The 1,138,613-nt window shown below is 35.8% G+C and overlaps 2 protein-coding genes across 12 annotated transcripts; one reads left to right on the top strand and one right to left on the bottom strand.

The window, feature by feature from the left end:
* Positions 1–199,798: 199,798 nt before the first annotated feature.
* GALNT13 (polypeptide N-acetylgalactosaminyltransferase 13) lies at positions 199,799–1,119,787 on the bottom strand. 11 transcript variants are annotated; one of them, XM_087435224.1, is made up of 17 exons: positions 881,327–881,556; positions 873,294–873,392; positions 775,915–775,975; positions 739,711–739,821; positions 642,910–642,980; positions 615,093–615,338; positions 471,269–471,437; positions 385,680–385,846; positions 384,834–385,041; positions 382,046–382,216; positions 369,863–369,980; positions 342,289–342,469; positions 258,647–258,786; positions 245,647–245,745; positions 215,480–215,614; positions 206,946–207,143; positions 203,229–203,362 (listed from the first exon to the last, which is right to left on the bottom strand). In XM_087435224.1, the coding sequence occupies exons 6-16, from the start codon at positions 615,232–615,234 to the stop codon at positions 206,955–206,957; spliced, it is 1,719 nt and encodes a 572-aa protein (XP_087291350.1). In that variant the 5' UTR covers positions 615,235–615,338; positions 642,910–642,980; positions 739,711–739,821; positions 775,915–775,975; positions 873,294–873,392; positions 881,327–881,556; the 3' UTR covers positions 203,229–203,362; positions 206,946–206,954. The 11 variants fall into 11 exon arrangements, with proteins under 11 accessions (XP_087291354.1, XP_087291350.1, XP_087291346.1 ...); XM_087435220.1 differs by having other exon boundaries at positions 739,730–739,821; XM_087435222.1 differs by lacking the exon at positions 775,915–775,975 and having other exon boundaries at positions 739,730–739,821.
* RPRM (reprimo, TP53 dependent G2 arrest mediator homolog) lies at positions 940,877–942,037 on the top strand. The gene has a single exon (XM_004423823.3). It carries the CDS (start codon positions 941,075–941,077, stop codon positions 941,402–941,404), a length of 330 nt encoding a protein of 109 aa, XP_004423880.1. The 5' UTR covers positions 940,877–941,074; the 3' UTR covers positions 941,405–942,037.
* Positions 1,119,788–1,138,613: the final 18,826 nt, after the last annotated feature.

Below are 1,138,613 nucleotides of genomic sequence, written 5' to 3'. Positions count from 1 at the left end.
AAAAACAAAACAAAAAGTTGGTTAGGACTGTAGGAGAAATAATTTATAATTAGGAGGTTTATTTATCTGTTCTTCTAGGTCAAAAAGCTTAAGTATGTTTGATAACTGTCTATTTAAAAAAACAGCGGCTTATACTTACTCATCGTAATGGAAAAGTTCAGACCGACAGTGAAGACTGAAAGACCAAAAGTGAAAGAGACTGAAGAAACCTCATACTCACAAATAGTAAGTGACATCCGTTTTTACCACTAGAGTTGCATTTTTTAAAAAATAAATCTTTTTTAGATCTTAAGAGTTCACTATAACTATTCAAGGGTTCCCTGTGGAAGTACCTAATTAGGCTGTGATTAGCCAGGACACATAGATTAGGGACATTAGCTGGCAACACATCTCTTTGGCTGGAGGCACTATGATTGGCAGAAGCCCATGACATAGCAGTTGTTAAATATTTTGAATATGTCTCCTGGGCCTACCTAAAGCCATTATTGGCTAAAACCTGGAGGAACAGTTACGCCTTATCAAAGAGATATGGTTAATCCAAAATGATACATGGCATGAAAAGCATTCATATTTGGCTTTGAAATGTATTTTTGTACTAACATTTCAATGTGTGTTTGATGTTCTGAGAAATTATTTCAAAGAGATTCATGAAGCCATGCTGTGAAGACCTGAGTCAGGAGAGTTGGGAAATTGTCCAGCTTTCTCTTCATTCTGCTTCCCTGCTTAACTCCTCTTTGACACCCACTCTCTGACACACAAGGAATAGCTAAAATGTCTTTCAGAATAATATCAGTCCTTATAGAATGAGAGATGAGAGTTTGAGCACCACAGACTTTTCTTACAGCAGGCAATGCAGATTTTAAAAAAATAAGTATATTTGTTGATTACATCTTCAGTATGCATTTTCTTTTCATCCTTTCCTTTTCTAACAGTCCCTGATTTTCATTTAGAGATCCCAATTCTTCCAGGAAAATTGGCTCCCCTCCCAGCTCCTGGTATGTGTGATGTGACCTGGACATCCTCCAAGTTTCAGGTGTGTGAATGTGACCTTGACTCAGTACATCCCATTTCCTTCACCACAGTCGTGGGGTTCAGACCATAGTATTCATTCTAAGCTGGCCCAATAACAGTAAACCTCAGGATTATTGAAGTGTTGCGACTGCGCTCCCTTCCCTTAGATGATTTCGTATACAGATGTTAAGCCTAAATCTTCTGCAATCATTTTAATAAAGTCATTATGAGGAAAAATTAATATATGAAGATGCACAGAGCTGAGAGACATAGGGCTGGATCCTTCATGATATATTTATTATAAACCTCTGCATGAAGCCGTGCCTGAGCCCTGCCCTTCCCCTTCCACCAATACATAGACTCAACTAAAAATTTCCTTTTTCTTAAGCCAATTAAAGTGGGGATTTCTGTTATTTGCAGTTTAAGGCCTTCTAATTAAAACAGTAAGTCAACAAACAGGTAATTAAGCAGATTAGGAACTATCAATTATGCTAAAATATAAATGCTGCCAATTAATATAAAAGAGAATTTCATCACGGGTAATCACAAGTTGATAGACACACTCACTTTTCTCTTCACACATGCACACACACACACACTCTCACACATGCACACACACCCCACTCATCTATGTCGCCTGCTGTATTTTAATTCAGTTGAGCTGTATATTTTCAAAGAATACATAATAAGGAAATACAAAAGTAATATCTATGTTATTAGGCAAAGTTCACTTGATCCCAGGAGAGCAGCCTGCAAGAATACCAAAGTATACCAAGTATTATGAAGATCAGCCTCAAAAGTTCTAGTAGATTAATCTTCTGTGCTTTAATCAGAAATAAATTGAATCTTTTTGTACAAAGATGTATACACATTTTGATTATAATAAAGATAACCAGAAATGGCATTAGCAATGAATAAAAATAATAAATCAAATGCTATGAATTAGACTTACCTTTATGCAATCGTAATCCTCATATTGGCATGCCATCATTGTCAAATTTTGAAATAGTCAGAAGAAAGTCTTAAGACCTTTTTAAGTATTTCTTTTGTTATATTTTCAAGTAATAACAATTTTCCTATGTATGTTAGAACCAAAGGCAAAAATAAGAGAAGTCAATAGTCAGCAAAGGTAATGAAGTGAAAATAGTCTGTCGGTTTTTGGATTATGATGGTAAGTATAAATATATAATGAGTCTTTGTTCCCACATTTTGCTACAATAGTTTCTGTGACCTGTGATCCAGGGGTTGCACAAAAACACATTCACCAGATAAAACTTGGTCAATATTCCTGAGTATCTGCAAAGAGGTAATTAAAAAATTAATAAAGACAGTGTTGTGATCCGAGATGGTGTTGCTGTTGTTCAAGCCCCGTAACTAGGTAATTGCTTTCTCTAAGAAAAATTCTTGGAGATGCTTCATTAGCCTTGCCCTGTAGTCAGAACAACTGCAGGGAGGCTGTTCCTAAAAGCGCTCACTGCCACATGCTGCCAGGGTAATGGCTTGCGTCGTCACTCGGCTTTGGCTTTCTGCTGCAGAGATGTGTGGGACGGATTGACAGGCTCATCATCACAACTGGGAAATGGGAATCATGACATAAGAGAAAGATAAATCCATTTCTGCCACAGCAGCCAGAGAGAAAGGCAGAAAGAGAAAGTTCGGTGACGGAAGAGGCGGTTTGAGTGGCTTCAGTGGCAGACATGTAAGATTGAGTTAGCAACTGACTTCCAAAATGTTGCAGAATCTGAGAGTTTTCAGGAAAACTCACCAGCAAATCAATAATTGGCATTTGGTATGAAGGAGTTCTAAAGAGAGAAACTGTACTTACTTTATAACTAGGCAAAGGAATAACTAGTCCTACCTGTAGAGTCCTGATTTCTTGTAATTCAAAAAAAGAGCAATTTATTATACCATGTTATATCATATGTCAATTGAATGTTAATAATCAAGAAACTGTATAATATTCACGGACTTTTTCTTTTTAAGCACACGGGAGCAATGTGAGGTGTCTCCCTCTTCATCCTAGCCACGAAATTGTAAATTTAAAACAAAACCCAGGTAGGACCGGCTGGGTGGTGCAAGCGGTTAAGTGCGCCTGCTCTGCTGTGGCAGCCCGGGTTTCGCCGGTTGGGATCCTGGGCACGCGCTGATGCACCGCTTGTAAAGCCATGCTGTGGCGGCGTCCCATATAAAGTGGAGGAAGATGGGCATGGATGTTAGCCCAGGGCCAGTCTTCCTCAGCAATAAAGAGGAGGATTGGCAGATGTCAGCTCAAGGCCAATCTTCCTCACAAAATAAATAAATAAATAAATAAATAAATAAATAAATAAATAAATTGCCATACAGGTTTTCATTAAAAAAAAAAAACACCAGGATTGTGATTATTGAGTTAAACTATAAATACAATTTATAGAGGATTAAAGCAGAAAAACACGAAAGAGTTTGACATCATCATCACTTTAGCCTCAACATCATCGTTGTTATTAGCCTCAACATCATCATCGTTATTATGTTGATCATCATCTTTATCATAGACAGCTGAACTGTATTCTACAGCTTGTAAATATTGACATACCTAACGTGAAACTGTGTTATCAAAAGGTGGATTTCTGTGCTGTGAACACCGAGGAAAAATCAACCGAAATGGACAATCGTTGAAGTGCCAACAGCACTCTATAAACAAGATCACAGATTTTATGTAATAGATATATTCAAGTGTAGGGAAGGCTGCATTTTATTCATGGCTCAACAGCCCTGGCCATAGAGATATTACAATAACTCTCCATTTTCTAACTTCATGGTCACCCAGCAATTTTCTATAATAATTTTGCTTCTCGTGTAAAGTTTCTTGTAGTGGTGAATATAATTATTATTCTCACTGATTATTAGTCATTTGACATTCAAATTTTTATGCATCAACTCCTCATTAGTGTATTTAACAGGAGACAGTCTCCCTCAATCCTATCATCTGCAAATTTAATTTAATTTCTAATCCTGAGAAAAAGAGGGACAGACCTTGAAACAAGGAGACTCATCTATGCAGCAAGACATTCTTCCCAGTTTGCCTCCCAGTCTCTTCCTCTGAGCCTTTGGTCTTCTGACTTTCTTTACTCTTCCCTCCCATTTACCAAAGGAAGAGTGATTAGTATTAATAGGGGTTCTAATTGTCATTTTTGCTAATTCACAATAACTATCCTAAAAAGACTTAGTATATAATCAAATTATTATTTCTTTACTAGCGAGATGTGACTAAACAGCAAAGGAGACTAGGAAAGGAAAGTGCAGATACTAATTCAAAGGAAAGTATATATCTGAAGAGTAAAAAATTTCTGTAATCATAATAGTTATTTGAAATACTAGAAAAATTCACAAAACAATGAGAAATCATCTAAAATATGAAAAAAAATTGAATCAATGATTGATTTTTCTCACATTTGTCAAATTTATAGATTTAAATAACTATGTCCAGTTCTAAAGGGAAGTGAATATATATTTCTAATGGGAGCTTATGTTAGTATAAATCTTTTGGAAAGCAATTTATGTGTAGATTTCAAGTATCTTAAAAATGTCCACAGATTTTGCACTGGAAATTAAGTTACTGACATAGCGTTCTAAGGAATAATTCTATATGCAGAAACAAGGTTCATACACAAATATGTTCATTGAGACATTGCTTACAACCTAACAAAATTGGTCAAACTCAATGACCTACAATAAAAAATATTTAATGATACATCTATCGGCTGGACTACAAAAGCACTGTTTACTAAGATATTGGAATAACATAGAAATTACTTACATCAGTTTTTTTTTTCAATAAGTAAAAGGACAAAAAATTTATTGGTACAATTTGAGTGATATACATCACATAAATTCATTTAAGAAAAATAAAATAACAATACTAAAATATTTTTATAATTATCTTTGGAGGATATGATTACCATTTATTTTTCTTTTTTATATTTTCAAAATTTTATTAATAAACTTGCATTGGTTTCAAAATGGAAAATTACTTCCTGTTGATTTAATATTTAAACACACTGGTTGGTAGCAGAAATGGAAATTGTCACTCTAGATAAATGGATTTGTATATAAGCATAACATCTGTCTCAGGTATTTCCTTTAAGTGTTTTCAACATTTGAATCTTACACTACTCTTCCGTTGATTTATTCATTTATCCAACAAATATTTACAGAGCACTTACTGAACGTCTGGTGCAATGATGTGCTCTGGGAATGCAATGAAAACTAAGATCTTATTCTTCCCAAGATGTTTCTAGTTTGTATCATAGATACTTTTGTAGTATGCAATTAAAATAGAGTGGGATATGTAGGTAGTAACATGAAACACCTGGAGGGCAGCTAACCCAGGCTGGGGGAGGGAGTCAGGGGGAATTTCCTAGAGGAGGAGACCCCTGTGCTGAATCTTGATTACACTTAGTGAGTGCTTATAATGGGTCAAATGGTGTTCTCTTTATATATATTAACTTATTTATGAAGTATGACAATCCCAGGATGTTAATTTTGATAGAATTTTATCATACGGATACATACAGATGAGAAAATTGAAGCAGAGAGAGGAGAGAGGTCATACAGGTAATAAGTGACAGAACTGGGATTTAAACTCCAGAGTCCCTACTCATAACCACTACACTCAATTGTCAAGCTTGGTGTGATTGGGAAAGAGGAACTCTAAACAAAGAGACAAACAGGTGAAATGGTAAACAGCTGAGAAAACCCAAGAACATAGGAGGTTGGGGAGCTGGACTATAGAGCATTTGTTACGGGATGCTGAGATGGAGGTTGGAAAGGTGGCAGGCATCAAGTTACCATAACCCTTTGTGCCATGAGATTGAAATCATGGCGCATCAAGAGACTGAAATTTATCTAGAATTGATGGGGGAAAAATTGAAAGTGTTTTCCAAAATTAACATGATCAAATGCATTTCTGAAAGATCACCCTTTGAGTGAGGAAAATGGATTTGAGGAAATGTAGAAGCAGAAAGGGAGTGAGATGGAAGAAGATTTTATGATCCAAATTAGTTGGATTGACTCATTATTGGGTAATTCTTTTCTTTTTTTTAATTTTTATTTATTTGTTTTCCCCCCAAAGCCCCAGTAGATAGTTGTATGTCATAGCTGCACATCCTTCTAGTTGCTGTATGTGGGACACAGCCTCAGCATGGCCGGAGAAGCAGTGCATGGGTGCACGCCAGGGATCCAAACCCAGGCCGCCAGCAGTGGAGCACGCGCACCCAACCGCTAAGCCACGGGCCGGCCCCGGGTAGTTCTTTTCTAATGTTTGATGATTTTACACGATTAGAATTTGGAGTTTAGTATAATGTCACATACTTTAGACAATCAGTAATTGAGTATAATGATTATTATGATGACCACCTCTAGAACTGGACAGGAAAATAATAATAGAATATTTCTGTTATAGATTCAGGGCACTCTTTTAATTGGCTATTTTTTCCATAGTGCTTAAACATTTGTCTAGTAAGTCACTGAGTGAGGAAGGGCAGAGAGGTAAGCTGTCAACTTGTTCTGTCCAAATATAGTCTGCTTTTCTCATATATCCAGACTTATTTATACAAATAAGAATCTAAATAAACCGTGTATTAATTTGCTAGGGCTGCCATAACAAATTACCGCAGACTGAGTGGCTTAAACAACAGAAATTTTCACAATTTTGGAGGCTGGAAGTCCAAGATCAAGGTGTCAGTAGGTTGGTTTCTTTTGAGGCCTCTTTCCTTTGCTTACAGGTGGCTGCCTTCTTGCTGTGCCCTCATATTGACTTTTCTCTGTGCGAGCACACATCCCTGGAATCTTTTTCTTATACAGAGATATTGGATTAAGGCCCCGTTTAACCTTAATTACCTGTTTAAAGGTCCTATCTCCAAATATAGTTACATTCTGTGATACGAATGGTTAAGGCTTCAACATATGAATTTTGGGGAGATAGAATTCAGTCTATAACAATAGCTGTTTTAATATACTGTATGAATTATAAGTTATAAGAGATGTTATTTACTTCAATTTCCTGAAATCAAGGCAAATAACTTACAAGGCAATGCTGCTTGGCCAGGAGAATATATATAATTACAGGAACCAAGCATAATATTTTTATTTTTTTTTTCTGAGCTATATATTGAGATATAACTAGAATATAACATTATGTACATTTAAGGTGTACAACATGATCATTTAATACACTTATATACTGCAAACTGATTACACACTAAGGTTAGTTAAAACATCCATTGCCTCATGTAATTACCATTTTTTTTCTGTAGTGAGAACACTTAAGAATTACTGTCTTAGCAACTCATGATATTTTGAATATCAAGTACAAAATGTCAAATTAAGACTTTTGTGTGTGTGTGTGAGGAAGATCAGCCCTTAGCTAACATCTGATGCCAATCCGCCTCTTTTGTCTGAGGAAGATTGGCCCTGAGCTAACATCCGTGCCCACCTTCCTCCACTTTATATGGGATGCTGCCACAGCATGGCTCGACAAGCGGTGCATCAGTGCGCGCCCAGGGTCCAAACAGGGAATTCCGCGCGGCCACAGCAGAGCACGCTCACTTAACCGCTTGCCCCATTGGGCCGGCCCCCAGATTAAGACTTTTAAATGGCTTTTTGTCAGGTAGAAAAATTACTTTAAAATAACATCTAAAATAAATTTATCAGATTTAGGACTAGAGAAAAGTCTGTTGTAAACTATAAAATGATAACAACATGTTGTGAGGGGAAAAAAATCTATTTCTAAAGAAATAGAGCCAGACATTTTTATTTCTTAGCAACTAATTGGAAGATTAGAAAATAGGTTAATAGTAATGCACAAATTCAAATTCAGAAAAACTTAAAATATGGAATTGGGGAACTTTTACCATTTTTGAAGGAAAAGACCTTTAGCGCCATCTATTACACCAAAATAAATGATGCAGTGAGCATTGTCTACTTGGGAAAAAGCATAAGCATTGACTACCAAGTTAGTTGAAAAAAATTTTCTTAATCATATTTGTATATCTAAAGTAACAGGTACTTCAGTTTTGAGTTTACTGAAATATACAGCATTATTTTTGCTGATGTTTACATTCCCAAGAAAAAAACGAACAGAAGAGAGAGTAGGGCTAGTTTACTCGCATAATGCCACACTCCTAGTTCTCTTCAAGTATTATTTTCTCCTGGAGATAAAGAAAAAAAAAGAAATGACTTTGGAACCAAGAATGGTGTTCATCACAGGTTTTGAAGAATCTAGTTGGCCAGACCAAGTTTCTCTATTAAATTGGAATAAAAATTTTACCTACTCTTTTTAACAACTTAAACAAGTTGTTGTAAGGATTAAATAAGATAATGCCTATTACCTGCTTAACTCAATGTCTACAACTGAATAAAAGGAAGGGCTTTGACTCCTTCTATTCCTTCATATTCTCTTTTTCTTTCCAAAGACTCGGGGAGGGGTAGTATTGGAGTTTGGGAAACCAGAAACATGGAAGTCATATCCAAATCCAAAATAATTATTATTTTCATTATTATTTTGGTTTGTGTGACTTTTCTTTATGTAAGAGCAACCCCAATATTTCCTATAGGTTAAAAAGTTGGTCTCCAATGCAACACTCGTAGACAAGTACCAGGAAATTCCTCTTTCAAAAAATATCTACTTGTCACGCCTGTCGTGTTATTTTCCTGAAGTTTCACATTGAGTGATTCATCTGTTGATGCCAAGCATTGATCTGTCTTCTTTACAATAGAAACATCCTTACAAGAGCAGGTTTTAAACCTTCCTTTTTGGTAGCACAACACCTTATTAAAACAAGCCCTGATGGCATTTGAAAATACAAAACAAGTAAAAACAGAGCTACTCTGGTTGAAGCAGACTCAGGAAGCCAGGAGCACAGAACACTAAGCTAAAACAGCAAATTTGGAATACCATTATCTTATAGAATGTCATGTTTCCCAGTGAATAGTTTGAGCAATTCGTTTTCCGCAAGGGCCACAAAAATGCTTACTGTAACTGAATTGGAAAGGGGACAGAAACTGAAGTGTCTTTGGAATTGAGGCCAGTACTAACTGACCCTTTCTAAATCTTTTTTCTGGGGATGGTTTTATCCTATGGCTCAACTATAGCTACAGAATGTATATGAACAGAACTTATTTTTCCACTAGTCTGCTTTTCCTAGAATGATTTTACGAATGTTCCCAATTGCTCACCAAACCATGTGGTTGTCTATCTCCCACAAGTACCTTTTCGTACACAGTCTAATTTAAAATTGTATAATATTATAATTTGCCCAAATAAATGTTTTAAATGGGCCTAGTGATTTTTAAATGCCTAGGTGGTACTGGAATACTTACATTAAGAAATTAACAGCCACCACTTTATTGACTGATTTGAAAATTATCTACTCAATTATAAGTCATGTAGCCATTTCCAGATGTTCATTAGTTATTGCTTATTCAGAAGACTGGCTATATTGGTCTTTACGTATTTTTAGGTTTATTAGAGTGTGAACATATACTGTAATTATGAGATGCAGATGAGCAACCATCTGCAGATATTTCTCCTCCTCTCAAGGACTTTCAGCTTAAACTGAGTCATATTCCACTGATGAGTTTCCCCTGGATTAAAGCTTTACAGCACTGTAAATGACAATAATTATGGTGCTGAAAATATAATGTTTCTTTGAACTAGAAACTTCTTTTTCTGTCTCTTCATGCTTTTAAAATAACTTCTAAAATAACATCTTGTGTGATATGTTAATAAGCCCTCTAGGTCAACATTATTAGTTATGTTTTAAATGGATTATTATTGATAAATGAGCAATTTATTTTTAGGTGACAATCTGGGGACCAAAAATAGAAACTTAAATATTTGATGATAATTCTTACTAAAGTTATATCTTCATCCAATTAGTCACTTCAACACATCTCCCTTTTTAGTGCAAAGACTCATCCTATCTCAGTTGTGTGTTTTATGGGTATTTTGAGAAAATATTTATTGGAAATGTCTACAGTAAAGAGGTCCTCTGGAAGTTCTCCAGGTATTCCTGCCATAGACTAATATCAGAAATGGAACATTCAAATTCTATCAGCAAATTTTGCTCATGAAAAATGAATTCACAGAAATTAATAGGGATTTTTTTAAATTGTGTTTTCCTTTGTCTTGTGGATTACACACTCAGAAATATATATTTCAATATTATGGAGCAAAAGAGTATGACTTTGTATGGTTACTTGGAGAACACTAGCATTGTTTTTGAATTATAACAAAATAGTAGGCTTTGGGAAGTGAATTCAGTGACCTACAAAACTAGTGTATCCAGTTTGAAAGATTTCCTCCCAATCTCAATGTTACATTATTCAACACACATTTTTTGCATGTCTAAAATGGGCAGAGCTCTATTGCATGTTTGGTGGATCCAGAAAAAAAATAACATCAACATGGTTTTTGATGTCCCGCTTACTAACAGGAGCAGATAGACATAAACTTGTTCAACTACACTAAGAATAATTAAGATGGTGCCGGAATATAGATTCAAGCAATGTCTTGGAAGAAGGAAGCTGAATAGAAGGGATTAATTCTGATTGGGATTCTCAGCCTTTTGTCTGCCAAGCATTCCCTTTCTTGTTTTCTAGCTCAACTCTTTAGGTATTTATATTCTTTCCTTTCATATTTATGGATCAGGCATAAAGACCCAGTTTAGATTCAGTCTTGAAATCAGAAGGCCAGCAAATAAATGACGAGCAACTCAGCATGCCCATGGAAATGCAAATTAAAGCAAAAATAATACACCAAAACAAAAGAAAAAGGTTGATAAGTTTTGGTGAAGATATGGAGAAACTGATACTCTCAAACACTGCTGGTGTGAGTGTAATTTGGGGGTGGCCAATTTGGCAATATCTACCATAATTAAAAATAATCATATAGCAATTCAGCTTCTATATTTACCTTACAAAAACAGTCACACATGACCACAAAGAAGAATGTTTGGGGTGTTCAGTACAGCCTTTTTGAAAGAGTGAATATTAGAACCAAATTTACTCACCAAATATCCATCAGGATGTGAATGACTAAATTATCCAAGAATGAAATAGATCTCTGTATATTAAAACAGATTTCTAAGATGTAAAAATGACAAAATTTGATATCATTTATGCAAATTAAATACACACTTAGAAATAACGTATATTTTCTAGGAGTACATATATGTGTAAGTAACAGCAAAGAAATTGTTCTGCTGAAATAGTTTACTGAGAGAAAGGAAGAGAGACATCATTATTAGAGGTAGTAGTAAAATGAGATTCTAGCTTTATCCCTGACATCTAATATATTACTGACGTACAATACACATAGATAAAAGGACATGCCATAAGTGTACAGCTTGGTGGATTTTCATAAGCTGAATACACCTATGTACTTAACACCTCAGAAGTCCATCTCATGTCCCATTCCAGTCACAAAATGTCCCTCAACAATAACTGTTCCATGGTCTTCTAAAAAACACAGATAAATTTGCCTGATTTTTATTTCAATTAAATGGAATCATACAATACATTCTTTTCTGTGTCAGGCATCTTTGCTTTAACATTATGTTCATAAGATTTATCCACAAGGGTCCATGTAGTTGCATATTTTTCATTCTCTTTGCTGGATAGACAGTGATTTCAGGTATGACTCTGCCACAATTTATTTATTCATTGTAATGTTGATGAACATTTAGGTAGGTTCCAGTTTGGGATTATTGCAAATAGTGCTTCCATGAACATTCTAGCACATGTGTTTCGGTTAACATAATACATCCGTTTGGGGAGGGGGACTTAAAACTAAGTAGCAGAATGGCTGGGTCACAGCATATGTATGTACTCAGACTTAGTAGATACTGTCAAATGTTTTTCCAACAAATTGATGCTCCAACCAACAACGTGTGCGAGTTCTAATTGCTCTACATCCTCACCAACTTTTGGCATTTTCAGACTTAATTTTATTCATTCTGGTGGGCGTGTACTTACATCTTATCATAGTTTCTATTTGCATTTCCCTGATAAGTAATGAAGATCGTCATTTGTTAACAGGTTTATTGGATATTTGAAAATACTCTTTTGTGAAGTGTCTGTTTGGGTCTTTTGTTCATTTTCTCTTGGGTGCCTTTTCTTTTTGTTATTCGTTTTTAACGGTTCTCTATGTATTCTGTGTATTTCAACCCTTTATTGGAAATAATGGATATCTGGTACTCCGTGGGTTATAAATTCACTCTTAGTTGTGTCTTTTGATGACAAAAATTCTTAATTTTGATGTAGTCCAATTTATCAATATTTTTTCTTTAATAATTGGTGGTTCAGGGGGCTATATTTAATAAATCTTTGCCTAACCTAAGGTCACAAAGATGACTCCCTTTATTTTCCTTTATATCACTTTTATTGCTTTATCTTTCATATTTAGATCTCTAATCCATCTGGAATTAAATTTTGTATATGGTGTGAGGATGGAGTCAAGATTCATTTTTAGTGTGAATATCCAATGATTTAGCACACCGAGAACAATGCATTGTGGTAAATCAGGTAATTGCATATGAGGGTGTCTTTCTAGATTCTATTTTGTTCTATTGGCCATTTGCCCTCCTCTTCCCCACTTGCACCAAAATCACATTTACTTAATTACTCTAGCTTTACCATATCTCTCAGATCCTGGTTGTATAAGTCTTCCAGGTTTGTTGCTCTTCTGCAGAATTGCCTTGGCTATTCTTGAGCTTTGCATTTCCATATGAATTTTAGAATTTCCAAAAAATGCATGGTGCGATTTCTATTGAGATAGCGTTGAATATATTGATAATTTGGGGAGATCTGACTTCTTCAAAATAGAGTCTTCTAATCCATGGATAAAGTATATCCTTCCCCTACCTAAATCTTCTATAATTTCTCTCAATGTGTTTGATAGATTTTAGCATAAAGATCCCACATCTTTTGTTACATTTATTCCTAGGTATTTACGCTTTTGGTTGTTATTGCAATTGTACTATTATCTACTTGTTTGAGGTTGGCATATACAAACATAATTGATTTTTGTACATTGACCTTGTATCTGGCAACCTTGCTAACTTCACTTAATAATTCTCATAGTTTGTAAACAACTAGATATACAAGCATGCCACTTGAAAATAATGACAGTTTTATTTCTTACTTTCTAATTCATATGTTATTCATATCTTTTACCTGACTTTCTGCACTAGCTAGGATCTCCAGTACAATATTAACTATAAAGATGATAGAAAGCTAAATTATCTTGTTCCAGGTCACTGAGAAGAAAGAATTTCATACCGAATTATTGCATCTCATATTGTAGGTTTATTTGGTAGACATTATGTATCTGTTTGCCAAAAATGGTTCTTCTACTATGTTTATTATCATAACATATCATATTGAATTCTATCAAAAACTGTTCTGCATCTATCAAGATGGTCATATGGTTTTTCTGATTCTTCTCTTAATAAAATGAAATTAATTAATTTTTTAATGTTAAACCAATCTTGAATTTCCAGAATATAAGCTACCTGGTCATGATGTACCTTCCTTTTTTAAGTATTCCTAGGTTTGATTTGATAAGATGTTTTAATTTACATTCAGTTGAAAGGTTCATCCATAATTTTCATTTCTTTTAACATCCTTGCTAGGTTTTAAATAAAAGTTATACTGGTTTCACCAAAAGAGATAGGCAATGTTCCAAATTTCCCTTTTTTCTAGAAGGTTGTGGGCAAAATTTTTGCTATGTATTCCTTAAAATTTTGGAGTCCATCATTGGTGTAGCCAGGCTTTGGGTTTCCTTTGTTAGGAGGTTTTAAGTAATGTATTTAATTTTCTTAATAAAAACAAACTATTCAGACATTATTGTTTATCTGCTTCAGAAATTTGTATTTTTTGAGAAACATGTCCTTTTCATACATACTATCAAATTCATTAACACGAAGCTGTTGTTAACCTTTTCTTATTCTCTTTTTGAAGTCTCTAAAATTTGTAGTAATATAACTTTTCTCATCTTTGATGTTGATGCTTTGAGTATTTTTATCCCTTTTTTTTGAGTTCAAACTTACTGGGGTTGATCTATTTAGTCATTTTTTTCCCAAATAATAAACTTATATCTTGGTTAATTTTCTCTATAATATGTATGTATATTCTATTTCATTGATTTCTTATTTGTATTATTTCTTTTCTTTTCTTCTGCCTTAATTGGATGTCCTATTCTTTTTCAACCTTCATAAGAGGAATGCCAGCCTTTCCTTTCAAATAATTCAAGGCTATAAATTTCTCTTTAACATTTGATTTACTTGTACCTCACTCATTTTGATAATTTTTGCCTTCATTAACTTTCAGTTCAAAATATTTTCCAATTACTTTTTTTTTTTTAATTTTTTGTTTATTGCAGTAACATTGGTTTATAACATTGTATAAATTTCGGGTGTACATCATTATACTTCTATTTCTGCATAGATTACATTATGTTCACCACCAAAATACTAATTACAACCCATCACCACACACATGTACCGAATTATCCCTTTCTCCCTCCCCCTCCCCTTCCCCTCTGGTAACCACCAATCCATTCTCTGTCTCTATGTGTTTGTTTATTGTTGTTATTATCTACTACTTAATGAAGGAAATCATACAGTATTTGACCTTCTCCTTCTGACTTATTTCACTTTGCATTATACCCTCAATGTCCATCCACGTTGTCACAAATGGCTGGATTTCATCGTTTCTTATGGCTGAGCAGTATTCCATTGTGTATATATACCACAGCTTCTTTATCCATTCGTCCCTTGATGAGCACTTAGGTTGCTTCCAAGTCTTGGCTATTGTGAATAACGCTGCAATGAACACAGGGGTGCATGTACCTTTACAAATTGGTGTTTTCAAGTTCTTTGGATAGATACCCAACAGTGGAATAGCTGGATCATATGGTAGTTCCAATTACTTTTTGATTTTGTTTGTTATTTGATTTGATCTGTTATATGGTGAATACAGATTTAGGATTGTGATATATTTATTTTGGATTGGGTCCTTTATCATTATGAAATGTCTCTCTGTGTACCGAGTAATGCTTCTTGACTTAAATGCCACTTTGTCTGATGTTAGACTAGAAATGCCCATTTTCTTTAGGTTAATGTTCCTATAATACATCTATTTCAATACATTCACTTTCAAAATTTTTTGTGTCCCTTGTTTGAAGTGTGGCTTTTGTAAGCATATGTGGCTTTGTGCAGCATATAGTTGAGTTTTATTTTTCTTATTCAGTCTGACAATCTTAATTACATTTAATATCATTACTAATATATTTGGATTTTAGCTACCATCTTAGGATCTGATTTTAATTCGGTCTTCCTGGGTTGTGTCCTTTCCCTTCTTTTATTGTTTTATTTGGATGAATCTTTTTTTATTATCTATTTTTTATTTCTATTAACTTTTAGTTATACATTATTATATACTAGATTATACATTTTTATTTTTGGATAACATATATGTTTTGATTTGAATACATATTTTATTTGACTTCAAGCAATATATGTATATATATAGTCTCAAATGTCCATATGAATCAAAATCACCTGAAGAGCTTCTTAAAACAGAAATTGCTAAGCCTTATCCCCAGAGTTTCACATTCAGTAGGTCTTGGGTGGGGCCAAGAAGATGCAATTCTATCAAATTCCCAGGTAATGCTAATGCTGCTGGCCTGGGGACTATGAGCACCACTACCCTAGAATTTACAGAATGCAACCTTATTATATCAATGCCTCATACAAAATATTAATTTAACACTTCCTTGTTATTTCTAGAAACTTCAACTATTAACTTTATTTATATAATTTCTGCCATTTGCATTATTGTTGCCATACATTTTATTTCTGGATATATTTTGAATTTTATTAAATATTACAATAATTGTTTTATACTGTCAAATTTATTTATATTTACCCACACATTTAATCATTCTTTTGTTCTTCATTTCATTTGCAATTTATGAATGGGATTATTTTCCTTTTCTGTGAAGAATTTCTCTTAGTATTCATTTTACTTCAGAAAACTGACAGTTTTCTCAGTTTTTGTCCTTTTAAAAAAGCTTTATTTTACCTTTATGTTCAAGGATATTTTTATTGGGTATTGAATTCTTGATTGATGATTATTTCCTTTCAGACTCTTAAAGATACCATTCTATTTTCTTCTGACTTCCAGTGTTCCTCTTGAGAAGCCAGCTGTCTGCTTTCTTACTGTTCTTTAAGATCATGTGTCTTTTCTGGATGGTGCTGAGATTTTCTTTTTGTCTTTGGTTTTCAGCAATTTTACTAAGTTGTAACTAGGTGTGGTTTACTTTATGTTTATTCTTGGTTTATGAACATTATTTAATCTGTGGGCAGATGTGATTTAACATTTTGGAAAAATTCTTTTTTTCATTTACATTTCCAATGGTGCTTCCTCCTCATGTTCTCTCTTCTCTCTTTCTGATATATATATATAATATATATAATATTAGAGTATAATATTGTATTATAGTATAATATACTATACTGATATTATCATATATTATATAATATATACTATATAATATATATACCATAATGTAGTATAAATATTACATAATATAATATTATAACATATCATATAATTTATATAATTATTATATATGTTATATATACAATATAATCTAGTATATTTATATAATATATATATAACCTTGTATTTGTTTATAAAATAATTGTTAGACAGATCCCATACATCTCTTACGCTGTGATTTTTTTTTTCACTCTTTTTCTCTCTCTGCTTCAGTTAGGTGATATCTATTGCTTTGTCTTCCAGTTTATTAATCCTATCTGTTGCTGAGTTCAAACTGCAATTCAACACATATATTGAGTTACTAATTTCCAACATTATATTTTTTTCTTCCAGAATGTACATTGTGTTCATTTGTTTTATTGATTTATTGATTGATTTTTTTAGTCCCTTAACCAGCATTATTTACTTGTCACAATTCTATGAGTCATTATTTCGGGCTAGGTTCAGTGTGTGGTCCTTCTGCTGGTCCGTACTCGGCTCACTCATTTCTCTGTGGTCAGCTAGTGGTTCTGGTGGTTTGGCTTGAAGCTGGCTGGTCCCAAATGGTCTCATTCAGACATTTGGGGACTGGCTGGCTGTGGTATGGGACATCTCAAGATCTTCATGGTCTCTCATTCTTTAGTAGGCGACCCAGTGGTCTCATCGTGGTCTCCTATTCCAAGCATAGCAAAAGAGAAAACCTATTTTTCTTCCTTTTTTAATTAATTTTTCCAGATTTATTGAGATGTAATTGATATATAATATTACATAAGTTTTAGGGGTACAATGTAGTGATTTTATATATGTATATATTGCTAAATGATTACCACAATAAGGGTAATTAACACATCTGTCACCTCACATAGTTACAATTTTGTTGTGAATGCAGTGAAAACTTTTAAAATCTACTCACTTAGCTACTATACAATACAATATTGTTAACTATAGTTACCATGCTCTACATCACATCCCTACAACTTATTCATCTTACACCTGGAAGGTTGTACCTTTTGACCATCTTCACACATTTTTCTCCTTTCTCCTACCTCCCACCTGTGGCAACCACTAATCTATTCACTGTTTCTGTGAGTTATTTTTTTCAGATTCCACATATAAGCAAGATCAAACAGTATTTGTCTTTCTTCATTTAATTTATTTCACTTAGCATAATGCCCTCAGGTTTATCCATGTTGTTACAAATGGCAAGATTTCCTGCTTTATTATGGCTGAATAATATTCCATTATATATATATATATGATATATTGTCATATATATCACATTTTCTTTACCCATTCACCTGTTGATGAAAATTTAGGTTGTTTCCATGTCTGGGGTATTCTAAATAATGCAATTACCATAGGGTGCAGAGAAAACCTTGATGTGGAACTACTTCTCAAATCTTTGCCTGGATTGTATTTGCCAAAGGCCTATTGGCTAAAGTAAGGCACATGATCCAGTTAGGTAAAAATTAGACTCCATGTCTCTTCCCCCACCCCAATTTTATTGAGATATAATTGACATACAGCACTATATAAATTTAAGTTGTACAGGAATTATTGTGAAATGATTACTACAATAAGTTTAATTAACACCCATCATCTCATATAGATACAGAAAAAAAAAAAGAAAAGAAATGTTCTTTTCCTTGTAATGGTAACTCTTAGGATCTACTCTCTTGGTTCACTTTTATAAATTTATCTCTTGAAATCATCCACCCTTTTATTTATTTTGTGCAACTTTTCCTCCTTTACTTTAATAGAGTAAACACAATTATTTTAACATCCATTTCCATTTAATCCAATGTTGGGATCATCTGTGAGCTTATTTCAATTGTCTATTTTTTATAACATATATTGTTCATATTTTCTTACATCTAATAAAGTTTTTGTATCAGATATTATGAATAATAAAATCAAAGAGGCATCTTGTGACATTGTCTTCACAAGAGAGGATATTCCTTTGCTCTGTTAAGCAGATAAGATTAGTCAGCTCAACCACATCAGTGGTTAAGCTGAGAAGGGGCTCTGCTACCTTTTAGCAAAGTTTAATCTACTTCCGATTTGCTTCAATTCCTGAGAGTAGTTCTGAGCTTTCTCCAGTGCTTAATGACTATGGGAATTCAAGCTATGCACTTCAGGTTTTCCCAGTCTGGCTCTCCTGCCTCCAGCCTCATGCAACTTCATAATCTGGCAAACATTTTGAGTGAGAGCTTCATCATGTATTTGAACCAATCTTTCTTCCTCAGAAGACTTTTTGCCTAAACATCATGGAACTATAAGATATTTCCTCTGGGGTGGGCCCTGTGGCTTAGCGGTTAACTGCACACACTCCGCTACTGGCAGCCCGGGTTCAGATCCTGGGCACGCACCAACGCACCGCTTCTCTGGCCATGCTGAGGTGGCGTTCCACATACAGCAACTAGAAGGATGTGCAACTATGACATACAACTATCTACTGGGGCTTTGGGGAAAAAAAGGAGGAGGATTGGCAATAGATGTTAGCTGAGGGCCAGTCTTCCTTAGCAAAAAGAGGAGGATTGGCGTGGATGTTAGGTCAGGGCTGATCTTCCTCACAAAAAAAAGAGAAAAAAAGATATTTCCTCTGTCTTTTGGAGGCATTCAGCCTAACTTCCCAACTTCTCTTGTAGCCTTGTGAAAAAGCAGGTGTTCAATAGTGAAAACCAGCCATACATTCCTGGCATTTATAACCCCTCCTATATCAAATTTGTCATTTCCACCACTACACACTTTTCTGCTTTCTCTTTTCCTCAGCAGAGGTTTGTAGCCTTTGTAATCTCCAATATTCTCAAAGGCGAAACTGACTGGCTATCATTAACTGACCTCAGAAAAGTTCTCCTTTATCTAGAATTATTGTTCATATATTCCCCATTGCTTTCATAGCTCTCTGACACTTTTAAAAATAAATATAATTTGTAATGTATCTGGCTTTTTTTAGTTGATGTAGAATGAGAATTAGTTTCCTGCAACCCACTACATCCTACTCGGAAACAGAAGTTCCATGGTGATGTTTTAATTTTATGAAGGATATTATATTCATGATTTTCTTGAAATTAAAAATAAATACAAATATTCTGTCTTAAGATGAATCGCAAAGAGTAACCAGGAAGAACTGTCATCTGGGCTACTCTTTGAAATACATGTAGGTTTTACAAATCCTGAGAAGAGTTGAAGGGTCATTGGAAGCTAAGTCACAGAAGCATGAAAGCTCATGATGCAATAAGGGATAATTTAGGAGTATATTTACTGGTTAATTTTAAAGAAGGTTAATTAGGTTAATTTTAATTAGGTTAATTAGGTTAATTTTAAAGAAGATGTTTTAATTCACCTACATAATTCTTTAAAGCCACAATGCTTGCTAACGTATTGACGAATACTTTGAAAATCAAGAAAGTACTCAGAAATACGTTGATTTCTGCTTAAGAACCTGGTTTTTTAGGTAGCATGAGATCCATTTTTTTAAAAGCTATCTTTCTTCAAATGGGTAGTATATATTGTGGCAACATCAGGACTCATATAACAATTTTAAATCAATAGGATTCATTTATACAGAGGAATTATACTTCTGAAATAGATGATTACCTTGAAATGGACATTTTCCTTCTATTCTTTACACTGAATTCTAAAACATATTATCATCTTATAAGTCAATCAGTGTATGTACCCATCTTTATCTTCACATTTTTGTTTAAGTTTTACTTGGAATATTACTGGTGACTATTCCTTGTTGGAAGATTATCTGAGAGAGCTGTGAATCATATCTGTTACAAAGGAGAGTTTTCCCACAAATGCCCTGACGAAGTTACCCAGCCAACATATAATTCAACTCTTTTACCTACAATATCTTGAATCTTACCGAAAAATAACAGTGAATACTACTTTTTCTATATTAGCAAGGTTTATTGGATATGAGATCCTGACAACTTGGCATATTTCCTGGTCAATCATTTATAAAAGTAAAAACACCTGTTCACAGCTACAAGGATAATCTAGGGGGGAAAAACTCAAAAAGAGTAAAATGTGATGAGTAAAAATAAAATAATTGGTGATTCATAAGTATATATTTCTCTAGGCAAAATCCTTTCTAAGTCAATTTTGGTAAAATCAAAATTAACCTCCACAGTAAACACAAAAGTCATTTACATGCAAATCAAAACCACAATGAGATATCACTTCATACCTGTTAGAATGGCTATTATCAAAAAGACAAGAAATAACAAGTGTTGATGAGTATGTGGAATAAAGGGAACCCTTGTGCACTGTTGGTGGCAATGTAATTTGGTGCAGCTACTATGGAAAACAGTATAGAGGATCCTCAAAAAATTGAAAATAGAACTACTATAAGATCCAGCAATTCCACTTCTGGGTATTTATCCAAAGAAATGGAAAAAACTAACTCAAAATGTATACTCACTCTCATGTTCATTGCAGCATTATTGACAATAGCCAAGACATGGAAACAACTTCAGTATCCACCGATAGATAAATGGATAAAGAAATTGTGATTGATATATATATATATGATGGATTATTATTCAGCCATAAACAAGAATGAGATCTTGCCATTTTCAACAACATTGATGGACCTTGAGGGCATTATGCTAAGTGAAATAAGCCAGACAGAGAAAGATAAATATCATGTGATGATCTCTCATACATGGAATCTAAAAAACAAGCTCATAGATACAGAGAACAGATTGGTGCTTGCTAGAGGTGGGAGGTAGGGAGTGGGAGAAATGGGTGAATTGTTTTTTTAGTTTAAATAAATTAAAGCAAAAAAACAAAGAAAATTCAAACCAGTAATGTAAGAATATTTGCTAGCTGGCATAGGGTGCAAATTTACAATCTATGCCCTGTCTTATTGTCCAGTCTCAGATAAACAATATAGAAACAGGGGCTAAATGATGACTCCAGAGCTATTTTGACTGAATTACTCCATTAGCTTCAGGAAGGTTGCTCTAGTAACCTGCAAGGCAGATTTGCCAATATCTGGTTTCTTTCTCAAAGGGCATTATGCTTCTTTCAGGGTGTTCTATTCCTTTCCAAAGCTAACTCACTGGCTAATTCTCTTTATTGAGCTTACAGGTGAGAGAACACACTTCCTGAAAAAGGAACAAAGTTAAGATCCAATGCTCTGACCAGTAATACTTCAAGTACCAAAGGAAAAAAAATCACTTCTTGGGAAACGTGGAGAAAAGGTAGGGATTAATGAGACATGCATAATAGAAAGATTGGTAGGCATCAGGTGGTGGTCCTGTCATTTCAAGCTAGTCAACAAAGCAAATTCAGGTGTGGCATTAATTTGGACACCCCATAATGTGATTGTCCTGTCAGCTAATAAGCACCCAGAGTCTGATATGATTAAGCTAAGGGAAACAGGATGAGAAAAGCCAAGGAATCTGTGTTTTCATTCCAGGTCCCATAAGTAGCTATGGGGTTTTGGACAAGACTTCGTGTTTCTGCAAAATGGGGAAATATCAGCCTTGCCTTTATCACAGGAACTGTGATAACAAAATGAGATGATGTGTTTGAAGGCACATTTCATATGTTAAGAGCTGGGCCTCTCAAATCACACAAGTTATGACATGAGACATATGTGCTTGACATAAACACCCCATAAATGCAAACTACTCCTATTATGTCATTATTATCACATAGCTAATAAGAAGTGGAGCTAGGATTAAAACTCTAAAGGTTGTGTTCTATATCCTAGAAAGTCCAGTGGGCCATGAAAAAACATCATGTAAGCCTGAAGCTCTCAGCCCTATTCATGTTAGAACAGGAGGTAGGAATGGCATGTTTGCAGGTTTGGAAATGAACATCAGTCCAGCAGAAAGTCACTGGTGAAAACAATTAAATGAAGATAGTTTTGAATGGGGAATGAAAAGAGAGAAAATTAAAAACTTTAACCTATATGCCCAACTGAGTTCCTTGCTTCTTAGAATGTAGCTGCAATCCACCCCAAAATGAGATCATATGAGCTTAAGTGGGTGACTGAATTACCAGACTGGTGGGAGCACAGGTGTGGATGTGGGGGTAATGGGTCATGTATTTTAAATTTAGTAAAGAAAGTATTCAAATCTTCTAAAAAAAAAACTAAAAAAAAGAACAATCATATCACAGGATTGGATGACCCTTAAGGTCTTCTCACCCACTTCCTCTCTGATGTCCAACTCTTCACTTCAACATTCCTGACAAGGAATCATCCTTTTGCTTGAATGCCTCTAGTCACAGGAAATTCACGTCCACTGAGACATTTTGAACATCTCACTTGCCTACTCCTCTAATGGTTAGAAAGTGAAGAACTAGAGCTTAAATTTGGAGCCATACAACTTCCAATTATTGGTCCTAGTTTTGCCCTTTGAAGTCACATGCAAGAAAAAAGAAAGCCCAATCCCTTTTCCCCAAGAGAGCCCTCTCATGCAACTCCTTTCTATACTGGCATAGTTTAAACGACCTCGCCAGTCTGCCTACTTTCTGAACAACAGACGTTTGTTACTAACATCTTCAAAATGTGGTTCCCATACTGATAGTCATAAAATCTCTGCTGCAGCTGTTACCAACGTGAAAACACACATGTGTATGCATATATGTGCACACACATGTGCATGCAGAAATAAAGCTCCTCTAACTGTATTTTCATCCATTCCATATTTCATATCATATTGTCTAATGCCTTGCTGATCCAAGTGTATTATATCTATGGCATGGTTTTGATCTATCACCATATTCTTTCAATCAAGAAAAAAGAAACTAAGATATTAAGAGAGGTGCCCAGAAATGGACCCAGCTGCCACGTGTGGTCTGACAACACAGGGATGGGCAGGACCTATGCCTTCCTTGTCCTGGACATTAATCTCCTGTTAATTCTACCACAGATCACATTAACCTACACGGAAGTCAGAGCTCATGACTGACTCAAACTGATCTTTGGGTCAGGTCACAGGCTCAGATATTTGTTTCTTTGTTTTAATACAGGAGTAATAGAGGAATTAGTGAGATAACATATGATGTATTTTGCTACCCCACTCTAGAAGAGGCCGGCATTGAGATTCTAAAAGCCCCCCAGTGTGGGATTTTGTGCAAACGTCCTGCAAGAGGTGGGGAAGGAGGGAAATGCTTTGAGTAGGGGAGGTGGATGAGGCAGATCATGGAGAGAATGAGTGCTTCCCTGAGACTAAGCAGAAATGGGATGGGGTGGCAGGGACAAGTACCCTGGAGGCCCATGGTTCTCCTCAGCAAAAAAGGGTGCTGTCACGGGGATTTTGAACCCTCTCAGAGCAGAGTGTCCAAGAAACAAGGATAGGCTCCAGGGCTGAACCCCGGCAGGAAATAGCAGAGAAGTGACCTTACACGTAGTGAGCAAATGGAGCAAGGTTCCAGCCAACATCTCTGGCTTCTGACCCACAGAGGCCCAGGGGTCTTGGATGATCCTAGAAGGATGCAAGCAGACATAAGAGGTGACTGAGGTTGAATTGCCACCTCACTAGGGAGTAGAATAAATCTGATTCACAGAATTAAAGGCATGTAATCTTGTAAAAATAAAATTAAATTAAAAAATAAACTATAATTGCAATGAAAATAAAATCCCTACGTGTCAAATGTGGAATTAGGTTGAGTATCAAAGTCTGCCTAGTATGTACTTTGCAAAAGCAGTTTGGGATTAGATGTAAATCACTCGTTTCTGCCAGAAAAGGAAAAAAGGAGAAAGGTAGCTAGAACAAAACATGAAAACTCTTTCAGAGTTCAAGTTATCTATATTAGTCTCTTGAATTCTTTTTTTTTTTGGTGAGGAAGATCAGCCCTGAGCTAACATCCATGCCAATCCTCCTCTTTTTGCTGAGAAAGACTGGCCCTGGGCTGACATCTGTGCCCATCTTGCTCCACTTTATATGGGACGCCGCCACAGCATGGCTTGACATGTGGTGCATTGGTGCACGCCTGGGATCCGAACCCGGGCCACCAGCGGCTGAGCGTACACACTTAACCGCTATGCCACGGGGCCAGCCCTCTTGAATTCTTCAGTCACATAATTAGTCTAATTCCTAATCACTTCAAACATCATCTAATGTAATGGCCTGGCCTCTTGTGTGAATGTAGTCCCTGCTAACTGTCCCTGAAATCTATGCACACATATATACCTGGAAATCTCTACTCCACTCTGCAGAACTTTCCCAATCACCTTTCAAATCAAATCCTACCTGCTGCCTTCAAGACCCATCATTTTTCAGTTAAATTCCCAAAAGTGTTGATCTCTCACCACATTCCATTTCATCTTCTTTTGGGAACGCTGGAATTCAGAGATATTGCTGAGTTTTGTATATGATCATTTTAAGGCGGAGTGCATGAAAGTGGAAGAGGGAGGTGTTGGGTTGCTAAGATTGGAAGGGCAGTGCAAAGGTTGCTGAGAATGCCAAACAAGTCGGACTTGACACAAAATAGTGAGTTTTCATCCCCCAATTATGGTTTCCTGGAGTTGCCAGGAGCAAATGCAAGGGGTCCAGAAGCACTATTTTAGGTACAGTGTCTAATAGATCAAATGCAGAAAAGTGTTCTTAGAGTGAACATGAGCCAAGAATAAGGAATAGGAGGCAAAGTCTTAGGTTCAGCATTGAGTTATACATGGCAATAGAGCAAAGGATGATCAGAAGCAGAAGGAAAGCAAAGAGACTACAGCAATAAACAGATCTACAATCTCCAGAGCTTGTTTTCAGCGGGAGAAGTACCATGTTGTGTAATTGTGTTTACACAATTTACAGGATTAGAGTGGATTGCCAGTACCTTGATCTTGGATTTGCCCTCCACTAGTTCTTCCTCCTTATAGAAATCTTTAGAGACGATGGGACCAAATGTAGAGGGGTATCTTGTTCACAAGTCCAAAATTCCCACCCACTCCCATGATTCACTTCCCTATTGTCTGCTTAAAACACATTTACCATTCTTTTTCTCCCAGTTACCCTATTAGACCTATGAGACTAAAGGTTCCGATAAAACTTCTGATGTATCATTGCACTGTAAAAAAATTTTTAGACCATCTCCTTTGTCTCTTCTTCCATTGGTTGGTGAGCTGGAAACTTTGAAATCTTGGACCACAAATCAAAGAGTCTGACTTCTGCTCCTTGATTTGATTCACTCTCTTAGTAAATCTAAGATTTATTCAAGCCAGTAACTTCTTATCTTTTTTCCTACTGTTGCCTATCATGGCAATTTTTTAGCAATATTCACATTAATATTCATGAGAAAGTTCATGAAATTTGAAATTCAGATCAAATATATGTGCGGCATTATAGCAGAGCTACTAAAAGTTTATGGGAAAGAGGTTTTTATGTGACTAAATAAAGACCTTGTGTTTCCCAGAATTTATTTTCTTATTCACTATAATTTTTGCCCTATTTTGCCAAAGATATTCAAAAGAGTACTTATTTGCAAAACTCATGACATTAATATTTGCTAAGTTTTTCTCTTAAACTCATTAGTCTTCATATTTTCATTCTCATTGTGATTCTATGATGCATTGAATATAGTAGGAGCCCATTAAATATTTGTTAATCTAATGAATGACAAATGAATCGTATTCAAATTGAATCTGCCCAAAACAAGAATATAAATCTACCGACATTCTAAAATATTAACTGGTTAATTCACTTAGGATGACTCTAACTGCAATGAAAATAATTGCATCTAATTTAATATCTGTGTTTTATCCTCTCTGACAAATTTTATACCTACATTTTTATCCAATACCACTGTCTTAGTCCATTTAGGCTGCTATAACAAAATACCATAAACTGGGTAGGTTATAAACAACAGAAATTTGTTTATTACAGTTCTGGCGTCTGGGAAGTCCACTATCAAGGCAGCTGCTGATTCAATGTCTGGTGAGAGCCTGCTTCCTAGAGGTCTTCTCAATGTGTCCTCACATTGTGGAAGGGGTGAAGAAGCTCTCTGGGGCTTCTTATAAAGGCACTAATCCTAATCATGAAGACTCTGTCCTCGTGACCTAATCACCTCCCAAAGACTCCACCTCCTAATACCATCACCTTGAGGGTTAAGATTTCAACATATGAATGGTGGGGGGAAGGGGGACATAAACCTTCAATCTATAGCAACCACCTTGTGTCCATTTGAAATTTGATATGTAGCATTTATAATGGGGAGGATTACACAGTCGTAGAAACGAAGAGTTTGTATCTGGAAAACTAGTTGTATGGTAAAACTTTAATTCTGTGGCAGCCAGGAGGCAAAGCCTTAGGACCCTCAAAATCTCTGAATTAAATACAAAAGTACCAAATACCTAGAGGTCTTCTAGGAATGACCCAGAAATAAAGGAAACTACTGAACAGATGCTTTCATTTATCCCTTCCACTGTTTTCTTTATCCTGGGAACTGGAACAAAACCATGTTAGCCATAATGGTGGGAAGATAAAACACTATCCAAGTTTATATTTTAATGGTTAAGTGCATAGGCTCTGAAATGTGGCAGACAGGAATCTGGAGTCCTAGATCTGCTACTTACTAACATGTAAACTTGTCTTAGCTCAGACTGCTATAACCAAACACCACAGACTGGGAGGCTCGAAGAGCAGAGTTATGAGACTCTCTCTGTTCAAGACTCTGTCCAAGATCAAGGTGCCAGCAGATTTGGCGTCAGGTGAGGGCACTTTACCTGGATTGCAGATGGCTGCCTTGTTGCTGTGTCCTCACATGGCTTTTCCTCTGTGTGTGCTCCTGGAGAGAGAGAGAGAGCTCTCGTGTCTCTTCCTCTTCTTGTAAGGGCACTAATCTCATCATGAACACCCCACCCTCATGAGCTCATCTAACCTAATTACTTCTCAAAGGCCCCATCTCCAAATACCATCACATCAGGGATTAGAGCTTTAACATATAAATTTTGAGCAGACACAAACATTCAATTATAACACAATTTGAACAATTTAGTTAATCTTTTTACGTTTCAGTGTCTTTTCTGAAAATCAGGACAATAGTAGTATCTATCATATTATTTTTATATTAAATATGATAATACGTATAAAGCATGTATCATCTCCGTATATTTTGGCAAAATCTATATGTCAGCTATTAAAATTATTATTTGTTAATCATTTACCAGATTGCCTTTCTTCTTATGTGAGACCACTGCTCAGCTAGTATCTTTTTAGTGTTAACTTCAGCTGTAGTTAATGGTTTTATTTCACCTATCTGTAAAATAGAAAAATGTCTCACTGTACCTATGCCTGCTCAATTCCCTGGATAGATACGTAGGTAAATAGATAGGATTTCTCTACTAGAAAATCCATATTTAAAATGCGATTTAGGGCAAAAGGGATAATTCGGCACATGTGTGTGGTGATGGGTTGTAATTAGTATTTGGGTGGTGAACATGATGTAATCTATGCAGAAATAGAAGTATAATGATGTACACCTGAAATTTATACATTATAAACCAATGTTACTGCAATAAACAAAAAATTTTAAAAAAATAAAAAGTAAAATAAAATCCACATGTAAATGTCATTCTTTTATTTTTCTCCAATGGACAAAAAGTACCAAGTACCAAGAAAGATTTACATGCATCACTGCGGTTAGAACATTGTCATTGGTTAGTCTTTTTACCTGCATTTCTTGACACTGCAAAAAATAGCTCTTGCCTTCCTTTTCAACCTTAAAAGAATATTCTGCTCCCATAATATTAAGAATGGGTGAGGGAACCATGATAAGCTTCAAGTGCTTGCTTGGGTGTAATTTTAAAAGTCAATAAAGCAATCTGAATTGTTTCATGTCTGTTATAATTACATTGTGGGCTCAATGTATCAGAATATACTAAGTTCCATACATTCCTGGATGAGAACTTGAGGTTCACTAGCCCGGAGATAAGCCACACTAAAGCTTACCTTTGAAATATAGAGGCATTTTAGGGAATTATTGACCCAAGTAAAAAGTTGGATTGCTCAGACATGTCTACAAGCGCAGAATATTTGCTGAGAATGCATATTCAAAAACATTGTTCTTAGAAGAAGAAAGATAAATTTCAAAAATTATGTCTAAGGCACAGTTGTCATTTTGCATTCCACAGTTTTCTTGTGAAGGTGAAAGAAGGAAACCTTTTTAAGTGTTAGCCAGTTTTGCTTCAGGGCTCTTGGATCTTTTGGCTTAATACGCCCTTCACTGTCAAACATTATGTCAGCATCATATTGTGCAGAGGTGGTCAAATTCAGAACTATATTGAAAAAGAGAACAATTGAACAATGTTATAACTATTCAAGCCACAATCTCTGGGCACTTTTTTTTTTTTGTATTTTTCTATAAAAATTAATCAATGCTGAATTACTTTTTCAAGTTTATTGCTTTAGAAAAATCATGATGAATTTTTCAAAGTGTGTATAGTCACACAAATTGAAGGTTGAAATATCAACCTAAAAGGACATTAAATTTGCTTATAATCATTCCCTTAAATAATAACTTCTGAGGAAGAAATTCTGCAGATCCTTACCACAAAACTTACAGAGCCTGGTACCATGTCTGAATTCAAGTTATGAAGTCGAAAAAACTGTGTGTGTGTGTGTGTGTTTGTGAGAGAGAGAAGAGTGAGACGAAAGTTACAGTCTGTATTTGTGAGGGTGAATGGTGGTTATGCAGAATGGTCTAGAATCTTTATACAGGGAAAGGGAAACTCTGAGAGTTTCTTAAAACTCTTATACTTTTCTTTCTGTACTCATAACCCTAAGACTTCTTTGTATCCATTTCATCATCTATTAACTATGTGTTCAATGTATAATCATGCCACCGAATTCACAGAATTATTGCAGTAATCAAATTTAATCCTATCTGCAAAACATATTTTGTGTCAGTATAACACATTAAATATTTTGTCATGTTATAATTATTTAGAGGAGTGTCAAACATGTTCAGTATGTACAATTTCCAAAGGTTTTACATCAGGAATGTCTCATATGAACTCTGGTTTTGTACGTAACTAATTCGAATATCTGGTATCTTGTTACTGTAGCAGCAGCATGGTAAAGTGGGAATTGCCATAACTATAGAAGAGTTAAGACTTATTTATGTTCAAATTGCAGCTCCAATGCATTATATGACTTCAGGCAAATTGTATAATTCCTTAGCCTTAGTTTCTTCATCTGAATAATGGATACCATAACATTCATCCATAGGATTAAATATACTTATGGAAATGCCTAGTTTACCACAAAGCAGATGCTTAACAAATATCATTTGTATCCAATGGTCTATTAGAAAGCATTAGTTGCTTCGTGAAAACACATAATAGTCTCTTTCTTGGATAATTTGATCACTCTTCTTCCAACTTCTAAATAGGGGAGCAAATTAGAAAAAAAAAAAGCTTATAGAAAATAAACACTTCAAACCTGATAATTCTAGAATGAGGCTGACAATAATGGCCTTTAATTTTCTCACCCCAACTGTAAAATGAAGTCCTTTATCTTAAAATGCTAACTATTAGAGAATATAGTTTTAGAACTCTATCTTCTCTTCACTCTGTTTCACCTTTATATGTTTGGGGAAGGAAAAATAATCCTAAATCTCTAAACAGGACTTAAGGATCATAGAATCCTGGCAAGAAGTAACATCGCCATGCTGGAAAATCATTTTACATATGCTCTAGTTAATTAACTTTAAATTTTAAAAACTATAAAAAAACTAAATACTATATGCTATAAAAAATGCTAAAAACTATAAAACTAAATAAAATGCCCTCTTTTTAAAATGATAAATACACTAAACTCCTGCTAAACACTGTATTTATAGAATAAATATTTTAAGTTCAAATAGTGTTATACTTCTAGGATATTCCAAAATAAAAATCAAGTTGAAGATAAACTACCAAAATTTGATGAGAAATACTTCAGAGCCACATTTATGACTGCTTTTTGCAATTTAGTCATCTTTGGAACTGTGTATAACAGTGTTTGCAAAAGAAAACCCTACCAGCAAGATAACTATGATTAGTAAGCTGTGTTTTCTATTACTCAGAGCTCTCCAAAAATTCTCCTGCTGGGATGACATTTGCAAGGTTACTGTACCAAAAAACATTTCTCCTTTCAAAAGCTCCAAAAAAAAATTTAAATATATTTTTTACAGACCCCAAAATGAAGATAATAAAAAACCTAATTTTTTATAATTTAGAAGCTTGTAACATATCTTAAAATGAATATAATACATAATTAATAATAGGAAATGCTTTTAAAATATTTCAACTGCGTATCTAAGTTCAGTCTTGAATTTAAATTCAATTTTAAAACAGAGCAATGTATTTTACCAACAGCATTTACTGAAATAACACTTACATAATTAATATTATAAACCACTGTAAATTAGAATCCTAAAATGAATAGAAAGTAACTGTAACATTTTACGTAAATGGTCTATTATTTACTCACGATTGAAGCTCAGAATAAAAGAGACATATACACCCACAGACGTGTTGTTTGATTAGGCTTATTTTAAATCCCCTATTACAAGAGTGGAGGGATGTTTCCCTGAAAACACATTGGAATTACCGGTACAGCGTCAGAAGGCAGAAATGGAGTCAACCGATGTCCATAACTGGAAGACAGATCGAAGCTCAGGACAAGGAGACAGTTTTGTAACAATTAGAACTCTCTGCCCTAGAACATAGTGACTTGGAAGCATTCTCCAGGAGATCAAGGCTGATAAATAGAGGACCAGTGCAGTAACAGTGATCTAGAGGTCCTCTAAGAAGAATTTCACTGCACGACAAAATTCAGAATAAAGTTGTGATAAAAAAATAATAATATTATCATTAGAAAAAATTTCCTGGTAACAAATATTTTCACTGTTGCAGATAGCTATGTAATCCTTTCCTACTTGCTAACACATTTTATACAGCTGCATTAAGTATATTATATTTTGATTTTTCCCAGTTAATGTATTATGAACATTTTTGTAATATTTTATCTACTCTTTACAAATGTTGATGATAATGCAATGATAATAAAAAATTATGATCGTGGAGATGGGGATGATGATTGATTACATCAGTTAAGTGCTTCTCATATGCCAGGCACTATTGGAAGCAATTGGGAGTAACTGTCTTATTTAATCCCCACAATCCATTTACAGATGGGGTTATTTAGGCAAGGAGAGTTGAAATATTTGCTCAAGCATAGAGCTATTATGTGATATAACTAGGTCTTTATATCAGATAAATTCTCCAGGATGTTATATCATAATTTTCTAAATAATTAAAACTTACTATAGAGACATGATAGAGGCAATTATTCATTGGAATCTGAGGGGAAGAGAATTTCTGATGTCAAATGTGATTTAATTAGTATTTTTTCATATCTTCTTAGAAATAAGAATGTATACATTTCTGTATAATCCTGCAGGCTGTTAAATGGAATGAAAAGATAATCATCTGCAGTCCTTTTTGGATCTTCAACTTGACATATAGAAATTAGTACCTCCATATTCCTAGGAAAAACTCTAGAGCCAAGTTATCAGAGTGACTAGATAGACCTAGAACTATTTCCAGGGTGGAAGGAGTGGTACTATGTGTCATAAAATTTCAAAATTTCACAAGAATAAGGCAAGATTCTTCATGTAAAACTACAAGGATAAACACCGCTAAGAGGCAAAGTCAAGTGCAATGAAGGGCTTAGTTTTTATTTGTCTCCAGACGGTACCCATTAGTTACAGGTTAGTTTTGTTTTATTATTATGGTAGTGGAAAGGGACTAAATTACAACAGAAGTTTCCAGATGTTGCAGTGGGATAGTTTTTTAGAACTTATAGAAGATTCAGCACTTGCTCCAATGTAGCTACCAGACTTCATGGAGGTATTATCTGCAATATTCTTCTTTCTTTTTTTTTTTTTTTTTAATTTTCTGTTTATTGCAGTAACATTGGTTTCTAACATTGTATAAATTTCAGGTGTACATCATTGTACTTCTATTTCTGCATAGATTACATCATGTTCACCACCAAAATACTAATTACAACCCATCACCACACACATGTACCAAATTATACATTTCACCATCCTCCCTCCCACCTTCCCCTCTGGTAACCACCAATCCAATTTTTGTCCCTATGTGTTTCTTTATTGTTGTTATTATCTACTACTTAATGAAGGAAATCATACGGTATTTGACCTTCTCCCTCTGACATATTTCACTTTGCATTACACCCTCAATGTCCATCCATGTTGTCCCAAACGGCTGGATTTCATCGTTTCTTATGGCTGAGTAGTATTCCATTGTGTATATATACCACAGCTTCTTTATCCATTCGTCCCTTGATGGGCACTTAGGTTGCTTCCAAGTCTTGGCTATTGTGAATAACGCTGCAATGAACACAGGGGTGCATGTACCTTTGCAAATTGGTGTTTTCAAGTTCTTTGGATAAATACCCAACAGTGGAATAGCTGGATCATATGGTAGTTCTATCGTTGATTTTTTGAGGAATCTCCATACTGTTTTCCATAGTGGCTGCACCAGTTTGCACTCCCACCAGCAGTGTATGAGAGTTCCCTTCTCTCCACAACCTCTCCAACACATGTTGTTTCCTGTCTTGTTAATTATAGCCATTCTGACGGGCGTGAGGTGATATCTCATTGTAGTTTTGATTTGCATTTCCCTGTTAGTGATTTTGAACATCTTTTCATGTGTCTGTTGGCCATCTGTATATCTTCTTTGGAGAAATGTCTGTTCAGGTCTTTTGCCCATTTTTTAATTGGGTTGTTAGTTTTTTTGTTGTTGAGATGCATGAGTTCTTTATATATTTTGGAGATTAAGCCCTTATCAGAAGTATGGTTTGCAAATATCTTCTCCCAATTGTTAGGTTGTCTTTTCGTTTTGTTGATAGTTTCCTTTGCTGTGCAGAAGTTTTTAGTTTGATGTAGTCCCATTTGTTTATTTTTTCTATTGTTTCTCTTGCCCCGTCAGATGTGGTGTTTGAAAAGATGTTGCTAAGACCGATGTCGAAGAGCGTGCTGCCTATGTTTTCTTCTAGAAGTTTCACAGTTTCAGGTCTTACATTCGTCTTTAATCCATTTTGAGTTAATTTTTGTGTATGGTGTAAGGTAAGGGTCTACTTTCATTTTTTTGCATATGGCTATCCAGTTTTCCCAACACCATTTGTTGAAGAGACTTTCTTTTCCCCATTGTATGTTCTTGGCTCCTTTGTCAAAGATTAGCTGTCCATAGATGTGTGGGTTTATTTCTGGGCTTTCGATTCTATTCCATTGATCTGTGTGTCTGTTTTTGTGCCAGTACCATGCTGTTTTGGTTACTATAGCTTTGTAGTATATTTTGAAATGAGGGAGTGTGATACCTCCAGCTTTGTTCTTTTTTCTCAGGATTCCTTTAGCTATTCGGGGTCTTTTGTTGTTCCATATAAATTTTAGGATTCTTTGTTCTATTTCTGTGAAAAATGTTGTTGGAACTTTGACAGGGATTGCATTGAATCTATAGATGGCTTTAGGAAGTATGGACATCTTTTTGTATTTTGTATCCTGCAACTTTACCATATTCGTTTATTACTTCTAAAAGTTTTCTGGTGGATTCTTTAGGGTTTTCTATATATAAAATCATGTCATCTGCAAACAGTAAGAGTTTCACTTCTTCCTTTCCATTTTGGATCCCTTTTATTCCTTTCTCTTGCCTGATTGCTCTGGCTAGGACTTCCAGTACTATGTTAAATAGGAGTGGTGACAGTGGGCATCCTTGTCTGGTTCCTGTTCTTGGAGGGATGGCTTTCAGTTTTTCACCATTGAGGATGATATTAGCTGTGGGTTTCTCATATATGATCTTTATTATGTTGAGATACTTTCCTTCTATACCCATTTTATTCAGAGTTTTTATCATAAATGGATGCTGTATCTTGTCAAATGCTTTCTCTGCATCTATTGAGATGATCATGTGATTTTTATTCTTCATTTTATTAATGTGGTGTATTACGTTGATTGATTTGCGAATGTTAAACCATCCCTGCATCCCTGGAATAAATCCTACTTGATCATGGTGTATAATCTTTTTAACATATTGTTGTATGCGATTGCTACTGTTTTGTTGAGGATTTTTGCATGGATGTTCATCAGTGATATTGGCCTGTAATTTTCTTTTTTTGTGTTGTCCTTGTCTGGTTTTGGTATCAGGGTAATGTCGGCCAGAGAATGAGTTAGGAGCTTCCCCCTCCTCAATTTTTTGGAAGAGTTTGAGAAGGATAGGTATTAAGTCTTCTTTGAATGTTTGGTAGAATTCACCAGGGAAGCCGTCTGGTCCTGGAATTTTATTTTTGGGGAGGTTTGTGATTACTGTTTCGATCTCCTTACTGGTGATTGGTCTATTCAAATTCTCTACTTCTTCTTGATCCAGTTTTGGAAGGTTGTATGATTCTAAGAATTTATCCATTTCTTCCAGATTGTCGAATTGGTTGGCATATAGCTTTTCATAGTATTCTCTTATAATCTTTTGTATTTCCGAGGTGTCTGTTGTAACCTCTCCTCTTTCATTTCTGATTTTACTTATTTGTGCCTTCTCTCTTTTTTTGTTGGTGAGTCTAGCTAAAGATTTGTCAATTTTGTTGACCTTTTCAAAGAACCAGCTCTTGGTTTTATTAATTTTTTCTATTGTTTTTTTGGTCTCTATTTCATTTATTTCTGCTCTGATTTTTATTATTTCCCTTCTTCTACTGATTTTGGGCTTTGTTTGGTCTTCTTTTTCCAGTTCCTTTAGGTGCATTATTAGATTGTTTATTTGAGATTTTTCTTGTTTGTTGAGATAGGCCTGTATTGCTGTAAACTTCCCTCTTAGAACTGCTTTTGCTGTATCCCATAAATTCTGGCATGTCGTATTTTCATTTTCATTTGTCTCCAGGTATTTTTTGATTTCTTCTTTGATTTCTTCATTAACCCAGTCGTCGTTCAGTAGCATTTTGTTTAATCTCCATGTATTTGTGGCTTTTCTGATTTTCTTCCTATAGTTGATTTCTAGTTTCATACCGTTGTGGTCAGAAAAGATGCTTGGTATTATTTCAATCTTCTTAAATTTATGGAGACTTGTTTTGTGGCCTAATATGTGATCAATCCTGGAGAATGTTCCATGTGCATTTGAAAAGAACGTGTATTCTTCGGTTTTTGGATGGAATGCTCTGTATATATCTACTAGGTCTATCTGTTCTAGCGTGTCATTTAAGGCCAATGTTTCCTTATTGATCTTCTGTTTGGATGATCTATCCATTGGTGTAAGTGGAGTGTTAAAGTCCCCTACTATTATTGTGTTACTATCTATTTCTGTTTTTATGTCTGTTAATAATTGCTTTATATATTTAGGTGCACCTACATTGGGTGCGTAGATATTTACAAGTGTTATATCCTCTTGTTGGATTGTTCCCTTGATCATTATGTAATGCCCTTGTCTCTTTTTACAGTTTTTGTTTTAAAGTCTATTTTGTCTGATATGAGTACTGCTACCCCAACTTTCTTTTCATTGCCATTTGCGTGGAGTATCTTTTTCCATCCCTTCACTTTCAGTTTGTAAGTGTCTTTAGGTCTGAAGTGTGTCTCTTGTATGCAGCATATATATGGGTCTTGTTTTTTTATCCAGTCAGCCACCCTATGCCTTTTAATTGGAGCATTTAGTCCATGGACGTTTAAAGTAGCTATTGATAAGTATGTACTTACTGCCATTTTTTAACTTTTTTTTTTTCCTCAGTGTTTTAGTAGTCCTTCTCTGTTCCTTTCTTCTTCTATACAGAATTGATGGTCACTTTAGTTTGACCTCTGTCTGAAAGCTGTACTCTTAACTCCCCTCCTCCCTCCTTTTATGTTTTTGATATCATATCTAACCTCTTTTTTGTGTGTTTGTATCCATTATGTTCTAATCATGGAAATAGATAATTTTTCCTATTTGTGGTCTTCTCTTTTCCCCTTAAATCAGTCCCTTTAACATTTCTTGTAACACTGGTTTCTTGGTGACAAACTCCTTTAATTTTTGCTTGTCTGGGAAATTTTTGATCTCTCCTTCCATTTTGAATGATAACCTTGCTGGGTAGAGTATTCTTGGCTGTAACTTTTTTCCTTTTAGCACTTTAAATATATCATGCCATTCTCTTCTAGCCTGTAAGGTTTCTGCTGAGAAGTCAGCTGATAGCCTTATGGGGTTTCCTTTGTATGTAACTTGACATTCTCTTGCGGCTTTTAGGATTCTCTCTTTATCTTTAATTCTGGACATTTTGATTATGATGTGTCTTGGTGTGGGCCTCTTTGGGTTTATCTTGTTTGGGGCTCTCTGTGCTTCCTGTACCTGGATGTCTGTTTCCTTCCTTAGGTTAGGGAAGTTTTCATCTATTATTTCTTGAAATAGATTGTCTGCCCCCTTGTCTCACTCTTCTCCTTCCGGGACACCTATAACACGGATGTTAGTGTGCTTGATGTTGTCCCAGAGGTCCCTTAGACTGTCCTCACTCTTTTTAATTCTTTTCTCTTTTACCTGTTCACCTTGGGTAATTTCTTCTAGTCTTTCGTCCAGCTCACAGATCCGTTCTTCTGTATCCTCTACTCTGCTTTTGAGTCCCTCTAATGAATTTTTCATTTCTAGTATGGTATTCTTCATTTCTGATTGGCTCTTTTTTATATCTTCCATTTCTTTGTTGACATACTCACTGAGTTCATCTATTCTTCTCCCCAGATCAGTGAGCATCCTTAACACTCTTAGTTTGAACTCTCTGTCAGGTAGGTTGCTCATTTCTGTTTCACTTAGTTCCTTTCCTGGCGTTTTGTCCTGTTCCCTTACTTGGAATGTATTCTTTTGCCTCCTCATTTTGCCTCTTTCCCTTGCTTGTGACTACATATTAGGTAGGTCAGCTACATCTCCTGCTCTTGGATAGGTGACCTTATGTAAGTGATGACTTAGGAGGCTCCCAGTGTCCTTCCCTCAGTTCTTAATATTCCAGTGGTGACCCCTATGTGGGCTACGTGTGTCCTTCTGTTGTGGCCTGTTTGCTCTCCCTATAGGCGCCCAGGGAGGCTGAGTTATGCTCCTGGCCAGCTGTTGTAATGCTCAGCTGCTTGTAGTTGTCGTGGGCCCTTCAGTCTCTTTATCAGGTGTGGGGATCCCCAGCACAGTTGGCTGCAAGTTCTAATACCACATTTGTGTTGCAGTATTTCTTTTAAGTGAGTACGCCCCCAGCGTGGCAGATTGTTAGGCTCAGGGCCTTACAATTGCTGTAAGCCTCTAGCCTATTAGGTCTCTTGTCAGCTCTCTGAGGATTGCAGCTGGGTGGGGCTGACCTCAGGCACAGGAGCACCCAATCATTTCAGGCTTTGGAAGGTGGGGCAAACCTCCTATGTGGGTCTTTGAGAAGCACAAGTCTTCTGCAGCTGACAAGCCCTGCTGCCCACAGGTCCACACACACAGTCAACACAGTTCTGCCCCGTGTGAGCGCCCTGACCTCCCCAAGCGGACCCAGTCTCTCCACAGTGGGAGCCCCACACACTCCGCCACGCACCCACACGCTCCACCCGCTCCTTGTGCACACCCTGCCCCGCTCAAGTCGGCTCAGTTGCCAGGCTGCAGAGAATCCAGTCACCAATCTATGCAGGCCCACATGTTGCCTGAGAGCTTGTTGTTGGGTGGGGCCAGTCTCTAGGGTGGGCTGCCTGCCCTGGCTGAGCTGGATTAAATCGGTGCTCTAGTGGGTGGGGCACACTCTGGGCTAGCAGGCCTCAGGGAGAACTCCAATGGTGTCTGTGTCAGCAGGCCCACACCAGGCCACAACAATGGCCGCCGCCAATGTCCCAGTCCCTGGAGAGGTCTCACCCCTCACCGAGATGCACTCAGGGCCTATTAGGTGAGTCTCTTTTCACCACAGCACTGTGCACCTTTCTTTCTGGTGATTTTAGGATGCTTTCTGAAACGGGTGAGTTTGTGTGCGGGCCCTTTAAGAGCCAGTTTTCGTTTCTTTGTGCACCGGGTTTTCTGGGGGTGCTCCCCAATGCTTTAGTAGCAGGCAAAGTCAGATATTATGCCGCTGGTCTCGATTGTGCTGGGTCCACAAAATGCCCACAGCGGGGGCGCTCCCCGGCTCAGGACCCCGCGCCTCCAGGGAGGCTGCGTACCTGTGAGCTGCTCCCGGCAGCCGTGAAGCAGGCGGCTTGTGAAGGCGGCGTTTTCTCTCCAGAAGGGAGTCTCTGCCTCTTCCACCTCAGTTAGGATTGTCCTTTGTTGCAGGAGTTCCTCTCATCCAGTTTTCAGTTCTGTCTCTGGGGTAATTTTTCCACGAGTAGTTGTAAATTGGCTGTGTCCACGGGAGGAGGTGAGTTCCGAGTCTGCTTATGCCGCCATCTTGACTCTGCCCCTTGCAATATTTTTCTTTATCTTCAATAGAATATACTGAAAATTCCAAGGACCAAAACTATAGAAGAGGATTCTTCCTAATTAATTGGTTTGTTAAAAGAGTAAGAAAGAGAAAGGAAATTTGTTTTCAAACAATTATAACCACTTTCATTTTACTTAAGTCTGTTCATTATCTTCCTAATGCATTTAAACTATTCATATCCTGGAATAATGCCCTAAGATTTCAGTACTTTGCTTCCATTGAAACAGAAAATGTCTGGGAAGCTTCCTTTCTAAGGCAGGAATTCCTCCAGTTTCAAGGTTTCTTTTTTTTGCCATCTCCTTTCTAAGCATTTTTATTTTTTTACACAATTTTTTTTTATTGATGTTTTAATAGTTTTTAAAATTGTGAAATTTTGGGTTGTACATTTTTGTTTGTCCATCACCATACATATGACTCCCTTCACCCCTTGTGCCCACCCCCCACCCCCATTGCCCCTGGTAACCACAATACAGTTTTCTCTGTCCATGTGTTGGTTTATATTCCACATATGAGTGAGATCATAGTGTTTGTCTTTCTCTTTCTGGCTTACTTCACTTAACATAATACCCTCCAGGCCCATCCATTGTTGTTGCAAATGGGACAATTTTGTCTGTTTTTATGGCTGAGTAGTATTCCATTGTATATATATACCACATTTTCTTGATCCAATCATCAGTCAAGGGACACTTAGGTTGCTTCCACATCTTGGCTGTGGTGAATAATGCTGCAATGAACATAGGGGTGCATAAGCCTCTTTGGATTGTTGATTTCAGGTTCCTTGGATAGATTCCCAGTAGTGGGATGGCTGGATCATAGGGCATCTCTATTTTTAATTCTTCAAGGAATCTCCATACCGTTTTGCATAGAGGCTGCACCAGTTTGCATTCCCACCAGCTGTGTATGAGGGTTCCTGTTTCTCCACATCCTCTCCAACATTTGTTGTTTTTTGTCTTGGTGATTATAGCCATTCTAATGGGCATGAGGTGATATCTTAGTGTTGTTTTAGATTTGCATTTCCCTGATGATTAATGATGTTGAACATCTTTTCATGGGCCTATTGGCCATCTGTATATCTTCTTTGGAGAAGTGTCGTTCATTTCCTCTGCCCGTTTTTTGATCGGGTTGTTTGTTAATTTTGTTGTTCAGTTGTGTGAGTTCTTTGTATATTATAGAGATCAACCCCTTGTCAGATGTATGTTTTGCAAATATTCTCTCCCAGCTGGTGGGTTGTCTGTTCATCTTGATTCTGGTTTTGTTTGTCTTGTAGAAGCTCTTTAATCTGATAAAGTCCCACTTGTTTATTTTTACTTTAGTTTCTCTAGTCTGGGTAGGCATGTCATCCGAAAAGATTCGTTTATGACCAATGTCAAATAGTGTGTTGCCTATATTTTCTTCTATGAGTTTTATAGTTTCAGGTCTCACCTTCAGGTCTTTGATCGATTTTGAGTTAATTTTTGTGAATGGCGATAGCACATGGTCCACTTTCATTCTTTTGCATGTGGCTGTCCAGTTTTCCCAACACCATTTATTGAAGAGACTTTCCTTTCTCCATTGCATGTTCTTAGCACCTTTGTCAAAAATTAGCTGTCCGTATATGTGTGGTTTTATTTCTGGGCTTTCAATTCTGTTCCATTGATCTGTGTGTCTGTTTTTGTACCAGTACCATGCTGTTTTGATTACTATTGCTTTGTAGTATGTTTTGAAGTCAGGGATTGTGATGCCTCCTGCTTTGTTCTTTTTTCTTAGGATTTCTTTAGCTTTTCGGGGTCTTTTGTTTCCCCATATAAATTTTAGTATTCTTTTTTCTATTTCTGTGAAGAATGTCATTGGGATTCTGATTGGGATTGCATTGAATCTGTAGATTGCTTTAGGTAATATAGACATTTTAACTATGTTTATTCTTCCAATCCACATGCATGGGATATCTTTCCATTTCTTTATGTCATCATGGATTTCTTTCAATAATGTCTTGTAGTTCTCATTGTATAGGTCCTTCACCTCCTTGGTAAGATTTATTCCTAGGTATTTTATTCTTTTTGATGCAATTGTAAATGGTATTATCTTTTTGAGCTCTCTTTCTGTTAGTTCATTATTAGCATACAGAAATGCAACTGATTTTTGTAGATTGATTTTGTACTCTGCAACTTTGCTGTAGTTGTTGATTATTTCTAATAGTTTTCCAATGGATTCTTTAGAGTTTTCTGTGTATAAAATCATGTCATTTGCAAATAGTGAGAGTTTCACTTCTTCGTTACCTATTTGAATTCCTTTTATTCGTTTCTTGCCTAATTGCTCTGGCCAAAACCTCCAGTACTATGTTGAACAGGAGTGGTGAGAGTGGGTAGCCCTGCTTCGTTCCTGTTCTCAGAGGAATTGCTTTCAGTCCTTCCCCATTGAGTATGATGTTGGCTGTGGGTTTGTCATAAATAGCCTTTATTATGTTGAGGTACTTTCCTTCTATTCCCATTTTGTTGAGAGTTTTTATCATAAATGGATGTTGTATCTTGTCAAATGCCTTCTCTGCATCTATTGAGATGACCGTATGATTTTTATTCTTTGTTTTGTTGATGTGATGTATCATGTTGATTGATTTGTGGATGTTGAACCATCCCTGCAATCCCACTTGATCATGGTGTATGATCTTTTTAATGTATTGCTGTATTCGGTTTGCCAATATTTTGTTGTGGATTTTTGCATCTATGTTCATTAGCAATATTGGCCTGTAATTTTCTTTCTTTGTATTGTCTTCGTTTGGCTTTGGTATCAGGGTGATGTTGCCCTCGTAGAATGATTTAGGAAGTGTTCCATCTTCCTCTATTTTTTGGAATACTTTGAGAAGGATGGGTATTAAATCTTCTTTGAATGTTTGGTAAATTCACCGGAGAAGCCTTCTGGTCCCGGACTTTTATTTTTGGGGAGGTTTTTGATTACTATTTCAATCTCTTTACTTGTGATTGGTCTATTCAGATTCTCCATTTTTTCTTGGTTCAGTTTTGGGAGGTTGTATGAGTCTAAGAATTTGTCCATTTCTTCTAGATTGTCCAATTTGTTGGCATATAATTTCTCATAGTATTCTCTTATAATCCTCTGTATTTCCATGGTATCCATTGTAATTTCTCCTCTTTCCTTTCTAATTTTATTTACTTGAGCCTTTTCTCTTTTTTTCTCAGTAATCCTGGCTAAGGGTTTGTCGATTTTGTTTATCTTCTCAAAGAACCAAGTCTTTGTTTCATTAATCCTTTCTACTGTTTTTTTGGTCTCAATTTCATTTATTTCTGCTCTGATTTTTATTATTTCTCTCCTTCTGCTGACTTTGGGCTTTGTTTGTTCTTCTTTTTCTAGTTCTGTGAGGTGTAATTTAAGCTTGCTTATTTGGACCTTTTCTTGTTTGTTAAGGTCACCTTGTATCGCTATGAGTTTCCCTCTCAGGACTACTTTTGCTGCATCCCATATGGTTTGGTATGGCATAATTTTGTTTTAGTTTCTTTCCAGATATTTTTTGACTTCTCCTTTAATTTCATCAATGATCCATTGGTTGTTCAGTAGCATGTTGTTTAATCTCCACATTTTTGTCACTTTACCAGTTTTTTTTTCATGGTTCATTTCTAGTTTCATAGCATTATGGTCTGAAAAGATGCTTGTTATGATTTCAATATTCTTAAATTTATTGATCCTTGCTTTGTTTCCCAACATATGGTCTATCCTTGAGAATGTTCTGTGCACACTTGAGAAGAATGTGTAGTCAGCTGTTTTTGGATGGAGTGCTCTGTATATGTCTACTAGGTCCATCTCGTCCAGTTTTTTATTTAAGTCTACTATTTCTTTATTGACTTTTTGTCTGGATGATCTATCCATTGATGTAAGTAGGGTATTAAGTTCCCCTACTATTATTGTGTTGTTGTTAATGTCTCCTTTTAGGTTTGTTAATATTTGCTCTAAGCATTTTTAAGCCTCACAACTGGCCTGGAATTAAATCCTCAATTCCATACAAAATGAATTCCCAGTTTCTGGTCTGTGGACAATTCCCTTGACTTGCTCTGACTCACCCTCCTGTGGATTCCTGCCTTGCCTTGAGGGGAAACCATGAGCCTGGAATAAGTCACAAAGGGAGTGAGTATAGATAGAAAAGAGGGTGCTGAACTCTGAGACAGTAAAGTCTTTGGTCTGGGAGATGAGGAAGAACCAGCAAAACAGACTATTAAAGGTCAAGAAGGGGTTCTAGAGGCAATAAACTAGAAAAAGAGGAGATTTTGGTTTAAGATTGAAACAGTTACTAATAATGACAAGATCTAGATAAGATATGACCATGAGAGTGAGCAGTAGATTCACAGGGGAGGACATGATCACTGGCAGAAACAAGATCAAGTGTCTGAGAGGCCAGTGTATTGGTAGAATCACTGTGAATTTTGAAGCAAGAATTAACCACAGTAAGCTAGGAAATCTTCAAAGAATGAGAGGAACTGACCAAAGATGACTATAAGGAGGGTATACGAGTTCCAATTCCAGTAACGGAAGACTAGGTAACGTGGACACACTCTCCCACTGAGAGGAGCTAGAAGAGCTGTTCAGGATATTAAAAGCAAAACTTATTTGGAAGCATTAGAGAGTTACCAAGGCAGTGAAGATTTATGAGCCATGACCAGAGATAGGCAGGGAAACCAAAGAGATGACCCCACAATATGGGATTGCTTTTCCCAGAGATATGCCTGCCAATATTTGAAAAGGTAGTTGAAAAGGATGATTGAAGATTTTATGATACTCATTAGGTTAAAGATACAAATTTGAAATTTTGTATTAGCCAAGGATGGGATGGACGAGGTGATAAAAAATCCCCAGGCTTTGGATGGGATCCCCCCAAATTCCACCAGGAGTAAAGATCAATCAGAAACATACTGGCCCCCACAGAGAAGCTCAGCTTTATCTCATTCTCTGATTTGATGAAGATGAGCTGGGATTGCAAGTTCCTGTAGACCAGGGGTCAGGAAACTACAGCCTATGAGTCAAATCTGGCCTACTACCTATTTTTATAAATTAACTTTCATTGGAAAACAGCCACATTCATTTGTTTGTATACTGACTATGGCTGCTTTTTTGCTACAGTGGTAGAGTTAAGTAGTTGTGACAGAGGCCACATTGCCCTCAAAGCCTAAAATATTTACTCTCTGGACCTGTTCAGAAAAAGTTTGCCAACCACTGCTCTAGATAGGAGTTTCTGGCCAAGAAATATCCTAAATCATCTTTAGAGGAAGATAACACCTTAAATTTTTTTCCTGTAAGTTCTTACATACAACTTCTAACTCTGAATCAAAATGAACAAAGCACAAAGGGAGAAAGAAAGCAATGTGAATTGAGTTCTTCCTAGAAGTAGACCCTGAGAAAGGGAGTCAAGTACAAATATTTGTGAGGGGGTATGATCCCAGAAAATTCTTTTAGAGGAGTGGAGAGGTAAGAAAGAGAAAAAGAAGAAAACTAATAAAAGATGCATTATTGAGCCATTTACCTCTGAGGACAACTGAAGTTCTCTCTCCCTGGGGAACTTAAGGAAATACTATAAAACATGTCTCAGAGTCATCTGAACTAAGGGGTGAGAAAGCTGGGGAATTTATCCATCAACCTCCAAAAAATCATTGGATGAATGCTACTTCTTCATGCATTATCTCTTCAACACTTCCAACTTGCACTGTGCATAGGCCAACCATGTTCCTACAGGTGAAACAAAAGTCAGGGAGGAAGAGATGCCGGCAGAAGAGTGCTTGGGCCTGTAGAGACACATGTCTAGGAGATATGGGCAGAGCACTAACAGCATTTGTTACCCGGGGAGCACACATAGTGGAATTAACAGACAGATTTAAATGTAACTGTACTTAATATGATTAAGGAACTAAAAGACAAGATTTAAAGGTCTGGCAGAAACTGGACCATAAAATATAACCAAATGTAAACTCCATAACTAAAAATCACAATAACTGAAATTAAGATCTCAAAGTATTGGTTTAATAGAGAATTAGATACAGCTGAAAACAGATTTAGTGAACTAGAGTATAGGTCAGAAGAAAATATCCATATTGATACCTAGTGTGACAAAAGGATGGAGAATACAGAAAAAAAGATAAGCTATGAGATTCAGTGAGAATGTCTGATATAAGTATAACTACAGTCCCAGAAAGAGAGGAGACACAGCACAAGGTAGGATAAATATAAAGAATGATAATGGCTTATCATTTCCACAAACTGGTTAAAAATGAAGCTAATACACTTAAGAAGCAATGCCAACCATAAGTACAATAAATACAAAGAAAATAAAATTAATAACATCATTGTAAAATTACTGAAAACAAATGCCTAAGGGAGAATCTTAAAAACAATTGGATAAAAAAGTGACACTGTTTTCAGAAGAACAACCAAAAAGTGACAGCTGAATTGACAGCAGATAAAATGGAGGCTAGAATATATGGATTTTCTTCAAAGCACTGAAAAGAAAGAATACCCAACCTAAAATTCTATATTGAGAGAATGTATCTTTCAAAAATGAAGATAAGTTCTGCCTCTTGCCATGAGGAAATAACAGAGCCAGAACTTACAACCCTGCTCTGAACGAAAAACTGGACAAAATACATAAATAACTATGTTCCAACATTGGGCAACAAGCAGCACAGAACTGTGATACCTGTGGGAAGGGAAACAAATAGAGTGAGCCCTATATTTGCTTCAACTTTCTATCTGGAGGCAATTTTTAGAATGCAGAATAGGTAAGGGGAGCCAAAACAGAGTGAGGCAAGCTTGATGCCTTGCAGAGGCAGAGATTGGAGGTTGGAGTATCTGAGGGAGCTGGAATTTGCAGGGCAGAACTCTAGAAAGGAGATATATGCAAAGAGCTCCAGGAATCCGCCATTAGGGTCTGTATTTGTTTTCTATGCTACATAATCAATTACCACAAACCTAGTGACCTAAAACTACACACAATTTTTCTCTCACAGCTCCTGCAGGTAAGAAGCCCAGGCACAGCTTAGCCTGGTTCCCTGCTTCATGGTGTCACCAAGCTGCCATCCAGGTGTCTACTGGGACTGAAGTCTCATCAGAGTCTCAACTGGGGAAAGATCTGCTTCAAATCTTTCTCAGCTTGGTGGCAGAATTTATCTCCCTATGGCTATAGAACTGAGGGCCCTGGCTTCTTAATGGATGTTGGCTGGAGGTTGCCTTCAGGTCCTAGAAGCCACCCACAATTTCCAGCCACATGGCCTTCTCTATAGGCAGTTCACAGCATGGCTTTTTCTTCTTTATAAGTATAAGAGTGAGTCTCTCCTCTAGCCTGCTAAGAAGGTATCTTTTATAATGTAAAATTTATGGAGATAAAATTCCAGCACCTCTGCCATGTTCTATTGGCTGTAAGCAAGTCACATGTCCTGCCCACACTCAAGGAGAGGGTATTATATATGGCATACCACCAAGTGGTAGAGATCATGGGGGCCACAGGGTGTTCTAGAGTGTACAGATAAATGTTAATCTGTGCATGTATAGAGTAGAAAAAAAACCGTAAGATAAAGAAAAATTACCAGGCCATTGTAAGTCAAATAATTTCAAGAGATCATACAGAGTCAGGAATCATTGGAGTTCCCACAAGCCAGAGCAGAGAGACCTTGTTGAACACATGGGACATTCAGCAGAGATCCAACTAGGATCACACCTTGATAGGGGATTGGAACCAACCTTAGAGTAAGGGCTACTCCAGATCCCTCTTAAAAAGCTCAAAACAAGGCTTGAAAGCATAACAAAGAATCCAGTCAGAAAGGCCATGTACATGACTGGACTCAGGCCATTCCAGAGCCTCTGGTTGCCCCAGCATTTTAAAGTTTACTTGGGTAATAATAATGATATATTGATTTTTCTCTCAATGTTTGCGTCATTTTAAATAATTAACTAGCATTAATTACTGCAATCTGCTGGAAATTGGTACTTAGTTTGAAGAACACACCGTTGGGATGAGAGTGCCGTTTTAGGAGTGATCTGAGCAAGGTTCAAGAAATCACTTAATAAATGTAAATGATTCTGCCGAGCAGGAGGAAAATGAATTGTTTCTGTGCTCCAACTGAATTAAAAAGGCAGTTAACGTTACCATCAAATCATCTTCTCTCTACTACAGCCAATTTGCCATGTTCTTTTACCTTTCTTTTCCATTCCTTGTCCCCCATTGCAGACACAAAATTCTACCAGATACTTCCTTAAAATAAATGCTTACAATGAAAGTTTAAGAAGTGACAAAAATTCAGGGCAAAAATGTACTGAGACATCATCATTTAGCAACGAAATATTAAGCCATGGAAAAATTCTCTCCATGTAAGTGATTCAATAATCATTATAAGAGGGAAATTTCAGAAATTACATGAAGACGTGGTTCTTCATATAAATTACCTCTGATATTATTAAATGTATATCTTAAGTGTCCCAAATCAAACTTTTTAGAGTTCAGAAACCCATTGAATGCATACGCCCTTTGACCCAGCAATACCATATCAAGGAAGTTACGGAAATATATATATTCTCATATATGTGAAATGACATATGTGCAATGATATTGATGTGCTGTTTATAACAGTAAAATTTTGGAAACAATCTAAATTGGTTAAATAAGTTATGTGCAATTATTAATGGAATGCTATAGAATACTGTGCAACAACAAAAGAAAGGAGTATCAGGAAACTATACAGTAATTTTGGAAGACTTCTACACAACAACCCTAAATGTTATTATTCCTGTTACACTGGGGAGCGAAGAAGCATATGGAGAATAACCAATAAGTTCAGAGAGGATATAGCACTGCTAAGAGTTGGAGTGATTTTAGCCTAGGCATTCTTTGAAAATACCTTTGCCACCTAGGGTGAACATATGCCCCAGTTTGCCTTGTAGTAATTGTTACTAGTGCTCCCATTCATACTCAAATGTGTCCTAGTTTGCCTGATAATTTTACGACATATACTTGGAATCTATCCCTAGGAGAGAAGAAATGGCAGAAAAGGTACATTCTGCAAGCATGTAGTACTGATTTTCATTCCAATAACTCTAATTTTTCTCATCCTATCTTTTTACCATACTAAAATTATGTTTTCATTTTCTACCATTACACTTCAATAACCATTCATTTATTTTGCTGTTAGAGAGAACATTTTAGATTTTCCAACTTTTCCATAGTTGGTAGCTTTGGTTCATAATAATTACCTCGTGTGTTTAAAATCCATTTCTAAATATTAAGGTGCCCCTTCCTTTCTGTTCTCTAATAGCCACACAGAATTTCATATCCTAGAAAAGAACTTTCAGAAATGTGCATCTTTCATGGAACATGATGAAAAGCTAAATTCACTCATTTGGCTTTTAAAGACTATTCTGACATTTAGAGTTGGTCACTATAAGTATATGTTGTGGGCCGGCCCCGTGGCTTGGCAGTTAAGTACGCACAATCCACTACTGGCGGCCCGGGTTTGGATCCCGGGCGCGCACCGACACACCGCTTCTCCGGCCATGCTGAGGCCGCGTCCCACATACAGCAACTAGAAAGATGTGCAACTACGACATACAACTATCTACTGGGGCTTTAGGGAAAAAAAGGGAAGAAAAAAGGAGGAGGATTGGCAATAGATGCTAGCTCAGAGCCAGTCTTCCTTAGCAAAAAGAGGAGGGCTAGCATGGATGTTAGCTCAGGGCTGATCTTCCTCACAAAAAAAAAGAGAGAGAGAGAATGCATGATTCACCTGGGAATCTCTCAGAAGAGTTAACACAGTGTCTGTCATATAATAAAAATTTCAATAAAAATCTACGGAAGGAAAAAGCTGCAGGATCTCGCAGGGCTCCATGCAATAGAAAATGCATATCTTCTCTCAGGAAAGGTTGAGATTTTCTGTCGATTGTACTTTGTGCTAACTACACTCATACTCTGTCGTCTCTCTACCGCCTGGCAATTCCGCTTCACCTTTCAGGTTATCTTCAAGGACAAATAACTTGGAAACTCCTCTCCCAGCCAAAAGCTGAAAAAGTACATAGCTTTGTCCTAGATCTAAATGGAAGAATAAAGATAGCCATGAATTCATTTCTAATAAACAACCCATCACATCCTAAGGCTGTTAGAGGTAAAAAATTCATGATATGCACATCTACAAAATGTAATTAGATTTGAATAAAATCAATAGAGAGATGTAAATTGATATAATGCTTTTTATGTCCCTCTGTTACAGCTGGATTGGGATTTTTTGCCCGGAGTAAAATCCTTTTACAGTAAAGGGGGATTTTTGCCAGAGCAGGGCAGAGAATGCAGAGCCAAACTTATCTTGACCCAAACACAGATCACCTCTCAGGAGCCTTCATAAAGAGCGGTTCACCATATGTGCTAATAACACTTTGTGGGACACAGCGATACTCTGTTTCCAAGCTTCCTAACAGAGATGATGGTCGGCAGCCAAATATTATGTGCTATATTTCTAAGTAGCTTTGCAATGGTGCTAAATTCTTTTAAAGTGTTGCTTTACCCTTTCTTGCATGAAGGTCTTGGCACATGGATTAGGAAGCTTTGTGCGGTTTATGAGAATACAATTTGCGTTTCATGTAGGCCTGGCACATTCATGAATATGATGAAATTAACTAGATTGAAATGGAACCCAAATTGTTGTCCTGAATAAAAGACATGTTCCCAGATGAATCTATGCTGGAATAAAGCTGTGAAACTCCATAGTTTATGTGTGGCATATTTATATATTGTAGCCACATTCTAAACTTGTCTAGTAAGAAAAACAATTGGGAAAATCTAGAATAAATAGTTCCAGGTTCATAATAATAATTGTTATTATAACTATAATAATAATTTCTTGAGTGTTTCCTATGTGTCAAGTCTTATACTATTTTAAGCACTTTAAATGTATTAATGCATTTAAATGTCACAAGAATCTTATGAAGTAAGATACTGCTATTATACCCATTTTAGAGAAATTGAGTTATGGGTGCTAAAGTAACTTGTCCAAGGATACACAGCTAGGAAGTGGCAGAACTAGTAATAGCATCTAGTCTATCTTCACAGTCTACATATTTTATCACTATGCAAATTGCCTCTCTATTTCAGTATTGTCCAAGGAAAACTATTGACTTTCCGAAAAAGGTAACAAAGTTTATTGCATATTGCTGGTCCAGATATAGTGCCAAATATAAAATGTACTTTATTTTAGACTTTAATCATGCTATTTACACTTGTGTATAACCAAGTCTTGAATATTCAGGAATCATTTACATGTAAATTATCTTTACCTAACTTCTGTTAATTTAACGCAATTTGGTCTGAATTGTATATTTGAAATAACCCAGAAAATGCACAAGAGCAAACAAGGCCTGGATGTTTCAAACAACTAATTTGAATACTTCCAAAAAAATAATAAGCAAGTTATTCAACGTTATTTTGAAGTCCAATGGAAATCCAATTTAATCAGTAAGTCATGGTCAGGTGGACAATATTGCATGGTACAAATAAGATTGCAAGGAGCGGGACAGCCCCGTGGCTTAGAGGTTAAGTGTGCGCGCTCCGCTGCTGGCGGCCCGGGTTCGGATCCCGGGTGCGAACCGACACACCGCTTCTCCGACCATGCTGAGGCCACGTCCCACATACAGCAACTAGAAGGATGTGCAACTATGACATACAGCTATCTACTGGGGCTTTGGGGGAAAAAATAAATAAATAAATAATTTTAAAAAAAAAGATTGCAAGGAGCAGTTTCCAGAATAGAGAGGACTGGGTTCTACAGTTGCTCTTAAAGGGAGTCTGTAATCACTTATGTGCAATTAAATCATCCAATTAAAATTATAATTAATGAATTTCAATGATCAGTTTGCCTCTATTATTATGAGCAATTAAAAAAGAAACTCTGAAAAATAGAAAGTTTCAGTTTAGGATATATGAATTAAAACACTACTAGAGCATCTCCATATCAAGTTAAGAGACCCCTGCCAACTCACTAGGAGAGGGAATGCCATCCTGTTTTCAACTTCCTACAGGAGCTAAGAAGTAAAATATGTTCAGAAAGCAGAATGAAATCGATCTCGTAGCAACCAAATTAATCTTTCGTTAGCAAATAAAAATCACATATCCTCATCCAATCTCAAAAGCCAAGTAGTAAAAATCCCAGGAGCTTAAGATAGAAAACATACCATTAAAGCTTGAAAATCACATTTATCAGTGAAAACAAGTTCAGAAATCCAACCTTTAATGCTATCCTTTCAAAATTTAGCAAGTCCAACTTGCACCTTCAGTTAATATATTTTGGGTAGGGAAAAGCTCTTTACATGAGTCACGCTGAGGAAGAGAATGAAATGTTTATAGAGTAGAAAGCTCAATGCAAAAAAGAAGAGGCTAGAAATGGGAATTTCCACATCAACACTGCAAGGAAGGGAAGGGGGCATTCTGCCACAGAAACTGAACCAGTTCCAAAGAAGATTAAAGGGACTAGAGACAAAATTTCAGACCTGTTTAGTGTATTGTAATCCTTCCTCTTTGATTTGGCTAAACCACCAAAACAGGCAATTTGGGCTTTTTCAAAAGGAGAGAAAAGGGAAAGAAAAAAATATATATGTATACATATGTATATACACACACACACACATACTATATATACACATATAAATACTATATATAAAATACATACACACATACAGAGTCTTAACTGGCATTTTGGAGGTCATATAAAGAATGCCAAATTCTTCAGCAATGGTTTTCAAATTTCATAATGTCCACTACCAAAAATGCAAAATTAAGGTCAAATTGGTTTATACAATAAGAGAAGATAGGAGGAGGTTCTCTGCTGTGAAAGCTTATAGGGGACAGGAGTCAAGCATGCTGTGGTGAATAAAGTTCTGCACCCCAATATTTTACAAGTTGGCGTATTTTGTTAATTAATTTTTCAGTGGTGGTGTTGACCCACTGTCTTTCTAACACACCACCTGTTCTGTGATTGAGAGAGCACTGGAATTAAAATCAGAAAACATGAGTATAAACTTGGTCTTGTCATGTGCTATCATTTGGCAACAGTAATTTCACTTTTGTGTGTGTGTGTGTGTGAGGAATATCAGCCCTGAGCTAATATCCGTGCCAATCCTCCTCTTTTTGCTTTGTATGGGACACCGCTACAGCATGGCCTGACAAGAGGTGCATAGGTGCGCACCCGGGATCCGAACCAGCGAAACCACGGGCCGCCAAAGCGGACCACATGCACTTAACCGTTTGCATCACCGGGCCAGCCCCTAATTTCACTTCTAATACAGGGAAAGTAAAACCAAACTAACATATTTGCGATGAAGGTTAAGTGAGATTGCATGTGTGAGACCAACTTGTAACCATACTCATCACTGTACCGTAAACTATAAAATTCTAGGCAAATAATCATATTAAAACTACTTTTGGTTATCATTTGTTGCATTAAGGTATAATACATCATTACCTGGATCTAAGGCATGGATTTTGTAGCAGTGAACTTACAATCAGAAGAGACAAATTAACTTTCTACATATGGTGAAATTTTGTATAGAAATATAGGACTCCCTAGTTGATATGGTAACAAGATTTTCCAGCTTTAATACTTGTCCTCTACACTTATTGTTAAAATGTCTATGAGTATATCCAAAAAGCTGAAACAAATATTAGCACTGGAACCAAAGATAAAAGTAAAATAATATATCAACAGGCAGAGGGAAGTTCATGAACTTTATTATCAGTGATAATTTATTGGGTAGCAGAGGATTGAATTATGCACAATGTGTTTTTCTTGGGGAAACAGAAAAACTAAAACAGACAAAAAGCATACTCCAGAGATTCTGATAGTGTGATGCTGGAACCATGGGACCAGCAACATCAGCATCACCTGGGAATTTGTTAGAAATGCAAATATGGCAAATTCACACTCCCCAACCTCAAACTTACTGAATTGGAAACTCTGTGGGTGGAGTCCAGCAATCAGTGATCTGCCAAGGTCTCCAGGTGATTTCCATACCTACTGAAGTTTGAGAACCACTGTCACGAACACAAAAAAGATGGGGGAAAATATTTTGATTCATGCTCATCCTATGAACTAACTCCAAAAGAAGAATTTACAATGGCCCAAAACAGGCAAGTATTATTATTCCCACTTTCAAGTGAGAAAATTAAGAAACAGGAATTGAGATTTGACCAACCCAGCGCAATCAGGAGGAATCAAAGGTAATGTGCTAATTATTTGATCTCGAAGACCATCGCTTTCTTAACTATTGATATACGCTATTTCTCTAGTGGTGAAACTAGTAGATTGAAAACTACTTCTGTAAGTAAACAGAAAAAAATTTGGAAGATTTCTGCTTGATGTTTGCAAAAACATTGTAAAGGACACGGTCCAGATATCTGCAAGATGTAAACAAAGTTAAATGGGAGTAGAGAGACAAAAAGGGCTAGAAATAAAAGGGTTTGAGAAATCCCAAAAGACAGTGGCATATTCAAATTTACATTACTAAGAGTAGAACAGAAGCAAACGAACTGGGGAGAAAACAAGATGAAAGTAAAAGACATATTGTTCAAACCACGACAGAGAAGATAAAAGATGTGAAATTCGGAGAACTGAAATCCAGCCAAGAATATTTCCTTCCAAGTGAAAAATACAAAAACAGGAAAAGAAACAACAATATATGATATGATATGGGAAAAATATCTGGCAATGAAAAAAGGACTAACTATACATTTTGGTAGTAATCACAGAATTCCACACAAAACTAATGATGAAAGATGAATCTACAACTGGACATATCATGATAATTTTATATTATTCTAACTTCAAAGGTAGAAAATGAAAATCCACAAGGTTATCTAGGCTCAAAATACATATCACTTTGGAAATAAATGAAGACAAAAATTGAGAACTAACAGAGGCTATTTATGCAGAGCTTACTATAGCAAGGGAGTCAGCCACCATCACTTACATTTGCCAGAGACCTAAAGGAAGGCAAGGAAGGGGGAATGCCTTACAGTGAAAAGAAAAAAAAAAAAAAAAGAATGCTTCAGGTGTGCTCTGATTAGAAGTTGTTGACATGAGGAGGTGGGCTAACTAGAAGCAGGGTGTCTTATATGCTTGACTAGGGAAACATTTTTGGCTTCCTCTTGTTGGTCCTGAGCTGGAAGTAGAAGAAACAATTAGGGAAGCTGGAAGTCATTGACCATGTCCTGCCCATTCTACACTGAGGTCTACAAAAGTTGGATTTTGGCTTCCCAAGCCTGTTGCTGCAGAGGTTGTAGGTCAGAACTCTATTGTCATATATAGTCTTACCATTCATACAAGCTGAATTAAATAGTTAAATTCTCCTACTTCTAAGTGTAACAGCTTATAGGCAATAAAAATCCATTTAGTCAAAACCAATTTTGTGTTTATTAGACTTGTATAGATTAAATGCATTAAAAGATATTTGCAGTGTTTCAAATATTTAACAGACCCACTTTTTTAATAGTTTAAAAAATGTATGCCAATAAAATGTAGAAAAATTTAGGAGAATATTTAACAGACATTTAGATAAAGGAAGATTTTCTGAACTTAAAAGCAATAGAGGACACCACCAATACCTCCAGGGAAAAGAGGAATATATTTACTGCATGAAAACTAAACATTTATGTAAATTATAATATAAAATGTAATATTAAAATGTGCAAATATGAAAATAAAGATTTTTGTTTTTATTTTTGCATATCTTTTCAGTTTGTCATTTAATTTTTTTTTACTTTAAGTTTCACATAAGATGCATGCTAACTATGAATTTCTGAGGATGGAATATCATGCTGCCACTAATTATTGTTTTGAACAATTTTAAAGGCCTAGAGGAATTAGTGTTACACTGTTAGGTGAAAGTAAGTAGGATGTTAAATTATACATACAGTGCAGTGTGCACTGGAGATAGAGGGAGAGGACAAGCAAGAGAAATATACACACAAAGGACTGCTTTGTTGTATGATTTTTCAATTTTTCACATTTTATTTAATAAAATTGGTTTCAAAATAGAAAAAGTTCCAATGGTAGTTTTATATAGAGAGATACCATCATGTATAGAGAAAAATTAGCATGGGAATGGGAAAAAAATGATGATGTGTTCTGTCGAAGTTTTAGAATTATGTTATTTAGAATTGAGAGGAATAAAATGTTTAATTTTAATCTGAATGTTTTTCCAATTCAATGACAGACATCCCAGCTTTTAGAAATAAATTTTGGAAACTGCTTTCAAAATGAATATGATTAATATTCTCAATCACTATTCTCTCACAACATCAAAACAGCTAGTGAATTTGATTTTTTTAAGATGAATATTTCTTAATGCTTAACTTGTCCTTTCTATTTGATGCCATATTCACATTTGACTCTTTTATTATTATTAATTTTGCATGAGCGAGTCAGCTCTAGATAGAATTAAATTGAACCCAGATAAACTTAAATGTTGATGAGAGGAGGTAGAAATGAACAATATTTAAGGATTGAATATCCCAGAAATAATTTTATACCATCATTTCTCCAGGAAAAGCAATGACAAATATTTTTCTCCCTACCTAGGCTTCCACCTGCCAGAAATTTCCCCTCTGAAATGTCGTTTTCTTTTATGCAGTTTAACATTATGAAGTCCCTTCAGAAATTGTCATCTGTCCAACTACTTATTAGGGGATGAAGGTGTAGTTTAAGACTAATTATAACCTGAAATAAAGAGAAATGAGATTTAAATGAGTAAAGACATCTTAAAATATAAATATAACATTAGGAATCTTCACAAGGTGAAAATAAATGACACTAGATCTGTCCAAATTAAGAAAAGCTGTAGACCTAATTTTCAAGATATTTAAGATCTTGTTACATTTTTCTTAGGTAAAATGTCTGACATTAAAAGTTTAAAAAATTCTGAGTATTTGAAAATATGTTTTTGCTTTTCTGATTTTGTTACTGTGAATTTTAAAATATGTTTTTGGGCATTTTCCCTCAAAATATAGTTCCTTGGCTTGAAGACGAAAAAGTATTTTTTGTTTCATTTTGACTAAAGTGAGACCTTGTAAATTACCTTTATTATTTTCCGGACTATATTGCTAATTCTTTTTAGAAAACAAATCTATTAAAATGTATTGTTTGTGTACTCCAAATTTTGAGAAATCATTAGCAAATAAAAGAATCAGGTAAAATATATGTGTATCTTTTCAAAATTTACCCTTTCCTTCATTATATGGCCAAGGTACTAGAGTTTTTAACTCGATATTACATCCTTCAGTCCATCTATCATTCAATTCATAGACTAATCCTTTCATTTATCCATCCGTCTATCCCAGTATTAAATGCGTGCTTTATTCTACATATTATGGCAGGTTCTGGGTGTAAAATGGGACAGAAATGAGACGCAATATGATTTCCACCCTTGTGGAGGTCACGGGGCATGTCAACGTGTGGAGCTTACTGTCTTTGTGAAGAAGAAATAACTTTTTCCAGAATACTTAAGTGTAATGACAACAAGACTTTGCTACTGACTTTGACAGTTTTTGACGGTTTGATCAAGGCAGCAGCTGTTGAAGGGCCTAGGGGCTTACACATGTATGTCTTGTCCACCTCGTCATCACATCCAAGACACAGGTCCTCCGTCTTTCCATGGTTCTCACATAAAGTTGCATGTTGCCTGATCGCAACATCTTTTCTTATTTTATCCATAAGCCTGCCCTTCATAATAAGAGATTGTTTTTCACATAAAAATCCCCTCCCCCACAAAAGGAAAAGGTTTTGTGCGTGTGTGTGTGTGTGTGAGCGAGGAAGACCAGCCCTGAGCTAACATCCAGTGCCAATCCTCCTCTTTTTGCTGAGGGAGATTGGCCCTGGGCTAACATCCCTGCCCATCTTCCTCTACTTTACATGGGACGCCGCCACAGCATGGCTGGATAAGCGGTGCCTCGCGCCAGGGATCCTAACCTGCAAACCCCCAGGCCACTGAAGCGAAGCGCGCACACTTAACTGCTACGCTACCAGGCCGGCCCAGGAAAAGATTTTTAAAAGTAGGAGAACCCACTGATGCTAGTACAGGAAGAAAAACAGGCACTCACATTCATTACTCATGGAAGTGTAAAATTGTACTACGTTTCCAGCAGGCAATTTGATAAAATAAATCAAATATTTAATTGGGAGTATCCTTTGGCCCAGTGATGACAGCCACCTCTAAAAATTTAACCTTAGATTTTCTTCTCATTTTTATTTTTCTGTGAACATGAAGGGTACCAATATGATGTCGCAAGAGTTACTGGAAGCTGTGATATAAACATGGTCCATTTTCCTGGCTCATGTTTTGAGGAGGGAATAAAAGGAAGTTTTGATCTTTTTCTTAAAGAATTTTCTTACATATCAGTATCCTGGTTTGGTGTGGGAGCATTTTTTTTTTCTGACATCAAAAAAGTAACATTTCTATGAGCATAGATTGATGAATGTGAAACTTTCAGATTAATGAACTGTGTAAAATGCAGCCAATGTGAGTTGGGCTAATGGCTACTCTTGGCTCCTTTGAGTAATGAGGCTACATTGTGTGGTTTCTTAGTGAATCCTAAGAGTTCACTAAGATTCATATTTTTAAATGTCCTTATCATTTATTATTTTTCCTCTACGTTTTGATTCACCCCCCCAAAGAATCATAATTCTAATAAATCAGTTAAACTCTGTGTGAATGTTGCAATTAATTACCATTAGTAACATTTCTCTTTGAGTTATTTATTAACTACAAAGATTAAAAAATGGGAAGCTAGTAATTTTAATATCAATTTTTATGTCCTTTCTAAAAGTATAGTTTTAGGGGCTGGCCCGGTGGTGCAACCATGAAGTGCGTGTGCTCCGCTGCGGCGGCCCAGGGTTCACAGGTCGGATCCCGGGTGAGCACCGATGCACCACTTGTTAAGCCGTGCTATGGCGGCGTCCCATATAAAGTAGAGGAAGATGGCCATGGATCTTAGCTCAGGGCCAATCTTCCTCAAGAAAAAAGAAGATTGGCATCAGATGTTAGCTCAGGGCTAGTCCTCCTCACACACACACACAAAAAAGTATAATTCTAATTTAGAATGTATAGTTGTGGATAAAACCAGAAATTTGATGCATAACTTAAAACTCTGATAGAAAACACAGGTAGAAAAATGCAGTACATAAAATCATAAGTCTAAAGTATTTGATTGTCATTATATGGACCTTGTGATAATAAACATGACATCAGAGAACTGTGAAAGGAGATTGGGCATGTTCAGTGTGGTGTTGCCAGAGCAGCCACATGCAAAAGAATGAAAGTAGACCATTATCTTACATCAGACACGAAAACTAACTCAAAATACAACAAAGACTTGAATGTAAGATTTGAAATCATAAAACTCCTAGAAGAAAACATAGGCAGTATGCTCTTTGACATCAGTCTTAGCAGTATCTTTTTGAATATCACGTCTCCTCAGGCAAGGGAAACAAAAGAAAAAATAAACAAATGGGACTACATCAAACTAAAAAGCTTCTGCATGGCAAAGAAAACCATCAACAAAACAAAAAAGCAACCTACCAACTGGGAGAAGATATTTGCAAATCACATATCCGATAAGAGGTTAATATCCAAAATATATAAAGAGCTCATACAAATCAACAACAAAGAACCAAACAACCTGATCAAAAAAATGTGCAGAGGATATGAACAGACATTTCTCCAAAGAAGATATACAGATGGCTGACAGGCACATGAAAAGATGTTCAACATCACTAAATATTAGGGAAATGCAAATTAAAACCACAATGAGGTATGACCTCACATCCGTCAGAATGGCTATTATTAAAAAGACAAGAAATAACAAGTGTTGGAGAGGGGAGAAAAGAGAACCCTCATACACTGCTGGTAGAAATGCAAAATGGTGCAGCCACTGTGGAAAACAATACAGAGATTCCTCAAAAAATTAGAAGCAGAACTACCATGTGATCCAGCTATTCCACTTCTGGGTATTTAGCCAAAGAACATGAAAACCCTAATTTGAAAAGATTATTTGCACCCCTATGTTCATTGAATGGATAAAGAAGAGGTGGTATACATACACTACTCAGCCATAAAAAAGATGAAATCATGCCATTTGTGACAACATGAATGGACCTTGTGGGTATTATGCTAAGCGAAATAAGTCAGACAGAGAAAGACAATTACCATATAACTTCACTCATATGTGGAAGATAAACAAACAGATGCATAGATACAGAGAACAGATTGGTGGTTACCAGAGGGGGAGTGTGTGGGAGGAGGGTGAAAGGTGTAAAGTGGCAGGTGTGTATGGTGGCAGAGGGTAACTAGACTTTTGGTGGTGAACATAATGTAGTCTATACAGAAGTTGAAATATAATGATGCACACCTGAAATTTACATAATTTTATAAATGAATGTTGCCTCAATAAACATAAATAAATAAATAAAATATCATCAATAAAAAAAAAGAACCGTGAACGTGATAGTTCTCATCAAAATCTTTATGCACCAGCATCCACTTCATCATTATTCATCAAATACGTGTTGCATCAAAGGTTTTGTTTTTCTTGATTTTTTTTTATTGTTCTCAATAGAACTAAATTTGGAAAAAAATTAATGGCTTAAATAATTATTTTTAAAAAGTATTTAATAAAATGGAGAAAACTTTTAAGAACTAGTTTTCCTAGGGTAATATATGCTGACTTAATGAGAAAGAATGTTCTGATAGAGTTTTTTAAACTCTCTGTTGTATCAATATTTTTTGTTATGGAGGAAAGTAAAGAGCATAAAAACAAAGAGAAAATATCTAGTTAAAGTCTATAAGCTTTCATTAACATTAGTAATAAATTATAACTATTAAGTTGACTTATTTTACAGATTTATTTGAAAATATTTTGTTAAGATTCTCAATGTTAAAAGTGAGAAATGGGTGGTTGTTTTTACTACACGTGACAAAACACATGAAAGCAAGTTTGAGTATTGGGTGAAATGTGTTGCTGATCGGTCTCATGAATTAATTAGTGACTCTGTTCATTTGCACATGATGAAAATTACAGTGACTGTGACAAAATAGAGCCTAATATTATCACTCATTTTTCTGCCCAGGAAAAAAAATGAAGGGGACGAGGGGGGCGCTTTGAGACAGTGAAATATGTTGAGACTGATGAATATATCAAAGACTCTTTCAATCCACCACAAGACTCAAGTGACTTCACATCTCACCAAGATGAATCACCATTTGCACAGAGTGGACTGAAAAGACTGCATGTTCACCTTCTTGGGCAGCAACCTATCATTTCTCTTCATGAACTGTCATAAAAGAAATGATGAAATATTATTGTCATTTGCACCCATGTATATATGTGAATTTAGTTTTTTGAAATATCGTGATACCAAGAAGGAGACAAAAAATTAGCTGGATATATATAAAATATCCCATTATTGTAAGAGCCACTCCAGGCTTGGTTCTTCTATTTTCCTCTGCCTTAAGGCCACTCTAAATAAACAACTTGAAGAACACTGTCCTTGGAAATGATCTTGATAGTGCATAGAGATATAGTTTTCTGAATGATTATGGAGTTATTGTTTTAGGAAGAACAAAAACAAAAAGCAAAGAAAACAAAAGGTAAAAACAATACCAGGAGAGTTTTACAGCATACTTCTTTGCAGTTTATAAAAATTGTTGCAAGGTAGGGTGATAGGACAGATGTTGTTTAAGGGTACTAACTTGCAAGTAGTAGTAAATAAGCCCTAGAGATCACAGTATAGTGAAACTACTACAATATATATAACAGTACACTGTAGTACAGAATATAGCACAGTGTAGTGAATATAGACGTTAATATTGTATTATAATCATCAAATTTGCTAAGAGACTAGAACTTAATGATTCCAACCACTAAAAATAAAGGATAATTATGTAACATGATAATGGCGCTAATTATTACTATAATGGCAACCATATTGCAATATATAAATGTATCAAATTAACATGTTGTTACACGTGTGTAAATTTACACAGTTATATCTCAAATATATTTCAATTAAAATATTGTTGCAGTAGATTTTTGTAATGACATGGAACTATCGACAATTTGTTGAATTTTTAAATGACTCTAGCAGGTTATAAATAGTATATACTGCATTATCCCATTTTTATAAGATTGTGTTTCACAGGAATGAACAATCTGCACTACTATGTTGAGATTTGTTATCAATGTTGCAGCGCATATTACCAGTATATAGTAACAGGTGGTTCTCCGCTGCTTCTAAATACACTTAATAGTCAGTGACATGATGGTGAATGAAGTGGACACAGTTCCTCCTTCACAGAGCTTACAGTCTAATGGAAGAGAGAGATATTTATGACTAATATAATATTTAGAGATTTTATGCATGCTAGCAGATTAAAATATTATGTAAAATAAAGACTCTATAGTACTGTCTTGGTTAGTACAGAACCTCAAAGCAATCTCACCCAATTAAGCATTCCTGGAGTGGACATCAGAAAAATGAGTAGAAGTTGAGTAGTGGAAGTGAAATGACATGGAATAATGTGGTCTAGACAGAAGGAGGAGAATATTAAAAGCCTTAAGACATAAGGAAACATTGTATGCTTGAGGAACAAAAAGACATCCGATATGGCAATATTGAAGAGAAAAGGGGGAGGGGAGTGGTAAATATAACAAGATGGAAGTGAAGAAAGATGAGAGTTGATTAGATTACTCAGGGCCTTGAATGACCAGTCAGGGAAGATGGGTTTTTATTCCCAGTGGCGTGTTTTAAGCAGGAAATGATATGAGCATATTTGAAATTTTAAAGGGGCTCTCTGAGTGCCATGTAAGAAGAGGTTGGAACAGGGCAAGGGAAGATTTAGGGAGACCCCTATAGCAATTGTTCAAGCAAAATATGATCATAAATTGAATTATTATAAAGAAATGGATATGGACCATTTGTAAAAAATTCAAGCAGTTGTTGATGATGTGTTAGAGAAGCAGAAAGAGAGGGAAGTTTCAAGGAACGCTCTGTGCCAGACTTGCAAAGCAGCATGAATGGTGGGAACAGTCAGAGAAATAGGGAACAATGGAAGAGGATCAAAAATCAAATTGGGAGTTGGTCATGAGTTTCAGATGAATATATACTTAGAATCAGAAAACTAAAGCATGAAAATAGATGTGAGAAATCATTCAGTTGACTTCCTCATTTTTGCAGATGAGGAAAGTGAGGGCCAGAGAAGTTAAGAGCATAAGAATTTTTAGGTGTTATATAAAATATACATACATATGTACATATATTTGCAAAAATCTTGCACTGTGTTGCCAAATTGTCTACTCTGCAATGAATATGTACATGTAATCTGTCATTCTGAAACATCTGAAAATTTATGGTCAAAGAAGCAACATGTGATTTTGTATAACTTCCCAGGAAAAAAGTATAAATGAGAAGCAAACAATCATTACAACCCAAAATTGGACAATTAGTTATTGAAAAATGGATAGAGGAGAAATAAATAATTTGCATTGTAGAACTCATTTCGATACAGTTGCATATTGCCAGCACATATGGCAACACTGCCAATAAGATGTCCAGCACACCAAAAATATTACAGTGAAAGATATTTTGAACAACATGCAGTAAATTCGTATGTGATGGTTACTTTCATATGTCAACTTGACTGGGCCATGGGATGCCCAGTTAGCTGGTTAAACATTATCTCTGGGTGTGTCTGTGTTTCCAGAAGAGATTAGCATTCGAAATATTGGACTGAAAAAAGCAGATGGCCCTCTACAATGTGGGTGGACATCATCCAATTCAGGAGGGCCTGAATAGAACAAAAGGGCAGAGAAATGTTAAATTCATTCTGTCAGACTGGTAAACTGAGACATCAATCATCTCCTGCCCTCGGCACTCCTGATTCTCAAGCCTTCAGACAGGATTGGGATCTACACCATCTACTCTTCACCTCTCAAGCGTTTGAACTATACCACCAGCTTTCTTGGCTCCTCAGCTTGCAGAGAGCAGGTTGTAGGACTTCTCAGCCTCCATAATCACATGAGCCAATACCTTAAAATAAATCTTTGTGTGCGTGTGTGTGTGTGTGTGTGTGTGTGTGTGTGTATCCTATTGGTTTTGTAACTCTAGAGAACCGTAATACAGATTTTGATACTGGGAGTGGTTCTAGAGAAACAGAATTTTAAGGATGAATCTTCTGAATTGGTGTTTGAGTTTCTGGAATTGGCTCTCTAATCTGATTAGACTTAAATATGCTAATGACTCTAGTTCCAGTGGTAAAGAGAGCACCGTGGTGTGAATTCTTTATAGAGATATGCAAAATATCTGCATTGGGTACTCCTAAACAACCACTTAGAACAAGCAAGGAGCTGGGTGACTGTACATATAATATTTTCAAATATTTTTGGAAAATTAACAACTACAATAAGGCTGGCTAATTGCTACTAATGTCCTTGGACAAATTGATGAAGGAAAAGAATGAGCTCAGGGATTCAAATTCCTAGCTCACACACCATATAAATGATCTGAATGCTTCTATGTGTACCCTGAAGGAGATCCTTATCCCCTGAAGCTTCAGAGCTGAGACTACTAGAAATCAAATGTAGAATCTTATCCAAAGACTGGTTGAATTACAATGCAAGTTAAACTCCCAGTCTTTCATGGTGTCTACTGTTAAAGAGAGGGCACTGACTAGGACAGAAAGGAATCCTATAAATTGAAATAAGGATGTGTGGGAAGACCCTGATGAAGCTGGGGACATTGGGCTCTTAAATTTTGATGAGTCTTTGCCAGTGGAAGAGGTCTCCCCCTTCCCAGTGGAAGTGGCTTCCCCACCCTCAGCAGAAGCAGCCTCCTCCCTTACCCCAAGTGGTAGCTGCATCCCCACCCCAAGTAGTAGCAGCCTCCACCTCCCCAGTGGTACTGGCCTGTCCACTCCCCGTGTGAGGGAATTAACCCCGCATTGCCTGAGGAAAATGTAATGGCATCCCCTGAGGCAACTGCCTTTCAAGACAGTGCTGATTCTCTTCAGGACCCACTCTCACACCCCTTTTTGCTTCTAGACCTATAACTAGACTCAAGTCCCAGTGGGATCCTAAAAGTGAGGTATAAAGTGTGACCCATGAGGAGATGCACTACACTCCAAAAGAACTACTTGAGTTTTCTAATTTATACAGACAGAATCTGAGGAACATATGTGGGAATGGATACTGACGAGGTGGGATAATGGTGAAAGGAACATAAAATTAGACCAAGCTGAATTTATTGATATGGGCTCCCTAAGCAGAGATTCTGCATTTAGTGTTGCAGCTCAGGGAGTTAGAAAGAGCTCTAACAGTTTGGTTGGTTGGCAGAAACATGAACCAAAACGTGGCTCACTATGAAGTGAGTGATTTGGAATTGCTCGAATTGCCTTGGTTTAATGTAGAGGAAGGGATTTAAAGGCTTAGAGAGACTGGAATGTTAGAGTGAATTTGTTATTTATGGCTTACTCACCCACACTGGGAGAGTCAAGAAGACATATCTTTCACCAATACTGTGAGAAATAAATTTGTGACGGAGCCCTGGCATCCTTGAAGAGCTCTGTGATCACTCTTCTCTGTAAGCCAGACCTTACAGTGGGAACTGCAGCCACTCAAATGGAAACCCTAAATGCAATGGGAGTGATTGGATCCTGGGGTCCTAGAGGCTGAGTGGTGGCACTCAAATGCCAAAGGCAGGGTGGGCATGGTTACTGTAAGGGGCAGCAGAGTCAAAGCAGAAATCAGAATAATCTGACTCACACCCACCTGTGGCGTCGGCTGGTTGATCATGGTGATCCTAGAAATGAAATAGATAGAAAGCCTACTCAATTCTTACTTGATCTATATAAACAGAAAAATTTTAGGTCAAGTGAACAAAAGTCTAACCTGAATCATAAAAAGACAGTCCAGAGGGAAAAATGTTTTCATCAGGAGACACAACAATGATTCTATTGAACTGGAAGTTAAGACTGCCACCTAGCCACTTTGGGTTCCTCATGCCTCTCGATTAACAGGCAGAGAAGGGAATTATGGTGCTGGTTGGGGTGACTGATCCTGACTACCAAGGGGAAATTGGAATACTTCTCCACAGTGGAGATAAGGAAGAGGATGTCTGAAATACAGGAGATCCGTTAAAGCATCTCTTAATATTACCACGCCCTGTGATTAATGTCAATGGAAAACTACAACAACCCAGTACAGGCAGGACTACTAATGGCCAGATCCTTCAGAAATAAAATTTTTGAGTCTCTCCACCCCATAAAGAACAATCAACTGAGGTGTTTGCTAAAGTCAAAGGGAATAGAGAGTGGACAGTAGAAAGAAGTTATAAATACCAGCTGTAATCACATGACCAGTTACAGAACTGAAGACTGTAATTGACCTAAGTATTTCCTCCTTATTTTGTTTTGAATACATTTGTGTACGTGCATGTGTCTATCTCTGTTTTCTTTCCTCTCTTATTCTCTTGTCATGTAACATTAAATGTATTAACTATATGCTAGAATTTAAGTATTGTTAATTTTACATCATTGTATTTAAGTTACAGAATATCAAGGAGAAGAGTAAATATCACTCAAGAACTTTACCTCCTCTTCTGGGGAAGCAGTATATTTTTGGTTGTATGCAGGATAGTTGTATCATGTTAGTTAGTGACTACATACTAACTATATACGAAGGTAAAAACTTTAACAATAAGCTTAACTCTTTGAAGACTAAAAATTCTTTTATACCAAATATGTCAGATAGGGTAATAGCCTTACTCCTTCGAATTTGTGAAATATTCCTTGAAGATTTAGACTGCTTTACCACATTTAGGTAGTGACAGGCATCTATATACAAATGCTAGTGAATAACAAATGGATACAAAAACAAATGATTTAAGATATCCAATTAATAAGCCCCAAAATGTGGAACAAATATTAAGATGAATTGAATTAATTTCCACACATTTGATGCCACTCATATGTGGGGCACATGCTGCATTGTACGTTGTTGGTTCCTATGGGTATAATGCAATGGTTATGATTCTTAAGAAGGGTGTATATATGTATTGTGGGACATTTATAATGTCCCACACAACAAATCACTTATCAAGTGCCTTTCATCTGCCAGACTCTGTGCTGGGAATAGAAAAATGAGCAAGCTAGAACTCCTCCTCTTAGGAATTCTCAGTTTAGTGAGCCTAAAAATAATGAGGATCAAAAGACACAGACTCAAAAAATGTGGACTGTGAGGGGAGAAAGAGAATCATGGAAAAGAAACCATGAGGAAAAGGTGCTTTAAGCCTTTCCCTCTGAGAGCAATATGTAAATTCCTTAGTGTGCCCTGCCAACTCTGGATGAGGAGCGTGTGTGTGTGTGTGTGTGTGTGTGTGTGTGTGTGCATACTCAGAGGCACAGCTGGTGGAACAAGGAAATACCTGTTCATGAGTAGAAACTATAGAAGCAAAGGAAAGGAAGACACAACAGAAGCTAGGCTTTACCTCCAATATTCCTTATTTCTTGAGTCACATTGAGAAGTCATAGCTTTTCCATAATACACTGGGACACGACAGATTCATCTAACAGAGGAGCCAATTCATCTTCTATAGATGGAAGTTTTGTTTCACAAAGAGTAATTCAGAGGAGGAAAAGGAAATTTTTGAGCTAATATTTATTGAAAACCAAAAACAGTAGAGAGAGAGACACTTATTAGAGCACATATTGAGAAATACACTTGAGAACAACTGTACCAGATGCCAATTTGCAGTGTGCTCTAGGGAAAAAGGGGGAAAAATGGAAATGGTTTTCCAAACCCCAGGTAAAAATGAATACAAAGAGTAATAACACTAATAATATTTGTAAACGAGCAACTCAATTGCAGAATATTTTTACACTCTGAGTCCTGATGCTTTTTAATTTTTAGATATAAATTTGGTTAAATTTCTTCTATTTTAAAAATGATTCCCTTTGCTATAATCTTCTTTAATATATAGTAATAGAACAGCTCGAAAGCTTCCTTACAGAGGGTTGCCACAGCAACATCCCTTCAATATACATGCATGGAATTGGGGGGGTGATGAGGGGGAGGGGGAAATACAGTGGATTATGGAACATAATATGGTTGATTTTCAAGGGAGGAATAAGAAATACAAGAGGAACAGAGAAAAGGGAAGGATCAGACTGCAGAATGTGCAGATTATTTTAGCATTGGTCATCTCTGGTCTCATATGACTCTGAATATACCTCCAGAAAACCTAAAACAGAGGGATGTTACTTCTGAAAGAGAAGCAAGGAGAATGGATGCAGAGATGATTCTTAAGGTAGGTGCAGGGGGACAAATTATGTCCCAAGGCTGGCCCGTAACCAAACAGAGCTAAAGTGAGATTGCCACACAACTAAGGAAGCTCAGCATGCCTTGACTCCTAGCTGCCTTTGATGCCAAGTGTTGATATGTCTTTGCCAATATTTTTATGCTTTGCACACCCTAAAGAAAAATTGACTTGAGCAAAGTTCAGCATGGAGTTTAGCTATTTCACCCTCTTCTTGAACACTTTGGTCCTAGTGAAAAAAGAACTTCCTGGCAGAATCAAGCCAGTTAAAGGCACAAAAGAGGCAGCGTTTGACTTAAATATCACTTCCCTGCTTCTTTGGGTGACCTCTTCTACTTTCATACCTCGGTTCTCAGGTGCCTAATACCAGTGGACGTGCTGGGCGGCCTCCAAAAGTCAATAGACATCATTTCATGTCCTCCTTAGAATTTCCTTCCTGTGTAATTTTCCCTTTTTCTTTATTTACACTGAAATTCACAATAAGCTGTCCGTTTTCCTCGGGGCCATGGTAAATAATTTCAATCAGTCTAATAAGAAGGGCTAACTTTTATTGAGATACTATTGGACTGTTTATGCTCAGTCCTTTATAGGTATTATCTCATTTAATATAACCACACTAAGTAGATGTTATTATTCTTGTTTTTAAGGTGAGGAATCCGAGCGTTAAAGGTGTTACATCGCTTGAACAAAATCACACAACTAACATGTGAAAACAGCCAGAGATTGAGCCTGGCTCAATTGGAGCGTGATCTCAAGGTTCACGCTCACAGCCAGCACATGACTGCTCCTGCTAACCACCCCTCGTGAAGATGTTTATGAGCTATAATGCCCTAGAGCCTCTTTCTCTTCTGAAAAAATATCACCTTTTCTCAGAGGAATTTTTACTGCGTCAGTAGAAAGAACTGATTATGAAAGAGATTTCAGAATGAGATATATTTAACCCAATCTCTCAAATTCTACTGCATAAGTGACTGTTCTTTCTATTTTCACTTGCATTTTGTTGGAGTCTCTGCTCTGTTTCCGTCAGGGATAACCTCACGTTGAAATTCAAGCATCTGTCTACCTCAGAGAGTCCGGTATTCAGGTATGTAGGTGGCTGAGGCTTTTCTGGGTGATGCACTGCTCCCTCTGCTGGACTGTGGAGGACAGAAGGAAAAGAATCTTCAAATTCCAAAGTTGGACATGGTACCTAACTTTCTTTACAACTATTAAGAAATTAGGAGAGATAAACAATGATTACAAAGAATTCAAGGGCATGAGGGTCCAACATAGCTGAGAAATAATAACGGATGCCAATGAGTCCTGTCCGTAGCACAGATGTGCCTTCTGTGAATAGGTATTATTTTTTATTTAGGAGGTACAGCAAAGATATGTTTTTCACACCAACAGGAGAATCTTACAGTTGTCATTGTGATCTGTTTTCAAGATAGAGCTGGCATCATTACCTTAAATTTCTGCTAATTATGAATCATTCCTGAAGTGTAGACTGCACGTGCTTTTTTCCTCTGGGAATGTTTTACAATCTAGAAAAATACCAATGTGAAGAAATATGCACTTACAAGGTGAAGCAATTTATAGTAAAGATAATCTAAGTTTACTACAATGTAGACATGGTTCTGAATTATGTGTAGTGCAAAAACATGGCAAGAGTAGTGGTTGAGTCATTTCAAACCTTAAAAGACAAGCTAAGCTTGTATAAATTTAAGTACCACGGCAAGATGCATGGTTTGTTAATCTTACTCATTTATTCACCCATTCATTCAGCAGACACTTATAAACTTCTGACTATGTGGTAGACTCAGAGTCAGGTGCAGGGAAATTTTTTATATGTTCCCCCAAAAGCAAACTCTGAGACAAAGATTTAGTGGTAAGTTGTTTCTCTGGGAGGTGATCTCAGAAGCAGCTGGGGAGGGGAGAGGGGAAGTGAGTCAGAGGAGGGATGGCAGTCAATGAAGGGTGCATTATTAAGACAGATACTACTGTGGGTCACTAGAATTTAATCGTGCTGGTGAACTCTAGAAAGTAGTATAGAGCATGTGCCTCATGGTTATTGCACCTGAGGGGCAAGAGTGCTGGACTATTTACATACCAGCCTTTTTAAGTCACGAGTTAGGGCTGAACCCAGGTCAAGGGAACAAGGTGATTAGTTCTCCAAGACCTCTACATGAAGTCCATGTGACCAGAGCAGCTCTGCCATCAGAGAAAGTGCAAGCAAAGAGATGTAAGAGTTAGTGCACTAAAATGGTAAGGCCTAGGGGATATAGGCAGGCCACCTACACATCTGCTAGAGAACATCTAGGTGGTTAGGACACAATCGCTGGCCTAGAAGAGCTCACAGTCTAGTGAGAGGTGGAAGTCAGGGACCCATGGGGTTGATCTAGGTTGACCTGGATTGACCTGAGAAAAGAGAAATGCCCTGCATCATTTGTGATTAGAGGCAAGGAGATAGAGATAGTTGATAAACTGATAAGTTTTTCATTAGAAGTGTCAGCAGTTGATGAATTAAAGAATACAGGCCTCATCTTCTGATGAAGTGGGACTTTGATAATCCCTGAGAGTCAGAGGAGAGAGAGTTCAGTGAGAGATGTTCAGGAAATTGGAAAGGGAGACAATCAAGGACATTTTATTTAAATCACACATAATATCGAAAGATAGAAGAGTACAGAAAAGCAATTTATAAAAATTTTAATTACCAAAAGTAATTTTGGGAGTCTCTTGAACCACACATGTGGAAGTAGGGCGATATTTAATGAAGAGTAAACAATGGGTCTACTTTTCGACTTTCCTAATATCATATCAGTCTTGTCACATGTTCAGCTGATCTCTAAAGAATCTGATTTTAGTGTCAGTCAGCACAGAGAACACTGACGTTACTAACCCACATCAAATCACCCACTCTTAAAATCTCAGCTTACGGAAGTAATGTTCATGGAAAGTTGTTTAAGCAAAATGCTTTCCATCCTTCATCCACTTCTGTGAGTATTTTCTTATTTGGATCCAATTCTTATTTGGACCACCAGAAAGATGCATGGCTGGATCACATTTTTTTAGTACCTCTTAGGAAAACTTTCCCTGAATTATGAATACTTATTGTATCTTCAGATATTATTAAAGATCTGGAATAGTCATATTAAATTTGCTTCTATATTTGTTATGAATTTATCAATGATATTGTCCATTATGTCATCCAATGTCTGTTTTAAGGGCCCATATGAAAACTTTTCTTCTTTCAACTGCAGAATTTAAATGTATCCTTCCCTCTAATAAAATGCTGTAACTTGTTTTGCCAGTATTACCAAGGAGCTTGGAAAGAAATATGAGGCTTGATTTTTTTTTTTTTTTTTTTTGCATTTACCATATTGGCCATTTGCTGTATTATTCATTATGATTTTCTAACTCTATTTTTACTATCATTATCACTGTGAATTTTGTTGTGTGTGGCTGAAAGTCTCATTATAGAGAAATAAGTATAAATAAATTCTAAAGTGAAAATAACTTTTGGAGCAATGCAATTTTTTAAAGGAACACCAAATATGAATATACAAAGGGCATATGGCTATTTATAGAATGAAGCCACTTATCCTATTAATGCTAACCCCAGGGCATCAGAATCACTGCTCTGTCTCTGCCACCACATGTCTTTTTATGCCAACGTGATTTAGAGTCTACAGGGAGTTCACAACACAAACATATCTGCGTTAGAGCATCGGGAAGCAGCTCACTTTCCACCTCTACACACCTATGAAAGGGACCCAGACTCAGTGAGACTAAATTTATCACTTTAAGCTTATCAATGTGTCACATCCTCAGAATAATTCCGTGAGGTAGAACCGTGTTTCATACAGGCTATGTAAACTTGCTAGTAACAGAAGGAGTCAAGATTCAAACAGATCTGTCTAAATTTAGAATGTTCTTTCTACCAAAACACCTTATTATGACTTTTGCCTTCCAACTGTTCAGATAATAGCATGAAAAGAAGGAAAACATGTGGTGTATTAATATATGTTCAATGCCTGGTGACGTAAAAGTATGAAAATCCTCACTATGGCAGTTCCGGAACAGACCATTAATTGTGTCACGTTAACTGTTTTTTGTCGTGTAATGTAACATTTCATTCTTATGTATTTTTAAAGAATAGTTTCTAAGTCTCTACAGGCTTTTTTTAAAGCTATCTCATAGGGAACCATTAAACTTGTGCACATCTATTTTCTATGGAAATAGAGATTAAGTCAGCTAGGTGGATGGCTCCAATAGCAAGGCTGAGGCACCTGAGGAGAAAGGTAACTGAACTGACTCTGCTGGCAGAACTATAAGCAGAAAGATGGATGACGGTAAGAAAACATACAACATTAGTGTTAAATGGTCTCAGCAAAGTAGCCATATAAGAAATAGAGTCAATGCATCTCTCCTCTGTAGCTTGGATGGAAAAGGATGCTTGCTATTGGTCTTCTCTAATTTTCACATCTGGTGTGAGTGAATCAGTACAGCATCATTTACGCTGAGATGACAAGTTCAGCCATGACAGATTATCTCATCATAAAAAAGGGCTGGTGGCTAAAGGTAAGGGATTTCTTCTTCCCAGATTCAGTTTACTTCCTCCCTCCTTCCACTGACAGTAATAGCAGTTTCACAGGTCACAGTAGTGTAAAGAAGCATCACTGAAAGTACTTGCTGTCATTGGGCAAGGATGCCCAAGGAGACTGCTACCCGTTATTACTGTCAAAACCCTCTTAACGAGATGGATTTTCGCCAAGAGTGAGGGTGAAGTGAAAGCTACATCTCAGGTAACAGGTCACTCACCCAATTATAATTACCAATGGGACTGAAAAAGTCAAGAAAAATGTTTGATACGGGCACCCTTTACACTATGGCACTGTTATCCAACGTGGTCCTTGAGCTTCTGCACCAGAATCCAAGGGTGGCTTTTAAAATTTACCAAATCAGAATCTCTGGAAGTGGCAATTAGAAATCTGCATTTTTAGCAAGTAGATCAAGCATATTAATATTGAAGTTAACTACTATTCACTCTAATCATGTCATCAATATAATGCCAGCTTAATGGGGAAAAATATGACTTTTCTCTTCCTCTTTATCGTCAAGTAAAATTGTTACAATAATAAGGATTGTGCATAATAAATGCTTCTTTTTCATTGTAAGCAGTCAAAAATTTGAAAAATTCTGAAGCCCATATCTTAGACCACAAGCTAATTGTCTTTTATTCTCATGTATAAAATACGAGAATTCAAATAGTTTACATCAATGTGGTAATTAGTTGTTGAAAAATTTTTAAAAATTATTACAAACATTTTAGACACCATAATGACTAAGCCTTTACATCTTTCAAGCTAGAGCTTTCATTTTAACAAATTATCCTCGTGACTGGTTTACCAGAGGACTAGCCAGAAAATTCTGCCAGTCTGATTAACATGGTTATGAATAAACCGTATTCTTTAATTGTGGGTTCCTGGATGGCTAATCCTGTCTCTCGCTATTTGTAAAACTCACTTAAAAGGAAAACAACCATGTATATTACAATCTCTTTTTCTTATGAGATTCTGAGTCAACGTGCATGGCCAAAACTGACTAAGATTCCTATAAGTGGAAAAGATGATAATTAGAGATTGGTAAATAACTAAGGTGAAAAGTAAAACAAAGAAATGAATAAACAAACAGTTGGCAAAGTGTTAGTTTCTTGCAAACATCTTAAGGGTGAGATCATTGTATTACGAAATTGTTTTAATGTTTATATCCCTTGAATGGGAATTGATTTGAAATCAGTGCTACACAAAGATTTCAATATCGTTTTCTCACCTGAGAGCTATAAATTATACATTCACTTTTTGAAAGAAAAGTCAAAATTAAACGAGTAGATCCTGGTAGGATTTCTAGTCTTTCACTAGTTAATGACCAAATTAAGTGTTTCCTTTTCTCATCAAATAGCCATTTAACAAAGTATTAATACTAGATGTCAGAAAACATTAGTATAACAACATCGGCTTCAGAGGTTGTATGATACTTACAACATATTATTACTTCTATCCCGAGCAATTACAATGTAAATCAAATGATCTAATTAAATCAAATAAATAAATGTAAATCAAATAAGTCAAATTTATTATTGTAAATCAAATTTACATTAAATCAAATTTAGAAATCTATATTTTTGTGTGTATGTGAGGAAAATCAGCCCTGAGCTAACATCCATGCAAATACTCCTGTTTTTGCTGAGGAAGACTGGCCCTGGGCTAACATCCATGCCCATCTTCCTCTACTTTATATAGGACACCGCCACAGCATGGCTTGACAAGCAGCTCATCTGTGCGCGCCTGGGATCCGAACCCAGGCCGCCAGCAGCAGAGCCCGCGCACTTAACCGCTATGCCACGGGGCCGGCCCCAGAAATCTATTTTTTTTGCATGTATACATACTCCTTGACTTTTCATCTATATTAATTGTCTAATAAATGTGGCATTTTATATAGATGCTCAGGGAATTGAATAAAGAAAAATTACTTGATATACGTTATTTATAAGAATTCATTGGAGTCTACATTTGGAAAAGTGATATTTAAATCTATTTTAATTTCACATTTGCCTAGTGCTTGCAAATACTAATTCATGTAATCCTTATGACAGCCCTATGAGGTGCACATAACTATTGACATCTCCATTTTTCATATAAGCAAAATTATTGCACAGAAAAGTTAAGGAGCTTGCCCATGGTCACAGAGAGCAAGCCATGACGTAGGATGATTCAAACCCAGTCTGAAGTCCATGTGCGTAAGGCTACGCTATGTTGCCTCCAACACGGGACCACTGTTAAGAATACAGTCATATAGCTAAATTGTTTTCTTGTTATGCTTTTTAGTCTATATCTATTTTTTAATCCAGAAAAATTACACACCCTTTGGGAAATCTTCTTACCTACTGCAGTGACCTTATGACACTTGCATAAACCACTAAAAAGCTCTCTACTCTTTTAGAGTTCCCATAAAATAAACTATAATTTTTTATTCAATAATTTATACTCTATCTTTTTTCTATAAAATATCCTCATTGGTGAGTATAGATAGTAATAACTATTATAATTTATAGAAATCACAGTAGAACCTACAGAACTTTAGAGCTAAAAAGGACACTGTGATGATTATTCTGAATAACTAGTTTTGAAGATAAAGAGTAAAGTTCAGAGAAATTAAATAATTAGTGTTTGTTCGTTTGCTGTGCAATGGACATTAGTCAATTTCTGTCTGCCGAGGACCCTTGCCTCCTCCCTCATAGCATCTCAATTTCCTATTGAGGAATGACTTCTCCCCCATTTAGGTCATCGTGGAGGAAGTGAACAACTGACCTTGTGGATGTCAAAGGGCCCACATCTTCCCTCTTCTTGCCCAACTACACCTGGGCCCCATGTATGTCATAATCCTGCTCAATTCTCTCTTCAAGGGCATTGAATCTTGAGTATCGGAGGCAAGGGTGGGAGAAGATTTAGAGGTGATTTATCCCAGAGGCACATGGCAGCAGTAGCGGATGATGTCTTGTGTCTTATACCTGCAGCTGGACCAGCTTTGAAACCATTTTGGTTTGTTCTTTCTTTCTAGCCCTTCAAAACAGTCACTGATTTCAGTCTATTCTTCTCTTCAGTCTCCTAGCCTTACATAAATCTTTCCAATAAATACAGTTTCACTTAATTAGCTAGAGTTGATTTCTGTTACTTACAACTGTGAATCCTGATGTATATATCTTGTTAATTTCTTTGTTCCAGGTCACCCAGATAGTAAATGGCAGACAAGGGTCTTGAATGAACCCAATTCTCCTTACATGAATTCTCATACCTTTTCACTAAGGAATTCTGCTTCCCCAAGTATACGTAGTACCCTCCCCCTCCTTTATCCAAACTCTTACTATCGGAATTTTGATATCCAAAATTCCAGAACTGAATAGATTTAGAGATATCCTTTTCTATCCAGATTGTTTATCATAATGATTGTTATTCAAAATAAAGAAACAAATCAATTTGGATAAAAAGGGATATATTATGGAGAATGTTCTATAACATTACCCAGATTGGGTAGCAAATGGACAGTTACTAAATAAATTTTCTGCATGAGGGGCAAAATTTTGTATTAAGACTCACACTGCAATTATAGAATTAAAGACTTCTCAAAAATGGATGGGAGGGTAGGGCATAATTCTTTCAAATAGCTTTCATTTCTTTAAGTTGTATATGATATTCTCTAATAAACATTATATGTAACCGCTCCCATCCTAAGCTCTCCTGGGAAGATTTCTCTCACTCATTACAGAAAACTGCCTAAAAATCTGTATCCTATGATAAGATTCTCCTGAACCATAATTACAAATTGGTGCTTTAGAAGTTGTTTTCATGTAAGAAGAACATTAAAACTTTAATTTCCTACAGATTAAGGTAAAATAAAATAACCCAAAGGAGACATCTATTATATTAACAATCAGAGATTGTTTGATGTGGAAGGGCTCGTAGTGACCATCCGGCTCAAAATTCATATATTTATAAATGTGGAAACAGAGGACCAGGCTGATAAAGTGGCTTGTAAAAGGTCATCAAGTTTGTTAGTGGCCTTTTCTGACTCCAGGGCTAGTGTTTGTCCCATCACACTACACGTATGGTTGACAAAGAAATGAAACTTTTATTTTGTTCTTGATCATTATGATGTTTATTTCTCAAACTATATTTGTTCAATTTTATAAAAATTTAAAATTCACAATCACATTTTATTAGGCTCTCTATACCATGTATTGCAAATCATCGTGTTTTCAGACATTTGGGGCTCTGGCAGGTCCTATTCCACTAAACACCGAGGTCGGGTTACAAAGAAATATGTGGGCATACAGAGTTATGGAGCAAAGAATCCTGATGTAAGAAGCAGTGTAGAAGCAAATAAAATAGAAAAATACTCCAAGCAAAAAGAAAATACGTCAAGCTTAAGTCTAAAAGAGAATAATGTGGGTTTCTATTTGACAAGGAGAGGAAATGCTTGATAGGAAACATTAAAAAGGAAATGATTCATGGCACTTTACTTTAGTCTTTACACATAAAAGATATCACTGTGTTCAGACGAGTGGAGAAGGCCACACAGTGGGGAGGAGGGCGGCAAGTCATTCTGAAATAGTGAAGAATAAAACGGCATGGATGAACTCTTTATACCTGCAGGAGCTACATTTTAATAATTTAAATCATTTTGCAACACCCTATCACGTTAACATAAATTATTTTTGACGTTCATAGAAGGAAGATAGTCAGATGTGAAATCTGGAAAAACTGAAGGAGAAAAAATAAAGAAATGGAAACTCTTTAACTCTCCTCTTTTACCATCAAAACCTTTCAAATAAAGTTTTTTGTTATTTTAAATACTCAGGATATCGAAGACCACTTTCTGTTGAATTTCAGAAAACATATAGATTGCAAAGTCATACATTTATTATACCAGTGTGAGATTTCATCAGAATTTCCTTCTGCCTCTACGTATGTACAGAGCTGGTGATCTCTAATTGTTTACTATGAAATTTCTGTATAAAGAGATGGCATTTGGCATAATCAATATAATGTTCATTTTCTGACTGGTGTCACTATACCATAGCTGCTCATCAATTATAGAAATTCATTAGATCATTCTTAGGTAGCTGGACATCAAATATTAATAGTTTGCAAAATAGTTACTCCATAGCTTCCCAGAGACAAGAGGAGGATGATCATTCCATAATTCAGAGATTTTTGACACCATGACCTACTAGTTTCTACACTTTAATTCTGTTGAAAAAACTGAAGCTAGCTACTACCTAAAGTACTATTCATCATGTCATGAGCTCCTAAACTGCACCTTCTGCCCCAGGTTCCGGGAAGAATTTATTAGTGGCAGACCTGGTAGCACCTCACAACCCCAGTGCCCTCCCAAACATTATTTCACCTGGTCCTTACAGAGAAGGAGGTAGGCAGCATTTAATTTTGAGATGTGATGTAACCAGTGCATGGTCAAATGTCAAATGCCAAGCAGGCAGCAGACTAGAAATTCTGCTCTAATGAGTATCCTCTTAGGGGTAATCTTTAGAACCTTCATAATTTTGTCAAAATACACCTCTGTTGCTTGACAGATGCTTTTTTTTAAATCCTCCAGTTCCAGTGAATACAAAGACACAGTTTAGTTTCTTACATTCATCAGAAATGATTCAGAAGATAGAAGACGAGTACACTTTGATGAAAGAGAGAAGCTTGAAAACTAAAGCTACTAATTGGAGAAAATACTTAGGTGAAATACTGTTGGAGAATCTCTGAGCAGCACAAAACAGCATGAATGCACTAGATTCTAATAGCAAAACGATTGGCACTGAAAGAGGTGTTGAGCAAGGACCAATATTGAAATTTATGAATGCCTAGTTCAAATTTCCGAGGCTATGTCCTAATAGGTAGCACCCTTGATAGCTGGTCCTCTCTACCTTCTCCAAATGAGTGACCAGTATATACTGGAAGCTCCAAGGTTCGGGCAGGTATTGTGGGAGGGTTATTGACCTGGAGATCGTGATATAATTAACAAATGTCAAAATATTCCAGAAGAAACATCCTTCAGGAATACTGCAGGGGTGAATACTGTTGATTGACTACCTGTAAGATCATCCTCCATGCTCCTCCATCCTTGCAGACAGAACCCTGATATTGTTCAGGTCTTAGATGGTCATGTGTTTCAGAAGAAGATGAGTCTAAGCCAGTCATGGTGGTCTCATCACTCTTGCCATTATACTTGATTCGCTTAGACAGAGCAAGTGTTTTAATTCTGGCAATGAGATGTGAAGGGAAGTCTAATTGACACCACCTAGTAGAGTTTCCTAACTCTTCCAAAGGGACACAACACAAGAACCATCAGTTTTTCTGTGGTGTCTGGAACTGAGAATCATCTTGAGCTATGAGGGTAGCCAGTCTAAAAAGATGACTCAGTATGATGAGATTGGTAGTGTGAAAAGATAGAAAGAAACTATCCTGGATATTTGGCCTGTCAATTAATCAAGCTAGTAGTTGCCCTATTTTATGGATTTATGAAATAAAGGTGTCCCATTTTTAAAAATAGGTGTGTATTTTTAAATGCATATAAAATGTATCTAATTTTAAAAAATAGCCTTTGTTATTTGTAGCTGAGTACATCTTAACTTTATATACTAGCCAATTTATATCACGGATATAAAATTGCAACTCCATATCTTCTTTGGATTGGAGTAATTGAGTTTGATGGAAGATAACTAAATTCACGTGTAGATGATATGAATCAGCAGTAAGTGAAAAATATAGCTCATTAATGAAGTGGGACCTAAAACAGTATGTGAATCTATTGCCTGTTTGGAGCAATGGTTCAATCAAAATTAATTCATTTATGAAGGAGACAACAAACATTAAATACACTGACAGAACTAATAGATGGGAGACATGTCTCCAACTAAAAACGCAAAGCACATCGCATCTTGCTTGGAGAAAGTTGACAGTCATGATGCAAATGGAAAACACTATGGGAGAAAAAAGAGACAAAGCCAGAATGATTATGCATATTTGGAGGAAATTCTAGTCTACTAAGTGACTGTAATCCTTGGATGACCTCTCATGGGTGGGTCAGTAGTACGTTACTTGCTTACCAGCATCCCCATCCAGCAAGCAGTCTAAGCCTGAAGCCTTATTAACCTCCTTAGCCTCCCTTCTCTTCATAGTCAGTCATTAACCCTGCATTTCTACACTAACATGGCTCTTGAATCCATCCCTATTTTGTAAGTCTGTTCCCACTCCCATAGCCCAGGCCCTTAACATATCTGACCTAGATTATTTTAAAGACGTTTAACGGATCTTCTTATTTCTAATCTCTATATTCTTTCTTAACATTATCTTTCTAAAACACAAATGTGGTAAAGTCAACCTCATACTCAAAAATTATTCACTGACTCTCCATTAATGACCTAAAAATTAATGCTTAGACACCTTACCATAATTTCAAATATCAAGCTTTTCAATTTTTTTTCCTACCATTGCCAGTGTCATCAAAACGTTCACTTTTTCTGATAAAGTCATATGCTTTTTGTTTTATTTTTAAAATCAGATCTGTTCAAACTTATATGCTTTACTTCATTCTGCTTCTTCTTCTTGTAATTTAGAGATAATTTCATATTCAAATTTTTTCTGCCAAGAGCCTCTTTGAGTCATCTTTAGACCTTGTTTAAATAGCACATCCTCTACGAAATCTCTCCTAACTTCCCCAAATCAGAAATATTCTCTCCCTTCTTTCTGTCCTGGGTATAAGGTGTTTACACTATGGTATAGCTTTTTTCAGAGTATCTCCTGCAATATTTTTGGTCATAAATGTGACGGTGAGCTCTTTGAGGTCATGAACCATACGCCATTAGATTCCCACCTTATTGTATGGGATGGGTCTGGAGAAAGAGAAGAGTTTACTAGAGATGTGAATCAACTGGTCTCTGTGTCATTGAGTGGAAGCTCCTCTCTTTTTAGGCCAGAAAGATCAGAGAACAATGAAAGAATACCTTACTACAGTATAGGTATAAGGAAAAAACTTACAGGCTTCTGACTGAAACATTTTCTTTACTTCTGATATGAAAGATTCTATAAAGAATCTATAAAGAATAAAGCAATGCTAGGATAGATTCACTGGTGTGTGAGCCTGTCACTCTCCATATAGTTTAATTGGAACCCATTCTCCATTCATGATTTTGAAAAGTATAAATCATATCCTATCTTTCCCATAATAAAAATCCTTACTATAATATTATTAGAAAAAAAAGAAAACAAACTCCTTCCTTCCATGGTCTGTAAGATCCTTTTCAATCTGGCGCTGCTGCCTACCTCTGTCTCTTACCTCACACTTCATTCATCGGGCTTCAAAATTCAGCCTTTTTTCAGCCCCTTTTCACGCTCTTACCAGCCTCAGAAGTTTAGTTCTTATAGTCTCCTCTGCCTGGAGTCTTCTTACTCCAGACATTTGCCCCGCTGGCTCATTTCCTCACTCACACGTCAATTCAAATGTGTCCTTGACATGCCCTTGCCAAATCACCATGACTAATTATAGCACCTAGGATTTTTTTTTCTGTCTAAAATTATTTTAATTATTTGTTTTTAAGCTTGCTGTGTGTTTTCCTGATTAGAATGTAAACTGCTTGAGGGCAAGACAGACTTTGTCTTTCTTGTTTATTGCTATATCCCCAACACAGAACGTAGAACACAGTTGGAAGTCAATATATATTTGTTAAATGAATGAATGAATGATATTCTCAAAAAGATTTTTGGAGAATGGGTAGGAGAAATGGACCTCAGCATCCTAGTGCAAGTGAGGGCAGATTATGTACGTGGAAATTGTGATGCACTGCCCTTTCCAAACAAACTCCTGAATTAGGAAAATACTGATTGAGGGCAGCTTAGATATGAAGGGTAAATATGTTGAATAAATTCTTCCTAAGTTTGATAGTTTTTGATAGAAGCAAGTGCACTCTTAGGCTCTTTAAAAATATTATTCATTTAATTCCGGCAGCTTATTACAAGATATCTGAGGGAAAGACCTTTAAAATTCTCCAAAAAAGAAAAAGCAAAAACAATTTCTTAGCTGCAATAATTACCTGTGAGGTAAATTATGTGCATGTTTTCTCTTAAAAGACATTCTTTAGGCTTTTAACTTGGAAATAATGTTAAGTAGAACAGAAAAACTTAAGAAACAAAAATTTTAAACTTTTCAATGCTTCCACAGAGAATAGAAATCACATTTAACACGGAATAATAGTCCTTTATTCTTAAAGCTGATATTTTGTAATCATTAGTTTTACTTATTTTCTAATCTACCATATTGGGGTTTTTTTCATATTTTTTATTCTTTCAGCTGTTGTCACAAATTTCCTTCATCTAATGAGTTCTCAGACAAACCTGATTTGAACAGTGACCAGCTTTTCAAATTATGTTTTTACTGGAAGGAAGAATTTCTGGCAGGAAGTTATGCAAATGAAGAGTCAAAGATAGGGTTCTCCAAGCCTCTCCATTCTTACAACCTTTACAAATGGCTCATTAAGACTGCTGAATTGTAACAGGTAAAGCAGATCCTAGAATTTACTGAAAAAACATAATAGGCTCACATCAAAGCTAAAAGGTTAAAAAAATAACATAAGGACATAGTTTCCATACAGATAGATTCAAAACTACTATCCTTTCCCTCTTGAAACATGTTGACTTACATGACATAGAACATAATTGGGTTGCTAAATTACTTAATAGTTAAAGCTATCATTGCTACGTTTTGTTTAAAGCCAGGTGTATCTAACTATTTAAAAGCTGATATTTTTTTTCTTAGAAAGAAGAGGATAGCCATTATTTTAGGTACTTCAAATAACAACACAATGTAGAGCTGTATCTGGTGGCAGCAGTCAAGAGACTGCTTGAAGTCACATTGCCAAGACCTGGGCAAAAATACAAACTCAAGGAGACAAAAGTGAGATGCTAAAGAATTAAATATTTGGTTGCCTGGTCACTGAAGCCAAGTAACTTGTTGATTTATTTTTCAAGAATCATTTGGATCTACCAAGTGCTTATTTTGACATCATGTTGTTTAAAGACAAAGAATGAATGTCTATGGTCATATAAGAATTTCTGGCTGCAGGATAGAGCTGTTAAAATGGCCACATAGAGAAGGAATTAGCCACCCCATCAACGATACTTGACTATTGAAACTCAATGAGATACATAAGGTATAATTCACAGGGAAAGATAGGGAAATGAATTACTTATAAATTTAAAAAGACAAACAAACCATAGAGGATTCTAACGTTCCTGAAGTGGACAAAGAAGGGAAAAATGGAATTAAAAGAAAGACGGAGTTGCCAAACTTCTGTTTCATTAAGTCTGAAAAACAATATGAAGATAGAATTTGATTAAATTTATTTCATTACAACCAGAATATATTGGAAAGAATAAAAAAAAAATTGATGAAAATAACTATTGAGGTTTTTCAATGCAGTAAAAAATCAAATATCAAGTAGACACGACATAGATTTATGGCTTAGGAAATGAAGAAGGAAATACACATATATTATAAAATCTCTCCCTTTCCTAAATTTATATTGGCTAATACTTTCTCATTTCCCTAGAGCCAGTCAGTGGAACCATTTTTGGGAACAGCGCTGCTCCTTTTCTTAATGATTCATATTAGCAAGTGAGGTAGCAGTGAAATCCTTAATGAGAGCTACTATTCATGTATGCTAGACACGTAGGAGAATTTGGGCAGCAGGGATCTCTACTTACTCATCTGAATGTGGACTGAGTTGATCATATGGAGGAAATCTGGCAAGACTTCAGGAAGCCTGTGAAATAGAACAGAAGAAACACATTGACTTGAAAAATACCAAAATGCTCTAGAAATATTATTATGGTAAAGTTGAAATGAAAGATGAAGAGATTTTGAAGAGGCACACATATATGGTCTTCTGAAAATAGAACCACTCAATTTCAAAGAGTCTTATGGTACTCATGACGTCAGGGAAGGAAAAAGAAAAACCCAACGTATTTTACTACTTATAGTGTTGCAATCCGCATTTCTGGGAGCTGGACATGGGTGATGCCATTTGGTTCTTGAAGCGTTCTGAGCATATATTAGAAGCTATCTCTTTCTAAATGAAATATAAAATTTTAAAAGTTGACAATACTAATCAGGTTTTCATTATTACTATTTGATGAAAAGCAATTCGTAGACACTGTTTTGCAAATTTACAAAAGTTATCCTCTATTATGTGATTATCTTGTGATTCCCATTGATTGAGGTACTAGCAACCTGCACATTCTACAATTTACTGCCAGTAATCTGCTTTTACCTTTAATATCTAGTCCCATGGACTAATGCTTAATACATGTTTATTAATGAATAAATAGAGGAAAAATGTATGAGTGTGTAAGTAAATAACAGTAAATACCAAATCCTTCATCTTTTCACCATAGAAACAATATTATCTTAGTTTCAAGTATTATCTAGGAATTGTCTAACAAAGCCTAATAATTTGTTTAACTAGATCTCAATACATTTTCATAAATCAGGGTTCAGTTTTCTAGTTGCAATTGTTGTTGTTGTTGTTATTTTTGGAACAAATATTCCACGTCTGCAGTTTGCAAGAGCATGGTTTTTTCTTTACTCTCTCTCTTTCTTGAGTGACAATTGGTTCAGAAATCAGTCTCCTCCCTTGGCATGGTAATATCTGATGTACCATAGCCTACTGAATTTTAAAATTGCAATCTACTTAAGCTCACAAAGAAAATTGTGCAATTGATATCCATTTCAGTTTAAGCTAGCTTAGTTAAATATCAGATTGTCAATCAATAGAGAAATAGTGGAGATATCTATGGATAATAATAATTTGCTGCTTTAAGAAAGATCCCAAATCACCATTTCATACATACTAACAAGTGTCATATTAACATCTACATAATTAAATAAATATATAGATTTCTATTAGGTTTTTTACTTTTTGCAAGAATTACTTGATTACATATACTATATCCTGTAGAACATTTCCACTTTGCTAAAATCTTGATATATTCTGGCACCATGTCTTTTCGTTAATAACTGTGTAACTTGTTTACTCTTCTGGGGCTTAATTTACAATCTCTGCAAGCAGATATGGGATTGAAGGAGACAATTAGTCTGCTGAAGAAATGGCAATGTGCTTTCAAGCAGACTGACACCAGTTTTGCTGGAAATCCCATGGTTAGTTATGAAAAGGCAGGATGTAAGTCTGAGGGCAAGTTATAACCCTGCACTTGAGAGAAAAATAAATAGTGAGACAGAGCATGAGTGAACACATTGCCTGGGTTTATTTGTTTGAAACCCTGTACCTACTCTGACAGCTGTAGCGTAAATAGATACAGACTGCAGAAAAAATAATTTAATAGGGCATACACAGACTATTTTCTGTTCTCATCAATAATTTTGATACTACTGGAACAAAAGTTTTCCCTTCTGCTCTTTACTCAATTTTTTCTCGTAATTAAAAACACTGTGAACTTTACCCCTGTATAATCAAAGTGTCTCTTTTTTTCTCCCATCTCTTTTATGCAGATATCACTCAGAAGGCCGACTCTGCAGAAATATAAACCCCACCTTTCTGCCGATAGAGTTCCTTCTACATAGAATGCAGTGACTACATTTTAGGTATTTTATTTACTTTGAAATTTTTCTATTTAAAGTGTGAAGTGCTAAGTCAAGAAATGGTAAAAACAAATAGTATAAGAGAAAGTTTTCACTCTCTTTGACACACATGGCAATCAATACTGAGCTCTGCCTCTTGAACTCTGCAAATACCATTGCTGCCCCAAGCCATGCCTATGGTTCTACAAGCAGGGTGGAGAGAATAATTTTGTAGGGGAGGAAATATATCTTTTTCCTCCACTTTTCTAAATTCTCAACTGGGACCCCTGTAACAAAAGACAGATTAACAAGAGAAAAATATACAAATTTATTTAATATAAACATAAGTGACATGGAACACTTCATACAGCAATGAAGAACCAAGGAAACAGTTAAACCTGAGTGTTTGTATTCTAGGTTTGATGAAGAGTGGAAAGCCGTAGAAAGATGTGATAGGAAAAAGGTAAGGCAAGTGTAGCACAGTGGAGGGAACTTAGCAAGGCCTGTTTGTTCAGATTCCTCTCTGTGTCCCTTTGTTTTCAGAGGTAAGGATGCTCTTTTTCTCGGGCTTAGGGAGGGCACCTCTCACATCAGCGTTTTATGACTCACTAGGGGGAAGTCCTTCCTGCGCATACCATGTCTCACATTCCTTCAGCTTGAAATTTACAGTATGCCAAGGTGCCATATTTTGGGGTAGATCGTTCTGAACCCCATCGATTACCATCAAGCTATTTTTGAATTAAGAGGAAAATTAAACAGCACAAATAATATACAGTATAGTCTCAAAATAGACATTCTCAAGCACAGGATGACATGGAGAGAGAAACACTGGCCAGCGCAGGCTGGACTTACTGTGGGTAATCTCATACCCTGCTGTCTTTTATGTTTGCAAGGAGTTGGGTGGGGCTGGGGAGAATCAACCAAGTTAAAAGACAAGTAGAGCTTTGCAATCAAGGTTTTGGCCTTGTTAGTGTGAGAAACTTGCTATTCTGGGACAAGTTTGGGGAATTTGCATATTAGAGGTCTTGCAAAATTCCTGGGGAATTTGCATATCAGAAGCATTGCCTTTCTTGCTGACCTGGCTTGGCCACCTAAGAGGGGACTGCCCCGGACATCCAGCTCACAAATAGGTTTATTTCTCTGTGGTTATAAGATTATGAGGTTTCCTCAGGTGGTTGACAACTCCACAGAAAAACAAGCAGGGCTTAGTCCGTGTCAGTGTGCCCATAGCTATTTACTCCAAATGATTTTCTCCTCTCGTTCTAGTGTCTTACTTAAGGCAAGAAAAGTTCAGAGATGAAGGACCCAGGGGTGCTCAAAGAGAGATGTTCTTTGTCTCCAGGAGAAGGCACAGAGTGAGGTTCTTACAAGGTATTAACTAAGGAGGCAGGCATGATCTCAAGTAAAATAGCCCTTTGGAATTCTTATCTTTACATTTTTCTCACTGGTAACTGTAGGGGAGTGGAAAATTCCCCCCTTCCCCTCTTGGTTCTTATAACTAGTTGAATAATTAAAATGACATAAAGCAAGTTAACAAGAGAAAATTAAACAAACTTTAATATGTGCACACAGGGAATTCACATAGGCATGAAAAATTCCAAGACAGTCAGGCGAAATGAGGTATATATGTCATTCTGAACTAAGGAGAAGGGGGCTGGGGTCTGGGTCTTCAAAAGGAAAGGAGACAGCTTACAGGAAGATGAAAAGAGTTAATGTTTGGTAAACAAATGTTTGCTGAATCATCTAGAGACAATGGGACACAGAGAGGATTTTGATCAAATGCGCCTTGCCAGGTTCCTCCCTTTCTACCACACCTAGTTCATATTATACTATAGTTATCTCTGGGGATAGATCCTTCCTAGAATAGGCCTTCTATCTTAAATTCTTTTAGGCAGTTAGGGAGAAGGTCAAAGTTTCTTCCTAGGTCTTTTTTTCTTGAAAATATCAGCTGAAATTAATCCTCAAGCCAAAGAGACACACTTTGGGGTGGAAAATTCTGCTCCCCTACATAACTCTAGATGACCACCTGTAGTACAATAGGGAAAATAACATCTAATTCACAGGGCTGTTATGAATATTCAGCAAAATACTGTACATGAAGTACCTAGTCCAAAGTTTGGCAAATACTGTGGGCTAAACATGTGCAAGTTTTCCCTTCACCTCTAAATGTCCAAAGCTCCCTCCACATCATGACTTATTTACCAAAATTCATATTTTATCTAAATAAATCTATGGATTTAGGAGAGCAAATGAATCTCCATGGCCCTCCTTCGAAATTATCCACTTAGTCACAATCAAATCTTCAAGTTAGTATATAAACCACACTGTGCCTCTGTAGGGGAGGAAAAAGTTTTCCTCTATGCTTCTAGGTTCTTTTGGCTGGTTTAAGAATTAAATTGACATAATATAGATTAACAGGAGAAAATCAAATTTAATTTTCTATGCATGGAACCCCACATACATGAGAAAGTCAGACACTCTACATAAATGAGAGGTTCAGAGACAAAAAGGTAAAATGAGGTATATGTACCATCTTGAGCTAAGCAATGTGATAAGGGCCTGGGACTTCAGAGAGGAGGAGAGTAATTCACAGAATAAGAAGAGCAGATGTTTAGTAATTAGAGGGTTGCCCTGCCAGTGCAGATAGGTCATAAAAATTTATTTCTAGTAATAACTCTTATTATGGGCAAGTATCCCGATTTAAATTCTTTAAAAGAGAAGTAAAAGTTTCTCTTGAGACCACAGAGTCTTGATTGATTTTAGCTCAAAATATACCACACGCCAAACTGGCATATCTTGTTGAGGCCCATCCACCTCATAGCCACCTTTGAAAGATAGCCTTAGATTTAATATCCAATAGATACTTGAGCAATTTCTCTGTACATGATTGGAAAAGGTGTTATTTTACTTAAGAGAATGGATGCAATTTGAACCGGAATGACAATCTCAAGGTTTTCATTCTCAGTTTAGCAATTTGCTAAGGAATTTTGATGATCTTGAAGATTTTAATGAACTCAAATTAACAAAAGTATACTTTGTGATCCTATCACTAATGGAATAAAAAATAATTATTAGGTAGGCTTTTGTTTTATTTTATACAATCTCAAATAATGATGCTAAAAAAGGACACACAAACTGTTATCTGATTGTTTTTCTAGGTCTCTGGAAAACATGTACAGATTACTCCTACGTAGTTAACTGGCAAGAGCAATAAAGCCAATTACTACTTTCCAAAATCTCCATAACTTTTAGATCTTTAGAAATCTTCATTGAAGAAAGAATGATTATAATGGCCTTTGAAGAAATAGTTCAAATAACCACATTCATATTTAAATGAAATGAAATGAAATTAAACACATTTAGAATTCTAGAATGTTCTTCTAACATATCTTGAACTAAATAGGTGCTTAATATTTATCGCTAGATACACGTGCTTTGACAGTTGAAAATAGATCACATGTTTAATTTTCTGAGCTTCATACATAATGCTTAAGCACAATTACAAATACAATTATGTTTCTGGGGACAGTAGCCTAGAAAGGAAGAAAAGACTGTGATAAATTTCTCGATATATAACGTTCTTTTTGAAGGCACCATGACCCAAGTATTAGCACCACACTTATTCTCGTATTAAGTATATTTTTCCTAAAAGAAAGTCAGATTTGCAACCATGGCTATGAGGAAGAAAATGTCGTAGAGATAATGTAGTTGCAGGTCCGACTATGTTCTGTATTTCTTTCTTCTGGTTGCAATCCATAGCAGGAAGTTTTGGTGTCATCCTGTCCTCCACAGTTGCTGAACTCATCCTTTTCCACTATTAGGACACAAGCAGCATGTTTATTCACAAACAACATTTGAATTCCTACGATACCAGTAATAAGAAACCCAACATAGACCTTTACTTTTATCTTCTCTTTCTCAAAACCTCTCTGAATTATATCTCATGTCCTGTTCTTTGATGATAATCTACCTGGTAAACCAAGCTATTTTGACAACGTATGTTACTGAGTTACTAATTAACCTTCCCATTTTGATATGATATGTCTGGAGACTACCTTCTTGAAAATTATTTGGATTAGGAAAATATCAGGAATATAAAATATTGTGTCTGAGCAGACATGCTTTCCTTTAATCAATCCAGGTAAAAGGTCACCTCAGTACCTAGTGAGTTCACTATAATCAAATTTGTAGCTGGAGGATGGATATTTTTCTGATTTTCCCTGAGGACCTGGTTTGCAGCTTGGCTATATAAGCTCAGAGTAGAAAAGTAAATGATCTAATGCCAATTGTGACTCAGGGTCATTTGCTACTATAACCATGCTTACCAGAAAAGGAAAGTCAAATTAAAGGAAATTAAAAAACAAAAAACTTCCTAGGAAATTTTACAGCTGCCCTCAGTACCTTTAAAATTTTTGCATATTACATCCTCTAAAATTATTCCTATTTTCTTCATCTTCAATTATTATATAAAGGACTAGGAAGAATATATAAGGCTAAGGGAACTTTTGGCTTCAAGATATTAAGCAATACTATTTGCTACTGGAAAATATATAAGTACATTTCTAGTAAGGACAGAAGGGGAAAAGATTGTAATCTTAGTTTATTATCATACACTTAAATATGTTTCACAATTTTATAACCCAAGTTTACTGAAAGTGTGTATGTATTTTGGTATGTAGGTTAAATAAGGTAATGGTGGCTATTGTATTAAATAAACCCTGAAATCTCTACAGCTCGATATTATTAAAGTACTTGTTTGCTTTTTTAAAGTCTAGTTAGAGGCAAGGAAGGGTTATACTCTATTTAGTGATTCAGGAACTCAGATTGATGTAGGCTGCGATCTTGAAAACATGTCTCCCAAGGTCACCTTGGGCATTGACATCCAACCAGCACACAAAGAAAGAGCCTGAAGGATCGATTGGGAGATTTTTATGGGCCAGATTTTTATGGGTCTTGGTAGTCACATACATCACTTCCATTCACATTCTGCTGGCTATAACTCAGTCACATAACCCCCCAAAAGAGGTAGGATGGGGAATAGTCTAAGAAGAAAAGAGAAAGCAGGAAAATAGTTGTGGTAAAAGGCTGGCCAATGTCTTTGTAGTCCCTTAATTCCATTAATATCCTCTTAATTCATGTTATAATTTCAATATGTGTTCCTTTAAAAATGTTTTATCCCCAGACATAATTTTTTAAGCTCATATAAGAAGCCAAAGAACATCCTTCTAAATTTACGTATACCTGTAGATTAGTGAATTTCTTATAAATCATTCTAATACAATAAAAGAATATTACATATTGTAAGAAATCACGATTAATAATGAGATAAGTATTTGTTAAAAGCATTGGTTCATATAAAAGAGCGCTCTCAAGGGAACAAAGATGTAACATATGATGATGGCGCCTAACCACATCCACTGGAATCCTCTGTATTTGTTCAGTCTGCCCATCCCCCAGCAGCCACAAGTGTTACTCAAGGCTCACATCGGTAACTTCTCCAGCAATTTCTCCAGAGTCTTGCCCTTGGGAAATTGGAACCACTTCTCTGGGAGTTGCCTTGTGATTACACAGCTGGGTATATATTCAATGAAAGACTGGTGGGGGTTACAAAAGTTTAGCTTCCTTGCCTAAAATTGGGACAGAATCTGCATGGCAGTGTAAGCTCCAGAGTTCCTGGAGGAACAGGTGGAGGCTGGACTTCACTTGACACCAGGGACTTGTATTGCTGCTTCTCTTATCTTATCTAGCTCCCCTCACTCCCTTACGGGTTTGCCTAATCTCACTCCCTTAGCAAATCTTTTTCATGCACACAAATTCTCATTTCAATCTGTTTGTAGAGAACCCAACTCAATACAAAAGATAAGTCATTTAAAATATGTTTTTAAGTCCCTGGCATCTCCAGACATATTTAGTGCAGGTAGTGACTGCAAAGACTCTGCATTTACATTCTGGAAAATGTGTCTGGATCATCTCTTCACAAATCAGGCTTTTCTCATTTTGCAACTATACTGAGAGCCCTTGGTTTCTTTTATACTCATCAGGAGCAGACATGAAAAAAACAAGGAATAAATATAAATGAAAAGAACAAAGTTAGAGAACCAAGATCCAAGGAAGAAAGTTGACCTCAGCAAGTTGGTGAACAAAAAAGTTGACAATGCAAATAAATTGATTACCAGCAGGAACTATTTCAAGTTAACATTGAATCAGTAACTGCATGGGTAACTGCAGTCAGGTATATTTAATGTTCTAACACAATTGGGCATACCCAAAATTGGGCATACCCAAAATGATTCTGACCTACTCAAAGCTAGCCTATGTTAACAGAAGTTTTTACAAATTAGATGCAAGTATTTAGAAAATTTAAAAGCACCTTCTAAATCCTTCTAGCAATTATTGAATACAAAACTATAAAGGCATCACATTTTGCCAAATTAATATATAGATGTTTTGCAATCAAGAGAAAATTCTAAGTAGGTGTGTGTATATGTGGAAACTGACAAGTTGATAATCATCATTGTGTGTAAATGCAAAAGGCAAAGTATAACAGACAATATTAGAGAAGAACAATTCTTACTCTTACTCTACTGGATATCAAGATCTATTACAGAGCCATAATAAATAAGATAGTATGATAGAGAAATAGATGAATGAGACAAAATGGAATTCATACACTGAATAATGCCTCCTGTTCCCAAAATTTCCACATTCTAATCCCTGTGAATGTTACTTTAAATGACAAAAGGGACTCTTTGATTAAGGCACAAGCCATCAAAGAGATAAATAATGGAAAGATTCCTTACGATAAGAGTAGGGAGTTTAAGAATCAAGAGAAGCAAGAATGGGTATATAAGAAAATGTACCATTTAGAAATTTAAAATATTTCCATTTTAAATTAGCAAAAGACAAAAGCAATCTTCATAAATATTCTAAGCAATAGACCAGATCCCTAGTTTCAGTCAACCAGAAAGATAGAACAAAATTAAATTTATAGGTACCTAATAAAACAGCTTCAAAATAAATGAAACAAACATTTGTAATATAAGGCTAAATAAAAATTACATATTACATATAAAGTTATATGTGTTATATACAAAGTTGTATAATTTATACATGTTTTATAAGGCAACAGATATACAAGGCTAAAAAATTCACAAATCTTCTGGAGAATAAACAGATACATGTGTGCACACACACGAATTTGTTAGTACCCAAATGCCAAGCATAGAAAGAGTAAACAGATTTGTGTATTTACAAGCTGAAATATTATTCATTAAAGATTCTTTGAACTCAGTGAAATTAAGCTAGAGAACAATGAGAAAATATGACCAGAAAATCCCATGATTGTAAGTCTAAAATACAAATATAAATAACAAATAAATCTACAAATGAATCATAATGAGAATTTAAAAATATTTTATACTGAATCACACAAAAAATGCAAAGGATACAGGTAAATGATTACTTTGAAGGAAATTCATCAAGCTAAATATACGTACTAAAAAAATAAAGACTTTTAAATTAATGAAGCATTCATTCTAAGAGCTAGGAAAGAAAAATAAAACCAACAAATAAAGCCCAAAAATGTAGAAGGAAGGAAATAATAAAAATTTAAGTAGAAAATAATGAAATGGAAACAAACAAATAATGAAGAATCCACAAAGTTAAAAGTTGATTCTTTGACAATACAAATAAAATTTAGATACCTATGGTGAAACTGATTAAAAAAGAAAAGATCCCATAAAACAATTTCAGGAATGAAAAAGGGTGTATTACTATAGATTCTTCAACATTACAAATATATCAAAATACTATCATGAACTACATTATACCAAGAAATTTGAAAATGTGTACAATTAAATGGACAAATTCCCAGAAAAATCGAACTTACAAAAACTGACTCAAGAAGAAATAGAAACCTCGACAGCATCCAGAATTTTCAGAACCATGACTAGTCACGATTTCGTCTTTCAACACATTTAGGCTATGCAGTAGCAGTTAAAGATTTAAATATGATTCATATGAGTCTGCTTTGACAATTCAGTCCTTTACATAAACATAGTTTTCTTTCTGCTAAAATAAAATCCCAGATTTAAATTTCACCAAATATTAACAATAGCTTTTTTTGAGGGTGTGTTATATTTGTTATATGTTTGGGGGCTTTTCTTTAGTGTTTTAATTTATAAAATAAAATTTAAAAATAATGTTTTATGAAATGTAACATATTTTACATACTCCATTTTTAGTTCAAACATATTTTATTTGAAACTTATTTAACAGAACCAATACTGCATAAAATTATTTAGCAACTTATGTAATGTTTAGCAACTTCAATTGTGACAACTTTCTGCAACAAGTTGTTATGCCTAATTCCAAAAACCTGAAAGTAAGAGTATATTATAGAAACATTTATTCATAGCTGATGCTTCTGATGTAAAGTGGTTTTTAAGGGAAATTAGAGACATATTTAGAAAGCCATTACCATATATATTCACTATGCAGTGTCAACTGGTCTTCAGTGTTATATTAGTTATGTACCACAACTAGAGAATCATCTCTTGTACAAATGTCTTAGTTTTCTAAGGCTATTCTGGGCATAAAAAGTCATTTTAAGTATTCTAAAAAAATTGCTTCTTCTCCTGCTTATTTAAATGTTTTTTCATAGTCTACATGAAAGAAATTAGAAAAACTTTCTAATTTTTTTATGTCTTTCTTTATGAAGTAATATACATATAAACATATAAGTATAAAAATTAGGTCAATTTTATTTTTTATTTTATTTTTTTTAAATTTTTTGTTTATTGCAGTAACATTGCTTTATAACATTGTATAAATTTCAGGTGTACATCATTATACTTCTATTTCTGCATAGATTACATCATGTTCACCACCCAAATACTAATTACAACCCAGCACTACACACATGTACTGAATTATCCCTTTCGCCCTCCTCCCTCCCCACTTCCCCTCTGGTAACCATCAATCCAATCTCTGTCTCTATGTGTTTGTTTATTGTTGTTATTATCTACTACTTAATGAAGGAAATCATATGGTATTTGACCTTCTCCCTCTGACTTATTTCACTTTGCATAATACCCTCAATGTCCATCCACGTTGTCCCGAACGACTGGATTTCATCGTTTCTTACGACTGAGTAGTATTCCATTGTGTATATATACCACATCTTCTTTATCCATTCGTCCCTTGATGAGCGCTTAGGTTGCTTCCAAGTCTTGGCTATTGTGAATAATGCTGCAATGACACAGGCGTGAGTGTATCTTTACACATTGGTGTTTTCAAGTTCTTTGGATAAATACCCAACAGTGGAATAGCTGGATCATATGGTAGTTCTATCCTTGATTTTTTGAGGAATCTCCATACTGTTTTCCATAGTGGCTGCACGAATTTGCACTCCCACCAGCAGTGTATGAGAGTTTCCTTCTCTCCACATCCTCTCCAACACATGTTGTTTCCTGTCTTGTTAATTATAGCCATTCTGACGGGCGTGAGGTGATATCACGTTGTAGTTTTGATTTGCATTTCCCTAATAGTTAATGATTTTGAACATCTTTTCATGTATCTGTTGGCCATCTGTATATCTTCTTTGGAGAAATGTCTATTCAGGTCTTTTGCCCATTTTTTAATTGGGTTGTTAGATTTTTGTTGTTGAGATGCATGAGTTCTTTATATATTTTGGAGATTAACCCCTTATCAGATGTATGGTTTGCAAATATCTTCTCCCAGTTGTTAGGTTGTCTTTTTGTTTTGTTGATGGTTTCCTTTGCTGTGCAGAAGCTTTTTAGTTTGATGTAGTCCCATTTGTCTATTTTTTCTATTGTTTCTCTTGCCCGGTCAGACACGGTGCTTGAAAATATGTTGCTAAGACCGATGTCGAAGAGCATACTGCCTATGTTTTCTTCTAGAAGTTTCACAGTTTCAGGTCTTACATTCAAGTCTTTAATCCATTTGGAGTTAATTTTTGTGTATGGTGTAAGGTAAGGGTCTACTATCATTTTTTTGCATGTGGCTATCCAGTTTTCCCAACACCATTTGTTGAAGAGACTTTCCTTTCTCCATTGTATGTTCTGGACTCCTTTGTCAAAGATTAGCTGTCCATAGATGTGTGGGTTTATTTCTGGGCTTTCGATTCTATTCCATTGATCTGTGTGTCTGTTTTTGTGCCAGTACCATGCTGTTTTGGTTACTATAGCTTTGTAGTATATTTTGAAATCAGGGAGTGTGATACCTCCAGCTTTGTTCTTTTTTCTCAGGATTCCTTTAGCTATTCGGGGTCTTTTGTTGTTCCATATAAATTTTAGGATTCTTGGTTCTATTTCTGTGAAAAATGTTGTTGGAACTTTGACAGTGATTGCATTGAATCTATAGATTGCTTTAGGAAGTATGGACATCTCAACTATGTTAATTCCTCCAATCCAAGAGCATGGAATATCTTTCCATTTTGGTGTACAGATCTTTCTCCTCTTTGGTTAAGTTTATTCCTAGATATTTTATTCTTTTTGTTGCAATTGTAGATGGGATTGTATTCTTAATTTGTCTTTCTGCAACTTCATTGTTAGTGTATAGAAATGAAACAGATTTTTGTATGTTGATTTTGTATCCTGCAACTTTACTGTATTCGTTTATTACTTCTAAAAGTTTTCTGGTGGATTCTTTAGGGTTTTCTATATATAAAATCATGTCATCTGCAAATAGTGACAGTTTCACTTCTTCCTTTCCAATTTGAATCCCTTTTATTTCTTTTTCTTGCCTGATTGCTCTGGCTAGGACTTCCAGTACTATGTTAAATAGGAGTGGTGACAGTGGGCATCCTTGTCTGGTTCCTGTTCTTAGAGGGATTGGTATCAGTTTTACACCATTGAGGATGATATTAGCTGTGGTTTTCTCATATACGGCCTTCATTATGTTGAGGTACTTTCCTTTTATACCCATTTTATTCAGAGTTTTTATCATAAATGGATGCTGTATCTTGTCAAATGCTTTCTCTGCATCTATTGAGATGATGGTGTGATTTTTATTCTTCATTTTATTAATGTGGTATATTATGTTGATTGATTTGCGAATGTTGAACCAACCCTGCATGACTGGAATAAATCCCACTTGATCATGGTGTATAATCTTTTTAAGGCATTGTTGTATGCGATTTGCTAGTATTTAATTGAGGATTTTTGCATCGATGTTCATCAGTGATATTGCCCTGTAATTTTCTTTTTTTGTGTTGTCCTTTTCTGGTTTTGGTATCAGGGTGATGTCGGCTTCATAGAATGAGTTAGGGAGAATCCCTCCCCGCCTCAATATTTTGGAAGAGTTTGAGAAAGATAGGTATTAATTCCTCATTGAATGTTTGGTAGAATTCACCAGGGAAGCCATCTGGTCCTGGACTTTTACTTTTGGGGAGGTTTTTGATTACTGTTTCAATCTCCTTACTGGTGATTGGTCTATTCAAATTCTCTACTTCTTCCTGATCCAGGTTTGGAAGGTTGTATGATTCTAAGAATTTATCCATTTCTTCCAGATTGTCAAATTGGTTGAAATATAGCTTTTCATAGTATTCTCTTATAATCTTTCCTATTTCTGGGGTGTCTATTGTAATTTCTCCTCTTTCATTTCTGATTTTACTTATTTGTGCCTTCTCTCTTTTTTTCTTGGTGAGTCTAGCTAAAGGTTTGTCAATTTTGTTGATCTTTTCAAAGAACCAGCTCTTGGTTTTATTAATTTTTTCTATTGCTTTTTGGTCTCTATTTCATTTATTTCTGCTCTGATTTTTATTATTTCCCTTCTTCTACTGATTTTGGGCTTTGTTTGGTCTTCTTTTTCCAGTTCCTTTAGGTGCATTGTTAGATTGTTTATTTGAGATTTTTCTTGTTTGTTGAGATAGGCCTGTATCGCTATAAATTTCCCTTTTAGAACCGCTTTTGCTGTATCCTATAAATTCTGGCATGTCATATTTTCATTTTCATTTGTCTCCAGGTATTTTTTGATTTCTTCTTTGATTTCTTCGTTGACCCAGTCGTTGTTCAGTAGCATTTTGTTTAATCTCCATGTATTTGTGGCTTTTCTGATTTTCTTCCTATAGTTGATTTCTAGTTTCATACCGTTGTTGTCAGAAAAGATGCTTGGTATTATTTCAATCTTCTTAAATTTATGGAGACTTGTTTTGTGGCCTAATATGTGATCAATCCTAGAGAATGTTCCATGTGCATTTGAAAAGAACGTGTATTCTTCGGTTTTTGGATGGAATGCTCTGTATATATCTACTAGGTCCATCTGTTCTAGTGTGTCGTTTAAGGCCAATGTTTCCTTATTGATCTTCTGTTTGGACGATCTATCTGTTGGTGTAAGTGAAGTGTTAAAGTCCCCTACTATTATTGTGTTACTGTCTATTTCTGTTTTTATGTCTGTTAATAATTGCTTTATATATTTAGGTGCACCTACATTGGGTGCGTAGATATTTACAAGTGTTATATCCTCTTGTTGGATTGTTCCCTTGATCATTATGTAATGCCCTTCTTTGTCTCTTTTTACAGTTTTTGTTTTAAAGTCTATTTTGTCTGATATGAGTACTGCTACCCCAGCTTTCTTTTCTTTGCCATTTGCATGGAGTATCTTTTTCCATCCCCTCACTTTCAGTTTGTGAGTGTCTTTAGGTCTGAAGTGTGTCTCTTGTATGCAGCATATATATGAATCTAGTTGTTTTATCCAATCAACCACCCTATGCCTTTTAACTGGAGCATTTAGTCCATTGACATTTAAAGTAGCTATTGATAAGTATGTACTTACTGCCATTTTTTAACTTTTTTTTTCTCAATGTTTTAGTAGCCCTTCTCTGTTCTTTCCTTCTTCTATACAGGATTGATGGTCTCTTTAGTTTGACCTTTGTCTGAAAGCTCTACTCTTTAACTCCCCTCCTCCCTCCTTTTATGTTTTGATATCATACCTAACCTCTTTTTTGTGCATTTGTATCCATTACCCTCTTATCATGGAAATAGGTAATTTTTCCTATCTGTGGTCTTCTCTTTTTCCCTTAAATCAGTCCCCTTAACATTTCTTGTAGCACTGGTTTCTTGGTGACAAACTCCTTTAATTTTTGCTTGTCTGGGAAATTTTTGATCTCTCCTTCCATTTTGAATGATAACCTTGCTGGGTAGAGTATTCTTGGCTGTAACTTTTTTCCTTTTAGCACTTTAAATATATCATGCCATTCTCTTCTAGCCTGTAAGGTTTCTGCTGAGAAGACAGCTGATAGCCTTATGGGGTTTTCTTTGTATGTAACTTGACTTTCTCTTGCAGCTTTTAGGATTCTCTCTTTATCTTTAATTCTGGACATTTTGATTATGATGTGTCTTGGTGTGGGCCTCTTTGGGTTTATCTTCTTTGGGGCTCTCTGTGATTCCTGTACCTGGATGTCTGTTTCCTTCCTTAGGTTAGGGAAGTTTTCATCTATTATTTCTTGAAATAGATTCTCTGACCCTTTGTCTCGCTCTTCTCCTTCCGGGACACCTATAACACGGACGTTAGTGCGCTTGATGTTGTCCCAGAGGTCCCTTAGACTGCCCTCACTCTTTTTAATTCTTTTCTCTTTTACCTGTTCAGCTTGGGTAATTTCTTCTAGTCTTTCATCCAGCTCACAGATCCGTTCTTCTGTATCCTCTACTCTGCCTTTGAGTCCCTCTAGTGAATTTTTCATTTCCAATATTGTATTCTTCATTTCTGATTGGTTCTTTTTCATATCTTCCATTTCTTTGTTGGCATTCTCACTGAGTTCATCTATTCTTCTCCCCAGATCAGTGAGCATCCTTAACACTGTTGGTTTGAACTCTCTGTTGGGTAGGTTGCTCATTTCTGTTTCACTTAGTTCCTTTTCTGGGGTTTTGTCCTGTTCCCTTACTTGGAATGTACTCCTTTGCCTCCTCATTTTGCCTCTTTCCCTGTGCTTGTATCTACGTGTTAGGTAGGTCAGCTACGTCTCTTGCTCTTGGATAGGTGACCTTATATAAGTGATGCCTTAGGAGGCCTGCAGTGTGCTTCCCTCAGTTCTCAATGTTCCAGGGGTGACCCCTATGTGGGCTATGTGTGTCCTTCTGTTGTGGCCTGTTTGCTCTCCCTGTAGGCGCCCAGGGAGGCTGAGTTATGCTCCTGGCCAGCTGTTGTAATGCTCAGCTGCTTGTAGTTGTTGTGGGCCCCTCAGTGTCTTTTTCAGATGTGCGGAGCCCTGGCACAGTTGGCTGCAAGTTCTAATACCACATTTGTGTTGCAGTATTTCTTGTAAGTGAGTAGGCCCCCAGTGTGGCAGGTTGTTAGGCTCAGGGGCTTACAATTGCTATAAGCCTCCAGGCTTTAGGTCTCTTGTCAGCTCTCTGAAGATTGCAGCTGGGTGGAGCTGGCCTCAGGCACGGGAGCACCCAATTGTTTCAGGCTTTGGAAGGTGGGGCATACCTGCCATGTGGGTCTTCTGCAGCTGACAAGCCCTGCCACCCACAGGCCCACACACACAGTCAACACAGTCCTGCCCCGTGTGCGCACCCCAACCTCCTGAAGTGGACCCAGTCTCTCCACGGCAGGAGTCCCACACACTCCACCACTGCCCCACACTCTCACCCGCTCCTTGTGCACGCACTGCCCCTCTGAAGTGGGCTCAGTTGCCAGGCTGCAGAGAATCCAGTCACCAATCTATGCAGGCCCACAAGTTGCCTGAGGGCTTGTTGTTGGGTGGGGCCAGTCTCTATGGTGGGCTGCCTGCCCTGGCTGAGCTGGATCAAATCAGTGCTCTAGTGGGTGGGGCAGACCTGGGCTAGCAGGCCCCAGGGAGAACTCCAATGGCGCCTGTGTCAGCACGCCCACACCAGGCCACAACAATGGCCGCCGCCAATGTCCCAGTCCTTGAAGAGGTCTCACCTCTCACCGAGATGCACTCAGGGCCTATCAGGTGAGTCTCTTTTCACCGAAGCAGCGCGCACCTTTCTTTCTGGTGATTTTAGGTTGTTTTATGAAACAGGTGTGTTGCATATGGGCCCTTTAAGAGCCGGTTTTAATTTCTTTGTGAACCAGCTTTTCTGGGGGTACTCCCCAATGTTTTAGTAGCAGGCAAAGTCAGATATTATGCCACTCATCTTGATTTTGCTGGGTCCAAAAATGCCCACAGCAGGGGTGCTCCCCAGTCAGGGCCCCTCTCCTCCCGGGAGGGCTGCAGACCTCTGGGCTGCTCCTGGGCGGCCATGAGGCGCTGTAGCTTGCGAAAGCGGCGTTTTTCCTCTCCAGAAGGGAGTTTCTGCCTCTTCTACCTCAGTTAGGATTGTCCTTTGTTGCAGGAGTTCCTCTTATGCAGTTTTCAGTTCTGTCTCAGGGGTAATTTTTCCACGAGTAGCTGTAAATTGGCTGTGTCCACGGGAGGAGGTGAGTTCAGAGTCTGCCTACGCCACCATCTTGACTTCTCTCTCAGGTCAATTTTAAAATTGCCCTTTTAATGAATAGCCATAACTTTATTTTCCTCTATCTGAATAGTAAATGTGCGCACTATCTTTGGTTTGTTCAATATAAATTGATTTCTCTCTCTGTTTCTTGAGGGACAAGTTAAATTGCATTACAATATAATGCTTCAAATATAATCTTACACAGTCTTCATATAAAAACACTGTCATCAACAATAAGTACACAACATAACTAAAACATCTTTCATTTATTACACTGTTTGTTTATTATAATTGAATTTTTTTCTGAAAACCACAAACTTAGTGTTTTGAAGCATTCCAATGTTGTTCTTATCTCCCTTCAGTAACTGCCTGTCTAGAAAGAAACTCCAACTCCTTAGTATAGAATCATACAAAGTTAAGTGAAAGAAGGGACTACATAATTTAAAAAGAAATACAACCACACTTTTAAAAAATTTCTTAAGAGTGATTGAGAATGTTGGCAGCATGTGAGGGAAAATCCCTCCTCATTGACCTGCTTATGTTTGTATAAATTGGCACAATCCTTTTGAAGGGAAATTTAGCAATATCTGTGAAATTTAATATGAGCATTATCTTTGTCCCAGAAATTTCATTATTTAGGAATCTGTACAAATAGTCACATGTACACAATAATACAAGAGTGTTCATTGTAACATTGCTACTAGTAGCAAAATTATACAGATGACTTAAAAGTTTATTAATAGGACAATGGCATTAGATCATGTTACTGGAAAATATTATATGGCCATTCAATTAAATAAAGGTAAATATCTTTGTACAGGAATGAAAATATAGCTTACGTATATTGTTATGCTTAAAAACCCTCTTTACAATTTATAATCATACATATTAGGGAAATAGATTATTCACACATTGGAAACATAAAGAGAATACAAAATTATAAGAAGAAAATGCAAATGAAAGAGCAGAGATGGGTAACAAGTTTTCAGTTTTTTTTTTGAAGAAGAAGATCAGCCCTGAGCTAACATCCATGCTAATCCTCCTCTTTTTGCTGAGGAAGACCAGCTCTGAGCTAACATCCATTGCCAATCCTGCTCTTTTTTTTGCCTCAAAGCCCCAGTAGATAGTTGTATGTCATAGTTGCACATCCTTCTAGTTGCTGCATGTGGGACACGGCCTCAGGATGGCCGCAGAAGTGGTGCATCTGTGCGCTCCCGGGATCTGAATCCAGGCCGCCAGTAGCGGAGCACGCACACTTTAACCGCTATGCCACGGGGCCGGCCCACAAGTTTTCAGTTTTAAAGTTGTCTCTACCCTTGAAATTGGATCTAACAAAACATCTCTTACTTTTAACTATTTTCTCTCTAATGAGTCATTTAGGAAAATTACTGTGACCTGGTGAACTGCCTGATTCACCATTACCTATAAAGTATATTGCAGATTAACCTCACGGCCTTCTACGAACTGCTACCACTTGCATTCACAATTGCTCTCATCACAGTTGCTCTCATCATGGTTGCTCTCACCATAGTCATCAACCTCCTGACGGGTCCCCTGCAACTAAACTCTACTATAATTGACCTGTTAATACAAACTGAGGAATTGAGATGAAATCTACATTATGCAAGTGAGTTTAACAAAACAATGAAAAAATATAGCAAATAGTATAGATCACATGCTCAACCTAAAGCATCTAAGTAAAAGATTTATATTAATCTCAATTTGAAAGTCATTCCCATTTATGGCCTTAGAGACATTTCTATTCAAATGTCCAAAGTCATTTCTCCCCATTAGCTGGTTGTGACAGTTGAAAAAGTGTACCTCCCCAAGTTTCTTTTTTACAAACAAATATCTGTACAGATATCATCATTTAATGGAAAGTCAAAGGGACTGGAATAAGAGGTTTAGGCAGAAATATATATTTTATATACATATGTGTATATCTGAGGTGCCAAAATTTCAAACATGAACAATACAATTTCTAATCTCTCCTATTCACAGGTGCCTCTTTTGACAACTTTCAAATCTCTTGAATATCCAAATCTTCAATCATGTAAAATAATTCAACGTTCCTTAAATCCCTCATATAATCAAAATTAGATGATGCATGATTAGTCATTGTTATAATGAAAGGGGAAGATGTAAGTAAATATTTATAAATGATAGCCGAGATGTGATCACTCTGATGAAACTCATTTTCCACAAAAAGTGATGAAGTAATCATCTCAATGTTGACAATCTCTTTTGGATATAACACAATTAAAAGTAAATATTAAGCTATCAAGATTGCAATTTATTCATCTTATGAGCTTAAATTGTTGCCCATTACAAAAATGTTTCCATTAAAACTTTCGTTTTAAGGTGTTTTATTGTTTTTTTTTTTTTTAAAAAAAAAACCTTTCATCTGTGTGATGTTATTTAATCCTCATAAAAATCCCTTAAAATACATTACATAATCTTCCTATTAGAGATGAGGGAGCTTACATAAATTCTGTAGCACAGATTAATAAAGTATGGACTTGGGAACTAGACAGTCTGGGTTCAAATCCTTCTCTACTTCTTATTTATTGGGTGACTTTATGCAAATTACCGAAACTCTCCATGTCTAAGTTTCCTAATCTATAAAATGGGATGATGAAAATGATAGTACTTTTCTCAAATGTTTATTATGATAAATAAATGAGTTTAAATGCTCCTAGAACAGTTCTTGGGACATAGAATGTATAACATAAGTGTTGGATATTATTATTATAAAACTAGTAACTGATGGAGTCTTGACTTAACTTAAGTCTTCTGGTGCCAAGTTTAGACTTTGGAGAATGACAAATCTGGATTCCAGTTCTTACCACCATGCAAAAGCAATGTGAATTTTGAGTGAGCAATGTTTTTCCTAGATTGAATGAGAATAAAAACTACATGCACACATAACAGACTTGCTGAGGATTATATTTGTCAATATAATGCAGAAGCTACACAATATAATACAGAAGTCTGATGCACACCAGCGATAGAGTAGATGCTAGTTCCATTTTCAAGTCCTGTGCAAATACTTTTCTGCATCTACTTATATATGATATGCTGATTAATAACAATATTCTTCGAAAGCTTAATGCACACACACAGACATTGCTGTGTTTACTGACACATTTATGTCTCAAAGCAATCCATATGGCATAATCTTCATTTTACAGATGAGGAAACCAAGGCAGAGAAAGGTTAGGCAACTTATCTAAGATCATAAGACTAAGTGATGGGATCAGAATGAGAATGTGAACGGTTTGGTAACAGACACTGTACATTCTGCTGCCTCTGAGCATTTCCACATTTTGATGCAGAACGAAGCAGTTCTTAATGTGATTACTTTTTTAAAAGAAACATATAAAACTGGTATCTATCCTGGTAACCTAGGAGTCAGGATTGCCTAAAAATACTTCCTGCTACCAAATATCTAGAAATACTAGAACAAATACAACAAACATTCTCCCAAATTAAGCAATATGTCCAGGGGCCCACAATGACAAGGGAGTAGAAACAAGAGCTTTAATCAGTTGTTGGCAGTATGTCAGTCTCTGTGGCTGAGAGACTTGTGACTTAAGAGGCACACAGTAACCAGGAGACAACGCTTTGGACCCAAGCAAGGTGGGAAGATGGCATACCCCACAACAAATTGGATCTTTAAAATATGGGCTACAGAATCACTTCCTGGCCTACAAAGGGCATGGACTAGGAATACATCTCTCCTGGCCAGGCCCTGAGTGGGAAAAAAAGTCTCTGAGAATTCATAATCACTGGATTGACATTCAGCGGTTTGTTATGCAAATTCGTACTCTGGTCCAGGAAACCCTAAACAAAGGAATGGTTCAAGCAGTCCAGATTTCAGCATGGCAAGGGGTTTAGGTAACACAAATCATCAATTTCTTAAGGAATTTACCTTCAACACAGGCCTCATAATATTTCCATGGATTAAAATCAGTTGAATGTAAGCTCATGATTCACATTTAAAAAATAATGTGGAATGAACGTTTCTAATGAGAGTTGGCAAAAACAACATACATTATCTAGCAAGAATTTTGTACATTTAAATTATAAGATGTGGAATACAACACAATATATTAAAGAGAAAGAAAGACGAGATTTTTTTAAAGTAAATTAATTAATTAAAATGATGAAATAAATGCATAAATTATTAATAAAAGAAAGAAGAATATGACCAAGGAACATGATACAATTTTAAAAATCTAGGCAGATTTGAAAGAAAATTAAATAGTACTTCAGGAAATGAATGCAATCATTAAAATAAAATATAACTCCAAGGACAGATTAAACAGCACACTTGACACTACTGAAGATGGAATTGATGACATGGAAATGTGTATCTGCAGGTACAACCCAAAAAATAAGAGATAGAAGATAAAAAGAGTTTATACAATGTGATAGAGTGGAAAGGCCAGACAGAGGTCTAATTTAGTTCCAATAGTCTGATTCAGGGTGCATATTGATGCAGACTCTTTAACAACAGAGGACAAAAGATAGGGAAAAAATATTTTTAAGATGCTGTGAAAAGTCAGAGTTAAACTTAAAATATACTTAGTTAAACTATTATTGAGAAACATGAGTGAATAAAGACAGTCATTGAGATGCAAGGATAAAATAAAGACATTTTCAGACAAATAAAACTGATTATACCACCAATAGACTCTCACTAAGGGAATTTCTAAAGAATGTGCTTCAGGAATGAGGAAAATGTGAAAATGATCCTGCATAAATGTCTAATATTCAACACAGTATGAATAAAGAAATGGGAATATGCAATAAAATGTAATCAGAGAGTAATTAAATAAAACAACAATAATAGTAATAACAATGTCTGCTTGGGTAATAAAAGTGAGAAAGAACTGTAACACTGGACAACAATAATGTGTAAGACAGGAATGACAAGATAGATATAGGCATTTTAGAAGTTTTGTATTATTCAGAAAAAAGGTAGGGATTGATTTATTTTAGACTTTGTAAACATGGAAAATTTTTAAAGTAAATGTAAGAAGAATACATACACAGTACTTAACACCCAAACAGTTATACAAAATTTAAGTAATACAAAAGAAGACAAGAAAGGAGGTAAAAAAAAAATGAAAAGAGCAGGTCTTATACAAGACACAATAGAGAAAAATAAATCCAAATATATCGGTAATCACAATAAATGTGAATTGGGTAAGAAAGTTTGTAGATCAAAGATTGGATACAAAAGAAAATTCAGTTGTATATTGTTTTATAAGATTTACTTTGAAAAAAAAGAATACACAGTTTGAAAGTTAAAAAAATGAAAAAAAGATCTAGCAAATACAACCAAAAGAATGCCGCTGTTGCTGTATTAATATGAGGCTAAAATAGTAAGATACCAAGTATTGTCAGAGACCAAAAGGGTCACTACTTGAGGATAAAAGTTTTATTTTATCAGAAGTAATGTTCCATTCTTAACTTGAAAGTACATATTAACATGGCCTAATAAAGCAAATATTCTCCATTAAATGAAGATTTTAACTTTCTGACTAATAGATCAAGCTGACACAAATTTATGGAAACTATTTTAAGAATACAATTTATTAGCTTGATTTCTCTACCTCCAAAGTTAGCGAATACACACTTCTCAAGCTTTCATTAATAACTAAACAAAATGTCATATTTTAAGGCATAAAGCAAGTCTCAAAATATTTTAAAAATTGTTTCAGGGCCATATGACCGCTTATACCCAATGAATTGTGAGTGGCCTGTGGACAATTTTCCATTTTTCTTTCCCTGACTTAGTCATAAATGTGCCACAAGTTCAAAGCAACTTAAATCCCTAAATAGTTGCCTGGACCTGAAACAGAATTTGTGTCAAGCTGGAAACAAACTGTTGATGTGTTAATACACTGAGATTTTGGAGTGATTTATTAGCACATGATAGTCTACTCCATCATCAGTAATATAGATAAAGGACTCATAACCTGAATTCATAATGAACTGCTTTACAACTCAATAGGAAAACTGTTCGCTACCCAATAGAAAAAATAGGCAAGAGACATGAACAGCCATCACAGAAGGTGAAATCGAAAAATCTAAACATGAAATAAACATAAAAGATCCTCAACCTCACTATTAAATGGAAAAATGCAAAATGAAACCATAATGGTTTATAATTTCATACCTATCGTATTCGTAAAACCTTAAATGTCTGGCAGTGTTAATTGTTGGCCAGAAAGGGAGCAACTGGAACTCGTATGTGGCTGGTGGGTGTGGGTTGAGAAAATCACATTTGGGAGCAATCTAGAAATATTTGTAAAGTTGAAAGTGCTCATAACTTCAAATTACACTCAAATGCTATGACCTCTGTAAGCCCTTCCCTGACTCTACAAAGAGTCTGAGGCAAATCTCTTATATCTGTGCTAAATTACATAAACTTTCATCAGAGTTATAGCAGGCGTTAGTTACCTCAGGCTTCCCAGAACTTCCCAGAATCCAAACACACTTTACCTCTTTGGGGAAATGAAAGTAACTCAAGAAGATTTCGCTATTTGAAAACAGCAGCTTTGCTTTCTCGCTAAGTTTCTTGAGGCTAAGGCAATTATCTTTTCAAACCTGTGTGCTCAACATCTAGCAGAAGACTTGGCTTCTAGCAAGCACTCAAATATGACTCTTTAATTTAAAATTATTGAATAGTTCCTGAGTACAAGTTAGATTTTATTCAATGTGGTTTATTAAACATTATTTGTAATATCAAAATAGAAGCTTAAGAAGCATCATTCTAATAGTCTATATGGTGCGTATTCTTTAGTAAGGAAGTTGCTCAAAGATATATTTATTCAATGTGCAAGATTTGGCCTATTTTATATAACTTTCTATTTCTTCTTATTGTGCATGTTATTTTCAAAGCACTATTTTTCTCTCCTGGGAACAAATTATTTGAAGAACCTGAAGTAACTGTTAGGGTGTTGTACTTCAGATATGATAGAAATTCACTTAATTTAAAAATGGAACTAGAAAAAAATGCAAAAAGTCACATATGTGTGAAATGCTTTTCCGTTTTATAAACATATACCACGCTTTTCCTCCCATAAGCTTCCTGTGTTCAAATGCCTGATAACTTCCTAAATTGGAAATCACAACGATTTTGCAAAGCCAGGGAGACTTGACTTTATTTTATTTTTTGTATTCTTGTAATAAGTATTCCATGGCATATTCAGAGAAACCAATATAACTTCAGCTTTGTTTTATATATCTAGGCAGGCACATGACTGAAGGTTCATCTGGATTTTTAACTGAATGTGCTCCTAGAGATGCACCAAAACAGGTCAAAATGACTGCTTTTAATTTCTTTTGGGGACAACTTGCTGGCATGGGCGATGCTGAATTGCCATCTTGCGCCTCTCTCTCTTCGAGTTTGTCCCTTTCAGCAACACTGCAATAGCTGCTAGCTATGCAATTAGGCATCTCTGTCTGCCTCCCTTTCAATCTTTTTCTCCTTATTAAGCTAGTAGGAAAATGTTAAGCCCCTAGGCATCTGCATCTATTAATAGGAAGAGAAGATCAACTGTCACTGTTGCATAGATACATGATTAGTAGACTGTTGGCAGAGTTCTCTTTTATTTTATTTCCTCCTTTTTAGTAACAAGAAAGCCATGAGCATCATTGCAACATCATAACACAGCTCTGCAGCAGGGCTTCTAATCTGGTCTCTGATGGGAGATTGTTGGTCTTCGATCTCGAATTGTCCATCTATAGGATTAGAACAAAGGAAACAATTAGACTTAGTCCAAAACTCTCATTTTACAGATAAAGAAATAGGCGTCACATGACTAGTCAGAGGGCAGGCAGGCAATTAATGACAAAGTAGATACAAGTCGAGTATCTAGGTCTCCTGCTACTTCTAACCCATCATACTGAAATTATTATACCCCCTAGTATTTCAGAACCAGGAGTTAACATTTTGCATAAGTCAAATATTTAGAAAATTATTCTTTCTGGGATAATAGAAGAATTTATGAACAGAACTGCCTAAACTGAATTACTGGAAAAGGGTTGGTTGTAATGTAAAGGCAATAAGTGTGTGTCTGGGACAAGGCATTCCAAAAGATTTTTTAATTCAAAAATGCTATTTTCACAGATCATCTATTCTGGTCTAGCTTTTTTTTCCTACAAAAAGACAACTTTAAAATACAATTATGTAAGCTAAAAATTAGCAAACACAGAGACGTAATATGTCACATAATGAAGTGATTCTCAATGTGCGATGCCTGGACAAGCGGCATCAGAGTTACCTGGGAAATCGTTAGAAATGCAAATTCTCAGGCCACACACCAGACCTACTGAATCAGGAACTCGTGGGAAGGCAGCAATCTGTGTGTTAGTAAGCACTCCAGGTGATTTTGATGCACTCTAAAGTTTGAGAACCGATGGCAGAGTTGTCAAGAAAACTGTCCCTGAAGTCAGTCACTGGGTTTGAATCCCAGCCTGACACTTGGGTGTGTCACCTTAGGCAAGTCATTTAATAGCTCTGTTCTTCAGATTCCTCCTCTGTAAAATGAAGAGGGCTGCATTAATGCTACATATTTCATAGTGTTATTATGAAGAGTTAATGAATTGATATATGTAGAGTGCTTAGAACAGTGCCTGGATATTATAAGAATTATGTACATTATGGACTCTTACTATTAATATATTTATCACACTACAACTAATCTATTGGATTTACTGATTGAAATTTAGCTTCAAGAATGGCCTCAAAGAACAACACTGTTAGAAATAATGGATAAAAAGAAGATTTTTAAAAGCTTCTATGGGGAAGATAAGTCTGAGTTGAGGGCCTCACTGAGGTATGAGAATTATGTCTGCTTCTGGACTTAGGGGTCTCTACATATAGTTAAGAGGCATTAGCCATAAAAAGACAACAGAAAACAAACTTCATTGCTTCATATTTCATCATGAGCTTTCTAAAGATAGGCATGCTTTCTATGGATAAGAAGGCCTTATTTTGCACACAAAATTCTCAATTGTTTCCATGGTGCTTTGAGAGAATTGATATGTTTCACTTCCTGGCCTACTGTCGCTTCGTAGGAGTCTGTAAAGGAATCTGTAAAAGAAGAAAATATTGAGACAGCCTCCGACTAGGAAACAAGAGAATGAAGGCTATCCTCCTTTACTCTTTCCTCCTCTTTGACCAGTGCTTCTCAAACTTGAATGTGCATACAAATCACCTGGGGATCTTGTTCAAATGCAGATTTTGATTCACTGGGTCTTCAGTGGGGCCTGAGATTCTATATTTCTAACAAGCTTCCAAGAGATGCCAATACTGCTGGCCCAGCCTCCACACTTTATGTAGCAGGGATTTCTATCACATCTGATTGTTAGCAAACCCTGTTGATTTCTTCTTTATGGACTCTTGGACTCATTTCTTCTGTAGCCTTCCTGGTTTAGGCACTTAACCTTCTTAACATACTTCTCATTTTCAGTCTTCCTCACTCCAAATCACATGTGTTACCACTGCCAAAGTCATCTTTTACAGAGTTATAATCACATTTTCCATGTGCTCAAAAACTTTCAGTAGATCCCCTGCCTAAGATTCATTTACTGGGCATCAACTATATGATGGGGTTCTGTTATATCCTGGGAATACAAAGGTGAAAAAACACAGGATCTATCTTTGAAAAGCTCAAACATAACTAAACAATTTTAAAACAATAAAAAAGGGCAATGGTATAGATATATGCATGAGATGTTATAAAAGCGGCAAGATGGGGTTTATGAAGAATTCCTTATATAGGTCACACAACAGCTCAGTTTTAAGGGATGGATAAGTAGCTTTGAAAATAAAGCCAGGTGAAAATGACAGGGAAGGTCATGGAAGAAAAGTGGTCAGCAGAACAAAGGCAAGAAGGAGATGGTGGGCTGCTAACTGTTTAACAATGGGCTCTGTGGAAGAGATGGTCATAATTGGCTCTTGCCAGCAGGAAAGAGCAGACTCTAACACATCACTTAATAGAGATGTGCAGCAATGTGGAGACGTGAGCAGGAAGTAGAAGCCATTTGGTTTTACCAGAACATGGAGCATATATTTGGCTGCTATTATTCAAGATTTTCCATCATTTTACCTGACTTTTAGATCTAACAATCTATGGAGCCTTGGCTAAGTCACAAAACCAACTTAGCTAGGTCTCAACTTACTCTTCGAGAGATCAAGGGATTGAATCAGGGAAACTCTAAGGAGCACTACATCTCAACTCTTACAGGTGTTATTGAATTTTAGCCATTATTTACCATTGTTACTATCATCCCCCTTCATGTGCTCCATATTCTAGTGGTTAGAGTTTTTAGACTACTCCTCAAAAATCCTTGTGATTATCCTTCCCCACAGTCATCTTACAAAAGTAGGGATACCTGGTCCTTAGGCAGGCTTACTGTGCACGATATATAGGCAAAGTTGTGATTTAGGTTCACTTTCTTTAGAGCAACCATTGCTACCAAAGCTGGAATTGCAGTCCATTTGGCTGGCTCACTTGGACTCAAGATATGGAGACAGTAGGCAGTTAGTGTGACATAGTAGTTTAGCCAGCTCTGGGGCAAGTTGCTTACTATCTCTAGGAATTGGCTAACCCTGGGAGGGGCAGTCCCTCCAGGGCCAGCAGGGCCCCAGATGTCAAAGCATCAAAATACAGAGAGTAAAAGACATGGTTAATACACGGCTCCAGAGACTTTTCTCCAGGTAAGCAACTCTCAGCTGTAACTCTGTGGATTTGCCTCTCTCTCAAGATTTCAGGGTGGCAGTTTTCCCTGCACCCACAGTTCTCTGATAAGTCCAAGAAGAGTTATCAATTTTCAATTTGTTCAGCTTTTTCTTTTTGTAAGGAAGGAAGTGATAACTTCTAGGCTTATTACATGTCACAACCCAAACCAGAAGTCTTCAATCCATGTTAATTGTTCTGCTTACTTCAGTTTCATGCCAAGCTTAAAATATTTACAGTAGTTTGCAGTTTCCATGAAATTACCCTGAGAAGTTTCTTTTTATGGAAATTTTTGCTAATCCTGGGAGTGAGGTGGCAGGCAGTTCATTCATACAATTCCATGTGTTTTTATTTTGCTTTAAAATATAAAATGAAAAGATAAAAAATATTGCCTCATGATAATCTTTCTTTAGGAAACTGCCAGGAAATTATTTTCTTTACCAAGTTAATTATTCAAACAGTATTTAAAAGAGCTAAAAAGTAGATGACACAAAACTAAAGTAATTTCTGTTGTCACATGCTGACAAAAGCACTGGACTAGAAATTCGGAGACCCAAGTTGAGTATTGATTATTAATTACCAGCTGGATAACTTTACAAATATCTCCCAAATTTCTTGGTGTGTGAATTTGGATAATATTATTTGCCTTTCTAACTCACAGTGTAGTTAGGAGTATGAAAGGGCACGTGAAAGATTTAAATTTATATTTCAAAGCACTACAGTAATGTAGGAAAGTAATATCCTTATTAATAACTCCCATGAACATCCTCCCAAGTGTAGGAATTAAAAGGAGCAGAAAGCTTCTAATTCTGATTGAAAGAAACCACAGCCTCAGACCACACACATGTTAAGAGTGAGAATATAGGGTCTGTATTCTTGAACCCCTTACCCTCAGCTCAGGAACAGAGCCTAAAAGACTCTGAGATGAGAAGAATAAGTGAAGCATAAGCAAATGAAGTATAACAAATGAGACTCATCAAAATAAACAACCAAGTGCATGGTTTCTCAGAAAAGTTAAATAGTGGTTTAAATTGCCTCTGTGACAGAATACATTCTTGTTTGTGGCTGATGAAGTCAAGGGGGGATCCTAGCACATAATTACTATGTCTGTTGGCAAGACCAATAGAGGACTTATGTTCCTGGCTTGACAATATGTCTTTTTCTTTAGCAATAAATTCAACCCAAATGACAAACTACAGACAGAAAATGATCATATACTATGCCTTGGGTAATAACACTGGGCAGAGAACTTTATTGCTCGATAAACATTTGTCCCAGGTGTATCATATAGCATAGAGGTGAGGGCAAAAAATCCCCCTAAATTGTTTATTTTCCCCAGTTGTATTCCTATTTTTTAACATTGAGAGTGGTGAAGTTTTACATTACTCACTGTTTGTTTGTATCTCAGTTCCAGAGCAAACAAAAAATGTCTTGCCAAAGCCCAAATGAATTCACTTTCCCAGGATATTTAATGTTAGGAAAGAGTGAGGAAGGGACCCAGCATTCCTTGAGTACCTACTGTATACCCAGCTGGAGGCTGTTAGAAGGAAGTAGATGGCAAGTCAAGGTTACTTGGATTTGGATTCTTGGGTACACAGGCTGTGTGACTTCAGGCCATGAGTTTACTCTCACAGTACCTCAGTCTTTTTTTCCCATCATTTGTAAATTGGGGATACTACAATCTGCCTTAAAGGATTTTAGAGACTTGGTACATGTAAAGCACTTATTGCTGTCCTGGCTCGGAGACGTCAGCTGTTTTTTATTTGCATATATTATCTCAGACCATCCTCAAAAGGGCTCTGTCAATTAGGTATCTTTCTCCTCCATTTTATAGAAAACAAAACAGAAACTGAGAAGTGTTAAGAAATGTGACCAGATGAGGAATGTGGCAGGATTTGAACCAGGGCTTTTCTGGCTTCCATATCTGAGCTCTTTCCCCTATATTATGAAACTGTGGTATAACAAATTATTAATATATGATATTAACATATTATACGTGTTATATGCCATAAGTATTACATAATACATACGTTATTTATATTCTATCCTTTCCACCTTCTCTTTATCCTAAAATATTAACTTTGCTACGTCTTCCTTAAAGTCCAAGGTTTTGAACTTGAAATTAAGTGGTAATTTATCTCTCATTCACATTTCTTTCTTTGTGAGAAAAATTCAGACTACTCTCACACTGTGGTAAGTGGTAAAAAGTTCAGTGACTCTCAATTTGGTTTATGTTTTCAGACATCTTATGGATCATTATATTATATGAACTGAAAGGTGAATATTTGAAACAAAATTGAAATTGATAGCAAATTAATCAGAGACTCATAAATGCAAATATTATTTGGACAAATTTTTGAGAGGTGGATATCATTTCTATAAAATTTAACCACTAATATTACATTTATGATTTTCTCTTATTTCCTGTACAGCAAAGTTGTAACCAGTTCTGAATATCAATAAATTTTCAAATACAAAGAAAATGTGGATTAGATAAATTAAATTCACTCAAGAAATAACCTGCATACTAAATTTTATGAAATAGAAAAACACAGAAAGTGTTCAAAAATATACCATCATATCTGAGTCTTTGTGCTTCCTTATCTGGGAAAAGAAACTAGAGACTTAATTTCAAAAAAATTGAAAAAAATGTGTTCTTTCATTTATGAAATTTGACTGCAAATAGAGTTTAATCATATCAATTTTATTTAATTCCCATAGTGTGTTGAGAGAGAGAGATGTAAATGAATAGCTCATGGAATGCTGCCATATTTTGATTATGTAAATTAAAATTTTGATGTAGAGTTATTAAGCAATTTTCTCACATGCTAATGTTTAACAGAGTAAGGCTAATTTTCTTTTCTTGTTTTGACTAATCAATGCTACCTTTATAGAATCTTTTATAGACTCTTGATTAAATTTTAATGAAGCCAGTCAGTCCCCAGAAAAGTAATAAGACATCAGTTGTTGAAAGAAAGGTAAATAGAATGACTAATTATTTAAAACAGACCACTTCTCATACACATGCATTAAATAATGGAAAACCACCTTTTGATTTTGGGATGGGAAGACAGGTTAAATTGTGAAAATCACTTTGAAAGGAGTGACTAAGACAAAAAGTCAGAATCATAGATATTGTAAATTTACCTATTCTGTATAAACGCAATAAAAGTAAGAGCAATAATAAATGAGTTCATTTATTTTTGTTTACTTTCTGTAGAACAACTTCTAGAAAATTCAGATTTCAAAAATAATTAACTTGGGGCTGGCCCCATGGCATAGCGGTTAAGTGTGAACGGTCCTCTGCTGGCAGGCCAGGTTCGGAACCCGAGCGCACACCGACACATCACTTGTCAGACCACGCTGTGGCGGCATTCCACATAAAGTGGAGGAAGATTGGTATGTATGTTAGCTCAGGGCCAGTCTTCCTCAGCAAAAAAAGAGGAGGATTGGCATGGATGTTAACTCAGGGCTGATCTTCCTCACACACACAAAAAATAGTAATAATAAACTCAAACTATAATGTTGCTTGAAAAAGGAAATTAGGGGAGAACTTACAGAATCTAACCTTGATCCTGGAATTGCTCATTAAAAGTAGCTCCTAAAATAAGCAATATGCCTAAAGAGGTTTTGGTGGACACTATCATTGAATTTTGGTCTATATCCTACTCTATCTGACCAATATAAATGGGAAAACTTCTACGAAGTTTATTACTGGAGTCATGATTTTAGTGCATTACAATCTAACATAGCTAATTGATTAGCAAAACACATTTGGTATATAAGACATAAGGTTTTCACTATGTAAGTTAAACACTTGATACATTTAGTGCATATTCACAGAATATGAAGATACTCTTTTAAAAGCCATATTTATATTTTAAAAAGTAATTATATCCTTCTCTTACTTTACTTTTCTAAAACCCATGAAGCTTCTCAAGAGTAGTCTGCCCACCATGTTTCCATTTATTCAGTTTATTTACAAATTACATTATTTTATATTATATAAATGTATAGGTTATTTAAAAATTAATATTTAAAAAATTGATACGCTCTGAGTCTAACAAAATTATAGATTAATTTGCCCTTTGACTTCTGAACAAGCGTAAAACTGGATGCATATGATCATTCACTGTAGCATTATTTGTAATAGCAAAAAAAATGATTGAATTAGATGTCTATCATTAGGGTACTAATCGAAAACAATTATTTACTACCTACACAATGGAATTGTGTGCAACTAAAAAAGATGACAGAAGATTTATACACTGATGGGGGTAATCTCTAAAGTATATTTTTAAATTAAAAATGGCAAGAAACTACACAGTTCATATAGCAGTTACATTTTCTATAAGAAAGAAAAAATTATATAAATCGAGGACGCAAAACACATGCATATTGGCCTATTTTTACTTAAAGAAACACTGAAAATGTAAACCAGAAGCTAAAATAGACAACTACAGGAGGCAGCAGGAGAAATGTGGTAAAGATAAGAATGGAAAAGAGACTTCTCTGAATAAAAGATTTTACATAATTTTTACTCTGAGCTGTATATACATTTTATCTATTTAAATATACAAAATTATATAAAAAGCAAACACTAAAACTTAAAATGAAAAGATACAAATTATTCTAGTTATGTATCAATTTGGTAACATTAACCACAAAAGGGGGAATACTATTTCAAAATATTTTTAAACACTGTATTCTGTATATTCTTGGTGGTATATACTTTAAGGACAAAAAAATAAAGAAAAAGCAGCAAAGAAATCTTAAATCTAACTCAATAGATATAATGTTAGTAGCACTGTTACCATTGTGACTGAAACTGTCTAAACACACTATAGGATGTTCAGATAAAGATCCTAGGATAAAGCAAATAAGTAATTTTGTTAATGCACTAATGTTATTAGGAAGTTTTTAATGCAAGACAAAAAGGATACAATATTAAATCAAGCAAACAAAGTAAAAAATATCAGTATGAACACATGACGTCTATTTAAGAATATATGCTTCCTAGCTCTGTTCACTGAAAGTAATTAGAAGCAATGTCACCTCCACAGCAATTAGCTCAATAGCACCTTTAGTGCCTATACCCTGATTTCCAGTACCATTCCCAACTAAAAGATATCAGGGCTTCAAGGAGAAATCGCTATTCCAAGAGGGAGGAAGGGAAATATAGGTTAATTGTAGGACATCTTTTTATGTCAGGAAGCAAGGAAGAGTTCAAAGACTGCTGATGCTGTATCAAATGGACTCAAGAGTCGGTTTGAAGGAGTTATCTCCAACCAAATTAGGTACGAGGTAAACATCAAAATAAACAATATCTGCAATTGATGGTTATACTGAATACATAAAAACCCATAATGAAAATCAAAAAGGAAAAAACTCATATGCCACTAATGAAGTTGACTATTACACAAAATGGAAATTCAAAAATCAAAAATTAACCATTTAAGGGCCTGCCCCGTGGCGCAGTGGTTAGGGGCAAGCGCTCCGCTTGGGAGCCCGGCACCCAGATTTGCAGGTTCGGATCCCAGGCGCGCACAGACACACCACTTGTCAAGCCATGCTGTGGCGGAGTCTCATATAAAGTAAAGGAAAATGGGAACAGATGTCAGCCCAGGGCCGGTCTTCCTCAGCAAAAAGAGGAGGATTGGCAGATGTTAGCTCACGGCTGATCTTCCTCACACACACACACACACAAACATTTAACCATTTACTCTGCCTTTTTTAAGGCACTGGAGTTCACCCCAGTGGATGATCAAACTCTCATCACTGGGAAATAATGCTAGCTAATAAATGAAGAAAGAGGAACAGAATTAGAAAATCAGAAAATTTTCTAATTTTTTTTCTAATTGTTTTTTGCTATTACAAATAATGCTACAGTGAATGATCATATGCATCCAGTTTTATGCTTGTTCAGAAGTCAAAGGGCAAATTAATCTATAATTTTGTTAGACTCAGAGCATATCAATTTTTTAAATATTAATTTTTAAATAACCTATACATTTATATAATATAAAATAATGTAATTTGTAAATAAACTGAATAAATGGAAACATGGTTAAGGGTCCTCATGGAATTGGAAGGTGCCTATGAGACTCCTTTAATATAAGTTACTCCTACCACAAGCAGAATTGGGCTTCCTGATACCAAGATGTTTCACATGCACATCAGGGTCATTCAAGATTGTGGATTTTTCTCAATTTGTCAGAGCATCCTCTGCGAGCTAGCAGTGGGAAGACAAAGAAGCCTAACCCTGAGATCTCCAGACCCCTTTCAATGCATATCCTTCTCCTGCAGTTGCTGGAGTTCCTTTGCCTGTAATAATGCTAATGCACGAACACAAATCATTAGAGTCCCGTGAATATTTTCAGAATCCAACACTTAAGGCAATTAATGTGTAATTAAATTTACTTCTATGTCCTTTTGATATACCCCCTGATTCTTGAGTATTTCCTTGCTTTTGGCACAAGATGTCCTAGGTATATCTTATACATTTCCTGCCCTAGACCTGGGTTCAACCATTTTCTCAAAGAATTTCTAGTTTTTGACGAGTAATTTAATGTGTCAATTTGACTAGGCTAAGGGATGTCCAGATAGGTGACAAAACATTATTTCTGGAGTTGTCTCTGAGTGTGTTTCCTAAAGAGATGAGCATTTGAATCCATAGACTGAGTAAAGAAGATCACCCTACCAATGATGATGGGCATCATCCAATCTGTTGCAGGTCTGCATAGTACAAAAAGGCAGAGGAAGGGCCAATTAGCTCTTTTGAGCTGGGACATCCATCTTCTGCCCCAAGACATTGGTGCTCCGGGTTCTCAGACCTTCAAGTTTAGACTGGAACTACACCACCAGCTGCCCTGGGCCTCCAGCTTGTAGACAGTAGATCATGGAACTTCTCAGCTTCCATAATCCCATGAGCCAATCCCTCATAATAAATCTCTTTCTCTATATTTGTATATATCCTATTGGTTCTATTTCTCTGGAGAACACTGGCTAATACACACTCCTTTTTTGTGTGTGTGAGGAAGATTGGCCCTGAGCTAACACCTGTTACCAATCCTCCTCTTTTTGCTGAGGAAGACTGGCCCTGGGCTAACATCCGTGCCCATCTTCCTCTACTTTATGTGGGACGCCTGCCACAGTGTAGCTTGATGAGTGGTGTGCATGTCCGCACCCGGGATCCGAACCTGCAAACCCCTGGCCACCAGAGCGGAGTGCGTGACCACTACACCAGGGGGCCGGCCCCCACACTTACTTTCAATGGGGGATTATATTCAGAAAACAAAATGGGGGCCCTGTGGATGCTTTGACACTGTTTCTAGGCCCTTTCAGTATATAGAGCTAGGATATCTGTTTAAAAGAATAATAATAAAGAGTTCACATTAATATTTCCAATTCAAATTCAAACATCAAAATGTTTTGCTGTATTTTGTTGATTCTGTATTTGTATATATTTCTTCTTTTCCTGAAAAGATTATTTCCAAAATATCGATGTAATTATTTACACAATTTATCTACAATATGCATTAAACATTTTAAAATTGTAATATAATCATAATATTAAAAACAAGATACTGAGTGAAGTTTAAGATTCTATGTTGTTTATATCTTTAGGATATATTCCTCTAAAGACGTGCAATAGAGTGCAGTCACTTGAAAATTTCTCTGTGTAGTTATGTTACGAATATGGTAAATCGTTAGATTTCTTTGCTTTAGCTTGTATTCAATATTTTGTTTTTGTTTTCTTATTAATTTTATTATTTGAAAGAGTAAAACATTTACACAGTTGAAAAGTCAAAGCTATATATAATGGTATATTAAGAGAAGTATTGTGTCCATTGGTATTCCATTCATCCTGCCTCCCACTCCATGGGCAAGTGGTCCTTTTCAAAAAATAAGTAAATTGTGTGAGTCTATAGATTTCATTATTTATTATTTCTTTTCTGTTACTCAAAAGGAAGTATAGTACATACATTATTCTGCACTTTGCTTTTCTCACCCAGCAAGATGTGTTGAAGATTTCACCTTTTCAATAGCCAAGATCTTTCTCGTTATTTTTATGGCTGCATGGTTTTCTCCATTCTCACTATTAAAAACTTCATCCATTTATTAAAGTACCTGTTTTGCTTGATTTTTAACAACTGGATTTCTGAATTATTTGGGTTTTATTTTGGTGTATTGTATGAGGTAAAAATCCAAAATTTTTTTGTTTCAATGGCCATCAGGTTCCCAGCCCCATTTATTTAAATATATGAATTTTCCCTAGTGATTTGAGATTCACATCATATCATACATGATATATCATATAACAAATTTCTATCTTTGTTTATATTGCTTCAGATTGTTTTAAAATAAAAATAATATATATTTAGATTGAATTTCCCCCTTTCCATTTCCTCCCAGTCTGATTTCTCTTATTCTCCTCCTCTTGAAAACCAACTATTCTCTTGAAATTTATGTATATTATTTCAATCCATATTTTTATATTTATGTGTCTATAAACAATTTTTGTCTGCTTTTCAAATTTTATGCAAATGTTACATTGTGGTAGATATCTCTATGTAACTTTTTTTCTTTCATTTAAATTATGGTTTTAGGATCTATCAAAGTTGGTATATATCATCAACTTCATTTATTTTTAACCCCTGTTTAGAAACTCCACCATCACTTATTCACAATCCCCAGACCCCAAAACCTCTAAATCCCAAAAGTTTTATTTGATTGTTTGTTTATAAATCTGGTACCAAAACTTTTTTTTTTTTTTACAAAACTCTAGAATTTATACGCATGTAATTTATCATCTTTATTAGTGGCTATATATTTTGCTGTAAAAATATTAACAGGCTTGATTATAGAGAGATGTTCCATATCCTGCTTGGAGTATTAGTGAATGTTCAAGACATGTAGTAAATTACTTTTCTAAAACTTTGTATTTGAAAATACTTCTCCCAAGGGTAGATTGAAAAAATGGTCACAATACTTTGCAACTTCTCCCATTCAAAGATGCAGTATATTTATTCACAACTTGAGTCTAGATTAGCTATTTGATTTGCTTTGGCCAATAGAATATTTGTAAATGGGACATAAACAGAAGCTTAAAAAGTGCGTCCACATTGAACCTCAACTATTTGCTGTTCTTGGAGGCAGGCTAAGTTGTCCCTCATCCCAGCCAATAGCCAGCCAACCTCCAGACTTGTGAATGAGGCCATGTACCATCAGCTGCCAGTAGATACAGAGTTGTGTCCAGCCAAATCCAGAAGAACATTTTAGGTGAGCCCAGCTCAAATTGCCTACCCACAAAAAAATGAGCTAAATAAATGCTCATTGTTTTAAACCAACTAAGTTTTAAGATGCTACTGTGAAAAAGAAAACTTACCATGCAAACCATGGAAGAATTATCCAATATTAAATATTTGATTGATGTTATTTCCTGTGATTAGATCACCAGTGAGGGAGAAAGACTGCTAATTTTGATGTAATGATGCTAGCAGAAACCAAACATCCCAGGATAGATTCTCTTTTGATCACAAATTATTATACAACAGAAATGAATCACAATTTTCCAGAGAATCCCAGTTCTACTGATCCAATAGATGTGTCTTTCCATCTATAAGTATTGTGACCTATGCTTTTAAAAAAACGCTAACTGGGGCCGGCCCGGTGGTGTAAGCAGTTAAGCGTGTGCGCTCCGCTGCAGCGGCCCGGGGTCCGCTGGTTGGGATCTCGGGCGCCCACCGACACACTGCTTGTCAAGTCATGCTGTGGCGGCGTCCCATATAAAGTGGAGGAAGATGGGCATGGATGTTAGCCCAGGGGCAGTCTTCCTTGGCAAAAAGAGGAGGATTGGCAGATGTCAGCGCAGGGCCAATCTTCATCACAAAACAAAAAACAAAAAACAAAACGCTAGCTACCTCTCACTCTCCCTTGGCTTTTTCATGTGAAAAATGTAATGTTTTTCATGTGAAATGTATCTTCTACATTTTCACCTAACAGGAATGATGGAAGTTTTTTTTATAATGCCTTTTATATACCCTTAGTGCCAAATAAGCACTTTGTTATTAAGATTCAATGATTGAACACTAAATAGAAAAAATTGTTTGAATGTTTCTTATTTTCTAGTAAGATGCATCAATGAAAATTCTACTGTAAATATACCAGAGTTAGAGATCCAATCTATTTGAAAAAGGTTTTAGAAAATTGTATCAAAGTAAGGATGAGAAAAAACAAGAAATAATGATGATTTGACCCCTAGAGAACAATAGAGATAATGTCACTTTTCCACAACAAAATTTGGAATCTAAAACAAGTGGTAATTACTGTTGGGTTACTTCTTTCTCTTTACAATCACTTCGTTTATCCATCAATAAGGGCAACAACATAAGGCATTTAAAGTTCCACATGCTGAGAAAATTCCAAGTTGTACTATTCTGGTTTAATAGGAATGTTCATTCCCAAAAGAATGCAAAATATAGAATATTCAACTACACAAATACTTCAGTTTCTATAGTTACAGACAAAGCATTTGTAAGAATTTTCGGGAGAGTGCAACATTCACAGTTACCCCCTGGCTGTTGACAACTTACCAATATTCTGCAATCATAACTCCAAATAAACTGACTTTGTGGGGAAGCTTTCTTATTTGTGCAAGAAATTGGAAGAACTGGAAATAGTTAACTTGATGTTATAGTTGAATAGAAATCGAAGAATAAAAATAAGTCCACTGGAAAAATATAGCGAGTATATGAAAAAAAATGGGATTATAAAGATAACTTAGGAATCAAAAATTCTAGACGTTTAGTCTTAAAAATGCAAAGGATTTTATTTCAGTCCAATTAAACCTTGATTATACACAGACAATGTTAATCACTCACTGGTTTCTCCTAGATGCCAAGTCTACAGTGAGTATAACTTTAGGTACATCCAGACTTAGAAAAAGGCAATTTCTTATTACATATATACATGCATAACTCTGTAGCTTTCATAAACACATAAATGTCAACAAAACATACATTATTTTTAATATTAATGTATTTTGACTCATTCAGCATTCTGGGATATTCCAAAGCATTAGCGCTCTTGATATTGGGATAAGAAATATAAAAAATCTTCTACTTAGTGGAAAAGGTTCTGTTTTTAGCAGTCATTCAGAGCACATCCTCAAAGCTGGAATTCCTCACTTTATTTATAATGGATTCATTATTTCTTTTATTTCCTTTTAGTTTGTCTTTCTCTAAAATGAATTTTTAAATTGTGTTAAAAATTTAGAAGTCCTGAATGCTCACCTACCTACCAAAAGGTTTGTTTTGCATAGATGCTCTAACATATATACGCACATATACACACAAAAAAAGGATATCTTTACCTTATGTTAATGTGCCATTCATAAATAATCATCCATAATTAATAAAGTAGTACAGAAAAATCAAACTCCATTAAAACAAACTCTATGTATTATTATATTAAATCATATTTTCTGCTCCAGCAACAAGGGCATAATTATTTTCATTGAGTCATACATGATTACAGTAACTATATAGCACACTTTGCCTATTACTATTATTCCCTTTCACTCTTAAAATATTCTGGGTTGGAAAATTCTTTCAAAAAAATGTTTTTCATTTCTAACAAATAATGAATGCTTCTGCTAAGGAATGCTTCTGTCAGGGATTTGGCAAGAATCCCTTTGAACTATAAACTGTAATGCCACCTGAGCATTTAGGCTCCTTGTGTCAAGGGACTAGCAGGCAAGAAGAGGAGTCACCATTTTGAAATGAGTTATTGACCTTGATCGCTAGGAGACAGTTGGCCTGCTATTACACAATGGGAGCATGGAAGAGTATAGTGGGCACCTAAGTGATCCACTTGGGTGCCACTCTTTACTCACTTGGTAAATTTTGACAGTAAATGGACTGAGAAAGCCGTAGTAACCAGAGGGCAAGAACCCTCAGCGATGAGGGTCAAGACACCAGGAAGACAGGTCCATTAGAATCCAATAAGAGCTGTTCTTGGACTTTATATGAAGAAATGGATCTGAGACACACAAAGTGTAGTTTGTAAAGGCTGCTGGCTGTGTCACCTAGATCCCCTTCAGGATTAAAAGCCTTATTAACCCAGCTGCTGGGAATGTTGCCAGCAGACATCCCTAACCTATCAGTCCCCTTTGGGGATTGCCTTAGCTGATGAGCCCTGCCTCACCCAAGGCAATTCTTCCTTCTCAAGGCAGACCATAGCAGTGCCTAACTGTCATGGGGTAAATGCCTGGCCCTCCCAGCCCTACTTGGGACAGCTTTGAAGGTTTATCCCATCTTGAGACTCCCAGTGGAGTCAGTTGATACTTTTCTTAAGACTTTCTAAGATCTTGCTCCCTTTCCTTACCTTCCAGAGGTGTATTCCCCAAGAGCACTTTATAATAAATCTACTGGCTAAAAAGCAAAGAAGCAAACAAAAATCAACTATGGAAAATGGAAGAGAATTTAGAGCGTCTATTTCAACTTTTCATGATCAAAAATCATTTTTGCATTGTTCTTGCTCTACACATGTGCTATATATGATCTTTTGGTATCTTCATTCTCACTGCTTTTATATTTTCATACTTCAGAGGCAGGAAAGCTAAACATCATTTTGCTGGAATCTGTTATAGCTAGAGTTCTGCATATTGTTTAGGTTTCACGAGTGGTTGGAAAGCCAAGGGAGAAGTCGTTCTCCCGGTAAGAAGGAGACCATTTTCCAGAGGCCATTTCTGCTGTTGAACAAGGCCAGAGACATTTCAAGCCAGAAGGAAAGTTCTGCAGATTTTACTTGCTCATGACTAGGGTAGAGATACCCTATTAACAGATGCTTCTTGGGGCCGGCCCCCTGGCGTACTGGTTAAGTGTGCGCACTTTGCTTCTGGTGGCCCAGGGTTCGGATCCCGGGCACGCACGGACGCACTGCTTGTCAGGCCATGCTGTGGTGGCCTCCCACATAAAGTGGAGAAAGATCTGCACGGATGTTAGCTCAGGGCTGATCTTCCTCACAAACACACAAAAAAAGAACAAAAAAAACAGATGCTTCTTTCTGCCTGTGCCTCATATAATCCAGAATAATGACTCTGAATGGATTAATATAGCACCCCCAATTATGAGCTGTTTGGGGACACTACACTTAGATTTCTCACATTTCCGTCTTAAGCATTTTATTTTATAGAGTTACCTGCATGAATTTTTATCAGTTTAAAAGTTGAGACATAAAACATTACTAAAAGAGTTTGTTTTATTTTTCATGTTTGCATCTAGAAAATGAAAAGCTGATTTTTTTTTTTTCTCATTGCCTGAATAAGCACAGGGAGCCACCACAATTGGTTTGGTCCATACGAAGCAATGCAACACATCTTTAGAATATAAATTCCCAATCCCCGTGCCCAGCTCTCATCACCAAACTCTGTAACAGCAGACTTATATGAAATTTTAAGAACTGAAATTAATTTGTTTCTATTTTCTGTATTAGACCTTCTATTTAGAGGATAAGCACACACTATTTTTTTATATAGCATTAGGGTTTAAAGTACATGTTTCTTGAAGAGATTTGTGATGCATCCTACTATATTAAAAATAGCCCATATAACGTTTTCTCTGCCAGGAATCATTTTCTCTGTAGGACAATTCTAACACTTAGGTTGAAGTGTATGGTTCTTTGGGTAATGTGTATGGTATTACATTTCTGTACTTATCTTACAAACACTATGGATCTGAAACAGATCTGTATATACATTTTTAACATATTTTAGAAAAAGGATACACAATTTCAAAGAAGTAAGCTTCCCACTTGCAAAAAGCTATGAATTTCATCACTTTTATGGCATCCACTTCACATAAAACTTCATGTAGTAATTCCTTTATTTAACCTCTTTTATGAAAATCTTCCCCACCTCCCTCCACATTCACTCCCATCCTCCTTTCACAGTAATTATGGCATCTTTGGGCTTTTGGTATAATCCACAAGTGGTAAAGACAAAGCTGGGAAAAGTTAGAACTTCTCAGAATTAATAGACTCCCTGGGAGTGAATGAGGTGATGTCTGAAGCTCTCCAAGAAGTATGTTTTGATACAAGTTGACATTGATTACAAAAATATCATCACTGAGATGAATATTTATCTTGAGTTATGTATCCTTGGTAAACAGGTTTCCAAGACCATTTTCCTTTCAAAAGCTAATTTTAGGATGATGTTTTTAAAATCCTAATTTGTAAAAATTTTATATGCCAAAGGGAAACCTAGTTTCCTAATAGAGCCATAAGGGCTATAGACAAGAAGAATATGGTAGATTACCAGAGCTGTCCTAAGCCTGTTAGTTAGATAATGGAAGAAACAGAAGAGCCCATATATAGGGAGTTAGACATTCTAATTATTATTCCTCCTAAAACTAACAAATCCCTATAATTAATACTAGCTGAGAGTACTTCTAAAATGGTACTATTGTCCAGCAAATAATGAGAACAAACAATATTTCTAGTATGTCTTTGGCACTTACGTGCCCAAGCTCTTAACTACAACACTATACTTCTTAGTTTGTTCAGATTCCATGTTTGTCTTCTATAACTCTCTCAGTCTTCAAATTTCTTTGTATCTCATATTGTATTCATCCAGGCTGAGAAACGGAAACCACTCTAGGTATTTCAAACAAAGAGTAGTTAACAGAGGAATTGGTTATAATCATGTTAGAAGAGTCAAGGAGTGAAAGAAAAAGTAGCGTTACCCAGAGCCCATCTCTGAGGCTGATGCTGTGCCAGCAGAGAGTGCTGTGGAAATGCCACCAAATTAGACAAGCAGGCAGCTAGGAGGCCACATTCAGATACTTCAGGAGCTTGAAGTCCACTCTCCACCTGAAGTGCTGACCTGCCCCCAGTATGGCTCGAGCCAGCAGTCAGCTCCAGTAGCCTGCTATGCGGAAGACAGTGCAGAAATAATATGACTTTCTCTTTCTTTAAATTCCAGTCTATCACAAGTGCCTCACTTTGGCAGGACCTAACCAGAAAACAGCTGGCAAGGGAGTCTAAGATATATAATTTTAGGTTTCCAGCCCATACACAACACAGAATGAATGTGGGATTGAGCTTAGATAAATATTTGGCACATTTATTTATGCAATATTCCTGGAGATATGTTAAACAATTATATTTTAGGGTTTATTTTAGAGGGACTATAATCATAAGCATATTATATAATTTAATAAAGTTGGTGTGATCATCAGAAGCAGTATTCTGATAACAGTATTTGTAGGGTTGGATTGCTATTGATGGACGCTTTGTCCCTTTCAGCAGCTTGTGTTTTGCACTGGAATAATTTTCCTTATTAAGAACAGCAAATGATACCATGAGTAAATGTGTGTCCAATAGTAAGCATTCAACCAATCTTTAAACATCTCACCACTGTTAGGCCTTAAGCTGCTACAGGCACAAATAGAACCTGTAATACAAACTACCAATGGCCAATTCCATTAAGGTCTTCCATTAGAGCACAGTCTTAGTTGGAAATAGCCTTTTTGATCCCAGCCCACACTTTATTCAGTAATAGATCATTTTTAAAGCACATAAATACTTGTTTTATGGTGCACTATACTCCAGATTCATGAATTTCCAGATAAATTACTTTAAGTAATATTTAAATTGGATAGACAATTTATTTATGTGTGTGTCTGTGTCTAGAAAGAGAGAGAGAGATGTTAGGAGAACGTCACACATATATCTGAATACTTACAGATATTAATGTCAAGGCTACAATGTGAAAACAATAATACCTTCTAAGAGAATGCTGGCCAAAGAGAAATCTCTTCTATATGTATTTTTCCTTACTATACTGAAACAGCAAGGACATTCAGACCTTTTTCAAAATTTTTGATTGACCTTAGAGGAAATGCTTCTAACGTTACAACTCCAAATGTAATGCTTCTCATATACTTCCAGGCTGTCAAGTTTGGACACGTTCTTTTTCTGGTTTACTGAATGCTTTTAAGCGTGAAATATAAAAAAAATCATATAAATGCATTTTTATCCCTTCTTGATAAATTTTTTTTGTACTTTAATTTATTAAAATAGTTAAGTTCATATATTGCCTAATGCTAAATCATCCTTGCATTTCTAGGATAACTACATGTTATCCTAGATAACATGGGCATGTTTGTATTAGTGTGCTTACACTCTGCTGGATTGCATAAACAAACATGTATTTGGGATATTGGCAATTATTTTGAGTTGTTTAAATATGGTTATTTTGTTTTGTATTTCTAATATTCTTGCTCTGCTGTAGAATAAAGGATATTACTCTGACAGAGTGTGTTGGGAAACAATCTATAATTTTCTATGTTCTGGAAAAAATTTATATACATAAAAACTATGTTACTTGAACTTGCCTCGGTCTGGTGACTTTAAAGGTAGAAACTGGGATGGAGGGTTAGGTTTGACTACACTTGACTTGTAGAAGACTCAAGTTTTATACTGTTTCCTGAATCAATTTTGGATGTTTTAATTTTCTGAGATTTATTGGAACCATTCATAAAATTTCAAGTCTATTGTTAAAAATTTTAATGTAATTTTTATGAAAATGTTTACTATTTTCCACGTATGTGGTTCTAACTCTTTTCACATGCATAATATAGCTTCCTAATATTTGTTGCCTAGTGTTAGGGACCAAATTGTGCTCCCCCTCAAAATTCACATGTTGAAGCCCGAACTCCCAGTACCTTAGGATGTGACTGTATCTGGAGATAGAGCCTTTAAAGAGGTAATTAAGTTAAAATGAGGTCATTAGGTTGGGCCCAAATCCAGTTGGACTGTGTCCTTATAAGAAGAGACGATTAGGACACGCAGGGAGAGACCCCAGCAATACTGGCACAGAGGGGAAAGGTCATGTGAGGACATGGTGAGGAGGCAGCTGCCTTCAAGCCAAGAAGAGAGGCCTCAGGAGAAACCAAACCTGGCAACATTTTGATCTTGGACCTCTAGCCTCCAGAACTGTGAGAAAATAAATTTCTGTTGTTTAATACTCCCAGTCTGTGGTATTCTATTATGGCAACCTGAGCAAACTAATACTTCTTGCATTGATCAGACTTAACAAAGTTTTGTTATTTTACTGTTCCTTTCCCCAGAATCAATTTTAGTTTTATTGATGAAATCATGTTTTGTAATTTATCTCTGTTATTTCTGTTTTTGTTTTTATCGTTTCCTATATTTTAAAATGTAACTTATTTCAGCTTCTTTATATTTTTTCCAGACTTTCATATTTTTAAAAATATATACTAAAGGCTCACTCCATTTGTGGATCTATTTAGTCATTGCTTTCCATCCATTTCTAAAATCTGTAATTTTAGTGGTAATTCTTTTTTAACCTTAAAATTTATTTATATGAAGTATAGTTAGATAGAGATGGATTTTGTTTGTTTCATTTCTTGCTATCTTTTTGTGACTAATTTCTAGAGTACTGCATTGCTTTCAAAGAACATATCCTATATTATTTCTAAGAAAATAATATTTTCCTTGTAGTTAAAAACATGACTTATTTTTAAATGTTTCATCATGCTTTACTTATTCATTCACTCATTCAACAAACTTGTTGAACAACTTTTGTTTGTGTGCCAGGCTCTGGGAAAGCCAGAGAATAGCACTATGAACAAGAAGCAAAGTCACAGGGATGGAGTTTACATTTGAGTTGAGGGAGACACACAAGTAGAAATAAGCAGTCAAAAAAAATAATTTCAAGTTGTAATAAGTGCTCTGATAAAAAAAAAAAATGAGGGCTGAGATAAAGAATAACAAAGGAGGGGTCTACTCTCGGTGGGATGTTTGTGGAAGTCTTCCCTGAAAAGGTGATGCTATCTAAGACATCAAATTGAAGAAGAACTAACCACGAGAAGAGTTGGTTGTATGTGGGGGAAGATGGAGCCTCATAGGTAGTGAAAGCCAGATGCTGTAGAGCGAAGAGCAAGGCTACCACCAGGCAGCCTTTCCTCTCGTGTTGTGGGTCACTTGCCTCTTACTCTAGGTAGGATGACTTACCTCCTGGTGGCCTAAGTACTACAGCACTTTTCTGCCTCTCTGTCCCCAGTGGCAACTCTACAAGTCTCTTTGGTAATAACATGCTCCTTATTTGGAGAATTATATGCACAGATTTAATCTGAGAATGATGTAAGAAACAGAGAAGTTCTTCCAGACGGCCTTTTCTTTTGGTTAGCCTGCACCACCTCTGATGATGGAATTGTTGTTTCTACTAGGGGAATTCAGCTTTTTGAGAGAATTCCACTCTGAAGTTGCAGAATCCTCAGTTATCTCAGGTTTCTTTCTCAAATTGATAGCATTTGCTTTATAACTTTCTGAATTCTATCTATTTGGGCTTGTTGGTGGCACCTTTCCCACTTGCTGGTACTATTGTGAGTTTATTCTCATAATCATTTGTTTTTCTGTCATTTCAGTGGGATTTTGGAAATGACTGGAAGTAAGTACACAGGATCAGTCAGCTTTATTTATATTGGAGTCATGGAATTTATTTCAAAAGTATCCTTTTATGCATTTTAAAAAATATTTTACAAAGTTCATAAGTAATTGTGAATATGTTAGTATGTTAGCTTTTTTAGTTTTTGCTTTTAGATCTTGATCGTTATTTCTTCCCATTTTCCCTCATTTGTCTACATTCCTCTATGATACTACTAATTTTTTCCTGCAGTTCTGAACAGGTGTGATAATTTTTATTTCAGTGAATTATTTATAAATGAATAAATATGCAAAATAAAAATGCAGAATGATTTGATACCTCATATATATACATATAAACAGAATAAAAGGTAGCCAACATTTATTGTACCTCTACCAAAACCAAGGCACTTTACATATATATTATGTAATGTAATCATGTATTAAAACAACTCAGCCTTATAGCTTCAGGGCACTCATTCATTTACCTAAGACCCCAGAATTAACAGCTGGTTTAGTCAAGACTGAAACCCATGTTTATTGATTCCCAATCCTCACTCCTTTTAATCCCCAACAAAATCCAAATTCCAAAGCAAATGAGATCAAATGGTATTGGACATAATTATCAGTGTTAAGAAATGGGTCTCAAAACTCGGAAAACACTGGCATGAAGAGAATACATTGTATTCAGATAAGGATAAAAGAGGGAGAGAAGGAATAACTACAGCGAGTATTTCTAACTAAACAAGGGTAGTACCACTTACCACCACTGATGTTCCCCCAGATCCCCAATCCCACCCGTGACGGTTTACAGGAGAACACCATGGCTCCAGCATTTGTTGCCATGAGAACACTGATTACACTTGTTTGTTTTCTCTTTCAAGCCACAGATTTCTCACTTCAATACTTTTAATAATCACAAAAGAATCATCACTCGTCTTTCTCTTGGCATGCTGCAAAAAAAAATTGGTTAGGATAATATTTTATAAGCTTGGTAAATCACTTAGTTTTTAGCAATAAATTTTGTCTGAAGTATTAAGTAACATAGCAATAACATAACATTAAGTAACATACCAAGTAACATAGCAATAAATATTTAATATATTTTTTAATTGAGGTAAAATTTACATATAGTGAAGAGCACAGATCTTACTCTGATGACTTTTGAGTCATCATGTACATGTACATGTACATAGTTACATGTAACCACCCATGTAACTATCAACTCCTCAAAATATAGAACATTTCCTTTACCCCGCTAAGTTACTTCATGCCCCTTTCAAACACTACCACTCATGACAACCACTGTTCTGACTTCTATTTGCTTGTTCTTTATCTTTGTATAAACAGAATCATAGAATAGAGTCTCTTTTGGCATTTTACTCAACTCCTCATTGTGCTTTTGAGGTTTATCCATGTTATTTTTCTGAATCAGCAGTACATTCTTTTTTACTGTTGATTAACATCCTATTATATAACTGTAGTGTATTTTGTTTTTACATTTCCCTGTTGATGGACAGATGGGCTGCTTTGAGTTTTGGATCATTATGAATAAAGCTACTATAAATATTCTTATGCAGCCTTTTTGTGGGCATAGATTTTCATCTCTTTTAGGTAAATATCCAGGAGTAGAATTGCTGGATAGTAAGGTGAATGAACATTTAACTTTATCAGGAAGTGCCAAAAGTTTTCCAAAGTGGTTGCACCATTTTTTAATCCCATCCACAATGTAAGCAGTCAATTGTACCACATGTTCACAAGTTTTGATGTTTTCAGTATTTTTAGATTTAGTTGTTCTAATTAGTATATATTGGTATCCCATTGTGAGTTAATTTGTGTTCCCTGATCACTAATGATAACAAGAAATTTTTCTTGTGATAATTGGCCATTCATATATCTTCTTTTGTGAAGTATCCTTTTGTCTTTGCTCATTTTTTAATTCACTTGTCTTTATTTTAAAAATTGATTTGAATGAGTTCATTATATATTCTAAATAAAAGTTACTTGTCAGATATATGGTAATGAGAATAATTTCTCCCCTGATGTGACATGTCCATTTACTTTCTTAACAGTGCCTTTTGATGAGATGTATGTGTTTTTAATTGAGATATTTACATACAATGAAATTCTCAGATCAAAATATAAAATATCTCCATATCCCCAGAAAGTTTCCTCGAGCCCTGATGTCCATTTCCCAGTCAACCTCACATCTTTCACAATAGAAGCAACCACTGATCTGATTCCTAACATCATAAGTTACTTTTGCATAGTCAAGAATTTCATATGAATGGAACCATACCTTTTCTTGCAGCTAACATAATACTTCTAAAATTCATCTATGTTCTTGAATAATCAGTATTTCATTCCTTTTTATTGCATGTATCAGTCATTCGCCATATTGCTACATACCATTCCACTATATGATATACTCTTTCATTTACCCATTGATAGAAATCCTTTTTGCCTGGTATTTTTATGTTATATTGCTATGATAATAACACTACTATGAATATTTTAGTACAAAGCTTTTTATAGATACATAACTCTATGATAAATACCTAGGAGTGGAATTACTAGGTCATAAGGTATTTTAAATATTTTATAGTTTCCAGCTTGTAGATTTTGTACATTTTGTATTACATTTATCCAGAAGCTGTTGCTGCTATTTTAAGTGGTAAGTTTTATTTAATTTTGTAATTGTTGTTTATTGCTGATAAATAAAAATATAATTGATTTTTGTATATCAGCTCTGAATCTTGAGACATTGCTAAATTTCCTTTAATTTTTCCTTCTTTAATGTCCTTGATTGGTTTTGGCATCAGGTTTATAGTGGCCTCCTAAAATGAATTGGGAAGTATTCCTTTGTCCACTACTTTCTGCGCTTGTATAGAAATGGTATTATTTCCTTCTTAAATATTTAAAAAAATTCACCAGTGATGCCATATGTGTCTGGAATTTTCTTTGTAGGGAGTAATTTAATTATGAATTTAACTTAAATATATATAGAACTATTTAGTTTTTTAATTTTTTATTTAGTCACTTCTTATAATTTCTGTCATTTAAGGAAATTCATTTAAGTTGTCAAATGGATTTACCTAAAGTTGTTCATAATGTCCCCTCATCCATTATTGTATTACTAACTTGTGTTTTTTCTCCTTTTTTCTTGATAAATCTAGTTAAATGTTTATCAGTTTCAGTAATCTTTTCATAGAATTGAATTATTTCTTTGTTTACTTAGTCTATTGTTTGTTTGCTATTTCATTGATTTATACTTTTGTTTTTAACATTTCTTTTATTTATTAATTTTGGTTTAATTTATACTTCTTTTTTCATATGCGTAAAGTGGCAGCACAGGATATTAATTTTAAACCTTTTTTCTTTTAAGCATTCAAAGCTTAAACAGTTTTATATGTTATGTTCTTATTTCATTCATTGCAAAATATTTTTTCTCATTTACCCTATGATTTTTCTATGGCCCATCGATTATGTAGTAGTGCATTTTAAAATTCCCATATGTTATGGAATGTTCTAAGTATCTTCTTCTTGTTGATTTCTAACTTATATCTACTCTGGCCCAGGGTTTGGTTGATCTTGGTGAATGATCCACATGTACTAGGTATGTATTGGGTGTAGTGCTCTGCAGATGTCAATTAAGTCAAGTTGGTTGATAGCAAGTTAGGTGCAAATATCGTTCCAATCATAAATATATATATCTTTATTTTCTTGTCTACCTGAAAATGGGATGTTAAGTCTCTGATATTAATGTGGATTTGTAGATGCTTCGTTTTTGTTCTGACAATATTTGTTTCATAAATTTGGATGCTTTGTTATTGTTTTCATACACATTTAATATTTATATTTTCTTGATTAATTGAAAGAACTCTTTTCCTGGCATTGTTCTTGAGGTCCTCTTTGTCTGATATTAATATAGCCACACCATTTTTCTTAATTCTTCAGCCTTTTACTTTCTACCCATTTTTGTCTTTATGTTTAAAATGTGTTTGGGTGGAGTTTGGGTCTTGCTTTTTTTTAATCCAGTTTGAAAAGCTATTCCTTGAGTTGAAGTGTTTAGTTTATTTATATTCCATGTTAAGTATTGATAAGTTTGGATGTAATTCCAGCATCTAGGCATTTTATTTCTGTTTATCCCAACTACTTTTCGTTCTTAGTTCCCCCTTCCTTTGTATGGAAATAGTTTTAGTATTCCATTTTATTTCCTCTAATAACTTTTATCCATGCCTTTTTTGTATTTTTTAATTCTTATTTACAGATTGCATCTGTAACTTATCCATGTCTGCATTCAAAAACTATTCTATTACTTGACAATTTAGGAACAATTTAGAAATGGTGATGTATGTCCAATTACTATTTTCTCCCCTTTGTGTTTGTTTCAGTATTTTATACTATCAGATGCATATTCTTTATTATTATTACTTTAAAGAACTAATATTTTTATGAGAATAGTTAATATATGTGTATAAAAATAGCATAATAAAATAGTTCCTTTATTATTAATATATTTGCTCTTTCTAGTGTCTTTAATTTCTTTCTGTAGAACTTGTTTTCTACCTGGTATCATTTCCTTTTATTCTGAAAAATTTTCTAAGTATTTCTTATGGGAAAACTCTGCTTTTTATAAATTTTCTTATCTATTTATCTGAAAAGATTTTATATATTATTCATCTTTGAACAATACTTTGAACATAGAATTTTGGTTTAACAGGGTGGGGGTTTTTTTTCCAGCATTTTTAAAATGTCCCATTCTATTCTGGTCTCTATTGTGTCTTATGGGAAGTCAGCATCATTTATAAAGTTGTTCCTCTCTATCTAATGTTCCTGTTTTGAAGATTTTCTCTTGTCATTGGTTTTCAACTGTTACTGAAGGACTTAAGTTTATTTTTCTACTATTTATCATAATTGGGATTCATTAAGTTTTTTGGGCTTCTTGATGTTTTTCATCAAATTTGGGAAATTTTAAGCCATTGTTTCTTCAAATATTTTTCTGTCCTATTATCTCTCCCTTTTACTTTTGAGATTTCAATCACATTTATGTCAAATTGTTTTGCATTGTTCCTCATGTCGTTTAAGATTTTTTTTCCTTTTTTCTCTTCATTCTTCAGATTCAATAAATTCTAATAATCTGTTTTCAGGTTTGCTAACCATTTTTCTGCTATTTCCAATCTCGAATCCAATGAATTTTTATTTCAGTTAATGTACTTTTCAATTACAAAATTTCATTTGATTTGTTTATAGTTTCCATTTCTCTCCTAACATTTCCCAATCCTCTCTGTTCACTTATTAAGACAATCTTTTCCTTTAAATCTTTATTTGCTAATTACAACTCTAAGCTATCTTTGGTGTTTTTCTATCTACTATTTTTTCCCCCTTGAATATTTGTGACATTTTTGGTCATGGCATATTTAGTAATTTTCTCCTGTATAATAAATATGTTGTATTATACATTGTATAGCCTATGTATTATATCTTCCTCTGAAGAGTATCGATTATTTTCTTATTAGTTAGTTAAATTATGGTCAGATCACCTTGAAATTGTGGCAACCTGATTTTACATTTCATTAATGCTTGGCTGTTTCACTTTTGCCCTTAATTCAAGAAAAATCCATTAGTTCTGTGATGTAGTGTTTACTATTAAGTTGTGACATTTCTGAAGTTTCCATTGAAAACTTAAGGTGTTTACATACAACCTCTAACTTGGTTGAAGTCCTATTCCAAACTCTATATCCCTTTCATTATGCAGAAAGTGAGATATATGTTCAGCTCTTTCATCTTCAAGCTACTGTTTTCTGCCAAGCTCCTTGGAGTCTTACCTACATGTGTATATTTAGGGGTCGGGTAAAGACTGATTTTTTTGATTCCTACTTCTGAATATCCATTCTTGCAGACTGGAGAGTGCCATAGAGAAAAGCCATATAAATATAGAGATCTCACTAATTGCTTTACCCACTTTTCAAGGATTAAAACCTTACAGTTTCTACCTGCTTTTTGTTGTTCTTCATTGTCTTCAGAGACCTATTTTTAATACTCATCCAGAGTTTATACTTTTTACATGCGGGAGGATTAGTCGAATACAAGCTTCTCTTCATTATTAGGACAGAAATTTTATAAATAACATTTTTCAAAACGTAATCAGCCTTCTCTTGAAAAGAAGTTCATATAATTCAACACCTTAACACCAAGCAAGTGTTTCTAAGTATCTTAACAAAAGAAAAACAACTCGCTTAACTTCAAAAAATGTATCCTCTAAAAACTTACAGTAGCATCTGTTTAAATGGTAAAATATTAGAAACATTCCCATTAAAGAATACCTTGTAAAGTACAAGTACAGCTAACGTGGTCATTTGGTTTGTTATTTGGATAGAGGATCAACCAACGAAAATCTAAAATTTTCTACAAATAGATATAATAACTTAAGACATATCATTTTTAAGGTTACCTCTATCATAGTATCAACAAAATCTACAACATACTGAAAAGTTAATGTAACCCAAAATGTGCTAGACTTACCTAAGAGAATGTATAATATTTTATTTGAGGACATGAAAGACTTTCTGAAAAACTAGAGAAAAATAATAATAATTTCTGCATGGGAAGCCACAATATTGTAAAGATATGCCAAACTGCTCAATAAATTCTGTGTGTGTGTGTGTGTGTGTGTGTGTCTGTGTCTGTGTCTGTGTAATGGTACTGTTACAGGAATTAAATCAACCAATGAAAAAGAATAAAGTCTAAAAAATATATCTCTATATATGTGGAAATTAGTAAATGATAAAGTGTTTTTCTAGCTACTTGAAAAGCATAAATTATTCATTGAGTGTTATTGGGAAATTTAGCTTTCTACTTGGGAAGAAAAACTTAAATGCATATGTCATACTACATACGAAAATTTACTCAAGTTCTGTTAAAGATGTCAAGCTTAAAATGATACAATAAAACACTGGGAATAAAACATGAAAACAGAGAAGCTCTCAAGTAAAGAACAGATAGATTTGACTGCACAAAAATGCAAAACTTTTGTGTAATGAAGGATAATGTATAAAAATACAAAAAAAGTGACACTGGAAAAAAATTACTGATTCCATACGTATATAAAATTATATATTTATGAATATTTATATATAAATAAACAATAAATAAATAATATTGATAATTAACATTTATATGTATAATTAAATTATATATAAAATATATACAAATATAATATTTATATATAATTATATATATAAATTTTATATAAATATAATTCCATATACATGTGATAAACCTGTTTAAGAGTTAGCATCCATACTTATAAAGAAGTCTTGACTTCCCTATTCCCCCAAAAATAAAGATACCATTTTTTGCCTATCAGATTGGCAACATATTTTTGAGAGAGACATATATATATCTGTCATTGAAGAGGATGTAAAGAAATTGGTACATTTATATTTCATTAACAGAACTGTAAATTGTGACATCCTTTTGGATGGCAGTTGAGCAAAATTTATGAAACATGAGATGCTCCTATCCTGTGATGCAGCTATTTCTTTCAATACTTACTCTGTGGATGAGAGCAGTCATTGCAACACTGGTTAATCAGGACGAGTTGGGAGGCACCTACCTGTTTACTGGTAGGCACTGTTCACATAAATTATGGTAAAACAGACTATGCACTCTTTTATTTTAATAAAGTATATCTTCATATATTAACTTGGAAGGTATTCCATAGAGTATTAAGTGAATAAAAGTAATTCCAACACCTTGTGATCAAATGTAAGTATTTTTAAATCCATATGTGTGTATGGACATTGATTTAAGCAGGATGTGAATATGTAAATTGACACTCTTGTAATTGCATGAAAATAGATCTGTTAATGGCACTACTTCTGGGAAACAATTGAGAATGGAAAGAGTAAAGAAAAATCTGTTTCAAACCAACAGGTGATACTTTTGAAATAAAGAATAAATAAAACAAAGAAGCAAAAGACGGAAATGCTCACTGAGAATCTAGTTATTCTTTGCAAATTGCCTGCTGTGATTGATCATGCCATACAAATCTGACTGTAGCTTTATGTCATTTGTTCATTTTTAGGGATAACTTGGGCACTTTTGCATGACATCTCTGGACGTGCATTGGGTGAATAACTACATAAACAAATTACGGCGCCCAATGGAGACAATTTATCCAGGTTAATTCACGGAAATGGGTAGATAGCACCTGCATCTACTTTATCCTTTACTTAAAAATAGAGACTTTAAAAGATAGCCGTTGCCCTGGAATCACCTGCTAATGAAATATGAAATCAAAGAACTTCATCTCCTTCTATTAAATCTTAAGCATTGTCAAATGCCCATACTCCTTCCTCTGCTGAAGAGAATGGTTACAGTAACACCCTCTGTAGCAGTGTTACTCACCACATACAAAAAACAAAAGCCACAGCCTCATCTGACTAATGTTTCTGTGTTCACAGTCTTATCAGGTAATTTAGAAATGGACAGAAATGTGGTAAGGAAGAGAGAAAATGAAAGGGATTTGAAATTAGATATTAATCCAGAAAGGAAGCTTAAAACAAAGGATAGAGGAAACTGACTAAACAGCAAGGGTAGCTCTCACCTCGGGCTTCAGGCCATCCTGTTCTCTTGGCTGGAGGTCAAAAGATGGTAGTGCTACAGTTATCCAGAGAAGCGAGATCTCAAACTCACTCTCCAGCTAATTTTTTGGCTGTGGGTGAAATGAGAGCTAACTATTGATGTGAGACAAAGCAACGAACAGATATTTCCAGAAATGCACCCTGATTTCAAAATAAAGACTACCGGGAGAGGTGAGAAAATGATTGAATCAAAGGAAATACAAATTTTGAAGCCTTTTTGTACTTGCTGTAAAATAGGCATAACATTTCTCCTCTTTTCCTTATCACTGTGAGCATAAAGTTATATAATCTTCTTAGAAAGTGATTTAAAAGCTATTAAGATTTATAAAATGTAAGTAATATTTCTTATTAATAAAATTAAAATGACCAATATCTGGAATTTATTAAAAAGCTACTTTTTATCATAATGTTTTTAATACTGTCATTTCTCCTTTAACAACAAAAAAGTTTACTCTGTATCTGAGATTTAAACAATATCCTTCTGATACTTTTCAATAAATTTAAGACTGAGGGTAAAAAAATAAAAATGAATTAAAAGATGTATCCAAGCACGGGTGGCTATAGTGAATTTTGAAAGAGTCTGAGTCTGAGATTTTCAAAAAAATATTCTCTAAATATCAAAAGAAATAATCTTTGTTTAAACTCTCCCAATTATATTTATATTTGGCAGTCAATCAGCAACCTATTACTTTTCAGAATTTAACTACATTTAAAATGTTAAACTCCTCTTATGCTGCTAAATATATTTCCCTCCACATAAAAGTGTAATGACCTAAAACAGTTTTACTCATTTAAATGGAGCCATTTTTATAGCTGTGAGAGTAAGTATAAAAATGACAATCTCTCATTTTAGCCCAGATTTTCTGAAACTAAGTAGTCAAAATAGCTTCTTTTAAGGAAAAACAAAAAGAGGTGTGACCCCCTTGCCTCAACTGAGTTCATGTACACCAAGTTCTAAACCATAACAGTATTTTTATAGCTAACTGATAAACTTCTAAAAATAGAGATTTATAAAGAGAAATGTTGGTAAGCTTTAACTACTGAACTGGATTATGTTCGTATAAACACTTATCAGACTTTTTAAAAATCCTAAATGATTGTTCTATTTGTTAAAATACAGAACACTAGAAAATAATGATAGAACATGGTAGAGAGGGTGTGAATTGTAGGTTTAGAAGAAGTATTTGGTTTTGTTTGGTCAAGTAATATCTATGATGAGTTTTATGAATCACCTACTGTGTTAACAAGGGCATAGTCTATAAAAAACTAGGAGAAGAAAGATACACAGCCCACAACTCCATCCCACAGCCTACAGAATGTCAGTTTCTCCAATAAGATACTGTCCTCTGTGGCTATGAAAACAATATCATATTTATAGACTTAGTAGATTTGATATAGTCTTATCTTCATAATAATATTAAAGATAATATTAGATATAAATAATTTTCTAATTATTCTATAAATAAAATTTGTTTAGTTTTCTTCTACTGATAATTTTTCTGTTAGGAATTCTTTTGTTCATAAGTTTTGTTGTTGTTGTTACTATTTGTTTTTGTTTTGTTTTGTTTTGTGAGGATGATTAGCCCTGAGCTAACATCTGTTGCCAATCCTCCTCTTTTTGCTGAGGAAGACTGGCCCTGATCTAACATCCATGCCCATCTTCATCTACTTTATATGGGACCCCGCCACAGCACGGCTTGATAAGCGCTGCATATGTCTGCACCCAGGATCCGAACCTGTGAACCCCGGGCCGCTGAAGTGGAGCGTGCAAACTTAAACACTATGCCACCAGGCCGGCCCCTGTTACCATTTGTTTTAATATTTTCTGAGAGAGATTCAAATCTGCATTTTGATCCCTGCTTTAACTGTAACAAAAGATGGATAGATAGATTCTACTAAACTGAGAAAAATTGAGATTCTTATTGAGTTAATGAGATTTGGGTCAATGTTAGCTGAAAACATGGCCCAATTTCTGATGGCATTTTTAAGCAAATTTGATCAGAAGATAAAATATTTATGCAAAGGTCCTAACCTCTTTATCAATTTACCAGTATCTGTGGAAAAGTCTAAACTCCAGCTTGGCATTCAAAATGCTCTACTATTCATTGCTGCCTCTCCCTTTTAATGTATTTCCATTATTTCTCTACACAAATCACTCTAGCAGCCAAATCTACTAAATATTACTCATCTGTACCAGTTTCTATGTCTTTGTTCATTTAATTCCTGCTTGGAGTACTCTTCCTTCTTCATTCTTCTTTTTTCTTTTTTATTGAGGTCACACTGGTTTACGACATTATATAAATTTCAAGGGTACATCATTATGTTTCAACTTCTGTATAGACTGCATCATGTTCACCATCCAAAGTCTAGCTGTCATCCATCACCGTACACCTTCTTCACTCTTCTTACCCATACTTGACTAATCCCTCAAAGGCTAGCTCAAGACTCTTCTTCATGAAGTTTGCTTGTTCACATCAGCCTTAAGTAATCTCTCCCTCAATCCAAATCTTAATATACCTAATGTTTACTGCTCTTTTGGCACATATTATGGGCTACTGAATAGTATTTGTCACCTATGAATGTCCTTTCTTTTTAACCATATTGCACTAAGGCCACAGAGAATAGAACAAAAGAGTCACATAACTTTTGTAATTCTGTTACCGCCCAACATGGGGGCTTCTGCTCTCGGCAAGACATGCCAACAGTCAAGAGGCAAGGTGGTAGGAGAAAAAGGACTTTTTTATTACAGCTTGCTAGCAAGAGGGAAGATGGCCGACTCATGTCCAAAAGAACCATCTTAAGGGGACACAAAATCTTACAGCAGTTATATAGGCCATTGGGTTATAGGGGAGGGGGTTAGGAATGTTGACCTTCTGGTGTTACAGACAGGGAGTGCCACACCAGATCTTTCAGTATTCACTGATGATGGCTATCAGCATAGATTCTCTGTTCGTGGGTCATCACGTTCCTCAGGAACTCAACAAAGCAAAGTTATCATCTTATCGCAGCTGGGCGGTACATGCACAAGCAGGGGTTGTAAAATCTACAGAGCAGTTAGATCTCCTGGAGGGTGCAGATCCAGCTGGGTTAGTTTGTCAGAGGTTATTCAAAGTTACAATAGAGTTTTTCTTTTCTACAATAAGGCTTCCCTTATGTCAACCTTGTCTTGAGCTGGTATCAATTCCACGGGAACTAGTAGATTATCTTGAACTCAGTAATAACAGCAATGATAACCAGATACATTTATGGGCCTGTCATTATATTTACTATGGGGGAAAGATATAGAACCAAGTTTAAACCCAAACTTCACCATTTATTATCTTTGAAGCTGTGATCGAGTTAACATTTCTAAAACAGCATATCAAGGACTTCACAACTGTTGTCTTATTCAATATTCAATATAACCTTGCATGACAGCTTCTATTATTAGCTCAATTTTAAGATTGAAGAAAGTGAAGCCTGAAAAGCTTGCTTAAGAACAGAAGCTAGTAAATAGAGGCGCCAGATTTCCCTGATTGAGAGCCAGAGCTCTGGTCTTACCCAGAGAGAGATGTAAACTTACACAGAAAGACAACCTGTTGGGTGTATTCCTACCATTTTATCTGCACACAAAATGGATTTCAGCATTATTTGGGGGCTGACAGGAGGATGTGAACCTCCCTAATTACAATAAGCACCAGGCACGGGAGCTCAAAGGAATTTCTAATACTAACAGAAGAAACTGGTAAAGAACTACTTCCTATTTGCTCTACTGACAGCAAAGCTAAAAGCCCTGCTGTTCTTCCTGTCACTGGTAGACTGGGTGCTATTGGTTAAATCAACTCTCCAGTTTCCCCCAAACAAGTAAGGTCATGGTCTAAGAGAGGAGGTCTAACAGTCAGCCAGCCACAATTACAAGGGTATATGTTTTCAAATACGACTGGGTATTTGAAGTTGAAGCTAGTTTCCAATTAATCATTCAAAATTAAGGCAGAATATATAAAGGAAGAACAAGGAAATAGCTCAAGCACTTTTGCTTTTTAATAGGTTTGACCTTTTTAGGGTTGAATTTTGTGACAGGCTATGCCCCAAGAAAACCTGGGAGAAATAAAACTGCAAAAAGTTCTAAAAATAAGAAATACAAATTGTAATTTTTAAAGAGCTTAAGCCTCAATTCAGCCCAAATGTCCTAAGAACAAATACCTCTTAATTACCACCCCAATACTCTCTAAGCTATGCAAATAGATGGCCTTTATCTACTGCCTCTCCCTCTCCTCACCAATTCTGCTCCTATGGATCTATTTTGTCATAACTTCACTGCAAGTGTCAGGTTGCTAGTCATTTGTTGCTTTCCTCCAGGGTAAAGCCAACACTCTTCTAAGTGCTTATATATGTTTATGTCTCATTTGCATTAAAGGCCAATGACCATAGAGGCCAATCAAGAATTAGGAAGACTTGTTTTAAATCCTACAGCTCTGCAGGAAATTAGTTACAAGATCTTGCATAAGTCACAACTATTCTTTTTTTTTTTTTTTTTTTTTGTGAGGAAGATCAGCCCTGAGCTAACATCCGTGCTAATCCTCCTCTTTTTGCTGAGGAAGACCGGCTCTGAGCTAACATCTATTGCCAATCCTCCTGCTTTTTTTCCCCAAAGCCCCAGTGGATAGTTGTATGTCATAGTTACACATCCTTCATAGTTGCTGTATGTGGGACGCTGCCTCAGTGTGGCCAGAGAAGCGGTGTGTCGGTGTGAGCCCGGGGTCCGAACCCGGGCAGCCAGTAGCGGAGCGTGCGCACTTAACCGCCAAGCCACGGGGTGGCCCACAACTATTCTTAATCTCAGTTTTCTCATTTATGAAATAAAATTCTTGTTCTAGATTACAGCCAAGCATTAAACTCTTTAATTTTATGCTGGTAAATCTACCTATTACGCATAGCTTTCATAACAGTAATCTTCTCCTTATCTTCTTTCTCTTTCTGGCATCAACTTATGTTTCTTTATTGGTTTTTAGCTACCATTATCCCCTGAGCTGATTTTCAACCTTCTCTATTCTTTCACTATTTTCACTCCTATTCATTTTCCTTGTACATTCACTCATTTGTGGGATTTCAACTGACAATTATTTGACACAGAATACTAAATTTTCAATTTCCTATTCTATAACCATTATGCCGCATCATTTTTCCAGGTCATTTATGTCAGCAACAGAGATCGTAGATCCTTACAGTAAGGCATTTTCTTATGTCTCAAGTTCAAGAACTTCTCAATCTTGGAGTCAATGTAGACTCCTTCTTCAACACCTCTGTAGTTAATTCACAGCTAAATCTCATTATTCTCTCTACAAGCTTTCTTTGGAAGATTTGAAACCACGTGCATCAACATAACTCAACTCTTGGGACTGAAAACTGAGGCTACCCGTATCAACATGACTTGGCTATTTGTTCAAGGAAATATTTGCCCAGGAACATACGACTATAACCTAATAGACCAGACATGAAATTTTAATGTCCAGTAAGGACATACCAACACCTACGGCTTCTAATTTACTTTCTTCTAATTTACTCTTCACTTGGTTGCTAGACCAAACTCTTTTTAAAAAATGTTTTTGGAATGTACACACACTCTAAAATCCACAGGGAACATTTAAACCTGCAGAACCAACTTCCTAATATAAACTTTTGAAGCCCTTCTCATCAACCATCCTATTTTAGCTCTGTGTTGGGTGATTAATTTTAGGCCCCTTTTCTCAGTGTTTTCTTACCTGTATAAGAGTCTTTCGCTGTGGGCACTTAATTTGCAGCACTTAATTGTTGGCACTTAATGATCAATCTGTAATTTTTTCTTTTACTGGGGAGTCTGACCTACCTATGACCACTCATCCATGCTCAATACATCCTTTGCAACTTCTCTCCATGCTCCTCATTTTTCAAGAAGACTACTAGCCATAATAATGCAACAACAAATTCAAATCACTCATTTCATCTGACTCCTCCCAGAATTTACTTTATTCTTTATTTATTTGCATTTGCTTTAATAGGTTTTGTTCAAGTGTCTTGCAGGTTTTAATGTTTGTTCCTTCTCTTTGGCAGAGTAAGTGACCTTCATCAAACATTCCATCTTTTCCCTCACGTTTCCCAGCCCCTTTGCAGTTAGGTAGGCCCACGTGACTAGTTCTGGCTAATGGGCTGGGGAATAAATGTTATGTGTCACTTCTGAGCAAAAGTTTTGAAGAGTTGGAGCTCAACCTTCCTGCTGTCTCTTCCACTAGAAGGCTGCATGTGCCACATAGCACAGCTACAAGATAGTGGAGTCTCCGTTGACCTGGGTTCCTAACTGATGCTACAGGGCAAACCTCCTAAGTGGCCTAAACTGGACATACAGCGAGAGCAAAAACAAACCTTTATGTGTTAAGCCACTGAGATTCTATCTTTTGTATTTAAATAACACGGTCTTCAAAGTTAGTCAAATGAATTTTGGTAAAGGATTATTTCTTCAACTGATTTTATGGTTCCCTCCACAGAATACTGTATAGATTTCCACACAAATGTTATAGTCAACAAATACTTTTGATTATATGCGTTTTATTGTTTTGTATTTACTTTTTCCTAAACATAACTGGTCCCAGAAGTTGTAATGCAATAGAAATGAAATCAGTGATAACGATCTAGCTCATACCGTTCTAAATGTTGCATTTCAGAGATTTGAAAAATCAATTTTAGAGTTTTGTAAGGAAGAGAGTTGTCTGGGTGTATTTGCTGGGGATTCATCAGGCAAGCAGAACTCCTATGAGTTATATGAAAAGGGATTTGTTACAGAAATCAAATCTCACACAGTTGCAGGGGTACTGAGGAAGGGAAGATCTGAAAGAGGGAGCAGGAGAATCAGAGGAGACACTGACTAGTCAGTTGGAGAAGCCAATAAGTGCAGCCTCTGAGGTAGAGCTGCAACGGGCAAGCTCGTGGAGAAGTCTATAGGAAACTACTGCCTGTATGGGTCTTCAGCCAGCGGTCTGGTGATGGGCTTGGGACGACGGTTAGTCAACAGATGAGCAGCTAGGTGGAAGCTGGACATGGAGAGGGAGGAGAAGCTGAATCTCTTGCCACCTGTGTCTCTGTCTTTTCACCGTACCTAATAATAGACACTTTCAGACAGTAAGGTTTGCTATTTCACTCCCACTTTCCAAATCTCATGCAAATTTCCTTTTCAGCCAAAGTAATCCAGAACCATACAAAGAAGGAGATTTGAGGAACAAAGGAGGCTGGGCCTTCAAATCAAGATAGGTTTAAGTGAAAGCAGTCAGCCTAAGGGCAAAGAGTAGTGGATTAGAGATGGCCACAAATTCTGTATTGCTTCTCCATCAACGGGGAGAGGCTCTCTCACCTCCCCTTGAATTGATGTTGGGTTTGGAGACACTTCCGGTTTGTAGCAGATGTGAAGCTATGCCTGTTCCTGGCCTAGCCCTAAAGAGACCTTGTAGGGAGTATAATTGAGCAGAGCCTCAGCTGCTGTCCTCCTGGATCCACCCCTGGGTCAGCGCCAAGGCCACACTTTCTTCCAGCTGCTCCTAGCTGAGATTGAGTTTGGCAGGGTGCTAATGAAGACCCATCACTGTGAGATATGGGAATGCTTTAACTTGCAATTTTGTCTTGAGGATTCCTTATCGGCCTGGCAGAAACATTCTCGGAACTGTGCTACAATCTGGAATTCCTTTTACCCAACCCTCCTTCTTCCTTTCCTTCACAAGTGGCAGACCTTTCATGGCTTCCTTTCCATTTACCCTTCATAGACATTTCTCCCAAGAAATGTCTTGTGCATCTAATCCCATCTTGGTATCAGATTCTTGGAAGACCTGAATTAACATAAGCAATTCGTTTTGCAGCAACAAATCACTGAAACACAGTTTACCATTCTTCCACATTTGTCTAAGACAGACCTCACGTCATGTAATTAGATTCTATTCAATAAAGACATTTTTACAAACATTCCATTATTAATGGTATTTCTTTATATCCTTTTAATATAAATCACAAATTAGGAAAAAATACCCTGTGTCTCGAACATTCTTTTTTTGATAGTATGATGTATATTTTGAAAAGAAATACCACATTCTCATAAAAATGTAAAGTCTTCAGATTTACCTGCTTACAATGAGCAATCAACAAATCCTTTCTAAGTGCCTGCTATCTGAGAGGTAAAATAGCACAGAAGAAAACAAACCGATAAGTTAATGATTGTATCTTCAAGGAGCATTTACTGTACTATGGAGAAAAGGAATATACAAATATAATCAACAGTATCATAAGGTTAACTCCTGGTTGGTTTAGTCTCCTCATCCAGTCGTTACCAGAATAGACCAGCCAGTCATTAACCCCAGGAATGTCCACATTTGGCTAGTGTTTATAGAAAGAGTTGTGTGTAAAGGAAGATAAAGAACCAGCAAAGACAAAAATAAAAACACAAAAGAACTAATTCCAGACTCAGTGAGAAATAGAATGGTTCGTGGAAAAGAAGTGAGCCACTAAATGTGAGCTAGGTTTTTTCACACTAGCAGCCTAATTTGATCCTAAAAAAAAAAAAAAATCAGCAAAGTAGAGAACTGTATCCTCACATAGGGAACTTGATGCTTAGAGAGCTTGAGAATCTGGGGCATCAAGTGCCTTCACATGGCAGAGCAAGGATTCAATACCACTTCTGTCTAATTTGTTTAGACTCGGTAACTTGCTGAAATTCAGAGGATGAGAAAGAAAATTTGAAGCTATAGAGGCTAGGAAAGAAAGAAAACAGAGAAAGCAATTACACTTAGCAATTAGGAGTTCATTTGGAAACTTCAAGATTGCAAATTCATAGAGTGGGAAATCCCATTTCAAGGAGTATGTAACCTAGCAACCACAATAAAACTCTTCAAAAAAACTAGACTTTAGATTTCAACATAAGTAGTTTTTCTTAATTTTCCATTTTCCTTCTAATTCCTGGCTGGTGGAAAGTGGTAAAGTCTTTAAATTCTCCAAGCAGAACCTTGGGCCACTTTTGAAAGAGAAAGGATTATTTAACCAGGCAAATGAATCCCATGAGGTGTTTTAATTTAAAAATAACAATGTCATTGTTTACTGAATAGTGTAATGTGTCAGAAAATGTTTTCCATGTACTATCTCGTTTAATCTTTCCCAAAAGATGCACAGTAGGCACTGTTTTAAACCCATTTGGTAGATGAGGACTCTGATCCACAAATGTTAGGTGTAATCACTCAAATTCACACAGCCTGCAAGTAGTGAAGCCAAGCTTCAAACCTAGGCAAAAGTCTGGTGTCCATATCCTTTTATTTATAATTTAACTAATGTTTTAAAACTGTATTTCCTTATTTTTTGAAAAAATTTTATAATCACATCGTTCAAATTGCAAATGATAGCAATCAATGTTAGCAGATTCTGATGTGTCCTAAAAAATATACATGCATAAATAAGCAAAAAATTTACATATATATGTGCACATATTATCCCTCCTTTTCAAACACAAACTATCACACAATATACGCTCCTCTACAACTTGCTTTTCAGAATGGCTATAATTACCAAAAACAAAAAATGTTGGAGAGGATGTGGAGAAAAGGGAACCCTCCTCCACGGTTGGTGGGAATGCAAACTGGTGCAGCCACTATGGAAAACAGTATGGAGATTTCTCAAAAAATTAAAAATAGATATACCATACAATCCAGCTACCCCACTACTGGGTATTTATCCCAAGAACTTGAAATCAATAATTCAAAGAGATTTATGCACCCCTATGTTCATTGCAGCATTATGCACAAAAGCCAAAACATGAAAGCAACACAAGTGCCCATCTTCTTTATCCATTCATAAAATGCCCTTTATGAATGGATAAAGAAGATATGGTATATATATATATATATATACAATGGAATGCTACTTAGCCATAAAAAAGACAAAACTGTCCCATTTGCAACAACATGGATGAACATTTGATGCTAAGCAAAATAAACCAGACAGAGAAAGAAAAATACTGCATGATTTCACTCATATGTTGAAAGTAACAACTAGATGAATAAAGAGAACAGATTAGTGGTTACCAGAGGGGAAGAGGGTTGGGGGGAGGGTGAAAGGGGTAAAGGGACATATATGTACTGTGACGGACAATAATTAGACTACTGGGGGTGATGAAGTCTATTCAGAATTTGATAAATAATAATGTACACCCGAAATTACACAATGTTATAAACCATTTAGATCCCAATAAGTTATTGGAAAACATATAAAAAATACAACTTGCTTTTATAAAAAACTTAATAATTTTCAATATCAGCTTAGAAAAAACTCCTTGTTCTCTTTTTATGACTGCCTAGTCTTTTATACAGGTGTGACATAATTTGTTAACCAGTCCACTATTGATGGGCATTTAAATTATTCCCTATCATTTGCTTTCACAATCAATGCTACAATGCATAACCTTGTACTTACCTAATCTTACATTTCTTCCAAACCCCTCAGTATTATTCCCACACCATGCTGCCTCTCTGAGGGACCCAAGTTATCATTCTTGGCAATTACAACTCTGAGATAATTTTTTGTAAATTAAAAAAGTAAGAACATTTTGAGACATGCCGATTTCTCACTGTAGTATTTTCCATTAGGCAAGGAGGTCTAAACATGAATGTTCAGCTCAGAGCATTTGTTAAACCAATAGAATGAGTAGGGGATGATGTTAGGAAAAATGGTGAACAAAGTTTGAGGACAATTAGGAGTGACAATCAAGAACAGGCATCAAGAAGTCTTTTTTAAATAATAAATGTACTGATGTTTTAGGAAAAACTGTAGCTTTGTTCTCTAGAAACTAACATCTCACAACATCAGCTAATATATTGCATGTGTATTGCCAGCTAATTCTCTCACCAAACATTTGCTTGATGCCTAGATGTCCTTTAAAGAGCTCTGGAAGCTAGAATAATTAGGCCTGCAGGTTATTTTTTTCTCACTCTTGTTAATTACTTATTTGGAGATTCAACTCATAAAACTGCACAAGTATCTTCAGCAAATCTATTTTATTTTGAGCTTTTTGGAGGATGCTTGTTAAATAAACCCCCAGTAATGTTATGAATGGTACTACTCTTGTTAATAACAAGGATCTCGGAAAATTTAATGCTTCTATTTTAAAGATATTTATTAACCATATCTGCTCTACTCTGAACATTTGTTACTCCTGGTTCCTTCTTGCTGATTATGCCAGTTCCATTCCAAGGCAATCTTATCTCACTCCATTAAGAAGAACAAGCTTTATTAGAGCTCTTTAAAGGCAGGTCAGTAGAGTGAAACCCTTATATATTAAAGTTAGAGGCTTAGAGGATACTCAATAAATGCTATTGCTGTGATGATGATAAAATGAATTTGCCCAAGATAAGTAGGAATTAAGACAGAGGAGACTTTAGCCTTGGATTTCTCATCTTCTGTTAACTCTTGCTGATCACAGGTTGAGCAGTCTACAATTTTTTACTCACAGCATCAGTAAAAAAAAAAAGGTTCATTGTTACATATCTTGGTTTAGAGTTCTTCATGACACAGATGATATAATGAAAATATTTCTGAGACAGACTAATTTATGTCTAGCTTTTGTCCTCAGTTAAATGATTATGAAAACATGTATTGAGTGAACCATAGTCTAAGGGAAAAAAGAGCAGAAGCTATTAATGAAGTACAGGGGAACACAAAAAATATATAACACCTTCCTCAAGAAAGCAGAATCATTCTGTTACAAATTCATTAATCAAACATTTATTGTGGGCCTACTTTGTGCCAGGTGGTAGGATAGGAGCTGCTGGTGAATAAAGCGTGATGCCTGTTTCTGTCTAGTAGGAGACACATATATAAACAAATAAATGTCACAGAATAGCATAGCTATAATAATAATAATAAATTTTAAAACTAACAGCTGGAATGGCCAACAGGTTTCACTTTATCTGCCAAACCTCACAGGTTGGTCGTAGCTTCTGGAGCATGATTTAGAAGAGTTGAAAATGAGTCAGAGACGTGATCAGTTGGTGATGGCTGCCATAGATATGGCATGGAGAGAGATCAGTCTGCGTGTTGTCTATCTGCTGGCTCTGCTGTGTGGTGTAGAATAGGTGAACACAGATGGCGGTGATGATCTGAGGTTTTAGAGGAGAGCTGACATCTGTGAAAAGCCTTGAAAATTAGACCTAAATATGGAGGAGATGGTGAAGGGCAGTCAAAGCAGAAGGAAAAGTATGAAGAAAGGCAAAAGTTATGAAACGAGGCTCAGTGTTAAGTTCAGCACTCCCTGTAACTACAAAGTGAATTGGAAGGGGCACAGGGTGAGTGACAGACTAGAAGGTTTGACAGGAGTCAATCACAGATCCCTTTCGTACATGCTGAAAAGGTGGAACATAATCCCCAGACCAGCATTCTGGAAACTGTAGTTCACAGAACATCTGTATCAGAATTATCTCAAATGCTTTTTAAGGAAAGCAAATCAGAATATCTGGATATGGGCTGAGGATCTTCATTTTTAACAAACTTTCTAGGTGATTAAAAGTTGGGATCCCACACTAGGAAACTATTATAGCATGAGGATCAGACTCTTCAGGAAATTTTCACACTGATCATTTAACTCACATTGTTCACAAATATTTCCCGCTCTAGAAGTGGGCCAGGCTGTGCTCAGTATCCGTACCTGCATCCATAGCCTCCCAGAATCTCCTTCACAGGACAAGCTATGGTAGCATTTCTAGCTCATCAATTTTAGTTAAATTAATTTTAGCTAAGAACTTTTAATGTAGTGGGCAAATTATAACACTGGAATTTAATTGTAATTGGAAAAATATACTCAGTTTAATTTGAGCATTTTTCAGTGAATTAGAGCAAAAGGAGATATTTCATCCTAGTTGGAATCATATTTTCAGCTGTGGAGATAAAAAGCTTTAGAGAGAGAATAACTCATTGTCTTCACAATGGTCCAGATTACAGCAAGGTTTGCAAGAGTTACCTACTTTCAGCTGCAACTTTTCCTAGTTTATTATACAAAACAAAGAAAAAAGCAACTGCTATTTCATGGAAGCCCCTAGCTCATTAAATGAACATTTCCTAGTAGTTAAGAAGCCCACAACTAATTCGATTAGTTCCCTGTTTACATGTACATATGGTATTCTCTCCAATCGGTCTTTTTTTGTGTGTATGTGAGGAAGATTGGCCCTGAGCTAACATCTGCCAATCCTCCTCTTTTTGCTGAGGAAGACTGGCCCTGGGCTAACATCCATGCCCATCTTCGTCCACTTTATATGGGAGGCCGCCACAGCACGGCTTGACAAGCGGTGCGTTGATGCGCACCTGGGATTCAAACTGGCGAACCTGGTTCGCTGCAGCAGAGCACGCGCACTTAACTGCTTGCGCCACCGGGCCGGCCCTCCTTTTTTTTTTTCTTTTAGTGCATGTTTGTAAAATATGACCTGAGACTTTGGATAGAGATAAGAAAATCCTGAGAGTTGGGATTTGACCACTATATAAAATTATTACTGTTGTAATTTTTTTATTTTTTATATTATAGAGGATAATCATTCGCTTCATAACATTTATCAACACTGGTTCATCACTCACTCATTTATTCAAAGAATATTATCACATTGCTAGGTATTGGAGACAATAAGGTAGGCAAGAAATAAACAGGTTTCTTGCCTTCATGGAACTCTGGGTCCAGGGGATGGGATAGTTCTTAATCAAATGATCAACCAAATTGGAGTTTACTTTCAAGAATAATAAATGCTTTGAGAGGAAGTCACATAATGCCATGGGAGCATCAAATGGCAGAAACAGGGCACGTTTTTAGGGTTAGGGAAAAATTCCCTAGAGAGTGACACTTAATTTTGAGTTGTGAACTAAGGGGAAATAATTATGAATTTGGAGCACAGGAGTGGGTTCTAGGTAAAGGGCACTTTGTGTTTGCTGGTCAGCAGGATGACAAGTTTAGGGAACAATAAATTTTGGTGGAGGAGGGCTTGTACAAGTTGAGAATGAAGAGTTATGGAGAGACTAGGCGATGCAAAGTCTTGTAGCCATGTCAAGTATTTAGGTCTTTTATTCAAGCACTTAATAAGATCAGTTAACATGTATTAACTATACACCATATGCTAGGTTCTATGAGTTTATTTTACATGAATGGCTGTAGGATATGCTGTAACACCACCCCGCTTCAGGTCTGAGACACTCAGTCCCCCAGCTGCTGGGAGTGTTGCTGCTGAAACACAGCCCAGTCTCTCCCCCTGAACTTCTCTTGACCAAAACAGTTGCCTGCTCTAAGATTATACCCATTCCCTGGGGCAACCCTCATCCAATGACTGGTTGATGCTGGTGTACAAAGGCCTCCTCCCCTTCACTATCTTGAAGTGAAAACATATGTATGGAAAATAATGATGCCTTGTTATATAAAATCTCTCACTGAATGATTTCATAACACTCATTTTTGCTATTGAACTATCAGAGTAAATATAATCTGATAAATACAGAATATGTAACATCAACATGTATACTGCTTTGACTCCTCATATAAAGTGAAAATAGTATAAATATAGTATATAATAAAATAAAAAATAGTGCATAATAAAATAATTAGATTGGCTTTTAATGTAGTTGGTCAGGTCTGTTGAAAGAAGCAAGCAGATTTGTGGAGATTAGGTTATTGATCAGTAAACAATTCATAAAATGCCAAATTAAAAAGGAGATGTTTTTCTATTCTTATCTATTTTACATCTTTGCATCATTTGACATGTTGAACTTTCCCTTCTTCTTTAAACACTGTTCCCTTACCTTCATGGTATCTGGTTTCTTCTCAAACTTTTCTAATCATTCCTTTTCTGTCTCCTTTAAAGACTCTCCTTCATATGCCCACCCTTGAAAATTTAAGAAGTCATACAAATCAAATCTCAGATCTTGTCCTATTACTCTTTTCACTCGGATTATTCTCATAATTTCACCCATTTTTTATGATTTAGCCACTACATAAATGATGATTTTTCAAATCTCTTTTTTAACCCCAAACTTATTCCCCAAGATTAAAATCTGCATCTTCAGATGTCTGCCTCACAATTTCAAAACTGGGTGTGAAATCTAAAGCAAACCAAAATGAAAACTCTACACTGAAATCTTAGTTTTTTTCCTTAAGTTGTTTCTTCCTCCAACTTCTCTATCTCAATTTATGGCTAAATGGATTGAAGTCCTGTGCATTTTATAACCTAAATATTTCTAAAGTCAGTACACTATTTTAGGTTCCAGCCTCCACTTGGCAAAAGCAGGCTTTCTTTATTTCTTACTAATACTTTTGCCTCTGACCTTATCTCCCTCAAATTCATCTTCCGCTCTACTGCCAGAGTGATCTACTGAAAATTCAAATTCAATGTGTCATTTCCCAGCTAATAATCCTACAATGCTTTCTTATTTTCTACAAATAAATGTCAAAATCCTTAGGCTGACACACAAATTTTTGAAGATGTAGCCCCTGATTACTTGTCTAGGACTAGATCTTACCTTATCGAAATGATTCATGGAGCACTTTGTATGGTATTTAGTAGTGCTCAAAAAATATTCAAAAATGAATGAATGAATGCTAGAAATGTTGTAACAGATTGTCGTGTATGGCTGGACAAAGAGATCTATAGGCAACAAAGGGAGACTGTGAAGTAAAATACCAAGCTGTCAACAGCGAAGCAGCGTGGTGGCTAATAAAACAGCTGATACAGCAGTCTGGACACACGTGCTGCACTAGTGAGACAACTGACATGTCCCCATATTTACATCTGTCCACTCCAGGACTACATGCAAAAAAATGTTCCTAGGAACAACGGGCATTGAAAATGATGTATTCTACAACACAACTCCTATTTTAGTAGTCCTTACCTGTTTTGACCTCTTTTATGGCAATTAAATGAATGTTAAAGGCCCTTTTAGATGAAAAGTGTATAAGAACTTGCATTCACAAATTTTTACATAAAATTTCAGTGACTTTACTGAGCTTGGCTTAAATATTCTTGCTATAATTAACCTTTAGTTTTCCCAATGCTTAATTAGGTGAAGTTTAAAAGTTCCGTTAAGAAAAATTTCAATAGTATTATATATTCTATTAGAATAGAGGATAGAATCAAAAAGCAAATGATTGGTTTAAGAATAATAGGTCAATTTAAAATTAGTTTTACTCGTGCAAGATACCAAAGATTTTTGTTAAGTATTTAACTTAATGTTATTTAAACATATGTGTCCATATGCTCTTAGTCCCAGAGAGGCATGTTGTTGAAGTAGATGCAGACGTGATATTTGAACGTAGCTCTATAGCTACAGAAACAAATGTGAAAGTCAAAAAACAGAGCTATTCACATTTAATCTAAAAAAATCCAAATGGTTAAATCTTTCATGCTTTTAAAATATATTTATCTGGACTTTCAGTTTTATTTTTCCCTTCGAGTTTCAGAATTTAGAACACACACACAAGGCAAAAATATAACAATGATTTGGCATTCCGCAGCAGTTCATTAGTTAAAGGGTAAACATTGTCATTCACTTTTTCAGCCCCATAGGCAAAGATTACACTATTTAAGGAAAAGAGAATGAAGAGCTGAGCAATAAGTGGGTGATTCAGAGCTGTATAAATACCCCTCATGGAATATTCAGGCAAACTCTTATCCTTCATCAAACTCAAGATTGAGAGTCAGAATTCTATGGACGATTTCCCCCTCTTGCCACTTTACCATCTGTCCTAAAGTAATCATTATTTTTCTACAATAATTGCATTATGGAATCTTCATTAAGGAACAAACTACTACTTGGAACAATTAGGCTGGCTCTGAGGCTGTTGGCCCAGCAAAGCACGTTATTCACAAATCCCGCACGTTCCACATATGTTGGTCCCACTGCAGATAAAACTAAAAGTCTATAGTTTTACCCTGGTTTGAGAGCTTAGAATTAAAGACTAGTAAATCAGGTAAATCAAGCTAAATATCAATTTTAGGTAAGAAGCCAAAGACAAGACCTTTCAAAGTCTTCTTAATTGTGGGCAGCAACTGGAGAATTAGCTCCTTTCACTTTACTGATGTGTTCATTGACCGCAGTTCTGTGTAAAGCTTCCCATTTGATTCTTATTCTTTTCCTTTGCACTCTGCTGTCAGCAATTAAAGATGTCTGCTGAAGTGGTTCACAACCACTGAAATGAGTGAGACATTTTACGTGTTTGACAATCTAATAATGTCACACCCTACTAACTCTCCCTAAGAATTGAAAAAATTTTAAATGATATGTATACTAGGTAAAAATATCAGATCAGTGTTTTCTTTATTCCTTTGTTCAATAGCATGCAATCAATACCTGTACTAGCATATACGATCATTATGAAGAGCCATGAAATGAAAGGGATGTTTAAGCAATTGGAAGATGGCTGTGCTTATGTATTGTGATGCAATAATAGAGAGAATCAAAATAGTAGATTTCACCAAGCTATTGTTATTTTACTTTCTGGTGTATCGTTTACTTCTTTGGCTCACATTGTCTTTCCTTCTCTTTGGCAGTAAGTAAATGTAAAAGACATATGACAAACAAAGGTTATCTCCTATACCTAAAATTTCCTAGGAATTCTTTTTATTAAAAGACTTAAAATATTTAATCATGAATTTTCATGCTCCTAATTGCTAATAGAAATACCTAGAATATTTCTGAACACCAGGTCAGTATGGAAGCAATGACGAGTTGACACATGTCACATTTGCACTTCTTTATCACTTACGAATTCCCTTTTGTCTATGCAGAAAGGTAGAGTGTTCTTCTAAATCAAATATGGTATTTTAGTAGGGAGTTTAAAGAACTAGAAAGAAAACTTTCCGTAATGTATTTGTAGGAAAATGGAAATCTACTTCTACCTTTCAAAGAAAAATAGTTAGGAAATTTATTTTACAAAAATAATCCACCAAATTATTATTTTATTAATAATTATCTTTCTATGAAATGGAAGCAAAATCTAACATCTTTTCTAATAACCATGCTTTTCCAAGCTTACATTAAATATATTCTCAAATATAGGGGAAATACACTTTACACTCATTAGGATGGCTGCTATAAAAACATAGAAAATAAGTGTTGGCAAGGATGTAGAGAAACTGGAACCCTCGTGCACTGATAGTGTGAATGTAAAATGATGCATCCGCTGTGGAAAACAGTATGGCAGTTCTTCAAAAAATTAAAAATAGAATTACCATATGATCCAGTAATTCCACTTCTAGGCATGTATTCAAAAGAACTGAAAGCAGGGACTAAATCTACATTCATAGCAGCATTATTCACAATAGCCATGGCAGGAAGCAATCCAAGTGTCCATCAACAAATGAATGGACAACAAAATGTAGCACATACATAAAATGGAGTATTATTCAGCCTTAAAAAGGAAGGAAATTCTGATAAATGCTATGGATGAACCTTAAAGACATTATGCTAAGTGAAATAAACCAATCACAAAAGGACAAATAATAAATGATTCCATTTATGTGAGGTACCTAAAGTAGTCAAATTCATAGAGACAGAAAAGAGAATGGTGGTGGCCAGGGACTGGAAGGAGTGGGGATGAGGAGTTACCGTTTAACGGGTATAGTTTCAGATTTGCAAGATGAAAAGAGTTCTGGGGGTGGATGATGGTGAGAGTGGTGCAACAGTGTGAATGTACTTACTACCCCTGAATTGTAAACTTAAAAATAGTTAAAATGGTAAATTTAATGTTACGTATACTTTACAATTTTAAAAAATAAAAAAATAATTTTAAAAATGTACATAAAACAGGATTTAAAACATTTGTTCTTTCTTATCAAGTACTTGTATCACCCAAATATGATTGTTGAATTTTCTGGCTATATTATTTTGCATTTACAACTAAAATAACATAATTGAAAATGTGGTCACCTTGCTTCCACACGTTTTATAACTCCCTTGCACTTTCTCTGTTCTATTTGCCTGCCTTTTCCCCTGGTTTAGCTAGCTACGGAAACTGTATGGACATAACCAAAATAAGAAATCCTGCTTCCATGCTGAGCGGCTGCCATTTAAGAGCCTACGCCTGATCAGCTAAAGTAACAGGTAGCCCCAGATTCCTAAAAATGGAGAAACAGATTGCTATTAAAAAATTAAAATCAGAGAAACTAATCCACCTGAAAACGTGCTAGTGAATGTGTTACATACAAAAGAGAAAATTATCTGGAAATATAAAACCAAATGTTAATAGTAGCTATGAAATTTTGTTCTTTTAAATTATGTATATTTTCAATTTTGTCCATAATGAGCATTGTATAATAAACAATTGAAAGAAGAAAAAAGAGATGCAGAAGAAGAAAGAAAAGAAAATGTAATTGTTTTTTCTATTTCAAGATGCTAATATCCTGATAAATATGGATTGTTTTGGAATCATATCTCACTTAGGCATTTTGTGACCTTATTTCCCAACTCAAAGAGTCTCTTTTATGAAAACACTATCCTCCATCAGAGTCAACAGTGAGCTTTATTTAGTTCCATCTGAAGACTTAATTAATGTATGTTTACCTTCTTTTTTGGGTGATTAATGTGGAGAGATGTAAATGTGAGCTCTCACACTGATCTCTTTAGCATTCCTCTGGATAGTTTCTCTTTATTCATTAAGAATGATCATTACGCTCTAACTTTTTTTTTATACCTCAGCTAGCTGTTAATCCATATCTCTTGTTTCAAAGGAATATTGACAGGCCTTCTCTGAGGGATAATGAGACTGTTTAACATCCTTGCATTCACTGTGCAATACCCTCTTAAAAACGCATTGTGTAGATGACACTAATACCACAGGCACATTGAATTTTTTGTGTCTTGTTTTCAATACAGGTCTTATGCCCAGCCACCAGACCCTTATTACGACTACAGTTCTCTCCTGACAGATAAGTCAGACAATTCCAAGGTTGTTCTGAGCAGTGTAATATGGACAAAACCAAGGAATGGACACTGCTCTGCTCCTCTGACTTGCCTTGGAATGCCACACCAGCTCTTGAGTAGAACTGCCCCTGAGGGAAGCTGATACTGAACATTCCAGAGAGTCACAGCATCTGCTAAACTGGGTTTGTTGAGGGTACCAATATACGGTGCATCTAAACTTGGTTTTGAGAAACTGAATTGAGGCTGCCTGTAGACACAAAGCTTTTGAGAAATAAAATAGTATTAATCAAGTTGAATAGTGCTTTTAATTAGTTATATTTCTTAGCTTTCATTAGTGCAGGCAATTAGGTTTTTCTAGCATGAAAAATAAATCAATCAACAATTCTACTACATTACATTTTTGAACCAAAGAATGATTTCATATTCTAAACTCTTTTTTTAAACCAAAAATCATACAGTATTGTCACTGTTTTTAAGACCAAATACCACCAGAATGTTTTTATCTTTTTAATTCCCATTATTTATATTGTACTTACATTTTTCAGGGCTCTCTCTGTGCTGAATTGTCAAGGATGAAAATTGATCTCTAACAGTCTTCCATTTTCTAATAGTGCTCCTCGTCTCTTTAAGATATCCCACGTAGGGACCCTGAGGATACTGATGTCGTTTGGCACACAGGCCCTGGCTGGCCCCTCCACCCAGACATCTCTCCATGTTCTGGACCTTTGCTTCTTTTTTCAAACTCCAATATAAACATAACTTTTCTGTGTCTCATTCTCTTAATTCCATCTTTCGGTGAAAACTAGCTAATCTGATTAACTCAAATGCTGCTTAGTCATGAGACTCCACTGTAAAATGTCATCTCTCTGTGGTAAAACCTAATCTAGGCATCCCGGGGGCAATGAATTAACCTTAAGAAATGCCCATTATGTTTGGGATTTTAGACACTATTTTCAGATTTAAGGAAGGAATATTTATCTTTAGTTAGGTGGTTGTTAGCGTCCCTTAACACTTTGCTACTGAGTGCGTGGACCTCAGACCAACAGTATCAGCATCATCTGGAAGCTTGTTAAAATATAGACTCTCAGGTCCCTCCCTAGGCGTAAAGAATAATAATCTGAATTTTAACAAGATTTCCAGGGATTTATGTGAACACTACAATTTGATAAGCATACTTTAAACCCCATCATACTAATATTTACATATTAGTATTATATATAAATAACAATAAGACCCAATATTTTGAGTGTTTCTATGTGCAAGCACTGTGGTATGTACCTTCCATGTGTTATTTTATTTAATCCTCACAATAATTCTATGAGGTAAGTACTACTGTTATTCCAATTTTACAGATTAGGTGCAGAGCCTGAGAGGTTCCATAGCTTGTCTCAATTCACAGAGTTATGATGTGGAAGAGTGAGGAATTAAACTCAGCCCTGTTGGATATATGACCATGAGAACTCAACCATCTTCTATCTGTGCAGAAGCATTTATGCCATTTGGCTTGCGTGGTAAAACTCAGAAGATGTAAGGATATTACCCTGGGGGTGGTCATTATATCGAGTACTAGTGGTGGTTGCATCCTCAAGTGGAAATTACCAGGAACAGCATTTTATCCACCTAAATTGGGTGAAAAGGCTCAAAGTCTCATAAATGTAAGAAGGAATGATAAGCACCCATGACCTTCTCTGATATACTATTGCCTGTTTCTCCAGACTCAATTCAGCACCATTGTTAACTGTGCAAAATAGATTTCTGGAGAGTCAATCTTTCCCTGTTTCCACTTCCTGTATTACCATCCTGGGGGATTCAAGATTGAAGATTCAGATAATAGCCATTTTCAAGTACAATGGTAAGTAATGCCCTTTCCCTTTTCAAAGAAGCAGGACTAGGAAAATATTTGAATGACTAGGGTAGGTAGGAATTGCAGGTATTCAAAGAATAACTGAGGGAACTTATAGAAGCGACAGTATGAAATGGAAAATGGGTAGAGAGGGATTTCAAATTAATTTACTTTTAATATGAAAATTCCTCTTTTGATATAAAACTAATGTGAGCTCAGGTAAGTAATACAGAAGTATTTAAAACAGTAACCGAAACCACTCCTAACCCTGTCCTTACAATCTCGTTTTCCAGAAGTAACCATTGTTAAAGCTAAGTGATCAGTTTTCAGAGAGCTACCTTATCTCCATATCTATCTCCCTACCCACTTATCTATGTATAATTTTAATTTTCACAAATTGAGATTACATTAAGCATTTTGTTTTGTAGCATGCATTCTTCTGCTAATAACAAATTGTAAATATATCTTAGTGTCAGGATGTGTAGATCTATGCCCTTATTTAATGAACTTGTTTTAAAAAAACAATTTACTGTGGATAAATATTTATTTTGTGTCATTTTATTTTGCCATTACTGTGCTGCAAAAAGTATCCTGAATCTATATCATTGCACAATCTTGAAATATTTGCATTCAAAGAGACCTCAGTTGTATCAGCGATTCCCAAAATCTCTTGCTAGAAATGGTTATTGAAATTACCTAAATTTAGATGACTCTATCAGAAGATAGGAAAGTGTCCCAAGACAGGAGAGATTGCAATTTATGGTGAGGGTATGTTAATAAAAACTAACTGTACTTAGTTTTAGAAACAGAATATTTCCCCAGTGGTGCTGAAGCATAAAAGAGACCCACCGTGTACTTCTGAAGATAGGAAGGGTGGCAGAGTAGAGTGGAGAGTGGCTACTCCATGGGGCCATCTGTGCTAGGACAGGTCAGCTTCAGAAAAACATAACAACAGGAATAATCCCACCAGAAATAGGACTTAAGACTTGTCAACTGCCTCCTCCCATGAAAAGACTATCAGAATAACCTGTTGATCAAGCAAAGCAAAGTTTATTCAAGTTATTTCAGAAAGGGTGAATAACATCTTGGCAGTCTTAATAGTATCTTAGAAGAGGGAGATCAGATAAATATATTTATAGGGTATTGAGTTTCACCTTAGTGGTTTAATTCAAGTTTAGTTAAACTTTTGTTTGATAAGTTAGCTGTTTGCTCAGGTGAGTAAATTATTTGCCTGGACAAATTGGTTTTCAGGAATTTCCTGAAAGTGACTCCTGAAGTTATTTATTAACTTATAGAATTATTTTCTTGGAAAAGAACTTCCTGGAAAACATGCTTAAGTCAAGTTGACACAGGAGATTTCATTTCCAAATCCTGATAAACTCTAGATGCAATTGGTCTCCATTGAAAGACTTCTAAAGAGAATATCTGGGAAACAAGTCCTTTTTGCCTTCTATCTCCTTTCCAATTCTCACATCATAGCCATCCTAATCTTCAACAAGATTCTTGTTAATTGCTATAGCATAATTTCAGGGACCTACCAACCCCTCAAAATACCTCGCATTATGCTTGAAGATGTCCACATTTCTCATTAGAAAGGCTTAAAAGACATAACAATTGGTTCAGTTAAGGCAATGGCTGAAACTCATCAAAATGAACATGTGATGAGCCATCAATCAGCAAGTTTAAAAGGGTGAAATAAATGCCTCCTCAGTTCTGAAAGGATGAAGAGATGTGAAGAGAGCAGAAGCACTTTAAATGTGGAGGGAATGAGGAGATGGACATTCAAAGTAAAAGCAAAAGATGGAGCTAGAAGAAATGAAACTTACGCAGTTAAGTATTTTGGTTTAGCTATTGCAGGCAATCCCAATTCTGCTTCATGGGCAATGTGGAGAATTAAATTGGTACGTGAATAATCTAGTTATTTTAAAATATAGTTTTAACCATTGTTAACAACCTTCCAAAAAATAAAATAAATCCTCCAGATTGTCATTTTTCATTTTTTTAGAAAGCATTTTAAAAGATTGGGTCGGTTTTACCTAACCATTCGTTGACCAAGTCAATCAAAATACTACACAACCTAATGACACATTTTTAGGGCATGGAGACTAAGTGGGCCCAGTATTTGATCCAATTCTGGATCCACATATAAAATACTTACCATGATATGTAACATGTTTTGTAATTTCCTGCTTGACTTTGTTTATATATGAAAAAACATTAAAACACTCCCTGTATGGCGTCAGAGCTATTAGATACTAATACCATGTAACAATTTGTGAAAAGTATAAAACAAACATGCTGTTTGAGTATCATTTGTTTTTGGCATATGTTTTAATCTTCCTAGCATTACTTGTCTGACAACAGGTGGCTTCCTAATAATACAGAATGACAGTTTCTCAGTAACTGAACTGTAAACATTTCTTCCTGAACTAGCAATGAAAGTAAACAAGCCACAGTTTCCATATTAGCAGATTTGAAGAATGGCAGCCAAAATTTATGTATTATATTTAAAATGACCTTAAGTATTATTTTTTATCGTGCATAATTAAGGCAGGGAGAACTCATGTTTTGAAGTATTTACAATATTTAAACATGATCATTCTCTGTTTTGTTAATTGAATTTATTAAATGTTATGTATATAGGCTAATGATTTTGAGATATTGGATATAAATCATGTCGTCCAATCATAGGTATACCCCCTGATGTATTAAATATATATGGAAACTTTCTGGTCATAGCACATGAAAAGGATAGAAAAGATTAATATTCTTACAATACTGATTATTGATGCTATCAACCCTCATTATTTCATGCTTTTTAAAAAGCTATGACTAGAGTAAGCAAAATTATCATTATAATTTTAACTTTCAAAATAAGGGTTCCACTGCACAGGATTATCCTGAAAATTAAAGCAATAGATTCATTCTCTTTTTTATTAAAGAGGAACATGCCAGTTATATTAGCAATTATTGGAGTACATCTCTTCCTATAATCATTACTCTCCTTCCATTTTATATTCTTGACTAGAGAACAATTACGTCCTCAGTAGTCTTTACATAATATTCTGGCTTACAAATGATTAGAGTATGCAAAGAGATGATTTATTTTATTTTATTTTTTCAAAAACTCAGCTAATAAAAAGAGATATAGTTTCAATGCTTCATTATCAGGATCTAAAAACTACATCAATACATATTTTCAACAGATCATTCCTTGCATTTTTTCTGCTTCATTCTTTGATCAAACTTTAGCCTTTTTAATAGGTGGTAAAAATAAGATTTCTTGTTTGGGATTTCTGGCTAAGGCAAACTAAGAACAAGATGTGCCAAAGAACTCTCACTTTCTAAAACAATGTGAAGACCAGCCTTCTCTCCACCTTCAGGCTATAGAAAGGAAAGCTGAGAAACACCAGGAGGAAGAATGCCTGGGAAACTTTGCGAAGATTGTCAAAGGGTTGACTTCTTCTCCCTGCCCTTCTATTCAGAGAAGGGAGAGGTTTCTGTCTCCTTCAGTCAAGTTGAGTGGCGCTCAGGAGAACTCTTTGGAGAATTTGACACGTGTCCCTTGAAGTGGGGTGGCCACAACAACTAGTATCTGCCTGATCTGTAAACAATTTCTAAAGGCCAAAGCCAGGCTGAAGCTGCCCTTGTAAAAAGAGAAACGAGAAGTCTGCAATAGGAACAAGCCACTTTTCTACCAATGGTGGGGCGGAGGTGCTTGTTTTTCAAGAGCCAGCTGTGGCATGTGCAGAACTGAGCTAGAACTGAATTATCTTGAAAGGAGCCCCACATGCAAGCCTAACTGAATGTCCAAAGTCAACTCAACAGAGATAGTCTTCTTGCAATGGAAGCCAGGAGCTGAGAAGTCATAAGCAGCCAACTAGCTGAAGGAAGATGTCACCTATGATGAGAAAGACAGCTATAGGAGATCACGGGTGGATAGATCTTCTAAGAAGTCACAAAATTACCCTGTGAGAAGATAGCATTTGGCCATCACACAGACAGAGAACTCCAAAGACAAATTTACAGAGCATCATTCAAGTTGGAATTGGCCAACTCCCTGCTTGCAACTGTGGAGATACAAGACAGGGAACTAGCTAGTAGAAGAAGTGATGCACATCAATAGTGAGGCAACCCTTCAGGGCCCTTCCTGTGCAGGCTTCTAAGCCCATCAGGCCTGAGGTATGGGAGAGGAGCAAGCTTTCAATTAAATGAGTGAGTATTTTATTTATATTGCACTAATATTTTTATACCTAGAAAAAAGAGATTATTAATTAATTCCTGAGAATTTCTAGAAAATCTAAGGCATCTAAGAGATGACAAGCAGAAAAGAGAAAAAGGATTTGATGGGAATTTTTTGACGAGTGATGGGAAAAATAATAAATCCACTTTCTAATGAGGACCACATTGCATTCTTCTCAGTGATTCATTGGTAAGTTTGTTATGCATTTTTAACTGTTCACATTCATGTGGTATTTCACAGTTTATAGAATGATTTTATGGAATTATCAAATTTGATCATCACCAAAAACCTGCATATGCCAGAGTAGATATCATTGCTTTCCTTTTTTAGATGAAGAAACTAGATTTTAAAAAATGTGAATTGTCTTGCCTAAAACTGGGTAACTAGTACCAGCAAAGGTAAGACTCCACATTTGCACTTTGCTTTCAAATAGACTCTGCCAGGGATGAGTAGATTTGGGATTCATTCATCATGACTGCCAATTACCCTATTCTTCCTCCTGTTTTCTTTTTTCTTTTTAAGTTAAATGCATGACTGCTTTTGAGTAGAAACTTGGGAGAGTAGACTTACTGCTCACACACAACTGGTGACAAGCTCTTAGCAATTCTTTTTTTAAGCAGTTTTATTAATGTTTAATTTACATAGAATAAACTGTATTTATGTATGCAATTTGTTATGTTTTGACATATGTATACATCCAAGGAATCATCACCACAATGTAGATAATTAACATATCAATCAATCCCAAAAGTTTCCTCATGATCCATGCTTCTCTCTTATCACTCTCGACCTTCTCCCCAGGCAACCTACTAATTTACTTTCAGTTAATATAAATTAATTTGCACTTTATAAAAATATAATCATATATATTTACTCTTTTTTGTCTGATTCCTTATACACGGCATAATTTGGGGGAGATTCATTCCCAATTTTGTATGTATCAATAGTGTGTTCCTTTGTATTGCTGAGTAATATTTCCTTGTAGGGATATACCACAAATTGCTTATTCATCGGCTGATGACCATTTGGGTTATTTCTAGTTTAGGGTTATTACAAACAATACTTCTATGAACATTTTTGTACAAGTCTTTGTATCAATATATACTTAAATTTCTCTTTGATAATTACCTAGGAGTGGAATGGCTAGATAACATAGTAGGTGTATTTTTTTTAAAGAAACTGCCAAATTGTTTTACAAAGTAGTTGTACCACCTTACTTTGCCGATAGCAGTATAGGAGAGTTTCAGTTCCTCCGTATCCTTGCCAACACTTGATATGGCCAATTTTTTATATTTCAATCATTTTAATATGTTTTAGGGGTATTACAGAGTAGTTTTAATAGGAATTTCTCTAATTAATGATATTGAACTTTGCTATCCATATCTTCTTTGATGAAGTATCTGTTCAAATTTTTTGCCCATTTTGTTGGGTTTTTTGCTTTCTTATTAGTGAGTTTGAAAGTTCTCTTTATATTCTGGATATGGTTTGTTTATCAGGTTTATGATTTGCAAATATTTTCTTCCAATTTTTTGCCTGTCTCTTGATTTTCTTAATAATGTTTTTCAAAGAGCAGAAGATTTTAATTTGGGCAAAGTACACTTCATCATTTTTTTCTTATATGGATTAGACTTTCAGTGTCATCTAAGTATCGTCTTAGTGTCATCTAAGAGATATTTGCCCAACGCAAATCACATTGATTTTTCTCCTTTGTTTTCTTCCAGAACTTTCATAGTTATAGATTTCACACCTTAAATTTTTGATGAAATTTTTGCACAAAGCATGAGCATGGATTGAAGCTCTTTTTGCTTCTTCTTTCTTTCTATTTTGCATATAGAGCTATAATTGCTGCCTCACCACTTTTTTAAAAAAAAACTATCCTCTCTCCACTGAATTACCTTTGCACCCTTGTCAGATATGTGTCGTCCAAATATGCACAAGTTTATTTCTGGATCCCCTCCTCTGGTTCATTGATGTATTTGTCAGTCTTGACACCAATACCACACTGTCATTTTAAGTAAGTCTTGAAATCAGATAGTGTCAGTCCTCTAACTTTGTGGTTCTTTTTCAAAGATGTTTTGGCTATTCTAGGTCCTTTGAATTTCCATATGAATATTAGAATCCATGTGTCAATTTTTACGAAACAATTCTGCTTGGATTTTGATTGAGATTGTATCAAATCTGTAGATCCATTCTGGGTGAATTGACATCTTAACAATATTGAGGCTTTCAACTAATGAAAAAAGGCCACTTACTTAGATCTTTTAAAATTTCCACCAGCAATGTTTTATAGATTTCAATGTACATACAGTCCTTGCATATTTTGTCAGATTTATCCTTACCTGGCTAAGAAACGACACAAAGGTGAAAATGAATTTTCTGAGACATGAGAACTATAGGCTTCACTTTATAGAAAAAGCAAGAAGCCACACTTAAGCTCTCACACAAACAGTTGTATATAAAATAAGACAATAGGTTCCCCTGAAAAAATGACTGTGATTCATGTTGATAGCATTGCTAAGGGTTGGAATGATGGGTGGTGGCAGGCTTATGGTTGGAATGAGCCTTCCTGAGAAGGACTCAGGATGAGACTGATGGTCAAAGAGATAATAAAGTCTAGGAATCTATTGTGCACATAACTGTCAATTTTTTTAGTGGTGAAATGTAAAGTTTTATTTTTAGGCTGGTCTAAAATGGCTACTTATGTCCCTTTGACGAGGTCAAACAGATACATCATTTATTGCAGTATCACAGAGTTTCACTGATCAGACGAAATAACTGCTTTACTCTAAGGCTAATTAACACCAAGTCAGCTTCTGTTTGATGTTAGTGAAATCCCCATGTCGAGCAACCTTTAAAAACTTAATAGCTAATAATCTGTGATGAATGGTGCAGGCACTGACCTTCCTAGAGTCAAAGGCTGCATGACTGTAGAGCCTTGTATGACACCTTAGAGCTCTATGAGCAATTAAATAATAACGTTAAATGAGAATTCACATGACTAACAAAGAAGACCATTTGAGTTTATACCCTTAGCAGACTTCCCTCCCTCTTGCACACTCTTGAATCATTTTAGGCTGTGGGGAAATATTTGGTATTGAAATGCCTTGCAGCTATGATAAGTCCCTTGAGTGGCAGCTGACAGTTCTGAAAGGCTGTGGCCTTGGAGGCTGATGAGTCTCCTACTCATCCTGAATTCCAAACAGAGAGAGCTATTTTTAACTCCGATATCAGTGCACGTGATTGTCCTCTCAGGGCAAGTGAGCCAAACTGATGTGATGTTTCTATTGCTGAGGTGAAAGAGTTAGAAGTGCAGCCAGTAGTTTCACATGATCCTTTAAGGTAGCGGACAGTACTGAAAAAAGAATGGCAATCAAAATAAAATAAAACAGACATATTAGTGAACTATTCAGGAATATTAGATGTTTACTACCGAAGCAAATGAAAACTTATAGGCACTTTCTAAATTGTTTATCCTACCTAAACCTGATAATTCAAATGTTGATGGGATAACGGTGATGGTACAAAGATCAATTTAAGGAGATCTCTTGACATTCATTTCATAGAGTGCTTTTTAAGGGCATGTTTAATCCTAGCAACATTTTTATCTCCATGGAGAACTTCATTCAACTCACACATTATTCCACTCTTCATAAATCACTCAGCTACTGACTTCAAACTTCAATTCACTCAATTCAACACTCACTGAGCAACTAGCACGTGAAAAGCATTAAATTAGGGCTGGAGGGTATTCCAAGATAAATAGAACACAGCATTCACCCTCCAGGGGATCACAGTCCAATAGGGAAGAGAAAAACACATCAATAATTTTAAAATAAGGGAATCTCTGATAAGTGTTTCTACTCTTATGTTGTGGAAAGAGAGATGAATTCTGGCTATCTGCAAGGACATAGAAAGAGCTCTGTCTTTCTCTTATGATGACTTCTGCAACCTCTCAGTTTTTTGCTCACCATGTTATGACAGATTATCAAGTAGAATGCTTACAGTTGCAAATACAATAATAATTAACTAGCATTGGCTTAGTGAGAAAAAGAAATCTCACACACACAAAAAGTAATCTGGAAGTAGATGATCCTATGTGTGGTACACTAACATAATGATATCATTAAGGACCTAGGCTTTTATTAACTCTCTACTCTGTCATCTTCAGTAGTGATTTTTCATCATTTAGCTTGTTATTTCGTGATTACAAGAGGACTTCCTCAGCTCTAACCATCACTTGCTATACAATTCATCCAAAGTAAGAAGAAAGGAGCAAGATTTCTCACTATTTCTTTATATCAAAAAGAAAAATCCTGCCCAGTACCGTCTTAGGACACTTCTCTCACACCTTATTTGCCAGTACTAGGTCGTATTTACTCCTAAAGGAATAACTTCGCAAAGTGGTTACACCTTTCTTGTCTTTGATCAATCATAATTCATCTCCTGAATCTGTGGAGAAGCCTGCTTTCCCTGAGCGAGTCACTGCCTGAACAAAACTGAGAATGTATAACCAAAAGGGGCAGGAGAGGAGAATTGGCAACCAACGCTGTCTGCCAGAATATTTTCATATAACTATGTACTCAGAGATTACACCATAACTAAAAATAAAGGAGTACACTATCCCCAAATCTAAAATAATTCTTGCCAATAAATCAATCATGGGGGCAAGGAAGGTGAAATAGTGAAGAACAAGGAATGTCCTCATAGCTCAGTCAGGGGGTTTGGAGTGTGACATTATGGGACAAGCACCTACACATGTGATTCTCATGCCACTTTCCAATTGCCTGAGCATCTTTCAAAAATATTGATGCCTACTTTAGATACCTAATTTAGGAATTAATCAGTATTTGTCCTTCTGTGACTGGCTTATTTCACTTAACCTAATGTTCTCAAGGTTCATCCATGTTGTAGCATATGACAGGATTTCCTTCTCTTTTAGGGCTGAAAAATATTCCATTTTATGTATATACCACATTTTCTAACGGGTTAGAGTTTCAGTCATGCAAGATAAAAAAGTTCTAGAGATTTATTGTACAACAATGTGTGTATAGATAAAAATACTGTATTGTAAACTGAAAATTTTGTTAAAAAGGTACATTTTCTATGTCCTTTACCACAATAAAAGAAATTATATATTTATGCCCAAGTCACTAGAGATTCTGATTTTCAGATTTAATTTGTCTGGGCTAGGGCCAGACCAATTTGGGGTTTTGGTTTGCTTATTTGTTTTACATTTCCCATGGCAATTCTAAATTGTAACTGACCAAGATAGTCTTAATGTTTCCCTCAGCTTAAGTAAACTTTAAACAGATTTCTTCCTGACTATAGGCCCCTGTCCTCTCTTTTCTTAGAGGATTTATTTTAGAAAACTTGTAATTATAATTTTTCTCTCTGTTCCTTTGAAATGTATGTGAATCTTTTCCCAGCCTCTTGCTAGTTTTGCAACCCAAGAAATGTCTTTCTAAAGGACCTGCTTGTCACCTCTCTGAAATTTAAATATTCAAGGAGCTAGCACCCATATTCCTAGTCTCTGTGGGAGGGTAGGAGCCTAACTTGGATGGATGGGCCCTGATCAGCAAACACAGATGGTCTAAGCACAGAGACAAATGTTTGTAAACTCAGGAATAACTCAATTTGTTTGTTACATCCCATTGATCGACATCCCTCCTAACATCTTCCAGTATTTTTCCACTAGCTCATCCCAGCACATAAAAACCCTCCTGCCCTTTGTCTCAGCAGAACTGGGTATCCAGACTTAATCTGTGCTCTCTCCCCTGTTGCTGGCAATAGTATAGGAATAAAATGCAATTTTATTCCTATAAAATCAACTTCTGTCTGCTCGTCTTGACCAGGGTGATATTTTTCTTTAACATAACCAGAGTTAAGAATTTCTAAGTGGCTTTAGAAGACCTACTGTCAATCAGTTTACTGAACCTCAACAGACCTTCATTTCCCCATGTGTAAATAGCACCTTCCTCAAAAGATGGCTGTAGGGATTCATTGAGATAGACACACTCCCTGATCTGAGGTGGGCTCTCAGGAGTTGGTGGTTTCTTTCTTCCCCTCAGAGACAATATTTGCATGGATAAGAGTTGGAGAAGGCGACTTCCACAGGCTTTAGTTTATTTGTTATAGGTCTACAGTGTTGCGTTGCTCTACTTGTCAATATAACCATCCAGAAATTAATTTCACTTTATATGAACTGCTACAAATAACCAATTTAGTCATTAATAAAATTTTAAGAATACAGAGTAGCTAAAGATTTGAGATCAAGAGTTATTTAATTCACATTTTAAGGGCAATGAGAAGTGATTATAATCTGGGATGTATCTCTCAAGCCCACAAAAGAATGTTCATGTATACTGGTCATCTTTTTCATTGAGTCTCTCTACTCTAATCTGCCTCTCTCTGTGTTTGAATGTGGAATTAGATTCTTTCTGTGGACATCTCCCTCTATCTCACTTTGCTTCCTTCTCATCATATTACTAATGCTGGACTCTCTTTCTCTTGTTTTCTCCTTCATGTTTCTTCTTAGCATTTAACTTTAAATGTGTTTTTGTTTACATCCCCTCATTTGAGCCTCACACCTTCCCTGTAAGGAAGGTAGGCCATGTAAACCCCTTTATAAATGAATAAACTAAAAGAAGGAGAAGTAGATTTCAAAATCCAAGTAGATAACAATTGGAGGAAACTGGACAAAATTCCCATCATCTGACTCTTAAGTTCAGTATATTTTCTATGTTGCTATGTTAACTTATTTTAAAATATATAACGACCATACTTTTATATTTCCAGTTTTCATTAAAATATCAGGTAAAATATCAAATCTGGGCCCCTGTGGTTTATTCACTCCTCTTCCTTAGACCAACTGCCTAACCAAATTTCTGAATATTCCTAGTACTGCTTGTTGCCTGTCTACTGAATAGCATATTTACACTTTAGGGATATACTTGAAGAGAACTGCTGAATTAGATGAAGGGCTATGGCTGAATTCTGGCTCATTCTGTTCCACCTGCCTGGCTGAAAGGTCTCCAATGCCTGGCACTGTGTCTGCATGTCTCCCACATAACAACTAGTCCTGAGGGCTTCTTCCTCTCTGCCTATCTCTTTGCGTTACGGTTCTTGACTCCAAGCCTGGATGTGTTGTGAACTGTGATAGATATGTATCAGAGTTGGATAAATTCAGTTGTCAGATAAATGCTTCCCTGACCATAAAATTCTTCAAAGAGATGAATGTAGTGACGGACTCACCAAGGTCCTGTCTAAACTATCTCTTTCATGGCCAAGCCCAATAAAGAGAGAGAAAGTTTGCCTTCTGATAGAAATCTAGGTCTCAACTGTAGATCTTTGGGAATTAAGAACACAAATGATTTATTCCACCACTTTATTATAAAGAAATTTTAATACTTAACAATAAACATTTTTTTCTATTGGCATATATGAGAAAAGTTTAAACCCCCCAAAAATTAGGCTTAAATTTAAAAGTTATTAATAATAATTAAGAATTGAAAAAGGTAACCAGGTGTTTGTTTCTTTAAATTTTTCTTAAAATTGTACCTTTGTTTGTACTAGAAGGTTATTACATTTTTAAAAAATTATTTTTCTAGGTTTCAAAATCTATCATTTTATTGAATCCTACATATAATAAATAATACCTGTCTTCTTCCCTTTACTATGACCTGAGTGTCACACAATCAGATGAAATGACAGGAACCCAGCTTGAAAGAGAATTGTGTGGCTAAAGTTTTGATTCCATATATGTTACTCTCTGGAAAAAATGGGCAGGGTGACTTTTTCCACATATTCTTCCATCCGAAATTTATTTGAGTTGGCAATGATATGAAGCTATTTGGACAGCCAGAAAGGCGCAGGGGGACAATGTTTAGGCACTGAACACTAAGAAGGTCCTAATTTCCACAGGGAGGAAGCAAGGATAAGAGACGGAGAAAAGAGGGTGACAAAGTTAAAATTAGTCTATTTTCAGGGTGACCCTGAAAATTCTTGCTTTAATCACTGCTGGTTAAGGTAAGAAGACATTTTAAGACCAGTTTAAAAGAAATCAATTGCCTGAGTCACCCTAAGCAGATTTTCTACATTTAAATCCTGCCCTCTTTGTAGCAGGATGGGATGGGGAAAAGGATAACGACTGATGAGATAGGAACATGTGTCACCCTCTCTTCTTCAGTGTCACTGTAGGGCAGTGTATCTGAAATATATTTTCCATAGAATTGGTTGGCTCCCAGTGAAGAGTTTGGGCTAGATCTGCAGGAACAATTCCCTGGAGACATTATAAAACTTTGGGTCTCAGATAAGAAGGTATGTCAAGAAGTTGGAGAGGAGAATAAACTTCCTCCTCTTTCTGCATGGAAATCAGCTCTGTTCCAGCAGTTTAACTACTAGTACATAGAAAGAGAGAGACAGCATCCCTTGGCATGGGTATTGGCATTCCCATGTAGGTCATGGCAATGACAAAATTTCTCCAACGGGAGCAGACAAGACTCAAGAGAGAGTCGAAGCAGGATGGGAAGAAGCCATATTGGTACTGAAGCTGACAGAATGATTTGAAGGCACAGGTGAGGCACACTTTTGCTAATGCCTAGAAACAACTGGGGAGTCCATAGCTGTGCCCCCGAAGTTCTGAGTGAGGGATTATCAAGACAGCAGATTTCTGGGTTAAAACTGTAATTAAATTACCAAAATAAACTAGCAAAAATAAAAACATTTAAGAGCTCATTTTTCTTAGAAAGGGCATAGACCATTTGATCCTGTGTTAGCACTACTCTCCCAGATTTCCATGCCTGGACTAGTTATTGAGCTGTTTGCCATGGACCTGTGAGCAGAATATCTCAGGAAGGACCAGGCTATCTAGGGCTGGCCTTACACACGAAACTCAGGAGGCAACGTCAGGTATCACGTACATTTCCAATCTTCACTAAAAGTTAAGAGCCAATCACCAGCCTGACACTTGAACTTACTGGTTTATCCGTTTGCTGAGTACTACTATAAACACAAACTCAGTGACTCCTTCCACCTAAAATAAAAGATCTATTTTTTGGGAAAAGCTTGTCAATTTTCATTGACCAAAATTTTCACGAAGACTAAAATAGAGAACTATTAATACTGTTTCCAGATAAAATTTTTCTCCAAAAAAGGAATGTGGGTAAATTCTTATGATGAGCCCAGGAACCATTTTTCCATCTAATTCAGAAAAAGTGTTCATTCACCAAATATTTGTTGGATGTCACTGGTGCCCAGCCCTATAGTGAATTACTGGTGAGCAAAGGATACACAGTCTCTGCTCTGACAGAAACTACGGTTTAGTGGGGGTAGTTGAGCATTAATGAAATAAGCCCAGTAGCAAACATGAATTACTGACATAGAAAAGTGTCCTGAAGGAAAAAAGAGCCTGGTTTGCACTTACAACTAGACTGAGGAGCAGGCGAGAACTCCCTGAGGAGGTGACAGGAGAAGAGAGAGCAAAAGGTTAAAGAAGTTAACCAGGTAAGACTGACTCAACTTTAATCCAAACCAAAGTGACTAAATACATCAGAACCTCTGCAGTTTGAAAACAAAAATCCCTGGCAAGAGATGCTGTTTGACCTTCAACCACAGTCTGATCTTTATTGTCACACGCAGTATGAAAGATTATAGTTACAAGAATAGGGAGAAGTAAAATGTTGTTAAAGTGGCAGACACAATCCTAGAAATGTCACTTACAGTCCAAATTTTTATATTAAATATACTTGTTTCTCTCTGATTAGGTCTATTGGGTTTACGTGCTGAACTTGGCACTCCACACATAGAGTACTAGTCTGGCTCACGTTCTCAATGGTTCCCGAAAGAGCAGTAACTACCATTATCTATCATTTATGTTGTCGTTACCATATGATGACAGATATTACCTCATAAGTATGTAGTAAAATTTGAAATATTCTTAGCCTTAAAATTTCATTAGTGTTTTTAATGTCCCGTAGTCAAGTAGTGGAAAAGCAGTGGAAAAATGGAAATTATGCAGACTTGAACTTAGGGATTTGACACTCATGTGGCTTTTGTTTCCCATCTGCGACTAAATCACCCTGTGATCCTGAGAGGGTCGCTTATTCTCAGTCGACTAAATATCCCCACCGATATTATAGCAGAGGTTTATTTTGCTCTTTCTCTAGCTTTTAAAGGCAGGATAACTCAACCTTGAATGCACCAAGGCAAGAAAACCTTCCTTTCTCTACTCTATTCTTCCTAATTTTTACAGTTTTTTTTTTAATTAATGAAGTGTTTCCTTCTTTGGTTTCATGAAATCTTACTCTCCAAGTCTATCAGAAAATGAGGCTACTACTTATTTTGTAACAATTGGAAGAAAAAATCATAGGTGTGAGAACAACTTGAGCTTTCTAAGAATATAATCATCATCATAATTTTTGAGCACTCATTGTGTGCCAGACCTTCTATTATTGAGTATTAAACATGGATTATCTCTTTTAACTTTCTAGGCAACCATTTGAAGTAGGTATCATTACTATCCCCATTATGCAGATGAAAAAACTAAGGACTGAAGCGACTAATCTCTCAAGGTGCTACATTTAGTAAGTGTTAGAACTGAGATGTTATCTTGAGTCTGTGTTCTGAATTGTCTCCCTACCTAGCACAAATTATGTGACTTTTTATCAATAGCTGCATTAAAAAGAAAGATTTAGTATGCTAAATTGGAAGGTAAGTTCTTAGTGTACTCTTTTTTCTATTTTGTGTGTGTGTGTGTGTGTGTGTGTGAGGAAGACTAGCCCTGAGCTAACATCTGATGCCAATCCTCGTCTTTTTGCTGAGGAAGATTGGCCCTGGGCTAACATCCATGCCCATCTTCCTCTACTTTATATGGGACGCCGCCACAGCATGGCTTGACAAGCAGTGCCTTGGTGCGCGCCTGGGATCTGAACCTGCAAACCCCGGGCTGCCAAAGCGGAGCACACGCACTTAACTGCAGCACCACAGGCCAGCCCCCTCTTTTTTCTATTTATAAACTCAAATGTTTACATTAGGAAACTCCCCAGGTAGCATCGTTCACTGCCCTCACCTTTCCAGGTATCATGAAGTAATTCAAATAACAAGTCAATATGCCTGCTCAATAGGCTTTTCCTGGAGGCCCACCAGCTTGAAGAGACTCTCCAAGTGGGTATTCACACCACTCTGAGACCCTGACATGTTTCACTTTCTCCCAAGAAATTCAATCCAGTGGCGTCTGGGTATGAAAAAGTAAATAAATCAGGAAGGAATTAATTAGTAGCGCCATCCTTTCCTGCACTTCTTTGTGTGAAAACTATAGAGAATTTCCAGGGAGAAATAAAAATAGACCAAAATCCACACCCACCTCCCTGCCTTTTTAACAAATTTCCTCAAGGGCATTTGACCATAGTTTCAGCTTGCTAGGGGAAACATTAATACAACTCTGAGAATGTTCTGAAGATGAGGATGCATTCTCTTCTCATTTTTGTCTTTTAAAGACTGCATCCCACGCTCTTGTGTAACTTTGGAAATTGCAAAACTTGGTTTCTGAGTCTGAAGATTCAAACCCAAAATTGTTTGAAGGACAGAGCATGAGAAAACACTTTTCTAATTTGACCTTGAACAATTCACTCCTCAGTGACTAGAGTTTGCAGATTCTATAATGACAAAATAAGACCCTGTATGCCAAATCTCTTCAGTTGATATGAAACTAGAGAACAGGAGCAAAAAAAATATTTTAAAGAGCAATGTGTTAAATGTGTTACTCGTTCACTGAGAAAATCTTAGGTGACCCTATTATGAGCCAGTCATACTGCTAATGTAATTTCTCTGTACTCTGATTTCTATAAACGCGTTGGTGCTTACTATACACTGTCTTCTATGGGTTTTCAGGGTAGAATAATAAAAAGGAGATGGGTTCTGGCTTAATTTCCAGTTTAGTTTCTGGCTATTTATGTGACATTAAACAAAGTAGTTAACCTGTCTGAGCTTCACTTGCCCATCTGTAACAGAAGGGCTAATAATACCTACTTCTGGGTGTAAGCAGTAAATAAAGTAATGTGAATCATACAGAGTGGGAGTCCTCTTCATAGCCTCTGCAATGCCTAATATCAGAGGTTTAGTAACCATTTTTTCTGAAGATTATCAAATGTCATTTCTGATAATTCATCGTTAGTGTTGTCCCCAGAGCAATAATTCATAATTGGCACAGTTCCATTTGCATAATGACAATACCAGCATCCTCACACAATAGTTTCTATTAATAAGGTCTGTACACATAATTTTACAATTTTATGGCCTGCTATCCAAGGTGCTGTGCAAAGCATTTAATTGGAGAGTTTGTCTTTGAGACTTGCTCCTCTGGATTTATTGGCCTGTGAATCAATCACCTCCAGATGCTACACTCTCCTGTCTCTGCTACTCCAAAGGCCTAACCTGCTCCACTCACTAAGGGCCTCAATTCCAACTAGCTCTAACCTCATTTTGAGAGAATACTTCCGAATTGTCGGACTGAAAGGGATTCACCCATTCATTTAACAAATATTTGTGGTGCCTGCCACGCACAGGAATTGTAGCTAAATGTGAAAACATTATGCATGACACAGGCTATGCTAATTTTTTTTTTTTTTTTTTTGTATTAAGGCCCTACCCAGTACCAATCAAATTATAGCAAGTAAATCCACTTTGATAACCTCAAGTGTGGCTTATTTTATAAAGAATAAATTAACAATGGGTCATTCCCAAAGGACTGTATGAAAGAGAGAACTTTAAGTTCCTCTGTTACTTAGGGGCTGAGATTTAGAGCAGTAGGCAGAGACTGGAGGTGATAACTACTTTTCTTACTGATGCACACTGGAGCAAGACATGTTTGAATATTAGTCACTCTTCTCAGTAAGCTTTAGTTAAAGGGCTAATTACATGTGTTGTCCTAGAATATAACAAAGAGAATTAACCCAGCAGATTTTTCCATCTAAGACTAATGTGCTAATATGGACATGCAAACACATTTTGTCAGAAAATAGCCCAGAAGTCCTCAATCAAATTTATATGGAAATTACGTGGATATGAAAATGTTTGCTTCCAATTTTAATCAAGGGGAAGTACACTGGTTTAGGGGAATGGAATAAATAAAAGTCAGTGCCAATTCACTGCTGTTTCTCATTTTAGGGTTAATAAGAGGTTTCATTTTTCTCTTCTCTAATATTCTGATTTGTCTTAGGAGAAAAAAGACCTTAAATCACATCCCATGTTGTATGTTCTGGAAGGTCTTACTCTCTATTAATCTTGTTGCCATTCCTTAACAAATACGATAGAAACTTCTTTTAGTGGGTATAGCAGAGGTTTAAAAAAATCTCTTGACCTTTTCATTGTTAGTTCAGGGAAAAATAAGAAATAAAAATGGGTTAGATGTTCTTTTGAGAGCTAAAGAAAGAGAGATGTTCTTTCTTTCCTCACTTACTGCCCAGTGAAATCTCTCTCAAGAAAGTTCACACCTTCAAAAGAGAGTTCAGTCTTCTCTCTCCTCTAATCAATATTAGAGAATGGAGGTCTTTGACTTTGGAAGTTGCAAAACTTCACTGTTTTCAGCACTCAATATTTCTTTTATTTATTTATTTATTTATTTATTTAGTGAGGAGATCAGCCCTGTGCTAACATCTGCCAAGCCTCCTCTTTTTTTTTTTTTTTTTTGCTGAGGAAGACTGGCCCTGGGCTAACATCTGTGCCCATCTTCCTCTACTTTATATGGGATGCTGCCACAGCATGGCTTGACAAGCAGTGCGTCGGAGCACACCTGGGATCCGAACCGGCCAACCCCCGGCAGCCGCAGCGGAGCGCGTGCACTTAACAGCTTGCACCACCGGGCCGGCCCCCAGCACTCAATATTTCTTAGAAATCATTCTTCATACATGCACTTCTAGAAACTATCTTGTTTTCTTTTTTCTAATCATCACGTTACCATCTCTTCTACTTGTCTAAGAAAATTCATGACAATTTTCTAAATCTAACATAGATAGGTGATATAATCTTGGGTTTTTAGTTTTCATTGTTTCTTTATTATATTACTTGTCTTCTGTACATCTCTCTTGCTTCCCATTGTATCTCCATGCCTGATGCCTGATATGCAAAATAGGTACTATTTGTTGAACAGACTGATAAATTCTATTTCTGTAAGAATCACTTCCCATCCCCAAGACAAAGGAACTAAAAATCCTATCACTGATATTTACTTCTTATGAGTTGTGGTAAAATACATACTGCATAAGGTTGAAATTATTAACCAAAATGAAACTTTAAAGAATTAACTGTGAATAAAATCTTTAATTATAGAATTGGCATAATTTTCCTATCCAGCATAGAATAGTTGTCAACAGCAATGTCTCTAGAGTCATAAGGTTTGGACTGAACTTCTGGCTTCAATACTTATTCCTTACCGATGAGATTTGTGAAAATCGCTTTCCTTATGTGCTTTGCTTTCATCATCTCTGATAACTACCACATAGAGTGTAGGCAGCTTAAGTAAGATTATCCATATAAAAGGCTTTGGAACTCTGTCAGGTCCATAGTAAGCTGTTATCTATATTACATCTGTTCCATCCTATCCTGATATGGAGCTACCTCCGGTTCCCAGGAACCTTCCAATTCCATACTGGCGAATTAGAGTTTATTGTAAGCACTGAGAGAGCAGGTCCACCCTAAATTCATTGGTCTCCCAGGGCCTAAATGCTCCTGCCCCAGCTTTTTTTCACCTCTTGCATTTTCCATATACTTGGAAATGGCATAAGGAATAAACACAGAGAGAAGGAAGAATGCAAATCAGAGAGGAGAGGAATGGACACTGCTCTACCCAACTTGAAGGACCAGACTTTACGTGCACCAAAAGAAGGTGACAATGCCTACCGACCTTACTGTTTTTCTGCCTCCTCAATTTGGAGATAAGTGTAATTTAGGTTCTAGTCCCAAAACTGGCACTAATTGCTTTGAGCAAAAATCTTCAGCTCTCTGGACCTCATTTCCTACTGTGAAAAAGAAGTTAAACGAAATGATCTCTGTCGGTCATTTCAGCTCTAAAGTTGTATGATTTTTGTCTTCCCTCTGATTCTCTCCTCAGAATGGAGTACTTTGACATGATATTTATTAGTGTCAAAATTATTAAGTAAAATTTTTATTTTTGCTAATAATTGCAACTTTATACAGTAACTATTTTGTTTTAATTTATAAGCAGTAAATCCCACCAACTTACTTGTTCATGAGTAAATAACTATACTTCCCAAATGGAAGCATACTAATTCTGACGGTTACGATTATTTTAATCATTAACGTCATCATCATTGATTTCATTAGAGTTGGAAAGCACTGCTTGCAGAGCATTTTATATTAAATGGTATTGCTGTTTATTAGGAAAAAAGTGAGACTTGTTTCTAAGAGTCTGAACATTGGGTGAATCAGCAGGTGAACTTTTGTGAGAATTTTGCTCCTCTGCATTTTAGTAACTCTTCTAGTTACTGGAAATTATCTGTGGCAGGAATGAAGTTATAATTGTGGAAATATGCATAATGCTTTAGAATAGAGTTTAGCAACATGTATCCTAAGAATTCAGCACTCATTATACAGAACTTTGTCAATTTCAGGTACGTTGCTTCCTTTAGGTGAGACTGTCTGCAGAAAATGAAGGCTGTCTTGATAATGACATATACACAGAGGCTTATCATGTTTTCAACTATCAAATTGGAAGGAAGTGTCTCAGCGTTTCCAGGCATCTCATTATTTTCTTAGTTTCAAGAAGATTCCAAATGACCTTTAGAAACATTTTGAAAAATATTCCCTGATGCAAACTTTAGAGAAAAATAATAATGCCCTGAGCAATCAGACACGGCATGCTACTGTTTGCCAGCCATTAATATACCCTAAGGATCTACAGCAGGAGACAGAAGCCTAGAGGATGTATTTTTGAAACATTTGCAGGGTGAAAGCTGTCCTAGTCCAGTGGGGATATTTGTGCAGCTGCCGTGGAAAACGTCCCCTGATGGGGCTCTAGTGAGCAGCTCTTCACTTTTCAGCAGCTCTTTGTTTTAACAGTTAGTTGCTTAACCTCTTAGAGCTGGGCTAGATGTTGTGATCTTTAATATCTCCCAGACTACTTCATTCATTCATTCATTGCCTACCCATTAAGCATAATGTTTTCAGATGGGCTGGGAAACAGAGGGCAAGCCACAAAGGTACAAATACTGTCCTTAAAAGAAAATCATCAGAATATAGTTTCTTTTGAGAAAAATGGGTTTGCAAATGACCTGTGCTGACCTCTGCTATGTTAGAAAGCTTGACCCTGGCCACCCACTACGTACTACAAGGAAACTGGGAGCTTAAAATTCTAGGGAAGAGTTTCCCAAACATATTTAATCTTGAAATGATGCCAGTGTGATAGTATATCCCTGCGATTCTGAGCTCATGAGATAAAACTCACTCATTGATTTAAAATGATACACACATTCACAAATGCTAGAGGAAAGTATCGAAAGGAGGAAATAAAATCTGAATTTTGGGCCCAAACAAAATTAATAATCGTGAGACATCTGAAAAATTAAGTAGTTTTTACCAATAAGATTGTTTTAAGATTTAAAAAAGCAAAAGTCTTTCAATTTTGTAGCTTTGTTACCAAATGTAAATTTAAAAACAATATTTTAAAACCAGAAGAGTGTTTTACCCTCGTTTAGTAGGTCACACATTGGACAAATATTGGAAGTATTATTGTCAAGTTTGATTCTCACCTCAGGTGCAGCATCCTACTTATTATAACACTTTGTTTTCACTATAGAGTAGTGTATATATTCTCCGTTCTTTATGATATAATAGAGAAGGAAGAAAAACATGGAATCGCATATTTGCAGGTTTTCAAACAGCCTTAAATTAGATTGCTCCTAAAAAAATTGTTTCTTCACTAATAATTCAGCTTTCAAATTTTTCAGAAACCAAACTGTAAAATTTTTAAAAATGTATAAATCTTTTATTATGGAAATTTGCCATAGAAATAGAGAGAATTATAAAATAAATTTCCATGTTCCTATAACCAAGCTTCAACAATGATCAACATTCTTTTTCTTTTTATTATTATATTTATTACTTCTCTTGTTATTTCACCAATAATTTTCTTTATTTTCTGTAAATAGGTAGCTAGATCTATCTGTTGAGCATCCCACTGCATTCCATCAAGAGACACATTGTATCTGGTTGTCTGAATTTAGTATTGTGAAGGTTCATCAATAGTTTCTTACAATGTCATCCATCTCTTACATCCCTATCAAATTTTCACCTAAGGATTTTAGCATCTATCAACATAATTGCCTAGATATATTATTTCATTAGATATCGCAAAATAGTGACTTTGTAGTTTTATCGTTCCTCCCACATTTATTAGCCTTGATTCTTACACAAAGATCTTTATCAAGAATTTGATGACTGAAAGACTGAAAGACTATTGAAGATGAGTAGGATAAATGCTTGATTCTTTCTCATTGTCAGTTCTCAAAATAATGAGTTGGTGCCCTTGTAAACTCTTAAGGAAACCGATAATTTGTGCTTTGTTTTGTCGTTTGTTTTATTTTTGTTTTGTTTCAGGAACCCATGGATTTTAACATGCTTTATGGTTTCAGTCCATTGCAGCCATTATTCTTTTTGATGCTCAACCTATCCTGTCAATGTCAGTGGCTCCTGGCTCCTCTTTCTTTGACGGATCTCTTGCTTTTAGGTACAACAGGATATTTCAGGTTCATCTTGTACATTTCCTGCCCTAGACTCTGAATCAGCCATTTGTCAAAGGAGTCCTGGTTCTTTTCACTGGAAAGTTGCATTTAGAGATGACAGTGTGGGCATTAGTCCATGCTTCTAGGACTTTTCAGGGCACAAAGATAGAAAATATACAAATTTTAGAAAACCAATAAATCATGAATTAATACTGATATTTGGAATTGGCATTAGAGTATTACTTAATGTGTAAAACTTCACTTGATTTTTAAAATACGTATACCTTTTTCTTTCTAAAAATTTTGGATTCTAAATGATGTTAGCATAATTATATTTGTTTTATCTTATAATAATATAACACATGTGTAAAATAATTTGTTTATGTATATACTATAGTTTCAAAATACAATTATCCATATTGTCATTAAAAATAAGCCTGCTCACTAAAAGCAGTTTAAAATCTGTGTGGTTCTTTTCAGATCTTAGAAAATGTACTTCCATATTTTTGAGTCAAAGTACTGTATTTTTTTAAGTCATTTGAAATATCTGGTTATTCCACCAACTTTGTATATAGCTAGGTTCGTTTTTGGTTTGTTTCCCTTTTAAGGGATTGCTGTGTTTTTTTGTTTTCATTTAATTTTGGTTTTCAATTCATGAAAAATATTGACATGATTCCAAAGTCAAAACTATAAACCAAAATACTTTCAGTTTCCAGCTTCGTCGTCTCCTCTCTTTATTCTTTCCTTCCCATAGAGTAATCGTTTTTATTACTTTCCAGATTATCCTTCCACTTTTTCTTAAAAAATGTCAGCATACTGTACAAACGCTTCTTGAATCTATTAGAATTTGATCAGTGAAGCAGAACCTCTATGAGTCATATGAAGGATTTATTGTAGAGATTAAACATTGTGCAATCTGGAGAGCTGGCTAAGCCGTCTATGTACACCTAGTACTCCTGGATCTGGTGCTGGGCTTGAAGTCAGCGGGACCAGCAGTCGAGAAGGAATGATGCACATAAAGTGAGAGAACAGGGGCAAAGCAGAACCTGTGAAGATGCACTGAAACCCACATCTGTCTCTCATCTGAACTGGCAATGGTGTCTCAGCACTTCCGAGCCTCTCTGATATTGATGATGTGGGTGACCTGCAGAAGAGCTGGAATACTTTGCCACAGTGTTAGCCCCCAACATGACCAGTATTCAGAGAAGCTGAAGGAGGAGACCCAGGAGGATTCAGAGGAGCTGCCTGTCGAGTTGCTGTCCTACACAGATCCACCACAGCGTCATAAGCTGTATGAGCTACAATGGTGCCTCACTTCACACTGATCTGAGTGTAAATCTAGCAGCTGATTCCAGTTTTCAAATCTCATGCAACTTTTGCTTGTGGCCAACCCTAACCTGGAGCCATGCATGGAAGAAAATACTGGGAAACTTAGCTCCAACTAAGCTAAGTTGAAAAAATACAAAACCACCACAGTACATCTTTTGTCAACTTGTCATCCAATATAGATCCCTCTTTTAATCATATTTAACTCCCACAAAATGTAATAGCAAAATTAAGATTCCATCTAACACAATGCAACTATACCTCATATAACCAAAAACAAACTACTCTCTCCCCGAAAGAGGATACCAAGTCCTTTTATCCATCTTCGGGTGATGTTTATTCCTTTTCTTGCTGAAGCATGCTTCTCCTTTAGTATTCTATCACTTAAATACTGAGATATGATACTTGCTACAATTAACACATTAGATGGTAGAGAATAGTAGAGAGGAAGAGAAAGATGACTTACTAATGTGTATGTATACACACGCGCACGCACACACACATATATTTATATCAAAATAAGGAAGAAATATTCATGACAATCACTTCATTCTTCAACTTGACAAATGGCCATAACTGATATTTATAACTACCATCTTCCACTACACCTACCGGATCTTCCTTGATGTTAGCAAGTACCTTGATGGATGAGGGTTCTTTGTCTAGTAGGGTGACCTAAATCTTCATTCCTGAAGGTCTGGGCCGTTAGAATTGCCTCTAGCGAGTCATTCTAGTTACCCTGAATCTAATGCCCTAGGGTACTTCTGAATTCAGCCATACTCTTCCTTACCCCAGGGAAAGGGGTAAATTGTTAGCATTGTATACAGAGAAGCTGAAGGAGGAGATCCAGGAGGATGTAGAGCAACTGCCTGCCTGTACAGTAGCAATCCAATTTTCCCTTGATATTCAGGATCAATCTATCCAGCAAGTACAATAAATCTCTTTTTTGTCTGTTTTATTCCAATTCAATGATTCATTGATATATCCCCTGGTGGAAACATTTCTCTCTTGTAATTTAAGACCTCCATACCAGTACATCCCAATGTTACAGGTATAGGAATCAACTAAGAGATCTCTGGATTATAGAGAGACTAGCCACTCCTATTCCCACCCCTTGATTCCCAGACCCATAAATCATGACTATGGGAGAAACTATGTCATATATTAGTGACTAATTTAGAATATAAACTGCATCCTGTAGAGTAAACAGACTCACTCCACAAGGTGTTGTGAACCAGCTGGCTCCATAACTGAATCCTCAAAAAGCCAATCCACTCATAAGCAAGAAGCCATTGCAGCACTTGCTGCAAAATGAGTTTCTTGGTCAAAAGCAATGCAGTGGTGGAATATCATGAAAGCAAATAGGCATGTTGTAAATCCAAGGATGGTAATTTTGGAAGAAGTATTGTGGGAAGGAAGGCAAATCCACATCCAGAATTAGTGTCTATTCCAGTGAAAATAGAGTGCCCCTCATCCATGATGAATATAGTCAAAAGTAATCAACTGATGACTGGAAGAAGTTAATTGCCATTTATAACCTAGCCTTGGAAGTGGCATAATGTCAACTTCTACCATACTCTATTAATTGAGGCAGTCAAAAAATCCCCCAACTTTCAAAGGGAGGGCTATATATAAACTCCACCTCTCGAAGGAGGAGTAGCAGGGTTCTGATGAACATGTTTGATGTTGGATGAAACATAGGTTGCACAATTCCTGGAAAATATAATCTGCTATTCTGCAACCTGATGTTTTTCTCTAGCAATAGGTCTTTGAGATCACTACAGAGTCATACATACAGATCTTCCTTATTTTTTTACAGCTGCATAATATTCCATGTTGTGATTATGTCATAGCTCATTATATGGTTTATGTCATATGGATTATATGGATTTTATCATATAAAAGCTCATTACATAGATTATATCATAGCTCTGCTCCCTACCAATTGATATTTTAATTTGGTATAGAAAGTAGTTTTGCTATACAGAAATACTTATTAAACAAATAATGCTGTGATGAATAGCCTTGTTTATAAGTTACTCCTTTTTTATTTTTATTTTTTGTATATCTTCAGGGTAAAAAGTATGCATCTGTAAATTTTCTATTTTTGCTATTTTGATTCAGATACAGTTTTAGGAACAAAAGATTCTATTTCCTTGAGATGAGCTCCTGTTAGTCACAGATTCTTAGAGGAATGCAGTTGTAGACTACAAATTAATATTATGCAATGAAAATCAAATAATGTTTCAAATATATTTTAGTACACATTACATAACAAAGAAGCAATCATTGAGTAAACTATATTAGAATATTCGCTCTGCAGTATTGTGTGGTTTGTACCTTGATGAGAAAGCAAATTAATTCTTCTGGCTGTTTAAACAAATCCACAAAAAGAGATATTATTTAAAAAATATGATTGATTTGTTAGGTGCCAGCATGAAATTTCTATGACTACACAGGATGCTGCAGAAAACAGTGATCCACGCTTTTTCACATCTATTTAAAAGCAGAATTGAATTTTGATTCAACTAAGTCTCTGGGGATCTCCTATAACACCACACCACATCTTTCTCTGTGAAAATGAGATTTTCCTCTGATTCAAGCTAAAAACTGATTCAGCCTGTCAAATCTAAGTCCACATGTGCCAATTTCACTGAACATTTTTACTGAAAAATATCATATTTATATAAGATAATTCAGCTATAAAAACTAAAACTGATGATTTCCCTTGCTTTTTTTTTTGACACTCTTAGTTACTCTAAGGTGTGAAGTAATCTAAGAAGTTTATAATACTTGAAGTAGAGGGTAAGTTGATATAAAAGGAAGCTGAATAGCAATTTTCAAAGCTGATGAAAATTCAAAAATTACTATGGAAAAAGAAATGGGGTATTGAGAAAAGAGGGGGGTTCAGAAGATAGGAGAATGGATGAGTCCAGGTCATAAGGGCTCAGTGTGCACGAAGTAAGGACATATGTTTCTAGAAGCAGGATGGAGAAGAAATACAATAGTCACTAAGCCAAATGTCAGCCGGCCCAAATTTGACACTCCCTCAGGCTGTGGTTATCAGAAATTTTCACTAAAAGAGAATTATAGATGAATTTGAAAAAGGGTAAGAATATTCTGTGTAGATTTTGCATCTTCCTACCTCCCTGATCACATTTTATCTTCTCGGGCACCTCCTGTTCAGATTTCTTTCCTCATGTCCTCTCCTTACATGGCCCCCGTGTTTTGTTGCCAGTTTTCCAATTTCTCTCTCTACATCATGGTTTTGGAAACTCTTCTGATTGCTGCTTATAGTAAGAAATATATTTTACATTATGATCCGGACTATACCTCTGTATAACTGAAAAAATAAAAGCTTTTAGAAATAATGCTCTCTCCCATTAGATTCAATGTATGTTGATACTTTGTATTCTTTCTAACACTAAGTATTCTACGTGACTGGAAAAAAGAATGCTAGTTTCCACCCACTAGTGGATGGAATATCTAATAGTATAGTATATCTGATAGTAGTATATCTGATAGTATATCTTATATTGCACAATGGCTTAAAGCCCCTACGGTATGCTAATAATTTCCAAATCTAAAACTCAACCTTGATTTCATTCTTGAAGCCAAGACACATAATATACATGTACCTATTAGATATCTTTCTCTAGATGTCTTATATTTCTCACAAATTTAACTACCTAAGATTAAAATCTTTCCCTTCTCTATTGTTCAGCTTCATGAATAGAAACAACATCCAACTGGTTATTGAAAGTAGAAAGTTGGGAGTTGTGCTAGATGGAGGAAAGCGAAGACATCATTAATTAATGTTTTTTGATTACAAGTAACAGCAATCATAGTTCAAACTGATTTAAACAATAAGGATATTCATTGGTTCATTAAGATTGACTTAATCCTGGCTTACTGTTTTTTTTCGAGTGGGAGATTGGCCCTGCGCTAACATCTGTTGCCAATCTGCCTCTTTTTTTTTTTTCCTTTTTTCTCCCCAAAGCCCCAGTACATAGTTGTGTATCATAGTTGTGTATCATAGTTGTAGAGTTGTAGCTCTTCTATGGGAGTTGTAGCATGGCTTGATGAGCAGCGAGTAGGTCCGCGCCAAGGACCCAAACGGGTGAACCCTAGGCCGGCGAAGAGGAACGCATGTACTTTCTAGTTTGGTAACCAATAATGCCCTTTTCACATGCCAAATGTGTCCCATCTTTCCTCTCATGCCATGGCAGCTGGGTTAGTCTATCACTTTCCTAATACATGCTCATTAAGCCCTCCAGTCACTCTGAACTGAGCACTCCTGGCCAGCACTTCAGATTCATCAGAGTTCTCACCCTGTGTTGAAATCTATTTGCTATTCCTGCCCTGGACTCTTCCTTCTACTTCATCACCATCACCTATTAAGTCATATAATTTCATCTCACATCTCACAAATCATTCCAAAAGTCATAGCTCTATTTCAAGCTCTAATCATTTCAAGCCTAAACTATTCCAAAAGTCTCAAGCTCTCAAATCTAGACTTCCTTCTACTTTTAAAGAGCTATTTCCAAAATGCATATGTAACCATATCACTAGCATGCTTATAATCCTTCAATGATTCTCCATTGCCTATAGAAAAAAAAAAAAGCTCCAAATCCTCATCAGGCATGCAAAGCTCTCCGTGACCTGGCCCTTACTTGTTTCTTATTCCTGTTTACCCCACAGGAGCCCTATGTTCCTGTCATAACAAATCGCATACAGATTCTTATTTGCACCATCATGATTCACATCTTTATGCATTGCATACCTTTCTTTCTCTGGTCAGAAATTTCTCTCTCTTTACTTGTTAACTTTCTGTCACTGAGACACCCCACGGTTCACCATGTTCTGTCTTGCTGCGACACATTGATAAATCTAATTTTGGCAATGGGTGGGTTTCTGGTAGACATTGGGCACTGTGCTTTACCCATGTAGAGCAATGTTTCATGCCACAGATACATAGAAAATTAGAATACTGTTTGCAAGGCATGCTGGGCCAAGTGGGAGGCTGCTTGGACACTTTGGCAGCAAAAGGCATCACCTGTCTTTTAAATATTGAGGAATATCAACATCTGAGCATATCCTTAACCCAACATCTAGTTTGAAGAGTTCTAGTAGGAGATTTAGGGTACATGATGGCAAGGTGGAAAAAGATTACTTTTGGCCACAACCCAGTATATAGACTCCCACCAAGCAAATCAAAGACTTAATCAGAACCCCCTTTCTTTTGAAAAACAGATATTACTCATTGTTATCAAATGTTTGACCTTTAAGGGCAGAGTTTCATCCTGTTCATTTACTAATCCTTTACCTCTTTATTAATATATTTCTTTGATTCACAAACAAAATGAGGAGTGAAGGGCACAACTCTCTTCATAGCACATTCTCAGAGAGATTTCTCCACTGCAGTAATATTGTGATGTTTCTTATTTCGGCCTAACTGACCTATTAGTGGAGTCCTGTCTCTGTGGAAGTCGGAACCACCTAAGATGAGAGTCAGGTGAAGTAGAAAGAAAGACACCTGAAAATAATACCACCTACCCCTTGAGGTTTCTTATGGGAAGTTCTGATTGCTGATCATCAGTATTTGTATGAAGGAGGTGGGGAATAGGAAAAAGTAATTATGGAGAAAAAGTGTTAATATTAAGCAATACTTATGTTTTTAGAAGAAAAGGGAGTGTGGAGTAAGAGGGGCAAGGAATGCATAAGGTATAGAGCATGGACAAGAACTGCAGAAAGTGAAGGTGACTAGAGTGTCTCCATGACTTCCTTTACACTCACGTTTTTGTGAGTCATCTTTAAAGGAGGAGGCAAGCCCCAAGTGTTATGGGTTAAATTGTGTCTCCCCAAAAAGACATGTTGGAATTCTAACCTGCAGTAGCTAGAGTGTGGCCTTATTTGGAATAACAAATTAAATGAGATCATTACTGTAGGCCCTAATCCAATATGACCGGTCTTTATAAAAAGGGGAAATTTGAATGCAAAGACAGACAAGCACAGAGGGAAGACGATGTGAAACGACACAGAGAGAAGATGGTCAAGTGACTGGAGTGGTGCATTTATACAAGTCAAAGAACATGAAGAATTGCCAGCAAAACACCAGAAGCTGGAAGAGGCGTGAAAGGATTCCCCCTACAGGGCCTTCAAGGGAGCATGGCCCTGCAGACACCTTGATCAGATTTCTAACCTCCAGAACTGTGAAAAAATAAATTTCTGTTGTTTAAGCCATCCAGTTTTTGGTATTTTATTACAACAGCTCTAGAAAAGCATCTAGAAAGCTCTACAGAAAGCATCATGAAGGCAGCTTGAAAGAGAATCGCAGCCTTGGAAAACCCCAGGGCTAGATCAACTCCAAAAGGACATCTTCATAGCAAGCACCCCTGTTCTTCCCACTCCTGCTCTGCTCATAGAAAATGGCAAAAGCTCCTTGAAGCTTTATTTTTAGAAGTCTGGAGTTTAGCTGAAGACCAAATTCAGTTTACCCAACTTTAAGTTCCAAGCCTTTTCCATGAAACTGAGGGGAGCATAGCAAGATATATTTAGCCTGGTTTCAAGCTGCCTGTTGGTCATTTTTTTAAAATAGGGATTTTCTACACACATAACACACACACACACTAACTGATGAGTGATTTTGAAATGTTTTTCTTCAATAGAATTTAAGAATATTTTTATAGTTTATGATTTTGTAAATTGACTTAGGCCTACATTTTATAACTATTAGGAATCTTGATTTTAAATCTTTACTAGGAAAATTAGTCGTGAAAACACTTGCTTTCACCTTTGAAGGATTACCTTTGAGATTTTATTCTTGCTACCACAAAATTGTCTTTGTTTCATCATTTAACCACCAACTCAGTACCACGTCTTTCCTAAAGACATTATGCTAAATTATATTACATTACTATAACATTGCATATAGTCCATTATACTAAATAAAATTACAAAGTTAATATATTTTCAGATGACACATGAAGATAGGCAGAGGTGCCAATAATGTTTATGTCTTTTCATAATATCATTATTTAATTATCTTAACTCATAAGCTCCTAGAAAGTGGAGATTGGGTCTATTAAAATCTTTCACAAAATATTTAGCTTTAATCCACAGAAGATAGGTGCTTAAAAAAAATTTAAGTGATGAATATTACTTAATATTTATATTATTACTCATGTTACTCATATTATTACTCATAATTAAAATGAGTGATGAATATTACTTAATATTCATATTATTGCTCATTTTAATCAATATAATTATTAATATTGTTAGTTAATCATTTAAGTGATGAAAATATTCACTCAGTTGTAATCAAATACCATGTAATTAACTTTTTCTTTTCAAATGTATCATCATTGCTCCGATCTAGTCATATCCCTTGTCAGTCATTGCTAAAACTTATTTCTAGCTGTGTCCTGACTTTAAAAGTCTTTTTTTTTCACATGCTGTACATTTGTAAAACTTATTTTATACGAGGCATAACTATAAAGGCTTCCTTAGCCAAGGTCACCCTTTAACAGGGGTGTAAGATTTTGGTTATAAACAGATGGAATTATAGTGTATAATCACTGCATCTTAGATGTTATTTGATAAGCACATTTTTATACTTCAAGCAACTACACTTGAAAAGTAGCTAATATAGTCCATAAGATATTTTGGCTTTCTTTATAAAAACTTAAAAAATAACCTCAATTGAGAGAAGTTATCTTATTAAGGCCCATTTGTTTTTCACTAACATAAAACACAGAATATTAAAGAAAAAAAGCCACAGTCACTTAGCTTAAACTCTAAGTACATTAGTCGTGTGTAAGCATTTCACTTGTATGTAATAAAGTCTGTTGTACAGGCTCCTTTTCTTTGATGTGTTGGAAATAAGAGTGGTGAGAAGAAACTAGTTCCTCTTGTGCATCTTCTTAACCCATATACAATTAGATGCTTTGTATAGATTACAATTTTTACAAGAAATATATGAGGTGCATTTTATTATTTACATTCTACAAATAATGAAACAGACTCAGCTAGGTTATGTAATGGATTAGCCAGTACAATCTTATTTGCATATGCCTAAAACCCAACCTGAACCAAACAAAAGAAAGGATGAGGATGGGACTACACTTGGTGATACTTGGGTCTAGGAACCTAAACTTCTTCAACTATTTCTTTCTCATTATTTCTTACTCTCTCTTTGTGGCTTCTTTCAAATCATCTCTGCGTGAAGCTGGAACATAGGCTCTTTAACTGATCCTGAGAAAAAACGAGAATATTTCCCACCAATTCTGAATAGAACACTTGTAAAGAAAAGAAATCTAATTGGCCTACCTCCTATCACAGGTCGATCTCTGGAACAATCCCTATGGCCAGAGGCAAAGGGTCCCAGGATTGGCTCATTCTGGATCATGTGGTCTGAGCGTGTGACCTCTTATCAGAAGGAGATAGGTGGTTGCAGCTGGCCCAACAGCTTTAAGGTATTTTCCCAATGCTAGAATTGTCAGTTGGCTCATGATCTATCAACTTTAATGCTGTCCTTTCTAATACACCTTGTTGTTGTAAAACACATTTTCTATGGAGGTTTTAGGTTAAATCAAATCAAACTATACTTTGAAGGATCATCACAAACATTCTCTTTTGACTATGCAGCTTTCACCTAGAAGAAAAACTTTGTATTTTGGGGCAATAAAAAAAATGTAGTTATAATAGGCAAGAAGTCATAAAATAAGTTAGTATCATAGTAAATGTGTGAGACTTTCTGTCTACCCATCTTATCTCTACCTTGATATTCAAGAGTCACAGAGTATTAGCATGAAACTAGATTTATCTAATTGCATTTAGCTGAAGAGCTTTAATTTGAAGACTACTTTTTAACCATATTTCCTAACCATGAAATATTAGCCTATAAGCACAAGGATTTCTGTTAATATGTCCTGCCTGCTTTCAAAGCACTCAGGTTAGCTGATGACAATCTTTGGTAAGCTGTGCATGTTTTTTTAATCAGAACAATATTTTTTCACAGAAGTTTATAGCAATTTTAATTTTTAAAAAATCTCTCATTTTTCTCTATTTCTTTTCCCTTAACCCTACTTTCCATCGCTTCAGATCTTGACAAGTTTCCAGAAAGTGCCAAAAGGACAACATCTTTCTAATTGTGTATTTGGTTGGCATGTAAGTGGAGGGTGCAGGTTAGGACAGAGGAGGGAAAATGGGACTGAAACATTCTGCCTGGGTGGAGAATAAAGAATGAGGATAGCACTTCTGCTCGACTGGGTCCTCTTTGAAGCTTACAGCTTGATTAGTTAAATTTAACTGTGAAAAATGCAAAGAAATGGTTGTCTCCACCTTTCTTTAATTTTTAGATAATGACATTAGTTAGATATCTAATGATGTAATAACTGATGTTTGATGTTTGTTTAATCATAACACACAATACAGCAAATTCTCACATACTGCATTCCCATCACTTATTTGCTCAGAAAGTGTTTTTGTACTGAGCCTCTCCGCAAAATTGAGAGTATTACAAATCAGTAATTTTTATCCTTGTAAGAGAATTCAGCATTTGACTAAAACCCAATAGGCGTTTCAGAAGCACAGAAACGACCTAAGATATATTATTCTGTTGAAAAATTTTCTGATTCAGTGATTTTTTTCTGTAAATAGGTTAAAATTAAAAGAAATATGAGAAAATATGCTAATAAGTTATTGTGCGGAAATAAATGGTCTTATTTTCAATTCTTGATAATAATTAACAATATTTTTAACTTCAAGGCCATAGGCAACTTCAGCTCTTAAAGTCAGAAGTAACTTATATCATGACTCAGGTATGGGTACATGTTCTCTAATTTGAACTTTGATGCTGATTGCATCTTTTGAAAAACAAAGCAACAATAACTCTATAGTATTGGAAATTCTTTTAAAATATGTATCTGTAAAACCCAGAATTTAAGACCAGTAGAGATTATCATAAACAAAAGTTTGTATTTCAGCATGGTAGCTACTGAGGGATGGCCCAAAATGATCGCATTCTGGGTTTACTTCTGCAAACTTAAGGTGGTACTTTTCAGAGAAACTGATCTGAAGAGCTTCTTACACAAAGTTCCTAAGTTTCAGAATGTATCTTCCTCAGAGTGCTCTAGTTTTTTGGGGTTTTTTTTGTGAGGAAGATCAGCCCTGTGCTAACATCTGCCAATCCTCCTCTTTTTGCTGAGGAAGACTGGCCCTGGGCTAACATCCGTGCCTATCTTCCTCCCCTTTATATGGGACGCCACCACAGCATGGCTTGCCGAGTGGTCCGACGGTGCGCGCCCAGGATCCTAACCGCGAACCCCGGCCCCTGCAGCGGAGCATGCGCACTTAACCGCTTGCGCCACCAGGCCGGCCCCAGGGTGCTCTAGTTTAAATCCTATTCCACTGACGGTGGACCTACAGGGGTAAAGACAGGACTTTTTGTCTGCTTATGGTACAAAACAGAAGCCAATTTCCATACATGGTGGAAAAATGAGGGACAAGATAAACATAAAATGCCTGGGCATTTCTTATCCATCAAAAGCATCCTCTGTGTCAGCTAGTCTCTAGATGAAGGAATCAATAATGAACATGCCAGACACAGTATAAACCTGCCCATAGGCGGCTTATATTTTGTTCCAGAGGCACTTTACCTGAACCATTGCTAACCCTCCCAAGTGCCCTTCAAGGTAAGCCCTACGTGGGCACATTGGCTCATAAGGACCAGGAGGCTTGTCAGCTCAGCGGGTACGTGGCCAACAGGAGATGGCAACATAAGTAACCTGGCTTCAAAATCCATACTCTTTCCACTACACTCTAATTATAGGATTAAAAAATCACGATCTATTTCAAGGTAAATAAAACTGCCTTGAGTGATTGTCTAAGCAAGAATAGCTCTTCTGCTGCTTGACTGGTATTGAAAGAGATTCTGTCAGGTGCAAGCTACTGTCATTAGGTCTTCAGAGTCTGCCCTCTGCAGTGCAGCTAACCAGAACCTTCACTTCCACTTCTTGCCAAAAGTGATATAGCAGTTAGAGCCTCCTGGCTCTGTCCAGGGCAGATGGAAGAGAAGAGAATGGCAAAGTGTAGAGCTGACACCATTTCAGATTTGAGAAGCGTGAGAGGGAGAAGCCCATCTCCTTACCCAGCTCCAGAGACCTGTGCACATAAGTGGTGACCCTAATAAAAGGCTCAGCAGGGAGAATTTAATTTTCAGTATCTTTTAAATTTGGAATTTATAAATTTATACTATGTATTCCCTTTAAATGTATATATCCTTAGGAATGTATAAATAGTATGTATATAGTTTTCAGAAATAAACCTTAGAGAGAAATTATAATAAATTTGTACAAATAAAGTTAGTCTGTGATAGCAAATGTTATTTTATGATTCAGAGGTTGATCACATCTCCAGCTGCCTTGTCCTAACATTCTATTATCCTATCACAAAATACCATCCGTCTATTAGAGGAAAAATGCCCATCTGGGTCATATCAAATTTAATTACTCTAATACTCATATAATTACGGAGTTGTCTCAAGTTCCAAATACATCCATTCTCTTAAAAATTAATAGTTTTGCAATGAAGAAAGACAGTGTAATCCCTTTAGTTTAGGAGGACATTTAAAAAGTAGAGGAAGTTAAAATGTATCAACACAAAAAAACAAGAAATATCTTAAAGCCCTTCTCTCTCTGCCTCTCCCTTACCCCAGGCATGGAATACAGTACACCAGGAGAGGGGAGAAAAGATGGAAATTCACTTGACACTCAAAAAATATTTATTGGGTGCCTACTACACACCAGGCATTGTTGTAGATACATGCATTATCACAATGAGTTTGGGATCCCTGCTCTTTGGTATTTTATATTCAAGTGGTGGGTGCTTGGTAGGGGTGGAGGGCGGAGAGGAAGAGGCAATAAGTACGTAAGCATTAAAAACGATAAGTAAACTTGATAATATGTTAGCAGGTGATAAGTGCTATGGAAAAAAAGTGGAGCAGGGTTGTGGATTGGTATATTGCTCAGAGACATGGAAGGTAGGCTACAGTTTTAAAAAGGGTGGATAGGAGATCCCATTGAGAGTGTAAGTTGTGATCAAGGTGAGGGAGCTAGCATGTGGGTATCTAAGAACAAGTATTCCAGGCAAAGTCCCTAAACCAAGACCATGCCTAGCTTGTTCAAAGAAATGGCAAGGAGAGTGACTGGTATGACGTGAACAAGGATGAAACATTGTAGGGAAAAAGGTCAGAGAGTTGTCGGGGATCAGATCACGCAGGGCCTTTTAGGCTCTAGTAAGGACATAGCCCTTTACTCTATTCAAAACAGGAAGCCGTTGGAGGGTTTTGAGCAGTAGAGAGACATAGCTGGGTTACATTTTATAGCATCATTCTGGTTCTCCGTTGAGAATAGACTGTGGAGGAGGCAAGGGTGCAACCAATTAGAAGACTACTGCAGTAATTCAGATGGTGACTCAGAACGGGTGTAGTAGTGGAGGTATACAGAAGTGGTTGGATTCAGAAAATATTGTGAAGGTGGAATCAATATGATTTTCTAATGGAGAAAGAGGTGTCAAGGACACCAAGATTTTCGGACTGAGCAACTGGCAGACTGGAGTTTCCATCAGGTGAGATGGAAAATCCCTTTGGATTGAACATATTTGTCCAGCAGGATAAGGAGTTCAGTCTTGGACATATTAAGTTGAGATGTCTATGTGTCTGTTGGTCATCCAAGTGGAGACGTAGAGGAGGCAGGTGCACTTTCAAGAGTTCTGACCTGGGGAGAGACATTTGGTAGTGAGCAGCACGTAGGAGGAATTGAAATCCGTGGTTCTGGATGAGACCACCGAGGGAATGAGTGTAAAGAGAGGAGATGACCAAGGATCGCACTCTGGTGCACTACAATATTAAGAGATGGAAGAAAGGAGGAAAGTCTAGAAAGGAAACTGAAAACAATTGATCAGTGAGGTAGGAGGAAAACCAAGAAATGAGAAAAAGTATATCCGAAGGAGGAGGTGATCGTCTGCTGAATCAAATGTGTCTGATTCTGCTAATGGAAATCAGTTTTCGAAAGCAAATTATGTGAGAAAAATGGGATTCACCACTCACTTTGTTCCATGTAATTAGAGGAAGAACTTTGAAATGTTTTTATATATGCAATTTAATTCCACGTCATTTTTTAAAGGCCAAACAGTTGCAAGTGGACACAGAGAGATCCACTTGCGAGCTCAGGACCTGAAAGCACAGGTACCATTAATCTTTGCCAAGGCTATTTTCAATTCTGACCCCAATTGTTTAGATAGTGTTGATTTCCTGGTCTCTTCCTTATGTAAGTTATCACATGGTAGATGAAGGGTGCTTGCTGCTCTAAGTTCAGTGTCTCATTAATAGAGAAAACTGTGAAACAGATGTTAGCATGTTTATCTAGGTTTTCACTACACAAAATTGGTTAAGAGACTTGTCAGCAGAAATTCAGTCAACTCTCTATCTGCCAACTCTTTCTGACAGTAGAAGCTGAGATTGGTAATTAATATCCTCAGTCATGTGGAAAAAATAGTCACTATGTCGGAAAAGAGTGAGTTAGCAGAGAGGCCACCAAATAGCTCAGCGGCTGAGGAGGAGGCAGGAGAGCGTGGTTGTTGAAGAGGAGAGTTCATATTTTATTTCTACAAGGTGCTGAAGGAAAGCAGAACAGGGTAAGTTACGGGTCTACCAAAACCTCAGAGGGGTGGAGCTGCTTTGTTAGGTTGACTGGTTAGCACTTGAAATGCAAGGCTGTGCTCCTGGACAAGGGTAACAGAAAAGAATGTAGCCAAAAGAAAGTAGGTGTAACGTTGAGTCCCACCTGGTTACAGAAGCCAAGAAGGGACTTTTTGCACGTAAGTCTCAAAATCTAAATGATATCCTTTACTCTCGCTGACACTTGCAGAAAAAGTTTTGGGAAACCAATGAGGTATTCGTGATATTTGCAAAAGCGTGAGCTTCCGAATCATGCAAACATAACAGAATATTTTAAATTATGAAAATAGATAATATTGGAATCCTCCTTCCCTCCTTCATTCCTCTTCCTTTCTTTTAACTTAGCAAATGAAGCAGTCTTTTATTATTTTCTCCCTTGATTCTGTGTGTGGCTAGGCCTGCAGGGTTGATCCCGGGGGATCACTGAACTGGAGTGTGGGCAGCCTCCTCCATCCTTCCCTCCTAACCCTGACAGACTGACCTCCAAGATTCCAGCACCAGAATCAAGGAATTGGGTATGATTCACATTATTATGAAAAGTAATTTTCATTATATAATATGAAACATTTTAACTTTTCTATTTCAAGTCATTTTTATAAAATAGAGAAAAAAATCAAATCATTTTAGAATAAAAAATAAATAAAATGATAAATTCTTTAAAATCATGCACATTTTAATGTTTCTATTTTATATATTTTTGGTATCAAAATTGCACTCAAATCACAATATTTTCTTACTGCTAAGAGATATCCATAGGCACTTAATCATTTATTTAAATAATCTACAAAATGAAACATAAACATAAAATACTGAAATTGTTCATCTATTTGAAATGCTAACAAAATTTTTTAAAAAGACAACATATAACAAAGGAAAACTAAATTAGTATATTTTAATTCTACAAAAATGTATAAATACTTAAATTTATAGCAAAAGAACAAGTATACCATTTAGTAATGCTTACAACATTTAAAATGTGTAGTTCTTTATGCACAATCTACCTTTATAAATGTTAAAGAACTGTGTGCCAAGCATATAACTAAAACATTTTTGAGTTATTTCTCATTAGCTGTGGCTACGCTGACCAAACAAAAAAAGCTCCCACAAAAAAAATTCATATAATCATCAAGTCCTTTTTTTCCTCACTTGTGCTATTTTTAGCTGAAAACACAACTGAAACCAAGCAGCAGCTTACGTTCATTTTTACACCAAATTAAATGCATGATGAAAATCTCATTTTTTAACCACTATAGATATAGCCTTAATCATCTAATTTCCCATCCTCATTCTAACTCATTAAAAACAGAATATTAAGTGATTTTTTTCTCCCTAGCCAAAAACAAAAACAAAACAATAACTTTATATAATGATGACATAGTATCATAGAGGTGGTCTTGATCTCAAAAGATAGTTAACAAAAGAGGTGCCCTGCATCACTAGTATTTCAAAGGGATTTTTTTAAACAAATACAATGAAATTGCCTTTAGAATTTATTGAACAATATAAAACAAAAGTTGGACACAAATTTACACAAACTATTTAAAACACATTGCTGGTGTTCATTCAACACCTTAAAGTCATACAATAGCTTATACTTCATAGCAGTGTGAACATGGTGTAGTCACACCAGATGTGTTCATGTGCTGTACAGAAGAGTGGCTGTATTTTCTATTCCATATTTGACATATTGGAGAAAAATGGGAAAAAATGGTGAGTAGCGGCCAAATCCTGAAACACAAGCTGCCTTAAGACTTAATTGAATTTCTGCTGCCCAACTGATGGAAATTTATTCAAGATTTGCAGTTATCAACTATGCAGAAAGACAGCTTGTGGATGATGACACATCCATTAAGACCTTGAATTTCTTAAATTCTTCATATTTGTCAACTTAGCATACTCTATAATTTAAGAATGCATACCTATGTTGCCTCCTCTAAGATTAGATTGAGCATCTATAAATGAGATGCAAGTAAAATGATTGTGATTAGACATGATCCTCATTTCTCAAGTGGTGAAAACAACACAGGAGAACCAATATGTTGAGGTTTACTGAACCAATTTGTATTATGCTCTTAACCTCCCACCAAAAAAAAAGAAAAAAAACGTAAAATTGTTTCTGTTTTTTTGTTGTAGTTATTTTTTCTCTCTCTCCCTGTACTTTTTTTTTTTTTTAGGTTGTTTCTAAACACCATAGCAAAATCAAATTTAAGGGTTGTTTTTCCTAGAGTCTACAGAGCTCCACTGGGAAGCTGAGAAGTCTCTACTGATTACCCTGCAGTCTTTGAAGCTGCAAACCTAGAACCTGCCCAATGTTCATAGTAATAGCTGGTCTAACTCTCTGGCAAGCTGTAGGCCAATCTTACTTTTAACTTGAACATAACTATAAGGAAAATGGAAGTGAGGGGAGAGTATGTTCCATTAGTTACGGCTGAAGAGGCTTTACTTCCCCTGAACCCTGGTTTGCCCAGTGCCAGGATGTTCTGTAATTATGCTGTTTCCTGTTAATTTCTTTATTTCTGCTACAGGTCTTTATTTATTGCCTGTGGGAGTATTTTATAGAACTAATCTTATTTGAGTAGTAGTGAGAAGTCATAGATCTCTAAAGAATCAATGTACTTATCACAGAATGTTTAATGAGGACATTTTTCTCATTACTGTGCCCTTCCTATTTTATTTTTGAGTGTTTTTTAATTGAAGGCAGTACTAGGTTATATTAACAATGATGAGTCCTGGCAACACTAATAATAGCCATATGATCCTTGGGCAAACCACATTACATATCTGGGTCTCATTTTTATTATCTGTAAACAGAGAAACTAAGAATAGATCATCTGTAAAGTCCTGTCAAAGTTTCTACAACTATATTTTGTTCATAGACTTCCCTTAGAAAACAAATTTAGTAATAGCTTCCATGAAACCATGAAAATACATTATGATTTTTAAGAGAATGACACATGTCTCCCTTTAAAAGTAAAAATCTTTTGCCTTCAGGTAGCCATTGAACATAACCAAATAAAAATAAAAATTATTTTTATCTTAATAAAGTAACTTATATAATATAGTAGCATGTTTATGTCCTATTTCATTTCCATAAGGCAGGATATTTTATCATAGAGAAAAAAATATAGTCCATACTTTACTGTGAAGAAATTAGGAAGAAAATTATCATTTGGACACAAAGTTATGCAAATCCTGTCTAAATATATGACTAGACTTTATTTTAAAATTTAAAATAATATGCAAAAAAAAGATATGATACATAGCACTTAGCAACAATAACACACATTTTTCAGTTCATTAATTTAAGAAATATTTAAAGAATACTTACTATGTGCCAAGAACTCTAACAGATACTGAGGATACCACAGTGAACAAAACTGGCAAAGTCCCAGCCGTTATGGGGCTTACATTCTAAGGTGTGTGATGGGGATGTTGGGGGGTGGAAGGGTAGACAAAAAATAAAGAAGCAAATTTATAGTTTGTCAGAGAATGCACAGAGGATACAGAGGGCAAGGGAGAGAATGGTTTGCCTTACCGATTAGAAAATATTTGAACAGAGACCTAAATAAAGTGAGTGAGAGAGCTCTGTGGGGCAGAGGGAACAAAACACCAAGACAGAAACTTGTGTGGCAGCCAGAGCAAAGTAAGTAACGGGCAGAATGGTAAGATGTGTAGTCAGAAACATGTGTGCACGTGTGTGTATGAACACGAGTAGAGGGGTATCATTCATGAAAGACCTTGAAGACCACTGTGAGAAGTCTTGTTGGAGAGACATGAGAAGTCATTGGAGGGTTGTGAGCAGAGAAGCGACACAATGAAGTTCATGGTTAACAGAATCACTATGGCTCTTGTATTGAGAAAAGACTATTATGGGCAAGGGTTGGAAAACTAGGGAACCAAATTATAAGCATATTGCAATGAAAAAGGTTATAGTGGATGTGGTGGTAAGTTGTTGGTTTCTGGTTATATTTCAATATAGCATCAAGGGAATTTGTTGATGGATTAGATGAAAGTTGAGAGAGAAAGAGGAGTTAAAAGTAACTTTAGGTTTTTGATCTGAGCATCTGGAAGGTTGGAGTTGGCATTAAATGCAATGGGCAAGACCTCAGGAGAGGAAGTTTGAAGTCATTTGAAATATCTATTAGTCTAGCTCCATCTTATACATCTTATACATTCCTTGTATAAGATGAGTGCATTGTGAATTCAATCATAATTTTAATTTTCTGTACAAAATACAATAAATATTTTTGAAAAAATTCAATTAGTCATTGCTTTCCGGTTTTTTGATGTTTTATAATATTTTATGTCTGTTTTTCATTTGTTAGACACTGTAATAGCATGTGTTCAAACCATCTGAGGATTCTTTGAAAATTCTTCTCTGGCATGAAATTCATGCAGTTTTCATTTTTCCTGTATTTTTGCTATGACCGTAATGAACTTTCAAATATTAAAAATGCTGCTGAAATGTGTCAAATTCGGTTTTGATGGAGTAGACATATTTTAAAAAACTTGTCATTGACTATTTTCTAGATAACGTGCATTTTGATTAACAAATTCATAATAAGAGGAACAGATTGCATAAAAGAGTTCTTGAGTCTTTAAGCTTTTTAAGTTTAAGGAAGAATGCTGTGCAGAGACCTTTTACTGTATTTTAGTCAGGATAACAGGAACAGGGGAGAAAAAGAGAGTGAAAATGGAAACTGTGATTGTTAAGTCAGGCCTCAGTTGACTTGTGAGGCTACTATTGATTTAAGGCAGTGGTTTGCTAGCTCTTGGGAGCCATAGCTTCCTTAGAAGTTTGCTGTAAATAATGGAGTCTCGACTCAGAAAAAATGCCCAGACATTCAAACTTTTGCTTATAATTTTAAGATATTCAAAGATTCCCAGAGACCTCGAGGTGAGGGATGTCTACATGTTAAGAAGTAAACCAAAATGCTCCAGGTTGTGGAATTCTTCCTTAGAGTTGTACCAGTATAAAACCAAAAGAAAGGACTGCTAGCTGGGAAAATCATACAAGACATTATTCAGAAAGTGTCCTCCTTTTCATTATAAAGCTGTGTTTCTGTGTGTGTGTGAGAGAGAGAGAGAGAGACAGAGACAGAGAGACAGAGAGACACAGAGATAGAGGGAGAGGGAGTTTGCCTGTAGCCGAACTAATATTTTGTATCCGAGTTTTTTAAGAAAAGACAAGAGGGAAGATGTGGCATCTTCTACTCTAGAGGATGCTTCTTCCATTTTTTCCGCTAAATTTCTCTTAGCTGCTGAGTGCATTTACAATGAATAAAATACATATGTAGAGCAACTTTATGGGCATTTTAAATGGTGTCAAATACTAAAACTTACTAGCACAAATCTCACTAATAGATTTTTCTTCCTTTTCATGTTTTTTGCTCATCTATTTTGAACACAAAGTGTTTTAAGACTGAAGAAGAACATGTGAAGCTAGCCTAATGGTGATTGTGTTCTGTGAGCCATAATTTATGGTGAATGCTATCTAGCAGTTAAATTAAAATAAAAGTTTAATGGATGTGTATTGACTTCATTCCCTTGGTGATGAAAACTTTAGACACTCTAGCATAGCAATGAAATTCTGATAGTAATGCATTATTTTTTTAAACTATAAAATTAAAATGGTAATAGTGACCTAACTAAAATCTTTAAATGCAAAAGAATTAAAAATTAGGGCTAAAACTTTACCCTTCACCTATGATTCTGTACAGCGTAAGTTACACGTCACAGTCTCTAGAGTGAAGACTGCATAGTGTATGTGAGACAAAGACAGTGGTTAAGGATTGAGTTTCTGACACCAACTCTGGGACCAAGACGATTGTTACACTCAGCCTGTTAGGAGTGATTGCAACCCAAATGGAATATCTTTTAAAATGATTCAGTTGCAAATGTTAATGTAATTCCAGTTGTAAATATCTCGTAAAATGATTCTTCTTGTTCCTCTCAATGCCCAGCTAGTTTCTTGATTTCATGTACTTCAAACTGAATTTTCAAATTCTCCTCTTCTTTTTTGTTTAAATGTGATGTTTTATAAGAACTCCATGAGAAATCAATATCCAATTTAATTTTCTTCCTGGTACAAAACTTGGAACTTATTTAGTATGATGAATTCATTGTTCAGAAATAATTCAGTGTGGGGCCTTGCTGTTGACATAGAAATTGAACATGCTTCCATGAAGGTCCAGTAGAAACAGAGTGAGTTTATAAAACAACTGATATTTCATAATGAAGATATTTTATAAGGCATTTACATTGTCTCTTTCAATCACTATGACAAGAAAAAATAAAAATAATCCCCCAACTAATCCTGTGATATGAGGGCAATAAAGATTTTTTTTAAAAGCAAACACAATTTGTTTTTGAAGTTGTTCCAATGTTTAATAACAGTTTGCTGTTATTTGTATTTTTTATGTGCTTTTTGATCAGATACAAATTTTAGTAGGGAAATAAGCAAACATTCCTAAAAATGAATTATAAACACCTGTGTTTTAGAATACTAAAAGGATTTTAAAACTTTCAATTCAGCAAAGTTAATATTTTTCCCTAACTGAAATAATGGAAAAACAAAAGTGTAGACACTTTCACGGCTTGGGGAAAATGGTCTTCATGCCCCCAAAGTCATGTTCCTTAGCAGCCATTGTTGGGATCTGCTTCCACTGCAGTCCTGCATGGTAGGCACCATTTTGTCTTCTTCAGAAGGTTCATCAAGACATTGGTTACTGTTAACATGCCTCAAGGTGAGTCTCTGTAAAAGATAACGAATAATCAGTGCAACATATTTTATCTTTAACTTCATTAGCACATCAGATTAAATCTCCTCTTAAAAAATTCTTTATGATTTTTTTTTACTGTAAACACTGTGATATGTTTGTGAAAGGAAATGTGCACAGGTGGCTCTGAATGAATTATTATACAACTTTCACTGTTATGGTTTCATCATTGGGGAACACACCTTTATTTGCAGATGGTTAAAGAAATTGGCTGACGTTTATCATGCATTGCCAAGAATTCAGGCTCCTTTGCAAAAAGCCCATTTGTGAGCTCTGAGTTCAGTTGAGGGCTGCAAATATTAACAAGCTTTCACAAAAGCTTAGTTTCCTTAGGCATGTGTTATTCAGTAACCATTTGGTAAACATGCAAAGAGATGTCACAGCTGTGACCTAAATGAACAAAACTGCTAGAGATATTCCTATTTCAAAATAGTAAACAATCCATAGTATCTGTGACTCTGAGACACTCATTGTAGAAGAGTGATTATCGTAGCAACAAAGATCTGTCTTTCTTGACAGTATGCTCATCATATTTTGGTTTACATTTTTAAGGATCTTAAAAAATATCAACATCAAGTAAAAACAGGGATGTGATGCTCATATTTTTTAAATATCCACATTTTATTTTCTTCATAATAACAATATTCATTAATAAGCATCCTCTCAGTACCCAAATGCTGAAATGTAATTCCCATAAATGCATCATGTTAACCAGTCATTACATGTCTTCTGAGTTCACATTTACATTTTGAGGTCATAGTTTTTGGACTTTTCAGATATACATTTTAAGTCCACATGCTTATACATACTACTTGATGCACACTAATTATATACATTTCTGCTCAGTTTCATGGGCAATGCCTAGAACCATACTGTATGAAAAACTCCTCAACCAGAAGAGAAGTGTTAGAATGTATGGAAGGTGACTTGCAGATATATCTTAAAAAAGCATGCCATATACTTTTGTTGCAAATTACCAAAATTAAAGGTAGACAAATCTTTTTTTTTGGCTCTTGATATTACATTGGAAGTTGGATGATAAAAAATACAGGGGGCATGCAGTAAAAATGGTGGAGAAACACTGACTAGACAATTGTAATTTGTTTGGATTAGGACTGCAAACACCCTGGACTGCACTGTCCTGAGAAAAGATGGAATAGAAAATGGTGGAGGATGCTTAATAGACAACAAGCAGGAATTAAAAGAGCAAGGCTATTAGATGTGAAGGAGATTTCAAGATTGAGGCCTTTGTTACTGCTCTTTCAATACATGACATCAAGCTATTTACACTAAAAAATAGAGAAAAGAAGAAATGGCCAACGAAAGGCAAGAAGATAGTTGATTTATGCTTATGATGCCAGAAATTATGTTGTTGGTTTATGAACCAACAGCCAACTTGAAAAAAAGATAAAAAACAAAAACAAAAACATTATTTTCTAGAAAGTTCTAGTTAAAATCAACAAAATATTCTTCATTTTTGTTACGTACCTGAAGTCCTTTGCGTGTATATGTCCTTTTTCAAAAAAGCCACTTACCCTTGCTTTCTGCTATTAGATCCTTTTTAAAAAAATGTATATGACTTTAAGGATAAGATTGAATATGTGCTTTAAACTACACAAATAATGATAATTTAAAAAATATTAGTAAATATTGTTCTTTCTAAAAAAATGCTTAAATATTTTCTTTGAAGGAATTAATAGTCAAAAGCCACTGCTGTAAAGATAACCAACCAACCAACGAACCAAAAAACTCTCCTTTTTATGTACTGCAGTAGAAGCACAGATATTTTGGGGTCAGAGAGCCCTAAATGTGAATTCTTGCTTCCCCACTTACTAGCCGTGAAAACTTTGGCAAGCTACCAAATCATTCTGAGGAATCAGACTCTTTATCAGAAAATGCTTAGCTATACTTATGAAAAATTAAAATGTCCTCTCCCCTTCTGCTTAAAAAATTTGACTGGCAGTCAACCATCTAACTGTGATCCCATGGCAACCTGATAAGGGTAAAAATGTTAACTATGTTTCTAGGCAACATTGCTTATGGTAAAAATGACCTCTGATTGATAAACTGCATCTCCATCTGATAAACTGCAGTATTAATACCTGATAGGAAGCCAAATGGTGGGTTTCTCCAAGTGCAAAGACTTGTAATTTTGCACCTTCTGATGGGTTACTCGGAGCTATGCCTGTGGAGTTGTTACAGAGATACTGTTTCCTGTGAGGCAAAAGACTATTAAGCCAGAATGGTTTCCAGATGATATGGCTCTCATCCCCTTGCACAGGGCTGTCACCTGTGGAGAAGCCAGCTCCCACAGGCTGTAGGAACTGCTGTGGGAACTGCTGTAAATTCTGCTGACAGAAGCAAGTTGTAGTTTCTGCCGTAGAATTCTGTAAGCAGACTTGTAAGACGAAATGTTTTAAGTCTGAGAAGATCCCTTGTTGGGCACTACACCTACCAGGTGTGGTTGCTTTGAAAACAAACTAAGATAATATATGTACCTTGCTTTGTACACAAGTTCTCTTTGTGCAAAAGGTCCAGACTTCTTCAGCATTCCAAGGGATGTTTGGCCTGCCCTTCTCTCCAATGTGCTTCTAATCTAAACAACACTCCTCTCCTTTCCTCTCCATATCTCCCTTCCCAGCCCCATCACAAGCATTCCAAGCTCAGTTGCATCCTCTACTAACAACCTTTAACTGGTTCATCTGAACCAGAATAAGTCTCTAACTTCCCATGTGTTCTCATAGCAAGGTATCGGGCAATGTAACATCATTTAGAGGACAACGAACCCCTTAAGATCAAGAACTAGGACATGTTCTTATTTGCACTCTACAAGAATTCCATACCAGTTTTTTTACTTGAAATGAATAATTATTCATTTTATTACTTACTGAGAAGATATTCACAAATCATACAAGTGAGGGATAAATGGTACAATTTTTAAAAAGCTTTTATTATAATTATATCACTTAACCAACCAGAAAGAAATGCTTAAAAATAATTTATTTTGTAAAGTTATTGAAAATTACATCTTAGTCTTCAATAATGCATTTGCTTAAAGTTTCAGGTTAAAATAATAAATTCCAGAAAGGATATGCCATATCTGCACACAACCGAAGTATGTGAATAAAAATTAACAAAATTAAATAATTTAAACGTTCCAAAAACAATCCATTTTTTTGGCTATGTTAGTTTTTTTTATTGATTTTTTTTCAGCTCTAATGTAAAATCTATTGACATATAGACATGACTATAGTTAGCCTAAAAAAGAGCTAATATATCATAATGTATTCCATCAATTATATTTATGCATATATATATTTGAAATAATGAAAAAACTGGAAAATACCTATTAATTAGTAGTAGACTAAACACTACTTAATATATGCAGCCTCCAAATTAATGAGCAGCTAAGAAGTAAAAGACAGAAAAATAACTCCATGGAGAAATACCACATAAAGATTTTCCTTAACCACATTTTAAAGAAGAAAGTTTCTAAACTTCAATAACAGAATATAACAAAAATACTAAAATAAATTTAATAAAGTCTGTAACACAAACCTCCAAAAATTATTTGAGAATGTAATCAGTAGGATTCTCAAAAATATTCCTAAAAACTTCCATTCTTGTATAGTTTCTTAGTAGCCATTTTTGCAAAGGGCTATCATTACATATTTCCACAGTGGGCTGTTGGGAGCCATCAGCTACTTTGCTTACTGAGAGACAGGACTGGGTGATTATGTGAAGAAGAGTGTGGGTCTGTTTGACAAAGAAAATAATGAATAACGACAAAATCAAATACAAAGGCAGTAATCAATCAATCATTCTCGGCAACATACAATTTCTACTGGATAAGGATAGAAGGCACACGTCACAATAATTGTATCCATGGAGCTGTGAGCCGCATCCCTTTTAGATGGCTTTAATATCAACTGTATTCAGTAGGAGTAAATGAAGATAAGAGTGAGAATACAGAGAAAAGCCCGAGATCAAATAATAAAACGTTTTTGGTCAAAAGGTTATTTTGAATAGAAGAGGTTATACTCTCAGTGTTCATCCTAATAATAAAATGCTTTTAGCGCTGAATGAATTATTTTGTGAGCAGATATTCAAAACCATAATTAGTTCAGATAGTTTTCAATTATGGTCTTTGGCCTCCTCATGCCTTTGCTCTAAACTTGAGTGGATGCCAGGGAAGAATCTGGGGAATAATTTAGCTTGAAGCCTTTCCTTTACTTTATACGGTCTAGTAGTCCAATTGTTTCCACAGGTCTCACCTAATGGTGTTACAAGTGTTTCACTTATGTATTGCCACAGTCATGTAAATGTCAATTACAAAGTTAATGAAGAGAGAAGAAAGAAAAAGATCAACTCCATTTGGGCTCTTCATTTGAGCTAATTCTCCAAACACAATTTGTAATTAATTTGTTTGCCTGTTTCTTGTTTTCCGTCTATTTCCTCTGCAGGAACATAACCTCCAGGAAGGCCAAGGACCGTGACTACCTATGTCATCAAGCCCAGTGCCTGCCCACAGAAGGCACTCTATAAGTTTGTTGATTGAAACACTTAGTATAAGGCCAATGCAGAAAATAAATTCTGACAAAATTAAACTATATCTCTTGGGCAGCTTAATGGACACAAATCATTGGATTTTCCATTTCAATGACTTACTTTCTACAGTAAAATGGTAGATAAATGATTTATAAAGATAGGAAAGGTAACATTATCATGTATAACACATTTTATTTGTAAAATGATGCTGTTCACTATATAGTTTGATTTGTTAAGAGGACTAGTTTTTGGAGTTTTTTTTAAAACCAAACTTGAATTTCTTATCTAGACTGTTTACAATTTCTGGGCTTGATAATCCTCTGCCCTCAGTGATTTTTCTTTTTGCAATGAAATTTTCTTAGTAAATGTCATGTTAACATCAAAGATCCCAGTGTTAGTGATTATGAATTTCATGTGTCATTATAAAGAAAAATGAATTATAAAGTTTTCCTTGGTTTAAAACAAAAACAAAATTTGATTTTACTTATGCTCAGGAAATATAACTCCAGAACATGAATACAGTATAAAAGTTTCCATGAAAAATACATTTGTGGGGCCAGCCCAGGGGCATAGTGGTTAAGTTCACGTACTCCGCTTCAGCGGGCTGAGGTTCGCAGGTTTGGATCCCGGGCGCGGACCTATGCACTGCTTATCAAACCACGCCGTGGCAGGCATCCCACAGATAAAGTAGAGGAAGATGGGCACAGATGTTAGCCCAGGGCCTATCTTCCTGAGCAAAAAGAGGAGGATTGGCAACAGATGTTAGCTCAGGGCTAATCTTCCTCACACACACACACAAAAAAATTTGTAACATTTTCCCCAAAAATGTTTATCACATGAATGACCATAAAAAAAAATTCAAAGAACTTTCACTCCAGGTATTTCTAGTCATAAATCAGAAGAAAAATTAGAAATCTCAAATAACCTCATTGAGATAAAAATTATTTTTCATTTTAAAAAACCCACGAAAACATTTATTTTCATTTGTTTGATAAAAAGTATAGTTAATTTTTTTCTGGTATTCTGTCTAGAAGAGATACCAACTATTAATACTATGTGTTTTCTAGTAATTTTCATCACTTATGCAAATTTATGTAATTGAGGTCATCTAACTAAATATCCTTCAATTTATATTGTAGGCATCTTTATTATCATTAAAATAATATAAAAATGTAAGAAATAAACAATTTCTACAAAGTAGATTTGACAAAAGTCATTTAACTTCTCTCTTTGGGGGGAATATCTTTCCAGTTTGGAGCTATTGTAAACGATGCTAGGATAAACAACTCTGAACACCTCTCTCCACATCTATAGAGTTCCTTTAGAAATAATTCTTAGAAGTGAAATCACAAGGTCAAAATGTATGAACATTTTAATACATATTAGCAAAGTTTAAAAAAAATCTATAATAATTATTTTGTAATAATAGCAGCCTCAGCTAACATTTCTTGTGCTTATTATATGCCAGGATACTGTCTGGATGTCAGTTTTACTGCATCTACACCAGTATTGTGTGTTGCCATTAAAAACATTTATTCACATACTGACAGGATAAAGAAATGGATAAAAGAACACATACAAAATGATTTTTTAAAAATTTTTTTTGGTGAGGAAGATTGGCTCTGAGCTAACATCTGTTGCCACTCCTCTTTGCTCGAGGAAGATTGGCACTGAGCTAACATCTGTGCCCATCTTCCTCTACTTTGTATATGGGACGCCGCCACAGCATGTGCTTGATGAGCAGTGCATAGGTCCATGCCCGGGATCTGAACCCATGAACCCTGGTCCAGCAAAGTGAAGTGAACTTAACCGCTACACCACCGGGCCGGTCCCAATGGCCCAATGATTTTTTATGTATGTATTTTTGATAGTTATTTAAATTAACTTTTTAACTTCATTGTCATTGGCTATTTTTATTTCTCCCATGCCATTTATTCAAGACCTTGCATATTTTTATATTGGGTGTACATTTTTTTCTTTTAAATGCTCTTGATTAAGCATATGGGCCCTTTGTCACATTTGTTGCAAATGCCTCTCACAACTTTAGGAGACTGTCATTTCGACTCAATTTTGAAGGCAACGTGACCTATAGGCTGACATGCAGCATACTGTCAAATATCTTTTCCCACAGCTTTATTTAAAATATTGACTAGAAAACAGGGTAATGTGAACCCTAAGGTAGTATTAATTTTTGTTTATAATATAGCATTATTTAATTGTTCTCCTCTGAAGTTTAAACATTAGTATTTCCTTGGATTTATAAAATTTTAGTCACAATATTTTAAGATGCATAAGAAAAAAATTAATAATTCTTGCCTTTAAACATATTTGTATGTTTTGCTATCTAAGGTGAGATGTGTCATGGAGTGTCCCTAAATCTACCCTTTTAAAGATACAGTTACTACTGAAAGCCAACTGGAATCAGGCTAGGGAAACAATTTTGGTGACAAAATAAGAATTATAAAACTATAAAATTAGATCATACTTTTGTACCTTTGTATTAAAAAACACTAAGTAAAAAATTTGATATTTTAATGAACAAATCAAAGTGACTACATGATTGATTGAAGAACCAATCATACAGGTCTCAGCTTAACAAATGCCATACTAAAAGTTTAAAAAGAAACCCGATTGTTATTATACATAATGTTAAATAAAGTAAGAATAAATTTAGACTGTTATAGATATTTAATTTAATAACAAAGGCAATAGGATTTCCCCTATTGATAAAGTACAGAATAATAAATAATTATTTAAAAATTAATATAATAAAGTTGTTATTCAAAATATTAAGTATGATCTCCTGACAAAGTGATCTCTGCATTCATTAGAATAGAATATGATCTTCTAAAAAAAAGTATAAACATTTAACAAACAAGAACTAAAAATGCAGTACCAAACTATTGAAATTCCTAGTCACTAATTGATTCTACATAAGAAACACAGCTACAGGTCGATGGGAATATGGAAAGGTGTTACTAGTCTTATAAACACAGCCTTCAAAAGGTAAACGGAGCCACTGCTTTTCTTAGGAATGCTACACAGGGAAACGGCTGGGTTGCCAGTTATAGATCACTTACCTTGAAATTATATTCCCATTTACCTGCTTTCTGATAAAGGTAAATAAAAGAGGAGGTATTAAGCAAAGTTTAAATATAAGCTTCTGTGATTTCAGTAAATATCAATCCAACATATTTTGCCTACTGAAAAAAATTCCTCATATTGTGGGTCTGGGAAACATTTGATGCAGACGGATATCGAATTCATAAGTATTTTCTTAGTCAACTTGCTCAGTCACATGAAAAACAAGACTTATTTTTAGCATCATCTTTTGCTCCCTTTTTTTTCTTTGTTGCATAGTGTTTGTTGAGCATAAGTGTTCTGTTCTAAAATTAGATTCTCACACTGTATGTAGTTGCCTAGATGTTCAAGAAGAAACGTGATTATGTGCACTTATTGCAGGAAAATGTAAATTTCAAATGGACTGGAACACAATTGCAATGTTCAAACAGAATATAAGAAAACCTGAATAAAATAGAATGAATGGATGAGAGATCTTTATAAAAATAATTTTTAAAACGTTTCAGTGAGATGAAATTTTGTGGGTTTTTTCCCTTTTGTTTTAACACTGTGGCAATGGGCTTTTCCAGCACCAAAGCGTTCAGGTAATTCATTTGAGAGATTCTAGACCAGCTGGGGATCTTGCAGTTTTGCTAATGATGCTCAGTTGCCCCCCAAATTGAACACGTTTGGCCAGGTATAAAGTGATAGTGAATTAAATTCATGGCTGTTATTTAAGAAATATTTACAAGAAAAGAGGAAACTATATTTCAAATCAAAGTTGGCCAAAGATATGTATCTATTATCAACATGTGCTTAATTTCATTCAAATAAAAGGAGAAGCAATTAGATATTAATTAATTATATTATGAATATATATAGCTAAAGTTTATAAGCAATTAGACCATACTGACAAAGTAGTTTTATGACTGCCTGTTGGTCTAAATAGATAATATTTATTGCAGAACATCTTTCCAATTATTAAGGAAAGGAGAAATTCTCTATGAATAAAATTTGTTACTGCAAATAATCAATAATATTTAATAATTTCTTTCATTTGTAATACTGTACATTTAGCTTATTAGATCATCATTGATCTAATTAGCAATTTAGCAATTTAGATCATCTAATTGTTTCTAGCTTTTCAATGACTTCAAAGTGGCAATGTAGTATAGTGGAAAGATTGCTGGATTTATTGTCAGAAACCTGGGGTGTGCAAACCCAGACAAGGCACTGAAATACTTGAAGCTTCTGTTCACTAATGTGAAGAATACAAATAATAATAATATCATCTTATAGGACTATTATAAGAATTGCATGAGAAAACAAATAAAATTATAGACACACAATAAACTTTATTCCCTTCTCTTTTTCCCCACTCACCTAAGAAGTGAATAAACCAAAGCAGCAGGATAGAGTCCATGTTCTGATACTTTACGATACTGTTTCAACTTTTCTCTGGATATTCTAACAATTCTGCTCCTATTTATGACTTGCTTTTCTAAGATTGAAAGGACCATGGGAATATTTCAGCTGTTCACACTGCGAGATTCACAACTGTACTGATAACTAGCTTTCTTTCATTGCTGCCTTAGGACCCAAATCCTGCCTCTCCCTGTGGCAGTGTGATATTTGTACTTTAGTTTCCTCCTGATAAAGGCTGAAGGGAGAGACCTTTACGGTAAAATTTCAGCTCTGTAACTCTATGAACTCCACCAAGTTTCATTCTGCTTTGAAAGCACACCACCTCAGAGGTTTCCCAAAGAAGAATAAATTTGCCCTTGATAGCAATAGATAAAGAATTGAATTAAAGAAGTAGCAAGCCGCACTTGTCTATTTTCCACTAGTTGGAATATGAGCAGACTAGAGCTCCCTGTCAATCATTCCTCTTTCCCATCTCAGCACCTCTCACCCTTCTGCTCCTTTCCCTCCCTGATCCCTCTTGGGGGCGTTATCATTTTCCAGAGTGTATTTATGCCTTTCCCTAACTTTGCAATATTTTTTAACGGTGTATACAAAGACTAAGGAAGATAAGTAGGTGTATGACCACTGCCTAGATCTGTCCTTCTCAAACTTCAATGTGTACGTAAATGACCTGGGGATTTTGTTAAAATACAGACTCTGACTCAGTGTGTCTAGGGTGGTGTCTCAGATTCCTAATTCCGAACAAGTTCCCACGTGATGTTACTGGTCCTAGAATCACACTTTGGGTAGCAATGGTTAGCACTATTCTGTAGAATAAAGTGACCATAAACCTAAAACTGGAAGAAAAGGTAACCACAAAAAATAAATATTATATTTGAATTTCATCAAAAAAATTATCTCCTTTTTTCTGACTTCTTCATAAATAAAATCAGTCTTATTTCAAAGCTGAAATTTCCAGAAAGGCAATGCATTAATCTTACAATTATTATATTTTCATGTGACTTCTCCACATTTTGATTTATACATTTTTAATTTGGCAAAAATATCCACATTATGATTTAAAATTTTAAATTTAGAGAAGTTGAACATCACAATTTAATTTTGAAAACATCAACATATAGGAGAGTAAATTAAACTATATCATACAATTATTAAGATGATTGAATTGTTTATTTAAAAATAAACGTTTATCAATATTTATGCCATATTATAAGCTTTTTTGGGTGTGTTCTAGAAACAAAGTTTACGTGATACAAAATACTACAGTGCTCTAAAAAATACTGTAATAGACAACTACTAGTCATCCAAAACAGCAAATTTACAAAAACCATTTCTGTATCTTAGGTGAAGCTATTTTTTTTTTCCACTTTTCTTTCAAAATCCTTTAGTATTCAATAATCTTGCTACTGGCTGATAAAAATATAAACAAAAATATAAGCCTAATTACCAACAACAGTTATTTCAGAAATGAAGGAATGTGAGTTATGACTATAAAAGCTATTGTCCACTCCAAAATTATAGAAAAGTTTGAAGATTAAAAGGAGAATTCTGAAATGCGATACTGATTCATCTTATAAAAAATATGTACACTCATTCTCCTTTCTTTATAAATATGCGAGATTTCTTTATTTTTACCACAAGCCCAATAAATTCATGGGTTCCTGGTGAAAACTAAAGAGCAACAACAAAAACAAAATGTTTTATTAAAAAAATAGTACTTGCAGGATTTCTCCTTTATCTGTACATTTTTATCTGTACTCTTCCTCATAGAAGAGGTAGGGAGCTGACTAAGGGTCCACATTTACCCACATGTATTATTAGAAGAAACGACTTCTGCGGGCTTAATGTAAAGGGTAGTGACGATAATAGTTGAAGACAAAAAAATGGAGGTCAGACAAAGGGTATTGAGAAGGCAACAGAGTCTGATCAGAACACAGGGAGGATTCAGGGTGTTCGTCCTTTGTTACGTCTCAGAAGAAGACTATTTCGCGTCCAAAGAGCTCGGTAATGTTGTATAAATTTTAGGGCCAAATTTTAACCCTATGGACCCAGTTTCAAATCATCTAAGAATTCAGTAAGGTTTGTCGATATTCCACTTAAGAAACTACAACATCATGCAAATTAAAATGCCACTCAAAAAGTTTTTATAAAGAAGACCTTGTTAAGATATCAATAATACCAACAACTGTAGACTGGTTTTTAAAATGTTACTCCTGCAGAGTATTTTAGGCTCCCATAGAACACTGCATTTGTGAAACTCATTTACCTCTATCGTATTATTTGTCTTGTAAGAATAAAGTTTATTTCTTATCTTAAATAAGTCACCAACCATTTAAAAATGTGGAAAATATAACACAGACAACCAATTCATTTTGCTAAGCTAAGAGAACTGAATGAAATGAAGCTGTTTCAAAGCAGCTTCCTTACGCAGAGGAAAATATTTCTTTTTTATTAGCTCCATCTGATGGTTGATCTGGTTTTTACACACTGCCTGGCTATAAATTCCCAACAGTAATTTTATTGTTTTCTCCTCCTCTGTTCTATCAGAAAGATGTGCTACATTGAGAAGATGCCGCTTAGCTGATTATATACCTAAATAGTTTATTTTGCGAAGTATTTACTATTACAAAGAGCATTCATACTAATCTTGCCAAATTTTCTTTTCCTTTAAGTTGAAAGCGTATATATTACAGATTACAACAGTGTAAAATTTAAAATATGAAAATACTGTTGATATTGCCCCATATGCACAACTTCATATATACCTCTCAGATAAGCAAAGCCTAGCCCTTGCCTAATTTATGTTGAGTATATACACGGTGACAAATTTTAAGCCCATAAAAGTGACTTTATTTTCCTCACTCATCTTTTCTACTAATGGACTAGTTTGCCAAAAACCTATTTGTATGATATACCGTCCTAATGTTATCAGATATGAGCTTGCATGCTTGAAAATACAGTTCTTCCAATGCAGAAAAAAAAAAAGCTTAGAATTTAAATGTATTGAAATATATAACTGAGTTTAAGCATGAAATAAGTAAATTAAAAAAATACTATACCTCAGCATCATATTCCCATAACTGATTTCCTCTCATATGATGGCATTTTAACATGATTACCGGTCCATTGAGTCTAGAAACATCCAAGCACAAGTCATCTGTTCGAATTTCTTTGTCGGCAGTATAAGAAAATACCTGGAAATATAAAATTCAGCCAATAAAATATTATTTACCTAAAAACGAAAAAGTCACAGCATAGCAGATTTTATCTGTGGAAGCTTTCATGTCAGATAAACTTGTGTTTTCAAATGATCTCTGCTGTGTGATCTTGAGAAAGCTAGTACGCCTCTCTGAGTCCCTTTCTTCCACTGCAAAATGGGGACACTGTCACCTGTTTTATAAGATTTTGGTGAAGACTCAATTCAACAAACTAAATTATTAAATGCTTATTATTTGCTGGCACTGCATTTCGGCACAATACTTGCCTTACAATGCTCACAACAGGTTCAGTAAAATAAAGTTTGTAAACTGCACGGAGCTTAACAAAGGGCCATCCTTCTTCCTCCCACCTTACGACCCCCGGCTTTAGAGACAATGATGTTTTTCATAAAGAAGTTTAAATCTTCCTTTCAATAACATAAGTACATCACATACATTTTATTAAATATTATTGGTGGGTTTCTGCAGGTCGCAGAATTATCCTCTCTAGATATCTTATTAAGGGTGGGCTCTATACTTGTCTTTCTCATATGGTTTTGGCTGAGTTTGACTACATCAATTATTCTCAAAATATCCAAGAAATACCAAGGTAGATTGTAGACACATTAGCGAACTCAAATTGATGTTATAATAATCTCTATTATTTTGTTCCCAGTGTGAATAATTTATTTATAACATTGATTATTAAAGTTTCATGAGGCTTTTTAAGTACATAATTATAAAAGTCATTTTTTTTAGTTAGCCATATAAGCGTGGTGCGGGATTTTGTGGGTATTTACTTTTTCCTTGTAATGTCAAAAGGCAGTATAAGGAGGAAGGTCATCTCAGGATCTTTTTGTTTCCTAAAGCAGTCTGATGAAATCTGAGGAAGTCAGCTCTACAAATCACTCATAAACTCTGGTGTCCTAGTCTGTGAGCTGAACAAGTTAGTCTTGAAAGGGTTCCTCTACAGCACTGCTACTCGGGGCATCTAAGAATATCACAAGAAGTGGTAAGAGGAAGCTGCAAAGTCAATGATGAACACAAGTACCCTCTTTAAGCCAACATCTTAAAAGGAAATTCTTCACAAAGTTTATACGTTCTACTCAACAAGATAAAAACTTGAGAAGTATATGGAGTTCATTTAATTGAACTCTACAAAATATACATTTCATGTATGGAATTCAGAAAAAATTTTTCCTATCTGTTAATACTTTTTAATGTTCATACTTTTAAGGGAAATATGAGTAACCAAAAGAATAATAAAAGAAACACCCAAAGATAAGCATTTGCATCTTTCTCAAACATGGTTAGTATTTTTTTAATATAATTGCAAACCTATTTAATTAAATAACTGAATCTTGTAGTAAACCTTAATGTGAGGGAAGGAAGTTTCTAGAGAAATTTCTTTTGCCCATTATAGGGTTATTTCAAAGTAAAGGATAATTTTCCACAGTAAAATTGCTTTCTTTTTAGTTGTATTCAGATGCCAGTGTAAACAGAGACACCAAAGCACCCACATTCATCATTAATTTTATATAATGAGTATAATCACGGCCTAAGAAATGATTCTCCTCAGGTGTCTTATGATAGTTTGGAAATTTTACCTGTTGAAAGTTACTAGAGAGCAGTCTATCACACTCTCTGTTTCTCAGTTTCTAATTTTGATTCATTTTTGGTCAATTAGTAAATATCTTAAGCAACTTAGATTCAAAAAAGATATATTTGTAGAATACTTTCTGAGCCTATATTTGAATATCTGAAATTATCTTCCTTTGGCCTTTGCACTTGAAAAAAAAATTTAACTGATGTTAAAAGGCTTGGCCCCCATTTACTTTCTCTTGAAAAAAATTTGTAGATAATCCTTTATTTTCTGGCATTAATGTAAAATCAGGATTAATTTGTTTTTTTATACCTGAGATTCTCATTTTTATGAGTGTTTCTAGGATGTTTTCTATTCTATATAATAATAATAATAATAATATGTCAGTATATACATGTCTTTCTTGATTTTATCAGGAAATTATTGTTTCATCTCAATTATTTATCCTTTATATCTATCATCTTTTTACCCATAATTGTTATCTTTGTGCTTTTTCATATCTCCAACTGTAGAAGGTCCAAGGAATTCACTTTGGCGTAGACTAAAATATTATATGCAAAATACTTTGTAGAGATCCAAGTACACAGATAGCATTCAGTAACTGATATTTAGTGTTATTATCCCAGTCTTGGGGCTAATCCCAGGTTGTGGCCTTGTATGTGGATTCCTGCCTTGATAATATGCCCAGTACCTAAAGAATTTTTGAACAGGATCCCAGCAGGCTTTGTTCTTGTCTGTCTGTGCCTATCCCTTGGCCATGCACACACTCAATCCTGAGGTGGGGCTCCAACACCTGATGACAGACTTTCCTGACATGTTTAGCATAGTACCATCTCCATATATCGTCACCCTCTGGATTCACCACTTCTGAGTTCCTTATGACTCACATCCCTTTTTAGATTTCCTAGGAAGCAGCTGCTCCCTATGTGTATTGCCTGTTCCCTGTGTCAATACCCCACGTAGACTTTTTCAGTTGGTACTTGTAGTTCCTAGTAAAGCACCTTCCCAGTCTGTTCTCCTGCTGTAGTTAAAACCTTTATGCCTGATCATTAGGTAAGATAAAATAGTTAAAATATGAACACACATGAAGCACTTAAACTATAACACACGTTGATGACTTTATGAGATCGATTCCTTCATCAGTGAAGTCTGATTATATATTCTCTTACAAAAATTGGAAATTATTCCTCCCTTTCTAGTTACCACCCAAATTGCTTTATCATTGGCTACCAATACTTATTCTTACTAAAACAAGAATTGAGTTACACAAACCATAGATTTAGCATATATTTTCATTTGCTGCAATGCCAGCTTGGCTCTAATGACAATTGACTGAATCAAAGTCTAATCACTTTAAGCTAAGGTGACCAGAAGCAGAGTAAAATAATCAATCTTGCTGTCCTTCCGTCCATTATAAAAGAGGAAATAGGGAGGAAGTTAACATTAACTCATGTTAACATTAACATTAGCAACTATCTCTGTTAGAAACCATGTGGATATGATTCACACATATTACACTAAATAAATTTGTACTTTTGTTACATTGTGCAATTACATTTATATTCCTATGAATGTATACCAACTTATAGTATTGCAAAGCATAACAAGTAGAGCTTTTTGTGTGACCTGTATGGATGTAATTAAGTTATGGTGCTTTGAAAATTCTGTATTTTACCCCTCATCTTCATATTTGTTTAAACATGTAAAATTATGAGCTATCTAGCATTACATATCTTCCTTTGTAGTCTGTTGGTCAAGTTAGCTCTACAAACAACCACTAATAAGGCCATATTTACTCAATTATTTTAAGTTCACCTATCTTAAAAGAAGTGATGGATCTTTTGTTTCATTTTGTGGACCCTGTTAATTAATATGCCTTCCAAAACTACTCTGATCACTGTAACGACTCAGTTTTTATTGTCTCCTATCGTAGCTGGGGCTACCATAACAAATTACCATAGACTAGGTGGCCTAAACAATAAACATTTGTTTCCTCAGAGTACTGGAGGCTAGAAGTCCAAGATCAAGGTATCAGCAAGACTGGTTTCTTCTGTGGACCTCTCTCCTTGGCTTGTAGATGGCCATCTTCTCCCTGTATCTTCACATATCTTCCCTCTGTGCCCATCTGAGTCCTAATCATTCTTATAAGGACAACAGATTAGATCAGGGCCCACCCTAATGATCTCGTTTTCCCTTAATTACATCTTTTAAGACACTATCTGCAAATATAGTCACATTCTGAGGCACTGGGATTAGGACTTCAGCATATGAATTTTGGAGGGACACAATTCAGCTCATAAAAACTGTTAACTCTTTAAAATGTATTGAAAGAGACAATGCATCTTTTCCCACTCCTAGATGAAAACTATAGGTGTGTGATTTTTCTGTTTACTGGCCTAGATCCCCTGGGGATTCAATTCAGAAATTAGAATGGTGTGTTTAATATTATTAATTGAAACTCCAAATGAAATGTAATACTAAATCTTCTCCCCTTCTCTAAATTGGTCCTGCTTTAGATTGGAAGCCTGCAGCGGGCTAGGGCATCGTTGACTTCTCTATGTCACTGTCTCAAGTTTCTTTTCTCCTCCCCTCCCTTGCCTACTCCCAAATTCTCCCAGCTGCTAATCAGTTTTTGATTCTTCCAGGGTGGTAAAGGTGTAGGAGGGGTCTTACTTGAATTCTCTACGACTCCTTCCTGTTCTCTGGCCTGGCAGAGATTTAAAGCTCCCTCTCTTGGGATTATTTGTGGCTCTTTAGAGCTTCCTGTGGTTAAGCACCTCTCACTGCAGTGCTAACTCAGAGGGTGATGCATATCTTAGAAGTGGGCCACTCTTTATGACTTGACTACCTCTGGGAGGCAAGCTGACTCAGGCAGTGCAGTCACTTCAATTCAGGTGTCATGGGCCAGCTTTACATGTGTGAGTCGGGTCACAGCCTGCCATATTCCCCAAGCGCAAGAAGCACGTCATGTAGCAAGCTCTCAAAAGTGGTGTCCTACATAATTTGTAGGGCCCATTGCAAAACGAAAATGCAGTACCTATTGTTCAAAAATTATTAAGACTTTCGAGATTGTAGGGCCCTGTTGGGCTGCCTGGGTTGCACACCCATGAAGCTGCCCCTGTCTTGAGTCCTCTCAGAAGGTTTGTCAGTGGAAGGTAGAATTCCAGCCCCATCCCTCTAAAGTGAAGGCAACTACTTTCTTATCATCTTCTCCACCTCCTGATACCTCCTGTTATGGGTTGAATTGTGTTCCCTCAAAACAGATGTTGAAGTCCTAATCCCTAGTAACTCAGAATGTGAACGTTTTTGGAAATAGGGTCATTGCAGATGTAGTTAGTTAAGTTACCATGAGGTCATAGTGGAGTAGGGCAGGCCCTTAATCCAGAATGACTGATGTCCTTATAAGAAGACGGGGTCATAGGGAGAGAAAACAGCCCTGTGGTGACGGAGGCAGAAACTGGAAGGATGCATCTACAAGCCATGGGGATTGCTGGCAAACACTAGAAGCTAGAAGAAACAAGGAATGACTCTCTGTTCCAGGTTTCAGAAGGAATATGTCCCTCTGACACCTTGATTTCAGACTTGTAGACTCAAGAACTGTGAGCCAATAAGTTTCTGTTGTTTTAATCCACCTAGTTTTTGGTAGTTTGTTATAATAGCCCTAGGAAACTAATTACACCTCCTTTTATTCCTTATGTTTGTTGAAGGGTCTAAAAGTCATGAATCAGGGGCCGGCCCCATGGCGTAGCAGTTAAGTGCGTGCGCTCCGCTGCTGGCGGCCCAGGTTTGGTTCCCGGGCGCGCACCGATGCACTGCTTGTCAGGCCATGCTGTGGCGGCGTCCCACATAAAGTAGAGGAAGATGGGCACGGATGTTAGCCCAGGGCCAGTCTTCCTCAGCAAAAAGAGGAGGATTGGCATGGATGTTAGCTCAGGGCTGAGCTTCCTCACACACAAAAAATACGTAAATAAGTAAATAAATAAATAAATAAAAAGTCATGAAGCAGTTTTCTAAATTATCATTGCAAATTTTGCACGGGGCGGTCTGATTGTAGATTTCACATCTATTGTATCTCAATGTTTGGGCTGAAAAGTGTAACATCCAGTTATACTTTCCAAAAGCATCAGAGCCATCATTTTTATAACCATTTTCTATTTCAACACGTGCTCATCAAGTGGCCCATTACTGTCACTAGGTGATTTGCCTGCTTCTATATATACTTTATTGAGGTCAGAGTGATTTCTGTCTCTGAATTCATGTACTCAGATGAGTTTAGGTATAATTCCCAACATGTAAAGGATGACAGCCAATTCCAGTCTTGAGTCCTTTCTCTGTTAATATTTTTTTTCAGAGAAGGCAAGGATTTTCATTACTTCACATATACATATGGTTTTTTCTGGATTTTTCATTTTGCGAAGTACGTCCAAAGGCATTTTATGATTCTTCAAACATCTACAATTAAAACAGCATTTAAACAATGTTCAAGCACTGTTGTGAAAATGATCTTCTAAAATGATCTGCCTTAAATTAATACTTTATTTCACACAATGAAAGAGTGTGTCTATACATTCTTTTAAAAGTTGCATCATGCTTAAAATCCTAATGTGACACAGTTACTTCTTTAAAAATACTACTCTTTTATCTTTACCCCTTTGAGAAACTACAAACCAACTTTTGTTGGGATTTGTAGCATAAGCAGCTACTCTGAAACCTTGCTGCAGCAGTGAAAGTTGCAAAGCCAGGACACTGTTCTGTGTACTGGGACCTGGACCACATCTCCTTCAGCATGAGGATCAGGAACTAAACGCCCTCTGCTGGCTCTATCTTGGAACAGGGTTTCTTGCATTCTTTTATCCTTAGATGAAGAAATAGATGGCAAAATATATACATATGTCTATATATTTATATTATATTTATATATATTCTGTGTGTGTTTAAAATATTCACAAGTGTATTTGATTCAGCTTCATCATATAGGTCGTGATTTCCCTATATGTAGTTTTGAATTTATAAAATACTTTGCCTGTTGAGCTCCTCAGGACAATATTTACTATAAAAGTTCACAGTTTGAAGGGACTCCATATGTCACTCTGTGCCAACTGCTTCGCTTTCCAGATTAAGAAAGTGAGGTCAATAAAGTTATGAGATTCACTCAGTTTGCCAGAGATGCTTAGTGACAGAAGTTTTTCTGGACCCCAAGCTCATTGCCACTATTCTTTCACTTGACTATACTGCCCCTTATACACCCACCACTTGGTCGTTTTGGAGCTTTGGACCCTCTGGGGGATCTCTTTAGGTATTTGAAGTGCATTCAATCTGAGAAACCTGTTAACAACCACCAGAAGGTAAATTATAAGAAAACAAATGATAAGTTTTCTCCCTCATTCTATAAAAATAGCCCAGGAAAATGTGTATTGAAATAACAAGGAAAATTGTTAGTAACAAAAATTAGACCTTTAGTAATCTGATTTATTTTTCAAAATTTTCTCTTACCGTGTGTCACACCATCCTGAAATAAGGATGGAGAATGCATAGATGAAATTGAATTCATCAATAGAGCTGCCAAGCAAAGACACTTTTACTCCCAGACAGGACCTTTTCCTGTCTTAACTGATGTCAGGCTTCATCTATAGCCTGTTAGCTCAGTGGTTTGTGTAGAAGTAGGTAGGAAGTAGGTAGCTTCTAGCTGTGTACTCGTAACTTATCTTACATGCCTAGATTATATCTCTGGGCTGTTACAATCTAAGTGCTCTAATATTAAAAACAGGACGTGGGTGTGTAGCCCATGTTCAATATCCCCATCCAGTCCTCAACATCATCTATGAAGCATTAACTCTTTCCCCTTTCACTTCAATATAACTGGGTCTATGTAACGTAATTTGATATTTCTTAATTTGTACCCAGCAAATCACCTCATTCTTCCATCCCTGACCTGGCATGAGCTGATCATAGCCCTAGGACTATCCACTCCACTTTGCCCAGGAAAGACTACCCTCCTTAAAGTCTTAGTACATTCTTCACTTTCTTCACGTAGCATTTTGTAACTACTCTTACCCGGATCACTTATCCACATTATAATGCAGGTATAGCATCATCTATGTATATCTTTGGAGCAGGACAACACTAAAACAACGGGCTTTGGAAAATGACACAGACCTGGGTTTGAAAACTTTCTCCACTCCTCATCAGAACCAGAGTTACGGTGAGGCTCTGTCAAAATCTTGGCCTCCTCATCTGGGAAAAAGGACAGAGATTCCCCCTGTTTCCTGGGCTATTCAAAAGGTTGAATGAGGTAATTCCTGTAAACTCTAAACACACAACTTGCTCCAAGTAACATCTCAGTGTTAGTTATTATCTGTGCAAAATCCAGGCATATAATCTACATTTGATTACATTCTGTCTCATCTTTGTGTTTTATTTTATTTTTTTAAAACTTGTTGCTCTAGTAACAATGCTAAGGATATATTTTGAACATCTATGGAAACAATTCTAGGAAAAGAGTGTGTCCAATAATTACTTATTGAATTGAAATGAAAACAATTTGTCTTTGGAATTCTCTAGTCTGCTTGGTGGAAAACAGAGCAAGAGAGTAAGGTAATATAATAAGAGGGATGCACTAACACAATAAAAGAAAGTGACTGATGTTTCTATTTTCTTTCTACTTCATTGTTAAATCTTCCCATTTTAAACACACCGATATTAAAATTTATGCATGTTTAATACTTTACTCTTCCTTGAAGTGTTTTAAAGGAAGTCTACAGTTCGAGAAATCTAATACATATATAAACCTTATGCTCCATATATTCATATTTTACTATTGTAGTATTGAAGAATATAAATTACAAATTTAAGCCCAAGTGGAATCTGTTGCAAGATACCCCACTAGACAAGCTTGAATGTGCAGATGTTGCTTTTTATGTGACTGTGGCAGGATTCTCGGATGGTCCCAACATTCCTATCCCCCTGTGTACATGCCCTGTTTAAACACCCTTCCTTTGAGTATGGGTGAGACTGTGATTATGATAGGACAGACACTCCATAATTACATTATGTTATATAAGACTCATATTAGCTGACCAAAGAAAGAAATTTTCCTGTTGGCCTTGAAGAGGAAAACTGACATGTTTTGGAGATGGCCATGTAGCAGGGAACTGAGGGCAGCCCCTAGCTGTGGAGAGCAACCACCCCTGGCAGAGAGCCAGTAAAAACACCAAAAAAAATAAAAAAGGTATGACCTCAGTCCTTATGTGCAAGGAACTGAAATCTGACAATAACCAGGAATCTTGGAAGACAACCCTGAGCCTTCAGTGAGATCACAGCTCCAGCACACCTTCATTTCAGTCACGTGAGACCCTGAGCAGAGAACTCAGCCATGTTGTGCCTGAATTTCTGACCTACGAAACTGTGAGATAATAATTCTGTGTTGTTTTAAGCCACTAAACTTTCAGTAATTCATTACATAACAATAGAAAACCAATACAGTGACTATAAGAGAAAAGGAGATACATGCAAAAACTAGAATTATTCTCACCATGTGGAATATCTTCTCCCATGCTATGTCTCTACCATGTACTTATTCATTAGATCATTCATTCATCTCTTTATTCAACTGATACTTCTGAGCATGTTGAATGTTTCAGCCTTTATCCAAATCACAAAGGCCCTTCATGAAACTTTGAATTTGATACACAAACATCTAACTGAGCACCAACATTTCTGTAAGAGTTTCTTCCACTATTCCAACCTGCCTTGAACTCTGTTCTTGATGTGCTCATTGTAATGATTTTCTGTAACAAATTGTCTTTCTCTTGATATTATTCTCTGCTTTGTTTTCCCCTGACTGTATCCTCTCTTAAATATTTATTCTCTGAAGAACTGGCCCTCACACATATAAATTGCAAGAGAAGCAAAGTGAATTCTTGGATGGGATATTCTCCTTCAGCCATGGAAAATTTAATACACACTTTGCCTTTATTACTATGTCATTGGTTGGTACCATAGAGCAGCAAGATATTTGGTCTTTGAGGTTCTCACTGATTTATGCCTGTGAATGTAAAATAGACATAGCAATAATATGTATCATCCATATGACGTCTGTACCAACTATTATATTTGTTTTAGTGTTTATTAGCCACAAATTCATGGAAATGAGTTTGTAATCCTTTCTGAATATATTTTTACTGGTATTTTGGTAATATTTCATATCTTAACAGGTTTTCGCTTACATCATTAGGCACTTCCTATAAGTCTGGTATATGTCATATAATTAGATAAAAAAGATTAAATATATAAAAAGTCTCAAAAGTCAAGTTTTAATGTCCTAGATGGCACAAAGATACTCTTATTGTATATCAGTTACAATATACAATAAGATATTGCCTCTTATCTGTAAAGATAAACTACTCTTTAGTTTAAATTAGACATAATTAAAATAATTCACCTCCAGATTATTACCACTAGATGGAAATAAAACGAAATTTTTCTAGGTGGTTTCAAGCTTAAAGAATCCTATTTACTTATGGCATTCATCATTGCTGCAAACTAAGATCAGACTCTATTTACCTTGGCTTCCCCGAAAAGCTGACTCGGAGATAAGGATTCAAGTGCACGTAGTTCATTAAATAGATGATCCCAGGAAAGACCAGTAGGACAGTAGGGCGGGAAAGTTGCCAATAAAGGGTACGTTACATATTAGTTACCATGGGTAACTGGAGCTTAATCCTACTGGGGGGTCTCTGACAACTGGTTTGGAACAAGCACCTCAGAATCAGTCCCCTCCAACGGTGAAGGAGCTGGGATAACTATACACCACCTGCCCTCAGCTTTTGCTTGAGGTGTGCTTCCGGGAGCAGAACTGATTAATTGCCCAGGTGTGACTAGGTGGGTAAAGCAGCCTCTGGTAGTGAAAACCCTCAGGCAAAGGCACAGAGGTTCTGGTCTTTGAATGTTGGGCTGGAAGCAAATGGAAGAGGAGAAAGTAAACAACATTTTGGGAACACCTGCTGTGTGTCTGGCAAAATAGCAGTCACTTAAAATATATTGTATGTTAAATATTATATAGCAAATATCATATGTTATACATTTCTTCAATTACCTTTCAAGATAAGCACTATTATTCTTCTTTTACAAATGAGGAACGTGTAGCTTAAAAGTATAAATTCCCTAAGTGGGAAAACCCATTTTTGAACTATGGTCTATAGGGTGCTAAATTCCATGCTCTTTTCACACATTTAGCCTTTTGCTTCTCAGTGATAATTTAAAAAGAAGAAAATTAAACTCCAGACTTTATTAATATTTCACTAATTTTTCCCTAAAGTTCCCATATGAGTCCCTGTTCATTTTTTCCAGGATACCATATTACATAGAGTCATCATATCTCCTTAGGCTACCCTGACAGATGCTCAGACGTTCCTCTTTCTGATGACTTTGACAGTTTTGAGAAGTAGTGGTTAGGTATTTTATAGGATGTCCCTCAGTTTGGGTTCATCTAATGCTTATCTCATGTTGAGATTGGGGTTATAGGTTTTGGGGAGGAAGACCACAAGGCTAAGTGCCATTCTCATCACATTATATCAAGAGTGCATGGCAGCAACATGACTCACAATGTAGAACCTTGATCACTTGCCCAAAGTAGCATCTGTCTCTCCACTGTAAAGTTACCACCATTCCTTGCATGTTCTACTCTCTGGAAGCAAGTCAATAAGCACAGCCTACATGCAAGAGGGGAGAAGAGTTAAATCCCACCTTCTGGAAGAGGGATCATGTACATAAATTATTTGGAACTCTTCTATACAGGAGATCTCAGAGATCAACTTATCTCTAAAAACTTCAGTCTAAAATTGGGGGCTATGTCTTTATGTTAAATTTATATGTAACACATTAAGATTCCCATCATAAAAGATAAGTCTAGCTCATGAGCCACTTGTTTCATTCACTGAAAGAAGAATAAACTCAGGTCTCTTTATTAGGCAGATTGTGGCGTGACCATTTCCGCCACCTGCAAGTGGCACTTGCTCTCAGCAGTGTGTAGGCTGTGGAGTCAACACTGGCCATCGTGACCTATAAAGACCACTTTGATCATTCCTTGGTGTTACAATGACCATGAAATGCATTTTTAAATTTGTTAAGTATTGTTTTTTGGAAAAAACAAAAGTGCCTCTTTAAAAAAGGTAGTCTGCGTATCTCAGCCAGACACACACATTTTACTTCTTTTAAATAAGAACATCCCAAAATCTATTTAGAAAGTTAGTAACTAGAGAGTTGGAGTAGAAATATGTCTATCTGGTAGGTTTCCATTAAAAGACACAGATTCTTTATTAGAAATTGGAATGGACCCTAGATGTTTCCATGGTAACCTACTGAAGCTTTTTTTCCTTTAATGGAAAGGTATCATTTCTGTATATACCACATGTAGCTTCTTGCTCTGTATTGGATCAAGTTCTTTGATAACAGAATAAAAGAAATGAACTGAAAAAAGTCCTATAGTCTGTCCCTGCTTGTGGTGAAATTATAGTCTTAAATAATAAGAATAAAAAACCCTTTTCATTTTGGCTGTATTCACCATGCCATTTTCAATAACAAAATTGCATGTCCAAGTATTTTTATGGGTAGTATTAGAAATAGGTTACAACCTATCCTTTGACAACCTTTGCCGTCTGAAAGCTCTTTGCTCGTTCTGTCCACTCAAATCAAAATGCCCTTGCTTGACATTTACATTCTATTATAATCTTAGCTCCTCTACTTATAAAACTTAATTTTCCACTTTCCTTAGTCCAGGGCTTCCACTGCATTTGGGCCAGTATCCTTGCTGTCCGTGCACATTCTATTCTCTGGGCTCACTGACAGCTTTGTGAAGCCTTTCAGACACACTCCTCTCCTTATCATACCTTTTTCTAAATGCCTCCTCTATAGAAGTACAAATTTTTTTTTTTTTTTGGTGAGGAAGATTAGCCCTGAGCTAACATCTGTTGCCAATCCTCCTCTTTTTGTTGAGAAAGATTGGCCCTGGGCTAACATCAGTGCCTACCTTCCTCTACTTTATATGTGGGATGCTGCCACAGCATGGCTTGATTAGCAGTATGTAGGTCTGTGCCCGGGATCCGAACCTGGGAACCCTGGGCTGCGGAAGTGGAGCACGTGAACTTAACCACTATGCCACCGGGCCGGTCTCCAGTATTTTTTGTTTCAAGAATGATTGTTTTGTATTCCCATTGAGATTGAGTATGGGGATTGGGTATCTATTTACTTATTTATATTTCCTCTTATTAAAAAGCAGAAGTGGATTTAAACAGAATTATGTATATAATATATATACATATATATATAGTAGGTAAGAAACAAAAGAGAAAAACCCATCTGCATAAACGATGATAATGTAATAAAAAGAATACAAATGTGGCCACTATAAATATTTGTCATGGAATATTATTAATTTTCTCTGGATGGACTATGTATTTGGTAGTAAAAAAGAAAAGAAAAACCTGTATCTCAGGAGAAAAACAACTCTTCCCAATACTTAGTGCAGTATGAAATTCTCTTAGGGGTACTCATGGCAAGGACTCTGTGCCATGTAATGAACAGCATCTTCACCAACTTCCTTATACATAAAAAAGAGTTTGAGTTTTAAGTATATTTTTGCATTCCTCTGGGTGCCCATATATTTCTGGGTATATATATCACGTTCAACAAATTCTTGATTAATAGAGGTTTTTTTCTTTAAATCACCAGTTTTTGGTGACTGGCAGGTTGCTCAAAATTTAACATTGTTCTGAGATATTTTCTAAAAACATTTGTTTTCTAAATGCTTTTTTCCAAATTCAAGCCTTCTAAATTCATGTCTCTTGTCACTGGACCAAAGATTTCACAAATTTTCTGAACTTGCTGCTCTTGCTTATCTAACAATAGAAATAAAAAATATTAGAACTGATGGATATCCAGTACAACCATATCAATTTACAGTATTAGAATCAGAGGGCCAGAAAGGACAAAGGACTCCCATAAAGTCATTGCTATGGACTGAATGTTTGTGTCCCCCCTCGCCCAATTCATATGTTGAACCCTAATTGCCAATGTGATGGTATTTGGAGGTGGGGTCTTTGGGAAGTACTTAGGTTTAGATGATGTCATGAGAGTGGGGCCCCCATGATAGGATTAGTGCCCTTATAAGAAGAGGAAGAGATCAGAGCTTATGCTATCTCTCTGCCATGTGAGGACATAGAAAGAAGGTGGCTGCATGCAAGCCAGGTAGACAGGTCTCACCAGAACCTGACCATGCTGGCACCCTGATCTCCTCCAGAACTGTGAGGAAATAAATGTTTGTTTTTTAAGCCACCCAGTCTGTGATATGGTGGTATAGCAGCCTGAGCAGACTAAGATAGCCACAGAGCAATTTTAACACTCAAGTCTTCTGGTGTCATCTTGACTTTTTGCCAAAGCTGACTCAGATCAAGTATAGTGTAGTGTACTAGGGTATATGAGGTATACAACCCAATTATGATACTCTTATTAGGGTTATTGTGAGAATCATATTATAAATATTATATATATATTTAAAGCACCTGGTAAACATCTACTATAGGAGTAGTGTTCAATACATATTAGTTTCCACTCTCATCACTGCCATAGGCTGTTGGAACCAAGCATTCATAATCTATTCTTAAAGAGCTCAAAAAATATTAATAACTAAACATACTCATACTTCTGATCTGTGCTTCAATTTAGTGTAAGAGGCAATGAATTCTAGAAAAATATATATAAAAAAACTGTTTCATGCAAAGGAGAAATATTGGCATACTACTATACAAATAAAAATGATATTTTTAAATGATGAGAATAGATCATTCACTAGAAGAATCACCTAATAAAAATTAGAAAGATTTGTTCTTCATAGTTTATACAGAAAAATGATGACAATCCTATATCTCAGATATAATTCCTTTTTATTTGACACAAGGAATATCTAATTAGGACCAATTAACATGTAAGATATTTTGTTGATATCTTGTCACTATTGTATATCTACATTTCTAACAAGAAGACAAAATATATACGAGATATATAGTTAATTGTGAACAAATTAAATACATAAAACATTTTGTTTTCAGCCCTATAAGTGTGTAAGCTTGCATTTGATTAGTCTCTTCACTCTGGGTTATCTTCAATAGTATCTTATATATGATGACTCCTTTTAAAAATTGGTGAGTTTAAAGCAAAAAATACCTTAAAAATCTTGGTACTATAAAAATATTATACCAGACATTTTATTTGGCTTGCTGTTTCTTAGGTTTTTTGCTTTTTTCAAACTTTATGTTCCTCTTCTTGGCATTTGTTAGTCAAATATTTGAACATGAATTTCTTGTCTAGTTTTGTTATCCAGGCTTCATTGTGTTATTTTTCCTTTCTTGAAAAATCAAGTTTTCATATTTGAAAGAAAAAAACCCTAGGAATACCCTTACTTATTACTTTCAACCAATACTGTAAGAATTATTAACTTGAATAGAACTGGGAACACGATAAGAAGAAGAATATCTTAGGTACAGCAAAGCAAATAATCAGAAGTACGGATTCTGTTTGGCTTCTGGTGAATATAACAGTGGGCTACCCGATACTTAATGTACAAATCATGCACATTATTTATCTTATTTAGAAACTAGTAAAGTGGCTTTTACTAATAGATTGAGTCAAGATAAAATTATTTTATCATTACAAAGAGCTTCAAATGGTAATTTTAAATAATTACTTACGTCCTTGGTGAAATTTAGGCACACACATGGTCTAAAGGGGAAAAATAGATCATTTCAAAGGACCTCACTACTCTTCATACATAGTAAATTCACGCATTCAAACCATTATTTTTTTAATATTAAATATACTAACGTGTTGGCAGGAAGATTGCTTAAACTAGGAAGCAGCTCAGGGTAATGGTTAAGACTAGGGTGTTGTGTCAAGAAGAATTATGCATAAGACAGGAGAAAAGCACTTGAAGATAAAGTAGAGAAAGGAATGAGAATCAGATGATTGAAAAAGTACAGAGGAGAGGAGTTTTGCTGGGACTAAGTAGTTTAATGGAGACAGGCCTATCTTGGTAAAGAAAGCTTGGAGTCCATCTCTAAGTAACAGGAGCTTCAGAGGAGATAAACTGGTGGGCTGAGGGAGCAGACTGATGCTGCTAGTAGCAAAACACTTTTCTGTTAGTAGATTTTTCAGTTAACAGCCTATCCTCAGTGAGAAAAGTTCTATTGGTAGTGTGAGATAAGAGGGGTATATATATGTGTGTGTTGAGGTTTTACTAAACTAGGGTAGTATTAAACTTTCTGCTTTGTGAGAATGTATAATATTTCTTTCTTTCTTTCTTTTTTGTGAGGAAGATTAGCCCTGAGCTAACATCTGTTGCCAATCCTCCTCTTTTTGCCAAGGAAGACTGGCCCTGGGCTGACATCCATGCCCATCTTCCTCTGCTTTATATGTGGGACGCCTGCCACAGTACAGCTTGACAAGTGGTGCATTGGTGCGCGCCCGGGATCCGAACCCCCCAAACTCGGGCCGCCCAAGTGGAGCGCACGGACTTAACCACTACGCCATTGGGCCGGCCCCAATATTTCATTTTTTAAGGGAAGTTTTTCAAAATATTCTGGGAATCCCATTAATAAAATGAACACAAATTTATGTGAACTTTTCCAAAAAGCCTAAAGCTCTAACATTTAAGCAGTATAGAAATTTAATTTTAAGCTCTTAAGAGCATGGGCTGATGTGATGATACACTTTAATTAATTGGTTAATCAAGAGAATAAATATTTCTTTTGTCCTCCTATGTGCACAGACATACTTTGACATCATCATTTCCTAAGTGCCTTCTTGGGGACTGTCTTCTCCTCCAAGTGCAGGCTAGTGTCCCTCCTTGTTGCCCCCCAGCCCCTTCTTCATACACTGCTTCCTTTATCAGGAGTAACAGTGCGACTTTTATCATCTCAACACCAGGAATAATTGAACCTTTTTGAAGCTGGTTTGTTTTTATATTATTTATATAATGAATCATATAACCAATTTTGTACTTATAACTAAAAAGCTCAGAGCCAAAGTTGTGGCTTATTTAAATGAATGTAGGATTTCAGGGAATTAATTTTTACATACTTTACAGTAAAATAGTAAAAGTGCTTTCCAGGTTGACTTACATTGCCAATTTTTCCATAGCTTTTGAGAAAAAAGTCTTTGTAATAGATGTTAACTACCATTATGCAGAAATATATAAAATTAGACTGCACAACACTTAGAAGAAAAGATAAATCTAAGAAACTGTCAGTATTAGTGCCTATTTTTTAGGAAACGTTAAGAAAAAAATTTTACAATCTCTGAGTAATTCCTATTAGGGAAAGAAAAGGGTTGAGCACAACAGATTTGTCATTTGTTTCTATGCCAGGAAACACTCTGCCAGGCAAAACTAGGCAGAATCAGCTCATAAGTTTAAGTTCCCACAAGTTTTAACCAACTCCAAGTTTAACAGATGTTTATTTAATATAAATAATAATTTATTTGAATTAAGAAAATGTTATCTGTTGTTTGCTCAGTTCTTGAATTAAGATTTTAAAAAGCAATTTTAAACAATTTTTAAAACTCCCATGCAGAATTTATTAACTGTTGACTGAAGAGGTCATTACCACTTAATATTTATGGATTCACTTTTAGTTATTTCATCTCTTTAAATTTTTATTAATATAGGATTTAGAGCTATTCAATGACTTTATTTACTACAACAGTTACCTAAAATTGCAAAGAGAGTACAAAAACTCAAGTTAAAATGGAATCTCCAAAAACAAATTTCCTATATTTAACTGATCTGTAGAACCAGTATAATTTAGAGCCATTCCTTATAGCTACCATTTCACTTCTTGAAGTAGCAAAATGAACCTTGAGGAAGGTTTAGTAGTGTAAATCTCTTTTCCAAAGGGGCTGATTGCTTATGAACACTGAGCTAGACTCTTTCTGGAGTTTTCTTGTGAGGTCCTGTTATAGTTTCCTGTGGCTGCTAAAATAAATTACTACAAATTTGGTGGCATAAAACAATGGACATTAGGGTCTGGCCTGGTGGGGTAGTGGTTAAGTACGCGTGCTCCAGTCCTGCGGCCCAGGGTTCACAGCTTCAGACCCAGGGGGCGTGGACTGACACACCGCTTATCAAGCCGTGCTGTGGCAGCATCCCATATAAAGTAGAGGAAGATGGACACGGACGTTAGCCCAGGGCCAATCTTCCTCAGGAAAAAGAGGAGGATTGGCAATGGATGTTAGCTCAGGATTAATCTTCCTCACACACACAAAAAAACAAAAACAGCAAACCAATGGACATTTATTCTTTCATAGTCCTGGAGGCTAGAAGTCCAAAATCAGTTTCACTGGGTCAAAATCAAGATACCAGCAGGGCAGTGTTTCCTCTGGAGGCTGTGGGGGAGAATCTGTACCTTGCCTCTTCTAGCTTTTTGCGACCGCTAGCATTCCTTCGCTTGTGGCCACATCACTCTTACCTCTGCCTCTGTGGTTGCATTGCCTTCTCTTCTTCTGTGTGTGTCAAATTTCCCTCTGCTTCCTTCTTATAAGGATACATGTGGTTACGTTTAAGGCCAAACAGATAATCCAGGATAATCTCCCTATCTCAAGATTTTTAACTTAATCACATCTGCAAACTGATTTTTGACATATAAGGCAACATTCACAGGTACCAGGGATTAGGATATGGATATCTTTGGGGATCATTTTTTCAGTCTACTACATCCCGAAATCTAGGCATTTCCATAGGAACAATTTCATCCTCCAGGAAGATTTGCCTTTACGTGTTTTCCTCAAAATTCTGAAAGTTATTTGTGTGATAACAGCAAGTGCTTGAGTAACTTTGAAATTTTGGCATGAATTTGTTTACTCATTCATTCTTTCAATAAGCACTTATTACTGTAGGGGAATAAAAAAAGGAAAAAAAACTAATTCTCACTCTCAAGAAGAGTTTACAACTTATTTTTGGAGATAAGATGAACAAACATACATAACTGAATGACAACATAAGGGTTAAAGAGTAAGAGAAATATTGAGAGACACTATATGAGTCTCTCTCATACAGTTGAATGAGAAAAATTTTAAGTACTGTGAGTTCAGAAGGAAATATCAATGTATATTGAAAAGTAGAAAAAATACAATACTAGATGGAAGAGGGTGAGTTTTGAAGTGGAACTAGATGATCTATGTAAAGTATGGAACTATGTATTCTGGAATTTACATAGTTAGAAAAGTGGGGAAAGGTCATGGCAGGTGGCTATAAGAAAAGTCAGGGATATAATTTTTTAAAAAAAGGATTACAGTGACAATTTTAAAATGTCTGGTCAGATTATGTTCAATAGAGTTGATAGAGTTGAGAGTTTGTATAGGTGAGCAACAGGAGATAAAATTATAAACATAGGAAGAGGTTAGATTGTGTAGAGCTTTTACTAGTAAAGAATGTTAATTTTAGCTTGTAATAACTGGGCACTCTTTAAAGTTTTTGTTTGTTTTTCCAGTTGGGAGTGACAGTTTGAAAGGAGTCCTCACCTCACTATTGAATGAGGTCGGAGTGAAGCTGGGATCACGCTGGAGCTATGGGGAAGCTATATTGAAAACTATTGTAGTAATTCAAATATGAGGCAATCAAGGTCCAGATTTGGAAAGTAGAATTATGAATGAAAGAAAAGAAGAAATAGATAAAAAGGACAATTAGAAAGAACCCATACGGCTTAGTGTCTAGTTTGGGGAGGGCGGGGGTGATGAAAGATAAGAGAGGAAAATGTAAAAGATAGATGAATAGAGAGATTGAAGGAAAAAGGCTTTGGATGAAAGATGAGTTAATTATAGACACACAGAGTTTGAGGCTACACTTGGTCATTCAAATAGAAATGTGCATTAGTCTGTTTGAAACAATGGATGGAATCCCAGGATATGGTATGACTTTGGAGCTTCCTTTTGGATAAATTTGAGGGGATTAATTTCCTAGGAAAATAAAATGTGAAGAATCAAGAATAAACAGAGTAGAATGGAAATAGCACTCTCACTGACCTGTACATGCATCCCAAAGGCTTTGTTGCCACCAGATTGATCCCATGCTAGCCAGCCCTGCTGAGACTTACTTGGAAGGAAACTAACTCTTGGATTGATGGAATTGAGGATAAACAGACACCTCATGGCCCACTCAAAAACTGGGCCAATGTGAAATGTTTGTCTTCTTTGGATATTTTCTCCTACTAACATCATGTGCTAACATCAGCTAGAGTGTCTGTTGTAGGCTAGGATAATCAGGTTTTGTTGGATGAATTACTGAGCCAAGTTATCATTCCATTTTCAGTATATTTCAGTCTCCTGGTAGGAGCATAAGCCAATCAAAGACCAGAGAAACTCTCCCAGCCAAGCATTAATAAGATTGAAAGGCTCTTGGAGTGATTCCTATTTCCATAGAAGTTATAATAACTCTGCTCTCTTCCAGCAAGCATGTATCCAATTCATTTAAACATTTAATGAATGGTACATGTTCCTTATTTCCTCTCAGGCCATTTCATTTCACTTGCAAATTTACTTTGTGAAATCCTTGGTGAGTTTTAATTCCATTGTGCAAGCTACTGAAAGGGGACCAAATTAGTGTAGAAATGGCTTCTAAGTAATTATAATACTTTTAAAAATGCAAACTTTAAAATGAATACATATCTATTGAATGAATCTATTCATTACAATCTGTGAGTAAATTAAAATGCATTACCAAAATAATTAAGCTTTCTCTAGGAGAGGGTCTGTAATGAGGAGAGAAAATATTTGTTTACTCTCAAAATTTGTAAGATAACTATCATAAGGTTAGATCCTTCTTAAGTATAAATAATCACATTTTAGAGGAGGAGACATTTGTATGAAAGGGTAGATAAGACCTAATGATCTTCTTTATCTTGGCAGAAAACAGAGTTTTAATAAATGGCCAGCATAAGCTTCCCTAAAGGCTTGCTACCTTGAAAAATCGCTCTAAATCCTTTACTGCAATAAATCACATGGAATGTTTCCACGAGCTTTCTAGCTCTCTCCAAATGAGTGGCTCCAGGGAGAAAGAGAAACATTATAAATGCATTTGCTAAAATGTGAATATTTTTCTATCATTTTATATTTTTTCTTTAGAAGGAATGAGTACAATACGTATGGGAGCTACTTTTCCTCCCATTTTTGATTAAATGTGTATTACAATTCAAAGGAAAACACCATTGGATTTTTAAAAATTTTGTACCAATACTTGATATCAAAATGGTTATTTTATAAACATTATATTAATCTAATTTGTATCCAATTATATTTTACATAAATTTTAAATAAAAATTATTGCCAATATTTGAAGAGATATAGTATATGCCGATTAAGGCTAAGACCTGTTTACCAATTTTGATATTGGCTCCTTTGAGATAATGTAAATGTCATTTAAAAGTACCTCATTAAAAAAGAATGGTATTTCTACATCATAAAGAGAAAGCATAAAGACAAACATTGATTGGAATACATAAACTGTTTAAAATCTGTATATGAAAACACACTGTGAACAAAATGTCAGATCAGAAAAATATCTGCAACGTGTATGACAGAAGGTAATAATCTTACTTAATGAAGTGTTTTTATAAGTGGACAAGAAAAAAAAGAACCCCCTCAACTCTCAATGGAAACACAAGCAAAAACATCACTAGGAAATTCATCAAGTATTGATGCCAATTTTAAAAATGCTTAAATGCATTGACAGTGTTAGAAATATGATTTAAGATAAAATGTTTCTCCCACACTAAATTGGCAAAGATGAAAGACAAGAAAAAAATACAATACCCAGTTAGGGTTGACCACTGTGATCACAATCCTGGGGAGTGTGAGTGGGAATCAATACAAAGGCAGTGAATATAAACTTGGTGTGGAATCAGTCAGATTTAGGTTCAAACTGGCTTTACCACCTCCATCACATTACTAATCTCTCGGGGTTTCCATTAAACTCATGAGTAAAATCAGGACACCAACACCATGTACTTCACAGATTGCTGTGAGAATCAAACATGTTAAATGTTCATCATAGTGCCTCTTCCTATTTTAGCTATTAGTCCTATTAACAGGTGAAACCTTAAAGAGGATAGTTTGTCATTATATGTTAAACATCTTATAATGTTGCATAACCCTGGATCTAGCAAATTTACTTCTAGACATTATTTCTAAAAAAGTAAATATGGATGCTCATCAGATTTTACCTAGAGGGGTATTGATGAACCTGGTCTATAACAATGAAAATTCATAAATAACATTGTGTGTTAAACCTAAAGATTGATTAAATAAATTATAGTTTATCAATTAAAAATATGCCCAGTTTAGATTAAGAAGTTATTAGCCAATAGGTAGCAGAAAAGATTCTTTTTTTTTTTATGAAAAGATTTATTCTAAAATTATACATCTTTACCAAACAATTACTAATAAAAAAATCACGTTATAACCAAGTTAGATCTTGGTTGACAGATATATTCAGCTTTTAAATTTAATTGGTATAAATTTATAATTCTATTAATTTAATTGTCATAAACTGTTTATGCATGCATAATCAGAAAGCTTACTCAAAGGATTGGTTTCTAGGTTTGATCCTATGTTGTTTGATTGATTTCAGAAACGGCAGGTGGGAGAGTTTGACCCTTAAAAATTTATGTTAGTGGTTTGACGTCAATAGAATTAAAATACACATAGAGGAATGACCGTCAACGCATACGCGGAATCTGTTTCTCCTCACTACAGTCACGCATCGATACTGACATTTCAGTCAACCAGGCACCACATATAAGATAGTGGTCCCATGAGATTAGTACCACAGAGCTTTAGGTGTGTAGTAGGCTATACCATCTAGTTGTGGAAAGTACACTCTGTGATGTTCACACAATGACAAAATTGCCTAACTACGCATTTCTCAGAATGTATCCCTGTCATTAAGCAACCCATGACTGTATCTCTACCTACCACTAGTCCACACCACCATAATCTTTAGCTTGAACTATTGCAACAGCTTTGTAACCTGCTTTCTGCTTCTACTCTTGAAGACAGAGTAGACAGAGCCATCTTTCAAAAAACTCGAATTAAATCACAACTCTCCTACTTAAAACTCTCCAAAGACGTCTCCACTTATATAATGAAAGAAACACTCTTCATAATAAACCATAATTCCCTATTTGAGCAGGCCACACCTTGCCACTCCAACCTCAACTCCCATCAGACTCCCCATCTTGCTGGCTCCTTCTTGTCCCTTTGTTTTCTTCTTGAACACAACAAGCCTGTTCCAGTCTCAGGAACTTTGCACTTGCTATTTCTTCTTCCTGGGATGCTTTTCTTTAGATTATCCTAAATCTGGCTCGTTTCAGTTCTTGTCTATCTCACAGAGGCCTTCCTTGAACTCTTAACTAAAACAACACCACTGAAACCCATGCTCCAGTCACTCTCTACCCTTCATCTTGCATTATTTTCTTCACAAAACTTATAGCACCTGAAATTTTTTCTTTCTCTCTTTACCTGTTTATATACAGAATGCAAGCCCTATGAATGTAGAATACTGTGTGTTTTGTTCACTATTGTGCCTTTAGTGCCTAGCACAGAGCCTTGTCCATAGTAGGTGCTCGGCAAACGTTTGTCAGTTGAATGAATGGCTATTTTTACATGTAAGCCAAAATAGGTCTATGTATTAGCAGCATCAAAATGACTTGTTCCCTGTGTTGGGTATCTTCTTGCTTGCTCTTCAAGATCCACCTCCACCCTTCACCCTGCTCCGTCCCTGGGAGACTGTCCCATTTGGAGAACATCAACAGCTTGGCTCCTACTTGAGTTTGGCCAATAGAGGGCACTTGCAAGTGATTGTAAGGCAAGGGAGAGAGTGACCTTGAGAATTTTTTTTTTTTATAACATTGTAAAAATTTCAGGTGTACATCATTATACTTCGATTTCTGCATAGCTTACTTCATGTTCACCACCAAAATACTAATTACAAACCATCACCACACACATGTACCGAATTATCCCTTTCACCCTCCTCCCTCCCACCTTCCCCTCTGGTAACCACCAACCCAATCTCTGTCCCTATGTGTTTGCTTATTGTTGTTATTATCTACTACTTAATGAAGGAAATCATACGGTATTTGACCTTCTTCCTCTGACTTATTTCACTTTGCATTATACCCTCCATGTCCATCCATGTTGTCGCAAATGGCTGGATTTCATTGTTTCTTATGGCTGAGTAGTATTCCATTGTGTATATATACCACATCTTCTTTATCCATTCGTCCCTTGATGGGCACTTAGGTTGCTTCCAAGTCTTGGCTATTGTGAATAACGCTGCAATGAACACAAGGGTCCATGTACCTTTATAAAATTGGTGTTTTCAAGTTCTTTGGATAAATACCCAGCAGTGGAATAGCTGGATCATATGGTAGTTCTATCCTTGATTTTTTGAGGAATCTCCATACTGTTTTCCATAGTGGCTGCACCAATTTGCACTCCCACCAGCAGTGTATGAGAGTTCCCTTCTCTTCACATCCTCTCCAACACATTTTGTTTCCTGTCTTGTTAATTATAGCCATTCTGACGGGCGTGAGGTGATATCTCATTGCAGTTTTGATTTGCGTTTCCCTGATAGTGATTTTGAACATCTTTTCATGTGTCTGTTGGGCATCTGTATATCTTTTTTGGAGAAATGTCTGTTCAGGTCTCTTGTCCATTTTTTAATTGGGTTGGTAGTTTTTTTGTTGTTGAGATGCATGAGTTCTTTATATATTTTGGAGATTAAGCCCTTATCAGAAGTATGGTTTGCAAATATCTTCTCCCAATTGTTAGGTTGTCTTTTCGTTTTGTTGATGGTTTCTTTTGCTGTGCAGAAGCTTTTTAGTTTGATGTAGTCCCATTTGTTTATTTTTTCTATTGTTTCTCTTGCCCGGTCAGACGTGGTGTTTGAAAAGATGTTGCTAAGACTGATGTCAAAGAGCATACTGCCTATGTTTTCTTCTAGAAGTTTCACAGTTTCAGGTCTTACATTCAAGTCTTTAATCCATTTGGAGTTAATTTTTGTGTATGGTGTAAGGTAAGGGTCTACTATCATTTTTTTGCATGTGGCTATCCAGTTTTCCCAACACCATTTGTTGAAGAGACTTTCTTTTCCCCATTGTATGTGCTTGGCTCCTTTGTCAAAGATTAGCTGTCCATAGATGTGTGGGTTTATTTCTGGGCTTTCAATTCTATTCCATTGATCTGTGTGTCTGTTTTGGTGCCAGTACCATGCTGTTTTGGTTACTATAGCTTTGTAGTATATTTTGAAATGAGGGAGTGTGATACCTCCAGCTTTGTTCTTTCTTCTCAGGATTCCTTTAGCTATTCGGGGTCTTTTGTTGTTCCAAATAAATTTTATTTATTAGCCAATAGGTAGCAGAAAAGATTCTATATTACTTGGGTTTTAAACAGTGAGTGGCTTAAGTTTGTGAGTGGCGCAGTATGTGGCCTACAGTGCAATTAGAGAGACCAGTATCAGTGAACTGTAGAGATGTGAAAATGCATGGAGAATGCAGGGTAATGGAGAATTATCAGACGTGTGTCAAGAGCACAAAGAACTATTAGAACATCAAGGGAGACTAGGCTGGAAAGCTAGATGAGGATGAAATTATGAGAGGCTTTGTATATCATAACAAAGGATTTTGTACTTTATTCTTTGGACAGTGGAGAATTGCTGGAGATTTTAATTCTAATGTACTGTGTATGGAATGTATTTATGGAATTCCATGTGATGTATGGAAATAATGAGATATTTTTGACCATAGAAGTGAATGAAAATAGAGGCTAGGACAAAGATAGAGGTCCTGGTTGTAAGTGGACTGAGAAGTAGGAGACAAAGGACATTATTTTCATAGAAATACCAGGATTTGGTGACCAATGAAAGTTCAGAATGAAGTGTCTATATTGGGTTTCAATTTTGGATGATTGTGTGAAAGTGAAGAAAATGAATGCATTTTGGAAACAGTTGAATTTGAGACGCCTGTAGAGATTCCCAATAATTAATTGGCAATCGGTTCCAGAGCTCAGGAGAGAGGTTGGGGATGAAGATATAAATCTGAGTCATTAGCACTGCAGGGGACATGGAACTACTTCCAGGAATCTGTCATCTTTTCAGAAGTATAGAGAAGACATTCCCATAACTTCTAGTAACACATTTTCTACCAGTAAATTGTACGCTCTTTCTTTCACTTGAAAAAATTTATATTCAAGTTTTAATCAAATTTCTCCTTATTTTCATTCTTTTGAAAGTGTTTAATGATCATCACGATATTACTTGCTAATGAAAAAGAAGCATTTCAAGAACAGATAGGAATGGACTAATTTTGCCATTATTCTTTGAAGTTGAAGACTTTTATAACTAAGCTTTTGAAAAGAGCACCTCAAGATGATAGTGTTGAATTTAATAATAATTCTCCACTTGCTATCTTGTTTTTACAGTATTCCTGCTACAAAAACTGCCATGCATTCTTCCATCTATTTACGTGACCAGTTTTTATTAGGTGTCTACCATGTCTCAAGCCCTATGCTGGGGGCTGGGGATGAAAAGAGGAGAATATGCTGGATATTTGAATGTTTAAGTGTTTAAGAAAAATATTTCCAATAACTACCGAAAAGTAAGTTCCTTCCTGATATCTCCAAGAACTTAAAAAAAAAAAAAAAAAAAAAACTACCAAAACTCTTGTGCAAGAAGAAATGGTTAAGGTGTAATTGTCAACAAACATCAAGGACCTACTTTTAGAAATGTAACTACGTGGAAAAGCTAAAAAACAACGTTCACATTTATTATGACTTTTGTGTAAAAGCAGGAGAGAGCAATTTGAATACTTTTATAGGTTGGGGCTACTTTAAAATTTCAAAACTAAATAAGTATAAAAATAGATGCTGCTTCCATGGTAACATAAAAGAATAGCAATAAAAAACAGGAAAGGTGGCTCAGAGAATAAAATCCTAAGATCTGTTCTTTTAAAGTAAGTCAAAGAGTTAAACACGTCCATAAAATAAAAATACTGAGTTCCATCAAAGCATAAATCATAATAGGGTTTTATGTGATGGTTTAATTTTTACATAATATATGTTTGTTAGAACAATGGGAGAGGCAGTTCATTTCATTAAACTTAACAATACCATAGGAAAGGTTGTGCATTTATCGTGCCTCTGGCATTAGCCACTGAATGAATGTTTTATTTTTTCTTATAGAAGTAAAAAGAGAAATAACTGAGACATAAATGAAAATAAGTAAAGAGAATAATTAATGGTAATAGACCGATATGTACCGAGGGTATAGTATATGCCAGGCTAGTGTTAGTTGTTTTACAAATTTCACTAATTTTTAGAGAAAAAAATTGCGAGAAAATCTTTTATCCATTTTATAGATAAAATATTAAAGCTCAAAATATATAAGTAACTTACCATAAGTTACCCAATTAATCAGGTCAGACCAATGTTATAAAATGATGTTCTTTTATTCTCAATAATTCAATTTTCTCCAGTTTTATCTGTTTAATTATGAAAGCAATACATATAAACAGAAAACTGTGGGTTAAAAAGTAAGATTTTTCTTATTCCAACTCAATCTTCTCACCGGAAGTAATTTATATTCCAGATAGATTTCTATATATTTCTAATAGATTACAATGCATCTATATAACTAAAGGTATTGTAGATACTATATAGAGAAAAATGTTCACATATATTTTTCATAAATGAGATCATTCAAAGTAAGTTGTAATCTGGATTTTTTTCTCTTTTTCAATTTTCGATGACAATACATGTAGACCTCTCTCAGTCATTTTGGTGGCCATGTAGTATTCTATACTATGAATACACCATGGTTTATTTAAACATTCCCCTCTTGGTAAATATTTAGTTGTTTCTATTGTTTGTATTATAACAAAAAGGGCTCCAGTAAACATTCTTGTATATATATTTGTAGACATGAATAACTATTCATGTAGATGGAAAAATATTGGTTTTAATTTCTATCTTGTCATTAAGTTGATAACGTAGAGACAGAATATATGTAGGTATGGGTTTTCTACTTATTGTTTATTTGTTCACTTTATTTATGAATCCCTGACATTGGTGCCTTTATATATATTTGGTTACTATGTCAATAACAACACTCTTTGACAATGTCTACACAGTACTAAGGTATAAATCTATTGTTCTAACCATGTCTTTCATCTGTTTACTTGACTATTACCTATCAGGTCCCTACCATATCCTGAGCTCTCTGTCAAGTGCTGTGGATGAAGAGAGGAGTAAGATAGAACCCCCGCCAGCAAGAATTTTACAGTAGAGTGGGATAGCTCCTTTCTGGGCATTTGAAAACTTGTAAATGAATAATATATTTTTTAACATTTATGATCCAGGTGTTTCATGTGATTTAGACAAATACAGGTATATGATTGGTTATTCTTTTTAACACTAACCATAGTACCTTAATGAATCTAATGAGGATAATTCATCTGGGGTATCTTCCTCCCTCATTTTCATCTGCATTAGAATCAGAGTGATTTCAGAAATGATGGTTCTCTGTTTGAATTCTGTTGGTCATCATGGTGCAGTTGACTTTTTTCATAAGCTGTTGAAACATATTATGGGAGATACTTCTAAAAGTCCACCCAATATCCATGGTAAATAAATTGTGAGGAACAGTCATATGTGAGGTGAAATATTCTGTGTTTTTGTGTTAAGAGTATTCAAGTAACACATTTCTGGCCAAAGAGACATACAAGGAGGTATGTTGAGCCTCTAGGAAGTCTTTTCTTTTTCCTAATAAAAGGACAGGTGTGGCTATTGCAGCTCCTCTCTACTCTCACTTCTTCCTGCCTTGAATGTAGACATGATGTCTGGGGCTTCAGGAGCCCTCTTGTGACCAGCTGATGATAAAAGTTACCTTTCAGGACTGAAGAATGGAAGATAGAAACTTTCTGGTTTCTTGATGGAATCATTGAGGACCTGAACAAATGTCAATGGTTGACTACCTTCAGATCTCTTACTATGTGAAAAAATTAAACCCTATACATTTAGTCCTCTGACAGTTAAGCTTTTTGCCATTTCCAGCTGAATTCATAGGGACTCGATTTGTTTTTGGTTGTAGAGCCTTGTCACATTCATTGTGAATCAATAATGTCATGGACCATTTTTGAATGCTTTGTCATTTTTCTTCCTATGTTGTTGTTTCTATCCTCTTCTTGCATAAGGTCATTTTTCCCTGCTATAACTTAGAAAGTTTGATTTAAATATTTTCTTGCTTAAATTGAAACTTTGGAACACTAATTAGGATTTTAATAATTAAGTGGATTTTTTTTTTTTTTAGAGGAGAAACTTCCTTTTAATGTTCTCCATTGAATTACACAGGTCCTATTTGAAGTATGGTGCCAATACTCAACAGGGCTATTGCTTTTTCTCTGTGGATTCTTGACACATTCAGCTACACCACAAATATAACCATAATGTTGTGCTGGATAGAATAATTCTTGCTTCCTCAGTTCACTCTAATGCACCAGATAAAGAACTCACTGGTGTGTTTCTCCTAGACTTTTGTAGACTACATGTCTACAGAGGATTAGCTATCTTGAACTCTGCTTTGTATTAAATTCCCATAATTCCAAATTCTATATCTCAAAGTGGCCGTGGCAGAAAGGCTGTTCTCGAAGATTCACAGCTAAACATCCTCCACATGGCCCACCTTGCAGAGCCATTTCCAATTCTTAAAGAAAAAACAAGAATCCTTTTATAGTTTGATAAGTCTCTGATAATTAATTGGATTGTCATGCGCACAAAACGCTGTCCTAGACTTGTAGTCAGCCATCAGTCTATTTAAATACTACATTTTTACCTGGTCCAAAGGGCATCTTCAGATAGGCAAAGCAAAAATGTAACAGATGTGCTTATCTATGCACTTGAAAATTTTATTGAAACTTAAAAACTCATAGAAAACATGGTATACATAAACATTTGCAAAAGAAATTCAGAATAATCACCACTGGGAAAACCTCATACATGTTGAGGGATTATTTTGTATTATTCAGTTAATAACAGAATAAAATGTAGTCCTCATTTGCTCATATATGGTAAAATGAGATGGGTCTAAACTATTTGGCTATCCTCATTAATTGTAGGCTTATTGAAAGTGCTGCCCTTTTTAATAAATCCTGTAGTGCTTTCTTAAGATACTTGGGATAATAAAATAGCCAAATTAGTTCTTGATTTGAATGCCCATTAATTTGCTAAACTAAGACTTTATTGTTATTGACATGTGAGTCATGGTTTATCTTGGTAATTTTCACAACAATATTTTCCCCCCAAATATGAAGCTGATAAAAAAAGGAGAGTTTACCTGATTTCCTCCCATACCATGACAGTTGAATATACCCACTTTTTCATTTTCCTTGCGGCCCATGTTGTCTAAACATTGATTGGTTTCAACATTTCTTATCTAAAGCAAACATACAAAAAACATAAGTCAGATAGTGATTTAAGTCAGAAAAATCTTTCCAATATTATCAAATTGTATATCAATAACAAAATGATACACGTTTGTAAAGAAATTTCTCCAAGAAGAACACATTGCTTTAAATATTTCTTTTTCTTTTTCTATGTCCATTCTTAGATCTGTGTAAGTTTTTAACTCCTACTGATGTAAGTAAGTGAACAGCATTGTCATTTGCATCTAATCAAGAGGCACTCCTTGTTTATAGCATAGTATCAGAGAAGTATCTACATATTACAAATTAGGAATTCTTCCCAAAATCCTTTTAAAATTGGGACAGTTTCCAAATTCCACTCAAATAACCAAGTTCTATTCTTAAAATCCTATAATACCACATGCAAAGGAATAGAAACAAATTGTTTAAACATTCAAATTTAAGTTTCTTTAGATTGCTTCATTACTAGATGATACATTCTGTATATTAATAAATATTAAATACATTGCTTATTTCTGTAACTAAAACATACTCACTCATCTTTTTTCATTCCCAATGCCAAACTTAATGAAAAGCAGTTGACCCTAAGAAAAGCTATTACAAGGCTAAATGGTGATTTCACATTAAATTCCTCAAAAGCAAGATTAAATTGTCAACTGCAAACATAAGATTCTTGGTTTACAGTCAAACACTGCATTAGTCCCATAATTAACATAAAGTTAATACATATTTGAGCCAAAGGTAATTACACAAAGCCATTCATTGAGTTTAAAGATGTTAAAATTGCTAAATCAAGCACAAATAAATGCAAAAAACCCTCCCAAACCCCAAAAAATGAAAAAAAAAAACAAGAAAAATCTTTCTAATAGATAGAATGTTTTAGATTTTTTCCTTAGTTTCAACCCCAAGTATGTATTTATACTTGTCCACTCCGCTTGCAAAAAGTTCTTATCTCTGACTATTATTAGGACATGCATATTTTACTGTTCGTTCACATGTTACTCACATATAACTATTTAGTTGTCTATTCTCTAGGCACATGTTTCTTCATATTGGCAAATGGATAAGATTAAAAATTTCTATAGGGGGCCACCCCAGTGGCGTAGTGGTTAAGTTCACATGCTCCGCTTCCACGGCCCGCGGTTCGCAGGTTCAGATCCTGGGCACAGACCTATGCACGGCTCCTCAAGCCATGCTGTGGCAAGCGTCTCACATATAAAGTAGAGGAAGATGGGCACAGATGTTAGCCCAGGGCCAATCTTCCTCAGCAAAAAAGAGGAGGATTGGCAACAGATGTTAGCTCAGGGCTAATAGTCCTCAGCAAAAATAATAATAATAATAATAAAAACTTCTATAGAGGATGGATTAGGTTTATACGATTTACTTTTTTGTATAGTGCAGAACTCATGGTCAAGTAACAGTTCCCGGAGTTGGGAAAAGTGGTGTGATGTGCATTAACGCCCCAATCAGCAATTGGGAATAGTGGTGGGGATTGGAATTCACACTTGGTAAGGGTTGGCCAGACCTGAGTAGAGTGGTCAAGCCCTGTTCCAATGGGTTGAGATTTAGAGCAGAATTATAGATGCTTTCATCAAGAAATCTGTGCAGCAACCAGGTAGAAGGGACAGAACACATCATGAATTAGAGGCAAAGGATACAAGCTTCAAGAAGCAAAATCATGTCCCAGTCCCATACTAGTGGGTTTAGGGCTGAAATGTACTCTTAATCTGATTTAGGTTGGTTCAGGCACTGGAACAAACTGAGCATATAGGCTATGGCTAAAAATTTTTCCGGACTTGTAGCTGGAAAGGATTGAAGAAGGTAACGATTGACAGATGATATAGTAAATTGGTCTGCCTATGTTTCACATAGTCTGATCAATATATAACATATAGGTTGAATTATGTTTAAATCCTTTACATTAGACTTTTCTTATTAACTTTTCATAAAAGGTAGACTTCTTGAGAAACAATAAAATTATTTGTTATTCTTATGTATCATCCTAAAAAAGTATAAAATAGTGTAATACTTACAGGAATAAATATCTCACAAACTTATCAATTCACCTTTAGGTGCAAGATATGCAATCTGATCTAAAGGACCTCTGTTAGCTGCATAGTATTGGAATAGATACTAGTTAATAATTACAGTGGCTGCAGGCTGAGTCACTTGTAAGGTTTTGTCTCTGCTGGACAACAGAAGATTCAAAGCCATATTCAGCCCAGTATATACTCTGACAGCACTTTAAAGGGACATATGGTAGATGCATGTCATCCTCCTCTTTGATAAAGTAAGCACAGAATTTAAGAATGCTTCCAAAATATTTTGACCCCAGTTACAACCTATTATTGATTTTTTTATAATAGATACACTTTGTTTTTTGGTCTGTAATCTCTCGCATGAATTCATTCATTCGTTCATTCATTCACTCAATAAATATTGAGAATATGTCTACTTCATGCTAAGCACTATTCGAGGTGCTGAGGATACTGAACTGAACAAAGTAAACACAGTATCTTCCATCACGGAGCTCACATGTTAGAAGGGAAGAATGCAATACACAAACACATTTGTAATATGTCAGAAGATCAAGAAGCCCTATGAAGAAATATAAAGCATAGTAAGGGTACAGAAAGCAATAGAGGGGGTACTATTTTAGATAGGGGGCCAGGAAAGGCCACTCAGGAAATAATACTTGAAAAAACACCTTATTGAAGTGAGAGAACAGTCACATTTTCATCTATGGAAGAGCCTTCCAGACAAGGGGAACAGCAAATGGGGGCTCCCTGCAGCTGAGAAAACAGAGTGAAACAACGGCTAGCAATGTGGCCAGGGTGCAGGGAGTGAGGGGCAGATTAGAGAGATATCCAAGACTAAATAATGTAAGGAATCTTAAGTTTTTGAGCATGAGAGTCACATATTAATAGCTTATTCTGGCTGCTGTGTGACGGACAAATTAGAGGGAGGCAAAAGTGGAAATAGAGACACGAATAAAGGGACTATTGCAGTCATGCCAGCAAGAGATGACAGTTACTGGGAAGAGTAGGGTAACAATGGAGGTGGAGAGGTCAAATATGGAATGATTGTAAGGTAGAACCAGTAGGACTTGCAGCTGAAGTGGATATGAGCTATGAGAGCAAAAAGGCATCAAGAAGCATTCCAAGGTTTCAGCCTGAGCAAATGGGTAAATGATGTTTCCATCTACTGGGAACAATACTCTGAGTTCTTGTATGTTGATAATTATATCTGTGGCCTTTATACTTGTAAATCAATTTAGTAGATCTGGATTCCTTGGCTCACAATATATTTCCTTGAGTTACTTTAAAATGTGGCTCTATTTACTTCCAACATAAATAGCTGCTTTTGAAAAGTCTGATGATAATCTGGTTTTCTTTCCTTTAGCCTTACAAATGTCTATTTGCCTGAATGCCAAACTGATTCGTTTTCTTTAAAGTCCAATAGATTTACCACACTCTTTCTGAATATTGTTCATTCTGGATCACTCTTCCAGGTATGTGGTGTTCCTTTTGAATATGTAGTTTCAATTTTATTTTCAGGAAACTTTCCTTGAATTCTAGCTATTAATGTTCATTTTGTCTCACTGCTTTGATTTTCCTCATTAGGAAATTCTATTACTTTGGATCTTGTTGCTTATCTTCTATATACGTCATTTTCTATTGAATAGTTTTGTCTTTAACTTCCTCTTCATTTTTAAAAATTTCCTCTTTTTTCCCCTCTAAAACTCTTATGGCTTTTTCTCCTGAGATTATTGACTTATGTGTCCTTTCAAGTTTAGCCTTCATTTCTAAAATGATTTATTCTTTAATTTCTAATTCTTTCCTGCATTTCAGGCCCTCATTTCCAAAGTTTTTCTAAATTTTATTTATGTTGTTTTTTTCTATATTTTATCACTATAAAATTTCTCTTAGGGTGTTTTGACATATTGGGTTACACTTTTCCTCTGTTTTATGAATATAAAGATTTGGTGTGCTTGCACTGTAGAGATATCATTCTACTACTTATTATCTTTATTCTTATAGTAGTCATCTTTTTCTCTTATTTTCCTTTTTTTTTTGGAATCACCTGGCACCTTTAAATTATTCTGCCACTTGGTTCCCATGCCTGCATATTCCTGTTTAATTGGTATAGAGTGTAACCTGGCCATCAGGAGTTGTAAAATCTCTCCAGGTGATTCTAATGTGCAGCAAAGTTTGGCAACCACCATTCTGGAGGAAGGTATATACAGTGTCTTGATGTTAAATGGTGACATTATAATTACTTTTCCTTTTTGAAGTAACTGCTTTTTCAGTGGTTCCCACCTGGGCTACATAATAGACTTACTTGGAAAGCTTTTAGAATATACTTCTGCTTGGCCTCATCCTCATAGATTCTGATCCAAATGGTCTGGAGTTGGAGCAGGATATAGTTTAAAGCTCCCCAGATGATTTGAATATATAATCAGAGTTGAAATCCATTGTATCAGGAGAATATAATGGAGCACTTGCTAGCTGGAAGCCTATCTATTTTGTGAATTATTTTGAAAACTCCGGATGCTGGTGGAAAGTAAAGGAGGCTTTCATAGCAAAGCTGATTCCTCCACTCTGCAGTGGGAATGTTTAGGGTAAGTGTTTCCAGCTGTCCCTGACAGGAAACATTTACACAGGAGTCCATTTCTAACCTCAAAAGTCTAGACCTCCTATTCCAGTACTTTTTTGAACAGTTGAAAAAAATTGGCTTCTATTTTTTGAGATCTCCTGGCTCTATTCATCTCTCCCTTTTTTATCTGGACCTTCCATTTCCTTTGCCAATGTTGTCCTCACCTCCTCAATTTGGGCTTTATTTCTTGCAGTTTCTCCTGAGAAGCAGGTTCAGCTAGTGAGTTTCAAGAGTCACAGGCTGCAGAGTGTTCAGACCCTTCAGATATTAGAAAGGAGATTTTTCACTGACTTGCAGATTGGATTGTATGAAAACCCCTCTTCCAATTTCAGCTATTATCAAATTGGCCTGAAACAATTTCTCATGAGTATCTATTGGCAATTGGGGTCTTATCCTGGTCTCATTTTCATCAGACATCTCATTGCTTACCTTTCTTTCCTCCTGCAAACGCTGTAGTATCATATGGTCATGAATTGACATCTCATATTTTGGGATTTGTGAGAATAACTTGCCAACTAATTTTGTTCTCAGTGTTGTCCATCGATTTTTGGTTCTGCTATACTATTGCTTTTTCTGTTTTAAGGGACGAATTCAAAAAGATTCAAATACTATGTCACTGCTGCCAGTATTTTTTCAGAATTCCAGAATAGACTCATTTTCGAGATTGCACGAAAAGAAGCCTGTCCTATTTTTGACATGTTATAACTTTCCCACAAAGTGGTCTGGACATGTAATATTACTTGTTCCTTAGAATGTAGCAGTTGTTAAGAGGATACAATATAGGAACTCAAGTCAAATCTGGTGAGGCAGGTTGGACATGAGATCTGGGAGACTAGAAACAGACAGGAGTCAGTGGCTTACGAAAGCTGTCAGAATGAGATAGAGGAGACAACCACAACACCACCACTGCAATAATAATAATTAGCAATTATTGTAATTGTATGTGCCATGTGCTATTCCAAGCACTTATGTGTAATAGCTAATTTAATATTTCTAACCAACCTATTACGCCCATTTTATAAATGAAAACATTAAGATACAGAGAAGTTAAGTAATTTGCCCAACTAAAGAATTAAAAGTTATTATAATGAGTTTGGGAATGGCCCAATCCTGACATCCAGACAGGCATGCAGTATGCGTCAGAAAGGAGGCCTGGAAGGAGCAAGGGAGGATGGAGTTCTGGTTGAACAGAGGTAAAGGTAATGGCAGGTCATCCAGACAATGGTGAAGACACATGGAACAAGACACATGAAAGCAGCCTAGGATCAGACCCGGGGACCAGGTCAAGAAGCCTAGAAGCTGAGTGTTCTTGATGCTGAGTGCCAGACTGTTGGGCTGGGGTCATGTAAATGATTTCTGGCTATGGCCAGGATGGCATTCAATACAAATAGGATGGGGCACAGAGTGTCAGGGAACAGGGGTACCGATAACCATCTTAAAAAAGATAAGAGGGACACATCATCTGGATAGAGACAATACCTGAAAGGTTTATGTCATGACGTCTATGATATCCAGATTAAAAAAAAACATCCATGCACACTTAGAAGGCAGCTTAGTGTACATCAGGTTGTTCTCAAGTCAGTGAGCCTAACACTGTGGGAATCTGCTACATTTTCTTCAAAATATAAAAATGGTTCCTAGAGTGTACTGACAATTCTCAACAAGCAGATCTTAATGCACATTACCAGATATTGGCATACAGGAAAGTTCAAACTATGCATCTTATCTTTTGAGATTCAAAGAATGATCAGATTTAGAATGATCTTGTGTGATTTTTAAATCTGAACCCTTCTAAGAACACCCTGGTAACTCAGTCAAATATATACTCCCAAAGAATGTTTAAGCAAAGAAGTGAAATTTCAGGAAAGACTCCAATCTTGCCACTAGTACCATGTTACCAGACAACATCAATTGCTTGGTCACGCTATTAAGAAAAATCTAGGCAACCAACCACTGAGGAACTTCTTTCATTAGAAATTCCTTACAGAGTCTATTCTATGACTTGTATCAACATAAGTAGAGCACACTGGCAGTTCTGAGATCTGGAAAGTTCTTTTGACTCATTCTTTTCCTCTTTTTTTTTTTTTGTGAGGAGGACCAGCCCTGAGCAAACATCCAATGCCAATCCTCCTCTTTTTTGCTGAGGAAGACTGGCCCTGGGCTAACATCCATACCCGTCCTCCTCTACTTTATATGGGACACCGCCACAGCATGGCTTAACAAGCGGTGCGTCCGTGCATGCCCGGGATCCAAACCAGCAAACCCCGGGCCGCCGCAGCGGAGCGCGTGCACTTAACCACTTGTGCGACTCATTCTTTACGTTATGGTATAGCTTTGAATATATGGCATAGGGCCAACATAGTTTTAACTTTAATTGTTGTCTGCTTTGAGATTTCTTTTTTCACATATAATCTTTTATAGCTTGAAAACAATTTTTAATGATATAAACTTGAGGGTATTTTTCTCACTTGTGTTTTGAGAATCAGCAAGGCTTTTCTAATGTTTCTAATCACCAGCAGCATCATTGGTAATGTCCTTACCATTTATACGGTGTTTATTACCTTTTGCTCCCTCTGCTGGATTGTAACGACAAGCAACAATGGGAACTCCAATTCTAAAAAAGAGCCATATACTCTCCCCCATCCCCAAATCTTTGCATTTCAAAACTAATATGTAAAATCCATTCGAAAGATGAGTCTAAACTTAAACTAGCATATTTTTTTTGCTTTAATTACTCCAAAACGTTTATCCTGCAATTGCACATCGTTACTTGTTATCATTATTTTACATATATGAACCTCATTTGGTTTCTCTTTACTTTGTAAAGAAGGAAATAGACACAATTGCAGTGAATTCCAGAGTTTAATGTTAATGTTTCTATATTATAATTGCTCTAGTAAATAGGCATTTAAGAATATTTTCTCTTTACAAATTGTGAACAAATCAGAAGGATGAGTGCAAAATCTATTTAACAAATCCAAGCTGACTCTGCTTATGTAGAGCTGGGTTTAGAATGCCTTGATTAATGACTATGAGATTTAGAAATTCTGAGTATGTGATATCCTAACCCGCTCCCACAAAAAAAGTAAAGAACATAGAAAATTGAACAATTCCATTAATCTTGGTGGATAACAAAAACAAACAACAAGAATCCTGGGAGAATTCAGTAAATGACTAACTGGCGTATAGTTTTTGGCAGGTCTTTGTGCCAATACGTATTTGAGTAATAAAATTACAATCGGTTCTAGCCTAATTATCAGCAATGTGAAGTCAAAATATTTTTTCAGGTAATAAACTCACTCATTTTATTCACGAGTGGATTACCCAGACCAATATTCTTTCAGGTTAACCTCTGATGAAGAATAACATATTCCACCTGTACATGTGCATATTCAGTTACCTTGAGATGAAAATTAGCTACTGAGTCCCAAAGAGTTTTGGAAATATAATCATAGGCAGAGAGAATGCCCCCATTTGTATAAGTCATCTAAAATGAGGCTTTCTTACCCATTATCCTGTTAAAGGGTCAAGAAGACTGTGAATCTATAAATAGATCTCCTGATTACCAACTGAGAGGGTAAATCTCTAAGCGTTTTAGCATCTGCATTTGGCAGTAACTGATTTTACCCTTAATCCCTGTAGCCTAGCAGCTTCACAGATGTCTATTTTTAGTTACTTAAATTTGCTGTTTAACAATATTTAATGAATACAATACCAGTATGTGTAAGGACCTTAACTAGTTGCTCAGGTTAAAGGATACAAGAGGAAAGAGAAGTGCTGAGGTCAAGTAAGCATACAAAATGCATAGTCTAATGTCTAAACATCTTCAAAGCAACATGCAAATGCAAATTTTAAGCCCCAAAACTTAAGTCATTTGACTCCAGAAATCCTCGTCTCCTTCCTCTTGCCCTCTGATATTCCCGTGTTTTATATAGCTCACATTTTTTTTCCCAAAATGCTGGCCTCTCATGTGCCAAAAATTTGGAGTGAGGCATTACTACTTTAGAATGCCATTTTTCAATCTTCTACTTGAATTAGCCTTTATATTTACAAGATCAGAGCCTTGCATGCCAAATCTACATAAGCTAAAGGGCTAGTTAAGAGAGAATTTAATGCTGCAAAGAGCTCAACTCCCTTATTCCGTTATGATCTGCTTACTGAGTCTAAAAGGCACATGCTTCATTAAGCTACTTAAAGGTTTTAGTTCAAAGCAATTGCACAGCTTTTAACTTCCTATTGGAAATTGCATGTAATCCATGGACGGGGTAAAGTAATATTTCAATTACCTGAGTAAAATGAAAACATAAAAAATTAAGATACAACTATCTGATATTAATAATTCTACTAATGATTATTTTGGTGACAATATATGATAATGAGAAACTGATTATCACATTTGCCTCTATCTTCCCAATACAGCTTTGAAAGTTATAAAGAGAAATTGACAGGGAAATGTTTACATTCACCCATATACTGCAACATTAAATATATAGGCTTTGGAAAAGATTGAAACTTAAGGAAATTGTAGGTTGTTAAATCCTAACAATTTCACTTAAAATTAAGTGAGGAGTACAAATAAATATAACACAAAGAGATAATTTTGTTGTATTGATAAATTGCTTGGACACCTGATACCACTTTGATGCTCCAACTATTTGAGAGAAAGTACCTTCATATATAAGGAAAGACAGCTTTTTACATTCTCAAATAATGGTTAATGACAAGCAGTAAGAAAGACAAAGCTTTAAGTAAATGACTATTGTCCATTAACAGTTCATCCCAAACTCCTAATCAAAATGTCTGCCTTAAATTATGTATACGTAACTATGCAAAATTGAATTGGGAAGTAGTGCTTGGTGAATTTGTCCTTCTGTTTCCATGGAAACAGATGCTGGATTGCATCTCTTTAAGGCTGGTTTTAAAGTGGAAACCTACAGTACATTAATATCGCAGAAAGTTTAAAACTTAATATATCTCATAGACTTTTGAATTTATTGGGTTTTTGAAATAGCAGTTCAATGCGTTCCTATATACTGCATATAGGGCACCTTTTATTTCTACTAAATTTATTACCTGTTTGATTCTCTCTTGCCATCCCTCCATCCTCCATTTCAGTAGAACGGCTCAAGAGTCAATGTCTTTCCTTACTTGACTTTGCATCCTTAGCATATAATATAGGTTCCAGCTCAAGCTTTTATTTAATAAAAACATTTTTATGAATAAAATATAGTAATATAAGCTATTTTCTCCTTCTAGTTATAAGAAAAAGTGAGCTTTAGTGTCAGACTAACATGTATTTGAATCCTGACTTCAATAGCTAGCTATATGACCCATAGGTCAATCACATAAACTTTCTACATGTCAGTTTCCATATTAAATTGGAGATAATAACAAAATCCAAGTCATGGAGTTGTTGTGATGTTTAAGTAATATAATTGTTATTAAGCATCTAGCCTAATGTTTGACGTAGTAGGAAATGAATTAATGGTAGCTGGAATAATTAAAATAATTACTGGTGCTGCTACTACTTCTTTCCAGGCATTGTGCTAGATGCTCTTTATTTTCAATCATCACTATAACCCTGTATTACCGTTTTCATTCTGCTGACAAGTACCAGAGAGGATAACGAGTGCCACTCAAGTTGTAAGCTGTGAGGTCAGGATTTAAACCTTCCTTTGCTTGACTCCAAAACCTGGGATTTTTCCAATACAACATGCTGCCTCTTCTGAATATGTTTCAAAAATTCTGAAAGGTACAATCCCTCTCTTTAAAAGCTTTTCAAAATATTTCTATAAATTAAAATATGGCCACCTGATCCATTACAGAAGATAGCTAATTCAAAATCAGTAGGTTGTACAAAGGAAATTGCCCATACTGTACTTTGTTTTTACTTTTTCAGGAAGTCAGTTAATTAGGTTTCCTTGATGTAGTGCAGGAAATCATAGAATTGGATTTTTAACGTAGAAGTAAACATCTAGGTTCCATTTCAGAGCTTTGAGTTGTTCCCAGGAGTCACCCTGGTGGCCCCACAGAATTTCCTAGAAGTCCTCTTTACTCATATCTGTCTTGTTATAGGCCCTGGTCATATCTCCTTTGAGAAAAAGTAATCAATGTTTACTCATCAGCTGGGTTCATTGACAACAGTGGGAGAAATACTCTACCACAAACTAGAAAAACTCCCTTCTTCAAAGGGTACAGTCAGGTTCATGGTTGTTCAAACAAACTTTTCAGGAAAGAAATGAGAGTATTAGACATTTTATTGGGGATCTCCAGTAGAACTAGATTATAATAACTAGCATGCAAACAGTGTTCTAGTTTAAAAAGCACACTCAAATATTTCCTGTATTGAATATAAATCCCTGTGACAGTGCTAACATGGGAATATTATGTATTTGAAAACTACAACAAGAACACCACACCCCACCAAGAAAAGCAAACAAAAATTTAAAGAAATAAAACCCTAAGGCACAGGACTATTAAGTGACTAAAGTCACATACCCAGAAAGTGGTACATTCAGTGTTATTACACATGAACCTTTTCACTAAATTATTCAAATTAAGGTTAAATATAGGTAAACTGAAAGATTCTATAGAGAGATATTTACATGGCTAATGAGGAAGTGGACATTTAGCAAATAGTGTATGGATATGACACAGAAAAACAGCCTTTAAAAACAATTCAGCTAGGGCTCCATTCAGTTTGAGTACTTTTTTCTTTAATTACTTTCTAGTTCATCATAACTTATGTTTATGGACTAAAGTTAGAGAGCTGATAAAGTTACAGCTTTTCTTGGCAAATGAACCAAAAAAGTATTAGACTGAACTGTATAAATTCTCAGATATTCTATTGTGACCTACAAAGATGGCAGTTTCAATCTAAGAATAAACTTATTATTTTCCAAATGCATTATATTATTGCTGTTGAAATGCTTTAATTACAACCAATATTAAATTAGTTTTGATTCCCAAACTTAATCTCTATTAAATGGGAAATTACCAATATGGAGCATACAATTCATAAAGGAATAATTCTTATTTTGAGCAATTGAATATACATTATGAATATATGTTTCTATAGTTATGATGAGGCCAACTGTGTATTTCCAAAGATGATAGATATTTTGGAAAAGAACGGTACAGATCAATGGTCCTCTGTAGGTCCATAGAGTTGGTATGATATTAATAACAATACTAAAATATTATTTGCAGTTTTCACTCTCACATCCCATGAATGTACAAGGAGTCTTCCAGAGGCTACACGTTCTGTAGTATTATAGTAGACTAAATACTGACACAGATGTAAGAATCCAGCTGTCTTCTATAAGGCCAGACATTAATGCAATTTACAAAAATATAAAAAGATGCTAATCTTCTTACTATTTGATTTTGCTTTGGAAAATATATTTTTAAAAAATGTTACTTATATTAACGTCTAATGGATTATTACATTATTTTTAAGTTCTCAGTTTTAGTTTCAATAGAGTAAATATTAATAGCTATAACCCATGTTTTTGGGTTTTAGCTTTTGTTGAAAAGCTCTTTGGGGTTCACAATAAATTTTATGAGTATAAGAGTCCATATAGCCAGCCCTGGTGGTCTAGTGGTTAAGATTCGGTGCTCTCATTGCTGAGGCCCAGGTTGATTTCCTGGTCAAGGAACCACACCACCAACTGTCAGTTGTTATACTGTGGCAGCTGTGTGATGCTGTGATGCTGAAAGCTATGCCACTGGTATTTCAAATATCAGCAAGGTCACCCATGGTGGACAGGTTTCAGCAGAGCTTCCAGACTAAGACAGACTAGGAAGAAGGAGATAGCCACCCACCCCTGAAAAAATTGGCCTTGAAAACCCTATGAATAGCAGTGGAGCATTGTCTGACAGAACGCCAGAAGGTGAGAGGATGGGGCAAAAAAGACCGGGCAGGGTTCTGCTCTGCTGTACACAGGGGCACTAGGAGTTAGAATCAACTCAATGGCACCAACAACAACTAAAAGTCCATATAACTAAAAAGTTTTAGAACTGTTGGTAAAGAAAAAAAAGAAACTATTTATTCAGTCCTAAACTATCCCCTTACTTTTACAAATCCCAATGATAAAGACCATTATAGTCCCTGTAATATATGAGAAGCCATTTAAAATAGATCTATTTAAAAATGCTTAAAGCATTTTATTCATAACATAAAAAATATTGAGCTCCTTAGAAATTGCTCCATTTGCAAAATATATTTATAACTTAACCAAAATAAATAATTCATACCTCACCAAGTGAGTAATAACGTCTTGGGATCTGGGAGTCCGGATAGATGTTTTCAAGGTACCAAGAAAAGGGCTTACACTTCAGATTTTCTCTTAGTGTTTTTCTGACTGACACATCTCCATAATCCACTTTGACAACACCTGGAATTTTTCAGAGAAATATACAGATCAGTTCGTGCTATTTTTGTTTTAGCACTGTTTCACTCTGTTTACTTTGACATCAGTTTTTTTCTCTGTAATTAAAATTCCATCAAATTCAATTGCATGTGCAGCTGCTACTACACTGATTTTCTTACTACCATCCAATTAGGACATTAAATAGTTATAAAAAACAGTTTTTCCATTGCTTATGACTTTTCAAATGCAAATATTTATCACCAAGTACTTGTACTTCTTGAATTGAATAATTAATCAACTAAGTGTAAATTGGCATTATTTTAGCATCTCATAATCAAAGCTTAACTGAGCTGTGTGATAACGTGGTTGTTTCTCTTTAATAAAAATTTCAATATTTTAATGCTCATATTTTCCTTAGAGTGTCATTTATTCACCACCTGTAGATTTCATGAGAAATTTATATAAACATGATCCTCACAATGGACAGCACATATGTGTTCTAACTTTTCCTTTTTCTTGTTGAACTTTTACTCTATCTAGGTTTACCACAGACCTTATTTTTTTTTTTTGAGGAAGATTGGCCTTGAGCTAAGATCTCTTGCCAATCTTCCTCCTCTTTACCTCTTTTTCTCCCCAAAGCCCCAGTAGATAGTTGTATGTCATAGTTGTACATCCTTCTAGTTGCTCTGAGTGGGACACCACCTCAGCATGGCTTGATAAGCGGTGCATAGGTCTGCACCCAGGATCCGAACCTGCAAACCCCAGGCTGCCGAAGCAGAGGGCATGAACTTAACTGCTACGCCACTGGGCCAGCCCCAGACTTTTTTTTATTGATTTTTTTTTCCTGTTTTATTTTGTGAGTTACCATAAGCCACCTCACATCCTTAGATAAGTAAGTTGGTAAATAAATAAGCACAAAGAAACTAACATAAACAAATGGAATATATTCACATGAGTATATTAAAATTGCTTAATTTTATTTCATATAATAGTAGAATATATGAAATTAAAATGAATATTTCCATTGAAGATTATAAAAGAATGCTTGCTAGTTGGGAAGCAAAAAGAATAATGCCACTAGTTTTTATATAAAAAGATATCATGGTGACATGATTTGCTCATTATTATCAATATTACAAATGACATTTGATGGAAATCACTAAATGACTGTGATAAGATTGCAATTATTTCTTAGATTATTTTGAAAAGGTTTCTATTTAATGTGTTTCTTTAAGACTAGTAAGCAACCAGACTTTGGCACAGAAAAAAAAATGACCCAGTATTTAGTATATTCTATCCCAACCAAGCAGCAAAGCCAATCAATCATTCTGTAAATGAGGAACAATTGTTTAGACACCCTAAATGTCTGTAACTAATGCCATTATTTGGGTCACTATATTCAAAAGTGGCAACACTCTTGAAGGTCATCACCTGTTAGTTCCCCCCTACCCCCCACTGTCTCTTCAGAATTTTTGTTTTTACAAAATTAAATGCCTTAGTGTTGTTAGAAAGCATTCTGATGGTATTTGAGCAGATAAACAATTTCCTTCTAAAAGAAAATATTGATTTTTCTAGCTGGTGTTTGGACAGAAAAGAACAAGGTCTTTGGGCTTTTTGAAGAGAGAAATATTTGCTTTGAAAATAATTCTATCCAGAACTTCCAATCTGGAGTGCAACCTTCAACAGAAGAGGCTTGAAAACATTTACAAAATAGATCACTAAAAAAATTTCTCTTCGTGTTAAGTGCTATGGCAATTGAAATGATCTAATTGATAGTCTTCAAAATCATATACAAAGGTGCCATTGGGCCTAAGGAAAAAAGGAACTGTAGTTTCAGAGGACTTAGTTCAACAGTCAGTTTGACTGTTCTGGTTTCATTTTTGAGGTGGATTCTTCAAACATGCTAAGGTCATTCCCAATTCATGGCTTTGTACTAGTTCCTGCTCTTGTCTGGATTGGTATGACCCTGGAACTTATAGGGTCACTTCATCCAAGTCTTTGCTCAAACTTCACTTCCCCAGGTTCACCTTGTCTTTCCATTGAAAGTGATCCCTCCCTCTCATCATCCTGGGTCATGCTCTACCCATCTATCCTGCTTAATTGTTCTCCAGGGCACTTATTACTACACGATATGATATTATAGATTAATTTGCTCATTGCAGTCCCAAGAAAAACTTTGACCAAATTACTTAATCTCTTGAAGGCTAAGGTATCCTATCTAACAATATCTTATAAGATGTTGTGAATACTAAATAATGTCTGAAAAGGCATAGTAAAGTCCCTGGTATATAATAATTGTTGAATGCATATTGAATATTGTAATGGCTATCTGTTGTTTTTGCATGCCTGACATCCATTCTGCCTTCTGGTAAGAGATTTCAAGTTTTCTTTGGGCAACCATCTCTCCCCCACTTTTAGTTTGCATGGTTTGGGGACCCCATTCCTCTACCCACCTTTCCAGCTCCAACTGGGGCACAGACTAAAGGCATATTACCCGGGAATCTTGTTAAAATGCAGATTCTGATTCAGTTGGTCTGGAGTGAGGCCTGAGAGTCTGCGTATCTAACAAGCTCCCAGGGGATGCTGCTGTTGCTCAGGCCAAATTCTGAGTAAACCCAAGACAATCAGAGCATTCCATTTCTCAACCTTACACCCGACCCATCATAATGATTGGTTCAGGAATGGGTATGTGAACCAGCCAGCTTAATAAAAGTATACTGAGAATTTGCTGGGACTATTAAGAAGTTGAAGCTCTACTTCTTCTGGAATTGCTAGCTATAAGATAATTTAAGCCTGGAACTTCTGGGGTTACCATATAGAGAATGCCTAAGTCAATGATGCCAATACAGCAGTAAGGTAAATAAACAGATGGAAAGAGAAAGAGAAAGAGAAAAAGACAAAGAGAGTAGAGGCCAAGCCAAGATTAAGTCAGCAGATTTTTATTGTGTTCCAGCTATACACAAAGCATGTTTTCTAGGCACTTGGGATACATCAGTGAACAAAACAAAAGTCTTTTCCTCTATGGAGTTGACAGTCTAGTGGAGGGAGACATAAATAGACTGTAATACATTAGAAGGTGATACACGCTATGACAAAAACAGACTAGGGTGAAGGAGCAAGGTTGCAATAGAAGGAATCTTAATGCATTATTATTTTTTCAAAGCCAACCTATAAGAGTTGCAAGTTTTAAGGTGAGTCTTTCCGTGGGACTTGCACAAACCCCGGAAAAGCTTTGACGGAGATAAAGATTCATAAAGAGTTAGAAACAAGGAGTATTTTAATTAACTCCAGGTTTGCAGGTTTGATTAATAGGTAAATGATAACACTTATGGGTTGTTATACTTTAATAACCTGCCCTTTATTCATCATTTTAAAATCTATTTCATGGTAGTATTCAATTGAGATATGTAGAGCAATCATGTTTTAAATTCCTAAATAGATAATAGATTGAAGATCATAATAATCTCAGTCAAGTTCTTCCTTTAGTAGATGCCTAACAAACCTAATAGTTATGGTTCCCTATAATCAAGGCACCTGATGACAGAAGAGCCTGATTAGAGGCTCAAGCTGCGAGTTCCATGTGTAAGAATATATATTGCAGCATAGCTTGAAGTGGTGAAAAGGGGAAATGATTTTCCTTCAATAAGGGAATGCTTAAGTAAATCAATGGTATATCTAATTGACAAAATATAATTCATGTATTGAAAAAATTATGTCTATAAGAATATGGAAAAATGTTTATAAATAAATAAAAATATAAATAATTTTTATTATATTATCATTATAAGTAAGCAGAATGAAAATATATGGAATAACCAATAAAACTGAGAAAAATAAAAACTGCACATTCCCTTTGCTACTAAAAAAAATAGAGAGAACTTGGGGACCGGCTGGTGGCGTAGCAGTTAAGTGCACGCTCTCCGCTGCGGCAGCCTTGGTTCGGATCCTGGGCGTGCACCAACGCACCACTTGTCAAGCCATGCTGTGGCAGCATCCCATGTAAAGTAGAGGAAGATGGGCACAGATGTTAGCCCAGGGCCAGTCTTCCTCAGCAAAAAAAGAGGAGGATTGGCAGATGTTAGCACAGGGCTGATTTTCCTCACACACACACACACACACACACACACACACACACACACAAAAGTAATAATAGTAAAAAGATAAATCATTTTTAAACCAACTAGAGATTATTGTATTCTGATTATATAAATACTATATTGTGTCAGAGCTTTAGCAGATTACTTGGAATGATTTTTTTAAATTTAAAATTACTCTTTTAATCCACCATTTTCATTTCATCCATTCTTGATATCCACACAAATTACCCAGGCTCATCACCGGTCATTAGGAAGTCACCAGATAAAACTGCATTAACAGGCTGATGGCCCATACCAGCTAATAAGGCATCATGATTATCTGTTGAATTTATCATTTACTATTATTACTGCAATTTTATTTTGATGGAATAAAAATGAAATAATGAACTGTACAAAGATCACTTGTTCAGCTGAGGGCTATGTGACATAGAAGCAAATATTAGACAACTTCTCGATTTATTTAAGTCTGATTGATCTCCCTAGTCAAAAGTTTGGACAGGTCTTGAGGTAAAATCTTCTAGGTAATTGCCTCAAACTTCAGTTCATTTTGACAATAAAAATCTCATATTCAACTGCTTGGTTCCAGATCAGTGAGAATTTAAGTAATAAGAAAAGTGAATCTTGGCAACAGCCTTTTAAAATAAAGGTCAATTTAACATCAGTTGAGGCAAATGGACTATAACATCTACAATCTCTAGGAAAAATTTTCAGGTAAGGACCTTCAAGGCAGTGTTTACCACCCTTCAGAAGCTAGAGCAGCCGGAGTATGTAGTCATCTGCTCCCTAACTCACATATCTTATGGAAAAAGCAAAGGCAATATCGAACCAATGAAAATACTACTGATCTACCTGTACACATTTTATGTTTTGTTTTTTGCTTTTATTCCCCAGTAAAGAAGGATTTGCATACAGTTTTTATATTGATCTTTTTAGAACTTCTTACAGTTACTTGAGAAGTATGTATTCATTGCAGATAATTCTAAAACATAGGTAAGTATGAACAGTAAAATAAAAATCACCTGCAATATAACTATATTTACATTATAGTAATGACTTTTCTAGACTTCTATTTATATATAACTACACAGATACAACTTTTCTTGCAAAAATTGATTCATACTGTAATATACACCTGCAACTTGCTTTTTTCCTAAAACAGTAGGTCATGAACACTTTTCAGGTCAATTAAACTCTTTTATAACTTTGTTTTTACTGCCTCTGTGGCATTCTATTTTACCAGTTGGTAATAACTTACTTAGTCATTTCCCTATAGTTGGACATTTAAGTTGTTTCTAACTTTGGACTTTAAAATCAAGGAATATCTTTGTACTTTTTATTATGTATGCCCTTGATTATTTTAATCAGGTACTTTCTAGAAGCAATGTATTTTGATAAATTATATGCTGATTTCAAGAATTTTAAAAATATATATCTATTACTACCCTGCTGTTCAGAAAGGTTGCTCAAATTTACATGCCCTCCAATTGGTATAAGAAGCCAATTTCTCTTCCAGAACATTGACTATTTTAATTTATTCTTTAATTTACCACTTTTTGTTATATGGAGAAAAATGGCATCTCATTGTTATTTAAAATTGATTACTAGTGATGATAATTATTCTCCTACTGGCCTTGCTATTTCTTCTTTTATAAATTGCCTGTTCTTTCCCTTTTCCCAGTTTTCCATTGAAGTGTTCGCTTTTTGATTTACAAGCATTCTTGATACAAGTATATTGGGGATACATATTGCAGATATTTAAATTTTTAGGTGCTTATTTTTACAATACAAAAAAACGCTAAAAATCTTTTCCTTTGTTTTCTGCTCTTCATATTATGCTTAGAAAGGCCTTCACTATCTTAAGATATAAAAAAATGTTCAGCTATATATCTTTAATTCTTCAATTTTTTCACTTCATATTTTTTTCATTTAAGTCATTAATCATCTGAAATTTATTTTAGTTTGTCTCCAACCATGTTTCTTTTTGGCTTTTGTTCCTTTGTACATATAATATATATGTTTTTTAAATGATTCACTTGTTTTTGTTTCAGTTTGCTTTAATTAAGGACACTGGTCAGCTCTCTAATATATCTTATTGCTTATAGGCCAATCACTTTTATAATCTAAGTTTTATCTAGGATCAACTTAGTATAATCTATCGCTGTATATTCAGATGATATTTTGACCCCTGTGAAATCTAAATGAGGATTTGCATTATGATATTGGTTTTCACTGAGGGTAAATTTTAAAAAAATAGTTACTCAAAACTTGTTATTGTACCAGCATTATGAATATGCTGAGGTCTTTAAGTATCTTATCACATAATTTCGTTTTGTTTTGTTTTTAATAAGAAATCTCAGGAGCAATTTCTTTTGTGGACTTAGAAACAGGAAAAGGTGTGTTTTTCCCTAACAAGTGATTTACTTTTATCTTACAACACTACTAACTTTATAGCTATATACTCTATCCCATGTATCATATGAATTTATAATTTAGAAAGCCATCTCAAACCATTTTTGGAATAGGACAAGCACTCTTCCATCACTCCATGGCATGGTACGGTATGGTTAGGTCTCAGAAGTACTGGAACAATAGAGCATTATTTAAGGGACTTCATGGTCTAAACTCAATAAACAATTTTGTGTACACTTTCTCATTAAATCTCTATAACAACCCTATCTAGTATTGTTGTTTTCTGTTTGTTTCAAAGAAGAAAGAATTGAGACTTTGAATGGTTAAATAACTTGCTCAAGCTTATTTACAAAATAGGAAGAGGAGGATTAGAAGTCACTCACATCCATCTAATATCCAAGTCCAGGCTCTTGCCTATTCTATTAGAATGGGATCAAAAAACTGGAGAAACTTTGAAAAACCTATACAGACATATCTTTCCCTGGGTAGGGGCACAAAACATGATAATTATCTTTCCTTGAAGGATAGGTGACAGGTCAATGTGATCCAAGATCCTGGACAAACTTGAATTCTTAGAAATAAATGATCAGTAATGACATAATCGGGAGTTATTCTACTGATTTGACAATTAAATACAAGCCAGAGATTTTAGAGTGCAATTGACTGACCAACCAAAATATTTCCATAAAGTGCTTCACAAATTGTGTCCTAGCCATCGCTAGTTCTGCAGGATGCTAGATATAACTGTTTCTTCAGTTTATGACACATATTATATTATTATACCATCTCTGAAATAGTGATATATATTCTATAATCAATGGCATCTTACAGTTGCTCCTGGGGAGAAGACAATTGTATTGTAGTTGTCACTGCTTGAGTATGTGCAAACGTGATTTTCTCTTTGTGAAATAACTAGCCAGTTGCAGTTTCAGTAATTAATTAATGGACATTTAAAATCAATGGGCATTTAAATACATCCTGATTATTGTCTGAAAAACTTTCATTTGATACTTCTGGCAAAATCAAGAAAGTACCAAGATGAAAATTTGCTGAATGGTTTCAGGGACTTGGAAGACAATCCCAGACATAATAATGTTTTCAGAAAGCCTACATCATCAATCACCTTGATGGCATTGAGGACAGTGGAGGGAAACACATGCACAGCAGTCAATCTGCACTGAAAACTGATTCAAGAGTCAGCCTCTAAACGTGAAGAAGTTGCTTGACCAATTTATTTTGCTTATTTAAAAAATTATATGTATGTAAAAGAATGAGATATGATCAAAAAGCTGTGTCTGAATTGGTTTATATCTAAAAAGAGTCCCTTTAATAGGGACAAGATAATTCTAAGTGAAAAGGAAATCTTACATTATAGTTTAATTGGAAACTTTTTCTTAGTGGTATATAATAAAATGGTGATCATTAAACTGATGGCAGCTTAAGTTAGATGAAATATAGTACTTAAACATTTATCTGGTTATAGTTTAATAGAAATAATAAGTTAAACAAAGTCAAATAGGTGTCTTTACTACAAGACTTTTCAGAACTTTAGCTATGCCAAAGAGTATTTTGACTATCCAAAGTAGGTAGGATTTCCCAAGTTTATTTGTCCTTTTTCAAAATTTTGGGACAACAATGCTCCACTGAAAACAATGAGAAACTCAGCTTTATTGTATTTTCTATGTCTAAGCAAAAACATTAGTCATTCACAAGACATAAATTGATCCCATTAGAGAAAAATCTTTGTGGAGGAAAAAAATTCTGTATGCTTTTCACATTTTCTTATTAGCAAGTTTCCATCACAAGATTTTAATTAAGCCAAGACAGTGGTAGTAAATACAAACATATATATTTGTTGATGTATATATTTATGTTCAGTTCCTAGAACAGTATCTTGTGCCAATAGACATTCTTTAAATGTTACTTGTACTGCTCTCTGGCACGTGCTCTCCCTTCCCTCTTATACTTTCCTTCTCATTCTTTCTTGCATTTTCTCACATATATGTGTGCGTAAGAAATATGTCTCTATATATTTGCTTTCATGACTTAGAATTACTACTTTACACTTACTAAACTAAAAGTGTTTTAGATTTATTTAGATGTATATTTTATATTACTCTTTTATATAGACTTATAAACTTACCTCTCTTTTATATATATCTTACCTCTCTCTCTCATATATATCTTACCTCCCTTCTCTCTCTCTTTTATATATATCTTACATATATATATATATATATATATATATATATATATCTTTTACAGGAGAGAGAGAAAGAGAGAGAGAGAAAGTTTATGCAAAATTTGGCTCCAAAGTGTTAGGGTCTTATTAACAAACAACATCATTAACAATAACTTTTAATATTTATTAAAGTAAATTTTCCTAGTCTGTATTTAGTCAGCATTCTTTTCTGAGAAGCCAATAAAAAATCTAATTATGTTTTTAAATTATGGGTTATTAGGGAAAGAAAAAACTAATATGACCCAGAAAGACTAGTGTGAATTAGTTGTCGTATCTTACTAACTCAAGTAATATCTGAGATTATATTATGGAAGATGTTAACTCAAATAGAATAATTATTAAGTACACATAGTCAATTCTTGATTATCTAGGCTAACAGAAGGTAAACCTATGGTACATAATTTTTTCCAATAGGAATGACTTTTATATCATTTAAAGATTTCTATTTATGCAGCAAAGGGAAAGAATTCTGAATATATGTAGATATGATTAAACGAGATTAAGAACACACCAGTTCACTTAGAGACTAGTTCACACTGCCTGGGTTTGAATCTTGTTCCTCCATGTACTGGATGTGTGATATTGGGCAACTTATGTAACCTCATAAGGCCTCAGTTCTTTCCTCTATTAAGTGGGCATAATGATAACACCTCCTCAGAGTGTTATCGTGATTATTAAATGAGTTAACATGTAAAACACTTAAACAGTACATGATACATACTAAGTGCGAACTAAATGTTACCTATTATGTTTGCTGTTGTTTTAATATGGAAATAGACTTCAAAGGGCACACCGTACCCTAATAGAAGAGCAGGCTAGTTATTTTCTGAGCCTGTGTGCTTCTGTTGTAGATCAGATGAATGCAATGGGAAATCAACAACTTAACTTTGGCCCAGATGCCCTTTCAGTGAGAAGCCTACCATACATCACTTCCAAGACTTCTCAGAGTTACACTCCTACAGGTATCCTTTAAGGTCTCAAGCCAAGTATTTTTCTAAACCCAAAGTACTAATAAAATGAAGCTGAAACTCCACACATTTCTGCATGTAACATTTCCCCTTTCCCAATCTGTGCACTGCAGTGATTTTGACACATCTACCTTACAAGAAAAATGCAATTTCCATAATCATGGTCTGCCAGTTAAGAAGATACACTACTAAGAACAGGAGGAATTCAGATTAAAAAAGAAAAAAAAACTGTTCTAAGATAACATGATGATTTCTGGTTAGCCAGAAAAATTGCAAAGATATTCCCAACCTCTACTGTCAACCAATTTTCCCCTTCTGTCCTGAACTATGATAAACGAGGGAGCTGGAAAGGCTAGAGGAGAGCCATTAGTCACCCCCGGGACACTGTGCACTGTTACTATGGAACAACCGATGACAAAAATTTCAATAAGCATGAGTTTGACTTATGATTTTGGGGAATGGTAGAGTAACATATTGCTCCTGGGTTTCCCATGCAGTATTTGTCTTCTTCTAGTATTAGTCGTGTCAAAGACTTGATACTGAAAACAAAGTAAAGTTTATTTATTGTATACATGAGATACAGTTCACAAACCAGACTTAACACTGCTTGGTATGAGAACTTCTCAGCAGTTACTAAATGAGAGCAACATTCATGAAATAGGCCAATATGTGTCACTTGTACTATTGTGATGCTAAAATATTCTTCTACATAATAGTTTAGTACTCTATTATACAGAGAATTCTAACATGCCTCTTCTTTTTTAGAGCTTTGTATTTTTCTCAGGATGTCACTGGTCTAAGACTATGCTACCATTTAATTCAACAAACTCTTCGGGTCCATAGAGGGGACTGGGCAGCTGAAGGGGAAGGCAGAATGCCAACATCTTGAAAAGAATAGCATGTGTGTAATGTAGTTTTTTTGTTTTCTACTGAGGATTTGATTTGTTTAGGGAAAAGGAAAGCATTTTGAATCATACCATAGCTACGGTATTCAAATATACAAACTCTAAAGGATATCGCGAGTGTTTTCTAAAATATAAATAATCTTGCAAATATAAATTTAAGCTTCTCACATTATTTCTTCTGTCTTCTGACTGCCTGTTGCAAATAAGTTAAAACCTCAAAATCACTGGTCAAAAGATGAAAGAGGTAATTACTGAAAACTGGGGGAAAAAAATTGCAATGCAGTAAAAATTTACTGATTAAGAACTGTATAAAATCACAGAATTGCATCAAAATTGTAACAGTTTGAGTTAGAAGTGACCTTTCACAGATGAAAAACCTAACGCTCACAAAGTTGATTGGACCTGCGTGAAGATTAAGTATTTCATGTGTGAATGATCCCCCTGAGTATGAATTCCAGATCCACCATATACCAGCCATGTGACCTTGGATAAACTACTTTACACATGGAAGGTACAATACAAAGAATAATTGTAACTACTTCATAGAATTGTTATGAGGAAATAAATGAGATAATGCATACAAAGTACCTTGGCACAGAGTGAGAGCTCAAACATTTTAACTATTGTTATGTCAAAAAATTATAAATGTCTTTTGTTCAGTTGTATAAACTTTGCAGAAAAGTATTCCATAATCTAATAACAGATTACAGTCTTATTATTCTACTTTTTGAATTTTTAGATACAAATGGGAAAATTTTTAAGTTTAATTATATTCCTTCTGCTAGATTGGAAAATTTTACAGCAATTTTCAGTGATTTAGTCATAGGTTAAGATATTTGCTACTTCAGATAGTAGTCATTAAGACAGTGTTTTATTAATATTTTCATGCGGCTCAACAATCTTAATCTCTTTAATCTTTTTCACGTAGTCTTTAATCTTGCATTCTTTTTCTTCTTGCCCAATGTTCAGTGTTTACTGAGTTAAGAGGTACTCTAAAAGGCAGTGTTACAGAATTCATCACAAATTTTTAAAAACATTAAAATTGTATGGTTACCATATAGTATAATTACAGATTTCTGCTTGATAATAAACCATTGCTGTTTCAATATTTACAGAACACAGGCACTAGGGGCCTAATTCATATTCAGTGATTATTAATACATCAGTATGCTTTCACATTTTAAGTAGTTTCTAGATAATTAACTTTTTTTTTTTTTTTTTTTTTTAAAGATTTTATTTATTTATTTTTTTCCCCCAAAGCCCCAGCGGATAGTTGTATGTCATAGCTGCACATCCTTCTAGTTGCTGTATGTGGGACACGGCCTCAGCATGGCCGGAGAAGCGGTGCGTCGGTGCACGCCCGGGATCCGAACCCGGGCCGCCAGCAGCGGAGCGCGTGCACTTAACCGCTAAGCCACCGGGCCGGCCCTAGATAATTAACTTTTAAAAGTTTCTTTATTCTAGACACACAACATGAGAGTCAAATAGCCTACTAAGGAACTGAATATGTTGGAGAATATTAGACAATGTTAATAGACCAAAGATAAATTACTTTAAAATTATTTACACTAAAACAAGATTTTAATTTCCACTCACAGCTTCATAACCAAGGTCTCTATTCTTAAAGATGGTAAATAGTAACTAACAAAAGTTAAGAACATTTGATCAAATCTTGTTAATAAAAATCTAATTTAAGGCTTTCTCTAAAAAGGAGAGAAAGCTACATGGCATTTTGCGCAGTGGATTTATTTCAGTAGAACATATAATTATTTCTTAGCCAATATGACACCTGTTTTATCATACACAAATATAAAATTTTCAACTGTCCTACCAAGAGGGGCTAATGACATAAAATTTAGGTGGTTTGTTTTAATTGTTGCTGATGTAGTTTTGTTTTCTGCTTTAAAAGAGCTAGGTATCATTTATTAACCATACACTATGTATTTCCAGCCACTATCATATGTTGTCTGAAATTACTGCTATCATTATGGTTTCATTTTACATAGTGTAACAAGAAATTTTCCTGCGACTGGGCTTTAAACATTTTGTTAAGTCTTAGTTTATCCAATTTTAAGTGCAGAGAGAAGATTCTTGATTATGCAAGCCAATGTAGAGGCATCATGATAAAATGGCTCAGATCAACGGTTAATCCAAGGAAAACCATCTTTGAATTTGTAATACACAGCTTTTAATACATACTTTTGTAATACAGGAAATTGTTGCAACCAACCTGCCCCCTGCATTGTTTAACTTAGACAAAATGCAATTTTTATGCATGTGTAAACCATATTAGACAAGGCACTTACAACAAAGAGATTGAATAATGGTTTTGATGTAAGTTTTCCAGAGTTCAGGCTTTTCCTATTAGAAGGAGGTTCAGAAAGAAGCCATCCTCCCTAACTTAAAATATTAGCTATGCACTTCCTCATTGTCTCAAGACAAGAGGCACAAAGCTACACATCTCAGATCACTCATAAGATAGTCAACCAGGGAGTTTTAGTAACATTGGTGAAAATTGCATCAGTTCTTAATCTGAACATTGAATAAGTGTAGCAGAGCAACCTCCTGCTACCATCCCTGTGAACTTCTTGAATGGGGGTTTACTTTAAGTGTGGGGTATAGGGATGGGATTCTCTTACAGAGAATTGATATTCCCTGTGTCAGTTCCCTAGACAGGAAACTGGAGGTGAAATGGTCAGTGGGTCTGAAATTTCAGTTGTCTAGTTGGGTTTAAGATGATGGGGGTCACATGGACACAGTCGCAAGGAGGTAAGTCAAGATAACCCAGCTAAAAAGGTGACTGCCCTCCGAGATCCTCCTGAGCTTTGTTCCACCAGTAGGCCCCAGTGCCACATATGGCCAAATCACTAACATTTCTCTGGGAAGCCTTTCCTGACTACCCTATCTAAAATGGCACCGCTATCCTGCCAAGTCCCCTTTCATTACTTACTAATTTCCTTAGCTACTGTCATAATCAAACATACTATTTAATTATCTTATTTATTGTCTGTCTTCTAACTACAAGGTAAGATCCATGAAGATAAGGATTTTTCTCTGTTTCATGTACTTCTAGATCCCCAGGACCCCAGGACCTAGAAGAATGCCTGGCACATATTAAATAGTCAATAAATGTTTGTTAAGTGAGCAAATGAACTAGTCCTTTTCAGTCAGATTAACTACTTCTTTACAACTTTTAATTTTTATTTCCTTTGTAAAATCTCCTTTAAATAATTTAAAGTTAATGCATCAACTAAAACCACAGAGTGATTCTTCCTTTGTTGCTAAATTTAGAAGGTCAGGGCTTGATTTTGTTAGTGGAGCAAGTGCAAAGGAAAAGCTAATTTCTCTCTCTCTCAAATGCCAAGAAATTTTCTGATACAAAAATAAAACAAAAAATTCCCAGTGTCAATTAGCCTGGGTCATAGATATGTGAAAAAGGCTGGTCACAAAAAAGACAACGAACACAACCCAGACAACCCAAAAAGAGGAAACCATAGGACTAAAATAGGTCCTTACTAGAAGGATTACTATCACATCATTGTTTATAATTTAATATTTGTTGCATATACTCACAAAGCTAATATATATTTAAATATAAACTATTACTATTATTCTTAATCATTTTACTGTCTTCAAAAGTCCTATTTTAGGAAATCCTTCAGGTAGAATTATAAGGTTATATGTCAACTGGGCAGATCCTAACATTCTAGTATATTCCAGGTCCTGGTGCTAAGAGTATTCAAAATGAGGTCTATTGCAACCCTAACAGATTCTGCTTTAGTAAGACATCCTTTTCTAGGTGTAGAATTATATATTCACTAATCTATAAAGGAAGGAATTAGTTCAAGCCATAGAGAACTTATCTGGGAATCTTTAGATATTTGTTGTATCTTGGGAGACAAATCTTATGTTTTTCTGCTTTATTTCTTCAACCAAGCCTTATGGGACCATGGAAAACTCACAGATAATACTGTCCTAGATATCTATGAGTTTGAAGTAAAAAAATGTTTTTGTCATGATTTTAAAATTTTGTCTTATTTGCCAGATAATGTCCATAGTTATAAATGGACAAAGTAACCTGCCATTTCTTGTTCATTTTCATTTGGTGTAAAAGACATTCAGTATGATTTTGACATAAATTGGGATTACAAATTCAAGAGAGTCCAGTAAGACACAGAATCTAAAATTTATGCTACATGTATATCTGCATTATTTATTTATTATTACTATTAACTGAATTTGTTTTAAATAAAAGCCTTAAATTCTTATGGTCTTTTTAAAAATCCAGTTCTGCTGGGGAAATAAATAGATCTTTACCTCTTTGTATTAACTCAGTGAAAGATTATTGAAAAGAAATATTACATGATTTATCTCAAACTATATATATACCTTCTAGTGTAGTTCAAAGCATGCCCCTCAAAATATCCCTGCTATTATCTAACTGTGCAATGCAACATATAAGCAAGAAGATGTGTCATTAAGTAGCATGAACTGAACTCAAAATAGAGGCACTCTTATGAAGGTGGAATTTGCTCACGAAAAGACAATTTTTAGAAAAGAAGTGAGATGACTATCTGTATAAATAAAACAAAGCACCCATTTCTTTCAATCATCTTGTTATTCCAGGTAAAGTCATTTTTATTATGGATTATCTTAATAAACAGAACTTTTTTGTTGGGTATATTACTGCTCCATATCACTTGTTTTAAGTGAAAAAAAGGTAAATTATATATTTCTTTTGTCTCCCTTGTGTGACATAAAGTGGGATTTATATTTTGTAAAATCTGAATGTGTTCATTAATGACTAGATTCTTGAAATAAAATGCAACTTAAAAGAATTATGAAACCTCTAAGTAGATGTGCCAGGTTATGCATTGCCAAAAAAAAAGGCTAATGTGGACTCTCATATTCTTTATTACTCAAAGAATCCAGTAGATGGAAGCCTTTCTCTTTTAAAACTCAAACTGCTTCAAAAGCATGTGGTTGGATTTGCTTATTACTGATGAAAGAGTAGCTGGAAAAAAACACTTGCTCCCCTAAGAGCATATCAGAAAGACCACAATTTACCTGCTTTGTAAGTGGTTTGAAAATTGCATTATCAAAGTCAAGTTGTTTTGACCCCGATGAGGTGAATGAGAAAGGGAAGAATAAATAAATCGATTGATTCCTGAAGCCAGGATCTTGGTGGCTGCAGCTTTGTTTGTATTCCTTCATTAGTGTCCAGATTCTTGTCACCTTTTCTTAGTGATAAATTCCTTTGGCTAGTGGTTACAACTGTTTTCTTACACCACAGTTCTTTTGGATGAGCAGAGAAGGACATTCTGCATTAGACTCTCCTGGGATGAGCAAAGAAAAGTGGTCCAGGGTTTCTCCTTAGAGGTGAGGCTCAAGTGCACTGTCTGGCTGTGTTTCTCTTTGTCCCTGTATATGGCCTCTATCTCCCTCTCTTGGGCTGGTCACCTCTGCCTTCTAATACTTCTGAGTATTATCTCTGAGAACATCCGTAGATTGTCCTTACACTTGACCGTCCAGGGAAGGAATGATTACATTCTAAATAATTGATCAGATTTAGTCATTAAGATGAATTAAATCACTATTAGTCGATTAGATTGGTTATTTAGTTCTCTGTCTCTTTGAAAGATATTCAAAATTAGGGTTGTTAAAAAAAGTGTAGGTTTGGAGCATTTCACTGTACAGTGTAAGTCAAGTATTTTCATCAGTTCAAATCTCAATGGGGAATTAACATTTTGGCAGGAAAACTACACTATTCTTTAATTCTAAAAGGGGCAGTTGAATGGTGTTTTTCCAAGTGTTTACAAGTCGAACTAATGAAACAATTATATGTACAATGGCAACCTCCTCTAGTGTAGCTAGGGTACTTGAAATCAACACTACCTACTTTATACTAAATTGCATCACAATTAGGTGATGGTTCTCCCGCCCCCTTCTTGTTACTTAGTTCTGAAGTTTATAGTTAAGCTTTAATTTAGAGCCTTATCTCTGGTAATGGCTCCTAATCGCTCATCAGTTTTCCTTGTACTGAGCAAAGTCATCAGCTCATGTTTCATTGAAAACTCATTTAACCATCTCCCATATGCTTTTAAGGACAAAAAGGCAATATCCGTAATTAAGATTTGAAAAACAACAGCTACAACCACTTCTCTAGGTTAATAGTATGTAAGTACTCTTTCTTCAACAGGCAGAGATCTGGATAAAAAATTTGGATGATGTTTACTGAATACTAGAAATTCACCATGTATCTAATGGCTTACAGCAATATAATTAAATAATACTCCAATTTGCAAAACGGGGGGGTTTCATCTGGCAATCACAGCCCCACTTTCTATGCTGCACAAGAATGAAGAAAGAAGGAAGCAGGAAAAGGGAGGAGGCTGGAAGTAAAGATGATACTCTGTTGTAACTGGTGAACTGTCTCAGTTGACAAGCCTGAAGGAGAAACTCACAAAAGGCTTTGGGAACACAACTTTAGCCTCACAACTGAAGAGACCAAAATTGGCACTCAGATGTATGACATCTGCCTTAAACAAACAAAACAAAGCAAAATACACATAAAACCCACAGAGCTCTGAGTATCTTTGTTACTGCACTCCATTTAAAAATCTTTAGAAGTCCTTAAGGCCATACTCCTGCTGCATTTGTAAACTACTATTACAAGGCCAAGGTCAGAATTTGTACCTAAAATGGAAAAGCATTTGTTGTTACCATTCTGTGATCAAAACTGATTTTGAGTCTTTGACTTAGTTATTTTGTAAGACAAAGCAATTTTTAAAAAATTAAATTTTTAAAATTTAAATGTGGGATGTTCATTTATTTTAAAATAAATGAACAAGTTTTTATACAAGATCTTGGAGGAAAAAAACTCCAGTGATGGTGTTCTCTCTTCTATCCCTTATTGTCTTTGTGATCTTCAACAATTAATGTACCTTTTTGGACACCGCTTTTCTTCTTAGTAAATTGGGAGGCTAGACTAGATGATCTTTAAATTATCTTCAAGGTTTTGAATTATAGTCATGCACAGACAATCAAAGAAGAAAGGGACAGAAAAATCCCAGTGTCATTCAGAGTCAAGTCTCAATTTAAATTGTGAGGACATACATATAATACAACTTCAATTTTGTCATGTCATTCTTGTATTTATTTGATTACTAAAACAGCTAAGTTCAATGCTTTTTTTTCCTTTTTAATTAGTGTGTTTCCTCATACATTATGCCAGATGTCTTAGTCTCAGCATCAGCATCTGGTAATATATTACAAGTGCTGAAGCTTTAGTTATAAACTGAGGAATTCTTTTTGCACATTATTCATTTTTCATAATGTTTTCACGACTTTAATTGATTTGGTATTAAAATACTTAGCAAAACGTTTTGACTTTCTAAAATCAAAATTCAATTTTAGCTTATCTTAGTTCCTAGAAATAGTGTCCTTTTAAAAAAATGTTCTAAAAAAACTATTTTTAGACATATTAATGATTAAATGAAAGATTGAGTCCATATTTTAACTTATTTTACCATATCATATTGAAAAGGAAAAAAAGTAAATGGAGTTTATAACATTTTCATGACTTGAGTTCACCTATAAAACTCATGGCTTTTTTTTTTTTTTTTTGGTGAGGAAGATTGACCCTGAGCTAACATCTGTTGCCAATCTTTCTCTTTTTTGCTTGAGGAAGATTGCTCTTGAGCTAACATCCATGCCAATCCTTCTCCAGTATTTTTTTTTTTTTTGTATGTGGAATGCTGGCACAGCATGGCTTGATGAGCAGTGTGTAGGTCTGCGCTTGGGATCCAAACTTGCGAACCCCAGGCCACCGAAGCGGAGTGCGCAAACTTAACCACTATGCCATCAGGCTGGCCTGGCTTTTTTTTTTTTTTTAAACATAGAGACATGTATACTCTCTGTGTAAAGTTTCAAATACACAGAAAAGGAAGAATAAATTAATAATCACATACAATCCCACTACCCAGAAATAAGCAAAAGTAACATGTTATCACATTTCTCTTCAATATTTTTTTCCTATTATTTTTCATCTAGCTGAAAATATACTGTATTTTGCATTTTTGTTTTCTATATTTTACCTTATTTCCTAAGCAATTTTCTAGTGAAAAATACTTTGTAAATATTTTAGGGCTGCATGATAATCTATTAGATGTGCCATTATTTAATTACTCAGTCCCCTATTGTTGATTGTCAGATCTTATCCCTGTACAAAATTACAAATGACATTGTGATAAATGCATTTATGCATAATTATTTGCATGAATTTTTTAATAACCTGTAAATCTCTTTCTTAATAGGGCTCCAGGGACCAAAAATCTGCTTTCTATTGCCTCTAGTTGCTAGGGAAAATTTACAAGCACACAAATAAACCAGCAAAGCAGAGGAAATAGTGAATTCTTCCATATTCTAAGATCTTGAGACTTTTAGGATTGTTAGTCTGAGCAAGTTCTAGTCTCGTCTCTAACTAGACAAACTTCAAGTTAGTATGACTATAAAATCTCACTCAATTTGATGACTCTTGGAAGTTTTGAATGAAACCATCCATTTCGTGTAAATCCAAGTAACTTTCTTATAATCTAAAAAAAGGCTTATTTGTTTTTTATAAAGCCATTAGGTTTTAGACTCTTCACAAAGATGTCTGAACTATTCACCAAAACGTAGCCTTCAATATTTTTCAATTTTGATGAAAGCATTTCTTCCTTTCTAATACATTATATAACTTACTGAACATGATTTTAGGCAATAGATTTGCATTTCATTTAATTATTTGTCTATGTCAGGTATAAGCACCTAAGCTTGCTCTCTTAAACTCTGGAAAGCTCTGTATTGAATAAATTGTTTATTCCTATTTAACTAATTATGAGACAGGTAAGTTTTTCTATACATGTCTTGCCCAGGCTCTTGATCGTAATGACCCCCAAAGACTACTGTTTCTACAGGAAATTAAGATTTAACTAAAGCCCTAACATGTATGAGGGCTGTCTTTTTTTTTTTTTTTCAGGAAGATTGGCCCTGAGCTAACATCTGTTCCCAATCTTCCTCTTTTTTCCTTTTTTCTCCCAAAAACCCCAGTATATAGTTGTATATCCTAACTGCAGGTCCTTCTAGCTCTTCTGTGTGGGACGCTGCCTCAGCATGGCTTGATGAAGGGTGACTAGGTCCACACCCAGGATCCGAGCCGGTGAACCCCAGGCTGCCAAAGTGGAACTCACGAACTTAACCTGAACTTAACTGCTACGCCAATGGCCAGCCCCAGGACTGTCTTTTTTTTTTTTAATTTTTTGTTTATTGCAGTAACAATGGTTGATAACATTGTACATAATTTCAGGTGTACATCATTATACTTCTATTTCTGCATAGATTACATCATGTTCACCACCCAAATACTAATTACAACCCATCACCACACACATGTACCGAATTATCCCTTTTGCCCTCCTCCCTCCCCAATTCCCCTCTGGTAACCACCAATCCAATCTCTGTCTCTATGTGTTTGTTTATTGGATCAAGAAGAAGTAGAGAATTTGAATAGACCAATCACCAGTAAGGAGATCGAAACAGTAATCAAAATCCTCCCCAAAAATAAAAGTCCAGGACCAGACGGCTTCCCTGGTGAATTCTACCAAACATTCAAAGAAGACTTAATACCTATCCTTCTCAAACTCTTCCAAAAAATTGAGGAGGGGGGGAACCTCCCTAACTCATTCTACAATGCCGCCAAGGACTGTCTTTTTTAATTATTAAAAAACATAAAAGAGGGGCCGGCCCTGTGGTTTAGCGGTTGAGTGTGCGCGCTCTGCTACTGGCGGCCCAGGTTCAGATCCCGGGCACGCACCGACATACCGCTTCTCTGGCCATGCTGAGGCCGCATCCCATATACAACAACTAGAAGGATGTGCAACTATGACATACAACTATCTATTGGGGCTTTGGGGAAAAAAAAAGGAGAAGGATTGGCAATAGATGTTAGCTCAGAGCCAGTCTTCCTCAGCAAAAAGAGGAGGATTAGCATGGATGTTAGCTCAGATCTTCCTCACAAAACAAACAAACAAGCAAACATAAAAGATACACAAAATTAGGGACAGATTTTAAAATTGATTTTGAAAATGCATTTTTTTAATCATAAGGACTTGTTTTATCCCTTTTCCCCACTCAGGATCAGAATACAGCTGCAAATCGAGCAAAATGAATTCTTCCAACAGTAGAAAATAAAAATGTCTACTCCTGCTAACAGAAGACAAGATACCTGAAATTATACAGTTTCTGTCCCTTCTGGCTCCTCAAGGACTTTCCTCTTGCTATTGTTTATCTTTATCCTGAATCATCAATTTCTCCCTCTCTACTAGATCCCCAGGAGTACGTAAATATCCTCTAGTATTTCTAATTAAAAAAAACACAGTCAAAACTATAATAATAACAACAGACTTTTCTTGCCATGTGGTCACCTCTTGGCTCTCTTTCAAACACATAAAACAACTTCTGGAAACACTTGTTGATAAAAGTGATTCTCAATGCTGGCAGCATATTAGAATTACCTGGAGAATTCTTTAAAAATACTCCAAGCTCCAAAAATACTTTCAAGCTCTTCCCCCTACTCTCTCCCTCCCAGAGGCTCTGATTTAATTGATTTGAGATTAGACTGGTCTGGGATTGGGCAGTGGTAATTTCCAAAGATCCACAGGTGATTCTAAGATGAATCCAGGGTTGAATAACACTGGTTGATATTCTCTCTTTCCAATTCCACACTTCCCATTCCATCTTCAGTCTGCTCTAAGATGGCTTCCATCAACACCACTCCACTGAAACTCAGCTAAACAAGGTCACCGATCACTTCCATGTTATCAGATACGTTAGTCACTTTGTGTCCCCATCTTACCTTCTCAGCAGCACTGCACACAGGTGACTATTCCCTTCTTGACAGCTTATCTTTTCTTAGCTTCCACAATACCACACTCTTCTGTTTTTCTTTCTATCTCAGTAGCCACTCTAGATTGTCTTTGGTGTCTCCTCTTATGCTGGCCTTCAAAATGTTGTTATGTCCTGATTCTGAGACTGTTTTATTCTAAACTTCTCCCTAGGTAATCTCATTTAGTCCAATGGGTTTAAATACTATATAAGCAGGTGACTCTCAAACTGTTAACACTAATCCTGACAACTCAAGATTTATAAATCCAACTATTTGACACCTACACTTCAATATCTAGGAGGACACATCAACAAGTCCAAAACAAAACTCTGGATTCAGCCCTACCCAACCCGAAACTGCTCTTCCTCCAATCTTCTCCATCTTAGCAAATGGCATCTCCAACCACTCAGCAGCTCATAACTAAAATCCAAAGATTTTCACTTCTATTTCTCCCACCATTCCCCCTCATCCAATCTATTAGCAAACACTGTTGACCCTACTTCTGTGACATATACTAATTCAGATCACTTATGCCATCCCTCTTATTACTGTCCCAGTCAAAGCTCCCATTGGTTCTCCTTTTGATTATGAAAGTAGTCTTCAAACTGGTTTTCTTGCTTATATTCTTTCCTCTTTACATTCAGTATTCCACAGAGCCACCAGTCATTTTTTGAAAATGTAAGCCAGATTTTAATATGCTTTACAAACCCTCCAATGAGTTCCCACCACTTAGGATAAAATCAAACTACTTAGAATAGTCTAGAAGACTCTGCATTATCTTGTCCTTCTCTACCGTTCCACCTATGTTTTGTTTTAATCCCTCCCTCGCTAATTATGCCTTACTAGCTTCTATGGACTGATGTGCTCCCCCCATTCATATGTTGACACTCTAACCCCTAGTATGATTGTATCTTCATGATGATATGGCCTTTAGAATATACTTAAGGGTAAACGAGGTCATAAAGGTGGGGCTCTAATCAATAGAATTAGTAGCTTTACAAGAAGAGGAAGAGAGAGAGAGAGACAGAGAGAGAAAAAGAGAGAGAGAGCTCTGCACACCCACAAAGAGGTCAGGTGAGCACACAGCAAGATGGTGGCTGTCTATAAGCCAAGAGAAGAGTCCTCAGAATGAAACTTATCTTCATGACACATTTATCTTGGACTACTCAGCCTCCAGAACTGTGAGAAAATAAATTTCTGGTGTTTAATTCACCCGGTATACAGTTTTCTGTTATGGCAGAGTGAGAAGACTAATTCAGATTTTCTTTCTTTTCCTCAGAAATATCAAGCTCATCCTTATCCCATGGTTTTGCACTAACTGTGTCTTCTGCCTTAAACACTCTCCTAGATTGCTACACGGTTGTACCTCTTCATTGGTTCAAATGCCACTTTCACAGAGAGATCTTTTCAAACCATTCAATATAAAGCAGCCGTCTCCTCCAGTTGCTCTTACCTATTTTATTTTCTTTGTCTTTGTCCTATTTATTTTCTTACTTGTAAATTATTCATCTACTCCACTAAATTTAAACTCTATGAGAGCTGGAACTGCATCTGTCCTGTTCACTGTGGGATCTCTAGTATTTAGAACAGTGCCTAGCATGAACAGTAATCCTTGTTGAATGAATAAATATCTGGAACTCATAACAAAATTGAATAAAGCCAAAAGGACTTCTGCAAAAGGAGACAAATTCCATGATCTGAGAAATACTCAAGTGGTTTGAAAGAGTTATGTGAGGTATTGATACAGTATCGGCAAACATACAATGATTAAAGAGAGGTCTTTGATTCTCTTCCTTTCCTGGGAGCTGGCAGTGACTAGACAGAAATTTTGCTTAGGTATTGTACACGTGTTTCTTAAATAATTTTTAGAAAACTGAGGCACATATGGATTCTGATTTCATTTAAGAAAACTGAAGCTCATATAAGTGAACCTTAACCAAAGTTACATGTAAGTGAGCAGGATTTAGTCCAGTCTGTTTAAAGTCTGTACTCTCTCAACAGTGCCAGGTTGCCCCTCTCAAAGTCTCTTCTAGATACAACTAGACACAATGTTATATGAAAGAAATTTTGTCTCAGGCTTTTAAGGCTGTCCAAGGAAACCTTTGTCTTTGATAAATTAAGTACAATCCTCAAGAAAATAAACTGGGTGGCCCCTTAAAATCTCCACCAGATATTCCATGACTCTAGAACACAATGGAACTTTCACTTGATGAATCGTGGAATAAAACCAGCAAGATCTGACCTTTGAAGGAAGTTAAAGAGAATGGTACCTCAGTAGCATCTTGTTGCCAACATCTCTTACTAGCCACCAGAAAGTTGTGGAGTGTTCTCTGGGATGTTATAGCGAGGTAATAATTACAACAGTCAACATTGATTGAGCATTTCTTCTGTCCCAGGCCCTGTTCCCATAACTGTATGATGTAACTGTTATCCCCATTTTAGTAATGAGAAAATTAAGGCTCAGAGAAATCAACTAACTGTTAGCCATCCAACAAAGAAATGGCAGAAACAGAATTCAAAAATGACAAGTCTGACTGCAGACCTCTGGCTCTTTAGCTCCACACTAGGCCAGCTCAACCAACTCCCTGCCTCCAATTAGCCAATTCTTCCAAAGTTAAAACCCAGTAAATTTTTACTCTACAAATAAAACATAAACACAGTAATATTAGGGAGACATCTGACTAAATATCCTCCATAGAAGAATTGCCTTCACCCCACATAAGTAGCACTCATAGTTCTTTAAGAGAAAGATTGGTCGGCATCTGGTCAGCCACTCTCCCAGAGAGGGCTTTGCTATTATCTCAATGTTGGCGGGGATTTCTATGCTGTGGCCAGCTTTGTCTGAGCAATACTGGCCTTTGCATTGTTTAGTCTCCTATGGGAACAAGCTCATAGTAAGAATATCAGGAAAAAAAACAAAAGAAAATTCATGCAGGCTTCTCATTATGAAGAAGTAATAAATTGTGGTATCAGATCTGTGAGACTGCCTTTTTTCACCAGAGCCAGAGATATTTTTTCACATATTTTTATCCAATTTATTATCCATTGGATTTTCTTTTAATCAAAGTGAATTCATTGGAGACATATACAAAGAGTTTATTCTAAGGAAAAAAAAAACACCACGTTTCAAAATTTATTCTTTGCCAAAACCCAATCTTTCTTATCTGTATTACTGGCCTATTGACTGTTTACAATTTACCATTACTCTTTTTTATTCAAAGACATTTCAGAAAACATTGTGAGAATCTCTATTGTAAATCGTCATACCTTACTCTTGAACTTCCTGTTTTTCCCATTTTCAGTATTCCCACTTCCCATGACAAATGTTTTCATCCTTAGCTGCTTTTGTTCCATAATTATTCTACTTTGAACAATTTTTTATCCACGGTCTTCATTTAAAAATGTTTCTTGATCATCTCTATCCTTTATACTCTTGCTTTATCGATAGAGAAATTGACAAAGTCATGAAAATTCAGCCTTATTTTTTCGTTAAGATAGAACTTATAGCTTCCAGACTGTTTTATAGTCAGGACCTGCCCAAAGTGTCTATTCAAATTTGTGATAGGAACCAGGAAAATGTGTGATTTTCCAAAATATCAGATTGAGAAAACAGCCGATTCCATTGTTATCTTGTACTCTTGAAATTGTAAACAACGAAATGTTATATCAGGTTAGAAAAACATTGCTGACCTTGGGCTTTGGAGAGCAAACTGTCTTCTTTCACAATTTGCTGGTAATGCCAGCTAGGGTGATCAGAAATGCTTTCTGATGGCTCAGCTGGGGACATAAGTACCCAGCTCTTTGTAACAAGTAGCTAACAAAATTATGCTTTCTATTGTCTGACCCATTTCTGGACAATTTGTCTACATTATCCTTTCCTTCTCTTAATGTTTCTTTCGTCTCTTGGGATTATTTTTCTATTTCCATGGACTAAATCCAGAGGGGGGATTGATATGGTTATCTTCCCTTTCCCGGCATATATGAAGGTTCTTAACATCTTGAATGCCTTTGTTCCCTGCCAAGTTAGAATGATCTTGCTTCGGTTTCCATCACTTGTCTTTTATCTCTTCATTCATGGTTTACATCTGTGTGAAAGATGTATGTATCTTCACACTGTATGAAGCAAATTCTATTTCCACGCGATTACAGAAATTTCAATTTTAAAAGTTTATTTCTTCATTTTATCGCCTTCAAATTCCACCTTTATATGCATATGTTTCTCTTTGATTTGTAACAGATATTTTCTCCTCTTATTTTAGGATTCAATCTTCCTTTCTTTAATCTTCTTAACTTGTATTTTTACTGGTAATCTCTAAAACTTAGGCATAACTCAGAGGGTTCCACCAATAATAAACAACCACCACAACCATTTATTGAGATTTCACTATGTTCCAAGCTCTGTAGTAAAATCTCCTTATGTATACTAATTCATTTACTCTTCTTTAAAATCTTGGAGATAAAAACTATTTTCTCCATTACATATATATATATTTCTATATATTCTATATATATATATATATATATATATATATATAGAAACTGAAGATGAAGGAGGCAATACGCCTTTCTCAGGGTCACATAACTAATAATTGATGGAGTCTGGATCTAAAGGCAAGTGTTTCTGACCTGTGCCCTTAAACACTCCATTCTGATTCCTCCAAGGATAGAGTCAATAAATTCTATTTTGTCCTAGACCAAATCAACTTTGGGCTCTATTATAATACATGATTTGGTTATGGGTAGCCTAAATTTAAGAAAGATATCACAGTGCCTATGATATCTAAATAAATGAAGATAAAAGGTAGTAGCAATGAAATTCCTTCTTCTCACAGTGTCCAACCAGGCATAAGGGAAAGAGTACTCCATGGTATTTGATTTACATCACTCATAATCCAGTCTAATCAGCCCCCATATGCTTACCTTCCATGTTTGACCCAGTTTGTTGGGGTTCCTACACCTTTAGTGACATCTTGGACTTGACTCCTTTATGACCATCTGACCTCAAACTTGAACTTGCTTCTTCTGTGTAACTAGTCTCTCCTTCTTCTCTCCTCCCTGTTGACCTCTTTTCACACATTAGTCATTGTTCACCTCCACCCTGGTCTTTACCTATCTCACAGAGAGGGTTTTTCCTATTGTGTGCCAATTCCTGCCCAGTCCCTTGACAGGTCAGCTTGATTTTCAGCTGATAATTTTCACCTGATTAACACTCCTCAAGAGTCTTGACATCATATAACACATTTTGGAAATTAATGCTGGTTTGGAGCAGATTTGAATTGCATTACCAATTTAACTTAATGCACTTGCTATCTCATTAATCCGAAAAAGAGATGTCAATTGGTGTACCCAGTCTTCCTACCAGGTTCTGGTTCTCACCATCACATTCCTCTTTTTAGTAGGTAAACCTAGCATGACTAATGTCTGAAGCTATGCATATATGACAGGCATGGTGCTCATGATTAAATTCTCTCATATATTTTTTATACATACATAAATAAATTGATATATCCTTATATAGAGAGACATGCACACACTCATATATATGCATTACTGTGTGTGTATGTACATATATACATATGATACTTTCTAGACTATATATTTTAGATAAAGACAAAATTTTGAAAAAAAAATTTTTTTAAGGAGGTAGGAACCTTACTTTTGTTTCAGATAACAATACCAGATTAGTTCCTTCTTGGTAACTAGGACATTTTTTGAGGGGTAAGGAAGAAGAAAAATAAAGAAAAGAATAACCTTGGCTATGACATGCCACTAAATCCTTCTTAATGGTTTTGGCATAAATCAATGTTAAATGATGTATGTGCACACAATCAGGAAAATAGTTAATGTATTATTAATTAAGATTAATTACAGAAACACATCAACAGGCTTTAGTTCTCATCAATGATATTTACTTTTTAAGTACTCTAGTGGAAAGGGTAAAAGCACTTGATGATTGTCAATAACATTGACTTTACACTAATGGACATAGGTTTAGGTCTCTTCACCAAGCTGATATCAGGTCAGTTTTCTCTGGGGGGAAATACTCATTACTCTTTGCATTGAAGACATCCTTCAGAAGATTTGGCTACAAACGGTGAGTTCCTTTTATAGAGATAGTTCCTTTTATGCAGTAAATAAGACTGTTTAGTCAGTCAATCTAATTACATTTATTGAACATCTAACAGGAAAGAATGTAGGCAATGGAATCTTAAGCCTATGGCTGTTTCTCCTTGCTCTGAATAAAACTAGTGGAAAAGTATTTCCTTGCTTTAGTCAAAATGACAGGTCTCAGTCCATTTATAGATGATCTTGTCACAGCAGCCCACTTTATGAAATACATATGCTTTTTGTAAACTGAATCTTAACTTTATAGGGGAAACTTACCCTTTCAAGCAATTTTGGTATGAATCTTTACAGTAATGCATAAATGAGACTGAAGGAACTTTGTGTGATATTAATGGCACATTCTAAAAGAAGTTTAAAATTTTTTCTCTCATTTTTTTAATATTGGGAGTTTATGAACAAAACAACTACATTTTTCTTTCTATTCTTTGTTAGCGATATAGTTGTGTTTTTCTGGTTTGCTTAAATTTAAGGTTACAGTTGGGAATGACTTGTATAAAAACTACTTATTTATATCCAACAATTGATGGAATCAGGGGGAAAACATGTATATTCTTGTATCCCCAGAGCCTAATATAGTAACAGACTTGGTTAAGGTGTTTAATAACTGAAATAAATGGATAAACAGAGCCTCGATGAAGTTAATGATTTTATCCATTCCAAAAGAAGAAAGCAGTAGAACAGAATGTGAAAATCACCCCAACTAAATGGGATTCTATTTCTTACACGTAAAGTGAAGGGCGCTGAACTAGATTATCTAGGAGGTACTAAATTGGCAGTTATATTTTTGCAGAAAATATTAGAATGCAAATGCATATAAAAAGGGTAGAAGAATACTTAGTCATAGAAGAAAATGGATTAAGAGTTCATTTCTAAAACACATCATTGGAAAACATAGCATTTTAGGTATGATCTGATTTCACTGGGTCGAAAGTAGTCTAAGGATATTAATTTGCTGTACTTTCTAATTGCTTTCACACTATTCTCTGAGTCTTGATGGAATTCCCTGGAAACAATATGATCTCCCTGGAATCTCCAAGGCCACTCCTCCATAATCAACAAATTTTGCTGATTTCCCACAGGAGAAGTGATATTGAACAATAAGTTAATGCTTTATAAAGTGAGGTTAAATATCTTCTTGCCAACAAAGAGCTTGCATTATTATGCTCCCAGAACTGAGATTAATTGAAAATTAAATTTCTGTTTTAACTCTTTGAGATAAAATTAGAAATTATCTCTCCATAAGAGTTTAAATTATTTTTTTGTCTCTCAATGCAATATTGCTTGCCTACAAATAGGTATTCTGAGATAATTTCAATTCTATAAGGATAGACAACAGTATCTCATCTCTGTTTTCTCAATATAAGATACTTTTCATTGTATTCCATTTGACACATAACTTGTGTGAGTTTAACCTTATGCAATTTGCAGCTCAAGGATGGTGGATTTTAAATGCTCTTGACATCAAAAAATAATTATTGAAAGGTAAACGATTGAGACCGTTTCACTTTTTAGACACCCCCAGTTAGTTTCATATGATAGCTATAAAGGGATTAAAACTTTTATGCCAACCCACTGAGCAGTGCTCGAATGAGATTCCTTTGTAGATGAGATAAAACACTTGGGTGATATTTTCAGATGAATAAAGACATTGACTTAAAAACACAATTGCATAAACATGATGTGGAAGGCACAGGTCTGGGGAGTCAATTCAACACTTCTATTTAACTCCAGTCTTTATCTTTTATATTTATTCTAAAGGAGCTTCACATAAAAACTCCCTATGGACAAAGAATTTGCCCACATTTAAATTTCAGGCTATAGATGTAACTATTTCATTTCATCACGCTGCTCTTTACTTTTTTTTATATTTTGGAGTGTGGTTTAATTTTATTTCATTACTATGATCGGTCAGAGTGTGCAGAACAGTGATTGCAGCAAAATTGCATTTTTAAGAAAAGGTCATGCAATTAGCTGATGGATTGATAGAGATAACTACGGCTGGCAGAAGCCTCACTAGGTCCCTCACAGAAATCCATAGAATAAATGATCAGGACATTTACCCCCAAAAAGATAAAACAAATGCCATAGACATAATTCAGAGTGCCGCTCCGAAAAGGCTGGAGGCAAGCCAAAGTTTGAGAACATCTAAGCCATAACGGGAAGACACGGATAATGAAAGAGCAGTGATTCAAACTGGGGTGAGCTGGTTGGACAGGCACACATCTGGCTTACCCAGCCTATTGGGTTTTTGACACAACTAAGGTATTATAGTGCTAAAGAGAGTTAGAAAAATAAAAACTGGATCCAGAAAACTTTAGCATATCCCAGAGATCAGTAATACTGGGTGAGAAAAAAAACAGCAACAAAGAAGCATTGAATGCATTGAAGCATAGAAAATATGACTGGATTAAAGTAAATCAGAAATCAAAATAAATACTGGACAATGACGCTTTAAAAGGTGCATAATGGAATTTGGTATCTCAAAAACAGACCACAAATTTTATGTGTGATTTAAATGTTATAGTGAAAATTCAATTAATGTATTTAATATTTTAAAGGACTTTAAAGGTTGACCTAAACTAATTATTGAGCCCATATAGTCTTCTCAGTCATGAAAATGAATATGGGGAGAAAGAAGGATGGAATCTCTTCTTTAATGCAAAAGCTAGTTGGCCACTTGTGGAGGATATTTTAGAGGTGATTCATTCACTGGTAAGTGTAGCAGTTAGCTTCTGCTACAGAATAAACCACCCCAAACTTTGTGTCTAAAACAATAACCAGTTATGTAGCTCACAATTCTGCAGGTCAGCAATTTGGCTGGATTTAGCTGGGCTTTTTCTTTTCTGGTTCAAGTTCCCTCTCACATTTGCGAAGAGCTGCTGTGTGGGTGGGGGCTGGCTAGTTTAGGATGATTTTGGTGGGGAAGGCTGTGATGAAGTGAAACCTCTCTCCACAGGGTCTCTCATCCTTCAATAGGCTAGAATTGGCTTGCTCCCATGGCCAGCCTTCTCTCTTCTAAGACGGAGAGATGAAGTATACAGGCCTCTTCAGTCCTATGCTCAGAAATTACTCTGTGTCACTTATGCCACAAAAGCAAGTTGTAAGACCAGTCCCGATTCAAGGGGTGGAAAACTAGGCTTACTTCTTGAGGAAAGGGAAAGAATTTGTGGTCATTTTTTACACTCTCCTGCAATGTGTGTTAGAGCAGAAATGTCTAAGGACCATTCCAATTCTTATTGCCTACTTTTCTGTGAGAATAATAGGGTGCCACCTTTCTCTACGGTCACTCAATTCTTGGCATATCCTCACTGTCTACTTTACTCTTTGTTTCCTATTTCTGAAGTGATAGCCTAGATAGTGTCAATTTCTTGTCACTGAGCTTAATAATGGTGGCTACTCTTACCCAGAACAGTGAACAAACTAAATCAAGTTTGGCAGTCAAGGGAGTGTTACCTTAAGAAATGGGTCTAATTAGTTTTCCAAAAATAAATGAGGACTTAGGGGAGTACCAGAAGCTAAACTATGAAGTCCTAGGAAAGCCAGCACTAAAATTCAAGCATGAGGAGTCATTCCCCAAGGCTAAGGTGAATAATATTGATAAAAAGGCCAGTTTTCTATATTCAAAGGCTAAGAAATTGAGTGGACATTATTATTTTACTAGTCAATATAGTAACATAATAATGATCGGTAGCATTTGTTATGCATTCACTATGTGACAGAAAGTGGACTAAGCACTTTACATTTAATCTAAAGGCAATTCTGTAAGGTAGGCACGATTTTTAATCCTATCTTATATAAGAGGAATTTGAGGATTAGAGAGTACTCTATTACAGCAAAACAAAAAAGCTTACACAGCTGGTAAGCATTAGAGCTAAGATTTGAACCCAAGACAGTCTGACTCCAAATATTCTGCTAGGAACCGCAAAATTATATGGTCACTCCAAAGAAGGTTATGGCTGAAAGAAATATTAGAGACCATCTAGTTATATTTCAAAAGGGTTCTTAACTTAAGCCAATGTCACGTATTTGGCCACTGTCAGAATTAGAACTATAATAAAATTTAGGTTACACAAACACTAACCCTGAAAGGAATGTTTATACTATACATATATATAAACTGTATATAGATACATTGTTACATCTATTGATCTACAAATATGCCCATTTTTTGTTACACTGGGCAGTGTTATCACATTCTGCTCAATAAAATCTACCTTAAATAATCAGAAAAAATAAATAAGATGTTACTTTAGGTGTTTTAGTCTGAAAAATATACAGAGAGAATAAGCAATCTATTCAAGATCCTACTCTCTTCTTTCCCCACCAATCACTCCATGCTCCAATTACTTTACATAACCCACCCTTTCAAATTATGCACTGTATTTTTATTTCTCTTACGTTGTGAATTCCCTAGGTTTTTCACCAATTCCATCTTCACCTTGCTATCCCAATCCTTCAAAGTACGATTCATCTTTACCCAACTCCAAGGCCACAACCCTCCTTGGCCCGATTAATCTCACCTTCTCTCCTCTGAGTTCTTGGAGCATTGTATTCACACAGCTTGCATAGGATTTACATCTTCTGATAGTTATCATGGTCCCACACCAAACTGTGAGTTCCTTGAAAGCAGGAGCTCTGTTTTATGTTTCTTTACATCTCTAGTGCACAGGATACTACTTGGGACAAAATATATACTCAATAAAATCTATTGAGTAGTCTCATTTATGAGACTATATTTCTGGGGGGACATCTACCCACACATAGGTATACTGTTGCAAATCTATCACTCTAAAAATGGACATGGGATTGTAAGCCCAACCCTGACGAGCATTTCTAGTAGAAAACCAAAAGTCCACGATCATTTTAGAACGTGTTTCACTTTTCTGCCAAAGCAGCAACCCGTACTGGGATAAAATCCACTCTGCTGTACCTTCTCTGGCACCTTCCTCTTCTGCCTGGCCTTTCCAAGCCTCCAAGATCTAGCTAGGAAATGAGTTGGACAAAGAATTGCTTATTCCCTTAATATTCAGGAACATGAAAGGTTAGACCGTTTTTGTGTGAAAGGATAGAATAAGCTTGAATGGAGAGCCAATGAACTGTATATGAATTATCATTTTCTTTACATTGTAAGCAAAGCAGTAAACAAGGACATAAATGTTAATGATTTTCCTTTAACTGAAGCCATCCAGTCAGCACTCCTGCATTCAGAGCAGTGCAATGATTAAACTACTGTAACATTTGTATATGTGAATATTTGCAAACACCCAATCTAGGAAGAAAAACAGTTGATGTAATACTGTATAACTCCAAAGAACATGATCATCTTTCTTCTTTACAAGATTTATTGCCAACCATTTTTTTTCCGGAGATTTGCTAAAATTCATTAACTGCATTTTCAGAGACACAATATGGTGCCTTCATATGATATTTATTATCTGTGCTCATTAAATCATAAGCTTTTTTTGCAATGCTTATTTTTGAGATCAAGGGCTACATTTTCAGACGGTCCACCTTAACAGATTGCCTTGGACAGCGTTCTGTCACATTAGTTTTAAGAAAATAGCTATTCTAACTTATAATCCATTTTACTGGGGAGCAGCAATCTAATTCACATTGATTTTGAGTAAACCTTTACGTACCCATCTGCTCCATGTTAAGCTGGACTTGTACAAATCAATGCATCTCTAACATCAACATGCACTAAGTAATCAATGGGTACGGAAAATCATTATTTACTGCTCAGTAATTGTGTTTACATTCAAATAAAATATAATAAAACGTGCAAGTCCATTCTGGAGGAAGAACAAGTGACCAATGAATCACAAGCAGTCTGTCTTCCCAATGAAGTAGAAGATCTGAGGAATTTTACCAGGAAAGTAGAAGATCATATGTCTCACCTTTACCTAGTTTTAGTCCTCAAGTGCCAAAGTAGTTGTCAACATTTTCATGATCTTTTAACCCTAGGAACCCTCCCATTGGTAAACAGTAGATCTGAGCACCATGGCTCCAGGCAGCAGTCCTCTTCGCTGGATTATGATCAGCCCCGGTGCTGATCTGGTCTCTGCCCACCTGCTCACTCTTGGCTCTGAACCCTCACTTTAATTACCCCTCTTGTTGTTGAACTGGAGTCTAAGGTTGGTCCCTCTAGTGTTTGAATCTCAATTTTCCCTAGTGAATTATAGCTTCGACTTGTCTCACTAATGCTGTCATCAGAACCACCTTGAATAGGATACCTGGTCTGGTTCCAACTCCATTTGAACTCTCATCTCTGATACCACTAGTTACCTGATTTTCCTTTAGATCCACTGTGAAGGGTGGGGAAGAGGAATCAAACAACAGCAATAGAAATAGAAGTAAATGAAATACCTTCTTGTTCTGATTCTCCCCTTTATAGTAAGGCAGGCCTGCAAGCAGCAGGACCGATAAGCCTAGGTTTCTGCTGCACAGCATAACCAAACAGATGGGCTGTGATGAAATTGCCCATCAAAATTTGTTTTGTCCTGTTATTACAGTTATTCAGGCAAGGAATGCAGATTGAAATAAGAAATGGCTGAACACAGGTTCTGATTTTAGTGAGTTAAAAAAAATTCTTAGTACCATGAATGCAGGCCACACATTTCTTTCATTGTAGCTTCTTGTAGACTAAAAGAGTTGGAGATTCCACTTGGCAAGTATCTAAGTAGTAAAGTTAGATGTATAAAAATTGGAATGATGCAAAGAAAATGGGCAAGCACCCTGTTCAAAAGCTCATGCAAATCTGTGAATCAAATCAGCAAATGAAGATATATTTTGAAAAATGGTAAGATTTATTTTTTAATCCTGAAAAGAAAATTAAAAAAAAGCGAACAAGTAAATATAACCAAAACAGTATCAATTACGATTCTTACTTGAAATATCGTGTAACATTTCCCATTGTTTGGAGTAAGTTATTATATTGCATGGGAATGTCAAACTAAGTGATTTTGAATCTAGATATTATTTTAAAATATAAGGCACTGTAAAATTTTACAGAAACGTGAGCATAGTTCTGCGGATGCATAGAGAACTTGCTTAGAATGATAAGTGATCTCTTGGATTGCTGATCTTTAACCAAAGCATCCAGTAAAACGTAACCAACTCTGAGTTCACATAATGAAGAGTAGGAAAAAAATTTTGGAAATACCAAAATTCATCTAAAATAAATCACCTTATGAAAAAAATGACAGATTTTTTCCAGGATGAGTGATTCACTAAAAGAAATAAGAAAGAAGAGAAAGATCAAAGATAACTGGATCGGTCTTCCATGGTAACACAACTTGCTGTTTGGAACAGCAGTTTTCTTGCTATTAATGTATATATTTAGAGCACTATGTAATCTGTGTCAGGACAAAGCAAATCAGAAGATGATTTCAAGAAATCAAGTATTCCATAAGCAATATGCAAAAATATTCACATTCTACAGAAATATTTGAAGTTTGTAAGGGCACAGTCCACTTAAAGCTCGGATATACTCAAAATTTGCTGAGATGAGTAAGTTAGAACCTCAGTATAGAGGGTCAAAGAACAATTAGTAAATTTAAATGAAGGAGAAACGTTAAAATATTTGTGGCTTTATTTTATTTAGTTATTTTTTAGTAGTGTATTTTCTAAGGCCCATTTGAACATAACAGAGCTGCATACTGTCATTCTTTATCCTCTACAAGGCACACACTGAAAGCCCAATGATATCTATCTACCCCTGCCGTCGCTCCAGGTGAATGGCAAACATGACTAATATTGGGTGCTAGAGAGTGTCCTGATCATCGCACTGAATGATCAGCTATCCCTTGACCAATACTCTCACGGCAGCTCTAATAAATGTAGCTTTGTTACAGGTGAGAACATAGAAGGCCAGAGTGTTTAGGTAGCTTGCCCAATGCTACAGAAAATATGAGAGCCAAGTCTTTCTTTCCCCAAATGTTCTCCACCAAGCACAATGCCTCATGATTACCTCCTGCTAGGGACTAAACTCAGCTAACTAGAGAATGCGCATTCCTTAAATATCAAAAGCACCCTACTTCCTACATTGAACATGTAGTCAAATGAGAAACCAGGAATAGAACTGGGATCCCAAGCCAGACAGTGAATTCTAACAAGGTTAGGAGAACTCACATGGAGTATTAAAACAAAGGATAGCACTCTTACGAGTAATACAAGAAAAACAAAAAATAAGAATACAATTTAGAAGATGCATTGCCAAAAGTAAAGCTTCATCCAAGAGTGTTAACAGGCAATCATAATATAGATTAACTTAATCTAATACCCAATTCAATGTTCTTTGAATGTTCTGCCTAAGTCTCCACGCTTCTATTTCTTTGCAATCAACCTCCAATTTAATAAAAACAGGTATTGTCAAATATCCATATTTATATAGATCATAGAAGAAAACCAAAACCTTTTCTGGAAATCTGTACCACTAGTGGAAAACATGATGATTTATAGGTAGTATATGGATATCAGTTTGCATCTTAATAGCTAAGTATTTATTTAATATGCATCAACCTATAATTTTATAGTTTAAGTCTCAGTTAAATTGTAAGGAGATTTAAAATCAATTTAAAGAAAAAAGCAAATACAGACTAGGATATGGCAAAAGTAATGCAAGAGGTAAATAAGTTAATGACAGAGGTTTGGGAAATACTAATCTGAAGTAGAATATATTGGACACATAAAATTGAGAAGAGTGGTTATTTCCTAAAAGTTGCACCAGCGATGGAGTTTCCTAAATAGAAGAATTTAGTGTAAGTAATGAAATATCTCACTTAAATATGAAACGAGCTAGAATACTCCATGATATCCTCCCTATAAAGTTTTCTTCAAAATAATTTATTTCTTATGCATTGCTTTATCGCTATATTGATTTCCAGGACTGATTAAAAAGCACTTTTTGCATGGACCTAGACTTTCCTTAACTAAAATCCAATCTGAGCAAATTGAAAACTGGCAATTCTCAGGCTCTTAAGTGAAAACATAGGATTTTAGAGTCTGAGTTTAGAAAATCAGACTAATACACCACGGACACATTTCTTCAAGTTCTTTTCCAAAGAGTGCTAAGAAAAATCTATTTAATAGCAGTTAGATTTAAATTTACTTGATTAATAGCAGAAAGCTAATGGGATAATCTGTAGATAACTTTGTCGAAAATAAAGCAAACAGGTTTTCTTTTTTTTGTGTGTGAGGAAGATCAGCCCTGAGCTAACATCCAGGCCAATCCTCCTCTTTTTGCTGAGGAAGACTGACCCTGGGCTAACATCTGTGCCTATCTTCCTCCACTTTATATGGGATGCCACCACAGCATGGCTTGACAAGCGGTGCGCGCACGCTTAACCACTATGCCATGGGGCCAGCCCCAGCAAACAGGTTTTAAACCAATTCTGAGAGGGTTTGCTCACAAAATAGTAATAGAATGGTGATCAAAGACTAATCATTAGAAATTGTGTTTAGGAGCTGGCCCCGTGGCTTAGCGGTTAAGTGTGTGCGCTCCGTTACTGGTGGCCCGGGTTCGGATCCCGGGCATGCACCGACTCACCACTTGTCGTGCCATGATGAGGTGGCGTCCCACATACAGCAACTAGCAGGATGCATAACTATGACATACAACTATCTACTGGGGCTTTGGGGAGAAAAAGGGAAAAAAAAAAAAAGAAATTGTGTTTATCAGAGACTCAGTGAACAAAGGAAGTCAAATTGAGATGTTTGAAACCATTTTAATTTCAAGCGGAACCTGATGACAAACAAGAAATTCTGTTCTCAATAAGCACAAATGCCAATTAAAGATACTGGCAGGAAGAAAGCAGAATGCTGAGATTGAGAATGTTACCACTAATTAGGAAAATTTTAAATTCTCTCTTTTGTACACTGGTAGCAAGAGGAAAATGTACCTCATGGTCCATTATCAAAAACAATTTGACCTCAGATCATAGTGTCTAAAGTTCTAGAACATTATTAAGTAGATAATTTTGCTTGAGGAAAGTACTCATTTTACGCAGTCTCTCAAACAAAAAGCTGCCCTGTGAATGCTGTGAGATTTTATTATATTTATAAATAAACTCTAGGATTATCAGCTAAGCATATCAGCAACAATGAAAATGAACAACTTACTTTTCATAGTTCTATTATTAACTTTCATTATATTATATATATACATATTTTATGTTTCATACATATGATTTCACATATATATGACTTTAAAAGGCAGATTACACTGTAATATTTAATACACATTGAGGTATCATCCACCAAAATCTGAAATCGATTTCCTAAAGACAAATTTTAAACAATGCCAACCAGAGTTGCAATTCTCACACGGCTTAAGATAAACTACATTTGCCTGAAGAGAGACAATAATCTCATTATCTAACATAATAGTGGAGGTTCAACCTGTCAATATCTATAGCAGTGATGAAGGTTCTAGAGATTTGGGGCCCTCATCAACAGTACTTATGAACATATCCCAGATACATATTAGGTGCCTAGAATTAAACATATCTTATTCCAAACCTTGGGTTCTCCCATCAGTTTCATTAAGACTACATGGAATCTTTTAGGTTCAATAGTGAAAATAACCAACATAGCCAATAAATTAAGTTCATGGACAACTACTAGGTATATTAGGGGTTACCAGAGTACAGGGATGAATAAGAAATAGCCCAGACACACATGAACATTTCAAGAATTGGGATTACATTTATGTAACCAGAAGTCTCTTGTATCCATTCCTATACAGAAATCATGTTACTTTCAACCTTTGAGAAGTTTTACATATTTCATTACTTTAACTATGTTTAAATAATTGAAATATATTTTAACTTTGAATTATGTTTAAATAATTGAAACGTATCTTATCAGGAATTTTGAAAGAATCTCTACCTTCTAGGGAAATATTTGAAACATTACATTTTCCTAAGATGACCAATCCATTAATGGCAAAACTCTAGATTTTTAGATATACATATACTTAAGGGAAACAAAAACTGAGTTATTTTAGAAAAGTATTCATATAGAGTGAATATCTTTGTCAGCTCCTGCTGCACTTCCCAGTAGTGTAAAATAGCCGATTATAATTTTTAAATGGTCCATTAAAATGATAGGACCTACATTACCCAACGCAATCTTGAAAAAGAACCAGTTTAGAAGACTTATACTATCTGACTTCAAGACTTATAAAGCTACAGTCATCAAGGCAGTGCAGTATAGCAAAAGAACAGACACATAGATCAGTGGAACAAAATGAGGAGTCCAGAAATAGACACACATTTAAATAGATATTTGATTTTCAACAAAGGTGCCAAAGCAACACAATGGGGAAATATAAGTGTTTTCAAAAATGGTGCTAAAATAACTGAGTAACTGTTCAGGTAAAACAAAACAAAACACTCAACGCCTACCTCACACAGCACATAAAAAAACAATTTAAGATTGATCACAGACTTAAATATAAAAATAAAGTCCACGAAGCTTTTAGAAGTAAACATAGGAAAATAACTTTGCGATACGGGGGTAGGACAAGAAGTCTTATAACATCATAAAATAACCATTAATAAACTAGGCTTCATCAAAATTTTTAAAATTCTGCTCATCAAAAGACACTATTAAAGATGAATAAGAGGCAAATTACAGACAGAGAGAAAATACTTGCAAAATATATCCGACAAAGGACTGATATACAAGATACATAAAGTCTTTCTACAAATCAATAATTTAAAAAGACAACTCAATTATCAAAAACTGGAAAAGATCTGAACAGAAATATTGCACATGAAGTTATTTAAATGGCCAATAAGCACACAAAAAAGTACTCCAAGTCATTAGTTACCATGGAAGTAAAAATTAAAACTCTAATGAGATACCACCATACATACCCCAGAATGGTAAAATTAAGACTGACAACATTTAGGGCTGGCCCCGTGGCTTAGCAGTCCAGTGTGCGTGCTCCGCTACTGGTGGCCCGGGGTTCGGATCCAGGCGCACACCAACGCACTGCTTCTCTGGCCATGCTGAGGCCGCGTGCAACATACAGCAACTAGAAGGATGTGCAACTATGACATACAACTATCTACTGGGGCTTTGGGGGGAAAAAAAAAAGACTGACAACATCTAATCTCTGTGAAGATGTGGGCAACCATAACTTTCATGCATTGTTGGTGGGATTGTAAAATAGTCTGATTATTTCTCATAAAACTAAATACGCACCTATCCTATGACTCAGAAATTCTACTTCTAAATATTAATGCAAATTATATAAAAGCAGATGTTCACAAAAATACCAGTTCATGAATGTTCATAGCATTTTAATTCATAATAGCAAAACCAAACCAAACAGAACTGGAAACTACCCAGACATTCATTAATAGGATGATGGATAAACAAAGTGTAGTATATTCGTACAATGATATTCTACTTAGCAATAGAAAGAGACCACTGATACATGCAATATTACAGACAGATCTAAAGAAAATTGCAGAATAAAAGAGGCCTTGCACAACAGAGACCATACTATATGATTCCATTTATATGAAGTTCTAGACCACGCAAAACTAATCTACGGTGCAAAATCATCAGAGTTGTGGCTGCCTTTGGGAGGATGGGACTGACAGGTAAGGGGCATAGGGGAATTTTCTGGAGTGATGGTAATGTACTATATTTTAAATAGAGTCTTGGTTTACACAGTTGCATACGTTTGTCAAAACTCAGAAATATGTGCTTAAGACATTTATAAATATTTCATTGTGTGAATATTTCACCTGAAAAAAAACCTCTACACAATTATTGACTTTAGTTGGTGCTATTTAAGTATTTAGAGCTATTTAAGTATTAAAAACTTAATATTAATTATTAAGTATTAAATATTTAGTATTTACATACTTAAAGTATTAAGTTGAAGTATTTATGGGAAGTGTATGGATGTCTGCAATTTGCTTTGAAATGCATTAAAAATAAGATGGATCAATAGATAATAGCCTAGGTAGATAGATAGGTATGTGATACAGGAAGTATACAGTAGAATGTTAATAGCAGAATACAGGTGGTTGGGTATACAGTTGTTCTCTCTAGAGTTCTGTCAACTTTGCTGTATGTTTGAAAATTTTCATAAAATTTTGAGGAAAAAATATACTATTTTATCCACAGATAAAATGGTAAAAAGGTCATATCACTGCTAGGACATTAAAAAAATAGATATGACATTATATCCCCACAAAAGAAAATTACTTAGGGTGTTTTACCTCAATATGGAGAACATACAGACAGTGCTATTTATTATTCATTAAGGTTGGTTTGATAACAACACAGATGAAAACTTCTATTTTCCACATCAAACACCACACTTACCAACAAGATTTTAGAAATCATTTGAATTCTGTAATGACATCCTTAAATGAAGTTTAGAGGCACCCAGTGGTTCCTGTAAACTAAAGCATGAACAGTAATTCTGTCATATTTTTCCAAGCATCTTTGATCACAACTTTAGTGAAAGGATGTTCATACAAAAACTACCTCTTTCATGGTAAAAGTAAACTTTGAACTTAACTGAAATATAATCATAATTATTCTTTGCATTTAGAGAAAAAATCTTTTGAGACTCTCAATAATATTTTTGAGTAGTGCTAAGAAGTGCTTATAAAATAAATCAGTATAAACAAACACTTTTAAGTAAGTGCCCAAGGCACAATGTTTTGTTAATGTATGCTATTTTATCCATTTTAAGAAAATTAATGTTCTAGGTAACGTGATTTAGCTAATTTGATACAAGAGGATATCTCAGAACAAATAGAGTTCAGAAATCATTTACTTTCAGGTTCCTATTTTTAACAATAGAATAGATATGGAACTATTTTACATAATAAAAGTGTAATACACATACACTACCCATTAAGTAGTGCTTGATTAATGTTATTTTAGTTAGTTTATCAATTCAGTTAATTAAGATTTATTAAGCAGCTACAATGTGTCAGTCATTGTGCTAAGAAGGATATATTGGTTAATATTGTGTTTTGTAGGTTGGCACAAAAGATTACCAGCTCTTCTCATTTGAACACATAATTAAAGAAGCATTAATGGATATAGGACTAGGTAAGAACATCTAGGCAACCTTCCAAGCATGACCAGGAATTTAGCTTTCTGAGTTCTAGAAGAGAAGCAACAAGCTGAGGAGAGTTTCATGTTGTGCCAGTTGATTAAGTCAAGACAGCACCTGTCCCTTGGAATCCCATGCTTTGTGCCAAAGGAGAAAGCTTGAAGATGGCGTCTCTCATTTCAGTGTGACAAATACCATCATGTCAGAATGAAGTGTAACATTTACACAGACCTGAGCTGATGCACTTCAAGATTCAAGACTATTTAACCCAAGAAAAAGAACTCATATCCTGCATATTTAAGGAAGTATTAGATTGAATCATAAAATGTTGTTTGCATAGGTCAAGAATGTTCAAATATCAGCAATTTCATATGGTTCCGCTAAATATTATTTTAAAAGTCTCCATTTCTTCATCTGACCTGTTACAATTCCTCAACTGACTTATCGCAAAAATTGAATGAAATGGCAAATCTGAAAGTACTTAATACACTATAAATACAAGCTGAGACAATACAACCTGAGCTTGGGGAGAGGCAAGACATGAGGCCCAGTAAGGGTGCAAGCCTAGGGTGCATTATTTTACTGGCAGGTGAGTGGGGACTAAAGTTTAAAAATTGTTTGTAAATTCAAAAATCAGTCCACAGAAGATAGGAATTACATGACTATTATTAAATTCCCACTGAGTCTAATTTCTGTCTGGGAAGGATTATGGCATAGATCTAGACAGGTAAAAAATTAGTATCACAGAAACAAATGGGAAGTCTCAGGCATAGAAACACTAGCATTCAAGTAGAGGAACCCAGACATGAAGGAGCTTGAGCATAGAAGAGAGAATTGGTGTGGAGAGCTGGGGTTAAGAATTATAATAACAAGACGGGTTTACTGAATGCCAGCTATATAGGGGGCACTATGCTAATGTCCACTATATCCATTGTTTAATTGGAATTGACAACAAGCCTAACGAGATATGTATTATAATATCCATTATACAGATGATAAAATGAAGCTCATAGGGTTTAATTCATTTGACAAAAGTGGCACAACTAGTAAATGGCTGAGTTGATGTTTGAAAATGGATCATTGTAGTACAAAACTCATGATCTTTCTATGACTTGCTACAAGAAAATTACCCAGTCACAGAGAAAAGGGCCAGTGCTCCATTCCTGAGTAACCGTCATTCAAAGTTAGACTCCAGCTGCCAGGGAGGCAGAGGAACAAGACAAGTAAGATATGACCAGTGAAACTAACTTGATGCTGCCCGGAGGGGATGCTCCCAGTTAGACGCTGCACTGCGCTTGCCAAGTTCTCAGAGTGCTGGGGGACGACAGATAAGCTTCAGTAGGCAGAGCTGGAGGAGAGCAAGTGGAGACACTGAGTAGGGGGTACACTAACGGTTCCTACACTAGTAGGTACACTGTAGGAACTTAAGTAGATAGTAGTGAGAATCATTTCTTATAACGGTGGCCATGGAAGAGAGGAGTGAATGCAGTGTTGGCAAAGACATAAACCATGGAGTCTGACTGACTTGGATTCAATTTAAGCTATGCACCACCACTTCCTATGCGGCAGACTTTAGGAGGTTCTTGCACCAATCTGAGTCTCAAATTTCTCATTTGCAAACTGTGAAAAATAAAAGTACCTACCTCATGGGTTATGAGGCTTAAGAGAGAATGCATGGACAGTACTTAGAACTGTGTCTAACAATATTAGCAAGCACTCAATAAATGGTAGCATTTGTTGATTAGAGGGCTACACATTTTACTTTTCAGAAGATGTGTAAAAGTAAACACCTGTTTCATCTACCTGAGAATCAAAGACAAATTTTAGGGAAACCAAATTTGGCACAAAGTTAGAGAGAAACTGGCTGAAAGTTAGACTCTCAAAGTTAGATAGAACAGGAGCGGGCTGCACAGAGCTGTGGGAGGGCCATTGCAATATGTCCATGATTCACTTTACTGGTTACTAGAGTCTAGGTGAGGCTGCCTTAAAGAAATGGGTACCAGGCAGGTACAGTGATACTGGGTAAGCTTCTGTTCCTCCTTGGGCTTCAATTTATTCATTAATTAAAAGGGGTAATGATATTTATTTCATAGCATGTTACAAGGATTGGAACCAAACAAAATTAAGTACACTCTCTAAATTGAAATAATATGCAAACTAGCTTTGTATTATTATTATTATCAAACAGCACTGAAAAAGTATGACAGAAAAATTTTTCTCTTGGAAGTTAAATGTAGAAAAACTTCACATGAAATAATTAGACTTCCTGAGAGATGGTGCATTTAGTAAATAGTCTGTTTCAAAGAAAAATGAATCCTATGGTGAAAGTTTTATAATCTATGCTTGATTAAGATGTGAATTTTATTTTTTTCCTTTTTATATGCTTATATGAAACTACTTATTTTATTGATCAAAGTGCTTAGAAGCTATATTGTTTCTTGTGATAGAGATGCATGGATCAATATGATCTTAGAAGAGATTTATTTGTGTACTAGTGACTGAGTGATCTCATAAAATAGAGCTCTGGTCTTTATTGAATTTTTTTTTCCATTCAGCTCTAGAAGCTCACAACTGCAAACTTCTACGAGATGCACGAAGAATATTATAATGCTAACTCATGTTTCCAAACAAAATTTTTTCAGCTTTATTGAATCTGAGATCTTTCAAAATAATAAAATCAGGGGCCAGCCCAGTGGTGCAAGCGGTTAAGTGCGTGCGCTCTGCTGCGGTGGCCCAGGGTTCGCTGGTTCGGATCCCGGGCGTGCACCAACGCACTGCTTGGCAAGCCATGCTGTGGCGGCATCCCATATAAAGTGGAGGAATATGGGCATGGATGTTAGCCCAGGGCCAGTCTTCCTCAGCAAAAAAAAAAGGAGGATTGGCAGATGTTAGCACAGGGCTGATCTCCTCACACACACACACACACAAAAAATAATAATAATAATAATAAAATCATGTTTATGACACCATTTCTAAAAGATATTCCATGGCCTCGCCATTAATGCTTAGACCGAATCAGAACTAAACTGCACTATGTCATTCCTGTGGCTTAAAGTCCTTCAGTGCTCCCTATGTTCTTCATGATAAAGACTAGAGCTCCTTACATGAACCTTCAGGGAACTGTAAACTTCCTTTCTCTTCAGCCTCAGACCCTGCATCCCCACCTTCCTCACCTACAGCTCCAACCCCATTTCCCATACACACATCTTATCTTCAGCAATATCAAACTGTTTACTCTTCTGCAATAAACCAGAGTTTACATATATATATATGCATATATGTATATATTTATATATACGCATACACACACACACACATATATATATACAGTGCCTTCTGTCCCCTGCCACACAATGCTACTTCCCATATGTTTGTCCACGTCTCCTAACTTGAATATGAGCATATGAGGGCTATTGTGTCTTATTCCTACATTCCTGAAAACAGTATGTTCATTTACACATAGTAGGGAATCCACAAATATTTTTGAAGGAACAAGTGAATAAATAAAAATTACCCATATTGCTATTCTGACTCTGAATTAAAGCTCTATTTTTAATACAGTTGCTTCTGCTTTATTCTTTTGTCCCTTGAATCCCATAGGCTCTAGGTTACTGAGTGTCTCTCTTGCTCTTAGCAACACCCAAGAGAACTGACATCTAGTTCTGATCTACATACAGTCTAATGAGTCTTATACTTACAGCAGACTCAACTGGCATGGTCCTCCTTCTGCTTTCCAATGCTGCTTCATCCAGCATTGCCATGCTCTGCAACCATGTTAAAGACTCCAAGTTACTTAACACTGGATCTATTTTACGTTGCCTGTGGGCCTGGATGGCCACCTACCATCAGTGTCCATAGATTTAGGATATTAAGTCTCTTTGCTAGATTGGACATCTTCCTTGCATCAGCTTTTGGATATGCCCATCTCCTTCCCTCCTGGCTTCTTTCTCTGTACCTGTGTCACCCTAGGGTGTGGATTTACATCAGTTCCCAGGTCTTTCCCAATCTGAACGATTTCATGGTAAATTAAGCCATGTCCTAAGAAGTGAGTTGTGATAGCTTTAATATTGGATCTAAAAGCAGTGTTGTTTGTGAATAATTTGATCTTACGCAAAGAACATTTTGATTTCTTCCACCTCCTAAGGGAAACATTTATAATTAAAAACTTATATCATGTTCATATATATTTTGGCCAAGAAGGAGAAAAATTTGATGTCAGTCAAAATTGTTAAAAGTGCTTTAAACTATTTTACCTGGTATTTAGATGATCCTTGCAATGTTTCTGAAAGCAAGATAAGATAGTTGTATTTTATCCACATTTCATAGATGAGAAATTGTAACAGGGTAAATCCACTGATACATTCTCTCATTTACGTGTCTGATTATTGATAATAACAATTAAATGGAAATCCTTTGATTCTCACTTTATGGCTCTCTCTTTGGATTATACAAACCTGTTTACTGATGATTGCCCATGTGAACACTCTTTGGGATACTCTTGGCATTCTCTAGAATTGCATTTGATTAATAGAACAAGTATAAGTTGTTATGGTATTTTCAAATATTATGGAGTTTCAAATAATGTGGTATTTAAAGTATTTTAATGAATCAGCAACAGAGGTGATCTTGAAATCACAGTATTCATTTCTAAAAATCTAGTGAAAAATGGAGAAAGCCAGAATTATTAGAAGGAATTCACTAGTCTTTTCATTTCCGTGACCCTTTAAGAAGTTCTAGAAAGGCTCTGTTTGATTCCGACTATGCTCTTTCATCCTTAATGCTCACCTCTGAATAACGTGCAGACTCCAGAGACCCAGATATTCAAGTGCATTTCCAGGACTTTGCAGGATAAAAGTGTCAGGGACTGCTCTATGAAGGCTTTCCTACTGTCTAGCATAAAACGGTATTCGGACTTCCTCAAATAGATTCCCCTACTGGGACACACAGTTGGGAAGCAACTCATAGCACATCAGAGACAGGCAAGGCCCAAACATGAAATGGACGTCGTGGTTTTCTGATGAATATGACAGACTTTCAGGGTCAATGCTCCTGTCAGGAGGGAATGTACACTGTTTTTCAAAGGAGCTCTAGGACGTGCTAGGAAACCTAACACTTGGGTGGGTGTTTCTTCCCTCTTAACTCTAAATTCTGCCTAATAGAAAATACACTTAAAAACAAACAAAGAAAGCACATTTTCACACTGTGAAACTATTAAGCACTACTAACACTATTACATTGGCAGTGAATATATTGAGTGTCTAATCAAACAAATGCGCTAAAAAAATACTATTTGGGCAGCGATTCATAAGAGTAGATTCTTACCACTCTCAAATGACTGGGAAGTCATTTAAAGTATGAGACAGTACAGAGTAGTTTGAAGCAGGATTATAGAGGGGTTAAGGGCCAAGTATTAGAAACAAGACCAAGGTTATAAGCCTCTCTCTAATGCTTGATAACAGTGTCCTTGAGCCTCCATTTCCTTATCTTTAAAACAGGGATATAATACCATTCAGTGATATTGTAGCCAATATCAAATCAGATAAAGTATGACAAATCTTGAGCAGGGTGCCTGCTTCCTAGGAAGGGTCAATAATTATTAGCTGTTTCTGAATCACTGTTATCAACATGAGTGTATCTGATAAACAGAAAAGTCCTGGTAAGGTAAGTGGCCTTAGAAATATCAGTCTGGTGAAGAGAGTACTGACTTTGAGCCAAATGGATCTGGATCAGGGAGTCAACTCCACTAATTTCTAGCTGTGCGATCTTAGCACTGTACTTAGTCTCTCATAGCCTGAGTTGCTTCCTCTGTAAATATGAATAATACCTACTTCTGAGAGTTGTGGTGAACATGAAATAAGGTCACACATGCCAAGTCTCTACCATAGTACTCGGCTAGTCCCTTTTGCCTTCACTGGAAATCTATAGCTATAATCTTTGTCCATCATTTCAGTTAGGCAGAATGGAAAAGATCAGACATTTCTCTTCCATGACTATTGTCTGACAATATGACCTCTTAATTTTATTAGCTTAAATATTATGAGCAAAGACAGTTAAGAACACACAAAATATATAGGTGACTGAATGGTATGGAGACACCAAATGTGACAATAGCTGGTCAAACCACTGGAGAATGCATGACTTACAAAGTTGAGAAGAGATAGGAAAAAATTACAAAGAAAAATAATTGCAGGTTTCAATACATAAAATTTAAAAAATGAGATCCTCAAAATATCTGTTACCGGGGCCGGCCCCGTGGCGTAGCGGTTAAGTGCACGCGCTCCACTGCTGGCGGCCCGGGTTTGGATCCCGGGTGTGCACTGAGGCACCGCTTGTCAGGCCATGTTGTGGTGGTGTCCCATATAAAGTGGAGGAAGATGGGCATGGATGTTAGCCCAGGGCCACTCTTCCTCAGCAAAAAGAGGAGGATTGGCATGGATGTTAGCTCAGGGCTGATCTTCCTCACAAAAAAAAAAAAATCTGTTACTAAAATAAGAAAAAAAAGGCATTTGGAATAAAATGTCATACTTATAACAAACATGAGAGACGAAGGGTTATTATCTTTATATAGTATGTGCTCACATAAATTGATAATTAATATATTAAGGCCCTGATAAATAAATGGGAAGAAGCAAGGATAGACTTTACAAAAGAAGAAATACAACTACTAAATAAACATAAAGCAAAATATCCAGAACTTTTATTAATTCAAGCACACAAACTAAAATACTGAGATAGGCTTAATCAACTATTAATTACTTTAAAATTTAATAATGATTACTGCTGGTGATGATGCCTCATAGAATTCTAACTTTCTAACATTGAACTTCCCCTTTCAAATTTTCTGAATGAGGTTATATCATTCTTAACTGTAATTTTTACATAAAATAATTGGATATTAGATTAACAGGTTTGGAATAGTTGACAAAATTTTTCATACCAGAACGAGACAAATGGAACTCACAATTGCTGCATACAACAATTATGTATTAAATCTTTTTTTGAGAATACGTCTGGAAACTGAAAGTTGCATGGATATTTGATCAGAGTCTAAGCGAGAATCCACGCATTAGTCAGTAAACACATGCCGTGTTATACTTAAAAGTAGGTTGAAGAGAGAACGTCTGCTATGAATATAAGATTAGGGATGCAACTTTAGAAACGGGAAGAAGGGGCAAGTCTGTGAGAAAGGATAGATGATTGACAAAGTAATTATAATTTGATATTTTCCTAGCACTCTATTTATTTTTTGGAAAGCACTGTCATATATATTTCTCTCATCTAATCCCTTCAATGATTCTGCACAATATATTTCATTTTTACAGATGACGATATTGAGACTGAAAGAGGTTAAATGTCTACCTTCCCCAAGTTCAGAAGGCCAGTGAAGGCTTCAGCTAGCCTTGAACCTGAGTCTCCTAACTAAAGATTCTCTGCTTTCCACTATGCTGGCCTGGCTGTAAAAAGTATTAATAGATGATCCTCAGTGACACAGTGTAAAGTGTTATTGTAGACTATAATAGAGGTTTTGGACAGAGGATGGGGTAGATAGAGAGAGAGTGAACATACACAAATGAAGTTTTCTTAAGCTTTTGCTGTTTTGAGAACATTGGGGTAAAGGGTCCTACCGACTGCAGTGAAGGTGAGAAGCATTGTCAGGAAATGCTGACTTGAAAGTCTTTGCAGTGGAGAAGGGCATTTACACCTGAGACTATCTTAATAGTTAATGAGTTATCTCTGAGGATCTCCATTCCAGACTTACCGGAGATCCCAGAGGAGACCGAACTTCTGTAATTACTGGGAGTTTGTGTCACTTTAGCATTTCTCAGTAGGTCTCAAAAGTGACTTGATTTTAGGGCTATGCTTTGGGTCAAGCATTACCCTCTCTTTATTCTAGAACTTGCTGTCCAAATAGTTAAATTTAACTTAAATGAAATTAGAAAAGCAGTCCCTTAATCATTCTAGGTACATGCTCAGTGCTCAACAGGTACATATAGCTAGTAGCTACCATATTTTAATGTAGAATATAGAACATTTCCATCATTGCAAAATATTCTGTTAAGCAACAAGTTTCCTACAGCCTGGCTACTTCTTTGTAGGGGGAAAACCCTCAACTCAGGGAACATGGGAAGTTACTGAATCATTTGGTGAGCTTGGATTCTTTCTGCGGGGTTGTTCTTGATCTCAGGGCACCCTCTGTCTCATGCTCAAGATGTTTTGGAATTATTTATGCACTTTCCACCTACTAAGGTGTCAGGAAAGAATAGCAAAGGCTAGAAGGAATCACTCATAAATCAACGGTACTGTTAGCAGTGAAGTGCATACTCATCTAAGGTCTCTTTAAAGAGGCTTATTTCAGGAGATATGCAAAGGCTGCTCATGGGAAATCCTACTCTTGTTGACTTAATTCCCCAAATAGTGGATCCTAATGAATTTCTAACTTGGAGCAAAGTTGTACAGTACATGGAGCTTGTTTTTAGCAACAATCCCATATTGTTCTGAGTCTCTCTTTCTATTTTCTGATATTTTTAACCACGATGTGCTTGGTTGGAGCCCTTAAAATATCCTTCCCAGGTCCTGGAGCACTTCACTGGATCCTAGATAACTCCTCTCAAGCTCAGAATTTATCCTGCCTCCTTTATCCCTCCATCTGCCAACAAAATATACCTTTCTAGAATTCTGTTCTCTCCAGCTAATTGCATTAACTAATTCTTGTCTGTGTAGTTAATGATTAACGGTGATGGCATGATGAGAATGCCCTTGAAATAAGAATACTTGGATTTTCTAGTGCGGGTGGCAGTATTGCAAGACTGCATCACTGAAAGAACAAAAAGTGGAATAAGAAGACCTGGGTTTGGTTCTGCCTCCACCATTTCTTAATTATGTAGCTAAAGGCATAGTATTCAACTATCTTGAGTTGGATTCTTCATATAAAAAATGGAGACAATAATATCTACAACACATGGTTTTTGTGAAGATTAAATGGGATAATGGATTTGGCTATAAATCCATTCTAACAATTTTTCACCATGATGCCAAGCCAATATCTTTGCCAGTTTTATTTTATTCCTCTGTGAAAGCACTGATGTCAGTTCAGGGCCGTTTTCTGCAGAAAAATTCAGATGTCCTTTAACACTGTCAGAATGTTATTTGTTAGCTCGAAGATATAAGGATGACAATAACAGCAACACAATGGCCTGTTAAAATCATTGTCAGGCCAGTCAACAAGCAAGAACTCCTATTTCTGAGCTGTGGAGTATGAGTTAATTTGCTTTAAATTGTGTAAATTTACACCACGCGGTTATGCAGTTTGCAAACAGTCTTTTGTATTCTAAAAGCAGAAAATTTTAGATCTGAGGTTAATGTCACTGCCTGATAAAGAATTTGTAAAGATCATAGAGACAGGCTGCATAAAACCTTTCTTTAGAAACATATTCTATCAAATAATGGGTCATAAGTCTCTCAAAGGAGAGACAAAATCGTGTCTATTTGGAGCTGTATTCATATTTCCATGCCACTAAGGTGCCACTCAAAACACTGAAATATTCTGTCTATAAATAGACAAGTGACAGAATCACGTATCTTCTCAAAATGCAAAATGTTCTTCTCAGGGGTTCAATTAAGCACAGGAACAAGAGTCAGAGCAATGACCTTCCCAAGCTTGAGTAACTCATAAAATTTTTTTTCAAAGTATTTTCATAATCTATTATCTTATTTCAAGCAACCAAAACCCCTAGGAGGACTCTTGTCCCTTTTTAATTATACCCGTAATTATGAGTGAACTTGTTTCACTGTACACAACGTTGCAGCCATGATTTGGGATAGCATATTCAAGACTACCTAGGACTTCTAGGACCTCGTCATATGTAAGGTTCATTCAAGTCAGAATGCTCTTTGACAGATGCAACAAAAAGCATGCTGGGGAAGGGCATGGCTGTAGTTTGTTGATTGACAGGTAAATTACAAAGGTTAGGAATGAATACCTAAAAGACTTTAATTTTTAAAAAATGAAACCTCTCCTATTCTAATGTATCAGACCTACCAGATCACATCCTATTTGTACCCCTTCCATAATAAAGTTGCCTCTTTATCTGCCCACCAGTTTGGCATTTCTCAGAGTCAAGGAATGTGTCATTTACCATTTTATTTCCAGGTCCCAGGAAACTGCCTAATACAATAAAACCACTTTCTTAAGATGAATGAATTCATGAACGAGTAAATGTATGTATTTCCTGATATCACTCAATTCCTTCCCCCAAACAAATAGTTCTAATCATCTGAGGTAGGCAACGGCTCTTTAATATTGTATTTCTTACAGATCATTTCATTTGCCTTTCTCTAAATCTCTGCATATTCTCCAGATCTCTGGTATCTTTTGAGAGGACTGGCTGGAGCTGCATACAGTATGTCAGGTGCTGATGCTGCGTATATTTAGCTCCACACGGCAGGGTTGTGGTAGAGTAAAATGATCCAAGACTTAAAACCCGGATCAGCCTGAGTTTGTATTCTGATAACTTATTTGATCTCTCTGATCCTCACCTTTCTCGTCTGTAAAATGGGGATAGTGAATTCATACTAAATGTGATAACTTGCAAAACACTTGGCACGTAGCAGATGTTCAAGACATGGTAATAAGTGCAGTCAGCCTAACTCAGGCAAATTAAAAGTGTGCTCCATAAAAAGAAAAAAAGTTTTAAATATCTTTAAAATTAAAAACCCTGAAGAATTATAACTTGCATATATATATAACTTGCATATATATACATATATACTCTTAATTATATAATGTACTTTACTGTACATACATACAACTGTATAGAATTGTATAAACCAGGAGGTGGCAAATTTTTCTATAAAGGGCCAGCTAGTAAATATTGTAGGTTTTGCGGGACATACGGTCTCTGTTGCAGTTACTCAGCTCTGCTATTGTAGCATCAAAGCAGCCCTAAATAATGCATAAACAAATGAGCATGGCTATGTTGTAATAAAATTTTATTTATGGACATTGAAATATAGATTCCACAGAATTTTCACATGTCATAAAGTATTATTCTTTTGATTTTTTTCCCAGTCCTTTAGAAATGTAAAAAACATTCTTAGCTCACGGGCCACAAAGAAAAACAGACAGCAGCCTGGATTTGTCCCATGGCTGCAGTTTGCCAACCTCTGGTATAAACCAAGCCATGTATACTGGAATTTATGGGTGATTTAGGAAATTTTCAAGATTAATGTTTACCACACAGTTTTTCTTCCTTGTTTGCTGACTTAATAACTCAACCACCTTTTGAGAGGTGAATTAACTCTTTATTATTAGTAGTGTCTTTGAATTGCTTTAGTACTCAACCCTTATTAGATCTCATTTTCTCTACACCGACTCTCTTGGTGAGCTCATCCAGTGCTCTGACCTGAAAATCATCTACAAGTTGATGGCTCCCAAATTTATATCTTCAGCCTGAACTTGTCTCCTGATCTCTTTCTTTGTCAAAAACAAAACTTTATAAACATAGCTAAAAGCCTCACTTATCCGTCTTCCTTTCTTTCCTCCCCATAATTTACCTATAAAGCAATTATCTTCCATATATACTTTTTTTAAAGTTTCTACAGTGAATATATATTATCTTGTAATTAGGAAAACCATACTAAATTTATCTGGTGTGATATTGTAATGCCTCTTCATACTGAACTAATGATAATCCGCATGACTATTTATATTTTAAAATGGTAGCATTTCCTCTTAAACCTTGGCCTTAGCTTGAAATGCTGTTGTATGGGGCCTGGCCCTCCACCAGAGCTGCCAGGCATATCACGGATCCTCTCATGTGGATACATACATTTCTTTATAGAGAAATATTTTAACCATTTAAAATTTATATTAATTTACTAATAACTAGAGATGGTATATTTGCAACATTACTCTGATTCTTATGGGTTTTTTTTTTCTTAGATGTCATTTAGAACATCGAACCAGAGAAGAACTTTAATATTCTGAAACAATTAGGAGTCTTGTCCCAGGGATTTACCTAGTTAGGTATATCAAAACATTCTTGTAGCAAGAAGTCCTACAACAGAAGAGTGCTCAGTTAACTGGAAGTAAGTTCATTGTATCTTCCCCTACTAATGAATATCGGGACATTGAAATTTTAAACAACTGAAGGCCAAGTTATAATTACTATCAAGGGCTTTTAATCAGAAAATAAATTTTATCATTCCCAAACTAATGTTATAATTATATTGAAAAGACTTGTGATTTCATTAAGTTTGCTTAGACAAAGGAAATTGTCCATGATCTCAGAATTCTAAATTGAATTCTAAAAGCACACTTTAATATAACCACACTTAAAACAAAATGTTCCACATATAGAGTAATTTTGTATTCCTTTAGTGCTTGATAGGAAAGGTTCTACAAGTGAAATAAACTCAATTGATGATCTGAAATTTAAATTAACCCCTGTGGTCTCACAAATGAGCTAGGAGCCAAGAACATCCTTGATTAGAATGCAGCAGTTATTACCCATGTACATGGTCTTTAATTGCCTGGGTTGGCACAGATTTCTGGTTTTCCTAATGGTCCTTGGATTGGCCTGGTGAGGGTCACATTTAAAAGAAGACCAAAGAGTTTACGGCTCTTGACTTCATAAACCACCTTGATGGGGTTCAGGGCAGGCTGCCCCAAAATATGCCACTTTGGCATATTGATTATTTTGAATTAAAGTTACTTAAGAAACAGCCTGTGGGAGAAGGACACTCTGACCCTCCTTTTGTTTCCCTGAAAGCAGGAAATAAATCTCCCATATGGAAAGTACCCTCCCTGTACCAGGAGATAGCGAGACATCCTTATTACCAGAAATAGGCAATTCAGGGCCGAGAAGGTTATATGAACAAAACTTGTTACTACTTCTTTATTAATTTACTATCCCAAACCCAAACTTCTTTGTCTTGTCAATTCTCTACAAATTTATTGTTTGTCTAAAAGGTATAAAAGCTGCCTGCTTTGTACTTCTTTGGGTCTCATATTCTTATGGGGTCCTCTTATGTCTGTAATTAAATTTGTATTTCTCCTGTTAATCTGTCTTATGTTAATTTGATTCTTAGGCCAGCCAAAACACCTAAAAGGGTAGAAGGAAAATTTTTCCTCCCCAACAACCTCTTTCTTAAAATATTTTTACCACAACCCTTCCAGTTGCCCCTCACAGTCTGTTATTTCAATCCCAAACGTAGCATGAGCTATGACTAATTTAATCAATTAGACTTCTAGGTGTGCTTGGTAGTTCTATGTGCAGGTGGCACTCAATTCCTTCTCTGACCCACTATTCATGCTATTCAGCCCTTTGGTATTATTATGTGTTTGTCATTCATCCTGATGGATACATGCCCTTTTATAGCCATTATCTATACATTATTCATCTTAGAATCCCTAAGGCTTTCGAACAAATTAAAGTACCAATTAGATAGATAATGAATAGAGACTAAAAAGGCATAAATGTAGATTTAAAGGAAATACAAGAATAAAGGAAGTTGTCAGATCATGAGAAAACTTGCTTCTTTTATTTTACCATTTATTCCAGCATTTTAACTTCTAATGATTTATATTAAGGATGGGAAAAGATTTAATTCCAAAAACATTTATGGTTATGTTATTTATAACATATTTTAAATGACCTAGAATCCCAGTAATTAGGGTTTTGATAAATAATTTTGATTAATCCATACAACATAACATAAAACAGTCATAACTAATGAAGTACAAATATAATTTCTGAATGGGAAAATGTTCAAGGTATATAAATTGTTTTTCTCTCTTTTCTTTCTCTTATCTAGAGATTAGAACAATATATACAAAAATGTTCAGTGATTATCACTGGTATTAGAGTTATAGTTGTCTCTCATTGCCATTAAAAATATTTTTATTTATATTTTTTCTGCATAGACACATATTCATTTTCTGATAAAGGAAACGATTAAAAATGATTGAATAAGGTGGTTTAATGATTAAAGTGATTCTTTAGTCAATTGCTCTAGTGCTACATTAAAGAAAATACATAAATGCTTTACCTAGAAAGCTTTATTCTTTGAAAGTAAGAAATACACTTATATTGTTAGGTTCAAAATAATGAAGTTTAGCATTTGCAATTTGTTGAACAAAGTCATTGAAAGAAGCAAAGAAATTTGCAAATCTTCAATTGTGCAGACATATATTCTATAATATTGTCCTACTTTCCACTGTTACTTTATATTTTAATATTAATTTTGAATTCATTTGAAATAGCAATGAATTCTTTATATCTCTGTCTACCTGTAAAAGAAATACCAAAAAAAGTTCCAAAATATCAGTGTTGAGCAATGACTAATAATAGTTATTAATGGAGAGCTCCTGCTATTGTAAAGACAATTAGCTGCTGATCTCTTTTCCTAGACAAATGAAATGATGACTATTTCTCCCCGTTAAAGGAAAAAGTGAGTTGTCTCCTACCAAACCTGCAAGTGGCAGCTGATGCTTCGTTTGAAACCAGTCTTTGTTTTAACAAATAAAACTAATCTAGTGTCTTTACTTGGACACTAATCAGGGAAGATAATATCAGAGAGGACTTTATCTACAATTGTAGTAACTTGCAAAGCCTCACAGACAGCTGAGTTCATTATGCTGGAGCTGCCAATCACATTGCCAGTCATTTGTATTGCTTTTGAACTCGCATTGTTATGTTTCCTCATGGACATTTCTTTTCTCTTCTCTTTCATAAAATGTTGAAACATTCCATTCTGTCTCCTTACAAATGACATTCTAGAAGATCCCCATAAGATTTTTCTTTGCAATAGCAGAGAAATAAGATGTTTTTTCATTCCAGTAATGTTCCAGATACGATTCTTCAAGCGCATCTCAAACCTTTTAAAATCATTTTCACTATTATCTTGAGAATTTTTTTGCTTATACTTATGAAAAACCATAGGATACCATAGCATTCTACACGCCATAAGTTCATTATAGATTCACATAACATCCACCAAGATAACTCATTATGTCCAAGAAATCAATAAAAAACCTTTAAACCAAATTGGAACTAGAAGTATTCTCAGCACTGGAGAAATCTGAGCTGTAAATATGACACAGCAAACAACGTCTAGTAATTGATGTGGGTTTTCAGTCCTTCTCATCTAATCCCTATGGCCACTGCACCAGAACATTTTCGTGGGGTCCTCACTTCAGACAAAGGCACTAACCATCCATCCACCCAGTTGCTTGCATCAGACAACTTGCTATCATCTTTGACTTCTTCCCTCTCTTAATTGAAAACTTTCAAGCAATCACCACATTTTGTTATTTCTATCTCCAAAACATTCCTGGACTTGGTGTACATCTCTCCATTCTCACTACTACATATACGTTTAGGCCATCAACATTTTACACTTGGTTTAGAGAACCACATCATGCAGCCTACAATCTTGTCTCCACTCCAATTCTTCTACCATATAATAGCCAGAGTAATCTCTCAAAATAAATAAATTCAATTCACTTTCCACTTTCGTCCTTCACTGGCACCTAGTTGCCCTTTGAGATAAATTCCGTGCTGCTACATAACTCTTCCAACTATATTAAATTTCTCACTTTCGGTTCCTGGAAAGCATCATGCCCTCTCTTAATTCTCTGCAGGGACAAACTTTGATCCTTTTGTCAGGAAAACTCCACTTTCCCTGACTAACTTCTGCTCATCATTTATATCTCAGCTTAGAAATCACTTCGTTCAGAAAGACTGCTCTGGCCTCCTAATACTTTTTCAGAAGCCTTCCTATATGTTTTATTGTACATTTTTCTATCCTCATCCCACTTTTCAACTGCATCCCAGCTGCTTGTCTACTTGCCTTTATTCATCTCTCTGTGGTAACATTAATGAGGATGGTGAAGATGATTTTTAGTTCAACACTTGAAGAAAAAAATAAATGGATTCAAGATTTAACAGTAAAAAATATTATTCACATACGTTTCATTACCACTCGAATTTATTGCTAAATGAATAGAACTACCTAATTTTCCCCCAGCTCAAGGCTTTAAACTCCTTAGTCCTACCCTGAGTATCTAAAATAATGTCATCATTCCAAAGGCATCAGGCTTCTTTTATATTGTTCCAAATATTTTTTCTCTCCTTTCATAGGCTAGGGATTTTTCTGCTTTCTGTACAAATAAGAGCCATTTTTCTCTTACAAGTGAGTTTCGTATGTGTTTTACAGCCAAGTCCTTACAGCGCCAAAATATCAAAGATAATAAGCTTAATAACAGACTCCTAGGACCCTTCTCCATAATGGCTTTGTTGAGGTAGCTCGTTCTCTCCTATCCCCCTTACATAAACGTATCCAAGTGCACAGAGGGCACCTCTTCAGCAAGTGAAAAACCTGCATTTGCTCAGTCCTAAGCTGAAGCAGCTAAACAGACTTCCATTATTACCAAGGTTTCTGAAAAATAGTTATATGATTTTTCTTTTTCCAAACCTCTCTATTCTTTGCCACATATTCAAGTCCTCTTCTTTCCTTGCCTCTTTCAGCGTGTACTTAATATTAAATGGTCTGAAGGAAAAGTTTAAAACTCCATCATTTTTCAAGAGTCAATGTTTTCTGAGGTCCTACTGAGGCCCAGGTGCGGAGCTACACAGGTCCTGGCAATGCAAAAAGGAAAAGCCAGGCTTCCTAAAAGATTTCCTTGTTGGAGGGGAAGGCAGACTCATACACACATCATTCCAAAGTAAGGTGACATTTCAAATCCAAGGTTTGAGCAATTCTACAGAAGCACTGAGAATGGAGTAAATGATTCTGCTCAGAAGGAATTAAGACAGGGAGATGTGAGATGTAGGAAAGCCTTAAAAGGAGGCAGCATGTACCTATGTCCTTTTTATTTTCCTACAACAAAACATTTGAGTAACAGAAAACACATATATGAATAAATAAATTTTTTATTTTTCATTCATTTTCTTTTGTTGCCAGATAAGTAAACTAATGAATTTTCAGCATTTGCCTTTAGGCTTGAATATACTTTCACAGATTTGCCTGATTTCAACAGATACCTTACCACAATCTGGCTCTGGGAGAGGGGAAGCGTAGCACGCTGCTATTGAGAAGACCGAGCACAGAGAAACCAGGCCCTACTGTCGCAAGAAGACCCATTCATGTTCTGGTGAGATCTCTGTTGCTGGGTGAGCCACTAGAAGAGGTAGGTGTATTATTGTGAAGAGCCCCCTCAACTTGTTTGTTCGAACTCTCAGCATCTAGAAAATTGGGTCCAGGAAAGACTATTACTTAAAAAAAAGAGAACATTTGCAAACCATGAAACAGGGCTTTATAGAGCACATGTTATTTTAATACTTCACTTGGTTAGATACTCAGAGATTTTCTGTGGGGTAGCTAGGGCAGAAGTTATTCGCGTTTTACAGATAAGTTGCTGAGACTCATTAAGATTCAAGGATTTATCAAACTAGAGAAGTCTTGTAACAGGCCTTGAACCACCTGGCTACAAAGTCAGGGTTTATGTTCCTTATTTCTAGACTCGGCAGAGGCAGGAAACAGCATCTCTTTATCTCTTACACACATTCATATTCACATACACTTAGGGACAACCTCAACTCTTTTCCCTTTAATATCGCCAAACCCTTTAGCTTTTCTCCTAGGTCAGACTGTCTGCAGCAATTTACATGCCGGACAGTATCGGGCAATTAGACATAAATTATAAATTCATAGTGTTCAAATATGCTTGAATAAATAAACACTACTTTTATCTGTTTGTTCATTCATTCATTTATCACTTGCCCATTCTCCTATGCAAGTATAGGAGAGCATTTGCACCAGGCACTGGGCAAAGATAAATGAATAAATTAAAGTCCTTGCCCTTGAGGAGCTCCCAATTGAGTTAAGGATGTAAATAAACACACATAGTTATAAATGCAATTTTAGGAATCCAGATAAAGTGCCGTGGGAGAAGATTTACAAAAATACAATAGTTGAACAGGACCGCTAAGGCATTTTTCAGATGAATAAAGGATAAGGGCATTCTGGGCTGAAATAAGAGTCTGTATAATGATACAGAGGCTAAATGTGTCTGGACTGCTGGCTGAGTGTGAGAAGCGTGGTATTTTGAATGCTGAATCCAGGAGGTAATAACTTCAAATATTTTCCATAAGATAAAATAAATTATGCAACCCACTACAACCGCATTCAAACCCAAAATAGATTCCACAGAGACAACGCATAGCTGCTGTTTAAATTGTTCAAACCAGTCAAATGAATTTCCTCCTTAATGAAGATTGCCTTGGGCATTTGCCTCCAGAGCTCTGTTTCTTTCACAAATAACACATTTACCCTTTCTGTTTCTGTAGCAAGAAGCAGCTATGAAGTTATTCCAAGAGCGAGATGTTCGTGGTTTTGGACAAAAAATTAAAAGTATTTCAAATTAATTCTCACCACTCTGGGACAGATTCCTCCATAGTAAGATCCTCTGGTTGTTGATAAAGACAGGCATCATTCAGAGTACACAGAATTAGTGCATAAACATTATCGAAGTTAGATTATATCTTCCCTTTTCTCTAAATTTTCTAGAAATTTATTTTCATTAAAATTCTAGAGGAGTTATTTGTAATGAATACTTTTGAATAGAAATACAGGGAAATTTCTAAGTAAAAAAATTGTGGTCACTTAATAGATTTTTTTTTCTACCATAATTTCAAGAGATGATCTTATCAAATTCTTGCCACATACTTTTCTCCTGATTTTCAAGAACTTGCATTATTTTTGTTTCATGTATAGCTGATGCCCTGATTAAAGTTTTACTCAGTATTGCATTTTAATAAGGAAAAGACATCGTGTTATAAAGGGAATATTTATGATGAGCTGTAAGTTTTTAAGTCTTAGTAATGCTTATTATGATGAGAAACAAAGTGTTCAGGCATATTACCCCAACCCTACTCTTCATATTATCTTTTGTCCTCATCACCTTTCCAGCCGAGACAAGGGAAATAATAAATTGTGGGAGAAAAATATTTGTACTGTAATTCCTTTGAATTTACATTATTACAAAGGGAGAAGGATTTAAAAACACTTAGGAACTTAGTAATGGGAGGGATAAGGTTATATTGTTTACATTTAGGTCATAATTCACTTTGTTATTTGAACCTGTATAATTTCAAGTGAGCTACAGTGGATAGCACAGCTGAACTTGTTGTAAAATCGGGGTTAGAGTAAGGTGTGAATTTTTGATCCATGGTATGGTGTGGTCTGAGTAAAAAGTTAATATCCTTTTGAGATCCAATTCAGAGATTTCTGGAAGCAAGAGCTGAATGCCCAAACCACTGGAAGGTAATGAATGTCTATTTCATTTTACTATATTTAGCTTTGACCAACAGGTGAGGGAACACGATGATTTTATATTCATTCCATTGCCTTTGTGGCTCTTTCCTCCCCCAGCTGTGGAGGCAGGCATTGCAAATTTGATTGGGCTCAGCCCCAAACATTCACTGAGCATGTTATACTAATGGATGGGTTTCCTGGGCCCCACCAGCAGAGACAGAGGCTCTAGTCATCTCCAGGCTTGTCTTCTCCAGGAAACTTCCTGTGTCCTTGTGGTTAGTGAACATGTGCTGGTCATTCTCTGTGCATTTAAAGTGTGTGTATTTATTTTAATTTCCTCTGACTGGGTTCCTAGATAAGATTTGTCTGCTCTGGAATCCTGCTTTGAGGATAGTACATATCATTTGCCTGGCTCTAATAAGTGATCTTTGTTTCTCATTTGGCTATTTTTTTCTTGTCTGTATACTCCTTCTGCTGGAAACTTATTGGCTAGGATATAAAGGGGGTGGTAGGTCTAGGTATGAGAACTTCACTATGACTTCTGTTTCCAAAAATGTGGAGGATAGATGTCCAAAGAAACCAAACTGGCAAAGCACACACACACACAAAACATCTGATGAGCATTAAAGAAAAAGTTGATAAATTTGACTATATTGAAAATAAGAGCCTCAATTAATCAACAACCTCAGAGATTAAAATTAAAAGCCATAATCTGGGTGAAAAAACTTTCAATACCTATAACCAACAAAGGAGTAGTATATAGAATATGTAAAGAATACCTTAAAATCAATAAGCAAATGATAAAAAAGCAACGAAAAAATGAACAAAATTATGAACAAGCTTTTAAAAGAGGGAGAAATATTGACGGCCAACCAACAATTGATGTTCAACCTCACTAACAAGATGACTACATAGAAGATTAATATGTAAACATCAATTGCATTTATATACAGTATTGATTGATATGTAAGCATCAACTGCATTTATATACTTGTAATCAGGAAAATATAAAAATAACACCATTTTCACATTTACCATGTTACACAATTTTAAAGCCTGAAAATGCCATTGTTGGTGAAAGTGTTGGAGCGCGAGGAACTTGGTGGGTAGTAATAAAAACTCGCACGACAACTTTGGAAAAACACTGGGCTTTATCTTGTCAAAAAATTGAACTTGTTCAGCAATTTCACCCCTAGGTATATACCATAGACTAGTGCTTTTCAAATTTTAATAGCTATAGAAGGATACAGTAAGATGCAGATTTCAATTTGGTAGATGGGGGGGTGCATTTATAATAAGCTCCAGGTGATGCTGCTGCTGCCAGTTTGTGGACCACACTTTCAGTGTCAAGCCCTAGAGAATGTCCTGGACTTGTGCACCAAGATCCTTGTACACGAATGTTCAGAGCAGCACCATTTGCAATAGGGATAGTTGGAGACAACCCAAATAGCTATATTTTGTAGCAAGAATAAACATATTATGATATAGTCATGCCATAGAACACTACGCGGCAGTGAAAATAAGTCAGTATAGATGAATATTAAAAACGTCATATTGAGCAAAAAAAATAAGTTCCAGAGGAATACATACAAAGTAATTCCAGTTATGTAAAAGATCAAAAGCAAGCAAATAAACGTATTTGTGGTAAAAACCAGTAAGAGAAGGAAGCAAAAGAATATTTATCACAAAATTTAGGATAGCACTCAACCATAGGAGCAGGATGGTCAAGATAATGCAGTTAAGAAGAGGCACATGGGTGCTTTTAAGGTACAATCAGTATCTAGTTTTTAAACAGTATGTTGGGTACAAGGATGTTTATTTTGATATTATTCTTTAAACTGCACTTTATCACACAAATGTTGATTTTCATAATAAAAACAAAAAAATCTATACAATGTCCCTAATATAAATACAAATTAATATAAATATGTAAATTTAATATAAAAGAGGAACATGAGGTTAACAAAATAAAAAGTGAGAACCAAAATGCATGGGACTATGACAACTGACAAAAGAGACAACCTAAAAAGAGAATTCAGAAAAGGCAATTCTGCCAAAGTGATGTGATCAAATTTACAGCTTTCTGGGTGTTCTAATTTGATCCAAAAATAGACTTTAAATATACAGAGGAGTGCATTGTTAGCAGCATATCCCTTAAATTATTTTCTATGAGACTTTTGGTAGAAACTACAAATTATACATCAATAGTACTTCTGTAGTAAGAGTTTAAATTGCAGTAATGATATTGCTTATTAAGGTCATTTATGTAAGTTCTGGAAACCTGGCGAGCAGGGACAGACTTTATATTATTGAAATTAAAGAGTGCTCTCATCCAGTACTCTCATCCAAATAAAAGTGCACTTCATCTCTACACGGAGTTGGGCCCAAGGACAACCAATAAGAGATTTCCTCAGGAAAGTGTCTTAGTTATCCCAGCACTGAACCTGTATTCCACTGCAAACTCCCAACACAGATTATAGCCTAGACAATTTTAACCTAAAAAAAGAAACACTTGAAGCAGGTGTTACCAGTTATCCTCCAAGAAGAACCTTTAGCAGTGATCTAGCAGAGAGAGTATCAAATTTAAAGCAAAAGGGATCCTGACGGACAAGCCAGGACTTCGCCGCAAAATGTGCCCTCGGCACCTGAAAGATTTAACCTATTGCAGAGAATTAGTTGATACTGATTTTTGCATGTTAGAGAACATTTTCCAAAAAAGATGATTTGTTTTTGTCTTTTCATAGTTAATTTTAAGTCCTTTTTTCTGACAAGTGTTAGACAGCAAGGTATTTTGTATTTCAAGGCCAGTTCCTAGTTAAGATAACAAGGCTGTGCTCAACGACATATTTTGTAGGTATGCAAAGGCACATAGATGCCAGTTTAGTACAGGGTGGAGACCAGCATTTCAGCTTCTGTATCTTCCAAAAAGAATTGAAAAATTATGTAAAAATGTACGGCTGTTTTAGAAAATATTCATATTGATGCTGGCAGAAATTACTAGTTCTACAAGAGGAGGATTTTGATCTATATGTAGCGTTGCCAGATGTAGCAAATAAACATATAGGATGTCCAGTTTAATTTGAATTTCAGATGATCAACAATTAGTAATTTCTTAGTATAAATGTGTCCCAAGTATCAAATATCACACAAGACATTTATATTAAAATATTATTTGTTGTTTAACTGACATTCAAATTTAACAGGGAGTCTTGCATTTTTGGGGGCTGGGGGGCTGAAATCCTTTTCTATATGGAAGAACCATATTATAAAGCTTAGGGATTTGATTTTAGAATTAAGGGGCTCAATGTTGGAAAAACCTGTGCACCTATTATAGGGGCCAGAGAGCAATAAGAAAGCAAACCAGAGGAGACAAAAATGAGACTGAATAATTTTTACTAGACTTCAGTGTTTCTCAAACTTTAACATGAACAAGAATCACTAGAAATCTTGTTAAAATGTAGATTCGGTTACAGTGGTGTCTTTATTTGGGCTGCTATAACAAAGTACCATAGACTGGGGGTGAGGGGGTGGCTTATAATCAAGAAAAATGTATTTCTCACAGTTGTGGAGGCTGGAAGGCCAGGATCAGGGTGTCAGCATCGTTGGGTTATGGTGAGAACCCTCATCCAGGTCTCAGACTGCTGACTGGTTGTTTTATCTTCACGCGGTGGAAACTGAGAAAGCTCTCTGGGTTCCTTTTATGAGGGCTCCATTCTCGTGACCCAATTATCTCCCAAAGGCTCCATCTCCTAATACTATAATATTGGGGGTTAGGATTTCAACATATGAATGGGGGGAGGGACAAAAACGGTCAGTTCCATAACAGTGGGTCTGGCATGGGGCCCGAGACTGTGCATAACTAAGAAGCATAGGTGATGACAACGCTGTTGGTACTTGGAGCACACTGAATACAAAGGGGCTAAAACAGTGCTTCTCAGCTTTAGTGCCCAGTAGAATCACTTGGAGGCTTAGTAAACACAGATTCATGGGCACTGCCCTCACAGTGTGTTTCTGAGCTCCAGGTGATATACATTTGGCTGATTGGGCCCACACTGCCAGAACCCCAGGATTAGGGGATGAGTTACCCTCACAGCTGATCTCTATATGTCTAAGCTATTTAAATACCATATCGAAAAAGTAAAACTAAAAAGGGCAATATACACATAATTATATATAATTAAAGGAAATACCTAGTTTTAAAAATAAGTTACAGGGGGCCCACTCCATGGTGTAGCAGCTAAGTGCACGCGCTCCGCTGCTGGCGGCCCGGGTTCGGATCCAGGGCGTGCAGCGACGCACTGCTTGTCAGGCCATGCTGTGGCAGCATCCCACATAAAGTGGAGGAAGATGGGCACGGATGTTAGCTCAGGGCCAGTCTTCCTCAAAAAAAAGAGGAAGATTGGCATGGATGTTAGCTCAGGGCTGATCTTCCTCACAAAATAAATAAATAAATAAGTTACAAAAAGAAGGTTAAAGGAAAATTTTAGTTCCTAGACTATAAAGTTTAAACCCCAGTGACAGGGGTAGCAAGACATATTGCCTTCCAGGCTTTGCCTCACTTACCTTTATATATTCAAATGAATTTCTGAGTGCCTCAATCTGGAGGAGCCCAATCTAGTTCCTTTATTGTGGAGATAGTGGAAAATTCTGGTTGCTGATCTGACATTCAACTTTAACAGGGAGTCTTGTATTATCATTGTTATTATTATTTTTATTTATTTATTTTTTGGCTGGAATTCCTTTCTATCTGGAGCAATCATGTTGTAAAACTTAGTGATTTTAGAATTAAGGGGTTCAATGTTGGAAAAACCCGTGCACCTATTACAGGGGCCAGAGGAAACCAAGAAGGCCAATCAGGAGATAAATATGAGACCGAATGGTTCTCTGAAACTCTAACATCAACAAGAATCACCAGAGATCTTGTTAAAATGCATATTCTGATACAGTGGTATCTTAGTCGTTCGGGCTGCTATAATAAAGTACCATAGACGAGTACTTTAAGCTGGCCTTGAATACTTGTGTCTCACATTGAGGGCAGGAGCAAAGCTTTCTGTTCTGGGATGGCCATGAGCCCTGAGGTGGTACCGTGCTCTCCTGTGAGACTGGCCTCGCTCATTTCTCAGGCTTAGGCTCTGGGATGAGGATGTTCCTGTTCAATTGGCCCAGGCTCTCTAACAGGAAGCATTTTTGATTTCCTGACTCTGCCATTTCTACAGGGAGTGAGGATGCCCCAGGGTTTGGCCTCACAGAGATGAGGTGCTGGAGATTCCTCCTACAGTGGAACAGTGCCACCAGGTTTAGGACTCAGGGAGGAATAGTGGCTGGGTCTTCCATAAAGAGACAGTAATGAAAATGAGGCAAACACTTTTAACGGGGTAAAGCATCTCACAAATAAGGTTGAGTCTCTTCATTTGAAATCACCTGCTACTTCTGGAGGCCATGTCCAAAGCACTGGTGGCAGGGCTAAAGTATTCCCACCCACTAATCCCACCTGCTGGTCCCAAGTGACCACATCACTTCCGGGGAGCAGCCAGCCCCAGGAGTTCTCAGCTACAGTTGGTGGCCTCTTCTTTGCTCTGTGCGCCAGAACCACTGCGTCCAATCCCACCTTTTGTGATTCAGTGTCAGGATTGGCCCGCTGGTCCTCCTTACCTTCTCTGCAACCTACTTTTTTTCTTGTGGCCACCCTAATTTAACCTCTTAAATATGGAACTTGTAAGAGGATTGGTTCCTTCTCCTCAGAAAGACCATGGGCTCCTCATGCAAATCAATCTACTTTATCTCCACAGACCAGAGCTGCATGAAAGATGCTGACTGCTGACGTAACATTTGCCAAGTCATTTGCAAAAGCTTCTCAAAATGTGTCATATAAATATAGCACAATATAAAAGCATAAATCTTCATGCATTGCACTGCTCAATAACCTCTAGAGGAAAAGATTAGATTCTATTAAAAAATAGTAAAGCACAATTGTACACTTTGAATATGATTTTAAAGTTAGTAAGAACAAGACATAGTTGAGACTAAGACAACAAAATATCTAATAACAATAATGAAAAGATTAAAATATTAAAGAAAGAATAACTAAAACTGTTTTCTAAAAAGTCTTTAAGAACATACACTAAAAAGCAGAAAGATCAATGAATTTTATTACATCAAAATCAAGGATTTTTCACTGGAAGTATATAGGAGAAATTAACACAAAGTATGAGAGAGGAGTGGGATAGGTGGAAATAAGATTGGATTGAGATTTCTCCATATTGACATTATTATATTATTTTTATTTTTGACCCATGTGAATGTATTACATAGTCAAAATAGAAAAAATAAACATTTAAAATAAAAAAAAGAATCCTGCCTAATGAAAAAACCATGGACAAAGTTAATAGGTACCTGGGAGGAGATATTTGCTAGGATTCTGCAAAACCATCTGACAAAATTCTATGACCCGAAAACTTTGTTCCTGAGCATAAATCCTCCTCCTCATTCTTACATAAGTCCATAAGAACATGTATGTTGCTAGTACCTAGAACAGTGATTGCCACCCAGTAAATGTTTGATGTTATTTGTTGAAGAAACTAGTAAGTTAATGGCAGCAGAGAGTGGGAGCTATTTTGGGTAACCATCTCAGAGAGGGTGAATAGTTAAAATGCAGTGGGTTCGCACCATTGAGTACTTTGCAGCACATAGATGTGCACTTAGAAATCAGGAATGGGTGCTAAAACCATAATGTTTGTGTTATAAAGAGAAGAAAAATAATGAATATATAACTCAACACCATTTATGCTAATTAAAAATAAATTAACCCCAAACAATGCACATTTTTCAATGAAACATTCAAATAAAATATACATATTAAACAAATTAGAATGGTTGCCTATGATGAGGGATTAAGGGAATAAATGAATAAATAAATTAACTAAACCCACTTTACCCAAAGTTTGGCGGGGGGGAAGATTGTGATAGATTAAAGACGGTCACAAGTACTTTGCTACTCCTTCCTTTGAGAGATAGGGTATAAAACCTCTCTCCTTGATTTTGAGTTGGACTTAATGACTTGCTTATCTAGCAGAATGTGGCTGAAGGGACATTCTGGCCTTCCCAAGGCTAGCTCATAAGAATCCTTGCAGCTTCTGCTCAGGCCCCTTGAAATATTTGCTCTAGGGGAAGCCAGTTTCATTGAAAGTTATCTGAGTACCCTGAGACCACTATGCTGGAGAGGCCAAAGCTAAGCACTTCAGTTGGCTGTCCCAGCTCAGCCCAGCCTTTCAGCCATCACTGCGAGGTGCCACACATGCAAGAGAAGCCATCTTGGACTCTGCAGACCAGCCCGTGTGCCAGCTGAATACCACTGAGGGACTTCAGTCAATGCCATATGGAGCAGAGGAATTACTCAGCTGAGCCCTGCCTGAAGTCCTGACACAAAGACTCATGAGATATTATAAAATGTTCTGCTTTAAGCTACTGAATATGGGGATAATTTGTTATGCAGTAATAGAAAACGAGAACCAAGACAACCTAACAAAACCTGACTACCACCAGCTTAAAGACCAGAGACCGAGGATAAAATTATGAAGGGCTAAAAAACAAAGATAAACAAAATGGCATTATACATTCTGAAACTGCTTCCAACCCTGAGTCAGAGTCCTTCAAACTAAGGCTGCCGCTAATATCCAGGGCTATTCCCACTTAATTGTTCTCCTGGTCTCAGAGAGCAAGACTCTTGTCCTCTCTGTTTCTGGCTCTTACCCCAGTGTCTTGCCCCACTTTAAAAGCATGAGTCAGAGGAAGATATACTTCCCTAGTGAGTGCTGCTGAATGATCTCATTCATATCTACAGAAGTAGGTGGTGGAAAATGGTCTCATATTTCAAAAGAATTGGAAAAGCTAGTTACTTCATAAGAATATAGAATGTTAAAGTTGAAATTAGAGACCAGTATTTTCAAATGCCAATTTAGATGAAAATACTCAATACCTGGGAGTTTAAGTCACTCTCCCAGAATAAAAAATCAACGTGTTTAGATCCTTAACTCAAACCCAAGATTCCTAATTTACTTTATTGCCTTTAAAGCTAGAGTCCTAAACCTGGGGTCCTGGGCTCCTGTGAATTCCATGAATGGGAACAAAAGCTTCCTTGAATTCCAAATTTGTGTGAATAAAGTTGTGTATACATGCATCTAACTGGGAATAGTTTCATAGACTTTATCAGATTTTCAAAGTGGTTTGTGATCTCTGCCCTACATTAAGAAACATTGCCTTGGGCCAGCCCCGTGGCTTAGCAGTTAAGTGCACAAGCTCTGCTACTGGCGGCCCGGGGTTCGGATCCTGGGTGCGCACCGAGACACTGTTTATCCGGCCATGCTGAGGTGGCGTCCCACATACAGCAACTAGAAGGATGTGCAGCTATGACATACAACTATCTATTGGAGCTTTGTGGGGGAAAAAAAAACGAGGAGGATTGGCAATAGATGTCAGCTCAGAGCTGGTCTTCCTCAGCAAAAAGAGGAGGATTAGCATGTATGTTAGCTCAGGGCTGATCTTCCTCACAAAAAAAAAAAAAAAATTGCCTTAAAGAAAGCCAGGAGTATATTCTTGTATAAAAGAAAAAATGTCATTTTATTATGCAAATAATTTTTGTCACGTATCTGTTATTTATCAATAACATTTTAAATAGAGACTTTTTAAAAAATAATAGAATATATACATATTATGTATAAAATATTTGGCCCTTGGCCAGTGTTTCCTTATATTATTTTCTCCAGATAGTTATTATTATTATTTACAGTTAAGTCCTTAGTATGTCTTAGATACAGTTCCAATATCTTTATATACTTTATCTCATTCATGCTCACAAAACTGGGATCTGTGAAGTAAATATTATTAAAATTCCTACTTTATAGAGGCAGAAACTAAGACATAAAGAGATTACATATCTTGTCCTAGGTTACATAGCTAGTACTGGATTATGACTTTACCTCTATATTAATACATGTGTATATGTTTGATCAAAAAAGTTAAATATTTTCTCTGTTAACTTTTTCATTTACAGGGAAGACAAAAGGATGAGAAGGAATAGCAGGTATTGGTTATAGTCAACTAATCCAGGATTTTAAAAAGATGGTAGAATAAAAGAAGTTGGAAGAAGGTGTGGGGAAATAGGGATCACTTGGTAAGGATCCTGGGATAGGCACAAGGAAGAAAGGCTGACAATGGATGACTTGACCAAAGCTCCATCTGTGAGAGGCAGCACTATTGTTCCAAGTCTTTCTTCATCCCGAGTTAGTGCCCTTCATCATGACGTAACCAGGCTGACTCCTGGGTTACAACCCCAGGGTCTCTTTTTCCTCTTTCACCTCCACTCATCTCTGTCCTCTTTTCCCATAATTGCCTACTCCAGATCCTAGCATCCCCTTGCATCTTCCATTTACCTGGACAACTCTTAAGCAAAGCACATTTATGATGTTAGTTGCTCATACATTTTCCCTGAGGTGGTTTTCTACTTACTGTCTTTCCCATCTATATTTGAGGCTTTTCCTCTGTGAGGCCAATAAAGACCAGAAGAAAATGGTAAATCAGAACACCAAGTAACTTTTATTGGAAAAGGTTCTACAGGCAAAAAAAAAAAGAAAAATTCCTTTCAATGTTACTGTCCCCAGGAATCTGATTTGGGATGAAGTTCACAGTCAAATTTAGAATCTTAGATGACATTGGTTTGTGCAGAGAAAGATCTCGCTTTCAGTACCAGAATGGGATGGCACCTGAAAATAGAAGAAGAAAAGAGCCTGGTTCAGCCTCTCTGATCCATACCTAGGGCAGGATAGACTGGCCCTTGAAAGAGGAGAGTGAGAGGGATGATTAGGCACAGGTGTGTGGTGATGGATTGTAATTAGTATTTGGGTGGTGAACATGATGTGATCTATGCAGAAATAGAAGTATAATGATGTACACCTCAAATTTATACAATGTTACTGCAATAAAATAAAATAAAAAAAAGAATGCTGTGCAGAGTGAGAATGGAGAATCCTGGTCATGGGGGATGCTAGCATTTTTACAAATAAAACACAGCTTTTATGCTATTGTTCCTGTTAGGCTATGCCTTTGTAATTTTTCCCACATAGCCATCACTCTCTACTGACAGCCATGGGGAAAAAGACTTCCGTGTGCACACTGTGGCATCTGACACAAATGAACATTTCTGGGCAATACCCCTACGGAACCTACACTCAGAAGCCTGCCAAGAAGCTCATACCTCATTGCTTTCCTTTTCCCTGTTTACTTCTTTGTTAATAAAACACAGTGACTCTAAACATGGGAAAGTCCAATGGAAGAAAATGGAGCACAGTGGAGGCAAGGTCTCCCTAGGTTGATCTTCAGCCCATCAGCACTGGCTTCCAAGTTTCCTTATTTTATTTGACAATGAAGAAATTATATTTTCTTTGTCAAAGGTGGAGACTCTCGACTGGTAAACCATTAATTGGAGATGATAAATATGTTCTAATTGTGTTTTCACTATTTGGCAGGGAAAAACCTAACCTTGGTAAATAACTCCTCCTGAACATATCCATTTTTCAAAAACTGATCCACAGTATTCACAGAAATAATAGTTTAGTCTGATATTACATAGAATTTCTCAAAAATAGGACACATGACTAAGGCAATATTTTTATTTGATAAGATTTCATCTGATTTATGTGTCTTATTGTTGAACACATGAGCATCAAGATGTCCACTAGATGTGCAACTATTTGGCAGACATAAACACAGATAAGAAGAATATGTGATTTTAAAATTTGGGGGTTGACTCAATATAAACTACAATAGATGCCATAGGAATTTAATGGCTGGAGTGAGGAAGTGCATGGATGTCTGCTATACATATTATCTCTAGAAGCAGTATTTCACAGTGGAAGATAAAGTATTTGATATGCCTGAAATTACAAAATAATTTTATACAAGTACTTTTGACTTTTGGAAAGAAGGATACTGGAAAATATTATAATTATTATGGCATGTCTACTTAGTTCTCCAAATTTGTAGGGAAATCTACTATCATTATATTTTAATCTATAATGATATTTCAATCAAAATGAGAATTTTATATGGCTTTTCCTTCCACTATATTAAAGGTAAGGCACTTTTGTTATTGCTAGAGAAGGTACAGCATAGTAAACAACCCAAAAATCAGACTGAAATAAGTCTATAATTCTCACACAATTCTGAATCTGGAAAAAAAAAATATGTATATATACATTTTCACATTAGAAAATATATTTTTTCTATATATATAAATATAAAAATATTCACATAAAAATATATGTGTGTATATAAATATATGTATATAAATACATGTATGTGTATATATAAATACATTTTATGTGGAAAAATATACATATTCTTATATTATTACATATATTATATATCTATATCTAATATACGTAAATCAGTACTTTATTTAATCTTTCTAGAGTTTTTCTTTTATGTTGGGTATAACCAAGAAATTGAATAAGTTTATACTCTATTTTGTAAATTAAAGTTTAAACTTAGTATATATAAAAATAACGAAAAAGTAACCCTATTACAATCACACAAATTAATAAGACGATGATGGCAAATAAATTATCAAGAGGAATCAGAACTAGTGATATAATTTTATCTCCAAAGAGATAGCTTATTTTAAATTAATTATGTCTTTAAATTAAGGAAGGGCATTTATTTTGGGTGTCAGAGGTCACTGAACTAGAGAATTTACTTGAAAACTGGTGGTCCAAAAACCTAAAAGACTTAATGGATTTTCTCTAGATTTTGGTAAGACAAGCGCCTGAATAGAAGTCTCCCTCCCACTCAATGCCATGATGATTGCTATCTCTGTCAGTCCACTTAGCCCCTTCCAAACACAGTCACTTCCACATACAGTATACTCGATGCCTTATAAGTAGAATGACCAAGTATTTTATTGTTCAAATCAGGACACTGTTGTGAGTGAAGGGGGATGCTATGAATAATTATCCACAGATAACAGGCATGCACCATGACTATCCCAAGCAAATAAGGATATACCGTCACACTTCTTCAAGGTTTCCTGTCTCCTGGTTGGGGAATTTCTTCATTAGAAGTTTTCTATGTTGAGTTGAAATCTGTTTCCTTTCAATATTAATCCAGGGGCTAATAAATATAATGTGTTTTTATTGATGGGTACATAAGTTTCTCTGATGGTAGAATTTTAGAGTTAGAAAGATCTGATAAGAAATAAAATCCAACCTCATTTAATTCTCATAAGAACATCCTTAAAAGACAGACATCTAGCCTCTGTTTGAATATTTCGAGAGAGAAGTAGCTCATTGCATTGCAAATCAATTCATTATATTTCTGGAAAGCTTCTTGATCTAGAACTTAAAATTGTCTCTTTGTAATTTCTTATCTTCTGAATCTGTGCAAACGTCTAAGCTCTTCCGCATAATAGCCTCTTTTAGTAAAAAGCTGCATGCTCTCATACCTAATTTCCCATAGTCCCCCTTCCTTCCACTGTTGATTATATAACATAGATCAAAGGCTAGTTATATGTAGATATATTAAATCTGGTGTTCATTTTGATCAATTAAATAACTTTTCAGACACTTGGGATCTACATTCTTTAATTCCAATAAGAATATTTCTGGAAAACATACTTAATTAAATTATGCTGAACTAATAGTATTTCCTCAATTAAGTTGTGCAAAATCCCTAATTGATCAGTTTTCAAATTTTAACAACGGAGATGTTGCGCCAAGAATGTACAAAGTTTATAATATAAAACAGTTTAAAAAATTAAAATGATTTCATATTGGAGCTCATTTAGTAATGACAATTCTGACAGAATAACTTTCAGTACCATCACTATAACTTCATTTATCTTATTTTCAACCATATAATTTGGAAAGATTTAGCTTTGATACATTTTATCAGTTTTTCAGTATGTTTAGAATACACCTTAATTCAAATTTATAATATTATATATAATTTAAAATTTACTTGCTGAACCAAACTAACCAAAGATAAAGGCTAATCTGAGTCCTTCATGATTTTGTCACTTTTAATCTATTTGTAAAATATAACAATCTGTTAATTTTAGCTCATGTCTCCTGCAATTAAAACATGAATATTTCTAGACAATTAATATAGAACTAGTAGCTCACTGACCATGTGTTAATCAATCCATGCGTATGCATTCCCATGGTCTAAAGTGGAGCTTTCACATCAGGTGGTTCATAGCCAGACAGTTATCAATATGGAGGCCACCTGCTCTTAGGCGTTGATAATTAATTCCACATTAACAGTAACTACTCCATATTAATGCTGCTTCTCATAAAATTATTTATAACAAAGCCTATTTGTTAAACAGGCATCCTATCTTTTCAGAAATTATTTCTCCTCCCCTTTGCAAAACCCTCAGCCTGTCTCCCTAAAGCACCTTTTCATCCTGGTCTATATCCATTGTCCAGCATTCCTATCTACCAAGGACTTGCTGCAAAGCTCTCTTCAACTCATAACCCCAATGGATAAAGATAACTACTACAAATAGAATTTTTATTTTCTATGTAATTTGTGTTAATATGTTAAGGAAAGCTATTTCCGAGGGAGTATAAATTATTAGGATGCTGAGGTAATCTGTCATTAGAGTTTAATGTCTGGTAGGCAAGTGCATGATTGTTTTGTTTTTGCAAGGGACTATTTTAAAGAGCCTCAACTTAGCACATCTGGGAATTAATCCACCTTCTATCATTATTGGATCTAGAAAACACTGGGTTTCCTAATTCTCTAAAAGTTATCCTTGACTCCACTCACTTTCCTGAGAATATATGTAACTAAGTAATTCCAGAATTGAACTCATATTTTATTTAAAATAGCTAAAAGATGACGATAACCTAGGAATCCAGGAGAAGATAAGCCACCAGGAACATCTAATGCTGGGGACTTAGCCTGAGTATTAGAAATAAGAAATCTGCAATGTGTAACTACTTGACCACCAATAACTTGATGTAAATGACTGCTGCTGAGTGTCAGAGTGATCCACTCAATTCAGTTAAGAATTAGAAATAAAATGTAATGTAATTGATTATATAATTTTTAAACTGTTCAATTTTAGTTATGCTAAAATTAAATAATGAAATTAAGGCACTCTGAAGATGACAAGAAGAAAGCAGCTATGATAAAGCCTCTGTGTGCACCTGAGTCAAGTTGGATTCATATTTAATGCTCTTACGTAAAAAAAAACTCTCAGCCAACTCCTGACAGTAAATATTCATGCATCTTACACGTTCTTGATCCTTTGCACCAATTTGAAAAATATTGAAATTTCCTATTTTGACCAGTTGAACAAGCCTTAAGGAAATGAAAAGTAATCATGACCTGTCTGATCAAATTAGGGCAGAATTTACTAATTGGAAACTTCAGAATATTGCATTCGTTGCACAGACACACATACACACAATGATTAGACCAGAGCTATACATGTTTTCTTTGAAGGAGAAGCAAAAACTAAATGTATGAATAATTTGGGTATTTAAACTCCAGAAGGTAGTGATTATTCTGTGAATAAATCTATACTAGAATTTAAGTTATGTTTATTCACTCTAGAAATACTTTGAAACTACCCAGATTTGATAATGATAAAATTATTTGAGAAGTTAATTATCTGAAATAGTTGTGAATTACTAATCAAAGACTCTAAGGATATAAAATGATCCACCCTTACTGTTCAAATTCAATATTTTTGTAATATTCAATAAATATTATTTTTACATCTGCTTACTAACTTTATGGACCATGAATACAATTCAAGATACTTGGAAAGAATACTGTAATGGGAACTGATATAATCATATTAATATATTTATTTAAAATTATAAATGTTATAGCTGATACGTTTATTTATGTTCCATGGATAAAGATAATAATACATTACATATGGAGAGTCATCTGATTCTGGCATTCTGCTCATGATTATTGCCCAGAGAGATCACAGACTACTTAAAATAAAATCACATTCATTTTGCTCAGCCCAAATCTAAATCATTTAATGAATATTTCGGGGGCACCTAAAATGTGTTAGGCTTAGGGGAGACTGTTTTAACCAAAAATAATCCTAAAAGTCATAAAGGCTAAGATAGACAGATTTTACTTCAACAATTAAATTCTGTTTTTAAATATCTTTTTGTATATCAATTGAGTTACGACATGTGTAATAGTCTGGGAGAAAATGCTTGCAATGTATATAACAGACAAAAGTTTAATTACCAGAATACATAAAGATCTATAAATATATAAAAGGGCAAAAGATATGCGACAGTAAAATGAACAAAGGATATGAATGAAAAAAAGAAATTCAAATAACAAAAAACAGCAAAAGATGTTCATTCCTAGTAGTGATGTGAGAAAAGAAATTGGATATATACGTAAATATATATGCAAATATAAGTAAATATATGCATATATACAAACACAAAAAAACAAAAAGGATTGAAAATCTAGAGTGTTGATACTATACTGTAAATGCTCAAGCACTGTTGGTGGGAGTGTTAATGGTTACAGTCTTTTTGGATGGAAGTTTTGAAAATATCTACCAAAATATAAATGTATGTATCCATTGGTCTAATAAATCTACTTCTATGAATATATCTGGCTAATAATAACAGAAATATCTAATGCTAACTGAGTGTTTAGTGTTTGCCAGGCATTGTTCCAAGTGCTTTATATATCTTTTTTCATTTAAGTCTCAAAAAACTCTATGTGGAAGGCCCTGTTATTATAATTCCCATTTTATAGTAAGGAAACTAAGTACAGAGAGGTTAAGGAAATACAGAGGAGTTACATAGAGCCAAGATTTGAACTAATCTAGGAGGTTTGCCACCAGAGCTCTCTTTCTTAATGCTACTACATTCTTCAGAAATACCCTCTCATGTTCACAACGATGTTGTTTCAAGAATGTTTCTGTAATTTTTTTTATAATAGCAGACCTGAATAATGTTTGGCAATATTGGTATGATTAAATAAGTTTTGATATACCTATGCAATATAATACTATTTAGCTGCAAATTGGAATGATATAATCCTATTTGAATTATATGTAAAGCACTGTAGGACATATTATTAAGTGAAAAGAAAGGAAATCAAAACAGTACCAATTACATGATCTCATTTACTTATATATGTGTATATATCTGTATATGTACACAAATGCATCGGAAAAGGATTTGAAGGATACATATCAAACGCTTAACAGAGGGTTATTTTGGGGAAGGAGCACATAGCGGTAGTGATTGAAACATATATTTTATTTGCCTCTGACAAATGTAATAAAATAAGAAAAAAAAACCAAATTTGAGCTCATGAACTCTAAAAATAAAACCAAACAAACAAATTTAAAAAACAGTTATAGTCCCTTTCTTCACAAAGCGTAGTGGAGGGAAGAAATACTTTAAAACGCAGAAATGCTACAATGGGGGAAGTACAGGGAGGTTTTGGAGTTTCTGGGGGAAATTCTATCAAACCTGATATATGAATGATGAACGCAGGTGGATGCTGATGTTATTTTATGCAGAGGTGGCAGCATTCATTAACTCATCAAATACTGTTGTATACATATGCAAAAACCTAAAAGCAGGAGTGAGCACGTTGAGCTGTGGAGCTGAGTACAGTCCCGCATGGCTGGCATGTGGAAGGCTAGGGTTGAAAGCACAGGCGAAAGACTGGGAAGCTGGGCAAGGACCAGATCACACAGGGCCTCGCTGGCCGCATTCCGGATTTTTGACTTTGTGTTAAGTTATTAAAAGGTTGTTAGGTAAGTGAGAGATGAAACGAGATTCAGTTTCAGGAAGGTCCTCCAGCAGCCCTATAAAGATGGGTGAAAAGTGGACAAGCTCTGAGGCAGGGAAGACCCATCAGGGCAATCAGGAGGTTATCTGGATGCAGGATGAGCGTGAGAATGAGGACAACTGAATGGATTTGAGACAAGTTAGCAGGTACAACAAAAAAGACTTGGAGAATCATTTGATTTTGAAGTTTGTGAGTGAGAAGTAGGAATCAAGGAAAATAAAGGCAATTCACACTAGTATCCCTTTTAACTCTTGACAGTGTGTTCCCCGTGTACTAAGCACTTAATTTTATTTTTCCTTTAAACCAATGAAATGTGATGATGTGGACAGTTCACTCTTTAAAGGCAAAGGCAACATCTTTTCTGTGTTTTTATGCCCTACCTGGCATAGTGCAGATCAAGAATTTAATAAATACTTACCAAATGAAGACAGAAGCAAGGTAGTCTCATTATTATAAAAATTCAAATAAATATCCATAAAATACCAATAAAAATACCAACAATAAAAATTGACCTAATGCCTTAGAGAATTAAAGATTTCGAAAGTGTTTGATTGTAGCAAGGAAAAGCAGTTGTCTGTCCACTATACCAACAACATTGAATATAGCTGTCATCCCTTACTGTATCATTTAGCATTTCTAGGTATCACACAGATAAATGAATTATGTTAATACAATACAGCATATTAAATTGATTTAGAATTTCCTCCTCATAATATCATATTCACTCAGTGATACCATGGTTGATGCTGCTGAAAAGCGTTTATTTAATAATAAACTTCAAAATTCATAGGTACAAATGTACCTTACTTTCAGAGGTGCCATATTCTTTTCAGATGAATTCATGCGAACCCAACCAAAAACTAATTTTCCTGGATTATTAAAAAAAAATATACGCATGCTGCACATTTTGCTGGAAACATTAAAACCTGTGCTTATGAAACCATCCTGGAACCATATTTTTATGACTTATAAAAGAAATTAGTACTTTCACTCAAAGGGCTAGTTATTAAATATTGTATCTTTAAAAAAAAAACAGCATGCTGCAAAACATTTGTATTTTATAGATACAAATTTCAAGAGCTAGAAATGAATATGGGCTTTAAACTTTAATAATAATTCAAAGATGCTGCTAACAAAGGCTACTTTTGATCAGCTGATTTTTCTAAAGCATTTTTAAAAGGTTAACAAATAGAGAGTTAACCTTCAAAATAAGTTCAAGGATCCTTCTCTAAATGTTTGGTTTCTGTTTACCTGGAATACAGATCAAGATACTACAATATTGCCAAACGAAAACAAGCTGTTTTCCCAGTTACATATAAATACCTTTAAGGGTATGTTTTGGGAGTCCTTAAATTTTATTTTCAATTTGTTTCTGCTCAAAACAAGGACACAAGCTATCCATTAAGAAAAGGAAGAAGCACAATTGGAGGGTATATAAGGACACCTGCTCCTAATCACCATGACAATTGATACACAGTTAGAAATCGACCTCCCCAAAGATAAGAAAATCAATATTTATAGAACAGCCAGCACTTCAAATATATGGTTAGTGTTATGACTACACTCTACTCTAAAGTTCTTAAGCTTTATACCTGTGATCAATAGGGAAAAAAAATGTTGCCATTTGCAATGGGGTGTTCTGTGAAGAGTGGTCCTGCTTACATCACTTCATTTCAAAGGATTTGGTAGGATAATCAGATCGGCTCAAGCTGAAACAGCCCAATTGCTAGTAAAAACTGCCTCAGCCCTTAAAGGCCTGCAGGGCTTTAAAAATCAATGATGCTATAGTATTTGCATCCTTAAAAAGACAGCCAAAAAGCAAACTAAACAAATGTTGAAAATGTATTCTTCAACACTATTTCAAAGTATTTCTGCTCCCCGTTCATATACCCACTTAGGAAACATAATTAGACACTCCCAAGTCTATCAATATTGCCAATGGCTAATGCGCATAGGCCAAGACAATTAGGAGATATTTTGAAAAAAATCAGATAAAAGTAATTCACACGTGTAGTTATTATACGTCTCATTTTAACTTTAAATTAATGGGGGTCATGAGAAAAATAAAAATCAACATGTGTAAAAGTAATCTTATTTTAAGTTTATGGGCTCTTGTATTATGCTGCTCTATTAGAGAATGTTATTGTCTGCTTAAATTGTGTGTTAGACTTTTATATTAGTCCTGGAAGGTAAGATTATATTACTGTGTGTGCCTCTGATTATGGTGGGATCATAAAACCCTAAGCATGCAAGTAAGCCAATGGAACCTTCTTGACGGCAAACTCAGAGGAATGATACTGCAGATACATGAAGAGCACCCTTCACCTCTCTTCTATCAGTTGGTCCTTAATCAGGAGTTGGATCAGAGAAGTGCGACAAAGGCTTCTGATTTGCTGCAATTCTTGTGAAGAGACTCCCTGGTGTAGACCAGACATCCATGGAGAATTCAGTAGTAAAAAAGAAACAAAAGTGGCTCCCTTTTAAAATTCATTGATTCATTTAGTTATTTATTGATTCTTCTAATTATTCAACACATTCTTTTCAAGGACTGCAAAGTGACAGGAAAGTTGCTCAGCACTGTAATTACAAGTCTCTGAACTACTTTGCATATAGAGACAAGTAATAAAAATAAAACAATGTGATACATAGTAATAATAGATTGGCCATGGTATCAAAACTACAGGGAATACAACTTTCAAGAGAGAAAGAATACCCAGTTAGTTCAAGACAGAGCTGAAGCGTCCCTGAAACCAAACAACAAAGTAAATAGGCAATATTTTATAGAGCATATTGAAAGGAAGCAAAGTTATCAGAATTCAACTCATAAAGGCTCAGTATTTAAAGATTGCATTTTGAACAACTGCATAAGTGGAAAATAAGATTCAGTTATAGAAGCCCTGGTGTAAAAAATGAGAGTCTCCTCACAAAACGTCTTGGACAAATTAATGGATACACAGAGGTGCTTCTAGAAAGAACCATAACAACTTCCTTAGCCAGATTATTAAGGAGGTTCTAGAGAATTAAACAGAACTCAATACAAACTTTTTAGAATTTTTCATAAATATGTTTGTGTGTGTATTTGTGTATGTATATTGTAGTAAAGGATATAATTCTAAGTGTAAATGTGCATGCATGTATCCCTCCATTCTCCCCCCACACCAACTTCTTTCTTTATAAACTTACTCTTTACCCAAGGAGATGAAAAATAGAAACCCAACAATTCTAGATGATAGCAAAGAAATCCATGATTTTGATTTTAAGAGTATCAGAAATTATCAGTAATGACTAAGATAGTTACTCACTCAAAAAAGGCTTGACACCATATAAACAGATTCTTGACTTCCCCGATACAAGTGACTTTATCTGTTTTTGGATGATCTGAAATCTGCCCAGTGCTAGAATTGTTTTTAGGCATCCAACTCTAGCTTCCACTGACTTCCTCCTTTGTTTTCCACTGAGAAGCAATTTATTGTTTTGTGTTGTTGTTGTTCTCTCTTTGCCCACACTACAGCAGGCAGGTTCCATGCTCAGCAAAGCTGACTGTCTCTGAGACATATAGAAGCAAAAATTTCCCTTAGGAAGTTGCTAGATATTTTCAGCATATTCCCCAAATGTTCTTTTTTCTGCCTTACAAAGTATCTTTATAGATTTAAATGAGTCCATTTTATAAGAACAATAACCTTCCAAATGATATCTACTGTAATATAAAAACTACACTTTCCAGAATATATAAACAGTCCCTGTTGAGCAACATAGAGTCATTAGTTCCAGATAGTAGGCATACTTTTTCACCCTTTAAACTCTAAAGCTTGTCATTTCATTACAGTTTGAGAAATGGTTCTGCCATTTATCTGCCTTTTTCACTCAATGGGAAATTACATACAAGACTAACACATCACTTTTTACAAATAATATTCACCATGAGTGAATATAATAAATATAGTTACAGTTATTCTCAATTACTTATATTCCTGAATGTACATTGCATACAATAACACATAACACATTTCTTTCTTCCATCACTCCTCTCTTCATATTTGAGGTTATATGTTTTACAAGTAATGATTTGAATTCAAAAAGTATCATCAAAAGAAAACGAAAAGGTTATATAAATGTCATGGCCTCACTGTGAATTTTATATGCTCTTGCTGAACTGAACTCGGTGAACATCTGGACTGGGTTTCTACTGTAAAGAGAAATACATCTATGCGTGAAATAGTGTTCCTGGCAAAAGCTTCTTGACATAGAAGAGTCTTGAAAACATGTGGAAAACTCCTCCTAATCACACATTTACACATATGTTGCTGTCATTTTTCTTTTCTATAGAGTAAAACTGGATCTTAATAAGAAAGTTCATACTGCTCATTCCCTTCTTCATCTATAAAAGAAGAGCTTTCATTGCCTTATATATACTTTCAGAAACCAGAGCATGTCAATTAGAACCCATGCTGGCTTTTTTAATCCATGTAATGGATTATAATGTAGGAAAGAAGATGTGGGCATGGATTTCTGTGGTTGTTCTTATGTGTTACATAATAATAACATTGATGACCATAAGGCCTAAACTATCAAAAGTAGAACATTAAAAATTATTTTATCAATAAAGATATATTACACTATATATGTTATTTATATTGAAGGCAAGATCTTGAAGGTAACCCTGTGTCTTCCTCTTGTTTATATCTTCTAATAATGTCTTTTTTTTTCCCCTTAAAAAACAATATGTGAGTTTTTTTTTTTTTTAAATAAGTAATACGGCTGTTGGAGAAATTCTAGAAAATTATAAAGAGTGGAATCATTCATAATCATACAACCCAGTAATGAGATTTTCTCATGATGCTTTATTTTTTCTTTTTTAATGACTTCTGTAAATACTTAAAAAAATTTTTTTTAATTTACATAGAAAAGTGTAAGGAAAAGAATGAAATTACTCATAATCCCATCACCCAGTGATGGCCTACATTTGCTTCTATTTCCATAACTATCCTTCTCTGTGACTAAAGTAGGATAACATTTTATTATACCTTATTATACTTTTTCATGTATCTATTTATGACTAATTTATGTCATTAAATATTCTTTAAAAATATAAATTTTAATATCTGCATAACTTTCCATCTTGTTTCTGTAGGAAATCATTTAATCTTTCCCTACTCAGATATTTAAGAAAATAAGGCAGTAGAAAACATCTCTGTTTAAATATTAACAAAATTTCTAACCAACTCAGCCAGCTTTATTTGCGAAACAAGGAAATAAAGGCCCATTTCTCTTAATAAAAATTTTTTTCTTAAATTGAGCCGATACATGTTTGGATCTCTCTGTGTATTGTTTGTTCTGTTTTTCTAGCATAATACTTGTGCCAAAAAAGAAGCAAATAAAAAAGAATATTTAGGGATTCGAGATAAGAGTAGTCTTTCTCATTTTAGGTGAAAATTGACTTCTTAGTACAACTTTCTCAAACAGAATTTTCTGCAATATTATGGTGATAACATTTTATTTAAACTAGTAGAATAGCAGCAATAACAAAACACATATTCAGCGTGTTTAAAATTTTATTTCCCCCTGCAGAGGAAGAAAAATGTCAGAATTGTTTACCTGGGGATATGATATAGAAGAAATCTTTAAATTCATCCATCCAAACTTCTGCCAGTCTCCTGTTGTTCTTGTTGATGACATGACCAGTGCCACCAGGGAAAGTGTATGGAGTTGCCTTCCGAAAAACGTGACCAACATGGGAGCAAGTCACAATCTCCAATGAGCCTCCACATTGCCAAATCTGGGAAAAGAGCAATTATTGTAAAGGACTCATTGTAGATAATGCAGTAAAAATATCTGAGAAGCAACTGAGGCTAACTAAGGCCAAATCTTCAGATCGTATATGGTTCAAGCAAACATCAAATGGATACAAAATTTAGAACTAGTATACTTAAGTTTGGCAAAGGATTCTAATTTGGAACAGCTTGATATATTTAATTATTGTACCACTGGAATCATGGAAGTTAGATGAAGCAATTATTTTCGTGTGCTTTTATTAGACTGCCTAACTTGCAGTTTCTAGTAGTTAACCTAATTGCTATTTAATAGATATTTGGTACCAAAATCTGCTATGAATGAATGAATTTATACATATTAGATGCAATGGTCAATAACTAAATTTGATTTGCAGAAAAATCAACCTATTATACTCCATCCATCTGGAATTTTAAATGAATATAAATTCTCAGCTGTCCAATATCCCCTGTATCTTACGCCTTTGGATATGTTATTATTGTTATTAAAATGTGCTGGAGCTCCTTTACATCTGCTCAACATCTACACATCCTTCAAAGTCCACCTCCAAGATCATTTCTTCTAGGAAGCTCTGTGGGGAGGTTTAGTATTATGTGACTTTTGTACTTTAAACATGCTTTCATGAAGAACTAATTACACTATATTATAAGCAATTGTTTACTTCACTATCTCTCCTTTAAAACTATGAACTCTTGGAAAACATACACCATATGTTTCTTGATGTCCTAGATTTACTGTGTAGTTGAGGCTAGGTATTAAGTATTCATAAAACATTTATTTCTATAAAATTATACTGTATAGCCATAGGTTATACTAATAGCATGTATGTGTGTGTTATACATATGTATGTGTGTGTCATATATATGTTACATATATATAACATGTTATATATGTTATATATAGATACTATATATACATATGTTGTACACACTCATATATATTTATTACGTACATGTAATATCTTATATATGTGCTACAGGCTTTTTATCCCAATAAATAAAAGTCATAGTTATCGCTACATGTAGTTGGAAGGACTTCATTTTATATTGTAACTAACATTTCTTATTTTAATGAGAGTTGCTTCTTTTGCAAGATAAAGTTTTCTCCAACTGATCCCTCAAGTAATATCCATTTTCGAAGAGGGCTGCTATTGGGCTTCGGTAGCAGTAAGAGACATTCGTTGTCACCAGAAGACAAAAGATGCTAAATAGTAAGTTATATTCATCAACAATGGTTTACGCATTATATGTGCAATTTATTCTTTCTCATTTTCTAACTGTTTAAACAGTGTAACGCTAACAGAAAAGAAGGTCCAACCCAACACTGAAATGATGGGGCAATAAAAAAGAATGGAATTTACCATTCTCCTCAAAAGACAGGATAGCTCATTTTTTAATAATCAAAGTATTTAATTGATTGGTAACTTTCTCATCTTTCTAGCACAAAATCTAGAAACCTTCTTGTAAATACACACATCTTTACCTTCTGCCTTCCTATTAAAATGGAGGAAGTTGATCCTTCCCCTATCAAAGACAAATCAATACTTGTATGTCAGTCTAGATCATATCCCTTAAGTCTGTCTTAAGGACTTCACTGGTTTGGTCCTCCCCTTGACTTTCTCCTGAAACATCAATCATTTGTCTCATTACTAGATTATATCTATCTTCACATAATATCTCCTAAAATCTCCTATCTTTCAAATTGATTAAAAAATAGATAAACAAATAAAAAATTACAAAATGCAACAAAAAGTTGGTCCCTTTGGACCATCCCTTGGTCAATATTCCCATCCAACATATCTCATTTTTCTGTTTCCCTTTACTGTAAATTAACATAACATTTTTATTGATATATGTTGTTTCCCTTCCTCTATTTTTATCCATTTTTCTACTCATTGTGAAAAGCTGTTTATTTCTGCAACTCCCCCAAAATTGCTATGGTGAAAATCACAAATTTTTCCCTCGATGAATGTCTAGTAGACTCCTTTCTTGGATTCTCTTGCTTTCCCTCCTACTACCTCACTGTTTAAGCATTTTCACTCTAAATTTCTATATAAATGTTGGCCTTCATCTTTCTTGCTTCATTCTCTAGGTGGTCTTATTGATTCTTATTACTTTACATACGATCTGAATCTCACAGCCTCAACAGTGACATCTGAGCTCAGATCTCTCCTCTGGGATCCAGACTTGTGTATCCAAACATCTACTTGATATCACCTCTTCCATGTCTCAGAGACATCCAAATAAATGTGTCCGAAGTGGAATTGTTGATTCATCCCCACCTTATCAGTCAGGTCTTTTTTTCTTTTCTTTCAGTCTTTTTTTTTAAATTAACAATAAACAGTGCCACCATTCATCCAAGTGGTCAATCCAAAAAACAAAACAAAAACCCTAGAAGTCATCATTGATTTCTCCTTTTGTTTCATCACTTATATTCACTCCATTAACAACTCCTGGTGGTGCTACCTATAAAACAATTCTCAGTATATCCATCTGTCTCTGTCTCCACTGCTACTCTCCTTGTCCTAGTCACCAACGTCTCTTGTCTGTCAAGTGCCATAGATTCTCAATTGTCTTGCTGCTTTCACTGTTGCTCTCCTATAATTTGTTTTGTACTGAGAAATCAGACTGGCCTTTTAAAAATTTAATCATTTCATTTTACTTCCCTGCTTAAATAGTGCAGGGAGTTGCACTATGAATATAAACTAAATCCTTTAGCAGGGCCTCTAAGACCCTACACCATTCTCTCTCTCTGTCAATAAACACTGGTGATGTTGGTGCTCTGTCATTTCCTAGACTAACAAATCACATACTCTCTTTCACATACAAACCCTCAACACATGCTTTCCCTATACCTGGGCTACAATTATGTGAGCCTTTCACCTGACTGCCTCTTTCACATACTTCTCATCTCCACTGAAACATCACCTCATCAGAGAGATCTTCCCAGTCACCATATTTAAAGTGCCCCAGCCCAGTTATTTTCTTTAATAGCACCCTGTTTATTTCCTTCATTTCTTATCACATTTTGCAATTTACTTATTTATTTGTTTAGCTATGCACTTTTTTCCCCAACTAGAATGTAGATTCTAAAAGGGTACTGGAAGTGTCTAGCCATTGCTGTACCCCCAGAGACAAGCCCAGTGCTTGTGACATGGTAGGTGTCACTGTATATTGGTTGAATGGAAAAATGGACAACTCAAAATTAACTACTAAGATTATCATTAAAAAAAGGCATCCCTGGCAGAATGATGAGATTTAAACAGATATAATTTGGGGGGATTTTAAATTGCATTTTTTAAGGAAATATTTTTAGTATCAACCTAGGTAGAGTAGTCTAGTGAAACGATACGCATCTGCTGTTGCACACGACTTGGGACTTGAGGAAGTTCTTTGGAGGTCACAACACACAACACACAAATAAACATTAGAAATGGCTGATGGTTTATGACAAACAAGGTTGCTAAATGATACAATCTTAATTTTTAATGTGTTATCAAAGTAACCATTTAGCCAAACTCACACTCTCTCTCTCACAAACATGATTTAGTAAAGTACTCAGGTATTTGTACTGTGCCCAGGCCATTCAGCAAGGTGCCCCAAATTCAGAAGAAATATCCTATGACATGTTATACTTGAGAGGAAATTTAAGATCTCTTTAGTGTATAGAATGCAGTGTTAGCAGTAGAGCTTTACCTCCTCTTCTATGGATTAGGCATGAATGAAGAGCTTCTTTCTTCCTTCATCCAAGTCATATAGAGGAATTAATAAATGAAGGAGAGATTGGCATTTCATTCCCTGCTAAATACTTGCTGAGCAATAAATCAGCAGACTACCCTGGTGCTGCCATCAGAACATAGCAGGACATGGTGAATGAGTTTGTGGGAAAGGCTCATTTATGGGGAAAACATGACCCTAGTAAAATGGTGACCGTTTCTGGTCTAGAGAATCCTGAAAGTGAGTTGGGGTTTATTGAACAGCTTGTTCCAGCAGAATTCACAGGTCTAGTGATGCAGTGACCCTGGGAGGGAGTGGTCTTTGAGGACAACTGGACAAGACTTCAGTGGTTCCCCAACTCTATAGAGCATGGAATACAGAAGAGAAAAAAATGAGCTATTGGACTAGCAATATGGCAGATCAGCAAGGAGATGTACCATTAAGAAAAACAGTTGGAGACCTTACCGGGCGGGAGAGAAACTAAGATTTCCCTCTCCAAAAGGCCGTTGGATGACAGAGGGGATAGGAAATAAAGCTGAGAACACTTTTAAGAAAACAATGAAACCGTGTATAGAAGACTGTCATATGGATGGAGGCCATTCGTGGCAAGCGGAACCATATTAAGCCAACAATAGGCAGTCATCATAAAACATGATATCAGATAAGACTTGCCATTTCTCTAGCCCTCCAAGTTGACCCTATACACTGGGGGAGTAGCAACCCAGAAAACCCTGCCCTTCCCCATTTCAAGCTCTTCTATCAGCATGGGCCTGGGAAGAGAAAGGAATGTAAGCTATGTATTGCTTATGAAATCAAAGCTTTAAACTGAAAATTTCTAGTATTTTTAATAACTGAAAGTATTGTCCTAAATCACATCAGAATTGGAAAGGAATACTCTTCAGAGCACGAAGCAATGATTGAAGAAAAAAATCAAACCATTTAAGTTTGTACTCCACTAAATTCAGACTATATAATAAGCCCCATTGCTTATAAACCAGTGATTGACAACCGTCCTCAGGGTTCCCAATTTGCCTTTTTGGAAATATGGATTATTATTATTACTATTATTACTGTGGTTGCATAAGTGAGGGCACTTTACTTCTACTCTGTCACTTCTTGGCCATACCCTGGTTTGTAGGCTTATGGGTTCTATGCCCTGAACATGCACAAAGAAAAGAGAATGATATCTAGTTTGAAATCTTTTAAACCTAGGGTTCCAATGGTCTCTCACCCCTTTCCCTCCTAATAGGCAAAGGTGAGGATATACGAAAGTGCTGATTTTTGGTTATCCTCCTAACTTGCAATGAGATTTTGTGTGTATATGCATAGGCATAAGCAATAATGATTGTTGATTTACAAGGCAGAAGGAAAACCTGTCCCTGACTTTGACTCTCAGAGATGGAGGCAGTTCTTAAATACATTTAGGAGAGGTAATAGAGGTAAAGGCAGCTGTTCCATAATTCAGTGAATAGTGCCCTGGTTTTTGCTTGTGAGCCATAGTCTACTGACTCCTGGAATAAAGTGACTACTTTTCCCATTGCCATCTGTGATCATAGATTGTGCGGCTAAACACTCATATTGCATTTCGTAGGTAAAGCCTCTCCCCAAATTTTGCATGAAAATGAAAAGATCAAGGTAGGAATGTATAACATCATGCATTAATTAGGCTGATATCTGGTCATGATAATACCCAGTTAGTTAATATAAAAATAAAACATTTAATGGATCAAATATTGAGCAAATAGTTACCGTGTACTTAGTAGACACTTGGGTACTGTAAAAGAATTAAAAAATAAACAGTTCCCAGAAAACTATATGGTTAAATATTAAAGTGAAAAGATCTCAGATTGAGTGGAGTCCCCAGTGACTACCATGATAATTTTCTTAGTGTACTTCAATAAATATTTTAGAAGGACTGAAGAAAGAAAGGAAAGAAGAAAATAAAGAAGGACAAGTATGATACAGTCAGTAAGAACTTGGGCTTGGAAATAAGGAAACAGAATTTTTCTAGTGGCTCTGTCACTTATTATCTATGTATACTTGTGAAAACTATTTAAGTCTTCAAGGCCTTAATTTCCCCATTGGAAACTAGGGATAATAATAACTACTTCCTAAGACACTAATGAGATTGTATCAAGCACCATGCCTGACACTTCATATGGGAAGAAGTGAAATGTTATCTGTATATTACTTTCATTGTTGTTCTTATTCAGGGAAATCAACATCTGCACATTATCAGCTTATTCTTGCTTCTTAAAATATTTTATTTAAATCTTAGCGAGTTTTGCCTTTTTTTGGAATTGCAATATTCCAAAAGTCTGGGGGTTTAGGTACAGTGAGGAGTTTAAAAGAACACCCAATTAGTTTCCAATTAGAATACTACATTTTGTCCTCTAAAATTATTTTACAGTGTCTGAACAAACAGTATAAACTGAAGAAAACATGATGTCTCATCCACACAAACACCTGATGTCCGAAGTACTTTGTATCATAGAGCACATCTGATTGTTATTTTCTAGACTTCTAACAGATTAATATTTGCATATTATGTCTCTTTCAAGTAAATTTGGCCATGTATAAGATACAAACTGTCCTTTTATCCACAGAAGAGTGAAGCTAGCTAGTTACTTGTCTTCTTCCCAGATATTTTTGTGAGTCTTTTGATGATGGAGAAGGTTATTAATCAAAATGTAAAATGCCCATTGCTCATTTGATTATCTACTTGATTTTTTTCCCCTAGCTAGAAGACAATTAACTAACATATATTATTCTTTTCATGTTTTTTGGCACCTACATCAGTGACATTTTAATTAGGGTTCATCAACTTCATAAGCTCCAACTTTGCAATCTCAGTTCCGGTGCTACTATGGTTTCTAATTTTACAGCTGTTGTGCCAAATTCATGCAGCTGCTTGTTTTTATACTGATATTACCCCCTCCCCCAACCCACACACATACTGTCTCTGGCACAAAGTCATTGTTTAATATGGCCTTAACAACAACAACAGTACAGCAGAGACCAAATGGCTCAGTATAGCGCTGAGCACAATGGTCGTGAGTGTGTAGGCTCTGGTTGCAGAGATCACATCCTAGCTCTGCCTCATACTAGCAGGGTGAACTCAGCTACTTCATCTTTCTCTGCTTCAGGTTTCAGGTAATAATAAGAGACTAGAAGAATCTACCTCAGATGCTTGTTGTGAGGATTAAGGCAAACCAATACACATAAAGCCTTTATGTGAAAAATGTATTGAAATGGAGCAAATAGGAGAGGTTTATTAAGGGGTTATTGCATTAATCTAGGAAAGATATGATAATGACTTGGACCAGAGTGATGGCAATGGAAATAGAGAGGAATGTAATAAATTGACATAATTTTAATCCTTAATTAAAATTAAGGATTAATGTATGTGCTTTCTCTTATCATAATGTCCTCCCTATTAGACTCAACTTACTTTTTTTTCCGGTAAACAGTTCTTAACTACTAGATTTCATTGATCTCAGTTTTCACTGACTCATAGCCTTTACTACTTACCTCTATACCACCCCACCCCATTTAGCTCTCAATTCTATATAGTTTGTCATCTTGTTAAATGTCATTTGTGTATATGTATATTTATGTGTACACATATATATATATTATTCATATATACATTAATCTTATCTCTCCAACCACATTATTATTTCTTTGAGAAGAAGCATCACATTTCACTTTTTGAAATTGGTAATAATTCACATATAGTGAAAAAAAATCAGAATTTAAATATGTCATTAAATCGGTGTTTGCAAAGTTTAAAAAAATGTTTAGCTCATATTGGTGCTCAACACATATTGATTGACTGATTGATTGATCTATTAATATTCATATACAGAAATCTGGAAAATTACAGTGTACACAAAATGTATCTATCATAAAATGGAATTAGGAAAAAATGCTATTATTTTCTTGGTTCTGGCAAAGGGAAAACTGAAACAAGATACTGATGACTCAATTTTCAAAATATTTCATTCTATATTCACCGTTTGTTTCAAATAATCCCTGTCAGCACTTCAACTCTCCACTTTGTTTATACATACTCAAGTAGACTGATGACGAACCTTTTAATTCTTACAATTCAAATAAAGTCTAAAGAGCCTTCATTGAGATCCTGGAGGCACTATGATCCTCGATAAGTTGTCATAAACACAAGAGGCATGGAAGTCAGTATTCAAAAGGGGAAGTACATGGGGCTCAGTAGGCATTTTCTATTCATTCTTGACATGAAACTTGCCAGTTATTCCTCATAGTTATTTTGACTGGAGGAATGTCTTCTTTAATGATTGGTTTGATTCTTGGCCTAGTTTTTACTTCACAGTGTAATTGCGGAGATTTATGTGATCTGGAAGAAGTCTCTAGAGCTAGAGTCATATCCTGATACATCATAACATCTCAAGATGAAGACTCTTGTACATCAAGCTGCTGAGGCCTCTAAGTGTTAGTCTGAGTTGCCAGAGATTACAGATTCAACATACCTGAGGAATCTTTCCAGTACTTGATAATTTAATGTTTTGTTTAAACAGAATTATTATTTTGTATGAAAAGAGAAGAAAGCATCAGATTTGAAATGGGAAAGCTGAATTCCTGACATAAATACAAACTGTAGAATTTGAAACAAGTCACTTAATCTTGAGAGTCCTCAGAAAATTCATATGTAAAAGAAGAGAAAGTGAGGTTGATAATGGCTAAATTTTCTTCGTCCAGATTTCTAGGATTCAGATTACTTTCTTTATATAGAGTAAATGATTACTTTTAGAGATCAGATTTTTAGATAGGAATGATAAAACTCTCCAAAATTTTAATCAATATCTTCCTCCTTACGCAAGCTTAATTTACTTTAGCTGTGTTAGAAGTACAGGGTACAAATACCATTCTCTGAACAGGAGAAAGTATAAGAGATGACACTGCAAAACTTTTATGAGGCAATCAATGTGTTTTTTTCCTCAGATTTGGGAGTTCCCCTATTTTAGAAATGCAAATGGTATAAAAATAAGGGAAACCACAAAAGCACTTTTGTTTTCCAAAAGAATTTTTCAAGCTATAGTCATATATTAGAGTAATTTGAAGATTTTATTTTCACATTGGCATTAAATGTACACAATTCTGAGTTGAATCTATACCATTTCATATATGCCATCAATTTGCTTCTAAAATATTCCTTATCAAATACTTTCCCTTACAAAGTATTTTCCATCTTAACTTAGAACTGAACTTCTTGAAAGCCCAAAATTCAAAATGGATCCTTTTATACCTAATCATTTTCTAAAGGACTTACCATACTGATCCTGAAACAAGTTTCTTTAAGGGAAGTCTCCCAACCCAGTTTATCTTTCTCCTTTGCCAAAAATTTAGCAAGTGACTCCTGGGGATTATTGAGGGATGAGAGCAGTACTATGAAGGGAGAAAGGAAGAAAATAGAGCAGAAACACAGAAAGATTTGCTTACACTGGGTGTGATTTGAAGTGGAGGAACAGTTTTGAAAGGGAACTGTGACAGTGTGTGTATGAACCATTGTATTCAGAGGTATGGTGAGCTGGTTGTGGTCACAGATAGATTCTTTTTAACTTGTCTCCCACTCCTCTCAAACACGAACACCCATTCCCGGCAGTTAAAATGAATAGTGGAGATACCTCGAATACACACATGCCAACATTTTAAAATGTACACTAGAAATTCAAAATCTACTATCACTTTTTGCCTTTCAACAACTTTCTTCACCTGGGAGCTTTCTGATCTTCAGAATTACCACACATTATGGCCACTGTATTTCCCGGCATCAGGAGAATTGTTACCTGTCATTATTGCACATCTTATTAGGACTGCTGATATCGTGGAAATTCCCAGTTCTCCTTTAGATCAACAGAGCAACACATAGTCCTGATTGTGTTATGGGAAATCGTCCATCTTCTGCTTAAATGACATGTATGAATGCAGCAGGCAAGAAACGAAGAACACGAAGCAGCCAACCGGATATTGAAAATCCTACGTAATATGAGGTAATTCTGCTTAAGAAAATTAGTGTCTAGCTTCTCATATTTACAAAAAAAAGTATTAGTTTTTTTATTAGCGTAGATTGTCATAATCAGATAATTCATGAAAAAAAGAACACAAGAAATAATAAGTGATACAATCACACGTTTTCATCTTTCAATAATCAATAAAGTGTGATAAATGCTGGAGGCTTTGAAAGTATTTTCAGTGCATTTAAGAGGAATATTAACTAAGACAAAAGTAGAATTATTGGAATTTGTGCTTTCATCGTTGTACAATTAATCCTATGAATAAATCTCAACTGTGAAAAAATTGTACATCAATGAGATTTTTGAAAACTGGATGGAAAAGTTCTGTAATTTATTAAATGATATTTGGGTCAAATATTTTGCACTTTACATTGATGTCCTCCCATGTCTGATGATCTGACCGCCTATCAGATATCAGTAACATCTGCTGCTTCTAGCCACAGAGCAGCTCATGACAGCTGCGTGATGCTGCCCTAGAATTCATGCCAGAACAGTCCCTTTTGAATATTAGCAGACCACCTGGGTACCCAGCTGCAGCGTGTGACAACATCTCCTGCTCTTTTACGGCTGCCAGAGATACTTAAAAAGAACTTGGAAGGGGTAGGGGATGAAAACCTGCTACTTCAGAAAGAGTTCTTGCTGTTACTCAATTTCTCCATCTGTAAACTGTCCACCTCACCTGATTGTGGCTACAGCATTTTAGTTTAAATGAAATTTCCTATATAACTTGTAAAGTGGTCAAGTGTTTTTCAAATGTAAGGCCCCGTAATAAATTTGAGGAGAGGGAATGACCTCTCTCCTCTCAAGAATTTTCCTTCAGGACTTGGCTGGCATCTATTCAGCAAATATATACTAGCCATTGACTTTGTGTCAAGCACCATGCTGGGCTCTGGAGCATAAAGAATAATAAAACATGACTCTCTGTCTTTAAGTAGCTCACAGGCCAGTCTAGCTGTGACTGTTAGAACTGGGCATATTAAAGTCCAGTCGTCAGTTTGCATTTGACAGTTGAAGTATAGTCTCTGATGCCTACAAGGAAAGGACTGTTTTAAGAGGTACTCACCCCAAATGTAATCCCTTCATAGACAGATTTTTCTTTTCCTGGTTTTTAATCAGCTAAAGAAATTTTGTTTCTTGTCAAGGACCTGAGACATTTTTATAGGAAGCTATAAGTTTTGCTTCAGATAAATACTTTCCCTAGGAAGCACACATAAAACTTTAATGCCATCAATGGAAAACTATGATTCCCTTCCCAAAATCATCTCATAGGCATCTTTTTTTGCTGTAAAATGTTTAGTGAGATAGATGTGAAACATATAAAAATATCCATATTGATATCACCTCAAGCGTTCATTACAAATACCCACAAAACCCACCGTGAAGAAAGTAATATTCTACTTTGACAGTTTTTGATATTTTAAAAATAAAAAAAAAATTGGTAGTAGTCAATGTAGGTTATGTTACACCTTAGAAGAAGAGTAAAGAAATAACCACGAAATAGCAACATTTAGCATGTTCCTTTCCTCACCTATCAGTCACAAACAAGGAGAATGCAGCACAAAATTTATTTCTCCAAATATGATGCTTAAAGCACAGTGAAGATAATTTCCTCATCTCTGTTGCATTAGAATTGCAAGATGTCATTCTTGTGACATTTAAAGGTTGTTTCATAGAGAACATCAATGCTCCTTCAAATGCTTCCTGAAGAAGCTGTGTTTAATCCAAAACTTTCTCCTCTTATCAAGCCTCAATATCAATCTCATCTTCTCTGTAGATAATCCTTTGCTTTCCACTTTTCTTGAGCTCAGGAACAGCTGACCTGACTTTCTATTCATTTCCATCTTGAAACATCTTGTATAGCCTTGGTTTCTTCTTTCCATTTTGAGAAAGAGAGTCAACTCGCTCCTCCAGAGTTAAACCCTGCCTTTGGGATCTTGAACTCAGAATACAGGAGTGCTAGACTGGGAGCAGAGGATGTGGGTTTGATGTTCAGCCACGCCAATTTCTAGACACATGACTTAGGTTTTTCAAGGCTCAAACCTTTAGTTATAGAATAAGAAAAATAACAACTCATCTACAGTGTTCTGGTAAGGACATACTTAAATAAGTGTAAAACTGTGTTGTAAACTAAAAAGTGTTACACAGATGTACTTTATTATCTCTATAATATTCTTCTAGCACCTGCAAGTGTTTATCTCATCAGTTGTCCCTTCCTCTGTCTTTTCCAATATCACCTAGGTTTTTTAATCCTTTCTATCAGCTTACATTTTATTTTATCCCCTATAATAAAATTAAAAAATAGCAAATATAAAATAATTACTTTGGTTATATTTACCCTTTAAGTTACTATGCATTTTTTTTCCTATTTGCTGGGAAACTTAAAAAATTTTTCTTTTCTCTACATATCTCCACAGTCCAATTTTCTTAACATCTTATATTCTAGTATCTTCATTCTATCATCTGAAACTGCGCATGAAGCTTTTTATGAGCTTTCATTATTCTTACTTCCTTACTTCTCTGCGGCGTTTGACACTGTTGACAATCACTATAACTTTCTAAGGTTTTGTGATATATATTTGTTCTTAGCTGACAGCTTTGACTTAGCATTCACTTTCTCTTTTTGCTCCCACCCCTAAATGTAGGCGCTACCTAAGGACATGCCTTGCTATTCTGCTCTCCCTATTTTCTTTCTTGGCAAACTCATCCATTCTCACATGCTCATTTAATTATAAATTCTGTAAAGCTAACTCTCAAATCTGTCAACTTCTGTATACTTTGCCTTGACTTTGCAACACATTTCCAGCTTCCTTAGGTACGTCTTCAACTTTCTATGACCTTAAAGATTACCGAGTCAAGTTTCCATTCTGTTCCTCAAATAAGAAAAGAAAGCTTATAGTTCCTGGGGTCTTCTCTTGCAGGGCCAGAAAATTGATCAAGAAACACAAGTGTTTCATCAGGTCTAATTACTATTCAAATACCTCATTACAGGATTAGTGTGGGACATTTTGACCTTAAACAGTTTATGTACAAATTCCTATCTTAATTTAGGAATTCCAGCAATTATGGTTACTCAAACCCAAATAGCTTTGTCTAACCAGTTAAAAACATGGACTATAAAATTGCTTGAACAATTAAAATACAGAATTTAAAAATATAAATAAAGAATTTGGCTGACCAATTAAAATAGAGAAAAATTACAAGATTGGGATTGCATGTTGCTGGACTATGAAGTAATGAAATGAAGAGAAAAACGTAGTTAAATCTTTGACAATGTAGTAGTGCATGCAGAAATATATTTTAGTATTCAGGCACATCATGGTGGCAATAAAGAAGTGCTAATCATTCTGCACCAACATTTTGATTTCAATTTTAGCATATTTGCAGGGTAAACCAGTGGCTAGTTTGAATAAAATATTTTAAGAATTTTTAGTTCCTTAAGTTTGAATTTTTGCAGATGTAGTGAAAACTGTTAAGTTTATTTTTTAACGGTAATCTTAAAAATCTACAACTACCTTTTCAATGGTACTTAAAACTCAGTTTTATTGGTACTTAATACTCAAATTCTGATCAGTTGGATCAAAGTCTTTCCTCAACATTATCTCACATTCTCAAAAGAATCATTCCTAGTATCCAGAATCCGTTAGTGCTGAAATCATTCAGCCTTATTTAAACAAATCTCATAATTGGTTTCCTTTTTTAACCACATTTCTGGTTGACTAGAACAACAGTGAAACGATTGGTAGTCATGTACTTAAGATAGACATCACTAACTGTGACAGTATAATCATAGCTTAAGTTGTTGCACATTTATTGCAGTAGTTACCATAGAGATTTAAATTTGGCTCTTTAATAAAAAGTACATGAATTTGATTTTGAATGCATTTATTTTGACTAGTAAGGTGCACTGGCTTTCCTAACCGAAGGCACATATATAGAAACAACAGTTTTGGAATTTTGTCCCAAAAATCTTTTTTTTTTTTGTGAGGAAGATCAGCCCTGTGCTAACATCTGCCAATCCTCCTCTTTTTGCTGAGGAAGACTGGCCCTGGGCTAAGATCCATGCCCATCTTCCTCCACTTTATATGGGACGCCGCCACAGCATGGCTTGACAAGCGGTGCGTCTGTTCGCGCCCGGGATCCGAACCGGCGAAACCCGGGCCGCTGCAGCGGAGCACGCGCACTTAACCGTTTGCGCCACCAGGCCGGCCCCTGTCCCAGAAATCTTTAAGGGATCAAATATAGGTGTACAAAAAATAATAGGTTAAATTTCTTGAGTTTTTAATGGATACTCCATTAACTCTGTCACTTGAATCCCACTTCTGCAAAATACACATTTAATGGTTTAGGGAGACGTCATTCACGTAATTTTCAAGGGGGAAAATAAAAGGTGGGGGGATTAGATATTCCAGCTTAAACTCTGGTACGGCTCCAAACACAAAGGAGGACCATGAGGGTATAGATTTAAAGTTAGAGCTTGCCAGTATCTAGCCCCTGTTCCTCTGCTGCTGTCTGCAAGACTCTTGATTTTTAATTTATAAATTCTTCCCTGACTATCCCAGACCATAGAAATCTTTTCCTCCTTTGAACTTAATGCACTTTATATCTGCACCTTCAAATGATACCTAAATCATATTGTACTCTCCAAACTGACTGAGATCAAGAGCCACATCTTGTATATACACCATCCATAGTGTCTAGCGCAGGTCTAGCTACATAAACATTTATATTGATTGATGGGTAAAATGAGGGTAGATTGATACCTGGCTGATACACAGAGGTAATCTGAAGTATAATGCAAACATTACAAAATGCATTAAAGAGAAAAACAAAATTTATGGGGAAAAAAAGCTCCTCCATTATGATAATATATGTAAAAGAATTCTATGAAGTGCTATTCAAATGTAAAGCTTCATCAAAAAGTAAACTCTTAGAGAGCATAGCCAGGCCTATTTTGTTCATTTCTACATCTCTAGTACCTAGTACAGTGCTTGGTACATAGTAGGCACATATTAACTATTTGCCGAATAAATCAATCAACAAAATATTGTCCTGTGAGAATAAATTATTTCTTAACCCTTGAATAAGAAAGCTTTCCCTCTCCAAAAGCTTTAGGATATTTAGGATCCTATAAACTTGGAATGAGAGAATTCACCTCATCATTTCATAGTTGCCTAAGGCCTTTTGCATTTACTCTATTTTGCATTATGCTCTATCTTGAATGTTCCCCCCTGCAAATCCTTGCACAGCTGGCTTCTTCCTGTCAGTCAGGTCTCAGCTAAAATGCTTTCTTCGAGGTCTTCCCTGACCACTCTAAGGTAATGCAGTGCTCCACCTCTCATTTTATTTTCTTCAAAGCACTTGTCTTTATCTGAAATTAATAGACTATTTTTCTCGTTCACTCATTTATTGTCTATCATCTCCCTCTAGCATAAGCTCCATGAGACCGGGGACTGTCTCTATCTTCTATACCTCTGATGCCCAACTACTAGCAAATATTCTTAAATTAATTTGTAAATTCTCTGAACTAAATTTATTTGCAAACTTTATTTGAATTTAATGGCAGGTTTATCTCAAATCAAATATATATAAATGATGCTTAAAATTTCAAAATTAGAAATATTTTTGGAAGTTATTTACTTCAACTTTCTTTTTCCATAAAGAAAAACTGGAATCTTAATTCATAAAATAAATAGTCCAAGTCAATTCATAGCAGCACATATTTAGATATAAAAAGAAAGTTAAACATTTCATTATCAGAATATTTTAGGCGCACTTCAAATGTAAATCAGCAGGATAATTGCCCTAATTCTCAGCGCCATTTTGTATGATTAAGTACACTTAATGGGAGGCTTTAGTAAAATCTGGCCATGACAGAAGGTGTCAAACTTTTCTGTGCAATAATTCCAAACACATTAACATTCTTCACAGAGCTCTCTTTATCGCCAAAAATTCAAAGAGTTAAATTGAGGTCCTTCATATGTAGGATCACAAGGATCATAAATATTTTTATAATGTGGATACATATGAGGTATCTGTGCATTAGCAGAGAAGGATCAGAAAAGAGTGACAGAATTGGAGTGTGTTTCCCGAAGGTAATATTTCAGATATTTTTCTCTAATAAAGATCATTGGTTTCTTAATGTACTGAAACTCACTAAAAGGCAGGTATACTTGGCTTGTTGCTATATACAGGGAAATCCCGCTTAGTATGCTTGATATATGCCTGTATTTGTTAAAAAAAAAAAGCATCGTCAAAATGTTTTTATCATAGTTCGGAAATCAATAGTTTCTCTTTCATGTACCTTTATTTCCATTCAATAGTTTAATTCAAGAAGACAGAATGAAAAGTCGGAGTGATCACCGAGTAAAATTTATTTCTAATGTGAATTTCTGAATAAATCCTGTAAAAATATCATTCACCTATGCTTTATATATTAATGCAAATGAAAATATATATTTTACATATTACTATTTTAATATCACTTTCATTCCATTTCTTCATCTTTTTTATGCATTTAATTCCTATCCATCTTTCAGGGTTCCATAATTTCCTAATTCTCTTAATTATCTGAGTCCCAACTCCTTCAGAATATCTGGTGAGTACCTCTCAGCACTCATTTGCAATAGAGACCATTGATGCTGTACACTTTTTTAAATCTATATATTTATTGTCATATTATATCCTTTACAATAACTGCTACTAGAGACATTCTGGGTCTTCATGAACATTTAATTATTCACATTCACATAGACTCACATACACATAAATTTAGATGGATAGATAAACGGATAAAATAAGCAGAGAGGAGACAGAATAGGTTAGATATTAGATAAGTATATTTGCAGATTGATAAATACAGTGTATGTCTACATTCTCCTGAGAAACACTCACATGATAAGATTTTGTGAGGTCATGAAAAAGAAGCAGTGAATGTTATTGGTTCAAGAAGGCATTAAATTATGAGTGGTACTGACAACCCAAAAAATTATTTTTCAAAAAAAATCATTTTAACATATGAGTAAGTGAATGTAATAAAGAATCAGAGATTAATCCAAGTTCTAGTGTACCTAAGTCTCCTAGGATGCCTCATATTTCTAAAAACATAAGTATTGCTCCATATAGTATGTTTCCAAGGTGAAGCATCACATCAATGACTATCCAACACATGTCTATTCTCATAGTCTGGTTTTGTGAACCAGAAAGTTTTAATGAAGAGGGATAGTTATCAAAATTACCAAGGCTTAGGCTGTTATAATTTTAAAAGCAAAACAAGTTCTGCTAACATTTGCTAACATTCTCCTAAAGTTTGATTATGTCTAATTTACTTATTGTTCGTTTGTTTTTTCTAAGGGAACATATGAAATCAGGTAATTATTGTAGTTAACATTCAAAATAAAATTTTAACGCATTTATTTTGGAAAAATAGAGTGCTCTACAGACACCTTAGTTAAATATCACTATATGGTTCCTACTCACCTAATGCTTTAAAAATATTTATAATAAATATGACACAGTCTTTAGAAGCAATGTCTCAGTTACCTCTTACCTGGAGATATTTCATTCTGTGATTTCAATTAAACAAGCCCTTCTCTGAATAAAGAGGTATGTTTAAACAATAGTTTAAGGCAGAGTAGCGGCCCAGCTGCCAGAAAATCTAATTGTAAGCACAGAAGCTAAAAATTCAAGCTATTTGCAATGTGTTTAAGGCTCACCCTACACCAAATAAGTAACCAGAGAGAAGTCTCCTGGTCCGAATTATTAATACTGGCTTATATTCTCTGATGGAGGCTATACATGAACATGATCTCAGTTTCTGACCTCTTAGCGTTTTTTAAAAAAGAGGTTAATAAGTGTACAAACTTTCAGTTATAAGATGAATAAATCCTGAGATCTGTACAGTATATGATTATAGTTAATAAGTATTATATACTTGAAACTTGCTGAGAGTAGATGTTAAGTGTTCTCACCATACACACACACACACACACACACACACACACACAAAGGGTGACTATGTGAGGTGATGAATGTGTTAATTAGCTTGACAGTGGTAATCATTTCACAATGTATATTTATATCAAATCATCTTGTAAATCTCCAATATACACAATTTTTATTTGTCAATTATACCTCAATAAAGCAAGGAAAATAAGTCTATGAAATCTCTATATTTACACTAAGAGAGTGTTTTATCATATTTAAAGAAAAGTGTTCCGCGAAACCATCTCCACCAAAATTGTGGATAACACACGAACTCAGTTAGATTAAGTTCACTTATTTGGAATATTTCTACTATAGTCTGGTTTCCAAGACCAGCCAAATAAAACAAGAACAGTCAAGTTTTATACACTGACAGACAATCCACTATGCTCTGATTTGCACGACTTAAGTTTAAAAAAAGGAAAAGAGCTCTAACAGAAATAACTAGATTTTTATCTAAATTGATTTCTGTCCAAAAACATTATTATGACTGACATTTTCACTTGTCCGAATTTGTGTGTGAACATTTCTAGAAAATTCTTTACTTCCTTTTAATACTTTCAAAAACCTGGATATTACAATTCTCCAAAAGTCTACAAACTTCTTCACCTCATTTACCATACTATTCTGTCCAATGAAAACCTCTGCCTTTCATCTTTCCATTATTTATTACGTCAGCTCTCATTTCTTTTCCACTTCATTGCTTGCCCAATTTGGAAATAAATAGCTTTCACATCATAAGACATTTCACTTGGTTATGTTCTTCAGATAAATTTACTGCTGTTTTCATTGTCATTTGGAAAGAAAAGAAAATTGGGGCATTTAACATAAATTCCATCCTTTTAATTAAAACATTAGTTACTGACAAAACAGCTTATTTTTTAAGAGTAATGATAAAAAAATTAATATTTCCATAGTATGGTACAGTTTATAAAAAACTTCAATAAGTATTATCTCTTTTAATCCACACAGTTGTCTTGACAGGTAGATTGTTAGAATCAGATTAACAGGGGTATTTAAAGTAACTGGGTTAACATATATTGAGAATATGGCCTAAAGTATAGAGGTCAACAGTTGACTACATACCATGAATTACATTTTTCCTTTGTTTGTCTCTCTTTGCAAGCTGCCTGCAGGTGTGTATATGAGTTTTAAGAGCTGTATTGAAGTGTAATTAACATATATTGAACTGCATATATTTATATTATACCATTTGATACGTTTTGGCACATGTGAAACCTGTGAGGCCATCACCATAATCAAGATAATGAATATATCCATTATCTCCAAAAGTTTTTATATGAGCTTTTGTAATCTCCTCCTCCAACTCTCCTCTCCCATTCCAATCCTCTGTCCCTAGACAACTTATTTGCTTTCTATCACCTATAAATTAGTTTGCATTTACTAAAATTTGATAAATGGACTCATACTGTATGTGATCTTTTTGTCTGGCTTGTTTCATTCAGTGTAATTATTTCAGGATTCACAATGTCGTAGGGTGTGTCAATAGTTTGTTAATTTTTCTGAGTAGTGTTCCATGTATGGACAAACCATAGTTTATTCACCTTTTGATGGTCATTTGCATTGTTTCTGGCTTTTGGCTACTGCAAATAAAGCTGCTATGAACATGAGTGTACATCTCTTTGTATGAACATATGCTTTCTTTTCCCTTGGGCAAATACCTGTGAGTTGTTTTCCAGAGTTATTGTACAATTTTTCATTCCCACTTCCATTTTATGTGCAGTTTTTCTACATCCTCACCAATGGGGGCCTTTTTAATTTTAGTCATTCTAATAGATGTGTAGTGTTATCTCATCAGGGTTTTAATTTCATTTCTTTAATAACTAATAAAGTTAAGGATTTTCTCATGTGCTTATTTGCCATCTGCATGCCTTCCTTAGTGAACTAACTGTTCAAATCTTTGAGCTATTTTTTGAGTTGATTGTTTTCTTATTATCAAGTTTTGTCTTTTGTTTTTGTTTTTTTTGCTAGATACAAGTCCATTATAGATATATTATTTGCTAACAGTTTCTTCCTATCAGTGACTTGTCTTTCCAATCTCTCAACAATGGATTTGAAGAGCAAAAGTTTCTCATCTTGATGAAGTCCAATTTATCGATTTGTACTTTCATAGGTTGCCTAATGAAAGATCACAAAAATTTTTCTCCTATGTTTTCGTTTAGAATTTTACAACTTTAGGTTTTATATTTTGAATTAACTTTTTATATAGTGTGAGGTATGGATTTAAGATATTTCTGTCCACATGGATATCCAGTTGTTCCAGCACTATTTACTGAAAATATTGTCCTTTCTCCACTGAATAGCATTTGCATATTTCCTTAAAATCAGTTGTCGATATATGAGTGGGTCTATTTCCAACTTTGTTCCATTGTCTGTCTTTATGCCAATACCGCCCAGTCTTGATTATTATATCTTTATATTTTGAAATCATATACTGTTAGTTCTCTAACTTTTTTATCAAAGACTTTTGTTTATTCTATGTCTTTTGCATTTCCAGATGGATTTTAGAATCAGCTTGCCAGTTTCTACAAGAAAAAGACCCACTAGGGTTTTGATTTGTATTGTATTGAATCTATATTTATATGGGGAGAACTGACATCTTAAAAATATAATATTGAGTCTTCCAAATCATAAACATGTATATCTCTCCAGTTATTTAGGTCTTTTTTACTTTTCCTCAGCAATATGTTGCAGTTTTCAGAGAAGAGGTCTTTCTATATCTTTTGTCAGATGTATCACTATATTTGATTCTATTTTAAATGCCTTTTTATTTCAATTTTTGATTGTTTGCTGCTAGTAAATAAAAATACAACTCATTTTTGTGTAGTATTCTTGTATCCTGCAAACTTGATAAGATCACTTGTTTTTTTAGCAGTGTTTTTAATAGATTCTGTTGAATTTTCTAGATAATCACGTCGTCTCTAATGAGTTTTTCTATTTTCCAACATAGATTTTGTTTATTGCTTTTACCTTACTGCACTGCCTAAAACCTTCCACCATAATGTTAAGTAGAAGTGTTAAAAGCCAACATCTTTATCTTTTCCAGATATTAGGGGGAAAGCATTCAGTCTTTTAACATTAAATATGATACAGGCTTTTTCATAAAAGTGAAGTTCCCTGCTTTAATGTATGCTCAGGGCTTTTTCTTTATTTTTATTTTTTAGTCAGGGGTAGAATTTGGGTTTGTCAAATAGTTTTCTTGCATCTATTCGGACGATCATTTGATTCTTCCTTTTTAGTTTGTTAACATGGTGAATTACATTGATTGATTTCTGAATGTTAAAGCAGCCTTGCATTCCTGGGATGAACCTCACTTAGTCGTGAAGTATATTCATTTTACACGTTGAGGAGACTGATTAGCTAAAGTTTTATTTAGAATTTTTACATCTATATAGGATAATTATGAGGAATATTGGTTTTCAGCTTTCTATTCTTATAACATCTCTGTCAAGTTGCTATTTGAGTAATGTTACCCTCATATAGTCAGTTGAGAGGAATTTCCTCTTCAATTTTCTGGAAGTTTGTATAGAACTGTTCTTATTTCCATCCAAAATATTTGGTAGAATCCACCAGTGAAGTCATTTGCCAATGGAGTTTCCTTTGTGAAATGTATTTTTCAAACTACAAATTTAATTTCTTTAGTAGATATAGGGCTATTTGGTTGATCTATTTTTTCTTATGAGCTTTGATAATTTGTGTATTTAAGGAGGTTTTATCAAAGTTGTCAAGTTTATTGGCATAATGCTGTTAATAATACTACTTTATAATCCTTTAAATATCTATAGAATCCATAATGATGTCACATTTCTTATTCCCAGTATTGGTAATTTGTGTCTTCTCTCTCTTTTTCTTGTTAAATGTGGCTAGAAATTTATCAACTTTATTGATCTTCTCAAGGAAACAGCTTTTGGTTTCATTGCTTTTATCTAAAATTTTCCTCTTTTATATTTCATAGTTTCTGCTTTGATCTTTATTATTTCCTTTCTCTTACACACTGTGGGTTTACTCTCCTCCTTTTTTCTAGTTTCTGAAGGTGGAAGCTGAAGTCATTGATTTTAGGTCTTTCTTATTTTCTTTTTTCTTAGATAGATGTTTAGTGCTATAAATTCCCCCTAAGTATTGCTTTAGTGGCACCACCAACTTTGATATGATGTGTTTTCATTTTCATTCAGTTAAAAATATTATTAATTTCACTTTTGACTTCTTCTTTGACTAATGGGCTATTTAGAAGGGTATTATGTAGTTTCCCAATATTTATTCTACCCCATACCCCATAATCAGCAGGCTGGAGAGTACACCCACTTGTTTGTCCTTAGTGAGCACCGGGCAATGAGACCTCTAATCTTTCTGAGTTTTTTTCCTGGAACTTGACTCATTTTCTCACACAAATGCGCTGATCAGTACTCAATATTTCCCGAGTTCTCTGTCTGTGCAGCTCTCTCCTCTCCAGTATTCTATCCATCAAACTCTAGCTGCCTTGGTCTCCCCAGACACTCAGCTCCATCTCCTAAACTCATGGAGTCCACTAGGATTGCCTAGGTCCCCCCTTCTGTTGCTGAAGCCTAGACACTTTCTCAAGGGAGTAAGCTGAGGCAATTGTAGGGCTCTCCTTGTTTGTTTTCTTTCTCTCAGAGACCACTATCCATCATGACCTGCTCTCCAAGTCTTGAAACTTTTATTTTATGTGTTTTGTTCATTTTTTTATTTGTTTATGTTTGTGTTTGTGTGTGTAAATCGAAACCTGTTACAACAAATCTAGATGCTATATTCTTTTTTTTTAAAACTCAATTGTTTTATTTTAACTTCTTTATGAGTGTGTTGTTAGTGCTGTCGAATTGATTCTGACTGCTAGAGATCCTGTACACAATGAGTCTGTGTAGGGCAGAGTGGAACCCTTACTGGTCTTTTTTTTTTTTTTTGCACCATCCTTTCATCTTCCAGCACTATATCAGACAAAGCTCCAATGATTTTCATAGGGTTTTCATTGCCATTTTTCTCAGAAGTGGGTAGCCAGGGCCTTCTTCCTTGTCTGAAAGCTCTGCTGAAACCTGTCCACCATGGGTGACCCTGCTGGTATTTGAAAAACTAGTAGCACAGCTTTCAGTATCACAGCAACATGCAGCTGCCACAGTATGACAACCGACAGATGGGTTGTGTGGTCCCCTGACCTGGAAATGACCCTGGGCTGTGGTAGTAAGAGTGCTGAATATTAGACCACCAGGCCTGGCTTTTATGAGTGTAGGTAAACATTTTACACTCTAGGTTCTTAGGATGTCAGTACTTATCTCAAAGGATGTTGCAGCTGTCTAAAAAGAAAGTGTTTTATTCTTTTCTAAAATTTAATCTTTTTGCTGGGCAGGGGAGTTTGAGAACCACCGCTTGACTAATACTTAGAGCAGTAGTGCTTTACACAAATATTGCATATTCTGATTTTAAAGGGCTTTTCATGTACATTCTCTCATTTGATTATCTATGGCCAAGGCCATATTATTAAGGGCAAGATTGTTATTAAGTGATGCTCAGGAATATCATGATTGCTCAAATTTGCACACCTTATAACCACTACAACAATAACAGCTGCCATTTATGACACACTTTATGTGTGGTAAGTGGGGTGCTCAGCACCATATACACAATCTTATTTAATCTTCCCCCAAAACACATCAGGAAAATGCTACAATCTTTCCTATTCTAGATTCTAACAAACTAGAGCTTAGGAGACACGCTATCTTACCGAAACTCACACAGCTAATAATGGCCAGAGCTGGGTATTGAACCCAGGCCGCCTGCCTCCCAGACCATGCTTGTAACCATTAGTCCACCCTTCATGGCAGTGGGAAAGGCTTCTGAACTTCTTGCTGCCTTCTGACTTTTTTTTCCCATGATCTCAATTGATTCAAAGATGGCAGATTAACTCATTTTAAAATGGATAAAATATTGTGCACTCTTGGGAATATTGCTCCTGTGCTATTGCTCATGAAAGGCAAGGACTTTCTAGGTGAAGCTGGTTGGGTGGCACTTATGCTGACATCAGGGTATTATTTCAAGATAGAAGATACTTTTGATAGGAAATTCATACTATACTGGGTTCATTTTGTCATCAATTATTTTATATGGATATTCATTTCTGAGTTCTTCCTATCTAAAATTTCAACCCTTACCAAACTCCAACATCTACCCTTTCACATTCCTCTTCCTTCCTTATTTTTTCTCGTTCACACTTATCACTAATATATTAATATATTTTACTTCTCTTTGTTTATTGTCTGTTTCCTTCACTAAAATATAAGTTCCATAAGGACACACTGTTTTTTCTGTTTTGTTCACTACTGTATCCCCCCACATCTACTAAGTAAGAACTCAATAAATACCAGTTAAATATATTAACATTTGTGTTTAGGCAGTGTTCTTAGGATTTATGTTATTTTGATGATTGTTGTGTAGTGGAATGGAGAGCAATATCTGACACTAAGTTTTCAGGAGCATTAGGATCTGCCTGTACATATTCTCACTGCTAGTGGACATATATTATTTGCCAAAAGAGGCTAAAGCCTATAGGAGGAAGATAAGATCACTAGATGAGACAACCATCTCAGAATTGTGGAGGAAGATCACAATTGCATGTTAGTTTCTCCCCTCCCTCCTGATAACACAATCAGCTGTTAGGACTGTCATGTGATGGAGGGATAAATCTTAATGGGGAGGTAGTGGTGTAGTAGTTAGCAGCAAAGCCACTGGTCTCAGAATGCTGGGATTCAATTCTTAACTATTCTGCTTACTGGCTCTATAAATATTAGAATTCACTATTATTATATGCCAAGGATTTTTATCCTGAGACTTCAAGAGATTCTTCAACCTTTTGAAACTGTGTTCAAACCTATTGTGTGTAAGGGACTGGATGCATCTTTCTCGGGAGGTCTATAGTTTTCATCAAATTTTCAAATGTCTGTCAGTACTTACAATACTCTGGGCTTCAAAGATCAAGTGATACTGTTATGAACAAATCTGCAAAACTGCATTGCTTTCAATTGGCTTACTAGGGCCAGCCAGAATCCTAATATTTTGCAGGTCCTTAAGATTTCTGTGTTTTACTTACCCTCAAACCTACATAGACCAGAGCTACAAAACAATAATAACTTCACTATCATTATAATCACCTTTTCACAGTTGAGGTTAACTGATCTGCCTATACTAACATGACAGAGACAAGAAAACCTCATACATGAATTTATAAAAGAAATGATCACATTTTATTTTCAATAATACCTATGTATCTCTCCCATAGGAATGTGGTTCTTTGAGAGTAAAAGCATCACGCCTTATTCATTTTTGTAACCTCAGCATCTGGAAAGTGTAAAGTACATACTATATGCTCCATATATTTGTTGTATAATGATTGAGTTGGGTATTAGACTCAAGTCTTCTGATTATAAATCCTCAACATATTCCCATTTCATTAAGTCACACATCTTTTCATAAAATTACTCTGGGGAGGGGAGTCTCATTCTGTTGCTAAAGTACTGTTACAGCATTTTCTCTTACTCAATATCTTCCTCAGCTAGGGTACTGACTATTAAGCAAACACTCATATTTGTATCATGGAAAGGAAAGTAAAACATGAATAAAGAGTCAAATAAAGAGCACAATATATATTTTGTTTCTATTGAAAGTATATGGAAACTAAAGACAATGATATGTTTTAAAACATTTGAAAAACAGTCACTTATGAGTACTTTATTTCTTAATAATCTCAAACAACCAATCACAGAAAAACTCCTGTGTCATTTTCTAGGGATCTGATCATTTTTATGGCCACTAGTTGCATTCACTCCATACCCCTGGTATCTGCATCACCTACCATATTCTCAAATCTGTCTTTTTGATATATTTATACTTCTGTTGCATTTCCTGATCACGTTCCCCTGGTTTATTACATTATTCGACTAAATGGATGGATAAAGAGCATCCATTCAACCTGGGAGCGATGTAATGAAAATAAGGGGGATCCATTGGCAGAGAATTAAGTTGAACAGGTGGAGGAAAAAGAGGTGAATAAGAATCTTAGGAAAGAAGAAAAAAAGATATGTAGTAGGTTTAGAAATAATAGCAGGATTGCTATGTTGATTATTTTTTCTTACGTAATCCCAGTGCAGCAGCCAAGGAATATTGGTTAATAAATGCATAAATACTCTCATCATCGCATCTAACGGTAACAGCAAATTGTTTTTAAGCTTTTGAATACATTTTCTTTCCTTCCTCTTTTCTTTTCCTTCTTTCTTTCTTTATCTTTTTTCTTCTTCTTTTTGTTAACTGGCATGCCTTATTTTCTTCATCTTGAGAACTATACTGAGTAACAAGTTTGGGTCCCCAAATGTCCCCAAAGGTTGTGCAAAGAGGTATTCATGGGCCTGACAGCAAGAAGACATTCCTGAGTATGGGACTGAGTCTTGTGGGACAAGTTCCATCAGACTATAAGTGTATAAGCAAATACAAGAATAACAAAATCCCATTAACTAATGATATTCTTAGACATCTGGCTATAAAGAAGGTTTATAGGCAAAAAAAAAAAAAAAAATTCTATGACAAGCCTTTCTATTGCTTCAGAGTATCCAAGATCCACTAAATCCACATCACATAAATTCAAAGTAATTCTTATTTTCAAATTGGTCTTCTAAATTCCATATTATATAAAACAAAAATAATTATTTTTCTCCAATTTTGACATTTTATTACACAAAATAAAAAATATTTTACTATGTTAGTGAAAAACCACTTTACTTTCTAAATGAGAAATTAAAAGGTATAACTCTTGAACTTCATAGATAAATATATCTAAAATCTAATAATTTCATTAAAACAATAAAGTGTTAAATTCTAGGAAGGAAAAAACAACAGTAGTATTAATTCATTTAAAAAAATGATAATATGTGTAGTTTGAAGAAAAAAACTGTATGATAGCACTTATCATTTCTTAGCATGAAGGACACATTTATGTGTCCATATTTTAAGTTTCTGAATATAATAAAATCTTAAAATTATTCTTATGCTTCCTAATGTCATATATATGCAGGATTAATCCTTAATTTTCATTTACTTAGAAAGCCATTTAAGAAGTGAATTTGCAGTTTTCAAACTAATTCATCAAACAATAATGTCTGTGACTGTGAAAAATAGTCATGTTTCTTGCAGAATTATCCAGAATTCCTATGACCACAGGTCATTCTCAAAGTTATTTTATAACAACTTCAGGCAGCACTTGCAAATTCAGATAACATAAACACTTCCAAATTTCAGTTCAAAAACACAAAGTGATTTTATACGGTAATGCTTTATAAAAAATAAAACCCTTCATTTCAAAAATTGAAAGCCCTAATAATATCTTTGTACTATGAATAAAAGAATTATTTTTGAAAACTTTAAAAATACCTATAATTTCCCATTTAACAGTAAATATTGCATGCAAAAGGACTCTAGCAAAGCTTTAAATAAGTATTGAAATAATATGCATCGCTTCACAAAAAAAGATTTGACAGTAAATCACTGGGTCTGATATGTGCATGCTACAGCATAGTATGTTCAGCATCAAAAAATAAAGTAAAATGAAATTACCCTAAAAGACATTTCAAGATTCTCTCCACCCCAGATATCCATTCCTGCATCGTAAGTTCCTATCTCTTCAAAGTAGTTTCTGTCAATAGAAAATAGGCCACCAGCCATAGTAGGGGTCCTAGTTGAAAAAACAAAAAGAAAAGAATATCTTTTGAAAACAATGTGTGGCGTTTAACAATACTATAGCAAATATATATGAGACATTTTAAATTAAAAAAAAAAGTACTTAAAAAATCTCAAACTGGAAACATAAAGCCAAGGTGTAAGAGGTTTTAAAATTAATAAATAGCATTTTATTTCACATTTTCTGTAAAACTCAATTTAGGTTAGTATGTGTTTTTCTTATAGGTGACCAAATAGATACATGGAAGGAACACTGGCCACTTAGGACTGGGGCGTCTACAATCTTTCTGAAAGGCATAGTGAACAGAATTTAGTGCTCTTAGCATTATTCTTGAAGAGATTAACTCGTCATGAAACTCCCAGTTGTGATCTTTTGTCACCTAATTATAAATCATTTTAATGTGAACTCTAGAAAATCCTGTGGAAATGGTTTCCCTATGAAAAGATCTACAGCCTATTTAAAGATGAAAAATATTAAATGTTATAAAATGTTTATAGCCAATAAGTATCTAAGAATAGCTACCTAAGTATTTTTTAACATAAGAGCTTTACATCTAATTGTTTATTCTTCTCTTTACTTAAAATGATAGAATTAACCATAGAACCCTATGGATAAACATAAATTCCAAATGCTATTCAGAGGTTTAGAAGGACATTTGGCACAGATTCTAAAACTTTTTCCTAGGAATAAATGTCTTTTGGCTCTCACATTAGAAATTTCTCTATAGGAACTAAGAGGTCAGTTGTTTTAACAGGATCAATTAATTATTAATTAATTTAAAATGATTAATGTCGATGGTTAATGTGTGAACTGTACAATTCTTTCTATATAAGCAGTAAGAATTAAAACTAAAAAAAGAAAATTCTAGCTGTTCACAAATGGATCCATCTATACTGGCAATGATTATTTTTGAATGTTAGTTGTAGTATAGTGGTTTTCAACCTTCTTAGCACATTAGCAGCACCTGAGGCACCTTTAAAAAATAATTTCCATGCTTGGGTACCACTCTCCACAGAGACAGATTTAATTGTCTGGGGTGGAGCCAGACCTTTGGTATTGTGTAAAGTTCCCAGGTGATTCTAATGTGCTGCTAAAGATGAGAAACACAGGTCTAGTAATTACATTTGGAATTCTCATCCAAGTAGTCTGAACTGTTAAAAAACCAAATGTTTTGCTTTTCTCAAAATTACATTCTCTTCATGCCACAGATATGTTCATGTCTTCTAATTGAACAGTGTACTTCACTGAAAAACCCCCAAGTCATATTGTACTTGGATATTTACCATATTGCAAAGTTCCCTATTTCTCCCAGTGCTCTCATTGTTTTATACTCAGGTAATTAACTGTCCATCAGTTGGAGTAGCAGGGCCTCGCTTTTAGTCTCAGAGCTGTTTTATTAGTTCCAATCTTGCTGGGTACCTATCATGAACAGTATCATTGACCTTCTGAGTTATAATGAGAAATACTAACAAAGCTAAACAGACGGTAATTATGGAGTAGCCACGACCCTTACCTGATTGGGGTTTTGGAACTCTAATGGCAATACTAACTATATAGAAGGTATTACAGTGCCAGACAGTCAATTTAATGAAATGAGGAACAAAAATTGCTACAATTATCCTATCATAATGCAACCAAGTGCTTAAGAATGTTAAGTGATACATTTTTAATGACCAGTTCAGAGTGCCTATCCACTTATCTATTTACCAATAAAAGTTCTAATGCACTTAAATACACATATTGAATTTCATCTAACAGTTGATCATAATTCTTATTAATATGTGAGATATGTATAATAATTGGCTAAAATAAATTATATATTTAACATAAAATGACTCAAAAAAGTTTCACTTGAAAAGTGAGGAAAAAATTGTAAAAATTACAATTCCTCAAAAAAATCGTGTATTGTCTGAAGACAGATGCTCCTAGAGAGATTTTTTTGTATTTGCAATGTCAAGTTAGATCTCTCAAACCATCTCTAGGTGTGCCTTAAATAATATCTACCGCCATAGCCAGTCTATGCAACACGTTGTGTTCTAAGCTAACTGCTTTGTAATGTCCCTAATGAACTATTTATATATGCCTATGTGAACTTTAAGCGTTCAGGCTTCCAAGAAAATTAAAAACCTTGATGATAGTTGAATTAGCTGAGCTTATTTGCTTTTTAAGGTTGTGTCTATACAATGTCAAACCAACCAACCAATTCAGTTTTGTTGGGGAAAAAATAATCAGCCCAATGGCTGTGAACATTACCTGCCACACAGTAAGTAGGTGAAGATGAACGGAGTTAATAAAAGCAAAGCACGTAGCACAGTGCCGGGCACATAATAAACAGTTAATACAGTTAAGTGACACATTTTTGTTGTTGCTGTTGACGTTCATCATTCAAATAAAAGTTTTAAGTGCCCTTCACTTAATTTAAGCTCCCCCTACACACACTCACATTTTGGATTTCAAAATCATTTGGAACTACTTCATCTCCAAGATGTTGACCACTGAAATCTGCCTCTCTGAATACAACTTTCTATTTTCTAGCCCCTCCCATTTCAATCCTGTGGAAGTTACTTTTTATCCTTCATTGGTGATACTGGTTCCTTAGCTACTCCATATTCTCACATAATAACTCTTTTCAGGAATTGTTTGCTTCCATCCTCCCACTCTCCTTTCTGAGATTCTGGCATGTCAGTGAAAAACTAACTTAGTACCCTAGATTCTCTGTCTTTGCCTTATCTGATCCAATTCTCTTTTTGTAAATATCTGTGCCTGGGTAAACTTAACCTTCATCTCATCCACTTCTGCTCTTAAGACCCAGAGAATCATTGCAAAAGTAATAAGATGAGGTCAACTGGTCATACTGCAAGTCCATGTTATTAACTTTCTGCTTTGTCCACAAACAGCCAACAACCCTGTTATCTATATTTATTTGTTCACCTATCTCATTTTTAACTGAATCTTTTCTAAAAGTTCTGGACTATTCTCAAGATTAAGGCAATGCATAAAATCCAAACTCACTCAATCATGAAATCTAAATTCCCTCAATCTCTATCTCAATATGTATTTTCTTGTAGCCTCTTCCTCTTGTCTCAGAGGAAAGAATATTTCCTTTCCTCTCATAGTGGGCTAGTATTCACTCTTTTGCCCTCAGCCGCCTTTTTACTGACTACTTTTTCAGCCACTTGCTCATTGACTATCACATTTATGTTTTATGCCTTTGATTTCTAGATTGTCCCCTTGAGCTTACAAAACTGCTCAATTAAGTTCTATCCTAAACCAAAATACATCTTCACTCCATCCTACTACTCATTCAAACTAGGGACATATATTTTCTATTCTCTTCACTGAAAACTTGATTGAAATGATACTTTCTACTACTCCCTCAACTCCTCTTGACCTTCTAAATAGAATTGGGGTCCTGCTCCCACCTCTACAATAACTTCTTTCTGAAAGGGCCCCATTGATTCTGAACTTCAATAGCCTTTCCTTAACTTCTTCCTTTGAAAGCACTTAACACAATTCCTCAGCCTCCCTGCTTGAAATTCTTTTCACCTCTGACTGCCACTGCATTGTTCTAGAAAGGTTTTTCCTACCAATTTGACTGTTCATTTTATGATTCTTATTGATGCCCCTTCTTCTTCCTTTCTCTTGCTGGCTGTCAGATCTTAGTCAAGTTCTTTGCTTCACATCTGTGGCATGAGTAAAATATACCATCATAATATTGTTTTGTAGACATTTGCACTTAATAATTATCTTCTCTTATCCCAAAATGTAGTCCTCCCAAGGGTCTCTGAGTGGCACTTTTCTCTTTCTCTACTCTTTACCTGTACGAGCTCATTCATCATATGCCTTAAACTGTTGCCTCTGTGAGGCTGACTCCTAATCTGTGTTTTCTTTTCTCACTTCTCTCTGCACTGGTTGTACTTCTCCAATTACTCACCAGATGTTTTCTTAAAAAAAAAATCGTTCTGACTTTGCTCAGTGTCTGTAAAACAGAACTGAGAATTTGCCTCCCCTTCCACATCTGCTTCTCTTTCAATGTCCTCTGTTTCCTTCCAGAGTCATGATATAAGATGATGAAACCACCTTTCAGCATCTTTCTTTTCTGTGCCTCATCCAATCATTTCCCAAATACTTCCTATTCTTTTCTGAAGTATTTTTGGCTCTTATCTCTGTTCTCTATCATGGTCGCTATGCAGTTTTAGTCCTCTTGTTTCTAACCGTTTGCTAACGGAATCCTCTTGCTTCTAGATTCTGCTGCTTCCAAAATTTATTCCACAAACCACAGTCAGATTAATTTCTCTAAATCAAAACTCCTGCAAAAATGTTAACTGGATGTTTAAAAACTATTTTAAGGAATAAATTCCAGCTTCTTATCCTGGCATCAGTGATCTGGCACCATCCAATGAGCTCCTCCACTCCTTTTAACTATGTCCCTGTGTTCTAAGCATTTAGCTCTTACCAGTAGATGTTTCACACTTTCCCACCTTGGTACATTTGTTCCAAGTGACACCCATTTGTCACTTGGATTTCCCTTTGCAAACTCCTCTGTGTTCAAACCTGATCTATTCTTAGGCCAACACAAAAGGTATATATTCCATGCAGCCTGCCCTCAGTACAACCCCCCTCCCTCCAATCTGGATGTAATCTTCCTTTTCTACTTCCTTCTATAGCACTCTCTCGCTGCCTCTCTCAAGGCACTTCTCACTTCTCACTGAGTATTTTATTTATTTCTATATACATTTTACCACCTCTATAAGTATAGCCAGTATATTGATTTAATACTATTAGACTGTTAATAGATATTTATTGAATAAATGAAATAAACAAATGAGTAGTAGTAACCCCACGGCCACAAAACAATCTTTCTGAAAGTTAAAATTACCTGCAATTTTATTTCTGAAATTACAAAAAGAAATTCCTTGCTCACATCTGCTAAACTGATGAGTAACAAAGATGCCTTCACTGATTCCAGGTTTTTAAAAGACCTTATCATCTAGTAGGGGTTTTGGGGACTTAGTTTGATGATATTTTAGAATTAAATATATAAAGATTTGTAGCAATGTAAAATAGTAAAGGACTTCAAAAAAGTAAGCATTTGACATGGAAAAATACTGAAAATTCTCACCAGAAGTTGGTAAATCAAAAGAAATTGTGATGGAATACATTTGATTATTCAGTAACGCTAAAATGCAATGCCTGCATTTTCACCAATAAGACAATATGTCCTGTATTTCACACTGTGTATGAAAAGCTAGGTAGACAATAAGGAAACTCTAAGACGTAGCCAAGTTTAGTTTTTAGGAATATAGACTTTGTATCTAGATTGTCTGGCTTCAAAACTCAACTCCACAGTGTGATCTTCAGTAAGCCACTTAAACTGTGTGCCTTTAATTATCTATAAAATGGGGATATATATGTTAATGTATGTAACACTTAGAAGAGTACCAGCATAAAGCAATTACTATACATTTTAAATACTGATTTTAATAAGGAAGAGGAAAACATCTGTGTTTGCTAAGATTATAATCAGCTTTATTTCTATTGTTTTCAGATTCCAATTAATTTTTAATAGAATTGTAATATTTTAAGTTTTAAAATCCCTACAGATTTGGTCAAATTTAGTTGGTTTAATGTGTTTAAATGACTTGTTCAAGGACCCCTCAAGGAGTTAATGACCTAGTTAAGAAAATTTTCTTTTTATCTATCCATCTATTTATCTATCTAATCATCTACCAGTCAGTCATCTCTCAATTTATCCATATAACTTATATAGCAAAAGATTTGAGGTAGCTAATTAGAAATACACTTTTCCTGATTTCAAGCTCCAAATCTATGCACCACGTTTTTCTGTGAATTTTCCTATTGCTCTTCAAAGGAATTTCTTTCAAAGTTAGTGAAACAACATTTCTTACTAATTTTTTCCTTTGATATATCAGGATTCTATGTAATCTTACTTGGCAAATAACCAAGGTCTCTGGGGGGAAAAATCTAAAGATTTGAGAGACTATAGCTCAGCTTTAGGCTGTTCTATGCAATGGTCAAATAACACAATGTCTCGTCTGTTAGTGTTTAGCTCTGTATTAATAAAATTTTTCATATATGATAGACCATAATAAAGAAAAATGATAAACATAAATATTTCATTATTTACACAAATGTGAGGCATGAATAGCTGAAATAGTCACATAATTTTGATTTTTTTAAGACCATAAAATAAAATGGCTTCATTTGGTTAACCATTTTACAGTTTTAGAAACCAAAGGAAAATTAGATGCTGAGCGTTTCTCTCCTTCCTTCCTTATTCTGTCCACTGTACTCAATGTAGAAAGAGAAGAGAAGGAAAGGAAGCAAAGGCATAACTATCCTTTTATTAGAATGATGAATAATCAAACATTGAATGTAATTAAAGGTTTTTACAGAGAAAAAATAGGAAGTTTAGTGGACTATTGCACACTATGGCACTCATTTGAACATATGCTTGGGTGAGAAGATTCAGCTTTTGGTAGAGAAGAAACTATTACTTTAAGAGTTTATGCTGGCTTAGGGTCTGAGCAAGGAAGCTTACTCAAATCCTGTAGAGTCTGTGGAACACAAACAGGTTCAAAGCTATTTTTACAGGGTAAGAAAAAAATCAAAGTTCTGCTTAGTATGGGCAAATGGCTTGTTTTTCTGCCATAGAACCAATTTACCAACAAATATCAGAATCAAATATCTTAAACAGTGCTTAAAGACCTATACTCCTAAAAAAGGAATACTTATTTTTTCCTTTTTCTTTAATCCTTTTTCATAATCCTCACAACCTGATAAAACCCTAAGCTTCCAAGAGGATGTGTAGTAGCTGATGCAAATTTTAATCTTTCCTTCTACTTCCATTTCATGCTTAAGAGAGGTCAAAATAAACAATGGGACCAGCTGGAATCAGATGTTTTAAAGTGTTTGGGTCAATGTGATAAAATTATTCAGCATATAAATGTGATATTTAATTCATCACTCTAAAAACTTTTTGTACTACCTCTGTTTTCTTCTCATCTCAACAGACTGCTAGGGAAGTCTTGTAAATTATTCCCCAAACCATTAGGAAGTAATATAATATAAACATGCTATATTCTCCAAAGAATATAGATTCACAGACTCCATCTGAGGTGGGATTTTTTTTCTCTCAAAATGAGCATATATTAGATTTTCACATGAGTAGGCAAGAATGTTTAATAGTTGAACATTCCAAAGTTCAACGTTTTCTTTCAAAGTCTTTGTTCTGTTCACAACCTTGACCTTTCCGTGTGCTGTTGCTTTAGTATCTCCTATTGCAAAGAAGTGTCTCAAAGCCTTTGAGATCATCTCTCTCTGCTTCTTTCCTCCAATTTAGAAGTATATTTTTACTGGACTGAGAAAATCTGACAGATGAAAATTAAGAAATATATTATCAGTTGCTATTAAATAATAAGAAATGTTGTTTTATATTTGTATAACATTTTATAGAATAAAATAAGTGTTTTTAATTTATTATACTTACTAGGGGAATTATAAATTGGAGTCAGTGATGATTTTTTCAAGAGAAAATCAAATTGGCAGAAGGAATCAAGAATATTATAACAAATTTCATATTGTTTGCATAATTCTAAAAAGACCACATTATATGCAAAAACTGTAGATCAAAAGACATAACTGGCAAAAAATAAAGTGTAAACAAACTTAATTGACTTTAGATTATAAAAAGCAGAGCAAGAGCTAAGTAAATAATTGAGATATTAGCAGCCATGAACATTTTAATTTGTGAAAAAAAAATAATAGCATAGGAAAATACTCATGATACATCAACTTTTAAATTGTGGAGAAATGCATCTGGAAAGAAATGCTCTGAAAGGAAATATAACAAAATACTAAGAGGTGACTCATTCATGTTCTGCTTCTTTATACTTTTAGGTACTTGTCACATCAACTTTGCAACGCAAATATATTAACATATTTCTTTTATGTTATCAGAAATAAATTTTAAAAAACTCCTTTCAAATACATGTCTCGTTTAATATTTTATAGCACTTCACAAGTTAAACAAGGCAGGGAGAATAATTTTTCATTTTATAGTTGAGAAGACTGGATAATCTCCCAATTGAAGGAGCTTAAAACAACACCCAGATCCTCCAAAGCCAGCTTCAATACTTCTTCTATGATATCATATCAGAAGGATGCAGGAAATAATATATATGAACATTCTATGAGTTTTTCACAATAAAGGCACAATGATTATAATCTGAGATGTTATTAATAATGTTATTTAATTTAATTGGTCTTCTTTATACATTCCTAACTCCAACTGAGAAAAAAATAAATGTATGGGATCAGACAAACGTTAATAAAAGGGGATATCAAAGTTAGTAAAATATGTCAGGAATAAAACCTCATAATTACATCTATGTTTGATTTATTATGATGGCAAGGATTGAAGAAAATCTAAAACTCTCCTGTTTTACTTTAGGAAGATGCTGAACATGGTACTCCAAGTAAGAATAAAGGAAGTCATATTAATAATACTAATAATGACTAAATGTAAAAGAGTCTGTAAGGTAAGACATAAAGGGTAAAGAAAGTTAAAGAGACTTGATAAATAACCTGTAGGGTTTTAATAAGCAAATCTATTTTAATCAGGGAGAAATTAAAGTAGAGGGTAATTTCTTTACAACTATTTATTGAGGGTTACTTACAGGCCATAATTAAGAGACGAAAGCAATCAATGAGATTAAAGCCTCATTCTTTTCCAGAAGCACATAACACTTTAGCAGTGGACGTAATTTAACTCCTGTGTATCCACACTCTAGCCACTTAATGCTGACCTCTTTCTGTAGTCCAGCACACCTATGGCTAGTGCCAGTCAGCAACTTTAGAGCAGAGATTGACTTATTCATCTTTCTATGTGCAGAACCTAGCACAGTGCTCAACAGTGTGCATTTGCATATGGAATCAAACTCATTTAGCCTGAACTAAATGAACTCAAAAGTTATATGTATTAGAAGAAATGTATAATATACCCACAAACTAATTAAATGCTCTGAGAGATTATCTGCACTCTCAGATAGCTTATGCTACTAGTTGCCTATTCCATTAGGTAACATAGATGCATATTTATACAGGGCAAATGTGTTTGATGAGTTTCAACCTCAGCCATTTCCCAGGCAGTAGCTTCCAAGTCAAGGGTCACAAATTTAAAAGATTACAGCCAGGAAAATAAAGATAATATGTGAAGTTGATTAGTTGCAATAAGCATATTTCTCTCACATTTCATTAGGACAGAGATATAGAAAAATATTGCTCCAACTGCAAAAATAATAACAAAGGGCAACTGATTCTCAGCCTCAGGGTCAGGGACACACAAAAAAGGAGTTGGGGGTTGGGCTCAACTCTCATGCCATTTCTATGTGGGCAGCTTCTGCTTAACTCCATCCGATGGTGCCAGTAGGAATACCGGACCATTGTAGCAAGATCTGACTTCTCAAGAATAGCTGGAAATCCAGGTTTTTATTTAAAACATCTCATTTTTAAAATGTCGGTAATTTTTTAAAATGCAAAACACTATGTAGGCTGAATAATACACATCTCAGAGCATAATTAACAGACAAGCTCCTGGTTTATGACCTCTGGTTTAACAATTTCACTACTCTATTTTTGGACATATAATTGAGATATTCCTGAAAAGTCATATAATTTGACTACTAGAATGTCAAGGATCAGCTTACTGATTAAAGAAAACTAAACGTTCAAGATTTTGTATGCTATTAGTCCATATTCATAACTTTACAAATATCAAGTATTTCACAAGCTCCGTTTATTATCAAAATGAAAATATCAAAGCCCAGAGGTCGATAATAGAATAATGAATATAATCATTATAAACTGTACTTTAAATGTGGTATAACTAAGGTTAGGTCACAAGTTCAAGTTGGTTCTCTATATATGCAGATGCATGATTATAGTTTTAAATGGTGACTAACCAGCCAATTATAGTCACTAGAAAGTTCTGTCATAACTGACATTTTAAATGAAGCATTTTGTTAAGAAAACTAAAATTTCAACCTCATTTTAATCACTTTAGTTATTCAGAATTCTGTTAATCAAGTAGGGAAAAAATTATCTTTTACACCTAGAATGATTTATCTGTTTGCATGGATGTGAGAAAAATGATCACATCTTCAACTAATAGATTACAAGCACAAAGAAAGTTCACATTACAGCTATGCTAATGAAAATTACCTTCAGGCTGTTACAACAGCTAGCGAATTAATTAACCTTTTGCCATAAAAATCGAGAAACTTCAGCAAAGACTAAGGTTTCTCTGTTTCTCTTGTTCCAGCTCCCTCAGCATTTTAGAACGTGAAATACTGTGCAGTTACTGAGGCAAACAAATAAAATATACGTAGATTTTATCAGCTCTGCATGTTACTACAATAAAACCACATAATTGTGGTTAAAATATAGCAAGTTGGATATTTCATCTTTTGTTTTAGTTAATGAAAGATGAGAAATAATGGCCAATTTTCTGTGAGGATCTTTACTTTTAGGAATAGGATCAGTAATTTCTTACTATGAATGTTGGCTATCTCTCAATTGTCTACCTTGTGACTCTGTGAGAAAATAAAGTTAAATAAAGCATATCTTTCGCCAATGTTTTAAAAAAAAACGAGTACAAACACACATTCTTTAAAAATTCATTTTCAAATGAATGAACACGTTATCTGTATTTGAGTGTATTGGTCAAGTATTTTGATAGTTTTCACTTGGGATCTGAAGTTTAAAAGTTAGCTAACATTAAATGAAACCATGATCTGGGAAAATAGGATTTCTCATAAACAATGGTAACATGAGCCACTGTATTTCATCAAGTTTTTAAAGGCAAGGATCAATAAGACTTGGTAAATGTGAAGATTACAGCAAGATTTAAGGACTACTAAATTACACTTTAAATACTGACATTATGATTTCACTTCTTTATGCAATTGTTCGCAGCCACATTTTATTTTTCTCTTTGATGTAGTATTATCTCCCTAAGAGGGTTAGCAGCTTCAATATTTAATTGTTCAATAACAAACAAGTAGAGCTGTCTTCTTCCACTAGAGAGTTTTTAGTTTTAATTAATTCATTATATAATTAGTCTTGACAATGGATAAGTTGTTCCCTCAGTAGGTTAGGAGACATTCTTGTTTAGATAATGGGTTAGGTGTTTTACAATGTTAGGGTATTTCTCTGTTATTCCAAATAAATGATGATTTGCCAAATTCATCTTTAAAGAGCTAAATTAGTGAACTCCCTCCCCAAAGTATTGTTCAGGAAATCAACTTTTGGTTGCAGGTAAGAGGTACACAATAATATGTTAAAGTAAGAAGGTGATAATTTTATGTTAATAAAGTGGGTAATGGTTATCCAGACAACTAAAGATGTATTTCTTTAAATATTCTTTAAATAAAATAAATTTCTTTAAATAAAAATATTTCTTATTTTGTATTAAGGGCGTATACATATTTCATGAATAAATATTTCAAATTAAGTAGCTATTCTAAACAATTTAGAACAAATAATAAATCTTTCATATTATATATTAAAATTTTCCAAATGAATCCTTCTTTTGTATCTATAAGGAAGATAGTTCTTTAAGGCTGGTAAATTGAGAATATTTACCAAAACATTTTTGGTTACTTCAATTGTGAGAAGACCTCTATTATAAAGCATATAGATTTAGGTAAGATGTACATCCACCTGAGATGTCAAGACTTAGTACATATCTGTCACATAGAAAATTCACAATAAATATATTTTGAATCTAAGAATACACAAAGTTTCAAAAGAAATTGGACACTTCTGCCAATACTTAAATTTATCTGTGCTAATTTAAACTAGATTTAATATTATCATTGATTTTTAGATGACCATGTAAAAGGTGATAATACATATGCATATATGAATAAAAAGCATATCACTTTAAAAGGCTTAAAAATAAGAATATAAATTTATAATATTCCTTAAGTATTTATAGGAACACACATGTTATCCTTTGGAAGATATGATCTACATACCTGACAGGTAGTGTTCTGTCTCCTTTCCTCCTATCCATTTCTCTTTGGGGAACAGGATACCAACGGAAATTCAGTTTCCAGTTAAAACCCCCATAAGTCATGTCTGACCCAGCCATATATTCAAAGGTATCATCACTAATCACATCAATGATGGGGCATACAACTGTTTTCCTGCAGAAAAATTAAAACCAGTTTATGTATAAATAATAATTTAAATGTTACATTAGCTTCTTCAAACTCAATATTGTGGATATGTTGAAATTTAATTATTTTGTAACTTTAATATGCCTTTATTTCCATTTTATCCTTTTTCTCTATGGAATTATTTCATTTTAATACATCTTTGTTACAGTCTACTTTATAGTATCATGTATAATCTAATCAAATATACTAATTGATCTTCAAGCTGATTTCCAAATGCATTCCAAGTACTAACTCAGCAGGATGAACATGGTCTGTTTTTCATAAAACCTCCACCCACAGCATGATTAGTGAGTGGCTTTGAGATTACACATTATTTTATCTGTAGTCCACTGCAAAGCACTAGCACGCAGGGAGTGGAGAATGGATGATGGCAAATTAGATCTGGTAGTTTGTCTCAAAGGGGAAAGGTTAGTTTAAAGAGATAGTTCTAAGAAAATCTTCATGGAGAAAATACCTACTAGGAAAAACAAACAAACAAAAATCCATAAACAGCAGCAATAATAAAAATCATGATCTATCAGTATAAGTAAATGTTTCCTATTAAAGATATCAGGGTCATGACAATTTCTGAGTGAACTACCCTAGACCTCAGAATTTACAGTAACAATCTGCATATTTTAAGATAGGGAAAGATAAGCAACTTCAGTTTCTGGTGTTTTATCCCATGACCCATTTTTCTTAAAGTAAGAGGAAGAACCAGGAAATCTGGTGTTCTGGAAGGTAGCTTTTCAGGGTAAGAAAATTTTCAATATGGGAAATCCTTAGGTACTCTTTTAATCCATGCTGTGCCTTTTCCAGTCTACCCCTACTCCTGGCTTATATGTTTTATTATGGTATCAACCTTCTGTCATCCCCACAGTAAATGTTCAGGTCTACCCAAGACTGCATTGCTTGTAGCTAATTCCAGAGTAGAGCTTGTTTTTTCATATTTGGTAGAAGGGAAATATGCTTTTGAATCCCTCATTGATGTGAAAAGCAAAGAAACGTTGTACATTTTTCATTCTAGTTTTGTAGCACCAGTATCACCAACACCCATTTTCAATTGGGTCCTATATTCCACACAATTGGCCAAAGCTTAGAGTTCTCTAAAATCAATATGATTCACCTATCCTTGGAAAAGCTTCTTGGTGACTCTGGTCCCTACAAAATCAATATCTTTCTCTCTTTCTTCATTAAATTTAAAGATTTAATTTGTAGGAAGATGAAATTAGGTCTAATAACCTTGAACAGAACTTTATTATCCAGTTATGGCAACTTTAGAACTTACATGCAAGACAAGACATTAGAGTTCATTATATGCAAGTACAATCCATATATGTTGTTAGATTAAAAAATAAATGAATAACCACACTGAAACAACATTATATTAAAAACTCACTAAGTTGAATATGAAACACATGTATAAAAAAGCAGCATAATGTTGGAAATTTGCCGGGAAATGCATTTAAGATGTTCCAAGCTCATTTTACTTTGCTGGTCTTACCCTCCTGTGGGTACTGTACAACACACAGAGTGGGAAAATGTCATTAGCCATGTACTACACTCAGTTGACTAGAAGGTTCCTACTGCTTTCTTCAACTGCTATGGTTCATTTTACTGACAGCCTCCATCCATCTTCCCGGCAAGTACCAAATCCTGCCGTTTATGTGATGTACCTGGGCTAGCTCATACTAAGCAGCCCCTATCTTGGATGCTTAATTAAAAACTTCAATTCTAGAAAGACCTTTCTACTGTAGGTGAAATGACTATGCAAGTAAGGTGTTATGCAATGCTTTGTTGTTATATCAGACAGCATTCAATGTCAGTTGTCCTCATGCCGTGCTTAGGAATTATACTCATTTGCAAAAGAGCTTGTACTTCATAGCATCATCATCAGAAAGAATTGCAGGTATCTATGAGGATTCTTAATTTCTATAAAGTATTACTCAATTTTTCGGATTTCACAATTTGTATGTACACAGTGGTACTATTGTTTAAATTATTAAACTTATTCTTATAGCTGTGCTCTCTGTCTTTCTTTAATCATGATTTCACTTCAATAGGGGGTGTGTGTGTGTGTTTATTTTTAAGATCCTCAAGGTGGTTCGAACTATACTTTGCATAAAGGCAGTGACCTAGCAGAGTGAAGACTGGTCTGGGAATGGGAAGAACTGAATTGTTCCCATCACTTCTAATAACTGAGGCAAACTACTTAACTTCTTCATTCCTCCCTATTATTAGGTACAGTTAAGAACATCTACATTACCTACCTCACAGGGTGGTAGTGAGGACACAGTAAGGTGTTTTAAAACTGTATTTTATAAAATCCTGTACTATTTCACATTGGACTGATTTCCTTCACCTAAAAAATGAATATTCAACACATTTTTATTGTTTGAATTGTTTGACTATTTCTTGTTCAAATATTCATGTTCAGCATAAATAAGCCAATGTCTTTATTAAATAAGGGAGGGTACCACCTTTTTAAAACCTAGGAAATAACCTTCTGAAAACAGCAACTTGGAAGAGAAGTTTTGATGAAGAGCTGGAACTGTCCTAACAGGTTCAGTCACAATCCAGGCAGACATAACACATGAGTTCTTACCTGTCTTCCTTTATTCTTGCCAGCAAGGGCTCCAGCCATCCTAACGTGCATTCACAGTGTGCATCGAGAAAAGTTATGACCTGCCCTTTTGAAGCAGCTGCTCCTCGAAGGCGGGCACGTATTAACCCAGAGCGTTCTTCCATTCTAATAATTTTTACTGGCACTTCTAAATTTTTCACATAATTCTCTAATGTCAACTTGAGAAAATCTGTAACATGTAATAAGAATTTATCAGAAAGTTTTGAAACTGTTTTAAGACATAGCAGAGATATCCTGCCCAGATGGAAATTCAACACACAGGAATGGTGGCCAACTCCTGTCAATATTTTTTGCATTAGGTGAAATAAAGATATAGAGATTTCATCAGTAAATTAACGTACAGTTCATTGTGACCCTGTCACTTGGCCGGCAAGGATAAGGATAAAATAGCAAGTTAATATACCAGACTTTAATTTAGAACCTGGGTCACATTGGAAAATGCTGGCTCCTCAGTTACAAGTTATTTTGCATTTGTCTGAACTGAAAGAATAAAATGACAAGCATCCACAGAGTCACATATATGCTCAATCATATGATCAGTTGAGCTGGAAAGAAAAGAAACACTTTTGAGAATCATTTTGGCTGATTTCTTAGGTTAGTAAGAGCCAAATTGAATCCTGAGAGAAACTGAAAGAACTAGTTAATTGTTACTAGAGTTGGCCTTGACTAGGTATATTGATGAAAATTTGATAGGTGATTTCAGGATTAGTATAATTATAAGGAAAATATAGACCGTTGCCCAGCTATCTTTTTGACTATAATAAAGTTTTCTGATTTAAAAAATATATACAGGAGAAATATTTATACCTCTTTCACTGGCATCATCTACCAAGATGACCTCAGAGAGTAGGTAGTGTGGGGACCGATTTATAACACTGTACACAGTTCTAAGGAGAGTGCTCCATGCTTCATTATGAAACACAATGACTACACTTGTGTTTGGAAGTTCATCAGGGTAGACCTTTGTCTTGCATCTGGAAAAGAGGAAAGAAGAGGGACATGTTTATAAATTCATTTTTCATTCTGATCATTGTAATAAAAAATATCCATAATAACACAACTTTAGACTTGAAAGCCCCTTCCTAAAAAAAAAAAAAAAAATTTTATGATTATCTAAAATCATTTTCCTTTTTATAAATGCTGTGAGTAATCACTTGGCATCTTGAAAATTAAATACGTGTAATTACTAATATTTTATTTTAACTCCTGCAGGGAACAAAGCAGCATGATTTCCACAAGTCTAAGAAAGCTAAAATAACATTCTGAGACTATCAGAGTAGATAGAAGACCAAGTACAACAGGGACAGATGAATTCATTTAGTGGATATAATTTTACTCTTTGTTTAGAAAAAAAGAATTATATAGTTCAAAAAGTCATAAGAACATAAAAAGGCGTATGTCCACAGGGTTTTGAAGCATGTAACACTGAGCTTATTTTTCTATTCTAAAATCTAGTCATGTGTGCTTTCCATCCTGTTTGAGAAGGCTATAAACCACGTCGACTTTGAAGAGAAGGTTTAGGGGCGAGGATGCATTTTGTAGATTCTTAATTAGTACCACATAATCAAAATCGGAGCTCAGAAAGGGAACAGGCTACCAGTACTTCTCAAACTTTGATGTGCATAGGCATCACCTAGGGATTTGTTAAAACACGGATTCTGATTCAGAAGGTCTGGGTGCAGCCTGAGATTCTGCATTTCTAAAAAAGTTCCAGGTGATTCAGGTGCTGTTGGTCTCTGGAGCACACTGACTAGTAACGGCCTGCACTGTAATCGTCATTACTTTTAGAACTTGATGTTGTGAGAAAAACTTAATTTCGCTTAAAAATCCAAAGAAGCCCAGATTTTACTTTTCAAGCAATCAATCTAAAAAGGTACATTTGGATAAATAATATGCATAGTGCTCTAGGTGGTCATCTCAAGTTTAACATGCAAATTGTCCTTACCCCTGTCAACTTGTCAACATTCAGACATTTCTATCACGTAATTTTAAATCAGCATGATTATAGAATATTACAAAAATGTCACTGAGAGTATCCAGAACAGGAAAAGAAGTTTATCTATCTTAGGTTATTTTTTCATGTAAAATATTCTGAAGAGCTAGAGAATTAAAATCATTCCACAAAATAAAATGAACCAGATACTTCTTGCCACTCATGAGCAACCTGACACATGACACAAAATTAGCATTGTTAAAATTAGTTTCCTTCACAGGTGAGTGAAAAAAATCCAATAAAATGTGGGAGATGAAGGCATATAATAAAACAAATACTGGTGGTGTGCCTGTTGAGATTTTAATCATCTTTTAAAAAAGTCTAACATACCATCTACTCAGAGAAGTCTTCTGCAACATAGCCTGATAAGAATGTACATATACCTGAACTATGGCATTTTTCTCAGAATATATTTATTTTAAAAACATTCATTAAGCATCCACACTATTAACATATTGTGTATATAAGAAAATCAACATGTTGGACGAAAAAGTATTTTGATTCATAGTCATTTCTTCCCATTCTGGTGGCAACATTCAAATGATTTCCATATGCCTCATCACCATTTGACTTGTCTCTCCAGGCAGCTCATCACTAAACGAACTTAGAAAGCCAACTTGATAAGGCAGGAAGGTGCTTGCCACAATTTTCCTCAAAATTCCATTCTTCTGCCTCATAAAAACATCACATCACCTCTGCATGCTAAGCAAAAAGTATAGTAAAGATAATTATCATCATCAGTAAAGAAGCAAAGCTGGAAAAACAGTCTGAAAGCAGTCCAACAGTCAACAACCACTGGTTTAATCCATGGATAAAATCTAGAAGTGCTATTCAGTATCATTTGGAAAAAAAGGGATTACCTTTAAATTATATATTTTTGTATGTTACACTAAATGTCAACAAAGAAAAAATGTTTGAGATATTAATTTAGATAAATCACTTAAATATCAAACTAAAAGCAGATATTTAGACCCAGTTTCTTAAACTATTTCTATCATGCTTTATTTTTGTGGTTAAAAAAATTCACACGTGTTAATTTTATATTCATTATATGTGACAAAGTTATAATGAACTAATTTAGTATTGATGCAGCTATTATGTTTCTTTAGAGAAAATTTCCACTCTGTCATTATTTAATGTAGCATAAAGACAAAATGTGGTATTTTTATTAATTCTTCCTCTTCTTCCTATGTAAACAGTTATTTAGCAAAGAAAACTTTGTATAATAATATTATAATTTATAGGGTAATTCTTAAGCTTTACACATTAATCATTTTCTACGTCATTTTATCCAGTTATCTCAAGTGCATAAATATGTATGAATAAGAGCTATTATTTTCATGGTTTCTAATGGGTTTGTGATACACTGAACTGGTATTATTGTCTGTATTTTATCAAAGCTATTGTTTCACCTCTAGTAAGATACACTGTGATTTTATGTACTACTAGGAAAAAAAACTATGTTGTCAAATAAACTATAGCATAATGCTTTCTTATCACTGGAATCCATTTAATATCTGAAGAGAGCTTATTGAAAAGCTTTTAAACTTATTTGGACATAGATTTCTATCAATATTGCCATGCTTGCTTAGGAATCAGTCACACCAGTTTGTTGTTGCTTTGAAGTTTCTTTCATCTATTCTAAGGAGCTTTTTTCATTAGGTTGTATTGCTTAACATATGAGAGGCATACATTTAGCACATATATCAGTAACAGAATATTAAACAGCTCCATCTTCTTGTGGGTTTCTTCCTTGGTACTAGAAAGGTGTGAGTTTCAAACTTTTAAGGTGCACAGGAATTATGTGGGGATCTTGATAAAATGCAGATTCTGATTCAGTAGATCTGGGATGGGCCCAAGCTTCTGCATTTCTAATAAGATCCCTAGTGATGTCAACACTGCTGGTCCCTGGTTGACATGATAAGAAGCAAGGCTATATAAATCAGTCAGCTGTTGATTAACAAGAAAAAACAGAATTGTAGTTATCGCTCCAACAATAAATATTTGCTTTATCATATGAAATATAATTCTTGCTGCTGTTTCTTCTCAGACAATAACTTTTTGATCCAATACTGAATCATACTATAATCTTTCTGAAGAAATGTTGAAAGACAACTAAACTCTACACGTGTGGTACAAACAGTGCACATAACTTAGTTGAAGCATGACTATATGAACAGCCATGACCATGTTCACACAAGCTCAAGAAATAATTAAAAACGAGACAAAACAAGAAACCTATATGACGGGTGGGGGTAAGTACCTAAAGTAAGTAGATTGGACTTTTCTAATGATCTCTTCTCCCTGACACGTGGTAAACAAGTTCTTCTTTGTGATATTACCAGAGTAATTTCACCACTGTCCACCTCAGCTTTTATATCTTTTACATAATGAGATTAACGTAGGTAACTTGAAATGTGTGGTAGCCATTGCTTGGTCTACACTGCAGAGTAAAGCCCAGAATCTCCAAATGGTAGAAATGGAAAGAACTTTCAAAGTTGACTAATTCAAATCTTCATTTCACAAACACAAGTCTCAAGTCACAAAGCTAGTTCAATACTCTGCATAACAAAGTAATAAATAATAATAATAATTTACTATTTAATAATATTAGTAACAGTAATGATGCCTGCCCCATATGATATGCTATCTCAAACATTTTAAATGATATTACTGGTGTCTGAAAAATTAGAAAAAAAAATTATATTATTTAAACATATGCCTTAATCTTACACTCAAATATATATATTTAAATCAAACAGAAAAACAGCCATTCCTCTAGGATCATTTCATTAAAACTAAGCATAGAAATTCAGCTTTCATTGAAATTATGTACATATGGACCAAATATCTTTTGGCAATCTGTCTTATGAAGATATTATTTTTCTTTTATGTAAACATCTAAATGGGATTGGCAAAAGTTGACATTACTATGGGAGCACAATGTATATGTAATTAACTTTGAGAGTAAAAGGGGCAGATTGCAATAGCAATTTTCATCAATTTCAAAGGAATATTTGATGCCCACTACTCAAATTAAGTTCCTGAAATCTGGTATTCCAGTAAAATAATAGGCTTTCTTATAGCAGCATTTCATATTTACACTATATTATGACATGCTACATCTATAATACTTGAAAGGAAAGTGAAAGTTTATTTCCTCTTAATTCTGTAATAATATATCTGTGGCTCTTAATCTTGGCTGCACATTGGAATCATCCCATGAGCTTGAAAAAAATACTGATGTGTGGGTTTCAGCCACAGAGATTCTGATTTAGGTGTCTGGGGTATGGCCATGAGTAATGAGATTTAAAAAAAAAATCTCCCTTGGGGATTTGAATGTGTAGCCAAAGTTGAGAGCTGTTACTTAAAGTTATTAACAGAAATACTGATTTTTAAAAAATATTTATATATGTAAAACCCTCTTTTTGCTCACATCAACATTTTAAAATAAGATGCATAAGGTGACTATCCCTTTTTGTGTTTATATTGGGTGAAATTAATAAGGCACTATTTAGTGTAATTTTAAGCACTGGAGTCAGAAAGTCTTCTTCATTTCATTTGTAATCTCTTCTGCCATCTGGATGTACACTAACGTTGGTCCAGTCTTCTCTGTATCAGCTGTTGATTTATAAATATATGAGAAATAAATCCAGCTGCTCTTCTTTGGAGAGAATATGGGGGTAGAATCATGATTCCAACGTCTGGAACATGGAAATGCAGTGAGATAGTATACCTATTTACCATCTATCCCCTTGGCTATGCACACATTATGGGAACATAGACTGTAACAATTTGATTTTATTCTTTTCAAAACCATATTGATGTTTTTGGAAAAGCTACTGAACACAACATGCCACATCAAAGAAAGAAAAATTGACTGTAAGATGAGAATGTGAAATCACAAAGGATGCATAATTACACAGTGGTTTAGTTAGACACAATCCGTTTAGGTCTCCAAACAAAGGCTGTCAACGCTGTAGTTTGCATGACTTCTTGTTCTTGGATCCCCACTCAGTGCCTCAGTGTTACCTTTTACCACCTCAATAAAAGAAGATTAATAACAGTAATTAAAATAAAGATTTACAAGTCCTCTATATACTTCTTATTTTTAAGAGCTATGGGAATTGCATTGAACCTTGCAGAATTATGTGTGGTTTCTACATTTCCCAATCATTAACATTCAAATTCACAGAGAGAAATTTCATCACTTTCCAATCCAACCATGCAAAGAAAACTTGGGCAAAGGAAAGTGATTCTTTTGCAATAATTGAACAGCTTGGGGCCTCAAGTAAAATGAAGCACTTAATTTTGCATGGTTTTCTATACATTGATCTACATTTACATTGGATTCTTAAAAAGAGGAAGGAAGGGGGCTGGCCCCAAGGTGTAGTGGTTAAGTTCAGCGCACTCTGCTTCACCGGCCAGGGTTTGCGGGTTCAGATCCTGGGCGTGGACATACACCACTCGTCAGCCATGCTGAGGCAGCGACCTACATACAAATAGAGGAAGACTGGCAACAGACGTTAGCTCAGAACAAATCTTCCTCACCTTAAAAAAAAAAAAGAAGAAGGAAGGATAATCTTATTTATCTCTGCCTCTCCAGAATGTAGTATTCTGCATGTCACAAAATACATTTAATAGGGGTTTGATGCATGAAAACTTCACAGTGAGGCAGGCTATTGTATGAGTTATCAGATCAACTTCCTAGTCATAGCTCTGCATTGTTATAATTTGAACTATAGGTGGAGAAATACTAGTTTTTCTACATTTTTTTCATATCTTAAGTTGTTTTGTTTTTCAAGCTTCCTAGAGCCAGGGCAAATAAATAAGCTAGGGATAGGAAAGGGAAAGAGTATAAGCAAATTGGTCTGCAAGTCATTCTATTACAATGCATTCCCCTCCAACATAAGTAACATCATTCCTGTTTGGACACATAGGAGCAAGCTCTGTGTCCAGAAAACCTATGTTTATCTCCCGATTCTGCCATTTAAGAACTGTGAGCAAACTCTTTAAATTTCAGTTTTATCATCACCTAAATTGAGTAAAACTGCTGCGATATCTATACTGCAGGACTTTCGAGGAAAACAAATTGTTATAAAGGAATTATATGAATGTAATTTATTATTATACTATTCTTATATTATGAAGCACTGCATTGAATACTATATATAAGGCCTCTATAATTATTTGGGTCAGCCTGGCTGCCGAAAGGATTCTGATCATTGCCATGTTCTAATGTTCATTTTATTCCTTACTTCCAATGCAGTTTCAATAAGAGATCTGGTGTCCAGATCATCCTGCCTTGAGAACTGCTGCACTTGTTTGTTCTGTGTAGTAGTGTGGAATAAAGGTCCTACATCTTTCTCTTTTAGTCCTTCTAAATCATTTATTGCCCTAATCTGAAATTTCTCTGGCTGGCTGTGGCTGCCTGCTATTAAATCTTCCTGCTTACTTACCTTAAGCTCTGCTTATTATTTTCTGCTGGAAGAACTCAGAGAATCGTGTTTTGCCTGCCTGCCGAGATCTCTGCCTCTTGCCTGCTCTTGAATATCCATGAGCTAACTATCTACCAACACGTGCTCACCCCTATTAACCAAGCTCAAACTGCCCCCCCACTACTTGCTTCACCCTGTGTGTCGGTCTGATTATCAGATCTTGCATTCCTCAGCCAGGGTTAGGCCATCTCCTCCAGCAGTCAAGCCCTGATATAATAAACATCATAATAAGAAAGCCAGTACTAAGTGGTGAACATTTATTCAACTCTTAATTATGTAGCAGATATTGTACTATATGTTTTATACAGATCATCCCATTTGACCCTGAGAACTGAAACCTCCTGCAACCACATAGGTTAACTATCAGAACTATGATAAGGCTATAAACTCATAAATAGTTTCATTGCATGCTTCAAGAGCTTCCAGAAAATAAATTTATTCAAACAATAAATGGCTCAAACAATCCCCTTTTAAGGATAACAGGTTGCTCAGCTGTCTTCTCGGGACAATATATCTCTTAACTGGACAAATTGCTTGCTTATCACTTGACCTCAAGACGCAAGATTCCTCATTATGTCCACCAATCCTAAACTATTACATCACATACTTGACCAATCTCAGTAAAAGTCCTGTATTGAAAGACCAGTCTTAAACCACTTAAGCCCAGACCTCCAATTTCTATAAATATCCACCACGGCCTCCTCTTCCCAAGACTATTAGGATGGTCTGTCAAGGGGGTGGTTATTCTGATGGTCTTTTGTGGAGTCAGCAGTTGATAATCCTTATAATATTCCTTATGAACTATATTTTTACTCTCATTTGATAGTGATTAATAAAGAACCTGATGTTCAGATCAGTTAAGTAACTTGCTTCTAAGTGATGGAGCTGGGTTTCAAACCCTGGAAATCTGACTTCACAAGCTGCTATTCTACCTCTTTCCTGATGGGATAAGATCCTTTCTCACTTAGGGAAGAAACTGCCTTTGTTAGGGAGAATTCCTAGATGAGGCACTTAGGGAAGCAGGTATGAGTCTGAAGGTATGCATTTCCAGGAAACAAAGGAAATCATAACTGCTTTGAATGAGATGAGGGGAACCATTGCTTTGCTCCAGGAGGGTGGGGGCTTGAGGTGGGAAAGACTAAAAATATGAATAAAAACGGACTAGGGAGAGAAGATGAGCAAGTAAAATGACAAGAGGCTAAAGTAGCCAGGAGACTTTCCTCAGTGATGTGACAGCTGGAGGATATTTTAAAGAGCTATACCTCAAGTTCTTATTTGAATACAGAAGTGTAATGCAATCCTCCCCTACATTGTCCATTAAATTTACCCTACTCATAAATGCACTGCATTAGTGGTTGCATGAGTATGTCTCTAATTTGAGAAAGAAGCCAGGTTAGTTTCTGGACTGCACAATGAGGAACAGAGACAGCAGTCACAAAAGCAATCACTAAATAGTAAGTGCCCCAGGGAACTGAATAAATCTTGAGAAGGGCTCTGGACTTCCACAGATTATTCTTTTGGGGTTTAATCTGACCTCATCTTGACTTGAACAGACTGGGTACACTCAGTTGACATCTGGTTTATATTAAAAAATAAAATTTATCCTAGATCTAATTTCTACCAAATAAATGGCAGTCATATACTCGCATTGGAGTTACTTCCATGAAGTCAATAGTTAATAAACAGTCTGTATTTTTGAGACATAAAAATGCGTAATGTACAAGCAAGTTTCATAGTCTTTCTATTGTGAAGAACTCTCCTGAATTTTGGAAGTGAACTATAATTCAACTTTGCAGCTAAAAATAAAGAATACCATTCAAGTAAGTGCGGTGGCCTTTGCTGTTTTGGAACATGAATTTATGAGGTTGTTCTCTTTTTGTGACCTCTGTATGTTAGTCTTTCATGCTACTGAAAGTACTTAACAATCAATTGTCTAAAATAAATGCGTTTATTGAATGTGATAACTATAATTAAAGTGACTTTGCAACAAAATTACTCACTATTGCCATCAGTAAGTTTAAATTCTTACATTTGTTAGTGAATCTAACACTGATTTTTATATGAATAGGCCTGCAATCTGGACCAGGCTTTGCTTCTGCACTTGGTTATGGCCTTATCCAAGTCAACTGACTACCCTGAGCCTCACGTTTTTCATCTATAATGAAACCACCATCTACTCAGATTCAAAGCTAGAAACCTTGATGTTGATATTACGATGAAGACGTTGACATCACAAGTCACCAAATCGCGATGATTCCTCCCTCAATATCTTTCTAATCCTCTGTTCCTGTGTCCTCTCCATAGATCATAACCTCTCCTTTAAGTTACTGCATGGGGTCAATATGGTGCATATGTGGAATATTCTTAATCTCCAAAGTATACCCTCCTTGTTGCAGACTAAAATACAGATCCAAACGGCCATTCCTTTATTCAAATGTTTTTGATGGCTTTTCATAGCTTAATGTTAAAATCTAAAGGCTGCTCCTGATCTGGCTCAGCCCCACTCATGTTACCTTCTCCTCTCACTATGGCATTTAACTCTTCAGCAATCTTGAAAATCTCAAAGTTTGTTCAGGAACAAAGCTCTCTCATGCCTTTATCTATCTCTGTCTCTAGAATTCCTAATATTTGGAATGCTTTCTTCTCTGAAGAACTCACACATATTGTTCAAGGTAGGGCTCAAGTCACACTTTCTCTACAGAACCATCTTTCCCCCAGGGATATTCAACTGTTCACTCTCCTAAACTCCCAGTATATTTTATATATTTATTCCCCCTTCCTTCTCATATAAATAGGTTGTTAGGTAATTCAACACACTGAGAGAATAGAGCCGTTCTGAAGTTGTGGAAAATTCCCTGTGATATTGTAGTTACTGTTTTCAAGAAAAGATCTGGAAAGTTCCCTGAAAGTATCCCTTTCTTCTTAGTATTCTTCTAATGAGACATTCTAGCTATAGAATTCTTTGAATATAAAATATTTACTTGCTCATCAAATACTTGAGAATTTATATATATACACTAAAAAAATATGTTGGTTATGAATCATACATTCTTGAGGGAAGATAGCATTATAGATAATGAAAGAAAGTTCAACTGGTCCAGTGAAGCTCTGTATCCAGAGTGACTTATGAGAGATGATGCTTCAGAGCAAAAGTCTGTGTCAAGAACAGACTGGTGTCGGCAAGAGGTGAAAGCATTGCCATGGGGTGCCTAGCAACAAGCAAAATGAAGATATACTAACAGAGAAATGGGTGATATTTGTGGGACCCAGTATCAGGAAACAGGGACCAAATCCAGGAGACGAATTCTGAAATATAACACCACAGTCCCTGAAAAGTCAGAGAAAGAAAAGAGCACCTTGTGAGGAGATAAGATTTTGTAATTTTTCCCATTTTTATCAAAATTTCAACCTACTAGTTATATCATCCACTGATGATTATTGCCTTTAATATATATCTTGTGCATGTATTTTTTCATTTATTTGAAGGTGTGTTCTCAGGGTAAATTTCTGTAAGTAGAATTGCTGATTCAAAAGTAAATGCATATATAATTTTATTAGATACTGGTGAATCTCTCACTATAAAGGTTGCACCAATTTGCTTTCCCATCATCAATGTTTGACAGTTTTTGTTTTCCCAGTGACTTGCAAACAGAATGTGTTATCAAACTTTTAAGTTTTCACCAGGCTGATAGGTGAATTAGGATATCGCAAAATAGTTTTAACTCGCATTTTTCTAATTAGGAATGAAATCTAACATCTTCTAATATGTTTAATATGTTTAAAATTCAACTTTACATCTGTATGTGTGTGTGTGTGTGTGTGTGTGTGTGTCTGTGTGTGTGTCTGTGTGAATGCCTGTTCTAGTTTTTTGTCCATTTTTGCATTGAAGGTTTTTTGTTTCTTTGCTTGTTTGTTTTGCTTTGTGCCCCTTGATTTTTCAGAGATCTCTATATTATATGATATTAGCCCTTTATCTGTGATATATCTGTCAATATTTTCTCTTCATTTGATATTTGTCTTTTCATTTTACTTACATTTTGCCATGTAAAAGGTTTTTTTATCACATGTATTCAAATGTATCAATATTTTCTTTTATTACATGTGCATTACAGTTACAGATAGAGAGCATTTCCCTTCCTCCAGGTTATAGAGGAATTCAGCATTTATTTTTTTAATTTAGATTGCTGATTGATGCAGGGCTTATTCTTTTGCATGGTGTAAGGTATGGATCCAATTATATCTTTTTCCAAATGACTAACCAGTTGTCTCAGTCTCACTTATTAGCACCAGAAGAGTGATTTGAGATGTCACTTTTATCATATATTAAACTTCCAACTATTCTGGTGTTTATCTCTGTACTTTCTGTTTCATTCCACTTGTCTGTTTATCCACGCTCCACTATCACAGTGTTTTAATTACAAAACTTGATACTATGTTTTAATGTCTGGTGAGACTAGTTCTCTCTTGTAGCTTTTTTTCCTTGCTTTCCTAGTCATTCTGGAAATAACTGTGTAAGGCCCTCTATCCATCTTATTTTAATGCATTTCAAAGTATCAGTACATTACCCCTGAATTTTGCAGCATGCTTATTAACTAGAGTTTGATTTTTAATCCGTTTTTTCTTTTTCTTTTCTTTTCTTTTATTGAGGTAACAATGCTTTATAACATTATATGAATTTCGGGTGTACATCATTATATGTCAATTTCTGTGTGGACTATATCATGTTCACCACCCAAAGTCTAATTACCATCCATCACCATACACATGTGCCCTTTTACCCCTCTCACCCTCCCTCCTCCCCCTTCCCCTCTGGTAACCACCAATCTATTCTGTTTATCTATGTGTTTGTTGTTGTTGCTGTTTTTTATCTTTTAGACGTGAGTGAAATCATATGGTATTTGGCTTTCTCCATCTGACTTATTTTGCTTAGCATAATGCCCTCAAGATCAATTTTTTTCTTTTAATGTAAAATTTAAGTACAAGGAAATGCACAAATCTTAAGTGTACATTTCTGAAGCTTTGATAAATGCATCTACCTATATAACCTAAACTATCAAGATACGAAAAATATCATAACTGCAGAAAATTTCTTTGTAAGCAATTTTTGCCCCCAAATTAACCATTTGCTTTTTTTACCATATTATTTTTTTTTTGCTGTGATATCATATAGTATGTGCTCTTTTGTATAAGATATTTCATTCTCTCTGTCTCTCTCTCTTTACACACACATAAACACACACGCAATCAAAAAGCAATGTAAACTCTTTCTCTAAAAATATCTGAAGAACAATCTCATTACAGAGCATTTTCTGAATTGTAATGAATAACTAAAGTCAAAGCAATCTCCATATATCAACTCCTCCCTTCCCATCATTAACACCTCATAAATGCCCTGAGCCTCAATTGTTATTGCTAAATGTAACATAAAATATCATGCTTCAGTGACTGCAACCAACATCAAAATGTCAAATATATCTATTCTTAATTTCAATATAATCTTAGTTAAGAGCAGCCATTACTATTGAAGAATGAGAATCCTGAGTGATAAATACTTTTAAGTAATAAGATAATTTCCAAATGATTTATTAAAAATGAAGTAATGAATTCTAGCAAAGTAGATCAGCTATTCATCTACAATTAGGCAGTGAAGAGAAATAGTGAATATAATGACTGCCAAATAGATTTGGTATCTGTCCAACAGCCGTTGCATTTTGCTGATATCTATTGTACTGAGCTGTCTGAAACATGGTATGTGTTGACTTAATTTCATTATTAAAAAAATTAAGATCTGTATTCTATAAAAAAAGGACTTAAAAATAAACTGAATATCAGTATAATGGGTTTCTCTTTTAAATCATATTTAAGATTTAAGACCACCTGATTAAATACCTAAAGGTGGATACTTTTATAGTTTTATATGCTAAAGAAATTCTAAATATTATCTTCAAATAAATTAGCCAAGAGTTATAATCTTTGATTTAAAAAATAGAAATCACAGGGGCCAGCCCTGTGGCATAGTGGTTAAGTTCACACTTTGCTTTGGTGGCCCAGGGTTTGCCGGTTCGGATGCCGGGTGTGGACTGATGCACTGCTTGTCAAGCCGTGCTGTGGCAGCATCCCATATAAAGTAGAGGAAGATGGGCAGGGATGTTAGCGCAGGGCCAATCTTTCTCAGCAAAAAGAGGAGAATTGGCAACTGATGTTAGCTCAGGGCTAATATTCCTCACAAAAGAAAAAAAAATAAATAGAAATCACATACGTAAATCAAGTATTTCTGCTCTGCTCCAGGTTAGCTCTAGACTAGACCTGGAAAAATCTCTTAATTTGATCTTATTTATGATTTATCGAATTAACATGCTCTTTTCCTTTACTTTATCTTTAAATCTTTTTGGAATAAAATAGAATTAAAAAAAAAAAAAACAACTGTTTGCCTCTCTCTTCTGTTCATGCCCATAGCCGCGACCACCTCAATCCAGCCTACCTTATGCACTCACATTGCTGAACCAGTCCCTGCTTTAAGAGGCAACATACGTGCATCAACTCTTTTTCCTAATTTCTCTTCCTGAGAGATAACCATGTTGGGTAAATTTAGCTTCTATTTCCTCATTGCAACCCCTATTTCATTAGTTTCCAGATGGCTTAGACTCCTGGTACCAGCATTGGCATTTACTCCCTGGGACAGTTAACCCAATTTCCTTTCTAAAGAATTATATCCAGAGACATCCAGCACCATGACGTAGGGAGGAGAGATGGAAGCTGGCAAAAAAGGGGGAGGAAATGACAGATATCTGGTCTGGGACATACTAAAGAACCAAGACCCTTAAGAAACCGTGCTCCTTGCTGCCATTAGCAAAGTTATATGTAAGTGTATACTTCCTATTCCGTTTTATATTATATTTATAACAGTATCCATAGAATCACAGATGATGTGATCAACATGTTAAGAATTTCCACCACAGTCATAGTGTAAATATTCAAGTTAAAATAACATCTGATTCTTCAGAAATATATACGTATGCATACATGCACATGTATTTTTAAGATTTGAAGTGAGGAACAAAAAGAAAAATAATTTAAGAGCTTTTGATCTAGAAGAAAATGATTTTAGAATGGCTGAGAGAATCTAAGTACTGGAAAGTGAATGATTCCTTTCTTCGGTATGTCATTGAGTTTCTCTTCAGTTTTTTGCTTCAAGATTTTTATTAATGCTAATATTTATTTTCTGTTTCTTATTCTACTTTGTAATCTCTACAAATCACTTCAAGTTTTCCTTTTTACTATACATTCAAACTTTTCATTTATGGCTCATGGATAAAATTTATGCTTTTATCTATATTCTTTTATCCAGTGAATGTTATGGAAACATTCACTAATGGGGGGAACTGTTGAGTCAATGTGATTCTAGTAGTTAATGATGCAGATAGAGGCAGACATGCTATAAAGCCAGAGATCAAGCATCAGAGCCCACTGCACAGCCCATTCAGCATACTCTTATCTAATTTTATAGATAAAATTTTATAATTTTATAGATAAACCAAATTAGTTTAACTTTCAAGACCCACAAAGATAGATCGGCCCTGGAAGTTGAGTATAACGTATATGACATGTTTCCTGATTCCTCACTTATCAGAAATTAGCTTGCTGCTTGCTGAGGATCATCTTCTCTCAGAGCATCAGGCATCTGGAGGTCATATGTGCCCACAGACCGAAGGTTTCAGCAAACCACAAGCTCTATTAAGAACCGTCACTTCCCAGGCAGAGAGTGGCATTCTTCTTCCTCAGCAGGGAACAGGGCCTAACCATGCCACGTTCATGGCCAGAGACCACAAAGCTGTGCTGTCACTGTGATAGCTCCGGTTTCCAAAGAGCACCCAAGGCCAAGGCCATCTGAAAACAGCTCAACTGGGAGCAGGGTTGGACTGGTGAGGTGTGGCTTCATCCTAAGTGGGAGCTGAAGTGGCTTACTTGTGAGAGACTTGTGAAACGATGAAACTGAACTTGAGGCATGCTAGTGCATACAACATACTATTAATGTGGATCCCCCACTGGTATTGCCTAAGAAAATACAGATAGAAAGATTTAGATTTAGATTTAGGTTTGGGAAGTGGTAAGACTGAAAAGATAGACACAGATAAGAAGATCAGGAGGCAGGCTTTGGCACCAGAATACCTAGACTCAAACCTTGACTCCATCATTTACTCGGGATGGGAACTTAGTAAAGTGATTTAATTACATTTCACCTCAATTTTCCCATCTTTAAAATGGAATTAGTTACAACACTTATCTCAAAAGGATGTTGGATCAAATGAATTGATACATGTAAAGCACTTGGCACGATGCCTACATCATAGTAAGCACTCAGTAAATGTTAGCTATTATTATCACCATCATTATTACTTATCATTACTAAAATAGGCTAGAAAGAAGATAAAAATTAAAGAGACATTTAAGAGATATTTGAGTCCTGGTGACTGATTTTGATGTGTAGGGAAAGATATAGAGGAGTTTGAGATGACTCCAGATTTTCAAGTATCACTAATAGAAAAAAGCAATACCTTAAGAGCAACTGGTATGAGAGAGGCAAAGAGAAAGACTATGCATCATTTTAGGTTATATGTTGGCTTTGATAGGTGCAAGAAGAAATGGAAAGCAAAGGATAAAATGCTTGAGTTTGAAGCTCTGGGGTTAGTCAAACGTTGAGACAGATAATGAGAAATCAACAGACAACTGTTCACAAAATTAGTAATAACGGATGAAAAAATATGTGTCAAGAATGGATACTAATGTTCAAGATGTGACAGGCAAAAGAAGAACTCATGGAGGAGGCTTGGAAAGCACTCTGAGAGAATTTGGATAAGATTCAAGATAAAGTGATTTCAGGAAGGGCATAGACAGTAGCACAAAGTAAGAGAAAGACTGAAAAGTCTCTGCTGGATTTCCCAAGGTGGAGGTCCTCTGTAACCCTAGTGAGAGGAATTCAATAGACAGTCTTGGGAGACAGACAGATTACACTGGGTGGAATGATAAATTGGAGGCAAGTAAGTAGAGATGGTCAGCGAAGACTATTTTCTGGAGAATTTTGGCTGTTAAGAAAAAGTAAGAAACAGTGCAACATCTGGAAGATTTGGGCTTAAAGGAGGGCATATTTCTTGTTTGTTTACCTGGTTGTTTATATGATAGAAGTGATGTGAGAGTATTTATAGGCTGAGGAAAGAGTCAGTAGAGAAGGAGGATTCAAAGACTGAGGAAAGAAATGTAGTTACTGAGACATCTCTGTCTATGGCTGACACTAGAATATACAGAGAATCACCTGTTCACAGCATTTTAATAAATTGAGTAAATATCATCCTGGTTGAATGCCAATGTCCCAGGCTGACTACTGAGACCCCAATATTGGAAGTCAGAGCATTCTCTGTTTGGGTTCACTGATCTATCTATTTCACCTTTTATTGACCAGCTCATTTGCCAAATTTCTACTGTTTTTATGTCCTGGAATCTAATATCTGATGTTATATCCCGGTATCCTGGGAACTGAAATGTCCTCATGGCCCCACACTATGTCCTTGTTGAATGCTCCCTGTTTTAGTAGACATTCCTGGTCTTTCCTTGCAATATATATCTCCTAGACTCCTACTGCTTAGCTAGGATCTTGTTCTGGATGATTTTGTATATTATCAACTAAGTCCAGAGGTAATTAATACACACTAATTCTGTTTACACAGACAGTTTCGAAAATAAGTCTTAAAATGTTTTTCTGAGGGCATTTTTTTTTCACTTTCTACTGTAAATACTCTATGCAGTTTTAACTTATTGTTTTGGGTTTTTTCTTTTTTTTTTTTAGCCATGACCATTCATTTCTCTTATAATCACGAAAAATAAAACTATTTTAATCCTAACACTGCACAGTTCTCATATTACTGGAATGTTAATTCCTCAGCAAGGGATTCTGTTTCGATATTTCTAAAGCTTTGTATACATAAGGTAATCATCAGAGTCAGCATGGTCTATAAAATTCATGAGGCTAACAACTGCCAGAACATGTGTATAATATCATTTAATGTCATTGAAATCAAGAGGTATACAAATTAGAATAGAAAATATGATACATAAAATTAAAATATAAACAAAAATGTCAATAACTTTTCTTCTCACTAATTTACACAATTATATTTTCCTTTCAAACACACTAGACTGGTTTCCAAATGTATGGCCAGATGTAATCCCCTCCAGAAAGAGTACTCAATGTTATGTTTTAAAATAAGAAGTTAAACGTGAGTTATGTACTAAATAGTGAGAATTGCTAGAATCTGAAGTTTAAATTTTATTTGCTATTTGTCATGCTCTTCAGGGATGGTGTTCACAAGGGGTAAGGCAAGTGACAAGGACCTTTTTTTTTTTTTACTCCCAATAATATAAAATACAAAAGTCTTCTAGGAAGACAGAAGCAACTTGAATAACTAATTTTTAAAAAAGAAATAAAAGTAAATGGAAGGTGTTTAATATATCTGCCATTTATAAAAAAAATTTAAAGGGGAAACAACTTATTTTTGTATTTTCTTAAGTTTATGCAAAAACATGGATAAAAATCTATGGAAAGTGGTTATCCTGAAAGTTCTACCTATACCAAATTGCAATGAATTAAAAACAAAGAAAAGTGAAATCGTATTGTAATATTTTGGACCACCTTAGTTTAATTTCATTTTAATAAATCGAAGGGTAATATTTGGAGCAATTTTTTAAATGGAAGCCATTTACATTTCAAATTCATAATTTGTTATCATAATCAGTAATCAGAGAAAGAATTAACAAAAAATTTGCTTCATATGGAGGAAATGGGATCCATAAAACAATTACATCTTCACTAGCTTCTTACTTTTTTAGTTTTAATATATTTTATTTAACCTAGCATATCTAAAATATCATTTCAACACATAAGCAATATAAAAATTATTGAAGTATTTTACATTCCTTTTTTGTACTGTTCAAAATCAGTGTTTATTTTACACTTATAGTACATCACAATTAGGACTAGCCAGACTTCAAGTGCTTAATAAACTCATGTGGACAGCGGATACTCTATTTCACTAACTTCTTGAATTTTATTGAATGAAAATATTCAAAAGCCAATCAATTTTTATACCTAGAAAGTGATGGATATGGAAATATGTAAGGAAAATGGCTCTCTAATGTTCCATTATGCAATATAAACAGGTTTTTCGTCTGTAAGAACAAAGACCCTTCAGAGCCACCCCTTCAGCTGCCACAGTTCATAATGACGGCATACTCTGAACCTAGTCTTGAATATCAAATTGTAAAGGAAACACTCCCTCAGCGTGTCTTCTCTACTCTCAATACTCTACTTCACTTTTGTCACTTCTCGTCACCAAATGTGGGATAGTTTTTCACATATCATGCAATTCTTGGACACGTCTGGGTGTCCTACAGTTTAATTCAATTCTGACACTATCTACCTGGAGTGGAGGTCAGATTCTAGATTCTACAGGTTAAGGGCTCAGTTCCACAAAACTGCCTACCCCCACATCAGATGCCAAGCCCAGGTTGTTACTTGTGTTTCTGACTGATTTGTTATAAATCAGAGGTTCCCACAACCCCCTCCTCAGGTTTGATTAATTTGCTAGAGCAGTTCACAGAATTCAGGAAAACAATTTACTCATTGGATTACCAATTTATTACAAAAGAATATAACTTAGGAACAGCCAGATAGAAGAAATGCACAGGGCAAGGTATGCGGAAAGGGGCATGGAGCTTCCACGCTCTCTCCAGGTGTGTCATCCTTTCTGCACCTCCACATGTTCACCAACACGGAAGCTCTCTGAACCCCATCTTTTTGGGTTTTCATCAAGTCTTCATTACCTACGTAGGCATGGCTGACTAAATCATTGGCCATTGGTGGTTGAACTCAATCTCCCCCTCTCCCTTCATGGAAGTCAAGGGATAAGGCTGAAAGTTGCAACCTTCTCTATCTAGGTTTGATTTTCCTCTATGTTGACTTCTCTTTCCACACATGGTTACAGAATTAGCCAGCAGAAACATTTGACTTATATATACTACCCAGCTCAGTAATATTTCTGAAAAATATGGCATTTCTCCAAACAGCCCAAATTAAAGTTGAGTGAGCGCTCTCATAGATCATCCTTAGTCACGTGCCATTCCTGAATCCAACACTGTGGCTAGGTAAAAGGCTGCTCTTAACAGCACACCCAGCACAAGCCCACTCCTCAAGGTAGGAAGTTGGCAGCAATTTCACTCCAATCACACAGACTGACAGTAGGGAAATGATAGTTCCCCTAATTATGAACTGGAATAATGTTTCTTAAATAGCATGAGAGTGAGGATGAGAGGAAAAACAACAATAGAAAAACAAATAATAGCAAAACAAAAAAAGCAGAGTCCACATGTTGGATCACTAGGTAGAAGGTTTTAGTAAACTATGTAATAAATGATGAGGGTTTAAGCTAAGAAAATGGAAAATTAGGGCTGGATTCAAGACAAGCTTAGACAAGGGCCAACACTTGACAGCATTTGATGAAGGATTGGCTATTGGTTACAGGAGAGAGGGAAGAGAAGGAAGATTTCCTAGTGCCTGGTCTTAATTAATAACCTGAATGGTAGAGCCAGTCATGGAGAAAGAATCCTATTGTGGATTCATAAGTGGAATTGATAAATTATGCCATGATGTCAGTGGAATATTCTAGTAAGCAGGTGGACCTCAAGAGAGAGATCTGCACAAGTGGGAGTTAAAACTTGTTTAACTGAGTGAGAAAGTAAAGAAAAATTTGTGTAGTGAAAAGAGGAAAAAGATTGAGGAACAGAAAACATAGGAAGAAGAGAGGTATATGAGAATGACTATCACTTTAATTCTTCTCAAATAATTATGAAAAAATTGGAACATGTGAATAATTTTAGGTAAATATAAAATAAACATTAATGAATACTTTTTGGTCTGACCTATCTTGTTATTTAAAGATGATCTATCCTGTTATAAGAACATGATTTTCTACTTCTTTCTTTCAGAAAAAGGGCTTCTCAGGTTTAGTTTCAGCCACCATCTGCTCTTGGTATATCAACATCCAAATTCTTACTGTTTGCCTTGTGTCTACTCTTTTTTCCCCCCTACTAAGCAAAATTCTCCTTTTCCTCTCCTCCTCATTCCCCATACCCACCTAAGTATTCTTTTCTATTTTCTAGTCTGATACCTGCCAGGTACCTGTTCTGATTAATTTCAATCTGACTTCATGAATGAGTCTGTAAATTTATATTTACAATCTGCTTTCTGCTAGTCTGTCTGCAGCATTTACTTTCAAACTCAAAGCCATTTGACTACCTCAACCTCCATATAAAGAAAACCGACTGTCTCTGCACCTAAATCCACACTTCTTCACCTTTATAGCAAATATGACTATTCTTCCTCTTTAAACCAAATCCTAAAAGCAATCTTCAATTACTGGCTCAGCCCTTTGATTTTTTTTTTTAAAGATTTTATTTATTTATTTTTCCCCCAATGCCCCAGTAGATAGTTGTCTGTCATAGCTGCACATCCTTCCAGTTGCTGTACGTGGGACGCAGCCTCAGCATGGCCGGAGAAGCGGTGCGTCGGTGCGATCCCGGGATCCGAACCCGGGCCGCCAGCAGCAGAGCGCACGCACTTAACCGCCAAGCCACAGGGCCGGCCCAGCCCTTTGATTTTGAAATCCAAAAGGAATATTACACGTTCTGTATATTTTGAATATTTTGAGATTTATCCTATTCTATTTCTACTATTGTGATTAATAAAAAGTATGTATCTAAGTGGAAAAAATCTGGAAAGGAATATGCACAATTCTCAGTAATCATTGTATTATATTGAAAGGATTATATTGCTTTCATCTGCAACCTCCTTCTGTCTACTCTACTGGATTATTTCTCTGGGCATTTAAACTTGCTCTAGTAGTATCTATTGACCTAACAAAAGAAGAAGGGGGGGAGTGCAGGGAAGGAACATACGTTTAAAATGTTTGCTTTACTGCCTATCTCCAGAATGCTATCCCCTCTCAAACACTTTGTACCCTTTCAGAGGCAAAGGCTCTTGACAAGTTGCCTGCACTCGCTGTCTCCACTCCACTTCTCTTTCTCTTTTAAACCCAATTCAGTCTGGCTTTTGAACCTAACATTGTAGCAAAACTGCTTTGGAGAGTATCACCAATGAAATGCATTTTTCTGAACTCGGTGGACATTTTGCAGTCCTCACCTTGGTAGTTCGTCTCACAGATTACTACTCCCATCCCCTGGCTTTCGTGACCTATCCTCTCTTTGGGTTATCTTGTTATCTTTCTAATCATTTCTCCTCAGTTTACTTTTCTGGATTGTCTTCCTTGATCTATGCTCTAAATGTCCCCAAGGCTACCTCTGAATTCATTTCTCTTCTCCTTTCATACTTTCACCTTAGGAAATCTCATCTAGGACCATGGCTTTAAACACCATGTATATAGTGAAGACACATACATTTCTATATCAAGCCCTAATCTCTCCTCTGGGCTATCAACTTTGATATATCCACTTGAATGTCTTACAGACACCTCAAAATTAACATATCCAAAATTGAACTATCAAACCTACTGCTCTTCTAGTTTTCAACATCTTTGGGATACTCACCCTCCATTAAGTTATTTAAACTAGAAACCTAGGAGTCATTTCTAACACTGCTCCCACCTTCAGTCTGTCAACTATATTCCCTAAATATTTCTTGAATCCTTCTTCTCCTATCATCACTATATCATCTTAGTTCAAATCACCATAATTCTTTTACCAGTATTAGAAAAAGAGCTTCCTAAATGGTCTCCTGCTACCACATTTGCCCAATTCCAATCTAGTTTTCATAAACCATTCAAACAATATTTTAAAAATGTAATTATGATCATATCATTCCCCAGTGTGAAACCATTAAATTGTCCTCATTACGTTTAAATGAAATACAAACTCCTTAACATGGCCCTCAAGACCCTGCAAAATACGGACCATGCCTATCTCTTAAACCACACTGCCTGACATTCTCCCAATAACTTATATGCGTAGGCACATTGGCCTTTATTCAGTTCCTTAAATGTGCCAAGATCTTTCCAGCTTCAAGTCAGGTTTTTCTCTTCGACGGGAATTTTATTCTCCATTTTCATCTTGCCAGATGCTAGTCATTCTACTGTCCTCAGCTTACACATATAATATATTCCCCCAAATGTCATAAATATATAGTATCCCAAATATATATTTCTCAAAGAAGCGGACTCCTTCACAAATTATTCTGTCTCACAGTATTTTGCCTTTCCTCCTTTCCACTTATCATAAATGATAACTACAGGTCCATTTTGTGGCTTAACGGTTTCCCAGCTATCTTCTTCTAAACTGTAGGCCTCACTGAGGCAGAGGCCCTTTTGGATCAATCACACTGTATCCCAAGCATCTAGCAAATTCCTGGGCATATAGGTTCACTAAATGAATAAATGAATAAAATGTTATAGTTTAAAATGCACTTTATACCTTATCACCAAAGGTTGGTGGCATTCCGGTAACTAAAAATCCATAAAATATCAGGAAAATACAAAAAACAGGAAAACAACTATGAATATTATTGTTAAGATATATGATCTAAATATTCAAGAAATTTCAATGATCTAAATTTTTTACATGAATTTGTCAGAAAGTTAAAATACAGAAAGGTTGTATATCCTTCTAGAGTAAAAACTAGAATAGAAGGTTGATATAATATCATCCTTCAAGAAGTTTAAATTTACTGATTTTGTCACCAGAGATATATAGATGCACAACTGGAATTGAAGAAACATGCAATGATGACCCTAAGACAATACCCAAATAAGGTACTGGGCATGTAGGACAATTTTTGAAAGGTTGGATTTTTTCTACAACTTTTTACTGGAAACAAACTTTCTAGCCAAGTTGGAGAGATTAGCATCAGCATTATGTTAATGATGGAAGGAGATATCAAGTGCTAAAGCAGTAAAACAATGGTATGGCTAAGAAGAAAAAAATCTTTATCAGGAGATAGTGGAAACTGAGTGCAACTCAGTAAAGTGAGTCCTAATTTATAGATTCTGTCAGAAGTTACTAGCCGAAGTCTCATTCTTCGAGTCCTAGTTCCTGAAATTATATGAAAAAGTTTGTATTTATTTGCATACATGCATTTTGCTTGAGAGCAAAGAATCTTAGCTTTCATTAAATTTTCCACTGAGGCTTGTGACCTAAAAACAGGTCAACAACAAAACCCCATGTACCCTGAGATTTAATTAAATTGAGTATTGTCACTTTATCCAGTCGGAAACACCATTTACTCCTATTTATTGATATTCTTTCTTTTTTCTGAACTTTCAGAAATCCTTTTTTTTCTTTTAGAAAACCAAAATTCTTCCTGCTTTTGTTGTTATACCCAAACAGACTAAAGATATTGACTCTTTAATTTGGAATTAGGACAGGTTGGAAGGGACTTGATCAGTGTTTATAAAGTCATACCAAAAATATAAGATATATGGACCCACTCATCAAATTCTTAAGTACTATTATTATAGGTACCCCTTGCAGCACAACAGAGACAAAGTTAGTTGAAATAAAAAGAGTTTCTACTTCTTTTACTTCAATGTGGGTAACACATTCATGGATCTCATTATAAAAAGTATTCATATAGGATTAAAATAAATATAAATTCAAAGAGATTAGAAAGCTGAACTAGGATAAGTGATTATGAAAAATTATGACACTAGAGGGCATTTGAGGTAATAAAAATATATGATGCTCATCTAAAGTCTGACTAGCACTGTTCTAGGCATGAATATTCAATAAGCTACACAGACTCCTACACACATAAGTGACTAAAACAGGATAGTGCAGTGCTTCAGATATCAGACTCCAGGGTCAAACAGATCTGGGTTGAACCTTATGGTTCTATGACTTCATGACTCCAGAAAATATACTTAACCTTAGCCCCATATTATTGTGAGGATTAAATATGAAAACATAATAAATACTCAATAAATATTACCTAATATTATTAGATTTCACACATTATGTTATACATTACATTTATAACCATATATACTAAATAATTTTATATTTACTTTTATATAAATGCAATATACAGATTAATTTTCTCACTCTAAATCCACTATTTTTCTCATAATAAATACTCAAAAGCCCAGGAACTAGGTCCATCCTATAAGTCAACATATTATGTTTACTGAATGATATCATTAGTGCCAGACACAAAGAAAGAACCAACTACTAATTAATATGGAATTATTCCCACTCTTTTTACAGTTTTTTCTGGAATGATCTTTTGGTTATTAATTCTGTTTTTAGAAACTACATGATGTACCTCCTCTTTCATCTAACTGGAAACTTAGTAAAAATTGCTATCATCTTTATTGCTTGCTAAAAAAACCCCTATTTATTGTTTCGGTAGAAAAGAACCAAATTAGTAGTACAGAACTATAGGAAGTAAATTAGGATATTGCTGTAGAGGGTACATAGAAAAGTCTCATGTCAGCATAATCTCCCTTAGTCCTATCCAACATCACCTACTACTTACTATGGTCTCTGAGTAATTTACAACGACTACATGAAAAATGACTCCTCAGAGGACAAACTGAGTGATCAAGGATCAGGCCAGGGTGGAGGCATTGCTAGTTTCAGTTGGAGATTTCTGGCCTCAAGCTTTCTTTTTCAGTTTTGTCCTTCTTAATTCAATTCAGCTTTCCCCACATCCCTTATTCCCAGATTCCTCAATGTAGTTGACCATCCAGTCTTTATTCAGTCTACATACATTTACTGAGAGATTAATAGGTGTCAACAATGTGATAATAACAAACCACTATTACTATTGATAATTATAACAACAATAATCACAATATAACTAACACTTAATGAGCACTGACTATTTGCCAGGTGCATGTATTAACTCACTCAATCCTCCTACAAAGTGAGTAATGTGTCATTCTCATTTTTCTGATGAGGAAAATAAGCCACAGAAAATAAGGCAGGCTCTCGGCCTTATAGAACCAACAGTCTAGTGGGGAGATTTATAATGAACAGATTGACAATAAAATTGGGTATGGAAATTATAGATAAATCAACAGGTTATTAAGGGAAGAGTGACGAAAAGATTCAGTAAAGGCAAACAGAGAAGGAGAGTATGGAGATGAGAAAGAGGAAGGCATGATTGGTGTTGCTAGAAAATATGGCATGAAGTAGAGAGTAGCAAGCAAGACACAATGTTGGAGAAACAGCTAAAAGTTCAACTACACAGGGGCCATGTATTCCCTACCAAGGGGTTTAGCCTTCATCTCAGTACTTAATGAGCTCATAGTTAAGGATTAACAGACGCTCTTACTTAAGAAAGTGGTATATTTAGATTATAAATATTTAATCATCTCTCTGGTAGCTGTGTGAATAATGGATTTGACAGAGACAATACTGGAGGGAAGAACAGCAGTTTGGAGATGATTGAAATTATCCAGGTAGGAGATAATAAAGTCCTAGAATAGCACATGGAATCAGAGGTGAGGAGGATGAACAAATTTGATAACTAAATCCTGATGGCTGATTCTGCATGGTAAAGTAACCTCTTTATTCTTGACCTTAGACTTATTCCTTAACTCCAAAATTCCCTTCCTCTCACACCCCTAGACAAATACGATACTAAACCAAGGATGTTTAGTAGGTAAATATCTGCGCCTGAATGAGCAGACTTATTTAGAACTACAACTTTCACTTAATCAAGGAAAAATATATATAACGTTTTCAAAAACTGAATTTGCCTTACTGTAAATAAACAGTAACCATAAAAAATCATGTCTCAAAGCACGTAAAGCAGAGTTTATAAATAAAATACAATGCAAAATAAGACATTTAAAGATAAAGCTGAATGAAATTGAAATAAAGAAAACTAAAGTAACGATTTTTTCTGATAGTAAAGTTGGACGTATTTCAAAATTTTGGAAATAATCTCTAGATTTTTTGCGGGGTGGAGGTAAAAAGAAAAATGATTCACTTGATTATTATGACTTGAGGGAGTTACCAACAAATTAGAGACACAAATAAAAAGCTACATGACACCCATCTGACTTAACTATTTCATCCTGCAAAAAAAAAAAAAAAATGTGTTGAAAAGAGGAGCTCCTAGGAACAGAGTAGTTTCATCGACATAAACGCTTTATGAGTTAGAAATGACTGCAGTTAACAAATGATAGATGTATTGGAAAAAATACAACTACAATTGTAATAAAATGAAAATAAAATACAAGTCATATATGTAATTCTAAATTTTCTAATTGCCACATCAAAGAAGTAAAAAGAAACAGATGAGAGGCGGAGTCAAGATGGCGGCGTAAGCAGACTCGGAACTCACCTCCTCCCGTGGACACAGCCAATTTACAACTACATGTGGAAAAATTACCCCTGAGACAGAACTGAAAACTGGATGAGAGGAAATCCTGCAACAAAGGACAATCCTAACTGAGGTGGAAGAGGCAGAGACTCCCTTCTGGAGAGGAGAAACGCCGCCTTCACAAGCCGCCAGCTTCACGGCCGCCTGGAGCAGCTCACAGGTACGCAGCCTCCCTGGAGGCGCGGGGCCCTGAGCCGGGGAGCGCCCCCGCTGTGGGCATTTTGTGGACCCAGCACAATCGAGACCAGCGGCATAATATCTGACTGTGCCTGCTACTAAAACACTGGGGAGCACCCCCAGAAAACCCGGTTCACAAAGAAACTAAAACTCGCTCTTAAAGAGCCCGCGCACAAACTCACCCGTTTCAGGAAGCATCCTGAAATCACCAGAAAGAAAGGTGTACAGTGCTTTGGTGACAAGAGACTCACCTAATAGGCCCTGAGTGCATCTCGGTGAGGGGTGAGACCTCTCCAGGGACTGGGACATTGGCGGCGGCCATTGTTCTGGCCTGGTGTGGGCCTGCTGACACAGATGCCATTGGAGTTCTCCCTGAGGCCTGCTAGCCCAGGGTCTGCCCCACCCGCTAGAGCACCGATTTAATCCAGCTCAGCCAGGGCAGGCAGCCCACCCTAGAGACTGGCCCCACCCAACAACAAGCCCTCAGGCAACTTGTGGGCCTGCATAGATTGGTGACTGGATTCTCTGCAGCCTGGCAACTGAGCCGACTTGAGCGGGGCAGGGTGTGCACAAGGAGCGGGTGGAGAGTGTGGGGCGGTGGCAGAGTGTGTGGGGCTCCCGCCGTGGAGAGACTGGGTCCACTTGGGGAGGTCAGGGCATTCACACGGGGCAGGTCTGTGTTGACTGTGTGTGTGGACCTGTGGGCGGCAGGGCTTCTCAGCCGCAGAAGACTTGTGCTTCTCAAAGACCCACATAGGAGGTTTGCTCCACCTTCCAAAACCTGAAACTATTGGGTGCTCCTGTGCCTGAGGCCAGCCCCACCCAGCTGCAATCCTCAGAGAGCTGACAAGAGACCTAATAGGCTAGAGGCTTACAGCAATTGTAAGGCCCTGAGCCTAACAACCTGCCACGCTGGGAGCCTACTCACTTAAAAGAAATACTGCAACACAAATGTGGTATTAGAACTTGCAGCCAACTGTGCTGGGGCTCCCCACACCTGATAAAGAGACTGAAGGGCCCACAACAACTACAAGCAGCTGAGCATTACAACAGCTGGCCAGGAGCATAACTCGGCCTCCCTGGGCGCCTACAGGGAGAGCAAACAGGCCACAGCAGAAGGATACACGTAGCCCACATAGGGGTCACCCCTGGAACATTGAGAACTGAGGGAAGCACACTGGAAGCCTCCTAAGGCATCACTTATATAAGGTCACCTATCCAAGAGCAGGAGACGTAGCTGACCTCGTGTCACGTGAGACACAAGCACAGGAAAGAGCCAAAATGAAGAGGCAAAAGAATACATTCCAAGTAAGGGAAAAGGACAAAACCCCAGAAAAAGAACTAAGTGAAACAGAAATGAGCAACCTACCCAACAGAGAGTTCAAACTAAGAGTGTTAAGGATGCTCACTGATCTGGGGAGAAGAATAGATGAACTCAGTGAGAATGTCAACAAAGAAATGGAAGATATAAAAAAGAACCAATCAGAAATGAAGAATACAATACTGGAAATGAAAAATTCATTAGAGGGACTCAAAAGCAGAGTAGAGGATACAGAAGAACGGATCTGTGAGCTGGACGAAAGACTAGAAGAAATTACCCGAGGTGAACAGGTAAAAGAGAAAAGAATTAAAAAGACTGAGGACAGTCTAAGGGACCTCTGGGACAACATCAAGCATACTAACATCCGTGTTATAGGTGTCCCAGAAGGAGAAGAGCGAGACAAGGGGTCAGAGAATCTATTTCAAGAAATAATAGATGAAAACTTCCCTAACCTAAGGAAGGAAACAGACATCCAGGCACAGGAAGCACAGACAGCCCCAAACAAGATAAACCCAAAGAGGCCCACACCAAGACACATCATAATCAAAATGTCCAGAATTAAAGATAAAGAGAGAATCCTAAAAGCCACAAGAGAATGTCAAGTTACGTACAAAGGAAACCCCATAAGGCTATCAGCTGACTTCTCAGCAGAAATCTTACAGGCTAGAAGAGAATGGCACGATATATTTAAAGTGCTAAAAGGAAAAAACTTACAGCCAAGAATACTCTACCCAGCAAGGTTATCATTCAAAACGGAAGGAGAGATCAAAATTTTCCCAGATAAGCAAAAATTAAAGGAGTTTGTCACCAAGAAACCAGTGCTACAAGAAATGTTAAAGGGACTGATTTAAGGGGAAAAGAAAAGACCACAAATAGGAAAAATTATCTATTTCCATGATTACAATGTAATGGATACAAATGCACAACAAAGAGGTTAGATATGATATCAAAAACATGAGGGAGGAGGGGAGTTAAAGAGTACAGCTTTCAGACAGAGGTCAAACTAAAGTGACCATCAATTCTGTATAGAAGAAGAAAGGAACAGAGAAGGACTACTAAAACACTGAGAAAAAAAAAGTTAAAAAATGGCAGTAAGTACATACTTATCAATAGCTACTTTAAACGTCAATGGACTAAATGCTCCAATTAAAAGGCATAGGGTGGCTGACTGGATAAAAAAACAAGACCCATATATATGCTGCATACAAGAGACACACTTCAGACCTAAAGACACTCACCAACTGAAAGTGAAGGGATGGAAAAAGATACTCCACGCAAATGACAATGAAAAGAAAGCTGGGGTAGCAGTACTCATATCAGACAAAATAGACTTTAAAACAAAAACTGTAAAAAGAGACAAAGAAGGGCATTACATAATGATAAAGGGAACAACCCAACAAGAGGATATAACACTTGTAAATATCTACGCACCCAATGTAGGTGCACCTAAATATATAAAGCAATTATTAACAGACATAAAAACAGAAATAGACAGTAACACAATAATAGTAGGGGACTTTAACACTCCACTTACACCAACGGATAGATCATCCAAACAGAAGATCAATAAGGAAACATTGGCCTTAAACGACACACTAGAACAGATGGACCTAGTAGATATATACAGAGCATTCCATCCAAAAACCGAAGAATACACGTTCTTTTCAAAGGCACATGGAACATTCTCCAGGATTGATCACATATGAGGAAACAAAACAAGTCTCCATAAATTTAAGAAGATTGAAATAATACCAAGCATCTTTTCTGACCACAACGGTATGAAACTAGAAATCAACTATAGGAAGAAAATCAGAAAAGCCACAAATACGTGGAGATTAAACAAAATGCTACTGAACAACGACTGGGTTAACGAAGAAATCAAAGAAGAAATCAAAAAATACCTGGAGACAAATGAAAATGAAAATACGACATGCCGGAATTTATGGAATACAGCAAAAGCAGTTCTAAGAGGGAAGTTTATAGCGATACAGGCCTATCTCAACAAACAAGAAAAATCTCAAATAAACAATCTAACAATGCACCTGAAGGAACTGGAAAAAGAAGAACAAACCAAGCCCAAAATCAGTAGAAGAAGGGAAATAATAAAAATCAGAGCAGAAATAAATGAAATAGAGACCAAAAAAACAATAGAAAAAATTAATAAAACCAAGAGCTGGTTCTTTGAAAAGATCAACAAAATTGACAAACCTTAGCTAGGCTCACCAAGAAAAAAAGAGAGAAGGCACACATAAGTAAAATCAGAAATGAAAGAGGAGAGGTTACAACAGACACCTCAGAGATACAAAAGATTATAAGAGAATACTATGAAAAGCTTTATGCCAACCAATTCGACAATCTGGAAGAAATGGATAAATTCTTAGAATCATACAACCTTCCAAAACTGGATCAAGAAGAAGTAGAGAATTTGAATAGACCAATCACCAGTAAGGAGATCGAAACAGTAATCAAAAACCTCCCCAAAAATAAAAGTCCAGGACCAGACGGCTTCCCTGGTGAATTCTACCAAACATTCAAAGAAGACTTAATACCTATCCTTCGCAAACTCTTCCAAAAAATTGAGGAGGGGGGGAAGCTCCCTAACTCATTCTACGAAGCTGACATTACCCTGATACCAAAACCAGACAAGGACAACACAAAAAAAGAAAATTACAGGCCAATATCACTGATGAACATCAATGCAAAAATCCTCGATAAAATACTAGCAAATCGCATACAACAATACGTTAAAAAGATTATACACCATGATCAAGTGGGATTTATTCCAGGGATGCAGGGATGGTTTAACATTCGCAAATCAATCAACGTAATACACCACATTAATAAAATGAAGAATAAAAATCACATGATCATCTCAATAGATGCAGAGAAAGCATTTGACAAGATACAGCATCCATTTATGATAAAAACTCGTTATAAAATGGGTATAGAAGGAAAGTACCTCAACATAATAAAGACCATATATGAGAAACCCACAGCTAATATCATCCTCAATGGTGAAAAACTGAAAGCCATCCCTCTAAGAACAGGAACCAGACAAGGATGCCCACTGTCACCACTCCTATTTAACATAGTACTGGAAGTCCTAGCCAGAGCAATCAGGCAAGAGAAAGAAATAAAAGGGATCCAAATTGGAAAGGAAGAAGTGAAACTGTCACTATGTGCAGATGACATGATTTTATATATAGAAAACCCTAACGAATCCACCAGAAAACTTTTAGAAGTAATAAACGAATATGGTAAAGTTGCAGGATACAAAATCAACATACAAAAATCAGTTGCATTTCTGTACACTAACAACGAAGTAGCAGAAAGAGAAATTAAGAATACCATCCCATTTACAATTGCAACAAAAAGAATAAAATACCTAGGAATAAACTTAACCAAAGAGGTCAAAGATCTGTACACCGAAAACTATAAAACATTTCTGAAAGAAATTGAAGAAGACACAAAGAAATGGAAAGATATTCCGTGCTCTTGGATTGGAAGAATTAACATAGTTAAGATGTCCATACTTCCTAAAGCCATCTATAGATTCAATGCAATCCCTATCAAAGTTCCAACAACATTTTTCACAGAAATAGAACAAAGAATCCTAAAATTTATATGGAACAACAAAAGACCCCGAATAGCTAAAGGAATCCTGAGAAAAAAGAACAAAGCTGGAGGTATCACACTCCCTGATTTCAAAATATACTACAAAGCTATAGTAACCAAAACAGCATGGTACTGGCACAAAAACAGACACACAGATCAATGGAATAGAATCGAAAGCCCAGAAATAAACCCACACATCTATGGACAGCTAATCTTTGACAAAGGAGCCAAGAACATACAATGGGGAAAAGAAAGTCTCTTCAACAAATGGTGTTGGGAAAACTGGATAGCCACATGCAAAAAAATGAAAGTAGACCCTTACCTTACAGCATACACAAAAATTAACTCCAAATGGATTAAAGACTTGAATGTAAGACCTGAAACTGTGAAACTTCTAGAAGAAAACATAGGCAGTACGATCTTCGACATCAGTCTTAGCAACATCTTTTCAAACACCACGTCTGACCGGGCAAGAGAAACAATAGAAAAAATAAACAAATGGGACTATATCAAACTAAAAAGCTTCTGCACGCAAAGGAAACCATCAACAAACTGAAAAGACATCCTAACAATTGGGAGAAGATATTTGCAAACCATACTTCTGATAAGGGCTTAATCTCCAAAATATATAAAGAACTCATGCATCTTACCAACAAAAAAACTACCAACCCAATTAAAAAATGGGCAAAAGACCTGAACAGACATTTCTCCAAAGAAGATATACAGATGGCCAAGAGACACATGAAAAGATGTTCAAAATCACTAACTATCAGGGAAATGCAAATCAAAACTACAATGAGATATCACCTGATGCCCGTCAGAATGGCTGTAATTAACAAGACAGGAAACAACAAGTGTTGGAGAGGATGTGGAGAGAAGGGAACTCTCATACACTGCTGGTGGGAGTGCAAACTGGTGCAGCCACTATGGAAAACAGTATGGAGATTCCTCAAAAAATCAAGGATAGAACTACCATATGATCCAGCTATCCCACTGCTGGGTATTTATCCAAAGAACTTGAAAACACCAATTTGTAAAGGTACATGCACCCCTGTGTTCACTGCAGCGTTATTCACAATAGCCAAGACTTGGAAGCAACCTAAGTGCCCATCAAGGGACGAATGGATAAAGAAGATGTGGTATATATACACAATGGAATACTACTCAGCCATAAGAAACGATGAAATCCAGCCATTTGTGACATCATGGATGGACATTGAGGGTATAATGCAAAGTGAAATAAGTCAGAGGGAGAAGGTCAAATACCATATGATTTCCTTCATTAAGTAGTAGATAATAACAACAATAAACAAACACATAGAGACAGAGATTGGATTGGTGGTTACCAGAGGGGAAGGGGGGAGGGAGGAGGGTGAAAGGGATAATTCGGTACACGTGTGTGGTGATGGTTTGTAATTAGTATTTTGGTGGTGAACATGATGTAATCTATGCAGAAATAGAAGTACAATGTTGTACACCTGAAATTTTTACAATGTTATAAACCAATGTTACTGCAATAAACAAAAAATTAAAAAAAAAAAAACAGATGAGTTAATTTTAATTATGCAGCTTATGTAACTCAATATATCCAAATTAACATTTCAATATGCAATCCATTTAAAATTATTATCTAGATAATTTAGACTCTTTATTTCTACTAAGTCTGTGTAGGTATTTTACACTTACAGCACATCTCAGTTTGGACTAGCTACATACTAATTGTTCAGTAAGATCAAGTGACTAGCGGCTATTATATTAGAGAACACAGCGGTAAAACATAGGAAAACTATACTTTTTTAAGAGGAAGATAATTCTTCCTTAGACAAAGGTATGAGAATACTATTATTTTAGCTACTCATTTAATAAGTACTTAGTTATTTTACCTATTCATTTAATGAATAGTGTTAAGCCCTTAACATGTTTAAAGCCTTGTGCCAAGGGAACACTCAGATGACTTAGAAAGATCCTGCCACATGATGATTACGGATTAGTAGGAAGATATCTTCCATCCATCCATCTATATCCATCCACCCATCCATCATTCCATCACTCATTCAATTTGCATATATGGAACATACGCTGATTACCATGTTAGTCTCCAGGGCTAGAATAGCATATGAAGAAATAATTACCATATGGTGTAATAAATGCTAAGATAGAGACTTGTACAAGCCACTAACTGCCCATGAAGAGGGGAGAACTGACATGAGGTGAACCTCCACAGGAGTAATGTACTAGCATGGGCAAAGACATGGATCACAAAATAATATGGTTATGTCTGAGACTATTCATAGTTTTTATGTGATTGAATAATAGGCTTCCCAAGAGGGGAAGTACCAGAAAATGAAGGTAGAAATAAAGATGGATACTAAACTATAAAATACCTTTAGGCCTTGCTCAGAACTTTTGACTTTATCTTATGGATCTGGGGAACTGTAAAAGTCCATCATCTTACTGGTTTGGAAATTTAACTTTGACAACTCTGTCGAAGATGGAGTGCAGTGAGATCAAAACTAGGGTAAGGAAAATTGTTAGAATATTATAATTGGGAGTTTAAAAAAGAAAACATACTGAAGTCCCCTCACAATTCAGGAGCTTTTAGAATGGAAAAAAGAAAATCAAGTCAATAATTCAGGTTATCATGCATTGAAATGTAGTAATTTTTTTATTCAATGAATATTTATTTTGTACCTACAATGTATAAAGCATTTTTCCAGGGTAATGAATATAGTAATAATAAGACAGACAAAATCTTATATTTTACAGGGAGTGAATTTTGATTAAATCAATATACAATGAAAAATATTAAGTTCCATGAAACAATTAAATGGGGTAAATTACTGAGAGACAGAATAGAATGGGGGCACTATAGTTAGGCTGATAAGGGAAGGCTATCTGAGGTGGCTGATGTTTAAACTTCGACTTGATTAACGAGGAGTCATTCAAGAGTGAAGTGCCTCAGAGGAGAGCAAAGGGCAGTGGTCCAGAGGGTATGAGCTTGAATGTCCAAAGAACAGAATGATGGCCTGTGTGTCTGGATCAAAACGGGATTGTGGAAACGTGATATTATCAGCGTGGTCAAAGAAGTGGGCAGAAGTGATATTATCCATGGCCTAGTAGGTAAGGTAAGGATTTTGCATTTTATTTAATACAATCAGAATCTCTCGGGAAGTCGCTCCTGAGGCAGTGACGGTATCATACTTAGTTTTTATGAAGTCCCCTCTTACTACTCCGTGATAATGGATTGGAGGCAACAATGAAAACACAGGCAATGGTAGTGACATAGGGTGGTAGCCTAGGAGTTAGAGAGAAGTGAATTACTGGAGGATACTTTATGGAGTTGGATGAATAAGTGTTTCAGATTGTTGAAATTGAGGGTGGGGTATAAATGAAAGAGAAGTATCCAGAAAGACTACTGGAGTTTTCTTCAAAGCACTGGATGGAAAGTATTGCCACTCACTCATGCAGGGAAGACTGGAGGAACAGATGAAGGGGGTCTTCTGGGAATCAGCAGTTAGGGCTAGCCTCCAGGCTTCTAGTGTGAATGACTTTGAAAGAAATTACAAAATCAGGGGGAGGTTTTATAGAGAAAGGAAAATTGCCATTAAAAAAATATATATATATAGAAAATGTGACATGAGACATATCATAGAAAAGACAATTCAGCTACAACTGGCAATGCCAATCCTGATAACTTGACAGTAAGGCTTTCAACCTTGATAAATTGAGAGCTTCCTATTGCAGAATATTAATGTTATTAATAATCCAGATGTTTAACATGAAAACATAATTGAAAGTGAAAAAGGAGTAATATAAAATACTCACATTTATTCCCATCATCTTCTGCCAGACTGCTCAAGGCAAAAATGGCTGACTGGTTATGAGTACTCACGATGAATTTCATTATGACATATCCCCGTACCCCTAACTGGGTTGCAATAAGTTTTAAGTTCTGGGATACTTTTGCTTGGGGGCCAATGACAGCCCTGAGAACAAAGAGACTGGAAAATGTAAGAAATGTATATTTCACTAGCTGGTATATAAAATCTAGATCAAGGGTTTCCAGGCCCCATTCATAGACTGACTGAATCAGAATCACCTAAATTATATATTAAAAGTTCTTATTTTATTTTTCATCCCCAGATCTACTACAGCAAAACATCCAATTGTAGGCTCAGGAGTCTGCATTTTTATTCATTTCCCTGGCTGAACCTGATGCCAAGTTAGGTTGAATCCACTGATGGTGGTCAATAGGGATTATCAACATATGTCTTGAAATGTTAAGGAATATGGTCTTAGCCTATTTGAAATATCAAAAGAGACTAGGCTCTAAACAGAAACACAGCTTCTAAATATATTTTTTAATAGAATGTCATTGTGATGAATTATGGGTAGAATTATGAGGAGATTAGTAAATATTTTAGTTTATAAAATCTTTATAGTGATGGAAGCTTGGACCTTGGTATTGGCCATCAGGTAACCAAAAATCTCCTAAATTTTCTCGGGCTAATAATCTATTACTTTACTATATGGTTTTAAGTTACTCTGGGTTCCATGGACACGGCTGAAGAAAGAAGATACTGTTAATCATAATCTCAATCTGAAGAGTCAAAGATCTGTATTAAAAAAAAAATGCTACCTCCATTCATGTTTATACTGATCCAAAAGCAGAATTGTGCTCTCAAGGACATTCAGAGAAGTAGTGTTCCCTGAGAAAGAGATCTTTAATCAGGGAACATACAGTACTTACTATGCATTAAAATACATACATCCTTCAAAGTCTAGCTCAAATATTATCTTACTGGGATTTTTCTGACTACCCTGATCCAGCCCCTTCCCATGAAAGGCAAGGTTTTCATTTTCTCCACTACAGAGGCTTCATTAACACTTTATACATGTCTGCATTATTCCTCTGTCAGATAGTAATCTATCCGTCTTCCCTGCTTGACATAGAGCAACTTCCCCTGCAGCCAGACATACAGTAGGTGTTTCATAGAAGTATTTTGGATTGAATTAATCTTAGAGTAAGCAGTACAAACAGTATAAATTCTAAAATGTTACTTTCATCCATGCAGCTTAGTTGTGAAAATGTGACAGTCAAGAGACAAATTGTAAGCAGCAGTAATAAAGTTAGGTGAATCTCTCCTAGTCTTTGAGATGTCAAGGACGAATCACAGATGGCACCAGTATCCATCAATATGAGTCACTCCAACGGAACAAGAACTTAGGTGAATAGAAAGCATTGCCAGACAAATCAATCTTTTTGGACATATCTGCTCAACTAGATGCCAATTTTGTAAGTAAAAAGCAAAGAATTCTCAAATACACATGCTTATGGCAAAAATACATTTAGAATTGACTCTGACCATTATCAGAACACAAATGAAGATAAAGGAAGCCTGTGAAAAGAGCAGATAACCGAGGAAGCTTAAAAAAAAAGTCTAAAAAACAACATTTTATGGTCCATGATTTTGATTCTCTCTGTACTTATAAGTGGCAAAATTATCTAAGCCTATTTGGAATAGTTATTTGAACGGCCCAATCCCAAGTCACTCTAAATAAAGTTAGAAGGTGATGATACACACGTGTGCCATCATCACTAACGTTTTCTCGTCATGATTGCTAATAGGTGTGAGACAGTTTTCAATGCCATGCTTCACATAGCAGGTAACAGATGCGCTGGTCTCAGGGCTTCCTTCCTAAATTGAATTTCTGTCAAGAAAGCAACAGTAACAAATCAGACAAAGCTTCTATGACATGCCAGGATTTCAAAGCGCACCTAGAGAGAATTATTCTCCCACACTGTCATCAATATACATTCATGCAAGACTTTCTATTGTCTTTATTAACTACTGACATTATAATTTCATCACTGCACATTCAAATTACATTATTATTACCCATGACAACTCTTTGTAGGCTGACCATGATTCCTTCAGTTAGCCAGCTGAATTTGATTATAGATCTCATGAACAAATACAAAGCATATTATTTACACATATACCACTCAATATAACTACACACACACATATACACACAAATATATAAAGTGACCTCAAATACAAGAACCGATAATATTCCAAAATATCTTTTTTAAAGTTCATTTAGTTGTGGTAAAATTGGATTGCATTTCCTTAGAAAAATATAATTATGTAGGATGTTAAATTTTCTAGTCTAGCCCCTAAAGCCTCTTTAACTCACAATATAGCTAAAAAGATGAATATCATTATCATAAACATTAGCCAAATTTTATAGCATAGGCTCCATGGGAAAAATGCATTTGAAAGTAGTATAGTGGCATTCCCTCCATCTCTCCTGCCATACCCCCACCAGACCACACATTCATATCTTTGATGGGATCCTCTCCTATTCACCACCCCCCACTCCCATGGTTAAAGCAGCAAGAGCTTTTAATTGGAAGTAAAAGAGATAAGAAAAAGTATGCTTCATGCATAAGTTTAATAATAATACCTAAAGAATTGACTTCAGTATGCAAGGACAACATCTAATTCTATGTTCACTGTCCAACATACCATTACGATTCTAAAATAAAAGCTTACAAGGATCACAATTTATAGAAACTTTAATGCCTTAATATATGTTACTTTGAGTTAATCCCCTCCACCAAAAATAAGTCTTGCTAATGGAAATAATTTTATGTATGCTGAAGATATTATTTCTGAAGAGTCTACGTGGAATAGGGCAATTGCACATATCTCTAGGATTCTTGCTGTGCAATTGTAAGATCAAGGACATAATGCATATCTAAATAACGTGTTATGCTTTCAATCCAAGCCTTCCTTATTACAAGTCTTAGACTATCCAAGACGGAGTTCAGATAAAAGACTCCTTTCCTAAGGTCAAAAAATCCTGATTTTAGAATCCAAAAGAGACATATTCCAAATTAGATTAAAAACAATTTGCAGTCTCTGCTCTCTAATAGTATTACAATCTCCAGTTTTATGTCTCTAATCAAATTTTATGGCAAAATTATATGACTGATTATTTTTGCAGTAATAAAAAATTCTAACATATACATAAGCAAAAATTACTCCACTCAGATATATCTTGTTTAGCTTCCACTATTAAACAACTGTAAAACCCTCTCACTAACTACCTTGTCTTAGAAGTAAATTGCATAAAAATAAAAAATTGAATTCATGAAACCACTGTGATATAGGATCAAGTGTTAAGGAGACTGGAAAAGTGACTAAGTCTCAAGCTTTCTGAAGCTTAAGGTACCCACCCTGTGCTTGTGTCTGTTTATAAAGAAAGCAAAGTGCAGTTTAACATCTTCCCTAAAATCAAGCTTGAACTCTATTTCAACTAATACTAAACCTAAAACAATTACTTGCAATGTATTTTATTTTACTTCTTAGAGTAAAAACATTTCCCCTTTCTTCTTACATTCCTTTTTTTACAGTAATCCTATAATAGGTATACTATTCCATTAACAGTAAAAAATTAAATTTAGATATAACACAAATTTAAGAGAAACACTAACAGCAGAACAGAATCAGTTTTCTGAACCTAACAGGATGATTATTTTTTAATAAAAGCAATACATGCAAATGGTTAAAAAATACAGAGGAACTTATAATTGAAAGCCACAATTTCCTGGTTAACCTCCCCATTTGAGTCCAGCTCCTCAGATACATGCACTTAGAACCCTTCCTGTTGTTACTTCTCATAGCTGCAAATAATAAACTATTACTTTTTATATTTGAACATATATGCTTATTTTTATTGGGTTGTTTAACATTAACCATTGAATTTTGCTACACTAGATTATACTAGATTAATATTTAGTTCATTTATATCATGCTCTTCTTCCCAATATAGCTATAATACTATTGTCAATTACTCTATTACTTGTATCTGTATATTTGTAAATACCATATCTAAATCTCTATTCTTCTTACATCAACCACAGAGGGTAGTATGTCTTGATTTTCCAGTTTTTAAGATGCACATATTAACTCTTCAACCCTTCAACTCTTCCCCTTTCCATCTTCTAATCTGTTGCTATGTCAATTTTTTTTTTATCAAGGTTAATACCATTTATATTCTGTTCTGTAATCTCAGCTGAAAAGGCTATATGCTCAGAAGTATCCCTTAGAATTCCAAGTCTCACTCCATAAGAGTGAAGGAAGTTATGAGCTCTTTCAGTACCTTTTACTTCCCAATTTTCCGTTCCAAGATGGTACTCACATCCCTAAGGGGAAAATACCTTGTTATATTTATAGCACATTGAAAAAATAATCAAATAAGTTGAGGATGTTGAGAAGATTTATCCTGAAAACGATGTTGAAGATTGGAAAAAAAGATAATAAAGGATGTCTTTAAATTTGTAAAAGGCTTTCACGTGTAAATAGAATTTCTATATGGCACCAAGGGAATGGGATAGCACTGGAATGGTTCATGTTTTGATGTAGTAAGCAGGAAATAACAGAACTCACAGGACTTAAACATAGGCTGAATGACCACTTAGTAAACACATTGCCAAAAGGCATTCAACAAAAAATTCATGAAATAATGATTTTAAAAACCTAATTCTTTGAAATCGCAATGCAGAGAATATAAAAAGAACAATAACTTTTATTCTAAAATAAAATCACATCTATAATTACAATGTGACTATTTAAACATGGTTTTATTTGTAATTATCAGGAAGTTTATATAATTAAAAATAAACTCACCAATAATGACTGTACCTTCGTACTAGTATCACTATTGTTTTCAAATACACATTAATCATCACACTGATTGATTCAAAGTCTGAAATTAAACAGGAATTGAGTTTTATTCTAGCTTGCTTTTTTATTTCTGTCTTTATGTCACCTTTGACGCCGTGATTCGCTAAGGAATTCACTTCCCTGTGTCTTTGGTATGACTAATACCAGTGGATTAAAAATAAATAAAAAACAAATTAAAGAACTACTGTAAAGGTTTATAATTCAAGAATGAACTCTCCTTTTTCTTTCTTGAAGTATCATTGGGACTTTTTATGTTGTATGTAATCAAAATCCCAGACAACACAGCTTTAAGCGTGAAAAGGATTTGAAAAGTTCAGAGTTCTCTGACTTCACATATGATTTGATCTGAATTCTCACAATGTCCTTAGAGATTTTTTTCTTCTGAGTATCATATCCTTTCTAAGTCTTGCTTTTCTCTTTCTGTCAGAAATAGCTACAATAGTCTCAAGCTTTACAATCTTATATCCCAACGTTCAAAAGAAAAAAGACTATCGTTTCCCCACAGCTCTCAGGTAAAAGGAAGCTTCTTACTCAAAAGCCCCCAGCAAATATTTGCAGTGTCCCATTGGTTCAAACTGACTCACTGCTCAGGCCTGATAAAATTAATATGGACAGAAGAATGGACTTCACAGATTTAGCTGCTAGCCTGGTTGTGTCAATATTACCCAAGCTGTAAATCTATGATTCAAAGAGGTACAGTTCTTCAGAGTGAAGCTGGGGTTCTGTTACCAAGAAGGGGGCATGCGGCAGCAGGAAGGATAGTGCCCAGTGGCAAAATCATTTCATTGTAAGAGCTTAGTTGTGCAGAGTTAGTTTGCACGTATAACTATCCACTGGTTTAAAAGTTGAGACAGAATAATTCATTTAATCCCCACAGCTGCGATTTTTTCAAAATTTGAAGAGTTTCATGTTTAATTACCAGTAAGAAGCAACTATGAGCTATATCTCCCATATGCGTGGAAGGCTTGAACACTAACAAAGAAAGGATAGATAAAAAAAATCTTTGTCAGACTCAAGTGTTGAAAATCTGAGAAGTGCTAGGGGCAGAGAAGATCAGGATGATATGATAAAAGCTGAATTTAAGGTGAATTACTTTATCTGAAAAGTGAGCAGCAGCCTTTAAAACTTATGAGAATTATGGTTTCTTAGGAATTCTCTGTTTCACCTGGTTGAGTACATTTATTGATATGGATTATTTAATCATGTCTAAAGGAAAGAACCCTGAAGGAGAAATGGTTGCATTTCTCCCATAGTAAGTTTTTAGAAGAAAATGAAAAATAGTTCTCAACAGCATTCAAACTTGAAATGCTAAGAACAGCAATTTCAACTAAGAAGGTACGGTAGTGGCCAAATCTGGTGACTGAAAACAAAAGTCAGGAGAGAGACAGAAATTCCCAGGTAAGAATATTTCTGTTTCCTGAAAAGAATAGTGTATTAAAAGGGATGTATTTATTCTCAAAAGGATCTGGCAGAAGAACTGCAGTTGAGGGAGTCAGCAGACCAGAGCAGTGGTTAAGAATGTGGCTCTGGAGTTGACTCTTCAAGGTTAAAGTGCTTAAAATCCTGGCTGTATTACTTATAAATTATGTGGTTTTGGGCAAGTTGCTTAATCTCTATGACCACAGGTCCCTTACAGGTAAAATGGTGATATTAATAGTTCTTAGTTCCTTGTATTGTTGTGATAAAATCATGCAAAGCCCATAGAACAGTGTTAGACTCCCAAAGGGGCTTTGATAAATCTTAGCTAACAATACTGGGAATAACCTGAAAAGTTTATCCTGGGTAGAATGCAGTTGTGCTCTGGAAAGAGCAATGGAAATCTTGGGGAAAACTAAGATACAAAGACATTCAAATGCATCATTGGTTCAAACAGACCCAACCAGTTCACCACCAATCCCCCAGGAAATGACTGTTCACTCTAAGGGGCTTGCAGAAATCTTGATTTCTCTCTTTGTCTACATTTTATTTGCAAAGCTAAACTTTGACCCCTTGTGCTCCTCTTTCCAACTCTGCTTTTTTCACTGCATGTGAATGGCATGGACATTGGTAAATATTGACATTGAATAGAGGTCTAGAATCAACAAAACACAGCATAGCCAGTTAGTAAACGATTAGTTTGTAACTAATCAAAACTGGACACCAATTAGATTGATAATGTCTTCTTACAGCAGTCAGTCTCAAACTCGGCTACATATTAGAAACATCTGTGGAACTTTTTTATAATATGGATGGATAGAATCTCTCAAGATTCTAATTCAGTAAGTCTAAATTGGAGCTCAAGTATCTCGATGTTTAAAAATTTCATTGGGTAATTCTGATGTGCAATCTAAAACCACTGCTGTAGGAAGATACTATCCTACAATGATAATAATAACTGATACCTATTGGTTGCTTACCAAATGCCAGGCATGATCCAATACGGTTTACATGAATTAACATTTCTGACCCTCATCTCATCTAATCCTCACAGTTAACCTACAAGGTAGGCTGCTATTATTATTCCCATCTCACAGATGGGGAAATCGAAGAACAGGAAATTGAAGTAACTTGCCCAAAGCAGCATAGCTCGTAAGAGGTGGAGCTGGGATTGAAACCCAGGAAGCCTCTGGCTCCAGAGATCATTTATTGCTTGTATATATTAGAAAGCAAAGCAAACGTCTGACATTCACTCTCAAGGAATAAGTGGAGGTAAATTAGATGAGGAAAATTATCGTTGCTTATTATCTCTACGGTAAAGGGGACTTCTGTGCAGCACCACAGCAGGAGCTTCTTGGGACAGGGCAGCGCGGTTCCGTCAGGCCCTGTCAAGATCAGGACTGTGACTGACCACAGGCCAGCCCTCTGGAGGAAATCAGGATCCCGGAGGAAAGTTGTAGAAGGAGGAAAACTTCTAACATTCGAGTGATCTTTAGTCATGGTCATGGTTCTTCAGGAACTAATTGCCTATAGTAGACTGGTCAGCTCTGAGAAGATCACCTACCATCCCCCAAAGATAGCTGCCCTAATTCTGGAGATGCAACTGAGGGACACAAACTTGGATGCCTCCTAGCCTGAGTCCATGGGTTCTATTTAATAGTAATAAAAAATAAAACAGCGAGAGATATCAGTACCATCTAAGTTTGCAGGAGAGAAGATGAGATGTATCATATGGATATACACATGTAATATTTATGCTCATCTGGTTCTGTGCACAACAATTGTAAATTTTTTACAGGTATTTTCAAATAAAATTATTTGCTATCATTGTTCAGAAATAGACAGATATTTGTATTCTTATCCTGATCCGAAGCAAAACACATGCATGCTTATATTTTTTGTTCAGAAATACATGCATATATACACATAATAATATCAAATTTTATCAAAATGTTTTAATGCATGTGTGATATTTATTTTTTAACTATTTTAATTAATGTTGCCAGTAGCTCTTTTACTCAAGAAATGGAACTTATAGCCAATTTAAAGAACTCAACAAATTTCAACCTTCATTGTTGCAAATGTGAGTCATTAATGCAAATGTTCTAAGTTATGTGTTTCTAAAATACTGAAACCAGCTTAGCAACAAAGATATTTGAACCTTTTATTCAAGCTATACCTGTCTTAAGCAAATCACAAAATAACAACCTTAAAACTTTTAGCATTTGCTTAGAAAATTTCCAATCTTCCAAGTTCTACCTTTAAAAAACTTTAAAAAGTATTTCTAAAAATGTTATGTATTTGGCATAAACAAATGGAAATTATTTATTAGAAATCTCTATGAAAATGGACCTAATTTCTGACTAAGAAGGATAATGAAAAGGCAAATTTTAGAAAGATAAATGTAAAGTTACTCCATGTTCACTCACACACACAAAAAGGCAAAACAAGCGATTTTATTTCATATTGCTGTCAAGTATAAACAATTGTGTACACTATAAAACTGGTGACAGGCAGATTAAACATTTAAAAATATAAATCTATATCATTGGTCATTTAACCCTTGTAAATATAAATGTAACCCAAATAAACCTAGCCAGCTTCATGGCCCATCTAGATATCACGTCACATCTCTCTCCCATCACCATCCTCTAAATATAACCCAACAATGACATTTTTCTTGCTTCTGACTGCAGCCTTCCCAGATCTCTCTTTTCTTCTGAAACAGCAGTTTTCCAGCCTTTAAAATCTACATAAATCTAAACCTCTTAATCCATACTTTGCTTAAGAGAAGAAAAGTCAGTGAGCCAGGAAAATAAGTGCTGTGTGTGTGTGTGTGTGTCGTGTGTCAATATTTGCTATTGTTTCCATTGAACATGCAAAGAAAATTATCCTTTATAGCTTTATCATATCGAAAAGCCTCACTAAAGCAAGTATCTTTCCTTGTTCATTCCTCTCAACCATTTCACACCTCCAGTGTTTGCCACAAGTCTGAGTCCAGATTGTTTTAGGATGTTAAGAATGGTAGACCCGCACTGCCCAATGAAAGGAGCATGTGGCTACTGAGAATCTGAAATATGGCTACTCCAAATTAAGACGTGCTGTAAGTGTAAAATAGTACACTGTGAAATATCGCAGATTTCAAAGACTTGGTATAAAAAATAATATAAAATATCTCATCAAACATATTTTTTATTAAGTGTTGCAATGATCACATATTTGATTTGCTGGGTAAATTAAAACAAATACTATTAAAATTAGTTTCACCTGTTTCTTTTTATTTTTTAAAAGTGACTCCTAGAAAAAATAAAATTACACATGTGGCTCGCATTTGTGGTTCAAATTAGATTACTGCTGGATAGCTCTGTAAACTATCAGCATTTTCAGACTCAGAGGCTGCAGTGCAAAACAACAGCACTTGGGGCTTTTGATTAAGTTAATGAGGAAAAACAAATTGATTGTTTCCTGCATAGCAGATGGTCAGAGACAAAGCTGAGCTGGACTCGGCCTCTTCTGTAATTTTTAAACCTGGTAGAATTTTTATTAAAAGTAACTTGTTTATAACTAATGAAAGCATTTTCTAGTCAATTTAAAAAGATAACATTTTCCATCTGTGCTATAATCATATCTCGTTCTTTTTAACCCAGCATGTTAATCATATAGCGCTGAGATTCTACAAAGAGCCACATACCGATTTTCACCTCATAACTGTCTGAAGAGACCTGTTTTCTACAGTAGGGTATACAGAAAAGCTTAACTCTGATTCCAGCAACAATTGGTTGGGTCAACAGCTGTAATCACAGTAGACATCAAGTTTTTGAGCCTTGACTTGCCAGGCAAAGGGGATTGCTTTACATGAAGGAGGTAATTTCATGCTTGAATAACCCTGCACTATTAAATCAGAAAATTGAGTTACAGTCCTCTCACATCATGGAACCTGCTGCAAGCAAGCCTGCTCTAAAGAATGTTGGAGGGAATTTCATTGCGAACAAGACACTGAAAGGAAACACACACAAGAAGGAAACCAAATAGGGTGCCTTTTATGAATGGACACTTTCACTTAAAAATCTTCCATTTTCATGCCTTTTTATGGTTTTGATAACCACTTGCATTTTACCTATTAAAACTAATGATAGAAAAATTCAAGCAGCACTATTACAGGTATAAAAATGTGAATCTTTCCCTATTTATTTTTTCCTATGAGGTGAGGCGATTTTTACTGATGTTGGTAGAAGAGCTCTACTTATCACTAAAGCATTCTTCCTGGACCCCATTTAGCAGGAGCAAGTGGCAGAGGATAATGTGGTTCGCAATATAATATTTATTGAGATCAAAGGTGACATTACTCTTATCTTTAGCATTTCAATTCAATCTATTTTTTCTAAATTAACTTCTAATTTTTATCTCCCTTTTTAGTGTTATATGTTCTCTTTGTGATTGAGAATGTCTCCATTCTCTCTATATATACTATTGTCAGAAAATACATTTATATAAATAAGAGAAACATTTTAATTATCTCAGCTCAAAATGTTTCCCTTATATGATCTCATTCAAAACTTTTAATCCTGTGAGATAGGATTATCAAATCTGTTTTTTTCAGATTAGGAAACGAAGGCACAGCAAGTTTAAATAATTGATTCAAGACTACGTCGAGAAACCAGAGACTTAAAAAATATTTTCAATCTTGGGCAAGGTGCAGAAAAATGAAAAGCCATATTTTGAGTATGTGATAATGCTTTGTATTTTAAGAATGAAATAAAATATACTTGGTTTCCCTCTGATGATTTTTGTTTCCATCACCATGTTAAACTAAACAAAAATAAGAAAAGTCACATCTTACTCATTTGTTATACACAAGTACAAATTAATATTCACCAATCTAATTTAGGAATAGTCTGCTGTTTATCAAATGTTCTTTGCTATTAGGAGATTAATATGCTTATCTTTTTCTGCTTTAACATTAATAAATATAATTAACGTACATGAAAAGCTTCAGCTGGGCTCATAATCATAGCATCTTTCTGTGTTTTATTTTCCCCAGCTGGCAGTCAGCCTAGTAATGAATTTTATTTTTATTCAACATGGATACATTTTATAACTATAATTTATAATAACTTTTAATAGGCCTAATTTTAAAAATCTTCTAACAATGAATCTCTGCAGTGCACACTTTATTTTGTCTGCCTACTAGCCACTCCCTTCTTCAGAGACAGTAACACTCTTTATTTGGGGAACGTCATCATCCATATAGTCCAAGTGCAGACTGCCACGATTTTTCACTCTTGGTAACTATTCTGTGTGGTCCAGAGTGTTCATCTGACCAACGGTAGGCCAATGAGTCCCTTCCTTGTGATTTTTGGACATCTGTCTAGGGGAGTCAAGTCACTATAAGATGAAAACTTGGGAAGCCATGTTTTCCACTATTTGGAGAAAGTTGTGAGAAAATGAAACTAATTTTTCAGAAAGAAAAGCAGAAATGAGAGACACAGAGAAAGATGCCTGATTCCTAGCTGCATCACTACTCTTTCCTTGGCTTAATTATTCTGTAAAATAACCAAGGAAATTATTCTCATCAACACTAATAGGAAAGAATAATGTACCTTACTTACCTCTTCTTGGTGAATTAGTATGAGTTAATATGTTTCTATGAATTAGTACGTTTCTATTACTTACAGTCAAAAGAACCCTAGTAAAAATGTCATAGGAACAGCAAAGATTTTTATTTATTTTTAATTGCACTATAAATGAAATGCCATCTTTAATATCGTCAATATATAGTGCAAATTAGCGACACTTCTTTCCCCCATCCTCAGTTTTTAATTTCTAAGTGTTATCTCAGGCATTTGTTAGGTCTCCACCCAGTTTTGAACTCACTTGTCTCTTTGTCCTACTAGAGTGTCTAGAACCTTTAGTATGATTAATGAGTCATATGCCTTAGTAATTATTAAGGATAAATTACCTAAACTTACACATTTATAAACGTACTATTGGAATTACTAGCCCAAACCTGCATATTCAAAAGAGGGAGATGTCCAAAATCAACATGAGGTGAACACTGATATATCAGCATGCTTGCTCTGGCTCAGGCCCATACAGTTGATTCTACTTAGAGAGTTGAATCTCTTCTTAGTGATTTCCAAACATGTTTCAAAAAAATTTCTTCTATCTTGCCCTTACTTATTCAGTCACCTATTCTAAGAAGTTTCTGAAAATAATTTTAAAAAAAGTTACTGTAATTATATTTTAAAAATAATCAAAAGCATATTTATGTGGACAGCTTAAAATAATTTGAAATCATATATATTTGACATGAAGCATCAGCTTCAAGGTTTTTATTATACCTTGACCAAGCAACATGGACTGGTAATCCAAAATTTGCTATTCCTCATACAACCACAACAGTTTTCCATAGCGCAATAAATTTACCAATTCAGACTGTCATTGTAAAATGTATAAAACTAGAAATATTGTAAGACTACTTAGGTGCAATTTGATTTTCATAATAGACTAAGTCTCTTTTGGTCCTGTTCTTTTATCATGCTTCTTACATCTACTCAGGCTAATAACAGTGGCAGTGGCGAGTGAGAAAGGAGCTTTGCCAGCAGACAGTTTGTTATCACATACAAACGTTGACAAGATGTTGGAACACTTCCTTGACATCTGGCATCTTATATGGTTTAGTTTAAGTTTGAAGACAAAGAGAGTTACCACAGGTGGCGTCACTCATTATTCTAAATTAGTCCTTTTGTGCACTCAGGGTCAAAGTCATGGGTATAATCTGTAAATCTCCTTAAACTGTGAGAAAAAATTTTACAACTTTAGCTCACCAATATAGGAAGATAATTTCAAGAAGAATCAAGTAAAGAAATGTGGATGGGTTGTTGCAGTGTTTCTCAAACAGTTTCAAAACAAAACTAAGATGTTATTTGCCTTTATTTCAGAGTTGACATTTGCACTGATGGTGTGAAATCAATGATGGGTAAACTGCTGGCTCCTTCAGCAACAAATTGTACTAGAGAACATTACATTCTTCACCAATACACCTCCCAGCAAAAAGCAACGGAAACACATCTCCCAGCAAAAAAGCAACACAAGCAATAACAAATACCTTTTAAATATTCTGTGTGATGAAAGGGAAAGTATGCCCATGATGGTTAATTTTATGTGTTAATTCAACCAGGCTAATGGATGCCCAGATAGCTGGTGAAACATTATTTCTGGGTGTGTCTAGGAGGATGATTCCAGGAGTGATTAGCATTTGAATTAGTGAACTGAGTAAAGCAGATGGCCTCCCCAATGTGAGCAAGCATCAGCATCTTTGAATCTGTTGAGGACTTGAATAGAACAAAAAGGCAGAGGAAGGAAGAATTCACTCTCTCTTCTTGAGCTGAGACATTCATCTTCTCCTGCCCTTGGACATCAGCATTCCTGGTTCTTGGGGTTTTGGACTCAGACAGAGACTTACACCATCAGCCTCCATCCTCTCCTCCCACCCCCGTTCTCAGGACTTTAGACTTGTTCTGAATTACACCACCAGCATTTCCGGTTCTCCAGCTTGCACACAGCAGACTGTAGGACTTCTCAACCTCCATAACTGAGTGGCCAATTCCTATAATAAATCTTCTCTTTCATATATATATAAAACCTCTCAGTTCTGTTTCTCTGGAGAACAATGACTAATACAATGCCTAAAGAACTTCTACATACCTAAACATGATGGTTGTCTAAAGAAAAGAGCTAGTGAGTTTGTCTGAGCTGCAAGCTAAACTCGCTGCTTCTTTCATGGAATGCCATTGTTGCCTGAAGGAACAACTGACAGAAAAACTATCATTTAACAAATGAGAATTTGCCTGACATTTTCTTGAAAATTAACAAAAGTAATTCTGCCCTCTCAAGGAAGACCATTGACAGTAGTAGATTTTGCCAAAATATTTAGCATAGTATTTGACATTCAGTAAGAATCCTCTAAATATCAGTCAGTATTTCAATTATGTTATCACTACTACTACTATTTTTATTAGGTTCCCAGATTAAAAGACTTTCTGAGAGAGAAGAGATAAATAATTACCAATAATATATGTAAGAAAAAAGAAAAAGTCTGAAAATGTTCTTAAAGAATACACTAATTAGTGGGCTTCATTTGTCATTCATAATGTTAGCGTAGATATTAAGAAAATGACTAAAATGGTGAAATACGGTTAATATTAAATATCTGTTGTAATTCATTTTTTAAAGTAAGAAAAATCATTGTTGACCATCTCCAAGAGACATGTAAATGTAACTTCCAATTATTCTCGATCAAATAAGAAAATTAATTATGTCCATTTTTATTTAGGAAATCCAGTAACTATTTACAGTGAACTGAAGAAAGTGTGTTTATAGTTAAAATTTAAAAGGCAATATCTCATGTTGTGAAAGTTTATCAAACTCTCTGGCTTTAAAAGAGCAAAATGGCATTGCTTCATCTTCAAGTTTTAATTATCCCTTTAAGAAAAGCACATACTCATTTTAAATCAAGTAATAAAACCTAAAATTGTTATTTCACTAAAGTACTTACCAGAGAGGAAAATGTTAATGTAAATGGGCAAAATGCTATAAATGTGAATATTAAATAATGCCTTATTGGTAGTAAAGCCCAAGAATGTTTTCTTTTCAAGGATAAAATGTTTTTCTTTTAAGGAATACATTTTTATTTTGTTAATTTGCATCTGGATTCTGATCTTAGTTCTAAAACCTATTCTCCTATTAAATGCTTTATTGTCAATATGGTCTACAAAAACATAAAAATGACTCAATATACAGCAATAAAAGATTCCTGAAATACATAAGAGTATATCTACTGAACACTTGTTTTATCATTAACATGCTTATGAAGATCTACAGTTATTGACTGTATGGAAAGATAGCCATGAAATTAAATACATAGAGCAGATTTAAAAAAAAAGTATCCATAAAATCTGCCTAAGTAACACATAGATGTATTCTCTAGTTATTTATACAGACAGAAATATCTATATAAGGACATTAGGTTAGAAAAAGAAGTTTAGAATTTTGAATAGCAAATTTTAACTATGATTTTTTTGTGTGGTGACTTTTAGATTCTTTATCACATGTTTTTGAATATTTTGTCAATTTTTCCAAATGCATTCATTACATTTATAGTCAGAAATAAAATAAATTTATTTGCTTCAACAAATACATATAACATTACAAATGTGCACTTTTCATTAAGAAATTGTAAATGTAGATATTCAAAAGCAATATTTACACTGATTTTAAATAAGTGGTTTGTTGAAATGAGAAAAAGAACCACAAAAAAAAAAAGGAAAGAAAATGAACTACCAAAAACATATTTATCATTCTAGTTATGTTAAAGTAATAAAAAGATTAAAGAACAATAATTACATACAATCAGCTTTTATTTTTAATGCTCAGGGAAACAATTTCCATGTTGCTATGAGTCTGCATGTATTTTGAAATAGCTTAAAATAGTCACTGAACAGAAAGCAGAAAAACCTGAAATGATTACGAGAAGGCTACAGATGTCACAAATTATTTTTCAGGCACTGATGCCTTCAATGCCATCTGTATTATGTGTGTTTGGGTTGGTTTAAACAACTTGATGACACCTTCATAAATTGGTATTCATGCTGAGTATGTGAATTGCGCTACAAACTAAGCAGCATATTTCTGTAAATTTTGCTGTGAAATTTGTTTTCAAGTCAAGCACAGAACAAAACACACTCTAAGTCAGCTATAGAGAAATGTGTGTCCAAAAACATCTGCCTCTCAAAGTATCTAATTGGATATGCAGTCAAGTAATAAATAGAATTATGTCAGAGTTAGCTGAAAACACTCTTCAAGATGTTCATCATGAAAGAGGGTCCCCAAACCAAAAACATTGACACTCAAATGTTCTTTCTTGAAAAGCTGCTCTGCCTGGATATGAAATTGTAGCTGAAGCCTCTTTAAGTTATAAATGTCAGATGAAAGGAACGGCCTTTAAAAATTATCATTTAGTATGTCTTCATGGCCTATTTCGAACAAAAAAAAAAACAAGTCCAAGACATTTTATTTCACAATGAATACTAGTAAAGTCCTTGACACTCAATCCTACAACCCTGGAAAAATCACTCTGTTTTAAGGGATTATCTTGTACATTTTACATAATTTCTCCCCACCCTCTTTCACTTTGGAAAACTTTATGCACACTCATAATTTTAAAATGACGATGAGAAAATCTACAAGAAGTTAAACCATATGTGCAATTTACCACCAAATTTCCCTTTTCATAATCTGTGATGAAATCAGACTGAAACATAACATTATACATTTCACATGCAGATTCGCTCACCCATTTATTCACATATCCATTTGTTTCTTGAACATTTATTGAATATTTACTATATGCTAGGAAATGAGAGATGAAGAACATACAGTCTCTGATTTGCACCCTAGAGGAGGGAAATAGACGTGTAGAAAAATAATCATAATAAAACCGTGTAATAAGTGCTATCAAAAAGGTGTCAACAGAGTGCTCTGGTGAGGGGTACTTCTTACCATACCTGGGAGAGAATTAGGGAGTGGAAAGAGTCAGAAAAAGTTTCAGAAGAAGGAGATGATTTTGTTCGGTCATAAAGGATGAGTGGGGGTTATCAGGTGGACTTGGTGAGGAAGGGAATTCTAGCAAAGGGAACAGCATGGAAAAATGGTTATGTCAGTAAGAACGAACTGAGGGCTCTCAAAACTCCAAGTTGGTTCTGTCTGTCTGGATCATAACGCACCTTTGGGGCAATGGCTGCAGATGAACTTAGACAGGCTGTATGAAGGAGTTCTAAATGATGCCAAGGCATTTAGACTCGGATGGCAGTGAAAGATGTTAGGAAGGGAGCCATATGATCATATTTGCATTTAGAAGATAATTCTAGCCGACTTGTGAAAGAAATTGGAGCTGGCTGAATGGGGAAGGAAGTTGACCGCAAAGCTGGTGACAGGGAGATAAATTAAGAAGCTATTGCAAACCCTCAGGCAGCAAACGATGAGGAAAGTGCAATTGGAAGAGCATAGAGAGACTTGAGGAATACGTAATTGATAGAATTAAGGACGTCATGACTATCTGGCAGGGTGAGTGAGAGCGAAGACATGCAAACTTCTGAGTTATTTTCTCACTTAGCAGCCCCTATGTTTTAGACATTGTTTCTTCATTCTATATTCTATATCCCATTTGAAAATCCCTGTCAAAGCGGTCAAATGCAAAAGCAGCCAGAGACATTTTGGTATAGGCTGGCGATTCTAAGTACCGGCTTTGCAGGTTGGTAGGCCAGTAGACAAGTGTCACCTCTTCCCTTTAGTGCACATGTGACCTGAAGTAAGTTGCTTCCATCTCTTAGCACCTATCTCATAGAAGTGAACCAAGGCATAGACAAGCTAGAATATGTAAGGCACTTGGCACTGTACTTGGCCTATCCAAGGAATGACCACAGCTAAGCGGAGTAGCAAAAGACATGGGAGCAGTGGCCTCTTCATTGAGAGTTCTCAAGAGCAAAGGATTTCAGTTATTGAATGAATTTAATGACAATTCTGCCCTTAAAACTTACTTTTGGATTATTTGAGTGATTAAGGTGTGGGGGCTTGGAGTATATAAATCAAATTCCTAAAATGGCAAGTTGAGCATTGAGGCAAACTGATGTGTCCTGGCCCTTTAAAAGAGAGTGGCTACTACTCAGCTGCAGAGCATTATTACACTAAAAATCTAGCCCAGTGTTGCCAGATCCTTTTTTGGCCTAGTGTTTACCTATATATTTAATAAACTTTACTTTTAGAGTAGTTTTACGTTTACAGAAAAAATGAGCAGAAAACATAGAGTTTCCTTATACTCCCTTTCCCTCTACACCCCTCCTTCTCACCACACAGTCTCCCCTATTATTAACACCTTGCATTAGGGTGGTACATTTGTTAACAATTGCTGAGCCAAGATAGATACATAATGATTAACTAGAGTCCATAGTCTACATCAGGGTTCACTCTTTGTGTTGTACATTCTATGGGTTTTAACAAATGTATAATGACATGTATCTATCATTACAGTATCATGCAGAATAGTTTCATTGCCCAAAAATTCCCCTGTGCTCCAACCTATTCAATCCTTCCTTCCCTAGCCCCTAACCGCTGGCACCTACTGAGTTTTCACTGTTTCCATAGTTTTGTCTTTTCTGGAATGTTATGTAGTTGGAAATAATACAGTATGTAGCCTTTTTGGACTGCCTTCTTTCACTTAACAATACGCATTTAATGTTCCTCCATGTCTTTTTGTGGCTTGAGAGCTCATTCTTTTTATTGCTGAATAATACTCTATTGTCTGGATGTATCACAGATGATTGCCTTTTTCCTTTTTCTTTTGTCATGAGAGTAGAATTCTAGATTCTTTTAATGTAAAGTCTTTCAACGTTTAAATATTGGCGGTTGATTCAGGTTGTTGTTATTGTTGTTTACAATTGTCTATGTCTGTTAAAAGACTGATTCCTTCATCATACTCCCCCAAACAATGACTCAATAGATTAGAATGAGGCTCATGGATTTGCATATCTAACAGATTCCCGGGCAGCATAGATACTGCTGGTCCCTGGCCCACCATTTGAGTAACACTGGTCTAGATCATCCAAACTATAAATATGGCCTAAGAAGAGTTTTTGGATAAAATTAAGTCACTGACAGTATTCTTATGAAGAATTTTTGCTTTGCTTTACTTGATACGTTAAATGAGACATAATGGACACTATTTTTCAATGTCTGCATTTTTAGGGGAATGTGACTAGAACAATAACCATAACAGAAACACCACAGAATGAAGAAACATCTCCACCATAATTGTTTCCCTTTTTCTGTTTTATGTAACAACATTCATACCATTATTCATAATAGACTTGTATCTTAAAGCAGAGTAACCGCTTTTCATTCTTTTCATACCAGGATTTCTTAAAAAGAGCATTTATTAATTAAATTATATGCTCCTCTACTAGAACTTAGGAACAACAATATTTTGGAACATGCTGACTTCCAAGAGGCACATATTCCCATAATAAATGGATGGAACTTCTAGCACAAAATGAGAAAAGTTCCTTTTTTTCCTGGGTGTGCATGTGTGTGTGTGTGTATGTGTATATAATCTAAGTAGCATAGTGCAAGGTTGTTATTATTTTCTCTACCTCTCAGAGGAATCATTGACACATGGTTTCTTATCCTGGTACTATCCCAGAGGGGATCCATGGAGAGAAATCGGGAGATTATGAGCTTGGATGCGAAAAATACATATTTCTAAATGAGAGACAGTATTCCCTTTAATTATAAACATAGGCAGCAAACCATGGATATATTGCAGTACCTGTTACTTAGAAACTATAACAGCAATCATAGATATTTTCGTAAGCACATCACAGTTGCAGGTATCTGGGATTATCTACGTTTATTACTATTTTGAAATTGTGGTAGCTATTAGAAGTACCTCAAGATAGAGGTAACATTGCAGGACATATTCTTTTACAAATTTATTTTAAAATATTTTGGTGAATATATTTCAATATAATTTGCTTCTTTTTTATTTTCTTCATATTTTGTACATGCTGAGAAAGGGTCCACAGCTTTAACCAGATTTCCAAAATGAGTTCATTCTTAAAGCTTAAGAATCCCTGCCCAATACGGCAAAAACATCCTTCGTGTTTCAAATTAGCCCTAAGGACTTCATTGACTTGAATTATTCCATACAGAACAGTTCTCAATTCTGCCACTTGATTAGTGCCTCTCATATTCAGTGTCTACATCGGAATGTGGCTATTCAGACAATAGAAAGACCCAGGTCTTCCTGAATGAACCTCAGTATGTTGAAAGTGTCATGTATGTGATCAATGTCAGTCTCCATAAATTGAGTTAACCATCGTATTAATCAGGAGAATAGCTGTAATGAACAGATTAGCTATGCCACACACTGATGTATTTGCTGCATAAACTAAGCTGCTCCAGAAAGGGAGAAGAGAAAGCTAAAAGTAAAATTCTTCAGATTATTAAGTTCCGAATAGTATTTATTTGCTAAGAATATGCAGATATTTGGCTCACTGGTTCTTTTCCAAGACTGGAAGACCTGAATTTACAACTTCTCTGATCAACCTAACAAAATGATAAAGAATATTACACATGATTTGTTCAGGAAAAAGATAATGGTTATTATGACTACATTGAAATAAAATAATATCAGCTAAAGTTTTCATAAGAACTGATGATAAATCTCTTTTTAATATGCAGAGACTTTCTAATCAAGCACATGGGAAGCAATATAGTTATGTTGACATGAAGAATTTCCTTATTTCCCCAAGACTGAAAACATTTCCTATGATAATAGATATGCAGCCAGAAAAATGTAGTGATGATCTATTGCAGTCAACACTAAAAAATGAGATATAGCAAAAACAAAATACTACTTTCACAATTGCTTAGGATTTTCAAAAGGCTTCAGCTTTATTTCTCAAGGCGAAATCTGAAAAGTTAGTAAACCAAAAGTCAAGTTTCCTATATATCCTTACAGAGAGGAAAAGATATATAGGTTATACCTTCAAGAAAGTCTAATAAAAGACAGACACTCCTAGTCTTGCTTAAAAACTTCCTTTTACAGAAAGGATTATTTCAGACATGTTAGTTTTTCAAACTTTACGTGGGTCTACTCCATTAAATGCTTTCCCACAGGCTCATGGAACTGTACGCAAGCTTAGAAAATACTCAGATTCTTCTCCCTGAATTTCTTATTTATTAATATCCCCTATAACCCATCTTTGCCTTGTTTCTCAGCCTTTTTTGACTCTATGGATTGGTGTCTGCTTTCTTTTTGGCCCCAAAGATTTTGTGCCCTAGGTTAGGACTGCTTATCCTAGTTCAGACTTTGGCAGCAATTGCACCATTCCACATCCCCTTAACATGAACACTAGGATTTGATGAAAGATTTGCAAACACTCTGAGGCACTGTCAAGCTGAAGCTACTCTTAGACCCTGCAACCTATCAGCGAAGAGACTGAGATTACACAATTTCAAGGCATCTTAAATTCTCTTTCCAAAGATAACAAGCTAGGAAAATCAGACATTGTAAGCCTATTATAATTAAATTATGCCTATCTAACAAATTCAAAGAACATTTTTATTGGAAATGGTCATTTGAAATTGATCCTCAAAAATTCTCTTTATTTGGTAAAGTTAGTTAAAAACTCACTTTTTCAGGAATCCAGATACATATTTGATGTTCAAACTCAGAGTTAGGTAAAATAAAAACTCACTTGCTTAGCTTAATACCATGTGTGTGTCTGTGTATTTCGTTCTTGTACTGAGCACAAATGTCATGTCTACTAAACAACAAAGGATCGGATGGAAAGTGAAGGCAAATAATTAATAAGAAACTCATAACAGAGTTATCTTGAACCACAATTCACCACCACTTCCACAAATGGATTATATCATTAGTGACTCACAGCAGGCCAGAAGGACAAAACTCTCAAGTGGAATCATCTTGAAATAGCTGACAAAACAAGCTGTGACGCTGCAAAAGAGCTCAGCACTTATGTGCTCATACTCCACCGGTGCTTGCCTTAATGAGACATCCACGAGCTTCTATTTCCAAGTCAAGGACCTCAGAGTGTCCAAAGTAGACAGACACTTTGAAGTCAAGAAAGCTAGGTTTGTACCCTGCCTGTCTCTTCCAATTATTAACTATATTGTCTAGGACAAATCAATTAACCTCTCAGAATTTCATGTTTCCCATCCACGAAACGGAATTATTACCTGACTTTCCAGGCTCATGTGCTGTTTTGAAGTTTATTTGAGATGTAGTGTATGAAACCATTTCATAGATTGAAAACATACACATTTGCAATATAGTTATTTTACATATTGTTTCAAGTTATAGGGAAATGGGAGTAGGTGGGAGGCAAGTGGAACTGAGGACAAGTTCCTAGAGTAGAAGGTACTAACACCTGCCCACCCACCCGCGAATGAGAATTTATAACTTGATAAGGAGTGGTTGGGGATGGAAGACTCTGCTTGGGGAAGTTTGTGCAGAAGACTCCTTCCAAGCCTTCTATATAGCTGCTCAGTCTCAGAAATATTTCTAATCTCACTCACTTTTTTCTGCCAGGAAAAGGAAATAGACATTGATGAGCATCTAATAAGGCCAGTCCGATCCTATGTGCTTTAAACACATTCTTTTTGATCATTAACAAGCCAATAATTGAGAAAAGCAAGGCTGAGGAAGTATAAGTAAATTACCCAAAGCCCAACTACTAACTACTGCCTGTTAGATTTTGGAGTTGACTCAAGCCTTCTGAATCCAAAGCTTTTCCAGCAAACTACACAAGTTGCTCCAGGGGATTCATTTGTTAAATCAAATCTTTCTTTCCTTTTATCATTAGTGCTGGATATTTTCATGTTGGAATTTTATTGTAGGGTCATTTCATTATTTATTCATTTGGGGGAAATATAAAATGACATCACAAGGAAAAGGTAATAATACTCAGGTGCTGGTCCAATAATTTAGCATGTATATTTTAGATCACTTAATTCTCTCCACAATCTTAAATGGTAGGCATTATTATTACGATTTCCAGGCTACAGATGAGAGAGGAAGTCTGTGACATTAGCCACTGTGCTATGCTGCCTCCCTGGCAGATGCCATAGTTAAGATAACTGTGATTTATTGTCCATACTGGGCTCTTAATAATTAATAATTTTTCCAGGCAACAGGTGTAGACCTAAGTAAATCAGATGGTCCCTATAAACAAAGTGGATAGCAGTCCAGGATCATATCTCCTACCTCTCCTCCATTAGCTATAGTCTTGGTGGGCCTATCAGTTAAAAGTACTCTTCTTCTGTGGTTAAGGACTAGTTCCATGACCCAAGTAAGCCAATAAAAAGGCTGTTTTTGGAATTTGAATCTTGGCCTGCCTAAAAGTAAGATGAACTTCTTTCATTCCAGAAGCTATACTCCTACTCCCTAGATTTCTGGATATGCTTTGGTTCTTGTGCATCAAATGACATCGGGTTCTGGTTCTTGTGCGTTCAGACATTCACATCTTCCTCTTCCCTTGCACTTCGTGTTTTATCTCATATACTACAAATATATTTACTTTTTGGTTAAGTTAGGTAGAGATGGCTTCTCTTCCTTGAAACCAAAGTAACATGTATGCTACAAACATCAACCTAGAGGACTGCTTACATAGCCTAAAAGCTACTTATCACCTAAAATTAACATCTCAAAGTGCTCGTAAGTCTGAAATAGATTTTGTATGCCAGACCTGGAAGAACACCTTGAACTCTGGGGTTCTCCTTGGGGTTGGTGTATTGGTTTCTCATGGTTGTTGTAACAAATTACCACTAATGTGGTAGCCTAAAACAGCACAAATTTATTATTTTATAGTTCTGGAGGCCAGAAGTCTGAAATCAGTTTCACCAGGCTAAAGGCAAGGTGTCAACAAGGTTGGTTCCTTCTGCAGGCTCTAAAGGGGAGAACCCATTTCCTTGCCTTTTCTAGCTTGAAGAGACTACTGCAGTCCTTGACTCGTGGCCCCTGCCACCATCTTCAAAGTGCATGACTCAGATCTCGGCTTCCATTGTCAGACAGCCTTCTCCCTGACTCGGAATCCTCCTGCACACTCTTAAAGGACCCCTGTGATTATACTGGCCCACCCAAATAACCCAGGACAATCTCCCTATCTCAATATACTAAACCACATCTACAAAGTCTTTATTGAAATATAAGACAATATTCACAAATTCTGGGGATTAGGATGTAGACATATGGGAGGAAGAGGGAATGGCATCATTCAGCTAACCAAAGCTGTCAACTTAATGAAACGCTATGGGAATAAAGATGGACTATCACAAGAAAAAGCCACGTCCAAAGAGGGAAAACAATTGCTTTTCTTTATATCCTAAATTATCATTTTATTTATACAGATTCTTCAGAATTTAATAATATGCATCATTTTCATAACTTTTTTGTGTTAAATGTCATTTAATGCACCAAAATTAAAACTTTTAAACAACACTGATTGGAACTCCTGACAGGGTGTGAACAGATACAGAGTTGCGGGTGAGAAGAATTTCTCAACGTTAGAGTCTCTCCATGTATATATCGTCCCCAATTTCTTTGTACGAATTTGGTGAGACTTAATATTGAGAGTCATCACTGAACATCATGGGTGCTATGATGCGCTGCCCAGATCCTTATCCGGGAAAAAAGAACATATCCAAGCTGCTGGAGTGCCGCAGGCAAAGAGCCCCGGTGTCAGCCAGACTTGGAAGACGCCTGGACCGAAGAAGGCTGCCTTTCTCAAAGCCACAGCCCCTTCCTAAGGCGCCTGTATCCAATGATTGATCAGTCCAGGGGTGTAGTGATCCGGCCCACTTGTGCCAATCTGAGACAATTCTCAAGGTGCCTCCCATCCTCAAAACTCTCCATAGGGTTGGCTGAAGCTTCCACTCAGGTTTCATCACGGCTCAACTCAGTGGTGAGCTGAAACTGGCTAGTATCAGCTCACAGGAGCCGATCTGTGCATCTAACTCTTCTCTACTTCACATCCAGTGATATCAAGTGGGTAACTTAAAATCAGCCATAGTGAGAGTACTTACACCATGGAAAAGGACAAAGACTATAAATGGAGACTTGAACACAAAGTCACTATTATTCCAGAGAACCAGATATTAAACATTTATCAGCAAACCACTGGAATTCTCCTTCTGCCCAATCCTGCTTCCTTCTCTTCCTTCCCAAGAGCACTCTCTAATAAACTTACTGCAAGATAATTTTCATCTCAGAGCCTGCGTCCCAAGGAAACTAATCAGTAATACTTAAGATGCTACATATTTAATCAGCTTCTGAAATAATTTTGAATGAATGGCACATCTCCAATTAAGTCAAGACATCAAAAACATTTTATTTTCAGCACCCCACAATAGTACAAAGAACGTTTTTTGAACATTGTGAGACTAAATTGCTAACATGATGAGCCATCAACCCCAATACTTTAGAACTTTCCACAAATAAGGATATTCTTTTACATAACTATGACATAACAATTAAAATAAAGAAATTAAAATTGATCCATTACTACCATCTAATACTCAGACACTATTCAAATTTCACCAACTGCTCTAATAATGTCTTTATAGCAAAAGGCTCCAGTGCATCATCATGAGTTGCATGATTGTCATATCTCATTAGTCTCCTTCAAACTCAGGCTATCCTTGATTTCTATGACCTTGACATTTTGAAGTTTACAGGCCAGTTTTTTGTTGTTGTTGAATCCAAATCCTTCGGTTTGGATTTGTTTCATGTTCCTCATGATTAGATTCAAACTATGCATGTCTGGCAGGAATGTCACAGAAGAGTGGCTGCACACTATCAGGTGGGGCAAGATTTTGATTCATCCAATTGCTGACTGTGTTAACTTTCATCATTTCATTAAGGCACTGTCCTCCATTTTCCCTTTGTAATTAATAAGTATTTTTGTAAGGAGGATCTTTGAAACTGTTTAAATATCCCATTGCTCATCAAAATGTCTATTTAAGTATTCATTCATTAATAACAGTATAGACTCATGGAATCTTACTTTATTTAATAGGTTACAATCCATTAATATCGTTATTTATTTTGATGCTAAATTTGTCCCAAGTTTGGGTACCTAGAGCCCTTTCACCCTGGCTTCTGTGTCCTCCATCATTCTTTATGCACTCTTCTGCTCTCTGATACAAGATGTTCCAAGTTTATCTTACAGTTTCCCTGCCCCAGGCCAGCAGTCAGCCATTTCTCCAAGGAGTTCTGGTTTCTTTTAGTGGAGAGTGGTATTAAGAAATCCAAAATAGGGCCTGTCCCGTGGCTTAGCACTTAAGAGCGCACACTCCGCTACTGGCGGCCCAGGTTGGGATCCCAGGCGCGCACCGACGCACCACTTCTCCGGCCATGCTGAGGCCACGTCCCACATACAGCAACTAGGAGGATGTGCAACTATGACATACAACTATCCACTGGGGCTTTGGGGGAAAAAAAAGGAGGAGGATTGGCAATAGATGTTAGCTCAGAGCCGGTCTTCCTCAGCAAAAAGAGGAGGATTAGCATGGATGTTAGCTCAGGGCTGATCTTCCTCACAAAAAAAAAAAAAAAAAAAGACAGAAAAAGAAAAAGAAATCCAAGATAATGGTGCTAGGTATGCTCACTGTTATCAGGATGTCATTGTTCCCAAGCCCTCTCAGTGGACAGCAATAGGAAGTGTGTGTGTGCACACACACAAGCACATGCATATGTACTTTTTAAAATTTATTTCTATTTCTCTCTCTATATATATTGAAATCCAGAAGTTAACACTGATATTCCCAATTCTATTCCAATACCACAGGGTTCATTCTAGTTTTTCCCTTTCCATGTTTTTATCTCTCTTTTCTGGCAACAGGAAGCCTGATTTATTTAGTCAATCCCACTGTATGCAACCAATCTCCCATCACCTCGGTCATCTTTTTCCCCACACAGATGAGCTCTGAAACTCAGCACAGGGCGCCACCTCAGCCCTATTTGGTCAGCTTCCCTATGCTACCCATGCTCTAACATGCAGCTCTGGGGCCGGCCCCGTGGCTTAGCGGTTAAGTGCGCACACTCCGCTGCTGGCGGCCCAGGTTCAGATCCCGGGCACGCACCGACGTACCACTTCTCCAGCCATGCTGAGGCCACATCCCACATACAGCAACTAGAAGGATGTGCAGCTATGACATACAACTATCTACTGGGGCTTTGCGGGGAAAATAAATAAATAAATAAAATTATTAAAAATAAATAAATAAATAACATGCAGCTCTGGACCAGTCTGCCACCCAGCAGCCCTCCTCATCCTACCCAGACTCCAACATCCTTACCTGAGCCAGCTTCTACAAGGGCAACCTACTCACCCCACTTGGACTGCAGCTCCTCATGACAAATGCCTCTCCCCATGCGTTGATGTACTGCACACCTGACTTGGCTTTGAATCCACAAACTGGCTGGCCCCCAAGTGGAAGCACTCTTCATCTCACTCAGGCTCTAAGATCCTGTTCTGGGAAGCCCTCCTCTAAGGATGCCTTTCTCATGCTGTCCAGGTCCTGACATGCCATGCCAGACCACCTCCCATGGGATTGCCAGCCTAGACTTGCACGGGTTCAGATACTCCATGCAAATCCATCTTTCTATGAGGACCCTCTCCTCACCCTGCTTGGGCTCTGATGCTCATGTGGTTGCCCTCCTTAAACCCTACAGGCTCTGACACCTTGCACCACAGTGGATGCCTTCCTCACCCTGCATGGGCTCTGACTCTCTGATTAGCTGACTACGGTCCTTCCCCCATGATCAGCCCCACCTGATAGCTTTTGGACTGAAATGTTTAGAAAGAGGAGGAGAATGGAAAGGAAAGGGGAAAGAGGAAAGCCTACTTTGAATGCGAACAAATTTGCTGTTGTTGTGATCACTCACAAAAGCTCATTCAAAGAAGGGGCTGCCTTTTCTGTTTTAACCTTCCAGATATTTAAACTAATTCCTGAAAGTTGCTTAATCATTGAAAGCTTAATTAGTACTCAAATTCCTCTATCAGCCCTAGAAGAATACAACTTTTAAAGTGCTACATGTGTGTATTGGAGAAACAGATCAATTGATCATGCTATTTTCTAATATACAAGGTGTTTCTTGTGTACTTTTTTTCACTTTTTCTCAACTAGAATGTAAATTCCACGATGGCAGAGAGCATGTCTAACTCATATTTGCAATCACAGGATCTGGCACACTTCCTGGCACCTGTAGGCCCTAACAATATTTATTTAGTGAACAAGTTAGTTGAGTTCCTTTAGACCAGTCTTTCAGAACAAATAGAAAGCTATTTTGTTCAGGCTTGTGAAACTTCAGGAGAAACTGACCAGCATACCAGACCTAGGTCATGACATCCAAATTTGTCACAGAGCCTGAAATAATAACCCTGTGCTCAAAGATTCAAGCAAAAAGTGCCTCTGCCCAACACTTGGTTGAGCTCATAATCAATGGAAAATCTTCTACCACCTGTAGAGTTTGACCCAATGGTATTCTTTCTAGTGAATTCTTCCATTAGCCTTTCTCTTTGCGTAATTTTCTTCTCAGCTTGGAGCCCAGATCCTGGTTTAATTTCACTTTCTCCAGACAAAAACTACGATCAGTGCCCCTTGGTAATGATTCTTTCCAACTCCTTCTTCGTCTAACAGAAAGATCCAGAATAACCCTTAAGTTCTCTCACTATAAGGAATTAGAACCCTATCTTGCATCTTATCCAACAAAGTTACATTCAAACAATTCTAAATACTCATGAAAACTGAAGAATTAAGAAAACCTCAAATAATAACATAGAAATAAGTATTCATTCACAGCATTCTCAATCGTATCTTAAAATGATTAAATACCCAAATCAATGCTTCATCCTTTCTAAAGTTAATTTCATTTGTATTTTTGCTGATATAATGAAGCTAACTGTATCTACATATGTCACAGTTAATTACCAATCTCTGAAAATTGTGATAATTACCTAATGTGTGAAAAAAACAGAAAAAAGAAAAAGAAGGAAAAGAACCCTCTAACTGAAAGGATCTTTTCTCAAAGGAAAACAGACAAATAAGAGGATTGCTTCCAAATTTATTGATGCTTTTTGTTTTGGTAGACAGAGAAGAGGCAAAGATTTCCAAACAAAAATATCAAACATTTTATTGATGTCTGTTAGATTATTTTCTTATGCTCCTTAAAGAATAACATTTGTATTGATCTTCCTTTCACATTAACATTGATTTAAGAGAGAAAATAAGTAGCCTTCTGCTTTTTCTGTTTGTTTTCCTTCCTTGAGTTCTCTTTTGGAGCTCTTGAGACAGTAGGCACAAATTTTCACTTGGTGTGGGATTTTCACTTGTATTTTAGTTTTTCAAACAATGTATTTATCAATTTATTCTACATATAATTATTGATTATAGACTTTGTGTCAAATACTTAGCTAGACATTAGAATTATAAAAATGAAAAAAATCAACCTCAACCTTTGTCCATTTTAAGCTTAAAATTTATTATGAAGAAATGAAACTTTTTAGTTTTAATAAATAACATGGTTGATTTTTTCCCAAACCTTTTGATTTTCTCAGTTCTAAATTTGGATTTATTCTCTGTGTGTGTGTGTATTCAAATTCAAATACCTATTCTAAATTTAAATTACTAGTATTTGAGGCAGACACATTGTGTGCTTTCTTATGTTCCTTATGAATAGCTTTTCAATATGAAAATTATGTAAATCTTTCGAGTAGACAAATTGAATATTTTAACTAAATATAACAGTTCTTTATTTGGTCAATAAAGTTCCTAATCCTGAACACTGAACCCTATATTTTGTTTTCCAGAATGCCAAGTTTAGTTTTTTTTGTATGTTTTAATGAACTTAACATATCCTTCCTTTGAATGGCAGGTACCTCATGCCTCTATTACCTTTTGTTAAAAAATATTTTTAGTTGTTGAAATCTCATAAGTATTTAAGAATTTAAACCATAACTCCGAATCTCAAATGCTATCGTTACAACCTAAAAATGGAATGTTATACAAGCTCTCTATATATTTCAGTTATATTTAAGTCATTTATCATCCAAGATCACCTTTTGGACTATTTTTATGGTAATTTACCACTATTAACTGATTTGCATTAAAAATACTGTGAATTTCTGGATTCATAGCTTCTTTTCCACTATCAATTCTAAACTTTTTTTTTTTGGGCCTTATGTTTTGGGAAATTAGAATAATTCTATATGATGCCTGTACTATATCTGTATTGCTGCCTACTAGAAGGTTTTATACACACCCCAGCATCTGTAATTCAGCATGATATAAAGGCCTTGCACTATCTGGCATGCCAAGTGGTCTAGCGATCTTCATTAGGCAGAGGTCATATCTTAATAAAATCTTCATTTTAAGAAGGAATCTTAGAGCTGAAAGAAATCTTGTATAACATCAAGGTAAATGCTTTCATTTTATAAATGAGAAACCAGACCTATAGAATGTAAATGATACGACATAAGGGAACTAGTTAGCTTATGACAGAGGAGAAATTTTTTTTAATGTTTTCTGAATTTTTGTACAATGCAATCTTTTTAAACCCTAGTTTAAAATAGGTATTTCTATATACCCCTACTTAGCCTCTACCATTTTTACTAACTTCTCATTGTTATGATCTCGCTCCTCAAAATACATATTCATTTGTATTTACTACTCCTGTTCCTATGATACCTTCAGTGTTGTTACTGTGTGAACACAATTCTAAGCTAAAGAATATGTCCAAACAAACACCTGCACATGGATGTTTATAGCAGCTTTATTCATAATTGCCAAAACTTGGAGGCTACCAAGATGTCCTTCTGCAGGTGAATAGATAAACTGTAGTACATCTAGAAAATGAAATATTATTCAGTGCTCAAAAGAAATGAGCTATGAAAAGACATGAAGGAAATTTAAATGCATATTACTAAGCAAAAGAAGCCAATCTGAAAAGGCTACATACCATATGATTCCAACCATATGACTTTCTGGAGGATGCAAAACTATGGAGACAGTAAAAACATCAGGGGTTGCCAGGGGTTGGGGTTGGAGAGGGCTGGTCAAACAGGCAGAACACAGAGGATTTTAGGACAGTGAAACTATACTGTATATTATAATGATGGATACACGTCAATATACCCTTTTCCAAACCATAGAGTAGACAACACCAAGAGTGAACCCTAATTTAACCTAGGGACTTTGGGGGAATATGATGTATCAATGTAGGTTCATTACTTGTAACAAATGTTGATGGGGATATTGATAATGCGGGAGAGTATGCATGTTTGGGGGTAGGGGGTATATGGGAAATCTCTGTACCTTACTCGTAATTTTGCTGTAAACCTACTACTGCTCTAAAAAAATAAAAACTTTTTTAAAAAAGAAAGTTGCCGCAAGAAGAAAAAAAGGAATTTGAAGGAATATACAATCACCCTAGGTATTAACTATAGACAACTGCACCAAAGAACACATAGTCACCCTAGATATTGGGTGTCAAATGGAAAACTGCCCCAAAGATCACACAGCCACCACAGCCTCGTGTCCAATGTACAACAGCAGTGAGATGAATAGTGGAACACTCAAGTATTCAAAGAATGTGAGTTGAGACATGGTTTTGTCCTTTTTCATAAGTGGTTTTAGAAAACTCAGCTAACGACTACAAGTGATAACAATGACAATAACTCATCTGATATTTTGTGTACTGAATGTAACAAAAATATTTGAGTGGGAAATAAAAGTCATAATAATGGTCATAATAATTGTATATAAGGGTCACTATAAACACAATAAGGACAGTGTGAAATCCATTCACGTATTTAAAGGTGCCACCAAACTAACACTTTCATCATTATAATTTCATGAAGGCGAAACTAATAATCTGCCAATAAATATTTTTTTGGTTGCCATAAGCATAGTGAGGATGAGAACCTGTGTTACTTTATCTAACAATGTTTTTTGTAAGACACCAATATTCAACATATATAAAAAATAAATGAATAATCTTGATGAGGAAGACTCTATCTCCGTCTACCCCCTATATCATAAAAACTAAATATGAAAATATGGTAGTTGTGTAGCCCCAGCCAAGATCCCCTAGAAAGCATCTGTCATAGCCAGGCTATGATTAAAACACGTGCATCTCATGTATACCTCTCATCTTCCAGCCTCCTGTTTTCTGGACTGCAGTTTTGTGACACAGTCTATCAAGCACACAGTTGAAGCAATTTACTTCTGTTAAAATCACTCACAGCTGAATTGACTCTCAGATGACCAAAACTGTTTGAAGGGCACTAAGTGTCTTTTTAAAAGTTATTATATTATTTTGGAATTGTACATGACACAAAAATTTAACAGTTAAATTGACATTTCCCCACATACATACATTGGTGGTTCTTCTACTAATAAAAACTTTTTTATTACTTAGATTCCAGGCATATGACAATTTTTCTCATTCAATTCCAGTTTTTTGTTTGTTTGCTTGTTTGTTTCTGATATAGAGTATTTATGTTAGGATGAAAAACCACAACAAAATTTTTCAGAAGAAAAAATACACTTGATTCTGTTATGTTGCTCAGCCTCATCTTTTATTACAACCTGATCCTCTTGGCTGTAACAAGAGGTTCTAACAAAAGCATTGAAAAAAAGTTCTCCCAAGTGTTATTTGCTGTTGCATAATTTTCATTGTCAAAGGTAGTAAACGTTTAAAGGCCTTATCTCTTCCTATATTTCCTGAATTCTTGGGATGGGATTATCTAATTTTTCCTTACTCTCCAGTGCTGCTCTCATCATTATTTATCTACCACCCTCTGGGTTTCTTTATTTGAAGTCTACACCATCTGTCTCAGCCACCCACTTAATCATTCCTCTCGTTCCCTCTTGTCCCTACTCCCACCACAATGCATATCAATTCTGGACTCCCTAAAATGGTATCACTCACATTTATTTTTATTTCTACTTCAAAGTTTACTTCAATCATCTGGCCTTGAAATGTATTTGGTAAGAACTTCTAGATGCCTTAAATGCAGACATATCCATTGTCTTTAAGTACTCATTAATAGTATTACATAGATATTTATGCTTACTTCTTATGATCTCAGTCTTCTTACCATTGACCCCTCATTGCTGTATGCATATTTCAATGTCCTCTGCCCTCTGAAAGAACTCAAGTAAGGAACATCAATAAGAGTACAACTTTGGAGGCAGAAAGCCTTGTACAAATTCTGGCTTTGAAGCTTGCATGCTGTCTGATAACAGATAAATGTGGAGGTATAACAGGATAAAAAAAATACTTTTTTCTTGGAATTTCAGCAAGTCTCAAAATTGAGGTCAGTTAGTGATAGGTAACCCAAGTTCTAAAAGAAATTGCTGGAAAGATAGCAGAAATGATATTGTGGCTATAAATCTCTATCCTCACCTCCAGCCTCTATGAGAGAAGATCAGGAATTTGAAGAAGAGTTCAGAGAAGTAAGGGAATTCAAAGGCATTGGGTATGTAGTGCTATTTTCTACTTCTGGGGCAGGGGAGAAAAGTACTTCTCACTTATCAAACCAAATGACAAGGACTTCATTCTTGGAGGTTGTGACAGTTTTTAAGAGATCTGTATCTCACTCTTGCATAGATGTTTACTATCAGTGAAATTGAAACCTGAAATGATGCTTTGGGGCCATAACAGAATGCAATGAGAAAATACTTGGGGAACCATGACTTGATATCCTTGGTGTTGGAGACATCAAGGCAGGAAGCATCAGAGAAGAGTCTGAGCGAGGAAAAGAAGTCAGTAGTTGGAAAAGTGCATTTCCAAGCTTTGTGGGGCAAGGAGCCATGAGTTTCTAAGGGCAAGTGGACATGGTAGGACGTAGCTGGACTCAAGGTCTCTCAATGGAACTCGGCTCTATAGGGCTGTCTGCTGAGGCAAGGGAGCCCCAGAAGCAAGTCTTTGAGTGATGCATTGCTTGAAGCAGGAACTGAGGGAGGAACACTGAGAGAAGTCAGCTAGGAGTCCTTGGTCCACGTTGGCAATTATACAGTGAAGAAGTCTCTAAAAGGTCCCTCATTAAAAATGAAAACATAAATGCCTGCCTCATTGGAGAGTATTATGGCCATCCAGTATTAGCCCAAAACTAGGCTACACCATTACTATTTAAAATTAGACTTTTCTAGTAGCTGAAAATGGCCAGAAAACTGCAGATAAATCATCCAAAGCCTGAGAAGGGAGATCTGGCAACAAGTTTAGAAGAAATTATGGGAGAAAGACCTTTCCAGTAGTTCAGCCCAAACAATATCTCTTCTACCCTCAGTTTCCTTAATTGGAAAATGAGAATAATGCCATTTACTTTTTAAGCCTAATTGGAGTATTGGAGAGGAAGACCAAGGTTGAGAATTTATATGCACCTAGCATAGTGATTTGCACCCAGTCGTTGCTGAACAAATGGAAGCTAAATAAAAAGGACCTCCAACTTAAAATTTAACAATTTGTTAGTCCTCTCTTAGCTATCATTAAATTCCAACTACTTCAATTTTGCTCTGATCTTTTACAGAGTACATTGTAGTGATCTCCAATATTGGATTACTTCCAATTTCCTTTTTTTTTTTCCCTTATTCTTCTCCAGGCTAAACTGTCCTGCTGGAAAAAACGATGACAAAAATGCTAACTTAGCCCAATACAGATCTATACCTCTTCGTCACGTCAGGATCCGTCTGAAAACCTATAACAGCTCTCTTTTGATTACAAAATCAAAGTCAAGCTTTTCTGCCTATCACATCCTCTATATACTACCAGAATAGATATCATCATTCATTAATTTATAAATTCACTCAACAAATATTTATTAAGTACCCACCATACAGCAGAAACTCTTCTAAGAGCTGAGGATACAGAATGAATAAAACATAGAAAGACCTCTACATTCAATGAACTTATGTTCTAGTGGGAGAAGCAGATAATAGAGGAGACAAATAAGTAAAACATGCTCTATCTTAGGTAGCCAGTAGTATAAAGGAGAAAAATAAAGCAGAGAAAGGAGATACCAAAATGTCATGGGTGGATGTAATTTTATATCATGTGGTAAGAGAAAACCTCAGAGAGGAGGTGGCATTTGAGTGAGGACCTTGAAGAGAAGGGAATAAACTATGTGGATATTCAGGGAACAAACATCCCAAGCAGAGGGAATAGAAAGTGCAGAAGCCCTGAGTGGAAGTGTTCTTGGTGTGTTCCAATATTCACTGTACCTGGGACTGCAGGAGAAAGTGGATGAGTACCAACACAGAATGTGGGAGAAGTAGTGGGAAGTCAGATCACGTAGACTTTTGTAGGACAGTGAAAGGACTTTGGCTTTTATACTGAGGGAGATGCAAAGCACTAGAGAAATTTAAGCAAAGTAATAGCACAAACTGACATATATTAACAGGATTACTCTGATAGTTATGTTGATCAGACACTGTAGAGTACCAAAGGAAAAACAAACAAGAAAACAAAACAAAACAAAAGACACTTAGTAGGCTACGACAATAAATCAGTTGAAAAATATTGGTAGCTTGGACTAAGATGGTAGCAGTGGAGATGATAAGAAGTGCTAATATTTTGACGTGCTGATGCATCAGATGTGGGCTGCAAGAAAAAGAGTGCTCAAATGAGACTCCAAGTTTGTCATGAGCAACTGGAAAAACGGGGTTTCCATTTCCTAAGATGATGAACTCTATGAAAAGAGGAGGTTTACGGGGACTATCTGGTGCTGAGTTTGGGACACATTAAGTTTCAGGTTAGTGTTAGACATTCAAGTGAAGATATCAAGAACACCGTTAGATGTTTAATTCTGGATGTCAGGGGAGAGTTCTAGGCTGGAGATTGAGATGATATATAAAATGAAGAGACTACATGGAATTACCAAGGGAGTGAGTGCTAACAGAAAATAGGCAAGCTCCAAGGATTTATCCTAGGGACATACCTACATTTAGAGGTTAGGGAGAAGAAAAGGCACCAGCAAACCATAAAGAGAAGGAATGGCCAGAGAAGCACGAAAAAATTACGACAGCACAGTGACTTGAAAGCCAAGTGAAAAATTTGTTTCAAGAAGGAAATAGACATCAACTGTGCCAAATTATGCTGACAGCTTAAGAAATATGAGGACTGAGAACTTACAGTTAAATGGAACAACATATGGATCATCAGTGACCTTGACAAGAGCAGTTTTGCTGGTATTGGGGGCGTTAAAGTTGACTGAAGTGCGTTTAGGACAAAATGGAGGTGGGGAGTGGTTCAAGACAGTGAGTTAAGCCAACTCTTTCAAGGAGATGTTGAAAAAGAAGAGAAGAGAAATGGACATATCTGTGAGAAGTATTGCTTAGATGGTTGTTTTTAAGGGAGAATAAACAGCATGTTTGCATGCAGTTTGGAATAACCGAAAAGAGAGAAAGAATTGATGACTGAAGAGGTGGGAAGAATTATCAGAAAGGTGCTCTTGACTAATTAAGCAGGGATGGCATCTAGTGTGCAATAGATGTGCTGGTTGTCATTTGAAGCAGGAACAAAGCATTCATAGTAATAGGAGAGGAGGTAGAGTATAGGGCTACAACTGCAAGTAAAGGGATAGATCTGATGGTGGGACTTGTGGGAATTTTCTTCTATTTTTACCAATAAAATAGAAAGTAAGATCATAAGCTGACAGAGAGGATTGGAGTGGATGTATCAGGGGGTATGAGGGGAGTGCTGAAATTATGAAATAATAATTTACAAAGTGGAAGAGCCAACAGACAAGGGAAATGTCACGTGATTGATGGAGAGCATTAGAGTTCTGCTTGAGGATCTGATCATGACCGTATGAGTCAGTGTGACTGTCCGTACGACTGTAAGAGTAGTCTTCACAATAAGCTCATTATTATACTAGATCAGTCTCTTCAACATGTCATATAATCATCCTGTTTTGTTCACCTCCTCATCTCTTCCTCCCACTTTGAATCTCTGTGTTCTCCCTTATATCTATATGTTCCACTCATTATTCATTGGCTAACTCGTGGCTCATTTTTCTATGAAGCCCTTAGTAACAAAACTCTCTATCTTATCTTTCCCTCTATAATTTTCATTGGCTTTCTCTAGTGGTTGACAGAACATACTTGGAGTTATACTTCCGGGACTCAAATGTCAGCGGTGTGACCTTGGAGAAGTTACTTAACCTCTCTGAGTATGTTTCTAAATCCACAAAACAAACACAACAAAATATAGGATATACTTTGTGGGCTTTTATTGCGAATCCCATGAGATAATGCAGGTAAGCTACTTAATGCAATGCCTGCTACGTAGTGAAAGTTCAACAAATATTGACTAGTAGCTACATTTACTATTATTACAGAATTTATTAAGTCATGTATATTAATTAATTCATGGGGGAAAAAAATCTTTCCCTAAACACTAATCACTATGAGCTCACTAAAGATAAAAACTGTGTGCTATATATTTTTTTTTTAATTTCTCACAAAATACCAATCAGAAAATATAAGAAAGTCCCACATAGAAGTCACAGAGCTGAAGAATACAATAACTGAACTGAAAAATACACTAGAGGAGTTCAACAGAAGAGTAGATGAAGCAGAAGAAAAGACTGTCAACTTGAAGACAAGACAGTGGAACTCACCCAATCAGAGCAACAAAAAGAACAAGAATTTAAAAAGTGAAGATAGCTTAAGAGACTTACGGGACAACATCAAACGGACTGACATGCACATCATAGGGCTCCTAGAAGTAGGAGAGAGAGTAAGGGGCAGAAATCTTATTTGAAGAAATAACAGCTAAAAACTTCCCTAACCTGGGGAAGGAAACAGACACCCAGATCTAGGAAGCCCAAAGAGTTCCAAATAAGAGGAACCCAAAGAAACCCACATGAAGACATATTACAAATAAAATGTCAAAAGTTAAAGAAAAGGAGAGAATATTAAAAGTAGCAAGAGAAAAACAACTTGTCATGTACAAGGGAACTCCCATGAGACTAACAGCAGATTTTTCAGCAGAAACTTTGCAGGCCAGAGGGGAGTGGCACCATATACAGCTGACCCTCTGTATCTGAGTTCCACATCCACATATTCAACCAACCACAGATCAAAAGGCCTACAACGGTTGCATCTGTACTGAACAGGTACAGACCTTTTTTTTTCTCGTCATTATTCCCTAAAGAATAGAGTATACCAATTATTTACATAGCATTTACATGGTAAGTAGTATAAGGAATCTAGAGATGATTTAAAGTATACAGGAAGACGTACATAGGTTATATGCAAATATATGCAAATACTACACCATTTTATACAAGGGACTTAAGCATCTGAGAATTTTTGGATCTTCAGGGGGTCGTGGAACCAATCCACGACAGATAGCAAGTGATGACTGTATTCAAGGTACTGAAAGAAAAAAACTGCCAACAAAAAATGCTCTACCTGGCAAAGTTATTATTCAGAAGTGAAGGAGAGATAAAGAGTTTACCAGACCAGCAAAGCTAAAAGAGTTCATCACCACTAAACTGACCTTACAAAAAATGTTAAAGGGCCATAAAACTGAGAGAAAGAATGCCTTTTCTCAGGGGAAAAAATAAAGCAAGACACAATAAATGCAATAAATAAATGTATGGTGAAAAACATATTAGTACACATATTTTTTACCCTAAAATTATAACCACTACATATGTTCCATATATTTCAAGTTAGAATTGGAGTGTACACAATAAAATCATTTACTTTTTGACATTATTTTTAGTATTTTTAATGCAGCAAAATTACATGGCAATATTAAGATATTAAATATTAAAACTCAAAGACCAAACACAAACTTTCTCATTTATACAGCAATTATCATTCAGAAAGTGTTTTGGTTTCTACAAGGAGACTTCGCAAGATCGTGAAAATATTAATTACGATATACAATGAGAATTTTTAGACATATGCCATCTCCCATGTCAATAAAACACTGTCTTACTGTCATGGGTTAAAGTATATTAACTATGAAATCAAATTCTTCCTCAGCAAAATAACATTGTATATTGGTGTTAGAACAATTTAGCCTTCCCTTAAGGCACTGATATGTGTGCAGAAAACATCTATCCGTGGGAAAAAATAGTGAGGAGGAACTTTATACAAAAGTCAAATATTTCTTCCACATAGGATTTTTCTAGCAATATCAGAACTATATGCTTTCTTACATTGAATCAATCTGCAAATGTTTGTTAAGAAACCATCTTTACTTTTTAAATTAGGTTTTTTATGTGGTAAGTAAAAAACTACACATTTTAACCACAATGTCTACTTTTCAGGGGCCAATTTTAGAAATATCAGAATCTCAAAATTTTTAAAAAGTATATTTTACTCAATTATGCCAACACTTTACAGATAAATGTAGCCTCAATTTCACAAAGAAATAGAAAATGAGAATATTAATTGGATTTCTGATCTCTGTTACGCAGCTTTCCTTTTTAATTTGAGAATTACTATAAATTTCATATACTTATAAAAACTTTGCCTGTGAAGATAACTATAGTTTCTACAATAGTTTGATTTATCTAATGTGCTCGTATGTGGAATTAATTTCACTACCCAAATTAAAAGTAGTATTTAAGTACGCCTGTGTGTGTGTGTGTGACTGTGTGTGTGTGTAATCAGCAATACCACCAATCTCCTAATCACCCAAATTTGAAACATTAATCATCTTTTGACTCCTCTTTATTCTCTTCCCTTGTATCCAGTCAGTCACCAATTATAAAATACCATTTCAAAATATACTTGGGATCATCTCTACTTACAGTTTGTTTCCCACTCCTTCTTTGCTTTAGGTTTAAAACACAAGCACATGCATATACGTGCATGTGTGCACCCCCCCACACACACACACACAGATACAATCGAAAATTCAATCACATTCCCTTCCCCCAGGAAACTATCCTAAATCTGGTGTTTACCTTTTCCCTTCATCTTAATTTATTACTACACATCGCTTTATGTGTCTAAGGCAACTATCTTAGTCAGGTTCCTTATCTAATCATATCTACGTGAATACAATAGGCAATAGGTAATCCTATTAAATTCAGGCAATTAGCAGACACTTGGTCCTGCCCAGAACATCCACAAGACATTTGGTCTATGCCAAAAGGTCCTTGATATGTGGTCCTGTCTAAAACGTCCATAAGACATTTGGTCCACAAGACATTTGGTCCACACCAAAAGGTCCTTGACATTTGGTCCATGGAAATGTTGGGTCCACATTAAAAGGTCCTTGATATCTGGTCATATTTGATCCCATCCAAAACACCCATGAAGACATTGTGTCCAGGCTAAACGGTCCTTGATATTTGCAGGACCATTTGGTCTAGCCAAAACATCCATCAGACATTTGGTCCACACCAAAAGGTCCTTGATATTTGGTCATATTTGGTCCTGTCCAAAATTTTGCTGAAGACATTGGCTCCAGGCCAAAAGGCCCTTGCTATTTGGTCATGTCCAAAACCATTTGGCATGAGCCAAATATGCTCATGGATGTTTTGGACTGGTCAAATGTCTTATGGACATTTTGGACAAGATCAAATGTCAAGAACCTCTTGGTGTGGACCAAATGTCTTATGGACATTTTGGATAGGACCAAATGTCCTGCAAGGATTCAGCCTTCTATAATATCTGCTGTATAAAACTGCAGGAATATATATTCTTAAATATCATGTCCTTCATGCCATATTTCTGCTCTAATACCTTGTAGTTGCCTACTATGACATGTCTAAACCAAGGCAGAGGCATTGTTTTTAAGACTCTTCATCATCCTCTCTAGGCCTATGATCCAGAACGGTTAGTTACAACTTTCCATTCTAGTTGTGTTGTCTCCTCATAAGTCCTTATATACTTTCTGTCTAAACTGTATCACCTTGTTCCATTCCTCAATTATACAAAATTTCTGCATTTTAAAAACTGTTTTTCCCTTTTCTTCTTAAAATTTTTCTGTATTTTTTAGAATAAAAGCTATCACATTTTATTGATATGAGCTCTGATTTTTTTTTTTTTAAAGATTTTATTTATTTTTTTTTCCCCCCAAAGCCCCAGTAGACAGTTGCATGTCATAGCTGCACATCCTTCTAGTTGCTGCATGTGGGACTCGGCCTCAGGATGGACGGAGAAGTGGTGCCTCAGTGCGCGCCCGGGATCCGAACCCGGGCCACCAGCATTGGAGCGCGCGCACTTAACCACCAAGCCACAGGGCCGGCCTGAGCTCTGATTTTTAATGAAGATTAAAAAAAACAAATATTTCTGTCCCAAATAACATAGAATGAAAATATAGGGAACAAAAGAAAATAAGAAATATAAGGAAACATGAATAGCCATGATAGTGGGTAAATATAAAATCCTTTTTGTCCTCAATAACTTAAGTGGGAAATATCTAAATAAAAATATGATTATATGGTAGATTTAGAAAATTAAAATTAAATTATCTGCTTTCTCAACTAGAATTTGCAAAACAAAAGAAAAAAGATATTTGGTCAACTTAAATATATGAATTCTGAAGGGTATAAATTAAATAATAGCCAGGGTACATACCTAAGTTTACCTATAAACTTGTTCTTAACAGGTAGTTTCACTGGCTCTGCTCTAACCAGAACTGGCTTGCTCCTCAACATGCTTTTCTTCTTACTCAGAAAGTTATCTCCTTTCTGACTAAGCCTGGTTCCATACACATCTACCCTATAAAGCCTGGCCCTATGTATACCCTCTTAAAAAGCTTTCCTTTACCTCACCTCCACATAATAGTGCTACTAAATTCACATTTCCATGTGCTATAATTTTTTAGATATTTTCTGTCTTGCATGCACAATGTTCTGCAATGGAGAACTGTATTTCTGGGTTTTCATGGGTTCTCAATTAGATCTTGATAAGTGCATATATATAAAATAATAAAAGATTTTTATTTTCTAAGAAGATGAGGCTGTGAATAGAAAGCTGAAAAGTTTATTTGCAATTCCGGGAAGAAAGCATCTATCATTAAAAAAGTGTTCAAAGAACAAAGTTAGAAGAATCATACCTCCTGATTTCAAAACTTATTACAAAGCTACAGTAATCAAAACAGTCTGGCACTGGCATAAAAACAGACACATAGACCAATAGAATAGAACAAACGTCCCAGAAATAATTCTTTATGTATACAGTCAAATTATTTTCAACAAGGGTGCCAAGACTACACAATGGAGATGGGACAGTCTTTTTAAGAAACGTTGTTGGTAAAACTACGTAGTCATGCACAAAAAATGAAGTTGGACCCTTACCTTACATCACATACAAAAATTAACTGAAAATAGATCAAAGACCTAAATGTAGGAGCTAAAACTATAAAACCCTTAGAAGAAAAGCTTCATGACATTAGATTTGGCAATAATTTCTTGGATATGACACCAAAAGCACAGGCAAAAAAGATATAAATAGATAAACTGGATTATATCAAAATTTAAAACTTCTGTTTTTAATAAAAAGGACAAAATCAACAGAATGTAAAGGCAACCTACAGAATGGGAGAAAATATTTGCAAATTACAAATCTGATAAGAAGTTAATATCCAGAATATACAGTCATGCTTTCCTTAATGATGGGGATCGTTTCTGAGAAATGTGTCATCAGGTGAATTTTTTGTTGTGCAAACCTCATAGAGTGTACTTACAGAAGCCAAGACGGTACTGCCTACTACACATCTAGGCTATATGATACTAATCTTATGGGACCACCATTGCATATGTGGCCCATTGTTGACAAAAACGTCGTTATATGGTGTATGACTATATAAAGAACTCCTACAACTCAACAACAACAAAAAATAAATGACTGAATTAAAACATGGGCAAAGGACTTGAATAGACATTTCTCCAAAGAAGAAAAACAAATGGCCAAAAAGCACATGAAAAGATGCTCAACATCACTAATCATTAGGGAAATGCAAATCAAAAGCACAACAAGATACCACCTCGCACCCATTAGAATGGCTATTATCAAAAAAAAAAAAAACTGAAAAATAAAATATTGGCAAGGATATGAAGAAACTGAAACCCTTGTGCACTGGAGTGTAAAATGGTATAGCTGCTATTGAAAACAGTAAGGTGTTTCCTCAACAAATTAAAAATTGAATTAGCATATGATCCAGCAATTCCACTTCTGTGTATATACTCAAAAGAATTGAAAACAGGGTCTCAAAGAGATATTTGTACACCCATGTTCCTAGTAGGATTATTCACAGTAGCCAAATGGTGGAAGCAACCCCCGTGTCCATCAACAAATGAATGGATAAAAAAAGTGATATACACATATAATGGAACATTACTCAGCCTTAAAAAGTTAAGAAGTTCTGACACATGCTACAACATGGATGAACCTTGAGGACATTATGTTAAGTGAAATAAGCCAGTCACAAAAAGACAAACACTATATGGGATTCCATTTACATGAAGTACCAAGAGTAGTCAAATTCATGGAGACAGAAATTAGAACGGCGGTTGCCAGGGGCTGGGGAGGGGGGAGAAAGTGAAGTTGTTTAATGGGTATAGAGTTTCACTTCCGCAAGATAAAAAGAGTTCTGGAGATTGGTTGCACAATAATGTGAATATATTGGTAGAGGAGGGAAAAGACTTCTCTACCCTCTTGGGTTTAGTACCTGGAGCCTGCAAATTAAACTGACATTAAAAATTAACAGCAGAAAAGGTATATAACTTTTATTTGATGTTAATATTTTGGTTTTTACATGTATGGAGGCCTTCATAGAAAACAAGGGAAGACTCAGAAAAGTGGTTAAACTCCAGGGCTTATATGTTATTTTAACAAAGGGTGATAAATTGTGGAGAAGTAACAAGAGAAAGGAAATGGGGTTTGGGTTTCTAGCGGTGGGAAATTGTTGGAAGGCAAATATATGGGGAAACTAGTGAACAATAAGCGTTATTTAGCAAGGGTTAGTTTATGCAGATTCATCTCAGCACCATCACCATCTCCAGTGATAAAGGTTGTTGTTCTCTTCCTGGTTCAAGAGAGGGAGACATCTTCACAAGTGAAATGTATGCCTTCCTGTGTCTGCTTTTTCTCTATTGCCTTCAGCTCAAGACACTCTTTATGCCAAAGTAGTATATTTGGCGGTGACATAGTCTGATTCCCTTCATACTTAACACTACTGAACTGTACACTTAAAAATAGTTAAGATGGTAAATTTTATGTTATGTATATTTACCACAATTTTTAAAAATTTCAAAGTAATAGTGTCAGAAAATTAACTTAAATAAGGAGACCGTTGAGGGGTATTTGACATGTAAAGGTAGTTACACAACATGCTTTCTGCCTACAGAAGTACACAAATGTGTCCCTGTGAACATGCCTGGAAATGTTTTACTCAACTTTCTTATTTGAAAGGAAAGTTATAGTATAACAGTATTATTATTCCAAAGATAATAATACCTATCATCTCCATCTTCTTCAAATACATATATACATTTATATGCATACATAAACACACATAGACATTCTTAACACACGAAGTTTAATTTGGGTAGTAAAATTAATTCCACACATGAGCACATTACATAAATCAAAGTATTACAGAAATTATAATTTTCATCACAAGCAAAAATTTTGTCGGCATATGAAAGTTGTAGTAATTATCAAATTAAAAAGAAAAGATGTGAAACAGAGATCAGAAATCCAATTAATATTCTCATTTTCTGTTTCCCCTTTGTGCAATCAATGCTACATTTATCATATTTTAATTCATGGGAAAGGCAATCCATATAAATGGATAGGTACACTTATGAGACTGAGCACAGAAAAATACATACTACGGTTTATTTCTGTTTTATGTAGTAAATCAACTCTTTGTCCTTCGAGAGCAACTTACTCAGAATTTGTATGCTACAGCTCTTCTTCCACTAATAATGTAACACTGCTAGAGTCTTTTTTTCTTTATCAGCTTGCAAGTGTGCATATGTAAGGAGCAGTTATTTGGTCTAGGATATAAATAGCTGAAATAAATTTCCTGTTTCCTCATTTTTTCTCTGATGAAATATATTTAAATGCCAGCTGCATTATAACCTTCAAATAACTCAATACCAGAACTTGAAGTGCTATTAAATGAATGAATACAAGTAAAGGCTAAAGAACCTTAGCATTTTGTTTTAATTGCCCATAGCTTTTTTATAAATATTCACCCAATAATTACAGTCAATTTCTTATTTAACAAGAATTGCAGAATAAAGGGAGAAGCTGATTAAAAAGTTTCCTTGCTTCGTCCAAAACAAAAGAGCTAGAGGGCATAAGAGAATTCCACAGAAAAATAATAATAATCAATATAAAAATTTCACCAAGAACTCGGAGCAATCCTATTCTTTCTTTGTCATTTTGCAATTACAGGTGTGTCCATACAATATTATAATTAGCTGTTTATGTAAATATATTCCTTTTACTCCTCCAGTCCAGGTCTGTTATATCCATTTTTTTGTTCTCAAAGCTAAGCCTGTATTACGTAAATGACAGGGATTGGTTGGTTGGTTGGCTGATTAGTTGGTTTAATCAGTAAAAGGAAACTGGGGCTTAGAAAATTAATGACTTACCCAAGATCCAAGAGTAAGCCAGAGAGCTAAATCTCAAACCTGTGTGTTTTGGCTCCATAACTAGAGATTTTCTGCTTAATTACTTGAAAAGTCTCTCTCCACAGTTGGCTTTTTGTTCCCCCTATTTGTTTTGCATATGATGGAATAGAGTCATGTACTCAGCTCATTGATTATGATCATAGTCATATTGTTTTCTTTACTTCCAGGAAAGCATAGACGCATGGGATGTCTTAGCAAACCACAGATGTCCTAGCAAACCAAAATGGGATTTTTGTCTGGCTTTCATGGAAATACAATTCAAATACTGTTTACAAACACACACATATAAATGCATCTACGAATTTGCTTAATGTTTGTGTCGTTGCTTTTGTATTTTTATGGAGTTTTATATATCCATAAGACTGTCATATTGCTAGCACTGTCTATTCCAAGAACCCAGCAGATATTTAACAGCTCTGTTTATTACTAAAAAGAAATCATAGTATCTAGGTGCTTAAGGTCCACTCGACTTACTTAAATGTGAGTTTCTCAAAGATGCTTTCCCTCAGGACTCTATTCTCTATCCCTTACCATCTTTGTTCTTTTATTTTTTTTTTTAATTTTTTGTTTATTGCAGTAACATTGGTTTATAACATTGTAAAAATTTCAGGTGTACATCATTATACTTCTATTTCTGCATAGATTACATCATGTTCACCACCAAAATACTAATTACAACCCATCACCACACACATGTACCGAATTATCCCTTTCACCCTCCTCCCTCCCCCCTTCCCCTCTGGTAACCACCAATCCAATCTCCGTCCCTATGTGTTCAATGCAAAGTGAAATAAGTCAGAGGGAGAAGGTCAAATACCGTATGATTTCCTTCATTAAGTAATAGATAATAACAACAATAAACAAACACATAGGGACAGAGTTTGTTCTTTTTTTTGATCTAAGTTCCCTGAAGCAGGGACTTAGTTTTGTTCACTGCTATATCCCCAGCACATAGAACAGTACTTGGCACATATTAGCATATTAGCGCAAAAATAATGTGTTTAATATCTCTTAATGAGTTTCTTTAATTTGGTATTTCTCTCTCTCCAAATACTATTAGAAAAATGTTATGGGGCCGCCCCGGTGGCGTAGTGGTTAAGTTTACACATTCTGCTTCAGCAGCCTGGGGTTCGTGGGTTCGGATCCCAGGAGTGGACTATGCACTGCTCATCAAGCCATGTTTTGGCGGCATCCCACATACAAAGTAGAGGAAGACTGGCACACGTGTTAGTTCAGGAACAATCTTCCTCAAGCAAAAAGAGGAGGATTGGCAACAGATATTAGCTCAGGACCAATCTTCCTCACCAAAAAAAATCTTATGTTTAAAACGAAACAAAATGACATCTATGTACTTGCTTTCTGAAAACAGAAATATTTAAGCCCTGTGCTTTTCTTAAATCCAAACTATATAAACTGATAAAATTTTATACCCACAACTGATGAGAAATATGCTAACAAATCCTTAATGCTGATCTATCAACACATCCAATTAACAATCATTTTTCTCAAGTTCTGAATCAGAATTTTATGACATTTCACTTTTCATTTTTTTTTAAATTTATGGAGGATGGGCAAAGGAGAGAGCAGGTTGGTTACAGCTGTCTGGAATTTTATTTATACATATATATAGACTACAACAAGAATCTCAGAAATTGGGGGCCCTGAAGAAAGTAAGAAACTTAGTAAGGGCTTCAACTTGATTGCACTTAAACTATCCCAGTACCCTGTTATTTGTGATACTATGATTCTACATCCCTCAAATAATTAAAGATTATATAAAAATGTATTATACTTATTAATAAATTAAATATAGTAAGTAAATTAATATAAATATTTAGACATTCGTAGGGATGGACATTCCAGAACTTAACTACAATTTGTCCGAATGTTTCATCACAATTGCCTCCAAGAAAAACTGTTTTATCTAGTCTCTTCTCTGTGAAAACAGGGGATATTTACTTAGATTTATTTCTCTGAACATATCTTCAAATATTTGTAGATTGATACTAAGGCTAAGCACAACACTAAACTATTTGGACAATTTTCTGAATTCAGTTGAGTTAGTTTAAGGGCATATTCTGGTAAAATATGCTGAGATATTTGAATGAATGCACTTTTTGGGCGGTTTAGACACTTTCTAAATAAATATTAACTTAAGTTTTCCACTAAAATAAATCAAGTTCTTTTTTAACTATTTGCAGATCCCATTTTATATGTCTTTTTGTAATTTATATCAGTCACCACTGAGGCTAGCTTAATGTGTCCATATCTCTTTAAGACATAACTATCCAAAAATTAAACTGGAACTGACTAATACCAAAATTGAAAAAAAGTGTTCTCTACATCAAATGAGTATTAACAGATTTCTACATCTTTTAAATAACAGTTTGGGTGGCTGATTCATGGTATGTTTTTCAACATTGGTTGTTCCCAGGCAGTCACAGAACTGAGTCATTGAAGATGACTTGCAAATGTCCTCAGTGAACATCACACACACTTTATGATTTGTCTAGGAATTTGGATGGTATTTGTGTTTTCTGATAGTGTACACGATGGTGTCACATAAAAAATAAACTAGAAAATTATTTATTTCACTAATATTATTTCATAGACTATTTGTAAAATCTCAAAATTCAAGCAATGATATCCACAGTAATTATAGCATTTTGTGTACTTTTTATACTAAGCAATTTGAATTCTCCATTTTTAAAATGTTGAATTTTTCCACAGTTTTTTTTTTTTTTTTTTTTGTGAGGAGGATCAGCCCTGAGCTAACATCCATGCCAATCCTCCTCTTTTTGCTGAGGAGTACCGGCCCTGAGCTAACATCTATTGCCAATCCTCCTCCTTTTTTGTTCCCCAAGCCCCCAGTAGATAGTTGTATGTGATAGTTGCACATCCTTCTAGTTGCTGTATGTGGGACGCGGCCTCAGCATGGCCTGACAAGCGGTGCATCGGTGCGCACCCGGAATCTGAACCTGGGCCGCCAGTAGCAGAGCGCGAGCACTTAACTGCTAAGCCATAGGGCCAGCCCCGAATTTTTCCACAGTTTAAGGCTTAATTACTCAAGTACTTAATATGCTAAGTGATTCTTAAAAGAAGAAATCAGCCACAAATATTCTAAATGGCTGCTCAATGAAGATTTTGCTTTTTTTTTTTTTTTCCTGAGGAGGACTAGCCTTGAGCTAACATCTGTTGCCAATCCTCCCCTTTTTTCTTGAGGAAGATTGGCCCTGGGCCAACATCTGTGCCCATCATCCTCTACTTTTTATATGGGACGCCGCCACAGTGTGGATGGCTTAACAAGCGGTGCATTGGTGCACGCCTGGGAATCCAACCTGCGAACCCTGGGCCGCCACAGCGGAGCATGCACACTCAACCACTGAGCAACTGGGCTGGCCCCATCTCTTTTCTTTTTTAAGTGATGGCTCTTACTAAAGCAGTTCTTACCTTAATCATCCCAGATTTGATATAAAATTTAATTTATTTATGTTCTGATAGTTGAAAATACAGATCTTTCAAAAATTTGAAAGAGTGTTTATGTGGTTTTCCTGAATACATAAGTATCACATTTACCCATTTTATCACAACATAGTATATAAAATAAAGTAATAAATGCAACATTATAATATTATAAACTTAGCATCTAAAATGCTCAAAATTATTTAGAAGAATATGCTTACCGTATATCTTTAAAAGTGCAAATGTGTCTACTACATATAAACAAACATACACAAATATGGACAGAACTACCTGTAAAATTATTTAGGCCTTTGGAATGTACAAATGTAATAGTCAATGTTTTAGCCATTTGTTGGGGGCCAAAAATATCTATAATATGTAGTTACTTGTGGTCTTGTTGAGAGAGAGATTTTAAAATCATACAAGGGTACACAAAACCAGTTACTTAGCTACCAAATGAACCTTTTGACTACACAGCCCCAGCATCTTAACAAAGTTTTGGTTACTCTATTTTGGTCTTATCTGAAATAATTCAGAAAGAAAGAAAAATCAGATTTAGTAAATATGATGTTAATATCACTATGATACTACTGTAATATAACCCATAATAGGTGGAAAATTTTATTTGCATTAACTATGATTTTATTTTATATAGGGAAAGTCACTACATATCTAAAAGAACAACTTCTATTTACATAGAAGTGTGTTCTGGAGCATATTGGTAAACTTGGAGATTTTCTAAAATCTCAAGACTTATCTTTTCCGAGTGTCAAGAGTTTGCTTTATAAGGACTGTACACTAGAATAACAATACTGCCACTAAATATTCTGATTTTTATTACATCCATTTAAAATATGTTCAACAATCTACAGCATAGCTTACAATTAATCACATACAAGTTGAATTTTTCAACATCATTTTTCATGCTGTATTATTATTTCCAAGTGAATATTTCCTCCATGGCTGAAAATTGAGCATTCTAATTGTAAATAGCAGCATAAATTGCTGGAACCCATAGTAAATAATTTTTAAAGGGTCAAAAAAATCTCATAGGCAAGTGGCTATTTTTACTCTGGAATAGCCATGTGTATAGTTTTTCAAAGTAAAGTGTAAGAGCTTTCTATGTAGGCAAGGAAATAATCTATCAAAGAGCATGTTTGCTCTGTATTTGGCAAGATAAAGCAAAGCAAAACAAAATACATCTAATGAAGGAAAACCTGTTAGGATTGTGTATTCTGTAACGTCTTCTCAAGTAACACATTTTGCTCTACCAGAGAAGAAAATCGTTCACATGTCTCATCATACATATGCACAGTAAATTCCTGCTGTGGCATAGGTATTCAGAGGCATACAGTTCTAGAATTGAAATAATCTGAGTTAACTGACATTCTGAGATACTCTGAAATATGGAAGTTACTAATATATATAGGATTATATAACACATGTAAACTCACCCTTCTAATCTTACATCCGGCAGACTTCTGTTAAGGGCAATCAAATCACTGGCCATAAGGTTAAACTGATTGATTTTAAACAGTTCTTTCATTTTCTCCTGGTCATCTTTAGGAATCAGCACAGCCTTTCCCATTTCTCCTGGCCCTTCTTGGTTTCTTGAAATAACAGCTGTAAGACACACACAGGTACACACATACATACAAACACACAGATAATGAACTGAATAAATAAACTTACGTGTTGGATTAGATTCTGAAGTTTATTTATATATTGGCTTAATATAATCATCAGTTCTCTATTGATTACTTACACACCATACCATACACTAAAAAAACGATCTATTTTAATCAATTAACTCAATGCTGCATGTTGTTTTTCAAGTCTAGGCATATTATACTATCTGACTGATCATTAAGACTTAATAATTAAGCAATACAATACACCAAAACTTTAAACTTCTCTGTCATATTTTATCACATACTTATTAGAAAGGAATGAAGTTGAGCACTGGGCAGACCAAGTTGTGCAAAATAAAAGACCTTTTGAAAATATACCAAGATTAATTTATTTTTACATCCAATTAAATGTTTTGATATTTCACATATCTAGCACCATTACATCTATTTAAAGCAAACGAGGTTGATAATCCTTTATGGAAATTTGATTCCTTTGTCAAAGTATTTTCAAATAAGTAAAGAGAACTTTCATAGTGGTGACACATAACTTCAAACTTCAAGTTGGATTTGGATGCTATGTGCTCCATAATGGGAACTTCACAGCAATATTCTTGGCTTGACTGTTGATTAAGAGAACTCAGGATTCGATATACAGGCTAATGTTCCTCCCATTTCCTCCAAGATATCACTACACTCATGTCCCTTCTAGTTCTAAAATACATATCTCAATGTGTGTGTGTGAGGTGTGTGCACTCATACGTCTGTCTGTCTGTATATTAACATATAATAATAAAAGTTTCCAGTCAATCCTAATGTACCCAGAAGTTACTCTTCCTAATGACATTAAATTAGGTTAAACCGAAAGAAATGTGGTTCCGGTCTTGACTCTCCCAATGTTTTGCTATATTATAGTTACTAACACATCAACCTTACTGAATTTAGTTCCCACACACTTTAAAGGGAAAATATTTGGAAGCAAATTACATTAACTATTGTAAAAAAATTTAAAGGATATAATACATGTGAAAATAATTTGTAAATTATAACATTTCATAAAAATACAAATTCTAAAATAATAAGAATATGCTCAATACTAAAAGACAATAAGGGAATTTTCCTCTGACTTGACCTTCATAGTTATAAAACATCAAGCCTGGTATTACTAGTCTAATATACAATTGCTCGTCCAGGTGATTATCCTCTTGGAAACGTTTTCCTGACTTTGGAATGGCATGAGTGAAACTATAAAAGAGAATAGGCATTTCTAAGGACCTTCAGATATGGGTATCAGGAAGGTGATTAGCCTGGAAATCCTCTCATACATAGAAAAATGATAAGAACTAGGAAAATTTTAAATCAAAAAGATATATGTATCCGAATTCAAATTATTAAAAAAATTATCATCTAAAGAAAGTTTATGAAGAATCTCATTCACTTTAAGAAGCAAAAATAGAAATGATGTCTGGAATTTTATGAGAAGCATATTTTGCTCAATTTAAGAAATAAAATTCTAAGAGCAATATTTTACTTTAGGAGTTTGTAAGTTTATTGTTCTTAACATCAGATGCGGTTTTTGGAGTTGGCTTTGGCTGAATTTGTGCTCTTGGTGAGACACCGGACTTAGATTGGCATTAAAGTACCTTCCACTTCTAGGATTTTTTTTAAAGTTTTGATTCTACAAAAAAGCGTTAAGGGGCTGGCCCCATGGCTTAGTGGTTAAGTGCACGCACCCCCACTACTGGCGGCCCGGTTCAGATCCCGGTCGCCCACCGACGCACCGCTTGTCCGGCCATGCTGAGGCAGTGTCCCACATACAGCAACTAGAAGGACGGGACGTGCAAGTATGACATACAAGTATCTACTGGGGCTTTGGGGAGCAAAAGGGAAAAAAAGGAGGAGGATTGGCAATAGATGTTAGCCCAGGGCCAGTCTTCCTCAGCAAAAAGAGGAGGATTGGCATGGATGTTAGCTCAGGGCTGATCTTCCTAACAAAAAAAAGTGTTAAATAGTTCCCTCAGAGTCCTTCTAATTCCGAAGTAAAGAACATAATCAGGCTACATGATACCTATTAACTATGTAACCAACACATTTCATGTATTATATATTACATATATATACATGTAATATCCTAGTGTATCCTAGCATATAACCTTACACTAGTGTATACATATCCTAGTGTATAACCTTAATGCCAGAAAAAAAACAGGATTAATTTTTTTCTAGTAAAGAATTTTTGATATTTTGATACATTAAAGAATAATTAAAGGCTTTGAGGTTAAAAAATTTTTTAGAATTTTTAGAAATTAAAAACCATTCACAGTTCTTTAAAATGTCCTCTATAAATTCCGATAAAAATACATTACATTACAGAGAAATGCACCAGGCTCAACAAAATGCTACAAAGGCTAGGAAGCAGATAAGATTAATTCTTACTCTATGTGGAAAAGACACGGGGCTCAACTACCTCTTAAGGCATGAAGATCAGGTAAGGTACATTTGGTTTTTGCAACACATTCAAAGGTGTGACCATTTCCTTGGCTTAGCGTTATGGAGATTATAGATTTTGGAGTAAGTGTATCATGTTATAGTGTTATTAATAAAAATAAAATTGTCATAAACAGTATCCTTATACCCAGAACTAGTTTGCAAGCACATATAATCATTCTCCTTAATTATCCTCAGTTTCTTAGTGGAGAATAGATAACAATGTGTATCAGGTTAAGTGTCTCCTCCCCACACTTAATAGGTTTTTCTATAATAGCCTTTAATGAATGCATATTTGACATTTTATAAAATGTATTTTCTTGTGCATGAGGAGACCTATTGGTGTTTTTCACCTTGCTTGAGCAAAAGGAATCCTAAGTAATTATAAGGTAGAACCAGTCTTTTTCTTTTTCTGGCTCATACCTGGAACAACGCATCTTACTGGAAGAAAACGTGATTTTTTTTTTTTTCCAAATAATATAAATAGGAAATGGAAAAGATTAAGTAATTGGGCTTTGTGGCTTGTCTCCGATCCGCAGTACCTTTAAATAGCAACTCCTACTTTTTTTCTCACCTGTTGATTTCTCTCCACTACGTAACTTAAAAAAAACAAAGACCATTCACACACACAAAATAACATGCTCCCTCACAACTGAACTAAAAAAACAAAAAAAATTCTTATTGAAATATTTGTGCTACTTTTCTCATAGGTAAATGTAATAATAAGGCAAGTAATTTAACATTATGATTTCTTGATTATTGTTTTGAATTTGGATGGAAATGTCCCAATTATAAAGCTGGCTTGGACTGCAAAAATATTTTTATATACCATATAGTAAGTTATTTTCTTCCTAATTATATGGTAAAATCATTAAAAAATAAATAACTAATTTGACTTAAAGTTACATTATAATGACTATAAAAATATAAAAGCAGAATAATTTTATATGTATCTTTCTTTTTCTTTAACATAGCATGTACTGTAAAGATTTACAGATTTATTTAAATCTTAGAATTCCAATTGATAAAAAGGATGGATGACCATCAAAATATAAATAAATCAACTGATCAGTCTACCAAAAGGAACACTACATATTAATTGCATTATTTGCTTATGTACACTGCATCATGAACATTTTTTCAATAGCAGAAATGCCCCATTATCAATGAGCACTGTCTTTTTGAAAAAGAGAGATGAGAGAACCTATATCTAGAAAAAAACTCTGAGTAAAAAAATTTTTTTAAGTTGATTTTAAAGTAATGATTTTATTCTGTTAAAGGACACAGTAATATACGATGCATACTGGTAAAAGCATAGCACTGAACCAAAATATAAATGTTATCCCACGTGCCGCACTTTCCAAAAACTACTTCAGATTGTATTTCCATCCTCAGATCTACTTATTTGTTAATTTCTGTATATTTGCCGTTAAAATCTTTCTCTTCATTGACACTACAGCTTTCTCTCACTTTTATCACTTCCGATTTGTCAACTGTAATAAATTAAAAATCTTGAATTTTAGTCTCTCTCTCATCTTTGAATATTCATACTCTGCTGCTAATAATGTCCCTAAGACAATGCTTTTTGTCTTGTCAATCATAAATGTGTTTGTAGTAGAGTCAGAAGATGAGAAAATCACACCAACACAAGGACCAACTTCTACCATCCAAACAAACCACTTTGCCCTCCACTCAGCGTTCCCTGGGCCATGCTCCTTTGCCAATTTACAGATCCTGAGTTTATTCTCACTGAATAAACGGTAATTCTCATTAAGGAACTCAGTATATACTTGCTTTGGTCCATTTCTGTTAGAAACAATACTAGCCTTCAAATATCAATATTATAGTATCAATATTATAATAATATACTTTAATATATTACATATTAAACAACCAAATTCATTGTATTTAGGGTGTGAAAAATGGCAATTTATTTACTATCCTTCTGAAAAAGATAAATCTGACACATCTGATAATAACTTTTTATTTTTTATCATAGTCATATGTGGTGTTCTGATTGTTGTCCATTACATTTCAGTAACTAGATTTTTATGCAGCGAGAAAGTTGCAAATAGCAAGCCCTGATGGGATCAAGTCCAGCAAACATTAGCTACTCTTTCCCAGGAAGGTGCCTTCTGTTAGATAATCAATCAAGTAGCATTTTTCACCAGCTAGCTAGAGGAGAGATCATTCGCAGAACCAAGGGAATGCTGATTTTGAAAACTGTCTTTCACTTACTTTTTAAATAAAAAATATATTGTTTTTATGTTAAATAAAAATACATGCTTATTTAAAAGAAAGAAAGAAGAAAGAAAGGAGGATGACAGAGAGAGAGAGAGGGAGTGAAGTAGGTAGGTAGGTAGCCACTATGAAAAAAAGTGAACAAAGAAACTACTGCTTGAATGGTCAACTTTAATCTATGCAGAAACATGCTCAAGCTTTTAAAATAAAATCATTCGTACACACTGAATCCTATCATTTCATTTATCATTATCATACATGCTTGTTTTTTTCATTTAAAAAGCAATTGTGGAAATCTTTCCAAATAAATATATGAGTCCATACCTACTTTCTAATGGCTGCAAAATATGCCATAGCTTGGTTATACCTTGACTTATTTAACCAATCCTTTTTCATTGAACATTTATGTTGTTTTCAATAATCTCTATTATAAACCATGATTCAATTAATATTCTTCCTTATGCATATATCTTTGCAAATTTGTCTGAAACTTTGGTTGAAAAGGTGGTGGACATTTAATGCGGAAATTGTATATTAACCGTGCTATATTGGAGCTACTCTTTTTCTCAACACTTTGACTTTCCATATCACATTCCTTCAGACAGGAAGTTCTTTCCATCTCTGATGACTGAAATAATCCCTGTTCACCAATTTTAACTTTCAGATAAGGTGATTGTTCTCTCCTCTATGATTTTACAGCTCTTTTACTTTATTCCATTATCCTTTTTATAACACCCCATTAACACTACCTGTTTACATGCTATGGCAAAGAGACTAACCATTGAACTGTCCCATTTTCTCTTCCTCCTGGACAGACAGCTCTACAATACTACCCAGCCTTCCCTGCAGTAACCAATGATCTGATAAATAAGGATAGAAATGATACGTGCCAAGTCCAGTCCTGGCCCATAAAAACTTCCCATGTATGATCTCCATGTTCTTTCCCTTGCTATAGCAACTTTGGAAGCCATATGTTGAAGAGCCGTCACAAGAAAGTAGTAACATGAGTTGTCTGAATCACCACTTGAAGGAGAGCCACTGGCAGATCAGGTAGACTCACTGCATAGTTTACATGAGAGAAAAACAACTCTATTTTGCTAAACCATTGGGATTTCAGACCTATTTGTTACACCTGACAGTGTTATTAATGCACTCTTTTCTTTCTCCTTTAGTCTATGAAGACTCACCAATGCATTCGGCCTCAACTTTGACTCAGCCCAATGCCTGGCACTGTTCATTCAATTGTGAATAAACTGAAAAAGTAGAGGAAATTTTGAGACAATCTAGTTCTTCTATTGAAAAACAGACGAACAGAGTAACTAAAATAGAGGTTTCCCCATCTCAGAGATGCATAAAATTACCCACTGTGGTATTTTAAAAAATGTCAAACCTCTATTCCATATTTATTTTTTATATTAAAAAATTAGTCCTCACTAGTATTTAATATGTGGGCTGAGAATAATATATGTATGCATTATAAATAAATTTATATATATTAGTACAAGCTCAAAAATTTCTACTGATAGTGGCACACAATTAAAATATGTGGAGACTATGGCCTTAAGGGGTTTTAATTAGATCACAAGTCAGATCCTAAGCAGGTAGTTAAAGAAACTACCATTTAAATAAAGCAAGTAAGTGATTAATGTATTTTCTCTCTCTTTCTACCCCATCTCTCTCTGTATATATGTATATATACGCTAAACAGTATATGAACTGAGTTATAGCCATAGAAAGAAAACGATTCAATAATTAAAATTATGCTATAGAAAAATATTTAATGATATGGAAGGTGTTCATGTTATACTTAAGTGAAAAAAGGGTGATGAAACAATGTTAAAAAATAAGCCCGTTTCTATAAAAAAATTAAGCTATATGATATATATGCATATGTCACCACAGAAGATTAGCAGTGGTTCCTTAGATTAGAGGAGCTTTTACATTCTTTCTTTAGCATTTTCTGTGTTTTCTAAATGAGTTCAATTTTACCTAATAAGGTGATTTCAGCTACATATTAACCAAAAATCTGGTTCAGTGAAAAGAGATATAGCCTTGCTTTTGCAGTGGCAGGTACAAAGTGAAGTCAGTAGATATTGGGGGCATGAAAAAGTAGGGATCAGTGGTAGGTGGAGTTCCTGAAGTAAGGAAAGCTTCTGGATGTAAATAAGACGACAAGCAGGTACAATAATACTCATAATGAATTACGGTTTGTTCTAGCAGGAAAGTTCCTCACGGGAACTTCACTACAATTTACAGATAAGAAAACATTTAGTAGCTGAGCAAGGACAGTAGCAAACTTCTTGGTTCCTTTTTAGGAAAAAGCAAATTCCTATATTAATATAAAAATTTTTCACCTTCCTTTCACAATAATCCTTACAAAACATTCTCCACAACTATTAAGCCAGTGCTATTCTTATATACAGTAAGAGGTTGTTTGGCACATGTTACAGTCATAAATGTTTCCTGGAAACAATTGGCCCAACTTTAAAAGTGTTCACTAAAGTAATAAAATAAAGCTGAAATATGAAATTATTTCCTTCTGCATTAAGAATGAGCTTCCTCATTAAAAGTATTTAAAAGAGCCCCATCTTGCAATAGCTGTAGTAATCGTCTTAGTTCCAGCTTTAAATAGGAAATCTCCCTAACCCCGATCTCTGCCTATACTGCCAAAAAAAAAAAAAAAAAAAATCTTTGGAAACAAAAGCACCAATTTTGGCTGCCAGATGCTTTAGGAAGCTCTTTGTTAGGGGACATCTCAAGCGGAATAATAGTCATTTTAAAGGAGCCCCTTACATAACCCAACATTCATTATAAGTGGTTCCTAAGAAATACAATAATAAACTCTCAGCATTTGATATATCATCACACATGATCTATCAAGTTTGCAAAAATATACTCACTTTGGCCAATAAAAGAAGCACTGCATTCACTGGCTGTACATCTAATTGAGGAAGTACATACATATTTTAAAAATAACTTCTGAATGTAGCATTTTATTTATTATGAAGCTGTATAAAACATCTAATAATGCTCAAAATTTATTAACTAATATTAATCACAGAAAATGTGAAGGAAATATTACTCAGCAGGCGGTTATGAGTCCTTTTGGAAGTAAAAAATATCCTTCACAAAAGCCTGCAATTAAAAATTATAAAAGAATACTGGATTAAGTATGAGCAGAAAAATGGATCATCTCAAATACCCTATGGTATTTTAAGTCATAAAATCAAATCTACTGCTGGACTCGGGGGCTTCGTTGATGGCAGTTGTGCTGAATGTCTTCTGTTCGGCCCTCCAAGTTTCACTCTGCACCGTCTCTAGTCTACTCTGTGTCCTAGGTTGCTGACCTCTATGTCCACATCAACCAGGCTCCCTCGCCCTTTGACTTCTGGCTGGGAAAATACTGACAGATATTAGGAGACAGGAGACGAATGAGGTTGAAGTATTTATTTCCCTGGTTCCCTCTGTGTGGGGTTGTTGAGGGTTGGCTCTCTCACTCACAACTATAATTTCATGGGGAGTACCCTATGACCCATTAATGAAGGAAGGAAAGGTGCAAGCCTAGATTCAATAACAGCTAGATTTATGCTAGCACCTGCTAGAAGCTGCTTCTTTACAACCCTACTCAGGGGTTGTCCTGAAAGTCAGTGGGTGAAAGGAAATCCTCCCATCAGGCAGAAAATCAGAGAGGAAATTTGACTGAGTACTGTATGAAGGGAGTGATGGCTTGAGGTAGGGATCTACACTAATCCACGAGCAGTAGCTAACAGGCTGGGCAGCTGGTAAGAGACTTGAAAAGAACAAGATTGGGAAATTGATGACAAGGAGTTCTGATGGAGGAGTATATGAGTGGTACTCTTGACATGGGAACAAAAGATGGATATTCATGTCCCATGTAATCTTCAAGTGACGGCTTCCACTGCAGAGGAGCCTCTCCATAATTAGATGGACAAAACTATCCTGCTTAGAGCTGTCAGCCTCTTTGTTCAGTTAATCCAGTGCTTGCTCAATGGGAGAGGTACTAAAAGGCCAGAATAGCTCAGATGAAGACTATGCATAGATTTGACAACATGAACTTCTCACCACAGTTGATATGGTTATGGCCACCTAATAGCAGAAGACAACACAAAGCCATTCATATGGCACCATTCTTGACCAACTAGTGTGAGGTCGATTCTAATGGACCCCTTTCATCATTGTGGGGAGGAATGTCTTCTTACCGAGAGACAGATATCTGTCTTCTCTAGCCACAATTCTGTCAGCACCACCATTTGTAGACTTATAAAATCCTAATTTTCCTTGGATTTTGACACAATCTCACCTCAGACCAGGGGAAATAATTTATGGCAAAAGAAATGTGACCATGGGCTCACTCAAAAAATCCACTGGTCTCAATATCTAGAAGCAGCCGACTTGATAGAATGGAATAATCTGCTAAAGACTGCTATAGTATCATTTGGGAGACAAAATCTTGTGGATTTGGGATGCCGTCCCACAGGATGTTATAAATCTTAAACTAATATCCAATGTGTGATGTCATCTCTCCTATAGACAGAATGCATAGATCCAGGAGCCAAGGAAGGAAGGAAGAATGGCCTCTTTCAACAAATAACTCATTGAAGGAATATTTGCTTTCTATCTTTATAACCCCAGGCTTAATAGGTAGAAGGGTACTAGTATCCATGGAAAAAATGCTTCCACTAGAGAACACAATCATGGCTCTGTTAAATTGGAAATTGAATCTGCCCTCTGGCCATAATGAGCTCCTCAAGCTGTTGAACTTACTGGCAGAGAAAAGGACTACAATAATGGTTGAAGTGATTGATGCTATTTACCAATAGGAAATTAGATTGCTGCCACACAATGGGGGCAAGGAGAACTATTTCTGGAACCTAGAGGTTTCTCTGGAGTGCCTCACTTCTGCAATAGGCTGGGTAATAGAATAATGAGGCAACTCAGTAAAGGCAAAACCAATCAAAAGCTTATACACGGGATCATACCACCAAGTAAAGAATACTGTGCACACTAGTTATTGACAGAGCTTAGGATACACACTGAATGGGTATAGCTAAAAGAATATATAATTAGCATCTAAGACCTCAGGAGTAGCTATGTAAATCATGAGACCATAGCAGCTATATTTTATGTTAATTAAGAATTCCTTGCCTTACTTTTTCCTAGATTACATTGTATGAAGAGCATTGAGGTTTGCTAACATTTTAGATTTTGTTTGGGAATATGACTAACTTGCACCAATTCAAGAGGATATGGTAGTTGATGGGATTTGTGTATCCTTAGGGACACATATTTTTCACCTGGAAAAGAGCAGACGCTGAGAAGAAAGAGGAGTGGGATGCAGGAAACTTTCTCTTCATTCTTCTAGACCCACACTCCACTCTTCTCTTTCTCAAGCTATGCCACAGGAGGCTGAGCTATATGGATTATATCTGTGCACTTTCTTCTCTGGTTTCAGATTGGATTTGGCCAATGGGAGAAACCATTGGCTTCACAGGTAGGATAAAAATAAAGTCAAGACATTTACTCCCTCGGTTCTTCCATGAGTAGTAGTCATAAATTGGTTCTGTCCCCAAACCAAAGGCTCTGTCTCTGTCAGGTGGCCCCACTCCATAGAGGTATTTTTAATGAGTTCATATAATTGCTTCCTCCTTTTCCACTTAAGGTCTGGGAGTATTAATGACTTCACCCCTGATTACTAGCCCCCATATACAACCAGCTCTTGTTATTTTCTCTAAACTCTGTTGGCTCCTTTGTAAACAGCCCTTGTATTATATTCTGCTTGGCTACTTGCTTGAAGCATGCCATCTGTTTCCTGCTGACAAAAGAGTTTAGAAAGGTATGTGGGAACTGCAGTGGATTCCCCACTTATATGACAAAGACTACAGCTAAACCACTGCAACTAGCTCTTAACTCATCATTTTCTCTGAATTAAATTCTAATACAATTAAATTAAATTAAATCTGAAGTAAATTAATACAATTAAAAAATGGGGGCCGGCCCTGTGGCTTAGCGGTTAAGTGCTCGCACTCCGCTACTGGCAGCCCGGGTTTGGATCCCAGGCACCCACCGACGCAGCGCTTGTCTGGCCATGTTGAGGCGGCGTCCCACGTACAGCAACTAGAAGGATGTGCAACTATGACATACAACTATCTACTGGGGCTTTGGGGAGAAAAAGGGGAAAAAGAAAAAAAAAAGGAGGAGGATTGGCAATAGATGTTAGCTCAGGGCGGTCTTCCTCAGCAAAAGGAGGGGGATTGGCACGGTTGTTAGCTCAGGGCTGATCGTCCTCACAAAAAAAAAAAAAAATGATTAAGCATGTATCTGTACTTATGTTTATTTGTTAATGATTAATATAGGTATTACAGCAAACCAAAAATAGAAAATTTAAAATAAGGTAAAAAATAAAGAAAAATTCTAATATTTTCTTTTTCCATCCCAAAAAAGTATCTTATGCATCCCTGGAGTGCATACAGCACATTTTGGAAATCACTGTAGCTAAAGCAATGATAATATGCATTTCTTCTTGTCTCAGGACATTTTGCTGTCAAAAAGGGTTGTTTGTTGTTATTGGTTGGTCGTTATACAAGTACTATTTCGTTTTGGTACTCACCTCTTGATGCTGGACATGGGGTTGACCTTACTGATTATTCTTAATGGCACAACATCAAGAAAAAGAGAAAATTACTATATAGGATGTCTTAGGTCAAAAACATGCACTAGATTCAAATAATAGGCAAGTTTTGCCGCCTTTCTTGATAATCTCATTGTCACATTTCATGGAATAAGGTATGCTAAGGTATTGTATATATGTGTGCATTCTGATTGTGGGGTAGTGAGTGGGGTTTCCAGGTATACAAAAACTGGAAAAAGAAGTTTAGAACGGTGGGGCATATAGAGTAGAATCATAAAAGTACAATTGGCTTGTTTTATTTTAAATATTAATCAGAATGTATTTCTTGAAGTAGGGTTAAAATATTGCCAGTCTCTATGATGCTAAAAACATGATGAGGCTAATGAAGGTTTGTAAGGTTTACATTTCAGAATAATCAGATGTAACTCTGAGGGGAAGATCACATATTTCATCAGTAAATTCAGAAGAATGAAATTATATCAATTCTTCAATTTAGCTGTCAAGTAATGGACTCAGATTTCCTATCACCTAAATGGTTACTTGATTTTTAAATCAGATCTTTTACAGAAGCTCCAGCAATAATTTCAGGCCATCAAAATAAACCGATGTAAATTGGCTGCAAGAGGCACCATTATGTGAAATGTAACATTTTGATAATTATTTTTTCATCTAGAAAATTTCTGGTGGGAAAAAAGAAGTCCAATGTTCTACCCAAACTAAAAGCTAACCTCAGCGATCACATACCTAATCACTACCTGCCTCCTACTGCCACTCCTTATGTTTCTGTTTTGGGCATTCCAACATTTTATTGGCCATCTGTATAAACCAGCTGCTTGATCTTTGCATTTACTCACAGTTATTATAAATCTTATTGCTTAGCATTAATTTAAACTGAGTTTTGAGTTTTCTACTGCCACCAGGCATTTTCTGTTAATTAATAATAATAAAAACAACAAGGATACTAATAATATGCTATAATAAAGGATGACTATTTAACAGTTAAAAGAATTAAATTGAATGTGCTGGCTGAATAATGCAAATATATCATTAAACTTTCAGAAATCTATCATATACTATCTTTGCCCTTTTTAAAGTATCCCAGGAACTCAACCATTCAAAACACACAAGGCCTAAGTCAATACTCATTTAATAAGCATTCACTGCCTGTGCCAAAGAAATACGGTAATTCTAAAATTTAAATGCTGTCATAAAAATCAACACAATGCTCAACCACCAGTAAGGTACAAGTTTAAATGAACACACTCTTTCTTAAAACTCTTCAGATCTATATGAAATATTGTCAAATGTACCCTGGCTTTCATTATCTAAACCTTGTTTTTTTTTTAAAGGGAATTTTGGTTACATCATAAGGTCAAGGCCATATTGTGGGTGCTTACTCACCTAGACAAGATACAGATTAAGTTAGTGAATCAGTATAAAATAACAGTGCTCTAAGCCTGAGGATAAGGAATAACCTCTTCCTTCTTCTTTCCTGACAGTTTTCTCTTAAAATCCTTAACATTCTACCTGACTATATATAATAAGTATATGTTTATATTTGTGCAAAAATTATATGTACATATACACACACATATATATACACATGCACACATAGATTTTTTTTTTGGTGGTAATATTTAAAATATCTTTATTGATACTACTTTTTTGCTTTATAATATTTGATGATTTCATCTTCACCTTTTCATAGCCACATACAAAAGTATTTAATTTTCATTACATATGCATTGCTAATTTAAATCCTGTACTACTTAAAACAAAACTTGGGGCCGGTCTGGTAGGATAGTGGCATACAATTGGCAGCTAAGGAAGAGTGGCCCAGACGTCAGCTCAGGGCCAATCTTCCTCACACACACAAAAAATACCCTATTGTGGTTAAAATTTATTTCTGGAGATTCTGCACTCAGACTTGATTTTTAAGGTAACTACGAACTTTTGAGAAATTTTTCCCAAGAATTTATATTAATCTGAAGAAAACAGTAGTTTATTCTGGGATAATTGTTTAGTAATAAATCCAGTTCTCTATCAGAATAAGTAGTAGCACTCACTTTAGGAAACAGCTTTAAAATCTCTTTATATTAAGGGTTAATGCCATCTAATAGGTAATTCCATTGCAATTTATGGTTTGTAGCTCTTTTATTCCTATTACTAGGGAGGGGCAACTAATTTAATATGTATCGTTATATTGTTATAGTTTCACTGTTATTTTATATTTACTCCTCTGCATCACTGAACTAAATTGAATTATTTTCTTTCTTAGTTTATAGTACACAGAGGTAAAAATACTCCAGTGATTTCAAAATGAGGCTTCTTAAAATGCACCTATAAGATGTGTGTTCTTTTAGAAGTGGTCTTTAAGACTGCTTATTGATCAAATTTTAGTTCATCTTCCATTGCAGCACAGCAAAAACATACACTATCCCTTAGATATTGTTTCCTTCCAGATCTATGTCTTCATTCTGGGATCTTTTTTCCTATATACTTTGATTTTTCATGCACTCTCAAATGGGAGACCAATTGGATGAAAAGACAATCTGGATAGGTATGTGCATTGTGTGTTTAGGCCATATTGACCTGCATTCATCGAAACCCAGATACATGCATGTCTTATAAAATTATAGACTCACAACATCTCAAGATTAGAAATTTAGGTGTTTTGTCTGAATGCACAGAAGTGTTTCAAATAGAGAATTTTTAGAGCCAGAGTATCTCTCTTTACCTTAACTAAGTTACAAAATAAAGTTGAGTTTAGCTTGCAAATCAGTCTTGCAAATTTATCTCCAAGATCTTAACAATAATTTATGATAATTTAAAAAGTAAAAAGTATGTGTCTCAGGAAAAATAGATTGATGGGAGCATAGAAAAGGTAGAGTAATGCAGTCGAGTTCCTTTACATATTGAGTATCACCCCCAACTAAATGGGAACAGACAATACTAGCAACTTGCTATTCTGCCTTGTCTATTAACTGATGTAATGTGTTCACTCATCGAAAAATAGTCAGGGACCACCAGTTTGAGATGCTGAAGAAGGTACATTATCTCTCTTGTGAGAAAGAGTCTGGGATCATTATGTGAAGGCTTTCTGCTCTTATGAAAAGATGTTCCTATGACTTTAAAGCAAGCTATAAGTAGAGGTCCAAGGCAGGGTTATAAAGTTTAGTTTTCACTGTAATTATTTAGGTAAACTCCACCCTTATTGGTCATCTGTTAACTACACAGACTGGAAAAAAAGGAAGCAGGGAAGATGGCACCAAACTTTCTCAAGTTTAACTGTGCAAGGTTCAGTGTGATATATTTCCCTATAAAGTACAACTCAGGAATTCATGGATTAATAAAAATTTTTTCTTAGAGTTTTTCCATTTCTTCCCCTTTTTTCCTCATCTAATATGAATTATTGCCACTTTCTCTTGTCTTGTTATATCCAATGATTTGTGAAGACATTTTGTAGCCTTTTTTCCTACCTGCAAATTATCTAATTCATGCAGATTTCCTTTTTCAACTTTGAGGTAGCATTTCACGAAACAGTTACAAGTTCTATTTTTGTGTATATTGCATGTTTAATTATAATTGTTAAGATACAACTGAACATTTAACTCTTATAAGTGTGGATGTATTGGGAATCATCTCTTCACATTCAATTCAATTCAACTCAACAAACATTTATTGACTTCTATATGCCAGGCTCTATTTGGGATACTTGGCATATGTCAATGAATAGGACAGAAAAAATTCCTACCCTAGTGTTTCTCACATCTTAGAATATACACTCCATAGTTCTGATTCACCTACCAACAGTTTTCGTTTTCTTCTATGATACCCTTTCTTACTAGTACCACTATAATTTTTCAATGAAAAATTGCGTTACTGTCCAATAAAAACAATAACAAAACAGGTAATACTTAAGCTGTGCTCATGTACTAGGCACTGTCTAAGCATGTTACATACATTAACTCATTTAATCTGCATAAAAAGTCTATGGGATGGGCACTAATTACCACCTTCCCAATTTTATGGAAAAGTAAACACAGACATATGGAAAGCTTAAATGACTTTCCAGCTTGCCCAGTTAACAAGTGAAGCCCTGATCAAACCCAGGCAGCTTAATCTCAGAGTTTGTGCTATTTACCTATATATATACTGTATCTGTCCAAAATCTCTCCAGAAAGGTTTATGTAGCATTCCTTTTAATGTGGCTATTTTAATTATCTGTTTAATAGCTATCCAAAACTCAATTCAGAATCCCTGATCTAGCTGAAACTGTGCTGTACATTTAAAATCAATTTAAATGCATCAGATTCCCCTGAATAATTCTCAGAACAGTATCTCTCCCTTTCTTAATCAATTTAACTTAATCTCACGGTCACTGATTTAAAATGTCCCTCTTTAATACTGAACTGATCATTCTTCACGTTAATTCGGAGAATTCACATCTCTTAAAAATAATTAAATTTTCCCTACAAGTGAGAGATATATTGTAATAAGAGAGTAACGTACTCCCTAATTCCATGACTTCTCTGAGTTGTGACAAAGCATAGGCAGTCTACATATTCAAATATTTCATCCTTAAAAAAATAATTATAATAATTGTATGATTATTTCTGTAGGAAACATAGAATCCTTTTAGATAGTGGCTTTATTTGTGTATTGTTAGTTGGACACAGACCTATAACAAAATATAAAAGAGCAAAATTGACTACATCAGAGTAAGTAAATAATTTAAAACATAATGACAAATGTACCTGGTTCTTATTCTGAATCCACCGTTCCAAGCCTGTGAGCATATTCCTTCTGGATAGAAATGTGCAAATGGTGGATATTTCTTTTTTTATTTTTTATCACATCCATATATCTAATTATTAGATATACAGCTTCCCTATCTTCCATATAAATGAGATTGCTCTCCTCTGGATGATTAACTATCTCTTAAGACAATGAAGTAGATGCTAGTTATGCCCATCTTCAGGTAAAAGAGAGAGAAAAAACAAGAAAACCCAGATATGTTACTAATTTTAAAGTTAATTTCTCGCCTTCATAGTTAAGATCTATTTTTCAAAACTAACTTTATTGAGGTACTATTTAAATATAATAAAATAAACTCATTTTATGTGTGCAGTGAATTTTGACAAATGTATACACCTATTTAACCACTACTCCAATCAAAACACAGAGAATATCCATTAGTCACCACGTCCCCATGAGCTCGTTCTAGTCAACCCACAAAAATGCTCAGACTTGCTCATATGTCTTCTGTCACTATGGTTTAGATTTGTTTTCAAAGCATTTGTATAAATAGAATGATATAGTTTGTCTGATTTCTTTCCCTCAGCATATTGTTAGGATTCATCTGTATTGTTAAGTGTATCAATAGTTATTTCTCTTGAGTGAATACCTAGGAATAAAACTGGTGGATTGTATGGTATTGTGTGTGTGTGTGTGTGAGGAAGATCAGCCCTGAGCTAACATCCATGCCAATCTTTCTCTTTTTGCTGAGGAAGACCAGCCCTGAGCTAACATCTATTGCCAATCCTCCTCCTTTTTTTTTCCCCCCTTTTTCTCCCCAAAGCCCCAGTAGATAGTTGTATGTCATAGTTGCACATCCTTCTAGTTGCTGTATGTGGGACGCCGCCTTAGCATGACCGGACAAGCAGTGCATTGGTGCGCGCCCGGGATCCGAACCCGGGCTGCCAGTAGCGGAGCGCGTGCACTTAACTGCTAAGCCATGGGGCCAGCCCGGTAAGTATATTTTTAACTTTATAAAAAACTGCAAACGTTTCTCCAAATCACATTCCCACCAGCAATGTGTGAGGGTTTCAGTTGCTGCACATCCTTGCCACTACTAGATATTGTTATCCATTCTGATTTGGGTCTAAAAATGTGTATGTAGTGAGAGCTCATTGTAGCTTTTTTTTCCTACATTTGTCATCTTGATTTCCATCTGGCACATGTTTGGTGGTGAGCCTAGACTGAGACATTGTAGGGGCATCAACAGGGAAACAAGTACCTTCTGTCCCCTACACAGCTCTAGAGAGGACTTCACAGAAATACACTTTATGTCCACATGACAAAAATTGCTTTCTCTAGGCTGACATCATAGAAGCTGACCTTTGCATCTATGCATCAGTTAATCATGGCCCCATTTTCAATTTTTTTGATCTCAGAAGTTTCTATAGATGCCCCCTCTATCTCTCACGGTCCTTATTTGTAAAAACAGATCTGTTGCTTGTAGAACAGTATCAATATACTGTTATTCATTTATTTCTTTTCAGACACATTCCTCTTCTTTATGTAGATCTAAGTTTCTGACATGTTGTTTTGCTTCTTTAAAGGAACTTCTTTCAAAATTTCTTATGGTACAGGTCTGCAAGCAATAAATATCCTCAGTTTCTGTTTGAGAAAACTGTATTTCTCTTTCATTACTGAGGAACAATTTCATTAGATATAGAAGTCTACCTTGGTGTTTTTTTCCCAATACTCTAATGATTTCACTCCACTGTCTTCCTGTTCGCATGGTTTCTGATGAGCAGTCAGCTGTAATTCTTATTCTTATTCCTCTATAAGGTTTCCCCACAACTCTGGACTGCCTTCATAGTTTTCTGCAATTTTAATATGAAATATCCAGGTGTGTGCTTTTGTTATTTATCCTAGTATGTTCTCTGAGCTTCTGGGACCTGTGGTTTGAGGAAATCGTTATTTCTTCAAATATTTCGTCTGCTCATTTTCCCTTTCTTCTCCTTCTGTTTTTCCAACTACACAAATGCTATACTTTTTACTTTGTCCCATATTCTTGGATGTTGTGGTTTTTTTCTTTTACAATCTTTTTTCTCTTTGCATTCCAGTTTGGGTAATTTCTACTGCCTTATCTTCAAGTTTGCTGTTTCTTTCCTTGGTTGTGTCAAGTCTGCTGTGAGTACAGAGAACACATTCTTCATTTCTGTGACTATGTTTTTAATTTCTAATATTTCCTTTTAATTTTTTCTTATGGTTTCCATGTCTCTGCTGATATTATCCATCTGGTGTTGCATGTTGTCTACCTTTTTGACTAGAGTCTGTAAGGTATTATCATAACCATTTTAAATTCCATATCTGATACTTCCAAAATCTGAACCACTTTTGAGTCTGGTTCTGATAATGATTTCATTGCTTCAAATTGTGTTTTATCTTGTCTTTGGCATGCCTTGTAATTTTTTTGTTGAAAGGGAAATTTGTATAGGGCAATAGATACTGAAGTAAATAGGCCTTTACTGTGAGAATTTAGGACAATTTGGCCAAGATTTGGGTTGTTTGATGTTTATTTCATCTATCTCATAAAGTTTTTAAAGTCAGATATATTAATATAATTTACATATAATAAAACTCATCCTTATTAAGATTAGTTTTGACAAATGTACACAGTATATAATGACCAACAAAATGAAAATATAGACTACTTCCAGACTGTAATAAGTTTCATTATGCTCATTTGCAGATAATCTGCTCCTCACACATCCAGCCCCTGATAACCATTGTAACTGTTTTGTGTTCCCATAATTTTTACCTTTCTAGAATTTCATATCAATAGAATCACACGCTATTCAGTTTTCTGTGTTTTTTGTGCATCTGGCTTCTTTCACTTAGCATGATGTTTGAGATTCAGTCATGTTCCTCTGTGCATCCATTTATTACTTTTCTTTTTTTTAGTAAGCAGTATTTCTCAGTAAATACATAACAAAATTTGTTCACGCTATTCAGTTTTCTGTGTTTTTTGTGCATCTGGCTTCTTTCACTTAGCATGATGTTTGAGATTCAGTCACATTCCTCTGTGCATCAATTTGTTCCTTTTTTTTTATTAGTAAGTAGTATTCCTAAGTAAATACATAACAAAATTTGTTTAATCCATTCACCAGTGAGTGGACATTTGATTGTTTCCAACTGTTGGATGTTATAAATAAAGTGGCTGTGAACATTTGCACATGGGTATTTGTGTGGGCATATTCTCTTGGTTAAATATTAAGGAATTGGATTGATGGAACATATGGTAAATGTATGGTTAAATTTATAAGAAACTACCTAACTGTATTCCAAAATGTCTGTATCTTATTCTATCTCTGCCGGCAATTAATAAGATTTCCAGTTGCTCTGCATTCTAGCCAGAACTTGGTATTTTTAGTCTTTTGGCTTCAGCCATTCTAGTAGATGCGTGTTCTTATTTTGGATTTAATTTGCATTTCCCTAATGCTATGATCTTGAGCATCTGTTTATGTGCATATTTGCCACCATATTATCTTCTCTGGTGAACTGTCTGGTCAAATTTTTTGCCCATTTGTTTTATCTGGGTAGTCTGTCATCACATTATGGAGTTTTGAGAGTTCTCTATATATCCGGGATAAAAAATGTGTGTTTTGCAATGTTTCCTTTGTGGAATTTTTTTCCTTAACAGTATCTTTTGAAAAACATAATTTTAAATTTTTATGAAGTCCATTTTATCAATATCGTTTTCTTTTATGACTTGCTCATTTGTGCCCTACTTGAGAAATCTTTACCTACCTTAAGTCACTGGATTTTCTTCTAAATTTTCTCCTAAAATTTTTATAATTATACCTATTACATATAGCTTTATAATCCATTTCAAGTTAACTTTGAATAAATGTTTAGATTAAGGCTAAGCTTTTTTTTTATATCTGCATATGGATAGCCAATAGATTTAGCACCACTTGTTGGAAAGACTGCCCTATCTCCACTGAATTACCTTCCCAAGGTTGTTTAAAATCAATTGATCAATAACTGTTTGTCTAAAGTAATAATAGTAATAAGGTATGAGGTGATTATAGCATACAGATAAGTGAAATAAATGAAAGAAATGTCATGAGGCATAGGATGGAGGAATTGGTAATATTCTGTTAGAAATTACCTGAACTATATGTGAAATGTTATAGCACCATTTGAAGGTATAATACTTACATTAGTTTAAAATGTATATTGTAAATTCTAGGGTAACCACTAAAATTATTAAAAAGAGGTATAATTTATATATTAAGAGAAGATAAAACAGAATCATATAAAATCTCAATTATATTAAGAGAAGGCAGGAAAAGTAAAGAAAAAAGATGCAAAGAACAATTGCAATGAATAGAAAACAGTTACAAACATGGTAGATATTAATCCAACTATACCAACAACCATTTTAAATGTGAATGGTCTAAATATGCCAACTAAAGGCAGATTGTCAGAGTGGTTAAAAAAAAAAGACCCAAATCTATGTCATCGATAAGAAACCAACTTTAAATATAAAGACTCAGATAGGTTAAAAGTAAAGGGATGGAGAAAGACAGCCCATGCTAACACAACTCAAGAGAAAGATGGATTAGGTATATTAATTCCAGACCAAGTAGAGTTCAGAACAAGGAATATCATCAGAGATAAAGAGGTGTGTTACATAATGATAGAGTGGTCAAAAATCTCCAAAAAGAGACAACACTCTTCAACGTGTATGCACCTAACAAAAATAAATGAGTCACAATCTGATAGAATGGCATGGAGAAATAGACAAATCCACTACATGATCAGAGATTTCAACACCCCTCTTTCAATAATTGATAGATCTAGCAGGATATAGATGACCTGAACATCCTTATGAATCAATTTGATTTAATTGATATTTATAGAATATTCTGTCTAACAACAGCAGAATAAACATTCTTCTTAACTCACATAGCAAATTCACCAAGATAGACCATGTTCTGAGACAGAAAATACACCATAAAAATTTTAAAAGACTAAAAATCATACAAAGTATGTTTTCCGATGACAATGGAATTAAACTAGAAAACAAGATGTACAGAGCCTATATGTGGAAAACTATAAAACTCTGATGAAACAAATCAAACATATAAATGAATGAGAGATACTCCATTTTCACGGATTGGAGGATTCAATATTGGTAAGACGTCAGTTATTCCCAACTTGATCTGTAAATTCAAAACAACCTCAATCAAAATCTCAGCAAGTTATTATGTATACATTGACAAGCTGTTTCAAAAATTAGTTGGAAAAGTCTATGATAAATAATAAAATACTGAAGAACAAAATTGGAAGACTGATACTACCTGACTTCAAGAGTTACTATAAAATTATAGCAATCACGACACTGTGGCATTGGGCAAAAGAACAGACACATAAGTCAATGGAAAGAATAAGAACTAGGAATAGACCTATACAAACACAGTCAACAGATCTTTGAAAAAGGATCAAAAGCAATTCAATTGGGAAAGAATGGTCATTTCAACAAATGATCCTAGAGAAACTGGACATTCATATGCAAAAAATAAGTAAATAAACCTAGACACACCTAATACAATTCCCAAAAATTAACTCAAAATAGATCATAGACTTAAATGAAAAATGCAAAACTATAAAACTTCTAGAAAAAAAATAGGAGAAAATCAGCATGATCTTTAGTTTGATGATGAGTTTGTAGATATACCACCAAAAGCATGATCCATGAAAGAAAAAATGATAAGTTGTACTTTATTAAAATTTAAACCTTCTGCTCTACAAAAACATGTTAAGAGAATGAAAAGTCACTGGCAGGAAAAAACGTATCTGCAAAATATACATCTGATACAGAACATCTATCTATAATACACAAAGAATTATCAAAACTCAACAATAAGAAAACAAACAACCCAGTTAAAAAATGTGCAAAATATCTGGACAGATACCTCGCCATTGAAGGTATAAAGATGACCAAATAAGCATAACAAAAGATGACTAACTTCGTCATTAGGAAAATGAAAATGAAAATAACAACAATGAAACACCCTTACACACCCATTAAAATGGCTAAAATCCAAAAAACTGACAATATCAATTGCTGGTGAGGATGCAGAGCAACAGGAACTCTCATCCATTGCTAGTGGGAAAGCAAAACGGTACAGTGAATTTGGAAGACAGTTTGGCAAGGTCTTACAAAACTAAACACAGTCTTACCATGTTTAAGACCAGCAATCACACTTGTGGGTATTTATCCACTGATTTGAGAACTTTGTCCATATAAAAACCCATATGTGAATGTTTATAGCAGATTTATTCATAATCACCAAAAACTATAAGCAATATTTTTTACAATTCCATGATGCTATATTTATTTTATAGTAATAATTCATATTATTTCATCATTTTACTGATTCCAAGTATTTTGCCAGACAAATTTAGCTACAGAAAACAGATTTTTATTTTCCACATACTTTTCAGTATTTGTTTCTACTCATATGTTTTTCATTTCTCATGGTGCTTCCTGTATTGTGACATAAACAGCTTCAAATTATTATCTGAAGTAAAAGTGCTAAAATAACTTGAGTCTGAACACTGCCTTATCCCAGAGTTTATGCCTTGTTAACAGTGAAATTCCAATAAATAAATTTAACCTCTGACCAAATGATGAAAAAACTAACAAGCTTCAATTCAATTTGATTCAATAAATATTTCATAGAACCTAACTGAAATAATAAAAATATGTATATAACATATTCTCAAACATCCTTTTCCACGTCTAGCTCAATATATCCATTAATTCCACTGAGCCAAAATGAAATCATTGCTAACAAAACAAAAACATTTTTAAAAGCTTAAGATACATTATTAAAGATAGTTTGACATACATTTTTCTGAATATTATGTCAACAGCAAGTTGTCATCCTTTTTGCTGAAGGGGAGCAAAATACGCCACCTCCAAATATGCCACTTTGGCACATTGATTATTTTGAATTAAAGTTACTTGAGAAACAGCTGGTGCAAGGATACTCTGACCCTCCTTTGTCCCAGTGAAATCAGGAAATAAATCTCCCATGTAAAAGGTACCCTTCCTGTACCAGGAGGAAGAGAGACATCCTTATCACCACAGATAGGAAATTTAGGGCCAAGAAGGCTATATAATCAAACCTTGTTACTTCCTCACTAATTTACTACCTCAAGCCCAAACTTCTTCATTTTGTCAATTCTTCACAAATTTATTGTTTCTTTGCCTAAAAGCTATAAAAGCTGCCTACCTTGGTCACCTCATTGAGTTTCATATTTTTAATGGGTCTCCCATACATACAAAATTAAATTTGTTATTGTCCTGTTAATCTGTCTTATGTCAACTTAATTATTAGACCAGCCAAAGAACTTAAAAAGGAAGAAGGAAAAAGTTTCCCACCTCTACATTTTTTATAAATATATGAAATGATTTGGTGTCAGATGTGGAAAAAAAGAAAGGTGTTGAGACATTTCTATATATACGTTCATAATATAATTTATATATATATACTATAATTAAATATAAGTGTTATAAATTTTTATATTTAATATTTAATTAGGTAATATTATAATGTAAAATAATGGGACAGATAGCGTGTGTTGCTATTAAACCTTCTCTGAAGGCAATTTTACTAGGAAGAGCTCTCAAATTTTCAAATATCATCACTAAACTAAGGATATAGCCCCTACTAATGTATGTAATTGATACTGATTTTTTGTGTGTGTGTGTAAGGAAGATCAGCCCTGAGCTAACATCTGTTGCCAACCGTCTTCTTTTTGCTGAGGAAGACTGGCCCTAGGCTAACATCCGTGCCCATCTTCCTCTACTTTATGTGGGACGCTGCAACAGCATGTCTTGATAAGCTGTGCGTAGGTCCACACCTGGGATCCCAACCTGAGAACCCCTGGCTGCCAATGCAGAGCACGGGAACTTAACCACTATGCGACAGGGCTGGCCCCGATACCGCAGTTTTTTGCTGATCCTTTGATAACAATGAATCAAAGTACTCATTTCAATGTTTAATGTATGCTTTTGTTTATGAAAATTAGTGTTTTTATTTTATATTCTGTACCTCACAGTTGTGAAATAAAAAGTCATAGTATTCTTAAAATAAAAAATACCCAATCTACTTAGTATTCAACTTAACCAGGATAAAGGGTTGTTGTGGGTTTTTTTCTTTTTTTAATGATGTAGATAGAAAACGTTACCAAAACAGGCAAACATAACTAAGGCCTTAAGTAAATTCCAGGAATACAATACCACAAAGTTCCATCTTGTACTTCAACCTCTTCCCGTGTATATATCTGTTAAAGGTCCCCAATTTTTCTTTGTGGTCAGTTTTGAACCAATCTCTGCAGAAGCCCTCTCGTTCAATTAATTGCCAAATACTATGCATTCTACATTTTCAGTCTTCCCCATTTATCTACTCCTTTCCAATTGTATAGCTAATTCACTTTGTTTGATGATCTACTCAGCAAGAAATTATTGTGTGTTTCCTATTGGACATGCATATATTAGATAAGGAAACTATGAAATTCATTAGATGTAACTCTCCTGATGGAGGTGGCTTCACCCTGCCACCTCCTAGATGTATCATTTTTCATGCTTCCAAGTGTTTGGATCATTTGTTCCTTTACTTGTTTCTTTAATATCAAGGGGCAGGCCTACCATATTAGTTGGGTACTGAAGTGGGAGAGTGAGGGCCGAATGAGCTTCAGGGACTAATAGAAGCTCCAGCAGTTTTTGCCTTTGTTTGTCACTTTTGGCTTCCTTGCCTCATCAATTAACCAAGAACACCCCATAATTTTCATAAATACCCTCTAGAGCTGTGTTGTACACTACGGTAGCCACTAGCCACATGTGGCTATTTTAATTTAAATTAATTGAAATAAAATAAAAATTCAGTCCCTCAGTTGCAGTAGTCACATGTCAAGTACTCAAGATTCACATGGGGCTAGTGCTACTGTATTGGACAGTGAGAATTTTAAAACATTTCCATCATTGCAAACAGTTCTACGGGTTAGCACTGTCTAGATTCTCTAAAATGGTCCAAACTTTTCTTATCGTGTCCAAGTTCCTGATAAATATTAAATAAATAAGATTTTGCTAATCTTCTTATACTTTTTTTCTAAGCAAAGGTCTAATTCTGAAAATATTTTCACAGCCTAATAGTTATTGTATTAGGCATACTTAACGAAGATTATGAGTACTACATTATTTGATGAAGGGTCATAATGGAATGATTACTGAAGTTTCAAATTTCAGAATATTTCTGGAGAGGTGTTTCAATAATTTGATTATTTTAATGAACAGTGTATATTATCATCCATGTTAGGTTTATCAAGATAAATACAGAAACAGGCTCTTCCTTAATTCTGATTTATTATAACATTTTTATTTTAAGTTATATCTGTTGCTGAACAGAAAATTAACTTTTCTTCCCTCCTATTGTCATAGCACATCATTCACCTATAACAGCATTTCTCATATTTAGTGTTGTCCCAGAAGTTTTGTGTTATTGTTTTTATTTATGTGTCTATCTTACCCATTAGTTTATGAACTATGGGAGAACAGAGACTTTTCTAATCTGTTTCCCCATAAAACCTAGCAGAATGCTTTGAACAGAGTAAACACTCAATAAAAATTCATTGAAGCAATAATCTCACATTAATTTGAAGGAACAAATTGTATAAATGTATGGCAAGTCCCCTGTGAAAATAAAGACTTCTGACAATTGCAAGAGACTCGGGGTGGGATCTGCTGTGTGTTCTAAGGCTTTAAAAAGAATTATTTATTAATTTACTTACCTATTTTCTTATTTACTGACTTGATTATTTTGATGATATGGGGTATGCCCTCCCAAAGTACCCTGTGTCACACTGGGTAGGTCTGCCTGATTCTCAGATTTGGTTAACAGGGCCATTTGGTTCTCATACTAAGCTATGTCTTGTAATTTAATCTTTATCATTAATAAAAGTGCTATTTTAGCCTGCAACTGCTAACACCTTTTTATATTTTTCAATTTTCTAGAACCCATGCAGGGAAGAGAGTTGCTATTTATCGGTATTCCTCACAGTCATTGCCACCAAGGACCTGATAACTATGCTACTAATTTTGGATTTATGCTGGAGGCAATAAGAAGCTTTTAATAGTACTCAAACTACATGGTATAAGTATTTTATAACTACTCAGTGGCAGCAAAGGAAATGGTTGTTTATGATAAAAATGAGAAACAAGAATATCTGTTGAGAAAATATTGCAAGAGATGATAAACATCACTGTGTATACAACTCTCTGAGTCTCTGTATATACAAGAGATGAGAAGGCTTTGAAAACCATTTCAGTGTCGAGACATATTTTTGTTATTTTTAACTGAGTTCGAGATTACTATAAACCACTTCAATGTCATTGCCCACAGCCAGTGGGGAAGATGGCATGCCTCTTATGAACCTCTTCTGGTTCATAACAAGAGTATTTCCCTTTTTTCTCCACTCGAGACCCAGAAGCCAGAGGGGGAGTGAGTATGTATCTAATACCAGGAATGGGGTCAGGGGTGAGGATGAAAAACACTATCCAGAACTTGTGATTTTATTTTCTTTGAATATGCTATATAAATATCACTGTAAGACTTAAAATTCTATTTCAATATGCTTATCTGAAGAAAATATGTATTTTAATAAAGGTGATATCTTAAGAATAAATATAATTCTTCCTTACTATATACATACTCTAATGTATAGCATAGAATACCTGTTCTCAGAGCTGAAAGAAACCTCAAATTATTATCTTGTCTAGCACCTTGCTAATAAGAAGATAAGACATTATCAACCATATTTTATAGATATGGTATCTGGAGAGAATAAAAGCAATTATTTTAATCTACATAGCTTGTGGTTTGTAGGAGCTGATAAGCACACACTGAAAATGACAGTATTCAACTTACAGAAATTCATGCTTAATCCTAAAATCTTTCATAAGGTACAAAATCAAAACCATTATATTCAATATTATAAATATTAAAGCCAGTGTATTTTAAAATACGTGAATTATTTAATTTCCTAAAATTTATTCAGATGAAATTATGCAAATTCTAAATTATCCCATAAGTAATCCATGGTATTCATTTCTTTTTTAAGTTTAATAAATAGAACATTTTTGGGTCCAGCCCATGAATAAATAGAAGTGAATAAATAGAACTGCATTCTATTCAGATGTTAAGAAAAAGCTATTTGTTTCCTTGTCTCTTCTTGCTGAGACTATATGCACTATGCATAATGAAAGAGATTTGAAGACAAGAATGAATTGGGGGTGGTGCAAAAATTAGCTTGTTTTTGGCAATAATTTGAAAGTAAATATTAGATTAAACCTTTAAAAATAGAGGTTCTTGGCCCCTCTTTGCTCCATGGATCCCTTTGGCATTCTAGTGAGGCTCTTGTAGCTCTTTCCAAATTAATGTTTTAAATATGTAAAATAAAATGTATAGGGTTACAATAGAAACCAATTATATTAAAATACAGTTATCAAAATATTTTTAAAAAATAAATTTGTGATACAGTAATATAAATTCTTTTATGCTAACACATCATATAACATGATCTAGCAGCAAATCGAGTAACTCCAATAATTTTGAAGTAGTGATGAGATTAAATGATACTTAAAGATATTAGAACATCTGGATAATAAGCTAACTGCTGAAGGAATCACAAAAAAGACACAGCCACCAAAAGCGTCAGTGCAACATTAAATTGGCTATATATGAACAACACAGGTCAGATTTATTAAGTCCTGGACATTTGCAATAGGAATTCTCACTTTGAAAACATTTCTCATGCCAGTTAACTGTGCATCAGGTAGAGCTGATAAAGACATTCATCCTCCACATATAAGTATCTTTTTCTATTGAAATAAAAAGAAGTTCAGCTTTTTAAATTGGATCTGGATTCAATGAAATAGACATAGGTATTGGGAAATTAACTGATAGGAAGCATTGTATAGTGACAAAAATAGTAATATACATTACATTACTTTATTCATCTTTTCTCCTTAATCCAACAAATAAATTAGTGCTTTATGGATATAGGTTATGTAAGACTGAGAGCTCTGAAAATGGAAATATTGAAAACAAGGGCAAGCAAGATAACAGGGAGAGGAACAGTTAACATTTAAACCAAGAAAACGTGTTAAGTGAATAATACTTGCTTTCAAAAGTGAAGTCAGTCTGCCAAACATTGTATATAACTACACAGTGCCAAGTTAAATATTGAAAATTATTTGGAGAGAGACAAGAGAGAAAGGGAGAGAAAGAGAGAGAGGAAGAGAGGGAAGGAGGGAGAAAGAGAGAGAGAGATGCCGAGAGAGAGAAAGAGAAAAAGAGAAAAATTGTTAACAAGATTATGATATACATCAATTAAAATGAAAAATCTTAATTTTTATTTGAAAAGATAGTTTTTTCCTCAACCAAATGTGTCTTTAAAATTTATCTGAAGTGGGAATTTTAAGGCAAGGATTACTGTTGGCAAATAATTTTGACATATTTGCTATCCTATTGTGTCTTAAAACGAATGCCTTATTAATCGTAAAAGTCTAGGGTAAGAAAGGATGAAAAAATATATGTTGAAGCTATGCAGCATTGCACTAAGGCTTTGAGCACAGCAAACAACCTCAGAGGACACTGCCCAAATACTTCCTTTCATGCCTGCACTTTTCACTCTTCTCATTGGGAAGACACTACACTTTGCTACCCTGGAAACTGCCTGGTGGCCTAGTTTTATAGGAACTTGTCCAGCTGGCTTGAACGGGCTGCTCAACAGCATTGAGTTTTACATAGACGAAACAAGCTTGCGAAAAACAATACTAATAACTTATCTACACAGAACATGTGCCCAGTTTTAAAGGTACTTCACATTTATGAACTCTGAGATAACCCTTTATGCAACATCTTGTGAAAATTAAATGCAAAACTCTAAACAGTGACAGGCTCTACAAATGGGAAAGAGCCACAAAATCACAACATCAAAAGATCCTACTTTTATAACAAGTCAACAGGCACTTCCATTTATTGCATTATGCAGTTATATTTACATACTACTTTTATTCAATTTAACATGCAGCCTGATGCAGTTGGGGGGGATGGTATTTCGTACAAGATTACCTGGGTTTGAGTTATGCTCTGTGATGTACTAATTGTATACTGAAGTATATGTATATTGGGCAAGGATATTCACCATATTATCATAAATTTTCTCATTTGCAAAATGAGGAAAATAACCATGCTGTGAAATCCCCATTAGATTCAAATGAAAGACTGTCTGGCAAAACGCTTTAAACATTACAGGATATTTCATAAATGGTTTTACATATTTATTTTTATTTAATTGTTTTATCTTTAATGCAGCAACTCTTCCAAGAAGTCTCCCCTAAACTCCCAGTTTGGACTATTTCTTTCTTTGTAGTTACAGAGTAGTACTCCGTGCAAATGTTTACTAGAATACTTAGGTAGCTAATTCATCTTCCTCACCAAACACACACAGCAACTATGTACTATTCATTTTTGTGATGGTAGAGTATTGTATATTAGAGACCCTAAACAAATATCACTGAACTGTACTAAGCTAAAATTAAAAATTAAAAAAATTCTTAAGGGTGTTAGTCTATACTACAGCATTAATCATATTTTTGGTTTTCTCAATCTCAGCAATCACTAATGTCTACTTACAAATATCACTAGAAAAAGGACAAAAGAAAAAAATAAAAGAGAATCCTCTACCCTCAAATAGTTTATAAAAAATACAGTTTAAAAAAATATTCACCATTTACTACCTATTTCACATCTCATTTTCTTTACTCATATTATTTTATTTCTTCGACAATTGAGATTCTATTGAAACGTAAGTAGGACTATATTATTTTCATTTAATGGGACATGAAATCTTTTGAGCCTTTAAGCTTAAGTACTTGAATTTATATTTTAAATTTCTCTCCTTAGTTCTTTAAAAGTGGATGTGTTGAGCATTCTATATTTATTTTTTGAACAAGCACTGGGACACAATCCAGATATTTGCTTGGGCACAGCACAGAAACTAGAGTCATTTTTCTCTACATGGAGTCCTTTAAAGCAAAGAAGTACCTTCAGCTACCTACACCCCACAATGTTCCCTGTACTCATATTTCATGCCTCTTACTTACCAAGCACACACAATATATTTTTCTCATTGCAAATTAGATGCTTGTTCACCTGACTTCACATCAGGTTACCATTGTTCGTGTTGATTATGGAGTAAATTATGTCTCTGTGCAACCATAAATTTCTCTTAGTCTTGATACTGTTAACTAGCTCCTAAAGTACATTCTTAGGTACTCTTAAAGCAACTTCTGATTCTAGCAAGAATAATTGTACATTTTAAGTATTTGGCTGTGCCAGTGCAATTCCAACAGTGACAGTTTTCAGTTAATTAAGTTAATTGGAGAAGATATTTTCAGCATTCCAGGAGATATAGCCTACATGGAGCATGCATTTCAAATTGGGTAGCTGTTTTTCAACTCCAAAAGATCCATATTATAACATTTTGCATATCTCATTTAGTCTAGCAAAACACCTTCACAAAAACGACAGGGCATTCTAATGCATACAAAATGTCAAACATTGCCTCAGATTTGCTTCTTAATAATTTTAATTAGTTCTTATTTTAGAACCAAATTAGTTTTAAAGAGAGCAGTGTAGAGTAATTCCTACCAATATAGATGAGATCTATCAAAAATGACTGCAGTTAACTTGCCTGGGAGTTTACAATTTTTCACAGAAGGATTCACAGGCCTGAGCAGCTGGAACTTAGACTGTTAAAGCATCGACTTGAAACCATCTGAACAACCATACACAACTAAATTACAGCATTTTTTGCAGACATGAAGCATGAAATGCCTCCACTGGCAGCAATACTCTCTATACTTAGCCTGTGATAACAGGGTTGCCAGACAGGGCTTCTGCCTATCTAAATTTTGATAATAAACTCTCAGGGTACCATTAAATATCTGATTAGTTCAAAGCAATTCTGTAATCTAAACGATCCATTTAGTTATTGATTATAGAGCCCTACAGTGGTCACTTGGTAAGTCTCATCAAGTCATTAATTAATATCTCAAAAGATATTTAAAATTACCTCAATAGAGTGAAAAAATAAAAACTTCCAGTTTAACCATTACATGTCCTTTTCTAACAGAAATGACATGTAATTCTGAGGAAAGGGTTTATTAACATTTTTTATAGATGAATTAGATCATTATAAATGATTTAATACAATAATCCCCATTACAAAAGAAACCGAAAACAATATAAACTTTTGATTAATGTTCTTCAATTCTTCTATTTAAAACTGTTGAAAGCATAAGTTTAATGATAAAATATAATCAGAAAGTATGATGCATGCTATAAAAATGATAAAAGGTAATAACTCATCCCTTTTATTTAGCATATTTTCTAATGCTTAATATAGATCATATCTATTGATATGATCATTTTCTTCAGCTTATGAAGATTATTTTGAGAGTCTTGAGTTTTTGAACTATTATAATCAAAATCCTCTCCAAGTTGATCATTTTTCACACATGTAAGAAGGAAACCTTTTGTCTTCATTCTAATCGGTGATAAGAATAGAAGATTAAAAATTGAATATAAATCAATTTTATCTATACATTTATAAAAGTATATAAAATTATATAAATATTAAAACTAAACCTGTATAAATATAATATTATTCACATAACATTATTCATTGTCTCCATCTCAAAGTGCTGAACTTCTCAACAAACATATTATGAAAGGCTTCCTCAAATATCTGGAACACTAGACTTCAAATATAGCCTTATCAGTAAAACAGGAAAAGGGTTAGTTGTTGCATACCATTATAATATTATACTCTATTTATGCAGTCTAAGACATTTTAAGCAATTTTTACGGCTACAACAAACAGTTGGCTCTTACTGAATTATTCCTATTGAATCCTGCTAATAATGATAATTTCATATTTAATAGTCTGGCTCATCAAATTAAGAACCCTAAACCATTAGGCAAAAGAGTCTAATGAGAAGACTTGTTGTTTTCTTCCTATATCACAGAATTCTTACCCAATATGGTGGATTACATTTTTTAATGTTGCATTTTAGATTTTTAAAATTTAAAATGATGCTGATGTATAGATATTTCTCTTGGATAATTGTGACCTACATGTTTGTACAAAATGGGAAAAAATTAGGGGTATATAACTGGAGGAGGATAAATATAAAATATCCTAACTGAGAGAAGTTATTTTTATAAAAGGAAATTTGAGTTGAATATCCGGAGTGATTTCCTGACTATGAACAATAAATGAATTATGGAACAGCTTCCTGAGACTGTGGAAGAAGCTCAATCACAGAGGTTATTTTAACATAGACTGGGAAAAGGGCTGAAGGTACATTTTGTAGGATAGGAAATCTAGGTTTTTCAAAAGGATAGAATGAGTAAATCAAGTTTGGTATTCTTTATGGGCTTATGTTTTGGGCTTTCATTAATAAAATAAATTTTAAATTGCAGACAGCCAGCATTTCTCGTCCCCCACCGCCAGGACTGTGTTGCAGAAGCCCTGTTCCAGACAACAATTGCTGAGGGATCTGGGCTTGGCTCTTTTGTCTAGCCTCCACTCACAGGTACACCCCAGGTATGGCAGGCTGAAAAAGCACCTGGCAGGCCAAGAATAGTGGGGCCCGGATCACACAGGCCCCAACTCACTCTCATAGGTCAAAAGGTCTATGCTAGGAGAGGCAAACCAAGACGGCCAGAAGCTACCACCTGCTCCCAATGTCTTGCTTGTCAAGCAAGAGTGTTGTCACTCTTGAGAAAAGGAGACCCCTGTCCTGCCCTCAGCTACAGAGCAGTGAGGCACAGAGATTTTGCCCAGGCCACAGAACAGAAAGCTCCAAAGTTCTCCCCAGAGGAACCGACTTTGTGTGGAACAAAGTGTAGGGAAGATCAAGCCTTAAGGCATTCTCCATAACAATGGGGATTTGGGAAGTGAGCATTAAGAGGAGGCCGGTAGCTCCATGAGAGTAACAAGCTACACTGTAGACCCTCTACAGTTCACCACAGAGAACCAGGTAAAAAGATAGCCAAGAATAGTCCTCCTGGGTTCAAACAAGTATCAAAGACTAGTCTCTAACACTGCCCTGCAAAGGAATCTGAATTTAATCAGATCAGACTGGAGCAATTGATGTCCCTGGGCATTTTTAAATACAATAGAGCAATCAGTTGGCAATTCATGTTGAAGAACAAAAACAGCTCTGATATTTTCATGCAAAAACGCTTTGCAAAATTGTTCTGATATTTTCTTTATTTTTTTATTTTTATTGAAGTATTGTTGACATTCTGGTATTTTATTTTAAAACAAGAACTGTTACTTCTACTTTGTGTGTGTGTGTGTGTGTGTGTGTGTGTGTGTGTGTGAGGGAGACTAGCCCTGAGCTAACATCCATTGCCAATCCTCCTCTTTTTGCTGAGGAAGATTGGCCCCGGGCTAACATCCCTACCCATCTTCCTCTATTTATATGGGACTCCGCCACAGCATGGCTTGACAAGCAGTGCGTCACTCTGCGCCCGGGATCCGAACCTGCGAACCCTGGCCTGCCGAAGCAGCGCCGGTGCACTTAACTGCTACGCCACCGGGCCAGCCCCTACTTCTACTTGTTAACGGTAGATAGAAATGACTAACTGTGCATAGAGCACTTTTCTAGAAAACATGTACAAATATTTTTAAAATATATAGAATATAGAGGGTTAAAGTAGGATTCATGAGCAAAAGGAAATAGTGTCTGAATATAGCTAAAATTAAAGTACAGAATAGTTTCTTCTTCATATCTACTAAAGATAAAACAAGAGAAAAGAATATTAGAATATAACAGAAGAGATTAAGGCCATGGTTACTTTTGCAAAATCAAATAGAGATTCAAGGCTATTGTACAGAATTACAGTGCATGGAACACAGCCTGTGGCCATTTCTATTTAATACGTTTTCCCTATATGGTAAAACTTTTCATACTGTATTATAGTATTATCTGTTTACAATTACTTATTTATAATCTACTTCATTCAAAAAGGATATAAGGCAATTTACAGAAACACATTTAAAATTCTCTGATACAAAAGCATTAACGTCAAGTGAAACACAATGAGTAGCATAAAGCCATGAATAATTCTGTCAGAGTCAACACAATTATGAAATTATCATACAGATGTAGTTCTGATTCCTTTTTTTTTGACAAAGAAAAGAGAAATATATGAATAGTTATAGTTTCACATTTTTATTCCAAGAATATTATACTGCTGCTTTGAAGGTCAGCCTATTCTGTCAGCTGAGGTCTGACAGAAATGTCTCCTACATGTCCTCATTCTGGGAATACTGAGTAATGACAGGAAAATGGACCACATGTATAGTGGCATCCTAGATCAAATTTATCAAATTTGAAAATTAATGCATTTACACCATGTTTTTTCTATTATTTTAGGGAGTAAATGAATAAATATATTGGAAGCTACTGGTCGAGCTAACATAACCACACTTTAGAGGAATAAAGTCTTTCAACTAATTAGAGTCAGGAAGTGGTGGTGGTAGACAAATTGATAGCTAGACCTAAGACAAGTAAACTTATAATGGATTATGATATCAAATCATAGGCTCACTAAAATAAAATGAAAATGAAGAAACTCCAAGACAGACTTGTGAATGTTAAAGTTAAAAAGATCCCTGTAGGGCCGGCCCCGTGGCTTAGCGGTTAAGTGCGTGCTCTCCGCTGCCGGCGGCCCGGGTTCGGGTCCCGGGTGCGCACCGAGGCACCGCTCCTCCGGCCATGCTGAGGCCGCGTCCCACATACAGCAACTGGAAGGATGTGCAGCTATGGCAGACAACTATGTACTGGGGCTTTGGGGGAAAAATAAATAAAATCTTTAAAAAAAAAAAAAAAAAAAAAAAAGATCCCTGTAAAAAGAAAAAAAGGCCTCTGTATAATCAGAATACAATAAGTGCTATGAATTCTACACACAGGTGCCTTCAGTTAATGTGCAATATATTGTGAGACTCCATAATTCAGAGACTTTTAAAAAAAATCAGGTACCACAGTGTTTATCCAAGACTCTACTAATCTGTATAACAGGCCGAAAAATTAGCCTATGGGCCAACGGTGTATGTAACATTGTTAGAAAAGCATTTGTTTTTTTGAAAGTCAAGGCTTTTCAGAAGTGTATAATCTGCACAATGTCAACAATCCCTACCTCCTTTCAGAAGATGATAATTTATCTTTTTCTTTTCCCTATCATGGATCTGAATTCACACCTGCAAATGTTTGATATGTATAACTAAATCCTCACATGAGAAACAAATGGTGATGACAGAGTGCATGTGGTGAACTAATTCAATCTATTTCATCACAAGCTAGATTTGTTTTTTTCATCCAGAAAGATGTTTCAGTTTTGTAGAATGGTATATCTATAAATTCATTCAATCGTCTTTAACTAATACAAGTTACGCTCTTGAGGGCATCAATCTGTAGGGTCCCTCTATGTTATGTTTACAAAATTTAAAAATATAAATAGGTATATCTTGCTTTACTAACTATTTAGTTCCCAAGTTGTAATTTAATTATTGGTTTTCTAAAAGTTAACCTATGCTTTAAAGTATCACCAAAGCAAACTTAAAGGTAAATCTTCTGTGGACAGAAAATTATATTTATCGGATGAAAAAAAAAATCAGTGTTCTGAATAAAGATGCATACAATCAAAAGTTTGTGCAGATGAATATGTACAACACTGATTACATTTATAAATTCCTAAGTACTCATTATCTACAGCTGACAAACCCATAATAGTATATATAAAGAGATTTCTCTATGCAAAGAAAAATATGTATATATTTCACTAAAGAAAAAGGGAAAAAGAGTACAGTCAGTTTCATATTACAGCTTGCTGAAATGTTGTCTGCTGACGATGGACAAAACCACAGTAGTATAATAACTTTCCAACGTATACTACTAGTGGCGTTATAAAATTCAACAAGCCAAATTTCAAAGTACTTAAGAAAATATAATTTTCAAAAATGAATTATTGGGGCCGGCCCTGTGGCTTAGCGGTTAAGTGCGCGCGCTCCGCTACTGGCGGCCCGGGTTCGGATCCCGGGCACGCACCGACGCACCGCTTCTCCGGCCATACTGAGGCCATGTCCCACATACAGCAACTAGAAGGATGTGCAACTATGATATACAACTATCTACTGGGGCTTTGGGGAAAAAAAAGGAGGAGGATTGGCAGTGGATGTTAGCTCAGAGCCGGTCTTCCTCAGCAAAAGGAGGAGGATTGGCACGGATGTTAGCTCAGGGCTGATCTTCCTCACCAAAAAAAAAAAAAAATTAATTATTCATTAAAAGAAATTTAGAAGGTGGGAGATGAACCTCATTTATGCCTCAAGCTTAGAATACATGAGCACGTGTAATCCTCACAGAAGCTCTGTCATGTGAGCAGTGAGGAAGCGGAGGCTGAGAGTTTAGGGAACTTGCCTGATGTCCACTTCAATTAAATGATGGAAGCAGAAGTTAGACCCTAGACTCCGAGACTCTCAAGCCTTTAGACCCCCCTTTACAAGGCACCTCATCAGTCAGAGCACACAGCCTCTTGCACACCTTCTTGTCTCTCATCAAGTCAGTGAATTTTGAATGAAGCCTCCATCTGTTTTCCCCAACTTGCGCATTTGGATGTCATTATTTCTACAACTAGCTTTTGTGAAGCTAAGCTGAGCCTGAAAACAACAAAGGTTTACATGAACAAAGAAAAGTCATTCACACGCTACTCTTACAGTTTATGTCAAAATCATAATTGCACTTTGTTTTAACCAGCAATTAGTATCAATCTACAGTTTCAGTTGCCACTATTGCAAACCTAAGCAAGAAAAGAAAGAACATTTTCTTCTTCAAAGAAATGATCTAAATTGGTACTTTTCTTCGTTTTAGAGTGTTTTTATCTTTTGAGAATTAGTCCTGCCAAATATTTCTATTTCCTGAGCAGGGGATGGGGGTGAAGAGGGACTAACACAGCTCAGCAGAAATATAAATATAGATCAATTGTGTGGAATTGGGTTCTCTGGCATTTTCATTATAGAAAATCTTCTGTAGGAACAGGCACAGGACCAATAACTAAGTATGACCTTGAAATTACTTGAAAGCAATTAAATTGCCTTAGTGAGCAAGAAAAAAGCAAAGAGTGACAGAGAATATAGGAATTTCATTCTTAAGCAAGAAATTTGATGTAAATGTTCAAAATTGATGCTTGTGGTAAATAATTTAAAATATAAAAGATTTCTAAACAATTTCAAATACAATGTTACCAATAATTGATCTATGTTGAGGAATAAAAAAATAACATTCAGAATGAAGAAGCAAATCTTTATTAACACATAAAGTTTTCTTAGGCAGCACTGAGTGCATGAAATCTTATCTGGATATTAACAATGAGCTTCCCTATGCTTTTAGGCAAAACGAAGACTTGTGTTATAGTTGGCATGAAAGATGGATTTGTTTTAATACATGGGTTTTTCACCATTCATGATAGAGGCAAGTTGAAAGCATTAGTATTATAGTAAGCAGTTTTAGAATGAAATACAACCTCTTTAAGTATATTTAAATAACTTACAGATTATATTATACTTAAAATTAATTTCTTAAAATTTAGTGGGCTTACCTTAGAGTTGTAATATTGTTTCATGGATCACAATTTAGTTTCAAACATTCCTTTTCATACTCAAGATATATCAACCTAATTTTTATAAGACTCAGGTAGGATTTGTATAGTAGAAACTATACAAAGCAAGAATCTTGTTAACCAGTTCAGCAACAAATATCTCGTGAAAAATTCATAATTAGCTTATTATAGAGAAAGAGTCCAGAAAAGCACATGTAAGAAACTTAATAAAAATAATTTTCTAACATTCTTTAACCTATTACAATAAAAATGCCATTTACAGTTAAAATATTACTTTTGGACAATTACTATTTGGGACTCTAAAAACAGCAACCAACAGATAGTGTTTAAGCTAAATCTCTCCTACAGGAAAAATTGAAAAGCGTACTATTTTTAGTATTCCAGAGGCAGCCTATTTGCATACAGCGTAACTCTCTCAAACCCTTTCAATCTGCCCTCCATTCCCACCAGATGGACAGTCTCAAAACACCTGCCACTTCAGTCTTTGGGTTCAGAATACGACCTTTCTCCCTTCCTGCTATCCATGGAACATCAAGGTTGAGTTATTCTTCATGATATTTAACACTCATTTTCCAGGACTACCCAGCACTGGCAATCTCCCCTTGATACTAAAGCCTGTCATTGTCACTTCTTCCCCCAGACCATTACTTCTGTTGCCTTCTTCACTCTAGCAAGGACTAAACTAGAACTGCTGCTACTTCCACATCCAGGGAAATGGCAGGCAGGTGTGTGGCTACTAGAGGACGCAAAGGCTCTACTCAATTATCAGTCGTGCAAGTCATTATAAAAACTGAGTCCTGAACAGAGGTATCCATGGGTGAGAGAGCAGAGGATGGAAAGACGTCGTGCTCATCTTTCAAGTTCTCCTTCAAAACCACTTCCTCAAAGAAGCCTGTTCTTTCTCCAACTCGGAGAGCTGAATAATAATAGCACTTATTTCTTGAAGCAAACACTTGATAGTTATCATTTGTTCCTTTGAGGGAAGGAACTGTTTGTTACATTTCATAATATTCATCATAATAGTGCTACATATAAGGTATGCTCGAAACACAAGCATCCCTGCTAATTCAGAAGGTGAGAGTATTAAAAAATTTTAGACACCATTATGCTCAACAACCTTACTTGAGAAGTGAGGAAACAGAAGTACAAGAAAATTAGACAGAATCAATAATCAAATTAATTTTCAAGGTTTATAAAATGAAAATGAAGAGATTATTAATATCATATAGAAATCTTAACTGCTCTGGTACATAAAGTAGAAGAAAGTTCTTGCTTTGAAGCATCACGCCAAATGTCAGCTCAGTTGTCTTTGTTTTATGACCTTAGGTAAGTTATTTTACTTCAGCTTCATTTTGTACATGATGAAAACAAAACTCATATATGTTATATTGTTTTAAGAAACAAAGGAGATAAGTCATTAAATAAACATACATCATAAAACCATGATCAAGTTCTCTTTTTTTTTTTGCTCTCCGGCCTGTGGATATATAAGGAACTTCTAAGAGTTAAGAACAAGCCTGTACCCAGTGGCATCTGTTTGGATAGGGAATAGTAAACTGGTTTCTAGATTTTAACCAGATGCTGGGTACTAATAACCTATGTTATTTTAGAAGAAATCTGTCATATTCACAAAATGTTTAAAAAATCTTTTGGTTGTGTGGACAGGAAATTGCTTGAATTAGAGCCTAGAGACTAAGAAAACCCAAGGCCCAAGTACACAGCTTTATTGTGGTTCAACCACAGTATCCATTAAAGGTTGAGGCTACTTTATACTGTTAAACACCAGACATATTATCAAAACATGAATAAGATAAATCAATGGTCATTTGACAATGGTCTGCCTTCAAAGCAAACTACATTTGGATGATCTCTGATAGCATTCATATCTGTGGGAAGTTACTCAGCAGTAGGGGGAAAACCATTGCAATATGGAGTAAAGGGGTGTTAATTTGGGTGTGGAGTGCCAGTAGAAAGACCCCTGAACCGGGGTATGCTCTGAGTCTATGACCTGAGTTTGAGGTAGAAGTATTTTTGGAATGATAATGCTTGATCCATCATAGTCCATTTTTCCACTATCACTCACTCGTAGCAAGGACTAAAATAGAACTGCTGGTACTGCCACATGAAGGGAAATGATGGGCAGTGATGCGGATTTTCTGGTAAGAGGACACAAGGGCACTGCTTAATTAAAAGTGATGCAAGTCATTATAAGAAGGTGAGTCCTGAACAGAGACAGCCATGGAACAGAGAGCAGAAGGTAGAAGGCTAAAAGAATGCCTGCTTCTGTCTCAAGGAGACAGGTTTGTATGCTAATGTTGTGGTGGTTTCAAATATGGAAAGGATGTAGAAGGAAAATAAGAGTGAAAAAGTCAAGGGAAGGGTGCTAGGGTGGAAATGAAGGAGAGATTTAGATACAAGATGAGTCTTTAGGCTATAACTTCTCTATGGAATTTTACCGAAATAAGCTGGATTACAGGGGTCCTCGCAGGTACATCCAGACAGCAAGGACATAAAACTCTGCCAATATATGAGAAGTACAGGGGAATCTCAGATGCACAGCAACATAAAATATAATACCAAAAGTTTCACTGTAATCACATAGCATGGTGACTTATACTAGAGGCCATGGAAAACATAAAAAAACAGTTTAGTTTTTTTTTAAAACTTTCTTTAAAATCCAACATTTCCTGTCCTCTCTCCCAGAAACTATGTGATACCCTACTTAGTGATTCTGATCTCTGATGTTACCCAAGGAACTGCAAAGTTTCTAAACACTGATGTGATGAGTGGTATACTTTAGCTAACATAGGGTCCCAACTTGTGGACAAAAATAGCTGAAATCATTGTGCTTTGATAACATGATTTGAATAGCCAAAGCATTAGGGAGAAATACAGGTGCCTACAGAGCACAGAAGGGTGCTATGGGCTCTGTATATTCTGGAATTTGGCCAATTTGAATGTGTCAGGAGAATTTAAAGAGGGTGCCAAATTAGAAATCAAGTAAATGCTCCACTCCTTGCCACCTCCTTAGAGGGAAATCATGTTTTTAAAGATTCCTAAGGGAAAAAATTCTAAAACTTCCTTCCATTGATTGCTGGATCCAGCATTTAATCATATTTATAGGTTGATGTCCTAGCCCAAGTGCATTTTAACTTTTCCTTATTGCTACTTAACTCTCTGTTCCCTTTATAATCTTCATTAAATGTTAAAGCAACCACTTCAATACCTTGTCCATAAAGGTAATACTTAATCCTTCTTCTCCATTTTTATACCCATAGTTTCATTCAATTATCAGTGGGAAGGATAGGACGAAAGTAGCCGTATTCTAGTTCATGACCAGTGAATTTTTGCAGAATGAATAAACGATGCCAAGTAAAGCAGCCAAGTTGCCTAGATAAGGGTTTCCACGGTACATCTCCTTCCCAGCAACCTTTATTGAAATCATACTTGCACAGTTCATCAATTCTATTAAGTAAAGGCCATTAAGAAAACAAAGAGATGAGACGAGTCCAAAATATTTGGATATAATATATCCAAATATTCTCAAGTCCAAAATACTGATTACCTAAAAAAACCTATATAAAAGTAAACAGAACAGTAAAATATAATGTTCATTTTGCTCAATATTCTTTCTCAATATTTTCAATGTTGTTAAAGAGGGCTCAAAGTAACTTAATTTTATTTTGTTTTAATTTTTTATGTTTGATGATGAGTATTAAGAAGAAAAGTAGTGGTAATCATAACACCTTACATTTGTAAATTAATTAAAGGTTATTTTATGTATTTCAAAAGTAGTCTTTTTATCAATTATCTAAATTTAAAAAAAGGAAATGTCAATCAAGGAAAACTACTTGCATAATGTCTTCTGTCAACATTGAAAGACCTGCTTTTATTCTGATTCACAAATATTTATCACCATACCTTTTTGGGAACCTCATAACAAGTTCCTCTTCTAAAAGCTCTTTAATGATATCCCATAACATTCATAACTTTTATCTCTCTAATTATAAATTCATCAATATACATTCTGGTTATCATGCATTTCTCTATATCCAGAAATCTCTTGATGCATTAGCTCCACATGTGTTGATTATCTTTGACATCCCTCCATATGACAGTAGAGCTCCCAACAAATTATTCCCAGGTTTGAAAATGTTTATGTTTCCTCAAAGCTCTAGGTATGCATTCTAATCATTATAGTCACTTAGTAAGGAAATTATCTTGAAATAATAGTAACTAAACATGCCATGTGCCAGGCACTACTGTAAGTGTTTTGCAACCATTAACTCATGTAATCTTTACAACTCTGAAGATGAGTAGCATTGTTTTTACCATCTTATTATACTTGAGATAACTGAGGCACAGAAAAATTAAGTAACTTTCCTTAGGTCACATAGCAATACTGGGATTCAAACACAAGCAATCTGGCTCTAAAGTCTGCTCTCTCAACCACCGTATTTACTGTCTTTCTGTGTGAATGCAAACATGTGTTTAGTAATTTATTCTCTATCATTTATCTCACATATGCAATGCATTTGGTAGTTTGGAAAGACAGAAAAGAGCAGGAAAGTAGGACCTCTACCCTCAAAAAGTTCATCATATATAATATGTAAAACAACAGGAAAAATATAAGTACATTTAAACGACTGAGAGGCAAAATTATTGTTTTCTGAATGAAGAGGTCTGCAGTAGTGATCAGAGATGCCTCCATCAATTTTTACTTTATTCAGGGATAAAGAAGGTTGAAAGAAGAACATTCTTCCAAGCTACCTTCACTCTACTTAGACATCTCTTAGCTTATTTACTTAATTTGTTTATCTATCTATGTATCTCTCTATCTATTCATAATTACAGTCTAAGACACACTTTCATCTCAACAAGAAAACGTGTGAATCTGAAATCAGAAAATTATTTTTTCTTTCTCTACCTACAGCAGAAATTCAACACATTAAACATAACCTACTGTAAATACAAAGGACAAGATCGTACCTGGAGTAAACGAACTATGCAAACAAATAATATGTTATGGATTTAAAGTTATTTAGCAAATCAGATCGTAGTCAAGTTAAAATACACTCCTCCAAGAAGCAACATTCTTCTGGTAAATTTAAACTTTTAATTGCTTAATTTCATTTAACAACTATTTTCTGATTATAACATTGATTATACTAAAATATTTTTGCAGAATATTTGGAAAATACTCATGGTTTTGAGAAGGAAACAAAAGCCACCCATTTTCCCATGACACAGTTTACAACTGCTGTTAACGATTTAGTACATATTCATATTTCCATCTACTTTTTAAAATTGTCATCCTCCGTTTAACAACTTTATAGACAGCTGTTTTCACTCAACACTGAACAATTAATATTTCCTATGGTGCATTATTTGAAAGCATGTTTTTTAAACTACTATGTAATATTCCTCCAGACAGACAGATCATAAATTGCTTAACTTTTCATTATTATCTCCAGTTTTTCAATATTAGAAATAATGGTAGTAGATAAACTTTCATTAAGATTTCTGAGTATTTCCAAAGGATAAATTCCTTGATGTCAATATCTAGGAATATATATAAAATCTTGCTCTATTATTTCAGATTACTTTCCACGAAAGTTGTGTCAATTTAAACTCTCACTAGCAGTATATGTGAATGCTCTTTGACCACACCCTCCCCAACATTGAATGCCATATTTTTTAATATTTGCCCATTTGATAGATGAAAATGGTGTCTTATTGTAATTTTAATTTTAAGGAGTTTCATTCACAAATAATGTCACAAAAAATGTGGAGTATATTTTTGTTTGTTTACTATTATTTTGTATTTCTTTGGAGAGTTGCCTGCTTATTTCAGATCCTGCGAAAAGATCTCTATGTGGAATTTATGTTTTGCTTTTATATTTTCTAATTTCAAATATTGGATACAAACCAATGGGAATCTTGTAAATAAACATATCAGGAAAATTAATGAGTCTGGTAAACTTATAAAAGCTTGTAAACCAAACTCTCCTAAAGGTTTCTAGTACCTAAATAAGCAATGTTAAAAATAATGAGGTTTTGTAGTTTGTATATTCAGCTGCATTAATAAATTCCTTCACTAAGCACACAAAACAATAGGCATAGAATCTCAAGTCAGAAAATCTTGGTCCTTTTCATTGTTACACTAATCAATTCTTATTTTAAGTTTTACCATTCATTCCACTCTAGCTATTAAAACTTTAGAACTGTTATTTGGCATCCTTTAGGAATATTTATTACTTCAAATGGTAGTTAAAATGAAGTAAAATAAAACAGATTTTAGAGACCATCTTGGGAAACACTACAAACATTAATAAGTTTCACTTATAGTGTACAGCAAAGAAGCAAAACCAACTTAGAAATTTACTATGCCTTAGAGGGTATTACTTCATGCATTTTGCAGTGAAGCCTCTTTAAGTGTTTACATGATTAGTATTCCTTATCCAGACTTGCCAAAGCCCTTAATTACTGCCCAACAGTACAGTGTTTATAAAATTTGCCTCTAGGTTAACCACTCATTGTGGTCAGACCAGACGGATCTAGGTTAAAACTAGTCCATGTATCCCATTCAGTTTAGCATTTATCAAAGAAAAAGGGTCCAGGTTTGGACGATACATTACAGATTTGTCGTATTTATAAAACACCATGAGGCGTTAGGTGATTTTTACTGGATGTAATTTATTTCCTATCATTAGAGCAGAGCATAGTCTCTAAAACCAGAGTGCTTGAGCTTGTATCCCCACTCCACCATTTATTAAATCTCTGAGCATGGGTAAGTTACTTAAACTCTCTGTATCTCAGTTTTCTCATCTATAACATGTGGAAAATGATATTATCTAATGTGAGAGATTACGTTTTTGTCCCTAAATATTTGCCACCCTTCCTTGTGAGAAGGTAATACTTTCCCTTTCCCATTGAAAGCATGACTGATCTTGTGATTTGTGGTGCCCCGTATGGAAGGATTATATATCCTCATCCCATAAGACAGGTTTAGCTATTTGAATTCTTTTAGTCAAAGCAATGTGAACAAAAGTGATGGGTACCACTTATGCCCAGAAGTTTCAAGAATCATTGTGTGGTTAAGCCCTCTCTCTTTCCCTTTGTCACAGATTGACAAAGTCCCAGTAGGGATTAATCCTTCAGCCTGGGTCATGTAATAAAGAAGAGGCAGAGCAGAGCTGCTGTTGGTCAACAATAGATATGCAATGTGAGCAAGAAATAAAGTATTGTTGTTATATACCTCTGAGATTTGGGGCTTGTTAGTTACAGCAGCATATCTTGGCCTAACCTAACTGGTACATTATCTCAAAGGGTTGCTTTCAGGACTAAATATATACATAACTTTTAGAACAGTGCCTGGTACACAGTAATTAATATATAAGTGATGATGATGATTACATCTAGTAATATTTCAACAGTTAATGAAGATTGCTTTAAAACTGCAAATGGCCTATGATCATATGAAACAATGTAAAGCCCATTAGTGATAAAAACAAATAAAAATTAACATTAAAACAAAAATATTTCAGTAGTAAACTGACAATAAATATTAAAATAGATTTATATTAATAATTACAACATCTCTGCAGTACAATTCAGAGGTGTATATCAATAATTCTAGTTTTAATATCTTTCTGGGGAGGGAATTATGGATATATTCTAAATTATATTTGAAGAGTATTTATTGCTACGTTATTCATAAATGCAGCAAAATGTGGAAATATATCTGATCCCTAATAATAGGAATTTATTAAATAAATTATGGAATAGCCATACAGTTAAATTCTACTTGGAAACTAAAATGTTATAGAAGAATATTAATGATATGTAAAAATGTTAAATATATATATATATATATATATATATATATATATATAGGAAGGTACTCTAGACATAGTTATATTAAATGGAGTATACAGTAATTTTATTTTATTAGTAAAAACAAATACACATGAGTAATTGTCTTGCCTTTTATATTTATTTTCAATTTTTACACGCATTAATTTTATAATAAAAATAATTTAAAATTCAAACACACTAGGTTTTATCTATTGTATGGATATGGATCAAAACCTAAGGAAGAAAAAGAAAAGAAATCCATCTTATAGCAACGTGGTGCAACAGAAATAGCAAAGACTGTGGTGGTGAGAATATCTAGGCTGAGTCCTAACTCTCTCCTTTTCTGCGTGATTTCAGCTTAGTGAACGAGCCATGTTTTCCACATCACAAAATGATGATAGCCGTACCCACCTCAATGAGTTGTATGGAAAAGAAACAAAATCATGTATATAAAAACCTGATTGTTCTCAATAACGTTGGCATCTTAATGCCCACTCATGAATAAGAAGAGGTATTATGCTATACCAGTTGACTGATTATCCAGACCTCAAGCGAGCAAAATATTTCTTCTGTTCTTGTGGTTTCTTTACATCCTTTCACCATATAGCAACTGAGTGGGAATTGCACTGTCATTCTTTTCCCATGTACTTACACCAGGGACTGTGTCAAACAGCACTACCTCAATTGGTGATAAATAACTAAGTCTTGAGACCTTGCTTTTGATTACCCTGTATAACTGTCATGTTCACTTTTAAGAATAACTTATTTAAGATAACAATGAAACTTCATACTGTTAAGATATCTGCAATATGTAGTATAGCAGCTCAAACTTTTTGGTCTTAGAACTCTTTTACTCTCCTAAAAATGATTAAGAAGCCAAAAACCACTTGTTTGTTTGGGCCATATCTATCAATAATTACCGTATTATAAATTAATACTACAATTTTTAAAAATTATTTATTTTTGAATGTGAAACTAATAATAAACAATACATATTAATGTATAAAATATTTTAACACAAAATAATTATATTTTCCAAAGACTACTGAGAAGAGTGACATTTTTGTACATAAAAAATAATCTCTGTAATATATGTCTTAAACAAAGCCAGCTGTATCCTCATATCTGCCTTTGAATTCAATTTGATGCAATATGTTGTTTTGGTTACATTGTTTTCTTCACACATATATTCAGTTGGAGAATTGAATAGTATTTTTATAGCATTTTTCCAACAATTGTGGGTACTCTGCTTTGATACTACATCAAAATTCTACAAATAATAGTTTCTTAAAAGTTACTTGCAATGTGGAACTTGCAACAATATTTCCTACTAGACTAGGTTAAATCTCTTGGTCTACATTACACTTCGATGGGTTTTTATTTAATCTATGCATAATTTTGTAACATTATGCATTATAACATCCTGCATGGAAAATATTGGTTCATTGAGTTATGCAGATTTTCCAGTTGTTGACACATTTCATACGTAATCTAAGAAAATCACATTTGCCTATATCATCACTGATCTCCTCAGAAAGTGGTTAAGTATTAGGAAACTATCATGTTCACAATGAAGAATATAAGTTTTCCAAAATTCTAATTTTCACTTGAAAGCTCAAGTTTTATCATTGGCAATAAATACTGTTGCTTTCCTTGAGATGAATGATTCACTTCATATTTCAAGAAAATGTCTGCCAAATACCCAACTTTGACTACTCATAGTTTCTCTGTCAGCCACTCTTTCAGTTCAAAATGATATTCTATGAAAAACATTGCTAGTTCAGCTTACCAGTCAAACAACTGCACAATAGCTCTTACTCTAGACAGCCATCACACAGACAGTATGAAGCAGAAGTGTTTTATGCTACTTTCAATTTCATCATAAATGATATGTAGTCACTGCCTTCATTCTCAAGCAGGCATCAGCAGTTGTACTCACTATTTGTTGTGGCCATCAGTCCAAATGTCAATAAAATGAAAGGGCAAAAAGTACCTTAGTAGTCTTATGAAAAAGAATTTTGACCTCATGGACCCTCTGAAGGGGTCTCAGGGAGAGATCCACAGGCCATAATTCGAGACTCACTGAAATTGAGCATATTCAAGTCCTAGAGTCATGCAAATGTTTGCATATCCTTCCTTCTATGAGGTAGGCAGAAAATTGTTACACTTTGTTTTATTCTTTTAGAAGAAATTTCTCCCGTCTTCATTTAATTCTTTGTTTTCCTGCTAATCAGTGAACAATTTTCTAACAAAAAATCTGGCAGCAGATTGCAGTCTCATCATTCAGCTTTAGCTAAATGCTGAAGTTGCAGCCCCACCTCCACCTGCTGTAAGGGTTCCCAGGGGTAGACAGATGGGTATAGCTTCAGTCTTCTACTACTTACGACCAGGCAACAATGTCCTATTAGGTCTGCAGAGCATTTCCTAGACTCGAAATCCAAACACTGTAAACAAGGGAGCATTAAACAAGAAAGTATAGGCATGGGCTCTGGAAAACTTCTAAGAGTTGTGAGCTGTAGGGCTAGCTTGTGATTTTTGAGTCCAGTCTTGAATACACGGCAACGAAAACAGAAAAGTTACAATTAGCCCCAGTCTCTTTGATAGTAAACAATAGACTCTAAGCTATATGTCAATGTTTCCCATCACATGCATGAACAGCAGCCTCATGAGTCTTATGTTCAAACACAATGACTACACACATATAGAGATGAAGTACAGTTGATTCTTGTTATTTGCAGTAGTTATGTTCTGTAAAGTTGCTGCGAACACTGAATTAATGAACACTGAACTATTGTTCTTAGAGGAAATACAGGATTAGGTTCCTGCAAGCCTCTGGTCACAACATTTCTAAAATGCTATTTGCATTATATAGGTGGGTTTGCCAAAGGCCTTATAATATAAGCCAATCACACTAGCCTTGAAAATCTGCTCTTTCACATAACCCTTTTCCTGTACAACATTCAGCAGGTATTTTTTAAGTTCTTCCACAGCCTCCCATCTGCAGAAGCTGCCTCACCTGCAAGTTTAGCATTTTCTTGTTGTATCACCCTTTGAAACATGCAAGCCAGCCAGCACTAGGAGAGAAGGGTTTGGCACTTTCCTGACCCTGGGTAATGTGACTGTGAATTTCTTTGGCTATCAGCCTCACAATAATGCTGTCCACTATACTTTTTATTGGTCATCATCTCACAAATCCACAAGTTTAGCCTCTTTCTCCTCTTTTCCATAGCTTCATCATGCACTATAGATATTAGTTTAGCACTTTGCAGAGCAGCCTAATGTACAAATCAACAAATTTCCTCTTCCTTTTTCTGGATGTTCCATATTGTTGACTCATTAACATTGAACTCAGGGCCAAAAGCATTATAACTCATGCTGGAACAAAGCTTATCGAACACATATATTTTCTCCATAAAGCACATCACAGCCTTCTTGCACTTAGAACACTAGTCAACACTTCAGCAGTATGCTTGGGAGCCATTTTCAACAGTGAAAGCATCAACAAAAAACACAAAAATGCAAAAAACACAGCACTAAATAGACTCCTAAAAGGACACTTATTTACAGCACAAGAACCAAAACAAGAAAACAGAACATTATCCTGTTCTGTCTCAGCTGGGAATGTGTGCGTTGAGCAACTCAAAGTTTTTGCTGCTCTGCAGATGTGTAAGAACGACTAAAAGCACAGCAAGTATTGGTTTGGGGGTAACAAATATATTTTAGTGAGTAGGTGAATTCACAAATAAGAAACCATGAATAATGAGGATTGACTGTACTTATACAGAATTTAAAATTCAAAGGTATTTAGAATTATAAAAAGATACAATCAAGAACAGAAAAGACAAAACTGCAAATGCATTTATTTTCTGTCAGTAATGAAAGTGTTCTTCTATAAATTTCTAATCTTGGGACATATGACACTGTATTAGCATTAAGCATATTAAAGTAGTTTGTTACACATGGTATAACGTTAAAAATCCAGAAATTCTGGACAGTTTTAATTATGAGCTCTTCATCCAAATGGCAACAACTCCCAATATAGGTCCAATGAAAGAAAATAAATTTCAGTTATTATTTCAGTGTTTAGTATTGAATTAAATATTTGTAGAATAGCCATAATGCTTGAATTAATAAAGAAAAAGTGCCAGCTTGCAACAAAAAGTCATACATCAGAAAACATTTCTGAAGCATTCAATTTTATTTTGAAAATTCATTTTTGGAAAATTAGCATTTCCTTGACTATGAGTGATTCCAGAAGTTTTAGAAAAGGCAACCAAATATAGAAACACAATTTACAGAAAAACCCCATTATTATCCATTTTGAATCATCCATAAGTATTTTAAGATCTCCTTATTAATAGCTAAATGCTACAACTTTTATCTTAAACTTGAATCTTTCTTTATCACAAGAAAGAGGAAAGGGTAGTAGATTATTTTTTTTCTTTTTTTTAGGGACTTTTAACAGTTTTTCTTTTTTCAAGTACCCTCATATTCTTCAGTAAAGGACATGAGCCCTATATTACTTCATCCATATTACTCTTTCCTATGTCTGGTTTTGATGCTAATTTAGATTAAGCCTTCTTGAGTCAACTATTTATGGGGTTATCAGTATGTGGAACCATATGACAGTATCATGTTAAGTCTCAGAAATTTTAGAAATCATCTTATATAATGAGATTTCCCTTATTTAGTGACACAGAAGCAACAGGAAAGACCATGCTTCCATTTCTTCTTTACTCTGTCTACTTCAACACCAAGTAAATAGCTCTGCTTTGTGATAGGCTCAATAAATGCAGAACTATAAATCTACAAATGGCAGTTCAGTTGTGAATCCCCTTAAGTTTAAATCTAGGGTGACATACCAAACACCTGTAGGAACAGCCCTTAGTTATATTCCTCCAACCCTCAATAGGGAAAGTCCCAGGATCCTAAACTCTGGGTCAGTCATGTTGCTGGTCCGAATTATGCGTTCTAATAAAATTTTCTCAGTTATGAGGTTTATGTTAAGTGTCGCTGATTCATCAACTATTTATTCAATATCCACACTGTGCCTTGAACTGTGCAAATCATCAGGAATAAAAAATGAATGATACTATATATTTCTGTCAATTCTCATTTTTAATATTTATGTATGGACAGAAGGAATCACCATTTTCATTAAAAGATCATCTTTGGGGCTGCCCCATGGATAGTAGTTAAGTTCAGCGTGCTCTGCTTTGGTGGCCCAGGTTTACGGGTTCAGATCCTGGGCACAGACTTACACCACTCATCAGCCATGCTGAGGCAAGCAACCCACATACAAAAATAGAGGAAGATTGGCACAGATGTTAGCTCAGGGCTAATCTTCCTCAAGCGAAAAAAAAAACCAGGAAAATTGGCAACAGATGTTAGCTCAGGGAAAATATTCCTCACCAAAAAAAAAAAAAAAAAAAGGTCATCCTTTCCCCAATATGTATGCGTTGTTCTACTTCTATACTCTATAATCTATCTTACTGGTTGACTTGTTGATCCTTGTATTAACCCCATACTCTTAAATTCTCTAACTTTAAAATGAGTCCTGGGGCTGGCCCAGTGATGTAGTGGTTAAGTTCACACATTCCACTTCAGTGGCCCGGGGTTCACCAGTTCGGATCCCAGGCATGGACTTATGCACCACTCATCAACCCATGCTGTGGAAGCGTCCCACATATAAAATAGAGGAAGATTGGCATGGATGTTGGCTCAGTGACAATCGTCCTCAAGCAAAAAGAGGAGGATTGGCAATTGATGTTAGCTTAGGGCCAATCTTCCTCACCAAAAAAAGAAGAAATAAAAATGAGTCCTAAGTTTCGGTAGCATGTGTTCTTTTTCTTTTTTTTTGCTGAGGAAGATTCACTCTGCACTAACATCCATTGCCAGTCTCCTTCTTTTTTCACTTGAGGAAGATTAGCCCTGAGCTAACTCTGTGCCAATCTTCCTCTACTTTGTATGTGGGATGCCGCCACAGCAGGGCTGGTGAGTGAGGTAGGTCCGTGCCCAGGATCCGAACCTGCAAACCTGGGCCACTGAAGTGGAGCGAGCAGAACTTTAACCACTTGGCCACGGGGTCAGCCCCTGCATGTGTTCTTCTTAAAGATGATTTTAGCTATGATATGTCCTTTGAATCTACATATAAATATTAGAGTTATGTGATTAATGTTCACCAAAATAAAAAACTACGCTTGGATATAGATTAGAATAGTGATAAATCTATGAATCAATTACAGTCTCCATTTATTTAGCTCTTCATTAAATTCTCTAAGCCGTGTTTTAAGGCTTTCAGCATAGATGTCTCACACATCTATTAAATTCACTCCTAGGTATTTTGTGTTTTTATGCTATCATAGATGGGATTTTTAAAATTTCATTTTGCAACTGTTTGTTTTGTATATTGACCTGTATCTATAGCTGACCATCTGGAACTGTTTATTCTTTCTGCAGTTATGTGCTTCCATTTGGAATTATTTTCCCTCAAACTGAACAGCTTTCTTTAGTATCTCTTATAGTAAAAGTTGCTATAGACATATTCAGTTTTGTTTAAAAAGTAATTTATTTAGCACAAATTTTTGAAGAATTTTTTTGTTGAGTATATAATTCTATGTTGACTTTTTTTCTTTTAGTCCTTTAAGATATCATTTCATATTTTCTTGCTTCAGTAGGAAAAAGTCAGTTGTCAGTCTTATTGTTGCTCTTGTAAAGATAATGCGTATTTTTTGGTCTGGCTCTTTTCAAGTTTTTCTTTTTATCTCTGGTTTCAAATATTTGGCTCTGCTGTGCCTGGGTGATATTTTCTTTACATTTACACTGCTTAGAGATTGACAAATTTCTTAAATCTGTAGATCAACTTATTTCAGAAGATTTGGAAATGTTTCAGACATTATTTTTCTAATATTACTTCTGTTTCATTCTGTCTCTCTGCTTTTTCTGAGATTTCAATCATTTGCATTTTTTCTTCTCTCTTGACTGCATAATACATGTCTCCTGCAATATGCTTTCTTTTCTCCATTTTTTTGGGGGGTGAGGAAGATTAGCCCTGAGCTAACCACTATTGCCAATCCTCCTCTTTTTCCTGAGGAAGACTGGCCCTGTGCTAACATCTGTGCCCATCTTCCTCTACTTTATATGTGGGACACCTGCCACAGCATGGCTCAATAAGTGGTGCATAGGTCCACACCTGGGATCCGAACCTGCGAACCCCAGGCTGCCAAAGCGGAGTGCACAAACTTAACCACTATGCCACTGGCCCGGCACCTCTTTTCTTCATTTTTTATATCTTATGCTTCAGTTTCTATATTTTCCATTGAGTTCACTAATTCTGTCTTCTGCTGTGTCTAAATTTCAGTTATGTCTAAATTTCAGGTAATCCTCATTCAATGAATTTTTAATTTCACATACTGTATTTTTCAGTCCTAAAATGTCCCTTTAATTTTTATATGTATTTAAGTTTTGTGTTAAAATTCTCCAGCTTTTAATTAATTCTTACAATTCTTCCTTCTCTTTCTTTTAACATATATAATAGTCATTTCTGAGTTCTCTGACTTGGATCACCTGTAGTTCTGCTTCTATTGTCTGCCTTTTCTCTCATTGGTCATATTTTCCTGTTTCATAGCATGTCCAGTATTTTTCTTTTGCTAGTAGTTTCTATCAATACTACAAATAACTTTAGAGATAAAGTTCTTATAATAATTCACCAAGTGGGTTGCATTTCCTCTGTTAGGCAGGTAGGCTGAGGAGCTGAGTCAGAGCTGGGTTGGGACTTTACTTACACTTAGCCCATTCTCTGTTTTCAATTATCTAAAGGATTAGATCCATTTTGTGGTTATTTCAAGCTCTTCCCTCTAGTGGGACTTTGTCTCCAAAGCACCATAATAAGAAGAGAAGTTCCATCTTGGATTAACCCCTTTATCATTATGTAATGCCCTTCTTTGTCTCTTATTTCTTTGTTTTACAGTCTATTCTGTCTCATATGAGGACAGCTATTCCAGCTTTCTTTTGGTTTCCAGTTGCATGGAATATCTTTTTCCATCCCTTCACTTTCAGTCCGTGTGTGTCCTTACACATAAAGTGAGTTTCTTGTAGGCAGCATATAGATAGGTCTTTTTTTTTTCACCCAGTCAGATACTCTATGTCTTTTGATTGAAGAATTTAGTACATTTATATTTAAAGTAATTATTGATAGGTATGCGTTTATTGCCATTTTGTTAACTTTTTTCTAGCTGTTTTTGTAGTTATTCTCTGTTCCTTTCTTCTTCTCTTGCTCTTTTCTTGACTTTCTCTGGTGGTATGTTTATACCTTTCTCTATCTTTTGTGCATTGATTATAGGTTTTTGCTTTGTGGTTACCATGAAGCTTACACATAATAACATATCTATAACAGTCTATTGTAAGTTGATAACAACTTGAGTTTGATTCCATTGTAAAGCTCAACATTATTACTCCCTCCACCAAGTTTTATGTTTTTGATGTCACATTTTATATTTTTTAATCTTGTGTATCCCTTAATTGTTGTAATCATAGTTATTTTTACTATTTTTGCCTTTTAACCTTCATACTAGCTTTATAAGTGATTAATCTACTACCTTTACTATATATTTGCCTTCAGAGTGAGATTTATTCTTTCATTTGTGTTTTTGCTACTAATTACTGCTTTCTTTTCACCTTAAAAAAATCCCTTTAACATTTCTTATAAGATCACTTTAGTGGTGATGAACTCCTTGAGCTTTTGCATGTCTGAAGAACTCTTTCTCTCTCCTTCTGTATGATAACTTTGCCAGGTAGAGTATTCTTGGTTGGAAGATTTTTCTTTCAGAACTTTGAATATATCATGCCATTCTCTTCTGGCTTGCAAAGTTTCTGCTGAAAATTCTGCCATTAGTCTTAAAGTGGTTACCTTGTACATAACAAACTTTTTCTCTTGCTGCTTTTAATATTCTCTCCTCATCTTTAACTTTTGACATTTTAATTATATGTCTTGGTGTGGGTCTCTTTGGGTTCCTCTTATTTGCAACTCTCTGGGCTTCCTGGATCTGGATGTCTGTTTCCTTCCCCAGGTTAGGGAAGTTTTCAGCCATTATTTCTTCAATAATATTTCTGCCCCTTTCTCTCTCTCTTCCTCTTTCTGGGAGCCCTATGATGCAAATGTTAGTCTGTTTGATGTTGTCCCATAAGTCCCTTAAGCTATCTTCACCTTTTTTCACTCTTTTTTCTTTTTGCCATTCTGATTGGGTGAGTTCCATTGCCTCATCTTCAAGTTCATGGATCCTTTGTTTTGCTTCACCTAGTCTACTGTTGAACCCCTCTAGTGTATTTTTCAGTTTAGTTATTGTACTCTTCATCTCTGTCACTTCTATTTGGTGCTTTCTTATATTTTCCATCTCTTTGTTGAAGTTCTCAGTGTGTTCATCCATTCATCTCCCCAGTTTGGTGAGCATCTTTACAACCATTACTTTGAACACTTTATCAGGTAAACTACTTATTTCCATTTCATTAAGGTTCATTTCTGAGGTTTTATCTTGTTCTTTAACTCGGAATATATCCCTCTGTTTCTTCATTTTGCTTGATTCTCTGTGTTGGTTTCTATACAGTAGATGAAAAAACTACCTCTCCTAGCCTTGAAGGAGTGGCCTTGTGTAGGAGATAAACTTTGTCATTCAACCCCGCCTCAACTCTTGGTTGTCTCGCAAACTTTTGTGCTTGTCCAAGCAGCCTATTATATTTTTAATAGCTCCTAGTAGTTGAGGATGTATCAAGGCCTTTCAGTGCCCCAAAGGGAAAGATTTTAGTACCTAGATTCAGGCTGGCTGGAAGCCATACCCACAGGCATCAGCTTTTAAAAGTATGCAAATATATACAGACCTGTGGGACCACAAGCATAAGCCCCACTGGCCACCAGAGCCAGGTGATCTGGAGGTGTCCCCTGGGTGGCAGTTGCAAAAGCTAGGGCTCCAGATGAGTGTATAAGCTCTTTTATGGGAGATACCAGTGAGCTAGAGCAAGACAGAGGGACAGTGCCAAGATGGCGTGCACAGCCTACATTCCTTGAGAACAGCTCCACAGGCCACTAAATGTGTGCCAGTCTGCAGCCTGCCCCTCAGGCCAAAGCTCTGGGACACACAAAGAGGGCTTCTTCACAGAAAGACTGGAGAGTGTGCCTAAGTTCACTATCTGTGCAGTGCCCTGGGGATGCCCTGCAAGAACAGTCTCTCTAATTGTCACAGTCCCATGGGACCCAGGAATACACACCTCCCCACCAACCAGAGCCAGGCAATCAAGGGGTGTCCCCTGGGTGGCAGCCACAAAAACTAGGGCACCAAACACATGTAATACACCCCTCCAACAGATACTAGGAGTCTGGACCATGGCAGAGCGCTGTGCAAATATAGCACCCGCCCTCCAAGATCTCTGTAAAAGATTACAGTCAGCCCCTAGATGAGTGTTTAATTAGAAGCCTGCCCCTCAGGCCACAATCATGATGATTAGCTAATAGGCCTCCTCCACAAAAAGACCAAGCTCCTGGGTCTATTGCTTCTTGCCGTGCCCTAAGGATGACAGGTGGTTAAGAACTCTTTTTCCATTGGTTAGCGTTCTATGGGACCCACCAGCATAAGCCCCACTGGCCATCAGAGCCGGGCAACGTAGAGGTGTCCCTCTGGCGGCAGTTGCAAAAATTGGGTGCCAGGCAGGGGCATGAGCTCCTTTCTGGGTGACACCAATTGTTGCAGTCCCATGGGACCAGGATACAAGCTTCCCTAGCCTCCAGAACCAAGCAATCAAGAAGTGTTCTCTGGGTGGCAGCCACAAAAGTGGCTGCAAACATATGTAAAAGCTCCATTCTAGGAGACATTGGTGCTCTGGCAAAGGGAAAGCACAAGGATGGTGCCTGCCAGTCTCTGTCCCCAGAGCGTGTTCCAGCAGGCTCGTAGATGTATGTTAAGTTAGATGCCTGACCCTCAGGCTGACGCTTTAATATAAGCAGGTGAGCCTCTTTCACTTTAAGTTTGGGTGCAATAGGTTCCCTCTGAGCTAGGCACTGGGGCAGGTCATTCCAGGCAGGCGAGCCTTTTAAGGCACAGTTACTCAGACCGCTACAGTCTTGTGGGTCTCAAGACACAAGGCCTGTTGGTTTTCAAACTTATGTTTGGGGGGCTTATGGCTCACGTTTATGTCTTAAAAGCTGGGATGCTCAATTTGGGGTTCAAACCCTTCATTCCTCAGGGAGAAGCTCCAGGTTTTGAGTTCCCTTATGGTTGTGGGTTGCCACACCAGGAGTAAGGTTTATAGCAAGACTGTGTCCCAGTCTCTCCTACCTGCTTCAATGTGCTTTCCTTCTCACTTGTCCAATGTGTAGTCATTACTAAGCCAGTTTTAGGTCTTTTTTTAAGTGGAAATTGTTCCATATGTAGCTGTAGACTCAGTGTTTCCATGGGGGGAGGTGAGTTCAGGATCTTTCTACATTGTAATCTTGAACCAGAATTCTCATCAAGATATAACATTTGTAAATATTTATGCACCCAACATAGGAGCACCTAAATATATAAAGCAAATATTAACAAACCTAAAGGGAGAAACAGACACTGATAAAATAATAGCAAGGGACTATAATACTCCACTTACATCAATAGATAGATCATTCAGACAGAAAATCAGTAAGGAAATATCAGCCTTAAATGACACATTAGACCACATGGACTTAACAGAAATTTACAGAGCATTCTATCCAAAAGCAACAGAATACACATTCTTATCAAATGCATATGAAACATTTTCCAAGATAGATCATATATTAGGCCAGAAAACAAGTCTCAATAAAATTAAGAGGACTGAAATCATATCTAGCATCTTTTCTGACAATGTTATAAAACTAGAAATTAATTACATGAAGAAAACTGGAAAATTCACAAGTATATGGCAATTAAATGGCATATTATTGAACAACCAATTGGTCAAACAAAAAATTAAAAGAGAAATCAAAAAATACTTTGAGACAATGAAAACGGAAATGTAACACGCAAAATTTATGGGATGCAGCAAAAGCAATTCTAAGAGGAAAGTTCAGAGCAGTTAATGCCTACCTCAAGAAACAAGAAAAGTCTCAAATAAAAAACATACCTTTATACCTCAGGAAACTAGAAAAAGAATAAATGAAGCCCAAAGTTAGTGGAAGGAAGGAAATAAACATTAGAGCAGAAATAAATGAAATAGAGACCAAAAAGACAAGAGAAAAGATTAATGAAACTAAGAACTGGTTCTTTGAAAAGATAAACAACATTGACAAACCTTTAGCTTGACTCACCAAGAAAAAAAGAGAGAGTGCTCACATAAATAAAATAAAAAATGAAAGAGATTTTACAAATGATACCACAATATACAAAGGATCATAAGAGACTACTATGAACAATTATATGTCAACAAATAGGAAAAACTAGAAGAAAAATATAAATTCCTAGAAACATACAATCTACCAAGACTGAATCATGATGAAATAGAAAATCTGAACAGACTAATTTCTAGTAAGAAGATTGAATCAATAATCAAAAACCCCCCAACAAACAAAAGTTCAGGACCAGATGGCTTCCCTGGCAAATTCTACCAAACACTCAAAGAAGAATTAATACCAATCCTTCTCAAACTCTTTCAAAAAAACAGAAGAGGAGGGAATTCTTCCAAACTCATTTTACGAGGTCCTGATATCAAAACCAGACAAGGCTGCCACAAGAAAAGAAAAGGATCAGTATCCCTGATGAACATAGATGCAAAAATCCTCAACAAAATACTAGCAAATCAAATTCCACAATACATTAAAAGAATGATACACCAGGATCAAGTGGGATTTATTCCAGGGATTCGGGGATAGTTCAACATCTTCCAATCAGTCAATATGATACACTACATTAACAAAATGAAGGATAAAAGTCATACGATCATCTCAATAGATGCAGAAAAAGCACAGGACAAAATTTGACATCCATTTATGATAAAAACTCTCAAGGAAGCGGGTATAGAGGGAACATACCTTAAAATAATACAGGCCATACATATATGACTAGCCCACGGCTAACATCATACCCAATGACAAAAAGCTGAAAGCTTTTCCTCTAAGATCAGGAACAAGACATGGCTGCCCACACTCACCACTTTTATTCAACATAGTATTGGAAGTCCTAGTCAGAGCAATTAGGCAAGCAAAAGAAATAAAAGGCATCCAGATTGGAAAGTAAGAAGTAAAACTGTCACTATTTACATATGACATGAAATTATACAGAAAATCCTAAAGACTCCATCAAAACACTGTTAGAACTAATAAACAAATTCAGTCATGTTATGGGATACAAAATTAACAGACGAAAATCACTTGCATTTCTATACACTAATAATGCACTATCATAAAGAGAAATTAAGAAAACAATCTTATTTAGAATTGCATCAAAAAGAATAAAATACCTAGGAATAAATTTAACCAAGGAGGTAAAAGATCCATATATTGAAAACTACTAGACATTAATGAAAGAAAATTGAAGACAATACAAATAAATGGAAAAATATCCCATGCATATGGAGTGGAAGAATAAATGTTCTTAAAATGTCCATACTACCCAAAGCAATATACAGATTCCTATCAAAATTCCAATGACATTTTTCAAATCAAACAAACAATCTTAAAATTTGTATGGAACCATAAACGACCCTAAACAGCCAGAGCAATCTTGAGAAAAAAGAACAAAGCTCGAGGCATCATGCTCCCTGATTTCAACCTATACTATAAAGCTATAGTAATTAAGACAGTATGGTACTGGCATAAAAACAGAAACATAGATCAACAGAACAAAATACAGAGCCCAGAAAAAAACCCATGCATATATGGTCAATTAATTTTTGACAAACGAGCCAAGAATATACAATGGGGAAAAAACGGTTTCTTCAATAAATGATGCTGGGAAATCTGGACAGCCACACGCAAATTAATGATACTGGATGACTATCTTACACCATACACTCAATTAACTCAAAATGGATTAAAGACTTGAACATAAGACATGAAACCATAAAACTCCCAGAAGAAAACATAGGTGGTAAGCTCCTTGACATAGGTCTTAGCAATGATTTTTTGAATCTGACACCAGAAGCAAAAGCAAAAATAAACAAGTGGGACTTCATCAAACTTAAAAGCTTCTCCACAATGAAGGAAATCATCAACAAAATGAAAAGCCTACCTACTAAATGGGAGAAAATATTTGCAAATCATGTAACTGATATGGGGCTAATATACTAAAGATATAAAGAGCTCATACAACTCTATAGCAAAAAAACCTAAAACATCCAATTAAAAAATGGGCAGAAGATCTGACTAGACACTTTTCCAAAGAAGACATACTGATGGCCAACAAGTATATGAAAAGATGCTGTACATCATTAATCATCAGGGAAATGCAAATCAAAACCACAATGATATATCACTTATCTGTCAGATTGCCTTTTATCAAAAAGACTATAAATAACGAGTTTCGGTGAGGATGTGGAGAAAAGGGAACCCTTGTGTACTGCTGGTAGGAATGTAAATTGGTGCAGCCACAATGGGAAACCATATGGAGGTTCCTCAAAACATTAAAAATAGAACTACCACAGGATCCAGCAATTCTACTTCTAAGTATTTACCCAAAGAAAACAAAAACACTAACTTGAACAGATATATGCACCCCCACATTCACTACAGCATTATTTACAATAGTCAAGATATGGTAACAACATAAGTGTCCATCGATGGATGAGTGGATAAAGAAATTGTGGTGTATAAGTACAATGGAATATTAATCAGCCATAAAAAGAATGAAATCTTGCCACTTGTGACAACACAGCTGGAACGTCGAGGGCGTTATGCTAAGTGAAATAAGTCAGAGAAAGACAAATACATATGACTTCTCTTATATGTGGAATCTAAAAAAAAAAAAAAAAGCTCATAGATACAGAGAACAAATTACAAATTGGTGGTTGCCAGAAGCACGGGATGGGATGTGGGAAGAATGGGCCAGCTGTTTTTGTTTTTTCTTTTTTTTAGTTAAAAAAAATTTAATTTAAAAAAAGAACTATAATCATCCTCCTTTTATAGACAGGGAAAATGAGGCAAGAGGGGGTTAAATCAGGTTAGGAAGTGGCAGAAGCAGTGCTGAAACCCTGGCAGCTTGGCTCTAGACTTTGTGTTCTTAACCTCGGTGCTATGCTGCCTCTCCATAGGAACACTTTAAAAATCAATATATTCAAGGAAAAAAGTGAGTTGATTCGAAGAAAACATTGATATAAAGAAAATAAGTTTCATAAACTATTTAGAAATGGCAAAAATCATGAAGGTGAACTGAAATGGGTGCAGTTGGTGGCTACCTTGGCCCATATAATGAAGAAGTAACTAGCCAATTGAGCACTTGACCTCAGACACAGAACACTCCACCCAAAGGATGCCTGGAGCTTCAGATTAAACTTCTTGTAGGTTGATTCTGTACTAGAGATATCTTGCAGGAGTAGATGTCTTTGTAATCGTATATGCATGCATACATATACACACACACACATACACTGCTGCTTTTACTGTTGTTATGTACCAGGAATTGAGCCACGCAGCATTATCATTACCATGCGTTATCTCCTTTACAACTATCTCCTTAATTTAACAAGAGCCTATATGGTAGTTTTCATCCTCACTCCTGGATGAGGAAGCTGAGACCTGGATAAGCTGTGGAACTTGTCCGGGGCCACTTCACTCACTGACAAGGGTGGAGCTGTGCTTGGAGATCAGCCTAGATCATTCCTGAATCCTGGCAAGCTCTTTACCACCACATTACACTGTTAGTTATTTGTTATTCAAAAGTGAGCTCAGTCTTCCTACCTTCTCTTTCAAAAAAGAAATTGTTAGGTTCAAACATCACTCTGGATAATGGTTCTCAGACTCTGGGATTTAAATAATAAATAATTTAAATCGTAGAGATTGGAAAAAAGAAAGTTCCATTCCATTCTGACTTTGCTACTAATAACCTAATCTCCTTTAGGATCCCAGAACTCAGCACATGCCCCATGGGGGAGGGGACAAGAACAGATGTCTATTTGGTGTTCCTCTAATTTCCAATCTGTCACACCACAAAAGTATCAAAAGATCCTCTGATACGTCATTCCTCCACTAGATTCCTTCTGTGTAACCCAAACCCACCTTGTGTCCAGACTTGACAAATTCCCCCGTAGGGGAAGTGTGGGGAGGGAGAGAGAGAAAAGCCAAAGTCAATGGTATCAGTACATCTAGGAATGGTATACTATTTGAAACTTAAATTCAACTACTTCTGTTTGCCTTCATAGCTCTCTACTGTCTTTTTAAAATGGAAATTTTACAATTTATCTGTTATTTTTCTTTCCCAACTTCTTTCAGTGGGAGCAACGGCATGCTGCCATCAACTTCATTCTACCCAATAGTGGAAATTATCTGCAAGTTTCTCTCATTTTTTTCAAGGTGGGAACATCCTGCCTAAACTTGTGTTGTTATTGACAGCCATTAATGTTAGACCTTACTGATGTCTAAATAAAGTATAATGATGTTATTCAAAAAAGTGGTTAATTATACTAAAATGTCTATCAAACTGTTAGAATGACTAAATTGATGGGGCAATTTAGTCAAAATGGTAAATATGTCAACTCTTTTAGAAAAAATCAGAGATGAATTAGAATATTTACCATTTTCTCAGAAATTTGCAAATACATGCTGGTTACTAAGCATTTTTCTTAGTGTTATTTATGGTTAACTATACCACTACTAAGCAGCAGATTAGCTTTATATCACATGTATCTTAATGACGTCAGAATATTGAAATTCTAAAAGGGATGCCTGTCGTCACTTGTCTTATGCTAATGAGAAACTTTATAGATTGTTTTTTAATAGAATATATAATACTGCAAAAAAAAACTCTTGCTTTTGTAAACCAGATCTCTCATTTCATAATCAGTATTTATAAGAATAAAACTTTATGTGATTACTTAAACAAACTAACTTTAAATGTTTTGAAGTTTGCTGCTGTTGTTAGTCTTGTTTAAATAAATGAAGATCACTTGGTTTAGAGAATAATGGTGGCCAGCTGACTCTCAATCTCCCCCACACTCTTCCCAATAAATCATAAAATCAACAATAATGGCAAATAAATCCCAAAATAACCCATGACTTCAACATCACTAGGAGATAGAGAACACTACGACCTTTAAACAAGAGAAAAAGAAAATTCCAACAGAGTTTCTACCAGTCATCTGATATTGCAAGCCTATGGGTATGGAAAGTGAGAGAGAAAAAGCATACGAGACTCCGTCAAAAAAAAGTGAGGGAAGCAGAAGATGAAACACTCTTAAAAAAACTCTCAAAAAGACAAACTGCAACATTAAATCCAAAATAATAAATATAAGTCAAAATTTTGTTGGTCACAACATTGGCTATAGAGAAGGGTGCAAGATCAGAAGCAGCTTTGAAGAAGCATTGCTTCCTGGAGAGAATGGGATATATAGATAAGGGGTTGAAATGAGGTAGTGAAGAAAAACAAGTAAATAAGAAGGCAAAATTATGTTTCCTGCAGAAAAAGGGATAACAAATCACACCAACTCTTCCCTCTCCACATTACCATCAACCACAGCATTCTTTAAAAAACTGAACAGAAAAGAGCAAAAATGACAGAAAAAGGTACTCTTGAACTAGGAATTCTGTTTATCAAATGAATAACATTAGAAAAAGTCAGATCATATCAATGTGAAATGACTGTTAAAAAAAATTTTAAATAGTGACTAAAGCAATTCTACTGATAAAAACAGTCTCCTAAAAACCAAATATGAAGCTGAAAGAAATAATGCAATAATCTAAGTTGAATTAAAAATCCTAAAACATGAATTTAGGGTCATGAAAAAATACCTTGAATTATAAATACAACAACTAACTCTACAAATGAACAAATAGAAAGAAAAGACAGAAGAATGGAATGGACTCAGGAAAGAACTAGAGGAAAAAAAATAACATATCAGAAATGAAGACTAAAGGGAAAAATTACCAAGAGAAAATAGATTCAAATAAAAATTTAATGAAAATCATTGTATAAAAGAAGTAAAATCATCAAGATAATGAAAATTATATTAAAAAAAAAAATTAAAAGGGCCGGAGAGAAAGTGTTTTTATTGGAAGACAAGCAAAGAAAGTCTAAGACATGTATAATTGTAGTCCATAAAAAAGAAAATCAAAAGAATGAATGAAAATTAATACTTCAATATGTACAACTATAAAAAGGAAAATATTCCAAAAATACAAGAAGACCTGATTCCACATAATGACATGGCACAGCATTTCAATTGCTCCAGAACAATAAACTCTGGCACATATCTAGCAAGCTATTAAAGTTTAAAGATAAAGTCCTCAGGACCTTCAGGCAAAGAAATGCAAGTGCAAGAGAATTAGAATATCATCAAACTTCTCAAAAACAAATGCAAAGTAAGACACAAGTAGAGTGTCATTTTCAAGAAAGTTAAGGAATAAAAATCTGAGCCAAAGACAGTATATTCAGTCAAACCTTTTTTCAAATATCAAGCCTATAGAAAAACAGATTTAAATGTGCAAGGATTCAGGGAATATTGTACACAGGTACTCTTCCTGAGGAATCTACCAGAAAATGAGCTTTATCCAACCAAGAAAGAACTGGAAAAACTTTGCAAAAGGACTGATGGTGAGCATTCCACGTGTTTACTTTTAGAATTAAGACTAAAACAAAGTTGGAATCACAGGTAGAAAAATAATATGCAGGGAATCATAATTTGTGACAAAGTATTGAAAGAGTCTGGCTCCATGCCAAAATTCTGTGTGTGATCTTTCAGGCCCGAAGTTAGGCAATGACAAAGGCTTTACCTAGGAAGCCTCATGGGGAAATCCGCCCTCCCCACACCAGCCTCGGTGCAGCCAGAGCATTGCAGTCTCTGAAGAGAGCTGTAGTCAAGGGCCCAGGCCCTACTGGCCAGCCATGCTCTTAGAACAGAACAATATAGAATATATTAAAGAGAGAAAGAGATATGGAGCATACGGTAAAGCAAATGGAGTAAAACGTTAACAATAGGTAAATCTGGTAAAAGGATATATGGGTGTTCCTCGTAATATTCTTATTTTTGCAACTTTTCTGTAAGTTTGAAAATATATTCTATAAAGATTCAAAAATACATATAAACTAAGAAGGCATTTTTTGCAAAATTTATGGACTTGGGAGCATAATGAGGGATATTGGCTCATAACATTTAATATCTTTGTGGATCTCAATATAAATCAATTCTTCCCTTACAAAATATAATTTCATTTTGGCTGGATTTCTCTACTTCTTCCTCCAAATCTGTTCCCTGGCTCTCTACAGTTTTCTATGTCCCCCTGGAGGCTGACCTTTATGGACTGTATTAATTGGGTCTCTTTTCCTAAGGTACTCGCATATGTTTAGCCATAGAGAAATGCAAGCAAGATCAGCATGTGTGGAACAAGTCAGGGCAAGTTGGCTTTGTTCTAGGCTTTGTTCCTCTACCAAAGTTTACTGTGTCTTTTGAGTGGCCCTCTTATACAGATACAACTACTTAAAGCTACAACTCTATCTCCGAGTACCTGCAAAACTGCTCCTTCCCCTTGCTTAGGGGGTGTAACAGCAACCTGGGTCTTGTGAGCCCACTCCCCAAGCTTCACTATCCCTTGTTGTTTCCTTTATTCCTGCCCCCACCTTTGTAAATATTCCCTTTATTAAGTCTTCCTCAGTAACTCTTTTTGAGTGTGTTATCTCTTTCTTGCAGGGACCTTGTCCGGTGCATAAGGCTAATGGAAAAAAAAAATATGAAAAGTGTAATGTATTTAAATACTGAAAATATTTTGAAAACTGTATATTACAAAAATGCAAATATTAGTAGAAGCAGTGAAATAGTACGAAAAATTAATCATTTTGAAATATCTACATGGACTGTTTCACAGATGGAAAATGGATGAAACTAATTTAATTGTGATAAGAAAGCATCACATGTTTTCTCAAAAGATTGCAATGGAGTAGCTCAACATAATGTTGCATATACAATTTAGTAGGAATTAAATATTTATATATGGAGACCAGGAGCAATGCCTTAAAAACAAAATGAAGTACATGTTGTTTCTGCTCAAGTCTTTACATTGTAAATTATTATCACTTAATTTTTATCACTCTCCTTGCAGCCATAATCAAGACCCCAAAGACCATTCAAGGGAAAGAAAGGTTCAAAGTAGATAAAAGCAGCTTAAATACAAAAAGATGGCTGATTTCTCTAATTTTTCTTTATCTTCCCTCCACTTTTCTCAAAATATTCTGTTCAGATTCTATAACCAAATCCAGCTGAATTCTACCGCTGAATATCAATATCAACAGGTTAGGTAAAAAGGGACAAGCATTTTCTTTCATTCAGTTTATGGTAACTCCATCTCTCCAGTTGCTCACTCTCAAAAAACCTTGTAGTCATCCTTGATTCCTATCTTTGTCTAACACCTCAAATCTTATCCCTCAGCCAAAACTAGTGGTTCTGACTTCAACATGTAACATCTGACCACTTATCACCTCCTCCACTGCTCCATCCTAGTCTGAACCACTTCTCCACCGACGTATTTTACTATAATAGCCTTCCAAATGGTATTATTGCTTCTATCTGGCCTCTACTAAAGTCTCTTCTTAACAAACTGACTGGAATAATCCCTTTAAAAGTAAGACGGACTATGTCACACTTCTCAAAACTCTACAACGGTTCTTGTTGTCACTCAAAGTAAAACCCAAAGTCCACAATTGCTTAAAAGCCCCTATGTGACCTTGCTCCCATCACCTCTCTAAACTCACTGCCTACTAATTGCCAGTACTTTCCCTCTTCTTCAGCCAAATGCAGAGGGCATGATGGCACCTTTGAGCCTTTACATTGGCTGTTCTCACTGCCAGGAATGCTCAACTCCCAAATATCCACAAGACAAACTTTATGTATTTACTCAAATGTCACCTTTTCCATGAGGCCTACTCAGACCTCCTACTTAATATTTCTAAGATATCCCTCATCCCACCACTTCCTAGCCCCTTCTCTTTACTAATGTTTCTTTGTTCCATAAGTCATTGCCTTATAACTTTCTATATCATTTATGTGTTACATTTATTATTTATGGCTCCAATGCCTCAAGCAAAATGATTGGCATTAAGCAAGTGTTCAATAAATATTTGTTGAATGAATTAATGAATTAAAACATTAAATAAATATGTATTGAGTGCCTCCAGAATTTTTGGATACTCTACAAGTACTTTTTTCCCTAATAAACATTTATTCTGTAGATTAACCACACAGTCTAAATGACACTGAAATCATAATATGATGCAATTTTATCACAAAGAAAAGAATTTCTAATTGCTGAGTAAATCCTGTGCAAATATTTCTGTTCACATATTTCAAACACACACCAATGTAAAGATTTACCTTGTCATTGCTTCCTCTTGTCTCTGCTCTCTATTTCCATCTCAGTTCCGAAGCTGGATTATTTCAGCTGGTCCTATTTCTCTTTGCTCCATCATAGCACTTAATATAGTCAATTGGGGTTATCTGTTAATATGTCTCTATTCCACAATTCATTATGAAATTTTCCAGGGCAATGTCTATTGTATTCACCTTAGTTACCTCAGCACTTTTTTTGTGTGTGTGTGTGAGGAAGATCAGCCCTGAGCTAACATGGGATGCCAATCCTCCTCTTTTTAGCAGAGGAAGACTGGCCCTGGGCTAACATCCGTGCCCATCTTGCTCTACTTTTTTACACGGGACGCCATCACAGCATGGCTTAACAAGCGGTGCGTCAGGGAGCGCCCGGGATCCGAACCGGCGAACCCTGGGCCACCACGGGGGAGTGCGCACACTTAACTGCTTGCGCCACCAGGCCGGCCCCTCCTCAGCACTTAAAAGTCAGTACTGCATAAATATTTAATGAATATAAAGGAGAAAAAAGGGAATAAGAAAGTGCACGGAACCTCCCTATACATTTTTTTGCAATCTGTCAACGTATAATTGTTTGCAAATTTTAAAAAAAGAATTAAGTTTCCTTCCTGTCTTTTTCTTAATGTTTTCTTCAGTTGTAGGTAGTCAGATAAAAAAGGCCAGTAGTTGAAATTCCTGAGTCATGAAAGTGCAACCTAAGACTAAAATGAATTAATTCATATTGTTCTTCAATTTTTCTAATATAAAAGTTTTATTAAATGTAGGTAATTAACTATTTTCAAAATGTCGTATAAATACGCTAACACTTTTATTGTTTTAACACTCTTTATCACCTTTAGAGCATCAGGGAAAATTTATTAGAGTTTGTAACAAATTCAGGGAACCTAGGTCACAGTGCTTTAAGCAAAGACATTTAAGAGCTTAACTAAAATTTGAGCAGTTCTTATTATCAATATTAGCTACAAGTTTGTTTCAAATTCCCATTTATTTAATCATGGTTCTACAATCAATAACTATAAGTACAATAAGAAGAAAGACTGAAAAGTAATTCAAGTACAAAAAACAAAAACTCAAGGGTTTGTTAAGTACTATAAAAAAGCACTTCATCTATGAATCTGAAGCTATCAAGACAGTTAAATTGATCAACCAATGTATTAACTATATCCTAGGATAGGCTGATCAATATTTTGCCTTAGATTAAAAATGTAAGGATGCTACTAAGATATTTCTGTGATGAATAAGATAAACCTAGCTGTCCAGTAATACTTAAATTATTGCAGCAAATAAAATGTATTGTCAGCTTGAGAATTTTTTATTTACAAACTGCAGGGCATATTCGGAGAATGTCAAACTCAACAGAGTTATATCGACTTTTGGCCAACATGTTTTCCAATTATCTTTTATCCAGAAAAAGAACTCACTGTTTTTTTCTTTTCAACTTGGCAAAATAAAAAGATGCATAGCTCTAAGAAATAAGACTAAATCAGTTTAACACATTTTTCTTGCCTAAGCTTTTATCTTTATGGGAGATTGGTAACTCTGACATGAAGAAAAGCCTATCAAAAAATTATAACTACAAACATAAAACTTCTTATTGGTTTATTTAACGATAAATTGTAGATTTCAGTTAATCTCCTTTGCCTGAGGGAATAGCCAACTCTTGACCCAGTAGACAGCTATATTATGCATTAAAGTTGGAGAATGACCATTAGATCATACCCCACTGCCTTTGTTCTGTTTAGGTCACAAGCCTCTAAAAACTTTACTTGAAAATGCAATATTCCTAATGAGAATGAATCTGAAACTGTGGAAATTTAACAAGAGTATGTTTGTGAATACGGACACTTGCTTGCCTTTATGCTGTCTCTGTAGTTAGCTCCTTATTTTTAAAAGTGAATCTCCTCTATTCTACTCAAACTACTCTAATTGCATGAAACAACATTCTTCCTCCTAGCCATTGAGCTTTCTTTCCTAAAATTGCACCTTTAGGATACTTCCTCCAATGAGTCACTTCCATTCTTATAGCTAAACTCAATGCAATCTTGTAATTATGTGCTTATCTCTGTTTTAACAATTACATATTTGTTTTGTCTCTGAAAATATATACATGTTACAGAGGAAGGGATAGATTTAAATTGCTGTGAACACTGTGGTCAGATAATAAATACTAGATAACTAATGCACTGATCATACTCCCATAAAAAAGGCCTTGTATTTACTTCAATCCATATACAACTGTAATTCCATGAACAGTGCTGGTTCAATCAAAAAGGGACAAAATGAGCTACATGTTTAAAAACATTGCTTAAGAGGAAAGACCTTGCTGTGGATAAACCTGTCAAAGGTATTATCCTGCCTTCTCATAGGGAGAATTGCTGCTTCAAAGTGATAGCTGCATTTACATAAGCAAAGTAGCAAAATAAAACATTATTTTCATTTACTTATAAAATATTACTACTTGTGACGGAAATCATATGAGTAGAGAAATAATTATGTAGGATTTAGGGAACCAGAGAGCCTAGATCCTTGATCAATGAATAACCTCCACTTAACTTCATTTGTTATACATATGCAAAGGGTGACAATAGGAATTCTTTTACTTTAACAAAATTATGTTCCACACATATTTTACCAATATAATTAGACCCTGAGCACGTCCTGCAGCCCACTGAAATCATACAGAACATGTAAAGACCATTTTAAGATGTGCTCATAATTTCTAATTTCTAAGATATTTTATTATGGATATAATTTTCACTTCATAAAGCTTTCTGTGAAGAAACTTCTTCCAATAATTTTGTTGTCAACTTGATTGTTTTTTTTTTCCTCTCCTACATAAAAGTTGCTCTGTTGGCTACTAGCATGCATTCCTCAAGGGATGTTATAAAGGAAAGAATGAGGCACCCATGCTCCTGTCTGCCAAGAATGGAGTCAGTAAAGAAAGGGGGAAATCACTTTTGTGAATATTTGTACACAAAAAGATAATTTCCGAGGGATTATGCAAATGATTGTAGACATGACTTATAACTTAATTTTAAAAAATGAAAATTAGCATGTTTTTCTATTTAACATAGACTTCTTAAATGAAATGTAAACTATTTCATGAATAAACCTCTTAAATACTAGAATAAGTAATCAATTGGCAGTAACATTGATGGTGGAGTCTGTGTTCCTTTTATCACTCTTCCATCATCGTTCCTCATATGGATAGCAGCAGAGGCAGAGAACGTCACTTCAGAGCGTGAAAATAAAAATGGATTATTTGAAATTCACAACACACTTGTTCAGAAAACTGTCTGGAAAAAATTAAGGAAAAAGTAGCATAGAAAACATTCTGAGGTAAAAAGAACACAAAAAAGAAAACCAAGAAAAAGAACTGAATCTGTACCACAAAGTAAAGATTCATACATGGAAAACTAGCCACCAGTATAATATAGATTCAAAAGATAAAATATTAAAAGTGAATGTATTTATAAAAAAAAAAAAGGTCCTGCAAAAACAATGCATTGTATTCGTATACAAAGAATAAAAGGAAAGGAGAAAAATATTGTGAGTATAAAATAAAGGGAAAATAAATAAATCAGACTCCCTCAGGCAGAAAGTGATAAAAGGAGAAAGAGAAGTGTCAAGAACCTGGTGTTTATCTGTAGGTACAATAATAAGAAAATCTATCTGTTCTGTTAAATGTTTTTATCATCACCCAAAACATAGTAGGACAGATGTACTCTCAGTTTTTATAAGAAAAGGAAAGTCATCAAAAGAAACAAAAAAAGAGCATTTACCTCAAAAATGACTTTCAACACTGGCCTTTCATCCATTATCAACCTAGATTCTAACTATAGGTTTCTTTAAATCCTATTTCCTTAAAACCTAAGCCACAAAGCCACAAATTATCTAAATTCCTTTAGAAATATTCTAATATCTACAAATATCCACTCCACTATTTGACACAGAATCCAAATGCCCTAATGTAAAAAAGAACCCAATATTAGAAACGGTACCTGTCTCAGCCAGGGAGGCAGATAGTCGTACAGAAAGAGAATTTGTTTTAAACCAAAACAACCTAAAATTATTGAGTACTTATTGTGTGCCAAAGACTGTAATTTACATGCTTTATTTCCTAATGATTCTATGGGATAAGAACGATCATTACAACTATTTTGAGAAACTGTGATACAAAGAAAGTAAGTAATTTGCACAAAGAAGGTAAGTCAGTCCTATAGGTTGGGAAGGTGAGAAGCATGTGAACTTGACATGGGCAAACTTATAAGTCTCAGCTCTTAATCATTAAGCTGCCTGAGTTAAAAGGCTGACCTGGCAACTAACTAGCTGTGCAACTACCAGCACATTGTTTAATCTTTCTGGACATGCCTCAATTTCCTTTAATTGTAAAACTTGCGGCAAATGTTTGTCACAGTAGCCAAACTCTCTAGGTTTCAAATAGAAACAATTTTAACTAAGTACTATCACAGAATGATTCAGCCAATGAGGCAATATGATGATATAAGAGATCTTTTCTCTTCAGAAATAAACTTTCTCTTCCTTTCTTCTTCATGTTTCTTCACATGCACTTGTCTGTGAGAATATGAAAGAATGATATTTCTCTCCCTGAATCTATGAGTTTAAAAAAAGAATCCATGCAAGACTTCACTCTGTTTCTTCACTGAGGAAGCCACAAGGTCTACGAGAAATTGTCATTTTGATCAGCCAAGGCCAAGAATTCCTTCACCCCACAAAATTCCCTTGTGCCCTTTTGTAGAAATATTTCATCCTTTATCCCCTTCCCTTAGTAGCCATTGATCTGTTTTCTGTCTCTATAATTATGCTTTTTCCAGAATGCCATATAAAAAGAATCATACAGCTTATAGCCCTTTGAGTCTAGTTTTTCTCACTTAGCATAACGGATTTGAGATTTATCCATGTTGTTGCATTTACCAATAGTTAGTTCATTTCAATTGCTGAGAAGTATTGCATTGTATGGATGTACCACTGTTTGTTCATCCAGTCACCAGTTGAAGGACACTTGGGTTGTTTGCAGTGATTATGAACAGAGATGCTATAAGCATTTGCATACAGGTGTTTGGGTAAACGTGAGTTTTCACTTCCCTTGGGTAAATACCTAGCAATGGAATTGCTGGATGGTGTACAAATGAATGGTAAGTTTACCTTATAAGAAACAGCCAAAGAGCTTCCCTAAGTGACTATACCATTTTGCATTCCCACTAATAATGTACAGATTCAAGAGTGTCCAAGTTGCTCTACATCATCGCCAGCTGAGGATATTATAGATTTTGTTCTTGTTAACCATTTTAATAGGTATATGATGGTATCACAGTCTAGTTTTAATTTGCATTCCCCTAGTGACTAAAGATGTTGCGCAAATTTTCATGTGATCACTTGTTATATACCTTCTTTGCTGAATATCTATTTTGAGAATTCTATATATACTCTGGATACAAGAACCTTATCAGTTATATTATTTGGAATTATTTTCTCCTGATTTCTCTCTACAAGTAGGTTCATTGTATTTTCATTCTCTTAACAGGGTCTTTTGAAGAACAGATGTTTTTACTCCGATGAAGGTCAATTTATCAGTATTTTTATCTTATAGGCTGTGCTTTGGACTTGTATTTAGGAAATCTCTGCCTAAGGCAAGGTCACAAAAATTTTCTACTATGTTTTCTTTTAGAAGGTTTATAGTTTTAGGTTTTACATATAGTCTGTGACCCATTTTTGAGTTAATTTTTGTATGTAGTGCAAAATATGCATCAACATTTATTCTACATATGCATGTCCAATTGTTTTAACATCATTTTTTGAGAAGGCTATCCTTTCTCCGTGGAATTGCCTTTGTATCTTTTTTGAAACTTAACTGACCATATATATGTGAGTCTATATCTCGCCTCTCTATTTAAGCAATTCATTCTAAAGGAAATGTAGGAGGTAGATGCTAGTAGTATATGTAGATATTACTAACCAATAATGATTTTTAAAATAGTTTTTTGTTGTTGTTGTTGTTGTTAGGAGATCAGCCCTGTGCTAACATCTACCAAGCCTCCTCTTTTTTCTGAGGAAGACTGGCCCTGGGCTAACATCTGTGCCCATCTTCCTCCACTTTATATGGGACGCCGCCACAGCATGGCTTGCCAAGCAATGCGTCGGTGCACGCCCGGGATCCGAACCGGTGAACCCCGGGCCGCCGCAGCGGAGTGTGCGCACTTAACCACTTGCACCACCGGGCCAGCCCCTAAAATAGTTTCTTTTTATATACTTCATCCTAGGAGCTTACGGCACTGTTGTTTCATCAGTTTCCTTTTCAATATAAGGCAAATAGAACTTTTTCCAGTTTTTGCATATGGGAAATCAAAGGCACTAGAAGAAAAAGGCTGAATTGATATAATATAAAATCCAGGTCATAAAAGTTTTAAAAGGACTTAAAATTTATTTAAGAAAATTACTAATTTTAAAGGAGAGAACAGGTAGGGAAAGGAAAGGAAAAGAGGAAAGTGAAGGGAAAGAATAACAGGAAATGGGAAAAAAGGAGCATTGATTAAGCACTTATTGTTGCCATGCACCATATTAGGTGTTTTGGCATATGATGCTAGTTATTTTGAATCAATGATTCTGATGCCAATTTATTCAACCAGTTTGTAGAGAAGCCAGTCATAGAAGTCAGGACGCTTCCTCCTAATTCAATGTTCAATCTTGTTATGTATCTCAAATCAAAAGTTATTCTTCAGAGATCTTTAAAAGCCAAATTCTGTTGAATTCCTAATGAATCACATCAGTTGTGGGAAGTTTTTAAGATATCTGGGGGGGGGAAGTGACAATTAAAAAATAATCAATTCTGTAGTTAAGTGTGAACAAAGAAACCATGTGCCCATTCACTCAACAACCATTTATAGAGCACCAGCACATTGATGGTCTTATGCCGGGTACTGCAGAAGAAAGGAGTTAAGACACTCTCCTACCTCTTCCACACACTCACTTCAAGGAGGTGAGAAAAGATATATTCAGTAACTGTGATTCAAAAGAAAAAAGAAAGAAGTTTAGTAAAAGAAATGCAAATAAAATGCTGAGGGAATTTTCAGAAGACAAAAAATCTAAATGAGAAGATTGGAGAAACCATAGGAACACAGCACATTTGAACTGGTGGTTCTTACAAGACAGGCAAAATGCAGCATGCAGATATGAGGGCAAACCATTTTAAGGAGGAGAAGCAGCACGTAAAATGCATGCAGACAGTAGGGGTATGTACAGGAACTAGGAAAAATAAGCTCACTGGGTTAAAACAGAGAATATGTGGAGATAAGTTATGGGAGATGACCTCGGAAAAGTAGACTGAGGTCAGATAATGCAGTGCCCTGCTATGACATTTATTCTTTCACAAATATCTCCTGAGTCCTACTATAAGACAGGCACAACAGCAAGCGCTGACAATATTAGCCACAAACAAGACACACAAGGAGTCTGCACTCCTGGAGGTTAAATTCCAGAGGGTCGGGAATTTGGACTTTATTCGAGAGGCAATGACTATTAATGAAGATTTTCAAGCAGTCAGGCTGAGTCTGGGGAGGTGAAATGGTAGAGAAGTACTAGTATAACCATGAGAACAAGTCAAAAAAATAAATATTCAAACTATTTTCTCTTGCATCCTAACTATGATTTTGCTAAAAAGTGTGAACACTGATAGTGTTTTACAAATGAAAATTATGTCTAAATAGACTTTTGAAAGTTTAGAATTAGGATAGGACAGCACACTGAATAAAACGTTTTACTAAATCGAAGAATCACATGGTTTACATATAAACAGCATAAAGTTCATATACTGGAGTGGAATTTATAATATGTTTATCTAGAAAGGAAAGTATCTTGTATCCATACACCTTAATGACATCCACCCATCTAATAATACTTGGACCAATGAGTATGTACACTCTCTTTAGAAGGAAAAAGCTAAATGAAATAGATTCTTTAACTTGATTCGAATTCCAATTAATAATTAATTGATAAAGGCTTCAACTTCAAGAAGGAATGAGATAATTTTTCACCACCTGCTTCTTCTAGTAATTGAGATTTAAACAGGAGTGAAATTTGACAATTTCAACAGATCTACAGAACAGAACATTCTGCACATTTGATGTCTCCTTGGCATTATCTTCTGATTTCCACTCAGACAATGTCTGATTCACGAGATGATAGGACAGATATTGTTACTGAGAGTTAGAACGACTGGCTGGCTCTTGTCTGAGCGCCACCCCTCAGTCTGACACAATGCTCCCAGAGTTTCCGAGAAGACATTCTATTCTGGGGTTTATAATGTCTTATGTCCTTGGAGACGTGGTCAAATATTGTGTCTGTGCTATAAAGCAGACATAAAATACTCAGCTTTGGTAACTGCAATAAACAACGTGATTTCTTTTAAATTTTTCAATAATGCATTCAGGTACTTTCTAGTATAGAGCAATATAAGGATACAGTATTTCTGACGTGAAGATTAAATGATTTTGAGGATGATAAGTGTGTAGGAAAAGGCAACAACAAAAATATTAAGTATTAAAATATTTCACTATGCTTGCTCTTATGACGAAAAACAACTTGCTTTTCTCTTTATAATATCTATAGTATATAAACTATCTCTCTATATATCAGATATAATATACATCACATATATGATATATGTCATATATAGTACAGACAGTACATATATTTATATGTTTATATATATCCCCTAATATTATTAAGCATCAAAAAGAAAGCAGCAATCTTTTCACATATTCTCTCTTTGAGCACTCCACCATACCTGATTGTTAACTGTTAAAATGTGGATTTAGGGGCTGGGCCAGTGGCGTAGTGGTTAAGTTCTCGAGCTATGCTTCGGTGGCCCAGGGTTCGAAGGTTTGGATCCCGGGCGCGGACATACACACCGCTTATCAAGCCATGCTGTGGCAAGTGTCCCACATATAAAATAGAGGAAGATGGGCACGGATGTTAGCCCGGGGCTAATCTTCCTCAGCAAAAAGAAGAGGAGGATTGGCAACAGATGTTAGCTCAGGGCTAATCTTCCTCACCAAAAAAAAAAAAAAAAATGTGGATTTATATTTCAGTATTATTTCCCTCCTAAATTGGCTGCTGTGTCTCTCAGCATCAGAAGGAGAGATCCTCAAGACTGTAAAATAAAAAACCAAACAGGTGGGGAGTGGCGCTTTATTATTCTCCAAAAACTTTTGGCTGTCTTTATCAGACTTTTGAAGACTCCACCAAGAGGAACTACACATCACAATAAGGAATCCAAGTTCATTTTCTCAGCAGCAAATGTGAGAAAAGTTTATCCAGCAGACACGGTGATGGAGCACAAGAGTACTGGCTCTGGAGCCAGAGGAACTAGGACCAAGTACCGCTCCTGCCACCTACTGCTCCACCTACCACGCTTCTATCACTTTTCCACTCGCAGGCTCACTTCCCACCAGTAGTAATCACACCTGCATCACCCTACTATTATGAATTTTTTTAAAAGTCATGTATGGGAAAATTATACAAATGCCAATTACCATTACATTTAAAATCGCTGTTTCTCTTTCCCTCTCTTCTTGATTTCAACAATGACTCTCTAAGACAAAAAGAATGAAGGAGAGAGGAAGTGGGATTGACAAAAATTTGCATCTAATTTTTAGACAGTATATTTAAAATAACATATCGACAAAAAATTACCCAAACCAATAACAAACATTTAATATAACTGAGGAAGGAAGATATGTTTACATAGAGCTATATTCACATTTTGGAAAGATTTGCTGGTATTGGTCAAAGAGAAAAGGTATCCAACAAAATGAAAACAAAAGAAATAATTTTAAAAATTCTCAAAATGACAAAAACTGTAGGATACCATCTTTGAAGTGGCAAGAAAAACACCTTTTTCTTAGAGATTGAATAAGCAATAAAAAGGCAACCCATTCTTTACCAGCCTGTCACCTTGCCAGTAAAGGGTTATATAAAATCCACTCTTAGCATAAATACTTGTTATAGTAACTATTAAAAATGTGAAAAACTCCATTAGGCTCTTAAAGTTACTATAATTGTAATTTTTTAATGAATAAAGATAATTATCTCCCATTATATCTAGTAAACCCTGATTGCTGGATCTATTTTTTCCTATGTCTCTTGACTTTTACATTGTAGTATGAAAAATATATATATAAAAGCTTTAAATGTATATTTTTTAGCCTATTCCACAGACAGTATTGCATAATGATGCACCCCAACTTCCAAGTGGCAAAGGAGTAATGGATGGTAACTGATAGGTGCTAATCATTTTGATTGATCCCGAAGAGATGTCAGAGACAAGATTTGATATATCATTATACTTTGGGACTTGCACAAATACACTGAACTTTTTTTAAACTTTCTATTGGGTTCTTGAACCACAATAATCTTCACTAAATACTCTAATTTAGAAGGATGTTATACCTCCATATGCTTTTGACTGCCACATATTTTATTTCTCTAGCAAAACAGCATATCTATGGTAGTTTTTAAAATTCCCCACATACTTCATTTTTCTACACCTTTAACCATGAAATATGGCAGCACACTTCAATGAATATTTACATTTCTCTCTCCTAAGCCCACTGCTACTTTAGTCAAAGTAGTCTACAGTACATAGGAAATACCAGACAGTAATTACTTCCACTGCTGATAGCATTTGAGTTAGCTCTGATAAGATGTAGATATAACTTGTTTCATCCAAATTGAGGTTTTCATGAAAATGTATGTAATCAATTTTTTTAAGTCAATTATATTTTCCATTTTATACATTATTATTTAAGAAAAAAATACATACCAAGATATTTTAGCCGTGTGCCTCAATAAAAGAAATTATGTGTTACATTTCAGCTGACCTATTTTAATTATATTTTGAAAGAAAACTCTCTCACAAAATCTCAACACTAACACTCAAAATAAATCAAGCATCAGGTCAGCTCACTTAAGAAGCAAGTGATAGGTATAATATTTTCCTGAACAATTTTTATTTGTCAATCAAATATTTTCCAGTGATTCTCAGCTGGAGACAATTCTGTCCCTCACAGGACATTTGGCAATGCCTGGGGACATTTTTAGTTGTCAAACCTAAGGGGGTATGACATTAACTAATGGCATTTAGTACATAGAGCCCATGGATGCTGCTAAACATCCTGAATGCACAGGATAGCCCTCATATCTAGCCCAAAATGTCAATAGGGCCAAGGGTAGAAACGTTGCCTTAAATTAGTATCCCAATAAGGTTCAATAGGAACAATATTAATCCAAAATGATTTTTCAGACCAGTAAGCAATAGGATTCAGGAAAATAATAATAGCTCAGATGTAGGAAGTATTTACCATGAACCACGTCTTGTTTTATTAATTAGCTTACTCAGTTTTAATCACAGTACTATGATTTGGGCACCACTATTATTATCCCTATTACTTTAATTTACCCTAAAGTATAGTTTAATATATCCCTAGTTTAATTTAATTAATTATCTTGCTCAGCATTACCCAGCTTCCAAGGGGCTGAGCCAGGATTTCAAACATAGTCTGCTAACTCCAGATCATATACTCTTGACTACATCACTACATTGTCTTCATGTTTATCAGAGAACCTGCTTTCCGATATAGGTTAAAAAAAAAAGCCATCATATTTAAAAATATCTGTAGAAACCCCTGACTTACTATTCTCTGTTGGAAAATTTCATTCTTGAAGATAAATAAAAGTTCAAGCACACAGCAGATGTCACCAAATCATTATTTGATGATGATGAAATAAATGAAATGAAATAAATTCATTTATTGAGATTCTCATTTCAGCTTTAGCAAACATACTAAAAATGTCTAGAAAAAATGAAAAATGCAACTAAGTGAAAGACATCACACTAACAAGAAAATGAGAATAGAATGCACTTAGCTTTAGTATAATATTACAAGTGTAAAGCAAGTGAGAGTAAGAGAAAGGCTCATCAAATCATCAGGAGGTCTCATATTTTCAGTACAGCAGAGAGAAGTTATATGCTATCAAAAATTCACTCATGGAAAATACAGACTTACTAACTGGAAAGTAGTTTGCTAGAACTGCCATAAAGAAACACCATAGAGTGGGTGGCTTAAATAACAGAAATGTACTTCTCACAGTTCTACAGGCTAGAAGTCCAAGATGAAAGTGGTGGCAGATTTGGTTTCTCCTGAGGCCTACAGGCCTCTCTCCTTGGCTTGCAGATGGCAGACCCTTGCCATGTCCTCACATGGCCTTTCCTCTGTGTGTGCATTCCTGGGGTCTCTTTCATTTTTATAAGGACACCAGTTTTACTGGATTAGGGCCCCACCCTAACAGCCTCATTTTAACTTAATCACCTCTTAAAAGACCTTATTTCCAAATATGGTACATTCTGAAGTACGGGGGGTTGGGACTTGAACATTAGAATATGGGTGTACACATTCTGCCAAACACACAGCAAGGATAATTCCTAAGAAGACACAGGGCTTAAGTTGCCCAGAACTTTTTCATGGCAGACTAAAAGACCAATTTGTCAGATATTAGATCAAAATCTATAAAATAGTTATGAGAATAAATAATACTGCATCATTCCAAGCTGGCAGCACAGGTGCTAAACCTAAAGGGACATGGCCTGCCAGACCCAAATCAAAATATGCTTGTGTCTGCAAATGGCAATCAGGGTCTCATCAATAGCCCTGCAATGTTTTCCCCACATTTACCAGGCAGAAAAAAAATGACGTCAATGACAAAAATGCAGTGACAGTCAAAGTGTATTAGATCTTTGTCTTTATCAGAGGAAGAAATAAGTGCAATCTGGAGTTCCTCTGCTTTCAGTTAGGTTTCTGTTTTGCATTTTTCTGTTGCTTTTTTTTTTTTTTTTTTGTCTAAACTCACAGGAACATCAGAACTGCTGCCTTGAATCTAAGGCAGTTGTTTTCACTAGAATTTAAAGGCTGCTTCTCTGTGCCTGCCAAGAAGGCAAGATCATAACTGCAGGATGTGTTTTTCTCCCCTCTATTCTTGAAGCTACGCGACTTGCCTCCTGAGCTGTCTGCCTACTCAGCAGGTCAGCAAAAACAAAGAGAAAAAGATGCGAGTCAGGCAGAACAGAAAGAAAAGACCAAGTGGAAGGATGACTCAAGCAAGGGTCACAGAGGAGTATCTTCTTAGAAAACACTGCTAATTGGAAGCGAGATAAGAAGCAGCATGGTAACAATAAAGAACATTTCTTTTTTTTTTTTAATTTTTATTCATTTATTTTTCCCACAAAACCCCAGTAGATAGTTGCATGTCATAGCTGCACATCCCTCTAGTTGCTGTATGTGGGACGCGGCCTCAGCATGGCCGGAGAAGCAGTGCGTCAGTGCGCGCCCGGGATCTGAACCTGGTCCGCCAGCAGGGGAGCCCACGCACCTAACCGCTAAGCCACGAGGCCGGCCCAAGAATATTTCTTAAGTGTAGACAAATCACTAATACAATTATCAATCATGTATCATTTGAACATAAATTTCCATTTCATTCTTTTTCTTGGTCTCCTATATCATGGCTGTTATGTTCCTCTCCTATTTCTTCTAACCACAGCAACCAAAACGCACATGAGTTTGACTGTAATAAAGTCTTCCCCTTCAACCTCTATCCGATTAGTTGTCCTTAAACAGCTCTTTCACATAATCTCACGTTCCTTTTCTAAAAGCCTCTTGAATTAAAAATTCACATCAGCTCTTAATTATTCTATTACTTCCTTCCATAATTTGGCCTCACCCTATAGGTCCATGATCCATCCTTATTACACACTACTCCATCACACATTGAGTTTAGTAATACCTGTCTTCCCATTATTCTAAGAGCATGTCACCAGTCAACCCAGAATGTCCTCTCCTTTTCCCTGTACTGACCACAGACACTTCATCTTCTGAAGCCCAACTAATATCCAATCCATTCTCAAGTGATGGCTTCCAAATGGATAATACCAGAGTTGGACCTGACTATCCATCTACCCTCTGGATACCTTATCCTGCATTTCCCACAGCTACCTCAGATTAAACATAACTAACATTGAATTCATTAGCTACCTCAGATTAAACATAACTAACATTGAATTCATTATCTCCTCCAAAAAAGATGCTCCTGCCCCAGAGTCCCCTTTATATACTCAGTTAGCCAAGACAGACCTGAGAATCATCCTTCACTCTCCTTCCTCTTCACCTTTCCCCACATCCAATCATTCACTAAACCCTACTGAACTGACTTCTTAAAAGCCTCTAACATCTAGTCCCGCTTCTCTCTTGCTTTTACCTTGTTATTCATCACCTCCCACCTAGCCCACTGCATTAGTGTCCTCTTTCCCCTGTTACTCCATCCTTTTTTAATGCAGCAAACTATACCTCTTTAGCAGGGCAACCAATGCCCACGTTAATCTAGCACCTGGAGTAGGGGCCAACGTCTACCACTGTCACGTCCTCAAGCCAGCAATATCATCCTGCCACATGACTGACAGTGAATGTCTCCAAGCTTTTGCACAGTAAGGGCCTCTATCTGAAATTCCCTTTCTTCCCTTATCCTTCAGATAAATTCCTATACATGCTTTAAAGCAGTTCAAATGCACCTATTTGATGAAGTCTTCCCTGACTTGGTCACGTCTTCTCCACAATTCTAGAGTCTTTTCTACAAATTCTGTTTTGACACTGATAATGTTATAATATAGACCTTGCACATTATTCCTGCGATAACTTGTGAGCAATTTGAAGGTCTGAGTCATGCATTTTTTTCATTTATATAGTCCCAGAAAATATCAGGGTAATTATTCCATAGAAGATTCTAAATACATGCATGATAACTGATTCAACAAGCAAGGATTAATTGTCTAATACACATATAGTACCATATTAGTTGGAATCATTAAAAAACTAGAGAAACCACAAACTTTTTTTATAGATATAAGACTAACTCTGATGTTTTACTTAAAAATCTAAAGCATTACTTAACTTCTGAGTCTTAATAAGATGGCAAGCCTTGGAATCTTATGATTTATATTAAAAATGAGTAGTGGTATATTAATATTACTATAACATTAATATTTTAAATAAAAACACTACCTGTGGCATGATATCTTATGAAATATCCCACACACATCCTAGAACATAAGAAAATATACTACCATTACATGAGATGGAAAATTGATACCCAGCAAAATAATATCCATTACATCAGTGAATAATAGTTTATAACAAATTCAACTAAAAGGAAAGCAATATTTTACTATTTTCAAGGGCCTTGTGGTGAAGTCTTTGTATATGTTTTATCAAAAATTATTACTTATGCTCGATATTATTGGAAAATGAAATTTTGGGACGTTAAGAAGCAACTTAATAAAACAAGAAAAATGTTTACTTTGAAAATAGGAAAAACTTTTAAGGAGATATTTTTAAGAGATATCAATTTATATTACACTCGAAGATCACTCGTTTCAATGTGTACATAAATGATAATATTATGCTTTGGAAAGTTTTTTAGCCAGTTTCTCTAGAATATTAACTAGATGTTAAATTATTTTCCCTTTTATAATTTATAGTCCAAGATCTACTTCATTAAAGTATTTTTTCAGGATAGCTTTCAATTAAGGTCTCAGTTTGTATATTCTTGAACTTAGTCTCATCATAAAATCAATCTATATGTTAACTTCACACATCTTGCTAATTCTCACTTCTATGACTTGGACCTCAAGCCTTTGTTATTGATATCTTTCCCATTCTCTCCACTTATTAATTAATATACATGTTCTTCTTTTTTAACAATCTAATTCAAATCTGATCCCCCTAAAGAGCCTTATATATTCAACCAAGCCCATATCTTACTCATCTCTTCCCTTTTAAATTATGTATCAGCAATGTGTTTGCTATGATACTTTTCAAATATATGCTTTAATTCTCAGCTGATTTTTTGAAAATAAAATTAAAGTTTTTATCTCCATGTATGCAAAGTAAATACTGAATAAATATTTTCACTTAACTATAAATATATTTATAATTCTCTATTCTCTATTGTTTATACTATAGACATGGTTTTCAATTCAGTTTGCTGCAGTTGGACAGAAAGCTTTTTACTTTCTTAAAGGCCTATATGTCTCAAAACAAGTGACTAGCAAATAATAGTTGACGTAACTATTTCATAGGTATCTTGTATTTATATGTAATAGTTGTATGTGTGTGTGTGTGTGTGTGTGTATAACATTTAACATCCTTAAACTAAAAGTAGGAGAAGATATTTTGGAATTGTTGATCCTTCAAGGTAATCCAGTTATATCTCAGGACAAGGACTCTATGTATCACTGATTCATTTTTCTCTTTCCTTTGGTTATACTATTTCCTCTACATATATCTTGCTTTTTGATATCGACTATTAATACGGAGCAGAATTTTACAAGTTCTGGGTTCAGCATCTCAGTCACATCTTTCCCACTCTACCAGGTGCTCCCTAGAGTTCATCCATACTGACCTTCTTTCACTTTCTTAAAAGACCCTGGCTGCCACCACCACAGTGCCTTTGCACATATTAGTCTCACTGCCTTTGCATGGCTAACTCAAATCATTCAGATTTTAGCTGAAATGGAACTCCTTCAAAAGGCTTATGATCTCTCAGATTAGGTATTTTGTTATATGGTCATATGCCATCCTGGACTATTTCTTCATAGCATTACAATTGTTTGTAATTTTGTAGTTGGTCGATATCTGTTTCCCCACCAAACTAAGATTAACACAGTATTCCCAGGAGCAAGTACTATGCCTCAGGAACACTACAGACACATAATAAATATCTATTAGATGAATGAAGTCTCCTTATCTGTGCTGCCATAGCACAAGTATTCTTAAATATCTTTTCATTCATTGATTCAGCAAATACTAAATGAAAGCCTTATATATATCAGGCATAATTCTAAGAGCTATAGTAAAGAAGTGAATGAAATGGTATCTGCTGTCATAGGACTGACATTACATTTGGGGGAAACAGAAAATACACAAATAAATAAGGAAATAGCTACATAGATGATAGAAAGGAAGGAGATTTAGAGAGTGCTGTGCACTCTAAAAATGATTCTGATATTGCCTGGGAGACTGCTTTAGACTGAGTAGTCAGGGAACTTCTCTCTGAGGAAGTGACATTTAAGCTGTGACCAAGAAATAAGACTCAAATGATAATGTCATCACATATTACCCTGTAGTAAAAGAGTCTGCTAGTTTGTCTACCCCATTGACTGTAAGTTCTTTCTTTGAAAGTACGATTAAATCCTCAGTACTTAGAATAAAGAGCAGCACATAATAGATACACAGTACATATTTCTAAGGTGACTGAAAAAAAACAAAATTGTGTGATTAATGGGGCAAATGTCATCATTTCCAATAAGTCTGCTGTATCAAGTCACATTCTGAGTAAAGACACAATTATTGTATAGAAAGAATGTCACTTGTATGTGATTCTTATAAATCAATTATAAACCATTCCAGTTTTAAATATTAGGTTTTATTCCATTCAATAAATTTACAAAACTCCTAGGTTATGCAATGCCATGGAAAGAAACAAATATTATTAAATTATAGTGTTTATTGCCACAAGGTTTACAAACTAGTCAGAAAGACAAACATGAAAAAAAATAACTGTAAACCACACTATTAGGCATGAAATTTGATGGAAACACAGAGGAGGCAGCATTCAAATCTTTAAAGGACTGTTCAAGGCAGAGAACAAAAGAAAATACACAGGCCTTTTCCCCAGAGTCTTATAGAAGCTTACAATCCAAGGGAAAAATGCATCAATATGCTGTTTAACTGAATAAATTAGGTGTTTCTTGTTAAAATGACAAAGCTGTATCACCTACTCTGAGTTTTTCTCTTTTTCTCTATCTTTGCTTTCCTAGAAATCAGGAAAAAAATAAAGCAGCAATTGGTTTGTGGCTGGACACAAATTATGGTGATTTAACATAAAGTCTTAGACATAACCTTGCAATGAGGAAAAAAATCATACCTTACTTCAATTTTATTTTTGGTTAGTGTAACAGATTGTACAGAAACAAAGAAGAAAAAGCAATAAAATCTATATTTAAATTAGATATGCATTATAAACCTCATCATGATGATTTTGGAAGACATTAGAAGTTTCCTATGTCAGCAGTTAACTATATAGAAATTATGTTTTGTACCATAAGAGAAAGTTTCTATAGTATCTGTATAAATTCTTATGTCTGTTTAATATACTCTCAATAGGATAAGTAAGGCTGAAGGAATTCTGAACTTCTCATTTGTCAATAGGTTTTATGGTCATCTTGATGATTTATATAAACTAATTAAAGGCACACCTCTTTTCTTGTGTGTAAATTTAATACAGTGTTTACACTGGTTTTGATCAATTCTGTCATAACATTTTCTCAGAAAGAAAACCCAGAACATTATCTAAGATAAAAAGTACAATTAAAAGGCAATGAAAAATTCGCATTTCCTAATCTATCGAAAAACTCCCTCTTTAAAACGAAGAAACAAAACATATTTCTCAGAAGCAAGGCTTGAATGCCTAAAAGTAATAATGTACTTGCTGTGAAAAACAAGCAAAAATAACATAATCTAAAAAATGTCCAGAGAGTTCCCCATTTAAGCTAGCTTGAGTAATTTCTACAACAAACACATTCAGCCATGGAAGAAGCCACATTTCATAAGACCCTTCACAGGCTCTGAAATCTATAAAATAAAGATTTTTATTAAAGAACAAGACAACCGCTGAATTTACAATACTAATCCATCTGAAATGTGTGGTTTAGCTTATAACTGTGTCCTGCTCATAATGAGCAGTCAAACCAAACCTATATAATCCCATGCCTTAGCTGTAGTCCTAAACTTTTTATATGAGTTTGCTATTTTTTCTACCGATGAAGTTCCATAGCAGCACTTTCTACAAAAACAGATGTTCTCTTTAAATTTACCACATGGTATTATATAGAGAATGTAAGTGTCTTACGGATAATAATGAAGAGGTTAGAGCCAGAATGCAGAAAAAGAAAATATTGACATGCTGATTTAAAACAAAAGTATTTTACCCTTGTCAACTTTTTCCTATATCTTGGTGATGAAATAATTTTTCTCTGCAGTTGTACAAATACTAGCACTTACCTTAAGAGTAAAACATTTCCAATTCACTGTTTTGATGCATACAAAAGCAGAAAGGATACTCTCCCTAAATAAGCAATAGCATCAAAGTAATTTTACAATAAATTGTGAGTAATGACCATTCCCTATGTGTCAGGCATCATTCAAAGAACTTTAAAGGTATTACCTCACTAATTCTCACAACTCCAAGAGGTAGGTATTATATTATTATCGTACTTTACAGATGAGGACAGTGAAACACAGAGGTTAAAAACGTGCCTGAGATCATGCAGCTGACTTGTGGTAGAGCAAAGATTTGAACCAATATGAAGGTTCAATATGAAGACAATATGATTTTAGAGTCTACACTTTTATCCATTAGTTTATATTGCCTCTTCATAAAAACTTCATAATCACACTATATATCACTCAACCTACCAAATGTCAATGCCCAAGAGGCATCAGAAAGATGCCTTAAATTTGAGTATATTTGATTTAGGCTTTAAAGGACTCCAAAATGACTTTCTTGATTTGGTATTTTCATATTTTAGTTACGCACGTCCTGGACTTTTAGCTTCCCCCACCATCCAAAATACAAATCGCGTACGCTCGTGTGTGTGTATCTTTCTTCTACGTTAGAAAGTGATCTGACTGAGACAGGAAGCAGCTGTGGCTCTATCTACACTACCTAGGAGTGTTTGAAAAACACGTAGCAGGCATTTTAACGAAAGATTATTTAAGGAAAAAATACATGAATGAGTTCACTGTAAATACGTTATTCAGTAAAATGATCTCAAGAAACATACTTTATACACGAAAGGCCAGAAGCAGTCTATGGATAACAGTGAGGAATTACACTTGACATCTGTCAGTACTTAAAAGTTTAAGCATTTCCTTCATACATACCATTTAATTTTCAAAATACCATAAGGATTACATTACTATCTGCACTTCATATATAAGGAAGTAAGTTTCATAAGAAACTCTGTCAAGACAATATAGTTAGGAAGTGGCAGAATTACCACCCAAACCCATGTCTTCTGACTCTCAAGGTGGGTCATTTTCCATTGTATACACTCCACAAAAAGAACAAGTTACATCTTCCTTCATACCCCTTCTTGAAGACTGATACAGTATATCAAATCACTTTAAATTCCTCATAATAATGACTTTTGTACATTTTTTAAATCATAAAAGGTTAATAAAATGGTTGCTTCTTATTTCAAAATACACAAGAAGCTTTGTTTATTAGGCATTTATATAAACCATGACTTCTAGAGCAGTGGTTCTCAAATTTTACTGCACATTAAGATCGTTTCAAGAGTTAAAAAAAATCCTGATACTCAGTATCCACACAATAAATTTTAAATCAGAATCCCTGGGGCTGGACCCAAGGCATCAGTCGGTCTTTAAAACTCCACAGGTGTTTCCAATATGCAGCCAAGTTTGTGGACCATCCTTCTGAGTTTTCCTAGACTCTTACAGTGTTTTGTTTATCCCCTTATTGGATTAGAGGGCAGACTTTTGTTAGGATTCAGAGGTCAAAGTAACACATGATGGTATAAAGAAAAATAAAAAAATATATTTTAGTTAAAAGAGGAAAGTGTGTGAAAAAAATGTGTGTGTATGTAGACATGCACACACATATACTCACACTCATAGACACATGGGCAACTAAGAACATATCTTTTAAAGATTTTATTTATTTATTTTTCCCCCAAGGCCCCAGTAGACAGCCGTATGTCGTAGCTGCACATCCATTCCAGTTGCTGTATATGGGACGCGGCCCCAGCATGGCCGGAGAAGCGGTGCGCCGGTGCTCGCCCGGGATCCGAACCCGGGCCGCCAGCAGCGGAGCGCGAGCACTCAACCGCCAAGCCACGGGGCCGGCCCAGAACATATCTTAAAATGGTATATTTTCTTGCCATTACTTGTGTGCAAATGAATCAAATGAATCAATAATAAGTCAAGGCCGATTTATACTTTAGGAATGGAGTCTGAGATGTATAAACTGCCTTGTGGTGAAAAAATTATTTTCTCAGAAGCTTTTGTTTTGTCATCCTTCTATAAATTTTGCATAAGCTAAACAGCGTTTACTATGATGGTATCTGCAATGCAGAATTTGTGGTTCACATTCTAGGCAATTAGAATATATCAGGTATATCAAGGGATCAATTTTGCTATTTTCAGTATAGATAAACTTTAAAAAAGGAGCTATAATATGAAATATTCTCATTTTATGATTAAACAAGGCCTCCAGGCAAGTTACTGTTGCTATAGCAGTATTTCTTAAGTTGGACCCTAACAGCTGACAAACTGCATCAAAAAATAAGACAAAAATTCAATTCATCTTAATAAATAATTTTTGAGAATAGACACATTTATATATACTTTGAGGAGAAATGACCAATCAGCCCTTATTAGGGACAAATTAAAAATACTAGAACAAAGAAATCATCTGAAAATCAGTACAGAGTAGAAAGCAAGGTTTATAAGTCTATCAACAGCAAAGACTTATTGTGTATCTACAATATTAGGCATGGAAGGAGATCTTCATCTCAGAGAGGATTATTTATTCTTCATTCCTCCTTCCCTCAACTGTGACTAAGGGTTCAATCCATATTTGCAATATAATAACGCAAAAATCCTGAAACATGTTAAAGGTATATGTATTATAGATTTTGCTAAAGCACACCTTAGAAAAATGTTTTTTTATACTTAGTTATGATGTTTTCTCATTACAAATTCATTTCTTCAACAAATTATTCAACAAATATATATCAGATATCTACTACGTTCCAATCATTGGTCTAGGCATTAATAAATAACAGTGATCAAAACATCTCTGCTTTCATGGATCTAATCTACTGTTTAATCTTAAAAATCAAATCATAGTTTAAACCACTCCACTTTGAAATAGTTTCCGACTTGACAAAAAATGAGGTTAGGGGCTGGCCTGATGGCGTAGTGGTCGGGTTCACGTGCTGTGCTTCGGCAGCCCGGGGTTCGAGGGTTTGGATCCCAGGAGCAGACCTATACCTATACTCATCAAGCCATGCTGTGGCGGTGACCCACATACAAAAAATAGAGGAAGACTGGCACAGATGTTAGCTCAGAGACAATCTTCCTCAAGCAAAAAGAGGAAGATTGGCAATAGATGTTAGCTCAGGGCCAAGCTTCGTCACCCCCACCCCCCCCAAAAAATGAGGTTAATCAGTGTTGCCAACCTAGTTCTGGGGCCAATTTAAAGTTCTAGGTAATACTGAATTCCAGTTCCTATTTGAATTTCAACAGATCATTATATCACATGAAAATAATTAAGCTACAGGTTATTTGCACTCCTTCATATGGCAAATAATATTTTAATGTAAAATACTTTCTACTAAAAAATATCACACACACACACCATTGGATAACGGAAACAGAGACATGATGAGCAATGAGTAAACCAAGAGAAACAAAAACTTCACTTATTGACTCTAATTTTATTCTCAAAACTTGTTTGTCCTCTTCCAAAATATCATATAAATGGAATCATAATGTATGTAATCTTTTACGTTTGCCTTCTTTCACTTAGCAAAATCCATTTGAGATTCACCCATGTTATTGTGTACATCAGTAGTTCATTTCGTTTTAGGGCTGCGTGTCCACTCTATGGTTGTACAATAGTTTGTTTATCCATTCACTGGTTGAAGGGCATTTTGAATGTTTCCAATTTTTGATGATTATGTAAAAGATGTGTGTGAACATCAACTTTCATTTCTCTTGGGTATATGCCTAGCAGTAGAATTGCTAAGTTATATAGTAAGTGTATGTTAAACTGTATAAGAAACTGCCAAACTGTTTTCCAAAGTAACTGGACCAACTTCCATTCTCACCAGCAATGTATGGGAACTCCAGCTGTTCCACATCCTCCTCAGCATTCATTATCATCAGTTTTTCTTTTTTTTTTTTTAATCTATAATAATAGGTGTGTAGTGGTATCTCATGGTGCTTTTAATTTGCCTTTCCCTTATGACTAATGAGGCTGAGCATCTTTTCATGTGCTTATTTGCCAGCCATATATCTTCTTTGGTGCAGTGCGTATTCATTTTTATCCATTTGTTTTAACTGGATAGTTTTTCTTATTAATGAGTTGTAGGAATTCTTTATATATTCTGGAACCAAATCCTTTGTCAACTTGGTAATTTGGAAACATGTTCTCCCAGACTTTGCCTTTTGTTTCATTGTCTTAACAGTGTCTTCCACAGAGCAAACATTTATTTTCATCACGTTAAATATATTAATGTTTTCTTTTATGGATCATGGCTTTGGTATCATATCTAAGAATTCTTTGTCTTATCCAAGTCACAAAGATTTTTCTCTTTTTTTTCCCCAACATCTAGAAGATGTATAATTTTATGTTTTACATTTAGGTCTATGATCACTTTGAGTAAATTTTTGTACAAGGTGTCAGATATGGGTCAATGTTCATTTTTTTACATATAGTTGTCCAATTGTTTCATTTATTGAAAAGACTACCTTTCTCTACTGAATTTCCTTCACACTGTTTAGAAAATTGACAATATTAGTGTAGGTGTAGTTCTGGAGTCTCCCTATCTTTCCCCCTAAGATCTATTCACAGACAACATTGGTTTCTACGTAGAAAACTCCAAAAAATCTATAAAACAACTCCTAGAACAAATAAGTGAATTTACTAATGTTGCAGGCTATAAGGTCAATGTAAAAAAATCAATTGTATTTTCACATATCTTGTTCCTATTCTTAGGGGAAAGCATTTAATCTTTCACCAATAAATATGATGCCAGTTATTTTCTTAATAGGTATCATTTTCAGGTTAAAGAATTATCCTTCTATTTCTAATATTTTGAGAGGCTGATCATGAATGGATAATAAATTTTGTCAAAGGCTCTTTCTGCATGTATTGAGATGATCATATAGATTTTCTTCTTTATTCAACTGATATGGTGAATTACATTGTTTGATTTTCAAATGTTAAACAAGTTTGGGATTCTCTGAATAAATTCATTTGCTCATGATATAATATCTCTTTAATATATTGCTAGATTTGTTTTCCTAAAATTTTGTTGAAGATTTTTACATCTATGTTCATGAGAGATATTGGTCTGTCAGTTGGTAGTTTTTTGTTTTTTTTTCTTGGTGATTTTTATTTCTGGTTTTAGTATTAGATGAAGCCAGGCCTTATAAAATGAGTTGAAAGTGCTCCTTCTATTTTCTGGAAGACTGGGTAGAATTTAATTGTTTCTTCCTTAAAAGTTTAGTATAATTCACCAGGTAATCCATCTGAGACTAGACTTTTCCTTGCTAAATGGTTTTTAACTACAAATAGGGGGCAACATACGTAATCTATTTTTACACGAATGAAATTTGGTATTTTATGTCTTTCAAGGAATTGGTTTATGTAAATTTTTGAATGTAGGGTATAGAATAGTGTATAATAATCGCTTAACATCTTTTTAACATCTGTGGGGTCTGTATGAAATGCTCTCTTTCATTTCCAATTTCGACAATTTCTGCCATCTCTTTTTCTTCCTTGATCAGTCTGGCTAGGGGTTTCTCAATTTCAATGCTTTTTTCAAACATCAGCTTTTAGATTCATTAATTTCTCTATTGTTGTTTTGTTTTAAATTTCACTGATTGCTGCTCTTATCTTTATTATTTTCTTCCTTCTCCTTGTCCTAGGTTTCATTTGCTCTTATTAAGGTGAAAGATTAGATTACTGATTTGTGTCCTTTCTTCTTTTCCAACATAAGCATGTAACACTTTGAATTTCCCCCAAGAACTACTTTAGTGGTATTTTATAAATGTTATCATTTGATATTTTCAATATTAAAATTATTTTTCAATTCCTCTTAAGACTTCCTCTATGGGTTATTATAAGTGTGTTTAATTTCCAAATATTTGAGGATTTTCCAGAGGTATTTCTGTGTTTTATCTTTAGTTTAATTGTTTATGTTCAGAGAACATGCTTTCTATTCTTTTGAAACCACTAAGGTTTATTTTATGTCCTACAATATGGTCTATCATGGTGAATGTACCATGTGCCCCTGAAAAGAATGTGTATTCTGCTATTGTTGTTTGGACTGTTATATAAATGGCAATTTGGTCAAATGAACTGATTGTGTTGTTTGAGTCTTCTTTATCCTTATTTATTCTCTTTCTATTTGTTTTATTAATTATTGAGCGAGGAGTGTTGCAATCTTCAATTATAATCGTGGGTTAGTGTATTTAACCTTTCAATTCTATCAATTTTTGCCTCATACATTTTGAATCAATGTTGTTAAGTACATGCATATTTAGGATCATATATCTTCTGGGAAAGCTGACCTCTTTATCATTGTTTAATGTCCCTCTGTAACTCTGTTAATGCACCTTATTTGAAGTCTACTGATATTAACATAGGTACTTCAGTTTCCTTTTGGTTAGTAGGTCCATGATCTATTTTTCTCCATTCCTTTATTTTAAATCTATCTATATCCTTATATTTAAAGTGGATTTCTTATATACTTAGATTTTGCTTTTGTTACCCAATCTGTCATTATCTTTAAATTAGTGTATTTAGACTATTTTCATTTAATACGATTATTAACGTTACTAGATTTAAAAAACTACAAACTTGCTGTCTGTTTTCTATTTGTTTCTTCTCTTCTGTTTTTCCCCCTTTTTCTGCTGTCTTTTTTATTATTTTCTATGATTTCATTTTAGCTCTACTATTGACTTATAATTCATAACTCCTTTCAAAAAAATATCTAATGCCTACCCTCAGGTTTAAATTATACATCTTTACTCAATCAGTCAGCCCTCAAATATTATATTGCTTCACATGTAACGTAAGAATGTTCTGACACTACATTTGCAATTCTTCCCTCTTCCATCAATTGTGCTATTTTTGTCTTACATTGTATTTTTACATGTGAAATATACATTTCACTCCTACTATTTTTGCTTTAGACAATCAGTTATCTTTTAAAGCAATAAAAAGTATGAGAAAAGTGAATTTTACTTTCACCTTCATTTATTTCATTTTCAGTGCCCTTCATTTCTTCTTGTATATCCAAGTTTTATCTGGTATCATATTCCATATCCCTAAAGAACTCCTTTAACATTTTTTATAGAACAGTTCTGCTGACAATGATTTCTCTCCAATTTTATTTGTCAGAGAACACCTTTATTTCTCCTTTACTGTGGTAAATTTTAATAGGTATCGAATTCTCAGTTGACAGCTGTTTTCTTTCGGCATTTTTAAAGATGTCACTCAGTTGTCTTCTGGCTTGCTTAGTTTCTGATGAGAAGTCTGCTGTATGTAATATGTCTTTTCCTCTGGCTCTGGATGCTTTCAAGATTTTATTTTTGTCTTTGGTTTTTATCAGTTTGAATACGATTTGTCTTGTATGTGTGTTTGTGTGTATATTACTTTGTTCTTTGAGCTTCTTCAATCTGTGCTTTGGTGTCTCACATTGATTTTTTTCTCATTAAATTCTCAATGTTTTTCTTATTAATTTTTGAAAATTCTTTGCCATTATTTCTTAAAACATTTTTTGGTCTTGTTTTCTCTTTCTTCTCCATCTGGGATTATAATTACACATACATAAAACTACTTCTTCTAAGATTACAATTACACTACTTGATATTGTACCATAACTCTTGATTTGTTCTTATTTTTCTATGTTTTTAGACTTTTTTCCCTTCTTTGTTTTTCAGTCAGAATAATCTCTGTGGACCTACATTCAAATACAATAATTCTTTCCTCAGCTGTACCAAGCATACTGATGAGCCCATCAAAGGCATTCTTCTTTTCCATTACTGTGTTTTTCATTACTAACATTTCTGTTTGATTCTTTCTTATGATTTCCAGCTCTGCTAAAATTACCTATGTGATGTGCATATTATCCACCTTTTGCATTCAAGTCTTTAAAATATTAATAGTAGATATTTTAAATTTTCTGTCTGGTAGTTCTATTATCTGAGTCACATCTTTGTCTGATCCTGCTAAATTCTTTTTATCTTGGCAGTGTGTCTACTTTATTGTGCCATTTTATGTGCCTCATAAATTTTGTTTAAAGCTGAACATCTTGTGTAGGACATTAAAAACCAAGTAAATAGTTTTTATGTCTTTAAGTGAGAGTGACTGTCCTCCTACTACTGCTGAAGTTTGAATTAATCTACTCAGGAGTTGAGCTTGGTTGGGATTTGTTATTACCAAGGTTACTCTCTGCACCACAGGCTTCAAATTCTTCTAGTATTATCTTGTGTTTAGGGTAGGGACTAGTTGGATAGAGGATTGTTCTCAATGGATGATCCACCCCCAACTTTAGGTGTTCCCTTTGCTCTGTACCTCAGACAAAGTCTCTCTGCATGCTTTGTTACTCACCTAGCAGTATTCTACTGTTACTTTTTATTTGAAATAAATTAGCCTGGTTGTTGGGGGAGGGGTCTGCTGGGTGTTCTCTGTGTTTCTGATTAACTCTGTTCTGATTAAGCCTGTACTAGAAGAGATGCTTTCTGAAGACTCTAGCCAATCTTTTTTTTTTTAAAATGAGCATTCATTGAGGTCCATGGAGAAAAGCCTGCAAGTGAGTGCAAATTCCCCTTATATCTGTGGCCTCTGGGGATACTATATTCCTTTTCTAGGCCACATTGCCTTTATTAATTAAATAAAGAGCTTATTTAAACTCTTTTTTAAATTTACCTTTTATGGAAATATATTTGACATATAACATTGTATAAATTTAAGGTGTACAACTTACTGATTTGATACATTTATATATTGCAATATGATTGCCTTTGTAGCGATAATTAGCACCTCTATCATGTCACATAATTATCACTTCTTTTTAGTGGTTGGAATAATTAAAATCTAGTATCTTAGCAAGTTTGATGATTGTAATACAATATTGTCGTCTATATTCACTATACTGTGCATTAGATCTCTAGGACTTATTTATGACTCATTGCAAGTCTGTACACTTAAATAACATCTCTCCAACTCCCCTACCCCCCAGCCCCTGATAACTACCATTCTACTCTCTGTTTTTACAAGTTTGGCTTTTTTATATTCCACATATGTGATATCATATATTACTGCTGATTGGTGGCATCTACCCCAGGCAAACAAGGGCTCATGTCCTGTCTTAAGTTTCAGGTTAGTCGGTTGCCCTATGACCTCAGGTCTCTGATGTGTTCAAGAAAAATTGTGAATTCACAGATTGCCCAGCTTTTTGTTGTTGTTGTTTTAAAGGTGAGAATGATGCTCCTTCCAGATTTCTATATCCCAAACAGAAAGTATAATTCTCTTGTTCAGTTATTAATCCATATGTTGTATCATATTTCTTTATGACAGTATGATTAGGTCCCTTAAAATGCAGCAGAATTAAAAGCTATGACTAAAGTATAAGCAAATTCTAATAAAGACATGTCAGGTTAAATAATAAACAAATTTTATGTACTCTGGCAAGGCCTCAATTACCCTAAGGAATTATCTAAAATAACCACAGGAAAGTTATCTATTATTTATTAGAACTCATGGGATATTTTTAAGATGTTAGAAGATTGGAAATAGGCAATTATGTTGCCTTTTCTAAAAGCATATATTTATGTAGAAAGAAGTAAATGAAGGAATAATCCCCCAAATGATAGCAATACCTATCTAAAATTTCATGCTTGGGAATATACTGGTGCAAATCATAAAACAAAAAATCAATTTGCAAGCTATAATAAAATTACAGGCTATTGACTTAAAAAAAACATCATGCCCTTGTGGAGAATAAATTTATCAGACTAATCAAATTTATTTGCCTAGAAAAACTGCAAAGGCAAAATAATAAGCCATAATATTCTATGACTGTATGTAGCTTCTGATTTTGCCCTCAATGAAATAATTTTAAAAATCCAGAAAAATTGTTCAGGACACTGTCAACATTTCCTTCAACTCATATTACCGTCAGTAAGTATCCCAAATGCCCTCACATGCTAGGAGGTTCGGCATTACCTCAAAGCTTACTATCCTTCTTTGGCCTCAATGCTTTAGATGTACAGCTATTACCATGTGAAGACCAAGGTTTGTTGTTGATGGAAAAAAGCAAAACTTTATGTTTTTCTCAGGCAAAGTTTACCAAATAAGAATTACCAATATGTAATACTGATCTCATTCACAAATATTTTTGACATATAATATATGAGATACATTTTTACAACAAATATTCTGTTTAATTTTTTTTCTCTTTTTTTAATTCAACATAATGTTGAATTTAAGCTTATGCAAATGTCTTTGTCATTAAACAGTTCCGCGGAAATATCTGGAGATATATTCCCAGTTCCTATTTATCTATTCCCCCATGATATTTCCAGATATTATATAGAGTTTATTTTGTACATCTTTTCCTAATGTTCTTTTCTTAACACTAGGAATGTTAAGTTTTCTTAACATTAGGTCTCAATACCTTTCTTTCCAAAAATAAAACTCCTTTAAAAAATTTTTTATTTCTCCCAGGAAAGGTCATCCTTCAACTGCTCTAAGCTCATGTCTTCTGTTATAAATCTCAGGTATCATTCAAATGACTCCAAATAGAGAACCATCACGGTTTGACATCTGAAGGAGGACCCATCTGTGACAGATTTTCTTCAGTTAGATAGTTGGTCTATTCAACAATCTGTCCCTGTTAATCCCATGCAACCATTAGACAAGGATCATTTTTTTTTAAAGATCATATATTAAAAATTGTAATCTGGTGACTATGGAAAAATAGACATCAAGCAAGATTTCTATATTGTCTGCAAGTCTAATGCTGTGTCATTAACATTGTTCATTACAAGCAACGTAACATAGCACAGTGATAAAACAGGACAAATGAAATAGCTGAAGAGAAACTAGGAAGAAGGAGGAAGTGAGGAGTGGGTGAATGCCATCAATACCATATACTGCCAAGAGCTTAAGAGTTGTTTGGACAGGTAAATGGTTTCTGGCTCATTCTCTTTGACAGCAGTATCATATCATTTGATACTGCTGAATCTTCCACTCTATATAAAACTTTCTACCTCCTTACATTCAGAGATGTTTTGCCTTCTGCTTGTCCTCCAGCTGAACCTGCCTTTTCAGTCTCTTTTGCTATCTCCACGTTTTCTGAGAGCAACACAAATATTTGAGTTCTTGACCCTTTTGCTTTCTTACTCTGGATGTCCAACCTGGGCATACTCATCTATTCTCATGATGAGGCATACCTAACTACATCTCCAGCTCTGAGATGTCACTTAAGTTCCAGGCTTATATCTAGCTTCTATGGACTAAATTGCGTCCCCCCAAAATTCATATGCAGATGTCCTAACCCCTAAGGTGACTGTATCTGGAGATAGGGTCTTTAGGAGGTAATTAAGGATAAGTGAGGTCATAAGGGTTGGGCCCTAATCTGATAGGACTGTGGCCTTATAAGAAGAGAAAGAGAGAAAGATCACTCATTCACTCTCTCTCTCCACCATGTGAGGACACAGAGAGAGAATGGCTGTCTGCAAGCCAGGAGGAGAGCTCTCACCAGAACCTGGCCACGTTGACACCCTGATCTCAAACTTCCAGCCCCCGGAACCATGAGAAAAGAAATGTCTGCTGTTTAAGCCACCCAGTCTATGGTGTTTTTTATGGCAATCTAAGCTGACTAATATACCAGCTGACTATTGGTCATCTCTACCTGGATGCCCAACAGGTAACTCAAAGCCAAACACATCTAATAATAGTCATTATCTTTCCACTAAACCTGCCCCTCCTCTTGTATTCTATATCTCATGTAATGTAGCATGCCAAAAGATTGAGAACAATCTGAGATTCTCCTTACTCTTTACCTTCTGACAGCCAATCAGTCATCAAACCATAAATTATCTTTTCAATATAGACATAACTTAATCTCTCTCCACTAGTAGTGTGGTAATATTGAATCTCATTTCCTCCATGAAATATTTCAGTAGATTTCTCACTTCAAGTAGCTTCCTCACTTCAAATTTTATATATGAGCAATCCATCTTCTGCTGTCATATAATCAATTGAAAATGCAAATCTACCAAGGCCCCCCCTCCACCTTGAAACTTTCAGTTTTATCCACGGCCTCCCTCCACTATGATCTGGGCCCTGCTTACCCTTCTAATTTATCTCTTGTGGCCTCACAGGTACCCTCTTCTCCAGTCATTTTTTCATATGGCAAGACTCAGTTCAAGACCCATTCTTCCTCTAAGAAGCACTTCTTCTTCCACTTTCGCTTAAAGAATTGACTGACCTGAATTTGATGAACATATTGCTTTACTAGTCTCTTCCACATTAAGGCTGTAATCCCCTCAAGATAAGTGAACATATCCTATGTTCCTGGTTAGTTGTATCAAAGTATTTGGTACATAGTAGACACTTAATAAAGATTTGTTGAATAAAAGAAAGAATAAAAAAAATCAAAGCTCTGATGAGGCTACAATTAATATTCTTTAAGTTAAAAAACAGAATGATCATAAATAGGAAAATGGCTAATTAAATGGTGTTACAGTAAATAAAAACTATCTCCAAAAATCATTTTGTTAAATAAAAATAGTACAACAGAAAACTATATATATTGTTGGTCATGATTCAGTAAGAATGAGAGTGTGTGTGTGTGTGTGTGCGCATGCTGGCATACACAGAAGATTATAAGAAAATATATCAAAACACTAACAGAAGCTACTTCCAGATGGTGGGATTAGGGGTAAATTTTATTTTATTTTTTGTTAAACGTGTGCATTTTTCAAATAAGACAATAAAATTAGCATTCCTATAGCAAAACAAAGTATTAAATGGAAGAAATGTTTAAAAATCTAAACAGTCCATTTGATTTTTAAAATATGAGATCAGTGAAGCTTTGATTTAATTTATGTCTTAGTCAAGGTTCTTAGGGTTTTAAGAATGAAGCAAAATAAATGAACAAACAATACAGGTGGAACTCAAGGAAGCCAAGACCAAGGAGCGCAGTCAAGATTCTGGAAACTACAATCAGGAAATAAAAAGATGCTTGTGACCCGGATCTCTGTTTCTCCGAGGATATCTAATCTCTTGATCCTGCTCTTCTCCAAACATCTGTCTCCTACAATTTCCCCCCTCCTCCTCTAGCCCTCTGTTTTGGCTTTCTCTGCTTTTCTGCAGACATAGGTCAAGCACGGCTGAATCCTTCCATCCTGAGTTTATATTACCTTAGTTTGAGTGACCACAGAGACTAACATCCATGAATCCCAATTCCAAAGTTCTGAGAGAATCTGATTGGTCCAGCTGGGATAAGGTGTGGCCAATCGGCTGTGTCCAGGTTGCTGGGAAGGAGCTAACAGATATACATTTTACAAACATGCTTCCTTCTCCTATGATTGTGAGTGGCAGATTATAGAAGAGAATAAACCCCAAACAATAAATAACAATATATTAATAGCAAAATAAATGAAAATGTAAATTTTTTTCACTCATATATTTACTAGGTTTATGATTTATAGTTGAGAATATACCATCTGATATTTCCAAAAGGACAGTTCTCAGGTTGTTATTACCCTTCAATATCTAAATATAAAAATAGATAGGAACACTAGAACAAAAATTGTTAACAAAAATAATTATACATCTACATTGTTTGCTCTTCTGATTGACTACACAGGTATCTGATTCTCTAAAAATCATTCAAATGTCATTAAAACAAATTAGAGAGATATATAGTACAGACCACCAGACATGACATCCAAAGGCATGAGTCTCATTCTAGTTTTCCCACTTAGTATGTATGTGACAATCTTAAAATTACTTAATTTCTCTGATCATCAAGTTTCCTCAGTTGCAAAATGGAGAGAATGTAATCCGATATGCTACTTCTTTGCACTGCTATAAAGATTAAAGTGGATTAAAGGTACACTGATGAAAACAAATTCTGAGGGGCATAAAAGTAAGCAATTTACTGGGACAAGGGTCAACAAATAACTTTATTTCCACCTGTACTAAAAACGTAAGTAGGAGTTTGAAGACAATATATGTCATAACTAGAGACCATTTCAGCACTTCAGAAGGCAGTTATAATGTAATGCCAAATGTCCTCCACATGAAGAACCAAGATAAAGCCCACAATGTGCATGTCAAGTTGCAGTGGCGAGATATATATAGAATATGTTTCGAAAATAATAAAAATGATTATGTATTTAGAGAAGAAAAGTTAACACTGTATTTCAAAGAAGGGTTAGTTTTGCTCATGTTTGGCAGAGAAATCTGAATACTTTTGCCCATCAACTATAGCAAATCAATTTTTGTGTGTTTAGGCAATAAAAAAACTAGTCATTATATTCTTCTCAAATTATTTGGAAACTATGTATATCTCTGAAATGTTACTATTATAAAAAACACCTTAGTAATTTATAAATAACAAAACTTTAAATAAAGACTAAAGTAGTGTGCTTGTTGAGTAATTTCCAAAGACATGCCCTTCAGTTTACATTGTAATGTCATAGCAACTAATTATTTATTTAAGAGAATGGCTTTTGATAGTTTTTTAAAACAATGAGTATATTAAAGCTCCAAAGCTAACATGTCCACACTTCCCATTCCTATTCATATAGGTCAATTGAGAGTGTATGTGGATATAATTTCACTTTATAGCTAATACACATTTAATGATAACAATTATAGCATTTAATAACTTAAAATTTTAAAATACACTCACAAAATTCATATCAGTCACAATAATCAGAATCAACAATTCCAATTTTGTAGACGGAAAAAGGAAGTCTCTGGATTCCTAGTCCAGTCCTCTTTCTGGGAACCATGCTACCTATGGATATACCTGTTCTTTGTTCTTCCCAAGATCACAGGTTCCCCATCGACCTTCTTTTATTTATGTGATAACCCTGACAGACAGAACAGACTCCTTTCTGCCCATATTATACTCCTTCTCCATGTCTCTGCTTGTACTTTCCTACCCATATTCTCAGAAAATTCTTATTAATTCCATATTCTTCACTCTTAAACTCCAGAACCTTAAAAAAGAAAAACTTCCCCTTGAACATCACTCTTTCCTTTCAATAATGAGCATCTACATCACATCTTTTAGCATTCAAATATTGATTTCTTATCTCATTTAAAAGTAAAAATTATTACTGTTATTCAATTTTCTGGTTGTTTCATATAAGTCATTCAAATGATCTGGCTGGCTTGATTTGTTTATTTAAGGGTCTGGCACAGTGAAAATCTGCCCAATCTCTTCTGAGGTGGCTAACCATCAAAACTTAAGTTTCAAAAATTGAATCTGTTAAAGTGGCCTCCATGCTTACGAATGAACAACCCAAAATTCTAATCCTGTATTCAACAAACACACTGAACTTTCATTTTGTTCACTTTATTCCAGCTTCCAATTTTGAAAACTGAGATCAACTATTCATGGAAAATAGAGAGGGAGCCATCTAAAATTATTTAGAATGTATAAAACTAATTTATAGCTATATCATTAAATATTTCCACTCCATTATCAATCAACGGCACCTGTTTCTAAAATGATCCATGTCATTCTGTCAGTTATTTGCCCAGAGTGGGACACATATAATTTTGCATCATTAATATATATATAAACCCAAAGAATAACCTAGTTTGCTACGATCTGTGCTGGTAACTTCCTAGAACAAGTAGACACTGATTAGTTTCATTTTGGCTGGCACCTGTGAGGCTATACCTAAAACCTTCACATTTTCACATCAGAATTCAAATGGTTACAGGTACTTGTTCTTTGTTATGTAAAATGTTAGAGAAAGTACAAAGATTTAAAATTTTAAAGAAAGAACATAGGATTTCTTTTTCAGATAGGAAAGTACAAAACCATGGCACTAACAAGCTAAATATTGGGGGGGAAAATTTGACTGCAATTAGGAATATTCAAAATATCTGAAAGTAAAATCCTCCCGGTAGACATTATCCTTTTTAAATTTAAGATTTTGTTCATTTCCTCCAAGCCCTAGGGTTACTAATGTAGGAGAAGGCCAGGTGATGAGTAACATACATTTCCAAGTGTACATAAGGAAAAATAGTTTTTAAATCTGGAACAAAATTTAAAAAGTTGTTCACTGAGAGCTGTGTTTTCTCCTAGAGGAATGCTGGGAAACCACAGAGAGATTGCTACAGAGAAGAGGACGTGGTGATGTCACCAGCCAGTGTACCAGATAGCTCTTATTGATATAAACGGCAGAATTCCACCTATTGATTGGAAACCCCTACTTCGGCAAAGGGATTTTCTTAAAAATTCCTCAATGATTCCATGCCTTGGGTCATATCTAGTATCAGGAAGTAACTCATTTTGTTAACTTTTTTCTCATACTCTTCACACATCTTAAAAGTAAAACTGCCTAAATCTGCTAAATTAGATTTCTTCTGATAGCAGTAATTTATATTTTAAGTAACGATGGCAAATCTTAAAGTAGCATAAGAATTGAAGCACTTCAAATTCCGATTTTGGAAAAGCAGTACCTATTAGTTTCCTTTTTTAATTTCTTGTGCCAACATATATGAGGCCTTACTTCCTCTACTAAATATATATTTATCTATGAAGATTGGAGACATATTTTTCTGTAGATAGCATGTGCATGTTTTGTTTTTTGTTTTGTTTTTCTATTTTGTACATACGACAATAAAGGGAAATTATATAGTTTTTCTATTGGTATATTTAGAGTCAGGTAGATACAGTGAAATGTCAGAAAGATAAAAACTTGCAGAAAAAACAATTATAAAATATTCCCCAAACAGGGCAAAATCGTTACCACTACCACTTAGTAGTAGTATACTAAGATCTGATAGGAAAAGAATATGGCATTATGTTTCAAGATAATGGATAACTCAAACGTCCCTAAAGGAGAACTGAGTGAGCAGACTTGATCCCCTGTCTCTTGAGAGAGAAAGACTTTGGATGACCCTACCAACTATAATGAGATTCTAATGAGGCATAATGAAGAAATTATAAACTGAGATTGGACATCCAGAGACCAAAATTTGATGAACATGGGTATAGTCGGAAAGCACCAAGGAAGGAGTAGATATGGGGAAGGAGTGGAAACATGAGGGCTCTATCTTTGCATTGAATATAGAATGGATTCCCCACTGGCATTAAGTCTAGATGAGGCCACAGTTGGTAATGGACTTGCTTAACACTACATGTGGAAATAATTTTTGACACTAGTGAGTTGTATTGCTGGATCAAAGTTGATATCAGGGTGCAAGAAAGTGAAGATTAAACACTCCTTGTACATAAAAATCAAAGTATAGAAGTCCATAAAGAAAATTTTAGAGTTCCCTCTCTTTCCCCCATCCAACACCTCCTAATCCAATACCTGATGTAGCCACTATAACATCAAACGTTAGAGTTTGGTGAATATACTTACAGGGCTTTTCCTGGGTATACATAATCCTTTTCAAAGCAGCAAATAACACATCTCTTCATACAGAGTCAATTCTAAGAAACTCAATTCAGAATATAATACTAACACAATTTGGGAATATAGCGTTTAGAAATGAAAGGAACTATACGAATTACCTAATCAAAACCTTTAATCTTATCACTGAGTCTCACGGTTTCTGTGGGTCAGGAGTCCAGGCACAGCTTAGCTATGCCATCTGTTCAGGGTCTCTCACAAGGCTGAAATCAAGGTGTTTCCCAGGCCATGTTCCTTTCTGCATTTTAGGATCCTCTCCTATGCTCACATAATTGTTGACAAAATTCAGTCCCTTACAGTTATAGGAATGAGATCCTTATTTTCTTGCTGGCTGTCAGCCAGGGGCTGCTCTCAGCTTCTAGAGGCCACAGGGCCCTCTCACAACATGGCTGCTTAGTACTTCAAGGCCAGTAGGAGAATCTCTCTCACTAGAAAGGGTCTAGTCACTCTTTTAAGAAATTACCTGATTAGGTCAGGCTCACCCAGGATAATCTCTTTTGTGATTAACTCAAAATCATTTGCAAAAGCCCTTCACTTTTGTCATATAGTTGAATCTAATCACAGTACGATATCCCATCATACTCAGAGGCCCCCTAACACTCAAAAGGAGTCATTGAGGGTGTGAGTCAAGGGTGTGAGTCATTGAGGGTCATCTCAGAATTCTGTTGACCCCAGTACTGAGTCATCATCTTAGAATTCTGACTATCACAACCCCTATATCCAAAATGTAGCCCTTCAGTGCTATAAACTGAGAGCTTGGGTATTTACCACAACTCCTCCTCGGTATGCTCCTTGGTATGCTCCCTAGCTCTGAAAGACTACCAAAAGCTCTGCTTGGCTTCTTAGCCTAGAAACTATCACTTGCAAATTGGCAATTACCAGAAAAATAAATCTGTGCTGAATGTTGAGCTCCCATCTCTGCTTCCCTTTTCTCCAGGATCCTTGGCCCTTCATGTGTTCTCCACCTTGGCAACTATTTGGCTTTCACACACATGTTGACTGTGGTGTATTTCTACATTTATTTTTATTTTATTTTTAAAAATAACATCCGGGTTTTCTGGTTGTTCTTATTAGGGATGCTAATCTGCAAAAAGATGGTCCACCATTATTGGAACCCAAAATCAATTTTCTGCTATTTCATGAGATTTTATTCACAAACGGTGAATTTACATGATGTAGCATGCCAATAATAACCTAGCAACTGGTACAGTTTGAAAGAAAGTTAATTTCTTTTCTTTATTTTCAGTAAAATCTGTGATGAATTAATTATAAAAAAGATTTTAAAAATCAGCTTTTAATGTTAATCGCTCTACTTAAATGTAAATTTTATTGATAATACTCCACACCACCAAGAACATTAAGCAAAATTTTAGAGCATGCATCAGACTTTTTCTTTTTCTTTTTTTTTTGGTAAGGAGGATTGGCCCTGACAACAGCTAACATCTGTTGTCAATCTTCCTCTTTTTGCTTGAGGAACATTGTTCCTGAGCTAACATTTGTGCCAATCTTCCTCTACTTTTTACATGTGGGATGCCTCCACAATATGGCTTGACAAGTGTTGTGTGTAGGTCCACGCCCGGGATCCGAACCTGCAAATCCCAGGCCACCAAAGCAAAGTGCACGAACTTAACCACTAAGCCACTATGCCACTTCAGTCTTGCAGATTATGCAGTGAGGAATTTAAAAAGGAATTTTTAAAAATACAATAGTGGGCACAAGTTTCCAACACACCAAGAATCATACAGAATAAAAGCATAACCCCGAAAATAAAATTCACAACCAATAAAAAACATGATATAAGTTATCAAAGTTTTAAAACTATAATATAGGAGTATCTTGCTTGTAATCCTCTAAAAGGTAAGATAATTACTGTTTGTATATAAATATCAATATGACTTAGCCATTTCACCAACCAACAATTTTAAATCGTTTTCAATAAAACCATGATATAAATTTAAAGTGTAATTATTTAATGTGACAAAAAAGGCAAAATTCAAAAATATGTATTATTCACAGAAGTTAACAGCAGAAAAACATAAGATCAAAAATGAAACAGGCACAGAATATGATCAGCTTTTCTCTCAGTGGTGCAATTCTAAAGCCACATATTATGTAAATCCCGTATTAAAAATTACTAAATTTGTCATTCCATTCTAACTTTAAATACACTCTTTAGTGATTAAATATTTTTCTGAGACTATAAGCAATAAAATAATACATTAATGTTGATATTACTAAGCCACTATCCACCTGGTATGTTTGTTTGCTTATCAGCATTGTGTAGAGATCTATTCTCTTTGCAATGAAGGATACATATTTGAAAGATAACTATACTAAAAGTATTTCCCTAACCAGTGGAAAGGTTTCAAAACCTGCTCTCCCATCCCATCAATGATCAGAGCTAGCTGAGAGATAGCAGATCAATTTTTCTGGCACTGGTACCATCAGAGGTAAATATTGATCTATGGACCCACTGAGATAGTAAATGCAAATAAAAACACTAAGAGATCAATCTACAATTTGTAGTAAGAAAGTCTGACCCATATTTATGTTAAGTTCCACATTCTGTCATAAACCAATTTTTCAGTGTATCATATTTAACTCCACCTTATGAAGTCAGGTCCATAATGAATAGTGTAGTATTTCAGAGGAATTCTACTTTATTTGGATACTCTGTAGTAAACTAGTAATGATTAGGAATAATCCTATGGAAAAAAAAATCAAAGGTAGATAACAAGACCTTGTATTCATAACAATTAAAATAAAATTAAAATGTCAGTTATGAAATAACTGAAAATATTTCTAAGTTACCTCTAAGCTCCTTGAGAGCAACAGCAATGTCTTATTTTTATTAATTTATACATAATACTCATTGGTTTCAAAATGAAGCTGCAGTTGGTGTTTATTTGTATATCTGACACAGCACTGAACTTAGAAAAGTAAACATAAAATAGGATGTTTAAAATTAGTTGTTTAAAATTTTTTTACCACATAAACAAATCAAAAGAGTTGATTTACAATTTTAACCAAGTTATCAATATCTGAGTTTTAAAATTATTAAATATATAAGTGAACTTAAAAGAACAGAAAAAATTCAATACAGATATGCAGATGTTTATAACTAATCTATTTAAAAGTTGATAAACAATTTCTGTACATGGAAATAATTCAAAAATGTCTATACTAACCTAAGGGGTATCCATGACAACCGCCTTTTCTTACTTAGAAATATATGGGTTCATCCCACTAGAGATTTCAACTTTCTTAGATGATTTGATATTTTATACTACTACTAAAAAATAAACAAATGTTTCGTAGAAAATACATAAGTTAAATAATAAAATTTTTCCTTTATTCTAAGTAAAGTATAATCATGTATGCACAGTGGATTTACACACATTTTTTGAAAAGTAAGAATAAAAATCATTACCACAAAATGTTTGCATTTTTGTAACATATCTTCTAATATGTTAGTAGAATTTGATCATAATATTGGCTTCTACAGTGAATGTTGGAAGAAATCATTTGTTAATTTTATTAATATAGCTGTTATGATCAATTCAGTATATAAAGTAATACTAATATTTTAATATGTTTTATTTAGCGAATTGATAGCCGTTTTAAAATTTTTATACATCTATTCAGCATGAACTGGATATTTAATTTATAGCAAACATCTATAGTTGCTAAATATAGCAAAATAAAATATCTAATAGTTATAACACTTTGGTGTTGGAGTCTCTAAATTTTTTGTGAGTATTTATAAATTGACTTTTTCATACTTGGTAAGAATACAAAATACATTAGTCATACGTATAGCACCTTCTGAATTTCTCAAAATTACTTTGTAAAGCAAAGCTTGGACTAACATTTCCTAATCAAGTAAATGCTTCCCCAGACTACATCATGTTTGATTTCACAGTATATTTTCTTATAAAGTGGACATGTGTAAGGTTTTAAAGTTACAATGAATGAAGAAAATTGAGTATCAGGAAAAGATACAAGATGTGCAAGAAAAACAATCAGGAAAATTAGCTTACTTCTATGGGCCTCAAGGAAAATAATTAATTTGTTAATAGGCCTGGCTATTAGCTGGCTGATGAGGTAGCACTTAGAACACACTGACTTTTTCACTCAGTGCTGCAATGAGTACTGTCACGTTTTCCCAGGCTAAGATGACAACCCAGGACAATATGTTACAAACACACTTTGTTTTCAGAAGAGCTACTAGGAAGGGATACATTTATTCCAGAACCATCTACCACTAATACCAAGCAAACGGTTCCATGACCTTAGAAGCCCAAGTTGTACAATCAGACCATTCAGTGTTCAGAGTGAATCCAACTTTGTCCATACATGCATTTTTCAATGAATTATATATAAAATGAATAATTTAGTATTAAATTATCTGGTCCTATTCCATTTAGTCCCAGGTATGTTTCCACAGATTAACGTAGGATCCAACATGCATTCTAAATAGCATTAAACATTCCTGATATTCACCATTATTTTATTTTCATCAAAGCACAGTTTGCGCTTGAATTTTTTGCTTAGAAATTAGTCAAATGAACAAGTGTATATTATCTTAGCATGATAATCATAAACATGCATATGAGATATTAAAATACACTTAACTAATAATTACCACTTTTTCAAGTTCTTTTACTTTGTAATATTCAAATATTTAAATCAACAGTGGTTGATATTTCTTTAGTTATTTCGAAGAACTTATAGATTGAAAGTATAGCATAAGAATATAGCAATGATAATTCACCAATTTACCGAATTCCAGGACAAAATAATCAGATAATATTATTTCTCTATAAGGTTTAGTTCCCCCAAATAGGGTAACAATTAGCAAATTAACATTTCATTTATGTGATTGCACTCTCCCATTATTTCAAAAACATTATTGAAGCCATTAGCTTTCCACATTGTTTATTTTTATCTTTGGCATTAAGTCCAATCCTGTCCCTAGTAAAGTAGAAATGCTTGATGATCTTCAGCACACTGATCCAAAACAACAGCCCAATAATATCGGTAATATTATTACCCCCTTTTAGGGAAGTGAAAGTGGAAATTTGAAAATAAACAATTTCTCAAGATTAACATGGCCAGGAATGGCAGAAATAAGAATCAAATGTAGGTCAAGTCCACCCCCTTAACCACTGCACAGTACTGTCTCTGTTTAACACATTATATGATAATTATTTGCTTATAGGCCCATACCTACCACTAGTTTATAAGCCCCTCAACAGCATGAACTACACCAAATTCATTCTTTCCTTCTAATGTAGTCCAACAGTGCTTTAATGATAGTTCATTCTTTGAAGAGTGAATGCCCAGTCTCTGAGGGAGAAATGCTCCATACACTCCCCTACCCCCAGTCTCCTCTCTGACTTAGACCTCAGGAGAAAGAAAGTTCACCCTTTCTCTTCTGAATCTTGCCCACATCTTTCAGTCCAGCTTCACATCTCATTATCTATCTGACTTGTATTGACCCTCTGGACTCTTGGTCTCACCCTACCTTCCTATTCAGGTTTATCCTCAGGTCTCTCCACCACCAGCCTTTCCACTCAGCCAGGAGTTAGCTCCTTCTCACATTCTTTGTCCCCACCACAATCTAGCCCCAGCCAATGGTTTACTGGAATGAGTTGTACACTATTCCCAACATTATGAAGGAATTATTCTGTCCTTCTCCCAGTTAGGCTTCAATTTCTATGAAATTTATGTGATGATTTGTTCTGATTGAGTATCTTGGAGAAGGTTTTGCTGAGTGAAACTCGGAGGATGGTTTTGTAGAAAGCTGCCCTCCTTCACTTTGCTCTGTTTCCCAAAGGTCAGTTGAACAAATGTCCCCAGAGATTTGAAAGTTACCACAAGTGAGTTTAGTCAGAACCTTGGGCACCCATCCCAAATGGAAGTCGATTTGCTGGCTTCAGTTGTTTTCCTTTCCCACAAAGTACTTAAACTTTAGGCTAAGAGCCAAGTTTGTGTTTCAGTCTGCTCATCAAATGTTGAGACAATAGCTATCACCATTTGTACACCAATTTTCTAAAATATTAGTCTGAACTAGCTCAAAGTTGCAGAAGAAAGTTTTTAGTTCTGCTTTGTAAGCTGTATGGCTAGAAAAGTACACATTAGATTATTCATGTAGACTTGTTTCTAGCACTGCTTTGGGATATTTATCATTCCATATTCTCAAATCTACTCTTTTGTTTCCAAAGTAACACTACTATATGTAAGGAATGTCATACCAGACTCTGAAATATATTTTTTAAATACGATTAAGTTAGCCTAATTCCCTTGAAACAAGGATCTCTAAAATTTATCATCCTCCAATGACTAATTTCCATGTCTACATTAAATGTGGAAAGACTTTATTCTAAGAAACTGAAAGTGCATATTAGTTACTCATTTATTTACTACAAGTATGCCTTATACTACAGAGACACAGGATTCTAACACTGGCAATCCATATAATTAAGTGGGAAAAGTCTTCTAAATACGAATTATAATACAAAGAACACGTTGGTACATATATCTTCTCTCTTGCTCTTCTGTGACAACCCGCCACCTATCTTACATCTTCTTCTCTTCTGCATCTTTTCTTAAATGATAGCTGCCTCACTTAGAATGCCAGCTCCACCAGTACTAATTGTGTGATCTTGAGGAAGTTATTTAATCTCTATGTGCCTTAATTTTTTTCATATCTGAAAAACAAGGAGAAAAAAGCACCAACCTACAGATAGGTTAAATAAAATAACACTTGTGACTTACAGAGCTGTTCACTGGAAGCCTTCAGTAAATGCTGGTTATTATGCTATCAATAGTATGTCTCCTCTAGATCAAGAGAGATTACACTCTGATGTGTTGCCCCGTTTCAGCATATTTTCATACATTGTTCATCCTTTTTCGCTTTGTTTTATCCCTGCAAGTAAATATCATCCTTCTCATACTGGAACTAATACCATTGTCTTTGACAAGTTTATTTCCCTTTCATCTTTTCTTTGCCCAAAACTTCATGCATTCAGAGATCATATGCCTTAAAACATCACTTCAATCAATATCTCTCACTACCTAACACTTCTAACTAAATTCCTAAGACATATGAGGGCAGGAAAAGGGATGTGCATCTTTTTACTGCTGCAGTATTTTGTAGTGTGAATAGATATGGGAAATGCTCAACAAACAGTTCTCTGGGATATCACTCTCTCTCTGAAATAACCCTGGGCTTAGCCACACCCATATACCTTTCCTCACACAATCCACCTTGCCAAGAACACCCTTCCACATCTTTATAGATATCCAAGTTCTACCCACCAAATAGCCTCAAAGAGAAGGGAGTCCTCTTCTCTTCTTTTCCATGCTTGCTTGCACACTACTTCAAAGGAGAAAACTAAATGGATTGGTTTTTATTATCATAAGGGGACCACATATATTTAATAATCGATGCCTCAGAGGAAGACATATAAATAATCAGGCAAAGACTAAGCACTCTCCACTCCCTACTTCTTTCCTTCTGGCTCTAAAAGATGTGGCCTTTTCAAGCAATAGAGGGGTATGATTTGAGACTTAGGTTTATACTTAGAGCTTGAAATATATGATGCAGACCTATCTCTGTACTTTGACTCTAGAATATTAAGGCCAAAAAAGTCAGATAACGGAGTTTTCAACAGGACTAAATCTAGCTTTGTAAAGTATTACTTTGACTTGTTTTGAATCATTATGCATCAATTCCTTAGAAAATTCCTCATAAAATTTGATTAGGAGAGGATTCAGGTATTCTGGATGCACTGGTCAAAATATTTTAACAATAATATCTATTATTCCATAATTGCACTTCTATCTATTATTGCAAAGATGTGGCATGGCCAAGATTAACCAAATTTGATATAAATTACCCATCTTTTAAGGTTCAATTTAAATCCAACATGATGACTCTCACAGGGAGAGGGGATAATCCCTTTTTACTACCATCTCTGGCATTTACTCTTTTTCTGACTCAATATATTTCCTGATATATGCATAAATCATACTTATTTCAACTAGTCACCTGAGTTCAGTAAAAAAAAAGTTAATAAATAATTCAAAGATTTTTTTAAAATAGGTAAACTTCACTACATATTAGTACTTTAGGCCTTCACCATCCTAGAAATTTTTAAGTTTTCTTCAAGGGTGGAGGTAGACATAATACTAATATTGTTGTTAGTGCTGTAGAGTCAATTCTGACTCCTAGCACCCCTGTATACAGCAGAACAGAACCCCGTCTGCTGTTTTTGCATCATCTCCTCACCTTCCAGCGCTATATCAGACAATGCTCCACTGCTATTCATAGGGTTTTCATGGCCAATTTTTTCATAAATGGGTGGCCAGGTCCTTCTTCCTAATCTCTCTTAGTCTGGAATCTCCACTGAAGCCTGTCCACCATGGGAGACCCTGCTGGTATTTGAAATACCAGTGGCATAGCTTTCAGCATCACAGCAATATGCAGCCACCACAGTGTGACTACCATAGACACGTGGTGTGGTTCCCTGACCAGGAAATAACCCGGCCACCGCAGTGAGAGAGCAGAATCTTAACCACTAGACTACGAGGGCTGGCTACATATTACTCAGGAGGACCATTAACATCCTTGTTTCTCTCAATCACATGATGTCAGCAGATTTAGACATAACTGCCAGTGCCTTATTCCAGTGTTGCCCATATTTTTAAATGCCTGGTTCATGGTGCTCCTCCCCAGCATGTTTTTAAGTAGCTTAATGCTGACTTCATGAAATGCCGCAGAGCCCTTAACATGACAACTCTTTATTTGACCAATCTTTTCCATTTAATTCTGTTACAAAAGATGCAACAAAGTTGGTCATAAAAACAAATGAATGATTCCATAACATCCTTCTCTGCAAAGAATATATTTCCATTGGCTTGAAGTCAATTATCCCCAAACTCAGGATGAGTTTAATTCCATCTAGTATCATGCCCAGGAAATTAAGGGACAAATCCTATTCCTATGATTACGAGACCAAGCCTCTGAGGTCATCTGTCAGCACCTACTTTTGTAGTATAATTCCTCCAAAGCTACTTTATACTAATATAATCCCTATGTCTTGCTTTGGCATAAGCTAACGTGCCCAAATTCCTCACGATAAGCACAAGAACAGGCTGTATCCTGGGACCATTTAAACATGTGTATATACATTTAATCTTTCCAAAGTGTGAGCTCTTTCAATACAAAGGTTGTGTCTAATAATATTTATCCCCTTTAGTGCCTAGATAGGTACTTTTGTTTTGTTTCCAATGTAGAAGCAGCAAAGGTCCTCTTCCCTAAGCCCAGACTAATTTTTCAATCACCTACCTAACAACTCTGCTCAAGTGGATTATGAGCCTCTCAAATCTAACAGCCAACACTAAACTTTGGTTTCACAAGAACCCTCTTTCCATTTACTCCTAAACAATTCCTCTCTCTACAGGCCTTCCAATTTTATTTAATGACCTCAGCATCTATACATTGCTTAGACCAGAGATCTGGATCTCATCTTGATTTTTCTCACTCCCTAAGCTTTTAGATTCAATCTATTATCGAGACATGTTCATTCCATGTATAAATGTATCTCAACTCCGTGCATTTCTCTCCATCTCCATTTCCTCCTCCTAAGTTTAAACCACCTTCCTCTTTCTCCCTGGACTACTGCAAAAGACTAGTTATTGGTCCTGACACTTATCTTATTTCCCTCCACACTAATTGCCAAACAATATCCACAATGAGATTTTTTTCAATGTAAAGCTAATTAAGTCATTTCCCTCTCATGCCCCTCCTCTACTGTTAATATTCTTCAATGACTTTCACTGTACTTCAGATAAAATCCAAAATTTCACCAGGGCCTAGAAGACCCTGCATTAGCTCCCTCTTGCCTTACTTCCCATAGTTATCTCTTATAATTGTCCCCTCATCCACCTGGTTAAACTCAATATAGCCTTAATTCCTTGGGCATGCAGAGCTCTTTTTAGAGGCTTCCACATTTAGAGGGTGTTTTACTTTTTAAAACTATAGGAAAGAACACTAAGTCTCCCACTCAGACATGAAAATCTAGTCACAAGTGATTGGGATAAACGGTTTTAGGGGTGGAGGAGTTAAAAACAAATGCCAAAACAACTTTGCAATTGTGAATGCCCATAAATTCAAATTGAGATGCCAAGAGTATGTCTCCATGTTAGTAATTTTCAAATGTGTGATTACCAAATCCTGGTGTTTATATGATTAATGTTTGTTATATGATCAAATATATTGTTGTAATCCTAGTACTTGTTGATTACTATATATTATAACTAATTAAAACTGGAACATCTCATTTGGAACAATAATAATCTTTCCCTTTTGTTTTAATAAGCAATATATATTTTTGAATATGGCATGTTTTCCTCTGATTTGGAAGCCCAAAGTCAAAAAGAAAATATTGTAATCTCTAAGTCACATTCTTCCAGAATAAACCAACCTCCATATTAATGCATGTAGCATTTGATATTTGGAAGCCAACTATTTACTATAAAAAGCAAATATAAGGTAATGATTTGAAAAAGAAGCAAAGTCACAGAGACATAGCTAGCTGTCTTTTTATGCCAGAATCAAACAGTAGGAGAAAGCTAGCTCCCAGGGGCTCCTGCTCCATGTTTCAGTACCTCTTCTCCATTGGAAATACTATCTAGCTATTTCACATTACTTGGAGACAATGCTTGATTATCCGGTTGAGGGTCAATTTTAGAAGTACCACAAAAGTACAAAAGTGGTCTGACCTGGACAACTGTGCTAAGATCACATAACAATTTACACCAAGGAAACTAAATACAGCCAATGATTTCCAATAAAGACACAGCACTGCAAACCATCACCAAAGCCAGCTTCCTGAATAGCATTTTCATAAATAATGAAACAGGGAAATGCATCAGGCAAACAGGCCTGGAAGTTTTCTGGAGACATTAGGTCAGGATCTGTTTTCATGTGATGTCAAGCAGTTGTTGGAGTAAACATCATATTCTATAGTTTGCCAAGATATGTAAGAAGGAAGGCCATTAATATGTGAAGCTGATGTAGTCCACTCAAACTGCTAAAATAAAAATGACACATGCGAAAGTTAATTGTTTTTTCTAGAATTTTTTTTTGTATATTGCCCTTCAATATTAAGTAACTATTATGCCAGATACTGTGTTTGGTGCTAAAAATACAACAAATAAGACGAAAACTCACTTCCAGGAACTCCCAGTCCAAAGGAAAGGAATACCAAGTGAATAGGAAAAGAATTCTTCACACAACTCAACTAGCAGTAGAGAAGGTATGTGGTATATATGCAGGTGAGGAGGGGAGTCTGGGGGAGACGCTGTCAAAAGGACTTCAAGAGGAATTGACATTTGAACTTACTTTGGAGTGAAGAAGAGTTAATAGGAAGCAAGGGCCTTTTCTTAGGAAAGTGCTGTTCTTAATCAAGAACTAGAAATAATGACCATATTTAGTTATCTAAGAATTGGCATTTAATAAGCCATGAATACTAAATAATAATAAAAATAACAGCTAGTACTCATCGAGAGTTTACTATTTACTGTTAAGGGCTATACATAGATAATTGCATTTAATCCTATAAGGTATATATAACTACTTTTCCTTTTTACAGATGAAAGACTCCAAGTTCAAATATCAGAGATAGGATTTAATCCTGAATAGTCAGAAGTCCTTATACAGCTGGAAAATACAATAGAAATGAACAATGAATTGGATAGAATTAACAGCAGATTTAATACTGCAGAAGATAAGATCAGTGAACTTGATAGTGATGAAAACCATCCAAAATGAAACAAAGAGAGAAAAAAACCCAATAAAGTAGACAGGAGCATCAGTGATGTGTTGGACAATAAACTATAGTTCCAAAACAAGATTTGTGATTTCCAGGGGCTGGGGGGTGAAGGGAGAGGATCATGTTGGTGATTATACAACTGTATACATTTGTCAAAACTCATCATAATGCACACTTAAAATTGATGAATATTATTGTTTACAATACACTTCAATAAAGCTGATTAAAAGAAAAAAAAACTGAGTGGTGGGTAGCTCACCATTTGGCTTAAAAAAGATTGTGATACATCTCATGGAAATGAAAATGTTGAAATTTATGTAATTCAAATAATAAGATTTAAGTAATATAAAAGGTAATAGAAATCTTGTTTCTCTAAATTTCCCTTTTCCGATATTTGGGAATGTTAACTTCTCTGGGTGCCTAAGTCTTCTGGAACTAGTATGGTACCCTTTATTACACCAGCCTCCAAGTCACTTGCAAGTATCTAGGACAAGACTGCACCCATAGTGATTGTGTTCCACGTGTTAACTATTGCCGATGATCTAAGCAGTCAACTACAAAAATAATTTCAGGTTTCCATAAGCCTGGCCTCTATATTTTTTTTATTTCAACTTCCACATAAATCCTAAGACACAAGAACTCAAAGAAAGTTATATTATTGGAAATCATCCCTGACCACAATACAGTTTAAGAATTAGGTATTTCATTAAACTTTTAAAGCTGTAGCTCCTATGAATAAAAAATTAGCATTCAATGGATTTCCTTTAAGCAGCATTTTATTGTAAAAAATAAAACTTTAAAATTAAAGATGACAAGTATAATCAAATATGATAGATCTTTCCTTAAGCTAACCAGTAAAATTTATTGCAGATCTGTGATACCATTAAACATTTACTTGTTTTATTCTCACATTATCTTTCCTTTCCTTTAGGAAGAAGCACAATATTTTCTCTAAAAGGAACAAGGTAAGTGACATCACCTTTCTTGAAACTGCCAGTATGTCATATTACAAAGGGCACAGAATGAAATATGTTCATTTCATTTAGACCATACACACTGCCACATGTTAAACGGGTGTTAAAAATTAAAACAGAATGCCAAGGATATAAAGGGTTGTAATGAAATAAATTAGACTCAAATTCTTTCTTATTATTTTATTATGCAAATGAACCCTCATTTTCGTTTGTCATATTTGGAAATCGGTTTGAGAGAATGTTTAAAGCCTAAGTCTTTCATTATTGTGAACATAAACCATCCATTGAACACTTCAGTGCATGGTCACAGACCAACTTTATCAGATAACCTCAATCAACCCAAAAATTAAATGGAGGAAAGAGGGGGAAGGGAATTAAGTTACATTATTTTAATCACATAATCTAAGCTGTAGTTTACAATACTTACAGAGTTTATAAATAAATATCAGTATTAGCCTGATTGACACTTATCTTAACTTTTAGATAGCAATTACTGAGATATTTTTTTAAAAGGGAAAAACAGAAAGCCATTTTCTTATTTAAAATTATGTAATTTGGAGATAACATTTCAATGCCATAAATAATTATATTTTTCTAAGCTATTATAATAATCTGCATCAGATTTCTTTGGAAGTTCTATCTCAGCACAGAATTGGTAAAGATTAAAGTAACATTTGTATTTCCAAAAAACATATTAGTAAAAATTGAAGAAAGTATAGCAAATTTCACTATACTCTGTTGATACCTACTTTCACTTTCTACCTAAGAGAGAAAATTAGTTTATAAATACAATAGACTTACATCAAGATTCCTTTGCATGTTTCTGACAAATTAACTTTATAAAATATATCTTATTTTCACCTAAATTATTTCAAGATAGAAATAGTTCTTTCAACAAATTAAGTAAACTTACTCTTCTTGTTTTTTCTCTTCAAATGATAACAAAAATTCTCAACATCTTAAATATACCCAGTACCACCCTGGTACAGAAAATACCAAAACTTTTTATTGAACACATACCTTTTTTTTTCCTCCAGGTAGATTAAAAACTGTCATCTGGGGTCTTTTTTTTTTGTATAAAGTTACATTTATGTGATCATCTACAAATCATTTTGAAAAATGAAATGAAACATGATGCTTGGTTAAGATCATTCAACATATTTCTGAAAGTCAAATTAGAAGTTACAGCTTCATCATACCACTTGTTAAAGAAAATAGAGAGTGGCTTTCAGAATAGGCCCTATATTACATGCTAAAGATAGTTAAGCTTCCCACCTATAACATGAGGAGGCTATCTACACTGACAGATGCTATGCAGAAACTAATTTGTCCCTGTCGCTATTTTTCCTTAGGAACACTGACTTCAACATACAAACTTGGTGACATGATGGTTACAACTTATGACAGAATTTGCAGTTATCAGCAACCTATTTACAGACTTATAAAGTGAAACTGCACAGGATTTATATCACAGTAGAAAATGTTTTGCCATACATTTATAACCTCCACATTTTGAAATTCATTTAATCCTTCCACTGAAAACAGATCAATATTTAAATAAATTTAGCAGTATTTACTTACTAAGATGACCCAAGTACATTTTCATCCTTGCAAATGGATCATAAAGTTTAATTCCGCAGTATAACTTCTCTCTGAGCCTGTCACTTTGATTCCTAACGTTTCACTGGCCTAAAGTGATCAATGTTGAAACTGTGTTTTTCTTGTGGATTGCAGTCAAATATGAAAGAAAAAATTTTAATTTCTCCCAGCACATATTTTTTAGAGTTGAGTGTCAGTTTGAAAGAGCATCAGAAAGCTGAAATTATACCTTTTCAGTTCCTGTATTAGAGGGGCACTCTGTGTGTAGTAATTATTTGTCCTTCATAGCAAGAAAAAGGGCGACTACTCACTAATCCTGCAAATGACATTACAGTAATAATACTGCATGATAAAATATACAGTAAATTAATAATAAGACTATACAAAAAGTAACTAGTAAGACAAAATATATCTCAGGCTATTCCATCTGAAGGAGAGGAACATTGGATATGGACCACTAGTCTGTATTCCACACAACGGGAAAAAATCTGCAGCTGAAAAGAGATAATCTGGTTCAGTGAATTGCTGATCTCAGGTGACAAGGCAAAAGTCACAACATGAAACTGTGAATTGAAGCAACTTTTGCCTTCTTGTTTTTGAAAGTTATCTTTCAAAACTTTCACAATGATGAAAACAATCTTGCATGAGACCAAACGAACAGTCCTTCCAATCGAATATCTAGTCTCTAAAGGATCATTTGGGAGATAAGCATGAGTAGTTGCCCTTCATGATTTCGTACTTATATGTTATGGATGTGAACTGAGATCCCTCACTATTCTTTAACATGAATCAGAGAATTTCCATCCATGGATGTAGATATTTTTTTAATTTAAAAAATGAATCCTTTCAAAAGTAAAATATCATTTGAAATTGCAACTTATACAGTAAATAAAATCAGAGCTCCTTTCTTTGAAAAGGAGGTTAAGGGCTTGGCCTCCTGTGCCCAGACACCTCCTCAGTACACAAGATGCTTTGAGGCTCCTTCATGATACCTTAGGGCTCTGAGAAACAAATCTTGCAAACCACTGCATGCATCTAAATCCTTTGGAAGCCTACTTTTATTTCCTACTCACATTTCAAGAGAGGTAAGATGACAAGTTTCCTAGGTTTATGTGATGAGTACAGAAGTATTTCCTTTCATTTGCCTTAAAATGATAGTTTTCAAATATTAAAGTTGCCTCAGTTCTCTAAGCTTCAGAAATATGTATCCAACTGCCTACTCAACACTCTTACCTGAATCGCTCAAGGGTACCTCAAGTGCAACATATCCAAGACTAAACTCATTTTCTTAGCAAAGATCACTATCACTCATGCAATAGCTCAAGTAGAAAACCTGGAATCATCTTGATCATGTTCCTCTCACTCATTCCCACAAAATTTCCAATCATCTCTAATTTATACCCATGCTCTTCTAAAAGCTTTCTTTCTCAAATCCATCTACTCTTCCTGTCCTCCATCTCTACTGACACAAATCTGGTTCAAACTACCCTTATGTCTTCTTCCAAGCTACTGCAATAACTTTCCAATAGGTCTTCTCTCCCATTCATTTTTCAAGTTTTCTAATCCATTTTTTTACACAGCAGTTAGTTATGACCTTAGGGCTTCCCTGTTTAACAACCTCCGGCGATGTCTCACTGCTTTTAGAATTAAAAGCAAAATTCTTAATATAGCCTAGAATTATTTGACCACACCACTAGCTTCCTTGGTCTCTGACCTCCAACAATATTAGCATTCTCTCGGTCTCTCAAATCTGTCAGTTCCTCCTTGCCCCAGGACCTTGACACAGATAAGAACAAGTCATCCATTTACATGCTGTCATATCATATTGGATTAGAATATTTATCACAATTGTAAATCAACATGCAATTCCGTTTTCAAAGTTTATGTTCCATATTGGCTGGCCTCTCTGGCTCACCCTCATATCACCACACATAGCATAATGTCTTGCACAGAATAGAGCTCCATGAGTCTCTATCAGTTGAATTAGTAAGCAATAATCTGGGATCTGGGGAAGAATATGACCTACCTTTCATTTGATTTTCATAGACTTTTGAACAGATTTAAAACTCTGAATTCTTGTAGTCTCTTTTCAAGAAGCAGATCAGTCTCCTTTTAGATTCTGAAATTGCTCCTCTCTGTTTTGTTTCAGCTTCAGTATATCTTTAACAAGGCTGAGGAATGTCTAGAATCATACATACAAATGTTTTATTTGTACGTACGATGTTATGTATAAAGACTCTACTAGAAAATGATTATGATTTGCATGTGTATTTTCAAAGCTATTACTGATGAAGATCTCGATTCTTCAATATCTTTTTAAGCATCCAGGCAAATCAATACCCATTGAAGTTGACAAGCATTACAGAAAGGGAGGATGGTGGAAGAGGAATATGTACTCAGGTCACTAAGTTTTGGCAGAGACCATAATCTTAGATCCCTAACTCCATCCAACAACGGTGAATCTATTTTTAATTCATTCCTGGATATTTAGTTGTAAGTGCCTCTGGTTCACTTACAGATATTGATCTGTGCAAAAGCAAGGAAGCCTTTATTGCTACATTAATTTTTGATCCTCTGCCCCTTAGCAACCTGGCAAATTATTTAAATAAGTGTAGCTAGCTGAATTACTGACAAGATTCATGAAAATATCTATATCTAAAGTTCAAAACCATTGACTTGGGGTAATTCATTAAAGGTAAATAGAAATTAAATTATTTAATTTTAAGAAATTTTGTATGAGTTTTCCTTGGATAGCTAAAGTAACCTAGATTTAAAATAACAAAATAATATCAATAATAATAGTCATTTCAGAATATTCATTATATTTTAAGGACTAGGCAAGATTTTCTGTGGATATAACAAAATTTGATCCTAGTAATAACTCTATCAAGTAGGTAGTATGTTACTGTATTGTTGTTATTCCTATTTAATAGATGAGGAAACTAAGACTTGGAAAGCCAAGACACTTGCCACCCAAAGCAAGGTGGCAAAGCAAGAATTCACACCCAGGCTGCCTCATTGCAAGCAGAGACAATGATCTAAGCATAACTCTATAGGATCTCAGCCATAATGAAAACAGAGGGAGCCTCTTCAGCGTTCCTTTCCTCCTTTACTATCTTACTCACAGAGGGAGAAGATGGAAAGTTTCTGACTCTGAGAACCAGCAATGCTAACGATTAAGCAATAGCTTAGGAAGTTGATAGACAATAATCTGTCTTCTTACCTCAGAGAAATTTAGTTTGGATTAAATCCATTACAAACTCCATTTGTAATGTTCTGGGAAGCATGGATATAATTACTGACAAACATTTTTGGAAAATCTATGAAATCCATTTTGCTAGGGGATGATTTAGGCATAAATAGTACCCTCAAGAAAGAAGCTTATACATAAACAACAGTTAGTTAAAGGCAATATTTCAAAAAATACAATAATTCCCAAGTTTGAGACATCGTATTTCTCTAGAAGATTCAAGGAAGACTTCAACAGGTAGGGGTATAAGTGTGATCTTGAAGAAAAGTTAGAATTTCAAAACTTGGACCTTACTTCTACAATTTTAATGTACATAAGAATATTCTGAGAATTTTGTTAATACAGATTTTAATTCAGTTGGTTTGGGTGGGACCTAAGATTCTGCATTTTTCTAAAATGCTCCCAGGTGATGCCAATGCTACTGGTTTAAGGGCCACACTTTGAGTTGCAAGGTGAGTCTAGACATACTAAACAGTATCAGCAATCTACAAGGCAGGAAAGAATCATGCATGTTTTGAAGAATAGTCAGTAGCACTCTTTGCTTGAAGAAGCAATAGATGGAAAAGAATAGTTAAGTCAAATTATGGAGGGCCTTGAATAACAGCTTACTACTCTGAGATTTTATTTCAAGTACAATACTTGTTTTCAAGGTTTTCTCAAAGAAAAATATTCCCTCAAACTGAGAAGAGCAATGTTTAAAAGAACTAAAGATAAATGATTTATCAATTCAGTTAAGGCTACCACGCCCTCTATTCTTAGAGGAGGCAGGGTGCAGGCCCTTAAAAAAAATTCTTTAGATGGAATTATTTCAGTACTTTATTCTAACTAAAGCTCTAATTTATTTTGAATATACACTCACAGCAATAAATTTTTTTAAGTCTAATTTCACACCACTTTCAATCATTGAAGAATGCCAATTCATATGTCCATGTTATTCATTTTTTACCAAAAATGTTCCAAAAAATATGCAAACATCAAATGTTATGTGGCAATTAATTACTTAATAGTATGGAATTAAATATATTTACTAGTTAACTTATTATAAATAGCCCCAACTCGGAAGATTGACAGAAAAACCTGTTTCTGCAATAAAAGCTAAAATGAACTCCTCTTATTTTCTGAAATGAGTTATTATCTCAAACATTTATTATGGGTTCCAAATGTTTTATTCACTCAACTCACATGATTACAATACAGCCTATTCTTTAGAGTAGAATTATTTTACTTGAATTATTTTGTATTACTTTAAAGTAATACAAATATTATTCTGATAAATTAACACCTGATTAGCTTGGAAGAAAATTTAGTTTAGGTACAGGAGACATCCAGGTTTTATAAGGCCCGAAACTTATTAATTTTGGAGGCTCTCTTTACAAAGAATACAAAATTGAACATAGTTTCTGATCACATGGGACCTTAAGCTTATGCTTCAATAGCTTCATGGTAAATAAAATTCAGTTTAGGAACTATAGAGCCCACATTTAGTTACATTATATAATTGATTGATTAAGTGATTAATTATTGAGTACCAACTGTGTTCCAATACTATGTTCCAATACTACAGAATAGCCAATAATATTCTAGGCACCGAGAGCGAAATGTTGAATGAAATACACAAAATTTTCATCTTTATAGAACATACTGTTCTAAAGGTGGGAGACAGTAACACATAAATAGATAAGGCAAATTCAGAATATATAATAAGGTAAAGGCTATGAAATTAAAACAGAGTAAGGAGATAGAGAATGGTTTCAGCTGAAAGGGTCAGGGAAGGTACGTAGGATCTGATCCTTAAATTGAATCCTTTAATGATGAGAAAGAGGCAGCCAGGCTAAGAGAGATGTATTAATATTTCTTTCAGTTTTATCCACAGTAGAGAGAGGATCTGATCAATAAATATATGTTGAAATGTTAAATGAATGCATCTAGGGGAAAACATTTTGAGTAAAGTAGAAAATGCAAAGGCCCTGAGATGAGCATAACTTGGAATTCAGGGGAATGGAAAGAAGGTTCGTGTGCAGAGAAAGGTAAGTTATGGAGAGAATGGTAGGAGATGAGGTTGGAGACAGAAGTCGGGGTTAAATCACTTAAATCAATGGTTCTTCAGCCAGGTTGCACACTAAATCATGCGAGGAATTTCACAAAGCACCAATGCCTAGGCCCCACCAGACACCAATTATACCAGCAGAGGGAGGGGGAAGTGGTATTTAAAAGAAGTCTTTGTTTCCAAGCCCTCCAGGTGAAACTGATGTGCATCCAGTATTAAGAACCAGTGATCCACAGACTTGAAGGCCTAGTAAGAACTGGGGTTTTAGTCTATTGCCAAGGAATGTCATGACAGGATTACAATCAGAGGAAAACTAATAATGTCATGAAGATATATATTGCCTTGAATTAAGATTCAGAATAAATACTTTGCTCAAATTCTTCATATTTTTTCTACTTAATTTGCGTATATATATACACAAACATAAAGAAAACCAAAAGACAGTGATATACAAAGCAGAGAATGGTATAAAATATTTTCTATTCTTTCTAATGATACTACCCATATAATACCCTAATCAAAAATCCTGAAAGTTTCTCATTCATCACATAAGAAAAAAAAATATTCACTTTTCCTTCATCTAGACTATTTTACATTATAAAGAACTAGGAAGATTAAACTGTCAAAACCAACTTCTTTTCCTACACATAACTCCAATTCCCTAGCACCTTCTAACAAAACAAGTAATAGGAAGCTTGAATCAGTTTTATCTCTAAAATCTGAATCATACAAGATTTCCATGATTTCTGGAAAGCAAGGCAGGAAGAACACCTCAGTTGGTCCAAGACCGATTTCCATCTTTCCTCTTCACCATCACCTCTTCCCAATACTTAATACTCCTTACCCACATTATTTTTCATAGCACTTGTACCTTCTAACATACTCTATAGGTTATTTATTCATTTATCCTAGTTGTCTATCCTCCCCACTAGCACGCAAGCTCCAAAAAAATTTTGTCTATTTTCTGTATCAGTTTACCCCAGTACATAGAGAAGTGTCTAGCACATTGCAGGCACTCAATAGATATTTACTGAAGGAAAGAATGAAAGTAGACATGGTCATTATTTCTATTTTCGAGATGAAGAAATTGAGGCACACGATGGCAAATGAATTGTACAGGGTCACATCTTTCGGAAATGACAAACTTAAGATTAAAATGCAGATCTTTTTTCTCACCCTAAAGTCCATGTGTTAACCACTATACACTAAATATTCAGTAAAGCATTTAAAGCTAAGACTGGAATTTTGTGCTGTGGTCAGACTGTAGGCAGCCTCTCGTGCCAGAGTAAGGAGTTATGACTTTGAGCTGCCATTAGTTGGAAATTATTGAAGAACACTGAGCAGGCAAGTAACAGCAACAAAGTAGTGTTTCAGGAAGATTTATCTCCCATCGGTGTAGAGAACAGACTGGAAGGAGAAGAACATCAAGGCAGCAAGATAGTTCAAAGAAAAAAGCACAATGTCAAGATAATTTCAAGAACTAGTCAAAGTCAAGTCTATAAACCATTGGTAACATCAAATTATTCTTCAGCTTTGAAATGTGGACCTATTACAAGTTTTCATTCAACAAATATTTATTGAGGGCACACAATGTTCATAAGAATCATCAACAGACTCTACCAGACATTTTAAATCAAGTGATAAGACAAAATCATCTGTATACGGTCATGCTCATTTCATTCCACTTGGTGGGTATGTGAATAGCACAGACAGTTTAAACATCTTCAAAGAACCACTATAAAGTAAAAGTAGGAAAGAATATCCAAACTAGATCAAAGTTTATTCATTTACCAAATGTTGGTCCTACACCTGCTCTATGAAAGACACTCTGGTAGATGATTTCCTGAGTCACAGAGGGATCTTAAGCCCTGAATACAAATTTCCCTTAGCAAGAACAAAAAAAAAAAAAAATGCACACAAATAGCCTAAAACTAAAGAAATTATAAGGGAAGAAGTTTAGATAAGGTACTATGTGAACTGAGAGGAGAAATGGGTTACCTCAAGCTTGGGATTGCAGAAATCGTCACTGAATTGCTAATAATTGAGCTATAAAATATATTCTACCAAAGTACATCAAAAATAGTATATTAATGGATTTGGGGTAATTATTGGTAAACATCAGTAACTTTTAATGATATTGAGTACAGCAGATATAACAATAATGATACGTTTCAGGAAGAGACATCATAAAACTCATGAGGCCAAAAGCAAGGATGCAAATTGTAGAGGCCCTTTCACGGTCACTGTAATTTCTAAACAGGGCATTAGGTTGGAATCCTCAAGACTCTCCGTGGGTTTAGCTTGGCCTCTAGTACTTGTCTAACTTTGATAACTGATGCACTCTCCTTGGCTCTCCATTTCTCTGTTAGGAAAAAAAAAAAGGCTGTGGACCACTAACCCCTCCTTTATACATAAAAGTTCTATATTTGGTTGATTGATAAATTGTATTAACATAAGATTTTATTTGAAAAATGTATTCTATGTCATTGAGAAAATCTGAAAATATAGTTAGGCTAGATGATTTCTAAGATTGTTACTAGCTCTAAAACTCAATGACTATCTTTACATAGTTCTTTTCATTTGCTCTTTGTCATATGGGTACCAATTCTAAAATATTATATAATATGAATTCTATCAATGAGGCCACTTCACAGATTACCCTGAGTGATCCATACTAGTAAGTTTTACTCTGCATATCTACTATAAAGAGTTACATGCACACATTATGACATAGCTTCCAATTCATATGTAGCTCCTTTTGTCATGAGAAGCAGAATTTCAAATTATGAAATATAACAAGCATTCCAGCAACCTGCTTATATAAGCTAGTAAAAGTTTATATATTCTCAATCTTTCTTAATTTTTTTTCTAGTATAGATGGCTTTCTGAAATATGTATTGATATCTTCATAGAACTCTAAAATATTTTATTTTTTATCCTGATATTTAAGTTAGAAAGATGGAGAACTGTATTTACGATAGTATCTTGAACCAGGGATGAAGATTTCTTAATACTACCTTCAGTATCCTGACTAAATTACTTTGTGATTTAGGGCAAGCCATGTTTTCACTCTTCCTATACTTTTATGACTGTGGAACATTTTAAAAATGGCTATCAGTGGATGTATTCGTTTCCTAGGGCTACCATAACAAATTACCACACACTGCATGTGTGGTAAAAAACAACTAATATCTTTAAAACAAAAGAAATTTATTCTCTCGTAGTTCTAGAAGACAGAAGTCCAAAATCAGGTTGTCAGCAGGGCCATGCTCCCTTCAAAGATTCTAGGGAAGAATCCTTCCTTCCCTCTTCCAACTTCTAGAAGGTATTCCTTGGCTTGTAGGAGCATTAACTCCAATCTCTGCCACCATTTTCACAAGGTCTTCTTCTTGTGTGTCTCTCTTTGTCTACTCCTTCTCTTACAAAAACAGCAGTCATTGCATTTAGTGTCCACCCTAATCCAGTACCATCTCATCTTAACTAATTACATCTGCAAAGATCCTATATCCAAATAAGGTCACATTCCAAGGTTCCAGATGGACACGAATTTTTTTCAGACACTATTCAAGCCATTACAGTGGTTATGAAATATTCTACCAATTTGTGTGGAATATGAAAAAATTAGCATATATAATAATGTACACATTATTATTAATATTATAAAGCTAAGTGAAAAAGGAAAAAAATTTTTGATGCTCTCAGCTGTTAGAAAACCTATATTTGAAAACTTCATGCTTTCTTTATGTATTGATCACGTTTATACACTGTTTGTGTTCTGTATAGATTTCTAGCTAGTCTTGAAATGATTCTCTCCAGTGGTAAATTATTTTTGGAACAGAAGTTGAATTCTTGCTCTACAGATCCTTCCATCATGAAAGAATTAAGCAAGTAATCACTCAGTATTCCTTCCCTCATTCACATATCTGATATGCCAGGATGTGCTTCTAAGCACAGGAGATATAGTAGTAAACTAAATAGACATTATTATTGTCAGGAAAAAAGGGAGAAATAACGTAAATGGGTAAAATATATAAGTCAGGTGGTGAAAAGTGCAGTGGGAAAAAACTAAGCAAAGAAGAAAGATAAGGAGTGCAGGGATAAGGAGCAATTTATATTTTCAAATAGTATGGTCATGGAGACCACACTCTGTCAGTTACATTTGAGGAAATGCCTGAAAGAGGGGAGAGAGAAAAAAAATAAGACATAAAGAAAGCTGGGAAAGGAACATTATAGACAGAAGAGTCAGTAAGTACAAAGGCCCTGAGGTGGAAGGACACATGGCATATTCCAAGAGTAGCAAAAAAGCCAGTGTGAATGGAGTAGAATGAACAAGTGAAGATTAAAAGGATTTGAGGTTGGCAGTGATTTCAGCACATGTGGTATAGTACTTGGTTAGGCCATGTAAGGACCTGAGCTTTTAGTCTGAGAGATGAAGAGCCAACGAAGACTATTGACCAAAGGAATGGCATGATCTGATTTAAGTTTTAAAAGAGTCACTCTGGCTGATCTGTTGAGAATAGATTATAGATGAGCAAGGGAAGAAACAAGGATACCAATGATTTGGTAATAAATGTTTGAATTCTGAATATATTTGAAGGAAGAATAAACAATATCTACTAATATGGTATGTGAGAGAAACAGAAAAGTGAAGAATGACTAAGATTTTTGGCTTAAGCAACTGGAGTGCTGGAGCTGCTAAAAACTGAGATAGAAAAGACTGCACATAAGGAAAGGTTCTGGTGGAAGATTAGGAGTTCAGTTTTGAACACAGTAAGTTTGAGACGTCTCTTAGAATCCAAAAGAATATATCAAGTAAGCCTGGGCCATAAATGTCTAAAAACTAGGAGAAAGCTGTGAGGTGGATATATAAATTTAGAAGTTGTAAAATTATAAGATGGCATATAAAGTAATGAGCTCAGACTGGATGAGATCACTATGCAGTGAGTATAGATAAAGAACAGATAAATCCAATCCCATTTCCTGGGCTACCTCAACATTAAGAGGTGAGGTGAAGAGAGGGAACCTGCAGAGGAGATTGAGAAGGAGCAGTCAATGAGGCAGAACATCAGAAGTGTGTGATAGTCTCTAAGACAAGTAACAAAAGTGTTACAAGGAATGATTAATTGTTTCAGATGTTATCCATAGTCAAGTAAGATAAAGGTAGAGAATTGACTATTGGATTAGCAAGATGGAGGCTATAAGGGGTCTTCATAAAAGCTTTTTTGGTGAAGTCATAGTGGAAAGAAAGTGATTGAAGAAGTTTGTATTTCAGAAAGATCATTCAAAACAGTGACTACAGAAAATTCTGTCAAGATAATGCTTAACTTCTCCATAGAGATGTCTGAAGACAAAAATATATAACACATGGTGCTTTGAGTGTAGGGCTTGGCATATAGTAGACAATAAGCAATAGCTCTAAAGATGGTGAAGATGTGGATAATAATGCACACAAACCTTCTAATTCTACAAGAGTGCCAATTTCCTCAAGAACAATTTCTCACCTCCAGGAATGTATTTTTTGAGATCCAGTACATATCTCACAGAAAAATAAGTAGAATTAGGCATGCCCAAAATAGGTACATTAATAATGAAATAAATTACAACACATAGACTAATCTAACGAAGGAAGAAAACTACAATAGACCCATACTACATGGGAGAAAATAATGAGGAGAGTCATAAGTGAGGAACTAATAAAGAAAGAGTTTTAATTTTTTTATCCTCCCTTTAAAAGCTAGAGAAAAATGTTCAAACAAATGATGATATATTAGATAGAATAATGTACAGCCAGTAAAATTGTTTTAAGGAATATTTGATGATGCAGGAAAATGTCCAAAATATAAATTCAGAGGACTAAAATAGGATATAAAAATAAAATAAAGTAGGATCCCTATTAGAAATACAAAAAAAAATAACCAAAAGTTTAATTACAATAATCTATATGTAGTTGGCTGATAGGTGTTTTTTATATCCTTACATTTTTCCACATTGACAAAACGTTTTTTAAAACAAAGATTTTGTGTTACTGTAACCTGAAAGAAGAATTAATCTTCCAAAGAGGGAATCATGTATTATATTTAAGTGATTTTTAATAATAACAATATTTTAAAAGTTTTTTTACTTAAAAGAATAAGGTTTTGGTTTTAGAACTAACTTTATGTAAATTACGGGTTTAGTACATTAATGTCTTTTTGTCGAGTTGTTTATGATTCCCAAAGCATTTTTTAATATATCTATTTAATCCTCAGAGGATAGAGGAAGTGAGGTTCTTGTTTGGATCAGACTTCTAGTTAAGGCCAAAGCTATGATAAAATCCAGACCTTCCAACCACAGCACCAGTATTCTTGCCACTATATTATTTTATCTGCCATATCCCCACTCATTGTACCAACCTAACAGAATCGGTAGTACAGACCTGTAAGAAAACTTATGTGTGGGGCTGGCCCAGTGGCATAGTGGTTGGGTTTGCACACTCCACTTTGGTGGCCTGGGATTCGTGGGTTCAGATCCCAGGCACGGACCTACACACCACTCATCAACCCATGCTGTGGCAGCATGCCACATATAAAATAAAGGAAGATTGGCACAGGTTTTAGCTCAGGGACAATCTTCCTCATCAAAAAAAAAAGAAAAGAAAACTCATGTGAATGTACTTCCAAAAAGTATGAACCAAAAAAGATAAAGGATACTGGTGGGACAGCCCCGTGGCTTGGCAGTTAAGTGCGCACGCTCTGCTACTGGCAGACCAGGCTCGGATCCCGGGTGTGCAGCAACACACTACTTGTCCGGCCACGCTGGGGAGGCGTCCCACATACAGCAACTAGAAGGATGTGCAACTATGACATACAAGCATCTACTGGGGCTTTGGGGAGAAAAAGGGAAAAAAAAAAGAGGAGGGCATGGATGTTAGCTCAGGGCTGATCTTCCTCACACACACAAAAAAAAGGATACTGGTTATAGTAACGCCAAATACAATTTTTAAATGAATATTCTGACACGATTTCACAGCCTGATTCTATTAAGAAATATGGTGAGAGTTACAATATGGTGATAACACAATACTTTCCATTCATTTATCATGAAAAAAAAAATCATCATGTTTAGATATAGAAGAAAGCAGGTCTGCACCAAGCCTCTCATTTTATAGATCAAGACAAAGTATACGGGGGACACGCTGAAAGTAGCAAAGCCAAGATTAGAACCATAATGAACTCATTTTCCAGACCAGAGCAGTCTGCAGCCTATCAAGTGTTTCATCAGATAATATAAATAATCAAAATAGTTCAGCTCTGGGATACGATTTAAAAGACAAATCAATGGAATCAAATAAATAGCTGATATAAAGACCTTGGTAGATATAAAGATTTTCTATATGTTAATTTTAACATTACAAATCAGTAATGAGAGGAAAGAGATATATGTCACAAGAGAGTAATTATAGAAAAAAATTCATCCTCATTATTACGCTAAAATAAAATACATATGGATCAAATCATTAAATGTGAAAAAAATTTACATGTGATTACAAATTTAAATGTGATTACAAGGACCTCTCAGTGTAGTCCTGAACAGGTTTTTCCTCCAACTGCAGCCCAAAGTTTTACATTTATCTTCCTGTTCCTCTGGAGTTTACTTGTACCACTAAATGTGTCATAGAACAGAAACAGAATTTTACCACCACCTGGATTCTATAATAGCTGAATATATTCTACAATGTCTAATATATCATCTCCTTCAAGCCAAGCATCCATTTATCTTTACATTTAAAAAATCTGGACATAAGGCCAGCATACACTTATGCTCAGTATTTAAGGGTAAAATTTAAATGTAAGTAAAATAAAATATCAGTACTGCAAAAAAAAAAAGAATTTCTGATTAGAAAGTACTCTAGTTAGCAAATGTGTTTTAATATTTTTTATTTATTTTTTTTCCCCCAAAGCCCCAGTAGACAGTTGTATGTCATAGTTGCACAGCCTTCTAGTTGCTGTATGTGGGACGTGGCCTCAGCATGGCCGGAGAAGCAGTGCGTCAGTGCGCGCCCGGGATCCGAACCCGGGCCGCCAGCAGCGGAGCGCGCGCACCCAACCGCTAAGCCACGGGGCCGGCCCAGCAAACGTGTTTTAAATTAAATTATAAATATTGTGGTGAGATAAGTATTTTCATATATTGACCATGAGATCTGAAGTCATTAGAAATATGTACCAAGAGCCTTCTAAAAATATGTATGCCTTTAAAAAATAAATCTCATAACCAAGAATCTTGTCTAATAATATAATCAGCAATATTTTTCAACGATAACTTCCCAAAAATATTTATAACACAATTTAGTATAAATAGAAGAAATCCACATGAAAATTAATGAAAAATAGTTAATAATGGAAATTATGGTATATACAAATAATACTATGCAGCCATTAAAGCTATGTTTTGAAAGAATATCTCAAGCAGGACAAAATGCTCAAGCTATATTGATTGAAAAAATTAAAATATTAAATTTTATTTTAGTATGATGCTGATTCCTGGGTGGAACTCTAGGTTATTTTTCTTCTTTATTTTTATTTGTATTTAAAATTTTTCTACATTAATATTTATTAACTTTATTATCATAAAAAATAAATAGTATTATTTTTTTAAAAACATAAATTATATTAGATTTTTCATTTGCCTTCAAGTCAAAATGTCTAAAGAAGATTTGGTTAGTAACTTTTGGATACTGTTCAAGTTATATATCAAATTTTAAATCAATTACATATAATATGTAATGAATTCTAGAAAATAAACTCAAATATTTATAACCAAATCATTCACATAAGCAATAGAAAAATTTGCAGACGCATAAGGAGAAATATTACATGAAAATGTCTTTCTTATTTCTAAAATCCACTCCTTTCTTATCTTCAAGGAACAAGTGTTTCTGGAACAGCTTGGTTTTTATTTTGGAAAAAAGGTAACCTTGACTCTTCTCACACTGTACACAAAAATTAACTCAAATCTTAAAAGCTAAAACTATAAACCTTCTAGAAATAATACAGAGAAAAAACTCTTCCTCGCCTTGGCATAGGCAAAGATTTCTTAGATAGGACACCAAAAGAACAATAAAAGAAAAAAATGATACACTGGATTTCATCAAAATTAAAAATCTTGCTCCTTGAAAGATATTTTTAAAAAGTCTAAACAACTCAGTTACAAAATAGACAAAAGAATTTGACCAACACTTTATAAAAGAAGATTGGCCACAAAAACATGAAAAGATGCTCAATATCGCTAGTTATTAAGACATGCAAAGTAACAATGAGATATCATTACAAACTCACTAAAATGACTAAAATTAAAACCATTTATGAAGTGTTGGCCAGGATGTGGAGTAACTAGATCTCTCCTACGTTGCTGATGGGAATAACAACTTGGGAAAACAGACTGGCAGTATCTTACAAAATTAAAATACACTTAGCATATGATTCAGTACTACCACTCCTTTATATTTACCCAAGAGTTGTGAAAACATATGTCCACACAAAGACTTGTGTACAAATGTAGCAGCTTTATTCACGACAGCCATGGAAAAAACCCAAATGCCCATCAACAGGTGAAAGGATAAACAAACTGTAATATATACACACAATAGAATACTTCTCAGCAATAGAACCAACGATACACTCAACACCATGGATAAATCTCAAACCTTTATGCTGCACAAAGGTAGCCAGACACACAAGAGTTCACAGTGTATATTTTCACTCATCCAATTTTCAAGAAAAGGCAAAATTAAACAATTGTCACAAAATTCAGATCAGTGGTTGTGTGGGGCTAGAGTGGAGGAATTGACTGCATAGGGGGTGAGAGGACATTTCAGGGAGGAGCATCATTGTGATGTTGAACCCTGGGATTCATTTGTCAAAACTCATCAAACTGTACACTTAAAATGGAGCATTATATTATACTTCAATAAAATTTATTTAAAAATAATATTCCTTACCCAGCTACTATCCTCAATTGTTCCCAAAGCTGTATTTACAAAGAGCCTTATTTATTGACTAACTATGGGTCTTGTTCTACAATTGCATCACTTTATTCTTGCTAATTTAACTTTTTGATTGGATTTTTCACTTTTAAAACTTTACAATATTACATTCTTATATTCATTTTCCATCACCTTCATTCTCCCTATCTTCTTTTTACACACGAATTAAATATACCACATACCTACAACTTTTCCAAATTTCTCAATCTAACTTTCATAAATGTTCCTCTGTGTCCTCTATGTATTGATTCATTCCACATACCCCACACGACATGCCTGCTCCACCTAGAGCTTTCTTCAACGTTAGCACTACCACATGTGAATATGTAGTGATCTTATATGCCTCTGCATCACAGAGACAGTATATACAATGTAACACAAGACAGATGCTCAAGTAAAAAAGGTAGTCCCTTGGCTATAAATTTGCCAATTTGGGCTGTAAATCAAATTATATGGACCAATAAAAGATGAAAGACAAAGTTTGGACTATGTGTGTAAACAATTACAACACAAAAACATTTGCCATGATAATTGAGTTATGTTAAGTTTCTTAATCATCAACCTATACTAGATACTCTATAATCATGAGAACACTCAAAAAGTGTCAAGCTGATCATGCATTCATCTTCATCATACATTCAACAATTATTAATTGAGCACCCACTATGAGCCAGGCACTGTTTTAGGTGCTGATGATAGAAGGAGACAAAACTGATACAAATTGACATAGCCAGTTGTCTCTGCTGCAACATAGCCCTTTAGTGACAATGATTTCCAGTGGGTAAAGATAAAATTTGTCCATTCCCATTTTATTGGTGAACTATTTGGCAAATAGTTTTGTTCTCCACTCTCTAATACTCAATCAACTCCAGTCTTTATGGAATTGAAAGTTAGATCTTGCCCTCAAAGGACAGATATTGCCTTACTGAATTTTTTTCCCTTTATTTCATATAGTCTCTCTCCTCCTGATAGTGCAGCATTTGATGTGCTGACACCTCACTCATATAATTCTGAATTCTTTCTCCCCTTCTAAACATGAGAACAATCTTTTGTCGCCAGCTCTGATAAAAATCAAGCACTCAAATGTTTGTTGAATGATTTGTCTCAGCTTATTTAATAGAAAATAAGTAAAGATTTTGAGTACTTTTTTAGACAATATCTAACCTCGATTTTACAAATGGAAAACTTTCTTGTTCCTACCAATTAATTTGCAGAGTGAAGAATTTAAATGACTTAATATTCCATTTCGTCACGATATAATTCAAGTGGTTGTAATTAATCAATAAAACTTTAAAGATAAAAATGTTTTAGTGACATTGTCTTGCATATGTAAGAAAAAGCATTGTATTCTCCTTCTAAGCTTCATCTGATGATCAACACACCTTTCCTTTTCCAGAAACCTTCAATGGTTCCCCATTTCCTAGGGAACAAAGTTACAAATTCATTTCCACAATACTCAGTTTTTTTAAATCTGTCTTTATCCTAACTTTCGACCCAAAATCTAGAAATCCCCTTTATGTCTGATTCTGCTCCAATAAACCAATTCACTGATTTCATATATCCTTATTTTGAGAAAAGCAATAGCTTTCTCCTGCCACTTTATTTCTTCCTGGTATCCACTCCTTCTCAATGTTTACATGTACACATAATTTATACTCTTCAAGGCCTCTCGCAGTAGTTTATTTGGTATCTCTCTTATAGCAGCCACTACTTCCTATTTTGTAAGGTAGTTATGTACCTATATGTTGTGTATGTACACATCTCCACTAGACTGTGTGATTCTTGAAGACAGATGTTCTGTTCAATTAAACTCTGTATATTTCATAGTACCTAGTCCAGTGTTTTTATCAAATAAATGGATGAAAAAATTGCATCAGTTGTTCTTATTAAGCTTTGAAAAAAAAAGTGCTTCACTACTATTCACAACTTTTAGCTATTCTTTCTAAGACTTCAGAGGATTAGCCCCAAAGGAAACTGGTGAGGAAAATTGCAAGCCAAATTATTACTATACCATAGAGACCCAATAAATGCAAAATTGCTAAAGTCTGAAATTAGGGATGATGAGCCTGCCAGAGTACTTTTCTCCTTTGTTATATTAAATAAGACATTTTTTACCCAAGGTCAGCGGCCACCTCCTTCTTTGTCCTCCAGAAACATTCCTATATGTGTAAATACTTTATAAATAGTATATACATGTTACCATTATTTTGCCTAAAAGGAGTCTAGGCACACCTGAGTCAGGGACACACAGCACAACATTGTGTTTCAAAGTCTGGGCTCAAAAGTTGGACAAACCAGGCTGTGAGTCCTTTCTTTCCTCTTACCAGTTTTGTAACCCTGGGGAAATTAATTAACCTTTTTAGATCTCAGTTTCTTATATTTAAATGAGGATAATAATAGTACCTACCCTCAATGCTACTTTGGGGATTAATCTAAATAATGTATATAAAGCACCTGGCACAGTGAACCTAATAATTGTTCATTATTACAATATATTTTTATTTCTCTGACATTGAAATGTCTGTGTAGACTGGCAGAGTGATCAGAGTGAATTGTGAATAAAAGTAAGAAAGGCCAAAGCAAATATCAAATGTCAAAATTTTATAAAGGCCTATTAATTTTTGAACACTATTTATAAATTTGATTGAAAATTATTTGGGAAATATATGCCCTAAATCCAAGTTGTCTGTGTTGATAGATAGATAGATAGATAGATAGATAGATAGATAGATAGATAGATAGATGGATATAGATATATCAATCATGCATCAATCATATGCCCTACTTTTTATATGACTCTAAACATTATCATCTTAAAATTCCAGTGGTCATCATAATTTATTCAGGGCAATTTCAATACTGACAATGCATTCTAATCAATCACACTCTTCTACCTCCCTGCAAAAGGTTGTCATATTTTTAAAAAACAAGGAAAATTTGGTGTTAGTTATAACACTTTAATTTACCAGTTTTCACTTTCCCCTCACACCTGCACATAGGAATTCTCCTCTGAAGCACCAAAAATTAATCAAACAAAATCAACAAATATTTACTGTTTAAAAAATGGGTACACAGCTAGGTGTTAACGTTATGAAAAGATCATTTAGAAAGAAATAAAAGAAGGGCTGACATAACAGCCCATTGTCAAGAACCCAAGAGAGCAAGGCTACCTGTGTGCCCAGATTTATAAGGAACCAGTTAGTCTCCCAGGCAGGACCAAGAGAAACATGGAGGTATGGAATTGAGATTACCAGCCAGCAATTCCATTCCTTGAATTTATTTCCCCCAATTCAGAGCAGCAGTGAGGAGGTCTTGAGGGACACCAGTGGGTAAGAGTAACTTTGCAAAACCTTAAAATGCCAAAGGGTGATACTGTTTTATAAATGATCTGAAACCTGAAGGGTCCCCAGGAAATATTTTCCTGGCTGGGGTTTATATATCCTACTAGCCAGGGAGATCTGGCAGGGTCTAGGGCGTCTCTGAGAGTGAAGACAAAACACTCAGTTCAAGTTTTCAGAATACGTACTCCCATATTGGTGTCTAAATGAAAGCATGGTACTGAATTCCAATGCAAACTGTCATTTGTTGATGACCGAGTCCTTTATTGAACTTTCAGTATAATAATCAAATTCTGTTCTATTGGCTGTAAAATTCTGGAACATTCCATTAACCTTGCTGTGAAATAATAGAAGATATATATATATATATATGCTAACTCCATATATATGCTAATGCTAACTCCAGGTAGAGAATTTCAGAATTGTAGGATACCTAGCTGATGTCGCAGAGAATTGCTTGGTGTAGGGAAAAAACCCACATATCTGGTATTAGAAGTATTGTATGTGTGAGTAAAAGAGACTCACTAAAGTGTTTTTCCCATACACTTACTCTGCCTCAGTTTCCTCACCTGTAAAAGAAGATGAAGAATTTACAGGTTTTTTGTAAAAATTAATGGAGTTAACATTTGTAAATAATTTAGAATAGTTAATAGCTCATAATTATTATCATTGTTATCATTATTGGCTAATGTACTTATCTTGTTTACATAAGCAGCAATTTTTCCTTACATATTTTCTCTTTTTTTGAAAGTAAATTTCATTTCATTTCCTAAATATGTGTAATGTGGTCAAGATTCAGGATCAAAGAAAGAAAGGTATGTTCCTTCCCTTCTTGAACAGTATAACTTTATATCCCTTCTGTCCTCTGTGATGATAAGGTCCTTCTGGGGTTTCTAAGCAGATCCTTTCCCATCATGTCAATTCCATATCACCACTTCCCATATCAGACTTCACATTATCTACAGACTGACCAACAGGTAGATCTAAAATAGTTCACTTTCTACAGTTTTATTGAAAAAAATAGCTAGAAACATGTAATCATTCATTTGGAGACTAGCATAATTTTTAAAACCATGACTCATATTCATTTCACTTTACAGATGGCAACTGAGGCCCAGAGAGATTAATTAACTTGCATGAGGACATAGGCTGTTACTGGGGGAGCCAGGAGTAGGATACACTGTTGCACAGTGCTCATGCAAACCGGCCACACAACCTCAAATTTCCCCAAAGTGTATGTATGTGCACTGCAGCGGCACTGGTCTTTTTAAATACCGGTTCTCTCAAATATCTATTCTAACTCTTTCAATTTGGGAGTAGCACCACTTAACATTCCATACCAGCTAGGAGTTAGAAATATCCTTTAGTGCATTTTAGTTCTACATGGCCCCAGAGTGGCATAAAAGAGTTAACATGCTCCCCTAACAATTACTTACATTACCAAAAAGCAATTCTTTAGAAAATAGGAAAAGAAAAAGTATTCATTCATCTGTATCTTATATTGGAACAAGTCTATATGCTCCCAAAAACTCCTTGAAATAATCTCTTTTTTTACAGCATCTTCAATAATTGATGTGTAAAATGATAATGCTGACTCAGTAAGAAAGATTCAATTATATTCCATATACTCCATTTAATAAAGAAGAGAAGAATGTAATTCATGTTAGGGAAAAAATGTCCATAAAGTGGTGGTTTAAGCTTGATATTTAGAGTTTGATAATGTAGCCAACTTCCTACCGAACAATTCCATTCAGTTGTCTAACACGTCTCAAACTCAACATGTCTAAAATAAACTCAGTGTCCACCCTCATATCATCTCCTCCTACATTCTCCCCTCTCAGGAAACTAGATCAAATAATGCTATGCAAGAAACCGGAGACTTGTCCTTGACACTTCCAGCTCCCACATCCTCCAAAGCCAATCAAGTATCCAGCTCTCTTACTCTCGTATCTCAAATACCTCTTCATTTTACCCACTTCTCTCACATCTCACTGCTACTACTCTGCTCTAAGCCGATATCACTTCCCACACAGAACTGATGGAATGTTGCCAAGTTTCCTACCCAGCCTCCCTGAAGAGACTGGCTCTTCTCCAAACCATTCTTTACAAAGAATCCATAGTGATCTTTCCATAACACAAAGGTGATCATGTCTGCTCTATCTTTTGACCCATTCAAGGGCTTCCCAGTTTTCAAATCCATTCAGTGGCTCTTACTCATTCACTTACTTATCCATATAATGTAATAGACACACCAAACTCACATCCAAAACAAGTCTAGGACTCTAGTGATGCCCTACATCGAGTCACAAGGTTCACCCCCATCTCATGCTTCTATCTCCCCACACACACGACAGTCAACATCCTAAATCCCATGTTCATAATTAGCCTCACTTGCTTTATATAAAGTCTTCTTGCATCTCTATATATTCCTAAAATGAATATTTTTAAATTTTAGTTGGTTTTAGCTTTTCAAACTGTATCATGCTGTATATCACCTTTGAAGGATGTAACTTTTATACTTACCTTACTATTGTATCGTCAAGCTTCATTTATAGTGGTCGTAGTTGCTGTAATTCATTCATTTTGACTACTATATATTATTCTCTTCATATGCCACTATTTATTCATCAGCTTTTCGATTGATAGGCCTACGGGTTATTTTCAGCTTTTATTTTCATGAACAGTAGTATTATGAAATATTTGTATATGTGGAAGAAATTCTCTTGAGTATATGACTATGAGTGCTGGGTCATATATGAATGTTCAGATTTCAGAGATAATGCCAAACTGTTATCTGAAGTTACCATAAAAATGTGGCAATGCATCATCTCTAACAACTGGTATTACCAGCCTTTTTAATTTTGCCAATTGAATGGATAAAAATATGTGATTGTAGCCTTGGTCTGCATTCCCCTGATCACAATTAATGTTAAATTTCTTCATAAGTTATTTTGTTATGTGTGTTTTCTTTTCTAAGAAGTGTCTATTCTTGTCTGTTGCCCACTTTTTACTATTGAGTTATTTGGGATTTTCTTAATAATAAGAGTTATTTATAGTATATACTAGATAATAATCTCTCAGTTGCATATTCTTTGAACATCTTCTACAGTTTGTAACTTCTCTTTTTACTTTCTTTAAGGTATACTTGAAAGAACCAACTTTCTCAATCTTAACATAGCCAAATTTATCAATATTTTCTTTTATGGTCAATGTTTTATGTGTAGTGTTTTAGAATTTTTCCTTATAGAAGCCTAAACATTTTCCTTCTAAAAGTTTGAGTTTTGATGTTGACTTAATACATCCAAAGTTTATCTTGGTTTATGACATGAATTAGGCATCCAATTTCATCTATTTTCTACATGGATTACCATTTTATTTTTAGCTCCATTTACTGAAGAGCCCTTCTTTCTCCCGTTGATCTGCAGTGCTTCCTCTGTCATATACGGAATGTTCCAGACATGTGTGAGTCAACTTCTAGGGTCTCTATTCTGTTCCATTGGGCAATGTGTCTACCCTTTGTGTCTCTTTGTACCAATACTACAAGTCTTAAGTACTCTAATTTTATAAGACCTCTGCATTTTTCTCCTTCAGAAGTTTCTTGTAATCTTTAGAATTCCATTATAATTTTAGTATTTCCTTCTTCAACTAGTTATTTCCTACTTTTATGTTTTAGACTTCAGCTTAAATGCTACAGTCCCTGTGAAGTTTTATCTAATACCCTAGATCCATTTTCCTCTACTCAGAGCATCTTTCTTCCTCATCCTAATACCCATTATACCCATTATGCTTTGTAATCATTTGTAAATTACGTTTTTACAGAGAGATAGAGAGAGAAATGTTTACTTTATTATTAACTATAAGCTCCATGACAGTGGGGACCTCAGTTCCCTTGTATCTCCAGGTCTTAGCACATAGTAGGCACTTAACAAATAAATTTTTTTAAAGAGTCGCTTCCTTCTTTGGGGCTGCACCCAGAATAACTTCTCCTCCTGGCTCCCTGCTGTGCACCTGACTCACTCTGGACAGCAGGCCTGATGGAGCCTCATTCAGATCTTTCAAGCAGCTTCACACCATTTAGCAAATATTGATAAAGGGTTACCAGGAACCAATACTCCACCGAGGGGTTCATGCACATCATCTCATTTAATTCTCAAGGCAACCCTGTGAAGCAGAATTTATTGCCTCTAAGGTTGTCATTTTAAATAATAGCATTAAGATTTTGTCAAGGAATCTGTCAAAAGTCACACAACTAGCTCAATGGGGAGGAGGTGAGAACCAGGTTGGTCAACAAAGCCTGGGCTTTTAACTATGTGGTTATACCACCTGTGAACTCAGAGGTCCTGATGCTTGGGATTTCTTTTCTCTTTGCCCATCAGGAGGCTATGTGCTTTTTTTTTCTTAATTAACATATAATTGACACATAACATTGTGTAAGCTTAAGGTATACAACATGTTGATTGATAGGCATTTCAATTATTGATAATGTGATGAATGAATGAATGTCTCTCAAAAATTAATTCAGAGTGTATGCTAATATTGGGTACTTAAAAATTGCTTAAAATTTAGAACTAGAAGGGATCTTAGAAACTACCTATTCCAAACTCTTTATTTTAATAATGGAGACACATAGGTCCAGAAAGAACAATTTTTTTGCTTTTTCAAAAAGCCTGTTTTTAGCATATTTAGAACATGAAAATTTCAGTCAAGTGCACTTTGCACAGCATCATCTGCCTGTAAATAATTATTTTAAATACATGCCACAAATTCCCAAATAAAATAATATTCTGAAATAATAAGTAACAATAGAAAATGAAATTAAAACCCTAAAGTATATTTCCATTTTTTCAAGACAAAAATAATGTACAACATTAAATAAGTCTTAAAAATAAAAAGAACATAGTTTAATTTTACCATTTAAGTATAAGGAAAAATTACTATTTTTGCCTTGCATCATTAAATTTCACATTTTGAGATTTAAGACTTATCATTAAGGACTTAAATCAGCAAAATTATACTTTTTTGGTACTATGACAGCAGAAAAATCTGTCATAATTTTGCTGAATCAGATTATAACATTTTTTGTGACCCATCTAGTTGTCTCTGTCCAACAAATGACAAAGTGATCATTCCAAACCGATGTGATCCATCAAAACACATTTTTACGTTCAGCCAAGCAGCAGCTCAATTGATTCTAACAAAGAAGCAGAGAAAGCTCATTTATTCCGAGATTTTACCCAAAGATCAGCAAATCAATCCCCATGTTCATTTATCAAAAACTGATTGTCTCATAAAGTTCTCCTCTTTGAATAATTCGAGTAGAAACGCATAAAAAATGCATATAAACTACCTAAATGAGTCTAGGCTAAGTCACTTCTAAAGCACTTTCTCTCAATTCTTTGCACTAGTCAAAAACTACAGTGAGAGAGAGAGACTCATTTTGAAAAGAAGAAGATAATCAGCATTTTTCCAATTGAGCAAGAACATTATTGCAATCTAAAGCAAACTCAGGATGTCCAAAGTAGTCTTTCAACAAAAATTAATTTTTAGAAATGCTCTTCAGTGTTTCCTTAAACCTCATACAACCAGATAGTATCAATGAGATTCTGTTTATTAGCATATTTTGATTAATAAATAATCTCAAAAATATCTGTAACATTAAAAGTAGATTCTATTCACTAAATAAATGCAAATCTCAACTCAGAAATTTAGATTCACTTTACCAAAAGTACAAACATTTCAACTGGGACTCAAAGTTTACCTTTTGTCATATTTATGAAGACAATTTTGCTAAGCAGAGCATTAATGTAAACTAGATTTCAAGAAAGAAAGTGTTAAATTTAATGAGAATAAAACTAATTTCAAGCACCCATAAATATTTTAGAAGTACTCATTTATTAGGAATATTTCAGAAATATATTTATAGATCTAGAAGTCAAGAAAACGCATAGAGAAAATTATTTAGAATCACTCTGCAGGAAACGAATCTCTATGGCTTTACTTAATAAGTCACCATTTATACAAATCATTATATTTCTTTAGAATTCACTCATCTAGTCATTGAAACTGATCCCTAAAGAAGAAAATATTGAGTTAAAGTCACTTTATAATAACTTGAAATTATATTTTGCACTTAACACAGGGCAATGATCTGGTTGAATCTGGCCACCAATATGTGTTTTGTTTGAAGAATTGGCTATTTGTTTGTTTATTGCTTTTGGAAGTCTTTAGGAATGTCATGTGTAGTCCCATTTTGCTACAATCCCCACCAACTCACTTTAGTAGTTTTTGCTTTTTATGTTATGTGCTTCGTCTCTAAGGCTTTTGCTTCTGGAAGCCTAAATTTAAAATTCTGTCCAATTTGAATGTTCACTAAAATGTTCCTCCCCTACAGTCACAGGATGTTGGAATCATTAGAATTGGAAGTTAAGAGGTTAGCTAACTCTCCTCATTTCTTCCAACAAGACACCTGAGGCCAAGAAAAGTAAAGTAGCTTTCCCATGGTTAAATGTACATTAATAGTTCGGCCAAAATGCTCTTCTAACTCAATAAGCTCAAACAACTCTCATTTTAAAGTTTCATGTTTTGCCATGAATCACCATCCTTCTCATCTCTCTAAAAATAATATCTGCTTCATAAGCACTTACCCCTGAGAGCAGGTAGCAGGGATCTCTCCTTCTTGTCATCACATCTGTTACATTCACTGAAGTAGAGGAGCAAGAAGACATCAACGAGAACCCACATCAGTGAAGTGGCTAGAACCACCTTGCAGTAAACAAACCTCCTCATGTCTTTCCTTGATTTCTAGTTAACACATAGATCGAAGACAGACGCCACTGTGACAAATCCACGCCACAGAGGTAAACTCCAGGATAAAAGCAAGATGCATCCCACTGTATTTAAAAAAAAAGAAAAAGAAAAAGAAAAAAATTAATTATTGACAGTTTGTTTTACATAAAGGAGATATAACATGAAATATGTGACTTATTTAATGTTCCTGTATACATCAGCACTCAGCCTTCAAATTCAGAATTAAAAGCCCAATAAAAGAAAGCTGCAAGCAAGCCAGGTGGCTAAAATTCTAAAGCTAATCCTAGATTTGCCACTACTCTGCTAGGCCCTTGACGACTATCTGATTTCTTCAAATTGTGTTGTCTTTTCCTCAAAGGCCTATCATGATGTTATAAAGCATCAGGCTGTCAAATAGTGCAGTTCTGAATTTATCCTGATTCAGCACTTCCAAGGGGCCAATACTGCTAAAATAAAAATCATCTTGTGATACAATATATTGTAGCGGCTAAGAGCTGGCCTTTACCCACAGACACGCCAGGGTCTCTTCACTTCCTAACTGCGGGAGCCTTTCTAAGTTTCAATTTTTTCATCTATAAAATGAGAATAACAATGCCAAATCTAAAGATTTGCTATAAGGATTAAGTATGATAATGCTTGTAAAGCATCTTGCAGAACAGATAGTCATTAATATTAAGATATAAAACAGAAAAAAAAATTCTCAAGATTCTCAAATAAGGCAATTACATGAAATAAATCAACAGTTATTCAGCTTTAAAAACCCCATCTGGTCTGCACAGAAAGTATTCACAACAGATGTGTATTTTAGAATGAATAGCATATATTCAAACAATTTATCACAGGAGAAACAACATATTAGTGTATAGTGACTTAAAATAACCAGAGCAAGAAGTCTAAAAGGCGTAACAAAGACTTGCACAATTATTGAGAGATATTCAAAGTAAGTGTAGAATTAACACCATATACATATTTGTTTTATTTATACTATATACAGCAATAACTACCTGGTTAATTCCTTTCTATCTACACAGTCAATATATCAAACCAAAAATATTCTCATATCATTTGCTGCATTTAAAGTAATACCAACTCAAGTATAAATTAATTAATGTGAATAAGTAACATAGTTTTGACAGATATTTGAGGAGAACAGCTATTAAATACAAAAACGCTTTGAAATTTCATAAACATTTGTCTCAAAATAAAAACATCAAAGTACAATTTGCTGAGGCAGAAGCTCTTTAAATTAATGGCAGCTGACTTTGCATCATAAAGAAGACAAATGCTGTTGCCTGTTGCAACCTACCCAAACCAGTAACAAATTCAAAATTTACATAGAGTGACAGTTAAAAATATAATTATTATAACAAAGGACCTATGTTCAACAGCTACATAAAATTTACATTTATTCAGCATATTTTAAAAAAAAGAAAAGAAAGATGCAAAATGTGCAGATCTCAGGAATACATGATATTTGGAGTTTGTCTGCCATTATTTTTTTTTTTCGAAATAAAATGGCATGCTAATTATCTAGTTTCCTCCATTGCAAACACACTTTTCCGCAAAAATTATAATTAAACATTGGAACTCAGCCTCCAAACCTGATAACAAGGGAAAGATTCCTCCATATATTTCCTGTTACTTTGGATATGCTTTACTGAATTCGGGATATGAAACAATTCAAGCTATCAAGTTTTTTGTCTTTCTTTGGTCCTAAGATACAGTAGGTCCCTTCAGTTTACTGTAGGAAAAAATCCCATGGAAAACGCATATATAACACTGATGGTTACCAAATGGCCATCCCCAGATTTAGAAGGAATACTGTAAAATAAAAGATCCTGTAATAAAAAAAAATCTATATATTACATCAGATCTATATATCATATAAGATCTTTTATTATAAAGACCTATAACAAAAGACATAAACAGCACCAACCCTGGCTCTGTCATAAAAAGAAAAGATGACTTTAGGTAGGCATTTTGTCTCTCTGTGCTTCATTTTCTTGACTTATATTTCCTGTCCTATCCAGCTCACAAAATATTGTGAAGCTTAAGCAGGATAAAGAATGAGAACACTTTTAAAAGAAAATATGAAGAATATTATTATAATGGAAAATCTGAAATAGCTTAATATTAAATATTAAAATGTCTAAGATAAGTCATTTCCTAATAAGAGCCTAACAGTTGAGGTTATTGAGAATTTAATTTAAACTTTAGCTATAATAGAAAGTCAAAATCACATCTTATTGCCACTTCAAGCATTATTCAAATTATTCTAATTTCATAGCCTGCTAGATCTATACATCAAGACATTAACACTGAGAGAAGTCTAACTTTACTACAGTATTTTATGTAATAAAACTAAGTTACTGTTTAAATTTTTGTTTATTTATGAAACAGAATTTCCTTACATATTTCAAGTTCTTAATTTTCTCTCTACCTTGAAAACACCTCTACCTTGGAAACATACTAAATTTTATCATTCATAAGAGTCTTATCTGGTGGCTCTTGTAAAATAGTAAATTTCATATACTGTGTTCCAATATTCTTCTTTTCATGAGAACAAAACTGATTGAGCAGAAGGCTGCTACAATATACACAGTAACACTAACCAACATAAGCACAGTTGGTGGCCCAGGTTTATTTAAGAGAATCAGCATCTGTATTATGTTTTTATTCCAGTAAGCCCCTATTTATTTGCAAACACTGCTCTGTTTCTCAAGCCAAATCCAAGTTCGACAATATCCCTGGCTTGCCAAGCAAGCCAATATGGAGCATGACCAACTATGCATAAACTACAGGCTCTTCTATCCGAAAATACGACCCCTTTTCTAACTGTTTCAAAAACTTTTGAGCCCAGTTATTTCCCTCTTTAAAAATACTTCTCTAAACAGGAAAACTTCAAGAGTTAGAAAACTATCAAATACCCTCTTGCTAGTCGGAATGCTTCTCCTTTTCTTCTTGCCCACTAAGTAATGGTATCAGCCATATATGCTATGAGATATTACAGGATTTTTGTGAAAATATGCACCATTTTTACCATCTTTATCAAAAATAGATTTCAAATATAAAAAATAAAATCTAGATAAAGCTGAGGAGTTTGGTAACTATGTTTTTAAAACAAGAAGAAAGATGTTTTTGCTTTTGTTTTTGTTTTTAATTAGAAAGTTATCTCTTACCCAGGGAGTAGTTTGGTTGCTATGACGTATTTTTATCTGTAGTCATATCTTTACTTTTGTGGAAAACTGCATAATAGGTGCAAATTTACCTATGAGGCTATACTCAAGGCTCACTTTCGAGAAAATTGTCCATGAAAACCCTATGAATAGCAGCAGAACATTGTCTGATAGAGCACCATAAGGTGAGAGGACAGCGCAAAAAGACTGGGCAGGGTTCCGCCCAACACTAACAACAACAGATACTTGAGGCTGCCAAAGGACCCTGGGAATTAGTGGAAGACGCTGGTTGTACTCCCAGAACTTTCAAGCACTCAACATAACTTTAAATGTTTTAAATAGCTATGCAGGAGCTTCTGTGAAATAATGACTGACAATTTTACAGAGTTTGATTTAAGGACTGATAAATCTAGTGAGAAAGCATTGAAAAAATATCCTGAATTAGCTACAGGTCCCATTGACAAGAAGACTGACCTTTGTACCAATAAAGATCCAAAAGTAAGGTGGACTAGAGCAAACTACCCACAGCCTAAACCAAAGAGTCCACTGTAAAAATCATGCTACATGAAAAGATACTTTAAGAGACAAATAAGCAGACAAAGATAATGTTAAATGAATGCCTTATGTGGAAAGATGGTAAAAAAGAAGCAAAAAAATATGCCCTCACTTGCACGTAAACTAAGGAAAGTTCAAATATTCATAACATAAAATTTGACTATTAGGAGGCATAAGATCTAAAAATATATATTGCAGAGTTACAATACCATGACTTGAAACTGGGTTACAACACTCACTAATTGTATGGCTTAACTCAAGTTACTTAAATGTTCTATGCCTCTGTTTTCCTAGTCACAAAATATGAACACTAGTAGCTACCTCATAAGGCTATGCTGAGTACAGAATGAATTAATACATGTAAAGCTCTTGTAACAGTGCCTGACACATAGGAAGATCTCATTATACATTAGTTATTATTAGTAGTAATAGTAATATTGGTATCATCATGAACAGCTTCAAAAGAACAAGAAAAAAGAATGAGGATTCTCTTCACCACCCTTCTGGAAGTAGTATATGTTCAGTATGTATGTATTCAAGGGGTTGAGAGGCAAGATGAGCATCATAAATATATCTAATATTTGTAAATATATTTAATATTAAATCACAAATATATTTAATATTAAATATATTTAATATTTGTGAGCATTACAAATATATTTTATATTTAATAATCTCAAATATATGTTATAGATGTAGTTTCTGATGGGGTATGAGTTACACAGGATTTTACAGTTGTCAAAATTCATTGAACTGTACACTTAAGATCTATGCATTTCATTCTATATAAATTATACCTTATTTAAGGCAAAAACAAAACGTTTATGTACCTATCATATGAGTCCCTGATTTAATCAGTTTTGATTAACTAAAGAATTATAGTCACAATTGCATCAGATAAGAGGGCTTCTAGTTAATACCTGTCTGATCTCATTACTTGCCATTGTTCTCCATGCCAGTCACTGGGGTCTCCTGGCTGTTCCTACATACACCAATCATTACCTTGCCTCAAGGCACGTACATATGCTGTTTTTTCTGCCCACTGATATGGTTATGGCTTCCTGCTCTTATTTCCTTCAGATCTTACTTTCTTTCTGCTCAAGTGTCAAATCATAGAGAGCTTTCCCATCAACCTATATAAAACAATGCACACAACTTAGTCACTCTTTATTTCCTTACCTCGCTATCTTTTTCTTCTTTGTACCTATTACCCCCCCAACACACTAAAAAATTTATTGGTTTTTTTATTTGTTTATTATTTGTCCCTTTTTCTTAAATAGTAACTCATATGAGAATAGGATTTCACATCTTTTACATATGCCCTCTCTCATCCACTATATTTAAGTTTTAAAACTCTAGTACTGATTGCTATGGGCTGAATTGAATTGTACCCCTCCCCCAAAAAATTCATATGTGAAGTCCTAACCCCTAGTATTTTAGAATGCGACTATATTTGGAGAGAGGGCCTTTAAAGAGGTAATTAAGTTAAAATAGGTCATAGGAGTGGGCCCTAATCCAGTATGACTGGTGTCCTTATAAGACGAGGTAATTAGGACACAGACACACACAGAGCAAAGACTATGAGAAGACAGAGAAGGTGGCCATCTATATGCCACAGAGAGAGGCCTCAGAATATAACCAACTCTGCTGACATTGATTTTGGACTTCTAAAATCTGTAAGAAAATAAATTTCTATTTAAGCCATCCAGCCTGCGATACTTTGTTATGGCAGCCCTAGAAAACTAATACATTGGTTAAATCCAACTTCCCCTACTCCACTCCTACATGCAAGCAGATGAACACGGCTGGAAAGGAACCCCAAAAATATACCACCTGTTCTCATTTTAAATCTACAAACTCACGCTATAAGTGGACTTGCAGTGCTTCGCAGCAATCCTGCAAATAGCTCCTACTCAAATCAATCTCCATCCCTCAGACAACTTGCACACCTTACTTGCCCTCCTCAGACTGCCATCTCCACACTTTTTCCTCTCAGCTCATCACTACACTTCTACATTTAGCAGAGAAGATATAAACAATCAGAAGAGAATTTTACATACTGCCACATTGAATGTATCAACTAGTTTGTTTTTCTATTAACCGTCACCCCTAAATCTGCAAGTCCATGTATTAGAATAGATGAACTGTCCTCTTAGGAGTGCAACACCCTCTGCTCTCACACATTCATGGATTTCACTCATGCACTTGTCTCTTCTGTGTCGTTTTTCTTGTCTAATAAGTCATTGTTATCAACACAAAGATACTATATGAATAATCATCTTAAAATTAACTAATTTGACCCCACATCCCTCTTCAGCTATCCCTCCAGCTCTCTGCTCACCTTTAATGCAAAACTCCTAGAAAGAACTATATATAACGACTGTCAACACATCCCATATCCCTATCCTCCCATTCTCTCTTAAACCCAATAAGCTTTAGCCCCTGCCACTATAGGGAAATCTTATTTGATACAATCATGGCCAAATCCAATGGTCAGTTCAAAGCATTATCTTCTATAACTCCTAAGCAGCATTTGAAATAGCTTGGCCAAAAACCTTGTACTCTTTTCTAGCAACTCTTTTCTTTCACATCCCTTATTTGATCTTGCAGCAAATTCTGTTGGCTCTACCTTCAGCTTTGACCCACTTTCCATCAGTTCCACTGCTACCACTCTAGACCAAGCCACTATCACCACTCTGACATATTGCCTTAACTTCTTTCTTTAAAAAACAGCTTTACTGAGATATAATTCACAGACTATTCAATTCATCCATTTAAAGTGTACAACACAATGACTTGTAGCGTACTCACAGAATTGTGCATCCATCACCACAATCAATTTTAGAACACTTTTATAACCTCAAAAGAAAACAGCTCCCCTTTGCTTTAACCCCTTCATCTTCCCATTGCCCCTAGCCCTAGGTAATTACTAATCTAATTTCTGTCTCTATAGATTTTTCCATTCTGCACATTTCATATAAATGGAATCATACAATATTGGGTTCTTTGTAACTGTCTCCTTCACTTAGCCTAATGTTTTCAAGACTTACCCATGTCATAGCATATACCAGTACTTCATTTCTTTTTCTTGCCAAATAATATTCCACTGTATGGACATACCAAATTTTATTTATCCATTTATCAGTTGGTCCACATTTGGGTTGTTTCCACTTTCTGGTTATTATGAATAATGCAGCTATGAACATTCATGTACAAGTTTTTGTATGGACATATGTATTCACGTCTCCTGAGTACATACCTAGGACTGGGATCACTCTATCATGCTATTCCTTATCTTCTTAAATGCACTACCATAATAATCTATTCTCCACACAGAAGGCAGATTGATCCTGTTAACATTTTTAATTTAATCAGACCTCTTCTCTATTCTGCTCATTATTGACCAATGGCTTTCTATCACATTTAAAATAAATTACAAATCCTTATTTTGACCTATAACACTCAACCAAATCTGGACCTTGACTGCCTTTCAGACCTCATCTTCTATCTCTCTCTCCTTTACTCAACACATTCCAGAATCGTCATGCTTAAAGTTCCCTCTGTAATACTATTGCCCTAAATAACCCAGTGGCATACCCCTTCACCCTTTATACAGGTCGCTGCTCATATATTCCCAGAGAGTTGTTTTCTGGACCAACTTATCTAAAATACTGCCCTTCCACTATCTATGCCATATACTTACATAGTTTATTCAGGGTACACAACACTAGTACATGTTAATTTATTTATTATCTACTTCCCTTATGAAATGAAAACTTCCCCCTAATGAAAACTGAAAACATTAAACATTCGTTTGGTTGAGCCATGCGTGAATAGCCACACTAAACTGAAAATAAAGGCAAACTTGTTCACTGGCATAAAGGTGTTCACTCCCTTCATGCCCTCTGACACCTCCAGTCCTCTCTATCCCAACCTTGGCTGCTTTAAGAAAAAAAAGATGATTAAGGGTGAGGTTGAGGTGTCTTGTCACCAGAGTGCACAGAAGGCCATATGTACCTGTATAGGTATTGTTCAGAAGTTAAGAGGAAATAGTGGGATTGGGCTCCCACATATAGCTGTTTGAGTACGGCTCTATTTGGTACAGGTACGAAGTCACCATCCTACTCAGTCTCAGGTTACAGTGTTGATGTTCCAGTCCAATCAGCCACCTCTGGCCACACCACTGTGGCCCATGAAACTAAATTGGGTCATGTATTTGATTTCCAGGCCGTCTAATCTGACAACGGTGTGACTTTTGTCTCAAAGGCCATTCAACAATGGAATGAAAGTATTAGATAGATTTTCCATACTCCCTGCCATTCAAAGTTTTTTGCTGAATATTGAAATGACTTCCTTAAAAACTGACTGAAAAAGATATCTGATCAACCTTCTAATCACCTCCTATTCCACCCACCTGAGCAAGGCAGCTGGCTCACTAAATTTGGCCTTCTGCCAAAAAAGTTAATCTTCTCTTGACCACCTACTGAGTAATGATCAGGATGAAACAGGTGGGGAATTACATAAAACAATTTTGAAAATATGGGATTCTACCCTGTCCATGGTGCATTTTTATTTCTCCTAACAACAACTCCTAGCCAGCCAGAATGGTACCTCCAGGTGACAGCACAGCTGAAAGGGTGTCTAGAGTATTTGAACTTTATTCTGACTCAGCCTCCTGGATTCTCTTGTTGGATTGACACGGTCCTAGACCATGAGGATAGTAAGCTCTTGGTTGTGTACACTGGTAACTGAATACCCCTAAAATGGCCCATGTGGGCCAACATAGGAGGTATCTGTAATTTTTGTAAAAATGTCTTTGTCCCATTCATGTTTAACTCTTCCATATGAAAGGTCTGGGTCAGAGTAACAGATTATTGAAAAAAAGAAGTGAAGTTATATTTATTGAGCTGGGACACACCAAATTTCACGGCTATGGAGGGAGAGCAACAATCCTGACACTTGGGGAAGAAACAGATTGTATCCCAAGAGGTGGAGGGAAGCAGCAGGTCAATTCATGTTCTCTTTGTCACCTAGATCCAGCATCAGAGCCTGGCAAAATAATCACATGGCCTGCCTGAGTGAAGCGGCTTCTGTGGCTGGCAATTTGACTGTTGTTTCATTTGCCACCTAAACTTGATAGTCTCTGAGGAGTAGAATTGATTTACAATCTTCAGTAGGTTTGAATTTTAATATAAGCTTATATTACTTTCAGAATAAAACTATTACCTTAATTATAAAAGTAAAGTATTTCTTTCATTTATCCTACAGATACAATTGAGTTATCTATACAGATGCCAACACTGTGCTAGGCACTAAAGATAAAACAGATAGAAACAGACAATCCTTGTCTTTTTACTTAGGATCCAGTAGGGAAGATGGACAAGATCATTGGAGTAGGGATAAGAAAGTAGGTAAGGGAAACGTTTAGAGTGATTCTAAGATGTGAACTCCTATTAACAGATAGTTATTACATATAACTATTAATGCTGAGACGAGGCAGCAACAAACAATTATCAGGCATAGAGAGATTGAAAGAAGCTTCATAGAGGATGTTTATAAGGCTGATGCCAAGGCAGTTTGTTACACACTGGTCTTTTTAGTCACGCTTGGATATTGAGATATTCATTCCACGAAGATGCTCTGAATGTCAAAGCCTAAAATATATGTTAACGAGACTTTATAAGCAATAGATAATCATTAAAACATAATGAAATTAAGTCTTCATAAAGAAAGCTTATAAAAAGCAACATACGACCCTCAAAAAGATAATGAAATTAAGTTGTTTTAAAAACTGTATTTAGGGGCTGGCCCCGTGGCCTAGTGGTTAAGTTCAGCACACTCCTCTCCAGTAGCCTGGGTTCAGTTCCTGGGTGCAGACCTACACCACTCGTTGGAGGCCACGCTGTGGCAGCGACCCACATACAAAATAAAGGAAGACTGGCACAGATGTTAGCTCAGGGCAAATCTTCCTCAAGCAAAAAGAGGAAGATTGGCAACAGATATTAGCTCAGCATGATCTTCCTCAGCAAAAAAAAAAAACAAAACTGTATTTATCAACCTAAAAATTGCTCATAGTTTATTTGTTTTAGGTATTTAATGACCACACAGTATTCATCTTATAATATGACATACCAGTGGTTTAAGCTTGTTCATTAATAGTTACCAAGAGGGGAAACAGAAACCCAAAGTGTTCAACTGGATATAAAACCTAGAGATTTAACACAACAGTAGAGCATTTAAACAGTTCCCAGTGACATCTACCAGTGAACTGGCCATCTTCTGCCATAAATCATATGATTAAAAAGAAAATAAATGTTTCCACTGAGACATCCAACCATTAGAAAATCTTAACCTCAGCTTCCTAGCTGGCCTTAAGGCTTCTGAATTCTTCATGACAAAAGATGTAAGGAATGAATTACAAGTGTTCCTTCTTTGAAACGTGTAAGGTATTGTGGCTATTTCTTGTCTAGGCTTTCTTTCCAAAACAGAAGCATTTATTTGTAGAAGATAATGCAGAATAATATTAACTTATTTTGTAAAATTATATCAGAGTCACTCTGCTCCAGCTGGCAATTAGTGGGAGAGAAAAAGAAGGCGAAGCAGAGTCAAAGAAAAGCCCAGAACCCTACGGCACAAAAGGACCCCAGCAACACAAAGGAGAGGATACTGAAGGGACTTGGCCACGGAAAACTCTACAAGAAAAATGGATTACAGTTCCTCTCTGAAATGCTATCTTAAAATTGCACGAATGTAAATAAAATTTTATTTGCCTGCTTGAATATTTTAAGTTAGTGAATTTTTTTTACCATAATTGATATAGGAGAGAAATGCATGCCTTTCTTAAAAATAGCTTAAAAAAGTATTAACAAGGGCCAGCTTGGTGGCACAGTGGTTAAGTTCACACACTGCTTCAGCGGCCCAGGGTTCGTGGGTTGGGATCCCAGGTGCGGATGTACACACCACTTATCAAGCCACGCTGTGGCAGTGTCCCACATTCAAAACAGAGGAGGATAGGCACAGATGTTAGCTCAGGAACAACCTTCCTCAAGCAAAAAGAGGAGGATTGGTAATGGACGTTAGCTCAGGGCCCATCTTCCTCAACAACAAAAAAAAAAGTATTAGGTGAAATATTCAACTTCCTCCACTCCAAAAAAAACCCCACCTGATTAGAGCTACTATATACCTTCTTCTTAGTTTGATTTACAGCTTCAAGTTATTTTTTTCCTGCAACCTTCCTGGTGAAGTTATTAATCATAAATTAAGTGCCTTAAAAGACAGGCAATTAGAAGAAAGAAGTAAATAAAGAATTAAAAAACAGAATATTGAATAATTAGTCCCCAATTAATTAACAGTAAAGTAAAATTATTATATCCCCAAAGAATTAAAATTCATAAAGCAAACTTGTCATATGAAATTGTTAAAGACTATAATTTATTAATCAATACAAAGCAATCTAATATAATGGAGTATATAATCCAATCATAGAAAACACAGAAATATTATAAAGTAAGGAAATTGGCCAAAAATGCATGAGAAAGGAAAAGATATAATGCCTCCTTACAAGATTTAAAAGTTGAGCATAGATTACCACTATATGTATAAGCACATGAACAGGCAACCCAAAAACAAGGCAACGTTTTTCCTATCATCTGAAAAAAACTGCTACTTAGTTTAATTAGGGATTATGTTAATTAAAGAACTAAAAATTAAAATTAAATACCGTTTTTGACAAAATCATATTTTAGCAAAGGTGGGATGAAATGGGTTCTTTTTAATTTTGTGGGTGGAAATATAAACTGGTAAAAACTTTTTTGGAGAGAAATGTGGTTTATTAAAAATAAATGTGGTTTTTACCTACTTAAAAATAATCATATATTTTGAACTAATAATTTATCTACTAGAAAACTCTCTTTTAAAAACCCTATATTAAAGAAAAGGCTTTATGCACCGAGATGTTATGACAGAATTATTTACTAAAAAGAGTTCAAAATAGATATATAGCTAATTGCCAGTATATTATGCAGTTATTAAAAACACAAAATTTTAGGGGCCAGCCTGGTGGCATAGTGGTTAAGTTCGCATGCTCTGTTTCAGCAGCCCAGGGTTCCAGGTTTGGATTCCGGGCACGGACCTACACACAGCTTATCAAGCCATGCTGTGGCAGGCATTCCACATATAAAGTAGAGGAAGACGGGCACGGATGTTAGCCCAGGGCCAATCTTCCTCAGCAAAAAGAGGAGGATTGGCAACAGATGTTAGCTCAGGGCTAATCTTCCTCACCAAAAAAAAAAAAAAAAAAAACTTATGAAATTTTGTAATAACATGAGAATAGCTTATATGATAAAATAAAATTAAACAAATCAAGATACTCATTCATGCACTATACTCACAATGATTTTTTTACCTTATTCATATTAAAGTACAGGAAAGAATAGGTGGGAATATGTTGATTTTTTTTTATTCCTCTTACTATTTTTGTTAATGTCCAAATTATCCAGAAAAAGTATATATTATCTGAATTATGAGGAAATGTATGTTTTACTTTCAAGTAAACAAAACCACCAATGATGGTGATAAAGAATAAAATTCTGAGTGATATTTATGCATGTGGGTACAGGAACACACACAGTTATGATGAAATATAACAGAGAGTAACAGACCCAAAAGACTGTCAAAAGTTATTCAAAAGTTGTACAAAACAGAGTAATAGAGAAAGAAAAGGAGGGCAGCACCTCCCATTAAAATAAAGCCTGATTTAAGTATTCTATTTCCAAATTTCTCTCTTTTACTACTCTCCAGTATTACCAAATCTACGTGACTTGGGAAAGATAAAAGTTTGCTCCACATGTCAAATTCTATTAAAACTCCACATTCTTTTCGAGAAAGTGGCTAACTTTCCAAGCCTGGAGTCTCACCCAACACTCAGGAGCTATCTTATTCTGGTTGCATTTGTGGCCTTTCTTCCAAAGAAATACCCTCTTAAAACCAGCACGACCAGTATTTAAAAACAATCATTGAAATTGGGGAAGACTACTCACTTCTAATCACTAATGACTAATCTAAAACTTCTTATCACTCTTACAACAGAAACAACACAAATGAGTTTTATATTCCACTTACGTAAGGAAATTTTAATGTATTGAAGACATACCTACTCAGACCCCAAAACATTCTTCCCTTCCCTATGATTTAGATTACAATGGCATGCTACTTGAAGTACCTGAGAACTACAGCGATTGTTGCTATAGAAAAACATGTTCTCCTATCAATGGTGTACTGTAATTTGAAAAAATCATTATTGCGTTAATGACAAAAATGATTAGATTCAAAAATCAAATTACCTTGAGCAAAAAAATCCTCCTGTTAAAAGCAAGCACCCTAGTATTTGTCTTTATTCAGAGACAAAAAAAAGAAACCAGATGTAGTATACAACTAATATAATCTATCTTATAGTCTGTTTTTAAATATCCAATCTAAAATTACTATTTTAAATGACCTTAATTATCATTTTAAAGAAATAATTAAATAATATTATGTCTCTGGGTCACCAAAAAATATGTCTATTTATCACTTTGTTGTGCCAGTCTATGCCAATGAAATCAACTTCCGGAAACAAATTTTCTTTCAGTATTGTTCACCAGAAATTAGCTATGGGGAATATGGTGGGGGGCTGGGGAGCTGGGGAGCTGTAGCAGGTGGGAGAGAAGCAATTATCATCCTACTCAACTTTACCTCAACTGTTAGATTTCCTTTCTAGAAATGAGATTTTTATAGTTTATATTATAGCAGTGAGAAACAATGAGCTATTAATAGATGGTTTTTCTTATTACAGTTTATTTTTGAGTCAAGGTTCAAATTCTAAAAGCAAACAGCTCATAAATTTTGTGCAAAGGTTTTACGGCTTTATAGCTCAAACAGCAAAAGTATAAAGCTTCAAGATCAATAACATCTGTTTAGTCCAAAGAAAAGCTCCACTATATACGCGGCTGAATGGTTATAATATATTCTTTTGATTTTGATAAGCATAGTAAATACATTCTAACCACTGATTGACATCTGAACAAATCAGTAGGTGTGCTCCATTGCAAAATCTCTTATCTATTTATTTCTGTGGAATGAAACAGTGTTCAAACTGAGAAAGAAAATGCTGGTATGATTCCTCTTCTGCAAAAAAACATAATCAGTATAAAAATTCTCAGATTTCCCACATCCATTCGGCTCCACCCCAACAGAACAGCAATCAAGGTTTTATTTTTCTTTGTGCTTCAAATTTCTGGCAGATATGTACAAAGACAGCAGTCTGAATCAATGAAACCTATTAACTGATGCATAGGATTTTTTTCTTTATGCCATTTTTAATTCCTAGTTATTCCCACTCCTCTCATTTTATTAAGTTATATTTCTCTTTGATCATATTTAAATTATGTTTCTCTTCATCATATTTCCTATATTCCTTTTTTATTCACCTCATTTCCTCTCCATATTCTTCTCTTTTTTCAATTATAAAAATCACCTAACCTGGATTGTTCATTTCAATTTGCAACTGGCTCTGCAGGATATACTTGTCAGTTCTTTTTTCACATGTCAATTGTTTTTCCCATTCTTTCCCCAACTTTCCTATATTTTCTTCCTCTTCTACAGGGGAAACACCATATCTCTTGGCCATCCCAATATTTCTCCATAATCTCCACCTGCCATTTTACAGAAGCTCCTTTTCTCTTACCTAAAGCCTGGATGCATATTCTAAGTTCTTTCTTCATTCCAACCCAAACCAAAATGATAGTTGATGACACCTAAGAAAGATTGTGCTTGTAGTCCTGTGCCAGTATTAAGACACTGAAGACATTAAATAACAGCAAAAATATCAGAACAATGAATGTTTGTATCAAAGAGCCAAAAATATAGAAAGTGTTTCTTTTTTCCCTAAAAAGTCAGCAATATGTACACTGTTAGGGGTGACAGACAGACTTGGATTCAAGTGCCACCTCTGCCACCTTTTGATTTGGAGATACTGGGGAGGTTAATTTGTCCAGCTAACTCCAGTTGTTCCCATGTTTATAAAATGGCAATAAGATCTTTTTGCCGCTTACAGGGTCATGGTAAAGATCATGTACATAAGATGAAAATCAGAGGACCTGGCACATAGTAACTAAATCAGTACACGTTAGCCACTGCTGTTATTGCGATCAATATGATGGTGAGAAAACCATTTGTTAATACAACTCAGAAAGAGAAAAGCATTTAAGATTCATACAAATATAAGCTATTTATTTCACTTATTGGCAAATTAAAGTACCTAAATGCTCCTAGCCCTATGCTAGATGCTTGGGACACCTCACTTCACAGAGCTTATAATATAAGTAGTTCCAGAAGGCAGGTGAATACAGGAATTGAATTTCAGGAGAGGTAAAGATGAGGGAGTCAGTAAACCAATGTTAATTAAAGCCATGAAAATTGGTCAAATTTGTTCAGTGAGAGTGTGAGTGTGAGAAAAAAAAGAGAACGCCACAAAGACTCTTATAGAGTACCAACTTGAAAGAAAGATAAGCCCACAAATGAGACTGGGCAAGGGCTATGACAGAAAGAGAAAAACCAGAGAGTACAGTGTTATAGATTCCAACAGAAAGAATATTTAAAAATAGAGGGCGTGATCAGTGGTACAAAATCATGCTAAGATATCAAAGAAGTATATTCCATATATAGTCCCAGGACTAACTTTAGTGATCTTAGAAAGAGCAGTTTCAGACAAGCAGAAAAAGCAAGCCTCGGCGTGCTGAGGTGTGAATGGAGGATGTAGATTTGAGACAGAAAATATAGACAGGTCTCGGAAACGTTTAGCTGTGAGTAGAGAGAAGAGTTACTGTGTAGCTGAAAATGGACTTGGAATAAAAGGAGGATTCGTGTGCAGATGCATTTTTGTTTTTAAGGGGAAAGATACTCTTATATATTTAATGCTAATGGGAAGGAATCGGCACAGGGAGAAGGTTGAAGACACAGAAGAGAAAGAAAATATTCATTTGAATTAGGGCTCGTAGAACATGTACAGGTATAAGATCCAGAGCGTGCATGAAGCATTGGCTTATAGAGGAAGAAGCATGGGAAGGAAAGAATGAAAGGATTTATGGATAGTGGTAAATTAGCAGGAACCTCTTTGGTTCCCATCTCACAGATGCTATTTTCTCTGTGCATCATCTGTTAAGAAGGAAGAAAGAAGAGTAGTGTGGAGTTAGACAAGGACAATAGAAAAGGTTTTATACAAAACTATGGAGAATGGAAGATACCTCTCTAGAAAAATTCGTCTCAGAGTAGAGGGCTCAATTGAGGTGTCATCCCAGATGCCACCCTGTTTACTTGGTGTATATCATCTCCTCTGATGCCCGCCCAGAGGGGCTTAGGCATGCCTCCCTTTCTATTCCTTTTAACTTCTAAGAAAAGGGTTAACTCCAGGTGGTAGGTATTTTATTTTGTACTTTCCATTTCTTTTAACAAAGTAGATCAATTTCAAAATAAGACTAATTATCTTAAGCATGACTGAATCAGACTAACACTGTATGATTAAAATCTCAATGAACTCTTAGTTAACATGGTTTGAATGTGCTCAAAATGACTTGTAACAACCTCCTCTCCTAAAAATCAATGATGATGCATCTTGCTAAACCTTTGCACTCAGACCTGTAGACACAGCAAAGGAGGAAAACACAGTGAAGGAAGTAGAAACCCAAAGAATTTTGCTCTGAGCTAGCTGCATGTTACTAGAAAAAAAAATTGTTTGTGTTCATGACTAACATGGATAAATGCTCAAGCGATACTCTTTTTTTTCCTCTGTCTCTCTCTCCTCTCTCCCTCTCTTTCAATTGGACCCTTCTGTTTCCAAGATACCTTCTAGTTTGACTCTCTGCTGCTCAATTGGGTGTCTCTGATACTGACTGAGGTTGCCTGGCAACATGACCCATAGAACACTCACCAGCCTGTGTGGCAGCTCTATTTTTTGGTTTGCAGGTGGGAGATTTGGATAATATTTCAGGAGGTTTCCACACTGCAATTCTGTTTCATTTCAGTGAGTGTTTAATGAAGTTTATTACTTGCAACATTATTATTATAGTTCATCGCATTGTTCAGCATTGTTTAGAGGTTTTTATTTTCTGTCATAATTATTAATACTTCCAGAATATTTTAAAAGATTGGAATTGCCCTTCAAAATACGTCCATACCGTTTTAGAAGCTCACTATCATAAAGCCCAAATAAAAAGAATATTAAAAACCAAAAGGTTATTGATGGGGAAGAGATATAAGGAGAACTTCTTGAGGATTGGATACGTTCTATATCTTGATCTGTGCAGTAGTAATACAAGTATGTAACTATGTAAAAATCCATCAATCTGTATACGTAATATTAGTGCACTTTACACACTTTAATATACACATGGAATACTTTAAGAGTTTTAAAAGGTAGTGACGAGATGAGTAAATATACATACACATATAGAAACAGAGACTATATAAGCTCGATATATGTTAGTTTGAGATCAAAAATAATCTCTAGGTTTTTATCATAGTACACAATATCTTCTTAAAGACTGGACATTGCTATTGCATTTAATCAGTTTAACATTAGAGACTATTTTTCCATATGGCAACCAGGCTTTTACTAATAACTTGCTATTTATAGAGAAGGAGCTTTAACTGTCAGTTCAAATGGGCAAATTGAGGAGAGCAGACACCACTAACAGCCACACACTGCAAATGATTTGCTATTTGTTTCAGCCTCACTGGATCACAGGCAGAATGCCTCAGATGCAGAGAAAGATCACATCTGGAAATTTGCGTCAAGGAGACACTTCACACACAAAATCATAGACATGCCTTGCAGGTCTAGCCTCTGCAGGGTGCACTAGACCCACAACTTGCTACAACATAATGTGGACAGAAAAATAGACTGGCAAATCTAACACAAACTTTAAAGTTTTTTTCTGTCTCCATTACGTAGTTTTATTTTATTTATAAAGCTTTATCGTACAGTCTCCATACCGGAGAGTAATGGCATTTTCGGTGCTTTACCCATTGTACCCTCTAAAGAGCTTAGCATTGAACTTGTATGGTTTTCAAAAGTACTTTTACACTTTTCTTATTTCATTTGATCTTCATCGTGGCCTTAATACATATTGCCCATTTTATAAATGAGTAACCCAAGGCACAGAGAATTTAAGTGACTTGCTCAAAGTGATATACTGGGTCTAAGCCAGCAATCTTCACAACCAGAATTTGAAGCCAGTTTTCTAACACGGTGTTACGACACCATGTTGTTCAATTAATATCTATTGTTTCATTTCAGCACTGGCAAAACCTCTCAACAAAGCCAGTTTCTGTAAAAATTCAACTTTTGTTTGATTAAATAAGTCTTCATCATTTTATTTGCTGGTCTTGAGGCTATTTCTTTTGACAAGAGAATCTGTCTAAGGCAAATAAAAATGCATACAATTGTGGTGCTTAAAGCTGTCACATAGGTGGCAGAGGTCAGCTCATTCACCTAACTGATTTGTCAGCTGATGAAACTGAAGTCCAGAGGGTTATAATGACTTTCACAAGTTTCATAACTTCTAATGGTAGAATTCAAATTGGAACTCATCTGTTTCTTGGTTTGACATTACATAGAGTGTTATTACCATAAGCCTGAATTTTGAACAATATTTCAGTATAGTTCAAAGGATAAAAATGATATAGTTAAAGGATAGAAATTGAGACTCTCAATCCCATCTAAAAGATAAAGCTCTACCCAAGAGAAACAAGGTAAATTGCCTCTCTACCCTATCAATCATCATTAGGCATAAATAAACTCTGTCCTCCCTTAAATAACTGAATTTATGTTAATATAAGGTAGGTGAAATAAAACCTACCATTTATTGATCCCTTCCTACGTGATAGACCCTTTACCCATATTATCATATTCAATCCTCACCAAAATGTTCAAGATAGTTATTATCACACCTTTTTACAGCTGAGAAAGTAGAACAAGTTAGGATAAGAACCTTGCTCAAGGCCACATAACTAGTAATTTGCAGAGCCGAGACCAGAACCCAGCTCTATTTGATGATAGAACCTGTGTGTTTTAACCCACACCATCCTGCCCCAGAAGTCAGATTACCTAAATCTAGTCCCCATCTTCCAATTGGGACTGAGACTGCTAAGAGCCTACCCAATACCTATCTTCCCCTACCCTAGTAGGGACACATTCAGAGCAGTGTGTACACAGCTAAAACACTATAGGTAACAGCCTCTTTTACAACAAAGAGTAATGATGGTTAGGTGGAAAATACTGGGTAGGGTTTCCAGGGACTCTCTTCGAGGGGGGGCTAAATCAGCTGGTAGCATGCCCCTTCGCCTTGCATGCTTTTTGTCATTCTTGCTGCATAGAACACAAATATGGTGGCTGGGCTCCAGTAGTCATCTTAAACCACTGGAAAATCCTTGAGGATGAAGTCATATGGCCAAGATGGTGGGACAGAACTACATAACGAGACTAGATTCCCTAATGACCAAGGCACCGTAATTCCAGCCCCACAATGCCAATGACCAGACTTCCTTTATGCAGGAGAAAACTTGAACTCTACCTTGTTTAAACCAAAAAAAATTTGTTACACATAATCCATTAAGCCTCAATCACTCACAAAATTGTGATAGCAAGAACTCATTTTTGTGTGGAAAGACTACTAAAAATATCATTAATTCAGGAATTCTGGCTCTGGTAAATGCAGACTAGGTAATTTGAAGGAAAAAACTCATCTTGCTTTGGAAAACTTGAAAAGCTAGGTTAAAATATATATGAAAAAAATCTGCAATTTTGCTTCCACGTAGAAGATCAAAAGCCACAATAGAATATTGCTCTTATCCTAACAATGAGAAAGGGCCTGATAATCTACAAAATAATAACTTTTCTTGAGCCCATCAGAAAGCTGGGGTTGCAAGGCAAATAGATTAACTAAATTTCAAAGGGTAACAGCCCCTCTGAGGAGAGAAGGACATATGAGCCATGTCACCTTTGACAGAACATGAGTGGAATAGGTGCTCATTTTGAAAGGGGGTAAGAAGAAAACAGCTAAAATTGTACCAAATACGTGAAGGCCAGAATGGGTCAACAGAACAGTACAGACATCCTGGGATCCCCCAGACACAAAGGTATATACACTCATTCACAAGCTCTTCTTTTTCAGGTATCCACCGGCTGCTCGGCAGAAAGACTGAGGTCAGGGCAGGAGACCTGAAAGAGCACTTTGGTGTCACAAAGGCACAAAATTCTTTCTGATTCCCCAGATCCTTCTCTAATACAAAGCAAAATTTAGCCTTTTAGGACTGAAAACCCTCATACCCCCAGGACCCTGGAAAAGATCCAGAGTTACTGGAAAGAGATAGAAGCAAAAATCATCTGACCCTCCTATAGGGGCAGGTAACCCTCTTGGGTCCAGAATCTTACACTGACACAAAGCAGAGATCTGCCACCAGTGGGGGGAAGAGCAGGATACTCTCTCACCAAAGAACCCCACAGAGTCAAAGAGGAGACTGGGCACCATGGGAGGAATGGGCAGGAATGCTGAAAGGCCCAGGTACACAGGGCATGTCTAAGATTAAGACCAGAGCAAAGGAATCCAGAACCCTCTTGACCCCACCAGGCACTGCACCAAGTAACAAGCGACAGCACTCTGCCATTGGGGGAGGTACAAGAGTGCAACAAGGTGCTTCCTCTGTTAGGCAAGCATGTGGGACATGCTGAAAGGGGAGGGTAGAGAACAAACACAGAAAATCCTGGCACTCAAGGTCCCAGACTAAGCACAAGGAAGCAGCAGTTCTGCTGCTGGATCTTAAAGTCTGTGAAAAAAATCAATCCATATAAATCATCAGACTAACAAAATAAAGAAAAATCATTTGATAATCTCAAAAGATACGTAGAAAGCGTTTGATAAAATTGAAATCCCAGTTATTATTAAATATCCCAGCAAAATCAGAAAAAAAAAATTTTCTCAATCTAAAACAGTGTATGCTATTTACAAAAAACATTACAGTAAACATCATTCTTAATAGTAAAACGGTGAAAGTGTTCCTTTTGATTTGGGAATAAGAGCAGAATTTCTACTCTTCCCACTTTCATTCAGCATTGCTATGGACATTCTAGCCAATTCAATAAGATATGAAAAAGAAATAAAAGTATAAAGCTTGAAAAGTATTAAATAATATTATCCTTCATCACAGACAATATAGTTCTTTATGTAGAAAATTCTAAAGAATCTATTGAAAAATATTAGAATAAATAAGTGAGTTTACAATCTGCTGTATGCAAGGTCAATATAAGAAAAATTACATTTCTTTATTCAAGAAACAAAAAGAAAATAAAATTTTTAAAAATACATAATATATAAAAATATTAAACTGCATAAAACATCTAGGAACAAATTAACCACAACGTACAAGACTTCTATATAGAAAATCATAAAATCTAATTGAGAGAAATTAAAAAGACCTAAATATATAAAGTATATACTATGTTCACAGATTAAGAGAGTCAATATTGTAATTATGCCAATTCTTTAAAAATATACTTAATGATAGATTGAATGCAATCCCAGCTAAAATCCCAACAATCTTTTTGTCAAACTTGACAAAGTAATTCTAAAATTCATCTGAAATAAGGCAAAGTCAAGATACCTTAAATAAAAACATGGTGGGAGAACTTGTTTTAATAGATATCAAGAGTAATTAAAAAGTGACCATAGTGAATATAGTGTTGTAAGTAGTAGGAAGAGACTAACAAACCAATTAAAAAGAATAGTTGGCCCCAAATACACAGACATATATGGACATTTGATTTATGATAAAGATAGCATTCAAGAGCAGTGGGAAAGGGGAGAATTTTCAGTATAATTCTGTAACAATTGGATACCCATTTGGAAGGAAAACAGGACTTCTACTTGAAACTATTCACAAAAATCAATTCTAAGTGGAATGATCTAAACGTAAACAGGCAAAAATATGATTAAAATTAAAATTGGAAACTTTCCTCATCAAAAACTCCATTAAGAAATTGAAAAAGCAAGTCACAGAGAGGGAAAAGGTATTTGCAACATTTAATTGAAAGGGGGCTCTTAATCCAAATATAACTAACTTCTGCATATTAACAATTAAAAAAATCAACACAATAAAAAAATAGGCACTTGAAGAGGCAATTTGCAGACAATAATATCCATAAGGCAATTAAACTATATAACATAACCACATTATTCAACAGAGAAATGTAAACTATACCTTCATCAGAATGGCTAAAATTAAAAGGACTGATTATACCAAGTATTGGTAAGGATGAAACAATGGAAACTCTCATACACCACTGACTGGAGTGTAATTAGTATAACTACTTTGGAAAACTGTTTGGCAGTATCTATTAAAATTGAAAGTTTCCATACAATATAACAGAGCAATTTCATTGCTAAGTATATATCCAACAGAAATGTATGTACATGTGCAGCAAGAAACATTTAAAGGAACGTTCATAGCAGCATTATTCATAACTGCCCAAACCCAGAAACAGCCCAAATGTCTATCAACAATATAATGGACAAATACTTTATAGTATTTTTATACAATGGAATACTACATAGCAATGAAAATTAATGAACCACATAAGAACATTAAAGAAATTTAGAAATATATGTTCAGGAAAGAAAGCCAGATACAAAAGAATGTGTGTTGTATGATTATTACACATATAAATTCAAAATTAAAAAATCAAGCTAAACTAAAATTTTGTATTTAGGGATGCATGATAAAATGTTAAAACAATAATGAAAAGCTAGGAAGTGATTACTACAAAAGTCATAAAACAGTTATCTGTCAGGGAATTGATGGAAGGGGGTAATATTTGGGAGGCAGATAAAGTGGGGCTTCTGGGATGCAGAAAATGTTCTATTTCTTGATCCGTATGATGGTTACATGGGTCTTTGCTTCTAAAAATCATTGTTTTGTGCCCTTAATGCATAAAAATTCACAATAAAAAAGCTTAAAATGGCAATAATTATGTAATTTAATTTTATAAATTAAAAATTACGATATATGAGATAAAGTTCAATGAATATAACATCTATTAAGAATTTACCACGTGTTTGGAACCACTGTAAGTGCTTTATCTCACGTAACCTTTATAATATTCAGAAGACATGGTACTATTCCTATCACATTTCAAAGGTAAAGAGACTGAGGCACAGAGCACTTACACAATTGACACAGTCACATAACTAAAGACGCCTCATTTTGGGATCTGAACTCATACATCAGTACGGTTCAGGAGCCCATGCTCTTAAGCAGTACACTATGCTACTTCTCCAATATAGAAAAAGAAAGATGCTCTCTATGCTGGGTGTTAGTTTTTTCCCTTGTCATAATTATTGTTTAGTATGATAGGTAAACTAAGTCTAAAATATTGGTCTTTCATGGACCCAAGATATTAATCTTTAATTTAGCACTCTATCCTTGTTTCATTTTAAGCTCTGCGAAGGAAGGAAGACAAATCACACTAAGATGACATATTTACTATTCTAATTTATAATTGAGCAATATCATAAATTACACTGTTCCTGTTGCCCAGCACAGAAGTGAATGTATACAAGCGATTCATCATTAACCATAAGGGATATTTCTCCCTAAAGGTCAGAAGATTTTTCTCCCTACCCAAAGACTTAACTAAAGGAGGGATAATCTCTGGAAAAAAAAAATCTGTTTCTCTGACTATTGGTAACATCATTTTCCAGTTCAGTCAACCTGGAAATCTCAGTTATTTTTTAGAGGACTGATGTACAGTAGTTAACTCCAGAGACTCTGGAACTTGACCAAATGGGCTCAAGTATCAGCCCTGTTATTTTCTAGTTATTTGACTTGGAACAACTTACTTAGCTAAATTCTGCCTCAGTTTTCTCTCGTGCAAAATGAGGATGACATTAGTGTCTACCTCTCAGGGTTGTTTGAAGGTTAAATTAAATAATAAATTTAAAACAGAGCCTAATACATAGTAAATGCCACATAAGTGTTAAGGATTATTATTACTCCCCGACGCTATTTCCTTCAACATCTCACCTGCATCTGTTCTTTCCTCTCTATTACCACTGCTACGAACTCAGGCCTTGCCCTCATCCCTTCAGTCTTACGCTGCTACATTTTCCTACAAATTGTTCTCCTTGTCTACAAGTCTTCCAACTGGAATCTACTGTAAAGACAACACCAGACTAATATTCAAATAAATTTTTTGTTCACGGGATTGGCCCTCACAAAACATTCTCTTTGTTTTTTTAATTGCCTACCAATTAAATTCAAATTTATTACTCTGATTATTAGTATTACCTACAACCTAGCTCCAGCCTTATTTCCCAGTGTTATCTGTTTTTAAACCAACACAAGAAACTTATTCTGTTGTCAAACTAATCAGTTTACATTCACTGAATGTGAGGTTGCCTCTTCACCTCTAAACTTGGGTATACCATTTCCTTGACTTCTCTGTTAACATTTTCCAGCTGCATCAAGGTCTAGCGCAAATGTAATCATCATGATGAAATCTGGAGCCAATGTAGCTCAAAATTAAATCTCCTTTCTTAAATCTCCTCTAACGCTTTATTTTTTTCACATGTATATAGCCTTTTTATTATTTCTCAAATTATTTGAAATGGTTTTATTAATTTCATTGCTTTAGACTATCCTCATGATGCCATATCCTAATATCATATCCTCTGCCTTATTTATGTCTAATTTATTTCCTCAGATTGAAGACAGAATTTTCTTGAGAGTCATCTTTGTCTTTCCTTCCCACTTTCTCTAGTACTTGACTAGCACACTGGCTCTCATATTATAGGAGCAAGCAATAAATATTTATTGAATTAAATGTAATCACTAGCTTTGTCTTTCAGAGACCAAATCTGGAAATTGAAAGTAGAAGCATCCTATAAGTCCTTCACTCTCTAAACCAAGAGCAATGTGAGAACACAAAAGATTTGACCCATTCACTTTTAGAGCAATAATATTTTAAATACTAGTAAGACTGAAAATATCCCTCAGGTAAAATGTTGCTGATGGTGTGTTTCAAGAAATGATCCGTAAAGGAATTGGGATCAGTGGATGACTGAAACGGAAGAAGATGAAGGTCACAATAGAGTTGAAAAGGGAAAATATCAGTGTGGCCAATGTGTTGTAAAGGATGTCCCTGAATGCTGACACACCTGAGGATGATAAATAGGGAGGAGAATGATTAAGTCAAGCTGAACTCTTCATTCCAAACTTCTCTGCATTGTATGAAGTGGCTGAAGGACTGCAAGAAAAAGGTGTGGTCAGTCACTTCAAATTCTGAGAAGTAAGACATAAAAACATCAGACACGGTCTCTGACCTTAGGGAAGAAGCTTTTTTATTTTTTAAGTTTTCTTTACTCAAACAGCATTTTTTCAACACAATTAGTTTTGGATTGCTGAGGGGTCCTATCAACACTTAATATAAGGCAATTGTCATTTGTTTTAGTTGAAATTCAGTCATCAACTACTTATTTACTAAAGAATTTATACATATGATCTAAGGTTTGGGAGGAGTGTTTTTACGCAAATAAAAGAAAGTTAGATCAGCCACAGAATTTCAGTGCTTAACACCCAAGTTAAGAGAATAAAGAAAAGCTTTAGAATTAGATCAGCCTCAAGCTTCATTCCCAAGAATAATAGACTTAAGCTTTCCATGGTGCACTTTCCTCATATGAAAAATGGGGATAATAACATATCTACCTCATGATATTATTGCCTAGATTAACTGAGATGTTGAATGAAAATGTGTGGGATAGAGTAAATAATAAATATTGTTTTCTTGTCCACATCACTTAATTTCCATGAATTGTTTAATAAAACATTAGATGAGATTGTTTCCTCAAATTATTTCACCATCATTTCAACTATTTTCTTTATGTTGTATCCATAAGTTTGCACTGTCTCCTTCAAAATAAGCATTTCAGACCCCACAAGCACTTGACAACTGCCCCCTCTTTTCTCCAAAAAGCACACAAGGACCCTTTCAGCCTAGGTATGCAGTCAACACACAATAGGATATATATGTATGCCCATTTTACATACCATATGTATACAGGCTGATTACCCAAATAGTTTACTTCAATAAAAGCTCAAAGAAGTAAAGGCATCAACTAAAAGCATCTTGTTCTGTTTATAAAGAACGCTTAAGTTTAGTTTCTTTTTGAATATATCAACCAATTGTATTCACCGAGTACCTCTGCTGTGTACTTTATATGACATGATTATGAAATTATGATGCTTATTAACAAACACACTTGAATTCAAATATCAATATCAATTTACTGTGTACCTGGAACTGTGCTATACTTTACATGTGCTAACACACCACAAATGATGTAGTTCCTCATTTTACATCCATTTCAAAGAGACATTAAGTAATTTTTTCAGTCACACAGCTAATAAATGACAAATCTAGAATTTAAAGTGAGGCGGTCTGAATCCAGAGTCTGAATTCTTAAACCACTGCACTATGCCACCTTTTTTTGAAGTAGTTACATTGGGAGACAATGTACGAATATCAATGCTACCATCATTTCTTCCACATTTTTTGAAAATTCTATTTTAAAATTGTCCTCCTGATCATCCCACTTCATCAAACAAGGAATGTGAGCATGTGGAGGCTAGGACTCTATGATTCTATGGTCACTTCCAACTCTAAAATAATAATATGATAGCATTTAATTGTGTGTGTTTTTTTTTTTAATGAATTAAAGAAGACTGTTAGAGAACTTAGGAACTCTAATTCTAAACACTTTTTATCAAAGAATAACTTAGGTGATTTATAAACTTTCAGAATCTACATTTTCACTTATTTCCTACTAGTTCAAAACAGTCCAAGTAAGGCATTGGAAAGCATCATTCAAAATGAAAGCAATGACATGATAGACAACACAGAAAAAAAATACATGCAACATTTTCTGGATAATGTTTAAACAAAACAATAATCCAAAGAAATAATCAAAATATGTTTGAACTCTTAAGTAGTCAGGCTCTTAAATAAAAGTTATTTAACTTTTCTAAGTTATTGGTAGAGGCAAAATTTTCTGAAAAGTCTTGTGTTCAAAGCCCAGATTCATCACTTTGAATAGATATTAAGCAAAGTATTAAAACTTCTTGGGTCTCAGTTTTCTTATTTATAAAATGGGAATATAAATAATGATCTTAAAACATTTTGGGGAGAATTAAGGGCAACTCATATAAATTTCCTCATACACAGCAAACTTTAATACTCAGCCAAGGGCCGGCCCTGTGGCTTGGCGGTTAAGTGCGCGCGCTCTGATTCTGGCGGCCCGGGTTCGGATCCCGGGAGCGCCCCGAGGCACCACTTCTCCGTCCAACGCGAGGCCGAGTCCCACGTACAGCAACTAGAAGGATGTGAACCTATGACGTACAACTATCTACTGGGGCTTTGGGGGGAAAAAACTGAATAAATAAAATCTTTAAAAAAAAAAAAAATACTCAGCCAAACTTAATACTTAATTTAATACTCCTTTTTAAAATTTCCATACCAACACTGGCTAATAACACTAATGTTTTCTTCATTCTTCTCAACTTGTGATTAAGAGGAAACAAAATCTCACTTAAACATGAGTGAGATATTATGTTATGTACAAAGAACAATAGTAAAATCTGTCACTAGAAATCTTGAAATTATACAACTTAATTCAGACTAGCAAATAGCTCATCGAATTTTTATTTTTTATATACATGTTGCCTCAATATTCACAAATATCAAGAACTGTAAATAGAAATGTGTTCTTTTATGACTGTCTGCCAAGTTCATTCAGCATGACTGCAATTGAGTGGAAAAATAAAAATACACATTACTTACTGTATGTGGCGCTTGGCAATTTCAAAATGATTTGCAAACATTCATCCTCAAAATACTCTCACAAAATGCATCTGTGAAAAGAAAAAAATCCAAAAGAGTAAACAATTTGCCAAGGTCACAGAAAAACTAGTCCAGACCAACACAACTTAGACACTACACACTTTAACATACTGAAATAAGGCTTTGCAAATTACAGATTGTACATCTAGCAAAGTATAATGGGCTGATGAACAGAAATATTCCCAACTATATGCAGATATTCTACACATCAGTCAAGGAGGACACTCTTAAGTAAGAGGTAAGAAGAGTCTGCGCATTGGCTTCAGAAGTATATGCAAGAAACACAGTACTCCCAGAACATGGCAAAACAACATAAAAGCAATTTAAAAATATGAGATATTTGTAAATAAAGTTAGTTGGAGATTTGAAATGGTTATTAAAATATTTCAAGTTTTTAAAATGTACTTTTGTCTGATATATGAAGATCACTGAGTTAGAAGAGAATTTTACTTGATTTATCCAGAGAATTGCACCAATTCACTTTGTAATTGCATTTCATTCTAATTGAAAACCACGCACTGAGAAAAAGGCAGGCACGCCACTTGCACACCTCACAAAAATACACAAACATCCATTTCCCTTTCAGAAAGTCAATTACAAGGAGAAAGTTATTTAATCAGATTTTATTAATTTGTTTTATAGGAGAGGTATTGGGAAAAACACATTAATTTCAAAACTCAAAATATTTCAACTTAAATGGATTTTATGCGACTGGGTATACTGTTTTATAAAAGAACTGCTCAAAAGAAACAAAACAAAACACAACCTAATGATAATTAAAGTGACCATTTAAAGTACAATGTGTTGTTTCAGACAGATCAAACACACTTTGGACAATACAAATAAAAATTCCCCTAAGTGGCAAGCATCTTTAGAGGAACACTAGTTCTCAGTGACCAACAGAATTTCTGCCCAGAGAGATTTGGTTCTTTACAGTACTAAGCAGAAGCACCAGCTTACTAACACAGGAGGTGTGCTTTCGTGTTCACTGAAACCAACTGTAACCAAATCAACAGTTCAACAAGCAGAACAGGCATTCTGAGTTGCGAGTCTAATTTATCCTCCTCTAGTGTGTGGGAGATAACAGGATGGCCCTGGCCTCTACCCAGAACAGGAATGAATGATTTTCCTAACGCTCAACACAAAGCCTCTCAAACAAGAGAAAACTAGATATAATTACAGATTTATAGTTAAATGTCAAAAGTAAATCAAGAAATTCTTAAGAAACTATGTACTTTAATAAATTTCATTTTTCTAAGGTTAAAACTTAGAACTTCATAGAAGATAACAAATTTATGTTTACATATACTTTCAATAGAATTATAAAGTTATAACAAGCAGCAGACCTGTATATTTCTTCATGCTCCAGCATATTCATCCTCATAGGCAACCAGAACTAAAGTTGACACTAATCAAATGACTTGCCCAATTTGACATGGCTAATAAGAGGTGATCCTGGGCTCAGAATCAGCTTTTCTGACCCCAATTTTTCTCACTACAACACTTGCTAGTCCCTACCTCGCACCCAGAGTACAGGTTGCAAACCAGGGTGTAATAACCAAATCTGGCTTACTGACATGTTTTGTTTATCCAACCCATGGTTTAAAAATATTTTAAAAATTCAAAAGCAGATTTCTCATAAGAATCCTCATTTCTAACTCTTTTGAAAGAGTGAAGATTTTGTAAGGCTGGGCTCACAACCTCCAGAGAACAGAGAAATGGGCGCCCCTTTTGGATGGGACATACTTTCTGCACTCACCTATTCCCCACTTTTGCAACCTGTCTTCTCCTCTGCCATTTTCAAGCACTGGAGTGTTTTGCTCCTGATCCTTACCTACCAACTACAATCAGACCTCTTTGCTGTGAAACTGGAGGAACGACTTCCTTAATTAAGCTCAAAAGGCTTATTTCATTAGCTGAAGCAACTGCTTATAAACGCATTTCACTGGCTTCTTACAATCAGGTGTTATCGATTAGGTACCTTGTTTTAATCTATATACATGTTTTTAAATTTCAAGGGCTTATGTTTCCATTTGTTTAAATATATATTTGATAATTTTTAAAGCTAAGGCAGAAATTTACAAACACAATTGATTGGTACAAATCAAGGGAATTCATGATCTCAAATAATGATTTTACATTTACCATGGACACATCTTTCAGAGAGATACTTCCTGGATTGATAGGTGTACCATTTGATAAAATAATTGTAATGACAGAGAAGCAAAAACTCTTCAATTTAATTAAATGAACTGGATGAAGAGAACACTGACCACTAAAGGGAAAGCTATGCAATCCACAAATTCGGGTTACGTCATAGCATATTGCAAATAACTTGAAATATCAATATTTTTTGTAGAATGCTTAAAAAACATGGACTTGGAATTCTAGGTAGTTGTAGTAATAGCAGCCACCTAAATCTGAAACTCCTCACACATCCTTCAAAAAATATACAGCCAACAAAAACAAATAAAAACACACAAATCCGAGACCTTCAGCATAACTGGAAGTTGGAGAATAATAAAAATGTCAAATTACCTGTAAACAGAAAATTAAACACCAATTTCTAACAGAGCTATCTTTCAAGCTCCCATTATATATATTACAGAGATCTAAGGGGTCCAGAAAAACTGTGAGGAAAAGAGGAAAACAAAGGTCCTAAGAGTGCCACAAAACTCACTCTCAGAAAGTCCACCGAAACTGTGAAAATATTGAAAAACTATCTCGGCATATGAGAACATGGACACAGGGAGGAGACTTAAAAGTACATGGAATTCAAGGTGGCAACATTTTTTCTAGGGGGGAGTAAGGCATTTAAAAACGATGTGGAGGGCCAGCCCTAATGGCCTAGTGGTTAAAATTTGCCACGCTCTGCTTCAGCAGCCTGGTTCAGTTCCCAGGCACAGAACCACACCATTTGTCTGTTAGTGGCTATGCTGTGGTGGCGGCTCACATTAAAAAAAAAGGGGGGGGGGCTGGCCCTGTGGCATAGCAGTTAAGTGCGCACGCTTCGCTGCTGGCGGCCCGGGTTCGGATCCTGGGTGCGCACCAATGCACCGCTTGTCAAGCCATGCTGTGGCGGCATCCCATATAAAGTGGAGGAAGATGGGCACAGATGTTAGCCCAGGGCCAGTCTTCCTCAGCAAAAATAAAAAGGGGGGGGGGGGAGGACTGGCATGGATGTTAGCTCAGGGCTGATCTTCCTCACAAAAAAAAAAGACTAGCAACAGATGATAGCTCAGGGCGAATCTTCTTCAGCAAAAAAAAACATAAAATAAAAAGAATAAAAATGATGGGGATATGTCAAAAGGACATAGGCCCCAGCTTCAAGAAGCTCTCATCAGTCAAATCTGGGACAACTGGAAAATCAAAATAATAATTATCAGAAAGAATTAAAATTCATTACAGAAAATAAAATATGCATAAAGTATATAAGGAAGAAAGGAAAACTGTTCCTTTGCATAGAATGCCACCTGACAAATACATATGGACTACTGAGTTAGAAAATCACCATTAAGCAAACATCATAGTTAACTGATTCAGTCAAGAAAACACCCGTGGATCAGCACTTTTAGCTGAAAGTGTGGTGATGAATGAGGTATTTCCACAGTCTTAAAGTATCTTCTCACACATCACTTATTAATTACAATGGGGAAATAGTAACTTTCAATGGAGAAACTTGGCAGAGACCACTTTAACTAAATGATCAAAGACATCATCATCAATAATGGGACAAATACACATGACGTGCTGCCAAGTATGATGCACTTGAGAAGGACACAACATCACTTCTGTGGTATATCTGCCAAAAATGCATAACCTGAATCAATAATTAGGAAATATCAGGCAAACTCAAATTGAAGAAAGTCTGAATATTATCTGGCCTGAGCCCAAATTGAGGAAAGTCTGAAAATATCTGGCCTGAACATGTCAAATTTAAAGTCATTCAAGACTGAGGAAATGTTCCAGATTAAAGGAAATTTAAAAGACATGAGAACCAAATGCACATGTGATCCTAGATGCACTGAGTTACATAATAGTATTTTGTTAATAATGAATTTCTTAATTTTCATAATTGCACTGTGGTAATATAGGACAATGTCCTAATTCTTAGGACATACATACTAAAGTACTTCAAATAAAGAAGCATGATATCTGCAACTTATTCTTAAATGATTCAAGGAAAAAAAATTATATGTATATGTACATATATACATGTATATACAGTATATATACAATATACATATTGTAATTATACAATATGTGCTTGTATAGATATACACACACACACACATATATACATGGAAAAAGAGAGACAGTAAGCAGAAATAATAAAGCAAAAGAGGCAAAATGTAAACAACTAATGAATCTGGAGAGAGAGTATTCAGGGTTCTTAAGTACAATAACTGGAAATTTTCTGTATGTTTGAAACTATACCAAAAATAACTAGAGAAAAAAGGTAGAAATAAATAAACGTTTTACTTTCATTGAAATATTTTAGGATCACAGAAAAATAGTCAAACAGATAAGTCAATGAAGTATTTTTAAATCAAGAAAAAAATTAAGAAGTGAGAAAATAAATCAGGATCATTGCCCAATGTTTTGGACAACTAAAATAACAAAGCCAGATATACATATACATATATATATAAGTTCTCCTGTATTTTATATATTTATATATACTTTATATATTAAATAGGTATATATTTAAAATTTATATATGCATATCAAATATATAAAATACAGAAGAATGAAAATAAATGTGGAATCTAGCTCTAGATTTTTAAATAAATAATACAGACAATATTATATTCAGCAAATTTAGCAATGTAAAGTTAAATAATGAAATGATATTCACAAAAGTAATAAGTCATCAGCAATTAAAGGAAACAAAGAAAAAGTTATCAATGGAAGTGGTTTTTCTTTATATAACTGCTTTTCTAAATCAAAATTACCAAGCTCTTTTGTTAAAAATTCAGAAAAAAAGAAACATAAAAAAATAAAGTCACTCAATTCCTAAAACAATATGAATAACTATTCTGTGTTTATTTCTAGACTATTATTTCAAGAATTATGCCATATAAACTATTTTATAATTAGATTCTCTTTTTGTGAATTTCTTTCTGTGGCAATATCATGTTTTTTTATCATTTACAATGCAAAATAATTTCACTGATTGATATCCCATACATGCCATCATTTATTTTGTAATTTTTGCATATATAAGTTGTTATCAATATCTGTTACCAAAAAAATAAAAAACACTGCAAAGGTCCTTTGGTATATATCTTCTGCCATAGCATGATTGTTTCCTTAGGATAGAATACCTAAGAAGGGGAATTGCTGGATCAAACAGCATGAGGCTATTAAGACTTGTTAAACTATATTTTATTAACAAAGATGCACACAGTTGTCATATGTGAACAACCCCACAATCAGGCTATATTTCACAATCACTATAGCCAGTGGCAGTTGTAACATAGTATTTGTTGCCTCTTCATACTGTCATATCTTGAATTGAATTCTATGCATTCTTGGTATTATACATGTTGAGTTTAATTACCTTTTAAAATGTCTTCAAAGAGGTTACTGAAAAATGTGACATTGAAATAAAAAATTGTTTATATGGAAAAGCATGGAAACAGAGCAGCTTAATAAAATAATTATTTCTTTTTGGAGGAATTAACACAATTCCTTATCTCTTTACAAAGCAACAGTCAAGTATTTTACAGGACCTAAGGAAAGAAAAAACCTACAAATAGATGTAAAGGTGTTACAGTCTTGTAACTGACAACATACAAGAGGACTATCACATGACAAGTGATGCAAGCAAAGGCAGGAAACACTATATATCCCCCTGAATCATCCAAGCAGCAATACCAGGTCTCATTTCTAATTTATAACAATGTGTCAGAATGCCTAGACAGTACCATTTTTTTACACTAGGTATTACCATTTATATTTTCTTACATTAGATATTATCACTTTTTAAATGCCATTTTAATTAATGGTTTTCATTGATCTTCAACCTACTTCAGCCACCTTTCTTTCTTTCTATATTCACTTTGGATTCTTGCAAATTCCCACAGTTTTAGTAACTTCCCTAGTCTGTAGATTCATGTTTTGTATTCTTAAATTCTGAAGACTAATACAAATTTTAGTATAAGCACCCAATCAACCCTTCTGGAGTCTTATTTTAGTTGATCTGCCCTGGCAGGTCACTGATTCAATGACAAATAACAAGCTATGCCTCCCTTTACACAAGACTACGTTTTCTTTAGTGGTTGATAAGAACATAGTGTGAGACAACTAAACCTTACTAAAGTGAAGATATATGAAGTCTTTTGCTTCCCCTCATATTTAAGTCCTGTCATTGTGTCAGAAGAATAAAATTAGATTAACTCAGAGTGATTTACTTCTCTCAAAGTCACGTTGGTTTTTACCCCATTTGTTCTGCTCTTTGAGGTGTATGAAAATCAATTGTCTTTTTGATTTATTCTTCTATTTTCCTAGATATCAAAGCAAGTTGATTAATCTATAACTTCTAGTGTCATCGCTAGTATGTTTTCTCTCTCTCTCTCTCTCCTCCCTCCCCCATTTTCCTTTGGCCTTCAAGAACTCTAAGCTAACTCCCTTGCACACTTCCTATTGTAAATATGACTTGATAATAATAATCCTAGGATAATTTCAATCATGAAAAGCATGACAAATCGGGATGTCCTGAATATTGTACATTATTTAAAAGTAATTCTCCTGAAGTTTATTAGGCAACTTACATCATTGCATAATTCCATATCTAATCTAGACTCCATGGTTAAATACCTAGGTAATGCCTTGACCAAGTTCCTGGACACCCTTGCCCCTTGATTTTTGACAGTGTGTCCACATTGTAGACAGTGTCTACATTGTGGCATTCTCTAACTGAAGACTGTTTCATCCATCTCTCTTCTCTATTCATTCAGTTGGGGAAAAGTCAAGATCTGTTTCCTAACGCAAGTGGGTTCTTAGTCTATTCTTTGTTCCCTTTATTTTATTTCATCTTTTTCTCATTGAATGTTGAAGGAACCGGCAAAGTGACCTTTCCAAACATTCACCAACCTCTCTATGTAAAGAGAATTGAATTCCTTCTCCTTCATCACTTGCTCCAATTTACCTGAAGAGATAGAGAAAATATTGGTTCCTCCATCCTCTGAGATAAAAACTGAAACAGTTTTGCCTAACTCACTCCACCCCACTCTCAGCAAACACACACTATAAATCATGGCATATTTTATATCTTTCACTTCATTATTTTCTAGTCTCTAGAAAATAGAGGTAGAAATTTTACTTTTTCCTTTCCATACCCCTATCTTTTGACCCATTCCACTTCCATGAAGTTATTCTAAGAACTAATTAGAGATACAGGCAAATATTCCTGTTCAGAGAACTTCATCAGTGTCATTTATAATATTTATAATTGTAAATCCTTAAAAGCAACTAGAGTGTCTAACAATTAAGAGATCAACTAAACAAACTGGTTTGTGCAGATGATAGAATAGCACGCAGTCACAAAACTCATGTCTCAAATAGTATTTATTTATACATAGAAATCTTCAATTTATATTTTTAAAACAAAATAAATACTTTCTAAAATAATGTGATGAATAAGGCAGCAATTGTGTAAATAATTATAAATACATGCACATATATTTACACTATACATATATGTATAAAATTCAGGAAGATTAGAGGACTATACAGCAAAGTGTTCATAGTTATTTCTGAATGATGAAAAATATAATATTAATTTTTTTATACTTTTCTTAATTTTGCAAATCTTCCGCAAAACATATATATCATGTTATAATCCAAAAAGAAAGAAAGAATACTAGTATAAAAACTCAGAGGGGACAAAAGCAACAAAGTGCATCCGTAAGAAGCAAACACACAGCTATAAATCAGGCAGAATTTCAGCATGAAAAGAGCTGGAGCATAGTATAGACAAAATTGAAGCATAATTAAGCAATAAGTTGAAATCGTCAAAAAGTTGATAAAACGTGACTTTTTTGATGTGATGTGGCTGGACCTGCTAGTCGCCTCCCCAGTATCTAGTCACTCCTCCTTTGGTTGCTATGTGCACTTTTAGGCTCTTGGGCCTTTGCCCGCCTGAAATGTAGATAGAATGACTGAGACTCTGGCAGCTATTTTGAGTGCATGAATCTTAGAATAGCTACAAGGATCCAAGATCCCTGGTGACATTACAGAGCCATCTCATCAGACTTGGACAACCAACATCAAGACTTCATATTTTGTGAGAGAAAAATAAAGCACTAATTTCTTTAGGCCACTCTGGATATACAATGAACACAATTTCTCAGTGATATATATTATCTAAGAATTTGCAGGTAAGAATAAAAAAACATTTCTCTGTCATGGGTTTAATGATTATTTGACCAGCATATATATATTACCAAATATTAGGATTCATATCATACTTAAATGATACTTAAAATCAGTCAAATCACACTTAAAATGAAGAAAAATTCTGAAGGAGTTCAGAGGAGAGAAATGGAAAGAATTAACATCTAGGAAATTAGGATACATTAAAAATGACTCAGAAATTTATATTTCATAAAAGGAAATATTTAGTACTTTAATTATATTTAATTGTATGAAGGGTTATTTTTGAAATTAGATCCAAGTAATGAAATAGCTTTAACAGGGCTGGCCCCGTGGCTTAGCGGTTAAGTGCGCGCGCTCCGCTACTGGCGGCCCGGGTTCAGATCCCAGGCGCACACGGACGCACCACTTCTCCGGCCATGCTGAGGCTGCATCCCACATACAGCAACTAGAGGGCAAAACGTGCAACTATGACATACAACTATCTACTGGGGCTTTGGGGGAAAAAAAGAAAAGGAGGAGCATTGGCAATAGATGTTAGCTCAGAGCCAGTCTTCCTAAGCAAAAAGAGGAGGAATAGCATGGATGTTAGCTCAGGGCTGATCTTCCTCACAAAAAAAAAAAAAAGAAGAAAGAAAAGAAATAGCTTTAACAGGAGCAGGAGAGATTATATTATGCATTAAAAATGAATTTCCAGAAACTAAAGATTGTTTAGATACTAGTTATTAAAAAAAAGAATGACGATTCTTTTGAACATCTTTAAACCTAAATTTAGAAATGGAGCCTTTCAAATCATGAGATCCAATTAGAAAAGTAGTGTGAATATGTGATGAACTTTAGATAGGGGATATGAGTTAGTTTTATATTGTTTTATGGTCAATATTTTTGCTTTCTCCATGTTTTATGCCATTGTTTAAATGTATCACATATTTATTTACTACTTCTGAGCATAAGTTAAAATTGAAAGTTTATCATTTACTCCACTATCCCATCCAAATATATAGTGTGGCAGGTTGTATTTTCCAAAGATGGCCACAACATCTCCCATCCAGCATGCTCTTCTGCAATGTGACCTTGACATTCACCCATCACGAAATGAAGCTATTTCTTTACTTCCTGGAATCTGAGCAGATCCTAGGACTCCTATGATCAAGAGGATATGGTAGAAGCAATACTGTACCAGTTCTAGAAGTAGCCTTTAACTGGCCTAGCATCTTCTGTTTTCTGCCTCTTGGAGCCCTCAGCTGCAATGTAAAAAGTGCAGGCTACTCTGCTGGAGAGAGAGGCCATGTTGAGGAGCACTTAGGCATCAGACATGTGAGTAAAGAAACCATATTGGACATCCAGTTCTTCCAGCCTTTAAATGACTCTAGCCCCAGCCACCACCTGATGGCAACTACATGAGAGACACCAAATGAGGATGGATCTCCCAGCGGAGCCCAGTCAACACCAGAACTATAAGAGATTATAATAAATTGCTGTTTCAATCCCCTAAATTTCAGGATAATTTCTTGCATAGCAATAAGATAACCAGAAAAATGTGATCATCCTGGAGTCTAAAATCTGGAACTATAATTCAATAATCTGACATCCTTTATTTATTTATATATCTGAAATTATATATATGAACATATACTGCCCAGAATGTGAATTGGTTATATGGCAATCTCTCTATTTTTCTGTCTCTGTGTCTACTCCTATCATGCAAGTTATCTTATTTCCAATTAAAGCTATTTCCAATTGTTTTCTGGCTAGTTGCTGATATGTGTACTAACACAGATGTCATATATATATGTGTGTGTGTATACATATATAATATGTCTGTGTATATATACATACACACACCCCGAGTGTGTTTTGGGGCCATTCAGTCTTTAAATTAGATTATATAGCAGAAACCTGAATGCTGTTCCTATGTGAAGAACTGACAGTGTGGAAAGCAGTTTAACATTGTTTTGTGCGCTCCCTAAAAGCAGAACTGAGACCAATAAGAGAAGTTACAAGGAATCAAATTTAAGCTCAGCCCAAGGAAAAGCTCTCTTACTGTGAGTCCAAAACAGAATGGGCTGTCCAAGAAACAGCCAAAGGAGCCAAAGAGCCAATTTCAAGAAGAAATTGAATGTCCATTCTCCAGAAATGTTGAAAGGGACCTCAAGTACTGGCTAGCTGTTGGAATTAAATGGTTTTTAAGCACTCTCTTGAACCCACTATTTTGATAAATTTGTAACGATTATCTCTGGGATAGATTATGTTAATATTTTTATATCCCTATCATATCCCAGAAAAAGACACCAGGAGTGTCACAAAGATTCACTCAAAAGAGCATCATTACATTCATAGCCCTTTATCCTACTGAATCAATATTTAACAATTGCAAGACATTTATTGAATGACTAACTATATCGTGGACTTTGGTAGGCCTCAGGGGAACAATGAAGAATGTGATGCCTCCATTATGAAAAAGCTTATAATTTAAAATAGGAGACAGACGAGGACACAACTATGATAACATGGTGTAAGTTAGCAACAGCAATAGGAACAAAGTGCTGTGGGGACAGAAAAAAGGAACAGAATAATTCTGCCTTGGAAATTTGGGAAAATTCTGGCTGCAAAGGTCATTTGGGATAAATTTCTATGAAGGGTCTTGAATGATATGCTAAAGAATTTGAAATTTAACCTGTGGAGCTTTCAAAAGTTTTGACACCCAAGAGTTATATGCTTAGAATTATACTTAGAGAGACCCCTCTATTGGCAATGTGGAGTGGAGTACATAATGGATTACACGTTGTGGGATAGCTTTAATTTAGAGAAACATGTCAGTCTTGGGTTTGGACTAGGTACAACCTTGACTGAGGGCAGGTGGGGTGACAGGATCACCCCTCAAGATCCCTTTCAATCTCAAACTCTGTGACTCATATCCCTTGCAAAGGAAAGGAGTTCCAAATTCTTATACATGACAGAAGTGGCAGAACTCTCGGGCCCCTCTAGCGAAAATCATAAAGACATTGCTATTTCAAATATCCAATGAGTTTGACAAGAAGTATATAAAGTGCACAGTCTTTGACTAGCTGATGATGGAATGTGAGAAGAAAAAAATCACAAGGAAGACATTAATACAGCACAGTGGAAAGACGTTTTCAACCATCCTATTGAGAAAGCCAGATAAAAATTTGACTGACCTAAATCCTTTTTGGCCTGCGTCACTTTCCAAAGTAGCGTCTACTGCTTTGGAAGACCCAGGGGACCTATCTGTACATGTGCAATCTAATTAAATGCATGTAGTAAGGACTTAATTGTGTAAGGCATTTTGCTAAGTACAGCACAAAAAGAACCTTGTTGGACTGCCTTCTTGGATTTCATCATCTACGCGAGACAGACAGATGTAGATATACATCTACAATTTAGGAGGACAGAAGCAAGGACTCATCAAACTATAGGAACATGCAAAAATATAAATATTTACATTGAATACTCCATAAGCATTAATAAGCAGGACAACTCATTGATTAGTTCCATTTCAAGGGGTAACACAGCTACAGGTCAAAGAATAAACGCCAATGACCAGATCTCACTCCTGAGACTTACTAGAAGAGAAAAGGAAAGCTCTGCCCTATTCCACTTTCACAGCACTAAAAGCCAAGGTCAGTGAAGCAGTCCAAGGCACAAGATGCCACAGGATTACAGATGCTTGAAGGGAGGAGAAACAGGCCAACCACGACACAGCATCAGTCTGGGGGTACACACTCCTTTTCTTTCCTTCCTTCCTTTTTGTTGTCATCGGTGTTGGCATTGGTCATTCCAATAAGCACAAGTGGCCTTGCAGATGGAGATCTATATAGAGGTGTCAGCAAAAAGGTAGGAGTTCATGAAATTTCTAATAAGTAGAAGGTGTGAATCTGGATTGAGAAAGTAACATGTGAAAAAGTTTGAAATTGGGGAGCAGTGTGAATTTCACCCCAGAGAATAATACATGATGTGTGACATCAGAATTCTTAAGTCCTCTGAATGACTTGCTTGAAGGCAATCAGCCAAGCATATCATCAGACAGAATTCTAGAGAATCTGACTCTCCTTGAAGCCCCCACACAGTGGTAAATGAACAAATGAGGCACACATTTTCCTATAAAATACAGCCTTGAATAACAAATATGAACATGTTCGCTGAAAAACAGAGAAGAAAAAGTAAAAATTCTACAAGATAATAATATGTAGTAATGTGCTTATGATTCATAAATTTGTAATGTTCATATAGAAAGATGATGTTTATACTTGTTTATGGTATAAGAGGCCTTTCTTGATAGAATGGCTTGGCCTTATGAAAATATGTAGCTCTATTTTGCAGATGTTTTTCATCTCTGAATGAGGAAATAATCCTCAGGACCAGGAATGAGAAAATCATCTTTTTAATACTATGAGACTTCAGTGAGGCAGAGACTTGACAGAAAGCAAGCAGAAGTGCAGACACACAGAAAAAAGGGGTTTGCCTAGTGGACTCCCAGGGTTTTAGAATTGCAAAAGCACCCAGTAATTGCATGCAGTGAACATGAACCCATTGATGAAAACCCATCTGTAAGTATGAGCCTCTTAATGAAACTTTGGAAGCACCCGATCTTGCATTTACATAGTGCCTTAAACTAAGTAGATCCCAAAACCACTGGCCAGATTTATTAATTGATTATGTATACTGACTGTTCAAGCAGGAATCATTTAATGCACCAATGAAGTGCACTTCTGTATTAAAATGTAGCAATGCTTTATTGGCTCACAATTTTATATAGCATGCTATTGTGAGATATAGCCCTTTGGCTAATTAAAAGTGCATGGGTATTTAGAGAATTATAATAAAATACAGACGTAGATAACACAACTTGATTAAAATCACATAAAATTTTTCCATGGCAAGTACTAAATACATATATGATTTAAAAATAGATAGAAAATAACAGTTAAAAATGACTAAATGTGGGAGTTTTAGGGTGTGTTAATGTGGGGAGGAGTGACAGGGTGAAAGGGTGTATGAAAGGTTTTAAGGTTGACTAAAAACTCAAAACTACTGAGTTAAATCTGACAAGAAAGTTATACTGCAAATGAGGTTTTAGATCGAGAAATTTTAAGAAGCTGGACCAAAACTTAATTTGGTCAAACAAAAGGTCAAAACAAACTCTATAGTGAATAAAGCAACTAAAAGTAAAGTATAAATCTGAATTACCGTAAAATAAAATCAGTAACTTATATTTAGCTTGAGTGGTGCCCAAGCACAACATTGTGGAGGTTCACACTTGAAAATACAGAGGGAACCCATAAAAATGAAAACTGAACTTTCAGTAGAAGCCCTTTGGGACACACACACGGGGGGACACACACACACACACACACACACAAGTAGTGGGCATTGGCCCTGCCCTATGACAGGAAACAGTACACATTTTTGATTTAGTGTTACATTGCAAAATCAATCATACTGCTAAACTTTCTACATCTTGGCTTTATATTTATAATGAAAGAAAATATTTTTGTGAGTTATAGACTTTCAAAGCACTTGCTAAATAAAATGAAAACTGTTCACAAAGTAAACTTACAAAGTTAATTCTCAGTGAACTATTTTATACTATAAAATAATCACAAGTGGTGTACAGCTGGGAGAAAAGATTTTCAAATCATATATCTGACAAGGGGTTAATCTCTATAATACATAAAGAACTCACACAACTGAACAACAAAAAAAACAAACAACCCAATCAAAAATGGGCAGAGGCTATGAACAGACATTTTTCCAAGGAAGATATACAGATGGCCAGTAGGCACATGAAAAGATGTTCAACATCAGTAATCATCAGGGAAATGCAAATCAAAACTACACTAAGATATCACCTTAAACCCATTAGAATGGCTATAATCACCAAGACAAAAAATAACAAATGTTGGAGAGGATGTGGAGAAACGGGAACCCTCATTCATTGCTGGTGAGAATGCAAACTGGTGCAGCCTCTACAGAAAACAGTATGGAGATTTCTCAAAATAGAAATCTCTATTTCTTAAAATTTCTAATTTCTTAAAAATAGAAATACCTTATGATCCAGCTATCCCACTACTGGGTATTTATCCAAAGAACCTGTTGATTATCCAAATCAACAATTGCAAGAGGCTTATGCACTCCTATGTTCATTGCAGCATTATTCACTATAGCCAAGACATGGAAGCAACCCAAGTGTCCCTCGACTGATGATTGGATAAAGAAGATCTGGTGTATATATATATATACAATGGAATACTACTCAGCTTCAAAAAAAGACAAAATTGTCCCATTTGCAACAACATGGATGGACCTGGAGGGTATTATGTTAAGTGAAATAAGCCAGATAGAGAAAGACAAACACCCCATGATTTCACTCATATGTGGAAGATAAACTAACACACGGACAGAGAGAACAGTTTGGTGGTTACCAGGGGGAAGGTGGTTGTGGGGAGTGGGCACAAGGGGTGAAGAGACACATTTATATGGTGACTGACAGATAATAATATACAACTAAAATTTCACAATGTCATAAATTATTATGACATCAATAAAAAATATATATATATAAAAATAATAATAATAATTACCGGTAGTGTAATATATTGGCAGATAGATGCAATAATACAAGAAAATCAACCAGCTGTCTGTTTGTGACTTAACGTAACCTCGGTTGAAAATGGTTAACCTCATGCATGGTTCCCAGACATGACAGAAGTTATTGCTTGATTTTTAAATATTTCTCATGTAGAAATTCTTTACAAGGTTATTGAAGCTTATACTAAAGTATTCTTTTTAATCACTTCTAAAACATATTCAAGTGGCACACAAAATTTCAGGATGGGAGGCAACAGGAGTACTAAGCAAATGCATGCTGAGGACCCAACATTATTTTTAGGCAGCACTAGAAAACTGAATCACACTAGGAAAAGTAGTAAAAGGTTATTTAAATAATTTCATTATTTGTAATATGAAAAGGATTTTTAAACTGATAAAACCCATACAGTATTTAATAACCTATAAAACCACTTCTTACATAATAAAATCTCACAAAACATAACATAAATTAGTCCTTTATCATTTTTTTTTAAATATTCTATTTTACTGAACATGTTTTTGGAGTTGAGAAAGTTGTAGGCTACATTAAACAATTAGTCCTGGTACAGTTCAACAGTCTGCAAATGATTCAGAAATAAATCAAAAACAGCATGATGCATCATTAGATTCCCACCAGCAGTTTATTTATTTATGTATAATTATCATTTGTACAAATTATTGTGAAGGAACTGACAAACTATCAGTGTTCAAAACAACATATTTTCCTCATATGATAAGAAAAGAGAATTGGAAATCAAATATTTCTAAATGAGAAATCAATTACAATTTGTTATTTCAAATTATGTGCTCTTCTAAATAAAAAAACAGAAAATCTCCAATTAAGCATTTATAAAAATCATTGAAAACAACTAGATATCACACAGTAAAAATGAAGTCTATGTCTCTAAAGGACAAAAAATAACCATGTTTCATCTTTTTCATTCAGAGACTAAAGCTGGGATAGCAATACGTTTTAAAATTTTTACCATTTTTCGTATTTACACACCAAAAAGGCACTCATCTTTCAATTTCCCTAAGGATTATCCACAAGAAAAAATAACACAGTCAAAGCTGATCGAAAGAACTATGGGGAAAATGGAGGATGACTGCTCAACTTAACCAAGAACACCTAACAAAAATCAGCAGTGACGCTGGAATTTTCCAAATAAAGTAAAAGAGTATAGAAGAAGCTTACCACCCTTTTTCTAAGCTAGATGCACTTTCTGCAAAGTGGCTTTTCAGTGTGAAGAATTGGTTACAATTTGTACAGTGTTATGATGTCATATTTATCATGATAAGATATATCTTTGCCTTCACACATTTACCTTCTCTGCTCTCTTAAATAAGATTTCTAAATATTTCACTAATACAGTTTTACTGTGCTTCTATTTTGCTTGGCTGCAGTCCTATCTTTGACTCCTATTTATTTATTGTCTCCTGGGATCCAATTTTGCAGTTACTCTTTACAATAACTCTTCCAGGTCTCAGAATTTTATTTCGGAAATCGGTTAAGCAGGCCAGATTTACTAGGCACTTGTCACACTAGATGCCAGTAGAGGACCCTGAAAGAGGAGATACACTAATAATAGCCAGCATTTGTTAAGCCCTTGCTAAATGCCAAGCACAATAATCATTGTATTACATGCAATGTCACCTCAACTCTCATGACAACCCTTTAAAGGAGTTACAATTATTAAGTGCATGAAAATAAATATCTAGCTCTTAGTATTGTGAGAATTAAATGAGCTAATATTATGTAAAGTACTTTAGAGACTCTCACGCCCAATTAGAGACCTGGGTTAAATAGTGTTAGCTATTATTACTATTACCCCCATTTTAAAGATGAGGTAACTAAATTCCATAGAGGCTATGTAACTGCGCTTTGTCATTCTGCTAGTAATGGGATGAGTCAGAATTTTTGAACTGCATTTATGCAGGTAGCTCAGTCTTAAACTTGTGTCTTTAACACAACCATGTTCCATTGCCTCCTCCAAACTTGAGTGTCTGCATTTTCTTATCTTAGAATCAGGGGGTAATTTATATGCTAAAGGTTCTAATTAATTCCCAAGAATTTCACCTTTAACAGGAAATGTAATGGACCCTTGATTCATCAAACCAGGTGAGATAACAGACAAAGCAGCTTTCATTGTCCCCACGTCACTGTCTAAAACCCAGATCACTCAGAAAGTGGTAAAAGAAGGTGACCCAAGAGAGACTGTAATCTGTCAACAGAAACCAGATATTCACAACTTGAAAGAATGCCTCATTGTTAATTTGTTTTTTCTCATTTCAGAACCCCCTATCCTTCCATATCATAAAAATACTAGATTGTAACATATCAATTAAAAGTAATTTTTGTTCTCAATTTTCCACAATACCTTTTTGTGTTACACACGTCCCAAGCTATGGGGGAAAACTAGGAAACTTCCTCATTCTTCTTTCTCTCTCTCTTTCTCAGTCTCTTTATTTCTATCTATCTATAAAAGGCTACTACAATTTTCTTTTGGTTTGCTGAATTGATGTTCACAGTTAAAAGATGCTAAAGCACACACACACACACACACACACACACAAATTCTTCCAACAACCAGCAGGTTAGAAATTTCTTGTGAGACCCATCTGTGTTCTCACATTCATTAGCAATAGCTAGCACCTTTAAAGCAACTATTTGTGATTAGCTACAAAATTAAAGTGTTAGCCCAAACAATAAGAAGCAGTGAGAACTTCAAGAGCAGCTGCCGATCTAAGATGGCAATATCTTCACATCTGTGTAATGTTGAAATGGCCATCTTTCATCTATCAGTTCTTCTGTGAATCTGCAGACACATCAGGCAATCACAGTAACTGGTACAATTTAATAACACAAAGGACTACAAAATTTACCATCTCTGTCTGGAAACCACTACAAAATGTTGTTTAAAATTATTGTTTAGTGTATTAAAATGTTCAGGACAACAGAGGAAGAATGGAGACAGGATCTTTTAAAGAACTATTTGGTAATGCTTTGCATTTTTACATCAGCAAAAAAATGTTATATATTTTTAAATTATAAGAAAATAAGGTCTTGAATAATGAAAAAATTCTATCAAAACAACCCTATTTGGGAAGTGACTATTACAGATTAATAAAACTAAAGATGCATGATTCTGATTTGAGTGGTCAATTCAGTTAGACACAAGGTAAAGAAATAAACTTAAAGGAGAATGAGGACCTTTGTTAAAAAGGCAATTAACACCTTTATTCAATAAAGAGCTAGAGCAAGTCAGAAACCTGAGTCAGTCTTGAGATCTATCATACCTAGACAAATTATAGTTCATTTCACCCTCAAAGAAAATAATAGGCCTATCTTCTTCATAAAAGAAACTCTAGAATATGGAGTGACACTAGATACTTCTTATACCAGTTGCCTCACTTTAAAGATGAGCAAACTGAGATCCAGAGAACTTAAAGGACATGCTACAGAATTTATAAATGGCTTTATCGGGTCTACAATCCAATTCTCTCCTCTTAGCCCCATGATCTTTACAATACTGTAGGCCATCACCGCTGCTGTGTTTACCGACAAATGTCCCAAGTATTTCTATTTCTTTACATAGTGTAGCTCCCTCCTCCAGCCCCAACCAGTTCCTCTCCCCAGGGGAAATCACTTTGTTTATTAGCTCAACAATAGAAGCCTTAAATTCAAATGTCTTTATGGACCAGAGTGATTCAACAGAGTGAGTGGAATCTGAGGAAATCTGGAGAGTACATACCCACCTAAAAGCAACCACATTTTTAAAAAATCAAATTAAAGCATACTTAGACCAAACAAATGGACCCAGAGTATTTCAGACATTATCTAAATTATCTTACTTGCCACACACCCTACTCCATATTTTTCCTCTTAATATAGTCATCATTCCTCTTCTTGGTTATCTTTGTAACTTTAAGGAATATATCATCACCGCTATTTCTTGTATCAACTATAGACACTATCTCTTGACCCCATTTTGTAATATGCTAATCTTCCAGTTCCTACCCTTTCCTTCTGCTTTCTCCAACCCCCATACCTAACTCCCACCCTCTACCACCTGCATATTTACTGCGACATTGGCATTGTTAATAATATTTGCATTCTGTTCTACAGTCATGGTTATCTTCCACATTTTATCTAAAGATTGATACTAAAAGTTGAAAATCAGTAAATACCATTTATATTTAATTAACATAAAATACTGTTCATTTCAGGGCCAACTAAAGTTCTACAATTACTTTCCTTTCTTGCATATTCTTTTGTTTTTCCTGCAATTTCTACCTTTTTACCTTGCACTATTTTTCTTTATGTTTTCAAATATTTGTTGAACAGTAAATGCTGTACAATGTCCCCTTTTTGTCCCAGAGCCTCCCACCAGCCTAAGCCCTCCATTTTTTTAACACTAACCATACATCAGACTGAAGCAATAAGAACTGTTTGCCTTGTAGGACTACCTCATAGGTATCATGCCATGTCTTTTTCTTTAAATTACACTTTGCTGGGGTTCGACCTCAAGTAATTTTGTAAGAAAGGTAACCTATCTGAGGAAAATATCTTTATCCTACCCTCGCACTTGATGATATTTTGAGTGGATACGGAATTTTGAGTTGCAAATCACCTTCCTTCAGAAATTCGAGAATTATCTGATTAATTCTTTAATATTTGTTCTAACTATATTTTTTGTTTTCTTACATCACTCCAGTTAGCAGGAAGTCACACTTTAAGGAGATTCACTGTGACTCGTACATTTTCCTTTTTTTTTTGCATCGTGGAGATATTTTCTCTATCTGAAATTACAAATCTTCCCTTAAACTATTGATTTGAAAATCTTTAATTTCCAACAGTTTTTCCTGTTCATTTATTATCTTTTCCATATCATCCCCTTGTTTTATGAATGCAATATTTTCTTCAATCTCTTCAAGGATTCTAATGTTTTTGTCCCTTTTATGATCTTTTAATTATCTGTTCCCTGAAAGATGATTTTATTGTTATTGGTTTTCAATTATCTTGGTCTCTCTTTTGCATGTTGCAGACTTTTCTTAATATTTTTTCTTACATTATTTCTTAAATGTCTGGTGATCCTTAGTTGCTGTTTTATATTTAAGAACGAAGGAACAGAAATGCTGAGCCCTTTGTATTTCAGTGGGTCTTGTTGATTAGAAGACTTTGCTTTAGGGTCAGCAAGTTGCTCATCATTAGGCCTAAAGGCCCTAAGTGCCAAAATAAAAGGGACTTTTTTCTACGGTTCTAAGATGTATCCCGAGTTGGCCTTATTGTCCCTCAACAGTGCATGTAATTCCATTAGTATGTATTAACAGGGGATGGTGAGAGGGGTAGTGAGAAAAACTTGCTGTAAGAATGTTTTCATAGGAAGTAGAACTGGTGAATGGAAGGCTGGCTATTCCATCTGTATGTGTTGATTATTTTGTTCCAGCCCAGTGTCTCTCTTCTGCCCTCTATGTTTCTCGGCATTATGGAGCCTCAAGCCCTTGGAGGCTTGTTCAGGACAGAGTGGCTCCTTCCTCAACTTCAGGCTACTCCCCCATACTTAGTCAGTTTCCTCTGCCTTGCTTCATGCCATCCAATTTTTAACAGTTTGATATCTTTTTAACCCCTTAATTTAATGCTTAAAGTAATGAGGTTTCAGGAGGAGGTTAAGATAAAGGTATGTCCCAATCCTTCCCCTTAAAGTGGCTACTCGCCTGTTTAAAAGCAATTCCTAAAATGAACTGAGAAGGAAGGAATGAGAATGAATGAATCAAGAACAAACAAAATTATTACACTGTTGCATATTGCCATAGTCACGATGGCACAATGCTGTTCAGAATGATTCAAACAAGGCTCCCTGTTGAAATAAATACAAATTGCACATCCATGAAGATTTTAAGGTACACAGGATAAAAGTAATACTACTAATTTCATGTTTCTGAATTGCCTTATAATCTGTCATTTTTGTAGGGAATGAGATAACTGATTAACATTCTCAAAAAAAAGCATTTATTGAAGTTCAAAATTATTTAATGAGATAGTTGCAAATATCTTACATTAGTGGAGGTTATTTTTCCTTACAAAAGAAATGGAAATGATGCATACATGTTATCCCACTTGAATTAGAATTCTATATAGATAATAAGAATTTGTGCATTGTAGAAGCAAAATGGCCCTATTGTTGTCTGCAACAGCAAATGAAGTGTCTTATAGCTAGCAATTCAATGTGTTAATTCAGCTGCACCATCCAATTACCTACAATTCATCTCAACTTAGTGCACAACAATAAAACTCTTTTAAAAAGTCTCTGACAAGATGTCTGCTCTAGGTTTACCAAATAGAAGAAATCTTATCCCCAAGTCAGGGAGTTGCAGCCACAGAATATAAAATTTTACAATTGTTCATCACAATCTATCAATTAATATCACAATGAATTTTTGACATGAAATCAATAACTCAGAGCTAATAATGAAACATATATTGGATTTTTTGTAACGAAAATCTGACCAAGGAATGTGAGAACTATGTGGCAACTGAAATTGGCATCCCCTCAAATAACACAGCATTCCCTTGGAGCCATGGGCCTGCCAACTGCCAATTGACCACAGGGCCCAAGTACACAATTCTAAAAGTAGACAAAGGTAATGAGATGCGAATTTAGCATCCTTAGCCTCCCGCTAAATGACCCAGATGCAAGAGCTAGTGCATCTGTCTCTTACCTACTCACAGACTAAATGATGAACAGAAGCTCTTGATTATTTACTTTTTTTTTTTACAGAATCAAAAGCACTAATAGATAGTCCAGTCCTGCTACATGAGGATTGATTAAGCCATAGAAGAGTGACAATTTAAAGTAGAGAGCACCATGAAGGAAGAAAGGAAGGAAGAGGCAAGGAAAATACACAGAAGAAAAAGACTATTTAGAAATGATAAACACAGCATTTACTTAAAAAGAAAATACACAGGTACACTGAAAATCTATAGGATATGGCTAAAATCTGAACCATTATCAGGGACAGGCTGGTTTCTAATATTTTTCAGGACAAGTGATGTATAGTCCCATTTGAGATTGAACTATCAAGAGAATCAAAGAAATATGAACCTTGAGGATTCAGAAAAAGAGGTGGAATTTGCTATGAGGAAAAGAGAAAAGACTGTACTGAGTTTTGAAACTAGGCTAGTCAGTAATCCCATACACCCTGACTTCATTTACAGAATCTGAAAACATCACTGTTTTTAAGTGCAGATTTTTATTTCTTTAACAAGCCAGACAGGTGGAGTGACTCATTATTGGGTATATCTAATTCAAATAATTAATATAATCTAATCAAGTATCAGTCAGTCTAAAATAATATTTATTTTTTTAAGAAGACTAAACAAAAGTCATATTAAAACACTGTCTTAGCGCATTAAGTAACAGAAAGTTGCTGAAAATCAACCAAGAAGTAAGACCAGAAGTAAGGAGAAAATGTACCTCACCAAAAATTAATACATCAGTTCTTACAGATTACCAGTGATTACAAATTAGTATAAATATTCCATGATATAAAAAGCTAACAAAAAAAATACTTGAGAGAAAAAAATCCAGAAATTTCAGTAGGATTTCCCCAATCCTTTCATAAATATGAATATTTCCTAATGTAATTTAAATAATTATCAACAGTATTGCAGGAAAATAAGCTATTTCTTATTAGATTAGTTAGAGATGTAGATCTTAGTTAGGGATGGAAGTCTATCTATAGAAATCTTATTTAGTTATGGATTTTAAAATTGTTTTCTTCCTGGCTGCATCATTATGTGTTAATTTCTTACGTCTTTTATTTTCTTTTTGGGGGGTTCGGGGGGTCTTCATGTAAGTAGAGACAACAATGAATCTGCTTCAAGAAAACCACTCTGATTTTTCCACATTTACTGTCCCCTTCACAGTAACTTTCTTTCTGAATCTGGTGCTATGACTTCTAAAAAGCAAACATTTTCTTTCCTACTCGAGAAACCTGAGTTTGATGGTCAGATTTTCTATCTTCACTTTTAAAGGTAAAACTTAAATAGAAAACAAGACATAGAAATCCAGGTTCCATTTTCAATTCTGCTACTTCAAGATTTGTGACTTAAAGCAGGTCATTTTAATCATTTCATCAAAATAGCATAGTCCTTGCCCTGCCACTTATCAGCTTACTCTGGACAAATTACTTAACCTTTTGTGTCTCAATTTCTTCGTCTGTAAAATGAAGGTACTAATAAAACCTACTTTTGGAAGTTGTTATGATTAAATGAATTAATATCTGTAAAGCACTTAGAACAGTGTCCAGAACATAGTAACCTCTATACTTTGTTAAATAAATAAAAATTAATAAATTTGAAAAATGATGTACCAGAAGTAGATCAATTGCTTGAAACCTCACTGGACATCAGAATCATCGAGAAAAATGTTTATAAAGATAGATTCTGTGGACCCTCCCAGGCAAATGAGAATTTGTATCAGTGGGACCTGACAACCTACATTAAAACAAACACAAACGAATAAAACTAAAAACCTCTTTAGGTAATTCCGATTTACAAACTGGTTTGTTAGCAATGACACTAAACAATGCCTTAGGTCAATTTTGCTACATTTCACATACCCCATCAGCATTCTTTTCCTCCTCGATGACCACAATAGTCACTATCCAAAGCAACTCGGGATTTAATAGCATCAGTCAGTTTTACAAAAGCAGTTAGAAGTTTAGCTGTGATATTTTCTTTCTTACCTAAAGCAACACTGCTTTGTCCCCACCCAGGCAAACAAAGAAGTAAAAAAAGGAGCAAACTGATCCCTAAAGGTTGAGACCGCTGGTTAGGGGGAAAGACAGAGGAATAAGTTCTTACGAAGGACATGCTCAGCACTATTTCCTTGTCCAAGGACACAGATTGGCACCATCTTAGTGACAGTGATTTGTGGTTAACTACCACAAAGGAACAAGTCATCTCCAATCCTCTAATCCTTTCAGCAAACACTGACTCAGTGAACTGAGGCTAGAGCAATTGCTAGCATCTTTCCTAGGTCAAAATTTTATTGCCCAGACTTGCAACTAGAAAGAGAATGGAATAGCTGTAAGTGCTATGTCTCATTAAGTCATGGATATGATGACCATGCTGGCCTGTGCTGTGTGGGTGCACAGGGTCTGTGGGGTAGGCAGTACATTATAGTGGTTCAGACTAAGAAGGCTTCCCAAGCACAGTCCACAGAATGTAGTGAAATAAATTACCAGACTGTGGTGAAATTTTCATCAGTCTTTGCTAAATTAGAAAAATAAGTGCAATGTAGAAAAATGCACAGGAATCTAAATTTATTTTAAGAACTGTATTTTGAGATTCAGCTCTGCCATCTTAGTTGGTGTTAAAATGCCCACTCTTGGGGCCACTCTGGTAGTGTAGCAGTTAAGTTTGCACGCTCCGCTCCTATGGCCCAGGGTTCACAGGTTCGGATCCCAAGCACAGAACAACTCACTGCTTGTCAAGCCATACTGTGGCGGCGTCCCATAGAAAGTAGAGAAAGATAGGCACGGACGTTAGCCCAGGACCAATCTTTCTCAGCAAAAAGAGGAGGACTGGCAACGGATGTTAGCTTAGGGCTAATCTTCCTCAAAAAATACAACAAAAAAGAGTCAACTCTTTTATAAAATGATGGTGATATAAGTAGACTTTTTAAATTATTCTTACTGTACAAAAGAAAACATTCACATGGAGGCTGGCATTCATTTTTTTTTTTAATTTTATTAGTCAGTGAAAATGTCAGACTGAGAACTATTACAGCATTGGCTTCAGAGACAGAAAAAACTGATGTGATCCCTGGTCCTAATACATATTAGCTGTGTGATTTGGAGCGAGTGAGTCCTCATTTATACAATGGGGATAGGAATACTACTTATTACTCATATAGTTATGAGGATAAAATGTGGTAAGACCTGTCAGACTTTTACTTACCCACAGTACAAGTACAAAGTAAGTAGCCAATAAATTTTAGTTATTTTATCAATTTCTAACGCAATTCACCATTTTTAACTACCTCATAAATAAACTGAAATGGCTACACCTTCATGTATGTTTGTTTCCAAATATTTTTTCCCACTTTTTTCCATTAGACTAACAGTAGTATTGCATGGGGGTCTTGATAGTCATATAAATCTCATCCCCTCCATCTGAAACTAATTATATAATAAAAATATCAAGAGTAAATTAAGTCAGTTATTATGCTTCTGATCTACAGGAAGATAATTCTCCCCATATGTCAAAATCCACTCTTTAACAAAAAAAGAGATGCTGTGCTTATAATATCAAGGCAATCAATATGAGGTAAGAGACTAAGTTGACATTTACTACTATCTCTGAGGTGTAATTTGGATGATTTTGAATGTGCAGGCTATGCTTCAAATTCTTCCTTCTGTTTACAGTGGCTACTCAGCACATGCATTATGTTCACCTGCCAACCAACAGTTTAATCATACTCCTCCTATAATGTTCTACAAGAGCTTAAATAAGATTTAAGTGACAATTCAATGTAGTTTAATGCATCAAACAGAGTCTTAATTAATTCCACATAGTGTTAAAACCCTGATATGATATATCTTGGACAGTTCTCATCCATCTGAACAGTTAGTACTTCTAAAAAAAAATACAAAAGAAGTCTGAATACTTCATACGGAGAGTGTGTTTAATTTTCTCACAAAGCAGAAAATATGATCACAAATATGTTCTTTTCTGTGATGGTAACAGGCACTACTTTCCCCACATCCCTCTCAAGTTATAGTTGGGAGGATTAATCATTAATATGAAACAACTATTAACACCTGCTATTTTGCATCTTGCTTTAGGTCTATTGTGAAGAGTGGACAATTATAGCAGAGTAAACATTAAGACAGAACCTGATAGTTCCTTACGACAATAATTACGTGGACATTTGAGTGAAGTTGGGTCCTTAGAGGAAACGCATGTCTCCCTACTGTAACTTACATTTAAAATATTAAGCCCCAGAAATCACTTAACAATCTCTTCTGATAACTTTTAAAAATTAAGAATTTCAGCTTACATAAATAGATCCTGAGATATGCTAAGAAAACAAAATTGGAAAACTCATAGCTAAAAATGAATTTTAGTTAATGCATTTATAAGGGACATCAGAACATACATTAATCACACAGATGTCTTTAGTCACCTGAAATTATTTCTTGGTAATCAAGCTAAGATCAATTAAATATGTTATTATAAATATACTACACCAAAAACATATACATAGGTCTAAATCTGAATCAAGGAGAAATAAGTATCAAGTGAATAAAGTCTGATTTATACTTTGCTCCCAAAGATAATTGCTTCTAATGCCCCAAGTGGATGTCCAACTACTACTGAATTCATGTGTGTATTCATTTTCACAAATTTCTTGGAATTCTCTAAGTATTAAATTTCAAAATTGAAAGCTTGACTCTTCAAAAACATGTATGCCTGTAATTGAATGGCAGAAGTCCTTAATTAAACAATGTGCTTTAAGATAGAAATTTTAAATAAAAGTTTAATCTGTTAGAATAATAAATGGTTTATCAAAGCAGATAGTTCCAGATCTTTAAATGTGATTTATGTGTTCAAATATATGCTTAGTGTGTGTGTGTGTGTGTGTGTGTGTGTGATGAGGGGCCGGGGGAGTGATATTAAGAAATGTCATCAAATAGATTGTCAAAGTCAATATAAGTATATATACTTAAGTCTTGATCTGATATTTCAGAATAATGTGTTTATTCTGATGACAAGGATAGAAGGAAGGCGTTAGAACCACAGCCTAGTTAAAATTCCTTGATAATTAGGCATATGGTCACTCAGACTTCAAAGCAGTGATCCTGTTAAATCTCATTAGATTCAAGATGTCTACATGTTCCTACTACTGATTGCAATAAAAACCCAAGAAGGTGATGTATTAAAAGTCACAGTCAAGAATGTATTGTTTATTGCAAAAAGTACCTCTTGAGAATATGATGTCTAATAAGGCAAATTAGTTAAAAGACAAAACTATAGGAACTGTTTGTTTTCATAAACGCAATGAATACTTAGAGAAGTGTTGTTATTTATTTCACATGGTGGGACTTCATTCATACTTTACTCTCAATCATTTTCTTTACTTTTCTTGTTATTCAGAAATACCAATATTCTCTTCACTTGCCCAACCAGAAAGAATAAAAATACTCATTTATTGCTTGTTCTCTCACCCTCTTCCTAAAATGCCAAGGTTTTAAAAAGTTGCACAATCTATTACGTGGAAATGTTCCTGTGACAACTACCACTTCCAAAAATCCAGTTGGCAAAATGGAAATGTATTTCACTCTGACATAACTGTTTAACCTGAAATCAATGCACATTAAGTTAACAAGTTAAATGTGTCTCAATATTCTTATCAGTGAGAAATCAAAACTTAACCAATATCAGTATTTCCACCTTCACTATGTCTTGCTGTTTTTAAATACAAAAATTGGGTCGAGTATCAGATGATTTGTAAGTCATATTTTTAAAGCAACATTGCCTTGAACCTGGTCCTGAACAATACTCATGGTAAATCCCCAACTGTTTTAAGAGGTGACTACCATATCATCAAAAAAGCAATACTGCAGCCCAGGGATTCCTAATACTTGTATCAGGAGGCATTACATTTCCAGGTACTTTGGCAAATCCTCATACGCATGTAGTATCACATCTCTCATATATACTTGAAGCAGTAAGGCAACCTATAAATTATTTAAGGTAAGTGATTCAATTTGCAGATCAATTTATAGCCTCCAAATATTTTAAGCTAATACATCTGTTCTTTATATTAAAAGAGAGAATTTTTCACTTGTTAAAAACCACACGAAAGTATTCCCCCACAAATGACATCATGTCTGTTTACTTTCAGGTGGGAAGGTTGAGAGATGCCACCCATCAGAGCCTCTAAACTCATTTCTCCAATTCTGCAGTGACTGTTAAAGAACATCAGCCAAGTTAAAGACTTGCAGAGAGGGGCAAATCCAAGCAGTGAAGGAGCTAAAAAGACACAGAGGACTCATGTTTCAACATCCCTTCTACTAGTCCTCAATTCCCATTCATAAAAGACTAAATGAAACAGAAAAAAAGGAGGCAGAAGTCAACTTCTTATATGTAGGCTTATTAGCATAGCTGGTGACTTCAAAGCCTCTAACTAGCTGCATGTTAATCAATCAACCAACAAGCTTTTTTTAAGCATTTACTAGTTTTCACACACTGCACTAGGATCTGCATATCTGGGACAGCATCTGGTCCCTCTCTGGACTCGGATCCAGAATTAATCTACACCAGCAGCGCTGTTACTTCCTTTGGAAAAGCTTTCTTTTCTTCCTCCCCAAACCTGATCTGAGACACAGTGTCTCCACTTAAGCAAGCAGCTTAAGCCCTGGAATGGGATGAGCATCACAGAAATGCTGAATTAAAAGCATTTATTTAAACAAGCAGGAGCAGCAGGGAAAATTCTCAATGAAGTTGAAGGTGGGCAGGGGCATAAGCAAGAGATGTGAAATCCTGGTTTGTGGCAAACTGCAGAGAAATGCAGGTTTCTCATGTTCAAATCGTGCCTTAGGCTATGAAAATTCTTCAAATCTATCCATCTGTAAAGTCACTCGAACAGGGTTTCAGTATTAAGGTTCTAATTCTGCAGGAGAGGAGGAGTTTGTAGAGATCAGGGAAAAGGCAAGATGAGGAAAAGCAGATGGGCAAAGGCAAGGAGAATGATCCGGGAAGGTGAGAGGTCCAAAGTAAGTCACCAGTAGGTTGACCTTACTTTTCAATATTCTCAAACCAGCAGGTCTCTTTAACACTAGAGGACATGAACGCAAACACACACACACACACACACACACACACACACACATACACACACGATGGGGGGCGGGGGGAGCAAGCAACACTGAGCAAAGGCTGCCTTCATATAAAGCTAAAGATCGACGGGCCCCAAGGAAACCTGAAATTTCAGGGGGCTTGGGCGGCCAATTGTCTTTAGCCCTGCAAATAAAGTCTCTACGCTGTGTTTTTGGGAAGAGTGACCGCGATCTCTCTCCCAAGGAAACCGCTCAAGGATTGAGCGTTACGGCAGTTTAAAGCAGACAGTCCCCAGCGCTCCTCTCTTCCGCTAGCAAAACCTTTGCCTCACGAAACCTCCCACCCTTTTGAGGTTAGTTTTTCCTGGATCCCGAAGCTTCTGTGTTTGTCTGCCCACTGTTTCTTCTCCTGTGGCTGCCTGTAAAGGCTAGAGATGTAGACTCTGGAAATTCAACTGATCGGTAGTCTAAAAACCGGGTAAGGGGAGGAGCGCCCACAGTTTTAGCTGTCCAGACCAGCCGCCTCCGTGCGCTCGGGTTCGCGGCAGCGCAGCGCCCTCGTACCCAGGAAGGGGAGGCTGGCCCTTGAGCGCCTCATTCAGACAAGGGCAGGCTGCCTCCATCCCCGCGTCCCCTCTGGCCCTAGCAGGGAGATCTCTGTACCTGGAGGTGCCCAGACGGTGGGCCGGGGTGTGCTCCCCCGGCCAAGGCGCCTCGGGATCTGGGAGCTGGTGGTCTGAAGGACGAGGCTGGAAAGATGAGAGAGGAAGACAGAGATAGGCGAGAGGCAGAAACAGAGAGAGAAAATACGGCAAGACGGAGAGGCAAGCGGAAGATATAGAATAACAGGGACACAGAGACATCCCAAGAAAGACAGGGATAAAGAGGATGAAAGAGAAACAGGGAGACCCGGAGGGGGTGAGGGGAGCCAGAGAGAGAGTCAGAGAAAGAAACTGAGTCAGAGACTTCACTGAGAGAATGAGAGGCAGAGGGACACTCAAAGAGAGAGGCAAAGGAAGGCAGAGAGGAAGGTAACCGTCGAGGAAGACACCAAGACCCTGAGCGTCCCGGGTTTCAGCCCTGTAAAGCGCCCGCGCACTGCAGCCCCCCACCGCCCGCAGCCGGTGGGAAAAAGTTGCCGGGGCGGGCAGGCCGAGCCGCCTCCGCCGCCGAGAGCCACCGGGGCGCAGAGGGTGGCCAGCGCCCCCCAGCTCCGCCGGGTAGCGGAGAAAGCGGGGTAGAGGGCGGGAGGCGGCAGAAAGTTCCGCGCCTCGCGGTCCTCCCTGCGCACCTGCAGCAGCAGGCGAGCGCGCTCCGAGCGCCCGGGAGGCCGCCTCGCCGGAACCAACGGCGCCCCTGCCCTGGGACCGGCCCGGGGCGCTCGGCTCCGCGCCCTGCCACTCGCTGCAGGACTTTGCAGCGCCCACCCGGGCACACTGGCCGCCCAGAGTGGACTCACCCAGACAATTACGAGTAAGAGAGGGAGAGCAAGAGAGAGACGGAGACCTGCTATCGTGGCCAAGGATCCCGCGAAGAGGGAACGGCGGTCCGCGCGCGGACTTCAGCCTCCGACCCAGCCCGGCAGGCGCCGGCCGGCAGCGCCGAGTGCCGGGCGCGCCGAGCCCGCGCTCACCTGGAACCCGCGCCGGCCCGCGAGCGCCGCGCGCAGCCCCGGCTCCCGCCCGCGCCTCTCTGCTCACACTTGCCCGCGAGCAGAGCGAGCCGGCTCCGGCCTCGGCCAGCCCCAGAGAGGCGCCCTCATAGCGCAGCGGCGGGCTCGTGGGCTCCGCGAGAGCGGGCGCCGAGGCCGAGGAGGCGCGGGAGACCAACCGAGGGCTCCTAGCACATTGTCACCTCAGCAGAGCCGCCACCGCCGCCGCCTGGTCACTTCGCCCCCTCCCCCCTCCCACCCCAGCCCGCTCCCTTCCAGCCCCTCCTCCTCGCGCGGTCCCTCCCCCTCCCGTAGCCCCAGCCTGGAGGCCTCTCACTGGGCTGGTATCATTTACGTAACCAGCAACCCCCCAGCCCTCCTCCCTCCCGCTCCCGCTCCTCCCCGGGCTGGGGCGGTGCGCACCGAGCGCTCTCCAGCTGCTCCTGGAGCTGCCGCTCCAGCGATGTGCACAAGTCCCGCGATACTTGGCAGGCACGGCCCCCAAGAGGAACCGTGGGGTCGGCTCCTCTACCCCGAGAGCGCCTCGCGACCCCTGGCCTCCCAGGGGCCCCGTGGTGCGAAAGCGGGCTTGGATAGACCATGTTCGCCCAATGCACCAGCGAGACCCTTAGAGAGGCGCTGGGGGGTCGGGGACTGCCTTCGGGGAAAGCTCTGGAACCCCACCCCCGCCGTCTGCTCTGCAATGGAGAGATGCTGCGGGGAACTTGAGGTTTTGCGCCCTGAAGCAGAAAGGACAGACAAGAGTTTGGCCTCTTGTGCATTACAATTCATACACCCTGCAGTATCCTAGTGTTCTGGTTAGCGACAGCTGCTGCCACCGAAAGCACTGTAAGAAAACTGGGAACTCAAAGCGCTTCCTTGTGCTCTTAAAATTTTTAGAGAGGGGTAAAGAAAAAAGTGGGGCTTTGAATTCCTTTTTCAGTCAGGAAGACAGGTCTTCAACACACACACACACATTGAAGTACCTGAATGCTTGCATTTAAAAGTAAAGTTAATGCGCAGTCATTTCTAAGTTAGTGTAGAGTAGCAGAAAGTCGATGGTACTAAATGAGTTAAAATATATGTAAGGATTTTAGAACAGTGCCTGGCACAAGGCACAGACTTAAGACAGATATTATTAGCATCTGAAGACTTGAAACCTGTCCCCCACTGCCGTTGGGAGGGACTCTTCTAGGAAATTGGGATTGCTGAGTTCAAGTCCCTTCTTCGCCATTTATTCAGTGTTGGACCTTGGTTAGTTTTGGTCCTTGGCTTTCTTCAGTCTCAGTTTTCTTATTTGTAAGAGGGGGGGAAATAGGGATCCTTTCCTCGTCTCCCAGTGTCACTTCACGTTCTTAGCTCTGTCTTCTTAGTTTATGTGGCAAAACTGGGAAAGGTTATGATAGCTACTTCAAAAATATTGAGCCATGTTTTACAAACGTGTATGACTAGTTATAATCTAGTATGTCAGTGACATCCCTGATTATGTTCATGGAAGGCAATTTCTAGTGGTTATCTTTTCGTGAATCAATTATCATCTAAATTGATATGATAATAATTATATTTAATGTTTCCTCCTACTCTGACCCTCTTGCCCCCCTCACCCCACTGTCAATTATGGAGCATCTACCAGAGGTGCTTCTGAGGACACAAGGTGCCACTCATAACACCAAGGACACTCTAGAATTTCTGTTGCTTGCTCTTGTGAGTTTCAGTTCTGTCATCAGATCACTCACCTCTGCATCGCATACTGAGAAAAGCTATGGACCAGCAGGTAAAACATTGGAGTTCTAATGCTGGCAGAGCCACTTACTAGTCATACATCCTTAAAAGATATATAAGCCCCCATACTTACATTCTTCATCTCTAAAAAAGGTAGAAATACCACTTTTTGCAAACTTTCTAGTAATATTTAACTAAAGCAAGAATCATAAAACTAGTCAGTAAAAGTTATATGTGTAGCAAGGTATTCCTGTAGTCCCAAAGAATCTCCCTGGGAATTATTAGCTTTTGCTGTATAACGTGTAACACACCATCCCAAAAATTAGTGGCTTAAAAGAAGAAACACCTATAATTTCTCAAGGTTCTGTGGGTCACCTGGGTGGTTTTCTGCTCTGGCTGGCTCAGTCTGGATTGGGTGGTCTAGGATGGCCTCACTCACATGTCTACTGGTTGGCAAGCTTATTGGGAAAGAGGCTCAGCTGGGATGGCTTATCTTTGTTCTGTCTATCATCCTTCAGTAGGCTAGATCTTTCTTCTTGAGTAGTGGTAGTTGCAGGATTCCAGAAAGCAACAATGGAGTGCAAGCTCCAATGTAGAGCACCTTTCAAGGTTCTGCAGACACACATTTTCCAATGTCCCGTTAGCCCAAGGAAGTTACATGGCCAAGCCCAGAGTCGAAGGGTGAAGAATATACTCCGTATCCTGATGGGAGAAACTGCAAAATCATATTGCAAAGAGGAATGCATATGCAAATTGGAAGCACTTGAAGCCATTTTTGTAGTCTACCATAGATTCTTCTTAATTACAAGGGAATAAACAATTCCTTATAGTGAATAAATCTTGTAGACATCATCTTAAGTGATCAAGGTTAAAATCATCAATAATGGGACAAGGTGACATCATGAGCCTCATGATTTGATGCGCTAAGAAGGACACAATATAATTCATTTAGTATTCCAGGCTCCAAGAAATATATAATTGACTGCAATCATGAGGGAGCAAAAAACAAATCCAAATTGAGGGAAACTCCACAAAATATCTTGTCTGTACTTTTCAAAAATATCACTGTGATGAAAATCAAAGAAAGGCTGAAGAACTGTTTCAGACTGGAGGAGATTAAAGAGACATGACTACTAAATGCGGTGTGTAATGCAATGCGAATTGGATACTGGACTGGAAAAAAAATTGTCTATAAAGGACATTGGGACAATTGGCAAAATATGAATAAAGTCTATAATATCTGATCTACAGCCCTTTTATTTATGTTAAATTACAATTAGTTTTGCATCAATGTTAAATGTCCTAGTTTTGATTATTTACTGTGATTACTGTAATAAAATATTTGGGAGTAAAAAGGGCATAGTGGCTGCAATTTATTTACAATGGCTCAGAAATACCTGGAGAGAGAATGATGAAGGAAATGTGACAAACTTTTAATAGTTGATAAGTTTGGGTGATGAGTATATGGTAATTATTTGTAGTAATTTTGCAACATTTTTTAAGTTTGAATTTATTTTTTAAAAAAGGAGAAGAGAGGGACCTGCTCGGTGATGCGGAGGTTAAGTGCGCGCACTCAGCTTCAGTGGCCCAGAGTTCGCAGGTTCAGATCCCTGGCGCGCACTGATGCACCACTTATCAAGCCATGCTGTGGGGGTGTCCCATATAAAGTAGAGGAAGATGGACATGGATGTTAGCCCAGGGCCAATCTTCCTCAGCAAAAAAGAGGAGGATTGGCATCGGATATTAGCTCAGGGCTGATCTTCCTCACAAAAGAAAAAATGAGAGGAGAAACAATCTTTGCTTCTCTCACAAGAAGATAAAATGCAATAATTTATGTGAATGAGTTTTAAAAGTAATAAAAATTTATATCGTACTTTTTTATAGAAATAAAAAGTAGGACTTTATCTTTAATCAGTGAGGAGTTATTGCAAGTATTTTTTTAAATAAATGGGATGACCAACATTGTACAATTAATTGGCTATAAAGCATAGAGTGACTTAGATGGAGAATATACTAAAGACAGAGATATGAGTTTAGTGGGTACAATCAATTGCCCATCCCGTGGGCAATCAAGGCCTCAAGTTTAAAAATACATATATACACATATATTATCAAGATATATATATATATCTTGATGAAATTAAATTGTCAGGTTTGGGAAAATTATTAGTGGTGAATGAGAAGGGAAAAAGTGTTTATAATTTTGAGAGTTTAAGACTGGATGAGCAGGGCCGGCCCCGTGGCTTGGTGGTTAAGTGAGCGAGCTCCGATGGTGGTGGCCCGGGTTCGGATCCCGGGCGCGCACCGAGGCACCACTTCTCTGTCTGTCCTGAGGCCGAGTCCCACATACAGCAACTAGAAGGCTGTGCAGCTATGGCGTACAACTGTCAACTGGGGCTTTGGGGGGAAAAAATAAATAAATAAAATCTTTAAAAAAAAAAAAAAAAAAAAGACTGGATGAGCAGGAAAATGGAGATGCCTAATAATTTCTCTGTTAAGAGAAACAGAAAGCAAAAATTTTATTCTAAAATGAAAATCTAATAATATTTCTTTCTAATTGTAATACTTCAGTAGTTTCTTGTTGCTTTTAGGAGCTAGTCTAAAATCCGTAACATGTCCTACAAGACCTCTATAACCTGGACCCTGCTTACCTCCTTAGTACCTACAATGAGCTAAGCGCTAGGGTAGGTACTGAAGATAAAGAAGCAAATAAAGACAGCCCTCATGGAACTTAGAGTCTAGTCCTCCATCCAATGCATATGTATTGAATACTTATACCATGCACTGGGAATACAACAGTGAGCAAAAAGACAAAGACTGTTTTTTCATGAATGCTACACTTTATTGTGGTACATCCTAAACAAATAAACAAGTATGTACTTATGTCAGTGGTAATAAGTTCTCAGAAGAAAATTGAAACAGGCTAAGAGCTGAGCTTTCCAACTAGTCTGCCACAAATGATTTACAGATATATATATCCCATGATATATTGATTACCTTACCCATCAGGAGTGGCCAAGTAAGGTGGCCTCAAGTTGCCAGAGTCCACAGCCAGGTAGCCTCTGGTCATGAGAAACTTATTCAGGGCTCTTCGGAGGATGGTCTGAGCAAGTGGAGTCTGTGTGTGTGTCCCATTCTTCCTGAAAGTGCAGAGATAAAGAGGTGTCCATTTCTGGACATCTACTCAGCATTCAGCTGCAGAGCACTGACAAGGGCTTGGGAAATGCTTTGAGGATTTTTTTTCCAGAGGCTAAGGAACATTGCATGCAGTTCAAAGCATAGCCCATTGCAGGTGGGGGAGCAAGGAGGTTGGGCAGAAACTTTTAATGAGCATAGCTCCAGTTAATGATCTAAAGCTTTAGCAATGTAAATATCAGATAATTCTGTTCTATATGTTGCTGATTTGCTATTTTTGTGGTAGTCATGCCAGCCTCAGATTGGCTATTCTAATAATGCTTGGGAATTCTTAAAATTCAAGTTTTATAGTGATTTTGAATTTTCTGATAAAAATTTTGAACAGATTTGAAATCCTTTTATATCCACAAAAATTCAAAATCACAACTATTAATGTAGAGCTGATATACTTTAAATACCATTTTAACTGATATAAATGTTTGGTCAAAAAAGTAAATGTTTGGGGCCAGCCCTGTAGCCTAGTGGTTAAGTTCAGTGTGCTCTGCTTCAGCAGCCCAGATTTGGTTTCTGGTGTCAGACCTACACCACTCATCGGCAGCTACGCTGTGTGGTGGTGACCCACATAGAAAATAGAGGAAGATTGGCACAGATGTTAGCTCAGGGTGAATCTTCCTCAGCAAAAAAAAAAAAAAAAAAAAAAAAGGTAAATATTTAAAATATTTTTCACCTACTTGTGCAAACAAGTTTTCTCACCCTTGATGATGATCAACTATTATATCATCATTTAAAATGTCATGATCAAGAAATATTATAGCTATTTCAAGTATAAAATCTGTTATCAAAAAGTTGAGTTCATAGAGGCAAGATCTCATTAAAATATTTTTAAAGATTTTTATTTAGAAGTCATACAATTCAGTAGATCTTCAATATATTATTTTCTAATAATAAATTAATAATGTGAAGAAATGTAATAAATCTTTAACCAAGCTCCACATTGATATGCTCATATTTGCTCTAGTTTATCTCACGATCCATAAAGCCCTGTATCCTTCTTAGCACCTAACACAGTTGCAAATTTACATTTTTCCATATTTGTGTGATTGATATTTGTTTTCTACAATGTACAGTAAGATATGTTGGGGTAAAGTATAGGTTTATATGGTGGCAGTGGGGGCGGATGGAGTTGTAGCTTCACTCCAAGCACAGTGCCTGTTGTACAGTAAACTTTTGTTAAATGAATAAACTAATCCAACCATCTGTTAATCAATAGCTAAGCCTCTCCTGTAAAACTTTCTTCTTTTATCTTTCCTTTCCCCACTAGGCTTATCCTCTCCTTGTTTTGAATTCTTGGTAGGGAAGTAATAATTAGTGTCAAAGAATTAGGGGAAACAACTAATTTTCAGCCCACGGTGATCTTTCAGCACCACGGAGAGTGACACATGAGTCTCTCCCAACCGACTTTGTGGTCAAGCCAGCCTGACTATGCTGTGATTTAGCATACATTGACAGGGATAAGTAAATGGGCACAAAGTAGGACAATGTGGAAAACATTAGCATTCACTTAAGGGAATGTGGTTTTGCTGTCACTTAACCACTCTGTATCTCCATTAAATCTAAAGACAAATATGAAGTAAAATGTTAAGTGCTATCAGAATTCAAAGAATTAAGCAATTAAATATCGACAATCTCAAGAGTTTTCCACTTATGTATACTGTATGGACACATCCCTTCTTAGAAGGTAAATCACTGGAAAGCAGGGATTGTATCACTGCTTCCCAGGACTGAGTACAATGTCTAGCACAAAATGAGTAGTCATTTATTTATTAAATATATATACTAAAGTGCATCATCCTGTCAATAATGTTTGACTTGCTTATTAAAGCTCATGAATAATCCATTATGTTGTAAAAACTATTTTCACATCTAAGAATCTAATAATTTATATTTAAAATTTGAATATTAATGCTTATTAAAAATAACTACATAGCAGGTAAACTTTGTTTTCATATTTTAAAGCTATATTTAAAATATCACCTTCTTGTAATGACATATTTTCCAGAATGTTCTAATTAGTTGTTTGAAGCTTTGCTCACAACTCAAGCATATTAAGGTAACAACCACAAAATCCTTTAGCCAACAAATAGCTACCGTAGCTCTCTACTCCATCAACACACAAATGTAAAAGTTATTGTCTTATAGAGTTAGAGTAAGTCAGATATAAGGGATGAAGAGTGTCAAAGCCACTATTTTTAAATTTAAGTATTTAAAAATATTCCCAGAATCATATTACGTTTTCCTCTTCAGCCATCTCACTCAAAGTAAATTATTTATGCTGCTAAGCAGTGGACAAAACAAAAATGATGTGTACTGGTCAAGAAAATTTTAAACAGGCAAACCCAAAAATTATTCAATGTTTAACAGGGAATGAGAAGTGGAAAGTATTAAGTGGAGTGTCCCAAATTTTGGTCCTGAACTCTATTTAAATATCTAGTTAGAGTCTGGATAAAAAGGAGAGAATCTGTTTCACTTTAAATCCACCTATGCTGCCAAAGGTATGTGAAGAGGCAATTGTCTCAACATTAAATGACAGAAGAATGACTATCATTTAGTAGGAAAAGATGACTACAATTAACTGTAATTTAGGAAACTTAAGTAAACAAAGAGATATATTTTACTTTTTTTGAAAGATTAGAAGTTCATATTATACTACAGATTAAATATAAAAAGAGAACATGTAATTAGGATTTTTCTTTCATTAGTCTGGAAAGGATAATAATCCATTGTCAGAAATATAATTATATTATGATATATAAATGAAATATATATACTATATCATATATACATATTTGAGGGGCCTGCCCAGTGGCGCAAGCAGTTAAGTGTGCATGCTCTGCTGCGGCGGCCCAGGGTTCACCGGTTTGGATCCTGGGCACACACTGACGCACCACTTGTCAAGCCATGTTGTGGCAGCGTCCATATAAAGTGGAGGAAGATGGGTATGGATGTTAGCCCAGGGCCAGTCTTCCTCAGCAAGAAAGAGGAGGATTGGCAGATGTTAGCTCAGGGCCGATCTTCCTCACACACACACACACACACACACACACAAATATATGTATATATACATATTTTATATTTATATAGTTCCTTTGAAAAGTGTAAAGCATTTCACAAATGTAAGGTATAGTAATGACAAGTGTAGAAGTAAAACTTAGCAGCTTGTTAAGAACAAGAAAAATGATGGAACATTTAAACAATAGGTCCCATGATTCTAAACTAAATAGACAGTATTAAGGAAAACATATTCGGGTAGAGTATGTAGTGATGTTTTGAAGTACTATTGCCTTGGAAAAGTCATTAGTATCATATAAAAGCAATCAAGTTTATTAACCATAACTATCAAGGAGACAAGAGACAACAGGTGCTGTCAAGGATGTGGTAAAAAGGGAACCTTCATACACTGTTGTGGGGAGTGTAAATTAGTCCAACTACTGTGAAAAACAATATGGAGGTTTCTCAAAAAATTCAAAACAGATCTACCATATGATCCAACAATTCCACTTCTGAGTATATACCCAAAGGAAATGAAAACAGGATTACAACGAGATATATACACACTCTGTTTATCACAGCATTATTCACAATAGCCAAGATATGGAAACAACCTAAGTGTCCATCAACAGATGAATGGATAAAAAGGATGTGGTATATATACACAATGGAATATTATTCAGCCATGAGAAAGGAAGATATCCTGCAATTAGTGACAACATGCATGGACGTTGAACGTGCTATACTAAGTGAGATGAGTTAGACAGAGAAAGACAAGTACTGTATGGTATCACTTACAGATGGAATCTAAAAAAGTCAAACCTGTGAAAAAGCAGAGTGAAATGGTGGTTACCAGGTGATGAGGGATGGGAGGATAAGATTGATGGTGTTTAAGGGTCTGAACTTATAATGAGTAGTAAATAAGCCATAGAAATCTAATGCACGGTATAATGAATATAGTCAATAATACTGTACTAAAATGATGTAAAGTGATAAATATTGCTTCAATAGCAATCATAATATGATATATAAAGCATCAAAGTAAACACCGTACACATTAAATTTACAAATTTTGACACATCAAATTTATCAAATAAAAAACGTTTATTAGGGAGAGTGATGTCAGCATCATGGCGGAGTGAGCTTTCCCATAAACTCTTCCCCTGATAAGATACAACAAAAGGAACAGTCACAGACCAACAATGGACTCCTAGACAGCGAAAAGCAAGATCGGAAAGATCCACACTGTCACACATCTGAGAGGGAATGTCCTAGGCCCCTGGAGGAAGTGGGGAGAGGTAAGAAGAACTCCTTTCCCATCCCATCAGATCAGCGACACCGGTCCATGCGGCTCCCAAAGAGGGGGGAGGGGTGGCCCTCTGCGGGGAAACCATGGCTCTTCAGGCTCTCTGAGCCAGTGGGAAACTCCCACACAGAGGACTCAGAACAGCTACAGGGCTACCATCAACATCTGAGCACCCCAGGAGAGTGGATAATGAGGGGCAAGCGAGAAGCACCCGACACCAGGGACCCAGCGGGCAAAAGAGAGAACCCCCCCACCCCTGCATGCCAGACACTGCAGCTCAGCCGACCAGACCAGACCAAGCAGCCGGTGGATCGCAGCAAACAGCTGGAGCAGAGCACAGGGGGCTCAGATTACACAGCCCTTAACCCCCACGTGGTGGTGGTGGGTGGAAAGTAAAACCAGATATTTCCAGGATGAGGAAAATTAAAGCCAATACAGGAACCACAATGCAAAGGTACATGAAATCACCAGACCAGAAGGAAAATGACAAGCACCCAGAAACCAACCCTGAAGACATAGAAATCCATAACCTAAATGACAGAGGTTTCAAAATAGCTATCATAAAAAAACTAAATGAAATACAAGATAACACAAACAATTCAATGAGATTAGGAGTTTCTTCACAAAAGAGATTGAAATCATGAAGAAAAACCAATCAGTACTAATGGAGATGAAGAACATAATGGACGAGATAAAGGAGATTCTGGAATCTTTAAAGAACAGAGCTGACAATATGGAGGAAAGAATTAGCATTATAGAGGATAGGAATACAGATATGCTCCAGATAGAAGAGGAGAGAGAACTAAGACTAAAAAGAAATGAAGAAAGTCTCTGAGCAATATTTGAATCTATTAGGAAATATAACATAAGAATTATAGGTATTCCTGAGGGAGAAGAGAGAGAAAGAGGAACAGAGAGGCTATTCAAGGAAATAAGAGCTGAGAACTTCCCAAATCTGGGGAAGGAGCAGGAAATACCAGTAAGTGAAGCCAATAGGTCACCTAAATACGTCAACAGGCAAAGGCCCACTCCATGACATGTAGTGGTAAGGCTGGCCAAAGTCAATGACAAAGAAACAAGATTAAGGGCAGCTAGACAAAAACAAAAAATAATGGACAAAGGAACTCCCATCAGGCTCTCACCAGATTTCTCAATAGAAACTTTACAGGCTGGGAGAGACTAGAATGATATATTCAAAATACTGAAAGACAAAAACATTCACCCAAGAATACTCTATCCAGCAAAAATTTCCTTCAAATATGATGGAGAAACAGTAACTTTCCCAGATAAACAAAAGCTAAGAGAGTTCATGGCCGTGAGACCCCCACTACAAGAAATATTCAAGAAGGCCCTCAGGCCTGAAAAAAAGAAAAGAAAGGGAATACAAAACTTGGAGCAAGGAGAAAAAAAGGTAGACAAAATTAGAAAAATAGTAGATCATTACCGGAACAGGTTAGCAACCACTTAAATACCAAAATCAAAGATCAAAGGAAGGAATTCACCAAAAATAAGTATAACCTCATCACTGTAAACACACACCCACAACACAAGATAGAATAAGGTAAAACAAGAATGACTTAGAAGGGGAAGAGGAAAGTGATTGAATTGACTTAGAATAAAGAAATAAGAAGCCATCAGATAATGGACTATCTCATACACAAGATTTTTTATACAAACCTCAAAGTAACCACTAAACAAATAATCAAAACAAAATCACATAAGATAAACAAAGAGAATACTAGAAGAGTCATAAGACAGAATGACCAAACTGAATTCGCAGTCTGAAACAAATGGGACAAGAAACAAAGGAATTGCAAAAGAACTGGAAAATAAGTGACAAAACAGCAACATTAAGCCCTCTTATATCAATAATTACCCTAAATATAAATGGATTGAACTCTCCAATCAAAAAATACAGAGTGGCAGGATGGATTAAAAAACAACACCCAACAATATGCTGCCTGCAGGAAACACATCTCAGCTCTAAAGACAAGCAAAGGCTCACAGTGAAAGGATGGAAGACAATACTCCAAGCTAATGGCAAACAAAAGAAAGCAGGTGTTGCCATACTCATATCAGACAAAGTAGACTTCAAGATAAAACAGGTTAAGAGAGACAAAGAAGGGAAATATATAATGATAAAAGGGACACTCCACCAAGAAGACATATCACTTATAGATATATATGCAGCCAACATAGGAGCACCAAAGTACCTCAAGCAACTATTAACAAACCTAAAAGGAGACATTAACAACAACACAACAATAGTAGGCGATCTTAATACCCCACTTACATCAATGGATAGATCATCCAGACAAAAAGTCAATAAAGAAATAGTGGACTTAAATGAAAAACTGGACAAGATGGACCTAGTAGACATATACAGAGCACTCCATCCAAAAACATCTGACTACACATTCTTTTCAAGCATGCATGGAACATTCTCACGGACAGACCATATGTTGGGAAACAAAGCAAGCCTCAATAAATTTAAGAAGATTGAAATCATAACAAGCATCTTTTCATACCATAATGCTATGACACTGGAAATCAACCACACACACACACAAAAAAACTGGGAAAGTGACAAAAATGTGGAGATTAAACAACATGCTACTGAACAACCAATGGATCATTGATGAAATTAAAGGAGAAATCAAAAACTATCTGGAAACAAATGAAAATGAAAATATGCCATACCAAATCATATGGGATGCAGCAAAAGTGGTCCTGAGAGGGAAACTCATAGCGATAGAAGCCCACCTTAACAAGAAAAAGCCCAAATAAGCAACCTTAAATTACACCTAACAGAACTAGAAAAAGAAGAACAAACAAAGCCCAAAGTCAGCAGAAGGAGAAAAATAATAAAAATCAGAGCAGAAATAAATGAAATTGAGATTAAAAAAAAACAGTAGAAAGGATTAATGAAATGAAGACATGGTTCTTTGAGAAGATAAACAAAATTGACAAACCCTTAGCCAGATTTACCAAGAAAAAAAGAGAAAAGGCTCAAATAAATAAAATTAGAAATGAAAGAGGAGAAATTACAACAGATAGCATGGAAATACAAAGGATGATAAGAGAATACTATGAGAAATTATACGCCAACAAATTGGACAATCTAGAAGAAATGGATAAATTCTTAGACTCATACAACCTCCCAAAACTGAACCAAGAAGAAATGGAGAATCTGAATAGACCGATCACAAGTAAAGAGATTGAAACAGTAATCAAAAACCTCCCAAAAAATAAAAGTCCAGGACTGGATGGCTTCTCTGGTGAATTTTATCAAACATTCAAAGAAGATTTAATACCTATCCTTCTCAAACTATTCCAAAAAATAGAGGGAGATGGAATACTTCCTAACTCATTCTATGAGGCCAACATCACCCTGATACCAAAGCCAGAGAAAGACAATACAAAGAAGGAAAATTACAGGCCAATATCGCTGATGAACATAGATGCAAAAATCCACAACAAAATATTGGCAAATTGAATACAGCAATACATTAAAAAGATCATACACCATGATCAAGTGGGATTTATACCAGAGATGCAGGAATGGTTCAACATCTGCAAATCAATCAACGTGATACACCACATCAACAAAACAAAGAATAAAAACTACATGGTCATCTCAATAGACGCAGAGAAGGCATTTGACGAGATACAACATCCATTTATCATAAAAACTCTCAACAAAATGGGTATAGAAGGAAAGTACCTCAACATAATAAAGGCTGTTTATGAAAAACCCACAGCCGACATCATACTCAACGAGGAAAGACTGAAAGCCATTCCTCTGAGAACAGGAATGAGGCAGGGCTGCCCACTCTCACCACTCCCATTCAACATAGTACTGGAGGTTTTGGCCAGAGCAATTAGGCAAGAAAAAGGAATAAAAGGAATCCAAATAGGCAACGAAGAAGTGAAACTCTCACTATTTGCAGATGACATGATTTTATATATAGAAAACCCTAAAGAATCCATTGGAAAACTATTAGAAATAATCAACAACTACAGCAAAGTCTCAGGGTACAAGAGCTACAAAAATCAGTTGCATTTCTGTATGCTAATAATGAACTAACAGAAAGAGATCTCAAAAAGATAACACCATTTACAATTGCATCAAAAAGAATAAAATACCTAGGAATAAATCTTACCAAGGAGGTGAAAGACCTATACAATGAAAACGACAAGACATTATTGAAAGAATTCGATGATGACATAAAGAAATGGAAAGATATCCCTTGCACATGGATTGGAAGAATAAACATAGTAAAAATGTCTATACTACCTAAAGCAATCTACAGATTCAATGCAATCCCTATCAGAATCCCAATGACATTCTTTATGGAAATAGAAGAAAGAATACTAAAATTCATATGGGGCAACAAAAGACCCCGAATAGCTAAAGCAATCCTAAGAAAAAAGAACAAAGCTGGAGGCATCACAATCCCTGACTTCAAAACATACTACAAAGCAATAGTAATCAAAACAGCATGGTACTGGTACAAAAACAGACACACAGATCAATGGAACAGAAGTGAAAGCCCAGACATAAAACCACACATATACGGACAGCTAATTTTCGACAAGGAGCTAAGAACATACCATGGAAAAAGGAAAGTCTCTTCAATAAATGGTGTTGGGAAAACTGGACAGCTACATGCAAAAGAATGAAAGTGGACCATCTGCTATCGCCATTCACAAAAATTAACTCAAAATGGATCAAAGACCTGAAGGTGAGACCTAAAACTATAAAACTCATAGAAGAAAATACAGCCAACGCACTATTTGCCATTGGTCATAAAGGAATCTTTTCAGATGACATGCCTACTCAGACTAGGAAAACTAAAGAAAAAATAAGCAAGTGGGACTTTATCAGATTAAAGAGCTTCTACAAGACAAACAAAACCAGAATCAAGATGAACAGACAACCCACCAGCTGGGAGAAAATATTTGCAAAACATATATCTGACAAGGGGTTAATCTCCATGATATATAAAGAACTCACACGACTGAACAACAAAAAACAAACAAGCCAATGAAAAAATGGGCAAAGGAAATGAACAGACACTTCTCCAAAGAAGATATACAGATGGCCAATAGGCACATGAAAAGATGTTCAACATCATTAATCATCAGGGAAATGCAAATCAAAACAACACTAAGATATCACCTCATGCCCGTTAGAACGGCTATAATCACCAAGACAAAAAACAACAAATGTTTGAGAGGATGTAGAGAAACAGGAACCCTCATACACAGCTGGTGGGAATGCAAACTGGTGCAGCCTCTATGCAAAACGGTATGGAGATTCCTCACAGAATTAAAAATAGAGATGCCCTATGATCCAGCTATCCCACTACTGGGAATCTATCCAACGAACCTGAAATCAACAATCCAAAGAGGCTTATGCACCCCTATGTTCATTGCAGCATTATTCACTATAGCCAAGAAGTGGAAGCAACCTAAATGTCCCTCTACTGATGACTGGATCAAGAAGACATGGTATATATATACAATGGAATACTACTCAGCCATAAAAAAGACAAAATTGTCCCACTTGCAACAACATGGATGGGCCTGGAGGGTATTATGTCAAGCAAAATAAGCCAGAAAGAGAAAGACAAACACTGTGTGATCTCACTCATATGTGGAATATAAACCAACACATGGACAGAGAAAACTGTATTGTGGTTACCAGGGGCAATGGAGGTAGGGGGTGAGCACAAGGGGTGAAGGGAGACATATATATGGTGATGGACAAACAAAAATGTACAACCCAAAATTTCACAGTTATAAACTATTAAAACATCAATTAAAAAAATAAAAAATAAAAAGTTTATTAGCCGTAAAGAGCATAACGGTAGGATCTCCAAGAAGAATTCCATAAACGTGGGAATTGACCTTTTACAAATTATATTTTTATATTTATACTCAAATTTGCAAAGAAAACAGAATTTAAAGTGTTTAAGTGGATCCTTGCCTAAGGAACACACAAAAGCATTCTCAAAATTCTTTCCAGACTTTAAGTTATATCAATTTGACTGATGTCTTTTTGCTGCTGCTCTGAACAAGACGTCATTATATATGTATTTATGTATGTGTGTCTATGTGTGTGTGAATCTATGAATTATAGTACAATCCATTTTTATGAAGTGAATGCCCAGAGTTATCTTTATAAGTGTGTAATCGCTATAAAATTCTCGAATGTGAAAAATTAGCGTTTATAGCTACTTCTTATTAAACATGCAATGGGACTAAGTATGCCATGTGACATATAGGTGTTATGTTTATCTTTGAGGATTCTTCAATGCCCAGTGATGAAAATTTTCAGAGTGGTTAAAAATTAAAAACTGAAAATAATACTTCCCTGCTCACAAATCTGAAAACTATGTGAGCTGCCAGTAGCTAGGTTTTAAAAAGTGATATAAAACCTAGTGTCATGGCCTCCAGGCACCCATTAAAGAAAGGAAAGCACAGCAAAAATTAACTATATTAGAATAAGCTATTCAAAAATCGTGCTTCTGCTTCTGTTTTCATCAAAAACAAACCATAGAAATTAACAAATGAAAAAAATCACACTCATATTCACGTCAGCCTATACAAAATTGTGTGTGGTTTGTTTTTCATATGCAAATGATAGGGGTAGTAATTAGATCATTGCACATCATACACACAGTCGTACATGAGCACACATATATATACAATCCCCACTTTAAAATGTAAGCTCCATGGACTTTGTCTGCATTGGTCGTGGAAATATCCCAGTAGATAGAACTGAGTACCTGCGACTTAATAAAGGCCCCATAAATGGCATGTATCACTATGTAGTCCTATGTTCCCCCCTCAATAACCACTATATACCAGAAGAAAACTGGCCTTTTTTGTGTGTGTGTGAGGAAGATCAGCCCTGAGCTAGTATCCATGCCTAATCCTCCTCTTTTTGCTGAGGAAGACTGGCCCTGAGCTAACATCTATTGCCAATCCTCCACCTTTTTTTCCCCCCTTTTTCTCCCCAAAGCCCCAGTAGATAGTTGTATGTCATAGTTGCACATCCTTCTAGTTGCTGTATGTGGGATGTGGCCTCAGCATGGCCCAACAAGCAGTGCGTCGGTGCGTGCCCAGGATCCGAACCTGGGCTGCCAGTAGCAGAGCACACGCACTTTGCTAAGCCATGGGGCCGGCCCAGAAAACTGGCTTTTTATCATTCTCTTCATGATCAGCCTTTTTAGTGGCCTCCTAATTAGGCAATGAAAGCTCCGCTCTGTGGAGAAGATCATCTTGCCAACAACCACCTGCTGAACCCTCCATAAGCTTTGCATAGAGAAGAAGAGGAGAGAATTCAACTAATTTACTACGAAATAAAGAGACAAGTAAGTCTATCCTACATTCCTAGTTTGGTCTGAAGTTTGCTTAGCTAACTCTAGCAAATACAGAGATGTCCTAAACTGCCTAAGATGTGAAAAACGGAGAAAGCTCTTAAGAAGGAACAGGATCTGTTCATCAGGACTCAAAGCACTTTGATAACTCCAATGTTTTGCAAATTCAGAACTTTTCTTTAAAAAGCATTGTGGAAGATAAATTCCATTTTAGCAACATTTTGCCTTTTGTCAGTCCAATTTCCAGAGTTTCAGAAGAAAGTATTAAATCCCTGAAAAAATTCATGTGTTCGCATGCAATTGACTTACCTATTATTAAGTGGATTATCTAGGACTTCTTTTCCCCACTTTTTTATCTACCTTTTAACTATTGAGGATTTTTTTATCGGTGCCAATGGAAAGAGGTGCCAGTTTTATACATACAGATTATGAACCTCACGATAATAAACCATCCTACCGAACTATTTGAATTCAATTCTAAGCCAATTATTCTATTAATGCTGAATAGTATTGCAGTATCTACTACAAGGCTTTGCAAAATCTTCCGTTAGAAAGTATAGAAGTGATGTTTTTAGTTTTTAACATAAATATGCACTTTTTAAATAGAAATTTAGATGGGTATTTCAATAACATTTAGAAAGTGTTCCCCAATTTGCATTTTACAGTAACTGTCTGTGGTACGGAGCCAATCTATGTTGTTGCTTTCTTTTGCTCCTAATGTTAAGTAATAGTTGGATAGTGTTTTATTCACCTATTTATTTGTCAATTATTAACTTCTCATATTTTGAGATTAACATCAAGGAAAAATATTGCCAAAAATAACTCATTGGGGCTAAAAGAAATCTAGTCAGTTTCCTCTGTTTCTTCCATTAAGGAATATATTTCTCAAATAGTTTGTCATATTTCAAGATTCAGTACAGGAAAATGAAAGCCAATACCAAAAGGTGTGGAATAAGTAAAGAGAGACATCAAGCCAGAACCTGGTTGGAGACTCATCTGTTTATGAAGAATAGACCTAGCTACAAAGAGCAGTTGCAAGGGTTAGGAGCAGCATTTCAGTGACACAATGCTTCTAGTAAAAAAGATCTGTAGATTTGGATTTTGTATATGTATGTCTTTGCATCTTAGAAAACAAAATAATTGATCCAATGTTAGAAAATCAGGATACTTATTAAAAAATATTGATGTCTGGCTTGTCTTAAAAATTAGAAGATCTAGGAAAATTAAACCTACTTTGCTAAATGCAAAATGGAGCTACTTCACTAGACCAAGCAGCTGTCACTTCTCACGTGGATTACTACAATCGCCTTCTTTTTCTATCCTCGCCTTCGCTGCATCTATTTTCAATGAAGCAGCTGAACAGATCCCACTAAACCCGAGTTAGATCACATCACTATTCTGCTCAAAACTCTGCATACCTCCACGTCTCAGAGTAAACATTGGAGTCCTTATGGCGGCCTGTCTCTCTGACCCTTCCTCACCCTGATCCAGTCATACTGGCCTCCTTGCTAATGCTCAAATAATTCAAGCACGATCGTGCCTCAGGGCCTTTGCATTCCTGTTCCTGCTGCCTATAATGCCTTTCCCTCAGACAGTTGCAACCTGCTATCTCACTTCATTCAAATGTTGACTTAAATGTCAGTTATCAGTGAAAACTAACCACCTAAATTAATACTACACCACTGACATCCCTATCTCCTTTCCCTAGTTTACTTTCCTCCATGGTTATCAGCACACATAGATTTTACTTATATATTTTATTTATTTGGTGTCCTTCTTATAATAGAAGCAACTTTCATTCATAGATCTTTGTATTTTACACTTTTTGCTATATTCCCTGTTCTAAGAATCATACCTGGCACATAGCCCTTACTACATAAATTGCTTTGAAAGACTAAGTGACTGGGTACAATTATTTCCCCCACTTTGCTAATGAGGAAACTAGAAGTTAGAGTTATATAATTTGTCCAAGATCACATAGCTAAAAAATAAAAAAGGCTATATTCAAAACTTGGCAGTCTGATATCAGGGCTCAATATCACATCAGGTTACACATATATCAAGGAAAGGTATGTAATTTTCAAGGAAAATAGAAAGAGCATTTCTATATGGAGGTGCAGAATATTCCTACGTGAATAAATATGCAAACTCCATCTCCACTCTTTTATGTCACCTGTCTGACTTCAGTAAAAACAAAAAATCATGACCCTTGATCTAAGTGGTAAAAGTGGAGAAGAAATCAATATTTTTATCAGTGCTTTGGCCCTACTGCTTCTCTCACAGCTGCTGACTTAGCTCTCCTGCTCCACTTTCCCTGGATTTGGGTTAATCAATACTGTAGGGATATTGCTTTGAAATTAGTCACTTCCATTTTTTCTCCTTTGAATATGAATTATCTTTGGAAGAATAACAAAAATAGAGAAAAGTTCACAAATCACATGTGCACGGCTCTGCAAATTTAACAGAATGCACACATCCCGTACCAGTGTTATGCTGGTAAATATATAACAACCAGCTACCCCACCTCAAAACAAAACAAAACAAAATCACCTTGAAAAACCACAATTTCTGTGGTGTGAACACTCTTGGCATGGCTAATTTCAAGCTACCAATTTGATGTCACCAGCTTGCAAAATTCAAAAATTTACCAATCAATTCTTGCAACTTGATGCAGGCCAGTTGCAACATATCACTAAAACCCAAGAAGCCCTATCGTGTTCCTCCTCAGTGCTACTTCCCTCTTTATCAAAGGTAACCAGTATCTTGACTTCTAACACCTATTTTTGAACATAATATAAAGGAATCACACACTCTTTTGCATATCATTTCTTTCTCTCAATTATGGGTTTATGAAATACATCTGTGTGTTGCAAGAAGCAGTAGATCATTAATTTTCAGTGCACTATAGTATTCTATATGATGCTATAATTTATATATCTTCTTTAGAGTTGGTAAACATTTGGTGTGTTTCTAGTCAATGGTTATTACAAATAATATTGCTATGAAAATTCTTACGCATGTCCTTTGGTGAACACACATACTCATTTCTGTGGTATAGTGCTCACCACATCTTCTTCCTAGGAGAAGAATTACTGGATCAGAGGTGACATTGATCACATTTTCGTATGTTTAGTGAGCCATTTGGATATTCTCCTCTGTGATGTGGTCAATTTTTAAGTCTTAGGTCCATTTTTCTTTAGGTTGTATGGTTGATTTGTAGTTCGTTTTATATTCTGAATACCAGAGCTTTGTTGATTACAGGTATTAAAAATATCTTTTCTGGGGTCAGCCTGGTGGCATAGCAGTTAAGTTCCCATGGTCTGCTTCAGCAGCTCAGCGTTCACTGTTTCGAATCCTGGGTGCGGACCTACGCACCGCTCATCAAGCCAGGCTGAGATGGCGCCCCTCACAGAGCAAATAGAAGGATGTACAACTCTGACATACAACTATCTACTGGGGCTTTGGGGACAAAAAAGGAAAAAAGGTGGAAGATTGGAAACAGACGTTAGCTCAGGGCCGAACTTCTTCTTCTTCTTCAAAAAAAGTTAGGCCCTTACTTTAAAAAAAAAAAATCTTTTCCTATTCTGAGACTTGTAATGCTCTTAATGGAATTCTTAAATGAACAGAAGTCTTTTATTTTAAAATAATCTAATATATCTATATTTTTGTCTTATCTATCTATCATCTATCCATCTTTCCACCTACCTACCTAATCACGGCTTTGAGATATAATTCACATGCCTTACAATTCACACATTCAAAGTGTATAACTCAATAGTTTTTGGTATATTCACTGAGTTGTGTAATTGTCACCATGACAAATTCTACAACATTTTCATCATCCTCAAAATAAACCCGATGTTTATTTGCGGTGACTCCCCATTTCCTGCCTGCCCTCACCAACCTTAGACAACCACAAATCTTCTTTCTGTCTCTATATATTTGCCTATTCTGCACTTTTCATATAAATGGAATCATACAATAAGTGATCTTTTGTAACAGGTTTCTTTCATTTAGCATAATGTTTTCAAGGTTCATCCATGTGGTATCTTGAATCAGCACTTTATTCTTTTTCAAAGCTGAATAATATTCAATTGTGTAGATACATTACATTTTATGTATTCATTCATTAAACATTTGAGTTTGTTTCCACCTTTTTGGCTATTACGAATAATGCTGCTATGAACATTCTTACACAAGTTTTTGTGTGGACATATGTTTTCCTCTTGCTTGTGTATATACCTAGAAGTGGAAATGCTGGGTCATGTGGTAACTCCATGTTTAACATTTTGAGGAAATATCAGACAGTTTTCCAAAGGAGCTGAATCATTTTACAGTCCTACCAGCAGTGTATGAGGGTTACAATTTTTCCACATGCTTAACAACACTAGTTATTGTGTCCTTTTGATTATAGTTATGCCAGTGGGTGTGAAGTGGTCTCAATGTGGCTTTGATTTGCATTTCCCTGACGGCTAATGACGTTTGAGCATTTTTTCATTCATTTATTGGCTTTTATAATCTTATTTGGAGAAATGTCTATTCAGGTCTTTTGCCCATTATTTGTTTGTTTGTTTGTTTTTCTTTTGACCATTTTTTATTATTTATTTTATTATTTTTTTATACTTAAAGCTCCAGTCTCTTTTATTGAACGTTTTAAATAGCTCAAAGACCAAATTTAATTAATTTATATTGAATGCAAAACTGGATATAGTCTTTTATCATAAATGCAAGTTAGCTAAAAAACAATGGAGTAGAATAGAATTTATTTTTTCCAGCTCTCTGTCTTTGTCCAAATAAGAGCCAATTCATTAAAGGGAATTAATCTGTCAAATTAGTAGTATCGAATTTATTATTTAAATTATTTAAAATGTGTTGTTTTTTTGTGCCTGCCTCCTCAGCTAAATTATGAGCTTTATTCTTCATTTATTCTATAACATTCCACAAACATTTATAAATTGTCTGTTATTTGCATCTCTGAGAGTGCCTAGCATGGTATGGAGCAATATTAGTCACATAATAAATACATGCTTATTGATTCATGAATTAAGATAAAATTTATTCAGGTTCCCTGGATCAAGATGCTGTTTCTTTTTTTTTTTTAATTTATATATATATAATTTTTATTTTATTGCATTATTTGTTTATAACATTGTATAAATTTCAGGTGTACATCATTATACTTCTATTTCTGCATAGATTACATCACGTTCACCACCCAAATACTAATTACAACCCATCACCACACACATGTGCCTAATCATCCCTTTTGCCCTCCTTCCTCCCCCCTTCCCCTCTGGTAACCACCAATCCAACCTCTGTCTCCATGTGTTTGTTTGTTGTTTACATCTTTTACTTATGAGTGAGATCATATGTTATTTGACCTTCTGCTTATGACTTATTTCGCTTAGCTTAATACCCTCAATGTCCATCCATGTTGTCACAAATGGCTGGATATCATCATTTCTTATGGCTAGTAGTACTCCATCATGTATATATACCACATCTTCTTTATCCATTCATCCCTTGATGGGCACTTAGGTTGCTTCCAAGTCTTGGCTATTGTGAATATTTTCTTTTTATAATTGAGAATTCTAAGAGTTCTCAATCCATTTTTTATGTTTAGTGCATTAGATGCTCTGTTTAAGAATCCTTTCCCCACTCCTAGGTCATGAAGATATTTTCCCTTGTTAATTTTTAGAAGCATTATTGATTTACGTTTGACAGTTGAATCTAAAATATATTGGAATAAATTTTTATGTATGGGGTGGGTCAAGATTAACTCTTTCCACATGGATATTTAATCAATTAAACATCATTTACTGGAAAAACGATCTATTTCCCACTGTTCTTAAGTTCCAACTTTGTCACAAATCTAGTGTTTATATACATCTGGTCTAATTTCACACCAATATCATATTGTCAAAATTAATGTAGTATAATAATATTTTGATTTCTGTAATGGAAATCGTCCATTTTTTTCTCCTCTTCTTCAAAATTGACATGATTATTCTTGGCCCTTTGCATTGCTATATACATTTTAGAATCACTGTGTAAATTTCCAAAAAAATTTGCTTGTTTTTTTTTGAGTTATATTGAAACCATATATTAATTTTTGGATAATTGAATCTTTAAAATACTACTCTTCCCATTTATTATGTTGCCTTTACTTTCTTTCAATTATATTTGAAGTTGTCTTTGTAAATATTGTGTACATTTTCATTGCTTTCTGAGGAATTTGATAATATAAACTTCTTTTTATATTTATTGTTTAAATTATTTCTGATACATAGAAACACAATTGCCTTTTATTTATCGATTTCATATGCAGCAACATTGTATCTAGCAACATATTATTTCTAACAGTTTATCTGTGGTTACTTTTGGATTTTCTAGATTCTTAATTATGCTATTTGTGATCATGACAATTGTTATTTCTTTTTTCCTAATAATTATACATTTATGAATTTATTGAGGTATGATTAATACATAATGAACTTTACAGCTTCAAAGTGTACAATTTGATAAACTTTGACATACGTATATACTCTTAAAACTATCACTACAACAAATGACGAACATTTCTGTCAGTCAACAAAATTTCTTCATGTGATTTAGTAATCAGTCTCTCATGAGCCTCACACCAACCCCCTTCCCATGCCTAGGCAACCATTATTCTGCTTTATGTCACTACAGATTAGTTTGTGTTTTCTAGAATTTTATGTAAATGAATCACACAGTATATATTATATTTTGTCTGACTTATTTCACTCAGCATAATTATTTTGAGATTCATTAACGTCACATGTATCAATAATTCATTCCCTTTCATTGCTGAGGAGTATTCCCTATATACATATGTCACAATTTGTTTATCCATTTGTCTGTTGATGGATACTTGGGTTGTTTTCAGGTTTTGGCTCTTACAAATAAAGGTGCTATGAACATGTGTGTACAAGTCTTGATGTGAATATATGCTTTTATTTCTTTTGACTAAATACCTAAGAGTTAAATGCCTAGGTTATATGATTGTTATATGTTTAAAGTTTTAAGAAACTGTCACACTATTTTCCTCAATAGTTATACCAGTTTACTTTGTGTATTCTGCTATTGTTGTATGGAGTGTTTGATAAATTTTAATTAAATCAAGTCAGTTGATATATATTTACTGATTTTCCATGACCTTCTTCTATCAGTTATTGAGAGAACATTGTCAAAATCTCCAACTATTTGTAAACGTGTCTATTTCTCCTTTCAGTTCTATGCATTTTTGTTATATGTATTTTGAACCTCTGAAAATCTTGTTGACTAGGTAATCTAGTTTATCTAATATTAACATAGGCATTGCAACCTTCTTTTGATTAGTGTTAGCATAGTATATATTTAAAGTGTCTTTCTTGTAGGCAGTATATGGCTGGGTCTTGTTTTTTTAATCCAACTTGGCAATCTCTGCCTTTGAATTGTTATGTTTAGGTTATTTACATTTGTGGGATTGTTGATATGATTGGGTTTAAATATACCATCTTGCTCTTTGTTTTCTATTTATTCCATCTATTGTTAGTTTCCTTTTTCTTCTATTTCTGCCTCTTTTTAGATTGAGTAATTTTATGACTCCATTGTATCTCCTTTTTTGGATTGTTAGCTATAACTCTGTTTTGTTATTTTGGCAATTGATTTAAGGTTAACAGTATTTTAACTTATTACAGTCCACCTTCAAGTAATATTCTACCACTTCATATATACTATAGACCTTACAACAGTATATTTCATTTCCACCTTTGCAGCCTTTGTGCTATTCTTGCATACATTTTATTTCTTCATATGTTACTTTTGCTTTAAACACTTCGTTCTCTTAAAAAAGATTTTTAAAGTAAAAAAAATAGTCTTTTGTATTTATCTATGTATTTATAAATTTGGATCTCTCCATTTGCTTGTGTAGATGCATATTTTTATCTGGTATCATTTTCTTTCTGTCTAAAGGACTTTCATTACCATTTGCTGTAAAAGAGGTCCCCTGGCAACCAATTTTTTCAATTTTACTTTTTTGAAAGATCTCTTACCTTACATATCATAAGGATATAGAATTCAAGACTGATTGTGTTTTTCTTTCAGTATTCTAAACTCATTGCTTCCCTCTCTTATGGCTTGAATTGTTTTCAACAAGAATTATATCATCATTTTTATCATTGTCCCTCTATATGTAATGTGTCCCTTTTCTCTGGCTAATTTCGAGATGTTATTTATTACTTATTTTAAGCAATTTAATCATGATAAGTCCTTGCACAGTTTTCTTCTTCTTTCTTGTGCTTGGGGTTGTTAAGATTCTTAGAACTACGAGTTTGTAGTTTCCATCAAATTTGGTGAGTCTGTCATTATTTCTTCAACAGTTTCCCTATCACCTCCCTTCACCCTTATTTGGGGGCTCCAGTTACAACAAGGCTACTTGAAGATATCTCACAGATCCTGATGCTCTTCCATTGTTTTTTTTGACTTCTGCCTCTTGTATCATTATTTTTATTTTCTGTTACTATTCTTCAAGGTTACTAATCTTTTCTCCTACAATGTCTTATCTGCAGTTAACCTCATCCTGTGCATATCTCATCTCAGAAATTTTAGTTTCCATCTCTAGAAGTTTAACTTGCATATTTTTTAGATATTCTATTTGTCTACTAATCATACTTAATCTTTCCTCTACCATCTTAAATCTACAAAATATAGTTATAAAAATTATTTGAGAGTGACGTCAGCATCATGGTGAGTCAGTATTCCCCTTAGACTCTCCTGCCGTAAGATATGATAAAAAGGACATTCATATACCACAGAGGACATTCACACAACACAAAAGACTTCAGAGAGACCCAAGCAGCCCTACATCTGAAGGTGGTAGAACCACCTAGAGGAAGTAGAAGGAGATAAGGAGAACTCCTCTCCATTCCCAACCGCAGCAACTCCAGGTCCATGCGTCTCTCAGAGAGAGTGAGGGGAGGGGCAGCCCTCTGCAGGTAAACTGTCACTCTCCAAGTTCTCTCACAGTCCATGGGAAACTCCCATACAGAGGGGACTGAACTATTGTGGGAGTGTCTTCATCAAGCTAGACCCCCAGAAGAGCAGATAGCGAGGGAAGAGCAAGAAGCCCCTGGGATCAGTCAGGCGAGAGAAAGAGCTCCTCCCTCTACCTGGTGCTCCAGCACAGCTGATTGGCCAAAGCACCTGTGGATTGCAGCAGGCTCAGAATACACAGCTCTTGACTCCACCAGTGGCAGCAGGAGGAAGTTGTGTCCATATATTTTCAGCATGAGGAATACCAAACCCAGGTCCTCAAGTAGTATGCAAAAATATATTAAATCTTCAGACCAGAAGGAAAATGACAAGCACCCAGAAATCAATCCTGAAGGCACAGAAATTTATAACCTAAACAACAGAGAATTCAAAATAGCTATCATAAAAAAGGTCAACGAATTACAAGAAAATACAGATAGACAATTCAATGAAATCAGGAAGTTCTTCACGAAAGAGATTGAAACTATAAAGAAAAACCAATTGTAAATGTTGGAAATTAAAAACACATGGAGGAGCTAAAGAAAAATCTAGAATCTTTAAAGAACAGAGCTGACAATATGGAGGAAATAATTAGCAATATAGATGATAGAAATGCAGAAATGCTCCAGATGGAGGAGGAGAGAGAACTAAGACTAGAAAGAAACGAAGAAATTCACCAAGAAATATCCAACTCAATTAGGAAATGCAACATAAGGATTATAGTTATTTCAGAGGGAGAAGAGAGGGGGAAAGGAGCAGAGAGCTTGTTCAAAGAAATAAGAGCTGAGAACTTCCAAAATCTGGGGCAGAAACGGGAAATACAAGTGAATGAAGTCAATAGATCTCCTAAATATATCAACATAAAAAGGCCCTCTCCCAGGCATATAGTAGTAAAGCTGGCAAAAGTCAATGGCAAAGAAAAAATATTAAGGGCAGTAAGACAAAAAAAAAAACCATAATGTACAAAGGAAGTCCTATCAGGGTTTCAGCAGATTTCTTGGCAGAAATTTTATAGACTAGGAGAGATTGGAATGATATATTCAAAATTCTGAAAGACAAAATCTTTCAGCCAAGAATACTCTATCCAGCAAAAATATCCTTCAGATATGATGGAGAAATAATAACTATCCCAGATAAACAAAAGTTAAGGGAGTTCATTGCCACAAGACTCCCCACTACAAGAAATACTCAAGAAGGCCCTCATGCTTGGAAAAAAAAAAAAAGAGAGAGAGAGAAAGGGATCCAAAGCTTTGAGCAAGGAGAAAAATAGGTAGACAAAATCAGAAAAATTGCAGCTCTGTATCAGAACAAGTTAGCAAACAATTATAACATCAAAGATTGAGGGAAGGAAAACACCAAAAATAAATATAACCTCATCACTTTAACCACAAACTCACAACACAAGATGAAATAAGTTGTGACAATAGTAACCTAGAAGGGGAAGAGGAAAGGGATGGAATCGACTCAGTCTAAGGAAATAAGAGGCCATCAGAAAATGGACTATCTCATCTATGAGATTTTTCATATAAACCTCATGGCAACCACTAAACAAATCATCAAAACAGAGACACAAATGATAAATAAAGAGAAAACTAAGAAAACCATTATACAGAACTACCAAACTGAATTGGTAGTCTGAAATACATGGGACAAGAAACAAAGGAAAAGCAGAAGAACCAGAAAATGAGCAATAAAATAGCAACATTAAGCCCTCATATATCAATAATCACTCTAAAATGTAAATAGATTGAATTCTCCAATCAAAAGACACAGAGTGGTGGGATGGATTAAAAAACTAGATCCAACAATATGCTGCCTCCAGGAAACACATCTCAGCTCTAAAGACAAACACATGCTCAGAGTGAAAGGATGGAAGACAATACTCTAAGCTAATGGCAAACAAAAGAAAACAGGTGTTGCCATACTTATATGAGACAAAGTCGACTTCAAGATAAAACAGGTAATGAGAGACAAAGAGGTGCAATATATAATGATAAAAGGGACACTCCACCAAGAAGACATATCACTTATAAATATATATGCCCAAGACAGGAGCACCAAAGTACGTAAAGCAACTATTAACAAACTTTAAAAGGAGATATTAGCAATAACACAATAATAGTAGGGGATCTTAACACCCCAATTACATCAACGGACAGAGCATCCAGACAGAGTGTCAATAAGGAAATAGTGGACTTAAACAAAAAAGTAGATGAGATGGACATAATAGATATATATAGAGCACTCCATCCAAACATAGCAGATTATACATTCTTCTCAAGCACACACGGAACATTCTTAAGGATACACCGTATGTTGGGAAACAAGGCAATTTAAGAAAACTGAAATCATAACAAGCATCTTTTCTTACCACAATGCTATGAAACTAGAAATCAACTACAAGAAAAAAACTGGGAAATTGACAAAGATGTGGAGACTAAACAACATGCTATTGAACAACCAATGGATCATTGAAGAAATTAAAGAAGAAATAAAAAAAATCTGGAGACAAATGAAAATGAAAACACACCATACCAACTCATATGGGATGCAGGAAAAGCAGTCCTGAGAGGGAAATTCATAGCAATACAGGCCCACCTCAACAAACGAGAAAAATCCCAAATAAGCAATCTTAAACTACACCTAACAGAATTAGAAAAAGAACAAACAAAGCCCAAAGTCAGCAGAAGGAGGGAAATAATAAAAATCAGAGCAGAAACAAATGAAATTGAAACCACAAAACAGTAGAAAGGATCAATGAAACAAAGAGCTGGTTCTTTGAGAAGATAAACAAAATTGACAAACCCTTATCCAGACTCACTAAGAAAAAAGAGAGAAGTCTCAAGTAAATAAAATTAGAAATGAAAGAGGAGAAATTACAATAGATACCACAGAAATACAAAGTATTATAAGAGAATACTATGAAAAACTATATGCCAACAAATTGGACAATCTAGAAGAAATGGATAAATTCTTAGACTCATACAACCTCCCAAAACTGAATCAAGAAGAAGTAGAGAATCTGAATAGACCAATCACAAGTAAAGAGATCGAAACAGTAATAAAAACCTCCCCAGAAAGTAAAAGTCCAGGACCAAATTGCTTCTCTGGAGAATTTTACCGAACATTCAAAGAAGATTTAATATCTATCCTTCTCAAACTATTCCAAAAAGCAGAGGAAGATGGAACACTTCCCAACACATTCTATGAGGCCAACATCACCCTGATACCAAAGCCAGACAAGAACTATACAAAGAAGGAAAATTATAGGCCAATATCACTGATGAACATAGATGCAAAAATCCTCAACAAAATATTGGGCAAACCTAATACAGCAATACATTAAAAAGATCATACACCACGATCAAGTGGGATTTATACCAGGGACACAGGGATGGTTCAACATCTACAAATTAATCAGTCTGATACACCACATTAACAAAATGAGGAATTAAAACCACATGATCATCTCAATAGATACAGAGAAAGCATTTGACAAGATCCAGCATCGATTTATGATAAAAACTCTCAACAAAATGGGTATAGAAAGAAAGTACCTCACCATGATAAAGGCCATATATGACAAACCCACAGCCAATATCATACTCAATGGGGAAAAACTGAAAGCCAGTCACTGTGTATAAAAAAATGAAAGATTAACTGAGATTCTGACTGAGGCAATGGCTCTCCAGAAAAAAAAAGTACACATTTTTGCTTTATGGCAGGCAGTTTGAGTAGGAAAAAATGACCTTCATCCAGTTTGGGATTGAGCCGGTTTGAAGTTATTTGTCAGCCCTTTGTGAGAACTGGTGTATTTCCAGTTGACCCTTTCTCTTAGGTTGTGACAATTTCAGTTTCCTAAATGTTCATCTTGAGTATTATCCAAGATCTCTGCTCTTTGATATTCCCTGATCTCCAATATTTGTCTCATCAGCCTGTGAGACTATCAAAAATTTGCTCAGTTTTTTATCCATTAAGTGCCTCTTCTTGTTCAACTTCTTGGCCTCTCACCTCTGCAATGACATGAATTGTCAAATAATTTTAAAAGGAGAAGGGATAAAGAATGTCAGGCTTATTTCAATTTATTTCCCTTCCTTCACACCCTGTCTACCCTGCTAGTACTCTGATGTGGGTCAGGTATTGTTTTTATTTTGTTTTGTTTTCATCTTTTCCAGTTGTTCTCAGCGGCAAAGTTGTTCCACAACAAGCTATTTTACCATTATTGGAAACAGAATCTCTCTAAATCTCTACTCTCTTCCTACACACCCACTGGACTTTCTTTCGTATAGGAAAGCACATCCTCTAAGATTTCAGTGCTTACCCCATTATCTTCCCTTATATCAACAAGCTTAAATGGTAAACCTGAAATATGTCAACAATGAAAATCAGAAATGTAAACACCATCTTTTGTGTACTTTTTTGAGTGTTGACTTGAACTTTCTAGATCTCAAAAATACATTGTTATAGACACAGACAACTTTAATAAAAAACGACCTCATTATAATTTTGTACTTACAGATGTTCTGCTTTAAACTTGAAATCTGACCATAACACAGATGCTCATGTGATTTTCTCAAAACATAGGCACCTTGTTGTACAGTAAAAATTATTAGCGAAAGTGGGGGGAAAGTATAAACACTATGTTGTGTATTTCAGGAAGTATCTCAGCTTTGGGATGAGATAGATACGTGCTCAAATCCTGGCTTGACCACTTATTACCTATATGACCTAGGATTTAATATCATTACTCCTCAGTTTCCTTTTCTGTTAAATCAGTCTCTAGTATTTATGTAATATTAGGATTGTGTAAGGTTAAATGAAATAATATGTATAAAATGTCTAACTCAAAATCAGCTTGACTCCAAGTGCTCCATCAATATTAGTCACTTATGCATATTCTTTGAAAACAATTTCCCAAGCTAAGTAAAAGTATCTAGAAATAACTTAGAATTATGCTGGAATTTTAGTTTTTAAAATTATAAAAGAATAGATTAATTAAGTTGAATACCTATATATATATTTAAAGGTGGTGAAAATCTTTGTACATAAAATAATGAATTATAGTGGAAAAATGATTTGAAGTTTGAAAGAACTCCTTTATAGAAAGGAAAATATGAAATAGCTAAAGTTCTTACTGCAGAGCCTTTGTATTTAAAGGTTAGGTTAATTGCCAAGAGTAAGTAAAAGGGTCACAAAGCCATATAAAAATCAGGAGCAATTGAAAGTAACCTGTTAAATTGTTATGAGACTTTAAAGTATACTCCATTAAGTAGTGTAAAACCTTGCAAATTGAGGCACTACTGATTCTGAAGTTGTTTTCAGAGAATCATGACAGTTTAGAATTATAAGAGATCTTATTTAAAAGATAAGAATTATCAGATCCAGAAAGGTTAAGCAACTTTCCAATGTTACACACACACAAAAAGGGCTGAGAAATACCAGATTAGAATCTGCGCTGAATACATTTGATTTACCTCTTCAGTTGCACTTTCCACCCTTCTGCATCCTGCACTGTGGTCTGAAAGGCTTCAAGTTGCCTTTGCCCACTGGGCAGCACTATCAGGAGATTATAGGGAAACAAAAGAGTGAGGTCAGGGTATACAATCTCTCTACTGCCTCCCTCTGAGCTGATTCTATTTCTTGCTTAACGTATTTTCCGCCAAGCAGTCCTCAAGACATAGCTGTTAAAAGCTACTGTTACAAGCCTCAGGGTATTGCACTATTCCTGTGGTTTACCTGTGCTCTGCCCTTTATTAAGCTTTCCTCAAATTACCCAATTGCATGCTTCATCTTGTTTTCTGCTTGGACACTGATACACACAGAAACCATGTCTTTAACTAGGAGCTCAGAATTTTGTGGCTCATTAGTCGACATTTTCTGCTTCTCAATACGGTGGTCAGGTTGTTGCTTCCTGGAAAGTTATTGATTTACTATACAGTTTACATAGAATGGTCAGATTCCCAAGTATGTTCACACGGCCAATTGTTCTTGCATAATGTCATATATCCCTATTTTTCTTTCTTAAGAGGTAGTTTTAATTGTAAAAATAAATTTATATAAATAAATATTTTAGGATAATAATTATATAGTACCAAACATTTTCAAAACTCTGAGAAAAACAATGTATCCAAAAGAGTTCAATGAAATTCTGTTGCCAATGGATTTATATTATTTGTTAGTTTATTTTTGTATTTATTTTTCTATTTGTGATCAAAGTTCTTCAATGCATTGGGCAAATTTACATAGAATAATGCAAGTTAGTGAACAAGTAATAGCTACCATGTGCCAACCACATTAATTGATAGTAGAGAAAATAAGTATAGTCATCTTCCAGGAGTACCTTCTCCTCGTCTCCTATTCCATTACTTTCTGAAAGAAATGTTCTAAGTCAGGTTCTGCCCATTACTAAGTCCTCCTCCAGTGGCAAATTCAGCTGTTGATAGAGTCAGATTTTCATGATTGTGTCAGTACATTTACTAGCTTAAAAACGGTGTTTTATTTACTCCCTGTTTTGAAGTTTGAGTCTTTTAGTTCATGAATACACAATGACTCCTTAGTGGTTCAGCAGAGAAAGTTCATCTAACATGGGCCCAGATTTTCCAGTTTCTAATTTTATCAATGATTAAAAAAATAATAAACATGTATATTTCAAAACAGTTCAAGAAAAGTTCAGCATCCAATGAAGTTGCAAATTATGAGTAATCTGTTAGATACATAGATTTCAAGTTCAGAAATATTGTAAAATGGTTTCAAAATTAAAATAAAAATTTATAATTAGTACTTTTTCCTTGTCTTATCACATCAATAAATTCTCTATGTGTTATTTCACCTTTATTGCATTCAGATGTTGAAGCCATAGCTAAGGTTGCATGTCTTCTCTAGATATCTTTTGATAATTTGCCAACTGGAAATGAAAGTCTTGGATTAAAGTCTTTAAAATTATTTTACTTTAACTCAGGATCAGTGGAAAAGATCAATCCGTATGGCTTTATTTTATTCAGCACATTAAGGCAAACTCAATGCTCTTGCTAAGTTCTCTATTCCAAAAAGTGCCGTGCCTAAAGTGGACGTGTGTTACTTAACATAAATTCTTCTGATATTCAATCTCAGAGGGGCTAACCTGCCTTAAGCCATGTGGAACAAGTGGCCTCATTCCCCATCAAAATCTAAGAGTTAATCTGTTTGCTTCCACAAATCTAAAATTTGTTCTTGAAATGTATATTTAAAATATTTTGATATGACATGAAATGATAGCACTAAAATAACCATGGAAACATACATGATAGGTGGATAAACTTCCCTTTCTCTTTGATATTATAAAGCATAGACATTGGATTTTAACAAAGCATTTACGAATTTTGAGAGCAAGGTTCAAACATGAATTTCAATGTGAAGGAATTATAACATCTTTTTAAATGGAGAAAACCTCAAGATTCCAGTTTACCAGAAAGTATGATATTTAAAATATTTGTTTAGCATGCAACCAAAACCCCCTTCACTAAACTGTAATTTTTTCAGAACTACATTCTTTCTTTAAATTATTTTCTAATTACTCAAAGTATCACTTGCATCCAAGATTGCGTCAGAGCTCTTGAATGACAGTTAACTTTTGTAATCTTAGATTAACTGACAACAACGTACATCATCAGAGGATGAACAATTCTTATGTTTTGGAATTACATATATTTTGCATATGAAGTTTCTTGGAACTCTACCATCAAGATTAACCAAAAGACCTTGTATTCACTGATTTTATAACGAGATATACTCAATAACGTTACGTGCTTGGTTCAGATTCCTTTAACTACAAAGGAAAGAAATCCACTCAAGTTAGCTCAGGGTAAGAAGACTTTATTGTAAGTTTACATGTGCAAAAGGTCTAGAAATAGAATGAAAAATCATCGTGAAAAGAGGCAACTCCAGAGACCAGATTCTCTTCCCTTCTCTCTCATAGACTAAATGATCTCCTTGTGAGCTTCTATTTTTCTTTGTGTGTCTTTCTGCTCTTCTCTCAATTGACTTACTGCCAATTGACTTACTTTGCTTAGTCATACTTTGTTGTAGCTCAAATATTTAACTTGAAGATTTGTTTATGTAATTTGAAAAGCAAATATTTACTATGCACGGACTTTGTTCTAGGTACAGATGACTTCATCTTTGCCATGGCTCCAATTCTGTCTCATTTTCTGTCTGTTTCTTTCCTCCTGTTAATGCCCCTTATACAAGCCTGTGATATGTCTCTCCAGGTTTCCAAATGTAAGTTCTCCAAAAAGAAAATCACTCTCTCCAACGGAAGTTGTACATTGTGGCTCAAGGGTCATTTTAAGCTTTCAGGTCTGTATTATTTTAAGCACATACACTGTTGGCCCTGTCACAGGGTTTTAAGAAACTGAATTAACTCCTAACATTTAAAAATTGAGAAACTATTACCAAAAAAAAATAAAAAATAAAAAATCCCAATTTCTGCCATCCCTTGGAAAAAACAGGGGTTCTGGGAACACTAGGCATTTTTTTCTTGGTAACAACTACTTGGGGCTGAATAACTATAGCCCCCTGGACAGAGCTTGTGCTGTCCAGGTTGCCACCACTCCCAGTTGTGTTCTACAATAAGCTGAGATTCTCTTGCCTTTTATCTTTGTATTTATGCACTGGTTTATTTTAGAGGAGAGCTTCTAAGTAGCAGAAAGTGAACTATGTTACTCTGGCCTCCTCCAGTCTTTTATATCATCTGCCTGGCCTCTGGGAGCTTTCCAGTTTGCATCTCTGGTCTATGTCATCTTAGCACCCTAAAGTACCTCATAGCACAGTGACCGACCTGTATTGGCTTCCCTTGAGTAAAGCACACCCCCTCCATCCTAAAAGTAAGGGTGACTTTAGAACAGAAAATATTGCTACCTAATTAACAGAAGCTACAGGTAATCCAATTTCCCTTGCAAGAGGGTGAGGACAGACAGGCTGGTATATTAACCTATTTAATTTATTGTAATGAAAACAAACTTGAATATGTTTAAATAACAAAAGAAAAAATTCCATCAGAAGATTCAACAACTTTTGTCAGTAACATGGCTTAGAAATCACACAACCCTTTTCAGGGTGATAACTCAGAAGCCTGAAGGGTGCAACTATCCAGTAGTCCCCTCAGAAGGGGACCACACGGAATGCAAAGCTGGGTGGTAAGGAACCCTGAGCTCTCACCATATTTTGAGAGCTGCCAAAACATAACTCCCCAAAAATGTTTCTCCCTGGAAAGTTGATTTTACAGTCTCTGCTTCTAATCCTCTAAACCAGTGGTTGGCAAACCACAACCCATGGCCCAAATCTGGCCTGCCGCCTGATTTTGTAAACAAAGTGTTGTTGGAACACAGCTTTGTCCATTTGTTTACTATTGTCTGTGGCTGCTTTCACACTATATAGTCAGGGTTGAGTAACTGTGACACTGTGTGTCCCACAGAACCTAAAATATTTACCATCTGACACTTCACAGAGAGCTTGCCTATCCCTGTTCTGAAGAAAGACATAGCTAAATAAATATACTACAAACATATTATATACAAATATATTACAAAGTGGCCCTTCTAATGCAAGTTCTCCTTCTACCTAATCTAAATTCTGCTTTAGTTTGCTTTAATTCCCTCATTTTGACCTTCATTGAAATGAAGAACTATAACACAATATCATTGATAACATTTATTCACATTGAAATCTGTTAGCAAACAATCAACTCTGCCATTCTGTAACTAAAACCTCCAGTTTTTATTTTATGCTAATCATACTCTCTGGATAAGCATTTGAGTCAAAATAAAGATCTTTCACAGCTACGTACCTAATTCTCTGAACAACTTAAATCCCATAATAACTCCATTTATTTTTAAACTTATTTTCATCATGCAAAATTGACCTATCAAGACTCTCATACTGAAATAATGAAATTTTATTTTGTGCCTTCACAGATCACATCACCGATAACATCTGTAATTCATTATAAATAGTATTTCTTTTAGAAATAATTGCCATTTTTAGTAATGCCTCCTGTGATACCTCCTGTCTTTACTGATCTCCACTATGCCTTCCCTTGTATTCCTAGTGAATGTGTGTTATGACATAGACCTTCACCTAGATAGCCAGGTTGTTCAAGCATTGATGGAACAGGTAGGTTCAGTTTACGTTAGCATAGGCTTTCATATATACTCTGTTAGGAACATCTCTAATAATTATCCTCCCAAAAATATAGTTCTTGTCTTTCATCAACTTCAAAAAAAATAAAAACAAAAATAAAAAGTTTTCCTTTATTCCATCAATAACCAGCTAGAAAGTATGTTGGAAAGCTACCCCCTGCATACAAACAACAAAGTATAAAATACTTCATAATTAACCAGAAATATATAATATGAATATAGAAATATACGTATAAAAACCTGTTAAAAGACCTAAAAGAAGTCAATAAACGTGGATGTGAGGGTTAATTTTATGTGTCAGCTTGACTGGGCATTGGGTTGCCCAGATAGCTGGTCAAACATTATTCTGGGTGTTTTTGTATGAGATTAACATTTAAATAGACTGAGTAAAGCAGATTGCCCTTCCTAATGTGGGTAGGCCTCATTCAATCAGTTGAAAGGATGAATAGAACAAAAAGGCAGATACTCCCTTGAGTAAGAGAGAATTCTTCCTGACTGATTGACTTGAACTGAAACATTGGCTCTTCCTGGTCTTGAGCCTGTCAGCCTTCAGACAGGCCTTTGGACTTTGACTGGAACTAAACCATTGGCTCTCCTGGGTCCTCAGGTTGCTAAATCACCCTGTAGATGTTGGGACTTGCTCCCCTCATCACTGTATAACGATATATAAGTACACATCCTATTGGTTCTGTTTCTCTGGAGAACCCTGACTAGTACAGGTGAAAAATACTATGTCCCAGTTATTAGAATCCAGTCAGGAAAAAAGAAACCAACCTAGTTAAAACAGAGAGGTATAAAGCTCTTAACCACATGACTGACAAGGTAAAAAGAGAACTCTGTAGAATCACAAAGAAAGCAACTTCAGAAGCAGTTACCACCCCTGGGGCTGAGGAAACAAAGGGAAGAAACTGGATTGAATAATACTTTAAAGTTTGAGCAGAAGGTCTCACAGAGCTGAAACTCAGCCCTCTGAGGAGGGGGCCTGGCAGTTGTTGCTGAGGTCTCCGAGGGGGCATGGTGAGGCTGATTCTGTGAGGGCTGGAAAATCTGCAAAATGGATACAGTTGCTGCTACAGGAAAGAATTGCTGCCGCCAAAGGGGAGAAGTGCTGCTAGATGCTCACAGGAACAGAACCTACCTGGAGACCACAGGAAGCAGATAAGAAGGAGCAAGTCCCTTAACCCTCTTGCAGCCTCCCTCTAGCACCCCCTATTGGCAGAGCCCGACACAAAGCAGCTAGCAGAGAGGAAACAGGGCTTGCAGAGCCCTAGCTCCAGTATCACAAAGCAGAGTGTTGAAGAGTGGAGTTGGGTCTGAGAGATAATAGCATAGTAAATGATACAACAAATATCCCTACATTTATAGCTATAAATGGATTGGGGTGGCACAATGATGGTAACAAAATATTTTAAAATTCAACTGTAATTTAAAAACAACAGGCAAAGATAATCAACAAATATAATAAAAGTGGTTTTACATTATAAACATGAAATTCATGACAAACAACAATACTCCAAACCATAACGGGGATGTAGTGTAATTTAATTAAACAAAACAAATTGTTGAGAAATGGACTTTTATACCTTGAAATTTGTAATGATTAATCAATACATGGGGCTGGGAAGAAATTTGAGATATCTTTATCCTATATATCACACTGGAAAACCAATTTATTTTCAGTTGAATTAAAATTTCAAGTAGTATATAAAATGAAGACTAATAAAATAAAAGAAAATAATGCTTACTATTTACTTGATTTCAGGGTATGGAAAGACGTAGAAGCATAAAAGACAGGAAAACATCAAAGAAACAGTTACACTAACAACAAAGAATGTATAACTTCTGTAAACAAAGTCATTACACGCAAAAATAAAGGGGTAATGATACCTAGAGCTGATTTTTCAATTTCTACAGAAAAAGAGATATAGCCCTTGTCATTCAAAAAATTTTACAAATAAATGTTAAATACAAACATTTCTCCTTAGAAAAATGAGCAAAGTATCTGAACAAGTAATGAGACAGAATAAATAAAAATGGCAAAACACGTATGAAAAAATTAAACCTCTTTACTAATTAGAGAAATGCAGATAAAATGAAATGTAAATGTAAATAAAAATTTACACTCTTTTGTATGAAATTGGCAAAGACGATTCTAGTTAATATTGGCAATAATAAGGACGTTCTCACACTCAGCTTGTATTAGCAAATTGGTGCAGCCTGTTTCGAAGACAAGATAGCAATATGTGCCATAGAGACTTAAATAACTAATGTAACCTAAGGAAATGAACAGAGGTATAGTTAAAGCCTTGGTAAGGGTATATGAAATGCAACATCATCTATAACAACTGAAAATTGTAAATAAAACGAAACAACTAACTAACAATAAGGAAATTATAATAGACTCATGGGATAAATATATAGTGATTGAAAAGCGTGTTCTAAAAACACACATTAGATAAACTTGGAAACCTTTCTAGGCATGCAAAGTAAAAAAAAAAAAAAAGAAAAGAAAAATACTAAATAATGATTTTGGTATGATTTTAGGTATCATACAAAAAATTAACAGTAATTATCTCAGAATGGTGAAATTATAGGTGATTATTTAACTTCTTAAAATATTTTTAAAAACTTGCCATTCATAAAATCAAACTACTAAAACATAGTCTTATTTTTCATATAAGACTGTTTAAGGGAAATATATACTCAGAATTTGAAAATCATTCTCACAGCCAACATATCTCCTCCTTACTCCCCAAAAACAAAATTTAGAGAGACTTGAGACTTCTTCTGCAATAACCAAATAAAGGAATTGAGTATTCTCTGAATAGCAACTGCTAGTTCTTTAAATTTCAATAGAATACAAGCATTTTTTCTAGCAACTAGCATTTGTCAAGTAACCATGAAATTCTATTTCTCTAGATTAAGTAATAGGGTAAATGCTTTTCAAATGTTTGTTATTCCAAACTTAATTTTCTGACTTTTTTGCTGGGCTTTAGATTCTTACGTTTAACTGTCTGCTCAGCATCTAACCTTAGAAGTCTAATAGAGTTCACCAAGCGAACATGGGTAACAAAAACCCCACATTTTTATTCCCTCTCCCCTGTCCTATTTCTGCAGCACCCCTGCATCACTAGCTTCCTCCTTCTTATTTTCTCTAGAACACATCTGATTATTTCTGCCACAATTTGACACTTCTCTCTCTCTCCAGCTCTGTCCTTAATCTATCCGGTTCTAATCCAATCCAAGGCTACTACATCAGTCCAAGCTCCCAGTTATCTCTCTTGGACTGAAATAGCCTTTTATCTGGTTTCCCTCCTTACCCTATTGCTCACCCTCCCAATTGCTCAGTTGTTACAAAATAGCTACAGCGCTATTTAAATATATCAGATGATGTCATTCTCCGGCTTAAAAAATCTCCAAAAGTTTCTGTCTTAATTTGGGTTTCTCCAGAAGCAGATCTGGGTAAGGACTGAAAACAAAGAATTTATTTGACAGGTGATCCCAAGGAATACCAGTAGGAAACTGGAGAGGTAAAACAGAAAAAGAGAGGAAGTCATAAATGGTGCATTACCAAGCAAGCTGCCGCTATGAGCAAGTGGGGATGAATCCCATAGGGAATTCTGGAAGCCAGTGTAGAACATGTGCCTGATGTTATCCCACTGGATGGGCAAAGAAGCCAGCTCTTGTTAGTCATCTATTGAGGCTGTTCCTGCAAAGGGTGGTAGATGGGGATCATAGACATTAATTCCCCAGAATTTCTGGCCTGCAGCTAATTCAGGTGGAGCAGGCTCCAGTGGATAGAGAGAGTAAGCCAGAACTCAGGCAAAGAGCCATAGACACTGGCAATTGGAAGTCAGGACTGAGTGCCTAGAAATGTTAAGTGCCAAGAGATCAAGGATGCAACATTGAGAACTAAATGACAGTGCACATTTTGTACCACTCTGATCCATTCATATCTTATTTAATCTCAGGAAAATGGCTTGTTATAGTCTTTCTATACATACAACAGGAAGAGTCCGTTCCTGCAATTGATCCCAAGGCTGAAGTTGATATTTATCATCTCTTTTCTCTAACACTGCTTCTACATTCCCTTCAACCTTGGTCAGCATTTCTGTTGATCTAAGTCAGAGTTCTTCCACCTCAGCACCATTAACATTTGGGGACAAATAATTCTTTGTTATGGAGGAATGTCCTGTGCATTGTGGAATGTTAAGCAGCATCCCTGACGTTAACCCAGAGATGCCAGTAGCACACCTTCCCCCAAGTTGTGATCACAAAAATGCCTCCAGATATTGCCAAATATCCCCTGGGGTGGGGAGAAGGAAACACCCCTCCTCCCTGTTGAAAACCATTGGGTGAATAGCCTATTGGGTCATCATTATCTTCTACTCTTAGGGGTCTGAACCTCTGTTTACTATGCACTTCTCAGGCTGTAGCTGTTGAATTTCCCAATCATGGCTCTTACTGGGCATAAAAGAAACAAAACAAGCCTCAGTGAATCCCCTGAGTTCCAGCCAAAATCATGTCTACCTCCATTATATAGGAGCAGCCCTATCTCTTCATGAAAATCAGGGTCAATTCTTCTTGCCAGTAAAGTAATTCCATTATTTATCTGCAGTTCTATTGGTATGAGGCATCTCTAAATGACCAGATGGCCACCATAGCTTTAGGTTTAGTGGAATCAGACCTATGTCTTCCAGTGGAAGGCCCCACCACGCCGTGCCTGAATCAGGTACTCTATTCCAAAAGAGCCTAAAGTTGTAGAGATGAAAAGTACAAAGTGACAGTGAGGTAGTCCATTCCTACTTCCACCTCGCTGTTCTCAGACCCAATTATTTTACCTGTTGGGACACAACACCATATACTAGCCATTGATTCAAACTATATACTGTAATTTGAAAGAGAATGCCCCAATTCCATAAGATTGGTATTCTAGATATACTTTTCAGAGGCCCTCTGTATTGGTTTTCTATAACTGTGTAACATATTACCACAAACTTAGTGGCTGAAAACAACTCCCATTTATTAGCTCATAGTTCTGTAGGTTAGAAGTTCAGCCCAACTTGGCTGGGTTCAGGGTATCACAGGGTTGAAATCAAAGTGTTGGCTGAGCTGAGTTCCCATCTGGAGGCTCAGGGGAAAAAAAAATCCACTTCCAAGCTCATTCAAGTTATTGGAAGAATTCAGTTCCTTGTGGTTTTAGGACTAAAGACCCTGTTTCCTTGCTGGATGTCATCTAGGTGCCACATTTAGCTCATCAAGGGTGCTTGCATTCCTTGCCAAGTGGTCCGTTCCATATTCAAGCCAGGAACAGTACATCAAATCATTCTGGTGCTTTGAATCTCTGACTTCCCTTTCTGTCACCAGCCAGAGAAAATTGCCTGTTTTTAAGGGCTCATGTGATTAGATCATCCAGATAGTAACCCTATCTTAAAATCAACTGATTTAGGATAGCAGTTATAAATGCAAAATCTCTTTACAGCAAAACCTAGATTAGTGTTTGATTGAACAACTGGGAGAAGGTATGTATACACCAGGGGTTAGGAATCTTGGGAACTCGTCTTAGAATTCTGCCTAACACAACATACCAATGTTCTAGCAATCTAGCAGCTACTCCATGATATGGTATAAGGCAGGAGCAGTGGGCTCCATGGTCATTTGCCCATTGTCACACCTCCTTCAAAAAAAGTGGATTCTTTGGTCCAGGGCTGTATTGTGCTGGACCCCATCTTGAAAAATCAAACACTCTGAACCCTTGAATAGTGGTGCTAGCTGAGGCACTGTTGGCATGAAAGGTAAACCCATACCAATAATATGTATCTATCTAAATAATGATGAATTGATGCCCCTCCACGGGTGGAGGTCTGATATAATCAACTTGTTCCATGTTGCTTGTTAGTATCCTGAAAGAATGGGGTCTGAGAGTTTCCTTCTGAGGCTGGTTCAGCGGCAACAGTATCTAGATCAGCCTTGGACCATGCATATTTTCCATCCTTGCTCCCATGACCTCTCCATTTTGGGCCCATTGTGCAAGTAATAGAGTGGCTGAGTGCAGAAGCTGGCTGACCTCCATGGGATGATCACCATATCCACTCATTATGCAGTATATTGGATGTTCCTGGTATTCATTAATGTAAAACAAAAAGATCTACACATTTTGTGCTCATTCCAATGGATCTGTCCACATGCTTCTTTCCCAGACCTCATTTCCTTGGATCTTGAAGGCTTGCTCTTTCCAGGTCTCTGACCAATCAACCAAACTATTTGCCACTTATTAGGAATCTGTATATATTCTTAATTTCAACCACTTCTCCCTGCCTTGTAAATTAATGACTAGGTATTCTGTTCAAAGTTCTGCCAATTGGGATAATTTCCCCCTCACCACTGCCTTTCATAACCACCACTACCTAGAACTGCAGTGTATCAGTAATTCACTTAAGCTTTCAGCATCATAACAAGCCAATCCATCTTTTTAAAAAACAGCTTTACTGAGATATAAAGCACATATCATAAAATTCACTCATTTAAAGTGTACATGCAATGGCTTTTAGTATATTCACAAAATTGCACATTCATCATCACAATCCATTTTAGAATATTTTCATTATCCCCAAAAGAAAGCCGTTATCCATCGTCCCCCAAACCTTCCATCTTTCCCAGGCAGAGGTAATCACTAATCTGCTTTGTCTCACTAGATTTGCCTACTCGGGACAGTTTATATAAATGGAATCATATAGTATGTGGTCCTTTGTAAATGGCTTCTTTCACTTAGCATAATGTTTTCAAGGTTTATCCATGTTGCATGTCACCGGTATCAGTACTTAATTTCTTTCTATGTTGAATAATAACAATATGGATATACCACATTTTTTCCTCTATTCATCAGTTGATGATATTTGGGCTGTTTTTACTTTTTGGTTACTATGAATAATGCTGCTACAAACACTCAAATAAAAATTTTTGTGTGGGTCAATCCACCTTTGAACATGGCGAGGTTTTTCTTCCTCCATCGGATGGTCCTAATAAATATCCCATAAAACCTTATATGTAATTACACTGAGGGAGTGTCATTGGTGCAACAGATGTCATGGAGCTCTAAGCCATCTGCTTAGGGCTGATCCTGAAAATAACACTTCTCTTGTATGGTGGATTGTTGCTATTCCTGCCAGACCTTAAAACTTGGCGGGTGAAAATAAACAGGTTATGATGGAAACTCCGATTACATAGACATTTGATGTTCTATGGTCAGGCACTCTCTCTGCCAGAGCCCAATACCACAGCAGGAGATGCTTTTTGAACAGTGAAGCTTTCTCGTCTGCATAATGTATGACCTTTCTCCAAAACTCAAAGAATTCGCCTTGCAGATCTCCTATTGGGGCTTGCCTGAGACTCAGTATGTTGCCATTACCATAGATACTTGTAGAACTTTGGAATTTGCCAGATCACATAAACCAAGCAGCAAGACTTCTTGCACCACAATTTGACTTGCCACAAAATTGTCTTTCGCTGTAGATCTTACATAAAACTGGCAGCCTTCTAAGTAGCTTGATAAATGGATCAGAGGAATATTTCTAAGTGCGGCACCAGCAATGTCTTCTATAGTTTCCATTGTATTTAAAACTAAAAGCACGGAACTTGTCTGCCTGGATCATTGGTATATGCCTTCCATCTAGCATACTTGCTGAACGAGTGAATGAAGAAAATAGAGGGTTGTCATGGATAGTCATTGGGCATAGAAAGAAGAAACCGACATTTTAACTGAATAAATAAATGTATCCAAGGGTGTAGAATTAAAAACTTTGATGAGTCTTAGAATAAAAGATCTCAGGTGTGAAGACCTCTCTTCATACAAAAGAATAACCTTCAGCACATTTTAATGGAACATAATAACAGGAGTTGAGACCTATAACAAAATCTTGCCTCAGGATTTTACGACAAGTAACTATTTGAGGACATTTTTCTAAATGCTCCATTATGTTTAGCAAAAAATTATTAGGAGTGGAAACATTCTTATTTTAAGACATGCAGAGTTAATGACCTTACTTAACAGCCAGATCTGTACCGCGTCCATTATGAATTAGCTTGTAGCTATTACGTAAAAGTACTCAAGATTTGTATATTTGGAGAATAATGAGTCTGAAGGAGTAAATCTTAGAGGTATTAAAAATTATGACTTTCTCATTTAGAAATTTTATTTGAAGATGTATATGTCCCTTAATTTGTTTTTTGGGCTCCATCTGAATGGAGCGAGGTGAATCTACCTTCTCAATGGTTTCCCCAAATGTCCCCAGACACTTCACCTAAGTTCATGCACAACAAGTTGGGTGTATTAACTCTAGGATGAAGGAGCGATTACTGACGTAAAGTGTGAACAAAATTTAAGAATTTTGTTTGTTCACAAGCTCAATATAAGACAACATTATCAATAGATTTATAGTGTTCAGAACTAGGGCATAGATGTCACTATCCATTTTGTACTGTTCAGACTCTCCAAATGAACTGTGTTCCACTTAAGAGATATATAAGCCAAATAGAGCCCCTATGTGAGAGAATGGTCAGGCTAGTGAAGGGTATGGAAACAATGACAGAAGAGAGGCATGTTTAGCAAAGAGCAGGCAAAAGCTTGGGTGGGAGCATAGCAGCTGTCTTTACTACTGAAATAGAGCTTACATAGAGAACTAAGAACAATTAACAATATTTACAGGGAGTTGGATTGTAACTCACTCTATGGAGAATCTTTCTGACAAGTAGAGGCGTCTCAACATGGTATGAAGAGAACTGTTCAACTCCTCCCTACCTCCTTCTATGATGTGGTATTTTCTACCTTAGGGAGTTAAAAGAATGAGCAAAATTGTATTCCAGAAGAATACAGATGTGTATCAAATTCAGTTGGGCCATTTGATGCTATAATGGTGGATACACATTGTTATAAATTTGTCCAAACTCAATGAATGTACAGCACCAAGATTGAACTCTAATGTAAACTGTGGACTTTCTGTCCAAACATAATGATGTGTCAGCTGTAACAAATGTACCATTCTGTTGGGAGATGTTGATAATGGGGGAGACTATGCAGGAGTGGGGGCAGGGAATATACGGGAAATCACTGTACCTTTCACTCAATTTTGTGAGGAACCTAAAACTGCCCTAAAAAATAAAATCTATTAGTGCATTACAAATAATTCATTTGGGCCAAAATTGGAGTTCAAGATTAGAATTCACAAGGCTTGAGTCAGAGGTCTTTGAAACTGGGTGGAGAGAATATTGGAATGAGAACAATTGGGAACACTGATTGGCAGAGGGTAAGGGAGAAGAGGTAGTCCTCAGTTTTACTACATTCTGGATGTGGTAGAGTATTGCGAAAGGTGGCTGCAATGATATCTTCTATCCTACAACCTTTGGCAATGAGACTTTGTGACTCCTCTAATCAAGAAGTGGAGTCTAGTTCTACTTCTCCTGCTCCACCCCTTAATCTAGACTGCTTATGACTTGATTAAATAAATAGAATGTGGACGAAGTGATGACAGGCCTGTTCTGGGCCTAGACTTTAAGATGCCTGGCAGCTTCCGCCTTCTGTCTTAGAAGGCAGCTGTCATGCTACAAGGAGTTACAGATTAGCCTGCTGGAGAGAGAGCCACGTAGAACCTGATGGATGAGACACCACAAGAAAAGAGAGAGATGATGTGCGGAAACACCAAAGTGCTGGGTAGCAAGCCTTTGTGAATCTTCAGTCCCAGCCCAGCTGCCAAAATAATGCAGCTGAGTCAGTGACCCCATTGACAATATGCAGATTAGAGGAACAGCCCTGCTACTTCTTGCCCAAGTTCTCAACCTACAGAATTATGAGAAATAACATAGTATTGTTGTTAAAAACCTTTAAGTTGTGGGATTATTTGTTCTACATCAATGGATACTTGAAACACCAGGTGCTTATGATCAGCACATGCATTAGACAGATTGAGACTTCCAACCACTGGTGATATTCAAGACATCCTATGCACAGAATAGGTAAGGTTGGACCGGATGGCCTCTGAATTTCTTTTTAATACCTGAATACTATAGGAACTTCCTTTCAGGTCCTCTGCTTTTAGAAAAAAATGAGATGAAGTGTGTTTTCCCCCATAATCCATAATGGGGCCATTATGGACTGAATATTTGTGCCCACCCTCTACCCCCAATTCATATGTTAAGGCCCTAACCCCTAACGTGATGGTATTTGGAGAGCCAGCCCTGATGGTCTAGTGGTTAAAGTTTGGCGCACTCCACTTCAGCAGCCCCGGGCCCGGTACCTGGGTGTGGGACCACACCACTCATCTGTCAGTAGCCAAGCTGTGGCGGCGGCTCACATGGAAGAACTAGAAGGACATACAACTAGAATATACAACTATGTACTGGGGCATTGGGGAGGGGAAAAAAAGGTATTTGGAGATATGGCCTTTGGGAGGTAATTAAGCTTAGATTAGGTCATGAGGGGAGGGTATTTGTGATCGAATTAGTGGCCTTATAAGAGGAAGAGATATCTCTGTCTGTCTGTCTGTCTGTCTCTCTACGTGCATGCACCAAGGAAAGGCCATGTGAGAACACAGCAAGAAGCCAGCTGTCTACAAGCCAGGAAGAGAACTCTCACCAGGAACTGAATTGACTGACTGGCTCCTTGATCTTGGGCTTCCCAACCTCTAGAACTGTGAGAAATAAATTTCTGCTGTTTAAGCCATCCAGCCTGTGGTATTTCGTTATGACAGCCTGAGCTGACAAAGACAGGGGAATTGTTCTGGGTGATCTGCTACTTTCTGATTCCAGAATTTACTTAAAGTTGTTTCGGTACAAGATTTAGGAAAATTAAGGATACATATCCAGTTTTCTTGATAGTGTTTAAATAGTTAAGATATATTTTAAATAACAATGCAAATATATTACATCATAATAAGTTTGTTTTATCAATACGTAAACACTTTAATCCCAAGGAATCCTGAAAAACATTGTGTTACAATTGCTCCCTACCTCCACTTCAGTAATAGTGTTCCACTCATTTGTAATAGAGAGTTGTATTCTTAGATTCTGAATCCTTGAAAAAGAAAATAGATAAGAATTCAAAACCCATATACAAATTCTAATCTAATAAGGAATAGTAATATGATGATGAACTCAACAAGACATCAGATCTCTGTAAAAAGTTGATAAGAAATGAAGCTTATAGATAAGAAGAGAAAAGACGAGATGAAGGGGGAAACCACTCAAAAATTTGTTACATATTTTAATCTATCAGCAATATCTGTGAATCAGATAACACAAAAATTGTATATCTGTACGTAAAATGGTTCAGATAATTTTGTAAGGATGAAGAAAACCTGGAGGATCTTTTATAGTCAACATTCCTATAAGATATCACCATTTACATAAGATAAAAAAGGGAACACTTTGTGTGCATAGAGAAAGCAGTATATACATGTAGAGAAAAACTGCCAGTGTGCTCCAGAAAATATCAGATTAAGAAAACCACTGGTTATCCTTTACCTCTACTTAAGATAAGCAAAGAAGGAAGGGGACAATATTAAAGAGAAAGGAATATAAAGTAGGAGTGAGGAAGAAAATAATCTGTAGGGGATGATGGCCACAGCTAAATAAACCTTTTCTTCTCTCTGTTATGTTGTGGGTACAAAGCAAATAAGGTAAGAATAGGAAATAAAGAAAACTAAAATGTCTGTTAGTTTTGCGATTCTGAAGAAATAGTATAGAGAAATATTTTTAACAGTAAGTGAAATTCTCCTATTCTATCTTTCTAACTGGTATTTTAGGTCTTTTATTTTCCTGTCTCCTTCCTTTGCAAAACTCCTGATTTGTCATATTTTTACAAAGAATTGAGGAGAGTCACAACAAAAATCCAGGAGTGAAGGAAAGTAAAATAATGTATGTTTCTATAATTTTGCCTCTTCTATAGCACACAAATACCTATATGGATATACACCCAATAAAGAGTGTTCAAAGTGGCTTTATTCATAACAGTCTCAAACTGAATACAACCCAAATGTCCATCAAAAGGAGAATGGATATATACATTGAGCTATCTTCATATGATGGAATATGACATGACAATAAAAAAGCAATAATCTATTGTATTAGGAAAATATAGTCATTTACAGGTACAGCAAACAAACAAGCAACACCAGCCAAATACAGGCACAAGAAAAAACACGAGTGAATCTCCTAGATACGTTGAGTAAAAAACAAAAGCCAGGGGCCAGCCCCATGGTGCAAGCAATTACATGCGGGCACTCCGCTGCGGGGACTGGGGTTCGCCAGTTTGGATCCCGGGCGCTCACCAACGCACCACTTGGCAAGCCATGCTGTGGCGGTGTCCCATATAAAGTGGAGGAAGATGGGCATGGTTGTTAGCCCAGGGCCAGTCTTCCTCAGCAAAAAAAGAGAAGGACTGGCAGATGTTAGCTCAGGGCTGATCTTCCTCACACACACACACACACACAAAAGCCAGACACACAAAAAAGTTCATACTGTATATATGGTTTCATTTATAGAAAGTTCAAGAACAGGCAAAACCAATTGATGATGATAGAAGTCAGAATAGTGGTTATCTCTTGGGGGAGGTCGTATAGACAAGATGGGCACCAAGGAATCTTATGGAGTGGTGGAAATGTTCTATATCTTGATCTTGGTGGTGGTTAAAAGGATGTAAACATATGCAAATAATTCTTAAACTGCAGAATTAAGAGTAAGGTACTTTATATACTTTACTATATGTATATTATATCTAAATTTAAAGAGAGATAGAGATTGAAAAAATGTAAAGGCTTTGCGGCAAATGTGTTAATTTTGAAGAACCCCAGTGTGAGCACTTCAAAAGAAAGACTGTTGTCCCCCAGAGCAGCTGAGCCAGAGAAACAAAAAGAGCCTTGTGTAACTGACAATTGGAAGAACGATTCTGCATATATTAAGACATCAGAGACAGAGAAAACAAATAGTGGTTTCAATTATGAGCCCTCAATAAAGAGCCACAAGAGTGGAAGCTCCAAATTGTAGGCTTTGGCTTGCAATTTATCTACTTCTCACATGGACAACTCTATGTTGCAACTTCCAACATTGGTAGTAGCAGAGATTTATTTGTTCAACAATGGTGAGTAATTCTTCTAAGAAATTCAAAAGGACAACGAATAATAAAATATATGTAAAAAGTAATTACCAGGGAAAAGCGGAATACAAATAAGACACACATAAAGGCAATGAAGATAAAGATAATCAACACAGATAATTGCTATGATTACACTTTAAATTTGATTCTGCTTCTCAGCAGCCAGTGAACGGAGGTAAAGCGAATCAGTTTTTAAATTTTCATTGTCAGGAAAGAAGACAAATAGCCTCCCAAAGGAAATAAAAATTTGTCTGGAACCGAATTTATGTTTAAATCCATGCTAAGCGATACTCACTGAATCCAACAATATGGTAAACTAGAAAGATTATTGAATTGAAGTGAAAATACCTGGATTTTGAGCAAAAACTCATCACTCTCCAGTTGGGTAATTCTAATCTTTATGAACCTCAGCTTTCTTATCTTTAAAATACTAATGATACTAATATTAACAGATAACACAAATATGCTTTCTATGTGCTGGGTGCTGAATTAATTCAATCCTCACTAAAGCCGTATTAATAAGGGCCTTTAGACCCATTTTACTGATGATGAAATTAGGGCTCAGAGATGTTAAATGACCACCTTCAGTCATTTAACTTGCAATAAACTTGTCATTTAACTTTACTACATCATCCATGTAGTAAAACAAAGTTAATCACTCTTTTTTGGCCTGCCTCACCAAGTGGTTGTGCAAATCACATGTGATGTTTGGGTAGTCTTTCTGAAAATACTCTACAATTTGAAAATAAAAATTGACAAATAACTATTCCGTACCCTATTTATAAGCAACGCATTTTACTAGACAAATTGAAGTCCACAAAGATATAATGGTATTCTGTCTTGATTTAATAAAAAGTCACCACTCTCTAAAGCCAATGGCCATGGCAGGCCCTCATATAAGGATTTCTTCCCTTCAGCCCATTCTTTCCTACACTTTTCCAAGTGTTTTGCTGATCTTTTCCACATCCTCATCATCCTCTCCTTATTCTTCAATTCTGTCTCCACAGACCTCTTTTTTTCTATTTGGTATTAGTTGAAATAATGGAGGCAGTTGTAAAATAACAGACATAAGCAAGAAAAGAAAGTCAATGGAACTTGGGGAACAGATTCACAGCACTGTGGTGAAAGTAAACCACAATAATAATAGTAACTTTAAGTAGATAAAAGTTTTTAAAATGTAATGTGGATTACTAATAATTTAATCTGACTGGAGGGAATAAAGAGAAAGTGAAGACAGTAATTACACACAACACCTTCAAAAAATTTGTTTCTCTAATGTAATTGGAAGGAATCTTCAGGTCAAAAGGAGGAATTTTTCAGCTAAGAAATATTTTAGCATATTTGTGTGTTAATGGAATAATTGATTAGGAAGGGAGAAAATGTTGATGCAAAGGAAAATAAGGGTTATTTGAGAGACAAAATCCTTGAGCAAGCAAGAGGAGATGGGAATCCAGTACATGAATGGAGGGGTTGATCTTTAATATTATAGAGATAGGCCATCCATTGTAACAGTGGAGAAAGCAAAATATAAAAGAGCAATACATGATGTTGGTTGTCATCAAAACTTCTCTTTTCTCCTTAGTCCTTTCTCATATAGTCCAAATTATGTTAAGGTATGCTTAGGATGGATGGGCCCACTTCAATGGACTGGGCCTAACCAATCATGAAATTTCCTTTTTGATAACAATTGGTTTAAGGGTGGATATATTTTCCAAATATACTCAAAGATATACCAGAAAAAGTTTATTGAAAACTTTGAGAAAGTTTTTTCCTTCTTGATTAAAAAGGAGAGACATTCAGGATAAACTCCTATTTGCTATCTATGTTTAGATGTGTTAGGACACGACATCACAGTTGTGGCAGGTATCTTATAATCAAGAGGATCATAGAAAAGCCACCCAGAGCTCTAACATTTTTGAGCCATGAAATTGACTGTTCTTGAAACCACATATCTCTGTTTTTCCTTAATGTGACATTAAAAACTCTATTTTAAAATCAATTTTATTAGTGTTTTTTGCTGGTTGCTAGCAAAAGCATCCTAACTGGTTCAATGAGCAATGGGAGCATGTAAATGGAGGTTGAAAGATTTGATGGAAAAAAGACAAGAATATTGTCTCTTGGTGGCTTCTATGTTATCAATGAAGCAAGAATAGATCTTACTAACTGTCAGTGAAGATAGTGAAAGGGTTAAGATGTTCAAGAGAGGGGAAATATGAAAGAGTTGTCTTGATAAGCAGGCAAGTAGGTTTATCAGGGAAAATATAGTAGGACTGCTTAGCACACCTGAGTGCCCACTGAAGATTAGTGACTATAAATTTAAAGCGTAAAACAGTCAGCATGGTTCAATTTTTTTCCAGGCATGTTCAGATATTCAGGTGCATACACGGAGTAAGCAGAATGATGAGCTAAATTAGGGTTGGCATTTTGCCAGGCAAGTTTCGAAAGCACTAGAGAAAGGCAAAGGAGTTGAGGGCCTCTGCAAGGGAGTGATTAAAGTGATTAATCATGGAGGCAAGCATGAGTAAAGAGAAAATTGAGAATAAGATAAGGTAGATGACAGTGAAGAATAGGTCGGGTCAAAGGATTGGATGTTTCAACGGAGGCAAAAGAATTGTTGGAGAGAAGAAGCTAAAGTGAATTCAAAAGAGAGCATGTAAGTGGTCAGAGTAGGGTACTTATATATGAGATTTTTGAGAGGCTAAGCATTAGACACATCAATAAAATGAAGGGTGAAGTCACATGAAATAATGATAGGCATATGGTTAGAAAGCGAGTAAACTAGTTACTAAGATATTTAACAATCAAGAGTAGAACCTTGGAATCTTTAGATGAAAGCAAAAGAAGAACTAATAGGACATCTAGTCTGAAATCAGGCACTCCAAAGGACTGCTTTGAAAAAAGAGACCAAGAGTGACGTCAGCATCATGGCAGAGTAAATTGTTCCCTTTGTCTCTCCTCTCTAAGTTACACCCAGTAGGACATCCACTGACCAACAAAGGACTTTCTGCACAGCACACCAGAATCCCTGAGAAATGTGTACATCTATACATCTGAGTGTGGCTGGGCAGGACCTCCTGGAGGCAGTGGAACCAGGGGAGCAGCAGTAGTATCTCCCGAGACTGGAGGTTCCAGGATCTGCAGCTGTGCCTGCAACCAGAGGCCCCAGGATCTGAGGTAATATCCACAAACATCCCCAGGAATCCAGGCAGCCCACACTCCTGGAGGCATCAGGAATCACTGTGGGCCTGTGACCAGAGACTCTGGGAGCCACGACGATAGCTATGACCCAGCCCTATTGTCCTGCCCTGGCAGTGGCCCTTCCAGCAGTGAGGGATGCATTCAAAATGCAGATACTCCTGGCAGCTGAGGTGGTGCCTGTGACCTGAGGTTCCAAAATGTGCATCGGTGCTGGAGACCAGAGGCTGCAGGAGTAGCATCGGCACTCACAGCTCAGTCCCTACCTCTCCCCCAGCAGCGGCAGGTGGCGCCCACAACCTGAGACTTCAGGAAATGTAGCAGTGCTCATGACCCAACCCCCTCCCCTTCCTGTGGTGGCGGCACCTCCAACACTGGCAGAGGGGACTACATCCGAGGTGCAGATACCCCCGGCAGCAGTGGCAGTGCTGGTGTGTTGTTATCGAGGCACTCACAGATCAGCCCCTACCCCTCCTCCAGCAGTGGAGGGTGGTTCCCGTGACCTGAGGTTTCAGGAAACACAGTGGTGTCCACAACCCAGCCCCCTTTCCCTCTCCTAGTGGTGGCACCTCCAACACAGGCCCTTCCAGCAGTGGGGGCTGCATACAAGACCCTGGGACCCTGGCAGTGGCAGTAAAACCCATGAGCCCAGTACCCCCGGCAGCAGTGTTGCCAGCACTCCCAGATAATCTGGGAGCAGCAGCATAGCTTGTGCATGCAGCAGCAGTACCCAAGCCCATGGAAAGCCTGCAGAGAACCAGTATGGGAACATGTGGCCCAGGTGACCCTGAAAGCAGCAGAGGTGCTCACAGCCCAGTACCCCAGTGGTGATACCTGCGACTGCAATGACATCCTAAGCAGAAAGTCACCTGCACCTTGGAGGCAGAAGCAGCACAAGAAAGGCCTCTGGCAGAGGCAGTGGAGGGTGGAAAGCCCAGGCTCTCAAATACAATCAGAAGCAGCTCAGAATCAAAGTAAACAAAGCTTTACCCAAATAAGAAAGGTGTTTGCTACCACAAATGCATTGGCAGAGGAACAACTCATCAAGAACCATGAAGAACTACAGTAGCATGGTAGCACAAAAAGAAAATGACAACTCTCCAGAAACTAAACATGAAGTCATGGAATACTGTGATCTAACTGACAAATAATTCAAAATAGCTATCACAAGGAAACTCAATGAGTTACCAAAAAAAACAAAAAAAACCAAAAAAACTCAGAAAGACAGTTCAAGAGCACAGGAATAAAATTAATGAACAGAAGGAGTACTTTATCAAAGAGATTGAAACTCTAAAAAAAAACAACAAGACAAAACCAAACAGAAATTCTGGAGCTGAAGAACACAATAAATGAGATGAAGAATAAAGTAGAAAGCATTGGAAATGGGGCACACCATATGGGAGAGAGAATTAGTGAACTCAAAGACAGAAATCCAGAAATGATTCAAGTGGAAGGGGAGAGAGAATTAAGATTTTTTAAAAATGAGGAAATTCTATGAGAAATATCCCATTCAAATAGGAAAAGCAATGTAAGGATAATGGATATCCCAGAAGGAGAAGAGAGGGAGAAAGGAGCAAGAGAGCTTATATAGGGCCGGCCCCGTGGCTTAGTGGTTAAGTGCGCGCGCTCTGCTGCTGGCGGCCCGGGTTTGGATCCCGGGAGCGCACCGACGCACCGCTTCTCCGGCCATGCTGAGGCCGCGTCCCACATACAGCAACTAGAAGGATATGCAACTATGACATACAACTATCTACTGGGGCTTTGGGGGAAAAAAATAAATAAATAAAATTATAAAAAAAAAAAAAAAAGAGAGCTTATATAAAGAAATAACAGCTGAGAACTTCCCAAACCTGGAGAATGAACTGGATATACAAGTACATGAAGCTATTGAACACCTAATTATCTCAACACAAAAAGACCTTTTCCAAGGCACATTATATTAAAACTGTCAAAAACCAATGACAAAGAAAGAGTATTAAAGGCAGCTTGAGAGAAGAAAGTGACTTACAAAAGAACCCACATTACACTATCAGCAGATTTCTGAGCAGAAACTCTACAGGCTAGAAGAGAGTGGAATGATATATTCAAAATATTGCAAGATAAAAATTGTCAGCCAAGAATACTCTATCCAGCAAAGTTATCCTTCAGGTATGAAAAAGAAATAAAGGCTTTCTCAGACAAATAAAAGCTGAGGGAGTTCATTGCTACTAGACCTGCCTGACAAGAAATGTTGAAAGGAGCCCTCCTACATTAAACAAAAAAGCAAAAGTATACAAAGCTTTGAGCAAGGTGATAGACAGACAGAAGCAGAAAATTGCAACTCTATATCAGAATAGGTTAGTAAACAATTAATTATAACATAAAGCCTAAATAGAAAGAAAGCATCAAAAATGACTATAACCACTTCAATTTGGTAACAAACTCACAATACAAAAAGGGATAATTTGTGACAACAAAGGCGTAGATGGGGAAGAGGAAAAGAATGGAATCTGTAAAGGCTAATTGAGATAAGATGCTACCAGCAGAAAAAGGAATATCTCCTCTATGAAATCTTTTATATAAATCTTACAGTAACCAGGAAAAAAAAAAAAAAACCTCACAGCATAGTCACAAAACATAAAAAAAGAGGAAACTAAGAAACACATCACAGGGGCTGGCGCCATGGCTTAGCGGTTAAGTGCACACTCTCCGCTACTGGCGGCCCGTGTTCGGATCCCGGGCGCGCACCGACACACCACTTCTCCGGCCATGCTGAGGCCGTGTCCCACATACAGCAACTAGAAGGATGTGCAACTATGACATACAACTATCTACTGGGGCTTTGGGGAAAAAAATGGAGGAGGATTGGCAATAAATGTTAGCTCAGAGCCAGTCTTCCTCAGCAAAAAGAGGAGGATTAGCACGGATGTTAGCTCAGGGCTGATCCTCCTCACAAAAAAAAAAGAAACATCACAGAAAACCACCCAACTGAAATGGTAGATACAAACACACAAAAAGGAAACAATAGAAATATAGGACAACCAGAAAACAAAAGACAAAATGGCAGTATTAAGCCCTAATATATCAATAATCACCCTAAATGTAAATGGATTGAATTCACCAGTCAAAAGACACAGAGTGGCTGGATGGATTAAAAAACAATTAAGACCCAACTATATGCTGCCACCAGGAGACCCATCTCAGCTCTAAAGACAAACATAGGCTCAAAGTGAGGGGATGGAAGATGATACTCCAAGCAAATGGCAACCAAAAGAAAGCAGGTGTAGCTACACTTATATCAGATAAAATAGACTTCAAGCCAAAAAAGATAAGAGACAAAGATGGACATAATATAATGATGAAGGGAGACATTCCACCAAGCAGACATAACATTTATTAATATATAAGCACCTAACATAGGGGCACCAAAGTACATAAAACAACTATTAACAGACTTAAAGGGATAAATTGACAACAACACAATAATAGTAGGGGAATTTAACACCCACTTACATCAATGGATAGATCATCCAGACAGAAAATCAATAAGGAAACAGTGGTATTAAATGAAATACTAGACCAGATGGACTTAATAGATCTATATAGACATTCCATCCAAAAACAGCAGAATACACATTCTTTTCAAGTGCACATGGAACATTCTCAAAGATAGACCATATGTTGGGAACAAAGCAAATCTCAATAAATTTAAGAAGATTGAAATCATATCAAGCATCTTTTCTGAACACAATGGTATGAAACTAGAAATCAACTACAAGAAGAAAGTGGAAAAGTCACAAATATGTAGAGACTAAACAACATCCTACTGAACGACTATTGGATCAATGAAGAAATCAAAGGATAAATAAAAAAATACCTAGAGACAAATGAAAACACAACATACCAGAACTTACGGGATGCACAAAAGCAGTACTAAGAGGGAAGTATATAGTAATGCAGGCCTACCTCAAAAAACAAGAAAAATCTCAAATAAACAATCTAACACTATACCTAAAAGGACTAGAAAAAGAACAAACAAAGCCCAAAGTCAGTAGAGGGAAGAAAATAATAAAAATCAAAGAAGAAGTAAATAAAATAGAGACTAAAAAAACAATAGAAAGGATCAATGAAACTAAGAGCTGGTTCTTTGAGAAGATAAACAAAATTGACAAGTCCTTAACCAGACTCAATATGAAAAAAAGAGAGAAGCCTCAAATAAATAAAATCAGAAATGAAAGAGGAGAAATTGCAAAGGATATCACAGAAATACAAAGGATTATAAGAGAATACTATGAAAAGCTGTATACCAACAAATTGGATAATCTAGAAGAAATAGATAAATTCTTAGACTCATACAACCTCCCAAAACTGAATCAAGAAGAAATAGAAAATCTGAATAGACCAATCACAAGCAAAGAGATTGAAACAGTGACCAAAAACCTCCCAAAAAACAAAACTCCAGGACCAGATGGCTTCTCTAGTGAATTCTACCAAACATTCAAAGAAGATTTAATACCTATCCTTCTCAAACTCTTCCAAAAAATTGAAGAGGATGGGGCACTTCCTAACTCATTTTACAAGGCCAACATTACCCTGATACCAAAACCAGACGAGGAACACAAAAAGAAAAATTACAGGCTAATATTGCTGGTGAACACAGATGCAAAAATCCTCAACAAAATATTAGTAAATCAAATACAACAATACGTTAAAATGATCATACATCACAATTAAGATGGATTTATTCTAGAGACGCAGGGATGGTTCAACGTCCGCAAATCAGTCAATGCGATACACCACATTAACAAAATGAAGAATAAAAATCACATTGATCATCTCAATAGATGCAGAGAAAGCATTTGACAAGATATAGCATCCATTTATGATAAAAACTCTCAATAAAATGCTATAGAAGGAAATGACCTCAACATAATAAAAGCCATATAGGAAAACCCACAGCCAACATCATATTCAACAGTGAAAAACTGAAAGTTATTCCTCTAAGAACAAGAACAAGACAAGAATGCCCACTCTTGCCACTCTTATTCAACAGAGTATTGGAAGTCTTAGCTAGAGCAATTAGGCAAGAAAAAGAAATAAAAGGTATCCACATTGGAAAGGAAGAAGTAAAACTGTCACTATTTGTGGATGACATGATTATATATAGAGAAAATCCTAAATAATCTGCAAAAAAACTATTAGAAATAATAAGCAAATACAGTATAGTTGCATGGTACAAAATCAACATACAAAAATCAGTTGCATTTCTATACACTAACAACAAACTATCAGAAAGAGAAATCAAGAATACAATCCCATTTACAATCACAACAAACAGAATAAAATACCTAGGAATAAATTTACACAAGGAGGTGAAAGACCTGTACACTGAAAACTATAAGACGTTGAAAGAAATTGAGGAAGACATAAAGAGATGGAAAGATATTCTGTGCTCATGGATTGGAAGAATTAACATATTAGCTATAGCAATCTGCAGATTCAATGCAATACCAGTCAGAATCCCAATGACATTTTTCACAGAAATAGAATAAAGAATCTCAAAATTCATATGGAACAGCAAAAGAACCTGAATAGCTAAAGCAATCCTGAGATAAAAGAACAAAGCTGGGGCCAGCCCCGTCGCATGGCGGTTCAGTTCAGAATGCTGGCTTCGGTGGCCCAGATTCATGGGTTTGGATCGCAGGTGCGGACATACACCACTCATCAGCCATGCTGAGGTGGTGACCACATACAAAATAGAAGAAGATTAGCACAGATGTTAGCTCAGGGCGAATCTTCCTCACACACACAAAATGAACGAAGTTGGAAGTATCACGTTCCCTGATTTCAAAATATGCCACAAAGCTATCATGTTCAAATCAGCATGGTACTGGCAGAAAAACAGACACACAGATCAATGCAACAGAATTGAGAGCCCAGAAATAAACCCACATGGGTATAGACAGCTAATTTTTGACAAAGGAACCAAGAACATACAATGGAGAAAGGAAAGTCTCTTAATAAATGGTGTTGGGAAAATTGGACAGTCACATGCAAAAGAATGAAAATAGACCATTATCTTACACCAATACACAAAAATTAACTCAAAATGGATTAAAGATTTGAATATTAGATCTGAAACCATAGAACTCCTAGAGGAAAACATAGGCAGTATGCTCTTTGACATCGGTCTTGGCAGTATCTTTTTGAATATCATGTCTCCTCAGGCAAGGGAAACAAAAGAAAAAACGAACAAATGGGACTACATCAAACTAAAAAGCTTCTGTGCAAAAGGAGACCACCAACAAAATGAAAAGACAACCTACTGATTGGGAGAAGATATTTGCAAATCATATATCTGATAAGGGGTTAACATCCAAAATAAATATATAAAGAACTCATACAACTTGACAACAAAAAAACAAACAACTCCATCAAAAAATGGGCAGAGGATATGAACAGACATTTTTCCAAAGAAGATATACAGATGGCCAACAGGCACATGAAAAGATGCTCAACATCACTAATTATTAGGGAAATGCAAATCAAAACTACAATGAGGTATTACCTCACACCCATCAGAATTGTTATTATTAAAAAGACAAGAAATAAGTGTTGGAGAGGATGTGGAAAAAAGGGAACCCTCATACACTGTCAGTGGGAATGTAAACTGGTGCAGGCACTATGGAAAACAGTATGGAGATTCCTCAAAAATTAAAAATAGAAATACCACATGATCCAGCTATTCCACTTCTGAGTATTTATCCAAAGAACACAAAAACACTAATTTGAAAAGATATAAGCACCCCTATCTTCATTGCAGAATTATCCACAATAGCTAAGACTTGGAAGCAACCTAAGTGCCCATCAACAAATGAATGGATAAAGATGATATGGTACACGTATGCAACAGAATACTACTCAGCCATAAAAAAGATGAAATCTTGCCATTTGCGACAACATAGGTGGACCTTGAGGGTATTATGCTAAGCAAAATAAGTTGAGAAAGATAAAAAACAAACACATATGCAGTCCATACAGAAACTGAAATATAATAATGTATACCTGAAATTTACACAATGTTATAAGCCAATATGATCTCAATAAAATAATTAAAAGCAAAACAAAACAAAAAATGACACATAGATACAAAGACAAGATTAGCGGTTACCAGAGGGGAACGGGGCAGGGGGAGGATGAAGGGGGTAAAGGGGCACATGTGTATGGTGACGGATGGCAACTAGACTTTTGATGGTGCAGCCTATACAGAAATCGAAATATAATGATGCTCACCTGAAAGTTATATAATGTTACAAACCAATGTGACCTCAAAAAAAAGAAAGGTCTATAATTGCACCACCAAGACTATCCCTCAGGACATTAAAAAGAAAGCATCACTTACTATATCCAAAAAATTCCAACAGTACAGAAAAGTACACAATAAAAGTAAAAGCCTCTCTCCCCAGTAGTGACCACCGTGACTTTTCACGGAAGAATTTTATAATGCATATACCAACACATTCATTTAATTGAAAAATATCCACGTTGTATTGGTAAGTAAAAAAAGCAAATTGCTGAATAAAAAATATGCTCTTTTTTTTTTTTTATAAGACTCCTATGTGTATATGTTTGTATAAGCAATGGAAACGGTATGCAAGGAGGGAGAGGGAAGAATATTCTTTTATTTAGACGCTTTGTATTGTTTGAAGTGTCAGCACGAGTCCAATAAATTTTGCCATTCAAATACCCGTAATAAAAACAAACAAGCGAGCACAAAAAGGGAGCAGAAAGGAGAAATGGGCTGCAAGTGGGGTAGTGAGAAACAAGGAGGACAATTAGAGCAGCTCCAGGCCCTACGGTAGTGGGATGTGGCAGGAAAAAACAGGCGCAAACTGAGAATGCTGCAGGAAAAAGTTAGCTGAATTTTATGAACTTCAGTTTCCTCAACTATAGAATGTTGCTAGTATTGACTTTCTAGAGCAGTTTGAGGATAAAATGAGATAACACAAAACACAAGAAAGCTGTCAGTATCATAGACCAAAAAACACAGTCACATCCCCATAACTCACATTTTAATGTACCTACCACAGTATTAAATACAACTCTTTTGGCTGTTTGTATTGACTATTTACTTTGTTCCATGCACTCTTAAGTAGACATTGAAGAGCCAGTGATGAGAAAATTTGCCTTTGTGGGGGTAGCCTTAGAAACCTCAAGTTGAGAATTCATTCGAAAATGGTTAGTAGTTTACCCAGCCATTTATCAAAAGCACATGCAAATTTTCACTAGGAAAAAAGGCTCACCTTTAATCCAAGCTTCAAACTGAATTTCCATAAATGAAGCTCCAAACATTATGAACTCATGGTGAAAAAAAATTGCAAAATGTGTAGTAAGATAAGACGCCATAGACAAATGGAAACACTCAACACTATAATCTCAAGATTGGATATTAGAATTATCAGATAATTATCAGACTTTAAAATAACTATTCATAATGTATTTTTAAAAATGTAATAAAATCTTGAAGATATGAGCACAGAACAAGAAACTTGGAGAGTAACCAAGATGATCAGTAAAATAACCCATGACAGGGAACAGGATAATTTCTGACAAATAGAGAGCCTCAAAGTTATTGACCTAATTTTGAAGCAAGGTGATGGTAACACAAGTCTTCATTGTATCAGTATTCTTTATATCTTTCATATTTTTATAAATGTTTTGTAAATACACAATATTTAATAAAACAATTAAAATAAATCATTTTAAGGCCATTGTAAGAAATATTGTATAGCCATTTACAAGGATGAGGGAAAGGAAGCTGTCTAATAGAAAATATATCTTAGACATTTTTCAATGAGAAAAAGAAGTCAATGGGTAATATGTATAGGCTGATTGCATTTCTATAAAGCAAATACATAAAAACTTCAATAAGTTTACATTCATAGTTATTACTGTATATGTATATATATATGTATAACAATATCTATCTACCTATCATCTATCTTTGTATCTATCTATCTTTCTATCATCTCTCTATCTAGTATATTTGTGAAAGGTTAGAAAAATATCTGAGAGGATGTACATAAGTGTGTTAGTGATAACTCACTGTGCGAGAAGAGGAAGAGGGTTGCTAAAAGAGGAAATTCACTTTTTACTTTATGACATTACTACATGAGTTGAGCATGTTTCATAATGATAATGAATACTCCTATAACCACCACCCAGGTCAAGAACTTTGCCAGCCACTTAGGAAGCCCCTATACATTCCCAGTCCCAATCACTATCCCCTCCCTCCCCTCAAGGTAACTACTCTCTTAACTTTTATGGTAATCACTTCTATGTGTTTCTTTGTAGGTATATCGCTCAAGTGTACATCCCTAGACATTGTAGCTTTGCCCAACTGTTCTTAAAATCTGGTATGATTTTCAGTCTCCTTAATTTGCAGATTTCCCCTCCATTCCTTTGCCCTTACAATTTATCAGTTGAAGAATCTGAACCACTTGACCTATAGCGTTTCACATAGTCTGGACTTTGCTGATTTCATAGTCATTCGAAAGGTCTATATGTTCTTCTGCCTATTTTCCACAAACAGACGGGTAAATCCAGAGGTTTAACCAGACTCATGTTCAATCCCTTTGACAAGACTATAATGATTTCTTTCTTAGGAACATGATGTATGGTTACCTCTTTTTTTGTGATGTTGTCAGCTGTTGATGCTCGATGCCTAGATCCATTAATTCATTAGTGATTGCAAATTAGTGATATTCCAATTCTATCGTTTATTGCTTATTTTTTTGGTTTTTTATTACTAAAAGAGATACTCTTCACATCTATTATTTAGTTACTCAGTGGTACAAAATAAGTGATTGTCTATTTTCCCTTATTTATCTGTTTTCAAGATAGTACATTGATGAATTTAAATCAATTTCAATTATTATCCTTACTGAAGGACAAATTATCTCATCTTTATCAGGTGGGAGATTCTTCAAATTGGCTCCTTTTGACACAACCTTAGTAAGTTTTAAGATTACCCTAATAATCTTTGATAGCTTCATCACCAAGTGGTATAACGAAGTGTTCTAGGCTGAGCTTGGACATTTACTGCCCGGACCTGCCAGCAGATACTTTTCCGAGTAGCCCTAGTATTTTGATGGTAAAGGTACTTCAAGACTACAACCCAAATGCTAGGGGCTAGAGATCTAATCGTTCCTGAGTTGGTGGTTGTTTCTGGACTCTTTGGTGGTAAAGCTAGGAATACATACATATATATATATATATATGTATGTATGTATATACAATACACAATATATACAATATACATACATATATACACATATGTATATACACACAATATATACATATTATATATATATATATATATCAGGATAAAAACTCTTGATTTCATAGTTATACTTCCACTTCAAATTTAGTAGTACAGAATTTAAAAATTAACCACTTGTATTACATCTGAATCTGCTTTCTTCCTCACAATGAATCAGAACTGATTTTAAAGGACACGGGACTATAGTTTTAGAAAATTCCATAATTATTCATCTTTTTCACACATTACATATACTAAAGTTTTAGAATAAAAATAGTACATAATATAACCACTTCCCTTGAAAAGTCTCATAAAAATGAGGTTTTGCATATATGCAAAATAATTGCATATGTTATAAAATACTTGCATATATTATAATTATTTGCATATATTATTCCCGTACTCCCCCCGCCCCATTTTTGGCATAGTTGTACTGTATCTACATGGTCTGAGCATACTATGTTCTCTCCCTTTTAAGGCACATTTAGAATTAATTCACAAATAACTATGTTTAAAGTCCATCACTAGTTGTTATGTCAATGTTTCCCTAGTCATTTTGGTTTTCTGAATGGTTGTCCTCTACTAAATTTCTTAGAAAAGGGAACACTATTCCCCGAGTTTATACATGTCAACAACAGTTAGTCTGTGACCTTTGTGTGAGAAAGCTGTTTCGCTAGATGTAAAATTTGTAGCTCACATTTTCATTTCTTGACTATCTTAATACATTACTGTATTTTCTTTTGATATAAATCATTGATGTTGAAACGTTTGATGACAATGTAATTTTTCCTTTTCAGTATAAGTTACTTGCTGTATTTCAATATTTATTCTATACACTTGCTTTGATTTTTTTTTTCAGAGATTCCTATTATCCATATGTTGGCTTTTCTTTGTCTATTAAAAGTTCTCATTTCCTAATTTGATTCTTTTTATCTTTTTCCATTTCTTTTTCATTTTTAATTTTTCTCCTTTTAATCTTCTATTTAATAATTTATGTGTTCATATATATTATATTTAATACTCTACGTTTATACATATGTTGCATAATTACATACATATTATATTTATATTTCATATTTTATGTTCATTTGCCCTTGCATTTAATTTAGTCTAGTTTTAGTTTCTAAATAATATTTTCTTTTATATCTAATTTTTCCTAAGTTCTATCACTTATGTTCTAAGCTTTTCTAATTCTTATTAAAGTTATTCTTTTTATTTTGTAATATTTTTCATGTCTGCCAGCTCATTTAGAAACAAAATGTAAAATTTTTTATATTTTATATATCTTTCTGGTGTGCTTTCATTCTCTATAGATGTCACTCTGCTTTGTTCTTTTTTATTATAACAGAATGAATGGGATTTGACATTATACTTTTCTGTTACTCATTTTTACATGAAATCAATTACATTTTTTTCTTCTAGTTATTTCCTCATCATTTACTCAGAACTTCTTCAGAGCAAAGGGAAAAATTTAAAGCATTTTCTTTAAGCAATTAAGTAAAAAATAAGTGCACTCTTTTTTTCCCCTTTTAACTATTCACTAGGTTTTTTTTGAAAACCAAGGAAGGAGAACAGGAGGATCATCAGATAGAGGGTTTTCCTTATAACTTTTGTCACCTCCCACACTTTCCCCTTTGTTGGCAGAAGCTTACTTATATCTGCTCCTTGATTATCTTCATATTAACTCTAATTTCTATTCTGTTGCCATGTCCCAAGCCAGACATTCCATTCCTGCTATTTATGCCATTCCGTTGGTTTAAGGATATCTAAAGAAGCTTTTGACAAACGCAGATGTATTCACTCCAGCAGGTTGTGTGTTAAGAGGATGGAAGGGAGGGTAGTGATTAATTATATTAGTCAGCTCAGGCTGCCATGACAAATTGCCATACACTGAGTGGCTTAAATAGCAGAAACTGATTTCTCACAGTTCTGGAGGCTGGGAATTCCAAAGATCAATGTGCCAGTAAAGTAGGTTTCATTCTGAGACCTCTTTTCTTGGCTTGTGGGTGGCTACCATATTGCTGTGTGCTCACATGACCTCTTCTTTGTGTGCACAGGGAGAGATCGATCTTTCTCATCCTCTTCTTATAAGGCCACCAATTCTATCAGATTATGACGCCAGCTTTATGACCTATTTAACTGTGATTGCCTCTTAAAAGCCCTATCTCCAAATACTGTCACATTGGAAGTTAGGGCTTCAACATATGAATTTTACAGGGACACAATTCAGTCTATAGTAGTAATATAATGAAATAAATTGATTATCTGAAATAAGACAATGAAATATCCATCTGGACTTGGAACATGGGGAAAGGTGAAAAGTATGAGACATTACTTAGCCTAATAGGCTAACACTGGTCCTGAGGAAGACTCTAAGCTTACAGAGGCAGCCTGAAACTACAGACAGTGAATTAGGGGAATACAGGATGTCATCAAAATGAGAATCTCCAATTGGTTGTAATGAATACTGAATCTAATTTGTGTTATGGTTGAGAGCACTGAAATTCAGAGAAGTGAAGATCACACACCCAGAGAGTAGCAGAATTAGGACTTCCTCCCGAAATATGTTAGGCCAAGACGAGTACTATTACTAATGCATTCTCTCCCTCTCTGTTGCCTTTGCAAACTTCACAATTCTTCTGAGTATGGATGCTAAGCCATGAGCTTGAGTTTCTCTTTCGACTGGATTCCATTCAGTAGTTTTAGAGGTATTTTGAGCTTTTGGTTTCTGTAATGCTGTGACTAAATGAAGTAGGCCTGCATAGGAATACAAATTTGTGAAAATGGATTGAACAGAAATGAAAGAACATTGAAGCTATTTCTCCTCTGCAGGATGAATACTCTAAGTTATAAAAATAACTCAGGATACATTATTCTCAGGGATATTTCATGAAATTGACATCCATATCCACTGATGTTTTAAGAATTGTCAACCTGAAAAGTGGTTGTAAGGATTAGGTGGCCTCATAAATATAGCAGAGCAAGCAGCACCTGAAGATTATGTACAACTCTTTTTCTCTGTTATAAAGTTTGTAACAAAATGATTAAGTAGAATGACATCATTCATCTTCTGTGACTAATACTAGGGTGACTAATGGTAAAACAAACCAAATAAAGTATCCTAAAATAAGAGGTCAATGTGATTTTCATTAAAATATGTATTCTGGTTAATAGAGAGAAAGCACAGTAGAAACAGTTTTCAATTTTATTATAGCTTCTGATTACATCTGGATTTCCTGAATATCCTCCATGGTAAGAGTACAATTACTCCATTAATAGAAGCTAATGTTTTGAGAAGGCCTGGAAGACAGAGACTCTAATAACTATCCATTATTTCTAAGAAAACTTAAGATCATGTGACATTTTTCCAGTCATGGAAATTGATATCAAAAATATTATCCACATAGCAAATTACATGTCACAGTAGGGTCCTCATACATACCAAGATAAAGGCTAACCAGTGGCCAATCAACTGGCCAGGCATGAGCATTACACTCAAGAGGAATGACCAAATGACTTATGCTCTTGAGAATTTTAATGAGAATCGTAGAGGGTTGGTAGTAGGTGTTAGAAGCAGAAAGAGAACTGAGACAAAAAAATAACTGAAGTCACAATAGAAGAAGACATGAAGCAACTGATACTATACATAAGCAGAAACAATGAATAAGAAAAAAACATATATATAAGATTGTATATATACTTATGATATTATACATGATAAAATATGATATATACATAATATTATGACATATATGATTATATCTAAAATTATGCTACAGTAAAAAAAAAACAAAATTTTTAATACCTAACAAGGTATTACGTACAACATAGGTCATAGGTCAGCTGTAGCTTTGTTCCATTCCTTCATTCCAGGATTCAGGCTGAAGGGACAGCCCCCATATGGTGCATGCCGCTTCTATGGCCAAGAAAAAAGAGAGATAGCATTTATCTCTCTCTAAAGAGACAGAGCTTCTGTTTGAAAATAACATTCATCACTTCTCACATTTCATTGGCCAGACTAAATCATACAATCAAGTCTGATATAGGGATATGGGACAGGTAACTGTAATTCTTTCACAGCGATAGACAACAAAAAATTTGGAAAAATAATACTATGGAGCACAGTTACCATAATGGCAGTGCATTAAAACAGGGAGCAACGGATATCTGCTAGACAATTCTTGTGTTCCGAAGGATTTTCCAATCTCTGAGGCTTGATTTGGTGATTGTTGAAACTCCTGGGTATCTGTCCAATTCCTCTGCATTACTCTCAGCTTCATTAGCATAAACAAATGCTTTCAAGGTATGGGTGTGGAGAAATGAACAGAATTTCCAGCAATTCCAGAAGCCTTTCTGGTTGGGGAAGCCGGGGAGGTAAGCAGAGTCTGGAGGCACCTAAAGAAGGGTTAAGAAGCCCTAAGAAACTCTGGCCTTTCCACATAAATGAAGCAAAACTGATGTTTTAAATTTAACAAGAACACATTCAACTTAAAATAAATATTGAATTTTAACAGAAAATATCCACAAAGCATTTGGCTTTATTTATATCTGTGTTTAGCTTTTCTTATGGGGTTCACAACTCCTATTTTTGCTTCTTATCACCACTATTAAGTCACCCAATAAATGGGGTGGACTTGTGAGCTAGCATTTGCATCCTGGAAAACTAGCCTTTTTAAAACCTGTTATAACTGGTTAACAAATATAGAGATGGTATCTATGTGATGTGAAAGTAAATCTACCAGTATTCTCAGATGCACACACGTGCTGATTCACAAACCTTCATAATGTCCCCTTTAAAACAGCAGCAATAATACGCTCTACGTTATGCAGATAACAATGTGGAAAAATCAGTTTAACTGTTTTTAAGTAAAATCTAAATAACTATTGATTAACTCTGCCATGGAAGGACCCCAAATATGGTATGATAACTTTTTTAAGAGTCCAATTTGAGGGCCGGCTCCGTGGCTTAGCGGTTAAGTGCGCGGGCTCTGATGCTGGCGGCCCGGGTTCGGATCCCGGGAGCGCCCCGAGGCACCACTTCTCCGTCCAACGCGAGGCCGAGTCCCACGTACAGCAACTAGAAGGATGTGAACCTATGACATACAACTATCTACTGGGGCTTTGGGGGGAAAAAACTGAATAAATAAAATCTTTAAAAAAAAAAAAAAAGAGTCCAATCTGAAAATTATTACATCTGTTACAACAACTTAGGTAAAAGAACCCTCCACATACAACACTGATGGACTTCTTCCCTTAAAACTGGTTCTGCTGAGGAACCTTCATTTAATTATTCTCTATTCCTTAGGAAACAGGAGCTAATTGATTGTAAATATATCTTTCTGAAATCTAACAGGACATTTTTTTGTTCTATCAGTTAAAGTCCCAGTTCATTTTTGAAGATTTTGTAATCCAATTTATTACTATTGCATCGTCATCGGTAAACACTGCATCCATCTTTGGAGATGAATTCACGTGACACATACAAGATTGAACAGTGACATATATACAATCAGGAAATATACAATTCACCTATATGTTCTGTTTACCTCTAATTGTTCTACTCCAAGTATATGATACATATTATCATGAGACAGTAAAATTTGTTCAAACATTTAATTGGAAACTGAAAAATTTGTTTAAGTGACTGTTAAACTGCTCCCTCATCAAGTATTTTCTATTCACCCAGCACAATGTAAAAATGCAATAGGAGAAAAAGCACAGAAAATCTTGACTTGTTAGGTCAAGAGAAGCTATTGGCTAGCACAGAGCAAGTTATGTGTTGACTTCAATCAAGTAAGGACAGCACAGAGCACGGCTTCTAAAATTTCAGTATGCACACAAATACCCTGGGGATCTTTGTAAAATACAGATATTGATTCAGTAGGTCTGGGAAGGGCTTGAGATTCTTCATTTCTAAAAAGCTTCCCTGTAATTCTAAGGCTGTGGCTCCCAAATAGCCAGTTACTAGATGATGGTAGAACCTATGTCAGAATTACTCCAGAAAGACACAGTAGAATATGGAAGGCACTCTATATCACCCTCTTTAACCAGCTTTAGGCCAAATATCATTGTATTTATAACCTGCGTATGGGAATACTTCAATGGACGTAGGCCAAAGATACCGTGGGAAAAGGTCTCAGTAAGGTCACACAGCAGGCCTCTGCACTGCTTGTCTTTATTGTAATTTCATCTTTACTTCATTTCAAGGATTCTTGTCTGAAGGTGTAACTGAATCCCACAAGAATTCTACCCTCTGATCGCAAGGGGAGGTTTTTAATTCTTTTATAATGCACTTCCAGTCACCAAAAAGAACGTAGCTGATGGGCTCTTCAGGGAAACACGTTAAGCCTGTGATCTCTCCCCATGCTGACTGGAGGTGAAATTGGAAGCAGAGTCATAGAAAACGTCCCAGAGGGATCCTGTGAGATTAAACATGTTGAGCTGGTGTGATTAATTCTTAGGATGGTTGATCCTCTGTAACCTGTATAAAGCGAATGCTATTTTATCAGTCTAGAGAGTGGTTCAAAAAGGGTCTTTTGTCCGATGACAACCTAACACTTTCCAAAAGACCAAGAGCATCACCAAGTCATTTTTTCTAATCACTTATGGAAAAATAGCTTACCTCTTTCCAGTAGTGATTTATAGTTTAATGGCAATTTCTGGACATTTTTCTCTCTTGGACTGAAGCTGCATACTAGAAGCTTTTACTGTTTGAAAAAAGAAAAAGGCCTGTGTCCATGGCACATCTAACAGACCTGCCATTAGGCTCTCTGTTATTCACCTCTCTTCCATGTCTGCTACTTATGGCCCCCGTGCTAGCTTTCATGTTAATGCTCATCAAATGCATTATTAACTCTTCCTTTGATAATACGGATCATACAAAATTAAAGCTTAAAACATTTCTTTCCATCTGTCAAAAAAATGTGACTAAAATGAAATTGGTGGTAGAAATAAACACTTCAATGCATTGCATCAAACGTGTAGGAGAAGATAAGTGTTCTCCCTTTAATGATTTACATTTATTTGCTGAAATTACAAAGTGTAGTTTTTGCTCATAATGGAAGGGCCGAGTAACTAAACAGGCAGGAGAGGAAGGCCTACCATTATTATTTTTTAAATTTATGGCACCAAAAAAAATATTGAGAAACAAGGGCACTTTCACCTTCAAGGGATACTACACAAAATTCTATGACTACCTAACTCATGACATTAGAAACAGAATATTTTGACCAAAAAATGTATCTTATAGCAATATCTCTATGCTTGTTGGGAAACATGCATTGAATTTCAGACATTTTACACTGCCAAGGATGTTTTCTCTAAATTTCAATGTACTAAATTCATGACATAACTTTTGTTATACTTAACTGATACTCTTTATTTTTGTAGAAGATCATTTGTCATGGCAATTGATAAGCCAGAACTTCAAATTAGTTACTTCAATATGAGCAGTTTCAGTGTCACCAGATTGCTTATGGAATATAAACATTGGAGTTTGTTGAGTCAGGACAGATGTAATATGTTTTATTAAATAATGCATATTGCAGGATCACAGCACAAGTAACATTTTGCTTTGTGTGTGTGTGTGTGTGTGTGTGTGTGTGTGTGTGTGAGAGATATACATTGTATTAGGAAGAAAATGTTCTTCACTCTATCCTCTCTCCTCTCCTCTGTTTCACAATAATTGGCCCCACTTTGTCCCAGTCTGTGGCATCTCAGAAGCCTGACCATGGGCAATGAGCTAAGTGGACAATATCAACGCTGAGCACTATAGTAGGTCCCTTCCTGCTTTAAATGTTTCATCCATACAAACTCCCCATCTGCACAGAAATGCTCTCACTGCTTGTAAGTGCACAGGAAAGGAGTTGAAGTGAATGTTTGCTGGAATAAAAACACTGCAGGGTGCAAGCAAGGGCTCTGTTCTCCCTTGCACTCTGGTACAATTTCATACGCCAGGGCATGCCAGTCAAGGGTGGCGGAGAGAGCACGTGCCTGTAAGAAAGTACTCCAACCTACATACCTTATTATGAGTATAAATGTGCCACAGGTGGTTTGTTTTAAGTAAATAATTGTGAATTGATTGCCTGTGGGCATAGTTCTCTCAGCCTTGATATAGCAGGTGAATTTAAGAAGCTTATGAACTTGAGAGTAACCTTTTACCAACTGGAAAAAACAAACAAACAGACCTGGTGGTAAAAATGTGAAATAATCTTTTCCAATCCATGACTGGCTCCTTTTGAGCAATCAATTGTAACCTTAAATTGGGTAAAACCCAACAGTAAATTATGCATATTTTATGTACAAGTCATAAAGCAAACTTCCAAAGGTTGGTTTTTACAGGATGCTTTTTTGCCCACCCAAAGCTAGAGGAAATGGGACAAAATGATGTCTAGCTGGATTTGTTTTCCTGAATATATGTCTTGTTTTGGGTCCAGGAGGTCATCTGCTAGGTCCCATGATCACTGGCAGGTGTGTATCAGGTCCAAGATCAGGTAATTCAGCTCACTGTTTCCTTCACTGAGAATAAGCCCTTCAGCTGCGATGTCAGTAAACAAGAGCACCTTTTCTCCTACCTTATTCAAGGAATGTATCACAAAATTAGCTAATGTGCTATAATCTCCCCCAAACTGACTCAATTTTCAGCCAATTTTCCAACCAAACTAAATAGTTTAAATAATGCTGCAGCATTATTTTGTCTATAAATTATAATACTATAAACAGATTGTCAATCAATAGCAAGATATCACTAGTGCAACTCAAAGAGAAATGAATGTAAACTAACACGGTGAGGAAAGTTTCAAACCAACAAATTGAGGCTACTCACCACCACCATCAGGTAAAAGCTGAACTTGCTAGGCCTCTTTAGCCTTTTCTTTCTTTCTTTTTAATGTGTGTCACCTTTGTTTTGAAACTGTGGCAAAGAACAAAATGAAACTAACTGTACTGGAGCAGTATTTTATCTATAAGTGAGGGATTTCTTTACCAGAAATAGGAATGACAAATTGTTTTACCGTGTTTATCATTGCTGAAATCTGTCTTATTTCTGCTTCAAAAAATTTCTGAAATACCACTTGAATATAAAATTATCCTAATGTACTTAACAGAGTATATTCTCAGAAACTAAGCTAATCCTCATTGGTTTTAAGAATTTTAAGTACAGTTGTGTTTAGCTGCAGGTTGCTATATTAAATTACTTTTCATGGTGCTAGAGATCTTTCTGAATAACTGATGATAAACTAATTCTAAAAGAGGAAAGCTTTAGAAGGGGGAGACATTTTAAGGAAACTGCTAGCAAAATTCCCTAATCTTAAAAAAAAGGTAGAAACACTAAATTATTACCTAATGTTTTAATGTTAAGATTTTTTTAAATAAAAATTTTGGTATTTTTTTGAATTTTAGGTGAGATTTAATTTAAAAGTTTATTAACCTAGATCTTAAGAAAGAGAAATAAAAGTCCTTTCTGATGGATAATTTTTAATTTCAAGCTTGGAGCTGTCCATCTTTGCTTCTGGGCTTCCAGACTGAAATGGAACTCAATTCTTTGATATTGACTGCTAAAACTGACACTTCACAGTAAAAAGGACAATTCTTTCACCTTCTGAAAATTCAAAGTAATGTGCTAAGAAATATCACAATATATACAGCATTAATAGGATCCACTTCCTTGTAAGAGAAAATCTATATACACTGTGGGATATTATATCCCTGTGACTGCCAAATTTCTAGAGTATTCTCTCATCCATTTCTATTTTGCTTGCATTTTAGGGATTGTGAAGATGCATGAAATATTGTTGGGATAAAATATAAGGAAATGCTCTCTTTCTTTCATTTCGTCTGCCAGGTTAGTTTATTAGTCCTTAAATCCAAAGAGTTGAATATTCCTTTGATACATAACATGTAAGATGGGAAGGCTGTTTTCTTGTGTGAAGAAGAACAAAGAAAAGTAACAATAACATTGTCCAACTTTGGAAGAGTATTTTCTAAACCAAAATAGGTTTTAGTTTTATAATTTTGATTCCAGAAGTGAGAAAACAGAGAGAGAAAGAGCAATAGAGAGTAGTATAATTTGGCCATGTTATTGGGGGACTATCAGTTGAGAAACACTCTACTATACAATTAAAGGGTTAAGAAGCTAAGGTTTAGATTGTGGAGTACTGTGCTCAGTTTCTGAAAGATGTCCTGGATGTGGGCTGCAGAGAGAAAGTGCAAGAATGATTTTATCTCAAAGAACAATATTAAAATGTATAAATTTAAAAATGTATAGAACCTGTATTAAAAAAATCTATTAAATATTATCTCAGAACACCAAAGTTGAATTAAATAGGTGGAGAGATCTGCTGTGTTTCTGCTAGGAAGCATGTATATTGTAACTATGCCAATTGTTCCCAAACTGATTATACAACTTTTCTGGAGAACTATTTGACAATATAAATCAAATGCATTAAGAACATGTTTATTTTCTTCTAGAAATTTCTCTTAAAGACAGAGTGTGGTACAAATAAGCATTTCTATGATACAGGAAAATCACTTTCATGACCAATAGTAGCTGACTGATTATATAAACAAGGGTCTACAAAACTTTAATATGTAGCCTTCAAAAATCATGCCCGGAAAAATATTTAAAGCTGTTGTAAAACTTTTCAGCATGAATTTTAAGTGATAAAAGTAGGTTATATACATTATAAAGTATAATCCCAATATAAATAATTAAAATACTCAATAAAATAATTACATACAGACATATACATAGAAAAAGACTGAAAAGACATGGATCAAAACTTTACGGTGGTTACCATCAGATAGCAGAATTAGGAACAATTTCTATTTTATAAAAAATTTCCCACAGCTTCCAAATATTCTTTCAATGGTTTAGTTTATAAATTATGAAATATTTTGAACACAGAAATGTACAGAAAACAATACAAATGGCAAACCACTCAAATTTAACCTATATTAAGTTTCTGAGTTATGGAGTTAGAAATGGTAAGCTGTATATATGAGGAGGTAATAAGTACATATGACGAGCCAGAGCAGAAGTGTTACCCTGAGAAGATGATACACATTTGGTAGGTATAAGGCTTGGCCTTGGCCAACTGATAGGAGGGGTGGGAATCCAGGTTGAAGTTAAAATGGACCCTCAAAGCAATAAGGAGCCATTGAAGGTGACTGATGAAAGAAGGAAAGTGAGGAAAACAAGGACTGTGAAAGATTTTTCTGGTATATATCCTCATCTAGGAAAAGAAACAGAAATCTAGTCTCATGATATATTTTCTTTTTACATTTTGTTAACTTCAAGATTAGGTCATCTCCTCTTGGTTTTAAGATACATTTGAAGCTATCGCACTTCTAGGAATTTTCCTTCCTTGGCTTTCCTGCAGGATCCTTTCTTCCACTCTAATCCTATTTTCCACAGTTTTATTCTTGCCAGGTTGATTTTCTTGCCATATATTTTCTGCCTCAGAAAGGTATTCTCATGATATCAATTTTCATTTCAATGTGAAGTGGCCTCACTCTTCAACTCCAAACTCAAATATCTACGACCTCTTTGGATGAAATCACTTCCACTAACTTTACGCTAAACCCAAAACATCCATCATTTTCACCAAACACTAGATTCCCTTTCCTGACACCTATTTCTAGGGCTTTGTACTCATTTCTCAAGGCTCAGTTTGGGGGAGGATCTTCTTCTAAACTCTCTCACCTGGCTGTTGACAGGCCTCAAAAGATCCACTGACAAGCTCACGCACATGGTTGTTGGCAGGTGTATTAGTTTGCTAGGGCTGCCGTAACAAGGTACCACAGACTGGGTAGCTTAAACAAAAGATTTTATTTTCTCACAAATCTGGAGGCTAAAAGTTGGAGATCGAGGTGTTGGCAGGGTTCTTTCCTTCTGAGGGCTGTCAGAGAAGGTTCTGTTCCAGGCCACTCTCCTTGGCTTATAGATGGCTGTCTTCTCCCTGAGCCTACATATCACCTTTCTTCTGTGCCCATCTGTGTCCAAATTTCCTCTTCTTATAAGGACTCGGTTCATATTGGATTAGAGTCATGCTGATGACTCATTTAAATTTAATTACCTCTGAAAAGACCTTGTCTCCAAATATGGTCACATTCTGAGGTACTGGGGGTTAGGACTTCAATATCTGAATTTGAGGGGGGACATAATTCAGCCCATAACAGCAGGCCTCCGGTTCTCACTGGCTGTTGACCTCAGACATCAGTTCCTGTCGTGCGGGCCTGTCCATAGGGTGGCTCACAACTTGGAAGCTGGCTTTCCTCAGAGCGAGATAAAAGTTGAGACAGAATAAGCAAAATAGAAGCCAGAGTCTTTTTGTAACCTAATTTTCAAAGTGACACCTATCACTTTTGCAGTATTCTGTTCATAAGAAGCGGTGTTTAACCCCTACTGTTTGTATTCTATGTAGAATTTGGAGTAATTGTCATGTCTTTGTCTTAAGTTTGATTTCTATTGACTAGTTCTGGGACAACAGAGAATGTCACATATGAAATCCTGTTACACTTAGATATTAGTTTTTTTTTTAATTTGAAGACAGTTTTTTCTAGGAAAAAAGTGCCCCATCTTTAGTATTCTTTCTGAGGTTTGTGAAAATGAGGAATATTTGGCTTCATATGTTAGCTAAACTGAAGCCTCCTTTTCAAATGGCAGACAGTTTTCCCAGTCACAGAGAGGGAATCCACGCTCTGGGGAGTAACCGCCTACCTAGTCTGCCTGGCATGCACGCCAGAGCTTCATCACCAGTGTGTGTTGTACATTTCAACCAGAAAGAAAACTAATCGATTCTCTACAGATGTGTTCATTCTAATTCTGTGACATCAAGAAGTCTGTAAGTGCATTTTCTTGTAACAATACTAGATGGCAGGGTGAGGATGAGGAAAATGAGGCCATAGAAAGTCATGCCACACTCCTGAACCTGCTCATTGACAAAGCTAATGTGACAACTTGATAGTTTCTGACATTACGATTGTTTTCAATCCAATATGCTGCACTCTAACATGGCAGAATGTAATATAATGGCTATTGGATGATTCTAATATCTTATGCAACAAGACTGCAATTTGCTTGAAGCAAATAAACAAAACTCCTCAGTCCCTTTGCACATGATGTTTGCTCTGACAGGAATGCTCAAATCCCTGCCACTTCACTGAGCTAACACCTAATTGTCTCTCAGGTCCCAGTTTATATGATTGTCCTTTAGAAACATTCATCTGGCTGTTCCATATGTTCACCAACAAATTATCATAGGTTTTATCATACTGTATTATAATCTCATGTTTAGTTATCCATCTTCCCCATTGAACTGTGAGCTCTGGGGAGGCAGATATCATGTATCTCTCAGCCATCCCTGTATCCCTGGCACTTAGTTCAGTGCTTTGCACATGACAGAGCCTCAAACTACTGCCACAAAGATGTAGGCAATATTTTCGCTGCTCTCGAGTTTGAATGGAAAGTAGGCTATCATTTTGGGCATATCATTAAAAAAGAAAAAGTCTCCAAAAGGAACTTTAATTGTGTGTCCCATAGTCCTTCAGTCCCACACTAAAGTATTTCTCTTGTCAATACCTATAGGGTATTATCTAGTCGTTAGTGTTAGGGCTTGACTCTGAAAGCATCAAGAAGATATTGTACATAGAGAGAGCAAGAGCTTCTTTTATATGAGAGTCTGTTAGCAAAAGCAAAGATTTGTACTAAATCCTAAGGACCAGAAATATGATTAAAATTGGGAACACAGAACCAAAAGTTTGAAGTTGGGTAAGATTCGTAGCAATAAGAGGTTAAGCATAAACAAGGACTGCCCAGTGTGATTATAGTGGACAGCATTGAGGGATCAGAAGCCCACATCGATAGTTTAAATGACTTTGGTGGTTTGGGAAGCAGGTGAAAGTGAGGTTTAAGAAGAATTAGATTAAGGTCAAACGTGTAGAAAGATAGCTTCAGACGTATAAAGCGTAAAAGTCTGTCCAAAAGAAGATTATGTTGGTAAGGATGGCGTGATATGAGATATAAGCTGTGTGGAACGATTATGTAACGGATCATTGGGATGGAAGAGAAAAAATGCCAGATACTTTGTAAAACTGTATGTCAGACTGCGATAGGAGGGCAGTTCACCAGAGCTATCATAGACTCTGACGGTGTCTTGCTGAATCATGCATGGTGTCAGAAGAATAGGGAATTTTCTTGAAAAATGAATACATTCCTTTCACCACACGTGTTAAACTAGATGTAAACGAAGCTGAACAGTGAACAAACAGTAAACAGTTCTTGATTTATTCAGAGACTACAGGGCTGACAAAAGGCAAGAAAAGCTGAAAATCTTCTTGTTTTGCTATGTATGGATATTACATTTACATCGGAGAAAAATCAGAATCAGTTTAGCTATCATAATCCAGATGTTTTATGAAAACTGCAGTCCCTAGTAAAACTATCACTCATGAGAAATTATACCTTTTCTTTCTGTTGTGAGTCTGGAAATATATGGATCAACCTTGCCTTCCTGATTATTTTTATTACATAAAAACAGAAGATAGCAATGCCTTTGGGACTAACATTGAAATCCATGCTCGTAATAATATACTGAAATAATAAATGTAGTTGAAAGATAGCTTACTTGAATTGCGTTGTACATTCCATTTTACTGAAGTTTTAAAATCCAGGTATTAAAAATATGGTATGTGCCCTTCAAGAATTAATCCACAACAGTGCCTTTTAAAAAAGAGACACCTGAGAATTGGAATTGGTGTCTTTGTAGTAACAGTGTCAAAACCATAACTTAAAAATTGTGTTAGTGCCATTAGCTCAGTTTTCAATAGAAAGGCAACACACTTCTAACACTTTAACTACTAATTTGCTCTTTTCACGGGCTCAGAACAGAAATCAAGATTTCAATGAACAACATAGATGAACTTGCATTCTTCAGCTCTATGCATAGAATTCTTTACAGAGAAAACAGGGGGAAAAATTTCATTATCCTATCTATGTGCCTATCTCTGAAGTCAATTCATTTATTGAGTACTTACTGTGCACTAGGCACTGGGTTAAGAACTCACAAACATTATTTGGCCTTTGTAAAACCATAATAATAAGTCATCCCAAATTTCAGCTGAGGAATCTGAGTTCAGAGAAATTAAGTAGTGGATCGAAGACCACATAGCTAGTCAGTTTTAGAGCTGAGATTTGAATCTAGAGCTGCCTCAAATACTTGCTTTTGTAATACTGTTCTTTTTTTTTTTTTTTGTGAGGAAATCAGCCCTGTGCTAACATCTGCCAATCCTCCTCTTTTTTTGCCGAGGAAGACTGGCCCTGGGCTAACATCCGTGCCTATCTTCCTCCACTTTATATGGGATGCTGCCACAGCATGGCTTGCCAAGCAGTGTGTCAGGGTGCACCCGGGATCCAAACTGGTGAACCCCAGGCTGCCACAGCAGAGCGCGCACACTTAACTGCTTGCGCCGCCGGGCTGGACTGATACTGTTCTTTTCTATGTTCTCACTTTGCTATATGAATTAACATCTGGCTTTCAGAGTTCAGAAAAAATGAATAAAAATTAATTAAAAGTTTAGAAATAGAGTTCATAAGAGAGATTGAGAAGAGTTGGAATTACTTAGCAAAGAGAATAGGACTAAAAAGTCTTTTAATAGGATTATTTTTGTATCAAGTTTTTTCTGTTGTTAGTTTTCAAGTACTTGGAAGCAGAGTTCAGTAGCTTACATAAGAGACCATTATAGTAAACATTTCTACTGTTTCCGGTATCCTGTTCTCTTCTTCTTATAGTTGGAGAATTGCCTTCTTATGCCTCTTAAAGTTAGGCCTGCCACGTGACTGCATTGGCCAATGAAAAGTGAATGGGAGAGAAATGTGTCAGTTCTGTGTATGTGCACAAGGAATTGTCCTTGTTGAATTCTCCAGCCCACTCTTCCCTGCCATAACTATCAAGGGAGCTCATTTGATATGCTTTGTTGCATTAAGCCACTGACATTTTTGCATTTTCTTACCATAGCAAAGCCTACCTTATCCTGACTGATACAGACCCTGTTACCCCTAAATGAACTAGATATTCTTATATGACCCCATTTCAAAGAAAATAGGAATTCCCTCTAATACACACATATATTTTCAACATATAAATCACATCTGCAATTCTACCATAACAGATGAAAGTGAGTTAATGAATTTTTGTTTTTAAAATGCAAACTCTTTTGGAAGGATGATATATAAAAATTTTTCAATTACCAACTTTTTAGTGTACATCAGATAGTTCCAGGTAACAGTAATTTCATGTAAATGTTAGGCATGCATTTGGTATAAGTGCCTGGGCAACTCCAGGTAAGAATGAAGACACGGGGAATCTATCAAATGGCTTATATTAAAATAATCTAGAAGAATGTTGAAAAGGAGAGGGTTGAAAACCATAAAAAGTTAGTTTCAGTGCCATCCTAAGTGAAGGCAGGCCCCCAAATGAGATTATACTAAAGATTCTCCTGTTTAAAAACTTATAATTTAAAGTGCATGAGAAAAATGAGGTAGACATTGGTTATTTTTCATTTTGGAAATAACATCTCATGTGGTTTTGTTTAATACAGAAAAGTATAAAATGAAAATGAATGTCCATTAATCACCCAGCCAAGACAGCTCCTTTGGATAGGAAAAAGAAATATGTATATATGTTAATAGTGTTTAAATAGTTTAAAAAACACAACATTAAAGCTTGACCCCCTTCATGCCAGCCCTCTTTTTTTTCACCAAAATTAACTGCTGTTACTAATTTTTATATATCTTTCCAAAAACTTGTCATATAACAGCATCCAACTTCATCAGCATTTCCTTCTCCATCTCTAACTTCATTTAGATTTCTATTTCTTCAGTCCTAGATATACATACAGATATATTCTTTGTAGTATTATCCAAAAGGTATCATATCACACAAATATCATATCTTGATTATTTTTCTCTTGATAATAACTATGGAAAGCTTTTCATATCAACATATATCTCATCTTTCTACTAGTCACAAAATATTTTATTCAACCAGTCCCCTACTGGAGGACACTGAAATTGTTTCCAGTTTTGCTGTATAAACAATATTATAATAGATATTCTTTCTCACATTCTTTGTCATTAATTTGCAAATGCACGTTTGAGGTAAATTCCTAGACATGGAGTTGCTGAATCTAGGAATTTGTGCATTTTTAATAATTTGGACATATGTTACCAAAAATGATGCATTAATTTATACTTCCATCAACAGTATATGTGTATTTCTGTTTCCCCATCCCTTACTAAACCTGAACTGGGTCTCATTAACTTTTTTTTTCAGCTTTATTGAGGTATAACGGACAAAAAAAAAAAATCGTAAGTTAAGTATACAACTTCACCAACTTTAAAATTTTGCAAATCTGATACATAATTAACATCTTTCATTGGATTGCTTTTCTTAAATTATGAATTAGATCATGTATTTTTTCATATGTTTTTAATTAAAATTTTTTTTTTCTTGTGAGGAAGATTGGCCCTGAGCTAACATCTGTGCCAACCCTCCTCTTTTTGCTGAGGAAGCTTGTCCCTGAGCTAACATCTATGCTTATCTTCCTCTACTTTATGCATGGGATGCTACCACACCATGGCTTGATGAACGGTGTGTGGGTCCATGCCTGGGATCCGGATTCGCGAACCCCGGGCCACCAAAGTGGAGCACATGAACTTAACCAGTATACTGGCCCCACATTTCAATTTTTTTATAAACAATTTGTTCAGAATTCTTTAATAATTTATTTAAAGTAATTAATGAGAGTGGCAATGTTTAAGTTATCAAAAACATAAGTGAATTTGTATATAAATCAGTTTTGTGCTGTACTATATTTTTATGTATATCCTGTTGATTTATGAGAAGACAGGAGGGAGAAGAGGGAAATGGAGAAATTGAATGTTCAGGAGATAAGGTAATGATACATAAGAATGCAAGAGAAATAAAAATAACTAAAGAAGAAAAGAAAGTAGTGATAAAGGAGGAGATAGAAAACCATGACAACAATACTTTATTGCTGCATTTTCACACAGCCTTATAGAGTTGGAAACAAAATTAGGAGATTTAGTACAAAGGAGAACATTTCTGACTTCTTTATTGTGAATTCAAAATGTTTGCCAAATTTTAAAAATGTCTATTGTCTTCTCTTTGCTTAGACTAGGACTAACAGTGAATCTAACATATTGCCTCGATGCTTCTGAAAATTACTGTAAAGGTTTTTGTTTTATCCTTCTGATATTAAGATTGTTCTTAGGGCAGTTTCTTTGTTCTGGTTTTAGATGTAACTCAAAATAATGGTTCCATGTTAGACATACACCAAGGACCTTAGCTTGTCACTGTATAAACAAGTGATATAAGGTATTGTAGTCTTAGTTCATTAACTCAGAGAAGAAAATATAACTTTATTCTTCGGTAATATTACCTAATTTTTAGTATGAGCTGGATTGAGGACTATTAATCGAGCCATTTTATAATCAGTACCTTTGACCATCTACTCAAGGCATATCTAAATTTCTGGGAGTTCAGATCTAGAAATGGGCTAGGTAGTACAAAACTTGGATGGGCATAACTGGTCTATCTCAGTATCTGTTCTCATTGGTATCCAGTGAAACTCAGTCCGCAAAGGACATGCTGAATGGTCCCTAGTTTGGATCTTAAGCCATCGTGGGCTCTATTCCTTTTCTGTCCTATGCTCCCATCCTTCTCAAGTATAGGGAAATAGGGCAGGACTGCCTAAGGCCATGTACTAGTTTGGTGCTACCCTGAAGTATACAAGAATAGATCTACTGATCCTGAGCATTGCCAGGGTATGGAAGAATTCTGAAAGGCTGTTTCAAACCCCTTTGGCCTAGAAGTATCATGCAATAATTTCTGGGCTCATGCCTTAGCATATAAACTTGGTAAATAAATTGAGCCACTAAGTTTAGCATTTAAGCTCTGTTCTCCACCCTCACGACCCCTCATTCCACTTCCCCTTACAGTCAAGAAAACTACCTGGTATAGCGTAGGAATAGATGTAGAGTTTGGGGCAGGGAAACTTTGCCAAGATTCATCATGATATCTCAAATCTATTGCTCATAGCTTGAATGCCTTTTATTGGTCTATAGCCGAGGTTGTGAAACTCAACACCCAAGAATGGACTTCTTCTCTTGTTTCCTCTTCTTTCTATGGTGCTATCCCTTCCCCGAAGCATGGTACAGAATGCTTAGCTGATTGCATGTGAAAATGGTCATGAGTAAAAAGAAAGTATGAGAGAAAACTCAGGGAGCATTAGTCACAATATTGTCCTGTCCAACATCACTGTCAACATTCTGGGGGTATTTCCTAACCAAGTAGTAGTAGGAAAAAAATGCTCAAGTGATTTTCCAAGTTGTAAAATTTCTAAACCAATTGCTATTGCCATTAGAAGTTTTTCAGCCACACCCTTCATAGTTGCTTAATTATGTATCTTGATCTCATCTTTTATTATCCTCAAACTTATTAGAGGATTACATTAGATCCCTCTAGAAAATGTACCAGTTTATGATTCCAGCAATGACTTTGAAATGGACAACATTTAAGTCCTCTCCACTCCCTTGCTCCTGCCACCACTTCTCATACAAACAAGTAACACAGAAACACTGGAAAGTGTCTGTGCACTGAACAAACATAATAGGGGTGACCTCTTATTCTTTCCTTTAATTTGAGGGTATTTCCTTCCCAAGCATCTATAATTCCTTGCAGGGTTTTATTTCCATTTGAAACGATCTTGATTGTCAACAAACCTTATAAGCAAGCCACTAACATTCAGATTTACCTATTACAAACTTCTCTTTTCAATAGCATTGCAGTTATTACAAAATGCAATCAGCCACATAAAAAAAAAAAAAAAAGGAAGAAAAGAAAAAGGAAAAGAAAAGAAGAAAAACTTCCACAAGTAAATTTAGTTCACCCAGAATGGGCCTTAAAAGAAGACAAGAAATGATGAAACCACTTTTCACCGTGGGTATTCCATTTTCACTGAGGACAAACTTGATTCAGACATGTTGACAGGCTAAAAGCAGCCTTGGCCAAGGCAGAGGAGAAACTTAGTGCCTTAGTAATCAAAGTGGAGAACTTCTAAAATAAAGAGTCTAAGAAATGTTTCATCTAGGGAAGGCACAAAGCCTGGTTGCACTAAGGTTGAAGCAATTACCAAAATGTCAGGGCTGCATAGCGAAGAGAAGCTACAGAGATTCTTTGGAGGGTGACAGGCTTTTTTTTTTTTTTTTAACATTCACTTTACAAATGTTTTCAGTAAATGTGTGTTTTAGAGGTAGTTAGTTCAGAAATCTTTGGGATAGATAGCATCAGGAATGAAAGACATGAGCAATTGGGAAATTGAAAGAAGCTTCTTTTGGATGTTAATGCTTTGCTGGAACTGACATTTTGGAGCTACAAAAGTCATTTAATGGCTGCAGTGCAGCACCGAAAGATGTTTTGTCCTTGGAGAAAGATAACAGGGTGCCATGGGGAGGATGAAAGGGGGAGACCTAAGGCGTTGGTGCTCTTCGACCTGATTTATTGAACACATTTCAAGGGAAATTTTTAGAGCCTCTCAAAACTGAGTTAGAGGAGGAATACCAGTCTTGTACCATGTTTCCAGAAAATGTATATAAGCAAAACACAAACAACTCTCCCCCTTTTTGCACGTTGATTATTGAAAATTTCTAGATACAACCTTCCAAAGTATTTTATTCTCAACCACTTTCCCAGATTAAAATGCACTTTAAAGGAAATAGTAGATTTCATTATTTGTTCTTTGCTTGATTTCCACACAAATATTCATGCCTATGTCAAAATTCTGTGTTAAATAAAGGAGTGCTTGAACGGGCGGAATAGATTTTCCTTATTTTAGTAATAGTATTTGTACTAAAATTTTTCTTCTCTTGTTTCCTCTTCGTTTCCTTATATTTTCAATTAGGAGGTCACCACCTCATTTGAAGAGTGATTTCATAATTTATTATGAAAAAATTTTCTAATGAATAATCTTAGGGTTTTACTAAAGGTACAATCAGACAGTGGATTAAAAAAGGAAAAAGAAAATCTCAAACAAATCTTAGAGGAGTGTATTTAGTATGGACAATTTCTGGTAATTGTATGGATTTAGTCATTCAATATTATTCAGTGCATTGTGTTGTGTTTTAGGAAGGCTATAGAAAGATGATATAATTCTTGGCCCTTGAAAGATAAGTGTACAGCTTTAAATATTTTTAAGGCAGCATAAAATTAAATATAAGTAGTATGACATAAGCTGAGTACATGACAAAGAAAAAAGATGTTAGACTTAGTGTCCTTAGTGTTACTTGGAAATTATATATTTTGGCTCAGGGTAGGTTCATGTTTGGGAAAAGAATGAAGAAAGTTTACAGGAAAAAGGTAAGTCATTGCTAGTAAGTGAATAGTTTGTGTGATAGTATGAGTGCTTTCCATTTAATAACTTGGAATTTTGCCCTTAATAGAAATCTGAAAAGGGAGAAGAATATATCAACATATGAATGAGGCAGAGTGGGGTTACTATCCAACCTCCTTATCAATTCTGGCAGTATATTGAAAAACTAAATTTCAAAACTGCCATAGTAAATAAGCCAATACTTATTTAATAATATTATGTTCTGTGTCTATATTTGACTTGATTTTGTTTCTATCAATGTATTGTGTCCAAATTATTTTCCTAAATAAGTTATAAAAAGTGGCAGTGTGATCTGTTTTTATTACTCTGCATGACAATATCTTAACATTACATTAGGTGTTCTAAAGATCACAGAAACTTCTTCCTCTGCTGCCTCTACCTCTCCCCATCCTCCTCTATTAACTTATTAAAAAAAATTTGTGATACTTCTTATCTGACCCATTAAGCCATTATTCCTCTTTGTAAAAATGCTTTGGATTAATTAATTATACTTCTGTTACAATGGCACATGATGCAGATGTTTTCTACTTTCAGAAAATATGCTTGAACACTTTGAAGAATTTGATCAGAAGTACAGTACCAGAAATTATTTTTGTTCTTTGGTGAATTTTAACATGGATAAGTTTACAAAAAAAAAAGAAAGGGAAATTTCCTGTCAAAGGGATAAAAGAAGAGTGTAAGTATGGATATTATACCTTTATAAATGGTTTGCTGAATCAAGTAAACACTACATTCACCAGAAAAACACTTAAAGCTCCTTTTATTTAAGACCTAATCAAATTGATATCTTATCTTCTATTTTTCTATTAAATAATATTTTTTCTGATTATGAAATTAATTTATACATAGAGAAAATTGGAAAAAAGAGAAAGAGGGGGAAAAAAACACATTACCTATAAACCAACCATCCAGTGATAGTTCACTAAACAAGTTTTGTCATATTATATTTCAGAATTTTTTCTTGATTTTTCTTAAGATAACATTTTTTATGATTTATTTATACATATTTATGATTTGTTAGGTTTATTATGATTACTTTCCCCATCATTAAAAATTCTTTATATGTATAAAAACTGTAAATATACATTAGTCTATATAACATAATAGTCATCAGTATGTATTTCAACTACCTTTCCAAAAAGATGTGTTAAAAATTAAATTCTACCCCACCAGCAGTATATAATTAATTGTAAATTAATCAATCATCAATTAATTATATAAATTATAAATAAATAAGTAAATGCATATTTGCTGTTCTTGGCCCCGGGTGTCCTAAATTACTTCTAGATTTAGGTATGCATTAATATTAGTATTCACGGTCAGAGTTAGAGTTGGGTTTATGAGAGACTTAAGATTAGGGTCAAGTTTATAATTAGGGTTATATATGGTTTGGTCTTAGAAATTGCTTTTAGATTATTATTAGATTTAGGTTTTATGGCCCAGTATGGTTTCTAACAAGTGCATGAGTGTGAGTTCACCCTAAGTTTTGGGATATGATAAGGTTAACATTAGCAGGAAGAGATAGACTATAAACAAATTGTTGTTAAAATGAGTAAGGTTCTTTGAGGTCTTCCCCATCCATTCTACTTTTTCTTCAGCAGCTGATGATGGTGCCATTCTTTCTACAAACTTGATTAGATACTCTCACTAAAGTTGGAAATTAACAATACCTTCTCCAGAGAGATTAAATTAAAATAAGCTCTTGTATTACATTTACCTCTTTTGGTTTTTGAATTATCTGAAAATTTTAAATATAGAGGTGGCCACCTGCTGGGCATGCCCTTAGGGATACTGTGAGTGCCACTCCTCTCTTGAAAAGCAAAGGAAAGGAAAGAGTAAGAAAAAATATGAAAGAGAAGAGAAATCTTTTCTCCCTGACACCAAAAATTATTTCAATAAGGGGAACTCACATTCTATACTACATAAAGCTTAACTGCAAATACCCTAATATAAAAAAAAAAAACAAAACTCATTGAGCTATATTATTCAAATTAAGTGGCAAATGACTGATTTGATAGCCAATGATGTAATAAGAACAGGTTTGATTGTGACACGAGTGTTTAATAGGTGAAAGGTACAAGGGTTGGGTGAGAAAGAAAAAGTACCTGAATAAAATAAAAGGACAATAGAAATAAAGTTTAGGACATTGGAGCAGGTGTTTTACAGTTTTGCTGAGGAAGCCCAGCTGTGGGCCCTGAAAAGATGAGACATAGAACTGGTAAATTTCACCAAGAATTTTGAAAACACTGATCTAGAATGGAAGGCCTGGTCACTGGCGAGGTCTAAAATGGTAACTGAAAAGCAGGAGAGGATGTTGAAACACAAAGACAATAGTCTTCATAGTTAGGAAATAAAGGCTCAGGTGCCCAACATGAATAGAAATAAAAGAAGGCATTTGTAGCAAGTTTTGTTTATTTGTATAGTAGTTTTCTTTTAAGGGAAATCTTAATGTGTGATTTAAAAGAGAAATCAAATTTAAATAAATTGAACAATAAAATGTGCGTTATTGGTCTTATTAAGTTCTACTGTAAGGAGACAAAAGTAAACTAAAATCTGTTTAATTTTATAAAACAATTATTGCCACCAAATGTGTCACCTTTAAAGATTCATTTACCAAATCAAAGCACAGCATATAAGCACATAAATTAACATCTTTATTTACATGGCTTATAAATATGTTTTTTTGTTACCAAAGCATTTTTCCTTTTTTGGTCTAAATAAGGCAAAATATTTATTTTGATAATCAGCTTTTCCACAAAAGACATGAAATTGATCCTGGTAAATTATTCACACGTGTGACCTTATTTATATGATTACATTCTGAAGACAATGTTTTGCTCTTCAGGCTTAAGTACTATTTATTTCTTTAGAGAACTTAAGTTCTCTAAGAACTTACAAAAGATAAAATGTATACTTACCAGACTCCTCCTATTTTACTATATAATATTATGAATTATTTTTTTGCTTCTTAGATTGAAGGTTTTTGTAGGAACATACTTCTCCAACAACCTGCTTAAAGGGCATTCTCTGTTGGAAATATGGTATGACATATTCTTGAATGACAGGAAGTAACTTCTTGCAAAATCAATATGGTATAAATATTAATTAGGAATAATCACTTAAGCCTACAGGAAGTGTCTGTAACTTGATGCTCTGGTGAAGAGGGTAAGTGGGACATTAGGATTTGGGCACTTATTGTAATTATATTTTGGAAAATACTAATAAATACCCTGCCAGGAGATATTTTAAAAATAACCAAACACAATAAATATAGTCTAGTTAAATAATGAAATAAAATAGAGTTTGAATATTCATCAAACATAAATTGTTAATCATCCAGATTAAGATGCTCTAGGGAAAACTGACAAGCTCCATTTCTGGGGAAAATTATGATATACGTGCAGATTCATAATTTCCCTTTACAAAACTACTTGAAATGAAGAGAAAGAAAAAAAAAAAGAAAAAGAAAACACAGCAGCAACACCGAAACCAGGCAATGGTTCTAGCTTCATACTATAAAATATAAGAAATATTAGGTAGCTATATTACAGCTTGGATTCTTTACTTAACGAAAAAGATGTATTAAGCACCTACCATGAGAAAGACTAAGGAATGAAGGAAATAAACATAGATCTTATGCAAACTGTTGTGCAAAACATGAATTTAAAAAATCTAGGAATCAGAGTAAAATTGTATATAGCAGCTGTTGATAAAAAGCCCCCCAAAGAGCAGAGCAAAAGAAAAGATATGGAAAATATTAGATAGAAGCTGATAGATATAATGGAAAGGCAAATATATGGATAACTGATATGACTAGAGAAGAAAACCGAAATGGTGAAACAGCAAAACATATATAGACATATAATACAGGATAACTTTCCTAAATGAATAAAGATTGAAATGGCTCATCATAATCCGGAATAATAATAAGATATGATACTAAAACTGATGAATTTAACAAATTTCAAATCCAAAGAAAGAACTTAAGAAAACTAAATGGAAGAAGCTAGATGCATAGAAAAAAAAAATAAGATATTTTCAGACTTCTGTTAATCAACATTAGATAACAAAATACAATGGAGTTTGGCTTTTGCTTCTAGTGCAACTAAGGTTCCCAGTTTTAAAACTTTTAGCTTAAGTGCAGGCACTGCACAGGAAGGCTAAAACTCTGGTAGAAAATCCAGTCTTTCTAGTCTTAAGTATAAGAGGATAGCCACTGGAAAGTGAAAGAGGAATCTTAGAAAAGAGAGAGGTAGAAAGGGGCTGTATCAAATTCTGTGCATAAACTCTGCTCAAATCTCTGGCTGAACATGAACCATGCATGTGTAGGACATTCACAAAGCAGCCCAGCTGAGATTTGAGCTGCCACCCAAGAGATGGTGGATGCAATTCCGAATTGAATGAAGTTAATAGCCTTCTGAAACAATCATAACAAAATCTCTCTCATAATTTCAACCCAAGAACTCTCTCTGAAGGAATATTACCAAACCCGAAGTCTCCACAGCAAAACATTCACGATGTCCAGGATATAATCCAAAATTACTCAACACATAATGATCAGGAAAATTTTAATAAGTCTAGAAAGAAAAGACTAATGCCAAAATGATTCAGATGTTGGAATTAGACAGGGACTTAAAAGAAGCCATTAAGTAAAGGATAATATGCTCACAATGAATACAAAGGTAATAATTTTCAGATAGAAATAGAAATATATATAATAAAAATTCTAGAGATAAAAATATAGCATCTAAAATTAAAAATTTGCAAGAATGGAGCTAGAAGAGAAAAGAATCAGTGAATTTGAAGATGGATTAATAGAAGTGATCCAATATGAATTAAAAAAAAACAAAAATTAAAAAAAAAAAGAACAATCCCTTGGGAACCTGTAAGGAAACTATTAAAATACATAGCATAGATGAATTTGGAGACCCAAGGGGAGAGAAGAAAAATAATCAGACAGAAAATATATTTGAAAATAGTTTTATAAGTGTAGTGAAAAGGCAAATTTAAAGATTCAAGAAGCTTACAGAATACCAAGCTAACAAATTTTTAAACTTAGATAAAATAGACAATTCTTTGTAAAATACAACTTACCAGAACTGACACAGGACGAAACAGAAAGTTTGAATACTCCTATAAGTATTGAAGAAATTGAATTTTGAATTTGTTATCAAAAACCTTTCCACAGACAAAACTCCAGTAATCAGGACAATAAGATACGGTAAAAAAGACTGACAAATACATAAGTAGAACAGAATAAAGATTTAGAAATAGATCCACCTCTTTACGGTCATTTGAGTTTTCACAAAGGTGCCAAGGCAATCCAATGAAAGAAGGTTTTTTCCAACAAATGGTGCTGAAATAACTCAATATCCATATGGGGAAAAAAGTGAATTGTGACTTCTACCTCACACCATATACAGAAGTATATGCCACTTGAATCATTATCTTAAATGTAAAATCTAAAACCGTAAAGCTTTTAGAGTGGGGTCTATGGTATGCATGGTAGTAATATCTATCTCTTATTGCAAAAGCAAATTCAATGCCTGTCCTCATCAAGATGGCCTACTGGCATTATCATAATATGAAAAAAAATTATATTTAGAATTTTTTTCCAGTAACTTCAATTTTACCTATTCTTAAATTGCAACTTCTTAAAAAGGCAGCTCTTTTTGTGTGTCACTCAGAAAATTCTATGTATGTGAAAGCTTCACGCTTTCGATGTATGAGAGCTTGGGGGAAAGAAGTCTATTCCCTTGTACAACAACCTAAAACCATTAAAAAAAGAAAAAACAGGAAGCTCTAGAGCCCAAACTCAAAGTCCTTTTATTTTAAAAACTCCATTAAGCAAGAATTGCTGTCAGAAATAGAAGCAGGTAGGGCATGCCTATAGATATTAATTAAATTCTCTGAAAATAAAAATTCAGAAATGTGGTTCCAAACATGACACAGAACACAGCGTAAAGAATCCCTGCAGCTGTGACTCGCGTGTTTCGTCCTTTGGGTAATATCAAGCAGTGGTTCTGCACTCTGCCAAGCAGCCGGGGAGGTACAGGTACTGATGGAGAGTCGTGGTTCAAAGTCATGTCGCCAGTTACTCTGGGAGGTGCAAATGAAAAGACAGATCTAGGTCTTGATTGTGACCCTCTGGTAATTTACCATCCAAAGTTCAAAAGCTGGTATTTTCAATTAAAAATAGAATGCTAACATGTATGGAAAAACAAAAAACAACTAATGCCCCAAAACGTTTAATTGTGACTTAGGCCAAAAAATATTAGCTTGATCGGAGTATCATTTCTCCAAAGTATAATACCTCAAAAGTAGCACAGAATACAATTGTATCTAGAGTCACAGCCTAGAGAGGAATGAATGCAATGCAGATGTAAGCCCCACTGTTGTTCCTAAAAAGAAAAGCAAACCAAGTTACTGGGCAGGATCCATCCTTTTTGCAGCCAATCAAAACTCACCAGTCTTTAGGATATTGGTACATTTGCATGACACAGACTATCTGTAGGCCCTGCAGTTTAAGCAGGCTGCTTGCATGTGCAAATCTCTCCCTGAGCCCTTGCTTACGTCCCTTTAGATTCCATTCCAGTTTTGTTTGCCTGTTGTAGACTTGGGAGACCAGACTTAGCAGACCTGTGTTCTGATAAGTCACTAAGTCAAAACAGCTACAATTCAGGTGACAAAGACAATCCTCTTTTTGTTTTCCCACTAGCAGCTATGATTTTTCCAATGGATACTGTCACAAGGGGTTCACACATGAGAGAAAAGTGAAAACAATTGTTTGAGTGAAAGCATGTTAATTATAATACATTATGAAACTGAAAAGCAAAACCTCTTCCTGGTAAATGTTTTACAGGGTAGAAGAGAAACCTCTAGCTACAAAACGAAAAACAAGCACATTTTTGGGGTGCACATGGGGGCCACCAGAGGCCAGCAAACTTAACTGAGCTACCTGGAACATGGTTTCTGACATACATAGCTTAAGGCACTCACAAGACTTAGTGACTTAAACATCTACCTAAGCAATGGAATAGACACCAGACATGGTCCTCAGCTGTACAAGAGTGTCTAAGATAATCAAGCAACCTGACTGTTTTCCTGAGAAGGAAGAAAGCGTGGACATGGAAGAAATGGAAAGGGATGGCTGTAAGATGAATTCAGTAATCTGAAAGAGAACGCTGTTGAATAGGGAAGGAGATTTAGGTGTTTTAAATGGACAGTCTGCAGGAAAATCCACTCAAGGCTCCAAGTTCATACTCTGTGTTACTCAAAATGATTTAACTCACATTAAGTTTTACTCTATAAGTTCACTTGTTGTGAAATGAACACTTTGCCGCTACCTGCCTGCAGTGGTTTCCACTTTAGACCACCAGGTTATTGCCAATAACCATTTGCTCAATAGCAGCTGTAAACGCCTTACACAGAGAGGAAGCGACTTTTGAGGCTTCATAACACTCATTCTAGAAGTCTTCACTGAAAAGGGCTGAATTACAAGGTTGCTGGAATTAATCCTTTTATAAGAGAACAGAAAACAATTTCCTTAACATGATGGTAAGCCCATTGTGAAACATGGAAGCATGAACATGCAAATATGCATGCATGTAGGTATCGGATGTGAAAAGAGATAGGACAAAGAGGAGCTGCACCCAGCTGATTTTATCACTGTGGCCTAAAGAAAATCATTCTACAAACATTTATTTAAATGTTTTCACCTTTAAGGAACAGTGTTAGGAGCTGTATGTGAATAAACAAACACGACCCTGCCCTCTTAAAGTTTATAGAATGACTTAAAGGGCAGGCTAACTTCACTAGCTCCACCTCTTGCAGAGTCTAATCTACGTCAATGAACAGATGACGGATGAAGAGGATGGATTATCTACAACCTAATTGTGTTTATGTTTTGTTTGGTAGGAATGCTTTCACCATAATAACACATGGCTTAATCAAACAAGGGTTTATTTTTCCTTGTATTACAAGAAATATGGAGGTAAATAGTAGTTAACATTGGTTCATCTCATTGATTCAAGATCTTAACATCTTTCCACTCTTCCACTTTACCATTTCTACCTGTTGAATTTTCACCCTCAGGCTCTTCACTTCAGGGCTGCAATATGGCTATTACAACTCCAAGCAACACAACACCTTAAAAGGAGTTTGGCCACAGCTGAGAAAGAACGTTCCTCTGTCTCCATGCTTTTATTAGGAAGCAAAACATTCCAGAAGTTCCGACTGACAAATACTCCCTTTTATCTCATTGGCTAGTATTGGATCACGTGCCCATCCCCAGCATGGATGCCAAATCCACCTTTCTTGAAATTCAGAGTCCTCCACCTTGTTACCTAAAAAGTAATCTGAGTTTATTTGGCAAAGAAGGCGGAAATACTTGGATAAGCAACCACAGTTTTTGCTCATGTTTTAGTACCTATTTGCAGACTCTTCAACGGTATGGGTTTTTCTCACATGAATATGTTTCTATTCATTTACTAATGGGAAAATATGCACTTTGAATGATTTTCTCAGTATAGAAGGTAGATTTGTACCCTACTACATGGGCCTTGATTCAGCCATTGCACTCATTTTAGGTCTGGAACATGCCAGGGTAGAGTTCCTGGTTATATTACAGTATAAAATTGGTCTACCAAAAATTAAACCTATGCCTTCTGCCTCATTAACCCTTTATAATAACCGACTGTGGTAACTGCTCCTAAGCAAGATTGTAATGTATAATGTTCTATTCATTTTCTTTCAATATAATTAATGTACACATTCACATGCTCACATAAATTAGGTAAATGATTCAAAATTCCTAAATGTGAAATCAAAGATGTTGGAAGAAGAAGGTGTTATTGGCCCTCTCTATAATGTCTGTCTCACAAACTTAGAGATATATCCTTGAACCCCACATAATGATCTACCATGGATGTAGCATATATTAATTTATTTAAATTCACATACAGTTCAGTGATCTTTCAGTCCAGAAAAACTTTCAGAATGATAAAGTGTCCTGAGATCTACTACTCATTGTGTTGCCTCTGTAGAGTATCAGATAATTCAAGGACTCAAAAAACTATTTTTTTTCTAAAATGAGAAAAAAGAGTATTCTATTTATTTCAAAAAACAGCACATTACTACATCACCATTTATTAGCACTGGGAGTGTCAATGGCTGCTGATATATACCACAGTAAAGCACATTACTTAAAACAAAACAAAACAACACAAAACAGTTATGTACGTTAGTCTCATCACTGGCCAAGGAATCTCTTTTCCAGTTTTATTTAGACAGTATATCTTTCTCACTGTAGTTTAGAGTAGCTCCACGTTGCAGACAAAATGATGTCAAAATATGAAACTGACAAATATAAAATATGTCCTAAACTCAATCCCTATCCTGAAACCTTATGTTCACAGTAACAATTAATAAATCTAAAAAATAGATTTAACCAACAAATGCCTCCTCTGTGGTAAATTTTGAGTTCTATAGTTATATCACTCTGCTGTATAATACACTTCAGTAATGTCAATGCTCCACCGTCCGTCAGGTGTGGACCTGGTAAATGAATAAGTTAATTGGACCATTAAAACTACATGTTATTTTAATATTAAACTCAGCCCCAATCTGCTTCTGCCATGTTTAGACATGAATAAAGCAATCCTGATGACCTAGAATGATGTGCATCAGATATATTCCTCCTTTATTTAATAAAAAGATATTTCCAGTATTTCCATACTTCATAAAGCAAGATCTATGGACATTCCCAGCTTCATATCAACTTTCCAAATTTATAGATTTAAAACCTTACACAGAGCTAGACAAGATTTCAGATTTGATCTAGTTTTATGACACTTTCACTGAAGACAGTGAGGACAACTGTTTATGACTTGCTGACAATTTGGGAGCAAAACTGACACTAAGATCCAATTCTTATACCTAGATTATAGCGAGCTTGTTTGTTTTTACAACAATACAAAGTTCGATTCATAAAGGGTTAATTAGATCATATGTGCATTGGAAACATACTTAAAAGTTAACCAAATCTTTATACTGAAAATTACTAAACATGTGATAAAGAAAACAAATAATGGAAGTGTGACATGATCTGGATTTGAAGTCCCGATATTAAATTAATTAATTGATCTTTGGAATCAATGCATACTAATCAATATCCTATCAAGAATTTTTTTGTAGAAATTAAAAGTCTGATTCTAAAATGTGTATGGAAAAGCAGAGGTTAAGAACAGTGAAGGCAAATTTGAGAAAGGATAAAACTGGACAATTTATCTACTGAAGAACCAAAGCTTTTATAAAATATAGTAGTTAAGACAGCGTGTTATTGGCATAGACAACTGACCAATAGAAGAGAATAGAGTCTATAATTTAAATATATAAATATAGTATGTATATATATGTATACATATGTGTATATATGTATACATATGTGTATGTATATGTATGTATAATACCTGGTATTAATGTATTCATCTGATTTATGACAAGGCACCACAGTGCACTGGAGGAAGGATAGTCTTCTCAATAAATGGTACTAGTCAACTGTAATCCATTAGAAAAAAGTAAATCTTGACTCCTCATCTTACATGAAAATTAACTCCAGAGGGATACAGATCTGAATATGAACTGTAACATTATAAAGCTTTTAGTGAAAAACACAAAAACCCAGCACAATTATTTTGTACTGGAGTAGGCAGGTATTTTGTAAACAAGATACAATGAACAGCAGCTATAAAATTAAAAATGATAAATTAGACTATATTAAAATTAACATATATTTATTAATAGCATTGAGAGAGTAAAAAGTCAATCCACAAAAAGAAAAAGATATTCGTAATACATATATCTGACAAAATATTCATATTCAAAATTTCTAAATAACCCTTACAAATCAATAAGAAAAGGTCAGAAAAACTAGCATAAAATATAAGGAAAGGTTTTTACAGACATTCCACATAAGAAAATATCCAAATGACCTTATCGTATGCTTTACTGCACACATGAAGGGTTCAACTTCGTTAGTCATTAGGAAATATAAGGTAAAAACACGATGTGGTGCTATTACATACCAACCAGATTGGCTAGGAAAAATACAGAAAATACCCAGTGTTAGGCTGTGGAGATACTAGACCCTCTAAGACTGCTGGTGTAAGTGGAAATTGGTAAAACCACTTTATAAGACTCTTTGACAGTATCTATTTAAAGCTGAATGTGTGCGTATACTATTATCCAGCAACTCCATTCCACTCTAATCCTAACAGAAATGTTACACTTGAATGTTCATAGTAGCACTATCTGTAATAACCAAAAAAGAAAAAAGAAAAATGCCCATTAACAGTAGAGTGAATAAAAATTCACACAATGGAATAATATATGATAATGAGAATGAATGATACATAGCTAAGCATAAAACTATGGATAAATATCACAAATATGTTATTGAGCAAAAGAAGCCAGAAACAATACCTTACAATTCTGTTTATGCAAAGCTTCTAAACAGACAAAATCAGTCTATTCTGTTAGAAATCAGAGTAATGTTTACTCATATCAGGTTAATAATGGCAAAAGTGCAAGATTTAAGAAAGTTCAAGGAAAACAAATGCGTTCAGAATAAACCTAACTGTGATCTTCTCAACTACAGCTTTTTGAGAAAAGAAAGCTTTAGAATCTACATCAGATAACTGAAATCCATATGATAATTAGCTAATGTCACATAGGTCTCAATATTACTATTTATAAGCTCTAATTGTGTGATTTCAGGTCAGCAGCTGGGACTCCATGAGTTGCTAAGATTCATTTTGAACAGGAGACAAGCTATTTAATATGTGTTTCTTCAATAGGGGAAAAAAGTATGTGAGCTAAATGCTGTGTTTTATTTGCATATGTTTTTAAAATAAAGAAATTTCTAATGTGGAAAACTGAATAGATAGAAGTTTAGGCTTCCATTGTCTAAATAAGTTTTATTTGGCCTATCAACGCCTAGGTTGGTGTATCCTCTATCAAATTTACTTTGCAGAAATTTCATTAAAGTGTGCCTAGCTAAGCCACATTTCATCACACTCAAATTATGGCTGCATCAGGGAATGGCGAAAGAAAAATTAACCCAACATATTGATTCCTCATGAAAAAAAATAAATTTGCAATTTTTAAAAATCACACAAGTTATGTCTATGAGAGTTACTAGACACAGCATTGACTTGCCATTCCAATCAATCACTTTAATTGAACCTTCCCAAATGGCTCGTTATAATTTCGAGTAACTTATATGTGGAGTCCATGTACATGGAGATCAGTACCATATTTGGGTAGTTTTTCCATGTATATATGTGAGTATGCGTGTTTGTGTGTGTGTGTCCAGTAAAGGACTGCAAAATCCATTCCAAATATACAAGAAATACGTTAACATTTTCCTCAGAAATCTTCATTTTAAGATTTACTGTGTTGGAATTAAAATCCTCCTCAACAGAATAATAACTCCTTTTCAATGCAAAAAGTCATTGTTGAAGAAAAATTATAGGCTCTATGCATTTCCTGGTAACACTTTGCACTAAAAAATTATTACTAATTAAGATTACCATATACATACACAAAAGATAGTACGAAGAATGTTTTATAATTTACTCCATACAAAGGGAAAAAAAAGACCTTTTAAACATTCAGCAGAATGTGAAAAATCTGTAGGGTAGAAATTCAAGAAACACCCCTTTTTTCATATGATTAAACTATGTGGCACATTAGGAAAGCCCATTAAAGTTTCAAATTACAGTTTTGGAACCAACGGCCAGTGGCATCCATCTTCCTCAAAAGTAACATCTGTGAAGTTGGCAGCATGGGACCAAATTCTTGGACACTATGGGGTAGACCATCATAAGCTTTATGTTTTTTCCCCCCTAGAAAAGCCTTCTTGAACTTTTTTCAACCTACCCTTATTCATCTAATTTTTGAAAACTTCCCATGGTTTCATATTATCTTGGAATTTAAAGGCAGAGCAACTGCATCTTAGTTATATTTGTTTTTTCAGAGGTACTTTGGGCAAATACGAAAGCAGATACCTCCTCCTCATCGATTACATATTAAAGAGGTACTTTTCAGTCAATGTCAATTAAACCCCCAGAAAAAACTATATGCAAGCTATCCACTTGAACATAGAATCTAGTGACTTGGAGGAGACCAGAGATAAATCCAGTCTCTTTTCATGTGACAGGAATTCAAACATTTGATAACATCTGTGATGATTAATTTTATGTGTCAACTTGACTGGACTAAGGGATGTCCAGATACCTAGTAAAACATTATTTCTGGTGTGCTTGTTAGGATGTTACCGGAAAAGATTAGAGATTAGCATTTGAATCAGTAGACTGAATAAAGAAGTTCCCTCTTCACCAGGGTGGGCAGGCATCATCCCATCTATCGAAGCCCCTAATGGAACAAAAAGGCAGAGGGCGGGCTAATTTTTGCTCTTTCTCTCTTTAGTTGGGACATTCATCTTCTCCTGCTCTTGTATAGCGGAGCTCCAGGTTCTTGGGCCTTTGTACATTGGGACTTACACCAGCACCTCTGCTCATGCCCCCATCCCTACTGCCACCCCTGCCCCCTAGTTCTCAGGCCTTACTCAACTGGATTATACCACTGACTTTCCTGGTTCTCCAGTTTGCAGACAGCAGATTGTGGAACTTCTCAGTCTCCATAACCTTGTGAGCCAATTCCTAGAATAAATCTCCTCTTATGTATATCTATATACATCCTATTGGTTCTGTTTCTCTGGAGAACCCTGAATAATACAACACCCAAGCCCTAATTTCTATTTCAATTTATCGTCTTGGTCTTCCCTTTTCCAAGCTGCACATTCTCAGCTTCTTTAAGCCACTACTGATCAGATGGTTGTTGCAATCATCCTGATAGTACCAGCACCAAATGTAAAGACAGAAAACTAAAGCTTTAGGCTCCCTGCCATCAACATCAGAGATTCAGTGGAATAAAAACAGAGATGGTGTCCCAGTATAATTAACTGATCTAGTTAGTTACATCCAACAGACAATCCTCCCCTGGAACTTGAGGGTAATCTCCATGGCATTCCTTCCTACGTAAACATGGAATCCCAGAGTTTAATGAGACACCTAGTGTAAAAACATATGGCTTAGATACAGACTTTAAATGTGCTGTTCAGTAACAACACATTACATTTGTATAGTGCCTTTGGTTTTCAAAGTGCATTCTAATCCTGACCCTCACAAGACAGTGAGGTCAGCAGAATAGGAGTTACTGTTATTAATAATATATAGACAAGAAAGCTAGGGTTCATAGAGGTAAAGGAACTACAAGTCCTCACAGCTGGTGAGGAATGGAAACAAATCCTCCACCCAGGATTTCTTCTCATGCTCAATCCAGACCACACTTTGCTGCCTCTTCATGTCATGGAGGTAGCAGATGTGCAGATGGCTATGGAACTTGCTTTCAAGGACACCCAGAAGGCCCATTGCTGCAAATATCACCTCCGGTACCTTTGTGAGCTTCAAGCTCCAGAATAGGGATTTATTCTTATGGGGTTTAAAAGCTTTCTACCTTTTTAAGGATAACTTGTAAAATTAAAAACACACACACACACACAAAACCTTTAATCTTACACCAGAATATCTTTCAGCAGGAGAATTGTTAATAGGAGACATTGAAGGACATGAAAGACAAATTTCACCATCTTACTTTGTGTCATGGTACTAGCTTGTGATCAGGCTTAGTTCTGTTTTTTGTTTGTTTTTATTCTGTTTTGCACTTGACTGTTAACGACCAGTTTCATCTCTTCACCTCTCATGATCTCCTAGCTTATTTTTTAAGCATCTATTTTAGGTTTGCATTGTGCTAACAATAATAATGAAACTGCATTTATTTTCAATCTATTTTCAAAATCATTTTCCAAAAATCATGAACTTCTTCAATAAGCAAAAAAATCAATGAATCTTATTGACATGGCTAAGAGAAAAGGAGAAGTGAGCGGTATTCTCAGAATTTCAAATGATTCCAGAGCAAGGCCAAAGAATAGAGTTTATAGACATCCTATGGATTTGAGTAAAAAATTTGCTAATTTTTAGGTATTTTTATTTCTTGTCTCTACTAGGTTTGGGAACTTTGTAAGTAAATCTAGCTGTAAATAATTGATGACCAAGTGCTGACTGTTGAAAAGTTTTGATGATGCTTCAATAAGACTTCTGGCTGGTTGCTATACAATCTGTTCAGTTCTTACTCAATGTAAGCCCGTTACCAGACTGCCATTAGATTAGCTTAACAGTCATCACAAAAGGCTCAGTCTTTAAAAATTCAACATGTTATTGAAATATTAAACATTTGTGCTGATTCTTCCTTTTTTTTTTTGCTATGAAATGTTCCATCAGAGCGGAAAGTTTTAAAATAAGGATGTAGAAATTTTAAAATTAGCTGTAAATATTAAATACAGGCACTCAGTTTGTGTTTTGTAAGTGATAAAATTGAAATAATTCTTTGAGTTGTGTTGTTTCTCTGCATAGCAGCATGTTCAATTTTTTTTCCCAGATAAACAAATCTAAATAATTTAAGAACAATACCTGAAAAAATATCCTACCTAAAAATGAATAAATTGGTATCCTGGAATAGTTGAGAAGTTATTTCTTAGATGCTTAAATTTCTACTAAAAATGCCACAGTAGTAGCAGAAAATCTGCTTCACTTACTGTCTGAAAGAATATTAAAGCGCAGTGGAGGCCCTGCAGAGGGAAGTGGAACTCGCTAATATGCAATTTTATTTCCCATAAGTGGCAACATTGCTAGCAATTAGGAAAAATAAACAGCCAACAGAAGAAAACAAAGGCACAGCAGAATGTTTATTATTTTGAGTGGTTCATCAAGGAATCCTTTTATGTCAGGGGAATAAACACTGCCACCCAGGCAGGGACGCTTCATTGCTTCCCAAGTGCCCCAGCGTTATTGAACAAAGTTATTAAAATAATTCTTATCCCTTTATCTTCACTGCTACAGATGAAGTGACAAGGGTGTGGTTCAGAGCATGCCAGGTGAGATGTAGGCAAACCAATGTCATTTGGAGTCAGTGGTTTTATTAGGATTCAGGATTCATCTGTAAAAGAACAGTCTCTTTATGAGGAACACGACAATATTACATGTTTTGAGTAGGAGGCTTTCCTGTGAGGTTGGTTTAGGAACAGAGAAGCTTGAAGCTGTTTACTTTTTAGCTCCCTTTCTATGGAGTTAGGTGTCACAGTCCTGCTTATTAGACCTAGCAGTTCTTTTGTGGTGTTGGTATGGTATTCAAAACTCAGTAAATCATTAGTGAGCCATTAAAAAGTCTCTGGTGCTCATTGTCATGATCCCCAAATTCAGTCAGTATGTAGCCTAGGCATTCGGTGGAGAGCAATGTCCAATAATGCAACACCTCAAACATTTTAATCTGAGCTGTGTGCAATACAGAATAGTTCCTCCTCGTAGAGGTTTAACAAAAGGCATTATTTCTGAATTTCAGAATTCAATGTCATGATTGGCTGTCTTGTCTGTCTGGGAACTATCATTCCCCACTGAGCGAGCTTTAGAGGATCTGAGATATCCAGTGAGACCAAAGCCCTCCCTGCAATTAAGTTCCATCTCACTTCCTCTCTGGCTCCCACTCACTACTTTACATAATGGTGGTAGGTCCTGCCTCAGGTGAGGAAGTAACCAGCACAACTGATACTCAACAGAGCAAGAGTTTTCTTTCTATCTCCCCCTTCTCTTCTTAATTCTCAAAACTTTCTTACCAATGAAACATTTATCATTTCCCTTTCGATAAAATGAGAACAAAAAGAATACTCAGTATCCCAAAGTGCTTTACCCAGAAAACCATCCCCTGGCCCTTTTCCCTAGACATGTGTAAAATGACAAAAAAAAAACCAAAAAACAAAAAACAGCTTGAACTTGTTGCCGCTTTCAGCTCTGAGAACCAAGCCATGAATCGGGCAAAACAGAGATAAAAGAGGGAGCTAAAAGGTAAACCAAAAAAGATTGTGAATTTAGGATTGATGGTGTTAATGTAGGGCAAGAAAAGAGCAATGGATGGATTATAGACGGAAGGTCTAGGACATAGTTGGGGAGAAGAGGGAGGAAATACTCTGACCCCAGCCTGCTAGAATGCCTTACATCAGCTATTTGCTTTTTGAAAAGTTGACAAGTAACACATGCCAAAAACTGGAGATGGAATTATAGCCTTAATTTATGTATGTTTTCAAAGTACATTGTGTATAAAGTAGTACAAGGCACGGAAACCTGCTGGGAGAACTGCAAGGCTGCAAAACCATTAGCATCTACCATTTAAAGCTGTTAAAAGGCAGTGCACCAGTCACAGTTGAGAGAGCTGCCGATACACCGTAGAAGGGCCAAAGCCAGCCAAAACCCCCGGGAACTAAGGAGATTGGAGGGCTACAGAGCAATCAGCCACCGCCTCTGAGGCTCTGTGTGTTTCCACAGACAGTTTGTTCTAGACTTCATTCCCAGATCCAATTACTGCCAAAGCCACTGGTAGCAATTAACACTTAGTAGGCACACAAAAATACCCCTGATTACAATTAGCCTTTACAGATCAGTTAAAATAGTAAATTGCACACATCCGAGTGAAGTTAATGACAATTTTTCATGAGACTGGCAATTGGATTTTGAGGGGAAACCACTGTGAAATCCTGAGCCCTCCTGTTCTTTGCAAGCTGATAGTTCACTGAGAGTATGCCCCCAGAGTCATGGTGGAATGGAATGACAAAAGTTAGACAATGGCAAAGAAAATGAACTACTTCAGACATATATTTCGTATTCATGGATATACTAACGGAATAAGGAATGTGAAATGTCCAATAGGCATTTGTAATTTTAATTAGCTTTCAATTAACAGCTTATGGCAATATTCCCTACCACTGACTTTTGAGAAAAGGTAATGGGGGAGACTTGAAGTGAATGAAAAGAAGGAGGTAAGGGCTAAGTATAAAGCAGTGTTACCCTGTTTGTTTGTTTCCTGACAATGTATTCAGACTGAATAGCAGGATGAAATAGACAAGCTTTAGAACTCTAAGTGTGGAGACCCATCCTTTTAGCTTTTGCCCCTTTTCACTGGGCCTCGCTTAGTTTAGGCTGGTGGGGGCTCTTGGGAAGATTGAATAGATACATTAAGTACTTTTTATTTAGCACTTAAATATTGCCTATTTTCCCCTTCCTTAATTACAACTTTGCAAATTGTTTAAGCTTAACAGTTCCAGTGTTTCACCATTCAAAAAAAAAAAAAAATAGATTGATGGCCATGATATATTCATTACCTTTAGAATAGCGAGAAACATGGCTTTCAGAGCCTAGAGGTGTTCATTAGAATGTGGTCTTCTTGAATATGGCAAAATAATGGGAAAATTTGGGAAAGCATATGGTAAAATTGTTGGGTAAGTGAGGGCAGGACTTCATTAATTATTTAAAAACATGATATTCTTATATATGCCTATAAAGTATTTCATTTAATTACATATTTGAAAACCTACCTTGAGAACTCTGTGATACAGAACAGGCCTCCAGATTTTTCATTTGCATGTGAAGGCCTTCCTAGGTGAAAAAATAATGGACATTTTGGTAATGATAAGTATGTTCTACTTCAGTAGATATATCAATTCTAAATGAAAAAGACAACAAATGTCTCTAAATCCCTGCAGGAGTGCCCCAGGTTAGCAAGAACTCACCATGACGTAGGACAGATTTAAGGAATTTGTTCTAGGATGTAGAAACTGCATGGAGAAGTGATGTTCCAGTACAATACTGGTGTCATTCAATGCCTTTTGCCTAGTCCCTAGGAACTTTCCCCAGGACTTAGGGATGGGGCCCTAAAAACTGGGAGGGGTCTCTTGGAGGAGAGAGAACAAGTTATTTAGAGCAGTATTCATTGCTAGAGAAGAGGAGGCACTCTTTAAGAACTTCAGAGATGTTGGTAACCAGAGAATGGAAGTGGCAGCAAATAATGTAATTTTTGAAAGAGGGGAAATCGGAGATCTAAGTGGTGGCAGGAAAGTTGTCAGGGTGCTATGGTTTTTGTTTGTTTAATATTTTATTTTTCTCCTTTGGCCACGGTCATTGAAGGACATAGCTTCTCTATGCAAGAGCAGAGAGCCATAAGAGACAGAGAGTGACAAGTAGAAAAGAACTGATCTCAGCCAAATGGCAGTGAGAGACAGTGAGATATCAACAAGGAGGGAGGGAATCCAGGAATCAGGATGCTTGTAGCTCCAAAGATGTTCCTGAGTGGATGGTAGAGAATCAACAGCACAGCGAGGGCTGCTCAAGCTTTATTGGCTCTCAAGCCAATTTGACCAGGGGAAATAAATAAGGGTAGCATCTATTTCATATGAAGTGAAATGTTAAAATGTATTTTATCTTTTATCTAAAAGATAAAAGTATTTGATAGTGCTACTTGTTACGGTTTCAGGAATGATATTATTTTACCAACTAATCTTTAACCCATATATCTCTCCAATTTAAATTCCATTTCCACCATAAATCTTGGTTCAGGCCATTAAGAGTGCCTGGAGTGACTCATCTGTATGCTGGCCTTAGTAGTAGCTTCTATATAGTTGGAAAACAAGTTCCCACAGCACAGACTGCTTATTTTGTTGGCCTCCACGCATTTGACAAGAAGGCTGAAGTGGATTTATTTCTTTAGCATTCCCCTGTGGGGCAGGATATGAAAGCTTTTTCAAAATGGTGGAGTAACATATGTTTTGACCTCGGGGGGCAAGGGGCTCTGCCTGGGCTGACTCTCAAGTGTCAGCTCCAGCGATTAGATACTGACTACCTGTCACTTGTGATGGCTTTCATAACTGCTGGTAGAAGAGATAGCCATGCATGAAAGCAGTCTTCGTGCCACTTATAAAAGACCGTTTCCACAGAGTGCACCTCCCAGTTGCATGTGGATGCATTCAGAAATAATCATGTGATTATTGTGTCCCTCCTCACCTCTATGGGTGTAAGAAGAGCGGGTTTTAACACAAATCACCAGGCAAAAAGCCCAAGACTTTTCTATGCTAGCACAATGTCCTATCTATTCTCTTCAACCCTTTAACCTATTCTCTAATTACAATAAATAAGTGAACATAGCTACAACTCCAAGGATAAAATGAGATTCCTTTTTTTTTGGTAGATGAAAAGCTTATCCTGTTATAGTGACTCTTGAGCTTTGATAAGAACCAAGGGGTAGATTGGAGACAGACTGGAGTGATGTTGGCTAAGACTTGAGGAAGGAGACATGAAAAAAGATGAATTTATTAAATCTCAGTGAGCTTATTCCTCTTTGAAGGACCAATAAATTGATAGCTTCTTTCAAAAGGCAAGTCATAATTTGTAAGAATGTCATATGCAATAGTATAACTGTCATACTGAAATAACATAAATATTGTACTTCTAATTGAAGCACATTTTTAAACTCCTTAATAAGAATTAGAGGTATAAGAATTGCCACTTATTTTTCTGGATATTTTATTATATTTTCTAGATATTTTATTTTACCCCTTAACTTTCTAAAGAAGGAAAAAATTACAATTTCAGGTATAATTGTCTATCACTTCAAAAATAATCACAAACCATCAATTTTATTCTTTATTTCTAGTGGTATCAAAAGAGCTGATGTTTGGAGAGGAAATTTTTACTCAAAATTTCAAAAAGACCACTTGATTATCTTTTTCCCTGGAATGCAGGAGGATTGCACATTCCCATCCCCTTGAAGCTAGGCATGGACATTTGACTCAGCAAATAAAAAAAGAATAAAATTGAAGCCTTTAACAGACTGTGCACAATTCTCCATATTCCCTTTCCCTTTCACAGGAACTAGTGATAATCCAAAGGATGGACCCCTGTTCACTTGCATTCTGAGTAAGGAAAACATGGAGCAGAGCCCACAGCTGACCCATGATGGGCATCTAGCACGAGTGAGTGACAAACGTTGGTTGCATTACACCTTTGTGAATTTGGGTTTATCTGCTACTACTAACTGAACTTCTCCTGATTGGTATAATTACTTAACTTCTTTGTACTAGGGCATTTATTAGGGAACACAGCTTTAATGTCAAACAAATCAGGGTTCAAATACTGCTTCTGCCACTTTTTTGCTAGGTGACATTGCTAAGATTCTCAACTTCTCTGAACTTCTATTTACTCATCTATGAAATGGGTATTACGATAGCTACTAGACAAGGTGGCTGAATGAATTATGATGGAGAGATATAAAGGATTGGACATAGTTCCTAGCATATTGTATTGAGCTACACAATATATGGTAGCTTTTATTATAACTACCTCCTAAAGAAGACTATAGCTTAAGCTATTTCAGGTTACTTATGATGACATCAAGTTCAAACTTGAGGCCAGATTTTTAGTTAATGCATCCACTAATGTAACCTCATGCACACTGTGAATGTTATAAAGCTCCAGATTTAGGCCAAATTATAATACCAATTTTTATGAATCTGTTTCAGCATCCTGAGCTTAGTAATTTTGATAAATGACTCTTTCAAAAACTTGGCTTTAGTAATGACTGAAAATGGTTTAGAGAGCCATGTTTAGAGCTGAGTAATTGTACAACAAAGTTCCGATGACAAAGCTCAGAAATAAATGCTACTGATTTGAAAGTAGCATATTGTGTTAAAGGCAGGTCTTTTCACTCACAGTATAAGTGTTTTTTGTTTATTTTTTCAGTAATGTCAAATCCAATTTCCAAGATTTTTATTCTTAAAGGAAGCATTAAGAATTTTAAAAGACTGGAGAATAGAGATCGTTTTTGGCATACTATGGCACTGCTTTTGGAAATTTGTACTCTCGAAGGCTACTTGATTCTTAAAAATAATCAAATTCATAATGGCAATAAGAAATGAAACATAGAGGCCGGCCTGGTGGCATAGTCGTTAAGTTAGCACACTCTGCTTCAGCAGCCTGGGGTTCACAGGTTTCAGGTCCTGGGTATGGACCTACACACTGCTCATCAAGTCATACTGTGGCGGCATCCCACATATAAAAAATAGAGGAAGATTGGCACAGATGTTAGCTCAGGGCCAGTCTTCCTCACACACAAACACACACAAAAAGAAATGAAATGTATGAACTGGTTAATGTGACTGATATTCATTTACCGTAACAAAGTCACTTAAATAGTTCCCAGTGTCTATGCTAATCATTTTATTGATAATAGTATTAAAGAACTACACATGGAGTAAATGAACCAAGATTGTTGGATGGTTGGAAGCCTACTACAGTCCAATAGAGAAAAAGTGTAAAACAAAGATAGGCTGTCTAAGAGCTATAATCTAATTGAGAAATCAAAGTATACATTTCTTTGCCTTTAAAGGTTAATGTGTGTAGTTCAGATGATAATTGTACTAGGATTCAGAAGAGATAAAATGGTTTAGATCAGTTGTTCTCAAAGTGTAGTTCAGGAACACGTAGGGGTCCCTCAGACCTTTCAAAGGATCCACAAGGTCAAAAATATTTTTATAATAATATCAAGATATTATTTTTCTTTTTCACTTGAGTGTATGTGTAATTTCCAGAGGCTACATGAGGTGTGATGATACCATCTCATGACAGCTAACGAAATGTGTACTTTTGTATTTTCATGCTCTAAAAAGTTCTCAGTTTTAATTTCTAATTGGTAAATATGAATAGATAAACCTATAAAAACAAAAGCTCTTTGGGTCCTCAAAAAAATTTTAGGAGTGTAAAGGGACCCTGAGAACCATTGATTTACATAAAATCTATTATGTAAATATTTAGATTACATAAAATCTATAAAAAATCTTTTTTTTTCACTTTTTACAATTATTAGCAGATTACTATTTCATCTGATGAAATTTAAAGACTGAAGGACATGATAAGTTTTGAGTTGCTTGTACATAAAATAAAGCTGATCTGATACGTATCTAATCAAATGCATAATTGTTATTGTGTCATATAGTAGTCAAGAATAGATGGTAGTTTTATTTCACACTCAGTCACACACACACACAAACACACACACACCACAAGTGTAGGATTGTCTGGGAGAAGAAAGCTGCTTTGAGTTCCCTGTGAAGACTATGGAATTAATATCTTGATAGTACAGGCTTTTTCTTCATTCTACAGGAACATACACTGTGTGTCAGGAGGCCCTCTGTCCTCTAGTCTACACCTCTCTTCTAATGGAATTACCTCTTTTTTCATTTCAAAATAAAGATTGCCCGAAGAGTCCTTATACAGAATATAGAAATTGGAAATGTGGAAATAGTGAACCAGACCTCCCTCTGTGAGGAAGCACATGGGGGATGGAGGACCTGTTTCAACATGCTGAATCCACTCCAATACTGCTATCTTTCTCCCTATATCTGTGGATTCCTTTCTCCTCATTATACCAAAGAATTTTTGGCATCTTCATATCATTAAAGTAGGCTATGGTAATTCAGTTTTCAGTCTACTCAACCAAAAAGGAGTTATAACAACCTCAACTTGTTTGAGCTCACACATTCAATCCACACTTGATCTTAGGCAAAAGGCCAAGAAGCAATTCAAACATTCAGTCCAGAACTCCTCTGGTGCTACTTTCAAATCAATAACCTTGGCCTGATCTAAACTTAAGTTCCTCCTCTTCTAGCACCCACAGAATCCATGCTCACACATATAATCCAAGTTTTTCTCATGTATACCTTGTCCTCTCAAGTTTAAATTTGTAATTAGTCACCCAGAACGTGATGGGCTATGACTCTAGTAATAGGCTTGGTAATAATGAGAGGTGGTAGAGGAAGAGCATGAAGAGAATTAGCTTCCCTCTGAAAGTAACTCTGTCAAGTGAACTTGTCCTCAAGCAAGACAGCACAGCAGCAGAGAGGCAAGGGAGACTCAGATGCACTAGCACGTATTTTGTGGTCCTGTGCTGTTTCATCAGGTAGGTAGCACTTAGGTTACATGCCTGCATCCATGTTCAAAGGAAGCTGGGAAATGGAATTTTGGTTTCTATTTGAGGAGGCGTGAATTAAAAATGTGAGTATTTGTCCAAATATGGATGTTGGGTGACAATAACAAATACGAGGAAGATTCTTACAGATTGGTTTGATTTTTTCAGTATTGTGAGGAATGATGTATATGATGATAAAGATAAAGCATATGGCTTTCTGCCTTTGATTGATGGGAATGTTATAGTCAAGACCTTTGTTGTTTTTTCTTTTTGTTTTTTGTGAGGAAGATCAGCCCTGAGCTAACATCCATACCAATCCTCCTCTTTTTGCTGAGGAAGACCGGCCCTGAACTAACATCTATTGCCAATCCTCCTCCTTTTTTCTCCCCTTTTTCTCCCCAAAGCCCCCATAGCTAGTTGTATGTCATAGTTGCACATCCTTCTAGTTGCTGTATGTGGGACGCTGCCTCAGCATGGCTGGACAAGCGGTGCATCGGTGCACGCCAGGGATCCGAACCCCGGCCGCCAGTAGCAGAGAGCACGCACTTAACTGCTAAGCCACAGGGCCGGCCCCAAGACCTTTGTTCTTAAACTCTACAGTGTAGATCTTATTTTCCCCATGTTATTTTAAGGATAAGGAAACTAAGATTCAGAAGGTCTAGACAATGATTTTTTGGATATGACACAAAAAACACAAACAACAAAAGCAAAAATCAATAAGTGGGACTACATCAAACTAAAAAGCTTCTGCACAGTAAAAGAAACAATCAACAAAATGAAAAGGCAACCTACTGAATGGGAGAAAATATTTGCAAACCATATGTTGGATAAGGGGTTAATATCCAAAATACATAAGGAATTCATATAACTCAATAAAAAAATAAATAAACCCAGACAATCCAGTTTAAAAACGGGTAGAGGACCTGAATATACATTTTTCCAAAAAAGACATACAAAAGGCCCATAGGTAAATAAAAAGGTGTTAAACATCACTAATCATCAGGGAAATGTAAATTAAAACCACAATGAGATATAACCTTATAACTGTTAGAATGGCTATCATCAAGAAGACACGAGACAGCAAATGTTGGCAAGGATGTAGAGAAAAGAGAACACTTGTACACCATTGGTGGGAATGTAAATTGATTCAGCCACTATGGAAAACAATATGAAGCTTCCTCAAAAAATTAAAAATAAAGCTACCATATAATCCAGCTATTCTACTTCTGGGTATTTACACAAAGAAAATGAAAACAGGATATCAAAGAGATATACCTGCTCCAATGTTTATTGCAACATTATTCACAATAGCCAAGATATAGAAACAACTTAAGTGCCTGTCAATGGATGAATGGATGAAGAAGTAAAATCCTGCCATTTGCCACAACATGAGTGGACCCCAAGGGCATTATGCTAAGTGAGATAAGTCAGAGAAAGACAAATACAGTATGATATCACTTATATGTGGAATCTAGAAAAGCCACAGGGACTAGAATGGTGGTTACCAGGGGCTGGGCAGTGGGGAAATTGGGGAGATGTGGGTCAAAGGGTACAAACTTGCAGTTAGACAATGAGTAAGTTCCTGATGTCTAAGGTACAGCATAGTGATAATAGTCAACAATACTGTATTATATACTTGAAAGTCACTAAGAGACTAGATCTTAAATATTCTCACCACAAAAAAGAAATGACGATTATGTATATGAAAGAGGTGTTAGCTAATGCTAGAGTGGAATCATATCACAACACATAAAAGTATCAAATCAACAAGTTGTATATTTGAAAGTTACACAATGTTGTATGTCAACTGCATCTCAATAAAAAATAAAATAGTTGTGTTCACACAGAAAGTCTAGGTAGTTTATTCAGTGTCAAGTAAATAGCAAATGCCAGACTCTACAATCCATCCTTTTTTCCTCTATGCTGTACTAGGAAGGAACAAAAATTGAAGCAGAAATTATGTTCTGAAAGGGAAATAAAAATTAAGGAGAGTAAAAATAATGGGAACAGGAGCAAAGAAAGGGGTCCAGCTAGAGAGATATGAAATATATGTTCAGGAATGTGAAGGTCAATTTCATGATGCAATCAACTGAATCTGTTCCCACACATGTGTATTTATGTACACAAACATATGATTTAATGGAAATGACTGAGGAGTGGGACTCTGCTCTGTCCATCTCATTGGGTCATTAAATGTTAAAATGAAGCCACTTGATAACATTTAAATCATCTAATGAATTTATCTCTAGTTGAATTACTATTCCCACAGTTTTAATTTCAAGACAATTTTGTAGTGGGTTTTCATTTTTAGAGACTCTTCTTTACAGTGGTTCTAGAGTTGGGACAGTAGCCTTTTGAAATACATTCAAATAATTGATTATAGTAAAAGACACAGTCATCTATCAGAAGCACATGTATTTTGCAAAAGTTAAAGAGAAAAATACTATGACAGATAACTATTTTAAATATTTTTAAGATAAAAAGTTGATGAGAAATAGTGCTAAGAAAAATCTTACTCCTGTTGTAATCTATGCATTGTTTTCAATTCATTCCTCCCCTCTGTATCCATACCCTTTGCTGTGTTATTCTGCAGTTCCTCCTCTAAGAAGTAGATGATATTTCCCTGGCCCTGTTGATGCTGGACTGGGACATGTGACTTGTCTTGATGATGCAATGTTAGCAGTTATGCTAGGATCAGGCAAATGTGTTTGGGCAATCGGGCTTGCCTTTTTGTACATCTGCCCTTCCCCTTGACAAGAATAGGTTTCAGATAGATGCTGGTCCAAGGTGAATTAGAGACGTGTGGAACAGACCTGGATCTAACCTGTAGTTTGGAGCCAAGCCCAATAAACCCAGCCTAGATCAGCTGAACTCCAACCACCTGTAGAGGCATGAGTGAGACATCAATGGGTATTTTTGCATGGCACTGAGTTTTGTGGTGGTGTTTGTTATCAGTGGCAATAGGTTCATCACCTTGTTTAATAGTGGTACCTCCATCAAAGAACAGAAATTTCTTCATAAAATCTCCTGGACATGCTGCCACGGCTCGTATCAACAAACCTAGTGATCTAGTTAGAGCAGATAGTATTACAATCTTTATTTTGCAGAGAGAAAAACAGAGACTGAGGAAAGTCAAATGACTCTCCCAAGACTAGTTAGTGGAAGAGTTGTAACTCAAAATAGACTTTTGGCTCCCAATTCAGTGCTCTCTTCCGAATCCTACTATTTGTGAGTATTTGTGTTAGATATACGGTGCAAGAACAAATTTCTGCACCAAATCAACATCTGCTGCTAAATCTACACATACAGCAAAACATTTAGTATCATCTAATATACTTGGCTGCTTCAAAGAATGCTGAGGTATGCAATGTTCAGTGGATGACACGACCGTTCCAAAATTAACTCGATCGGTATAAATGAGATTATTGAATTTTCCCTGCATTTCTAGTTTTACTGTTAGTGTTTATCATAGGACTTGTGAGGGCATCCAAGAACTTATTTGGTGGCAGTCCTCTGGGATCTGTTTATTACATTTAAAAATATATATTGGAAAGATAATGCTCTGTTCTCATGCTACAATAAATCCCTTATGCGGTTAATCTGTGTGAAAATATTTGGGTTTCTATTAACGTAACTGCAAGACTTCAGCCTACATTTGCTATCTGATTGGAAATAAGTCATTGGTTCAGATAGCATTTATATCCTAGAAAGGAGGTAGCTGCCGTTAAGAAGCAGAAAAATGAAAATATTATTCGTTCCAAAACAGCTCTCCAAAGTCACATGCACACTCAAACAAAAGCCACTTTGCCTGTTTCATTATAACTGCAATAAGCTCCAAAGCTTTAAGAAGAGAGATTTTTTGCTCCTGCATTGAAAACTGAGATGCATTTGTACATTGAGACAGAAGTGCATTGTGTATTCAATGAGAAAATTAACTCAGGCCACTCACTGTACACTGAAAATTCAAATACAATTAGAGGTAGTTTTTGAAGGTATTTAAGGAAAAGTTAACATAACGCTCAAATAATATAGTTGTGCTTGGTGTCTATCAAGTGAATGGCTTATTTTCCTTAACTATAATTTTTAAAAAGTAAAAAAATCTCAATATGTCTACAAATAGTTTAGCATTTAATCATAAATTTTTGTAATTGGACTAAAAAATGTCCTCCATGAGTCAAACTGTTGAGTGATATTATTTGTGTTGTAATGTTTTGGTGATGAGAAAAAAAGAAAGTTTTGGATAATATAAGGTCTTATATGTAGAAGTCAGTCATTTTCTCTGATTCTTATTATGTTAACATCTCTGTAAGTAAGCTTTTAACCAGAACAAAATACACTGATGTTTTTAAGATCTAATATATTGAAAAATGTAATAAAACATTTATGGAATTTGAAAAATGGAATACCCCATTCTATATTAATATTCCAAGGAATATGTTCAAGTAATTAGAAACATAGAATTTTCCATCTAGAATGGTCTTTGGAAATAACCAAATCTAATACCTTACTTTACTCTGAAGATGTTGCGCCAAAGTGATTCAAGTGACTTGACTGCTACTCTGTAGTAGTATAATCCATGTTCTCTCCATTATTTTTTTTAATTTTATTTATTTATATTTTCCCCCCAAAGCCCCAGTAGATAGTTGTATGTCATAGTTGCACATCCTTCTAGTTGCTGTATGTGGGACGCGGCCTCAGCGTGGCTGGAGAAGCGGTGTGTCGGTGCGCGCCCGGGATCCGAACCTGGGCCGCCAACATCGGAGCATGCGCACCCAACCGCTAAGCCACGGGGCCGGCCCCTCTCCATTATTTGACACTGTCTCTAACTAAGCAAAATGTAGATTGGTGTCTATGAGCTATTTTTCTGAAAGTTGGTACAGAAGGAAGTGCAGGACACAATCAATTTGATTCCACCTTCAGCTTGGATTGATAAGGGTAGACATGAATAAGGACCAGACAAGATGGAGAGAGAGGAAACAGGTTTCAAGCACCATCTAATCACCCTATACTTAGACAAATAGAAATTCTAACTATAGATGTTCATGAACAAGCTAAGCAAAATGAAAAGCAGCTCTTCAAGAGTACCAAGAAAGGAGGGCAGGCAGAATGATGGCAAGGAAGGAAAGGAAGAAAGAAAGGAAAGATGAAAAATCTATTCTAGAAAAAATATATACCCTTAAAACATAGAAGAAAAATGTATGCAAATTAAGTTTATATCCTCTAGGAAAGGAAAAGAATCTAAAGAATATAAAACAAGAATAAAAGAATAAAGCAAATTAAAAATAAAACTGACACCATTAAGAAATAATAAATAATTAAGATACAGTAAGGACTAGAGTCAGTAACCTGGAAGAAAGAATTAAAATGATTTTTTTAATGAAGAGGAAAAAGATAAAGATGGTAAAGCATTTGGAAAGCGTGAGACGTGTATGGAAAACAGATACCATATTTTAACTCCCATTTCATAGAGACTGCTAGTATCAAGATGCTTCTCATTTTTGAAGCTAAAAGTCAATTCCCAAGCCTCTTGTTACTTAACCATCAGCATCGCTTGACTCATCTATTCACTCCCATCTTTGAAACATCTCCCTTACTTGGCTTCCTGCACACTCTACTTACCTTACTGTTCTCTTATTTCACTGGCCTCTCCTTCTCATCTTTTTGCTTGTTCCTCCTCATCTTCCCAACTTCTTAATGTTGAGGTACCTTAGGACTTAGTCACTGCTCTTTTACTTTTCCCTATCTATGCTCATTCTCCAGGTGATCTCACCTGCTCTCATGCCTTTAACTACTATCTAATTTTTGATGATATCAAAATGTACTTCTTTAAAATAGATCTTAGTTCTGCACATCATACTCATATATTAATATTCATACTTGGAATTTCCATCTCAAAATTCACATGTCTAAAACCAACCTCCTAAAATCCTCCCAAATTTCTTCATCTGAAGACTATGCCATCCAAGTTAATAGCAATACTATTCCTGCTGTTGTTCAAGCCAAAAACTTGAAGCCATTCTTGGTTCATTCCTTTCTCTCATCCATCATATCCAGTCCATTAATTAGTCCTGTTTGTTATATACTCAAAATATATCCAGAAGCTCACCACTTCTCACTACTCCCACTGCTACCAGCCTGGTCTAAGTCATTATTATCTTTCATCTGAATTATGGCAATAAACTTCAAACTGTTTGTCTCCTTGCCAGAGTGACAACTGCAAGTCAATTTTAAAATACAAGTCAGATTACATCACTCCTAGGTTTAAAACTCTCCAATACTTTTGCATGTTATTCAGATTAAAAGCCTAAATCCTTATTAGGACCTTTGAATCACTTTGTGATCTGACCCACCATTTCCCCTGACTTTATCTCTTGCTGCTCTCCCTCTCAGTCACTCAGTGCCAGCCATACTGGCATCCTCACTGGTTCTTGAATATGTCAGATATTTTCCTGCCTCAAGGCCCTAGTAATTTATTTTGTCTGTGTCTGGTATATTTTACCCCCACATATTCATATGTCATACTCACAAACATCTAGTTCTCCATTCCTTCCTGAGCACATGGAAGGTGCTCCCAGGGCCCTTGCAGTTTCTTGGGGCCATGTGACTTGTTATAGGCAATGAAATGTGAGTGGAAGTGATGTCATTTTTGGGCTAGGCCCTGCAGGATGTTCTAGTCTTTCTTTTCTCTTGCTGTGGCAGATATGGAACTATTGTGCTGATTTGCTGATGCTACAAGATGCAGAATTTATAACCAAAGAAAACATAGGCAGAAAGTCAAGTAAAGCAGCAACCACACTGGGCTTTATAAGCAGAAAGAATTTAATGTAGGGGATTAGGTGCTTACAAAACCAGTGTAAGTGCTCGAGGAGCAAGAGACAGAAGAGACCTCTGCTAGCTTTGAGGTTCACCACCACCACTGTGATGCTGTGAAGAAAGAAATTGCTGTTACTATGCTAGTTGGAATTGTGGGGAATTGTCTCTGAAATCACAGATGCCCTGCAGCAGTGATGCAGATTATCTTCAGGGAAACACATAAAGGCTTCTGCAATCCTCACGGTTAGAGGAGCCCATCCATCTATGTTATTACTTTTAGAAAATGACTTCTGACTCCTGTCTCCCTGTCAGGTCTTATGAGAGTGCATCTCCTTGACAAAGTGTGGCAGAATTCAGATCCTTAGAGACAAGAGATTCTGAGAAATGCAGGTCTCACATTTTCAGCCCATTGAAAGAGGGGAAGATCTATAAAGGAATAGGGTTGCCAAGAGAAAAAGTAGCACAGTTCCCTACTTTGGCTACTCAGCATCCATATTCTAACCATATTATCCTTGCAAACAAAAAATATCTAGAACTTTCTTCTGCCTACCATTACGCAATTAACTCATGTAAAATAAAATTATGCTTACTTCCTTTCAAAAAGGAGACCCCAAGTCCCATCCTCTGTGTGATTATTTCTTCCAAGTAAGTTACAACCCACATTTATAAAAATACAATTTAAAGTTAATCTATAGACTAAATCAACAATAACCTTATTATAATGGCATTACAAGAACATCCACAACTGCTAATTTCCTCCTTTCTGAATTTGAAACTGGTCAGGAGGCCATAATTGATATTTTATCTTCTGTCCTCTACCACGTGTTTTGAGTGTCCTTACTCTTCATCCATCAACTCAGCTGGTCATGAATCTTACTCAGTAGACTAAATCAAATCTTTATTCCTGAAGTATTGGAGACTGTATTGGACCTGCCCATATTTGGTTGCTGTGCAGAAAATAGTTAACTCTTCAGGTCTTAGACTGTTATCCTTAGAAAGGCTCGCTTGCAAGTTTGGTTGGCTAGTGTCTGGAAACTTGGATTTTTGGGAGTGTTCCCATCATTCCCTGATAAGAATGGCTCGCTGTACCTAACCTATTTGTACAAACAATGTGGTTTATGCTGAACACTTGCTTTCCTTCTGGGAATCTGGAATTTTGCTACACGTCTAGAAGATGCATAAGTGACAAGCCCCCAATGAAAACTCTGGGCATTGAGTCTCTATTGAGCATCTCTGGTAGAAAATATATCACGTGGGTTGTTACAACTCATTGCTGGAGAACTTAAGTATATCATGTGTGACTCAACTGGAACAGGACTCTTGGAAGCTTGTGCCTGGTTTCCTCTGGACTTCATTCCATGTGCCTTTTCTCTTTGTTGAGTTTTCTTTGTATGCTTTTGCTGTAATAAATCCTATCTATGGGTATAACTATGTGTCATGTGTCCTCCCAGTGAATCATTAAACCTGTGGGTTGTCTTGGGTCCCCCTACACCATTGCTATAATCTTTCATTATTTTTAAAAAACATACTTTAAAGCTTATTGTCCAATCATAGCATCTTAGATAGTTCTCTTACATATAAATGAAGAGCAGATTTGTGAAAATTCTCTCATCTCTCGTTATTATGTTTAAATTTTTTCATTTGAGCAAATCAAATTTTAAATGTTTAACTCACAGACATTTACAATATATGTGTAACTCACCCATATCAAGATAACAAATATTTCTAATATCTCAGAGGGTTCTCTTGTGTGCCATCCTATCAACGCTCTCCCAAAGGTAAACATTATTCTGACTTCTAACACCACAGATTAGTTGTGTCTGTTCTTAAAAGTCATGTAAATGTAATCATATAGTATGTACCTTTTTGTGTCTGGCTTCTTTCATTCATTATATCTGTGAAAATCATTGATATTATTGTATGTAGCACTAGTTTTTAAATTTCTCCCAACTGATCTTAGGAAATTCTTCTGAGGTAATATATGTAGTTTGATAATAGGCAAAGAAACAGACATAGATGCATGGGATCCTAGAGTCACCTACACAGGCAACCTCTTTGTTCCTTTAGGAGCTGCTTGGCCCAATTTAAGAAGCATTTGATCTTCTATATATCAGGAGCTGCTATATATGCCCAATTTTATGGCGTGATGAGAAGGATAATACCCACTGATGATGGCCTTCTTGGGCCTCCCAGGGCCCAGGAGTAAACCTGAATCTGTTTCACAAAAATAGAATAGTTATTTGAAGAAGAAGGCATGATTTTTTTTCCCCAAATCCAAAGGGTCTGTGTTGTGATTCTATTACTGGGGCTTGCAAGAGATTATAGATAGCATTTCCAACTATCATAAAAATTTCAAATACCATTGGATCTGCTGTGTCAGAAAATTCCAGCGCAGAGCAACTTACACTGTATCTAGGACCAGCTTCAGAGTCTTTTCTTGCTCTGGAATCCTCTCAAAGCTGGATTAAATATTAAACAGATTGTAGAGCACACTCAAATGTGCTATATATTGCCTCTAATATAAAAAGGGCCACTAAGATTTTAGTGTTGGGAGTACTGTGTGCAACATTGTCTTTAAATTGGAAGTAATATCACAACATGAATCTTGCTGTTGGATCTCTAGAAACTTTTCAAGGTAGCAGCCCAAGAGTTTTCATGAGGCTTAATCTTCTCCACCCTCTGGCACAGATGTCTTACAAAAGCACTCAGGAAACATGTTTATCATTTTCAAATAGTAAAATAGCAATAATATAGTAGACCACACATATGTCCCCAATACACGTGGAATGGCAAGTTGATCAAGGTTGCTGCGTACTAGATTAAGACAAACAGCCAGAGGTAAGACAATGAAGGTGTGCTGCTGTCCCACCGGATGAAAGCAAATTGCTTCTTGTGGTCTTTGCTAATCAATACAGAGAAAATAGCTTTTGCCAGATCAATACCTGCATACCAGGAACCAGAGCCTGCGTTGATTTAGTCCAACTAAAGAAACAAAATCTGAAATAGTAGCAACAACTTAAATGAAGACCCGATTAAGTTTATGATAATACATTGTCATTCTCCAAGAACCCATTTTTCTTCTGAACTGGCCAAAAAGAATCATCATAGATAGCTTTCAAGTCTTTGAAGATGGCATAAATCTATGATATTTCCAGGGATGCATTGTTTTTTTTTCATTTTAAAAAATTGTAATATATATAACTACAATGCTCATATCCTGAGTATACATCTTGATAAATTTTTAAGAATGAACACACCATTTAACTAGCTGTCAGATAAACAGAACAGTATTAGTACCTCAGAAACCCCCTTTGTTCTCCCTTCCAGTCACTACCAACCCCAAAGGTAACCACTATCCTAACCTCTAACAAAATGGATTAGTTTTCCCCGTTTATATAATTTATGTAAAATGCATAATATACTATGTATTCTTTTGTATCTTGCTTCTTTTTCTCAATACAGCATTTGTGAGATTTATCCACAGTGTTGTGTGGAGTTGTAGATCTTTAATTTCCATTGTTTTATAGTGTTCCATTATGTAAATATATTACATGTTACTTAATCTACTATTAATAGGTGTTTGGGCTGTGTCCGATTTTTGGCTCATTCAAAGAGAGTTGCTATGAACATTCTAAAACATGTCTTTTGGAGAATATCAGTATACATTTCTGTTAAGCATATACCTAGGAATGGAATTTCTGGCTCATAGAGCACGTATAGGTTCAGATTTACTAGATATTGCCAAACATTTTTTCCCAAAGTGGCTGTGCTAATTTTCACTATCACCAGCAGTGTATGAAATTTCAGTGTACTGATGAAAACAGTGCACTGATATGGGTGAGTGCCAGGCTACATAAAAAGAAAAACATTTTAAGGTGGAAAAGAAATGAAATGAATTCTGAAGAAGAGGTGAATATTTCTTCTTCTAACACCATCGACAATGAAATCAATCAAGAATAAACAAATAATTTGAGAGAATCATTGAGGCGCAGCATAAATGGCTGTTCTAATGATGTTTCACACCACTTGTCACCATTCCGCATGGTTGAATGCTTAATGGAGCTCTCAGACATCCAAGTTAAATATTTTAATATGTAATGCTATGTGATTCTCAAGCAGAAAAAAAAATTAGCTTAATCACTCCTTTTGTAGCATTTAGTTGGAATAAAATACTTCACTTTCCCCTATGAAGCAATGAAAAGTTCATGCATAATGATAGTCAGAAGAGGCATAATACAGACATAATAACTCAGACAACTGTTATGGAAATAGGCTAGGAACAATCAACAATGTGAAAACAGCATGAAGAAAACATATAAATTCACACTAATAATTATTGTAACAAATTTCATTCAGTTGCTTCCACTAATGTCGCTTGTTCTTACGCATTATCCATGCGAAATTTTAATTTCTCCTTGACTATCTGTAAAACGATATAAAACTTTTTAAATAAATGGTTTGACTATTTTACTGCCTGAGATATATGTCTTCTCATCATGAAGAGGAAATATTGATATAGGACTTTAGCAAGAGCTGCTGATTTCCCCCAAAACTCCCATCAGTGGATTTTTTAACGCTTTCAGTTTCTGAAGGGCAATGGTAGTTGGATATGAAGGATAATTGTTTCTTGTTAAGCACTTTTGTCCATTTCTTTCCTTCTTTCTACTGTCACTGGTTTGAAATGAAAACAAAGAAGCTCCCAGGAGATATCAAAGCATTTACCATTGAGGATATAGAGATTCTAGAAAAAGTAGTTACTCTCAAAAGATTAGAAATGATGGAAACTGGCAAAAGATATTTTTACCATTTAGTTCAAAGCCTACATAAGCAGATTGTACCCGGAGGCAGAGAGGGCCTCCTTGGAGCAGTGATACAATTTGAGAGATGTCGAAAGGCCAGGGTCACGTTTCCCACTGGCCATTCTGTTATGCTTATCTACTCATTCCTTCCAATAAAATGTTACTTAATACCTAACATTGGAGAATCATAATAGATTAGAATTATAAAAGACATTAGATATTGTATAGTACAATTCATTAATCCCATTAAAAACACTGGAAAGTTGTAGAGATAAATATAGTCTTGAACTTTATCAAGAGAAAGTTCTTGAAGTTAAACTTTTCAGTTATGTAGATGCAAACTGTACTTTTTAATAAAAATTTTTTAAGCTAAAATTGCTTTTCTTATTTCCACTCACTGATAATTATAACTTACATTTATTGACCACTTACTATGTGTCAGGCACTATGCCTAGCACTTCACCTGTATTTTTCATTTTAATTCTTCCAGTCACTTAATGAAGTTGTGGAAGCTGAAGTTTGGGGAGCTAAATGGCTTGCTCAAGTTTCACACAGCTGTGGAACGCCATGACCAAGATTGAACCCCGGTGTGCTTGATAACAGAGCTTGAGCATTACTTAGTAAGCTACATATCTCCCATGATCTACATAAAAACCTTTTAATTATCTGAAAGCAATTAATGGAGATTTTGTGATTCTTCCTCAAGCTAAGTATTCTCAGTTTTGTTTTTCCTTTTTTCCTAATCTTTTACCTGGCTTTTAGAACATCCTTCTTTCCATTGGTGGACGATCTCTAAGTATAGAAACCATAACTGAATATAATAATCCAGATGTGTTCTAAGCAATTCGGCACACAGAAAGTCATGCCCTTCTTTCCGGTCCCTTCATTTTTAATTAAATTAGACAGGAGTCTCATTATTTTAGAAGATTGAAGCCACGCTGTGCAGCCATGAAAACATTTTCTGTAGTTGAGTATGTGTATGTGTTTAAGAACAAAGAGTAGGACTTAACGTTTTTCCCAGTTACATTTCATATCATTATATGCATCAAATAATTCCAACCTACTAAATACTTCAAGAAAACAACCTGGCCATACGTAACATATGTTACACTATCTAATCATCTGCAAATTTCATGAGAAAGTCACTTGAGGTCTCACCCAATCATTGATGAAAATGTTGAATATGAATTTCCAAAGAACTATATTATCAATTTGTTTTATACTTACTTATGCGAGAGCAGGTGTTTTGACTGTTTTTTTGTGTGTGTGTGTGAGGAAGATCAGCCCTGAGCTAACATCTGATGCCAATCCTCCTCTTTTTTGTTCTGAGGAAGACTGGCCCTGAGCTAAATCCGTGCCATCTTCCTCTACTTTATATGGGATGCCGCCACAGCATGGCTTGACAAGCAGTGCGTGGGTGCGCACCTGGGATCCGAACCGGCGAACCCCGGGCTGCCACAGCAGAGTGCACGCACTTAACCACTTGCGCCACTGGGCCGGACCCTGATTGTTTTTTGAGGATAGTAAAGTGTGCATAGTTTTGCACTGGTGGTAGTATATGCATGTGGATAAGTCAAGTAGATGGTTGGAAATCGGCGCTGGAGTTCAAGAGGGAAGATCTTTGTAAGATATTGATTTAGAAATATGGATAAAAGTGATGGCTGAGTTATAAAATAGTCAAAGGAGTGAGTATAAAATAAGAGGTAAATGGTACTAGGATATTATAGAAGTCTAGGTAATCAGAAGTAACAAGAGAAGTTTAAAGAAAAGAAATTGGAGACTCAAAGAAGGGGATATTAATGCTTTCCGCTGTTAGACAAATGCCACAAATATGGCAGAAAAGCAAAATAGATAAAGAGAAAGAAGAGTTTATGGGCATCTATAGGCAAGCCACCAAACATACATTCTGATGGTCTTGACATAATCCTCCAAAGAGAAATAGCATATAGCGCATACTAGTGTATGTGTCCTGACATTGAACATTCAGGATGATGCTTAGTTGCTAGGGCAAGAAGGCATAATAACCTTTCTCAATAGAAAATGGTTCACACCATCCAAGCCGGGTGCATAGGAGAAACAGCTTGAAGATTGTGTCAAAGCTTGTCTCCTGAAACTGAGGATTGGGTGATAGTAACTTACTTGTGCACGCGTGTGCAAGAACTCTATGCTCTGTGGCATTTTAAGCCCAGACCATTTTTCTTGTGAAGAAAAATCAGATGCCATACCTTTGGTGTGTATCTTCTGAATGAGAACTTTTAGAATGAGGTTCAGATCCCAGCACGTAGCCACTAAATTTCACAGTGGGGAAGATTATGCTGACTGATAAAAAGAGCATTTTTAGTAAGATGTTGAGAACAGAAAACAGATTGCAAGGTGTCAAAGAGTGGGTGATGGAGGAACAGAACGGGGAAACGGATGGTGAATGAAGAGTACTGTGGGAGGGACACTGAAGGGAAATGGAGAATGGTGTGACAGCAGAAGGAGGAAAGTTTGCTTGTCTTTGTTTTTTATTTGGTTTTTGTCTTTTTTAATGATAAGGAGTGAGGAAATGAGCATATTTGTAGGTTCAAGGGATGCAGTCATACTAAAGAGGAGAATATTAAAAAGAGGAAATAATAGGTGGAATAATATTCCAGCGAATATTAGAGAAGTTAATAAGAAAACTACAGAGAAGTAGTAGTAGAAGTAGTTTAGTCCCCCAGATATCTCCAAGACTAGTATTACCATGACATAATCCAAGGTCAGAATCAGGTCTTTTCAGCATAGAATCCGATATCTACTTGGTTCGTTCAAACCCCTCAATGGTATTATTTATCCAGGAAATTTTACCAATTCATGCCAAGTGTAATCCCTGCAGGACTGAGGCTTTATCCTTATTTCCTCCTTCACAAAGTTTCTCTATCCATGTCACACAGGTTGGAATACGTCTTCTAGATTAATCAAAATTTCCTGCAGTGTGTATATCCTTAGGGAATTTGGTGGACATGCACCATTTTGTTGGAGGACTTGTCTTTATAACCTTGTCTTTTCAAGATCAGAGGCAGGGTCTTAGCCAGAGGCCTTGAAGGTAGAAAAGAAGAAATTACCTAGTTTCACTAAAGGCTATTCCTGGCAAATTAATACTAATCGTATCCGGCTTTTATGTACAGCGTACCTCTTATCATTGTTTTAACAATGTGGACTCATGGTGAAAATAGCAAAATGGTAAATTATTCATACACAGTCACCCTCTCATAAGATGGGCAAGTATTGTAGTGTTGAGTGAGAGAAAGGGGCTGGCTTAGGAATATACTGAATGTGGGTCACGTGGGCAGAGAGGTGGGAAAAAAATATCTCATACAGACAATTAGAATTTTTGTGTCGCTCTTATTGACTCTGTAAGCAGAAGTCCAGAAATGCGTTAATTTGTGTTTAAATCAGAGGTGATCAAATTTAAGATAGCCAACGGGCATTCTGTAATTCTTTGAAGGTGGATATGTGTTTGTGCAAAGTTTATGTGGGGAGGAGAATTCATAATTTCTGTATTCTTATCAATTACACATTGAGCATATTTTCACTGTCTTTTATACAAACTCTAACTTGATCCTAGCTCTCATATATATATTTAGAGAGAGAACTTTGATACCTGCTGTTTATTGTCTTCTATTTTTAAAAATTCTAATCATTTTTTTCCAAGTAGAGGTGAAAACTTTTTTTAAATTTCCTTTGGAGTAGTAGAGAAACAAACATTTATTTTCTGTCTCTATAGGACTAGAGATAAAACAGCTGCTATCTTTCCATAACTCCACTTCTCATTTATCACATGGAATGACATAACATTTACCTGCTTCACAATGTGCTCTACTTATTCTATTTTTAAACTCCTTTCCCCACATCTTTTCCTATATTTATTCATTTATTCATTCATCTGTTCATTCAACAAATACTTATTTAGTGCCTTCTTAATGGAAGATGAAACACCGTCTCTATCCGTAGTCTTGTGGGATGGAGGAAGAAGGACAGCTGATAAATATAGAAAACAATAAAATCTAGGGTAGATGATAAATTCTACGTAAGAGAAAAACTATGTTATGGCGTTTAGAACAGTGAAGGATTGTACTGGAGTGGAATTGTTTTGCAGGTCTGGGAGTGTATTGAGGAAAGTTTAAGCAAGATTCACAAAAGAAACTGAATTTGGACTGAGACTGAAGGATGTAGTATGGGGATAGGGGGATAAGGGGGAAAGAATGCACATGAGGGACTTTGCCATATCATATCCCAAATTCAAAGGATAATATAATGTAATATAATGCACATAGTAATTTGCAGAATTAAACTTATCTGTTGAGGTCTGGATTACTGGTAAAAAAGTGATACTATTAGCAGTTTAAGAAAAGGTAGAAGAGAAGATTTATGGGAAGGAAGATCTTGAATTTGTTTTTGGACATGCTGTGTTTAAGTTTTGGGAAGGATAACCAGGTGAAGACAATCTCAGAAAAGGACTAGAATTGGACATATTTGTCAAAACAGAAGATACAAAAATGAATGACATGTACTATGCATAACACATGCATATTTCTGAGATGGAATGAGTTTATCTTCTCATTTTCCAAATGAAGAATCTGAGGCAAAGAGATTTGCCATGATATATTTAGTGGGCCAATGATACAGACAGGAGAAAAACACAAGTCCAGAACTCTCTTTATCAAACTACTAATATAAGTTAAGTTTCTGAAGTTGTAACAGTCAGAGTTTGATCAGAGAAGAAGAACCAGTATGAGTATTATAGAATAAGACATTTATGATAGGAATTAGACTTTATGCAGTGGGAGCTGCTTAGGCAATCTAGTGTAATGCTGTTGTCTCTGCATCTGGTGTTTTCCTGAAGTCAGGAGGGCTGGAAGTTGAGAAGCAAATGTAAACGTATGTAGAGGGAAGCAAAGAAAAGCTGGAATCCACAAGGACAGACAGGAACCCTCAAAGACAAACTGGTACCCATGCCTGTCTCTCACAACCTCCAATCATGGTGAAATGGATGGTAGCAATAGGATTGGCCTACTGGGAAGCACATAGGAAGGAAATTCTGGGAAATGTAGTTCCAATTTAGCTAAGTTGACACAATACAACGTCACAAAGTCTATCCCTTGACAACTTAGCACCATGTTTAGACTATATTCTTTTAATCATACCTAAAACTTCCAAATAAATACAATAGAAAAACTATGCTTCCACTTAATATGATGCAACTATGCCACATAAAGCCAAAAACATGCTGACCCTCTCCCCAGAAAAGGATATAAAGTCCCTTTATCCATCTTTGAATAATTCTTATTCTTCTAGCTGAGGCACTCTCCATTTTGATATCTTGTAATTTAAATAATGAGATATAATGTTAGTTACTATTAACACATTCTATGTTAGGTAGGGGGATGTGGTATAGAAAGAGAATTGATAAATGCTACACATATATACTCATATAAAATAAGACAGGAATACTCACAACTATTGCAGATCCTGGTGTTGGCAGCTGATCATTTGGTTGAGCTGATATTTATAATTCTCTTCTTCTGTTACCCATTCTACATTCTCTTTGCCTTCAGTAAGCACTTTAGCTGATCACAGTTCATTGACAGGCAAGGTGACCCAAATCTTCATTTCTTCAAGGTCTGGGACATCAGTAGTGCTGCCATATTGAGTCGCTATAGTTTTTTTGTTGACTTTTACAACAGGGCATAAGGGGAGACACGTTAGGGAATCTTCTCCATTCCAGACATTCTCCTCTTCACTTCTATTGTGTAAAGCATCCCAGTTTTCCCTTGAAAGTCAGGATCAATCAACCTAGACAGTAGAGTAAACTTCTTCCTTGCCTGTTGATTGACTGGCATGAGACACCCAAACTGGCCAGGTATTTAATATTTTTGTGAGTTTTGAATCCCATTTTTGGTACCAAATTTCTGTTGTTACTATTGCTGCCCATAAAATTGCACCACCACTTAGTGGTGTAAAATAACAACTATTTTATTTTGCTCAGGGTATGTGGGTCAGGAAGTTGGGAAGGACCCACCTGGAAAATTCTCATTTGGTTGCAGTCAGATGTTGGCAAGTTTGGCAGTGAGCTGCTTGGGCTGGTTGTAAAAAATGGCATACAGACAGGGCTGGCAGTTGACGCTTGAGTTCAGCTGGAGTTCCAGTGCTTATCCATGGCCTTCCCAGCACTGCAGTCTCAGGGGCATCATATTTTTTACATGGTGGCTGGCATGCACCAGAGTGAACATCCTAATAGAACCAGGAAGAAGCTACGTGGTCTTTTATGACCTGGATTTGGAAGTTGCATAGCATTAATTCCAGGTACTCTATTGGTCAAAGCAGTCACAAGGCTGCCCTGTTTCAAGGAAACAGTATATCAACTCTAACTTTTGATGAAAGAAGGCTGAAGAACCTGGTACCATATTTTTAAGAACTGTGATAATGGTCTTTGATTTCCTTTGCATTCTCTACATTCATTTATTCATACAAATCTTTATTAAGGTGATTTAGATTCCAAAAAGCATATCCAAATACTTTTTCCTAGAGGTGAAGTTTTCCCTTTCTTGAACCATCAAGGTATTTATTAACCTCAAATCACCCTCTTTATCTACTGTCTTCAATTATAATAGTTCAGATTTATGTTATTTTCCCTCTACTCCAATTGTATAATTGCTTTTAATACAGTGAATAATCTTGTATTTCTATCCCTAAATTTATGGTACTTTATTGAACAGATGTTGGATGAAATTGTTGGCTGAATGGTTGAATGGCTGGCTGGCTGGACAGATGGACACATAGATGGGCAGACTGACAGGTGTATGAACTAACAGAGGAATATAAATGACTTCATTTTCAATTGTGTTAGCAGAAATTAAGATCTTCCTTTAACGTTTTAATTGTGCAGAAAGAGATAAAGTTTAAAAATGGCTTCACTTTTGCTGTTGTAGTATAACGCCACACTTAGATAGAATATCTTTACTAACAATATAAAGGTTACACACTGCAATGACCCCTTGTCTGACACTTGCATCTCTTTCAGGTGTATACCCAGATGGAACAGAGAGTCTAGGCTACAAGATGAAGTGAGAATTCTGAGAAAGTTGAAAGTCTACTACGGAAAATAAATTGAGAAAAATTCTATAGGTAAGCTGAGCTAGTTGACTGCAATACTTAGATAAGATATTTTTTCTTTCAAATTTTCTTATTGGCTAAATCAACCCAATCTAATCAAATGCATATTTTGTGCTTGGTACTATGATAAGTGTTCTCAGAGTTAATGCATACCTATATCTGGACGGAATATATATGTATTTTTTTGTGATTGTTGTTTATCTCAGAGTCCATTAACGACATCTGTAAAATTCAGATAACAGAATAATAAATAATAAATCTCTTGGAATTAATTTTGAATATCAGCTAGAATGAATCAGCTCAGGTTAAAATGAAAAACAAAACTTTATTCCCCAAAACTTAATTTGAAACCCAAAGGTAAACAGGCCAAAAAGCAAAAAACTTTTAAAGCATATGTCCTATTAGTTCAAGCCAATTTTACTAACAGCAAATATCTATAAGTTCTAACTAAATGACCAGCGTTTTGAGGACTGTAATTGTGTCACCTTACTTTAGTGTATGTCATTTCAGACCCTAGAACATCCCTATATGATCGTGGAAGGCATTGAATGAACACTTAGAACTAAGGTTGAATGAATGAATTCATGCATAAATTAACGCAGAAATAAACGCATACATGTTTGGAAAGCATATTTCTTTATGTAGGCAAGTTTGCTCTGTGAAATCTTCTTTGTGTTTCTTTCCTTAGCAATTCTTTCTTCAAAGATGAGACAAAGTCTGTGGCATGAATGATCAGTGATTCCAAATGAGTCAAATTCAAATTAATAAAGAATTTTTATTCATTGCTGCACTTCTGTGTGTGATCAACCGTATTGTCTGACTCAGAATTCTACTAAAGAGCCATGCCAGGCCTTGGTTGTTCTGACTTGTTCCTAGGAGAGCTCCATACACATGGTAATATTTAATTCCTTTTGACAATGATTATGACATGAGGTCAGAAAATGAAGTTAGGTGACCTTGGACACACATGCCATTTAATTGCCTACAGTGACACTTCTTAGACATGACTTAAAACCTCAACCTGGGGCTCAAGAAAGAAGTGAGAATTTGAGTGATTTAGTTGAGCTTTAAGAGGACTGTGTGCTGTTTTAAACTATCACACCTAATTTAATGTAATTAAGCATGACTGACACTTTGTTTTCAGGAAGGAATTAGAAGCAAGCTGGCAATGAGAAAGAATAACTTCCTCTACCCCAAATAGACAGCTCTCTCCAAGGTGAAGTTGAGCTCATTAGCAGGGCAGGATGTCGACAATCGAGGAGCACACTACTGTCAGCTGCTGCCATTTACTGTAGCATCATAAGCGCAATGCTGTCCCTCAGTATAGAGCTGCAGAAAATTGTTCTTTAGGGGGAATTCTTTAATTGGATGAGATTTGTTGCAGCCATATTTCAAACTGACACTCAAAATGTCAATCAGCTACTTTCAGGTAATGAAATCGATCCATTGTATTTCTGTGCAGCGCACGGAATAGCTTAAAGCTCAGAAAACATTTTCTTTTCACTTTTTTTCTGACATGGCCAAAATTAAATAGTGATTTGTTGTCAGCACATTACAAGGAAGCTTATCAACTTAAAGTATATTCTTTCCATATTGGCCTCCTCTTACTCAAAGGAAATCTTGAAAAGTCTGGTTTCACAACATTATAGTTATTATACCACACTCCTCTGCCGATTTTACTGAGCACATTTTATATGCTTCTGGATACACTTATTTTGTGTTATCCCTACATTTTTAAAGGTAAAATTTAGTGGTTATAGAAACTTCTCAAATCAGGTGTGTCTATTGAAAGATCAAGTATTTTGACAAAATTATCTCTATCAATTTCTCACAGAAAAAGCAATCCTGGAGTTTATTTTTATTGTTGCTTTTAAAAGAGTTCCTTCTTCCCACCTTTGCGCCTTTTCTTCCCTCTTCCTTTCACAAGTCTCTCTGTGTGTATGCTTCATTGACAGGAGATCTGGGGAGCTCCTGGAAAGGGTTGCTACTGGAATGGGTAGCTTGAAAGTTCCAATTTACTAGTCTGACTCTGGGAAATAGTATTGAGGTTCAGACAAAATGATAAAAATCCAGCTGTGCACAGAAAATGAGGGTAATCATAAAAACTTTGTCCTTTGGTTTTGTAGACCTAATAAACATAAATTCTGGCTTTGTAAATACTTTGTAAACATTGGCTTCATTTATTTTAATTAGTGAACACAGCTCTCTGAAGAAAACTCATATCAAATAAACGATTTATATAAATATTCTATAGCAAGGAACTTTGATTATAGAAGATGATTATTATTTGGACAATGTGAAAAAATCATTCATTGCAGTGGATTTTCATTAGAGAAGGCTCATTATGATCAGATAAACTGCCACTGAGGATATCTGAGTAATAGGATGATCCATCCTATGGAAACAATACTTAGTTAGGAAGTCTACAGAGCAATGTTGTTAGGCTTGACTTCCTGATTGTCAGAGAGATTTAAATAGTCATTACAGAAATCAGTCTGTCACTGTCACAGGCTGGGTTCCCTGGGGAGCAGAGATGGGGATTAGTGGGATTAATGTGCAGCAGTCTATGGGAGAATACCTTCAGTATAAGCTCTTGACTGGGAAGAAGGCAGCCAAATTGGGCAGAAGTAGTTGAACTTTGCTGTAGTTGTGACAAAGACCCAGCTAATCATATTGGGATATCTGGAGCTGGGATGGCCCTACGGACTTGTCCCAGTTTGGAGCAAGGAGTCTAGACATTTATACCCCTGTGTCAACCAGTCATTAGACATGGGGGGCCTGACCTTTCATAACCCAATAACCTTTGGGTAATAATCTAATCACTTTTGGGTTATTCAGCTCTCTTCATCCAGTGAGGAACTCAGTTAAGAGAAGTTGGCCATCAGTATTCCCAGCAGTTGGGAAATGAGTGCCACAGTCTTAGAGCAGAGATCTGTGGAGTGAATCATGACATCCAATACTCCAACAAAACTAAGAGTACACATATTCTTAGCACAGCAATCCCACTTGGGGGAATCTATCATAAAAAAATAAAGGCAGTAATATGTAAAGAATTATGGGCAAAGATATTTATATCAACATTTTTATAACGGAAATTTTATGAAGAAAATCTTAATGTGCTTAAATAGGTGAATGGTCAATACATTACAGTGTATCCACATTGTGAACAATTATAAAGCTATTGAAGATAAATTAGATCTATATATACTACTCTGAAAGCATCTTGACAATATATTATGTAGGAGAAAATGTTTCAGAAAAAATATTTGGTCCAAACTTATTTGCATTATCCTTTTTGTAAAAAGCAAGATCTAAATCACACATTATAGAAGTGGTCATATCTGATTGCATCTTCATGGAAAATAGCATGGAAGGATTTGTATCGGGGAGTTAATATCCATTATTTACACGGTTGTTTGGAGACCACTAATTATTCCTTTGTATTGTTTTTCTTGTTACAATTAGTATGTTTTAATTGAAAAAAGATGAAAATGGAAAGAAGAGATTCATTAAACTTGGGGATTCTGTGTGCCTCAGCAGGTATGTATGTATCATTTTAAAGCTGACTGTGAATCTTAGAATTCAATTTTTTTCCTAGTTATGTGTAACCTTCTTCAGGTCCCAGCAGTTTTGAAAAGCTGAGCATCTTACTCCAAAAAATGTACATAGTCAGATATCATATGAATATCCATGTAATTACAATATTAGAGGACATGAACCTCTCAAAAGCCAAGTTAATCTTCACTGATCCTAGTACAACTGTTATTTTACAGATGAAGAAAATAAAGCCCAGGTAGGTTAAGAGAATTGCTCAGAGTCACAAGTTTGTCAGTGGCAAAGCAAGGTTAGATCCCAGGTAACTCTTCCTCCTGCCACATGAATCCAGTGCTGAAGATTTGTACTGTACTGAAGATATTCCCATGAACATATTTTTTATTTTCCTATTTAAACCTATCCCTTTTACCTCTTGTGGTGGATTGTATCACTGCTTCTAGCTATTCACTCCCTCCTCTGTAACAGCACTGCATATGTTCACGTGTTGCTCTTTGATGTGCAGTGACTCCCTATGGAAGAAGAATGCTGCCCCATCCCATTGTCACACTTGGCCATGTTGACTTGCTTTGGCCAACGGGAATGAATGTGACTATACCACGTCTGGGCAGAAACGTTAAGAAACATTTGAAAATTAGGCTCTACCTCATGCTCTTTTCTCTCTGCTTTGAGAATAATATATCCCAAATAGGGTCTGCTCCTTTGATCTGGCCATGTGTTAAAAAGGCACAAGAGCAGATCCACAACAGTCAAACGTCAGCAACTGATAGATAACATGAGTGAGAAATGGTTTTGTAAACCATAGACATTTTGGAGTTTGTTACCACAGAACAGCTAATACACCCCACACCTATGGCTGCCCCCAACATTTTCTATCTCAATAAATGAATGCAATCTACTCAGTCCACTTAAGTCAAAGTATCTTTTAAATATGTAAATTATATAGTGTTGGTTCCTTGCTTCAAATCCTTCAATGGCTGCCCACTATACTTCAAATGACTTCCAGAGTCCTTATGCTGGTCAACAAGATCCACTCCGTGTGATTGGCCTTCATTTCCTACTACTCTTCTCCTTGGTCACTCTGGTCCTTGTCCTACCTTCTTTCTATTCATAAAATATGCCCAGTTTGTGCCCTCTGCCTGGCTTCCTGATAGTCGCATCTCTGGGTAGTCCCTTAGTACTAGATATCTGCTCAAATATCATCTCAAAGAGAGTTTGTATGACCAACCTAAATAATGTTGCTTTCAGTTCTTACTAATCATTGTCTATTACATTATGCTGTTTTATTTTCATATATTAAAATGTTTATGCACCCAGATAAATTTTTGTTATATTCTTTAAAGAACTTACCATAGTGTCTCTTGTACTATAGTGTACTTATCTGAGTATTTGTCTTGCCCCTCAACTAGACTCAAGAGAGTTTGGATAAGACTTGGGCTTTGAGGGAATAGGTAGAATTTAGAGAGGCAAAGATGTGAACAGAGATGCAGAGAGGTAAAGTATTTTAATCATTTTTGTGTTCTCTACAGCATCTACCATGAGGTCTCACGCAAAGCAGACCTTCAATATATGTTGGTTGAATTGAACTGAAAGCTAAACCCAGAAAAAAACCAGAGAGCAATGATTACACTTCCTTGGGTTTTCACAGAAACGTTTTATTTTTGCAGATATAGAATCTGGCAATTGCTATTAGGACCTGAAAAATGTCTACATTAATACTTCTATAAATGATATAATAATTCATGCTAGAATTGATGGCTGCATTTCCCATCACTACTGCATTTCTGTGAAATAGGAAATTGTTCATCAAATTTCGTTGAAATATGTGTATAAAATGGAATTTTGTAATAGTGTTAGGTCCTTTTTTATTTTATGTTACATTCTGGTCTGTAGAAACAGTGTATATAAATACATTAGATTACGAGGATTATGCTTGTGAGTATAGTGTTCTAAATATTATATTGAAATGACAGATATACATACATAACAAGGCACAAAACTGTGGGCTGATACATGGACCAACAGATTTGTCTATTTTGCCTTGCATGGTGTTTAAAACTTATTTCAGCAAATATTCAATATTGAAGAAATTTCACAAGAAAGTGTGGATTTCTGGATTGTCTTGAAAAATAAACTAGGTCTGGTAACACTGAACATGCATCCCTACATTGCAATAATTTGCCACTAGAAAGTAGTGTTTTCTATTTTAGAGAAGGCATGTAATCTCCAAATGACTTGCTAAACTCTTATTGATCTTGTGTCTCAGTTTGGGCATCCAGAAATACATATACAATATACACTATTATATTTAATAATAATAATATAAGAACTATTTGATAACTTTTAAAGATGCCAATCAAGTAAAATTACTTATTGGAGGTTTATGGGAAAAATACTGTGGTGTATGTTACTTGAAAATATAAATAAATGTTAAGGCTAAGATCCTGCTCTATTTGGGGGGAGGGAGTGTCTATAATCTACTGAACTAAGACTGATATGATCACATAAAAATATAATTAACCACATAAGGGAGTTAAAGATGACATTAATAACAAGTGCTTCTTCTAATCAGTGCTATAGGAGTTCATGGAGGTAACTGCAAGGCCTAGGTAGTTGGCTACCAGCAGAGGTGGGGTGTGATCTGATTTTGAAGGAATGGGTGGGATTCAGATAAGCAATGAATACATTAAATGAGAAGCACAGAGTTCAAGCATTTTAAAGAATAGAGATTAGTTAGGCCAGATGGTAGAATGAAAAGTTTATGTAAAATAATAGGAAAGATGCGGCTAGAGCAGTTTTATAAGACTAAATTCTGGAGGAGTCTCGAATGAGATTGGTGTCTATTTTTTTGGATCTTATTGTTGATGATCCTATGTGAAAGGTCTAGAAAGACAGCTGCCTGCAAGTATGTTCTTTAAAAATTCACTTCAAGCATATGCTGCAGAAGGTAGACTTGGGTATATTAATAGATCGGCCTGGATTTTCTACATCAATTGAAGGATGTTGGCAGCAAAATGGAATCGATACCCAAAGTCAGCCAGAGGCTCTATCTAAGGCTCTAAAGGACACACAGGGAAGGGATAATAAGAGCTCATGCTTGTTAGACTACAGTGAAATCTGCCAAGTTGGTCTCAAACATATGCCTAATTGGTTTATGCTATAAGAGACTAATTAGAGATTAAAAAAGTTAACTTAAACTTGAAAAACTTGGTTCACAGAGCTATTTTGTTCTAAAATGTGTAATAAATATGATTCTGGATGTAGAATGCTATCTGTGGAAGTAACGTGGCTTGGTAATTGAGATCTCAGTCTTTATATTCAAACAGACCTTGCCTCCTGACTGTATCTTCCCATCTTCAAGCACTTTGACCTAAGCGAGACATGTAGTCTCTCCGTGCTTCAAATTCTTCAACTGCAAAATGGAAGATAAAATCATTATCTATTTCATAAGATTATCGTGGGATTAAATGGGCGTAATGCATATAAAATGCTTAGTACCATGCCTGTCACATAGAAAGGTCATTTCTATATCTACTGCACTAGTTCCCTCCTGCTCCTATCATAACTCTCTTCCCTCTTCTGCTTATTCTTGACACTGCCATAATACGTACTTCTGATCTTCTAACTATCCCAGTCACAAAATTTAGTCACCCCCCCATTGCCTAAAAATAACATCGTCCATTTTTACTGTAGACTTTCTATCTGAAACCTGTCTTTGCTGTATATTTTTCTAGAACATCGTCACTGCTTGAACCAAATTGAACATATTTTACGTTTTCTCAGTATGCTCATATGTTTTCTATGGCAGAGCCAATAACTTTATGGAGATCCGTCTGAAGATTCACTACCACCTGCAACCCCACTGCAAGATTCATTCATCCCTTTTCCATTTACCCTCCATTTTCTTCATCATCATTGGTCACTTAGCCAGCTGAGGATCTGGGCTCCTGCCATTGCTTGCTTAATTTTTCTTTCCCATTGCTACAGCTACCAAGTCCCCACCGTCTTAAAGCTGGGGCTGCTTTTCCTATTCCATCAACACCCTAGGGCTTTAACCTCACTTCTTAAACTTCATCCCAAAGTCTGACTGTTGCCCACTGCTTCAAGAAATGTCAACGCGAGATTTGACACACCTGTTCCTCAGCTCAGCTCTAACTGCCATTTCACCTAGCAAGTTACTATGACACATTCAAAAAACATTCTCCATCATGATGGAATATTTTGTTGACATTTCTTTTCCCTAAAGAGTAGCCTTAAAATTACCTAGATGTCATTTACAACAAAAAAAATCCAACCTTATTGCTTATGGTAGTTTGTCTTGAGGTTTAATGGCTGGAGGAACTTTATCACTATTCTAACAACGTTTCCTTTTTCCTCTTGCCTAAGATTCAACAAACATTGAGCGCTTACAACATTCTAGCTATAGTGTGGGTTGCAAGAGAAGCAGATGAAACTGTCTTTGTTCTCATGCAGCCCACAGTTCTCTGTTCTCAGGCAACTCACAGTAAACACTATGCTTATTTCCCAGTTAGAATACTTTTTCACATTGTGACCCATTGTGCTCACACACACATGTACACACACGTGCATCCATATATATTGAAAGCAAAGGTGGTCAAACATGCAGAAAAGCAATCACAATGCACTGTGATAATTGCTGTAATTGAAATGTGTGCACAATGTCTAGTTATCTTATTCATCTTATTCTTTAGGATCTGGCAGAGCATCTTTTACAGAGTATGTGCTAAATAAATACATGCAGAATTAATAAACCTGTTGGCAGGATTTTAAAATTAGCTCTTTATTACTAAGACTATTTACATTTAATTCTTAAGCCAATTAAAATGTTTAATTGCTGAGACAACTATTTACATTTTGTTCAACATTGTAGGCAAAGCTTCCTAATGATAAATATTAAATGAAATACTAATAGAAAATTTTTATATGTGAAAATACTATACCTATTAAAGGACTTACTTTTAGATAGCTCTCAAATTATATACTCCTCGGCTGTAAATTTGCTCACTTTGTGGAACTACCTTAGTCTCACCTTTTGGTTTTCAGTCACGCTTCCCCACCCACTCAATCACAGATATAATACTACAAGTAAGTGAGCATGCATCAAAGATCCTATTGATGATAGCAAGATTTTTCTTAGAGGAAATAACTAAGGTGTAGAAGCTGTCAGCTTCTACATGTCCCAGCTTCTATAAAACGTCAGATTTCACTTTTCTCCTGGACATAAATACACAAATACTCTATTCCCAGATCTTCAAAGCACCAATAATTCTAAATGGCTTTGCATGCCCTACTCTTCCTTCACTGGGGCCATTTTTCCTGATATTTCGGGTAGCAATTTTCAAATCCATAGCTATTCTATGTTCACGATTTGGATCTATTTACTGGTTGTCATAAAACTCTCTCTGTCTTTTTAGAACCTCTCACCATAATTTTGGCAGCAAAGAAACCTAAAAATTTCTTAAATCAAAGGATCAAAGTGACTGTTAGGGAATACCAAAATTTAAAAATATAATTTATATAGGGAAAATGCACCTGTGGAATCATATTTCAGACAAAAGTCAATACTTTCCATAACGAGGAAATTATCTGCCTTCTGCCACTGTTACATTCTATAAACTAACAAACACAAAAATGTTCAATATCTCAAGTATTTGGGGATGGATGAATTATATGTGATGAATAAGTCAACTCTACAATCTAAATCTGTGGTAATCCTCAAGAGAAATCAAAGCAGTGCTGGCCAATATAGCATTCAGAGGATTTGGTGTGGAAGGCAGTTATTTCAACGTCACTCCTTAAATTGAAAGTTTATCAAAGTTGATAATAATATGGACTTTCAAGTTATGGTGTCTCTAGTTAGATAGGTTTATTCATTCAATAAGCAGGTTTAATAAGCATTTACTGAGTGCTTAATGTGAGCTAGGCAACATGCTAGGTGATAAGGAACCAGAATAATAAAATATCTCTGACATTGGGAATTTACATGTAGTGTGGAGGTGCCAAAAATTCAGATACTGCATGGATATACTATACTAAAGTTTTCCCCATATTAGTAAGCAAGATAATTTTATGTAGCATGCAGTTGAAAATTTGATACTTAGCTCATTGTAAATGTTTCAAAGCCACTTTGTAAATGCGGCAAAAAAAAAAAAAGGCACAATCATGATGCTAATATAAATTTTTATACTTAAACAAATTTATTTAAAACAAACAACTGATTCAATTTAATGAAATATATTATATAAATAATTACATTTATATAGAAAAATTGTGAAAGATTTTACACTAATGTCTCAAATTTTAGAAACCCTCAGATTTTGTAAGCAAAGGATTGAACTTTAAGAGACTTAAAACTAATAGGAAAAAAACATATTACAATGCAAATGTAACAATCAGTAATAGTCTTTTGTTATTTGGCTCAAATGAGGTGTTCATTTTTCTCAATCTCAGCTGGCTGAACAAAATTTTAGGTAGTGATGGGGATTCTGAAAAAATAGAGACCTCCCAAAGAATGCCCAGTCTAATTACCCTCATGGAACGGATCTATCCTCAAACTATGCTGTGGCTTGGAAAAGTAGATCAGGATAGCACCATCCTTTGAGCATTTGGGGAGGGAGCAGGCTCTGAAGAGCTGAAATACTGAGAAGTAAGAACTTAGCAATGAGTTAAAAAGGGAGTAAGAATAGCAGAACTAGCCACTGTAAAGAAAACTCTTCTATCCAACTCAGTATCCATAAAGATTGTCAAGTAAACTACAAGTATGTTTGATGAGCAATAGTGATATAAGACATCAAGACAAAGCACAAATTCTGCCCAATATACTCTAAGATGATAGGAAAGCAAAAATCAATTTCGTTATTTATATAACTAAAATTGCAGAACTAAACAACCTCACGGCCTATTATCATGAAATGAGAACAAAACCAAAATCATTTCTTTGCATCCACTGTTTAAAAAAACCTTCAATCATAGACACAGCGTAATCCATTTTAAATAAACAATGTGGGCTCTTTCTCACAAATTGCAGTTAAGTAAGCTTATCTTCATTCTGACAATTTGCAATGACATATACTTGTGTTAAATTTTATCTTGTGGGATTTAGCCTATAATGATGATTGCCAAGATTCTTTTGAATCCAGATTTGCCATTCAACATATTTTCTGTCATTTATGACATTTTTTTTGGTATGCTAGTTTGATAAAAATGTTTTCTATGTGTTAATGCAAATAGTTTAATATTTTAACAGTTATAGAAATTCTCAACCATATATAAAAGAGAATAGTATAATAAATTCTCATGTACTTATCACCTATAACTCAGTTTCAACAATTTTCGACTTTTGGCAATTTCATTTCATTTATTTCCCTACCCATTACGACTATATACCATTTCACCCATAAATAACTCAGTGTATAGTATCTCAATAAAGCTGGGAAAGAAAAACTCTTACATTTCTAACAAGCAAGACTTTTTTTTAACATAACCACAATGAAATTATTATACCTATGAAGTTAACAATATTTTGTTAATATCATCTAATACTAATTCCATGGTAAAATTTCCATATATAGTTGATTTATTCAAATCAGGATCCAAACAAGACGCACACAATTGCATCTAGTTAAGATACATCTTTTTAAATTTTTAATAGTTCTTCTTCCCTTTCTTTTTTACGTCAATTTTTTGTTGAAAAAACTGTCTTGTAATATTTTCCACTTTCTTGCTTTAGGATTTGGATTTAGCTGTTATTAATATTGTTTCTCTGCCTTTCATATTTTCTGTAAACTCAGAGCTAGAAACTTAATCTAACATAGGTTTAATTATTGATGGGGATACTCTATAGAAGGTGCCGTATACATATCAGTGCATCTTCTCAGGAAGTATATAATACATAATTGTCCAACCGGGCGAGATTGAACAATTGGTTCAGTTGTTTCGACTCGATTCATGACTTAGCTTCTCCATCAATCCTTTGCCTGATATTTGAGCATTCCTTGATGATCATTGACTAAATTCATGATTCTATTAAGTGTTACTAAATGATATTTTTTATATTCTATCAGTCCTTCTGAATTTATTATCTGAAATTCTCTTATAAAAAAACTTTTCCTCAAATATTTGGTTACTCTGAAATACATGTGTACAAGAAAGGCAGAAAAAAGTGCTAGGTTGTTTCCCTTATACCTTTATTTTCAAAATAATGTGCAGGTGCCCAAGCAACCTTCTAATATGTTGCTATTTAAAAATGCTGTGTGTATATTTTAGGTGTTTTGATACTTTGTGGTTTTTTTGGGGGGATGCATGCTCAAATTTTCCCATATTTGTTGATTGGAAACCACTTGAAGTTGGCTCTTCTCTTGTTTTTTCTACTTTATCTTAATCTCACGCAACATATAATTATATTCATAAATATTTCAGTATTTCTAAAAAATAAGGACTCTTTCCAAACATAACCACAATATTTAGAACAACCAAATAATTTCACAATAATTTCTCACCCAAAGTCATGCTTTTCCCACGGAAGCCCACATCTGGTGACTAAATGAGAAAAGTGTATAAAGGGCCAGGCATTTTGTCACAGTGTGGGACTCTCTAACCAGCAATTCTGTCTTCAAATCTCCCCAGTGGGTTAATGGAGAATTTATTGAACCTGAATCAGTTAATTTCTTCCTCTACCCAGTCCACTCTTCCCTCCTGCCCTTCAGAAGTGTTGATCCCTAATAAACACATTTCACCCCAATTGTTATTTCAGCATCTGCTTCCAGGGAAGCCAGCCTATACCACAAATATTCTATGAATTTGGACCTCAAAGTACTTGAGTACCTGTCCCAGTTGCAAGTATAAATTCACATATATGTAAAATTTAGACTACTTTATTTTTATTATCAAGTTTTTTAAAAAAAAATACCCGTTTTTTTAAAAAGGAAAAAAAGAAATGAACATTTTTGTCCTTTTTGTGAATTTTCAATTGCCTTATTATGTATTCTTTGATAACATAGTATTAATATATGAATATAGCTGTTTCCAATTTTAGAATGACATCAGAATTTTTGCTTTAAATGGTAAAGAAACTAGAAGGGGTTTCTAAATGCATATGGGACTAACTACATTTGGAAGAACTGGTGACTTTTTTGCATTTTATTTTCCAACTGATGGCAAGAATGCAGAGGAACACATATCAATCATAGTTATTTGTCTTTCTGCCTAAATTTATGAGTCTGTTCCATAAAATTATTATCAAATTCAAGTTAATTGTAAAATACTTTTACAATCTTAGACAATGGGTTCAGATATTTCAATATATCAATTTATTACAAAACATATTTGTTTGAACCCTCAGAGATAACACCAAAATGAAAAATTTAGGGAGTCAATCTTTATACATGACCTATGTGACACATACAACAAAAAATTTTATTTATATGGAGACCAGACTAGACTAGACTAAAAAGAGATAGAAAAGAATTTTGAAAGGATGACTCTTGCTGGTTTGGTCTTTGGTTCTGACAGTCATTTTTTTTTCACCATTTGGAACCCCATCAGCTAGATAATACCCGGGTAGCTTACATGTCATTCACTCAGGAAGACACACGCTAGTGCTGAAAAAGTTATGCAAAAGTTATGTTGATGTTGGTAACCAGAAGCAAATATACAAATAACAGATATACAGATACTACATCCTCTCTCTTGATAAAAACTGTAAGATCACCACCTAATGCATTTTAGGCAATGGATGCTATCAACCCAATGGCATTTATCTATTCTTCTCATCTTATCAGGATCCTACCTTCCTCACACTCCCCATTTCTCAACCCTTGCCCAAATCTGTTACTATATGGAAAAAGAATACATTATTAGAAACAGTACATTTCACTAGCACCATGGTCAGCTCCAATACTTACTACTGTGGTCAAGATTGTCCTTCTCACGTATAGAGTGCTTTCCATTTTGAAGTATTGTCAATTTAAGAAGGAAAAAAATTATTTAAGGGCTGTGTGCAAGTGGACTCAGAATATTCTCCACCAAGGAAAGAGAATGCCAGCTGGGATATTGGGGAAATGCCAGACAAGTTATTTTTGATTCTGCTCTGAGCTATTAAAGGATCTTTTCATTCACTCACCATGGCTCTGTTACAAGTGCCAACAGTTGTTCCATGTAATCAGGTATGATCCCTGGCTTTCGTCACCCAATTTGTCCTTACTCATATTCATTAAATCTTTTTTCTTATCCTAGAAAGAGATGTCATCCTATAAATTTGATTCTCGCCTCTGGTCCCTATCAGTTCTCCAGACTCCTCTTTTATCTTCCTATACCTCGGCACTTCTGCTCTCTTTTTTGGCTTCAGTTGAATACTTTATTATCTCATATCAGTCAGATAAATACTCTCACTCTGGACATTGGTCAGGCCAATCTCAACAGGGCCAATCTCAACAGTACAAGTTTGATTATAGGAGATATGAATGTGCACCACACCCAAGTTTTAATCTTATAATTCTTAAACCTGGGTGGAATATGCACTTTGTTTAAAACTGTTTAAACACGGCTCCTCAGTTAAGAAACTTTGTAACCTTAATACTTGCCCAGAGTTCTAAATTTTATTTTATAGATTTTTTTCTCTAAGCTGCTGACCATTTTAAAATAATAATTTCATTGGAAGTGCAGATGCCTCCAAAATCTTAAAATTATAATCTTCTAGTGAATAATATTTTTCAGAGGCCATTGAAATTTTCTTAAAATTACTTACATATGCTTTTAAGCTGTGAGAAAATATTATTTTTATTTGTCAGTCAGTCAACAACTATTTGAAAGTTCACTGAATACAGTGACATAGAGGAAGAACAGACACAGAATCAGAATTCCTGAGTCAAATTTTATCTTCACTGTTTATTGTGATATCCAAAATAGCCTCAATCTACTCCATATTTGGCATTATTACCCACAAAATATAAATAATGATAATATTTTTCATAAATAATGATAATATATTTCCTGCATATCTCATCCAGCAGGTGTCAAGTGAGATCATGTGAATGTGAACCCATTTTGTAAAGTGTAAAACACTGTCCACAAATTTAAGATTTTAAATTTTATGCAAAACGCCGGAATGGGCGCTGGTTGCCTAGATACCTAGTGTAACAACGGGTCTCCCTACTGCTCTATAACCTCTTTTCACTACCTCATTTGTTGGGTGGGAAATAAAAAAGTGCAGGAGAAGGGAATGTAAAATTAAGATCCTGTGAAAATCTTGCCAGGAATATTTGGAAATAAGCGTGTTGTGAAATAAGCATTTCTCCCGCCTATAAAAATGCTTTCCCTAATCTAATGTCTCTGAAAACCTCTGAAGACATTTTTTCAAAATATGCTTTCTCCAATCCAAGATTATCTTAATTTACAAAACCCATAAATCTTAATGAATGAAAAACAGCTCTGTAGGTCACATGATAGATTTAACAAGACAATGAAAAGTATTGTACTTGAATAATTTTAATTTTTCTCTAAGTCAAGAGAAGCATAATAATCTGTTTCAAACCATTTTGTCTCAGAATTTTGTCAGAACTGGAAAGAAATTGCAGTGCTATTAAAGAAAAAGCTTTTAAAAATCAATGAAAAATAGTTAAATGTATACTGGAAAAAAAAAACCCTATCAACTATGGTCCAAACTATTACTCCTATAATACTATGAAATTATGCTATTGGAAAAGAAAAAAAAATTATGTTTGGTAAAGGCAGATTACACTTAAAAGGTCATTAAATTTTATCGTGTAAAATTAAGTATATAACTCAAGCTTTGTGCAAAACCACATCTAGCCTCTTGCTGAGCAGAGAGCACTATACCATGAAGCCCACATTTTTCTTCATATTCTTATAGGATGTAGTCTGAAGTAACCTTGCCTCTAACTCTTTACAGTTAATTTTTATGAATGTTTTTAATTAGGGAAAATGTTTCACAGTAGTGAGGCTCTGGGAACCTGCCATATGCAGATAGAGTTTTCTCTTACATGAATTTAAAAAGAAACAGCACATTGACAAATGTTTCATAGTAGTTTTGAAATATTAAAAAAGGGAATCTAAGCACAGCAAAGGGCTATGTAGGATGTTATGATGACAGATTTTGCCCCATGGACACATTTGCTTATGAAGCAAAGTGGACAGAAAGAACAATATAAAAATCCTAAGTGAATCTTAATAGTGACAAATTGTAACTATCATTGGCTTGGTCCCAATTTGAATGTAGAATTTTTATACACTTGGCCTGATCCTGAAAATGCACTTAGATACCATGTTGGATTCTAATGTAGGAGAAATCTATAGGACCAATAAGACTGAGGGTATAGCCAGTTAGTCACGAAGTAGGGCCAGGTTTCGTGGTGACGGTAGAGGTGGGAGGAGGGGGTGTCAGATGGTTTTACACCTTATAGTCGGAGTGGAGGCCAGACAAATGGTACATTACATATAATGTCCCTGGAGCCTGGGTATCAACAACCACAGGAAAAAACCAAAAATCTGGAGATGCTCCTACTAGTACTGCTCACAGCTCCGGTTTCCTTCCCACCTACCTCAGCGTGAGAGATGTGAACTGGTCTTATAATTATCCAGCGATAAGTCTCAGAGATGAGGAGAGAATTTTAACAAAATCAAATTGAACAGTGAAAGGGCCAAAGAAGAAAGCAGTCTCATTGTTCAGGAGGAAAAAATGTTAAGGAATTCTCATTCAGAATACATTTATTTCCTATATTTTGCATATATTAGGCAGGATGCTTTCAACATTACCAAAATATTTGTATTACTTATGTATAAAAATGAGATTTATTTCATATATTGTTCTTATATCCAGCAGCTTACTAAAATTTCCCATTGATTTTAATAATTTATTTTTAGATACTTTGGTTTTCTATTTAAACAGTCATATCGTCTACAAATAATGACAGTGTCTTTCCTTCATTTTAAATCCTCATAGTTTTAACTTCTTTTCTTGTCTTACCATACTGGCTAATATCTCGTGAAAAATGTTGAAAAGAAATGTTGACAATAGACATTCTTGCCTTCTTCCTAATATTAAAGAAAATGTTAAAGAAAACAGTTAAGAATAGTTGTTCTAGGTTTTTGTTAGATATTCTTTATGAAGTTAAAAAATTTCCTACTATTGCCAGTTTGCCAAAATCTTTCACAGTGAGTGACAGTTAAATTTTATCAAACAAATTTTTTACATCTACTGAGATGATATGCTAATACAATAAATTACATTAAATGATTTTGTAATATCAAACTACCATTCCATTGTTAGGATAAACCAAAATTCATTGTGATATATTTATCTTTTGATATACTCTGGACACATTTTGCTAATATTATTAAATATTTTCATCTACATTTCTGAGTGAAATTAAACTAAAATCTCCACCCTCTTTTATTTTTCTCTAATCATTGTTAGGTGATGTTAGTATCTTAGGGTAATTTTTAGAATTTTACTCTTCTTATATAATGTGGAAATTTGTATAAGATTGGAATTACTTGTTCTTTGAAAATTTAATAGAATATGGATCTAGTGGTCTCTTTGGGCTAAGGTTTTGAATGTAAAGTCAATTCATTTAATTTTTGTAGAACTATTTAGACATTCTTTTTCACCTAGAGTCAGTTTTGTTAAATTATACTTTTTCAGAATTTTTCCAGTTATTCTAAGTTTTAATATTTATTACTATATAGCTATTTATAATGTTCTTTTATTGACTGATTGCTGCTATATCTGTAGTTATGGCCCCTTTAAAAACACTAACATATTGCTTATTTTTGCCTTCTCCATCTCTTTCCAGGTTAGTCTTACTAGAGATTTGTCTATTTTACTAGTCTTTACAGAGAAATAATTTTTCTTTATCATATCTTTATCTTCATTAACTGCTGCTGTCAAATTTTGCACGTTTACTTCTAATTTCTTTGTGTTTATTTCCTCACATTTTTCTAACTTCTTTATTCAAACTTTTTTTAACATAAAATTTAACATTTCGGAATTTAGGACAGCTTCACCCCACAAGTTACAATAGGTAGTATATAAATTACTAGTAATTTTCTAAAAATTTTTAATTTCTATTATTAAATTTGTTGGCCTATCAATAATTTAGATGTGTGTTCCTTAACAAATACATGGATTATATATATTTTAATCAAGTTCTAATATAAATGCATTTGATTGGAGAACTGATGTGAACACATTTACATTTAAATTTTGTTGAAAATCACTTTATTACCTAGTTTATGGGCAATTTTTGTAAAGGTTTCAGTTATACAGTAAAATAATATGTGTTTTAACTGTGGGTTCAATTAAGGCAAACTTGTTATTGTGTTGCTCAATAATTGTTAAGTGTTTGTTGCATCAATAATTGACAAAATGCTGTGGAAATCTCTTCCAATATGGTAAATTTGTCTTTTCTTCCCTGTAGTCTTGTAAAACTCTGCTGTATATGTTTTTGAGGATATGTTATTAGGTACACACAATTTTAGAATTGCTCTGTCTTTCTGGAGAATTAAACCTTTCATCATTTTGTAGTGGAATTACTTTTGTTTTTTTAGAAATGACTTTTGTTGTTGGCATTTATTTTGTCTGATTAAAATAGTAACTTCATGTTATTTGGATAGCATTTGCCTGCTATATACATTTTCATTTTTTTCTTTAAATATATCCATGTTCTTGTATATTAAATGTCTTTTGTAAACAACATATAAAATTACAATAAAATGTTTTATTACAGTTAACATATACGAACACAAAATAAGACCACCTAAATTTAATGAGAAACTTGAAAAACATTAAAGATTGATTTAAAATTATTAAAAGGCAATAATCTCAGGCATAAATCAGCTACAATAGTCAAGAAAATATTGGAAAATAATAACAAAGAGTGAAGATTTGAAAATCCTCTTGTTTAAAGCACAATGTGAAGATAAAATAATTTAAATAGCTTAGTATTCCTACCAGAATAAACAACTTAATCAATTGAAGAAAACAGAAAATCTACCCAAATTTACCTAAAAAAAAATCTAAATAAGAATTTGATATATAACTAAAGTGAAATGTTAAGTCCTTCAAAAATGTTATTAAATAGAATAATTTTATGATATAAGTTTTATAACTAGAATATTATGAATGATAGTTGGAATATACTACAGGAATAACTAGTTAAGGAATTGGAAAAGAAATACACAATTTGATTTGTACTTTTCCTCATGCTATATTCCCAAATAGATTTTTGATTTGTTAGAGTCTCAAAAATAATCATTAAGAAAATAATACAACTAGAAGAAAATGTGAGCATTTTCTAAGCATGACAACAGAAGCAGACAATCAGAAAGGAAAGCCATGTAAATTATCAGGGCTGCTCTGAGAGCCATATCTTAAGTATAAGCTTTTAATATACAGTGGCCCCAATCATAAGTAAATACAGAACAAGCATTAACATTGAATTTAACCAATAGAAATTGTAACTCTTCCTGGTTTGGGCAATTCCAAATGGGGTGGAGATAATGAGTGAGAATTAGGAAGCAACACTCATACAGATGATATTATCGATGTTAACATGATAGTAAAATTTTTTCATAAGTTAATAAAAATATCAATTTTATCTAGGGAAAATTGTATGCTCCTTTATTTTCTGTGTGTCAGTTTGGATAAGTTACTTACTTTATTTATTCATTTAACAAATGTTTATAAAGAACCTACCAATTGTGAGACACTATTAGACACAAAATGTAGTAATAAACAAGAGAGTTCCGGCTTTTATGATGCTTACATTCGAGTGGATCCTTACTTTCTCAACCTGTATAATAACTCATAATATTAAGGTAAGATTTAAAGTAGATAATATTTGAAGTGCTTATTATTACTAAGTTTGTAAGGAATGGTTACTTGAATACAAGGTTAGATACAAGAAAAGATTATTCGAGCAAAAAATGCATGAAGCATTGCCATCTCACACATTTCACTTTTCTTCCTATACTAGGAATGCATAAAGGGATACCATTCAGATTCCACCAAAGAGATTTCCTACAGTCTTTGGTCTCCTGCCAAGAAGATGAAGAGCTAGAAAGAAATAATGCTATTTTCTTCTCTCTATGTACTATAACCTTCCAAAATTAATATGAAAGCTGCCACTTTTTAAGCTAACATTATTCTTCACTACTTCCCAACATGTATCCTCCATTGCAGCAAAGACCACCTTGCATCTGACAAACTTCTCATGCCCCCCACAATGGCTTTGATTCTGGTATCCTCATTGAGTAATACTGACTTTTTTTAATATATATTATGTAAGTTTCAGGTGTACAGATTTATAATTCAACATCTGTATACATTACAAAGCGATCACCACCACAAATCTAGTTACCATCCATCACCAAAGTTATACTGACTTTTTATATTCAAATATAGTCAACATTTAAGCTCAGTTGTAAGTAATTCCACAATGAACTCTTTCTCAAAAACAGGGTAGAACACCACTTTTTATTGGATGTTTCTCATACTCCCTCTTATCCCTGAACTTTGGAGTGGTCCATTAACTAAGGATGGGGTAATCCTACTCTGGCCACCATGTTTCCATTGGAAGGAGCCAAGAGGGAATACTGGTGCTCTTTGAGCTTTAGTAAGGACTGCCTTTCCCAGCTTCATCATCCTCAAGAGCTAGAGACAAGAGGAAGCCACAGAGATCTTCATGTTTCATTTAAGACCAATTTACTTCTCCCAACCTCCACGTCATCATTACTAGGTGAAGTCACGCCTCCAGAACTCAGTGTAATTTGGCAACTGCCTCAGCTTACCCTCCTGTCAGCTCTCAAGTCTCTCCATCAATGCCTGCCTTGAGACCACCAGGACAAATCCCATTGTGCCCTTTATCCCTGAACATATCTTCACTACAAGAAGCTGAGAATTCCCAGGTCTTCCCGTATCCTCAAGACTCTAATCCTCAGATTGCCTCAAACATCAACTCTTCTGACTTCATCTTCTAAACCTGTCCAGCTCCGGATATACTTTCACAACTGTACCCTCTGAACTAGTGGTCAGTCATCCGCAGAATCTCCCACATCCTCAAACTCCTCTCTGAACTTTCCTTTCTATTTCTTGGTTTAACCAAAATCAGTTTAAGCCTATAATTCTCACAAGTGAGGAAAGTTTATCCTCACACACCTCTCCTATCATGAGTCCTTGAGATGGAATGGATTGTTCCTCATTGCTGCTTTCAAAGCATTCTTCCTCTGCCCTACACTGTCCTAGTTTTGAATCTCCAGCTAGAGCTGTCATGGTCACTTCTCCTCACTCTTTGATGATTTTAGTTGAGTGTACACTGCTGTGACTCTTGCCCCCCACCCCCTTTTATTCTTGGCGATTCCAATGTTCATGTACGTGGTCACTCAAATTCTTAGCCATCCAGTTCCTTGAATTCTTCTCTTCCAAAAATCAAGTTGTTCACCCTGCATCAGACATACACAATCATATTCTCAGAAACCTTGGCATTATCAACTACTATATTCCCTCCAAAATTGTAATTTCTTGCATCTTAATTCTGCCACCTACCAACACATAGTGAGCCTTCTAGCTCATTTAATTTCGTTGTTCAACTCCAATAAGTGCTTAATTAGACCAAGATATAGACTTATTGATCCTAACTTCTTTTCATTGGCCCCAACACCCCTCATGTCCTTCTTTTTCACTCATTAAAAACCACGTACCATCATTACAATCACCCTCTTATATTTATTGCTGTCTTCACCAATCCTCTCTTCATAATCGTGCCTGACAAAACACAATTCTGATTAAATCTAATTCTCCACATACTCTTTATCTAGACCTGTGCAATTAAACATGACTGGAGAAATACCCGCAAATGTTTCTCTAGTTTACGTTAATTTCATGACCAATAACCTCAAGTGGACCTTCATGTTGCTTGGCAATCTCACCTCATTGTACCAGTCCATTTACTCTCCCACTCTCTTTAACAAAAAATTCACACCTTTTAAATTTTCTTCAAATTACCAAGATCTCTTGCCCATCTTTACTCTTAGCCAATGACATTTATTCCTACCCTATTGAGAAAACAGAGGCATCAGAAGAGAACCTCCACGAGTTGCCAGCTTATCCAACTACCTGTCATTGTAGCCCTGTAAATTAGGTTTAAGGTTAGGACTAGGGTTACATCATGTACTCTGCCTTTGCTTTTACTATAAAAGAGCTGCTCATTTCCCTACCCACAACCAACCCTCCACTTGGGTACTAGATTTCATCCTCTCTCACCATGCAAAGATTATTCCAGCAATTCTTCTTTCTTTTCCCTACTTCATCAGTTGTTTATTCTCTATGTGATTATTCCTTTCAACAAACAAAAAATGTCATAATCTCAACCCTCCTCCAGCTACCATCTCATTTCTATTTCTCTTTTCATCAAAGTTCCTCAAACATTATTTGTATTTAATGTCTCAAAATTCTCTCTCCTTATTCTCTCTCAAACTCACCACAAGAAAATTTGTGCTTCTACCAGTTCACTGAAATACCTATTTTTAAGGTCACCAATGAACTTAATAGTGCTAAATCCAATGGTCTGTTTTCATCTTATTTACTATTAGCAACATTTAACATAATCAATTACTCTACCTTCCCCAAAATACTTTCTCTACTTGGATGCCACACTCTCTTGGTTTTTATCCTACCTAATTGGGTTCTCTTTCTCAGTCTCCATTGCTCGTAGATTCCCCCAGAAATCAGTCTATGGACCTCTTTTCTTCTCTTTTGACACTCTGGCCCTTGATAATGTCATATAGTCTTATGTCTAATAAGCTATTTTTAAGCTGATGGCTTTCAACGTTATGTTTCCAGCCTGGATCTCACTCTGCGCTCAAGACTTGCATGTACAAATGCTTATTCAACATTCCTCCTTGGATGGCTAGTAGGCATCTTAAACTAAATATGTCTAAAAATCAAATTTCTGATCTTTCCACCCAGCATAAATCTGATCCTTGTACTATTATCCCAATCACAACAAAAGAAACTTCATCTTTCTATTTCACCATGTGAAAAATTTTGAAGTTTATTCTTTATTTCTTTCTCACCCACTTCACAGCCAGTCTATCAGCATTGTTGCATGCTCTCACTTTAAAACATCTCCATAATCTAATCACTTTCACCATTGCTACTGCTAACTTGATGCCCAGGCAACCATTTTATCCAGCCTGGTTATTGCAGTAACTCCCTACATGTCACTCTGCTTCACTTCCCGTCTCACCCTCCTATTGCCCATTCTCCATAGAGCACCCAGAATGACGTGTTTTACAAACAAATCACATCATGTCACTCCTCTGCTCAAATCCCTCCAATGATTTCCCATCTCAGAGATCAAGCCAATGTCTTCACAGTGATCAACAAGGCTCTGGGTGACCTGCCCATCGCTATTTCTTTGATGTCTTCTCCTACTACCTTGACCCCAATTCACTCCATTTCAGTCACCCCAAACATCTCTGAGTCTTTGTCTTTGCCCTCCTTCTTCCTGGAATGACCCGGCCAAGGTATCTAAAAGGTTTATTCCCTTAGTTTCCTCAAGGACTCAGTGAGGCCTTCCTGGCTACTTACATGTAATAGAATCCTTCCCCCGTCTTTCACAACACTCTCTAGCTCCCATAATTTGCTTTTGTTTCCTTCATAACTCTCACCAAATATCTGATTATTTATTTACATGTTTTTTTATTACATGTCTTCTCATTCCAACCCTCATTAAAACTGTAGCTCCATGATGGCAGGAATTCATGGCTCTGTCCTTTGTGCATGACACTCACTATTCACCCTATAAAAGTTTATTGAATCCATGAATAAATGAATAAACATAGTATGTGCTTAATTATTATTGAATGATGCAACCAATCCTGTTCTCTTGTAAGCTCCTATAACACTTAAAGTCTATATCACTTCAGTTAGTATCTAATTATAAAGTTATTTTTATCAATAGTTACTACTATCAATTCTTCATGTGTAGAAACCATATTTTAGATTTCTCTTACATTCTTCACAGTACTGTAATTACTGCTCAATTACTGGCAGATGCTCATAAAATCTTGTGTATAGATTAAAATACTCATTGATAACATGGATCTAAAATCTCCAAGAAAATGCAACAAATTTGCCATGATATTTATTTCCCTCTCCTCCCTCTGCTATTTTTTAAACAAAGTCAGCAAAAAAGTAATCACATTAGGAAATCTTGGTTCTCAGTTCTACTGTGCTCTAATCCTACTGTCCAAAGAGGAGTTTATCTGTGATGAAATGTGGAAGAAAAGTAACTGAAGCAAAAAGAGAAAAAAGGCAGAAGAAGGGAAGCCAGAATTGGAATTCCTACCACATGATGAGCATTTCAGAAATTCAGAAATTTGATATATGAACAGAGAAATAATATTACAAGCTTGAATAACCACAAACAATCTTATAAAATGAGTTTATTTTCTTTTTTTCAATGTAAAAGGAAATTTCACCCCTGTTGGTTCCTATTCTTGAATTTAATGCACTTGTCCATAAATATTACCTCATATCTGACCCAGTAGTTCGTCATTGTAATTTATACCATCTTGTTGACAGAGATATAGAACACCACTTCACAAGAACATTTTAGTTAAAGACACATATCAAGTCACCTTTCAGTCTTTTCTGCTCCCGGCTAAACTATCTCGACTACTCTATATTTCCCTCACAGATTCTGCTTTCTTACTATAATAATTTCCTTATAGCCTCTCTGCTGATTTTTCTTTCTTAAATTCCTAGAAATTTGGGAACAAATAACTGGACACATTATTTCAGAAGGTTTAAATGGTGCAGAATGAGAAGCAGTAAGAGCCTTGACCCAAGGGATGAAAGGCCTGGATTCTAGGGCTACTTCAATTATTCATCAGTGTTGCCTTGGGCAAAGCACTTACCACCCCGAGCCTTAATTTCTCCAAATTTTAAAAACCAGAGAAATATCTCATTTTATCTAATGAGGTCTTTGATTGGTATATGAGAATGCTTCATGAACTATAAAACATTTCATAACTATATATTGTTATATTTCCTGCTAATCATAGTCTAAAAGGAAATTTTGCCCACTAAAGAAAAGCTATAGATTTTTTTACACACTAATATCATCTGAGAATACCTAATTTCTCTTTTTAAGAGAGTTGAAAACTAGTAAATAAAATATGACTCTTTGAACCTATTTACTGAGACATATTTAATTTTTTTAAATGTGTGTTGTGCTGTTCATGTCTTCATTATAGACAGTAATAGGGAGCAGAGGGGGATATAAAAAATAACTAGGTAACTGCTTGTCTTTTCCCATTCAAAATGTGACTACATTTTGATTGTGCGAAATTAAATATAAACGGGTACGTATTCAGCAGGGTGCAGGGGGAATTAGACAGAAAAAAATCTTTTACGTTATGGGTGTTTTGTGCCTGATTTCCTTCCCAGCATGCTAAAAATGTAATCACCAAATGTAATATAGAAATGCATGGAGTCTGAAATTTCCTCTTCACACTTCTCCCCATCGCACATCAACACACACACACACACGCACACACACACACACACACCCCTCTTAAATTTACACATTTAGTGTCTGTCTAATATGTTATTCAAATGAAGCATTTTCTCTTGTTTCCTTTTTCTCCCTGTCTCAAGGCACCTAAATTTTAAAATCTCATTTTCTAAAACATGTACAAAAATATGATACTAGAAATAAAGCCCCAAAATAATCTGTGAAGCCTTTGAAGTTTATTGACTTACACTCTATGGAAACTATCAAAGCACAGCATTCCCAGACCTCTAGTCAGAAGCATACAACTAGCAGAGTCTTGGACAGAACAGGCCCGGACACAGAACCACCAGATCTTTCCATGGAAGATATGACTCCTAAGGGAATGAGAAGTACCCCTTCAACTCTACAAAATTCATCATTAGGCTAAATAACTTGGTATAAATTTTTATATATCTGCATTTCCAGCTTCTTGCCCTAGCTTACTTTTAGTGTCATAGAATTTCTTACAGTCATGCAAATATAATTTCCTTTAATCTTGAAGACTGAAAAGGCAAATTGAAAACAAAAAAAAAATTTTTCTCTTTATGCTGTGGGTAGAAAGTTACAGAAAAAATTCCTCTGTATAAGGTTCTTTGATTACAAATACCAAGAACTCACTTCAAACTATCTGAAGCAAAAGAGGTGTACTGTAGAAGGATATTGTGCTATTTTTTACAACTACCACTTGAGCAGTGGTAAAAGTTCTCAGAAAAAAATGTTTTGACTGGGCAGACACCAGAACTAGGTCTACTAAAAGGACTAGACAGAGGAAAATAATAAAGCACGTGTTTTGTTTCAAGAGTCTCACCTTCATTTCATTTCTTGGAAAATTCTTTTTCCTGTCTTTCAACATCCACTTTCCTCCAAAGCAATTGTCAGTGTCGTACTTCCTAGAAAATCTGCTTTTCAAAATCACTCTGCTTTAGCACCTAATATCTCTCAACTTCAATTTTCACAGTTCCAAATTGGAGCTAAAGATGCCTGCCTCCCAGAGGTAAGATAGAAAACCAAGATGAGATAATACATGTGAAAAATCTATGATAGTGCTTAGTGTATCATTTATGCCCAATAAAGATCTTTGTTTTTATTTTCCAATCATTAAATCATACTCATAAGTCAGTAGCATAACGTGTCACTTCTCCCAAGGACATAAGGATGAAGAGGAGCATCACTAGGGGTAGCGGTTTCATGCATTCACCTCTTGGAGTGGATATCATAAAGAACAATTATAAAAATGTGTCATATTATCAGAGAATAATATGAGTTGAATGCACAGTTACTACATTCTATCAGTTTCAACATCCATACTACTTTCAACGTAAATGCTCTTCTGGATATACAATTGTAGGTAACATACAAGGTAACAATTCTAGTTTGATTATTTATGCTTATTTACTTATTTATTCTCAACACATGTTTCTTCTGGGTAAAATCATAAACCTCAAAATTATGTATGACTCATATTGAAGAATTTTCCCAGTGGTTCTGGGCTACTGAGTCTCCCCATAACTTCTGGTTATCTTCCTGACAATTTGTCAATATGCCACACAAAGTTATGGAAATTCTTCTACATTGCATCTGACATCTTTCAATGAGATGATGGAAAATCATGATCTTTAAGTCAACAGCACTCAAAAGGTAGCTAATTAGATTTTTAAATCTTTAGGGTTTGTAGGATTTAAAAGTCAGACATTGGGAATTATTAAAAGAAAAGAAATTGACAGTTCTGTCCACAGACTTTATTGATTACAGTATGATATTTGTAAAACCACAACACTAGAGAAAGTACTATAAATATTTTACTATGAAAAATTCAGGGGGTTTTATATAAGATGCCAAGGAAATATTACCGGCTTTCATAGATCTCCAGCATCAGAATTCCAAAGACGAAAGTATTCCTAAAGTAAGTTGTGAACACCATAGTTACAAATAGATTACCCACTGGACCCATTACTTAGCCACTCCTTGAAAACATGGCAGAGAATCAACTTCTTAAGAAACTGTAGCAGGTAATTCACCACCAGATGATGAATGTCTCCTAGTGGGGGAAATATTGTAGGAGGCAAACAAAAAAAGACATTTCTTGGAAGAGGCTGTGGTTTTAGAGAGTCTAAAAATAACAGAAAGTCTCCAAATATATTTCTAATCCGCCTATAATTGGAACATTCTTAAAACGTTGAAGGGAAAAAGACCTAATATTTATTCGAGTTTATTATCATCTGCAATGATGAAAGGAAGTAAATTGAATGAAAAAAAAGGGCCACCTCGTGAGACAATATCGCCTTTTCCTCTAACTTAAGCACATTTATTTCTCCTAAGAAGAATATTTTATATTCTCAGCTGTGCAATTTACAAATATGAATTGAACTGCACACAATTTCAACCTTGTGGGGGAAGACGTAGATTGTATTTTCTATTTCATTTATGTTGGAAATTAAAAGTGTATTTAGCAATTTCCTTGAAATTCAGTTGGATGGCTTGATGAGAAGCAAAAAGCATGACCACTCTCGAATCTACATAGCTGTTCTATACCCTGCTGATGTTCTCGCAATTCTGTAAAAGATAGATGTGGAGAATGCTATTAATGATAGAATCAAAAGCCTAGGGAAGGTTTCATTAAGCACGAAACTAACACCTGGGAAGAACTTCAGCAGACCCCCATTAGAAATATGGAAATAATGAAATGAGATATTTTTAGATTTGTTACAGTGATGATTTAACATTGGAAAACATCTTTCTTCCTTCACTGCCAGTTCTAATCCTCTTTCACAATTTCTCAGTTTTGGTTGCATCTGAGACATCTGCTTTGTTCAGAAAATAAGTCTCCTCTCTGTTGTTAGAGCCCAACAGAAGACCACCAGCTGCAAAGCACGTATCTGATAAAGGACTTGCATCCAAAATATGCAAAGAAATCTTAAAACGCAACAATAAGAAAACAAACAACCCAATTAAAAAGTGGGCAAAAGATCTGAACAGACACTTCACCAAAATGATGTACAGATGGTAAATAAGCATATGAAAAGGTACTCAATATCATACGCCACTAGGGAACTGTGAATTAAAACAATGATATACCACCACATCTACTATTATGGCTAAATTCCAGAACAGTGACAACACCAAATGCCAGGATGTGGAGCAAGAGAAACTCTCATTCGTTGCTGGTGGGATCGCAAAATGGAACACAAAATGGTCCATCCACCTTGGAAGACAGTTTGAAAGTTTTTTACAAAGCTAAACATAGTCTAACCATACTATTCAGCAATCACACTCCTTGGTGTTTACCCAAATAGGTTGAAAACTTATGTTCACACAAAAACCTGCACAAGAATATTTACATCCGCTTTATTTATAATTGCCATAACTTGAAGCAACCAAGATGTCCTTCAGTAGGGGAATGGATAAATAAACCATGATACGTCCAGACAATGGACTATTATTCAGTGATAAAAAGGAATGAGTTATCAAGTTGTGAAAATACATGATGATCCCTAAATGCATATTACTAAATGAAAGAAGCCTGTCTGAAAAGGCTACATGCTATGTGATTCCAACTGCATGACCTTTTGGAAAATGCAAAACTATAGAGACAGTAAAAAGATCAGTGGTTTCCTGGGCATAGGGTGGAGGGGATGAATAGGTGGAGCATAGGGGAGTTTTAGGGCAGTGAAACTCTTCTGTGTGATACTGTAATGGTGGCTACATGACATTATGCATTTGGCAAAATCCATAGAATTGTGCAACAAAAAGAGTGAACTCTAGTGTAACTCTGGACTTTGGTTAATAACGGTATTTGTTTCATCAATTGCAACAAATACACCACATTAACGCAAGATGCCAGTAATGGGAAAACTGAGGATGGGAGAGAGTATATGGGAACTCTCTGTACTTTCTGCTCAATTTTTCTGTAAACCTAAAATTGTTCTAAAAAAATAAAGTCTATTAATTTAAAAAAAAATGTGAAGACCACCAGGAAAATACCTGTAGTGAAAAATGTTAGAATTACTCTGCTTTTTACAGCAAGAAAAACATAAACAGAGATTATCAGTTACAGGAACTTTGAAGGGGCTTCTTATAGGATTTGAGCTTGATAATTTTAAAGAGGGATTAGGGAAACTTGGGCCAGTTCTGGAGGGAAACTTGGGCCAGTTCTGGCTTGAATGCTACCAGAGGTGGAAACAGTAGATATCTTAATTTTTATTCCAAGAAGTATGGGATTAAAGCTAGTGTACACATATCATTGATGAAGAAGCAGTAGTCACTTGTCACTTATGTTAATCAGAAGAGGAGTTTGTTTAAGTCATTTTTTTTTTTTTTTTTTGGTGAGGAAGATCAGCCCTGAGCTAACATCCATGCCAATCCTCCTCTTTTTGCTGAGGTAGACCAGCCCTGAACTATCTATTGCCAATCCTCCTCCTTTTTTTCCCTTTTTCTCCCCAAAGCCCAAGTACATAGTTGTATGTCATGGTTGCACATCCTTCTAGTTGCTGTATGTGGGACGCCGCCTCAGCATGGCGGGACAAGCTGTGCATGGGTGCGCGCCAGGGATCCAAACCCAGGCTGCCAGTAGCGGAGCGCGCGCACTTAACTGCTAAGCCCTGGGGCCGGCCCCTGTTTAAGTTATTTTTAAGGTTGTGGAAAGGCTTTGTGTCTGTCTTCCCAAATGTGGTTACAGAGTAGACTTGTCTGAGTATTGTTTATATTTTATGATCATTTATGTTAGTTGGGACTATCATTGCCTTGATATTACTAGGACTGTTTTTTACTTGCTCACTATAATAATATGAGAACAATTAAACAAATCATGCTAAATCTGTCTTGTTGTAAATCTAAAACACCTGAGATGCTCACTTGGTTAGCTGTCTTCTTAGCTAAGCAGTTCCTAAACTCCAGGCAGATATTTCAAAGAATATCTACTGTTTATTCTACTTTACAACCTGAGTCCTATTATAGTATCATTCAGAATGCTTTCAGATGCAAGAAATATAAAATTTTGAATCAACCAACAAACAATAAGAAGAAATTATTAATATTATCACTCGTAGAAAGATACATAATTATGATACTTCTAAGTTTGGTAAATCCTGAGGCTTAATGACAGCATTAAGGACTCAGGTGTCCCCCATCTTTTCACTCACAATCCTCAATGTGTGCTCTTTTATCATTAGGCTCTTCCCCTCATGGTCATAAAATGGCAGCAAGCAGCTTCAAGCATTATATCCCCACACAATAATGCTCAAAGACTGTAAAGGAGAAAAAGACTGCACTTCTTCCTTGTCCCTTTAGAGTGATAATAACTTTCCAGCAACTTCTTACTATATGCATCTTCCTCAATTTGTAATGTTCCTTAATCTGAAATATCATTACATGTGTCACTGCATAAGTTCCCTACGTCTTGGGCCTAAGTCTAGGAAATATTCTTTGAATTTAGACCAGGAGTTGGCAAACATTTTCTGTAGAGAGTCAGATAGTAAATATTTTAGGTTTTGCTGCCCACATTGGGTCTCTATTACCTATTCTCGTGTTTCTGTTTTTATTTAAAAATCTTTACAAATGAGAAAACCATTCTTACCTTGAGGGCTGTGCAAAACCTGGCTTTTAACAACCATGGTAAACTACACAATGTTTCACATTTTTATCGTGAATACAGTTCGATTCAACAAATATTTATTGAGCACTTCCTATGTGCCAGGCATGGAGGCTGCAACCATGTGTAAGTGAGGCAGGTTCCTGTTTGGACAATAAGTACTGAACTGAGAAAAAAATTATATAATCAGAGGAAATCATTGAATATGGTGAATCCTTAGATTCCAGAGGCTCCCTTATGAAAAGAACATAGCATCTAGAAATTGCTTTTTTAAAGCCAAGACTCAGAAGAATGTTTTTTATTTCTCTCTCCTTTTCAATTACTGTTTCTTTTTTTTTTATAATTTTTATTTATTTATTTTTCCCCCCCAAAGCCCCAGTAGATAGTTGTACATCATAGCTGCACATCCTTCTAGTTGCTGCATGTGGGACGCGGCCTCAGCATGGCCGGAGAAGCGGTGCGTCGGTGTACGCCCGGGATCCGAACCTGGGCCGCCAGCAGCGGAGCGCGCGCACTTAACCGCTAAGCCACGGGGCGACCCACTATGTGTTTCTTGATTATCTTCATGTACAAGACTGTGTGAAGAATTATGTTCTTCTATTACAATAACATTTTTTATGTTGGGTTCTTCCTCTTTTCACCTATGTGCCCCATAAGTAAGTTTATATTTCTTTGAGTGAGTTGGAAAAACTTCTATATCCGCAGCTGGGAACCAATTCCTTATGTGGGAATTAGGAAGCTGGTAATTATACTGCGGCAGTTGGGGTGGTATCTCTATGGTATATATCTCTTATGAGGCTATATGCCTAATACCCTTGAAAGATTTTTTTCCCTTTAGAACACTTTTCCAATTTGCAAAATGGAAGGAGTACACAGAAACTACTAACAAGTTGGTGAATAAAACAGAAAGAAAAATGATGCCTTAATCAGTTTTGGACAACAAACAATTCCAAAATTTCAGTGTGGCTTACAGCAACCATCATTTATTTCCACTCATGTGACATGCAGGCTGCAGGTAGGCTATGGCTGCATTGGAACTGATCAGCTCTCCAACACCATCTCATTCTGGAACGGAGACTGAAGAATAAACCCCTACCTGGGACATTTTGTTCTTATGGCAGAGGTATAGTAAGAGACCAAGATGAATCAAACAATTGTATTTAAAAGAGTCTCTGTTGCTTTCTTCAGATGTAGCCAAGGAGTATAATAGAAAAGAAAGAACTTCCCAGACCATGGAGCCAAAATCCCTGGAGAACAGGGAACAGGGGAGCAAAATAGGAGCCCAATAAAAGATCATTGCCCTCCCCCAGGGTAAGGGGTTTTCACAGTGTTTTCCCAGATTTCAGAACTGCTGTGGCTATGTGACTTCTCTGGGCTTCAAATTCTCCCAGGATGCAGAAGCTTTCTCAGCCTGCTTCCTGAGTTGGAGATAAACATCACAGGATCAAAGCTTTACTGATACCTTGAACAGTCACACCATCTTTGTTCCAGGCCTTTGTTACTTTTGCCAATACAAGTTTCGCAAAAACAGAGTATTTTTAAAAATTCTATTTTATTACAGTCAGCTCCATAAGCAATGATACCCCCACAATTCCTTTTGAACTTAGCTCTGTATTCTGATTTAATTTCAGGTACTTTAAGTCTATCAGATTTTGGTGGAATTATGCCCTTCCATTTACCACAGTCATTTTGTCAAAAAAAAAAAAATCTTAATCCATTCAGAAATCTTAACATGGAGCATGACATGGCCACGTTTGGTATTTACCCTAGGACTGTAGTTCAAAAGATTTCCTAATTTTGTGTTTTACTGATTGGAATTGAGAACCCACTTCATCTTCCAATTTTGCCAGTTCCAGAATTGCAGGGACCTCTATCTTTCATTCCTGCTTTCAAACACACTGATTCTTTTCTGACCTCAGCTTTTTTAAAGGTGCCTCCTCAAATACACCTGATAACACCCAACTCATGCTAGTGATGTTCTATTTCAAAACCTTTTTGCCCAAAGCCACAGCCCTTTATTGCACATCAACTGCCTTCCAAACTATCTCAAACAAGAACGTTACAAAATATTTTGTCACTGCATAACACTTTTCCAGTTTCCAATAACAGTTTCTCTTTCTCCTCGCGTCCAGCAAAATCTTTTTCACCTATATTAGGCATTTTTGTTACAGCAGTTCACAAGATTTAGCAGTTATTTTCTCAATTGGACATTTTTGCTGCTATAACAAATAACTCCCATATCTCAGTGGATTACCTCAGAACGCATTTTGTTTCTTTCACGTTACATGCAAACTGTGGTTTGGCTATGGCTGCTGTGACAGTGTTCAACTCTGCTTGGCTCTGCTATGAGTCTTTTCATTCCTGGACTTAGCGTGGAGGTGCAGTCCTGTGTGGGGCTTGCTGTTTTTATGGGAGAGGGCAAAAGCAAGAGGCTGAGATGAATCATGAAACCTCTTTCAAAGCATATATCACCTTTACTCATATCCATTGGCCAAAGTAAGAGGACAGAGAAGAATCTTCCACGAGAGGGAGGCACCAGGTCACAGGGCTATGGGTGCAGAGGAAAAGGGAGGGAGTGATTGTACCAGTAATACAGTTTAAGACAAATGCTGTGCAGCAGGAGGCTCCTTCTGACATTCCATTTCATGAATGAATTACTCCCTGGACTGTAATAAAAGCCCTTAAATAGGGTAGAAGAAATCACAATAAGCCTTTCCATTTTTCATTTAACTTTAGAATCCTTAGGGATAATGTGTTCAAATAATCAATGTAGAGTCTGAAATAAGTTAGAAATCTTATTTTCTTCTTCCACTCTCCTAACCAACTCTCTCACCCAACCTCTCTATGCCATCTTTCTTAGAGAAGGCAAAAGCATTTTCATCATTAAAACAGAAGATTTGGAACCTGTGATGGGAAAGAGCTTTTCTAAATGACTTTCACCTAAGATTAGCAGAAGGTGTTATATTTAAGCCAGTTTGTTTGTTGGTTCCATGGAGTGTACCATCCCTAAAAAACTTTCTATAATTTCTCACTTGTAAAACAAATATCTGGCTTATTGGATCCTAAATAAGAATTATATTGGTAAAGATATTAAAAAAATAGGAAATTCATTTTTAATATGTAAAATTTTATCTCTGATCTTTAAATCATCCCTTTATATCTACATCACCCTAGAAATTCAGATGTTTCTCATTTATATGAATTCTCCCAGTTAAACAACATTTTAAATAAACTGAAGCATATTATTCTTTATCACGTAGGTTATATATTTCCACAATAATTACATTATATTTAGCCTTATTCTCTATGTATAATTGTGCCACTTTTATTTTATTTTAAAGGCCTAAAAAATATTTGCCGTCATTTGGAAGGACCCTGCTTAGGTGCAGCTATTGTTAGAACAAAGGTAGTTTCTTCTTTGTAGGAGAATGAACTACTTTTCATTTGTCCTTGGAAAGCACATGTATACAGAGATGAATTTATAAAGATTTTAAAAGAAGATTTGATGCCAAGTGCCATAGTAAAGCAAACTCTACCAAAACTGCAATTTTGTACCTCAAGAAGCTAATAGGCCTTTAATAAAACATATTTCCTGTTGAGATAAGTAGAGCTAAGTATTCTCATTCTACAAATGAGGAAAAGCAAGGTTGAGGAAGAGTAGAAAGTAATTTGCCCAATGTCAAAGGAATAAGAAGTAGATCTTGGAATACGGCCCTACTAGGTTACAGTGCAAAAGAGAACTATAGAAATTACAAACCACTCACTCATGTTCCAGCGTTTCTACTGCAAGAATAAATAGCCTCTGTCATGGGAGCCTATTTCAACGGGGGAACACAAATTTAAGTAGCCAAGCATCAGAATTAATAAAGAACAATCACTATACCCACATCATTTCAACGCACATATTAAACATAAAAACTAGAACATTTATATTATCACGAAACCCACAGGACTTCCCTAAGCTCTTCTGTTTTCAACAGGGGTGGCCCCTTCATTTATTCACCAAGAAGTCATTCTGAGTCCAGAGTACATATGTGTTACTTTGATATGTAAGGTTAACGATTCATATTTTTATCTATCTGCCATTTAATGTAACTTTAATGTTGGAGATAAAGATAAAAGCAGAATAGAGTTTACCGATGAGCTCATTGTGGAAGCTTGTGAAGGATGAGATCACTGGGCACTATCTATTAAAGATATAACTTTTATTAGAAAGAACTTTTTTATCTTGTGTACAGTTCTGGGCACACGTAATAAATAGTGACTATGATCACCAGCTGGGTGATAAAGCACATTGTGTTTGGATTTTACTGAGACATTTGGATTCCTTTTCCAGGAAAATTTATGGAATGTCCATTTCCGTATCTATTAAGTGTGTTTGTGACACCAGTAATCATGGTGCCTTGGCCCTCTGGCTAGACCATAAATTAAACACACAAATCATCTTTGCCTCACCTCAACCTTGAGAGGGCATGCTCACTCAATTTCTAAAGAAATGCCATAAAATGTGCTTTCGTGGCTCTTTTAATACTTCATGATATGAGCAACTACGTTAGCAGATCTCAGGAATATCTTAAAATATGACCCTATTCTTGCCTCTTAGTTATAAATTAATATGACTCACTTCCCTGTCAAAATCACTTAAAATCTTTGTAAATAAGACCTTTTGATCTCTATGAAATTTAAATCATATATTTTGTATCTAGTATCAGTATAAAATCCACAATGTGTTTGTGTGTATAGTGAAGAGAACTATGAAGTAGTAATATTTATTTATAATTAACACACTAGAATTTATGTATTCATGAAATGTTGTTTTTCAAAGTTGTCACCTGAACACTTTAAGTGAATTCCAATGATGTCACCTTTTTCAAAACACCACAATATCAGTGTAGATACTTACCAGTGTTGGGCTTCCTTTATGGTCATACCTTACTTTTAATAAAAAATAGTATGATCCAAACTATCACCCACCTTTTTACCAGACTAACTTCTAATTGATGTCAAGCTTCTTCCAAAAATTAAGGTCACCCTACAAGTTTCACTTTGTATTACTATCCAAAATCAATGTGCCTCAAGGATTGATAGCAATTACAAAAAAGAAATTCAAAAAATATTTTGAGAAAATAGCAATATAATTAGTATAAAAGTACAGTGAAGTAGAAAAAAAGTTCCAAATAGCCCTTGGTACCCTAGTCACCATTCAAGTCCTTATGCCTATGATTCAGCTCAAGGTGGGAAGCTGACCCACTTCCTCTGACTTACGGCATCAACTCCACTCTGCTAGAGGATGCTAAACCGCTTTCTGCAATATTCTGGAGAAACTTACATTCTTTTACTATTCTCTTCATGAAATGTTGATTTATTATTATAAAGTAGTAACCATATTAATAATAATTACAATGCATATTTATAATGGGCCAAGTACTTTCTAAATGGAACATTTTCTTTAATCTTTACAAAATCCAATTTAATTCTCACAACAATCCTATAAAGTAAGTATTGTATGAATTCCATTTTATGTAAAATGTCTTTAAAGATGAGATGGGACTTCACCCTAATGCTATTATTGATTTGGCATTGGTCATCTTAGAGGGGTCCAAGACAATGAGTATTTACAGCTCACTGTCAAGGAAGAGTCATCCCTTCATACCTCACCCCCTCACCTCCCCCTAGAAGGCACTCAGATTATAGTTTCTGGAATTCCTTCAGTCATAACTATTTTTTGGCTTGGGAAATGCTTGGTTAAACACTTTTCTTATATCAGGACTTTTTTTCCCCTAAAATATGGGCATTTTAAAGTTTTAAGAATAGTATATATATTTTCCTGAACTAATTTGATTACAGAATCTGTCCCCCTAGAAATATTTTAGGCTTATTATTCAAAGGAAAACACTTTTTCATTTTATCGCATGTAAAACCCTAATAAAGCTGAGTTATCTGAGTGCCACTCTTTACATGGAGTTACATCCAACAGAAAGACAAATCCAAACTTAATATTCAGAAAGTAATGCACATCTTTATGAAGCTCTCTAAAATAGACTGTGGAGGAGTAATTTACAAACAGCAAAGCTTCTGTGAAACCTCCATACCCTGTTGGTTTACTCTGCCAAATCCTCCTGCTAGGTACTAAAAAATCTGTTTGTTTTCTTGCCTTCAAAATGCTCTAGAAAAATCTCAATCTGCACTGATTCTATTTCCTTCTTCTGTTTCTCCTTTCTATCAACTTCCAAATTAACTTTTCCCTCAAGTATCTTCCTACCTGTATCAGTTAGGATACTTCCAGCAGCAAGTAAATAAATACATATTCAAACAAAAGTCATGGGTAATAGGGAATTTATCTTCCTACGTAAGAATGGTAGAGGCAAGGTGAGTTCAGGATAGTCATGTAGCAGCTCAACAATGTGAGGCCTTCAGTTTGGTTGTTCTGCAATTTTTTTTGTCTTCCTTTCATGGCAATAAGATTGTTGCAACAACTACAAATATCACATTCTTACCCCAAAAACATCCAAGGGCAGGAAGAAAAAGACCCTGACTTGGGTCCCTTTTTAAGAATGAAGAACATTTTCTCAGAAACACCTACTGATATTCTATTGTCTCACTGGTTGGGATTTTGTCCTATGCCCATGCATAAATCCATCACAGGCAAGAGCAATGGAATAACTATTATTAGCTGGTCTAATCAAGACTCATGTCCTGAGGTTGGAAAGGAGCCCATGGAGTACCTGACAAAATGTCGATTTGTTTAAAAAAAAGAAGAGACATTTTTGAATAAGAAACCAGTAGTAGCTATTACCTGCCCTTTCTATTTCTCTCATTCTTGCAATATCCCACTGCTCATTATTCCCATTCAGCCCTACAAAAGACCCTACAATCAAACAAAATCTTCTATACAAAGACAAGGAGAGATAAAATTACAAACAATTATACATTAATTATTCTATGCCATATATGTATATATGGCATGGAAAATGTCAACGAATAAATATTATATTGTTATAGCCTGCCATTTTTCTTTTACAGTAGATTGCTCATCTTTCCATGAAAATGAATAGACTCCCACAAGACCATTTTTACTGATTGATTGGCAATTAATTTTGTGACTACTAAAATTACTGTTAGTATATTTACTTGTGTGTTCTTTGCCTATTTTTCTTCAAGTTTGTTTCATTTATGTAAGACCTCTAATGTACTGACGATATTAACAATTTTTTTATCATATATATTGTAACTGTTTTCTCAGTTGACTTTCAATTTTGTGACGTTTGTATTTTTTCACATATAAAGGATTCAATTATTGTGTAGTCAAATCCATCAAGTCTTCTTTATAGAGCTAATCTTGCATGTTACTCTTAAAATGAATGCCCTGTCCTAGGATTACATATGGTTTCTTTGTCTATGTTTTTTTAACCATAATATACTTGAACAGCATTGACCATGGAGCCAGTTTGCCTAGGTTCAAATCCCAGTCACCCACGTATTAGGTGTGTTATTTAGGCAATTAAATTCTTTTTGACTTAATACGTACAAGTCACTTAGAATCCACAATACTTGGCTGTCCTTCTAGTACTTTTATTATATATTTTACAGATGAAGTTTCAAACCATTTGGATTTAATTTGGTACACAGTACAACTGTGGGAGGGAGTTAACGTTATATTTTCAAACGGTTAGCCAGTTGAAAATAAGCCATTTAAGTCAAATAGTAATTCTTTTTCTGATTTGAAATACCACCTTTATCATAACTACATTTCTTATCTGATTTATGCATTTCTGGGCTATTTTGTCACCTTTTCTTGTATTTCGTATAGTTTTTACTTTATTTTAATGCTATACTTCTTGGTCCAAAAAAAATTATTGAGCCTCAGTGTGGACTATAATCTCTTTTCTTCTTTCTCTCATGGAAAAGGTTTGTCTTGTCATTTTCTAATATTAACAGTACAATTCATATTTTCTTATTGTTGATATTTTCCTAGGATGTCTTTGTTCTCACTCTAGTTTTTCACTTTCCACATGTTTGAAACATTTTATTTAGTTACACTTTTTATTCACAGCCTACAGCTGGGTTTTAGTTTTTGACCTAATCTGTTTATTTGCAAATATTAAAATGTTTTCTTTTATGTCATGTTTTCTGTTTCTAATCTTTTATTTTTCTTTCCTTTAATAAATGAAGTTTTTGTTTACTTTTCTCTGTGTTTGTTTCTGTATGTTTAGTATGACACTTTGGATAGTTTCCCCTCTGGTTTCAGTCCTACTGGCTATATCGCTAACTTTATATAATATGCTTAAAATCTTATTTATTTATTAACCAACTTTGGTAATATTTATTAACAAATCACTATGAGTGATGAGACATGAGCACATTCTCTGGGACTTTCAGCCCACTCCCAGCAGACAATAATAGACAGCAGAGCAGAACTTGCCACACTCCTAACTATAGCACAGAGCAGTTTTGGTTATGAGTAAAATCATCACCCTCTTCACTCTAACACTTTTTCCTTAGTGAGGGAGAGTGAACCAAGACCCAGAAATTAGTATGGCTTAATGAAAATTTTATTGCAACTGCAATCACCTCCAGGATTCTCAGATACATATATCTATATACAAATACTATATAAATATGACTATATATTCTCAGATGTATATATACATATATGTGTATACATATACAAACATGTATATATATATATGAATAAGAAGGTACTAAAATAATCATCTTCAAATCCTTTCAATCTTATCAAACAAAAGCTGCTGTTAAAGCATAGAACACTATCATTGTGATAGGTACTCAGGGACTATTTTAGAATTTCAGAAGCAACAAAACCAAATGTGTGTGAATGTATTTTTAAAAGGAAAATCAACAAAATATTTCTTTTAATCTTCTACCTGTTTTGAAATTGCCACATAATCTTATTTCTTTCTCAATCTGTGTTCAGCACATTCTGCCACTGTGGGTGGGATAGAGGCGAGAAAAACTGTGAGACTTAAAAAAATAACACTTGTCCTTGTGACTTTTATTAAGCTCTAAGAGAAATGAAACACCTTTAAATATGTTATAGAACTGGATACAAGCTTAAATACAGTTTGTTAGAAGATATTTAAAATGTGATTCATCTGCTATTAATCTCTTAACCTCCTCTGGAGCATGTTGTCACTGAACAGGGAACAATCTAGAAGGCTTTCAGAATCTGACACCTCTGCTGTAAACATTTCAAATTAAAGTCCCTGGTGCTTGTTCAGAAAAGTCCTTGATCCTCCCAGTGGCCGCTTATCCACTTCAAGAACAGAAAGAAAGTTGATGGTGGGCTACTGAAGGAAAACATTTTTAAAGGATAATAAAATATATATTGGATACAAACAAAAGAAAGCTTTAGGGAATCTAGCTAAATATGTGTGACTATTCCTTTACATAACAGCTATACTTTAAAGTACTTCTAGCTATTTGCTCTAGTGAAGAACTCAGCATCTTAAATTTAAACACGTATATGTGTGAGTTGAAAAAATTCTGTTTTAGCCTGATAAAAATTAGATAATGACACTAAATTCTACTTGTCCCTCTTTCTGTAAGTGTTCATGACGGTCTTTTTCTGGAGGACCCGCCTCGGGGCATTTGTTCATATGCGTGTTTCCTCACTCTACAACATAATTTTCTAAATTATTATGAAAATTTCTATAAAGATTTCCAAGGAAATGCTTGGCTATGTCCAAGAGCTACAGAGACCATAGCTACAAAATTTACCAATAACTGCTTGATAGTTTTGTTAATTGCAAGCACCAAACCTTTTCCTATACCTTATAGCTGAGTTTGTTAAAAGAAACAAACAGAAAAACAGAGCATTGTCTGTTTCAAAGCAAATATATACTTACATTCAACTTAGGCTCTGTGACCAATTTTGTACTTTCTAGGAAAATATGTTCTTTTAAAAATTTAGATAACATTTATCATACATTATTTCAATTGAAATGAAAGATAATTTTGTAGTCTTCCTTTGGTGGTGCTGAGAGCTATGACTACAAAAGATACTTAATTAGATACTTTCTCTTTGGTATACTTGAACCCTTGCTGTAAATTTTTTCCTAATATTGTCTTAAACCACAGAATAATTCATTCAATATGATTTTTCTCCGATAACTTATTTAGAAAACAAGACTATACATCCCACAATGGCAGTCTGCTTTACTGTCTGTATGACTTGGTCTTCTATTCATCACTGTTTACCGGTCCCTAGAATGGTTCTTTGTGTGTGGAAGGCACCAATAAATATTACTCCGTGATGAAGTGATGAAGGAATAGAGCCACCCTTAAATTTATTCCAAGGAGCTTGCCTAACCTCTAGTCTCACTCATCAAGGAGGTGCTGAACACCTACAATGTGTTAATTCTGAGACTTTAACGGCTAAGAAGTCGTGGTGCCTTCATGGAACATAGGGTCCTAGTGGACAAAAATTTGACAAGCAACTTGAATAATTGCGTATACAGAGATAGCACTGAGTGCTATGGGAGCATGCTGAGGGGCACCTCACACAGGCTGGGCCAGAGAAGATGGATATATATACTGAAGTTTGAAGGATAAGTAGGTATTATTCAGGCAAAGGGAGATGGAGAATAGAAGAAGTTGATGGGGAATATGGAGATAGAATGCATCTGGCACAGGAAGCAGCATATGAAAAGTATCTGGAGAAAGATATTACACAGAATTTTTAGGGAATTGTAAGTAGCTCAATAAGTCTGGAGAACAAAGTATGAGGAGGAAAGAAGTGAGAGGGGAGACTGTGGAGGTAACAGGAGCCAAATCTCCAACTTTAGGAAAAGATAGAAGACTTGGGTCTGGGTCATGTGACTATTCACACCACTCTTAAGGTCACTAGTCCAGTTTCACAATGGGAAACCCAGTATGGGCATTTGGTTTGGTCTGAGAGTTCAAAGTTATGTCTTCTTGGTCTCCAAAATACCATCTTAGCGTAGGGTTTATTGGCTGATGCAGCAGAGTTCTCTTCAAGTCTGTGGTTTTGTTTTTTGTTTTTGTTTTTTTAAAGCTTCAGTGCATGGTTGTGTACAGTTTAGTTCTCTAGGTGAGCCACCCCCACAGTATGACAACTGACAGATGGGTGGTATGGTTCCACAACTGGGAAATGAACCTGGGCCACGGCAGTGAGAGCACCGAATCTTAACCACTAGACCACCAGGGCTGGCTCTTAAAGTCTGTGTTTCTAGTAGCCAGAAAGAGCCAATGGAAACAATATCTTCAACAGACTCCCAAAGCTTCAATGGCACACAGTATATATATATTTGATAATATATATCATATAACTTGAGTGACACCAGAGGTTAGGCAAGCTCCTTAGAATAAATTTAAGGGTGGCTCCATTCCTTCATCCCTTGATCACTGAGTAATATTTATTGGTGCCTTCCACACTTTACAAAGAACCTGTCCTGCTTTGGATCTAATAGGTGTTCACTGCTCTTGCATGAAACTTATTCATTATTATTCTCTCTACAGATGGATGTAAGAGTGTAAATATGAGGAACTGAATATTGCCTGGTTTAGAACCTGGTCGCTGGCCTCCTTCTCCTCCTCACTATTATTCTAATCATGAGGATCCTCCCAGCATCTCACAGACTCTCTACTGCCAGAATTCACCAAGTCCATGACGTATAAGGGCACTGCATGAAATCTCAACACGAGTGCAAATTTGGCTCCTTATTCTCTGAGCTTCTTCTTTCAAAGTACTTTAACTCAGAACAGCTTAAATTTCCTAAATTCTTCAAACATAGCTTACTTTACCCTCAAAACTCTTGACCAATCTTTCTTGGGCAGTTTTGCTTAAATGTATAGAAAGAAGCCAGTTTATTTTTATACAGCAGTAGAAGTAAGGCCAAGAACTAACAACTGAATTTTTTTTACTCTGGGTAAAAGTAAAGTCTGACACGCGTTCACCCACATTGCTAAAATGAAGACAAGAAATGACAAATGGCTCCAGAGGAATTGATTTTAGACTGTTTAAATCTGGACCAGTCAAGGGAAAAAATTGTACTAAAAAAGTTTCATCAAATATGCCATGGTCTCTCAAAGAACATCCTTATATTTAAGAAGTTAAAAAAATAGATTTTTTTCTGAGTGCTAATAGCTCACTGCCGTATGCTGAAGCAGTTCATAATAATAGAGAAAATCAGACAATTTCAGGAGCAGGTATGATGGTCTTGGATAATTGAAAAGCCTCTGTCCATGAAGCCAGATGAGCTTGCTTAGCAAGAGAGAGTTTAATTTTGGTTTGGAGTCAATCAAGAAGTGATTACCAGCTGTGTAAAAAGCCTATGTATTACTTTCTACCCGAGACTGGAAAGAACGGGATTTAGACTGAGCAGAATAGAAGGCTGCCAAAAAGCTATTTGGAATTTCCAGAATGAAGGAAAATAGACTGAGCACATAGAGTTTTTCTTTTTCTGTGCTTTAAAGCACCCAGGTTGGACAGTCGAAGTCAGAATGTTGTAGAAGTAGAAATTGCAATGGGCAGACGGAGTTGTCAGGACACTTGACTTTTGGTCCTGCCTTGGATTCTAATTGCATGATCCTAAGAAAGCCATTTAACTTAGCTGGGCCTTATATTCCTCACCTTATACTCCATAAAAGTGATAATTGAACTAGATGGTCTCTGAGCTCTAGTGTACGAGCTTCAGGAAAACAAGGACTAGGTGTTTCTTCTTAGCCTCAGTAACTAGTGAAGGTCCTGGCACACAGTAGGCATCCAATAAATGCCTGTGTGAATAGAAAGACTCTTTGTTATATTTCTCTTAGAAAAAAATCATACTTTTTCATGTATATGCTTAGAGATTAAAATAATTCATAAAAGATACTGATAATATACATTGAATGATTAGACTATCAAGTTACATAACTGAAGGAGCTGCAAATAATTTGAAATAGTAAGCTTGAGATAGCACTTTGACATAGAATCCAACTAATAAGTTTGACCAATATTTTCCAACAGATTTGTCAGGATATTCATTTAAATAGGCATCTTGTTCTGGAGGTGAGATTTTTTTTAGCAGAGACTTTAATGATAAAAATGGTCAAAAGCCAAACAACTGAAAGACGAGACCAAATCACTGGTTGCAGTGAAGTTTAATCGCCTTTTTTTTCCTGAAGGTCCCATCTGGACATGAGAGAGAGAGAGCGAGAAAAAGAGAGAGAGAGAGGGATTGGTAACAGCCACACTTGCATAACATTTCCTCATGCCTGTAATAACAATGCCATTTATTTTCCACGAATTTTCAGGTTACATTGATGCACCTTTCAAAGAGATGGAGTATGGTGCTAAGTCATTTATGACACTCGATACAACCAAAGGATTATGGACATAGGATGGTGGCCCCAGAGGCAGGCAGGACACAACAGGAGGAGACAATGACAAAAGACAGGGAAAGCTTTGGAAATGCTACAGCTTCTCCAAGTGCTTTCTCTGGTTAATAATATCCTGTCTTCTGGCCATCCTTACATTGTCAATAACTCATTTGATGGTGATGGCGGTACAACCACTTTACCAATGAAAGAGAATATTAAAAACAAACAAAATTATTTGTGTGGAAGAGGAAGCTCTTCTAATAAAGATACAACAGATAATGACACATACACAGAAGACTTAAGGACTTCCTTTGAATTTTCCTATATCCAGAGTTTTAGATATGGGTCTAGAAGTTGAAGCAAGACTCTAAATCACATGATGACTTTCTTGAGACCTAAGCCTGAGGCTCTCTTATATGGAATTTTACTGTTTCTACATCAAGTATAATCTCACATCAAGCTTTTTGTTTTTAAAATATTAAAATAGCCTAAAGGAGAATTTGGGTTGTGAAGATTCAATAAAATGCAACAGAGGACATACTTCTCTCTTTGCTAATAGGAAAAGTTGAGGAGTAATTATTTTTATAATAAAGCCTATGGTAGCTTTTACCAGAAAAGGCTGAAAATGAATGAAATCTCAAAAAATTTTAGTCTGTAGATAATATTGTGGCCCCATTTACACTAACATGAAAAGAATAGGGTTATTATCACCTTGAGTCAAATCATTGTTTATTTTCTAAACATATTATATACACAAACATATGGTAACATCTGAGTATCCATTCCGGAATGGATCTAATTCAATTAGAATTTGTCCTGATGTAGACTGTCTACATATGGCAGCTCTGATTCATAAATTCCTCAGGATTCTAGCTTTTTTCCTCTTGTTTCTGTGTCTCGAGTAGCTTCTATTCTCAAGGTTATCTGATGTTCCAAAATGGCTTCTTTTGTTCCAGTCATTATGTCTGTATGGAAGAGAAAGAGAAGGATATGCCCCCTCCTTAGAAGATACTTCCCAGAAGATGCGTACAGTACTTCTGACGTTCCATCGGCCGGAACTTAATTATAAGATTACACCTGACAGCAAGCAGAGCTGGAAAATGCGATCTTTATTGTAAGCAGCTGTATGTCCTTGTAAATATGTGGAATAAGGAGGAAAACTAGAAGACTATAACAAAACACTTTTATTCTTTAGATAAATGATGAATATATCCTGTTATTAAAGCTGCCAGAGAAATAATAATCTCATAGCTATTGCAATCAAGTTGTGTTGGATACAGACTTGTTTTTTAATCATCATTACTTGAACACATTCTTAAGTTCCTTAATTAGAGAGGGGTACTAATAACACTAGTGCCCAGACATTATGTCTCTTTAAGGGTCAGTTTCTTTGGTTCTATTTACAAAAGCAAACATTCCCCCAAATCCATCTCATAAATGCATTCCATTAATCATAAAGGAAACGAGGTGAGAATTTCAAATTCAGCACAATCATGAAACCAACCATTTCAAAATCAATATTATTCTAACAGAGAATCAGTTAAGTCCGTTATATTCAAAAGTGTAATATGTGTCAAATTCTATCATAACATGGTATATAAGCAGTATTTAATACAGTTGATTATTCTTTCCCTCTAGAAACATTCTTCACTTGTTTTCCATGACTCCATACTCTCCTGGTCATTCTTTTTTGCTCATTGGTCTTTGATTCTTCCTTTCCTTTGCTGATTATACCTCATCTGCCTGACAACAGGGATCTTTGCTTATCATTCTATATCCTCATTCCCTGGGTGATATCATCCAGTTTCATGACCTTAAAAACAATCCGCTAGTGACTCCCAAATTTATATCTGCAACTGATATCTCCTCCTAAATTCCAGACTTGTATATCCAACTGCCTTCTTCGTATCTCTGTTAGATGTCAGATGGGCAGCTCAAACTTATCGTGTCCAAGTGAAGATTTCCAGTTCTCCTCATCCTAAACCACTTCTCTATAGTCTTTTCAGTTTATATAAATGGCAGCTCCATCTTTCTGTGTCTCAGGATGAGAAAACTTGGAGTCATCCTTGACTCCTCCTTTTTTTCACTCCCATATCCAATCCAACAGCAAATTATTTGGGTTCTACACCCAAAACATCCAGAGACTGACCACTTCTCCCTGGCTCTCCTGCTACCACCCTCTTCCAAGTCACTATCATCTCTAGCCTGGTTTATTGCAAAGTTAAGGGAGACTTGCTAATCTTTAAATATCATGGCTTGTTCTTTGCCTTTCCCTATTTCTCTGTCATTGTCCCTACAGTCTTTTCTCTGCATGGCAGCCAGAGCAATCTTATTGAAACATAATAAGATCATGTCAATCCTATGGTGGAAACTTTCCAATGCCTCCTTCTTTTACTCAGAGAACTAGTCTATACTATGATCTCTAAAGCCTTATATAATCTGGTTGCCCATTATCACTTCCTCCATCTCCTAATATTCTCCCCATGTTCATTCCATGCCAGTCACAATTGTTTACTTCTATTCCTTGTTCACATCAAGAATGTTCTTACTTCAAGGATTTTGCTCTTGCTATTCTCTCTTCCTCAAAACTTCTTGCCCCATAAGTCCATATGACCAACTGCCTCATCGCTTGCATGTTTTCCTTCAATATCACCTTTCAGTAGGGTATTATCTAACCCCTTATTTAAAATTAACCCCCTCATCCACCCAACAATCTAAATCTCCATTTTCTTGCTTTATTTTTCTCCTAAGTCCCTTTCACCAACTAACTTCTATTGATGTGAAGTATTTGGCTTATTTTCTGTTTCCCCAAACTAGAATTAAGCACCATGAAAGCAGGGGTTTGGGAGGCTTTTGCTCACTACATCCTTAGTGCCTAGAATAGTACTTGGAATAAAGAAGATGCATAATAAGTATTTGTCAAAGAAATTAATAACATGTTATATCTTAGCTTAAAAAGCATAAAACATGACCTATGTGAACTCTTCATAATACTGCTCTGTTTGTTAAGCTAGATCCATAATTAATGGAGACTTGCTGATCTATAAATCCTCGTGGTTTGCTCTTCGCCTTTCCCTATTTTTGTTTTATTTATGCAGTAGTAACAGATCAGTTAGATAAGGATCCACATCAGACTAAATATTTGCTCTTTTGAGAATTTGCCAATGTACGCATTTTAATTGACCTATTACACATGGCTGAATGAATCAAGTGATTCATCATGGTTAAGTCTCTTCTGATTACATAGGAAGAATGCAGCATTCTAGCATTCTTCCTTGCCTAGATTTTTAAGATTATTTGGTGTATATTCTTTTTCAATTTACATTCTGTCTTCTACTTTTTGGTAGAGTCCTCTTTCACATTTTTCTCTAGAGTAAGGAACATCTTATGTGTGCCCAGGTGAGACTAAAAAGTCATATAAGGCCTAAATATATGTAGCATTTGTTTCTGTGAATCGAAATCATTTTATGGCATTATAGTACTTGTGGGGGTCTATTGTACAATACATTTTCATTTCATTTATAACCAAACTGAACAGGAGTGACAATGTGGAAATGAATAGAGTTTACTCCTGTTGAGCTTGAGAAATTGCATCTGACATGAAGTGAAAGGAAACATGTGGGAGTGTTGAAAAGAAAAAAAAAGGAAAAAAGAAAAAGAAAAAAACACTAAACTCTGTCAACAGAAAAAATTGTTATTATTTTCCCTTCACTTCAAGGAAAGCGTATATACCATGTCTTTTACCAATTAAAAGTGTCAGCATTGTTTGCAAGTTATTTCTTATTACACTTTACTTAGTATAGTTTACGTTTATTATGTTGTATAGTCTCGAATAACTAAAGACAATATTTTGCCATCATTACTAATATAAACTCTTTCAGGAATATGTAATATTAAAATCATGTCAGGAAAACTCATGAGTGGGCAAGGCACTTAAAATAGCTCTTGATTTAGAAATAAATTTCTAACCAACACTGCATGATAAATTGGCAGAATGAAAAGCTTACAAAAGAAGTAAATTTAAAGACAATGAGTGTGTCTAAATATGTTGTGGTAAAGATTTATTGTTTTATTTAGCCTCCAGCATCTTTTTCCCTTCTCTGATTAATAATGCCTTGTATTTCTTTCCTAGGACCATTATTTCTTCATTCACAATCCGTATGTGATGGCTAGATTTGACTCCTTTCTTGACTGTTATGGACTGAATGCTTGTGTGCCCCCAAAATTCATATGTTGAAGCCCTAACCCCCAATGTGATGGTATTTGGAAGTAGTGCCTTTGGGAGGTAATTAGGTTTAGATGAGATCCTGAGGGTGGGGTCCTCCACATGGGATTAGTGTCCTTATAAGAAGAGGAAGGGAGAGAGAGATCTCTTTTTCTTCCATGTGAAGACACAGAGAGAAGGTTGCCATCTACAAGCCAGGTAGAGAGCTGTCACCAGAATCCCACCACGCTGGCATTCAGATCTTGGACGTTATGCCTCCAGGACTGTGAGGAAATAAATTTTTGTAGTTTAAGCCACCCAGTGTATGACTTTCATTTGCATTTATGAGTTAGGCCTGGTCAATTGGTATATTTCATTCTTCTGGCCATAATGACTGAATCATGTAAGATTATTTGGTATAACTCAAACCATTAAGAGTTAGATCCAGATATTTTTAGAATTCCCTCAGCCTTTCTCAGCTGGTGTCCCTCATCTGAATCACAGCACAGAAATGATTTCAATGACTACTTTCTCAATTCTCCAAAGATAGTACCCCGTTATTACTATCCAAGATGCCGTGGAAGAATGTTAATTGTTCATATGCAATACTTCCATTGTCTTGAGACAATGAATGTCTTAAGGCGTCAGGATTGAAATCTCTCATATTTAAATTCCAGTTGAGACAGTCTCCCTTACTGGGGAGTGTGAGATTGGAAGAAGGTAAAGCTAGAGCTACTAGGATTCTGTGGAGCTTAAGGAGGAAGCACCCACGCAATAGGTCAGAGCCAGGAGTTGGAAAAAGAACAGTCGCATGAACATATAGATCATGTCAGATCTGAATTTGGCTCCAGACACCTGTAATACTCAGTTATTCAAAACAAACATTTCCTTTTAGCTTATGTCCACCTGAGTAAGATTTTCTGATACTTGCAGCAGAGGTCCTGATGGATATATTTATATGTTCGGACTTTGGAAGAAAATGAAATTTCATTTTATATTTCAATTATAAAATGTTATTATCAGATAGTGTGAAATAAAAAAATGTTCTACTCAACTGTTTATCAGAAATAGACAAGGAGAAATTGGGAAAGAGATCATAGAGGCTGCATGTTTAAGGCATAAACTAAGCAAAAGCATCAAACACCTCTACTCTACCCCCTTACGCCTTTGATTCTGGATTCTCTTGTGTTAGCTGAAGGGCAAACGTATTTTTTAAATAACTGGGGCAGAATTTCTCTAGTCCTATCTGCCTAAAGGGATTGGGATGAGGATGGGGGCGGGTGACCTTTTACATAAGGCCAGTTCTGCCACTTCATTAAGACTTGTGATGTGCCCAGGAGCCATCCGTATAACGTGGAAGTCCTTGACACAGCTTTGGCGCTTCAGCTACAGCTCCAAGAAGAGGGCACACGTCCCATTTAAGAACCTGGTTACAGGTGATTTGTGGAATGAGAATAAAATCAGGAGACGTATAAATTATGCTTTCTTGGTCATATCAATCTAGGAACTGAAAAGAATAGAGTCACAATAATGTAGAACCAATCCATTATTGTAAGGTATCCAGCCACCCTCAAAGCCCCCCCTAATTATAACTGGGCATCTCCTGGGGGGTTGCATATCTTGATCTTGACTTCCTCTTCTCAAAATGTGGTAATGAATACGGTGAAACAGTCATGAAGCCTCAGAGAGCAGTAGTTAAGAGGTCTGGCTTTGGTTCAAATCCCAGCTCCACCATTAACTGTGCGCTGGTGGGTCAATTAGTACAATGGAGACGGTAGCACTTTCCTTATACAGTCAAAGCGACTCAATAAGATTTTAAGCCTTAAAAGCTTAACACTATGCCTGGCACATTATACACTGTCAATCACTATCTGTTAAAATTACTATTACAGTTGTAATGACTCATGTCTCAATGTGTTTGTTAAGCACTAAGACCATAGAAGACTGAGCTTCCTAAGGGCTACCGAAAGTGCTACTTAAGAAGCCGTTATTTAGAACGGAAAGAGAACTACCCAGTACAGCCCAGTCAAACATAAAACCACAAAAATAGTAAGAAATATGTTGTTTTAGGCCACAAAGTTTTGAAGTGTTTTATTATACAGCAATGGCTAGCTGGAACAGTAAGCATTTGTCTTTTTATTGCTAGTGTAAATAGAATATTTTCTTTTTTTTCCCTCTTTCCAATTTATTGTTTGTATATGAGATGGTTATTTTTGTATATTATTTATTTATATATTAATATTTACTTTATACATTAAAATTTTAAGCAACCACTGTGTTAAATTCTCATATTATTTTAAATTGACTTAAAGTTAATTTTTAGCTTTTTCATATATAAAATCGTTATCATCTGTAAAATAGATATTTTAATTCTTTTAAACATATTTATGTTACTTATTTTATTTGCATGTCTAATTGTATTGTCGGTACATCTAGAACAAGGTTAAATATGGTGGCAATACTGGGCTCATGTTTTATTGCCAACTTTAATGAAAATGCTTCTAGGTGTCTTATCTGGATTTAAAGAAAATCAATGTAGGAAAATTTCCCTCTATTCTTATTTTCCTTAGAGTTTTTAAATGGCTTTTTAAAATTTCAGATATAGATATTAAGATTTATCAAATTTTAAAGCATCTTGCTCAGTCATTCTGAAGTAGTATTTCTGATGAACCTTTTTATATAACATATAATTGGATTTGTTTTATTATTAAATCTGAGAGCCTTTTTCTTTAATAGATGATTTCTCTTATTTACAATTATTGTCATAAACAAATGTTTGGTTGAATTTGATCATTTTGTGTTTTAAATTTTTAATCTTTTTCTAATATTTGGTACATGGTCTATATTGTCTCTTTTGAATATGATTTTTTTTCCCCATCAAATTACATAGAAGACTTACAGGCTGCTCTTAATTTTCTAATGGATACTATTAACACTTCAAATCATATAAGTAAACCTTTATTTCTTTATCAACTCTAAAATAATTCTTTAAACATAAAACTATAAAGATAGGAAAACATACTTTTATATTTTGTCCCACTTTCTCATCCTCTTTCCATCCTCCAATATATTATATTAGCATTTGATACTTTGTCTAGATTTATGTTATTTATATTTCTTATGGATCCAAAATTTTTTTTCATTATTATTCAGTTTTAGATAGAATTTTAGTATTCTTTCTCATAGCTTCATTATTCCTGAGAAACTGATTTTTATTTGCCTCTTGGCTGGTTGAGTTTGTAGTCAAATAGTTTTATTTTTCAAGGACTCATGGGTGCCAGAAACCTGAGTTTTTGCAAGCTTGAGAATATATTTGTTCTTAGCTGGATGAGGGCAAGAACAGTTAGCAAAAGGGGTAATCAAGGATTCTCTATTGCTTCTAACTTATAAAACTTTTGGGTTTACAATTTGTACTTAGAAAAACAGTCAGGAGACAGGTTTAAGGAAGAAGATAAGCTTAGAACAAATATTTTCACCTACAGCATGTAGTTGATATTTTCAATAGGAAATATAAATCTGTAGTTCAGTAGAAAGATCAGACTTGGAAGGTAAAGGTATTAGATTTGTTAGCATATAGAGAGTAATTGAATTTATTAGCAAAGATAAGACCACGAAAAAAGAACATAGAGATAATTGATAGACGTCTGTGTAACATGATCATTTGAAAGGGAAGTGGAAAAGAGAGTATTTAAGTAAGAAAGATTAGAAAACAGTCAGAGGTAGGAAAAAATTCAGGTGAGATCACTGTTGTGGAAGTCAAGTAGAGGAAAATGTTTCCAAAAGCAAGGTCCGGTGACCCAGGGCAAACACTATACATATAGGATAAGGAAGGCTAATAGTAAGTTCTAGAATTTTTAGTAAGTTAAACCTTCATTGTGTTGCCTTTCATCAATGTTAACCTTCATTAAAACAGTTTAGTAGAGTGCTATGGGCAAAAGCAGATTGTAATGGGAATTGCGATAGGAATGAATATCTAGTAAACTGTGTGAGAGAGCAAGCAAGAGTACAAGAGAATTGAAATATGTAAACCTCAAGGAACATTTTTTCCACATTCATTTCACTTTTAGATTCCAGAGAATTACCAAAGGTAAACTAAACACTTGGTTTGGCTGTATAGAATTCACATTAGTTACCGTCATTAACATAAATTATCTATCATTAATGGATAATTACCAAGTCTAGAATATCTATGTCACATATTGTCAAAATGGGTCAGATTATTTTTTTGGAAAGTTATTTAGTTAAAACTAAACCCTTTTCATGAAGCCTCAGTCTTCATGAAACAGGAACTTGTGGAACATTACCCGGTACAAGATTTTCAAGAAATAAAAAGGCTACCAGCTCCGAGGAGACGTCTTATTGCACAGGAGAATGGGTCAGTGGTTTATCAAGTTCAGTGACTGTATTTTATGTCACATTCTGGTGTAAACATTTGGTGTGGAGCCTTGCATATTAAGTCACGGGAACATAATTTTTCTAGGAATCTGTGGTGTGAGGAAAAAAGGATATAAACTCTCTAGTCTCTTCACCACCACCCTGTCACCATCTCGTCTACCCCCACACCACCCCCCACTTCACTTCACCAGGTAGACATTGTTACAAAGATGGCAAATAAACAACGTTTTGTTGAGACAGGAGGCACTTGGCAAAGAATAATTATAAAAAGCAACAAGATCATTAAAGTTTTTAAGAAAGGAAATGAGACAATTGGCAGAAAGGATTATCTAATTATACAATCCATCCCCCAGCCTCCTGAGTGACTTCATTTAATCTAATTGAGACATTTATCTTTCTACTTTCGGTTCAAAACTTCTGTGAATTTCGTAGTTACAACTTTGCGAGGTCCTTAAAGGCACTTCTGCTTATATCTAAACGATGCCCACCTTGAGTGGTTTAAAGGTAGGTTGGTTGATTCTGTCATTAACTACAAAAGAAAAGATAAAAACTGACCAAATTTCCTCTTGTTACAACTACATTTGTGGAGTTATACATGATTACTTTATCACCTTGATTTTTTTTCTATCTTGTAGAAAGTAATAGAGAGGCCTAATAACAACAACGGAGCTTTCCTAACTGTGATCTTTTGTATGTTAATTCTTCCATACTTGTCACATTAATCAGGTTGAAGCACATGAAATTGCCATTTTACGTGTCTAAATGGTCAAATATCAGCAATTTCATGTGCTTCATTAATAACCAATTGTAATTTAATTGCCATGATCTCTCAGGACCCATTTTGCAGCATCCATCCCTCAGCCTGCAGCTCTTTCTTCCTTCTTCATGGATTAAAGCCTATTAATTCTTGGGATTTCAGCATAAGCGATGCTTCCTCCTAGAAGCCTTCCTTGACCTCTGTCTTAGTCTATTTGGGCTGCTATAACAAAAATACCGTAAACTGGGTGGCTTACAAATAAAAAACATTTATTTCTCACAGTTCTGGAACCTGGGATGTCTAAATTCATGGCACTGGCAGATTCGGTGTTTGAGAGCTTGCATCCTCATTAATGTCCTTCTTCTTGCTGTGTCCTCACATAAGGGAAGGACAGGGGATGTCCCTGGGGCCTCTTTTAGACAGGCACTAATGCTATTCATGAGGGCTCCAACTTCATAACCTAATCACCTCCCAAAAGCCCCACCTCAAAATATCATCACGTTGGGGATTAGGTTTCAATACGTGAATTTGGGGGAGCACATTCAGATCATAGCAACGTCCATGCTAAGTTACATCTCCCTACCGTGGACTCTCATGCACACCTCCTTTATAGCACGTTTCACAGCTGTAATTTTACAATTATGTTTGTGATTATTTGATTAATGCCTGGCTTGCCCATCAGACTTTAAGCAACATGAAAGAAGAAACCATGTCTATTTTTGTTTATCATTTTATCTCTATTACCTAACGCTATACCTGGCATGTCTCATGGGCCAAATAATTGTGGGGTGGGTGAAATGAATGATCTTAAAAGTAAAAATTTTTTATATTCAATAAAGGCACTCTGTACTTACAAATTTATACCCAGTAAAGTTACAATACAGCATCTAAAAAGCTAAAAACACCTTATACATTCGTGTCTCTTAGTACTTAGAAAAATGGATATTTATTTTTCTAGCCTGTTATTTTTTATTCCAAGGAGATGTAGAGCTAATCTGACTCACTTAAAGGACAAGGAGAAAATTCTAGATCTTATTATCAAAGATAACAATTCTACAGGCATAAGTAATTTTTAACAACACAACCATATTCTTATAAATATTTTTAAGATAATTAAAATGGTAGAAAGTAACTGCTAGGAATATTTTAATAGAATTCTATTTCTTCACATAAGTTTTTGACTTATTTTAAATAGGATAAATATATTTCTTTTGGCCAAAAACTTTAAATGGTTTTTGGCACCTGACGTTGTTGAATTGTGTGTAACCAGAGTTTTACTCAATACTAAGTTAGAATGAATTCTAACGGACTAATTTAAAAACACTCTGCTCAGGTATTTGAATGGTTCAAAATTCAATAACATATATAACAGAATAATTATTTATAGGGATAAATAAAATCCCTTAGAAATCACTATATGCCAGACTAGGCAAGTCAGTATTTATTCCTGAGATGGACATCAATGTAGAACATTAATCAAGCCAAGTGAAAATTGAATGCAATTAATGGTTTAAGAACTACAAATATTCTCTTAACTAGATTGAAAAATGGCTGATTCTGCATTGCATGGTAAACATGAAAGGAAGTCAGAAATATGGTGGCAAACATTCAGGAAACTTTGAGCACTTTCCCAAATATTCTAGGGGTTCCCACCAAGTAAACATGCAGATACTAAAATGTACAAAGAATAAACTCCTCTCCTTACAGGAACTGGAGGCTCTGCTTTGTGTTATAAGTGACTGCTAAAAAGGAGACTCAAAGTTCCTTCCAGGACTCGGTTTTGGAAACAAAATTCTAAATATTTTCCATTTATGAAGAGATGTATGAAAGCCCAAGGAAAGAGAAAAGAAATAAATATAACCAAAATTATTGTATATTCCGTTATTGCAAAAAGAGGGAGACGCAGGGAAGCAAAGTGATCTGTGAGGGCAAAAACCAGATCTTTTGCATGTGTACAGTCTCTACAAATAGTAAAGTATCAATACTTCTTTGTTAAATGAATGAATTAAAGAATTAATGGCTATGCAACTTTTTTTCCTTACACATCAAGCTTCACTCTTATCTAAAGATCCAGAATCTTACTTCTAATTATAGCAGATTCAGTTCTTATGGATATTACAAGATAAAATAGTCAAACACACACACACACACACTCACACACACTCACACACATAGAAGATAACAGTAAGGATATTTTAGGTACCAATACTTATTCTTGAAAAAAAGTATTAGCTTTTATTTTCCTTTTGGAGATACTTATTTTATGCAAACTTGTAAAGAGGATATGAAAAATTACAAAGTACAAATGAACAGCTCTGTATTTTCCAATAAAAGAACCATGGAAGAAATAAACAAATGGAATTGATGAGAAAAAAGTCAAAGATACTAATGGTGAACACACCAGAGTAGCAGAGTGCTTGAAAATTCTAGGTACTTAATCAATATTCATTCACTGATCAAATGACTCTGAATCAAAAAGAGAATTACTTTAAAAATTAAGTGCCAGTCTAGAGAAGAGCCCTTTTTCAATATATTTTGTAATCCAATGAAGATTTTTTGGGCAACTCAATATCCCACACACTGTCCAAATACTAAAGATACAAACAAGACATGAAGACATGTCATAATATGTTATAAACATGACATAAGATATGAAGAAGACAAAGACGTAAACAATTACTTACAACACAATAAGTTTAGCACTGTAGTAGAAGATGCATAAGGATCTCTAAGTGGGAAGGATCTGTATTAGATTAATGAAGGCAAGAGAGGAGGCATCATTTGGAATTAGGCCTTGAAGGATGAACAGGAATTTTACATATGAACACCAATATCTAATAGTTCAGAGAAAAAGATAACCAAAATAATTCCTTTATACACAACTAACTATGGACCTAAGCAATGATAATTGGAGTATATCTTGCTGCTGTAACTGCTATTAATACTACAATGTATGTTTTGCTGTTAGTCCTTCTGTTAACAGTAATTCTGTGCCAATAATTCTTTCTTTTTAAGCACTTGTTACAAAAAGTCTATATAATGGATTTAATTTTAAAAGTATTTTTACAGAAAGAATTATATTTCCATTTTTTATTTCCCTTAGAAGATCCAACAAAACCCCTTTCTTTGATTTTCATAAATTTTCAGAGTTCTAGTCCAAGATGGCCACATATGAGGCTTCTGAACTTACCTCCTCCCACGGACATACCAAATCTACAGCCACATATGGAGCAATTCCCTCAAAGAAATCCAGAAACTGGCTGAGAGGACTCATATACATCAGGGGAACAAGAAAATACCCACACTAAAATGGGTAGAAGAGGCTGAGACACACTCTTGCCATAAACCCCACCCCTGGCACAGCAACATGCAATCAAGAGGGAACTCCCAAATCTCAGCTTCTCCCTGAGAAGTGAAGGGTTTGAACCCAACATCTAGTACCCCAACTTTTGAAACTTCAACCTGAAGGACAGGCCCCCAGAACACCTAGCTCTGAAAGCGAACGGGGCTTGTGTCCATGAGACTCACAAGACCACAGCAAACAAAGAAACAATTCTTGGCAAGTCTAAGGACTCACTGAAGCTATCCCCCCAGGGCTCAGCACAGAGGGAGCAGACAGAAAGGCCATCTCCCAGTCTTTCCCTGAAACAAGCCTATTTGCCTACTTTAACAGCTGCTGCCTGAGGGTCTCATGTCCAGTCAGCCTGCATCCAGGTGTTGACTGAGATCCTCCCCAGTGGGATACTGACAGGTCTTGGCATACCCTCTACTACTGGGAGCCACTAGGAACAAAGAAGCCAGCTTAGACAATCACAAACGTTTGAGAGATAACCAAGAGCATGGACTGGGCTGAATGATAAGGTTCATCTCCTACACAAGACCACTCTGTCAAGGCTGGGAGAAGTGACTGTTTCATCTAATGTGCACAAATCAACACAGAGAGTCAAGGAAAATGAAAAAACAAAACTCGAGAAACAAACCTTAATGAAAAGGAGATAAGTGATCTACCTGATAAAGAGTTCAAAATAATTGATCATAAAGATGCTCACTAAGGCAGGAAAACAATGCATGAACAAAGTGAGAATTTCACAGAGATAGAAAAGATAAGAACGTACCAAACAGAAACAACAGAGCTGAAGAATACAATAACTGAACTGAAAATTCAATAGTGGGGTTCAACAGTGGACTAAATCAAATCAAAGAAAGGATTAGTGAATGCAAAGATCAGGCAATGGAATTCATCCAGAGGAGCAAAAAGGAAAAAAAAAAAAAAAGAAAAAAAAGCGAAGATAGCTTAAGGAATATATGGGACAATATCAAGTGGACCAATATTCACATTATAGGACTCAGAAGGAGAAGAGAGAAAGGGGAAGAAAGCTTAATCAAAGAAATAACGGCTGGAAACTTCTCTAACCTGGGAAAGAAACAGACATCCAGATCGGGGAAACTCAGAGAGTTCTAAAGAAGAAGAATCCAAAAAGAACCACATCAAGGCATATTATAATTAAACTATCAAAAGTTAAAGACAAGGAGACAATCTTAAAAGCAGCAAAACATGCATATATCATTTCAAATTAGTGTTTTCATGTTCTTTGGATAAATACCCAGAAGTGAAATAACTGGATCATATGGTAGTTCCATTTTTAGTTTTTTGAGGAATCTCTGTACTGCATGCACCCATGTGTTCATTGCAGCCTTATTCGCAGTAGCCAAAACTTGGAAACAACCTAAGTGTCCATCAACAGATGAATGGATAAAGAAGATGTGATATATATATACAATGGAATACCACCCAGCCACAAAGAAACGATGAAATCTTGCCATTTGCAACAACATGGATGGACGTTGAAGGTATTATGCTAAGCAAAATAAGTCAGATGAAAAAAGAAACATATCATATGATTTCACTCATATGTGGAAGATAACAAGCAAACAAACACATAAATACAGAGAACAGATTGGTGTTTATCAGAGGGGAAGGGGGTGGGGAGAAGGTGAAAAGGGTAAAGGGACACATGTGTACAGTGACGGATGACAATTAGACTTTTGGCAGTGAACACAATGTAGTCTATACAGAAGTCAACATGTAATGATGTACACCTGAAATCTATATAATGTTATAAACCAATGTTACCTCAATGAAAAATATTTAAAAATAAAAATATCAGTAAGAGAAAAGCAGCTTGTGATATACAAAGGAACCCCTAAAAGACTAGCAGCAGATTTTTCAGCAGAAACTTTGCAAGCTAGAAGGGAGTGGCATGATATATTTAAAGTGCTGGAAGGAAAAACTGCCAACCAAGAAGAGTCTACGCAGCAAAACTGTCCTTCAGAATTAAAACAGAGATAAAGAGTTGTCAAAATGTCAATACTACCCGAAGCAATCTACATATTCAATTAACCCCTATCAAAATTCCAAGGGCATTTTTCACAGAAATAGAAAAAACAATCTTAGAACTTTTATGGAACCACAAATCACCCCCAAATAGCCAAAGCAATCTTGAGAAAGAAGAACAAAGCTGGAGGCATCACACTTCCTGATTTCAAACTATATCACAAAGCTATAGTAATAAAAACTGTATGATGTTGACATAGAAACAGACACATAGATCAAAGGAATAGAGAGCCCAGAAATAAACTCATGTATATATTGTCAATTAATTTTCAACAAAGGAGCCAAGAATATACAATAGAGAAAAGATAGTCTCTTCAATAAATGGTATTGGGAAAGCTAGACAGCCACATGCAAAAGAATGATACTGGACCCCTCTCTTACACCATACACAAAAATCAACTTAAAATGGATTAAAAACTTGAACATAAGAGCTGAAGCCATAAAAATCATAGAAGAAAACAGAGAGTAAGCTCCTTGATATTGGTCTTGGCAATGATTTTTTTGGATTTGACACCAAAAGCAAAAATAATAAAAGCAAAAAAAAACATGTGGGATGACATCAAACTAAAAAGCTTCTGCACAGCGAAGGAAAACATTAACAAAATGAAAAGGCAATCTAAAGAAATGGGAGAAATATTTGCAAATCCTATATCTGATAAGGGGTTAATATTCAAAATCTACAAGGAACTCATACAACTCAATAGCAAAAAAAAAAAAAATCCAATTTAAAAAATGGGCAGAGTAAATGAATAGACACTTTTCTAAAGAAGACACACAAAATGGCCAACAGATACATGAAAAGGTGTTCAACATCACTAATCATCAGGGAAATGAAATCAAAACCAAAATGGGATATTATCTCACACCTGTAAGAATAGCTGTCATCAAAAAGACAAGAGATAAGCATTAGTGAGGATGTGGAGAAATGGAAGCCCTTGTGCACTCTTGGTGGGAATGTAAATTGATGCAGCCAGTATGAAAAACAGTATGGAGTTTTCTCATAAAGTTAAAAATAGAGCTACCATATGATCCCGCAATCCCACTTCTGGCTATATATCCAAAGGAAATGAAATCACTCTCTCAAAGAGATTTCTGCTCCCCTCTATTCATTGCAGCATTATTTACAATAGCCAAGATGTGGAAACGACCCAAGTGGCCATGGATGGATGAATGGATAAAAAAAAATGTGGGATATAAATACAATAGAATATTTTTCAGCCATTAAAAAAAATAATCCTGCCATTTGCAACAACATGGGCATCATGCTAAGTGAAATAAGTCAGACAGAGAAAAACAAACACTATATAATCTCACTTAGATGTGGAATCTAAAAAACTAAACTCATATAAACAGAACAGATTGGTGGTTGCCAGAGGCAGGAGGTAAGGGTAGGGGAAACGAGTGAAGGTTGTCAAAAGGTACAAAATCCAGTTATAAGATAAATAAGTTCTGGGGATGTAATGTATAGCATGGTGACTATAGTTAACAATACTGTACTGTGTATTTGAAAGTTTCTAAGATTAGATCTTAAAAGTTCTCATTACAAGAAAAAAATTTGTAACTACATGGTGATGGATGTTAACTAAACTTATGTGGTAATCATTTAGCAATATATACATGTATCAAATCATTATGTTGTATAACTTAAACTAATAAATGTTATATGTCAATTATATTTCAATGGAACTGGAAAGAAATAAATTTTCTTTTCCGTCTTCGCTATATTGTTTTTTTAAAATCAAGGTCCCTTCTGTCCCCTCTCGGTCCTCCTGCATCAATTATCCACTTAAGTGTGGATTTTTCTTGCAAAATCTTACTCATACTGCACTGTCTTGGTTTTGTCACCAGGTATATACGTGGATATTCTGAAGTCCCTCAGCTAAAATTGAGTTTCCAGGTGGGCCTATTGATTATTCACTCAGTTCTCCAAAGAGAGCAGGAAACAAGATGGTGTGGCTTATCTCTAGCAGCACTTTTTTGGTCAAATGGAATTTTGTGCTGTTGGAAAGCATTTGTTCAAGTTGGCTATTCTACAAATTTCTCTATAACCATGAAATTTTCCACGGAATAAAGTAACTTACAGAGGACTCAAGTGTATGAAAGATGCCTTACTTTACAGAAAACCATTAGGATCCACATAAACGTTTCATTTTACCTTCCATTCTGTGTTTCATGTAAGTACGACACTTTGTTTCCCTGAAGAGATGAGAAAATATCAAAAATCAAATTTGAGTGTCTGAGCTAAACTAAAACTCATGGGAGCTTTTTGTGGGTGCTTGAGATGGAATGCTTTCTCCATCTCATGAAATCACAAAGAAGGAAGTAGGCTACAGTTCACCATATTCAAGGCAATGAATTATGTAAAATTCTATAAGGAATAAACAGGGAAACATTTGTGCCATTCTACCCCTTGTCTCAAATTATACTCAATCATCTTTGTATTGTGTCTTACAGATCATTTTTAACATGTGGTTATTTTATAAATTAAAAATAAAAAATGTTTCAAAATAACATTACAATCAGAGTGTAACTGAGCAAAAAGAGGCTCCTTCTGCTTGCCACAATCTGGTGCCAATCAATTTGCAAATGACTTAGTGGTTGAGAAAGGAAAGTTTATACGATTAGCTAGCATAATCAGAAGATGGTGGACTAGTGTCCTAAAGAACCATCTTAAAATCAGACAGAATCTTGAGGCAGTTATATAGGGTAAATGGGCAGGGAAGGAGGGGATTTAGGGACGGCTAGCATCCAGTGTGACGAACTTCAAGGTACCAGATCATCTCTTTCTTCTGTCATTTGTGTTGGATACCAATGCAGAGTTTTTCTTTCTGGAGGTCATCATGTTCCTCCGGAACTCAGAGAACAAAGTTATTGTCTTATCACAGCTGGGAGATATATGTAAACAAGAATCATAGAACTAGCAGATAACGTATTTTGCAAAAGGGAGAGGTGCTTAATCATCTAGGCTATATGCAGGCTAGAGTGCATTCTCAGAGACAAGTGAGTCAGGGTCATAGTTACAATATTGCTTCCTTTCCCTAAGATGGCTTCCCTCATGCTAATTTAAGATCTAGCTCAAAATGTTCCTCTGAAAAACATGTGACTTTCTCTACCTGACTGACCTCACTTCTTTTGATGGCTTAACAATATGTTTCATAATCATCTTAATTGTAGATAGAAAGCCATACGACTTAGAAGCCTATATTAGCAAGTAAAAACTTGGGATACTACACTAGAAAAAAACTTTCGATGTCTTTTTTTTTTTTTAAACCAGAAGATTCCTGGGCAAAGCCATTTTGATGTCCTGGTTAGATCTTCCAAGAAATCTAGGGTTGACAACATCCAGGATAGATCTTAATGCCTAGATTGGAGAGAGTGGCACAAAAATCCATCACCTAAAGGCATGATTTTAGAATTTCCCATGCTATGAGCTAAAACCTCTGTGAAAGCTGCATTTTGCTGCAGTTTCCCTGCTCCCCACTCAGTAAAAACCCCTATGCCTAGGAGACCCCAGGAGACATTAGAAACTTTGTAAGGTTAAGGTTGTTTCTTGTGATTGACTAGAATTTATTAGCCAGATAACTTGCCCAGCCAAGAAGACTTTTGCTCATTATCTGATGTAATTGTCATGTTAGCCGTGAAAACTGTATTATGTAAGCGCTCATAGCGTTTATAGCTTTTTAATGGTCCCCTGTGTAATCCATTTTAAAATTGCAGGTGACTGCTAACAACCCCAGGAGTGATGCCAATGTGTTTCACACACCTGATCAATCTTAGCATTTGAGAGATTAACTCCATAAAATAGTGCTTACTGCTTACTGACCACTGCTGTAGACCACACAACATTCATCCTGCTCTGTTGACTTGCAGTTCCTGGACATCCACTATCTCGCAGGTGAAACGGTTCTCACTCTCTGAGACAAAATCACAGTCAACTTTTGTTCTCATTTTGTGTCTTTTTCCTAGGCTTAAACAACCAAAGCTATTGGCTTTGTGCCTTCAGAATCTTCAAATCTTTGTTTCCACTCTTTGACAGGTCTACAGCCGAGGTTGCTGCCAATCAGTCTTCTTCGTACACTTCATTTTCCCTTTGTGAATTTTCAGCACGGAGAAGAGGTTTCACTTAACAAGTGATGCAATGTCTTTTACTCTGCGTAATCTGACTTCTCCATGATCTAATGACATCAACTGTCCTATGCTGCTATTATAATGGCTCTGGGCCAAATGTGTTGTCTTAGAGTTGATATTACAGCTTATGAATTTAAATTTTAGGTCATCTACTGGAATAAGACTTAAGATTAAAATTAGTTTTGTATATGTTATTTTCCTTGAGATAAAATTAAACTATAACAACCCAGCAGGAAAGCAAAAATGTTTTATTGACTCAGTTATAGACCTAACTTTGAGGCTTAACCTCAAGAATTGACGTCAAAAATCACTTATCACATATATTGGTGTGGTGGTAAATGTGCAAAGAGAACTATTTTAAAGCCAAGTTTCTTTAGGAATTTAGAGTTTACAACGTTAAAAAAGATTCTAAGTGCACATCGATACTTAGAAAATAATATGCACTTGTATAAAATTATATATAAATGTATGCACAGACATACATTTTGATTACAAGCTCCTTGAATAAAAGGGTCTTTTATATGTTCTTATGTGTGAATATATATTTGTATGATTATAAATATATACGTATATACAGAGATGAATTGTCACGATGTTTAGAGTATAGAGTAAATTTCCGTCAATATACCTTTGTTGAATGTAATTAGGTAAAAATTTTCAGTCATACATAGGAACAAAATATTTTATGTTTATCTTTAAAACATTTTGACTTTTTTTCAAAATATTTTGTCCATTACAAGGATGCAGTCTTTTATGAAAGAGATGTTGCGTCTGAAATAGTTAGTGGCCTAAAGCCACCAGTCCAAACTTGTCCAAGACTGTTAAGAAACTAAAAATATCTTTTGCAAATATATATATAGCTAGACTATAGTACCCCATAAAGAAAATTGAGGGAGAGGGCACTAGAAAAAGCAAGCTTTTCTCTTTTTGTTAAGAAAAACAGACATAATGTTTTTATGTGTTTTTAAGGCCTAATATGGATATTTACATATTTATTAAATTTTCTGCTTCATAGAAAGGAAGCAGCTATTCTATGAGTTAGAAAGGCAAACTAAGGGTATTCTTTTAATTGACTGGAAGAACAGTGATAAGGAAATCAACTACCTGTGTCTGACAAAGAAATGATGTTTGGCTTATAAAAGGTAAGCAATTGGGCAACGCTTTGACACTGAAGCCTTGAAATTTTAAGACACATTGCTAGCCAAGATTGTTTTTCATTGCGATCTAAAATTTAGGACAAATCAAAGAAGAGTTTAAGAAAGTATCAGTAAGAAAGGTGATAGCATGTGCCTTGAAGATTTCTTTCGCTCGAAAATTCCTCTAGAAATGTCATGTCAAAATATATCACTGCAATATAGTGGGGTAAAGATGGTGTCATTAATAAATAATTCTGGGGCAATTAATATCTATATGAGGGGTGCGGAAGTATCTTGACCCTCTACCTCACACCATACACAAAGAGTCAACTCTAAATGATTTTCAGATGTAAATGTAGAAAATAAAGCAATAAAATATTTAGAGAAAAATGGAACATCTTTGTAGCCTTGCAGTAGGCAAAGATTTTGTCTTTGTCTACACAATGACAGAAAAATTGATAAATTTAACTATGTTAAAATTAATTACTTGTGCTTATCAAAAGAGAACATTAAGAATAAAAAAGCAATCCCAGAAAGAGGGAGAAGACATTTATGCCACAAATATTCAACAAAGCATTCACATCAAATTACGTAAAGAACTCAAAATCAATTAAAAAAAAGGAAACAAATGGAAAAATATACAAAAGACTTGAGCAGACAATTAAAAAAAGAGTATATCCAACTATTCAATAAACGTAATCAAAATTTGCTCAGCTTATCAGTCATTAGAGAAATGAAAGTTAAAACCCCAAACATATCAGTACACAGGCTCTAGAATGGCTGAAATGATAAAAACAGAAAATGTGTTGAAAAGTATATAGAAAGACTCAAATTCTCAACCACTGCTTATTTGGCAGCTTCCACTCAAACTGAACATAAGCATAACCCATGGCCCAGAATTCCACTACACTCAACAGAAATACATACATATATTTTCCAACAGACATGCACTAAGATGCTCATAGTAGCACTATTCATAATAGCCCTAAGTCAGAAACTACCCAAATGTTCATCAGGATAAATGAATTGTGACACATTCACCAAATGAAATACTACACAACAATGAGAATAAATGAACTATAAACTTGTTTTAATATTATAGGTAAATTCCAAAACAATGTTGAGAGAAAAGATTTAGACTCAAAAGAATACATTTATTAATAAATATTATTAATTTTATTAATATATAATATATAAAAAAGAATGAATAAAAAATATATATATATCACAAGCAAAAAAAAAAAAAAAGAAACTAACCCATAATCTAATTAATCCATGATGCTACAAGTTAGGATAGCAGTAATTTTTGCGAACTGTGTACTGACTAGGGGCTGGTATTATTTATTTATTTCTTTCTTTCTGTATTTGAGCCCTGGTTACATGGGTATGTTCAGCTTTTAGAAATTTATTGAACTGTACATTTATGATATGTGCACTTTCAGGCATGTATATCAATTAGTAGAAAAATATCATCTCTGAAATATTATTAAGAAATTGTACTTTTATTCAACAAAACAGAAAAAATTCACTGTTGTGGAGGATATATATGAATTTTTAAAAAACATACTTTCTTTTACAGTCTAAGAACCCAGTACCACTTGATGGCCATGTATTTAAGTAAGAGTTTTAGACTTTCTAATGTTATTAAAACCGTTGATAAAATATTTAAATTTTAATATACAAAATAGAAGATTCAAAGAAACAAATAATGATACTTTGGCCTCATGACATAAATAAATCTATGCTTAACATTTGAAATTTAAAGTTAAACAAACATTCCCTTTATGAAAGTAAATCCAAAACTAGAGTTTCAGGCCCAATCTATCATTTGAGCATTTCTGTCTGCAGAGTTAGAAATGGCGATAGCAGAAATCACCTGGCCAGAACAAGAGGAAACAATTTGATGGAAGCATTAAGGAAGCCAAAGTATTTCTCTGGCCTGCATTCCACACATGCCCAAACCAAATGCTAGTTAAGCTCTGTGACCTACATGCTAAGCCCTGCCACAGATTCTGGAATCAAATATACAGGGCGATTTCTTAAAAATCCTATCAAGGAATTCAGTAGTTTGGTAATATCAATGCTGTAGTTCTTGATATTTCTCTAGACTAGCATTTTTTTTTTTTTATAACCAGCTCTTTTTTATATACAGCTTGTTTCTGTAACCAGCTCTTGCCTTTTGCTTGTTAAGCAATTCTTCTCTAGTAACCCAGTTCCTGTTACTTGGTTTTTGTTTTCAAGGATCTGTCCAGGAATGTCCTGCCTCACATCTCAGTCCTTTCTGGACAGAAGTCTCACTGTTCTGCTTCCTATTTTTACCATGGCCTGCAGTCTCTGTGATTCTCACTGGATTTTCTTGGTGCTGATAGGCTGAGTGTCTCTGGACAATGACCTATTGTCTGTTCCCAAGCTTTTCTGAAACCATACTCTGCCTGCAAGCCAGGACATTCACCTGTCACTCACTCCTCACCAGAACACCAAGTCCCTGCATAGATTTTCACCAATGCTAGTTTCCAGACTTTTTTCTCAACCATGTCACCTCATCAGGGAAAATATCCTAAGGTAGCCACAGTCTGATATGCATTATGCATCTGCTTCTCTAGAATCCCACACTCAGCTGATTTCTGAGGTGCATTCCAAGCCCAGTGGATTTTTCTCATCTCTGACTCCCAACCATCTCAACCAGGCTCTTCTGTCAACTCCAGTGAGAAGGCAGCAGAAATGAAGAACAGAATAAGTTTATTTATTTATTTTTTGAGGAAGATTCGCCCTGAGCTAACACCTGTGCCAATCTTCCTCTATTTTGTATACGGGTCACCGCCACAGCACGGCTGATGAGTGGTGTAGGTCTGAGCCCGGGATGGGAACCCGCAAACCCAGGCCTCCAAAGCCAAGCACGCGGAACTTGACAACTATGCCATGGGGCAGGCCCCAGAATTCATTTCTTTTTGATTCAGTCAGGCTCATGATTCAAAAAGACAAGAAACAGCCTGGAATTCCCCATCCTTGACAATGTTTACCACATCCTGCCCCACTTGGGCATGCATTAGGGCATTGAGGTGGAACTAACAGATAGAAAAAGCTGAGAAAAGCAAAAGAAGAAGCAAGAAACAAAAAAAAAGAGTGTGAGATAAAAGGAAGAATGTCAGAGCAGTTTTAGCACTACTGTTTCTCATTCATCTGTTACTATTAAGTCTCCTTTGTAGAACACACACTACCGCCATAGCCCCTTTCTCCACTATTTGCTTATTCTGGCCTTGCCCAATTTAATCAGTCAGTGTGTGTCCATTTATCTTTGATTTTTTTTTTTTTTTTTAAACTACGAAGAGCAAGCTCTGGTTGTTCTAGACCTGTTCTCACCCCTAACCACATGACATTGGAAACATCACTAAATCTAGTTGGTTTCCTCATTTAAAATGGTTTGTTTGGATTAATCAGGAGTTCTCTATATTTAGGGGAGTAAAATTCCTTTTATGTGCTCAAGTCATAAGGTTCATGGGAATGCGAGTGTGTCCCTGACTTAGTTGGAATGAAGTGAAGGACAGAAGACTGACTGCTAGAACCATGGTGAATACTCCTGGCTCCAGAGCCAGACAACTAGAGTCTGAATCCTAACTTCCCCATTTATTCATGACATGACATTGGGCAATTACATAGATTCAAGAAGCCTCAGTTTCCTTACCTATAAATTGTGGATAATAATAGAGTTGACTCCATTGGGATGTTGTGACTCAATACATAGAACATAGACATCACTCAATAAATATTTATCACTGTAAATATTTATCTTGAGGTCTACTGATCAATGTCCAAGCACCACAGAATAATGGAAAGAACAGTGAAGTACAAATAAATCAGGACACAGTTTCAAATCCTGCTTTGGCCACTTGGCCACTGTGGTTCCTTGGATGAGTGACTTAACCTGACACTTCCTCATCTATAAAATGTGATTAGAATAGAAAACTTTTAAAGTGTTTTCCAATTCTAAGATGTTACAATTATCCTACCTTTTATTTTAAAAGACTTTTAATACTTGTGGGGCTCAATAGTGGCTGAATCTTACCAAACTGTAGTTCAGGACCAAGACTTATCATAACTCCAGGATTCAATGTTATAATGAAATATATTTTCCAAATAAAGGATTCTGTTTTAAAATATTATTTACCATCATATTTTGAAGTTTATATTTATCATGCTTTTCTTTCTGCCAGGTTGACCCAATAATTTTGTTTAAAAGAGCAAAAGAGGTATTTTATTATTAAAGATGTATTGTATTACCTTTGATATCATATACTTAAGGGGCATAAAAAAGGCAGAAATACAATTGTATTAAAAACATCAGGGGGCCATCCCTGTGGTCTAGTGTTTAAAGTCGGCATGCTCTGCTTCGGCAGCCTGGGTTCAGTTCCCAGGCATAGACCTACATCACTTGTTGGCAGCCATGCTGTGGCGGCAAACCCACATACAAAATAGGACGATTGGCACAGATGTTAGCTCAGGGTGAATATTCCTCAAGCAAAAAGAGGAAGTTTGGCAACAGATGTTAGCTCAGGGCGAATCTTCATCAGCAAAACAAAACAAAACAAAACAAACCCCATCAGTACAGTATATGAAGTTGCAAGTATTTCACTATACGTTTTTTAGCTACCAGTCTTTGCTGTGAATTTTTGTATTTTCTTTTCATTTATTTTTGCCTAAAATAATAAACCGTACAGAGAAGGAAATTTTCATTATAAGCCATAAGGGAATCGAATGTCAAATAACTTCAGATTAAATTATCTGTGGGCATATGGACAGAAGTGTGTGTGTGTATGTGTGTGTGCACATTTCAGTATGCACAAGATATTTTATATTTCTATAATATAGTATTACATTTTATTATATATAAAATATATACTGTATAATATTATATAAATATATTATTATATATTATATATAATTTATAATAGTATATATTATTGTACATAATATTGTACATAATAATATATATTATATTATATCTCTTTGACTTCACACACACACAATTTTAAGGTCCTAAGCTTTGCTAAAAAGTATTCTGGAAGCAAACAGACATTACATACAAGATCTGCCAACCACTAAGAAAAAACATCCACCTAGTAATTAATGTTAATTCTGGAAGTTCACTATCATTTTCTAATTTATTTGGAGAAAAGCCACTGGATTTGAGAGGTTCCAGCTCTTACTGACATCACGTAGTCAAAGCACACCCCTCGATGTGTTTTCCCTTCTTCCTCTCTCCTTTCCCTTCTCCCTTCCCTTCAATTTTTCTCTTAGTAATGCTGTATGTATTTGTTTTCTATTGATGCACAACCAATTACCAAAAATTTAGCACCCTAGTACAGCACACATCTATTATTTCACAGCGTTTGTGGGTCAGGAGTCAAGGCACAACAGCTTAGGTGGGTCCTCTGCTCAGGCTTTTGAGGGTTCTCATCTGAGGGCTCAACTAGGTAAGAATCTGCATCCAAGCATCAGCTTATTAGAAGAATGCATTTCCTCATGGCTGTTGGAAGACACCCTCATGTCCAAGGCTGCCCACAGCTCCCTGCATTGTAGCCCTCTCCACAGGCAGTTCGCAACCTGGCTGTTTGCTTCTTCAAGGCCGGCAGAAGGGTCTCTGACTCCATTCTACTAATACAGAATCTTATACAATGTTAACATAATCATAGGAGCAAAATTCCATCACTTGTTCAATATAATGTACCCTAATCAACAGAGGGACCTTTGGCACAAGGATGTGACTCATTGGAAGTCAACTTAGTCTGCCACACCATAGGATAGCAATTTTGTAACTGTTTTCCAAAGATCTCCAGTCAAATTTACCCACACTGCTGACCTTCAGCCTTAGTACAGACTCCATTGAGATTTTCTTTTTCAATCAGAAACAATGTTTTTAACTCCCAAAAAAACAACTAATGCTAATATATTGACCCCACTTGAACTTTATCTCCACAGGGTCAGTTAAATATGTACATCTACTATTTGCACATATTTGATTGGCAAGCACTTTATAAAATATTGATGTTGTCAAAAAACAGCGTGAGTCTCATGAGAATATCACTGTTTTGTTTAAAATTTATACTGAAAATTTTGTTCTTTCTAACGACAATGGAAATATACTTCTACTTCTCCACTTCTTTTAAAAAACAAAATGAATATTATTTTAACATAGTATTATTATTCACAGTGAATTGTGAAAATGGAGAGGATAGAGAATTGAGAGTGACCGCAGCATGTAGTAAAGAGATTTATTAATGCACTCATCAAATCTCCCCAATCTTTTCATAAAAACAAATCAATAACTAGGACAGTGAAAAGAAAAGAAAATCCATCGATGTCTAGAAAAAATCTAGTGACAAAATATCCCTATCAGCTTCTGAGAATACAAGTTGGTGGTGTCAAACCACCACCTGTAGCATGACCTATGCAAGACAAAGATCACGTAGGGTAGAGAAAGGGGAGCTCCAGTGGTACTGAGAGCTCAGAAACAATAAGTAACCCAAAAAGTTCACATGCAAAAGGAGAGTACTCTCTCTTTGGAATCCTCAGCCATGCAGATCTAAGAATAATCCGTGAAAGTTGAATAAGGATACACTGGCTCCAATTTGAGGGTGAGTTCCAAAATAAGGAAAATATCAGAGGGCAATAGTTAAGTCCACCCATGAAGGATTTTGGAATTATTGAACAAAAATTCTCTTATGGAAAGACAGAGACCCAAAGGAGTAAAAAGCTTCTATGAAAAGATGGCAAAATGAGAGAGGCAAAAACCCTAGGAATAAAGAAGAAAGAAGTTTCATATTCTGGGTAGTAGATGGGAAGAAGTCTCAAAAAGGCAGTTCCTAGAACTGTGAACATGGCTACACAAAGAAGTTATATTTTTAATCCTTTGCAGTTACAGCAGAAGAGAGCTATCAAAAAGTGAAGCCACTGACTACAATGTCAACAGTACCACAGCATGTAAACAGAGGAAAAGAGCAAATGTAAATTAAGAAATTTCTAAAGTGCTCTATGAAAAGTATAAATCAGAAAGTGAACATGTCAAAAATGAGATTATAAAACAAGAGGAGGACTTGAAAATAGAGTTTTCAGAAATAAGTGCAGAATTAGGAAAAAAAAGAAAAAGCTTTTTTTTCAATAAGGAAAGCGCAGCTAGAATAAATTTGAATGAAGAGATACCATGGAAGATAAAATAATGAAAACAAAGAATAAAAAGGAGGAAAAATAACAAACAGAAATTATACATATGGATGGATGGATGGGTGGGTAAGTAAGTAGATAGATAAAAAAAGAAGTTATAACAGATATAAGAGGTGATCCTAAGAAGGAAAAAATATTATCATCACAAATAATAGTATTATAACTCATATAATCCTGAAAAATAAAAGGCTTGAACCTGCATATTTGCAAGGGTACATTGTGTAGTTGGGAAAATTATTGGAGAATGATCAACAGTGAGACAACTTCTAGTAAAACCATTGGGCTTAAAGTTAAAGAAAGAATTATTGAGCATCTGGGCAAAAAGAAAAAATCAGGTATAAGGGAAAAATGATCGGATTGGCAACAAACATCAACAACAATACTTCATAATACATAACAATGGAGATATAAATACTCAAGGAAAAGTGTGAGCTCAGGACTTTAAACCAAGCCAAACTGATTTTCAATCACACTGTTATAAATTTGCAAGAGCACAGGGAATATTGATCCCAAGATCCATCGCTGAGAATTTATTAGAGAAGGAGCCCACCATCTAAGCAGTGAATTCAAGAGAAGTTTCAGCATTTTAACTTTAAAATTATGACTAAAATAAATTGAATATATGTAACTGTAAAGCTAACACCAATCAATGGAGATAATATGACCAAATACAGTGTAAATATGTTTTCTGACAAAAGAAATATATTACAGCTAATAAATAGTGAGTAAGATAGGCAGAGTGCATGGAATATACAAGTTCACTACCTCATAGGATGTGAATTGATATAAGAGACTATCATTTCTAACTGAATTCTGGGGCAAAGGGAGGGAAGAATGAAGAAGTCACTAGCTAATTTCATTATTGTTACATTATGAAAGTGGTAGACAGTATCAATAAAAGACTAGACTAAGTGTATATATTAAGGAAAAAATATATATATATTAGGGAAAAAATACAAACCTTCAGTACACACTAAGTAAATGGGCATATTTCCAAGTTAATCAAAACTGATTCAGAAAAATATATATATACAAGTGCCCTGCACACATACACACACACATATATGTATACAGAGAGGGAAACAGGGAGAGAAAAAAGGAGAATGATAAACAAAGGGGGAAAACTATAAAAAAATTGATGAATACTGGTAATGGGAAAACAGGAGTTTTTCATATAATTGTTGAAAATATTGTTATTCTGTACATTTGATTCAAAATTTTGAAAACTTTTAATATAATACACATTACTAGATCTAAGAAGAAAATACATAATTCATTAAATTAATAATTAACAGAAATTTCCTTACTATAATAAAATTCGTATTTCTCCAATTCAAAAGTCAACACTTAATTAATGGAGATATTCTAGCAGCATTACGAAGAAAGTCTGGAAGAAGACAAGTGTACTTAGCATCTTCAGATGCATTTGCCATTAAATTGGAGGTATTGTCTAGCCCAATTGGGTGGATGCAGATATATATACACACACATATATATATGTGTATATATATGTGTGTGTGTGTGTATGTGTGTGTGTATATATATACACACACACACACACGGCATAAAAATTCGGAAGAAAGATGATCCTCATATGCAGAAACTATAATATTAGAATTAGAAAACCCAAAGAATCAATGAGAACCTACTACAAACAATAAGAGTTTAGTCAAGTGACAGGATATAACATCCTCACATCAATAGTCTTAGCATTTATAAGAAGGAGCAATAACCACTTAAAAGATATAATGGAAATGAGGACTCTACAGTAAAATAATAATAGTAATAATAGTAACAATGTATTTAGGCATAAACGTTTAAAAGTACAATAAAAGATATGAGGGAAAATATAGATACTCATGAAAGACCCAAAAGATATACGATCAAATGGAAATGCATACCTTATTCTTGAGTATGAAAATTCAACTTCATAAAGATGTCAATTCCAAGTTAATTTTGTAAATGTCATCAATCCCAATAAAAATATCATGATGTTCTTCCTTGGAGCAAGACAAGTTGATTAAAAAGTTCATAAAAAAGAATAAACAAACAAAGTCAGCAAGGAAAGCCTGAAAAAGTATGCAGTGTAGGAAATTATCATATCTAAAATTAAAACACTTTAAATCCTCTCTAATTTAAACAGCATCTTATTATTTCACTAATAAACTGAAAGATCAACGAACATAAATAGAGTATCCAAAATAGGATCATACATAGGTAGAATTTAGTAATGATAAAAGTGTCATCTCAATTCAATGGGAGACAGATTTTTAATAAATGGTTTCAGGACAACTGGATAAACATAGGAAAATTTATAAAATTTTATCCATTCCTTATGCTGTGTACTAGCATAAATTCCAAGTGAATCAGAGATCTCAAAATTAAAATAATTAATTATAAAAGTACTAGAAAACATGGGTGAATTTTTTTTTAACCACCTACGAACCTGGAGTGGTCTGCAAGTTTGTGAACCAACAGAAGCATAAACCTTGTAGTTATGCGTTTGAATATAAAACCTCTACACACACTTGAAATTTTTCCCTTAAAACGTGTATATCTTCTAGCTTGGTCCATTGGAAAGGCCTAAAAACAATGTCAACTCACCATCAAAGAATACATTTAGGGCCCAGATTGTGGTCTCTAAATATTATTTCCCACTAAGAGGAACTAGCACTCTTTGGAGAAACGGCTAATACAAGGTCTGGGGTAGAAAATGTACAACGAAGTCCTAAGGCATCATGTCTAAAGGTTATAGGAGTCTACTTGATGGGATCCCACTGGCCTAAGTTATGTGAAATTGAGCAGGAAAGAGGATAAAGATTGCAATGGATTGAAACACCTGATATAGTAAAACCTGTAAGAAATGATATTTTAAAAACTGATTAGATAAAATTTCCAAGAATACAACTTAGCTTAAAAATTGATCTTTTTAAGAAAAAAGAAAAATCAAAACATTCTATTCATCTTATTGAAAGAGTTAGCCAAATAAAGTAAATTCTTTAGAGAAGAGTTACAGCTAATAAATGCAGATAAAATGATAAAATTAGAAAACCACCATTTTTCAAACTCTAATTAAATAAAGGTTAGGGGTAATAATCAATGGATTTTTAAATTACTAGGTAAAAAGTTGATGGGAATCTTTTAATGAAGAGATCAAGCTGTTACTACTTAAACATAAGCCTTCAAAAAAGTGAAGCAAGCAGGCATTTTGTGCCTCCTAATGTGCTGCACTAGGAAGTACAGAGCACAGCCTGAGGATGTCTTGTCAAATAATTGAATCTGAATCTAATTCTCTATATATTACTATGATTTTATAAGAAATGTAGAAGATAGTGAGACATGGCGAATGGTACCACAAGGAAACAAGCAACCAAAGCCAGGGTATTAGACATTCTGCAGGATAAATGACTCGATTTCTTTTCTTTTTTTATTTTTTTTATTTTTTTTTTAATTTTTTGTTTATTGCAGTAACATTGGTTTATAACATTGTAAAAATTTCAGGTGTACATCATTGTACTTCTATTTCTGCATAGATTACATCATGTTCACCACCAAGATACTAATTACAACCCATCACCACACACATGTACCGAATTATCCCTTTCACCCTCCTCCCTCCCCCCTTCCCCTCTGGTAACCACCAATCCAATCTCTGTCCCTATGTGTTTGTTTATTGTTGTTATTATCTACTACTTAATGAAGGAAATCATGCGGTATTTGACCTTCTCCCTCTGACTTATTTCACTTTGCATTATACCCTCAATGTCCATCCATGATGTCACAAATGGCTGGATTTCATCGTTTCTTATGGCTGAGTAGTATTCCATTGTGTATATATACCACAGCTTCTTTATCCATTCGTCTCTTGATGGGCACTTAGGTTGCTTCCAAGTCTTGGCTATTGTGAATAAGGCTGCAATGAACACAAGGGTGCATGTACCTTTACAAATTGGTGTTTTCAAGTTCTTTGGATAAATACCCAGCAGTGGGATGGCTGGATCATATGGTAGTTCTATCGTTGATTTTTTGAGGAATCTCCATACTGTTTTGCATAGTGGCTGCACCAGTTTGCACTCCCACCAGCAGTGTATGAGAGTTCCCTTCTCTCCACATCCTCTCCAACACATGTTGTTTCCTGTTTTGTTAATTATAGCCATTCTGACGGGCGTCAGGTGATATCTCATTGTAGTTTTGATTTGCATTTCCCTGATAGTTAATGATTTTGAACATCTTTTCATGTGTCTGTTGGCCATCTGTATATCTTCTTTGGAGAAATGTCTGTTCAGGTCCTTTGCCCATTTTTTAATTGGGTTGGTAGTTTTTTTGTTGGTAAGATGCATGAGTTCTTTATATATTTTGGAGATTAAGCCCTTATCAGAAGTATGGTTTGCAAATATCTTCTCCCAATTGTTAGGTTGTCTTTTCGTTTTGTTGATGGTTTCCTTTGCTGTGCAGAAGCTTTTTAGTTTGATGTAGTCCCATTTGTTTATTTTTTCTATTGTTTCTCTTGCCCAGTCAGACGTGGTGTTTGAGAAGATGTTGCTAAGACTGATGTCGAAGAGCATACTGCCTATGTTTTCTTCTAGAAGTTTCACAGTTTCAGGTCTTACATTCAAGTCTTTAATCCATTTGGAGTTAATTTTTGTGTATGGTGTAAGGTAAGGGTCTACTTTCATTTTTGCATATGGCTCTCCAGTTTTCCCAACACCATTTGTTGAAGAGACTTTCTTTTCCCCATTGTATGTTCTTGGCTCCTTTGTCAAAGATTAGCTGTCCATAGATGTGTGGGTTTATTTCTGGGCTTTCGATTCTATTCCATTGATCTGTGTGTCTGTTTTTGTGCCAGTACCATGCTGTTTTGGTTACTACAGCTTTGTAGTATATTTTGAAATCAGGGAGTGTGATACCTCCAGCTTTGTTCTTTTTTCTCAGGATTCCTTTAGCTATTCGCCGTCTTTTGTTGTTCCATATAAATTTTAGGATTCTTTGTTCTATTTCTGTGAAAAACGTTGTTGGAACTTTGATAGGGATTGCATTGAATCTATAGATGGCTTTAGGAAGTATGGACATCTTAACTATGTTAATTCTTCCAATCCAAGAGCACGGAATATCTTTCCATTTCTTTGTGTCTTCTTCAATTTCTTTCAGCAATGTTTTATAGTTTTCCGTGTACAGATCTTTCACCTCTTTGGTTAGGTTTATTCCTAGGTATTTTATTCTTTTTGTTGCAATTGTAAATGGGATGGTATTCTTAATTTCTCTTTCTGCTACTTCGTTGTTAGTGTACAGAAATGCAACTGATTTTTGTATGTTGATTTTGTATCCTGCAACTTTACCATATTCGTTTATTACTTCTAAAAGTTTTCTGGTGGATTCTTTAGGGTTTTCTATATATAAAATCATGTCATCTGCAAATAGTGACAGTTTCACTTCTTCCTTTCCAATTTGGATCCCTTTTATTTCTTTCTCTTGCCTGATTGCTCTGGCTAGGACTTCCAGTACTATGTTAAATAGGAGTGGTGACAGTGGGCATCCTTGTCTGGTTCCTGTTCTTAGAGGGATGGCTTTCAGTTTTTCACCATTGAGGATGATATTAGCTGTGGGTTTCTCATATATGGTCTTTATTATGTTGAGGTACTTTCCTTCTATACCCATTTTATTCAGAGTTTTTATCATAAATGGATGCTGTATCTTGTCAAATGCTTTCTCTGCATCTATTGAGATGATCATGTGATTTTTATTCTTCATTTTATTAATGTGGTGTATTACCTTGATTGATTTGTGAATGTTAAACCATCCTTGCATCCCTGGAATAAATCCCACTTGATCATGGTGTATAATCTTTTTAACATATTGTTGTATGCGATTTGCTAGTATTTTATTGAGGATTTTCGCATCGATGTTCATCAGTGATATTGGCCCGTAATTTTCTTTTTTTGTGTTGTCCTTGTCTGGTTTTGGTATCAGGGTAATGTCAGCTTCGTAGAATGAGTTAGGGAGCTTCCCCCCCTCCTCAATTTTTTGGAAGAGTTTGAGAAGGATAGGTATTAAGTCTTCTTTGAATGTTTGGTAGAATTCACCAGGGAAGCCGTCTGGTCCTGGACTTTTATTTTTGGGGAGGTTTGTGATTACTGTTTCGATCTCCTTACTGGTGATTGGTCTATTCAAATTCTCTACTTCTTCTTGATCCAGTTTTGGAAGGTTGTATGATTCTAAGAATTTATCCATTTCTTCCAGATTGTCGAATTGGTTGGCATATAGCTTTTCATAGTATTCTCTTATAATCTTTTGTATTTCTGAGGTGTCTGTTGTAACCTCTCCTCTTTCATTTCTGATTTTACTTATTTGTGCCTTCTCTCTTTTTTCTTGGTGAGTCTAGCTAAAGGTTTGTCAATTTTGTTGATCTTTTCAAAGAACCAGCTCTTAGTTTTATTAATTTTTCTATTGTTTTTTTGGTCTCTATTTCATTTATTTCTGCTCTGATTTTTATTATTTCCCTTCTTCTACTGATTTTGGGCTTTGTTTGCTCTTCTTTTTCCAGTTCCTTCAGGTGCATTGTTAGATTGTTTATTTGAGATTTTTCTTGTTTGTTGAGATAGGCCTGTATCGCTATAAACTTCCCTCTTAGAACTGCTTTTGCTGTATCCCATAAATTCTGGCATGTCGTATTTTCATTTTCATTTGTCTCCAGGTATTTTTTGATTTCTTCTTTGATTTCTTCGTTAACCCAGTCGTTGTTCAGTAGCATTTTGTTTAATCTCCACATATTTGTGGCTTTTCTGATTTTCTTCCTATAGTTGATTTCTAGTTTCATACCGTTGTGGTCAGAAAAGATGCTTGGTATTATTTCAATCTTCTTAAATTTATGGAGACTTGTTTTGTGGCCTAATATGTGATCAATCCTGGAGAATGTTCCATGTGCCTTTGAAAAGAACGTGTATTCTTCGGTTTTTGGATGGAATGCTCTGTATAGATCTACTAGGTCCATCTGTTGTAGTGTGTCGTTTAAGGCCAATGTTTCCTTATTGATCTTCTGTTTGGATGATCTATCCGTTGGTGTAAGTGGAGTGTTAAAGTCCCCTACTATTATTGTGTTACTGTCTATTTCTGTTTTTATGTCTGTTAATAATTGCTTTATATATTTAGGTGCACCTACATTGGAGTGCGTAGATATTTACAAGTGTTATATCCTCTTGTTGGATTGTTCCCTTGATCATTATGTAATGCCCTTCTTTGTCTCTTTTTACAGTTTTTGTTTTAAAGTCTATTTTGTCTGATATGAGTACTGCTACCCCAGCTTTCTTTTCATTGCCATTTGCGTGGAGTATCTTTTTCCATCCCTTCACTTTCAGTTTGTGAGTGTCTTTAGGTCTGAAATGTGTCTCTTGTATGCAGCATATATATGGGTCTTGTTTTTTTATCCAGTCAGCCACCCTATGCCTTTTAATTGGAGCATTTAGTCCATTGACGTTTAAAGTAGCTATTGATAAGTATGTACTTACTGCCTTTTTTAACTTTTTTTTTTTTTCTCAGTGTTTTAGTAGTCCTTCTCTGTTCCTTTCTTCTTCTATACAGAATTGATGGTCCCTTTAGTTTGACCTCTGTCTGAAAGCTGTACTCTTTAACTCCCTTCCTCCCTCATGTTTTTGATATCATATCTAACCTCTTTGTTGTGCATTTGTATCCATTACGTTCTAATCATGGAAATAGATAATTTTTCCTATTTGTGGTCTTTTCTTTTCCCCTTAAATCAGTCCCTTTAACATTTCTTGTAGCACTGGTTTCTTGGTGACAAACTCCTTTAATTTTTGCTTATCTGGGAAAATTTTGATCTCTCCTTCCATTTTGAATGATAACCTTGCTGGGTAGAGTATTCTTGGCTGTAAGTTTTTTCCTTTTAGCACTTTAAATATATCGTGCCATTCTCTTCTAGCCTGTAAGGTTTCTGCAGAGAAGTCAGCTGATAGCCTTATGGGGTTTCCCTTGTACGTAACTTGACATTCTCTTGCGGCTTTTAGGATTCTCTCTTTATCTTTAATTCTGGACATTTTGATTATGATGTGTCTTGGTGTGGGCCTCTTTGGGTTTATCTTGTTTGGGGCTCTCTGTGATTCCTGTACCTGGATGTCTGTTTCCTTCCTTAGGTTAGGGAAGTTTTCATCTATTATTTCTTGAAACAGATTCTCTGACCCCTTGTCTCGCTCTTCTCCTTCCGGGACACCTATAACACGGATGTTAGTGCGCTTGATGTTGTCCCAGAGGTCCCTTAGACTGTCCTCAGTCTTTTTAATTCTTTTCTCTTTTACCTGTTCACCTTGGGTAATTTCTTCTAGTCTTTCGTTCAGCTCACAGATCCGTTCTTCTGTATCCTCTACTCTGCTTTTGAGTCCCTCTAATGAATTTTTCATTGCCAGTATTGTATTCTTCATTTCTGATTGGTTCTTTTTTATATCTTCCATTTCTTTGTTGACATTCTCACTGAGTTCATCTATTCTTCTCCCCAGATCAGTGAGCATCCTTAACACTCTTAGTTTGAACTCTCTGTTGGGTAGGTTGCTCATTTCTGTTTCACTTAGTTCCTTTTCTGGGGTTTTGTCCTGTTCCCTTACTTGGAATGTATTCTTTTGCCTCTTCATTTTGCCTCTTTCCCTGTGCTTGTGTCTACGTATTAGGTAGGTCAGCTACGTCTCCTGCTCTTGGATAGGTGACCTTATGTAAGTGATGGCTTAGGAGGCTTCCAGTGTGCTTCCCTCAGGTCTCAATGTTCCTGGGGTGACCCCTATGTGGGCTACGTGTATCCTTCTGCTGTGGCCTGTTTGCTCTCCCTGTAGGTGCCCAGGGAGGTTGAGTTATGCTCCTGGCCAGCTGTTGTAATGCTCAGCTGCTTGTAGTTGTTGTGGGCCCTTCAGTCTCTTTATCAGGTGTGGGGAGCCCCAGCACAGTTGGCTGCAAGTTCTAATACCACATTTGTGTTGCAGTATTTCTTTTAAGTGAGTAGGCCCCCACAGTGGCAGGTTGTTAGGCTCAGGGCCTTACAATTGCTGTAAGCCTCTAGCCTATTATGTCTCTTGTCAGCTCTCTGAGGATTGCAGCTGGGTGGGGCTGGCCTCAGGCACAGGAGCACCCAATTGTTTCGGGTTTTGGAAGGTGGAGCAAACCCCCTATGTGGGTCTATGAGAAGTACAAGTCTTCTGCGGCTGAGAAGCCCTGCCGCCCACAGGTCCACACACACAGTCAACACAGTCCTGCCCTGTGTGAGCGCCCCGACCTCCCCAAGCGGACCCAGTCTCTCCACGGCGGGAGCCCCACACACTCTGCCACCGCCCCACACTCTCCACCCGCTCCTTGTGCACACCCTGCCCTGCTCAAGTCAGCTCAATTGCCAGGCTGCAGAGAATCCAGTCACCAATCTATGCAGGCCCACAAGTTGCCTGAGGGCTTGTTGTTGGGTGGGGCCAGTCTCTAGGGTGGGCTGCCTGCCCTGGCTGACCTGGATTAAATTGGTGCTCTAGCGGGTGGGGCACACTCTGGGCTAGCAGGCCCCAGGGAGAACTCCAATGGTGTCTGCGTCAGCTCGCCCACACCAGGCCACAACAATGGCCGCCACCAATGTCCCAGTCCCTGGAGAGGTCTCACCCCTCACCGAGATGCACTCAGGGCCTATTAGGTGAGTCTCTTGTCACCAAAGCACTGTACACCTTTCGTTCTGGTGACTTTAGGGTGCTTTCTGAAACGGGTGAGTTTGCGCGCGGGCCCTTTAAGAGCCAGTTTTAGTTTCTTTGTGAACCGGGTTTTCTGGGGGTGCTCCCCAGTGTTTTAGTAGCAGGCACAGTCAGATATTATGCCGCTGGTCTCGATTGTGCTGGGTCCACAATATGCCCACAGCGGGGGCGCTCCGGCTCAGGGCCCCGCGCCTCCAGGGAGGGCTGCGTACCTGTGAGCTGCTCCAGGCGGCCGTGAAGCTGGCGGCTTGTGAAGGCGGCGTTTTTCCTCTCCAGAAGGGAGTCTCTGCCTCTTCCACCTCAGTTAGGATTGTCTGTTGTTGCAGGAGTTCCTCTCATCCAGTTTTCAGTTCTGTCTCAGGGGTAATTTTTCCACGAGTAGTTGTATATTGGCTGTGTCCACGGGAGGAGGTGAGTTCCGAGTCTGCTTACGCCGCCATCTTGACTCCTCCTCGTGACTCGATTTCTTCAGCAAAACTGTGGCATGAAGAGGGGGCCGGCCCAGTGGCGCAAGCGGTTAAGTGCGCGCGCTCCCCTGCGGTGGCCCGGAGTTCGCCGGTTCGGATCCCGGCGCGCACGCACTGCTTGGCAAGACATGCTGTGGCAGTGTCCCATACAAAGTGGAGGAAGATGGGCACGGATGTTAGCCCAGGGACAGTCTTCCTCAGCAAAAAAAGAGGAGGATTGGCAGATGCTAGCACAGGGATGATCTCCTCACACACACACACAAAAAAAACCAGTGGCATGAAGAAAAACAAGAGGGGAGCTTGTTAGAGCATAAAGACACTTAAGAGACAGAAAAATCAAAAGAAATGTGGTATCTTGCTTGGATCCATATTCAAACCAACTGTAAAAAGATATCTTTCAGGCAATTAGGAAAATTTCAATGTAAATTGGGTATTAAATAGAATTAGGGAATTATTGTTAATTTTGTTAGCTGTAATAATGGTAGTTATATTATAAAAATAAATGTCTTTATTCACTAGAGATGCATACTCATGTATTTATGAGTGAAATAACATAATGCTTGGGATTTGCCTTAATATATTCCTGAAAACAAAGGAATATATGTAAGGTTTTCAAAGTTGCTAATATTCATTTTTGTCACTGAAAAATATAATGAAATTTCTATATGCCAAGATATCAATCTTCCCAGACAGACTACCATATCTTATTGGTGTAATTGGCCATTGTTCCTAACTTTTCAGACACCTATATTTATGAAATTTCCGCTGTGTTCAAAACACTGCATTGGTCTGTTGGGAAATGGATGATCACCTGACCTGAGTTTATTATTTGTCATTGTAGCTGTAACACATGATTTGAGAAATATACAACCAATATATTTTAACAGAAGGTATCCACATACAGGAATACTATAGAATTATTCTCCCATTTGGGGAGGGTTATTACCTGAAGATAGTTGATTGCTCCTGCACCTGTCTCAGGATTATTGTTGAAAACAATAGGACAACATTATGTCAACCTACAGAGGACCTTGGGAAGGGGAAGACACCAGAAGTCAATTTGCTACTTAAAGTACAAACCAGTGTTAGAAACCACAGTAAGGAGGTCAACAGCGGATGTTTATGATGCCATCTCTAAGGTATGTGGGCTGCAGCTGGAGGAGCTATTACAAATGACAGAACAACTCCTCACAGGCTGCTGTGAGCTCTGTTCTCAGCAATCCCCAGTTAGGTCTATCTGCAAACTCTGCCTACTGAGGAAATATGGAGTTGCCTCAGGCTCAAGCAGAGTGGTGGAAATAACAGCATCCCCAAACAGTAAACACCTGAGGAGCTCAGACGCTCATTAGGTGTTCCTACAGTCTTTCTACGTTGAAAATCTTTCTAAGGACTAGTTGCACTGAGCATTAGGTTATACCTTTATGTATTTAAACATCTGTTCACTCAAAAATATTTATGGTGCATGTAATCTCTGAGCAAAGGCAGAAAAACTCTGCTCTGCTGTAGCTTATAGTCAAATAAGAGAGAGAGGCTTTTACCAGATAATCGTACTGATGAACGTGATGAACACAGAATCACAAGCTGTGGTAAGGAAAGACGTAAGTTTCTGCGTGAGTATATATCAAGGGAATCCTTTTCCAGGCTGGGGGGTTCAGGAAAGGCTTTTCTAGGGAATGACACTTACCTGAGGCTTGAAGGAAGAAAAGTGTGCTCTGGGCAAAGTTGGTACGGCAGAAACTTTCCTGGCAGAGGGGACTGAAGGAGTAAAGTTGCCGCTACAGGAGGCCAGCTGGGCTATAGTGCAAGAACTAAGGGGAGAATGAGGCTAGACAAAGTGTGAGAATGAAGGAAACCTAACTGGAAAGAACTCTGTAGCCACATTAAGAAGTCTGGATTTTAAGAGCAATTGGAAGCCATTGAAGGATATTAAGCAGAGGAGTAATTAGATCAGATTTATTTTTTAAGAAGATGACTCTAGTTTTAGGATGGAGAATGAATTGTAGAGAAAGCTGAATAGATGGAAAGATTGTAAATGGGTGTCCCAGCATGAAATCATAGAAAATGAAACAAAGTTGGTGGCAGTGAACGTGAAGAGAAGGCCCAAGAGACATGTTAAGAAGGTGTAATCAACAGCCTTGGTAAAGGATTAGATAGAGAGAAGGTGGAAGGGATGAAGTGAAGTTAGGCAGTGGGAGTTGTCAAGGAACCTCTAGATGTCTTGTTTGCAGTTGAGTGGGTGGGGGCCAATTTGTGGAAATGGGGAACATGTGAACAAAACTAGGTTTGGAGATGTTTGGTCTAAGATCTGTTGAATACAGGATATTTTATTGGAAATGTCAAATGGGGAAATGGATATAAAAATATGTAGCTCAGGGGCAGGCCCAGTGGTGTAATGGTTAAGTTCAGCGCACTCCACTTCAGTGGCCTGGGTTCACGGGTTCAGATCCTGGGCGCAGACCTACCCCACTCATCAAGCCATGCTGTGGCAGCAACCCACGTGTAAAACGGAGGAAGATGGGCACAGCTGTTAGCTCAGGGCCACTCTTCCTCAAGGAAAAAGAGGAAGATTGGCAACAGGTGTTAGCTCAGGGCCACTCTTCCTCACCACACGCACAAAACAATGTAGCTCCAAGAAAGGTCTGGAAATCTGAGAGTCATTATCCAGCTGGTAAATGAGGTCAGAGGCATAAATGAGATTTCCTAAAAGGAGATAGTAGAGAGCAGGACACTCAATGAGCTGAATCAAGCCAACAGGGAAGGTTGACTGATTTTTACCAGCCAAATGTTTCCAAGTTTTCTGAATTTAGGAATATTTAGATATTGTATGCAATTTCCTATTCAACAGTTTTCCCTCTCTTCTACCAGGCCTCAACACATTTGGAGTACCTGCTGGCTTTGAAAACATTTGAGTTCTCACAGTATAGCTTGAGAAAGAAGAGGATGTAGGACAGTCATGAGCAATTTCATTACATACTGTATACTTGGGTAAAGACAGATGAAGCCTGCAAAGGAGATTGAGAAAACGGCGGAATTAATAAAGGTTAGCACAGGGGCCAGCCCAGTGGCATAGCAGTTAACTGTGCGCATTCCGCTGCGGTGGCCCAGGGTTCGGATCCTGGGCACGCACTGATGTACCACATATCTCGCCATGCTGTGGTGGTGTCCCATATAAAGTGGAGGAAGATGGGCACAGATGTTAACCCCGGGCCAGTCTTCCTCAGCAAAAAGAGGAGGATTGGCGACAGACGTTAGTTCAGGGCTGATCTTCCTCACACAAAAAAAATAAAAAATAAATAAATTAAAAAAAATAAAATAAAGGTTAGCACACAAATCCTTTTCAAAAGTATTACATCTTCAGGGAAAAATTTATAAAATTATATTATGAAAATATTATTTGCTTAAAGATATATTTTACAGTATCTGAACCATGATCATATATGCACTATAGAATATTCATTTTAAATTTCATAAGATCTTTTCTGATGTGTAAAGGATATAAAGTTTATAGTCTAATGGGGAAGCAGACATTTAAATGATGTAAAAATTTCTTTTAATTTAAACTGCATCTTACTGTCATTTTTTTCTAATTAGAATAGTCTAACCTTTAAATATAATAGAAATTGTTTCACTAGGCTATCATACATAATTCTTCATTCTTACGTGGTCTAATTTTGAAAAACTAGAAAGTCATTATATAATTTCAAGCATCACCATCTATGAAAAGAGAATAAGGAATGACAAATATTGAAAATATGTGGAAGCACTTGACTGAGAAAAAGTTATTTCACTATAATTGCAGAAAGAGATATTAGGATGACAAAGAATCATAATCCATTTGCAACTTTTATAATAAAAATTTATAGTGGTATTTGTCCTTTCACAATAAATTTATTTTCCCCAGCTTTAGACAAAGACATTATGCTGTGTTTAATGCATTGAATTCATGAGTATTCAAAAAAGTTATATGCCAATAATAATCTTATAATCTTATGCAATAGTCATCTCTCTCCTTTATTTTAATACTGTAATTGGTTGAATTATAAATTAAAGAAAATTAAATCTGTCCTTAAGAACAATCATTTAGAAGCGCTATAACAAAGCAGCTAAGAGCACAGGCAGTTAAGGTCTAGCTGTTCAACACTGCCCCTTTCCAAAGGTTCGACTCTTAATATTTTATGTCTGAGTTTCCCCATGTGCAAATGGAATAATATGGTAACTACCTCATGCAGGTGTCATGAGAATCAAATTAATGACTACAAGTAAAGTGCTTAGAATAATGCCTAGCATATAATAAATACTTAATCAGTGTCTGTTATTATTATTTTTATCTAAAATTGAAGTTTCCGTTTCACATTAATAAAATTATAACCAAGATGATGCAAAATATATTTAGGAGATGCTATAGATTGAATGTCTATGTCCTCCACAAATTCATATGTTGAAAACCTAGTCCCAGTGTGACTGTACTTTGAGGTGGGGCCTTTCGGGGATGATGAGGTCATGAGGATGGACCCCTCAGAAATGGGATTAGTGCCTTCATAAAAGAGGCTGCAGAGAATGCTGTTTACGCCTCCCCCAAGTGAGGACACAGCAAAAATGAACCAGAAAGCAGGCCCTCACCAGATACCAAATCTGCTGGCACCTTGATCCTGAACTTCCAGGCTCCAGAACTGTGAGAAATAAATTTTTGTTATTTGCTACCTGGTCTGTGGTATTTTGTTATAGCAGCCCAAACAGACCCAGACAGGAGAACGATACAGGCTTCTCTCTGCTGTACCCATACAAGCTATAGAACCCATAAAATGAATTGTTTTTTGAAAGGCACCACAGAGTTTAATCATTTTTTTCATTATTCAGCCAAATATTATTGAGTATCTACTATAAGCTAGGTGATATGTTATACCTGGGGTTATAGATCAATCTCTACTTGTTCTAAGAGTTTATACTCCAATGAGGAAACAAATGTTAAATAAACACTCTCTCTCAGTCTCTCTCTCACACACACACAGTCTATTTCTCTCATACTCACACACAAACAATAATTTCACATTTTGTAAAAGGCTTATGAAAGGAAAGCATAGGACACCACGTAAGAATACTAGGCTGACTTGATTAAAGTTAGGAATTAACATAGGGTAAAAATGTCACTTAGATTCTCCAATAAGGCACACAAAAAGACAGTTCGTATAGACGGTTTATGTGATGTGTGTGTGTATGGACATGCACACAGCAGCCCAGGCTTCCAGTTTTGGTAAAAGCCCTTTTCTTAAACATTAATGATATTTGGTTCAACACAGTGCCTGGTCTATATTGTAAGGAACTCGTTTAAACTTCAGATGCATTTCCTTCAAATATGTTTCAGAAAAATGCATCACAAAAACGCAGAGTGAAGGAGAGAACAAACTGCATGACTGAAGCATACATAAATAGCTGCTGTCACCATTGGGTTTCTCACTTGTGTAGCACCAAATACCATATTTGAGGCAACTGACCACGTTTTGTTTTCTTTTAAACTGAGGGTATCACAGAACTCGGATTTTTCAAAGCTTGTTCTTAGAAGACACAGCAGCTAGCCCACTCCCCAACTTGGGTAACCTGGGGACACGTGGAGTGGGCTGGGGAACTTGCAGTCCATCCTCAGCAAAGCCTCCTGTATCCTCTGAATCTTTGGAAGTCCGCTTCACCTGCCTGCTCTGTCTGGAGCCTGCCTCTCCCCTGAGGACACTGCTTCACCTGAACCTTCTCAAGTACAGCCTCTTTCATCCTGCAGCCCTTCATCCCCTTAATCCTGGAAGCGGGTTGTTATCATCCTGGTACTTGCCATTTCCAGACCGTTACACATTCTCCTCCCTAAAACCCAGTTTTTAATCTTATACATTCAAACTCTACCATTAGGGTGACCTGTCCTCATTCCTTGACAAGCTCCACAACCACTTTCATACCTCCCAGAAATATTCTTATCATATTTCTTGATAATTTTAACATCCTGCAAACGGTCCAGGCATTCATTGACCTATTCTCTTCCAAAGAAATTTACACTCAATTTCACACACATGATCACAATCTAGACTTGTTTATTACCAATAAAGATAACCTCTATGTCTTAGTTTCCAGCATCCTACTCACTGGCCTCTGTTTCATTGTTTTTCTAGCTTACTCCTTTTAATACTCTCAATCCAACAATTATTCAACCATGGTTTCTCCACTTCCTAGAAAATAATTTTATACTATTGCTTCTGTCCTCAACCTCCAACACCTCCTTCTACCTCCTTGTTCTCACTGATGACCTTGATTCCAATTTCACTGAGGAAAAAATAAACGGAAGCAGTTAGATGACCTTCACCAGCTCCCGCCACCACGACTGCTCACCTATCTACATCTGGGTCTGTGAACCCTGACTACACTCCTGACATGAAGAACTGTCCATCCTTGCTATTTTTACATCAGCATTATTACTCCTGTGCATTTGATCCTCTCTTTTCCTCTGCTGAAGAACATCACTCTTGAATTGTCTTTTCTTTCTTCTGCATCTTCAATTTGTTCCTCTCTACTGGGTCATTCTTATCAACAAATAAATGTGTTTAAATTTCTCTCATTTTAAAAAAGTTTTTGGCCGACATTTTCCTTATCTATTGCCTTGTTTTTCTTCTATCCTTGATAGCAAATCTTCCCAGAAGAGTTGTCTTCTTTACTACCTTCAAGTCTACTCTCATTCTTTTTTGAATCCATTTAAGTAGGTATTAGCCCCATCGCTCCACTGAAACTTTTCAACGTCTATAAATAACATCCATGTTTTTAAAATAAGTGGTAAATTTTTAATCACCATTTCATTTGACCTATCAGAAATATTTTTTCCAGTTTTATTGAGATAATTGACATATCACATTGTGTAAGTTTAAGGTGTACAATGTGATTATCTGATATATGTATAAGTTGCAAAATGATTACCACAATAAGGTTAATTAACGCATCACCTCACATAGTTACCCCTTTGTGTGTGTGTTTGAAGATTTACTTTCTTAGCAACTTTCAAGTTTACAATACAATATTGTTAACTATAATCACCATGTTGTACATTACAGCCCCAGAACTTATTCATTTGATAACTAGAAGTTTGTACCTTTTGACAACCTTCACCCATTTTCCCTACCACCTCTACTCCTGGCACCTCCAATCTAGTCTCTGTTCTGAGTTTAAGTTTTTTTAGATTCCACATATAAGTGAAATCATATAGTATTCGTCTTTCTCTGACTTATCTCACTTAGCAGAGTGCCCTCAAGTTTTATCCATGTTGTCACAAATGGCAGGATTTCCTGCCTTTTTATGGTTGAATAATATTTAATTGTAAACATATGCCACATTTTCTTTATCCTTTCATCTGTCCATGGACACTTGTGCTGTTTCCATGTCTTGGCTATTGAAAATGATGCTGTGATGAACACGGGGGTGAAGATATGTCATCAGGATAGTGATTTAAATTCCTTTGGATATATACCCAGAGGTGGGATTGCTGGACCATATGGTAGTTCTATTTTTAATTTTTTGAGGAACCTCCATACTGTTTTCCACACTGGCTATACCAATTTACACGCCCACCAACAGTGTATAAAAGTTCCCATTTCTCCACATCCTCACCAGCTCTTGTTATCTCTTTTTTTTTTTATGAAAGACATCCTAATAGCTGTGAGGTGATATCTCATTGTGGTTTTGATTTGCATTTCCCTGATAATCAGTGATGTTGAGTCCCTGTCATGTACCTGTTAGCATTTATATGTATTCTTTGGAAAAATGTCTGTTCAGGTCCTTAGCTCATTTTTAATTGGTTATTTGCTTTGTTGCTCTTGACTTGTATGAGTTCTTTACATATTTTGGAATATTAACCCCTTATTAGTTATATGGTCTTCAAATATTTTCTCCCACTCTGTAGGTTGCCTTTTTACTTTGTTCATCCTTTCTTTTGCTATATAGAAACATTTAGTTTGATGTAGTCCCATGTGTTTATTTTTGTTTTTGTGGCTTGTGCTTTTAATGCCATATCCAAAAAATCATTGCTAAGACCAATGTTAGGGAGTCTTTTTCCAATGTTTTCTTCTATTGGTTTTATATTTCAGGGCTCACATTTAAGTCTTTAATTAATTTCAGGTTAATTTTTGTGAGTGGTGTAAGATAGGGGTCCAGTTTCATTCTTTTGCATGTGAATATCCAGTTTTCCCAACACCATTTATTGAAGAGACTGTTCTTTCCCCATTGAGTATTCTTGGCTCCCTTGTCAAATGTTAGTTGACCATATATGCATGGGTTTATTTCTGGGCTCTCGACTATGTTCCACTGGTCTATGCGTCTGTTTTTATGCCAGTACCATACTGTTTTGATCACTATAGCTTTGTAATATAGTTTGAAATCAGGAAGTGTGATGCCTCTAGCTTTGTTCTTCTTGCTCAAGATCGCTTTGGCTCTTCAAGGTCTTTTGTGATTCCATAAGAATTTTAGGACTCTTTTGTCTGTTTCCATAGAAAATTCCATTGGAATTTGACCTATTGGAAACATTTGACCTATTGGACATAGTTGACCATTGCTCCTTGAAAGACTAGTTCATTTGGCCCTCAGGATCTCCCACTCTCCTAGATATTTTTCTACTACAGTAGCCTCTCCTTTTGAGGTTCCATTGCTGATTCTTCCTCAACTCTAACAAACAATACATAGTGCAGCACCCCAGGGCTCAGTCCTTACACTTCTCTCTTCTGTCTACACTCACTATCTTTTTTTTTTTTTTTTTTTTTGAGGGGGGGAGGAACAAACACAGCTAACATCCATGCTAATCCTCCTCTTTTTGCTGAGGAAGACCGGCTCTGAGCTAACGTCTATTGCCAATCCTCATCCTTTTTTTTTTTTTTCCCCAAAGACCCAGTAGATAGTTGTATGTCATAGCTGCACGTGCTTCTAGTTGCTATATGTGGGACGCGGCCTCAGCATGGCCGGAGAAGCAATGCGTCGGTGCGCACCCGGGATCTGAACCCAGGCCGCCAGTAGCGGAGCACCGTGCACTTAACCGCTAAGCCACAGGACCGGCCCTCACTATCTTGATGATTCAGTCAGTTCATGCCTTTAAATGTAATCTCTATGCTAGTGACTCCAAAACTTATATCTGCAGCCTACATTTATGCCCTGACCTATAGAATTGTATGTCCAACTACCAGCCAAGGTCTATACTCTGACATATAAGGGACATCACAAACTGGTGTCCCAAACCAAATTCCTGATAACCCTCTCACACACTTCCTTATCTCAGCAATGGAAACTGTGTTTTTCCAGTTTCTCAGCCCCTCAAAATTTAAAGTTATCTTTGATTGCTCTCTTTTTCTCATATCTGATAGTCATCAGTGAGCATTGTCAGCACAAGCTTCAAAATCCATTCAGAATTTTGCTCCTTACCACCTTCATTGCTGACACCTTGGTCTAAGCCATGATCACATCTCAGCTGTATTGCAATAATCTTCTATCTTGTCTCTTTCACTCAGCCTCTGTCTTCCTTAATGGTTCCTTTGTCTCCTTATAGTCTATTCACAACACTGAAGCCAGTGTGATTGTTTTGTGATATCAGCCATATCTCACATCACTCCTCTGCCCAAATGTTCTATTGCCTTCTGGGGTAAACATGATGCACCACCTGGATCCCCTTTCAGTGAGGAAATTGCTGCCCAAATGTAGAGAGTGTGGTCAGCAGGCAGCCTCCTGTTGTCACTCCCTCACGATCTGCCGCAGGTGCAAAAGTCACCTCACCTGCACCTGATGACTAAGCAAAGCAGGTATAGAAAGGAGTAGTCATTTTGGCCTGATGTGAAGCAACTCTGATGGGCTATATTTGCTCCACAGACCCCTTTGGGTTGGTCAAGGTTTTGTTGGGCCTGCATTGCATTTTGACTTCTCTAATTAAAATTGCAACATACCACCCAACAGACCTCTCTAGACCCTCTCCGCTTTATTTTTATCCATAGTATTTATCACTATCTGCCATATCTTATAATCTATAGATTTAATTTTTATTGCTCCCTCCCCATTAGAGTATATTCTCCATGCAAACAGGAACTTCTTGCCCATTGCTGCATCCCGTGTCTAGAAAATTGCCAAGACCTGATAGTCACTCCATAAATATTTGTTAAATGGATTGAATAACTAGATAGTTTACTCATTTATATACCAATTGTTGTTTGATATATTCAATGAATTGTCATTGAAGATAAGGAATTATATAAGTTGTATAAAGTTGAGCATCACCAATGATAAAAGTCTTTGGAGAATAGCTCGAATGTAGATAAGGTTCGTTACACATGCTGAGCACTCAAGAAGTGCCTGATGTTAGTGATGGCAATAGTAGTGGGCATTAATAGTGGTACCTACTGAATGCCCCAACAACCAGTGAACACTGCTCTGCAGACCTTAAGGGCTAAATCAAAAGTTAAGAGATCAATCAGTTACCAAGACTGCTTTTATACATTGTCAACATGCAAATATATACGAAGATAACTCAGAAAATAAACTGAGAAATCACTTTACCATTAGCTAGCTGGCATCTTGTAGAGCTAGGCTCTTAAATGGTATTCTAGGAAACAGGGAGCAGAAAAGGAATGAGCTCCAGGTCTTTCAGTCAAGATCCTTCTCTCTGGCACAAGACCAGGTGCCCATTTGGACCTATCCCATGAAGTCTTTTAAAGATTGCTGTGGTCTCTTAGAGGTCAGGCCTTTATTAATTCAGAAGACAACCGAGATAGAAAGGTCTTGAAAAAACAAGGTTAGAGATGGAAAGGAGGATGTAAAGAGGACATAAAAAAAAAAACTCTGGTCAGACACTGCCGGATATTTTAGTCTTTCTTGTTTTTAGTGTAGTCATCAACGAAGTCCTGTTAAGAAATGGTAGTTAACCCAGCAAATAGCACCTTGTTGTGGAACTAACAACCCCAGAATTTCTTGACTTAAAACAATAATCATTTATTTGCTCAAGATTCCATGGGTAGGCAATTTGGACTGGGGTCTGCATGGAAAGTTTGTCTCTGCTGAGCCCATTCTTGTATTTGAGCCTCCAGCTGAGACAGCTAGGAAAGCCAAAACTGTTCTCCCCACGGTTTTTCTTTCTCATGCTCGGTCATATGCCTGTAGTTTTCCAAGAAAGCAAGGGTGGAAGCCACAATTGCTCTTCAGGTCCAGGCTTAGAGCTCTTACACATCATTTCTGCCACATTCTACTAGACAAAGCAAGCCACAAGGCCATCCCAGTTTCAGCGACTGGGGAAATAGACCCCACGTCTTGAGTTGAAGAATTTATTTCTAGTTTCAATTTACCACTGACCTATATAGTGAACCTGGGCTCTTTAAATCACAATTAAAGAATAAGGGTGAAGTCTTCAAGTATTTTTTTTGGTAGGTCTCCAGCTGCTGAGGCATCTGGGATTTGATACAATTTTTTTTTTTTGCATTTTTATTGATATATAATTCATATACCACAAAATTCACCAATTGTAGGAGTTAAATCCAATGACTATTAGTATATTCACAGAGCTTCACAATCATCACCACTATCTGATTCCAGGAGATTTTTATCACCCCAAAAAGAAACCCCATACCCATTAGCAGTCACTCCATATTCTCCCCTTCCCACAGCCCCTGGCAACCACTAATCTATTTTGTCTCTATGGATTTGCCTTTTCTGTATAGTTTATCTAAATTAAATCATATAATATGTGGCCTTTTGTGTCTGGCTTACCACAATGTTTTCAAAGTTAATCCATATTATAGGATGTATCCATATTCTATTCTTTTCCCTGACTATTCTATTGTGTGTACATACCACATTTTGTTTATCCATTCATCAATCAATGGACATTTGGGGTATTTCAACTTTGGGGCTATTATGAACATGCTGTTATGGACATTTGTGTACAAGTTTTTGTGTAAACATACATGTTTTCAATTCTCTTGGGTATACATCAGAAGTGGGATTGTTGGGTCTTGACATACTGTTATACCCAGTATTTTTCATTATATGAAAAAGTGAGGCATACCAATGTGTTTTCTACACTGTTATACATATAGAGGTGGTAATAAAAGTCAATTTTGCTACATGTTTCTGGTAGGGCAGGCCAAATTGAAAGGCTTGGGGGCCCTATCTCAGCAAGTTCAAATTCGTTACTATGATCCAAGGTAGTTAGGACAATTCTCCAGAGGCAGCAGCCAGAGGACAGTGATCCCTGTTCCCATAGCTCTCAAACCTCTGCATACGCCACCGCTCACATACATTTATTTTATAATAAACATTATAAGCGTGTTTCCTTTACTATCCTTTGGTGTTATTAATATACCTCAACAATTGAGGTCATTAAAATCCCCTATTGTTTGGAGGCACACCCTTTGCATCCTAACATTGACCTATAGTGCCAGGTCTTATTATTTCTCATCATTGTCAAATCAAAGTGCTTTATAACATCGCTACATGAGTATAATCCACAGAGCAGTAGCCACAGCACAGGCATCACCCGTGAGCTTCTTAGAAACGCAGAATATCAGGCTCTACTCCAGATCTACTTAATAAAAACCTGCATTTGAACAAGATCCCCATGGATTTGCATGCACATTAAAGTTTGAGAGGCAATGCCATACAGCAGTCTTAATTAATCAAGCGCCTATAGAATTTAAAGCTGGAAGCTCAGTCTCCAAGTCTTCCTGTGAGAATATAGACATTAAATAATATTATTACCAATAATAAAGAGAACAATTACTGGATGTCAACTATGCTTCAGGCACTATGCCAAGTAATTTCCAAGCGTTTTCTCATTCCATTCTTACGGCAATCAACTACTTTTGCCCTATTTTACACATATCAAGATCAGGGCTCAGAGAACTCAAGCTACTTGCCCAAAGTCACAGCTTTTAAGAGAAAGAGCCAGGAGTCAAACTCCAATTTATCTGATTCTAGATCTCAAGCTCCTCACTGCTTCTCCATCTTGTCCTGTAATTTCTGCAAATAGTATTCCCACAATCTAATTCGTAAAAAAAAGGAAGAAGAGGAAACAAGAGCTACTCTGTATAATTTCTAAACTACCTTAACTAGTTACATGTGTTCTTTCCTATTCATAAGAATGAAAGCTCATGAGTGCAGGAATTTTTGTCAATGCCATTTCTCCAGTATCTAGACTAGTACCTAGCATGTATTAAGCCCTCGCTAAATTTGTTGAATGAGCAAACTAATTTATGCATCAAAACCCTACATATGGCTTATTAAAATGAGGGAAATTTCATCTTTACTGATTTCTTAGCCTTAGACTTTACCTGTAATGTGAATGCTAATGGCTGGTTTGTGTGGCACTGATGCATTTATCTTCAATGAAAACGGAAGTAACATGGTGTTATACATCAGCAGTAACTCCTCACAATGCCATCTTACTGCACAGCATTTTGACACAACACAACATTGAAGGAGCTGTATTTGTGGCTAAAAACGTATCTTGTCAGTTGTTGTTTTATTAGGAAATATCAATGTGGAAATGTCAGTCTGGGCCTGGCACATGGGTGCATTTTGCAAGAACTGAAAATGGGCAGCAAAATGGTGGCACAGTATGCACTGGGAGAAGCTAAGATATATTACCCAAGGGACTAATAGTGCAGGAAGTTCTTGAAACCAAACATTCTACTTCATCCATCTTGCACATGATTATTTTACAGTGGGACCACTTGTTATTCACCTCCATTCCATTAGGCAACCAAATTACATGCCAAGCTAGCTTTATAAATAGAACCCCGAGTAGGTGGGCCATAGCCAAGGGAAAACAAGAGAATAAATTCATTTGTATAATCTCATCTTTTAGAGGAGAAATTGTCTTTTCCATTTATATGTACAGGAACTGTCAGAATTAGAGAGATGTAGGAAAGGGCACAATTTTTCAAAAATACTTAGGAAAATACAGAAGACCTTCAGTATTTCTTTAATATAATAAAAGGATATAAATCTATATTAGACATGCTGAAAATTACATTGCGGTTATTGAGGCAGTATACACACTGATTTATCGACAAGGCTATTCTGCATCTAATGCTAATACCAAACTTGGTCTGCACACAAGTCGCATTGACATTAATGAGAATATCTTATTTGGCCATGGATGGTGAATGGCTAAGTGAGTAATGAGATGAAAGTGAGCTTATAATCTTGTTTGACATCTGACAAGAAGGGCACACCTGCACAGCCAAAGGGTAGCTGTCCCAATTAATTCTTTCGTGAAATTTTACAAACTTGCCTCCAATACCTCAAAAGCAAGATGTTCTTATATTTCAGTAGGGAAACTCACCTACAGGATCAGCTACATAATTTGTGGGCCCCAGCGCAAAATGAAAACGTGGGGCATCCTGTTCAAAAAAGCAGTGGCAGGGGTAGGAGAGAAAAATACCATTAAAGCATTAAAATATAAATCTTTTTCCTTTCCTCTGCAGTGTCTCTTCCAATTTGCCATGATGTTGTTATTATTTGCTACTTAGTTACATTCTAAGTAAAGAATATTAAGATTTTAAATTAGGGGGCCAGCCTGGTGTCATAGCGGTTAAGTTCACGTGCTTCACTTTGGCGGCCTGGGGTTCACAGGTTCGGATCCCGGGCACGGACCTATGCACTGCTCATTGAGCCATGCTGAAGCAGTGTCCCACATAAAAGAGCTAGAGAGACCTGCAACTCAGATGCATAGCTATGCACTGGGGCTTTGAGGGGAAAAAAAGATTTTAAATTATTAGCATGAATTTTACCATTCATCTTTATATGATGAAGTGCCAGTTTTAAATGCAGTTAGCAGGGCATTTAACTGATATTAGGAATCACCAAAATTAAGACTAATTTTGTGGCTTATCCCTTGAGAGTGCCTGGAGCTGACCAGAAGAGACAAACTCAGGCCAGATTCAAGAAGAAAGTGTCCCCCAAAGTCGACTTGTACACTCATGGGGCGAGAAGAGCCTTCACATCTGCCAGGGGCTCAGCTCACATGCCAAGGCTAACATGTGCTGGGACCTGACAACAGCTGGATTCTGCTTCCTGCCAGCCATGAGACTGATGAGCCTTGCCTTGGCCAGGGTGGGGAAGTTGAGCCAGGCATATCCTCTCCCCAAAGGCTGCTGTCCCAATCCACCACAGCCAAGGCATCACAACCTTGGTGCTGAGTTCCTGAGTCCCAGATCAAGGGTAGGTGAGAGGCTGCTGTGGGGCTGCAAGGCCAGGGTAAGAATGAATGCCATCACGTGCTCCCTTCCCAGATGCAGGGGCATGACCGCAACCCTTGCAACACCCACACTCAGACCCTCTCTGGAGTGCAGGGTGGCAGCAGTGGCTGGGTGGATGTGAAGAAGGGGAGGCCAGCTGGGGCCCAGAGTTCCAAGAGGTGGTAAGTGGGCAACCTAGAACCCATCCCTGGGGCATTATGCACTGCACTGTTCCCATGCCAATGAAATGGCTCTGCTTACTAACACATCCTTTCCATTGAAACAGCCTGGGCAGCCTGCTGTTTGCCCTCTGATATTCATTCTCTTCTATCGTAATGGAACCCTCAACTTCTAGATGGGCACAAGGACACCTGGGATAAAGCAGGCATTTTCCAGTCAGCCTTGCAGCTAAGTAAGCAGTGTAACTAAGTCATGGCTAATGATGTGTAAATGGAATCAACATCTGTGCCCATCCTTGGCCTCTTTGTCTTTTCTTCTTCTGTGTAGAACATGGATCTGATCTCTAGAGCTCCAGATGTCATCTTGAACTTCAAGAAAAAAGGCCATACTACAGGGATGACTGAGCAGGGAGCTCAAAGGAATTGAGTTCTTCAGGATTTCCTGGCACAGAGCCATCTCACCAGCTGTGGACTGCTACCACCAGCCTTAAGGGAAAGAGACACGTCTAACTCTTTGAAGCCATTCTTTTCTGAGTTTCTTTCTCACAGCCAAACTATTATCCTAAAATAGCAAAAAAGGATGATCTGATTTTTATGCTACTGAGATCACCACTGAACCTTGTTGGGAGGATGACTTATCCAACCCCAAGACCTCTTTCCTTTTCTGCCCCTGCCCTACCAATGTTTGCTCTTAAGCTATTTGAGAAGGATATTCCTCACTGTTTGCATTTTGCCATAGCTTTATTTTACCTTAACTCAGAATGATTTAATTGATCTTATTAATTTAAGATTCTATTCCTTTTCTTAAAAGAAGTAGCAATTGCTGACCATTTAAGAGTAAGTACATACTTCAGTCTGGTCCAATCTCGACCATTATATGGAAATTGAATTCTCAGCTACAGAACACTTCATTCTTGTATCCTAGTAGAAATTGTTCAGGAAAGTTTTCCAAGTCAATTGTAAACAAATAATGACAAACTTCACTTGAGTCATGGATTGTTGTCTAAGTTGGACAGTAATTTTTGCTATTTTCCCTCATTCAGGTTATTTCTGAAGTGAAATAAAGTGATTCTCTACTCTGTGGATATTAGAAGGAAACAGTACTACCAAATTGACATGTATTCAAGTATCCAAGTGATTAAAATGTTAACTCCTGACTTAAGTAAAACCAACAAAGATTTCATGCAATGTTTATATTATGATCAACCTGTTAAGAATAGTTGTAAATATTATAAGTGCCCACACACATAGGTGCTGTTAGCAAGGGGAAGAGAGAGATGGCCACTAGCTAGAATTATTTTTCCTTGGATATTGGGGGTTTAGAGAAATCTTTAATAATAATCAGCAGAGTTTTTATTAACTCATGCACCAATTCTATATTCACTGTATATTTCTCAAATCTTACCATGCCAAAACTAACTTCTTTAGATTTATGATCCAGAAATCATACGTTTCTGTATTTATTTTTTCCACCTTTCTTGTCTATTATGCTTATGATCGATCACCAAGCAGAGGAAGATAAAACTGAATATTTATGTGGAGCACACGAAAGGACCCTGCTGTGAGCTATTAGCTCAGCGGATGACGTGTTCTCCCAGTTGGAAGCTGAAGGGATGGGAAGAGCACTGTTGCAACCCTTTATAAAAGGCACATAAAAAGCACCTGTTTGCCTGCTTCATTAAACTTCTCCTAATGAACGCCTCCAGGGAGCAGAACTGGGGAACTTCTTTCCTCTCCTGCTATAAATAGAGAAAGGTATTTAAAAGTTCTTGTTTGAGTACTGTTATCTGCAACAATTTGCAAGAATGTAATACCCTTCAGGAATATAAATGAGCCAGTACTTGCATGTACTCGTGATGATGACAGACAGTGGGAAGATTGTTCCTTGTACCATATTGAATATTTTGTTGTCCTATAAGATCAGAGTCACAGGTGTTTTAAGCTGAAAAAACTCGGCTCAGCCGCTACCCCTTCTGTGAAACTTTCTTAAGCATCCTACCTCCCTAACACAGGTAAACATATACTCCATTAAGAGTGTAGAATGTGGGACCAGCCCCATGGTCTAGTGGTTAAATTAGATGTGCTCTGCTTCAGCAGCCAGGGTTCGGTTCCCAGGTGAGGACCTATACCACTTGTTGGTGGCTATGCTGTGGCAGCAACCCACATACAAAATAGAGGAAGATTGGCACAAATGTTAGCTCAGGGAGAATCTTCCTCAGCAAAAAAAAAAAAAAAAAGCAGAATGTGTGTATTTTTTATTAAAGTGCTTATTGCCCTACATATTATCACTGATTTTCTTTTTGCCTCTCTCAGGCAAGGTCAATGTTTCATTTTACTCTGAGTCTCCAGGCCCCTGAATGTGCCTGCCACAGCACATGCACTCAGTGATAAAGTGTGGGTTGGTACAATAAACACAAGGTTCACTGTCTTCCTTCAGCTTCTGTGAGATTGTTCTTAACCTCTCTGGCCACATCATCTCAGTCTCCTTTTCCTCCGCTCCATTGTTAACTGTATTCTTAAGTCTGGATACTGCCAAGCATCAACCTTCACCCCTCTATTCTTTTCACTCAACAATTATTCCTGAGTGATCTCATCTCCAGTCTTGTTTTAAAGCAGTGGCTTCCAAATTGAAGTTTGCAAGGCAATCAATGGAGCATGGAAAGAAAATATTAGAACTTCTATCTATGGACATTTTTCTATCTCGGCCTTTTAAAATTTCTGTTTATAGTGTACATTTCACACAAAATCATATAAGTATGTAAGTCATTATAAACACATACAGAGTTGGTTGCAAGCTCAAAATTTTATTGGATATGTATTTTTATTGATGAGGTGTAAAATATGCACATAAAATATATATATATCTGCTGCCTTCCCAAGCAGCGGGGTAAAAGTCATAATCTTTCTCACCAAATCTGTTCCTCCCCATGTCTTCTTCAACTTAGAAATGGCACCACTATTCACCAGCCACCCAAGACGGAGGATGTGCTCCTCCCCCACAATCACCCACCTATCAAAGAATCTATCCTACAAACAGATGCCAACACTTTAGTCCTATAAACAGATCCCTCCTGCCTATTCTGACAGCTACAGCCTTAGTTCAGGCTTCTGCCTGGTACTTGGGACAACATTAAACAGGGTTCACCTCTGCCAGACTGTTCTTTGGAAAATCAACTTCAAACTGTTTAAAAATCCTTTAATGATTCCCCCAAATTTCCAAAGCCAAGTTCAGCGTTCATCTTCATGTCCTGTCCGCCCCTGTAGTCTCATACCTCACTCTCACACACCCAGGGAGAACTACGTGTGGTTCCTTAAATACAGCAGACAGCACACACCTCTGGACATTCACACTCGCTGGTTTCTCTTATTGGATTGTTCTTTCCCTACTTTGCCTACGAAATCCTACCCATCCTTTGAAAAACAGCTCAATATTCGCCTCCGATGTTATATGTCAATTATGTATCAATAAAGCTGGGGAGAAAAATTGTGTGTAGTGATTTCCCAGTCAGATGTAGTTAGCTTTCAACCAAATGCACATAACACTAAATGCAAAATACTGTCAAAGCCTTGATCATATGGTTTCATAAATATGTATTTATTCATGTTATCATATATGTCTTCTATAATTTAATTTTATTTTACATGCTCTTATAATTGTGTCTTATTTTCACAATTTTATAATTATTTAAAAATTTCTGACGTATATGTCTGTGTGTCTTCTTCCTAAAGTGTTAAGTACCCTGAGAGTAGAAATCATCACTTATTTGATAAAGTTCTGAACTATTAGATGCTCAGTGTATATTAATTGAGTTAGTGAATGAATGAATGGCAAACTAAAGTGGACAGAATATCGTAGTCAAAAACAAAAATAAGCAAATATCTGTTGTGTTCAGTTTAAAAATTGATATAATTTATGCCCTTGGACATATAAACTTAGGCAAGGAACTTAAATTTTTGTGCTATAACTTTTCCACTAGGAAAATAATTGAATAGTATTTAATATCCACTTTGCATAGTGTTCCTGTGTAAATTAATTAGACTGCTTTAAAAAATGCTTGGAACTCCTTCATAAGAAGCATTAATGCACTTAGATACATATTTATACCAAATATTGCTTGTAAGTACCCTTTATATGGTGGTTTTAGGTATATTTCCTAAATTTCACCTGTCCTCCTTTAGAAGAAAATAAGCACATTTAACAGTATAAAACAGGATTATAATTAAACCTGTTGTGCACCAAAAGGAAATTTTTGAAGCTATAACGGATGTCATAAAAATCCACTAATAAAATGTGCAGTTTAAAAGCAATTGCTATTCAATTATCTCAAGGAGCTCATATTTATCCACATAATAACCTATTTGTGATTTATATAATATCTCATGGTCTCTTCTTTCCATATATATTTGTGTATGGCCAGGGAATTATTCAGATTTGATTATTATATTCTAATAATTCTCATCAAGACAATGTGTCACTAAAAAGGTTCTTAAGTTATTTTGGAAATTATCAAAATAGAAGAGAAAGTGTCTTTAAAATGAATCTTTAATAAGAGAAATGAAAAGCAGGAGGGCAGCAGGAGCAGGAAAATAGGAGGCTCCACGGTGCCGACTGTCAGCATTGACCTGTATTTCTCAGCATCTAGACGGAGCCCATCCCTGGAACCACTAATGAGTTTTGCTTCTCTCACCAGGAAAAAAAAAAAAAAAACACGAAAAAGAAAAAAGAAATGAAGCATTCCTGAGGACAGACTGAGTTAAGATTCCTTCAGATTGCATTTTTAGACAAATCCTTAGATTCTCAACGAAGGTAACAATCCATAAAGTTTTGAGAGTCCAAACGAAGCTTGAAAAGAAATCTCTGTTCTTTAGTCACCAAAAAATTTCGGAGAATTATAAACTTCAAACGACTCTCCTGAGGTCTAAATTTAGCTGTTCATCTTCCCAACAAATCAGTATCTCAACCCGCCCGAATTGCTTAGTGCCCGTCTTATTTTTATGATCTCTGGAGAAAAAGATGCAACAATTATCCATTCCTTAGGTGACTTACTGCCTGAAATACAAGTCGTTATTCTTATCAAGATAATTAAAATAAGTAATAGCTTGAGGGCCGGCCCCATGGCTTAGCGGTTAAGCGCGCGCGCTCCGCTACTGGCGGCTCGGGTTCGGATTCAGGGCGCGCACCAACACACCGCTTCTCCGGCCATGCTGAGGCCGTGTCCCACATACAGCAACTAGAAGGATGTGCAACTATGACATACAACTATCTACTGGGGCTTTGGGGAGACAAACAAAAGGAGGAGGATTGGCAATGGATGTTAGCTCAGGGCTGATCTTCCTCACACACACAAAATAATAATAATAATAATAGCTTGAATATGTTGTTATATATCATTTTTCAAATGAGTGAATTTTTTTTTCTAGTAATACAGGTGGGTGTCCAGCTCATATTCACATCCTCACATGTTTAATCATTTAAGTTAGAATCAGCTGCTTTTGCAGCTGGCCCAACAGGGAGGGAGACTAAAGATGGGCCACATTTGCAGTTAGAAATAGTCAATAAAAGCAGTCATGCTCTAAAAAGCAAAGATCTTCAGGCCACATTATGTGATGCTGGGATGCTAGCCATCATTTGTGATGGATCCAGAACTCTCTAGGTATTCTAGGTGCATCTGAGAAATAATATTAACCATGAAAGTGCTAAAACAAACCCAGAGCAATGAAATTAGTAGATTCTGACAGCGTCTTGTCATTCCATTTTCTAACTCCTGTAACTTTAGCTTCTGTTAGTAATAAAAGACAGGAGAAAAAATAGGTTTTAGAATTTTTGCCACATGAAAGTTTCCTATTTAAGCCTATTGCTGTATATTTTATATAGAGCAATAGAATGGCTTGATTTATCAATCGACTGAATAAGCATTTTATGTGAGTAAACCCTGCACACATAGATAAGGTACCCGCAAAAAGCCTGGGAGAGGGCAACAAACTCATGAAACAGTAGTAGAACAATACTTCTTGCCAGCAGGTGGCGCTGCAATCCATCATTGTTAGCCAATTGGAGATTTAAGAACTACTTGCGCAGTCTTACTTACCTCTAATTTCCTATTTGAATTTTTCCTATCTTTTTAACTTGGTGCATTATGTCATGCTGTGTCCAGTTGTTTTCAATCAGCAAAGAACTCAAAGAAAATTGTCAAACCTACAAAACTGATCGATTAACTCTGCTAACATCAACAGTCAATATTTTATGATAAACATGTTATTAACCATCTGGGGTATTAAACAAAGCCATTTAAACTTTGGAAAATATCGATTTTACAGTTCATAAAAAGAATCCTGTTTGGATGTGAAAATGTATGAAATAGCAGCACTTGGGTGTAAAGTTCGGCTAAATGGGTCTCTAACAGTCAAACGAAACTTGGACAAAATAGGCTCACCCATTAACTCCTCAGTATATGTCTTAGGAACGCTTATGGAAATAAGCAATTTAACATGCATAGAATGACATAATTAACAAAAATTTAAGGAACATAAGTCATTTATTCCATTGATCTGGCTAACGTATGAATCTTACGCACCCTATGTGTCCAAGGCAAAAATCACTAACCAATTGCAGTACTGTATTGAACTGAGCCAATACAAACCTCTTTTTTCAATACAGCTCTTGCTTTAGATGAAACCAATCTGCCATCTCTAGGAATGATAAGAAAAACGAGGCCCAGGTTGATGTTATCAAAATGGTGACATAGGAGACCCTAGCCTCCATTCTCCCACAAAGATCAACAATTATCCAAGCTATCCAAGAACAAAAACAGCTCTGGAGTCCACTTAAGAAACTTCAGCAACACAGCGGAACACAAACCTGAGAATAACCATACAAGAAGGGCAGGCTTTATTTTGCCCGCTTCATCCAATCCCCCAAGCCGGCATTGCTCAGCACCAACAGGGAACTTCTCAACTAGTAAGAGTTCCTCTTGCCAAAAAAGGAAGAGCAAGGTGAATACCAGCTTCCTAGCCTTTCAGGGCACAACACCAAGGGCCTGCTTCAGTTTCACCCCCCCAGACTGGCAAAGCCAAGACATATAGAGATGATTAGGAACAAGGAAGAAAAGCAGGGGCTACCGGTCGCAGCCACACAGCGGGAATGATCATGGTTCACAGTGACCTGCTCTATAGATTAACTCAGCAACTTCCATAAGTGAAGAAACCAATGGCCAGTAGCCTCCATGGACCTCTTACAGATTTCACTAGTTTTTGCCTCGCAGGTATTCGCATTTGCTGATGTCAGCCACCTGAGTCCCTCCCTGCCACAGGAGCCCCGGAACTGGCAGCCAGCCCAGGCCTCTGCAGCTGCATGAGTACAAGATACCAGCCTATACTTCCACAGCTGATCCCCACCACAGTGCATCTTCTTGGGGCTAATCCCTCTAGCTGCACACTTGCACACCACTGGCCCAAGACCCATCACTGGCATCCACTGCAGTGTGCGTGCCTGGGGAGAGACTGTGCAGCCATGGGAGATCACAATGACAGCCAGGGCCAATGCAGCTGCTTGTGGTTTCAGGACAGTCCCAATCTTCTGTCACTGGTCTACACCACCGAGCTCACCCAAAGTTAGCCCCTCCAGCTGTGTACCTGCATACCTGTAGCCTGAACCACATCATCAGCCTCTACTGCCATGCATCCATGGTGAGACCCAGCAGCATGAGACCCAGAACCCAGGTAGTGCATGCTGATAACCACAGATTCCACAGCTGCCAGTGAGACCTTAGTTGGCCCCATTCCTTGCTGTCTGCCTGGCCCCCACCACTATGTGTGTGTCTGCAACTGGCTCCTGCCACTACACAGGCATCTTCAGCTGGCCCTGCAGCCAAGTGGGTGCACACCACAAGCACTGGCCACCACCTCTGCCTGCCCTGGTCCCCAGCCGCAGGACCTGCCTGCCCTGGCCCCCAGCCACAGATGCCACTAAGGAACCCAACAGCCCTTGAAGCCACTGCAGATCTCCCACAGTACTCACCAAGAACCACAAAGTTGTTGATGCTGCGGACCTCAGGGGGCTGAACCAAAGAGACATCACACGCCACCCCCAACGTGGTACCATCACATATCTACACACTTGGTGCCCTGCACCACAAGACCCAGGGTCACAGTACACTCCAGCATGCCCCTACCCACAGGTGAAAGTCTTCCTTTACCAAAGTCAGTCGTAAGGTCTAGAAGAGGTAACTGCTTCTTTAAATCCATAGGCATCTACACAAGACTACGGGAATTGTGAAGAATCAGGGAAACATGATTCCAGCAAAGATGTACAGTCAACCTCCAGTAACCATCCCCAAAGAAATAGAGATCCAGGAACTGCACAGCAAAGAATTAAAAATAATTGTTCTCGGGCCAGCCCTGTGGCTTAGTGGTTGAGTGCGCGCACTCTGATGCTGGCGACCTGGGTTCAGATCCCGGGCGCGCACTGATGCACCACTTCTCCAGCCATGCCGAGGCTGCATCCCACATACAGCAACTAGAAGGATGTGCAACTATGACATACAACTGTCTACTGGGGCTTTGGGGGAAATAATAAAATAAATAAATAAAATTATTAAAAAAAAATTGTTCTCAAGATGCTCAGAGAGCTACAAGAGAACACAGACAAACAATTTAGCAATATCAGGAAAAGAGTACAAGAACAAAATGAGAAGTTTAACAAAGAGATAGAAAACAAAAAACCAAACAGAAACTTTGGAGCTGAAGAATAAGATGACTGAATTGAAGAGTACAACAGAGAGCTGCAATAGCAGACTTGACCAAGGAAAAGAAAGAATTAGTGAGCTAGAAGACTGATCAATTGAAATTATCCAATCAGAGGAGCAAGAAGAAAAAAGAATGAAAAGAAATGAAGAAAGCCTATAGGACTTACAGGACACCATTAAGAAAAACAATGTGAACGTCATCAGAGCCTCAGAAGAAGAAGGGAGGGAGAAAGGGGAAGAAAGCTTATTTGAAGAAATAATGACTGCAAACTTCCCAAACCTGGGGAGAGATTTGGACATCCAAGTATGTGAAGATAATAGGTCACTCCAAAATTTCAATCCAAAACTATCTTCTCTAAGACACATTATAAGAAAACTGTCTAAAATCAAAGAAAACAAATTTTAAAAGCAGCAAGCAAAAAAAAATTCTCCCATACAAGGGAAGCCTTATAAGCTATCAGTGAATTTCTCAGCAGAAACTTTTCAAGCCAGGAGAGAGTAGGATAATATATTCAAAGTGCTGAAATAGAGAACCAAGAATACTTCACCCAGCAAAGTTGTCCTTTAGAAATGAAAGCAAGATAAAGACTTTTCCCGACAAACAAAAGGTGAGGGAGCCCATCACCACTAAACCTGCCTTACAAGAAATGCTGAAAGGAGTTCTTCAAGCTGAAATGAAAGGACACTAATTAGTAATACCAAAATGTATAACACACTGGTAAAGGTAAGCATAGAGTCAAATTCAAAATACTCTAATACTGTAATGTGGTGGTGTGTTAGTTAACCACTTAAATCTACTCTAAATGTTAAAGGACAAAAGTTTTAAAAATAGCAATAGCTACAATAATTTGTTAATGGATACATAACAAAAGGTGTAATATCAAAAACACAAAATGTGGGGCTGTCCCTGTGGCCTAGTTAAGCTCGGTGCGCTCTGCTTTGGCAGCCTGGGTTCCGTTCCTGGGCGTGGACATACACCATTCATCAGCAGCCATGTTGTGGTAGTGACCCACATACAAAATAGAGGAAGACTGGCACAGATGTTAGCTCAGGGTGAATATTCCTCAGCAAAAAATAAAACCACAAAAGGAGAGGAGTAAAAGAGTAGATATTTTGTATGTGATAAAAGTTAAGTTGTTATTAGTGTAAAATACACTATTATATCTATAAAATGTTTTATGTAAGCCTTATTACAACCACAAAGCAAAAACTTTACAGTATTTTCATGAGATAAAGAGAAGAGAGTCAAAGCATACCATTATGGAAAATCATCAACTCACAAAAGAAGTCACCAGACAGGACGAAAGGAACAAGAGAACTACAAAACAGCCAGAAACAATAAGATTGGTGTTAGTAAGTCCTCACCTATTAATAACTACTCTAAATATAAATGGATTGAATTCTCCAATCAAAGGACATTTGGTGGATGGATGAATTAAAACAACAGGCTCCAACTATATACTGCCTACAAAGGGATCACCTCAGTTTTAAGGACACATATAGGCTCAAAGTGAAGGGATGAAAAAAATTCATCCAAGTGGAAAATGAGAGGGCAGGGAGTAGCTATACTTATATCAAACAAAATAGACTTTAAGCCAAAAATTTTTAAAAGATACAAAGAAAGGTCATTATATAATGATAAAGGTGTTAACCCATCAAGAAGATATAACAATCGAAAATATATATGCATCCAAACTGGAGCACCTAAACATATCAAGCAAATACTAACAGATCTGAAGGGAGAATACACAACAATACAATAATAGTAGGGGACTTCAATAACCCACTTTCAACAATGATTAGATCATCCAGGCAGAAAATCAACAAGGAAACATTGGACTTGAGCCTACTTTAGACCACATGGACCTCACAGACATATACAGAACATTCCATCCAACAGCAGCATAACATATTTTCTTCTCAAGCACACATGGAACATTCTCAAGGATAGATCATATGATAGGTCACCAAGTAAGTCTTAGCAAATTTAGGAAAATTGAAATCATACCAAGTACTTTTTCTAACCAAATGGTATGAAACTAGAAATCAATAAGAGGAAGAAAGTTGGAAAATTCACAAATATGTGGAAATTAAACCACACACTCCTGAACAACCAATGAATCAAAGAAGAAATCAAAAGGGAAATCAAAAAACATCTTGAGGCAAATGCAAATGGAAACACAACATACAAAAACCTATAGGATGCTGCAAAAGCAGTTCTAAGAAGGAAGATATTAGTGATACATGCCTATATTAAGAAAAAAGAATAAGCTCAAAGAAACCTCAAGGAACTAGTAAAGAAGAAAAAAATAAGCCCAAAGTTAGCAGAAAGAAGGAAATAAATATTAGAGCAGAAATAAATGAAATAAAAAAATTAACAAAACTAAGAGTGATTCTTTGAAAAGACAAACAAAATGGACAAAACTTTAGCTAGACTAAGGGGAGACATTACAACTGATACTAGAGAAATACGAAGGATCATAAGAGACTATCATGAACAATTATATGCCAACAAATTGGATAAACTAGAAGCAATAGGTAAATTCCTAAAAACACACAACCTACCAATACTGAATCATGAAGAAATAGAAAATCTGAACAGATCAATAATTAATAAGGAGATTGAATCAGTAATCAAAAACCTCCCAACAAACAAAAGCCCAGGATCAAATGATTTCACTGGTGAATCCTAACAACATTTAAGACGAATTAATGTCAATCCTTCTCAAACTCTTCCAAAAAATTGAAGAGAACAGAACACACCAAGGCTTACATTACCCTGATAGCAAAGCCAGATAAGAACACCACAATAAAAGAAAACTACAGATCAATATCATTGATGAATACTGATGCAAAATTCTAAATAAAATATTATAACTGAATTAAACAGCACATTAAAAGGATAATACACCAGGATCAAGTGGGATTTATCCCTGTGATGCAAGGATAGTTCAACATACATAAATCAATAAATGTGATATGCCACATTAATAGAATGTGAGATAAAAATTGCAATCATCTCAATAGATACAGAAGAAGCATTTGAAAAGAATATAACATCCTTTTGTGATAAAATTCTCAACAAATTGGGTACAGAAGTAATGTATCCCAACATAATAAAGGACATGTATGACAAACCCATAGCTAACATCATACTCAACAGTGAGAGGTTGAAAGCTTTTCCTCCAGGTTAAGGAAGAAGGCAAGGATGCCCACTCCCCCCATTCCTAATCAACATAGTACCATAGTTCCAGACATGATTCAAACTCATGTCTTGTGACACTCAAAGTTCTCAATATGTTTTCGATTTCTATTTCAGAAACAGGACCCTTTCTGTTTATTCATTCATTCATTCACTCTCATTTCATCAAATTATGTCTTTCATATACATTTCAGGAACCATGCCAGGCATCTAGTCTACCTTGATGAACAAAATAAATATGGTCCTTTCCATCAAGCAGACACCTCATAAGTAGACAGACAGTATGATTCTCTTTATGGTAAGGACTACAGGAAAGAACTATGATAAAAAAAAAAATAAAAGGAGGGAATGTTTAGTTTGGTTAGTCAGAGAACATGTCTGAATCATGGAAGAGAACTGAAAAATGAGAAAGAACCAATCACAGCAAGAGTACCTGGTGTGTGTGTTGGTCAGGGATCTGGAAACTGGGGCAGTGCATTCCGGAAAGAGAAAACACATGTGACTACCCTGAGGCACCACCATGTTTTCTCATGACTATAGTGACGGTATTCACTTCTGGCAAGAATAATTTTTTAAATGATGTTGTGTCCTTCTCAGTGTATCATAGCAAGAGTTTCATGATGTCAATGTGTCTTATTACTGATGATTTTTACCTTGATCATGTCATTAAGTTGCTGTGCTAGGTTACTCCAGTGTAAATTTACTATTGTCCCACTGTAGTTGATAAGTGTCTTGGGGGAGATACTTGGAGATTATACAAATCCCGTTTCTCTTCAACCTTTGCCCACTAATTTTAGCATCCATTGGTAGATCTTGTCTGCAGTATTTATTTCTATAGTATTTGTCTAATGGTTATTTTCTATTTTTCTTTTCCTTCTACATTATTAATTGAAATTCTACTATGAGGAAGAGCAATCTTTTATTTTCCATTTTCTTATTTATTTATTTATTTTAGTAAGGATTCATGGAAATTTATTTTTTTTTTATGGGTTAAAATTCAATACTGTCATTAGTTATTTTGTTGCTCAATTGTTCCAGCTTTGGCCATTAGTTCCTTTAGTTTTGCCCCCTGTGTTGTTTTGACAAGCCTCTATCTTATTGTAGACCTATCACATTTTATTACAACTTCGTATTAATTACAGAGCTGACTTTCTCATCAAATGAAGTTCTAAGAAGTCACAGACTAGCTTGCTCACCATTGTTGTCTTAGTGCATATCTCAGTGTTTGGTACATGGTTGTTGCTTAGCAAATATTTGTTGACTAAACGAATGATCAGGATTGTTCATTGCTTGCTGATGGTGAAAGGATGGGTAAACATATTCCAAGAATTTTATAGATCAAGGAGGAAGACTTTCTTAGCAAAGGAGCTGGCAAGTGCAAAGCACAGAAGCCTGAAATTGCAGCACACATTCAGGGAACTGCAAAGGACTCCCTGTTGCTGGAGCAGAGGAGGCGAGGGCAGAGAAGTGGGGGCGTCTGGCTGGGAAGAAGATGGACCAGAATAAGGATGGTCTTTATGATCTACTAAGCAATTTACACTTTAGAGTGTATCTTATAGGAAGTCATGAAGGGTTTAAACCCTTTTAATTTTGCTAATGGAGATAAGAGAGTGAACCAGCTTGGGCTACAATATCCCTTCCCCAAATTCCAACCTGGAAATGGACCAGAAAGATGGGAAGGATGATGGATCTTAGGGTGTTACCTAACATCTAACCATAACACTTAGAAACCCTAGGTCTTGGGGTAAGGGTGATAAAAGATCTGGACTTCTTGGAGAAGAAGCCACAGACTAGGAAGGTGGGGGGTGAATAGGCAGGGGAAAAGCATTAGTCTGTGTACGTTTCTTTTCTCAAATTGCCCTGGACTGATTATTGATCAGGATTATTGGGCAGGAAAGCAGTATTCCGAGCACAGCACCTGCTAGAGGCAACAGGATCATAGTAAGCATCCAATAGCATGGAGGAAGGAGCCAATAGCATAAAAAACAAGCATCTGAGTGTTCCCTATCCCGACTTCTTTACAAATCCATGGACAATTGCAACATGAGTGGTGGTCCCTAGATAATAGCAAGGATTGGAGCAGAAATCCTGGTAAGTTCCCTGGGAGTGTGGAGTGGTGAAGGATGGGGAGGAGAAGAGAAGGGATGGTTTAAACCTAGATTCTAACTCTAGAAATGCTCATCCATTAAAAGGTCCTCATCCCCAACTCCTACCCCCCAACTCTCCTGGAGGAGCAGAAGCCAGAGCCCTGGCTTTTACCCCTCCCTCAAAGCTACCATTATCAGCAAGAAGTGGCTGATAGGTTGGCCAGCCACTACAAGAGTCAGAACTTTAACAAGTGGAACAGAGGTAGCAGAACTATGCAACAGAGAAAAGTTAGAATATAAAATAACCATTTGTTTTCAGAGAGGTGGGGAAGATATGGGCAAGATAAAGAAGGAACATGAAGTATGAAAACAAGCAATCAGTGACAGTGGGTTTGAAAAATATAGTCATTGAAACAAGGAACTCAATGGATGTGTTAAAAAAAAATCTTAATAGACCTAAAAAATGATTTCATAAGCTGGAAAATTAGGGCAAGAAACTCTTCAAAAAGAAATGAGCAAAAGACAAAGGGAAGAAATGATGGAGATAAGACATATGAGGATTAAATAAAAATATCAGACTAAGAATTCTAGAGTGAGAAGAAAGAATAAACAGGATTAGTTGAAGAAATAGAGAAAAAGAATCGCCCAGAATTAGAGAAAAGTAAAAGATGTCAGGTTGGAAGTAATGCAACGTTATAAATATCCCCTAGAAAAGAGAGCTTGAAGTAAAGCTTGCAGGCTAAAGATTTTTTGGAAACTGCAATTCAAGGGTGGGAAGAATGAGCAAGACAGGGAAGTGAAGCAAGGAAAGAGGGAAAACAAACACAAGGTGGAGTGTTTTCCAAGTTCACCATAGCTTCACAAAAATAAATCACAGCTGGGCGCTCAGTTATGTTTATTGTATTCCAGATAAGTGTCTCAGGGAATAGAATTTATCTGCCAACTCTTCCATTTTCTGTCCCTTATTGGTCCAAGTTAGCCTCACAGGATGTTAACTTCCCTGAACTTCTGGTTTGTGTTATGTGCCCCTCCCACTCTCCAAACCTCCAACCAAGCTGCCTCTAGGACGGCTACACACCACTCTCCACACTTCTGGGGTCCCCTGAGCTTGAAACTCAGAGGCTCCCTGAGTCTGGTCTGGTCAACCTTGATCAATGAAGCCACAGGGGTTGGCATGATCAAAGCTGTGCTGAAGTCCTGCCTTAATCCGGGGAAATTGAGACATCCATCAGCCTTAATGGAGTCCAGGATTTCCATTAAGCAAGTAGCCAAAGACTAGGGGCAGGTGAGGCCAAGCAAATCTGGAGAGGTCCAAAAATTGTATCTAGTACAAATGCCAAACTGGATAGAAGACATCATCTCCACCAACCCATCACCACCAAATAAAATATTATAGTCATTTTTAAAACCACTAAACATGTGCTCCTTGGTATTTACCCAAAGGAATTGAAAACTTATGTCCACACAAAAGCCTGCACATGGATATATATAGAAGTTTTATTCATAATAATTACCAAAACTTGGGAGCAACCAAGATGTTCGTAATATGTGAATGGATAAATAAACTATGGTACATCCAGACAATGGAATATTATTCAGTGCTAAAAAGAAATGAGCCAGCAAGCCATGAAAAGACATGGAGGAACAGTAAATGCATCTTACTAAGTGAAAGAAGCCAATCTAAAAATGCTACCTACTGGAAGTCTGGCCCTGTGGCCTAGTGGTTAAGTTCAGCAGCACACTTTGCTTTGGCGGCCTGGATTTGGTTCCCTGGTGCGGACCTACACCACTCATTGGTGGCCGTGCAGTGCTGGTGACCCACATACAAAACAGAGGAAGATTGGCACAGATGTTAGCTCAGGGCAAATATACTTCAACAGCAACAATAACAAAAAGGCTACATACTGTATAATTCCAACTATATGACATTCTGGAAAAGGCAGAACTATGGAGATAGTAAAAAGATCAGTGGTTGCCAGGGGCTGGGGGAGAAGGAGGGATGAACAGGTGGAGCATAAAGGATTTTTAAGGCAGTGAAACTACTCAGTGTGGTACTATAATGGTGGGTACATGTCATTATACATTTGTCCAAACCCATGGAACATACAACACCAAGAATGAACCCTAATGTAGACTATGGACGTTGGGTGATTATGATATTATGATGAGACAATGTAGGTTCATCAGCTGTAACAAATGTATCACTGGTGGAAGATGGTGATGGTGGAGGAGGCTATGCATGTGGGGGGCCAGAGTATATGGGATCTTTCTGTGCCTTCCACTAAATTTTGCTGTGAACCTAAAATTGCTCTCAAGTTTATTAAAACACATGCACACACAGTCCCCCAAAACAAAGAAAAAATCTAAAGCTTCCAGAGATAAAGAAAATCACTTATAAAGGAAAGTAACACCAAATTTATCAATAACAACACTGGGTACAAGAGGCTAATGGCCTACTCTCTTCATAGCTTTGAAGGAAAAGAACTTTGAACTTAGACTTTGATTTGTACAGAGTTAAAATTTCACTTAAAAGTGAAATAAAGATATTCTCTGGCAAAAAAGGTCTTGTGTAATTTACAAAGTAAAATCCTCTGGGGGAGGGGCAGCATGTAGATGTTGCTCTCCAGCCAGAAGGAAAGATTGTCCAGGAGGAAGAAACAGATAGGAAAAGTAAAGGAGTAGTTGAAACAATAAAGTGTTTTGCTGTCTAGATGAATGATGACCAATGGAAAAATAAACAAACACATCTGAAACTCAGGCACCAAACTGACAAAAGGAAAAATAAAGGGGATGAGAGGAAACATGGGGAGGTGACAGACATGTTTATGGCCTTGATGGTGGTGATACATGGTGTATACATGAAATATGTACAGCTTTTTACATGTCAGTCATACCTCGATAAGGTGGTTTTTAAAAAAAAAAAAACAAGAGGGAAGGAAGAAGTGACCTGAGAGAAGTGAAAGTTTGCTCAGATTCTTTTCTTATTCACTAGACATAGATATTGATAAGCTTTAGAGATTAGTAAGGAAAAACAAGCAAAAGTTCTGGTCTGAGCAATTTAGGGGTAACCACTAGAAGAACAAAATTTGAAAGTATAACTTCCAAAGAAGAAGAGGAGTTTGATTCGTTAAAGAGAATGAGGAAGGCAAGAAAAAGATATTACGGAAAATAAAATTCCCTGAATAGGATGGCAAAATAAGTTCTAGGAAAGCAGCAATTTCAATAAATGTACATCTATAAAAGTAAATAAGATTCAGAACCTCTCAAATTAGAAGGAGAAAAGGACTAAGAATACGTTGTCTGTGAGAAATATCTTCAACCCAAAAGGCTGAAAACAAAAGAAAAAAGGAAATGTATTTTTTCAATTATTTATCTCTATCATTATGTACTCAGCGGATATTTATTTTACCTTAAGGGTTAAAATTCAATGTCTAGGGCCGGCCCCGTGGCTTAGCGGTTAAGAGTGTGCACTCTGCTGCTGGCGGCCCGGGTTCGGATCTCGGGCTCGCACCGACGCACCGCTTCTCTGGCCGTGCTGAGGCCGCGTCCCACATACAGCAACTAGAAGGATGTGCAGCTATGACATACAGCTATCTACTGGGGTTTTGGGGGAAAAATAAAAATAAATAAAATTATTTTAAAAAATAATAATAAAATAAAATAAAATTCAATGTGAGGGTGAAAGGGATAATTCGGTACATGTGTGTGGTGATGGGTTGTAATTAGTATTTTGGTGGTGAACATGATGTAATCTATGCAGAAATAGAAGTACAATGATGTACACCTGAAATTTTTACAATGTTATAAACCAATGTTACTGCAATAAACAAAAAATTAAAAAAAAAAAAAAATTCAATGTCTAGGTCTATGTCTGGGACTCGCATCCAACAGCTGGTCCCCTTATTTTGGATTTTTTTTTTCTCAGAAGATTTTGGAAAATTTTTTAAAAAATTAACAAATAACATATGTTCAGAATTATTAATTAATATTGCAGAGACCTGGTGCTACAGAAGCCTAATATATATCATTCAGAGACCAAATGTTCAAACAACACTGGAGTAAACTCAGCTGGGCAGAAAACAGTTTTACTCATCCTTTGTCAGGCGTCTGCTTTTCGCTCCCCAAAGGCAAATTAAAAATGAGTAATAATAACAATAATAATCTTTTTTGCTCCTCAAAGGCAAATTAAAAATGAGTAATCATCATCTTCTTCGTGGCTAACATTTATTGACTGCATACTCTTAATACGTACCAGGTGTTATCCTAAGTCTTTTAATATGTATTAACTCATTTACTCCACACAGTCACCCTCTGAGACAGATACTGTGATTCTCCCAATTTTATAGATGAAGAAGTCAAGGCACTAAGGCATTAATATCACAAAGCTAATAAGTAAAGGAGCCGTGACTGGAATAGAAACAATTAGGCTCCAGAGCTCATGCTCTTAACCATCATTACACATCACTGCTGTTCATGAATTGACAAATGTTGCTTTTATTCTCATCTGGTGAAAACAGTCTGTAGCCCTCTCGAGTGGTGGCTGTTTTTTCTTCCACAGACTTCATTATTCTGCCTAAAAGTGGTGTAGGTGTTCTTTACACCCCTCATTGTTGCTTCCAAACTATTGACCCTCCTTCTTCCCTGAAAACCCAGTTTTGAAGCTCAGAACGCCAGTCTCCTCCACAAGCTACTTGGCCCGGTGACAGTCAACTACAAACTCTAGGTCCTCCTCTTCCTTGAAGAGCACCTGGATCACTGGCATTCTCTTCAATACTCCCCCTGCCATGGGTTTCGGGATCCTCATAAATAATCCTTTCAATTCCCCTGCCTCTCAGTTCAGTTACCCCCAACTCCTCCGAAGACTGTGTTCCAACCATATCTCAGTCCTTCTCACCCAAGGTCTCACCGTAGGTCATACATAGATTACCAATAACTACACCTTCTCCATAATCTCATATTCAAGCAGTCTCCTCTCTGACCACAACCTCTTACTTTTCCAGCACACTAATTTTAGTACCCAGACTCCAGTAACTCTTCAACCTCATTGGGACCTGACTTATTTTACCTGACCACGTATTCCTGCCCCCATCTCCTTCCTGTTTTAGCTTTTCTCTTAACAATGTGAGATTACATGGTTCATAATTATAAACACTTTCTTGTATTCACCCAGAAAATTCATGCTTCTGCCTTGTTTTGTTGTATACATTTGGCAAGACCCCAACTCTGGTAAAAATCACCTCTTACTTGTTCACTTACTTCGTTTACTCTGAACCTGTACTCACACAGCTGACAGTAGCTAGTGAAACATATACAACAGTGCTAACTGGCATAAATTTAATTTCATGACCACTAGTCTCATGTGGTCCTCATCCATTCACTTTGCCTCTTTCCTAGAATTATGTGATTCTGTTGCCTTAGACATCTAACACATTTCCCTCCCTGGCTTTCTATTTCATTAAGACAAAAGAAACAATCTGAAAAGAAGTTCCACTGTCTCTTGCAACCCTCTGAATCTGTACCCGTACACTCTGCCTTCTCTCCTATTACCTATGGATGACCTGTTTGGGCTTGTAGGGGAGGAAGAAATTTTCCTCTACCCTTCTAGGTTCTTCTGGCTCTTCTAAGAATTAAATTAACATAAGATAGAATAACGGGAGAAAATCAAACAAAGTTTGATAACATGTATTCATGGGAGGAACCCAGGAAAACTGAGTAACTTGTCAAAATGGCTGAAGCCACCACCTTAAAATACCATCTTCAGCTAAAGACAGAAGAGGATGTCGGGGGTAGTGGTTTGGGACTTCAGAGGGGAGGAAGGCAATTCATATGGAGATGGAAAAGCAAATGTTTGGTAAACAAATATTTGCCATGCCTTGCAGAGACAATGGGATGTGAAGAGGATTTTGATCAAATGGGCCTCACTAGGTTACTCCCTGTCTACCACACCTAGTTCATCTTATACTGTAATTATGTATGATAATATCTTCTTCCTGGAACAGGCCTTCTATCTTAAATTCTTTTAGGCAGCTGGGGGAAGGTCAAAGTTTCTTCCTGAGTCTGTTGTTCTTAAAAATAATCAAGCCAAAGAGACACATTTTGGGGTGGCAAATTCTGCTCCCCTACAGGCTCCAATCTACAGCCACTCCCTTTATTTTTGCACAGGATCCCAGCCTCCCCTCCACATGCAAGGACATTCTTTTAGAAATCTCTCCTTTGTCCTGACTCCTACTGAATCACTCGCCCAAGCATACAAGCATACTTGAATAGCTCCTATCAAAAGAGAGCTTTCTTCCTTACCTCTCCAATGAGTCTGCTGTTATCCAAAAGTGTTCCCCACACTGCTAAATACCACACCGTGGTCAATTCTCTCCTCTAGGCAGTATTTGATGATATCGCTTCTCGGCCTTTTGGCTCAGATCAAGTGTAGGCAGTATTTGATGGTTCACCCTCTCCTTGAAACATTCTCCTCAGTTGAAGTCTGTAATACAGCTCTCTTGTTTGCTTCTTACCTCACTGACCATACTGTCATTTCCCTTGCTGATGCACCCTACTCCCCTCTGCTTCTAAACCGGTGCTTCTCAATTCTGGCTGCTCAGAAGAATCAGCTGGTAAGTTTTTAAAATACATTAATGCCCAGGCCTAAACCAGACTAATTAAATCAGAATCTCTCGGGGGAAAGGTGACAGGCTTACAAAATTTTGCTAAAGATCCCCCAGGTGATTCTAATGTGCAGCTGGGCTGAGAACTACCACTGTAAACAGTGAAGTGCCCCAGGGCTCCATCTCAGACCTTGAATCTTTTCCATCTACACTTCCCAAGGTGATCTCATCCAATCTCTTGGCTTCAAATACCATCAGTACCACCCGGTGTCTTCTAAATTTATATCTGCAGCCCAAACATTTCTTCTGAACTCTGGAATTCTATTGTAACTCTCTGTTGCCATCTATATTGAATGTATACTATAGTTCCCAAAGTTAACACGTCCTTCTGCATTTATTCCTGTCTCAGTAACTAGCAATTCCATCTTTCCAGGTACATGGACCCACACAGAAGTAAATGTTATCTTGGAGTCATCATTTATGCCTCTCTTACTCTTATATCTCATCTCCAAACTGTCAGCCAATTGTTTCAATATAATTCCAGAATCTGATTACTTCTCTCACACTTTCAATGTTAAACCCTGATTTGAGCTCTTATCTTCTTTCTCTGCGTTATTACTATAGTTCATTACTAGTATTCTTGCTACTACCCTTGCACCAAAGACAGCTGTCAGAGTGATCCTTCTACAATATTACTTAGATCATGCCACGCCACTGCCTAGAACCGTCCAGGGGCATCAATCACCTAAACTCTCTTTACGAGATGAGTCCCTGCTACCATGCTGAACTCACCTGCTTTCACTCTCTCTCTTTTACTCTTTCCACTCTGAGCACATCAGGTATTGTACTCTTCCTGAAGCATGCCAGTACACTCTTGCTTTTGTACTTGGCGTTCCATCTGCCTGGAACATTCTTCTCTCAAATATCTCCCCAATTCACTCAAATGCCATCTCATCACCAAGGTCTTCCCCGGGCACCCTATATAAAATGGTGCCTCCTCAACCTGTACTCCCTATTACCCATCTTTGCTTTCTATGTGTGTTGGTTTCCAGTCTCCCCCAATTAAATACAAGCTCCTTAAGGGCAGGATCTTTATCTAAGCCTGGAATGGTTCTTGGGATGTCTTAGATACTCAGTAGTCACTTACTAAATAAACGAGTCCCCTTGGGAAGCTAAGGATTCTGGCCGTAGCGTATGCAGTGCTATTGGAAGTAAGGGGACATTAAAGGACCAGACAAGGCTTTGGAAACAATATATACCCCAGAACACTTTCCCCTGCCCCTTTCATTAGAATTATCCCTTTGATTTGGGTGGGGAAATGAAATTGGGACAAAACTAAAAAAAGATTGCAATACTGTGGCTTAAAATAAATCTTTGTGAGATTTGCATTCTCTGAGTCATGCTTAGACTGGAACATTTTCTGCTTGCATTTAAATACTCTGTCTCTTTTCTAAATTTTCTGAGACCCTAAAGGGCCACATCTCCTGAGAGATAAGTCCTGGTATTGGTACCAAAACATTCATTCAGTAAGTAAAATCAAACAACATAGTGCAGAGTAAAAATGAGATCAAAATATATTTGATAGTAAAAATAAGTCACTAAAACCCAAATTTGGTCCTGTATCTAAACTAAAAATTTTAAATTACAAGCAGAACTCCACCCCCAGCACTCCCCATGATTAATGAAATGAAGCTGGGCTTCTTCCTGAAAAACTTCATAATTCGCTGAACCAAAAGAGAAATTCCTTTTGCCAGAGTCAGTTCTGTGAGTCTGTTAGGGACCAAAGCTTTGCATGTTATAACCCTGAAAGGGGATGAACTAGTTGTAATTAATAACTGTTAGATTAAGCCACTCCCTTAGCTAAACTAAAATCACACACACATACAGAATTAAATGTTGAATGCTGAAATTTGATAACCCCTATTTACATGGAAGCAATTAAATGACCACCACAGTACTATTAACCAGTTTCATCTACTCAAAATCAGTTTATTTGTAAAATTTCTTTAAATACTTTATCCAGGCTTTTTCTTGACTGTCATTATGCATTAACGTAGTCTAATTATTTATGACAAAGTTTCAAGCTCTTAAATATAAGCAACATCACTACCTTTATTTTACAACTTTAGGACAAAATCATTAAAAGATAAAAAGTTCTATCTTTTGAGAGTTAGGTGGCTATGTGAATCCAGCATACTGTCTCCTCCACACACTAGATGTCACTGCATGACCTGAAATATTGGCTGTAATTTGATCTATTTCTTTATTGTTCTTACAAGCAAAATTAGCACAAGATACAAAATAATCTCAAGGTATGTTTCCCAAACAACAGGCACCATTGCTTGTATTTGGCTAATTGTACCCATAAAAATAAACTCTTTTTTACTTCCCCCAGCAATTTTATACATTAAACTACAAAACAATATTATAGTTTTTCTTTTCTTCTCCTCTTCCCATATTCTAATATCAAATGGAAATGTCTGCATTTAATGAGTAAATAATGATCCCTATTCTAAAAGATGCTGAAAGAGACTTCAAGAAAAAAATAAAAATTAGCTAATGGGCTTAATGTGTTTCCAATTCAACATACAGTTCTATGAATCAAACATCAGTGGGCACCAGAAGATCTAAACATGAAGGAGATATAAACAAAAACTGTGGAAACATAGAGGAAGAGGCTCTTGTAGGCGGACTATAGGATCTAATGCCATAAAGGATTTAGGCAACAGACATCAGCCCCAAAAGAAATACAGCTCATCTTCAATTGAAAAACTCATATATTTGAGGTGGTTTATTACTTGTCCTTCCTTAGCTTAGAGCATCATTTATCAACTATATTTAGTGCTCAGTGAGATGTAAATAGGTGTTCAGCAAAAGTGAGTTCTACAGTCAAAGAAGTTTGGGATACATTTGGCTATTAGAAAAACCAACAGGCACATTTTAAATTGCAGAATTTCTCAGAGTTTCTAATATTTGAATGTGGATTATAAATCTCTAAAAGGGGAATACGGTACCTATCATGTCTTATTTAACAAGTGATATCATCTTAAGGAATACTGGTCTCTCACTGAACAGAGTTTTACTGAAGAGCAGTAGAAAAAATGGCAGTGGATGCTTGGAATGTGAAGATTCAATATTCTTGGCTTTTAACATTTTATAAATTTAAGAAAAAATCCATGATCTTATTTTTACTTAATTATTGGAAATTAATAGATCTGAAAAAACTATATTAAAAAGCTAGGATATTTTTTAGTTTTGATTTTTCCTTTTTGTAAGTAATTTTGATATAAGAACAAATGAATGCCTCTGCCATTAGGGGGTCCTTGAAAAGAAAAGGTTCAAAAAGCATTGTCTTAGGAGAAACCATGGATTATGTGAACTTGTTGAGCTAAAGAAAACAGGACAGAGCTATGAAGAACATATTGCAATAGAGTCTGTTAATGGGGCTTGGGGAGAGTCAAACGCTAAAATCTTGTCTGAACATTGGCAAACGATCAGCGTTGGGTTTCTTCCATTTGCCCCATTCATTTCTTCTCCATGCCCCACACCACCCTGCTTTCTGCTAACGTAGACTGATCTGTATGGACGACATCAACAGGGCTGCTATAACCTCTGGTTTACTGGTAGTTTAGTCAATGGGAGCCCTGCCTGGCAAAAGCACAAGGGAGGAAGAGTGAGGTCAAGATATTTATTTTCCTGACTCCTTCTCTGCGTGCTTACTTCAGGCTAACTTTTCCCTCAATGGAAGGTCATCGCTCCTCTCAAGTCAGCCTTTGGTGAGTTTGACAAATGTATATACACAGAAAACCACCACTACAAACAAGATTAAAACAAAAAATTCCTGATGCCCCCTTTGCATTCCGTCACTCCCTCCTGGCCTCAGGAAATCATTCTTATATTTTTTGGTTCTATGGATTAGTTTGCATTCTCTAGAATTTTATGTAAATAAAACCAAATATTAGGTACTCTTTTGTGAATGGATTTTTTTCACTTAGCATTTTCAGATTCGTCCAATTTATTGTTTGCATCAGCAGGTTTCTTTGTGTTTTCTGTTTGTTTTGTTTTTCTGAAAAGTGTTCTGTTGTATGCAGAGAAAAAATCTGTTTGTCCATTCATATCTTGATGGAAATTAGGGTTGTTTCCAGGTTTGGGCTACTATGAATTAAGCTACTATTAATATTCTTGGATAAGTCTTTTTCTGGACAAATTTTCATTCTCTTAGGTAAATGCCAAGGAGCAGAATGCATTAGTCCTATAGTAGGTAAATGTCCAGCATTTTAAGAAAATGCCAAACATTTCTAAAGTGGTTGCACCATGTACAATTCTACCAGTGGTGTATGAGAGTTCCAGTTGTTCCAAATATTCACCAACACTCAGTATCTTCCATCTTTCAAATTTTAGCCATTATAATAAAGGAAGAGATAAAAAATGAAAGTCAAATAATCAAGAAAAAGAAGTAAAATTGTATCCAGTTTCTGACATGATTGGTTAGGCTGGGTAGTGATATCTCATTGTGGTTTTCATTTGCATTTTCCTGACTGAGATGTTGAAAACCTTCTTCCGTTGTACTTATTGTCATAGGCCTTATTGTCTTCTTCCGTTGTACTTACTGGTCATTGGTAAATTTTTCTTGAGAAGTGTCTATTCAAATCTTCTGTCCATTTTTATTGATTTCTGGCCTCCTTGTTATTGACTTGTAAGAGTATTATACATATTTTGGATATGCGTGTTTTCTCCCACTTTGTGGCTTACCTCTTTGTTTTGCTAAAGGTGTCTTTCAGAGAGCAAAAGTTTTAAGTTTGGATAAAATCCAATTTAACCTTTCTTGTCTTTTGTGGCTTATGTTTTTTGTGTCTTATCAAAGAATTGTTTGCCTATATCAAGGTCACAAAGATTTTTCTCCTATGTTTCCTTCTTGAAATATTTTTTTTACATTTAGATCAATAATCCATTTCTTGTTAGTTTTTCTGGTACAGTATAAAGCAAGATTCAGTACTCATTTTTACTCACACATTTATCCAGTTGCCCAGCAACAATTTCTTGAAAACTTTTCTCTCCCCGTTGAGTTGCTCTCGAGCATTTGTTGGACATCAATTGGCCATATACGTATGGATCTATTTCTTGACTCACTATTTTGTTCTGTTGATCTTTATGTCTATCCTTTTGTCAATACCACAAATAAGGTAGTGTATGTCCACTAAATTTGTTCTTCTTAAATTGCTTTGAGTATTACAGGTTGTTTTAATTTTTATATAACTTTTTAGAATCATTTGACCAATTTATATTTTAAAAATGTCTGTGGGAAATTTTGATTGGAATTGTGTTGAAAAAAATAGATATATATAAACTTGGGGAAATTACCATTTTAACAATACTGAGAATTTAAATGCATGAACATGGTATATCTGTTCATTTACCTAGGCCTTTTTAATTTCTCTCAGTGATGTCCAGTCACTTTAAGTGAAGAGATCTTGTCCATCTTTTGTTAAAATTATCCCTAAGTATTGTTTGTTGCTAGTACACAAAAATTCAATTGTTTTTTTTTTGCATATTAGCCTTCTATTCTCTGACCTTATAAAATTCACTCATTTGTTCTAGAGGTTCTTTTTTAAATTCTCTAGTTCTATATAACTAAGCAATTCATCTACAAATAGAACATTTTATTCTTTCTTTCTGAACTTTATAATTTTTATTATTTTTCTTGGTTTATTGCAATAGCTAAAATTGCCAGTACCATATTGGATAGAGGTCATGAGAGCACATTCTTGTATTGTTCCCAATCACACGGGAAAATGTTCAGAAAAACATTGACTGAAAGTTTTTGGTAGATGCCTTATATCAGATGGAGAAAGTATCTTTTTATTCCTAGCTTCTTGAGAGCTTTTGTTGGAAATTGGTGATTCAACACATATCAAATGCTTTTTATATGTCTCTCAAAACAATATGTTCTCTCTTATTCTGTTATCATGGTGACTAATACATTGATTGACATTTTTTAATGTTAAACCAAGTTTGCATTCCTGAGATAAACTCTACTTGGTTCAATATATTTTTCTTTTCATATATTGTTGACTTTGATTTACTAATTTTTATTAAGGATTTTTGCACCTATGTTCATAAGGAATATTAGTCTGTAATGTTTTTATTTTTGTAATGTCGTGTCAGGTTTTAGTATTAGGATTATGCTGGCCTTATAAAATGAGTTGGGACATGTTTCCTCTTGACTATTCCAATTTCTGCAAGATTTTGTGTAGGAGTGGTTTTATTTCTTCTTTAAACTGTGATAGAATTTACCAGTGAAATCATCTGAATTTTTCTGGGTGAGAAGGTTTTTTGATTTAAAAAATTAATTTTTAATAGATATAGGCCTAGGAAGATTTTCTGTTTTACATTGTGTCAATGTTTGATGAGTTACATTTGTCAAGGAATTTGTCCATTTCGCTTAAGTTGTAGAATTTTTGGAATAAAAGTTTTTGACAATATTCTATTATTTTCCTTTTAATATTTGTAGGATCTGACATTTCTAATATTGGTGATTTTTCTTTCTCTCTCACTAAACCAGTGATCATTTTTGCTTGGGGTTTATCAGTTTTGTTGATATCTTCAAAGAACTAGGTTTTTCTACTAATTTTTCCTATTGTTCTTCTGTTTTCTATTTCATTGATTTCTGCTCTTAGCTTGATTATTTCCTGCCTTCTGCTTATTTGGGGCTTGTTTTCCTTTTATTTTTCTAGCTTCTTCCATAGAACTTTAGGTCATTCACTTTGGGCCCTTCTTACCTAACAGCATTTAAAGCTGTAAGTGTCCCCTAAACACTGCTTTTGCTGCATTCCACGTACTTTGGTATACTCTTTTCTCATTATCATTCACTTTGAAAATTTTATTTTTTGTGTGTTTTCCTTTTACTCATGGATTATTTAAAAGTAGGTTGTTAAATTTCCAAATATTTGGGGTTTTCCTAGATGTTTCATTAAAACTGTATACTAATTTAATTATCTTACCATCAGAAAATATGCTCTATGACATTTCAATACTTTTAAATTTAGTCAGACTAGTTTTAGGACCCAACAAATGATCTATCTTGATGAATGTATCACACGCACTAAAAAAGTAATTCTATAGTTATTAAGAGTAGTTTCTATAAATATCAATTGGGTCAAGAGGGTTGCAGCTCATTTTTTTATTTCCCCCAGCTCTGCTACTATTTCCACTTTTACATGAAAATTATTTTCTTTTTCTTTGTTGTTCCTGTTCTGCTCAATTTGTTTCCTATTCCAAGCAGGGTGGGGCTTTGACCTGGGAGAGAGATTTGGCTGATTCGCTCTGAGAGTTCACGGTCTCAGGCTTTCCTGCCAGCTCCTTTAGTGTTTTCTGTGGACGACTTATACTCACCCCATAGTGGATTGTGCAGACCAACCCATAAAGTTTTAGCTGATGTTTTCCAATTGCTTCAGTGAGCTTTTGGATGAGTACCTGTGAGTTGATCTGGCGTTCTCAGGTTCTTCAGATACTCTGTTGCTTTCCTCTGCTTCTTCCTGCACAAATGCTAATACTATACTGATCTTACAGCTGTTGGTGTTTTGTCCTATACTTGAGGGTTAATGGGAATACTTTGTCACCTCGTTTTGTTGTAGATGCTGCCCTTGGGTTTGATTTTCATATCTTAATTGTTCTGTGTGTTTTAATGGGGGGATTTGAGAAGTTACTCCACCACCAGCATCGTCCTCCCAGAATCCTCTGAACTCTTTTTCAATATTTTACTTATGTGTACTTCTTTATATGTAGTTTACCATTTTAGTCACTTTTTATAATTAATTTTTAAGTTGGAATTGCAATTTTATTTTTCCCCAAACAACCAGTTTCCCTGGCTCCATATATTATAAAATTCATCTTTTGATTTGAAATTCTTAATTTATACAGAAATAAACATAATATGGTTTGGATCTGTTTCTGAGTTTTCTAACATGCTCTTCTGGCCTGACGTATCTTTCATTAGCACTGTATTGTTTTAGTTCTTGCAGGGAAAGTCTATGCTCATTAATATCCCTTTCAAAATGACATCAGATATTTTCATAAGTATTAAAGTAAATCTCTTTGGGATTTTGACTAAAATAACACTGTATCTTATAAATGAATTTAGATAGAATTAAGATCTTTACTATGTTAACAACCTCATCTAGGAATGTGGTATATTATTTGTTTATTCAAATCTTCTTTTATGTTTCTTAGTTAAGTTTTAAAGTTTTCCTCTGTAAAGTTTCACATTCCTTATGTTTATTTTATGCATGTTATATGTTTCATTGCTATCATGAAGTGGCTCCTTTCTAACATATCATAATCTGTTATTGCTAGGTTAAAGGAAAATTATTATCGCATGTTGACCATTTGGCTTTTTTCATTTAACCTCCTAATTGGATAAATTGTATTCATATATAACAAATTAATATGTGGTATATTAATATATTTTATAGTATTAAGTCATCTGCTTATTCTTAGAATAAACCATAATTGATTGTAGTATAGAATTAAGATGCTATTAGATTGAATTAATAGGTATTTTCTTTATAATTTTGAATTTATTCATAAGTAAGATTAGTCTGTGGTTTATTTTTGGTATTATCCTTCTAAGGTTGGGGTCACAGAGTGGAGCCCCATTTGCAAAATGTATAAAGAGGCTCTTCACCTTTATCTATGATCTAGCACAGTTTATAAATCATGAGATGATTTGTCTCTTAAAAGTCTGACTTAAGAGTAAGATGATTTGAGACCAATATCTTTCTTGAATGCAAATTTTTAATTACTTTTACAATATAGTACCTGAGTTTTGACCTGCTAGATTTTCTTATTCTTGGGTCAATTTTGGTAATTTACTTTTGTCTAACAAATCAACAACCCTTTAAAATGTATTTGCATAGAATTTTATACAATATTCTCTTACAGTTTTGAAAACTACCTCTAGATCATAGTTTTCTATGGCTGCTGTAATAAATTACAACAAACTTAGTGGCTTAACACAACCCAAATTTATTATCTTCTGGTTTTGAAGTCCAAAATGGGCCTCACTAGGCTAAAATCAAGGTGTTGGTAGAGTTGTTTTCCTTTCTAGAAGCTCTAGGGGAGAATTCATTTCCCTGCCTTTTTCAGCTTCTAGAGGTTGCCCACATTCCTTGGCTCATGACCCACTTCCTCCATCTTCAAAGCCAGCAACAGTGATTAGAATTCTTCTCATATGATATCACTCTGCCCTCTTCTGCCTCCCTCTTCCCCATTTAAGGTCCCTTGTGATTACATTAGCCTACCCAGATAATCCAGGACAATCTCTCTATTTTAAGGTCAACTGGTTAGCAACCTTAGTTCCATCTGCAACCTTTCCCTTTGCTATGGAAGGTAACATATTCACAGGGTCTGGGGATCAGGATATAGACATATTTTGAGGGGTATTATTCTGCTTTACCTACTGTGATTATAAAATCATTCTTTTAAATTAACTTTTATAGTAATTGCATGGTACTGTGGTAAAAAAATTGCTGAGGCTTTTTTTTTTCCTTCTAATTTTAATGTAGTCAAAAGCCATTTATTCAGTTTCTGTGACTTTTACTGTGACAAATCCCTTTATTCATATTTTAGTCTAGATATTATGACTTATTTATGGAATGAATTTTATTTTGATATATGACATGAAATAGGAATCTAATTGAATTGAATTTGATCCGAACAATTTTCCCAGCACCATTTATTCTATAACTCATCCTTTCTTCTATTGATTTGTAATAGTTCTTCTATTTTCTCACTTAAATTCTTAAGCACACCCAAGTATTTTCTAGGTCATGTGTTCTATTCCAAATGAAAGTGGGCCCATATCTTACAGTATACACAAAAATCAACTCAAAATAGATTAAAGACAAATGTGGCCTGAAACTGTTAAACTCCTAAAAGAAAACATAGGTGGTAAGCTCCTTGACATTGGTCTGGGAAATTTTTTGCATTTGACAACAAAAGCAAAAGCAACTAATGCAAAAACCAGTGGAACTACATCAAACTAAAAAGCTTCAGCACAACAGACGAAATAATCAACAAAATGAAAAGGCAACCTATGGAATGGGAGAAAATATTTGCAAACCACATATCCAATTAGGGATTAATATCCAAAATATACAAGGAACTCATACAATTCAATAGCAAATAAATAAATAAATAAACCTTTAAAAAATGGGCAAAAGACCTGAATAGACATTTTTCCAAGAAGACATACCAATGGCTGACAAGTATGTGAAAATGTGCTCAGCGTCACTAATCACCAGGGAAATGCAAATCAAAACCACAGTGAGATATCTCTTCACACCAGTTAGGATGGCTATTATCAAAAAGTCAAAAGATAACAAGTGTTGGCGAGGCTGTAGAGAAAAGGGTATGCTTGTGTGCTGTTAGTGGGAATGTAAGTTGGTACAGCCGTTATGGAAAACAGTATGGAGGTTCCTTAAAAAATTTAAAATAGAACTATCATATGATCCAGCAATCTCACTTCTGGGTATATACCCAAAGGAAATAAAACTACTATCTTGAAGAGATATCTGCACTCCATGTTCATTGCATCATTATTCACAGTAGGCTAGATATGGAACAACCTAAGTGTCCATTGATGGATGAATGGATAAAGAAAAAATATATATACATGTTGGAACACTATTCAGCCTAAAAAAGAAATAAACCTTGCCATTTGCAACAAAATGGATGAACCTAGAGTACCTTATGCTAAGTGAAATAAGCCAGACAAAGAAACATAAATACCGTATGTTCTCACTTACATGTGAAATCTTAAAAAGTCAAACAGTAGCAGAGAGTAGAATGGTGGTTACCAGGGGCTGGGGAGTGGAGAAAATGGGAAAATCTTGGTCCAAAGGTACAAATTTTTAGATATAAGATTAATAAGTTCTAGAGACCTAATGTACAGCATGGTGATTACAGTTAATGATAATGTATTGAATACTTGAAAGTTACTAAGAGAGTAGATCTCAAGTGTTCTCACTATCCCGCAAAAATGGTAATTATGTGAGGTGATGGATATGTTAATTATCTTGATTGTGGTAATCATTACGCAATGTATACATATATCCAAACATCATGTTGTACACCTTAAATATATATTATTTGTCAATCATATCTCAATAAAGCTGGAAAAAAATAAGTTTGGAGATTAGTAATTCCAGTTGTATGTGGTAATTACTAATGACAGTCTATTCTGCAACAAAAAAATATATACTTGGACTGATAAAAAATAAACATGCCAGGGCCGGCCCGGTGGCAGAAGCGGTTAAGTGCGCGTGCTCCGCTGCTGCCGCCCGGGGATCGCAGGTTTGGATCCGGGGCGCGCACTGATGCCCCGCTTGTCAAGCCATGCTGTGGCGGCGTCCCATATAAAGTGGAGGAAGATGGGCACCGATGTTAGCCCAGGGCCAGTCTTCCTCAGCAAAAAAAGAGGAGGATTGGCAGATGTTAGCACAGGGCTGATCTCCTCACAGAAAAAAAAAAAAAAAAAAGAAAAGAAACATGCCCCACCAACCTTTCTCTAAAAGTCTAAGTGCTATCCAAACAATTTTTGAACAAGAGGGGACGTGAAGAGATGTTTAACATTTAGGAATTAATAATTTAAAAAATTGTTTTTCTCTTGGGGTTCTCAATTGTCTAGGTCTTCTAATATTGAAAGTGGCTCTGGATATATCAGAGATTCATCATCCAGAATTTGGATGCATTTCAACAATGTCACTGCATGAGCTCCATAGAGATTAAATACAAGGCAGGCTCTCCAGTGATGGTTTTGCAGATTGCAATCAGACCACTAGATGGATTCATGAACCACTAAAGACATCATTAGCTGAGTAGACCTGGAGCTGGTGGTGACTATCAAAGTGAAAGTGGGTCACCCAGCAGCCTGAAAAAAAAATTATTTGCAAAGCATCACAAAAGCTCCACTTGAAGCAGAGTATTATAGCTCTTGGTTGCTGAGAAACAAGAAGTGTCCAAAAGAACACCCTAGCAAGAAAGGCTCGGAGCCACTGCTCAGTATGAGTGAATGTGACATGCTGAATGCAGAGACACACTGCAGAAGAGGAGCAGTCACCACAGGAAAAAATCTGAAGTTCACTGGGTAGAAATGCCTTCTCTGGTCATTTCAGTCATGTTTACTGTGGGGAAAATGTCCTCTTTCACAAAATTGTCCAGTACAACTGAAGAAACTGAAACCAAATAGTGAATGCTTATGTTCTGGACACTGTCTTCAGTGAATTACAAAACAAAGTTCTAGAAATGAGGAGCCACCTCCATCCTTGGGCTACCAGGAATCTCTAGTGTGATTTATTTACCATCTAAGGTACTTAGCACGATTTACCATCTAAGGTACTAAGGACTTCGTGGCGTTTTCATTTACCTTAATAATTCTTTTCTTTTAACTTCTGTGTTTTTCTTTATTTATTTGAGGAAGTTTGGCCCTGAGCTAACATCTGTTGCCAATCTTCCTCTTTTTATCTTTTTTTCTCCCCAAAGTTCCAGTACACAGTTGTATATGCTAGTTGTAGGTCCTTCTAGTTCTTCTATGTGGCACACCGCCTCAGCATGGCTTGATGAGCAGTGAGTAGGTCTGTGCCCAGGATCTGAACCGGTGAACCCCAGGCCGCTGAAGAGGAACACATGAACTTAACTAGTATACCACCAGGCTGGCCCCTTCCTTAATAATTCTTAGCACTACCTGCAGATATTTTTTCTAAAATGCTAATGTTTGCTGCTTAAAACCTTAATGTCTCCCCTTTGCTTTCCAGTGGAAATCCAAATTCCATAAAATAACATAAAAATCTCTTGATGGTATGGCCTCTTCAAACTCTTTAATCATTCCCCATCTTGTAGGAGTCAGTACTCGAAAACTGCAGAACTACTTGCAGATATAAAAAGTAAAATACATCTTTTCTCACATCTTGGTGCATTCAGCACACTTCACCTGGCTAGCTCCTCTTCTATTCATCCTTCATACTCAGCTCACTGTCAGGTCCTAATCACCACCCTCCCAATGCATCTGGATTAGATGCTCTTCATTATCTCCCATAGAACTTAGTCTAGAATATTTGCCTCTTTGACGGTCTGACTTCCCAAGTACTAGAAGGCAGAGACTGCATCTTTTAGCTCTTGTCCTAGTCTTTTCAGGCTGCTATAACAAAATACCATAGACTAGGTGGCTTAAACACTAAACATTTATTTATCACAGTTCTGGAGGCTGGAAGTCCAAGATCAAGTTGCCGATAGGTTCAGTGTCTGGTGAGGGCTCTCTTCCTGGTTCACAGATAGCCGTGTTCTCAATATAACCTCATACGGTGGGAGGGGCAAGGGAGTTCTCCGGGCCTCTTTTATAAAGGCACTAATCCCATCGATGAGGGTGGACCCCTCATAACAAATCACCTCCCAAAGACACCACCTTCTAATACATCACATTGGAGGTTCGGATTTCAACATATGAATTTTCGGGGGACACAAACATTCAGTCTATAACAGCTCTATGCCCCTAAAAAGTGTTATATACATAAAATGATCCATAAATGTTTCCAGAATAAATACAGCAATTAATTGTCATTAAAATCTCGAAGGGAAAGTAGAAATTGTTAACAGATAAGGAAATTGAGCAGTGATGCTTGTAGGCGACTTGTCCAACAACATCGATCACATTGACTTTTAAAACATCTTTCAAGACAGATTTTCAACTGCAGCATCACAGGTGTGCGTACAGTAAATGTTGGACCATTGCTGCCACTATTAGCAGTGTATAAATACAGAAATGCTGCCACTCCTGCTTGTTATCTGAAAATAGGTGACCTTCATTGTTTCCCTTCACTGTGCCTACAAAATTGCAGAAGACATAAATCTTTATGAGTTCAAATATACAAGTCTCAATTCAACATGCTATGGGAAAGATTTTGTTTTCCTCCTTTGCTTCCAGGATGTTTTCTACTTCATATTTTTCTATAAATATTGGAGGGAAACAGCACACACTTGTCCTATGGAAACAGATGTAATCCTGCCTCAGATTGATTGAGCTGAAGCTGAGACATTGGAGAAATGGCATCTTTCATGTCTTCTTGCATCCACCTGCTTCTCCCCATTTTGAGGCTTCGTGCAAGTCCCATTTCTTTAATGTGGGAAGGGAACCACCAGTGGCACTAAAGGCTTTAAGCAGCTCGATGACTTTTTCACTTTAAAGTCTAAATCATGCAGACTTTAAAGAGTAGGCAGAAAAGCAGAATGAAATAATGACAAAAATTCCGCAGAGGCAAAAATTGTCTATGCTGCACATCTAAAAATAGGATGCCATAGGCTCATGATGTATCATTCTGAAAACTTCTCGGCATGTTCAGTGGTCAGGGTTTTTTAATCAAACTCGAGGGTGAGTTATTACATGCTTTTCTGGCCCTTTATTTCGACAACAGTAAAAAGGTATTAACGGATGAGAACATTGTAGCTGCTACTCACTGGATGATTCCATGTGCCTGTGCATTGGAAGAAAGCTCTGACTCAGAAAGGTCACCCGTGTCACACCAGGACAGTCTTCACTCTCCTCCCACAGAAAGAAGCTGACCGTCACCAGAAGGCATCAGGTCAGAGATCCAGAGAGGGTATTTAAATAAAAGAGGAAGATGCAGGCGCTTGGTTTAAATTTTATTGTTTCCCCCACTTGCTGACTGTTTTTCCTCTGAACTACCTTTAACAAAATAGAAGCAAAAATCAAAAGATAAATTAGACAGATGCAGTCTCTACCCCAAAATCTAAACTTTAGAAGCTTAAAGTTTAAAAATTTCATTAGAAATGAAAGTTTACTTATTTTCTATTGTAAAGAACTCAATGCCTGAAATCCCTTATTTAAGTTCTAAACATTAAAATTTTGTCAGTATTATTATTTACCTATTAAGGGACTAATTAGGATGCGGGCAAAGTTATGCCAAAATGCCTTCCAGATAGACCATTGTGTTAAATGTAAAGCAATGCAAATATAAAAGATGTTTTAAAAATAAAAATATATAAATAATAAATTCTAGATGAGGGTAAACTTTCTAAATTGAGGAACAATGAAAAAAATCCCTTCTCAGTCCAGAGCTTCCCAAATACATAGCATGCATTGGCTTTGCTGATGGTAGCAATACCCCAGGTAATAATTTTTTTGCATAGGGTCAGGGGCCAGTAGCTGCAAAACACTTCAGCTTACTTTTCATCCTGCAGTGAATTCTGGGAGACACTCTTCTTTCCATCTCTTAGAAAACTAATTCATTCTTTTCCTAAAAAAAAAAAAAAAAACAGCTTTATTGAGATATAATTGATATACATATTTATTTGCAATTTGACGAGTTTGACATATGCAAACGCCCATGATCCCATCACCACAATCAAGGTAAGAGACAGATCCAACACCTCCCACAGTTTCCTTATGTCCCTTTGTTTTTGTATTTTGTTTTGTGGCAAAAACACACAACATGAGATCTACCCTCAACAAATTTTGAAGTACGTGTTAGTATATTGCTAACTATAGGCACTATGTTGTAAAGCAAATATCTAGAATTTATTCATCTAGCATAACTGAAACTTTATACCCATTGAACAACTCCCCATTTTCCCCATCCCCCAGCCTCTGGAAACCACTGTTGCATTTACTGCTTCTATGAGGTTGACTATTTTAGATACCTCCCATCAATGGAATCATACAGTATTTGTCCTTCTGTGACTGGCCTATTTCACTTAGTCAAGGTAGGTTTTATGTATCAATAGGGTTGGTTTACCTTTTTTTGTGTGTGTGTGAGGAAGATCAGCCCTGAGCTAACATCTGCCAATCCTCCTCTTTTTGCTGAGGAAGACTGGCCCTGAGCTAACATTCGTGCCCATCTTCTTCCACTTTATGTGGGATGCTGCCACAGCATGGCCTGACAAGCCGTGCATCAGTGTGAGCCGGGGATCCGAACCGGGGCCGCCAGCAGCGGAGCGCACACACTTAACGGCTATGCCACGGGGCCGGCCCCATAACTTTTTATTTCATAGGAATTCATTTTATTTTATTTTATTTCCTTCTGTTTGCTAAGGTTTTATGGCTGATCAGGAGAATGAGAGCATAGATGCGTTTGCCAGTGTGAATGGACCATCAGCCTCCACCATCCTCTGCTCACCATCCTTTTCCAAGATCAGCCAGGCAAATTTACAATATGGATGTGGAAGGTCTCCCAGGCTGGGTTATTTCTAAATGTCTTCTGGTGGATGGCTGTATAATCTATATAATCTGAGACTCAGAATAGCTTTCCTGTACCTGGCCCCTAATGAGGAGGAGAAGGCAAACTCAAAATGCCTGTACTACCGGGGCTGATGTTGGATATAAAATGTAGACGTATTTTATTAGGGAAACTGTTAATTTTATGATAGCAACTCTAGACTGTTTATAAGATGGAAAGCTCATATATGAATTTGCAACAATTTCACACCCCAGTTTGATGCCTTGGCCGATGTTACAGGAGCATTCTGCAAGATCATTAAAGCAGAGCCAGGTCACAGCGTGTGTCCCCAGTGAGCCACCTGTGAAAAGCAGCTGCGCTAGAGACCTGTCTGAAGCTGTGTCCCCAAGATGGGTCTTATGTGAAAGAACTTTCTCCCATGTAATAAATGTGCGTTTTTTCCTTGAAATCATAAAAAATAAAAGCAATGAAAGAAATCACAGATGAAAATATTGATGCATTTACATATGTAAGAAAATTCCATATACCCAAAAAGAATATAGCTCAATTTAAAAGGCAAATGAACTGGAAAAATATTTACAAATATGTCATACGTCGGATTAATACATTTGATAAAGAAGACTTATTCTAAATCAACAAATCAATGTTAATGATGACATGTCAGATGAGACATAGGCAAAGAACCTGAACCTTTAAACACAAAGATTACAAAGTAGGATACACAGTTCTATACTATGACATATATGTGGAAACATTGTCTGCCCCAATGGTAATATGCAACTTTCAACAAGGTACCATCTTTTCCTTATCAAACTTACAATGATACTTTTTAAAATCATAATACTTGGTGCTCCAGAATAGCATTTCCTGGGGTACTTGCTAAAAATATAAATTTATCAGACCTATCCCAGATCCACCAAAGCAGAATCCCAGCAAATGGACCCAGGAAGCAAGTTAGGGAAATTCTGATTCAATTGGTTTGAAGTAGGACCTGGGAGTCATTCACTTCCCATCCCCAACCTAGGTGATCTTAACATAAAGCAAGCTTGAAAACATTACTCTAAGCATGGTATTCAACCATGGCTGGTCTTTGAATCACCTGGAAAATTTAAGAAATACAGACACTTGGGTCCTACCCTCAGAAATTCTCATTTAATTCCTGTGGGTTCAATTCAGATAAAAAATTTTTTTAAAGCTTTTTAGGTGATTCTAAAATGTAGCCAAAGTTGAGAACACCTACTCAAGAGGGCATGATAAAATAGGTGTTTGTGGGGCCAGCCCCGTGGCCTAGTGGTTAAGTTTGGCACACTCTGCTTCGGTGGCTCGGCTCCAGTTCCCAGGCGTGGACCTATACCACTCATCAGCAGCCATGCTGTACTGTAGCAGTGACCCACATACAAAATAGAGGAAGACTGGCACACATGTTAGCTCAGGGAAAATCTGCTTCAGCAAAAAAAGAGGAAGATTGGCAACAGATATTAGCTCAGGGTGAATCTTCTTCAGAAAAAAAAAAAGAAATAAAAATAGGTATTTGTATGCTTTTCAAATACAAGTGAAGATTGGTATAACCCTTTTTACAAACAATTTGGCTATGTGTTGCTTTTTTTAAAAAGAAGTATTGTTTTCACTAAAAATTGTAATTTTGTAAATTTATCCTATCAGGGTAATATAAATATTGAAAACATTTATGAGAAAAACTGTTCTTTGTGTGTAACTGATTTCATAACAATATTTGAGAGCAACATAACTGCTCAGCTATAGGGCAATTGTTTAATAATCAATGGTATGTTCACATAGTGAAGTGCTATATACTCATTGAAAATGTGCATATAATAGGTTTTTTTTTAATGTAATGGCAAAATATAGGGTTAAGGGGAAAAAGTAAGGTATAAATTGTATTTACTGCATGGTAAAGACCAAGTTAAAATAAACATATCAAAAAGACAGGAAGAAAATATTCTAAATTACTAAGGGTGGGTATTTTTGAGCTATGGGGAGATGAATGACTTTCTGGGGTACTTTTCTGAGTTTCAGAAATTTATATAACATTTACGTTAGGTCTAATTAAAAATATATAGAATTTTCATTGCAGTAAATTACATAGAGCATAAAATTTACCATTTTAACAATTTTCAAGTGTACAATTCAGTGGCATCAAGTACATTCACATTGTTGTGCAACCATCACCACCATCCATCTCCAGAACTTTTACATCTTCCCCAACTGAAACTTTGTACCCCTTAAATAATAACTCCCCATTATCTCCTCCCGTCAGCCTCTGGTAACCACTATTCTACTTTCTGTCTTTATGAATTTGATTGTTCTAGGTATCTATTGTAAATGAAATCATGCAATATTTGTCCTTTTGTTTCTGACTTATTTCACTTAGCATAACACCTCCAAGGTTCATCCATGTTGTAGCATGTATCAGAATTTCATTGCTTTTTAAGGCTGCATAATAGTCCATTGTATGTATATACCACATTTTGTTTACCCCTTCATCCATTGATGGACATTTGGGTTGCTTCCACCTTTTGGCTATTGTGAATAATGCTGCTGTAAACATTGGTGTTCAAATACTTGTTACGTACCTGCCTTCAATTTTGGGGCGTATATACGTAGAAATGGAATTGCTGGATCATATGGCAATTCTGTTTAATTTTTTGAGGAACTGCCATACTGTTCCACAGAGGCTGAACCATTCTACATTCCCAGCAGCAATTCACAAGGGTTCTAATTTCTCCACATTCTTACCGTATTTTACATAACGAGGTCAATTACTTCACATGGAAATCTTTCTAAAATGTATCACTGAGTTTCCAGCCTTCTTAAAAGGAAAACGTTGAACCAAATTTAACCTTTTTTTCTTTTAATGACATACATATTCATGCCTCCTCAGGAGCTATTGCAATAAATTTTTATTTGAGATGTTGCTATGTGCTAGATACTATTCTCAGTCATTTCCATAGATTAGACCAATCCTTTCAAAATCCTGTGAAATATCATGCCCATTTCACAGATAAGTAAATGAGGTATACAGAGGTAAAGGAACTTTTCCAAGATCACACAGCTAGTAAGTGAAGACCGCGGGATTCAAAGTCCATTCCTTTACACATTTTGCTAGACTCCTAACCATTTGAGAATGTTTGTCTCTATATTAAATGTCTCCAAACTAATACTGTACATTCTTAGAAAATTCATGTATGTTGTTTAACGTTTTATTTTATTTTTCCTTCTGGTGTTACTCCTTGTAGTTGTAAAAGAACCTACCTCTAGCCATTTTCTCCTCTCCAATCGACATATTGATATCGATATCCTGTCATCAAGTAAAACAGATAAAGAAGAGAATTAAAACTATATGAAAAGTAAAAGTGCATAGGTTTGAGAGAGAATTCGAGGGGGCCAATCTAAGGGTAAAAATATATGAATTTAGGTATTTGGCTTTCATGATATCTATTTTGGTGGTTCAATGACATTTTGCTTATTTCTCGTTATCTTCTTGTGTTCCAGATGCTGAGTCTGCTTTTATGAATGAATGTGAGTGCTAACTCTTACTCCTACCTACATTGTGTAATATAATGTAATTTATTAAAAAAAAAAAACCTTGCCCCAAAGTAATAAATATCTTTTCTATGTCTGACATTCTCTTTTTTAAAACGTCTACTTAATATTTTCATAATACACACAAAGAGAGAACCAAGGGAAAGTCTTTTGATATTGAAAGTGTCTGGTCCTGTATCATCACTATTCAAACTATAGATCCAATGACTGCTGATTATAGATACCCATCAATATCCTCCTACAATTTATTATATTCCATAGATATATTTTCTGGAAAGAATAGACAAGTGTTTCTTTCCCTGTGTAGTATGTATAATGTGAAATGCTGAGCATTTAACTTTATGAAAATCAAACTTTCTTTCCAATGAAGTAGTAGAGGTCACTAGTTAAATACATATAACAGTGAGTCTTTCTATGTATTAAAACCTTATATTAAAAGTGAATTATCAGTATGTTACCCCATTCCACATCACCACGTATTTTTCTAGAAATTAAGTTTTTCTTTTTTTTTTTTGTGAGGAAGATCAGCCCTGAGCTAACATCCATGCTAATCCTCCTCTTTTTGCTGAGGAAAACTGGCTCCGAGCCAACATCTATTGCCAATCTTCCTCCGTTTTTTTTTTCCCCAAAGACCCAGTAGATAGTTGTATGTCATAGTTGCACATCCTTCTAGTTGCTGTATGTGGGACGCGGCCTCAGCATGGCCGGAGAAGCGGTGCGTCTGTGCGCGCCCGGGATCCGAACCTGGGCCGCCAGTAGCGGAGCGTGCGCACCCAACCACTAAGCCATGGGGCCGGACCTAGAAATTAAGTTTTTCTATATGAACATTTCTTAAAGGATTCTTTTCCACAGAATCTTACAGAAAATATGTAGGATTTTCCTAGGAAACAGGTGAATAAGTGGAGTAAAGCTGAGAGAAAAATGTTTACTCAAAACACAAAATGGAAAGATAAATAAAAGGTTTCTGTAGAAAAGCTCTAGCAGCCCAGATCCCCTTAAATCCAGTAATGAGTGAGTGATAAATGTAATTTTTGAACTGCTAGGTTTATAGTTAATTTCCATCCAAATACTCTGAGTAATTTTATTCAACAAAATCAGAGTGGGGAGGGGGGTGGGAGATAAAGGAAACACAACCACACTCCCAGAGATCAGAACTAGCTGATGGGAACAGCCATTATTTTCTTATTCACAGTTTTGTGGCTGGTTAGTAGTTAATGCTGAAAGAAGATGAACAAGTCAGAGCGTTACCTTATTTCTTTTAAGCATGTGCTTCCCAAATCTAAAGGGTTCATGATATAAAACCTCCACTGGATTCCAAGTTTTGATCATTTTAACACTGACTTCTGACTAAAACAATAATACTGTCAATATCAATAAATATGCTCAAATTCTGACAATGATTCAATTAACATTTTTACGAAATTTTTATAACTCAAGTCCTACCCTGCTGGACCTTACAAATGTACTATAATGTTTATAGTTTATATAAATGTTTACATATATATACATAATGTTTATGTTTCTGTCACATAAAGAAGGGACTATTCTCTCTCTATTCATCCACACTCATCTTCTACTAAACACACAATCCTGTGCAAGTTAATATCCCTGGAAGCCGACCTCTATTCTCCACTTTCTGCTTTTCCAAATTCCTACTACTTGCCTCTACCATTCATTCTAGTATTGCTTTATATTGTCTTCAATTCCTCTGTAATGTTTTCACATATACATTGTGTTTTATTGTTAACTATCACCCACATTAATTTCAGATAGACTGTATAGTAAGATTAAAATATTAAAAGTAAAATTGGAAAAAAATATTTTTCCAATCAGTTAATAATAATATGTCCAAAGAAGAAATTGTTGGGATTGGAGCATTCTTCAAGGCTAATATAATCGTGGGAAACTAGAGCAATAAACCAGGTGAGTTGTGGATGAGGCCCAGAAACCTGGGTCTTCAGCTATTAAACATCCCCCTAAAACAAAAATAGCTTTTTAGAAGGATCTAAACTTATTGAAGCTGATATGCAATCAACATCCAAAAGTTGAAAACTCTTAACTAAAGGATACTTTATTGTATTTTATGGTGGTCATGAAGTACTACAAAAACATTTAAGGAAACCTCTGAACATGTAATAAATGATATTTGGGGAGACAAAAATAAGAGGCTTTAACAAGTAAATAGAATGGAATTGAGAATAGAGTTGAAAATGGCAAGACAGCTACTAGGTTTTAATAGAAATGTAGTAAATATATTCTATCAAAAGTCTGGACTAGGCGTCAAGTTACTGGTTTCCAGCTGTTACAGTTGATAGGAAAAAGAAAGGGAAGGAAAGAAAGTAGAAAATAGAAAAGAAAATTAAAGTATTCTTCTAGAGCTTAAGAAACAATCTAACAGGTTTATAACATTTCACTGAAACCAACGGCAAAATCATAATGGGCTGAAGCCTCTATCAGTCCCCTAAAACATCTGTAGTTTTGTTTAAAATGACTAAGGCGAAATACATCAGCTTATGGGAAATGGGGGGAGGGGGCATCCAGCAGTTGGCCAGTGCTCTAGGTGATGGATGTTGACGTGCAATTCCCTTAAACAACTGATTTACTGCCAACAGAGAAAAACACTGGAAGCACATCCAAAAACTCATCTGCAATTAAGATGACAAGAGTGGCCACTCTGTCCACCTTCCCCTCCCTTACCAGAGAGGTGACCCCGCTCCTGGCAACCACCTCCACACAAAGGCCACAAAAGAACACCTCCTTCCCCTAACCCCCTGTCCTTTGCCTCAAAAATCACTATAAAACCTGCCTTACACAGTCTTCCAATCGCTTCCTTCCTCCCTCTCTTTCTTCTTTCCCTCCTTCTCTTTCCCACCTTCACTTCCTCCTTCCCTTCCTAAAATCATTGCTTTTTAAAAAATACTCCCAGATCACCCCTACCCCACTAGAAATCCGTCGCAGGAGAGACGGAGTTAGGTATAGGCGGCGGGCCCGTGCATTCGTAAGCACCATCTGGCACCTGCGCTTCATCGCCACTTGCCATCCGCCTGGAGGTGAGAGGGGCGGGAGGCGAAGGGCAGGCAGAGCTGGTGTGACCCAGTTCTTCGGAAACTTTCAGCTGATCGCAGCCCTTCCCCCACCCAAAACTCTTTAATCATCCGTCAAGCCAGAAAAGGACAGTGACCTCTGCCTAGCGTTTGGAGTTGGAAAAGAGGCGAAGCAAGAAAGGCGAGACCAAGAAGCTCGCCCCTTTGCCTCCCCACCGCCCAACGGCAGCGGGCGCAGAGCGGCGCTCGGCCGGAAGGGGCCGCTGTGCGCTCAGAGCAGCCTCCCGGCCGCCGCCGCCGCACCTCCCACGGCCCCGCCGGCCCAGCCCCGCCAAGTTCCAACAGCCCCCAGTCGAGCGAGCGCCGGGAACGAGCACCGCCCGGGCAGAAGCAGACGGCGCAGACCAGCCGGGCTGCGGCGCGCGTCGGAAAGGCTCTTGGGAAACTCCCACGGCCCGGGGACTTTGGAAAGGAGAGAGCGAGCAGCCCCAGCGCGCGCAAGTCTGCAAGCGAGCGCTGAGCTCGGCACCTGTTCCTCTCGCGCCACCGCCTTCCCACCCCTCCGACCCGCGCCTCCCGGGGCGCCCGCCCGCTCCCGCGATGAATCCGGCGCTGGGCAACCAGACCGATGTGGCGGGCCTCTTCCTGGCCAACAGCAGCGAGGCGCTGGAGCGCGCCGTGCGCTGCTGCACCCAGGCGTCCGTGGTGACCGACGACGGCTTCGCCGAGGGCGGCCCGGACGAGCGCAGCCTGTACATCATGCGCGTGGTGCAGATCGCCGTCATGTGCGTGCTCTCGCTCACTGTGGTCTTCGGCATCTTCTTCCTCGGCTGCAACCTCCTCATCAAGTCCGAGGGCATGATCAACTTCCTGGTGAAGGACCGGAGACCGTCTAAAGAGGTGGAGGCGGTGGTCGTGGGGCCCTACTGACCGGCCCTCCGGCCCCCGCGGCAGCCGCCCTACGCCTGCCCACTTCGCCAGCCCGGCCGCGCCCCCTCACCATCCGAGACAGGCGAAGCAAACCTGTTGGAGTCGAATTATTTCTCTCGACTTCTGCCTTTCGGGATGAAGCGACCTGTTTTTGGCTCGCCCTCTGAAAGTCCCCATGCCTAGCTGTAGGAGGAGAGCGCCCCGACTCTGAACTCAGCAGCAAGTGGCAAAAAGAGGGCGAATACAGCGCAGAACTTTGGAAGCTGCCGATAGCGTGGGATGTGGAGAGACCGACGGGGCTAAGGCCCTTCTCCACCCGCAGGTGGGCCAAGTCTGGGGGCAGATGGAGAGGGCGGGCAGGGGAGAGACTCAGCGGCACCGAGTGCCTGGTGGCCGGAAAGGTGACCTGCGTATACGCCACGCAACAGACCTAATGGAGACACACAAATCCGAGTCCGAATTCGCGCCCGTTCCCTCCCGCTCCTCCCAGCCCTGGCGCGAGAGGCGATAAATACCTTTGATTGTAACGTGCCGTTTTAAGGGATTTTGTGTTTGTTTGCTTGAATACAAATATTTGATAAGTCCTTTTCTGCCCTAGTGGCCTGTTTGCCTGCCTGGGGGCTACAGTTTTGTCATCGTGGGAGAAGGGGTGGGGGGAGGGGGAGCCTGCGAATGTGAACGGGGTGAGTTGTTTCTTTCATTGCATTCCCAACTGGGTCTTTTGGGGGAGCTGGCGCCCCAGCTGGCCCCGGGGCGAAGACCCGGAATAGAACTCGTAGTTCGTGACTGCACGGTTTTCGCCACAAAAGTGCTCTTGCCATTCGTGACACCGTTTTGACTTTTTTTTTTTTTTCTTATTTAACATTTCCTTAATAAATGCAACATGTAAGTGTTTTGTTCCTGGCCTCCTGGTGGTCATTCTGCGCTCCCGGCAGAAGGGAACCGGCGCGCGGTGAGGAGTCAGGTTACCGGCCAGGGGAATTCGCTTGGGAGAGCTGCGATTCAACTCGTGGATCCCGTGGAAGGACGAGGGTGGGGGCGAGACCGAGAGGCCTAGGGACGCGTGAGACATGGCCAAGCCTCAGGCACAGGAGCCGTCCCGGAGGGAGCATCCTTTGTTTTCTCTTATAGTTAATGTTTTATATTTCATTTAGACTCAGCTCTCTGAGCCAAGCGAGACGACAGGAGGCCCCCGCGGGAGGATTACACTTCCGTGCAGGGCTCCGGCGGGAATACAGGGTTACCGCCAATGAAAGGAAGAGATGAGCTTGGTCAGCCTTCAGGGAGGGCGTCTGTCCCCGGACCAACGTCAGCAAGACGGCGTCGGGATGCTGCTCAAAAAAAAAAAAAATTAAATGCAGGAAAAGTAGCTGCTGAAGTCCATAGTGCCGCTAATTCTCCCTGGGGTAAACCACTGTTACTAGAACATGAGATGCATTGTCTTTGCCATAGTACGTTTTCTAGCGAAAGAGCGAGATTAAGAGAGACCTGGCCTGCTCTTTAATTTAGAGTAATTAACCATAGGCCAGGCAAAAAGGTTCAAAGGAGTTAGCCGAGGTCCTGAACGTCTGAGATGAGAGTTACAGCCCCAACTGGAAGGCTGGGCTGGAGTGGAGCTACAGACGGTCGTCGGCACATTTAGGGCTCAGAAATGGAATAGTGTTGGAAAGAAGAGCCTAGAAAACCGTGAATGTGAAAATAACCCAAAGGATGCAATAGCCTCAAGCTTAAACTTGACGAGAGGTTTTGAGCAGTTTATTTTTATGTCTGGGGTAGGATCTCAAACATTTTCAAGAATATAAAGGATCCACTACTATCCTACAGCAATTAAAATTGCAAAGACCTGGCCATAGCAGATACAAGACTGACTGAAATTAAACAACCATAAAGTGTCCCATTTACTTAGGAAGAAGCACAAATGGTATGAACAATGTCAGTGACTCAAGGGTTGGGATCAAAAGGTTTGAGTGTCCTTTAACATCCTGTTCACTAAGTGTCTATTTCACTCCCAAAGTAAATCTTGCCAGGAATTATGACCTAGAATGTTTTTTTGAGTGCTAATAAGTATCAGGCTTAAAAAAGAATTTTGAAGTTTTGCCTGTTGTTCCTGTCTTTTCAGCAGGTAGAGTTTACTTGTTTGGTTGTTTTTTTTTTTTTTTTTTGTATCTGAGAAGGGGAACCGGGTCAACCTGTAGTCAAGGGTGAGTCATGGAAGGCAGTTTACTTTTGCTAATGGTAGCACAGGAAATGGCGACTTCTTATTTCACAGCCAGTTTCTGTGGCACCAACATAATCTGCTGCCTCTATGTTTCAAAGGAAGAAACAAAGCAGAACAACCAGTCCACTCTGGAACAAATCAGACATTTAAACTCAGTGTTTTGTGGCTGCAGCATCTGCTGAGGGTCCCCTTTTCCCACAGATTTATTAGCCCACTAGTGAATTCAGTGATCTGATGGAAACCTACTTGGGATCAAAAACCAATCAGCTAGAGTTTGTGGGAATCTTGCTTTGCGCACTGCTGTGTGCAAGGTGCGTGCTTATAGCAAGTTTCAGACACAGAAGGTTTCAAACCTACAGGTCTGTTTTTACTTGTTTGTGTACAACAGAGCTTTCTATTTAAAGCCAACGTTCTGAAAGTTGAGGGAGGGGCCTGCCCAAGCTCCCTGCTGCTCTCTCCTCTCCTGCTATTACCTGTCTCCTCCGTCACTGTGGTCTCCTCCATCCTTATTCCTCTGAATATTTCTTCACACCTCTGTCCTCTTCCCTGCACCTCAAAAGCAAAATTTACAGTTTCTCCTTATCTCAACTATCCAGATTTATTCTCTTACCCCCAGAAATTGTGATTATCAGACAAACCAGAACCTGCAAAATTTAGTCCTTTGGTAGAAAAGATTTGTGAACAGAGCTCTGTAATCCATGATCTATGCATTATAGGGAAATGCACACGGTCTGAAAATATCATAGCCCTGGGGACCATTTCCTGCCAACAACTCTTCTCTACAGCCCTTAGATCCATTTGTTACTTAGAGAGATGCCAAGTGATTCTGGTTTTTATAAATGAGGTGATGTGTGCAAGAAGCTTTTTACACTCCCTGTTCCCTGATGGCCACGCAGCAACCACTTTCTTGGGCCCCACATCACTCCCTGTCTCACTCTGCCTTTAACTCTCTTTTTCCCTGATTCTAACAAATGCATTGAAGTAAACTTTTTATCCTGCCCAGAGTTTATGGAGCATCGATCCTTTCCCACAGATGTGCTATAAGGAAAGTGAGATTTAAAAGTCACTCTCTGTGTTTCACGTAAGAAAACGATGTCAGCCTGAAGGGACTGGGAATTGAGAGGGAGAGAGGCAAATAGGCAGATTTTATCATCCACCCTTAGTCCACCATTTGGTCAGTAATTAGTGGGAAGCCCTGAGAGAGAGAGACGGCTTCCTGTAAAAGCTTGCTGGATCTAACATGGTCCATGGGGAGGTATCTGATACTTCCTGATACCTTTCTGGAAATACAGCAAAAGGAGGGAGAGGATTTCATGAGACACAGAAAGTGGATTAGCGGGGTTGTAACCCCTCTCAGGCTGTGCAGACAGCCACTGATGCCTCTGAGCCTAAGTGGGTGGCCTCCACATAAGTAACTTAGCCAATACATGTTATTTTTCTTAAGAGTTTTGGTATGAATCTTCCCACTCCCTCTGAAAATGTGTTAAGAACTTAACTGCTGGACACCTCGAGGGCTGCTTGAGGCAGTCAAAGCACAAAAGTCACACTAGTGTGTGAGGTCTAAGATCAGACTTGCTCTTGGTGGATGGTCCCTGGGCCTGATTTCTGATTTCCAAACCACTTGACCTCTCACTGGATGGTGAGTTGGTCCTGTTACTGTGTCTTCCTACACTAATTCTGAATGAGGAAGGGAAAGCACACTGGACTATGATGTAAAAAACTTTGGTTCTCTTCTTTGAGTAGCTGAGTGGCCTCATCCCTAAAATAAGGAAGATGGATTCTAAAAGGACATTCCAATTCTGTGATTCGATTGAATTAATTTGTTTAACATTTCCCGGTCTTTTAAGATGGTTCATAGATCTCTTCATTAGGTATCTTAGAAATATGTTTTATCGTTCCAATCTTGGTCCTTTGGATGGAAATGTTTACCCCCAAAAGTCAAGTGCCCCTTAACTCAGGATATGTTATTTACAATAATCAAAGCAAAATTTCAGACACCTAGCCAAGCCTGGGTCATACATCATCTAACCAGTGCCTTAAATATCCCAGATCGCTATGTTCTCACTGGATGAAGCAACGAAAGCAAAGCTCAGTAAACTGGGGAGCAAGTAATTGGCAAATGATTCGTCTAGGTACATACACATTCAGCCTAGTATGTGCTGTTGTTTATAGAAACTCCTTGGGTGTTTGAAGACTAATCAACAGCCAATTTTTCTCCCTCAAAGCGTTTTTCCCTCTGAGCTTCTGCAACAGCACACAGCAGCTGTTCTGCATGTAGTTTAGAGCCTTCCTTAGCCCTGGCTTATTATGCTTGTCACTTTCGGGGTTGAAATGCCAGGAAAGGATTCCAGGGTTCAGTTTATTCTGTAAGACTCAAACCTAGTTTGAAACCCTGTTGAAGCAGCAAGTCTACAGCAAACCCCCAAACAGGAATCAATAAATCTTTTATCCACCTACCAAATCCCATTTAGACATGTGCACAATAGCTCAAATGCGAAATGTTTTAAATTCAGCTCCGGCAGTAGTAATTGTTTCATAATATCTGAATTTAAATGCCCAATGGTTAATTACTTCCGTGGCCAATCTCACTCTATCCTCCTTTCCAGATATTTCTGTATTGTTTTAAATGCTTAAAATGTTTGAAAGTCCAGGATTAATTTCATAGCATCGACTTAGATTTTAAAATTCTTGGAAAGCATAAAGTATATAATATTATCAGCAAGTCATATGCATTTATGGTCATCATAATAGAATAGTCTGAATTTGTTACTTATATTTGAGAAATTCAAAATATTTCAGAGGGAGCTTCTACAAGGACTGTTGTAAGGATGACTAGATGCATTTTCAAATACTCCTCAGTAAGCTTGCCAACAGTGGCTTGCATCTAACCTAAACAACAATATATACTCAATGAGAATAAACAATATTTTCATTTGTTTTACTAGTTATGTATATTTTGAAGGGATGATGGGTAAATAGTTTCCTTTCCTAAATATATGTAAGAGCTTGTTTGCTGAAATATTTTTGAGCAGGTAAATGCAGGCACAGAGTGATCAATAAATAAAAGGTCAAGCCCTCTGCTGGAATAAGACTCTGCCCTGCCCGCCTTTTTAAAACTGGTTTCCATTAGATAGTAAAATTCTCTGAACTCGTAATTCAAACAGATAATGTTTGTTAAGCACTTACATGTACATGGTACATTACAACTTATTACTGAAAATATGAGATGATGCCTTACACTTGAGCCATAAAACACAGGCACAGAAAAACACACATAAGAGAAGGCACATGATCTACCCACAAGAGTCAAATAATAAATAAATTGTTTCTATTTACTATTTCTGGAATTCACAGTGGTATAAATATACATACATAATTATCCTATAGCCTACATGCTGGCACAGTTTACGGTTTATTACAGGGAGAAAATGTTACAGTTTTTCTCATCAATGTTTTTTTTCCTATTTGCCTTCTACCCTCACCAATTTCTCTCTCATTGTGTACTTCTTGCCTCATCCACATCTAAAGATATACTGCCCTGAAAGAGTCATTGAGTTTTATCAGACCAAGACTCCAGATGTCTGATTGCTTTGGGAAAAGAACTCCCCTGGGATCCAAAGTGTCTCTTTTGCTTTATTTATTTTCCTATAAATTGAGCAGGATCATGTAGTTCACATTCTAAATAGTATTGATTAAGGCAGGTGTACATGCACACACTCACATGCTCTGTGTGTCCCATATTGCCTATCGATGAAACCTATCCATTCTACTGCAGACTAAAGGTAAGCATCATATATTCCCCAATTCTTTGTTTCATACTATTTATTTATTTATAATGAAACAATGCATAGAAAAAGTTGCAAGTAAATAGTTCCAAAATGTTCAGTAAATAAGATTTATATGAAGTGCCTGGAGTCTTACAACACATCTATATCTTGAGATATATGTTTCAATCTTTATCTAAGAATTGGAAAGAAAAAGAAGCTAAAACCCCAAGGGACAGAAAAGTCAAAGATTATATATTGTACAAGCTTGAAAATCATTCACCGCTAAGTTAAGAGAAATGAGAGGTGACCCTAAGTTTGAAGAAGATCAATGAAAACAGAAAGAACCTATCAAGTTAAAGTCTCTAGAAATTTACAGGCAGATTCTGAATTCTCAAAATGGTGACTAGGAAATTTTACATTTAGAGGACTTAGTAAAAGGATCGAAGACTACTGAGAGGAAAAGCTAAGCAATGTGAGAAAAATTTAGAAGATTGTTAATTCCTTGTCCATTTCTCTCTTCTTCTTTGTGGAACCTTGGACTAATTGCAAGCATCCTGTTAGCTAGCTCAATTTTCTTATATCCAAAGGTCAAAGAGGCCTTGCCAGATCTTCTTGTCTTTATCATCAATAAATATTTATTATTTAGTATCCATTATAGGCATGACTCTGCACTAGGTACTAACTTAGACCTTGAAAGTTGAGTGCAAAGTATCATGGAATTTAAAGGGACCTTCTATAATTCCATTCTCTCTTCTGCTGGATTTGTGTCCATGAGTCCTTGGAGATCTTAGCTGTATGAGCTACACACACTTGTGACTTTTCCCCTTACAGATGAAGTACTCTCTATTCGTCTCTATAATTAATGTGGAGGCCTGAATTACTCAAACAACTTAATTTGACTTTTTCTTATGTCTTTGGGTAGCATACACAAGTCTCGCTGTACATTATATATTCAAGCTCAAGATAAACATGAATATGGAAAGCCTGAAGAAAGTGCTCCAAGTGAATTTCTTGAGGCTACCTATATTTTTCTACAAATTCAGCTGGGGAATACATGTTTTATTCATCCCCACCCAGTGAATTTTCAATGAATGAATAATTAACCAAAAGGATCAAGAGTAAAATTCTCTCCCCTACATTCCACAGATGAGCTTTCTAAGAACATGGTATACCCTTGTTTTGAGCAACATATATATCTTCTAAATTCATGAAATGTTCAAGCTAGAATGGCCTGCATTAACTAAGATTCTTTGAGTTGCAATCAACATAAACCCAATTCAAGTGAATTTAAAAAAGAGAACTGAGTTTACTGACTTGTGTGACTTGTAAAACCAAAGATACAGGTGCTTCAGTTGTATGAGAAGCTGATGTATGATGTCATCCAGATTCTTCCATTTCATCTATCTTTCAGTAAAGCTCTTTCCACGTGGTGAGAAAAAGAAAAAATAAATGGATTCCCTTAGGCCAACGCTCACATATTACCAGCTTAACAACTGTAGCAAAAAGAAATTGTCTTTTCCTGGACGAACTCTGGCCCAGTTTGGGTCATGTGTCCATCCCTGGACAAATCTCTGTCATGGGTGGGTACAGGAAGAAGGATGTACTGGGTCAATGCCATCCTTGTGGTGAGGGGGAGAGAAGCAGGGAGAGGAGAGTTGGTTCTAGTCAAACCACCAGGCCCTGAGTCCTCACATGAGAAAAAGATTCTATTATCAGAAGAAGCAATAAGGCTTCTAGGTGGCCTAAAAGTATTGTCACCTAGTTCAAAGGAACCAAAGCCTAGAGCAGTTATGTCATTTCCCCAAGGTCCCACACAGCTAGCCAGTGGTGGAGCCAGTAGTGGGACCTACATCCCTGACTCTCAATTTAGTATTCTTTTAAAAACTATTTATTCTATCAACTATCATTCAGCAAGGCTCAGAAGGCTTTTGTAATTTCTTTTAAGATTCCCTGTGTCTGTGCTTATATAGCTCCAAGCACCCTGGAAAATGCAAGGATTTCTGGTGCAGGCATTGCCACCACCTTGTACCTGATATGAATTTCGACCAGTCATTTGACATCTCTGTTTGTTTATGAGAATAAAATCATCTGCCTTCCCTAGACCTGGCTAGGCATAAAAATGTCTTTAAGACGAAATGGTAAATTTTATGTTAAAAAGTCTTTAATATGATAAATTATTAGACAAAATTAAGCAGATTTATTTGCTGCAGGACTTCTCTTCTAAGTTTTGTGACTCTCCATGAGATGGATAAAATATTTAGCATTTCTCACGTTGATCTGACAAACTCACTTTGATGGGGGCCAGCCCAGTGGCGCAAGCGGTTGGGTGCGCGTGCTCCGCTGGGGGGCCCGGGGTTCACCGGTTCGGATCCCGGGCACACACCGACGCACCGCTTGGCAAGCCATGCTGTGGCGGTGTCCCGTATACAGTGGAGGAAGATGGGCACGGATATTAGCCCAGGGCCAGTCTTCCTCAGTAAAAAGAGGAGGAGTGGCATGGATGTTAGCTGAGGGCTGATCTTCCTCACAAAAAAATATAAAAACCTCACTTTGATGGAGCCTCTCTCGTGACTCATCTTTCTTGGAAATTCTGCTGCCCTGTAAGTACATGTGATATTTTTATTACCTTTCTTTGAATCCCTCCTTATTCTGTTTCTAATTTGTCCCTCATCTAAACTCATCCTAACCCAGAGAGTTGGCTTAGCTTTCTTATCCACATAGAGACTGAACCATCACTGTTCATTTCTTTGGGTTTCCAGCTGCTTTGCCTGCTACACACTTCTGACTTAGGGAAATTATCTTGCTAACTGACTAGCTGCTTTGCAAGTATCTTCTCCCCCCATGAGACTTGTACTAGTGGGCCTCTTCATTCTTATAGACAAGTAGGGAGGGGAGCTGATGGTGTGGTTGAGAGAGGAACTCTGCCAACCATAAAGATGGGTGTTTAGGAGCTTGTTTCTCATACAGCTCATCACAACAGGTAAGCTCATCTCATTTTCTGGCTTCCAACTGTGAAAGCCTGAATCTGAGGATTGGAAGCACAATGTTCTCAGTAGCAGGTCTCTGCATTTGCAACATACATAATGGCCCTTAAGGCACATTTGTACAAATATAAGAGCACTCCCTTTTTTGGGCAATGTATCCTCTTTTTCTTGACACGATGGCCTTCCTATATTTTGACTATTTCTTTTTCAGGAAATGGCAACTTTAAAAATAAAAAACAACTTTCAATAGTTAATAACATAAGCCACTGTGCTCTAGATGTATGATTTACTTTGTGGTTAATCCTTGATTGATTGCTTTGTACCCAACAGCTTGATTACCCAGTGTTTGCTCAGAGATAGTTTTTTGAAACCACTTTTTGTTGATTTCTAATTTCCTGAGTTGGTGTTTGGTGTCTAGTCTTTTTGCACCTTTACATTTGACCATTGTGGCAAAATTCATTACACAGTGATTTATAAAATCTCTCTCTTACTGTAACATAGTAAATCATGTACTACTCTGGTTTATTTGAAGAGAGATTTGTATCCAGGCCTACTTGGATTTTCTTTTTAAAAGTAAATATGTCAAGTTTTTTATATTTTCTCCATGAATAATAAAAGCTTTTTTAAAAAATATTCTTTTATTAAAATTCTCTAATATTTAGAAGATTTATAAGTAGAAACTTTTAGGGATGCCAAAGGAATTAATTCTGGTAAATATAGGATATATCACTTTAAAATAACAATATATAAAGAGCCAAATAATAATATTGAAAATTTGAAAATTTACCATTGAGGTATATTCTTCATTTTAAAGGAGAATTTACTGAACATTTCCATTAACTTTTGGGTAAACATCTACCTCAAGATTAAAGTAAATCCCTACCTACATTTTGTATGAGATTGCATACCTCAAATATTATAATACAGATATTCAATTTTACTGAATTCTTTGCATTTTCTAAATGTATTTTAATTCCTCAACATCATACTTCCATTTTACAAAGCAAACAAAGATTTCACTGACTACTGAGATGAAAAAAAGCTATTCAAAGGATGAACCTTCACTATTTGATGTTGAGTTTCATTTCATGCTTAATGTGCTATATAGAGAAAGAAAGAAAATGTTAACAGTGTTCCATGATTCAATGATTTTTGAGATAAAAATATTTTCAATTTATGATTCTATGGATTCAGAAAGAGTGCTTAGACACTGGAAGAGTGCTGTGAGAAAGGTTTTATGACCACCAAGGGCACTGTCTTCTAAGACTGTGGGTTACCTGGGATGTGGCAGTCACTTAAGAAAGGGTGAGTGAAGTTACAAATTTTTAATATTCCCATGTTTCAATGAAATTATATGCCAAAATATTAGGCCATTCTATAAAGTCATCTGACTTTCTTTTATCCTATGTTTTCAATGAAGAAATGAAAAGTTATTATTTTAAGAGAGTTTTACTTCCACACTGATACCAAAGCACTTAATCACAATATAATATAGTTCTATTTTCTATATTCTCCTTTACTATTGTTTTTTTATTGGATTGTATTATTGATATGGCTGATTTTCAAATTCTGTTCATGGAAGCTTAGTGGGCATCAAATAAATTCTTGATGATTACTGTCATCATCATCCATTCATATGTGTGATTGATAATAACTACTAGTATTAATCATAGTTGGTACTTTGCATGCTACTTCAAATTCCTTATATCTCTAGAAGTTACTATTCCCTTACCCCATAATTGAGAAAATAGAGGGACTGAGGGGTTGGTAACTTTTCCAAGGTCACCTAGGTAAAATGTTCTTGTGCTGGGATGTGAAGACGGATCTGAGAGCATCACAAACCAAGAGCATTTCCACTACGTCATTCTGCTAATTCTCTGGTGATGGATTGACAGTAAGAAAAGTTTCAACTTTCTCACACACATGGTGCTTTGTCATTAACAACTTGGATCCACCCCTACAGCTTTGAGTAATGATTTCACATAGACGAGATGCAAAGCAATTTATCATTTTGGTAGATTTAGAATTCGCTAGTGGCAGATGGCTCTAGGAGGTGGGAAAGTGGATTTTCAAGGCAATTCAAGATGTGCCTCAACTTGTCCAATTAGATAGCCTTCTCACTTGGAAATGTATAAAGATTTTAGAAAATAATATTTTCTCTTTGAACTCTATAAACACCTCTAGTGTTCACTTATAATACCATTTACTTAAAAATTTTTTGTTCAAACTCTACCAACCATATAATTTTGACTAAAATATTTTACTCTAAAATGTTGGGGCTTATTTGCATGATGTCAACAAATGTACTTTGAAGTTAAAAGATATTTCTGTAGACTGGACTTTCTTACGAAATGGTAATAATTTACTTTATTGAGCACTTATGTATTTGTTCCCGCTCTAAGCACTTTCCCTGTGCTGGATCACACAGTCTACACAACCATCTTATGAGGTAGTTTTTATTCTCGTTTATGAGGAACCTGAAGAGCAGAGGGAGAATATATTGATTGACTAAATCTAAATACCAAAAGATTCTGAGAGACTTGAGTAATGGTCTGATTTTAACGAGATAAAATTTAACTTGGAAAAATACAGGCTCCTTTACTTGGGTCTGACAGCTGTGCAAATACAGAATGAGGACAATGTGGTGTATCAACAGACCCTAAATATCAAAGATGTACAGCTTTTGTTCAAGAATAGGCTCTAGACAAGTCAATGGAATATTGAGATTGCCAAAAAAATAGTGTGAACTTAGTCTGCACCGATGGAAGCAAAGAATCTTGTAAAAGGGAGGTAAGAGTCCAGCTCTCTTCTGTTTCTTGATTATTCCAATCTTAGAGTGGTTCTGGTCCTAATATTTTTAAAAAGTCATAAAGAAACTCAATGTATTCAAAAGAAAGCAACTCTACTGGCAAGGGTTCTAAAGCCATGTTAGATGAAAAACGGTCAAAAGAGCTGGCAGTGCTCACCATTAAGGAGAAAAAAACAAAGCCTCAGGCATAACAGGGTAGCTGTGCTCCAGTATCTGAGGAATTGCCACAAACAGGAAGGATTACATTTGTTTAGTATAAACCCAAGTAGTGAAACCCGCAACAGTGAGTGGAGAAAGCTACATAACAGAGCGAATTCAACTCTTATCAAGCAAGATTTTTCTAATAATTGGAGCTGTATAAATATGAGTGAACTGCCTTCAGAGAGAGTAAATTCCCTGTTTCTGGGTGACTGTTTAGCAGGGATCTTACAGACCAGATTCAAGAATTAGATGGTGGGACTAGATCTTTGAGGCACCTTCCAATCTTGTGCTTTCATTAGTCTCGACTCTTTCCTTTGGACAGGAAAGCACGGGCACCTGGCAAGTGGCTCTGCTGTCTGGCCCCAACAAGCAGCAGCCTGCTTAGGGACTTTGGAGAAAGTCTGCTCTGAGTTACAGGATTTTGGCAGTTATTGAAGTAGGAAGAAATGAGGTACAAAAATGAAGGCTAAATCCTCTTTTCTCACTCACATGCCTACCTTATTGTGCTAAAATCATCTTTTATTACACCTTGGCCACACATTTTGTAAGTTGCTGATCTCATTTTTAAAATAGATCACTCCTCCTTGGTTTGTCCAGAAGTTACACTCAAAATGACTCTGAGATTGTTTTACTGAGGCAGGTGCAGTCATAGCCTCTCAGCTTTCTCCAAGTTCAAAGGCTGGTTCTTCCATTAAGCTCCCTGCCACGAAAGGAAAGTTAAGCTGGCTTGGGGGCAACTATTTATCCAAAACGAAAGGATCCCTGAGGTACAGATTCTCATGGATTTAACAGGAGTTTGCTTCCTTACTATATGGGTAAAATGTGTTAATGGATAAATCATTCTTTCCAATGCAGCGCAAGATGTGGTCTCTGCCACACTAAATAATCAGATATAAGGAACATTTCATTGTTTCGAGGGAAGAAAGCTTAACATCTTCATGTCTCAAGGTTTGAGAACACACACAGAATCCAAGCTTGTAATTATATATTGTGTTTCAGAATCTGCACAGCACAGCAAAGAACACAGTCCCTGCTCTAAAGGATACGGGGTTTATGCCAGTGTGCTGTCAAAATTCCAAAATATCTTTCCACAATACTATACTTGTTTAGTATGTCATGCCTCCTAAGACAAAAATTTTTAAAATATTTTTCCAATAAGAATAATGTTGTAGGCTAGACTTCTTTCCAGATGGCAGAGGCTTTCTTAGTAGACGCAGACACACTGGAGACATGAAGACCACCTTTGTGAATGCAGATTGATTCTGTTCATCGAATTGGAAAGAGAGGAGGCAATAAGTTTCACCGAGTAGGAGAGCACTCATTCATCCTGAATTGAAATCAGTCCTGTTGGAATTGTACCACTGTGCTGCTGATCTCTGATCCCTGGCATAAGAGCCTTAGATATGGGTTTTCCAGTGTGTAAATATCTAGTTTTGGCAAAGTTTATGATACTTTCCACACATCATCTGCTTCTTATTATCATTTATTTCAATAAAGAAAATGTTATACACTTAATCTTGGTTAAATGCCTTCTTAATGATACCATGTTTTATAATAAAAGGAGACAAATCATGGAATCATAAGACCTGAGTTGTCTATGTTTCTGGGTGACAACATTCTTAAGCATACCTTATTATCCAAAATGCCCTGACCTAATTTTACAGCATTGTGTGTCCTTACAGTGCTGTATTCCAAAGTCACTGTAATTGGCATTGTCATCTTAGGATCTTGCTTAAATACTACTTGCTATAATATAATTTCATGTCCTGTCCTCACAGTGGCCTTTATTTTGAAATTCTGCCAAGAACACCATCATTCTGAGTGCTAGAGTTTGATTAAACATAGCACCAAAAGATGTCTTTCAAAGTATACATCTCACCCAGTTTCCATTTATAAAACCCAAAGTAGCATATGCTGTGAAATGACAATAAATCATCTTCAAACTTAGAGCTAAAAATAACAGATGATTTGGTCTTAAACTCTGATCAGGGAGAGGAATGCTTCCTAGAAGGAATCTTGTGGTTTATCCATGTCACATATCTCCTGAGCACCTGGAGGCCCAGTGGTTGGGTGGGAGAGGATCCCAAACATCTAACTAACATCAATAACTGGTGCTCATGATTTTCTCAGCTCTGCTGAATCTTCAGCCCTGAGGCCCTCAACCAAAGGTTTATTTTTGTCCAGTTTCTGAGCCAGTTAGAGAGTATAATATTATCTTCCCACCACTCCAGCTGGTGGGATGCAACTGATCTTACAATATCTGGTGTGCTCAAGGCGATGCCTCGACAATCTTTTGTCCAAAGAACCACAGCCTTTCCTCTGAAGTCCACTTGTTTGTCTAGTCTACATACTGGTTCTGCCCATGTGCCTTGGCTTCTGCTGCAGAATTGTACTGACCCTAATACCCTACCAAAACTTTCCTCTCCTAGGGAATTGTAAATTTGTTCAGATATACTCCTAGCTGTTGCTGGAACAATCTAGAATTGTGATGTCACCACCTCTTCACATAGAGCATATGCTGCTTTGAAACTATTACCACTATGTCTTAACAATTATAGCACATGCTCTGGGGTACTTATGATACTCAGGATCAACCTCAAGTAAACCATACTCCTATGACCCAGGAATTTGGATGGCTGCTGGCTCCCCTCATCTGGAGCCAAAATTACAGTTGAGTTAGCGTCCCAACCCTGGTCATTTGTTCTCTATTTCTTTCCCGTTTCCCTGATCTGCCATGAAGACCCCAGTATGCTTTTAAGTGTAGGTTTTATATTTCATGGCATGCTGGCCAACATGAATTGAAAGAAAAAGGATAGATGTAAGGTTGAGAGCTACATCTATTCAAGTCAACTGTACATTTCTGCTGCTTCCTTGACCTGCGTATCAGGTGAGATCCTAGGCAACTAGTAGTGTTCAGAGAGAGGCTATGTGTTCAGACACAGAGCCCAACAAGATGATTTAAGATGCTATTTTGGTTCTGAATTTGAGAAGCAAATTCTGAATGCAGCTCTCTTTTAATACACACTTGAATTTTGGGAGGGTCAGCTAATAGAAGCTCTTACAAACATTATTACTTAGATAATATTACATTGCTTTTTACTACGCAATGCTCCTACAACACTGCAGGGCAAGGTTAAATTACCTTTTCAGTTATTTATCATTCTGTACTCACTGGCTCACTTGTCTTTCCCATTACCTGGGTTAAATCAAGAGCTGATTTTCTGTGGAAGAAATTCCTAGAAGTAAAGAGGGTGAGGCTGTCAATTACATTTTTAGAGAAACTTCTTTCCTCAAGATATTTAAGAGTAAAAAAGAATCTTCTGTGTGGAAATATTTCATTAAATCTTATGTGAGGCGGGAGAGTGAATCACAAGATTTCTGCAAAACCTTTCTAGGATCCTATGAAAAGATACAGCTGCTGTTTACATGGCAGCGATTAGGAATTATGATTTCATGCAACAATATTCTGGCTTAGGCTATTTAAGAGCCAGGACCATAGGGGATGCTCCATTACTTTCATATTTATAGATAAATATACCAACCTCCATTTTTTCATTGCAAGACAAGTCTTTTGAACATCGACAAATTTTAAATCCCTTTGGGGATAGAAGCTCAGTAACGTGGTTCAGTGGGTCTAATTTGGATTTCATTTCCTTTGATTCGAGGGAATGGGGAAGGTGAGTGTGAAATGACTTTGGTTCCTGACACCAGTTGCATAGATTTATTTCAGTGATTGATTAAAAGATCACATGGTTTTGCTAAGCACTGCACTGCTGCATCAATCTTTAAGAGAACTGAAACTGCCATTGATTCTGCCCTGCTGTCTCAGGAAGAAAATTCTGAAAGACTGCATCCAGCCATTAACAGGCATTAGCAGAGTTAATAATTGCTTCAACTGCTGAAACATGCTGGGGTATGAAAAGAAGCGGGTCCACCTAGAGCATTTCACAATATTCTTTTTTAAAAAACCATCTATTTTATTTGATCAATTAATTTAAATTTAAGTGCAGAAAATATGAATGATTACCGCAGCCAATAATTAAAGGGATGCTTACCTTGAAAACAGGTAGCCTTCAACAAATAATTTGAGATTTATTTAACCCTACTATTTTAGGTGCATGGGGGGAACGCCAATTATTATTTTCTTTGTTGTTTTTAATTACAGAAGAAGTGCGTGCTGCTGTAAAAAGTTCGACATATATAGAAGTTTATAAGGAAAAAACTGAAAATCTCTACCTGCTCCCTAAAATTTCTTGTGGAGGGGTGGCTACAACAGTAGGAGTTTGGAATTTAAAGAAAGTGAGAGAAGAAAGAGAGAGATTCAGGTGATGGCAGATACAAATTTCCCTCTACAAACCCAAGTATAAAAAATGCTAATTTTCTTTTTCTAGAGCCACTTAATTTATAGTAGGATTTCCCATCATGTTGAATCAGTTCTGCCCCTCAATCACTCCCCACATCTTCCTTAGCGTGGGGTCCACGGTTGTGAGCTTACAAAGTGCAAAGGCTTCAGGAGGAGCAGTAGTGGCACCGTCTCGTCCTTATTTTCTTTCCACTGGAGCAACTACTGAGATGACTCTTGTCTAATGTGGTCCTGGGTGGCGAATTGATATAGGGCCCCCCCTACAGAGCCTCTGAAAGTCAGACGACACCTGGTATTAAGTTCACGCTTTCCTTGGACTGACAAGAAGTCTTGTGATCTTCTCTTGGGAGTACAGGAAGCCTTCCAGCATTCTCGCACCATCCTGGATGCCCTGACTTTGTGTTGACTCAGACCCAACCGCCCAGACACACCACACAGCCACTTCTCTGGAGAGGCGCCCTGTCCTCACTCCTTTCACACCTTCAAATCCATCTCTAGGCTGTCATTGCCCTACCCTGGTCTTAATCTGGCTTTGCCCCAGGATGGCTGAAGGATAAGATTCTGAGTCTCTTTCTCACAAACCCAATTCTATCAAGATCTTACTGCTTACCCTCTAATTCTCCTCTTCCTTTCTCTTTGACGAAGGAAGTAATCAGAGTGGCATCTTCTAACTTCACCGTGTCTTCTTCCAAATCTCTTCTCTATGTCCTGAGTTCTTTCACTTTCTTCCTGCATGTTAAACTTGTGAAATTCAAAATTGACTACTTTTTTTCTCTTCTCTCTGCTGTGTCATCCCTTTTGTGAGGCAGGAAGGAAAAGAGACCAGCTGATTAGAGGAAGGGTTAAAGTGTGTAAGAAAAAATGGTGAGGGATAAACAATTGATAAATCAAAAATATTAATATGAATTATGAATTAAATAATATTAAATCTGGCAAAATATTTTGAAAAGTATATACACCATCCCCTGCCATACCAACAGTAGATTGTTTCTTTCTTTCTTTTTATTTTTCACAAAACATGAAATCATGTTAAATGTATAGATAGAATTCTACAATTACTCTATTTCCCTTAATATATTATAGACATCCTTCAAGTGTAATTCATACAAATTGGTCCCAAATGTAAAAGCAGCCGCCTAAGATGATGGATCCATGGCTGAAATCCAGCCAGTACACAGCAGAATTCTTTGCCAGTTGTTTATATTCCATGGCCACTCTGATTAGTCCATTCTATGTAGTCAGCACTAGTGTTGTACTATTATTTTTATTAGTGTTTATTATTATTACTATTACCCCTGGATGTACTTTAACTTATTAACCATATAGATATCAGGTTGTTTCTAATGTTTTGTTATTTAAACAACACTGCAGTGAACATCTTTGTACATATTTTCACGCTCATCTCCACAGTGTTTCTACAGCATAGATATCTAAAAGTGGAATAATTGGGCTGAAGTGTACGCACATTTAAAATCTTCTAGAGTTTTTACCAATTACATGTCTACCATAGGTATGGGGATATCCTTTTCTTTACACGCTTGCGAGCACTGAATATTATAATTTTTTAAATGACAATTTTTAGGTGAAAAACATTAGTTTACTATTATTTTAATGTTTATTACTCGTTTCTAATATGACAGAGCTTGTGGTTGTTGGAACACTTGTACAATTTTCTTAAATTTACCTCTTTATTTATTGCCCTTTTGTTATTGATTTATTGATGCTCTTTGTTAGTGATATTATTTTTTGGTCTTTTATATATGTGGGAAATATTTTCTCCCAGTCTATCACTCTCTTATTTGTTTTACGCATATAAACATTTTATTTATATTTCTATAAGGTCATACTTATTGATCTTTTCCTTTTCATTTTTTTATTTTTTAATGCATTGTCTTTTGTTTGTTTGTTTAGGAAGATTGGCCCTGAGCTAACATCTCTTGACAATCTTCCTCTTTTTTCTTTTTATTTTCTCCTCAAAGCCCCAGTACATAGTTGTATATCCTAGTTATACGTCCTTCTAGTTCTTCTATAGGGGCTGCCGCCTCAACATGGTTTGATGAGCAGTGAGTAGGTCCACGCCCAGCATCCGAACTGGCGAACCCAGGGCCGCCAAAGCAGAACGTGCAAAGTTAACGACTATGCCACTGGGCCGGCCCCAATCTTTCCCATTTTAAACTTTGCTTTTTGTGTATGAGATAGAAAGCTTTCCACTTTAAACTTATTTTATAATATTTGGTTCTTAAATTTAGGTCTTTAATTTTTCCTAACATGGCGTGAAGTAGAATGCTAACATGTTTTCCCCAAGTTATCCGAATAGCTTTTCAAATATAGTACTATTTTCACAACTGATTTAAAATAGTAATTAGTATACATTCTTCCAAATAGATCTATTTAAGAAAAATACAAAAATGTCTAAATTACTATAACTATTTCTTATATTCTGATATGTGTTAGGGCAATTCAGAATTCATTACTATTTTCCAAATATTCTTGGCAATTCTGGAGTATTTCCTCTTCGATTTGAATTTTAGCATCAGGTTTTTCAGGGTTATACTAAAGTCATAGAATGTTTTTTGACTATATTTTCTCCAATGCTCGAGAGCAGCATAAATAACATTACAATTACCCGCTCCTTGAAGACTGAGATAAAAGTCACCATAAAACTGTTGGTGTCAAGTGCCTTTGGAGATGGAGGATATCTATGTTTTCATTTATTTTCTCCTATTTTCTCTATCATTATTGATATATTTGAGTCTTCTGACTCTTTTGAGTCAAATTCATCCTTTACATTCTTGAAGAACACTGTCCATTTAGGTCAGAGTCTTAAATGCATTGGTAAAAGATCGAATGTGCTTTTCTTTTATTATCTATTAATTCTTTCTTTGATTACCTTACTTTTATTTCTAATATCATTTCTATTTTCTCTCTTCCTTATCACTCAGACATGCAAGAAGTTTATCAGTTTTATTGGTGCTTTCAAAGAAGCAGTTCTTGTCTGTATTTATAATGTCTAATTTTTGTAATTTCTGATTTATTGACTTCTGCTTTTATTTTTATTATCATTCTTATAGTCTCTTTTTGGCTTGTTTAATAAAATAGTTTTTCAAATTGAACATTTATTAGTATATTTTCAACCTTTTTATTTTTGTAATAAACATTTACTAGATTAACATGAAGATTTATATTTAACAAAACATACAAGGTAAAAGAGAAACCACCATCTAGAAGAAGATGTATTCAATCAGTATAACAAAAAATGAGAATCCAAGGTATCTAAAGATGTCATGAGAATAAGAAAAATAATATGATTTTAAATGATGAAAGTATAAGAAGAGGAAACACAAAGAAACAATAAGCAGAAGAAAACTGGTTCAACATAGCACAGAAAACAGGGAAAATGCAAATTAAGACAACAATGAAATAGTTCAGTACTCAACAAATTGGCAAAAATAAAAATGTCTTAACAATATTGGCTTAAGGATTTGAGGAAATGGGAATTGCTCATGGTAGTATAAATTATTGCAACTACTTTAGAGAGCAATTTCACAATATCTAGTAAAATGGAAGGTGTACTGCATGATCCTGTAATTCCACTTTTAGGTATAGATTCACTTTTTAAGTGTAATAAATACCTAAATAATGACACTTCTTAGGTATAAAGCCACTTTTAGGTATAAAGAAATTCTTTCACAAGTAAACAAAGAGATCAGTACAATGATGATCTTCTCAGTATTGTCTCTAATCAAAAACAACTGAAAAGGGCCGGCCCTGTGGCTTGGTGGTTAAGTGCGCGCGCTGCGATGCTGGCGGCCCGGGTTCGGATCCCGGGTGCACATCGAGGCACCACTTCTCCGTTCATCCTGAGGCCGAGTCCCACATACAGCAACTAGAAGGATGTGCAGCTACGACACACAACTATCCACTGGGGCTTTGGGGGGAAAAATAAAATAAATAAAAATCTTTAAAAAAAAAAAAAAAAAAAAATAAAAAACCAACTGAAAACTACCTGTAGGACTAATAATAGGGAAATGGATTAAAAATCTGAATGGAATATTGTACAGCAGTTAAAAATGAGTGAATGTGACCTCCATATGCATTTCTCAGTATGGTTGATCCTGAAAGTATAATGTCAAGTATAAAAACAAATTGAATTTTGTTACTCAGCATATAGATAATTAAAAATAAAATTATACTGTATGGTTTTTTAATCCTATAAATAATTATTAAGAGTATAAAAATAAGTACTTGAAACACATCAAATTTGTGATAGAGGGTGGTGGACTTTGAAAGGAAGTGGAGGGAAATTCAACTTTATCTGAAATCATTTATTTATCATAAAAAGATCTAAAGTAAATATCAGAGTATCAACATTAGTCCAAATATCAGTATATTTTATTTTGTATATTTGGATTCATTTATTTTAATTTTAAAATACTCACACGATACAATAAATTTTCTTCTGAATACCACCTTTTTGCACCCAGCATAATTTGCCTATATATTCCATACATTCAGTTTTGTGTTGTGATTTCATCTTTAACTTAAGATTTATTAAGAAATTAATTTATGCATTTTCCAAGTGATTAGATAAATTTTCACTAAGCTGTCTAGTTATTTTACACTATTTCCATACAATGTGGCTTTAATAGTATCCAGTTTTAGCAATTTATTGTAATTTTCTTCGAACCTAGCATATGAAAAACGTCTATAAATACCATGAAAGCATTAGCAAATGATGTGAGGCCTCTACCTATTGGGTGCAATGTTGTATGTAAGTGTTTATGTGTTCCCATGTGTATGTATGTGTGCATGACCATTTCTAGGAGTTTTAGGTTAAAGCTTCCTCAAATTATTGTTGTTATTTCAGTTTCTCCTTGTATGTATGTCAGTTTGTACTACATTTATGTTGATCTTATGTTATTTAGTCCATACGAGTTTATAGCTGTAAGAAGTACTTGATGATTGGCTCTTAATCAACATAAACTATTCCTTTTTATTTACAAATAAATTTTTCCTTAAGTTACATTCTGTACAACTTTCATATTTCCACCCTTAATTTGTTTGTTGGCATTTGTCTGTTATGTTCTTTTCCATTTTCCTCTTTTCAACGCATGCTTGTGTTTTGTCATATATTTTTTTGAATTTCCAAAGTCAGGTCCATATAAAATTCCAAAAAGAGAGTGATGTTAATGTTCCGTGACACTAGGCCTGTGTCCCTGGCCATATGGGCTATGTGGCCAACAGCCACGGACAGAACCACTCAGGGCTCCAGAGAAACTCCAGCAATGCCTATTTTTGAGATAACTGGGACATGAAAAACTGAAAAAATGCCAAAACAGAGGTTTAAAAATATAAATATATTTTATGTATTAACATATCAGTACTTCTAAACATTAGGCAATATCTTTGTGCTACCCACAGAAAATTAATGTGAAACATCTAAATTTAAGATTCTAGGCCTTCTATGAATTGAGGCCCTGGCCAAATGGGTGTCTTCCCTCTGAGATAATCCTTGCCAGAAATCTTATAGAGAAGATAATGGCATGAGAGCCAAGGGTTGGGTATGATCTTATTATATTATAGCTCTATCTTTCTAAGGGTCTCATAGTAGTCTTTTATTTGAATATTTGAATAAATCCCAACTAAAAGGGACAAATAACCCACATCCCAGGCTTTGCCCTACCACCAACCAGCCACATGACACTGGGCTTACAAGTCACAAGCTGTAGGCATCAATTGTCTAATCCTTTAAAATGAGTGGGTCAACCAGAAAACTGTTATCCCTTAAAGCTATAAGAGTCTATAGTATACATTTCTTTGGTTTTCAATAAATAAGAAAAAGAAGTCTGAGCTGAGAGAACCTTTTAGAAGTTATCCTATATTAATAAGCTTCAGTGAAAGAGCTATAAGAGCTACACATTTTTGCATACAAATAGTTTGAAAAATATAAAGAATCAAAATTCATTTAGGTATTTCCTATTTAGCATCACAGAATTTCAGTTTGTTTTGGCTTCTGCTTGTTGCCTGACTTTATTTCAGAAGCAATACTAGAAGATGGAGCTCAATTAATGTCAAGGAGATAAATTTGAAGCAAAGGACATCTGGAACCCTCACTCTTAGGATAGTGCTGGATGAATTAAGATTGGGGTGGAGAGCCCACTAGCCAGATCCACTTGGAAGGTCTGCACATGCTAGTCTGTATGACCTCACCGAAATGCAAGTCTTATCTGTTAAATGAAAATCTAGACTCATTTCCATGTCCACTCCATGAGTGTAAAAAGCAGCATGTTCCTCCCCAAAGAAGGAGTAGCAGCTAATCTGACTGGGGAAAGCCTGACAGTCACTGAATCATACTCTATTAGTAGATGGGATTCATGCGCTAAAGGTCATTGCTCATGTCTAGGTAGGGCCAGGTATATAACGCAGTTTGACCTGCATGTGTTCAGGTGTAACAGGCCGCTCATTTTTCTTCACCTTCTAGGCACACCTGGGCAGGACCTCCCCACTGTGAAAAAAGAGAAAGAATACCATTCTCTCTCTTCCAGGTTTTCTGAGGTTGGATGGGTGAGTCAGGTTAAACCTGCCCTGAAAAGCTGGTCTTGCCCACACATCTGTTCCAAAGTACCTAATAGGCCACCTGGGCTTGGGGTAGAAGCCTTACTCTATCATACAGTTTACCAGAGTCCTACTTTATCAGGGAAAGTGGGTCCTTGACAACAAATAATAAGGCTGTTACTTTAATCTCCATTTTATTTTTGCATCCTTTTGTATTCTTTATTTCATTCAGAAAACAAAGCAAGAAAGAGAGATTTGACATTTTCCTCTGTACCTCAACTTCTAAGTTATCGGTATGTTGACTAATAAATTTGAGAATAAATACTAAGACTAGAAAGAAAAAAAAGAGAGTGATGTTAATCTGCCAAAATTGCTTCTCTCACACTCTCTCCATCAATTTCCTACTGTTTCATGAAACCTCACATCAATTAGTACTTATTTAATGCCAAATCTAAACTAGCAATATTTTATTTGTTGTACAAGATGTGGCGTAAGATGGAGGGAGGCAGTGGAGTAAGTCAATCAATAAAAATGTACAGTATGACCCTTGATTTTAAGGGGCATATCTCCTAGAGAAACAGAAAGAACAAGTAAATGCCAATAGTATAGAATTTATAATTTGTGTGATATTCAAAGAAGGAAGATAATGCTTACTGGAATAAGCAAGCTTCATGGATCTTTTTAGTTGGCGAATGAAAGGAAGACTATTTTAGTTTGTTATAGGAAAATAGCATAAGAAAACATTCATTCAACCATTCGTTCAATTCAACAAACATTGACTGAGCAACTGCTTTTTCCAAGAATTGAGATAGGTGTTGGGAATACAATAGTGTACAACAGTGGCTCCATAAAATGAAGCTTAGAGTCTATAAGGAGATTATATCACCTATGTAGGTATAGAATTAGGTTCTGTACCCAAGAAGTGAAGTGCTGGATCATCAACAGGAGGGAAAATCTGATTTGGGAGGCTGGGAAAGGCTTTCCCAAACTTTGGATATTAAGCTGAGGTCAAAAGAAAGTAGGTTATAACCATGCAAGAGTGGTGGGAGCGAGTTCATTAGGCAGAAGGAACAGTGTGTGCAAAGGCCCAATGGCAGGAGGAACTTGGCTTGTTCTACCTCTCTTTGAAACTAGAATGAAAAAAGAAAGGGGTCACGTGGCATAGGAAACAGTAAGAGGTATATTATAGCCAGTTGAGGTAGGCATTTTAGGTCAGATCATAAAGATTTTGATCATTGTCTTTAAAGTGATAGGAAACCAACAGCAAAATATTTAAATAGAGGAAGGATTTGAGGGAAGAATAAGGGTGATTGACTTGATCAACATTTGCATTTTAGGAGGATCCCTCTAGCTGGAGGGATCTCCCTGGCTCCCCCTCTATGGAGAATGGATTGGAGGCATCGAGAGAAGCCATAGGAGAAGGGGGCTACTGCAGGAGTACAAGTGAGAGTTTATAGTAGTTTTGTCTAGCATGGTAGCTATTGAAATAGAAAGTACTATTTGTAGTTGAACACTATTTAGGAGGCAAAGTCAATAGGGCTTTAAGATGGATTGGATATGGGATGAGAAGAGAGATGGATGTATCCAGGAATGACTCCAGGGCTTCTGGCTTCTTCAACAGCATGGGGAGGGTGTGGAACAGGGGGAGATCATGAAGTCTTCTGGACATGATCACAGTCATTGAGGAGGGAGTGTACATGCAGATGATGACAATGATATCAACGTGGCAGCAGCTGAAAATGCCTAATGGAGATTGGTGCAATAAAAATGAAAATTAATTGGGTTGGAAGGAGGCAGAAAAAAGGTAACTGAAATTCAGGCAGTGATATTTGGAATCATACACAAGGTTGTGTATGACTACTTGCCTGGTGATTTTTAAAAATACGTAATTAACCTCTCAGAATCTTGGTTTTCTCATTTTAACTGTATAAAATTGTACTCACTCATAGGGTTCTTGTGAGTGTTAAATGGAATAATATGGGTGAAGTGTCTAGTTCAATAAGTGCTTAATAACTTTTTTATTTTTTAAGAGTAAAGGGAGAGAAAAGTGAGGTTCCATTTTCAATCCGAGCTACAACCTTATATATTGCTTATCACATTCTCTATTTCAGATGTTTGGGGAAAGAAAGAAGGAGATTAGATGATTTGTCTCCAGTCAAAGACTTTTATTAGTTAAGTCTGTTCTCTGAGTACCAGTCCAGCAGGCAAACAGGCATTTTCCTAGCATGCTCTACAGTAACACCAATTTTGAGACTGAGATTAAAAAATTATTGACCTGCTTTATGAAGGTTCTCCAAATTGTCTCCACACAAAATGAAGGTGAGCTGTCCATTCATTTTGACAATACATCCCAATATATGGAGCTTAGGGGGCATGAAAATTTCTAGGCTGTGGCCAATTGGTTTATGCCAAGGAAACAGCCAGCTGCCTGACTATCTCATGTCAAAATACCCAAGAAAGCAAGCACTAACCCAAAGTGGGGCAATAAGGCCTGGACATACAGACGCTAAAGTGACCATTCTGGGTTCTGGCTTCTGATAAAAAATCAGGAGACCAGATCTGCCCTCAGCTCTCCAGTTCACATAGTCCCCCCCACCTCCTATTTGATACCTTACACCTGGTCCTTCCTGTTTACTTATATTACCTGCCTGGACCCTGCATTCACCCAAGTGCATAACACAGACATTTCTTTCACTAACACCAGTAGTTAGAACCTGGACTCGAGTGAGACCACCTGGCTTCAAATCCTGGCTCTGATGCTTGTTATCTGACCATAGGCAAGTTACCCAACCTCTCTAAACTTTAGTTTATTCATCTGTAAAATAGGGATATTAATACTTAATTGAAAAGTTGTCATGCAAATTAAAAACATAATATATATAAAGCCCATAGCACAGTACATAGCAACAGAGTAGTGCTCATGGCTAGGTACTGAGGAAGTGGCTTGGTACTGTTTTTAGGTGTTCTTCTGAAGGTTTCAGTACATACAAATGAATATCTTCTGGGTTCCAACTATTCTCAGGAAGCCACTCCAAGTAATCACCACTCACTCCCTTGAGCAGCCCTTAACCAGGGTTTATCAATATTCAGCCACACATTATCAGCACAGATAGACTTCAGAACTTCCAACTCATGTTTTCTGTTTTTTCCTCCAGAGGATGGCTCAAATCTAGGCTCTGTAAAAGCCTAGATAAGGCCCATTTTAGGGACTCTAGAGAAGAGGCCAGCACTTTGATGCAATTTCACTATTTCTGAGAAGATATTAGTACTTACCAGCCACCCTCCTATTCATTCATCCCATTTAAAGTGTTTCACTCTTATAATTATATTCTTTGAGCTTAAACTTTGTCCCTTGTTTGTTAATCCTTCGAGTCATCATACTATGAATGTTTGTTGCAATTAAAAACATTGTTTTTTAAAGAACTGCATGTGAGAAAAAAAATTCAAGCATCACCTAAAACAAAGAAAAGAAACATAAAATCTTTCTTCCTCACCCAACCCTTCATTCCTCTCCCCAATATAACCACTTTGTCAATTTTAGGTTATATTCTTCCAAAAAGAAAAAAAATCTACTCAAATATACATGTATGTGCATTTTTAATTACAAATGGAATCATACTACACATCTCTTTCTGTAAAACTTTACAGGTAAATATATACATAATATTTTAATGGCTGCATTGTATTCTATTGTATGAGATATTATGCCTTCATGATTTATGTAATAAATCCTCTATTGTGGGACATTGCAAATAACATTACAGTGTGTGCGCACACACACATATTCGTGCATCTTGGCATACTTTTCGTTAAAGACATGTTGAAGGCCAGAACTAGGTCAATGACAGTGCAGATGGCAAGAGGGAGGGTATATGAAACTGAACATATGGGGGAATAAGAAAGTCTAGGGCAATTCCCAGATTTCTTTTTTGGACAAATGGTTATGTGGAATGACCTTCACTGAACTAAGGAATGTCAGAGGAAAATTTCTCATGGGAGAAGTGATGGCTTCAGTTTTTTACAGGTTGAGTTTCAGTTGTCCATGGAGCATTCAATTTGAGCTTTCCAGTAAGTAATTAGATATAATTACCTGAAATTCAAGAAAGAAGTCTCAGCTGCCAAGTTTGTCCTGCGGCAGACTGTGAAAACGGACAGTATCGGAAATTAGTAGCCTGGTCTAGGAATTACTTAAAGTAGGATTCTAGATGAGTTAGAAAGGAAGAAAATGGTTCTATTATGGTTTGACTGACAATGCTTACAAGATAGAAGATGACTACTTCCACGGTGAAATGATTTATTGCTGTATAATAATCACATATTTCACTTTTTAAGGCTAAATTCATATCTTTTGGTACCTATATTCTTTTATTTTTAAATTATGGACAGATCATACTTTTGATTCTTCAATTGGGTCAGAAAACCACATATTAATTTCAGGAAAATGAGCATATTCTTATACTATATGTTTTGTTGTTTGGTCCAGCACCAGTTGGAGGGGAACTCGCTAAGCAGGCAAAAAGACCAGCAGGTGCTGAAACTGCAAGCCCAAAGTTAGAAAATTCTCATGAAAACCTTTCAGCCAGAGATGGAACCAGTGTCTGTTATAGAAGCTCTACAGGAGATGCTGGCTTTTTAGGACGTTGTCCCTTTGGTGCTTTCCAACTCGAAGTCTGATTCTGACTGATATGAAGGAGAATCCAAGTTTTCATTTAGTCAGGAAGCCAGGGCTTATTCCAAAACCAGCTCTGAAGGTAAAGGAATCCTCCACTTAGCCCCAGGAATTCCCCCCTCCAGCTGGCTTCCCGGGCCTGTCAACCAAGCACAAGTCACCTGTGTCTGCACCTACCCAGTCACCTGGGGCCAGAACTCTAATTGTGGTGAGAAGGGAAAGCAGCAGTCATTCTGACACTGCCTGGGGACATTCTTTCCCATTTCTTGCACAGCACATTTACAGGGTAGAAAATAAAATTTTCTCCCAACCTTAGTTTTAGCTCAGAACAAAAACATAGAGTACACTTGAATTATTGTAAAATGCTGGTTGTGGTGGAGCACATCAGAACACACGATCTAGATCTGACGTTTAACTCTCATCTTCTGTTTCTACACTGCATAATGGTTGGGCAAATTTCTCTTACTAAAAAGGGACGGAGGCAGTTGAATGCAATTTAGTAGTCTCCAGCCCAGCATTATGCACTGGGGGACAGCAATAAGTATTATTTGATGATGATAATCATGATGAAAGCACTGATAAATTGGTACCCTCTTCCCAAGCTTGAGAAGAAAAGGTTCTGTACATTTATAAGTTGTAATAGATAATTAAGCTAAATGGGTCTTTGTGACGATAGATGGTAGCATATATGGGTTGAAAGAGGTTACCGAGGCCAAGCTATTGCTAATGAAATAAATTTTCATTTAGATGAAAATGTGGAAGGAGAATAAAGGAGTACAGAATTTATTAATGAATGCTGATAGTTTTAGGTCAAAATATATCTTCTGAGGTTATAAATTAGATTATTTTTATAGTTTCAATTAAATTACTGGTATATTAATATTTATTTAATTGCACAATACTTTTTTGGTTGAATGAGGCTGAAAATATACAGCAATTGAGAAGAAAGTGCATCACATCTTCCAGGGGTGTTTGATAACTATCAATGTATGATAATGAATTGTGTACAATAAACACTTCATATTTATGGTCAAAATCTATAGAAAATCCTCTCCATGGGATATTGGACAGGTCTTGATCAAAATCTGTATCACATTTCCTAGCAGCCCTCACTTGAAATATGCTATAGAAAACTTAAGGTCCTGAGGAAAGAAATCAAAGTGAAGAACATATTCAGACAAGTTTCCAATGGATGCCCATGAAAGTTTCTCCTAGTCAATTGCAACTGGCTGTTATTACATAAGAGAGACATTTCAATGGCCTATGTGCTACTATATCACAAGGTCAGCTTCACTCTCATAGAAAATGCTTTGGAAGACTGAGCTGATATGCGTTCATCAGAATATAATAGACATCTGCAATCAAATTCCATCCAGAGAATTTTCTGGTCACAATTTAAAGTGTGGACCAAAAAAAAAAAAATTAAACCTTGGGATAGAGGACTCAATTATCTTTGGGAATCAGAACTCATCACCTGATACATCATCTAAAGGACCATCAAAGATCTTAAAGAAGCAATCACAGTGACAGAATCAGTGTCTGAGCTAGTGATTTCTCTGAGTCTTTTAGTACTAAATTTTATCATGGATCATTTTGCTTCCATCATTTTTTTTATTCAAACTGACAGATATTTATAACAAAAAAATAAGTGAGTAAGAAGGAAAGATAACATGAAAGAAAAAAAATGAATTCCATAACTTATAATATGCTAGGAGAAGCTTTTAACTTGCTGTTTTGCTCTTTTAATGCATATGAGTTATAAGAAAAGAAGAGAGACTTTAGTAGAAAACGAGAAATGATTTCACATTACCAACTTGTCAAGTCAGAGTGGATTGCAAAGACCTTCCAACAATTATTACCTGAAAGATGCATTACCTAAAGGACTCATTCTAACCCCTGAAAGAATAAGCCTTGTTAAGTAAAATGCCCCTGTAGTAGTCAAACTCTATCCAACAAAGCTGAAGCCACTCTAGGACTTTAAGCCAGAAAGATCTAATAAAGAAAACTGTTTCACAGATGATGCATTCGTTGAGGAACAAACAGAGGAGAGTAAGGCAACAGCAGGAAGCCATTACTACCTCGAGGGCAGGAGGGACAAGGGCAGGTAGTGTTATCCATCTGTGGAACCACGGTGGAAACATCTTGGTCAGAACTGGGACCTCAGAATGAAAGGCTTCCTGGAGGAAACTGGAGTTTTGGAGAATCAGTCACCGATAGAGACACCACAGGAAGCAGAAGGAAAGGGGCAGAAACAGCCAGACCTCTCCTTCTGCCCTCTAATCTTTGGCCAGTGCCTGCCTGTATAAGTCTGCTTGGGCTGCCATAACAAAACACCATAGACTGGGTGGCTTAAAAACCAGAAATTTATTTTCTCACAGTTCTGGAGGCTAAAAGTTCAAGATCAAGGTTTCTGGTGAGATCGCTTTTCCTGGCTTGTAAATGACCACCTTCTTGCTGTGTCCTCACATGGCCTTTCCCTGGGGCATGGAGAGTTACAGAGAGAGAGGGAGAGAAAGAGGGGAAGAGGTAAAGAGACAGAGAACAGCTTTCTGGTGTCTGGCCCCATCTCCAAATATAGCCACATTGGAGGTTAGAGCTTCAATACATGAACTTGGTGGGAGGTGGGGACAGAAACATTCAATCCATTACACTGCCTTTGTCTGAAACTACTGAGATGCCAAGGGACTCTGGGAAATGTCCCGAGATCTACAGAAAAGGAGCGGGGAGGTGGACTAGATCCGAGTGTGTTAACCTGTATAATCTCACAGTATTGTTTTAATCTGATTTTTAAAGGAACCTGGAGAAAAACAAATAGTAGAATTGAGTGGACTTAATATAACTTGGTGAAATATGTGTTCCTCAATTACTATAATGGCAGATCAATATATGCTGGCAGATTTGATAGTTGTGATCAAATTCTTGGCTAAAGAAAATGACTAATTTATCACCAAAAATACCTCCCTGTAAACCTGAAGTTTTATGATAACTGAAGCATCGTAGAAATTTTGTTTCTAGATAACAAATAATTGTCTGCCTGATGAAAAAGATAAACTGTTATAGGAACAAAATGAAAATAGGATTCTATTCAAACAAGCTGGAAATCACATAAAAGTCTTCAAGACTTCCTTATTAATCCCCCACACTACCCATTCATGGTTGCAGACGCTGTTGACAAACACAGAAAAGTAAAATTCCTCACTGATATAGGACCAAAAAAACCAAAGACAGTCTATGATCATTGTTTGCACAAGGGTAAGTCTTTCATCCCAATCAGTACCCTAAATCTGGGAAGTCACACAATCTAGACACGAATGCACAAACCTCATTTCCAGTTAATATGCTAGTTTTGCAAACCTTCACAGGGGAAGCTACAATTCCTCTGTAGACCATTCAAGACACTTTTGGGTTAAACCCAACAGACACTGTTTTGGGTAACAAATCAAGAAATGCATATTGCTAATCAAAATCAACAACAATCAATCCATATGAAAAGTACAATGGCTCTTTAAGTGGGTTTTCCTAGGACACGATGCCTTCCCATTTAACTTTGATCTCAATGAATGATCCAAGACCTGACAATATATATCGGGAGCTTTTAAACGTTCATGTATTTTGAACCATTGTTTCATTTCTGGGAATCTAAGGAAATAAAAAGTCTGGAAAGGCTTTACACATAAAACTGTTCACTAAGTCATTATTTACAATATTACAAATTAGAAACCATCTAACATTTGGACAGTAAGAGAATGCTTAAAGAAGCCATGATATAGAGATATAATGGACTGTTATATAACCAATAAAAACTATGATTATAAAGAATTTATAATATGGTGAAGCACAAGTATAGGGTACTATCAGAGCGATGTTACATGAAAAAAAATGGTGAAAATGCAGCAAATGTTAATAGTCTGGCTGTAAACGCTACAAATGTTAATAGTGTTTGTCTTTTGAGTTTTAGGATTATGGATGTCTTTTTCTCCTGTTCATACTTTTCTCTGTAGTGCATGTTTTCCACATTGGCCATCTAATACTTCAGGGGGAAGAAAAGCTATCTGAAAATAATCACTGTTAGTCCCTGACACCTTTCATCTTATTTGGTATCTCTCCAGTCTCCTTGACTTGACATAGCAGTTTTGGAGGCCAAAGCTATCAGAGCTCAGCTACCAATTTGGCCAGCTGCTCACTGCTTCTCAGTGCTAGCCTCTTCAACTAACTTCAGAATTATTTATTGAGAATCTGTTATCTGCTGAGCGTCATGTTCATGCAATAGGAGATTCAAAGAAGTACACAATGTCTCTGATTCAAACTTACAATTTAATTGAGGACACTAGTCATATCCTTGAAATAGAAATTAGGGAGTAAAACAGCATTTAATCAGATACTTTGGGCCATAGACTTGAGCTACTATTGATAGCAGAAGAGAAGTTATTCTATGAAAAGCAAAGTTATAGTTTTTTCTTTCATTAAATCAGAGGAATTTTTTGAATTGCTTAAAAAAGCATAAATATCAATATCTGATAAGGCCATTATTTCTGCTTTTTTTTGAATGTAATTTTGGATTCAGTCATATTAAAACTCTTCTCCCTGAAGACCAAGAAGTTGTTAAAGCACACGAAATGTTGTTTTAATTTTTTTAATTTAAAAAATTAAAGAAAAACTCTGTTTTACTAAATTCTGACTTGCTTCTCTAGATATTTGCTAACTTTTTGGCAAAGATGTTTCACTCTGTAATAAGAAACACATTTATTATCAAAATCTGAAGATTGTACTTAGAAATTATGTGGAATAGTTAATATTTATTTCAAAAATAATTAACAACTCACATAGAAAGAGAAAAAACAAAAGAAAAGTGTACATTATTCTACAAGAAAAATTATACAACAATAAGAGAAGGGTTGCCGAAACCTAATTTGGTGTGGAAAATTGTCAAAGGTATTGTATATAGTTGTCCACTAAATTATACTTGACATTTAAATCAAGGGGAAACAGAAACATCTTAAATCATCCCATTGCCACTTCATGTAAACTATGGAAGAATGAAGTAGATGAGAATCCCCGTATAAGACCACAATTTATTATTTTTTAAATGAGGGTAGCAAGGCTGAATTGTGTTTCAAATTCTCCTCTTACTTCAATGATGAGTCTTTTTTCCTTTTTGCCATTTCCTCTCAGAATAAATAGTGAGTCTTTTCACTCATTCCTTAAACAATATTTCTCTCATCATTTCAATATTCCCTTATGGTTAATACCTGACCCCTCAGCTTGCATTACTAGATAATACACAGAGGAGAGTCTCCACATGCTCGTTGTGTATGTGTTTTATGTATGTTTAGCCTCAAGGGGAAAGAAATGAAAGACACTGCCGAAAAATAGGCAGATCATTAAATCAAGTGAGATTTTATGAAACTCTCTAATAAATACATTCTGTTTGATGGCCATTTAATATATTTCAGAAGGAAAAATTAATCTGCGGAAGGCCATTCTCTGTCTTATTTTTAAATCATGACATGTTATGATTCATCCTTGGATAAAAATAAAGCAATTAAAATGAAACATTGCACTGATTGCCATGCCTTACTCACCCTCGCCCCCAAAAACAAAACAAAACAAAACGCTCCAAAGAGTTTCTGTGAGAAAATGTTGATCCAGAGAAAGAAGTGACAGCAGGATCAGGTAGATGACAAGTGGCATCAAGGGGGATAAAAAAGCTCACCAAGCAATCGTGGAAACCGGAAACACAGTGAGCATTAATCTAAGCCACCCATCAACTTGTAGGGTCATTGACCTTGAAGAAATGAATTTATCTCCTGGTCAAATATTTTCTGAATAGGTGCTCACAGTTTAATCAATTTTCAGGCCCTTGCTCAGGTTCAGATTAATTTGTGCAGCTCAAAAGTTAATTAAACCCCTTCTTCCAACAAAACATATCTGTTCCAAACCGTTTGATGCTAGCGTATGAACATTTCTCAAAAATGCTCCTGAAAAAAATCCACTGGTGGTAATAGAAACTGAGAATCCTGAGGAGCTCTCGTGTTATTCACACAGGCTTCGGATTGCTGTCCTGTGGCTTTTAGATAGGAGTGCTAACAAATTTCAGTGACACATAAGTGTGCTATTGACCTCAGTTAGAATCCACTCTAGCGGTCTCAAAAGCAAGGTTGTTGATATTATGGAAATCGAAAAATGACAAATAAATTCCTCTGTGATTTTTTTCCTTCCATTTCCAGTTACGTTAATATTTCCCAAACCAGAAGACTAAAAAAGAAACAAAATAATAATAATAATTAATTATTTAAAGATGTTATACAAGAAGAAAAAGTAGTTTGAAGTCTGAGTGTTCCTGAAGGTTTAAAATGTTCTTGCATATTTTTAAAGCTTCCTAGCAGCTATTACAGCTGCAGTGCTTGAGGGAGAAATAAATGAAGAATGCAAGTGTCGTTCAATATAATGTGATTGTCTTCTGGCTGTAAATCCAACTGTCTTCAGCAATTGTTGAGAAAGGAGAAATGTTATGCATGTAACTGGTTAGTTTTTCATAGCCATTGCATGTGAAATACATTAGATATCTGAAAGAAATGGGTGACCCCTTTAAAATATCTCCTTTAAGAAAGAACTGAAAAAGCAAATCTTCCCTATGACTTCGGCAGAAACAGAAAGCTGAAAAACAATTTCCAGTCCCACGCTGCTTGTCTATTCACTAGGGCTCTCACCTAAAGCAAAGAACAAGGGGCTAGAAGCCCTGAAAGGGAAGGAAGGATGACTCACACATACTGTGTCTTCCTTAATGGGCTAAAACATGGTCTCAAGAACCAACAGACAAAATAACTGCCATCTTCTTTACCTTTTTGTGCAATTGTAATTCAAATCAGGCAGTGAGTACACAGAGGCAAGCTTCTGTCCCTGCCCTCATCTGAACAGCCAACACTTAGAAGCTCAGTTTGTGAGCCATCCTTCATTAGTCAAAAAACTTTGACACATGACATACCTCATGCTTACCTCTGACATGTTAAGCCTCAAAGCCAAAATAACAGTGAGCTCAGCAAAGGAAATCTGGAACAATGCTTGAGGCCTAAGAGAAGAAAGAAAGTGTATAAGTAGGTTATTAACTTAAACTAGGCAATCCTAGGATGTTAAGTTAATAACATCAATAAAAGCTGTCCTAGTTAAATAGAATGTTCCTAACTGTATGAAGACTTTTAAATATTGTTCTTTTTTATAATCCCAAATGGTTGAACTTCTATATAAAAATGTAATAGTAACTGGTGAGAATTTAGATTTAAAAAGGTATATTTCATTTATATAATTTTAAATGGTTGACTAGATCAGTCAGGAGGGTCTCATACCAAGACAACATAACCATCTTCAGGTGAGTTCTCTATACCCAGGGTCTAAGCAGTTTATTGACATATTTAAATATATGAAGCAAGGGTCATAGGAGGTCAGTGGATACTTAAAGACTCAAGTAGTCTGTGAATCCCCTGAAATTATAATATAGATTTTAGTATCTAGCTAGCTAGCTAGCTAGCTAGCTATCAATCTATCTACCTACCTACCTACCTACATACCTATCATCTATCTATCTACCCAGTCTATGTATCTACCCACCTACTTAGCTGTCTATTTATCATCTGCATTTTAGGGCACAGAGGTCCCTAGTCTTCACGAAAATGGTAAGAGAATACATACAATTACCCCCAAATTTTATGAATCACATATAGAAAGGGTCAATTGTTACAGTATTAAATGCTATTTATTTCAATGTCTAATCATGATATTACAACAGCAAATAGCATTATAAAGACTATCACGAAGAGACTATTTCCTTAAAGCAACAGCTATAGCTTTTTGGCCACCTTTCACTATAATATTTAAATGTTACTTTCCCCTAGAGAAAACACAGATTAAAATTGGCTAATCATTTTGAAAATCATGGCTCCAGTTTTTTCTTAGAAGTCATGTGCTCCAGGATTTAAAGTATCTGACAATTTTCTCAAACATGAATAGTTCATACTGCTGTCTCTGTATATAATTACACATTTAATGGGTCCAATCCAAAACTTGTCACTCAAGATTGAGGCAAGGCATCTCATTCTGTGAAAACCTAATGATTCACACAATTCGGGTGATTGTAGTTCCTACTCAAAGTATAAATGAACACAAAGCAGTTCCTGTAAAAGTTCCTTATAAACAGAACATATTCTTTTACCTATTAGTGTCTCACTTTCCTGGTGAGGATACAATTTACATTTGTTGTGAGGACTTAAAAAAGCAGTATTCAGTGCTTGTCGCCTTTTTTATATTTGAAATCTGGGTAAAACATTTTGACAAACATAGTTATAAGAGCAAAATGAAGTAATATACGTAAAGCATTTTATGTAAAGAAGGCAAGTGTATTTTATAAATGCAAGATGTCATTATTTTAGCAATAATATGGGGTAGAGAAATTTTAAACCTCAAAGTTACTTAAAAGTTTTTTAAATATTTTATCGCATTAAAAGATTGCTGAGTTTTGAAAAGAAATAGGCAGCACATAAAATGCAGTCATTCCACGAAAAAGAAGGCATACAAAAAAATTCTAGTTTTCTTTAGAAAAGTACCAGCAGTAGGTAAATAAGGAGAACTAATATATTTTTTTCATTTTTGAAGTCTGACATTAATTTTGCTCCAGGATTTGTAACTAATGATGCTGTTTACTTTTTGGTAAGTTAGTTGATATTGTAGAATAGCATCGCCAAGATGACGTAACTATCATCTAAGGTAAGATAAAATTCACCTTGCTCTCCCTTAAAGTTACTTTTCCGATTATTTAGCACAATATTGTACATATGCCAATCATTTTTTGTCGCATTAGCTTCAAATCTATAAAAAATAAAAATTCTATGAAGTTGATTATATTTGTCTTTGTAATAGACAAAGATCATATTAAAAGCTCTCCAATTCATGGAGTCCACAGTAAGTCACAGGACTTATATTTGTTATGCTTGTATGACACACGAACAAATAAGCTGGGAAAATCAAGATATTCAAAAGAAACAGCTACGCTCTGACTTCCTAAGACGAACATTATGCCAACAAATCTTTTGCTTGCATATTTTTTGATATGTTTCCACAAAGAAAATATATGGTAATTATTTAACTCTTTGTCAGACTAAAATCCTTGCAATATAAAAAGAAAAAATACTTTTCCATTTACTCTTTTAATTGGTGATGAGTAGACCCAGAAGGTATTTGATGACAGTTGTTTTTTTGAAAAAGACAATATCATTATTCCATTGATCATATGAGATAATGTATGTGGGCACTCTTTGTGCCGAAGGGAAGGGATACCTAGAATCTAAAAAGAAATGTATGTAAACCACAGTAGCTATGCTCATTAGGGAGAAGGAAATGTTTGATGACTGGAAAAGAATATTGCCTACTTCCGTGGAACTTAGCTTCTTAAAATGCAGGCAATGTTCTTCCACAGTAAAGGATATGCATATTATATTTCTCAACTCACAAACTTCATTTGGTCACCAAATTTTATTTGCTTCATCAAACTTAGTTATTCGCTTTATCAAAAATAATTTTCCACTTCCCCAGAACCACTGAGTCTTCTTTTCCTTACTAGGATCGATTGTCAACTGATTTCCAGGCTACCATCCTCATTAGCCTCCTGGCTATACTGGGAAACTTTGCCTGGTCTCTGCCAGTTTCCTACGCTAATCAATTCCTTTTCATGTTAATCATTTCCAATTCAATTTTTTTGTCCACCATTGGAATTTTATAAAAAAGGATTTTATAATAGAGTATTTCTTTAGATTATCCTAGAAATATAGAGATCTGGCTCACTGCACATTCATGCTGCCTAGTTTTAGCTGGAGCGTCTTTAAAGAAAGTAATCCTTTTGATCATCCTTGATTCTGCAGTGAATGCACATCTTATTTTTTGATAATTCCAAATCCCTCTTCAATGAGAAAGCAAGAAAAAAAATAAAGAGTAAAAACAAAGAGAGAGAGAAAAAAATCTTTCCGTTCATTCATTCAACAAATATTTATTGCATCCTCTAAATGCCAAGCATTGATATAGGTGCAAGAATTTTTCCATAGCAAGTCTGGAAAATCCCTGTGTTCCTCAAATAATTTTATAACTGGGAGAGGCAATAAACAAGTATATAATCTGTAAGGTGGTGATAAAAACTATGGAGAAAAACAAAGCACGGTCTGAAGCAGAAGAGGCAGGGAGTGCTGATGGGGTAGGTGAACCATAAGGATTTGCTGTTTTATAGACCAAAAAATAGTCTAAGATCTGTAATTTTATATGATTCAATCAATATATAGACTACAATATTTTTTTTTAAGTTCCAAACATCTCAAATTTTTGTCCATCTTCTCCTCCTTCCCATCTTTCTCAGTGAATAGATACCCATCTTTTTTTCTAAGGCTAACTTCTTTGTTAATTTCCTGTCTCCTTCTCCTTTCCTTGACCTTGTCTTCTCAGCTAACACATTAATTTTCCCCCTTCCCACTAGTCTCATTTCTCCTAACTTATTCAATTCACTTTTTCTAGAAGTTTCCTCTTAAAACCTTTTTTTCACCATAAACTTCTACAGCTCAAAATCCTATAGATTTCCTCATCACTCCAATCCACTGTGACCTCTTATTTCCTGCCTTTAACATTCCTAGTGGTGTATTCTTTATGACTCTTGTGATCATTTAGTCTACGCTGGCCTATTATTCTTTAATTTTTCATGTGCATATTCCTTGTCATCTCCATTATATTGTAACTTCCATGATAACAATACAAGAGTCAAATACTGTTTAATCACATGTTGGGACCTAATTAACCATTCATAGAGTAGGTACTCAAAAGCCTTTAAAGACAAATGCATTTCCAAATGAAGTAGAATTTTAAATTTTTTCCTTGGTGTTCTAGGAAAGTGAATTTTAACTTTTATCCATCCTAGTAGTTTGCTTGAAATACTTTAAAATTCCACAAAAGTCAGCAATACTCCTACAATTGGTTATCAAAAGGAAAGGCAAAAATGTGTGAGGAAACATGAATTTCCAATAAAACTTATTTTGACTTATTTCTTCAGAGCGTTTGCCATCTTAAAACATAAAAATACTTTCACAATATAGCATACTATATTTGAACATTTTGAATCAGCTCAGTCAGAGGACAGGAGGACTAATTCCTCTGAACTGTCCAACTCTACACAGAGTTTTGTTTCATTATCATGACACAGGCTTACCTCAAGCTATGCATGCCAATGAAGCAAGTAAAACATCCAAGATGGAAACAAATGGACACCAGATTCGAGTTTACAGAGCGAATTCTAGTGACAAACATAACTTTGAAGGTTATAGTACAGATTAAACCTGCATAAATGTGATGCAAATAAAATGATTCCCACTTCAGTTTCTTTTCCTCATAGTTCTCTCCTTAGGCCTGTAAAGAAGAACCAGGACGTAGACTATTAGCTTTAAATTGCAGCACTGAATTTCCTACACATAAAGCTCTAGGATCCAGGAGAGCCATTAGTGAAGAATCTCATATTAAGTTAGCACAAAATCTGAATCTATATTTGGTACTAATCATCGTTAGCAAAATAACAATATAGGGAAATCAGTGCTCTCTGCTTGATGGAATTTCTGTGGTCTTGTACTTTAAATATCTCAGTTTTATGTGTTTTTAAGACATGGAAGCTACGGAATTGAGCAAGTAACAATCTAAGACACAATGGTCCAAAAGTTCTAAATCTCCGATGCTGATTAATGGTAACAAGTATAGACTAGATGAAGCTCATATGAGCTGGTTGTGTTTTTAGACCTTTCCATTTCAATGGAATAATGTAATGGTCAACTCATCATTCATATCTTCACTCTCACTATTAGTACTAAGTCATAAATTCAACTAATTTAGAATTAGACCTTATGTGACCTAATAAACAAAATTGGTGACATCTAAGGAAATTTATGGCATCAAGATGAGCTAAGAAGTTTTTTTTTTCTGTAACATCATGACCAGTTAGAATAATTACCACTGAAGGAAGATGAGAGAGCAAAGCTGAGTGACTCAGAAAGGGAAAAAGTCAATCTCCTGTTACTAAACTCAAATCAAATGTAACAGGAGAAGTATTGATTATAATTGCTTATCATGCTTCATAACATTTTAAATAATATACATTTTTATATCACGGCTTAGGGCACTATTTATTAGGTTTATTAAATTGTCTCTATTGTCAGGTACAGCTATGTCACTTTTAACACATGTAGCATTACTGAAAACTTGCATGTAAATGACATATGTGTACTCTGTATCACTTTCCCATAGACTTAATATGTGATCTCAGACGTAAGTTTCTCCTTTGGTGTTGTGGGGAAGTGAATGGAGAAAAAGATTTTGTGAGTCACGACTTTAACACTTATTTCTCTGAGAATCATACCTTTACCAATTTCCTGCCCATTGGCATTTAATTCTTCCTGAATGCATATCTCAATGGGCATCAAATCTAAATGCACTTTCCACACTCACTGAAACCTAGTAGTTTGATTTTCACGTGTGGTTCTCAGTGATCCTATGGATCTTGAATATTCAAGCGGTCACAGTGTTTCATGTATTCTTGTTTTAAATTGTGGTCATTGCTATATTTTCAAATTATATTTTTAAATTGTTTGCTGTTTGTATACACTAATTTCTCTGATTTTTTAAAAATACTGATCATTCTCTGTAGCTTCTCTTGAACTATCATATGAATGATAATAATATCTACAAATGATGACAGGTTTTTTTCTAATCCTTATAAATTTATTATTTTGGATACCTTATTGATTTAGCAGAGACTCCAGTACAATGTTGAATAGAAGAAGGCTTGAAGTCTTGTTCTTGACTTTAAAGACAATGTTTTAATATTTTATTATGAAATATCTTGTTTCGTGTAGGTTATATTTGGTGGCTAACTTTTTAACATAGTAAATAGTGTCTCTTCTATTGCTATTTGCTAAGAGTTTATGTCATGAATGTGCCCTGAGTTTATTGAACAATTTTCCTGCATGTATTGAGATAATCGTATGTTTTAAAACTTTTAATCTGTTGTGATAAATTACACTAATAGATATTTTAATATTGTTATACCTGCATTCTTAAGAAAAAAATCCTCCTGTGTCATAATTTATATATGTATACTTTTTTGGTTACATTTGGTAATATTTTAATTAGGATTTTTGCATCTGTATTTCTAAAAGATAACAATCTGATATTTTCTTTTATTACCTGTCTTTGTCAGGTTATATCAAGATTATAGCAAATGTTACAATTGCTTTACCAAAACAAAATTGTTGAGGAGCTTTCTTATTTTTCTCTCTTTTTTTTTTGTGAGGAAGACCAGCCCTGAGCTAACATCCATGCCAATCCTCCTCTTTTTTGCTGAGGAAGACTGGCCCTCGGCTAACATCTGTGCCCATCTTCCTCCACTTGCTATGGGACGCTGCCACAGCATGGCCTGACAAGCCGTGCATTGGTGCGCGCCCGGGATCCGAACCCCAGCCGCCAGCAGTGGAGCACGTGCACTTAACCACTACACCACGGGGGCCGGCCCCTATTTTCTTCTCTTCTTTAGAACAGCATGAACAAAATAGAGATTATCTAACCCCTGACTGTTTGGTCAAATTATTCTGTAAATATATTTAGGATTCATGTTGTTTTTGCTTGTTTGGGTGATTTTTGCCTTTGTTTTGTTATTGTTGTTTTTGTTTTTGTTTCACCAATGGTTAAATTGTTGACTGCTGATTCACTTTCATTTATTTTAATAGGATTACTCAGATTTTCTATTTCTTCTTGAATCTATTCTATGAACTTTATTTGTCTAAGAAATTGTATTTTCAAAATTATTGGCAAAATGTTATTTTGTAATTGTGGTCTAGTTTTCATTAAAGCTTCTTTTGCTTAATCTGCCACAGATTTGTCTATTGTATTAGTTTCTCTAAAAAAATTACCTTTGGGTATTGTTTGGCCTCTCTATTACTTCTTCATTTTCTATTTTAAAATTTTCTGTTCTTATTCTTACTTTTTCCCTTTCTTCTACTTTCTTTGTATGATATCATTGTTTTTCTATCTGTGAATCAATTTTCTATCCGTAAATTTGAAGCTGTGCTGATTGATTTCTAGTCTTCCTTCCTTTCTAATATATGCATTTAAGGGCTTGCTTTCTAATTGTGTTTTCAGCTAAATCCCACACATTTTGATTTATAGTATTTGCATTATCATTCGGGTCTAAATATTTTCTCATTTTCTCATCATTTCTTTTTGACATGTTCCTTGAGTTAACTCCAGGAGTTATTTATAAATATATTCTTATTCCAAATATATGGAGATGTTTTTCTATGTTTTCCTGATTTTTAATTTTATTGAATTGTAGGCAGAAGCATGATCTATATGCTTTTTTTTATGGCTAAGTATGTTGCCATTTGTTAATAGTTTCATATATGTTTGAAAAATATATACTTTAATTCTTGGGTATAGATTTCTGTCTATGTCAACCTTATAACTGCTTTTTATAGATCTAATATATACTTAATGTGTATATATAATAAATATATATAAAAAATTATATATATATAATTTGTATATTTATATAGACATAATTTTTCTATAATAAATGTGAACATTACATAAAGAAGCATGTTGAAATATACCGTGATGATTGTAGATTTGATTTTCATTTTTTGCAAACCAGTCCATTTTTGCTTCATATATTTGGAGGCAACACTGTTGAGTACATAGTGGTAAATTGCTCCTTTTATTATTTTGCTATAACTTTTTTTCCTTAAGAATGCGTTTGGCTTTAAAGTCTATTTTGTGTGATATTATTATAGTGATATCAGCTTTCTTTGTTTAGTATTTACTTCAAATATAATTTTTCATTTCTTTATAGTCACATTTTTGTGTCTTTATGTTTTAAGTAGGTCTTTTATAAATAAAACACAGGCAGATGGATTATTTCTTAATCTACTCTAAGAATTCTTGCCATTTAACTTGCAAATTTAGTCAATTTACTTTGGATTTATTTCTATCATTCTATTTTTTTAACTTTTATTTTGAGATTCTCGTAGATTGTTGTGAAGTTATAAGATATACCCTTCACTCAGTTTCCCCAATGGGGGAAATATTAATGGTAATATTTAGTATTAGCTAGATAATGGTCTATAGCAACACATTTATTATCCTACAGTTCTGGAGGTCAAAAGTCCAAAATGGGTTCCACTGATAATATCAAGGTGTCAAGCCTTCTGGAAGCTCTAGGAGAGAATTGGTTTCCTTGCCTTTCCCAGGTTTTAGAGGCTGTTTGCATTCCTTGCCTTGTGGCCCCTTTCAGCAATCACATCACTCTGACCTCTGCTTCTGTCGTCACATCTCTTTCTCTGATTCTGTCCTTCCTGTCTCCTTCTTATAAGGACTCTTGTGATTAGGTCCATCCAGAAAATCCAGGAAAAATCTCCCCATCTCAAGATTTTTCATTTATATCTGCAAAATCCCTTTTGTCATGTACGGTAACATAATCACGGGTTTGGAGGGATTAAGACATGGAAATCTTTGGAAGGCCATTATTCTGCCTACCACATTCTCCCTTGCTGATTCTTCCACATTCTTCTAATCTAAACATTGGTGTGCTCCAAGGGCTCAATCCTCAGATCTTTTTTGCTTCTGTATCTACACTTATTCCTTATGTTAATTGATGTAGTTGTTCATATAGGTCATATATATCATGGTTTATAAATTCCAAGTATATGCTGATGATGTTCAAATGTACATTTTTCAGTCTGGACTTCTCTACTGAAGTCCAATTGCATATTTGACAATCTTCACTAATATTTCCAATGGGCATCTCAAATTCAATATACCTTAAATGGAATTTCTCATTTACCGTCTATCCAAAAGAAAAAGGCCAATGGATACGACCCTAAAAAAGAAATAATGCTTGTATTTTTAAAAAAGTACCTTAAACAGAATTATAGGAAATCAGCAATATAGGAAATCAGCAATATAGGAAATCAGCAATATAGGTAATCAACAATATAGGAAAATATTTGCCAAGGCTTTGATAAACAAAAGTTGAATGCCTTTAATATACCAAAAACACAAAAACAAAAACAAAAAACCCAAACCCAAAAAGAACATCAAAAACAAGACAAAAAAAACCCCACCAACAACAAAAAACCCACACAAATGGACAAGGCAAATTCTAAGTATTCTACAGGAAAATATATAAGCAGTTATTTGCCAGCTTTAATGAAATGATGCCCTTGTGCCCTTGGAATAAAGGTTCATGTAATTTAGATGGAAGAAGCCAACAAGTGATAATTAAATTATTTTTGTCAGTATTATTCTTTATTAATATTCCTATGTTGGCTCTATTCCAGGGTGTCTGGAACAGACCGACGAGACACCACGGACTGCTCTCATAAAATAGAAGCAGTCACGTGGCTTTGGACTTTGCGTTTTTCAAGGAGCACACAGTACATTTTCTTATTCTTAATAGTAATTTTAGGAGTATTTATCAATGTTGAGTAAGAAAATGATTGGTTATTATGAGTCACGGCCACAAAACAAGGCGGCTCTTTTCGTACTGCTGTCTTTAATTGTAAGCAACATTCATATACTATTTCTAAGACAGGCCCTAATTCCAGTCGAATTGGTGGTAGGCTTATTTATTTACAGCAAATGTTCTTTAAACAATCGCATAGAATGATTAAACATTCCTAAGTGGACTGTGTATACTGCTATTGCTGAACTTTTTCTTTTCATTTTTTTGTAAACATTTAATTCTTTTCTGATTATAAAAATAATTTCTGTTAATTCATGGTAAAATAAATTACAATATACAGAGAAATATAAAGAAGAAAATTTTTCCTATTCTCACCACATAAATGGTTTCTATTTCTGTATATTTATTTTACAGTAAATTTTAAACTACAGTTTAGCAAAGTCAGGATCTTACTCAATATTATTCTGCTTCTTGATTTTGTAATTCAGTTTCATATTGTGAACCTTTCTCATATCATGTTGTTCAAAAATGCAAAAACTCGTAGTTTTAATTTTATAAATGCATTGTATTTTATTTATATGATAAAACTGATCATGTACTCCTATTTTTATATTGACCTAAATGGAACTGATTAAGGTTTAACACAATTGTCTGTAAGTAATCATAATTGAAGTTCTCATCAAATAAAATCAGAGCTAAGGACCATTTTCATTAAATTGCTTTGCCTGCAAAACAAGGAGTCAGGCGGTTTAAAATGTATTGGCCCATTGCTCTTCTTGGTTATCCTGGCTCAGATCTGAACGACTGTTTATCAGAGGTTGTGAATTAGCCAGTCTTCCAAATACAGTGAGATATCGTGGCTCAACCAATCGACATCCTTCTAATGATGGATTCACACACTTCTGGCCCTGACCTTGGATGGTCCATCCAAATGAGCAGGACTATTTGTGACTTTTCTAACATCTGGAAGTTATTAAAAAACCAGCATCCTTTCCAAGGTCTTCTGGATCTTAAAAGCTTTTAAAAAAAATGTTTACTAAGCAGCTAATCTTATAGAAAGGACAAGTTTTTTATTAAGAAACCAAGACCATAAATAATACTACATCAGTGCTTTCCAGAAAAGTCTGTAGTTCCTACTATCTGGGACAGAAAAGCAGTTATAATTGACTGCGTCTTTAAAACTCCCTCCTTGTTCCCAAGGAAGAACATTGCCCTCTCTTTAGCAGGGTTCTGCTCCCTGGTTGGCCTAAACCATTTAGAAAATATACTTTCATTTGTAAACATCAACAGTTGGTCTGAAGAAAATTCCACAATATAACATTACAATGTCTACAAACACCAATTCAAATCTTCAAGGTGGGAGTATATTTTTAGAGTTCAGAAGAACTCCCTGGGTGGAGTGGGAAAAAAAGAGTATTTTTTAAGCTGTAAAAGCTAGTGAATAACTAGATTGTTAAATTTGAATCTCTTGCTTCTTAATCTTAAAATCTCATTCCAGTCTCTTTGCATGTCTGATTCCATTTGTTTATATACAAATCCAGGCCCAGGACCATTAGGTTGATACCATTTTTCTTTTTGAATTACTTGTGTATTTCATTTAGTTGTTCTTGTCATGACTTCACCTTTTATTTTTGTGGCAGCTGTAGAGATCAATTAAAAAATATATTTCTTCCCTATTAGCATTCCTAACTGTGATGCCCATCATTTTATCAAATCTAATTGAAAAGGACACTGTATCCTTTTTAAAACAAAGAAGTAAAGGGCTGCTTTAGATTTCTCATACAGCTTATTCCAAAAGAGAAATCACTAGAGCTTTTGGCTTTTCTTCTCCCACTCTCCCTAGGAATTCATTATTTTTAGATTAGTCACATAATGTATAGATTCGTCCCAAATAAATAACGAAGTTTATATTTTTAAACAATGTAAATCAATGGAAGGTAATGTTTAGATGCTAAATTATGAGAGATCAGAATTCTCAAAAATGTCTGTATTGAAACTCAATAAAATACTCAGCACTCATTCACATACAAGCTATGTTAACCAAGACACAATGAAATTGTTCAGAAAACGATATTTCCCTACAAACGTTTGTCTTAACACACGTGTCTTGACTAATACTACTCACTGAATTTTCCAACTAAAGCCTATCCATTGATATTTTGAGGATTAGGGATCTGAAAGAACAAGGTTCTACTTCAAATGGACTTAGTGGAGGCCAACCATGGCAGTTTTATAACGGAAACTTATACCACTCATCTCTAAAAACTGTAGTTTATTGTCTAGCAGTCAACAGATGAAGATAGTCAATGGCCAAATAGGAGAGTCAGTATATGTGTGTGTGTATAGAATTGAATACAATGCGGATTTTGCTTTGCTTTGCTTAAAATTTGCAATTAAAGTTTAATAAGTACATTCTATATAGCAATGTAATGAGCACTTAACTACTGTGTCTGCCCACAACTCCCTGAGGCAGACACCCTCTCCACTTTGCTGTCTGCCCCAGGAGGCAGACTTGCTTAAATGGCATCAATAGATTCCTGTGCCCTTGGACTTCCACATGGTTTTGGCCAATGGAGAGCTCAGATAGGCTATGGGGGGGGGGGGGGGGAGTATGGGGTCAAAGTGTATATTTCCCAGTTCACTCCCTATGAGATTGCCTTGACCTGGCCACGTCCCCAAACAGAAAGTCACTGCTCCTCTCAAGACAGCCTGAGCTATCTAATTCTCTCCTTCTGGGCTCTGGTAAACTCTCCCTCCTCTCATCCTTAATAGTCTACAGATTTGGCTAGCCCAGATTTGTGCATGATCCCTTATGGTTCTCCTACAACTTGCCCACATTTTTGTAATTAGTCACTTTTTTTAGAAACTTTTCTAGAATTTGTGTGGGCCATGTGATTTCTGCTGAGGCCCTGTATTATATCTGTTTTTGAAGAACTGCTCCTCTCCTAGGAAATATTCCCGCCTTCATATTAGTACACGAGCTCGTCCACTGCCACAGTCAATTGGGTGCTGACCAAACACCAGACCTGAGATGAGCAAAGAAGAGTCCCCTCCTAGAAATTTGGAAATGAAACTAAGAAATTACAACTCAATCTGACTATTACCTTACCTTAAACAGATGAAATGTCACCCCAAGATTTTGGTGGGTTTGAGAATTCAGCTCTTAGGGAGTAAGAAGAAAGCCAATGTGTAAATGAAAGGTGCAGGATCTTTAGTTTTCAAATCCCTGGTTCCAGTTGTTCCTGAGGCCAAGCTTCATTCTCATCCTTGGCTTCTGAGAGGCACGCCAATGTGCTCTCACAGTTCCCTTCTTTTGACTTCACCTTGTCTAAGATGGGCTTCTGCTACTTGGAACAAAAGACCTCGCATACAGCCAGCACTGTGCTTAATATTTCCCTTTAAATTCTCATTTGTAGCTCTTGACTCCACAACAGCCCTACAGGGAAAATATCAGTATTTTCTTTTACAAGACAAAAACCGAGGCTTGAAGAGGTTAAGTAACATATTCGAGATCACACAGCTAGCAAGTGGCAGAGCTAAGATTTGCACCCAAAATTACAAAATCAAAGTACATTAAATAAATTCTTTACAGCAAAATTTTATTGATTTTGGAGAGGTAAAAGGATGTATTTCCACCATGTTTAACCAGAAGTTAAGTTACCTTTCTAAAATGCAAATCTTTCCTGGCACTTTCTTCTCTGCTTAAGAATGTTTCAATGGCTCCAACATCACTCCCATATAGGTTAGAAAGACTATTGCTCCAACATAGGTTAGAAAGATTGGCATGATCCAGCCGCTGCTTGCCTTTTAGGAATTTTTTTTTCTTTCTCCTTGACATCCACAACTTTTACCAGGATGTATCCAGGTTTGGAACATTTTCCTTTACACATGCTTGCCATGTTGCATCACCTTCACATCTGAAGGTTTGTGTGTGTGTTTTCAGTTCAAGAAAATGTTGTTCTATTATTCATTGCTTTTGCAATTTTTATTCTTTTTTTTGATGAGGAAGATTGGCCCCAAGCTAACATCTTCCTCTATTTTGCATGTGTGACACCGCCACAGCATGGCTTGGTGAGTGGTGTGTAGGTCCGCACCCGGGATCTGAACCTGAGAACCCCAGGCCGCCGCAGCGGAGCATGTGAACTTAACCACTATGTCACAAGGCCAGCCCCTGCAATTTTTATTCTTAATTATCCTCCCATACTCTTTTTTATTCTATACTCTGGGAAATTTCCTCATCTTTTTCTTTCTGATCACTAACAGTCTTCAGCTCTGTCTGTTCCATCATTCAGCCTATCTTCTTATTTCAGCAATTACATGCTTAAGTTTTTTGTATTCTTTCTTGCTCTCTGATTTCCTGCTTTTCGTGGCAGTTGGTTCTTGCATTTACGAATGCAGTATCTTCTTGAATTTCTCTGAATTTATTAATTTTGAAAATTATTTTTTACTTTTTGTGTTATTTTTGCTTCTATTGTGGTTATTTGAGTTATGTTTTCTCTTTCAGGCTGCTAGTTTTTGCCAAATATTTTATGGTCTGTGGTTGTTAATTAATATTTGTAAGTAAAATAATAAGCTGATTGGTTTAGTTAATTAGTATCAGTTTCTCCAGCATTTGTCTATATTGTTTTCACAAAAGGCCTGTCCCTGGCATGAGAGGGCAGACTGTGGGCTCTGGGCTTTGTGGGTAAAAAGGCTGGACATAGCACAATCAGGTGGATTCCCTTTAGGGTGCATGGTGGGGACAAGCCAGAGAGCCAGGACCCTTTTGACTGTCAAAGTAAGGAAGTCTTAACTGAGAGTAGAGGGTTATAGACCTAACTAACTACTATTTGCTCTCACCTTCCTTCCTTCTTTTTTTCCTTTCTTCCATCCATTCTTCTTCATGCTTGGGTGGCAACTGCAAACTTAAATCAGATGTGATAAATAATGTGTGATTTGAGTCCGGCAGATGTGGGCTCTGCAATAACTATGTCTGAGGATCGTGGACTAGTTTCCATGAGGTCCCTATGTATACACTATTGTCATTAGAAAAATCACCTAAAATACTTAATCCCCAAATTTTCCTGCCTAGCCAAAAAAAAATCTCTCATGAATAGGCAACCTCAGCCAGCTGAGAATTTAACCCCAAATTCACTTGAGAAGGTAACCCCAAATACTTGGGATAGTTTATTATTATGGTGAAATGCCTTACCCTTGAGGAGCTTTAGAATTAAGCATAGCAATAGTTATCAGACTTTAGCATGCATCAGAATCACCTGTAGGTCTTATTAAAACACAAATTGCTGCGCCTCAGACTGAGTTTCTGACTCAGTCTGACCACAGGAGGTCTGGGATGGGACCTGAGAATTTGCATTTCTAATAAGTTCCTAGGTAGGGCTGATGTTTCTGATTCTAGGACTACATTTCCGAGCTAAAAGATAGAAATGGAAGTAAAAATAGAACTTATAATATTAATATTTTGTGTTAGATTTGGGAATAGTCTCTATACACTTATTGTTTTAATTGCTCTTAATCTTTACAAGAATTTAGACTATTAGAGCACCTAAAAATCAGACTTAAGCTTCCAATTTAAATATGTAATTGAGTTACGGATTTAGACTTACAGTTTTAGGCTGAGAGGTGTAAGAGTGTTTGACCAAGCGTGAAAACAGTGTTGCAATGTTTAAAAGATTTTTTAAATCGTTATAATTTTATTACTAAGATATGTATACATTTAATTTATTAGATTTATAAGATGTTGTGGTACTTGGGAAGGTTTGCTTGTTAGATGAAGTACTTAAGGAGAAAATTGAGTATACTAAATTTGTAAATGTAGTTTAAAGTGCTTAAAAGAATTTAATTAATTGACTTGTAAAATCTCTCTTAAAAATGATGTTAAAATTTGCTATATTAATAAAAATATAAATAAACAAAATCAGAAGGTTTGTAATTTGGACTTCAAAGTATAAGGAAGAGCTAGGATTTAATTTGAAATATCAATGAAACAAGTAATAAAAAAAAAAGAAGCCGCCCCTGGATAATCTTTTCTGTGCATGGAAGCCACTGTCAAGGATGTCAAACTGCATTGAAAGCCCCTAAATTACATGGGAAATTCTTTTGTGTTTTCCTCTATTCCAGTACTGCGTACAGGCTGGAGAAGCAGGCATGGTAGAATGCCTGCTTGTAGGCTGCTTCTAACGTCTTCCTTCCAGCAACTCCCCCAAACCCACCCCCACCCCCCCAGCTGAGGGACCACAGAGGGAAGTACTAGTTCTGCTGGTTTACATCGCCTGTCAATCTCCTTCCTCACACCTGAAACCTAGGAAGAGCTCAGAATAATGGAGAGTTTGGATCTTTGTTTGCTGGAGTGTGTCTAACATTCTCTTAGCTTCTCAGGAGCAACTCATTGTTTTAAGATGTGAGTTGAGGGAAAGTTGAAGTGTCAAAGGTCTATGCAGGGTAGTTAATATTACATACCACCCTGTCCTGTAAGCACAATTGTATGTCCCAGGTTTCATCAGCTTATAATACCAATAGGATTATATTTATATTAGTCCTTCCAAATCCTATGTTTCCCAACATCCTCTGATTGACTAGCATAAAATCCAATATTTTCTTAAGGTCTCCATTTTCCACTATTTCTGAGAATCCCTGCCTATAAATCATTCCTAATCACCCTCAGTGTTCACGGAAGAGTAGGAATTTAGGTATCCCCCTTGAGTTTGGGCTCCCAAACAATAGCCTCAATGATAATTGCATGGGAAATTGATCAGCACTACCTAACTGCTGAGGACAACCCTTTCAAAGTGAGGAAGAATGCTCCCTTCTCCTGTGCTTTGCTCAGTCAAGGAGTGTCCTTCAGCCAAGCGGCACAGGCCCCAAAGTGTTATAGGTCACCTATACATACAAAAGCACGTGAGAACATGCATGCACACACACACATGCCATTTCCCCTAGGGTGCACACAATCTGAATCTGATTGACTAAGGTGGGTCCTGGTGTCAGCTTTACATGGAATCAGAACCACCATTGCTTTCTAACCCTTCCAAACTTTGCCTCTCAGTCTTCACACAGATTAGGACTCCTTATTTCTATTTAGAAATTCCATTGTCCTTCTTGCAATCTGTATACAGTCAGCAGCCATTCCCAACCAGCAGACATATTTTTATATATAAAACTTATGGGGAGGGGGCCAGGTTTCCAGTCCTTTTGTGCCTCCAGAGAGACTTATCAGCCTCATACGTAACCAACTGGACTCAAAACAGCATTTGAGGGGAAGGACACAAAAAACTCTGCCTGCTAATAGCATGCAAGCACCAAAATGCAGATGGAAATCTTGTAAGCAATGTGACACCTGCCTCATTCAGAGCCAACAGAGGCCATGCCCTGTGAGCCTATCTCTCAGACTAAAATGAACACCACACATATATGGAATACTGTATAAAACATTTCATTTCATTTTTCCATGGGAAAATTAAATCTCATCTTTAAAACTATAGATTAGAAATGTTTATTATTTTGGTATTTAACCAGTTTTGTTTCTTGAATTTATTTTCAAATATGCACATTTCCATGTGTTTATTAACCAGTAAGTTATTTTTTCATAGTCACTAATACCAAAGACACAAGAGTTGTGATACAGGCTCAAGACAAGGTTGACATCATTAGGGAAGCCATATTGTAGAAAAGAAACCCTATTGTAACTTTGAATGAGCTCTAACTAACTAACCCAGCTGGATATTCACCCTCCAGGAGATCTAACTGATCTGTAGATTTTATGACCCCTGCTTGTGCATGTACCTCCCAGCTGTGATAAGATGATAACTGTGTTCTTTTGAGTTCCTTAGGAATGTGATGACCCCCTAACAGAGAGTCTATTCTGATAGCCTTCATCAATGAAAACTGAAAGATCTGGTGTGGCGACTCCCAGTCTGTAACACCAGAGGGTCAATATTCCTAATCCCCTCCGCTATAATCCACCAGCCTATATAACTGCTGTAAGATTTTGTGCCCCCTTAAGATGGTTCTTTTGGACGTTAGTCAGCCATCTTCCCTCTTGCTAGAAAGCTGTAATAAAATGCCCTTTCTCTGCCATCACTTGCCTCTTGACAACTGGCTTTTGTCTCGCAGCAAGCAGATCCTGCCTTTTGTGCAGTAACAGTTGTAGATACTGATACCGAAATGGTGTTCATTGCATAGTTGTGAAAAATTGATCATTTTCCCCTACGTGCTAAATTTATTATCAGAGAGAAATGATATGGACTAATAGTTTACTATAATTTTTACTTGATAATAGCAGCAAATTGAGAAACACTACTCCTAGATTTTTCTTTTTCTAATGGCAAGAGCATATATATTAGAAAAAAACCACAAGTAGGTGTATCAATTAGAAAGTTTTTACCTGTAAGGAACAGAAAATACAATTTGCTTAACAAATAAGGATATTGATTGCCACATAACAAGAAGTCCAGGGACAGGGCAGGCTTCAGGGTTAGTTGATTGATGGCTCATTTTTTTATTAAGATTTCTAGTTCATTTTCTTTTTCTGCTCTTACAAATACACATTGACTTCATCCTAAGGCTAATCACCCTTTCTTCCATGAGATGGCTGTCACCAACAACTGGGGCTACATGTCTCTTTGTTCAGGAAAAACAGGAGAAAGAAAATCCTCTCTCAAAAACCTTGAAATCAAAGAACTTCCTATTAGTCAGCTTGACCAATTTAAGTCACTAGCTCACCCCTGGACCAATAGAAGCCACCAGAGTTTTGCCATGAACTGAAGAGCCTACATCAGTGTTCTTTACAACTTCCTTAATGGCAGGAAAGATTTACAGTGTTTGGTTAAAACACAGACTTCTGAGACCCCAACTCAGACCTACTGAATCAGAATTTCAATAGAAGAGTCTTAAAATCTGTATATTTAACAAGGTTCTCAGGTAAATTCTATAATCAGGGAAATTTGGGAAACCTGCAGATGGATCAGAATCCGTGACTGGAGTTGGGATGTGGTCAGCTCTGGGTTATACAGGGCAAGTGTGGATACCTCAATAAACTGGAGTTCTGTTAAGATGGAGGAAGACAAAATAGATGCTGGATACCAACCAGCAGTAACATCTAAAGTGGCAGATTTTATCTTCTTAGTTCTTTACTCTGAGCCCTTCCCCCTTATTGATACCTTTCCTACTCTGCCTCCATAGGCGCTCCTTCCCCACCACCCCCACTGCAAGGCATGGATTTCTCATACCTAATTCTAATTATGGGTGCCAGATTGGGAGCCTCTATTGAAAAATTGAGCCTAAGGGTCATCATTGGGTGAGAGAAATGTTTCTCTGGACTTCCTCTACACTGAGAATATCAGCACGTAGGCAGTGGCCTATTCGGCCTCTGTGGAAGGTCAGTTCACCTGGTGACATGCAATCCTGCCATGGAGAGCTGCTACAGATTTGTATTCATTCTTCCCACACTCTGCATTAAGTCATAGAGCCTTGCACCTTGTCATTAATAAAATAATGGTAAAATATGTAAAAATCTCCTGAGATTGAACATGTATCTTACGTAACATGCATTGATTTGAAGATACACCCAGGAGACACAGCAAGAATACAGATCCCACAATAAAAAATGAGATACATCCTTTTACTCTCTGACACTAATAATTTTAAGGTCATTTTTCATTAGAGTAGATGCTGGGTATAGTGTCCTTGGCTGGTTGTTTTATATATAACTAACCATAAACTTATAGAAGAAACAATTATTAAGCCTGTGGTTACTTTCTAAATATGGCACAGAGGACGAAAACAGGTGACAAAAACAACCCCCAATTCACCCTCCTGTCGTTCATGTCATGGTTTCTCATTATTTCACTTCATTATTTCTCATCATACTCACACTCACACATGCCATAGTTGGAAACAAACTTTTCTTGCATTATTCACTATGAGGAGCCCCTCTCACCTGCATCCTGAATGGGCAGCTGGACAACACAAAGGGCTGGCAAAGGTCAACAAGAAAGAGGGGATCCAATGTTCCTAATAAACCAAAGCCCTCTTCATGTTTTCCACGAAAGGATGAGAAATCATCCAGCCTTTCTGTGAAAATTACCATTTGACCCAGCGCAATGGCTGCATGTTTAATATCTACGGCTAGGAACATCCATTTTATTATTCTATACTGCGTGACTCTCGTACGATTCACTGTATGGTTACATTACTCATCGTTGTGCAAAATTAATTCTCTTGCTGAGGCTGCAGACCATTCACATGGAAATATTTTCTTATGTATGCTGATTATTTTATAGACATTACATTGAGCAGGAAACACATTGTAGCATATGTTTATAGACCAAAAAATGAGTCAATGTATAATTGAGGAAGCTTTCTCTAATTAATACCATGTTTTGTGCATAATCCTTGATTAGCTACAATGGATTTTTGTGAATTGAATATTGTCTGCTCCTCCTTGCCCTCAACTTATTTCTCTCTTTCTTTACTAATAGGTAAACAACATGGTAGAATGATTGTATTTTAAATTTTCCTAGAATGAAAATTCTATTTGAGAAGGGATTTTTGTCTGTTTTGCTCACCATGTATCTCCTGTGTTTAGAAGAATGCCCAGCCCAAAGTAGGTGCTAATAACATATATAACTAAGGCAATCAACTCCATCTCCTGCCCAACTCCACTGTCATTGCTTAGTGCAGTAGTGGTCTCTTACAGGGGTCGGCAAACTACAGCCAGTCGTCCAAATCGGCTTGCTGTCTGAGTTTGTAAATAAAATTATGTTGAAACAGAGCCACACCCATTTGTTTACATACAACATACAGCTGCTTTCGCACTGCAACAGTGAAATGAATAGTTACCACAAAGACCGTCTGGACCAGAAAGTCTAAAATATTTGCTATCCGCCTCTTTATTGAAAATATTTGCCAACCCCTGGAAAATTGCAATAATTTATAAGTAATCTCCCTTTACTCAGTAATGCTACCTCCCTACACACACACTCCCACCACAGTCCCTTCTTCACTGGCCTCAAAGAAATAATTAAAATATATATATATATGATCTTGTCAATTCTCTGACTTCTTTCCTAAAATACTCATCCACTGACCTCTTTTTTATATGCATTTATGATGTTTTATCAATCTTCAAGTAAAAAATTCTTTTCACAATGAAGCCTCAAGCCTACTCTCACGCATACCCATAAACACACATCTCCAACCATATTGTAATTCTACATTCTTTCTATATAGAAACTGTTGAGCTGGTACTGCTAGGACAAGGAAAGGGTTAAAAGAATAAAAAGGAAAGGGCTGCAAGAGAGAGTTTGTAGAAATAAGAAGCAAGCAACAGAGTGGGAAGAGGATCCAAATGAGATATCCCTGGAGGTCTATGTATTGAGGTCTTATGCATTCATATGGTGAAAAGGATCATAATCGCTAGATTAGGAATGTCACCTGATTTGTTAACCCAACATCCTCTGTCTATTCTGTTCAACTTTGACACTGTGTGGTAGGCAGAATTCGAAGATGACCCCCAAAATATTCATTTTCTGTTGTCCACACCTCTTATAATCCCCTGCCTTTGACTGTGGATAGGACTTGTGAATATAATGGGATAGTCAGTCTCTTGACTAAATTATGTTATACGGCAAATGATGATGGAATAGTCATTTTGTGATTACCTTCAATTATATAAGATTCCTTTGTAGCAGACTGGAGAGAGATTGGAAGTATGAGAGCACCTAAGAAAGGGACCCCGTGGCAAGGACCTGGGAGTGGCTTCTAGGAGCTGAGAGTAGACCTTGGCTGACAGCCAGGAAGACAATGAGGACTTCAATCATACAACCGCAAGGAAATTAATTCTGTAATAAACTGAGGGAGCTTGGAAGTCTATCTTTCCCTAGCTGAGCCTCTGGATGAGAAAATAGATGGCCAACACATTCATTTCAGCCTTGTGAGATCTTGAGCTGAGGACATAGCTAAAACATATCAGAATCCTGAAATGCAGAACCCATAAGACAAGAAATTTGTGTTGTTCCAAGCCTCTAAGTTTGTGGTAATTTGTTACACAGCAACAGAAAACTAATACATTCTATTAATGGAAAAAAAAAAGAATAATTTAAACTTTTCCTTAGGGTGGAAAGACATACTTATTCAGAACAACAGTGCCTATCTTTTGATCACTGCAATGGAACACCATATATACAGTCCTCAGGTTGTCAGGTATCAGACCCTTATAATGAGAATATCCCAAGAGAGAAGTTCATTATCAGTCTCTATAAGTGTGGAGTGGCCAATTTTTTTGAGCCAGGGAAGTGAGGATGGATTAGCATTTGTGTCGCTTAGATTGGTTAGCTCTACATTCCTGAGTTCAAGTTTTCCTCAGAGTCAAGTGGATAATTAAGCAAGTGGTTGACATATTTGCATGAGCCCAATTTAAATTCCTGTAATGCCAAGGTTAAAAATAGTATTAAGTAAAATTGGAAAACCTAGGAGGGGAAGAACATTCTGACCCTGAAATATAAGTTTAGTATAAATTGTGTCAGTCAGGAAAATATATGTTATATGGTAGTAACAAACAATCTCCAAATCACAGAGGCTTACAAAAACGAAAGTTTAATTGCTCACACTCTATGTCCATCATGGTTTGACTGGAGCTCTGCACTAAAGGCTCCGTTTCTCTACTTTCACATTTTCTGAGGCAGGAAACTGAATGCGGCAAATCATGTGCTGGCTCTTGAAGCTTCTACTTGGACTTGACACACATCACTTCTGTTCACATTTCATTGGCTAAAACAAGTCATGTGACATGTATTAGTCAGGGTTCTTCAGAGAACAGAACCGATAGGATGTGTGTGTGAGATTTATTTGTTTTAAGGAATTGGCTGACATAATTGTGGAGGCTGGGAAGTCCAAAGTCTACAAGGTAGGCTGCCAGGCTGAAGACCCAGGGAAGAGATAATGTTGCGGCTTGAGTCCAAAGGCAATCTGCTAGCAGAATTCCTGGGGAATTCAGTATTTTCTCTTAAGACCCTCAATTTTTTGGATGAGGCCCACCAGATTATGGAAGATAACCTACGTTACTCAAAGTATACTGATTTAAATGTTAATTTCATCTGAAAAAAAACCTCCACAGAAACATCTAGGATACTATTTGACCAACTATCTGGGTACTATGGCCTAGCCAAGTTGACAAATAAAATTAACCATCACATGGCCATACCTCACTTCTAAGGAAGTCCAATGTTACCATAGGTTTGGTAGGTACAGCAGAAACATTTGGTGAACAGCAAAACAAATTGCAATCAGCCAAAGAACATAGAAAGATCTGTTTGCCATGTATCTATTTCCCTGAACAGAACAAAAAATTAGAGCCTGTTGAGTCAGTTGTTGGGACTACAAAATAAATTAAGATTAAATGTCTAATGAGAAGCTTGGAGAGATTTTTGGCATAGTGTGTATATATTGAAACACAAGGACAAATGCAGCTCTGAACTTGATGATTACCTGGCACAAGGTTTGTTTGAAGATCTCAAGAAGATGATTGAATTAGGAAAAGAGAGGGCAAACAAATTGGGATTCAGAGGAGCATACAATACTTACACTCAAAGATTCAAAGAGTCTGCCTACCATCATAGCTCTAGCCTAATTGGTAAAACACTATCAACAAACTCAGTGGCTGCCAACATCATTTCTAAAAGATTATAAATATCCTCAGCTAAGGAGGTTAGTTTTCTCTGAGATGGAAACAAATGCCCTTTTGTACTTTTGTTTTACAGGAGGAAGATAATGTCCTAGGGTCTTAAAATATCAAAGGTTTTTTTTTTTTTGGATTGATTTCTTTTTCTTAGTGAAAAGTTTAAAGATGATAAATTTAAGCACTTCAAAAATCTCAAGGCTTTTAAAAAGCTTAATTAAAGGAAAAAATGTGTATAATGTTTATAAATTAGGTTATTTGTGAAATTTACAAAAGTATTGTAATAATGTTTGTTAGTTCATGGTAAAATTTAAAATATAGTACATATTTAACATAATTTATATTTATGAAAACACAAAATATTTTATATATTTAATATGTTATTAAGTATTATTATTAAAATACATATAATATATTTCAAAAGGGTAAAAGTAGGTTCACAATCACAGCTTTCTCTTTCAGTTGGAAAACAGAGAGCTTGGAAATTATGATTTGTCATTACAAAGTAATTTTAAAGTAAATAACTACATTTTATACCAATATGAATGTAGTGAAAGTAACATAAGTATCCTTTTCAACAAAATCTGCAAGTGAAAAGGCACCAGAAGAAAGCCTTAGCACTAAAAAAAAAACTCTTAAATATCTTACCAGCAGGAGTCATGTTGCATTGAGTGAGTTCATACTCTACCCTATATATATACATATATACCACATATAACTGCCACTTACATATATTCCCTCGGAGCCTATGATGAACTCTATTGATGTGAGCCATGTTACCAAGGACCTAATTCTGTTGCAAACCTAATGCACTAGCCAAGAAATTTGCTAAGAGAGTAGGATATAAATGTTCTCCTTAACTCACTTTCTTATTCTCAAGATTTTTCATTGTGGTCCCTGAGGAAATGCCCTGTAGGGGCTACTTTTACTCTCTCCAAGTAGACCCCAGGCACCACCTCAATTGTTAGGAAGCAAAAATTCCCAAGGTACCATAGGGTTGGAGAAAAGTGTCAGGATATCAAAGCAAAGAAATTGCCACAGTCAGTCCTCCCAGGTTTCTAGGCTTAAGTTATATCAGAAGAGAGCCTGGACTGGGAGTTTGGAGGCCAGGGTTCTACTCTTGGCTTTGCAACTAAACCACTGAAAGGCCTTAGCAAGTCACCAAAACTTGGGAGTTCCTGTTCCTTCATTTGTATGATAAGGGGGTTGGACTAAAAGATTACAAAGGTCCCTTCAAACTCTAAACTCCAATTAATCTATGCTCTGGCTAATGAATTCATGGTTAATCCTTCCTTGATAGGCTCCTGGAAGTTCTAATAAAAATTTTTCATGTATCAAGAGTGTGCCATATGCCTGAAATCCTGACAATAATCCAAATGTCTGACACCAAACTAAATGCTTTACTGCGACCCTGTGAGGCCTGTACACGTCTGCTGTACAGCTGAGGAAACTGAGGCTCAGGAGAACATTGCCTAAGGGATGTCTGACTGAGGCAAGTTCTCTCTCTTCATTCCTTCTACACCACATAGCCTCTCATAACTAATCAGCTTTTATGACCATTAGAGCTTTGAAGAGCCAAATGTGAACACTCTGCTAACATTTATGTAAATTAATGAATGAGTCAGAGAATGTGGAGCTAAGACAAACTTAGAGGCCATATTTCAGCCCCTAATTTTACAGATGTGGAAAACGACACCCAGAGAAGTTTAAGAAACTGAGATGTGACAAAGCAAGGACTAGGGTCTATGTTTCCTTCCCCTCCCGTTCCTGTTCCTTTCCCTCCTCCCTTCTTTCCATTCATTCCACAATTCCCAAAGTAACTCTATGATATAACATGTACATTAGAAGGAATTTTTATGTGCTATAAATATTCATTTCCTCTCAGGGGCTACCTGATGACTTTTTGAATACTACTATAGCATGCCTGCTTTTTCTTTACTGATTTAGACGCTACTATCAATACTCAATATTCAAACCAGAAGAAAATGGAGCTTTTCTATGACAGGTGCTTTTAAATACACCATCTCATTTCCAAAAACTCATCTCTTTGTACACATGGATAAAGGAAATAATTGAAATCTATAGCCTTGGAGGCATAAAAATTAAAGTTTTAGCTACTATTTAAAAGTTGTACTGAATGACTTTTTATCCATACAATAAGGAAAAATAAACATTTTTTCTGTACCTTAGAAAGCTCTGAATATCTTAGAGGCAGCAAATAAATATAGTAGTTTGCTAATAATACATGCATTTACCAATAATATTTGATCTCTACTCTTCTACAGAGAAAGAACATACACTGATACCTTACGCAGTGAAAATAAAACTCCTTTACAACAAAGGTAGTCAAAGGAAATCAAAACAAAGCAGCCGACACGAATGCTATAATTAGAAGCCCAGCTGCCAGGACACTGAGTGGGGCATGGGGACATATTTTAAATGAAAGTACCCATTGGTAGCAAATTTAAAAAGCACACATGTATACTCTAGTTATGTGTGTGTTCATGTGTGTGTATCTATGCGTGCATGTGTTAATTTGTGTATTACACTTGCTGCAAACTCCTACTCTGTCTTATTAAGTTGATCATCGTGGTTTAAACATAACATTGTATATTATTTAAATCTGCTCAGAAATCAAAATAACTAGAAGGAGATCTTCACAGTCTCACATTATCCTGTCTTGTCATTATCGCAGAAATTAAGTGGCTCCTTTCAGGGATTACCTTTCATCTCTTCTCTTTCAAATACACGTCTTGACTTTTTAGTCTCTAGAATGAAGTGCCAGAACCAAATGCTAGGAGATAATGATCAATACAATCATTTTTCTTTTTTCTTCTCCAAATCAGAATTTCTGAGGCTGGGTGGTTGACAATGAAATGTTTTGGGGAGAGAAGGACAGGAGTTTATTTTTTAAAGTTTGTTCAGCATTATGAACCTGAGCTAGTTACTTGACATTGTTATAATTTTATCTAAGGCATTCCAGGATTGGGTGGGGATGGAGGGCATAGCTTCAAGTATTCAGGGGATAGGCTAAGTAAGCATTTGTTAGGAGGCCTGGATCTAAATATATATCCCTAGAGACCTGGCTACCGATACTTGTGAATATGTAGTGCTCAGTCCAAGCAGAAGGGCAATTACATTAAACACACATGGAGGGGGCATATTGACCTGGGCCCTGGCCTTGTTAGCATTGATGAAAATCAGAGTTTCCAAGCAGAGGGCAGAGGCTTGAGCAAACGCGATAAGGCATATACCTTCCTGCTTCTCCTTGGGTTATTTTCACCACCTGGAAAGTTCTTCCCTTTCTATTCCTCCAAGCCCATGAGATCCCACATCGACATAAAGCCACCTTTGCCTATTCCCACTTCCACTCACATCTCATTTCCAAAGCTCACAAAGTCCAGAGGAGTGCATTTGTACTTTACCAACTTGTTTTTATCTTTTATTTTCTCTGTTGCTTTGCCTTTTCCTTTTTTTTTTTTTTTTTTTTTTTTTGAGCTCATTTCACTTATCTGGATATATGGTAACTCTAGCAAAGATCACACTTTTACTAGACCCTATACAACAGTCAGTACATACTGGATATTCAACAATTATTAACTTGCTATCGGACAGATTTTTAAGAAAGAGCACAATAATGGAATGAAACATAAATCTGCTTCAAACTTTATATTCTGAGGTCAGAATAACTACAGATGCCCTTCAAACCTCTTCAACCCTTGATGCTCCCACTGGGGCAGGGCACTTCCTTTGGACACATCTAAGCACTCCCCAGAAATCAAACAGCAAAACAGAAAAGAAAAAATAAAGTGAGCAGTATGGTTGAAAGAGAAAGGGAAAGGAATAGAGTCGAGAACTATAAAATACTTGCCATTATTATTTAATCTCATTCTAACAAAAAATCCTGCAAGGTGCATATTTCTTATTCCTACTTCACAGGTAGAGTCTCAGAGGGTTTTTGATCAAAGGTAAGGCAGAACTGAGATGCACACACAGAGTTGACTGGCTCCTTAGTTCAGAACTCCAGGGGCTTATCCTCACTGACTGGGCGCAAGAGGGAAAGAGAGAACAAGACCAAGCAGGAGTTGTATGTATTGGGAGGGAGGACATTATAAAGCCAGCGTACATGGCACTTGTCCACTCTTGGACAAGAAAATGGAAGGATTGTCCTTGTTGGAGAAAGAAAAAAGAAATCTACTTGAGAATTTTTTTTCAGGAAGATTTGCCCTGAGCTAACATCTGTTGCCAATCTTCCTCTTTTTTCGTTTTTTCTCCCCAAAGCCCCCATACATAGTTGTATATCCTAGTTGTAGGTCCGTCTAGTTCTTCTCTGTGGGACACTGCCACAGCATGGCTTGATGAGCGGTGAGTAGGTCTGTGCCCTGGATCCAAACTGGCGAACCCTGAGCCACCGAAGTGGAATGCACGAACTTAACCACTATGCCACCCGCCCGGCCCCTACTTGAGATTTTTGTGGGGGAGAAATACTGTGTCTCTCAGTAGATTGGAGAAATGTCCACATCAAAACTATGGAAGGTGAGTATCAATGCTTTTTAGTTCCTAGAAAATTGCTCATTCCCTTTAATGCAGTCCCCTACTTAACTACAAAGAGAAAGACTTACAAATGAAATACTCAATTAAAATTGCCCTTAGTTCAAGTCAACTAGTTTAAGACTAATTTTCTTCTGCTTACTTAAGATAGGGTTCACTGTTTTTGCTGTCACATCAATTCAGCAGAAAGTTTTCCTGCAGGCTTAGAAGTTATTCAAGTCTCTTAAAAAGCTAGCACATGTGGAACACTAAATACCGAATTTAGGGCTTTGTCAAAAAAAAAAAAAATTCTCCTTTAACGGGTAAGATGGTATTTTGACATTGATTCCTTGGAAAGTAAAGATTCCAAATCAAGAAATTTTATCATGGTATAGAAGTATCTATTTGCTTCCATATGATAGGATACAAGGTACTATTCTATTTTTATTTTCCTACATTGAGTGGATTTTAAATAGATTAATTTGCCATTGAAAAATTTTAAAAAATATGTAGTGAAGTGGGCAACATGAACACCAGTGATCCATTGTGTGTTTTTAGTTTAATATGTATGGGCTTGCTCCTCCTCTGAAATTCTTCAAGGCCTGTGGTCATAGCTTACTCATTTTTTGTATACCTCACAATACCTGGAACATTGCCATGCTTATGTCGTATATTTAATAACTAGTTTTTGAATGGATTTAAAGATAAAGAGCTTTTTATTTCTCCCCAATATATTTAAAAATCTGAAACAAAAATGTCTTCAAAGCAGAAGTTGTAAGCTAGCAGCTTGTAAGCTAGCAAGACTGGGTGCACAGAAGTGTTTTCTTTGGGTGGAATATTATTTTTTAGATGTTTTGACAGTCTCTTTTAAAAACCAAGAGATTTTAACATAAAGATCCAGATTTTTGTTTTGCCTTTAAAAATTGAAGATCTGGCAAGACCAGACCTTAATTTCAACATGGCAACAATCAGCTGGAGTAGTGTCTGTTTTGAATAGGGACACCCTCTCCAATTTACTGTAGTCTACAGCCCCCTATTGTCCTGCACCCAGCTTGCTTCACTCATTTATATTACCTGCCTGATTAAGAATCCCTGCTTTAGGGGCCAGCCCAGTGGTGTAGTGGTTAGGTTAGCAGGCTCCACTTTGGCGGGTCCAGGGTTGGCAGGTACAGATCCTGGGCACCCACCGACACACCACTCATCAAGCCATGCTGTGGCAGCATCCCATGTACAAATAAAAAAAAAAATAGAGGAAGATGAGCATGGATGTTAGCTCAGGGCTAATCTTTCTCAGCAAAAAGAGGAGGATTGGCAATGGATGTTATCTCAGAGCCAGCCTTCCTCACACACACATAAAAAAGAATCCCTGCTTTAAAGAATAGCCCATTTCCTCATCACTTGAAACACTTGTAGTTTTTAAAATGCTATCTGCTTTCAATATTTCCCAAAAAGAGCCTATAAGGGTGAAGTTTTGCAGAGAAATAGAATGCCTTCAGATTTCATTTGGTCACAGTAATTAATCACCTACCTGTTCAATGACACAATCAGTTCCACAATAATGAAGACCTTGTAAACAGGGAATTACCACAAGGAATCAACACTATTTCCAGGAGCAAAAAAAAAAGAAGAAGCAAATAGAAGAACTCATCAAATTTGAAATATCTTTTTCCACAAAAATATGCCTGGTAATTTACAAATGAAGGAACAGAAAAATGGTGTTTGCTATCTAAATACTCTCATAAGAAAACTTCTGCCCCCGTGTCCATATGTTACTTTTTTATATTCACCTACCTCCACTCTTTTAAGCCACCATACTACTTCAAATACCATCAAAATATATTTTATAGCCCATCAAAATATATTTTGTATCTCTTTTCCAATGAGTCTTAATATCCTTCTGTCTTACAAAGAATTGCAATCCATTTGATTTTTCTGCCACTCATCAGGGTATTAGCCCTTGACACAGCGTTTTGGTAATGCCTTCCTCCCATTGATACCGTAGTGCCTCTGTTTTATTCACTTTTTTTTTTTTTTTGAGAAAGATTAGCCCTGAGCTAACATTCATTGCCAATCCTCCTCTTTTTGCTGAGGAAGATTGGCCCCTGTGTTAACATCTATGCCCACCTTCCTCTATTTTTATACGTGGGACGCCTGCCACAGCATGGCTTGACAAGCAGTGCGTCAGTCCGCGCTTGGGATTTGAACCCGCGAACCCTGCGCCGCTGAAGAGGAGTGCACGCACTTAACCGCTGTGCCACTGGGCCAGTCCTCCGTAGTGCCTCTTAACTGTAAATTGGAGATTTTACTGAACAATCAATCAGGGAACAAATTTATTCTTAGGGTATACATGTTGTTATGACAATTTAGGTGAATTAATTAAGAACAGACCAATTAAGTAACTTTAAGGAGGCAATGCAGAAAGCCAATGATAAACCCGGAAACATACCATATTTTTCTTTCTTCAACCCCAATATAAGCCTCTTCCCTACCAATACATTGTTTAGTTGTTTACAGGCACCATTTTAGCTCACGGCATAAAATAATTTTCAATCTGATTCAAGCTCATGCTTCTGTATAATTAACTTTGGTTAATTTTTTAAACCTTCTCACGACCAATGAAATTGAGGAAATGTATTCAACTAAACAATTACTGCATTAAATATGTATATTTCAAAATGGCAATATTTGGAATGACTCTACATATAACCCTCTTAGGATTGTGAGTGATCATTACATATTTCTGTGAGCTTAACAAACAGGACCTCTGAATTGTGAACTCCATGCTGTACGGACACCAAGAAACTGGTTTCCTTAGCGATGGTTACTAAGCATGTGAAACATACTGGAATTTCCTTCTATCTTATTGTAAGATATACTGTCATTTTTTTCCCAGAGACCTCATAATTTAATAAATTAAAATTATTTAACTCAAATTTGCTTCAAAGTAAGGCACAATGTTTAGTTTATGAATTTGCTACTGAAAGAACCTGACATTTGAACTAGTTTCTCAAATATATTAAAATATGGATAGCTACAGAAATTAATTTCAAAATTAGCTCTTTAAAGATTTCTATAATTGCAAAATATGTATATAATGATATTGTTTAGTGCTTTCAACAGGAAAAGACTTTTCAAAAGATTAAATAGAAAATTCAGCTTGATTCGCCTAGAATTTGTAACTATTGTTCTTTATTAATAATCCATTACACTTTCAATTTTTAATTGATCAACCATCGATCTACTTTTCAGTCTGTCACATACTTATATTGTGCAAAATTTTGTCATATAGTGAGTAAAATTAAAGTTTCATTTGGACTTACTTAAAAGCTTAAGTGTATTTATTGTCTATTATTTCAGAATTGCCCCTAATTATACATTTTTGTTACATTTTAGTTATACATTCAGTAAACATTAGTAAAGTTGAAGCAAATAACTGAAGTAAGAAAATTTACTCTGTTGCTAAGTAAAAAATGATTTGATCCTCAAGTAGGTGGATAATGTAAAGGAGGGCAAGACCAGGGAGGAAATTGATTCTATCAAGAGACCATCCCTAACCGACCGAGTTCTTTATTAGCCATGCTCACAATCAGTCCAGTTTGCTTAGAACAACCTCAGTCTTGGCTATTGGCATTGCTTGTTTCCAGATATTTGCTGGATTACATTACGTTTTTACTTTTTTACCTTTAGATTAATGGCATTATTTTCCTGCACACTACAATCCCACTGGGGTAAAATGATTAGAAAGTCCTTTGTGTAACTGATTTGCTTCTTCCAAGGAAAAAAATCTCACAGTTAGTATAAATGCAGAGTGATTGGCTAGTTCAATATTTAATATTGGTTTCGAGTGGGTTCTTATAAAATTTAGATGACTGTTCAATAAAACATCATTCCTAAAATTCCCATCTTCCTAGGCATTTTTAAGATTGACTGGACTCCTATATGTCCTAGTTAATCTAATTTTTTCTGTCATTTCTCTAAACACTTCCCTACTACTTTCAGATCCTGTGTTAGGATCTCACCCCATTTGCTTCATAGCTCACTGCAAGCTGGTTGCCCCGCTAATACTGCTCTGAAACTTGCTTTCTCAAATACTGTAAATCATTTTTTTAATTTGCATCATTTCTTTGCAAAATTCTCCTCTGGGTTCTGTGACCCCACTCTGTCCTGGCTTTCCTGCCACTTCTCTGACCAGACTTCGCTAGAAGGATCTCACTAGATCCTTTTCCTCTCTTTGCACACTTAAATGTAGTAATTCTCCAAGATTCTGTCACATCTCTTCTCTGCAATCTGGCCACAGGTGGTCTCATTGTTGCCCATCAATTCAAATTCTATGTATATATAGATGAATCACAGCCTTCTATCTAGTGTTCAGATTCCAGATCCATACTTCCAGTTTGATATTGCATATAAAGAAACCTGAATTCCACAGACAAGATATCCATAATTAAATTCATCATCTCTACTTCCTACCCTCTTTCTTGCTTCCTCTTTCTGGTTAATAATATCATTTTTAAAAATTCTGTGGTAAATATTAATGATGTTCACCAATATTTCTGCTTCTCTTCTCCTTTTGGGCACTCCAGGGGATGCCACTTCTACATTCTTTAAAGTTAGGCATGGCCATGTGACACAGTGAGAAAAAAACCATTGTTGCTTTGAGCCGCTGAAATTTGGGTGTTTGTTTTTACAGTGTAACTGAGTCTGCTCCGACTGCTATATAATTTCTCAGATATAAAATCTCATGTCACTGAATTGGTCAGAAATAAGCTTAGGTGTATATAACACAAAAAATTAAAATGTGAACGACTAAAAGATAGTTTTACCTTTATTTCTGTGTCAGGTAAAACGTGTCCAGGAGCAAACATTCTTGGGCCGCGGTGATGGCCCAGCAATCACCAGTGACTCGGGCTCCTGCTTTCCGCTTGTCATGAGCAGGAGCATCAGCTGCAGCACTTGGCCTCCCGTCATAGTACAGGATGGTCGCTTGTGCTGTAGCACATTCCATCCACATGTCAGAACCTGGAAAGAAGAAATGGGAGAAGGAAATACTTGTCTTTTAATGAGAATTTCTACAAGTTGCATTTATGCTTCATGGGCTTGAAAATAATCCCATGGCCCTACCCAGCTATTGAAGCTCTAAAATATAATCTTTCAGCTGGGTGGCAATGTGCCCAGCTAAAATTCTGGGCAATGCTATTAAATAATAAATATTGAAAGGTACCTAGCAGTCTCAGCCACAGTTATGTTTGACTTTAACGTTTACCTCATCCTTCACATTATCAAAATTTATTAATCCCACTTTCTATGTGCCTCTCAATTCTGATTTCTCCTTTTCACCCAATGATACTACGGAAATAGTTTTCATTAGAACTATTGCAATCACTTAATAACTGCTTTCCCTCCTTTCCTTTGAGAATTGGAACATCTCAATGTTCAGTGCTTCATGTAGCCATAAGAGTTACTAGTCTGTATGATCACTATTCTATATAATCCTTTAGTCCCTCATTGTACATTCTTCAATGATTCCCCACTAACCATAAAATAGAGTTTAAATTCTTTTGCATGAGATTCAACACCTTCTATTGTAAATTTTGTCATAATATATCTTTACACCATCATTCCCCATTATACAATGTACATTCACATATATTCCTCCTTTCTGGCATCACTCTTCTTCCTGAGAGTAGGCATAGTCCTGCCTCATCTCCACTTATCACTGTTGTTCTCATCTTTTAAGCACCAGTTGAAATATTACTTCTAGGAAGACTTTCCACATCTTCCAGGACATTTGCATTGTTCTTTCTTCCTTCCTCTACCAGAGTTTTATTTATATTTCTTTTAAGTACTTAAACTTATATTCATGTATGTATATGTCTTCCTTATTGAATCATAAGATCTTTGAATGTAAGTACTGTGCTTTCTTAATCTTTTACCTTTAAACGTTTCGTATGGATATTCAGGAAATGATTGTTGAATGAATGTATACATGAGATTCTGTGCCACAGAGATAATATTGTATCCATGCAATAAATATTGTCATGAATATAAATGATGTCTCCTTTAGTTATTCTGTGGCATTAATTACAGTTAAGTAAGACAACATTGGCTCTAAATCAGATTCCCAACTTCTTCCTAGACCTGTCATCATTTATCTTAAATATCCTTCATGACCTAATTGGGAGTCCTAATCAGAGTAAATGAAACAATGTTGTCATATTAACTGCTTTATTTAGAACAGAAAGAAGTCTGATTGCTGCCTAATCAGCTATATTAGCACCTAATAAAATAAATTTCCCTAAAGGAGTCTAGTAAGTATTGATTTTTAATTGCTTACCTCTACATTAAATCAAACAGTGGGTTCTTCCTAGAAAACCTAGGCTCACTTAGATAGTCTCCTACGCTTTTCAAAATAAACACAGTAGTACTGGTGTCAAGAAATAAAAATACTATCTATGTCATAGATTTCCTTAGTTATTATGAGCCAGATAATAACCTGTATGTACCTAGGTGTGTATTTTTCTAAAAGCAAAATTTTTTGGCAATTATTAGAATCAAATTCATGGACTAGTGAGGTCTTTCAAAATGAACTGTGTTCATTTTTATTTAAAATAAACAAGATCTTAGTGCACAATCACATCTAAGGATAGAGAGGCCTTTACAGTATCTCCTTTCTTTGGGCTATGACTAGGAGTTATCCCCACTCTAGGTTCTAGGGGTGGGTCTTATTTGGCTACAATTCACTTCATGAGCTCAGGGTCAAGACCTGTGATAACATTTGTGAGCCCTTGATGGAGTATAGCAAACAAGCTAAGGAGGAATTGCCAAAAGAATCTCAGAAAGATGTAGTAGAAGCCTGATGAATCTTTCTCTGTCGTCTGCCAACACTTTGGACATTTCAGCATTTGCACCAGCAAAATTCTTTCTATTGTTTAAGTCAGTTTGAGCTGGAATCCAAACTAATGAATTACCCAAATCAAGGGCCCAGGGTCACTGAGGCCCTCTGCAATTGAGCCATCATTATATTTTTCAAGCACTTAAAGGGGAAATCAGATGCTTTTAGAATATAATCGGTGATACTTCTTAAAAAATAGATTCACCAATGGGAAAAAACTTTACTTAAATCTTGGCCTTTGGAAACATTTAAGGGTGAACTCTGCTGGATAATGTGTATACACTCTAGAAGATAGGCAGTGACTGGGAAAGAAGTACCTAATGTAAGTGGCCTACACAAGCTACCCTCTTTGACTACTTGGCCAATATTTATCCAGCTTTCTCATTAGAAAGAATCTGAGCAAATTATGCCTGCAAAACATTTATTTTCTCTTTACAGCTATTGTTGTCATATTATATCACACACTGTATGTTCCAGAAACACTGAATATGAGTTTATTTCCTAGCAATAATTTGTTAAAGGCTGAAGAACTGGCATTTACTCAAAAAAATACAGTAAGTAATTAACTCTGTTATTTACCCTTCTGAGAACATTGCCTCTGTATATTAAGAATATGCTTCAAGAAACAGCTTATAAATGAAAGGTCAACATAGTGAAGCTTATCACCTAATTACTCCATATCACAGAAGAAGAAACATTTTAATTTCCGTACTTTATCCCTGGATTTGAGTCATTCTGAGACTCTAAAGAATAAGACAAAGTTCATCTGGCACCAAATAAAATGGCGAAGATAATAAAAGAAGTGATTCAAATATTTAAAATTCTATTAATAAATTATATCCTTTGCTGAAAGAATACAGTCCAATTTAATATTGAATTTAAATATTTAGTTACTTTCTGAAAAATGTTTAAGAAAAATAAATTGCTCTAGTTAATAATATAGTATTGTATACTTGACAGTTGCTGAGAGTAGATTTTAAGCATTCTCACCACACACACACACACAGAGTTAACTATGTGAGGTGATGGATATGTTAATTATCCTGATCTTGGAAATCATTCCATACATATATGTATATCAGATCATCAGGTTGTGCATTTTAAATATATTCAATTATATTTGTCAAGTTTTCCTTAATAAAGTCGAAAAAAAATTCTTAGGTATCTTCTTTGTCTGATTCTTGATCTCTCTTTATCATTATTTGCTCTGTGTGCATGTAAATGCTCATTTTAATTATTAGTCGCTACATTTGTTTGCTAGGGCTGCCATAACAAAGTACTACATACTAGCTATGTAAACAACAGAAATTTATTTTCTCTCACTTCTGGAGGCTGGAAGTTTAAGATCAAGGTGCCAGCAGGCTTAGCTTCTTCCTAGGCCTCTTTCCTTGGCTTCCAAATGGCTTCGACCCTCTTGCTACCCCTTCACCTAGTCATCTCTGTGTGCATGGATATTCCTGGTATCTCTTCTTCTTCTATAGGGACACCAGTCATATTGGATTACAGCCCCACTCTAATGGCCTCATTTTAACTCAATCCCCTCTTTAAAGACCTTATCTCCAAATATGCTTACAATCTGAGGCACTGGGATTTAGGAATTCAACATATGAATTTTGGGGAGACATAACTCAGCCCATAACAGTCACTTCGCTTTCTCTTTGGATATAAAATGTGTAAATTACAAATATGTTCATACTCACCTTCCTATCTTGATTGTTACAACAGGGCAGAGGGCATATCCTAATATATGTTCCTGCCAGGAAGAAAATGTCTCACATGGAGAGGACATTTAATCAGTATTTGTTGAATAAATAAATGAATGAATGGATCTAACACGTAGATATACTTAGTAAATTAATATGTATATGTTCCACGGGCTTCTCAAATGCAACCTCACCAAAACTGAACTCATATCATTCCTCTCACAAATCCTTTCCTTCTCTACCCACTGCCCCAGCCAGAATCCTTAATCTCTCCCTTTGTTTTCCTCTCCCTGCCAGTTAGTCACCAACTCTTGTAGATTCTTCCTCATTAATATGTCTTCAACCCATGCATTCCTCTTTATTCATGTCATAAAGTTTATCTCCCATATTATTGCAACACACTTTTACCAGTCATCTTAACCATAAAAATCCATTGTCCATGCTGGCAGAGTCATCTTCATCGCTCTTCTGCTAAAATCCTTCAATTGCTTGAACTGTTCTTAGCATAAATCCTGACCTCCTTCCTTGTACAGCCCTAAATGAACTCATCCCTTCTTATCCTCTTCATATCTCACAACTCTCCATTTCATAGCCCATTGCCCCAATGATATATAAGTTCTCAAGTCAAGCATGTGCTTTGTCTCTTCTAACTATTATTGTATGTTCTTTCCTTAATCTAGAACATTCCTCCCATATACCTCTCACTTTTACTTGGAACTATCGAAATCCCACTTGAACCTGGGACTCTGCTAAGGCATTACCTCCTGCTTGAAGCTTTTGTTGAACACACAGCCTGAGTGCTTCTTCTATGTTTCTCTTATCAGGGACTGGTTAAAGGAAAACTTAGAAAATTTATAACTATTCAAAGCATAAAGATAACTCAGTAAGTGGTTGGATTCAAAATTAATATAGTCATATCAAGAATCAATAGGCTTCATGTGTACAAACAAAAACCTGCTCAAGTTATAATGAAGAAGACAACATTTACAATCACAACTTTGATGAAATACCTAGGGTAACAGGAATTGTAAACAATCTCTGCAAATAAAACTCTGAAAAGCCAGTGAGAAACCCAAATGAAGAATTGAACAATGGAAAGAATACCACATTCATGACTAAGTGAACTCATAGAGATGTCACATTCCTAAATTAATCTATAAATTTTATATCTGTTCAATAAAAATACCAGTAATGTATTTTCTAACTTGCTAAGCAGATTCTAGAAGTCAAACAGAAAATAAACAAGCAAGAATAGCCACAAAAATTGTAGGAAAAAAAGGAGTAATACTTTATTTCTAATATCACAAGGAGTACCAGATGGATCATAGATTTGAATGTAACATTTGAAGACATGAAAGTAGTAAAAGGAAACATTGGATACTTTATTAATAGAATATTTGTATGAAAATGGCCTTTTAAAGTATGACAAACTCCAGAAACCAGTCAATAAAGTATTGATAAACGAAGACGTTCAATATATCAAATCCACTATAGTCAATGTCCCAGGCAGAAAAAGATGGTGCATCCAAATTGAGTGATTTGAGGAATGTTAAATGAAAGGACTAATTACAAAGCTAAGTGTAGGATATAAGGAAAACACTAGAGTTAGTGCATTGTCTGAGAACTGGTACTAGCAGGGCACATTATCCTCTTTAAGCCTGAGGAAGTGAGGGAAGAGAGTTACTGGTTTCAGAGAGAGAAATTTGTGTTAGAGGTCTACGTGGTAGAATCTGATCCTGCAAGAATACAGACCCCCTCCAGGGATGGAAGAAGGAAACCAGAGTTATAAATATTCTGTCCTCACTCTCCTCCCTTCCTTTAATCTCCTATCAGTACTCCTGGTTGGTGGAACTTAACCAGTACCCATCAGTCAGTCTGTAGAGTTCATTCTCTTAAGGCATAAAAGCTAAAAAATATAGGGGCTGGCCCCATGGCATAGTGGTTAAGTTCAGTGTGTTCCACTTTGGCTGCCTGGGTTCACGGGCTCAGATCCCAGGCATGGACCTACACCACTCCTCAGCCATGCTGAGGCAGCAACTCACATACAAAATAGAGGAAGAGTGGCACAGATATTAGCTCAGAGCTAATCTTCCTCAAGCAAAAAAAGAGGAAGATTGGCAACAGATGTTAGCTCAGGGTGAATCTTCCTCACCAAAAAAATACAGTAAGCAAATTTAAGAGCTTAATGGGTAGGTTTTTTAGATTGGACACAGCAAAGATCATTGTAAACTAGAATATAAGTTAGTGTAAAACACCATGTTGAAGCACAGAGAAAAAAAGGGGATAAAAAATCAGAAAAGAGTAAGAGGTATATTGAATATTGTTAAAAATTCTAAAAGAAAATAGGTAAGAGAGTATGTGACAGAAGCAATATTTGAAGATATGCTGTCAAAGAATTTTTTAAAACTTAATGAATGTTTCAACAAATGGTGTTGAGAAAACTGGATATCTTCATGCAAAAGAATGGAGTTGGACCCTTACCTTACACCATATACAAAAATTAACTCAAAATGGATCAAAGACCTAAATGTAAGACCTAAAACTATAAAACGCTTAGAAGTAAATATAGGGAAAAACCTTTATGACATTAGATTTGGCAGTGATTTCCTGGATATGACACAAAAAGGATAACAATAAAAGAAAAATAGATAAATTGGACTGCATCAAAATTAAAAACTTTTGTACATCAAAAGACACATCAACAGAATGAAAAGGCAACTCACAAAATGGAAGAAAATATTTGCAAATCATATATCTGATAAGGGGTTAATACTCAGAATAAAGAAATCCTACAACTTGACAAAAACAAGAAAACAAACAACTCAATTTAAAAATGGGCAAAAGGCTTGAACAGACTTTTCTCCAAAGAAGATATACAACTAGCTAATAAGCACATGAAAAAATGCTCAACGTTGCTAATCATTAGGGAAATGCAAATTGAAACCACAATGAGATATCACTTCACACCCATTAGGATGGCTATTATCAAAAATACAGAAAATACCAAGTGCTGGTGAGGATGTGGAAAAATGGAACCCCTGTGTACTGCTAGTGGGAATGCAAAATCGTGCAGCCACTATGGAAAACGATATGGCAGTTCCTCAAAAAATTAAAAATAGAATTACTATATGATCCAGCAATTCTACTTCCAAAACAATTGGAAGCAGTCTTGAACAGATAATTGTACACCCACTTTCATAGCAGTATTATTTACAATAGCCAAAAGGAGGAAGCAACCCAAGGCCCCATTGACAGATGAAGTGATAAACAAAATGCGGTGTGTCTATATATATATATATGTATATATATACACATATACATACATACAGTGGAATATTATTCAATCTTAAAAGGAAGGGAAATCTGACACATTCTACCACATGGATAAACAGTGAAGATATCCTAAGTGAAATAAGCCAATCATAAAAGGACAAATACAGTATGAGTCCACTTACATAAGATACTTGGAGTAGTCAAATTCATAGAGACAGACAGTAGAATTGTGATTGTCAGGGGCTGGAGTATGGACAAAACGGGGAGTTATTGTTTAATTGAAAGGAAGTTTCAGTTTGGGAAGATGAAAAACGTTCTGGACATGGATGGTAGTAATGGTTGCACAAAAATGTTAATATATTTAATGCCACTAAACTGTACACTTAAAAGTGGTTAAAATGGTAAATGCTCATTGTTTCATAAACACAATTGTAAGAATTAAAATCTCCATAAATTGGTCTGCAGATTCAATGCAATCAATCAAAATTGTACATAGGGATGCTCAGGCCAGAAGCAAGGTAAACGACTGAGGCCAGGGAGACAGACGGGGCTTAGTGCATCTAAGGGGGTACAGAAATTGAATCTTGTACTTTGAGAAAAACAAAAGCTCAGTTTTGCAATTTCCACTTAGTGGAGTGTGTAATATATAGTAGGAGCTGTAGAAGTCTTTTTTAATAACAAAAGATTAGTGATTAATGTATCTCGCTTTTCTTAGTCAAAGGGATGTCATGTTTGTATCTTACTGACTCAACTTTCTTGTTCCAATTGTTTTTACCTCCCGAGAAGTAAAGATTGCCTACAAACAATAACACACACTCACACATGCATGCACAAACACACACATACACACACAACCCAATGAAAAAAATGAGGAAAGGCTATGAACTGACAATTAACAAGAAAAAATAGAATGATCAATAATTATCGGAAAATCATATCAACCTCAGACATAAAATTAAATGGCTTGAGTTGAAATGTTTATTTATGCTGCCTCATGCAACTCTACTAAAACGACAGTAAATAGATATCAGTAGAAAAGAAAGCAACAGTCAACGAAAGATATCCACAAACATTTGCAAGATAGAAAAAGGACAAAGGCATAGTTTTTGACATAAAAGAGCAAAGCGAGCTTAAACTTCAATACCAGTACAGATGATGCCTATACAGAGCATACTAATTCAGGTAAAACCTATATAAGGCTCAGGAGAGAAGCACCATTTACTTCTGAAGGAGATAAAGATGGGATGAAAGTACAGTGGCAAATTTAATGTGAGCATAAAATGGAGTTAAAACCAAGTTCTCTTCAGTTTGCCTGCCAACTGTGTGCTTATTACTTTCTATCGGGAAACCAGAAGGTTTTTTCATGGGAAAATTGAACTACAGCACTCCCAGATTAAAGAAACTAACCAACTGAAAGTGGAGGTGAGGTGTTGCAATAAAAATGAGTGAATAAAAAATTAAGTGAAATTTTACCCATTAAATAGGGACACTCTCCCTCACCCAATTTTATTTCCCAGTTCATTTGAATAGAACGTTGACAGCTCAGCACTTATCAGCACCTACTAAATCAGAAACTGAATGATCCTTCACAAGAGAAATTGAACAACCCAGAGAAAAGCCCAGCAAATACTGGACTTTGGCACTGCCCTGTCATGCTGAAGTGAAGCCCACTACTGGACAAGTCTCAGCAAAACACACAGAGTTTTCAGTGAGCTTTTTAGAGCCTTACTGTCACATTCTAAAAGCTATCCAAAGATCACCAGATGTTTGAGAAAGCATAAATTTTAGAATCAGCTTGTCAATACTACAAAAACTCTGCTAGAATTTTGATTGAGATTTTAGCTGAATTCATCAAATTGAGGAGAATTAACATCTTAACAATATTGAGTCTTCTAATCCATGGACACAGTATATCTTTCAATTTATTTAAGCTTTTTAAATTATTATTACCATTATTACTTCTCTCATCAATCTTTCATAGTTTTCATCTTATAGATACAGTATTTTTTTTCCTTTAGATTTATACCTACATGTTAAATTTGTTAGTGCCATCATAAACAGTATTGTCTTTTTAATTGCATATTATAATTGCTTGCTGCTCATATATAGAAATACAATTTATTTTTTTTGGTATTGACTTTGTATCTTGCAACATGGTTAAGCCCATTTATTAGTTCTAGGAGCTTTTTTGTAGATTCTTTGAGATTTTCTAAACAGACAGTCATGTTATCTGTAAATAGAGTTTTATTTCTCCTTTTCTGATCTGTATACTTTTAATTCTTTTTTTTTTTTTTTTTTTTTTTTTGCGCATTGCATTGGCTAGACTTTATAGCACAACATTAAATTGGAGTAGTGAAAAATGACACCCATGCCTTGTTACAGATCTTAGGGGGAAAGCATTTAGTCTTTCACCAACAAGTATGATGTTATGTGTAGGTTTTGGGAGATGCCTTTTATTAGGATAAGTTGCCTTCTATCCCTAGCTGGCTGCGAGTTTATATCATAAAAGGATGCTGAATTTTGTTGAATATTTTTCTATATATATTGAAATGACTTTTTTTCTACTTGGTCTGTTAATGTCATGCATTATATTGATTGATTTTGTAATAAATAAGCCTTGTATTCCTGGGATAAACCCAAATTGGTCATGATGTATTTTTCTTTGTATACATTGCTGGATCTGATTTGCTAAATTTTTTTGAGGATTTTTTATGTCTATGTCCATGATGATCTGTAGTTTTCTTTCTTTGTAACGTCTTTTTATGGTTTTGATATTAGGATAGTACTGGTCTTATAAATTGAGTTAGGAAATATTCCTTCCTCATATTTTCTAGAAGAGATTTTGGCGAATTGGTATTATTTCTTCTGTTAATATTTGGTAGTATTTATCAATGAAGCTATCTGAGCCTGTTTTGTGTGTGTACATGTGTATGTATAAGATTTTTAACTATGAATTCAATTTCTTTAATAGATACAGAATCATCCAGGTGAGCTATTTCGTCTTGACAGAGTTTTGGTAGTTTGTATCTTTCAAGGAATTATTGCGTTTAATTTACATTATCAAATTTATGGGGATAGAATTGTTTCTATTATCCCTTTATTGAATTAGTTATCTATTGATGGGTAAAAAATTACACTAAAAATTATAGACAGAGGTTTAAAACATTAAATATTTATTTTCTTACAGTTTCTGTGAGTCAGGAACCCATAAGTCAAAGAAAGAGCCTGGCTTATCTGGATGTCTCTGGCTCGTGATCTCTTATGAGGTTGCAGGTATGCTGTCAGCCAGGACAGTGAATTCATCTGAACTCAACTGGGGGTGGGGGGAATCCACTTCCAAGCTCACTCAGGTGGTTGTTAGCAGGCCTCAGTTCCTTGCCATGTGAGACTCTGCAAAGCTGTCTCACAACATAGTGTTTGGATTTCCCCAGGACAAGCAGTTCAGGAAAAAGCAAGAGAGAGGGCCAAAATGGAAGTCACAGTCCTTTTACGATGTAATCTCAGGAGACATATCCCATCATGTATGGAATATCCGATTCATTAGAAGCAAATCAATAAGTTCAGCCAACACTCACTGGAAAGGAATTACATATGAAAATGAATACCAAGAGGTATTGATCATTGGGGACTATTTTGGGGGATGCCTTATACACCTATCCTCTTAAAGTCTGTGGGGACTGTAGTGATATCTCTTCCTTTGTTAATAATATTGGTAATTTGTATCTTCTCTCTTATTTTCTTGGACAGTCTAACTAGAGATTTAGCAATATCACTGATATTTCCAAAGAAACAATTTTGGTTTCATTGATTTTCTCTATTGTTTTTCTGTTTTCAATTTTATTGGCATCTGATTTTATATTTATTATTTCCTTCTGTTTATTTGGATTTAGTTTGCTCTTTTTACTGGTTTATTCTGGTGTAAGCTTCAATGTTGATTTTAGAATTTTCTTCTTTTCTAACATAAGCTTTTAGCCCTGTAATTTTTTCTCTAAGAATTGCTATTAGGTACAAACAGAGTTTTGATATGTTGTAGTTTTTATTTTCATTTGGTTCGAAATATGTTTTATTTCCCTTGACATTCTTCTTTGACACATAGGTTCTGTAGAAGTATGTTGTTTAATTTCCCAATATTGGGGGATTTTCCAGATATCTTTCTATTTTTGATTTCTAGTTTAATTCTGTTATTGTCCAAAAAAATACTTTGACTTCTTTCAAATTTAAGGTTTATTTTTTCGTCTAGCATATATTCTACCTTAGTGAATGTTTCATGTACACTTGAAAGTAAAGTATATGGTGCTTTTCTTGGTGAAGCGTTCCCTAAATACCTATTAGATGTAATTGGTTTACCGTGTTGTTCAGATCTTCTCAACCCTTACTGAATTTCTGTCCACACATTCAATCAATTACTAAGAGAAAAGTGGTGAAATCTCCAGCTATAATTGTGGATTTGTCTATTTCTCTTTTTAGTTTCTTCATTTTGTGTTCCATGTATTTTGAAGTTCTGTTGTTAGGTACATAAATACACATTTAGAATTGTATTGTCCTCTTGGAAAATTGTACCCTGTATTATTATGTAATGATCCTCTTTATCTCTAACAGTATTTCTTGTTCTGAAGTCTACTTTCTTTGATATTAATATATTCCAAATTTTTATTAGATAGTATTTGCATGGTATAAATTCTTCCATTCATTTACTTTTAACCTATATATGCCTTTATATTTAAAGTAGGTTTCATGTAGACACCTTATGATTTGGCCTTACTTTTTATTTTATCCAATCTAACAATCTCTGTGTTTTAACTGGTGTGTTTAGGCCACTCACATTTATGTCGTTATTGATATGGTTGCCACAAAGTCTACCATCTTGCTAGCTGTTTTCTATTTATTCCATCTATTCTATGTTTCTTTTTTCTTTTTCTACCTTCTCTTATGCTGATCAAGAATTCTTATTGATTTCAATTTATCTCTTCCACTGATTTATTATTTATATATCTTTAAAAATATTTTTTTATGGTTGCCATAAGGTTTACCATATACATCTGTATTTGTTTCCTATTGCTTCTGTAAGAAATCACCACAAATTTAGGACACAAATTTGTTATCTTACAGTTCTGCATATCAGAAGTCCAAAATCACTATTACTGGGTTAAAGTCACAGTGTTGACAAGGCTGGTTCCTTCTGGAGGCTCTGAGGAAAAATCTGTTTCCTTGCTTTTTTCAGCTTGTAGAGACTACCTTCATTCCTTGATTCATGACCTCTTTCTCCATCTTCAAAGCCAGCCAATCTCTCTCCCCCTCATTCTCTGTCTCACCTCTGCTCTCAGCATTACATTTTCTTCTCTGACTCTGACCCTTCTGCTTTCTTCTTATAAGGACACTTTGGATGACATTGGGCTCATCCAAATAATCCAGGATAATCTCACCATATCAAGATCCTTGACTTAATCACATCTGCAGTGTCTTTTACTGTTTAAGGCAATATATTCACAAATTCCAGGGATTAGGACATGGATATCTTAAGATTCCATTATTCTGTTTAACACACATGTTTGACTAATATCAATTTACTTTCAAATAAATATTACACTGCTTCACATGTAGTGTAATGTTCTTGCAGCAATATATCTCTAATTCCTTCTCTCATCATCCTTTGTGCTATTGTTGCCATAACTTTTACATTTACATATGCTATAAACACATGATACATCACTACTATTTTTACCTTAGGTAGCCAGTTATCATTTAGAGCAATTAAAAATAATAAAATAAATTTTATTTTACTTTTACTTATTTTATTTCCAGCATTCAAGAGTGGTTTTTTCCCATACAATGGAGTACTAAACACAAGTTTAAATGATTGAACTAATTACATGCATTAAAACAGATAAATCTCAAAAACAAAGTTCAGTTAAATGAGCAGGTTACAAAAGGATACGTATAGTATACCATTTATACGAAATAGGGAAACATCCAAAATAATTTTTATTGTTTATAATTTTATACCTACTTTTTTTTTTTTTAATTTTTTGTTTATTGCAGTAACATTGGTTTATAACATTGCAAAAATTTCAGGTGTACATCATTGTACTTCCATTTCTGCATGGACTACATCATGTTCACCACCAAAATACCAATTACAACCCATCACCGCACACATGTACCGAATTATCCCTTTCACCCTCCTCCCTCCCCCCTTCCCCTCTGGTAACCACCAATCCAATCTCTGTCCCTATGTGTTTGTTTATTGTTGTTATTATCTACTACTTAGTGAAGGAAATCATACGGTATTTGGCCTTCTCCCTCTGACTTATTTCACTTTGCATTATACCCTCAATGTCCACCCATGTTGTCACAAATGGCTGGATTTCGTCGTTTCTTATGGCTGAGTAGTATCCCATTGTGTATATATACCACAGCTTCTTTATCCATTCGTCCGTTGATGGGCACTTAGGTTGCTTCCAAGTCTTGGCTATTGTGAATAAGGCTGAAATAAACACAGGGGTGCATGTACCTTTGCAAATTGGTGTTTTCAAGTTCTTTGGATAAATACCCAACAGTGGAATAGCTGGATCATATGGTAGTTCTATCGTTGATTTTTTGAGGAATCTCCATACTGTTTTCCATAGTGGCTGCACCAGTTTGCACTCCCACCAGCAGTGTATGAGACTTCCCTTCTCTCCACATCCTCTCCAACACATGTTGTTTCCTGTCTTGTTAATTATAGCCATTCTGACGGGCGTGAGGTGATATCTCATTGTAGTTTTGATTTGCATTTCCCTGATAGTTAGTGATTTTGAACAGCTTTTCATGTGTCTGTTGGCCATCTGTATATCTTCTTTGGAGAAATGTCTGTTCAGGTCTTTTGCCCATTTTTTAATCGGGTTGGTAGTTTTTTTGTTGTTGAGATGCATGAGTTCTTTATATATTTTGGAGATTAAGCCCTTATCAGATGTATGGTTTGCAAATATCTTCTCCCAATTGTTAGGTTGTCTTTTCGTTTTGTTGATGGTTTCCTTTGCTGTGCAGAAGCTTTTTAGTTTGATGTTTATACCTATGTTTAAAAAAGTATAAAGACCTGCCTGGGGATGAGTCACAACAGCCACAGAATAGCGATCATCTCTGGTGGGAAAATAAGGAGGAAGAGAGAAACAGTAGGGGCAATTTAGATGTTTCTGTGATGTTTCTTTTTTTCTTTTTTAATAGCTATTGTCTTAGTCCATCCACGCTGCTATAACAAAATACCACAGATTGGAGGGCTTGTAAACAACAGAAATTTATTTCTCACAGTTCTGGAGGCTGAAAGTCCAAGATCAAATCTCCAGCATGTCGAGTTCTGGTGAGTGCCCCTTTCCTGGTTCACAGCAGGTACCTTCTCACCATATCCTCACATGGTGTCAAGGGGTCTTTTTCGTAAGAACACTAGTCTCATCATGAGGGCTGCACCGTAATGACCTAAGCCCCTCCCAAAGGCCCCACTCCCTAATACCATTATCTTTGGAGGTTAGGATTTCAACATACGAATTTAGGGGGCACACAAACATTCAGACCATAGCAGATATAAAGCAACATCTGGTAAATGTGGGTTATGGGCACATGGCTGTCTGCTACGTATTTTTCTTCACATTTGAAATATTTCATAATTAAACATTTTTAAGGGAATCCAGTTTATATTGCTCCCATGCTTATTGTTCCAGTCCAACTAAAGATAATCTATTTCAAACTCCTTGGACCTACCATACGTAAGAGCTGCCCACACCAACTGTCTTTCAAACAGTTTAGCAAGAATTAAAGAGGAACATTAAAAAGTCTTACTAGCATACAAAAGTCTTCACTGGTGTGTGTACTTTCCATCAGGTACAGATTAACTAGGAGACAACGTTTGTCCCGAGTTGCTGTGAAGTTCACTGCCAGTTATCTTCCCTGTGAGTGGCTGAAATTGTTACTCTAACTGGTGGGGTGATGATTGTGCTTCCACATTACCTTCTGCTAGCGGTGCCCTTACGCATCTATAACCCCTGTGCTGCGATTACATCCTGGTCAATTTAGAGACATTTAAAGTGATCAAGTCATCTCTATCTCATTTATATTTAAATTATTTTATTTCTCAAACATCTCATCATGGTGCATGTTCCCAACACTGGACTTAGGTAGTAGTACATTTTGGGGTAAGATAAAATGTAAAGATGCAACGGGGGTCAAGAGGTATTTGTAAAGGCCTTTTGCATAAGACTTGTAAGTAGCCTGCAAAACTGCAAGCAATTGGGTACGTTCCCTTTTATATTTGGAAACCTCATTTCTTGGTTCATGTAAATCCTTGAACATCTCTGACTATATGTACATATATGAATATTCCGTTAGTAATTCGAATGTCTCTACATGCGTCTTGGTAGGATATGCAGTGATATCACATTATGAGGATTCAACATGACAGTATAAAAATGATGTAAATTTATTGCTGTGGCTAAAATTAATTCTTCATTAAAATCCCTACTAACAATAGCAAGGTAATTAGAATCAATATCTACTACTTTCAAATGTATCACTTTGACAAATATGCCTACAAATATACAATGTCTTTTTGATACTATTAGCACAAATAAGGGCCAATGTAATAGACCCTAAGCAGAATGAAGATGGAGAATTAGGTTTGTAGTGGCTACCGATAGTTCAAGATTCTGCTTCCATTCCTATATTTCAACGTTTACAGAAGTGGTATCTTAAAAGTTTCTAGGAAAGCAAGCTTTACAAATGTCTCAAGAAAAACAAAAAACCACCAGGACAGCTTATGGCCCCAAATTGCCTCTGGTCATCTTATTTTGAAATCACGTATTCCATTACTTAATACACAGACAAGAAGAATTTCTTGTAAATGTTTCAGTCTTGCTAATTTGGGAAAATTAAGAAATTTAATTATAATCCTTTATTAACATAGAACATTAGCATTTTAATCAGTATAAATTGGTAATGCAATGTAATAAAGAATAATCAAGTTGAAATAAACACCTTCGGTAATCAGGTTTAACCCAAATTACTTGGTGAGGTGCAGTGCTTAAATCTGAACAATTTTTTCCATTAAATGTGTTTCCAATTCTGAATCAAGATGACGTATTTATGAAATGGAAAGTATTCAATTAAATGGTTGCCTATTGTTGCATGCATCAAATTCCAACACAGCAGGGATATATCTACCCAGAAAAGAAAGATAAATATCCATTATCTACAATGATCAAATTAATTGGAAAATTTCCAGATCTCTATTTCTCTCTGTATTCTGTAGACCTAGTTTCTCTGTCCACTATCTATCCAATCTGGGGAGTGATAGAGCAACCCATAAATATACTTGCAACCAGTCTATATCTAGGAAATTGATTCATAAATTATTTTAAAAAGTGTTTTATGATAGGAAAACTAGACTGAGTTTTAAGCATTATAAGATGTTACTCGCGTTTATCCAGTTAGTATATTGGGCATATTAGGCAGTCTCCTTTCAGCAGCTCTGGGTAATAAAACCCAAATCAATCAGTCATTGATGAACAATTCTTTATTGATTTCACTGAGGGAGATACTTTGGAAGATAGAGAAAAGTTATCAGACACAGTCTCTCTGCTCTAAAGACTTACTACACTGACACAAAAGTGAACTTTCTATCCCACTCAAAGACATTTCCAGACTTACAACGTCCCCTGAACAAGTGGGGAGAATATCTTAGACCTGTAATAATGTCAAGTATTAGTCATTTTTAATCCAATTGCTCTCAGCAATACAATGTGCATCTATTTAACTTTATTACTATCTCTGGTCCTCAAATCTACCTTTTCTGAATTTCTTTGGGGTGACTGACATAATTTCTGCACTGCAGAGCTAACCAATCCAATCATTGAGTTAGCTAAATGGCAAGTGACATGTATTGTGCTACTATACTGCTTTAGAAACTTGGCAAATATTATTCAATCAATTCTCAAAACAAACATGTGAATTAAATTTTAATATTCCTTTTCTACAAAATACCAAGAGAAGCAAGACTAAGCATGCTTCTGGCTGCTAAGAAGTAGCAGAGCTAGAATTCAAAGTCAAGTGTCTTAACTCCAAAGTTCATTCTCTTATTCTTTTATATTCTTTTATTGGGGCCAAGTTATAACTTATCAGAAGAGTGATGATGTGATTTTTAGTTTTAAAAAGATACATATTAATAACTAACATTCATTGAGCAATTGCTATGAGTCAATGTTCTGTAATAGACATATACAGAGATTAATTATGGGTGGACCCCTAATCCATAATGAAGGAATAGAGAAATATGAGCAGAGTCTTATACAAAACATAACATATATTCATTCATAGCCTCTTCTCTTCATAAAAATACAGTGCATTTTATATACTTATAATATTTATATTATTTTTGCTCCAGACTCCTCTGATTTAATAATATTTTTAAGAAGAAAAGTTCTTCTGCAATATTACCTTTGTCCAGATTAACTGACAAGTCTGGCTAAATTATTAGGCTGTTTTCACAATTCCCATGAAAAAATCAATAAAGTTTCCTTTTACTCTGCTGAACGATGTGATATTTGGTGTGGATTTTGTTGGATGAGAGGAAGCTGTCAGTTCATTCTTCTCTAGGGAATGTTCTTGATTTGATAGATTGGGAATTAAGGAATCCAATATATTTGGACATTTCAGTTCGGAAAACTGGCTAAACTGTTCTCTGTGCTTCTGTTGCAGCAACTGAGACATTGGCCTCTATTATAAGTGTTAACTCAGGCATCTTGGCATGAGGATGGGTCAGGCCGAAAAGCTATTCCTATCAATGTACATTAGGATGTAACAATCTTCAACATCATGAAATGTCAAGTTTAATCCTCAAGGAGAATGGTATAACACAGAAAAATAGGCCTTTTGTTGTCAATTACAAACTGAACTGCTTAAAATCTTGAGTGAAGCTCTTAGTGATTAACTGGGCTCACACTTAGGGCCATAAACGGGACTGGACCAAAACACACTGAGTTGGTCCAATTCACCTGAGGCAGGTAAAATATGAACAAGCCCTGTTCCTGCCAATCCTACCTGGAGTGAATTGTAACCATTGACTCTTTTAGTTGCTTCGTAATCTGCTATGGTCAAGCAGCAGCCCTTATAAGGTTTCTCACACACTTGCCATCTTTCCACGCTACCTTCTTGCATCTCGTTATCTTAATGCATACACATCTTCCTCCCTCCAAAAATAAAATTGAACCCTTCAGTTAATTAGTTACTGGGACATGGAATAATGTTTCACCATGAGTTATAAGGTCAATTTGCTTCTAGCATATCAATAAATCAGTTTAACCTTCTCCCACTCTGGCATGATGGTCAAGGATTAAAGAGAGACCTTTGCGATAGGCATAAGAGAAAATGGTCCCCACTCCTTTGAGAACTCACCACTTAGGTGGTGTTTCTTCAAAATCTGGCACTTCAGGAGAAATAGTCAAACACTCTAAACCATAGGATAAAAAAAGTCTAGGATTTTATTTTTTTATCTGTTTATTGCACTTAAAAAATTATTCAGATGCAACTGTAGTGTTTTCCTTATTATTTAGTTTATAATCACTTGTTTTCTAGATAAATTAGCTTAAAAAGTGAGAGAAAAACATACACACATGCTGCTTAGTTCAAGTAGCTCTAATAAGTAAGGTCACATACACCAGCTAATAACTTTAAATATGTTTAGTACTTTTTCTATTTGTTCACTCTAACTTATAGACATACTAACACTAGATGGTGCTTATCTAGTTTTTCTGGAGAATTTTTCTTAAAATGTTTCTTTAAAAGACTTAAAATTCTATCACTCCTCAAAATCCATAAAGCATTTGAAAAATTTATTTTTCTGTTAATTTTTAGCAGAAGATTGCAAAATTGGAGCAGTACATTTTACCTGGAGACATAGGACTATTTTTTTCCTTTGTATTAGGAAACCTAAATCAGAGTTTTCCTCCTTCTGCTTCAGAATGTAAATGGGAACTCAGAAAGCAAGCTATATGATTAGGCTATTTCTTCTTAACTTAGATGGCATCATCATCGTTACCATCATCTCTTGCACATCCACAGTAAGGTTTGCATCCTCTAGGTTAGATGTGCTTCCTGCGGCCAACTAGCTCAATGGTGGTTGAGATAATATGGATTAAAAACTGATGATGCTTAAATAAATGAATGATTATCCTGTGATACATGTGGCTATAAAGAATACTTAGTCACATGTTCCTAAAGAGATATGTCATGAGGTAGGCAGTTCCTGTCTAAGCAAAGAAAGCTTCCAAAGGAAATTATTTCTAACATTTATTTTATGTTTCCTTTAATTTTGCTTACTCTTTTAATTTATTTTTAAAATAAACCTTTCTGATTCTGGAAGAAATGCACGGTTATAACATAAAAGTTAGACTACACAGAAGAGGACAAAGATCACAATACAATCAAGTATAATTCAACCACTTCCAGATTTCACGTGCTAAAGACTAGAGAAGAAAGAAGAAGATCCTGGCCTGGGGAAGTGTCTGTTCACCGGTCAGGCCGGGGAAGAGAAAGCCAGTGTAAGTAGTGTGGAAAGGCGGTGCGGGTGTGTGAGGGGAGGCCCAGTGCTGCAGTGTTTGTGAAGTAATTGGTGCTTTAAGAATTTTGAGAAGACCACCATGTTTCGGTTAAACATTGTATCCAAATATCCTATCTTTTAGAAAAATTCTTATGGGTTTTTCTGTTCTTTATGTTTAACTAGACTCTATGGTTAATCACCCTCCTCCAGCACTGAGATGGGATGACTTGTGTGGAATTCAAGCCAGAGACTTTGGCCAAGAGAGGAATATCTTGCATCCACAGCATATTTCTTTGACATGCTTACAGAGTTTCTTTGTGTGGAGCACTGGGGCAGGTAAACTTTATTTAACCAGTAGACGGGTTAAGGCAAATTTAGAAGTGATTTCACCTTGGCAGTATACAAGAGCAAAGAGCTCTGAGTGTTTTCTCAGAGATGCAGTTTGACTCTTAACACCATTCCTGGGACCCTGCCACCATCTTTACAAGCTGCCATTTATGACTTATCTTCCTCTGACTATTCTTCCTCTTTTGTGTAGGCAGCATAAATGACAGACACCAATTCCAAGCACTGTCTTGAATACTTTCTTTATTGAAGCCATACTGATGCAAATTTCTCTGGTCAATGGATTACTTTGAAATCTGTAGATATATTGTTTTAATAACACCAGGCCCTATAGGATAGAAAAATGATGAAGTTGAGTCATTGCGCCAACAAAGCTTACATGCCCGTCACATAATCAAATGCATCCTTTATGCTCCCTGACTAATTAAAGGCATCTGTATTCATATTTTAAAAAAAGAAAATGCATGGCTCATGGAGCTTAGTCTTTTTAATGAACTATTCCCCTCTGAAGACAATACTCTGAAGTTACTTTTAGGGAGTATCCAGCTGATAAATGCATGACCCATGAAGCTCCATATTTCTTCCTGTTAGTCCATTAGGTGGGATCTAAGAACTAGGAGTTTGAAATGTACTTATCACAGTTATTCTACTGTCCATAATGGTGGCCTGAATATTTGTAGTTTTAAAATAATGTCTTGTCATCTTCTAGAAAGAAACTACATTGATTGGAGTGACACACAATAGAAGCTTCCAGAAAGATGTCAAGCTACTGCAGATCCCTGTCCTCAGGAGGCCAGCTCAAATTCTCTAAGCTCTGCTCCACTGGTTCCCATCTGATGTGGAAGACCGCTGTGTGCTCAGAACAGGGCAATAATTAAATCCCAATGTTTTTACCTGCAGTAGTTTGTTTAGAAATTAAGAGTGCTTTTACGTCTATCATGATAAAATAAGCAAGTCTTACATATATGAATTTTAATATGTTCCTTAAAAATCCAAAAACACACAACAGACTATATCCATTGCGTTTCTAAGTCAGGCACCAAAGGAGAACTGGGACACTCTATATGTTTTTGGAAAATACATTTCGTTTTCTATCCATAATTTTCTATATCATGCTTTAGTTACAAATATTTATTCCACAGAATTAATTTGCTACATTGTTAAAAACAAACTTTTCAAGAACAAAGCCTGTCATTTTCTAAAGAGAAAAAGGAAAAATCCTTATGAATACAAATTCATTTCTAGGCACACTTGATCTCAAAATGAAATGAATTTCACCAAGTATGCCTTATAACTCATCATTTTAAGCTGGCTAGGTTGGTTTACATATTAATCCACTTCCCCAGCATCTCCCTTTGTGCCCTGGCAGGCTTCAGTTATGCACAATGGCATAGAGACAGTCTGCTGAAAGGTCTGTTCTTTTAAAATGTCACTCCTCACTGTGGAATATGTTTTATTAAGGGTAATGGGAAACGTGCAGGTCCAGTGGTGAATTTGCTTTTCTTTCCTCAGATGAAATTTGAACACAGACTTAATCGGGAAATTTGTCATTAAATTGTAACAGCAGAATGGGTTGGGGCTGGGTGTTAGCCTCCACTCCAAACAGAGGACTCCAGCCTAACTTCTCAAGGAGGTTGGCCATCACATCCCAGGGTGGCCACTGGCTGAGGTGACAGATCACATGCTCAAGATTAAGCATTGCTTCAGAAAAATCTAATTAACAGGCTAAGAAGGAAAGTTTCTCGGTCACCATAATAGAAAAACTTTTTTTAAGCAATAACAATGATGCATTAACACGATTCATATTGTATGCTTTCATATAGATAATAATATGCAGGTCGAATCATTTGATGGAAAGTATAATGACTACCAAGAATCAAAGCCTACAGTGGCATGGATTGCCTAAAAGGTGGGTGCTAGTCTTTCTCCCCCAACATCAGACCTATATGAGGATTCCTCTTATCTTAGTAAGGCTTTTAGCCTTCCATGGGTGGTTTTGATCCCTAAGGAACCTGTATAACTCCTGTTTCCTCTACTTGAATGACATGACTTCCAGGATGGGAAGGAATTCGGTTTTAGAGTCCTACATAACTGTGTTGGATTCCAAACTCTGTACTTAGTACTAACAGTGTCAGCTCCATGGGTGTTTGACTTTATGAAGTTTCATGAACTTTAGTCTGTTGTATGAACTCTTCCCCTCTGAAGGCAAGGCTCAGAAGAGGGTCCTGTGTTTGCGTTTCAGTGCTTGGTAGTCACTGTCTTGAAATTCTTCATAAATTTATCTCTAAATTTGCGATTTGTTAAGCAAAGTCTGATGGGACAATAGCACATGTGCCAGGGCTTGGGGTCTGGGTTCAGGTGTAGTCTTACCTCCCACAATGTCTCATCTTCCTGGGACTGGTTCTCAGATGCCTGCTCCCTCTTCCCCTGGTACCCCAAGCCTCGCATTGGCTTCCTCTCTCAGCCCTGCCCAGTGACCGCTGCTGTCTTGCACCCCAGGTGGGACTTAGACAGGGGAGGGTCAGGTTAGGCTTGCAAGCCCAGTGCAACAGGTTGCAGAGCGAGGCTTCAGGCACCTGTTAGAGTCTGCATCTATCATTTGAGCATCCTCATACCCAAGTGAGGGCAACATTCAACGGCAAATAAAGGACACTATGACAACTTGACACCATGACTACTTTTTGAACAAGGGGCCCATATTTTCATCTTGCACATAGCCCCACAAATTATATAGAGTCAGCCCTGACTATCAGTATGATCTTGTACAAATCCTGCAACATTTACAAGCCTTAGTTTCCCCAACTAGAAAATGGGAATGACAATGACACCCAAACATAGAGTTGTAATGAGGATAAAATTTTTAAAAATTTATGTAAAGAAGTTAACGTGGAACCTGGTGCACTGTAAGGAGACTAATAACATTAGTTATTAGTTTCAAAAGTTATAAAACAAAAACATGCTTTGACTTCACATACTTACGTGGACAACACAGCAAGTATAAAATAAACTTGTAATTCAGGATAGCTCAGAAAATCCAGGGTCTATATTAAGAATATTTTGGCCCATAATTTCTTGAAGTTCAAACATACCAAATTAAAATGCATGTGTTTTCAGAGTTACTGAAGACCTTGGCATTTAAAGAAAAACCAAGAGTCTTTCATTTAAAAAAGAGAATAATTTATAAAATGTAGAAAATATTAGGAAAAACGACTTATTAAGGAACAATTGCTAGAATGTCACTCTATGTGGCTGGGGACCACACGGAGAGAACATCTGATACAAAGCCTGTGGATTTAGAGTGTCCAGCCTCAAAGGACTGCTGGCGCAGCCCTGGGAGACAGTGAGCCTTCCGTTCTCCATTTTTAGAGAACTCTCAAGGAAAATGTTCCAGCCCGAGCTATAACTACTCTCTAAAAACCATTTGCATAGAAGAAATGGATGGTGGAGGAAAAGGTTAAGAAAAAGAATGAAAAAGGTTTGCTATTTTCTTATGTAGAAAAGCAAAATGTTCACTTTCTATAATTTTGGGGGGAAGAATTTAAATGTGATATGTCTGAGTATACTTTGTGCTAAACCCAGAAGTCATTCATACTCTATTCGGTCCGAAGAGTGATTTCTTATCTAGAACAAAACTCCTTTGCCTTCCAAAGAACACATTCAACCACTCAGAGGCATTCAGAGTGGACTAGGCCCTCAGGTGAGGCATTGTCCAGCAGCAGAGTCACAGCAACTTTCCGATTTGTGGAGCTCTGGTCCCTCCCTGCCTCTTGGCCAGAGGCTCTTTAGGACACTCTACAGGCAAACTCAATGGCCAAACGCACATGAGGAGGAAGGCCATGACTCCATTTTAGACTTATTGTCACTATTGCTAGACTGTGATAATCAGAAGATGGAATCACCTGTTGAACAATGACAACCTTCTACATGAAACTTGAAAAAAAATTTTTATTTACCTACAGTGTGATGAAAGCAAGAAAAATATAACAGAAGGAGTATGCCATACATACAGCAGAAATGAAAAAAGAATAAATCTAGTATTTAGAAATCATTTTCTCCAAAGTAAAATTAATATCCTTTTGGAATTAATATCTCCCAGCTTGGTGTTTTCAGACATATTGCTTTTACCTCTGTTATATTTCTGTGTTCTGCTTAATAATTTGTAAACATATGTCTCTTTGAGAATTTTAAGCTCTCGAAAGACAAGTATCATTTCTAATTGATCATTGTGCCTGCCACATCAGCTTCTACTTTGATACTTGGTACACGTATAGTATAGATTAATGCTCATGTACTTGAACTGTTATTCCCTAAGCAAAAACTTTTCATTGTTAATGTTAAAAATAAAATAGCCCCCACCTTGTTATTGATTAATATTGATGATAACGAAAGCTTTATTCCAGTTTAATGTTATCCAAACTTTGACATTCATTAGCCCATTTCCCTGAATTTAATGTACTTCTTAGGAGAGGCAGCATGGTATAGAACACTGGATCTCAAAGTGTGGTCCTCAGATGAGCAACATCAGCATCACCCAGGCATGACAAGTTAGGAATGTAATTTCTTGTGTCCCAGCCCAGACCCACCAAATCACAAGCTCTGGAGTGAGGTTTGGAAATCTCTGTCTTAACAAGCCCTCCGTGTGATTCTCATGCACATTGTAGTTTGAGGACCGCTAGTGCAGAGGAAGAAACAAACTCTAGTGAGATGACCTGAGTTCTAGTCCCAGTCCCTACTTGGTTTTATAAATTTGTGCAAATTATTTAACCTCTTTAAGGATCCATTTCCTCTGCTGCAAAATTAAGGATAATAATTTCTATTTCATGAGTTTGCCATAAAGATTATAAGAAGATAATATTTTCTAGGAGTCTGACACATAATAAGCTCTCAATAAATGGTAGTCATTGCCCTAAGATGGTTCATTCTGAAAGGTCTAGCTTACGGCCCTTCATAAATGCCTAATCATCCTCCTTACTCATATCTCTTAAGACTTTTCAGCAGCTAATACGTAATTCCAAGTTGGGATTCAGAAATAACAGTTATTACAGCTTTCTTCTTTGGAAAAAGAGTCCCCGATACAATTAGCTTTTTGCAACTAGAGAAGCTGTTACAGTATGTTTGTTAAGTACCAAGCGAATACTCCTTTTCACAGCATATCAGTGGTTAGCCCCACTAGATTTTGTACATGGCACAAATTAGGCACTTAAAGTGGATAAGCCATTGGCAGGGAAATCCAGACAGTGGTAAGCAAGGAATAAAATTGAAAATAAAGAATACCTCGGTTTTGTCAGCAAGACCAGTAGGAAAAACTATACTGAAGTCTTGCCTTCTAATTGGCTCCTCTGTTAGAAAGCAAATCTCTTGTGTACTGTGCTATATGACTGACAGGAAAAAGGTAAAAAAAAAAAATTGTTTTGGAAAGGGCCACTTCCTTGGCAGACTTACCAGGCTATTATACTGTTACAGAGCTGAACTTTCCCCAAGGCACTTATTACCAGAAATGACCACCTGGAGGCTGGGTGGGCCCCTTTTGTTCAGGGTCTCCGGTTGCACAGCTCTGTGATGAAAACCCTCACCATCAGTGATAACTACCAGCCACCAGCAGCAGCAAGCTAATGAGATCAAATCATTCCCCTTGCACTTTAACCTGTCTGGGCAAGACAAAGGCTCAGCAAAGAGAATACGTCATTAAATTTAATTTAGACTTCTGGAGTTTAGACTTTTGTTTTCATCAGTAAAATAAATGTTTAAATCTAAAGCCATTTGCAGGGGCAGAAGCAATGAAACATTGACTTATTAGCTTCTAGATAATGCTAGGTTCTAGCCAGTGCATACATTCCTAACAAAAGCAAGAAAAATTAAAATGGCGAGTATTGTCTTGTGGGAGATCAAGATTTGGCCACCCTGAAATATATTTCTTTACCTTGATTGTTTTCTCTGAAGGACGTTTGACCTCCCCCACTAACTGCCTAAAGAATTTGACATGGTGGCTCCTTCCTGGAACAGATCTTCTATCATGATGGCTATAAAGATAATGTAGGATAGAGGTTACAATAGCAAAGGCACCAAGCCTTTTTTATCAAAAACTCTGTCTCTCCCTGACCACATTATCTATAGATGACCCTGAAAAGAATTGTGCTCCTGCCCTCTGAAGTCCCAGGCCACTACACACCCCCAACACGCTCCTCGCCTTTAGCTGCAATACTTAAGCAGGCAGCTTAGACAGAGGGGCAAGTTGCTCATTTCTGAGTTTCTCCCATGTATACATGTTATTAAACTTGGTATTATTTTCTCCTGCTAACCTGTCTTGTTGATTATTTGGCCAGCCATAAGAACCTTAAGGAAAAGGGCAGAGGGAGATTCTCCCTCTTCCCCTGACAGTCTATTGCCCATTTAAAAGATCTGTTCTGGTCTACATGTCCAGTGATCTTATACACATAAGCTTTACTTTTTTGGATGCATTTTACATTTGTCTTTGAGTTTGTGAATAATATTATAATTATGTTGAGCCTGAATTATAGGTTTGCATTTGCTCAGCAGAAGATACTCTCTGCACTAAATGACTTTTTAAAGAGTTTCTAATGAGCAGTGGTGTTCAATATGTCGGGAGCCATGAGCACCACATGTCTCAAAGTGCTAGCTATTAAAACAGGTGTGGGACATCAAGATTTGGCCACCCTGAAATCTATCTCTTTACCTTGGTTGTTTTCTCTAGGGACATTTGACCTCCTCCACTAACTGCCTAAAGAATTTGACATGGTGGCTCCTTCCTGGAACAGATCTATCATGATGGCTGTAAAGATAATGTAGGATAAATGTTACAATAGGAAAGGCACCAACAAGCCCATCTTATCAGAAGTTCTGTCTCTCTGGCCACATTCTCTGGATGGCCCTGTGAGGAGTTGCCAGACAATCATTTACATTTATAAGGGAAATCTCCATTTGTAAAGGTATCTCCCTCTCTGTTTTGGGAAGAGGGGGGGATGGCCTCATTTCTAGGGGCTTATCAATGTGAAAGGTGAGGCCTTAAATCTGCATAATAACCTTACTCTTGTTTACTGTGCTTTAGTGGTAATCTCCTGTAACTGACTCCCCCCACCCCCAACATCCTCCTTTGTCATTGGCTGAACATGGTATTTAAGACGAGAATTTCTCCTATTGTGTTGAGAAACGCAGTGTCCCTGCTTTCTCCCATGTATACATGTATTAAACTTGGTATTACTTTCTCCTGCTAACCTGTCTTGTTAATTATTTGGCCAGCCATAAGAACCTTAAGGAAAAGGGCAGAGGGAGATTCCACCTCGTCCCCCAACACAGGTTTCCTTAATTAAAAGTAATTAAATTATCTTTAAAGGAGCCATTTGACTTTATCAAATAAACACATTACAATGATATGGGGGAGGAGTCAGACTCATTGCAGGTAGTAAAGAAGCGACTAGCGAGATCAATTAAAGTTTCCAATTTTCTCCTTCCTCTTCCCTCCATCAGCTGATCTATTTGCTTCTAAGTTGACTGCAATATAGATGTCTCATCTTCATGTTGACCCTGGCTGTTGCTCAAAGTCCTAGTTTGCTTTTGGCATTTTTGACTTCACAAACATCCCAGGTTACTGCATTACCTCAAACTTGCACTTTGCCATTCCATACTGAAGACTATGAATATTTTAAACATGAGTTATTTGTACTATGTATTTTAACAACTACGGAAGTTAACATTACACATATGCCAAGAAAAGACTAAAGAAAGAGAGAAAGCCTAAATAAAAAAAGAATCAATATTGAAGGCAAGTAAAAAATCTACATGCTACATAATCTATTTCATAACTCCATGAAAGTTTCCTTAAAAATGCATAGCATTTACCATCACAATATTTGTTGAATACAAGTGATGAATGACTTTAGGTCTTGTTAGACTACTTAGTTGGCTGCTGGTACACGTACTATCACTATGGTTATAGGAAGAATGGACATGCATGATCATAAGGCATCTAAATAAGTCTCATTGTTTTGTGGGCTAATGTATTTCTATATTACCATTTATCTACCAAGCTCAATAAAAATGGACATGTAATCGAGAAGATGCTGTCAACACAAATCCTTAACTAAAATATTACTAAACAATGAGAGAAGGTGATAAAATTTAATAGCTATTATTTTCATTATTAAAAGTATCTATTATTTTTTAAGATCAAGGAGAGTTTTATTTCAGTGTTCTTCAACTAATCAACTTACCATGGGAATTAGGTAAATCCTAAAAATTAATTTTTAACAAATCTTCAACAATTTATTTTTTCTGTTTAAAAAAGAATATATATATCTATTTTTAAAACTTGGAAAACAAGTAAAACATAGAGAAGAAAAAGAATCCATAATCCCACCACCTAAAAATAGTCTTTAAAATATTGGATATTTAGCTCACTCTTGCATATCATTTCCATACTTTTTAAATAATAGATTTCATACTTCCTCTGGGGAGCCTTCTCTGTCCCCTTCCTTCACCCTGGAAGGCAGACCTGCTTCCTCTCCCAGGAAATCCACATTTCCCTCACTTTTACCCCATTTTACTCTAGGCATCTATTTAAAGGTTTGCTCACCCTTCTTTACTGAGAATTCCAAATGAGAGAGATCATGTCTAGTTCTTCTTTGTAGCTAGGAATGAGTGCCCTGCATCTATAAACATTAAACCCAAGACTGTGAAAAGAACAAATGTATAAGTGAGTTCAACTGTAATGCTATAATCAACTTTTTTTATTTAACATGAGATCATAAGAGTTGTCCCATGTCATTAAATTCCTTCATAAATTCCCATTTTTGAGGCATAATATTTCATCACATGGCTATACTATAATTTCTTTAACCTTTTTACGTTATTAGGTAATCATCCTGCCTTTTTTGCTATTATAAAAAGCACAGTGTTGCTTCAAAGAAGTCAGTATAGCAGAGAAATTGAAAGTATGAATCCTACCATTAAAAATTAAAATTTTTTTAATTTAAAAATTAAAAATAGAAAGTATGTTAATTATTTTTATTGTATGTATGTGTATTTGTAATCTATTTTTATTAGATAAAATAGAAGGTATGTTAGATGATATTTTTGAATTAATGTTAAGTGTCCTGACCGCAATAATGGCACGTACTTAAGCAGAATAATGTTCTTATTCTTCGTGATAGATGCTGAAATATTTTGGGGTATATATACAGAGAAAGAGAGAACAAATGTAGCCAACATTTAACAATTGGTAAATTTTATTGAATAGATGAATGGTTCATTGTACTCAGTTGTCAACTTTTCCATAAACTTAAAATTTTCAAAATGGGAAGGAAACTAGGGACTTTGAATTTCCCACACAGCTAGGTTTTAATTCCAGTTTCATCACTTATCATTTGTGTAATCATTAGTCAATCAACCTCACTTAGCCCACTTCCTTACCAATAAAATAAAGGCAATAACAGTAAATATCACACAGAATTATTTCGAGAATGATTATATGGGATAATACATTTAAAACATCACAGTTCCTACTGTATAATAAGTACTTCATAATAGTCAGCTATTATGAATATCATTATACATAAATGTTTGTGTATATTTTGCATTATCTAGACTATTATAATTTTTCCTTAGGTTAGAATCCCAAAAATACAATTACTGAGTCAAAGAGCATGGGTATTTTTGAGGCTTCTGATTCATAGCACCAAATTGCTTTCCAAATAGGTTGGATCAGTTTACATTCAAGTAGTACTCTTTCCAGCACTGAGAATTTTTATTTTTTAAAATTAAGGATAGTAAATAATTTGATTGAGTTAATCGATTGCTATCTCAATATGTCTTAAATATGATCAGTGTCAAATAAATATTTTTAGAGCTTATTGCCAACCCTAAATATGAGAAATAAGGCTATAGTCACTGGACTTGCTAAAAAATAAGGCAGTAGGATGAGGATTGTTGTCAATTCTTAAATATCCTGAATTTAACAGATTCAGAGTGTTGTGGATTGTGTATATTTTTTCCTTGCTTTTCCTCTGTGTCTGATTATTTTGCTTTGGAACAAATATTATTTATTATAATCATTAGCAAAAGAACAAGGAACTTACTTTTCTCAAAGCAATTTTTAAAAGTTTAGTAAATGAGGCGGCTTGAAAAGTGTGACTGCAGTGAGCGTTGGTGGGGGTGGTGTAGTTGCTACTTCTTAACATTCCCACTGATTGTAAGTAAACTGTAAATCTAAAGAAATTCTATTTGTCAGGCTGAGTGCAAATTAGGATATCTAACACAAACCTACCTGGTGTTAATCATAAATTCTTATTCCTATCCACATATTTCATATACTTGCCATGCACAGAGCAAGCTTAATCACACAGAGAATAGTCCTCAAGCATGGCAGGCAATGAGAAATGAACACTGTATTTAAAGAAAAAGGAAAAAGAAGGAGGCTTCAGAAAAATATGAAATCAAAGTATTTCAGATAGACTATTACTTTTTTATTACATGTCAAGTTATTTCATCTGTAATCCAAAGTGCTAGAACATAAAAAAGGAATTCATATTTTGAAGGCAAATAAACTCCGAAAAACCACCTAAAGTTTTGGCTTGTTTCTAAGGTTCCCATGTCAGTTCAGATACCGTTGGCTTGCTAAAAATTATCCATAATTTTGTCTAAAAGAGGAATGCTGGGGTAGAATCAATCAATAAGTAAAAGTCCTTAACTTTAAGTAGCTTTCATCAATTTCAGAGATAATTCAGGAAAGCTTCTGTTGAACTATCTTTACCAGTTCAAGCATAGTGAATCCTGATGTACTACATATAAACCCTCACTGGGAGCACAGCTTCTACCCGCCGTCTGATAAACAAATTCTCATTAGATGAACAATGTTCTCCTTATCTTTGACACAGTGACTGACACCAACCAATATCATGGCTTTTCTAAATTGAGACTATAGACCCCCCCACGTTTCCCATTGCAGCTTTCAGTTCAACCCAATGAAAATTATCTCCACAAGTCACATAGGTTTACTTTGGGTGATCAAGGTCTATTTTTCTCATTTCTTCTTTCATTAATGTTTTGAGTGTGTCAGATCTTCTAAGTTTCTGCCATTTTTCCTAAGATGTGTTCTAAGTATTTCATGTATGTATATATGTGTGCATGCATGCCTGTTAGCTATATCCCTAACTTATAGTCATTAGCTCTTTTCTTTAAGATTATATCTGAGTTCTCTAAAATGAGAATTTTCAAAGATAAGACTCAGAAAATTTATATTGATCCTAGGGTTCAGAAATGGTCCTGTAAGCACAAGACCATTTTAAAATCCTCGCTGAACCTAAGGTTCTCACATCCAAAGGCACCACACAAAGTAAAACAAGCTCATTAAAATACATCCACGTTTTGGCCACAAAACAAGTCTCAATAAATTTAAGATTGAAATCATATCCATAATCTTTTCCTATCACAACAGTATGAAACTAGAATCAATTATAAGAAGAAAACTGGAAAAAACACAAACACATAGAGGCTAAACAACACGTTACTAAATAACCAATGGATCATGAAGAAATCAAAAACTACATTGAGACAAATGAAAACAAAAACACAAAAGTCCAAAATCTATGGTACATAACAAAAGCAGGTCTAAGAGGGAAGTTTATAGCAATACAGGCCTATCTCAAGAAAGAAGAAAAATCTCAAATAAACAATCTAACTTTATACCTAAAGGAACTAGAAGAACAAACAAAGCCCAAAGTTCATAGAAAAAGGAAATAATAAAGATCAGAGTGGAAATAAATGAAATAAAGACTAAAAAAACAATAGAAAAGATCACTGAAATTAAGAGCTGGTTGTTTTAAAAGAGAGATAAACAAAACTGATAAGCCATTAGCCAGACTCATCAAGAAAAAAAACCAGAGGGCTCAAAAAAAAGCCAGAAATGAAAGAGGAGAAGTTACAACTGACACCACAGAAAAGAAATACAAAAGATTATGAGAGATTATGCACAATTATACACCAACGAATCAGACAACCTAGAAGAAATGGATAAATTCCTAGAATCATACAATCTTATAAGACTGAATCAGGAAGAAATAGAAAATCTGAATAGACCAATTACTAGTAATTAAATTAAATCAGTAATCAAAAAACTCGCGACAAACAAAAATCCAGGACCAGACAGCTTCACAGGTGAATTCTACCAAACATTTAAAAAAGAGTTAATACCTATCTTTCTCAAACTACTCCAAAAAATTGAAGAGGAAGGATCACACCCAAACTCATACTACAAGGCTAGCATTACCCTGGTACAAAATCAGACAAAGACATCACAGAAAAACAAAATTAGAGACCAATACCCCTGAAAAACATAGATGCAAAAATCCTCAAGAAATTATTAGCAAACCAAATTAAACAACACATCAAAAGAATCATACACCATGATCAAATGTGATTTATCCTAGGGATGTGAGGATGGTTTAATATCCACAAATCAATCACCTGATACTCCACATTAACAAAATGAAGGATAAAAATTATATAATCATCTCAATAGATGCATAAAAAGCATTTGACAAAATTAAACATCCATTTGCAATAAAAACTCTCAACAAAGTGGGTATAAAGAGAGAACATACCTCAAGATAATAATAAAAGCCATATATGACATACTCACAGTTAATATTATACTCAAGGGGAAAAGCTGAAAGCATTTCTTCTAAGATCAGGAACAAGACAAGGATGCCCACTATCCCCACTTTTATTCTACATAGTATTGGAAGTCCTAGCCATAGCAATCAGACGAGAAAAAGAAATAAAAGGTATCCAGACTGGAAAGGAAGAAGTAAAACTGTCACTATTTACAGAAGACATGATACTATATATAGAAAAGCCTAAAGACTCCACCAAAAACTATTAGAACTAATAAATAAACTCAGTAAAGTTGCAAGATGAAAAATAAATATATAGAAATCAAATGTATTTCTATACAGTAACAACAAACTATCAAAAAGAGAAATTAAGAAAATCCCATTTACAATTACTTCAAAAAGAATGAAATATGTAGGAATAAATTTAACCAAGGAGATGAAAGACCTATACACTGAAAACTATAAGACACTGATTAAAGAAATTGAAGATGACACAAATAAATGGAATGATACACCATGCTTGTGGATTGGAAGAATTAATATTGTTAAAATGTCCATACTACCCAAAGCAATCTAAAGATTTAATGCAATCCCAATTAAAATAGCAATGGCATTTTTCACAGAACCAGAAAAAAGAATCCTAAAATTTGTATGGAACCACAAAAGACCCCAAATAGCCAATGTAATCTTGAAAAAGAAGAAGAAAGCTGGAGGTATCATGCTCCCTGATTTCAAACTATACTACAAAGCTATAGTAATCAAAACAGTATGGTACTGACACAAAATCAGACACATAGATCAATGGAACAGAATAGAGAGCCTAGAAATAGACCCATGCCTATGTGGCCACTTAATCTATGAAAAAGGAGCCAAGAATATACAATGAGGAAAAGACAGTCTCTTCAATTAATGACGTTGGGAAAACTGGACAGATACATGCAGAAGAATGAAACTGGACAACTTCCTTACACCATATACAAAAATAAACTCAAAATGGATTAAAGACTTAAATGTAAGACCTGAAAACCATAAAACGTTTAGAAAAAACATAAGTAGTAAGCTCTTTGACATTGGTCTTGGCAATATTTTTTTGGATATATCTCCTCAGTCAAGGGCAACAAAAGCAAAAATAAACAAATGGGAGAACACCTAACTAAAAAGCTTTTACATGGCAAAGGAAACCATCAACAAAACAAAAGGGCAACCTACTGAATGGGAGAATGTATTTACAAATGATATATCCAGAAAGGGGTTAATAATCAAAATATATAAAGAACTCATACAACTCAATGTTAAAAAACCAAATAATCCAAATAAAAAATGGGCAGAGGACCTGAATAGACATTTTTCCAAAGAAGACATACAGATGGTCAACAGACACATGAAAAGATGCTCAATATCACTACCAATCAGGGAAATGCAAATCAAAACCACAATGAGATATCAGCTTACACTTGTCAGAATGGCTATTATCAAAAAGACAACAAATAACAAGTGTTGGCAAGTATGTGGAGAAAAGGGAACACTTGTGCACTGTTGGTGGAAATGTAAATTGGTGCAGCTTATGGAAAATAGCATGGAGTTTCCTCAAAAAATTAAAAATAGAACTACCATATGATCCAGCAATACTACTTTTGGGTATTTATCTGAAGAAAATGATAACACTATCTTGAAAAGATATATGCACCTGTATGTTCATTGCAGCATTATTTGCAATAGCCAAGATATGGAAGCAACCTGCGTCCATTGGTAGATGAATGGATAAAGAAGATGTGGTGTATGTATATATAACAATGGAATATTACTCAGCCAAAAAACATAATGAAATCCTCCCATTTGTGACAACATGGATGGATCTAGAGGGTATTATACTACGTGAAATAAGCCAGATAGAGAAAGAAGAACACTGAATGATTTCACTTATATGTAGAATCTAAAAAAATAATGAGGGGCCGGCCCAGTGGCATAGTAGTTAAGCTCGCATACTCCACTTCAGTGACCCAGGGTTCACAGGTTCAGATCCCAGGCATGGACCTGTGCACCACTCATCAAGCCATGCTGTTGCAGGCTTCCCACATAAAAAAATGGAGGAAGATGGGCACAGATGCTGGCTCAGGGCCCACGTTCCTCAGCAAAAAGAGGAAGATTGGCAACAGATGTTGGCTCAGGGCTAATCTTCCTCTCCAGAAAAAACAAAGAACAAACAAAACAAAACAGAAACAGACCCATAGATACAGAGACCACATTGGTGGTTACCAGAGGGGAGGGGGGTGGGAAGAAGGGCAAAATAGGTGAATGGGATTAAGAGGTAAAAATTTCCAGTCACAAAATAAGTAAGTCTTGGGGATGTAATATACAGCACAGAGAATATAATCTACAATATTGCAATAACTTTGTATAATGAGAGACGCTTATTTGTCTTATCAGGGTAATCATTTTGTAATGTAAATAAATGTTGAATCACTATGTTGTACACCTGAAATTAATACAACATTGTATGTCAACTATACTTCAATAAAAAAAGAAGAGATTACATGAAAGTATTATGTAACATATTGTACATTTTTAACAATTATAAATCTCTTCTCAGGAATAAATGTATTGTATAGTTTGTATTATAACTGTAATAAATTGCACCTGTTCTTTGACAGGTTTAAACTAGATAATTTAATGTTAACTATGTGGAAAAATCTATATCTACTTAATTTAACTATAAATTGGAAGGAATATTTATATTCATAAAAAATATTCATATGCCACAATAAATATGATTTTTGCTATAAAAATGTTTGAACAATTTTCATAATATTGTTTTTGAAATTATTTGGCCATGAGTAATTTTCTTAAGCTTGGCTATAATTTTTCTGGCAACCAACAGAGAGGATAGTTAGGAATTTTTGTGAAGTGAAAAATATCTAATCCACCAACAGTTATGAAATGTAATGCCATAAGCCATGAATTAAAAGACTGATAATTTTTCAGTACATAAAATTAAGATCACACTTACACACACTACTACATACAAAGTACATTAAACATCTCTTATGTACCAGTTCAGACTCTCTCAGCCTCAGGTGTCTCTTTTTCCAGTGATGGCTGCTCAGGGGGAAAAGCAAAGTTCATAAAGGAGAATGAGGCTTAATCTGACAGTATTTTACCTCATATCACACCAAGCATCTCTCACATCCTGCCCCAAGGCTTCCTCAAAAGACACTGACCAGAACTTCAACCTGGAAGTTTGGAGGAGTTACAGTTTGTTGGGTAAACTTTTCATCAATTGGAGGTAGAAGCTGTTAGATAAATTCTCCCTTTCTTCCTTTCTCCATTTTTTGGGAACGTAGGTTATAATGTTATCTGGAAGAAGTACTTAAGAAATCATTAACACTGGTTAACTTCTATGGAGTAAGATAGGTAGTGAGAAAACAGAGGTAATATATTTTCACTTTTTTATACCTTTCTGTGTCATTTGAAAAGAACTAACATGTGTTTATATTATACTTACACTAAAAATAATTTAGCAAACACTTATACTAAAAAAATTAGTGATTTCATGAAGGCAAGGTAAACTAGAAGAATTCTAAAGAGCTTAGGCTGTCAACACCACGGCACCTCTGATGGACATTTCTAGCAATTCACTGGGAAGCCCTGTTCAAAGAAATTGCATGTGAAACCTGGGAGTTGTAAAAATCCAAGAATGTATAAAATTGGTGTAGTTTGAACATTGTTGATTTGCGATGAAGTCTGACAAATTCTTCTTTCTACATTAAACACAAGTATCACTTTAAAATGTATACTATATCCTAGGAGAAAAACGTCTTTAACAATCTTGGGATTCAGCAAGTGAGAAAGATCAAATTGGTTTGATGTCCAAGAACATGTAGTACTTACATCCTGTTCTCACTCAAAAATCAACAGCAACCATAGACTCTGTAACACGAGCTATAATAAGGCTGAGCGAAACAGTACAAACAAATAAGCAGCAACTAAAACAAAGCATATCAACCCAAACTTGGGCTCAATTTGATAAGGTGGGAGGTTGGGAAGTTTGAATTGAATGGATTAAAACATATATAGATGAGCCTTTTTATGGGCATTAGAAATATCTGGAAATGGAAAGGGGACTAAGAACTGAACTAAAGTTAATTATAGTCATTTTCTGCATCTTTCAGCTGAAGATATTAAACCAAACTTTATTTGGCGTTAAGGTGGGAGGGAAGTGGTGATTACACATTATTTATTTATTTTCCTCAGTCATCATCTCACTTCAACAAATTTAAAATTAGAATTTCCAGTGTCTTTAAATGTGTCAGAGATATTACTGTTCCATGCAAATGACATTACAGGGAAAGTTCTCATAACTTCGGAATTAGCCCATAAGCCGTGTTTCCCACAATCCCTTTTAATGAGACAGGGAAGTGATATTTCTCAGCACACACTCTGAGACACACTGCCATAACCAACTGGTGGCTTTGGAAGGCAATGACCTACTCTGTTGTGTTCACTTCTATATCTCCAGAAGCACAGAGCTTAGGCACTCATATTTATATATTTGTGGATAGACTACGTGACTGACTGACTCTAAATCAGTGGATGAATGAACAAATAAATGGTGGCTGAGTGAATGAGTATGTAGATGAGTAATTGAACAACTAAATAAATGAAATGATGGATAAATGAATGAATGAATAAATGCACAGATTAGTCAGTTAATGGATTAATAGGTGAATTAATAATTGAAACATACAAAATGACTACAATTACATAAACTGAAAGAAAATTGCCACTGTTTTCTCCTTTATCCCAATGGCCTTCAATCCTGCCTGCACATTGGAATCACCTGCGGCACTCTAAAGAAAAATACCAGTTGCCCCAGCCATGAAATCTGATTTCATTGGTCCAGAGTGAGACCCAGGTATGGGTAATTTTTAAAAGATCCATTGGTAATTCTATTGTGTAGCCAGGGTTGAGAACAACAGCCGGCCCACCCTTTCTATCACATACCTCTTTTTCAGCTCTCTATTTTTACTTTATGTCTTTCTCTGAAATCCCCAGTATTTTCGTCTCCAAGTACTAATTTCCATTCTCTTCCCACCCTGCCTCATTCCTGAGGCCTTGGTTGAGAATGGGGGCCATGAGAGCTAATGTATTTTTTTGAACTAGTTAAGCTTTTGTGCTCTTTACTTCAAGTGAACAGAGTGAAGATCTTCAGGTAAGAGGGTCAAAAATAAAAGGTGAATGTAATAGACGTCCAAGATTATAAATTTATATTAACAATAACTTTCATAGACATGTTCCTGTAACTCAAATATGACCAAACTACACATATAGGATAAAAACAATCTTGCTGATAATTGCATTGGAATCTGCTATAATAAGTGTAAACATGACATAGTGGTTTGCACTTGATAAAGTAGTCATTTGATTTAGCCCTACAATAAGAATATAGTATATTAACACTAGGAAATATTATTACTGTTCATAATTTACAAAAAAACTACTCAAAGAAGTTAAATGATCTACTCCACATACTTGGAGTCAGACACATATGGGTTCAAATCCTGGCTCTGCTATTTACCAGTTATGTTACCTGAAGAATGTTACATAACCTCTCTGAACCCTTAGGTCCCTTATTTGTGAAATAGGTTAATAATAGCTATTTCATTGGATAGTTGGAAGTAATAAATTTTATGAAATGTCTAAAATTACCTTCACAGTGTCTGACAGAGAACAAATGCTTGCTAAATAAAATTTAAAATAAAAGATAACAAAGACAATAAGTGATAGAGAATTTAAACTCTACCTTTCTTCCATTTTACTAGATGGCCCTAACATTTTCTAGACATTCTTACAGCAATACACCTTACTAATTTTGTATCATAGATAATATTCCTTGTATCAGTGCAAATTCTTTTGGTTGCATAGAAAACCCAATTTGAACTCAAGCAAAGAATGGAATACATTTGTTCCAATGACTAAATTGTCCAAGGATATATCTGACAGCAGGCCCTGCTGGAAACAAAGGAAAAAACATCATCATCCATATCTAATTTTATTCATTCCAAAGGGCTCTTTTCTCATGGCTGCAAAATGGCTGCCAGCGTTTATGGGACTGGCAATAAACCAGTCAAACTCAACTGAAATAAAAGGTAGAATCTTTATACAGGACCTCTTGTTCTGGGAATTCTGTATAAACATCTACTCTGATTGGCATGGCTTAGGTCACCTGCCCAGTCCTGAACAAATCAACATAGACAGAGCAATGGGGCACTCTGACTGGCTTAGATCTGTTTCACATGTCCACCCCCAGCCCTTGAGAGCAGGGCTCCACCCAGATGATATGAGTGAAGAGTGGAGAGGATCTGAATTTCTAAGTAAAAATGGTGATTCTTTGTGTCAGAATGTCTCTTTCTAATGCAAAATGGGAGACAAATACAAATGTCTTCCATGTCTATATTTTACAAAGGAAGAAACTGTGTCCTGTCTAATAAATCTTTTTTTTTTTCTTTTTTTCTTTTTCTTTTCTCTTTTTTTTAAATTTTTGTTTATTGCAGTAACATTGGTTTATAACATTGTAAAAATTTCAGGTGTACATCATTGTACTTCTATTTCTGCATAGATTACATCATCTTCACCACCAAAATACTAATTACAACCCATCACCACACACATGTACCGAATTATCCCTTTCACCCTCCTCCCTCCCCCCTTCCCCTCTGGTAACCACCAATCCAATCTCTGTCCCTATGTGTTTGTTTATTGTTGTTATTATCTACTACTTAATGAAGGAAATCATATGGTATTTGGCCTTCTCCCTCTGACTTATTTCACTTTGCATTATACCCTCAATGTCCATCCATGTTGTCACAAATGGCTGGATTTCATCGTTTCTTATGGCTGAGTAGTATTCCATTGTGTATATATACCACAGCCTGTCTAATAAATCTTTGCCTACCCTAGTTTGCGAAGATATTATCATCACATTTTCTTTAGAATTTTTATAGCTTTGGCTTTTATTTTTAGGTCTATGATAATATCGCAGAGCCATTACTGTATTATATACCTCAAAGTTGCTAAGAGACTAGATCTTAAATGTTCTTACCATAAAAAAGAAATGATAAGGGCCGGCCCGTGGCTTAGCAGTTAAGTGGGCGCACTCTGCTGCTGGCGGCCCGGATTCAGATCCTGATCGCGCACCGAGGCACCGCTTGTACGGCCACGCTGAGGCCACGTCCCACATACAGCAACTAGAAGAATGTGCAGCTGTGACACACAACTATCTATTGGGGCTTTGGGGAAAAAAAGGAGGAGGATTGGCAATAGATGTTAGCTCAGAGCCGGTCTTCCTTGGCAAAAAGAGGAGGATTAGCATGGATGTTAGCTCAGGGCTGATCTTCCTCAAAAAAAAAAAAAAAAAAGAAAAGAAATGATGATTATGTGATGTGATAGAGGTACTAGCTAACACTATGGTGGGAATCATATTGCAATATGTAAATGTATCAGATCAACACATTGTACACCTCAAACTTACACAATGTTATATAACAATTATATCTCAATTAAAAAACATGGAAAAAAATGGTAGAGCCATTATTTACAGCAGGTTTTTTGGTTTTACTATGTCACTGGCCATCACAAATTTGCCAACCAAGGATTGAGTACATACCCCAGAGAGGATGCTAGAAAAAATTTGTGAGCTATTTGCAGAAAATTAATCTTTTGCTCATAAAGTAAGATGTACAGGCAAACTAGCAAGAATAGGATTCCAAAACCTGTATTCTATCGCCTATTTTTATTTATTGTATTGTCTGATCTTTTTTCTCTTTTGTTTATCATTAGAGTAACTAAAATCTTTTTGAAAATTATTCTAACTCAGTTGTACTAAAAATATCAAGAGGTGGTGGTTTTTTCCACACTTAACTGAAAGCTTTAAAAAGGGGGAAAATAGATCCCAAGGATCAGTGGGGAAATGGCAGTGGTCTGTCTCCACCAAGAGATTCCCTTGCCAGAACAACAACCTCAGGGATTCTAGGCCTTGTTTTAATACGGGATATTTTATCAATAATTAATTTCTCATAGAATATTGAAGATTAATTCAAAATGTAAGAGTTTATTTTAAAAAATAGGATAATTCCATGGAAACTGCTTCAACATTAGCAAAAAATATATAAAATATTCTGTCCCCGAAGAATTACAGTTTGTTTAATTAAACATTCTCCTGACACTTAAAATCAGCAGGTAGGAAGTCATAGAGCTTTTAAATATTTCTCATTTCTCTTTACTCACCAGGAACTTTAAAAATACAAATGGAGTGTGTTATGAGCCTTTGCAGGTGTTGGAGAACGAAGATAAGCACCTCTTCAATAACCAGGCATTTTTGGAACATAAAGTATATTGAATAAACCCTAACTTCCATCTCTGCAGCATAAAACTATAGGAAGCCAAAAAAGTACAAAACTAATGTTGACTTTCTAAGGTGTTCTCTGACTTGCTAAATATAACTATCTTCTATAACCAAGAGTTTTGAATTTTTCATCCTGTCTCTAGTGTAACATTAAAAGTAAACAAACAAAAAAGAAATTCTATCAATAATTAAAAGAAGGCTTTTAAAATCTTTATAGATTTGTCTATTTCTCTCTTTAGTTCTGGAAATTAATATATTTTGAACACTGTTATTTGGTTTATACTCATTTAGGGTGGTTACGTCTTCTTAATAAATTGACCATTTTTCATTACGAAATGCCCCTTTTCTCTAATAATCCTTAAAATCTATTTGCCTGAAATTAATATATTCACTCAGCTTGCTTATAATTGTTATTTCCACTGCCTATCTTTTACTTTTTACTTAACTTATACTTAAAGTGTGTGTCTTGTAAAGACCATCTGGTCGTTGTGCTTTTTTATTTCTGATCTCTTCCTTTTCCCTAAAGTGTTTAGTCCATTTTAATGTAGTTATTTATATACTGATGTTTATGTATACTATCTTACTACTTGTTTTCTATATGTCTCATCTGTTTTTTGTTCCATTTTATCTTCCATCACTGCCTTCTTATGGATTATTTCTCACTATTCATTGTATATCCTCTTTTGTCTTTTAATTTTATCTTATAGTAATTTTCTTGAGGTTAAAATATACATCCCTAACTTATTTTGAACTAATATCATGCCACTTTCCATATGATGTAAGAACTTCCTAATTATATACCTGCATTCACACTGTTTCTTTCCTTTGTGCTATTGTTGTCATGAATTTTACTTCTACACTGTAAACACACTAAAATAACATTTTGTCAATATTTTTTCTTTGAACAGTCCATTGTCTTTTAAAGATATTTAAAAATAAGAAAAAAAATTTATTTTCACTCACATATTTATCATTTCTGGTTCTTTATTTCTCCATTCAGACCTGAGCTTCTATCTAATAACATTTTACTTCAGCCTAAAGAACTTCCGTTAGCATTTCTCAAAGTGCAGGTCTGCTGAAAACACATTCTCTCAGCTTTGTTAATCTGAAATTTTTGCCTACATTTTTGAAGGATATTTTCACCGGATAAGGACCTGTAGACTGACCGTATTTTTTTTCTTTTCAAGATCGAAACTTCACTGAACTTATCAGCACTCATATTTTTTGTGGGTTCTTTAGGGCTTTCTATACATAAGATCATGTCATCTGAGAATAGAGATAAATTTACTTCTTCTTTTCTAATATGCTTGCCTTTTATTTCTTTTTTCTTGTGTAATTTCCCAGTCTAGATCTTCCAGTGCAATGTTGAATACAAGACACATTGCATTGATTTTTGAATATTGAATCAACCTTGCATTCCTGGATAAATTCCACTTGGTCATGATATGTTATCTTTTTATTACGGTGCTAGATTCAGATTGCTAGCATCCTATTGAGGATTTTCGCATCTACATTCATAAAACATAATGGTCTGTAGTTTTCTTTTCTTGTGATATTTTTGTCTAGTTTGGTATCTAGATCATGGTGGCCTCATAGAATTTTGGCAGAGTTTGAAATCTTTGTTAGAAGTTGGGTTTTGTTTTGTTTTGTTTATTGCTGATTCGATCTCAACTTATTCTAGGTCCTTTCAGATTTCCTATTTCTTATTGAGTTAGTTTTGGTAATTTGTGAGTTTCTAGGAATTTGTCCATCTCACTTAGGTAATCTAATTTGTTTGCATATAATTGTTCATTGTATTCCACTATAATCCTATTTCTGCTAGGTTGGTAGTAATGTTCCTTCTTCCATTTCTAATTCTAGTAAAATGAGTCATCTCTCTTTTTCTGTTCGTCAATCTAGATAAAGGTTTATCAATTCTGTTGATCTTTTCAAAGAACCAATTATGGTTTTATTGATTCTGTCTACTATTTTTCTACTCTCTATTTGGTTTATCTTCACTTTAATCTTCACTATTTCCTTCCTTCTGATTGCTTTGGATTTAGTTTGCCCTCTTGTCCTAGTTTCCTAAGGTGAAAGTTTAAGTTATTAGTTTGAGATTTCTTCTTTTTTTATGTAGGCATTTACAGATATAAATTTTCTTCTGAGCACTGCTTTTGTTGCATCTCATAAGTTTGTGTATGTCTTGTTTTGGTTTTGTTTATTTCAAAGTATTATCTATTTCTTTTGTGGTTTCTTCATTTCATTGGTTATTTAAGAGTGTGTTGTTTAATCTCCACATACTTGTGAATTTTTCAAATTTCCTTCTGTGATTGACTTCAAATTTCACTCCACTGTTATTGGAAAATATACTTTGTATTATTTCAATATTTTTAAATTTATCAAGACTTGTTTTGTGGCTTAACATATGGTGTTTCCTAGAGAATATTCCATGTAACTTGAGAAAAGTGTGTCTGTTATTAGGTGGAGTGTACATAGGCGTCTGTGTGGTTTAGTTGCTTTATAGTATTGTTCAACTATTCTATTTGTTTGCTGATATAAAGTCTCGTTTTAGCCATTATTGAAAGTGGAGTATTAAAATCTCCAGCTATTACTGTTGAATTTTTTTATTTGTCTTTTCAATTCTGTCAGTTTTGGCTTCATGTATTTTCCTGTTTTGTTGTTAGATGCATATATGTTTAAAATTGTTATATCTTCTTGTTGCATTGAACCTTTTGTCAATGTCCTTCTTTGTCTTTACTTTTTTTGATTTAAAGTGTTTTTTTGTATGACAGTAATATAGCACCTCCAGCTCTCTTTTGGTTACTATTTGCATAGAATATCTATTTTTGTCATTTTTCTTTCAACCTATTTGAATACAAAATGGGTCTCTTGTAGGCACCATATGGTTGGATCATGTTTTCTTATCCATTCTGCCAATTTCTGCCTTTTAATTGAAAATCTTAATCCATAAAGAAGGACCTACTTCTGCCATCTTGCTATTTATTTTTATATACCTTTTTTGTTTTTCAATTACTTCATTATTGTCTTCTTTTGATGTTAAGTAAATATTTTCTAGTATACCACTTTAATTATCTTCTTGTTTCTTTTACTATATATTTTTGAGTTATTTTCTTGGTGATTGCCCTGGGGACATAATTAACATCTTAATTTATAATAATCTTGTTTGGACTAATACCAACTTGATTTCAATAATATACAAAACTTTGCTCCTATAAGCTCTGCCTCTCCTTTATGTTGATATTGTCACAAATTATACCTTTATACATTGTGTGCCCATTAACAAAGACTAGTAATTATTATTTTACGCAGTTGTCTTTTAAATCATATAGGTACAAAAGAAGAGTTCCAAGCAAAAAATGAAATAATACTTTCTTTTTTATTTACCTATCTAGTTACTTTTACCAGTGTTCTTTATTTCTTCATGTGAATTCAAGTTACTAACTTGTGTCCTTTTGTTTCAGCCTGAACGACTCTATAGAGCATTTCTTGTATAGTATGTCTGATAGCAATAAACTCTCTGTTTCTCTTCATCTGGGAATATCTTCATTTTCTCTTCATTTTTGAGGATAGTTTTGCCAGATACAAAAATCTTGGTTGACAGGTTTTTTTCTTTCAGCATTTTGAAAATATCATCCCACTGCCTTCTGTCCTTCATGGTTTCTGATGAGAAATAAACTGTTAATCTTATTGAGGATCCCTTGTATGTGATGAGTCTCTTCTCCCTTCCTGATTTCAAGATTCTCTCTTTGACTTGGCTTTTGACGGTTAGACTATACTGTGTTTAGGTATGGATCTCCTTGAAGAGGCCCTATTTAGAGTTATCTGAGCTTCTTATATTTGTAATGTTTTTCATCAAATTTGGGAAGTTTTTGGTCATTATTTCTTCAAATATTCTTTCTGCCTATTTCTTTCTCTCCTTTCTCCCTGGGACTCCCATTATGCCTAAGTTGATATGCGTTGTGGTGTTCTACAGGTCTCTTAAGATCTATTCATTTTTGTTCATTTTTTTCCTGTCCTCAGATTGGATAGTCTCAACAAATCTATTTTAACTTAGCTCATTCCTCCTTATGCCTATTCAAATATGCTGTTGAGCCCCTCTAATAAAGTTTTCAGTTTATATCAGTGTACTTTTCAACTCCAGAATTTGTACTTAGTTCTTTTTAATAATGTCTATCTTTTTATTGCCATTCTCTATCTGGTGAGTCATTGTTCTCATGGTTTCCTTTAGTTCTTTAAGCATGTTTCAAATAACTGATTTAAAGTCTTTTTCTAGAAAATCCAATGTCTGCTCTTCTTCAGGGACAGTTTCAATTGGTTGCTTTTTTTACAGCTTATGGGCTATATTTTTTGTTTTTTGCATGTTTCATAAGTTTTTGTTGAAACTTGGACATTTCAAATATTATAATATGGAAAAATCTGGAAATTAGATTCTTCCCTCATCCCCAGGATTTGTTGTTGCAGTTTGTTGTAGTTGTTATTGCTTGTTTAGTGACTTTTCTGAACTAATTTTGTAAAGTTTGTACCGTTTCTCACATGTGCCCTCTGAAGTGTCTATTTTGTTAGCTTTGTTGTCAACTAATATCTGGACAGAGATTTCCTTAAATACCTGGAAGAAAAATATCTCCTAGACTTTGCAGAGGGGCTCTATGTATGTGCTGAGGCTTGTCTTCATCTCTCAGTCAGATAGTTTACAACTTTGCCTTAGCTTTCACTTCCTGCTTCTGCAAACCCTGAATGTCAGCCAGAGGTGAGAGCTTAGGGCCTTCTCAGGTCTTTTCTGAGCATGCAAAGAGCCCTGCTCATGGCCTTTTGGATTCTCAGAAACATATTAGAGCTTTTCAAAGACGAATCCCCCAGATCATCTTATTGTTAGCTTTTCCTCCTAAACTTTTTGGTTAATCTATATTTTGTCCCAACTGTTATCCATTGCCTCAGGCAGTAATAACCAAACATTTGCCTGTGAATGTTTTTGACAAATGACCCCAGAGAGCCACTTTAGCATTGGGTGAGTTAAGTGAAATAAAGGCAAGCGTTTTGAGCTAGTCTTCCAGGGAGCCACCAGACAGGTTAAAACAATTACAATTCATTGTGAATATGGTCCATTCTGCTCTCTTCAGTACCAGTACCAGGAATGCAGGCTGTTATTTTCAAGGCTACCACTGAGCTGAGGAGTGGAAGAAGGGACAAGGGTAAGTTATAATGTTATAAAACTCACTGTTCTTACTGAGATTCAGCTGTTTATTTTTTTTTTTAAATTAAGCACTCACCTGGTTGCTACAAACGTTTGGTTAGTTTCCAGGGTTCAAAAAAAGTTGATTCTGACAGTTTTTGTCAGCTTTTATTGTCACTCTTATAGAGGGAAAAACTTACACCTCTTTACTTTTCCATTTCCACTGATGTTATCTATAGGAGCTCTTTTAAAATCTTTGTCTGCAACTCCACCATCTCTGGATCTGTTTTTTTTTTTCTCTTGGTTTTGAGTGATAGGCTCCTGCTCCTTTGTATATCTAATGATTTGCTATTGTCTGATGGACATTTGCATGCTATGTTGTTAAGAATCTGGATTATATTATCTTTCTCTAAAGAGTGTTGAGTTTTGTTCTTGAAGGCATTTGACTTACTGGTGGCTCTGCTTATTCCCATCAAGACTTGGTGGTAAACATTTTTAGGGTTGGTCAAAGGAGCCCTAAATCTAGAGCAGTGGTTCTCAACTGGGGGAAATTTTGTTCCACAGGGGACATTTGGCATTGTCCAGAGACACTTTTGATTATGATAACTGGAAGATAAATGCTACTGCCATGCAGTGAGTAAATGCCAGGGGTACTGCTAACCATTCCACAATGCACAGGACAGCTTCCACACAGTTATCTCACCCAAAATGTCAATACTGCTGCCATTCAGAAACCTTGCCCTAGAGGTAGAGAAATCGTATCCCAATGATATGGCCTTTTTGAGGTCTCAATTCAATGCTTGAGGTGTCTAGCAGTGTCTCTCCACTCTGGTTAGTCAGAATCCCAATGTCTCCTACAACTATGTCATCTCTGGAATCTCTATTCAGCTCATGGCTTCCTCAGAGCTGTTTTCTTCTTGGCCCCAAAGAATCTCTCCCTGAGCATGTGCAGCTTAATATCCAGACAATAACTCATTCCTGGAGTTCCTCCTCCATGTAACTATCTCCCTCTAATACCCTGGCCAAAAAATTCCACCTGCCTCATAAGTTCCAAATTTGGTTTCCATTTCTTTCACCTAGTGAGAATGCTGCTTTCTTTTTATGCTCTACTTCCCTATGTTACAGTTTGGGAAGTGTCTCTACTCAGAAATCTAGTGTGAATATGGAGCTCACTTTCCCGCTCTGTCTGATGTCCATTGTCTGAACCAGTTGTTTCATTTATTTTGTTCACTTTTATAGTTGTTTTGGCACTATGAGAGAAGCCAGGCTAAGAATAGTCAACACACAGAAGAGGGCATAACTGAAAGAACTGTAGAGAAATAGAGCCATGACTCTTAATAAAAGAATTACAAATATATATATATATAGTCTTGAAACTAGCCAAAGAAGCATTTTAAACCTCCAAGCTTGTATCTTTCAAATACTAAGATGCATACGTAATTTTTACAGAAGTATTAATATTTCTGTTTATCTTTGCTTGAACTGGACTACCAAGTTACAAAATTTAAGCAGAAGAAAATCCTTTAAAATAAATTCTTAATTAAGATTATTGTATCCCTATGTAGTGAACATGTTTTTTGTTTGATGCCCAGTACCAATTTCTCATTTTCCCTGGTAACATTACTCTAAATTTCTTTTGAAATATTACTCATTCCTCTATCTCAGGGTTTTGGATGAAATTGACCCCACTCTAAGCTTGAAGAATGGACTTTGTCTAGATAAAGCCAATCTAAATATACCACCACCTGTGGTGGTGGACCCAATCAGATATGGGCATATGGCCTAAGGCAGTCAAACTAAATAATATTTACCAGTAATGCTTGCAAACACTTTTTCTTCTTGTTTTTTTTGCAAGCAAACACTTTTTTTGGACTTGCTGATATAAAGAAGTGAATCCTAAAATTGCTGCTGCCACTTTTGCAAACATGAGAGCTAGTCAACACACAGAGGAGTGCATAGTTGAGAAAATTCTTAAGAAGCAGAACCCTGAAGACATGAATCTCTGAATCAAACAGCTCCTGAAGCCAGTTCAGCCTCGGAATTTTTTATTTATTTGAGCCAACACATTTCCTTTTTGTAAAAACCAATTTGATTTGAATTTTCTTTCACTTTCAACCAAAACACTCTCAAATTATTACTCTTCTTGTCATAATTATCTATGTTTGAAAAAGCCTCCTTCACCAGGTTAAGTTTTTGGCAAGCATTTTTACCTAATGGTAGCATCCTCATGACATGGAAGCCTTAATTCAACCCCAGAGAGCTAACCTTGCAGCTCAATCGACATTATTATCTACATTATCGCTCACTCTCTCCCAGGATAAGTCCATCAGGACTGACTCATAGAAAGTCAGGATCTCGGGTTAATGCCAGTTCTTTCACGTTCTTATCAATCTCTTTAGTGATAAATAGTTTAATTATGAGACAAACCTTAATATTCACCTACTATGAGAGAAGACTTTAAAAATCATCTTGGTAATTTATATTATTTTTTATTTACTCTTGCTCTTTAGTTATAAAATATTGATTATCATTTTAAAAACTTCTTATAAAACAAAATGTGAGAGTCATCCTTTATCAATTCATTGTCATTCAGAATATTACCTTATTCATTTTTAGAGTTATGGATTTACATAGAAATGCATATATTTTTTGTGTGTCAGTCATCCTCTGAAATGGCTCCCAAAGATACTTACCTCCTAGTAGTCATATGCTTCCCTCACCTATGGCCTGGATTGAGTGACTGGCTTCTATTGAATAGAATATGGCAGAAATGATGGGATGTCACTTCTGAGATTAGGTTATAAAAAGACCATGCCATCCTTCTTGGGTGCAGTCTCATTCTCTCTTGGATGACTTATTCTGGGGTAAACCAATTGCCATGTTACGAGGCATCCCTGTTGAGAGGGACATGTGAGTGAGCTATGAAGCAGATCTGCCGAGGACTGTCAACAGCCATGTGCATGAGCTTGGAAGTGGCTCCTTCTCTAGTCAAGCTTGAGATAGCTGCAACCCCGGCCAATACGTTGACTGCATCCTGATGAAAGACTCTGAGCCTAAACCACCCAGCTAAACTGCTCCCAGATTCCTAACCCAGAAACTCTGAGATAATAAACGTTTGTTTTCTTAAGCTACTATGGTCTGGAGTAATTCGTTATACAGCAATAGAAATCTAACGCATTTTCTTCACATGCAGTTCTGATACACCATTCTTCATATCAGGATATTTGTTTTGATGAAAGTAGACTCTTCCCTTTGCATGTCCCAAGCATGAGTCTTGCTCCTCCAAATCTGGATGATGTCTAAAACACTAAAATCTTAAGATTGTTTTTACTTCTTGGTATTAAAATTTAAATTGTTCCTATTTACTATCAAAACTTTGACTGTATATGAACTTCTAAGGTTATAGGTATTGTTTATGATCCTTTTCTACATGTTTGTTCCTAAAAATTACATTATTTTATTTTTTATTCTGTCATAAATTTTATTCCCTGAGAATATGGTCTTGCTTTTTATATATGGTGTTGTTTGGGACCAGAGCATGTGGGTGATTTTAATGACTCCCAGATCTAATTCATTGTTTGCGAAATTTTAAGAGGTGTCATAAGTTTCCTCCAGCACTCTTCTGTCACACAATGTAGTGTCCCAGATAGGGACTACACCTTCTGCCTGGGTCCTAGAATGAGAAGTCAAGTGGATCAGAGCTGCCACAGAGATGCAGTCATTCTTGCATCACTGATTTATAATGCAAAATTCTTAAATAAATATTAACAATCTGAATTCAGAAATAATTTTTAATAAAATAACTCAACATGACCAAACTAAGCTTACATGTAAAGTTGGTTCAACATTTAAAAATTGAACAGTGTAATTTACTACCTTAATAGATGAACAAAATTATGTAATAAAATTTGATATCTATGCATGATTTTAAAAATACATTTTCTCAAATATTACATGATAACAGAAAATGAATATCTGGGAAGTGATGAAATACTTCTCATTAAAGCCAAGAAGAACATGATTGTCAGGGTAGCCATAAAACTTATCAATAGGACTTTAAAATAAAAATTTTAGAGGAGGTTTTATTAGTCAGATTTGCTGCAAAACAAATGAACACCCAAATCTCAGTGGCTTATGACCACAGACATTTCTATTTTTTTATTGCCAATGCTTTATATTTTGACTTACGTGATATGTGTCTGGATATATGCTTTATAATTATTCTTTAATCTATAAAATTATACATTTCTGCTTTATGTACTTTATTATGTTATATTTCAAAAAAATCTCGTAAAGTTCCAAAAATAGGAATGGGTAAATTTATCTAGGAATAGAATTTAGAGTGTGAAGAAAAGAGGTACCAGAGGGAACCCTAAGGAACTCTAATAATATTTGAAGGTTGGCAGAAAAGAAATTGCCAACAAAGCAAAGGAAGAGTAATTAGAATAGGAGTCAGAAACATAGGATAGTGATGTGTCACGAAAGTAAAAAAAAAAGTGTGTTTCAAGGAGATCTTGGTCAACTTCTTCCAATGTTCTGGAGAAGCTGCAAAAGATGGTGACTTTCTATTTGAGCTCTAAAAGGAGTCTTAGCAATGTTCTATTCCACTCCCTCATTTTATAGCCGAGGTTTTAAAAAAGAGAGGAAAGAAGGAAAGGAAAGGAAAGGGAAGGAAAGGGAAGGGAAAGGGAAAGGGAGAGGGAAGGGAAGGGAAGGGAAGGAAAGAAGGAAGGAAGGAAGCAAGGAAGGAAAGAAGGAAAAAGAAAGAAAGAGAGAAAGAGAGAGAAAGGAAAGGGAAGGGAAGGGAAGGAAAGGAAGAAAAGAAAAGAAAGAAAAAAGAAAAGGTCCAGAAAGGGGAAATGACTTGTATCATATCATAGAAAGGTAATTCTGGAAATAGAACTGAGTTCTTTGACTTCCTACCCAGTCTTACAATTTTAAGAGTTTTGCTCTAGCCAGAGTGGGTGGGGTTGTTATATTTTAAAGAGCTTGGACAGGTCTTCTTTCATGTCTCTGATACTGGCTTCAGAATGTAACAATTAGAACTGTCAGTTTTATTTAAAGACGCTATAATTTTTTAGCCTCTTCCTCCATTTTTCTGCAACTTTTGTAGTCTCCTAACTCTTTCCTTCAGTACAGATTGCTGGACATTCAGAAAAATCCACATCTAGTTGCTATGGGCAAAGCCTCATACATTTGAATATTGAAAGTTCTAATGCTTAAAAAAGACTCTTGTTCTCTTTCTCCTCTCCATTTCATTATTCCCTGTACCAACACCTGCCCATTTAGAATCTCCCAATTCCTGGCTTCCTTTTTGGATTATTTCTTCCATTCTACCCATTAACACAACATCAACAAAATATAATTTGCTTATTAGTGTTTTCTTCCTGTTTTCTGCTGCTTCTGTATTACAATAGCTCTGTGACTCTACATCTATCTGGAAGCCAGACGTCTGGAAGCCTGACCATTCCAGAATGTAGTTGTACATTCAGAATTTAAAAAAAAAAACAAAAACAAAAAAAGGAGTGTTTTTTGACAGCCTCTAGGCTGTCAAAAGAAATTTCCAAAATCTCAAGCCCTTTACCCCCCTCAGGATGCCAGATGATTACGTTATTAACCACGTAATATGCAAAGCTCAATAAAGCTTGTTACCGAGTTTACCTGATCAGAGAATATTGGAATCAGGAAATTCAAATGGAACCAGGATGTGGTTCTATTGAGGCAGACTCATGGCGTTTGTTAAAGAAATGATAGTTGATAGCACGGGAAGAGATAGAGCAACTGTAGAAAGAGAAGAATCATACAAATTTGGTAATGTAGAGCCATTAATGTAAATCAAACCAGAAAAGGTCAGATTAAATTCAGTGGAAACAATTTAGGAAGGCAGGGAAGTGTGTAATACATTTCAGAAAGATTTAAATCAAAATATTTGCTGGTGTTTATTTGCTCTTTAGTTTTAGTGCTCAAAAGATAAGTTTAAGTTTTATTAACAACTCCTCAGTACTCAGCAGTATTACAATGATGAGGCATTCTTGTACCACAGAAAATAAAAATAGCTCCTATGTTTCCATCAGTTTCATCAGCAGCATCTTTTTTGACTATTTTGTCTTGTTTTTCAGATGAGATATTGAATAACTACCTCTGTCTCTCACTCACACATATTCTAATATATCTAGTTTTAACTTTGTGTCTGAAAATCTGTTTATTTGCAGTAACATTTTGCATAAAACACGCAGTACAAAAATAACAGTTCCTTTACACATCTGATTAGATAATAGGACTAATGACAGTAATGATTTTTGAAATGGGTCCCTGATCTCTTGTACATAGATTCAATCCATTTTATTATATTTTCAAAGTGTTAAAGCATTTTTTTTGTAAAATAATGTTTAAAAATATTGACTATTAAATAGAAGATAAATCATCCATGATCTTACCACTTTAAATAATACAATTTTGACATCCTTTCTCTTTTTCTATCTGTACATATATTTTCCATGATTCTAATGATGCTATATTCACAATTTATTCTGCTTTTCATCTAATATTATATGCTAATAAACATTGCTTCCATATCTTATAACATTTTTTTCTTGTGGTAAAATACATATAACACAAATTTACTATCCTAGCCATTTTAAAGCATACAATTTTTAAGATTTTTTTAAAACTTTACAATTGTTCATCCAGTAAATGTAATATCATTTACCTTACTATTGTCCAATCGTTAGCTATTTAGGACATTTCCTTTTTTTCAAAGCCTACATAATATGATGATAAGCAAATTTGTGTACATAATTGTAAGGTTTTTAAAACTTTTTTCTTAAAATAATTTCCCACAAATGAATCACCAGTTTCAATTTACCATGTCAGCAGCAATGTATGTAGCTTAACAGTTTCAGAGCTAACTTTCAAAATCTCTATGGCGAATCACTTTCATAATGCGAGTACTTGTTCCTGGTTTATCAGACTTGTTAGTTCATATTATATATTTCAAATTATCTTAAGTCAAGGCATACACGACTGCTTAAAAACTAAAGTTCTCCAATGTACAACCAATGCCATTGACATACAGAACAAATTACCCCTCTATGAGAATAAAGCATGATCGTAATGCTTAATGGTTCCTATTTTTATTCTTCAAATGAATCATTATAATATTATTTTTAGAAAATAGCAGCGAAAGAATTGCAGGTATGGTGATGGCTGGCAATGATTAGAATGACTGCGTTGAACTCTACTGGAAATTTTCAGACTTGTCTTCAGCATCGTGTAGACAAGCAGATGATCAACCATTTTAAAATTCAGTTTAAAGGTGGAAGTATGTTTTTACCAAAGGAAAACGTAAATATAAATGTGCTAATAAATAAAGTGTGTGGATGTTTAGCAAAAGTAACCATAAATTTGATGCCAGTTATTATGTGATTAAAATTAAAAATCAAATTCTAAATATGTATATATATACATACACATATATATACGTATATGTGGCTATGTATATATTTATAAATATTATATTACACATGAGTACTTTACACTAAATACATTCTGGCAGAACAAAAATAAGATAAAGTTAATTAACTTCTTTTCAATACATAGGTGCTCATGATTGCAGTGATAAAATTCCAACCAAGTTGTTTCAATGGCTAGAGTGTTTCATCTTCATACACCAAAGGAGGCAGGTAACAATCTGACTGTGTTTGCTGGGGAGAGTAGGCAAGATAGCGAAAGGGATGACTGGAGGAAAACCCGTCACCGGAATATTCTAAAAGCCATGGAACATAAAGACAGCCCTTATCACAGATTCTACTGCTGTTTATGATTCTGAGGCTCAAAATACCCCATATTAGTCCTCCCTAGTGTGTGCCTGATTTGGTAATTTGCTCATTTCATTTTCTGATTATGACTTCTATGACTATTCCAAGGTTGGCTCTCATAGGTGAAAGAAGAAGGCAAATCCTATGGGAGGTAACAAAACTCTATGAAGATACTCTAGCAAATATCTTCTTGGAAGCTGAAGTTTCTTTAAAAGAAGACAAAGCTCCTAATTTCACAATTCATAATGAAAGCTAAAATGTAAAAACTAAAAAAAAAACCTGTCACGGGGAAGTAAGGAATTCTTTCAGGAATAAACCAGTGGTCAACACTGGCTGCCCAATAGAAACACTGGGGAGTTTCTAAAATATTCTGATGCCAAGACCTCAGATCAGTTGGATCAGAATCTCTAGGGGGAGGGGCCCAGCAAATGGCACTTTTGAAAGTTACCCTTTGCTCTCCCACCTGCTTCCTTTATACTCCAGATATTCCAGACAATCTCATCATAATTATCCTAGCTTTCCCTCCATGTCCAGCTCTTATGCAACTATTTTCTTCTTTTCTACTCTCCTGCAATTCCATGACTGTGTGATGTAAATTGACCTAACATCTCTCTTATCAATTAAAAATACTCTCTCTAAAAGAGAAGACAGACAGAGCAAATGGTGACTCACTATAGTAGAGTTCTAGAGAGGAGAAAGCTGTGAACCTACCAATGTTAACTCTTACTGCAACGCTAGGGGAGTCCAAACTAAAGTACAATTTGAAGTAATGTTTCTTCTACTTACCTGCTTCTTAGTAACCAACCAACTATATCTTCTTAGTATAAAAATCTCAATAAATATAATTTGAGAAAGCATAACATGTTTCATGGTATATAGCCCTCTCAATTTCTAGAACAGTTGTGGAATCCAAGAATAGGTGTCAGAATTTGAGACCTACCAGTAGCAACCATGACTGTACTCAGCACCACGGGATGATGTTAGTGGGAGAGAAGGCAATAAAAATCTTGTGAAATTGTTAAGGACATAATGAGAACAAAAGAAATAGTCTGATATCTTAGGGAGAACACCAATGTGCAGATGACCCAAATGCTACGAGACTGATCTTGAAGATGGGAAAATGAAAAATTCAGACATAAAAATTGAAAGTGGTTGAATTAAATTTTATAAGATGCCAATGAACAATTGTATTGGACATCTTCCATTCGGCCCTCTAGGTCCACTCCCTACCCTTTTCCACTAAGCTCTGTGCTCCAAAGGGCTGATCTGTATTGATTCTGTCCACAAGCTTCCTTGCATTTTGGCTTCCCTTTAATTTTTGCCAAAGAGAAGTAAAGACAGGAAATAGTTGAATGGGAAGAGAAAGAGGCTGGTTAAGATTTTTATTTTTCCAGCTCTCTCCTATGAGGTCACCATGATCTGACTGCATCCTCTACAGAAGGCCATAGGCCTATCAGGTAGCCCTGCTCGTGCAGTTACTCTTTCTGGTTTCTTCCTTACCCATTCTTGCTAGTCCTTTGGTACTTCAATATCCCTTGTTGATTTCCCTATAAACCCTACCCACTCTTTTATAAATACAGTCATGCACTGCATAGCGACATTTCAGTCTACGATGGACAGCATGTATGATGGCAGTCCCATAAGATTAGTATCATACAGTCTAGGTGTGTAGAAAGCTATACCATCTAGGTTTGTGTAAGTACACCCTATGATGTTTGTACAATGATGAAATCACCTAATGCATTACTCAGAACATATCCCCATCGTTAAGTGATACATGACTGTGGTTCCTTTATCAAATCCCCGCCATTACTGAGTTCAAGTGTGCTGTTTCCTGACAAACCCTAATTCAGATTTCTTAAAAGAAAAAAAAATTACCATGCTCTGAAACAAGATTGAAAATAATTTCCCAACAAAATTATTTTCCTTATTCTTATCATACATCAACTTCCCACAATTTTCTCCCATCAATATTCTTTATAGCATGATAAATCCTCATATATCCAAGCTAAAGGAAAATACACATATCTATCACATAAAATACAAAAAAAATTTATTAAAAATTATATTACCTAGCTTTGTATTGCATTATTTTTTTTGATATGGGATGACGAATACATTTGTCTTCAAAGATATCTTGTGTCTGTGACCCAAAATCAGCTTGCCTTTGAGGGTGGAGAATGAAATGGGCCCCCTAGAAGACTGCTGGATTGTAAAGAAAATCTATTCTGAGATGAATATTTGACTGTAACTTTAATAAAATATTGACCTTACGTCCCTATAACATACACATGATCTTCCTCATAAATACAAATTGTGTTAGCCTCAGAAACAGAATGATTTGAAGCATATTAGGGGAGCTTCTAATAATCCCAAATTTTCTCCCTCTTGCAAGTGTTAAAGTGCTTGAAAGGTTTCCATTAGTTATTCCTTGAGTTTGTTAAACCTTGCTCTCTTCTTTCTATCCTCTCTCTCCTCTTCTTTGCAGATACGTTTATCTACACAGCAGGAACCACACAATAAATCATTAGCAACTTAGAGGGAATTTCCTATCAGATCTTCTCTTGTTAGCAAGAGTAAGGCACTTGAGCTGCCTAAGACAACAGGGGCTTTGGAAAAGTGAGAGGCTGCACTAGCAAACAGAGGAGGAAAGAGCAGTGTTGGAGATGCTGTATGTGCTTCATAACTGATGTACTTCACAATTCACATTTCTGTAGGTGAGCAGCACAAGTTTCTCAGTAAAGTCCTTAAAAAGAAGACAGAGAAGGAGGAAAAGAATAAAGAGGAAAAGAAAAGAAAAAGGAAGAAATTGAGGTAGCTGTTTTGAAGCTCTCCGTTAAATCCACATAGTAACTCATGAATCAGTCGCCCTAAGCTAAATTATGAAATAATTTCTGGCTCCCCTATTCCCTACCAGTGACATGACAAATTGTTCATTAACCTCTTGTAATGATTGGGCTCAAAGGACGTAGGAGATCACCATTCTCATAAGCTCTTACATGCACATGGGTAACTGCAGGACTTAAAAAAGTCTCCCCAGACTGAATCTTGAATGGAATTTTGGTCCCAATGATAGACGGTTTGAGCTTCAGGAAACCTCAGGTGGTCCCATCACAGAGGTGACCAGAAAGTCTGCACATATGTATGTCTGCCTTAACCTGGGTATCAGTGATTATCTGCATGACTCCTCTGCAAAGTTTCACCCTAGCTATACACTTTCAACTCTTCTCCATTAACTGGTCTAAAGTCATAGACCACCTAAGCACCAAGAAAGCAAACAGGCAATCAGATTTAGGAAGCATAGTAGAGATACGCCAAGAATAACCACAATAACAATAACAGAAGCAGCTATAACAAACCTTGGTGCCGTGGAGAAAGAAGGCACATCCATTAATTCTCTGAGACAACCTGCTCATTTATTTGAATATGTTCCATCTTTTTCCTAAATTATATGCTCAGAACCAGCCTGGTTTAGCTGAACGTAGGCATCTCTGAAAACTCCTTTATGCCCAGGTGTGTGTTCTATTCTTGAATCATAATTTTTTCTCTCTCCATTGAATTTGCTGAATTACTCAGTTTGAAGGATTTTTCTAATTCAAACATCTTTTCAGTTGGCACATCATGACACTCACTTAGAGAGACCTGCTCTTGCTGTCTTCTACAGAGTATTTACTCTGCTCTAAACTGGAAGCACATTTACTATTGTTAGCCACAACAATTGTCCTACAACGATTTAAGAGTTTTAGTAGCGCCCAAAATGGATCTTCATTATTTAATATTTTTCTAATTTAGTACCACTTACAAGACAGAAATCTTGCTTTCCAAACCATCAGCTCATCCTTATAGATTATGATAAAGTTAGTGCCTACATGTTCACTTTTGTCATTTCAAAGACAAATATAAGGGGCTACATTTCTAAATTTTTACTGCAAATTTCTAATTCCACCTTGTCATTTCCTTAAAGGAGTATTCCTTTCCCTCATTATTTTGTGCTGAATATACAGGTAAAATCCTTTCTTGTTGAAATACTCTGCAATTGCATGCCTCTTGCAGCTTCCCCTTTATAAATTTTCATGTAATTTTTCTGGTGTTCATATCTTAAATTATCTTCCCTGCCTCACAGTTGCAAGTAGAAAAATAAAGACCTTCTTTGGGTTGACATTTAAAGGTTTATTATTCTCTCTTTGATATATGAGCTTAATGCTCATTAACACTAAAATGAACCAGCTGAGAAAAAAAAGCTGCCTTCAAAGTTCCTGGGATAAATAATGTAACACAGTCTCTTCCTTTCCTCTTCACTAAAATGATATTAACCAATTCCACATGCCTTCAAAGTAAGCTTTTAAAAGTTTAATACTGTCTGCTTTCACTTTTCAAGGGTGTGCTAATGCTGTCCTGGAGTCTGACTGCTTTGAGAAAAATTCTTTTTTTCAAAATAGATTTAAAACATCCTCTTCCATCTCATTTTCTATATTTGTCCTTTAAGATTAAATTTAAAGCAACTTCAAAACACCCAGTTATTTGAAATTAAATATAAAGCATGTAATCCTTTGGGAAACGTGATCACTTGATCCTCTTGGGATTTGGGGACCTCCAATAGTTGAGGTAACATTTGTTTAATTAAAAACTTAACATAAGGGGCCCGCCCCATGGCGCAAGCGGTTAAGTGCGTGTGCTCCGCTGCGGCGGCCCGGGGTTCGCTAGCTGGGATCCCAGGCACGCTTGTCAAGCCATGCAGTGGCGGCATCCCATATAAAGTGGAGGAAGATGGGCACGGATGTTAGCCCAGAGCCAGCCTTCCTCAGCAAAAAAAAGAGGAGGCTTGGCAGATGTTAGCTCAGGGCCGATCTTCCTCACCAAAAAAAAAAAAAAAAAAAACTTAAGAGGGGCCAGCCCCATGGCGTAGTGGTTAAATGTGAATGCCCCGCTGCTGGCGGACCGGGTTCAGATCACGGGCCCGCACGGATGCACTACTTGTCAGGCTGTGCTGTGGCAGCCTCCCACATAAAGTGGAGGAAGAGGGGCACGGATGTTAGCCCAGGGCCAGTCTTCCTCAGCAAAAAGAGGAGGATTGGCAGATGTTAGTTCAGGGCTGATCTTCCTCACAAAAAACTTAACATAAGAATTTAAATCAATGTTTTTCCTTAATAAATTTTATTTTAGAATCCTTTTCTGCTCTTTATTTTTACCAGTTTCTTTCTGTGTACATTTATTTCTCTCTTCTATTAGCATATTTCAGGCTAACGTCAAAATTCCTCAGCTTTTGCTAAGAACTACTCGGAACACAGTTTGTTTCTCTGACCATTTAAATCATACCCTTTCACTCTGCATCAGCCAAGAAAACATCCTGCCATATGAGTCTAATGGTGATTTTACGTAACTTTTCACAGGTCACCTGTCATATATGAATCACATATTAGAGACAGTTCAGGAAAGCCACTGTATTTTCTCTCTCCATCATGAACTTCTCATTACTAAAACAACACTAAACCCTGGGATTTCCTGAAATGGAAAACACTTGGATTTCCTGGAACAAATATTAAATTTCCTAGAGGGATAAGTTGTCAGTTTTGCAAGGTGAATGCCAATTATCAGAAGTCTTCCCTTGGGCATCTTAACCTCAGTGGATAGCCTTCTATCCACTTTGATAGTTTTGAAAATAGAAGTTCTCCAGGAACAGGATGTACAGGCTCCTGTATTGGTGCTAACTTCAATTCCTACCCAGGGTCCCCTGTCCAGAATTTTCCACTTGCTCATATTCTCCTTCCTCAAGTTTCAGTTCTTAATGCTGATCAGGACTACCTCAGGGTTCAGTTTTGTGTAGCAGACTGCATGCAGAGATAACAAGATAGCTAGAGTTTTCATATCTGATGGGCCTCACTGCTTCAGCAGTCTGGATAGTGGAGCCACATTTTCCATAAGCTTGTTTGATAAATAGAGTCAAAGACTGAGTAGGTCCTCTAACATGAGCCTTGACCCTTCCTATGTCAGGCCCTTACCTATATCTCATAGAAATGAGAATCAGCTGGCTTGTGCTTCATTCAGGGAAAACAAAAGTCAAATGTATTAAATCCCAACCGTGCCTTCCTCAATTTGACAAGACACTTATTCGCCTTTAATGCCAAGGTTTACACCAGTACCTCCCAGATTGTCATGTGTCTGTGACTCCCTGAGAATCTTCTTATGATGCAGATTTTAATCCACTAGGTCTGGAATTTGGCATGAGATTCTGCATTTCTTACAACTTCCCGGGTGATGCTGATGCTGATGCTGGTCCACAGATCATACTTTGAGAAACACGAGACTCCAGATGCTTAGAAGTTCTCAGACTCTAGTGTGCAAAAGAATTCTCTGGGGAAACTGCTTGAAATGCAGAGTCCCAAACTTCATGCCTAGAGGTTCTCAGGTGGAGCTCAGGCACCAATTTTTTCAAAAGTATTCCTCATGTTCGGGCTTCAGAGCATCAGTAGACCACTCTTTAAGGAAGACAAGTTCAGGGTGTGCTGGATTCTACTTTGGACAAGGCATCAGACCAAGGTGCCAATCCTGGCTCTACAACTTACTGTCTGTGATCTGAGATAAGGAATTTAACATCCTTTAGGCATAGTTCCCAAGGCTATAGAATGGGTTTTGTATTGCCTGCTCTGTTGGTGTCCTCGCATTGCTGTGAAATTCCAACAAGATCATGTATGTTCACGAGCTATACAAATGTAAGTTGTCTGGCAACCCTCTCTAATCATTTCCAGAGTCATTTGATACTGAGATGTCAGCACCTTCTTCTTGATGTGACACCAGCCCAGCTTTTCCATCCTTTGAAATATTCAGAGAGGATCACAGTAATATGCTCTGAGGGAGTTCTGGAACCTCACCAGGAAGCCTCAGATGCTGAGAAACGCAGCAGAGCATTTACTTAGGAAAGTCAGAGAGACGGGCTTCGCCTGTGTTGGTTGGAGTTGGCCATCATTCAGGACAAACACAATTGCAGAGCCAAATTTGAATCTATATAGCCCCAGTTTCCTAAGAGATCACTTTTCTCTTCAAGCTCCAATAATATCTTTGATATTTTTCTGTTCTTGGAGCCTAAAGCTTTGGTTTAGAGACCTGTATGATAAAATGACAAAACTTTTTTTCCCTCCCTGACTGGTGAAAAAAGAGGATTAGTGACCCTCGGTGTTTGCATCAGACACGTCTCTGAGGCTAAAGGGATGACAGTGTTTTCAATAAATAGAAAACAATGCAAGTGTCAAGTGATACTCTAGCGCTTCTATTTCTTCCATTTCATTGAACATCTATTCAATCTTGTAGTTCCATCAGCCAACAGAAAATATCCTCTCATCTTTCCTAGTGCGTTCCCTTCCACCCCAGCTCCCTCGCGTTCAACATCTGTTGTTTACTCAAGATGCAGGAAATTCCCTTCTGGGAGAGATCATCATTCAAAGACATGCAAATGCACTATCCCTTGGAAATAATTATCTGTCAATATAAAATTCAAAATATTGATTTTAAACATAAAAATAAGTGAAATTGTGGGCTAGCCTGGTGGCATAGTGGTTAAGTATGTGTGCTCTGCCTCAGCGGCCCGGTGTTCACAGGTTCGGATCCCAGGCATGCACCGACGCACCACTTGTCAAGCCATGCTGTGGTGGCATCCCATATAAAGCAGAGGAAGATGGGCACGGATGTTAGCCCAGGGCCAGTCTTCCTCAGCAAAAAGAGAAGGATTGGCACCTCAGGGCTGATCTTCCTCACAAAAAAATAAGTGAGTAAGTGAAATTGAATATGTAAAAATGCACTACACAGTATCTGAATCCATATTCATGCCAAAATATGGGTACATTCACACACATACACACTACATGCACGCACATACATATATATGCAAAAAATTTTCTTTAAATCCTTTATAAACTTTATATGTTTAAAAAAACATCACATGCAAAGCTTTCACTGAGCTCAGTTGAGTTGCTGAGTCTCTGTGAGATCTGCTGTAGGAAAAATGACTTCTGGGATCCTGAGGAATGAGAAGATCTCCAGGAAAGTTTTCCCATCACATACGCTCACCACTTATCTGCCTGCACCCAAACCACAAATATCTTCCCCAGCAGACTTTTTCCTGAAATTGTAACATTAGAAAGTCTTTCTTTGGAGGTAAAAAAAGAAAAGACTACACGTTAATGTTTTTAAACTTTGTCAATTGTCTAACCTCCAGATAGATGTCTGTATTAGTGTCCTATTGCTGCTGTAACAAATTATCACAAATTCGGAGGCTTAAAACAACACAAATTACTTCTTGTAGTTCTGGAAGTCAGAAGCCCAAACTGAGTCTCACTGGGCTAAAATCAAGGTGTTGGCAGGGCTGCATTCCTTTCCGAAGCTCTAAAGGAGAATCCCTTCCCTTGCCTTGTAGAGGCCACCCACATTCCTTGGCTCATGACCCCTTCCTATATCTATATAGGTGTATCTATATAGATGTATAGCCTATATCTATATAGATATATCTATATCTATATAGATGTATAGCCAATAGCATAACATCTTCAAATATCTCTTTCTTTCTCTGACCTCTGATTTGTCTTCATATCTCCTTCTCTGACTCTTTTGCCTCCCTCTTCCATCTGTCCCACATAGAAGAACTAGAAGGACCTACATACAACTAGGATATACAGTTATGTACTGGAGGCTTTGGAGAGAAAAAAGAAAAAAAAAAGGGTAAACAGTGATGAAGTCAAACTGCATCTACTTCATAGTTTTACTTAGGCTCTTTTACAAAATATCAAATATGTAGGTTATAAGCACAAATATGCTTATGACTATATATACATATACGTGGCATACATAAATACATATGCACATATCTGATGGGAATTACACTGGTCGTTTTTGATGGTGTTATATGGGTAATTTTTTCTTCTTTCTGTTTTTCTGTAATTTCTCTTGATTCTACCTTCTAAACATTCTGCCCTCCTGCTGTGAACTGCCCTAGTCCAGGTTCCACCTCTTCTCCCTGGGATTCCTACAGTAGCTTCTGAAATAGCCTCTTTATTTTTGTGTTTGCTCCTTTAAGCCCTTCTTCAAGCATCATCCAAACACACCATCCTAAACTGCATATCTGCCACCTTAGCCCCCACTGCTTCTCCAACCTCAGCTTTTTTCTAGCTTTTCTCACACTCTCTGCTTTAGCCACACTGAACTTCTTGATGATCCCTGAAGACAGACCACCTGCCGTGTTCTCCCATAGTGCTCTGAATATCTCCCCTCCTCTTTCCTGCTGTCTTGATTTTTCACTAGACTGTGTTCTCCATAACAGCAGGGATTGTTACAACCAGCATTTGACATGATGTCCAGCATATAATAATTCTTACCAAATGTGTTTAATAAGTAAATGTACCACTTTTAAAATAAAAATACAGACAAGATAGCTTTTCCTCTATTCTCAGACAAGAATATAGAAGGTGCTTCTGCCCTCAGCAACACCTCCTTGCCAACTACTCCTTGCAGGAGAGAACCTTAGCAGTGAGAGACCAAAAGTCATTGGTCCACATCCTTTGGCCCACAGTGATATGCTTCAGAAAACTGATCAATAAGACAGCATTGAAATTACTAATTGTATATGAACTATGATCACAGTGGCATGAAACATGCATAGTATAAGCAAGCACCAGAAGCATCTACAGAAAATCTAAGATGGCTTTGTAGTAAGATGGCTTTGTACTATAGCAAGTGGCTTTATGGGTAGTGAGCTTTCTATTTTAAAAATGCTTTTTAATTTGGTTCATACATCTCCTTTAAAAGAAATTGCTTGCTATTATTTACAGTGAACTAGCTAGACAGAGCATTACACTCATATATGAAGACATAGCCACACACAGCTCAATTCAGTCAAATAGTAGGTGTTTTTTCTACATGTCTCCAGACAATTAGTTTTTTATACTAACTTGACAGATTTGATGCTTTATTTGCTGGTCCACAAAAATGGATTGTTTTTTCCTTTTCGAAGATAAGCAGCCTAGTAATAACTATCCAATAATTATGCCATGGGCATGGTTTTTATTCCATGGACAAGACCAATTGCCAGAAACTCCAGAGCAAGAGGAGGGGTAATGTCCTGTGTTTCATCTCAAGAAGCAGAAATCACCTTATAGTTTTGCGTAACCCCCAAGCCAGTATGGTGGCAGGGATGGTGGTTTGGAGAAGCAGAGCTCAGGCACTGATCAGAGTAAGGAAAGAGAAATGCTCACATATGAAACCTTTTGAAAATTATTCTGTTGCTGTGTATGCCACTATGTGATCCTAGGGTATAAGTAAAACAATGGCTACATCACAGCCCTCAATTCCAGTGAGTTAGTGAGGAAGACAGATATTTTGAGCACTATCTGTTTTCACAGTACACATGTTGATATTTTTTCTTTTTCAACCTAAAACTCAAGATGCAACATATAATATGAATATTGCATTAACAAATAAAATAGCATCAGGGCTGTTTTCTGAAATGATGCAGATACTATATCATTGTGTAATTACATCCCAACTGGTGCATCTTTGATCTTAATCAGGTATTTCTATCAATATTGTCTGATTAACAACCATGACTGGGACTGGTGGCCACAGTCAGCATTAATGGATCCTTGAACCTCTGCCAAATAAATCCCCAGGGATCAATTTTGTTTATTTTATAAGAAAATACAAATGATTTTTGGCTAAGACATTTAAAGAATCTCTAAGAAACAAGTGAAAAAGATAAGGAAAATACAAAACAATGTCTAGATTTAGATCTAAATTTCATAGTTAACAATATAGAAAATGACACACTCTGTTATGTTTATATAGCTGTATGATAACTAATTGCAATATCAGGCTATGTTTTCACAAATCGATAACACTAAACAGACCTTATAGTGAATTTCTGGTACATAAAAAGTTGCAGCACTGAAGTATATCATTAGTTTTACTAAAGAAACTACTTCATGAAAGTTACAAGATAAGGCTTTTAAGGGACAGAGGGACAGGGTAGGAATGTTAAAAACCATGCCCTCGTCTTGCTCTCAGTTATTTTGCAGAGAATACAGGACATGGAAAAACGTTCCACCGTATCAAGTCACAGAAGTGCAGTAGAAACAAATGAGGAGATTGCTATGGTGCATTGGGCCCTATGAACACAGCACGTGCTTAATGATAACAGTTTGGTGATAATGTATATGAAGTGAATCTCACTCAGACACAACTGCTGTAACAGTGACAGCTTTTTGGTAACCAGTGCCACTGAAATTCTTTAATAACTTTTTAGAGAGTAAATCACTTTTTAAAAAATGTAGTAGCCATGAAGAAGCATATAGGGAATGGTTCTCAAACTTTAATTTTAAGTAATGCTTTCTGTGTGAAATAGCCACTCTATAAGATCCCTTTGGTACTTCAAACATCCCTACTTAGGTGAAGTTCAAGGCTAGCCTGTCTTATACTAAAATTCATAGTTAAAAACAATAGTAATCATAATATTGAAAAATATAGCCAACAATTTTTGAGCAAAATAATCAATTGGAAATCAGAAAGGTCAGGCCTCTGTTTTATGTCTGAGTGCATTTATTCATTTAATAATAATCCTAACTGAATTTTTAATAGATAATAACAAGATGATTTTGAAGTTAAAAAGGGAATAAAAATTGAAGAACAGATATTTCTTTCAAAATAAATCAATTTCTTAAAATTGTCCAGATGTAAAAACTGAGCTTCACAGAAGTAAGCAACCTGGCTTTAATCACAGAGCTAGGAAATGATGTAGCCAGGATTATGATCCATGTCTGTCTGACTCCATTTCCACGCTCCTAACTACCTTGCTGTACAGCCTCCAAATATAAGAAAACATGTGAAAATAATACTCTCCTGGCATATTTCATTGCATTTGCTTGGTGGAGAGGTGTGGGCTCCTGGTACCAAGTTGGGACCCGAACATGTTGTATTGGCTAGCAATTTACCTCCTTCGCACCTCATTCATCTGCCTGGGCCTGAAGGTATTTGAGTTGCAACCTCTGAGATAATGTAGTCTGTGTTTCAAATTATTTTCAGAGTATCTTCTTATATTGTAGTTGCTACTCAGAATAAACCAAAAGGTTAACAGGAGATGCAGTGTTATTCCCATATGATGAGAGTGGACTGAAGCACAGACAACTTAACTCATCAAGAAACACACTGTAAAGTGGTGAAAAGAGCACCAGGTCTGATATAGATTATTGTTGGACTACTTTGGGGCAAGTTTCTAAAACCATCTGAGCCTCCGTTTTATCATCTGTGAAATGGGGTTCATATTACCATCCCCACTGGCTGTGGTGAGGCTTAAATTATATACAGATAAACCCTCCTACAGAATGTCTACCATCTAACAGATTCTCAACGAAAATTAATTTGTTTCCATCGTTAATGACTGAGGACTAAGCTAACAATGTATGAAGAAATGAGATCAGTGGACAGGATAATAACGATCCCCTCTGCTCTCTCTCCAGGATGTGATCCTGCCCACCACTGTGAATACAGATTAGAAGCTTAATGAAAGTTGAAGAGTAAGATCAATATATTCTTGAGCTAAATGAAAATGGAATCAATGTTTAACCAGATTTTTAATTATAAAAGTACGCTTCTGGTAAAAAGAAATCCAAAGAGTGATAGGAATAAAACTAGAATTCATCGGACTCAAAGCTCCAAGGACACTCCAGAAATAATTACTGCTGGTTACATCTATACTCCTATACTTTTCATGTTCTTTCTAAGCATTTTTACAACATATAAATACGTAGATATTAGTATTTGTATGTAGCTCTTTACATAAACATATTATAAATATAAATAAATATAAATATACACATACACACAAAGGGATACCACACACATAATGGATATTATATACACATATGTATATATATGGATATACAGACACATGCATATATTTATATTAAATATAGCACATTCTTTATAACATCTGTTATAAATTACTGCATAATTTAGAATTTTTCTGTCATCTTTAAACCCTTTTGAGCTATTATAAACAATACTACCACAAACATAAATCTTTGCATGTCTGATGCCCTATCTCTAGAATACAATCTGCAGGTAGGTCTCAGACATGGCATTCTTACTTGTGACAGGTTTTACCAACTATACTCCAAACAGTGGCTCATCCCTGCAACAGGGTATGAGGGACTATTCACTCCAACCTCTCTACTACTGTTTAATATTTGACAATGTGAGAAGAGAAAAATGTAGTCTCACTGCATTACTTTATTTCTTTCATTTTTTTTTTTTTTTGGTGAGGAAGATTAGCCCTGAGCTATCATCTGTTGTCAGTCCTCCTCCTTTTGCTGAGGAAGATTGGCCCTGTGCTAACATCTGTGCCCATCTTCCCTTATTTTATATATGGAACGCCTGCCACAGCATGGCTTGATAAGCAGTGCGTAGGTCTGCACCTGGGATCTGAACCCACAGGCCTCAGGCCACCGAAGCAAAGCGTGCAAACTTAACCACTACACCACTGGGCTGCCCCAATACTGCATTACTTTAATCGTTTGTGATGTTGAAAATATTTTTTTGGTCTTTTTTGTGAACTACTATTAGCTCATTTTCATATTTTTTTAATTTACAAGAGATTTGCATAAAGAAAATTACCTATTAAAGCATTGCTAATAAATTAAAATTAACCTTTTAAAGCATTGTAAATATTGTCTTATATTGTTCTTTGCTTTTTGATTGTGTTTATAAAGGTTCTTTTTTATCCTTAACAATTTTTTTGGCCTTAAAAATTTTAAAACAATTCTAAATCAATTTTATTCATGATTTTTGGATACTGGTTCATTTGTAGAAAGGACTTTCCCACTCAAGATTATTTATAAATTCACATAAAAATTTATTTTCATGCCCTTGTTTCACTGTTCGCATATACATACTACCACCACCTGTGATTCCATTTTGGTATATCTAATGACAGAAATGTAGCTTAATTTTTTTCCCACTTGATACACAGTTATAACAACACAAATTATTGAAGATTTTCCCATTGATTTGAAATTGTTCATGTTCTAAAGTCTCATATGCATCGGCATATATCGTTGAACTCTCTATTCTGCTTCATTAATTTGCCTTTGTATTTCTGGACCTATGTAAAATATGTTAGCTTTTAAATATACCAAATAAGTTTAATCGTTCACATTACTCCTCTTTCGTTAAATTTTCTTAGCTAACCTCATATTCTAAATGAGGTTTTGTTGAATACAAATAAAGTCTGATTGATAATTTTGAGAGACAAGATGGCATATTTAGGTTCCCTGCATTATTATTAGCTGTATGAACATGTGCAAGTTATTTAAATGTTCTGTACCTCTGTTTTCTCATCTATAAAGTGGCCATAATACTTGTATTTTTTCATAACATTATTGTGAGGATTATGGAGAAAAAAACCAAGTAAAACACTTAGTATGATGCCTGGCATACGGTAAACATTATAAATGTTAGTGATTCTATCATTATGAATAATTTATAGAATGATTTATAGAAAATTGGCACATCTTCAACATCATGCCTTCTACAATTGAATGGGTTATATCCTTCCATTAATTCAAGGCAGACTTCTTTTACCTCATGTTCTAGGGCTTTAATTTTTCACTTATATAGATTCTGAATGGTTTTATGCTCATTTTGAAGGTGACTTTCTCTACTATTAGTCATTATATTTTCTCATACATTAATTTTATTACTCACCACTTAAATTATCCTACTATTTGCAACAATTCCTGGCTTTATTCTCTTGTGTTTTCTAGTATAACTATGTCATTTAACAATAATAATAAATTATTGATAAAATTATGATTAGCTCATTTTTTAGTTTTTAGCCTTAGTTATTTCTTCTAATTACATTGGCTAATTAAACATGTCATTTAACACTAAGAGTAATTTTACCTTCTCTTTTCTTGTATTTCATACTTATTTTCCTTCTTGTCTAATTACAGTGGCTAGTATTTTTAGAAAAGTATAAATAACTTTCATAATTTCATAACCTTTATACTTTCATAACTTTTATATTTCATGTATGATAATTGACATTCTTCTATGTCTCCTATCTTTAACTGTATTGCTTCTATTGTTTCACCTTTGAGCATAATAGGGACGTTTAATTTGCAGTATGTATTTTATAATTTTAAGAATATATCCACCTAATTTAATGAGTTTTTCTTATAAATAAATGTGAAAATTTATCAAATACATCTTACATATGTTTGTGTAAATATTAATATTTTCTTCTCCTCTGACCTGTTAACATCTATATCTATATGACATATTTTATAATATTGAACATTCATAATTATACTCTACATAATTCCATTTTTATTAATGAGAGAAAATAAGGAAAGTAAAAGTGAGAAGGAGATAGAGAAAGTGTATGATAAAGAGGAGGATATGTGTATATTTTATATGTGTGAGTCTCGTGTTAAATATATTCAGTCACTAATATGAGCAGCATGGTAATGCAATTAAATAAAATTTTTTAAAAAGAAATGTTCTTTCTTTCTCATGACTCAAAAATATACTATACTATGTATGCTCATCATGATTTAATGTTTATTTAGTAATAGTTATAGTATAGGTATTCCACAATTTATTAAATCTCAACATAATTCTCACCTAGAATTTTTTACTTAAAATTAGACGAAGATCTTTGCCTTTGCCTGAAAATAGACACACAAATATATGTATGTATGTTTGTAGGTGTGTATGTGCATATGCATATATATATATTTAATAATTATCCTAAATGATTGTAATAAGATAATTTTAATGATATGAAAGGAAAAATAAAAATGCAAGAACAGACATTTCTTGAAAAATCAATCAATTTCTTAAACAGAATACAGGAAGGAAGAACAATAGAAGAAAATATTAATAAACTGGAATACGTTAAAATTAAGGACTTCTTGGCACATACTTAACCACTGGGAGCTATTAAAAATATAATAAGCTGCTTGGACAAGCACGAAGGTTTGAGAGACAACAAAGAGCTAGGGCAGGGTTGAATGACAAAATTCATCTCCTATATGAGGCTACTCCTTCAAGACTAGGAGAGGTGGTTGTTTCATCTACTGCATAGAAACCAACACAGAGAGTCAAGCAAAATAAAGAAATAAAGGAATATGTTCCAAATGAATGAACAAGATAAAATCTCTCTCACACACACACACACACACACACACACACAAACTTAATGAAATGGAGATAAGTAATTTACCTGATACAGAGCTCAAAGTAATGGTCTAAAGATGCTCACCAAACTGGGAAGAAGAATGGATGAACACAGTGAGAACTTCAACAAAGAGATAGAAAATATAAGAAAATATCAAGTAACGGAGCTGAAGACTACAATAACGACACTGAAAAATACGCTAGAGGGTTTCAACTGTAGATGAGATGAAGCAGAAAAAAGGATCAGTGAACTCGAAGACAAGGCAGAGGAACTTACCCAATCAGAGCAGCACATAGAAAAAAGAATGAAAAAAAGTGAAGATAGCTTAAGTGACTTATGAGACAACATCAAACAGACTAACATTCACATTATAGGGCTCCCAGAGGAGAAGAGAGAGAGAAAGGAGCAGAAATCTTATTTGAAGAAACAATGGCTGAAAACTTCCCTAATATGGTGAAGGAAACAGATATCCAGATCCAGGAAGCCCAGAAAGTTCCAAAAAAGATAAGCCCAAAGAAACTCACACCCAGACACATTATAATTAAAATGTCAAAAGCTAAGACAAGGAGATAATCTTAAAAGCCACAAGAGAAAAACAACTTGTTACATACAAGGGAACCCCCATAAGACTATCAACAGATTTTTCAGCAGAAACTTTATAGACCAGCAGAAAATGGCACATTATGTTCAAAGTGCTGAAAGAAAAAAACTTCCAACCAAGAATACTCTACCCAAAAAGTTATCATTCAGAATTAGAGAGTTAAAGAGTTTTCTAGACAAGCAAAAGCTAAAGGATTTTATCACCACTAAACTAGGCTTACTAGAAAGGTTAAAGGGACTTTAAGCTGAAAAGAAAGGGTGATAATTAGTAACAAGAAAACATATGAAAGAATAAATCTCACTTAATGTATAGCTGTAATAAATCTCACTGTAATATTATATATAATATATAGGAAAGGTCAATATTTAGCAAAAGTAGTGGATCAATCACTTATAAAGCTGGTATGAAGGTTAAAAGACAAAAGTTATAAAAATAACTATGATTACAATAATTAGTAAAGGATTACACAAGATACATAAAACATGGGGGGTGGGGAAAATAAAACTGTTGAGCTTTAGAATGCAATCAAATTTACATTGTTATCAACTTAAAATAGAATGTTATAGATATGAGTTAGATGTAAACCTCAAGGTAACCACAAAGCAAAAATGTATAGTAAATATACAAAACATAAAGAGAAAGGAATATAAGGATGCCACTAAAGAAAGTTGTCAAACTACAAAAGAGAAGACCAAGAGAAGAAGAAAGGAAAACAGGAACTACAAAAATAGCCAGAAAACAATTAACAAAATGGCAATAAGTACGTATCTATTAATAATTACTTTAAATGTAAACAGGCTAAATTCTCCAATCAAAAGACATAGAGTGGCTAAATGGATAAAAAAAACAAGTCCCATCTATATGGTGCCTACAAGAGACTCACTTTAGATCTAAGGATACACAAACTAAAAGTGAAGGGATGGAAAAAGATATTCCATGCAAACAGAAACCAAAAGAAAGCTGGAATAGATATACTCACATCAGAAAAAATTGATTTTAAATCAAAGACTGTAATAAGAGAAAAGAACAGTGTTACATATGATAAAGGGGTCAATCTAACAAGAGGATATAACATTTGTAAATATTTATGCACCCAACATAGGAGCACCTACATATATAAAGCAAATATAAACAGACCTAAAGAGAGAAATAGATAAATAAAATAATACTAGGGGACTTCAATATCCAATTTACATCAATGGATAGACCATCCAGACAGAAGACCAAGAAAAAAACATTGGCCTTAAACAACACATTATTCCAGATAAACTTAACAGATATATAAAGAACATTCCATCCAAAAGCAACAGAATACATATTCTTCTCAAGTACACATGGAACATTCTCCAGGATATATCACATGTAAGACCATAAAGCAAGTCTTAATAAATTTAAGAGGATTGAAATCATATCAAGCATCCTTTCCAACCACAATGGTATGAAACTAGAAATCAATTACAAGAAGAAAACTAGAAAATCCACAAATATGTGGAGATTAAAAAACATGCTACTGAACAACCAATGGGTCAAAGAAAAAATCAAAAGAGAAATAGAAAAATACCTTGAGACAAATGAAAATGGAATTATAACATACCAAAATTTATGGGATGCAGCAAAAGCAGTTCTAAGACAGAAGTTCATAGCGATAAATGCCTACCTCAAGAAACTAGAAAAGTCTCAAGTAAAAAACCTATATTTACACCTCAAGGAACTAGAAAAAGAAGAACAAATGAAGTCCAAGGTTACTAGAAGAAAGGAAATAACAAAGATTAGAGCTGCAATAAATGAAATATAGACTAATAAGACAGTAAAGAAGATCAATGAAACCAAGAGCTGGTTCTTGGAAAAGATAAACAAAAATGACAATCTTTTAGCTAGACTCACTGAGACAAAGAGAGGACTCAAATAAAATCAGAAATGAAAGAGGAGATATTACAACTCATACTACAAATATACAAAGGATCATGAGACTACTATGGACAATTATACATCAACAAACTAGATGACCTAGAAGAAATCCATAAATTCCTAGAAACATACAACCTACAAAGACTGAATCACAAAGTAATAATAGAAAATCTGAACAGACCAATTACTAGTAAGGAGATTGACTCAGTAATCAAAAACCTCCCAACAGGGGCCGGCCTGGTGGCACAAGCGGTTAAGTGCGTGCACTCCACTGCGGCGGCCTGGGGTTCTCTGGTTCAGATCCTGGGAGTGCACTGACGCACCACTTGCTAAGCCATGCTGTGACAGCATCCCATATAAAGTAGAGGAAGATGGGCATGGATATTAGCCCAGGGCCAGTCTTCTTCAGCAAAAAGAGGAGGATTGGCATCAGGACTGTTAGCTCAGGTCCGGTCTTCCTCACAGAAAAAAAAAAAAAAAACTCCCAACAAACAAAAGTCTGGAACAAGGTGATTTCATTGGTGAATTCTACCAAACATTCAAAAAAGAATTAATACCAATCCTTCTCAAACTCTTCCAAAAAATAGAAGAGGAGGGAACTCTTCCAAACTCATTTTGCAAGGCCAGCATTACCCTGACACCAAAACCAGACAAGGAAACTACAAGAAAAGAAAATTACAGGCCAATATCCCTGATGAACATAGATTCAAAAACCCTCAACAAAATCCAGGAAAGTAAGGATGGTTCAATATCCACAGATCAGTATGATACAATATGATACACCACATTAACAAAATGAAGGGTAAAAATCATATGATCATCTCGATAGATGCATAAAAAGCATTTGACAAAATTCAACACCCATTTATGGTAAAAAAAATAAAAAAATAAAAAAACTGAACAAAGCAGGTATAGAGGGAATGTACCTCAACATAATAATGGCCAAGTATGACAAACCCGCAGCTAACATCATACTCAATGGTGAAAAGTTGAAAGCTTTTCCTCTAAGATGAGTTATAAGACAAGGATACCCACTCTCACCACTTTTTGTCAGCATAATATTGAAAGTCTTAGTCAGAGCAATTAGGCAAGAAAAACAAACAAAAGGCAGCCAGATTGGAAAGGAAGAAGTAAAACTGTCACTATTTGCAGATAACATGATATTATGTAGAGAGAGGTGCCATCAAAGACCTGTTAGAACTAATAAACAAATTCAGTAATGTTGCAGGATCAAAATCAGTACATAAATATCTGTTGCATTTCTATACACTAACAAAGCACTATCAGAAAGAGAAATTAAGAAAACAATCCCATTTATAATTGCATAAAAAAGGAAACAAATACCTAGGAATAATTTAACCAAGGAGGTGAAAGACCTATATACTGAAAACTACAAGACATTAAGGAAAGAAATTGAAAAAGACACAAATAAGTAGAAAGATATTCCACGCTCATGGATTGGAAGCATTGACATTGTTAAAATGTTCATACTACTCAAAGCAACCCACAGATTCAATACAATCCCTACCAAAATTCCAACTGCATTTTTTATAGAAATAGAAAAAACAATACTAACATTCGTGTGGAACCACAAAAGATCCCAAATAGCCAAAGCAATCTTAAGAAAGAAAAACAAAGCTGGAGGCATCATGCTCCCTGATTTCAAACTCTATTACAAAGCTATGGGAATTAAAAGAGTATGGCATTGTCATAAAAACAGACACATAGATCAATGCAACAGAATAGATTGCCCAGAAATAAACCCACGAATATATGGTCAATTAATTTACGACAAAGGAAGCAAGAATATACAATGCGGACAGACAGTCTCTTCTATAAATGGTGTTGGGAAAACTGGACAACCACATGCAAAAGAACAAAACTGGACCACTATCTTACACCATACACAAAAATTAGCTCAAAACAGATTGAGGATTTAAACATAAGACCTGAAACCATAAAACTTCTAAAAGAAAACATAAGCAGTAAGCTCCTTGACATAGGTCTTGGCAACGATTTTTTGAATCTGACACCAAAAATAAAAGCAACAAAAGCAAAAATAAACAAGTGGGACTACATCAAACTAAAAAGCTTCTGCACAGCAAAAGAAACCATCAACAAAATAAAAAGGCAACATACTGAATGGGAGAAAATATTTGCAAATCATATATCTGATAAGGGTTCAATAGCCAAAATATATAAAGAACTCATACAACTTACAGCAAAAAACAATTTGATTTAAAAATGGATAGAATATCTGAATAGACATCTGTCCAAAGAAATACAGATGGCCAACAGGTACATGAAAAGATGCTCAACATCATTAATCATTGGCAATGCAAATCAAAACCACAATGAGATATCACCTCACACTTGTTAGAACAGCTATTATCAAAAAGACAAGAAATAACAAATGTTGGAGAGGATGTGGAGAAAAAGAAACCCTCATACACTGCTGGTGGGAATGTAAATTGGTGCAGCCTCTATGGAAAACAGTAGGGAAGTTCCTCAAAAAATGAAAAATAGAACTACCATACGATCCAGAAATTCCACTTCTGGGTATTTATTCAAAGAAAATGAAAACAGTAACTTGAAAAAGATAGATGCACCCCATGTTCGCTGCAGCACTATTTACAATAGCCAAGATATGGAAACTACCTAAGTGCCCATCAATGGGTGAATGGAATATTACTCAACCATAAAAAAGAATGAAATTTTGCCATTTGTGACAACAAGGATGGATCTTAGAGGCATTATGCTAAGTGAAATAAGTCAGACAGAGAAAAACAAATACTGTATGATCTCTTTTATATGTGGAATCTGAAAGAAAAAATCAAGCTCATAGATACAGAGAATAAAAATAATTGGTTGCCAGAGGTAGGGGGCAGGGTGTAGGAGAAATGGGTGAAGAAGGTCAAAAGGTAAAAAAATAAAATAAATAAGTAATGTATTCAATGTCAAAAAATAGAAAGTTAGGAATTTATCTTTAGTCAGTGAGGAGTTATTGCAAATATTTGTTTACATAAATGGGATGACCAACATTATATAATTAATTGGCTATCAGGCTTAGAGTGATTTAGATGGAGAATATACTAAAGACAGGAATATGAGTTTCGCAGCCAAAACTGCCCATCCTGTGGTTAACAAAAACCAAAAAATAAAATAAAAATAAAATGATAATGGCTCTAAAGTGTTGATTGTGCCTTAGAGTTATGACTTACAATTTGGATGACAATCAATTGAATTCACTTTCTATTCCACTAAGATTGTAAAGACAAGTACGATTCTCTAGTATTCTACTTATTACAACAGTGTTGTTTCTAAGCTAGTCGGGTCTGTTTTAGCGATTTGTCAGGTATAAAGTGAAGGATTGACTTATCCTTAAAAAATTAAATTAAATTGAACTGGATTAAGGACTTATTTTCTTTTAAAAAGGTGGAGGGGGGGCATTAGAAGCCAAGCTACAGCATGGGAGAAGATATTTCAATGCATACAGCCGACAAAAGACCTAAATCTAGAATATATAAATAACTCCTTCAAATCAACAATAAAAAGACAAAGAACCCAGTCTAGAAAGGGGCAAAAGATCTAATAAAGGAAGTGACATTCAAAGGGCAAATAAGCATCAGAAAAGGTGCTCAACTTAATTAGTCACCAGAAACTACAAATTAAATGCACAATGTGTCTATTAGAAATTTGGGACTATATTAACAGAACGATAAAAACGAATAAGAAATTTCACATATATGTAGACATTTCATTTATGAAAATGTGGTATTTCAAATTAACTGAAAAAGGAGAGATTAGGCAATACATGGTGTGGGGAAAATTGGCTATCCATTTGGAAAACATATAGTTAGATCACTACCTCACGTTGTACAGAAAAATAAATTCTTAGATTGATTAAAGACCTAAGTATAAAGCTAAAATTATTAAAAGAAAATATAGAAGAATATAATTTATGTTTTTCTCATGGAGAAGGCTTTCCTATGTAAGACAAAAAAAAAACCCAAGAATTATAAAAGAAGAAAGTTTGATAAATTTAACTAAATGAAAGTATAAAGCTTTTCTATAAAAAAATAAAAGAGTATAAAGAAAAGTGACAGACTGGACAGAAAAACATTATAATATATGGTAGACAATAGAAGATTTTATCCATAATATACGAAATGCATTTATAATCAATAAGAAAAACACAATGTGATACAGAAATAGACAAATACTAGGAATAATAAATTAATAGGAAATGAAATGCAAATGGCATTTAAAAATATGAAAAGATGCTCAACTTCATTAATAGTTCAGAAATGCAAATTCAAACAATGAAGTATGATTTGTTACCACTCATTTTGGTAAAATTTGAGAGATAAATGATAGCCTATATTGGTGATGATGCAGGGAAATAGGTACTCTCATAAATTCTTGGTAGGACTATAACTGACACATTAGCAATTTCAGTTGGCAGGATCAATAAAAATTTTTAATTTGTCTATACTTTGACCTCAAGTTTCACTTCCTGGAATCTATCTTACAGACACACTGGCACATGTACATAAAAGTGTATTATTTGTAATGGCAAAAAACAAACTTAAACACTTATGAATAAATCATGATATGGCCTTATCATGGAATACTTTTCTTCCATTAAAAAGAATGATATAGCAATATATATTAAGACATGAGAGAGAGACATGAAGTAATCTCCAAGACATATTGTTAAAATCAAAGAGCAAGTTGTAGATGAATAGTTTATATGATGCCATTTATGACATTTTTAAAAACCCCTAAATTAAATATGTGTGTCTCTGTTAAAAAGGTCTGAACAAATACGCATCAAACTATTACCAGTGGTTACTTCCGAGGAATTGAGCTGGGGGGAGCAGAGGAGGTTAGAGAGAACTTGATTTTAAATTCCTTAGTATTTGACTTGCTTATATCTATTAGATATTTTACATATTACATTTGTAATTTTTTTTAAAAAGACAGAAATATGTAATTTATGAAATGAGAAATGATAAAAAGAAGAGAATGCTAACATGCGAAGCCTGGCTGACCACAATGTTTGTAATACCTATAGTCTTTGGAAAGATGGAACTTAAGCAACATTTGTGAGACAGTGTTCATCACGTACACCTTAAAAATCCATTGCCCTGAAGGCAACAAGAGGTAGAAATAGTAAGAGGTTGAGAACAATTGGCAGCAGGGGACATGAGGTCTTTACTAGTATTCAAACGAAAGCGCAAAGAGGTCAGAGCAAAGAGAACACATCTACACCTAGAAGACCAGGAGCTTTTGACAGAGGAGGACGGGCTCCAAATGCAGAGACTGCCAAATACAGGAATTTGGATTCACCCAAGACCAATTCCGTGCTCCCAGTCCCAGGCTAGAGAGAAGCCAGTGCACGGAGCAGTTACAGCTACCATCAGGTACTGAGGTCCCAGACTTCTTTTATCACCAAGCCTCTCCCCTGGCCTCTCCTTTTCTGCAGCGCTCTACAGAACTCCCTCATGTTAGTATCTGCTGCTTCTTTGCAGTCACTCACTCTTCCCCCTTTTGCCTGTTAGAAGCAAAATGGGATTGGCTACAGAATGGTGCAAACAGCAAGAAGGTGCAAAACAGCAAGAAGAACAGGAGGAAGGGTGGTACCCATTTCTAGATGATCACTGCCTCAGTGTCACAGTCCTGCCCCAGCGTGGCATTCTTACAGATGGACATAAATACCCAGTGAGCCAAGTCTCAAATACTGGCCGGCAAGCCGTGATTGAAAGCTATAAATTATCTTAACAACATTTATGAGAATTATCAGAGATACCCTTGCTGAAATCCCCAAGGAGTCATCCGAGATGCTTTCTGTGGTAAACAATCAAAAATAAACTGAGCTAAGAAGGAAAATACTTGGTCTAATCTTCATGCTATTTTTGACATCTATTTCAGGAACCAATTAGAAATATATAAAGGATAAAATTTAGTTTCAAATATTATATAAAATTAAGGACTTGAAAAAATATATATAATCACACATACACACTATTATTTGACCAACAGGTAGGACATTTGATTGTTCTCCAGTTGAGACAACTAAATGAAAAATTCACCCTCCTGTGACAGTCATTGAAAAACAGCAGTAGCTTAATATAATCCTCGATGTGATGTCTTTGCGAGCAAGGCACTTTAATTCCCAAATTTGATCTTAAGCAATACATAAGTATTTCTGCACCAGCCATGACTCTTCAGACACTTTTTAATTATCATAATTAATTATAAGACCTATGACCACCATCAATATTACCTTTGGTGCCCGGCATTGTATCAGCAGATGACAAATCCAGCCTTCACAGAGGGTCATTCTTTGGACTCCAGTAAAGTTGAAAGCATAGAGTAAGTGGCATTATATTAGAGACAGGTTAATTAAAATCATAAAGATGATTCTAGACAAAGGACAAAGAAGCAGCATTTAGTACCAAACTTTTTACCTAATATCATTCGAATCAGTTACTTTTACCTCATATAATCTAATCCCTTTTCCTTTGTATTTTGCAGTTGTTCACTTTTTAAGAAGCGCAACTGTGTTTCTGCAGTTTAAACTGCATTTGGAGCCAAAGCAAAGGAAACTAAGAGGTAGACACTACATGCAGTAGGTGAGAGTTTGGGCACTGAAGTCAAAATGCCTATTTTTTTTTTTTTTTTGAAGATTTTTATTTATTTATTTATTTTTCCCCCAAAGCCCCAGGAGATAGCTGTATGTCATACCTGCACATCCTTCTAGTTGCTGTATGTGGGATGCGGCCTCAGCATAGCCGGAGAAGCAGTGTGTTGGTGCGCTCCCGGGATCCGAACCGGGGCCGCCAGCAGCGGAGGGCGCGCACTTAACCGCTAAGCCACGGGGCTGGCCCAAAATGCCTATTTTTGATCTTTGTCCTACCACTTGCTAGTGCAGACTCTTAGGCAAGTTACCAAACTCTAGCATCTAGGACATGGGGTTGATGCCAGAATCAAGTGAGCTAACATGCAGAGAGAACTCAGTCTAATGCCTGGTAGCCCATGGGAACACAAGTTCTGTCTTGCTCTGCATGATCTTTCCAGTACCTAACTTATCTGACACAGAGTAGGTGCTCAGAAAGCCTATCACATGCTGGGATGTTTCCTTAGAAACCCAGTATGAGAAGTTCTGCAGATTACTACATGTGGACTACAGCTTACTTGCATCAGGAGTTGAAAATCAGCTATCAAAACTAAATTCTAGATTTCAAAACTGGGTCTTTTGAAACTGGGCTATGTGAATAAATAAGATTTTTCCATCCCTGGAGACCCACATTCCAGTTTAACTAGCTTAAACCTCCTTATAAAGAACCCTGTCTCCCCAATTCAAAGTTACATTTCGAGGCCCTAAGATTGCATAAGGGGAAGAACTTGCTTAGGGGCATAGAGAAGCGCCTTTTCCTAACTTGGTCAAACATCTCAAATCAACATTCCAGTTGAGAAGCTCACATACATTTCCCAAATCAACCACTGTCCTTTTTTCTCAAATAGATATCAGGCAATGTCAAAGTCATAGATTTCAGTATTTCACATAATTGAAATTTAGCCTTATATGCCTGGCTTGGGCAATTATGAGATAGTCAGGATTGTTTTGTATCTCAATGACCTTCCAAAATTAGATGTGAAGGGGAATGGCTGATCTCAGGACAGTATGCTGTGTTCTCCTCTGAAAACCCAGGAAGGCCCTCCTTAGGAAGCATGTATTCCCCAAAATTCATGTTGAAACCTAACCCCCAACATGATGGTATTAGGAGGTGGTCTTTGGGAAGTGATTAGGTCATGAGGGCAGAGACCTCATGAATAGGATTAGTGCCCTTATAAGAGCTCCCAATAAAGCTCCCTTGCCCCTTGTGAGGATACGGTGAGAAGATAGCTGTTAATGAGGAAGCAGGCCCTCACCAGACACTGAATCTGCTGGCGCCTTGATCTTGGACTTCCCAGCCTCCAGAACTGTGAGAAATAAGTTTCTGTTGTTTATAAGCCACCTAGTTTATGGTATTCTGCTATAGCAGCCCGAACGGACAAAGACAGCTCCCATCATCAATTCATATGCCACTGAGAATAAGTCCAAGGACCTCAACGAGTCCACCCGCTCCCATTTGAGACCCTGTGAACTGTACTCTAGAGACAGAGTTTTTAGGTAGGAGTCATACAGAGATTTGAATACTTACAAGAATCAAAAATATTAACACAAGTAGAATTAGCTCAGAAGTAATCCTAAGGGATGTGTGATCTATGGCAAACTAGAGCGACAATGACCCACCTAAAGGAAGCAATTGCCACTCACCACCAGAGTATGATGGCCGTGTAACAGCCATGCCATCTTCTGATTTTGCAAGGATTTTTAATTTTTCAATGAAGGAGAAATGTAAATCAAGATTTTTATGTGAAACCTTCTAACTTTTAAAATTATAAGGTAATTGAAAAATTTTAAACATTCTCTAGGCCACACAAATTTGTATTTGTAGGCCAGATGTATCCTGAGAGCCAGTTTCTAATCTCTGATTAGTGCTGACTGGGCACTATCCAGAACCATTCTGCAGGTCAAGGGAAAAGGTGACCCTATAGGCTTTTAGAAGCAGCTACTTTGGAGAGACATAACTGATGCTAGCCAGTAGGAGAGACCCCTGTGACCTATGGCACTAAGCTGGTAAGAACTTGAGTTGAGAAGAGTCTCCAGGAGCCATTGGTTGAGTGAGCCTCCTGGGCAGAGAGTAGCTGGCCAATGCTGCCAAGAAAGACAATCTGCTGTTGGGAGTAGCAGATAAGAGGGTTATGTGGGAGAACCTCATTCCAATCAGCCAACCAACCCTCTCACATGCTACTCCCAGACCTATCTCCAGCATCTCAGAGTGAGTCATCACTGATAGCTGATGGCTGTGAGCCTTGCCATTTTCCCAGTATACAACTCACTATAGAAATGAAAGAATTTCCTTACAAGAAAGCAGGGAGAATAAGATTCTCTGGAATTATGGAGAAGCCTTAAATGATATAGACTTTCATTGTGATGGATGTGGCCCAAGAAAAGAGGGCTGTACGTAAAAGAGCAAATTCGTTTTCTTAGAATTTCTACCCTGGTAATGATAGAAACAAAGCACTCTCACTAGGAGGTATCATGTGATCAATGACAATTTAACACTCTCTAAGCAGCCTCTGAGGTTTTTTAAACAATCAGAGAATCTGTGGTTTTAAAATAGCTTGCTTCGTTCAGATTTAAATTCAGGGTTTAAGTTTTATGCCTTTGCAACACATATTTTGTGCTATGAATGAGGTATCACTTCCTATGTCTTTATTATGGGTTATTTTACTAAAATCTATTAATTCCTGAACACATCAAAGCATGCATTTGGGTTGCATTGAAACTGATTTGAAAACAAAAACAGGTGCTGAAGTTGAAATGAAAGGTTAATGTTACTCTGACATCCTTCCTGAGCATTGACAAGGGTCAGCACACGTTTTAGCATTTCTTTTTCCGGCAAATGAAAACCACCGTTCAGCACCATGGAAAACAACAGGGCCTATGTGACCAGGGGAGGAGATATTCTCCAAGAGTCTGGTCCTCAAAGATCACAAGTACAGCTGCTGAAACCAATCTAATTTAATTCTAAATTAAACATTCTCTTTCTAATGGGACCTCTGCATAAAGAAACTGTAAACTGTCTTTTCTTCCTCATCTAGGAAAAACATGTCTTGTTTTGATGTCCAAGACAATAATAGCCAGAAATAAAATTTGTTATATTTCTAAATAATCCTAATTATGAACTACTTCGTTGTGATTCCTTAAAGAGAGAAAAATACAGATAAGGAAGAATAAAAGAGGTAATGGCCAACAATTTACAAGTTTGTGTCATTTATTTCACGAGATAACTTGAAGGAACGCTATTCAGGTAACTGAAGTTTAGTGAATATGGTTAGGCTAGAATCCTAACAGTCTACTCTGATGTCTATTAAATAAACTTTTCATAAATTCTATTTTAAGCTGTTTTGTTTGCCACTCAAGAATAAGATGCAAACGTAGTGCAGAATCTTAAGAGAACATGACTTCAACCATGTCTAAATGAGAATCTTGTTCTATACTAACAACACTATCATGTCACTTTGCTGTCTGTGAACTCTTCCCTGAGAAGGACAGACGTGAAAAACCAAGGAAGATGTGAATTCTCTATACCCTAGAGCTAATTTGCCTCTATTTTTTCAACTGAGTTAAAATTTCAAAATTCTCATTTAAAAACTTCAGACAATTGGTTTAGAGTGGGAGTAGAAACCTAATGTGTCTGCTGGCACAGTTCCAGCTTCTATATCATCGGCCTGCATTCCTGGGAGTATCTCCATTAGCTGGAGGTGAAAAAGCTAAAATGCAGTTTAAACCAAAGAAAGAGATTGGAGAAGAAGGAAAATGACCAATGTGTAAAATAGTGGAGCAATATTCATCAATATCACCAGTCAGCCACTGGTTAGGACAATCAAGAAAAGCACCATTAGTTTCCACGTCCAGATCTAAAAGAAATTTGGATGAGCCTAAAGGAAATCAGCCAAGAAGATTTTAAAAGCTGGGGCTTTCCTCAGACAATTTAATAAGGTCTATAGCTTATCGTGTGGATTTTGTAGTAATATATATATATGGGAAAACCCTCCAAATTTAATTCCTAAAGACTGAAAGTCTATGTTCTTTCTTTCTAAGTCTCATTTCCAAAGGGGAAATTGAAGGAAAAAATAAAGAGGAGATGAGAGTGGCCAATAAACTTGCTAGGGGGAAGAAGAATATGGATTCTTACTTTTCAAAATTATTTCTAGATGTGTACATATACATGTAAAACATGAGTGTAATCATTTTAGGAGAAGATGATTGCTTCACTGAAGTCCTGAGTATCTGACTGCCCTCTATCAGCCACGTGAACAACATAAAAGAAATTAGTCATAACACCACGATGAATTATTTGGGGATCCTCCATATGACAGCTAATAAGATTGTAGCTTCGTGCCATTATTAAGTCAGCTTCAGGCAGAAGCTGATTTAAGGCAGCAAGATACATCTTTGTCACAAAAGGAGCTGCTTATGTATGGTGTACAGTGCAGGAAAATATTCATCACTGTTGGATTGAAAGGTAAAAATGCTCTGTGTTATAATACTTCTATATTTTTGAGCATGTCAAATTGATCTAATCCAAAAAGAGAGTCATATACAAGGTTCTTTATCAGCTTATAAGGAAATTTTTAAAAATAATAATAAGAGCAACTCTTCCCCAAATTCCACTAGAGCCCTTGATTCTTCTATCCCTATCCCCAAATTATACTAATATTCAGCACATAGAAATAAATTAGCAGGCCTGACAATTTATTGCTTAAGCCAATCCCTCCCGACACTCACTTCCTCATAGCTACCCAGCATGCACTCAGAGGCTTCTGGAGAGGAGCCACATATGAATTCATTTGATCAAATATTTAATGCCTGTATCAAATTTCTTAGAGTAGAGAGTCCAAAGCTCTCTAATATGGTCAGACAACTGGAGCACAGTGATTTTTATCGGGCATCTCAGTACCAAAGGTGCTATTGTGAATATACAGTAAAGAAACTCCATTCAGGGAAGAGTTTAGTCAGTGTTCTCTGCTCTCTTACCTTGTAAGACTAGCTTCTTCCTCTGCCATGCTATAAAACTGCTACAGTACATTCCTCTGTCAAATGTCATGACAACTTGTGAAATGGAGGAAAGACCTAAAGACTTTCCAAAGAATTTAATTGCCAAGTGCTTTCTGGGCAGACAGGAATTGGGAGGCACTATATCCTGACTGACCCTTGCCAAATGCATGCTTTTCAGACTACTATCAAGTCATCAGCAGAAAGAAGAGTATATATACCAGTCTAGAAATACTATTTATACTTGTAATAAAAGGAACAACTAAAAATGAGTGATAAAATTAAGTACATCCTGTATAGATCCATTCAACCAATGATCATTTCCAGGAAATATAACTGGTTTCACCTGAAAAATAGCAGATGATTGCCCCAGATAAGTGGTCTGTAATTTACTTGCACTTTACAAAAGGCTACTGATTAAACACTATATAAAGAATTTACCCAGAAGGTTAATAAATATGGACTCAAGAATAAGATCCTTTGGTTTGATAGGAAATAGCCTGGCTAAGGTACAGAGGGTAAGGAAGCAGTTTAGCCTAGAGATGAGAGACCAGCCAAATGTCACAAGCTTCAATATTAGAACCAGTTTGCTTATTTACTAGAAAGATTAAAGTCTTGAAGGAGAAAGGTGAGAGAGCGATGACATTTCTGATATAAAGCTGGAGAACTCTCAAATTCAAGCTCCCATTCATGGAGAGTGAGATGAAGAAGGATGAAAGCTATGCTTCGCAGTGTGTGCACCACCCACAACTAAAAACTGGATCTGATGCAAAAAGCACAAACGGAACCATAGCCTTGTAGAGTGGACTGACCGAGAGAAAGCAGTGGGTAGAACAAAAAAAACCAAAATGTCAGTTCACACTCTTGAACTATCTTAGAGAGCCTTTGGACCCCAGTTCCTTGTTGTTTAGTGAAAACAAAGTTGGTCAAAGTCGTTTTTTGCCTCAAACATCTGGATTTGGATATGAGGTAATCAATTACAAGTCACTTCTACATCCTTAACCATCTCTTACTCAGAAAGTCCTGGCGTTGGTCAGAGAATTTAATTTTTCTGCCGAAGTACAAAGAACTTAGAGACGGAATAAAATATGTGCAAGTCTACATTGGAATTGAAAGCTAATAAAGATTAGTGCAATCGTAATGCTGGTTTGTCCATAAATCCTGGTATTATGTCCACTCATGGAGGTGCCCAAAATAATTAAATGCAGGCATTTGCAATATTTAAAAAAAAAAAAAACACTAATCTATGCCTTTGACATAGAAGAGTAATAGAATTTCAAAGTTAGAAAGGATCTAAGATATCTGTTTGTTTGATCCCCTCATGTTATGAGATGTAGAACTACAGCCCTATAGTGTCATTTACTCAGGACCAGGCAGGATTTTAACAATCAGAGCACAGAATTCAGATTTTATGACTCCTATACTAGACGTTCATCTACCACACACATCCCTAACTTGTGTTTTCTTTTTGTTTTATATCCTTCAACAACTCTAGGTTCTGTATCCTAAAGCTCAGTATTCTATATTATATTACTGACTGTTCGAGAGTATTGTTAGACATTGTACCAATTTACATCCAGGTTCAATACGTAAAGAATAGAACAACGTGGGTCTCTCTTGAAAATCTTGTCATCTCTGTAACAGGCCTTAATTATGCTTAGGCTATGTATAGAAATAATGAATTTTAATTTTCTCAGATTCTGAATTTATTCTACATGAGCAGTAGAATGTGCACATTTACTCCAGGATTCACTAATAATTCTGTCAAAGCATAATATGTAGGAAAATGGATCATTCAGTAATCTTTCATTACCTTGTTCTAGCTGAAATCCACAGAAAGTCAGGACTAGCTTTTATCACAGCACTTGACTCCTACTGGATTCCTAGAAAAATTAGAATATGAGTACATCATCTAAAGATGCAGCCAAGCATATTCTAAAGTACAAGGGAAGTTGAAGGCTTTGGGATACAGATTTAGTTATGTATTTAAGTGGGGTTGGAGAAATTTGAACAAATTTTGATAAAATAGCTATGGAATTAAACCATGCCAGCTCTCACCCACATTAATATAATTTTTTGCCAACTCCCAGCATCATCCTAGGCCATTGTAGCAACCGCGTGATCTATTTATGAGAACCCTTATGGTTCCTTTACCTCATCAACTCTAATGGTCTTCATCTCCGCTCCAAGCACTATGGCTGATTCCCTAAAGAATTCTCGCACAAGCAATCTTAACTTCCTTACCCACTGTCCTTCCACTGCCTTGGCCCTACAAATTCCCGCCAGAGGTCAATCCTACAATTTGCCTGCACCCATATTCGTCTACCTGGGTGCCCCAAAGAATACTATACAATCACTTGAGTCAATGACATGACAGATTGTGCAATATAATTTCAGTGGCCCACTCAAATCTCTTTTGTCCCTTTCGGCAAATTTCATTCTCATTCCCTTGATGTCTTTTCCAAAACTTTACCCCTTTATTCAGGTATCTTAACCCAGCATTTTTGCATTCTTTCTCATCAATGATATGACCTTCTACTTCACAAAGAAAGCATAAATGAATGAGGATAATCAGGCTTGAGTTGTCCCAAGGTCCCTAAGAAAAAAAGCAGACCTCTGTTTGTACTCATTTCCCTCCAGTTTCAGAGGATGAAGTGGCCATGTTCCTATTCAAACCCAGTTCTAATCCCAGGATTCTTGACTGCTCTCCCTTCTTCTCTCTCTTCTGATACCTTGCTACATCAGTTATCCCTTCCCTTTCTGTATCTTCAGCCTCTCCCTGTCATCTGATCCTTCTCCTCAATTTATAAAACTGCCCCTGTTCTCTGATACTTTTTAAAAAGCAAAGCCATCCTGTGACCCCATTGCCACTTAAGCTACTCTTTTCTCTTCTTCCTATAATGGGCAGACTTCTTAAAACTGTCTTCACGTGTTGTCTTCATCTCCTCAACACCCAGACCCTTCGTTAGACTCAGGTTCTGCTCCCTCCACTCTTAAAGGTTCCCTGGCAAAGGTCAAAAATCACTTCATTATTGCCCTCACAATTTCTCTGAAACTCCCCTTTTTGAGGTAACCAAAGACATAATATCCAAATCCAAATGGCATTTTTCAATCCTAATCTTATTAGCCTTCCACCTTGGATTTTTAGTACTTACAACCACCTTGTTCTCAAAATTCCCTCTTCTCTTGATTTCCATAACCTCCATCGTTCCTGGCTTTCCCTCAATCTCTCTGACCATTTAATCTTCTTTATAGACTCTTTTTAATCTGCTCCTCCCTTAAATGTTTCTCCTCCCCAAGGGCTTGTCATCTCACCACTTATTTTCTCATTGAACTTTCTCTCTCAAAAGGCATCTTTTCCATTCTCATGGTACACAATTTTGAATAAATCTCAGAAAAAAGCACCCATATTTTCACCTGAGTACTGCATTTGTTTTTTGGTACTCTCTACATGTAACTTCGGCCCACAAAATCAGTTTATTTAGTGAAGACAAATAAAAGTAGCCCGATAGAAGTTTTCTTACATTAGTAAAAGGCAGTATGGTACGGAGAGTGTCCTTAACCTGGTTAGATGAATCTGTTTTAGGGAGATTCTGAAATCCTTTGCAAAATTTTGTAGAATTGGTGCATATTTTCAGAGGCTTGAGTCAGTTAATTTTAATCATATTCTCAAAGGAATATATGATCCAAAAATTCATTAGTAGAAAAGAAAAGTAAAATTAAAAGAAATTTAAAATTGTATTCAGTAGTATAAATTTGCTAACATAATAAAAGCATGGGCTTTGAAGCTAGGTAGGCCCACGGTTGAGTTGAGTTTTGGCTGTAATTTACAATTATGCCTTGGGGTATGCCATTAACCTTTCTAAGTCTCCGTTCTATATCTGTAAAATAAAGGGTTGGGATATTTCTTATAGTTTCTAAAATTATCTTCTATGTTTTAGCATTGTTTATGCACAGGATTTAAACAGATTAATTGGTTTTGAAAATCTAATGACATAGAGATCATTTACTAAAAGTTATACGTGGTATGAAAATAGTAACTCAAAGTGTTCAGTACCAACGTTAAGGACTGTATTAGATTTTTATAGCTGCTGTAATAAATTTTCTTAAATTTGATGGCTTAAAACAACACAAATTTATTATCTTACAGTTCTGTTTGTCAGAAGTTGAATGGAAGTCTCACTGAGGTGTTGGCAGGGATGTTGGCAGGGATGCATTCTGTTCTGGAGGCTCTCAGGCGGATTTGTGTCCTTGCCTTCTCCAGCTAGTAGAGACCATCAACATTCCTTGGCTCATGGCCCCTTTCTCCATCTTCAAAGCTACCAACATTGCATCTCTCTGACTGTTCTTTTGTAGTCACATCTCCCTCCGATTGCAGCCGGAAAAGAATCTCCCCTGTTAAAGACACAAGTGATTACACTGGGCCAATCCAGATAATCCAGGATAATCTCCCACCTCAAAATTCTTAATTCAATCACATCTGCAAGGTCCCTTTGCCACACAAAGTAACATAATCACAGGTTTTGGGGATTAGGACATGAACATCTTTGAGAGGGGCCATTATTCTGCCTATCATAAGAACCAAGTAAAATTTCAAGCCTAATATAACTTGGGCCCTGTTTTATTTTATTTTTTTAATAAACTTTTTTTTACTTTTGAATAGATTTAAATTTACAAAAAAAGTTACAAAGACAGTACAGAGTTCCCATACACCCCACACCCATTATCCCTATTATTCACATCTTACATTAGTATTACATCTTACATTTGATGTAATTAATTAACCAGTATTGATGCACTATTTTTTTTTTTCAGTGAGGAAGATTAGCCCTGAGCTAACATCCGTTGCCAATCCTCCTCTTTTTGCTGAGGATGACTGGCTCTGGGCTAACATCCATGCCCATCTTCCTCTACTTTATATGGGATGCCGCCATAGCATGGCTTGACAAGTGGAACATCAGTCTGTGCCCAGGGTCTGAACCTGCGAATCCCAGGCCACAGAAGCGGAACCCGTGAGCTTAAACACTACGCCACCGGCCAGCCCCCCTTGATGCACCATTTTTACTAAAGTCTACACTTCATTCAGATTTCTTTAGTTTTTACATAATGTCCTTTTTTGGTTCCAGGGCCCCATCAGGGTGCCGCACTACATTTAGTCATCATGTCTCCTTAGGCTTCTCTTGAGTCTGACCGTTTCTCAGACTTTCCTTGTTTTTGATGACTTTGACAATTTTGAGGAATACTTGTAAGGTATTTTGTAGAATGTCCCTCAATTGGGATTTGTCTGATGTTTTTCTCAGGATTAGACCAAAGTTATTATGGGGTTTGGGGGAGAAAGACCACAGAGGTAAAATCCCATTTTCATCACATGATCTCAGGAATGCATACTATCAGTATGATCTATCACTATTGATGTTAATCTTGATTACCTGACTGAGATAGTGTTTGTCAGGTTTCTCTATTGTAAAGTTACTCTGTTTTTCCGCTTTCCATACTTTATTTTTTGAAGGAAGCCACTATGTGCAGCCCACATTTAAGAAACTATGTGTATTCCAAATTTATTATTATTAAATATTATATAGACTGTTCTATTCTATTTGCCTTCCTCTATAAATTTTAGAATTAGATTGTCCATATATAGATCCTGTATGTATTTTGTTAGATTTATACCTAAGTATTTAATTTTGGGGTACTATTGTTAATGTTCTTATTTATTTTTTAAATTTCAAATTCCAATTGTTTATTGCTAGTATGTAGAAAAGCAATCAATTATTGTATATTAGCCTTATATTCTGCAACCTTGCTATACTTGCTTATTAGTGCCATAGGCTTTTGGTAGATGCTTTGGGATTTTCTACATAGATAATCAAGTCATCTACAAACAATGGCACTTTTATTTCTTTCTTTTCAATCTATATACCTTTTATTTCTTTTTCTTGTCTTATTGCACTAGCTAGGACTTTCACTGCAATGTTGAATAGGAATAGTGAGAGAAGACATCTTTGCATTCTTCCCAATCTTAGGGCAAAAGTGTCCAGGCTCTCAACATCAAGTATGATATTAGCTGTAGGCATTTTGTACATGTTTTCTCTATCAGGTTGTTCTTTATCCCCTCTATTCCTAGTTTGCTGAGAGTTATCATAAATCACTGATAAATTTTGTCAAATACTTTTTCTGCATCAATTGTTATGATCATGTTTTTTCTTCTTCAGTCTGTTGATATGGAAGATTATATTGATCGATTTTTTGAAAGTTGAACCAACCTTTCATATGTGAAATAAATCTCACTTGGCCATGATGCATAATTCTTTTTATACATTGTTGGATTTGATTTTTTAATATTTTGTTGAGGATTTTTGCATCCATGTTCATGAGAATATTGGTCTATAGTTTTCTTCTCTTGTAATATCTTTATCTGATTTTCACATTAGGGAAATTCTACCCTCATAGAATGATTTAGGAAGTGCTCCTTTGCTTCTATTTACTAGAAAAGAGTATGGCCCATTGATATTTTTTCTTGGTAGATTTGAAAAGTAAAATTATCTGGGCCTTCCTTTTTTTGAGGGAGAAGGTTATTAATTATTCATTCAATATCTTTAATAGATAAAGGGCTATTCTGGTTATCTATTTCTCCTTGTGTTTTAGTTTTCATCTTTCAAGGAATGGGTCCATTTCATCTAAATTATCAAATTTGTATACAAAAAGGTTTTATTTTGTGGTATTACTTTATCATCTTTTAATGTCCATGGAATCTCTAATGATAACTGTTTCATTCCTTATACTCATAATTTGTGATTTCTCTCTTTATTTCTTTGTTAGCCTGGCTAGAGTTTTATCAATTTTATTGATCTTTACATGGAAACAGCTTTTGGTTTCATTTATTTTCTCTATTTTCCTGGTTTCAATTTCATTGATTTCTTCCCTAATGTTTCTTCTTTTATTCTTCTTATGTTAGGCTTAAATTGCTCTTCTTTCTCTATTTCCCTAAGGTGAAAGTTTAGGTTATTGATTTTTTATCTCTCTTCTAACATATCTATTCGATGCTATAATTTCCCTCTGAGCCCTGCTTTCATGGTATTCCACAAATTTTGATAAGTTGTATATTCACTTACATTTAGTTGAAATACTTTTTAAATTTATTCTGAGACTTCTTCTTTGACCCATGTGTTCTTAGAAGTTGTTTTGTCTACTTTCCAGAGACATGGGGATTTTCTAGCTTTCTTTGTGTTATTGATTTCTAATTTAATTCTATTATTGTCTGAGAACATATTTTGTATAATTTCTATTCTTTTAAATTTTTATGGTGTATATGGTGTATTTTATGGCTCAGAATGCATTGTATCTTGGTGAATGTTCCATGTGAGTCTGAGGAGAATTTGTATTCTCTTGTTAGGTGGAATATTCTACAGTGTCAATTAGATCAAGTTGATTGATAGTGAAGTTCAGGTCATCTATACCCTTGCTTGTTATCTGCTTGCTTGATCTATCAATTATTGACAGAGAAGTATTGAAGTCTCCAACTATAACAGTGGATTTGTCTGTTTCTCCTTTCAGTTCTATCAGTTTTTGTCTGCTGGATTTTGATGCTTTTTTGTTAGATGCATACACATTTAGAATTTTTTATCTTCTTGTAGAATTTATCCCTTTATTATTATGTCATGACTTTGTCCTTGAAGTCTGTTCTGAAGTCTGACTTGTCTAAAATTTATATAGCTACTCCAACTTTCCTTTGATTAGCATTGTCATGATGTATTTATTTCCATCCATCCCTTTACTGTAAGCCTATGTGAGTCTTTATATTGAAAGTGGATTTTTTATAGACAACATAGAGTTGAGTCTTGTTTTTCAACTACTCTGGCAATGTCTTTTAATTGGTATATTCAGACCATTCACATTTAAAGTGATTATTGATATAGTTGGATTAATATCTACCATGTTTGTTACTGTTTTCTATTTGTTCTTTCTTTCCCCTCCTTTTTCTGCTTTTCTGTTTTAAATTGCACAGTTTATATGACTCTATTTTATATCCTCCCTTAACTCAGCAAGTACACTTCTTTTAAAAGTTACTTTAGTCATTGCCCTAGAGTTTACAATATATATTTTAAACTAATCTGTGTCCACTTTCAAATAACATTATACTGCTTCATGTGTAGTACAGGTACCTTATACCAGAATATTCCCAATTCCTCCCTTTGATCTCTTATGACATTACTGACATTGATTTCTCTTATCCATATTCTATCATCACCAATACACTAGTATTATTGATGTTAGAATAAAGTTATCTTGCAGTTTAAGAATAAAAAACTAAAAGATTTTCTTTTACCTTCACTTATTACTTCTCTAATGTTCTACATTTCTTTATGTAGATCCATATTTCTGACCCATATTATTTTTCTTATGCCTGAAGATTTCTTTTAACATTCCTTGCAGGAAAAGTCTGTTGGTGATGAGTTCCCTCAGTTTTTGTTTGTCTGAGAAAGTCTTTATTTTTCCTTTACTTCTAAACAATAATTTCACTGGATGTTGAATTCTAGGTTAGTGGTTTTTCTCTTTCAACACTTTAAATATTTTACTCCTCTCTCTTCTTACTTGCATGATTTCTGATTAGAATTCTGCTTTAATTTTTATCCTTGCCCCTCTATAGGTAAAGACATATTTTCCCCTCTAGCTTCTTTCAAGATTTTCCTCTTGTCTTTTATTTTCTGCAGTTTGAATATGATATATTTAAGTATGTTTGATTTGGTATTTATTCTGCTTGGTGTTCTCTGAGCTTCTTGGATCTGTGGTTTGTTTTCTGTCATTAATTTTGGAAATTTCTCGATTATTACTCCAAATATTTCTTCTGCTCCATTCTCTCTTTCTTCTATTCCTGGTTTTTCCTATTACACATATGTTACATCTTTTGATATTGTCCTTAAATTCTTAAATGTTCTGTTTTGTTTTGTTTTTATTCTATTTTCTCTTTGCATTTAAGTTCGGGAAGTTTCTGTTGCCCTATATTCAAGCTCACTGATTGTTTCCTCAGCCATGTCAAATCTACTGATCTGTACATGGAAAGCATTCTTCCTTTTTGTTGCAGTATTTTTTATTTCTAGAATTCTTTTTAATTCTTTCTCCTTGCATAATCATCCATTCTTGTATATTGTCTCCTTTTTTTTCTTATTACAACCTTTAGCACATTAATTATAGTTATTTTAAAAATCTTGTCTGATAATTTTAACTGCTGAGTCTGATTGTGATGATTACTTTGCCTTTCACACTGTGTTTTTCCTTGCCTCTGGCATGCCTTGTAATTTTCTGTTGAAAGCTACACATACTGTACTGGGATATAGGAATTGAAATAAATAGGCCTTTATCGTACGGATTTAAATTAACCTGGCTAGGAGTTGTACTGTGTTTAACATTTGCCAGAGGCTTCAGATTCCCCTCATGTCCTTTCTTTTGGTCTCCTCTTGACTTTTAGCTTCCCTAAGTACTCTTCTTCAGAGAAAGTCTGCATCTTGCAGCTCTTTCAGCTGTAATCCACTGTTTTAATACTATAGCCCTGTTGATATGATGGTAATGTGTGGGGGAGGTGAGCATTCTATAATCGTCTGATTAAACCTTGGTCTTTTGGTGGCCCTATATCTCTGGGCTGTGACTTTCACATGTGCTTCTCCAGTACCAGCCCCTACTCCCTTCCCTGGCAGCAGTGTTCACAATCTGTTTCCTTGGAGTCCTACCCCATGTTGACTATTTTCTTCCATTAGGTGAGAGAGAAAAGCCAGGGGGGCCAGGAATTGAAGAAACTCCCTTCCCCACCAGGGATAAAACTCTGGCAGTCTTTTGCCCAGAAAGCAGATCTTTGTTATGGAGAATGTGTCTCACAATGATTACTCATTAGCTCCACTTGCCAAAGCCATGAGGGGATATTTCTCATATCTTCACTATGAGTTCCTGGAGGTAGAGCCCACTAATGTGTGGGGGGGGTATCCCTAAAACTTTAGAGTTTAAACTATCTCCCAAAGTAGTTAAAAGCATTACATAAGGTAATGCAGCTAAACCACTGAGCTTATGGCTGGTACATAATACTCAAATAAATGGTCAATTTTAATAACAGCTCTGGGTACTACATTATATCTGAGGAATACAAAAACAGTTAAACCACTCTCAAGAAGCCAACTGCCTCTAAGAAAAAACAGAGATATAAACAGATAATTAATATATATTATGATAATTGCTGTAATATGGACTAGCTGCATCTAACTGCTTGGGGAGAGTAAGAAGGGTATATTGGGGATGTATAATGTGCTGTTTCCTAATAAAGTTATTAATAAATTAGCCGACCAATATTTATTAAGCACCTACTTCTTGGCTAGCACTGGGTTAAGGTTTTGTTAATACTTAACCAAGGTCCTAACTTGACATTTTGATCTTCAAAAGCAGGAGGAGCAAGTGGAACTATGCTCACCTTAGGAAAACCGGAACCAAGGAGAACGAGTGACTTCCCTGTGTTTTCACAACAAGTTTTGTGATACTAGAGACCAGAATTCAGGAAATGCAAACTTTAGAGCAGCTCCTGTCAATTGCACCAGAGTAAATATTTTTACTCCTATACAAAGCAAATGAGACATTATTTTTCTTTCTCAGATTCAGCAATCATTCAGCTTAGAGCACTTTTAAGCAGCAAAGGGCGAAAATTCCCCATATCAGTGATATATTTTGAAACAGATTTGTTATCTAGAGCTTTCTACATCAGCTAAAAAGTTTCAATTGAAAAAAAGATAATGTTGCAATAACTAGTTGCTCTGCTTGATTTTTCCAATTCTAAACTGCATCATACCTAAGGTAGAGATTAGATTGTACACTGTAAAATGAGGGGGTAACTTGATCTTACAGGATCAGAATAGCAACACAGTCTAAAGTGGATAAAAAATTGGAAAATTGGCACTCACTTAGCTCAACACTTAAGTCTCTGTGGTGCAGAAAAGGCAGTTCTACAATCCTTGAGACAGCTGCTCTGCTGGAAAATCACGGATTAAATCATCGGTTGGTGTCTCTGTATTGGAGATCATAATACCCTACATACAATGAAGAAATGGCTTATAGATCTGCCATGAAGTGAGTAAAAAAAAGTGGTCTGGACTTCAAATGGACACTTCCCATTTTCTGCCAATGAACCAAAGCACATTCAACTCACAAGGAGATTATACTACTCACCAAAAACCTCTTTTTCAAAACTGAATTTTATAAGTTTCCATTTGAATAATAATGCTGCCATCTCTGAGCCCCTAGCTTCCTGCAAGTTTCCTGAAGAAAATTCAGAGGAAATGACTGAATGAGTAAAATAAGTCCTTATTGGGTTGTATGCTTTTGCAACATGTAGTCTATGAACTATCCTATTTGGTGCCCATCCCAGACAGGGACTCTGAGATTAAATCTGATTGAAAGTGCAACTTTTCTGCTGTATATACATATAAACTGAGGTTGAGACGTACTTCCAGTTTCTTCCTGGAATGTAGAGAATTGTAAAGAGTGTCACTTCCTTTCCCTTACCACAACAACAACAAAAGCCAAAGAAACTGCAAGTTTTTTACTTTTTAAAAATCTATCAGAGACCTGAGGTCACAGGGCAACCAACTAGCCCAAAATCTAAGGGAATAAAATACAAAACATGGGCACTTTCCCAGGGGCAGATATTGCTAGAGAAAAGTTAGAAGAATTCAGCTAGAATGGTTAACAAATTGGTAGAGGTCAAGAAAGAAAGGAAGAATGACCTAGGTGAGTCCAAAGAGGGCATCCGTCATGGCGCAGGTCTAGAAGAGGAGAACATCAGCAAGGTGGGAAGACCGTGAAGCCCCACCCAGATCCTTCTTCCCTATCCTCCCTATTGCCTCTAAGAAACAAAAGTCTTGGGGAGGGAGGGAGGACACACACTGTTGTCCTTAGGGCACTGGTGAAAACCCATTCTATCTGGGGAAGAAAATAGGAAAAAAACCTTCTACCCATGAGAGAGGGACAGAAATATATGCTGGACTCAACAATAGCTGGGGGGGATTAGGAGCACTAAGAAAGCTACATTCCAGAGACCCAGGGGCACAGTGCCGGCCCAAAACTAAGGTTTCATTAGAGCAACAGGGTATTTCTTCCCTATCCACCACTACCAAGAAAATAAGTATTAAATAACAAGCAATACTGGGATATTGCTGGAAGAGTGTTAGGAGAGAGATAGGAGGACAAAGAGAGAAGCTATTTGAAGCAAAGCTCATAGGGAAGATGCAAAGCTGAGGACGGAGTATACATTAAGAAAAACCCTCTGGCAAAGGAGCCGCCATCCTAAACACAAAATATCCCAAGAGGAATTTGAGACCTGTGGTTGTCTCAAGGTATCCATAGCAACAACAAACCCTAAGCCAGCTCAACTCCGGACCAGACTGGCTTATATCCCCACACTAAAGGCTTAACAGAAGGAACTGCATGCCATTTCTGGGCAAAAAAATTTTTACCTCAGTCTCTACTGCCCTATGTAATACATAAAGCTTTAGCAACAAAAGTAATAAGCCATATGAAAAAGCAAAAAAACCCAGCACACTGCCATGTAAAAAGGCATTAAACAGATTCAGACTTATGTATGCCAGAGATATTGGAAATATATCCAATTATGTTGAAATTTAAAATAAATATGATTTATATTTTAAAAGCTTTAATGAAAAAGGTGGCAAACATGCATGATAAGAAAGATGCATCATTAGAGATATGGAAATCATAAGAAATACAGGCATATCTCATTTTATTTTGCTTCACTTTATTGCTTCACAGATACTGTACTTTTTACAAATTGAAGTTTTGTGGCAGCTCTAGGTTGAACAAGTCTATCGGCACCATTTTTCCAACAGCACTTGCTCACTTTGTGTCTCTTTCACATTTTCGCAATTCTTGCAATATTTCAAACTTTTTCATTATTATTATATTTGTTATGGTGAACTGTGATCAGTGATCTTTGATGTTACTATTGTAATTGTTTGGGGGCCCCATGAACTGAGCCCATACAAGACAGCAAACTTAATAAATGTTGTGTAGGTTCTGACTGCTCCACTGGCTGTTCCCTCAGCTTTCTCCCTTTCCTGGGGCCTCCCTATTCCCTGAGATACAACAATATAAAAATTAGGCCAATTAATAGCCCTACAATGGCCTATAAGTGTTCAAGTGAAAGGAAGAGTCACAAAGAAAGGAAGGATGTCTCTCACTTTAAAGCAAAAGCTAGAAATGATTAAGCTTAGTGAGAAAGGTATTTTGAAAGCTGAGATAGGCCAAAAGCGAGGCCTATTGCGTCAATTAGCCCAGTTGTGAATGCAAAGAAAAAGTTTCCAAAGGAAATTAAAAGTGCTACTCCAGTGAACATGTGAATGATAAGAAACTGAAACAGCCTTATTGCTGATATGGAGAAAGTTTTAGTGGTCTGGATAGAAGATCAAACCAGCCACAACACTCCATTAAGCCAACACCTAACCCAAAGCAAGGTCCTCTCTTCAATTCCATGAAGGCTGAGAGAGGTAAGAAAGCTGCAGAAGAAAAGATTGAAGCTAGCAGAGGTTGGTTCATGAGGTTTAAGGAAGGAAGCTGTTTCCATAACACAATAGTACAAAGTGAAGCAGTCAGTGCTGATGTAGAAGCTGCAGCAAGTTATCCAGATCTAGCTAAGATAATTAATGAAGGCAGCTACACTAAACAAAAGATTTTCAGTGTAGATGAAACAGCCTCATATTGGAAGAAGATGCCATCTAGGACTTCCACAGCTAGAGCAGAGAAGTCAATGCCTGGCTTCAAAGCTTCAAAGAACAGGCTGACTCTTGTGTTAGAGGCCAGTACAGCTGGTGACTTTAAGTTGAAGCCAATGTTCATTTACCATTCTGAAAATCGTAGGGGCCTTAAGAATTATGCTAAATCTACTCTACTTGTGCTCTATAAATGGAACAACAATGGCTGGATGACAGCACATCTGTTTATAACATGGTTTACTGAATATTTTAAGTTGACTGTTAAGAACCACTGCTTAGAAAAAAGATTCCTTTCAAAATATTACTGCTCATTGACAATGTACCTGGTCACCCAAGAGCTCTGATGGAGATGTACAATGAGATTAATGTTGTTTTCAAGCCTGCTAACACAACATCCTTTCTGTAGCCCATGGATCAAGGAATAATTTTAACTTTCAAGTCTTCTTATTTAAGAAATGCATTCAGGACTTTCAGTCAAGATGGCGGCGTAGGAAGACTCTGAACTCACCTCCTCCCGTGGACACAGCCAATTTACAACTACTCGTGGAAAAATTACCCCTGAGACAGAACTGAAAACTGGATAAGAGGAACTCCTGCAACAATGGACAATCCTAACTGAGGTGGAAGAGGCAGAAACTCCCTTCTGGAGAAGAAAAACGCCGCCTTCACAAGCCGCAGCGCCTCACAGCCGCCCGGGAGCAGCCCACAGGTACGCAGCCCTCCCTGGAGGCGCGGGGCCTTGAGCTGGGGAGCACCCCCGCTGTGGGCATTTTGTGGACCCAGCACAATCGAGACAACTGGCATAATATCTGACTTTGCCTGCTACTCAAACATTGGGGAGTACCCCCAGAAAAGCTGGTTCACAAAGAAATTAAAACCGGCTCTTAAAGGGCCCACACACAAACTCTCCCGTTTCAGAAAGCAACCTAAAATCACCAGAAAGAAAGGTGCACAGTGCTTTGGTGAAAAGAGACTCACCTGATAGGCCCTGAGTGCATCTCGGTGAGAGGTGAGACCTCTCCAGGGACTGGGACATTGGTGGCGGCCATTGTTGTGGCCTGGTGTGGGCGTGCTGACACAGACGCCATTGGAGTTCTCCCTGGGTCCTGCTAGCCCAGGGTCTGCCCCACCCGCTAGAGCACTGATTTAATCCAGCTCAGCCAGGGCAGGCAGCCCACCCTAGAGACTGGCCCCACCCAACAACAAGCCCTCAGGCAACTTGTGGGCCTGCATAGATTGGTGACTGGATTCTCTGCAACCTGGCAACTGAGCCCAATTCAGTGGGGCAGGGAGGGCACACGGAGCGGGTGGAGAGTGTGGGGCAGTGGTGGAGTGTGTGGGGCTTCCCCCTGGGAGAGACTGGGTCCGCTTCAGGAGGTTGGGGCACGCACACGGGGCAGGACTGTGTTGACTGTGTGTGTGGACCTGTGGGCGGCAGGGCTTGTCAGCTGCAGAAGACTTGTGCTTCTCAAAGACCCACATAGGGGGTTTGCCCCACCTTCCAAAGCCTGAAACAATTGGGTGCTCCTGTGCCTGAGGCCAGCCCCACCCAGCTGCAATCCTCAGAGAGCTGACAAGAGACCTAAAGGCTGGAGGCTTATAGCAATTGTAAGGCCCTGAGCCTAACAACCTGCCACAGTGGGGGCCTACTCACTTAAAAGAAATACTGCAACACAAATGTGGTATTAGAACTTACAGCCAACTGTGCTGGGGCTCCCCACACCTGATAAAGAGACTGAAGGGCCCACAACAACTACAAGCAGCTGAGCATTACAACAGCTGGCCAGGAGCATAACTTGGCCTCCCTGGGCGCCTATAGGGAGAGCAAACAGGCCACGACAGAAGGACACACGTAGCCTACATAGGGGTGACCCCTGGAACATTGAGAACTGGGGAAGTACACTGCAGGCCTCCTAAGCCATCACTAACATAAGGTCACCTATCCAAGAGCAGGAGACGTAGCTGATCTACCTAATACGTAGACACAAGCACAGGGAAAGAGGCAAAATGAGGAGGCAAAGGAATATATTCCAAGTAAGGGAACAGGACAAAACCCCAGAAAAGAAACTAAGTGAAATGGAAATGAGCAACCTACCCAACAGAGAGTTCAAACAAAGAGTGTTAAGGATGCTCACTGATGTACGGAGAAGAATAGACGAACTCAGTGAGAATGTCAACAAAGAAATGGAAGATATAAAAAAGAACCAATCAGAAATGAAGAATACAATACTGGAAATGAAAAACTCACTAGAGGGACTCAAAAGCAGAGTAGAGGATACAGAAGAACGGATCTGTGAGCTGGACGAAAGATTAGAAGAAATTACCCAAGCCGAACAGGTAAAAGAGAAAAGAATTAAGAAGAGTGAGGACAGTCTAAGGGACCTCTGGGACAACATCAAGCACACTAACATCCATGTTATAGGTGTCCTGGAAGGAGAAGAGCGAGACAAAGGAGCAGAGAACCTATTTCAAGAAATAATAGATGAAAACTTCCCTAACCTAAGGAAGGAAAAAGACATCCAGGTACAGGAAGCACAGAGAGCCTCAAACAAGATAAACTCAAAGAGGCTCACACCAAGCACATCATAATCGAAATGTCCAGAATTAAAGATAAAGAGAGAATCCTAAAAGCCACAAGAGAAAGTCAAGTTACATACAAAGGAAACCCCATATGGCTATCAGTTGACTTCTCAGCAGAAACCTTACAGGCTAGAAGAGAATGGCACGATATATTTAAAGTGCTAAAAGGAAAAAACTTACAGCCAAGAATACTCTACCCAACAAGGTTATCATTCAAAATGGAAGGAGAGATCAAAAATTTCCCAGACAAGCAAAAATTAAAGGAGTTTGTCACCAAGAAACCAGTGCTACAAGAAATGTTAAAGGGACTGATTTAAGGGGAAAAGAGGAGACCCCAAATAGGAAAAATTATCTATTTCCATGATAAGAGGGTAATGGATACAAATGCACAAAAAAGAGGTTAGATATGATATCAAAAACATAAAAGAAGGGAGGAGGGGAATTAAACAGTAGAGCTTTCAGACAGAGGTCAAACTGAAGAGACCATCAATTCTGTACAGAAGAAGAAAGGAACAGAGAAGGACTACTAAAACACTGAGAAAAAAAAAAGTTTAAAAATGGCAGTAAGTACATACTTATCAATAGCTACTTTAAACATCAATGGACTAAATGCTCCAATTAAAAGGCATAGGGTGGCTGATTGGATAAAAAAACAAGACCCATATATATGCTGCATAAAGGAGACACACTTCAGACCTAAAGACACTCACCAACTGAAAGTGAAGGGATGGAAAAAGATACTCCACGCAAATGGCAATGAAAAGAAAGCTGGGGTAGCAGTACTCATATCAGACAAAATAGACTTTAAAACAAAAACTGTAAAAAGAGACAAAGAAGGGCATTACATAATGATCAAGGGAACAATCCAACAAGAGGATATAACACTTGTAAATATCTACGCACCCAATGTAGGTGCACCTAAATATATAAAGCAATTATTAACAGACATAAAAACAGAAATAGACAGTAACACAATAATAGTAGGGGACTTTAACACTCCACTTACACCAATGGATAGATCATCCAAACAGAAGATCAATAAGGAAACATTGGTCTTAAACGACACACTAGAACAGATGGACCTAGTAGATATATACAGAGCATTCCACCCAAAAACCGAAGAATACACGTTCTTTTCAAACGCACATGGAACATTCTCCAGGATTGATCACAAATTAGGCCACAAAACAAGTCTCCATAAATTTAAGAAGATTGAAATAATACCAAGCATCTTTTCTGACCACAATGGTATGGAACTAGAAATCAACTATAGGAAGAAAATCAGAAAAGCCACAAATACGTGGAGATTAAACAAAATGCTACTGAACAATGACTGGGTCAACGAAGAAATCAAAGAAGAAATCAAAAAATACCTGGAGACAAATGAAAATGAAAATACGACATGCCAGAATTTATGGGATACAGCAAAAGTGGTTCTCAGAGGGAAGTTTATAGTGATACAGGCCTATCTCAACAAACAAGAAAAATCTCAAATAAACAATCTAACAATGCACCTAAAGGAACTGGAAAAAGAAGAACAAACAAAGCCCAAAATCAGTAGAAGAAGGGAAATAATAAAAATCAGAGCAGAAATAAATGAAATAGAGACCAAAAAAACAATAGAAAAAATTAATAAAACCAAGAGCTTGTTCTTTGAAAAGATCAACAACATTGACATACCTTTAGCTAGACTCACCAAGAAAAAAAGAGAGAAGGCACAAATAAGTAAAATCAGAAATGAAAGAGGAGAAATTACAACAGACACCTCAGAAATACAAAAGGTTATAAGAGAATACTATGAAAAGATATATGCCAACCAATTCGACAATCTGGAAGAAATGGATAAATTCTCAGAATCATACAACCTTCCAAAACTGGATCAAGAAGAAGTAGAGAATTTGAATAGACCAATCACCAGTAAGGAGATCGAAACAGTAATCAAAAACCTCCCCAAAAATAAAAGTCCAGGACCAGACAGCTTCCCTGGTGAATTCTACCAAACATTCAAAGGAGACTTAATACCTATCCTTCTCAAACTCTTCCAAAAAATTGAGGAGGGGGGGAAGCTCCCTAACTCATTCTATGAAGCTGACATTACCCTATTATCAAAACCAGACAAGGACAACACAAAAAAAGAAAATTACAGGCCAATATCACTGATGAACATCGATGCAAAAATCCTCAACAAAATACTAGCAAATCGCATACAACAATATGTTAAAAAGATTATACGCCATGATCAAGTGGGATTTATCCAGGTATGCAGGGATGGTTCAACATTCACAAATCAATCAACGTGATACACCACATTAATAAAATGAAGAATAAAAATCACATGATCATCTCAATAGATGCAGAGAAAGCATTTGACAAGATACAGCATCCATTTATGATAAAAACTCTGAATAGAATGGCTATAGAATGAAAGTACCTCAACATAATAAAGACCACACATGAGAAACCCACAGCTAATATCATCCTCAATGGTGAAAAACTGAAAGCTATCCCTCTAAGAACAGGAACCAGACAAGGATGCCCACTGTCACCACTCCTATTTAACATAGTACTGGAAGTCCTAGCCAGAGCAATCAGGCAAGAAAAAGAAATAAAAGGGATCCAAATTGGAAATGAAGAAGTGAAACTGTCACTATTTGCAGATGACGTGATTTTGTATATAGAAAACCCTAAAGAATCCACCAGAAAACTTTTAGAAGTAATAAACGAATATGGTCAAGTTGCAGGATACAAAATCAACATACAAAAATCAGTTGCATTTCTGTACACTAACAACGAAGTAGCAGAAAGAGAAATTAAGACTACCATCCCATTTACAATTGCAACAAAAAGAATAAAATACCTAGGAATAAACTTAACCAAAGAGGTGAAAGAGCTATACACTGAAAACTATAAAACATTGCTGAAAGAAATTGAAGAAGACACAAAGAAATGGAAAGATATTCCATGCTCTTGGATTGGGAGAATTAACATGGTTAAGATGTCCATACTTCCTAAAGCCATCTATAGATTCAATGCAATCCCTATCAAAGTTCCAACAACATGTTTCACAGAAATAGAACAAAGAATCCTAAAATTTATATGGAACAACAAAAGACCCCGAATAGCTAAAGGAATCCTGAGAAAAAAGAACAAAACTGGAGGTATCACACTCCCTGATTTCAAAATATACTACAAAGCTATAGTAACCAAAACAGCATGGTACTGGCACAAAAACAGACACACAGATCAATGGAATAGAATCAAAAGCCCAGAAATAATCCCACGCATCTATGGACTGTTAATCTTTGACAAAGGAGCCAAGAACATACAATGGAGAAAAGAAAGTCTCTTCAACAAATGGTGTTGGGAAAACTGGATAGCCACATGCAAAAAAATGAAAGTAGATCCTTACCTTACACCATACACAAAAGTTAACTCCAAATGGATTAAAGACTTGAATGTAAGACCTGAAACTATGAAACTTCTAGAAGAAAACATAGGCAGTACGCTCTTCGACATCGGTCTTAGCAACATATTTTCAAGCGCCGTGTCTGACCGGGCAAGAGAAACAATAGAAAAAATAAACAAATGGGACTACATCAAACTAAAAAGCTTCTGCACAGCAAAGGAAACCATCAGCAAAATGAAAAGACAACCTAACAATTGGGAGAAGATATTTGCAAACCATACATCTGATAAGGGCTTAATCTCCAAAATATATAAAGAACTCATGCATCTCAACAACAAAAAAACTAACAACCCAATTAAAAAATGGGCAAAAGACCTGAACAGACATTTCTCCAAAGAAGATATACAGATGGCCAACAGACACATGAAAAGATGTTCAAAATCACTAACTATCAGGGAAATGCAAATCAAAACTACGAGATATCACCTCACACCCGTCAGAATGGCTATAATTAACAAGACAGGAAACAACATGTCTTGGAGAGGATGTGGAGAGAAGGGAAGTCTCATATACTGCTGGTGGGAGTGCAAACTGGTGCAGCCACTATGGAAAACAGTATGGAGATTCCTCAAAAAATCAAGGATAGAACTACCATATGATCCAGCTATTCCACTGCTGGGTATTTATCCAAAGAACTTGAAAACACCAATGCATAAAGGTACATGCACCCCTGTGTTCATTGCAGCACAACTCACAATAGCCAAGACTTGGAAGCAACCTAAGTGCCCATCAAGGGATGAATGGATAAAGAAGATGTGGTATATATACACAATGGAATACTACTCGGCCATAAGAAATGATCAAATCCAGCCATTTGTGACAACATGGATGGACATTGAGGGTATTATGCAAAGTGAAATAAGTCAGAGGGAGAAGGTCAAATACCGTATGATTTCCTTCATTAAGTAGTAGATAATAACAACAACAAACAAACACATAGAGACAGAGATTGGATTGGTGGTTACCAGGGGGAAGGGGGGAAGGAGGAGGGCGAAAGGGATAATTCAGCACATGTGTGTGGTGATGGGTTGTAATTAGTATTTGGGTGGTGAACATGATGTAATCTATGCAGAAATAGAAGTACAATGATGTACACCTGAAATTTATACAATGTTATAAACCAATGTTACTGCAATAAACAAAAAATTTAAAAAAAAAATGCATTCTGTAAGGCCATCACTGCCATAGATAGTGATTTCTCTGATGGATCTGGGCAAAGTAAATTAAAAACCTTCTGGAAAGGATTCACCATTCTAGATGCCATTAAGAACATTTGTGATTCATGAGAAGAGGTCAAAATATCAACATTAGCATGAGTTTTGAAGAACTTAATTCCAACCCTCATGAATGGCTTTGAGGGGTTTAAGACTTACGTGGAGGAAGTAACTGCAGATGTGGTGGAAATAGCAAGAGAACTAGAATTAGAAGTGGAACCTGAAGATATGATTGAATTGCTACAATTTCATGATAGAGCTTTAATGAATGAGGAGTTTCTTCTTATGGATGACCAAAGAAAGTAATTTCTTGAGATGGAATTTAGTTCTGGTGAAGATGCTGTGAAGACTGTTGAAATGACAACAAAGAATTTAGAATATTAAATAAACTTAGTTGATAAAGCAGTGGCAAGGTTTGTGAGGACTGACTCCAATTTTGGAAGAAGTTCTACCATGGGTAAAACGTTATCAAACAGCATCGCATGCTACAGAGAAATCATTCATGAAAGGAAGAGTCAATCCATGCAGGAAACTTTACTTTTTTTTTTTTTGAGGAAGATTGGCCCTGCACTAACATCTATTGCCAATCTTCCTTTTTTCTTTTTTCTCCCCAAAGCCCCAGTACATAGCTGTATATCATAGTTGTAGAGTTGTAGCTCTTCTATATGGGATGCCGCCTCAGCACGACTTGATGAGTGGTGAGTAGGTCTGCGCCCAGAATCTGAACTGGTGAACCCCGGGCCACCGAAGCAGAGTGCGCAAACTTAACCACTACACCACCAGGCCAGCCCCTTCACTGTTGTTTTAAGAAATTTCCACAGCCACCCCAAACTTCAGCCACCACCACCCTGATCAGTCAGCAGCCATCAACATTGAGGCAAGACTCTCTACCAGCAAAAAGATTACAACTCACTAAAGGCTCAGATGATGGTTAGCAATTTTAGCAATAAAGTATTTTTTAATTAAGGTATGTACATTTTTTTTTAGACACAATGCTATTGCACACAATAGACTACAGTATAGCATAAACATAACTTTTACATGCGCTGGGAAAGGAAAAATTTGTGTGACTTGCTGCATTGTGATATTTGCTTTATTGCAGTGGTCTGAAACCAAACCCTCAATATCTCCAAGGCATGCCTGTACAAGATTAGGGATGATACTCAAAGTTATTGTAGGGGGTACTCAGAGGTGTCATTAAGAAAGTAGTGGTGTGACAATCTTACAGAGCTAGAAGAAAAAACTTACCATCATATAACTCTATGCCTAGAAAAAATATCTTTCAAAATATAGAGGAAAAAACTTTCTCAAAGAAACAAAAATCGAGGGTACTCATTTAAAGGAAACTCACACTGTTAAAGGATATTCTTCAGGCAGAGAGAATATAATGTCACACAGAGATATGGATCTACACAAATAAGTGAAGAAAATGGGAAAAGGAATAAATGAAAATAAAAACAAAATTTGTTGTTTTCTTGTATTTAATATTGCTAAAAGATAAATATCTAAGCAAAAATAGTAGTAATGTGTTGTGTGTTTATAGCATATATAAGAAAATTTCTGTGAACAAAAGTGCAGAAGAGGTAGAAATTAGGAATGTACTGTTATAAAGTCTTAATACTACATGTAAAATTGTATAATGTTATTTGAAAGTGATCTCTGATATTGTAAAGCCTAGTATAACAACAACAAGAAATTTTAAAGAGCTAAAAATAATCAGTCAAATAAGAAAAAAATGGCTCACTTAGCCCAAGTAATGGCAGAAAAGTTGAAAAAAAAAAGAAATAATGGCATAAATAGAAAACAGCAAGACGGTAGGTTTTACTCCAAGCATATTAATAATTACTTTAAATGTAAATGACATAAAAATATTAATTAAGAGACAGACTTTCTGGTTGTGTAAAAAAGCGAGACCCAACTAAATGCTGGTGGAAAGAATCCCACTTTAAATATAAAACATAGTTAGGTTAACAGTAATGTTAAATAACTCATGGATTAAACAAGAAATCAAAAGATAAGTTAGAATATATTTTGTACTGAGTGAAAATGAAGACACAACATATCAAAATTTGTGAGATACCACTAACTAGTACTTAAGGAAAATGTACAGCACTAAATACCTATGTGAGAAAAAAATAAAGTTCTCAAATTAATGATTTATAATTCATCTTAAGAAACTAAAAAAAGATGAGGATACTAAACTTCAGCAGGCAGAAGAAAGGAAATAACAGAGATCAGAGTACAAACAAATGAAAGAAAAAACAGAAAAACAATAGAGAAAAATCAATAAAAACAAAAGATTGTCCTGTGAGGTCAATAAAATTGATAAACCTCTAGCTAGACTGATCAAGAGAAAACACAGGTTATCAATATTGGGAATGACAGAGGTAATAACAGTAAAGATTCTACAGCTATTAAGGATAACAGTGGAATATTATGAACAATTTTATAGCAATAAATTTGATAACTTAGATGAAATGAACTAATCCCTTGAAAGACAAAATCTATCAAAGCTTATTCAAGAAAAAACAGATATTCTGGGTAGCTCTTTGTCTATTAAAGTAACTGAATTTGTAGTTAAAAAATCTTCTACAAAAAAAAAATCCAGACCTAGATAGCTTCATTGGGGAATTCTACCAAACATTAAGAAATAAATAATACTGATTCCACACAAAGTCTTCCAGAAAATTGGGAAAGAATATTTTCTCATCTAACTCTATGAGACCAGCATTATTACTATACCAAAACCAGATAAGACATTACAAGAAAATAAACTTACACACCAATATCCCTCATACACATTGATGTAAAAATTCTTACCAGAATTTTAGCAAATTGAATCTAACAATATATAAAAAAGATAATACAAAAATGACTAAGCAGACATTATGTCATGAATGCAAGAGTAATTTAATATTTGAAAATGAATCAATGTAATTCATTTTATTAACAAATTAATGAGGAAAACTATGTGACAATTTCTATAGACACAGAAAAAAAATAGAAAAGTCCAATATTCATTTCTGATCAAAACATTCAGTAAACCAGAATGTTGGGAAAGGCAGTCTCATGCATGCAGTCTTTTGACACCCCACTGGGCTGCATAAGAATGGACCTTTGTCCTAGAACTCTTTCTTCCCAAGAGATAAAGAACCCACACAGCCTATTCCAGGCTTATCACCTTGTGTGGAAATATCTTTCCCTGTTTCAGGCTCAGTGAGTTCTCTTTTGTTCCGCTTAAAGTATGTGAATCATATGGTACCTGGCCAATCCCACTACTATATCTGTCGTCCACAGGGAGGGAATGGGGTCCTTTCACTGCAGCACAAGAGGGGTGCGCATAAACCAATTGCCCTGCATCAGCTGCCAGGATAGACCTGCTGGCCATGGGGGACCAATGCCCACTACTGAAGCTGATCTTGCTCTGTCTCTCTCAGTGTATGTAAAGCATCGTTCCATCCAGTGCTTAACTGCATTGTGTTTTCTTGGTGATGCCAATACCAAGATGCAATAGGCAGAAGTGTTTGGACTCCTATTCCTGGTGGTTGGCATAATGATGATTCCTTGCTATCCTCCACTTAGTTGGAGTCCTCCCCTGGTATTGGTAACTGATGCAGGATAATCTACTCCCTTGAGATTAATAACCAATGCACAGTACTTTGCTCAATATGAAAAGACATGGAAACATTCTCAAGTTGATAAAAGACATCTACAAAAAATTCACAGCTAATATCTTACTTGATGATGTCTGACTGAATGCTTTCCCCCTAAGATCAGAAATAATACAAAGATTTCTATTTTCACCCTTCTATTCATCATTGAACTGGAGATTTCAGCCAATGCAATACAGTAAGAAAAAGAAGTATAAAGATATCTATATGGAAAGAAAGATGTAAAACTCTCTTTATTCACAGATGACATGATCATCTGTGTAGAAAAATCTGATGAAATCTACAAAAAACTACTAGGACTAATAAATAAACTTAGCAAGGTTGTAATATACAAGATAAATATACAAAAATTGATTGTATTTCTCTGTATTAGCAATAAACATTCGAAAACTAAAAGTAAAAAAAATACCATTTACAATCCAAAAAACATGAATTAATTAGGGATAAACCTGAAAAAAATGTATAAGACCTGTACAATTAGAATGAAAATAAAAATTGCTGAGATAATTTAAAGAAGACCTAAATAGAAATAAAAGGAAAGACATCTCATGTTCATGGTGTGAAGACTTAATATTGTTAAGATAGCAATACTCCCCAAATTGATCCATAGATTCAACACCATCCCAATAAAAACTCCAGCAGGTTTCTTACAAAAATTGACAAACTGATTCTGAATGAATGTAGGTGCTGTATTAAAAAAAAAAAAAAAAAACAAAGTTCTAGAATAGCTAAAAATTAGAAAAAGATAAAAAATGCTGAAGAGAAAACAATACCTGTTCCCATATTTTATTAGAAAGCTAGAATAATAAATACAGCATGACATTAGCTTAAAGACAGACAAATAGAGGAGACATCAGCAAAATGGCAGCATAGGAATTTCTACCGCTTGTCTCCCCACCCCTCAACATCAATTGGAACAATTATCTGCACATGAAAATAACAAGAGCCAAGGATTCCAGGTGAGGGATTACAGAACCTGGGTGAAGCACAGAATTAAAAAAAGATGCATTGAGGAGGGTAGGAAAGATAGATTCACACTACCTACATTACCCCTCCCCCAAGCCCAGGCAAGAAAAGACACTTTCCTCATGGGAGAAGGAGAGTAAAGTGAGCCTGACCTCACCATGGACCCTAGAGCCAGCCTGCCCCAGCACCAGGCTGACTCCTGAAGTTCTAGGTGGCTTCCTGTGGGCTCCTGCAAACGCAGACCTTCCACTCACCCTAGTGCCTAGTGGCTCCAGTGACCCTCAAGTGGTGTCCTTGGCAGCAGGCACCTAGCAGGCTTCCATGAGTGCAAATTAAAAGCACAATGAGATACCACTACACACCTATTAGAACAGGTAAAATTTTTTAAGACTTACAATACCAAATGCTGGTAAGGATACAGAACAGCTCAAATTCTCATATACTGCTGATGGGAATATAAAATGATACAGCCACTTTGGAAAAGAATTTGGAACTTTCTTATGCGTAACAATTGATTTTATACTCTATGACCCAGCAACCTCACTCCTAGGTAATTATCCATGACGAATAAAAACTTGTCTTCTCGGGGCGGAGTCAAGATGGCGGCGTAGGCAGACTCTGAACTCACCTCCTCCCGTGGACACAGCCAATTTACAACTACTCGTGGAAAAATTACCCCTGAGACAGAACTGAAAACTGGATAAGAGGAACTCCTGCAACAACGGACAATCCTAACTGGGGTAGAAGAGGCAGAGACTCCCTTCCAGAGAGGAAAAACGCCGCCTTCACAAGCCGCCAGCTTCACAGCCGCCGGGAGCAGCTCACAGGTACACAGCCTCCCTGGAGGCGCAGGGCCCTGAGCCGGGGAGCGCCCCCGCTGTGGGCATTTTGTGGACCCAGCATAATCGAGACGAGTGGCATAATGTCTGACTTTGCCTGCTACTAAAACATTGGGGAGCACCCCCAGAAAACCCGGTTCACAAAGAAACTAAAACTGGCTCTTAAAGGGCCCGCGCACAAACTCACCCGTTCCAGAAAGCATCCTGGAATCACCAGAAAGAAAGGTGCACAGTGCTTTGGTGACAAGAGACTCACCTAATAGGCCCTGAGTGCATCTCGGTGAGGGGTGAGACCTCTCCAGGGACTGGGACATTGGCGGCAGCCATTGTTGTGGCCTGGTGTGAGCGTGCTGACACAGACGCCATTGGAGTTCTCCCTGAGGCCAGCTAGCCCAGGGTCTGCTCCACCAGCTAGAGCACCGATTTAATCCAGCTCAGCCAGGGCAGGCAGCCCACCCTAGAGACTGGCCCCACCCAACAACAAGCCCTCAGGCAACATGTGGGCCTGCATAGATTGGTGACTGGATTCTCTGCAGCCTGGCAACTGAGCAGACTCGAGCAGGGCAGGGTGTGCACAAGGAGCAGGTGGAGAGTGTGGGGCGGTGGCAGAGTGTGTGGGGCTCCCGCCGTGGAGAGACTGGGTCCACTTGGGGAGGTCAGGGCGCTCACACGGGGCAGGACTGTGTTGACTGTGTGTGTGGACCTGTGGGCAACAGGGCTTGTCAACTGCAGAAGACTTGTGCTTCTCAAAGACCCACATAGGAGGTTTGCCCCACATTCCAAAGCCTGAAACAATTGGGTGCTCCTGTGCCTGAGGCCAGCCCCACCCAGCTGCAATCCTCAGAGAGCTGACAAGAGACATAATAGGCTAGAGGCTTGCAGCAATTGTAAGGCCCTGAGCCTAACAACCTGCCACAGTGGGGGCCTACTCACTTAAAAGAAATACTGCAACACAAATGTGGTATTAGAACTTACAGCCAACTGTGCTGGGGTGCCCCACACCTGATAAAGAGACTGAAGGGCCCACAACAACTACAAGCAGCTGAGCATTACAACAGCTGGCCAGGAGCATAACTCAGCCTCCCTGGGCGCCTATAGGGAGAGCTAACAGGCCACAATAGAAGGACACACGTAGCCCACATAGGGGCCACCCCTGGAACATTGAGAACTGAGGGAAGCACACTGTAAGCCTCCTAAGGCATCACTTACATAAGGTCACCTATCCAAGAGTAGGAGACGTAGCTGACCTACCTAATACGTAGACACAAGCACAGGGAAAGAGGCAAAATGAGGAGGCAAAAGAATATATTCCAAGTAAGGGAACAGAACAAAACCCCAGAAATGGAACTAAGTGAAACAGAAATGAGCAACCGACCCGACAGAGTTCAAACTAACAGTGTTAAGGATGCTCACTGATCTGGTGAGAAGAATAGATGAACTCAGTGAGAATGTCAACAAAGAAATGGAAGATATAAAAAAGAACCAATCAGAAATGAAGAATACAATACTGGAAATGAAAAACTCACTAGAGGGACTCAAAAGCAGAGTAGAGGATACAGAAGAACGGATCTGTGAGCTGGAAGAAAGACTAGAAAAAATTACCCAAGGTGAACAGGTAAAAGAGAAAAGAATTAAAAAGAGTGAGGACAGTCTAAGGGACCTCTGGGACAACATCAAGCGCACTAACATCCGTGTTATAGGTGTCCAGGAAGGAGAAGAGTGAGACAAGGGGGCAGAGAATCTATTTCAAGAAATAATAGATGAAAACTTCCCTAACCTAAGGAAGGAAACAGACATCCAGGTACAGGAAGCACAGAGAGCCCCAAACAAGATAAACCCAAAGAGGCCCACACCAAGACACATCATAATCAAAATGTCCAGAATTAAAGATAAAGAGAGAATCCTAAAAGCCGCAAGAGAATGTCAAGTTACATACAAAGGAAACCCCATAAGGCTATCAGCTGACTTCTCAGCAGAAACCTTATAGGCTAGAAGAGAATGGCACGATATATTTAAAGTGCTAAAAGGAAAAAACTTACAGCCAAGAATACTCTACCCAGCAAGGTTATCATTCAAAATGGAAGGAGAGATCAAAATTTTCTCAGATAGGCAAAAATTAAAGGAGTTTGTCACCAAGAAACCAGTGCTACAAGAAATGTTAAAGGGACTGATTTAAGGGGAAAAGAGAAGACCACAAATAGGAAAAATTATCTATTTCCATGATTAGAACGTAATGGATACAAATGCACAAAAAAGAGGTTAGATATGATATTAAAAACATAAAAGGAGGGAGGAGGGTAGTTAAAGAGTAGAGCTTTCAGACAGAGGTCAAACTAAAGTGACCATCAATTCTGTATAGAAGAAGTAAGGAACAGAGAAGGACTACTAAAAGACTGAGAAAAAAAAAGTTAAAAAATGGCAGTAAGTACATACTTATCAATAGCTACTTTAAACATCAATGGACTAAATGCTCCAATTAAAAGGCATAGGGTGGCTGACTGGATAAAAAAACAAGACCCATATATATGCTGCATACAAGAGACACACATCAGACCTAAAGACACTCACCAACTGAAAGTGAAGGGATGGAAAAAGATACTCCACGCAAATGGCAATGAAAAGAAAGCTGGGGTAGCAGTACTCATATCAGACAAAATAGACTTTAAAACAAAAACTGTAAAAAGAGACAAAGAAGGGCATTACATAATGATCAAGGGAACAATCCAACAAGAGGATGTAACACTTGTAAATATCTACGCACCCAATGTAGGTGCACCTAAATATATAAAGCAATTATTAACAGACATAAAAACAGAAATAGACAGTAACACAATAATAGTAGGGGACTTTAACACTCCACTTACACCAATGGATAGATCATCCAAACAGAAGATCAATAAGGAAACATTGGTCTTAAACGACACACTAGAACAGATGGACCTAGTAGATATATACAGAGCATTCCACCCAAAAACCGAAGAATACACGTTCTTTTCAAATGCACATGGAACATTCTCCAGGATTGATCACATATTAGGCCACAAAACAAGTCTCCATAAATTTAAGAAGATTGAAATAATACCAAGAATCTTTTCTGACCACAATGGTATGAAACTAGAAATCAACTATAGGAAGAAAATCAGAAAAGCCACAAATACGTGGAGATTAAACAAAATGCTACTGAACAACGACTGGGTTAACGAAGAAATCAAAGAAGAAATCAAAAAATACCTGGAGACAAATGAAAATGAAAATACGACATGCCAGAATTTATGGGATACAGCAAAAGTGGTTCTCAGAGGGAAGTTTATAGTGATACAGGCCTATCTCAACAAACAAGAAAAATCTCAAATAAACAATCTAACAATGCACCTAAAGGAACTGGAAAAAGAAGAACAAACAAAGCCCAAAATCAGTAGAAGAAGGGAAATAATAAAAATCAGAGCAGAAATAAATGAAATAGAGACCAAAAAAAAATAGAAAAAATTAATAAAACCAAGAGCTTGTTCTTTGAAAAGATCAACAACATTGACATACCTTTAGCTAGACTCACCAAGAAAAAAAGAGAGAAGGCACAAATAAGTAAAATCAGAAATGAAAGAGGAGAGGTTACAACAGACACCTCAAAAATAAAAAAGATTATAAGAGAATACTATGAAAAGCTATATGCCAACCAATTCGACAATCTGGAAGAAATGGATAAATTCTTAGAATCATACAACCTTCCAAAACTGGATCAAGAAGAAGTAGAGAATTTGAATAGACCAATCACCAGTAAGGAGATCGAAACAGTAATCAAAAACCTCCCCAAAAATAAAAGTCCAGGACCAGACAGCTTCCCTGGTGAATTCTACCAAACATTCAAAGGAGACTTAATACCTATCCTTCTCAAACTCTTCCAAAAAATTGAGGAGGGGGGGAAGCTCCCTAACTCATTCTACGAAGCTGACATTACCCTGATACCAAAACCAGACAAGGACAACCCAAAAAAAGAAAATTACAGGCCAATATCACTGATGAACATCGATGCGAAAATCCTCAACAAAATACTAGCAAATCGCATACAACAATATGTTAAAAAGATTATACGCCATGATCAAGTGGGATTTATTCCAGGGATGCAGAGATGGTTTAACATTCGCAAATCAATCAACGTAATACACCACATTAATAAAATGAAGAACAAAAATCACATGATCATCTCAATAGATGCAGAGAAAGCATTTGACAAGATCCAGCATCCATTTATGATAAAAACTCTGAATAGAATGGCTATAGAATGAAAGTACCTCAACATAATAAAGACCAAACATGAGAAACCCACAGCTAATATCATCCTCAATGGTGAAAAACTGAAAGCTATCCCTCTAAGAACAGGAACCAGACAAGGATGCCCACTGTCACCACTCCTATTTAACATAGTACTGGAAGTCCTAGCCAGAGCAATCAGGCAAGAAAAAGAAATAAAAGGGATCCAAATTGGAAATGAAGAAGTGAAACTGTCACTATTTGCAGATGACATGATTTTATATATAGAAAACCCTAAAGAATCCACCAGAAAACTTTTAGAAGTAATAAACGAATATGGTCAAGTTGCAGGATACAAAATCAACATACAAAAATCAGTTGCATTTCTGTACACTAACAACGAAGTAGCAGAAAGAGAAATTAAGAATACCATCCCATTTACAATTGCAACAAAAAGAATAAAATACCTAGGAATAAACTTAACCAAAGAGGTCAAAGATCTGTACACCGAAAACTATAAAACATTGCTGAAAGAAATTGAAGAAGACACAAAGAAAAGGAAAGATATTCCGTGCTCTTGGATTTGAAGAATTAACATAGTTAAGATGTCCATACTTCCTAAAGCCATCTATAGATTCAATGCAATCCCTATCAAAGTTCCAACAACATGTTTCACAGAAATAGAACAAAGAATCCTAAAATTTATATGGAACAACAAAAGACCCCGAATAGCTAAAGGAATCCTGAGAAAAAAGAACAAAACTGGAGGTATCACACTCCCTGATTTCAAAATATACTACAAAGCTATAGTAACCAAAACAGCATGGTACTGGCACAAAAACAGACACACAGATCAATGGAATAGAATCGAAAGCCCAGAAATAAACCCACACGTCTATGGACTGCTAATCTTTGACAAAAAAGCCAAGAACGTACAATGGGGAAAAGAAAGTCTCTTCAACAAATGGTGTTGGGAAAACTGGATAGCCATATGCAAAAAAATGAAAGTAGACCCTTACCTTACACCATACACAAAAATTAACTCCAAATGGATCAAAGACTTGAATGTAAGACATGAAACTATGAAACTTCTAGAAGAAAACATAGGCAGTACGCTCTTCGACATCAGTCTTAGCAACATCTTTTCAAACACCACATCTGACCGGGCAAGAGAAACAATAGAAAAAATAAACAAATCGGACTACAACAAACTAAAAAGCTTCTGCACAGCAAAGGAAACCATCAACAAAACGAAAAGACAACCTAACAATTGGGAGAAGATATTTGCAAACCATACATCTGATAAGGGCTTAATCTCCAAAATATATAAAGAACTCATGCATCTCAACAACAAAAAAACTAACAACCCGATTAAAAAATGGGCGAAAGACCTGAACAGACATTTCTCCAAAGAAGATATACAGATGGCCAACAGACACATGAAAAGATGTTCAAAATCACTATCAGGGAAATGCAAATCAAAACTACAATGAGATATCACCTCATGCCCGTCAGAATGGCTATAATTAACAAGACAGGAAACAACATGTCTTGGAGAGGATGTGGAGAGAAGGGAACTCTCATACACTGCTGGTGGGAGTGCAAACTGGTGCAGCCACTATGGAAAACAGTATGGAGATTCCTCAAAAAATCAAGGATAGAACTACCATATGATCCAGCTATTCCACTGTTGGGTATTTATCCAAAGAACTTGAAAACACCAATTTGCAAAGGTACATGCACCCCTGTGTTCATTGCAGCGTTATTCACAATAGCCAAGACTTGGAAGCAACCTAAGTGCCCATCAAGGGATGAATGGATAAAGAAGCTGTGGTATATATACACAATGGAATACTACTCAGCCATAAGAAACGATGAAATCCAGCCATTTGTGACAACATGGATGGACATTAAGGGTATAATGCAAAGTGAAATAAGTCAGAAGGAAAAGGTCAAATACCGTATGATTTCCTTCATTAAGTAGTAGATAATAACAACAATAAACAAACACATAGGGACAGAGATTGGATTGGTGGTTACCAGAGGGGAAGGGTGAAAGGGATAATTCGGTACATGTGTGTGGTGATGGGTTGTAATTAGTATTTTGGTGGTGAAGATGATGTAATCTATGCAGAAATAGAAGTACAATGATGTACACCTGAAACTTTTACAATGTTATAAACCAATGTAACTGCAATAAACAAAAAATTAAAAAAAAAAAAAAACTTCTCACAAAAGCCTGTGTAAAAACGTTTATAGCACCTTTATTCATAACCAATAAAAACTGATACAACTCGTGAATGGATAAAGAAACTGGGGAATGTTGATACAGTGGAATACTATCCATCAATTAAAAAGGATAAAATATTGATTCATGAAACAATGTGAGTAGATCTCAATGCAATTTGCTAATTGAAAGAAACCCGACCAAAATATATACTGTGCAATTCCACTTATATGACATTCTGGAAAAGAGAACTATACAGATGGAAAACATCAGTGGTTGCCAGGGGTTGTGGTAGGGGGAAGTGCTGACTTCTAGGGGGCAGCCTGAAGATACTTTAGGGGTTGATGGAACTGTTCTGTTTCATGATTATGGTGTAAATACAGTACTCTAAATATTTGTCAAAATCTATAGAACTGTACACCAGAAAGTACAAATTTTACTGTTACGTAAATTTTTTAAAAATTTAAAAATAAACTGAAATCAAATTAGATAAAGCACTTTTTAAAGTCCCACAGGGTGAAAAAAAAATGCTAGAAAGATTAATTTTGAATTTTCAATCTAATGGAAAGACAGGATGTATAGAAATGCACACATACCAACAGAAAATTAAATATCCAAAAAGGCTACATGATGTAATAGAAAGAATACTAGAGAAAGCACCAGAAGATTCAGTCTTAATGCTGAACCTGCATCACCTTCCTATGTGTCCTTGGAAAGGCCACCTGAGCTTCTCAGTTTCATTCATGGTAAAATAAGTTGCTAGCATTTTATAGGGGAAAGACATGGATTTTTCAGTTAGACAAATAGACCTCATTTTAAATCCTCCCAAAACTTTATGAAACGCCAGTTTCATCTATAAAATGCAATGAAAATACTAATGTGTACATTGTTTTAAGTTTAATAATGCATTGTATTTGGTGAGGCTATGTGGAAATAAGTACATTCTACATTTGATTACGTATAAAAAAATCTCCGACGGGTAACAAGAAACTAATTACAGTGATTCCTTCTGTGGGAGTGTGAACAATGGGAATTTGGTGGAAAGGAGCAAGGGGAAGGAGGGAGACTTTTCACAAAATGTTCTGTAATAAATCATACAAATGAATTAATTATCCAAAATGTAAATTAAAAATTTAAATAGGTAAGATATAAAGACCCCTTCCCAGGACCTGGCACTCAGAAGGTATTTATAAGATATTCCAGGGGTAGTAGTGGTCCTGGCAGGCATTGCCATAATAAAGGTAGTCTAGAAAGGATTCAAGAGGATAGTATTTATGCTAACATGTAAACACCGCCACAAACGATAATCTGACCGTAGTCTCATTGGTAGATGCTATTTATACACAATAGCCTTTACCGTAATTTTCAAAGATGTTTATAAATCAAGTCTTCCCCAATAGAACATCCCTATTAACTAAATATTTCACTCTCATTTTTCTACTATCTCATTTTTCTAACCTAGCAGGCAGAATATCTATATTTTTTAATTAAATGTTTATCACAAACCAACTTCTAAGTCTTATTCTTAAATGATCAAACTGTTCTTCTAAGTATTAAAACACTGGCCTTGCTATTTAAAGTTTTGAGCAAATGTTTAAAGTTCAACTGACTTCAAAAAAAACCCCAACTTCATTATAGCAGCTATTAAAATAGAACATTGCAGAGTGATGGCCTGTCACATAGCACAGTACACGGGAGTTTAATGTAGCATACTGTAATTCCTCGTGACAATGTGTGTCCATGTGTCAACAGCATGCAGTCTGGTTTGCATAACAGTTGATTTTATAAAAAGTGGGTAAATTTATGCAATAAGAATTACGATGATGGAATGTCTAGCTTATTATTACCTCCTGGCAAGCTTTCTCTTTTCCATTTCAAGTTGTCGTTAAGTCATCATAAACGTGCTCCCATACAGAAGGGCTGTATAGGATGCTGCCATTCATCAGCTGTGGTCAGCTGTCCTAACAAGGCAAATGTTTTCCTGGTTTAGCTCTGCAAATATAGAATTCATCATTAGAGTCTACAGTTGCCCAGGAAATTCACGGGTATGACACGCTGTGCAGCATTCCATTATCCAGGGCTTGTCCAACATTTTACAAGATCCTTAACCACTATTGAGGACAAACAACGATTTTAAAACACTTCATCCACTCAACACTTGAAGAGCAAGACAGAAAAAATTAAATTAAATCAATAACAAATATTTTTAGTGCATATAATTCTTCTCTCACTAGGAAAGATCAGGTACATTCATTCTTGTCTGACATCAGTGTTGCATCATAATGACTCTAAGGTTTCCTTCCTTCAAAGACAAACTGAGTTATGTTCAACATAGAGTCTTATCTTCCTCTCTATTTTTACTTATTTGAAAGCACTACTGCTCTTAATGAATACTAGTTCTCGTTAGCATCCCAATACTTCCATTGTATCAGCCAATGAATGCTCCACAGTTCACTGTATATTTATTTCATTTCAACCTCAAAGAAACTCTAGAAGCTAGGGAAGATAGATATTCTGTTCATTTTACAGATAAGGGAGCTGAGGTTCAGAGAACTAAAGAAATTGGAACAAAATCACACAGCTATAAACTGGAAATAGGATTGGAACCTCTATCTCTGTGATTCTCCAAATAAGTTCTTTCCAATATGTTATGTTGCCTCCCCTCAAGACCAAGGCCATCACTTATATCTTCCCCCTTCTCTTAACCCTCACAGCATCTGGTGTAATAAGTACATAATGTTGAGAGACAAATTTTCATGGCATTTCTGCACATTCTTGGACCATCTTTGTAACGATGCTTGATTAGCAAACAGTCTTGGAAGATAGAGATAGTGTCTTCTTCTGGGGCAGAGGAAGATTTGTTTCCTGGTCAGGATAACAAGGATCACGTCTCCCTGTGGAGCGAAGTTTGGGCAGGTTTTGCTAGCAATCTCTTTAGAAGATTGGGGGTGTGGGGATTGGTTTCTAAGCTCAGTGTTCTCAGATGTGACATTAACCCATCGTGTGCTTCGTCCATTTGGGCCACTCCCCACACCTCCCATGGAACTTGTGGGGTGAAGTAGAACTGAACCAATGTAGATGTATACTGTGGGAACAAATCATTGATAGAAGCTCATGCTTCCTCCTGTGCTGAGAAATAAAGTCCCAGTGGTCTTGTGTGGCTGGCAAACTTGCTAGCTTGCAAGCAGGGTAGAATCACAGACCCCTCACAGTTCTCGACAATAGCGGGTGCTCTATATATACCTGTTGACTTTTTAAAGTACATCAAGTGGTATTCAAATATTTTGCAATTTAGTGAACCATGAATATATAAAAACTGCTATGAATATTTTGAATATAAGGAATATTTTGCTTAGACAGATAATTCATTTTCTGATACACAGTAATAGAACTTGATATAACCGACTGAGCAGTCACACAAATGCCTTATCTCTTTTGTAATGCTAAAGAGTAATTTCTATAAGAATAAAGTCAGTCAGTCAGTCCTTTTTCTACTCTGAGAAGCCAGACTGTACTATAATTTAATTAGGGTTATCAGATTAATAATTATAATAATAAGTAAAAAGAATTCTTGATTCCTCCTGTCCAAAGCCAATAAGATTAGATTTTAGATTCTATTTTGTTTAATTACGAAAAGACAGTGTATAATATTTCACTCTGAAAAAAATTAGTTTTTTCCAACATCATTTCAAATCTATTATTTGCCTCGTAAAGATCGTCAGATAAGATGAGTCACAAGTAACTTGTCATTGTTCTTAAGAAATTTAAACTGCAAATACCAGCAAGAATTAATCATCCTCTATTTCTTTGGCTCTCAGATTCTCTTCCTAAATTAGAGGCCTCTGATCTTTAAACAACTTTGACTTAATTTATGACCATACTGATGCAGTGTGCACAATTCTGAGAGCACACTGTTCTTTAGAAGACGATATAGAGTAATTAAAAAATTAGACAAGGTTAAGGTAAATTAAGATGGGCTTTGAGCGGGGAAAACAAAATCAAGAAGCTGGCATTAGGATTTTTAGTATGGTTCATCTTTTCCTTTCTAGGTTAGGTTTTGAACTATTAACATGTTTGTAAGTTCTACTGTACTAGTAATTCAGAGAGTAGTGGAGAAGGATGTGTACCTAGAAAGAAAAAAAATAGGCCTATTAAATATTGGCAAGTTTTTGAATACCCAGTGGGCATTTGACAGTTGAATGTGCTGGCTGTTATGAAAAGTGGGGGACAGACACAGCACCCAGGTTCCTGAATATCTGGTTTTGAAATGAATTTCTCTATCCTCTCCATAAGGTCTGCTTTTTTCTCAGGGTCACTTTACTCAGATGGCGTTAAGTGGGGAAAAAAGAAGAGGGAAGATATTTTTGAGCGTGCCGCCTGCTACAAGTAACCTGTGCCTTTTTCTACGGTTCAGACTGCAGCTGACAACATAATGTATCTTAAATCAATAGAGAGGAACCAACCCTCTTCTGAATGCACTTTAACTCACACTGTTTCCAGCTACCTCATACCCTGCCATCCTGTCTGCTCAGCCAGTGCTCCCCAAGCTTTAGTGAACATCCAATTGCCTGGAGAGCTTGTCAAAACACAGACTCTTGCCCCTGCCCCTTGATTTAGTGTGCAGGGTGGGGACATGGATTGGCATCACTAACAGCTCCTAGGCGATGTTGATGCCACTGATTCTTTCAGTAGCGCTGTGGCACATCACATTATCGAGAGTGCAGAGTAGGAAGTGCAAAAGACTCTGAGGCTTTTAGCTTCTGCTCTTCTCCTCATGAAGATTAATGTTGGGGGTGGGGGTGGGGGTGAGGTGGGGAGGGGTGGGGGGAGTGGGTTCCAGGGCTTTCTTGCTATCTTACCACTATGAGCCATAGAGAAAAATGTCGTGTTTTAGAAGAACTTTTAAAAAGAATTGTCAATGTTAGAATTTCAAGGGCTAGATAAAGTTATTTCTTACCTTTAAAATTCCATTAAAGCCAAAGTGATTATGTAGTAAATTGCCACATAATTAGGTATAAATGTGTTGTGTCTGGTCTTCTCTGAGATGTTCTATATAACATCATTTTCTGCATAACACAAGGTTCAAAATATGGTAGTTAGCTCACTATAATTATTATTATTATACCCAGTAGTTAATAGTTATCAAGCATTTACTCAGGATCAAGGGCCAGGATGAGTACTTTCTCAAATACTACGTAATATATTGTCACTTAATATCATCATGGTAGAACTAGAAGCCCCAATATTGAATTTTTTTTTACATTGGTGACATTATATGGTCTGGTTCTCTACACATATAAAATTGCCTACTAAACTTACAGAACTCTACTTTATTTAGCAGCGTGTAGACATAGTCTTTGAAAAATTATTACATTTTTCAGGACAGCATTATATCGATACCAAAACCAGACAAAGAAAAAAAATTACAGACTATATTCATATCTCCTGAACATAGACACAAAAAATCCTTAACTATAAAACTTCTAGAAGAAGTCACAGGAAAAAATCTCTTACAACTCATATAACACCACAAAGAGATACCACTACAAACCCAATAAAATCACTAAAATTGAAAAGACTGATAATACCAAGTTCTGGTGAGGAGGCAAAGCAACTGGAACCCTCATATATTGCTGATATAAGTACAACTACTTTGTAGTTTGATAGTTATACATAAAGTTAAATATACAGTCGGCCCTCCGTATCCATGGGTTCCGATCAGAGGATTCAACCAACTACCAATTGAAAGGCCTGTGATCATTGTGTCTGTACTAATCATGTACAGACTTTTTTTCGTCATTATTCCCTAAACAACACAATATAACAACTATTTACGTAGCATTTACATTGTAGTAAGTGTTATAAGTAATCTAGAGATGATTTAAAGCATATGGGAGGATGTGGGTATGTTCTATGCAAATACTGTGTCATTTTATATGAGGGACTGGAGAATCCGCAGATTTTGGTTTCTGTAGGGGGTCTTGAAACCAATCCCCTGTGGATACCAAGAGACAACTGTACACTTATATAATCTGCTAAACCCACTCCTAGATAGGTACCTAAGAGAAATAAAAATAATTGCCCCCACAAAGACTCATATGCAAATGTTTATAGCGGCTTTATTCATAAATGCCAAAAACTGCAATCGAGTTAAACGCTCATCAACTGCATAAACAGAGTATGCTGCAGCCACACAATGGAACCTCACTCAGCAGTAAAAAAGAACAATCTACAGCTACACACAACATCCTGGATGAATCTTAGAAGCATCATGCTAGGTAAAAGAACCCAGACACAAAAGGCAACAAAATACTCTGTTTGCATTTATATGTTTTATGTATATGACCTTTTGGAAAAGGCAAAACTGTAGGTACAGAAATCAAGTCAGTGGCTGCCAGGGACCAGGGATGTGGACAAGTGACTGATGGTAAAGGAGTAGGGGGAAACTTACTGAAGCAACAGAAATGTTTTATATTTTGCTTTTGGTGTGATTATTACACAATTCTGTACAATTGTTAAAACTCATTGACATGTACATTAAAATGTGTACTAAATAAATACAATTTTTTGTTTTTATTATTTTTTTTTATTTTTTGGGGGGGAAGTGTTGTATTGAGAAGTGTTTTTGAATGGCCCAGATCTTAGGGGTTTCCCCATCTCCTCTGGTTCTCCTAGAAATTCACATTCCAGTTGTCAAGAGCCTAGTCATTGCCAGTCAGTGCATTAGCTTTAGTCACAAGAAAATCTAGTATGGCAAAGAATTTGGTATGGCCTAAAATTTGACAAGAAAAGGATTAATTCTCCTCAACCTGGACTTAAGTAGTTTCAGACTACAGGGAGAAAGAGTTTTCTCTAACAAGATTACATAACTGCACTGGTTTTTTTCCCTGTGCCTTTTCATCAGAGAAACGTGGAATAAAATGTTGATCTCTTTTGGGAGTGTAGTTTTCCCAGGGATCTAAAGAATAATCAACACATTGTACTATCCTCTCATTTTGCTAACAGGGTCCCCAGAGCTTTACCTTCTCTACTGGTTTGGCTTTGCTGACTTCTCAATCAGGAATGGGTTAATACACACCAGCCAGTTCCATTGAGGGTCTGTGATTTGCAAACCCACTCTTAATTATCAATTTCTTTTCCAGTTGTATGAATAGCCAAGGGTCACTGAGGCTAGCTCAAGTAAGTAAGTGGCAAGAAGGGGGGAGTTGTAATTTTCTTTAAATGTTTTATTTATTTATTTTTCTTTTCACCTTTGACCTCCTTCACCCACCCCCCACCTCTGGCAACTACCAATCTATTCTCTATGTCTATGAGATTGGTTTGTTTGTTTTTTTAGATTCCACATATAAGAGAGATCATATGGTATTTGTCTTTCTCTGTATGACTTATTTCAGTTAGCATAATGCCCTCAAGGTCCATCTATGTTGCCACAAAGAGCAAGATGTCATCCTTTTTTATGGCTGAATAATACCTCATTGTAGATATATACCACAATTTCTTTACCCATTCATCCATCGATGGACACTTAGGTTGTTTCCATGTCTTGACCATTGTAAATAATGCTGCAATGAACATGCGGGTGCCTTTAAAAAGTGATTATAAAGAGTTTTCTTTTTTGCCTACAGCCTTTATGTTTTAGAAAAATTTGTAGGCATTCCTTCATTGAGAGTATGTGCTTGCTTAGATGTTTCAGTCCTTTCATACAAACAAAACATCCTCCAACTTTCTAGAAGGAGTATGAATTTTGGGGGAAGAGGGTTACCCTCTTGTTACCTAAATTATGCAAGTTTTATACAACACTTGTTTAATAGCTGTTTCACATTGTTGCTGCCAAATACTTGGATGGCACATCAGAAGATAATAAAAGCAACACTCAAAACATTTTTATTTGAGCATCAATAAGGATAATAACTCTAATGAACTGACACACTTCAAAAAATTTAAATAAGAGATTATGATAATGCAAATAATTAGTCACCATTGGAGGATACCTGTAAACCAAATTATCATTTTGAAATGGGTAAATAAATGAAAAGATCAATCATTTATTCTGCTTTTCCTATATTAGTGTACCACTCTTCATAGATGAGAGGTAGATGACAGGAAGTTTCTCTTAATAGAAGTATTGCAGCTGATAAATGAAAAAGAAATGACAGAATTAAGGTATCACCATTTAGCAATAGGTTATGGATCTAGTGATTCATCATCAATGGTTGTTAACATCACAAAAAAGAAAGACAACCAGACATTATGTGTGTTCTGATGGGAGAATGAAAATATATATTAAAAATAAATACATATACAATCTGAACACGATTCAGATGACTCAGTCACTACAAGGGACTGAGGAATACGTAAAATACAGCATGAGAAGGCAATCAGGATAATCTAGGTGGGGGGAAACAATTTTCAAGAGAAAAATGTCCATTTCCTCAACAAATTAATTATAAGGGAGAAAAGGGAGTGGGAGTAATCTATTGATTGAAACAGCCTTAAGAAACATATCACTCATTTGCAACGTGTAGACATTATCTAGATCATGATTCAAACAAACTTTGAATGAAATGTGACATTTGTGAGATAATAAACAGTGGATAATACTAAGTATTCTTAATGTCTGACAGCTGTATTGAATTTGTGATTATAAAAAGAGTCCTTGTCTTCTAGAGATGCATACTAAAATATATAAGAAATGCATGAAAGAGTTAAGAGCTGGGAGTGTAGATAAAATAGGATTGGCCAAGAGTTTGTAATGACTGAATCTAGGCAATGAGTACAATGGGGGTTCATTCAACTATTTTGACAGCTTTTTTAAGTGTTTACTTTCCATAAGAAAAAGATTTTTTAAAGGAGACACAAAAATGCACAAAAAAATAAGACGTTTCTTGAGCGTGTTTTAGCTGGCTCTAACAAGCACATCACAGTTTCAAACCTTAATACAGCCAACACTTGAAGGTATGAAGAGGCTTGACCTTTATTATTTTCTCCCTTCAGATATAAATTTTCTTTGCCCTTTCTAATCTTGTAACTAATGAGCTCTTCAGTTATACTTATCATTCAATATTTTAAAACCAAATTTGCTTTCAGGATGACCCTTCAAAACGACCTTTACTGCCACCAATTTGCTTCTCTGCCCTATTCCAGCACTGTTAGTACCTGGAACTAAATAGTCTTATACAATTGGTTGTAAAAATGTCCACTTTGAAAAGTGAACTCTAGTATCTAAATATCACAACAAACCTTCAAATTCCCTTATAAATTATTCCAAATGTTGTCTTCTAATTATGGTAGCATGCTCTGTACTTTTGGCTCTACTAACTGAAAGCGGTTCTAGTATTTATGAATGAGGACTCTACTATTCTTTCTTTTTTCCTTTTCTTAGTCAATGGCATACCCATGAGGATACACATTTTTGTTCCACTCTTACTCAACAAGTATTCAGGACCTACTGAGGGCTCTGAGGTGGGTATGCAAAGGAAGGCATCATTGCCTTAAATTTGATTAGACAGTAGAAAGGAAAGATATTTTTAAAACTAAGGAACATTAGTAAGTTAATAATAACTTAGTCTGAAGTATATGTAAATTTAGTTAGTCCTAAATGTTCTGGATAACCTTTGAGAAAAGCCAGTCTTACACAAGGTTTTCAAATTAAATGATTTCAGTTGACGGAGATGAATCAGAACAACTTTCAGGGCAAAGTGAAACAGTACTAGACTAAAAACTGGAGATCAGTAAAATGTATGAGGCAGCATCTGGTGTGCAAAAGTGCTGGGTAAGACTTACTGGAATGAAACAGAAGGAAAAAGACTTCATTGGATTGGATCTGTTGGGTCGATTAGATTGATTGGATGGATTGGGTCACTGGATTTGAATTGATTGGGTTTAATTAAATAAAGGAAGAGCTTTTTCTGGGAAATAATGAGAATAAGAGGATGAGGAGATCTGAGACAGCCAGCACAAAGAGCTTGAGTTTGGCTGGTTAGATCATGGGAAAGAGCTCTGCATTCTTGAGCTATATGATCCACAAAATTAAAACTTTGATTCAAATTTAAATTAAACATTTGTGGAGCACATTCTAGCAGGCACTGTAAACTTTATAATTCTGGTTAAGAAAAAATTATCTCACCAGCTCTTTTAGGATAAACTTGAAGAGGAATAGATTGAAGCGACAGAGATCAGCAAAAATGTCACTGAGTTCCTCCAGGCATAAAATAAGAAGGGCCTGTTGAAGCAGCGACAAGCAGACTGCCAGGATTTCAGTTACTTGACTCTCTTGGTTGAGATCCAAGTCCAACAAAATTTATACCAAATTCTGTTTTATACCAAAAAATATTACATAAAGTTCCAAAGTATTAATGTTAAAGTAGCCTTGCAGTCAGTTTGCTTGATAAATATTTTAGACTTGTCATCCTTTATCACGAATATCAACACTAGTAAAAATAACCCATTTTTTGTCTTTACAGGCCAAAAAGCAGAGCTATTCAATAGAGAATATTTTTTAACAGTGTAGAGTTCCCAAATGGGTCATAGCCCAGAATGTCTAGATAGATGACCCTCCTCCTTCAGACTCCATTCCTATTGGCATCCATTAATTTGCAAAGGGGATAGAAGCCTCCTGAGAAAAGAACTCAAAACAGTTTGTACTTGTAGTTAAAGCATAAAGAAGAAGGAAGATCTAAGAGATCCTAACAGGGAGTACTCTAGGGTTGCTGTGAGACAATTCAGTGTGGTAGCTGTTACTGAACTTGACTCACACCAACCGTCAAGGCGTATATGTCTTAGCAAAGAAAAGCCAGTAAGTAGAACTAAAACAGGTGTTTGGGTAAATTCTGCAATACTTTGGTGCCGAGTCTCTCTCCCTAGAAACAGCAGAGGGAACCAATTTCCTAGACCTTAAAATTTTGATAAAGACAGGCACCCCTGAGGAGGCAAGGCAGAGAATACAGCAACCAAAAGAGCAACAAGCAATAGTCCAGGGTGAAGGGACAACAATAAAGCCAACAGCAGCTTGAGGGAGCTTCAAGCATTTGTTAGATAATCTTGGGTGTTTCCTTAAAGGAAGAAAACCTCCAACAGAAATCAGAGTCTACAGTAACACGTCCTGGCATTAAGGACTATCAAAACAACAAGATTCCGATTAGTTAACACAGAGCTGCCAATAAGGTGAATAAGCGATGAATAAATTGCAGGGGAGCTACAAAATACTTATGGCATCTGTGGCACAGATGAAAGATACTTATGGCAAGATATTTATGGTTTCTGAAGATACCCTTCATCTCTCAGGGTAGACAGATCTCTGGGCAGCCAAAGCCCCACCCTCCACCCCAGCAGGAGACAAGTACCCTCATCGCTGGCTGCTCCATGACGAAGTACTGCTTGCAGGCAAGGAGGTGCTCTATCATCTGGCCAGATTAGAGCCCCTGACAATAAGCCTATGGAGCTGCTGCAGGTGCGTTCTAAGAACGAAGAAGAAAGCCTGAATCAAGGTATAAGGAAGAGCAGGGTGTGGTGGAGATTGAGGACACAGGGCACAGTATAGGTCTGGTAGATGCAGCTCTAGGGAAACAGTAGGGAATCTCTCTTCACGTGCATGGGAGAATGTTCTTTGTGGCTGATGTGGCCTTTACCAGGATATCCAAGCCAGTGGTAGAGTGACTGTCCCAACAATGTGTGTGCCTTCTGTAAGTGAGAGCATCATCAACACTTTGAAATGCTTACTATGAAAATTTCTATTGCATCCACCATCTGCTCTCATCATCCTAATTTCCACATTTCACTTGCTAATAAAAGAAGGAGTTGACACTTTAAAAGTAATTTCTAATCTTGTGCATTTTTGAGTAGTTGTGAAAAAATTTTATCACTGTCTGTTGGAACACTCTCAATAATGGCAGAAAATTTAATTCCTTTATTCAACATATATTTATTGAGCATCTACTATACACCAAGCACTGCTCTGGGTGCTGGGGATACAGTAGTGAAGAAAAGAGACAAAAATCCCGCCTTTGGGGTAGGTCAATAATGAGCAAGTACCATATGTATGCTTTGGATAATGCTAATTGCTAATAAGGAAAATAAATCAGGGAAGGTGATGGGGTTGCCATTTTAACCCAGGATCACCAGGGAAGGCCTTACAAAAAGGTGATGTTTGAGTCTAGACCTGAGTCTAGATCTGAGTCCAGATCTAATGAGGAATGGCAGGGCTACTTCAAATGTAAAACTTGATTTTAAAAGATTAGTTCACATAAATAAGCTCAATTTCTTTTTAAAGTTTGCAAGGATTTTATTAGGAAATTTTGCACCAATGTGTGTTTAATATCCTTCCTAAATCTCTGATTATTTTTATAATAATATTATATAAAGAAACTCAAATGACACACTGAAGAAGGTCCTGTAAGGCTGTTTCCACAGTGGTGTGGACAGAGATAATGTCTGGAAATTTCAAACTGCTGTCATTCTTTGATTATAAAGGTGCTTGTGTTAAAAAGTGATTTTTATTTGTCTTGTAGCCTGAATTTCTCAAGTAACTGCTATTCTCCGCTGTACTCTTTGGAGATAGAAGGAGCCAAGGTCACAGACTCATGACACGGCTCTTTTCTCTCCTGAACTGCCCACTCCTCAAGGGCAGAAATTTTGTCTTGTTTGTCTTTATAGCCCCGCACCTGCCCAAGCCTGGCGCACGGAGCCGTTAATCAGCATTTGTTAACAAATGAACTTTGTTTTAAATATTTTCCCTCCTTCTAAAAGTAATACATATTCA

This window comes from Ceratotherium simum, chromosome 9 (assembly GCF_057802395.1).
Source record: "Ceratotherium simum simum isolate JZ-2026a chromosome 9, ASM5780239v1, whole genome shotgun sequence".
In the NCBI taxonomy this organism is placed as follows: domain Eukaryota; kingdom Metazoa; phylum Chordata; class Mammalia; order Perissodactyla; family Rhinocerotidae; genus Ceratotherium; species Ceratotherium simum.
The sequence above is the reverse complement of the archived record's forward strand: the minus strand, read 5'-3'. Positions and strand labels throughout refer to the sequence as shown.

What these genes read in the sequence shown, in the direction of transcription:
- GALNT13 (XM_087435225.1), bottom strand. Translation starts at nt 615,234, where the DNA reads ATGAGGAGGTTTGTTTACTGCAAGGTGGTTCTAGCCACTTCACTGATG. An exon ending in ATCTTGAAATGTCTTTTAGG is followed by an intron (nt 342,470 to 369,862) that starts GTAATTTCATTT and finishes CTCTTTTCCCAG; the next exon opens with ATTTGGCAATGTGGAGGCTC. An exon ending in CTTCTATATCATATCCCCAG is followed by an intron (nt 258,787 to 342,288) that starts GTAAACAATTCT and finishes GAAAAATTCCAG; the next exon opens with GTGTTGTCAAAGTGGATTAT.
- RPRM (XM_004423823.3), top strand. Translation starts at nt 941,075, where the DNA reads ATGAATCCGGCGCTGGGCAACCAGACCGATGTGGCGGGCCTCTTCCTG.